We start from the raw sequence: 1,153,433 nt of genomic DNA, 5'->3' as shown, positions 1-1,153,433 counted from the left end.
ATACTGTCCTGGACCAAATCACGCCTACCACATATAAGATTGAAATACCCAACTGGTCTGGTCGGGAACAAATATATCATATTAATCTGCTTAAAACATGGCATGATAATAATGAGGCCCCTACTAATATGTATACAACCATTGGAAGTGACAGCGATATTCAGGTATATCCCACGAAAGGAACCACACAAAGCGAGATAATAATGCCCCATATTAGTGAAACGCTCTCGGTAGAGCAAAAGACCCAACTAGAAGTGTTAGTCAAAGTTAGTTTAGATGTCTTTTCCAAAACACCCGGCAGACCCCACATGATTCAGCACCACATACGTACAATCGGGGATAGAGTGGCCCGACAACAACCATATAGAATACCAGAGGCCAAACGACAGGTGGTGGAACAAGAAGTTAGGGACATGCTACACGCTGGTATAATTGAACCCTCCCCAGTCCTTGGTGTTCCCCCATAGTCCTAGTGCCTAGACCAGACGGGACTACTAGATTTTGTATTGATTTTAGACAAGTGAATGCTCTGTCTCACTTTGATTCCTATCCAATTCCCCGGATTGAAGAGTTATTGGAACGACTGGGACAAGCTACATATATGACAACCCTAGATTTAACAAAAGGATATTGGCAAATTCCCCTTAAGGAAAAAGATACAGAAATAACAGCCTTTGCCACCCCCTCAGGTCTCTACCAATTCACTGTCCTACCCTTCGGTCTTCATGGGGCACCAGCTACATTCCAACGACTCATAGATATGGTTCTACGTCCCTTTCAGGACTATGCCGCTGCTTATTTGGATGATATAGTTATCATAGCCGTACCTGGGAAAAGCATATCTCACATGTACAAACCATAATCCAAGCTCTTCGAGCATCCAAACTCACAGCTAATCCTGAAAAATGTAAGTTAGGCCATGATTCCATTAAGTATCTGGGATACATTATAGGTCATGAAAGAGTATGGCCTCAAGTTGAGAAAGTTCAGGCCCTCACCCACATTCCCCCTCCAAGCCAGAAAAAATACATCAGGGCTTTCCTTGGTATGGTAGGCTATTACAGGAGATTTATCCCACATTTCTCGGACATAGCTGCCCCTCTCACTGACTTGTTAGGAAAAAAAAAAACATATTTCTTCCCTGTCTGATGTCGAAAAGCACAGCTTTGAGTGGCTGAAGTCCCTTTTGGTCTCCGAACCGGTACTCTGTTGTCCTGATTTCCGTAAACCGTTCCAGGTGCAAACCGATGCCACTGATGTAGGGTTGGGTGCAGTCTTATCACAGACAGACGAGGATGGCTTCTATCATCCCATTGTGTATTTAAGTCGCAAACTCTTACCCTGCGAATGGCATTATCCAACTCTGGAGAAGGAATGTCTAACAATTAAGTGGGCTGTTGAGTCCCTCTGATATTACTTTGCAGGACGCCTCTTTACCTTGCTTACTGATCACGCTCCCCTGGCCTGGTTGGCTCGTCATAAGGAGACGAACGCCCGCGTCCTCCGCTGGTTCATGTCATTGCAATCTTTCTCTTTTCAGGTGCAACATTGCCCTGGCACCAGGCAAACTAATGCTGACTTCCTGTCCCGTTATCCTTCGGCTGTGTGGCTTCCTCAGCCACATTCGAGGGGTGGTGTATGTGACGGGCCGACCGCCACAGCGTCGGCCCCACAGTACCCCATGGGCACCTGTGGCTCTGGCCTGCCTGACCCGGAGCTACTGCCGCCATCCTCCAATGAGGAACGACTTCCGGGGGAAGGAGGGATCCGGAAATCCCTCATCAGAGTGTCCCGGAGGCGATGAGAAGGAGAGGAGGAAAATGAAGAAGACCACTACTTCGGGAGCCGCGATAGGAGGAGAAAGAGGATTGTGGGGAACGCCTGAAAAATTAGAACGAACCGCCCGAGTCCAGAGACCAGCACAGCAGGACCCCGACTCCGCAAGTGGCACACGACAACGGCAGTGTTTTCTCCGAGGCCGGGAACGGATTACCAGGAGGCAGCAACACCGAAAATCCGGTCACGCTCTGGGGAGAGCGTGGCCTTGGCAGGTACGGTCCTGCAGTGGACATATCTAATGTATAAGCAGTGTGAGGCAGGAGGCAGGAGGCAGATATAATAGAAGAGATTTTTCAGTTGAGATAGTAGCATAAAACCGTTTCTTTACAACAAACAAAAGAAAACAAACCAAAACCGCAAGACGGAAGGGTGTCCAAACTTTCGTTTATTTTGTTTTTCCTGTTGCACTAAAGTTAACAAGAAAAGCCAAGACGGCTGCATTTTGTTGTATTTTTTTTTATTTTGTAACATTAAGAAGAACAGTGACTAGAAGGAACAGGGACAGAGACAGGAAGAGAGATAAGAGAACCTGAGAAGAGTCAAAGTGAGCCAAGAAGAAATAAGAAAAGATAGATCCAGAGTAAAAATAGCAAGAAAAAGAAGAAAGCTCAGAAAAGAAGAAGATAGCCAAAACGTACTTCAGAAAAGTTAAGACCCAGAGAAGGGGAGAAGGATTCAAAGAGAAAGAACAGTAGACAAGAAAAGATCAGGGAAAAGACAAAACAGTGTAGAGGAAAAAAAGAGAGAAAATAGAGAACCAAGAGAATCTTACCATTCCACCAACAGTTGTGTTTCTCTTCTTCTTCCCCACATGCGCCTCCTGAAAATCCATCTGGAAGGAAGAAAAGATGAAGATGAACACCTTGGGAATTCCAAAAAGCAGGCCAAAGAAGCAACCAAGATTATAAATTATGCACCATTGATACTATCAAAATAAAGACAAACTTCACAGCATACCACTGGCTACGAGTCATCATTACGGTATCCCCTGTCACAGGGAGCTTACGGACGTCCTCGGGTCGCCAATCCCTCTTGACCAGCAGGATACCACAACTAAATTAATCCCAGAATATCACAGTTATGGTGAGCTCCAGGTCTCCCTCAATTTGGATAGTTAAATGATAGACCCTGTTGAGTGGGAGAACTCGCCCGTCCACAGTCTCGACTGCAATAAAGAAGCTAGTTGCTGTTGCATCCAGATGATCTTTCAGACTCTGGCAACATATCGTGACTGCTGCCGCGTTGTCTAGCAGTGTCACTGCCCACGTCTTGTTCTTCAGCAATGTTCATAGGTGTACTGGCATCTTTAATTGAAAGTGCTACCACCTTTTTCTTTTTAAACTGTGGACTTTGTTGTGAGGACTTGTCTTCTTTTTTGTCTAAAGACTGTGGTGAGTCTTTCTTCTGTTTCAAGTAGTCAGGATGTCACTCTGACCGGCCCACTCTCTCGCTATGTCTATGTGGTATGTCCTGAAAGGAACGAAAGGGACGTGAATCAGTATATCTGTCAGGAGATTTTATATGTTCTCTATTTCTGAGATTTTATCTCCTTTTGGATTTCTCTGGGTGCGGAGAATCTGCTCTCTGACTTAGTCTTTCTTTAATTTGCTTTTGTTTATCCCAGCACCTTTTAGAACCCTCCTGTGCTTGTTTAGTACCTTCTTTAGGGGTGGTACTCTATATTTTAGGGTTTTTCGGCTTGGCTCCTAAACGATCCCGTCCCATACTGGTATAGGTGTCGGAAATAATTTTCGGTAGCTGTTTCTCCTGTTCCAAGTGTGGAATCTCTCGGACCTGCTGGTGTATAGCCAATGCTACCGCTTCCCCTTTAATGTTACTGAGTATTATTGAGGATACTGCATCAAAGTTACGCATTAATTTCATCACCCAGTCTAGGACTGGTGCAGCCCCGTGCTCATTCTTAATATGTTTTAAGACTTTCGGTAAATTGGCAAGTGTCGGAGTACCATGTGTGATAGTATAAATTGCAGCGAAGACTGTACCCCTTTTTGTGCAGTCACCCGCTGAGGGAACCAACCTGAAGGGCAAGCACGTTGTGAGAATTCTATGTTTTTCCTGTGGTCCCGTATGGGGATACACAGATTTCAGCTGATTAGTTTTCTGGGCTATCCAGAACAGGATCTTCTCTCATTCTGTGGGCACTTTACCCATGATATAATGTACTGCCTGTTAATGGATTAATCCCAGTAGTAGCCAATTGGTATCCAGCAGGTGCTGGTGGTGCTGGATGCACTAGTGTTGTATTCAGAGTTTGCATTACGAACTGAACAAGTCATCTATATAGTGTTACTAGCTCAATGTTTAGATTGTGCAGGTCAGCTGCCGACATGTTTTGTACACCAGAGTCAGGTGCATTTGTGGTGAACATAGACCACATTGGTTCTTTGTTATATAAGGGACCTAATCTCACGGGTTGTATTACGTGTGGTAGGGCACCATTAAACCAGTTCTGATGATCTTGATAAGATACTGGTATGCCTGGTACCGTTGTGGTATGTGTGGAATGTGTATGATCTTTGGTCTTCCTGAGGAAATGTTACCCAGGAGTAGAATGTTTCTGTCTGGTAAGCTTCACTAGCTTCTACAATGACAGTGACATCCCCACTCTCATCTGTTAACACATGTGCCACTAAGTATAGTATTAATGCTTGTCTTGCGTTCTCAGGAATGTCTATAGCATTAGCCATATTGTGTAATGGGTAAAGGGATGGAACACCAAGTGGGGAGAAAGTCCTTTTAATAGAGCTCGAACAACCTACAGCCCAGTTAGGTGCCCCATGTTCAGCTGAGGAGGATCTTCCCCAAGACCAAGGATATCTCCATATAATGGTACTTAGGGTACCTGCTGTGTGTGAGGCAGTGATAGTCATGTATCCACAAATTAGGACCTAAACATCATCATTGGTGGCACCATGTCCTACTTTGACTCTTGCTCTAGGAAAGACTGATGGTTTAGAAATGACAGCACTTTTGTTTGTAGGCGACTAAGCCATCATTACAAGTTGCAACAGTCGGCACAATCCACCTGGCTCACGAGCAGTATCTCACCAAAAACCCAAACAGTAAAAGGTGATTTGTGGCAGCCTTTACGCATAGACTCAAGAGTGTGACATATCAGGGAGATTGTGGTTCAACGGAGATTACTCTTTTCTGACATGAGCAAAACGTCTCAATCATACACAGGCAATGAAAGAGATGCAGTAAAGTTTTCAATAGGTTTTATTAACAAGACTGCAATCTGCAGTAAATTGTTCGGTCTGCAATGATTAGGATAACGAACAATGAAAGAAACAAAATGGTAAAAACAAGTGTCATGAATACAAAAACCCCCACCATCTTGCAATAACATAAGATGTAAATCAGGTGAGAAGTAGACCCTTATACCCTAACATGATAAACCTAATCTCTAGCCTAAAGAGAGCTAGGAGTGTTAAACCTAATCTGACAGTACCATGTCCATGAGAAGAGCCCCCTGTAGGAGGCTAGCCTGGTTTGTAGTGGGTACCTTGGGTACTTACACCTTATTGTAGGTCCAGTTATCCCTTATAAGTGAAGTAGCAGTGTTCTAGCAGCTTAGGCTGATAAAGGCAGCTATAGCAGAGCGGCTTAGGCTGAACAAGGAGACATGCAAAGCTCATGCAATACCACTTATAGTTACACAGTACTTATACACAAGTAAAGACCATACTCAGTGTTACCAAAAATAAAGGTACACAGTACCAAAAATATCTTAGAGACAATAATCCATCTGGAGGTAAGTATTATACACAATATATACACTAGACACCAAAATTAGACAAGTAATTAGACATAGGATAGTGCAAACAATATGAAATGCTATAGAATGCAAAGGGGGAAAATAGGTCTGGGGCAACACAAACCATATACTAAGAAAGTGGAATGTGAATCACGAATTCCCCCTAGACAAGTGTAGTGTGTGCAGAATCGCTGGGAGAGTAAGAATACCGTAAAGTAAATTACCCGACCCCAGAGCCCATAAAAGCATGAGTAAAGTACTGCAAGTTTCCTTAGGACACACTACACCTCGTGATTGGGATTTTGCAGTAACCAACCAAGTCTGCAAGCAACTACTGCTGTATTCCTGGACCTGAAGACCTGCAAAAGAAGGGGACCAAGTCCAGAAGTCGAAAGAAGTTCCAGAAAGGACAGGAGCCCCTGCCAACCCAGAAGAGGGTGCAAAAGAAGAGTCCCCGGTTAGTCGAAGACTGCAGGAATGCACTCTAGGAAGATGCCAGCGGGTTCCTGCATAATGCAAAGGATGTCCCACGATGTGAAGATGGATGCAGATGTGATTTCGTGTTGGGAGCCGCCAACAAGCCTTGGTTGCGACAAAAGTGCATTTTGCATCAAAATGTCACTGGCTTGACCCAGGAGGAACCTGGGGGCCTCAACTCTTTGTGAGGAGGAAGCGGGGGATCTCAGCATTCTAGAGAGCCCTCAGGATGTCAGGCAGCACTCACGGGAGTCCCAGAACATGGGGACAAAGGAGGTGCAAAATGGAGTTGGTGCAGCACAACAAAGGAAGGTCCCACGTCGCCGTAGAACAACTCAGCAAGTTGAGCATCACAGGATGAAGTGCTAGGGACCTGGGCCAGGCTGTGCATGAAGGAAGTTTGCAAATAGTGCACAGAGGCCTCAGGAGGTGAAGAAGACGCAGTACAGAGGGGTAACGTCGCTCTCAGGGAAGGCAAGGTCTTACCTCCTCCAAAATGCGTCAGCTGGACCTCAGGCTAGTCTATGTCAATGAGGTCCAACCTCTGTGTCCTTAGGAGCACGCTCATCGCTGTGAGAGGAGTCCAAGGGTACCGGTCGTCGTCTTAGAAGGTGCCTGCTGGATCAGGGGAGTGACTGTGTCACCCCACTGGAGATTTCTTCAGTCCTTCTGGTGCAGGATGAAGACAGGGAGTCCTCAGAGCGTGCATACCATGGAAACTGTTGCAGTTGCTGGCTGGAGCTGAAGTTGCAGAGGAAAAGTATCCCTTGTGGATACTTTGTTGCTGTTACAGCGGTTCCTGAAGTGGGCTGCGGTTGATCCGAGGTCGGAGGATGAAGTAGTAGTTGCAGGGGAATCCTGAAGGAAACTTGCAAGCAGAATCTGAAGAGAACCCACAGGAGAGACCCCGAATAGCCCTGAGAGAGGGATTGGCTATCTTATAAGGTAAGGACCTAACAGGAGGGATCTCTGATGTCAACTGCTGGTACTGGCCACTCAGAGCTCTCCAGAGTGCCCCACACCTTGCAAAGCAAGATGGCTGAAGTTTTGGACACACTGGAGGAGCTCTGGGCACCACCCCTAGGATGGTGATGGACAGGGGAGTGGTCACTCCCCTTTCCTTTGTCCAGTTTCTCACCAGAGCAGGGGGCAAGGGGTCCCTGAACCAGTGTAGACTGGGTTATGCAAGGAGGGCACCATCTGTGCCCTTCAAAGCATTTCCAGAGGCTGGGGGAGGCTACCCCTTCCCAGCCTGTAACACCTATTTCTAAAGGGAGAGGGTGTAACACCCTGCTCTCAGAGGAAATGCTTTGTTCTGCCTTCCTGGGACTGAGATTGTGGATCCTAAGACAGCCACGGGCAACAGGCTCATCCTGGTCTTGGAGGACCATGCCACCAGGTGTCCAGAAGCCATTCTTTTGCGATCAATCACTGCCCCTGTGGTGGAACGTGCATCGATGGGGGTCTTTATCCGCATGGGGTTCCCCCAGGAAGGGGTATCTGACAGGGGTACCAACTTCATATCTACAAAGGGGGTGCTGACAACAGGAAAAAGGTTTGAAGGGAGCCTTACATTTCCCCCCACTCTTGCCACTTGCCTGACAAGTTTGGCAAGATCTACAGTGTGCATCTGAGTGCCTGCACATTTGGAGCCAGTAAAAGTGGGTGACAAGCCTCTCAAAGGTCTTGTCTTACCCCAAATGTCCAGCTAAAGGCACATCATGAGCCAAACCCAGTAGGAAGGTTCTGAAGCACTAGGGTACCACCAGCACACGGGCTGCTCCAGGCTCAGCAGCCTTAGGCTGGCTATATAGGAGGCCATCCTCCCAATAAATCAAGTGTCATCCAGACTCCTTGTCAGATGTCTGGCCTGCAGCCTGCTGCCACAAACCCTACATGGTAGGGTATGTTTTCTGTGCCCCACTGTACTCACTCCCCTCGTGGCTGCTGTGATTCCCTCAAGCTCCCATCCAGCTCTGGTTAGGCCACAGTCAGTATGCGGGCCATCAGGGGTTCAGGTTCCGACGGGCACCCCTTTCTCGTTGGGAGGCCATCCCCAGCTGGGCCGCCGCGGTCTTCCGTGCCCAGCGTCTTCGGTCCTCCCACCATTTCCGACAGTGGGTGCTCCGCTGCCATAGACCCCTAGGGTCCGCACGCCCTTGGCGATGGCACTCCATAATCCCTTCTTTTGGGCGCTAACATGCAAAGGTAATACAGACAGGAGGACACCATTCCACATACAATCCAGCTTGTCACACAAATGGCCCACCAATCCCATTTCCGTCACCATTGGCACACACATTGGCCAGCGCACACCATGTACATTACCACAAGACATTCCCCCCGATGACACAATGCTTGCACACTCATCTCCATGCATCCTTCACACATGCATCATGCCCAAGGTGTACTCGCCTGTTGGTCTGGAGGTCCATACAGCAGTCTGTACTGGGGTAGGACCCCATCCGCCAATCGCTCCAACTCCTCTGAAGTGAAGGCAGGGACCCTTTCCCCGGTTACACGGGCCATGGTAGGTTCCAGACACAGGTCATAGCAGCACACGCAGTGTAGATGTTCTCCCGTTGAAGATCAGGAAACAAGTGAGGAATCAGATAGAAAATGGCAGTCACATCCGATGGCAGTCTACACCGTCTCCGCCGGTGTAGATCCCCATTGGCCACTGTACTCCATGGTTCAATGACCACCTATGCCCAACGTCGGCGGAGTTACCTCACTTCCACCTGTCCCTACATACAGGACAGACGGTTGCCATTTCATGGTGGCAGACAACGGTCATATCAACCTTAACTATGTCACAGCCTAGATTAACACATACCTCCCCATTCCCACTGCCCCATCACATAAATGCACTACGTACACTGAGGTTGTGGTTCCATTGTTAAAATTGTGACAGCCTACTCACTCTTGTGTCCCTTAGATACCTACTGCTGTGGATAAATAGAAGGAGGAGACAAACTCCCTGTGAACAGACCCATTGTGGACTTGGCTACACTGGAAAACAGGCACATTATACTCACCTATAGACTGGACGGGGCCACAATCACAGAGCTGGGTACCCAATTGGAGCCTGACCTGATATCTGCTATCGGTCATCCGACTGGGATCCCCCCTCTTGTGCAAGTGCTATCAGTGCTCCATTTCCTGGCAACTGGTTCCTTTAAAGTGACAGTGGGCTTGGCAGCAGGGATGTCACAGCCAATGTTCTCAATCGTGCTGGCAAGAGTTTTGTCTGCCCTGGTGAAACATGTGCAGCTACATAGCTTTCCCCCAGGTGAAAGATCTGGCCACTGTGAAGGCCTGATTCTATGCAATGGGACATGTACCCAATATTGTTGGGGCCATTGACTGTACACATATTGCGTTAGTCTCCCTCCGCCAGAATGAACAGGTGTTCAGGAATTGGAAGAGTTTCCACTCACTGAATGTGCAAATGGTGTGCCTAGCGGACCAGTACATCTCCCACGTCAATGCTAAGTATCCTGGGTCGGTGTATGATGCCTTTGTTCTGAGGAATAGCAGCAACCCAAATGTGATGGCCCAACTACAGAGGCACAGGGTGTGGCTAATAGGTGAGCCATGGTCCCCACCCACTGTATTTTGTACATGCCTTCAGGTGTCATTCCCAGTTCATTGTGTGAGGCTAAATGTTGTCCCTCAATACTTGCAGGTGACTCTGGCTACCTAAACCTATTGTGGCTACTGACCCCTGTGAGGAATGCCAGGACAGGGGCTGAGGAACGTTATAATGAGGCACATGGGTGAACCAGAAGTATCATCAAGAGGACTTTCGGCCTCCCGAAGGCCAGGTTCTGGTGCCTCCATCTGACAGGTGGAACCCTGTTCTACTCACCCGGAAAGGTCTGCCAAATAGTAGTGGCATGCTACATGTTGCACAACCTGGCCCTTAGATGGAATGTACCCTTTCTGCTGGAGGAGGAGACTGGAGATGCCCCTGTGGCAGCAGTGGACCCTGAGGACAGTGAGGATGAGGAGGCTGAGGATGAGGATAAGGACAACAGAGCATCAGTTATCCATCAATACTTCCAATGAGACACAGCTGAGACAGTGCAACTGGCCATTCCTCTGACTATTGATGTATTCTGTGTGGCTGTAGCATGATGGCATTAACTTCCTTTGCATCTCAACTTACTGTCACCTGTGGCTTGTCATTTTACAGATATTGGTGAGATAAGAACTGTGTGCCGATGTGATGACTACAGGCAGCTGCAGGTCATTATTTATATGCTCTCACAGTGTTCAGATCATTTGCCATAGATGTGGCTGTTTCCATAAATGCACATTTTCAAAACATAAAACACTAGTAGTCAAGTTGTGTTCAAGGGTGTTTATTGTAGTGCTATGAAATTGAGGGAAAAGTTCAATGGAATGGGGTGATGATGGAGGAAAGTCCAGGGTATTGTTCCAGTCTGTTTGTCCTACAGGTTCCGTGTCCAAGGGGTCATAGGAAGGGGAGCAAAGGCAGTTAAAAGGGGACAAGGTGACAGTGTGGGACACAAGGGGGACAATCAGGAGAGTCTCATTTCCTGGTGGTGGTCTTGGCAAGTGTCTCTGGCTTCTGTCTGGATTGCAGGGAGCATTTGTGGGGTGGCTCACCTTCTGCAGGGGGAGGGGTGCTGGTGACCTGTGGGTCTTGTGGCAGGACCTCCTGCCCACTAGCTGCAGCGGAGGTGGAGTGCTGGTCAATGGACTGGCTAGTGGCAGGGGCCCGCTGCTGTGCTGTTGCCTCCCTCATGATGTTGGCAATGTCTGCCAGCACCCCTGCTATGGAGATCAAGGTGGTGTTAATGGCCTGCAAGTCCCCCTGATCCCCTGATACTGTTCATCCCGCAGCCACCTGTTCTCCTGCATGTTGTCAAGGACCTGGCCCATCGTGTCCTGGGAATGTTGGTAGGCTCCCAGGATCTGCCTGGAGAGTCAGTTCCCTCGGCCTGTCCTCCCCCTGGTGCACAGCGGCTTTCCCAGTGTCCCTGTTGGCCTGTGCCTCTGTCCCCTGAATGCTGTGCTCACTGCCACTGACCCCAGGTCCCTGATTGTCTTGGGTATGAGGTGTGGACTGAGGTCCCTGTAGAGATGGGCACACTGCTGATTGATGTGTCCTGGGGACAGAGGTGTGGGTACGGTGGGTGGGTACTGTGGTGTTGGATACTGATGGGGAGGCTCTGTGGTGGACTGTGAGGGCTTGGGTGACCGACTGTCCAGTGGTCCCTAATGGGCCAGGTTGTTGGTCCAGATCCTGAAGTCCAGAGTTACTGTCATCACTGGGGGCATCTTCTGTGGGGGGACTGGATAGTCGTGGCACCTCCTCTCCGCTGACTTTGGCTGGGGCACCTGTGGAGATTTAAGTGATGTATTATGCTTCATGCCTGTAACATATTGTACATCCCTGGCTTCCCCTCTATTGGTGCTGTTGCCCTGCCACCTTTGTTTGTGTATGGTGATGTTTTGAGGGATTGTTAGTTCCCCTATGCTGTGCATACTTTGGTGATGGGCGTTCATGCAGGGCTGGGAGGGCTGTTCATGCATTGGTATGGCATGCAGGACTTGGCAGTGGGGTTAGTCACCTGCATTGGTGCAGTGTGTGAGGTGGAGTTGAGTGATGGGAGTGAGGGTGAGGGGGTGTGATGGCATGCAAGTATGGGGGTTGATAAGTGGTAAACCAGTTTCCAGTCCTCCGGCTACTCCAGCGACTCCCTCAGGATGCAGTTATGCCAAGACTTGCTCCTCCCATGTTGTGAGATGTGGGGCGGAGGTGAGGGGTACACTGCCAGTCCTCTGTATGGTGAGCTGGTGCCTTGCTGCCATGGAGCGTACCTTCCCCTGCGGGTCGTTCCACCTCTTCCTGATGTCGTCCCTTGTTCTTGGATGCTGTCCCACGGCGTTGGCCCAGTCCATGATTCTCTGCCATAGCTCCATACTCCTGGCAATGGATATCTTCTGTACCTGTGCTCCAAACAGCTCTGACTATTTCCTCCGCCATGACCCTTAGCTCCTCATCAGTGAAATGGGGGTGCCTTTGTGGGACATGGGTGTTGGGTGGTGTGTGTTGGTGAAAATGTGTTGAGTAATGTGGTGGGGTGTGTGATGTGGGGTGCGTGAGGGATGAATGGGTGTATGTGGTGTGTGTGTCTAATTGTCTCTGTGCTGTTCATGTCAATCTCCTGTCAGTAATTGTTGTTTGGAAAGGGTTGTGGGTAATGTGCTTGTATGTTTTATAGTGCTGTGGGTGGGAGTGGTGTGTGTATGAGTGTCAGGTGTGTGTTTTTGATATTGGCCAATGTGGTGGTGTTTTGCATGTGGGTGCCCATTCTGAGCGCGGCAGTATGTACTGCCAATACTTTACTGCCATTGAATGTCTGCTGTGGTGATTCGTGGGTCATAATGTGGTGGGCGTTGTTTTGTTGGCGTAATTGTATGGGTGTTGGTACCGCCACTTTAGCACTGACCTTTGGGCTGGCGGATTTGTGTATTTGGCAGTATTCTGTCGGATTGGTGTGTGTGCGAGTGTGTGTGTGTCATAATATGGCGAACGGATATTCGCCACCGCGGCGGTATGTTGGCAGCCATCACTGCAGCAGGAAGCGGGATTTACCGGCAATGTCATAATGAGGACCTATGTCTTCTTGTTAATATTGAACGATATCAACATTTTCTTCTTCAGGTTAGTTTCTCCTTGAGGTAATATTTTTCATTTTAATTGAATTTTTATTTAGTGTTTTAGTCTTTGGTAATGATAATATCTTTGTGCGGACAATCCATAACCCCACTTCATTGATCTTCTGAAATGTTATCCCTACTCTTCAGCTACTCACTCGGATCTGGGTACTTTTATTATCTTCTTTTCAATTAATTTGCATTAGCCTTTTTATATCATAAACAGTTAAAAAAAAATCTCAGTCTTTATTGCTCAGTTCTCACAATGGCATGCTAGTACTTCTTTTGTAATCAAGTGCTTCTTTTTTGTAACTTTCTCATGGAGGTTCAGGCAGTTCCTTGTTCCAGTCAAGCAAGTCAGAATATGGGACATTCAAAACTTGACTAACATTATGGGGGTCATTCCAACCTTGGCGGTAAAAGGCGCTTACCGCCGTGCAGAAGACCACCATAACACCGCCGCGGCCGCGGTAAACCGCCACGGTCATTCTGACCCACAACAGGCAAACCGCCAAAATACAGACATCCACAAAAGTCTGCCACACCAAAGGGCAGCGAGAAACTGGCGATGACCAAACCTCCACCGTCACGCCAACAGAAATACGCCCACACTATCACGACACACGAATCCACGCGGCGGTCTTTCAACCGTGGTATTCCATTGGCGGTACACACCGCTGGGCTCAAAATACACACACATATACAAAACATAGCGACATTGGATAATTCGAAATACACACACCTGATACACATACAAACAATAGTCCCACACACCCAACACAATATAAAACACACACCCACACCACCCACAAACCCCTACTCCTAGAGATTCGTGAACATGCACAGAGATAAGAGACCCGAGCACCCAGACGCGCAATTCACTGTCACCCAGCAATATTACCACGCACTTCAAACTACACACCAATACACATCACCACACTTAGCACCACACAATCCACCCCACACATCACCCAAACCACCCCATGGCACCGCAAAGACACCCCAGGTTTTCTGAGGCTGAACTCAGGGTCATGGTGGAGGAAATTGTACGGGTAGAGCCACAGCTCTTCGGGACACAGGTGCAGCACACCACCATTGCCAGGAAGATGGAGCTATGGAGCAGAATAGTGGACAGGGTCAACGCTGTGGGACAGCACCCAAGAAATCGGGACGACATCAGGAAGCAGTGGAACGACCTACGGGGGAAGGTGCGTTCCATGGTATCCAGGCACAACATCGCAGTGCAGCGGACTGGCGGCGGACCCCCACCTCCTCCCCCAGAATTTACAACATGGGAGGAGCAGGTCTTGGCGATCCTGCATCCTGAGGGCCTCGCAGGAGTAGGCGGAGGAATGGACTCTGGTAAGTCAAATCTTAACTACTTCATCCCCCCAACCCCACCAGCATGCCAATTCATACCCCCACCCTCACCCCCACCCCCATCACACCTACTCCTTGCAAATGTCTCACCCTCACAACCCACCCATCCCAACACCAAGCCCTGCATGCGACCACAAAGCATGGACACCCATCACCAAAGCATGCCCACTGCACATACCCATCCCCCCACAAACCACCGTCACAAAAGCCCCCACACAGGAATGCAAGCACAGGGGTACACGGGCACCCACCCATTGCATGCTATGGCACACACAGAAGCAATAATCATACTTTTATACCCCTGCAGGACCCGAACGCCACGTCACCGCGCTGGAGGGTCCACAAATGTCCACTCCACCCCCAGAAGAGGCCCACAGTGATGACAGCACCTCTGTCTCCCTGGATCTAGATGACCAGCCTGGCCCATCGGGGACCTCTGGACAGTCGGTTCCCCTCAGACAGCCACAGGCAACAGCAGACCTTACCCCCTCTGGGAACACCAGAACAGCACCCACCCAGCGGGCCCATATCTCTGTCCCCAGGACACGTCAATCAGCGGTGTGTCCACCACTACAGGGCACCCAGGTTAACCCACCACCCCAACAACAACAGGGACCTGGGGGCAGTGGTAGTGGGCACACGGTCCAGGGGACAGAGGCACAGGGAAACAGGGGAACTGGGAGGGCTGCTGTGCGACAGGGGGGGGACAGGCCCAGGGAACCCACCCTCCACGAGGCCCTCTCCTCCATCATGGGAGCATACCACCACTCCCAGGAGACGATGGCGACGGTCCTGGCCAGGTTTCAGGAGATCCAGCTTCTGCAGGAGCAACAGTATATGGGGTTCAGGGAAGAACTAAGAAACATCAGTACCGCCATGGGCACCATCGTAGTGGCTCTGAATCAGGTAGTCACCACATTGCGGGACACTGTTGCACCACAAAGGGCCCCTGACACTAGCATGGACCAAGAACTGCCTTCCACCTCCGCCGGCGCTAGTGGACAGGAGGACCCGCCAGAAGACCAACAGGCCACCAGAACCCCACCCCCTGCAGAAGGAGAACCACCCTGCAAGCGGGCCCTGAGATCCAGGAAGAAGACAGAGTAAGATGCCAAGACCCCCGCCAGCAAAGGATACCTCCCTGATTGTCATCCCACTGTCCCACATTGACACCCTGTCCAACCTTACACTGCCCCTGCTCCACTTTCCACAGGCATCTGGACAATGCACCTGTGATACTGATAGTCTGGACTCTGCCATGGACAATCCTCTACCATCACACCTCAACGATTTGCAACCACCCACCAATTTAGAGCACTGTAATAAACACACTTATTGCATAAAACAATTTGGAGTCTGGCTGTGATTTTGTACAAATGTATTAGACATTACCGTGCCAAATGGCATATTCACATTGTGATGCCAACATACCAATGTCACACAGCTGTAGTCCATGGGGAAATAAAGCAGATGTCACGCAGTGGGGCCCACATCTCTGAAATCGGAAGGGAAAGTCACAACTCAGTTACCATACACTGGGGGAAAAGGTCAGACAGTAGAGAGGTAGTAGGGGTTAAGTATATGTAATATGCCGGTGTGGATTCTTACCTGTGTGTCATTGAAAATACTGCTGTATTACAGTGTTCCTGTTCTCTATGTCGTCCTCTTCGCCTTCCTCCTCTTCACTCTTCACAGGCTCCACAGCTGCTACAACACCACCATCTGGACCATCCTCCTGCAGAAAAGGCACCTGGCGTCGCAAAGCCAGGTTGTGAAGCATACAGCAGGCCACGATGATCTGGCACACCTTCTTTGGTGAGTACATTAGGGATCCACCAGTCATATGGAGGCACCTAAACCTGGCCTTCAGGATGCCGAAGGTCCGCTCGATCACCCTCCTAGTTCTCCCATGGGCCTCATTGTACCGTTCCTCTGCCCTTGTCCTGGGATTCCTCACTGGGGTCAGTAGCCATGACAGGTTGGGGTAACCAGAGTCTCCTAATAGCCACACACGGTGCCTCTGGAGTTGACCCATCACGTAAGGGATGCTGCTATTCCGCATGATGTACGCGTCATGCACTGACCCAGGGAACTTGGCATTAACATGGGAGATGTACTGGTCAGCCAAACAGACCATCTGGACATTCATCGAATGATAACTCTTCCTGTTCCTGTACACCTGTTCACTCCTGCTTGGGGGGGACCAAAGCAACATGTGTCCCATCAATGGCACCAATGATGTTGGGTATATGTCCAAGGGCATAGAAATCAGCCTTCACTGTAGCCAAATCCCCCACCTCAGGGAAGACGATGTAGCTCCGCATGTTTTTGAGCAGGGCAGACAACACTCTGGACAACACCTCAGAAAACATGGGCTGGGACATCCCTGATGATATGGCCACTGTTGTTTGAAATGACCCACTTGCTAGGAAATGGAGTACTTACAGCACCTGCACTAGAGGGGGGATCCCTGTGGGTTGGCGGATTGGTGACATCAGGTCTGGCTCCAACTGGGTACATAGTTCCTGCATTGGTTAACATTGAACCCTATGGGTCTCAGGAGCCAATGACGATGTGCGCCGGCGGTACGCACCGCCGCGGTACGCACCGCCGCGGGCGTGACCGCCATTTTCTATCTGCTTAATCACTCGACACCTGATCTTCCACAGGAGAGGACCTACACTGCAACTGCTGCTGTGACCACGGTCTGGAAGAGACAATGGCTCATGCGACTGGGGAAAGGGCCCCTGCCTTCACTGCTCAGGAGTTGGAGAAACTTGTGGATGGGGTCCTCCCCCAGTATGCGCTACTCTACGGTCCTCCAGACCAACAGGTAAGTACACAGGGACCATGCTTTGTGGCTAATGCCTGTGTTGAGTCGGGTGGATAAAAGATGGTGGTGAGGGGAGTGATTGAGGCATGCATCAAACGACAGATGAGAGCATGTGCCACATGGCAAGGGTGGGGATGGGGGGGCCACTCACATCGAGCATGCAGAAGGTGATGATTATTCTTCTCTCCCTGTACATGTCACATAGGTCAGCGCCCACCAGAAAATCGGTATTTGGCTTACCATCGCCAAGGACGTCCGGACCCTGGGGGTCCACCAGAGACGGGGCACCCACTGCAGGAAGAGATGGGAGGACATCCGACGCTGGAGCAGGAAGACGGCGGAGGCTCAGCTGGGGATGGCCTCCCAACGTGGGAGGGGTGCCAGTCGTACTTTGACCCCCCTGATGTCCCGGATCCTGGCGGTGGCCTACCCCGATTTGGATGGGCGCGTGAGGACAGCACAGCAGACACAAGGGGGTGAGTACACTCAAATCCTGGTGACTTTGCGCGCAGTGGAGGTGTCTGGGTGGGGGAGGAGGGCTGTGGGTATCCCTAGGCCAGGGCGATATCTGTAGGCTAGGCCCCTCCGTAAGGCATGGCCCTGTGCCCCCGCCCCCCACCTCTGTAGGGTGCCAAGTACAGCTATTCATTGCCCTGTGTCATGTATGTGAGCAGAGGTCGCCCATAGGCTTGTAGGCCATGTCCCACGGATTGCGTAGTCGACCCCAAGTGCGCGGCGTAGTGCAGGGGGCTTCTGTGTCTGTCCTGTCCGCCAACGGTGTCGCCAATGCATGCACTCAAAATTTCTTTATTTTTCCCCACCCCCCTTTATTGTTGTCTTCCTGTTCATTTGTGCATTAGCATCATCAGGCGGAGGAGAAGTGGCATCGGAGCACGAGGGAGCTGCATCTCACATGGCCATGGCGGGCCATGCAACTGACTCGGATTTCACCAGTGAGACGGAGGGCGAGGGGAGCTCCACAGCGGGGACTCGTGCGGATGTCAGTGACAGTGACTCGTCCTCTGAAGGGAGCTCCCTTGTGGTGGCGGCAACATCCGTGCCCCCGCTACAACAGGTACAGCCGCCACCCAGCGCACCAGCACCGCCCTCCCAGCAGCCCCTCAGCATTCGCCTTGTGCCCGCTCACCCAGGGAGGTGGGCATCTCCTTCGCCCCAGGCACCTCAGGCCCTGCCCCTGTCACTCCTGCAGTGAGGAGGTCATTGACCTCCTGAGGACGCTCATTGTTCGGCAGTCTACCCTTTTGAATGCCATCCCAATGCCATCCAGGGTGTAGAAAGGGAGGTGCACCAGAGTAATGCATACCTGGAGGGCATTCATTCGGGTCAGGCTGCCCATCAGCGATCGTTCAACACTCTGGCCTCAGCACTGATGGCAGCAATTGTCCCTGTCTCTAGCCTCCCCCCTCCAACTTCCTCCACCCATACCCAATCCCCTGTACCTCTGCCTATCCCAGACACACCATCAGACCACACATCACACAAGCATTCACACAAGCAACATCCACATACAGACATACCAACACCCACTGCCTCCACTGTGTCCCCCTCCTCCTCGTCTCCCTCCTCCCTCCCTGTCACGTCTCCACTCACACCTGCATGCACAACATCTTCAGCCACTACGTCCATCACCAGCACACCCACCAGAACCCCCCGCACACGTGCAGTCACCACCCCCACTACCATTCACACGTCCCCTGTGTCCTCTCCCAGTGTGTCTGTCACCCCATCTTCCAAGCTACACAAACGCAGGCAGCCACCCACCCACCCAACAGCCATCCACCTCATGACAGCCTCCAGCCCAAGCACCTGCACCCAAAGACACCAGACTTCAAACTCCTACAACCACAACCTCTTCCTCCACTCCCATACCTACTACACCTACCCGTCCCTCTCTTCCTAAACTTATTTTCCTTTCCAAACTTGACCTCTTCCCAACAACTCCCCCACCCCATCCATCTAAAAAGACTCCAGTCAGCACCTCAGCCACCACAACAGCGGGCCCTGTGAAGACAGTCTGCCATGAACTGTGGAGTCCCCCACCCTCAAGGGCAGCCAGCTCAGTAGGGAGCCAAGGCATGGGCAGCCCACCGCGGCAAAAACATGCAAAGATTGTCAGTGCCCGGCGCGAGAGGCCTAAAACACCTGAGACCAAAAGCCCTACCATGGCTCCGGCAGGGAGTGTGGTGCCACCTGGCACACCGCCAAAGGTGGGGAAGGGCCACAGGCGACCAGGGAAGGCTGGGAAGGGCAGCACGCCCGACAAGACCGCCAGCAGCCCAGCTGTGCAGGAGGGCCCCGCATGCCCCATCCCAGGTGGGCAGGAGGACACCAACAGGCCCGGTACTGCAACCCAGGAGGGCCCCACCAGGCCCATCCCAGGTGGGCAGGAAGGCGCAGCTAGCCACAGGTCAGGTGGCGAATGACCTCCACGCCATGGGCTGATCCGCTGAACTGGGCAGTCATCCGAAGCACCGCTGAACTGGGCCCTTCATCTCAAGCACCGCTCCGCTGGGCACCGCCGTCTCAAGCACCGCTGAACTGGGCCCTTCATCTCAAGCACCGCTCCGCTGGGCACCGCCGTCTCAAGCACCGCTACGCTGGGCTCTTCATCTCAAGCACTACTCCGCTGGGCCCTTCATCTCAAGCACCGCTCCGCTGGGCACCGCCGTCTCAAGCACCGCTGCGCTGGGCCCTTCATCTCAAGCACTGCTCCGCTGGGCCCTTCATCTCAAGCACCGCTGCGCCCTTCATCTCAAGCACCGCTCCGCTGGGCACCGCCGTCTCAAGCACCGCTGCGCTGGGCCCTTCATCTCAAGCACTGCTCCGCTGGGCCCTTCATCTCAAGCACTGCTCCGCTGGGCCCTTCATCTCAAGCACCGCAGCGCTGGGCCCTTCATCTCAAGCACCGCTGCGCTGGGCCCTTCATCTCAAGCACCGCTCCGCTGGGCACAGCCGTCTCAAGCACCGCTGTGCTGGGCCCTTCATCTCAAGCACTGCTCCGCTGGGCCCTTCATCTCAAGCACTGCTCCGCTGGGCCCTTCATCTCAAGCACTGCTCCGCTGGGCCCTTCATCTCAAGCACCGCTGCGCTGGGCCCTTCATCTCAAGCACCGCTGCGCTGGGCCCTTCATCTCAAGCACCGCTCCGCTGGGCACCGCCGTCTCAAGCACCGCTGCGCTGGGCCCTTCATCTCAAGCACTGCTCCGCTGGGCCCTTCATCTCAAGCACTGCTCCACTGGGCCCTTCATCTCAAGCACCGCTGCGCTGGGCCCTTCATCTCAAGCACTGCTCCGCTGGGCCCTTCATCTCAAGCACCGCTCCGCTGGGCACCGCCTTCTCAAGCACCGCTGAACTGGGCCCTTCACCTCAAGCACCGCTGAACTGGGCCCTTCACCTCAAGCACCGCTGCACTGGGCACCGCCGTCTCAAGCACCGCTGCGCTGGACCCTTCATCTCAAGCACTGCTCCGCTGGGCACTCATCTCAAGCACTGCTCCGCTGGGCCCTTCATCTCAAGCACTGCTCCGCTGGGCCCTTCATCTCAAGCACTGCTCCGCTGGGCCCTTCATCCCAAGCACCGCTGCGCTGGGCCCTTCATCTCAAGCACTGCTGGCCCATTGGCGGACGGGGCAGGCCAGCATCTGTGTCGGGCAGGGCTGCACGAAGCACTCTGGGCACTAGTCCCCCTCCAGTACCAGTGGAGACTGATATTGACTTGAGAGACTGTGGCTTTGCACTCCCCAGGATGGCACAGTGGGCAAGCCACCCACTGTAGAGACTTGAGAGACTGTGGCTTTGCACTCCCCAGGATGGCACAGTGGGCAAGCCACCCACTGTAGAGACTTGAGAGACTGTGGCTTTGCACTCCCCAGGATGGAACAGTGGCCATGGAGGCCCCTCGTGGATCTGGCGTCGTGGACTCATCTGGCTGAGGTGCCCCCCCTTCCCTTCCCCCTGAGGTGCCTGTAGTTTTCCTATCTGATGCCCCTGCAGTGTTCTCTCCGTTGGAGTCAGGTATCCTGTGTGGGCTTTGCCCATGTGATTTGGGCCCAGTGGCCCACGAACAATGCCTGATACACATATCGGACTGGACATTTATGTATATAAAGTTTTGGATGTGTGATATATTTTATACTCAGTCATACAATATATTCCAAAGTTTATAATCATTTCCTTTTGTCTTTGCATTCTTCCGGGGGGTTTGGGGGGGTAACTGTGATGTGTTGCTATGCATTGATGTGTGTGTTGTAGTGGGTGAGGGTGAGGGTGGGTGTGTCGCATATGTGTGTCCCTGTAATGTTTTGCCTCCCCCCTCCCCTGTGTCGTAGGTGCAGTACTCACCGTTGTCTTCTGCGCCGGCGTTCGTGCTCCTGGTAGAGGAGCAGGAAGACATTCGCTGGGAGGATGTGGAGTTCGGGTTCCATGCTGTCCAGATTCCTCATGGGGTGTATGGAGGTGAGCGTTTTCCGTTTGAAATGGATGTTTCGCCGTGTTTTTATCTGCGGGGCTATCGCCCCGAAAAGGTGGCGGATTGGTGGGTTGTGATAGGGTGGGCGGTACATTGTCTCCCGCCTGCCTGTTGGCGGTGACCGCCGCACTGTTTGTTTGTCCCGCCGTGGCGGGCGGTGTGTTGAAGTGGCGGTCTCTGTTGGCGGTTTCCGCCAGGGTCGGAATTGCATTTGTTTTTACCGCCAGCCTGTTAGCGGTTTTGCTGCCGCTTTAACACCGACCTCCAGGGTTGGAATGACCACCTATATGTCCTTTCAGGTGACAAATATCTTCAATAAGGTACTCTAGTTCTCCTTGATCTTCTGAGTGCATTTTGTACTTCTTCTGTATCATTTACACCACTTGACCGCTTCTTTTCTAGTTGTCGGTGGTCTAGATTCAGTTCATACATTTGATCCTAACTTCTTTCTATTATAAGCTTTTGGCCATTTTGCGTTATGTGGGTTATGCATTTTGTGCATTTCTTGTGTCTATTCTTGAACGAATTCCTTCCTTTGGATCCCACGATTTTCTGTTTGTTCTGAAACTGGTCCAGAAGTTGCTTCTTGAACTTGAGTTCTTCTCCATTGTCAAGAGCTCTGATGCCACTCTGTGCGATGTCTGGCAGTTGGACCTCTTCACCTGTTGGATTCTTCATTGCTTACTCCTTCTTGCTGTCTCTGATCACAGTCTTTTCTCTCTTGAGTCTGATCTCATACAACTTGCTGTGGTACATACACCAGTGTTGTCGGTTGTGACTCATAGAAAGCTATTTCATATTTAAGGATCTCTTGTTATCTGCATATGTGAACCGTATACCCAGTTTGAGATTCCACTGCACTTAACTGTTGTACTTATGATCAGAATTACTTGATGGGTCCTTTCCAATGTGGCTCTAGACATGACTTTCTCTTGTGCTTCTTAACTAAGACCTAATCATCAGGACTAAAGTCATGACACTGCCTCTAGTGTGGATTTGTGGTAACAGTTTCAACCTGCTGAAATACAGAACATACCACATCAGCCGATCTCTGCAGGTAATCTTATTGCTCTGCCCATTAGAACATCATGCAGCATTAAACCAGTTTTGTGTCAGGTGTACTTTGTAGACTTCTCAACACTAGAGGAAAAGCATTAGGCCATTTCAGTGAAGTTGAAGCACAAACATTTGCCAATCTTGATTTATTTTTGTTACATTAAGTTGCTCCACTATGCCAGAGGCCTCAGCACAATAACTTCAATATAGTTTCTGTTCAACTTGTAGTGCTGCACATTTCATTTTTATAATCTCACTGTTAAAGTGAGTATCTCGATCTGACTTTAGAGAAACCGGCATGCAATACCAACATACTAACTCCCTCAACAGTAACTTTGCTACAGTGTGACTATCATTTCACCTGGTTGGATAAGCTTCCACCCATCTGGAGAAGACGCAGACAATGGCTAGGGCATATCTCAAACCATTATAAATGGGCATTTCAATGAAGTTCATCTGCGTCCAGTTGAAAGGGCCTTCTGATCTCCATGCATGACTCAATGTGACGTGTGTTTATTTGCTTACATTCATCTGTTCACATGTTAAACATCAACGACAGAATTCTTCTGCTTGGGCTCTTAATCTGGGAATAAACTAATACTGTTCAAAGTTTCTGATCATTGCGTCTCTTCCAAAATGAGTCGGCCCATGGAAGTTTCTTGCCCTTGGAGATAGCAGACTGTCTGGAAATATTGGTCTTCCATCCACTTAAAGCCAAACATTGTACTCATCTATTCTACACCCTGCTCTGATCCAAACCAGTTTCTCTGTATCTGGTGCATTTTCTTGCATTCATCTCACTTCATCCTAAGTATCAGCCACTCCCATCATCATGGAAAATACGTTTTCTCCTTGAGTTTCATTAGTAAATGATCCCTGAAAAGTACAGCCCACTATTGAACAAAAGTGTGCCATTTCATCAGCATACCTGTTGCCAACTGTGACATAACTATTGTCACTGCTGTGCCTTGCACACTTTACAACTACAATTCCAGTGGGGAGTTGTAGAGCTTCCAATAAATGTTTAACATGTTCCCCGTTTCTAATGGGCAAACCAGATGAGCTCATGAAACCTCGCTGTGACCACAAATGAAAAAAGTAATGGACAACCACAAATCCATACTGACTATCTGTAAATATAGATACTGTCATTTGAGCATCAAGCTGCAAGGTTTGGTAAGCGCAATTAATCCAGCAACTTGTGCTGAAGAAATTCCTTGAAGCCATGAAGCTTCTATTCTTTCTTGAATCGTGCAGACTGCATATGTTGCTCTTAATGAACCTTCATTTGTTCTCAAGCATGAGCCATCCACAAATAAGACTTAATCTGAACTTAATAATGGCTCATCTTTTTTGTCTGGTCTGGGTTTGGTGCATAAGACCGAGACATAATGGCAATCATGTTCAAATCAATCAGATTCATCTCCCTCTGGGATGGGCAGCAATGTGCAGGGATTCAGTACCTGGCATCTTCTCAGCACAACATTACTTCCATTCAGGATCTGTTGTTCATATTTTGTTAGTTGTGAGTCTTTGTTCTTATAAGCAAAACATCAACTGAGTGAGACGATAACTGTTAAGAGATGTTCCATCAATATGCTTTCACATTTCTCAAGACTAGCACTTACTGCAGCTACTGCTTTGCGGCAACCAGGCAAAGCAGCTGCTATATGATCAAGGGTCACAGAAGTAAGTTGCAGGCTTTTTGGCATCCCCCATGTAATTGAGTTAACACTGAGAGTGCGCAGTCCTCCGTCTCACTGCAAAACAGCATTAAATCTTTTGAATAATCCAGCATTCCCAGTGCATGGGCGTGACTGAGTCTTTCTCAGCTCTAAGAATGCCCTCATGCAGTCATTGTCTCCTGGAACCGAATGTGGTACATCTTTGTGTGTTAACCTAGTAAAGGTTTTTCCACCAAGGAAAAGTTCTGAAACCCCTGTCTGCAGTAGCCAACCATTCCCAAAAACATCCTGACTTCTCTCTGTGTTTTAGGAGGGCTCATTCTCAGAATAGAATCAGCTCTCTCTCGTGACACTTTTCTTGTTTCTTTTTCAATTATGTGTTTTAAATATTGGACCTCTTTTTGACAATCTTGTAGTTTATGTTCATTCTCCTTTTGTCCATCCTCTGCCGAGTGATTTACAATGCAATGGTGTAAACTTTGCAAGATTCTTTTGTCACTGATGCTACAAGCAAGTTGTCCATATATTGCATGAGGACTGAACATCATGCCATGATCAATGATTCCATATTCTTTTTCAAGATCTGGTTAAAGATGGATGGGCGCTCAGTGTATCACAATGCCATGCTAATGCTTTCTCTTAGAACATGAAGGCAAACAAGTACTGAATGTCTTCGATCAATGAAATTGAGAAGAAAACTTAGCAGAGGTGAATCACAGTAAACCATTTAGCTCTACGTGGAATTTGATAAAGTAGTTTGGCTGGATTCAGTATCACAGGACAACATGAGATTACAATATCATTCACCTTCCTTAAATCCTGAGCTATCCTGATTTCCCCATTAGGTTTTTGCAGTCCCATAATTGGTGAGTTGCATGGACTCTCAATTTTTTCTCACAAGGTGCCCTTCTCTAGCATATCATTGATAATTGGGGTTAATCCATCTATCACTTCAAGTGTCATGTGATAAGGTGGTATTCTAAGAAAAACTGCATTCGGTTTCATGTTTTTTCTTACTGGTTCCACTCCTTTGATTAATCCAATATCCTTTCCTGTGAAATCACTCACTTCTGGATTTACTGTCTCTTAAATCTGCAGGCAAATCTTTAGTTATTCGATTTGGATAGATTTCTATTGTCTCTTGCTGGGCAGTCTTAAAATGTACATCTTCATTAGGCGTTTGAAACTCAACTCCCTGTGTTGTGCAATAGATGGTGCCCGTCTGCACCCATCCGCACCTGGACTATGCCCAGCGCCAGGAACCCTCCCTGGTGACTTTTGGTTGAGGTCTTACCCCCCAGCGCCTTGAGACCCTCAAAGGTGAGTAGCCGTGCTTTACAAGCATTGATTGATTGATTTAACATGCAAAGTAAATTTCTCCCTAGAAGGTTAACAGGACTTGAATCACCCAGTGCTGGCTAATGATTTACTTCGAATTACCTTATTTTTATGGGAACTTTTTTTAAATAGGGTTAGAAATCTGTCTATTTGCAACTCCAACAACTTAGATCTCCTTTCCCGAGAGGGGTAGGGCTGAGCTCACAGTTGAACTAGTAGCTCCGGTGTCAATAAGAAATTACACTCGGTGGCCATTCACCTTACCCTCTAAAAATGGTCCACTCTGGTCAACTTCTAAGACTGTGCCAAGCACACAATCTGCCTCCCCTCACAGGCACCGTCATTGTGGCATGCCTGTTTCTAACAACTCAATCTTGTCAAACATGAGAAACTGCTGGACTGTATTTTGATTTTGCATCTGCATCACATTTTGATGCATTTTTAGGCAACTGATTCTTGTTAGACCTGGCGTCCTTGGTGTAGTTTCCCCTGTCTTCTTGCCTATGCTTCCTTTATTTTTGGCTGTGTGGTAGACTTAGTTTATGCTGTTTTTTGGTACTCTGGGCACTCTACCACTGCTGACCAGGGCTAAAGTGCAAGTGCTTCCTGTATAAGTTGTGATTATGATTGGTTATCCCTGATTAGCATATTTGATTTATTAGTAAGTCCCTAGTAGAGGCACCAAAGGTGCACAGGGCCTGTTCTAAGCAGGGAAGTCAATCAAGGTACTGATTGCTCTACCTTGGATTTAGGGTGGAAGGCGGTTGTGTTGGACCTGGCCCTATTTGCAGGGTTATTCCCAAAACATATTGCCTTCTTCCTCCTATTTTAAGACCTTTTTGATTTACTAGTAAGTCTCTAGTATAGTGCACCAGCTGTGCCCAGGGCCTATAAATCTAAGGGTACTAGTGGACCTGCAGCACTGACTGTGCCACCCACATGAGTAACCCTGTAAACATGTCTCAGACCTGCCACTGCAGCGTCTCTGTGTGTGGCTTTGTACTACCAATTCGACCAGGCAACTAAACCTTCCCTTTTACTACATGTAAGTCACCACTAAGGTAGGCCTTGGGTAGCCCATGGACAGGGTGCAGTGTATTTAAAAAGTAGGGCATGTAGTGGTGTATTTTACATGTCCTAATAGTGAAATACTACCAAATTTGCTTTACAGTACTGCAAGGCCTATCTCTCTCATAGGTTAACATGGGGACTGTCTTTAAGTATCTTTTAAGTGCAGTTTCCCATTGGGAGCATTTAGGGTCTCCGAACTCACAATTTAAAAATACATCTTTTTGTAGAGTTGGTTTTTAGATTGTCTGTTTGAAAATGCCATTTTCAGAAAGTGGGCATTTTCTTGCTTAACCATTCAGTGCCTCTGCCTGCCTGTGAAAAGCATATCTGGGTCAGACTGACAGTTGGGCTGTTTGTGGATTTCCCCCAAATAGTGACACAAAGGGAGATTAGGTGTGTCCTGCATACCCCAGTGGGTCTTCCTAGGCTAGAGGGGGAAAGAGGAGGATCTGGCACCTGCACATTAAAGTATTAAAGGGCTGTACCTGTTTTCACACAATGCAGTCTGCAACCCACTGGAGTGTGTATGGGACAAGTCCTGGGCAAGGCAGGATCTTGTGAACAACAAAACTTTCCTTTAAAATTTGCCTACTTCAAAGGCGGAAATGGGTATAAGTAGTGAACACAAACCCCCAGAGTTTTAGAACACTTCTGGAACCTCTGCAAAGGAGAAGAGCTGTGAGGAGAAGTACTGTCCATTTGCTATATGTGCGTTGCTGGGTTGGCCTGCAGTCAAAGCTTTTGCCTTAAAGAGGACGAAGACAAGACTTTGTTGTGTATCCTGCTTGTGAAGATTCTCCAAAGGCTTGGACTGAGCTTGCCTCCTGTTAAGAAGTCTGAGGGAGATCAAAGACCTCATATGCCAGCACCTGGGCTCTCTTGCTGAGACTCTCTGGCTTGCAAAGTGGTGCCACACCCAGGCCCTGGGCCCCTGGAAGGTGAAGCTGGCAGAACCAGAGAGAAAATACATGCACTGGAGCCGAGAGGCAGTAAAATCATCGTAGGGCCTGCACTACGGCTGAAAAATTGATTCAGCACTGGTGAAATTTGCGCATCGCTATCTAGGTGTGGATTCATCACTGCCGTGCATCCAGATTTTCTATGCATTGCCCCATGGTATCAAAATCTTCAACATCACCACACGGACACAAGGCTGCTGGCCTGGAAACCGATGCATCGCTTATGCGGTGGAGAAAGAATTGACACATGAGCTCACTTGTGATTAAGGAATCGATGCATCATTTGCTTTTCTGACTTTTCATGCATACCAGGTACTTTGTTCTCCAACAACACATCCATTTATTTCTATAGATTAAGACTCTTTCTACTTTAAAAATGAATATCTTTGTTTGTGTATGTTAGATTTTTGTCGTTTTGGTCTTGTTTGAATTAGATAAATATTGACTATATTTGTAAACTGGCGTAGAGTCCTTTTGTTGGGTTTTCACTGTGTTACTGTGTATGTTGGTGCTAATACTTTACACACTGCCTCTGAGATAAGTCTGATTGCTTGAGCCAAGCTACCAAGCGGGTGAGCAGGGGTTATCTGAGCTTTGTATTTCCCTTATGTTGACTAGAGTGAGGGTCCAGTCTCAAACATGGTGTAAATGACTGCTAACTAGAGACACCATTTTTTATCATTCTGATTTAATCTTGCAGTGATTACACTGGACTGAACCATAGGTTCTTGTAGCATGGGTACCATTCAAGTCTGGTTTTGCATTGGTCCGTGCATCTGTTAAATAAGAACATTCAGCATCTGTATTTGGTTTACTCCCTGCACCTGATTACTCATAGTTCTATCTGGATTAAGCCTACACTCACGCTTCCAATGCCCCACCCTGTTACACAAGTGACAAGGTGTCATTTCCTTCAACATCACAACATCAACCTGTACTTGTAATATCAGAGCACCTTTTCTTTCTCATTGAGACCCCATCATTCCTCCATGAACACCTTGCATTCCGGTTTGAAAACCTCCCGTTTGCATTCCACTTGTGTTCTGAACTGCACCACCATTTCCAACGAACAACTGATTTAAAAAAAATCATTACGCAAACTTTGGGCCTGATTTAGATCTTGGTGGATCGAATACTCCATCACATATGCAACAGATATTGGGTCCGCTGTATTACAATCACCATAGGATATGATGGGATGGCAGACCGGATATCTGGCACATTTGTGATGAAGTATTCCCCTCAACCAAGACCTAAATCAGGACCTTGTACTGTGCCAACATACAATCCTCCTTAATTTACTCTGTTGTATCTCCTGCTCATCACTGCAATAATGTGTGTATTTCAAAATCTCATCCAAAGACTTCATCTGCCAAATCATATTTTTCTGTATGTGCTGACAAATCTCAGGTCATGAACCAAGCACAAACTGTGTAATGAAAAATCCTCTATCTGCCAGGTCAAGATGCATCTTTCATGCATGCTTTCATCAACTTCTCATAGAATTCATTTACAGTTTCCTTAACTTCCTGCAGCATTCTGTTCAATTTCAATTAATCTAAATCCTTACGTGAAACTCTACCCTTCAAAATGTTTTCGCCTCTTTATACGTAGGGCTTGATTTTGATCTTAGTGTGACTACGGCCGTCCTGCAGTGGTAGTGGGCTCAAGTACTCCATCAAGCTGATGGAGTTCTGGCTGCTGTATGTAGATCTATGGTGGTTCAACCTCCGGAGATTGATCAATATCCCACAGCTGATGCCTCAGACTCTAATGCTGGTGTATAGCACTCTGTCGCTGTAAGGATGGTGGGATTTCACTAACCATATTTAGATAACACAGTTGTGCTGATGGTGTACTAGTGGCTGTCCCCTGATGGCAGGAGTCCATCGCGCAACCTGTTCAGCATTGTACTATGGCTGTGGCTATTGGATGGATGCTAGCAGCACACACATGATGTATATTGGTCAATTGTAAACACCTGCAAACCACACTATAAAATACTCTCCATTTCAGACTATGATCTTTTGTCATTCCAATGCAGAATACCATTTTGCTTCTAAATTTGTCACACACAAGTCAAGTTTTTTTCTCTGTATTTTTCTCCCTCTGTTTATTTTCTTTTCACCTTTTTGATTGTTCATCAACTTTTATGGCACTAGATATTTTTTTTAGTTACTCACCATGTCAGGAAGGAGGAATCCATGTTTAACCGAGGGAGAATTGTCAGTCATTGTGGAAGAAATTATTGGAGTAGAGCCATAATTTTTTGGATCCCGAATACAAAATACATCCATATCTCAGAAAAGGCAAATGTGGACCAGAATAGTTGACAGTGAATGCTGTAGCAAACAATCTGCACACACAAGAGAAAATTAGAAAGAGGTGGAATGACCTGTGGGGGAGCGTGTGTTCAGTGGCCTTCAAGCATCACCTGAAGGCCCAGAGTACTGGTTATGGTTCTCCCAGCCCCCTATTACAACACTTTCCCTGAGAGGAGAAGGTCTTACAGTTCCTACATCCAGAAGGCTTGACAGGAATCCCTGGTGGAGTGGAGACTACTAAATTGAACTTAGTAATGTCTCACTAATCACAAATGTAGTTTTTGCTCCTAAGATAGCTGTTCAGAATGGTTCAAGACCCTTATCAAAACATATATATCTAAACATGATTCACCAGCCTATCTTGCTTTATCCAAATTAAGAGCATCATGGTTTTAACAATGCTCAATATGTTTTGTTAGAATGTGTATTGTTCTCCATGGAACATCCCTTGAATTTACCTAGTTCCTTGCTTTGTTTCAATGTATGTTGTTGTACTTAAAAAACAGGATCTAAACCCCAACTATTTACACACAAAGAAATAAGGCTTGTCCGTGTTTTTTCACCTATTTACATCATTCACATATATATTACATATTGTCAATGTGTGTTCATTTTTACTGTCGATATTTGAATAGGTATGTTTAACTCACATTTTAACAAGTATTGTCAATGGTGTTTACAAATGAATATAACTACCATGAGGCCCTGTTTTTGTCTCAGGAACAAAATAGTGCAATGTGATGTTTCTCAACCTCCCTTTTCTTCCACATATGCACATATGTCAAAGTGTTATGTATGTGTTAGTCACTATTTCATGCTATGTATGAAAATGTCATTTGTTGTGTTGATCTACTATGTTGTAATTACTTACATAATTCATAATCTGTTGAATCAAAGATTTCCAGTCATGTTCTGTGGCATGCTGAATCTAAGCAGTATTGATACTCAATTTACTCTGCAGTGTTCATTTGATGACTAATGCCATTAATTCTAATACGTTGTACTACAGTATTTTTTTTGTCTTCTAAGCCCTAGAATGGTTTAGTGCTCAATTCTCCTTTGTAGTGTGTTGGGTTGAATGTCAGACACAATTTATAAATACAATTTTTCATTTCCTTCTCCAAGATTTTCACTGTGGAGTCTATAAGCGAAATTGGCCGATGACATTGGGGCCCATATTTATACTTTTTGACGCAAAACTGCGGCAACGCAGTTTTGCGTCAAAAAAATTAGCGCCGGCTAACGCCATTCTGAAGCACCATGCGGGCGCCGTATTTATTGAATGACGTTAGCCGGCGTTAGCCGCCGGCGCTGTCTGGTGTGCGTTAAAAAAAACGACGTACACAAGGCAGCGCCGGCGTAGGGGGAAAATGGCGTATGGGCGTCCAGAAATGGTGCAAGTCAGGCTGAGGCAAAAAAATCGCCTCAACCCCGATATGCGCCATTTTTTTACGACGCCCATCCCCCATTGAAATGACTCCTGTCTTAGCAAAGACAGGAGTCATGCCCCCTTGCCCAATGGCCATGCCCAGGGGACTTCTGTCCCCTGGGCATGGTCATTGGGCATAGTGGCATGTAGGGGGGCACAAATCAGGCCCCCCTATGCCACAAAACAAAATAAAAAAAAATACTTACCTGGACTTACCTTAATGTCCCTGGGGTGGGTCCCTCCAGCCTTGGGTGTCCTCCTGGGGTGGGCAAGGGTGGCAGGGGGTGTCCCTGGGGGCAGGGGAGGGCACCTCTGGGCTCATTCTGAGCCCACAGGTCCCTTAACGCCTGCCCTGACCCAGGCGCTAAAATCCGGCGCTAATGCAGGTTTTTTAGACCCGCCCACTCCCGGGCGTCATTTTTGCCCGGGAGTATAAATCCGACGCAATAGCATCGGAGTCATTTTTAAGACGGGAACGCCTACCTTGCATATCATTAACGCAAGGAAGGTGTTCACGCAAAAAAATGACCCTAACTCCATGAACTTTGGCGCTAGATGCGTCTAACGCCAAAGTATAAATATGGAGTTAGTTTTGCGTCTAATTTGCGTTTAAAAAAACGACGCAAATTCAGCGCAAACAGAGTATAAATATGCCCCTGGGGATCTACTCTTGAGCCCTTTCTAAATATCAGCACTGTGGTTGAGCCAGACCAAGATGGTATGAGGTTGCTAGATCACATAGAATTAAATACCCTGGTCAGTATTTTTGCCCAAAATGAAGGGACTGCCTTACACACATCTGCAGGAACACCATCTGGGCTAGTAGTTTTATTACTTGACATGGAAATAATCAAATCATATAACTCCTTCTACTCAATCAGTAAAGAGAAGTGCTCCACAGGGAGCTCCTGAGCGGTATAAAGAACCACCAATGCAGTATTCCCATACATAGCCTGATAATGCCTGATCCACATTATGAGAGGAATTGTACAATCCGTGGCTTTAGACCTGGCCCCTCTAAACACTGGCCTGTTCACTAACTCCAAGAACTTTGCACTGTTGTGTAAAACACATGTCTGCATAAGGTAATTCCAAGCCTGGATCCTGAATTCCTTTCTCCAAGCCTTTATGACAGATCTATAGGTCTTCCTGCACTCCTTTATCCAGGACCTATTTTTTTGATTTTGCTTTAAGGCCATTCTCAAATTTTTATGGGCTTCCAGACAGTTTTTGTCAAACCATTTTTCCCCCTCCAAATTACTGCATCTCCCCATAATTGTGAGATTTTTCCTGACCTGCAGACAAAGGCCCAGATTTATACTTGCTTTGCACTGAATTAGTGTCATTTTTGTACGCTAATTCAGTGCAAACCTGTGAGAAAGTAGCCTCTTTGTAGCATGGTTACACCCACATTTGGCCTGTTTGTGATTCTGTGTCAGTGTTTTTACCGTGTCACTGGGATACTGCTAGCCTGGACTCCAGTGCTCATAGATAAAAACCTATATGTCAGTGTCTTTTGCGTGTCTCACTGGGATCCTGCTAGCCAGGATCCCAGTGCTCATAGTTTGTGGCCTAATGTGTGTGTTGTCCGTAGTGCTTAACTGTGTCACTAATGCTCTGCTAACCAGAACCTCAGTGCTTATGCGCTCTCTGCCTTTAGATTTGTCACTATAGGCTAGTGACTTCATTTACCAATTTCAATTGGCATATTGTACCCCCCCTTATAAGTCCCTAGTATATCGTACCTAGGTACCCAGGGCATTGGGGTTCCAGGAGATCCTTATGAGCTGCAGCATTTCTTTTGCCACCCATAAGGAGCTCAGACAAACCCTTTCACAGGACTGCCACTGCATCCTCCGTGAAATAGTGCACACATTATCATTTTCACTTATAAGTCACCTACATGTCTAACCTTCATTTAATGAAGGATAGGTACAAAGTTACTAAGTGTGAGGGCACCCTTGCATTAGCAAAGATGCCCCCACATAGTTCAGGGCCAATGCCCGGTACTTTGTGAGTGCGGGGACGCCATTATACGTGTGCACTACATACAGGTCGATACTTATATGTAGCTTCACAATGGTAACTCCGAATAAGGCCATGGAAGGTGTCTAAGATCATGAAATCGTCCCCCCATTCCAAATCTGGTATTGGGGAGCAAATTCCATGCATCCTGGGGGCTCCACCATGGATCCCCAGTACTGCCAAACCAGCTATCTGAGTCTTGCAATGCAGCTACAGCTGCAGGCCATTTTGCAAACAGGGTTCTGCCCTCCTGGGGTCTGAGCAGCTCAGTCCCAGGAAGGCAGAACAAAGCATTTCCTTTGGGATGAGGTTGTTACACCCTCTCCCTTTGAAAATAGGTGTAACAGGCTGGGGATTAGTAGCTTCCCGGAGCCTCAGGAAATGTTTTGAAGGGCACAGATGGTGCCCTCAAAGCCAGTCTAAACCAGTTCAGGGACCCCCAGTCCCTGCTCTGGCACAAAACTGGACAAATGAAAAGGGGAGTGACCACTCTCCTGTTCATCACCACCCCAGGGGTGGTGCCCAGAGCTCCTCCAGTGTGTCCCAGACCTCAGCCATCTTGTTTTCCAAGGTGTGGGGACACTCTGAGTGGCCAGTTCCAGCAGGTGAAGTCAGAAACCCCTCCTGATAGGTCCATACCTGATAAGGTAGCCAATCACCCTCTCAGGGCTTTAGGGTCTATCCTGCGGGTTTCTCTGCAGATTCTACTTGCATGTTTCCAGGAGGAAGCCTATGCAACTACTACTTCATCCTCGAATCAACCGCAGACTGCTCCAGGAACAGCTGTAACATCAACGAAGTATCCAGAAGGGCTACTTTTCCTCTGCAACTTCAGCTCGTGGCAGCAACTGCAACAGTTTCCACGGTGTGCATGCTCTGGGGACTCCCTGTCTTCACCCTGCACCAGAAGGACCGAAGAAATCTCCTGTGGAGTGACAGACTCACTGCCCTGGTCAAGCAGGAACCTTCTAAGACAGTTACCAGCTCTCTTGGAGTCCTCTCCTGGTGACGAGTGTGCTCCTTGGAACACAGAGGTTGAATGTCCTGAGGTCCTGCTGTCCCAATTTGGAGGAGGTAAGACCTTGCCTTCCCTGAGAACGACAGTACCCCTGTGCACCACGTCTTCTTCACCTCCTGAGGCCTCTGTGCACTATTTGCAAACTTCCTTCATGCACAGACTGGCCTAAGTCCCCAGCACTCTATCCTGCGACGCTCAACTCACTGAGTTGACCTCCGGTGGCATGGGACCCTCCTTTGTAGTGCTGCACCAACTGCATTTTGTACCTCCTTTGTCCCCTGTGTCCTGGGACTCCTGTGGGTGCTGTCTGATCTTCTGAGGACTCTCTGAAGTGCTGAGAGCCCCCTCTTCCTCCTCATGCAGAGTTGCAGCACCCAGGTCTTTCCTGAGTCCAGACAGTGCCACTTTGATGCAAAACGCAACTTTGCCGGAACCAAATCTTGTTGAACGAATCCAGTGCCAAAACTCATCTGCATCCAGCTTCTTTGTGCGACATACAGTGAATCATACAGGAACCCGCTAACATCTTTCTTGGGTGCATTTCTGCAGTCTTCATCCAACCGGGGACTCTTCTTTTGCACCCTCTTCTGGGTTGGCAGGGGCACCTGTCCTTGCTGGAAATTCTTCCAACTTCTGGACTAGGTCTCCTTCCTTTGCAGGTCTTCAGGTCCAGGAATCCACCATTTGTTGTTTCAGTCTTGCTTGGTTCTTGCAATAACTCTAATCACAACTTGTAGTGTGTTTTTCTTCCTTTGCTGTATTCTTACTCTCCCAGTGATTCTCTACACACTACACTTGTCTAGGGGGAATTTGTGATTTGCATTCCACCTTCTTAGTATATGGTTTCTGTTTCCCCAAGACCTATTTTTCTCCCATAGCATTCTATAGCATTTCCTATTGTTTGCACTATCCTATGTCTAATTACTTACCTTATTTTATTCTGTTGTGTATATATTGTGTATAATACTTACCTCCAGAAGGAGTATTGCCTCTAAGATATTATTGACCTTGTGTCACCCAAATAAACTACCTTTATTTTTGGTAACACCAAGTATTGTCTTTACTTGTGTATAAGTACTGTGTAACTCTAAGTGGTATTGCAGGAGCTTTGCATGTCTCCTAGTTCAGCCTAAGCTGCTCTGCTATATCTACCTCTATCAGCCTAAACTGCTAGAACACTACTACATTTCACTAATAAGGGATAACTGGACCTGGTGTAAGTACCCAAAGTACCCACTGCAAACCAGGCCCGCCTCCTACAAAACCCAACTCCAAATGTATACTTTGGCGCTAGACCTGTCTAGTGTCAGTGTTTTGGAGTTATAGACATTTTTGGCTAACGGAAAACTACCTTGTGTCAATGAGATGCAAGGTAAGTGTTCCCAGGGCAAAAAATTACTCTAAGGCCCAGGCACCTTATTTATCCTCCCGTGCAAAAATGGTGCACGGGAGTGAGGCGGGCCTAAATAATGACGCTAAGTTTGCTTAGGCACCATTATTTAATGCCTGGTTCAGGGCAGGCATTAAGGGACCTGAGGGCCTATTTCTATGGTGGAACACCGTGGAATACGTCCACATGTGCCCTCCCCAGGCCGCAGGAACACCCCCACCCACACCAGAGGGACAGAGGAGAATGGAGACCCCATCCCAGGTAAGTATAGGTAAGTAGAGGTGAGTATTTGTTTATTAAGGATCATTGGCGGCCCTGAAATGGGCCCCCCTACAGGACATTGGGTGCAATGTCCATGCTCAGGGGACCCTTGTCCTCTGTGGTGGCCATTGGGGTGGTGGGCATGACACCTGTCTTTTATAAGACAGAAGTCATGTGGTATGGTAGGTTTAGCATCCAGAAATTACGCTACGCTGGTTAGAGTCATCATTTTTTTACTCTAACCAGCCTAACATCATTTTTTGGTGCAAAACCCTCTTCTCCCATACTGCCACCCCCACACAGCTAACGTCATTTTCCATGACGATAGCCCACCGTTTGCTCCAAATTGCATCATTCCATAAATAAGATACCCGGTCGGCGTCTTGGAATTGTTCTAGCCGGTGGTAAACTTTTTCACGCAGAACTGCATTATGGGCCAAAGTCTTTTAAAAGGAGTTCACTACCTCATCATCTTGAGTGGCCTCATCTAAACAACCATTAATATGTTGTTCCTTTGTTACTAAAAGATTTTCCAAAAAGGTTTCTGAGACCACCTTGCTCCACTTAAGTCTTCCCTCCTGGTCCCTAGTGATGATTTTGGAATTCATTGGTCCAGGGCCAGAAACCAAACCAACCCCAGTCCATTTCCTAAAAGAGGGGATTATGGTCACTGAGATGATTCCACTCAATCTCCATCTGCAAAACATGATGGGCCAGTGGAGCTGAAACTGAATAAAATCAATGACTGACGACCACTCCCTGGAAATGAAGGGATAGCAACACCCTCAAACCCCTAGTCAATACGATGCAGATTCCTAGCAGCTAAAAGGACTTCCAAAACCTCCCCTTGTACTGAGTGCTCAAAGTGAGTACAGGTGTCCTGTTCATAACTAACTTCATCAAACTTAAAACAGGAACTGGGGCACAAAAGGGCATTAATGTCACCCAGAACAATCACAGAATAGAGGGCTCTTTGGCCAACATCATCCACTTCCAAAATCATTTTAAATGAGCGAGATGTTCTATAATATACCATCTCACAAAAGAGCTATGAAAATTTACAATCAAAAGGGTTGGGGCAAATTTAAAAACAAGCTGTACCGCCAAAAGAGAATCTGAACCTGTCACCACTTGCGAGAGAGTATACATGAGCTTTTCAGAGAAACTAGAGTCAATATCCCTCCTTTTGCTCTGCCTGAGTTTGAGGGTACTGCTGGGCTAAAAAGGAAGAGAACTCATCCAGACGGAAGACATGTCAACCATCCAAGTTTCTTGCATTGCTAGTATATGCTGCTCTGTAACTAGCTTTAACCACCTCTCATCTTCTTTTTTATTATTCAACCTAGCTATATTCCAGCTAACTAGCTTCACAACTGAGCCGCCCATCACCAGCCTAAATCCCCTAGACAAGTGGTTCCCAACCTTTTGACTCCTGAGGACCCCCAATGAATCATTACTGGAAGCCGGGGCCCCCCTGCAATTTGTACGATTTAATTTTCAAACATTAAAACAGTAATTCGCAAAAAATATAACAAGTACACACCAAACACTCAAATGAGATAAGCATTCATGTTCATATTGTAAACAGGCCATCCAGTGCCTTGCACCTCACAACCTCAACAGCAGCCGCAGCTCCCCCTCCTGGTCGGTTGCAGCAGTTTATCTCATGCCTGACACACTCCCGCCCATATCAGCCCCACTCTTTGGAATAAAGCTCCTCCTCGATGGCTCCTCACCGGTGAGTAAATGCACCTGCAGTAGCGGAGACAGTTTGTCATGAGACCAGGCGACAGCAAGGAATATAGACCTCTTGGCTGCTGTTGAGGTTGTTATGTGCAATGCACTGGATGGCCTGTTAGCAATATGAACATGAATGCTTACCTTATATCGAATCTATGGCCCTGTAGAAGTCCTTTTAAGGGTGAAATGCGTTGTCTGTGGCTGTGTTTTACTGTGATGTCTGCGTTATTATAAAGAAAGATACGAAGAATAAAGAGAAGATATAAAATTGACTTATATTGGACTCTATGAACTTTGTTGAGGGTGGTGCACTGTCAACAATTGATCTGTACATTTCCCCTTATAGGGTTGCACCTAGGCAGCAGGTGTTTGAATGTGTGCACACGGACCCAAATTGAACATTGTAATATTAAATAGGTGATAGTGGTTAGGTGCATGGAGTTATAGCCCGCTGCTTTCTCTTAGATACAAAATACTCAAATGACTAAAGATAACATTCTTTTATATTGAAAAAGAAGCAAAAATTAAAACATGTTATTGGGAAGGTTGACGCTGCATCTCGGCAACTACCTTTTCAATGTTTAGTTTTATTTAGGAAAGGTGAATCCTCAGGTCAGAATCTATATTTCCGGAGCGATTTCTGTTTTTATTTTTTAGGTATGCAAGATCTGAGAAAGCTTTTTCACATAAATAAGTGAAGGGGAAAGGAAGTAAACCATAAGGGCCTCTCATCTCTCCCTAGCCTCTTTGTCACATGTACTTCATTTGTTTTATAGCACCTCTCCTACCACTGTAGGGTATCAGGGCACTTTACAGGGGACTACAAGGTGTAGGACTCACATGTCATCCACACTGGTAGGCACTTTCTAAGAGTGCTTGGTCCGGCGAAGCACAATCTTAGGATTCAGAACACAGCACAGTGATTGGCAATGACGTTAGCACAGTGCTTAATTTGTAAGTAAAAATGTGCTGGTGCCCAAAGCCCTCCTCTTAAACACATGGCTGCTGCAATTAAATGTGGGAACACGGAATACTGAGGCAGCGTAATCCTGAAGCCATCTCGGGCTTCTTCATTCCATTTACAGCCACTCTCTGCCCCCTCTGCTCACTCTTGCAGCTTTTGTACTTTCTCCATTTGTGACGCTTTTTATTTTTTCCCTACCTCTGTCTTTCCCATATATGTCTTTTGCTCGCAGCAAATGCTTGAAGCAGAAGAATAAGCCCTGGCCCTCAAAAATAAGTGCCGGTGCTCAGCAACGGAAACAACAAGCACAAATGAAGCACTGCGTTAGCAATAAGAATGTATTTCTACACAAGCAAACCTTTTTTAGCAGCATAGGTAAAATGAAAGACCAGGAAAAAACAACTTTCTAATTTGTGCCATGCGGTTTGCATGCAGCTCTTTAATGACAATTCACAGCTCACTGTGCTAGATTACGATTATGAAATGCACAGTAACAAAAGAATCTCTGTGACAAAAGCAGTAACCCACTGTGCCATGCACATAAAATACTGTTCTTTGCATGATACACGTTCTTTGCAGCAGACATATTAACCATCTGCGCTACCTTTGAGTCAAAACTGCCACTACACAAAACTCCCATCTCTCTCCAGCAGATACATTAATCACTTGAGTTAGCTTGACGGTTTTATTTTTGCATTACAAGGAGCTTTGCAGTGTGTTTAAAAATGCTCAACAAAGGCAGTAATAAATATGAAAACATGCACGCACATGTTTGTCAGAAGCCCCAGCCGGAGGAGTGCCTTTCTCTCAGCCCAGGCCTGTGGACCTCCTGGGAATGCGTCACGGACCCCTGGGGGTCCGCGGACCACAGGTTGGGAACCACTGCCCTAGATCTTTTTCCACAGGTACTACCAGCACATACCTCTGCAGAACGGTGCATTCAGTCATTAGAATCCAGGATGCTTAGAGGTTTCCAATCTATTCATTAGGGGAAGTGGCCTAGTATAAGCAGCTTCCTGCATTACTGGCCCCATTCTATTCGGTAAGGGAGGATGCCTAGAATATTAAGCACCCCACTTTAAAGACCCTGTCCCATATTGAATGAGATTCTTCCTACTGGAATGCACAGGGCTTGGGGGATAGAAATATGACAAAGGAACAGTCTGAATCTCTGTAACAGTTTTTTCCACTAGTATTCTAGACTGCACCAAATCCCATGTAATATCTGAGTCCCTCAAATTCATTACCATGCAGTCTCCTTTAATGCTTTTCTCCTAATGCCCAACTTTACTAGCAGTCATATTGACCAAATTTGCAGCTTTGGGGGTTTGACCATTTAGTCCCCCCCAGGCCTGTAACCTCCCCCTCGGCTCTGCCTGTAGGGCAGTCCTAATCCCTCGCTGAGCCTCCTGCGTTTTTGAGCAAATTGCACCGTGAAATTTAACATTTCCTGTGCTAGCCTACCCCCGGGTATCATCACAGTTTATATGTGATGTAACAGATAGTGCCAGAGCAAAGGGCCCCCTTCAGGGTTCATGTCAGTTGTATCTAGAGGCTGAGATACCAAAACAGGTGGAGGAACTTCCCTAGACTTGGTCAATTTGACAAATTGACCTCAATCATATTTAACCACTGTAGGAGGCTGGTCTGGCTTATAGTGGGTACCTGGTGGTACTTACACCATGTGCCAGGTACAGTTATCCCTTATTAGTAGATTAGTAGTGTTCTAGCAGCTTAGGCTGATAGAAGTAGCTATAGCAGAGCAGCTTAGGCTGAACCAGGAGACATGCAAAGCTCCTACTATACCACTTATATCATATAGCGCTATATCATAAGAATCGCAATACTCAGAGTTACTAAAAATAAAGGTACTTTCTTTTAGTGACCATGTGCCAAAAATATCTCAGAGGATATACTCCCTTAGGAGGTAAGTAAAATACATAAAATATACACACAAACCAAAAACAGTTAAGTAAACAGTTGGAAAAGTAGTGCAAACACTGTAGAAAACAATAGGATGCAATAGGCCTAGGGGCAAAACAAACCATATACTAAGAAAGTGGAATGTGAACCACTTAGGGACTCCAGGCCTAGTGTAGTGTGTAGAGGGTCGCTGGGAGTGTGAGAAAACAATAAGGGTGTCCAAAATACCCTAACGCAAGACCCTGAAAAGTAAGAAGAAAGTGACCCTACTTCCCCAGAAACACACTAAAGTTGTGATAGGAGATTCTGCCAAGACAACAACTGACTGCAAAGCAAGGAAGACAGATTCCTGGACCTGAGGACCTGCAAAGGAAAGGGACCAAGTCCAAGAGTCACAAAAGTGTCCGGGGGGGCTGGGGCCCACTAAACCCCGATTAAGGTGCAAAATGGCTGCCTCCGGGTGGAAGAAGCTGAAGATTCTGCAACAACGGAATATGTCTGGAACTTCTCCTCTGCACGGAAGTTGTCCCATGGTGCGCTGGAGGATGCAGAGTTGTTTCCATGCAGAAAGACCAAAAACAAGCCTTGCTAGCTGCAAAGGTCGCGGTTGAGGAAAATAGGTGCTGCCTGGGCCCAGGAAGGACCATGAGGTCGCCCCTTGGAGGAGGAGACAGAGGGGGCACTCAGCAGCACAGAGAGCCCACGCAGAAGGAGGCAGCACCCACAGAAGCACTTGAACAGGGGTTTAAGAAAACTAAGCATGGCGGTTGTCTCAACACTACAAAAGAGGGTCCCACGAAGCTGGTGGTCAACTCAGCGAGTTGAGCAATGCAGGACGGATTGCTGGGCACCTGGGCTGTGCTGTGCTTGAAGGAGTCCTTGCAAAAGTGCAGAGAAGCCCTAGCTGCTGCAGTTCACGCAGTACACAGGATTACTGTCTCCCGTGGGGAGGCAAGGACTTACCTCTGCCAAATTTGGACAGATGGACCACTGGACCGTCGGGGTACCTTAGATCCAGCTCCTGTGTTCCAGGGACCACGCTCGTCAAGATGAGAGGGGACCCAGAGGACCAGTGAAGCAGAAGTTTGGTGCCTGCGGTAGCAGGGGGAAGATTCCATCGACCCACAGAGGATTTCTTCTTGGTTTCATTGCTGGGTGAAGGCAGACAGCCCTCAGAGCATGCACCACCAGGAAAAAGTTGAGAAAGCTGGCAGGATTAGGCTCTACAATGTTGCTGGTAGTCGTTTTGCTACTTTGTTGGGGTTTTGCAAGTGTCCTAGAGCAGTCAGCGGTCGATCCTTGGCAGAAGTCGAAGAGGGAGATGCAGGGGAACTCTGGTGAGCTCTTGCATTCGTTATCTGACGAGAAACCCAAAGGAGAGACCCTAAATAGCCCTCAGAGGAGGATTGGCCACCTATCCAGGTAAGCACCTATCATGAGGGGTAACAGACGTCACCTGCTGGCACTGGCCACTCAAACGCCTTCATTGTGCCCTCACACCTCTGCATTCAAGATGGCAGAGGTCCGGGACACACTGGAGGAGGTCTGGGCACCACCCCTGGGGTGGTGATGGACAGGGGAATGGTCACTCCCCTTTCCTTTGTCCAGTTGCACGCCAGAGCAGGGGCCGGGAGATCCCTGAATGGGTGTAGACTGGTTTATGCAAGGAGGGCACCATCTGTGCCCTTCAAAGCATTCCCAGAGGCCAGGAGAGGCTTCTCCTCTGAGGCCCTTAACACCTATTTCCAAAGGGAGAGGGTGTAACACCCTCTCTCAGAGGAAATCCTTTGCTCTGCCTTCCTGGGACTGGGCTGCCCAGACCCCAGGAGGGCAGAAGCCTGTCTGTGGGTTGGCAGCAGCGGTAGCTGCAGTGAAAACCCCAGAGAGTTAGTTTGGTAGTACCCGGGGTCCATGCTGGAGCCCCGGGGATGCATGGGATTGGCACCCCAATACAAGATTTGGCATTGGGGGACAATTCCATGATCTTAGACATGTTTCATGGCCATATTCGGAGTTACCATTGTGAAGCTACATATAGGTATTGACGTATATGTAGTGCACGTGTGTAATGGTGTCTCCACACTCACAAAGTCTGGGGAAATTGCCCTGAACTATGTGGGGGCACCTTGGCTAGTGCCAGGGTGCCCTCACACTTAGGGCCATATTTATACTTTTTTTACGCAGTTTTGCGTCAAAAAAATTAGCGCCGGCTAACGCCATTCTGAAGCTCCATGCGGGCGCCGTATTTATTCAATGACGTTAGCCGGCGTTAGCCGCCGGCGCTGCCTGGTGTGCGTGAAAAAAAATGACATACACCAGGCAGCGCCGGCGTAGGGGAATATGGAGCTTGGGCGCCAAAAAATGGGGCAAGTCAGGCTGAGGCAAATTTTTCGCCTAAACCCGATTTGCGCCATTTTTTTCGACTCCCAACCCCCATTGAAATGACTCCTGTCTTAGCAAAGACAGGAGTCATGCCCCCTTGCCCAATGGCCATGCCCAGGGGACTTCTGTCCCCTGGGCATGGTCATTGGGCATAGTGGCATGTAGGGGGGCACAAATCAGGCCCCCCATGCCACAAAAAAAAATATATAAATTTTTACTTACCTGAACTTACCTTATGTTCCCTGGGATGGGTCCCACCATCCTTAGGCGTCCTCCTGGGGTGGGCAAGGGTGACAGGGGGGGGTCCCTGGGGGCATGGAGGGCACCTCTGGGCTCCTTCTGAGCCCACAGGTCTCTTAACGCCTGCCCTGACCAGGCGCTAAAAAACGACGCAAAAGCGGCTGGACGTCATTTTTTTTTACCCGCCCACTCCCGGGCGTGAGTTTTGCCAGGGAGTGTAAATACGGCGCACATGCGGCAGAGTCAATTTTTTAGACGGGAACGCCTACCTTGCATATCATTAACGCAAAGTAGGTGTCCACGCTAAAAAATGACGCAAACTCCATGGACTTTGGCGCAAGACGCGTCTAACGCCAAAGTATAAATATGGAGTTAGTTTTGCGTCGGAATTGCGTCAAAAAAAACGACGCTATTCCGGCGCAAACAGAGTATAAATATGCCCCTTAGTAACTTTGCACCTAACCTTCACCAAGTGAGAGTTAGACATATAGGTGACTTATAAGTTACTTAAGTGCAGTGTAAAATGGCTGTGAAATATCGTGGACGTTATTTCACTCAGGCTGCAGTGGCAGTCCTGTGTAAGAATTGTCTGAGCTCCTTATGGTGGCAAAAGAAATGCTGCAGCCCATAGGGATCTCCTGGAACTCCAATACCCTGGGTACCTAGGTACCATATACTAGGGAATTATAAGGGTGTCCCGGTGTGCCAATCAGAATTGGTAAAAATGGTCACTAGCCTGTAGTGGCAATTTTAAAAGCAGAGAGAGCATAAGCACTGAGGTTCTGGTTAGCAGACCCTCAGTGACACAGTTAGGCACCACACAGGGAATACATTCAGGCCCCAACTATGAGCACTAGGAGCTTAGCTAGCAGGATCCCAGTGAAACAGGCAAAAAAAAACTGACACACAAGTAAAAATGGGGGTAACATGCCAGGCAAGATGGTACTTTCCTATACAACACCCCCCCCCAAATGAGGGACAGTAAGGCTAACCTTGCCTAGATGAGTCTTCAGTGTCTAAGTGGAAATATCTGGAGAGTCCTTCTGCATTTTTGTGGGTACTCCCAGGTCTATGTTGCACTGTATAGTCCATTCCCTGTAGGGAGATGGACCACCTCAACAATTTAGGGTTTTCACCTTTCATTTGTTTAAGTCATAATAGAGGTTTGTGGTCTGTCTGAACAATAAAGTGGGTACCAAACAGGTATGGTCTCAACTTTTTCAGTGCCCAGACCCCACCAAAGGCCTCCCTCTCTATGGCAGACCAACGCTTTTCTCTAGGGGTCAACGTCCGGCTGATAAAAGCAACAGGTTGATCCTGGCCCTCAGTGTTAATCTGTGATAGCACTGCCCCAACCCCTAATTCAGAAGCATCAGTCTGGACTATGAACTTCTTGGAGTAACAAGGGCTTTTTAGGACAGGATGTCGAGCACATGGCCTGTTTTAGCTCATCAAAAGCCTTTTGACAGCTAGCTGTCCACAATACCTTTTTAGGCATCTTTTTACTAGTGAGGTCATTAAGAGGAGCTGCAATGGAGCCATAGTGCTTAATGAACCTCCTATAGTACCCTGTGAGGCCTAAGAAGGCTCTCACCTCGGTTTGTGTTGTAGGGGGAGCCCATTCCATAATGGTCTGGATTCTCCCCTGCAGTGGTGCAATCTGTTCCCCACCTACCAGGTGGCCCAGATAAACCACTTTCGCCTGCCCTATCTGGCACTTTGAAGCCTCCAAAACTTTCCATAGGTGGACCAGGTGCTCATCCCAGGTGGAGCTAAAGACAGCTATATCATCTAGATATGTTGCACTAAAAGCTTCCAAACCTTGCAGGACTATGTTCACCAACCTCTGAAAAGTGGCAGGTACATTCTTCAATCCAGAGGGCATAACAGGGAACTGACAATGCCCTCCAATGGTGGAAAATGCAGTTTTAGGTTTAGCATCTTCTGATAATTTAATCTGCCAATACCCTGCAGTTAAAGCAAAAGTGCTTAGATACTTGGCAGAAGACAGTGTATCTATCAGCTCATCTGCCCTGGGTATAGGGTGAGCATCAGTTTTGGTTACTTGATTGAGTCCTCTGTACTCAACATAAAACCTCATTTCTCTTTTTCCATCTTTACTGTGAGGTTTTGGGACAAGCACCACTGGACTAGCCTATGGATTTTCTGAAGGCTCAATCACTCCTAAATCCAGCATTTTCTGTACCTCTTGTTTTATGAAATCTCTGACATGGTCAGGCTGCCTATAAATCTTACGTTTGACAGGTAAACTGTCTCCAGTGTTGATTGTGTGCCCACACCAAGTAGTAGTACCTGCTATCAATGAGAAGAGGTCAGAAAATTGGCCTAGGAGATTTATACAGTTGTCCTTCTGCTCAGCAGTAGGGCACCCTGCAAGCACCACTCCCTCCACTAGGCCATCAGCTTCAGTGGTTGAGAAGAGGTCAGGGAGAGGGTTACTCTCTTCTTCCTGCCCCTCATCAGTTGCCATGAGCAGGGTTAAGTCAGCCCTGTCATAGTAGGGTTTTAGGCGATTGACATGGAGCACCCTAAGGGGACTCCTGGCAGTGCCCAGGTCTACCAAATAGGTAACCTCACCCTTATTTTCAACAATGAGATGGGGTCCTCTCCATTTATCCTGGAGTGCTCTTGGGGCCCAGGCTCCAATACCCACACCTTCTGTCCTGGGTAGTACTGGGTCAGGACAGCCTTCTTGTCATGCCAATGCTTTTGGAGCTCTTGGCTAGCCTGAAGGTTTTTACTGGCCTTTTCATGTACTCAGCCATTCTGGATCTTAGGCCAAGTACATAGTCCACAACGCCTTGCTTTAGAGGTTTTAAAGGTTGTTCCCAACCCTCCTTCACAAGTTCAAGGGGACCTCTTACAGGGTGCCCAAAGAGGAGTTCAAAGGGGCTAAAGCCCACTCCTTTTTGGGATACCTCCCTGTAAGCAAAAAGGAGGCATGGCAACAGGACATCCCATCTCCTTCTGAGTTTTTCAGGGAGTCCCATAATCATACCTTTGAGAGTTTTATTAAACCTCTCAACCAGACCATTTGTCTGTGGATGGTAAGGAGTAGTTAACTTATAAATTACACCACACTCCTTCCACATAGCTTTGAGGTATGCAGACATGAAGTTACTACCTCTGTCTGATACCACTTCCTTAGGGAAGCCCACCCTGGAAAAGATTCCAAGGAGGGCCTTTGCCACTGCAGGGGCTGTAGTGGCCCTTAAGGGAATTGCTTCAGGATACCTAGTGGCATGGCCCACTACCACCAGGATAAACCTATTGCCTGAAGCTGTTGGAAGGTCAAGGGGGGCAACTATGTCAACCCCTACCCTTTCAAAGGGCACCTCAACCACTGGGAGTGGAATTAAGGGGGCCTTAGGTGTGCCACCAGTCTTGCCACTGGCTTGGCAGGTCACACAAGAGCGACAAAACTCTTTGGTGTCTTCTGACATATGCGGCCAGTGAAACAATGGAACAAGTCTGTCCTAAGTTTTGCTCTGGCCTAAATGCCCAGCCAAAGGAATGTCATGTGCCAAGGTCAGAAGAAACTCTATATACTGCAAAGGGATAACCAATCCCCTGGCAGCTCCAGGTTTAGGGTCCCTTGACTCAGTATACAGGAGGTTGTCTTCCCAATATACCTTATGGCTATCAGTGACATCCCCATTCTGCTGTTTGACAGCTAGCTGTCTCAAACACTCTAGTGTGGGACAGGTCTGCTGAGCTACACTCAGCTCTTCCCGAGCAGGCCCCCCTGCACCCAAAAGCTCAGCAATGTCTGCTGCCAGCTCATCTGGTGTTGGTTCTGCACAGAGATAGGATTCCTCTTCCTCAAAAGGGGAATCTTCTGGAGAGGGAGGGATAGTGGGCAAGGATTTACTCTTTCTACCTCTAGCATTTGGCAGCACTTGGTCCATTGTTTTGGATCCAAGTTTCCCTGTCCTCGTTGCTTTTTGTCTTGAGCCCTTGTCAAAGCAATGATATGCCCAGGAATTCCCACAATGCTGCATGAGCCTCCAACTCCACTTCAGCCTAAGCTGATGTCTCCAAATCATTGCCTAGTAAGCAATCTACAGGTAAATCAGTAGCTACCACAACTTTCTTTGGACCGGTAATCCCCTCCCCCAGTTGAGATTCACAACAGCCATGGGGTGGCTAAGAGTGTTGTTATGAGCATCAGTCACTTGGTACTGCTGACCAAGTAGGTGTTGATCAGGGTGAACCAGTTTCTCAATCACCATAGTAACACTAGCTCCTGTGTCCCTGTAGGCCTCAACCTCAATGCCATTTATTAGGGGAAGTTGCTTTTACTTACCCATATTAAGGGGGCAAGCAGCCAAGGTGGCAAAGCCAATGCCACCATCAGAGACTAAAACAGCCTCTGTGGTCTCCCTAACAAGACCAACCCCAACTACACTACCAATGGTGAGCCCAGCTACACCCTTTGATTGACTATTTGTAGTAGACTTCCCACCACCACTGCTATTACTAGGGGCACTAGAGGTTGCAGTTGGGGTTGTGGTGGTGGGAGGTTAGGTGTTTTTCTTTGGACAAGTGGAATCACTTGCCAAATGGCCATTTACTTTACATAAATACCACCAAGGCTTTTTCTGATTGTTAGAAGAGGATTTGGACCCACCACCCCCAGAGGATTTTTGTGGGCTTGATGAAGACTCAGAATGTTTTTTATCTTTGTCCCCACCCTTGTCAGAAGACTTACCATCCTTCTTCTTGCCATCTTTGTCACCACCTGTATGAACTTTTCTGTTCACTCTTGTTCTGACCCATTTGTCTGCCTTCTTTCCCAATTCTTGGGGAGAGATCAGATCTGAGTCTACCAAGTACTGGTGCAAAAAATCAGACACACAATTGTTCAAAATATGCTCTCTCAGGATTAGATTATATGGGCTTTCATAGTCAGTCACCTTACTGCCATGTAACCAACCCTCCAAGGCCTTCACTGAACAGTCTACAAAGTCTGCCCAGTCTTGAGAGGACTCTTTTCTGGTATATCTGAACTTTATTCTGTATTGTTCAGTGTTAAGCCAAATCCATCTAAGAATGCATCCTTTAAAACTTTGTAATTATTAACATCACTTTCTCTGTCAGTAAGTAGACTATCCCTACCATTACCAGTGAAAGATAGCCACAAGATAGCAGCCCACTGCCTTTGAGGGACCAACTGTACCATACAAGCCCTCTCAAGTGCAGCAAACCACTTGTTAATGTCATCCCCCTCCTTGTAAGTGGGGACTATCTTATCTATCTTATGCAGGTTTCTGGAATTGTGTTCTCTTACAGGATTACTATCAAAAACACTGCTGCTGCCACCATGGGGAACTAACCCTAATCTCTGCCTTTCCCTCTCTACATCTAGAGATTCCCTGTCTACGGCCAACTGTTGCTGTCTTAGGGTCAGTCTGGTCTCTTCCAACCTCAGCTTTCTGAGTTCCCTTTACATGGTGTTATCCTAAGGGTGGGAGGCTTGGGAATTCTGAGACACAGAGGAACTGTGGGAATTGGCAGGGTGGGACAAGTCTCCAACTGGCTGGACTCTAGTAACCTGGACTTTTGGAGTGAAAGGTGCCCTACTAGTGTGTGACCCCCTCCCACTACCAGTGTAACTAGGAGGCCTGTTAGCTGGCAGGTCCTTGGATGAACCCTCCCCAGAGTCCTCAGAGCTCTCCCCTGATTCTTGCTAGGTACCCCTGTCCTCTACCTCCTGATCCTGGGATGGGCCAGACTGGTTCTGGTCACTTTCTAGGAGAAGGCTAAGGAGATCTTTGGTCGGGTTCTTACCAATGCTTAAACCTCTTTCTATGCAGAGACTTCTCAAACTGGTTGCCTGGACAACTGTGGGAGTAAGTCCTACTGCAGACATGATTGTTAGAAAGGGTTTAGGACAGGGAGAAAAAAGTTTAGAAACTTTTAGAAAAAAGAGAAAAACTTTTTCAAACTTTTCCAAACTTTTCAAAACTTTTCAGAAACTCTTTAGAAAGTTAAACTGTTTAGGTTAACTGTGTATATTTTTAAGTATTTGGTATATGTTTTTCTTATGAAACGCACCAATGACAAAGTGGTAAAGCAGTTACAAGTACTTATCCCACAGCTGCACCACCAATGTAGGAGGCTGGGCTGGCCTATAGTGGGTACCTTATTGTACTTACACCTAGTGCCAGGTCCAGTTATCCCTTATTAGTAGATTAGTAGTGTTTTAGCAGCTTAGGCGATAGAGGTAGCTATAGCAGAGCAGCTTAGGCTGAACTGCAAAGCTCCTACTATACCACTTACATCATACAGCACTATATCACAAGTAAACACAATATTCAGAGTTACTAAAAATAAAGGTACTTTATTTTAGTGACAATATGCCAAAAGTATCTCAGAGGATATACTCCCTTAGGAGGTAAGTAAAATACATAAAATATACACACAAACCAAAATCAGGTAAGTAAACAGTTAGAAAAGTAGTGCAAACACTGTAGAATACCATAGGATGCAATAGGACTAGGGGCAACACAAACCATATACTAAGAAAGTGGAATGCGAACCACTTTGGGACTCCATGCCTAGTGTAGTGTGTAGAGGGTCACTGGGAGTGTTAGAAAACACTAAGGGTGTCCAAGATACCCCACCCCAAGACTCTGAAAAGTAGGGGTAAAGTGACCCTACTTCCCCAGAAACACAATAAAGTTGTGATAGGAGATTCTGCAAAGACAACAACTGACTGCAAAGCACTGAAGATGGATTCCTGGACCTGAGGACCTGTAAAGGAAGGGGACCAAGCCCAAGAGTCACGCAAGTGTCCGGGGGGGCAGGGGCCCACTAAACCCCGGATGAAGGTGCAAAATGGCTGTTTCTGGGTGGAAGAAACTGAAGATTCTGTAACAACGGAAGATTCTAGGAACTTCTCCTTTGCACAGAAGATGTCCCACGGTGTGCTGAAGGAGGCAGAGTTGTTTTCATGCTGAAGACCGCAAACAAGCCTTGCTAGCTGCAAAGGTTGCGTTTGAGGAAAATAGGTGCTGCCTGGGCCCAAGAAGGACCAGGAGGTAGCCCCTTGGAGGAGGAGACAGAGGGGGCGCTCAGCAGCACAGAGAGCCCACACAGAAGCAGGCAGCACCTGCTGAAGTACTTGAACAGGGGTTCAAGAGAACTGAGCACGGTGGTCATCTCAACACTACAAAGGAGGGTCCCACGAAGCCGGTGGTCAACTCAGCAAGTTGAGCAATTCATGACGGAGTGCTGGGGACCTGGGCTGTGGTGTGCACGAAGGATTCCTTGCAAAAGTGCAGAGAAGCCCTAGCAGCAGCAGTTCACGCAGTACACAGGATTACTGTCTGGCGTGGGGAGGCAAGGACTTACCTCTGCCAAGTTTGGACAGATGGACCACTGGACTGTCTGGGTCACTTGGATCCAGCTCCTGTGTTCCAGGGACCACACTCGTCAAGATGAGACGGGACCCAGAGGACGCGTGAAGCAGAGGGTTGGTGCCTGCAGTAGCAGGGCGAAGATTGCGTCGACCCACAGGAGATTTCTTCTTGGCTTCCAGTGCAGGGTGAAGGCAGACAGCTCTCAGAGCATGCACCACCAGGAAACAGTCGAGAAAGCCGGCAGGCTTAGGCGCTACAATCTTGCTGGTAGTCGTCTTGCTACTTTGTTGCAGTTTTGCAGGCGTCCTGGAGCAGTCAGCGGTCGATCCTTGGCAAAAGTCGAAGAGGGAGATGCAGAGGAACTCTGAGCTCTTGCATTCATTATCTGAAGAGAAACCCACAGGAGAGACCCTAAATAGCCCTCAGAGGAGGATTGGTCACCTAACCAGGTAAGCACCTATCAGGAGGGGTCTCTGACATCACCTGCTGGCACTGGCCTCTCAGAGGCCTCCATTGTGCCCTCACACCTCTGCATTCAAGATGGCAGAGGTCTGGGGCACACTGGAGGAGCTCTGGGCACCACCCCTGGGGTGGTGATGGACAGGGGAGTGGTCACTCCCCTGTCCTTTGTCCAGTTTTGTGCCGGAGCAGGGGCTGGGGGATGCCTGAACTGGTGTAGACTGGTTTATGCAAGGAGGGCACCATCTGTGCCCTTCAAAGCATTCCCAGAGGCCAGGAGAGGCTTCTCCTCACAGGCCCTTAACACCTATTTCCAAAGGGAGATGGTGTAACACCCTCCCTCAGAGGAAATCCTTTGTTCTGCCTTCCTGGGGCTGGGCTGTCCAGACCCCAGGAGGGCAGAAGCCTGTCTGTGGGTTTACAGCAGTGGTAGCTGCAGTGAAAACCCCAGAGAACTAGTTTGGCAGTACCCGGGGGTCCATGCTAGAGCCCCGTGGATGCATGGGATTGGCACCCCAATACCAGATTTGGCATGAGGGGGACCATTCTATGATCTTAGACATGTCTGGCTATCAGGATCCAAGTGAGACAGGCAAAAACAAACTAACACACAAGTAAAAATGGGGGTAACATGCCAGGCAAGATGGTACTTTACTACAAGCACTCATATATAGGCGATAAAAGATTCTTAACCATTCTCTAGACCCTTATAAACATTTTGTCACATATGAGTTGGCCTTGGAAAACTGCAGGGTCTGCATTTGCCCTTGTAAGAGTAAGAGCATTCTTTTTCTTCATTCTTACCCCCTCTTCTTTTTCCCGTGGTGTTCACCTAATAAGGAACCACCCTCAGGAATATCCTCGCCTTACTCATGAGCCTCGACAATAGCCAAGAAGCTCCGACTAGCAACCCCCTCGGTAGGCGAGAGGCATGTTCCCCTTGTCCATTCCACTGAGAGCTTCCTTTCCTTTAATTCTATTTCCTTACTGAGTACTCCCTTTGCCCACACTAAAAAAGAGTCAATCATAACGATCGGATCTCCTGCTGTTGAACTGTTGCCATATTTACTTATCCCCATCTCAATGACTCTTACGTTAACCTTTAGGCCACCAATGTAAGCTTTAAACAAAATCCAAAAGGGGTAGTCCGGCCTCTTACTGTTACTGATGGGCACAGATGGGCCCATTCTTGGCCTGATCTTCACCCGAGCACGCACCCGGGTGTGTCCCATGTGCATCCAGCGAAATGGACGCTAGAGCTGGATTTATGCACCTCCTGGTGCTATTGGTGTTTTGGCGGCCCATCACAGGTGGGCGGGAGAGGCTGTGAGTACTGTGGGAGGTATGCTCCTTAACCCTGAGTGGCCGGCAAACGAGTACCATGCAGCAGGCATTAGAGCTAGATTTTTATCATCCGTCACAGGTGCACAGGTGGGCAGGAGAAGACATGAGTACTGTAGGAGGTGCAGTCCTTATCTCCCTGGTAGCCGTCAAGCGCACCACATGCTAGAGCTGGATTTTATGCACCTCCTGGTGCTGTCAGAGCATTGGCGACCCATCACAGTTGAGCGCGAGAGGCCATGAGTACTGTGGGAGGTGTAATCCTTACCCCTGGTGTCTGGCAAGCGTGTCCCATACAGCAGGCGCTAGAACTGTATTTATGCACTTCCTGGCACTGTCAAAGCATTTGCAGCCTCTCACAAGTGGGCAGGAGAGGCAGCGAGTACTGTGGGAGGAGTAGTCCTCCGGCAAGTATGTCATTTTAGGTCCAACACCTGGGGCCAGTGGACCACCATCTGAAACTGAAGGCTTCGCCACTGCAGACCAGGATCAAGTCTTCAGTGAGGACACCACACCTGCAAAGTCCGGATGATGTGGAACTACCTGGTTTAGCTGGTCAGTCTGGGCACACTGTACTAGTGAGTCCGACTCAACCCACACTTACACCTCCCACCCCAGCAGCCAATGGATACCTCCACTTCCTGTGTACAAAGGAATATCAACCCCACACTTGTGCCCCCCCCAGTCCTGGATGTTGTTGATCCAAAACCACCACCGCCTCTAGTTCTGCCAGTGGGATGGGACGCACTGCCTCAAGGGCACAGGGTAGTGGCGGTAGGGGTTGTGGGAGGGAATCAGTGAGGCCACTGTCACCCAAACCATCTTGGACCAAGTCATGGGAGCACTAAAGAAGTCCCAAAACGTGATGGCCCAGGTCCTTACAGATCTCAAGAACATGAAGCAGGTTCTGAGGGAGCATAATCTAGAGGTGCAGAATCACAACTCAAATTTGTGCTCTCTGACTGGTGTGATGTTTGACATTTACTGTCATATGTGCAGTGCATTTCCTGTACCATCTACTCCTGTCTGTTGTGCTTCAACATCGGGACAAAATACACCTGCCTCAGCCACAGGCAGGAAGGCCCTGCTACAATAGGAAACTGCTCTAACTACCCCAATCCCTGCAACTATGCCCCCCCAGGAGGGAACGTTCATCTGGACCACCAGGAGAGGATGGTAAAACCTTCACCACCACCTCCAAGAGACAAGAATCACAATGTTTTTGAGTGTGTCTACCTTTCCCTCTGTGGACTATTTTATGGACACATTTACTTTTTTTGAGGACAGTTGTGTTTTGTACATTGGACTTCAAACCATTTTAGTTAATCAAAAATAGATTCATCCACCATGATGGACTTTATTTCCTTTTTTCCTTTGGTTTAATGTATCAAAGTATTTTAGTTAATGTGTGTTAATGAAATAAGTTTACATAACACAAAGTCAAACACCATTGTTGTATTCATTTTGGTATTTCCTTTTTATGTCTTCCTTCAACCAACATTTAAAAAAAACGATTAATAAGATATACAAACTAGGTTATGTGTTTCCCATTTAAAATAACTTTTAAAAAACAAAAATGGCTAAGTATTGATGTCATACAATTGTATGCCATGGCTTGACATATGCATGTGGTTATAGCACGTTAAGCAGCACATATTGCCTTGGTGGCAACATCCAACAGAAAACAGGTCTAATACAATCACAAGAACTTCCATTCAATCACTGTGCAAGTTGTATCTGTACAAGATCTATACATACTAAGGCCTATATTTACACTTTTTTAGCGCCATACTTGCGTCATTTTCTGACGCAAAAGCAGCACAAACTAGGAAAATATAATTGTATTTTGTACGTTTTCTTCACATTTGGGTAAAAAAATTACGCAAATGCAGCGCTAAAAAAGGATAAATATGGGCCTAAGTGTGTGTCTGTCCCAGAATCAGCACATGTTCTCTTTGCGCATTCCACGCAGATATCACTGCACTGCAAATGTCACAACTTTTAAATGTCCAAATGAATATGGCACGGTGAAGGATCCTAAAACAGAATTGCAAGGAAAAAATTATGATTTCACATAAGAAAATTGACTAAAGTTAGGAGGACACCTATACTTGGCACAAGTAAAAAAAAAATATGTCTGTAAACACAGTAGTCAATGCATGGAAACGTTGATCAGCAAACATCTTTGCTCCTGACTTTCCTGGATTTACTATTGCTGCTAAATTATCATCGCAGTCTGATATTTTCACTATGTTACAAGTTGCTCTGACATATGATGTTGCAGTATGTAAAGGTAAAATTACACTCAGGTGAAGAAGTTTCCAATAACCTTTTGACATATGTCATTTGCTTCCTCTTCACCACTGCCATCTTCATTTGACATTAGAACATCCTCACCCAGTGGGCTCTTTCTGGTCTCCATCCTCTGCGATGATTAGGATGTTCCGTTGCAGGGCTATGTTGTGCAACATGCAGCAGGCAACCGTGATTTGGCACACTTTATCAGGTGAGTAGAGTAGGGCTCCACCTGTTTTGTTCAGACATCTAAATCTGATCTTCAGGAGCCCAGAAGCCCACTCCACTGGCCTCTGTGTTCTTCCTCAGGCCTCATTGAAGCAGACTTCTCCTGGCATTGTTGGATTCCTCAACGGTGCTAACAACCATGGTCGGTTCGGCTAAGCAGAGTCTCCTAAATGAAAGTAAAAATTATATTGAGCAAAATATCTCATCCCCATGTACATTCCTAAACAATGAATAAAAGCAAATGATCCTCATGTCATATCATACTTATAACAAGCCAGGCCCTTTCAGGTCCACATTGTGACATTGGCAGGGGTATGGTGCTTTTCCGTAGTACAAAGGAATCATGTGTTGAGCCTGGGAAGCAGGCACACACACATGAGACATACAAATCAGGTATGCAGACAACTTGTACATTGATTGAATGGACGTTCTTACGATTGAGGTAATCCTGCTCTCTGGTGATTCAGTAGACCTGTTCCCTGGTATGTGGTGGCACCAAGGCAATATGTTACCATCAATTGCTCCAACCACATGTGGTGTCACCCAAAGCATAAAAATCTCTCTTTGCACTGGTAAAATCCGTATGTTGTGGAGAGTGGATGAAGCTGTGATGTGTCTCATCATTGAAGAAAGGACTTCTTGTAGCACAACACTGATAGTTGGTTGTGACATGCGTCCATATACTGCCACAGTCCATTAGAAAGATTCTCTATTGGAGTTATTGCTGTTGTATTCGTGTTGTGAGGCAGAAGATCAGGTTCTAGCTGGTGACATAAATCCCAAATAGTTTGCCTATTCAATCTGTTTTTCTTATAATGTTCCTTTCCTCCATGGTGGCAAGGTCTGGAAAGGTCTGAAGACTTGAGGCTGTCGCCTTCTATTCCTCCCTAGGTTCATATGTCTGCATTTAATAAAAATAAATTATCATTTAAAATGGTCTCACAACACGTTGATAATCAACACACATCTTATGTCTTTCTAAAAATACATATTTTGTGTGGCATATACGTACACATCTTTTTTGTGTTATGTACAACTTCAAATAATGATTTCTTACATGTCTGATATTTAAAAAGAAATTATTAAATAATACATTATTTTATTTTATTTTTAAATCCACCAAAGAAGAATAAAATAAACTGTGTCACTATCAGTGTTAAACACAGTAGCGGTTTACATTTTAATGTGTCGAATTTTGAAAACAATGTGTTGTACTTTTCTTACATTAGTAAACAAATTAGCCACCATTTTGGGTGGTGATGACGCACATCAAATGTAAAAATACACTGCTTCATATGTTAAAATTTAGGGCGTTTGACCGTGACATCAGGACATTGGCAATCTGACGGTCATCTTAGAAAGTTGACCACGTAATAGGTGAAACATTCCACGACAGAAACAGCCATAGTCTAACGCGTGTGGTGGCTATGCAAGAAAGCCAATGGCTGTGTCTGTCTCTGTCAGAGATTGCATATGCCATATACTTGTATGCAGCATCTTTAAAAAAAGCTAATTTGCCTCCTAACACTGCAACCAACAACACCTCGACCACTTTTGCTGCTGTTACCGACCTATGTGAGCCAGGATGTCGTGCAAAGCAGGTTACAGGGCCCCTAACTTTTCCCTGGGGGGTTGGAACAGCAAAGCAGGTGACAGAGCCCTAATTTTCCCCCTGGGTGGAGCTCCTCACCACGGAAGTACAGCCGTATGGGAACCCAGAGGGACAGGTACATGTTTGAATGGGAAATGTTTTTCTAAGAATCGTATTTCTTCTTCATACACAGGCTAATTTGTCTCTTTTTGCTTCTGAGTGAATTGTGGTGATTGGAGTATAGTGAACTGAATAATTTAGTAGTAGGCATAATAATGGTTGAGAATATGTGAAATGTATGTAAATTATAATGAAAAGTCATCTGAATGAATAAGCTGACTTTCCAGTTCATTTTACTCACAAATCCAGATTTCATTTGACAAACTGCATTCCCCTTACTTCCTGTGGCCAGTAGACAATGTACCAGTGGTATAAGTGAAAAACTACAGCCGTATGTAAAAATTAGAGAAATGTAAAGCACAAGAAGAAACTTTCAAATTAAGCAGTTGTCCGATGTTTTTGTTTCAATTTAAACTACATACCATTTTCTTAAAGTTGAGGGTCAATTTAGTCATTCAATGGTGCTACCTGTGGGGAAAGGTATATCCTGTGCTGCAAGTATAAATGACTCAGGCTCACATTATTACACACACTTTTTCATACATCACCAAAACCCATGCTCTCACTGACACACATGGTAGCCCTCCCTACTGCCCTTAGTCATTGTATGTGTTTGAAACCATAGTATCTGCTTCTAAAAACACTTGCCAATGTAGCTATGAGTGGGGATGTGTGCTAATATTGTGCAAGTTGTTTAGCCTTTAGAAGCTCACAGTGATTTCTACTGCCCAGGAGTGGCTCTCACAAGAGGAAAGGTTTCAGACCCCTGACCTAGATGATGTTTGTGGCCTTCATCAGTAACATAAGGACACTGAAAATGTTGACGGTACTCAACAGGTCACTACAAATTAGTATTTCCTAGGAAAAATAAAATCATGGTAAATAGTCTGTCCGGACTTTATAGAAATGTTTGTGAGAGATGTTGCAAAACTGTGACAGAGCAGTACAACAAACAAAACCTCACACAACATTTTTGTCCTTCTTCTTATCCATACAGGTCAACACCCATCAGAAGAAGGCAATATGGAAGGCCATTGCCAAGAAGGTGCGGACCCTGAGGATTTATAAGCGGCACAGTGTCCATTGTCATAAGAGGTGGGAGGACCTACAACGCTTGACCAGAAAGTCATCCGAAGTCCAGCTCAGCCAGTCCTCCAACATGGGAAATACGTATGCCGCACCCTGAACTCCCCAATGGCCCACATGCTTGTGTTGGCCTATTCAGACCTTAATGGGCATATGAGAGCCAAACAGCAGCATAAAAGGGGTAAGATCTAGTGTGAGATCAACTTGTTAAATGACTAATTTTGTCACAGTGAATAATTTCACCACCATCATTAAGTCTGATATTTGTCCAATGCAGAAGAAGAATTATTGAAGGTGTACGTTTTGCCCAAGATATATGATGAAGTGTTTTGTCGTTTATATTTTGGGAAAAGATACCACCTGATTTGTGCTCACTACCTGGACTGGTTGGAGCAGCCACATACCTACCTAAACAAGTATCCATCAGGTACTTTGATGTTATAAGGTACTGTAGTACCAAACAGGCCACTGCTTTTTATTGTGTCATGCGTGATCCTCCTTCACTATTGTGAATAATGTTGCGTTAGCCCAATTACAGGTTACAAAGCATAAAATGCTATTATGATACAGTGGGTGTTCTAAACGCCGCATTGGTAAGTTGGTTTTGTACACAACCAAGCGTGCGCATGTGAGCGAAAATTACTAGTAACATCACGTTAAATGGCTATATTTTTTATTTAAAAAATATCCCAGATGTATTTTAAAATGGAAAATACAATTTCAAGTGACAGATTTGCTTGATGTCTTACTCTTTCACAAATGTGCATTTAAGCCAGTCTGTTTTGGGAAAAGGTATTGTGATAGGCATACAGTTTTTGGTACAACACAGAGAAGATTGCGTTCACATTGGTGGAAGAGTACCACATCCCATTAACCATTTTCCAACGTCCTTTGTTATCTCCACGTGATAAATCAATGATGAACACAAAAATTGGATAGTTAAAGGTACTTTTGCAGATGAAAGGATCCATCACATATATGTTGGAGTATCTCATCTGGAAAACTCAATATCAGGTCCAAATCATGACTCATTTTGTAAATGTATAAATGCACCAAGGTATAATCAGCAGTATATTGTGAACTGCATTTGAATCTTTGATTAAAAAAATGATATATGAATCAGTATATGCAACCTGAAGTCCTTCTGTTCCCCAATCCCATGGGTCGGTGCTGGGCAACTGGGCGCAGCACCCGCTACAATATAAACAAGCTTCTTGACTTTATCAATGTCAAAGAAAGGCCTACACTCCAGGAAGCTACCTTCACCAAACTTGACTTAGACTCATGCGAACCGATCTCACGGTCTTTCTTCGGAGCCACAGAATAGTGCGGAACAGCCTCCATTTCCTTCAAGAACACACACCACGTGTGATAAACAAAAACAAGATACTCAACATCTGCTAGAATGCTGCCGTTTTCAACATGTTCCTAACAAATATCAAGAAATCAAATTCTTCCATATACTTGAAGGAATTGCCAAGTGGCTGATTAGTATTCTGTAATTACAGAAATTGTTATAAAGAAAGTAGGCCTTACATCTTCTGCTAATGTCAAGTGGCTATTTCTACAGAACAATAAAAAAAGAATAAAGAAAGAAGACAAGCATAATAAAATGTAAAGAACATCATCACTATAAAATGTCTAGTGACATACTGAAATAACGATTTGGGGCAGGAAGAAAAAACATACAATAAATATAGTATGCTTTTTATTAACCAAAAAACCCTAACAAAATCTGATAAAAGATCATTTCATCAAGATTGAATCCAATAGTAAATCATGGAGTGGCAAATTATTGGTCCCAAGAGAATACTCTAAAAACTATCCACAGAACAAAAGTAAAGAATAAATAGCACCACGGTTTCTAGCAACGGCATATCAAATTACGAAGACTCCCAAACATATCCACAGTATATAGCAGCCTCATTCCCATATGCAAATCACCCTATATGTACCTGAACTATTCCTCCAAGTTGAGGCCTCCAGGATGTTTGCTCCAAAGCCTGATTATATATTCAAACTTCAAGTTTTTTCTCTCTTTCCCCTGTTCTCACACTCATTGGCACCCTGTCAACACCAAAGAATGAAATCTTTTTATTACTGGGCTCATGAACCCTGTGCCAATGTCTCGCAACAGGGTGGCTGCGATCCTTATGTGCAATAGTACGGTAATTCTCCAGGATCCTCTTTTTCAGCAAAAAGATAGTACTTCCCACATATGCAATTCACAGAGGCAGACCAGGATATAATCCATAAAGTCACTATTACAATTGATACATTTATTATTTCTAGCTGTGTTGCCTGTAGGTAAGGTGTATGGTTTTTGTTAGAACTATGTGTACATACCTTGCACCTACTGCATTTGAAGAAGTTGTTCTTACAGCCAATTCTCTTTTACCTCCTTGTCACTGAAATGGCTGTATACCAAGGCCCATTTTTATACTTGGTTTGTGCTGAATTTGTGTCATTTTTTGGACGCTAATTCAGCCCAAACCTAACTCCATATTTATACTTTGATGCTAGACACGTCTAGTGGCAAAGTTTTGACGTTAACGTAGTATTCTGGACATGAAACCTACCTTGCGTCAATGAGATGCAGGATAGGCGTTACCGTCCAGAAAAGAACTATATGGCCTGAGCGCTGTATTTATGCTCCGTGCTACAATCCAGCACGGGGGCTTCGGGGCCTTAAATAATGCCGCTAAGCTTGCTTAGTGCCATTATTAAACACCTGGGTATGTGCAGACATTAGGGGATCTGTAGGCATATTTCCATGGTCAGAGACCATGGAAAGAGCCCACAAGTGCCCTTCCCCGACTCCAGGGACAAACTCACCCACCCCCACCCACACCAGAGGGATACCACAGGACCCATCCCAGCTATGTCGCGGTAAGTATGTTTTTTTTTTTTTTCCAGGCCTGGTGGCCCTGACCTGGGGCCCCCTGCATGAGGCTGGTCCCAATGGCCATGCCCAGGGGACATTTGTCCCCTGGGCATGGCCATTGGGGTGGTGCGCATGGCTCCTGTCTTTACTAAGACAAGAGCCATGTCCGTGGGGATTGTGCGCCAGAAAATGGTGCTACACTGCTAAGAGGCATTTTTTGCCTCTAAACAGTGTAGCACCATCATTTGGCGCACAAGCTCCAGTTCCACCTGCGCCTCCCCCACCCTGTTAGCATCTTTTACAAGGACGCTAACAGGGCATTAGCGCCAGCTAGCGCCATTCCATAAATATGGCGTCCGGCTGGCATCTTGGAGTGGCGCTATACTTTTTCACTCAAAACAGCGCTAACGGAGTTTTGCGTGAAAAAGTATAAATATGGGCCCAGATATCTCTCAATTATCTGCTGTCTCTGTATGACACTGGAGGATGAGGATTTACTAACCTTCCAATCACCTTGTCAGATTTATCCAGGTGCTAATAATTATCTAGGATACACCTGATGTTATCCAATTCACCATTATGAGTGGTGATCAATCTGATCTGCCCAGGGGCCTTGACCTTCTTTGAAACAAATAAACTATCCCTGGAGGTAGCTGCTACTTTATCGCATGCCCCATTAATCACATTCATTGGGTACCCCATGGACCTAAGTCTCTTTATCATTTGTGTTTGTTCTAGATCAAAGCTGACACTGTGCTGCTGTTGTACTTAGCCCAGAGCATTTACCCAGAGGGGCTGCTCCACTTCAGCTTGGGTGGATGATGACTGCTGGCATGCAATACACTATTGCCTGCAATACTCTACCTGAACAGACTCATTTGTATGCTATTGCCTTCTACCCTCACTGTAACATCTAAAATGTCCATCTATGATTTTTGTGTTCTAAAGGTGAATTTAAGATTCAAATCATTGTCAGAGATGAAGGATAAGAAGGCATTCAATTTACTCTGATGACCGTGCCAGATGACAAATAGATCGTCTATGTATGGTGTCCAAAATGTCAGATGTTGTGTCCAATTCTCATTCCTCTCGGTACAAACACGCTGAGCCTCCCATCCGCACATAAAAATGCAAGCATGGCTCTGCGCAAAACAACTCCCCCATGGTAGTCCCAGTAACCTGCATGTACCATTATTCACCAAACAAAAAGAAATTATTTTCAAGACGAAATCTTAACATACTTAACAACATAATTGAACGATCATAGAGATATAAAGGTTTATCTCAAAAGAAATACCTGCATGCCTGTACTCACAATTCATCATTAATACATGTATAAAGGGATACCACATCTATGGTAACAAAGATGTACTTAGGTTTCCAGGGAATGCCCTTCATTTTAGTTCTAAAACCAGTGCTATCTCTGCAATAAGATGGCAGGTTGAGGACATAGGGACACAATAAGTAATCCAAATAGATCAATGTACTGTCCAATAAACTGTTATTTGCTGAGATGATAGGCCTACCAGGGAGGTTACAGTGTTTTTATGGATTTTAGGTAACATATAAAAGCATGGGACAGTGGGTTTACCTATCCTAAAAAAACTGACATTCTTCAATACCCAGGAGCCCCTTGTCATACCAATCAGGCAGGAGTGTATGAAAGTGAATAATGGTGTTCTTACATGTACTCTTAGAACATTTTTCACAACAACCAGATAAATCTAACTGCCTTTTAGCTTCTTCCTGATACTTTGCAAGATGCCAAAACACTACATTGCCTCCCTTATCAGCTGGTTTCATTACAATTGAGGTGTTTTTGGTTAAAGAGTCTAAAGTTTTCTTTTGACCCAGACTCAGGTTGCTGGCAAAGTTACAGTTGCTGTTTTTCCATAATTTCATGAATTCCAAGAGCACTACTTCTTGGAAAAAATAAATTGCATCATGCGGGGTGACCATGTTACATCTGGATTTTGGTTTCAAATGAATTATCGCGGCCTGTCAATCTGTACAAAACAATTCCCTTCCAGATACCAAATCTTTGTCCCCACATTCCAACTCTTTCAATAATGTCAAGTCCTCAATGTCCCGATACACAGATCATTAAACGTATTGCTGTTCTAGAAAATGGTCACTACATAGCTGCCAAAATTTTGCATTTCTTGCTGTTGAGTGAAAACCTTCAATAGTTTACATTTTTTTGATAAAAAGAACAAATCAACATGAATTCTTCAATAATTAAAGTTTGCGGTAGGATAAAAAGACAACCACAGATGTAATTGGGATCGTTCATCATCACTGAGTTCATGGGCAAAAAGATTAATAACTGTAAGATTGTCCTCATCCATTACTTGCTCTTCTTGTTTTGTTGTGTGTTGCTGTATGTGGGAAAATGGCTCATTTTGTTGTGCCTAACGCTCCTTGTTTTGCTTCTTGTTCTCTTCTTCCTCCTCTTTCTCTTGGAGGTCGGGGGCCCTGATTTGAATCAGTGTATGTAATATTTACTGTGAATGATGTGCCATTTTTTGCCTAATGTGAATGCCAGCATATATGGAGAAACAATCACACAATGGTAAAATGGACTTCACATACCCAGAGATATTTAGGAGTCAAATGTGAAAATGTTTTTTTCTGTTCGAAAGTGGATTAGAAATGTATCAAGGCCTATGTATTTACTTATATTGTAAGAGTCGATTGTCAATCCACCACAAAATATTATTCTCAATCTCTTCAACAGCATAGGTATCTACATAGTGCATGATACATTGAAAAGCTACTTAAGTACAGAATCCAGATAATCTTTTTTTTACATTTGAAATATACATTAGTTACTTGAAGTAAGTGTTACAAATGTAAAATATCCAAATAAAGGAAACAGGCTTTCAGTTTATACAAATATTGGTACAACATTGCAGTATTTGCTGACATACGTTGAATCATGTTTGACTTTTTGTGATTGAAAATAATGCAGATTTGTGGGCCTTGTAAAAACACTGTATAAATGTATTTTTGGTTTATATCCTTTTTGGTGACGTAAGTTCAATATTCTAAACATCAAAGCCCACCCATTCAGAAGTGTTAGACAGAGAAATTAAGAGTCAAGGTCCTACATGTTTTGAGAACTATCATGGGGCATTACAAAACTGTGAACAAAAGATTTCTGAAATGTTCCCTTCATGCATGAGTTAATGATAATAAAGAACCAATTTTGAGAGCCGTGAGGCGAGGAAATATGAATACTTGGAAAATGTTTTTGGATCAAAGCGCATTATCAGTTCTTTTTACACCAATACATTAAAACTGTTCTATCTGTCATCTCAGCATTATCGGGAGCAGGTGGATGAGACATTGGCTACGTAGGCGGAGAAGCAGCTGCCCACTGTGGTTCGGGTGCTGAGACCACCGAGGTAGCCAGTGGTACGGAGAGTGAGGGGACTTGCACGTAGGCCACAAGCTTCACTTCACCTTCTTTGGAGGCCTCCATAGAAGACCAGTCCCTAGTGGTGGCAGACCCTACAGCAACTGTTCAACCTATGCCCTTGTCCACCACCCAGCGAACCATCTCTACCCTTCCTCTTGCTCCCCCCTAGTTGGCCAAACCTGCCTTCCTAAAAGGGGTGGTATCTCCATCGCTGCAGGCACCTACCCTACCCCATCACTCCGGCTGCCCTAAGTGAGGAGGCTATTGACCTCTTATGGAACATCCCTGTAGGCTAGACTGCACTCCTGAAAGCTATCCAGGTGCTTAGTTGTCATATGCAACAAATGGTAGCATACCAGGAAGGCATTCACAGTGCTATGTCTGGCCTACAGATGTAATTTCAAGGCCTAGCCCACTCACTGACCGCAACCGCCCAACCATCTCAACCTTGTACCCCAACTGCTGCCCTTTGCCATCCCAATTCCCAATTCCCAGCCCTGTCCCAAGAACATACATTTTCCTGCACACACCCACTCACACAGATGCAAGCGGCACATACACATATAAATACAAACACACAAAGAAACGCAAGCATGCGCCCAGCCAACAAACACACTGCTGACACAACATCCCCAACAAAACACCCACCACCACAATACCCACCACCATAGACACAACCACCATACCCACACTCCCACAAGATCCACTGCCATAGAAACATCCAGCACAAACATATACACAACACCTACCACCACAGATACATGCACCACCACCACCCCATCCACTAGCATACTCACAACCACCAGCACACCCACAAGCACAACAAACACAACATCCACCTCTACATCACACTCATCCAAACACAGAGTCATACACACACACCCACACACAAAACAACATCCACCAGACTCACACGCTCACAATCACCAGCATACACTAGGTTGACAAAACCACACACATACAAACATGCACACTCACAGAAAAGCACGGACACCCCATACACCTTCCAAAGCACACACACACACAATCATGCACCACATACACTAGCCCCACATATACAACAGACAGAAACTCATATAACATTCACTCCAACTCCCTCTATCTCCCAAACCCCACTCTCTCCCACCCCTTCTCTGACGCTTTTGGTGTTGCCCTATCCCTGACCCCTTTCAGGCCCAAACCCGCCCCAAGTAGAAAGCATCACTGAGGTGCCCCTTACTGAGGAGGTTGTACTTTGCAGTGTACTTAGAAGGCAATATCCGAGCCTGACGCCCACATTTTCTGTGGACAGTTACATGGAGATCCATCTTTTCAATCAATTTTTGTTTACAGATGAAAGCGGTACCTCATTTTGTGACTGAATTTTAATTTACCTTCACTGAGTGTGTCCTGGCATTATTTAAGAAATATTAGTAATTGGTTGATGAAAATGTTCTTGCTGAAGATGTGTGTGACATGAAGGTACTTTCATTTCTGACAGTAGCAAACACTGGTCTAACTTTAGACATATCTGTGTTGTGCATAGTTTAGTGTTGGACATTTGTGATGGGTATGTTTATTTGGTGCAAGCATTCATAACGAAACTGGACTCTTACACCAAAATTAAACATTTTTTAAACTTGTGAATGCAGGTGTGTTTATTTAAATGTTGATCAGTGTTGATAATAAACATGCATGCATTACACAAAGAAGATGGAACTTGTGACTTAATAGAAATCTAATGATTTACGGCAGTACACAAGACAATGGGAAAATGTGACCTTAGTACATCTAGGCCATGTTTAAAATTTAGAGGTGACATTGGATATACATGTCATTTGAACTCACTTCTTGCATTGTGTATTGCAATCACTACATTATCTTGGATTTATGTAGTTAAGATTATGTGTACTGTTTATGTAGTTGATATGGTAGTTTAGGGAAATGTATTCCACATGCCTTTATGGACAGATTTAAAAATAGGGAGTAATGTAGGTTTAATTATAGGTGTCCATTGGCATGGAGGCAGTTAGTACCAAATTGGAGAGTGTGAATTATCAGGGGTGAAGCGTCGGGTGTGTTGGGGGATTAGACCGCCCCAATAAATGTATTTTTTAGTAGATTGTTGGGTACAGGTGGTTTCAGTTAGATTTCATGCTGGAATGTTTTATATACACACTGAAGAAACCCACACAAACACACACACAGTCACTCTCTGCTTTCAAAGCCCTCAAAATTATTGATTATTTTACAAAATATTGTGTTTTCTCTCTTAGTACTCCTCCCAATATGCATTAATTTCACTGCCCCTTAGACCCCTCTCATGTTATAAGATGTATTTGAAACATTGTATGCCGTTCTGATTGTTGGATAATAAGAAGCTGACACCCCTCCAATCTTATTGACCAAGCAACGCGCCTGTAAATAATATGTACAGGTGTAGTTCTTTAAGTTGCTTTTACATAACAATTTACACATATATGCACTGCACATTGTTGTGCTGTTGTTTGCAAGTACTTTCAAATAAGCACAAATCCAGAGCTAATGTACATAGAAGATTCCAATGAAACAGGTAAAACAGTGATGTATCTTTGGCTCCAGAGTCGACAGGGTTGATTTGCGTCAAGGCCCAGGAGCATCAGAAAATGTAGGACTTGTATAATCAGTGCCATGATGACAAAGAAAGAGAAAATGGAAAAAAGTAAGTTTCAAGCTTATATGACAGTAATTCCACCACATCAGGAGTGGAGGTTGAACCACCACAATTTTGTTGGCGGGAAGGCACATCGTGATTGGCCCGGTGGTGAAACTGGCTGTGGTTCCGCCGCCGGCTGCTTTTGCCAATGGCGCCATTGACACAGGTGAAGAATTCTGGCATTGATGGTGTTCACCAATGGACTTTATCTGTGGGCCTGCCAACATCTAAATAAAGCAGGCAGACTGTCAGGCGGCAGGTGGGATAGCTAACTTAAAATCGACTGGGGGACTCATTTTGCCAAGTTCTAAATCAGGCAATTAGTCATTACCACAGGAGAAGGTGCATTTGTGACAAGATTCCTTGCCGGTTAATCATCTCCCCATTGAACAGCAACCTTACATTCTGCCCACAAATCAATCAGTACCACAATATCGAACAATGTATTTAAATCAACCTATTATACCTTTCAAATCTTAACAAATCTGTTGGCTTGTGTATACCACTGCATCGGAATTTCTCTCAATTTTGGGGAACTTTTATTAATGATGGACGGTCTCCTCTACTCTAAGGGACATGCACATACCCTCCACCTGGTATTTCTCTTAAAGGATAGGCAGTAGTTGCCTCATTATGTGCTGAATATGCAGTTTGTTATTTTTTTGCTCCTCAGCCGCTCCTTCCTGTTTCTTTTTCTTTTTGTGTTTTTGTGACCGTTTACTTCCAAATTCACTTAATTTGCTTACATGTTTTATTAATTCACCGAGAGGAATTTGCATTCTTAAAGAACACATGTTTTCAAATGATTCATCATCTAATTTCACCCTGAAGCTTTGCTGTAATGGCAAGCTTTTAGAAATATCAAGTTCATATTTATTTGCCAATTCAGTTAATTTGTCATGATCATTTGCAGCCTTCTGTCTAATTTTTTTGCATAAATAAATTAATTATTTGTCTTGATATTGATTTATGTGATCAAAATCCAAACATCCTCTAACAATTTCTTCTAATTCAATTTTTAATTTAGGCACATTTAATGGTCTCTCCTTTCCTGGAGCTGGACTGGTATTTGAACTTGAACTAGCACTCGGTCTTCCTGCATCCTCAACTTTTACACAATTTCTAGCAGCATCTTCAAACCAAGGAGAAAATAATCCACTTTCTAAATTACATTCACCTGGCACAGTTTGTGTTGTGAAGACAAATTGTCTTCCTTCTAATGCGTGAACGGTCTGTGGAGGTATCTACACTACAATTTGTGAATATTGCGACTTTGACTTTTAATATTGTGATTTACTGGTATACCTCCAGTTGCTTCCTGAACTACTGTAGTTGGCACACAAACAACCTGTGCTGGCACTGTCTTTGTTGTAATAAATTCAGAAATGTATGCCAGAGTTGTAATTGCAGAAAATGCAGCATCTATTTGTGTCACTGTCTGAACTGTACTTATTGGTGCTACTGCACTTGCAACTTCTTGCTGAGTTACAGGCTATATGATAACAGGCTTTGCAAAAATTGGCTATGTTATTACTGGCTGTGGCACAATCAGCTGAGTCTTTACAGGTTGTATATTTGCAGGGTGTAAAGCTTGCATTGGACGAGTGACTTGTGAAACACCTGGATATATAGGACCTGTAGCTGTAGTCACACTATTTATCACTTCTTTGTCACCTTTGTTCTTTTTTTAAGTTTATCAGGTTCTATAATCTTTGTGTTCTCCTCCTTTGTAAGTACTAGATATGGTTTAACACCTTCAACCACATTCTTTGTCCATCTTTGGCTTGATCATCACAAACTACATCTGTCTAATTTAACATTGCTCTTTTAGTTCATTTTTGGAATCTCTCTCTGTCCTTAATTCGAGCCATCTTCTCCCATGCATGAAGTACTTCAAATTGTGTAGGTCTAGGAGGTGACTTAATTTCATGCCATGTTTCTCGTAATCTACCTACAATCCCTAAATTAAATGTCACCTTCTAGAAAAACTTGATTCCTTCTTTTCAGTGATCTCACACCACGGACAAACCCAAACATGTGTGAAACCCTTCTTCAGTCATTGTATGATATGCTGGCATACCCCCAGGAGGTGCTTCCTCACCCTCCCTAACTGCAAACATTACTTCACCTCACATTAGACACCTCAAAGATCTGAAAAAAACTCACGATTTTGGATTTATTTCAAATTCAGTAATCAAAATTACCACATATTAATTGTTTTAAAATTGTTCTGCATATTTCAGAATACAGAACCCCTTTTAAAAAATCAAAATACACAACCTTTGCTGAGATCCAAACAATCACAGCTTGGTGTTACACCAAAAAATCAATACCAGTGGGGCACAATATGATTCAACAACTGACTCTTCGCAGCGGCTCACACTCCTCTACAATTTTCTCTGTATGAGGCAAAAAACAAAATTAAAAACCAAGCAACATAAAATAACATACATTTTTCTCTGCTTGTTCTAAAAGAAACCAATAGTGCTATCAACAATCAGAACTAGGTTTTACAACTTCTGATTCTTCAATCAAAAATAATTATTCAATCACAATGATGAATTCTCGACCTGTGGAAAAATCATCTAACTAATGTTGTGTCACCTTTGCACATCAGGCTTTACTAACACTAATCAAAGTTAATACAAACACAACAAATTATTACGTTCCCATCTATTTGTGTATTCAATGATATTTCACAACTTACATTTCTCTTAGCAGACAAGAAAACCTCTTATATCTCTATCCCGAGATCTTAGACTACTTCATAGTCTGATCGGTTCTTGTGTTCTTTGTTAGACCTGACAGCCTTAAGGTGGTCACCCCTAACTTTTTGCCTGCCTCCCTCCACTTTTTAGATACTGTTTTTGCTGGTTTTAAGACTATGTGCACTTTACCACTGCTAACCAGTGCTAAAGTGCATATGCTCTCTTCCTTTAAACATGATAACATTGGATCATACCGAATTGGATTATTTAATTTACTCATAAATCCCTAGTAACGTGCACTATGTGTGCCCAGGGCCTCTAGATTAAATACTACTAGTGGCCCTGCAGCACTGTTTGTGCCACTCACTTAAGTATCTCCTTAACCTTCACTCAGGCCTGCCATTGCACGGCCTGCGTGTGCAGAAACATAAGTTTCCCTAGTATCCCTGGGAGATAAGGAGATGGTGCCTAAAGCCCACATGCCTGCCAATACTTCCAAGTATAGGCAGTGGGTCACCATTGATGGGCAAAGGGTGGAGGCTCTGCATGACACTGGAACCAGTATGACTACTGTCAAGAGCCAGCTGGTGTCAGCAGAGCATATAGTCCCTGATACATTCCACCAGGTCATAGTCGCTGACAATCGTGAGAGTCACCTACCGGTGGCTCTGGTACCCTTTGAGTGGTGGGGGGTCTCTGGTACTCTGAAAGCAGCTGTGAGTCCTGCCATGCCTGTAGATTGTCTTTTAGGCAATGATTTAGAGCATACTGCCTGGAAGGAGGTAGAGCTCAGATCCCACCTGGAGATGTTAGGTTTGCCTGAGTGGGTCTGCATGACCACAAGATCCATGGGTGCCCGGGAAGGGAGTCAAGGGCGTCTGGAGCTTGGAATAATGGCCCAGACAGCTGCAAAGAGGAAGGGCAAGAGGCGTGGGAAACCCACCTCAGATATTCCCAGGGTGGTGGACAGGGTCCCTGAGGAGGAGGAGGCCCCTGAGCCAACCGGCGAGGACATTCCTGACCCGGGCAACCTGCCTGAACTAGCTGACTGGCAAGTAGAGGGTGGGCCAAACAGGGCAGAATTCTGCAAAGGGCAGAAGGAATGGCTCACCCTTGAGGCTCTGAGGCAACAGGCAGCAGCCCAAGCAGCTGGTGAAGGCTCTGGCGATCACCACATCTACTGGGAGAATGATCTCTTTTACAGTGAGCCTAAGGCTCCGGCCATTGGGGCAGCACGTGTGCTGGTAGTCCCCCAGTGTTACCGGGCCTTCCTATTGGGTCTGGCTCACGACATCCCCCTGGCAGGACATTTGGGCTAAGACAAGACCTTTGCCAGGCTTGTCACCAACTTCCATTGGCCTAGAATGCGGGTAGCCTCAGATAATTTCTGCAGGGCCTACCCCACCTGCCAGGCTGGTGGGAAGACAGGGAAAAGGCTTGAGGCCCCCCTGATCCCACTCCCCGTCTTTGGCACCCCCTTTGAAAGGGTGGGCATCAACGCCATTGGTCCCTTGGACCCCAAAACTGCCTTGGGCAACAGGTTTATCCTTGTTTTGGTGGACCATGCCTATCCAGAGGCAATCCCTCTGAGAACAGTGACTGCACTGATGGTGACTAGAGCCCTGATGGGAATATTTACCCATGTGGGATTCCCTAAGGAAGTTGTTGTCTGACAGAGGCACAAACTTCATGTCTGCGTACATGAAGTCCATGTGGGATGATTGTGGGGTGACCTACCAGTTTACCACCCTTTATCATCCTCAATCCAATGGGCTTGTTGAGAGATTTAACAAGACCCTCAAGGGCATGATCACTGGCCTACCTGAGGCCATGAGGTGTAAGTGGGACGTCCTCTTGCCATGCCTGCTGTTTGCTTATAGGGAGGTGCCCCAGAAGGGGGTGGGGTTCAGCCCCTTTGAGCTTCTGTATGGTCACCCGGTCAGGAGACCGCTAAGCATAGTGAAAGAGGGCTGGGAGAAAGCTTCCAAGACACCTCCCCAGGATGTGGTCAGCTACATGCTGGCCCTCCGCAACAAAACCTGTTTCTGGAAGCAGGCCAAGAGTAACCTTGAGGCCAGTCAAGAGGTGATGAAGGAGTGGAATGACCGGAAGGCCACTCTGGTCAAGTTCTCACCTAGAGACAAGGTTTGGGAAATGGTGCCTATGGAGCCTAGAGCGCTCCAGGACCGCTGGTCTGGCCCATTTGAAATCAAGGAGCGGAAGGGGGAGTCCACTTACCTAGTGGACCTCAAGACCCCTAGACACCCCCTAATGGTTCTCCACCGCAACCGACTCAAGCCTCATTTTGAGAGGTCTGAGGTCAGTATGCTCCTTGTAACAGATAAGGGCATGGAAGAGGAGACTGAACCTCTCCCGACCCCCTCTCTGCCAAAGAAGGTGATGGGTCAGTGAAGGGTGTCAATCTCTCTGACTCCCTGACTCTAGATCAGAGCGGAGACTGCTACGAGTTGTTGGAGCAGTTCTCTTCCCTGTTTTCCCTTACTCCTGTACTCATCCACCTGTGTGTCCATGGTATTGGCACGGGAGAATGTCCCCCTGTAAAGAACTAAATTTACAGGTTGTCAGATAAGGTGAAGGCCAGCATCAAGGATGAAGTTTCCAATATGTTGGCCCTAGGAGTTATTGAGAAGTCCAGCAGTCCCTGGGCCAGCCCTGTGGTGCTGGTACCTAAGGCTGCTGCACCCCGTGCCAAGCCAGAACTCTGGTTCTGCGTGGACTACCGGGGTCTCAACTCAGTCACATCGACTGACACTCACCCCATCCCCCTAGCTGATGAGCTCGTAGACAGGCTAGGCGCTGCCAAATTCCTCAGTACTTTTGATTTCACATTAGGGTACTGGCAGATAGCCTTGACTGAGGGGGCTAAAGAGAGATCTGCATTTTTGACACCTGATGGTGATTACCAGTTCTGGGTGATGCCCTTTGGGTTGAAAAATGCCCCGCTACCTTCCAACGGTTGGTTAACGGGGCCCTAGCTGGCAAGGATGCCTTCTGCGCAGCCTAACTAGACAACATAGCCGTCTATAGTTCCAGCTGGAAGGAACACCTGCTCCACCTCAAGGAGGTGCTTCATGCTCTGCAACAGGCAGGCCTGACCATCAAGGCTAATAAGTGCCAGATTGGGCAGGGTTCCGTGGTGTACTTGGGACACCTAGTAGGTGGTGCCAAGGTGGAGCCATGCAAGGCCAAAATTGAAACTATCGAGGCCTGGCAACCACCCAGAACACAGACCGAAGTGAGAGTCTTCTTAGGCCTCTCTGTATACTACCGTAGGTTTGTCAAGGGCTATGGATCCATTGTGACGCCCTTGACAGAACGTACCTTCAAAAAGCACTCTAGGTTGGTGAATTGGACAGAGGCTTGTCAAAAAGCCTTTGATTCCCTGAAGGAAGCCATGTGCACAGCCTCTGTGCTCAAAGCCCCTGACTACTCCCAGGAATTTATTGTGCAGACAGATGCTTCAGAGCATGGCATAGGGGCTGTTCTAGCACAGCTAAATGAGGAGGGCCTAGGCCAACCAGTAGTCTTTATTAGCAGAAGACTATTACCACGGGAACAGAGGTGGAGTGCTATTGAGAGAGAAGCATTTTCAGTGGTCTGGGCATTGAAGAAGCTGAGATCATACCTGTTTGGGACTCACTTCCGGGTTCAGACAGACCACAGGCCCCTCAGATGGCTCATGCAGATGAGGGGAGAGAATCCTAAACTCTTGAGGTGGTCAATTTCCCCACAGGGGATGGACTTTTTAGGGTGGAGCATCGCCCGGGGTTGACCATGCCAGCGCTGATGGTCTCTCCAGATACTTCCGCCTTAGCGATGAGAGTTCCTAGGAGGTTGGATAGCTCACCCCACTTTCAGCTGGGGGGGACACATGTTAGACCTGACAGCCTTAGGGTGGTCACCCCTAACTTTTTGTCTGCCTCCCTCCACTTTTTAGATACTGTTTTTGCTGGTTTTAAGACTCTACGCACCTTCTCACTGCTAGCCATTGCTTAAGTGCATATGCTCACTCCCTTTTAAACATGGTAATATTGGATCATACCTGATTGGATTATTTAATTTACTCATAAGTCCCTAGTAAAGTGCACTATGTGTTTCCAGGGCCTGTAGATTAAATGCTACTAGTGGGCCTGCAGCACTGATTGTGCAGCTCACTTAAGTAGCTCCTTAACCTTGTCTCAGGCCTGCCATTGCAAGGCCTGTATGTGCAGTTTCACTGCCAATTCGACTTCAGATTTAAAAGCACTTGCCAAGCCTAAAATTCCCCTTTTTCTACATATGTCACCTCTTAGGAAAGCCCTAGGTAACCCATAGGGCAGGGTGCTGTGTAGGCAAAAGGCAGGACATGCACCTGTGTAGTTTACATGTCCTGGTAGTGTGAAACTCCTAAATTATTTTTTACACTGCTGTGAGGCCTGCTCCCTTCATAGGCTAACATTGGGGCTGCCCTCATATATTATTTGAGTGGTAGCTGCTGATCTGAAAGGAGTAGGAAGGCCATGTTTAGTATGGCCAGAATGGTGATACACAATCCTGCTGACTGGTGAAGTTGGATTTAATATTACTATTTTAGAAATGCCACTTTTAGAAAGTGAGCATTTCTCTGCACTTAAATCCTTCTGTGCCGTACAATCCACATCTGGCTGGGTTTAGTTGACAGCTCCCTGTGCATTCACTCAGACAAACCCCCAAATACAGGATACTCAGCCTCACTTGCATACATCTGCATTTTAAATGGGTCTTCCTGGGCTGGGAGGGTGGAGGGCCTGACACTTGCATGTCAAAGGGCAGTAGCCTGACCTCACACAAAGGACTGCCACAACCCCTACTGGGACCCTGGCAGATAGGATTGAACTGAAAGGGGACCTTGTGCACTTCTAAGCCACTCTTTGAAGTCTCCCCCACTTCAAACGCACATTTGTGTATTTAAACAGAGCCTCTGCCCCCACCAACTCAGACACTTCCTGGAGAAGAGAACCTGAACCAAAACTTGCATCCTGCCAAGAACTGGCTGGCTGCCCAAAGGACTCACCTGTCTGCTTTCTGTGAAGGACTGCTGCCTTGCTGTTGCCCTGCTGCATTGCTGCCCTCTGGCTGTGGTGATAAGTGCTCTCCAAGGGCTTGGATAGAGCTCGCCTCCTATTCCCTGAAGTCTCAGGACACAAAAAGACTTCATCTCTACAAGAAGGACTCCTTGTGCGGCGAAAATCGACGCACAGCCTGTCAGAAAAAATGCACAGCCTGCACCGTGGTGAAAAATTGACCGGATGCCGAACTGGAACGATGCAGCCCAACTGCACAACGAGAAGATCGACGCAGCGCCAGTGTAGCGACAAGGAAATTCGACGCACGGCCCACTGGATCGGTGCACAGCCAAGCCGGTACGACGCAGCCCGACTTCCAGAGAGGAATCGACGCAGCGCCTGCCATGCGGTAGAAATTTCCACGCAACACCCACCGGATTGACGTGGCCCCTATGAATTTGTCCTGTCAGCGCCGGAAATCCACGCAACCCGAAAAGGATCCACGACCGAGCTCCAGAAATCAACGTACAGTCATCCCTGCGTGAAAACTAAATGACGCATCGGGGGTGTGGCCTGAGAAATCAACGCACACCCCCTTTGTTTCCATGCATCTCCTCCTCTGTGGTTCTTTAAGGAGATTTTGCACGCGAACCAGGTACTTCGTGCTTGAAAGAAACATTTATTGCTTTTTAAAGACTAAAGACACTTTATATCAATTTTACAGTGATATCTCAACATATACTTATTGCATTTTAATTGTTTTGACCTGCATCTTATCAGATAAATATTTTATATTTTTCTAAACACTGTGGGGGTCATTCTGACCCCGGCGGTCAGAGACCGCCGGGGCCAGGGTCGGCGGGAGCACCGCCGACAGACCGGCGGTGCCCCGCAGGGCATTCTGACCGCGGCGGTTCGGCCGCGGTCAGATGCGGGAAACCGGCGGTCTCCCGCCGGTTTCCCGCTGCCCTGCAGAATCCTCCATGGCGGCGGAGCGCGCTCCGCCGCCATGGGGATTCTGACACCCCCTACCGCCATCCTGTTCCTGGCAGGTCTCCCGCCAGGAACAGGATGGCGGTAGGGGGTGCCGTGGGTCCCCGTAAGAGGTCCCCACAAAGTATTTCAGTGTCTGCTTTGCAGACACTGAAATACGCGACGGGTGCCACTGCACCCGTCGCACCTTCCCACTACGCCGGCTCAATTCTGAGCCGGCGTCCTCGTGGGAAGGTTGATTTGCCCTGGGCTGGCGGGCGGCCTTTTGGCGGCCGCCCGCCAGCCCAGGGCAAATCCCAAAATACCCTCAGCGGTATTTTGGTGGGGGAAGTCTGGCGGGCGGCCTCCGCCGCCCGCCGGACTTAGAATCACCCCCTGTGTGTTGTATTTTTTTTTGTGGTGCTATACTGTGTTATGCATGATTTATTGAACAAATACTTTACACATTGCCTTCTAAGTTAAGCCGGACTGCTCAGTGCCAAGCTACCAGAGGGTGGGTACAGGATCATTTGGATTGTGTGTGACTTACCCTGACTATAGTGAGGGTCCTTGCTTGGACAGGGGGTAACCTGACTGCCAACCAAAGACCCCATCTCTAACATTCTTCAACAAAGCACATATAGACAAATAGCATTTGTTCTTAAAAATACCACTGGAACATTGTCAATACAAATTTAAAAAATCAAAATTTTGAAGCATCACCCTACTGATACTCACACTCGATGATTTCACCAGTTCTTCAACCGCATTCCGCACCTGCTTCAGAAACTTTACTTCATTAGTCTTTGCTACTGGGTTCTGGGAAATTGGGCTTTATCTAAAATTGGACACTTTTGAAAGAATGCAGCTTCTTTCCCCACATCATTTTAACCTTACCTCTGCTACCAACTTTTTGGGTCTGTAGAGAATCCTAAATTTATAAACACGCTGCAACTCTTACATATCTAGTAAGGGACCTTGGTAAAAAGCGGGAGAAATTAAACTGCAATTTTAACATCCATACATATTTTAATAAACTTAGTAAATACTCAGTAGTCAATTTTGAAGGTTGTACTTACATTTTTAAAGGTTTTGTTTATCATAGGTTGTACATATTTTATTTATTAGTCAAGCATAAGTTACAGAACATTGCATAAAACGTGTCCCATAATCTAGTCCATATTTGTTTCTTCTAAATTGGCAGAAATATATTATTTTAGTAAGAAAATGGCAAAAAGGAACAAGCGCCTTAGGATCAGTCTATCCATCAAAAATATCAGTACTCTTAAGGAATGCAGTAAGAGACTGTGATACAGAATAGTCTAGACAGAGAGCAAAGTCTGTCTGAGCATCAAGAGAGAGAGATTCTGAGTATGCTGACATGCACAGCCAGTCCTAGATATCTAAATGTCGCTATGCCTCTAAGTCTCTCTCAGTTCTTTCTATTGGATACTTTTATAACAGAATGCAATGAAAATAAAATCAGAACAAATGTTTTAGATGAGTTGTACAGTCGACCAATGAGTGGGTGAGAAACTCGTGGGACAGGAACAGTTTCTGTCAAGATGGAAAGTGTAAAGAAAGAGAGTTCTGACATAAGATTCATTTCGTAAAAGCTTTGTACAAAGTGAAACATTAGAGATTTTTTCCATCCATCTTGGTTTCTGAAATAAGGAACACTCATGTAAGTTTTATGTTTCTTTGCATCATATCCCCTCCGTTCTCACAAATCTTCACACTAGAAGCCTGTTCATAAAGAACCAAGTTTAAGATTAGTTTTGCACATTTTAAGATTCCAATGCAGGTCAAACGGCTAAAAGAGAAGAAGAATATAGCTTTCTTTTTTCACATAGGAAGTTTGCGTCATGCAAAGGCGATGCAAAATTCATGAAAGAAACATTTCTGCTGAGCTAAAGCAGTTTGGAATTTTCTAACATTAGCAAACCAAACAAGACAAGCAAATGCATGTCATGCAGAATTTGGAAAGGAAAATGCACGTTTAAAATGTGGCATTTTGTTAGGCCTAGATTTCACTCATATGGCTTATTAACTAAAAGGATTTTATTTTTAATGAGATCTCTAGATCTCTAGCATGAGCCTAAAATTTCAAGTAATCCATAAGAATCAACAGTTAGTAGAGAAGAACCGATAGGAAACCTGGGAGCAGGATTTCCAGTAGAGCAAGGAAAAAACAGGATCCAGAAATACAGCAATAGTACAGCAAATGCAATAATAGAAACAAAGCAAGCACACTCCTATCTGCAAGGGACGAATGACGCTGTGGAGTAACGAGAAACAGTCATGTGTGCTTTCATAGGGTGTGAACCCTTAACTGATCAGCTGACATACAGCTGTGAATGCAGACTTTTCCACCTCATTCTATACAGCATGCTGGACAGGTAGTGCGTAACTCAGTAAGTTTGACATGCAAGCATGAGTAAGCAAGACGTCAGCTCTGCCAAGGCGAACGTTACGTGGAGAGTCCTGCACCCCATAGTGCAGCAGTCCCCCACCTTGAGTATGTGAACTAGTGTGGAAGACCTTAGGAAATAGGTGTTCAGCTCCTGTGATGTGTTGGCACAGCCCCCTAATCTGCTTGCCTCTACCATGCTGCATGGTTTCCAGACATTGAAACAAAGGACCATTGTGCTGTGATAGAGGTGAGGACTGAGAAAGGAATGTTTTTGCTGGGAGGAGGCCATGAGAGAGGGCATTGAAAGAGGATGTTATGGTGTGTGGTCAAAGTAGTTGTAGCTTGATGTAGTGGCTTCCACGTAGCGAAGGGTCTGTGTAAGGGTATTCTAATTAGTGACATACAGTAAAACTATTCTGTAAAATTACGTTGGTTTTTTAGCGGGAATAGAATACTTGATGTAAAGCCAGAGATTGGTTTGAGGTACCTACCAGTGCCACTCTACAATGTTTCATTTATTAACCTATGTTAGACCTATTGCTTCCCAGTTTATAGTTGAAAATGGAAAAAGGATCCCTACTTACTAAGTAGGAAGATCCCTGTGCCTCCACTGTAGGAAATACCAGAATAGTTGTTCAAACCATCCAAATATCAATCGGCCTGAAGAGAATGTGTGTACAGCATCCGTTTTAGGGCGTCCTCATTTCTTACACCTGATTCCTTACTCCCCATCCCTCACACATCATCCATTATTCCTCATCCCTCATCTATGTTCCTCATACCTCATCATTCATCCATCATCCTTCAACAGATGAGATGGAATTGCTCTAGTAACATGACAGAGGCTTAAACAAGTATAGAGAATTATATTCATATAGTGATAAGTGAAAAGGACATAATGTATGCAAATATCCAGATCCTGCTTGCATGTGTCATACGTCATACAGGAGTAATGCTTGTTCATTTGTTCGTTAGATAATATTTGAAAAATAATTTAGCATCTGCTTTCTAAGTGCATTTTCAAATCAATGAAACCAAATAAATAAAGAAACTTGCACTTTCACATCCCTGTTTATATACGTAATTTCCAACATGGAATGTTGTCTATGATATGCACAACTAATGTCAGCACTTTCACTCATCACTCCTTTAGGAAGGAGAAGGAAGTGTGATGAATGATGCAGTAGGATGATGGATGAGGAGGGATGGAAAATGAATGAGATGTTCTAAAATGGGTACATTGATGTCCGTTTTAGGACATGGACATCTCAACCATCTGTCCTCATCCCTCATTATCAATGCCCATTATACTCAGTAGTCCTGAAACTAGAACTAGAACTAGAACTGAGGGATGAAGAGGAAGGCATGAGAAATGAGGGATGATGGTTGAGCAATATTGATGAGGAATGATGGATATTGATTGACAGACGATAAATGAGGAAAGGTTAATGGTGGATTAGGGAAAATGGATGAGGGATAATCGATAAGGAATGGAGGAAGATAAATCATGTATGGGGAATGGGGAATGATGGATGAGGAATGATGGATGAGAGATAAAGGATGTTAGATGAGGGATGTGATGTAAGAAATGAGTGTTGAGGTGTGAAGAGTGAGGATGTCATAAAATGGATGTTGTACACATGTCACAGGATCTTCTTCAGAAGACCTTCTGGAACAGACTAGTAGAGCTATTGTAATCTTTGGTCTGCTATATACCACCAACACCTACTGTGGCACTTACTTTCTGCCACTGCCATTTTAGTAATTGAAAGTTGTTCATACTATTGAAATATGTTGTTCCTTTGTAGATATCCAGAGAACTTGTGAAGTAGTGGGAAGGTTTTTTTTTAACATATTGCCTAGCTGGCTGAAACCCTTACAACTAGCCTATAGTTGACAGTGTTTACTGGAACCAGCCCTGAAGGATTAGAGTACATATTCGAAAGTTCAAAAACACATTATCACAGAAAAGCACATGCAACATGCACAGTAAATGAATTCAATTCATCCTCATTTGCCTCTGTGTAGAATGAAACTTCTTTTATTATCAGTTTTGATCTCTCTGCCATTAAAAGGCTGACAAATACCATAGTGAGGGGCATATTTATACTCTGCTCTGAAATAGCATAATTAGTTTTTACACTGTTTCAGCGCAATCTTGACTCCATATTTATATTTTGACACTAGACCCATCTAGTGTCAAAATATTGGAGTTAAAGTCATTTTTTGCCTGCGGAAAACTACCCCAGATATGGGCCCCCATACATGGCACAGGGTGCAATGACCATGCCCAGGGGACCCTTGTCCCCTGTGCTGGCCATAGGGGTGGTGGGCATAACTCCTGCCTTTTCTAAGGCAGGAGTCATGTGGCATGGTAGGTTTAGCGCCATAAAATGACACTAATCTGGTTAGAGTCATCTTTTTTTACTCTAACCAGCCTAGCATAATTTTTTGGTGCTAAACACCCATCTCCCATACTTCCACCTCCACCCGGCTAATGTCAATTATTTTTTACGCTGGCCCACCCTTTGTGCCTGATTGCACCATTCCATTAATATGGTGCCCGGCCGGCGTCCTGGATTGGCGCAAGCCGGAGCTATACTTTTTGACGCACACCTGCATTAGCGCAGGTTTGCGTCAAAAAGTATAAATTAGGGCCATAGTGTCTCGTCCATGGAAACCAAGCATAAAGACAGCTTTTTCTAGGTTTCTTGCTACAATCCTCCCTGAACAGCCAAGACATTTGTGAACAGGAATATTTGATGCTGATAATGTGAAGAAAATAAGTCATGTGTACGTTTTGAGCTCTTTTGTATCTTTATGAAGTATTGAAAGTGAACCTGTAGACTATAACATGAACTTTAAAAAATAAATGGAAAGTGAACCTGTATTCTATAACACCAACATTAAAAAATAAGTGAAAGCTCTTCACCACTGTTCGGGTCCATGGAACCTTCTTCATACTGATGGCAGCACCCACAGCAACACCCATTGCACTTCCCTCCCATGCAAAGTGCTGCATGTGAAGTGACTTCACACTGCCTTGTAAACACAGCGCAGTGCACAGCGCCACTGGAGCATCATAAAAAGTCACACTGTTTTGGCGCTAGGGGCTTGTAAATATACCCCAAAGTTCCCTAAGTGACTCAAACACAAAGTAGACTTCCACTGTGTCTTCAGATCACCCAATACAAAACGTAAGTTCATGTTATCACAAGGTATATGGTGAATCAACTTATGATAATAAAATAAATCATCAACACAAAATGAAACCATACTCTGTGTTATTGTGCCTTACGTTAGATTTAAACCAAAACTAACACTATAGAAAAGTGGAATAGGAAACTATGGGGTATATTTTTGATGTCCTTACTGACATCTTGCGCCACATTTGTGTCATTTTTTTAACGCAAATGTGGCATTAAGGTGGCATTTCCCAAGCACAATATTTACAAAGTGGTGCAATGCATGCATTGCGCCACTTTGTAAACCCTTGCGCCATTATGCCTGTGCCAGGCCTAATGTATGCAAGGGGGTGGCGTTCCCACGTAGGAAGGCCCAGAAAAATGGTGCAGTGAAATTTGCTAGACTGAACTGCGCCATTTTTAGTGTCATTATTAACGCCTGCCTTAGGCATTAAAGTGACTCTCCCATTGAAAACAATGGGCCTCCCTGTGCTTTGCTGCAATAGAGACATAATTTACGATGTTAATCCAGCAAGGCGCCACAATTGTGCCATAAATTGAGGCGCTAATGTGAACATGACCGCCATGGTGCGCCATATGGTAAATACGGCGCACACATGGGCCCAGATTCTCAATGCTTTAGCATTAGTTTAGCGTTACTTTTTGAATGCTAAACCGACGTTTACTTTTTATGGCATTCACAAAGCAATGCAAATGGGTATTTGCATTGGTTTGTGTGACAAAGTAACTCAAAGCAGCATGAAACGCTGCTTTGCATTACTTTGGATCAAGGGGATGTTACATGGGTGGTACATGGGCGTACCCATGCTATCACCCATGCATTTTGATGCTAAACCCGATTTTGAAACATCAGAAAAAAGGATTTAGTGCCAAAAATTAACACCTTTAAAAAGCACCCACAAAACGGAGAAATGATTTCATTTCTCCCCGCATTTCAGACTTCGCATGTGTGCTGCACTGTAAAGCACATACACAGTGAGAAAAGCATTTGTTCTTGTCTAGGCGTAGTATTTTGTACACAAAGGATACACTTACTGTACAAAACCCATGCTAGACTCATGCATATCCCCTAGCACTACGGCGCAAAGGTGTGTGCGTGGTGCATGGCAGCTGAAAACTGCGTCATCCCTAGGGAAAGGGGAGGAGAGTGCCATTTTTATGAGAATATAGCACTCTCCCTCTTTCTTCTTGTCACGCAAAGCAGCACAGTAACTTAGGCCCATATTTATACTTTTTTAGCGCCGCATTTGTGCAGCTTTTTTACGCAAAAGCGGCGCAAACTTACAAAATACAATTGTATTTTGTGAGTTTGCGCCGCTTTAGCATTAAAACATGACGCAAATGCGGCGCTAAAAAAGTATAAATACTGGCCTTTAGGTGCTGCGCTGTGTTGCACGTCACCTTCCAGAATCTGGGCCATGGTGTCGTTAGGGAGACGCAATGGGGCGCAAGAAAAGTGGAGCATCATGAATGATGCTCCACCACACTTTTCAATAAATATGCCCTATATCTTTTGTGTCATGACCATTGTATAGTAGAACTTTCAGCTCGCGTTCTATGGTAAATTAAGGGCTTAATCTGTCACGTAAAAGTGCAGGGCAGCGGAGTTTATTTGTTTCGCGCCAAGTCTGCATTCTACATTGACAAATGCTTTGGTTGCTAAATAGCAATGCTGACTATCCCTACTTCCAGGTCATCCTCTTCCTCTCACCACCCTCTACTTCCTGTCTTTTTACCTGTTTTGAAGCTCCTTTGAAAACCCTGCTTTCGTTTGTCACTGTTTTATCATTTTTCTCATTCTTCTTTATTCTCCCTTTTCTGGCTCTCTCTCTTCTGCCCCTGATCAAAATACGATGGTAAAAAACGTAAATTCAGGTCCCAAAAAACGAGCGCTGATGCTCGCTACCTGCAACCACCTGCACACAGGTTGGAAAGGCAAAATCAAACGGAAATCTTCCTTTACCTACCAGCTGCAAAATCACCCTAAAAGCAGCCCGACACAACAATAATCCTACATCTAACTAATGACAAACAGTACAGAGCCTGGAAAGATTCGCCTTTTAATCCTTAGCAACATTTCTGTGGATGGTCTCAGCTTTCCACGCTAATGTGAAACCATTAGCACGTACTGAGAACCACAAAGCAATTAGAGGATGTGTCATTTACTTCTGCTTTTTATGTGACTGAATTCTTCCCGAGGCTACGTCAGAGACTTTTTGGCGTTATTCAAATTTCTCATTCATCCTGTGACACAAGTGCCTTAATGTGATGTCTCATTAATAGTTAATGTCGAATAACATGACCGATCCAGACATGGATTACTTCTGTTCTGAGAAATAGAATAGGGAGATTAGAAATAGATTAGGAAAGGCATACATGAACAAGGGCTGAAGCAGCATACCGTACTGCTTTCCGTTTTGGAGAAAACCATTTGTATAAAATGTTCCAAGAGGGCATGATAGCAGATCGATAAAATAAGTAACTTAAACTGAGGAGCACATGTGCTTCTTCAGGGCACTGGTGGTGGGTCCACTATTTAATTCAGTTTGTAACCTGTGGTCCGGGAGCCTTCGGGGGTCCATGAAGACTACTCAGGGAGTCCAGGACTGCTTAGAATTTTAAAATAGTATTAGATTAAATAAAATGTATACACATAAAGATGAAAAATTGAAGTTTTTAAAACGAAATTGGGGGCTGAAAATTAAGTTAGTATCCTCGGATTGGTTTGTGGGAGCAGTGCAAGTAAATCAAACAGAACACAGTATGAATAATGAGCACCTTAATTGACTTTAGAAATACTCAGTCCTCATTAAAATGAAGGTTTTAGTTTATTTGATCCTGTATTAAATAAAATATTTAATCCTTTCTATATTTGTTTGATGAATGCTTGTTTCTGTATTTTTGAGTGTATTGTTTTGCATTTCACATCATTGAAAATGCTTGGGCTGGGGTCCCCATCTTCTAGTAATGATTCAGTAGGTGGTCTCCAAAATTCCAATTATGATTTACTGGGTGTTCCCAGGTTTCAGTAATAATTAAATGGGTGTGAGAAATTGGGTTACTGTTTGAGGGAGGTGAAACTACTCAAGCAGCAGCTACAATTCTTGTCAAGATAAACCCACAAGCAAACTCCAAATTGCCCTGTGATCAACCTGTGGTAGTTTGGCAAACAGCATTCAGCCTTAACCTCGAGGCAATGTGTAATGTATTTATGCAGCACTTCAAACAATAATAAAGTGAAAACACCACACCGAAAAAATACCACAGCAATTTAGGAAAATATGGACTAAGGGCCTGATTTATAGCTTGACAGACAGGTTACTCCTTCACAATGGTGACAAATAATCTGTCTGTCAAAATCGAAACTCCCCTATGTACTATGGGATTTAGATTTTGGCAGGAGGGGTTATTTGTCACCATTGTGTGAGAAGATAGCCTCTTTCTAGCATTGTTACCCCCACTTTTGGCCTGTTTGTGAGTATATGTCAGTGTGTTTTTACTGTCTCACTTGGATCCTGCTAACCAGGACCCCAGTGCTCATAGTGAAAACCCTATTTGTCAGTGTGTTTTGCCTGTCTCACTGGGATTCTGCTAGCCAGGAACCCAGTGCTCATAGTTTGTGGCCTGAATGTGTATACCTGTGTAGTGCCTAACTGTGTCACCGAGGCTCTGCTAATCAGAACCTTAGTGCTTATGCTCTCTCTGCCTTTAAATTTGTTACTATAGGCTAGTGACCACTTTTACCAATTTCAATTGGCATTCTGGAACACCCTCATAATTCCCTAGTATATGGTACCTAGTGTAGGAAAGTACCACCTTGCCTGGCATGTTACCCCCATATTTCACTGTATGTATGTTGTTTTAGCCCCTGTGCCACTGGGATCCTGCCAGTCAGGACCCCAGTGATCATAGTATATGCCCTGTATGTGTTCCCTGTGTGGTGCCTAACTGTATCACTGAGGCTCTGCTAACCAGAACCTCAGTGTTTATGCTCTCTCTGCTTTCTAAATTTGTCACTGCAGGCTAGTGACTAAATTTACCAATTCTCAATGGCACACTGGTGCACCCATATAATTCCCTTGTATATGGTACTTAGGTACCCAGGGTATTGGGGTTCCAGGAGATCCCTATGGGCTGCAGCATTTCTTTTGCCACCCATAGGGAGCTCTGACAATTCGTACACAGGCCTGCCACTGCAGCCTGAGTGAAAATACATCCACGTTATTTCACAGCCATTTTTCACTGCACATAAGTAACTTATAAGTCACCTATATGTCTAACCTTCACCTGGTGAAGGTTGGGTGCCAAGTTCCTTAGTGTGTGGGCACCCTGGCACTAGCCAAACTGCCCCCACATCGTACAGGGCAAATTCCCCAGATTTTGTGACACCATTACACGCGTGCACTATACATAGGTCACTACCTATGTATGGCGTCGCAATGGTAACTCCAAACATGGCCATGTAACATGTCTAAGATCATGGAATTGTCACCCCAATACCATTCTGGTGTGGGGGGGACAATTCCATGATCCCCCAGGTCTCTAGCACAGAACCCAGGTACTGCCAAACTGCCTTTCCGGGGTTTCCACTGCAGCTGCTGCTGCTGCCAACCCCTCAGACAGGATTCTGCCCTCCTGGGGTCCAGGCAGCCCTGGCGCAGGAAGGCAGAACAAAGGATTTCCTCTGAGAGAGGGTGTCTGAGTGGCCAGTGCCTGCAGGTGATGTCAGAGAACCCTCCTGATAGGTGCTTACCTGACTAGGTGGCCAATCCTCCTATGAGGGCTTCTCCAGTGGGCTTTTCCTCAGATAACGACTTGCAAGAATTCACCAGAGTTCCTCTGCATCTCTCTCTTTGACTTCTGCCAAGGATCGACCGCTGACTGCTCCAGGATGCCTGCAAAACTGCAACAAAGCAGCAAGAAGACTACCAGCGACATTGTAGCACCTCATCCTGGCGGCTTTCTCAACTGTTTCCTGGTGGTGCGTGATCTGGGGGCTGCCTGCCTTCACCCTGCACTGGAAGCCACAAAGAAAGCTCCCGTGGGTGGATGGAATCTTCCCCCTGCTTCAGCAGGCACCAAACTTCAGCTTCACCGGCACTCTGGGACCCCACTCATTCGGACGAGCATCTACCACCCTGGAACACAGGTGGTAGACCCAAGTGACCCAGACTGTCCAGTGGTTCAATTGTCCAAATTTGGATGCAGGTAAGTCCTTGCCTCTCCTCCCCAGATAGTAATCCTGTACACCGCGTGTTCTGCAGCTACAAGGGCTTCTGTGCACATTTCCAAGAAATCCTGCATGCATGGTCAAGCCTAGGTCCCCAGCACTCTGTCCTGCAATGCTCAGCTCCCTGGGTTGATCTCCGGTGTCGTGGGACCTCCTTTTGCAGTGTTCAAATTACTGCCATGTTCAATCTTCTTGAAGCCGTGTTCAAGGACTTCTGCGGGTGCTTCCTGCTTGTGCATGGGCTCTCTACATTGCTGAGGGCCCCCTCTGTGTCCTCTCCCAAGTGGCGACATCCTGGTCCTTTCTGCACGCCGGCAGCACCCTTTTTCTCCAACCAAAATGTCTTGCAGCTAGTAAGGCTTGTTTGTGGTATTTTGCCAAGGAAACAACTCTGCATCCTCCAGCACACCATGGGACATCTTCTGCATGAAGGAGAACTTCCTACCACTTTTCTTTGTTGCAGAATCTTCAGCTTCTTCCATCCATAGGCAGCCATTTTGCACCTTCATCTGAGGTTTAGTGGGCTCCTGTCCCCCCGGACACTTTAGTGACTCCTGGACTTGGTTCCATTCCTTTTCAGGTCCTCAGGTTCAGGAATCAATCTTCAGTGTTTTGCAGTCTGTTGTGGTCCTTGCAAAATCCATTATCACGACTTTAGTGTGTTTCTGGGGAAATAGTAGTGGTTTACTCCTACCTTCCAGGGTCTTGGTGTGGGGTATCTTTGACACCCTTAGTATTTTCTTACACTCCCAGTGACCCTCTACACACTACACTAGCCTAGGGGTCCATTCGTGGTTCGCATTCTACTTTCTTAGTAAATGGTTTGTGTTGCCCCTAGGTCTATTACATCCTATTGTATTCTACTGTGTTTGCACAACTTTCTGACTGTTTTACTTACCTGATTTGGTTTGCTGTGTATATTTTGTGTATTATTCTTACCTCCTAAGGGATTATTTTCTCTGAGATATTTTTGGCACATTGTCACTAAAATAAAGTACCTTTATTTTTAGTAACTATGAGTATTGTCTTTTTGCCACAGTGTGTTTTGCCTGTCTCACTGGGATCCTGCTAGCCAGGAACCTAGTTTTCATAGTTTGTGGCCTGAATGTGTATACCTGTGTAGTGTCTAACTGTCTCACTGAGGCTCTGCTAATCAGACCCTCAGTGATTATGCTCTCTCTGCCTTTAAATTTGTCCCTATAGGGTAGTGACCACTTTTACCAATTTAATTGGCATACTGGAAGACCCTTAGAATTCCCTAGTTTATGATACCTAGGTACCCAGGGTATTGGGGTTCCAGGAGATCCCTATGGGCTGCAGCATTTCTTTTGCCACCCATAGGGAGCTCAGACAAACCTTTACACAGGACTGCCATTGCAGCCTGAGTGAAATAACGCACACGTTATTTCACAGCCATTTTCACTGCACTTAAGTAACTTATAAGTCACCTATATGTCTAACCTTCACTTGCTGAAGGTTAGGTGCAAAGTTACTAAGTGTGAGGGCACCCTTACACTAGCAAAGGTGCCCCCACATAGTTCAGGGCCATTTCCCCGGACTTTGTGAGTGCGCTGCACCATTACACATTTGCACTACATATAGGTCAATATCTATATGTAGCTTCACAATGGTAACTCCGAATATGGCCATGTAACATGTCTAAGATCATGGAATTGTCCCCCCCATTCCAAATCTGGTATTGGGGAGGCACTTCCATGCATCCCAGGGGTTCCACTATGGACCCTGGGTACTGCCAAACCAGCTCTCTGGGGTTTTCCCTGCAGCCACAGCTGCTGCCGCCCCACAGACAGGGTTCTGCCCTCCTGGGGTCTGGGCAGCCCAGTCCCAGGAAGGCAGAACAAAGCATTTCCTCTGAGAGCAGGGTGTTACACCCTCTCTCTTTGGAAATAGGTGTTAAAGGCTGGGGAGGGGTAGCCTCTCCCAGCCTCTGGAAATGCTTTGAAGGGCACAGATGGTGCCCTCCTTGCATAAGCCAGTCTTCACCGGTTTAGGAAACCCTCAGTCCCTGCTCTGGCGCGAAACAGGACAAAGGAAAGGGGAGGGACCACTCCCCTGTCCATCAACACCCCAGGGGTGGTGCCCAGAGCTCAACCAGTGTGTCTCAGACCTCTGCCATCTTGTTTCCAGAGGTGTGGGGGCACTCTGAAGGCCTCTGAGTGGCCAGTGCCAGCAGGTGACATCAGAGACCGCTCCTGATAGGTGCTTACCTGACTAGGTGGCCAATCCTCCTCTGAGGGCTATTTAGGGTCTCTCCTCTGGGTGTTTCCTCAGATTCGGTTTGCAAGACTCCACCAGTAGTACTCTGCATCCTCTGCTTCAGCTTCTGACCGTCGGATCAACCGCAAACTGATCCAGGAACCACTGTAACTGCAACAAAGTATCCTCTGTGACCTGCAACTTCAGCTCCAGCCAGCAACTGCAACAGTTTCCAGATTGTGCACGCTCTAAGGACTGCCTGTCTTCACCCTGCACCAGGAGAACTGATGGAATCTCCTGTATAGTGACGGAGTCACTTCCCTGCTTCAGCTGGCACCTCTTTACAATGATGACCGGTACTTTGGGACTCCTCTCCTGTCGAAGAGCATGATCCCTGGAACACAGGTGGTGGACTGATGTGATCCTGGCTGTCCAATGGTCCAGTTGTCCAAATTTGATGGAGGTAAGGGCTTGCCTCCCCATGCCAGACAGTACCCCGTGCATCGTGTCCTCTGCAGCTCCTTGGGCTTTTGTGCACGTCTTCATGCACAGCGTAGCCCAGGTCCCCAGCACTCTATCCTGCGATGCTCAGCTCCCTGAGTTTTTCTACAGCGGCATGGGATCCCTCTGTGTAGTGCTGTGATGACCGCACTATGCAACTCCTTTGTCCCCATGTCTTGGGACTCCTGTGGGTGCTGCCTGGTCTTCTGAAGGCTCTCTGAAGTGCTGAGAGCCCCCGCTGTCTCCTCAGTCTGAGTTAAAAACCCAAGGTCCGTCCTGGGTCCGGACAGCTCCTCTTTGATGCAAAACGTGTTCTTGCTTGAACCAAGGCTTGTTGGATGAATCCAGCGACACAAACAGCCTGCAACCAACTTCTTGACATGGGGCAGCTCCGGCACTATGCAAGAACCCACAGCCATCTTCTTTGGTGCTCTTCTGCAGACTTCTTCTAACCGGAGAATCCTCTTTTGCACCATCTTTTAGGTTGGCAGGGGCTCCTGTCCTTCCTGGAATTTTCTCAGACTTCTGGACTTGGTCTCCTCTCTTCACAGGTCTTCAGTTCCAGGAATCCACCATTTGTTGCTTGCAGTCTTGCTTGGTTCTTCCAATAACTCTTATCAAGACTTGTAGTGTGTCCTGAGGAAACTTGCAGTACTTTACTCCTACTTTTCTGGGCTCTGGAGTGGGGTATTTTACTTACCTTTAGTGTTTTGTCACACTCCCAGTGCCCTACTACACATTACACTTGCCTAGGGGGGAATTCGTGATTCGCTTTCCACTTTCTTAGTATATGGTTTGTGTTGCCCCTAGGCCTATTGCATTCTCGTGTATTTTCCACTGTTTGCACAATTCTATGACTATATACTTACCTGATTTTGGTCTCTAGTGTATATATTGTGTATAATACTTACCTCCAGAAGGAGTATTTCCTCTAATATATTTTTGGTCTTGTGTCACCAAAATAAAGTATCTTTTTTTTTAGAACACTGAGTATTGTCTTTTATTGTGTATAAGTACTGTGTACCTATAGTGGTATTGCAGGAGCTTTGCATGTCTCCTAGTTCAGCCTCAGCTGCTCTGCTACAGCTACCTCTAGACAGCCTAAGCTGCTATAACACTGCCGACATTTCACTAATAAGAGATAACTGGACCTGGTATAAGGTGTAAGTACCTTATGTTCCCACTACAAACCAGGCCAGCCTCCGACAGTTGGCCAATATGAGTCGTCCCAAACAGATGGTGTTTCCGAAGATGATGAGCTCCGTCTTGTCGGAGTTGAGCTTGAGGCAGCTTTCTCTCATCCAGGTGGCGACGGGCACTTTTCCTGTATGAAAGTTCCTTTTAGTCGTGTCCGGTTCTTCAGTGAGGGAAATGATGAGTTGTGTGTCATCGGCATATGACACGATGTTCATACCATGGCTTCTGAGGATGGCAGCAAGCGGGGCCATGTATACTTTGAACCGCGTGGGACTCAATGAGGATCCTTCGGGGACTCCACAGTTAACTCCTGTAGGTCTGGATGTGCAGGGGGGGGAGTATGACCCTCTGCGTCCTCTTGGAGAGGAAGGAGTGGATCCATTCCAGGGAACCTCCACAGATTCCTATGTCGTGGAGTCCAGTGCGCAGAGTGCTGTTGGAAACCGTATCGAAAGCTGCTGAGAGGTCGAGGAGTATAATTGCTGCGGTGTGGAACTCCTCTTCCCAACTGGCAGTAAACAAGAAGCCTGCGTGTTGGAAAATGGATTATTGGTAAGGGCAGGTAAGTACCAACACTTAGCAATAGGCCACAAACCCCCACTTGGTCCAGTTAGGTCTCAATAAATTAATCCCAGCTCTTCCCTTGGTAGCTTGGCAATGAGCAGGTAGGCTTAACTGAGCAGAGAGGTGTGTAAAGCATTTAAAAATCACAAAACAAAATAAATAAGTAAAACACAAGACACAATAAAAATCCAATGCAAATGTATAAAAATAGATTATAGTTTTATCTTTAAAATGAATCTAAAACAACAAAAATCCAATAAAGGGAACCGAGGATATTAATTTTTAAAGATTACATGTTTTTTTTTAGCCCATTGAAACTAAAAGCGCCAGTCTGTACATCTGGGCGCACTTGACCGGGCAAAGGTGAAATTTGAGGCCGACCGCGATTGACCCCTGATTGGCTACAGGCAAAGTTTTTCCTTCTGACTTAGGTGATCATTACGAGTTTATTGGTACACGGACTGCCATGTTTGCGATGGCAGTCACACCGGCAACAGGCTTGCGGAGAAGACCGCCATACTATGACCATGACGGTATTCACAACAGAATACAACCAAAGCACCGCCAGCACCGCCACTGCAATCTAGCAGCCACGGATGACAATAGCCTCCTGCAGGCCGGTGGACACCATGTTTCGACATATTACAAGGTTGCACACTGCCAAGGTTTCCGCCACAGTCACACCACCATGGAAACCCAGGTGAACACCAACTGCATAAAAGGAGACACACACCTTCAGGAAGTCATACTCGTCCGGAAGTGCCATGGAACCTGAAATACACATCTTACCACTGTACCTACTTGCCCAGAGACACCAAAGTGAATGCTGAAGACGGCAACAGCAACCGTGAGTACACACACTTACCTGTCACTGTTGTACATTGCCAAAGTTTGTGCACTCACACAACATACCAATCAGGAAGGGTGGGCGAGGGCGGAACACACACATAACCTGACACTGACACGCACACACAGCCAGCCACATGCACACACACATACACAATACACACACTACAGCCATCACACCTACACAGATGTCAAAACTCAGCCTACTACCAGAAACACAGAACTGGCGCAGTCACACACAACAACACACAACACCACAAAACATCACTACAACACCACAACCGCAACACCATCAGTGTATTGGCAAGCACCCACAATAGACACTACCCATTGACAACTCACACATACAACGTACCACCAACAGGGAACAAACACACACAATCACACAACCATACAATGCAGTATTCAACATACCCAGCAAACACAAATCACAACATATCTGACATACTATTCATCAAACACACACATGCCCACAGTCAAAGCACACAAAGCCACACAATACTGCAACAAACACATGTCAACACACACATCACTCAATACCTTGACAATAACATGTCCCCAACATACACATGGCCATCACACAACACACACCCATCACTGGGGGACAAATGCACTGCATACAACCTCACATGCTGCCCAGACAAAATAGGAAGCACAAGCACCACTAACACACAAATACTCACACACAGGCAATGCCAGCCATTCCCAAATATGCCCTATGAAAAGAAATGCAGGACAAATATGTAACGTCAAAACCAACAACTGGTTGGTCCAACTATATATTAAGAGTGATATAAAATATGAAAATGTCCAAGGCCATAGGCCAGTCTAAATAGAAATAGTGTAACATGCACTTGATGCACATCTGCGTGCCCCAAACTTGACTCCTACTGCCATGTTACCTCTACCAGTAGGGGTTTCAAGGGGGCAGGCAGGCACCTCAGGGATTATTGGGAGAGGGCGAAGAGGGGGTTTGGGCTTAGGCTTGGGAGGGGGTCCTTTGGGATTGGGCTTGGGGGAGCAGTTAGGTCTAGGCTTAGGGGAGGGTTGGGTTCTCATGGGAGGGGCAGACTTCTTGGGGGGAGAGGGGCACGGGTATTTGCAAGGGGGTAGGGCAGGCCTGGCAGGTGGACGGGATGGGCCAGGGGAGGGAAACGTCGCATTTAGGGGTCTCACAGGGGAAGAGGAGTAAGGAAAAGGTCCAAGCATGAAAGGAACACTTCTTTAGACACACAGGACGGTCATCAGAAGGGTGTTTAGGAGTCGAGGGAGTAGTTGTCTGATGTGTCAGTGTTGTTGTCATGGGTGAATGTGTGTGGGGGTATGCTTGTGGGTGGTGGGTGTCTGTTGAGTGGGTGAGTGAGGACATTTATGTGTACGAGACTGAGGGGGTAGAGGTGCTGGGGGATGATGTGGTGGGTAGGTGAGCGTCAGATGGGATGGTGACTGCAGGTATAGTGGATGTGCTGCATATAGGAGTGTCAGTGGTTATGATGTCTGTGGTTCTGGTGACTGGGGTGGATGTCTGAGCGTCTGCTGTGGTGCTGTCTGTCGGTAGGATTGGTATGATGGCTGGATCTGTGAATGTTGGTGTAGTGTCTGCAGGTGTGGAAGGTGTACTGCTAGTGATGCTTGGGGTCATGGGGGCGTCAGGGAAGATAGTTACTGTTGCTGTATGCAGGTGTATGTTGCATGTATGCATGACGGTGGTGGTTTTTCTTGTGATGCTTGTGTTTGTCTGAGCCACACTTGGATGTTGAGATGGATGCATGCCTGTCTGTATGTGTGCTTTGGCTGGGTCAGGGAAGAGGGGATTGAGTTTGGGAAGAGGAAGGTGGAGGGGGGACGGGACACAAAGGGTGAATGGCTGCCATCAGTGTAGAGGCCAGAGCCTGAAAGGATCTCTGTAGGCCAGCCGGTGCACCGTGAATGCCCTCCAAGAACACATTTGTTGTATCTGAGTTGAAAGTCCCTGGATGGCATTCACGATCGTTGACTGACCCACAGAGATGGACCTCAGGAATTCAACAGCCTCCTTACTGAGGGCAGCAGGGCTGACCGGGGCAGGGACAGAGGTGCCTGAGGTAAATGAGACGCCCACTCGCTTGGGTGAGCGGGCATGGCCAACTGGGTGGGGAGCTGCAGGGAGGGCGGTGGTAGTAAAGGGGGTGGCGGACTGTGATGGTGCTGGGGTGGTCCTGGATGGGTCTGTCACCTCCAGGGAGTCTCCACTGGAGGAAGATTCCGATGATGAAGACTTGGATCCTGTTTACCCCGTGGCACTGCCCTCGCCCTCCGGGCCACTGTGTCCCTCTGTGTCAGCACTTCGGGTCCCATGGCCAGCACCTTACTCGGCTGTGCACCGTCTCCTTCTCCTGCCGATGCTGATGTACAGAAACAGAGAGAGAGAGAGAGAGAGAGAGGGTAATCACATTCTTAACATACAAATACATTAAATCATACACAACAGTAAAAACATATCTATCTCAAATAAAGCCCTAGGTAGAAACCATTCATAGCCTACATCATGTCACACCTAGATACTTCCAACATTTCCATATGACCACAGTCTCACCCACAACGTAAGCCAACCACCTGACCACTACTTCACCATCCCATCAAATCACCAGTAACTCAAAAGCATCATGCACAAGATGGATTGGCTACATCTAAATCTCTCACCATACAGATCATCACTGTCTATAAAGAAATCATTGTAAGGAAATGCAGTTTACTGACAACACAATATCAAACACCTCAGATGAAGACACTACATATGGCATACTCAAACAGTGTGCCTCAAAAAATGACATAGCATGTCATTGAAACATCTATCTAAATACTGTGAAAAGATTCATAAAGAATATCTGGACCCACTTAACTAACTTAATGACACATAGACAACTATTCTATGTCCTGCAATAGGGGCCTACTTAGCACACATGATACATCCACAGACAACCACAAGGAGCACAGTAATACCACCAATACAATGGACACCCAACAATGTGCATGAAGAGCTCATAGCATTCCACCATGCATGCTGAGTAGAAACCTCTACATGATAACATCTAAACACCTACATCACTAACAACTGTCCAGACATGTGATTCCTATTACCTTAGTCCAGAACTAACTCTTAAACAACTAATTACTGAGGTACCCCTGAATGACACATACATCTAGGATCAAGAAAAGATAAATGACAACATATCTCACAACATCAACACATCTATGTCAAATGGAACACCTGCTATACCATCATGTCAGGCAGAAATAAGCCAATCCATTACTAAAACTGTCCAAACAGCCTCAGATTTGCCGAGGTAAATTTGACAAAGAAGAGGTTTCAACATTACAATAGGCACAAAGTAGCAACTGACAAAGGATGTAGGCAGGGAATAGTTTTTGTTGCAGTCATATAGTTATGGTATTGCCCTATGTAGCATGGACAATATACATGGGCTAAGCAATCAGCAAACTAGACACTCACCTTTTCAAAATCATATACATGAGAGTAAAGGGTATTAGTACATATGTCAATGTTATATCTCCAAATGTCAATGTATTATTAGCAACATGATTTCCACTATGTAGGATGTACACACTGATCAAAAGTCACTTTTTCCAATATACAAATCTGACCTGACAATGGGGATACCTCCTCAGACCTCATAGGGAGTGTAGTGAGTTTGACATAGCTAAATCCTGCTAGGACGTAGTAGCCTCACATGAAGTTTCCATCTATTTCAGGACACAGGATTACTTGGCTGTGTTACTCATCTGTCAGACCCAATGTTGCACATAGAGCAACATCCAGTGGAGTATGACTGGTCAGAGACCAAAGAGCTATACAACTGATCAATTTGGTAAATTGACTTGGGAAAACTAGTTGGGTAGGATGACACAACTGGTTGCACATATATTTGGCTGAGTAGAATTACACATATGACACCGTCACATCTGCATCTCCACCTGCAGTCATACTATTTAGTTGACATATGTAAAGAACATGTCCCCATACTCAATACTGTAGCCACATCTCTGTTTCTATGTTGCCAACTGGAATACTATGCCTACCTAGGTGACACTTTACCTGTATGATTTACCAAATGGTCACAGATGAGATACTTATACATTATACACTGAACTTGCAGAGGCATGTACATGGGTCCAGTCAGTGCTTACCCCCTTGTGGCTGCTGTGCTGCCCTTAAACCCCCATCCACATCAAGGTAGGCCACTGTCAAAATGCGGGCCACTCTGGGTCAAGGTCTGGCGGGCACTCCTCCCTCGTTGGGAGGACATAACCAGCTGGGTCTCTGCAGTCTTCCAGGCCCAGCGTCTAGGGTCCTCCCACCTCTTCCTACAGTAGGTGCTCCACCAGCTGTGGACCCCAGGGTCTGCACTTGCCTGAGGATGGCACGCCAAATTCCTTTCTTCTGATGGGCGTTGACCTGCATGGATGAAACAGACAAAAGGAAAAAGTAATGTCCACATGCATCATATCAATAATAGTAGACAGAACTCTTCAGTGACAGTAAGTAGGCAAACATTCCCATCCTCTCAGCTCACACTCATTTACAAATTAGCATCTGCATGCATCAAGACCTCCACTACTTTACATTTTAGGTACACCATCATACGCCACATGTGTCACACATTGATTTTGCATTGGATTCACCTGCTCCTCTGGTGCACCATATAGCTGGTCTGCCAGAAGTAGGACCTACAAGCTACAAGCTTATTCAGCTCTTCTGGGGTGAAGGCTGGGGCCCAATCACCTGTAGGATGTGGCATTATAGCTCCCAGAGGCAGTACACAGTAGCTCAGGTAGTGGAGATCTTGCTGGCAGCATTAACAGGGGTCAAATGAGCAATACTGTAGAAGATGGTGGTCACGGCCGCTACATTGACCGTCACCACTGGCGGACACCGCCATTGGCCTAAGTCTGCCAAAAGCAGCAATGTGTTCCAATGGCAATTTCCATCGCGGTTGTGACAGCCTACCATCATGACGACTTCCGCTGGCGGACTTAGGTCACTTCCACATGTCCAATACAGTAGGTCAGGCAGCTGCTATTTTAAGCACATGTCATGTATGGAAGAGTTTTAAAATCTGAGTAATGAACTATATCCCATATTGTGAAGTACATCTGTAAGTACTGCCTTCATGTTTAGTTGTCCATTTGTGCATCTGTGTAGTAAATGCTGTTTAACTGGAGGACATGTGGTGTTAGCAATGTACATCTTCTCTGAGGTTCCTCTGTGCTTTGAAAATGTAGATAATGTGCAACAATATGTGTGAGACATGCCAAGTCGGTGGGACTTACAAACATATTCAGTAATAGATGAATATGTATGTGTAGTTCAATAGTTAGTTGAAGGAATGTGCACCAAGGAGGGAGGGTGTCATTGGATGCATAGCTATGTGCTGTACTGTAGATGTCAGGGGATGTAAATGACCTCAACAGCAGATATGTGTGAGTTGTTTATTTAACTTTACATGATGTGTGCATCCTGCATGTCAAATACTATGTTTGCATCTTTTCACATAGCTACCCTGCCATGAGGAGGGGAAGACAACCAACAGTGTACCGTCCACTAGTAGACCTACACACAATAGAGGAGAGACATTGTATCCAGACATATCGGCTGACTCGTCATACTATCATGGATCTTTGTGATCAGTGGGAGCCAGATCTGATGCCTGCCATTCACAATCCCTATAGCATACCTCCCATCGTTCAAGTCTTGTCAGTGCTGCACTTCCTGGCCACTGTGTCCTTTCAGAATAAAGTGGCCCTAACTACAGGGATGTCTCAGCTCATGTTCATTCTGGTTTTGAAGGAGGTACTGTGTGCATTGTGGAATCACCTAGACAGCTACATCAGGTTTCCCCAATGTGCGTATTTGGCCTACGCGAAGGCAGACTTTTATGCAATGGGACATATTCCACATGTAGTTGGAGACATAGGATGGCAGTCATGTAGCCTTGGTTCCCTCCTGTACCAATGAACAGATGTATAGGAACAGGAAATACTATAACTCTATTAACGTTGAAGTGGTGTGTCTGGCAGACCAGTACATTTCACAAGTCAGTGGTAAGTATTGTGGATCAGTCCATGAGTCCTTCATCATGCGGAACAGCAATGGCCCACTTCTGATGACACGACTCCCCACAGAGAGGGCCTGGATGACTGGTAAGTTATAATTGAAATGTGTGTTTGCAATGTATGTCTCCTGTCATCACAATGTTGCATTTCCCACAAATATGTTTCTATTGTTCTACCAAATTGTTCACAGGTGACTCTGGCTATCCAAACTGTCCCTGGTTGTTGACACCAGTGAGGTACCCAATCACGCCAGGGGAAATCTGCTACAATGAGGCCCATGCGAGGACAATACATATCGTTGAGCGGACTTCTGGGCTCCTGAAGGCAAGATTTAGGTGCTTGAACATATCAGGAGGAGTCCTCCTCTACTTACCCAACAAGGTATGTCAAATAACAGTTGCCTGCTGCATGCTCCACAATCTTGCCCTGAGACGAGAGATACAATTTATACCAGATGAGGGGGAGCCAACAGAACCTGTGGGTGGAAATGCAGATTTTCCAAGTGTTGAAGAGCCAGAGGGAGATGATCCAGGAGACCCTAGGGCAGATCTCATCAATCCGTACTTTTACTAACTGAAAGGTATGTGAAGTTGATGTAATGTTGTGACATTATTTTATAATCTGAATTTGATGGGTAGCATGTCACCCCCTTTCTTGCATCTTCTGTGGGGCTGTGGATAGCTCCAATGCCTATATGTGAGTTATGCATGCAGACTGAAAGTTTGTATTGTGTACATGACAGAGTTGTCTACAGTATCATGTATTGTTATAGCAGATGCAAAGTCACATCTGTGGACATGACTTCCCTGATTTGAGGAATGTATTCTGCTATGTCCTATTCCTTTTCTATTTCAATCACAGATTTGCCTAGATCGTGTTGGGCTCATTATCCTTGGCAAATGACAGACAGTGTCAGAAGCAGATGGGAATTTCAGACAGACATGAGAAGTGGACATGGCTGAAACCAGCTACTATAAGTCTTGATTATGTGGAGTGTAACAAACATTGTTAGACTGTCAGGACACTGGGGTGGTAATGTGTTTTCCCATGAATTCACCTGTAGGGTACAGGAGGTTGTCAAATGGTGTCATTTGTGTCTGGATATGTGTCTGGCAAATGTGTAAATGTAGGACCAGAGCATCTCCCATCACTATGGTTTCTGTTGTATGTAACCTACCTTGAACCTAGCTGTGTGTGTGTTTCTACTTTGCAGACCAATGTGCACGTCATTATGGACTGACATATTTGAATGATAAGCCCACAGGTATGTGACCAATGTAAGTGAAAGGTTCCAGGACTGGTGACATCAGTACTGATCTCTGTCTTTACAATGGGAAAGGATATTTAGAAGCTATGGTATGGGTATATGGTAAGGCTTCACCAGGTGATACAAAGGACCAATCTGTGCACCTCTTGTCTTGCTGGTAGACTAACATGAACCAAACCTCTGTATCCTGTAGTTTAACATTGCGGGACATCCTGATGCATACTCTCAGTCATGCTCTGTGTGTTGTTTACATATCTACCAATGATTTTGTGTACTTTACAACTTTTTTGGAATGCGTCCTGTTAATGTCCTACTGTAATGAGTCTCCTGCTGATGGAGTCCACGTTTGATATCCATAACAATGGGTGTACAATACAGAGGAACATATTCAGACTAGAGTCGGCATGCATAACTATTGTACATGGATGATAAATGACACATACAGAGGACCCTTGTTTAAATGTGATTTAATGTGGAAATAAAAACAACATATATGACTATTTCGTTAAAAAAAACACAAAATAAACAGAGATGGGTTCAGTCATGGTGGCTGGAATTATGATGCTAGCTGCTACACCATCAGGATGCACAAGTCCAGTGTCCTTGTACCATAGGAAAATGGAGATTGTTTCCAGAAGAGTAACAGGGTGTATCTGTGGCACTCAAGGGGTACAAGTCAAGAGAGATTTACTTTCTTGCAGTGGGTTTGGTCTTTGCATCTTCTCCTGCTGGATGTCTGGGTGGACGCCCACGTTAGCGGGGGTGCTTCAGGTACAGAGGGTGGGATGTCTGAGGCATGTCCTTCCCCTGGCAGGGCCTCTATTTCACTAGCAGCCACAGATGTAGAAAGGCCTGATGTTTCATTGCTAGTGAAAGGAGCAAGATTTTGGGTACAAAACCTACTCAGTGTGGTATTCATGTCTCTCAGTACCCCTGTAATGGAAATTGCCATTTTATGTCTGTAACTGCTGCATGACTTCCTGGTGGTTGTACCTCTGCAGCTTTTGTATTTCCCCCAACATGGTGATAAGTTGGCCCATCATGCCTTGGGAACTTTGGTAGGCTCCCAAGACTTGGGAGATGTTTTCCTGGGCAGTATTGTCCATTTGAGACCCCCATCCTCTGCCCATCAGCATCACTCCATTGCACCCTATCCCCACTTGCCTATGCCCCTGGCACAGTGTGCCCACTCCCAGTGGTGGCAGGTCCATCATTGTCAGGGGTGAGAAGGTGAGACTCAGGTACCTGTAATAAGGGGAACATAATGGATGAAACATGTTTGGGGGTGAATGGTTGCCTCTGATGTAGATGCAACAGGGCTGGGAGGAGTTGATGTGGGCAGGGTGAGGCTGACAGTTGTTGACTGACCAAGTGTCCCAGATGGGCTGGGTTTGTCATCAGTGTCCAGACATTTAAGGGTGTTGCCCTCACTGGGGCCTTCAAACCAGAAGGGTAGTGACAGTCCCTTGTATCATCTCCATGGTGACAATGGCAAGATTACCTGTGGAAGGACTGAAAGACAGAGTTCAGGTTAAATTGGGGATATTGACGCAATTGTGTGAGAGGCAGACAGTGCCTTAACATAATCCCCAGCAATGACATTGACACCTGCTGCAAAGAATAACTTAGTACAATACACAACGCTGGGAGCTAAATTCCATACTCCATGTATGGAGTTGTTAGGCTAAGTTGGTACTGTTTGTACTGGTAATGGCATCTGATGTTGTTTGATTATTAACATGGCTGTACACCTCTGTTACCTAGTGAACTGTCTGCCATGATAGATGCCACACATAAGAGCTGTTTAATGCACCTTGGTGTATTTGTAGAAACACAGTATGTGAGTTAGCAATGGACATTGACCTGTATCATTGTCATGTACTGTTCCACACTAGAACAATCAACATGATGTAGATAGTGAATTGGTTTAACATGCATGACATGCAAAATTTGGTATAGTGTCCAGGTTTTGAAAATATTGGGATATTGCATTCTGGGAGCTGTAGTTCTATAATTAGCCAGTTCTTCACCTGCCATTTCCAAGGGTTGCGGGGACAGATGAGTTTGTTTGACATGTGGCATGCCAGAGAGGTGTATTAGGTGATTAGGACAGAGTTGCAGTGGGTGGTGTGATGATTGGGGTGGGTCTAGTTGGTGAGGGAGCATGCATGACTACACAATTGGGTGACACGTATGTTGTGGGTTCTTACCAGACTCCACTCCCCCTCGCAATAGATGTTTGTTGGACCAGTGTTCTGAACAGGTTGTCTCTACCCTGACAATTTCATCCACCATGACCCTCAACTCCTCATCAGTGAAACGTGGGTGTTTTTGTGGGGACACTATAGTGGTTGTGAAGATGATGTGCTTGTGTTCAAAGTGAAAGGGTGCAGAGTTAGGTAAATGGTGAGGTGTAGGTGCCGTGATGTGAGTGGGTGTTGGGTGTTGTGCATTGTGTGTGGTGGTACTAATATGTGTGTTTTTGTATGTTGTGCAGGTGTATGATGTGTGAGTAGTGAAGTGTAGATGGGTGCCTATTCTTGCTAATTTGAACTCTCTGAGATGTTGGTTGTCTGTGTGTAGGAAAGCACCATCATTCTTGGCATGTTACCCCCAATATCCGCCTGTTTGTCAGTGTGTTGTTCCTGTCTCACTGGGATCCTGCTAGCCAGGACCCCAGTGCTCATAGTTTGTGACCTACGTGTGTTGTCAGCATGCTTAACTGTGTCACTGAAGTTCTGCTGACCAGAACTCCAGTGCTTATGCTCTCTCTGCTTACCAAATTTGTCACTACACTTTAATGACTCCATATTCCAATTCTAATTGGCACACTGGACCCTCCTTATAAGTCCCTAGTATAAGGTACCTAATTCCCCATGCATTGGGGTTCCAGGAGATCCTTATGGGCTGCAGCATTTCTTTTGCCACCCATAAGGAGCTCATATAAACCTCTTATCAGGAATGACACTGCAGCCTGAGTGAAATAGTGCACACACTATTTCACAGCCATTTTCACTGCAAGCAAAAAAGCTAACTTATAAGTCACCTATATGTCTAACCTTCACTTACTGAAGGCTAGGTGCAACGTTACTGTGTGTGAGAGCACCCTTGCACTAGCAAAGGTGCCCCCACGTTGTCCAGGACCAATTCCCCAGACTTCGTGAGTGCGGGGACACCAATATAAGCATTCACTACATATAGGTCAATAGATATATGTAGCTTGACAATGGTAACTCCGAATATGGCCAAGTGAGGTGTCTAAGATCATGGAATTGCCCTCCCAATCCAAATTTGGTATTGGGGGCCAAACCCATGCACCCTGGGGGCTCCACCATGGAGCCCCAGTACTACCAAACCAGCTCTCTTAGGTTTCCACTGCAGCTGCTGCTATCTCACAGACAGGTTTCTGCCCTCCTTGGGATTGAGCAGCTCAATCCCAGCAAGGCAATACAATGCATTTCCTTTAGGAGAGGGGTGTTACAGGCCAATTTTCTAACCTCTCTTCCCTCACACCTGGTGCCACTACTTGTGGTGAACATACCATTGATACTGGAGATAGTTTAACCTGTTAAAAGTAATATTTATAGGCAGCCTGACCATGTCAGAGACTGTTTTAAGTCTGAGGCGCAAAAAAAAGCTGGACCTAGGTGTTATTGAGCGCCAGAAAGACAGAAATGGGGTTCTGTGTGGACTACAGAGGGCTCAATACTGTAACTAAAACAGACGCTCAGCCTATACCCAGGGCAGATGAGCTCATAGATACACTGGCCTCTGCTAAGTATCTAAGCACCTTTGATTTGACTGCAGGGTATTGACAGATCAAGTTATCTGAGAATGCTAAGCCAAAAACTACATTTTCAACCATTGGAGGGCATCATCAGTTTACAGTTATGCCCTTTGGTCAGAAAAATGCACCAGCTACTTTCCAGAGGCTGTTAAACACAGTCCTCCAAGGTCTGGAAGCTTTCAGTGCAGCATACTTAGATGATATTGATGTATTTAGCTTGCTCACTATCAAGGCTTTAAAATGCCAGATAGAGCAGGGGAAAGTGGTTTATCTGGGCCACCTGGTAGGTAGAGAACATATTGAACCACTACAAAGGAAGAACTATTTTAGGCTGGGCTCCCCCTGCTACTCAGACCCAGTTCAGAGCCTTTCTTGGTCTCACTGGGTATTACAGGAGATTCATTAAGAACTATGGCTCCATTGTTTTGCCTCTTAAAGACCTCACTTCTAAAAAGGTGCCTAAAAAGGTATTGTGGACGGACAGACAGCTGTCAAAGAGCTTTTGAGGAGCTTAAGCAGACTATATCGAATGCCCCTGTCCTAAAAAGCCCAAATTACTCTAAACAATTGATTGTCCAGACAGATGCATCTGAACTGAGGGTTGGGGCAGTGCGATCACAACTGAACTCAGAGGGCCAGGATCAACCTGTTGCTTTTATCAGTAGGAGTTTGACCCCTAGAGAAGAGCGTTGGTCAGCCATAGAGAGGGAGGCCTTTGATGTGGTCTGGGCCCTAAAAAAGTTGAGACCATACTTATTTGGGACTCACTTCATTGTTCAGACAGACCACAAACCTCTGTTATGGTTAAAACAGATGAAAGGAGAAATCCCCAAATTGTTGAGGTGTGAGAAAGTAGCCTCTTTCTAGCATGGTCACCCCCTCTTTTGGCCTGTTTGTGCGTGTGTGTCAGTGTGTTTTTACTGTGTCACTGGGATCCTGCTAGCCAGGACTCCAGTGCTCATAGATAAAAACCTGTATGTCAGTATGTTTTTGCCTGTCTCACTGGGATCCTGCTGGTCAGGGCCCCAGTGCTCATAGTTTATGGCCTAATATGTGTGTCTGCATAGTACTTAAAAGTGTCACTGTGGCTCTGCTAATCAGAACCTTAGTGCTTGTTCTCTCTCAGCTTTTAAAAATGTCACTGTAGATAGTGACTTCATTTACCAATTTCAATTCGCACACTGGACCCCCCTTATAAGTCCCTAGTATATATTACCCAGGTACCCAGGGCATTGGGGTTCCAGGAGACCCTTGTGGGCTGCAGCATTTCTTTTGTCACCCATAGGGAGCTCAGACAAACCCTTCCACAGGCTTTCCATTGCTGCCTGCATGAAATAGTGCACCCACTATTTCACAGCCATTTTCACTGCACTTAAGTAACTTATAAGTCACCTATATGTCTACCCTTCACTTGCTGAAGGTTAGGTGCAATGTTACTAAGTGTGAGGGCACCCTTGCACTAGCAAAGGTGCTTCCACATAGTTCAGTGCCATTTTCCAGGACTTTGTGAGTGCGGGGACGCCATTACACGTGTGCACTACCTATATGTCAATATCTATATGTAGCTTCACAATGGCAACTCCAAATATGGCCATGTAATGTGTCTAGGATCATGGAATTGTCCCCCCCTTCCAAATCTGGTATTGGGGAGCAAATTCCATGCATCCTGGGGGCTCCACTATGGACCCCCAGTAGTGCCAAACCAGCTCTCTGAGGCTTGCACTGCAGCTACAGCTGCTGCCACACAGACAGGGTTATGCCCTCCTGGGGTCTGAGCAGCTCAGTCCCAGGAAGGCAGAACAAAGCATTTCCTCTGAGGGCAGGGTAATACACCCTCTCCCTTTGGAAATGGGTGTTACAGGCTGGGGAGGGGTAGCCTTCCCCAGCCTCTGGACATGCTTTGAAGGGCACAGATGGTGCCCTCCTTGCATAGGCCAGTCTACACTGGTTCAGGGACACCTTGTCCCCTGCTCTGGCGTGAAACTGGACAAAGGAAAGGGGAGTGGCCACTCCCCTGTCCATCACCACCCTAGGGATGGTGCCCAAAGCTCCTCCAGTGTGTCCCAGACTTCAGCCATCTTGCTTTGCAAGGTATGGGGGCACACTGGAGGGCTCCGAGTGGCCAGTGCCAGCAGGTCACATCAGAGACCCCTCCTGATAGGTCCTTACCTGATAAGGTAGCCCATCCCCCTCTCAGGGCTATGTAGGGTCTCTCCTGTGGGTTCTATTCAGATTATACTTGCAAGTTTCCAGCAGAAACCCTCTGCAACTACTACTTCATTGTCTGACCTCAGATCAACCGCAGCCGGCTCCAGGAACCGCTGTATCAGCAACAAAGTATCCACAAGGGATACTTTTCTTCCGCAAATTCAGTTCCAGCCAGCAACTGCAACTGTTTCAACTGTGTGCACGCTCTGAGGACTCCCTGTCTTCACCCTGCACACGAAGAACCAAAGAAATCTTCTGTGGGGTGACGGAGTCACTCACCTGCTCACGCAGGCACCTTCCAAGTACTACTGGACTCCTCTCAAAGCAACGAGCTTCCTCCTAGAAACACAAAGAGTGGACTCCATCGACATAGACTGTCCTGAGGTCCTGCTGACGCAATTTGGAGGAGGTAAGGCCTTGCCTTCCCTGAGAGCAACAGTACACCTGTGCACTGCGTCTTCTTCACCTCCTGAGGCCTCTGTGCACTATTTGCAAAATTCCTTTGTGCACAGCCTGGCCCAGGTCCCCAGAACTCTATCCTGTGACACTCAACTCGCTGAGTTGACTTCTGGCGGCGTGGGACCCTTCTTTGGAGTGCTGAACCAATCGCATATTGCACCTCCTTTGTCCCCATGTCCTGGTACTCCCATGGGTGCTGCCTGGCAATGTGCTGAGAACACCCTCTTCCACCTCATACAGAGTTGAGGCCCCCAGGGCCCTCCTGGGTCCAGCCAGTGCCATTTTGACACAAAACGCACATTTGTCCTAACCAAGGCTTGTTGGCGACTTCCAACGTGAAATCACATCTGCATCCATCTTCATGTCGTGGGACATCTTTTGCATCATGCAGACACCCGGTAGCGTCTTCCTAGGGTGCATTCCTGCAGTCTTCGTCCAACCAGGGACTCTTCTTGTGCACCCTCTTGTGGTTTGGCAGGGGCTCCTCTCCTTCCTGGAACTTCTTTCAGCTTCTGGACTTGGTCCCCTTCTTTTGCAGGTCTTCATGTCCAGGAATCCAGCAGTTGTTGTTTGCAGGCTTTATTGGTTACTGCAATAATCCATATCACGAGGTGTAGTTTGTCCTAAGGAAACTTGCAGTACTTCACTCCTGCTTTTCTGGGCTCTGGGGTGGGGTAATTTACTTACCTTTACTGTATTCTTACTCTCCCAATGATTGTGCACACACTACACTTTGTGATTCGCATACCACTTTCTTAGTATATGGTTTGTGTTGCCCCTAGACCTATTTTCTCCCATTGCATTCTATAGCATTCCCTATTGTTTGCACTATCCTATGACTAATTACTTGTCTAATTTTGGTGTCTACTGTATATATTGTGTATAATACTTATCTCCAGAAGGAGTATTGCCTCTAAGACATTTTTGGTACTGTGTCACCCAAATAAACTACCTTTATTTTTAGTAACACTGAGTATTGTCTTTACTTGTGTATAAGTACTGTGTAACTATAAGTGGTATTGCAGGACCCATGCATGTCTCCCAGTTCAGCCTAAGTTGCTCTGCTACAGCTACCTCTAGACAGCCTAAGCTGCTAGAACAATGCCTACATTTCAGTAATAAGGGATAGCTGGACCTGGTATAAGGTGTAAGTACCTCAGGTACCCACTACAAACCAGGCCAGCCACCTACACTGTGGCTGTGAGTGGCGTTTTGATTGCAGAGGGTTGTGGGCTGCGTAGGGGTGTGCTATATAGTGCAGTGAGTATGTGTGTTGGGTATGTGGGTGTGTATCATGTGTTGGGTATTTAAACTATCCAATGTGGTGTGGTGTTCTGAAGGAAGTGGACGAGGAGGAAGAGGCGGGTCGACTGGCTGACAAGAGCTTATAGCACTGCCATCTCTCCTGTGGCACTGGACACTATGTTAGACAGCAGGAATTTTGAGTCCTAGGATTCTTGTTTGCTGCCAGAGTCCAGGAGGAGAAGGAGGTGAGTCCACTGCCTGACATGTGTTTGAAGTGCTGCCTTCAATTCTGCTGCATAGGGCACCATGAGAGACAGCAGGGACTTCATGCCCCAGTGTAGGAAATTTCTCCTTTTTGCCCTGGTCACCTACAAACATTTTGGAAAGATACTGGTAGTTGCATACTCTTGGTTGTGCCAATGGTACTGCTAACCAGTCCAAAGGCCAGTGCTCTGTGTAAAATAGATTAAGCAAATTCGACTAATTATAATTGGCTGTATCCACCTACCTATAAGACTCTAGTATATGGTAAGGCAGGCAGGTTTAGGGACCCCAGTATAGGTAGTGCACCCATAGGTGCACTGCTGAGGTGCCTAGTGTCATTTCAAAGGCAGGCCTTGCTTGCTGGCTGCTTTTGAGTTAAGGTTAACCCCAAATTAGACTTTGGGGTCAAAAGTACTTTCAAAGTCTAAACTACCTTATTTTTACATATAGGTCAACTCTAAGGTGTGCCCTAGGAGCACCCATGGTTGGTTGCAGTGTAACTATGAGCAGGGACTTTATAAAATATGTTTTATAAGCCCTGTTGAGGGAAACATAGCTACATTTGTTTTCCCCCATTGCAGTGAATGGACTCCTTAGACTAATGGGGAAACTTTATTTGTAATTAATAAAGTCTCAAAAGGAGCTAGGTATTTCATGTTTGGTATCAAAAGTATTGTTATAATAAATCCAACAAATTGCCATTGTTGAATTTAAAATAACTAAGTAAGGGAAAGAGTTTTAGAACTCTACCTGAAACTTGCCAACTTCACACTGTGGTACCCTTCTCTGATTGTCCAGCCTCTCTCAGCCTGGCTGCCTTGTTGAGGTATGAAGTGGCCTGGGCTGAACACAAAGGAGGTGCCTGGGGGAGGAGAACTGCCTCAGCAGATGGTAAAACAGGATGGGGGAAGAGCAGCCAAACTGTACTTCAAAGGAGGGAAGGACATTTGGTCCAGGAAATGGACCGCCCCATTTCTTGCAAAACCAGACAGCCAAGTGTCCCCTGATTGCATTAGGAGAGGGCTGGAAAGGGGTGTGTTAAAGGAAACTTAGCTTCACACATCCCAGGAGGTGGTCACTCAAGAAGGTGGTGGCCTGCACATGATTGGGCAGAGGCCCCCCTGCTTCCCAGTGTTTCCACCCCCAGAAGCAAGGATACAATTGGCAGAGCTGAACCCCACCTCAGATCCCTACAAGGAATAAGACAAAGATGAAGAAGGACTTCCCTGGTAGATCCCTGACCTGCACCTGGACACTGCACTCTGAAGGACTGCATCAACATCACACTTGGACTTCACCTCTAAAATGACTTTACCTGTCTTCTACTGCTTCAAGAAGGGACTCCCTTTTTGCTACAGGTAGAAAATAGCTGACCAGAGTGCCCCACATCAAGCCCTGAAGAAACTGACCAGCTGACAATGGTCATTTTTGGATTTGAGCCAGGTGCATTCTGTGAGTTGGAGTCCTAACCCTCCAGGACCAACTCAGAGCTTCTGGAACCTTGGGGTCAGCTGTGGACTTCTGAAGGGCCTTCAAAGACCTTTTGGAAGAAGATCCAGAAGTTTGGAGAAGATTGGAGAACTTTTGGACCGCAACCCGGCATATTTATTTGCAGGTTCGTCCCAGACTTCCAGAAATCCACCAGGGGCTCGTGGAAAGGCAATCCGACGACATTGACTCAAAATTACCTTGCTTTGGAGGGTCGGCTGACAGAGAAAAAGCTCCCAAAAAAGTGTTAATGTCTGATTGTAAAAAGTTGATGGAGGCTTCCTGTGCAGCATATCCGAGGAGTGCTCCAGGGAGGTTGGATCCAATTTCAAGTTCATCCCAGACAACGATTTCAGTCAGGACAAATTGTCCATGTCCAAAGGTGGAATTCTTCACCGAGGTCTCCAGCATCGCGTATCCGACGAGGGCTCCAGGGAGGTTGGATCCAACTTGCAACTTCGTCCCAGTGAAGAAACTTGTCCTGAAAAAAAGACTAAGGAGCAGATATATGGAAGGTGGCGCTACACATATTGCAGTGCCACTTTCCCCGCTCCCCTTAGCACCCCCCCTACCGCCACCATCTGTGCGCCATATTTACAATATGGGGCATCATGGTAGGGAGCAATAGCGTCATTCATTGTGATGCTATTGGCGTACTCTGGAGGAGTAGCACCAAAATGTTGCCACTGCTCCTGCAGAGTACATAGGGGGCCGTTCCGAGGAATAGAAGCCCCCTTTTAACACCTGCCCTGAGCAGGCATTAAAAGTGCCGTCAAAAATGGTGCAAGGAAATCAGATAGAGTTCCTTGCGCCATTTTTTTCGCCACCCCTAACGGGAGAACGCCCCTATGCATACATTATGCCTGTCGCAGGCATAATGTAGCGCATAATTTTACAGAGTGGTACAATGCATGTATTGCACCAATTCGTAAATACAGCACAGGGATTTTGGCCTTGTTGGACCACATTAATGTGAAAAATAATTACAGTAATGTGGTGCAAAGTGGCGCTAGGGGATTATAAATATGCCCCTAAATCGGAAGGTGAAACTTTGATCGAGGCTGGGCTCCATCGCGGTCGGCCAAAAATTTGACTGTGCCCCAGTCGAGTGTGGCCAGATGTCCAGATTGGCACTTTTAGTTTCTAAACGCTAAAAACATTTAGGCCCTCATTTTGAGAATGGCAGTAAAAACCACCTACTGCCACGGCTACGTAAAGACCGCTGCCGCGGCTACCAGCCATCCACCGTATTATGACCACAGCCGTATTTTTGCCAGAAGGATGGCGGAAATCCGGCTCTGGCCATGCCGGCAGATGGCGGTAAGGTGGTGCTGCTGCCACCAGCAGCGCCACGCCAGTAGACCGTCGCCAGCCGTATTATGACCCATAATACGGCCTGGCGGTGTTCTGCTGACCGACGTTGCTGGTGGCAGCAGCACCCCGTCCCGTCTCCTGCTGGAGGACCCCCTGAACACAGGTAAGTTGGGTCTCCGACGGGGGGGGTGTTGTGTGTGTGTGTGTGTGTCTGGGGTTGTGTGTGACTGTGCGAGGATGCAGGTGTGTGTTGCGTGTTGGATGCAAGTGTGCATGTACGGCGGTGTGAGTGCTTGTATGTTGTGTTTTGTGACTGCGTATGTTTGTAAGTGTGCGGGTGTGTGTGAGTAGATGTATGCATGTGTGGATGTTTGTGGGAAAGGGTGTGTGTGAAGGGGGCGTGAATGTAGGGGAAACTGGGGGGCTTTGGAGAGGCGGTGGGGGGGTAACTGGAGTGGGAGGGGGGAGACCCCTATCAGTGACAGGGAAGGGATTCCCTGTTACTGATAGTGCCTACCGCCATGGTTTTCGTGGCGGTAAGGAAGCCACAAAAACCATGGCGGTAGGTGGGGTCATAATCCTGCAGACGGAACAGTGACATTATAGTTAGAAAATAGAATAAAAAAAAAACATAGACATTCAATTAAAAAAAACAAAGGTGATAGGGACTTTATAGTTATGCTCACATGTTAATCATACAAAATCATAGAAATTCAGATCTTAGAGTTATTTCAAGTAACTATAACTCACGCCCTAAGGTAACTATCACTCGTGCCCCCGGAATGCACAATTATCTAATTAGTAATTTTAATGGACATGTTCCAGTTATATAACCAATGATGTTATGAAAGTTGTAACAAGTGCTGTAATTTGTGGGGTAATTAGCAGTGTATGGTGAGGGCGTGAGTAATAGTTATCTTAGGGTGCAAATTTCTATGTTTTTTAATTCTATTTCTTAAATATAATGTCCGTGTAACCTTTCATTTTTTCAGTGAATTTCTATGTTTTTTTTTATGTAAAGTACTTTTCATTACTATACATTAATCCAACCACCACTGCACATGGCCTTTGGCCATGTGCAGTGGCGGTTGACAAGAGTGCCTGGCCTCTGGCCAGGCCCTGCAGCCAACCCCTATAACCAGCCAACCCAGTGCTGCGTACAACCTTTGACCAAGCACAGTGGTAATTGGCAGCAGGTCTGCATGCCCTCCTCTCCTTACCGATTTTAGCTGTGGGGACCACATCGCCTGGGGTCTGGCCAAATTATTAACTTTTTGGGTGGGAAGGGGTCACATGGTCCCCCTCCGCAAGGCCGATCTTGGCTCTGGGGACCTCATCCCCTAGGGGCCCATCTTAATTATAATTGCTTCTGGAAGGGGCCCACATGGCGCCCTCCCCAGGACCGATCTGGGCGCGGGAACCCCATCCCCTGGGGCCCAGCCTATTTATTAATGGAAACAGAGGAACCCTCCACTGTACCTTAGTGAGAGCAGTTTGAAAGCTCTTGCCCACTCAGAGCAGAGTGTTTGCTCTTACTTGGTGGGAACTGTCAAAGGTCCCATCAAGCCAGAGCAAACATTTTTGTCCTGGTGGTGCGCACCCTGGGACACAGGAGAAGCCTGCTCTGTCTGGGTGGTGGCCCCCAGGGCTGTCAGTGGATCCTCGAGGTGGGTAGTGCAGCATCCCCCCAACATTAAATAACCCTCAGGAAGATTTGGTCCCTGGGGCCTGAGTGTCCTCAACAAACCCCCTATGTCTTTTTAAATCAGCCCTGGTGAGGTGACAGTCCCTGGGGCGTCTAGGGGGCTGGGCAGCAGTTTCAAGCCCTGAGGAAATGGCTGTTCCTGGGGCTGTGGGGGTGCCAGATGCCCCCCCCCCCACTGTTTCTTAAGTTTAAAGCCGTGGGGAGGTGGCGGTCGCTGAGTTACAGGGGCACCGGACGGTCTCCCTGCATTTCTTTAGTTTAAAGCTCAGGGAGGTGGCAGCTCCCAGGGCTGCAGGGAGCGTGGGAGGCCCCTTGTGTTACATCAGTTTAAAGCCTCAGGGTGGTGGTGGTACACGGGCTATGAGGGGGCCGGCAACTCTCCACGCATTTCATTTTTTAAAGCCCCGGGGAGGTGGCAGTCACTCACATTAATTCATTATTAGTTTCAAGCCTCAGGATGGGGTGGTCCCTGGGGCTGCGGGGGGCCAGGCAGCCTCCCTGTGTTTCTTAAGTTTAAAGCTCCAGGGAGGTGGCAATCCCCAAAGCTGCAGGGGGGCTGTGTGCCCCCGCATTTCTTCAATTTAAAGTCCTGGGGAATTGGCAGTCTCCAAGGCTGCGGGGAGCCCATGGCCCCACATTTTACATCAATTTAAAGCACCAGGGAGGTGGTGGTCCCTGGGGTTCCGTGTGGGGCTGCAATACCCAGTGTTTCAATGTTTAAAGCCCTGGAGAGGTGGCCGTCCCTGGGGCTGCAGGGGGCTGGGTGCCCCCTCATTAACTTTAAAAGATTTTAACCCGGGGAGGTGACATTCCTCAGAGCTGGGTGGCCCCACTGCATTTGATTTGTTTGGAGCCTTGGGGAGTTGTGGGTGACCCCCAAGGATGCAGGGGGGGAGCTGGACCTCCAGTGAAACAAGCACAAGCCTGTGCTTGTTTTTTTCTTAATTTTGGCTGAGATTTGTGGATCCGCCTCAACTCTAGGTGAAATATTTTTTTTAAGTGCTTTTTTGCTCTGGGTGTCCCTCTGGGACCCCAGCATCAGAATTAAGGGGACAGGGTTTCCCTACCCTGGCCCCTTTAGTTTTTTTCAGCTTTGTTTCTGGGATGCCTGCCAACACTTCCTTCTTGAAGTGCTGGCAGCAAATCAGATCTCAGCACGAGATCGGGAGAGTTTATGGAGCCTTCCCATCCCCATAAGAACACATTTCGTTTATCCTAAATATTAAAAACATTACTGCACAGATTTACACCAATCTGTACCAGGAGCTACCTTTCTTCCAAATTTGATGTCATTCCGTTCAGTGGTTCAGGCTGTAGACCTGTTCAAAACCCCAATGGGAATTAACATTTGAAACACACCCCTTTGGGTTTCCCACTGGGCTGGCGGGCGACCGCCGAAAGTCCGCCCGCCAGCCCAGCGGGAAACACCCTTCCCACGAGGACGCCGGCTCAGAATTGAGCCGGCGGAGTGGGAAGGTGCGACGGGTGCAGTTGCACCCGTCGCGAATTTCAGTGTCTGCTAGGCAGACACTGAAATTCTTTTTGGGGCCCTCTTACGGGGGCCCCTGCAGTGCCCATGCCATTGGCATGGGCACTGCAGGGGCCCCCATGGGCCCCGCGGCACCCCCTACCGCCATCCTGTTCCCGGCGGGAGAACCGCCAGGAACAGGATGGCGGTAGGGGGTTTCAGAATCCCCATGGCGGCGGAGCGCGCTCCTCCGCCATGGAGGATTCTCAAGGGCAGCGGAAAGTCGGCGGGACACCGCCGACTTTCCTTTTCTGGCCGCGGCTGCACCGCCGCGGTCAGAATGCCCAGCGGTGCACCGCCAGCCTGTTGGCGGTGCTACCGCGGTCGTTCGCCCTGGCGGTTTTTACCGCCAGGGTTAGAATGACCCCCAGAGTGTTGTATGTTGGAGAGGCGTAGAGTATAATAGTGTATAGTGAAGTAGCGTACAGTGGAATGGCATATAATGGAGTGGTGTATACTGGAGTGGAGTACAGTGGTATTGGGTAGAGTATAATAGCATACAGTGGTGTGTTGTACATTGGAGTGGGGTTCAATCAAATAGCCTAGAATGAAGTGGTGTAGAATGGAGTGTCATAGGCTGGAGTGGTGTAGAGTAGAGTAACATAGAGTGGAGTGGCAGAAAATGGAATAGCGCACAGTGAAGTGTTGTAGAATATGCTGGCATGCAGTGGAATATAGTAGAGTGGAGTGGCCTAGAGTGAAATAGCATATAAAGGAGTAGTATCCAGTGGGGTGGCGTGCAATGGAGTGATGTAGACTGGAGTGGTGCACTGTGGCATCGCTTTTAGTCAAATAACCTAGAGTGGAGTGGCGTAGAGTGGAGTTTGGTACAGTATAGAGGCATAGAGTGGAGTGGCTTACAGTGGACTAGCTTATAGTGTAGTGGCTCCAGTGGTGTGGCATATGGATGCATGTGAACTTTAGCAGCAGGTAACATAAAACAGGGTATGGCACTGCCTTGGGTTTCACCAGATTTACCAATCTACGCAGGGGCAAGCATGGTGGCCTTGCATCCCTTTGCAAATCTGTCTTAAGTATTGCATTCTAAATAATCAAAAAAGTGAACCTCAGATCAAAGTAGTGAACCTTAGATCAAATTAATTGGTGCTAAACAAGTTTTTTTCAGAGTAGTCAATTAAAAAACATCATCCACGTACTATACCTCCTTAGTGGTATATTTGTTCTCCACATAGGGTGATTTCGTGGTTAACATCATAATAGGGTCTAGTTCCACCTGGGTGTTCTGTTCTCCAGGTGGAGAAACCTCCTTCCTGGATGTATATCATCTCTGGTGGGACAGATATACTGTAAGTGAATCTAAAATTATCTCCAGTCCCAAAAATAGATTTGAATGAGCAAATGAATAAAAAGGACAGGGATAGCGTTTTAAAAAAGTTGATGTTATTAGGAAAAGTATGATCCTATACATCAGGTGAATCAGGTCAAGATGTTTCAGCCATTTAAAGCTGTTACAGGTCAGCAATTGTCATCAGGACCAAGTAGATAAAGGTTAAACTCAAATTATGAGCAGCCTAGGCAAGATCATTTTGACTTACACATGTTGTCTGGAGGGCCATTCCATTAAGGCACAGTTCGGTAGGGCCATTCAAGTAGCCTAGAAGAAAGAGCAACCTAAAGGGTGGAGGCAAACCAAAAACAATATTCATCATGCATGTTGTGTACAATGTATACTAAAGTTTTGATAGTTCTACAACTTGTATGTTGTCTTTTCAGATTACACCCTATGAGTAGTAAATGTTGCCCTTGCTAAAAAGAGAAGGTGTATGACTTGCTAACATTGTAGCTAAGATCAGTGAAGCTGTAATTGAATATTCTTCAAAGAATAATCAAAGTGGCTATAGATGACACATTATTTTTGGAAATAGAAGTGTTAAAAGCAAAAAAGATAATACTTCAAGAACAGTACCTTATTATGTAGTGGTTAGAACCTCACAAAGTCGAGGGGACCACCAGATCAACCACATCTAATTGGGCAGAAGAGGATCGTTAGATGTGAAACAGAATCATTAAGAGTCAAAAAGTAAGGGACAGAGGGAAATAATCCCTTCCACGCTCTAAAGTAGCCCGCTTACTTGAGGGTTAATCACAAGGAGCAATTCTTTGCATCTCTCTTGACTGCTCAAAAGGGTCAGAATGTGGTAGCTTGAAATACATTAGGGCTCAAGTACAATTGAATTCAGCTGAGCCACTTCATCATCACACGCTTTTGGAATGTAAAAAGAGGCCACAATGTGGCCATCTCTAAAAAACAATTTTAATGGATCTGCTATTAGTGATTAGAGATGAAAGAGAGACTAAGCACTGGTCTCAGCAAAATCCTTACTAAAATTGTGAAGAATGGGTAAAAATGAAAAGTTTTATCAAAAATCAAAAGTAAGTGTATTATGTTATAATGGCCCCTATATAACGCGCAGTCCAAACTGAAGTTAGCGGGACTATGTCAAAGTAATTCATTGGGGAGGCATAGAAACTGTTACAAGAAGTGAAGTTTTCTAATATCAAATTGCGTTCTCTGACAGTTTTGCCAAAAAGAAGTGCTTGCCTTGAAGTGCCTGCACTCCCAGAATGTCTCTCAGATCAGTGTCCATGAATTTTTTAAGGCATGTGCAAAAATTTGTAGGCACCACACGGTGTGATGAAAGTAGTGAGGCCTGGCTTTCTACAGCAATTGATATTTGCTGATTTGAGGTCAAGCAGGGAGAATATTTTTGACCCTCCCAGATTAGCTAACATTTCTTGAACTTTGGGTCATGGGTGACAGTCTATTACGATGTTCTTATTGAGAGTGCGTAAGACAACGCATAGGCACAAATATGCCTGATTTCTTCTTAACATTACTATTGGACTGACCCACTCTGAAGAGCCTGCTTCAAGTAGCATACCTTCTATAACTATTTTATCTTATAAATTATTGATATAAGATCTAACACTTAACAGTACTGATTTGACCTTGTGTGCAATTGGAGTGGCATTCTCTTTAAGTTTTATCAAATGCTCAAATTTCTAGATGTTACCTATTTTGTCACTGAAAATATTTTGAAACTTATTGAGAACCTTCTCTAGATTGATAGCTTCCACATTTTCAATGAATGAGATACAACTGCCAGTTAGCACAATAGGATTGTATTCTATTAGTCCTTGAAAAGAATGTCTGAAATGATGGTGACTGAGGCGCCTGAGTAAGCCATCATGTTGATTGTGACTTGCCCAATTATTGCTTTGCACCAAGGACGCTTCACAATATTAGATGTCTTGTTATCTGTAGAAACAGTGAAAACTAACTTGGTCAAAGTTTCTGGTGAAAGATCAGAATCAACTTCAACAGCGCTGATTCTAACTGGGTTCTTGGCGCACCTGCAAACAGATTGGAAATGTACAGTTTTTCCACAATAATTGCAACGTTTGTTCACAGCTGGGCAATTTAAATTATTAGCTAAATGGGACCTGGAGCCACATTTGCAACGAATGTTGATGTTCTTTTTAACTGGTGCATGGGTTCCAGCTGCCACTAGGTAAGTCAGAAATAAATGTGGTGGATGGCAGTGAGCTGCCATCCACCACATTTATTTCTGACTTACCTAGTGGTCCTTCTGATGACCTCATTTCACTTGAAATAATAGACCCTTTAATAGTCTTAGAAACTTCAATAATTTCGGAAAGTGTGCAACGTCCTGCGATAAATGAAGCTGCGTGGCGAATGTGTGAAGCATAACCAATTAAAAAAAATAATCATGCGTACAAGTGCAAGCATGCTCCAGACAATGTTTTTGAACGTCCCAGTAGTGACATCACTGAAGCTGATCTGATCACCCATTCACAGGTGAGACTACTCGCATGGCTTCAGTTATTGGGCTGCTACGCCTGCCACAATTGTTTGGCTGTGATATCTGCTGGAAACACACTGGATTTACACCTGCCTCTTGTGTCGTATAAACATGTTAATGACCAATATTGCATGCAACGAAGAAATCTAGAAGCGGTTGGAGATGTGGGGTCGTTGATGGAGGTGCGTCCTTGTTCTGCAAAATTAAACTTCCAGGAAGGGTCGGAGGGCTAACTCTTAGGGTCGCTTATCTCCAATATTTTGAATGAAGAATCACGCTTAAGGTGAAATTGCAAGGTTTAATAGAATTAGAATAAGAGCAGAGCAATAAACCCACAGCCGCTGGTAATCCATCTGCAATGCTCTCTGAGAAACTGAATTAATTCCTAGAGAACACCCAGGACAGATGAAGCAGAAAGGAGAAGCCCCATTGAAAATATACTTTCCACTGCTCACAAGACTCACATGTCCAGTCCAGATGAAAACTTCCACTTCCAGGGTAGAACCCGTAAAAAAGAAGTGGAATGATGCATTTAACTTGAGGTGGGGAGGAAACTAGATGGACGAGGGGTGAGCAGGACTAGGAACAGATGCCAATTTCTGGGTGGGTGAGGACTTGACAGGAACACCCCGGCACAAGCCACACCAGCCCTGAGCTGGCTGCCTCTGCGCATGGCCCGGCATGCCCAGTCAGTGTGTAACACACCTGCTTCCAACACCCCCATTGCTCTACCTTGCCTCAGCATCACTCCAAGCCACAAGTTTCATGCACCCACCATGTCCATGTCCTCTTTCTCCTCTGTACAGCCTCCTCTGATCTCGATTCCTGATTCCTCCACACTCCTCACCCTGGAAGAATCAGTCTGCGTAAAGAAACTATCTGGTTGGCGGGCTTCAAACGCCGCTCTGTGCTGTATTCCACCACTCAGATGCAGCAAATCCTGCTCACCTGCCCTGCCTCTCCTTGCTCGCTCGCTCGCTCATTCCGTATCACATAGTAACCCGTCAGCACTGTAAGTGCTTGTCAGACAGTGGATTCACTTTCTTCTTTTCCTCTAATCTACCAGCAAACACGAATCCTGTGGTCTCTGTTTTCACTCATGGTGCCCCGTGCAGCAAGAGAGATGGCAGCACTATAAGTTATTATTAGGCAGTAAACCGGTCACCTCCCCCTCGTCTTCCGCTCCTCTGGCAGCAAATAAGAATACTGGGGCTCAAAGTCCAAGCTGTCTCTTTTGGTGAACCACACAGATAGAGTAGTGGGAGTGTTATAAGTGCTTGTCAGGCAGTGGGCTTGCATCCTCTACCTTCCCTCTGGCAGCAAACCAGGATCCTGGGACCCAAAGACCCTGCTGTCTCGTTGTCCTCACAGTGGGAGTGATAACAACACTATAGGCGCTTATCAGGTAGTGAGCCCACCTCCTCCCCATTCCCACCCATTCTGGCAGCAAATTAGAATTCTGGGGAAACCCCTGCTGCCTCTTGTCCCACCCAGGGGGAGTGGTGGCAGCACTGTAATTGCTTGTCAGGCAGTGCACGTGCATCCTCCTCCTATACTCTTGCAGCAAACGAGAATCCAGGGGCTGCTGTCTCTCGCGGTGCTCTTTGAATTATAATTAACATAAAATGAAGCTATCAGCTTCTGCAAAATTTTGCTCACAATTCAATAGCAAGTAATTTAGAATAAAGGTCACAAATCAGATTGAATACTGTGAATCTATTTAACCAGACCTGTTTATCACTTTTGGGTGAAACATTACAATAAACAAACATTCACTCTATGTTTGTCATTCATACTTAACATTTAATGGCAATAAACATATGTAACCAGAAACGGAAAAACACATGATAACTATAGCATCTATGCAATAAAAATAAAGTTGTCTGTGTCACAGTGACGTTAGGGCACAAGTTATAGTTACTTGAGATAAGTCTAACTATAACTGGTGAATTTATGTGGCTTTAAGAGTTTAAAACGTTACGTTGTTATTGAACATTTCACTTAACTATAACATTATTTTAACCTTTGTTTTTTCATTTCTATGATTTTTTTAACGTAAATTAATATTTAATTACAATACGTAAATCCATCCCACGCTGCGCATGTCCTCTGGCTGTGCGGCGCGAGAAGTTGGCTGCAGGTCAAGCCCTGTGGCCAGGCTCTGCATTTAACCACCTGGCCGTACTCAGTGAACGGTTGGCTATAGGGCCTGACCTGTGGCCAGGCCCTGTGGCCAACACCCCACATGCAGTCAGTCCTAGGCTGCCCACAATCTTTGGCCATGTGAGGTTGAGAATTGGCTACAAGGCCTGGCCTGGCCTGCAACAATGCCCTGCTGCCACCCCTTTGCATGCAGCCAACCCCACACTGCTTGAGGCTATGAGAGGCCGTGAGTTGACAACAGGGCCTGACCTGCAACTAATCCCTGTGGCCAACCCCCAGCATGCTGCTAACCCCCCCCCAAGGCAGCCAACCCCACACTGCACATAGCCTTCACGGCCAGGGCCTGTCATTAATATTTTGCAGAGGTTGATATGCGACCTGCCTCCCCAGGCTGATTTCGGCCAAAGGACCCAATCCCCTAGGGCCCAGCATTAAAATTAGTGGGAGGGGGCACATGGTCCCCTCTCTGGGCTGACTTTGACCTTGGGGACTCCACCTCCTGGGGCCCAGTATTATAAGCAGGGGAGGGGGGCACGCGGCCCTCCTCCCTGGGCCATTCTCATCCCACAGGGACCCCATCCTCCAGAGATGGGCTGTAATTGTAAAGGGGGAGGGGCACGTGGTCCCCCTCCCCGGGCTGATTTCAGACATGGTAAAGGAGAAGGGGGCATGCAGCCCCCTCCCCAGGCCAATTTTGGCTCCGGTAACCTTGGGACTTAGTGCTAGTTGTAAAGGGAAGAGGGCACGCGTCACCGTTCCAGGCTGATTTCAGCCCTGGGGAACCCATTCCCCAGGGCGCAGCACCAAAATTAGGGGGAAAGGGGCATGCAGTCCTGGCTATTTTATAGTATTTAGATCCAGGGGTTGTGGTCCCCTGGCCTACTAAAGCTTGCAGAGGGGGCCACATGGCTTCCTCCCTTCTTTATTGGAATTGGCCCTGTGAGATGGGGTCCCTGTTGCCAATTTAGGGCCAGGGAAGTGAGCTGCATGCCCCTCTCCCATTATTATATATACTTTGGCACCAGAGGATGGGGTCCCTGAGGTCTGAAGGCCAACCCTATGCTGTGCACGTCAAAGACTGTACATGGTACACCGTGGCCAACCTTACATTGCTCAGGGAAGAAGGCTGTGCTCAGCGTGGGTTAGCTGACTGCAGGGATTTAGATGCAAAGCCTGGCTGCAAACAGGCCATGCAGCTAACCCCATGCCATGCATAACCAAAGGCTGTGCATGGTGTGTGGTTGGCAGCCTCCTGGTGGCTACATGGCTACATGGCAGGAGTTGGATGGACTGCCTGGCTGCAAGCATTGAAATGCCGTGAGCAGTGTGAGGTTAGCTGCCTGTGCGGGTATTGGCTGCCTCTGAGTCGGTTGGCGACCAAGCTTTGCTGCAGACCAGGCCCTGTTGCCAACCCCTTGCTGCACCCAGCAGAAGCCTGTGTGCAGCATGGGGTTAGATGCCTGTGGGAAGCATGCTGCAGGGCTTGGCCACAGGCCAGTCACTTTGTCCAACCCCCAATGGTACTGCATGGCTTTATGTTTGGTAATAAAAGATTACTTCACTTTAAAATACTTAGAAATTCAATGAAAAAGTTGATTGGCATCCTAACCTGAGGCCTACGGGAGATAACAGGCTTCACGCTCCATTGTGGTCTGCCTGAACTTGTGACTTTGGTACAGTGTGACCTGATGTACCCATTTGATGCTTTCTACTTTTTGGTGCTATTTCCACAAAAAACTTTAAAATTGCATGTCACCAGTTCTACTGTTTGGAATGTTGTTGTTTTCAGCTTGTTCTAATCATTAAAATATATATTTTTTTCTAACTTGGTGTGGGATCCTTTTTCTGTGGTGTTGCACTTTACTACTGTGTTATACTTTCCACATTGTTTCTAAATTAAGCCTAAGTGCTCTGTGCCAAGCTACCACAGGGCTGAGCACAGGTAAGCTGATGGTTGGTTTGTCCCTTCCCCTAACAAGGATTGTGGTTGCTGCTTGACTGGCCTCATAGCCCCTTCAACTAACAACCCAATTTCTCACTTTGGTGCTCAGCGATGAGGATTTGGGCTTGTGTTTGTGCAGTACCTTACCGTGATTTTCTATATGCTACCAATCCAAATCTAACACCAATCAAAATTTTAATTCTCCTTGATTGGTCTTTTTGATTTTTCTAAATTCTCTCAATGACTGTTGTACTTGAGACCACACCTGCAAGAATGGCATTTGAGCTGGCCAACATGGTGGCCCAGTGCAAGGAGTTCTGAAAGGAGAGGTGGCTTCCAGCTAAAAGCACTATCAGGAATGCGGAGCATCAAAAAAGGGCTGAGAGCCTGGACGGAAACCCATCACTCACTTTTTAAAGCCACAGAAAAGGATAATGAGATGGAAGGGTTTGGATAGCATCTTCCTGTGTACCACCTGCAGTTGAGGGAGTGATGGCACCCCAGATGTGGAACACCCTCAGAGGAGCTGGTGATAAGGAGGGAGGAGAGGGAGGTTCAAACAGCAGGTGGCCCAGCTGAGCATAGAGGAAAGGAAACTAGCCATGGGAAAAAACAAATCTTGTTGGTTCATGAACTGAGTACACTATAGGAGCGGGACATCAAGGTAGTCAGGGAAGGTCCAGCAGTGATGGTGGCAACATACCTGCAGTGTCCTCTGGAGAGAAGAGGGTCACTATCCCAAAAGGTCTGGTGCCTGACTGAGGCTTTTGAGATTGCTTTACATAAGCACACGATCCCTGAGGAGGATTGGAGGGCTAGTCTGTTGAAGCATATCCTTAGTGAATGGTGGGACTCCCTACTGGCCGTAGAGAAGGGTGACAGGATGAGGTATCCCCCCATGAAGGAAGCCCTTGTCAGGAAGTATGGCTGTACCCAAGAAAAGTATAGGCAGAAGTTCAGGAACAGTCAGAAACTGACCCATAAGACCTGGGTAGATTTTGTGGATTCCTTTTACGAGGCACCATATGGTTGGGTAAAGAGCAGCAAATTCAAGGATTATCAGTGTCTATACAATTTGATTGCAGAGGAGCACATGTTCAGCCTTTATTTTCCAGATCTGTGCCAACACCTGATTGGCAGTAAACTCCCTGACCCCAGGGAACTTTCTAAGAAGGTGAACTGCTGGGTCAGCACCAGGATTTAAACGAAAGTACCTGGGAGTGATACCAAGAATGGTGGTTCAGGGTCCCCCCCACAAGCAGCGTGAGGGGGAGTGAAGGGAGCCACAGACAGGTCCCTGATTATGGGGGAAGTAAAGGGTTTGCATGACCATTTTGAGAAACAGGAAGGCGACTCTAGTGGGCGGTGGCCCAGGGTACCCTTTTCCAACCCACTGGTTTGATTGTTCCCAGCTGGGACAAAAGCAGGGGGACTCTGTCCTAAGAAACCACCCACTGGTGGGACCTCTACAGGAGTGGTCAGTGTTGCCTTAGGGGTAAGTAGTCCTCAGGAGCAGGTCATAGACCATGCTGTGATCTCCATTAGCTGGGGATAGACTCAGTGGGTGAGCTGGTGATCCCTGAGGGTGGGAGTTTTCATCAGGTGAAAGTGAATGGGGTCCAAGTCACTGCTCTGAGGGACATCAGGGCTAGCCAGACCATGATAATGCAAAGGATAGTTTCCCTAGAGCAGTACACTGGCCAGGTGTGGTGGGAAATGCAGGCCCATGGGCAGGACTTCTTCTGACCTATGGACTTAATATCCGGGGAGTGGTATGGGTAGGTGTTAGGAATGGGGTGTTTGGTTGACAGTTAGGCTACCTCCTGTCCAAGCAAGGACCATAACTAGTCAGGGCAAAGAAGAAATACACCTGGTTAACTCCCCACTCACCCCCTTGGTAGCTTGGCACAAGCAGAAAGGCTTAACCCAGGAGCAGCGTGTAAAGTATTTGTACCAACACACACAGTAATACAGTGAAAACACTACAAAATGGACACCAAAACAGACAAAAATCCAACATACACAAGTCAAAATATGAATTTTCAAAAGAATAAGAGTTTTACTCCATGGAAAATAATGGAAATTATGATTTTGCACAAAGTACCAGGTTTGCATCAAAAATATCGCTGCACGGATGAGCGTGCATCGGAACAGGCAGCGATGAGTCGATTCCTTCCTTGCAAAGGAGGCCATGTGTCGTTTCTTCTCTGGTTGGATCGGCGATGAGCCAAGGATGCCAGGTCTAACATGTGTCCCCTCCCCAGCTGAAAGTGGGGAAAACTACCCAACCTCATGGGAGTTCTCTTCACTAGGGCAGAAGAATATGGACAGACCATCAGCATTGGCATTGTCTGTTCCAGGGCGGAGTTCCACCATAAAGTCCATTCCCTGTAGGGCCATAGACCACCTCAACGGTTTTGGGTTCTCACCCCTAATCTGCATTAACCATCTGAGGGGCCTGTGGTCTAACAGTAGGTGACAAAGAGGATGCTTATAGCTTGTACCCAGATACCCATACATTGTATCCTGAGGAATGAGTTGCCCAATGGAGTTAGGGGAACTGAGAGGGGTGGCTGCCCAGGGCACCCTGACAGTTTAGATGTTTGGGGTAGCACTTCCAAATGGAGGTTACGGGAGATGGGATGGAGGTAGGGTAAGGGAGGACTCACTCCTGCCCCCTGTTCATCCTCATGGTACAGACAATGGGCTGAGGAGCTACTCTCAGGATACCATCCCAGAACTGGTGGGAAGAAGAATGCCTAACACCTGAGGCTACCTCCTCCCCTCTGAGAAACCTTGGAGGTCAAAGAACCCTGGATGCATGGAGCCTGGCTCTTGACCCTGACAGCTGTCAATGGCCTCCATTGGTTACTCTCCTTATGGACAGAATTTTTATTGGGCTGAAAATAGAAGACTGATCTAAGGGGTGGAAATGGCCACATCACTCTGCGAGTAAGTTAAGGTTAGGTGCTGCACAGATGGGGTCCACAGATGAGGAGGAGGGTTCCCCATGCGTCAGTTTAGTGTCTCAGGAAAGTATATAGAGAGAGATCCAACTGAGTTCATAGAGCCATAGACAAGGGCCCCTTCTTAACACAGCCTTTGTCCATTTCTACCATATTCAATTGTCTAACCAGAGAAGCCAATCATGTTATTTATTAGTCTATCCTGGCTTTTGGCTGGAGGGGGTTTTGTTGGACATGACCCTTTCTCCAGGGTCATCACCAGACTTTTTGCCTTTGTTCTCCTATTTTTTTATGAATTCCATCTATTGGCCTTAGGACTCTGTGCACTTTACCACTCCTATCCAGTGCTACATTGCTTGTGCTCTCCCCTCTAAACATGGTAAAAAAGGTTTATACCCTATTGGCATATTAAATTTACTTGTACGTCCCTAGTAAATTGGTGCTACCTGTGCCTAGGGCCTGTAAAATAAATGCTACTAGTGGGCTTGCAACACTGATTGTGCCACCCACTTAAGTAGCACTTTAACATGTCTCAGGCCTGCCATTGAAGTGTGTCTGTGTGCAATTTTAAACTGACATTTCGTCCTAAAAAGGTAAACTGTTTGCCAGGCCCAAACCTTTCTTTGTGATGCATATAAGTCACCACTAAGGTAGGTTCTGAACAGCCCCAAGGGCGGGGTGCAGTATGTTTAAAAATCTGAATGTGTACTTTTAAATTTTACATGTCCTGGTAGTGAAACACTCTCAAATTTGTTTTTTACAACTGCAAGGCCCAGCTCTCCCATAGGATAACTAGCAATCATCTTATTACCTTTTAATACTGTAACTTCTGAATGGAAATAGGCAACCCTTCGTATTTGATGTCTCTGGAAACGCAATGTAACATTTTAGCTTATGGTGAAGTTGTATTTTAAATTACAATCCTGAAAATGCTATCTTTAGACAGTAGTCATTTTCTTGCCTAAGTCATTTGATGCCTGTAGCCTGTCTCTGGTTCACATGACTAGGTGTATTTGACAGTTGGGTTTTGTGTATTCATCATAGACAGCCACCCCCAATGAGAAGCTTAGGAGTGAATGGATGGGGCATCAATGGTACAATGGGAGAGAGGAGCTGGACCCAGCCCTACTTACACTTGAATAGGCTGTGTCTTTTCTCCACCCAAAGGTCTGCATACCTCCTGTAAATAGTCTGGAGCCAGGGCCAGGAAGGCAGACCACCTGTGCACTTCAAAGGCATGCCTCTAGAAGATTCTCTGCACATCAAAGGCAGAACAGGGTATAAACACTGGGCCTCAGACACCAACTCTTCAGTGAACTTCTGGACATGTGGATACTCTGCCAGAAAAAAAGGAGTGTTGTGCTTCTACAAGGACTGCCACTCTACTGGACTGCTGCTTTTGAAGGAACTGCTGCCCTGCTGTGCTGACCTGCTTCCTGCTGCCCTCTTTCTGTGTGAGAAGGACTGGACCTGCATCGCTTGAACACAGAGCACAGAGTTTCTCCAAGAACCAGTTGGTTTGCCTCTTGATCTGAAGCCTCAGATACATAACAGGCTTCCAACCAACTTGCATCTGCACCTGGACTTTGCCATCAGTGAGTATACCCTGGCAAGTGGTGCCACGCTAGTACTGGACCTTTGGAAGTGGGCTTAAGGTGCTCTGTCAGCCTCTGTGGATCCAGTCGAACAGATGCACCTCCTTAGCTGTGAGGTGCTACGCCCATCAGAACAGACCTATCTCCTCTGTTACGTGTACTGGACCCATCGCAAAGACCCGCATCGCCTCCTCAGCCCGCACCTCCTTCAGAACCACCACTGCCTGACGCATCTTCAGCACAGGACCTCAAATACCTCAGCAACACTCCGCAAAGCAGGATTTAAGGTGCTTTATTCAATGGGCCTAACTGGGTCCCTATTGCTAGCCCTCGCTCCATTGCTGTAGGCCTGAACATGGGTTTTTCTCTAAATATGGTGTGACCAGATTTCCACTGCTACGCTTTGTGTCTTGGGCTCTGTTTTCATAAAAATCTTTAAAATGGACTATCCCCATTTCTACTAATTAGATTTTTGATGTTTTGGTCTTGTTTTATTCATGAATGAAAGTTCTATTTTTCTGAACTTGGTGCTGGATCGTATTGTGTAGTGTTTTCACGTTACTACTGTTTGGAGTGTTGCACAAATACTTTACACATTTCACATTGCCTCTAAGTTAAGCCTGATTGTTCAGAAGCAAGCTACCAAATGGTTGAGCACAAGTCAATTTGGGGGTGGCTGGTGCCTCACCCTGACAAGGACTGTGGTTGCTGCTTGAACAGGGCTCATACCACAGTCAACAAACAATCCAGTTCGTCACACCTACCAACTTCCAAGTTATGGTGTCTGGGTGCACTGACTGATGTACTTTATGGAAAATGACCCCCGGAGACCTTGCAGTGACGTGGAAGTATAGTATCAGTCTTCTGCTGCACTGGCAGAGAAAAGGCTCTGCCAACCCAATGGGCTTATATGTCACATGGAATACATTACAAAATAAACCTAAACCTTCCTTTTCTGTGACTTCAGTTTAAACACATAGGGTAAATGTAAGAGGCACATTACTGTCGTTTATCATTTTACCAGATAGCCCCAGCTACAAACTGTATTATAATGCTGGTAAACTGTAACCCATCCTAACTAAGAAACTCATTTCAGGAATCTACTTTTCACCCATGAAATTAACAGTTGTAAAAAAATGTACACATTTTCGCACAAATTGGATGCTTTATAAATGTCAGTATTCTTTACATGTTAGTTTTTTTATTGTAGATAAGTCTGCTGAAGGACAATTTTGGAATCTGAGGAGGTGGATCTGAAATCATAACATTTTTGGGGCCCATAGTCACATGGTTAGCCAATCAATTCAACCAACAAATGTATATTGCAGTGGGCTGTACCATGGAAACAGCATATCTTGCATTGTGTCAGATTGTGCTTATCACTATTAACATTATTTTTTGCAAAGCCTGAAGCAACATACAGAAATCATATAATCTGTATAGGACTGAATATCTATAATTATTTTCTGTGTTGATTTCTGAACACCCCTAAGATCTCCTTACTATTTACATATTTAAGTGGCTAACCCTTAGAATTGGTTGACCACATTGCACTTACCTGTACGCATGGAAGGGGCTAATTTCTTCCCCAGAGATTTATTTAAGGGACAGCAAATTAGCCTGCCCACACAGTTTCTTCTTTGGGGAATGGTACATCTCATTTTGGAAACTGTTTCCTACATTATCTAAAATAGATTAATGGCAGAAGGGGAGTATTATGAGGGCTATGGGGTTTAAAAGACAGATATCAATTCAGTTAGGGGTTGCTCATTATGGCTAATTAAAATATCCTGAGATTTTGCATTTCTCTTCAACACACAAGGGTAGTAGCTTCAAATGGGAGCATGGCGAGTTGGGTGTTTGCTCATCAATGGAGAGCAAAACTCTATATTCTCTTTCATGTGCATGTGGGAGATTGCTAGAAGACAGCAAACTGCAAGGTGTTAGGTGAGGTTGCCATGGGGAGAGGTTGATGTCTACTATTCCTGATAACCTGACTTTTTTTTAACAGATGAAATCTTTACTTAAGGTTAGCCCCTGGACTTCTGGATTATAAAACTAAAGTTGCATCACTGAAGGTTAGCCCTGAATTTTACCTAGGGTTAACCAATATTGCACTTTTGCGGAAAGACTGAGGTTTTGGGACGCTGTCAACTAATATGATACAGTGAATTTAAATAAATCTATTGTCTCATACATACATGCAAACGGACTTCTAGTAACATTTTAAAAACATTGCTACATGGCAGCATTGTAGAGGATATGCTGATTGTCTCAATCACTTTCAATGAGAAAGCTATGTCAAGCTGGCAAAAGTGGACACTCTATTGATAAAAATAACATGAGATATGGAAAAGGAGTACATCAGACTCTCTCACCTGAGATAGAAATGCAACAACAGAAAGCAGACAATCTTTGGGTTCAAAAGGGGTAAGGTTGAGACATTACATATGTATGCTCCTAAAGCAAACTAGAAAAAACATTATAATATAAACCTTCATAACGTTTCCCCCATCAAGACTGTACAGTCAAGACGCAGTGGTATGCTATTAGCAGTCATTATTTGATGTAAATGTTCTCACACAACCATATCCAGGATTGGAGGTGAATGGGTTTGTTTCTCCATTTCAGTATCAGACGAAGCTTGGGATAGATCATTTAGGACCAGACGGAGGTCGGGGAATCTTCACAGTTCAATGTACTTTTAGCATGGGCTGCCCAAACAGTTGATATAGCCTCCATGTAAGAGGTGATATGTTCTCTTGGACCTCCGAGAGTCACAGGGTTTGTTTTTTTCAGCCCCTGGCACTAAGTAATTAGTTGATGTGCTAGCCTGAACTCCAGCAGGACTGCAACCAACACACAACACACCAAGCAAGCAATGCTTGTGTAAGAAGTTTTTTTCTGGAAACTATTAGTGCCCTAAAATGGGTCAAGGACAATGAATGGACTCCCAAGTCCTCTTTCGTAAAGAAATATCACACTCAAAAAGCACTAGGAAACAGAATATGCTTTTAAAATGTATATGTTAAAATCCTAACCTAATGCATATGATATGAATTATAACCACACAGAAACAAAACAGCAGCACAACACAGCAATTAATAAGTAATTAAAACAATAGGATACATTCTAACATTTTACAGTCCTAGCACCCTTTTTATGTTTTTAAGCACTATACTAGTTTTAGCAGATTAACACATAACCTACCCAATTATTTGGCTTCACATACCTGTTTCCAGGACAATAAAGTCTCATTGTTCTGTCTGGATAGCAAGCCTACTATCTCAGTCAAAAGTTATAGATATGTGTACAGTCTTCAAGGCAGCTGGGAAGGCCACCCAACACACAGCAGCCTTCGATTGGAGTCAATGCTGAAGTTATGGCTCTCCTGTCCTTTATCCCTGGTGCAAAGATCCTCTCTATTCTGTAACCTGATATGTGAGGTTTTCATAATGGTTAGTTGGAGAACCTATGAAACAATGGCTAAAATAAACATTAAACAAAGTTCAGCCAGAGAGGTTGTTGAACATATTAGAATAAACAATAAACAAGAAGTAGCTAGAGATGTTGCAAACCATTATTAGAATAAACAATAAACAAGGCTTAGCCAGAGAGCTTGTTGAAAATTGTTAGAATAAACAATAAGCAGAAGTGCCCTTACAGACCCTGCTGGATATTTTTGTAATATTCTTTTCTCAAAGATAACAAGGACTGAGGCCCACAGTTGTTAACATTCTCGAAATGTTCTTCATTAGTAATGTCTAATAATCACATGGGTAAGTAAGAGATGTTTACCCATCATGAACGTATTTTTACAAGGTTGATTATCACCATTATATGACACATTTCTTTTGGAGCAGCCTCAGCAAGTATATTTGACCGATACGAAAAGCATCAACAACATGCTTTCTGAACCTTCAAGAAGTATCTGTATCGGTATCTGATGCAGCTCAATGTCAATACATCCCAAACAATAGATCATAAGAACCCTACTCCACCAGCCCAGCCATCTTTGGTGCAATCTCTTTTAGAGACTGTCCTGTCAGAGATTTACGAGTTTGAAGCACCTCAGACTCAGGAAGTAGCCTTGCTTCACCAGCAGTTGAGTACAATCTAGGAGATCGTACTACACTTACTAGCACAACTGCAAGAAATGGAGCAGAGGCTATCTAACTTGGAAGACCATTCCCTGATTTATGATAAAGACATAAATTATATCCATAGGTAACTGGCTGATACACAAAACAAAATTGATGAGATGGAAAATATGTGTGGAGGTGTAACCTACGTTTATTAGAAAACCTGAAAGGGGCTGAGAATTCAGGTCATCAGAACACTGTCGAATTTGTAGAATACCTGATTAAATTCCACATTCTCAAGGATGCCCCAGCTGATCCTTCCATCATATGGGCTCATCAGAGTCCTTCTCAGCGCCCTTCAAACTCTAAATATTTTTTCACTTTTTTGACAATGTTTCAGACTATTGTTTAGAAGAACATATCTTGTCATTGACTATTCAAAAGAAACATTTATGTTGGCAGATTAAAGCCAGATCCGTATCTTTTTAGACATGTCTGCAGCAGCTGCCCTCAGGCGAAGAGATTTTGTAGGACTTCCGGGTCAATTTAAAGCTGTTGGAGTGTAGGCTTTGATAGTTCATCAGGTGAAACTCAAGGTCCTGCTTAAGAGCTGTTTTCAACTACGCAAACTATTAGAGGAGGCGCATGGCCAAAGTTGACAAGATAGTTTCTTTTTTGTTCTTCTTCTTTATCCTCTCTACTTTGTTCTCTTTGGTTTTGGCAGAGGGAGGGGGTTCCATTCCTTGGAGTATAGCTTGTTGCAGCAACACAGCACCTACCATCAAGAGCTTTGGTGTGCGGGATAAAGTAGGCAATTCCCGCTTTCAGGGTGGGCAGATCACTGAGTCTGTGCCTTTTATGTTGAGTGAGGGAGGGTGGGAGGGGCTAAGGGAGTTGCAAAATTATATATAAATGAGCAGTTTCATCAGATAGCTAACAACTCTGGCTTTCGTGAAGGCAGTCACGTTTATTTTTTCATACAGCCTTCTTACTTGCAGCAGGAGATATTGTCTTTCGATCAACATGTGCGGACAAAGCCGTGGGTCATAACATAGAGTTAATGCTTAATGGTTTGCAAAATTAGAATACTCTCCTGTAATGCCAACAGGTTTTTATGTAAGCAGAAATATGGGGCCATGATCAAGTGGTTATCTTCACTGAATTTGGAAATTATCTTTTTACAAGAGACACATCTTAAGAGTAATAACTTTAAGACTGCGATACCAAAGAAATATTCACATGCATATTTTGCATCTGCTGGGTGTGCCATGTGTGGAGTCGCAATATATCTTGCTAGTTCTATACACTCAGAGGTCAGAGAAGTTATGAGGGATGAGGAGGGGAGAGGGATTTGACTAAAGGTGCATGTACAAGCTGCTCCATTTATCATAGTCAATTATTATGGCCTAATATCTGATGAAATTAGCCTCTTCAGGAGACTGAAGGACCTCTGATTGTCGGAGATGATTGTAATTTTTTCAAGACCTGAGGTTGGATACCTCCAACAAGGCAAAAAAGCAACTCAAAACCCAAACTCCCTCGATCCTTGCTGTAATTAGGCAGGATTATAGTTTGGTCAATCTCTGGCGTGTAGACGACCCACACAAAATGCAATACATGTGGTTTTCATGTCAATTCAATTCTGCATCACAACTCAATTTTTTCTTAGTGGCCTGGGGCCAGATGTAGCAACGTAAAAATTTGCGAGGTGCAAAGTGCGAGTCCATGCGACTCGCAATTTGCACCTCGCAAATTGGTATGCAGTACGGTGTCTCAGACACCGACTGCAACTCGCTATGGGGTCGCAATGACCCACCTCATGAATATTCATGAGGTGGGTCGCAAATTGCGGCCCCATAGCGAGTATAGGCACTCGCAAACATGGAGGCCTGTTGTAGTCAGCAGACCTCCATGTTCGAGACTGCTTTCAATAAAGCAGTTTTTTTTTTTCAAGTGTAGCCCGTTTTCCTTAAAGGAAAACGAGCTGCACTTAAAAAAAAACCCGAAACCTTTAGTTTCGGTATTTTTTCAGGGCAAGGAGTGGTCCCTGGGACCACTCCCTGCCCTGAAAAAATATTTTTGGGTCCATTCACAAAGTGGAAGGGGTCCCATGGGGACCCCTTCCAATTTGCGAGTGGGTTACCATCCACTTGAAGTGGATGGTAACTGCGATACGATTTGCGACCGCGTACGCGGTCGCAAATGGCATTGCATACCACTCAGACTCGCAAATAGGAAGGGAACACCCCTTCCTATTTGTGAGTCGGAAATGCATTTTGCGAGTCGGTTCCGACTCGCAAAATGCATTTCTGCATAGGAAACTCCGGTTTGCGACTCGCAAACGGCAATTTTTGCCGTTTGCGATTCGCAAACTGTTTCCTACATCTGGCCCCTGGTCTCTTAGCTGGTGGCATTCAGATATAATGATCAATGTTTTCTCTGATCATACTTTTATATGTATCCATCTTGAGATTGAAGTACTGAATGTTGCCAGGTTAGAGTGACAATTTGATATAACTATTCTGTCTGATCAGTCCTAGCTGTCTGAAACTCAGATGCTCACTAGGGAGTTTTTTTAATTAAATTGATAATTGGTTGCAGTGCTTGTGGTGTGAGAGACCTTTAAGGCTACTTTTGAAGGCTATGTGATTTCATATAAGATCAAGCAGCTCAAAGAATGCAAGTTCTGAACAAAGGGACTGCAGTCAGCTGTCGATATGGCTCAAGTTGCCTTAGGCAGAGCAAAACTACAGTAGAGGAAAGGGCGAGGATAAAAGAATAACTCATGTCGGCCAAACAAAGCATGATAAACTTCTTTTTGCTAGAGGAGATTTATAGCTCACGGTCCTTTCAATAAAAACAGTATGAGGAAAGCTATATGAGCTGCACATTTCTTGTTTGGTTCACACCAGTCAAAGAAGACTCTCAAAGTATCCCTAAAACCTTAAATCATGCTTCAAACTTAGCTCTGTCTGAGGAAAGAGATGTTGCAGACATATTTCTTCAACATTTGAGAGGTGTCTATCAAGATCTCAGACTGTTTCAACTGCAAATCTATAAGAGATATTCAGTCCAATTAGGCTCCCACAACTGGACACTGCATAAAAAGGCAAAACTAACAGCCAGCATTTCTAGTAGGAGGTGGCAGTAGCCCTGCAGAATGTGCCCAATGCCAAAGCCAGCAGTAGCAATGGCTTACCAAATTAGTTCTACAAGTTTTTTTGGAAAGATTTGCTTCCTTTGTTGATGAAACTTTAAACTTAATCAGTGAAGGCACAGTGATACCATCAACCTTTAAAGGGTATGTAATAGCTTTTTGAATAAAGGAAAGCCTCTTCTCAACGTGAATCCTTATCGCAAATATAATAATTGATGCCAAAAAAGTGTTCGGCCTAGTGAATTGGGATGCCTTATTTTTTACTTAAAACATGTTCGGGTTCCCAGACACAGTGGTCAATATGATCCGAAAGCTGCATCAGGGTGGAGAAGGCATGAGTCATAATCAATACAAAGGATGTTGGATCAGTCCAGATCAATAGAGGCACCCGCCAGGTGTGCCCGATGTCACCTATTCTTTTCTTTGTGTCAATTTAGCCCTTAGAGACAACAATCTGCAGCACTACCTCCATCATACCCCGACTGAAGGGATGCCCAAGTTCAAGCTCTTTGCTGACGATACTGTTCTTTATTTAAAAGCATACAGGTCCAATATTGAAAATGCAATCAACTTAATTCAAGACTATACAAAGGTAGTAGGACATAAGATCAACTCCTGTAAAACTGAGCCCCTCTTATTCAACACCTCATCAGCAGTGCTGCCTCTGAATATACAGGAGCAGTACAATAGGCAATGCCCGGTCCATTATCTAAGGGTTCAAGTAACAAATCAATATTCATATTTGTTTCTTCTGAATTATAAAGCCATGCTAGATAAAGTTAAAACCCTGTTGGCAAGAAGGAAGATTCTCCCAAAGACATTAATTGGGGGAGTGTCATTAAAATATCTATTTTATGTTTATTTCTTTATCGTTTTTCAAATCTCCCCAAGAAAATCAATAAGGTTTTATTTAGGGAGCTAGATTCTCTTATAACAAGATTTCTGTGGAATGGCAGTGTCTTGGATGTAAAATATTCCATCTTGCAGCTAGATAAGGATCAGGGAGGAGTGGGCCTACCAGATTTTTTCTCCTTTTACCAAGCAGCTTGGCTGGACGGTATAGTTCGTAGAAGGAAGGACTCCGTTGGGCTTCATAATTTTGCATTAGAATGCCCCAAGAATCAGAAATTAGCCTTCTTTTGTTCCAGAAGGTGGCTGGGCTACCAAAACAGACAAGTTATAAGGTGTTAGTTGATACCAACGCTTTATCAAAATGTTTTTTTAAAGAAAGAAAAGTACTGTCTTGCCATAAGTTAATTTGGTTACAGGATTGTGAAGGTCTAGGTTTATATATTTCCAAGCCTCGCTCAGGTTCTGAAACTCCCACGGTTTTGCAACACTGGCTTACTTTCTTATTGGAAACCTGACATTCACCTGGGAAGAAATGCACCAGTGTTTGGAGCCAATATGTCATAATTTTTGGCATGGGTTTTGACAAATCTCGGATTCCTCACTAGTAATTACCAGGAGAAGAGTGAATGTACTCAGACCCTTGTGCAGTTGCTAGTTCAAACTGAATTGTTAGGAATTTGCAACTGATATAGGTCTCTAAGGAAATTCTCTGGTTTGCCCTTGATTAGTGACCACTTAAATAAACTTGAGGAGTGGGTGTCAGGTGTCCTAGAGCATATCTCCATGGTTGAGTATAGGTTGCTTAGGACTGCAAATTTCAAAATAATAAGATTCCTCTTTAGGTGGATGACCTACTATACCCCATTTGCTACCGACCAAATATTTCAAATCAGTGCTTTAGATGCTTAAAGAAGGATAAAGGGGATTGGCTGTGTATCTTTTATCTGTATCACAAATTGGCTTGTTTTTGGTAGGATGTATTTTTAACCCTTAGTGAATGCTTAACGATTATGGTTGCATCTGAGGCTATGGTGTTTTTATATGTGGTGTCCCCTGCTACTCGGAAACTCAATATGCATGCACAATATTTTCTATCTGCTGGGCTATCTGTTCTTCAATCTCTGATCCTCCAATATTGAAGTTCCACTAATGCTTCTATGGTTAAAGGCTGGCTGGATAAGCTTAAGAGAACCTCAGCCTTTGAAGAGGCTTATACTTCATGGTTTGGTGCCTTAGCATAGAATTCAGCTGTCTGGGAACCATTGGCTACATACATCAATAGTATGGTTACATGATGCACTTTATTTCTGGTAGCACACCAGTTGCAATGCCTTGCAATGGATGACTTGCATGTATGGGCAAGCCGGATTGAAAGTATGGACTCCTGCACTTTACTGTCTCGAATGCCACTTATTACAATTGCCTAGACCTGGTCAAAGATCTGCCAGCTTAATTTTTCCATTGCTGACCCTGGATATAACTTTATTTGGTGTTTATCCTCTTGTATATGATTTAGATTTCCCCTCCTTTTATTATGTGATCCATTCTATTCTGGACAATCATATAACCTCAGCTCTCCATCTTTTTTCTCTGTGGGTATGAGAATTTTTTAAGATTTGTTTTCTTCACAAACACACTTTGCTTGTTCCCTGGCTGTTTCAGCCCTTTTTGCACAATTCCATTTCTATCTCTTTTGTACTTTATTTGTGTCGTAACTGCTGCCTTTGTGTCTACTGTTTAGTCCAGGGGAGAAATATATATGTATTTTATTTCTCTATTCCTATAGTTTTGTTCTATCAGATGTACTTTTGATCCACTTGCAGTTTACCTGTGTACAGATTGCTATACTCCTTTCATCAACATGAAATGTTTATGTGTAAGGATATTCTTGTAATAAGGAAAATGTGTTATGTTTTGGGACAGTCTTCTTTGATTATCTTGATGTCACTGTTGAATTAATAAATACATTTATAAAAAAAACATTTTTGTAGCATAGAAGAACATACTAGGAATGTGCATTAGGGGAATCACAATTATTCACGTGTCACTTATTTGAAAACAAACATTTCACAATGAAGTGTAAAATCTATGTACTAGATAAAAACATCCACTGTATAATACTATAGATAAATGGCTAGAAAACATTTATGATTATATGCAATGATTGTATACAAATACTGCATGCACAATGATAAATGAATGTAGGCTACGCAAACCAGTTCATCTCTAATAATTGTGGCCAGGTGCAATAAGAAAAAAGAAACAATAGGTGCAAAGGTACAAACTGTTCAATAAACTTTTCTTTATATAATGGTAATCCAATCTAGTCACTTTCACTGTCTCTCACCAGCTGAAGATGTAGACATGAAGGCCCTGATTTATACTTTTTGACGTAAAACTGCTCTAACGCAGTTTTGCGTCAAAAAGGTTAGCTTTGACTCGCGCCAATTTTGAATGCCACTCGTGCATCATATTTATACTAATACTGTCTGGGTGGCGCTAAAATGTTTCGAGTTATTTTTTCCGACTTTAACCATTGCGCCTTGTCATAAGGCAAAATTACGTTATCAGCGGAAAAATGACTCTAATCATTTTTGCCAAAATGACGTTATCAGCGGAAAACTGACTCTAACCATGTTTGCCCTCAATAGTGTAAAAAACAGACGCTAATGGAGAAAACAGTACAGAGGAGCCCCAAAATGGATCCCGGAAGCCAGGAGAGAGCCCAGGGAGAACCCATTCAACCAGAAACCAGCCAGGAGGACACAGAAAAAGGCCCAGGGGAGGGAGAAGAACAAGAGGAAGTGTTGTTTCAGTGCAGAGGAGCATGAAATACTGGTGAGAGAGGTGACTGAGCATCAAAATCAACTCTTTGTCACCTCTAAATTGCCAACTGGAAGGAGAGAGGCAATCTGGCAGCAGATTGTGGATAAGATAAACAGTGTGGCAGCGGTCAGGAGAACTGTGACTGAGTGCAAGAAACGCTGGCATGACTGCAAGAGGACAAAGGAAAAAATAGCACGGAACAGGAAGGCAGCACTGAAAACTGGAGGTGGGAGTCCAGCACCGCAAGAGGACTTGGACGAGAAGGAGGAGATGGTTGCAGGGGTCATCCCGGAGGAAATCGTCACATGAATACAATGACAGGTCTGCGCAGAATACCAGGAAACACCACAAATGCAGGGTAATTTGCATGGGGAAAATATATGTTTAAATGTCAAGTGCAAGAAGGGGGAGGCAGATAGGACTCACACATTGCAGGTCAATGGAGCGCAGAGGAACACAATGCACACTAAGCAAGTTGCACCATGCCAACGTAAGCTACACATGTACCTTTGCGTTGGTAGTGGCATGCACCATTGACACATACACAACTTGGACATGTTTAGAACAACATGCCTAGATACCTACATGTACAAATGCAGCACATGGGATGGATGGCATGTATAATCACTGTGTCACTGGTTGTGACATCACTATATCCCTTGCATGTAGTCACATCAACCCCTCCAACACGACCAAGACCTCAGAGACCAGGTAATCAGTCAAAACAATTCCTGGGGTTACTTTATAGAGGTGTCCCTTGCAGTAACACCTTGCAATTGCCTTGCCTCATTGCTCAAACGCATGTGTGCTGCATCTCACAGCACACAAGTCATTGAAACTGTCCCAACAGTACGCAGGCATGTGGCGATAGCACCACCACACCGCACATAGACAACACATTCACATGAGTCAGCCATCCCTACATCATGCAGTCAGGGCGTCTCCTGGGTGCGTGGAACAATGAACTCAACAGGCACTGGGGGAATTGCAGGCTGGACCGGTATCATTGGTAACATGCCACTACCCAGACCAACTAAACTAAAGTTGTGTTGAACCACAAATATTAATGCTGAACTGAAATGTACCACTACACAAAATATGTACCACAGATAGCAAACAGTAGGTCACAACAGTCACAGGCTGAGCCCACAACTACTCTGACACAACCATGTCAGACACATGGTAATGGGAAAATAAACACACACATACAACACATGGGGTATGGCTGTGAACAAAATGGTGGATAATTCCACATCAACTGGCACGGGATGGTGCATGGGCAAGCCCATTGTTGGTAAGACTGCCAGTACAGTGTACCCTTTTGCACTTGACAGTATGAGTCACACATTGGGATGGCAGCTGGAAATCTGTCTGCTCATGGTAGCTCTGTGGGGGCACTTAGTACAACATTTTTGATGGATGAAATAGAGTCAGTGCCAGTTTTGGCCTGCATTGGGTGTAACAGGACACGCTGCACTCAGCCCTGCAAATCAGGCAGTGGTAAGGGCAAAGGGCCAGGATATGTGACCCCATGCACTGCCCATGCCAAGTGTATGGGCTGTGCAGGGGCAACCACGGCCATACCACACCACATCACCAACAACCATGTCATGGGGGTTACACCACCATTCAAAGGCTGTTGGAAAAGCAGAAACAGACCTGGGCAGTGTTGAACGTTTCACTGGTCTGCTGTCACAGGACAGATGCCATAGCCAGTCTGTAAGCTGCTGGTAATCTGCCATATTCAGGCCATTGGCCCCTGGGGCATTCCACATTGACAACAGTTGTCACTACCACCTGTGCTGTTGGGGGTGGTCAAATACACAATGGCATTCAGATGCTCCTTGGACGGATGCACTAGAAATGAGAACTTGCTTCAGGCCCTGACCTAAGTATTACTCCTGTGAAATGTCTATGTCCATACACACATTTACCATCAGACACTGTCACATACAGAATGATGTACACAGCAGAAATGTCATACCCATACTTCCCATCCCGGGGTTCAACACCTGTGCTTGTGTCAAATGAGCTGTACTGTCACAATGCTGCACTCATGTATCATAGTGCAAGGAGGGCTGCATTGTGGGGTAGGACATAGGTGTTTAGTAAGGCAAACAACCTACAAAGACAGGAGTTGAAACTGAACTCTGCCAGGTCCATGAGTGGCATGCAATGTAGCACACAAACACAAACAACAACACGAGGAGCCATCAATGGCAACAAAGGCACAGTGTTCAAGCAATGCCATCCTTGGAGTGGTGTAAGGTCTCAGCACAGCATGGGTGTATGTGAAACATGTAGGACTGTGACAGGTGAAAAGTGGCATGTGTGGTGCTGTGGCATGAGCACAGCAACACCAATTGCAAGGCCTCACCGTGCAAATAGATGCAAAGGGAGGGTAGAACATGAATAGACGTGTCAAGCCACAAAAAGGATAGACAACACACTTAGAAGATATGACGCAGCCAATTGTGCCAATTAGGCTTCAAATCAAGTGACATGCAGATGAGGCATATGTCTGTAGACTGCAGCTACGATGTACTGGAACAATCCTTTGTAACTAAGGGGTGCATCATAGGTCCCTAGTGCCTGTGGCACTAAGCACTGCGCTGTATTGACAAGGTAGCATTAAGCCACTTATTGTGACTTAATGTCCTCTTGTAAATACTGGCCCTATGTCCACTATGTGTGGAAGGTGGTGCAATGGGTGTTGCTGTGGGTGTGCCACAGCAACACCCATTACATTTTGATGCTGCCTCAGATAAATGGAATTTTGTCAATTTGAGGCAGGTCCAAAACTCAAACGCCAGCCCCAGGGGTGGCATTAGCAGGGTGCAACGAGGAGGAATACATTTATACCTCCTCCTTTTCTACTTTTCCATCGGTGCTGCATTCTTAAGCATGCATACGAAGAGCAAAATGCCATAAATGATAGTTTATGTGCGTGAAGGTTTTCCTTCTTGCACATAAACAATGATATGTAAATGACGCTTTTGCTCTTCTGTGTGTGCTGCATTCCACAGCTCACACAGAAGTGCCAAAGCACCATCAGTGATTGTTAATATGCAGGAAGGGACAGCTTCATGCACAGAAATAGTGACACCCCTCAACGCATACATCCTTGCACAATGGTGCAAGGATGCCTGCGTTGACGCTGGCAGCTGAATCTTGCACCAGTACAGGGGACAGCACAGGGGTGCCCTATATTCACTTACATACGGCGCATCCTTGTGTTACCAAAGTGACGCAGTGAGGCACTGACTATTTTTATACAGCACCGCGCTGCACCACTTTTACATAAATATGGCCCTAATATGACAATGAGCCTCAAATATCAAGTCAGTGATGTGAATTGTCAACTGCCACAACACAGATAGACTGATTTTATACCATCTCATTGCTCTCCTGCGGATCTGCCTGTCCTGGAGTACCCTGAGGACCTGGATGACCAGCTGGCAACTATCAGCCAAGAGACCCTCCAAGAAGTCCTGGTAAACCTCCAGACACCACCTCCAGTCGCAGGGAGGAGTATTGATGTAGCAGATCCCACAGACCCCACTTAGCACCCCAATAGTATGACCTTCCAGCACCGACACAGCTGAGGGCTCCGAGGACTCAGACACCAGCTTTGAGAGGAACGTGGTAGAAGTCCAGTGGGAGCTGGGCAAGAAGGTGCGGGTGGGGATGCAAACTATGGCAGCCAGCCTTGAGGGGATGCAGACCTGCATGGTCACGGCAACAGAACAGACTGCAGCCAACTGACGCACACACTCCCCAATGCGTGGAGTCCAGGAGTGTCTGAGAGACATAGCTGCTGCCATGAGGGAGAGCCCACAACAACTGTCCTCCCAAACTGGCATCAGTGTGCTTGAGGACAAAATGGACTCCAGGAAATGGTCTCTCTCAGGGCAGACACGGCTGCCTACCAGAGGGATGTTGCAACTATACTTAAAAATCAGCAGATCCTCCTTGCTGCAGTGATGCCATATGTATTGCCACATATGGCAGCTGCCAGGAATTGGGAGTCCACATCTTCAACCACTGAAGTGTGTGTGGCCCCCTCTACCTCCCCACTGCCACCATCAAGGGTAGAGGAGGCACCACACACTTCGGAGGATGAAGATGTGGAACAGATCATCTTCACCCATAGGAGTTCCCGGTAGCACCAGCCCATGCCACGTGGACATTGTTTTCCTTTGTCCTGTGCTTGACATCATGCCAGTGTTAGCACTGTTGCAGATATGCACTCTTTTTCACCACACTGTTGACCTTTCGTCTATGGACTGCAATTGTCTCTAACTTTTCAACTGGCAATTTATGTTCCCCTGCACTGAAAGACCCTTTACCCAAATATGTCCCATGACATGTCCCTCAACCCTGGACTTGTGTTGTGTCACAATTGGATGGATTCCACGAATGGGGTCACAGACCAGGACATTGTAAATATTGCACTACTACTCTTGTTAATAAACACCACCTACACAACCATCATGTTTATGTGTGTTGTGACACATCTACTATGCCTAGGATTTGTGATGTGTGTAACATGTCTCAAGTCACAGAGTGTCAGTACAAGAGTGCATAAATATGCAGGCACATATCTATGCTCATGGTACCTGCACGATGTACGTCAGTGCTGGTCTCCTCCCAAAACAAGCAGTTCACTGAGTATGTGAAACATGTTGAACAAATGTATGCTACACCCTCTACATATGGCTGTGAAACAGTTCTCAGGGAATATCGTCAGCTGGGAGTACCAGTAGAACACATTGGTGTGAAATAGAGGGACTCAACCTCATCTATTATTGCCACTGGTCAGTTTAGCAGGATAGGAATGAAATGTAGGCTGTTGTCAAATGTCCCACAGAGCCCAACATTCCAAAACCCAAACCCATACAATGACAGCTGAATTACCACACCTACCTGTCCTATACATGGTCAACATAGTCACCTTCAATGGTGGGTACACTGATAGGCAGATGCACAGATAAGTAGATGTGTTGTAGCTGCCAATGTGACAGCTCAGTCTTAAGAAGGTGATGAACATGTCAAGAAAGGGATCTGGATGCAGGACTGAGTCCCTAGGACAACACACAATATTCACTGTACACCCATGGGAAGACCCAGAGACCCAAGCATATGACACATAAAGTAAGGGAGTACCCAAAATTATTTATTTTGATAATTTAAAAAAACTAAAAATGATTATGAACACCTATACTAACCTAACATAACCTATCCTAAGTATATATAACCCACAACAGACCATAACTACTCTATGCTACACTTACCTAACACATTTAATGACACACTCTAAACACTCGACTTCCCACCCCCTTATATCACAGGACACATGCAGGACAACATAAACTAAACTACACATTTACTAACTATTACTAAACAAATATATATTTTTTGGGTACTTTTGATTTATATTTTTATATTTTTTTATAAACACATAAAAGCCCCAACATCACCCATCACCCACCCACCCAAATAGTAAAACATAAAAAGTAGAAAACTCACCCCCAAACCTACTTACCCTAACTAGCCCACTAACCTATACTAATCTACAACTAACCTCCTAATACCCACTAAAAACCTAGAAAAAATGAGGAGGGAGGGGACTGAACTTGGGAGGAGTGACATCATGTCATTCAGAGGTTGGCCCTCTTGAGTTTCCTCTTGATGTACTTGAGGGTCTTTGTGTCCTTAGCCACCTCCTTTTCAATCGAGTCCAACTTTTGAGGACCTGTGTCACATCCCTCTGTAAGGGCCAGATGTATCAAAGGATTTTGCATTTGTAAACGGTGCGAATCACAAAATTCCATCATTTGCGAATGCAAAATTGTCTTTGATGATTTATGAAAGGAATTCGCAGTGCGATTTTAAGGAATTGCAAAAATAGCGATTCCTCAAAATTGTGACTCCGATTAGGGAATCGCAATTTGCGATTCCCTTAATAGGCAATCGCAAAAAGGGAATACCTATTTGCGATTACCTATTCACATCTATAATGCATTTCCTAAATGCGAATTTGGCATTTAGGAAATGCAATTACCCCAAATTCAAGTTTGGTGGTAAGCATGTGCAATTTTAAAAAATGCATTACAAATGCTTTTTTAGAAATGACATGTTGTGCACACATGCCCTATGGGCATGTGTGCACTGTACATGTCCACAAACATTTCTTTGGGGTGCATCAAAGGGGGCCTAAGGCCCCCAGCGCCCTGGGGTTGCATTATCTAATTTGCGAATTCCCAACAGGAATTCTCAAATTAGGTAATGCAAACCCATTCATACCTATGGGACTAATTACGATTCGGTAATAGCGATTGCGACTTTTAAGAAATCGCTATCACCGAATCGCAATTTTCATACATCCCATTTTGCATTTCTTAAATAGCAATTTCTTAAAAATCGCTATTTAGGAAATGCAAACCGGGATGATGATACATACGGCTGTATGTCTCTGATGGCACTCATGTTCATGGCAGCAGGTGTGGTTGGCTGTGGGACAGAAGTAAAGAGTGCAGCAGCTGAAGCAATAATGATGTTGGCAGCTGTGGGCCCCTGCACAGCTGTGGTGCTTGGTCCACCCTGTGTGGGCAGTGTGGGTCCCCCTTGACTGAATGCCTGCTACCCACCGGTGGATCACTCTGAGCGATAGCGGTGTACCATCCTCCTGAACCCAGATTCCACTGCTAATATGTGCCGGTAGCGCACTGCCCTCTTCTGAAAGGCACGGAGTTGGTCGTTATTCATGTTGGCAGCTGTTAAAATGAGACAGGCAAACCGCAGTGTCAGCACTGCGTGGAGTATGTACAGAAAATTAGCTTACTATCTAAATCGATTTGCACATGCACTCCTACTCACATTCCGGGTAATACAATGGCCCTGATGGATGAAACGACAACCCTGCCTTAGCACCATTTCCTTGACACCGTAGCCACCCAGAACAAGATTATGAAACAAACTAAATTATATCTGCATAGATTTTGTACCATGTGTGACAATTCAAAGGCAGCGTCAACTTCACATTGAGCAGGGCTACATTTCCTCATCATCTGTGTCAAATTTTCAAACATACATCATCAGAAACTTGTATCTGGGATGCGGTTGGTAACCATAAGGGTTCAGTGTTGATAGGTACATATGCAAGCCTGACCAAATGACTGTCACCTACACTGTGAGCATCATATCTACCTACAAACGTGTTGTTCCCGCCCTGTGCCTCAGGGGGTATTGCCATGCATATCATCATCTCAACTGTCTAGGTCATCCACCAAGGCCTCCCCACTCATACATGGAGTCAGGAAGTGGGCCATATGTTAGGTGATGACATATATGAAGCTGGTAACCATAGGTCTATCACATCTACATTCATGTGTCCAGGTGTAGGCACCCATCAATACCTGATCAGCCAATACCATTCCACACACACCCATAACCATGACAGCAAATGAAAGGACTTGACGTGCATGCACGCCTATTACATTCCATATAAGTGTCACATATGTAGAGAACACATTTAGTGGCACTATGCTGTGGGACAGTTGCCCACCCAGTCCTACATGTACATTACAATACAGGGATGCACCAATTTGTCTACAAAATGGTGCATCACTGTGTTGTGAGAATGGCGGTGTGTTCCAGTGCCATTATTTTCACAACGGTGCATATCTAAGTCACATATGGGCCTACATGTGGCTTGTCATCACCTTCTTTACACAATGCTGTCCATTGATCGCCACAAGACTCACAAGATATGACTCTCTGCGCGTGAATGGGGAACCATTTAAATGTGATCCAGTGTCACCATCCAGCCTACTTTGATTTCTGATCATTTTACAGCTCATCACTTCTAGCATTGGGCGCAACACTCATGACTCACTCACACAAAGCACTTAAACACTACACAGGACAGACAAAATCACATTTACTGGATACACCTGGGTTCTCAAATCATGCCACTTTGCCTATGGTGTAGGGGGCAGGTCCATCTGAAATATATGGATGGAAAAGCATGGTTAGTATCATCTCACTGTCACTACTAGTGGACAACAGATTTCAGTGTGTACTTTTTCAGAGGAGTGTGGTAATTATCCAGGTTGTGGACAGTGCAACAGACACACCACTGAAAACTCACAATGACACTGACACTCAGGTGAGTGAGAGCCACACATCTGCACTCTTACACTGGGCCAGAGACTCATGTAGTGATACACCCTGCAACAACCATATGTGGCCAATCTATAGAAGATGGAACTCCATGGAATGAGGGGGATGTTGGGTGACAGAAACATGACATTACCCTTGTGCTCTGCAAGCCAACGGACTCAGGTGTTCTGGCTTGTCCTGCAAGGTACACAGAGGCAGTTTGTGGAGGACAAATCACTTATATATGGTATGCTGGTAGTGTCTTGTCTTATCATACATAACACAATGCTGGGGCACAGATATTGCCATGGCCCCTGAAATGTGTGCCTTAGTGATGGTTGTGCATGATTCGCCTAACATCTGACTTGCATTGGTAAAATGGTAGGATATGTGAACCCCATGTCTATACTGGCACAGTGACACTTCATTCTGGTTGCATGCAACCTGTCCACAAGCATTGCATGCAGCACACCAACACATCTGCTAGTGTCATTCAAGTGCAGTGAACAGTAATTAGTTTGCCAATGGGAGACTCATCAACAGGGTCACCAATCACCACACCAAGATGGTCCAGAAAATCCTGCTCCCTGGCCACCAGATCAGCCCAGCGATGCTTGAGCTGGTGGTAGTTGCGACTGCTGTGGTACACTCTCTTTAGGTGGTGGAGCACCTTGCCCCACCGCAGTCACCTCACCTCCGTTCGGTAGCCCTGTATCACATTGCCACCCATCTCCAACATTAATGGGAGGTAGTGAGCTACCAGCCACACGAAGCCTCCCAGCTCCTCCTCCCCCAATCTGGTCTACCTCCCCCTGCCAGACATTGCACTGGGGTACAGGTTGAAAATGAGAAATAAAATAGTAATAAGCAGAAGTAAGGAAAGAAAACTTAATATCCAAAAAAAAACTAACCAAACTAACCCATCTATACAACTAACCCAGACAGACACACCACAGCACAGGTACAAGGTAAAATACAGTTAACACACAAATTCACAGACACTGGGACAAATGACAATCAAATACAACAGAAAACACAACAGGAGGGACACCACAAAATAAAAAAAGAGCATGAAGACACCACCAACTCGAAGACACAACCACACAGTCAAAAGAGGCACGGACTCTAAAGACAAAGTAAAAGTACACCCACTGTACCATGCCTGTAAACAGTAATATTTTGACACATCTGATATTTGCGTGAGTATTTCTGACGCATTACTGACCTGCGTCTTTTTATATTGACGCATTACCTTTATGCGTCGATCTCTCAGTGAATCTGCACTGGGATGAGTGCGAAGGTGGAAATCACGCTAAGGGCCCATGGGTCATGTACTTTGCATATGCGGATGTTTTCGACGCATTTGTGTTATTTTTTTACTCTATTCCTGATTGCATGATTTTGTCAATTGTTAATTGATGCACCCTGTATCAACATAAAAATTGAATGGGCTGGGCTGCAGTATGGCATTTTGTGTATGGCCACATGTGGTGGTCCATTGAAGCAATGTGATTTGTGTGTGATTGGTCTGTGTGTTACAGAATCAGCAGCATGCTAATGTATACACATCATGCATATGTATGTATGTGTGACAACAGTGTATCCACATATGTATGGCAGTCAGAAGTATACAAGAGTCATGGATTGTGTTCACTTATGTGCTGTGTGTAGTTGTCTTACAGAGCATCACATTTCAGACTGCATACGCAGCTCAATCATTGTTGATGATGGCTGATGAATGCAAGCTGGCAAATGTTACCAGACAAATTTTTCCATATGTTGATCTTGAGTATATGGATGACTTGTGTGTGGACTAAATATGTCTGACATGTGTACATATTTGGTACAAACTTTGATTGACACACTCTGCCTACATTCCAACCATACCATGTATCATGTATTGAACACAATGGACAGTTGAAAATCATAACATTTTGCATTGTAATAAAAATTAATTTGTGATGGACCTGCAGCCCTACCTGCATATTTTCTCATCCATTCTGATGTGCATTCCACAGATGTGTCTGTCCAAAGTGTGAGGTCATTTGTACCCTGTGACAGGATTGGGCCCCATGGCAGTGGCAGGAGTGATATCCATGGATGTACTGTGAAGGCTCCATTTCTCCCATTGCTTGTCATACCTGGGATAATCATGTTGAGAATTGTCACCAATGATGTCCCCTCCTTGTCACACATGCTTCATGCAGCCATTGAGTTGTGTAGGTGGTCTGTTCAAACATTACGGTCTCACCAAATTTTGACATCCACTGCCTCATGTGTGGGCCCCTTGTTTACCTCCTATTTAGTCACGTTGTTGTTGTGTGTGATGAGCTATTGTTGTACAAGTTGGCAACATGGATGTAATTAATATGTTGTAGTCCATAGACTGTGTCCTTCAGTTGTCACATTCATGTAATGAGGCTAATTGTGATGTGTGTGATGGTAGCAGTTCACTCCTGCGCTTCACATGTGATGTTGCTACAGTACTCTTCAGATTAGTGTTTGTGACATGCTACCTGAGGTGAGACTCATAATCCTAAGGTATGTGTTTAAGAGATTGAAGACACCAAAGCCGGATAGTGTGAATATGGGAGGTGTTTATTGACAAAATATACAAGGTGAGTTACATGATTATTGAGTGAAGAAGTTTTCAACAATGTGCTCTCTGCGGCGTATCCCAGCTGCTGTGTTGTGCTGTTCCCCCTCATTTTGTTCTCCACCATCCTCCTCCTCTTCCTCAGGCAGGTCATCAACCTGCTCATATTAGGGGACATTCATTTGCACACATATGTTGTGCAGGATGGCACAAGTCAAGATTATCTTGCAGATGATGTGTGGGGCATATAGGAGGCTGCCTCCTGTGATGTCCAGGCACCTGAATCTGGACTTCAGGATGCCAAATGTCCTCTCCACAATTGTCTGTGCCCTCCGAAGTCCCTCATTATATGCACGCTCTGCTGCTGTTCTTGGGTTGGGAAATGGGGTCATTATCCATGGCTGTATGCCATAACCCTGATCTGCTGCAAAAGATTAAAGGAATAATTTGCTGTTACGGCTTGTAACAGGTATGCCATGTAGCACAGTAGTTGACATTAAGAGCTGGTTGTGGCTCATATGTATTTGTGGTTTGGTGTGAGTTCCTATCCTTGTGTAATGTTTCCTCAGCACTAGGTTGTTGAACATGACATTCTTGTGTTTGGCTCAAGGACCTGGAACATATGATTTGGATTCCGCACTGATAGCCATTATGTATGTACCATGCGTTGTGTAGTGCACCTTTGTATCAGTGTGCTATCATTAGAGGGGACATGACACATCCTCACAACACAATGGGGTCAGATGTGATGGCAACATGGTAGGCTGGGCATCCCATCTCTTTTGACATGTGTCATTGCAGATGAGGTGTGACACTTAGGGCCTTTGAAATTGGTTAGTAAGAATGCACTACATGTCTCCAAAATTGTCTGCACTGGCCTGCAACATTTCAACTATGCAATAATGTCCCATGTGTGACATGTTACTTGGCATTCCTTTGTTGTCCCCTGCGCCAGTTGCTCATGTGCAGTGGTGCTCTGACACTACCTACCCTGCACCAGTGTACTTGGCTAGCTGCCTTGTGGAGGTGGATGTATCTGTGCAGGATGGTCCACTGCCCTGTACATATGCATTTTTGATGGCCAATTGGCTCTTTCTGTGTGTGCAGTGGTATGCAGCATGCATTTGTGCCACATTCTGAGTTCATAGCACAGTCTACTTACTTTTTGCAACCTGCATACAGCACACCTGGGGTGGTATTTGTTGTTGGCACTTTCTCAGGGTTTAGGGGACAGCTACATGTGAGTCTGCATCATCATGCTATATATCTTGTGGTGACAGACCTGCAGCAATAAACATTGCACACCCCTTCCACGCTACATACTGCATGGGAGATTGGCCAATTTACAATGTGGCTTCAAGTCATAATGAAATGGTCATCTGCCAAGATGTACATACAGTGCAGGACATGACGATGGAACTGTAAGCTATTACATTGTTCCCTTGGTATTCCTGAATGGCAGCCTAATGTTTGTGTCAGCCATGAGGTGTCCAAGGGTATGTATCCCATTGTCACAGGATTATCAACATAACTACCAGTGTCTCTCCTATCTTCCAAAACATTAATGTGCATTTATACTGTCGACACATGCACAGTGCAGGCTATGGGATGGAGCTCAGCTACTTAGCAAATGTGTCCCTTGGCACAGTGCATGTGAGGTCAGTGATGTCCTGTTTTCTTCTGCTGGGTCCCACTATGACATCCATGATCTGCACTGTCTGACTGTGTCTCTGCTCCGTGTTAGGCCATTTATTTTATCTGGTACAGACATGATGGTGTTGTGAGTCAGTGAGCGTTGCATGTGACATTGCACTACAGTAGGTGTGGTACCACTTCTCACACATCTGGCACATGGTATGTGATGGGCATTGATCTTGTATTCCTATGTGTGTGAGCCAATACGTCAGGCAGATGTCTCTGCAACACTAGAGGTAAGTTAGGTATGTGTTGATGAGATGCAGTTGTGTGGTGTTTAATATTTGTTCTGGCAGTGATTTGCACGGCATAACTTAAGGCATCTGTGCCTATTTGGAAGTTACATGACATGGGCATGGTGTATGCCTTTGACATGTCTGTGCTATTCTTTGTTTGGTGTAGTGTGGGCAATCTGTGGGCACTTGTAGTGGTCTGTGTTGTTCTGCTGTTATCAAAGAGTACATGCCTGCACCTGTCCTTCCTGTGGTGGGCCTGTCAAGTTGTGGGTGTGTTATGTACATGTGGGTGTATGTATTTGTGTTGTGCACTGATTGTGCTGTACTGCAGCATGGTGCATATGTGTTATCACCTGCACATGTGTGTTACCCTGGCAATATGTTACTGTAGTGGTGTATGCATTGTGTATCCAACAAGGGTGGTGTGTTGTGTGTACATTACTAGATTTGTTGACTTACCCACAAGTAGGCAATTTCCAAATTGCCCATCCTGGAATTGTTCATTGATCCTGCTGTGCCGGAATATGTAGGTGTCATGGACACTCCCAAGATACTTGGCCAAAATGTTTATGAATATTCTGTGGTGGTCCACTATGCCCTGCACATTAATGGAATGTGTGTGCTTGCGATTCTGGTATAAGTGCTCTGTTGCTGCAGGTAGTATGAGCTGGACATGGGTGCAGTCAATTGCACCTAACACATGCGGAAAGCCATGGATTTGATAGAACCCCTGTTTGTTCTCCTGCTGCTTTTGCTGGGTGTTGGGGAAGCTGATGTGATAGGTTGTCAGGGAGATGATTGCATCTAACACCTTTGGCAGGAATGCAGAGAACAACAGCTGTGAGACACCAGCAACCATTGCACCCGTTGTTTGGAATTAACCACTTGCAAGCATGTGCAGGACAGCAAGCAGCTTTGTCAGAGGTGGTAAGTTGTGTGGGGTCTTTGGGCTGGCTGCAATTTGTGGCTCATTGTGGTGCAGCAGGTGTAGTACGGCTTGTCGGTTGAGTCTGTAGGTCCTAATAATGTCAAGGCACCTGAGGCCAAGGAGGGTAGTCCTGGTTCTGAAGACCCTTTCCTGCCTTCTGCATTTCCTTTGTGGGCTACGTTGTCGTGGCGGTGTGTACAGGAGTTTTTGCTGTCCTCTGCGCCGTCTAGCAAGCTGTATCAGTATCACCTCCATCTTCTCCTGTGGGTTGTATTGTTGCTTCTGTGAGTCCTCCTTAGGTAGTGGTGTTTTTACCTCATTTTAATGCCTGCCCTGACCCAGGCGTTAAATTTTGATGCAAATCGGAGTTAACGTCATTTTTTGGGTCCGCCTCCCACCCGTGCATCATTTTTGCCCAGGTGGTTAAATATGGTGCAATGCTATTTGAGTCATTTTTGGGATGGGAACACCAACCTTGCACCTCATTGACTCAAGGAGGTTTCACACTTCTGAAAAATGATGTTAACACCAATATTTTGACGCTAGACAGGTCTAGTGTCAAAATATAAATATGGTGTTGGGTTTGCACTGAATTACCGTCAAATAAATTAGGCTAATTCAGGGCAAACAGAGTATAAATATGCCCCAAACTTTCCACAAGACTTGGAGGTTGATGCAATGGAAAACTGTTTCATTTCTGGTGACAAAACAGAGGTTGAGATAGCTTGTGAAGTAGCAACAGCTGAATTGAATGCCATAGATCCATACTTTTACGGAGAAGAGGCATGTAAATATTGAAGGATATCATCAATGTCAATAAAGGCAAATGGAGAAGAAAAGATGCCTTGTGGCCTAGCTCTGGATCAGAGTAGGTGCCTCCACTGTTGGTTTATATACCTTACATTGACATATGCCACAGAGGCATTTCCAAAGGACTTCCAAGTAAACTATTTCATAACAGTTTATGCACTAAAAGGCTGGCCTCACTTATGGAGCTCTTAATTTGTGAAAGAACATAGACCAATGCTCACTTATTGTGCTAGCCATTTCACTCCAAAGTAAAATGTCAATCTTTCCTGCATGAGTTTCAGTAGAATAGCTGTGATCTATGTTGCTAGTCAGACTGGCTTTTATTTCTTGACTAGAAAGAAAATGAGAATGGCACCGCCACCTAAAAGAAGTATAGTGGAAAATCCACCATATAGACTTGAGAACGGTGACCTTAAGAACAAAGGGATGAGCCAAAATACAGCCTTAAAAACAGCTGTTAAGCCGGATCAAATGTTCTTAAAAAGTGGGTTATTCCTGTCATGTTTGATGAATGAAAGATGATATGCAGTATTTCAACTTAGTGTGTCGGAAACTGAGTTTCCAGGAGTTTTTCAATCTCTGATGCAGAGAGGGCTCTTTGTACGGCATAGATCTTGGCACTGAGGTTGAAGACACATCTTTATACAATTATATTGGAACATGTTGGTCCAATTTATCAAGGCACCTATTTATCATATTTATATTTGGCCAAGAAACACTTTCAAACAACCTCTGTGAAGGAGGATACAAAGTGAAAACACAATATTATAATTTCCTTTATACAGCTAACACAGATTAATCCAACTGACATTCCCTAACATTTTTCATTTGTTCTTATAGAATAAGAACTGTTACTTAGAAGACGATAAAGGAAGTAATGAAAGGACCAGGTGTTGCTGATAATTTACAGCTCAAATCTGGCATTAAAGGGTTACAGATAGAAACAGGTTCAGAGCGAAACAGTCACTGAGGAGTGAATGACCTAGAGGGTTAGTACACTCAGCTGTACTTTTGAATACAGGATTGTCTCTACAGTAGCAATTCAATTCAAATGGGAACTCCGATCAGTGATAAAGGAAGATGTATATTTTCTTTCACAGCATCCCAAGAACCTGTACTTTTGACATTCGTAGAAGAGAAAGGAAATAATAGTTAAAGAGATTACTCTATGTAGGAGACACCTAATATATGAATCTTCTGCCACCAAAAAATGGTTGTTTCTATCTTCTCAATACTCAAATAAGGGTATGCAGCATCCTCTTAAGTCATACTTTTCTCGATTGCGGTTAACTTATAGGATTCAAACACATAATTTTCATTTATAAGTTGCCATGGCACTTTACTATATTTGAGTGTTTGTAATGCTCAGTTTAGTGCGATAGCATGCATCTAGGCCTCTTGGTGTCAAAGATTTATATCTTTCTTCAGAAGAATAAGGGCTGTAGACATAATAGTGCGAATTGTGTATATTTGTCTTGATAGTGTTTGGAAGTCATTGTTGGTGAATTTAAATATAAATTGCATTATTTCCCTCTCTGTTTCCCTAATTCTTCCTGCAGCTTCTCTTTCTCAGAATACCTGATTTTTTTAATAGTGGCATATATCAGGAAAGTTATTAAGGGACATATTTACAATAAAGTGGCCCAGTGCTGCGCTATGCCAAAAGTGGCAGCACTGTGCCACTTTAGAAATGCAGGGATTCACCGTATTAAATAGAATATGGCATCCCCCTGTGTTTCACCCTGAGTCGGTGCTAAATTTGCTGCTGAGAGCCAATGCAGCCACCCTTGCAACATGGTGCGAGCATGACTGTGTTGTGGGGGAGATTGTTTTTGTGCAGGAAGTGACACCTTCCGGCAAAAAACAATCTTCAATGGCAATTTGCTCTTTCTATGTGTGCTGCAAAATGTAGCACACATAGAAAGAGCAAAAAAATGAGGGGAAATGAAAGCATTTCTCCTCGTTGCGCAATGCTAAAGCCCTGGTGTGGTTTAGTTTTTGGCACTGCCTCATATTTACCAAATCTTGTAAATCTGGGGCAGCGTCAAAATACAATGGGTATTGCTGTGGAACACCCACATCAATGCCTATTGCACGCCCCTCCAACGCAAAGTGGTGCGTGTTAAGGATCCATATTTAGAAGCTGACCTTCAGCCACAAAAAGTGGCTTAACACCACCTTGTAAATTGGACGGAGTGCACAGCGCAACCAGTGTCACAATAGGTGACGGTCCGTGGCACTAGGGGCTTGTAAATATGCCGCTAAGTGTTTTTTTCTTACTGGATATAGACCCAAAATTATTAAAATCCATTACTTCACAAATCATAGACAGATGCTACTTCACAGCTGCCATGCTCGGATGTGTTAGACATCACTGGCACAGCTTACCTATACTATATGTGGCAACGCTTATAGGTGTATTTTAGTTATACCTGGGGTATGGTCGTTTAGCTAAGTGACCAGGAGCTTTGGAAAGAAATCAGTTCATACACACATTACTATCTTTTGCCCATGGGGCTAATCATTTTGTCTGAAACATAGCTGAAATATAGGTTCCATTTTGATTAAAGACAATTTATTCAGTATCTGTAACATATTCTTTGCACAGTCAACCCAGAAAATGTAAGAATAACTTTAAAAATGGGGGTGGTTGTCAAATCTCTAATGGACCAAAATCTCATGCAGGTAGTTTCCTGAACAGTCTTATTCAGATTCAGGAAAATGATTTCTGTTCGTATCATGCATGCTCTAAACAAGACCTCTATATAATGAATCTGCCAAAATCTGGTTTCTCATTTTTTTTCAAATTATATCATTAGTGTTCTCTTTCCAATAATTATAGCCTTCTACAAGACGATTTTCAATGAAGTGTGCAGAATAAATGGGATTATGATTGGTAAATAGATTTTTATGAAGTTTTTCTGGTCTCAGAACATATTAAAAGTAGGCCTGGGTGAAATGTTAACTATGCCAGTGTAACTGGAGCTATTTTGCATTATTCTTTTGACATTAAGGCCCATATTTATACTTTTTTAGCACCACATTTGCGTCATTTTTTGACGCAAAAGCGGCGCAAACTTGCAAAATACAATTGTATTTTGTAAGTTTGTGGCGTTTTTGTGTCAAAAAGCGTTTGTTTCTGACACCTTTCTAGGGATATCAATATCAGGCACATACATAGATGCACCAAAGAGCATCTCATATGCAGTGCTTCTAGCTAATACTCCTCTAGCAGTCAAGGCTTGTAACATAGCGTTGGTGTGCTCTACAACACTGTTACTTTCTAGGGAGAAAGGGTGCATGTATATCAGATGTAATCCCAGAGCAGTCATATCATCCCTGAATGTCTTAGCGGTAAATGCAGGACCATTATCTGAATGAAAAGCATGAACTGCTTCCAATGCTACTAGGCCCTGACAGTTTTTATGAAAGCTCAGTCATGAGCATTTCTTTGTGGCTAAACAAACAGAAATCGGGATCAAGAATAAAAGTCAACCAATAAATATGTATATCTGTTTACCCTTATTATTGACCCAACATGGTTGAGGAAAATCACCCAGAAATAGAAACAGCAGAATGTTTTATTTGTTGGCACATATTGCATCGCTATAAATGTTTCTAAGGTTTGGTAAATATGGCCACCAGTATTATTGCTATAGCATTGACACTGTGTGGGTCATTCTGACCCTGGCGGTCATGGACCGCCAGGGCCAACGACCGCGGGAGCACCGCCAACAGGCTGGCGGTGCTCCCATGGGCATTCTGACCGCGGCGGTACAGCCGCGGTCAGAAACGGGAAACCGGCGGTGTCCCGCCGGTTTCCCGCTGCCCCTGGGAATCCTCCACGGCGGCGCTGCAAGCAGCGCCTCCATGGGGATTCCGACCCCCTTCGCGCCAGCCTGGCGGTTTCCACCTCCAGAACCTGGCTGGCGGGAACGGGTGTCGTGGGGCCCCTGGGGGCCCCTGCAGTGCCCATGCCATTGGCATGGGCACTGCAGCGGCCCCCTAACAGGGCCCCATTCAGATTTTCAGTGTCTGCGTGGCAGACACTGAAAATCGCGACGGGTGCAACTGCATCCGTAGCACCCCATCCACTCCGCCGGCTCCATCCGGACCCGGCATCCTCGTGGAAGGGGGTTTCCCGCTGGGCTGGCGGGCGGCCTTCTGGCGGTCGCCCGCCAGCCCAGCGGGAAACTCAGAATGACCGCCCGGTCTTTCGACCGCGGTACGGTCTTCTGGCGGTTCCCGCCAGGCGGGCGGCTTCCGCCGCCCGCGGAGGTCAAAATGACCCCCTGTGGCACTTATCCCTGCAAGGGCAGATCCTAACCATCCGTGAGCTGCCTTAATTAAATCTAATCTAGCTTGTTTGTTAGATATATATCTAGCTCCCACTCCAGGTAGGAACACCATTAGAGCATTATCTGGAGTGAGAGTGTAGCAGAATTTAGAGGCAATTCCATTAAGAGGCTTTTCTCTCTTCCGTGTTGCTTCATTTGCTGTAAAAATGTCTGTGTAAATCTTGGTTTGAGATCTGGTTACTTCAGCTATCCAAAAGGTCTGTATTGCTGTTCTTGCGGGCATATCTCTGCACAATTTCCTTTAGTGTGAATTCTTTCACTTTTCTGGGCCATGGTGTAATAAATGCTCCAAATTAGACAGAAGATGTGTAGGTTCTTTAATTGAAGAATCCCATCCACTCACGCCTAGTCAGCAGCTATCTCTTCCTACAGCCTCAGGAATAGAATCCCTCACGTTCTACAAACAAATATGATGTAATAAATGACATCTACCACACATGGTATGCTGCACATTGACCAATGGAAGCCTTTCCTGAAGAACAGTAACCTTGCCTTAGTGTTGCTTATTTTTATTGAACCTCTGAATTTATTTGACCACCAATGTGATAGATTTACATTGGTATATTGCGCTCAAAAGGCTGAACCTGACATATTAGTTTGTAACACAAGCAACATGACATATATTTTTGTGAGCTGTGCAGTTAAATCACTTAAGATTTTAGTGTATATATAACACCCTAAAGTTGCAGTATTTAAAAATTCCCTGCACAGCAACTCAGGCTGTGAAGTTTTTTTGTTCCACCCATTTGCTGTGGGAAGCTGTCCATGTAGCACATGGACTTGTACTCATGTAAGGGTAAAACATCAGGAGTTTGTGCAATACTTTCAGAGTACTGAAAAATATTTGCATGGACAGTGTAGGTCATATTCAAAGTTTACGTAATCTGCACTTAACTTTCAATTCCACCAGCAGAATAAAAGGAATTTAGTAACTCCACTTTACTCTTGTGATGCTGTGATGCAGAATTACTGATGGATCCTGCCTCTCCCCTGGTAAAGTTAATCAGCACTGCAGGCCAGTACATAAGTGAGCACAATAAACAAATCACCCTCCCAAAATGGCTGCTGCTTTATACTGACTTGAAAAACAACTGCCCCTTATTTCATAGCAGGGGTGAAAGTGAAAAAAAAAAATCTGTTTTGTTCCCGGGGAAAATGTGCCACAAAGTTTTGGATGACGTGAGATCCGATAGCTCTGCCTGCTCATTGCACTTTTGTTGCCCAGCTGCAGAAAGGTGAAGAGAGGCAAGCAGTGTACACAGAAGACAGCGGGGCAGGAGAAGGAGCAACATGGAGACCAGCTGGGTGCATTCGCCTTTTCTATTGCAAGGTACCCATGTCATCCCCCTAGCTCCCTCTTTTAACCTACATGGATGTGCAGCATTATGTACCTTAAGTTAAAATACATCCCACCTGCCTCTTCCATTGGTGGTGGTCTGATGAGGCATGTGGTGGATAGTTCTTACTCTGCTGCTGGAGGGGGTGGGGACTGTGAGAAGAGGGTCAGAATCTGCTGTCTGCTTTAATGCCGGTGCTCAGCTTTGCTCTGCGATCTCAGTGTGAGGCGAACACCCCACTTTTGTGCACAAATTGGACTGAGAGAAGGGAAGTGCTGGGGTGGTCAAGGCAGGATATGCACTGTCGATGTTTTTGCTCTTTTGGGGGAGGGTCTGTTCTGTGCGGTGCTGATACTATTTGTCAATGGTTACAAAGTTTAATTGCGTGAGATAGCTGAGATGAGAACTTCAGTGCTTTAAACATGGTAACATTGGATCACACCCAATTGGGCTATTTAATTTACTTCTAAGTCCCTAGTAGAGTGCACTATATGTGTCCAGGGCCTGTAGATTAAGAGCTACTAGTTGGCCTGGAGCACTGATTATTCCACCCACTTCAGTAGCCCCTTAACCTTGTCTCAGGCCTGCCATTGCAAGGCCTGTGTGTGCAGTCTCACTGCCAATTCGACTTGGCATTTAAAAGTACTTAACAAGCCTAAAACTCCCCTTTTTCTACATAGAAGTCACCCCTAAGGTGTGCCCTAGGGAAGGGTGCTGTGTAAGTAAAAGGTAGGTAAAAGGCAGGACATTTACCTTACATTTATGTCCTGGTAGTGTAAAACTCCTAAATTCGTTTTTACACTACTGTGAGGCCTGCTCCCTTCATAGGCTACCAGTAGGGGTGCCCTCATAGATTGTTTGAGTGGTAGCTGCTGATCTGAAAGAAGTAGGAAGGTTGTATTTAGTATGGCCAGAATGATAATACAAAATCCTGCTGACTGGTGAAGTTGGATTTACTATTACTATTTTAGAAATGCCACTTTTAGAGAGTGGGCATTTCTCTGCACTTAAATCTTTCTGTGCCTTACAATCCAAGTCTGGCTGGGTTTGGTTGACAGCTCATTGTGCATTCACACAGACACACCCCAAACACAGGATACTCAGCCTCACTCAGATACATCTGAATTTTGAATGGGTCTTCCTGGTCTGGGAGGGTGGAGGGCCTGCTCTCACACAAAGGACTGCCACACCCCTTACTGGGACCCTGGCAGACAGGATTGAACTGAAAGGGGACCTGGTGCACTTCTAAGCCACTCTTTGAAGTCTCCCCCACTTCAAAGGCACATTTAGGTATAAAAACAGGGCCTCTGCCCTACCACTTCAGACACCTCCTGGAGAAGATACCTGAATCAGAACCTGCACCCTGACAAGCAGAACTGCCTGGCTGCCTAAAAGACTCACCTTACTGCTTTCTGAAGAGGACTGCTGCCTTGCTGTTGCCCTGCTGTCTTGCTGCTCTCTTGCTTTGCTGCAGAAGTGTTCTCCAAGAGTTTGGATAGAGCTTGCCTCCTGTTCCCTGAAGTCTCAGGACCAAAAAAACGTATCTCCTGCAGATGAAATCCCTGTGCGGTGAAAATTCCTGCCAAGAACGACACACAGCATGCTCTCGGTGAAAAATTCACCACACGCTGAGACCGGAACGACACAGCCCCGACTTCCTGACAGAAGATCGATGCAGTGCCATTGGCGCGTCAGGAACTTCGACGCATGGCCCTACTGGATCGACGCAAGCTGACTCAGAACAACGGCGCCCAACTTCCTGAGAGGGATCAATGCAGCACCTGCCATGTGGAAGAAAATTCCACGCCTCGCCTACCGGAATTGATGCAGCCCCTGTGACTTCGCTCCGCAAGCCCAGGATTCCACGCATCATCCTCAGGGCACCTGAAAACCCCGCAACCTGAAGAGGATCTGAGTCCGCGTGCCAGAAATCGACACAACGTCTTCCCTGCATGGAGAATAACAACACAAGTCCGTGTGCGAAGGGACGAAACCGACGCACACTCCTCCTCTGTGGTCCCTTGTGAGGATTTTTCAATGCAAACTAGGTACTTTGCCCTGCAAGAAACACTTGTTGTTTCTAGGAGAACTTAAGACGCTTTTTATCACTTTTACAGTAATATTTCAACTCTAAGACACTTGATATCACTTTCAGTGATATCCCTACATTTGCTTATTTCATCTTTAATTGTTTTGACCTGCATTTATCCAGATAAATATTATATATTTTTCTAAACACTGTGTGGTGTATTTGTGTGGTGTTATATTGTGGTATTGTATGATTTATTACACAAATACTTTACACATTGCCTTCCAAGTTAAGCCTGACTGCTCTTTGCCAAGCTACCAGAGGGTGGGCACAGGATAATTTGGATTGTGTTTGACTTACCCTGACTAGAGTGAGGATCCTTGCTTGGACAGGGGGTAACCTGACTGCCAACCAAAGACCCCATTTCTAACACCCTCATTACAACACCTGGCAGTCGGTGATAAAGTGACGGTAATATCGCCAACAGGCTGGCGGTAACTACCGCCAAAATATGACCATGGTAGAAAGATCTTAGATAGACAGCCACTTTGCCACACCGACCGCCAGGTAGGAAACATTGAGCACCACAGGGGTAGCCGCCTACAGCCACGCAGAAGTCAATGTTCCGGCCACCATATAAAGACCCTGGAAACTGCCAACTTTTCCGGGGCGGTACCAACAACAGCAAAAGCCTGGTGGAAACAGAGCTTAGAAGAGAAAGGACTCACCTTTGGAGACAAGGAATAACCACGATGCCATGGAGCCCGAACTGCAAACCTTTCCAATTATATTTTACGTCCTGCTCCACCACGAACACCAACGATGGGGAAGACGGCCACGGTGAGTACAGCCGCCTAGCACATAGGGGAGGGGGGAGGAAAAAGAGAGTGACACACACATGCACAACACACACTCCCACCACCATACACACAATCAGATGCAGTAAGAAAACATATTGTCCCCGTACCCCTCAGGAATAATGCAAGGACAACACGAATAGATGAAAGTGAGTGTAATAATATAAATACAGTAAAAATAAGAACATTCAATCTAAAAGTATATACATGTGTAAAGTTTAAGGGACACTGCCCAGTCCTCAATGTGCGTGGGGGACAGGTCCACATGGCAAAGTCCAAGGCCCCACTTGTCTCCTTCACTAACTCGGAGAGAACACTGCAGGGGCATCAGTTGGAAAATAGACAAGGCACCTCAAGGGGACGGGTAAAGGGGGCACCTCAGCCAGCAGATGGAACAACACCACTGGTTCTGGAGGGGGCAACATGCCTTGTGCTTGGTCCTGGGGAGTACAAGGCCACAGTCTCAGGAGTGGGTGACTTGTCCACATGCTCTAGAGGGGGCAACATGCCCTGTGCTTGGTCCTGGGGAGTACAAGGCCACAGTCTCTCAAGTAGGTGACTTGCTCACATGCTCTGGAGGGGGCAACATTCCCTGTGCTTGGTCCTGGGGAGTACAAGGCCACAGTCTCTGGAGTGGGTGACTTGCCCACCTGCTCTGAAGGGGGCAACATGCCCTGTGCTTGGTCCTGGGGAGTACAAGGCCACAATCTCTCAAGTGGGTGACTTGCCCACATGCTCTGGAGGGGGCACATGCCCTGTGCTTCAGATCCTGTGGAGGATGGGGTGAGTGGGTGTCATACCCACTGATTTTGGAGGGGGGCATCATGCCCTGTGCTTCTGTTCCTGGGGAGGATGGGGTGAGTGGGGAGGGGGCATCGTGCCCCTTGCTTCTGATCCTGGGGAGTGCAAGGTCACAGTCTCTCAGCTGGGTGTCATACCAACAGGATTTGCAGGGGGCAGGCTGCACAACAGCCCATGGAGGCAGGGCTACAGACCGTCCACCAGCGGTATGTATGCTTAGTGGTGGTAGTGGTGCTGCTGCTGGTGGTGGTGGGGGGAAGCTCCTACCCATCCCCTGCAGCCTCGGACGGCTGCCCACTGCTGGTGGTGGTGAAGCTACTGCTGCTGGTGGTTGTGGGGGGAGAAACTCCTTCCCATCACCTGCAGCTTCAGATGGCTGCCCACTGCTGCTGTTGGTGGTGCTGTTGCTGCTGCTGATGGTGGTGGGGGGAAGCTCCTGCCCATCCCCTGTAGCCTCGGACGGCTGCCCACTGCTGGTGTTGGTGGTGCTGCTGTGGGGGGAAGCTCCCGCCCATCCCCTGCATCCTCGGACAGTTGCCCAATGCTGGTGGTGGTGCTGCTGCTGGTGGTTGTGGGGGGAAGCTCCTGCCCATCCCCTGAAGCCTCAGACAGCTGCCCACTGCTGGTGGTGCGGCTGGTGGTTGTGGGACGAATCCCCTGCCCATCCCCTGAAGCCTCAGACGGCTGCACACTGCTGGTGGGGAGAAGCTCCTGTCCATCCCCTGCAGCCTCGGACAGCTGCCCACTGCTGGTGGTGGTGGTGCTGGTACTGCTGCTGCTGGTGGTTGTGGGGGGAAGCTCCTGCCCATCCCCTGCAGCCTTGGACGGCTTCCCACTGCTGGTGGTGGTGGTGGTGGTGGTGCTGCTGCTGCTGCTGGTGGGGGGAAGCTCCTGCCCATCCCCTGCAGCCTCGGACAAGTGTACAACCATGGTTGTTGTTGGAGGCTCCAACTGAGTCCCAACACCAGGCCCCTTGTCCTTCCTGCCTGCTGGTGCAGGCCCCTTGCCCTTCCTGGCAGCAACTGGGGATGGCTCCTTGCTCTTCTTGGAAGAACTTGGGGCAGGCTCCTTGTCCTTCCTAGCAGCAGCCGGGGATGGGACCATGCCCTTCAGGGCAGCCCTTAGGGCAGGCTCCTTGCCCTTCCTGGCAGCAGCTGGGGATGGCACTTTGACATACAGGGCAGCAGCTGGGGAGGGCTCCTTGCCCTACCGGGCAGCACTTGAAACAGGCAACCTTTCCTTGAGGCTGCCTGGTGCCCTGGATCCTTTACCACCACGAGTGGGTGTGGACTGGGTGGCTGAGGTGCTTGCCTGGGTTGTAGCTACCCTGGCCAGACATGTAGGACGGAGGGAGGGTTAGGGAAGAGGTCAATGGTGGGGAGGAAAAGCTGCTTAGGGACAGTGGGGCGGAACGAGGGAGAAGGTTTGGGAGTGGAGGAAGAGAGAGTGGTTGTGGGAGGTGTCTGTCTTTTGTGTTTGGGTGCAGGTGCATGGGCTGGATGCTGTTGTGAGGTGGATGGCTGTTGGGTGTCTGAGTGCTTGTGTTTGTGTACCTTGAGAGGGGGGGATAGACACGGAGGGAGAGGACACAGGGGACATGTGCATGGCTGTTGTGGAGGTGTCTGCCAGTGAGGTATGTGTTCTGATAGGTGTGCTGGTGATGGCAGTAGTGGATGAGGATGTAGTGCATGCAGGTATGAGTGTAGATGCAACTGGGAGGGAGCTGGAGGATGAGGAGGAGGGGGCCACAGTGGAGGCAGTGGATTTTGGTGTGTCTGCATCTGGATGGTGTTTGTGTGAGTGCCTGTGGGATGATGTGTTTTGTCCTGTGTGCATGCTCGTCTGCCTGTGTGCTTGGGATAGGTTGGGGTTGAGGGGAATGGGATTGGGAAGAGGAAGCTGGAGGGGGGAGGGTGGAAACAGGGACAATGGCTGCCATCAGAGAGGAGGCCAGAGCCTTGATTGATCTCTGTTGGGCCGCCAAGCCAGTGTTAATGCCCTCCAGAAATGCATTTGTCTGTTGCATTTGGGCTGCCAGCCCCTGGATGGCATTCACAATGGTTGACTGCCCAACAGAGATGGATCGCAGGAGGTCAATAACCACCTCACTCCGGGCAGCAGGGCAAACTGGGGAAGGGCCTGAGGTGCCTGGGGCGAAGGAGATACCCACCCTCCTGTGTGAGCGGGCACGGGCAACTCGATGAGGGGCTGCAGGGAGGGTGGTGCTGGTATGGGGGTGGAGGCTGTACCTGTAGCTAGGGTGGTCACAAAAGTGTCCACCATCACCAGGGAGCTTCCATTGAGGAGTTATCTGTGTCCGAACTGTCCCCTTCAGTCTCCATCATGGTGCTCCCCTCGCCCTCCGTCTCACTGGTGCCCTCACCATCGGTGGACTCTGCCTCCTTGGTCCTGTGGGATGCAGCTCCCTCCGGCGCCGGTGCCTCTGCTCCTCTGCCAGGTGATGCTAATGCACATAAGGACAGGATGACAAAACAAAAAGGGGGGGGAGAGACAAAGGATACACTGGGTGAATGGCTGCACCAACACCACCGTTGGCGTACATATCTCCCTCACACACAGGGAACAAGCCTACGAACTATGCAATGCACTACCAGTAACAATGCTAGCCACCAGGGCATGGGGAGGAACACATACCGCCAACTGCAGCATACCTGGGACCCACACAGACATGCCCAGTAGTGGATGCCCACAGCTAGGTAGGAGGAATATCACATCAGATCCCTGCCCAACATGGGACCTGCTCTGCAATGTCAGGCCTGGCCTAGGGGAACCCACAGACACACACCCACCATCCAGATACCACCCCACCAGGCGTAAGTTGTGATGGTGAGCACTGTACTCACCCCCTTGTGGCTGCTGTGATGCCCTCAAGCGCCCATCCAGCTCTGGATAGTCCACCGCCAGTATGTGGGCCATCAGGGGAGTCAGGGTTCAGTGGGCACCCCTTCCTCGTTGGGAGGTCATCCCCAGCTGGGCCTCCGATGTCTTCCATACCCAGCGTCTCAGGTCCTCCCACCGTTTCCGACAGTCGGTGCTCCACCTGCCATAGACCCCCAGGGTCCGCACCTCCTTTGCGACGTATACCCTTCTTTTGATGGGCACTGACCTGCAGAGAAATACACACAGAGAAAGGTATTAGTAAGACCATCCTGCCTGTTACACTTATGACCCACCATACCCCTTCACATCACCATTTGCACCCACAGGGCCCAGCACACAAGCTGCACACCTCCCAGGGGACATCCACCAACCCCCCCTTCACAAGGCCTTTACACACACCACTCCATGCATTCATGCCCCATGCTCACAGTGTACTCACCTGTTGGTCTGGAGGCCCATACAGCAGCCTGTACTGGGGTAGGACCCCATCCACCAGTCTCTCCAACTCCGCCAAGGTGAAGGCAGGGGCCCTTTCCCCAGTCACACAAGTCATGGTAGGTTCCAGACACAGGTCACAGCAGCACATGCAGTGTAGGTCCTCTGCTGTTGAAGGTCAGGTAGCAAGTGAATGATCATATAGAAAATGGCGGTGACGTCCACGGTGGTGCATACCGTCATCGCCGGCGTACATCACCATTGGCCACTGTACCCCATAGGGGACAATATTATCCAATGAGACTTTGCACTGCGGTTCCCGACGGCCTCCCGCAACGGCGCCCAATGTTAGCGGAATTAACTCACTTCAACCTGTCCCTCCACACAGGACAGGCGGATGACATTTCAAGGGGGGGCCAGGCCCTGGATTATAACTGCATCATAGTTCACAATTGGACATACAGGACAAATGTCACTTGTACATTTCAAATTAACATCATGCATTGTACTGTTGTGGCTACAATGTTCAGTTTGTGACTGGCTCCTCACTCTTTTGCCCCATTGATTGCTACCACTGAGGATGAATAGGAGATGGAGACATACCCCTGTGTACAGACCCCTGGTGGACTTGGCAACAATGGAGGACAGTCACATTATCCTCACCTACAGACTTGACAGGGCCACAATCATGGAGCTGTGTGCCCAACTAGAGCCTGACCTGATATCTGCTATGCGTCACCCCACTGGGATCCTGCCTCTTGTGCAAGTTTTACCAGTACTCCATTTCCTGGCAACTGGTCCTTTCCAAGTGACAGTGGGCTTGGCAGCAGGACAGGCAATGTTCTCAATAGTGCTGAGCAGAGTGTTGTATGCCCTGATTAAACACATGTGCAGCTACATTGTTTTCCCCCAGGTGGAGGATTTGGCCACAGTGAAGGTTGACTTCTATGCAATGGGACATATCCCCAACATAATTGGGGCAATTGATGGAATGCATATTGCATTTGTCACCCCCGTCAAAATGAACAGGTATTCAGAAATCGAAAGAGTTTTCATTCCATGAATGTCCAGATGGTGTGCCTGGTGGCCAGTACATCTCCCATGTCAGTGTTAAGTATCCTGGGTCTGTGCATAATGCCTTTATCCTGATAAATAGCAGCATCCCAAATATGATGGCCCAACTACAGAGGTACAGGGTGTGGCTAATAGGTGAGCCCTGGTTCCCACCTAGTGGATGTTGGTGTATGGGTATGGTGTATGCCATATGGGGTAGTGTGTGGCTAGATGTTGTCCCTCCTTATTGGCAGGTGACTCAGGTTACCCCAACCTATCATGGCTACTGACCCCTGTGAGGAATCCCAGGACAAGGGCAGAAGAACGTTACAATGAGGCACTTGGGCGTACAAGAACGAAACAGAACATACCTTTGGCCTCCTGAATGCCATGTTTCGGTGCCTCCATCTAACTGATGGATCACTGTGCTACTCACCCAAGAAGGTCTGCCAGGTAATCTTGGCATGCTGTATGTTGCACAACCTTGCATTGAGATGCCATGTGCCTTTTCAGCAGAAGGAGGAGGCTGGAGATGGTCTTGTGGCAGCAGTGGACCCTGTGGACTATGAGGATGAGGAGGCAGAGGATGAAGATGAGGACAACAGAACTGCAGTGATCAGACAATACTTCCAATGACACACAGGTAGGACAGTGTTACTTCATCTTTCATTGACGTTTTCTTGTTTATCTTTGTCACTGACATACTGTTATTCCCCACTTCTATGCCCACTCACTGTACCATTTGGTAACTCATTTTGCAGATGTTGGTGCCCCACTATTGCTCGTGGTGTGATCACTGCAGCCAACTACAGGTCTTTAGAATGTGAACATTACTGTACAGTTGAATTGCAATGTTTCAACCTGGTTGAACGAATACATACTTAAATAATTTGACATACTCCATACTTGTTTATTTAAGTGCTAAGACATAGAGGGGCAAGTGCAATGGGCTGGGGTGATGATGGAGGAAAGTCCAGGGTATAGTTACAGCCTATTGGTAGCACAGGTGCATTGTTAAAGGGGACATAGGAAGGGGAGCAATGGCAGCTCAAGGGGGACAGGGTGACAGAGTGGGACACAAGGGTGACAATCAGGAGAATCTAATTTCCTGGCAGGGGTCTTGGCAATAGTCCCTGGCTTTTGCCTGGATCGTAGGGAACGTTTGCGGGGTGGTTCACCTTCTGCAGGGGGAGGGGTGCTGGTGGCCAGTTGGTCCTGTGGCGGGGCCTCCAGTCCACTAGCAGAAGCAGAGGTGGAAGGCAGTTCAGATATCTGGCTAGTGGCAGGGGACCGCTGTTGTGAGGCTGCCTCCCTCATAATGTTGGCCATGTCTGCCAGCACCCCTGCAATGGAGACCAGGATGGTGTTAATGGCCTGAAAGTCCTCCCTGATCCCCTGGTACTGACGCTCCTGCAGCCACCTATTCTCCTGCACGTTGGCCAGGATCTGGCCCAGCATATACTGGGAATGTTGGTATGCTCCCAGGATCTCGGTGAGTGCCTCCTGGAGAGTCGGTTCCTCTTCTCTGCTGACACTAGCTGGGGTACCTGTGGGGATATAAATGATGTGTTATTGTTTCTGTGTGTGACATATTGTGCATCGGTGGGTTGCCCTCTTTGGTTGTATTTGCCCTGGCTGCTTTCACTTGTGTGAGTTTGTGTGTGGTGGGCTAGCTGATTCTCTCTAGTGTGCATGTTTTAGCGATAGGTGCCCATGCAGGGCTGTGAGTGGTGTCCATGCACTGGTGGTGCATGCAGGGCTTGGCACTGGGATGAGTGAGATGTGATGGTGGGGTGTGTGGGCGCTGGTGGAGTGATGGGAGCGAGGGTGAGGGTGGGAGTATGTGATGGCATGATTGCCAAGACTTGCTCCTTCATGTTGTTAGTTGTGGGGGAGGAGGTGGGGGTCCACCGCCAGTCCTCTGTACAGCAAGCTGTTGTCTTGCTGCAATGGACTGTACCTTCCCCAGTAGGTCATTCCACCTCTTCCTGATGTCATCCCTGGTTCTTGAGTGCTGTTCCACGGGGTTGACCCTGTCCACGATCCTCCGCCATAGCTCCATCTTCCTAGCAATGGATTTCTGCTGCACCTGTGCTCCAAATAGCTGTGGCTCTACCCGGATAATTTCCTCCACCATGACCCTTAGCTCCTCCTCTGTGAATCTGGGGTGTCTTTGTGGTGTCATGGGTGTTGTGTGAGAAGTGTGGGTGAGGGTGTGTAGGTTGATATGTTGGGGTGAGTGATGTAAGGCGCGTGGGTGGTGTATAGGTGTAGGTGGTGTGTGGCTCTGGTCTTGTCTGTGGTCATGGTGTTTGTCTCGTGCCAATGGTTTGCAGTTGTAAAGGGTTGTGGGTACTGTGGGTGTTTATTTTATAGTGGTGTGGGTGTGTGGGTGTGGTGTGCATATGGGTGTCAGGTGTGTGTAGTTTGAATTGTCCAATGTGGTGTTGTTTTGAATGTGTGTGTATTTTGAGCGTGACGGTGTGTACCGCCAATGGTTTACCGCCATTGAATGTCCGCTGTGGTGATTCGCGGGTCATAATGTGGTGGGCGTAGTTCTGTTGGCATAACGGTGTGGGTTTTGATACCGCCAGTTTATCACTGACCTTTGGCGTGGCGGAATTGTGTATGTGGCTGAATAGTGACGGATTGGTGTGTGTGTGTCATAACATGGTGAGCGGATATCCGCCGCGGCGGCGGTAGGTTAGAGGCAGTCAGCATGGCGGTAAGCGAGATTTACTGCCAATGTCAGAATGAGAGCCATAGTGTACTTCTTCTCTCTCATAGTGCTGATGAACATGCAGCTGCCTAGCTTCAATGAAGGCTGCCTTGCTCTATGATGTAAGGGTACATCTGTTGTGGCCAGAGTAGTTTTTTTACAGGATGGGATACCTTCTTGCATAAAAACTATTCCTAGGTCCTTATTCTTCTTGGTATGTGTGCTCAATCAAAAAGGAAGCAATGAGGAGAAATATAGATATTTGGTGCTGTCACACCAGCTTTTGGTAGGCACATAATTTTGGTGCAAACTCATGTTTATTGATTTAAGTAAATATGTTTTTTTACCAGAATATAGAGATGTATGTATTGGATTGACCAACTTCACCCATGTAACATATCCCTTAAAATAAAGTGACTAAAGCAGAACCATGCACTATCTTGCATTACATTTTTTTACAAAGCCACACAAATCGGGCTTTGCGTGGCTATCTAAATACCAAAATAGATGTTGCATTGGGCTGTGTCAATAAAGTACCCCCATCCCTGGTGCACAATCTTAGTAAACCTAGGCATTTTATCTAACATGTCCAATTGTGGTCCATGTAGGATGGCTGTGTGTTTTCCTGACCAATGTTTTGCCGAAAACGTGGGAGAAATCAAATCATGCTGTTAGAAACTGAGTTGCTGGTTGATTTGGGTGTGAGCCCTGGTCAAGCAACAGTCACAATCCATTGCAGGGTGAACCACAAAAAGTCTCTAAATTAACCTGTGTTTAAACCTTGGTAGCCTGGCACAAAAATCACTCTGGCTTAACTTAGAGGCAACAAAAAACCTAGACCAACTTAGACATAAAAAGTGAATTTGAATACATTGTTTGACACCATATCAACAAAAATCCAGTCAATAGAATGTGAGATATGAAATTTTAAAGATGTTAGTAAAACAAAGGCACCTAAAAGATCAAAGCCCTTTTCACAGACATCTAGTCACACAAGATCAGGTCGAAAGGAAAATATGGTTGACCGCGAAGGAGTGTGGTTCGGATACATGAAGTGGATTGGGCCCGGTCAGTGCTTAAATTCGGACTTAGAAAAATTCTTTAGAAAAATGTTCTGAGAAGGTAAAGTTTAGTGGGGCAGGACTGCAGGAGGTGTCTGAAGAGGGAGCTCCGTCACCAGATTGCCTGGGCTTGAAGCCACGGTGAACATTTCTACATTCAGACTTAGAGACTGATTTAGGTCTTGGCGGCAGGGAATACTCCATCACAAATGTGGCAGATATCCTGTCCACCATATTACAATCCCATAATATGCTATGAAGATCATAATATCGTGGACAGGATATATGTAATGTTTGTGGCTGAGTATTCCCCACCACCAGGATCTAAATCAGACCCTTAGTAGATGAAATGAGAGTCGAAATTCTTCAGCAGTACGAGACAGAGGGATGTAGCTGAAGAGAGTTCCACGAGGTCGGAAACCCTTTTAGCAAAGCAAAGGACCTCTGAAATGGATTTACTGATGTGGAGAAGCCACAAAGTCAATAAGTCTGGCAATGTGCCTCAGGTTGATAAGTGAGCAGGTTAGCCCAAGCTTCCTCCTGATTCTCAAAGCATTTTTTATCCAAACTAAATTCCCCACTTTTGGATTTTGGGTATCTGGGCACCTTTCACACCACTTCCAAGGGTCCAGGGCTGGAGAGGCACCACCTGGAGGATCAGAACTTATACAGGCTGGATCCAGGTGCAGGGCCAAAATGAAAGAAGCTTTTTGTGTCCCTATGGCTCAGAACAGGAGGCCAGCAAACTAGCCCTTGTGAGTTACTCTGGAGGTCCCGGGACAGTTGAAGATCCAGTCTTCGTCCCCATGTAGAAAGTAGCAGAGCAGCATGTCAAACAGGGCAGCAATCCAAAAAGGTCAGCAGACTTGTGGAGCAGCGGTCCAAAAGAGTGGCAGCCCTTCCAGAAGCACACTAGTCCTTTTTCCTGGGCGAGTATCCACAGGCTAAGAAGTATACTGAAAAGTTGGTGTCTGAGGTCCTATTTGTGTACCCTGGTGCCCTGGTTCTGGAAGGTGGGAAAAACCTCTAGACAGTGGCTTTGAAGTTAATGGAATTTCCTGCCTCCCCTGCCCTGGCTACAAGCTGGTTACAGTAACTATGTGAGGTCATTAGGCCCTTTGAGTGAAGGCAGAGCACAGACTATTCAGTTGCAAGTAGGGTTGTGCTCAGCTCTACCTCCCATCCTGCCAGGAGTTGCCTATTGAGGCACACCTAATCCCTCTATTGTGTGACTTTCTGGGAGGAATTCACAAAATCTAATGGTCAGAAACACCCAGTAATGTGACCCCTGTCAGTCTACAGACACCAAAATAGCTAAGGGCGGACAAACGCAAAATTTCTGAAAGGGGCACTTTAATTTTTTTTTTTAATGTAATTAAAAACCCACATTTGCTATTAAAATGGGGTCTTCACCACAGTTCAAAAGACACCAAACATGACATAGCCACCAGCTATTATAGCTTATTAAATGCAATAAGGAATCCACAATGTCATCCTGTGGGGGAGGTAGGCCTCATGGCATGGGAATATGAATTTGGGAGTTTTTCACTTCCAGGACATGTAAAACTTAAAAGTACATGTCCAACCTTTTAATTACACAGCACCCTGTGTTATGGGCTACCTAGGGTCTACCTTAGGGTGGGAATTATATATTAAAAAGGGGGACTTTAAGGCTTGGCAAAGAGATTTTAATGTCAAGTAGGCATGGCAGTTTAAAACTGCTCTCAGGCTGCAATGGCAGAACCGGGACATGCTTTAAGGTGCTATGTAAGTTAGTGGTACAATTAGTGCAGCAGGTCCACTGGTAGCATTTAATTTATAGGCCCTGGGTACATGTTATATCTCCATACAAGGGACTTAGAAGTAAATTAAATATGCAAATTGTGTATAAAACCATTTAACCATGATTTCAGAGAGATCATAAGGACTTTAGCACTGGGTAGCAGTGGTAAAGTGCACAGATTCCTAAGACCAACAAAAACAAATTCAGCTAAAAGTAGAGGGTAAAGGCAAAAGGTTTAGGGCTGGTCCTGCAGGGAGGGCCAGGTCCAACACATGCCTTCACTCACTCAGTATAGTGTAGCAAGTAAGCTCTCCCAAAGTTAAGAAATCCCATCAGAACATGTAATTTTTTTATGTAGTTCGAGGTTGTAAAATAGCAAACTTCTGTAGGAACTCAGTTGCCAACATTTAACCTCAATGGATAGTTCATATCCAAGGAATATTACATTTAAATACACAATTGTGGATTTTTAGTGACCTACTACACTTCCTGGGGCATAAGCCATCAACCAGGACTACCCAGCCATCTGTTTCCTAGGCTTTTCTTTCAATCTAACTTCAGGTGTAACCCATCTCCTTGTGGTCAGCCTCGAGTCCGTAACATCAGGTGTTTCTTGGCCTTCCTCTTTTCCCTTCCCCTCGAGGGACCCAGGTGAGATCTTGCCTGGTGGTGTTTGATGTGGGCTTGGGGAGTGTATGACCTATCGAGCCAACATCTTTTCATGACTTCTTCATGAGCAGGGAGCTGGAAAGCCTGCTACCATAGGTCATTGTTGCTGATGTTCTGGGCTTCATTGGTGGTGGCTACTGTTTCTGCTCCATACAGAAGGACAGATTTTATGTTGGTGCTAAAAGCCGTATCTTGCTTTGCAGTGTTAGATCTTCTTTAGCTGAATGAAGGCAGCCCTTGCTTTGCTGATTCTCGCCTTGACTTTGGTGCCTGTGTCACCCCACTTGCCCAGGTAGGCCAAAGCCTCAACTTCTTCCAGTGCATCGCCAGTAAGCATCACTACAGTTGTACTGGCTGTGTTAGACTTTAAGATTTTTGCCTTTCACCTGTGGATGTTAAGGTCAAGTTGGGCTGATGTGGCTGCCACGTTGTCGGTCTTCTCTTGCATCTGCAGATGGGTATTGGAAAGTAGCGTTAGGTCATCTGCAAAGTCCAGGTCTTCGAGCTGCATCCAAGGTGTCCACTGGATCCCATTTCTTTTTCTTGCTGTGGATGTCTTCATGATCCAGTCTATGGCCTGCAGAAAGAGTGCCAAGTGCATGGGCAGTGCAGGAGCCCTCAGGGGCACCCCAAGTCCCCCTTACCGCCAGCCTTTCCATGGCGGAGTTTACCGCCGTGGCCAAGCGGGTGGTCGGGACTCATAATCACCAGGGCAGCGGTGCTTGCACCGCTGCCCTGGGGATTATGACCACCAGACGGAAGCCTGGCGGTATAGTGGAATGGCCGGCGGTATGGCCGTGGCTATTGCGCCACGGTCATAATAGCTGGCAGACCACCGCCAGCCTGTTGGTGGTGTTACCGCCAGCTTATCACCGTCCGCCAGGGTCGTAATGAGGCTCATAGTCAGAATTCTATGCATATCTTGGGTATTGTAGAAAATCAGACCACTTCCAACTGGTTAGTCTACCAAGCAATCCATAATAAAACGTCATCTCTCTTCATGGGTGCATTTCCCATGAGAGCATTTGTAGTCTGTGCAATAACTGCCTTATGGCAACTTGGGCTTGTTGTGCAGTTCCAACAGGAACTGCTCTAGCAACTTTTGCTTGTAATACATATTGTCCAATTTGCCTCTAGGCACGTACTATTTGATTTAATAATCACACTGCTTCTGCAACTGGAAGATTTCCGGCATCAGCATATGGTGTGTACCCAGCCATTACAGGCTACTGGCTCCATCATTACTAAGGAGACCTACTCTAAAATTCAGATATGCAAAGGGTAGATGACCGCCAAACCACGCATGGTGTTCATCTTCAGTCACAGAGACTTCCAAATCCTGATAAGGTTGTTACGTGCGTGCTGTAGGTGCCAATCTGAATGTATGAAGGTTCCCTATATTGAGAGCTACAGCCTGAAACTCCAGTTATGAGCAAAATATTTGAAATTGATATGAAGTATGTGAACTTACAACAAATGCCACCACACCCCTGTGTTAGGAACACCCTCATCGAGGAGATGGTGTGTAAGTGATGACCTAAAATGAACCCCTATCGCAATAGGAACTGCCTGCAACAATTCAACAACCCGATTCATGAAAACATGAGATTGAAAAGCAAGAAATAACACAAATTGGGGAATAACCTTTTATAAGCCAAGCATGAAAGACCTATAGCAAATAGGCACTCTGTGTTAGTCTGAAGGAGGTAACCAATATTGCACTGAACAATGAAATAATTGGTCTTTTGAACGTGTGATCTAAAGCTACTCAAAGATGTGCATTAATCCCAGACCCTCTTGATGGGTGCCAAATGATACATTCTCCATGACCTTGAAAAGTCACAGGGAAGCGGCCTAATATCTCCATATGTCTTTGCTCAGTCTTGTTGGACTAAAGCAGTGGTTCCCAACCTGTGGTCCGGGGACCCCTGGGGGTCCGCAAAGCCTTCTCAGGGGGTCCACGAGAGCCTAGAAAAGTAAAAAATATTAACAAATATTGACAAATTAGGTCCCCAGCTTCCAGTAATGACTCAGGCGGGGGTCCCCGGATTCCAATGATGATTCAATGGGGGTCCCTGGGTTCCATTAATGTTAAATTGAGGGTCCACAGAAATCAAAAGGTTGGGAACCACTGGACTAAAGGGATAGGCCCATAGCCAAAATATTAGACTTTTAGTATGATGACATTATCTCCAAAAAGATAAGCACTTTTAGAACCACTCAGTCCTAAAACTGAGGTCAGCCCCTTCTTTTCAACTCCTATGAAATTAAGGAATTTATGGATACCTTTTGACTTTGAAATTGTGCTTGGTCCACAAGTTAACAGTGCAGTCAAAGCTAGCAATCTCCAGCATTGCTGACTTCAAAAATACTACTGCTGTAAAAAGCATAGCATCAGGTAGAGCTAACAAGATCTTTCGTCATAGCATGCCTGGACTATTTTAACATCATCTACACCAGCCTCCCCAAGAAAGGTTTTGCCTGGCGGCAACGGTCACAAAGCCAGTCAGCTAGCCATAATGTGGCTAACCCTCATCACATGGGATTCCTCCAAGCCTGCCTTTTTGGTACTCTCAAGGGTCCACAAAGCATAATGGGGCAAAGGCCCATAATAGCTATCAACACGAGCACCTCACTGCATATGCGCTTGAAAACCTCAGATCAGTGGCTGCTCTTTTCAAAACCACAGCCAACAACTGCTCAAGAGGATTAAACAGGGAAGTAGATCCGGAGAACTCAAGGAGATAGTATGTGGAAATCCTTCAGTTTCAATCTGAGATTAGAAGGCAACTACGAACAATTCAGGAAAAGTCTGAAACCTGAACTATTAAGATGGAGCATTGCCCGAGAGTCGCGAAAGAGGAACATTGGGAAAGATTACTAATCCACCCAAATGGAATCAATGTCCCATCTTCCATCACTATATGCTTCTTTTATACAAATATGCCAGGTGTTCTGAAGTAAATAAATGGCTACATGAAGGGCTTTACAAAACTGTGTAATAAATAAAGAAACCTAACAAATTATAAAATGTCAACAAAGGAAAACCGGAGACAAATAAGGTGAATCATTTCAATATTAAGTCAATGTGATTAATAGTTAAATTGGAATTGAATGGAAAGAAATGCCATCCTTTTTAAAGTGGTTATAAAAGTTATCAATGGGTCATTTCAGTGGAATATAGCCCAAATGTAGGTCATCACATTAGATAAGGATTGGATAGTTGGTTCAATTAACAAATTTATTATAGAATAGTTATTTTTATTGGGATCAAATATCGTGAACTCACAGAGTTATACGGCAGCAGCCAAATAGTATTTTATGGCTTTACAGGGGTGTTTATGTGGCTCTAGTGAAATAGGCAAAATAGGAATAAAGGGTTCCGGGTGGTGGATAAATCCACTTGTAGATAATGAATGTGGGGTTTCCTTATGCCGATTGGGCTAGTTTTTTCTTTCACGATTTAGCAGGACTAGTATGCTAAGGCACATTGCAGTCCTGCAACATTGGGAACAGCTTGTTGGAACATGTTCTGGAGTACTAGAAGAGATGGGAAAACTCTTCAGCTGTGTTAGGTGGTGTTGGAGGTCGATGAGGTTGAGGTAGTGTTTTCCCTTGACCGACGTGGTCACTTTGTCACATTTCCCATATGTTAGAAATTGGGATTTTGGTTGGCAGTCAGGTTACCCTCTGTCCAAGCAAGAACCCTCACTCTAGTCAGGGTAAGTCACACACAATCCAAAGGATCCTGTGCCCACCCTCTGGTAGCTTGGCACGAGCAGTCAGGCTTAACTTAGAAGGCAATGTGTAAAGCATTTGTGCAATAAATCATACAATAACACAATATAGCACCACAAAAATACACCACACAGTGTTTAGAAAAATATATAATATTTATCTGGGTATTTGCAGGTCAAAGCGATCAAAGATGCAATATGGATTTGTAAAGATATCACTAAAAAGTGATATGAAGTGTCTTAAGTCTTTAAAAAGTAAACAAAGTCTCTTTCAAGCACAAAGTACCTGGTTTGGAGTGGAAAATCTCCGCAGAGGGCCGCAGAAGAGGAGATGCGTGGAAAAATGGTGTGTGCGTCGGTTACGCCCCTTCACACACAGACTTGCGTAATTATTTTTCACGCGGGGAGACGTGCATTCATCTACGGGAGGAAAAATGGTGTGTGCGTCGGTTTTGCCCCATCACACACGGACTTGCGTCGTTATTTTTCACTCGGGGAAGACGTGCATTGTTTTACGGCATGCGGACTGACTCCTCCTGTGGGTCGCGGGATTACCAGATGTCCCAGGGTCTGTGCGTGGAATCCTAGGCTTGTTAACCGGCTGCGTGTCGTTCCGGGGGGCTGTGCGTGGAATTTTCTTCCTCACGGCAGGTATCGCGTCGATTTCCTCTCTGGAAGTCGGGCGGCGTTGTCCAGGCGAGGCCGTGCGTCGAAGTTCCAGTCGCACCGTAGGCGTCGCGTCAAGCGGCGTCTTTCCGGATCGGCGTGCGGTGAATTTCTCACCGCGGAACAAGCTGTGCGTCTAATTTTTCGGCGCACACGGCGTCCAGTTGAAAGAAATAAGTCTTTTTGGTCCTGAGACTTCAGGAAACAGGAGGCAAGCTCTATCCAAGCCCATGGAGAGCACTTTTACAGCCAGACAAGAGTTCAGCAAGGCAGCAGGCCAACAGCAAGGCAGCAGTCCTTTGTAGAAAGTAGACAGGTGAGTCCTTTGAGCAGCCAGGAAGTTCTTCTTGGCAGGATGTAGGTTCTGGTTTCTTCTCCAGCAAGTGTCTCTGGTGGAAGGGCAGAGGCCCTGTTTTATACCCAAATGTGCCTCTGAAGTGGGGGAGACTTCAAAGAGTGGCTTAGAAGTGCACCAGGTTCCCTTTCAATTCAATCCTGTCTGCCAGGGTCCCAGTAGGGGGGGTGGCAGTCCTTTGTGTCAGAGCAGTCCCTCCACCCTCCCAGCCCAGGAAGACCCATTCAAAATGCAGATGTATGCAAGTGAGGCTGACTACCCTGGGATTGGGGTGTGTCTGAGTGAATGCACAAGGAGCTGTGAACTAAACCTAGCCAGGCGTGGATTGTGAGGCACAGAAAGATTTAAGTGCAGAGAAATGCTCACTTTCTAAAAGTGGCATTTCTAAAATAGTAATATTAAATCCAACTTCACCAGTCAGCAGGATTTCGTATTACCATTCTGGCCATACTAAATATGACCTTCCTACTCCCTTCAGATCAGCAGCTACCACTTCAACAATGTATGAGGGCAGCCCCAATGTTAGCCTATGAAGGGAGCAGGCCTCACAGTACTGTAAAAATGAATTTAGGGGTTTTACACTACCAGGACCTGTAAACTACACAGGTACATACCCTGCCTTTTACCCACACAGCAACCTGCTCTAGGGGTTACCTGGGGCACACATTAGAGGTGACTTATGTGTAGAAAAAGGGGAGTTTTAGGCTTGGCAAGTACTTTCAAATGCCAAGTCAAATTGGCAGTGAAACTGCACACACAGGCCTTGCAATGGCGGGCCTGGGACAAGGTAAAGGGGCTACTTGAGTGGGTGGCACAACCAGTGCTGCAGGCCCACTAGTAGCATTTAATCTACTGCCCCAAGGCACATACAGTGCACATTACTAGGGACTTATAAGTAGATTAAATAGTCCAATTGGGTATGATCCAAAGATACCATGTTTAAAGGGAGAGAGCATATGCACTTTAGCACTGGTTAGCAGTGGTAAAGTGCGCAGAGTCTAAAAGCCAGCAAAGACAGAGTCCAAAAAGTGGAGGGAGGCAGGCAGAAAGTTAGGGGTGACCACCCTAAGGCATGTCAGGTCTAACATGTGTCTCCCCCAGCTGAAAGTGGGGAGAGCTACCTGACCTCCTGGGAGCTCTCATCGCTAAGGCGGAAGTATCTGGAGAGACCATCAGCATTGGCATGGTCAACCCCTGGGCGATGCTCCACCGTAAAGTCCATCCCCTGTAGGGAAATGGACCACCTCAAGAGTTTTGGATTCTCACCCCTCATCTGCATGAGCCATCTGAGGGGCCTGTGGTCTGTCTGAACTCGGAAGTGAGTCCCAAACAGGTAGGGTCTTAGCTTCTTCAGTGCCCAGACCACAGCAAATGCTTCTCTCTCAATAGCACTCCACCTCTGTTCCCGTGGTAATAGTCTTCAGCTAATAAAGACTACTGGTTGGTCTGTGCCCTCCTCATTTCGCTATGCTAGAACAGCCCCTATGCCATGCTCTGAAGTGTCTGTCTGCACAATAAACTCCTGGGAGTAGTCAGGGGCCTTGAGCACGGGGGCCGTGCACATGTCTTGATTCAGAGAATCAAAGGCTTTCTGACAAGCCTCTGTCCAATTCACCAACCTAGTTTGTTTCTTGGAAGTGAGTTCTGTCAAGGGGGACACAATGGTACCATAGCCCTTGACGAATCTGCAGTAGTATCCAGTGAGGCCCAAAAAGGCCCTCACCTCAGTCTGTGTTCTAGGTGGTTGCCAGGCCTTGATAGTTTCAATCTTGGCCTGGAGTGGCTGCACCTTGCCACCAACTACTAGGTGTCCCAAGTACACCACGGAACCCTGCCCAATCTGGCACTTACTAGCCTTGATAGTCAGGCCTGCCTGTTGCAGAGCCTGAAGCACCTCCTTGAGGTGGAGCAGGTGTTCCTCCCAGCTGGAACTGTAGACAGCTATGGTATCCAGGTAAGCTGCACAGTAGGCATCTTTACCAGCTAGGACCCCGTTAACCAACCGTTGGAAGGTAGCAGGGGCATTTTTCAACCCAAATGGCATCACCCGGAATTGGTAATGGCCATTAGGGGTGGAAAATGCAGATCTTTCTTTAGCCCCCTCAGTCAGGCCGATCTGCCAGTACCCTGAAGTAAGATCGAACGTACTCAGGAACTTGGCAGCACCTAGTATGTCAACGAGCTCATCAGTTCGGGGGATGGGGTAAGCATCAGTCCGGGTGACTGAGTTGAGACCCCAGTAGTCCACACAGAACCGGAGTTCTGGCTTCGCACCTGGGGCAATAGCCTTAGGAACCAATACCACAGGGCTGGCTCAGGGACTACTGGATTTCTCAATAACCCCTAAAGTCAACATCTTGGAGACCTCCTCCTTGATGCTGGCCTTCACCTTATCCGACAACCTGTAAATTTTGTTCTTCACAGGGGGACTGTCACCTGTGTCAATGTCATGAACACAGAGGTGGGTCAGTCCAGGAGTAAGGGAGAACAGGGGGGAGAACTGCTCTAACAGCTCATAGCAGTCTCCTCTCTGGGTTAGAGTCAGGGAGTCAGAGAGAATGACACCCCCCACTGACCCATCCCCTTCTTTGACAGAGGGGAGGTCAGGGAGAGGTTCACTCTCCTCTTCCATGCCCTCATCTGTGACCAGGAGCATACTGACCTCAGACCTCTCAAAGTGATGTTTGAGCCGGTTTTGATGGAGGACCCTTAGGGGGTGCCGAGGGATCTTGACGTCCACTAGGTAAGTGACCTCCCCTTTACGCTCCTTGATCTCAAAGGGGCCAGTCCAGCGGTCCTGGAGAGCCCTGGGCTCTACTGGTTCCATCACCCAAACTTTGTCTCCAGGTGAGAACTCAACCAGAGTGGCCTTCCGGTCATACCACTCCTTCATCACCTCTTGACTGGCCTCGAGGTTACTCTGGGCCTGCTTCCAGAAGCGTTGGGTTTGGTTGCGGAGGGCCAGCATGTAGCTGACCATATCCTGGAGAGGTGACTTGGGAGCTTTCTCCCAGCCCTCCTTAACAATGCTTAGGGGTCCCCTGACAGGGTGACCATAGACAAGCTCAAAGGGGCTGAACCCCACCCCTTTCTGCGGCACCTCTCTGTAAGCAAACAACAGGCAGGGTAAGAGGACGTCCCACTTACGCCTCATGGCATCAGTCAGGCCACCAATCATGCCTTTCAGGGTCTTGCTGAATCTCTCAACAAGCCCATTGGATTGAGGATGATAAGGGGTGGTAAACCGGTAGGTCACCCCACACCCATCCCACATGGACTTCATGTACGCAGACATGAAGTTTGTGCCCCTGTCAGACACAACCTCCTTAGGGAATCCCACACTGGTAAATATTCCCAACAGGGCTCTGGTCACCACCGGTGCAGTCATGGTTCTCATAGGGCTTGCCTCTGGGTAGCGGGTGGCATGGTCCACCAAAACCAGGATAAACCTGTTGCCCAAGGCAGTTTTGGGGTCCAAGGGACCAACAATGTCGATGCCCACCCTTTCAAAGGGGGTGCCAATGACTGGGAGTGGGAGCAGGGGAGCTTTAAGCCGTTTCCCTGTCTTCCCACTAGCCTGGCAGGTGGGGCAAGCTCTGCAGAAGTTATCTGAGGCTGTCCTCGTTCTGGGCCAATAGAAGTGGGTGTCAAGCCTGTTAAAGGTCTTGTCTTGGCCCAGGTGTCCTGCCAGGGGAATGTCGTGAGCCAGACCCAGTAGGAAGTTCCGGTAACACTGGGGGACCACCAGCACACGGGCTGCCCCAGGACCTGCAACCTTACGCTCACTGTAAAGGAGATCATTCTACCAGTAAATATGGTGAGTGCCAGAGGCGTCACCTGCTGCTTGGGCTGTGGCCTGTTGCCTCAGACCCTCAAGGGTGGGGCATTCCATCTGCTCCTTGCAGAATGCTGCCCTGGTTTGCCCCCCCTCTACTTGCCAGCCAGCAAGTTCAGGTAGGTTACCCAGGTCAGCTATGTCCTCCCCAGTTAGCTCAGGGGCCTCCTCCTCCTCAGGGGCCTCGTCCACCACCGTGGGAACATTTGAGGCGGGTTTCCCGCGCCTCTTGCCCTTCCTCTTTGCAGCTGTCTGGGCCATTTTTCCAGGCTCCAGACGCCCTTGACTCTCTTGCAGGGCTGCCATGGACCGAGTGGTCATGCAGACCCACTCAGGTAACCCTAATATCTCCAGTTGGGATCTGAGCTCTACTTCTTTCCAAGCAGTATGCTCAAGATCATTGCCTAACAGACAATCTACAGGCATGGCAGGACTCACAGCTACTTTCAGAGTACCAGAGAGCCCCCCACTCAAAGGGAACCAGAGCCACCGGTGTCAGTGACTATGACCTGGTGGAATGTATTAGGGACTATACGCTCTGTTGACACCAGCTGACTCTTGACAGTAGTCATACTGGCTCCTGTGTCACGCAGAGCCTCCACCTTTTGCCCATCAATGGTGACCCACTGCCTGTACTTGGAAGTATTTTGGGTATGTGGGCTTTGGGCACCATTTCTCTTTCTCCCAGGGACACTAGGGAAACCTCTGCCTGCTCCCCAAAGCTATCTGGGTCCATCTCCCCCCGAGCGCTACACTAGTCAACCCAGGTGTCTGTCCGGTAGTGCACGGTGCCCTCTTGGAGCACTGGGGGTCACCTTTACAGTGACCATAATGGTAGCACTCTAAGCATTTGGGGTTGAATTTCCCTGATTTATCATAAGTCCCTGGCTTTTTCCCAAATCTGGAAGAGGAATGGTTGCCACCCCCTCCCTGGGAATTCTTTTGGGGGCCTTTTGAGAGTTCCTAATCTGTAAGTTTATCTCCCCCCTCTTTCTTCTGTTGGGAACCCTGACCACCTTTGTGGGTGTCCCCCCCAGATACCTTTTTGGACACTCTGGTGCTAACCCAGAGGTCTGCCTCCTCAGCAAGCTTCCTGAGATCAGTCAGCTTACTATCTACCAAGTGCTGGTGCAACTCTGTAAAAGTAGTATTGAGCATATGCTCTCTCAGAATCAAGTCATATAACCCTTTATAATCATCTCCTTTGTTTCCCCGCACCCATCCATTCAGTGCCTTACTAGAAAAGTCAAAGAAATCTACCCATGTTTGTGTGGATTGTTTGGTGCTGTACCTAAACCTCTGACGGTATCCCTAAGGGGTCAGCCCACACTTGGCAAGTAAAGTGGCTTTCTGAAGTGGGTATGTGTTTTGATCAGGTTGATCCAATGTGAGAAGTGTGTCCCTCCCCAATGGCGGCACATAACCACACATAGCTGTACCCCATTGCCCTTCAGGAACCTCATGAGTCCTTAGTGCAACTTCATAAGCAGCTAACCATTTATCTATGTAATTTCCCACCACAAAACTGGGCACCACATTTTTGGGTATACGAACCTTCTTTTCTCCAGCAGGTGCTTTCTGTATGCTGCCACCATTACTGATGGATTCATACTGTCTCGCCTTGATCTCCAGCTCCTTGAGACTCAGTTCATGAGCCAACAATAGTTTCTTTTCAGTGAAATCTCTCTCAGCTGCAGCTTCAGCTCTTTCAGCTTCCACCTGTTTGGCTGCTCTTTCAGCCTCAGCTTGTTTGGCTTGTCTCTCTACCCTCCTTTCCTCCTGTTGGGCCTCAATTTTCAGTTTTGCCATTTGCAATTGGAACTCCCTTTCTGCTCTCCTTTCCTCTGCGGTCTGGCTTTGCTCAGAGACACTGCTCCCTGGTCTGGAAGGGGGCACAATTGCAGTGGTAACATTACTCACTGATGGCAATAAATCCTCTGAGAGGCCATTTTCTGGCTCCTCTTCCTCATCATCCTCCTCTAAATGGGCTTCTGCCCAGGCCCTCAGCGCCACTTGAAAGTCCTCCTTTTTGGAGGCCCCTTCGGTGGGTACTCTCATCACCCTGCAGAACCCTTTTAGCTGTTTGACAGTACATGTTTCCAACAGGGCTAGGTCCAAATCTCCTACTTGAGACCCAGCCAGAGACATGTTGAGTGAGGATTTCGTTTTTGAAAATTGTCAGGAAAAACAAATTTGCAAAAAGAGATAAAAATCAAGTTGACCTTCAACTGTGGGTAGGTAGTGAAATACTTAGCTACTGTATGTCACTGCACAAATACAAGTCCTATCCTCACCGCTGATCACCAATGTTAGAAATTGGGTTTTTGGTTGGCAGTCAGGTTACCCTCTGTCCAAGCAAGAACCCTCACTGTAGTCAGGGTAAGTCACACACAATCCAAATTATCCTGTGCCCACCCTCTGGTAGCTTGGCACGAGCAGTCAGGCTTTACTTAGAAGGCAATGTGTAAAGCGTTTGTGTAATAAATCATACAATAACACAATATAGCACCACAAAAATACACCACACAGTCTTTAGAAAAATATATAATATATATCTGGGTATTTGCAGGTCAAAACGATCAAAGATGCAATATGAATTTGTAAAGATATCACAAAAAAGTGATATGAAGTGTCTTAAGTCTTTAAAAAGTAAACAAAGTCTCTTTCATGCACAAAGTACCTGGTTTGGAGTGGAAAATCTCCGCAGAGGGCCGCAGAAGAGGAGATGCGTGGAAAAATGGTGTGTGCGTCGTGTATGCCCCTTCACACGCGGACTTGCGTCATTATTTTTCACGCGGGGAGACGTGCGTCGTTCTACGGGAGGAAAAATGGTGTGTGCGTCGGTTTTGCCCCTTCACACACGGACTTGCGTTGTTATTTTTCACTCAGGGAAGACGTGCGTCGTTTTCCGGCACGCGAACCGACTCCTTCTGTGGGTCGCGGGATTACCAGATGTCCCAGGGTCTGCGCGTGGAATCCTAGGCTTGTTAACCGGCTGCGCGTCGTTCCGGGGAGCTGTGCGTGGAATTTTCTTCCTCATGGAAGGGGTCGCTTCGATTTCCTCTCTGGAAGTCGGGAGGCGTTGTCCAGGCGAGGCTGTGCTTCGAAGTTCCGGTCGCACCGTAGGCGTTGCGTCGAGCGGCGTCTTTCCGGATCGGTGTGCAGTGAATTTCTCACCGCGGAACAAGCTGTGCGTCGAATCTTTCGGCGCACACAGCGTCCAGTTGAAAGAAAGAAGTCTTTTTGGTCCTGAGACTTCAGGAAACAGGAGGCAAGCTCTCTCCAAGCCCTTGGAGAGCACTTTTACAGCCAGACAAGAGTTCAGCAAGGCAGCAGGCCAACAGCAAGGCAGCAGTCCTTTGTAGAAAGCAGACAGATGAGTCCTTTGAGCAGCCAGGCAGTTCTTCTTGGCAGGATGTAGGTTCTGGTTCAGGTTTCTTCTCCACCAAGTGTTTCTGGTGGTAGGGCAGAGGCCCTGTTTTATACCCAAATGTGCCTTTGAAGTGGGGGAAACTTCAAAGAGTGGCTTAGAAGTGCACAGGCCCCCTTTCAGTTCAATCCTGTCTTCCAGGGTCCCAGTAGGGGGTGTGACAGTTCTTTGTGTCAGAGCAGTCCCTCCACCCTCCGAGCCCAGGAAGACCCATTCAATATGCAGATGTATGCAAGTGAGGATGAGTACCCTGTGTTTTGGGTGTGTCTGAGTGAATGCACAAGGAGCTGTCAACTAAACCTAGCCAGACGTGGATTGTAAGGCACAGAAAGATTTAAGTGCAGAGAAATGCTCACTTTCTAAAAGTGGCATTTCTAAAATAGTAATATTAAATCCAACTTCACCAGTCAGCAGGATTTTGTATTACCATTCTGGCCATACTAAATATGACCTTCCTACTCCCTTCAGATGAGCAGCTACCACTTCAACAATGTATGAGGGCAGCCCTAATGTTATCCTATGAAGGGAGCAGGCCTCACAGTAGTGTAAAAACGAATTTAGGGGTTTTACACTACCAGGACATGTAAACTACACAGGTACATGTCCTGCCTTTTACCCACACAGCACCCTGCTCTAGGGGTTGCCTAGGGCACACATTAGAGGTGACTTATGTGTAGAAAAAGGGGTGTTTTAGGCTTGGCAAGTACTTTTAAATGCCAAGTCGAATTGGCAGTGAAACTGCACACACAGGCCTTGCAATGGCAGGCCTGGGACAAGGTAAAGGGGCTACTTGAGTGGGTGGCACAACCAGTGCTGCAGGCCCACTAGTAGCATTTAATCTACAGGCCCAAGGCACATACAGTGCACATTACTAGGGACTTATAAGTAGATTAAATAGTCCAATTGGGTATGATCCAAAGTTACAATGTTTAAAGGGAGAGAGCATATGCACTTTAGAACTCATTAGCAGTGGTAAAGTGCGCAGAGTCTGAAAGCCAGCAAAGACAGAGTCCAAAAAGTGGAGGGAGGCAGGAAAAAAGTTAGCGGTGACCACCCTAAGGCATGTCAAGTCCAACACCATAATAAAATATTTTATTCTGATATATCTTGCAGTTGAAGTTTTAAAGACCTTTGGCCATGTAAACGATGGAGGACACTTCAGGTGAACTCTCTTACTCTCCTATAAAGAGTCTGTCACAAAGTTTTACAAAATATGGGTTGTTAGTCAGACTGCTGTTTGATGATTTTCCATTTGCTGATCTCTGGCATCTGTATTTTTCTGCACTATGTAACTACCAAAACATACAAGATGGCTGGCACTTGAGGCCCAAAAACTAAGTATTCAAGACACCAGCAGCAGAAAGGGGAAAAGGGAAGTAGGTACACTGCAGAACTGAAGAAAAACCTGCATTTGTAGCAGACATAGAACCACTGTATTTTTAAACGGTGATGGGTGAATGCCTAATAAGATTAAGTAATTAATTAGAGCAGATAGAGGGGATTAAGCACAGGGTATTTAGGTCAGATGTTACATTGTTTGGGGTGGAATTCATTCAGTAGAGCATACAATGTGTCTACTGATGTGTGATTGGGAATCAACTCTACTGAAGATCGAGGGGGAATTCAGGAAATAGGGCTGATAAGATAGAGGAAAAGAACATACCAGAAGTTAGAGGTAGTGCTTCAGGCAATCTATTAAATATGAATTGGAAAATAGTAATCTGCAAAGAAAAGCAAGAGGCAACGTTTGCAGCAGACATGTAAAGTTAGAGTTAGGGCTACAGGGCAGGAAAAAAAGATTGTTAATTGTGTTGGCAATTCATTAGAGGACGGATCACAGTAAAACAATAAGATACTGTAGAAGGCTGGCCTGGCTTGTAGTGGGTACCAATGGTACTTACACCTAATACCAGGTCCAGTTATCCCTTATTAGTAGAGGGTAGTAGTGTTCTAGCAGCTTAGGCTGATAGAGGTAGCTATAGCAGAGCAGTCAAGGCTGAGCTAGGAGGCATGCAAAGCTCATGCACTACCACTTATATCATATAGGTACTATATCATAAGAAAGACAAAACTCATAGTTACTAAAAATAAAGGTACTTTATTTTAGTGGCAATGCGCCAAAAATATCTCAGAGGATATACTCCCTTAGGAGGTAAGTAACATACACAAAATATACACAACTAACCAAATCAGGTAAGTAAAACAGTCAGAAAGTAGTGCAAACACTGTGAAACACAATAGGATGCAATAGGCCTAGGGGCAACACAAACCATATACTAAGAAAGTGGAATACGAACCACGAATGCACCCCTAGGCAAATGTACTGTGTAGAGGGTTGCTGGGAGTGTGAGAAAACACCAAGGGTATAAAGGAGGCCCCACCCCAAGACCATGGAAAGTGAAAGTAGGAGTAAAGTACTAGTATTTTCCCCAAAACACACTAAAGTTGTGATAAAGGATTTTACAAGGACCACAACAGACTGCAAAGCACTGAAGGTGGATTCCTGGACCTGAAGACCTGTAAAGGAAAGGGACCAAATCCAAGAGTCGTCAAAGTATCCGGGGGGGGGGCAGGAGCCCACTAAACCCCAGATGACAGTGCAAAATGGCTGCCATCAGTTGGAAGAAGATGCTGGTTCTGCACCAATGAAAGGAGGTAGGAAGTTCTTCTTTATGCAAAAGATGTCCCACGGAGTGCTGGAGGATGCAGAGTTGTTTCCTTTGCAGAACACTGCAAACAAGCCTTGCTACCTGCAAGAGTCACGGTTGAAGAAAAAGGGTGCTGCCTGGGCCCAGGGAGGACCAGGATGTCGCCACTTGGGAGAGGAGAAAGAGGGGGCCCTCTGCAACATAGAGAGCCCACGGAAAGGAAGGAAGCACCCACAGAAGTCCTTGAACACAGGTTCAAGAAGACTGAACACGGCGGTCGTCTCAACACTGCAAAGAGAGGTCCCACAACACTGGAGATCAACTCAGGGAGCTGAGCATAGCAGGACAGAGTGCTGGGGACCTAGGCTCCGCTGTGCATGCAGGATTTCTTGGAAATGTGCACAGAAGCACTTGTAGCTGCAGATCACACGGTGCACAGGAATACTGTCTGGGGAGTAGAGGCAAGGACTTACCTCCTCCAAATTCGGACAGTTGGACCATTGGACAGTCTGGGTCAATTGGGTCCACCACCTGTGTTCCAGGGGCCACGCTCCTTAGGATGAGAGGGGACCCAGAGTACCGTTGAAGCTGAAGTTTGGTGCCTGCTGTAGCAGGGGGACCATTCAGTCGACCCACTGGAGATTTCTTCATGGCTTCCAGTGCAGGATGAAGGCAGGCAGCCCCCAGAGCATGCACCACCAGGAAGCAGTGGAGAAAACTGGCATTAGGTTTAGGATTAGGCGCTACAATGTCGCTGGCAGTTCTCTAGCTACTTTGTTGGAGTTTTGCAAGCGTCCTGGAGCAGTCAACAGTCGATCCTTGGCAGAAGTCAACGTGTGCGTTATTTCACACAGGCTGCAATGGCTGTCCTGTGTAAGGGTTTGTCTGAGCTCCCTATGGGTGGCAAAAGAAATGCTGCAGCCCATATGGATCTCCTGGAACCCCAGTGCCCTGGGTACCTGGGTACCATATACTAGGGACTTATAAGGAGGGTCCAGTATGCCAATCAGAACTGGTAAATGTAGTAACTAGCCTATAGTGAAAATTTTAAAGGCAGAGAGAGCATGAGCACTGAGGTTCTGAGTAACAGAGCCTCAGTGACACAGTTAGGCACTACACAGGTATACACATTTAGGCCACAAACTATGAGCACTAGGGTTCTGGATAGCAGGATCCCAGTGAGACAGGCAAAAACATACTGACATACATGTCAAATTGGGGGTAACATGCCAAGAAAGATTGTACTTTCCTACAGATACTACAAGTTAAAAATTGTATTCACAAAGGCTGTGATGAATGCTCTTAAAGATGTTCTGTAGGCTTTCAAAAGGTCCGTGCTAAGTGATTTTACCATTTGCTAAGGCGTACATGCATCTTGATTTTCAAAGAGTGTAAGTGTGAGTTCATACAGGGCTGTTGGTATATGACAGATGGAATAAATGCATGAGGAAGATAATATTGGTTGAGTATAGCTTACAAGGCATCATTGAATTGGTCAACAGTGGTGGAGCATTGCATAAGCGTGATTTGCTTGTGGATTTTGCCAAGCAATGTGGATTTGAGGGGGTGCTTCAGTTTAGAAAATGGTGTGATGATTATGAGAGCTGAGTCAAGGGGAATATTGACTGATGTTTGCATGATGGCATGGTCAGTGAGAAAGGAGTCAATCATGGACAGAGAATGAGTTAACATGCAAGAGATGAGCGTCAGGTCCGATGGTTTCCAGGTTTCTGTGTGTGTGCGTGTGTATGCGTGTGTAATTGTGTGCGTGTGTGTTAAGGTAGAATTGGTGTTAAGAAGTGGGTGATTGGAGAGAAGCTAAAGAAGGAAGGCACTCTGCCGTTAAGCTTGAGGTTGTGGTCACCATGAATTTGGAGCAAAGTAAATGGGCAATTGATTCAAGGGCCCAAATTTAGAAGATCCTAGCGCGTCCTTGCGCCACATTAGCATCATTTTTTATAAGGCTAATGTAGCTCATCTAGGCCAACTTTGTTGAGCCATATTTACAAAGTGGTGCAATACATGCATTGCGCCACTTTGTAAACCCTTGCGCCACATTATACCCGTGCCAGGCATAATGTATGCAAGGGGGCATTCCCCCATTAGGGGCACCGCAAAAATGGTGCAGTGGAATCTATGAAATTTCCCTGCGCCATTTCTAGCGGCTATTTCTAACGCCTGCACAGAGCGGCACACTATTATTTATAATGGGTCCCGAAGTACCTTGCAGGATTAGCGCTAACATTTTTGGTGCTAATCCTGCAGTGTACTACAACAGTGTCAACAAAATTTACTCTATTGTCCCTAACCTGTGCCATGGTGCACCATATGTTTAATACGGCGCACACATTGTGGCGTCAGGGGGAGGCTGATAGGCACAAGAAAAGTGGCATTGTGGCCCTGCATATAATGCAGCGCCACTTTTCTTAAATTTGGGCCAAGGAGAGCATCGAGGTATTCTAAGAATGATTCAATAATTCTAGGCTGTTGGTTCTCAAAGATGGACCATTTACAGGCAAAAGCTATGAATGTGCAAATGTGACAAAGTGAAACTGACCCAAAACCACTCAGAGGTGGATTGCATAAAGTGGTGGGTAACAGAGAAGATTCACATTTTCAGACTAAGGGCCTGACATAGGCAAAAGTGGCTGGAAGCTGGACTAAAGGCATTTTTTCCACCGAACCAATAATGATGTGCGTTCACGGCGACACAACTGTGACAACTAAACCTCCACTCCTGAGTTGGCAGATTTGGAGGGGAAAAAAGGACGAAACTCAGCTTTTGCAGAGCTTTCACATTTTCCACCGCCATGAACCTGGTCATACCTGTCCTCCGTTGCTGCTGCTCCTGGACCAAGACAAAAACAAATCCCATTGTTGCCAGAACAGAAGGTAAGTCACTGTAATACCTGTCAATCTTTGAATTGTCAGGGATTGTTGGCACAGGACTTGTGCATGTATACTGAAAACGTGTAAGCAAGAGAGCAATGATGTGCAATGCATATGTCTGTAATGCTGTAGTTGAAAAAATGATTAAAAACACACTGCGATATATCAGAAACATTCACCAATTTATTACTAACTGCCTTTGTGGTAATGGGAACCTACACAAAACGTCATATCAATTCCAACTTGAAATGTGTCCATACAGATGTGTGCAATAATTTTCACTAAACTATCAAATCATATACATAAAAATATACTCAATATGAGCTACAGAAATCCATGATAATGTAGCAATTGCACTACAAAATGTTTAAAGTGGGTGCACACAGTAAAAGCAATGTTAACTCTGAACTGTAAACATTTCAGAGATGTATGAAGGTCACATGTCCCCTTAGTTTGTGCAATTTATGACAAATAACAGATGTCATTTAACTTTAAAGTTAAGGACCATCAACAGAAGGTTAGTCCTTCCATTTATTTTCCTTGTAAGTCTGAAGAGGCGCCATTTGTATGGCTCAAGTACTCTGTTTTTAACTTCTTTCGTTTTATGTGTTATTAGTATTTCTCCTTATTATTTGAACTCTGTCTTGGTTAATAGTATCTGGGCAGGACAAGGGAGCTCGTACCTGCTCAGAAGGGGTTGCTGGACCCTTGTTCAGTGTTTTGTTTGCCCCCACAGTTACTTTGCACTGAGTTGCTCATAGGACACGCTCCCTACCCTCCCAGGATGTTGGGCTACAAAAGAGGCAAAACTGCTCGACCACACAGTGGATGTACCCTGGCGCGTGAAAGAAGTGACAAATGCAAGCCCACCTGTGCCCTCTGGTGCTCGGACTGTTGGTAGGTCACAAGACGCTTGTGAGAATCTTCAGTACACCAGGGATACGCTACTCCCCTCAAGATTTGATCCTTCACAATCTGCAGGTGAGCTGAATATTGCTTTGGAATATATTACGATCCCAATGCTTGCACCGCCATCAGCGCTGAGCAGTCTTTCAATTAAGATCTGTCCTCCTATCAGGTGTTTTATGGCCCGTTAATTAACGCAAGGTCACTCATCAAAAATAAGGGTGAATTCTTTGAGTTCTTTCAAGCCCATAAGGTTGACCTCGTTTTTGTCATGGAAACCTGGGTCGATGATAGTTCTTGCTAAGATTTCATATTAGCAATCCCAGAGGGTTTATTAGTGTTTAGGTTGGAGTGGGTGGGGAAGAAAAGGGGTGGGCTAGCCGTTGTGTATACAAATCCCTTGACTGTCAGCATTCCAATAGCCTCTCTCTCCACTGACTGTGAAGCTTTGGTTTTTAAGTTTGGTTTTAATAATAATGCTTCTTTGAAAGGTTTAATAATTTACCTACGCCAGGCCCAAGGTCAGCGTTCCTGCAAAGCTTCTGAGTTTACAGTTCTAGGTGATTTTAATTTCCACTTGGAAAATAAGGCAGACAGGGACACAGAGGGTCTCATAGATCTAATGAATAGTCTTGATATGACTCAGCTAGTTAATGCTCCTGCTGGTCCCACACGTGACACCATTTTCTCTGATAACAAGGGGCTGTCTTTCACAGAAGTACTACCACTAACTTGGTTTGATCACACGGTGGTCATGTTTAACCAAAAGTTGTAGAGCAAGACAAGTTCAAAACTCCCTCCAACTTTGCTGAGAACTACTTGACCTTGGCATAAAATCGGCTTGACAATAAACCATGGTCACAAAAAACCTTGACCATGATACCCGGGAATATGAGCCTTGGCTAACCTCTGGTGTTAGTCAGTTAGCTTCAGTAATATGAATCAGCAATAGGAGACGGTCTGCCTCTCAGCCTTGTTTTGCTGAGATACTTAGAAAAATGAAACAGCTCTGTCAACGACAAGAGCGTGGAAGGAGGAAAAACTATGATTCTAGAAAAAAATCACTTTATAAACAGAAAATCAATGAAAATAAAGCGTTGATCTTTTCAGAAAAATCGGCTTAGTTTTCACAAAAATACTATCATCTAAAAACTCTTCAAAAGAACCTTTTGTAACAGTGAAAAAACTTGCTAAAATAGAAGAGCCTAATAATACTTCTAGCAATTCATCTTCATTCAATAGTATTGTGTCTGCCTTTCAGGCCAAGGTGGTTGATATTTTTAACACCTTAACTATGAATCAGGAGAAATGTTTCTTATCGTCTGTGAATGTAAGTGTAGACTGTACCTGCACTGCGGCCCTCCTTAGTCCTGTCTTGACTCAGCAGTTCTTTCACGCTTTGCCATCTTAACTGCTGATCACATCCAGGTTCACCTTTGGACTCCTGCCGGCCTAAGATCATGCAACAGATACCCACAATAGCCAGTCATTTAACTAACATCCTTACTGAAATGATTAACCAAGGCTACTTTCTGAAAGTCTGGAGAGTAGCCTCTATTTTACCTTTACAAAAAAAAATCGAATCTTAGTCCTCCGGATTCAAATAATTACAAGACAATTTCCCACATCCCCTTTACCGCCAAGATAGTGGAAAAGGCAATCAATAAAGAACTACCACTTTTTTTCTTGAAACGAATAGTCTTCTGGACTATACACAATTTGGCTTTTGAGGCGACCACAGTACGGAAACTGCTCTGATAATGGCCTCTGAGGAAACGAGAGATATCTTGGATAAGGGTTGTAACGAGGCTTTGATTTTGCTGTACCTCTCGGCTGCATTTGATGCAGTCAATCATGGAGTACCGATTGACCGTCTCAACTCTTTGGGCATCACGGACTCTGCTCTTACTCTGCTCAAATCTTTTTTCTCTGAGAGAGCAATTCATGGCCAAGGAGGGTTACACTTGCAATTCCTTTTCCTTTCCATGTGGGGTGCCTCAGGGCCCATCCCTGAGTCCAACCCTTTTCAATTTGTACATCGTGCCATTGGCTAACCTCATAAAAAAATTGGGTTTTCTGTTGTTAGTTATGCAGACAATACCCAGATCAAGGTCTCCATGTCTGGAAACTAGGATGTCGCAGCAGCCAACTTCCACAGTTGTATGCAGCACATTAGCCACTGGATGGCTAAGAATTGCCTAAAATTGAATTCTGGTAAAAACTGAAGTTCTTTTAGTAGATAATCATACTTCTTTTTGGTGTCCCGGCAGGGGGCCATAAGAAATGGGAGATTTACTGGTCCCTATCCCTAAAGTTAAAAAAAATTGGGGATTGTGTTTGACAACAAATTGACTTTTGACAAACAGATTTTAATTCTAAAAGTCCTAAGGAAAGTCCTCACGTTCATTCCTTTGAATCTAGGGAAACTGGTGGTAACCATCCTCATTCTCTCTAGGGTGGACTATTGTAATGCCCTCTATATTAATATGCAGAAGAGGCTTAACAATGCATGTGGAATTGTCACACTAGGGTCTGCCACCACTAGGCACTGGTCTTCTGTTGAGGCCTCCTAAAATGATGTTAAGTCACTGGTGGCCTCTATGCTAGCCCCTCACCCTCCGTGGCACTGGGTCCCTCAGTGTTAGTGCTGTCTGCACCAGTACCACATTGCCCAGCTTTGTCCCTACCGATGTGGCCGCTGTCACCTTTGCCTTGCCCTTATGATGCTGAAAACACAGATACAACAATTTGAGTGTATCTGTGTAAATCGAATTGAACATGAACTTTGCTCACAAAATATTTCACAAGTCTACATGTTAAACCAGCTTCAAGGACCTCAAACTTGGCTTCTTTATCATCAGTATCTCATTCATGTAAGGAAGAATTTCACAAACCATTTCCTCACTGCCTGGAATTTCCCCATGCTAGCTCCCATATCATGTATGCCGTTTGTCTCTCATCCACTTGTATTTCTGTGCATAACAAATGGCTTTGACAGCATGAGTAAATACAGAGGCCTGGATACATTCCTAACCCACTTCAGTATAGAGCAAAAACAGATCCACATTCCCAAAACAGTCATGTTTTGGGTCTGATATTGCCTCATGAAGAAGGTATACTCCAACCTCCATGTGATATAACCTTCCATCTGCAAATTTTCTTTTAAGCAGAACTTTGGTCACCATCATTGATTTATCATCTGGACATAACTAGGGACACTTACATGTCATTTGGGGTGTGTGTAACTGTCACTAATGTGGACACATTCCTGTCTGTTTCAATACAGTTTTGCATACGACTTCATGTTGGTTGACCCATTCTGGCTTACATGCACATTTGTGAAGGACTAAGGCTTCGTGACAATCTTCTACTATCTACATAGTGTGACTTGAATCTTGCTGCAAAAACATATTTCTAACATATTTCAATAAAGAATTGATGCCATTGTACAAGTTCCCAGTCTTATTGGAGCAGATGATCATGATCATCTTGTCATTTTATCAACTTACCAATGTAAACATCAACTGTATCATAAGTGCATACTATGCCATGTCAGCAGTAATAGGGCTTCCATTACCAACTCACATTTGTGATGGAGCATCACACCTGACCCAATTCTCAAATGGGGGCATGTTTGGTACAAGTGTCTCTCATTACATGGAGAAAATGCAGCTATCCCTTTTTTGCGTGCAGACATGTCTGCTCAAAACAGCACTTAGCTTGTGATGCGGAAACTAGTAAAAACCTTTATCACTATGCAATACACCTAAACACAGCATTAGACACCATCTGAATAACTTACACCTACAGAAATCCTTGTCTACGTTCGATGTACGTCAACCGTCATGCTGATGTCAAACATTATCGCTGTGAATTGAAAAGATGAAACAACAAGAATAGCTACATACAATAACTCACCCCCTTGATGCTGCTGTTGGGCCCTCAGCTGCCCATTAAGCTTCTGGTAGGCCACCTCAAGGATGAGGACCATTAGGGTGGGTCAGGGTGCGGTGCACATGCTTGCCTCCCTGGGAGGCCTAGCTGAGCTGGACTCGGGCTAACTTTCTGGTCCAGTTTCAGAGGTCCTCCAACCTCACCCTGCAATGCAGGCCGCACTGCTTACGGACCCCCAGGGTCTGCACCTTCTTTGCGATGTGTTCCACTTTTGATGGGCATTGACTTGTATGGATGAGAAAAATAAAACAACAAAAGAGGTTTTTAATGATTGTGCTTGATGTAGTAGTGTGACACAATTTTGCAGCATCTCTCACATGCATTCCCAAAACAGTCCATGCAAACTTTTTTTTAAAACATTTAAAATGTCCAAGGAAATAATAATTGGCAGTGATCTGTTAAGTACCCTCAGCACTTTCTATCTCTTCATGTTACCAATCAAGGCAACAAACATGATCTAGGCTAGGGCTAGGAAACCTTTACTGCAGTGAGAGCCAATCCTGATTAGTCCTAATCATTGTGAGACACTAAAAGCGAAAGAACTTGCAAATAATTTGCACATAACCTCATGCACAGCTACATTCGCTTCATGCCTAATCTTCAAAGAGCCAGATACTATGGGTTTGCTCCACATACAGTGACTAAGGGCAGTATGGAAGGGCTACCATGTGTTAGTGAGAGCATGGTGTTGAGTTATATATGAACAAGTTTTTGCAGTAGAGAGACATACTTGTATGGATGGTTGAGAGCCTGTGTTATTTAGACTTGTAAAACAGGAAATACATTTCCCCATATGTGGCACCATGATATCTTTCCAACATACAGATACTCTTATTTCTAAGTATGGGATGTAATTTCACCTGACAGAACAGCATCAGACAACTCCACAACTTCAAAGATTCTTCTTGCCGTTTACATTTCACTCATACCAACATGGGCTGTATGTTTACAATTATACTAGTGGTACAGTGTCTACTGGCCACTGGGAGTTAGCAGGCCTGCAGTTTGTCTAATAAAATCTGGAATTGTGAGTAACTCGAAATGAAAATTGACCTTATTGTTTCAAGTGACTTTTCATTTTAATGTACAGAAATTTCTAACATTGACAAACAACATTCTGTACCCAGCTAAATCATTCAGTTCACTACACTCCAATAAAAAACACTTCATTCATGAACAAAAGGGGCCACATTACCCTGTGTACAAAGGAAGGACAAGTTAATATGTGAAACATTTCCCACTCAAACATGTACCTGTCCCTCTGGGTTCCAGTACAGCTGACTGTACTGGGACATGACCTCCCTGGTGAAGATCTTAAACTGATCAGGGGAGAAGGCAGGGGAACTGTCACCTGCTTTGCCTGGCATCCTGGATCCCAGAGGTTGGTAACAGCCGCAAAAGTGGAGGAGGTTTGTTGGCTGCAGTGTTAGGAGGAAACTGAGCTTTTTTCCAAATGCTGCATACAAGTGCATGGCGTGCATACTCCACGGTGGACACGGACACAGTCTTTGGCTTTCCTGCGTAGCTGTCACACCTATTAACGAATGGCAGTGTTCGTCATGGAGTGTTTCACCTACTACGTGGTCAGCTTCTGCCAACGACCGTCAGATAGCCAATGGCCTGACGGCAAGGTCAGGTACCCGCAATTTTAGGACGTGTAGCTGTGTATTTTTACATTTTTTCTGTGTCACAAGCACTCAAAACTGTGGCTACTTTGTATACACATATCAGATATGTTTGACTGTGTTTGACATTGATAGGGCCATGGTGTATGTAATACTTCCATTGATGGTAAGTGAAAGAAAAATCTAAAAAACTACTGTGCAAATAATACACTTCAAATGTATATTTGATACATTATTTGTAATACATGTCAGACCTGTAAAAAATGTCAATTTGAAGTAGCAAAGATATTTGAAAATATGGATTCATAACATATATGACACAATACGATCACCAATCTGACAAAGATATGAGATGTGTGTTGATTATGAAAGTCTTGTCTGACAATTTTAATTTATAGTTGTTTTCCTTACATGCAGACATATGAACTGAGGGATGGATAGAAGAAGGTGTCCTCAAGTCTTCAGACCATTTCCAGACCTTGTCACCATGGAGGTAGGGGACATAATTAAAATGTTCAGATTAAATAAGCATACTATACTGGATTTGTGTCAGCAGCTGGAGTCTGTTCTCATGGCTTACAATAGGAATACAAAAGCAATAACACCAATTATGAAAGTCATGGCAGTACTTAATTTTGTCGTGTCACAGGCAACTGTCAGTGCTGTGCTACAAGAAGTCTTTGCTTCAATGATGAGTCACATAACATCTTCATCTAGTTTCCAGGAGCCCAAGATTTGACCAACATGAAGGAAGACACCATACATGTTGCCTTAGTGCCACCACATGCCAGGGAACAGGTCTACCGTAGTCCATCAATATGCCCGTTGTCTGCTTACCGGATTTGTACATCTCAAGTATGTGTGCCCGCTTTCCTTGGTCAATCCATAATTTCTTTGTACTACAGAACAGCATCATACCCCTGAAAATGTCACAACTTGGACCAGAGAGAGCCGGGCTTGTTGGCAAGTCCAATAGGACTTGAGGATCATTTGCTTTAATCCCAGCTTATGAATATACAATGGTCTGATAAGATTTAAATCTATCAATTGATTTCTTCCATGTAGGAGACTCAGAGTATCCTAACCAACCCTGGTCATTGGCACCGCTGAGGAATTCAACAACACCAGGGCAAGTCTGCTTCAGTGAGGCCCATGGGAGAACACGGAGGCCAGTGGAGTGGGCTTTTGGTCTCCTGTAGGCCCGATGTAGGTATCTGGACACGACCGGTGGAGCCCTCCTCTAGTCACGTGATAAGGTGTGCCAAATCACGGTTGCCTGCTGCTTGCTGCACAACATCCGCCTGTGATGGAAAATCCCAATTATTTCAGAGGATGAAGACCGTCAAGAGCCACCCGGTGAGGATGCCAAAATTCCCAATGAAGATGACAGTGGTGAAAAGGAAGGAAATGATCCATGTTGAGATATGATTGGCCACTTCTTCACCTCAGTGTAAGTGTACCCTTACATATTGTGACATCCAATGTCAGCACAACTTGTGACATACTGAACATATCAGTGTGTGATAGTAATTTGGTAGGAATGGTGAGTTCAGGAAAGTCCAAGGCAAAGATGTTTGTGGATCAGAGTTTCCCTACATTGACTATTGTATTTACTGACATAGATTAACTTTGCTTTTGCTAAGAATGTGTTCTCCTAACATTTTTTAAGTCAAATTGTATGTGTGAAATCATTATATTTCCCTTGTCATTCTGTTTCTGTGCCCTTCACCATGTCATATTCATTTGGATGTTTGAAAGACGTGACATTTGTAGTGATATGTCGTTGTTGAAAAGTACAAAGTGAACATGGGTTGATCCTGGGGTAGACACCCACTTGGGTTGGACAGATCTTGTACGGAGACAACTTGCACTGTGATTGAAAGGAAGTTCTTAAGATTATATCAGACCTGTCCTTTGTTGGATGTTCCCACCAAGGCAATATGTGCTGCTTAACTTACTCCAACCACATATGTATTTCAAGCCATGGCATACTGGTCTCCCTTCACATTGACTAAATCTTCAATTTGTGTTCAGTGTAGGAAGCTGTTGATATGTCTTCTCATAGTTTAATAATCATTTTTAGCATACTACTGAATGGGGGTTGTGACTTTGCACCTGATACTGCCACAGGATCCTGAAATGGACATGTGGCCTCAAATGTTGCCATGATATAGACTATTGGTATTATTGACGTGGGATTCTTATTGTGGGAGCAGGATGTCTGGCTTCAGCTGAGATCATGAATCAATAATAGTTTGCCAATTAATCTGATTTCATGAAATATTCCTTTTCTTCCATGGTGTCAAGGTTCTGGATTGTCAACTTTTAAATGGCACAGACTGTTTGGCTTAGGCACAGCACAGCACAGCTTGTGAACAGCATATTTGACTGTCACAAACTTGTTACCTAGAAATGCATGACTCATTCAATACATTCAGATTTAGGGGGTCATTCTGACCCTGGCGGTCATGAACCGCCAGGGCCAATGACCGCGGGAGCACCGCCAACAGGCTGGCGGTGCTCCCATGGGCATTCTGACCGCGGCGGTACAGCCGCGGTCAGAAACGGGAAACCGGCGGGACGGAATCCTCCATGGCGGCGCTGCAGGCAGCGCCGCCCTGGGGATTCCGACCCCCTTACCGCCAGCCTGGTTCTGGCGGTTTTGACCGCCAGAACCTGGCTGGCGGTAACGGGTGTCGCAGGGGCCCCCTAACAGGGCTCCCACCAAGATTTTCAGTGTCTGCCAAGCAGACACTGAAAATCGCGACAGGTGCAACTGCACCCGTCGCACCCCTTCCACTCCGTTGGCTCCATTCGGAGCCGGCATCCTCATGGAAGGGGGTTTCCCGCTGGGCTGGCGGGCGGCCTTCTGGCGGTCGCCCGCCAGCCCAGCGGGAAACTCAGAATAACCGCGGCGGTCTTCTGACCGCGCAGCGGTATTCTGACGGCGGGACTTTGGCGGGCGGCCTCCGCCGCCCGCCAAAGTCAGAATGACCGCCTTAATTTTTTCTTTTTATATTTTTTATATGGGAAGCATATTACAAATGTTATCTCTTATTTGTTTTAGTGTCATATTGTTTGACAGATTTAACCCCTTCTGTGCCGAGGACGTAGTGGTTACGTATTATGGGGATATCGCCGCACAGGAAGCCATTTGCTTCCTGTGCGGCGTTCAGAGAAGAGGTGAGTTCCTCTTCCCGGTGGGTGGGGGGTTTGGGCCAAAGAGGCACCGGGGGAAAGGAAAGGCTTTTCCTTTCCCCCGGTGTCTCTTTGAGCATTCCTGCTGCCCGATCGCATTGCGATCGGGCAGAAGGAATGCCCACTAGACACCAGGGATTTTTTTTGTTTTGTTTGTGCAATAATTTTGAATTACGGGGAGCGGCCCCTTGGGCAAGGGTCGCTCCCCTTGTGGGGGCCATTATTGAGGGCCATTTCTGCCCCCCTTGGGGGCAGATTGGCCTACTTTTTAGGCAGATCTGCCCCCAAGGGGGGCAGAAAACACTAGATCACCAGGGATGTTTCTATATTTGTTTATTTATGTGGGGGGGTGCCCCCTTGGGCAAGGGGCGGCCCCCCCAAGGGGGCAGAGAACTGTTGGCCTTTTCTGCCCCCCTTGGGGGCAGATCGGCCTATTTGTTTTAGGTCCATCTGCCCCCAAGGGGGGCAGAAGCCACTTAGGCACCAGGGATTGTGTGTGTAGTGGATGGGGGGGCGGCCCCTTGGGCAAGGGTCGCTCCCCTTTGGGGGGGCATGTCTTTTAGGGCCATTTCTGCCCCCCTTGGGGGCAGATCAGCCTATTATTTTTAGGCTGATCTGCCCCCAAGGGGGGCAGAAACCACTAGAACGCCAGGGATTTTTTTTATTTATTTATTTTTGTGGGGGGGCATCCCCTTGGTCACGGGGCGCCCCCCGAAGGGGGGCATTGACCTGTTGGCCATTTCTGCCCCCCCCGGGGGCAGATGGGCCTATTTTTTTTAGGCCCACCTGCCCCCAAGGGGGGCAGAAGCCACTTAGACACCAGGGATAGTGTGTGTGTGTGTTAGTGGATGGGGGGGGGGGGCTTGGGCAAGAGTCGCCCCCCACTTTGGGGGCACATGTACCCAGGCCATTTCTGCACCCCTTGGAGACAGATCAGCCTATTATTTTTAGGCTGATCTGCCCCCAAGGGGGGCAGAAACCACTAGAACGCCAGGGATTTTTTTATTTGTTTATTTTTGTGGGGGGGCGTCCCCTTGGTCACGGGGCGCCCCCCCAAGGGGGGCATTGGCCTGTTGGCCATTTCTGCACCCCCTGGGGGCAGATGGGCCTATTTCTTTTAGGCCCACCTGCCCCCAAGGGGGGCAGAAGCCTCTTAGACACCAGGGATAGTGTGTGTTAGTGGATGGGGGGGGGCCTTGGGCAAGTGTCGCCCCCCACTTTGGGGGCACATGTACCCAGGACATTTCTGCACCCCTTGGAGACAGATCAGCCTATTATTTTTAGGATGATCTGCCCCCAAGGGGGGCAGAAACCACTAGAACGCCAGGGATTTTTTTGATTTGTTTATTTTTGTGGGGGGGCGTCCCCTTGGTCACGGGGTGCCCCCCCAAGGGGGGCATTGACCTGTTGGCCATTTCTGCACCACCTGGGGGCAGATGGGCCTATTTTTTTAGGCCCACCTGTCCCCAAGGGGGGCAGAAGCCACTTAGACACCAGGGATAGTGTGTGTGTGTGTTAGTGGATGGGGGGGGGCCTTGGGCAAGGGTCGCCCCCCACTTTGGGGGCACATGTACCCAGGCCATTTCTGCACCCCTTGGAGACAGATCAGCCTATTATTTTTAGGCTGATCTGCCCCCAAGGGGGGCAGAAACCACTAGAACGCCAGGGATTTTTTTTATTTGTTTATTTTTGTGGGGGGGGGGGCATTGACCTGTTGCCCATTTCTGCACCCCCTGGGGGCAGATGGGCCTATTTTTTTAGGCCCACCTGCCCCCAAGGAGGACAGAAGCCACTTAGACACCAGGGATAGTGTAGGAGGCTGGACTGGCTTGTAGTGAGTACCAAGGGGTACTTGCACCTTGCACCAGGCCCAGTTATCCCTTATTAGTGTATAGGGTGTCTAGCAGCTTAGGCTGATAGATAATGGTAGCTTAGCAGAGCAGCTTAGGCTGAACTAGGAGACGTGTGAAGCTACTACAGTACCACTTAGTGTCATATGCACAATATCATAAGAAAACACAATACACAGTTATACTAAAAATAAAGGTACTTTATTTTTATGACAATATGCCAAAGTATCTTAGAGTGTACCCTCAGTAAGAGGATAGGAAATATACACAAGATATATATACACAATAGCAAAAATATGCAGTATAGTCTTAGAAAACAGTGCAAACAATGTATAGTTACAATAGGATGCAATGGGGAAACATAGGGATAGGGGCAACACAAACCATATACTCCAGAAGTGGAATGCGAACCACGAATGGACCCCAAACCTATGTGACCTTGTAGAGGGTCGCTGGGACTATTAGAAAATAGTGAGAGTTAGCAAAATAACCCTCCCCAAGACCCTGAAAAGTGAGTGCAAAGTGCACTAAAGTTCCCCTAAGGACAAAAGAGTCGTGTTAGAGGAATAATGCAGGAAAGACACAAACCAGCAATGCAACAACTGTGGATTTCCAATCTAGGGTACCTGTGGAACAAGGGGACCAAGTCCAAAAGTCACAAGTAAGTCGGAGATGGGCAGATGCCCAGGAAATGCCAGCTGCGGGTGCAAAGAAGCTTCGACTGGACAGAAGAAGCTGAGGTTTCTGCAGGAACAAAAAAAGCTAGAGACTTCCCCTTTGGTGGACGGATTTCTCTCGCCTTGGAGAGTCGTGCAGAAGTGTTTTCCCGCCGGAAGGACGCCAACAAGCCTTGCTACATGCAAATCGTGCGTTTGGCGTTTTTGGACGCTGCTGGGGCCCAGGAGGGACCAGGAGGTCGCAAATTGGACCTGCAGAGAGAGGGGACGTCGAGCAAAACAAAGAGCCCTCACTGAAGCAGGTAGCACCCGGAGAAGTGCCAGAAACAGGCACTACAAGGATGCGTGAAACGGTGCTCGCCGAAGTTGCACAAAGGAGTCCCACGTCGCCGGAGACCAACTTAGAAAGTCGTGCAATGCAGTTTAGAGTGCCGTGGACCCAGGCTTGGCTGTGCATGAAGGATTTCCGCCGGAAGTGCACAGGGGCCGGAGTAGCTGCAAAGTCGCGGTTCCCAGCAATGCAGCCCAGCGAGGTGAGGCAAGGACTTACCTCCACCAAACTTGGGCTGAAGAGTCACTGGACTGTGGGGGTCACTTGGACAGCGTCGCTGGATTAGAGGGACCTCGCTCGTCGTGCTGAGAGGAGACCCAAGGGACCGGTAATGCAGCTTTTTGGTGCCTGCGGTTGCAGGGGGAAGATTCCGTCGACCCACGGGAGATTTCTTCGGAGCTTCTGGTGCAGAGAGGAGGCAGACTACCCCCACAGCATGCACAAGCAGGAAAACAGTCGAGAAGGCGGCAGGATCAGCGTTACAGAGTTGCAGTAGTCGTCTTTGCTACTATGTTGCAGGTTTGCAGGCTTCCAGCGCGGTCAGCGGTCGATTCCTTATCAGAAGGTGAAGAGGGAGATGCAGAGGAACTCGGCTGAGCTCATGCATTCGTTATCTAAAGTTTCCCCAGAGACAGAGACCCTAAATAGCCAGAAAAGAGGGTTTGGCTACCTAGGAGAGAGGAAAGGCTACTAACACCTGAAGGAGCCTATCAGCAGGAGTCTCTGACGTCACCTGGTGGCACTGGCCACTCAGAGCAGTCCAGTGTGCCAGCAGCACCTCTGTTTCCAAGATGGCAGAGGTCTGGAGCACACTGGAGGAGCTCTGGACACCTCCCAGGGGAGGTGCAGGTCAGGGGAGTGGTCACTCCCCTTTCCTTTGTCCAGTTTCGCGCCAGAGCAGGGGCTAAGGGGTCCCTGAACCGGTGTAGACTGGCTTATGCAGAATTGGGCACATCTGTGCCCAACAAAGCATTTCCAGAGGCTGGGGGAGGCTACTCCTCCCCTGCCTTCACACCATTTTCCAAAGGGAGAGGGTGTCACACCCTCTCTCAGAGGAAGTTCTTTGTTCTGCCATCCTGGGCCAGGCCTGGCTGGACCCCAGGAGGGCAGCTGCCTGTCTGAGGGGTTGGCAGCAGCAGCAGCTGCAGTGAAACCCCAGGAAGGGCAGTCTGGCAGTACCAGTGTCTGTGCTACAGACCACTGGGATCATGGAATTGTACCAACAATGCCAGGATGGCATAGAGGGGGCCATTCCATGATCATAGACATGTTACATGGCCATATTCGGAGTTACCATGGTGAAGCTACATATAGGTAGTGACCTATACGTAGTGCACGCGTGTAATGGTGTCCCCGCACTCACAAAGTTCAGTGAATTGGCTCTGAACAATGTGGGGGCACCTTGGCTAGTGCCAGGGTGCCTTCACACTAAGTAACTTTGCACCTAACCTTTACCAGGTAAAGGTTAGACATATAGGTGACTTATAAGTTACTTAAGTGCAGTGTAAAATGGCTGTGAAATAACGTGGACGTTATTTCACTCAGGCTGCAGTGGCAGGCCTGTGTAAGATTTGTCAGAGCTCCCTATGGGTGGCAAAAGAAATGCTGCAGCCCATAGGGATCTCCTGGAACCCCAATACCCTGGGTACCTCAGTACCATATACTAGGGAATTATAAGGGTGTTCCAGTAAGCCAATGTAAATTGGTAAAAATGGTCACTAGCCTGTTAGTGACAATTTAAAAGTAATGAGAGAGCATAACCACTGAGGTTCTGGTTAGCAGAGCCTCAGTGAGACAGTTAGGCACCACACAGGGAACATATACATGCACACCTATGAGCACTGGGGCCCTGTGTGACAGGGTCCCAGTGACACATACATATAGGCCACAAACCTATGAGCACTGGGGTCCTGACTAGCAGGATCCCAGTGACACATAACAACCATACTGAAAACATGGTGTTTTCACTATGAGCACTGAGGCCTGGCTATCAGGATCCCAGTGAGACAGTGAAAACAGTGACAAACACCCTGACATACACTCACAAACAGGCCAAAAGTGGGGGTAACAAGGCTAGAAAGAGGCTACCTTCTCACACAACCCCCCCCCAAACGAAGGACAATAAGGCTAACCTTGGCCAGTTGAGACTTTATTGTCTAAGTGGTGATAAGTAGAGAGTAGCTCTGCAATAGACTGGTTACTCCCTTTATCATCCACTATATGGTTACTTTCCTGTGGGGATGTAAACCACCCTGTTTGAAGTTTTTTAGCTAAGCAACAATGTGAAGATGTATTTTCAGAGTTTCTATCAGTAAGTTTTAGTTTAGAGCAGTGGGAATTGTCCACTGAACCTATGTGTAGTGATGGAAATGACAGACAGGGATGCTGTCTCAGTAAAACCATAGCCGGGCAAAAACTTTGTCCATTTGGCTGGAAGAGGGAACAGGGATGCTGTTTCTCTTGAGTTGGAGCAGGGCAGGGATGCTGTCCTATGAGCTCCACACTAGGGCAGGGATGCTGTCCTAAGTGTTGTGAGGCAGTACAGGGTTTCTGCACTAAAGTTTCTCTGGGAGGGTTGGAGGGATGCTCCATGTTAACTAAAATGGTGCTCTTTTTGTCACCAATGTTAGTTATCCCACAGAGAGGTACTTCTACCTCAGGGAGTCCAGCTATGCCAGCTGATGATTCCCTTGGAACAGGTGCCACCCCAGGAGAGGTTTCTCCCACCACAGGAATGGTATCCTGAATGGTAGGGTGGTTAGGGGATACTGTGATACCCTTTTTACCTGTTGATGGAGAGGGATCCTGAGTTTTCAGGCCTTCTCTCCTTTGCTTTTTCATTTCAGTAGAAATGAGAGGGAACAATTCCTCAGGGATGCCCAGCATGGCTGCATGGGCATAAAACTCTACATCAGCCCAACCTGAGGCCTCTAGGTCATTACCTAAGAGACAGTCTACAGGTAAGCTAGGTGATACCACCACCTGCTTAGGGCCAGTAACTCCACCCCAACTAAACTGAATTATAGCTAAGGGAAGAAACTTAGTGGAGTTATGGACATCAATAATCTTATACTGTTGTCCAATGATGTGTTGTTCAGGAGGCACTAGGTTTTCAGTCACCAAAGTGAAACTGGCACATGTGTCCCTGTAGGCCAAGGCCTCAACACCATTTATTGAAACTGTCTGCCTGTACTTATCCATTGTAAGGGGACAAGCAGCCAGTGTGGCAAGGCCAATGCCACTAGGTGTGACAGAAACTGTCTTGGGACTGATTACATCAGTTTCCACTATGGACCCATAAGTGAACCCAACTACACCCTTTGCTTGACTGTTGCCAGCCTTCCCACCACTAGTACCACTACTGCTAGGGGCACTAGAGCTTGATGTATTAGTGGTGGTAGGCTCAGGGGGTTTACCTGGACAGGACTTATCCCCTGGCCTATGGCCTCTGTTTTTACACACAAAGCACCAAGGCTTTTTAATGTGTGCAGGTTGGGAAGAAGAGGAAGAATTTGTTTTATCCCCACCCTCTGAAGAGTGTTTAAGATTTGAAGTGGGATCTTTGGTTTTACCCTTATCCCCATGCTTATCTTGAGATTTTTCACCATCTTTCTTCTTATTGCCATCTTTGTCACCCCCTGTATGAACTTTTCTGTTCACCCTTGTTCTGACCCATTTGTCTGCCTTCTTTCCCAATTCTTGGGGAGAGGTCAGATCAGAGTCTACCAGGTACTGGTGCAACAAATCAGACACACAATTATTAAGTATATGCTCTCTCAGGATTGTGTTATACAGGCTTTCATAATCAGTAACTTTACTGCCATGTAACCACCCCTCCAAGGCCTTCACTGAATGGTCAATGAAATCAACCCAGTCTTGTGAAGACTCCTTTTTGGTCTCTCTGAACTTTATCCTGTACTGTTCAGTGGTTAAGCCATAACCATCCAGGAGTGCATTCTTAAGAACTTGGAAATTATTAGCATCATTTTCTTTCACAGTAAGGAGCCTATCCCTACCTTTTCCACTAAATGATAGCCATAGGATAGCAGCCCACTGCCTTTGAGGGACATCCTGTACAACACAGGCCCTCTCAAGTGCAGCAAACCACTTGTTAATGTCATCCCCCTCCTTATAAGGGGGAACTATCTTGTGCAGATTCCTGGAATCATGCTCTTTTGCAGGATGACTATGGGGAATACTGCTGCTGCCACCATGGGTATCTAAACCCAACTTCTGTCTTTCCTTCTCTAATTCAAAAGACTGTCTATCCAAATCCAGCTGTTGCTTTTTAAGCTTCAGTCTGGTTTGTTCCACCCTCAACTTATTGAGTTCCCTCTCTAACATTCTGTCATCAGGGTTGGTGGGAGGGACATTTCTAGAAACAGAGCTATGATGGGAATGAACAGAAGGAGACCTGTCCCTTACAGAAGCCAACTTAACAGCTTGATTAACAGAAACATTACTACCAGTATGGTGAGAATAAATGCTTTTGCTATGATGTGAGACAACACTATTTCTATGGTGTGGCTCATCATCATTACCATCTATGCTAGATTGTCTAGTAATGGGCAGGCTAGGAAGTTTCTTTCCTGAATCTTTTCCTGGGGGAGTCCCTGAATCTGATTGGGAACTATTAGGTACTTTTTCAACAGATGGGGCACCTATGGCCTTATCCTGTTCTCTAAGCATGTTAATTAATAGTTCTAAGGCAGGATTCTTCCCTACACTCAAACCTCTCTCTATACAGAGACTCCTTGCTCTTTTCCAGCTAAGGTTGTCATATGCAAGTTTGGACAGATCAACACTTTGGCCTGTGCCAGACATTTTTTAGAGAGAGTTAAAGTGATAGAGAAAGAGACAAAAGTTTTCAGAACTTTTTGGAAAGACAGAAAAAAACTTTTTAAACTTTTAAGAACTTTTTGAAAGTTTAGAAGTACTTTTCAGCACTTAGAAAAGAGTGAAAAGAGGAAATGCAAAACTTTTTGGCTATGTGTATATACACTGACCTTGTTTTGTATATTTTTCTCTTATGAAAAGTACAATGACAAGAGTGGTAAGTAGTCTCAAGCACTTATCCCACCACTGCACAACCAATGTAGGAGGCTGGACTGGCTTGTAGTGAGTACCAAGGGGTACTTGCACCTTGCACCAGGCCCAGTTATCCCTTATTAGTGTATAGGGTGTCTAGCAGCTTAGGCTGATAGATAATGGTAGCTTAGCAGAGCAGCTTAGGCTGAACTAGGAGACGTGTGAAGCTACTACAGTACCACTTAGTGTCATATGCACAATATCATAAGAAAACACAATACACAGTTATACTAAAAATAAAGGTACTTTATTTTTATGACAATATGCCAAAGTATCTTAGAGTGTACCCTCAGTAAGAGGATAGGAAATATACACAAGATATATATACACAATAGCAAAAATATGCAGTATAGTCTTAGAAAACAGTGCAAACAATGTATAGTTACAATAGGATGCAATGGGGAAACATAGGGATAGGGGCAACACAAACCATATACTCCAGAAGTGGAATGCGAACCACGAATGGACCCCAAACCTATGTGACCTTGTAGAGGGTCGCTGGGACTATTAGAAAATAGTGAGAGTTAGCAAAATAACCCTCCCCAAGAACCTGAAAAGTGAGTGCAAAGTGCACTAAAGTTCCCCTAAGGACAAAAGAGTCGTGTTAGAGGAATAATGCAGGAAAGACACAAACCAGCAATGCAACAACTGTGGATTTCCAATCTAGGGTACCTGTGGAACAAGGGGACCAAGTCCAAAAGTCACAAGCAAGTCGGAGATGGGCAGATGCCCAGGAAATGCCAGCTGCGGGTGCAAAGAAGCTTCGACTGGACAGAAGAAGCTGAGGTTTCTGCAGGAACGAAAAGGGCTAGAGACTTCCCCTTTGGTGGACGGATCCCTCTCGCCTTGGAGAGTCGTGCAAAAGTGTTTACCTGCCGGAAGGACGCCAACAAGCCTTGCTACACGCAAATCGTGCGTTTGGCGTTTTTGGACGCTGCTGGGGCCCAGGAGGGACCAGGAGGTCGCAAATTAGACCTGCAGAGAGAGGGGACGTCGAGCAAGACAAAGAGCCCTCACTGAAGCAGGTAGCACCCGGAGAAGTGCCAGAAACAGGCACTACGAGGATGCGTGAAAAGGTGCTCGCCGAAGTTGCACAAAGGAGTCCCACGTCGCCGGAGACCAACTTAGAAAGTCGTGCAATGCAGTTTAGAGTGCCGTGGACCCAGGCTTGGCTGTGCACAAAGGATTTCTGCCGGAAGTGCACAGGGGCCGGAGTAGCTGCAAAGTCGCGGTTCCCAGCAATGCAGCCCAGCGAGGTGAGGCAAGGACTTACCTCCACCAAACTTGGGCTGAAGAGTCACTGGACTGTGGGGGTCACTTGGACAGCATCGCTGGATTCGAGGGACCTCGCTCGTCGTGCTGAGAGGAGACCCAAGGGACCGGTAATGCAGCTTTTTGGTGCCTGCGGTTGCAGGGGGAAGATTCCGTCGACCCACAGGAGATTTCTTCGGAGCTTCTGGTGCAGAGAGGAGGCAGACTACCCCCACAGCATGCACAAGCAGGAAAACAGTCGAGAAGGCAGCAGGATCAGCGTTACAGAGTTGCAGTAGTCGTCTTTGCTACTATGTTGCAGGTTTGCAGGCTTCCAGCGCGGTCAGCGGTCGATTCCTTATCAGAAGGTGAAGAGGGAGATGCAGAGGAACTCGGCTGAGCTCATGCATTCGTTATCTAAAGTTTCCCCAGAGACAGAGACCCTAAATAGCCAGAAAAGAGGGTTTGGCTACCTAGGAGAGAGGAAAGGCTACTAACACCTGAAGGAGCCTATCAGCAGGAGTCTCTGACGTCACCTGGTGGCACTGGCCACTCAGAGCAGTCCAGTGTGCCAGCAGCACCTCTGTTTCCAAGATGGCAGAGGTCTGGAGCACACTGGAGGAGCTCTGGACACCTCCCAGGGGAGGTGCAGGTCAGGGGAGTGGTCACTCCCCTTTCCTTTGTCCAGTTTCGCGCCAGAGCAGGGGCTAAGGGGTCCCTGAACCGGTGTAGACTGGCTTATGCAGAATTGGGCACATCTGTGCCCAACAAAGCATTTCCAGAGGCTGGGGGAGGCTACTCCTCCCCTGCCTTCACACCATTTTCCAAAGGGAGAGGGTGTCACACCCTCTCTCAGAGGAAGTTCTTTGTTCTAATATCCTGGGCCAGGCCTGGCTGGACCCCAGGAGGGCAGCTGCCTGTCTGAGGGGTTGGCAGCAGCAGCAGCTGCAGTGAAACCCCAGGAAGGGCAGTCTGGCAGTACCAGGGTCTGTGCTACAGACCACTGGGATCATGGAATTGTACCAACAATGCCAGGATGGCATAGAGGGGGAAATTCCATGATCATAGACATGTTACATGGCCATATTCGGAGTTACCATGGTGAAGCTACATATAGGTAGTGACCTATACGTAGTGCACGCGTGTAATGGTGTCCCCGTACTCACAAAGTTCAGTGAATTGGCTCTGAACAATGTGGGGGCACCTTGGCTAGTGCCAGGGTGCCTTCACACTAAGTAACTTTGCACCTAACCTTTACCAGGTAAAGGTTAGACATATAGGTGACTTATAAGTTACTTAAGTGCAGTGTAAAATGGCTGTGAAATAACGTGGACGTTATTTCACTCAGGCTGCAGTGGCAGGCCTGTGTAAGATTTGTCAGAGCTCCCTATGGGTGGCAAAAGAAATGCTGCAGCCCATAGGGATCTCCTGGAACCCCAATACCCTGGGTACCTCAGTACCATATACTAGGGAATTATAAGGGTGTTCCAGTAAGCCAATGTAAATTGGTAAAAATGGTCACTAGCCTGTTAGTGACAATTTAAAAGTAATGAGAGAGCATAACCACTGAGGTTCTGGTTAGCAGAGCCTCAGTGAGACAGTTAGGCACCACACAGGGAACATATACATGCACACCTATGAGCACTGGGGCCCTGTGTGACAGGGTCCCAGTGACACATACATATAGGCCACAAACCTATGAGCACTGGGGTCCTGACTAGCAGGATCCCAGTGACACATAACAACCATACTGAAAACATGGTGTTTTCACTATGAGCACTGAGGCCTGGCTATCAGGATCCCAGTGAGACAGTGAAAACAGTGACAAACACCCTGACATACACTCACAAACAGGCCAAAAGTGGGGGTAACAAGGCTAGAAAGAGGCTACCTTCTCACAGATAGTGTGTGTGTGTGTGTTAGTGGATGGGGGGGCCTTGGGCAAGGGTCTCCCCCCACTTTGGGGGCACATGTACCCAGGCCATTTCTGCACCCCTTGGAGACAGATCAGCCTATTATTTTTAGGCTGATCTGCCCCGAAGGGGGGCAGAAACCACTAGAACGCCAGGGATTTTTTTTATTTGTCTATTTTTGTGGGCAGGGGGGCGTCCCCTTGGTCACGGGGTGCCCCCCCAAGGGGGGCATTGACCTGTTGGCCATTTCTGCACCCCCTGGGGGCAGATGTGCCTAATTTTTTAGGCCCACATGCCCCCCAAGGGGGGCAGAAGCCACTTAGACACCAGGGATAGTGTGTGTTAGTGGATGGGGGGGGGCTTGGGCAAGAGTCGCCCCCTACTTTGGGGGCACATGTACCCAGGCCATTTCTGCACCCCTTGGAGACAGATCAGCCTATTATTTTTAAGCTGATCTGCCCCCAAGGGGGGCAGAAACCACTAGAACGCCAGGGATTTTTTTTTATTTGTTTATTTTTGTGGGGGGGGGCGTCCCCTTGGTCACGGGGCGCCCACCCCAAGGGGGGCATTGACCTGTTGGCCATTTCTGCACCCCCTGGGGGCAGATGGGCCTATTTATTTAGGCCCACCTGCCCCCAAGGGGGGCAGAAGCCACTTAGGCACCAGGGATAGTGTTGTGTGTGTTTTTTTGTTTTTTTTGTTTGAGGGCTGTCCCCTTTGGCAAGGGTCGCTCTCCATGGGGACACACTACTAAAGGTATTTTCTGGCTTCCTTGGGTCAGACAGGCCTATTTTTTTAGTAGGCCCATCTGCCCATATGGCAGAATCCACTTAGGCACCAATTTCTAAATATTTGATGGTGGGGTGTTTGTCAACTGAAGAATTATTTGCATTTGTGATAAAAAAATGTTTTCCTCCTTTTTGTTCTAGTTCAAAGCTTTTGCTTTATTTGCTGTGGCTCCTTGCGGTTTTGGCGGTGGTTGACCTGCAGTTTGCACAGTTGCATGTTTTAGGTAAGTAAAAACAATTTACTCCAAAGGAGTATTGTTGCCATGCATGAATGACATGTTTGTAGGGGTTGTACTAAATGCAGGATTGTGTGTGAAATTGTCCTTAGGTTTGTGCACAATGATATCTGTTTTGTCTTATTTCTAATTTGCCTTTCTTTCTTTCTTTTTAGTGGGATATCATTGGTGATTGCTGTGTAGTTGCTGGTGAATCAAGCTTTTTCAGGCAAGTGAGCGGTATAGTTTTTGAGTTTATAACTCTTACTAACAAAGCTACACTTTGTTACTTGTCTTACACAGTGCTGGTTGTTGGTGGTGAATTTGTCCAGTTAATTTTAGCAGGAGAGATCATGGCTAGCCGCAGGATGACCGCTCAGCAGGTGGTTGATATGCTTTTTTAGTCACAGTCTGATCATGACTATGAGACGGACTCTGCATCTGAGGCAGAGGAGGAAGTCAGAGATTCTGGCAGTGATGTTTCTGTTGGAGGGGAATCTTCTGATGATGAAGCCACACTCAGTGCAGATGAAAGGCCTGTTTTAGAGGAGGACATTGATGTGCCAATAGTGCAGCAACCTGGGGCTGAAAGGTTTCCCGTTATAAGACCTGATGTCTGGGTTGCCCCAAACATGGAGCAGCCAGAGTTGCCTGCCTTTACTGGTCTCCCGGGGTGTAACGCCAATACAGAGAACTTTTTGCCTATCAATTTCTTTGAGTTATTCATGGATGATATGTTTTTGGAAGAGATTGTTGAGCAGACTAATTTGTATGCGGGGCAGCATTTGAGGGACAACGCTGCTAGACTTAGGCCACACTCTAGAGCTGCCCAGTGGATTCCCACAAATTTGGAGGAGATAAAAAAGTTTTTGGGTTTGACTTTTTTGATGGGGTTGATAAGAAAGCCGTCACTGGCTTCTTATTGGTCTACTAGTCCCTTGATGGCAACAGCTATATTTCCAGCGACCATGAGTCGTAATCGGTATTTGCTTCTTCTTAGGATGCTGCATTTTGTTGACAATGCATTAGCCTTGCCACTAGATCACCCAGATTCTGACCGTCTTTTTAAGATTAGGCCTGTCCTTGATCATTTTGTAGATCGGTTTTCAGAGGTCTATGTTCCAGGCAAAGAGTTAAGTGTGGACGAGTCTTTGGTCCTCTTCAAGGGTCGTTTGGTTTTTAGGCAGTACATTCCTAGCAAAAGGGCACTATATGGAATTAAATTGTATATGCTGTCTGAAAGTAGGACAGGATATGTGTATAGTTTCCGTGTGTACACTGGTAGGGATTCCAATATTGACCCCCCTGGTTGTCCTCCCACTTTTGGAGTTACTGAGAAAATGGTGTGGGATCTTGGTAGACGACTGTTCAACAAAGGTCACCATTTGTATGTAGATAACTTCTACACTGGTGTGCAGTTGTTCAAGGAATTGTTTAGAGTGGACACAGTTGCTTGTGGCACAATCCGTTCTAACCGGAAAGGCTATCCAAGGGAGCTTGTCTGTAAAAATCTTGAGAGGGGACAGTGCTGTGCCTTGCGGAACGAGGAGCTGCTAGCTTTGAAATTTTCATACAAGAGGGATGTCTACATGCTAAGTACCATCCATGATGAGAGTACTTCCCCCGTGACTGTTTGGGGCCAGGTTGCTGAAGTGCGCAAACCTATGTGCATTTTAGATTATGATAAGCACATGGGAGGTGTAGATAGAGTTGACCAGAGGTTGGAACCTTATACTGCTATTCGTAAGTCTTACGTTTGGTATAAGAAGTTAGCACTTCACCTCTTCCACTTAGCAACCTTCAATGCTTTTATTGAGTTTAGGGATAGGTCTCCAGAGTCAAAGATGACATTTGTGAAATTTCAGGAGTCAGTGATAAAGAGCCTTATTGTGGTGGAACAGGCCAGAGTTCCTAGAGAAGCAGTGGTGGAGGATGTGGCTAGATTGAAAGATCGCCACTTTGCTGAGCACATTCCTCCCACACCCAAAAAAGACTTTCCAGCTAAGAAATGTATAGTGTTTTTTCGAAGAGTTATCCAGAGGGAGACTCGAATGTACTGCCCAGATTGTCCTTCAAAGCCTGGGCTGTGTGTCGGTGGTTGTTTTAAGAATTACCACACCCAGAAGAATTTCTGGGAACAACCATGAGTGTAAACTCATGTCTGTTTTGTATTTTCATGTGTTCAGTTTCATGGTTAGCATTTCTGTCATGTTCTTAGTTAGAGCTTTTGTGTTTGTAGTTTTGTAATTCTTTCTACTTAGTTAGGGGTTCCTCTGTTTAAAAAAAAAAAAAAAGCCATTGTGTGTGGAGTGTGGCTTGGCTAAGAGTGTACATATTGACTTGTTGTTGGCTACTGCAACACACTGCCAGCCAAACACCAGTCCACACACTCCCATCAGCTGGTGTGATTGTTGTATCAGGCATGTGGGCGTATGTAAGTGATGGGCCCTTGAGTGGCGCTGTCTGTCGATGTGAGTGTTGTAATGTGCTGGGCCCGTGGCTGGCGGTGTGAATGGTCTTGTGTGTGTCATGTATGAAAGTTGTGTGAATGGACTGTAAAGCGGTTGATGCCTTGTCGCGGCTTTACAGCTCACGAGCTGTGAGTCATTGGTTCAGTTTTTTGCCTTTCAGTTATTAACAGTGCATTTCATTTTTGTGAAAGCTCTTGTTAGTAAAATTTGATCCACTGAACCATCACTCACCCTCTTGCCAAATCCAACCAGTATGTGTGGTAAAAATGGCAAAACCTGCTCTGCTGTAATCATGCGTCACAGCACACCTGTGACACGCTAGGTGCCTCAGGTGGGACCCAGATGATGAAGCATGCCACCAACTTGGTTGGTGGGTGAGGGGTCTTTTTCACATAACCTAAGTGCGTTTCTTTTCAAAATTTTAGTGTTTGGCACATCACGGACGTATGTGGACACATCAAAACGATATATTACAAAACTACCTGTGTTTGGTGGGGAGAGGGCACCTATGTTTTTGGTCCTGTGTGCGGTCTTCATCTAGGGAAACCTACCAAACCCAGATTTTTTTTAAAACTAGACACCCCAAGGAGTCCAGGGAGGTGTGGCTTGCGTGGATCCCCCAACATTTTCTTATCCAGACTCCTCTGTAAACCTCAAAATTTGCTTAAAAAAGCATATTTTCCTGACTTTTCTTCGTAGGATCACCACTCCAGCACAAAATTCCTACTCCCCAGTGTTCCCCTCAGTCTCCCAAGTAAAATGACACCTCACTTATGTGGGTCCCCAAAGCAGAGTCAGTCTAACGATGTATAAAAGAATATGTCCTTATAAACTCGCTGTGCTATCCCCTCTATCTCTACAAGTTTTGGGCCTTATTCTGTTGCCGGCACCTGGCCCACCCACACAAGTGAGGTATCATTTTTATCGGGAGACGTGGGGGAACGCTGAGTGGAAGGAAATTTGTGGCTCCTCTCAGATTCCAGAACTTTCTCCCACAGAAATGTGAGAAACATGTGTTTTTTTAGCCAAATTTTGAGGTTTGCAAAGGATTCTGGGTAACAGAACCTGGTCCGAGCCACACAAGTCACCCCATCTTGGATTCCCCTAGGTCTCTAGTTTTCAGAAATGTACAGGTTTGGTAGGTTTCCCTAGGTGGCGGCTGAGCTAGAGGCCAAAATCTACAGGTAGGCACTTTGCAAAAAACACCTCTGTTTTCTTTCAAAAACTTGGATGTGTCCACGTTGCACTTTGAGGCGTTTCCTGTCGCGGGAGCTAGGCCTACCCACACAAGTGAGGTATCATTTTTATCGGGAGACGTGGGGGAACGCTGAGTGGAAGGAAATTTGTGGCTCCTCTCAGATTCCAGAACTTTCTGCCACAGAAATGTGAGGAACATGTGTTTTTTTAGCCACATTTTGATGTTTGCAAAGGATTCTGGGTAACAGAACCTGGTCCGAGCCACACAAGTCACCCCATCTTGGATTCCCCTAGGTCTCTAGTTTTCAGAAATGCACAGGTTTGGTAGGTTTCCCTAGGTGGCGGCTGAGCTAGAGGCCAAAATCTACAGGTAGGCACTTTGCAAAAAACACCTCTGTTTTCTTTCAAAAAATTGGATGTGTCCACGTTGCGCTTTGGGGCGTTTCCTGTCGCGGGCGCTAGGCCTACCCACTCAAGTGAGGTATCATTTTTATCGGGAGACGTGGGGGAACGCTGGGTGGAAGGAAATTTGTGGCTCCTCTCAGAATCCAGAACTTTCTGCCACAGAAATGTGAGGAACATGTGTTTTTTTAGCCAAATTTTGAGGTTTGCAAAGGATTCTGGGTAACAGAACCTGGTCCGAGCCACACAAGTCACCCCATCTTGGATTCCCCTAGGTCTCTAGTTTTCAGAAATGCACAGGTTTGGTAGGTTTCCCTAGGTGCCGGCTGAGCTAGAGGCCAAAATCTACAGGTAGGCACTTTGCAAAAAACACCTCTCTTTTCTTTCAAAAACGTGGATGTGTCCACGTTGCGCTTTGGGGTGTTTCCTGTCGCGGGCGCTAGGCCTACCCACACAAGTGAGGTATCATTTTTATCGGGAGACTTGGGGGAACGCTGGGTGGAAGGAAATTTGTGGCTCCTCTCAGATTCCAGAACTTTCTGCCACAGAAATGTGAGGAACATGTGTTTTTTTAGCCAAATTTTGAGGTTTGCAAAGGATTCTGGGTAACAGAACCTGGTCCGAGGAACACAAGTCACTGCATCTTGGATTCCCTTAGGTCTCTAGTTTTCAGAAATGCACAGGTTTGGTAGGTTTCCCTAGGTGGCGGCTGAGCTACAGGCCAAAATCTACAGGTAGGCAGTTTGCAAAAAAAAACTCTGTTTTCTTTCAAAAAAATGGATGTGTCCACGTTGCGCTTTGGGGCGTTTCCTGTCGCGGGCGCTAGGCCTACCCACACAAGTGAGGTATCATTTTTATCGGGAGACTTGGGGGAACGCTGGGTGGAAGGAAATTTGTGGCTCCTCTCTGATTCCAGAACTTTCTGCCACAGAAATGTGAGGAACATGTGTTTTTTTAGCCAAATTTTGAGATTTGCAAAGGATTCTGGGTAACAGAACCTGGTCCGAGCCACACAAGTCACCCCATCTTGGATTACCCAAGGTCTCTAGTTTTCAGAAATGCACAGGTTCGGTAGGTTTCCCTAGGTGCCGGCTGAGCTAGAGGCCAAAATCTACAGGTAGGCACTTTGCAAAAAACACCTCTGTTTTCTTTAAAAAATTTGGATGTGTCCACGTTGCGCTTTGGGGCGTTTCCTGTCGCGGGCGCTAGGCCTACCCACTCAAGTGAGGTATAATTTTTATCGGGAGACGTGGGGGAACGCTGGGTGGAAGGAAATTTGTGGCTCCTCTCAGATTCCAATACTTTCTGCCACAGAAATGTGAGGAACATGTGTTTTTTTAGCCAAATTTTGAGGTTTGCAAAGGATTCTGGGTAACAGAACCTGGTCCGAGCCACACAAGTCACCCCATCTTGGATTCCCCTAGGTCTCTAGTTTTCAGAAATGCACAGGTTTGGTAGGTTTCCCTAGGTGCCGGCTGAGCTAGAGGCCAAAATCTACAGGTAGGCACTTTGCAAAAAACACCTCTCTTTTCTTTCAAAAACTTGGATGTGTCCACGTTGCGCTTTGGGGTGTCTCCTGTCGCGGGCGCTAGGCCTACCCACACAAGTGAGGTATCATTTTTATCGGGAGACTTGGGGGAACGCTGGGTGGAAGGAAATTTGTGGCTCCTCTCAGATTCCAGAACTTTCTGCCACAGAAATGTGAGGAACATGTGTTTTTTTAGCCAAATTTTGAGGTTTGCAAAGGATTCTGGGTAACAGAACCTGGTCCGAGTCACACAAGTCACCCCATCTTGGATTCCCCTAGGTCTCTAGTTTTCAGAAATGCACAGGTTTGGTAGGTTTCCCTCGGTGGCGGCTAAGCTACAGGCCAAAATCTACAGGTAAGCACTTTGCAAAAAACACCTCTGTTTTCTTTCAAAAAATTGGATGTGTCCACGTTGCGCTTTGGGGCGTTTCCTGTCGCGGGCGCTAGGCCTACCCACACAAGTGAGGTATAATTTGTTATCGTGAGACGTGGAGGAACGCTGGGTGGAAGGAAATTTGTGGCTCCTCTCAGATTCCACAACTTTCTGCCACAGAAATGTGAGGAACATGTGTTTTTTTAGCCAAATTTTGAGGTTTGCAAAGGATTCTGGGTAACAGAACCTGGTCCGAGCCACACAAGTCACCCCATCTTGGATTCCCCTAGGTCTCTAGTTTTCAGAAATGCACAGGTTTGGTAGGTTTCCCTAGGTGCCGGCTGAGCTAGAGGCCAAAATCTAAAGGTAGGCACTTTGCAAAAAACACCTCTGTTTTCTTTCAAAAATTTGGATGTGTCCACGTTGCGCTTTGGGGCGTTTCCTGTCGCGGGCTCTAGGCCTACCCACAAAACTGAGGTATCATTTTTATCGGGAGACGTGGGGGAACGCTGGGTGGAAGGAAATTTGTGGCTCCTCTCAGATTCCAGAACTTTCTGCAACAGAAATGTGAGGAACATGTGTTTTTTTAGCCAAATTTTGAGGTTTGCAAAGGATTCTGGGTAACAGAACCTGGTCCGAGCCACACAAGTCACCCCATCTTGGATTCCCCATGGTCTCTAGTTTTCAGAAATGTACAGGTTTGGTAGGTTTCCCTAGGTGGCGGCTGAGCTAGAGGCCAAAATCTACAGGTAGGCACTTTGCAAAAAACACCTCTGTTTTCTTTCAGAAACTTGGATGTGTCCACGTTGCGCTTTGGGGCGTTTCCTGTCGCGGGCGCTAGGCCTACCCACACAAGTGAGGTATCATTTTTATCGGGAGACGTGGGGGAACGCTGAGTGGAAGGAAATTTGTGGCTCCTCTCAGATTCCAGAACTTTCTGCCACAGAAATGTGAGGAACATGTGTTTTTTTAGCCAAATTTTGAGGTTTGCAAAGGATTCTGGGTAACAGAACCTGGTCCGAGCCAAACAAGTCACCCCATCTTGGATTCCCCTAGGTCTCTAGTTTTCAGAAATGCACAGGTTTGGTAGGTTTCCCTAGGTGGCGGCTGAGCTAGAGGCCAAAATCTACAGGTAGGCACTTTGCAAAAAACACCTCTGTTTTCTTTCAAAAATTTGGATGTGTCCACGTTGCGCTTTGGGGCGTTTCCTGTCGCGGGCGCTAGGCCTACCCACACAAGTGAGGTATCATTGTTATCGGGAGACGTGGGGGAACGCTGGGTGGAAGGAAATTTGTGGCTCCTCTCAGATTCCAGAACTTTCTGCCACAGAAATGTGAGGAACATGTGTTTTTTAGCCAAATTTTGAGGTTTGGAAAGGATTCTGGGTAACAGAACCTGGTCCGAGCCACACAAGTCACCCCATCTTGGATTCCCCTAGGTCTCTAGTTTTCAGAAATGCACAGGTTTGGTAGGTTTCCCTAGGTGCCGGCTGAGCTAGAGGCCAAAATCTACAGGTAGGCAGTTTGCAAAAAACACCTCTGTTTTCTTTCAAAAAAATGGATGTGTCCACGTTGCGCTTTGGGGCGTTTCCTGTCGCGGGCGCTAGGCCTAACCACACAAGTGAGGTATCATTTTTATCGGGAGACTTGGGGGAACGCTGGGTGGAAGGAAATTTGTGGCTCCTCTCAGATTCCAGAACTTTCTGCCACAGAAATGTGAGGAACATGTGTTTTTTTAGCCAAATTTTGAGGTTTGCAAAGGATTCTGGGTAACAGAACCTGGTCCGAGCCACACAAGTCACCCCATCTTGGATTCCCCAAGGTCTCTAGTTTTCAGAAATGCACAGGTTTGGTAGGTTTCCCTAGGTGCCGGCTGAGCTAGAGGCCAAAATCTACAGGTAGGCACTTTGCAAAAAACACCTCTGCTTTCTTTCAAAAAGTTGGATGTGTCCACGTTGCGCTTTGGGGCGTTTCCTGTCACGGGCGCTAGGCCTACCCACACAAGTGAGGTATCATTTTTATCGGGAGACTTGGGGGAACGCTGAGTGGAAGGAAATTTGTGGCTCCTCTCTGATTCCAGAACTTTCTGCCGTAGAAATGTGAGGAACATGTGTTTTTTTTGCCACATTTTGAGGTTTGCAAAGGATTCTGGGTAACAGAACCTGGTCCGAGCCACACAAGTCAACCCATCTTGGATTCCTCTAGGTCTCTAGTTTTCAGAAATGCACAGCTCTGGTAGGTTTCCCTAGGTGCCGGCTGAGCTAGAGGCCAAAATCTACAGGTAGGCACTTTGCTAAAAACAGCTCTGTTTTCTGTGATGTGTCCACGTTTTGTTTTGGGGCATATCCTGTCGCGGGCGCTAGGCCTATCCACACAAGTGAGGTATCGTTTTTATCGGGAGACTTGGGGGAACATAGAATAGCAAAACAAGTGTTATTGCCCCTTGTCTTTCTCTACATTTTTCCCTTCCAAATGTAAGACAGTGTGTAAAAAAGACGTCTATTTGAGAAATGCCCTGTAATTCACATGCTAGTATGGTCACCCCGGGATTCAGAGATGTGCAAATAACCACTGCTTCTCAACACCTTATCTTGTGCCCATTTTGGAAATACAAAGGTTTTCTTGATAGCTATTTTTTACTCTTTATATTTCAGCAAATGAATTGCTGTATACCCGGCATAGAATGAAAACCCACTGCAGGGTGCATGTCATTTATTGGCTCTGGGTACCTAGAGTTCTTGATGAACCTACAAGCCCTATATATCCCCGCAACCAGAAGAGTCCAGCAGACGTAACGGTATATTGCTTTCGAGAATCTGACATTGCAGGAAAAAGTTACAGAGTAAATCGTAGAGAAAAATTTATGTTTTTTTCACCTCAATTTCAATATTTTTCTTTTTCAGTTGTTATTTTCTGTAGGAAACCCTTGTAGGATCTACACAAATTACCCCTTGCTGAATTCAGAATTTTGTCTACTTTTCAGAAATGTTGCGGTTTCTGGGATCCAGCGTTGGTTTCATGCCCATTTCTGTCACTGACTGGAAGGAGGCTGAAAGCACAAAAAATCATAAAAATGGGGTATGTCCCAGTAAAAGGCCAAAATTGTGTTGAAAAATTGGGTTTTCTGATTCAAGTCTGCCTGTTCCTGAAAGCTGGGAAGCTGGTGATTTTAGCACAGTAAACCCTTTGTTGATGCCCTTTTCAGGGAAACAACCACGAGCCTTCTTCTGCAGACCCTTTTTCCCATTTTTTTGAAAAAAACGAAATTTTCACTGTATTTTGGCTATTTTCTTGGCCTCCTTCTGGGGAACCCACAAAGTCTGGGTACCTCTAGAATCCCTAGGATGTTGGAAAAAAAGGACGCAAATTTGGCGTGGGTAGCTTATGTGAACAAAAAGTTATTAGGGCCTAAGCGCTAACTGCTCCAAATAGCCAAAAAAAGGCTCGGCACAGGAGGGGGAAAAGGCCTGGCAGGGAAGGGGTTAAATGATGGTGGAGTATAGAAAACATAGAATAGGAATTATCACAACAGTTTTTTACTTGGTTTTACATGCAGTTATTTTGGAAAAGATGAGTGCAATAACTTTGAAAACAGAATTTAAAACAAGAGTCCATGATGGTGGATGAAACTATGCGCCGGATTTGCGTCGTTTTTTTTTACGCAAATCCGACGCAAAACTAACTCCATATTTATACTTTGGCGTTAGACCCATCTAGCGCCAAAGATCTTGGAGTTTGCGTAATTTTTTAGCGTGGACACCTTCCTTGCGTTAATGATATGCAAGGAAGGCGTTCCCGTCTAAAAATTGACTCCGAGGCATGTGCGCCGTATTTACACTCCCGGGCAAAAATGACGCCCGGGAGTGGGCGGGTCAAAACAATTGACGTCCAGCCGCTTTAGCGTCATTTTTTAACGCCTGGTCAGGGCAGGCGTTAAGGGACCTGTGGGCTCGGAAGGAGCCCAGAGGTGCCCTCCCATGCCCCCAGGGACACCCCCTGCCACCCTTGCCCACCCCAGGAGGACGCCCAAGGATGGAGGGACCCATCCCAGGGAACTTAAGGTAAGTTCAGGTAAGTATATATATATTTTTTTTGTGGCATAGGGGGGCCTGATTTGTGCCCCCCTACATGCCACTATGCCCAATGACCATGCCCAGGGGACATAAGTCCCCTGGGCATGGCCATTGGGCAAGGGGGCATGACTCCTGTCTTTGCTAAGACAGGAGTCATTTCAATGGGGGTTGGGAGTAAAAAAAAATGGCGCAAATCGGGTTGAGGCAAAAATTTTGCCTCAGCCTGACTTGCCCCATTTTTTGACGCCCAAGCTCCATTTTCCCCTACGCCGGCGCTGCCTGGTGTGTGTCATTTTTTTTGACGCACATCACTCCGCAGCGCCGGCTAACGCCGGCTAACATCATTGAATAAATACGGCACCCGCATGGCGCTTCAGAATGGCGTTAGCCGGCGTTAAAGTTTTTGACGCACAACTGCGTTGGCGCAGTTGTGGGTCGAAAAGTATAAATATGGCCCTATATTTGTTAAGTACAAACAGTTAGGAGTCCATTGCACAAAATACATCTCTGCTCAAAAAGAACCATGAAATAGTCCACAGAGTGAATGATAGACACACATCAGAGAAAATTAGGTTCTGGGTCTCTTGGAGGCGGTGATGAAGGTTTTACAGTCCTCTCCTGGTGGTCTGACTGGATGCCCCCTCCTTGGGGGGGTGGCGGGGAAGAGAGTCCATAGGTTTAGGGACTTGGGTGGGTGGATCAGTTTTCTGTTGGGGCATGGACTCCCTGCCTGCCCTTGTCTGTGGCTGCAGAAGGTGTATTTTGTTCTTATGTTAAAGGATCACAGACATAGAAAAAGCTCTGTGATAATAAATGTCAAACATCACCCCAGTCAAGGAGCACGAACTGGAGTTGTGATTTTGCAGCTCCGCAATGTGCTCCCTCTGCAAATGCTTAAGGTTACGGATCTGTGTTGGGATCTGGCCCATCATGTCTTGGGACTGTTGTATTGCTCCCAAGACTCAATCAATGGTGGTCTGGTTGCTAATGATACCAGTGGCCTCACTTTCCTGGCCCACGGATTCCTTCCCATAATGCCTACCCCTACTACCCTATGTCCTTGAGGCAGTATGTGCCATCCCACTGGGTCCTGGTACAACTGGAGGTAGTGGTGGTGGTAGTGGCGGTTGCTCAACAGTGGCCAGGATTGGGGGGTGCAAGATGTGAGTTGTGTTCCTCTGGACATAGGAAGTATAGGTATTGCTAGGCATAGTTGTTGTAGCAACTGGGGTGTGAGGTGTAGGTGTGGGCCGAATGTGACCCACTAGGGCTGGCTGCCCAGACAGATGAGATGGACCAGGCATCTCCTCATCTTCCGGACTTGCAGGAGTGGTGTCCACACTGAAGGCTTGATGCTGGCCTGGAGTGGAGGTGTCTTCGGTTGCAGATGGTGGTCCACTGGCCCTGGGTGTTGGTCCTTATCTGAATTACAAAATAAAAAGACATTAAAGGTCTGTATTGTACCTCTATTCCGTCTTCAGCTACAGATGATGCAACCTAAAAAAAGGAAGCTTTATGATTAAGGGATGTTTAAGCCTTTGTGTGATTTTTCACTTTTTGCTCATGCAGGTTAATGTACCCAGAGGCACACTTCAGTAACAATGATGGAGAGACTGCCTGAAATGTAAAATGTTATTTGGAAGGTGTACATTAGATATGCCACACATGCAAGTCAACTCAGTAGAGAGGAGATTTGAGAGCTGAGCCATTTCAAGGCCTAGCAGCGTCAAAAACAAACCACGGTACAGCTAACTGATTTAAATGGCATTGGTCATCATATGAACACTGCAAAGTAAATTGTGTATCAGTACTACTTATTATCAGCATGCCAAAGAACATGATTGGAAACCTTTGAAATACAAACTATGATTCATGCAACCAGGTAGATCAATAATTCAATGGTATAACAGGAAGGTGACAACGTACTGGATCAACACAGCAGATTGAATTTTGAAACATACATGAAATGGTGGATAACAACTACGTAAAGCTTTGACTTTTGGGCATATGTGGAAAGAAAGGGAGGCTGGTCAACATCACATTGCACTATTGTTTTGCAGAGACAAAAGCAGGACATCATGGTGTAGTGTGGTCAATTTTATGTATCCTTTGTGCGTTAGCTTCAGGCGTAAGGCCTTTGTGCACTTTGTCCTGGATGTATTTTATTCCTTTGCTCGCAGCATAGAGCCTCTGTGCACTTTGCTCTAAATGCATTTTATTCAGCTTCGTACTGTTATTTTTCAAATAGCCAGTTCTACGGTCTTGTTTTATTTTTTATATCACACTGTTTAGCCTACTTCAGCACTGGAGTTTCAATAACACATTCTTGCTCACTCTGTGCTTTAGTCAAGGATACAGTCTGGTACATTGCCAATAGACGTGGTAGGAGTTTAGTCTTTGGATTGCAGATATACATTCTTGCGTAGGGACATTTTGTGATTACACTGACATGTTAGTTATAAAAACACTTCCTTGTCCTAATACACGCAAGAGGGAGATTCCGACCAGGGAACCACAACGAGACGCTGACTGCCTTGTTGCAGATGCTGAACCAGATCACAGGCCTTTACTCAGGTATGAGGGTTGATGGCTTCCCGGGGATTCTGAAAGGCAAGTTAGTAGCTTAACATGCTGTGCTCGAAATATAACTAACTGAGAGAGAATAGAATCCATTAACACCATGATAGCGTTGTTTTTATGTTTCACTCTCATCGTGACTATTTCAATCCTACTGTGTTGTATGATTCTGGTTATTGCGGCTCATGCCTTATTATCTAGAATGCAGTCATTTTATAAAAAACAATATATAAAACTTAAACTGCCTTTGTCATTTGTATATGAGATCCTACTGTAAATGAGAGAGCTGGTTTGGATCTGAGTGACCACGACTTCCCTGAGAAGTTCCAAAGATGTCATGCGCTCGGCTGCCCAATCATATCTCCCCCTTGGGAGAGATGAGGCACTGCTAGTTAGCCAGAGCAAAACCGGATTTGAGGTGACAGAGGTCCTTCCAAGTGGGTAAGACTTAGGGGGTCATTCTAACCCTGGCGGTAAAAACCGCCAGGGCGAACGACCGCGGTAGCACCGCCAACAGGCTGGCGGTGCACTGCTGGGCATTCTGACCGCGGCGGTTCAGCCGCGGCCAGAAACGGAAAGTCGGCGGTGTCCCGCCGACTTTCCGCTGCCCTTGAGAATCCTCCATGGCGGCGGAGCGCGCTCCGCCGCCATGGGGATTCTGAAACGCCCTACCGCCATCCCGTTCCCGGCGGTTCACCCGCCGGGAACAGGATGGCGGTAGGGGGTGCCGCGGGGCCCCTGGGGGCCCCTGCAGTGCCCACGCCAATGGCATGGGCACTGCAGGGACCCCCGTAACTGCACCCGTCGCACCTTCCCACTCCGCCGGCTCAATTCTGAGCCGCCGTCCTTGTGGGAAGGGTGTTTCCCGCTGGGCTGGCGGGCGGACTTTCGGCGGTCGCCCGCCAGCCCAGTGGGAAACCCAGAATGACCGCCGCGGTCTTTTGACCGCGGTACGGTCTTTTGGCGGTTCCCGCTTGGCGGGCGGCGGTAAGGGTCAGAATGACCCCCTTAGTCCCCCACACCAGGAATAACCCTGCTACCTCTAAACCCAGTAGTCTCATTTAGAATAATGAGAGCCCACGCGACATGGCGCCGCCAACGATTGGTCTGGCTCTAATTTTCAGGACTGGCTGACTCTCTCGGTCTCATATATATATTGACTCCTTGGTTCCGTTTACGGAGACGTCCGTGGTACTGAGGATTTCCGCCACTGCAGTATAGGTAGATCCTATTATTTTGTGGTTGGTTGTTCAAGCTTGAACTCTGAAGGGAAAACCCCGATATTGGTGTGCCTTCTCTGAACTAGCGCTGTTTTCATAATGGCGAATCCCCATGTAATGAACATTGCAGTTAATATGCGACAACCGCTCACGATTCATCTGCTAGCACATGGTCTAACTAACCAGTCACATTTGTGGTGGACGCCCATGCAGCCTATAGAACAGAACTTTTTTATTCCTGGGTCGTATTTCCAGCAGTTGATGGAAATTCAAACACATTTCACAATTACACTCTTGCTAATGTCCCTGGACAATACAGGGCATATGCATATTTAGAAATACCTCTATCGTATCAAGAACATAATAATTGGCTTGATGGCGCCCTACCCCACACCATAGCACCATAGGCTAGGTCCACTAAGTAACGATGGTCCTACCTGGCCTTTATTGGCTACATATACACCACATCCAGCGGTTGCTAACTTAACGGTGGCTGAAGTTTGTCGTTTATACACAGAATTAACGGCTACATATAGATGTTTAGTACAATTTGTGATGCAGGCACTCAACACAAACCCAGCGCGTGCTGCTCCAGCACAACAACATGCAGTAGTTCCGGGTATCAATCCGGTCACTGTGCACTCAGTTATGGGTAAAGTGCCGGCTAAAGGAGAGGAGACTCCATTTTGGCTGGCGCAAAAAGTTAATACGTTGGAAGCAGTATTTCCCCATACGGGACCTCAGGATAAACATAGAATATTAACATTGTGTTTGCCGTTTGGTATGGTTCCTACAGTGGACCATTGTAATACTTGGAGCACGGTGTTTTCCGCGCTCTACACTACAGCACACGGTACACCGTCATTGGCTAATTTACCGGAAGTGCCTAAACAAATTCAGGATGAATATGGGGCTGCCCCGGCCTTAGATCTCGGGATGCAACTGATTGGCAATTTTGCCATGGTTTCTTCCATTTTACTGAGTAATCTAAAAGGGGAGGCAGTGGCACTAGCGGTGCGTATGCGTCTTCGTGACGTCCCGCAACTCGATCAAGTGCGGGAGCTGCCAAGAATAATGGCGGAAACATATTCCAGTATTGGTCGTGATAGCCTTGGGGCTAGACCACAGAAACCACAGTTTCAGGGTAAGGGTAGTAAAGATGCTGCTAAGCAACTGCAACCTGAGTGTACGAAAAAGCGCTGGGAGAAAAAACAACAAACACCTAAAAAAGAGAGGGGAGAATCTCCGCGACCGGAGACCCCGCAGACTAGGTATAATCTCAGAAATAGAGATAATTTGAAAACGCCTGATAGATATCAATATACTGATACACGCCAATCTCGTTCCTTTCAGGACTCATCGGAAAAGAGAAATGAGAGAGGTGGGCGGTCAGAGCAGAGAACAGAGTACGTGAAACCGAGACAGGAATCACAATGCTCGTCTGAGGTTCCTGTCAAGAAAGAAGAGAAACCGACCCAACCAAAACAGCAGTTTAAAAAGAAGAAGGTGGCAGCAGTCTCAGTTAGACATGCCACACAGGAAGAGAGTTCTCTTGAAGAACAAGACATTGGCACTAGCACTGTTAGACAGCGCGGCAGAGGTCACAATAGTTCGCCGGAGTCTTCTAGAGCATCTGGAGGTGAAAGCAACTGATGACTTCATACAAGTCGAAACAGCAGATATGCGTGTCTCTGATCCCCATAGAGTTTATACAGTAACTTTGCAATTAGAAGGGGACATTGAGTGCACTATACACGCTATCTTTTGGGATCGTGTAGTCAAATTGTATGACATTCTGCTGGCCGAACAGGATTGGCCCCCAGGCTTTGTTCGCGACTGTCCAGTTGGGGAGGAGGTTATTACACCTTCATTCTCAACACTTGTTCCGGGAGAACTTGCAGAGTCCTATAGCATTGAATGGCCTCTGGCACAAGCACCCGCCTTATATAGAAATCATGTGGGGTGGGATAGGGATTCACCTTATCATGTAATTCTGATTAAGGGCGAACCTCAGCCGCAACCGCAATATCCTATAAAATTTGAAGCAAGGGCATCGGTAAGGAAAATACTTACACAATTGGAGTACCAGGGGGTAATTGAACCCTGTGTCTCACCGATGAATAATCCCTTATTTCCTGTAGCTAAACCGGACCATTCTAATAGGATAGTGGTGGATTACAGACATTTAAATGGACATACACGCACATATGCAATAAAAAATTCACACAGCGCAGCGCTTATGAATAATATTGTGCGTAAAAAATACAAAACAACTTTAGATATCTCTAATGGTTTCTTCTGCCAGAATATAGTGCCAGAAAGTAGGGATTTGACTAGCTTTAGTGCGTTTGGCTCTCAGAAAAAATTTAGTTGTTTGCCTCAGAGGTATAAGAATAGCCCAGGACTGTTTTCGGCTCGTGTGTCTGAAATTTTGCACAAGTTGGACCCTGAAGCTTTGTCATATGTCGATGATATATATCTGACGGATGACGAGTTACTACAACATTTGAGGCGAGTAGCCGGCATTGTTGTGGGATTTGCTGAAATTGGCTACAAATTTTACTTTAAAAAATCAAAAATTGCCTTCCTCAGCGTCATTTTCCTGGGGTATGAGCTGTCGAATGAGGGCAAGAGCTTAGCGCCCCACTTTTTAGAAAAATGTGCACAGTTGCAACCTCCTAATACGATTAGGAAACTCCAGTCGTTATTGGGATTTCAAAATTTTGGCAGAACTTACATTCCTGATTATGCTACACGTATAAAGCCATTGTACGAGTTGATTCGCCCAAATTTTTCGAGTAGATTTTGGACGATTGAGCATACACATATTCTTCGAGATTTCCAAACTGATCTCTTAGCAGTAAAGCATTTACACACACGGGATAATAAGACACATCTGGTCATCAGGGTGATAGCTGAGGCCGTTGGGTTTACATATGTCACCTTTAATGAGGGTGAGACAGTCCCGATTGCATACAAGTCCCACTTGTATTCTGCTGCAGAACAACGTTTTGCACAAACTGAGAAAATTCTCACTGCTGTACAGATGGCTGTGATTAAAGAACGACCTCTTGCCCAGGGCCAACGCATCATTGTCGTTGCCCTGATTCCAGATTTAAAAGCTGTTACAAAAGCGAGTGTTCCTAATTCGAAAGCATTACACCCGCAATGGATACAATGGGCAACGTCTTTGACAGCCACTGATGTAGATTACATAACTGACCCTAAACTACAGACTCAGGAATTTCTTCAATATGAAATGGAGTACCCAGTTCCCGCTGAAACATTGCCTATTGATCAATATCAAGTGGTCATGTACACCAATGGCTCTGCGCAACCAGCGGTTGGGACTAAACAACAGTATTCTGCTGCATGTGCGGTGCATGTGCGGTGGTGAGCGGCTATATGGAGGGGGATAAGTTCTGCCCCCAACATACTTATACACAGACCTTAGGAGACTGTACGGCACAGTTGGCTGAGCTGAAAGCTCTGTTGTTAGCCCTGGAACACGCGGATCTGGCACAATTTACTCTGCTGGTTTGTGATTCCTATTACTGTGTTCAGTCTTTCAGTGAATATTTGCATTACTGGAGATTGAATGGGTTCAGAGATTCCAAGGGGAACACCATGAAACACAGATTGCTGTGGGGGAAGGTTGCGGATCTGAAGGAGACGCTTCCTAAAGTCCATGTTCTGCATACACTTGGACACCAGCGCGTTGGAATACACGTTGCTGGAAACACTTTGGCTGATGAAGCCGCAAAATCGGCAGTGGCAGTTGCCACTGTGGCCGCAGTAACTCGTTCGAGTTCCAAACCAGACACAGAGATTTTGGCTGCCATAAAGGCTACGGCTGATGGCACGCCTTATCCTAAAGGATTCCCTTCTAAATATCATTACTCCATGGGTGGTATGCTGAACGCTGAAGTTAAAATACCAGGCGTTGGTGTATGTGAAGTGCCCAATAAAATTTTGCGACCTCTATTGATTACTGCAGCACATGAGGGGGCGGCATCTGCACATGCTGGCGTGGCTGCTACAATTTCACTCTTACAGGCCCGTTACTGGTGGCCTGGTCTCTATAAAGAGGCGAAGCAGTATGTCCTTTGTTGTGACATCTGTCAACAAATTAAAGTTTCTACGGCTAGACGCCCACAGCAGACGCCCCTTCTGATATCGAATAAACCTTTACAGTGTGTGTACCTGGATCATTGTGGTCCGCTAAAACCAGATAGTGCATACAAATATATATTGGTAGCTGTAGATTCGTGCTCCAGATTTGTGTGGGTCTGGCCACAGCGCTCGGCTGACGCTCGAACTGTTATTAAAGATTGGCGCATCTTTGTCGATACAGATGCAGTTGCGGCTTTTCATTCAGACCAGGGCCCTGCTTTTGCCTCTAAGGCATTCAGGGACACCATGGCTTCGTTGGGGGTCCAGCTCCAGTTCTGGTCTCCATTTCATCCCGAGGGAAATTCTGTTGTGGAGCGTTTAAATCGCGATTTAAAGCAATCCTTAACGGCCAGAGTTATAGGTACGGGTCGTAGTTGGCTAGCCCACCTGTATGGAGTACAGAGAGCACTTAATAACTTGCCTAGAAGGTCCCTGGGGGGTTGTACTTCATATGAGTGCCTGTTTGGAACACAAATGTATGTTCCTGATCTATATGGTCCTGGTGTGGAGGTGGCAGATACGCCTTTTGACATAAATGGTCGTGTCACTGTTTTGCAGGACTTACAACAATTCCGTGAAGATAACTCTTCTGCCAGTGCTGCCTCCACGGGAATTAAGGATGAACCAGTAACGCCTACTGGTTGGATTCCCAGAATTGGGGATCTTGTGCGTGAAAAGGTCGCAGTGAAAAAAGAATTTTGCCCTTCATATTGAGTACCAGTCCCTGTACTAGGGATCCACGGCACAAGGACTGTGATTTTGCCACCGCTGCGAGGGGCCAAGGAAAATAGCTTTGTATCAGTCGACAATGTAAAGTTACAACATGTGGCCGATTCTGCACAGCAGACCAAGAGGAACGCCCAGTAGTTCCCGAATCCCTCTCACTACTGGGGACGATGTTCTGCTGCAGGTGTTTTGCATCGACGCTGTTTCCTCTCCGAGCTTGGGGAGGGTGGAAGCTGATCTTGCGATTGTTCCACTAACGGCAAATAATTTTGAATCTTTTGATCAAGTTGCTGTGGCTACTGATGTTGCTGAAGGTGTTATCTACAGCTTACCACGGCGAGAGCCACAATCTGCTCCTTCGTTTACGGTTGCACCTTTTGCGAGAACTGCTTCCGGCTGTTTTAATACCAATGATGATACCGTGTCGGACTCTTCGTCCTCTTCAACACCAGCCCTGGGTCCACGTAAGCTGCTGTGTTGGCTCAAACACACATATTTTGTTGTGCCTTGGAACTATCTGTGGCTTTTCATGACTGTGATGACTTTTTTCCTATGGCTGGGGTTTGTTGTTACCTTTTTTCTGGTGATACATGGTCATTTTCTTCCTGAACGATCTGAGATTGAGCAGGTGGAGAAGGTGTTGAAACCGCATTTTTCATCACATATGGTTCGAAGAGACTTGTCCTTTGTGAACATTTCTGCTGTACCAATTCCAGATGGGATTGTGTGGGATAGAGTAATGTTTGATATATATGGTCCCACTGAAATAATTCAAATACCGTATGTTCTCAAATTATCAATGAATGATATCGTTATACCACGCATTGTATCTGATGATTGGGACTTGAAGACAGTTGATTCTATGTTGACAGAATTGCAATATTATACTGTCTATGAAAATGAAGATGCTTACCAGTTTAGAGATAATTATGGTGACATGTTTTGTTACAATTATTATGGACACCACTTTATTCATAAAGCTAGTAGCCCTAAATCAATATTTGAGTATATGCAATGGGAACATTGCCCGACTCCTCCACAGGGGAGTTCTAAAACTTATTCTGATAAATTTGCATATTTTTCTGGGCATCATCAACAGAGTGCTAAGTCTTACTATTTTAGGGTTACTCCGCATGCTAATAAGCAAATGTTGTTGACTGATACTAAATTGCTGTATTCAAATTTATTTGTATCCAAACTATCGGTTGAGGGGTAAGAATTCTGGTCCAAAACTGTTGATTTGAAAAGTGTTTGGGGAACGAAGAATTGGCAAATGCGGGGTAGAGACACATTGTTTAGGGCATGTATTATTCCTGTCCAAATGATTTTCTTAAATGACACTGTACAACAGACTAGCTGTTTGGGCTTAGCAACAATTAGAGACTTGAATTTGCCTAGCATACCTGTCCCTTCCAAATTGAAAAATTGGCAGCAATATATTAATGCCACGTTTAGTGAGCTTACAGACTGGGTCCAGAATGGTATGCTTAACACTTCATTGACACGTCCAGGCGGGTGGTTATTGTGGCCCATAGACACTAATGGGTGTCATCAGCATTTTGTCACCTCTTCGGGGGGTTCAGGACTAGTAGGGCAGACCCTCGCTACATATCACCAGAACATGCTGATATAATTACTACATATAGTGTGGGGAAACTTTGTCAACAATGGTTGAAGTCATCCAGGCTGGATGCAGTTAAGACATCTCACGTTACTGTCTAATTATACTGACTTGCAAGATTTTTTGTCAGGTCCAAAAGTGCCCCGGAAGAAACGTTTTTTGTATGAAGTGTACAATGAGATATGGAAACTTTCACAACAGGAGGCGGCGGCCAGGTTGAGGCAGATAGATCAGGAGAATTTGAAACAAGCATTGTCTGTTGTGGATGATGGAATGCATACCCTATCTGACCGTGTATATACGATTGATAACATTGTTTTCTCTGCTGTAGACATTATTAGATCAGATATGTCTTCTTTATATCATGGGCATAGCCAAACGCGGTCCATTATGCAGTTGGGTTGGACACTACAGACATTAAAGGCAGGTCGCGTTCCGTGGCAGCACATCCGAGCCAGGGAGATTTTTTTTTCCTTTAATTTGACACGTCAACAACAGCTGATGGCTAAAAAGGAAGAGACATATGTTATGTTGAATATTAAAAAGTTGGAGAAGTTGCCTTTTACTGTGGCTGAGATTCCGTCAGCTGAGCGGTTGATACACAGGGTTATAAATTTGCCTATTTCTACTCTGCAATTCACTTCTTGTTTGAAGCATATTCCGGTGGGCAGATATGAGAAATTGGGAGACAGTTACATACATGAGGTGTGGGAGCTTCCCTTTTTATACAGATGTCTTAATGGTATGAGGGAGGTTTTTCTTAGCGGTAGTGAATGCAAAACTTCTGTCAGCCATTCGATGGTTTGTAAGCAGCTGTCCTTGCATGGGGCGTGTAATGCCTCAGTTGCGAACTTGGCCTGCTATCTAAAGGGAGTTCCAGTCCCCGTGATTAAAAACACATTCCAGGTGCTTTCAAACGGCAGCTACGTCCTTCTTAACAGTGAAGCCTGTTGTGGCATGCGTGCCGGGATAGTTTACGTGGTCGTTGTCACCAAGGCCGTTACGTGCTGCGGGAATGTGTTGTTTCCCCCCACTCAATTTAGGGAGGTAGCGGACATTTGGCCTCACATTGCTACTTCCAAGGTGAATTTCGACAAGTTGAATCGACTAAAGGCTCTATTGTTTCAAAAGCATGTGGCCCTTACATCTGCATGCCAGACCTACGCACTTCTGCACGCGAGACCTACGCACTTCAGGTGGCGAGGTCATCAGCGGAAATACAGTCCCTGTTAAATACTAACTTTCCGAGCCACTTTGGTGAACTTGTGGGACGTGTATTTAATGCGTCCAGCACTGCTGGAATTGCACATTTTTTCAAAGCCGTTGGTGTTGGTTTTGCTCATACCTTCTCTTCCATATTCGGTTTGATACCTTCGGCTAGTCATTCTATTTTCGGAAGCATTTTTGGGGGATTTCTGATTACTTTGGCTATATTGGCTGGTGTTTTGCTGTTGCTGTTGTTCTTCCGCAATGGCTGTCCCACCGCAACGAGATCCAATGTTGGCGCTCCCGTCAGCGCAGCTGTGTCGTGAACGCATGATGCAGCATTTTGGAGCAACACTCCTGGGACATTTGGAGTGTGACTGGTCTCTGTCATTCCGGCCAGTTTTGGATTGTGTGCAACCCGTGTTTCGGTGCCTTTGGTGCTCGTTTGAACATGCACTGGCTCTCTGTCTCTCACTGCAGCGCCCCCCAGTGGTTGATGCTGATCTGTTGATGTTCCCCATTAAGTCTCATTCCCAGACATGTGCACTGCGGTTGCGTTTGCTTCGTGAGGCAGTTTACGAGATTCCCTTCCTGGAGGAAGATGGTATTGTCTCGTTCATAGGCCCTGCACGGGGTGCCGCCTTGGATGGTCCTGGGGCTTTGGAACCCACCTGCTCCATGGTGGTATTTGGTGTGGATTTTCCAGTGTTGACATCTGCTGAAGTGGAGGATCTCCTGCTTTCCGTGGATTCCATTTGAAATTGCGTTTCTCCCAAATTGACATTGTAACGATTTGGCTTTTCCGTCACATGCTTACAAATTTAAATTTAGTTTTTTGCTTTGATGTCCTCTGGACTTGTCGAAATAAATTTTATTTTGTATCTGGGGCATGTTTTTTATGATCGTTTTGGTTTGAACCACTTGCTACCGACAAGGGGAGGGTGTAGTGTGGTCAATTTTATGTATCCTTTGCGCGTTAGCTTCAGGCGTTAGGTCTTTGTGCACTTTGCCTTGGATGTATTTTGTTCCTTTGCTCGCAGCATAGAGCCTCTGTGCACTTTGCTCTAAATGCATTTTATTCAGCTTCGTACTGTTATTTTTCAAATAGCCAGTTCTACGGTCTTGTTTTATTTTTTATATCACACTGTTTAGCCTACTTCAGCACTGGAGTTTCAATAACACATTCTTGCTCACTCTGTGCTTTAGTCGAGGATACAGGCCCTCATTCTGACCTTGGCGGGCGGCGGAGGCCGCCCGCCAAAGTCCCGCCGGCATAATACCGCTGCGCGGTCAAAAGACCGCCGTGGTTATTCTGAGTTTCCCGCTGGGCTGGCGGGCGACCGCCAGAAGGCCGCCCGCCAGCCCAGCGGGAACCACCCTTCCATGAGGATGCCGGCTCCGAATGGAGCCGGCGGAGTGGAAGGGGTTCGACGGGTGCAGTTGCACCCGTCGCGATTTTCAGTGTCTGCATGGCAGACACTGAAAATCTTTGTGGGGCCCTGTTACGGGGGCCCCTGCAGTGCCCATGCCATTGGCATGGGCACAGCAGGGGCCCCCAAGGGCCCCACGACACCCCATACCGCCATCCTCTTCCTGGCGGCCAAAACCGCCAGGAACAGGATGGCGGTATGGGGATCGGAATCCCCATGGCGGCGCAGCAAGCTGCGCCGCCATGGAGGATTCCCCAGGGCAGCGGAGAACCGGCGGTACACCGCCGGTTCTCCGTTTCTGACCGCGGCTGTACCGCCGCGGTCAGAATGCCCAAGAGAGCACCGCCAGCCTGTTGGCGGTGCTCCCGCAGTCGTTGGCCCTGGCGGTTTTTACCGCCAGGGTCAGAATGACCCCCACAGTCTGGTACATTGCCGATAGACATGGTAGGAGTTTAGTCTTTGGATTGCAGATATACATTCTTGCGTAGGGACATTTTGTGATCACACTGACATGTTAGTTATAAAAACACTTCCTTGCCCTAATACACGCAAGAGGGAGATTCCGACCAGGGAACCACAACGAGAAGCTGACTGCCTTGTTGCAGATGCTGAACCAGATCACAGGCCTTTACTCAGGTATGAGGGTTCATGGCTTCCCGGGGATTCTGAAAGGCAAGTTAGTAGCTTAACATGCTGAGCACGAAATATAACTAACTGAGAGTGAATAGAATCCATTAACACCATGATAGCGTTGTTTTTATGCTTCACTTTCATCGTGACTATTTAAATCTTACTGTGTTGTATGATTCTGGTTATTGCAGCTCATGCCTTATTGTCTAAAATGCAAATACCTATCGAAACCTACCAAACCTGTGCATTTCTGAAAACTAGAGACCTAGGGGAATCCAAGATGGGGTGACTTGTGGGGCTCTGACCAGGTTCTGTTACCCAGAATCCTTTGCAAACCTCAAACTTTGGCTAAAAAAACACATGTTCCTCACATTTCTGTGGCAGAAAGTTCTGGAATCTGAGAGGAGCCACAAATTTCCTTCCACCCAGCGCTCCCCCAAGTCTCCCGATAAAAATGGTACCTCACTTGTGTGGGTAGGCCTAGCGCCCGCGACAGGATATGCCCCAAAACACAACGTGGACACATCACAGAAAACAGAGCTGTTTTTAGCAAAGTGCCTACCTGTAGATTTTGGCCTCTAGCTCAGCCAGCACCTAGGGAAACCTACCAAACCTGTGCATTTCTGAAAACTAGAGACCTAGGGGAATCCAAGATGGGGTGACTTGTGTGGCTCGGACCAGGTTCTGTTACCCAGAATCCTTTGCAAACCTCAACATTTGGCTAAAAAAACACATGTTCCTCACATTTCTGTGGCAGAAAGTTCTGGAATCTGAGAGGAGCCACAAATTTCCTTCCACCCAGTGCTCCCCCAAGTCTCCCGATAAAAATGATACCTCACTTGTGTGGGTAGGCCTAGCGCCCGCGACAGGAAACGCCCCAAAGCGCAACGTGGACACATCCAAATTTTTTAAAGAAAAGAGAGGTGTTTTTTGCAAAGTGCGTACCTGTAGATTTTGGCCTCTAGCTCAGCCGGCACCTAGGGAAACCTACCAAACCTGTGCATTTCTGAAAACTAGAGACCTAGGGGAATCCAATATGGGGTGCTTGTGTGGCTCGGACCAGATTCTGTTACCCAGAATCCTTTGAAAACCTCAAAATTTGGCTAAAAAAACACATGTTCCTCAAATTTCTGTGGCAGAAAGTTCTGGAATCTGAGAGGAGCCACAAATTTCCTTCCACCCAGCGTTCCCCCACGTCTCCCGATAAAAATGATACCTCAGTTTTGTGGGTAGGCCTAGCGACCGCGACAGAATATGCCCCAAAACACAACGTGGACACATCACATTTTTTCATTGAAAACAGTGCCTACCTGTAGATTTTGGCCTCTAGCTCAGCCGGCACCTAGGGAAACCTACCAAACCTGTGCATTTTTGAAAACTAGAGACCTAGGGGAATCCAAGATGGGGTGACTTGCGGGGCTCTGACCAGGTTCTGTTACCCAGAATCCTTTGCAAACCTCCGATTATGGCTAAAAAAACGCATTTTCCACAAATTTTGGTGACAGAAAGTTCTGGAATCTGAGAGGAGCCTCAAATTTCCTTCCACCCAGCGTTCCCCCAAGTCTCCCGATAAAAATGATACCTCACTTGTGTGGGTGGGCCAGGTGCCTGCAACAGAATAAGGCCCAAAACTTGTAGAGATAGAGGGGATAGCACAGCAAGTTTATAAGAACATATTCTTTTATACATCTTTAGACTGACTCTGCTTTGGGGACCCACATAAGTGAGGTTTCATTTTACTTGGGAGACTGAGGGGAACACTGGGGAGTAGGAATTTTGTGCTGGAGTGGTGATCCTACGAAGAAAAGTCAGGAAAATATGCTTTTTTAAGCAAATTTTGAGTTCTACAGAGGAGTCTGGGTAAGAAAATGTTGGGGGATCCACGCAAGCCACACCTCCCTGGACTCCTTGGGGTGTCTAGTTTTAAAAAATGTCTGGGTTTGGTAGGTTTCCCTAGATGAAGGCCGCACACAGGACCAAAAACATAGGTGCCCTCTCCCCCCCAAACACAGGTCGTTTTGTAATATATCGTTTTGATGTGTCCACATACGTCCGTGATGTGCCAAACACTAAAATTCTGAAAAGAAACGCTCTTAGGTTATGTGAAAAAGACCCCTCACCCACCAACCAAGTTGGTGGCATGCTTCATCATCGGGGTCCCACCTGAGGCACCTAGCGTGTCACAGGTGTGCTGCGACGCCTGATTACAGCGGAGCAGGTTTTGTCATTTTTACCACAGATACTGGTTGGAGTTGGCACTAGGGTGAGTGATGGTTCAGTGGATCAAATTTTACTAACAAGAGCTTTCACAAAAATGAAATGCACTGTTAATAACTGAAAGGCAAAAAACGGAACCAATGACTCACAGCTCGTGAGCTGTAAAGCCGCGACAAGGCACCAACCGCTTTACAGTCCATTCACACAACTTTCATACATGACACACACAAGACCATTCACACCGCCAGCCACGGGCCCAGCACATTACAACACTCACATCGACAGACAGCGCCACTCAAGGGCCCATCACTTACATATGCCCACATGCCTGATACAACAATCACACCAGCTGATGGGAGTGTGTGGACTGGTGTTTGGCTGGCAGTGTGTTGCAGTAGCCAACAGCAAGTCAATATGTACACTCTCAGCCAAGCCCCACTCCACACACAATGGCTTTTTTTTTTTTTTTTTTAAACAGAGGAACCCCTAACTAAGTAGAAAGAATTACAAAACTACAAACACAAAAGCTCTAACTAAGAACATGACAGAAATGCTAACCATGAAACTGAACACATGAAAGTACAAAACAGACATGAGTTTACACTCATGGTTGTTCCCAGAAATTCTTCTGGGTGTGGTAATTCTTAAAAAAACCACCGACACACAGCCCAGACTTTGAAGGACAATCTAGGCAGTACATTCGAGTCTCCCTCCGGATACCTCTTCGAAAACACACTCTACATTTCTTAGCTGGAAAGTCTTTTTTGGGTGTGGGAGGAATGTGCTCAGCAAAGTGGCGATCTTTTAATCTAGCCACATCCTTCACCACTGCTTCTCTAGGAACTCTGGCCTGTTCCACCACAATAAGGCTCTCTATCACTGACTCCTGAAATTTCACAAATGTCATCTTTGACTCTGGAGACCTATCCCTAAACACAATAAAAGCATTGAAGGTTGCTAAGTGGAAGAGGTGAAGTGCTAACTTCTTATACCAAACGTAAGACTTACGAATAGCAGTAGAAGGTTCCAACCTCTGGTCAACTCTATCTACACCTCCCATGTGCTTATCATAATCTAAAATGCACATAGGTTTGCGCACTTCAGCAACCTGGCCCCAAACAGTCACGGGGGAAGTACTCTCATCATGGATGGTACTTAGCATGTAGACATCCCTCTTGTCTGAAAATGTCAAAGCTAGCAGCTCCTCGTTCCGCAAGGCACAGCACTGTCCCCTCTCAAGTTTTTTACAGACAAGCTCCCTTGGATAGCCTTTCCGGTTAGAACGGATTGTGCCACAAGCAACTGTGTCCACTCTAAACAATTCCTTGAACAACTGCACACCAGTGTAGAAGTTATCTACATACAAATGGTGACCTTTGTTGAACAGTCGTCTACCAAGATCCCACACAATTTTCTCAGTAACTCCAAAAGTGGGAGGACAACCAGGGGGGTCAATATTGGAATCCCTACCAGTGTACACACGGAAACTATACACATACCTGTCCTACTTTCAGACAGCATATACAATTTAATTCCATATCGTGCCCTTTTGCTAGGAATGTACTGCCTAAAAACCAAACGACCCTTGAAGAGGACCAAAGACTCGTTCACACTTATCTCTTTGCCTGGAACATAGACCTCCGAAAACCGTTCTAAAAAATGATCAAGGACAGGCCTAATCTTAAAAAGACGGTCAGAATCTGGGTGATCTCGTGGCAAGGCTAATGCATTGTCAACAAAATGCAGCATCCTAAGAAGAAGCAAATACCGATTACGACTCATGGTCGCAGGAAATATAGCTGTTGCCATCAAGGGACTAGTAAACCAATAAGAAGCCAGTGACGGCTTCCTTATCAACCCCATCAAAGAAGTCAAACCCAAAAACTTTTTTATCTCCTCCAAATTTGTGGGAATCCACTGGGCAGCTCTAGAGTGTGGCCTAAGTCTAGAAGCGTTGTCCCTCAAATGCTGCTCCGCATACTAATTAGTCTGCTCAATAATCTCTTCCAAAAACATATCATCCATGAATAACTCAAAGAAATAATAGGCAAAAAGTTCTCTGTATTGGCGTTACACCCCGGGAGACCAGTAAAGGCAGGCAACTCTGGCTGCTCCATGTTTGGGGCAACCCAGACATCAGGTCTTATAACGGGAAACCTTTCAGCCCCAGGTTGCTGCACTATTGGCACATCAATGTCCTCCTCTAAAACAGGCCCTTCATCTGCACTGAGTGTGGCTTCATCATCAGAAGATTCCCCTCCAACAGAAACATCACTGCCAGAATCTCTGACTTCCTCCTCTGCCTCAGATGCAGAGTCCGTCTCATAGTCATGATCAGACTGTGACTCAAAAAGCATACCAACCACCTGCTGAGCAGTCATCCTGCGGCTAGCCATGATCTCTCCTGCTAAAATTAACTGGACAAATTCACCACCAACAACCAGCACTGTGTAAGACAAGTAACAAAGTGTAGCTTTGTTAGTAAGAGTTATAAACTCAAAAACTATACCGCTCACTTGCCTGAAAAAGCTTGATTCACCAGCAACTACACAGCAATCACCAACGATATCCCACTAAAAAGAAAGAAAGAAAGGCAAATTAGAAATAAGACAAAACAAATATCATTGTGCACAAACCTAAGGACAATTTCACACACAATCCTGTATTTAATACACACCCTACAAACATGTCATTCATGCATGGCAACAATACTCCTTTGGAGTAAATTGTTTTTACTTACCTAAAACATGCAACTGTGCAAACTGCAGGTCAACCACCGCCAAAACCGCAAGGAGCCACAGCAAATAAAGCAAAAGCTTTGAACTAGAACAAAAAGGAGGAATTTTTTTTTTATCACAAATGCAAAGACTTCATCAGTTGACAAACACCCCACCATTAAACATTTAGAAATTGGTGCCTAAGTGGATTCTGCCATAGGGGCAGATGGGCCTACTAAAAAAATAGGCCTGTCTGCCCCAAGGAAGCCAGAAAATACATTTAGTAGTGTGTCCCCATGGAGAGCGACCCTTGCCAAAGGGGACATCCCTCAAACAAAAAAAACAAAAAAACACACACAACACTATCCCTGGTGCCTAAGTGGCTTCTGCCCCCCTTGGGGGCAGAAGCCTCCAAGGGGAGCAGAAATGGCCTGGGTACATGTGCCCCCAAAGTGGGGAGCGACCCTTGCCCATGCCCCCCCCATCCACTAACACATACACACTATCCCTGGTGTCTAAGTGGCTTCTGCCCCCCTTGGGGGCAGGTGGGCCTAAAAAAATAGGGGAGGCAGAAATGGCCAACAGGTCAATGCCCCCCTTGGGGGGGCGCCCCGTGACCAAGGGGATGCCCCCCCCCCCCCACAAAAATAAACAAATAAAAAAAATCCCTGGCGTTCTAGTGGTTTCTGCCCCCCTTGGGGGCAGATCAGCCTAAAAATAATAGGCTGATCTGTCTCCAAGGGGTGCAGAAATGGCCTCGGTACATGTGCCCCCAAAGTGGGGGGCGACCCTTGCCCAAGGCTCCCCCCCATCCACTAACACACACACACACACACTATCCCTGGTGTCTAAGTGGCTTCTGCCCCCCTTGGGGGCAGGTGGGCCTAAAAAAATAGGCCCATCTGCCCCCATGGGGGGCAGAAATGGCCAACAGGTCAATGCCCCCCTTGGGAGGGGCGCCCCGTGCCCAAGGGGACGCACCCCCACAAAAATAAACACATAAAAATAAATCCATGGCGTTCTAGTGGTTTCTGCCCCCCTTGGGGCAGATCAGCCTAAAAATAATAGGCTGATCTGAAATGGCCCTAAAAGACATGCCCCCAAAGGGGAGCGACCCTTGCCCAAGGGGCCGCCCCCCCATCCACTACACACACAATCCCTGGTGCCTAAGTGGCTTCTGCCCCCCTTGGGGGCAGATGGACCTAAAAAAAATAGGCCGATCTGCCCCCAAGGGGGGCAGAAAAGGCCAACAGCTCTATGCCCCCTTGGGGGGGGCCGTCGCTTGCCCAAGGGGGCACCCCCCCCACATAAATAAACAAATATATAAAAATCCCTGGTGATCCTGTGTTTTCTGCCCCCCTTGGGAGCAGATCTGCCTAAAAAGTAGGCCAATCTGCCCCCCAGGGGGGCAGAAAGGGCCGTAAATAATTGCCCCCACAAGGGGAGCGACCCTTGCCCAAGGGGCCGCTCCCCGCAAGTCGAAATCATTACACAAATCAAAAAAAATAATCTAGTGGGCATTCCTGCTGCCCAATCGCAATGCGATCGGGCAGCAGGAATGCTCAAAGAGACACCGGGGAAAAGGAAAAGCCTTTCCTTTCCCCCGTTGCCTCTTTGGCCCAAACCCCCCAACCACCGGGAAGATGAACTCACCTCTTCTTCGCTCGCCGCACAGGAAGCAAATGGCTTCCTGTGCGGCGAGATCCCCATAATGAAGTCAGTGCGCGATTGCGCGCTGACGTCATTATGGGGGGGTGGGGGGGTCGGAGTGGAAGGGGAAGGGCTTCCCCTTCCATCCCTGATTTTGGGGGGTGGGGGGAAGCACACAGAGGGAGCGAGAGTGCTCCCTCTGGGCTGTGTGCCGAGGACGTAGTGGTTACGTCCTCGGCACAGCAGCACTGTGCCGAAGGACGTAACCACTACGTCCTCGGCACAGAAGGGGTTAAACAAACATTTACAATATGTAAACACATATGTGTATAATAATGTGAATAGGTTAAGATAATACTTAAAAGCACTATACCTTAATGTACATATAGATGGAGTTTGGAAATTGTTTCTTGAAGTACAACAACCTGCATTGAGATACAGCAAAGGACTACACAAATGCAAGGGGTAATCCATTGAGAACAAAACACAATCTGACAATACATATTGGGCATTGTTAAATAGATTGTTAAGACCAAGATGCTACTGATTTTCATAACATAAGGTATTTTGGAAACTGACTTTTAAAGATATATGTTTTCATAGATGTCTAGAAACATTCTGAGTAGCTAAGTTAAAGGAAAAGACGCCATTTGTGATTAGTGAGACATACATGGGTGTAACTTACCAGTCTCCACTTCACTAGGGATTCCTGTCAAGCTTGCAGGATGTAGGATCTGCAAGACCTTCTCCTCTCAAGGAAAGGGTTGTAATGGAGGGCTGGAAGAACCACCACCAGTCCTCTGGGCATCCAGGTGATGCTTGGAGGTTAGGGAATGGGCTCTCTCCCACAGGTCATTCCACCTCTTCCTAATTTCCTCCTGTGTGCACAGATTGTTAGATACAGCTTTCACTCTGTTGACTATTTTGTCCCACAATTGCCTTTACTCAGCTATGGTAGTTTTGTGTACTTGTGCTCCAAACAATTGTGGCCCTGCTCTAATAATTTCATCCACCATGAGTGTCCATGTGTCAGTTCTCCCTCTGTAAAACGTAGGTTCCTCCTCCCTGCCATAGTGATAAATATATATATATATATATATATATATATATATACACACGCATACATACATATATACATATATATATATATATACTAGTGTCCCTACAGTGATTTGAATAATAATGAAAAAAATTAAAAAGTGAAAAAACTGAGGGAGAATAGAAAAAAGAAAATAACCTGGCCTTTCAGTGGCAAGGTCGTTCTCAGAATGATGGTCAGCAGTGGAATGGCAAAGAATCATTGTCTGAAATGGAGTGTGTTTTGCAGGTGTTCACAATTGTCAAATATATGTTAGGTGTGGGCTGCTAACATCAATCCAATAGCTACAGCCATAGTTCAATGCTGAATGGGTCCAGCTACCGACCCCCGCCGTCATGGGATCACCACTGTTACACCGCCACCTCGTCTCACCAACACTGGAGTCCACCATGACAGCTGCGGGATGCAGCTAGCGTGATAGAGTACATTCTATTGACACGGACAGCTTTGAACAGCCATAGATCTAAATACTGTGGTCAGAACACCGTCAGCTTGATGGAGTACTTTGGGCTACTGCGGATTTGCATTAATACTGTCAAGATCTAAATCAGGCCATAAGTAACTTTTTAGTGCTCAAATAGTTCTAGCAAGAAGAAATTGCCAGCTTTATCAAATGGGTACTCCAGGAAAGAAGGTTGATGGGAGACCTGGGTGAATACCTTTTGAAAAAAAGAAAAGCTTTGTGCTGTGATTATGTAAAGAAGTCATATATCAACTCGATACATTTTCCAGCTTCTACGAAGTAACATGCATGACGTCTCTCCCACAGTCAGGCATATATTCTGTGAAATAAGTGTTTTATTTAAGTCTGAATTCCGGCGATACCAAGTAACATGCATGACATTTGTCCCGCAATCAGGCATATATTCTGTGAAATAAGGGTTTTATTCAAATCTGAATTCCCAAATAGATTTTCATTAGCTTCTTTGTCAGTCAATGCAATCCCAGTCCTCTTTTACAATGTGCGTGGTGGGCTCTCCCACAACTAGTCTAGTTTTTCCACAGCAGCACACCAGTTACCTGGGATCCTTTTAATTGGTCAGATACCTACTGTAGGAGGCTGGCCTGGTTTATAGTGGGTACCTTGTGGTACTTACACCTTGTGCCAGATCCAGTTATCCCTTATTAGTAGATTAGTAGTGTTCTAGCAGCTTAGGCTGATAGAGGTAGCTATAGCAGAGCAGCTTAGGCTGAACTAGGAGACATGCAAAGCTCCTACTATACCACTTATATCACTTAGCACTATATCACAAGAAACACAATACTCAGAGTTACTAAAAATAAAGGTACTTTATTTTAGTGACAATATGCCAAAAGTATCTCAGAGGATATACTCCCTTAGAAGGTAAGTAAAATACACACAATATACACACAGACCAAAATCAGGTAAGTAAACAGTTAGCAAAGTAGTGCAAATACTGTAAAACACAATAGAATGCAATAGGAGACAATAGGCCTAGGGGCTACACAAGCCATATACTCCAAAAGTGGAATGCAAACCACAAATAGACCCCAGGCCTAGTGTAGTGTGTAGAGGGTCGCTGGGAGTGTAAGAAAACACTAAGGGTGTCCAAGATACCTTACCCCAAGACCCTGAAAAGTAGGAGTAAAGTTACTCCTACTATCCCAAAAAGACAGTAAAGTCGAGATAGGGGATTCTGCAAAGATAACAACTGACTGCAAAGCACTGAAGATGGATTCCTGGACCTGAGGACCTGTAAAGGAAGGGGAACAAGTCCAAGACTCACGCAAGTGTCCAGAGGGGGCAAGAGCCCACTAACCCCCGGATGAAGGTGCAAAAGGGCTGCCTCTGGGTGGAAGAAGCCGCAGATTCTGGAACAACGGAAGATGCAAGGAATGTCTCCTTTGGTCAGAAGATGTCCCATGGCGTACTGGGGATGCAGAGTTGTTTCCACGCAGAAAGACCGCAAACAAGCCTTGCTAGCTGCAAGAGTTGCGGTTGAAGGTTTTGGGTGCCGCCAGGGCCCAGGAAGGACCAGGAGGTCACCCCTTGGAGGAGGAGACAGAGGGGGCGCTCAGTAACACAGAGAGCCCACGCAGAAGCAGACAGCACCCGCTGAAACACCTGAACAGGCGTTCAGAAGATCTGAGCACGCCAGTCGTCTCAGCACAACAAAAGGGAGTCCCACAAATTCGGAGTCCAACTAAGCGAGTTGGGCAATGCAGAACGGCGTGCTGGGGACCTGGGCTAGGCTTTGCACAAAGGAAGTCTTGCAAAAGTGCACAGAAGCCCCAGCAGCTGCAGTTCACGCAGTACACAGGATTACTGACTGGCGTGGGAAGGCAAAGACTTACCTCCACCAAATTTGGACAGAAGGGCCACTGGACTGTCGGGGACACTTGGATCCAGCTCCTGTGTTCCAGGGACAATGCTTGTCAAGATGAGAGGGGACCCAGAGAACTGGTGAGCAGAAGTTTGGTGCCTGCGTTGGCGGGGGAAGATTCCTTCGACCCACGGGAGATTTTTTCTTGGCTTCCAGTGCAGGATGAAGGCAGGCAGCCCTCAGAGCATGCACCACCAGGAAACAGTTGAGAAAGCCGGCAGGATGAGGCGCTACAATGTTGCTGGTAGTCTTCTTGCTACTTTGTTGCTGTTTTGCAGGCGTCCTGGAGCAGTCAGCAGTCGATCCTTGGCAGAAGTCAAAGAGGGAAGTGCAGAGGAACTCTGGTGATCTCTTGTATTCGTTATCTGATGAGAAACCCACAGGAGAGACCCCAAATAGCCCTCAGAGGAGGATCGGCTACAGAGAAAGGTAAGCACCTATCAGGAGGGGTCTCTGACATCACAAGCTGGCTTTGGCCACTCAGAGGTGTCCATTGTGCCCTCACACCTCTGCATCCAAGATGGCAGAGGTCTGGGACACACTGGAGGAGCTCTGGGCACTTCCCCTTGGGAGGTGCTGGTCATGGGAGTGGTCACTCCCCTTTCCTTTGTCCACTTTCGCACCAGAGCAGGGTTGGGGGGATCCCTGAACCGGTGTAGACTGGCTTATGCAAGGATGGCACCATCTGTGCCCTTCAAAGCATTTCCAGAGGCCAGGAGAGGCTACTCCTCTCAGGCCCTTAATACCTATTTCCAAAGGGATGGGTGTAACACCCTCTCTCAGAGGAAATCTTTTGTTCTGCCTTCCTGGGACTGGGCTGCCCAGGCCCCAGGAGGGCAGAAACCTGTCTGAGGGTTGGCAGCAGTGGTAGCTGCAGAGAAAACCCCGGAGAGTTAGTTTGGCAGTACCCAGGCTCTATGCTGGAGCCCTGGGGATGCATGGACTTGTCCCCACAATACCAGGATGGTATTGGGGTGACAATTCCATGATCTTAGACATGTTACATGGCCATGTTCGGAGTTACCATTGTGACGCTACATATAGGTATTGACCTATATGTAGTTTACGTGTGAAATGGTGTCCCCGCACTCACAAAGTCTGGGGAATTTGCGCTGAACGATGTGGGGGCACCTTGGCTAGTGCCAGGGTGCCTTCACACTAAGTAACTTTGCACCTAACCTTCACTAAGTGAGGGTTAGACATATAGGTGACTTATAAGTTACTTAAGTGCAGTGCAAAATGGCTGTGAAATAACGTGGACGTTATTTCACTCAGGCTGTAGTGGCAGTCCTGTGTAAGAATTGGCTGAGCTCCCTACGGGTGGCAAAAGAAATGCTGCAGCCCATAGGGATCTCCTGGAACCCCAATACCCTGGGTACCTAGGTACCATATACTAGGGAATTATAAGGGTGTTCCAGTGTGCCCATCAAAATTGGTAAAATTAGTCACTAGCCTGCAGTGACAATTTTAAAAGCAGAGAGAGCATAAACACTGAGGTTCTGGTTAGCAGGGCCTTATAGATACAGTTAGGCACCACACAGGGAACACATACAGGGCACACTTTATGAGCACTGGGGTCCTCGCTAGCAGGATCCCAGTGACACAGGCAAAAACAACATACATACAGGTAACAAAATGGGGGTAACATGCCAGGCAAGATGGTACTTTCCTACACAACGCCCCCCCAAACGATGGACAATAAGGCTAACCTTGCCCTGATGAGTCTTCATTGTCCAAGTGGAAATATCTGGAGAGTCCATCTGCATTGGAGTGGGTACTCCTAGGTCTATGTTCCACTGTATAGTCCACTCCCTGTAGGGAGTTGAACCACCTCAACAATTTAGGGTTTTCACCTGTCATTTGTTTTAGCCAAAGTAGAGGTTTGTGGTCTGTCTGAACAATAACGTGAGTACCAAACAGGTATGGTCTCAACTTTTTCAGTGCCCAGACTACAGCAAATGCCTCCCTCTCTATGACCAATACTTTTCTCTAGGGGTCAACCTTCTGCTGATAAAAGCAACAGGTTGATCCTGGCCCTCAGTATTAAGCTGTGATAGCACTGCCCCAACCCCCAATTCAGAAGCATCAGTCTGGACTATGAACATTTTGGAGTAGCAAGGGCTTTTTAGGACAGGTGCAGAGCACATGGCCTGTTTGAGCTCATCAAAAGCTTTTTGGCTGCTAGCTGTCCACAGTAACTTTTTAGGCATCTTTTTACGAGTGAGGTCATTAAGAGGAGCTGCAATGGAGCCATCATTTTTAATTAACCTCCTATAGTACCCTGTGAGGCCTAAAAAGGCTTTCACCTGGGTTTGAGTTGTAGGGGGAGCCCATTCCATAATAGTCTGGATCGTCCACTGCAGTGGTGCAATCTGTTCCCCACCTACCAAGTAGCCCAGATAAACCACTTTCCCCTGCCCTATCTGGCACTTTGAGGCCTTGATAGTGAGGCCTTCCATTTGCAGGGCCTCTAAAACTTTCCACAGGTGGACCAGGTGATCATCCCAGGTGGAGCTAAAGACAGCTATATCATCTAGACATGCTGCACTAAAAGCTTCCAACCCTTGCAGGACTGTGTTCACCAACCTTTGAAAAGTGGCAGGTGCATTCCTCAGACCAAAAGGCATCACAGTGAATTGATAGTGCCCTCCAATGGTTGAGAATGCAGTTTTAGGTTTTGCATCTTCTGATAACTTAATCTGCCAATACCATGCAGTTAGATCATAAGTGCTTAGATACTTGGCAGAAGCCAGTGTACCTATGAGCTCATCTGCCCTGGGTATAGGGTGAGCATCTGTCTTGGTTACTTGGTTGAGCCCTCTATAGTCAACACAAATCCTCATCTCTCTTATTCCATCTTTAGTGTGAGGTTTTGGAACAAGCACGACTGGGCTAGCCCATGGGTTTTCTGAAGGCTCAATCACTCCTAAGTCTAACATTTTCTGAACCTCTTGTTTAATGCAGTCCCTGACATGGTCAGGCTGCCTTTAAATCTTACTTTTGACAGGCAAACTGCCTCCAGTATTGATTGTATGCTCACACCAAGTAGTGGTACCTGGTATCAGTGAGAAGAGTTCAGAAAACTGACTTAAAAGATTTACACAGTTGTCTTTCTGCTCAGCAGTAAGACAGTTTGCCAGTACTACTCCCTCCACTAAGCCATCAGCTTCAGTAGTGGAGAAGAGATCAGGGAGAGGGTCACTCTCTTCTTCCTGCCCTCATCAGTTGCCATGAGCAGGGTGAGACCAGCCCTGTCATAGTAGGGTTTTAGGCGGTTGACATGGAGCACCCTAAGGGGACTCCTGGCAGTGCCCAGGTCTACCAAGTAGGTAACCTCACCCTTTTTCTCTACAATTAGATGGGGTCCACTCCATATGTCCTGGAGTGCTCTTGGGGCCACAGGCTCCAATACCCATACCTTCTGTCCTGGGTGGTACTGGGTCAGGACAGCCTACTGGTCATGCCATTGCTTTTGCAGCTCCTGGCTGGCCTGAAGGTTTTTACTGGCCTTTTTCATGTACTCAGCCATTCTTGATCTTAAGCCAAGTACATAATCCACAACGTCTTGTTTAGGAGCTTTTAAAGGTTGTTCCTAACCCTCCTTAACAAGTGCAAGGGGACCTCTCACAGGGTGCCCAAAGAGAAGTTCAAAGGGGCTACGGCTCACTCCTTTTTGGGGTACCTCCCTGTAAGCAAAAAGGAGGCAAGGTAACAGGACATCCCATCTCCTTCTGAGTTTTTCAGGGAGTCCCATTATCATACCTTTAAGAGTTTTATTAAGCCTCTCAACCGGACCATTTGTTTGTGGATGATAAGGAGTAGTGAACTTGTATGTTACACCACACTCCTTCCACATTGCTTTGAGGTATGCAGACATGAAGTTACTACCTCTGTCTGACACCACTTCCTTAGGGAATCCCACTCTGGAAAAGATTCCCAGGAGGGCCTTTGCCACTACAGGAGCTGTACTGGTCCTTAAGGAGATCGCTTCAGGATACCTCGTGGCATGGTCCACTACCACCAGGATAAACCTATTGCCTGAAGCTGTTGGAGGGTCAAGGGGGCAACTATGTCAACCCCTACCCTTTCAAAGGGCACCCCAACCACAGGAAGTGGAATTAAGGGGGCCTTTGGAGTGCCACCAGTCTTGCCTGTGGCTTGGCAGGTCACACAAGAGCGACAAAACTCTTTGGTGTCCTCTGACATATGAGGCCAGTGAAACAGGGGAACAAGCCTGTCCCAAGTATTACTTAGGCCCAAATGCCCAGCCAAAGGAATGTCATGTGCCAAGGTAAGAAGAAACTCTCTGTATTGCAAAGGGATGACCAATCTCCTGGCAGCTCCAGGTTTAGGGTCCCTTGACTCAGTATACAGGAGGTTGTCTTCCCAATACACCTTATGGCTATCACTGACATCCCCATTCTGCTGTTTGACAGCTTGCTGTCTCAAACCCTCTAGTGTGGGACAGGTCTGCTGTGCCACACTCAGCTCTTCCCTAGCAGGCCCCCCTGTACCCAAAAGCTCAGCAGTGTCTGCTGCCAGCTCATCTAGTGTAGGTTATGCACAGGGAGAGGATTCCTCTTCCTCAAAAGTGGAATCTTCTAGAGAAGGAGGGATAGTGGCCAAGGATTTACCCTTACTACCCCTAGCTTTTGAGAGCACTTGGTCCATTGTTCCAGGATCCAGGTTTCCCTGTCCTTTTTGCTTTTTGGCCTGAACCCTAGTCAAAGCAAAAATATGCCAAGGAATGCCAAGCATTGCTGCATGAGCCTCCAACTCCACTTCAGCCCAAGCTGATGTCTCCAAATCAGTACCTAGTAAGCAATCTACAGGTAATTCAGTGGCTACCACAACTTTGTTTGGACCAGTAACTCCCCCCAGTTGAGATTCACAACAGCCATGGGGTGGCTAAGTGTGTTATTGTGAGCATCAGTCACTTGGTACTGCTGACCAAGTAGGTGTTGATCAGGGTGAAACAGTTTCTCTATAACCATAGTTACACTGGCTCCTGTGTCCCTCTAGGCCTCACCCTCAACACCATTAATTAGGGGTAGTTGCTTTTACTTACCCATATTAAGGGGACAAGCAACCAAGGTGGCAAAGTCAATGCCACCATCAGAGACTAAAACAGCCTCTGTGGTCTCCCTAACAAGACCAACCTCAACTACACTGCCAATAGTGAGCCCAGCTACACCCTTGGATTGGCTATTTGTAGTAGACTTCCCACCATCACTGCTATTACCAGGGGCACTAGAGGTTGCAGTTGGGGTTGTGGTAGTGGGAGCCTTGCTGTTTTTCTTTGGATAAGTGGCATCACTTGCCCAATGGCCTTTACTTTACATAAATAACACCATGGCTTTTTCTGATTGTGAGAAGAGGATTTGGGCCCACCTCCACCAGAGGATTTTTGTGGGCCTGATGAAGACTCAGACTGTTTTTTATCTTTGTCCCCACCCTTGTCAGAAGACTAACCATCCTTCTTCTTGCCATCCTTGTCACTTCCTGTATGAACTTTTCTGATCACTCTTGTTCTGACCCATTTGTCTGCCTTCTTTCCCAATTCTTGGGGAAAGGTCAGATCTGAGTCTACCAAGTACTGGTGCAAAAAATCAGACACACAATTGTTCAAAATATGCTCTCTCAGGATTAAATTGTACAGGCTTTCATAGTCAGTCACCTTACTGCCATGTAACCAACCCTCCAAGGCCTTCACTGAACAGTCCACAAAGTCTGTCCAGTCTTGAGAGGACCCTTTTCTGGTGTCTCTGAAATTAATCCTGTATTGTTCAGTGGTTAAGCCAAATCCATCCAAGAGTGCATCCTTCAAACCTTTGTAGTTATTAGCATCACTTTCTCTGACAGTAAGGAGCCTGTCCCTACCCTTACCAGTGAAAGATAGCCACAAGATAGCAGCCCACTGACTTTGAGGGACCAACTGTACCATACATGCCCTCTCAAGTGCAGCCAACCACTTGTTAATGTCATCCCCCTCCTTGTAAGGGGGGACTGTCTTATGCAGGTTTCTGGAATCTTGCTCTCTAACGGGATTACTATCAAAAACACTGTTGCTGCCACCATGGGGAACTAACCCCAACCTCTGCCTTTCCCTTTCCACATTCAGAGATTCCCTGTATAAGGCCAGCTGCTGCTGTTTAAGCTTCAGCCTGGCCTCTACCAACCTCAGCTTTCTGAGTTCCCTTTCCATTAAGTTATCCTCAGGGTGGGAGGCTTGGGAATTGTGAGACACAGACAAAATGTGGGAATTGGCAAAGTTGGACCTGTCCCTAACTGGCTGGACCTAGTAACCTGGCCATTAGGAGTGAAAGGTGCCCTACTAGTGTGTGACCGCCTCCCACTACCAGTGTCACTAGGTGGCCTGTTAGCTGGCAGGTCCTTGGAAGAACCCTCCCCAGCATCCTCAGGGGACTCCTCTGAGTCTGGCTGGGTACCCCCCTCCTCTTCTCCCTGATCCTGGGATGGTCCAGACTGGTTCTGGTCACTTTCTAGGAGAATGCTAAGGAGAAGATCATTTGTAGGATTCTTACCAATTGCTAAACCTCTTTCAATGTAGAGACCCCTCAAACTTTTAAAGTTTAGATTCCCATATTTTGCCTGGACAACTGTGGGAGTAAGCTCTACTTCAGACATGATAGAAAAGGTTTAGGACAGAGAGAGAAAAACGTTTTTGGAACTTTTAAAAAAACAGAGAAAAACTTTTTCAAACTTTTGAAAGTTTTCAGAAACTTTTTAGAAAGTTTTAGAGAAGGAAGGTTAAACTGTTTAGGTTACTGTGTATATACTGAAGTATTTGGTATATGTTTTTCTTATGAAAAGCACCAATGACAAAGTGGTAAAGCAGTTACAAGTACTTATCCCACCGCTGCACTACCAATGTAGGAGGCTGGCCTGGCTTATAGTGGATACCCTGTGGTACTTACACCTTATGCCAGATCCAGTTATCCATTATTAGTAGATTAGTAGTGTGTAGGAGGCTGGACTGGCTTGTAGTGAGTACCAAGGGGTACTTACACCTTGCACCAGGCCCAGTTATCCCTTATTAGTGTATAGGGTGTCTAGCAGCATAGGCTGATAGATAATGGTAGCTTAGCAGAGCAGCTTAGGCTGAACTAGGAGACGAGTGAAGCTCCTACAGTACCACTAGTGTCATATGCACAATATCATAAGAAAACACAATACACAGATATACTCAAAATAAAGGTACTTTATTTTTATGACAATATGCCAAAAGTATCTCAGTGAGTACCCTCAGCATGAGGATAGCAAATATACACAAGATATATGTACACAATACCAAAATAAGCAGTAATAGTATTAGAAAACAGTGCAAACAATGTATAGTTACAATAGGATGCAATGGAGACACATAGGGATAGGGGCAACACAAACCATATACTCCAAAAGTGGAATGCGAACCACGAATGGACCCCAAACCTATGTGACCTTGTAGAGGGTCGCTGGGACTGTAAGAAAACAGTTAGGGTTAGAAAAAATAGCCCACCCCAAGACCCTGAAAAGTGAGTGCAAAGTGCACTAAAGTTCCCCAAAGGACATAGAAGTCGTGATAGGGGAATTCTGCAGGAAAGACACAAATCAGCAATGCAACAACGATGGATTTCCAGTTGAGGGTACCTGTGGAACAAGGGGACCAAGTCCAAAAGTGACAAGCAAGTCGGAGATGGGCAGATGCCCAGGAAATGTCAGCTGTGGGTGCAAAGAAGCTGCTACTGGACAGTAGAAGCTGGAGATTCTGCAGGAACGACAAGGGCTAGGAACTTTCCCTTTGGAGGACGGATCCCCCACGCCGTGGAGAGTTGTGCAGAAGTGTTTTCCTGAAGAAAGACCGCCAACAAGCCTTGCTAGCTGCAAATTGTGCCGTTAGGGTTTTTGGGTGCTGTTGTGGCCCAGGAAGGACCAGGATGTCGCCAATTGCGTCTGGAGACAGAGGGGGCGTCGAGCAAGACAAGGAGTCCTCTCAGAAGCAGGCAGAACCCGCAGAAGGGCTGGAACAGGCACTACGAAGTGGAGAGAAATGGTGCTCACCCGAAGTCGCACAAAGGAGTCCCACGTCGCCGGAGGACAACGTAGGAGGTTGTGCAATGCAGGTTAGAGTGCCGTGGACCCAGGCTGGACTGTGCAAAAAGGATTTCCACCGGAAGTGCACGGAGGCCGGAGTAGCTGCAAAAGTCGCGGTTCCCAGCAATGCAGTCTGGCGTGGGGAGGCAAGGACTTACCTCCACCAAACTTGGACTGAAGAGTCACTGGACTGTGGGAGTCACTTGGACAGAGTTGCTGGATTCAAGGGACCTCGCTCATCGTGCTGAGAGGAGACCCAGGGTACCGGTGATGCAGTTCTTTGGTGCCTGCGGTTGCAGGGGGATGATTCCGTCGACCCACGGGAGATTTCTTCAGAGCTTCTAGTGCAGAGAGGAGGCAGACTACCCCCACAGCATGCACCACCAGGAAAACAGTCGAGAAGGCGGCAGGATCAGCGTTACAGAGTTGCAGTAGTCGTCTTCGCTACTTTGTTGCAGTTTTGCAGGCTTCCAGCGCGGTCAGCAGTCGATTCCTTGGCAGAAGATGAAGAGGGAGATGCAGAGGAACTCGGATGAGCTCTTGCATTCGTTATCTAAGGAAATCCCCAAAGCAGAGACCCTAAATAGCCAGAAAAGAGGGTTTGGCTACTTAGGAGAGAAGATAGGCTAGCAACACCTGAAGGAGCCTATCAGAAGGAGTCTCTGACGTCACCTGATGGCACTGGCCACTCAGAGCAGTCCAGTGTGCCAGCAGCACCTCTGTTTCCAAGATGGCAGAGGTCTGGAGCACACTGGAGGAGCTCTGGGCACCTCCCAGGGGAGGTACAGGTCAGGGGAGTGGTCACTCCCCTTTCCTTTGTCCTGTTTCGTGCCAGAGCAGGGCTAAGGAGTCCCTGAACCGGTGTAGACTGGCTTATGCAGAAATAATGGGCACCATGTGTGCCCATGAAAGCATTTCCAGAGGCTGGGGGAGGCTACTCCTCCCCTGCCTTCACACCATTTTCCAAAGGGAGAGGGTGTAACACCCTCTCTCAGAGGAAGTACTTTGTTCTGCCATCCTGGGCCAGGCCTGGCTGGACCCCAGGAGGGCAGAAGCCTGTCTGAGGGGTTGGCAGCAGCAGCAGCTGCAGTGAAACCCCGGGAAAGGCAGTTTGGCAGTACCAGGGTCTGTGCTACAGACCACTGGGATCATGGGATTGTGCCAACTATGCCAGGATGGTATAGAGGGGGCAATTCCATGATCATAGACATGTTACATGGCCAAATTCGGAGTTACCATTGTGAAGCTACATATAGGTAGTGACCTATATGTGGTGCACACATGTAATGGTGTCCCCGCACTCACAAAGTCCGGGGAATTGGCCCTGAACAATGTGGGGGCACCTTGGCTAGTGCCAGGGTGCCCTCACACTAAGTAACTTTGCACCTAACCTTTACCAGGTAAAGGATAGACATATAGATGACTTATAAGTTACTTAAGTGCAGTGTAAAATGGCTGTGAAATAACGTGGACGTTATTTCACTCAGGCTGCAGTGGCAGGCCTGTGTAAGATTTGTCAGAGCTCTCTATGGGTGGCAAAAAGAAATGCTGCAGCCGATAGAGATCTCCTGGAACTCCAATACCCTGGGTACCTCAGTACCATATACTAGGGAATTATAAGGGTGTTCCAGTAAGCCAATGTAAATTGGTAAAATTGGTCACTAGCCTGTTAGTGACAATTTGAAAGAAATGAGAGAGCATAACCACTGAGGTTCTGGATAGCAGAGCCTCAGTGAGACAGTTAGGCATCACACAGGGAACACATACCTATAGGTCACAAACTTATGAGCACTGGGGTCCTGACTAGCAGGGTCCAGTGACACATAACAAACATACTGAAAACATAGGGTTTTCACTATGAGCACTGGGCCCTGGCTAGCAGGATCCCAGTGAGACAGTGAAAACACCCCGACATACACTCACAAACAGGCCAAAAGTGGGGGTAACAAGGCTAGAAAGAGGCTACTTTCTCACATAGGGGCATATTTATACTCCGTTTGCGCCAAATTTGCGTCGTTTTTTTCGACGCAAATTCGGCGCAAAACTAACGCCATATTTATACTTTGGCGTTCGACGCGTCTAGCGCCAAAGTATGAGGAATGAGCGTCATTTTTTTGCGTGAACGCCTTCCTTGCGTTAATGAGATGCAAGGTAGGCGTTCCCGTCTAAAAAAATGACTGCGGCGCAAATGCGTCGTATTTATACTCCCGGGCAAAAATCACGCCCGGGAGTGGGCGGGGCAAAAAACCCCGCATTTGCGCCTCTTTTTAACGCCTGGGTCAGGGCAGGCGTTAAGGGACCTGTGGGCTCAAAATGAGCCCACAGCTGCCCTCCCATGCCCCCAGGGACCCCCCCTGCCACCCTTGCCCACCCCAGGAGGACACCCAAGGATGGAGGGACCCATCCCAGGGACATTCAGGTAAGTTCAGGTAAGTATAATTATTATTATTATTATTTATTTTTTTTGGCATAGGGGGGCCTGATTTGTGCCCCCCTACATGCCACAATGCCCAATGACCATGCCCAGGGGACATAAGTCCCCTGGGCATGGCCATTGGGCAAGGGGGCATGACTCCTGTCTTTACTAAGACAGGAGTCATGTAAATGGCGTCTGGGCGTCGTTAAAAATGGCGCAAATCGGGTGGAGGCGATTTATTTGCCTCAACCTGACTTGCCCCATTTTAAGACGCCCTAACGCCATTTTTCCCTACGCCGGCGCTGCCTGGTGTACGTGGTTTTTTTCCACGCACACCAGGCAGCGCCGGTCTGCTAGCGCCGGCTAACGGCATTCAATAAATACGGCGCCCGCATGGCGCTTCAGAATGGCGTTAGCCGGCGCTAATCTTTTTGGTGCAAAACTACGATAGCGCAGTTTTGCATCAAAAAGTATAAATATGGCCCATAGTGTTCTAGCAGCTTAGGCTGATAGAGGTAGCTATAGCAGAGCAGCTTAGGCTGAACTAGGAGACATGCAGAGCTCCTCCTATACCACTTATATCACTTAGCACTATATCATAAGAAACACAATACTCAGAGTTACTAAAAATAAAAGTACTTTATTTTAGTGACAATATGCCAAAAGTATCTCAGAGGATATACTCCCTTAGGAGGTAAGTAAAATACACAAAATATACGCACAGACCAAAATCAGGTAAGTAAACAGTTAGCAAAGTAGTGCAAATACTGTAGAACACAATAGAATGCAGTAGGAGACAATAGGCCTAGGGGCAACACAAACCATATACTCCAAAAGTGGAATGCAACCACAAATGGACCCCAGGCCTAGTGTAGTGTGTAGAGGGTCGCTGGGAGTGTAAGAAAACACTAAGGGTGTCCAAGATACCTTACCCCAAGAGCCTGAAAAGTAGGAGTAAAGTTACCCTACTACCCCAGAAAGACAGTAAAGTTGAGATAGGGGATTATGCAAATATAACAGCTGACTGCGAAGCACTGAAGATGGATTCCTGGACCTGAGGACCTGTAAAGGAAGGGGACCAAGTCTTCTTGCTACTTTGTTGCAGTTTTGCAGGCGTCCTGGAGCAGTCAGCGGTTGATCCTTGGCAGAAGTCGAAGAGGGAAGTGCAGAGGAACTCTGGTGAGCTCTTGCATTCGTTATCTGATGAGAAACCCACAGGAGAGACCCTAAATAGCCCTCAGAGGAGGGTTGGCTGCAGAGAAAGGGAAGCACCTATCAGGAGGGGTGTCTGACGTCACCTGCTGGCACTGGCCACTCAGAGGTGTCCAATGTGCCCTCACACCTCTGCATCCAAGATGGCAGAGGTCTGGGACACACTGGAGGAGCTCTGGGCACCTCCCCTCGGGAGGTGCTGGTCAGGGGAGTGGTCACTCCCCTTTCCTTTGTCCAGTTTCGCACCAGAGAAGGGCTGGGGGGATCCATGAACCGGTGTAGACTGGCTTATGCAAGGAGTGCACCATCTGTGCCCTTCAAAGCATTTCCAGAGGCCAGGAGAGGCTACTCCTCTCAGGCCCTTAACACCTATTTCCAAAGGGAGGGGGTGTAACACCCTCTCTCAGAGGAAATCCTCTGTTTTGCCTTTCTGGGACCGGGCTGCCCAGGCCCCAGGAGGGCAGAAACCTGTCTGAGGGTTGGCAGCAGCGGTAGTGAAAAACCCCGGAGAGTTAGTTTGGCAGTACCCAGGCTCTATGCTGGAGCCCCGGGGATGCATGGAATTGTCCCCCCAATACCAGAATGGTATTGGGGTGACAATTCCATGATCCTAGACATGTTACATGGCCATGTTCAGAGTTACCATTGTGACGCTACATATAGGTATTGACCTATATGTAGTTCACGCGTGTAATGGTGTCCCCGCACTCACAAAGTCCTGGGAATTTGCCCTGAACGATGTGGGGGCACCTTGGCTAGTGCCAGGGTGCCCTCACACTAATTAACTTTGTACCTAATCTTCACTAAGTGAGGGTTAGACATATAGGTGACTTATAAGTTACTTAAGTGCAGTGTAAAACGGATGTGAAATAACGTGGACGTTATTTCACTCAGGCTGCAGTGGCAGTCCTGTTTAAGAATTGTCTGAGCTCCCTATGGGTGGCAAAAGAAATGATGCATCCCATAGGGATCTCCTGGAACCCCAATACCCTGGGTACCTAGGTACCATATACTAGGGAATTATAAGGTTGTTCCAGTGTGCCAATCACAATTGGTAATATTAGTCACTAGCCTGCAGTGAGGTTCTTGTTAGCAGAGCCTTAGTGATACAGTTAGGCACCACAGAGGGAACACATACAGGGCACACTTTATGAGCACTGGGGTCGTGACACAGACAAAAACAACATACATACAGGTAAAAAAATGGGGGTAACATGCTAGGCAAGATGGTACTTTCCTACACCTACACCATACTCTCAATACTCTTGGAATTCCCCAGCAGTCAAACAGCTGTGCTTTATTCAAACATCTCTAGGGGCAAGGACAGGAACTAGCTGTCCTAGTTGCTGGAATAAGCAACTAAACTAAAGGGCACCAATTCAGTCAGAATTAGAAATAGCTCTTCTACATATCCTCTGGAATTCAGATGTGAATTCCATTTGCACGGTAGGCAATGAGCCTGTTGGCCCCGGCCCTTTTGCAGGGTTATCCCCAAGCTTTTTGCCTTCTTCCCCATATTGTTTCTGACCTTTTTCCGTTGGCTTTGGGACTCTGGGCAATTTACCACTGCTAGCCAGTGCTAAAGTGCATATGTTCCCTGTCTAAAATGTATTGGTGACTGGTTTCTCCATGATTGGCCTATTTGATTTACTAGTAAGTTGTGCCCAGGGCCTGTAAACGCTACTAGTGGGCCTGCAGCACTACTTGTACCACCCACATGAGTAGCACTGAAAAACATGTCTCAGGCCTGCCATTACAGTGTCTCTGTGTGCAGTTTTAAACTGCTATTTCGACCTGGCCAGTGCACCCACTTGCCAGGCCCAAACCTTCCCTTTTACTACATGTGAGTCACCCCTAAAATAGACCAAAGGCATCCCCATGGGCAGGGTGCAGTGTATTTAAAAGGTAGGACATGTACTGTTGTGTTTTACATGTCCTCATAGTGAAATACCGCTAGATTCAGTTTTCACTTTTGCAAGGCTTGTCTCTCCCACAGGGTAACACAGGGATTGCCTTGAAATATCTTATACGTGTAATTCCCCATTGGGAGCAGATAGAGATTTGGAGTTTGGAGGCCTCTGATATCATAATTTAAAAATACATGTTTTTGTGACTTTTTTTTTTTTAATTGTAAGTTTGAAAATGCCACTTTTAGAAAGTGGGCGTTTTCTTGCTTATCCATGCTATGCCTCTGCCTGTCTGTGGAATAAACATCTGGGTCAGGATGACAGTTGGGCTGTCTGTGCGTTCACTCCAGCTAGTCATACAAGGGAGGTGAGGTGTGCCCTGCATATCCTGATTGCCTATCACCAGGCTGAATGCGGTTGTGTGCTCTACAAAGACTTCTCTTTGAAGTTTGCCTACTCCAAAGACAGAAATGAGTATAAGTACTGGACCACTTACACAACATAGTTACAACCCTTCTGGACTGAGGAAACACTGCCAGGAAAAAGGGCTGGGTGCTGTAAGAGGGACTGCCACTCCACATGTTGCTTTGTTGTTCTGGCCTGCTGCTTGCTGCTCCTTTCCTGGGAGTGAAAGGACTGGACGTGGCTTTCTACATCCTGCTTTCAAAGGTTCTCCAAGGACTCGGACTAAGCTTGCCTTCTGTTAAGAAGTCTCAAGGACATAAAATAATTCATCTGCCAGTGCCTCAGCTCTTCTCCTGAGAGTCCTGGCTTGCCATGTAGTGCCAACTACAGTCCCTAGGCCATTGGAGGTAAAATTTGGTGTTCTTAAGGAAAAGTAATAAAAAATAAATGCAGTGCCTGTCCCGCGGCTGCAGAATTGACGCAGCAGCTGTTTCCTATCAACACAGCACTTCTGTATTTTCCACATATTGTACCTGGGCACCAATTTCTCATTGCCACCCCACTGAAGTACAGAACCAAGGCTGCGTGTCTGGAAATCGATGCATCGCCTTTTTTGCGAGGAAAGAATCGATGCATCATCTTTCCTGCACAGTAAGGAACTGGCGCATCGATTTGCCTTTCTGGCGCCTCACCTCCCCTGTTGCCCACATCATCTTTGTTATTGACCCACCCCACATACTTTGTGGTAAAGAGATACATCCATTGATTCCTAGTGATCAAGACTTGCTTAAACTTTTAAAAATGTATGTCTGACTTGTGTATGTTGGATTTCTGTTTTTTAGGTCTTGTTTTACTCAGATAAATATTGGCTATTTTTCTAAACTGGGGTGGAGTACTTTTGTAGTGTTTTCAATATGTTACTATGTGTGTGTGAGTATGTGTGTGTGTACAAATACTTTACACATTTCCTCTGAGGTAAGCCTAACAGCTTGAGCCAAGCTATCAAGGGTGGGAAGCAGGAGATATCTTTGCTGTGTGACTCCTTTACCCTGAGTGAGGGTCCCTACTTGAACAGGGTGCAAACCACTGCCAACTAGAGACCCCATTTCTAGCAGAGTCCTCCTTGTTTAACTAGATTCCAAATTGGTAAAAGGAGAACTAGCATGCCATTGTATGTGATCCAGATCAAAAGCTATTTTTCTAGGCTCTACATTGTGATGCATTTCCTGTTCTGGTGGCATTAAAATGCCCTGAACTGCTTACAGACAAAGCATAACATAGGTGATTACAGCCTTGTGGAAATGTATTTTCTTCTGATGTTCAACTCCACCCATTAATAATGAGTGCAGCCTAGTTAATTTGAAAAGCATTGCAACCACTTGCAAACCGTAAGGCAATAGGGGTTGAAAGGGTCATTAAGAAGGGTGAAAAAATGCGAATTCTTCATGTAAAAAGTTCATGAATTCATTTTGGCACACAGTTACTCTTAATTATTAAAACTCAACAGATAACTCAAATTTTACAGCAGATTTGATGTCAAAGTACCTATTGGATTTAAATTTAATAATAATCACAATTACTATTCGCGAGACCCAAACTAAGAATATATGTTCATCCCTATGAGCCAAGTGCAGTGCAGCAAAGTAATGAGTGCAGTTTTACAAGGCGCATGACAGGTTATTCTGCATTGTGGGGAAAAATACCACCACAAAGTTTTATAACTTACCTACTTGGAACCAGCAGTGTAGGCTATGATTTCATATTTTTCATTAAATGGGTAAACATTTAGGCGCATATTTACAAGGAGCTTGCACTTCCGCTGCATCATTTTGTTTGACACAGCAGCTGTGAACTCAGTGCTCCATATTTGCAAAGTGAGCCATTAGTCATAATAGTCACCTTTCTCTTCCATGTATAATTTTTTATCTGCGTCAGGTTAAGTTAATCATATGCAAGGTCGGTGTTCCTTTGTAAAATCCCATGCACAACTAATGCATCAATATGTACAAGTTTATAGGGAAGTGATGCATCGTAGACAAATGATGTGCACAGTCTAAAATGCATCAAAATTCCTATGCCTCCTTAACCCAGGCGTAAAAAATACACTTTGGCTTAACAATAAGAATCTGACCTGCTGAAGTCATGTTACCCATTGGACCATGTCTGTATTTCACTTCCCCTCAGCTAGTAGTGAGTCTACATATGTGAGAATCATGTTATAGGACCTCTTGACCAAGCTGGGCCCACGGCACTTATGATTCTGTTATCCTCTGCAACAAATCAATGTGATGCTGTGTACGTTTTGCAAGGGACAGCCATTTTTGTCACTTCTCCATGGAGGAAGGGGTCCCCAAGTCCAAACCTGCATACCTCAAAGGACAACAGGTAATTACCACATAACTTAGGTAATACATGTATTGCCACTTCACATACCAACACATACTTGTATTTACTTACATTACACTGTCACTCACTATGTCACACATACTCAAGTCACTACATACACATAAATAGACTATGGCCACTGTAATGTGACACGTAGACTTACTGCATTCATTACCTCTTCCATCCAGGACCAATTTAAAAGTGTATAAGGTGATATTTCACTATTTTACAATCTTTTACATTGACCCTAAAGCATTAGGTTATTGGTGTCATTTAAAACTGACGCAGCACCTCTAAATATGGATGCATCTCTGAATTTGCGCCAGCCCTGAGGCCAACTTCAGTAATGCACCACTTTTGAGGCTACTTCGTTATGGCAAAGTTCTCACAATGGTTCACGATATTGTAAATATGCTGCATCCATGGCGTTATAATGGATTTTTGCACATGGTAAGTATTTTTTACGCATCGCTGCTGCAACACAGCGTTGCATAATTTCTTGTAAATATGCCCCTTAGGGGCTTATTTACAAGCGCCACAGGTGCTTCACTTTTTGTGACGTACTGGGGGCACATAGTGCAGGCCCATATCCACAAGACCCCGTGAAGCCACTCTGCTTGACTTTTCATGGCCTGGTATATATGGTCTAAGGCAACGCAGTGCAGGTCACTGCGGTGTCTTACACTGCATCAGGGAGGCATCCCATGGGCGTTACAGTGGGTTTTCCCATGCAACACTCATAGGTTTTGGCACATTCCCAAATTTAGAAGACATTGTAAACCTGGGAATGAATCAAAATCTTATGCCTCCCCACTGGAGGTGCAACAAGGAGAAATATTTTTTATTTTCCCTCCCAACACCCATGGGTTTTGGCACATTCCCAGATTTAAAAGGCATGGTAAACCTAGGAATGAATCAAAATCTTATGCCTCCCCAGGAGATAAGTAACAAGGAAAAATATATTTATTTCTCCTCATTTATCGCTCTTTCTATGTGTGCAGCATTCTGCAGTGCACATAGAAAGAGGGAAAAGCCTCCATGGATTCTTTTTGTGCAGGAAGGTGTCCCTTCCTGCACTGAAACAATCCTCTCTGCTACTCAGGCACCCATGCAAGGATGCCTATGTCCGCAATGGACCGCCCATTGTGCCCCAGAGCAGGGGAGAGGACAGAAATGTACCTTTTTTTGTGGCGATGGCACATTCCTACCCTTTCCCTGCGGCGCAGGGCAGTGCAGCAAGGTCCCTGCATGTGTGGTCTGGTCCACTGTGTACTGTTATCACTGTTGATTTTTACCATATGGTTTGTTGAGTTGCTGATATCTAACCCATTGGAATATCTGAGATGTGGCGGGTGAGTTTGCATTGTCGTGTGATATTTTGGACTGTTAGTAAGAGGGCACTGCAGTTCTGAGCAAGGCAATACCAAAATATACTGTGTACCGGGGTGGTTCCAGCAGTTACAGTGACTGAGTGGGAAACTCCATTTCCCAAACTACATGAGGGCCCTAGGAGGTAGTCCCTGCAATGAGTAACGCCTGTCATCTTGCAAGCACTATGAAGTGAGATCTGTGTCCCGCTGCGCTGGAATGCGCACAGGACGCACCCAGGCCAAGGGCAGCACCATCCTTGCCCGTCATTGTCAGGAAGAGCCTGGACAGGGCCACCACCCCTTGATTTTGCCTAAGAAAACCAGAGACTGTATGCTACATAGTAAGCACTGCCAGCCTGGCTAAAATCTTATGTGACGTTGTGTGTATGTTTTTAGGTTGACTCCTTTTGTGTGGCCGCTGCTAAATCTGTTGACAAATTTGCTGTTGAATTGTCTTGAGGTAGACAAGCCTCCTTTACTTTATACTATTACATAGAGGTGGGATGCTGCCTCTTTGAGTATTAGTCCCGGTAGTACCCCAGGGTGGAGTTACTCTCCTCCATAATGGTGAAGAGGAAATCCAAGAGGAGCCCATTTGGAACATTAAAGATGGTGAAACTGGGTGAATCCAGTGCAGCTAAAAACTCTGTGGTGTATGTTATTGACAATTTAATTGAACAAGTGCAGTCCCTCCTTACCCATAGGAGTCCCTCCAAAATAAGGGACATATTTATACTTTTTGGTGCAAAACTGCACTAACTCTGTTTTGCATCAAAAACTTTTTCACGGGCTTGCACCATTCCTGAGCGCCAGCTGGCCGCCATTTTTATGGAATGGTGCAAGCCGGCACAAAGGGTGAACTAGCGTAAAGAAAAATGACGTTAGCCGGGTGGGGGTGGGGGTGAGGGTATGGGAGAACGGGGTTTTGCACCAAAAAATGACGTTAGGCAGGTTAGAGTAAAATAAAATGACTCTAACCAACCTAGCATCATTTTCTGATGCAAAACCATCCATACCTGTCTTAGAAAAGACAGGAGTCATGCCCACCACCCCGATGGCCAGCACAGGGGACCAGGATCCCCTGGGCATGTCCATTGCACCCAGTGCCATGTAGGGGGCCCATTTCAGTGCCCCCAAAGGCACTTTAAAAAATAAAATAAAATACTTACCTGTACTTACCTTTACTTACCTGGGATGGGGTCCCCCATCCGCCGCTGTCCCTCTGGTGTGGGTGGGGGTGTACCTGGGACCTGGGGAGGGCACCTGTGGGCTTATTCCATGGTGTACCACCATGGAAATAGGCCCACACGTTCCCTAATGCCTGCCCTGATCCATGTATTAAATAATGCTGCAAAGCAAGCTTTTTGACTCCTCCCCCCGTGTGTGATTTTAGCACGGGGGCTAAATATTGCACTAAGGCCATAGAGTCATTTTTTGCACGGAACGCCTACCTTGCATCTCATTGACAAAAGGTAGGTTTCCACGTCCAGAAAATGACTTTAACTCCATAACTTTGGCGCTAGACGGGTCTAGCGCCAAAGTGTAAATATGGAGTTAGTCTTGCACCGAATTTGCATAAAAAATAATAACACAAATTCGGCGCAAAACAAGTATAAATATTCCCCGTCCAAAAAAAGACTTAAACGCCCTGCGTCGTATTTATGCTACCGGGCTAAAATCCCGCACGGCCGGGAGGGGGAGTCGGAAAATGAGGCACAGGCCGATTTGCGTCAAAAATTAACGCCTGGGTCAGGGCAGGCGTTAAAATGGGGCAAACACACCTGCATTTAATCAGAACACATAGAAGCAACAGCAGAGCAGCAAAAGGGAGACATGGAGGTGCTTCTCATCCAGCGTGCACGCAGACGCAGAGCACAGCAACAACAACAGCAGCTACCACAACACCAGCAGGGACCCCAAAGGCAACGCAGAAGGCAGGAGAGGATATTCCGCACCAGGACAACCCTTCATGGCCTCAGGCAACATGACATTATCCAGAGGTAGAGGTTGAACTGGAAATCCATTCAGCAGCTGCTGCACAACATTGAGCCACAGTTGGCACCCAGCTTGCTGACACCCCGCACCATCCCAACAGAAACCAAGCTGCTTGCTGTACTACACATGTTGGCAAGTGGCTCCTTTCAAACCACTGGCACCCTGGTTGCTGGGTTATCACAGCCATCATTCTCCGCCTTCCTGCCCAAGGTACTGGATGCCATCATCAGACTCACACCCGCCACATCTGCTTCCCAAACACACAGCAGAAGCAGCAGGAGACAAAACAGGGGTTTTACCTCATTAATGGATTCCCACACGTCCTTGGTGCCATTGACTGCACACATGTACGGCTTGTGCCACCTGCTGCAACTGAACACCTATACCGCAACAGGAAGCACACACATTCCATCAATGTGCAGGCCACTGTTGATCACCAAGGATTGATCACCAACATCGTGGCAAAGTATCCTGGGAGTGTCCATGACTCATTCATCTTACATGACTGTACCATCAATCAACACTTCCAGGATGTACGATATGGCAATGGACTACTTGTTGGTAAGTACAGAAACCTACTTATATACACACTGCACAGCAACCCTCTAGGACAAACAACACATACACCACGACAGCAACATGTGAACAAAAACACACTGAGGTCGTGACACCGCTAGGCATGTTTAATAGGTCTGCAGTGAACCTGTCATACATCTGAAATTAGTGCACAGTCTAATGTTAAGACGTCAATGATCTCAACGTATGGAGAGGTTTGGCTAATTGTCACCTTGCAAAATGTAAGCGTCTCACTGATGTTTAAATTAATCCATTGCATATGTCTAAAAGTATGAGATGTCCAGGGTACATAGATGCAAATGTGTTACCACCACTGTCAAACTGAATTTGTGTATGGAACTATCATCTCACCCCCAGTGAAGACACAGGAACACCTGTATCACATGTCACAATGCTAGGGAATGCACACTGTACTGCAGATCCCAAAACATACTGCTGACAACCGGTCATCAGGCAAACACTTGTTCAGCCAAGGAAACAACCCAATGCAGATGGTACATCCTAGAAACCTAGGAATCAACGCAATAACACATAAGAGTCACAGACAACACAAGACAACTACTGCCATGCAAGGTGATAATAATGGGGCAAGCTACATCAACATGATCTCAATCATTTTCTCTTTCAGCTGATCAGGGGTATGGGATCCAGCCATGGATTGTGACACTGTTTGGCAACCCAAGCACTGCAGCAGAGCGTGCCTACAATGAGGCACATAGGAGGAAACACACCATAGTCGAGAGGACATTTGGCATCCTCAAGTCGAGATTCAGGTGCCTTGACATTACTGGTGGCAGCCTCCTATACTCACCAGAAATGGTCTGCAAGATCATTTTAACATGTGCCATCCTGCACAACATTTGTGTACAAAGGAACATTCCCCTATTAGAACCAGAGCCACAAATGCCTGAAAATGAGGAAGAGGAGGATGCTGGCCTGCAACATGAGGGGGACCAACAAAACAAAGCTGCTGGATTGCGTAGGCGCCAACATATTGTGAACAATTTCTTTTGAAGCAACTCACCATCACCACTGTATCAACATATGTAAATAAACACCTATAATAATCACCATATCATGGTCTTGGTAATCATTTTTGCTCACCTTTATCTCTAACTATCAGAATAAGAGTGTAGCCTCATGGAGCATTGCTGACATACCTATCAGGACACAGAAATTTCCAAAGCAATTGTGATGCGTATTATACAACAGTCACATTCACACACACTGTAAATGACATATATCCTGTACATTTCACCTTTGAAGGGCAATAGCAGAGGACCACACCTATTTCACACATGCATGTCGGCAACATGGTTCATTGAAGCATATGGCACACAAGTAAGACACTAAGGCCCGTATTTATACTTTTTTTAGCGCCGCATTTGCGCCGCTTTTTGATGCAAAACGGCGCAAACCTACAATATACAATGGCATTTTGCAAGTTTGCGCCGTTTTTGCGTCAAAAAAAGACGCAAATGCGGTGCAAAAAAAGTATAAATACGGGCCTAACTGTCAATAAAGGGAAAAAAAACCTCATTCATGAGGCAGTAGATGTGCTACTGCATTGGTAACAGGAATGTATGACCAGACCCTTGACAGCAGCAAGTCGTACAGCACCTATCTTTGCAAGGGCTATCTGTGACTAGAATTCCATATAAGCAGAATATAGACAGCACAAGTGCCACACCTATGACAAGCATTACGCACATGACATTCCATGTACATGTCAGCCCATGTCCTAAGTCCTGACACGTCCATGCTCCTGGTCTCACCCCACCTGTCTTAAGAGGTCCCTGGAATGGTAATATGTGTACCCAGATATTCCCTCCTCTACATACACACAGACTAACAATAGTAATCCAGTGTGCTTCACCCTTTCGAATGGTATGCCATAGTCAAAGTACATCTGTCTGCATGGATGTCAGGTTAAATAATGCACTGGCTTGTAGTCTCTAAGCCCTGTTCTCACCTGTAGTTTGCTTCCCTTGAGAAAGGTACTGTTGGCAATTTGAACTCAAATCACACCTACAGGACTTGTGAGAAACTGATGCAGCACACACCTGTGAGCACCTCCATGCAGACCACCCATTTGAACATGCACTGCCCTTGCAGATGCTTGGAACAGCATAGAAGCTGCCATTTTGTCGATTACACTGTTATGCATTGCTAGAAAAATAAGCTGTGTAACACAGCCCTTGGGTTAATGTGTCACCTTCCAAAACACGGGAAAAACACAGTTTTCCATGTCAACTGTCTTGTTCTTCCTCCGACCAGTCTTAGTCAGACCACTGAGTATGTACCTTGTGAAATTGCGGGATCCTGATTCACCCTGCATCCTGTCAGCCTGACTGGCACCTGTCTGTGCGTTACCCTAAAGGTTCCTTGTGGCTACATATGTATCATACTTGCTTTCCCAACCCTCACATTCCTCCGGGGGTATTTTGTCAGGTGGTTCATCAATGCATACTCAAATAAGTTACTTAGAATAATCTGCTTAGTTATCGTACCATAATTGGGAACTTGTCTCCAAATTCCCAAATCATGGCCTATCCCTTGTCTGGGTCTCATGTATGCATGAGCAACATAGTGTGACAGTGTACCATGGCCGAATGCAGGGATTGGGTATGGTGCCTCCAGCAGAACCAGCAATGTCAGATAATGTGCATGAAAAGTCCACACATGTTAGGACCCTGACAGTTCACACACTGAATCACATTGCTCACATCATATTGATGGGCTGTGCGTGCTGAATAGCTGCAAGATTAATCAACACAGAGGCTATGATGTTCCCAGATGAAGTGGAAACTTTACAGGCCAACCTGTGTACAAATGTGGTATTGACACCTGCCGGAACATGACTCCTGAGATATGATCTCACTCAGCACACCAAGGTTGCCCTGTTGACAGTCTCATAACACGTCTTCAGTCACAGGGTGGGACCATCCCCATGTAGGTTCTTATGTCCTCATTGGCTTTACTTCCATTGATCTCCGAAGGATACTCAGTAGATACAGGAATAGCCGCCAATGACTCATGATGAGACCTGGACGTAACTGTGACAACATAGACCCCTAAAAATATACAGGATCAACATTGGACCACACACATGAACCAGACACCTCTGTGCAATTGATCACTGGAAATATGTGGCCACGTGCTGCTTCGTCTGCTGGTCCACCACTGCCACAGGAGAGTTGTGGCGCAGCCATATGACCACAACTGTGGCATGATATTAAATTTGTGGTTCACCTTTGGCTTTCCGTGTCAATAACATGGTACCCACTTGGTCTGTAGATGTGCCTGACTCACAGTGGGTTCACCAACAAGTGCCTAGGAAGCAGTATCCAAATTTCCAGGACATGTGATGGGCAAGTTTTGGACCATTGACATGAACAAGCGTCTGCCATCTATCCGGTGCATGCTTTGTCATTTGTGGTGTTTACGTTACCCAAAAACTGGGAAGTGCACACAACAGATGTTCCTACATGTATGACTAACACATGCCCTCTCTCATTTCCACACTGACTTGCATCTGAGGGTTGGACACATTGACTTCACATTCATACAAGCATATTTGCAATGATGCAACTTGTGATGCACACGCAATGGGTTAACAACTACATTAGTAGCCAATGCACACACATTGAGCCATAGGCATTGAGGTATTGTACCTATGTGCGTCACTTTGCTATCCTCTCCTGATTCCAAACATGCCCAATTTGTGCAATACAGATATGTAGGCCACACGTTTGGCCATCTAGTGCGTCAGTTAAGAGTGAAAATCCTGTAAATGAAGTAGCAGATCATGGTCCGCAGTAGTATGATGTCTCACATGTGCCCATACACCGTCATGACCAAAGTGGGTGCAATCAGCCTATCTCAGTTTTGTCACAAATGTAATATAACATTAAAATGGTAAAATGACCCCAACCCAGTTAATGCCTGACATTTTGACGCATATGCGTCAAAAAATGAGGCTTAAGCGTCAAAAAATTATACTTATGCCTGAAAAACGACGCATAATGCCCTGAAAAAACCATTGCCCCTGAGCTGTATCTTCCACACTGTACCTCAGAAAATTGGTTAAGTGTAAAACTATTTCCAAACATATGGATGCGGGCTCATTTCTACTCCTGTGCGTCAAAAAAAATGACGCGCAGGCTGTATGCGTCAACATTTTTTGACGCATATGGATAAAAACACCCGCCATTTTAGGCAGGAAGGGATGTAATAGGATATCCTGTTTACAGATTATGTACAGTGGGTGTACTTTCACTTTCACTTTGCATTCTGTGATACTTCCTGACTGTGCGGCTGTGTTGAGAGTTTTGTCTGGTCAAATTGTGCTTTTGTCTCCTGTGTGGTCTATTTATTGTCTTTTTGTGAATAAAAACTTGTTGTTGTATCCTGTCTGAGTGTTTTTTATGTACAATTGTGTTGTAAAGTGTTGTCTTTGTTTTGTTGGGAGTCTGTTGTGGGTAGTGTTAGTTTGGGTATAGTTGGGCTGTGTTAGTTGTTTAGTTTAATTTTTCCTATTCTACTTTCCCCCTATTCTCCTTTGTTCCCCTTTATCCCCTATTTATCTTTTACTGCTAAGATGATGGGTAGGCCTCATCTTGGCAAGATGGGTGAGGAGGAGCTGGGTGGTTTTATATGGCTGGTGTGCCATTTCCTACCCCTTATGATTGAGGCAGGTGGGAGGGTGATACAGGGGTATCACACTGAGGCACGGAGGCTTCGGTGGGCAAAGGTCTTGCATCACCTGCAACGGATTTATCAGACACCAAGGAATGACCACCAGCTGAAGCAACGCTGAGCTGACCTTATCTCCAGGGAGCAAGATATGCTGGACCACCTGGGGATTGTGATTGGTGGCCCTGTTGGTGAGTACAAATCATGTAAATGTGCACGATTAAATGCTCTGTAGTGACATCAGATGATTTTTACAATATCTGCCGGCAATGTTGTTGAGTGTGTGGAATGCTTCTGAAACATACAGGGTCACATATATCTACTTTGTTAAGGACCACAATTGCTAGCTGTTAGGAAGCAAGAGCTCTGCAAACTTACTGAATACTTTTGCATTATGTAAGTGAGTGCCGCCTTTATGTCAAACAGCAACACAAATCAGGAGCCAATTATGTATAGATATAGGTCACATTTGCCTGTGAGGTATAGAAATTTCCAATTCATTACCAACATTTTTTGACACAACAGCTAGACTGACTTTTGAAACACTACATGAGGCTGAAAATGAGTGCAGGCTTCACGTCACTTGATGATAGCAATGTGGCCCAAACATATGTCTCATGTGTGTCTGGTGAGTGTGTAAGGAAACCGATCAAGGAAATTCCAAAAATCTTAGGGATTATTGTGCCCCTCCTTCATTTCGGATACATGTCAGATCTGGATTTGGACACATAGGGACCAAGTTCTTGCTGCGCTCGGCTAACATTTTAGACTGGCATTTGGAGGTTGTAGTTCCACCTTTCGTTTAGGGACGGCTGGCCAAAGGTTTGCACATGGGTTCACATCTCTATGGTTGGTGCAACTCATCATAGCTGGGCCACATCAAATGAAGAAACTGTAACAACATGAGGGCTAACAACTGTCCCTGCCCCTTTGTACATTGTACCTGTGTGTCATAAATTTGTCATAGTCACAATGGCTGGTTGACTGGTAATGCAGTCCTCATGGAAAGTGGCTTTGGATGTCTCTCTTGGATACACATGATGAGACGAATACACTCCATTATTATGTCTGCTCACTAATGAAGGAGCATGTTTGCCACCACATGATAGTTAGGGCTACTGCATGTGTGCAGATATGTGTGTAACACTCACTGGAGACCCATGGTATGTAAATGTTAGCAGTGCTATATCGGATGCAGTATCATCATGTCTGAGGGGCTTTACTTACTTATGTAATCTTACACATAGTATTTGTCCTTGGAATTGTTGTACAGTGCACAGAAATTGAGCACATTTCTCCCTTCCATGCCTTACAGGTGGACCGGCACCCTACACTGTTGGCGAGGTGGCGAGATTCGAGGACCCAGACAACTCCAGTAAGTGTTGATATGTCTGTTATGTGTTGTGTTTGCTGGTGATGTGTGATGGACTCCTGTGTGTTGGACACATAGCAAGGTGCGATGCGCTGGCCAATCTTTTGTTTTGTTCCATGAGTGGAATTTCATTTTATCACCATCTTTAGGTTGGCCAATCCTTATCCTATTGTCTTATTTAGGGATTCTAGGTCAGTCCTGTAGGCCCCGCAATGTGAATAGGGATGAGTCATGTGAATAACACTTGAATCAGAAAGAGTCACACTGGACCTAATTTGTGATTTAGTCAGCCAGTCAGACCCAAATTCTCCCAGAATGGGGCTGCAAAATGCTTACCCACAGACTTCTGCTTCCCAATTCACTAATGTACTGATTAAACTGTAGGTTGAACTTCCTAGCAGCATGTAGCTCCACATGTAGTGATACGAGTATGTGGCACTTGAGTGCAATGGCCTAGGTGTGCATGCAACTCATGGCCAGGGGTGTTCTTGCATCTCTTTGTTTGTTGTAAGTCATGGCTTACTGGTAGTAAATGATGTGGACAAAGGTCTTCCTTTCCAAACATGCATGGCGCTGGGATAGGTCAAGGGTTTGCTGTCTCCTATTTGGAGATACTCCTTACCTGTGGTGTGTGTGTTGAGCCAAACACATGTCCAGCTTTCCTAAGCTTCCTGGGTGTCCCTGTTGTTTGAAATTGTTAGTTATTAGTCCACCCCCCAACCTCAAACACTGGCATGGGTTTGTGAATAGTGTACCTAGGACTGATGATACAAGTTTGGTACACAGACATGTATATCAGTGAATCTTTAGTCTGAACCTAGTATACACACTCATGTTTCGCACATGAGAACTATACTAGCAAGTCCATTTACAACTTGCAGATCATGTGGCCCTAGATTTCCATCCCGTACAATGACATTTGTAGCCCTGGCATTGGCGGAGGATGTGCAGCATGATTGTTAGCTGACAACTGGCAGAACATAGATGCCAAAATCATGCCAGTTGTTACCCATCTTGTAGGGTTTGGATGTGCTAGGTGTGATAGAACCTTTGTAGGCTGGCTTGCCATGTACTTCCTCAGGGACAATCAATGATCTGTATGATGATATGAGCTGTGACAAGTACAATTGATGTATTGTCTGATTTACTTCTTGTTCCATTTCACACAATGCTGTTCCTAATGTTAGATTTTCTATTTGTCTTCACAGCTGCAAATATGACACCCATCCAGGTCAGGGAGTTTCAACGGCGGGCAATGAGGTATCAGCACATACTTCAAGTAGAGTCTGGGTACCAAAAAATGGCCCGCAGATACCGGCACGAATGGGCCTCCGGAGCCCTGGGGGCATTTCCACAAGGCGGCCCTTCTTTGCTCCCCACAGCCACCACCAACACCACAACCACTACCACCCAGGTGGCACCACCAGCAGCTGGGACCATTGCAGCAACATCCTCAGCAAGTGCTCCAGACCCAAGCACAGCACCACCTGCAGGGCAGCCCATAGCCATGGACACTACACGGTCCCACACTTCCTCGGCTGGCACCCAGACCACCCCAGCTGCAGCCAGTGACCCTGCTGCTTTTGGACATATGCAGCATAAATTGGACCGTGTCCTGCAGAAGATGAGTCGACTGTGGCAGGAGGTGCGACATGTCAACCGGCGGGTGCGGTCAATCAAGAGGACCCTCTGGAGGGCCAACCTGTAGCAGTTTTGACAGACATGATTTCCTCCCCTCCCTCCTCTTTCCTGATTCTTATACTTTGTGGGTTTAGGGGGCTTAGTGGTAGGTTAGTATAGGATGTTAGTTTAGTTAGTGTTAGTGGGTGGGTTTGGGGGGTCTTGAATATTTCTACTGTTCCTTTTTGAGTGTGTGGGTGGGGGGCAATGTTGGGGTTCTTGTGTGATTAAAAAAAAAAAAACAAAAAAAATATATATATATATATATTTGTTTAGTATAGGATGTGTTTAGGTTAGTATCTGTTGTCCTCCATGTGTCCTGTCTCATAAGGGGGGTGGAGGGGTTGATGTTTAGAACGTTTTGTTAAAGTGTGATAAGTAAGTTTAGCTTAGGTTAGTTAGGGACAGTTGTGGGTAATGAGTAGTTAGAGTAGATTAGGGTAGGTAAGGCTTTTCTCTGAGTTTTCACTTCTGTTTTTACTGTTTAATAAATATGTAGTAATCCCTTTACAGTATGTGTGACATGCTTGTAGATCAGGGCCTTGGCATGAGTGTACAGTTTTTCTTTTGTATTACATTTTGTGTCCTATCCTACTAACAAATCCCAACTGAGCAGTAACATTGGCAGCTAACACAAAGCTACCTTGCAAAGATTAGACCATTGATTGCAACCACCAATCACAGTTACTATGGATCCTAATGTGTTTTTTTCATAATGTATGTTTTCAATGTCACATACAGTGCTTCCAGATTTATGTTTGGGGACACTGTGTTATGTCTGACTGCAGTCTGATGTCCAAGGAAACCCTTATAAGGTGAATGGTAGTAAGCTCTCTTGTGGTATAGTGTACATAACTCACATAGATCATTTGTTACACTGTTCAGCATGATTAGTTATTTGGATGTAAACTCATACACCTCCTTTCATGCAGTTTGGTGACTGTTTGCTTATATTTGTGGGCAATGTTACATGTGTTAGTTTTGCATTGAAGCAACATTTTGAAGGCACTATTTTATGGTTTGGATATCCCTTGAGGAAGCATTATTCTGTCCAACACAGCATTATGGTGTATAGTTTCTCTTTCCTCAGATATTACCCTCAGGAAGGGCAGAGTATGGTAGAATCCAGGCCACTGTGCATAGTTATCAGCCTACATTATTTCAGGACAGTAGTATTGACAAGCTATGTTATTTGACAGGAGGCAAAATTCAGTGGTCTACTGCACGGTTGATGTGTCACATTACACAGAGACAAAGTGGTTGTGTAAGTGCTATTTATTGAAAAGTGCTGTAGTGCTACATGTACATTGTCCATGAATGTGAGTCCATTATAGTGACATCTTCCATTGTGATCCTATACAAGTGCAAAAGGACATTTCGTTGGACATGCTGGGGTGAAGTGTCAGACAGTGCAGAGAGACAGGATTTGCCAATGAGTTAGTGAGAGACAATCACAGGACAGGCTGACAAGATAGACAATGGTTTGCAGAACAGTGCTTGAGTACAGTTGTTGCAAGAATGGCATGTTACGAAGCGCATGACCTTGGTAATAGGTGGCCATGTGGCAGGGACTAGTGCTTCTGGGTACTTTTACGTGTGAAGGTGATCTGTTCCTGGTCTTCATCTTCTGATGTGTGTTGCTTCCTCTGCCTTTGGTGGTTGTGGTTGTGAAAGGGCAACACACACCTCAGTGTGTGTAGACATGGAGTCAGACACCCCGCTAGCTGCTACCTGTGGGTGTCTTAAGGGCAGTACTGCTGCAAGGAGGATCTGCTGGTTCTTAAGAATAGCAGCCACATCACGATGGTAGGCAGCCCGGTCGGCCCTCAGGGGGTCATGATTGCATTCGTGCATGCAGTGAAAGGTTTGGGGTGCGAGGTGTTGTGGCAACTCCTTTACTGCAGTGGTGAATTCCTTTACAGTTTGCTGTAGTTCTTGCAGGATTTATGTTAGCGCTTGCATGGCTGCTGCCTGATATGCAGATGACATCATGCACGAACGCATCCCCTCAAGGCTGGCTGCAATTTTTTGCATCCCCACCCGCACCTCCTTGGCCAGCTCCCACTGTACTCCCACTACAGTTCTCTCAAAGCTGGTGCTTGTGTCGTCTGAGTCCTCAGCTGTATTGGAGTTGGCAGGTTGTACAATTGGGGTTGTGGGTGGGTCCTCTGTGATGGCTGCTTGTTCTGTGCTCCTCCTTGTGACTGAAGGTGGGGTCTGGAGGGTTCCAAGGACATCTTGGAGCGTCTGCTGACTGATGTTTGTCAGCTCGTCATCCATGTCATCAGGGTAGTCCTGGACAGGCATATCCGCAGGAGATCCATTGTCCTCTGCAATGAAATAGGGTACAATTAGTATGTCTGTGTTGTGGCATTTGTGATGTGACATGCCTGCCTTGTGATGATTTCACATTGTGATATTGGTTCCTGCTCATTGATCCAGATTTTCAGATGGGCATTCTCCCATGCCTATGCCCCACCTGCATGTCGCATGTATTGTGATCAGTTAGTAGATGTAACCGTGTGGGTGTGGAGGAACCACTCCAGACTGCGTTATTGAATTAAAAACAAAGGAATTTTATTGAAGATATTGAGGATGGCATGATACAGGTACGTTTGTTTCAGTCTTGTGATGCTGGGTTTAGGTGGTGGGCTGTTCTTGAGGTTTGGTCTTTACTCGTCTCTTTCTGTCTCTCTTGTTCACAGGTCGTTCCCCGGGAAGCACATGTGAAGAGAAGAGATAAAGATCTGTAAGAGATCGTTATAATGGTATCTCTTTTACTTTATAATGTATTTTCTGGTCCCTGTCTTTCTGTTCTTGGTAAGGTTATATCACTCTCATTAGCTCCGTTTAGCACGTATTTTCCTTCTGTTTCTTAAGAGTCTTATTCCTAATCTTTCTATCTTTATATAGTTTCTTTTTAGCGCCCAACCGTTCCTGTGCTCGGGTTTTGGCTGGCCCCTTAAAAGTGGCGGTGCCTGGCGGTAAGGTTTTTATATTTCTCCCTGATCCTTGTTCACTTCCCTCTTTCTCCTCCCCTTTTCCCCAGTGCTCGTGCCTTTCTATTTCCTCAGTGTTTGTCTGTCCCCCTTCCTACTCCCCGTGTTGCCCTGTTAGTTTTCCTTCCCCCTCCCTTCTCACTCCACTCCTGTATCTCTCGTATTTCCACTCACTCAGGGACGTAGTCCCACACACCTGAATGGCCACGCTTCTCCTGGAGCGTGGCGGGATGCTGCGTTTCGTCCTCCCGGTCGCCTGGAACAGGGTCGTCTGGCAATCGTCTTCCGGCTTCTCCTCCGATACCTGGACGGTATCACTGGTGCTGTTTCACAGGTGGGCTCTGCTCTTCGTCTTCCTCCTTCCGACCTCCGCACGCCGAAAGTGCTGACAGCGGCACATTTGACCTTCTGGTGTCCCGCCGCTGCGGAACTATCGACCAATCACGGACAGATGGACCAGGAGGCTTCGGAGTAACAGGGGCAGAGTCAGCACAAGTGAGAGCCATGTGCGGGCAAACGGGTCCCAGCCCGTCACAGTAGACTTGTCAGCATCACATCCTCTAGGTGTTGGTTTTGGCCAAATAGTGAATTGCACCTTCTTGTCCTACTCAACCCTCCACCTACTTCCATTCTCATGGTGAGACCTTTCACTGGCAGTGGGTGCTCTCATGGCACTAGCAGCACACTTAACAATCTGGACCTGCCCCAGTCTCTGATCTTTCACATCCACTTATATGTAGTTGAAATGTAGCACATACTATGCATAGCATTGTTATGGCACGATATGGATGTCAGCATTGGTAATGTGTACAGCTGATGTTGGGGAATGTGTGGTACATTGGATTGCCCTGATTGTCGTAGCAGTGTCCTATTTCCTCCTCTGACTGGGCAGGTGTATTTCAGTGACCAGTTACATGTGTCCTCCCCCTCAATGCTGTTGTCTGAGCAGTATGACATTTGGGATGTTGCATTTTGACCCAGGCACAGGATGGACCCTGACATATGAGCATGGGTGTGACATTAGTGCTGTGTACCTCCTAATGTTGATGACATTGGCTGATGTTTGCGGCAACTATGGGCATTCACATTTGACAGGAATGGAACATTTGTCTTGTTTCAGGGGATTGTTAACGTTGTCATCCTAAACCCTCTAATTTAGGTGTGTATGATCCATGGTGACGTTACTGCCGTTGGCTACTTGACCAGCACACACAGCGGAGGTGGTAGTGGCAACTGTTGTCAATGTTACATTCCAGTTGTCGGTATGGCTAGAGGTTGTTAATTGGGCCCTAGTTAATGTAGGGGGTATAGTGGCTGACGTGTGACGGGATGTCAGTTTGACGTTGTGCCCTTCCCTCCTGGCATAGCTTTACCTTTGCAACATCGTTGGCATGGCAGCATACCCCCATGGAAATGTTGTTGGTGTTGTGTTATGGTGTGCCCCAGCTTTTCTCTGTACTGGAATCCATTTTGGCTCTCCTCTGCTGAAATGGCTGTGTTTGCGTAAACAAAAATGGCTTACACCTGTGGTTTGCGCCGCCGTGAGTCAAAGTATAAATTTGACGCCCGCACAGCGCACAGAACAGGTGTTAGCCGGCTGTAATATTTTTGATGCAAACTGCGTCGGCGCAGTTTTGCGGCAAAAAGTATAAATATGGCCCTAAGTGTTTTGCAGCAGAAAATTCTGGATATTTTTAAGAGGGACAAGAAAGCCGCAAGGCATCCATCTAGGTCCACTGCTCACATGGACAGTTGTAATAAACGCCAAGTACTCACTATTGAGAATGATGTGGGTCTCTCAACTGTGGACTCACTGGAGGGTGCAGATTTGGCAACCTAAGTTACTGTGTCTGGCAGGCCTGGTAGAATTATACTAAATCCTAATGTGGCATTTGAAATACCTTGCTCAAAACATTTTTCTTCCCTGGCACAATCAGGTAACGAGTGTGTAAATGAGGCTGCTACAAATAGCTGCCCTATTGACAGTCCGGGGGTTAAAACGGGGAAAAGTGTCAGCAATCCAAGTATTAGCACTAATTGTAATTGCAATTGCCAGAAACAACTGACCCAACTACAATTGACTATTAAAAGTCTAGTCACAGACGTTTCTCTTCTTAGAGAAAATGTAGGGTAATATCAAGTTACTCCGCTCGATCGGAAATATAGGAGAAATATTCCAGCATAATAGTTGAAATAAAGCATCTTGCTTAATATTGAACAGTCAAGGATCTACCAGTCATGAAGGTGCCCCTATGAGAGAGTCCGCCCAGGTCCACTGCGTCAAGGATGATAGGAACCCTAATGCAACTTTTGGGGGGTGCAACTTGCAGGACGACTTACAAAACTCCGGGTATATTGATCATCTTGCATGGGGGAGTGACACAGATGGGAGAGACAGACTATTCTCGCAGCTAGAGGTGCAGCAGCAGAGCGCACAAACTAGGCCCATTCTGAGGAGCCATCTCACTGCCGACGGGCACTACCAATTAGGAGATAGAAATACAATTTTCATGGTCAATGTCCCCAAAGTACCATCCTCATCCGTAGAAAATGGTGAGACTTTAATGAATAAGGTTACTCATTGGATACGGCAAGTTAGACAGTGCCGCTCAATTATTAGATCTGATATAGTACCTGCAAGACCATCACACTTGAATGACTTTTTGATTCTATCATTTTGGAGCTCATTGATGCAGATTTAGGAGAGGGACTGGTGAATCTAGACCAATGCACTATACCTGTCAATGGCTCTATGAACCAATTTAAATATTACCTAACCGGGAGAAAGGAGGTGTACAGTTTAGTGAACATTGGCCACCCTTCCCAAGCAGATCTTTGATGTCCCCAAGATCACAAGAGAAGGGTCACCAATACAGAGGAAGCTGGTGTAAGAGCAAGATGGGAGAAGGCATTGACAACCAAAAATAGCTGGGTAGCATTGTCAATAGAAAATGTGTGCCCTGCTGCTACCATATTCATAAATCCCAGCATTAACCACAACAACTACTACGAGGTGGGCAGGCAATCCCCAGTTAACAAAGTGAATGAGGTGGGGAGCCAGCCTAGTGAACGTGCACAGGTCCAGCAGCATAAGGTTGGTAAAACATTAAGGATACTCTCCTTGAACCTAGCGGCATCAAGTAAAAGCTCAGCTCTAAGGAATGTGAAGACTTCATTTATAGCTATGACATTTGCTTCTTACAGGAGACTTGGGCCACTACTGTGGTTCCTAGGGTGGGATTTACACATTTTAGTGTAGAAACAATCCCCTCTGCCATGGGTCGACCAAAAGGAGGCCTTACTATTTGGGTTAACATTAACCTACATGTCAAGATCAAAAAACTGGTAACTGAGTTGAGAGACTTACTAGCTTTCTGCCTCCATAGTCTGAATGGGGGCCAGTCTGTTTTGGTAGTCAATATTTATAACATTTTTCTCACTCAGTACCAGGATTCTCCCACTTTAATCATACTCAACGATTTTCTGGACAAGGTGGAGGACATAGACCACATATTACTTCCAGGGGGACTTAAATACCACATACAAACCCTTGGAAGTGATGGCTGATGAGAAGAGGATGAGGAGTGAGGAATCCCCGGGTTAAGACACATGACCCCCTCCAGGAACATGAGAGTTGCAATTCAAATAGCCTCTCGGACTGTGAAGCATAGATTAGGAACCTGTAATGGGTATTTGGGCTCTGATAAGGATCCAAAGTATATGTTTAAAAGAGTTCATTCTTGTACTAGAATCAACTATGTCCTATTGGATTTACCATCCTGGTGTCACATGATTGACGTGATGATAATTGACAAGCAAGATAGGGATCATAATGCCTTGACCTTAGAAATGGATAGTAAGTATATCCTTTTGGATGTACAATCAGTGAGAAAAAAGACCCTCCCAATAGTTACTAGCAATAATAAAAGTACAATTAAATGGCCTAAGATTGAGGGAAATTAGGTAATTCTCACCCTGATATATGAGACAGTAGTACAATCACACTGATTTGGGGGAAATATGAGGGTAAACCACAAATAATTTTAAACACTTACACAAACTTAATGGGCAAGATATAAACCTTCTATACAGCAGTGAAGTATATTGCTGCAAATAATAATAAAGATAAATGGTTTGATAAGCACTGTAAGGTAGCAAGGAAAGACGTGGAGGATGCCATAAAATTAGGTTGCAGGAATGTAGTGGCCCCGAAAAATGTGCAATATAAAAGGGTGTTACAAGAGGCAAAAAAAACTGGGAAGAACTTCTATGGAGAGATCTTTCATTTGCAGCTAAAACCAAGGACAGTAAACAGTACTGGCACAATTTGGCTAAAGACTCATGGAAATAATTCATTGGTGACGATTACCACAGTCAACCTCTGGTTTGTAAAACACATTTTAGCTCACTATTTGCTGGAGTAGGGGCTGAGGATTTATGCTGTAGTGATACTAATGAGGAGGTGTGGGCGGGTGATCAATTCACTTTTAGTTTGGAGGAAACTAAGGCAGCCCTAGCTATGTTACAAAGAGGGAAAGCACTGGGATTAGACAAAATTCCAGCTGTGCTTTTTCTCTCTGAACTAGACGTGTGGTGTATCATTTTGAATTTCAGCTTTATTGCCATCTTAATCAGTGTGGTAGTTCCTGATTTTTGGCTGGGAGCGGAGGTGGTCCCAATATACAAAAAAGGGGAAAAAAGTGATCAAGCAAACTATCGGCCTATTAGCCGGGGAAATTACAAGACTGGATAAGGGTCAATCAGATTCTGTCACCCCTTCATGCTGGGTTTACAGAGCACACAAGTACTATTGATCAACTATTTAGATTCCTTACAATTTTATGAAAGCATGTGGTAATTAAGAATGAACCTTTATATGTTGTATTTGTGGACCTACATGCAGCTTCATCCCTAGAACAGAATTGTGGGCAGTCTATAAGAAGCTGGGAGTCCCAAATTATCTTTTACAAATGGTAATTAGGCTCCATCAAGGTAATCATGCACATGTAAGATGGGGTCAGAACGGTGGGCTTATGGACCGCATTAGCGTGGACAGAGGGGTAAGACAGAGGTGTGTATTGGCACCAACCCTGTTCACCCTATACATAAATGGGCTAATTGATTGACTATAGTGTGGATTTTCCTAAAATTGCAGGTAGTCCTGTAGTGTCTCTGATATTTGCTGATGACACACCACTTGTATCAAGAACACCGTTGGGGCATCAACACTTTTTAAATAAATTTTGGGAACCTTGTAGGGCACTTGGTCTAGAGGCTAACATAAATAAGACTAAATTTATGCCATTCAATCCTCATAAGGCATTTAAAGGCAAGGTGGAAATGGGTGGCACCTACCTAGAGCAAGTCAAATAGTTTGACTACTTGGGGGTCAGGATTACAGATACACTATAATGGACCCCACATATCTCCAAGAGTCAATTAATACTTCAGCAAGTCAGTTCTGCATTAGTCAAAAGGTTGAAGGCATGTACATACCAGTAGGCTGCTCCAGATATTGATATCTATCAATCAAAAAAAAGGGGGTCGGCGCGGCACTCTATGGAGCTGAGATTTTGGGGTTTCCAACATATTTATGAGATTGATTCTGGTGTTACCATGAAATGCACCCTGACCCCAATACAGCTGGATCTGGGATTGAACTACATAGCCCATAAAGCAGTGTTTAGACACTCAGCACACTGGATCCGAGTCTGGTATAACAGCTCACCGCACCCTATGAGAAAATTGCTGCATGGAGTGATGGTACTTGATACAAAGGAAGTATTCCTTGGTTTAAGCATGTCAAGTCATGGTTACAAAGACTTGCTTGAGTGATCTTTGGGTTAATCCTACAGGCATCCAGAAGAGAAGCCTGGTGTTGCTAAAGAAGAGTTACTGGTCTTATATTCATGGCCTTTGGATAAGTTGTGGTACAGTGGGGGTTTTAACAGAAAGGTTCTTGCAGTTCAAGACAACTTGCATTGCAAAGACTTCATAAATCAATTGAACCCCCTCTCCCCCAAGTTAAATCGTTATACCTGCAATTTATATATGCCATTTTACCAATCAACAGATATTGTTCCAGGTGGAACGGGCATACCTCTCTCTCTCATTGCCCATTTTGCTTCTCTCACTCTGAAACTGAAGAGCACTTTCTATTTCTGTGTCCTAAATATTCTGTCCATAGAAGAACCTGGTTAATTCTGATTTGCCACATTTTGTTGACAAAACAAATTAGGCCCACAATCAGACTACTTAAAAGCGATACCACATCATGCCTGATTTTTTCCATATCCAGATGCGTTTTGTACGCATGGAGTCTCAGATGTAAACAATTTTCAAGCCATGATATAGATTGTAACAGTTCATTTCTTTGAATTAATTCAAGAATTTGAATACATTATGCATTTTAGCCCCAGAATTAATTGTTCTTATTACAGTTGTTATTACTGTTTAACCGGTTACATTTTAATGTCATTTTAAACTTGGACATTCTAATAATGAATAAGCTTTTCATGTTTCTAATTTTTTATCCATGTGTATAATGCTAACCAGTAAGTGATTACAGAGGATATTATGATGTATGTGTTTTTATGTTTTTTTGTATAAAACCGAATAAAGACTATTCTACTATACCTCTACAACTACTGTGTACCTGTAATGTGTGTGATTCATATATGCCGTTTCGTCTGTAAGATGCAGGATCTCAATGTCTAAATCATCTGCCCACGAATATCTTCTGACCGTAGGACTATCCCGTAGAAACAAATGAAAAGAACTGGCTACCCACTCCAGGAAATCCATTTCCCAGGTTGGGGTAAGCAACATGATCACCAGCTGTGAAGAGTCATAACAAAACTATGGCATGATTAATAGCATCAGATAAAATGGTATAGTTATTGTACGTGATACATATATAACTTGATCTCTGATATTCACTCCACACTGTCGACCAAAAGCATTGCTGAGTGGTCCGCTCAGCTACCTTCTGAAAGTTAAATGTACAGATGAAGTACTTGGTGGTTCAGTGAGCTCACAGTAGTGCCTGGTTCATGTATTGCCAAGGATGACTTGTCAAACGGATTGCCTGATTTGCCTTCAATCACTCGGGCCCCAGAGAACAGACACTGCACGGTGTGGGAATCTACTTTTGGTTGAAATAGCACTGACCCCCAATTACCCAGGCAGTCACATTCCATCTGGCAACAAGGCAAGGCATCCAGCTTGGGAAAACACTTGCAAGTCTCAAACGGGCTTCTCTGCAATGAGCTTAAACATGTTTGCTGAAACTTGCAGCCTGAGGATTCAGGGAGTTTAAAAACACTAGCTGTCAATCCCTATAATGCTAGCTATCATACCCCCCACCCCACACCAACAGGGAAACAAAATCCATGTAGTGGCCCAAATATACTTTCAACTTGATGTTCTCTAATTTGATTCTTCTGCATGATTTACCCCCAGCCTAAATCTGTTCTCCTGATGTGGAGGAAGTGGGGACTCCACAGGGGACGGCCCACTTGTGCCTCAATGAAGCTCCATTTGACACATTCTGATGCCATTACGGCCTACTTCAGCCTGAGGTGGGGGAGGTAATATTTCAAGATTGGAGACTTTGCTGTGTATTATTCTGCATTCTCTTAAAAAACATAATCAGAATGATTGCTCTTGTCAAACTAAAGGTGTGTACGATTTTCCATTAAATCTTTTCCAGTCACCCTCATGCATACTATCACTCGGACTCAGATAAACCATTACTGAGTGTGGGGAAGGGCCATTATTCATGAATGGGTAAAGACTCCAGTAGATAATAAGGTACCTGACCTCTCTCTATACTAGTGATAAACAGTATATTTCTCTCAGTGGATCCACAACATGGTGGTTTACTCCATGTCATTTTTTTCGTGTGCAGTATTAATAAACAACTGTATTCAACCATTACCACACAGATAACTAGAGTTTGTGAGTATACCCTAGATTTTTTCATCTGCACAGTGATTTTAGAACGGGATCTGTGAGCCACTAATCAGTATTTTCTCACACTGTGCTCTTTTGTGACAATAGCACCATTGTACAGTAGTAATAAATGTATGAATCAACATTTATTGGTACAATTGGTCCACATAATGTGTTAATGAGCCAAGTGAATTTTCACTAGCATGGCATCAAGATATATATGTTATAAGTAGCTAATGACAAATGAACAAGATCTAACCAAGTGTGATCATTAAATTGGACAGCATGACAAAATATGAGTAGAGCATGGGTGTCAATCCTGCTAGTCTGAACTCCTCGTTTTTCTGTTATGCATAGTAAAACAAAAAAAGAGAGCATAATATAATCTCTTGACTGCGGGATCCTAATAGGATCTAAATTTCTGAAAACCCACGCCATAAACTATGGGCCGAATTTAAGAATTAAGAATTTTCTTGTGCCCCCCTAATGCCACCATGTGTGCGCCGTATTTATGATACAGCGAACTATGGCGGTATTAGGAACAATAGCATAAAAAATGTTGACGCTAGTGGAGCAAATTGCAAGGAGGCACACTGATTATAATGGGTGCATCCTTTCAACTCCTGGTTTAAGCTGGCGTTACAAATGATGCCAAAAATTGCACAATGAAATCTTGTAGGTTTCATTGTGCCATTTTTGCGGGTCTCCTTGCGCCGGAACACCCCCCATGCATACATTGTGCATGGTGCATGCATAATATTGAGCAAAGGGTTGCAAAGTGGCGCAATGCATGCTTTGCACCACTTTGTAAATATGGTATGGGAAAAGGCCACCTTAGTGTAAAAAAATGACGCTAAGGCAGCGCTAAAGTGGCGCTAGGGGCTCTTAAATCCGCCCCTATGTGTGGTGAAAAAAACACAAAGTACAAACAGCACATTACGGTGTTAAGTTTTTAATGCTATTTTACGTGCTCCCCAATACAACAAACAGCATCAGTAGTGTACACTTTTATGAAAACAAAATGAGCATTGTAGAAAAAATACGCCAAAAGTAAAAGACAAGACTACATATGGTATGAGTATCTACATCCATACAATATACAGTTTACAGGTAACAGTAAAAAGGCAAGATTGCTTGTTCTGGTTTCTTTACTTTCTGAGGACTGTAAAAGACACAAAACACATCCTTCTTGTCTGTTTGAGGGTCAGGGATTGTCTTCATACAAGCTAAAACACACAACTACTTTCGTTTGACCTTCAAAAGCCTTGCATATGTTTAGCAGCAACTCTTTAGAGGTGTTGGGTCAATAGTTCAGTGGGTTGGAAAACAAACAAACGCACACAACACATAGTTACATAGTTTAGCACCATGCACTTTAGGGATTATTCTATCTATTTTCTAGTCTAGGTTTAGGTATTTTATCTTGGGAGTTGCATAATGACTTCAGTTACGTTGCATAAGTATCTCCTATAGCTACATTACGAATTTCTCGAAACGAAATTTATAGTCATAACTGTTTAATAGAACATTTTTAGTGCTACAAAATCACTGTTTTAAAAAAACAGTTTTCTCTTTTTGAGGGATAGTTTGGCCAATTTTACAGTGAGAAAATTGCATGTCAGTTTTTAGTACACTAGTGCTAAATCTATGATATGTGCAATAAAAAATATTGTCAAACAATTTTAGATCTTGTAAATGCTAAGACATACCTAGTCCATTTGTTCATCTACAGTAGTTTTTTTGTTTTCTTAGCATTCTTGCTCTGTGTCTTTGAGAATGCGCAAACATCTTTCTAACTACATACCACTAATTTTTGCCTAACTAATGTAATTGCTACTGGTAGTGTAAATAATTCCATACATAAAAAACTATGAAAAAATCAACCTTCAATAAATATTTTCAGTTCTTACTCATATATACAAGTACTTTACAGCTACACAAATGAGAGAGTAAAACTGGCTTAAGTGGGAATTGTGTCTGCTATCATAAATTAGTAGTTAAATTATTGCAGTCAGATGCATTGTGGTTGTGGAAATGAATGGTAAAACCATGGTCAGATTGAAACCTCTCTCGCCTTTCCTTATAAACCTTACAAACAGAGAAAATATCAGTTGTAATTCTTCATAGAGCTACTACTAGTAAAGGTTGAACAGCCATGCTTTTGCATATTGTGAGGAGCAAGCAAATCCTGGAACGTAACCTAGTTCTGTCTTCTGAGTCATGGTATAATGTTGTAGTTGTAAAGACATGAAACATAATGACTTCCCAAGCCCAGAACATGCATTTAGGTGGTGGGAAGATTGCAAACAAATATACATGAAAGGAACATCTACCGCTACCTGCATAAAAATGTGCTTCATTATTTCAAATATATGTATATATTTTGCAATATTGTATGACTTGTGCCCTCTCTGAAACTGATTATATAATTAACATTTCAACCAGCGTAAATTGTTGTGAATGCACATCATTTTCTAGGACCCCTGACTATTTCTGTTTGCAATTCATAAATCCATTGGCACCACATATTTGTGTTATATATACACACGTGATTTGTAATTTTTTCTATACAAACGATTAATAAGTACTTTAACACTTTTGGGCATTCAAAGAGCAAACGGGCACTCTATCACAAGTTTTGAACTAAGATTTTTTTGGGGGGATAGAGCAGTGTTGCAGTTCAGTTACTCTCGGGAACAAAGTAGCACAGAACTTCCAAAAATAGAAACCAAGGACATCTTCAAAAAAATAAGCTCCAGACTGCTGATTTTAGAAAATAACATTTCAGAAACCTTGTAAAAAACCTCGAAACCACAATTGCTCATTATGGCTTGCGTTTCAACGAGTTGTCTCTTCCCAACAGAAGAGAAAAGCAGGAGGCTCTGTTTGCTATTGCACAGCACCATTAAATTTACCTCATGCTACTATTCAAGCTGCCATTATTTGCATACATTAAGGAAACGCTACTTCATGAGACACTACAAGCCGATTTACAAGACACTAGAGCCACCAGAGCGTCACTTTCAGGGACGCTCGGTGGCGCTTTTCACTGAATCATATTTACAAGGAGGTGTTAAGCCACTTTTTGTGGCTTAATGCTTCCTTGTAAATATGCCCCCCGACGCAGCTTTCTGCATCAGAGAGGCATGCAATGGGTGTTGCTGTGGGCGTTCCACACCCACTGCTTTTGACGCTGCCCCAGATTTATAAGAAAGCGTAAATCTGAAGCAGCGTCAAAAACTAACGCCACCCCAGGGGTGGCGTTAGCATGGCACAACAAGAAGGAATACTTTTCTTCCTTCTAGTTTTTTGCTGTTTCTATGTGTGCTGCATTTTGCAGCACAGACAGTAGGAGCAAAGGCCTTGAATGATTGTTTATGTGCAGGAAGGTGCCCCTTGCTGCACATAAAGAATCATTCAGAAATGACGCTTTGGTATTTCTGTGCAGAACACACACAGAAGTGCCAAATTGCCATAGTAGATTGTTTATGTGCAGGAAGGGACATCTTCCTGCACATAAATAATCTATCCCCTCAACGTAGACACCCTTGCACTATGGTGCAAGATGCCTGCATTGGCGCCGGCAGCCTAATTCAGCTCCAGCGCAGGGAGAAACCACAGGGGTACACTATTCCTGTAAATACAGCACATCCCTGTGTTTCGCAGCTATATTTGGAGGAGCACCGCACTGCGCCACCTTGCCGTAAATCTGGGCCTACATTCCTTGTCCATCAACTAGCCTGAGCCATCAATGTACAACATCGCATGCAACATTCTCGGTAAGCGGGATGCCTCGTTTTCAATCAGTTACAATCTTCAATTCGTGGCTGCCTTACAGACTTTTTTACAAATTACTTGTAACCTCTTGAAAGCTATTTTTGTGACACCAATTGACCATGCTCCTATTCAACTGGCTTTGCTGGTTAATTCACAGAGAAGCATTTGCAAGAATCCTAGATATTGCTACTTGTCAACACGATGGACGCAGCAACCAGTTCTAAGTTCTAGTACTCTTCGCAAATGTTGTGGAAATTAAAACTTATCCATGAAACTTGGAGCACCACTGATAATTTTCTGTTCTTTTGCTCTATTATTGCTTAGCAGACGCTCTGAGATCTAGAATACTGATGGGTCTGTGAGTGGAGGCATGGAAGAAAGCAAATATTGCGATATTAATATTTGGTTGGGGATAAAATTTGCTGCTTTGAAGATATAAATGTTTCTTTGACAACGCAAATTCCATAACTGAGGAACATGTAGCAAATTAAACAAATAATCTTTGTGTGTCAATAAGTAGAGCTGCAAAGTTCTACAGGTCCATTTTTCATCGGAGAATACAAACAGATATGGACCTTTCAATAACAGAGGGCCAGTATTACTGGTAATGCCATTGAGCTTGAAAATACAGAATATAAAATATTGCTCATCATCTCTATCCTCTTAATGGACTTTGTATAAAATAACTGGCATGCATCATTTTAACAATGCAGTCCTTTTTTTAAAACTTCAGAAGAAGGATAGGCCATTCATTCTTCACCTAGAAGTGAGGGTCCTCTTTTACAACTCAAGGAAGACAGATAAGTCCTTCTTTCCCTTAAAATGGTGGCCCTCTTACATATCTCTGTTTAGCAAACCAACTCTAGGAATGTAAATAAGGCATTTCTTCATGACAGGCACCTTGAAATGTTCTGACAAGTAACATAGGTAAACATTTGTTTGACAGCTCAAATCTCATAGAAATAACACTGATTTCTGCAATATACATTATTTACACAACAGCTGCAAATCTGTGTATACATTTTCTGTTTCTATAGATAAATTAGCTATACGAGTTTTACAGAGTCTGCTGCCCCATTAGGAAAAAGAATAATGTTCGGTCGAAGCGTATGTAAACTTTTCGTACCTCTGTTTTTGTACATGTAAATTATTTTTTACAAAAAATAGAATTCAGCTGATGTGCAAAACTGGTTCTGGCCACCTTTTCGTGAGCTGATGGATGACCACAACACTCAGCAAGTTTCCTTCATGTCTGTGAATCTCTTTGGTGCTTTTTTTCCACAAAATTCAAGCCAATCAGACCACGAAAAATGGAAGTGTTGAGAAAGTGAACCCGCACTTTTTCCTTCTTGTTATTTACAAACCATAACGGGCGGAGAATTTGCTTTTTAAAAGCAAAATACATCATGGCGTCCACAGAACTTTTTGTTCTTGTCATTCAGAGTCAACCTTCATCTTTCTACTGAAGAAGCTCTTAAAGGACGTCTCCGGTCAACAGGCTTTTCGATCTTCTTCGAGACCTTGCCTGGGGAAAGACCACCTGTAGAGCTTGTGTTAACTGCTGCCCCTGGAACAATAGCTGCCATCGACGAGGAATTACTAATATTCAAATTCGGTGTGTGGTTTGGCACTGAGTCTAGACGAAAGGTTTTGCTACCGGCAGGTACGCTACCCCTCCTGTTAGGTGGATCCGAAACTCTGGGCTTGTGATTTGAAGCTGGCCGAACACCGAGATCTGTGTCTTCCTCCACTAAAGGAGACCTGCCATGAGGATTTCGCTTATCGGAGGCGGTCGCGGTCTGGTCAGGTGTCAGAGAGGTTGGTTTTGCTAGAACTTTTGCCAGCATGCTAGGGTTAAATATGTCTTCGCCTTGGGTTTCAGCAGCTTCAGTGAGGAAAGGAGGTGGAAGGGTGCTACTGCGCTTGCTGCACGACTCACAGCAAAGTTTATTATAGCCAGGTATAGAGCAGTAGCGTGCCAGTACTTCCATTTGGCAGAATATTGACTTGTCTCCGAGGCACGGTTCATCTACAGAACAGAAAAAGTAGTTATGAGTATGGAAAATTAAAAGGCTTTCATGTAAAAGATCGGTAAGTTGCATATGGCTACATGCACTGAGAGTTAGTATAATAGCACGTTATGAATACATTACAAAACCTTAACGTCAAAAAAGAGAGGCATCAAAAAGTCTGCTGTCAGTAACCAATTAATTAGTATCAATTTTATTTTACGATTAAATGGTATTGCATGTCTATCAGGGGAAGAAACTGATCTACGTAATACATCACACTCTGAAACAGATGTTTCCAAGGGAAATAGTTCACCCATTCTTGTAAAGGTAGTACTAAGTTGTTCCATGCAGTCATAAATGCTCTCATTTGAACAAAAGTATTTATTCTCTCTTTATTTTATTTTTACTTACTTTTTACTGTATTTACAGCAGCTGAACATATGCACTATAGTAACAATGTATGGATGGATGAACGATAATGTTAATATAAATAAATGTCAACTTGATTTTCAGTCCGTTAGCAATAACGAGCTTTTATGTCTGAGTAGTCCGAGTATATTTTGTACTTGACCTTTGTTAGGCACAATTTAGAGTACCCCAATGTCTCAAGAAATATTGCTGACATTTCAACATAATTAAAAGAAAGATTTATTGTGAAAATTGCTCAGTTGGTAGGCGAAAGTTTTGAGCTCATACATGTTTAAATATGTACTTCACTAACTAACAGCAGTCAATTATCTCGTACTTCGGTGACAGCAAAAGCCAACGTGCACACAAACAATACGATTTCTCTATCAAAATACTCAATGGTGGCATCACTGATAGCTTTGCTTTGCTTCGTAATACGTTTTCAAGAGAAGAATACTAAATTCGATTTCCCGATCAGGCATGTGCTATTTTCAGTTGTGAACCCTTTAAATGATTAATAGCAAGTTAATCACCCACTCCCCACTGAATACAGGATGCTGCCTTAGGGCCAGATGTATGTCCATTTCTATTTGTGAGTCTCTAATTGCGACGTTTGGTGAGTCGCAATTAGAGAATCTCAAACAGAAAAGTTCAAATGTTTCTCAGACACATGTTTCCTAATAGGATCGCAAATTAACCACCTCATTAATATTCATGAGGTGGATCACAAATTGCAACCCTTTTGGGACTGGCTACAATCACAGGGATGGTGGCCTGCTGGGGGCAGCAGACCTCCATGTCTTCAATTACTTTGAAATAAAGCAATTTTGTTTTTTAAATGCAGCTTGTTTTCCTTAATCCCTTTTACTGACTTGTAAAATAGGGATGGTACATGGCAAAAAGCCTTTTACCGGATGCAAATGGCACAATGGGCCATTTGCGACCAGCAAAATTGCTTCATACATATGGCCCTAAGTGTGCTAAGCTGGCAAGGCAACTAGTAGATCCAGCACAAAGAGTTTTGCTGCCCTGTGTCAAGAGATGCTCCACCACATTCTCCATTCGACAGGGTCAGTGGTGGTTACACACCATTATTGCTGTTCTAGGCTATTAGACTTAGCCCTCTCTACAGGCTCATCCCCAAATCTTTTGCCTTCACCCTCCTGTTTTCTGAACCCATTTTGTTTTGCTTTTAGGACTTTGCACACTTTACAAATGCTAACCAGTGGTAAAGTGTTTGTGCTTTCTCCCTTCAACATATTGAAAGTCGCCTGCACCCAATTGGCACATTTAGTTTACTTGTAAGTCCCTAGTAAGGTGGTACTACATGTACCAAGGGCCTGTAAATTAAATACTACTACTGAGCTTGCAGCCGTCATTGTGCCATCCACTTAAGTAGCCTTTTAAATATGTCTCAAGTCTGCAATGCAGCCTGTGCTCAGTTTAAACTGCCATTTTTACCTAACAAAATATATTGTTTGCTGGCCCTAACCCTTTCTTTTTCATCCTTTGGGCAGATTCTAACCCACCCACAGGAAGGGTGCAGTTTAGTTAAAAAGTTGGATATGTACTTTAAACCTTTACATGTCCGGGTAGTGAATTTTTTTTAAATTTGTGCTTCACTACTGAAAGTCCAGCCTCTCCTACACGATAACATTGGGTTACCATATCACATTTAATAAACTGTAACCTGTAACTGTAATTGGAACTGGGTAGAAATGACAAGTGTGGTGTCTAAAGGACTGTAATTTAAAACCCTCTTTAATGATAATGTTGGATTTTAAGATATGTTAGAAACTGGGTTTCTGGTTGACAGCGGTATGCATCCTGGTCAAGGGGGAACCACACTCCTAGTCAGGATAAGTCAAAAACACGCCCTAAATTAACCTGTGCTCACCCTCTGGTAGCTTGCCACAGAGCAGTTGGGCTTAACTTAAGAAGCAACGTATAAAGTATTTGTTCAAAACTTCAAACATGAAAACAGTGAAAACACCACGCAAAAAGATACCACACCTGGTTAGAAAAATCTAATTTAACATAATATATAAAACAAGACCAATATGGCAAAAATCCAAAACGTAGAAATTGAGTTACGCATTGTTAAAGAATAAACTGCAAGATAGCGCTTAGAAGCACCAACTGGGATATCTGGTCACACCAGACTGGGGCAAAGTAAAACATTCAGGCCAACCATGATGTACTGAGGGTTGCTACAGGGACCCCATTGCTGAACCAAAGTACCTTCAAATCATAATCATAGGGCGGGAGCATTTGCGTTGGTTCCGAACTACACTGTCAAGGAGATGAGGAGTTAATTTTCCAAGGCATTTGAGGAGTTTAAGTTTAACAAGTTTATTTGCATAGTTAATTAAAACCACTGCAATAAAAATTACTCTCAGTATGATAAAATTTGTCAAATACAACAGTAAACGTTATATATTCTATAATTTATCTATTATCGGTTAAAAACGTTCATTAATAAACAATGTGCAAATCTACAGACAGGGGTTCAAGTATTATGGAACAGGATGGCCCTAGTCTCCGCATAGAGTAAAATCGAAGTTAGACCTCCAGTTATTACAACATAACTCCCTGGCTGTCTGTCGAAGGCGTGAGTATGGGGAAAGGAGCGGTGGCTACTATAACTGTGCAAATTAGATCTTTAGCATAGTAGAAAAAAAGCAGCTAGTACTCTCTCCCATTAAGTGGAGGCATACTGTGTGAAAAAAAGTTGATATGAAGTACATTAGTGCCAATCCACAAGAGGAGTTTCCGTTTCTGTGCAGTATGTTCTGTACAGTGCATATCTACTGACATGTCAATTAGTGATGGCAATGCAAAAGTGCCAATGTGCCTAAGCTTTATAAAGGCCCTCCATATCACCTCTTTAATTATGCCAATAATGCCCCATGTCAGAGCCACACCCTACTCACTGGTTCCTACTGTTTCTTTTGCGTTCTAAAGCCAGTGATATTTTCTCCACTATCCTATTATATTTTACCTGTGCACAACTTAATCTTATGTCCATAGGATTGAAACACACAGCAACTGCCTCTGCTCTTATCCCTCTCTCTTGATAAATTCTTTGCATGGAATTTTCTGCCGATCATTCAGAGTGGCTTTGCAGAGACACAGCAACATCACAAAATAAAATGATGAAAGGAGTGTTGAAACTTTTCAAACTTTCACCACCAGGCACACTGGGGAGCAGAGTCAAGATTGATTTTCATATGGCTGCTTTCAATCTGGGGTGGCATGATGAGCAAAAGAATAATGGATTTAACCTAGATCTGTGACTGAGGGTGTGTTTGAAAGTTTCAGCACTCCATCCATCATCCATTTGGTTTGCAGAGATACAGCTCATGAATGATATCCTCTGGCGCGTGTTTGCAAATCCTACAGACTTCCCCACTGTCCTTTCTTCTCCAAGGCGGATGATGTTTTAATACAGGTGGTATCCCCAGTCTGTATTTTAAAAACTGCTCATTGGTATTGCTATAAGATGTTGCTAAGTATCCCTGAGGGAATATCTTTTGTGCAATTGTGGGGGTTTAACCATTTGTGGCTCCTCCTTGCCCGTGACTGCGCGTCTTCCAGAAGAGACAGTGCTTTGATATTTAGTTTTGTTGTTCTTTTGAGACCACTATGGATCAGGTTTGAGGCCCATTTGGATGAGAGGCCAAAGGTGGTAAGTGGCTTTTGTAGGGAAGCTCTAATCAGTAATCAATCCCTCCCCTGTACTTCCAACCAGAGATGGTAACCCAAGAAGCCCTCTAACTGTGTTGGAGACGTGCACACCTGCAGGTGAAAAAAGACTTGTAGATTTTTATAACTGTTTTTCAAACCTGTGCTTTCCCTGCCCCAGAGCCTCACTCTCATCACCTAACATAGGGATATCTTTGGCTTCTGTCATACCCAGGATCAGACATAGCAAGGAGCCCTTCATCTTCTTGTGCAGCAAAGCGAGTCCGACCGCAAGTGCTTTGCCTTTCTTTTTGATTTCTTCTATTTGTGCTACAAACCTACTAATAGAGTTAAATAGTACTCCAAGAAATGTTCAATCATTTGCTGGTTATACCTTTTCATTTCTCAAGTGGCAGCTATAGTTGTTCAGTTTTCCTCTCGAAATGTTACCGTTTTTTTTCTCATATTTATGGTCAGCCCATTTTTGTTTCAATATTCCAAGTTTGCGTTAAGAAGACTTTGCAGCCCCACTTTTGTCTTGCTGACCAGAATGCAGTTGAGGAGATGTGTCAAACTTCCCCACGCAGGGGTGGCAATGGCTCACAGCCGAGATACATTGGAGTTCGGGCATGGATGCCGACTGCATTGAAGCTGTGATGCGGAGCTGGGCGCCGTCGCTGTGTCGACTGGGACCAAGGGACCTTGTGCCAAGCTTTGGAAGAGGTGTGCTGGTTGTGTCCATGAAAAGGCAGAGATGCAAGGCTCCTCCTGGACCAGCACCTGAAAATCTGCTTTCAAGGGCCCAGGTCTGGGGTGGCATCTATTGGTAAGTCTAGCTCAAACGTGGCTGAGTCCAGTTGCAATGTTGGGTTTGTTGTAAGTCTTGTATGCCCCTGAGACTTAAGATCAGAAGGCCAGTCAGCTGGCCCTTGGAGTCACTCTGGGTTCGGGTTTAGAGAGATTAAGGTCCTGTCCTTCTCACCGGGTAAGGAGGGCAGTAAGCAACAGGTCAGCACAGCCATTCAGCACTTATCCCAGAACAGCAGTACAGCAGAGTGTCAGTCCTTGTAGAAGCACAGCAGCCATTTTCCTGGAAGGGTATCCACAGGTCCAGAAGTGTATTGAAGTGGTAGGGTCTGAGGTCAAGTTTCTTTATAACCAGCATTTTTTTTTAAATGGAAGAGTTCAAAGAAGTCTACAAAGTGCACAGAGGCCCTCCCTTTCTGCCCTGGCTCCAGACTCACAACAGGGGGTATGCAACCCTTTATGATGGGACAGAACACAGCCTATTCAGGTGTGTGAGGTTGTTGTCAGCTCCTCCCTCATATTCTGCCAGGATGGCAGACTAAGCTCCATTAAGTCACACTTAAGCTCCCATTGAGTGTGGCTGTCTAGAAGGAATACATAAGACCCAGCTGTTACCCCCCCCCCCCCCCCAGACAAGTAATCAGAGACAGGCGGCAGGCACCACATGACAAGAAAATGGCAACTTTCTAAAAGTGGCATTTTCAGAATTACAATTTACAATTTGCCTTCACTATAAGTTGTGGTTTTAAATTCTGATTCTAGAGATGCTAAACTCGATAAACATATCTTTCAGATTGTGCAGGCACCAAACGGTTAGGTCAAGAAAATGGCAAGTTTCTAAAAGTGCCAATTTCACAATTTTGTCTTGTTGGAAATGGCCTTCTCAGCAGGGACACTCCCAAATGTGCCCCTTTCTGCACAAAAACCATGCTGCATGCAAAGCAGGCACCCTTATGACATGGTGCAAGGCTTCCTACGCTGGCACTAGGCAGCAGATAATGAGCAAGCACAGGCAGAAAGCAAGAATTAGTCATATATTAGTGAATATGGTGCAGTCTTGCCCTATCCCTTTCATCCAGCGCAGCAAGTTGTCTTGCTCATTGCATTGCGTGAAAGATTGATATATCTGGCCTACAGTCTTTATAGTTAGAGGAAAAATACCCTACGACAGATTAGTAGTAATATTAGTGCAATGGGAAATATCCTCTCTTCTACAGAAAGCAAATAAAGAGGTAATATGTACAAATATTGTATACTGTAACAGCTAACCACTTTTTTGCATAAGTGTTTCTCATGGAATGGGAAAACGGAGAAGGGTGATGATTATAAGTGACTTTTGCTTTTGGAAGCTTCTCTGTCCTGTGGTGAAGACTTCTTATATTCCCTGATCATGGCTGTCATGGCCAAAATGAAACAGCCCCTTTCCTATGAGAGAGGTGGCTTTTCCTGAAAAAGATGAAGAGCTTAACACCTATATTTGCAGTTCATCAATAATAGTTTCAGTAGGGTCAATAGGTTCTATGCCTCACCTTCAGAAGACCAATTGCCTGTGAAGTATATAATGGCATAAACGATGCATGAAAAGACTTAATTATGCTGAAGGCTTAAACTACTCAAAAATACAATACACCTGACCGATATATAATAATAAATTATTATTTAGAGAAGCAACTCCCATTTTCATCATTAAAACAACATAACACCTTCTTTTGGTTGCAGTGTTTGCTTAGTGGAGAATCAAGGGGCATATTTATGAAATGTGACGCTGCACCTAGTGCAGGGCCACTTTTCTTGCGCCCCATAGCGCCCCCCTAATGCCACCATGGTAGCACCTTATATATAACACAGCGCACCATGGTGGTAGTTAGGGTGACTAGCGTCGTCATTTTTGATGCTAGTGCGGTGCTTTGCAGGACTAGTGTAAAACATTATGACACTAATCCTGCAAAGCACCCAGATGCCCATTGTAATCAATGGGAGTCTCTTTTTAACACCTGCACTAGCAGGCGTTAAAAAATGCTGATAAAAATAGCACAAAGGAATCTCATAGATTCCTTTGTGCTATTTTTAAGGCCCATACAGCACCCGAATGCCCCCCTTGCATACATTACGCCTGGTGCAGGCATAATGTGGGGCAAGGGATTACAAAGTGGTGCAATGCAAGCATCGTGCCACTTTGTAAATATGGCGTGTAGGAAATGCCACCTTAATGTCACATTTGTGTCAAAATAAATGCCGCAAATATGCCGCAAGGTGGCGCTAGGGGCTCATAAATATGCCCCCAAGTTTCAAACCGTGAGAAACACAAAGAGATCCAATTTGGTAGGAGTACCCAAATGCATGAACACCACTCCCTCCAGTTCATTATTTTTCTCCTTTTCCTCTATTCCGCCGCACTTAGGCATACAGATATACCACCTCTCTGCTAAAAATTCACAATTGTATTAATCACAAATTGCATTTTAGAAGCAGGATTAATTCTATTTACATGTTTTGGTGTCATTTACCTGTGTAAAACTATCTATGTTCAGGCTTTATGACTAGTCAATCTCAAATTCAACTTACTTAAATTACAGACATTAATAGTTCAATTCAGTTTATGATCTTGTTCAGCAGGTTTTGCAGATGAAAATGTCCTTGTATTTTGTGTATTTCAGATGCTTTCCGAAAATATGTGATGTAATGTCTGAAGGCCATGGACAGATCACAGCCAGCTAATGTCAAATTATTAAAAAATAACATTGGAGGGAAACATATTTTTGCAGTATAACCACATGTTTAGATCTCACCTATTGACTGCATTCAGCTGTTTGTTTGCAAAAGATCTCCTGTGGATCATGCCAAGAAACTACAACGAGATTAGAACTAGCCCACTGCTTATGGTGGCTGGCAATTTATCTCCGTCATTTGGTTGCTTCTCATTCAATAGCCTTTCTTCCTCGTCTTGTGTTTGTCCTTCCTTGGGGCATAGCTTCTTCAGTATCCTTTTGATTAGATGACTTTTAGCATTCCAATGCCCAAATTCAGGGGACACCTTTTTTTCTTTTTTCTAAGCTCTCCACTAGAGTACATGTGGGTTCTTGCTCATCTCTTTGTGTGTTGCTTCCCCCATCAAATTCACGTGGCACGTTCCATGTTGCTTCCTCTTGCACACACCCTCAGCTTGCCAAATCTATATCCCACTAGGTCTCCCCCCCATCAGCCATGTTTGTTTATCTCCTGACAATTTTCCTTTGTTTCCTTGGCCTCCTGCAATGACTTCTCCCCCTACCACTCTTCAATTGCTCCCACACGCCGTCGAGCCCAACACAATTGTTTTTGTTAGTCTTTTTGTGAACCCATCAGCTGTCATTTGCTAGGAGCAGCAGCGTTTTCCAAGAAGTACTTTTGCACAAGAAAAAAATATTTTTTAATTTACCACCCTGTGCGGCATGCTTTATCCTAAAACAGTAAATTAAAACATGAATAAAATAGAGCCAGAATCATTTCATTTGTTCGAGTGCATGCACTGTGACACATGCACACACATACAGAATGAAGCACCAGGCAGTAGCTTCATAGAGCATCTGCAAAAATGTGTGTGAAGCACTGACAAATCCAATAGATCATAAAAATTAGACCAATTTGCTTTTACAGTGCTTGTTTTGCTGTGGTCATCTGCTGGTTTTGATCAGAAACTAGGGACTGCCGATCATGTCTTAGACCAGGCTTCACCAACAAGTAGATCGTGCTCTATTGGTAGCTCTCCAGCTCCCTGTAACTCTTGTGAGTTACTACTATTGTTACCTTGATTCCAGGGGAATTACAGCTATGACCAGCTATGACCTTCATGTGTTACCCAGGTATGAGCAATCCAAATTGATAAAGCTTTTTTACATTACTGCTGACAGCCCTGCCTGATGCGTTGTTGGTAATCAGTTTTAGGGTAGGCACTAAGGTAATCGTGCCTTATGTGGTCACAATTACATTACTTATAATTTTAGTAGCTCATGATCATTTTTATTGAACATAAGTAGCTCTTGTAATATAACAAGTTGGAGATCCCTGTCCTAGTCAAACGTGGTCTGTTTAAAAGGATGCCTGTTTTTGTTTAAAAGTTACTATCACCTGTCAGTCTGTTAGATAAACTGTCTCTGTGCAGAGGTTTTCTGCAGTTGTTCAGTGTGCAGACATGAGAGAAGTGTTTGCCCTGTTGCAGCTTAAAAATATGCATTCCAAACTGCATATTTTCTGTGGCCAAGCTGCCATTTTCCAGGCTTGCCCTTCTGAAGAAATCTGAACTTCAAAAAGTTTCTAGGTTGACAATTAAATGCAAACGGTGACTACCCCACAAAACAGACTAACATTTTCCTATAGTTTTTAATGGGACAATGTTAATTTGCTATACCTTTTGATACCTACACACATTTTTTTCTTTGTGTTACATCTTTTACTTTTGGTTTGAAATGTTAAGCTTTTTTATTTCATGACTATTGTTGTTTTGGTCAGTAGCTGCATTTGTACCACATACTACATCTCTGAGAAATGTATTGTTGCATTGTTTTCCTATACATAGGAATTACTGTATGATCAGCTTTGACAGGATCTAAATTGAATCACTCCAAAGACTTTCATCTAAGAGTTCCCTAAGAAAAATCAGTAATCATAAAAAGCATAAAACTGCACTGTCAGACTAAGATTAGGTGAAAAATGTGTACCAATATGCCTGATAAACCTTTGGAATCCACCCCTGACTTCCAATCCACACCTGCATCTCTGTGAAAGCTTCAGCTTCAGTTCAATGAGGCAATTGCGGGACTGACTTCTTCTACTTATGGCACATGTTAAAATGGTGGTGCTTATTTTGTACATGTGCTACTGTTCTGAGTGCTGACTGCCATACTATTGAGTAGGTAAGTGTAGAGAGGTAAGTAACTAAACTTACTATACTTATCTGGATGAGATATAAGCTTGGAGATGTTGGCCATGCAGCCCCTCTTCCCATTTCCATTGCATTTGTCCGCAGGGGGTGTGGTCCCACCATATAAAATGGATTTGGCCCCCAGGAATGGGGTACCCGGGTCCATTTAAAGCTCAAGAAGGGGGGGGGTGGGGGGTCACACATCCCCCTGCCTTTTAGTTAAAATATGGACCTGGGGTTGGGGACCATGGGGCTCATTGAGGCTTGGGAAGGGGAACCACATGCTCCCTCCCCAAATAGAAAAGTTATTTGTTCCTGTGAATGGGGTCCTTTAGGGCCTCTTAATGCTTGGGGAAAGAGGCCACATGCCCCCACACTGTAATTAAAATATGGCCCTAGGAGATGCGGTCCTGGGGCCTATTAAGGCTCAAGTAGGGGGGCCCATGCTCTCATCCCCTATAATTTAAATATGGCCTCCGGGGTAGAGCTCTCGGGCCCATGTGGGATTGGCAGGGCCATGAGCCCGATCTTCTAATGCAAAGTATTTCGGCCCTGTGGGATGAGGCTTTGGGCCTCTTAAGGCTCGAGATGCATATGCCTCCAATATTTAAAGTATGGCCTTGGTGAATGGAATCCCTGAAGCCATCAGTGATGGCATCAATAATATAATATGAGATGTCATCAGTGATGTCATAAATGATGTTATGGAAAACGCCATTAGTGATGTAATAAGTGAGGTCATATGCAGTGCATGGTATGAGTGCAAGTTAGAATTCGCTCTGCTAACTATAACTGGTGAATTTCTGTGTTTTTTAGCTCAAAATGTTATGTTGGCTCTGACATATTCATTTAAACCTTTGGGTTTTTCAGTGAATTTCAAAGGTGTGTTTTAAACAAAAATCACATCTTTTTATCACACCTAACTATGACGTCACTTTAACCTTTATTTTTTTCAGTGAATTTCTAGAGTTTTATTTAACATAAAGTAATACTCAATAACCATACAGGGGACCATCCCTAGATGGGGATTGTTGAATAGCATGGCCTGCTGTCAGACACTCTTGCCAACCCCTCACAGTCAATGTGTGGCGTGGAGTTGGCTGCAGGCCCTAGTCAACCATCAGCAAGCACTCAACCCCCACCCTAGGAACGGGTTGCACAGCCCCCTCCCAAAGCCACAACTGGCCCACGGTCTTTTGTTTTTAAAAAGGGGAAGGAATGTTCACAGCCCCCCTCCTCAAGCCACTATTGGCCCCAGGGACCTCATCCCCAAAGGTAAATAAATATAGGCACATTGTCTCCCTCCCACAGACTTAAGAGGGACCAGGGAAACCATCCCCCAGGGTTAAATACATAAACTTTAGGGGAGGGGGTGATTGGTTCCCTTCCCCCAGCCCAAATGGGCACCGGGGATCCCATCCTCCGGGGTCACACTTTAACTGTAGGAAAGAGGTTCATGGCCACCCTCCCTGAGCCTTAAGAGGCCTGGGGACCGCAACCCCAGGGGCCAAATACTTTTATATTAAGGGAGTGTGCGCATGGCCCCCAAGCCCAAACTGGCCTCAGGGACCACATCCCCCAGGTATAATACCAACTGAGGGACAGGCCTCGCCATCTTGGCTAATGCTACACGAGTCACATTTAACACTTGCCAATTGCACTTCTGTAACAAAACTGGCAAATTAAATGTAACCCAAAGGGGAAGGCCAATATGTTGTTCTAAAGGAACACCAGGCCAGCCAAACCTTCTTTCTTTGCTTGATTAGTGCAATGTGGCAAGAGTCACGTCTGAGCCTTCTGCAGCTGCCCAGTTTGATGTCCTGTGGAGTGGATCCACCCTGCTGGATGTAGGGCTGTTGGCAAAACATAATTATCCCTGGGCAAACACCATGTCCCAATAAGGTAAGTGTTGGGCGACACTTGTCGGAGGCTGGCCTAATTGTAAGTAATGATTTTAAGGTAGTACATTTCCCCTTTTTTGCACATTTTCCTTCTCCTCACCCGCCTGATATTGCCAGAGAAAGTGTTTAGCTGCAAGGGCCGAATTCTGGGATGGATGCATATATCTAGCTTGGTGCTGGGGTTAACCACTTCTGTGGTCAAACAAGCTATTAAACAAACAAAGTAGCTGTTTAGCCTACAGGCTGATGTATAACCCTGCAAAAGCCATGCTGAGGCGAATATCAAACACTGAAGAAAATAAGTAACAAAATGCATGAGAAGGATTTGAGAAGTTTCACTTTTGTCATATATTAATTTATGTGATATGGAGGAGAGACATGTCTGTAGGCATTCATTCTCAATGTGTCATGCTCATTCATTCACTGCCACTGCGATTGATCAGAGGAGGACAGGTAAGCTTAGAGTGTGTCATGAAGCCCACCACATACTGAATACCAAAATTGAGGCTTACCTTCAACATACACAATACATTAATGCATGGTATTTAAGCACTTACACATGATTTTAAGAAAATATCAAGGTTTAAAGCAATACACAGACAGGCAATCTTCTCCTGGGACCCCTTTTACCATCTGCATGCATGTGTTCGCGTCCTCCAGGGATGTCAGGAGGCCCACTTATGGACTCACTATAGTTATGCCTCATTTCTTAGCAATCTAGTAATTATAAGGTTTCTGATCTGCACTGTCATATATTGCACATTTTTCTTTCATGTCACTGTTTTGAAACACACTGTAATGTCACTTGTTGTGCAGCCACTTTCATGGGATTCTCTCTGTATATTCACTGATTGCTCAGCAGCCAAAGCAAGTGGCAGGTGTTGTTTTCTGTCTGTCCAACAATTGTTCCCAGGCTCCTGTGAACATAACACAGTAGCTTTTCACTGTATCAATCTAATGTTATAAACCAGGTCCCGTAGTGTTTAGTTTTAGAGAGAAGGATTCTAGCAGGTTTTTAAATTCCTCACAAGCGTTCAAGGCAAGCAGGCCAGAGCCTTGCTATTCCCTATCACAACACTAAGAGTTAGTCATCACACAGTCAGTGGGGAAGTTATGTCAACAATGGTTGAAATACTCCACACTGCCTGCAGTAAAACAACATATTTCTCTCCTACCTGAGGACATGAACCTCTCTGATTTCTTGTTGGGTCCTAGGTCTCCACGTTCAAAAAGATTTATTTATGCGACCTATAATCGAATTTCGAAATTGTAGCGAATGGAAGTCGCTGCATGTTTAAGACATATTGATCAAGATAATTTGGATAAAGTACTTGCTTTGTTGGTATAAGCATTAACACATTGTCTTCTTGAATTTACAGTTTGAATAACGTTCTATCATCTGTTATTGATATTATACAAAATGATATGTGTGTACAGCACCATGGACAAAGTCAGCTTAGGTCTATAATGCAATTTAGCTGGACATTATAAGTCCTTAAAAATGGCCGCGTACATTGGCGATATCTTAATTCGAGTCACCTGTTTCTGCCATTTAATCTGACCTGTAAACAATGACTCATTGCTCAAAAAGATGCCACATACACAATGTTACATATCGAGAAGTTAGACAAACTACCCTTTACCATTGCAGAAACACCATCCCCAGTTTGGCTAATACAAGGAGTAATATCCATTCCTATTTCAACATTCCAGTTCACTTCTTGCATGAAACATTTCCCTGTGGGTATATACGAAGCCCTAGGTGGGAACTTCAATCACAAGATATGGTCACTCCTCTTTGAATATCATTGTGAACGACTAGGTCGGGAGGTGTTCCTTACTGGAAAGGAGTGTGACTCCTCTGTTGGCCTCTCACTTGTATGCAAACATATTACCAATCACGGCTCCTGTAATGCGTCAAATTTAGCCTGCTTTTTAAAAGGAATTCCAGTTCCCACAATTTTACCTACTCTTATTGTTCTGTCCAATGGCAGTTATTTAATTGTAAATGATCAGGACTGTTGTGGAATCAAAGGTCGGATCCCTTAAATTCTTTTGGTTTTCTAACTAGTGAAATGTTGTAGGAACGTCCTTTTCCCTCCCACACAGGCGGTTCTTGATAGTTTGTTATGGCCTTCCATTCCAACTTTGAAGGCAGATTTGAATAAAATAAGTAGACTCAAAGCCTTATAGTTTCAAAAAAAGGTACCATTAACTTCGGCTAAAGAAACATTTGAACTTCACGTCGCAATGACTTCTACCAAAATACAGTTACTCTTACAACCTCCTATTACATTTTGGCGAGTTAGTAAAATGCATCTATAATGCATCCAATAATGCAGTGATAACACATTTTCCTAAAACTATAGGCACTGGCTTGGTCAGTACCTTCCAGTATATTTTTGCAATAATACCGGCTTTTATTCATTCATTATTTTCCAGTATTTTTGGAGGCATTCCCTTGGTGTTATTCCTCATCTGCAGCATTTGGGTCTTATTTTTGTTTTTACAATGGATGTGCCTGCCCAAAGCCAGCTAGTGTTGAACCTGCCAACCATCCAGCAGTGTCATAGGTGCGTGATCCAGCAGCTAGGAGCCTAATTACTCCAGGAACTAGACTTTGACTGGTATCTGTCATTCTGACCACCTGGTTTACCTATTTTCAACCTGTCTTCTGCTGCCTGTGGTGTCCCTTGAATGTGCACTGGATATCTGACTTGCTCTGTAACCTCCTGTTCCTAAGGACATAAAGCGGTTGATGAGTCTAGTAAAGACATATTTCCGGACTTGTCCAATGAACTTGCACTTGCTTCAAGATGCTGGGGTTTCTTCCCACTGTGACAACAGGTGCATCTGCACCAGGACTACTCACCTATGACTTAGATAACACAGAGGCAGCACAACCGGCCATTCCCTCAGCATTGGCTGATAATGAGGATCATATCTGTTCTCTTCAGTCTGAATGGGGCTGTTCAGAAATCATCTGCAGAGATAGAATCCATCCTGGATTCACTAACCATTGACTTGGTGGAAGAGATCTTGGGTGCTTCCAACCCCAACTAATTTAGCCCGCTTTTCGAAATTCTCACTGGCCCTTTTGTAAATAATTTTTATAATGTTTGCATATTACGCCTTCTAGTATTGCATTGAGTTTGCATGGCTAATAATTTTGTTTTTATTCTATTTGTTCGCTATATCACTGTCCCGTCCATGCGGTGGGGTGTTATGAGGCCCATTCATGGAGTCACTCTAGTTCTGCCTCATCTCTTAGCACTCTAGTAAGTATGATGTTTCTGCTGTGCACTGTTATACACAGCACATTTTTCTTTTGTGTCATTGTTTTGAAACACACTGTAATACCACTTATTGTGCAGCCACTTACCTGGGATCCAGTCTGAACATTCTTCGACTGCTCAGCGGGCATAACAAGTGCCAGGTGTTGTTTTCTGTCCATCCAGCAATCATTCCCAGGCTCCTATTGACATGACACAGTCATTTTTCACTGTATCAAGCTAATGTTATAAATTAAGTTCCATAGTGTTTAGGATTCTGGCAGAGCTGATCCATCTGTGGAACAGATGCCCTACAGGGCACGCAGCCTTTGTGAACTGGGTTCTGCCTCCTTGTGAGGACCACTTGACTAACTAAACAGAGGTATGGTGTTCGCTGCTCCCAGAGATTATTATTATTAATAATAATAATAATAATAATAATAATAATAATAATAATAATAATAATATTAATAGTCTTCCTGGGCATACCATAACAGGATAACCTTAGGCCACTAGATTTGCATTATGGGTGGCACTATTTGTGTAATACAGTTTTCTTACACTATTCTGCATTTTAAAATTATTGCCACTATTATAATCACATCTAATGTGCTTCATAATAGACTACATTAGTTGCAACAAATGGAAAATGTCACTTACCCAGTGTACATCTGTTCGTGGCATGAGACGCTGCAGATTCACATGCTGTGCATTATCCTGCCATCTAGTGTTGGGCTCGGAGTGTTACAAGTTGTTTTTCTACGAAGAAGTCTTTTCGAGTCACGAGACCGAGGGACTCCTCCCTTTCGGCTCCATTGCGCATGGGCGTCGACTCCATCTTAGATTGTTTTTCCCGCAGAGGGTGAGATAGGAGTTGTGTATATAGTAAAGGTGCCCATGCAATGGAGTAAGTATGTATGTACATAATGTGATTATAAGTGATATATATTTACAAATTTACAAATGTACAAGTTTTATCAACATATAATATATAGGGCCATATTTATACTTTTTGACGCAAAACTGCGCTAACGCAGTTTTGCGTCAAAAAAATTAGCGCCGGCTAACGCCATTCTGAAGCGCCATGCGGGCGCCGTATTTATTCAATGACGTTAGCCGGCGTTAGCTGCCGGCGCTGCCTGGTGTGCGTGGAAAAAAACGACGTACACCAGGCAGCGCCGGCGTAGGGGGATATGGGGCTTGGGCGTCAAGAAATGGGGCAAGTCAGGTTGAGGCAATTTTTTCGCCTCAACCCGATTTGCGCCATTTTTTTTCACTCCCAACCCCCATAGAAATGACTCCTGTCTTAGCAAAGACAGGAGTCATGCCCCCTTGCCCAATGGCCATGCCCAGGGGACTTCTGTCCCCTGGGCATGGTCATTGGTCATAGTGGCATGTAGGGGGGCACAAATCAGGCCCCCCTATGCCACAAAAAAATAAATAAAAAAACACTTACCTGAACTTACCTTAATGTCCCTGGGATGGGTCCCTCCAGCCTTGGGTGTCCTCCTGGGGTGGGCAAGGGTGACAGGGGGTGTCCCTGGGGGCATGGGAGGGCACCTCTGGGCTCCTTCAGAGCCCACAGGTCCCTTAACGCCTGCCTTTTGCAGGTGCTAAAAAACGGCGCAAAAGCGGTCGTACGTCATTTTTTTTGACCCGCCCACTCCCGGGCGTGAATTTTGCCCGGGAGTATAAATCCGACGCAGATGCCTCGGAGTCGATTTTTTAGACGTGAACGCCTACCTTGCATCTCATTAACGCAAAGTAAGTGTCCACGCTAAAAAATGACGCAAACTCCATGGACTTTGGCGCTAGACGCGTCTAACGCCAAAGTATAAATATGGAGTTAGTTTTGCGTCGAAATTGCATCAAAAAAAACGACGCAATTCCAGCGCAAACGGAGTATAAATATGCCCCATAGTTTTCATCAACTTAAAACGGCTACAGGCTCCCGGGGAGGCGGGAGGGGGCATGTGAATCTGCAGCGTCTCATTCCACGAACAGATGTACACTGGGTAAGTGACATTTTCCGTTCGATGGCATGTGTAGCTGCAGATACACATGCTGTGCATAGACTAGTAAGCAGTTACTCCCCAAAAGTGGTGGCTAGCCTGTAGGAGTTGAAGTTGTTTGAAATAATGTTCGTAATACTGCCTGTCCTACTGTGGCTCTACACAGTAGTGTTTTGTGAATGTATGAGGCGTAGACCATATGGCTGCCTTACATATTTCTGTCATAGGTATATTTCCTAGAAAGCCCATTGTGGCGCCTTTCTTTCTAGTAGAGTGTGCCTTTGGGGTAATAGGCAGTGCTCTCTTTGCTTTAATATAGCAGGCTTGAATACATTTCACTATCCATCTGGAAATGCCTTGTTTGGATATTGGATTTCCTGCTTGAGGTTTTTGGAAGGCTACAAACAATTATTTTGTCTTGCGAAATTGTTTTGTTCTATCAATGTAATACATTAGTGCTCTTTTAATGTCTAATGTATGTAAGGCTCTTTCTGCTACTGATTCTGGCTGTGGAAAAAAGACTGGGAGTTCCACTGTTTGGTTTAGGTGGAACGGTGAGATAACTTTTGGTAAAAAATGTGGATTTGTGCGTAGAACCACTTTATGTTTGTGTATTTGTATAAAGGGTTCTTGGATAGTAAATGCCTGTATTTCACTTACTCTTCTAAGAGATGTGATAGCTATTAGGAAGGCAACTTTCCAGGTTAAGTACTGCATTTCACAAGAGTGCATGGGTTCAAATGGTGGACCCATGAGTCGTGTTAATACAATATTAAGGTTCCATGAGGGAACTGGTGGTGTTCTTGGGCTTATGATTCTCTTTAGACCCTCCATAAATGCTTTGATGACTGGGATTCTAAAGAGTGATGTTGAATGTGTATTCTGCAGATAAGCAGATATTTTGTGTGAGATGTATTTTAATGGACGAAAAAGCTAGATTTGATATTTGTAAGTGTAATAGGTAGCTTACAATGTCTTTTGCAGATGCATGTAGTGGTTGAATTTGATTATTATGGCAGTAATAAACAAATCTTTTCCATTTATTTGCGTAACAATGTCTTGTAGTAGGTTTTCTTGCTTGTTTAATGACCTCCATACATTCTTGTGTAAGGTCCAGATGTCAAAAATTCTAAGATTTCGGGAGCCAGACTGCTAGATTGAGCGATGCAAGATTTGGGTGTCTGATCTGTTGTTTGTGTTGAGTTAACAGATCTGGTCTGTTTGGTAGTTTGATATGAGGTACTACTGACAGATCTAGTAGTGTTGTGTACCATGGCTGGCGTGTCCAAGTTGCTGCTATTAGTATTAGTTTGTTTTGACTCAATTTGTTTACTAGATACGGAAGGAGTGGGAGAGGGGGAAAAGCGTAAGCAAATATCCCTGACCAACTCATCCATAACGCATTGCCCTTGGAGTGAGGGTGCGGATACCTGGATGCGAAGTTTTGGCATTTTGCGTTTTCTTTTGTTGCGAATAGGTCTATTCGTGGTGTTCCCCAGCTTTGAAAGTAAGTTTGTAGTATCTGGGGATGAATTTCCCATTCGTGGGTTTGTTGGTGATCTCGACTGAGGTTGTCGGCTAACTGGTTTTGAATTCCTGGGATGTATTGTGCTATTAGGCGAATGTGATTGTGAATCGCCCAATGCCAAATTCTTTGTGCTAAGAGACACAGCTGTGATGAGTGTGTCCCTCCCTGTTTGTTTAGGTAATACATTGTTGTCATGTTGTCTGTTTTGACAAGAATATGTTTGTGGGCTAATATCGGTTGAAATGCTTTCAATGCTAGAAATACTGCCAGCAGTTCCAGATGGTTTATATGAAGTTGGCTCTGTTGAGCGTCCCATTGTCCCTCAATGCTGTGCTGGTTGAGGTGTGCTCCCCACCCTACCATGGAAGCATCTGTTGTGATCACGTATTGTGGCACAGGGTCTTGGAATGGCCGCCCTTGGTTTAAATTTATAGGATTCCACCATTGAAGCGAGGAGTGTGTTTGGCGGTCTATCAACACTAGATCTTGAAGTTGACCCTATGCTTGTGTCCATTGTGTTGCTAGGCACTGTTGTAAGGGCCACATGTGAAGTCTTGCGTTTGGGACAATGGCTATGCATGAAGGCATCATGCCTAGAAGTTTCATCACAAACCTCACTTGATAGTGTTGATTTGGGTGCATGTTTAGTATTACATTTTGGAATGCTTGTACCCTTTGTGGACTTGGAGTGGCAATCCCTTTTTGTGTGTTGATTGTTGCTCCTAAGTATTGTTGTATTTGACACGGTTGTAGATGTGATTTCTGGTAGTTTATAGAGAACCCTAGCTTGTGAAGGCTTTCTATGACGTATTTTGTGTGTTGAAGACACTGTTGTTGAGTGCTGGTTTTTATTAACCAATCGTCTAAGTAAGGAAATATGTGCATGTGCTGCCTCCTGATATGAGCAGCTACTACCGCAAGGCATTTTATGAATACTCTTGGTGCTGTTGTTATCCCAAAGGGTAACACTTTGAATTGGTAATGCACGCCTTGGATTACAAACCTTAAGTATTTCCTGTGGGAAGGATGTATGGGTATGTGGAAGTAAGCATCCTTGAGATCTAATGTTGACATGTAGTCCTGTTGTTTGAGCAAGGGAAACACGTCTTGAAGTGTCACCATGTGAAAGTGATCTGATTTGATGTAAAGATTTAGGGGGTCATTACAACATTGGCGGTAAAAGGCGCTTACCGCCGTGCAGAAGACCGCCAATACACCGCCGGCGCCGCGGAACTCCGCCACAGCTATTATGACCCACATCTCGGAATCCGCCCAAATTCAGACACCCACACAAGTCCGCCACACCAAAGGTCAGTGGTAAAGTGTCGAAAACAAAACCTCCACCTCCACGCCAACAGAAACACGCCCATGCTATTACGAAGCACGAATCCACGCGACGGTCTTTCAACCATGGTATTCCATTGGCGGTACACACCGACGCGCTCAAAATACATGCACATCTCCAAAACACCGCCACATTGGACAATTCAAAATACACACACCTGAGACACATACAAACACCATTCCCACACATCCAACACTATGTAAAACACTCTCCCACATCACCCACAAACACCTACAACCAAAAATTAGTCACGAAGGCCAGAGAGACAGCACAGAATAGACAACCCCACCACACAGAGGCACACAACACCATCACCCACACAACATCCACGCACAAAACACCACACACCACTACACATCACCACACACATCAACACTGACACCGCCCCACACATCACACACACCACCCCATGTCACGCCAAAGACACCCCCGCTTTTCGGAGGAGGAGCTCCGAGTCATGGTGGAGGAAATCCTACGGGTAGAGCCACAGCTATTTGGCTCACAGGTGCAGCACACATCCATAGCCAGGAAGATGGAGCTATGGCGCAGAATAGTGGACAGGGTCAACGCTATGGGACAGCATCCAAGAAATCGGGAGGACATCAGGAAGAGGTGGAACGACCTACGGGGGAAGGTGCATTCAGCGTTCTCCAGGCACAACATCGCGGTTCAGCGGACTGGCGGCGAACCCCTACCTCCTCCCCCACAACTAACAACATGGGAGGAGCAAGTCTTGACCATCATGCATCCAGAGGGCCTCGGAGGAGTCAGTGGAGGAATAGACACTGGTAAGCCAATTCTTAACTATTATATCCCCCACCCTACCTGCATGCTATCACACACCCCCACCATCACCCCCTCCCCTATCACTCCAACTCCTCACTAATGTACTCATAACAAAAACCACCCATCCCAACACCAAGCCCTGCATGACACAACTAAGCATGGACACCCATCACTAAAGCATGCCCACTGCACATACCCATACACCCCCCTAAACCATCATCACACAAGCCTCCACACAGGAATGCTTGCACTGGGGTACACGGTGAGCCACCAATTGCACACCATGACACACACACATGCAATAATCATGCACTTATGCCCCTGCAGGAACACGAAGGGCCGTCACAACCCCGGAGGGTCCAGACAACTCCACTCCACCCACAGAAGAGGCCCACAGTGACGATAGCAGCTCTGCCCTACTGGATCCTGATGACCAGCCCGGACCATCGTGGGCCTCGGGACAGTCGGTTCCCCTTGCACAGGCACAGCCCAACACTGACCTTCCACCCTCTGGTAACACCAGCACAGCATCCACCCAGCGGGCCCAAACCTCCGTACCCAGGACAGGTCAATCAGCGGTGTGTCCACCACTACAGGGAACTCAGGATAACCCACCACCCCAACAACAACAGGGACCTGGGGGCAGTGGTAGTGGGCACACGGTCCAGGGGACGGGGGCACTAGAACACAGGGGAACTGGGAGTGCTGCTGTGCGACAGGGGGCGGACAGGCCAAGGGAACCCACTCTCCACTAGGCCCTCTCCTCCATCATGGGAGCATACCACCACACCCAGGAGAATATGGCGACGGTCCTGGTCAAGTTTCAGGAGACCCAGCGCCTGCAGGAGGACCAGTATTTGGGGTTCAGGGAGGAGCTCAGGACCATCAGCTCCACCTTGGGCACCATCGTAGGGGTGCTGAAGGACATACAGCAGATCTTGAGGGACACCGTGGCAGTCCAAGGGGCCCCTGACACTAGCCAGGACGATGAACTGCCCACCACCTCCGCCGGCGCTAGTGGACAGGACGCCCCGCCACAGGACCACCACACCAGCACCCCACCCCCTGTCCATACTTAAACTGCCCCAGCTCCACTTCCTATGGCCATATGGGCAGTGCACCTGTGTGACCAACAGACTGGACTCTGCCATGGACATTCCTCCACCGTCCCTCATCACCATTTTACAACCCCCCTCCATTTTTGAGCACTTAAATAAACACCCTTGAACCACAAAACAATCTGGAGTCAGTCTATGATTTGGTAAAATGTATTATCAATGACAGTGTGAAAATGCGTTTCTAGTTGTAAAGGCAACATACCTATGTCACACATCACAAGTCCTTGAAGGATGCATGCAGATGACACACGTTGGTAACCACACCTGTGAAACCGTAATGGAAAGGTACAACTCAGTTACCAAATAATGCTATGAAATGACACACAGGATAGAGGAAGAAGTGTGACAGTGAATGTAATGGTAAAAATGAAAATGTTTTCACCTTTTTGTCACTGGAAATATTGTTGTATGACTGACTCCCTGTTGTCGTTGTCTTCTTCCTCAGCTTCCTCCTCATCACTGTCCACAGGCTCCACAGGCTCCACAGCTGCCACAACACCGCCATCTGGACCATCCTCCTGCAGAAAAGGCACCTGGCGTCGCAAAGCAAGATTGTGAAGCATCGAGCAGGCGATGATGATCTGGCACACCTTCTTCGGTGAGTAGCATAGGGAACCACCTGTCATATGGACGCACGTGAACCTGGCCTTCAGGAGGCCGAAGGTGCGTTCGATCACCCTCCTAGTTCACCCATGGGCCTCATTGTAGCGTTCCTCTGCCCTGGTCCTGGGATTCCTCACTGGGGTCAATAGCCAGGACAGGTTGGGGTAACCAGAGTCTCCTAATAGCCACACACGGTGCCTCTGGAGTTGACCCATCATATCAGGGATGCTGCTATTCCGCAGGATGTAGGCGTCATGCACTGAGCCAGGAAACATAGCATTTACCTGAGAGATGTACTGGTCTGCCAAACATACCATCTGTACATTCATAGAATGATAACTCTTCCGGTTCCTGTACACCTGTTCACTCCTGTGGGGGGGACCAGAGCTACATGGGTCCCATCAATAGCACCTATGATGTTGGGGATATGTCCAAGGGCATAGAAGTCACCTTTAACTGTAGGCAAATCTTCCACCTGAGGGAAAATTATGTATCTCCTTACGTGTTTCAGCAGGGCAGACAACACTCTGGACAGCACGTTGGAAAACATAGGCTGGGACATCCCTGATGCCATGGCCACTGTTGTGTGAAAAGACCCACTTGCAAGGAAATGGAGCACTGACAGCACCTGCACGTCAGGGGGGATTCCTGTGGGATGGCGGATTGGTGACATCAGGTCTGGCTCCAACTGGGTACATAGGGCCATATTTATACTTTTTGACGCAAAACTGCGCTATCGCAGTTTTGCGCCAAAAAGATTAGCGCCGGCTAACGCCATTCTGAAGTGCCATGCGGGCGCCGTATTTATTGAATGGCGTTAGCCGGCGCTAGCAGACCGGCGCTGCCTGGTGTGCGTGAAAAAAAAACACGTACACCAGGCAGCGCCGGCGTTGGGGAAAATGGCGTTAGGGCGTCTTAAAATGGGGCGAGTCAGGTTGAGGCAAAAAAATCGCCTCCACCCGATTTGCGCCATTTTTAACGACGCCCAGACGCCATTTACATGACTCCTGTCATAGTAAAGACAGGAGTCATGCCCCCTTGCCCAATGGCCATGCCCAGGGGACTTATGTCCCCTGGGCATGGTCATTGGGCATTGTGGCATGTAGGGGGGCACAAATCAGGCCCCCCTATGCCAAAAAAAAATATTAAAAAAAAAAAAAAATTATACTTACCTGAACTTACCTGAATGTCCCTGGGATGGGTCCCTCCATCCTTGGGTGTCCTCCTGGGGTGGGCAAGGGTGGCAGGGGGGGTCCCTGGGGGCATGGGAGGGCAGCTGTGGGCTCATTTTGAGCCCACAGGTCCCTTGACGCCTGCCCTGACCCAGGCGTTAAAAAGAGGCGCAAATGCGGGTTTTTTTGCCCCGCCCACTCCCGGGCGTGATTTTTGCCCGGGAGTATAAATACGACGCATTTGCGTCGCAGTCATTTTTTTAGACGGGAACGCATGCATCTCATTAACGCAAGGAAGGCGTTCACGCAAAAAAATGACGCTCATTCCTCATACTTTGGCGCTAGACGCGTCTAACGCCAAAGTATAAATATGGCGTTAGTTTTGCGCCGAATTTGCGTCGAAAAAAACGACGCAAATTCGGCGCAAACGGAGTATAAATATGCCCCATAGTTCCTGGATAGTGGCACGGTCAAACCTGTAGGTGACGATTAAATGTCGCTCCTCCATTGTCAACAGGTCCACCAGCGGTCGGTACACCGGAGGATTCCACCATCTTCTCAATTGTTCCAAATGACGGTGCCTAGGAAGGACAAAAGCGACCACAGAGTCAACTTTTTTCCAGGTATGTACCCACAGTTACACAGAACACGACACCAAACCCTTCCTGTATGTGTGTTGAGTGTAGGCCTAGCTATGTGTGACACAGAAGTAAATGAAGCCATGTGGGCCCCTGAAATGGCGGCTGCCTGACCTCTAAACTGGGACAATGGGATTGTGGGGTAACTGCATTGCCGTTGCACACCGTCGCGGTAGGCGGTCGTAGACCGCGGTGCAATGCTGCATTGGTTAACATTGGACCCTATGGGTCCCAGGAGCCAATGAACAAGTGCGCCGCCAGTGATGATACGCACCGCTGCGGACGTCACCGCCGCAGACGTCACCGGCGTTTTCTATCTGTTCAATCACTAGATACCTGATCTTCGACAGGAGAGGACCAACACTGCAAGTGCTGCTGTGACCTCGGTCTGGAAGCGACGATGACTGCTGCGTCTGGGGAAAGGGTCCCTGCCTTCACTGCTCAGGAGTTGGAGAAACTAGTAGACAGAGTCCTCCCCCAGTACACGCTACTCTACGGTCCTCCAGACCAACAGGTGAGTACACAGGGAGCACGTTGTATGGGCTAGGCCTGGGTGGAGAGGGCTGGTTGTAAGAGGGAAGGGGGCAGAGTTCAGGGAACATGAATGCATGTAAATGAATGTGCCACATGGCTAGGGTAGGGAGAGGGGACACTCACATCGACGGTGCAGTTGATAATGACTTCTCTTCTTCCCTTGTGCATGCCATGTAGGTCAGCGCCCTCCAGAAGAAGGACATGAGGCGTGCAATCGCCAAGGACGTCCGGACACTGGGGGTCCACCAGAGACGGGGCACCCACTGCCGAAAAAGATGGGAGGACATTCGCCGCTGGAGCAAGAAGACGGCGGAGGCTCAGCTGGGGATGGCCTCCCAACGTGGGAGGGGTGCCCATCGCCCCATGACCCCCCTGATGTTCTGGATCCTGGCGGTGGCCTACCCGGAGTTGGATGGGCACTTGAGGGCATCACAGCAGACACAAGGGGGTGAGTACAACCTCATTCTAGGGATTTGGCGCGCAGTGGAGGGGCTAGCTGAGGGAGGAGGGCTGTGGGTGTACCTAGGCCAGGCAGAAATACGTAGGCTAGGCCCCTCCGTAATGCAGGCCATGTGGCACTCTACCCCACTGCAGTATACTGCCAAGTACAGGTATACATGCCCCTGTGGCATCCATGTGTGCAGATGTCCACCATAGCCATGTAGGCCAGATCCCAGAAATTGCATCTGTAGAGGCCAGGAGCACGGCGTAGTGCAGGGGGCTGCTGTGTCTGTATTGTCCGCCAACGGTAGCGGTATGCCATGCACTCAACCTGTCTTTCTTCTGTCTTCCCCACCCCTTTTTGTGCTCTCCCTGTTCTTTTGTGCATCAGCATCATTAGGCGGAGGTACAGTGGCACCGGAGCACGAGGGAGTTGCATCCCACATGGCCATGGAGGGCCACACCACGGACTCAGAATGCACCAGTGGGATGGAGGGCAAGGGGAGCTTCACGTCGGCCACCGGATCACCAACCAGCGACACTGACTCGTCCGCCGATGGGAGCTCCTTTGTGGTGGCGGCACCATCTGTGCGCCCCACTTCTACAGGTACAGCCGCCACCTCCCCTACCAGCACCGCCCTCCCAGCAGCCCCCCAGCGTTCGCCCGTGCCCGCTCACCCAGGAGGGTAGGCCTCACCTTCGCCCCAGGCACCTCAGGCCCTGTACCAGTAGCCCCTGCTGCCCTCAGTGAGGAGGCCATTGACCTCCTCAGGTCACTCACTGTTGGGCAGTCTACCATTGTGAATGCCATCCAGGGTGTAGAAAGGGAGTTGCAACACGGTAATGCATTCCTGGAGGGCATTCATTCTGGTCAGGCTTTCCTTCAGCGCACCCTGCAATCTCTGGCCTCAGCACTGATGGCAGCCATTGTCCCTGTGTCTAGCCTCCCCCCTCCAACTTCCTCCAGCCAGACCCAGTCCCCTGTACTCCAGCCTATCCGAAGCACACCATCAGACCAGCATGCACACACCTCAACACACAAAAGTAGCTCAGGCAAACATAAGCACCACACAACCCACAGGCACTCACACAAGCATCACCCACATGCAAACACTGCAACATCCACTGCCTCCACTGTGTCCCCCTCCTCGTCGTCTGCCTCCTCCCTCCTCCCTCCCAGTGTCGTCTACACTCTCACATGCATGCACTCCATCTACAGGCACCAGGACTCGCACCAGAACACCCAGCACCACACCCCGCTCACCTGCACTCACCACCCCCACTACCATTTACACGTCCCCTGTGTCCTCTCCCAGTGTGTGTGTGACGCCCCCTCCCAAAGTACACAAACGCGGGCACCCACACACCCAACATCCATCCACCTCACGACAGCCTCCAGTACCTGCACCTGCATCCAAAACACCTAAAGTGACACCTCCTACAACCACCTCCTCTTCCTGCACTCCCAGACCCCCTCCAGCTACCCATCCCAGTGTTCGTCAGAAACTGTCCCTCTGCAAAGTTGACCTTTTTGCCCCCACCCCCACCCCTCCAATTCATCAGTCCCGTTGTAGCGCCTCAGCCAAAAAGCCTTCAGTACCAGTGGTGCGTGTTACAGGTGTGTGGAGTGCACCGGCCACCAGGGCAGGCAGTGTGACACGGAGCCAAGGCACTGCCAGTCCACCCCCTGTAAAGGCTCTGAAGTTGGAAAGTGGCCGACAGGAACGTGTGAAGACTCCTGGAGGCAAAACAACTCACAGGGGACCCATGGGGATTGCAGAGTCAGCTGTGACTCCTCCAAAGGTGGGGAAGGGCCAGAAGAAGTTTGCACAGCCTGGTGTGAGCATCACGGCGGAGAAGGGCGGCATCCATCCCGGCGGCCGGGACGCCACCGCCAGCACCGTCGTCACTGGTCAGGAGACCACCGCCGGAGTCATTGCCCAGGAGGGCCCAAGTATCGTCACTGGTCAGGAGACCACCGCCACCGCCGGTGTCATTGCCCAGGAGGGCCCAAGTATCGTCACTGGTCAGGAGACCACCGCCACCGCCTGAGTAAGTGCCCAGGAGGGCCCAAGTATCGTCACTGGTCAGAAGACCACCGCCGGAGTCAGTGCCCAGGAGGGCCCAAGTATCGCCACTGGTCAGGAGACCACCGCCGGAGTCAGTGCCCAGGAGGGCACAAGTATCGTCACTGGTCAGGAGACCACCGCCGGAGTCAGTGCCCAGGAGGGCACAAGTATCGTCACTGGTCAGGAGACCACCGCCGGAGTCAGTGCCCAGGAGGGCCCCGGCAGCCACAGCCCCGCTGGGCAATGAGGGACCGTCATGCCACACACCAATGCCCAGTCCAGAGAACGTCATGCCACACACCAATGCCCAATCCAGAGAACGTCATGCCACACACCAATGCCCAGTCCAGAACCGCCATAGCAAAGCACCGCTGAACAGTCCAGAACCACCATGGCAAAGCACCGCTGAACAGTCCAGAACCACCATGGCATAGCACCACTGAACAGTCCAGAACCGTCATGGCATAGCACCGCTGAACAGTCCAGAACCGCCATGGCAAAGCACCGCTGAACAGTCCAGAACTGCCATGGCAAAGCACCGCTGAACAGTCCAGAACCGCCATGGCATAACACCTCTGAACAGTCCAGAACCGCCATGGCATAGCACCGCTGAACAGTCCAGAACCGCCATGGAAAAGCACCGCTGAACAGTCCAGAACCGCCATGGCAAAGCACCGCTGAACAGGGCATGCACAGCTGAACAGGGCATGCACCGCTGTACAGGGCAAGAACAGCTGAAGAAGGAAAAGACCGCCACATCAAGCATCGTTATCCCATGTGCAGCTGGGACAGTCACAGGACAGGAACTGTCACGGGGAGACTAATCCAGTCTGGGCACCAGTCCCCCTCCAGAACCAGTGGAGACATGCATCCACTCTGTCCGTCCTGCACAGGATGAAGCACTCTGGGCACCAGTCCCCCTCCAGAACCAGTGGAAGCTGTTATCCACTTGAGAGACTGTGGCTCTGCACTCCCCAGGATGGTCCAGTGGGCAAACCACCCACTGTAGAGACTTGAGAGACTGTGGCTTTGCACTCCCCGGGATGGTACAGTGGGCAAACCACCCAATGTAGAGACTTGAGAGACTGTGGCTTTGCACTCCCCAGGATGGTCCAGTGGGCAAACCACCCACTGTAGAGACTTGAGAGACTGTGGCTTTGCACTCCCCAGGATGGTCCAGTGGGCAAACCACCCACTGTAGAGACTTGAGAGACTGTGGCTTTGCACTCCCCAGGATGGTCCAGTGGGCAAACCACCCACTGTAGAGACTTGAGAGACTGTGGCTTTGCACTCCCCAGGATACATCAATGGGCATGGAGCCCCGTTGTGGATCTGGCTTTGCACTCATCCGGCTGAGGTGCCCCCCGTTCCCTTCCCCCTGAGGTGCCTGTTGTATTTCTCTCTGATGCCCCGGCAGTGTTCTCTCCGTTTGTGGACAGGTATCTTGTGTGGGCCTCGGCCATGCATTTTTGGACTAGTGGTGCACGGACATTGATATGTGCATATCTGCACTACTTCTCGTTATGTATATATTTTTGAATGATTTTATGATATATCTGTATATATTTGAAACATGTATATTGATACATTACAATGTTTGAACTGATTTCGTTTTGTCTTTGCATTCTTCCGGGGGGTTGTGGGTTGTTACTGTCACTGGTTCTGTGATGTTTGTAAATGCATTGGAGTGTGTGTTGTAATGTGCGAGGGTGGAGGTGGGGGTGGGGGTGTTGCGTGTGTTTCCCCCTGACTTTTGCCTCCCCCCTCCCCTATGTTGTAGGTGCAGTACTCACCGTTGTCTTCGCCGGCGCCGGCGTTGGTCTTCGTAGATGAGTAGGAATACAAGGGCCGGTAGGATTTGTAATCCCGGCTCCATGGTGTCCTCCTTCCTCGTGGGATGTGTTCAGGTGAGCGTTTTCCCATTGCAGAAACTGTTTCCGCCGTGTTTTTATCCATGGTGAAACCGCCCCGGAAAAGGTGGCAGATTGGCGGGTTGTGATACTATGGGCGGTACATTGTCTTACACCTGTCTGTTGGCGATGACCGCCGCGCTGCTTGTCTGTACCGCCGTGGCGGGCGGTGTGTTAAAGTGGCTGTCTTTGTTGGCGGTTTCCGCCAGGGTCATGATTCCCTTTTTTTGTCCGCCGGCCTGTTTGCGGTAATACTGCCGCTTTAACACCGTCCGCCAGGGTTGTAATGACCCCCTTAGTGTTCTGAGGTCTAATATGGGTCTCAGTGTTTTGTCCTTTTTTGGACTTAGGAAATACATGGAGTAAACACCTGTTCCTTTTTGATGGTTGGGTACTAGTTATATTGCTTCTTTTTGTAACAGCGCTTGGACTTCTAGTTGTAACAGATCTAAGTGCTGCTTGGACATGTTGTGCGCTTTTGGAGGCACATTTGGTGGTAATTGTCGGAATTCTATGCAATAACCATGTTGGATAATGGCTAGGACCCACGAGTCCGTAGTTATGTCTTGCCAATTTTGGTAATAATCTGTGAGTCTCCCCCCCACAGGTGTTGTGTGTTGGGGGTTTGTAACGTAGGAGTCACTGTTTAGTTTGTGGGGCTTTTGAGCTTTGGAACTTCCCTCTTGGTTTAGGGAACTGTCCACCCCTATATTGTCCCCGAAAATATCCTCTTTGGTATTGGCTCTGGTATGTGGGTCTGGCCTGTGAGGTGGAAGGTTCTGTGGTTTGGGCCCGAAACCCCCCTCTAAAGTGTGGCTTCCTAAAAGTGCCTCTGCTTTGTGGGGAGTAGAGCGCGCCCATGGCTTTGTTAGTGTCTATCTTTAGTTTGTCTATAGCTGTATCTACCTCCGGCCCAAACAATTGTTGTCTATTAAAAGGCATATTCAGCACAGCTTACTGGATCTCTGGCTTGAATCCGGAGGTGCGTAGCCATGCGTGTCTCCGAATGGTGAACGCCGTGTTTACTGTTCTGGCGGCTGTGTCTGCTGCATCTATAGCCGATCTTATTTGATTGGTGGAGATACTTTGGCCCTCCTCTACAACCTGTTTCTCTGCTGCATCGAATTTCCGACTTTCTTTGTCGGGTGGTGGTGCGTCCCCAGAAGTTTGTGAGTTTGCCCTTTTCCGGGCTGCTCCTACTACTACTGAATCAGGAGTTATTTGTTGCGTAATGTAAACAGGGTCCGTAGGGGGAGGTTTATATTTCTTCTCCACCCTAGGTGTGATGGCTCTGCTCTTCACGGGGTCTTGAAACACCTGTTTGGCGTGTTTTAACATGCCTGGTAACATTGGCAAGCTTTGGTATTGGCTATGTGTTGATGATAGGGTATTGTATAGAAAATCATCTTCTACAGGTTCTGAATGTAATGCTACGTTATGGAAGGTAGCTGCCCTGGAAACCACCTGCATATAAACAGTACTGTCCTCTGGTGGTGATGGCCTTGCTGGGTAACAGTCCGGACTATTATCCGAGACTGGTGCATTGTATAGATCCCATGCATCTGGGTCATTTTGGCTCATCCCTGTGTGCGTTGGTGACTGCATCATTGGGAGTGTTGCTATTGGGGACAGATGTGGTGAGGTTGGTGGCGATGGCTGTGGAGAAAACTGTGGTGGTGTTTTTTCTTTAGCCACCTTTGCTTTGGGCTGCATTTCCATTTCATGGAATGCAAGCTTCTGCTTCATTTTAATTGGGGGAAGAGTTCTTATTTTCCCCGTGTCTTTTTGTATATGGAGCCTCCTCTGTGTATGATCTGGCTCTCCCATCTCTAATTCTTGTCCAAACTTGTGGCCTTGTAGTTGTGAGGAAAGGCCCAGTTCTTCCGTATAGGAGCTTTGTTTCGGCTCTGAGGATGGGTGTTTCGGCACCGAAACCTTCTCAGCAGTCTTTTTAGGCTCCGAAGAAACCTTTTTGGATTTCGTGGTGCCGATCTCTCGGTGCCGAGTTTAGTCGGAGCCGGTATCTCGGTGCCGAGTATATTCTGTGCCGGTATCTCGACCGGAGTCAGATGTCTTCGGCTGCTGTGTGCCCTTTTTCGGTGCCGATGCTTGGTCACCGTGCTTTCGGGTAAAGCCATGGCCTGTCGGCGGTGGCGTCCCCTGGGCCTTCATGATTTTTGAGTGACTTTTGGCCAGGGCTGGTTTACTCACGGTTTGTTGCCTCGTCGGCTGCTCACTCTCTGGCTCGTCCGAGTCCGAATCTGGGATGGAGAATGTCTCCTCCTCTTCGACATCGGGGTGTCCGGCCGGTGTCGATGCCATTTGAAGCCTTCGAGCTCTCCGGTCGCGCAGCGTCTTCTTGGACTGAAATGCCCAACAGGCCTCGCACGTATCCTCTTTGTGTTCGGGGGACAAACACAGGTTACAGACCAAATGTTGGTCTGTATAAGGATACTTAGCGTGGCATTTGGGGCAGAAGTGGAATGGGGTCCGTTCCATGAGCCTTGAAGATGCACGCGGTCGGGCTGACCAGGCCCCGTCGAGGAGTGTAAGCCCCGAAGGGCTGCCGGAGCTCTTCTTTTCTTCGGTGTCGATGTGCTATATCTAACCCGATACCGATCGCAAACAATACCGTTGAATTTTCCGTTTGTTAACTAACTTTTCCGGACCGAAATACGGAGCGAAGAGGAACACGTGGAGTCGACGCCCATGCGCAATGGACACGAAAGGGAGGAGTCCCTCGGTCTTGTGACTCGAAAAGACTTCTTCGAAGAAAAACAACTTGTAACACTCCGAGCTCAACACTAGATGGCAGGATAATGCACAGCATGTGTATCTGCAGCTACACATGCCTTCAAACATGCTGTGTACTTTCATTGTGTCTTTTTTACTGTTGCTATGGATATGTATGACTCAGATAATGTATGAAAAGGACTTACCTGTTTCACCGCAGTTTCCTGAGAGGCAGCTAGAGTGTTATGTGTTTTGGGTTGCCATAATTGCTTGCCACTCCGTGAGGTTAGGAGTGCAAGTAAGATACTGTGAGTTAGCTAGGTATTTTGATCTGACAGTACTGATTTGGCAGAAGTGGCACAGCCATTGCATTCGATCTTCTGTTGTCTCATGGCACAGTTCTGCAAAAGCAGAATCCTTGCAACAGGGACAATGTGTACTTGGTGCACTGTGCCACAAACATCATGTTTCAATTTGATAAACTGTCTTTTAGGCTATTAAAATAAACACTAGAGATGTTTATGTACATCACACATCCTGATTTAGGCCACACCCCTAATTGTGTAGCCCATGCCCTTTTAAAAGACTTGTCAGACCCCTTTTGGAGACCCTCCCAGTTTTTTTTATCCTGCTTAAGGTTCTGCACACACACACACACACACACAGACGCACACATACACACACACACACACACACACACACAAACACACATGCAGACACACACACAATGACATCAGTACCTGCTTTTAGACCCTCACTGGCGCACGTGATAAGATTTGGCTTATTTTTCCCTTACTCTGTAGGAATATAAAATTATACGCTTATTTCCAAAGTGGACAGAAAAAACGACTGAAATCCATGCTTCGCAGAAAGTGTCTTGTTCAAACGTGGCCGATAAAAGCAGATGTTCTGAAGACGCTCCTTGAAATACAAATTTGACCATACTTTTTCATCTACTTTAATTAGCAGCTTTTTGCCGCTTAGAAATACTTAAGGCTTTAACCTATACTAGAGTCATTGTCATGACAGTTTTGCGGACTTAGCCCATGTCACATGTTTGAATCAAGAGGGTTCTCGCAGTTTTCCGTCCTTTTGATGCTGACACTGAAGTAAGGACATTTGTTCGGTCATTTGTAGTAATTTGTCACCACCACTAGAAAGTGCCCCCAAACTACTGGCATGTATCATCCTGTCAGAACTACATGACCTCACACAAAGCATCACCAAATAAAATCACAATTGCATCACTGGTGACATTAGTGGTGTCAGCATAATTATAACAATCATAGTCAGCTATTAGATGGTCTCACAGACATTATTTAGCATGCAAGGTTTAATTCTGATAAACAGAAAAGCCTACAAATCCCCTAAACAAAAGACGTTCTGTTGACTACATAGAAAACAATGGCTGCATTACTACTGTTGGTGACTAGGGCCCGTATTTATACTTTTTGATGCTAAACTGCGCTAACGCAGTTTAGCGTCAAAAAATTTTGCGCCGGCTAACGCCATTCTGAAGCGCCATGCGGGCGCCGTATTTATTGAATGGCGTTAGCCGGCGCAAGCAGACCGGCGCTGCCTGGTGTGCGTGGAAAAAAACCACGTACACCAGGCAGCGCCGGCGTAGGGAAAAATGGCGTTAGGGCGTCTTAAAAATGGTGCAAGTCAGGTTGACGCAAAAAAATCGTCTTAACCCGATTTGCGCCATTTTTAACGACGCCCAGACGCCATTTACATGACTCCTGTCTTAGTAAAGACAGGAGTCATGCCCCCTTGCCCAATGGCTATGCCCAGGGGACTTATGTCCCCTGGGCAATGTCATTGGGTATTGAGGCATGTAGGGGGGCACAAATCAGGCCCCCCTATGCCAAAAAAAAATATTAAAAAAATAAAAATATATACTTATCTGAACTTACCTGAATGTCCCTGGGATGGGTCCCTCCATCCTTGGGTGTCCTCCTGGGGTGGGCAAGGGTGGCAGGGGGGGTCCCTGGGGGCATGGGAGGGCAGCTGTGGGCTCATTTTGAGCCCACAGGTCCCTTAACGCCTGCCCTGACCCAGGCGTTAAAAAGCGGCGCGAATGCGGGTTTTTTGGACTCGGCCACTCCTGGGCGTGATTTTTGTCCGGGAGTATAAATACGACGCATTTGCGGCGCAGTCATTTTTTGGGACGGGAACGCCTACCTTGCATCTCATTAACGCAAGGAAGGCGTTCACGCAAAAAAATGACGCTCTTTCCTCCTACTTTGGCGCTAGACGCGTCTAACGCCAAAGTATAAATATGGCGTTAGTTTTGCACCGAATTTGCGTCGAAAAAAACGACGCAAATTTGGCGCAAACGGAGTATAAATATGGCCCTCAGGCCCGTATTTATACTTTTTGACGCTAAACTGCGTTAACGCAGTTTAGCGTCAAACATTTTTGCGCCGGCTAACGCCATTCTGAAGCGCCATGCGGGCGCCGTATTTATTGAATGGCGTTAGCCGGCGCAAGCAGACCGGCGCTGCCTGGTGTGCGTGGAAAAAAAACACGTACACCAGGCAGCGCCGGCATAGGGAAAAATGGCGTTAGGGCGTCTTAAAAATGGCGCAAGTCAGGTTGACGCAAAAAAAAGTCTTAACCCGATTTGCGCCATTTTTAACGACGCCCAGACGCCATTTACATGACTCCTGTCTTAGTAAAGACAGGAGTCATGCCCCCTTGCCCAATGGCCATGCCCAGGGGACTTATGTCCCCTGGGCATGGTCATTGGGCATTGAGGCATGTAGGGGGGCACAAATCAGGCCCCCCTATGCCAAAAAAAAATATTTAAAAAAAATATATATATACTTACCTGAACTTACCTGAATGTCCCTGGGGTGGGTCCCTCCAGCCTTGGGTGTCCTCCTGGGGTGGGCAAGGGTGGCAGGGGGGGTCCCTGGGGGCATGGGAGGGCAGCTGTGGGCTCATTTTGAGCCCACAGGTCCCTTAACGCCTGCCCTGACCCAGGCGCTAAAATCTGGCGCAAATGCGGGGTTTTTTGGTCCACCCGCTCCCGGGAGTGATTTTTGCCCGGGAGTATAAATACGACGCATTTGCGGCGCAGTCATTTTTTTAGACGGGAACGCCTACCTTGCATCTCATTAACGCAAGGAAGGCGTTCACGCAAAAAAATGACGCTCTTTACTCATACTTTGGCGCTAGACGCGTCTAGCGCCAAAGTATAAATATGGCGTTAGTTTTGCGCCGAATTTGCGTCTAAAAAAACGACGCTAATTTGGCGCAAACGGAGTATAAATATGCCCCTAGATGTCCTCAGTCAGAGCACATAGCCGGGAAACGATGCAGCATATCCTCCAGGGTCGGATTGGTAAAAGGGGCACTTGGGCAATGGGTCGGTGTCCTTCTTTGGGCAGAGTGCTTGCTGATTTGAGATTGGTCTGTGCTGTTCCGATGCCGCCAGCGGCCATGTGGGGGCCTAAACTGCCTTTCTGGAGGCCTGTTATCTCCTTTCCACCAGCAGGGCAGGAGGCGTCGATCCCAATCTCCAGGTGGGCGGGTCCATTCATGTACACGGATTGAGCAGGGACCTCCGCACAGGTGGCCTCACTGATATCCAGCTGCGGTTAACCAGTGTCAACTAATCCATAGAAAAGGAGTGCTGGCAACATTTGCATTTTATCGTCTCAGTGAAGTTAAGAGAACACATGTTAACTGAACACAGCTGAACTGACAGCCCCACAGGTTAATATGCTCACAGCATGATTATGTATGTTTATCATCAAAAGGTCACAGGTTCAGCTCAGTGCCCCATTTACTACTCCTTCGCCTATTATGGCTTCCCTAATTGATACAGTTTTCATGGATTTCTGCTCAACTTTTAATAGTGTATTTGGAACACTGTCTGGATACAACAGAAAACTTACAACAAGCTACCCATGTACTGGTCAGGCACAGAAATGTACTTCACATGTTTAGACCAAATCCTTAATTATACAGACAATGCTTCTTGGGAATAATCCAGTTTCCATTTTTTGGACATGCCTTTTTTTTAGAGAACCCCTTCCCAATTCTTTTGATACTACTTAATACACTAAAGTGGTGTTAAGCTAAAAAAGCGCAATCCGCAAATGTGGTTCACTTTTTTAAGGGGCCCGGGCTCATTTTTCATCCCAGTCCAACACTGATATCTTCTTATCCGAAACAGAAATTTACAAAGGTTTAGTCCAGCTGTAAGGCTGCAGTCTCTAATCAACAAGTGAATGTCATGTCAAAGAATAAACAGAGAAAAAGCCCGCTGCAGTTCCACTCACAAGTGATCGATATTTTTTACAGACATTAAACGCAAGGTGTAGGGGATCCTGAAAGATTACCTTGCAAGCAGCACGTATAAACAAACACATTACATGTAACTTGAAGGCTCTTATTGTACAGGAAATAATTGAATTTATCCGCACAGGTTAGAGGTTAGAGTGAAAAAAAGATGATATGCTTCCTGTAAAAAAAACTGTCTTTGCGATAACATAGGCAGGGGTCAGCTTTTCTTGGCAGAATTAGTAAATGGAGTCCAATCTCTGGCATCTCTCGCAGGCGCCTTCATTTCTAATCTTTGGACAGGCTTGAACTTTCATTATACTGGTATAATACTGCCAAATTATTGAATTTTGACTCATGGGAAATGTGAGAAATGTTCACAATTTCCATTTGATTTCTGACCACGGGAGACTGGTTCAGGGAGGATGGGGTTTTAGGGGATTAGCAGTAGCTGCAGAACAAGCAAAAAGAGAGAGGCAGTGCCTACAACAGCCTTAGTGGACAGTAAACTAACTTAAATACTCAGAGGGAAGCAGAACTCAAAAGTTCATTTTGAAGGACAAAAGGAAAAAACACGAGGTAGGATAACATTTTATAAGCACGACACTAAAAACGTGCCCTCGGTGGGCATCACATGCAGAGGAAATAACTGATGCCAGTAATCTCTTTCTATGCTCCCAGGGAGTATGATGGCGTCTCCTGGTTTGCAGGAATTAGACTCAAAGAGGCGTGCCGATAAGGCCAGAAACCCAATGCTCACTCTCTATACCATTCCATTGTTCTATGATTCAGACATTTTCATATTTTGTCGCTTTCAGTGGCTGTTCGTAAAGATTTTAGGGCACTAACAATGTTTTGGCGCCACCTTGTGTTCAGGCGAGTTGAAGACAAAGGATGGTTCATTTTAATTTGTCGTTTCATAGGATTCCTTTCCTTTAACAGGAATGTTGTTTTTTTAATTTGAATAATAACTAAAAAGATGCAATACATCGTAATCCATTCGCCAAATAATAAATCCAAACTCGGGAAATAACCATGGGGCAGATATAGGAACAAAATGTTCGGCGTTCGCGTCATTTATCTGGATGCAATATGTTTATATTGGAAATTGCTTTACAATATGTCTGAATATTGGGTTTAAACATCTAAAAGCAGCTGCTCTGAACTGTACACAATTACTATTTACAGCAACAATAAACGCATTCTTAAACGAAATATGTTATGCATATTTAACCGGTGAATAACGATCTTCATAAAAGGTTCATTTGTTTCTACTACAAAACCAAGATCATAAACTGAGAACAGAGTCCGTGAAAACAGGTGTTTTGACCTCACTCAAAGTGTGGTAATTACCATCAAAGACTATTGTATCCGTCTATTCGACACCTGGGTGGTATTAAACAAAATATGATACTACCCAGCATCGCCGATATGGTGAAATATCCACTAGGTTAAAAGTCGTCTAACAACATCTGGTGCTGGAAGAAACACTCACACAAGGTTACTACCAAAATACAGGAAGTAAGCACTTGCTGTGGTGTGTCCGCCCCCACCCTTAAGAATGACGCCAGAGCCAGGAGGTTAACTGCAGCTCTGTCAATAACGAACTCTTCCCGCCCTTCCATCCTGTATTTAACCCCTTTGCTTTATGTCACCTGGATACGACCACTGCTTCTCCCAGAGGAGGGGTGTATCCACTTTGGCTCCTTACAAAACAGTAACAATGAGTTTTCCAGAGTACAGGCAGACACTACATTCCTCCCCAACCATGAAAGATGAACAAAAACCCTGGGGTACAGTTCAAAGATGAACAATCGTAACATTGCAAATGTAGGTATAATCAGCCAACTACAAAGTCGGCGTATCACCGGAATGGGTTAGGATTGGACCAGAGATAGTATTGATGACGCAGAAAAAGAGGGTCCAACATATATTCATACATATCATGTGATCAAAAGCATATTATGTAGTGTGATTTTAGTAAAGAAAATAATGTATGAGGGAAATTGTGCCCTCGGAGTAGTTCGCCATTGTTATAAACGAGCTTTATTAATCATGAAGAATTGAAAATGTAGTAATCCGTCATAATTACAAATGTATGCCATGAATTCTTATTTGAAACTGTTTTGCTTAGCTTAAATTTAGTGGAGGCTTTGGCCTAGTTGCCTGGTTTCAAATTCTAACTGCGTGGCTTTTTCCTTGAACTAATAAAACATATATTCTTGCTTGAAGTTGTATTTTTCCAGCAGAGATGACTAATACACTTATCTCCAAGGTTTTGTACTAGGCCGGTTTCATCCCCTTTGATACAAGGTCAGTCTCTGCAGGTGCCGACAATGAAGGTACAGATAGTAAAAATAATTGGCTAACCATGTTACAACTTGTGTTCCAAGGCTCCAAGGACAATGTATGCATAAATGAGCGCTAGTAAAAAGACAATTTTCATTGGACAATTTGAAGCCAACCTATGAACCCTCCAATGGAAGACCCTGCAGAATTCGGAATGTTTCTTATTTAAGCCCACTGGACAAAGGAAAGTCAGCCATTTTTCCTTGATGCCAATTTGAAGCCAGATGCCAGACTCCATTTTGGACGACACCCTGATGCCCTTCTCTCTATCCGAGAGAAAGAGACTTTAAGAATTCTCACCCTAGAGACTTTAACTTTGATTTGCCCCGTCTTGCCCATGAAGTAATTTTGTCCAATTCTCCTTGCCGCTGCAAGGGAGCTTGCCCTTAACTTTGTCCTTTGAAACCTGCCCCATGCTGATCGAACCGGTACTTGAGGGACGAAGACTTTTCTTGAATGCTGATTGTATTTGGTAAATATGAAAGGATAATTGTATTATGCATTGTGTTTTTTTTCCTTTTAGGTACCAACTGCTATTTGATAGGGCCCAAGCTAGAAGTTTTCCAAATTTGTGTTGACTAAATTCGTTTTGCATGAAGCCCCACATGCCAATGCTAATTAGAGGTTAGTCGAGGTATTCATTTGATGCACCATGCTAATTTGAAATCTTGTTATTCTGACCAATGTATGAAATTAGTCAAATACAGTTACTCATATTAGTGATTTGCATTGCCATAACTGAATGTATCATAATTCAGATTTTGCATAGATTGCGTTTCTTCCGCCGCTATGGACAGCTAGTAATGTTCATATACATATATCATTTGGTTTTGAGACTTATATACATCGTACTAGCTTTCTTAATATAGGGAAATAAATTCATTAACTTTTAATAAACTGGTGTGGTTATTCATGACTGAAAGGTCATGGTGCGCCGAAATATCAACTGTTATTGATTTCCGATGTGTTATTTTGATCCATTAATTGAGTATTGAGTACTGATTACAACAGTTATTAATTATTGACCTGAGTGACCCGACTATTCCAGGATGAGGAGAGCCCGACTCGGCTAAAAGATTCACCGACCTCCAACGTGTCCAGGTACAAGTAATTTTTAAGGGCTGGACGCGTTATCAGTAGATGGTAGCAGAGATTGATGGTTTAGCCCTTTGGGACCCATCCGAGCAATAGACGGTTAAGTTAGAATTTTCTTTTATAAAACAAGTTGGAGGGATGATGATGCCCTAATTCCCCAATGACTTTCCCGGAATCTCGGAGCTTGCGAATGGAGGACATGGAGGTGTGAGAATGGTTTCGGCGTTTCTAGTGACGGTATGAGTGAAGTTAGGGTTTTGCACTTGCACAGCTTGTCGCCGCAGATGAATTGAGAAGTTTGTGAGGATTTTAGGGGGGTTACAAACTCCAGTTGAAGTTTTAGAGGAGTGTGACTCCAAAGTGTGAGAGTAGGGAAGTCGTCGAACTTCACGTGTGTGTAGCGCTTTGTGCAAAAAAAATTGTCCACGTTGTTGTTGATGTTGAGACGGGCCCTGCGAGGTCAAGAGACTCCGGAGTATGTTGAAAAGTGTATGTGACACTTGTTTGATGTTGTGATCTGGTCGGTTTAATAGGTTGATCGGACGTGGTCAACAAGTTGGTATGAATTCTGAGGAATGAAAGACAAATTTTCGACTTTGAGATTTGACGAATTCTAAAGTGCACTAGAATAGTTCATTGATCAGTTGAGAGTAAAGTTTGCGGGTCAAATTTTGCTTGCGAAAGTGGGAAACCGAGAAAGATGGAATAACTGCTGAGGCTAGCGAAAAATCCCTAAGGTTTCCGAAGCGATTGTATTACCCTTCCTGTAGTAAACCGACAGATTTGTTTTCTTCTTTTGGTTAGTGCTCGCATTATATTGCAGAAATTAGTTTATGAGTGAAGCTGAATGAAAAGAGGACAAGCCGCGGGACTTTGTCAGCCGCAGTGTGTGAGTGTGACGTCACTAGGAGCCACGCTGGGATAGGTTGGTTGGTAAGAAGGGTCGCGCACGGATTGGACACAGTCCGTGAAGCGCAATTGGTAGGGGAAAGGCAAGCGAAGAGTATTCCGGGAATTAAAGTCACTTATTGATTACACATTTTAGAAAAATAAAAGACGAAAAGATTAAAATTTTCAAAGCGTTTAAGAGTGCCATGAGGGGAGACGTTTACATTAAAGCAAATGTAGGAGAAGAAACACCACCTGAGGGTACACCAGCTTACATTGTGATTGAAGAAAAGGGGGTCGCACCATGTCTTTGGCTAAAGCAATGGTGCAAATTAACAGAGAAACATGGAAGTGTAGCGTTCCCTATCCACGGGTCGTTTAACCTAAGGGTTTTGGAGAATCTAAGATTTGCGCAGTACGACATGAAAGTACCTCCAAGACCAGCACAGTTTGAGGCACTAGCAATTTGGGAGCTAATAGCTAGAAACCAACAACAAAAGAAATTTGAGACAAGAATAAGAAAAGTAGAAAAGACACTAGCGGATGCTAGATGGGACAGCACAAAAAAAGGTTTGGAGATCAGATGTATTGCAGAGGATTAAATTGTTTCCAGCAATTACTGATGAAGTGGAGACGGAAGGAAGGAAAGCTACCTATAAGACAAACAGGAGTCAGTCTAGAGATAGAGAGAATAACAGAAACTCAAAAAGATCAGACGAGTCAGACAATGAGGAGTTCATCATACAATTATTGAATGATCGCCCGCCACCATATGTGGAAAGCGAAAAAGGCTCAAGCATTAGTACTGCCCCTCCAGAACCAATACAGGGTAATGTAACACCAAAGTTGAGAATATCTCAAAGGCAGAGCAGTTCCGATATGTCTTTCTCACCACAAATACCACAGATTCAGAGAATATACCCAGACGTGCCTAAATTGAAACTGGCTGATAACTATCAGCCACAGGTTCAAAGGCACTGCTGTGTTGAGCATAACATGGGAATGACCTCTGATTCAATGGCGCAGGGAGGACAGAGTCACCAAAGACCAACATTGATTCAAGCCGAATCAACACAGTTTTTGATGCCTCAAAAGCAGGCACAAGAAGTGCTGAAGTATACTCAAGTAACAGAGAGCCAGTTAGGTATGCCAGCAATGATGAACCATAATGTGGGGATTAACATGCCACAGAATTCGGGGAACAGACAGAATCCAGACGCGATATCTCTGCCTATCACTGTAGGTCCACCAGTACCACTGTACATACAAGCAAACCCAAACGTATGCGAACAAGGGGTAGTAATGACACAGAGTGGGACAGGGAGAAGATGCATAGAAACCACTCCAGAAACAACTCCAATAGCGGCACTGCCAAATGGATCTGGGTCCTTGTCGGAATTTAGTCCAATCCCAATTTGTGCTTCGTCAACCGTGGTAAGGTCACATCCACCACTATTAGTACCGTTAACCACAGAGACTGAAACATTACAGAAACCATCAGTAGCAGTTGATGTAACTGCTACACTGATGGGACTGAATGCGCAACAGTTAACACAATGGTTCAACAGCCTGAACTCCCCACAGAGTACATCCAGCGGAAAGGGAGAAGAATACCTGAATAAAATAAGATTGGGTATGGAGGCAGATGAACTGGTAGAGGGAACAATGGGCTTGAACAGATTAGAATCATACACAGAGGAAGAGCTAAGATACATGTGCCCTAGGATTACAAGAGAAGTAAGCAGGATACATAAGAAGTTACAAGAAATTGCAGACAGGAACGAGATCGATATAAGTAAGACTAAACACCTGAGCAGAAGTTACAGGTTAGATTTTGAGACAAAAGATTTTGAACACATGAGATCCGCATGGATGAAAACACACCTTAAAGAGATACTGCAGAGCGCACAGGTCTGGAGATGTTTAGACAAGTGGGAAAGCAGGTGGGTTAAGAAAAAGGACAAAAAGAAAGAAAATACACCAGAGCGGAATGAGAAGGCACCACAGAATGACGATCTGATAACTATGTTACCAATGAGAGAGACAGCAGGGGGAAAGCTTGTACATGTACCATGGCACAGGTGCGATATTCAATCCTTTACGGATGATTTCCCTAAATTAAGAGAGAAACCGATCGAGTGGTATCAACAAACAGATAGATTGGTGAAACTTGCAAAATGTCTCTGGGAAGACCTGAATACCTTATTTGAGATTGTAGTTGCGGCGGATTTGTGAGAAGATTGTAAAAGGGCTTTAGGTTGGCCGACGAGTGAACCAGAGAGAGATAGGGACACAGGTGTGCCATCACCTACGGTAATGAGTTTGTACCACAAGGTGATCGAGCACTTGAAAACCAAGGTTGCGTCGAAAAATGTGGATTGGCAGAGGATTGACAGAACAGCCCAAGAGGTTAAAGAGTCTATACATGCGTATTATGAGAGATTGTTGAAAGCGTTTAAAAATTACAGTGGCACGGAAACGATTGAGGCAAAGGACATGCTCCATTTTGTGTTCAGATTTGTGGAAGGGTTGAGACCCGAGATTAGCCAGATGATTAAAACGCATTTGATTTGTTGGCAGTCAAAGTCGATCGATGAAGTATTGAACTTCGCAAAATACTGCAGTGATGAGATTGACACAAAGCAGAAAAGGTTGAAAGAAAAGGTGATGGTGATGCAGCTTAGAGCAGCTCAGACAGGTTTGCAAGGTTTGCAAGGTTTTCAACAACAAATGCCGCAGCAGCAGCAGCAGGGAAATGCTGTGTTTCAGCCGCAGATGAGAGGCAGAGGCCGAGGAGGTTTTGTGAACAATGGTCCTGATTTGAATACCGTTATGATTCCAAATGGTATACAGGCAATGAAGAAGGTGATGCCATGTCACACGTGCGGAATCGTCGGGCATTGGAAACGGGAGTGCCCAATGATGGTGCAGGAAGGTGTAGGTCAGCAAAACAATGATGTCAATGCATTTCAGAATATGAGAGGACTAATTCCAAATTATAAAAATAATGTAAACCAGATGCAGGGTTTACAACCCATGCAATCGCAACAGGTGCAAATGCCCCGTGTGCAAATGGCACAATTGCAGCCAATGCAACAGCAGTTTCCTATGGTACCTAATCAGCAAATGCAAATACCCTTAGCACCAATGAATCAGCAACAAGCAATGCTTCCTCAACAGGTCACGGGTCAAGGAATGAATCAAAGTGACACAGTACACCAATTCCCATTACATAGTGAGAATGGATTAAACGATGCATGGGAGAGTGAAAGTTCAGATGAGGAGGGAAATTGTATGCTTGCAGCATCTTTGGAAGTTGATCAAAAGGGTCCGTATGTGGAGGGAAGAGTTATGGGTCACCGCGTTTCATTCTTGGTCGACACAGGAGCTACACGTTCCACTGTTAGGAGCACTGAAGTACCAAATTTGACACTTTCAGGGAGAACAGTTCAAGTACTGGGAGTAGCAAATAGGTACCTGACGAACCCAATCACAGATCCAGTTCAAGTCACAATTGGTAACTATCAAGGGTCACATAAATTTGTGGTGTGTGACTCAAGTCCGATATCACTATTAGGGAGAGGCTTATTGTGCAAATTGGGGTGTTCGATTATGTGTTCAAACGATGGAATCAAAATTCAGACAAACAGTGATGGGGAAGAAGAGGACAGTGTAGGAGGGGATGAAGTGGAAACTGTCGATGAAGAGTATCCTCTGATTACTCTTTATCCAATGCTCACTGAAGCAGACATTCCTGCTGAGTTACAGGAAACAGTCGGAAAGGAAGTGTGGGATATGACAGGGAAAGAAGTAGGATTGGTCAAAGGAATAGAACCAGTGAAAGTGACTGTAAAACCCAATGTAACCTTTCACCAGACCCCACAGTACCATATGGCACAAGACACCCTCATGAAAGTCGCCCAACTTATTGATGAGTTTGTAAAACAGGGAGTATTGAAAGAAGTGTTAAGCAGCCCATGTAATTCACCAATCATGGGACTAATAAAACCAAGTGGAAAGGTCCGAATTGTTCAGGATTTGAGGAAAATAAATGACATAATAATAAAATGTTGTCCCGTAGTACCAAATCCAGCTGTGATAATGTTTCAAGTTCCCTGTGATGCTGAATGGTTCTCAGTCATCGACTTGTCACAAGCATTCTTTTCTGTACCTCTTCATGAGGACAGCCAATTTCTCTTTTGTTTCAAATTCCTAGACAGAGTCTACAGTTGGTGTCGAATTCCTCAAGGGTTTTCGGAGTCACCATCAATTTTCAATCAGATTCTAAAGAAGGATTTGGAATCATTGGAATTACCGTTTGAGTCAACCTTAGTACAGTACATTGACGATTTACTGATCACATCCAAGACAGAAAGTGACTGTACAGCTGATACCATTGCCCTATTGAACCATTTGGGAAGGAACGGTCACAAGGTGTCCCCTTCAAAATTACAGTTCTGCCAGAAGAAAGTGAAATATTTGGGTCACCAAATAGAGAAAGGGTCACGAAGAATTATGAAGGAAAGAATAACAAGTGTACTACAAATGAGTCCCCCAAAGACGAGGAGGGAGGTGAGAAAGTTTTTGGGAATGGTGAGCTACTGTCACCAAAAGATTCCTAATTTCTCAACCCTAGCAAAACCTTTACTGAAACTGACCCAGAAAGATGCGTTGGATGAAATAGAGCTGAAAGGAGATGAGATGGATGCTTTTATTGAATTGAAAGAATGCATGTGCAGGGCTCTAGCTTTGGGTATGCCTGATTACACAAAGCCTTTCACATTGTTTTGTCATGAACGTGATGCATGTTCCTTGTCTGTCTTGACCCAAGCCCATGGTGGCGTAAACAGACCAGTAGCATATTTTCAGCTACTTTGGATCCGGTCGCAGCAGCACTGCCAGGGTGCTTGCGTGCCGTAGCTGCAGTTGGTATCAGCCTCACTCAGAGTGAAGGAATAGTGATGGGACACCCTTTAACAGTCATGGTCCCTCACTCAGTCGAAATACTTTTGACACGTTCCCGAACACAGCACATGACTGGTGCTAGACTCACAAGGTATGAAACAATAATTCTTGGATCACCTAATGTGCAGCTGAAAAGGTGCACTACGTTGAATCCAGCAACCTTGTTTCCCAGTGAAAATGCAGAAATTGGGAACGGGTGACTGAATTTTGCACCAAACCAAGACCTGATGTCAAAGATACCCGATTGGAAGAAAATGATCAAGTTATTTTTGTTGATGGCTCATGTTTGAGAGACGCACTGGGAATATTGAAAGCAGGATATGCTGTATGTATGGTAACAGGTGTTCTGGAAGCATCTTGGCTTCAAGGAGTTTACTCTGCACAAGTGGCAGAATTGGTAGCCCTTACTAGAGCTTGCCAACTTTCCGCATTAATGAAAGCTACCATTTACACTGACAGCCAGTACGGATTTGGAATAGTGCATGACTTTGGACAATTGTGGTCACAGAGAGGCTTCATGACCTCTTCAGGATCACCAGTGAAAAATGGTGAAAGAATAAGAGAATTGTTACATGCCATCCAATTACCAGGAGACGTAGCAGTGGTAAAATGCAGTGCACACTTGAAGGGACAAGACTATGTTTCTCTGGGAAATGGATATGCGGATCAAGTCGCAAGGTTTTGCGCATTGAACTGTATATTGCTCAGGGATGAGTGGAACTTTATAAATGAGCCAGAACTTGAACGAAGCGAAATCTTCGCTCTAAAGGTTGTAGATACAATGGATGAATTGAAATCCTTACAGAATGATGTCAGTGAGGATGAGAAACTCTCATGGACCAAATCGCAATGTGTAAAGAGACTAGACGAATTATGGGTTTCAAGCGAAGGGAAATTTGTTCTGCCAAACAATCTTTTGACACAGTTAGCCAGATTCTACCATGGACAAGCTCATCTTGGGAGGGATGCCATGATTAGTCTATTTAAAACTGATTGGTTTAACCCCAAATTCCGTCAAGTTGCTGAAGCAGTTTGCCATTGTTGCGTCATTTGCCAACAGATGAACGCAGGGAAAGGAACCGTAGTAAATTTGAGCCACATTGGAAGAGCAGGGGGTCCTTTCAGCAGGATGCAAATGAACTTTATTGAGATGCCTGTGCATGGAGGCTTGAAGTATGTGTTGGTGGTTGTGTGCATTTCTAGTCACTGGATTGAAGCATACCCTACACGCAGAAATGACAGTCTCACAGTTGCAAAACTACTCTTGAGAGAGCTAATACCACGTTTCGGATTCCCGATCTCCTTAGAATCAGATAGGGGAAGTCACTTCAATAACGAAGTAATAAAATTACTTTGTGCAGCGCTGAACATTGAGCAAAAGTTGCATTGTAGCTACCGCCCTGAAGCCTCAGGTCTAGTGGAGCAAATGAATGGCACATTGAAATCAAGGATGGCGAAAATATGTGCATCAACAAACTTAAAATGGCCTGACGCATTGCCCTTGGTGCTAATGTCAATGAGAAACACCCCTGACAGAAAGACTGGACTGTCCCCGCACGAGATCCTCATGGGCAGAGCCATGAGACTTCCAGCAGTTCCTGCAAATGCTCTTTTGAATATTATAGATGATATGGTGTAAGACTACTGCAAAGGTCTAGCTGATGTGGTCCGCTCTTTCTCTCACCAGGTGGAGGCAACCACCTTTCCACCGATCCAAGGTCCAGGACATGCCCTGAAAGCAGGTGACTGGGTCGTGATAAAGAAGCACGTGAGGAAGTCGTGTTTGGAACCCCGTTGGAAAGGACCTTTCCAAGTGATTCTGACAACTACCACCGCTGTGAAGTGTGCGGGAGTTCCCAACTGGATTCACGCCAGTCACACGAAGAGGGTGACGTGTCCCACAGACGAGGAAGTTGAAGCGCTGAAATCACCAGTGTCTGATAACAAAGTGCCAAGCGCCGAGACAGAGCGAAGAGGACCTAGAAGCGAACAGGTAGAAATAGAGGAAGGAGAAATATTTTCTGAGGACGAAGCAACTGATTCATTTGGGGAAGACCAAGGAGGAGCCTCAGAAAGTGACGAAGGTCCTGAAGGTGATAAAGAGCCTGAAATAGCTGAAGGCAACAGAGAGCCTGAAGCAGGTAACAGTAGCAAAGAGCTCGAGACGGGTGCAGGAGCAGGAGAGCCTGATCAGAGGAGGGCTTTCCCAGAAGCAGACGATACAGGAAAAGAAAAGGAGAACCTGATTGACTTCCCAAAAGAAGACAAGGCAGGGCAGAACGAAGCTGTTCAAACTCCTTCAGAAGAGGTTGCAGGTCCATCAAGTGGACACAGTGCAAATAGAAGACAAAGCATATCGCCAGTAAAATTAAGAATCAGAGAAACGTTAAACGGCAGTGAAGGGCCAAAGGTGAAAGAGAAAAGAAAGGAAGCGTCTGTCGCAATAACAGCTCCAAGTGAAGAGAAAGACTTGGCCAAGGAAGAAAGTACCATCGAGAGAGAATCGAAGAGAGATGCAAAATTGAAAAGAAAAAGAATACCGAGCAAAAGATATTCTGGTCCGGAGTGGGCATACATAGCCACTAACGATTGGTCAGACGAATTCGTATCCCTCAGTCTCGAGAACGAAGAGGCAGAACTTCACTTTGGCACTTGAGGAGTAAAACTCCATGAACTTTACCGAATAAAGACATTGATAACCTGATTGACTTTTCAACCGGCTAAGACATTGCTAACTTGATTGACTTTAAAACCGATTTTGAGACAACGCTGCTAACCGATAAGAGATTAAGCTGCTAAAAGAAAACTGTGTGAACATTGAACTCGTTCAGCTTTGTATATATATCTGCAAATCCGCTTTGATAAAGTATCTTCAACTTTCTGATTCTATACAGATCATGACAGGCTACTCTACACAGGGACATAAAATGAAGTGTTGTAAATACATGTGTATAGGTTTAATAACTGCATGCGTACTAATCATTGTAGCAATAGTTCTTGGAATGCATGGGAAGAACAAGAGTGAGACGAATGATGCTTCTACTTCTAAACCTATTATTATTACTGAACTAACAGCTCTGAAGAGACTCGAACAAGACGAGAGACATTTGCATGATAAAAAGGAACTTTCGTCTAACGTTTTCTATCGCTTGCTGAGTCAGTATGTTGAGACCATGGATGCGAAAGATTGTTATGTGTGTACACAAATACCTACCTCAGTAGTGGAAGGGGTGAAGTATCACAGCATGCCTCTTACGTACGGAATTACATGCAGTATAATAATGTCCAGATTTTATGGTCAACAGTACATTCATTATTTTTACTCTAATTATGATGTTACATTTGCATATGTCCCCATAATCGAGTACCTGAGTAAAATAGCTAGAGATTATTATTTCAAGCTAATGAGAGACTTCTTTGAGCCGTTGTCACCTTTTCACACAGCTCACGCACATAGAGAGAACCTTACATGCTTGCTTTCACCGGTAGAAATAAATTTCTTAGACCGCACTGACGATAGGAGAAAAGAAATGAAGGAGGAGTTAGAAAGGGAGTTACACAAAAGGACATCTGTAGATAATTATGCTTTTGCCGCAATAAAAACACAAGGGAAAATAGCTTTAGATACATTGCACGTAGGGAGATTTTGTATACATAGACATAAATCATTTTATGACACAGTTTTTGTGGCAACGAGTGAATGTAAACACACGTTTTTGTTTCAACCTAAGTGGACGTTCATGTTGAATGGACAAGACCCAGTTATTCCTGGGATATATTATATTTGTGGACTTAACGCCTATTATCGTCTTCCTAAAGGATGGTATGGGAGATGTTATTTGGGAATAGTGTTCCCAAAGATTTACCAACTGGACGACTTAAAGAAATTTCCAAAGCTGTCTGAATCACATCATGTTCAGAAGAGAGAGACAGCTTTTGGTGTGGTAGGAGATATATTTGGAGCACTGATTCCTTCAGTGGGAGTCATATTGAATTAAATCAAAATACGAAAGTTGTCTACTATTGTGGATAACATGTTGACAAAATTTTTAGGAGCTATAATCCTGATGCATGCTGAACTCGCTGCAGAAAGAGCTATGACTCTTCAAAATCGGCTTGCCTTAGACATTCTTTTAGCAAAGGATGGCGGCGTTTGTAAAATGCTTGGTACACGTCACTGTTGTACATATATACCAGACAGCAGTGGAAAAATTAGAACAATGCTTACAAATTTAACTAATGAAAGTACAGATTTGAAGGAATTGAAAGAACCAGGAGTCTGGGAGAAAGTTGGCAAAGGATTTGCTTCAATGGGAAATTGTCTCAGCAACGTTTGGAACGGATTGTTACTAAAAATAGTGAAGGGAATATTAATAATATTAATTTGTTTATTAGGCTCTTGGGGAATATGGAAAGCTATCAAAATATTGAAAATAAGGCACAAAAGAAAAAGAGAAGAAAAAGAACAAGCCAAAATGGTAGAAATATATAGAGAAAAATCTAAAGGGATTAAAAGAAAAAGGGAATTGACTGAAGTGCCAAATTACTATACAGAATTTTAATGGAATAAAATTTGTGGGTTGATTTGATGTGATGACATAATTAGTCATCAGAGGAGGGATTGATGACGCAGAAAAAGAGGGTCCAACATATATTCATACATATCATGTGATCAAAAGCATATTATGTAGTGTGATTTTAGTAAAGAAAATAATGTACGAGGGAAATTGTGCCCTCGGAGTAGTTCGCCATTGTTATAAACGAGCTTTATTAATCATGAAGAATTGAAAATTTAGTAATCCGTCATAATTACAAATGTATGCCATTATTTCTTATTTGAAACTGTTTTGCTTAGCTTAAATTTAGTGGAGGCTTTGGCCTAGTTGCCTGGTTTCAAATTCTAACTGCGTGGCTTTTTCCTTGAACTAATGAAACATATATTCTTGCTTGAAGTTGTATTTTTCCAGCAGAGATGACTAATACACTTATCTCCAAGGTTTCGTACTAGGCCGGTTTCATCCCCTTTGATACAAGGTCAGTCTCTGCAGGTGCGGACAATGAAGGTACAGATAGTAAAAATAATTGGCAAACCATGTTACAACTTGTGTTCCAAGGCTCCAAGGACAATGTATGCATAAATGAGCGCTAGTAAAAAGACAATTTTCATTGGACAATTTGAAGCCAACCTATGAACCCTCCAATGGAAGACCCTACAGAATTTGGAATGTTTCTTATTTAAGCCCACTGGACAAAGTGAAGTCAGCCATTTTTCCTTGATGCCAATTTGAAGCGAGATGCCAGACTCCATTTTGGACGACAGCCTGATGCCCGTCTCTCTATCCGAGAGAAAGAGACTTTAAGAATTCTCACCCTAGAGACTTTAACTTTGATTTGTCCCGTCTTGCCCATGAAGTCATTTTGTCCAATTCTCCTTGCCGCTGCAAGGGAGCTTGCCCTTAACTTTGTCCCTTTGAAACCTGCCCCATGCTGATCGAACCGGTACCTGAGGGACGAAGACTTTTCTTGAATGCTGATTGTATTTGGTAAATATGAAAGGATAATTGTATTATGCATTGTGGTTTTTTTTCCTTTTAGGTACCAACTGCTATTTGATAGGGCCCAAGCTAGAAGTTTTCCAAATTTGTGTTGGCCAAATTCGTTTTGCATGAAGCCCCACATGCCAATGCTAATTAGAGGTTAGTCGAGGTATTCATTCGATGCACCATGCTAATTTGAAATCTTGTTATGCTGACCAATGTATGAAATTAGTCAAATACAGTTACTCATATTAGTGATTTGCATTGCCATAACTGAATGTATCATAATTCAGATTTTGCATAGATTGCGTTTCTTCCGCCGCTATGGACAGCTAGTAATGTTCATATACATATATCATTTGGTTTTGAGACTTATATAGATCGTGCTAGCTTTGTTAATATAGGGAAATAAATTCATTAACTTTTAATAAACTGGTGTGGTTATTCATGACTGAAAGGTCATGGTGCGCCGAAATATCAACTGTTATTGATTTCCGATGTGTTATTTTGATCCATTAATTGAGTATTGAGTACTGATTACAACAGTTATTGATTATTGACCTAAGTGACCCGACTATTCCAGGATGAGGAGAGCCCGACTCGGCTAAAAGATTCACCGACCTCCAACGTGTCCAGGTACAAGTAATTTTTAAGGGCTGGATGCGTTATCAGTATCGCCCACCTTCTGATCTCCCAGACAGTGTTCCCTGAGTATCTCTGGGGAGCATAGGTCTTCCTGCTGGGGCTGGCGTTTCTTCAGCTGCTGGGAGAGGCTGGCGTGGTGGGGTGGGTTGTTCAGATGCCACACTCCCTGCCATAGAGGGCTCGGCCCACATGGGGAGTGAGGGCCAGAAGGTAGCGCCTTCCTGATCGCTCGGGATTCTGGTGTCCATGGAGTCATTCCTATCCGGGTTTGAGGAGGACGAGGCAGAAAATCATTTAAACTGAGATATATTTCTTGTGACGCTCTCGCCACTTCCCGTTGCAGTTACCATGGTCCCTTTGATGGTGGGCACAGTCCACATCTCAGCCTCAAAAGGTAGATGGAACTTCCCCCGGGTGGTGGTCTTTAACCAGGACGGTGTCCCCTATGCGGATAGGGACCTTACGGGCTCTCCGCCTCCTTGACACGTAATCATTACTGTGAGACCTTCGTATCATGGATTGATTTTGTGGACTGGGCTGAGTGGCCCAGAAAGGGTGATGGGGGATGGTGTCCGTCACGGCTCTCCCAAAACAGAGTTGGCTTTGGGTGACTCCGGTAGTGGTTAGGGTGTGACTCTATACTCTCAGAGAAAAATGTAGATAGCACTCTCAACATCCTGCGATTCCGCTATGGCAATGCGGGTCATTTTGTATAGTGTCTCCACAAATCTTTCCACCTCACCATTTGCCTGAGACCACCTGGGCATGATCAGACGGTGAGTGGTATTCCTGGATCTCAAAAAGTCAGCAGACTTGCGGCTGTTTGATGGGGCTGACATCGGTGGATAGCTGGGATTTACGCTGGGGGTAGAAAAAGGCCAGGGTGGTGTCGGCTGAAAGGACCTTCTTGGTGCTCTCGAATGTAAGTTCTTGCTCTTCGCCCCATACCCAATGATGATCTGCCTTGGTGAGGTCTCGCAACGGGCTGGTGAGGTCTGATAGGTTTCTTATGAAATGTCCACAGTACGTGACCATACCTAGAAAGCTCCTGACCCCAGATACAGAGGTGGGGGCCGGGGCTTCTAGGATGTCCCTCACCTTGGTCGGGTCGGAGCCAATCTCTTGCTCCGAGAATCGGTATCCCAAAAAACTGATGTCCCTTTAAAAAAAATTGCACCTATCATGGTGCAACGTTAGCCCATGTACCCGCAGCCTTGTGAAAATTGCACGTAGCCAAGCCATGTGGTCCTCCAGTGTAGTAGCGTGTACTAGGATATCATCACTCATGTTCAGAACCCCTGCAAGCCCCTGCAGGACCCCTTTTATTGTATGCTGGAATACGTTGGCGGCACTGGAGATGCTGAAGTTAAGACGTGCGTACCTCCAGAGGCCCATGTGCGTGGAAAAATGTGGTTATCGATCACGAGTCTGGGTGCCATACAATCTGGAGGTACTCTGCCCGGAGGTCCATTTTGGAGAATCATTTGGATCCTGAGAGTTCTCCTATGATGTTGTCGATCGTCGGGGTGAGATGCCTCTCCTGCTTGATCGCCTGATTCGGCAGGCGCATGTCCATGCAGATGCGGACCGCGTTGGACTATTTAGGCTTCTTCGCCGTGACTATCGGTGTGACCCAGGGAGTGGGCCCAATACGTTCCTGATGATCCCAGCCTGTTCTAAAAGTAGCAGCTCACCTTCTACCTTTGAGCGCAAGTGGAAAGCCGCTCGCCGGTGTGAGAGGGCAATGGGGGCCACCGAGTTGTCGATGTGCAGCTTGAGGGGTAGTCCTTTTAGGCAACCAATGCTGCTGGAGTGGGCGCCAGACTCGTTGGTGAGGTCTTCCAAACAGCTGGCATGGACACTGAAAGCGAAAGTGTACTAGGCCTAGGTTCTGGGCAGTCTAGCAACAGAGCAGGAGACCCGATCCTTCTTGCAACACATATTTTAGTTGCAAGCTTTGCACCTCCGTGCGCAAAGTCTGGCATGAAGACGTCCGCTATCTTTAGCTGCTAGGTGTTCCCAAAAGCATACACCAGCACCCTGGTAGGTTTGAGCGGTGGTGGTTTCAGTAGGCTGTGGTACATTTCAGCGGCCATGAGGTTAATTGAGGTTCCTGTATCAATTAGAGCTGGGATGGATTAACCCTGCATTGCCACCTGACATGTGGGCAGTCATCGGTTGTTGACCGCTCCTTTATCTTCTGCCCTCACCACACTTGCTGGTCATCATCCATGTCGCTTTCTGACAAGGTGGTGGGGAGGGCAGTTACGGCCTTGACGGTCTTCTTAGGAGTGGGCGTCACTTTGGGAGATGAACAGCACACTTTAGCAAAGAGATTGAGCTTGCCGCACGTGCTGCAGGTTTTTCGTCAGGCTGGGCAGCCTCCTGGGTGGGGTAGGATGCCACCACACCATCTGCAAAGTCTATCTTTTGGTTTTGCCCCGGTGCGCGCACCCTTTCCTTGGGACTCTCTGTGACCACTGCATTGACAGGTTCAGATTTCACCTGGACAGTCGTTGTTTGCTCCATGTGGGTGGCCCTTGCTCTTGACAGTTCTTGAGAGCGCCCTAGGGTGAGGATATCCCTCATTCTCATGTTGGGTTCATGCAGAATGCACTCGCGGAACTTCGAGGAGGTGCACCCTTGGATAAACTGGGCTCTGATTTAGTCTTCCTCATTTGGAAACATGTATGTACTGGCTAGCTCTCTGAGGCATGCATGAAAGCCGTCCACCTACTTGTCGGACTTCTGGTGCGCGTGGCGCAACAGGAAGCGCTCGTAGTCAGGGTTCGCATATGGTTCAAAATGCACAGAAATGGCATCCTTCAGCGTGGCGTACGTGTGGGGGGTTGCCTCGACCACTGATCTGGATACTTTGGCCCGTATTTATACTCCGTTTGCGCCGAATTAGCGTCGTTTTTTTCGACGCAAATTCGGCGCAAAACTAACGCCATATTTATACTTTGGCGTTAGACGCGTCTAGCGCCAAAGTATGGGCAAATAGCGTCATTTTTTGGCGTAAACGCCTTCCTTGCGTTAATGAGATGCAAGGAAGGCGTTCCCGTCTAAAAAAATGACGGCGACGCAAATGCGTCGTATTTATACTCCCGGACAAAAATCACTCCCGGGAGCGGGTGGACCAAAAAACCCCGCATTTGCGCCAGATTTTAGCGCCTGGGTCAGGGAAGGCGTTAAGGGACCTGTGGGCTCAAAATGAGCCCACAGCTGCCCTCCCATGCCCCCAGGGACCCCCCCTGCCACCCTTGGAAGGGTTTGGTGTCGTGTTCTGTGTAACTGTGGGTACATACCTGGAAAAAAGTTGACTCTGTGGTCGCTTTTGTCCTTCCTAGGCACCGTCATTTGGAACAATTGAGAAGATGGTGGAATCCTCCGGTGTACCGACCGCTGGTGGACCTGTTGACAATGGAGGAGCGACATTTAATCGTCACCTACAGGTTTGACCGTGCCACTATCCAGGAACTATGGGGCATATTTATACTCCGTTTGCGCCGAATTTGCGTCGTTTTTTTCGACGCAAATTCGGCGCAAAACTAACGCCATATTTATACTTTGGCGTTAGACGCGTCTAGCGCCAAAGTATGAGGAATGAGCGTCATTTTTTTGCGTGAACGCCTTCCTTGCGTTAATGAGATGCATGCGTTCCCGTCTAAAAAAATGACTGCGACGCAAATGCGTCGTATTTATACTCCCGGGCAAAAATCACGCCCGGGAGTTGGCGGGTCAAAAAACCCCGCATTTGCGCCACTATTTAACGCCTGGGTCAGGGTAGGCGTTAAGGGGCCTGTGGGCTCAAAATGAGCCCACAGGTGCCCTCCCCTGCCCCCAGGGACCCCCCCTGCCACCCCTGCCCACCCCAGGAGGACACCCAAGGATGGAGGGACCCACCCCAGGGACATTCAGGTAAGTTCAGGTAAGTATTATTTTTTATATTTGTAAATTTTTTTAGTGGCATAGGGGGGCCTTATTTGTGCCCCCCTACATGCCACTATGCCCAATGACCATGCCCAGGGGACATAAGTCCCCTGGGCATGGCCATTGGCCAAGGGGGCATGACTCCTGTCTTTACTAAGACAGGAGTCATTTAAATGGCGTCTGGGCGTCGAAAAAAATGGCGCAAATTGGGTTGAGGCGATTTTTTTGCCTCAACCTGACTTGCCCCATTTTAAGACGCCCTAACGCCATTTTCCCCCTACGCCGGCGCTGCCTGGTCTACGTGGTTTTTTTCCACACACACCAGGCAGCGCCGGTCTGCTAGCGCCGGCTAACGCCATTCCATAAATACGGCGCCCGCATGGCGCTTCAGAATGGCGTTAGACGGCGCTAAATTTTTTGACGCTAAACTGCGTTAGCGCAGTTTAGCGTCAAAAAGTATAAATATGGGCCTTTGTGTATGTCTGCCCCTCCCAGATGTAGGAGTAATGGTCACTTTTGTTCACCTTTTACTTCTAGAGCTACAAAGTAGGTTTTGAAGAGTTCGATCCAGGCTTTCCATCACGCAGCTTGTGTGGGAGGGGCCCCAGTGATTGTATAAGGTTCAAGAGCCGGGATGCCAGACATCTTAGAGAGATCAGCAGGCTGTCGTTGACTGCACAGTAATGTCTGGTGTTGGGTGTCTTTGGGGGAGTCTCCTTGACTGGGTGAGGTTGCCAGTGGAGTGGTTAGTCCTTTCCCTCACAACTGATGGTGTCTGACTGCCTGCCTTATGTGAGCCCTGGTGTTGCTTATAGCTTGGGGCCAGTGGGCACCGGATTGTAGGTCAGGGGTTTTTCTGTGGATGTGTCCCCCTCTCTCACACTTATAATTGGGGTCCCAGCAGGCTGCGTGAGGAATATGAAGCAGGCACCATACCTTCTGGGCACTCTGGGTGCCGGAGCACGTGTTGGGCGGCAGCGGTAACTATCCCGGCAGCTGAGGCTTGCATTGCCTGGGAACGTCGTGTGAGCCACTTTGGAGGCCGGCTTTGAGAGGCCGGCGGGCAGGGCAGCATGGGGCCAAGAGACCCGCCATGCTGGCAAATTGCACTCGTGAGCATCCCCGGGCAGCGTCAGTGTGTCTGGAGGTTGGCTGTGCTGGCAGAGCGGCGTTCGAGTGTGTGCAGGTGGCCACAGTGTGGCTTGTGCCTCTGGCAGTGTTTTCAGCTGGAGGCTCGATTATGGGCCACGCAGCGATGCCACTGGAGACTTTTGTACGAGGTTCGGAGCGGCCCATCCTTGTCGCCAATGTGGTGTGAGCCCCCTCCAAGAATGGCACCAGAGCCAGGAGTTCGGTGTAACGTTCCACTTTATTAACATTCTACAGCTCTGCCAATAACTGACTCTTCCAGCTGTTCCTTCCTGTATTTAACCCCTTTGCTCTACATAACCCGGACACGACCACTGCTCCTCGCAGAGGAGGGATGTATTCACTTTGGCCCCTTACAAAACAGTAACAATGAGTTTGTCTGAGTACAGGCAGATACTACACTTGCCACCCTCACACCCAGTCAACAGAGAAACATTATCACTCACTCTACTGACCACATACCTTCAAAAATTAAACAAGACTTTGGTGGACTGTGAAACCCATTTAGGAAAGTCACCCTTAGCCTTCCGAAAAGCACCACAATTCCATACGCATGACAGGTTGATTGTGTGTGCCGTATAAATGGTGAATAAAAAAACAAAAAACTCACCAGGAACAGTGTGGCCCATGAAATAACGAACTACCTTTCTTATGGCCAAATAGAGACAGTTCCTTTATTTACCTGTACACTGAACTATTTTATTCAGAATTTTTGGTCAGCATCCTATAACCGTACATTGGCATTATGTACATATTTGGCACTGCTAACATTTGTATGGTTGCCTTTTATCACTGGGTTTTAGTTCAGATTACTTCTGAAGCAAGCAGTACAAAAATGTGTGCTGTGGTGTATTTTGTTGCTGTGGCTGTACTATTTCATATTTTACTACACTTGTTAGCACTACCATTGCAGTACTATTTAAATACGGGCTACTGCCACACCCTTTAAATGCATCAACAAAATTACCACATTTGAGTATTCGTCACAAAAATAGAAGTCAACCCATCCAAGTTATTCTTTGCTTCCTTTGACACAACACAGTTGGAGCAATTATGGGTGCCCCGCTTTTTGTCCAGGAATGGCCACCACCGCAATTATTGATAAGTTGGGAGGACCAAACCCGCAAAGGAAAGGCGCGCCAACTGGCCGGCATGCTTTAAACCAGCCAATCAGGCCTGGGGGCAACAGTCCTCACAGCGCTTAAAAGGGGTGCAGGAAGGCATGCCAAAAAACAAGCGATCACCAGCACTGACCCACCCATCAACACCACAGGAGCGGACGTCGGAGTATCAGGATTGGGGCTAGGCGTGGGGGCCTAGAAAAACAAAGCCAGACAGATAGCACATGATTCTAAAGAGTAAGAGCTGTTCAGGTAGTGTCCTTGGGATGCCACATGGCAGGGATACGAAGGAACACACAAAGGGCTACATGGGTTAGCAGCAGAGGACACAGCGCCTGCAGCCCTGGTAGGGCCAGGGGGCCACCCACTGTGATTCAGTAGGAAGGGAAGACTAGCCGCATAAATGCTGACTAGGGGCCCTCATGAGAAAAGGCTGTGCAGGAAATCTGGTGACCAATAAAGTAACAGGTGAACCCCAGAGTAACCTGAAGGACACAGAAACCTTATATTGTGCATTGAAATTGATGCCCAGAATTGCATGCTTATGTTTTGTGAAGTACAATTTAATCAACTGCGGCCGTTTTTATCCCAGTAATGTCTCCCCCTGTTTGTGTCACAAGACGGAGGGGGGAGCCAGGGATGCCCAGGACCGACTGGGAGGGGAAGATGGTCTCTCGTTATGTAAATCACTGCTTCCAAGATGATTCCTCCATGGTTTCCTCCATTTTTACCCGAAGTCTTTGCCTATTTTTAGCAGGCGAAGCCTCTATGTGAAGTTGTGGTGTTCCCGCACTTGTAATCTCAAAAAGACTAGAAAGCCTATTACCAGCCTTACTGTTATAACTGCATCACACATAAAGAAGCCCCATAAGTATTTCATGGTCTTTCCAGTGCAAGGGATTCTTCTTGTGTTGTTGTGTGTTTCGTCTCAAGAACATTACTTATCACTTCTTTTTGTTCTGGCTTTCTTGATCATTTAACATTACCCTCTGCATCACACATCCAAACATTTTAACATTCTGAGCTACGTACCATTGCAGGGAGCCAGCTTACAAACCCTGACAGATTCAGGTATTTCTCCGTCACATTGGTCACCCGTCCTGCACAGGACCTGCCTCACTTCCGTCCCCTCTCCACAAGTTACAGAGCACTGTCGAAACATGAAAACATTAGCTTGAGATGACATTGATCCTTCAAAAGTTTACATCATGCACAATGCAACTGTGCAGGCTCCTTCCAAAGACTGACAGGTCAGCAATTTTAATATTTAAGAATTCAACATTGTTATAAAGTTTGTTTTACTTACAATTTCTAAATCTTATCTCTACCATGGTAAAAATCCAGTGCTTAAAAACTTTGAATGCAGCTCAAACAGCAGCGTGCACCACACATCACTTCCTGGTCTTTGTGTGCGACTTGGGCCACGTGCAAATTGATTTAAATGTATTAGCGTCTGTCCAGAGCATGCTGTGAATGAGGTACTATTTCTTTCAGAGATGCACCTAGATCCAATCTTTGGGGTCGGGGGGATGTTTAGTACTAAACAGTTTTGTAAATATGGCACATTAAAGCCAGATCTTTTGTCTTCACCAATGCATTCCCCTGAGACACTGAGCATGGTCTCTTATCTAGCTGTGCATGGGTTCAGCACTATGTATGCAGGGACTTGGCTGCATCTGTGCTAAAGCTCATCTCTAACTGCAGAGGAGTGAATTCAGCTCTACAAGATGATTGGGTCTGTTTGTGGCTGCAATCCACCCTCTGTATGCACAAGAACCTACTTTTCTCTGTGTAATTTAGTTCTTCTATGTGTTCAGCCTGTCTCCAGAAGAACAACCTTCTTCATCTCCCAAATATAACAGGCACCAAAATGAGCTTCTTGATACCAAACAGACTTCACTCTTACAAATGGTGATTTTATTTTAATTGACTGGGCAACAAGAGTTTGGACACATGGTGTTGATTCCTACCTTGTCTTCTTAACCCCTCTCAATGGTACACCTTCTTCCTTTCCTGAGTGAGCTTTTTGTGAACGTCTTCTTGATGTTCATTGCTTTTATGTCATTTTGGTATGTCCCTTTGGTATACATTTGTAGTGAGGAAATTTAGAAAGAGCAGGGAAGATCGGACTGAGGCAAGGAGACAATGTTAAATATGAAATGAGACAAAGGTGAAATGTATGGGGTGGAAAGGGGCAAGTTGAGAAAAATGAAAAGGGAGGATGACAAGGAACCGGAGAGAAGGCAGCAGCATGGGGAGAGAGTGACAAAAGGGACGTAGGGCAGGGTGAACAGTGCTGAGGTCCAGGTGACTACCTATAGGCAATGTAAGAGAAGTTAAACTACACTGCAGCACATGCGAAGGAGCGTGGGCCGGAGCAGACACGCAAAGTTGAACATATAATTTGTACTCTTGTCTCTCAGCACCAAGTTTGAGCTTTAAAATAGGTGGACTATGAAAAAAGGGAGTCAGATGGACCATGTCTCAGAAGTAGGTGTGTTAACCCATGGGACTACACTTACCAGTTTGGATCCTTTGAATTGTAAATGCGCCTTGGATTTAGAACAAGCACTGCTCTCCCGTTGGATCAATGTTTTCCAGCCACCAACTAATGCTTGCAGAGCTGGTAAGGATGTTAAAGAAGTAGGACACACAAGGACAGAGCAGTCTGGAGAACACCATGCTTCTGTGGCAGAAAGCTTTGGTGAGAGAGTTGTGCCCATTGCTGTTTATCCACACTATCATTCTGATCTGCCTCTTTAGCCTTTTATATGTCTGTCAGTCAAACTAAAAAGGGCAATTGGCACACAAGGACCTTCTGGGAAGTGAACTGTGAGATGTCTGAGAGGTGTAGTTCAATTATGATCCTCTAATACAGGCACAATCCATTTTATTTAGCAAACATACTGCACATGCCTCAGGTAGCACAATATATCTGCTAAAATGGAGCTGTCAGGGCGCACACTAGGGCATCCCTGAAGCAAATTAAAAGCCACAAAGTGCAACAGGTGCAGGATCCCCAGTACTCTTCCAGCTGCGTATAGGCTTGTGCTTCTAGTCCTATCAACAGAGCCACTGAAAATATACAATTGTGCAGCTGCTGCCGTTTATCCGTATAATTATGGTTTTGCTGCATTTGCCACATAATCCATCCTCTGCTGCATAATCACCAGATTTTAACAAATAAAACAGTTTCTAGCTCAAACAGTTACTAAAAATGCAGCAACATGTGTTGCTGCATAGCGGAAGGCCCTTTGCAAAGTTTGATTGGTAACCTTTCTGCTGCTTAATGCAACATGTAGGTATTAAAGTGTTACCAATGATGTGCAACATATCCCTAAAAAGTGTTAACAAGTGTAAAAGTGACAAGGTAATGAAATGATACAGTCACAAAATGTGCTGCATTACGCTACATAATTTGCCTTGTCTTGCTGCATAATTTAGTCAACCTTGCTGCATAATTTGGCCCTCCCCTCCCCTGACACATAATTCCAGTGGCCATGCTGCTCCAGAAGCTGAGAGAGGCATAGAGGTAAGTCTTTCCTTTTTTATCTGGCTCCTCGTTGGTAATCATGGATTGGTGGTTCCTATGTTCAGCACCAGATTCCTACTTTGCTGCTGCCATAGAGCCTCCGGGTTGCCAGCTAAGCCAGGTGAGTAAAGCAAAAAATGTTTTTATCTATGCGCTTGTGTAGGTGTTTGTGAGTGTGTTTGTGACTGATTGAGAGTGAATGGTATTTAGTGAAAAGTATGGGTGTTTGAAAGTGTCAATGAGAGTGAAAGTGAGAATCAGAGTATGGGAGTGTGCAGGAATAAGTCAAAGGGAGTATAAGGGAGTGAGTGAAGGAGTATGAGTGTGTTAGAACATGTTATTGATTGGAGGTTGTGAGAAGGAATGAAAGTAATCATGGGCTTCGCTGTCAATGGAGCAGCAGGTGCAGTTGTTCCAGGGCCCAGAGTAAGTGAGTGTGTGTGTGTTTCCAAGCGAGATTGAGAAGCAATGAGTATGAGTATTGTGAGAGTAAATGTGAGTGGAAGTGAGCATGAGTGAGAATGAGCAAGTGGGAGAACGTGAGTTAGAGTTAGTGAGGCGAAAGAGACTAAAGCCCAGATTATCAAAACTTTTACATAATGCATTGCAACACCCAAACTTGCTGGGCTGCTTGAGAGTAAGAAACACAATATCTACAAACCTGTGGCACTATCATGCTCTCTCCCTAGCGCTGGCACACAATTAGGCTGCCGAGTGCCCCCCACACACACCTTTGCGCCATAGTGCACAGGTGTCTGCAAGAGTCTAGCATAGGTTTTGTACTGGAATGGTGGCCTTCCAGTACAAAATACCATCCTTTGACTAACTTTAAAACTTTTCCTACTTTAGATTTGTGCTGTGCAGTCCAGTACACATGCAAAGTGGGAAAAGTTAGAAGAAATAAAAGCGTTTCTCCATTTAATGCCTGCTTTCAAGAGGCATTTGTTTTTTGACCCAAAACACTGTCTGCTACTGTTAATAGAAAAGGTTTTAGGGCAAAAACCCTGGGTGGTTGCAAAGGAACACCACTGTACTACCCATGGAATGACCCTTTGATGCAGAGTAACACAAAGCAGGGTGTTGCACTGCTTCGAGTCACTTTCAGGCAACTTTCTAGTGCAATACAGGTTTTGCACTGGAAAGTAAATTAAAAAAAACATTTTGCACAGGTTTGAGTCACGTTTGTGATACAAATCCAGTACAAAATAGTTGTCAGTATAGGTCTAAATGTGAGAGGCAATGAGTATGAGAGAGGCAATTTTTTTTTGAATGGAGTAAACTCCTGGGTGGAGCCCGGCCACTTTTAAAGATCACCATCAACCCCTGACACCAATTCTAACTGATGAGATGTGGCCTAATGGCCTGAGTTGCCGACTTTGGACCAGAGAACAAGGCTTTAATCTCCTTGTCAGCTCAAAATCCTGTGATCCTGGGCAAATCACTTAATCTCCCCTTGTCTAAAAGAAATGTCATTTTATGTAATGTAATTTGGTGCTCATGTAATGCACCCTAATTACTTTTGTCCAGGCATTCTCTATATAAAACTACTTAAATAAAAAATGACAGGCAGCCAGGAACATTTTACCCAGAGGTTTGGGATGTCCATCCACTGGTTATCTCTGCTATGCATTCACCCCAACCCTATTTCACCAAGATCATTTTGCATGAAGTAGCCTTTCAAACCTGTCCCAGGCCTGCTAGCGCAGGGCCTGCATGCATGGTTTTCTGCCACAGGGACCTGGCATCTAAATGTACTTGCCAGACCCAGAACTCCTCTTTTACTACATGTAAGTCACCCCTAAGGTAGACCCTAGCTAGCCCTATGGGCAGGGTGCTGTGTATTTAGAAGGCAGGACATGTGCCTGGTTACGTGGCCTGTCCTGGTAGTGACAAACAGCCTATTTGGTTTCTCACTGCAGTGAGTGCTACCTTCTCATAGGATTGCATTGAAAATGCCCTGCCTTATGTCTAGGGGGTATTGTCTAATTTATGAGGGGTAGGGTAGGCATGCTTGGTATGGTTGTAATGGTGTTGAGAAATGCTGCTTACCGGTGTAAGTGGATTTGTTATTACTATTACAGAAATGCCACTTCTAGAAAATGAGCATTTCTCTGTGCTTATGACTCTGGTGTTTTGCAGCTTGACTCCAATCCACGTCTGGGCAGAGTGACAGTTGGGCTTTGTGCTTTCTTTTCAGACAGCCTGTACACAGGGAGGGTGGAGGTGTCACAGAGGTGCATCTGCATACTGAATAGTCTTCCTGAGCTGAGAGAAGGGAGAGGCGGGCCACACTGCATTTGTAAAAACTGTGCCCTGGCCTAACACAAAAGGGTTGTTTACCCCCAACTGATGTTTGGAGCCTGTGCTGAAGGAGAGAGGGGACACTCCCAGAACCAGTTGTAGCTGGTTGAAATCCCCTCTCCTCTCCATTGGAAATGCTTGACAAAACTGAGTATAAGTACAGGGGATTTTTCCCCACAATTTAGGCATTGTTGGGACAAGGAACTTACTTGGAACTGGACATGGGAAGTTGCTGAATAGGACTTACCAGGACCCACCTTGGACTGCTGCTGCTGTGCTGACCTGTGACCTGCTGGGTCTCTCGAAGGATCTGCCACCACCTGCATCCCTTGTGCTGGCCTGTTGCTGGGGGCCGTAGCCCTGTGCTCCCCCTCCTACTGTCTCCAGGGGCAGGGTGCCGTGGCCCCTAACCCCTGTAACATTACAAGCATGAGGAGTGCTTTATTTTCCTGTTCTGCATAGCGCTGAGTGCAGCACGGTGTTTGTGAGCCTGCCAAGAAGTTCACAGCTGCGACCTGGGCTCTGGTCAGCTGCCCAGCGCTTGGAAGCGCTCATCAGGGCTTGGCATTCACTACCACGGCCCAGGTGGATCTAGCACGTCTAAGCGTGCTTCGGATTGTGCCCCCAGGGGACTGGAGCACTCCAAGAAGTGCCTTGTTACCCCCCCTTTTGGCCTGTTTGTGAGTATATGTCAGGGTGTTTTCACTGTCTCACTGGGATCCTGCTAGCCAGGGCCCAGTGCTCATAGTGAAAACCCTATGTTGTAAGTGTGGTTGTTATGTGTCACTGGGATCCTGCTAGCCAGGACCCCAGTGCTCATAAGTTTGTGGCCTATATATATGCGTTCCCTGTGTGATGCCTAACTGTCTCACTGAGGCTCTGCTAACCAGAACCTCAGTGGTTATGCTCTTTCTGCTTTCCAAATTGTCACTAACAGGCTAGTGACCAATTTCACCAATTCACATTGGCATACTGGTACACCCATATAATTCCCTAGTATATGGTACTGAGGTACCCAGGGTATTGGGGTTCCAGGAGATCCCTATGAGCTGCAGCATTTCTTTTGCCACCCATTGGGAGATCTGACAATTCTTACACAGGCCTGCCAGTGCAGCCTGAGTGAAATAACGTCCATGTTATTTCACAGCCATTTACCACTGCACTTAAGTAACTTATAAGTCACCTATATGTCTAACCTTCACCTGGAGAAGGTTGGGTGCAAAGTTACTTAGTGTGTGGGCACCCTGGCACTAGCCAAGGTGCCCCCACATCGTTCAGGGCAAATTTCCCGGACTTTGTGAGTGCGGGGACACCATTACATGCGTGCACTACACATAGGTCACTACCTATATATAGCGTCACAATGGTAACTCCGAACATGGCCATGTAACATGTCTAAGATCATGGAATTGTCACCCCAATACCATTCTGGTATTGGAGGGACAATTCCATAATCCCCGGGTCTCTAGCACAGAACCCGGGTACTGCCAAACTGCCTTTCCGGGGTTTTCACTGCAGCTGCTGCTGCTGCCAACCCCTCAGACAGGTTTCTGCCCTCCTGGGATCCAGGCAGGCCTGGCCCAGGAAGGCAGAACAAAGGACTTCCTCTGAGAGAGGGTGTTACACCCTCTCCCTTTGGAAATAGGTGTCAGGGCTGGGAAGGAGTAGACTCCCCCAGCCTCTGGAAATGCTTTGATGGGCACAGATGGTGCCCATCTCTGCATAAGCCAGTCTACACCGGTTCAGGGATCCCCCAGCCCTGCTCTGGCGCGAAACTGGACAAAGGAAAGGGGAGTGAGCACTCCCCTGACCTGCACCTCCCAGGGGAGGTGCCCAGAGCTCCTCCAGTGTGTCCCAGACCTCTGCCATCTTGGATTCAGAGGTGTGCTGGCACACTGGACTGCTCTGAGTGGCCAGGACCAGCAGGTGACGTCAGAGACTCCTTCTGATAGGCTCTTACCTCTCTTAGTAGCCAATCCTTCTTCCTAGGTAGCCAAACCTCTTTTTCTGGCTATTTAGGGTCTCTGCTTTGGGGAATTCTTCAGATAACGAATGCAAGAGCTCACCAGAGTTCCTCTGCATCTCCCTCTTCACCTTCTGCCAAAGGATCGACCGCTGACTGCTCAGGACGCCTGCAAAACCGCAACAAAGTAGCAAAGACAACTACTGCAACCTTGTATCGCTTCATCCTGCCGGCTTTCTCGACTGTTTCCTGGTGGTGCATGCTCTGGGGGTAGCCTGCCTCCTTTAAGCACCAGGAGCTCTGAAGAAATCCCCCGTGGGTCGACGGAATCTTCCCTCTGCAACTGCAGGCAACAAAAGACTGAATCACCGGTCCTCTGGGTCCCCTCTCAGCATGACGAGCGTGGTCCCTGGAACTCAGCAACTCTGTTCAAGTGACTCCCACAGTCCAGTGACTCTTCAGTCCAAGTTTGGTGGAGGTAAGTCCTTGCCTCCCCATGCTAGACTGCATTGCTGGGTACTGCGTGATTTGCAGCTGCTCCGGCTCCTGTGCACTCTTCCAGGATTTCCTTCGTGCACAGCCAAGCCTGGGTCCCCGACACTCTAACCTGCAGTGCACAACCTTCTGATTTGTCCTCTGGCGTCGTGGGACTCCCTTTTCTGACTTTGCGTGGACTCCGGTTCACTCATCTTCCAAGTGCTTGTTCCGGTACTTCTGCGGGTGCTGCCTGCTTCTGTGAGGGCTCCCTGACTTGCTGGGCTCCCCCTCTGTCTCCTCATCCAAGTGGCAACATCCTGGTCCCTCCTGGGCCACAGCAGCATCCAAAAACCGTAGCAAGGCTTGTTTGCAGTCTTTCTGCGTGGGAACACCTCTGCAAGCTTCTTCACGATGTGGGACATCCATCCTCCAAAGGGGAAGTTCCTAGTCCTCTTCGTTCTTGCAAAACACCAAGCTTCTTCCACCCGGTGGCAGCTTCCTTGCACCCTCAGCTGGCATTTCCTGGGCTCCTGCCCACTCTCGACACTGTCACAACTCTTGGACTTGGTCCCCTCATCTTACAGGTACTCAGGTCCGGAAATCCACTGTTGTTGCATTGCTGGTGTTTGTTTTCCTTGCAGAATCCCCCTATCACAACTTCTGTGCTCTCGGGGGGTTGTAGGTGCACTTTACACCTACCTTACAGGGTCTTGGGGTGGGCTATTTTTCTAACCCTCACTGTTTTCTTACAGTCCCAGTGACCCTCTACAAGCTCACATAGGTTTGGGGTCCATTCATGGTTCCCATTCCACTTTTGGAGTATATGGTTTGTGTTGCCCCTATACCTATGTGCTCCTACTGCAATCTATTGTAACTTTACACTGCTTGCATTACTTCCTTTTGCTATTACTGCATATTTTTGGTATTGTGTACATATATCTTGGGTATATAACTTATCCTCATACTGAGGGTACTCACTGAGATACTTTTGGCATATTGTCATAAAAATAAAGTACCTTTATTTTTAGTATATCTGTGTATTGTGTTTTCTTATGATATTGTGCATATGACACCAGTGGTATAGTAGGAGCTTTACATGTCTCCTAGTTCAGCCTAAGCTGCTTTGCCATAGCTACCTTCTATCAGCCTAAGCTGCTAGAAACACCTCTTCTACACTAATAAGGGATAACTGGACCTTGCACAAGGTGCAAGTACCTCTGGTTCCCACTACAAGCCAGGCCAGCCTCCTACACCGACCTAAGAACCAGAGGGGGAGCGTACTGTCCCCCTCCTTCAGGATAAACATGTGGCCCCCTTTTGTGCGCGTAGGAGCGCCTGGTGCCCCCCGTTTGACCTTACTCGCACAAGGAGTGCCTTTTTTACCATAATGCAGGTACTTGTTGGGACATATTTGTTCTTAGGTCTGATGGGGACCGTATAGAGTGAAATGTTGACTTGCTGAATTATGATGTGCTACATGTATGTGATGATGTTCCTCTTATGAACATGACATGCTAATATGTGTTTACTACTTGCCAGGTGTTTCTATATTGTTCTTGATATGGGCATTTAAGATTCTTTTATGACAAGTCCATTTCTTTCTTTACTGTGATTCCTGACTACTGCTTATGTGGTAGAATGCTGAGTACCTATGTTTTCTACTTTGACTACTGCTTATTACTGCAGAGCATTAGCAACCTGTGTAACGTTCTGACAACTGCTAAGGTAGCAGGATATAACTGACATGTAATGTTTGGTCTAATTATGTTTTGTGCAATACAGTTTATTTTTACATAACTTGGTGTTCTGATTGTTTGTGGTGTTTTTATTGTGTCATGTCTGTTGTGTGTGTTGCGCAAACGCTTTACACATTACCTCCGGGTTAGCCCTGACTGCTTGTGCCAAGCTACCAAGGGGGTGAGCAGGGGTTATCTTGGACGTGTAACTCCCTTGCCCTGACTAGAGCAGGTGGGTTCTGCCTGGCTTAAGTGCATACCCTAGCCAACCAGAAACCCTGTTTCTAACAATGTTCCTATGTTTTAGTCAGTACTTGGCACTTAAATAACCAAAACCACAAATTCCACCCATCCCCCCTTGCTATTAACAGAAAAGTCTGGACTGCTGGATGGTCACTGCATTTAATGACCTAAACAACTTATTTTTCCCTTTTTAGCATTTATTTAGTGCTTATTACCCCTCACATGAGTAGTAAGCACTATATAAATGCAATCGCAAATAAAGACAATTTAGGATTCCTGCCTTGTTTTCTTGGAGCACACAGGAAGATGGCAGAGATTGCCTTTAATGTGCAGGTGAAGTCTTACATATCAGTGTTAATGGGCAAGCATTGTCCCTTTTTAAAACAAAGGGTGATCAGTAAAAGCACACTGCCTTCCACAATTAGAACCCCCACTGTAGGGTTTTGTATTGGATGCATTGAATTGCCTGTGACCCCCCCCCCCCATCACCTCATTTAAGCTGCCTGTCAGAGAAAAGAAAATGTGTATTCTCATGCTCTCTTTTACAGCCATACTTCACCCAGGCTTTTCCAGGGAAAGACACCCACGCAATTTCAGCCCAGGCTATGAAACATAGACTCAAGGCTGGTTCCCTAGTTCTGAAGTCACCATCTCTGTAGCACAACATCCTCCTTCCCCCTCTCACTCATTCCTCTATTCAGGTTGGGCTTCATCACTCCTGGCTGCATGACTTCGGGCCTGATTACAACTTTGGAGGAGGTGTTAATCCGTCCAAAATGTGACGGATATACCACCAGCCGTATTACGAGTTCCATAGGATATAATGGACTCGTAATACGGCTGGTGGTATATCCGTCCCATTTGGGACGGATTAACACCTTCCTCCAAAGTTGTAATCAGGCCCTTTATTCCTTGTTATCCTCGTCACCAATACAGGCATCACAGTTGCTTTCTGCACACATCCGGCTTCCTTCACACTGCTACCAGGTTTCCCTGGAAACCACCTGGTTGGTCTTTGAGTTTATAAGACCCGGCACCCTTCACACAAATCCATTTCTGGGAACCTACGAGAGTCCTCTCGTCCCTGAACTGCACATATCACGTCACCTGCTAGTGGCAATGCCTGCCTACTACAAGTGGTGTTATAAAAGAATACAAAGGCAGCAACCTGCAAGGAAAGTACAAGCCTGGGCAAAGATATAGAAAGGAGCATAGAATGGCATGTACTACCAATTCCCCTTGCTCTCATACAACCTGTCTCTTTACTGCTCCTTCAAAGACACCTACAAGTCCTATTTTTGGATGTTTTATATAGCGCCAGAAGTAGTCAAACTGTGTGATTAAAACTTTATCAGATTGTAGTGGGATTGTCATTAAAAGTAGAACAACTCTTCTAAGAAGTTCTGGTGCTGCAGCATTAGAGCATAGAATAAACTAGTGTATTGTGGCATTTATACTACATTTACCATGTTGTAATGTGCTGCTGCTATGTCGTAACCAGGTGTAGGAGGCTGCACTGGTTCGTAGTGGGTACCTTGGGTACTTACACCTTACTCCAGGTCCAGTTATCCCTTGTTAGTGAATGTAGTGGTGTCCTAGCAGCTTAGGCTGATAGAGGTAGCTATAGCAGAGCAGCTTAGGCTGAACTAGGAGACGTGCAAAGCTCATGCAATGCCACTTATAGTTACACAGTACTTATACACAAGCAAAGACAATACTTAGGGCCTGATCACAACTTTGGAGGAGGGTGTTAATCCGTCCCAAATGTGACGGATATACCACCGCCGTGTTACAAGTCCATTATATCCTATGGAACTCATAATACAGTGGGCAGGATATCCGTCACATTTGGGACAGATTAACACCCTCCTCCAAAGTTGTAATCAGGCCCTAAGTGTTACCAAAAATAAAGGTATTTATTTGGGTGACACAGTACCAAAAATATCTTAGAGACAATACTCCTTCTGGAGCTAAGTATTATACACAATATATACACTAGACACCAAAATTAGACAAGTAAATAGTCATAGAACAATGCAAACAGTAGGAACTCCTATAGAATTCAATGAGAGAAAATAGGTCTAGGGGCAACACAAACCATATACTAAAAAAGTGGAATGTGAATCACAAATTCCCCCCTAGACAAGTGTAGTATGTGCAGAATCGCTGGGAGAGTAAGAATAAAGTAAAGGTAAGTAAATTACCCCACCCCAGAGCCCAGAAAAGCAGGAGTAAAGTACAGCAAGTTTCCTTAGGACACACTACACCTCGTTTTTAGGATTTAGCAGCAGCCAACCAAGTCTGCAAAGAACAACTGCTGGATTATTGGACCTGAAGACCTGCAAAGGAAGGAGACCAAGTCCAGAAGTCGTAAGAAGTCCCAGGAAGGACAGGAGCCCCTGCCAACCCAGAAGAGGGTGCAAAAAAAAGAGTCCCCGGTTAGTTGAAGACTACCGAAATGCACTCTAGGGACATGCTAGCAGGTTCCTGCATGATGCAAAAGATGTCCCACAGTGTGAAGATCGTTGCAGATGAGATTTCAATGCGCCAACAAGCCTTGGCTACGGCAAAAGTGTGTTTTTCATCAAAATGGCACTGGATGGATCCAGGAGAGACCTGGGGGGCTCAACTCTGTGTGAGGAGGAAGAGGGGGCTCTCAGCACTTTAGAGAGCCCTCAGGATGCCAGCCAGCACCCCAAGCCACAGGATCTGGGTTCAAAGGAGGTGTAAAACACGGTTGATGCAGCACAGCAAAAGAAGGTCCCACGCCATCCGGAGAACAACTCAGCGAGTTGAGCGTCGCAGGGTGGAGTGCTGGGGACATGGGCCAGGCTGTGCACAAAGGAATTTTGCAAAGAGTGCATAGAGGCCTCAGGAGGCGAAGAAGACACAAGACAAAGGGGTACCCTCGTTCTCAGGGAAGGCATGGTCTTACCTCCTCCAAATTGCGTCAGCAGGACCTCAGGACAGTCTATGTTGATGATGTCCAGCCTTTGTGTCCTTAGGAGCACACTCGTCGCCGAGAGAGGAGTCCCAGGGTATCAGTCGTCACCTTGGAAGGTGCCTGCTTGGAGCAGGGGAGTGATTTCATCAGTCCACAGGAGATTACATCGGTTCTTCTGGTGCAGGATGAAGACAGGGAGTCCCTAGAGCGTGCACACCGTGGAAACTGTTGCAGTTGCTGACTTGGAGCTGAGGCTGCTGAAGAAAAGTGTCTCTTGTAGACACTTTGTTGCAGTTACAGCATTTCTTGGAGCAGACTGAGGTTGATCTGAGGTCAGAAGAGTCTGAAGTTGTTGCAGAGGATTCCTGAAGGAAACTTGCAAGCAGAATCTGAAGAGAACCCACAGGAGAGACCCTAAATAGCCCTGAGAGGGGGATTTGCTACCTTATCAGGTATGTTCCTATCAGGAGGGGTCTCTGAGGTCACCTGCTGGCACTGACCACTCAGAGCCCTCCAGAGTGCCCCCACACCTTGCAAAGCAAGATGGCTGAAGTCTGGGACACACTGGAGGAGCTCTGGGCACAACCCCTGGGGTGGTGAAGGACAGGGGAGTGGTCACTCCCCTTTCTTTTGTCCAGTTTCCCACCAGAGCAGGGGAGAAGGGGTCCCTGAACCGGTGTGGACTGGTTTATGCAAGGAGGGCACCATCTGTGTCCTTCAAAGCATTTCCAGATGCTGGGGGAGGCTAGCCCTCCCCAGCCTGTAACACCTATTTCCAAAGGGAGAGGGTGTAACACCCTGCTCTCAGAGGAAATGCTTTGTTCTACCTTCCTGGGACTGGGTTGCCCAGACCTCAGGAGGGCAGAACCCTGTCTGTGAGGTGGCAGCAGCTGTAGCTGCAGTGCAAGCCTCAGAGAGCTGGTTTGGCAGTACTGGGGGTCCATGGTGGAGCCCCCAGGATGCTTGGAATTGGCTCCCCAAAACCAGATTTGGAATGGGGGGACAATTCCATGATCTTAAACATGTTACATGCCCATATTCGGAGTTACCATTGTGAAGCTACATATAGGTATTGACCTATATGTAGTGCAAGCGTGTAATGGCGTCTCCGCACTCACAAAGTCTGGGGAAATGGCACTGAACTATGTGGGGGCACCTTTGCTAGAGCAAGGGTGCCCTCACAATTAGTAACTTTGCACCTAACCTTCAGCAAGTGAAGGTTAGACATATAGGTGACTTATAAGTTACTTAAGTACAATGAAAATGGCTGTGAAATAGTGTGTGCACTATTTCACGCAGGCTGCAATGGTAGTCCTGTGTAAGGGTTTGTCTGAGCTCCCTTTGGGTGGCAAAAGAAATGCTGCTGCCCATATGGATCTCCTGGAACGCCAATAACCTGGGTACCTAGGAACCATATAATAGGGACTTATAAGGGGGTCCAGTATGTCAATTGAAATTGGTAAATGAAGTCACTGGCCAGCAGTGACACATTTAAAAGCAGAGAGAGCATAAGCACTGAGGTTCTGATTAGCAGATACAGTTAGGCACTACACAGGCATACATATTAGGCCACCAACTATGAGCACTGGGGTCCTGGCTAGCAGGATCCCAGTGAGACAGGCAAAACACACTGACATATAGGTTTTTATCTATGAGCACTGGGGTCCTGGCTCCAATCCTATGCAGACTGGGGTACTTGGGAGTGAACGGTTTGCAGGTAAGTACCTGTGGTCTCAGGGCACGGCCCTGGGGGTGTTAGAGAAGCGCTGGGTGGGCCACAGGACAGTACCATACAAACACCCTCAGCAACATACGGTAGCCGGGTGCACAATGCAAACACAGTGTCGGGAGCCCAATGCTTTTCCATGATAAACTCTGGGTTCACAAAGAGGCTGCAGGCTAGGGCAAGGGGGTCGGCTGAAAAAGCCCAACAGCTGGACAGGTAAGTTAAGGCTCCTCTAGACATCGATGGTTTGTCAGCTGGGTTACCCAAGGCCAGGGGGCTGAGGGTGCAGAGGTACCTTCAGGCGTCGGGTATCTTCATCGGATCCGGTCGCAGTCAGGGGGGTCCCCTGGATCCAGGCTGCAGGTGTCATGGTAGTGGGCAGGAGGGGGAAACCCGAGGTGGACTCAAGGTCGGAATCACCTGGGGACTCTCTGTGGTCAGGTGGGCAACCTGGACTCGGGCCGTGAGCATTGGTGCAAAGTGGGCAAGACTAGCAGATCCAGAGCACTTTGGAGTACTTGTTGGAGGTTTCTTTGTGGACAGAGCTGCTGTCCTCAGGAGATCTGGCCTTTAGGGAAGGCAGGCAGTCCTCTGGGGGTTTGTAGAGGTCCCTGGTCCTGCAAGACCAGTCTTCTTGTGACAGGCGTCTTAAAGCTGCAGACAGGCCGGTAGGGCTGGGGCCAAGTCAGTTGTCATCTGGAGTCTTCACTGCAGGTGCGGCTCTTCAGTCCTTCTTCTTCTTTAGGTCGCCAGGTATCTGAAGAGCAAGGTTCAGGAGTGCCCCTATATACTAGATTTAGGTGCATTACAGGGGTCAGAGGGCAGTAGCCAAGGGCTACTGACCCTGAGGGTTGGCTATACCCTTCCTGTGACCACTCCCCTTGGGGAAGGGGACACATTCCTAAACCTATTGGCTATCACCCTCTCAAACAAGATGGACGATTCTGCCAAGAGGGGTTCATCTCAGCTCTAGGCACCCTAGGGGTGATTCTAGCTGGGGTGGACACTCCTCCTGGTGCTTACTAATTTTGCCACCGTGCCTGCACCAAAAGTGGGGCCTGGTCCAGTGGGTGGGCATTTCCACTAGCTGGAGTGCCCTGAGGTACCAGAACAAAAGGCAGGAGCCTTTGAGGCTCATTGACAAGTGTTGCTGTTCCCACAGGGGGCAGGTGTGAAGCACCTCCACCTAGACCAGGCTTTATCCCTGAGTCCTGACAGCACAAAGGCTCTCACCCCATGGGGTCAGACACTCATCTGGTAGTGGCAGACTGGCATGCACTGGTCAGCTACACACTAGAGAGCTGGGTGAATCTCAGGGGGCATCTCTAAGATGCCCTCTGTGTGCATTCTTCAATACATCCAACACTGGCATCAGTGTGGGTTTACTGAGCTGAGAAGTTTGATACCAAATGTCCCGGTCTTCCATGAAGGCCTCATGGAGCTGTGGAGTTTGTAATGACAAACTCCCAGCCCATGTAGAGAATATGGTTACCTGCACTTACATGGTCTACGAATGGACTTAGACACAGCAGGGGCATATACTCATGCAGCTAAGCCCTCACCTGTGGTGTAGTAAACCCTGCCTTAGGGCTGTAAGTCCTGATAGAGGAGTGACTTACCTATGCCACAGGCAGTGGTTTGTGGACATGGCACCCAGGGAGGAATGCCATGTCGACTTTGGCTTTTTCTCCCCACCAACGCACACAATCTGTGATGGCAGTGTGCATGTGCTTGGTGAGGGGCCCTTAGAGTGGCACAATACATGCTGCAGCCCTTAGGAACCCAACCTGGTCACAGGGCCCTTGGCACCACTGGTACCATTTACAACAGACTTAGCTGTGTGCCAGGGGAGTGCCAATTGTGGAAGCAATGGTACAGTTTAGGGCAAGAACACAGGACCTGGTTAGCAGGATCCCAGCACACACTCAGTCAAGTTATCATCAGCTAGCAGGCAATAAGTGGGTGGTAACCATGCCAAAGGGGCACTTTCCTACATTGGAAACCCTGACAGTAATTTGACAGTGTCTGCTAGTGATGGTGGAGGCATTATGGAAGGACTGATACCAGGGGCAGTGCCACAAAAGCAACAAGTGCCCTCCTCCAAACTGAATGCTAAGGTTCTGCACCAGGCTGAAAAGCCAAGTGAACTGAGAAAAAGCATCTCAAGATGTGTGGTGGCCATTTTGAACTCCACGCTATAAAAGAATACCCCGTCCTAAATGCTTTGCTGGATATTTTGGCTTCTGTCTCAGCAGTCGGTGATGGCAGTGGTCTCTCCTGAAGTGCATTCTTGAGCAGTTTTGTTCAATAACAATAACTCCCTCAGCGGGAAGACAGTATAAGAGAAGATGATGATAGGGTTGCTATATACGTCTTGAGCTAGGCAAGTGCGTTTTTTGGTGAGTTGCGCCTTGTCAAGCACTTCAGTTTGAAAACTCATTCCTACTAAATGGGGCAGAAAATTGCAAGATCCTCCTAATTGTGTTGTCTGAGTGCTCAGGAACAAAAGGTTAGTTGAAAGTAGTGACACTTTGGTTTAGGATTTGAGAATCACAGAACAGTTATTGGATCCTCATTACACTTGGTTCTGTGCTTGTGTTTGTGCATTGTAACTAGCTTAGGACATATTTCATTTGTTTCAGTACATAAGTTTATGAACAGGAAATAAGGCGTGCATGAAGTAATGGTTATTTGATGTGCTCATTATGAATAGAACAATCAGGTACTTGTTACAGTACATAATAGAGACAATATATGTTATCAGCTGCTTTGAATGAAAACTCATTGAATACTCATTTAATTTCAAAACCACCTCACCACAGTATCTTACCTAAAGATCTTTCCCTCATTTACTTTACACTGAACCTCTGTTTTGACAATATTACATTGTAGGTGCTGTTGAAAGGTGAGATTCTCAGAGGGTACTGGCCCCATGGTCAGGCGCTGGACAACTACTGAGTCCAGAATTAAAAATGCGTATATAAAGGCAAAAAAATCTGAGGAAACCATGAAAATATTGATTTGCTACTAAAAACAATTTGCTTGTAAATCGATGGTACTGTCAAAATTATAAATTCTTTCAACATAGTTTTTAAAAGAAACTGAGTGTGAGAAGTGAGACAAGAGGAAAGACGCATGGACGTTTTTTGGGGGGATAACATGTGGCGGGTTAGGTAGTGGGCCGTGGGAGAGCCCCGATGGATTCAGGAGCAAAATGAGTGAAATGAGCTGAACGCGAGCCCCGGTCGGCAGATCTATATGCGTCGCAGCAACAGGGAAACTGAGATACCTGAGGCAGCCACAACTGGGTAAAGCAGGTCGGACACCAGGAGGGCGAGCTGTGGTGGAGGGGACACGGCGCGGAAGAGCTCCAGCGGCATCTGACCTCCAACACGGGAGGGAGGCGGCTGCGATAATTCCCTTCTGGAAGAAAGGCAGCAGGGTAAGCACATGCAGCAGAAAGACAGCAGAGAAGGGAGAAGTGGCGCGGCCCCCGCCGGGAGCGAGTTTAGCCTCAGAAGAGTGAGAAGAGTTTGAAAGCCGGGGAGGAAAGTGTAATGACTAAACTTGAATCTCAGGAAAATAATCAGAGAGTCCCCGAGGGAATGAAAGGTGGAGATCTGAAAGGGCTTGTAGTCCGCCTGATTAAACAAGGAGTACACATTGAAGATGTAGAGGAAGATATTGCAAGGGATATTCAAAGGGTACACAGGGGTCCTTTTAGAAAGCCGTCGAACAGAGATAAGCCCAGGAAAGTATGGTTTGCTTATATACGTATGCAATTAAGGAGAGTATTTTAGCTGATATGCTGAATAAGAAGTCACTACTGGTGGAGGCAGTTCCTTTTTAAATTAAATGGGATCTTTCAGGTACAACATTAAATAAGCAATGGGAGTTAGGGAAAAGAATTGATGTATTGAAGAGGTTGGGGGGCACGGCCCAATTGAAGTTCCTGCCTATCCTGAAAGTTATAGCAAACAATAAAGTGTATAATTTTAAGGACTGCAGAGAAGTAGACGATCTGATTAAGACCCTGGAGAAGGACAGTTAATATGGACAAATATGGACTGCTCCTCGACTCCTCCCTATCCAGGACACACCAGGCAAACTCATTTGTCTCTTCCTGCTGGCACACAGTCCAGGAAACCTTCAGATCGATCCCAGCAGACTGTCGGAGGACAGTCACCCACGCCTTAGTCACAAGCAAGCTTGACTACGGCAACGCCCTGTACCCCGGCACCTTGACTAGAAACACAAACAAAACTACACCTCATCCAGAACGCCACCACCAGACTCATCCTGGACCTCACACGCTGAGAACCTATCTCCCAAAACCTGAGGACCCTCCACTGGCTCCCGGTCGAGAAACGAATCACCTTCAAGCTACTCAACCACATGTACAAGGTCATATAAGGGTAAGGAACAGGCAAAGGAAGTTGTTGAAGGAGATGTACAAGCTAATGTACTGGTTCTGCAAGAAACACACCTGCGTAAGGAAGAATGTATTGAGTTGGTCAAACCATGTAGATGGCTGCAACAGATAGTAAGCACTAGCCAGAGTGGGGATAGCAAAGGAGTAGCTATCTTAATAAAAAACCACTATACTATTTCCTTCCAGGAGGGGCCAGTAGATAAGGCGGGAGGTGGGTAATTGGGAAATTAGTGGCGCATGACTCTGCAATGACTCTGCATTTATTATGGGCCTAACAAGGATGACACTGCTTCTTTGATTGATTTATTCCAGCATCTGTTGTAATTCTCTGATCCCATTATATGGATGGGGGATTTTAAGGTTGTACTGAACCATTAGTTAGATAGATCCTCCGGTAGCAGATCCAGAATTAATGAGAAAATGTGACTTCAAGTGTTGTCTATGATGAGTTGGGGTTGCATGATGTATGGAGAGAAAGGATGGTGCCCAAACGGGGATAAATTTATAACAACAAAAATATAGACATCAGTCTAGGATTGATTATGCTTTGATAGATGGGAGCTTGAGGGAGAGAGTGGAGGAGATAATGCATGTCGGAGCTCACTTATCGGACCACTCGGCAATTAGCTTGAATATTCGGCTAATAGGGAATGTAGGCCAGAGTAGGTGGACTCTAGATAGAACTCTACTACTGGATGAGGACGTGATAGCAGAATTGCAAGCAGATGTAGAGGAATTTTTTAATCTCAATGTAGGGTCGACTTCGCCAGACTTAGCGTGGGATGCCTTTAAAGCTTTTTTAAGGGGGAGACTGATGAGGGCAACCTCTTTCAAGAGGAAGGCATATAAAGAAGAGATCAGTAGGCTGGAAGAACGTGTGCAGCAAGTAGAGCAAAGGTTGACACATCAGGATCTTGATGACTGGCAAATTGATCAACTGCGTAAGTTAGATCAGGAATTACGATATCAGCTTGCAGCAGTGATAGAGGGAAGAATTAAGATGAGATGTGAAGTGACCAGGTGGCGCATACTGGGAAAACTGTGGTAAATTTCTGGCCTGAAAAATAAAATCGGACTTAGTTAGAAATAGGGTGACAGAAATACGTAATAAGAATTCCGGAGTATTGGTAGAAGCAGTGAGGAGATTAGGGAAGGCTTTCGGAATTTCTTTAAGGAATTATATACAGAAAGCTTAGCGATGTCACCAGAAACGGTTAAGATATGGTTAAAAGATTTAGGTCTAACTACTTTGAATGAGGAGGACAATAGAGTTTTGAATAAACAGATAGGGCAGGTTGAAGTGGAGCAGGGTATACAGTCTGGTAAACTAGGAAAAGCACCAGGATGTTTTACCTATTTAAATTTACAGAGTCTTAGGAAATACTCTTACTAAATATCTGATTGGTTTGTGTAACAATATGTTAAAAGCCGGTGGTATGATCTCCCCATCTTGGAAGGAAGCTATCATTACATTAATTTTAAAACCAGGGAAAGACCCTGGATGCTGCGACTCATATAGGCTGATATCCCTGTTAAATAGTGACTATAACGTTTTTGCAAAAGTCTTGGCGGACAGATTAAGTGGAGTCTTAGGTAGGCTTATACATGGGCCCAAAAAGGGTTCCTAAAAGGTAGATACATGCACGAAGTGATACAGGGTTTGATAGGCTCCATTGACTTAGCTAATACATGTCAAGATCCCCTAGCTGTAGTAATGATAGACACTACAAAAGCATTTGATAGGGTCAACTGGATATACTTGAACCTTGCAAGGTTTTTAATTTGGGTGGGAACTTTGTGAGGGTATTATAAAAGATAGATCAAAATCCTAATGCAAGAGGTTGGTCAGTGGCTCCCTAACTCACCCCTTTAAAATCGATTCATTTGTACATAGAGCTCCTGGCCTGTAAAATCAGAGGAGAGCAGAGGATAGCCCTGTTCAGGTGTTGGAACTGGTGTAGGAAGCTCTCTTTAAATACAGACGATTTAATAGTGTATACAACCAATTTAAGGCAAACTACACCAGCCCTGGATGAACGAATGGCAGAGTTTGGGAAGATTGCTGGATACGCCGACAATAATGAAAAAATAGAAGTTATTGCCTGGAATATGCTTGCAGAGAGGGTTCCAATCAAGAAGGAGCTGAAATATTTGGGGATAATTATAACCCAAGACATAAACAGAATAGAAGAAACTAACTTTATGGAGGTTATGAGGGGGCTCCTGTTGGTTAAAGAAGAACTGAATGAATCTTCCCCTTACTATTTTAGGGAGGGTTAACCTTGTTAAGATGACGATTCTAACCAAACTCTCATTTATTTTAATGCAGTGCCTCTGACGTACATCAAAGATTGGTTGAGGAACCTTAAGGTCAGGGAAAAAATAGCTGTTTTATATGGGCCTCTAAAGGGGTGCGGATTGCCTGGAAGAAGTTGAGAAGAAAGAAAGAGAAAGGGGGATTGGCTTTGCCTGATCTGCCTGATTTTGCTTGGGCCTTTTTCTTGAAAAATGCAAGAGGACTACTAAATGAATTGGTGGATTCTGAGTTGGGGCAGATATCCAAAATAATTTCGGAAATCAGTCATGGAGCACAGGTTGGTTTCTTATAAAAATTCGGAGACCCCAAATTTTAAAAAAAGGTGAAATTTAAGATAATGCAGGACCTGGCAAAACATTGGTGTGCTGTAAGGAAAGCTATTGACTTATCGTATTACAGTAAGCATGATCCCGTTTGGGACTTTCCACGTTCGGCGGAATGGACCAAAGATGCTCTGGCTGTCCCGCTGAAAGAGGCAAGGTGTTTGGAATGGGGCAACTTTGCATTAATGGGGATTTTATGTCATATGAGGACCTCAATATGGAGATAGGGGGAAGCTCTCCAAATTTGAATACCTTCAAATAATCAGCTGGGTGAAGAGTGTGAAAGATGAGGCGGGGGCACTAATGAGCTGGAAGAGCTATTATATGAGAAGGCCCCTTTGAAAAAAGGAAGTGACAAGATGGTATTGGCTGATGATTGGCGTCGCAGATGGAGAATTCACCCTGCCAGAAGACGTGTGGGGAGAGCACTTGCCTGGAATACAGATAAGAGAGTTATGGCAAGTATCTACTACTGTTTTGTATGCTACAGTTAAACCTGCCTGTTTAAGGATAAACTATTTGTTTTCAATCCATAGGGCCTTCTGGACCCCAAAGAAACTATCCAAACTGGCGCAAGCTAACTTGGTTAGCTGTAAGAAATACGATCTGGATTCTGCTGACGCTCTACATATGTTTCTGAAGTGTCCTCAGCTCAGCCTGTTTTGGAAAGAGGTCGGGGAAGCAATAAGCAAAATTCTTTCCCAAATTGTCAGTAAAGCTCCCCCGCCCAGTTATTTTTAGATGCCTGCAGGACCTAACAAAGTCATATAGAGACAGTGCCAAACTACTTTTTGATATTATTGGCCAGGAGAGAGATCTGTAAAAAACGGATCAGTGCCTTTCCTCCGTTTTTCTTGGAGTGGAAAGATTCACTTATTTATAATCTGAAACTTGATATGAAGGAGGGGAATAGAACATTCAAGTTTTGGGGCCCATGAAAAAATGGCTAGGAAGGCAATAATTATAACCATCAATTTGGCATTATCCTATGAGTACATTAATCGTTGGTCTTGAGACATGCTCTGAAGCTATGCTGTAAAGTCTGTACTTATCAGAGATTCTGACCAAGCCAGACAGCTTGCCCACCGTAAGGTTGAGGAGACTACTCTGTTTCTGGGTTTCGAATGAGAATGAGGACAAAGAAAGAAAAAAAGAGGAAAGAAGCATGGCCTTTTGTTTACAGCCACTCACTGCTGGTTTGTCACATTACAAAGATAAGATAACTATTTATGTGCAAAAACCTATGCCTACCTCAGACCAGGTCCCTGTTTTCCAAAAGGCGGGACATGGAGATCGGTTGCAGGGCCTTCTGCTTTCAGGGCGCTCTCCACTGCAGTACTTGCTGTGAACAGAACGGTTTGTTCCATCGTGGAGTGGTTGAATGCAACGCACGGTGCGGATCTGATAACCAGAACTTCCACAGGTTTTAGTGCAGTGTTCCCACTCATCTGCTATCCAACTGAGAGGCAAAACAAAACAACAGTTATGCTCAAAAGGTATATGTCTGCATAGATCTGATGTAAATATATGAGCGACTCGATTTGACAAATATTTTCCTTTTGGAAATCAGGTCAACTATATTGTGGTCCACCTGACATCATTAAGGAGACAGTTACACCATCACAAGATTGATGTCTATAACAACTGTATGTCAAATACACTTCATGTTCACAGTCAGGGATCCTCGACTCCACTGTATGCTACTGGAGACTTACTGTCCCTTCCACTAACATGAGACTTAAACAGACCCCATCTATTCCAGCTGAGAAGAAACCCTCCGTTTCCAAACCAGCTAAAGAGTGTTTATAGTGTGTGTTGCTTGCATTGTGACCCACGTCAAACGATCTGTATCTAATCACACTGCTGTGTCCTTTGGCAAAATAGCACACTAGTCCTGGGCTCTAACTGCCCATGACATAAATGAGTTGCCACTGCACACCTGCTTACAGTTACGACAGAGACAGGTGCTCCTCAGCTCTGCCACTAGAGACCCTCATTGGCAGAGCACACAGCATAAAACACTGTTGACTGATCGCAAGTCTAGTCAGGCATAAGCAGACCCAATCCAAGGAGGAGCAATTAGTTTATGTTGTCTGAAGGACACGGCAAGGCAGGAAGTGCATCAGAAAAGCATATCTCAAGGATTTAAAGTGACAGAACTCATACATGACTTGCAGTTTCCTGAGAACTTACAGTGGGAGGACTTTATCCAATATACTCACAATCGCAAATTATTACCACACTAAGAAAGCACGTATTTCATTTCTTTAATAATTGTTAATTTCCTGGATTTACAGCTGGTCAATACGTGTCTTCAAATAGCCCTTACAAAACCTAGGTTAACTATGAAAATGTCTGTTTCCTGAATATTGAAGTGAAGCCTAAAAAATACTGCCAGTTTGCATCTTTGTTCAATAGCTCCTTCACAGTAGAGCAAACACCCAGAAAGAAGCCATTGCTGGACATAAGAATTCATACTGCACAAATGTGACTCGTGTACACCAGGCACCTCAGAGTGCCCTTTAGTACAAGTGGCACTAGACTTGCTACCTCTCTTCTCTGGGGTCAGAAAGGAAAGAATATAAAGAAAGCAGGACTGTGAAACTCATGACTAATTTCAGCAGTCTAATCGTGAGACAAGGTGTCAAGGCTGTGATATTAATAGAAAATAATGGGTGCGTGCTATCACTTCCCCGCTGCTCTCATAGGGTAATTGAAAATCAATGGATTCGACTAGCCACGGCTCTAGAATATTCCATCCATCAGAAATGCATTATTGCCCATTTTAAAACTCATTGAAGGTGCATGTCAATTCTATGGGAGTACTCACAGTGGCTGTGTGCATTCTTGCAGGTTGCACATTCTGCGAATAGGCTTTGGTTTTTTGTTCGCTTCACAGAAGCTGCGGTGGACCATTTTATTATCGCTTTTCCTACGGCAGCCATATTTTGTGTACTGGAAACCTGGGGGCAGTTTAGATAGAAATTGTTTATTACCCGCTGTCATTTTTCACACAAGAGCCTCGTTTTCATTTTAAAAAACAAAACATACTTTAAAAAATCATGCAAATAAAACAGCACAATTGAAACGTTGTAATGCGGAATAGCCATTATTGGGGTGACTTTCTGCAAATTTTATTTTATTGCACCTAGACATACAATACAACAACAGGCATAGGTCTAAAACAAGCAGGCCTATTGACTTTGGTGATGTTTGTTAGCAGTATTAATTAAATGAGTAACAATGATTGTTCTGTCAACATTTAAAAATGTTTCAATTTTGAAAATCTGAAACTGTGATTTAAATATTTTTGAGGCCTGTGGAAGAGGTAGTGGTCTTCAGAGTGTCCCAGGGTGTTCTGTTCACACCACTTTACTCTGCTGGCTATCATTCGTAAGTATTAGGGGCCAAATGTACGAAGGTTTTCTGTGGTCGCAAACGGTCCGATCTCAAAAATACATTTTGGTATTCACAAAGCACAAATTGCGATTTAGTAAAACATTGACCAAATCGCAATTTGGGTTTGCCTCCCAGTACAGATTCCGTATTGAGAAGGGGATTGACAACTGCACACTTTGCAAATACCAAATCTGAATTCTATGTATTATTGTTGTGTGAGCAAAATCCGTTCCAAAACATTAATACTTTACACACTACAAACAAGTAGAGGTAAGCCATTCGCAAATGGGAAGAGGACCCCTAAGGTCTCCATCCCGTTTGGGAATGATGACAAAAATATTTTTTTAAGAGTAACCGCGGTCCCATCAACTACTGCCTACTTTTAACAATGTTAGTTACATTTTAATTCTTTGCTGTTAAGGAAAACAGGCTGCATTGGGAGAATAAAAAGATTGCTTTATTTGAAAGTAGTCACAAGCATGGTGATCTGCTGACCCCAGCAAGTAACCAGCCCTGTGATGCCTGCGATTCCTGGTGGGTCGCAAATTGACACCTACCTTATTAATATTAATGAGGTAGGTAAATTTGCGACACACCATGACTCTGTATTTTGCAAACTGTCTTATTAGTACATAGAGGAGTACTGAACTGGCTTGTATGCTGCTGAAACAGACAGGGGTTCATTTACAAGCCCCTTGCAGTACCGTGGCAGCATTTGTTTGACGCTACGGCGCCGCAGAACAGTCCCCCACCCCGTGCCAGATTTACAAACTGGTGCAATGGTAACATTGTGCCAGTTTGTAAACCCTTGCGCCACATTATACCTGCAGCAGGTATAATGTATGCAAGGGAGACATTCCTGCGCTAGGAGGCCCACAGGAATGGTGCAGTGAAATCTTCAAGATTTCACAGTGCCATTTTAGCATAATTTTTTAACGCCTGCTCAAGGGCAGGTGTTGAAGCGATGCTAGGCTGTTTTCAGTGGTCCTCCTCGAGCTTTGATGGACTAGCGTCAACATTTTTGACGCAGGTCCAGCAAAGCGTCACAACTGAGTCAGAAAGTCTGCCACAGCTGTTCTAACGAGTGCCATAGTGTGCTAATGAGCACCATGGTGTGCTGTATTGTAAATACAACACTACCATGTTGTCGTTTGGAGGGGCTCAGGGTGGCGCAAGCAAACTGGCACATCATGAGCGATACATCAGTTTGTTGTAAATGGGGCCCAAAGTAAGCCATACCGCCTGAGCCAGCAGCATCAGGGATGGTGCTCTATGTATCAATGTGTAAATGGTGATGCCTTTGCCAAAAGTTTTTCCCTCAGCCACAGCCTCATGGCAGTAAGTGCCATTCTGTACCTGAAGTCATTTTATCAAATCCTGCTGTGTGATATTCAGTAAGTAAAACAAAAACCTAATTTAAAACAACAGGAAGCCAATGTGGTATGTACATCACTTCACTGATGTCACCTTAGGAACAATTTGCATGATAACTTTCAAATGGACTCCCTGACTATGAATTTGCGCACTTTCAGAGAATATAATTTTACTTTCTAGCTGTTCCTCATTGCTATAAGGTTAAATATTTCACCATGGCTGCTCCCACAAAGGCAGTCTTTTTTCCATTTCTGTGTTACCAGCTGTGCTTATAAATACACAATGTGCCCAAACACAGTTGGGGTGGGTCTGGCACAGTGATGCATATAAGCTGTCTGCTCCCCAATAAAAAAGAGTCGCTACATTCAGACAAAACCTATTTCAGCCCACAGCAGGAGGCGTGGAACAAGGATAATAGCAGGCAAATGGCCACAGCAATTAGAGATGCCACAAGAACCAATAACAATGCCAGGCCCTGGAGGGAGGACTGGAGTGATGGCAACAGCTCACACTAATCCAAGTACGAGGTGCTACCTGTAAACGAGGGGCTACGGGTAGTGACACTGTCCTTCTGCCCGTCCTGCATCCAGAAAAGTTGAGCCTACTGCAAGAACCTGCTTAAATTGAAACAGTACAGAAAAGCCATAGGCAGACTGGAAATACATCTCCAGCACCAAAGGCCACCTGAAGTCACCACCACCTCTATACTTCTAGGAACTGATCAAGTAAGACTCAACACTCATGAGCAGTCTGCATTCTGTAGGGTTCCAGAGTGGCTCAATATAACGTGAAGAGCTCAAGTGAGATTTGCTGCACTAAGCAAGGGTCAGTTCTGAAGGACTTCAGCGGACCCTCTGTACTCTGTCAAGTTTTAGTGATACTCAGGGCTCCAGTGACATCCTCAGCTCACTGAAGGACTTCCTCTTTATAAGAAGGCATATTAATCTTCATGGCTCAACTGTAGCTTGTGTTCAAGAACCAAAGTGTCCCCTACTTGCACTGTATATGCAAACAATTCCATTTGAAAGACAATGTTTCCTTTAACATATAGACCAATTACTTCATACACCTTTAATTACTGTTTTGCTAGTTACAATAAGATGGATCTAGTGAAGCCTGTGAGCCCTACCCCAGTATACCCACTGGCCTGGCAAGACCGCCAGGGACACTAGTGCATGCAAGGAAATTGGGTCCCGCTTCACCTGATTTGGTAATTGTAATAAATTGGCTTGCTAGTTGAGAGGGGGTGAAACACTTCTCAAGCAACAACCACAATTCTTCTCAGGGTCCAGACACAAGCAATCCCTAAATTAACCTGTGCTCAACCCTCGGGAAGCTTGGCACAGAGCAGTCAGGCCTAACTCAGAGGCAATGTATAAAGTATTTGTCAACCCTTCAAGAGACAACACACCGAAAAAGAAGCCCATAACTGATATAGAACAATAGAGCAGTTTGTAATACATAAACGTTACTGAAATGACTAAAATCCAATCAGTAGACATGGAGATATTTAATTTTAAAGATTTTAGTAAAAGGTGTGGCAAAAGGCGTGAAGCGCTAACTGTGGATATCTGGCTGCACCAGCCAGGGACAAAATCACAAGTTCAGGACCGGCAACAGGGACCAATTTAAGCCCGATGAGTAGAGTGTCTTAAATTCTGGTTTGCGCAGCATTGCAAGGATCAACGTTGATGATGTGTCATGCAGCCGAAGCAATGCCTGGGTTCCAGGGATGCGACAAAGCTGCAGTGCAAGGTCCTGCTGTTTTGTCATCAAAGAACCCATCAATGACGGCTTTGGGGTATAAAGTCCGGAGTCAGGAATGCATCACACAGTTGGGGCAATGCATCGGTTCTGAAGGCAGCAATCGGGAGTCCCGCGTCGTTGTCGAGGCTGCTGTTTACGAAAGAGGACCTGACTTGAAGATGCGTTGCGCATTAGTGATTCGTTTGCAGGGACAGGCTGCAGTGTGGGTCTTTTCTGCAGGTCCAATCCACCCAGCAGCAGAGATGTGTTGGTTCTGCTCGGAGTTGCGCTGTGCACCAGAGGAGATGCGTTGGTTCTGCTGGATCCACAGAGGCTATCAGAGCAACTCAGGCCCACGTCCGGTGCTAAAGTGCCACCACTTGTCAGGGCAGACTCATAGATAGCACAGTCCAGGTGCAGGAGCAAGGTTGTTGCAAACGTCTGTTATTGAGGTGCAAGTTAGGAAGCCAGTCAACTAGCCCTGAGAGTCACTCTGGGATTCTGGGTTCAAGAGATGCAGGTCCAGCCCAACTCCTCCAGGCTGGAAGGCAGCAGGTCACCACAGCATGGCAGCAGCACAGAAAGGCACTTGTCAAGCAGGACATCAGTCGGGCAGAGAGGCATTTCTTCAGCAGCTCAGCACTCCTTCTTCCTGGCAGTGTACTGAAGTGTTGGTGTCTGAGGTCCAGTATTTATACCCAGTTGTGCCTTTGAAGAGGGGAAAAAGCTTCTAAAGGTTTCTCTTTAAAGTCCCCAGGCATCCTGCCTTACCTGTCCTGGCTTCAGACTAACTACAACGGTTATGCACTCCTTTGTGTGGAGGAGGAACACAGGTTATTCAGGTGTAAATGGGGCTTTGCCAAGCTTATCCCTTCCATCCTGCCAGTGATGACCAATACGGGAGCACTTAAGCTCCTACTGTGTGTGGCTGTCTATGGGGAATACACAATGCCCAACTGTCAGCTACACCCAGTCATGTGACCAAAGACAAGCTACATGATTTAAATGGCTAAGACAGAAAAATCCCACCTTTATAATGGTGGCATTTTCAGAAATGTAATTCAAAATAACTCAACTTCACCAAGTTTAGGATTTTAAATTAGGAATCCCGAGACACCAAACATGAACCGATTATCTATTCCCATTTGGAAATTATACTTATAAAATGTAATAAAGCACTCAAATGTTATCCAATTGGAGAGGTGGGCCTTGCAGTAGTGAATTCAATAGTTTTTCACAACCAAGAAATGATAAAACTTAAAAGCACATATGCAACTGTGCCCTCTAGGATACTTAGGGTCTATCCTAAGGGTGATTAATATGTAGTAAAAAGGAAGGTTTGGGACTGGCAAAAAGGTTTACTTTGCCGGTCAAAATGGCTGTTTTAAAATGCATACACAGGCTCCAATGGCAGGCCAGAGACATGTTTAAAGGGCTACTTAAGTAGGTGCACAATGAATGTTGTGGGGCCACTAGTAGCATTTATTTTACAGGCCCTGGGCACATGTAGTACCACTTTACTAGAGGCTTATTAGTAAATTTAATATACCAACTAGGGATAGGCCAATATTACCATGTTCTACGGAGGGAGCACATGTACTTTAGCACTGGTTAGCAGTATTAAAGTGCGCAGAGTCCTAAGGGCCATAAAAATTATATTAGCAAAAATAGAGGAGGGCAAAAGGTCTGGGGGAAGACCACCCTAAAGATAAGAGGTCTAGTAGTTATAAAACATTATCTAGGGAACAGTGAGTCCATTTCAACTCTGAGCCCATGTGCCACTGCACCTGCTGCTCTACTCATAGCGACACTGCTAAGAAAATCAACAAATCCTAGAGAAACTGGAGCCTGCACAAGTTTACTGTGCTGTTGTGGTCAGCGCTTTTATTGTCTCCACCCAGTACTTTAGCCATGGTAGCACAAATTCAAGTTCACATTTTATTTGTTATTTTTAGGTACAGAAAACCAAATAAAGCAAACTTAACATTATTATAATAAATTAGTACATAAATATGTATAGACGTATTACACACGAAAAATCAAAAATTAAGAGTTCATGATTAGACAGAATTAATCAACCGTCAAAAACAAATATACTGGAATAATGCCATCTGTGACTTTGGCCATTGCTGTTACAAAATCTAAAGATAGAAATGAGTCACCAATATCAGCATGTAAGTTAAATAACAAGAAGCAAACATTAAATAGTATACTTCAAATTCAAAAGAAACAAATGAATTGGGCGTCCCCATGTTGGCATTAGATGTCCGCTTGAATTTCCAATCTTTTAAATGATAAGCGAGCATTTGATGCACATATTTTGTGGGTGAATCCAGCATCATAAAAACGTATAACAGATTTTTTCTGCCTCACTCCCTTCCTTAAGTAGGTCAGGTCTTGGGAGTTTCCTTTAAAATATGTAAATAAGTTCTGAAGGTTATTTTGCGCACTAGACTTTTTGCTCTCAAACACTACAACATAAACTTATTTAGTCTCATATGAAAATTAAATGGTGCGGGCTTAACTTGTATACTTTTTAAAAGGCTGTGCGCACCACTGGTGGGTCAGTGAGATAGCACTGATCTTTTATTCAAGGTAAGGGTTAACTAGTCCTTTCTACATGGTAAACCGAGTTAGTACAGATCAATCATGATCAAAAAAGAGAGTTTTGAAACTAGTAACAATTAGCACATATTTATTCTCTAACATAGCTCTTTAATCTTTAACAAGATCTTTCTAAATGTCACCCATGCTATAAGTAGATAACATTCATTAGAAACCCTTCCCGTTTGAGAATGTAAAAATATAGTTTGTTTAACCCCTTCACTGATAGCCCTTCCCCCGTGCTAAGCCTTTTTTTGGCTATCTGGGGTAGTTCGCACTTTTTCCACATAAGGTATCCATGCCAAATGTGTATTTAGTTTCCAACAACATTTGGATTCTAAAGGTACCTAGGGTTTGTGAATTCCCCTGGAGAGGACTGAGAAATTAGTCAAACTACAGCTAAAGTTTGGGTTTTTAGGGAAAAATGGGAAAAATGTGCAGCGGGAAAAAAGCGTCTGGTTTTGCCCCTGCAAATGACATCAGTGAAAGGTTTGCAGGGCTAAACTCACCATCTTCCCAGCTTTCAGGAACAGGCAGACTTGAGTCAGAAGACTAATTTTTTCAACTCAGTTTTGGCATTTTACTGGGACATAACCCACTTTTCCTATTTTTCTGTGCTTTAAACCTCCTTCCAATTAGTGGTGGAAATGGGTGTAAAACCAATGGTGGATACCGGTAAGGTATACATTTCTGAAAAGTAGACAATATGTAGGGATTGTATGTTCACCAAGAACCCAAGGTACCCAGAATCAGTAACTGAGCTGCACCTTGCAATGGTTTTTCATTGTGTATCATGTATGCAGCAATTAATTTGGTAAAATATTAAGAGTAAAGAATAGGTATCAAGGAAACCTATGTATTTCCAAACTGGGCAAAAGATTTGGAGTTTGGAAGCACTGGGTTATTAGAACTAGAGGGCATTTCTCAAAAGTACTTTTTTACACACTATCTTAAACTTGGAAGGCGCAAATGCAGAGAACGACAATTGGCAATAACACTTTTTCTACTATTCTGTGTTCCTCTAAGTCTCCTGATAAAAATGGTAACTCAATTGTGTGGGTAGGCCTAGTGCCCGTGAAAGGAAACAGCCCAAAAAGTAAAGTGGGCACATCACATTTTTCCACTGAAAAGTTTTTTGCAATGTTACTAGCTGTGAAATTTGGCCCCTATCTCAGCCGGCACCCAGGGAAACCTAGCAAACCTGTACATTTTTTAAAACTAGACACCCAGGGGAATCCAGGATGTGGTGACTTGTGTGGCTCTCACCAAGTTCTGTTATCCAGAATCCCTTGCAAACCTCAAAATCTGTCTACAAAGCCGCATTTTCCTCATATTTTTGTGATGGAAGGTTCTGGAATCTGAGAATCTGAGAGGTGCCACACACTTCCTTCCACTCATCATTCCCCAGGTCTCGCAATAAAAATGGTACCTCACTTGTGTGGGTAGGCCTAATGCCTATGACAGGAAACGGCCCAAAACACAATGTGGGCACATCACATATTTCTGCTGAAAACTGACCCTTATTTTGCAATGTGCCTAGCTGTGAATTTTGGGACCTAGCTCAGCCAACACATAAGGAAACCTATAAAACCTGTACATTTATGTAAACTAGACACCCAGGGGTATCCACAGAGGGCTGAAATGTCTGGTTCTCACCACGTTTATTTAGCCAGAATCCCTGACAAACCTCAAATGTTTACTAAAAAAACACTTTTTACGCACATTTCTGTGATGGAAAGTTCTGGAATCTGTGGACAGCCACAAACTTCCTTTCACTCACCATTCCCCAAGGCCCCCTGATAAAAATGGAACCTAACTTATGTGTGTAGGCCTAGTGACCACGACAGGAAAGGACCCAAAATGCAACATGGATGCAGCTCGGTTTTCCATCAAAAACTGACCCTTTTTTTCCAATGTTGGTAGCTTGAGATTTTGGACCCTTATCTTAGCCAGCACCTAGGGAAACCTAGCCACCACATCTTTTTACCTAGAATCCCTTGCAAACCTCAAATATTCACAAAAACACATTATCCTCACATTTCTGTGATAGAAAGTTCTAAAATCTGCAGTGAGCCACAAACTTCCTTCTACTCATCATTCCCCCAGGTCACCTGATAAAAATGGTACCTAACTTGTGTGGGTAGGTCTAGTGCCTGTGACAGGAAACAGACCAAGATGTACTGTGGAGACATCAAAATTATCTGTCAGAAAAGAACCTGGTTTTGCAAGGGGGTAACCTACATTTTTGATCCCGGGCTCGGCAGCCATCTAGGGAAACCTACCAAACCCAGAAATCTCTGAAAACTAGACACCCGGGGGAGTCAGGGAGGTGTGGCTTGCACAGATCCTCCAATATTTTCTTAGCCGGAATCCCCTGCAAACCTCAAATTTACCTAAATAAATCACATTTTCCTCACATTTCTGTGTGGAATCACAGCGCCTGCACACATTGTCTACCACCCAGCGTTCCCCCCGGTCTCCCGATAAAAATGATCCTTCTGTGGAAGGGTGTGAATATTTTGTCACTTGAATTTGCTGTGCCTTCATTGTCCTAATAATTGTCTCAAGAAGTTTTGCTTTACTGTTTGTGGTTTTATTGAAGAATATCATGGAAGAGTAGATGAGTAGGCTATGTTACTGTGCACCATTAAGGGGCTATAGCAATCCTGGTCCTTATATCTTCCAAGTAGGTTCACTGCAATATTTGGTGTTTTTCCCCATTGTTGCAAATAAAAAACTGTTCCTTTTCTTCTTTCACTCCATTGGAGGAGGAACCCACTGAGTGGTCCAAGAAATGTGAGCTTTTCATTTTTTTTGTGGAGTCAGTTTTATCCTGCAAAAAACAGACTGGTCGGAAAGTGCTGGAGTGTAACCTGCGTCAACATTTGTAAAACCAAATAGGTTGCTGGGAGACTTGCCCCAAAACCTTACTTCCACCTTTACTTTTTAAATTACAATCCAAAAAATAATGTTTTTTCTAATAGAGGTAGACTTTGATACTTAGGCCAGATTTACAAACCACCTGCGTCATCGCTGCACCATTTCTTTTACGCTTTGGCAGCGCAGGATGCTGACCCATATCTACAAGGCCATGCAAAGCCACTTTCTGTGGCTTTGCATGGCCTTGTAGATACAGAGTAAAGCAACGTAGCACAAGTCACTGCGTTGCCTTACTTTTTGTCGGGGAGGTGTTTCTATGGATGTTGCGTGAATGTTCCCAAGCAACATCCATGGATTTTGACACATTCCCAGATTTAGAAGGTTTTGTAAACTTGGGAATGCATCAAAAGCCTACGCCACCCCAGGGGTGGCGTTGAAGTGACGCAACAGGGAAAAATATATTTATTTCTGTCAGTTTTTTCCTCTATGTGTGTTGCATTTTGCAGCACACATAGAAAGAGGAAAACTCCCTTTTCAGTTTGGTGCGTGTACATTTGGTTTTTACATTCCCAATGCAGGCAGAGATGTACAAGAATGAAAAGTAAAGGTTGTAACTTGATCTCATAACTTTGTACTACAGTGAAAAAATGTCCATTCACAGATTTTAAGGATTTTCTCTTTTGCCCAAACATTTGCCAGTGTTAATACTTTCTCCCCTACTCACAAGCTTATATCAACCACCAAACAAGAGTTGATCCTTGGAATCATAAGGTTCAGCCATATTTTAGGTAGCTTACAAATGAGTGCAGCCTTAAAGTTATCTATTCAGCACAAGCAACTCACAGGAAAGTGCACTAAAAGTCTTAGGGCCATATTTATACTTTTTGACGCACAACTGCGCCAACGCAGTTGTGCGTCAAAAATTTTAACGCCATTCCAAAGCGCCATGCGGGCGCCTTATTTATGGAATGACGTTAGCCGGCGCAGCTGACTCGTGTGCGTCAAAAAAAATGACCCACACCAGGCAGCGCCACCACACCGCCAGGAACAGGATGGCGGGAACGGGTGTCCTGGGGCCCTTGGGGGCCCCTGCACTGCCCATGCCAATGGCATGGGCAGTGCAGGGGCCCCCTAACAGGGCCCCAGCATGCTTTTCACTGTCTGCTTAGCAGACAGTGAAAAGCGCGACGGGTTCAACTGCACCCGTCGCACACCTGCAACACCGCCGGCTCCATTCGGAGCCGGCTTCAGTGTTGCAGGCCCCTTTCCCACTGGGCCGGCGGGCGCTACCTTAGGTAGTGCCCGCCATCCCAGCGGGAAAGTTGGAATGGCCCCAGCGGTCTTTTGACCGCGGGGCGGCCAAATGGCGGTTCCCTCCAGGCGGGTGGCAACCGCCGCCCGCCGTGGTCAGAATGACCCCCTGTATCTTTCATTTTTGTATGTACTTTAGGAGGTCGTTGTGGACGAAAAAAAAGTGGGGAGGTTCCTGGATTCCATGCGCAAAGTGTATACAGTGATGAAATCTAAATGTGATACGAGATCTGGAGGAGCTGGGATCTTACTGACCTCTCTCTATGATAAATACAGATATGAAGCCGCTTGCTAAGGTATTGGTGAATAGAATTAAACCGGTTATCAGATCATTGGTGCATGAGGATCAATGCAGCTTTATCCCATCGTTAACACAACAATCAATTTTAGATGGCTCGCTTATTTCTTACTGGCCACACATAGACTAGACAAAGATGCTGCAATTATTGCGCTGAATATAGAAAAGGCCTTCGATTCTATGCAATGACCCCACATGTTCGAAGTGATGAGCAGGATGGGCTTCTAATCAGTCCATCAGGACTGGGTGAGACTCTTATATACCGAGCCCACGACAAGAGCAAGCTTGGGAGGTGTGGTATCTGACAGATGGACAATTGAACTGTGCACTCAACAGGAGTGCCTTTTGCCACCCCCTATTGTTCAGCTTAACACTGAAACCCCTCAGTAATAGATTAAGGCCAGTCCTGAGTGATTAGGAAATCGGGTGGACTGTGTTACACATACCCTTTCTCTGTATGCAGACAACACTCTGGTTTAAGTTACGGACCCTAATATTTCTCTACCAATACGGCTGATAGAACAGTAAAGACTTGGAGTTGCGTCTGGCCTCAAGGTCAATTGGGACAATGCTATGACTTTCCCCTGGGTAGACTAGTAGGGGTTCTGCCAGAGAATCTTCCAGCAATGGGGCTTCTCTGGAAGGAGGGCAAGTTCTGCTACCTGGGAGAGCAGATACCACACACCCCAGATGAACAATGCAAATCTAATACAAGCAAAGTCATTGTGAGACTTCAGAGGTCTATGTTTATTCCCGAACACTCTGCCTCTGTCTGTTTTGGTTCGTACAGCACTTGCAGAAATTGTACTTTTAACCCAATTTCTCTACAGAAAGCGCAATGTATGATCCTCAAATCCATTTCTAGAAGACAGATTCACTTCTGGTCTCCATGGTTTGGGCCGGTAAAAGAAGCAGGGTGGGGTTGCGGGTCCTCAGACTGGACAGAGAAGGGAGGGGATCAGGCCTCCCGACATCAAACTATATTATATGGCAGCTCAGCTCCCGCACTCAGCTAGCTGGTTGTCAGGACAGGACAACTGGGAACAACAGCTCCTACAGGGATGATGGAAGGAAGAACCACTAATGGTAGGGGAGGTGCAATAGAACACTGGTTATTATAAAGCACACTGCTGCTGTTTGGGACACAATGATGCATCATATTCTACAACACACCCCATTCCCCAGATCATTGGAGATTTGATGGCAAAAGCCCTTCTGCAATATTAGCAGAGACTTGGCAATTTCTAATTTCGAGGAGGGTGGATGTCCAACACTGGGAGACATATATCTGACTAACAGCTTTATTTTGAAAATGTGCATATGCAATTTGGGCTGGGACCTGGACAGTTTTTGCAATATGTGAATTTCTTCAGAATGGGCAGGAAACTCTGGCTAGAGTTCCGGATGACAACCCCACACTCAGATTGTGAATACAATCTTGGAGATGGGTCATGCCACTCACACAATCTCCTCTCTATATAGGGCTATAAAGGCTGATAGAAAAAGAAAAGATCACCCAAGCTGGCAGAAATGGAATGCTGACTAGGAATCACTGCTGACAGATAATGACTGGTGGTTAACCTGTGCACATGTGAAGACGATCTCAAGCAATGCCGCTTTCAGCTGACAAACTTTAACTATGTCCATCACACTTACATGACACCTTTGCGACTCCACAGAATTTACCAGACAGATCATTTGTATGCTCAAAATGAAGATGGGGAGACCGGATTTTCTCCGCATGTCACGGAGTTGTGTGTAATTACAAACATTCTGGAGTGTCTAGGCTAGCAGACTTCACTCATGTACCTGTCCAGTTCTCGGCAAATCACTGTCTACTCAATCTTATACCCAGACCTAAGGAGAAGATTACATATAATTTCATATTGTTGGGATTGGTGTTGGCCACTATCCACTGAAACTGTATGGTCCAAATCAAACATCATGGAAGAGGGACTTGAGGGAGTGGGCTTTTGCAGAGGCGATCAGGATGAAAACTGTTAGAACACATGTACAAGATTTAGAATTATGGGCCACTATGTTTCAGAAATTGATATGGAGATGGAATAAAGTTTCATAGACACAAGACAATATGGTGGTTTAACTGGTACAACAACAAAATACTAATGATGTGTATGATGATCACTGCTGTGGTTCTATATCTTTTAGTACATTACATGTCACTCGTATTTTACTATATGCATTACTTTATGAATAAGGTGCTAAAAATGTTGAGTATGACTCTCATAGAGAGCCTTTATGTTTTTTTCAGTTTATGAAAGTCATAACTCCTTGCTAGGACATCACAACAGTTGATAACAAACCTGGTTAACAACTGTTGTGAAGTCATAAAGGCCTTCCAGGCCTGCAGTGCAGCTCTGCTTGGCTGCTTTGACCGAAAGCGGAAAATACAACTGCAGGAGGGGGAAGGAAGATAGAGAAGGTGGTGAGTTTTGGCTAAGGATGGCAGGTAAGCTATTTATTTTTCACATTTGCATCAGGGAGGAAAGGGCATGTTATGTGTAGCTCTCTCATTATGCTATGACTTTGCACAGTAGTTGCTGGAAGGGGCAGATGATTTGTAGTGCCATACATAAAATAAAATTATAGATGGTAAAAAGTGAATTACGGGGATATTTTTCACCTTGGGGTTCCGAGTGAAATCATAGACAACTCAAGCTTATCTTGTCTACTTCATGTCACTCAAAATCCCTCAGTGAAAACATCCCCATTATTCGCCGATGCCCATCTACAATTCCATATGTTATGCATGGCTTTCCTAGTAAGCTTCCACTGTTTACACCAGATTCTAAGTATAGTAATTCAGTGCTGTAATGTAGTAACAGTTGATAACAAAACTGGATACCTCCTGTTGCCACATCATAGAGACCTCACATGATAGAAACCTTACAGGCCAGGCTGACAGGGCTCTTTGAGAGCCAGTCAGTGTAGCACTGATTATCTGCTTTTACTGAAAGCAGAAGGCACAGTTTCAAAAGAAGGAAGGAAGGCAGGGAAGGTGTTGAAGTTGCTTAAGGATGGCAGACAAGATATTTTTCCACATTTGAATAAGGAAAGACACCATATTTTGTATGGCTCCCCCATTATGCAACTGACCCGGCTTAGCAGTTAAATGCAGGGTCAGGTTACTTTTGAGGCCATACATTACACAACATTATAGATGGATAAAAAGTGAATTACGAGGACGTTTTTCAACTTGAGAATATGAGTGACATCAAAGACAACTCGAGCTTTCCGGTCCTTGTCTGTGTGATATCACTCAGAACCCTTTGTTGAAAAACATCCCCATATGTCACTGTTACCAGTCTATAATTCTATATTTATTAGATGGTGGTGACTGACCACTAGAGGGAAGACAAGTGCCTCACAGAAGAAAGGGATATTCTTCCACAGACATGCTCATTACAGCTATCCAAACAGACAAAAAAAACTCTCACTAATATCTCACCTTATCTCACTTTGTTTCCTAGCTCTTGCAGTTTTCTCTCTCCCTCTCTCTCTACACCTCAGTTTTCACTCCTCAATAAGAGGTGATATTCCTTCCTTCTGCTAACAGGACAGTGTCTCCCTCACTTCACCCTATCCACCCCATCCTCATTAACGTCTGCTGAAGACTTTCTTTAAAGGTATTTATTTGAGTCAATTTTATCACGTAAAACACTGCTCACCCTTGGGCTTCCATGTTCAACCTCAGGCACCCAATGTTACTTTCAAACAGTGTTGGCTCCATTTGAGAGTATGCTTAATAAAGAACGAAGAGGTGTTCCTGCACATTGATTTGAAGGATGTGCCATCCATATGCCTCGCCGCCTTCTTCAATGACAAGGTCTCAACCACACATAGAAACTTCGAACCCCAACCTACACCCATAGACTTTCTTGACACATATGCCCCCAACAAAACCGACAGGAGCCACAGACTGACCACCTGGACCCACCTCTCCACCTAGGACACCGCCTCCATCATGTAATCCATCCACTCAGGAACTCTCACAGACCCATTCCCATACCATATCTTCAACCTTGGAAACCAAAGGATCAGCCAGGAACTCACCACCGTGATCAACACCTCAATCACCATCACTACATTTCCCAACTAGAAACATGCAGAAGTCAGACCACTACTGTAAAAAACCCTCCACAGACCCCAACAAAACTAAAAAATTATCAGCCAATCTCCTTGGTGCCATTCCCAGCAAAGGTACTGGAAAAGACTATCAACAAGCAACTCACAGCATACCTGGAGCAGAACCAGCTACTCAACACCTCCCAATCCAGCTTCTGCAGCAATCACAGCACCAAGACTTCCCTGATTGCAGCTAAAACTACAACTGAACCCTCCTTGACCGAGGAGAAACAGCAACATTGACCCTCCTTGACAACTCTTCAGCCTTCCACATCGTGTCCCACCACACACTGATCAAAACACTCCACCACATTGGCATCCAAGGGGATACACTCAGATGGAGCACCTCCTTCCTTACCAGAAGAAAAGAGAGGATCTGCCTATCACCCCTCACCTCCAACCCAAGGATATAGTCTACAGTGTCCCCTAGGGCTTATTCCTCTGCTCCACACTCTTCAACGCATATATGACACCATGGTCTCAACAGAGTATACCACGCAGACAATATCCAACTCATCCTGTCACTCACTGATGACCCTACCACCACCAGGAATGACTTTCACAGATGCATGACATGCATCATTGACAGAATGAAGAAGAACTGCCTGAAGCTGAATACTGACAAGATCGAAGTACTGATCTTCGACAACAACAGCAACCCATGGAACAACTGCCGTTGGCCATCAGACCTGGGACCCGAACCACATCCGCCGACCATGCCAGAAACCTCAGAATTGTCATAGATAACAAGCTCACCATGAAATGACAGATCACTGCCTGCTTCCTCACCCTGTGCTTGCTACGTAAGCTCTTCAAGTGGCTACATCTGCACATGAGACGCACTGTGACACAGGCCCGCATCACCAGCTGACTGGACTATAGCAAATCTATCTATGTAGGACTGCAGCACACCTCTAACAAAGGCTTCAACCACATAGAATGCTGAGCCAGACTCATCCTCGATCTCCCTGGATGACCCTACACAACACCCCTCCTCAGGCAACTCAGCTGGCTTCCCATACAGAAGAGATGCCAATTCAAATTTCTGACCTACACACACAAGGCTCTACACAACCAAGGTCTCGCCTACATTAGCCACAGCCTGAACTTCCACCAACCATTGAGAAGCTTACACTTAGCTTCCCCATCACTTGCCCACACTCCCCGCATCTGCCGAAGCAGAAGTGGAGGATGCTCCTTCTCCTACATTGCTGCAAAGACCTGGAACAGCCTCCTCACGCAGCTCTGGCCCATCGCCTCACTTCTGGAATTCTGAAGGGCCTTAAAGATCTGGCTGTTCTAATGATCCTTCTGGGACCTACAAGGACCTGGGTACCCTACTGGGTGATTAGCTGCGCTATCTAAACCCTGATGGAAAATCTTTATAGATGTTCCTGTGCATTTAGATGAATTAGTCTAGTGCTTCCATGTTATTTAACATGCATAACTAAACTATAAATCCTGCATTAGGATTTCAGTTGTGAGTGTCTAGCACAAAAATATGGGTTTACCACTGCACATACTATTTGTGCCTTAAGGTAAGTTCTAGCTTTGAACTATTCAGGGTATCTTACCACCATCTTCTTTGCTACTATGTTGTCTACATTTCACTATGGTGATAGATTGTACTTTAGTATGCAATTACTTACACACTGCCAGGAGCACATGTTATACATTCAGGATACCCTGAGGAAGTATTACTAAAGGCACATGTATTTCCACTGGTTAAAAGTAGAGTAATGCATCCATAAATTCCTTCCATCTACCTAGACTGGCTAGCTACCATTTTTGCATTGTTTTTATATTACAGATTCCTCACTTGGGTTTTCTCTTGATATTCATTTGCCTCTTCAAATGGCTTACAATGAAGCATTTCAAACTGTATTAGTATGTTTTTGCTTGCTCCGATGACTCTCTCAATTTAGGAAATAAGTACACTCCCAGTATCCTTCTGATATATTTCTAAGCCACTGTGTTTTTTCACTTCAAACTGTAATAATTGAAATTGTAAAAGAAAAGCCAAGCATTTTTGCATTGTGTATGTTGTTTTGGGTAACATTTATGACCTACACACACATATTGATTACCTATAACATTTTAGCCCTTCTTTCAGATTTTACTATGGATAAAAACTCAGTGATCAAATGGCTACAATGGTATTATTCTGTGCTAACAACTAAAAACTTGAGTGTGCAACTGCTCTGGGAAGATTAAGACTAACGGCCATTGCTTGTTTCATTTGCACATGCTTTGGGCCGCTGCCCATCGTTCAATACATTTAAAAGGACTGGCTTCGGTATCAGAATAAGAACAGTGATCCCATTAAAATGTTGTACCTCTTTTGAATTTTCTTGGGCATGGCTGACCATGGGGAGGCTTTAAGAGCACAGCAAAGTTTCAACTAGAGCCCTACTTTTAGATTTAACATCAAGGTTCACATTCAGGCACAAATACTCCTATTTACACTAAGGGGGTTCTCTTGCTACAATGGCCATCACTAGGAATACAGCACTTGAACAGTGTGCATGTATGCTTAAGAGTGTCTGACGGTCACATTCAATGTACATGTTTTAAGGCACACCCTCAGTTACGTCAACGTTATGTTAACTGAGGTTTGCTCAACCACAGTGCTTAATTTGAGCCCTAGATGCCGGTGGGGGACACCAGCACTTATTTTTGGGGACTGGCACCTATTTTCCACATCAGATATTTACAGAGAGCAAGTAATAGAAAAATATACAAATCCGAAAGACGAAGGAAGAGAAAGAAGGAAATCACCCACAAAGCATCCTGCTTGAGTGAGCAAAGGGACAGCAGTGCCTGGTAGTTGATTAAAGATCCATCAGAGAAATTTAAGACTACCAGTCTCGGTACTCAGCATGCACTGATGATTAATTGCACCAACTGTCAGCTTCTGAGAAGAGTTTCAGACACACCAACCCATTCTATTACAAATTAGGTACTGCTCAACCATGGAGTGATAACTCTACTTTACTAAGGTTAATCACATTTCCAGTGAAATGTTTCAACACTCGCCAGTAAAATCTGGTTAAAAGAAGGGTGGTGAACATTTTTCTACCCAGTGTTCTTTTGTTAAAACCTAATTATTGGGTTCCACATATTTTGTGTGCTTTTTGTCCTTTTCCCTCTTCTGTTTTTTAATGTAATATTTCATTTAGGAGACTACTTCAATCAAAAAGTGTAAGTGTCAATCAGAAACTAAAAGTGTACTGTGACAGCATCTCCTGAGTTACCAATGTTTCACTCTCCTTTAGAGCCTGTAAGGAAAATACATTGTGCCTGTATTTTGTGTCATTATTATTTGTGAGGCCATACCTCCCTAAATGTTCACAAAAATTATGTATATATCATATGGAAAAACATATTGATAAAATTATAATTTTGATCAATCAAATAGGTTTAAAGTTTACAAAACATGCTTAAGTTCATCTGTGCATTCACCAGGGTCCCAAGTATACTAACTAATAACAGAATCATATCCAATAAAGGATCTTGTTTTGAACCATTTTCTGTGTACACATAACCCCGGCTGTATCTTTAGATTCTATCAGTTTTTAATGATAATTAGAACATTGGTATGTTGGGAGCTCCATTGAAAACAATGGAGTGCTCCGGGCTTCTAATGGCAGGTAGGAGCCCGACGCTTCAACATTCCAATGTTATCGAATAAAGGCCTCACAGATCCGTGAGGCCCTTGTTTTATTTATTAGAACACTATGCCCTCTAGTAGCAGCATGTTTTAATAGCTTTATAACCCTCCATAGATGTGCTATACTGGCATTAAAGTCTGGCTCCCTTGTTAAAGGCCTTTGCCTTTGGCTCGGGCTTTTCACACTGGAGTGGACCTTTAATGGCCGTTATGGCCCGCTACGGCAGGCTATAAGGCTATAACAGTACAATATGTGGCTGTTTTCCAAAAACCACAGGAGATGTGGTTACCTCCTCCACAGGGCTTTGAACACTGGGACCAACTCTTCAATGCCCACTCGAAAGTGTCAATTTCCTCCTGGAGTACATTGTTACTGTTGATCGTTGGTACAGAGTCCTCGTGAATGATGTATTTGTACGTGAGACTGGACTTGGTGTCATTTTCCTGAGGAATAACCTGCAAAAAACAAGGAAAAGTGTTTCACTCTATCTATCACTTGCCATCAGCAGCTCCACTAAATGGCAAGTCTGTGGTAGATAATGATAGATAACAAAAAAGAAAACATTTTTATTATTATTAGCGGTAGTATTAATAGTATTTTTATTATTATTAGTTGTAGTAGTATTAATAGTAGCAGTATTTTGTTGATGTTGTTATTATAATCTATAATAATAATAAAAAACAACAACAACCTTGGTGATGATGAAGTTATTTACAAAAATAATATTAATAATAATAACAACATGAATAATTGCAGCACAAAACTCTATATTATTATCGTCACTATTATTATAATTATCATAATAAGGGTTACATATTATTGTGATTAATAATATTTATAAATAATAAGGTTAATATTATTGATGATAATAATAAAAATATGAATGACAATAATAACAATAATAATCATAAGAATAACAATCATCAAAAAGTGAAAAAATAATAATGCTTACAATATTTTATACACTACATTTCTTAATATTGTCTGCCGTGTGAGCTCACCTACCTCTTCAATATGTTTCCCCCCAACCCTTGTATGTGAAGGTCACAAATATAGAAGTGCCACTGACCTTTCTCAAAATGGAACTCAAAATCTCCAGCAGTTTTAATTATAACATTAGTTCCACAACAGTGTTATTTTTTAAGATTAAAAACTGCTTTCAAATTCACTTTACATACGAAATCTAGGTAACCAAAAATAATAGTTTCATATTACCTTTAAGATTGAAAAATAACATAAATAAAAGCAGTATTCTTATAGCCTCCAACATCTGAGCAGTCTACTAGGATGTGTTGACATTCCATGTCGCTAATGGCATATGCGCCAGGCATGATGATATTTCCGTAAGATAGTGAATGACAACTACAGTTCGTTGAATATAAATTATTTATCTCAAACCAGCTCATGAAGGTCAAACAACACAAAAGACCCTACTTGCACTAGCAAACCAACTGCTTGTATCTTTCAAACCCAATTAATGTTATGTAAATGGAGGCAAGCCACTTAAAGCTCTAACCAGAAGCCTGGCTCTGGCTCAGCTTGAGGTCCTCTAGGATCATTGGGCCCAAAATGAGCTAAACTTTCATATGACTTCTGCCTGGCACTCAGAGCATAACCTCACGCGCAAAGAATTGTATTAAAGACAAAGCAGTGTTCTTTGGTGTAAAACAGGTGACAGAAATAAATACCTATATAGAGGTTGAATTGAACACTATATTCAATATTTTCAGAGCTCAGCTCATTAACAGGCTCTTAGAACCAAGCCAGACCATTCGCCCAGCTATCTTTATGAATTTGTTGGTTCTGTGGCCTCCAGTATTATGAGATCTGCATTAACTCAGTAGACCCATAATGTTTCACTCAGACACCTTCGCAGCTGAAGTGTCAGCGAGTGACTAGAAAAAATGGGGGGTTCTCAGGGAATTTGTTTGGGGTGCCCCCAATTCTCCCAGTAACTCTTCAGTTCTGAAGGTACCCTCAGGATACCCCTTTTCATTTCCCCAACCGCCCAGAATCATCGATGTCCTGGTATTACCAATCAGTTAGTGAGGGAAAATACTAATGTAACTGCAGTGCACTCCTCATATGGCTACAAATGCAAGGCCATAATGACCATTCTAACACTTAGCTAAGGGACTGTTTAGAAGTCGGTGGAGGGGATTACTCCATCACAAATTTGAAGGATATCCCATCCGTTTTATTACAATTCCATTCTATCCTATGAGGATCGTAATACGGCGGACAGGATATCTGTCACATTTGTGACTGAGTATGCCCTCCTCTGATTTCTAAATTAGGCCTTAAGTGCCTTGCAGACTTGTTTGAAAATCTTATGAAGATTGGTGATTTGACCTTCTACGATGTCAATCCCTGAATGCCCGTTTATTGAAGTTGTAGGTAATTAGAGAACTTTTATCATTGCCTTTGAACTTGCTTCCTGCAGCTCTTCAAAATCTGTAGCACCTCCTATTTTGTGGAACATACACTACAGCTTCTGAGAGATATAAATCTGTATTGTGATCTAGTACATGGTTACAATGCTGTAAGCACTTCCTAAAGCCAGACACTCCTCCCGTTCTGATCCTGTGACTGACTTGTGATTTGAATAAACAAAGGCACGTGCTCCATCATTTTGTTTTTTAAATAGACTGTTCCCAGGAAGTGTTGTGCACATAATTTAACCTTCCTCTGTTTATACACTATATATACAACATTTGAGTAGGTATGTGTGAAAATCAAATAATTTGCTTTTGCATAGTTACATTAAATTTCAGGAAAATGATTCGAAATTACACGTAATTTTGTGCAATACAATTCTGACATCTGGCACCATATTTTAGAGCAAAAGGTGTCCTCCTGTTCATTTTGGACACAAGGGTGCATTTAGTGCAAAAAATATTGCCAAAAACACAAGTGCCGTGAACAACAGCAGCTTGCATTCTGGCCATTAATATTGCTCTTGTGCTACCGCATTAGAATTTTTTACTGTCTTTGTAATTACACAACGTGACGTTATGGCATAGTTCTGCATAACAAGCATAATAGAAAATTCCCAAAATACGCAAACTGGTTCACTGTAACTTCAATTTCATCCAGGGTTTGCAATTGAGAGAGCTGCATAATACTGAAACCGTATTTTACTCTGCCTTTGATATTTCACTTGCGAAGAAAATGGGGCATTGTCACATTTTTTCGATCTCACTGACTACTTGACTATGCGCACTGTTATCTAAGCAGTGGAAAGACTTCTGCCATGCATGTTATCTTGAATGCCCTGAGCTTTGGCATAGGGACGGCCTTCCCTATAAAATGCTCATATAACGCCCTCTTTGATATCACTTCCAGACAGTACTGCGTTTGTTCAACAGGAGCAGCAACGTCCACCAGCAGTCTGGGCACCTCAAGGTGTTAATGAAAATTTTAGTGGAACTGGTGAGCGGGCAATGTTCGATATGAGTGTCAATGTTCTTCTGACTGATTTTGGCAAATACCTGCATGTGTTTTTTAATGACCTTCTTCTATTCATTCAAATTTGAACATTCAGTATGATTGCTAATCATTTTAAAATGTAGAATACTTTGGCCCTCAATTCATTTGGGGGTGGGGAGGGGGTGTGTGTCTATGCATGTTGGGGGTAGGGGTGGGGAGGGGGGTCCTGCCACCTTTGAGGGGTGGCAGGGGGTGGAGGATGTGGGGGGAGGACTCGGGGTGCAGGAGAGTGATGGGGGAGACCCCTATCAGTGCCAGGAAAGGAATTTCCTGGCACTGATAGTGCCTACCGCCATGGATTTTGTGGCGGTTCCAAAACCACCCGAAATCCATGGCGGTATTCAGGGTCGTGATACCGCCGGCGGTCTGGTGATGGCCGCCGGGCTGGAGACCGAAGTCTCCAGCCCAGCGGTCGTCACCGCCCTGGTGGTCGGAGTGGAGAAGTGGCTGATGACCATGGCGGTAACCGCCATGGTCATAATTCCATTAATTTTCCCCGCCGGCCTGTTGATGGTATTACCGCCACTTCTCCCCCGTCCGCCAATGTTGTAATGAAGGCCTTTGTCTTTTAAAGTGTCAGTATTCCTTAACGAATTTAATGCCTACAATTTGCACTATATTTTTGCATTAAAAAAGTTATCTGGATTGTATGGTTGGTGATATCTCTTAGTCCTTTTCCTTTGCTCCACACGAGTGCATACTTTGTGGCAATGCTTGCTGTGCTCAGCACCAGCACTTATTTCTTTACATACATTTATTGATAGCAGTCTCCCATTTACTGGCAGTCTCCCATATAGACACAGGCTGTCGATTTATTTTAACACAACACATTAGCAAAGTATTTAACAATTAAAAATGCATATAAAACAATAATATCAGTGAATCCAGTCCATACTTACAAGTTTGAGCGGCTTGGAATGCAGTACACTTTTCTCTAAGCTACATTTATAGACATGTGATCGTTAGTGGTACAGCAGCAAAAAAGTATGCTTTATAATCTTTATTGTTCATGTTAATCCGTGTATTAATGTGTGGATAAACACATCTAAAGAAGCCACACTTTTTGTGAGTGAAGTATAATCATTTAACCTGCAGTATATTGACGTCAAGCAAATGTGCATTATTTATTTTGGCCTAGATCTGAGTAGGGATTAGCTGCTCAAACGCCTTTAACTGTTAAGCCTAATGTTGATTTCATAACATGCTTTCACATTTTCCTTCTCATTGCAGGAGCAAGATAACCTATGCTAGTTAGAAGAGTAGCTCATTATTTTGCTTTTAGAAATGTTAGAGAAGATGAGAGTGAGGGAAGTTTACCTGTTCCAAGGAGACGGTGGAACCTGATTGGTTCAAATTCAGAGGAGTTGGTGGGAAGACCTTCTGGAAGAGTGCCTGCAATGATTTAATTATGTGTCTTAGAACAGTTGTTAGGAGAGCCTGTCCTGGTTCTGCAGGAAAACCTTTCCCTGGCACTGCTCAGATTTCATATTCCCAGTTTTTGAGTTAGCATCTATACTTCTCACTTACCCTGAACCTTAATTTGGCTCACTTCAGACTGACAACTTCTGCTTAGAATTTCCCCTCCTCATCTTCAGATGCTTTATTAAGTTTAGGGAAGTTACTTTATGGAACTGATACTTTCTCGTATATCACAATCTTCTTAATCTTATCCTGTTGGATAAATTAACTTTAAGGAATGTTATGCTTAACTGACATTGAGTTACCAAATTAATAATGTTTATGGCTTTGACTAATTTGTTAATAAACCTTCATGGTTTGGAAACCATCCTTTCTGTCGTCATTTTGAAGTGAAATGGGTTTCAATGTAATATGGCTTGTTGTACTGTTGTTAGCCCCAAGAATACACTTCCACCTGATATCTACAGGTTAATGCGTTCATTGCTGCAATCTGTTTGCCAACTATACCAGAGGTTGCTGGTATAGAACACTGTGCTGTACCAAGGTAGCATTGGTACTCAGATTTCATAGCACTGGCAGCTTCAACATCAGACTGTGGTCACACTGTGCATCACTATAGAATTGGTGAGCAATAGGCAAACGTCTTATTGTTTGGTGTGCTTTGGCTAATAGCTCAGTAGTGGTTAAACCAGAAGCAGTGTTCAAGTCTGAATGGAAGGTGTTATGTGTGGCTAGTATGATGAAAAAAGAAATTCCAACAGGGTTCATGCTACTGAAGGTTCGGAGATACATTTATGCATGGTGTCTCCAGGACATCAGGTTTGAAGATTTGGGTAAGAATTGGTAGCTAGAAAGATGAGCACAGACCAAATGCTTAGTTGAAAAAGGAAGTATTAAGGTCTTACTTGAATATGTGGTAAGGATTGTGAGATCGGGTATTCAATTAAAACAAACAGTGACCGAACTTTAAGGTGAGTTTATTATTATAAATTGCCCCAGCCATCAGTAACGCATCTCCGTCCTCTCTCGACCGCCGCCAACCGTCTCTCCGCTTCCACGAGCCCCTCTGCACCACGGGGCCCGCGCGAGGATTCTCACACGGCATCACCGTGGAGACCGTCTTCGCGCGGCACGGATAAAGTAATAAAACACCACACATCTCCCTCCCTTATAATGAACAAAATTTCCAACATAGAAGAGTATCTTAACTATATGAAAGATCATGAACATAGACCAACAACTACAGTATATGTTTTCCCAAAAAGATGATTGCATCCCAAACAGAAACCCCACAACCTTTATCTCTTGTATGAAATATTGCTCTAAGAAATCACAGAATAAACACCCCATAACCTATTACACAAATTACATTCAATTTATCAAAAAAGTCTTTCAGATGTTAAGGAATTACATTCAATTTAGAACATAGTCCTTCAGGTGTTCAGGAGAAGTTTTCCTCCTACAACTTTTCCTTATCCCTTCACACCTAGTATCACCACACGCTGTCACTTTGTGTTCTTGACTCAGAACAGAACCACTACTGCTTTTACCTCCAATACTTGACTCTGGTCTAACCACATCATTAATGCGAACCACTCGGTTCATGTTCCAAATTCTGCCATCAGAAGTTTTTATAGCATTTTTAAAAAGTTTGATCACTACAAAAGGTCTTGTGAAACTTGAATTTTGTACACACCCTGTGGGTGCCTTAATCTTCACCACATCACCTACAGCTAGCTTCATTTCCGAAACTTTTTTTCTTGCATCCAGTTATTGTTTCCTCTTCTCCAAAAGTCTTAGTTCTCTGTCCCGCCAATCAGAATTATCTAAATTGAAGCAATTTTTCCTCCACTCCATCCAACCAGGACACAACTTGGTATTTGGTAATCTCTTCTTGAACAACACAAAAGGAGATTTCCCAGTGGTGGCATGCGGTGAAAATCGATAACTTGTGATCCTCTTCAAAAGCTCTGTCCTCCAATTTAAAGTGTTCGCCTTTGCCAGTTGGATACTTTCTTTAATAAATTTATTAAATCTCTCCACCGCGCCATTAGTCTCGGGATGATATATTGCTGATTTTTTGTGTTTGATGCCACACTCTCTCATAAATTTCTCAAAGCTAGTAGAACAAAATTGTGGACCATTGTCGGATAGCAAAGATTTAGGAAAGCCTTCTTTCCTAAAAATGTCCTCTAAGAAACACATAACACTGGAAGAGGAGACATCACATATACTTTTGACCTCCACCCATCTGGAATATAAATCAATTAATACAATCAAATATGGGGTAGAATGTTCACCCGATAATGGACCAACAATGTCTATAGCAACATCCCAGGGTTTACAAGGCAATTGCCTAGACACATAGGTACATTGCGAGTCCTCAATACTTTATCACTTTGCGAATATTGTATACACTCTCTAACCACACGTTCCACCTCCAAATCCATTCCTGGCCACCAGAAACACTCTCTCAAACTTTCTTTTTTCTTAACAATTCCCAGATGACCCTCATGTGCTTGGTTCATTATTTTATTCCTTAATACTTCAGGTGGAACCAATCTTGTGCCTCTCAGCAACAGGCCATTATCCACTGCTAATTCATTTTGTACCAAAAGCCACCTTCTATTTAGTGATCTAAATCTTCCACACCTCCCGCAGTTCTACATCATCCTTCACCGCTTCTTTCCACTCTTGCTCAGATATCACCCCGCATGTAATTTCACATACATCAGAGAATAATTCACAATCTTTATCTTCCTGTCCCTGTAAACCTTTTCCATTCTCCTTAACATCTTCCACAACGAATCGGGATAGACAATCTGCGCTAAAATTCAATGTTCCTGGCAGATATTCCACTCTAAATCTGAATTCTTGTAGAGAAATAATCCACCTCCTGATTCTTGCAGAAATAGAATTCAAACCTTTGTTGCAGAATACCTCAACTAAAGGCTTATGATCGGACAGCACCACAAACTCTATACCCCAGACAAAATGCTTGAATTTCCTTAGTGCCCAGTGAATGGCCAATGACTCCCTTTCAATTACCTAGTAATTTTTTTCAGCTCCACTCAAAGCTTTAGATGCACAAGCAATTAAACACTTCTTCCCTTTGTCATCTTGCATTAAAATTGCACCCAAACCCTTCGCACTGGCATCAGTGACAATAAAGGTAGACTTGTCCGGTTTAAAGGCCTGAAGACAAGGAGCATTGTCCAATTCTTCCTTAACCTTAATAAATTCCTTTTCACAATCAGTGTCCCAAATAAATTCCTTCCCTTTCTTTAAAAGAAGTCTCATGTTCGCTGTCTTCTTAGACAAATTCTTGATGTACCTCCAATAATATTCTACCATCCCCAAAAATTAACTCACTTCTTCCTTGGTTTGAGGAGCTAATAATTTTCTTATTGTCGAGACTAACTCAGGTTTGGGTTTCACACCTTCCCCTGTGATTAAATGTCCTAAATACTCAACTTCCGTTAGACCAAACCGTCATTTTTTCTATTTAAGAGTAAAACCAGCTTGACTTAATCTCCTCAACACTAACCTCACACGCTCCCAATGTTCTCCCACTGTGTCTGCAAAGATTAAAACATCGTCCTGGTAACATTTCACACCCTCTACATTCCCCAAAACCTTGTGCATAATGCGTTGGAATACAGAGGCTGCTGATACTAATCCAAAAGGCATCCTCTTAAATTTAAAGGCGCCAAAAGGAGTGATGAATGCCGTCAACTCCTGTGAACTCTCTTCCAGCTCAACCTGATGGTACGCTGACGTTAAGTCTAAAGTGGAAAAATATTTTGCTCCTCCAATCATGGACACAATTTCTTCAATATTTGGAAGAGGAAATCTGTCCACTACAACTTCTCTGTTTAGGGCCCTAAAATCCACACATAATCTGATGTCTCCATCTCCCTTCCTTCCTACCACTATGGGTGCCAACCATTCTGTTGCTTCCACTTCCTCTATTATACCCAAATCCTGCAATCTTTTGAGCTCTGACCTCACCGGGTCTTGTAGCGCCAAAGGTATTTTCCTCACCTTAGCTACTACTGGAGTGGCACCCTTCTTCAGTCTAATTCTATGTCTGTATCCTTTTAGACAACCTAACGTCTCCACAAATACTCCAGAAAATTCAGAGATTACCTCTTCTGCCACACCCTTAACACACTGTACCTGCACTTGTGGCTGTGCATTGGGATTTAATACTACCCCCAACAACATTTGATGTGCCCAACTTAAAAGATTGTCCCCTTGATTGGACACATAGGGGGTCATTCCGACCGCCGGGGCCGGGGATGCGGGAGCACCGCCAACAGGCTGGCGGTGCCCCGCAGGGCATTCTGACCGCGGCGGTTTGGCCGCGGTCAGAACAGGAAAACCGGCGGTCTCCCGCCGGTTTTCCGATGCCCTCAGGAATCCTCCATGGCGGCGCAGCATGGGGATTCCGACACCCCATACCGCCATCCTGTTCCTGGAGGTTCGCCCGCCAGGAACAGGATGGCGGTATGGGGTGTCGTGGGGCCCCTGGGGGCCCCTGCAGTGCCTATGCCAATGGCATGGGCACTGCAGGGGCCCCCGTAAGAGGGCCCCACAAAGAATTTCAGTGTCTGCTCAGTAGACACTGAAATTCGCGACGGGTGCAACTGCACCCGTCGCACCTTCCCACTCCGCCGGCTCAATTCGGAGCCGGCTTCCTCGTGGGAAGGGGTTTCCCGCTGGGCTGGCGGGCGGCCTTCTGGCGGTCGCCCGCCAGCCCAGCGGGAAAGCCAGAATGGCCTCCGCGGTCTTTCGACCGCGGAGCGGCCATATGGCGGTTCCCTCCAGGCGGGCGGCTCCCGCCGCCCGCCGGGGTCTGAATGACCCCCATAGACTTTTCCTATTAAATGTCTCCCTTTTAGTTCAAGATGACCCTCAAAGTATCCTAACATTTTTATTGGTTGTCCACCATATCCACCTGGACATACATCCATTTTATTCAGAACTCTAACTTTCTTTGCTAATAGGTCAAAGCTTTTCTTAGAAATTATTGTTAATTGTGAACATGAATCAAACCTCATCAACAGATCAACTCCCTCTACTTTCATCACTTCACTTGGATGTTCCTTACTTTTCTCCCATGTTTTAACTTGGAAAACCACCTCCTGAGACACTTCTTTAATCTCTTTCATGGGGTTGCTGTTACCGTACTTCTTTTTCTTGTTACGACAACATCTATAGCAGTGACCTTTTCTCCCACAGCCATTGCACACCACATTTAGCCTTTATGGCCAGTTCTCCCACATCGAAAACATTCTCCTTTAAACTTAGACTCATCATCGTTTTTCCTCAATGCAATAAGTTCTTTACTTTTTACTTCACAAATCACCTCATCAACCTTTGTAGAATCACCAGTTATAACTTTGTTACTGCCTAGTTCTTTAACGCATTTAAGCATATGTTCAACTCCTTTTGCTACCAAGATCACTTCTTCTAAAGGTGGTTCATCCTTTAACCACAATTCTTCCCTTATTTTGTCACTACAGTACCTAAGCACAAACTGATCTCTAATTCTTTCGTCCACTAAAGATCCAAATTTACAAGAGGCTGCAAGTTTCCTCAAACTAGTAATATATTCTTCCACTGATTCATCTTTCCCTTGTTCCCTTCTCCCAAAATAGTACCTCTCCATTATCGTAATGATTCTTGGTATATAATGTTTGTCCAACTTTTTAATGCACAATTCGTATTCATATAGATTTCTAGATTCATCAAGACTTAAATCTGGTAGGTTTTCAAGTACCTCTTGATCTTCACCCCTAAACAGTGCATTAAAAGTGCGTGTTTCCTCTCTGCGCTGAATGTCGGTCCACACACTCTAGCATAGTGAACAAACATTTTCTTCCACTTAGACCAAGAATATGTAGGATCACCTGGACTGCTTAAGAAAAAGGGAGGGGGTGTTACGTTCTGCATTTTTAAATAATAAAAAAATTATAAAATAACTAACACAAATACTAACTATGCTATTGTATACTCACAACAGAATCCTAAATCCTCAAATTTCCTATATAATATTCATCATACACATTTTCACATTATATGCGCGTTTAAACTCATTAAAAAAAAAATTCCTTTCCCAATGGTGTGCCTGTCACCGTACAAATTTATACGACAGGCGAATTAAAACAGAATTTTGAAAGCGTGTTTGAACTCAACAAAATCTCACTTCCAATAGGTGTGCCTGTCACCGTGCAATGTACATGACAGGCAAGCGCACTTAGATGTAAAAGGTGTGCCTATCACCATGTACTGATACAGCAGATCTTTCAACTTATTAAATCCATCATTGAGAATGCAGTTCAACAGAGGAATCCATCCTTGAGAATGCAGTACAACAGAGTGCAACACTTCCCCTTTAACGTTGTTCCACAACTATCCCTTTAAGAAAAGGCCACACCTCCATGAAACCTTGAAATCATTGCCACTGCTTCTGAGTAGAGAGAAAAAACTCCCCTTTAAAGTTGTTCCACATCCATGCCTTTAAGATGAAACCACGCCTCCAGGAACTCAATAAATCCAGAATCTTTCACCTCCTCAACACGACTCCAGTGCACTCCACCCGTTTTCCTTGTTATTTGCTCCTCGCGTTGAAAGACGCACGTGTTCCACCAAAGGACCCTCGGTTTGCCGTTATAGAAATTCCCTTGGATGTTGGGGCAACAAATGAACCATCCTCGTCGCCAGTGTGAGATCGGGTATTCAATTAAAACAAACACTGACCGATCTTTAAGGTGAGTTTATTATTATAAATTGCCCCAGCCATCAGTAACGCATCTCCGTCCTCTCTCGACCGCCGCCAACCGTCTCTCCGCTTCCACGAGCCCCTCTGCACCACGGGGCCCGCGCGAGGATTCTCACACGGCATCACTGTGGAGACCATCTTCGCGCGGCACGGATAAAGTAATAAAACACCACAAGGATGTTTTTAATTGCTTCCAAATTTGGGAGATGGGATCCAATGGTATTCATGAGTTTATATCAGTGAATCTTCACTCTTAGCTACCTGAACTAACATGAGTCCTTATCTTCGCCGTTCTTTGATGGGACAGAGGGCATGCCAAACACTGAAGGTTGTGTTGCTGAGGTGCAAATCTCCCTATGGTAAACTATAGGGAAAAGTATAAAAGTGTATTAAACTTGTGTGGTTCAAGCTGCATTGGCCTCCTCAACAACTTCTTGAGCCTTCGCACATATTTTTTCACAAATTAAGAAATGCTCCACACACAGTGTTTGGACGTACCTATAGATGACAGCAAGACATATAGTGGAAAGATAAAAGACAATTTTGTGCAGTTGCTGGATAGTAATTTTATTTCTTAGAGTCCTGGTTTGTCTAAATGAGCAAATTCGTAATTATCAATCACTAATGCTCCTTCTTGAGAGGAATACAAAGAAACCTGCAACACCTGAGAGTGTGCTTGCATGGCAGAATCACAGCCAGTATTGCAACACTGTACTTTATACCACAGAAGCACAAGAGGCATGTTTCTAGGTTTAAAATCAAATAAGGTTTCAATCACTACCTCTTGTACCGAGACAAATCAATGACCACCATAAGCAAGAATTGTGGCTTTCCATAGTGAATTCCGGATGTGAGTACAACAGTCATGAAAGGAGGAAAAATCTTATTTGTTGAAGCCCACATTGTACAGTTGCAAAATATAATGTAAAACAGCAAAATGTACTAGGGATTGGCATCTGGCATGTCGTGTGACTGACCTGGCTATATGAAAACACAGGCCCATATTTATACTTTTTGACGCTAAACTGCGCTAACGCAGTTTAGCGTCAAAAAGTTTTGCGCCGTCTAACGCCATTCTGAAGCGCCATGCGGGCGCCGTATTTATGGAATGGCGTTAGACGGCGCAATCAGACCGGCGCTGCCTGGTTTGCGTGGGAAGAAACCACGTAGACCAGACAGCGCCGGCGTAGGGGGAAAATGGCGCATGGCCGTCTTAAAATGGGGCAAGTCAGGTTACGTCGAAAAAATCGTCTTAACCCGACTTGCGCCATTTTTTAACGACGCCCATCCCCCATCAACATGACTCCTATCATTGTAAAGATAGGAGTCATGCCCCCTTGCCCAATGGCCATGCCCAGGGGACTTCTGTCCCCTGGGCATGGTCATTGGGCATAGTGGCATGTAGGGGGGCACAAATCAGGCCCCCCTATGCCACAAAAATAAAATATAAAAAATAAAAAATAAAACTTACCTGAACTTACCTGAATGTCCCTGGGGTGGGTCCCTCCATCCTTGGGGGTCCTCCTGGGGTGGGCAAGGGTGGCAGGGGGGGTCCCTGGGGGCATGGGAGGGCACCTGTGGGCTCATTTTGAGCCCACAGGCCCCTTAACGCCTGCCCTGAGCAGGCGTTAAAAAGTGGCGCAAATGCGCCGTTTTTTGCCACGCCAACTCCCGGGCGTCTCTTTTGCCCGGGAGTATAAATACCACGTAAAGGCCTGGGAGTCATTTTTTAGACGGGAACGCCTCCCTTGCATATCATTAACGCAAGGAAGGGGTTCACGCTAAAAAATGACGCACATTCCGGGAACTTTGGCGCTATTCGCCTCTAACGCCATAGTATAAATATGGCGTTAGTTGGCGTTAGTTTTGCGTCGAAATTGCGTCAAAAAAAACGATGCAATTTCGGCGCAAACGGAGTATAAATATGGCCCACAGTGTCCCAGAATTCCTTATGTTGTGCCAGATGTACTAATTTGCTATGCCATAAAAAAGCATAAATTCTGTCTCTAACATTTATGAGGCAGGATTTAACCTGCGATTTCTTGCAACTGGCTATGAATTCAAAGAGTGAACCTTGCAAATGACAGCAGATCTCCATCCCTAAATTTGCATCCACAAATTTCTGTTCTTGTAACACCCGTAAATAACAGAGCTGTGATAGCTATAAAATGGAGCATAATTCGAGAGTGACATTGGATGGAGCAGGCAGAAGTGCTTAGGGCTGCTCCCTATTATGCCCAGAAGTGCCACAAATCTAGTAGACACTGCCCCCGATGGACTAGCTGACTTTTGTGATGGTTTTCAGCAGCACTTGCCAGAAGACAGAACACCAAAGTGGTTGAAAATCCTTGCTACAGTTGTTTGAGGGTTAAAAGGTCCTGGGGGCAAATTTACAGTGCCTTGTTTGCCTTACAACTTGCAGAGAAGAGCAATGCTACTTTAATACCTTGCAAATTGTGGTTTTGCAATTGCATGCTTTGGTTATGGTCACAGTACATTAGGCCAATCATGGCTGTTGGCCCTCTTGCAATACCATGTTGTTGTATTACTTTTCAGAATGGAGATCTTAACAGTTTATATACACAGTATAATAGAACCCCTTTTTAAAAGGAAGGCATATTAAACAAAGCTGAGTCTTACAGGATCAGAGCTGGAGGCAAAAATAACCCACCGACTGTGTTGAAGAGAGTAACAGTTTTATAAAACAACAATCACATCTAATTTTAAATGTCATACAACTTTAGATTGTCACCGTAATAGGCAAACAGAGTTATCTTTGGCATGGTTTCTGTGCAGATTTCAGCAGTGCCTTTCATTTGGTATATGTTTTTCTTTTAAATCAAACTCACTCAACAATTCTGTAAGATACCTCAACAGTTGCCTGCGATTTAGTGCATAATTTTCAACTAATAATAGCATATTAGTATCAGGTGTAACTAATAATAGCATACTAAAGCTCAATAACTAGCGTTTTGAACGTTAGAACAGAGCCATGCAACAGTCAGACAACACTCTTCATAATGGCCGACGGGTAAGGGAAACCAGCATAATAAGATTTCACCATCTAGCAGTCTACCTTCATATTTACATCATAAAAGTAATGGAGACCCAGATTTACAATTTAAAATTAATAATAGCGCTGTAGCATTTTTATACATTTCTCTACATTTAAAAAAAAAATATATATATATATATGTGTATATATACATATACATATATATATATATATATATATAAATATTTCACAAAGAAGTCACTCCATTAACAACGAAAGCCCGGTTTCCTCAGCCTATCGCTGCATGAATGACGCCAGCACCACCAACCCAGGTTCCAATTTTCTTTTATTTAATCTCATAAAGTATAAAAGTGCTGACTGCAAAAATCCAGAACACAAATGGCAACGCATTTCGGCCTGAACCTTCGTCTGGCCATATAGTTACATGCAGAGTGAGTGTATTTAAACCATGTGACCACTCCCCAACACCAGTTAAAAATCATTACCTACTTTTGATTGCTAATTAGTACACATCTTTCTTTTTGTCTTTAAATCTTTCTCGTTATAACAAGTAGAAATTGTTTAAAGTCTGAGGACCCGATTTTTCTAATGCCTTTCCTCGTTTATAAGCTTATTAGTTTATATATTTTATGTGTTGTGTGCATGCGGGTAAAGCACCCTTTAATACATTCTTATGTTCTATGGAATGTGGGCGGGTGACTATTTTAATCAATTGTTCAAATACAAACTTACATCAGCCTATCGATCCTTAATATGTATTGCATTTTAATTTTTTTAGTTTTACTATGCCCTGTATTTAAATTACAACAGGCTAAACCCAAGTTTGTTTCTTAGTAGGTGAAGTACCTAATTCATAATCTACCTATATACACACATCGCCCATATAACGTACTGTCCGGATGTGGTAATCTCATCTCTATTACACGTTCTATAATATATGTCTATACAGCAGGCTTCCAAAAATCACCCCTTACTCATGATGGTACATTTCTAAATCGGTCTACAGTCACATTTTCTCTTATCCTACTACCAATATCAAAAAGTCCACCTATTTCCTCATTGAGGTTTAACCAGATTATCTACGTTTTGATTAATCTTCATAAGTGTCTATGCAGTTCCGCATTCATGTTCAAACCCCAAGGCATTTCACTTCCAATCAAGATAATCCATTTGGATTCAATCCTCCTAAGTGTCAATTCACGATCTCCTCCTCTTATATTGGGTTTTATATGATGAATACCATAGTATTTTAGTCCTCTTTGTTCACCTTGATGTTGCTCCCAAATATGTTTGGCCATTGAATATGTTGGATCCCAATTGTTAATGGCCCTGAGATGTTGTAGTATCCGAAGTTTCAATTTATTTACTGTGCTACCTACATATTTTTTTACACAGTTACACTCCAAAACATAAACCACATATGGAGTATCAAAATTTATCCTTTCTCTGATTTTCATTGTTCTACCCTCCGATATTCTAAAATTCATCATATTGTTCCCAAAAGTGCATGCTTTACACTTAGTGCATTTCCAGAAACCTTGTTGATTGTCCGTTAGCCAATTTGACCTATTTTCTTTATATGGAGTCATGAAACTGCTTGTTAAATGATCACCTAATGAAGGTGCCTTTCTATAGGTGATCAAAGGATATTTGGGCAAGGATTTGTGTAATGTCTCATCCAAAAGTAATAATTTCTAGTTATCCTCTAACAGTTTTTTGGTCATTTGACTACCTGCATCAAAGCGCATGATGTAGCTCACTTCATTCATTTTTTAGTTAACTTGGTTGTTTTTCATTTTTGGTATCAAGAGTTCATCTGTTTTGCGCTGCATTGCTCTCCTTAAGGCGTCATTCAACACTGATTCTGGATATCCTCTATTATAGAATCTTTTAAACATATCATCCATTTGATTTTTCAGTTCTATTTCCTCTGTGCAGTTTTGTTTTACTCTCAGAAATTCGCCGTACGGCACACTCCCTTTCAGAGCCTCAGGATGTCCACTATTGGCATGTTACAAAAAATTTGCTCTTGTTGGTTTCCTATGCATTTTCATGCAGATGTTTTCATTTTTAATATACACCCCAATGTCTAAGTAGTTAATCTCTTCGCTACTGATTTCATATGTAAATTTCAACTGTATGTGATTATCATTGCGGGTGTGATAAATTGCAATAGAGTCTCTAGTTCTCCTTCCCATATAAGGAAGAGGTCATCCATGTGCCGTACCCACAGAACAATATGGTCTAATATTTCTTGATTGTTATCTTGCCACACTGTTTCTGACTCCCACATGCCCATCAAAAGATTTGCATATGTTGGTGCAAAAGAAGTCCCTATGGCCATCCCTTGTACTTGCAAATAGTATTTGCCATCAAATATGAAGATGTTATGAGTCAGACAATACTGTAACATTTCTAATAGCATTCCAGTGTGTTCCAAAAGACTGATGGATCTAGATCTTAAAAAACAGCGACATGCTTCCAAGCCATCTTTATGTTTAATTGACGTGTAGAGAGAGACAACATCAATCGTGGCCATTTTATAATTATTTTTCCAGGGTATGTTGTTGATTCTATTCTAGAAGTCCAAGGAGTCCCTTAAATAAGATGGAAGGCTAGGGACATACGGAAATAGAAAAATGTCTATAAATCTCGAAGTATTCTCAAGCAGCAATCCGATTGAATTTACAATTGGGCGACCAGGTGGATTGGATCTGTTTTTATGGATCTTTGGCAAGAAATATAATGTAGGAATGATTGGATGTTCCACTTTTAGATATTTATATGCTTCTTCCACCAATAGTCCTTTGTCCATCCATGTCTGTAATTTCTGATGATATTCCACAATGTATGTTTCTATGGAATTACGTTTCATCTCTCTATAGTTTTTTTGATCATTCAGTTTTCTTTTTGCTTCCTTGACATAGTTTGACCTATCCATCAGTATGATGTTTCCTCTTTTATCTGATGGTTTAATAATGAAGCCGAAGCACAATATAACACTAAGATGTTTGCCTATCGCTCACCAATTCTATAGTGACACACAATATGACCACGGTCTGATGTTGAAGTTGGTTGAGCCCTTAACTCCCTTTACATTGTGTGATACATCTCTGTGCAGGGGTGATTTAAGGTGTAGAGAAGGTTAGAAGGCATGAATAAACATTGTGTCTGACATAAGCCAAATAAAAGATTTTTGTTTATGGGTTATAATGAGATGAGGCAATACATGTGAAATTCAAATGTTTTTCTTTAAACCAAAGCATGATTTGAATGTAATAGTTATAAAAAATTAAATCCAAAAGAAAGACAATCACATTTAACTATAACTAGCACAACCCCCACCCACCCAGTTTTACAGCCCCTGTATGTACAATATGATGCCACATAAGATATGGGTGGCGTGGCTACTCCGCGAATGGTGTAGGAAACAGGGCACCGGAGCTCTGGGACCCACGGCCTCATCAGAACGACATCTGTCCATCCTTCAAGGGGGAACTGCTGGGGGTCACTCCTTGAACCTCCGTCACTACAGAGTGTCAGCCTGCTGGCCGGCTGACCACACGCACAAGCCAGGAAGCGGCGATGGGAACCGCGAGGCGCGCCATCCTAAAATGACGGCCTAGCAACCCTGACTACCTGCGAGCGCAGACGCTGCAGTGGATTGCCCCTAGAGGCCCGTGGCAGCAGCGTTCCGACACAGGATCGTAGCTTCGATGGGGGGACAAGCCTGCAGTGGCCAGGAGTTTGGCAGAGTGGGGACCCTTCGGATGTCGCATTGAGTGAGGCGCGGCCTCGGAGATCCAAGCTGAGGCCCACAGCACTCAGTTAACGAGCGCAGATAGCAGTTGGAATCGGAGAGCTGCATGTCTGCAACGATGTGCCCCTCCTGGAAAGGTGGACAGTGAAGGTGGCATCCTCGTTCACACCCATGGAGCAATTCCCCCGCTGGGCGATAGAGGAGTGAAAACAGACGGGAGCCGTGCTGAGAGCTGGCCGGGAGCGCAACATGTTCGATGGGGTACTCTCAGCGCTGCGTGAAAAGAAGTGAGCTGGCGCTGGAGACCCCCCCACAGACACAATTCCACGCATAATGGCAGCGCTAATAGAAGAGACCAAGCAGTGAAGCACAGAGCCAGGCGCCACGAGATCTGGACTCGGCTGACGGATACCCGTTCTGTGGCAGCAGTGATTCAATGACACAAAGATGAGGGAACCATGGACCAAACGGCAACTGTAGGTGGGGGTATCTCACTGGAGCACCAATCATCCCCAGACCCCAGGAAGCCCACAGACAGACCAAATTTGAACTGTGGTGATATCGTATTCTACAAAAACACGAGATTCCTGATCAGCTACTCCAAATAAGCAGGGCCCTCGCATAGGGGGAGCAAATAGGGGTACACTGGAACTAGACAGACAATGAAGGGCAACGGCAAAGACACCGGTTCCCTTAGCTGACGCTAGTACAACTCTTAACCAACTAGCGACCACTGGGGAGCCTGAAAGCAACACAGAGGAGATCTGGGAGCTGCTGAGACAGGGACAGACCCGGCCAACAAAGTAACGCAGGTCGCGGCCCTAACACGAAGAGGGCAAGCAGACCCGACACATAGGGGAGCACAAATACTTACCAGAGGGAACACAAACGCTCACCATTTCCGCCGCACAATATGGGAAAGGCCCTCAAAGAAAGAGATGATGAGTAAGGGGGACCCCAGCGTCTGAGAACTGCCGGTGTTGAGGCAGAACAGATGTCATCAATAACAACAGCACTGGCAACCACTACCCCTACATTGCAGGATGTACTGCAGGCCATAGCAGCGTCACGAACATCACTGGAGGTCAAAATTGACACTTTGAGCATAGACCTGGGCCTCCTCCGTGATGACCATTGTAGCTTGGAAGATCGGGTCACCTCGATGAAATGGGAAATTTCAGCGGTGACCCCTGCCTTGACGCTGGAGGATGGCCGCTTGACAACCATTGAAGCTCATTTAAAAACACTAGAAAGCAGAGCAGAAGGTGCAGAGAACTGGGCAAGACATACCAATATCAGAGTGGTAGGGCTTCCCGAAAAAGTTGAAGGCTCGGACATGGTGGGCTATCTGGAAATCTGGCTCAAATCTGTGGTGGCTCCAGAAGGGCTCTCCCCCTTTTTTGCCCTAGAGAGGGCCAATAGGGTACCTGCAAATTATCACCCCTAGGAACTCTGCTGAGGACGGTGGTGGCACAACTGCTCCACTTCAAGAATCGAGACTACCTACTGCAACAAGCGAGGCTGCATGGGAACTTAATGGTGGAAAACAGCAGAGTATCAATATTCCCCGACTTTTCCAAATAAGTCCAGCGCCAGATAGCAGCTTTTGCCACTATCAAACGGGAACTTGGGGAACCAGAGATCTCATACTCTATGCAGTTTCCACCCAGCTCCGGGTGGTTACCCCGACAGGAGTGGAATTCCTTACCACACCGCAGGCAGCATGGTCCTGGCTGGAGCTCTCACCTGACTTAGATCCGGGTGGCCCTTCCCAGCAGCAGAAGAGAAAGAGACAACCTCGCTCCCACTGGTGAATGACACCGGCAAGACTTGGCCCACCCCCGGCGGCAGAAGTGCAGGTGGAGTGGCAGAGAGTGGTAGCAGCGGTCGCATTGATGGGTGGTTCCTCACTGAGCACTGTGTCTCTGGCCCGAGAGACGAGCAGGGAACAAACAGATTTAGAGGAGGAGTCTACAGCATCGGCCCACTAAAGTGCAGTATTACCGGTGGTCACCCCAGGCACTGCAGATGAACTTATCTAGAAGGGCATCCGCGTACTGTAGATGAACTTATCTAATGATCATTAATACTCCTTCTGTGAATATATATATCACCAGTCAATACGAAGACAGTCACACTTTATACCCCCACCGGCTGCATGCGCCTATATCTACCCTTGCTGCATGTGGATCCTAAGGTGCAGATACAAGAAGAGGAGGGCGAGATGAGAGCTAAGGGTCCCTGGAGCCCACCGTTTCATAGAAACGGACCCAACACCCCCTCATAAACCGTAGCCGGAAAGATAGACACATGAGCAAGTTTGGTTTTTGGTTGTTTAACAGTCTGGGCGAGAACATCACACCTCTTGCCCTGGGGTCTGGGAGTTGGGGACAATGTTATTTGTTTAATGCAAATTCTATAATGTGTTGCCTAGCATTATCACACACGCATACAGCTGACAGATGGGTTGCCTCCTGGACGGGTGATGGACCCCTATACTCGATACCATGTCATACACCATTCCTCCAATGGCCACCTCACTGAAGATTAAGGTCCTAACCTGGAATGTTAGAGGGATGTGTTCCAGGAATAAGTGGCATAAAGTATTTTCACACCTTACCAGGTGGGGAATCAATATAGCTCTGCTACAGGAGACACATCTAGATGCCACGGAGGGGCAGGCCCTTCAGTGGCGGTGGAGGGGCCAGGTATACTACACTACTTATTCAGCATATGCCAGGGGGACCTTAGTGTGGGTTAAGCCCGGGGTCCCATACCAGCGCACTACATCCATCATAGACCCTCTGGGGCACTATTAATAGCTGTAGGCAGATTGTATGATGAGAAATAGTACTGGGCAGCATATATGGGCCTAACACTGACCAAAAAAGATTCTTGGCATCCCTCTCTGAGTACCTTGCCATGCATTTAACAGGTCCTGTACTGCTAGGAGAGGACTTTAACCATATTGCAGACACAGCACTAGATAGATTGCATCCCCCGCTCCCATTCTCTCTTACTATTCGGACAGCTAACTTATACCGAAACTGGCAAAGAGAGTGGGGTCCGATTGACTCCTGGCGAGCTCACCACCCGCAAAGCACAGACTACTCCTTTTATTCATCAATATATGACCTGCACGTATGACTAGACATATTCCTATGCTCCCCAGGCGTACACGAAGAAGCTCACCTAACTAAATATTTGACCAGAACGATTTCAGATCATAAACCCTTTTTATTGACACTAGGGTGGTCCCACACACCGACACCGATACCTCCGTGGGGGCTCCAACCTGCTTGGTTGGAAGATCAGGCTTTCGCAGACACCTTTGGTACTGCTATAAATGATTACTTTGAGAAAAACCAGGGCTCGACCAACTCAAAACGGATAGCATGGGATGCATTCAAAGTAGTGATCAGAGGACGATGCATCTCGGCAGACAAAGGGGAACGCTGGGTGCTGCTCCACGAAATGACAAGAGCAGAACAAGAGTGGCAATCGAGAGACTGTGTTGTTATGATTATAAAGCCTATATTACATGTGCACACTCGGAAGGGGACCGTGGCTGTTCCTTACTGGCACGGCTGGGGGACCCGGCACGCAGGGGCTCAATTATAGTGGAATTGACAAACCCCACAGGTTACAGCATAAATATCCAGACTGCTATCAACAGGGAATTCTATAATTATTATACTGATCCCTACACCAGCAAAGTATGGGCAACTGAGGGGGACATTAAAAATTTCTTGTGACATCTTATCCTCCCAACTATCTCGGAACAGGAGGTGACAGAGCTGGGGGCTGCAATCACGCTCACATAAGTGAAAGAAGCTGTGGCTAGCATGGCGTGAAATAAAACCCCTGTACCAGATGGGCTTCCAGTGGAGTTCTATTCAACATATATAACAAAGCTCGGCCCGAGGTTGGTTGAGATGTACGAGGAGGCCAAGAGGTGTGGTACACTGCCTGCATTGGTCCGAGAGGCCCTGATTATCCCTTTGCTGAAACCAAGGAAACCGCCCATAGACGTCACATCTTATAGACCCCTATCGATGTTGTCAGTAGATTATAAGATATTAAGGAAAATATTAGCTACGCGCCTCTTACGGCATATGCCACATTTAGTTCATATAGATCAAGCCGGTTTTATCCCTGGGCACCACACAGCCACTAATATACAGCAGCTTTTATCTATCCAAGATATTGATGCTTATGATAAACAGGAGGTGATGATTTTCGCTATTGATTTCGAAAAAGCCTTCGATAGTCTGGAATGGCAATATCTGCATGAAGTGTTTCGTAAATTCGGCCTAGGTGACCAGTTTATTGCCTGGACTCAACTGCTCTATGCAGCTCCGATGGCCCAAGTTCGCACAGGTACCACCATATCAGAAAGCTGTAGGGTAGAGAGGGGGACCCGGCAAGTTTGCCCACTCTCCCCCTTGCTTTTTGCTCTTGCTATCGAGTCATTAGCCTGCATGGCTTGGAAGGGAAACATCTACAGAAGGCTTGCTGTGGCTGGTCACATACATCACATTGCACTCTATGCCGATGATCTTCTTCTCTTTTTAGGAAACGCAGGAGACGCACTACGTAGGGCACGACGACTGTTGGAGACGTTTGGCACTATATCGGGGCTAGATTATTTCCTCTGCTGGAAGGCTGAGCAGGCCCCCCAGACTTACACGATCTGACATGGGAACCACGATTCTTGACCTATTTAGGAGTCCGCATTTATCATAACTGGCTCGATCTGCTAGAAGGGAACCTAGAACGGGCCATACGAGGACTTCGCAGTACAATGACTTTCTGGGCATCCCTGCCACTGGCGGTAGAAGGGCGGGTTGCGCTCCTGAAAATTATAGCCTTACCCGGCTTACTATACTTCTTCTCCACCCTGCCGTTGTGGATCGCGAGGGCATTCTTCAAGGAACTAAACTCCATGGTGGTGGGATTTCTGTGGTGGACTGGTAGATGGCAACTGTCATTCGCTGTACTACAAAGACTGCTTGCAGAGGGAGGGCTGGCTGGCCCCGATTTCGAGTCCTACTACTTAGCAGGACAGTTGCAGTGGTTGGCCCACTGGATGGCTTGCTGTATGATGCCACTAAATGGAGAGCACCACTTTAAACCCGGACCTTTCATCGTTGGCCAGGGTGGTGCTACGAATAGGCCCCCTGACTGATCCTAGCTCTAATGAACTGAAGGTAGTGCACAAATGCTGGCTGCCGTATCTTTGTTGCTCAAAGATTGGTATACCTTATGCACCAGACATTCCGTTACAATGTTTGTTAGTGCTACCACATGGAGGGGATTGGCGGAGACTGTTAAACTGGGAAGTGACCGGGGCGACATCCAAGGGTACTTTGTACGAAGCTAATAGTCTCCTACCGTTTGAAGACTTCCCTAGTCGTTATAATCTCCCCCTAGCCCACTTTCTCCTATACAGTGAGGTCACTTAGGCGATTGTAGTGCACTGGCAGGTAGGTCAAAACAGAACCCCCCCTTTCAGAAATATGTCAGTATCTGACAAACGCCACAGGCACCTACAAAGCAGTGACCTGACTTTATAAAAAAATATGGAAAACGCTATGCACACCACTCACAACTCTCAAACAGAAATGGGAAATAGATCTAGGCACCTCAATTGCGGATAAAGATTGGGAGGAAATCTTAACCCAGACTCCAAAAGCCTCAAGAAATGCTTGGTTCAAGCTTATAAACATATATGTCCTACACAGGGCATATCTGACGCCGGGGAGACTTCGGAGACATTTTGGGGTGATAGAAGCAAGATGTCCAAGATGTGGAGATCTAGAGGCAGAATTCCTTCACATGTTTTGGTCTTGCCTGAACATGTGGTAGTTCTGGGATGCTGTTATTAGCTCCTTAACTGATGTACTAGACCAAGAGGTTCCCAACGACCCCAAATACTGCTTGCTCGGGCGACCTAAACACACGGCCCGTCCTAGGGTAACCAATCAGTTCAGAGATTTGGCCCTGGTACTGGCTAAAAGAGAAATAGCAATGAATTGGAAGGAGGCTCGGGCCCCCGGGAGGGATCATGGAGAAAGGAGGTTCTGATATTGGCATAGGAAGAAGAGACAGTGAGGTACAGGGATGCCAGGCAAGATCAGGGGCTGATGGAGACAGCAAGAGCCTGGGGTACCCTGGTATATGAATGGGACAAACTGTGGGACGCACCCAGGGATGAGATACCATCTCCTTAAGAAATACGATATGACACCTACTACAGGGTTCAGGTGACTAATCCCCCTGCACCTAACACATATACAGCGGTAAGAGAAGGAGGTGGAGGCGAAGGAATCCGACTGGGGGACATCCATCACAGCAATAGTCACTAGGAATACTGAAATATTCCGGAAACAGCTAGGCACACAAGGGGGGAGGGGGCAGCTACCTGCATGGGAGAACCACCCGTGAGCGGAGATACGATGATAACGACGCACTCTAAGAATGGAAATATGGAATGATACACATGGAAGCTAATTATAATGTAGAATACAGTATTATGTTTCATGTTCACTATCAATAACTATGTAATTGATATGAGCACTGTTGTTTGTAAAGGCATAAACAATTGCTATGAAATCACAATGTTGGAAGGGTGGCTCACCCAAAAGGTATGCACTGTTATGTTTAAATACCAATAAACCATGTAAAAAAAAAAGAAGATATGGAAACATATTTCTTATAGTATACAATGTGATGCCAAACAACTGGTATCTTAACTGGAGGCACATACCAGAACAACAACAGCGTCATGAAGCGGTCCATCAGTGTGAAGCGTTTCAATGTCATCTTCTATGATGTACTCCCATTCCACTCCAAGGTCTATGAAAGAACGCGACCTGGCCTCTTCACCTTTGCCATTCAGAATGTAGTGCCCTGTGGCCTGGTTCTTAATAGCTGTTAGGGGCAGGATGAGTGAGAACCACACACTTTAGTTGTTTTACAAAGAATATCCCAATATATTTACGAAGACAAATGAGGACACATGCAGAGTGTTTTGACTGCATACCATTTATTGCAGTTTATATATTTGCAGTTATATATATATATACATATATATATATATGTGTATATATATATATATATATATATATATATATATATATATATACATATATATGTGTATATATATATATATATGTATATATATATATGTGTATATATATATATATATGTGTATATATATATATATATATATATATATATATATATATATATATATATATATATACTACTGCAGCTTGTATCTCCGTGTGAGCTCTTTGCAAATTTAAGCTATTTAAGGAGGCTTCATCATTCTTCCCTAAAAACATTCATTGTGTGCACACAGATTCAATACTGCATCATGTAAATCGGTGGCCATTCAGCAGAGGTCATGCAGCAACCTATCCCTAAATCTTCTTCACACATGTGCCTAACTGATGCTGGAATATGTTAATAATTTTAAAGCACTACATGTATTAATAGGATGCTAGATTTGTACTCAGGTGAAGGGCTGGCATCAAAGATAAAATCAAATGAGATAGAGAACCGAGGATGTGCTTAGCAATATCCCCTCCCATTAATGGGATTCTATATTTCACTAATGCCTTTATGCAGAGAGTGTATAAACCAGTGGGTGTTTTGTGCTGGTGGTTGCAGTTGGTTAGCACTGATACTGATTTATCATCAGACTTTGACCAGAATCACAAAAAAGGGAAAGAAGGAGGCACAGAAAGCTAGGGAAACCATCACAAAGGGAGAATGCAAGTATGAAACAACCTGCAAGTGTACATTGTTGAAAAAAAGGTATATGAGGGAAATCAAAACTAAGCATCCTTGGTATTTCCCTACCTTGGTATTCAGAGGAACTCCTTGCGAACTTTAAAAAAAAACTTTAGGTCCAGCCGTAGTTTTTGTTTAGCACAGGGGGCAACCTCAGACCGAATTACACTGTTTAATCAGCAAAGAGCTATTGAGTATTAGTGGTAACATATGGGGCTTGTCCTTTGGTGACTGACTACCTTCCAAATAGTGTGCCCTGACTGTTTCTTAACTGATTTTTCTAAACATGTTTTAACCAAGACCATTACAGGCTAGCCACTAGGGTAGCAATGAATACGTTAAATCCCAGGCCGGCACCTTTAAATGCCTGAAGAGACCACTCAAAGATAGAACCTTTGTTTGAAAAAATACCTAATGTCCCATTTCTCATTTTGATTTAAAATTGCAATACCACGTCTTTCATCTGCATTTGGAGTTTACACATACACCAAAAGGCTTGAGTGCACCTATCCTGTCCTGTCACAGTAAGAGGAGCTCTTCTGCTCCCACTTATTGACATAAGTTCAAGAGGCTTCTATGTCAGGTTCATCACTCATGTGCGTCCACTTTAGTAACATTCTGAGATACTGAACAGGAAGCAAGCGAGAGGCAGCAATCTTGTCGAGTTTTGCGATATTTTATTTTCTTACATAAAAAAGATTGAAAGCAGCCTCAGAGGCTTGGTGAAGTGAATATTAATAAGCTAGGGCCAACATGACTCTTTCAAAATTGCTCTTGCTGATTCTTATCCAGTAGGTTAAGATCAGCATAGCCATGTGATGTGGTTTATTACCTAAGCTGAGGACTTTGAAACTGTAAACACGGGTTTGAAATCAGTCTCCAGTCTTGAAGTATGACTGACAATCCTGTGAGTTTTAGCAAATCTTCCCTTGCCTAAAACGTGAAAATCAACATTCTAAATTCCTCACTTCGCTCACAAATACTAATACTTATCTACTTTATGAAGGCAGCACCAGCTAAAAAATCAAACAGAAGAAACATTCAATGAAATAAGCCAATTCCAAGCAATATATTGTAAATATTTCTTCATTTCTAGCACTAGTTCTGAAGCGAATCGCTGGTATGGCTGTTGAAATGCCAATCTGGTGGCAATCTCATCTCTAAGATAATAACGGCAAAATAAAACAAGCATTTGCAATGCAATGGGTCTCGCGTTTGCTCATGTTAGAGCTGATAGCGTTGTAAACTCCTAACCTGACTTTTCACCTATCGGCAAAAGTGCATTTATGTACCTAACCCGAAAAAGTGCAATTAACTATGTAAAGCGCTCGACTTCTGCCAAGCGGAATCGCGCTAGTAAATTAGAGAAAAAAGTAGTCCACGAGCCCGATGGAAAACAGCGAGCCTCGCATGTTTTCTGTACTTGGTCGCTGCGCTCGAGGAGGGCTAGCCACCGGAAAAGGCATGATGTATGCATGCCTTCGACTAATGAAAGCAAGCAGATTTTAATAGGCAAGCCCACGAACCAATGAAAAAAAATTACGTGATGTCGACAGGGCTCCGAGCCCTTTTCTAACTATTACAGCGTCTCGCTGCGATACGTATGCGCGAGCGCATGCAACGCAGGCTCGACCCTAAAAATGAGTTAAGCTGAATCAGAGTCCCCATTATCTGCCATTAAAACTTCTCTTAAACAATCAGAGCTGAATATGAAAGATTTAAACTTAGAATTACTATCAATACACTGAGCATTTTATGTCAAGGTTTGCTTCTATATTAACCTAACATTGGAAAGATGACCAAACAGCAAGTATTACTTTCCAACCAAAAGATTATGTGAAGCAGTTATTCTGTAGACCGACTTTCCCTCTAGTTCTGGAACATCCCCTTTCAACAGTTACAATCACCTTTGCTCTGTGACATTTTACTGCACAGAAAAGTGGATTGTGGATGTCTGTTCAGGATGTTGTTTGTATTCTGCTCCAATTTAATCCTTTCTCATCCTCCTAAAGAATGTCCCTAAGATGTCATCCCATTGCACCAATAACTAGCAAAATAACTTGGAGAAGCTTGAGGGTGTTTACTGTATGTATTGTAAGGATCTGAGTGAAAGCCAACCAATCTACAACATACATGCTAATTGATGCTAGTCTAGGGTCACTCCCAGGGCATGGGAGGTCTAGTCGGATCCGAAATCATATCCTTTCTACACTATAAGTGGAGCATTCAAAGGCCTCATTGTGAGTGGCTCTGTAGTTGAGTATTTGGGAAGGTAATACCAAACTCAACCCTAGATAATCCAGTGCATATATCTAGAGCACAGGTTAAGCTGCCACTTCAAAGTATGCATCAAGCTCTAGTCCCAAATGCTGAAAATAGGAGGACGGAGTCCCTGACAGGAAAGTTGCAATGGACACCTCAGGCATATATTATATCCTGCTTCTTACTCATGAATATTCTGTGTGCCACTCTACACAACTGGGCCACACATCTGTGAACTGAACAATATAACTCTATAGCAGTAACACAGAATGTGTCCAAACTGTAAGTCCAAACTGTAAGTAGAGGGTTTTTTGGTCATTGCAAAAACTCAACATTTTTGTCACTTCTGTAAATTTGATTTAAACTAATTATAGCCCCTAGCACATACGTGACTGAGTTGCAATATACACTGCAACTTTAATTAGCTAGTTGCTATCTCTTAAAGCATGTGTTAATCTAACATCCAAACAGTTCTAAAAACATGAAAACGCTATACACAGCACCCAAATTTCTAAGCTAACTATGATTCATTGATATCTAGAGCTGGAAGACTTGTAAGTAGGCCACTCTAAATTTACAGCCATCATCACACAAGTTAATTCTGCTATTTGCTCCTTCAATCATTCACACTTGATGATTTAGGATGGCCGTGAAGCATGCACATCAAACATGAGGAGAGAAACACTTACCAAGAATATGAGGCGAAACCTCGTCTTCTTGGATAAACACATGTCTAGCACCAGGGGGGATATCAAACATCTTAAGGTACCCTTTGCATGTGAAGTGTTCAGCAGAGGAAGCAAGAAAAAACAAAAAGTAACAGCTATGGTTAGTAGGGTAATACATCATGACAATCCTAATTGCAGAGGTGGGCATCCATTTCCTACAAGCAGTGTAATAAGTGAGACCTGAATGGAGCATAGGTTTGTCACAAAAATAATCAGGATACCTTTGGCCTCCACTAAGACAAAAAAATTCTGATAGCAACAAACCTATTGTCCATTCACCTTGTTATTTAGCTTTGAAGCCACGGCAACTAGCAATACCAAGAAGAGGTTCATGTTTCCGATGGATATTACAATAATTTTTTTCTCAATGAGTTGTTGTACCAATTCTCTACTACAGTACATGGTACAAACTGAGTCTACCATTGAGCATAGGATATGGTCGAATTTTATTTTTTCTTTGTAAACTTTCCAAGGTATACCTCAGTAGATAACAAAGTAGACGGAATATGTCACAGTGTATTATTAAGCACTATTTGCATTGCTCTTTATAAGATGGAGGCATCATTTTTTGAATCCACAAGTGGTCCTTAATCATAGATGCTGTCTTTGAGAGGGAAAGTGAATGTTTCTCAGCCCAATATCTATTGGAGAACATTTTCTGCAAACTGAGAATTTTAGCTAAGTTAAAAACACAGGTGCTAATGTTGATAAAAATGACTGTGTTCTGCAAATTGATCATGCAAGCTTCAGAGCATTGCTGAAGTATAAGATGGTTTATCAAGTAACAAGTTTTTGTCTGCATATACAAGTCTGGAAATCTGCAAAAATAACAAGGGACAGAGACTTCCAGTGTGTCACACAACATTCTAAAAGTCCCAACAAAAAAGTAATCAATTCAGAATGACACCCTGCAAAGGGGATTATCAAGGCAAAAATGGAGCACACACCTGGCAAATACAACTACATACAAAGTCTGAGACCTTTGTAACATACAAATGTAGCTTTATGCAAACATATAGAGATTGGGTCCTTCAAAAACATTTGAAAAGTAGGGATTTCTGGCATTATGAATATGTTTGCCACTGTGATATAGTTACTGTAGATCAGGAGTATGTGACTTGATAGGTGTTAAACCTAATTTGATGCATTGTCAGCAATGCGTTACGGGGATTAAGAATGCTCTTATACAAGACACTTCTCTCAGGAATGTACAAAATTTGAAAGGCCTGGTTATCTTGTCCCACTCAGCTCAAGTATGATTAACGACTGACTCAATCAATCGGAACGATATCCAATCAGAAAAGCATGAACCTCTAACACTGTTATTGCGGTGCCTCCGGGTTACGAGTCAGAGATACGCACAGTCCTGAGACACTTGCAGCTCTAAGATCTTTCTGGATGCCCAGCTTTCTGCAATCCTTCAACGACTTACCCATGACATTCCTAGACTCCCTGGTCTCGGAAAGAGAAACATTGCGAGCTCCTTTGGGCAACGAGAAGGCGCCTCTTGTCTTCCCTTAAACAGAATGTTTTCAGTTAGTGGTCAGGGAACTGAGTCTTGCGGCTTCATTGACTACATTTTTAAGTTGTGTGCATTTTATCAATTTTACATCGAAATTAAGCTTGGTTACATGTATATACTGAAGATAAAATGCAGCCAGCATGCCTCGGTAAAAGACAATAAATTATAATAGTCAATGAAAGTAAGACTAAGCTTTGAATGAAGAATCATGTAGGTGATTTTAAGGAGGATACTTGCAGATTTCATTTTCCAGCAACTTGAATTCTTTATGGCACCTCTTGCTTAAATGCTTTCCTGTTGGAAGAGGTTAATTAGTCTACGTAATGTATAAATATATGTATATAAACATATATGCCAGCATCACTTTAAAGCAGGCGGTTAAATAAATGCTCAAATATAAATTGAAATATGTAAGATTGGGGTTTTGGGAGTAGACATGGGTTGGGAAATAGGAGGGATGGGGTTGCTAGGGTACTTTTGTGGCATTTTCTCATTGTAAATCATACAACTGTTTTACAATAGTTATATTTTTACAATAGTTATATTTTTACAAGAGTTAAACAGTGCAGGATGAATTGAAAGTGAGGTTTCTCGTAGGGAAGCATATTAGAACTGTAATCAATAATTTACTAATGATATGGTCAAATGATTATAAAACATAAGAAGGGAGGTGGCTCCAAGTTGCTATTTTGCACATGGTGGTGGTAGTGAAGAAGGTATATTTTGAATTTGTGTTTTTCATGCTGTTTCCCTTGATATTCAGGCTACCACATTAAACAAGAGTTTGTAAAAACAGTTCACAAATTACAGTTTGCATGAATGCAACATTACTCTGCTTAGAGGTTTTTTATTTCACACCCACAAACACTTTGAAATATAGTGCAATTTAAAAACAGTAATACATGAAAAGTGTAAAGAGGTTCTATAATGGCTGACATCATGCTTTCCAAATACTGCGTATTAATAAATGTATGCTATCACAGACTCCTGTTGAAATATGGTGAAGATGGCATGAAATATTTTCATAAAACTACCAGATCAGATGCCTCACATGGCATGAATCACAACTTTGTATGTGATTGCTCACTTACTAATACTTCAATATGATCAATGTCTATAAACAACACCATAAAAAATCACTGTGGAGCTTATAGTGTAGAGACTGGAAGGGAAGTTTGTAGTACTACTGGAAGCCGTCCAATGTCCATGATATCCCCCTTATAGATAACAAACAAAACAGAACAGAGAAAAGATCTTTGATTATGCCTCATGTTCTCTCTGTTACCCTAAAGTGGCTGGTAGGCTAATATTCTGCCTTGTAGCTGAGAAATACTGGTATGCCTGTCTGGAAACCCGTGGGCAGCCATGTTGCAGGTACTGTGCTACTGCTCATCAAAAAGATAACTCTGCTTGCCACTGTACTAAATGTAGGAATTAAACAAGTCTTGTTTTTTAAGCCAAGTGCAACACAATTTGTTTTGTTGTGTTAATATGCATGTAATGGATGAAACACAAACTGTACGGGCTCTAAGAATATATCAAAGGTAAAACATCATGATATCATGTGTCAGTCAGTCAGTCAGTCTTTATACGGCGATATGCCATAAAAGCACATATATACATTTCTGGCTAAAAAATGTTAAATAATTAAAATACAATGCAAATAGATTAAAACAGTAATAACAAAACATTTTCAGTCATCAGAATTGCAGGACTATATACATTGCTATGTGGTTTAGAGCAACTCAATGGTGGATCTCCATTTATCTAAAAGCCTGTTTCGGGTGTTCCATTAAAATCATATTTTCCAGTAAGTTATTAATATTTACATAGCGCCACAAAGGAGACACTTCTTATGGCTCACCAAACTGGCTGATTGTTTTGGTGAAAATAACCAAACTCTGTAGCTTTGCAACAAATATCCAAAACCTAAATGTGAGTGACCATTACTGTGGTCAGAAATTACCAGAAATTGAATATGTCTTAAATACATATTAAATGCCTACAATAATCCTGTGTGAAGTGCACAAATGTAACCAATGCTTACTCATATTAACACATATGCACCTGAGTACACAAAAAGTATGTTCTTACCTGGCTTCTTAGGAGTTCTTGTAAATGTTCCCTTTACAGTTCGGCAGTGAGAGTTATCTCCTCCACAGACTCCACATTTATCTTCCACTTTGTTGGAACCAATCTCTTTGTCACAGCCCACTTTCTACAGAGATGTGTAAGATAGGTAGGTAATGCAACATTTTTTAAATACTGCAGTGGGATCATTGTAAAAGCAAAATAAATATATTTCAGGCCCACCATGATGAGGCTGTAGCTCTATATAGGAATTATATATTTGCTGAAAATTGCACAGGTGAAGAAATTTCTTGGGGCAACCTTCTGTCTACGGAGCTATAAAATCTGAAGGCTAAAATGCAATATTCATTTAGCTCTGTCATGAGAGTGATTATTTTAGAACACACCTTGAAATTATGGCAGTTGGCTTTTACTTTCTGATGGGGAGAACATGAAAGTTATCAACTACTAGCATCAAAACTGATAAATTATTTTGCTTGTACACAAGACTTTGATAACTCTGAAGGAGTCTTGGCACCTCAGGTGTACGGACTTCGAAGACATTCAACAAGCTATTTGGAGCAGAGCAATAACGAGTTCTTAAAGGCTAGGTGACAAAACCTATTCTATACTTGAATCACAGCATCATTAATCACATTCTGGTTTTCAAGTTGAGCCAGCTCTTCAGACTTTTCAAATTCTCATGCTCTTGGCACTAGGAAGACTTTCAGCAGCAATCTGGTGTGGGTTACAGGCAAACGCAGAGAACTGGGACATCCTGAATCCAGTGGCGTATAGTGTTGGCCACCACAAAATGTAAAGTGTAAGAAATGTGAGGATGACCGTAACTTAACCAAAATATATATATGATATGTATATATATATATATGTAAATATATATATATACAGTATATATATATGGATTACCTTAGGATACATTTTTGCTATGGATACGCAGATCCTCTGTGAATTTGTGGCAAACAAATCAAACAAAAAGGTTGATAGGCCCCAACGGGATCCTTGTGGGATCCCACCACCACGCCTAGGGGGTCAGGGTATTCCTACCCTGATCCCTACTGTGTAACTCCAAAACTACTAAGTGATATACACCAAATCATAAAAAGAGATCTTTCTGGACCAAGATCTAGCTTTCCGCCAAATCTGATGGAATTTTATTCAGCGGTTCAGGCTGTAGTTGTGTTCAAAACACCTATGGGAATTTGCATGAGGAAAATGTGTTTTGGGGCCCAATCTTTTTCTTGGCCCCCGCTTGACAAATCACCCTGAAAATTTCAAAACAACAGCTGGAGTAGTGTACTTGTTTTGAAAATTTTGTGAAGATTTGTCAAAAGGCGGCAAAGTTATTAGCAAAACAAAAAATGCTTTGTCTATGGAAACTAAGTCCTAACTATAATTACCTATATATAGATATATATATATATATTTATATGGAAAATGTTACTTACCCAGTGTACATCTGTTCGTGGCATGTTGTGCTGAAGATTCACATGCTATGCATATCGATTCCGACATCTAGTGTTGGGCTTGGAGTGTTACAAGTTGTTTTTGTTCGAAGAAGTCTTTTAGAGTTACGGGATTCAGTGACTCCTCCTCTCGGTTCCATTGCGCATGGTCATCGACTCCATTGTTAGATTGTTTTCCCGCAAAGGGTGAATAAAGGAGTGATAAAGTATATAAGAGAAAAGAGATGTCCATGCAAATGTAAACATATATACATATGTACTAATTTATTAACTGAAACGACTAAAGGCTACCGGGGAGGAGGAAGGGTGCCTGTGAATCTGCAGCACAACATGCCACGAACAGATGTACACTGGGTAAGTGACATTTTCCGTTCTATGGCATGTGTAGCTGCAGATACACATGCTATGCATAGACTACAAAGCAGTTTGTCCTCCCAAAATATCGGTGGCTAGCCTATAGGAGTTGAAGTTGTTTGAAATAATGTTTTTAGGACAGCTTGTCCTACTGTGGCTTGTTGTTGTGAGAAAACATCTACACAGTAGTGTTTAGTAAATGTATGAGGTATTGATCATGTAGCTGCTTTACATATATCAGCTATTGGTATGTTTCCTAAAAAAGCCATTGTTGCACCTTTCTTTCTTGTAGAATGTGCTTTAGGAGTGAGTACAAGTTGTCTTTTTGCTTTGATATAGCATGTTTGTATACACCTAACAATCTATCTATCTAAACCTTGTTTTGCTATAGGATTGCCTGTATGTGGTTGTTGGAAAGCTACAAAAAGTTTTTTGTTTTCCTAAATTGTTTAGTTCTGCCCATGTAGTACATTAAAGCTCTTTTGAGATCTAATGTATGTAGAGCTCTTTCTGCCACAGCATCTGGCTGTGGGAAGAAGACTGGCAGTTCCACTGTTAGATTGATGTCAAATTGTGAGACTACTTTTGGTAGAAATCTTATATTTGTTCTTAGTACAACTTTGTGGTTGTGTACTTAGAAAGAAGGTTCTTCAAGAGTAAAAGCTTGTATTTCACGTACTCTTCGCAAAGAAGTAATTGCCACAAGAAAGGCAACCTTCGATGTTAGAAACTGAATTTGGCAAGAGTGCATGAGTTCAAAAGGTGGTCCCATAAGTCTGGTAAGTACTATATTTAGATTCCATGTTGGAACTGGTGGTGTTCTTGGTGGAATGATGCGTTATAATCCTTCCATGAAAGCTTTAATAACAGGAACTCTAAATAGAGAGCTATGTTAAATAGTTTGTAAATATACAGATACTGTAGTTAGGTGTATTTTTTTTTAGGAAAAAGCTACATTTGATTTTTGCAAATGAAGTAAATAACATACAATGTCTTGTATTGATGCTGAGAGAGGATCTATGGTTTTAGATTGACAATAATAAACAAATATTTTCCATTCGTTTGCGTAGCACTGTCTAGTAGTGGGTTTACATGCTTGTTTAATAACTTCCATACACTCTGATGGGAGTTTTAAATATCCAAATTCTATGACTTCGGGAGCCAAATCGCTAGATTGAGAGCATTGGGGCCTGGATGTCTGATTTGACCTTTGTTTTGTGATAACAAATCTGGTCTGCATGGGAGTTTAGAGTGAGGTACCACAGATAAATCTAGTAGTGGTGTGTACCATGGCTGACGTGCCCATGTTGGTGCTATGAGTATCATGTTGAGTGAAGTTTGATGCAACTTGTTGACCAGAAATGGAAGGAGTGGGAGAGGGGGAAAAGTGTAAGCAAATATCCCTGACCAATTGATCCATAGAGCATTGCCCTTGGACAGTGGATGTGGGTGTCTGGATGCGAAGTTTTGGCATTTTGTATTTTCGCTTATTGTGAATAGATCTTTTTTTGGTGTACCCCACTTTTGACAGCACTTTTGAAGTACTTGAGGGTAAATCTCCCATTTGTGTGTTTGTTGGTGATTTCTGCTGAGGAAATCTGCCAACTGATTGTCTATCCCTGGAATATACTGTACTAATAGATGAATTTGATTGTGAATTGCCCATTTCCAAATTGTTTGGGCTAGAAGGGACAGTTGAGATGAATGTGTCCCTCCCTGCTTGTTGAGATAATACATGGTTGTCATGTTGTCTGTTTTTATAAGAACATTCTTCTGTTTGAGAAGCGGTTGAAATGCTTTGAGGGCAAGGAACACAGCTAATAACTCTAAATGGTTTAAGTGTAGCTGTTTCTGTTTGACATCCCATTGCCCTTGAATGTTGTGATTGTTTAGGTGAGCTCCCCAACCGATCATTAATGCATATGCTGTAATTATGGTCTGAGGCACAGGGTCTTGAAATGACCACCCTTTGATTAAGTTGCTGCGATTCCACCACTGATGGGATGTGTTTGGCGGTCTACCAACACTAGATCTTGAAGTTGACCATGTGCTTGTGACCATTGTTGTGCAAGGCACTGTTGTAAGGGCCTCATGTTTAATCTTGCATGTGGGACTATTGCAATGCAAGACGCCATCATTCCTAGTATTCTCATGACAAATTTTACAGTGTATTGTTGATTTGGTTGTATAGGTGGAATTAGATTTTGAAAAGCTTGTATCTTTGGGTATTTGGATACGCTAGAGCTAGTTGAGTATTTAGGATAGCGCCTAAATACGGTTGTATTTGTGCTGGTTGAAGGTGTGACTTTTAGTAGTTTATAGAAAACCATAGGGTGTGCAGAGTTTCTATCATGTACTGTGTATGATTTTGGCATTGTGTACGATTCCTTGATTTTATTAGCCAATCGTCTAGATATGGAAATACATGGATATGTTGTCTTCTTTGGTATGCTACTACTACTGCTAAGCACTTTGTGAACACCCTTGTAGCTGTTGTTATGCCGAAAGGTAACACTTTGAATTGGTAGTGTTTTCCTTGTATAACAAACCTAAGGTATTTTCTGTGGGCTGGATGGATGGGTATGTGGAAATACGCATCTTTGAGGTCTAGGGCTGTCATAAAGTCTTGTTTTTGTAGCAGTGAGATAACATCTTGCAGAGTTACCAAGTGGAAATGTTCTGATAGGATATGGAGATTTAGGGGGTCATTCTGACCCTGGTGGTCATGGACCGCCAGGGCCAACGACCGCGGAAGCACCGCCAACAGGCTGGCGGGGCTTCCTGGCCAATTCTGACCGCGGCGGTAAAGCCGCGGTCAGAAAAGGGAAACCAGCGGTTTCCCGCCGGTTTTCCCCTGGCCATAGGAATCCTCCATGGCGGCGATGCAAGCAGCGCCGCCATGGGGATTCCGACCCCCTTCCCACCATCCTGTTCCTGGCGGTTCATACCGCCAGGAACAGGATGGCGGGAACGGGTGTCGTGGGGCCCCTGGGGGCCCCTGCACTGCCCATGCCACTGGCATGGGCAGTGCAGGGGCCCCCTCACAGGGCCCCATAATGATTTTCAGTGTCTGCTTAGCAGACACTGAAAATCGCCACAGGTGCCACTGCACCCGTCGCACCCCAGCAACTCCGCCGGCTCCATTCGGAGCCGGCTTCATCGTTGCTGGGTCTTTCCCGCTGGGCGGGCGGGCGGCCTTCTGGCGGGGGAAGTTTGGCGGGCGGCCTCCGCCGCCCGCCGAAGTTGGAATGACCCCCTTAGTGGCCTGAGGTCTAATATTGGCCTGAGGGTGCCATGTTTTTTGGGAATTAGAAATTACAGTGAGTAAACTCCTGTTCCTAGTTGAGACTGTGGAACTAATTCTATTGCTTGTTTGAGTAGTAGAGATTGAACCTCTTGTTGTAACAGGACTGTATATTCTGGGGTTAATTTGTGATACGTTGGTGGAATAGTTGGAGGAGTGTTTATCAATTCTAGGCAATATACATTGCGGATAATTGATAACACCCAGTTGTCTGTGGTGATATTTTTCCAATGTGTGTGGACCTGTTGAAGTCTTCCCCCCAAAGGAGATGTGTGGAGTGGAAGGGAGTGAGGAAAGTCACTGTTTTGGTGGTGTTGCTGGTTGTTTAGAGGTTTGGAATTGACCTCTATTTCTAGAGTATTGTCCTCCATATGTGCCTGTAAACCCACCTCGCTGGTACTGGGTTTGATAAGTTGGTTTTGCTTGTGATGTTGATGCCTCTGAGGATTGTGGTCTAAAACCTCCTCGAAACTGAGGCTTACGAAATAAATGACCCCCTATATGTTGTAGAATAGAGAGCACCCACTGCTTTGGCTGTTTCTGAGTCTTTTTTCTATTTTCTTGTCCACCTCTGGTCCAAAAAGATGTTTCTTGTCAAAAGGCATGTTTAACACAGCCTGTTGGATTTCTGGTTTAAAACCAGAGGAGTGCAGCAATGCATGTCTTCGAATAGTAATTGTTGTGTTCACACTCCTTGCAGCTGTATCAGCCGCATCAAGGGCAGACCGTATCTGGTTGTTACTGATAGCTTGCCCTTCCTCTACTACCTGTTGTGCCCTTTTGGGAGATGCTGTATGATATCCTGCTTCTTATCCCAATGGGCTCTATCGTAACAGGCTAGTAGTACCTGGGAATTAGCTATCCTCCATTGGTTTGCTGCTTGGGACGCAACTCCCTTTACTGCAGCGTCAAATTTCCTGCTCTCCTTAACGGGGGGGATCTCCTGAGGACTGGCTATTTGCCCTCTTTCGTGCACCACTAACCACTACTGAATCGGGAGGCACCTGTTGGGTGATGTAATCAGGGTCAGAGGGTGCAGGCTTATACTTTCTTCTATTCTAGGTGTGATTATCCTTGCTTTCACAGGCTCATTAAAAATTTGGTCTGCGTGCTTTACCATGCCTGGTAGTATTGGGAGGCATTGGTACCTAGAATGTATTGAGGATAACGTATTAAGCAAAAAGTCTTCCTCTAATGGTTCTGTGTGCATTGTTGCCCCATGATAGGCTGAAGCCCTGGCTATAACCTGATTGTATACTGTAGTATCTTCAGGTGGAGATGGTTTAGTGGGGTAGGTGTCTTGGTCGTTATCTGGGATGGGATCAGGGTCATAAAGGTCCCATGGATCAACAGTGTCTTGTTGAGAATCAAAAGAATGTGTTGGAGAATGCATTGGTGTAGGGCTGGTGTGAGGAGAGGTAGGTAGGTGCGGAGAATGAGTAGGAGAAGACTGAGGAGGTGCTGGCTTCTCTTTTTGCTTTGGCACTTTAGCTAGGGTCTGTGCCGTGTCCAATTCCTCTTGGAATGCGAGTTTTCTCTTTGTTTTAAGAGGAGGTGCTGTAATAGTTCTCCCTTTTTCTTTATGGATGTGTATCCTAGATTATCTCTCATCCATAATTCGCAGGATTGGTTCAATTTCGGACTCTTCCTCAGAGGTTTTATGGCTTTCTCGTAGTCTTTTGGAAAGTCCTTGCTTCTCTGTATAACTTGTCTTTTTCAGTTCCGAAGTTTGATGTTTTTTTCGGTATTGAAAATGATGAGGAAGGTCTCGGCTCCAAAACAGTCTTTCTAATTTTCAACTCTGAAAATTGTTGTTTTTTGCTGGAGTCTGAAATGGAGCCCTTGATATTTTTTTGTCGACTCCAAAGTCATCGGAGGTGTGGCCTTTTTCGGTGCCGAACCCGAGGGTCAGTCACTGACAGTCTTTTTCCAGGCTGAAACATGGCCCTCCGGCAGTGATGTACCCAAGGCTTTCTGTTGTTTTTTGTGGGGGGGGGCAGGGCAGATGTACTCACATGCTGGCTGGCTGTGATGGGTCTGTCGTCTCCGGATTCCTGCTCCGACTCTGTGTTTCGAATAGAGACTGCTTTTTGTGCCTGTTCCTCTTCGGTAAAGTTGAAATGTTCACCGCTCTTCTACGCCATTTCCAGCCTTCTTGCTCTTCGGCCTCTAAGAGTCTTTTTCGATTGGAACGATCAATAGGCCTCGCAGTTTTCCTCCCGATGGTCTGGAGAAAGGCAGAGGTTGCAAACCAGATGCTGGTCTGTGTATGGGTACTTAGCGTGGCACAGAGGGCAAAATCGGAATGGAGTCCGATCCATCAGGCTCTCCACGCGGTCTGCCCCAATAGGCCTGAGTTGGGCGCCTGCACCCCGAAGGGCAAATAAAGTGGTTTTCCGACAGTACTACTGTTTCGATGCTAGGTGGAGAACGCGATCGATACAATATCGACGAAAGGGAAGGTTTTTTAAAGTTTTCGGAATCAAAATCTCGGCGCGAGAGGAAACACGTCCGAACCCGACGGCGGAAAGAAAACAATCTACCAATGGAGTCGATGACCATGTACAATGGAACCGAGAGGAGGAGTCACTTGATCCCGTGACTCTAAAAGACTTCTTCGAACCATAACAACTTGTAACACTCTGAGCCCAACACTAGATGTGGGAATCGATATGCATAGCATATGAATCTGCAGCTACACATGCCATCAAACAAATATATATATATATCCAAAAGCAAACAGTTGCAAACAACTTCACCACCGCACTCCAGGAGGAAGTTATTTCTTTTTATTGCAGTCAAGATTAAATCACCATCCTTCACCATATATATGTATGCAATATTAAAAAATATTTACAACAATTGACAACCAAGTCAAATGCGGCACTCCAAGGATTCCAATCGTCTTGTATTTAATGATTAACAGAACCAAAACACCCATCACCTGACGCTTTTCGACCTCTCAGGTCTTGTTCACACTTGTGAACAAGCCCTGTTGGCAGTCATTTTGAGACTCAGCTTCATCTCAGTCCTAGGAAAAAAGGTTAAAAAAATAAGAGAAGGGGCAGGATAGAGACCCCCTTACTCCTTAGCTCTGCTGCTGTGGTCCAGGAGGGACCCCTCCTTCCCCAGAGCAAAAAGATATTTTTAGTTTGAATTTTTGCCACGAGTCACGGGAGATCGGGTGAAATTAAAAAAAAAACAAATAAAAACAAGCATGGGCTCCTGCGCTTGTTGTAATGAAGCCCGGGGCACTGAAAAAGGATGGGAGCACAAGTGGTCCCCCCCAGGGATTTTATTAGCTCCGGGTACTGCTTCTTCCCTGGGCCAATCTGAAAGAATAATGCTGGGGGGCCCTTCCGCAGCCCCGGGGAGCGCCACCTCCCCGGAGCAAAACAATGTTTTAATGTGGGGAAGGCCCAGAGCCCTGGGGACCGCCACCTCCCTGGGGCTAAATTGAACCCGAATGCCCCAAGGCTAAATTGAATCTGAATGACCCACCCCTGGGAGAGTTCTGTTTGCTTTTGCTTGGTGGGAGCTGACAGCTCTAACCAAGCAAAAGCAAACATAAATCCACTTTATGAAAGAAGGAGCTGTCAAACAGCTCCTGCCTGCAGAAAGCTGAGTTTGTATCTGTTTCCCTGCACTCAAATATGTGTGGAGGGAAAAGATAAAAACACTGCCCCAGCAAGCAAGGAGCTGCTATTTTCAAGCAGCTCCCTGCTTGTGGGAGCAATGCCAGCTCCCATGGGAAGGAGGTAGCCAGCAAGGACTGCGAGGCCAACTCCTGCTGCACACAGCCTTCAGTCATGTGCTGCACAGGGTTTGGCAGTTATAGGGGCCTGACCACAGGCCAGGATCTGCAGTCAATCTCCACTGTGCATGGTGGTGGTTAGATTAAAGTATAGTAATTCAAATTACTTTACATTAAAAAACATAGAAATTAACTGAAAAAAACAAAGGTTAAAGAGATGTTACATTTAGGAAATAGAATTAAAAAAACCTTAGAAATTCACTTAAAAACCAAAGGTTACAGGGACGTTATAGTTACTCGCACAAAACCAAAGAAATTCAGCAGTTATATTTGGAGTTATTTCAAGCAACTATAATTCACACCCTAAAGTACCTATAACTCGCGCCCTCACCATGCACTGCTAATTACCCCACAAAATTGATAACATCATTAATAATGTCACTGTTCAGTAAAATTATTGATCACATAATTGTGTGTATGGGTTTTTGAGTTGCAAGGGTAATTTTAGGGTTTAGGGTGGGTATGGGTTTTTGAGTGGCAAGGATAATTTTAGGGTTTAGGGTGAGTTTGGGTTTTTGAGTGGAAATGGTACTTTTAGGGTTTATGGTGGCTATGGATTTTTAAATGGCAAGTGCAATATAAGGGTGTAGGGTGGGTATGGGTCTTTGGGTGGCAGTGGGTATTTTAGAGTTTTAGGTGGGTATGGTTTTTTGGGTGGTAAGTACAAATTTAGGTTTTAGGGTGGGTATGGGTTTTAAGGTGGCAAGGGAAATTTTAGGGTTTAGTGTTGCCATGGTTCTTTGGGAAGCAAGGGCAATGTTAGGGTTTCGGTGGGTATGGGTTTTTGGGTGGCAAGGGAACATTTTAGGGTTTAGAGTGGGTATAGGTCTTTGGGTTTTTCGGTGTTTTTAGGGTTTTGTGTGGATGTGGGCTTTTGGGTGGTAAAGTGTTTTTAGGGTTTAAGGTGGGTATGTGAGTTGGTTGGATTAACAGATAGGGGGTCATTCCGACCCCGGCAGTCAAGGACCGCCGGGGTCGGCGGGAGCACCGCCAACAGGCTGGCGGTGCCCCGCAGGGCATTCTGACCGCGGCGGTTTGGCCGCGGTCAGAACAGGAAAACCGGCGGTGTCCCGCCGGTTTTCCGCTGCCCTGGGAATCCCCCATGGCGGCGCAGCTTGCCGTGACGGACCCTTTTCCATCTTTTAACTGAGCCCGCGTAAGGTGGCGGTCCCTGGGGCTGCAGGGGGACCTGCGCGGCTCCCCGCATTCATTTTCTGTGGGGTGGAGAGCCGGGTCACCCCTCCACATTTCATTTCAAATTCAGGCCCAGGGAGGTGGCGGTCCCTGGGACAGCATGAGGGGAGGTGCCCCCGTGCATTCATTTACATCAAAGCTCCAGGGAGATGGCAGTCTCCAGGGCTGCAAAGGGGCTGCGTGCCTCCCTCACATTCATTATGATTTACACCCCAGGCAGGTGGCAGTCCCCGGGGCTGTGGAGAGGGGCCATGCGGCCCACCCCGCATTCCTTATGTTTTAAGCCCCAGGGCTGTGGCGGACCCTTGGGCCGAGAGGGGGCAGTGCATCTCCCCAACATTCATTATACCTAAAGCCCTGCGGAGGTGGCGGTCCCCGGGGCTGCAAGGGGACTGCATGCCCCCCACATTCATTATGATTTAAGCCCCAGGAATGTGGTGGTCACTGGGGCTGTGCGGCTCCCTGCATTCAAACATTTCAAACTCCCAGGACCTGGCCCACCCAGGGGCTTCATTTAAACAAGTGCCGGAGCCCACATGGATTTGCAGCGAATCATAGGCACATTTTTTTTAAAGGCTTTTTTGCCCTGGGGGGTCCTTCTGGGACCCCAGCACCAGAGCTGAGGGGTCAGGGTGTCCCTAACTTGGCCCCTTTTCTTTTTTTTTATCTTTTTTGGTGGGACTTGGCTGAAGCCGAGTCCCAAGATGGGTGTCAACACTTCCTGGTTGAAGTGTTGGCAGGCAATCAGAGCTGTGTATTTCCCTGCACAAGCTTGTTATTATTCGTGAACCCTTCACATATCTAGATATCTATATTTCACTTTCTTTTAATATCTCAAACCCTACTGAACGGATTTACACCAGATAACAATAAGCACTCTTTCTGGACCAAGAGCTACCATTCTGCGAAATTTGGTGTAATTCAGTCTAGCGGTTTGAGATATAGTTATGCTTAAAATGCCTATGGAAATTATAATCGGAAAAAAACTTTTTTGACCCCTCCCACCTTTTCCTCGGTCCCTGCTTGACGGATAACCTGGAAACTTCCCATGTACAAAAAGATTCACTGGAACACTTTTTTGCAAATATCAGAATGATTCGTCAAATGGCTCCAAAGATAAAGGCAAGTCCGAAGACACTTTTCCAATAAAACATTATACATATATCCATTTCCAAAGCCACAGTGGTTGCCGCCATCATGATATGTGGACTCACGTAAGCAATTTAAAACCAATTAGCTCCCCAAAGGAATTTATTTCCCTGACAACGCACTTGGGCAAAGCTGCCTTAATCATGTAAATTATATTGGAAATGTCACTAAACACTCCTTTAAATACGAGTTAATTAGATGTCACATGATGATAAACAATTGCTAACAAGAGAGGGCTCTCAGTTTTCTTTTCGTATGGCTTGTTATTTCTGCGCCATTGCAGCGTGAATATTGCAACATTGATTTTAGTCACATTGCTAATGCCCATGTATTCATGTGGACCTCACTAGTTGTGTCGTCCGACATTTAGTGCAAGACAATTACACACATGTCAAACCACCTCAGGTAATTCATTGTTCACATTCCTCTCCAGAAATTTTGCATTCTATAAATTCAGTTATTTCACCCTTGTGTTGCTGCAAATATCTCTGCTATTTGGTAACGTGCCCGTAGATGTCCGCTTTATTTAAATATTAGAAGGGGCCATGCGGTCCCCCTCTAGAGGCTCTTTAGAGCCCCGGGGACCATCACCTCCTTGGGGCTTAATACAAAAATTGAAGAGGGGATATTTAGACCCCCACTCCTGTGGCTGGGATGTGCCCCAGGGACCACCACTTCCCTGGGGCTTAAGTAATGAATAGGAGGGGGGCTACGCAGACCCACTTTCATGCCCCTTTAGGGCTCTGGGGACCACCACCTCCCCGTGGCAACAAATCCAATTACAGGCGAAGGGGGCTGCGCAGCCCCTCCTCCCGGGCCATATTAGGCACCAGGGACCACCACCTCCCCGAGGCTGACCCTGTGTAAAAGAAAGGAGGGGGGCTGGGTGACCCCTCCTCCTGGAGCCACTAACGGCTCTGGGGACTGCCACACCCCCAGGGCCGGCTCTCTGTCTCCCAAGGTGCCTAGCCTCGGGAGATAGCAGTTTGATTTCACTTGGCAACTTCTGCCAAGCATGAACAACCAGCAACTCCCAGCAGGCAGGATCAGGAAAACTGCTCTCACTCGCTGGGAGTGGAGTTTTCATCTCTTTCCCTGCCAGCTGTCAAGCAGGCAGGGTAACAGATGAAAGCATTGCTCCTGCATGCAGGGAGCAGCATTTCTTGCTGCTCCCTGCATGCAGGAACAATGCTGACTCCCGCTGGAGGTGAGGAGCTGGCAGGGATCCCAGGGGCTTTGAAGCTCCCCTCCGGCGGTCCCCACTGCCAAAATTAAAGACACACATGGTCACTGGAGACATTACTGTGGCGTCCCTCTAGGTGGAAGTATTGTGGAATATGCACTATACATTTTCCCAATGAGGTAGCACTTACTAATTAGCCAGTACAAAGTACTCCAGTTGGCTAGAGATGTTGCACAAAACTATAGCCTTTTCTAACCTGATCATGATCCATTCTGGCAGTGACACTCATTTCACCGAAATTAAACCTCAATGGGAAGCACAAAGCAGGTGCGCTGTAAAGTGAAAATCATCCTAACTTGTTGCTCTTGCCAAGGCAAAGCAAGTCTGTTTTGTCTGCCCCAAATAGGCATTAGGCAGCTAAAAGTGTGCCAGAGCTAGGAAAGAACATGTATGTATTGAGTAATGGTAAATATGGTGCTTTCCTGCCCTTTCACCTAGCACAGCGCAGCAAGGTTGCTTGCTACGTTGTGCTACATGAAAGATTGATTAATATTCTCCATAGTGTACTACTGTATTATACATGCATTGGAAATAATAAAGCAGTTTCGGTAAGTATATAAAGAAAAGGAAAAGTATATTTTATTAATTGGCATATGTAAAATAAAAGTTTACCGTGCTAGTACCTAGAAAGCGGTACAGCGGTAAAAGTCTGTAAAAAATGTAAAATAAGCTCCATAAGGAGTGTGGAATTCCTGCAGCCCGACATCCAGGACATATTGTTGGGGGCCAGGGACAACAAGCTTTCATGTTTATTTTGTCCTTGGGACAAGTAGGCCCAATCCCCTGCAGCACAAACACTTTGGTTGCCAGTTTACAGGGAAGGAAAATGTCTACAGTTGAAGCAACATTTGTGTCCATTTCTTAATACTGTTCGAGCTTGTATTTATGGTTCATTAATGCAAAGCCTTTATTATAAGGGTGAGCACTCTAAATAAACATTGCAAGGTCACACTGCCCTGCTGAGAGTGGGTCCAGTAAAAAAAAAAGTGTACACACGTTTGAAAAGTTAAACAATATGAGACTACTTATAATGCTCCCACAATGCTCTTTTCATAGATGCAAATGTTTGCAGAAGCTTGTAAGCAAGATTGACAATCCTTTGCTTTCGAAATAAAATATTCAGAAAAAAAGTGCAAATAGGAAAAAAAACGTTTTGCTAAATTACTGTGAAATTTGTACTATTGCTTTGAAACATCATTTAGCAAAATGGGCTGATGCATGCCAGTATTTCCAAAGCATATTCATAATGGAAAATTAGTGTAATCATTTTCAGCAAGTTTATGGGAACCATGAAAATAAACAAGCACTGGCAAAGCCAACCAAACCAATATTGTTTGCCAGTCTCTTGATTTTGTAACTGCGTGTCTTGTTTTGACATGGTTTTTGTAACACTTTATTGCTGAGGGAGCTGCCAGGCCCTCACCCTGTAACAAACATTGGCAAAAAGACAAAAAGGTTTTTTGGTCTCCAAACGCACACATTGTCACAGTAGTTCCTGGCACTGAACACAACTATTGTGTGTCAATACTCCCCTTTTAGAAGGGCAGAATGCTGTCACTCACAGTAAAGCAAGAAACAGAATTTTAATAAAAACAAAATACCTTGGTTAACGCCAAACCTTACTGGGGGCCCAAATCTTAAAGAAAGTCACAAATGTGCACCCATGGTATATGTCATTGCATTAGTGGCTTTCATGAATTCATAAGAATTTACAGAAGTAGACCAGGAAATCATACTCCTAGAAAATATTTGTGAGCTGTATGTTTGCACGAGCAAATATGCATGTGTAGATTTGCTCATGCAAAATTCTATTGGCAATTTACATGTTCACTTTCCCTCCTTCCAACCCTGGAAGAACTTCTGCTTCTGCCCTTGTCAGGAGTAAATTATCAGCCTTTCCCAGAATGGGAGAAGATTAAGGAAGAGTTTGTGAAAATCCTTAAAACATGCAATTTAGTAGGTTTGCAAAGACTCAAAGGCATTCTAGCCCTGGAACTATTGCTTATTGTTTCCTCCAGCCCAAGTATGTAGATTATGGAAAGGTGGTAAAATAAGGAAATTGCTACAGTAGGGCTTGAAATTGCTAGCATGCAGCCATACTATAGAATTAGCATTGGCATAATCAGAGAGGCTGTTAGCGTAGCTCTTACATAATTTGATTTCTGCTATAATTTTTCAGCACACTACATGGTACCAAAGGGACTAGTAGATTTAAGAAGCAACCTGTTTCATGGACAAGTAGATTTTTTATTAAATTCCACACCACTGCTCCATATACACCATTTCAGAAATATAGGCCCAGATTTTAAGAAGCACTAGTGCCACATTAGCGTCATTTTCTTTTTTTTTCACTAATGTGGCGTTAGGCTTAAAAAATCACCGCACCATATTTACAAAGTGATGCAACCCTTTGCACCACATTATGCATGCGCCATGCATAATGTATGCAAAGGAGGCTTTCCCCCGTTAGAGGGACTGCAAAAATGGCGCAGTGGAATTTAAGAGATTCCACTGCGTCATTTTTTGCAGCTACTTTTAACGCCTGCTCAGAGCAGGCATTAAAAGGGAGCACACCATTGGTTACAATGGACCCCTATGTACTGTTCATGGCTAATGCCAAAATGTTGGCGCTGACCCAGAACAGTGCTCCAATAGCGTAAAAAATGCTGACGCTATTGCGCCGTACCCTGCCCCATGATGCACTGTATTTTAAATACAGCGCCCACATAGTGGTGGTAGGGGGAGCTAAGGGGCACAGGAAAAGTGGTGCTGCACTGGGTGCGGTGCCACTTTTCTTAAACCTGCGCCATAGTGTATTACTGTGTAATGTACTTTTTTTTTTTTTTACTTTTTTTTTTAGATATTGAGGTACTTTCTAGTTAGTACCACTGTATTCCATAAACTTCTTTTTAAAATTTCTAAAGTATTAAAACAACTTTTCATTGCCTTTACATGCTTACCTACAGTGCCTCAAAACTTGTACTTATAAACCACTAGAAAACATAATTTTAACTTTTAACACTAAGGACCTCTGCCGCCCGCCAAGCTCTTTGGGTCGTAAAACCGCCACTCCAGTTTTCTGCCTACTGACCCTATTACGAGTTTCCCGCTGGGCCAGTGAGTGTAAACAGCATTTCTGCCAGCTGACTCAGCGGGAAACAGGCCACAACATTGACGCAGGCTCGTAATCGAGCCAGCTGCAATGTTGCAGTGCGTCGGGTGCGACAACACCCATCACGCTTTTCACTGCCTGTAATTCAGGCAGTGAAAAGCGCTATGGGGCTGTCCATGGGGCCCCCGGCACCCTGTCTTAGCCAGCCTTTGCCGGTGGAGAGGGGACTCGTAATCACCAGGACATCGCTGACCTAGTGGATTGAGACCGCCGGCACCACCAGTCTGTAGACCGGCAGTAACCTGTCAGTGGGACGGTCGGACCATGGTGGCTCCGCCGTGGTCATAATGTCGAGGCAGGTACGCTGATTTGGTGGCGGTCCGACCGCCACTGCGAGTCTGGCGGTCCCAGGACCACCAGACTCGTCATAAGGGCCTAAGTATGTGCTAAAAAACATGGCTGCCTTTTCATTTTGTAAGGGTTTTCTTTACCCAATCATATACTGCCTTGTCATTGACATGTACCGAGGTATACCACAAAATTACTGTGGTATACTGCAACTCAAAATATCACTACGTTTTTATGTCTCATAACTTTAAATCTCCTACCAAAAAAGGATGATTTACACACCATAATCCATACTCTTGACAAATTTCATTAGGATCCCTTGAGCCATTTTACAACTACAGACGCACAAAGTCTATGGAAAATACATTGGTAGAAAAATTAATTCTGGGATACCCCTTTTTTCCTTGCACTCCCATGCGAATCACCATGAAACTTTGCATCTACTGTCAATGTAGAAAAAGCAATAGGTTTGCAAAGTTTTGTAGGGATATCTCAAATGGTCATAAAGTGATTAGCGAGCAAAAATCCAAGGTATTTATATCTTTGGGAATCCAACCATATCTACAGAGTGACTACTGCCACTCTGTAATAGCTCTCTTTCTCTATCGCGGTGACAGGTCAATGTGGAGCAAAAATAAATTGGGGCCCCAAAGCGCGGATAAATACCCAGTCGGATTTCTATGAAATTTAACAGGATTACACATTATGGCTTGCAGATGATCCTTTTAGGTACTACAGGTAAGTAGTGTAAGTATTTTGTAAATTTGAAGGTAATTTAACTTAGTGATATATGTTGTCACTGTACTTTTGTGAAATTTTGTGGAAGTACGGTGGGACATAGCGATGACAAGGCATTATGTGTTTGGCTAATGACTGTCTTCACAAAAGTTAAAGACAGTCATGTTGTTTTTAGGTACAGTTTGGCTGTGTTCAGCCTTCGGCCACTAGATATAGGTAAGTATTAAGCTTGATATTTGTCCCCTATGTATGACCACATTTTTAAAGGGGTAGTAAGAAGAGAAAAATATTTCTAGTTTCTACATATGTAAAAATAAATGTATGGAGTACAACCGTAATTCCTAGGAAGTACCACTGAACCTTCAAAAAAACTACAAAATAAATATGTTAAAAAAATTAAAATACTGTATTCCAAACCTTTATAAATGAAAACTTTGATAAGGTACTTGTATTCCTGGGAAGTTCATCACACATTTGGCACTCTCAATCTCCTTTTAGCCATTGTGTTACAGATAATCATGTCTAATTGGAAGGATACTACAAAGATCTCATACACTGCATAGTGGAATATGATTTGCCACAGCCACAGACTTTATCGAGCAAATGCTACTTCTGTTACTGTCAAGATTAAACAAGATCTACTATGGCAGTCGTTCACATCGTTCCTATTCAGAAATTCTGTTGCTTCTTCAGTTCCTATCACCAATTATAACACTAAATTGACAAAGTGATGTTCTTAGTTACTATAGCATACCTTGGATAACAGAATAAATGTTGCTATTTTACTCATTTGTATATATATGTAATCTAGTGAGGACCTCTTTACCTCTTCCCTTCCTCCCTCTTTTCCTATATTTTTCTTTCCCTTACCCTTTCTGCCCTTACGCACAATTCCCCTATAAAATGCTATTCTATTCTTTAGAGTTTTGTTGTTTATATTATAGTACATTCAAATTTTCTATGTACCTCATTAGAGCATTTGTATGCCTATATCATTTGTTGTTACTCATGTTCTTTTGCTTTTCAATTTAATAAAGCATTTTTGTAACTTTACAAAAATGTACAATACACTGTACTACACTATACTTTACAAAAATAGAGTGCTAAAATGTTTTTTAATGTTTAAAGTATTTAACATATCACAGAAAATCTACTGATTGCCTACAAATTACTGCACTACTTAATAGGTAGGGAAAAACAATAAAACCTATTACTTACCTATACAGAGCCCAAACCCACAATGCAGTTAAAGTGTGCTAAAAACAACCTGGCTGCCGTTTACATTTCGTAAAGACAGACATTAGCCAATCTCATACTGCCTTTTTATTGGCATTTATCATGGTATACCGCTGTACAATATATTACAAAGTAACTTTAACACCACTTACACTTTTTACAACTACAGCCAAAACGTAGCATTTACACCTCATAATCTGTGTTGCTGGTACATTACATCTTCATCAATTCACCCACTTTAGCAATGCACCTTTTTCAAGAATATAACTTCACTCTAAACCACTCCACTCTCTGCCACCCCACTCTATGCCACTTCACTTTACACCACTCCACTCATACTAATACACTCTATGCCATTCCACTCTACATCACTCCACTATACGCCACTCCACTCTGTGCTAATCCACTATACGCCACTCCACTCTATGCATATCCCTGAATGCCATGTCGCTCTACCACACTGCACTCTATGCCACTACACTCTAAACCACTCCATTGTACTATATTATGTCATAAGGCCTGTGCAAGGATTCACTATAGTTACATCTCATTTGTTAGCACTCTAGAAATCACAATGTCTTTGCCTTGCATTTTTGTACATTGCACATTTTGTTTCTTTTGTGCCATTGTTTTGAAACACACTGTATTTTCACTTGCTGTGCTGCCCCTTCTTGGGCTCCGACTGCTCAGTGAGCAAATCAAGTGCCAAGTGCTGTTTTCTGTCCGTTCAGCAATCAATTCCAGGCTCCTAAAGACATAACACAGTAGAGTTTCACTGTATCAAGCTAAAAGTTAAGTCCCATAGTGTTTATTTTTATCGTGAAGGATTCCAGCAGAGCTGACATGTCTGGGGAACAAATGCCCTCAGGGGCATGCAGCCTGTGTAAACTGGGTTTACACTTCCCTAGGGGGATCACTTTAATAATAATAATAATAATAAGCGTTCCTGCATGTGCAATTACAGGGTAGGCTCAGGCCACTAGATTTGCATTATGGTGGCACTATTTGTGTTTTACAGTTTTCTAACATCTAATCTGATTTTCATAATTATTGCCAGTATTGTAATCTCATCTAATGTGCTTCGTAATAGACTATGTTAGTTGCAATAAATATATTGTGAACTTTCATTATGTCTTTTTTTACTGTTGCTATGGATATGTATGAGTGAGATATTGTATGAAAAGAACTGACCTGTTTTCTACTGTTGCCTGAGAGAGGGGGCTAGAGTGTCGTGCCTTTTGGGTTTCCACAATTACTTGTCACTCTGTAAGTTTAGGAGGGCAAGTAAGGCACTGTGAGTTAGTCAGGTACTTTGGTGTGACAGTACTTATTTTGCAGAAGTGGCGCAGACCCTGCATTCTGACGTTCTATTGTCCCAAGGCACAGTTCTGCAAAAGCAGACTCCCTGAGTCAATTACTCTATATGCCATTCCATTCTACGAAAATGCAGCAAACACCAATAAATTGTATGCACTTCCACTATATGCTGCTTCACTCTGCACTAGTCCATTCTACACACCTGCACTCTGACACTATACTCTAAGCTTTTCTACTCTATGCTACTCCAGTGAACACCACTCCACTGTACAATGTCCCACTGTATGCCACACCCCTGTATGCCACTCCAATGTATACTACAGTGCTCTACTCTATTCCATTGTTTCTTAACACTCCAATCTATGCTGCTCCTCTCTACACTTTTCCACTATATTGCACTCTACGTCACTCCACTGTTTGATACAACACTCAATGTTATTCCACTCTACACCACTCCACTGAATGCTACTCCAATGTATACCGATCCACTTAACACCATGCCACTCACGTCACTACATTCTATGCTGTTCCACTCTATGCCACTCAAAACTACTCCACTCCACTGTACACCACTGTAGGGTACGACCATCCAATATACTCTACTCTACGCTATTGTGCTCTAGGTCACTCCATTCCACAACATTCCAGTCCATGACACTCCACTGTACGCCCCTACACCCTATGCTTCTCCACCATAAAATATTCCACTGTACGCAGCTCCATTGTACACTAGACTTTATGCTATTTCACGCTATGCCACTTCACTTTATGCCACTCCACTCTATGCCACTTGACTACACATCACTACACTCTATGGCACCACACTGTACCCTATTATACTGTACACCCCTTCAGTCTACTCTACGCTACTATATGCCATTCCAATATACCCCACTCTAAAGTACAGCATTCTGCGCTATTCCACTGTATGCAAATCCAATTTATGCCACTCCACTCCACTGTATGCTACTGCTCTCTATGCCATTCCACTCTAGGCTATTCCACTGCATGCCACTGTACTGTACCCTATTCCACCATATGCCACTTGATTGAATGCTACTCCACGCTACACCACTCCATAGTATAACACTCCACTGTACACCACTCCACTCAACACTATTCCCCTGTATGCCACTCCACTCTACGCTTCCCCACTCTACGCTATTCCTCTCTAGGCAAGTGCACTTTATGCCAATTCACTGTTTACTATTTCACTCTACCCCACTCTATTGCACACCACTCCAGTCTATGCCATTCCACTGTGCCCCACTGCACTGAATGGTAATCCACTCTAAGGTACTCCACTTTATGTCACTCCATGGTATGCCACTCCACTCTACGCGATTCTACTGTAGGCCATTCCACCCTACACGAGTCCACTCTATGCTATTCCACTGCATGCCACTCAACTGCACACTATTCAACTCTACCACTCCAATGTACACTACTCCAGTCTAGGCCACTCCACTGTACACCATTCCACTGTATGCTACTCCACTATACGCTATTACACTCTACGCCATCATACTCTATGCCATTATACTATATGATACAACACACCGTTGTAAGACACAACCCTGTATACCACAAAAGTCTACTCTGCTCTACAAACCTCTACTCCAGTCTGACACTATGCCCCTCCACTCTGCCAAACTCTACTACACTCTATTCTAATCCACTGTACAACACTATACTCCAGTCTACCTCACTGTAGAAGACGGTACTCCACTGTATGCCACTTGATATGCCACTTGAACACACACTACTCCACTCTATGACACTCACTGCAACTCCTTCTATGACACTCTACCACAATTTACTCAACTATACTGCATAACACACTACTCAATTCTACTCCACTGTACTCTACTAATTCCAATCTACCACACTTCACCCAAAAGCACTATATGCTATTTAACTCTACAACACTGTATAGAATTCCACTGTACACACCCTCCTGTACTCTAACTCACTCCACTCTACAACACTGTACTCAACTCTATGTCACTTCACTCTATAACAGTTCCCGCCGCTCTACGACATGCCATACTGCACCACTCAACTCTATCACACTTTACTTCAGTGTATGCTACACCACTCCACTCTACTCCAGCCATACCACTGTACTGTATGACATGCCACTCCACTCTATGATACTTTACTCCACTCTACACAACATCACTCCACTCAGCTCTACTGTATGACATTTTGCCCCACTCCATGCCACTATATTACGCACACCACTCTGCTCCACTCTACAACACTCTACTCTAACAAGTCCACTCTATAATACACTACTATACTGTATGCCACTATACAACAATGTACTCTACTCTGTGCCCGTACAATGTACTTTACAACAACCACTCTACAAGACTTTTCAACACTATGACACAGCATTCCACTCTGCTGTACGACATGCCACTCCAATTTATGACACTTTACTTGACTCTATGCTACTCCAATCTACTTTACCTTACTCTAGGCCACCACACTACAATCCACTCTATGCTGCTCCACTGCACAACACCCTGCTGTACACTATGCACAGCATTCCACTCTGCTGTGCGACATGCCACTCCAATTTATGACACTTTACTTGACTCTATGCTACACCAATCGACTCTACCCCACTCCATGCCACTCTATTCTATGACACACAAATCCACTCTATTATTCTTCACTCCTACTATGCTACTCCACTCAGCTCCATGTCTATTCCACTGCACAAGACTTTACCTAACTCTAGGCCACCACACTACAATCCACTCTATGCTGCTCCACTGCACAACACCCTACTGTACACTATGTAACTCCATTCTACAAGAATCTACTAGACCATATGCCACTCTATGGCACTCTACTCCACTCTATGGCCAGAAACTATATGCTGTTGTACTATGCTGCATGACATTATCGGACATGCCACTCCACTCCTCTCTATGACACGCCACTTCATTAGCTGACATAGCACTCTACTGCACGACACTCTCTCATACTATACAACACTGTACAAGAGTCCACTGTATCACATACCACTCTTCGGCACTCCACAGTTCTACACCACAGTGTACAAAACTCTCTGCCACTCTACTGTAAGACTGTCAACTCGACAACACTGAACTTTACAACACTGCACTCCACTGAATTCCACTCTATGCTACTTCATTGTACAACATTCTATCCCACTCAATTCAACTGTATGAAGCTCTACTCAATTACACTCCACTCAACAACATTGCAGTGAACGACACTCCACTGTACGGCACTCAACTGTACTGTACGGCACAGCCCTCCACTATACAACACACCACTCCATTCTACAATACTCCACTCCACTATACAGCAGACCACGCCACTCCACTATACAACCTTTACTCCACTGTACGCTATACCACTTCACTCTACTTCACTACACTGTATTACACCGTACAACGCTACACTCTACAACACTACACTCAATGACACTGCCCTCCACTATACTATGAGACTTCACTTCACAACACTCACCTGAGTTAGAGTCAACGCTAGGATTTGAAACATATTTTATTAACAAATAAAAACCATTTAAAAAACAGAGGTTAAAGGTCAGTTATGGTTAGAAAAAATTTATTTATTCTTTCTATACAATCCTAAATTAAACTGTACTAACTTCCAAAATTCTAAAGTTATAGTTCTAACTTAAATATTTAATTTATTCACCACCACTTATAACTGAAACGTTTAAGGTATGCACCACCTTCAATTTTCTGTACCTCGTGGCCCTCCGTATACAATCTTTTCACACCCCATCTACATTAACTATATCTCGCTACTTTCCTATGCACTGTGTTCTCAGAAATTATGTCATTTAAGATGTCATAAGTGTTGTTATGTCTATTATGTCTGCCTATTATGGTCCTGGGCCGTACATATATATTAAAACGATGTGAGCTATAGTTACTTTGGGGCATGAGTTACAGTTACTTGAGATAACTATAACCGGTGAATTTCAGTGGTTTTGTTAGTTTAAAATGGTATGCTTAATTGATACTTTCATCTAACTATAACATCCCTTTAACCTTTGTTTTTTCCAGTGAATTTTAAAGTTTTTTTTTCCCTACCGACGTGTCAAAAGAACAGAACACCAATATGTATAAAGAGTAGACCTATAGATTTTATAAGGGGTCAGGATTTAAACATATACAAAGAAAATGCACTGTCTTTGTCAATAGATTACTAATAATTATAATGAAATTTATATTTCATTAATTCACACTGTGCAATGTTTTATTGAATTGATAATCATAAAAAATAAAATAAAGTGTTGAATAAAAAAAGCATAAACATCTCATTGAATCTCTTTTTACAATTTTCAAAGCTGCAAAATGCAGTTATAGAACCCACCACAAGGAAGATCTGCATTGAGCTTGAGCACTCTAAAAAATACAGTGAGCTCTCATGGGGGTCGTAGTTTCAATGACTTTTAAAATTGATGGAGGGCTGCTGCACTTCCAGTAGGACCATCACATTAAGAAAATTGCTTGGTGGCACCACTGCCCCTTCTAAGGACACCACCAGCAAGAAAGAAAATGTACTATAAAAATGTGCTCCTTGCCTGAGCAGTGAATAATAAATGAGCTGCACTTGCTGCTCATTCAGTATTCACTTTTTCTTTTTATAAATAGGTCTTTGGGTCTCCAGGTGCCCACCAGGGAACTCACATTTTTATTTGGGTTGGGAGAAGTAGTGGGAGCTCCAGGGCCCCTGAGGCCCTAGGGGCTTCTCTAGCCTGCAACCATCATGTGTGTCAGCTGCAGCCGTTATTTTTTACTATTAAGTGGGTACGCTGGTGCACTCACAATACAAGCCAGTTGAGGGATGCTAAGGGACCCCCAAGGATCGCAGCCCCAGCCGCCTCCCAAGCCAGCACTATACTTGGTGCTGGTGAGAGATAATTAATGTCAGTTCAGCAGCCCAGAGAGGGGGCTGGCCGCCCCCTTCCCTACGTTAGCATACTGCCCCGGGGGATGTGGCCTCATCAAGGCTTTGAGTGGGAGGCCATGCGCCCCCACCCCAATTTTTAAAAATTGGCTTTTGGGGATGGGGTCCTTGGGGCCTGAAGAGGCCTAGGGAGGGAAGGCCAAATACCCCCCGCCCCTTTGAATATGTATCGCCTTAGGGACCGGGGTCACAGCACTGCAAAATATTGGGTCCCATGGTTAGGGTCCGCGGAGCTGATGTCATCTTGGGGAGTGGGGCTATGCGCCACCTCCTCTACATTAAAAAATGGCCCCGGAGTTTGGGACTCAACAGGCTTTGGGAGCGGCCTACAGGTCCTCTTCCCTTTTTAATTGATTCAGCCACAGGGAGGGGTTCTGAAAAAGGTTTGGAGATTGGGGCTGCATTCCCATTCCTTTTTTAAAACGATTGCACCACCCTCACAGGCCCTAAACCACCCGCATAGCTTATACAGTTACAACAGATTTGCAGATCCACTGTAAAATCGCTGCAATTATTTTTTTTAATTATATTTTTGGCCCCAAGGAGGGGCTCTCTTGGCCCCCTCACCAGGCCTTGTGGGGGAAGGGGCAGGGTATCCCTATCCTGTCCCTTATATCATTTTTAAAGGTGTTTTCTACAACAAGGCACTGAGTCCTGTGTCCTAAGGTAAGTACTGCCACATCATTCTTGATGTGGTGGCAGCCAATCAGATCTCACCCCAGGTCCTGCCGGCCCTATTGATCCCATGCATTGTGAAATATACATACATATGTTTGGTATTTCTTCAAAAGTAAAGAAAACAAGCTCAGGAGTGCTGTTCATCAGTGTTTATTACACCAAACAACACATTTCGACCACATAGGATCTTGGCCATGACCTTTTTGAATAGATCTCGAATCTGCTTGTCTTTTATAATATCCCACCTCAACCACAGCATAGATATGCCACACATTGTAAATGAAAAAACAACAGATGATGGACAGAATGCGGAACAAATCAAACATTCACTGCCAGTCACAGATGTGGGTTTAATCCATTCGTTTTTTTGCTTAGCTTGCCATTCCAGTTTGGACCTTACCATATGCAAATCAGTCTTGATCCTGCTCCCCATGACAACAGTCCAACCTGAACTGCCAGGCCAGTCAATCTATCAATCAATCAAATACATTTCTTAAGCGCACTACTCACCCGGTAGGGTCTCAAGGCTCTGGGTGGGGGTTACTGCTCAAAAAGCCATGTTTTGAGGTGTTTTCAGAGGTTAGGAGGTTCTGGGTCTTGCGTAGGTTGGTGGGGAGGGAGTTCCAGGTTTTGGTAGCGAGGTGGGAGAAGGATCTGCCGCCAGAGGTGGTGCGTTGGATGCGGGGGACTGTAGCGAGGGCAAGGTCGGCGGAGCGGAGCTGTCGAGTTGGTTTGTGGAAGTTGCTTCGTTCGTTGAGGTAGGCCGGTCCAGTGTCGTGGGGGGCTTTGTGAGCATGGACAAGGATTTTGAAAATGATCCTTTTGTTGATGGGCAGCCAGTATAGGGATCTGAGGTGGGCAGAGATGTGTTCGTGGTGAGAGAGGTTGAGGATGAGACGTGCGGCTGCGTTCTGGATTCGCTGGAGTTTTCTCTGAAGGTTGGCTGTGGTCCTTGCGTAGAGGGCATTGCCGTAGTCCAGTCTGCTGCTTATGAGGGCGTGGGTGACTGTTCTTGTTTCTAAAGGAATCAATTTGAAAGTCTTGCATAGCATGCGAGGGGTGTTGAAGAAGGAGGATGATATGGGGTTGATTTGCTGGGTCATGGAGAGAGATGAGTCCAGTATGATGCCAAGATTGCGTGTGGGGGTGTTGGGGGTGGTCCAAAGGTGGTGGGCCACCAAGAACCATTCCATGCTGTCTTGTTGGGACCGAAGATGATGATCTCTGTTTTTTCTGAGTTCAATTTGAGGTGGCTTGCTGTCATCCAGTTGGCGATGTCGGGGAGTCCGGCATGTAGGTTATTCTTGGCGGTAGCTGGGTTCCTAGTGAGAGAGATGATGAGCTGGGTGTCGTCAGTGTATGAAATGATGGTGAGGCCGTGGGGGCAGAGGATGTTGGTGAGAGGAGCCATGTAGATGTTGAAAAGGGTGGAGTTGAGGGAGGATCCTTGGGGGACCCCACAGATGGTCTTGGTGGCTGTAGACCGGAAAGGAGGGAGGCAAACTCTTTCGGTTCTTTCGAAGAGGAAGGAGGTGAGCCAGTCCAGGGCTTTGTGGCGAATTCCGGCGTCGAAAAGGCATGTGAGGAGGGTTTGGTGGCATACGGTGTCAAAAGCTGCGGAGAGATCTAGGAGGATGAGGACGACGGTTTCGCCCTTGTCCAATCTGGTCCTGATGTCGTCTGTATAGGCGATGAGGGCAGTCTCGTGCTGTGTTTTTTGCGGAATCCAGACTGGGAGACATTGAGTATGTTGTTGTCTTCTAGGAAGCGAGACAGTTGTACGTTTTCTATATTCTCCATGACCTTTGCAGGAAAGGGGAGAAGAGAGATGGGACGGTAGTTTGTGAGGTCTTCAGGGTCTGCTTTGGGTTTTTTGAGAAGAGCGTTGACTTCGGCGTGTTTCCAAATATCTGGGAAGGTTGCGCTCTCAAATGAACTGTTGATGACGGCCTGAAGCTGGGGAGCGATGATTTGGCTGGCCTTGTTGAAGATGTGGTGGGTGCAAGGGTCTTTTGGGGAGCCTGAGTGGATGGAACTCATGGTTTTGCCGATTTCTTCATCGTTGGTGGAGGTCCAGGTGTTCAGTAGGTTGGTGCGGCAGGGTGTTGTGGTGTTGGTTGTATCGGTGGTGGGGATGGTGGGTGCTGACTATGTGAAGCTGTCGTGTATGTCTGCGATCTTACGGTGGAAGTAGTTGGAGAGGGAGTTGCAGAGGTCTTGGGAGTGTGGAGGGTCAATGGTGCAGGATTTGGGTTTGGTGAGTTCTTTGATGATGGCAAAAGGTTCCTTGCTGTTGCGTGTGTTGTCTATGCGTTCTTTGTAGAAGGACCGTTTGGTGGTCCGGATGACTTGGTGGTATTTTGAGGGCTGAGAAGTTGCTCATTGAGGGTTCTTCGTGCCAGGCTTTTTCAATTTTTCGGCATTCCCGTTTGGAAGACTGAAGTTCTGTGGTGAACCAGGGAGCGGCCTTGATGGTGAAGGTGTTGTTGTTTATTTTGAAAGGGGCGAGAGAGTCTGCGCAAGTTTCTAGCCATCGTGTGAGGTTGAGGGCGGCGGTGTTGGGGTCATTGGTGCTGGGAGGTGGAGCTTGTGCGAGGTTGGAGATCAGGTGTTCTTTGGAGATTTTGTTCCACTTGCGGTAGTGGGTAGGATGTTGGTGGTGGGTGATGGGTTTCAGGAAGGAGAAGTGGATGCAGTGGTGGTCAGTCCAGTGAAGTTTGGTGGTGTGAGTGAAGGTGATTTGGCTTCTGGAGGTGAAGATGGCATCTAGCGTGTGTCCGTCTGAGTGGGTGGGTGGGTAAGGTGACCAGTTGCTTGAGGCCGAGGTTTGTGAGGTTGTCCAGCAGGGCCGTGGAGTTGCAGTCGTGGGTGCTTTCCAGGTGAAAGTTAAGGTCACCAAGAAGTATGTAGTCTGTGGAGGTGAGGGCATGGGAGCTGATAGTGTTGGCGATGGTGTCACAGAATGGGGGTTGGGGTCCTGGTGGTCTGTAGATGAGGGTTCTTCTTAGGGTGGTGTTGGTGTTGATGTGTACCTGAAAGTGTAGGTGTTCTGTGTTGTCTAGGGTGTCGTTGGTGTTGGTGGAAATCTTGATGGAGTTTCTGTGTATTATGGCGATACCTCCTCCTGGTTTGTTGGTGCGGTCTCTACGGGTGATTCTGTAACCTTCTGGGATGGCTAGGGCAATGACGGGTTCTGATGAGGAGTTCATCCATGTTTCATTGAGGAAGGTGATGTCAGGAGAGTTTGTGGTGAGCAGGTCCCAAAGCCAAAGGCCAGTAAGTCCCCGGACCAGAAAAAAAGCATCATGGGTACGGTTTTGGGTGACAAATGCAAAAAAAAACAGAAGATAGACAGAATGCTGAACAAATCAAATGTTCATCCCAAGTCACAGATAATTTTTTTTGCTTGCCATGCCAATCCAGTTTGGATGCAGCCATATGCAAATCAGTCTTGATCCTGTGCCCCATGGGAACAGTCCAGCTCGAACTGCCAGGCCAAGTCCTCCCTGGACCAGAAACAAGCCTCCTGGGACCGGTTTCAGGGTATCACCCCTCATCAGCCAGGCTAGCTTGAGTCTGATGGCATAGCGAGCATGGGATCTATATCTGGGCATACCATTCTCACTTTGGGAGGCAAAGGCAAAAACAACAGATGATGGGTGGAAAACGGAACAAATCAAACATTCTTTCTCAGTCATAGACCTGGGTTTAATCTATCAGTTTTTTGGCCTGCCGTGCCATTCCAGTTTGGACCCAGCCATATGCAAATCAGTCTTGATCTTGCTTCTTATGGGAACAGTCCAGCCCGAACTGCCAGGCCAGGACCTCCTTGGACCAGAAACAAGCATCCTGGGACTGGTTTCAGGGTTTCACACCTCATCAGCCACGCTAGCTTGAATTTGGTGGCATAGCAAGCATCGGACCCAAGTCTGGGCATACCCTTCCCACTTTGGGGGACAAATGCAAAAACAACAGATAATGGACAGAATGCAAAACAAACATTCACCCCCAGTCACAGATCTGGAATTAAGCCATAAAAAAAAAACTGATGGATTAATCCCAGATCTGTGACTGGGGGTGAATGTTTAATTTCTTCCTCATTCCTTCCATCAGAAACGACAATCCTAAAGAATGTAATAAAGATCATCCAGTCACAAACAATGGCCGAAGAGAGCAGTTTAGACTCAGAAGTCTGCTCGCCATGCCATTCCAGTTTGGACCCACCCATATGAAAATAAGTCTTGATCCTGCTCCCCATGGGAACAGTCTAGCCTGAACAGCCAGGTCATGTCCTTGCTGGACCAGAAACAAGCATTCCGGGACGGGTTTTGGGGTATCACGCCTCATCAAACAGGCTAGCTTGAATCTGGTGGCATAGCAATCAATGGACCCAAGTCCGGGCATACCCTTCCCACATTGGTGGACAAATGCAAAAACAACAGATGATGGATGGAATGCTGAACAAATCAAACATTCACCCCCGGTCACAGATCTGGGTTTAATCAATCTGTTTTTTTGCTTGCCATGCCATTCCAGTTTGGACCCAGCCATATGCAAATGAGTTTTGATCCTGCTCCCTATGGGAACAGTCCTGCCCGAACTGCCAGGCCAGGACCTTCCTGGACCAGAAACAAGCATCCTGGGACAGGTTTCAGGGTATCATCCCTCATCAGCCAGGGTGGCTTGAATTTGGTGGCATAGCGAGCATCAATCAATCAGGAATTTGTAAAGCGCACTACTCACCCGTGAGGTCTCAAGGTGCTGAGGAAGGGGAGGGGGGAAGGTACTGCTGCTGCTCGAACAGCCAGGTCTTGAGAAGTTTCCTGAAGGTAAGGAGGTCTTTGGTCTGGCGCAGGTGGGTGGGAAGAGTGTTCCATGTTTTGGCAGCGTGGTGGGAGAATGATCTACTGCCGGCTGTAGTTCCGTGGACGCATGGGACGGTTGCGAGGGCGAGGTCAGCGGAGCAGAGATGCCAGGTTGGGGTGTAGAAGGAGAGCCGTCTGTTGAGGTATTCTGGTCCGGTGTTGTGCAGTGCTTTGGCAGCGTTGTGAGGAGTTTGAAGGAGATTCTCTTGTTGACTGGGAGCCAGTGCAGGTTTCTCATGTGGTCTGTGATGTGGCAGTGGCGGGGGATGCCCAGGATGAGGCGTGCAGAGACATTCTGGATGAGTTGCAGCCTCTTCTGGAGTTTGGCCGTGGTTCCTGCGTAGAGGGCATTGCTGTAGTGCAGTTTGCTGCTTAGGAGGGCTTGGGCGACTATTCTGGTTTCGGTGGGTATCCATTTGTTGATCTTCCGGAGCATGCAGAGGGTGTTGAAGCAGGAGGATGAGATGGCGTTGACTTGCTGGGTCATAGATAATGAGGAGTCCAAGATGAATCCTAGGTTGCGTGCGTGGTCGGTGGGACTCGGAGCGGCTCCAAGAGTGGCAGGCTACCAGGAGTCATCCCATGCAGATGGGGTGAAGCCGAAGATGAGGACTTCTGTCTTGTCGGAATTAAGTTTGAGGCAGCTGCATTTCAACCATTCAGCAATGGCCTTCATTCCTTCATGGAGGTTGGTCTTGGCAGAGTCCTTGGTGAGGGAGAGGACCAGCTGGGTGTTGTGGGTGTATGGGATGATGTTGAGGTTGTGGAATCGAGCGATGTTAGGGGGCGGGGCCATGTAGACGCTGAAGAGGGTTGGGCTGAGGGACGAACCCTGGGGTACGCCACAGATGATTTTTTGGCCTCCGAGCGGAATTGGGGGATGCGGATTCTCTGGGTTCTGCCGGTGAGAAAGGAGGTGACCCAGTCCAGGGCTCTGTCGCGGATTCCAGCATTACTGAGGTATGAGCGTAGGGTGTGGTGGCAGACAGTGTTGAACACGGCCGAGAGGTCCAGGAGGATGAGGGCTGTGGTTTCGCCATTATCCAATATGGTTCTGATGTCATCAGTGGTGGCGATGAGGGTGGTTTCAGTACTGTGGTTGCTGCGGAATTCAGATTAGGAAAGGTCCAGGGTTCAGTTCTCCTCGAGGAAGCAGGTTAGTTGTCTGTTGAGAGGCTTCTCAATGACTTTTGCCGGGAAGGGCAGCAGGGAGATAGGCCGGAAGTTTTTGAGGTCCTTTGGGTCCGCCTTGGGTTTTTTGAGAAGGGCATTGATCTCAGCGTGTTTCCAGCTCTCCGGGAAGGTGGGGGACTCGAAGGAGCTGTTGATGATCTTCCGTAGTTGGGTTGCAATGACGTAGCTTGCTTTGTTGAGATGTGGTGAGGGTAGGGGTCAGATGGAGAGCCGTAGTGGATGGTGTTCATGATTTTTATGGTGTTGTTGTCGATGATGAGGGTCCAGGAGAGCAGAAGGTTGGTCAGAGGTGAATCTGTGATGTTGGTGGTTGCCGGGGGAGTCTGGGTGCTGAAGCTGCCGTGGATGTCTGCAATCCTGCGGTGGAAGTAGGAGGCTAGGGAGTCACAGAGGTCTTGGGATGGCGGGATGGCGTTGGCATTGGAGCTGGGGTTTGGAGAGTTCCTTCACGACGTTGAAGAGCTCATTGTGGGTGTGTGCATTGTTGTTGATTTGGTCTTTGAAGGCAGTTCTCTTGGCTGCTCGGGTGAGTTGGTGGTGTCTGCGGATGACGTTTTTGAATGCTGTGTGGTTGTCCAGAGTCTGATCTTGGCGCCACTTTCTTTCGAGTCTTCGGCAGGGGTGGTTAGATTTGTGGAGGTCGGCAGTAAACCAGAAGGCCTTTCTGTCGGTGCGTCTGTTGGAGGGATTCTTGATTGGGGCGAGAGTATTGGCACAGGTGTCGACCCATTGCCTGAAGTTGCCGGCAGCTGCATCATTGTCGGTGGTGTCGATGGGTGGGTTCCAGGAGAGGGTCGCGATAAGTTGGTCTTCGGTGACCTTGTTCCAAATGCGGTAGGGGATCCATTGTGGGTGGTGGTGTGTTGTGGGTTTCTTGAAGGAGAAGAGGATGCAGCGGTGATCTGTCCAATGGAGTTTGGTGGTGTGGCTGAAGGAGACCTGATTGCTGGCGGAGAAAATAGGGTTGAGTGTGTGTCCTGCGGAGCGGGTCAGTGTCATGACGAGCTGTTTGAGGCCGAGGTTGGAGAGTTTGTCGAGCAGGATGGCGGTGTTGTTGTCGTTGGTGTTCTCATGGGACCCATGTCTGGGCATACCCTTCCCACTTTGAGGGACATGTGCAAAAACAACAAATAATGGATGGAATATGGAACAAAACAAAAATTCACCCCCAGTCACAGATCTGGGATTAAGTCATCAAACAAAAACTGATGGATTAAACCCAGATCTGTGACTAGGGGTGAATGTTTGATTTTTTCCTCATTCCGTCCATCAGAAAAGACAATCAATCATACGGAATAAAGATCATCCAGTCACAAACACTGGCCCGAAGACAGCAGTTTAGACTCTGTAAGGCCTGGAGGCATGGGGAGATGAGAGATGAGACTGTGATCACCTCCTATGGTACAATCAGCACTTACAAGCCAATGCTGACAACTGACTGGCAACCAAGCAGTCAGTTAGCAAAGGTAAGTCAGGTAGCTGCGATGGCGGGTGGGGTCACCAAAGAAGGGCCTAAACATAGCCTCAAACAATAAGTAATTTGAAAGGGCACAAAGATCAAGCGGGTGGAATACTGAACGCTTACACTTGTACAGAAGTTTCAGTTTTGACATAGGAAGATGAGTACTTTCTGCCTGCCAGTGACATGACATTTTATGAGCAAGTCAATAATTGGAGGCCATGTTTCTCAACAAAATGTCTGGCCAAATTTGTTGTATTAATAGATTGTTCATAGGCAAAGTGGGCCGACAGCATGAGTTGAGCAAGCCATCCTAAATCGTATGTGAAAGACACATTGCAAACAGTGTGCGATGTAGAGTCCAGCTGGACTCATTCTAGTCTTTCTGCCAGCCACTCTGCTGAGGGCTGGTCTTACTTGTGTAACCTACACCCACCCAACACAGGCGTCACCAGTCAGGTGACCCTGCCAATAAAAGGGGCCGGGCGCACGTGCCTGAGGCCAGTTCAGTACCACCCTTAAACCGTGTCTGCGTCCCTTTACTTACCAGCATGAGGGCCTAGGGCCCCACATTACATTGGCGACGAGAGGGTTCGATCCCACGTGGCAAGGAGTATCTTCTGCGATGTGCTGGGGGAGAAGAAGGCTGTCGCAGCCCCACCAATGTTAATGAGGGGGTGAGTGCTGCCAATCGGAGCGTCCGCAGCACTGCCAGAACGGCTGCGGGCGCCGAAAACAATTAAAGCGCTGCGAGGCACGAAGTGCTGCTTTTCCCCGTGCCCCCAGAGTCGGATAAAGCGCGGCCCGCAGCGTGAGGAAAGGCTGCTGGGTCCGCGGAGTATATGGGCGAAGAAGAGAAGTGAAAGTGCCAACACTGGCCGGGACTGGTTGCCTCCATGAAAGAATGCGTGCCGCTTACGGTGGAAAAGGAGAGGGCGCCGAACCATGCCTGGAGCCGGTCGCCCCCCCCACCCCAAGAAACAAGCGCGGTCCGCAGCGTGTCATGCAGCTGCGGCCGCGTGTGATGAACATGGTGCGATCGGCACCGAGGACAAAAAGTAAATTACTGGGGCGTTTTCCCACTTTTACTTTTAAAGTGGCGCTGTCGCGCGCTGTGCACCGTGAGAAGGTGCCAAAGTGTGGCCGGGGCTGGACGCCCCTTTTTCATTTAAGAATGGTGCACTCGCGCACCGAAGAAAATGCCCAGGGCCGCCCCCACCCCAAAAATGCCGGCAAAACGGCCGCAGCATGGAGGACTGCTGCGGCCGCAACGAGAGATCCGTGACGGTGCTGGCATGCACCACAAACTAGAGGAAAATGCCCAAGGGCTGCCCCCCTTGTCCCGGCAGGAGTTAAAGAAAGTGGTGCAGACACGCACCGAAATAAGGTGAAATAACATGGTGCAGACACGCACCAGGTGCCCTGGCCCGCACCCCCACCTCCCAGAAATGAATAAAGAAAAGAGGTGCTCACACGCACCTACAGTAAAGAAAAAACAGTGCCTGGAGCCTCCCACCCCCTCTCACTGAAATGTGTGCCCTCTGCATAGCCTCCTCAAACGAGGCTATGCAGCTTGGGGAGAGAAAAAAAAAAAATTGGACAGAATAAGAAAAAAGAGGAGAGAGAAGATAGAAAATAAATAAAATTGAACTTACCTGCAGCCCCCACCAGCATTACGAAGTCCTCCCGGCAGCATGCCCTCCTCACCGGCATCTGCTGAAATAAACGAGGCTGGTAACAGAAAAGACTGTCTTGGAAGCTAGAAAAAAAAGTGCACTACTGGCATCCAGTGGCCAGAGTTGGTATTGCACCCTATTTCTGTTTTAAAGGTAAAAGAAGTTTGGATGAAGGGAAGTTTACAGCAGCACCTTCAGAAAGTGACTGCTCCAAACCAAGAGTGCGCCCGTGGACAGAAACGGCACAAAAGACGGAAACGGCGAGGAAGAAGGAAGCGACGCGGGCGACGCTGCAAAAGAGAAGGAAGCGACGCGGGCGACGCTGCAAAAGGGAAGGAGAAGACTGCAGCTGTCCCAGTCAAGCTGCAACGGTGAGAAACGGACGCAGCGCCACATGATGTACGAAGTGAGCGCGCATGGTCTGCGCAGCCCCTGGTGGCCGTCCGCCGCCACCGACGAAAGAACGCCACATGCCCCAGCAGTGATGGTCATCACCGCAGGACAAGAAAGGGACATGCCAGGCGTTGCCACAGGACGCCCAGAAAAAAAAAGAGACTGACACGTGCGCAGCGTGCACAGAGAGCTGCGCCCGAGAAGGTGATGACATGGGTAAAGTCCGTGAAGATGGAGAGAGTACCCGAGAGCGTGACGTAACGCACGGGACAAGAGGCCATGTCAGCTGGCCGCACAGCGACGGAAGATGGCCACTGTTGGCCCATCAGTGAGCAGGTCATCTGAACTGACCGACCCTGCCAGAGCAGATGGCAGGAGTGAGCGCCGTAACAGCGCAGCCTCGAGGCGCAAGAGCGGCGCCCTCGAGTGAAGAGAAGGAGGAAGAGAGTGGGGACCCTCCTGCCAGAGAGAGGTCCACCAAGAGGATCCGGGAACGGACCAGACCGGGAGAGGTCTGCCTGAAGAGCAGATCATGTCCTACCCTCAGGACTCAGCCCGTGAGAGGCTGCGATCGAGCAAGATGCACCAGAGGAGGTGCAGTAATAGGTCCATGTGACGCAGCATGCGACCTGTGGCACAACGCCACATCGAGGACGAAGAGGACGATGTACCAGCAGAGGTGCAGCGCAAGGTCCATGTGCCGCAACATGTGACCTGTGGCACGATGCCACAGCAAGGAGAAGAGAGAGTGGCACGATGCCAACAAGAAATGAGGAGAGGAGTGTGACAGACCGGTCACACCACAGATCAACTCCATCGCAGGTGTGAAAGTGGAAGGAAGTAGAGTGACACAACTGAGGACTCGTGCGAGCAGATGAGGAGGTACCCATCAGTACAAGACAGTCACCGGGGTGAGCAGACGTCACTGAAGACAGCGATGCGGATGGTCCCCCACGCTTCCCAGTACGACCGACCTGTCACCTGTCACCGGCTGCTTGGCTGTGATGGCATCCCTGACGCCGACTGCACAGGCCACACAAGACCCGCCGTGGCCACTATGTCCATCAAGTGGTCCTTCCGCTGACGAAGCCGCCGCCACCTGTTTGATCTGCATAAGGATGAAAAAACATCATCATCATGATGAGGTGCATCGTCCAATCATCGAAGGAGGAGCACAGCACCACCTGAGTGGAGAAAGTCAGCAACAAGAACCGACGCTGACAAGGCATGTCTGGCAACGTAGAAACTTATCATCTGAACACTTGCCATGAGCTCCGTGAACCAGACGCCTGCCGGTGAGAGCAGACCAGATCATTTGGACCATCCACCCTTGGGGTTGCACAAGACTAGGACGTGGCCCTGTTGGGAGTTCAGAGAGACTCCTTTGGCGTGGCCGATGTTGGCCCGCACAGCCCACGCAGTCCCGTCGCAATCCAGGGACAAGGGCCTCCAACAAATTCCTGTGAGAGCGGAATATCCCTGAGAGAGAATGCATCTGAGACAGCTCCACGTCAGGCATCCGGAAGCACGGAGGTCTCATATCGAGAGACTGGTCACCTGAAGACTTTGCACTATGGCCAGAGCACCTGAATCCGGATGGCTCGAGCAAGCGGACCCTGCATCAACAACCCTTGTGGCTCCATGCGAGACTAGGATGTGGTCCTGTAGGCTGTTCCTCTGAGACGTCTTTGCTGGGCCTGAGATAGGCAAGCACAGTCCACACAGTCCTGTGGAAGCCCGCGAAAGGGCCTCGAGGAGACTCCTGCTTGATGGAGGTCTGGCATGAGAGGGAAGACTGCTGCTGCTCTGCCGCTGGACTTCCAGGCGCCCCAGGCCGTCACGTCATCTGCAGTCTTAGGAGGTAGACAATCTCCAGAGTCAGAATGCCGTCCAGAACTGTCTACAGTGGACTCCCCACTGCTCCAGATGCACTCGCATCAGAAACTGTAAATAGACTTTGACCACATGAGCCCAGGCAGGACCGGATCGACAATATCCAGAGAACTGTGAGGTCGTGGACAAGCGACTGAAGTATCTGGACTTCATCCACACTGTGTTCGTGCCCAGCTGTACTTGGTTAAATTATGGACTCGTGCGGAGGTGTCCGGGTGCTCCCAGCTGCACCATGTCCACTGCAATTCTGCAGTCTGCCTTTTCGAGGCCGAGAGACTGATTGTGGTGCTTTGTTATTGTTTCTTTTACAGGTTGGACTTTTGTTTGGTTCCTCAATAAAGTTTGGGAGGGATGTAGAGTCCAGCTGGACTCATTCTAGTCTTTCTGCCAGCCACTCTGCTGAGGGCTGGTCTTACTTGTGTAACCTACACCCACCCAACACAGGCGTCACCAGTCAGGTGACCCTGCCAATAAAAGGGGCCGGGCGCACGTGCCTGAGGCCAGTTCAGTACCACCCTTAAACCGTGTCTGCGTCCCTTTACTTACCAGCATGAGGGCCTAGGGCCCCACATTACATGCATGAGAGCAGTCATGATCTCAGGGACAAAATGGCACTGAGCCAGCAGCACACCGTGCCATTATGATGACCATCTCAGCACGTAGCATGGCCCGCAAGAGGATAACGTTTTGCCGACAGCTTACAAAAAATAACTCTTTTCTACATTTCGAGCTACAACACACTATCCACCTGTAGAGATGTAATATAAAAAATCACATATGTCTTCCACTCAGACAAACACAATAAATGATGCAACATGGAGAAACTGCTTACCACACATTCCCCCCGGACACAAATGCTGTAGGGGTCCTTGTAGGAACAACGGGTGCCGTCGTGAACCAGCTGTTTCATGTAGGCCACGTCCCCTGTTCCCTTTGACTGACAGTAGAGATGGCATCTTTTGTTGCCTGTTTAAGACGTAAGATGGCATGGGTGAGATTTAAATGTTCAACAGAGGTCTCGCAAAACACAGGAACCTTTGCAGAAAGAATCTCGAAAATATTGATATCTGTATATTCATGCAGTTAATTATCTTCTTTTCACAAAAAAATGTCATGCACATCAAAACTGCGTGTGTCTCGACATAAAAACTTCGCTCGTTTTCCGGCACACTGACTTTCTACCAAATCTACTTTGAGGTTGTCAATTAATGGTCCCCCGGCCTGCTATCTCTTTATTTCGCATTAGTGAGCTCTGCATAATAGAAAAAGAAAATGCCTACCTCACTAGCCACGTCGCCAGAGTGATTAAAATATCACCTGCTCCCACGTGGCAGAAGAAGGTGTGATAATCACCCACAATGGATCACTCATCCTGGCCTCCTTGCTTGAATGGTCGGAGGAGAATTTGCTTAGCAATTACCCGTAATTGTTGTCCTTTAAAGACGACTGGCACAACGAAAGAACACCGCTGACCGCTGGGTATAAAACGCTTTTAGTACTGAGGTGTAAAACAGCGATACTTACTACCGCCTGCACTCCCTGATTTTGTTTATCCGCATGCTTGACCACGAGTGTGCATGCGCATGCGTCTAAATGTCTGGATGTTTGCGTTCATTGTGTGCGCTTTTGTCTGTGAGCTTGCTTGGGTAGCTAATGGGCTTGAAAAGAGATATTTAAAATGTCACTAGGCAAGTATAAACCAATTTCGTTGCTAGATGAAGGTTATTAAAGGTAATCACGTGCTTCTGAGAAGGGGCATGAGAATGTGCTGTAAGATGTAGGGGCGGTAAGTTATGCAGGAAGAGTCATGCTGGTCATTTAAAAGTCAGTCGTTTCATCGTTGAAAAATCTCAGCCTTTAAAACAAATATGCGCCAAAAAGCCAAAAACTGACCCATTGAGCAATTGAGAAATCAGCGCTCTCCCACAATTAGCATCATCGGGCGTCCAAAGGCAATTGGGTGCTCGAACCGCACCTTCTCTTGCATTCTGGTAAAAATAACATATTTTTCTCTCTTTGAAATATATCCCTTTATGCCCAGAAATAAAACTAAACGCTGCTAGGAATCAAAAACATAGGAAGAGAATCGCTAAAGGTGACACTAAGGGATTGAGGAAATGGGTCAGCTGGGCACGGATAGGCATCAATAGCTGCCTCCTACTTGATTTACGCAGCCAATACGTTATTTCCGTTATTAGCTAAGGAGCACCGGCCAAGTCTATATTCTTACACTTTAAGGCCCGTATTTATACTTTTTGACGCTAAACTGCGCTAACGCAGTTTAGCGTCAAAAATTTTTGCGCCGGCTAACGCCATTCTGAAGCACCATGCGGGCGCCGTATTTATTGAATGACGTTAGCCGGCGCAAGCAGACCGGCGTTGCCTGGTGTGCGTGGAAAAAAACCACGTACACCAGGCAGCGCCGGCGTAGGGAAAAATGGCGTTAGGGCGTCTTAAAAATGGTGCAAGTCAGGTTGACGCAAAAAAATCGCCTCCACCCGATTTGCGCCATTTTTAACGACGCCCAGACGCCATTTACATGACTCCTGTCTTACTAAAGACAGGAGTCATGCCCCCTTGCCCAATGGCCATGCCCAGGGGACTTATGTCCCCTGGGCATGGTCATTGGGCATTGTGGCATGTAGGGGGGCACAAATCAGGCCCCCCATGCCAAAAAAAAAAAAAAAAAAAAAAAAAAATTATACTTACCTGAACTTACCTGAATGTCCCTGGGGTGGGTCCCTCCATCCTTGGGTGTCCTCCTGGGGTGGGCAAGGGTGGCAGGGGGGGTCCCTGGGGGCATGGGAGGGCACCTCTGGGCTCATTTTGAGCCCACAGGTCCCTTAACGCCTGCCCTGACCCAGGCGTTAAAAAGCGGCGCAAATGCGGGGTTTTTTGACCCGCCCACTCCCGGGCGTGATTTTTGACCGGGAGTATAAATACGACGCATTTGCGTCGCAGTCATTTTTTTGGACGGGAACGCCTACCTTGCATCTCATTAACGCAAGGAAGGCGTTCACGCAAAAAAATGACGCTCTTTACTCCTACTTTGGCGCTAGACGCGTCTAACGCCAAAGTATAAATATGGCGTTAGTTTTGCGCCGAATTTGCGTCGAAAAAAACGACGCAAATTTGGCGCAAACGGAGTATAAATATGCCCCTAGGTGTTCATCTTTTCCTTTCAAGGACTACTTTTTTTCCGCTTAAACGCAGTTACGGCAATTCAAAGTCGGCTGCTATAGCCATTACTCCGTATCCTCTTCCTTGCCCTGTTCTGCCTGCTCCCTCCCTCCTTTCCCACACCAATCACAGGATGTTGAGTCTCTCGTCAGACTCGAACCCTATTCCACAACTTCAACGCCCTCCCCAGCTCCATTATATTTACATTTCCCCATTCGCCCTTGTTCTTTCAAAACCCATACATACCTTCAATGATTAAACATGGCTCTATATTGAAAACTGTGCTGTATAATGAACATTATTTGCATTTTTTTTTTTTAAATGTATTGGGTAGAAATCTGCCCTGTAACCCGTTTGCAGCGGTCAGACTTGCTTGATACACCCAGTATGAGAGCGCTGGTCTCACAAAATTAGCCAGGCCTGCTTTTGGCTCCCAGTCCAGCCAGTGAAATAGGTTGTCTCATACCCCATGAGAAATGCTGTGCGTGAACGGCCGGCCATTACAACTTGCACAAGTAATCAGAGGCAGATCTGGAGGGGGGCTCACCATCACCTTTTCACCTCCCCTATCCCCCTGCTCCCACCACTATCTAGTCACCATACCACATAATTCCACTACATAAATACACTGCACAATACCACCCCTCACAATTCCACACTTTAACAATTCCAATCCAACCCACATAATTCCACTCCACACCACATAGATCCACAACACTCGGAACGAAAACACATGGGTAAAAAACATTACCATTTACAACCCCAATAGCTCTAACTCTTGCTAACTATTGCATTGCAAATGCTTGTTTAATTGGGAACTGATTATTTACCACACTCTACCCTTTCCTGCACGTTATTACCACAACTCCAGCAGGGAACAGGAGGGAAATCCAGGAAGAGCTTGCTTGGAATGGTTAATTCTGGGTTAGGAATGGGAGGGTGGTATGAATGAGCCTCTGCTTCAAACTCTATTTAAAAAATGAAGTAATAGTTAACACCTATAAAATAAGTGTGGTAATATGATGTATTTGAAATTGGGGGCTAGCAAACTTTTATGGCTATTGAGATTCACAAAATTGATTAGATTGTCCTGATGTTTTTCTGCATTTGTTGTTTTTCCAATTTAAACACACTCTTTTCTCTTTTACACTTAACTGTTCTTTTTCTGATTGTCTGAGTAGGGCTTGATTAACAGCTTTTTGATACAAGTGGCACATTTTCCAGAGTGTCCGAAGTTTAAGCAAATCTACTCTGTTTTCCAATCAATCAATCAGAATTTATGAAGCGCACTACTCACCCCTAAGGGTCTCAAGGGGCTGAGGGGGTTTAGACCTCTGTGCTTCAGTCGATGAGCCATGTCTTAAGGTGCTTCCCGAACTGAGGTAACAATGGTTATTGAGGTGAGGAGGCAAGGTGTTCCAGCTATTTGCAGTGAGGTAGGTGAAAGATCTTTCTCCAGCCGAGGTCTTCCGTATGCGGGGTTCTGTTGCTAGTGCATGTTGAGCGGAGCAGAGAGGTCTGGTGTGGGAGTAGAAGCTGATGCGGTGGTTGAGGTAGGTAGGTCCTAGGTCGTGGAGAGCCTTGTATGCATGGAAGAGGAGTTTGAAGTTGATCCTTTTCTCGACGGTGAGCCAGTGGAAGTCTCTCAGATGTTTGGTGATGTGTTTGAGGCTGGGGATGTTCAGGATGAGTCTGGTTGAGGCGTTCTGGCTCTACATCTTTAAGAGACAAGGGACCTATCCCAAACAGCAATACATCTGCAGATTTTAACTGTACGCAACAGCTGTTGTGCACTGTGCTCACCAATCCCACAATACATATGGCTGTGTTTTAACATTTGGCTTGGTAGCACAACTGTCAGTAAGGTATGTTGTTACCAATCCTTTAAAATACACATACAGTGTACTTTAACTTTACCCTGCGGAACATTACTCTTTCAACTCATGCTATTGGCTGATTAGTGTTGCATTCTTCTTCCCAGGTAGTGATCCCTTTGGAATTCATGAGGGACTATATGAAAAGTACAACCAGTCAGCACACTGTTTCTCACATTCAGTTCTTTAACTTGTCTATGTAATCTATACAGAAATCCATCCATTTTGCTACTTTGTTTCCAGCACTGGAAAGGCTAATACAGCAGCCTTTAATGTGATAAACAGCATTTGTTTAGGCAGTGCATGTAAAGAGTATTTGTAAATGCCTCAGTTTACATGCTTAGGCATATTAAAAGGGGGGTGGTGCAAGGGAGCCGGCGAGCAAGATGGCGTACGGACATGAGACTCCTGCGGCCTGAGGCATAAATCTGTCAAAATCCTGCCCCAGAAGCCATCAACAAGCATTTGTTCCTAGCTGGGTGGGAAACGGACATTGCGGGATGACATTTGCTCCCACAGATTGATCCACTGACGACACAGAACCCGCATGTTTGTGAGAATGGCTCGCTAGGGATCTAGGATGCCCTGGGCCTGTAATGGCAGTCTCGAAAGGCACAGGCAGAGCACTTGATATACAAGGCAAAGAAAGCAACTGTGCCAGGAGCTGCGCTGAAGCCACCGGACACATAGCAGGATACTGACGAGCAGCCCCCATTTCAGAAAAGGAACAACTGGAGACTCAAACTCCGTGGAGAGGAGGAGAGTGGGCAGGAGCCGGCATGGAGCAGTGGGTGGACTACAAAGCTGGTGGCCTAGCAGCAAACTTGTTGTTTTGAACGGGGCCTGCAGCAGTGGTAAACAACGTGGCAGCATTGCTGGGGTACTCCCCTACCTGGTTACACTCACCTCTGGGAGTTTCTCTTGGCTCAGGCACAGCACGACTTCTCTGACTCCAGCCTGGTCCGTGTGGGCCTCACACACATGGCCTGCCACAGCACTTTGACTGTGAGCCACTTGGAGCGCCCGCCTACCCAGCGCCCTGGATGAGGGTGGAGAGATATTAAGATCGCATGCAGACTGCCCAGATTATCTCAGGCTGGTGCTCGGTTCTGCTGGGGCTAGTCGAGGGAGAGTTGGCACCACTGTTTGGACAGATCGCTGTTTGGGCACCACACTGAGATTCTTGGAGGCATTCGCAGGCCTAGTGCTGGATATTGGAGGAGACCGCCCAGGGAACTATTAACTTTTCTCAGTGTTTAAAACCACTGCGATGCTGCTAACACAACAATATTTTTCTTGATGGGCTCTGCCCACAGGGTTGAATGGGCCTAGTCCGTAGTATACATCTGGAAGTTCTATTCCATGCGCAGATCCCCCTCCCCCTCCATTAAGGGGTGCATGCCAGCTGCTCTAGAATGGATTACTGGTTCTTCTCTGGGGCTTGGGCCATGGGTGCGCGATACCATGCACTTGGCACTTGGCACACATACTCAGATCACTCTCCGGTTCTCTTGAAGCTGAGCCCCCGGTTACCACTTCATCCCTTGCACTGTGGAGGCTATCTCCAAGGTTACTCTTAGACACTCCCTTCAGGGAAGAACTATGACAAGGAATTCATAAATTCTTTTGCAGAAACCGAGATACTGTGCCTAAGTTATGTACCATATGGGAGGCCTTTAATGTTACAATGCAAGGCATATACCTGGCCAAGAGCGGGGGCATGCTGGGTGCCATTAGAGACACACTTAAGCAATTAGAGGAAGGCATTAAATCCCTAGAGACCCAACTGGAGACATCCAATGATTTTGGGTAGCTAAACTAATCAGATCTGCCCTGACTGAATTTCAAGAAACTGCAGAACGGGAATACCTTTACTGGGGAAAATATGCACAGGTGAGAACATATGGGGAGGGAGAAAGGTCGGGACATGCTCTAGCTACTATGATATGTTCACTTCGTTTTGCCAACACTATTCTTGAGATTAAAGACAACAATGGCGACATTAACGGAACACCTCAGACATCTTGCAAGTGTCTGAAACATTTTATAGTAATCTTGAGTGTTGCGCAGAGACATTTTTTGGAGGAAGATGTTAAGGATGATGAGATAAGGAAGGCAATAATGCAGCTGCAATCCGGTAAGGTCCCAGGGCCAGGTGGATTACCAGCAGATTTTCATAAAACCTACATTGGCTGTCTCATATGCTGAAGGCAGTTTACTATGAGGAAAAAACAAGATGGTATCCATCCACCCTCCATAAGGAATGCCATGATTATCACCTTACTCATATCTAACAAACAGGCTATGCCTGTGATTTGAATAGGCCCCTGTTGCTTATTAACTGTGATGCCAAAATACTAGTTAACGTGCTGGCAAATCACTGTAGCCTCTTGAGGAAATTCTTGGTCAGGCCGGACCAATGGGGGTATATCTCTGGGAAGGCTACTTACCATAACCTGTGTACACTGTTTGCCTTGCTACTAAGCATTGATCTGGATTTATGTACAGTTGCAGTCTTTCTTGATAACACTAAGGCTTTTGATTAGCTGGCGTGGGACTATCTGATGGTTGTGCTCTGGCGGATGAACTCCCCCCCAGCATTCCTGTTGTGGCTTGCCCTCCTGTATTTTAATCTCACTGCTAGAATTCAAGTTACTGGCATGTGCTCGGCGCCTTTTAGTAGCACTTGGGTCACACGGCAGGGGTGTCCCTTCCCTTTTGTTTGCTCTTGCGATTGAACCACTAGCTGTCAAGCTTTGACAGCATCATCAACATTAGGCAATTAGATCTCCTACAAGACACATATTAATATCACTCTACTCGGATGACATCACACTGTACCTCAGAGACCCCAGGAACAGTCTGAATGCAGGGCTTCGTGAGTTTGTTCGCTTTGGTGGACAATGAGGTATCCAGATCAACCGAGAAAAATCGAATATCTTCCCCCTATCCTCAGCCACTCAGAGATTCTAACAGGACATCCCGCTGAAGTGGTGCGACTCAAGCATCAGATATTTGGGCACTGAGGTGTCCAGAAATAGAGAGGAACTACTACGAGTGAACTATGGCACTGCCTTGTCTAATGTGATGGACAGCATCACTCACTCGATATCAATGCCCCTTTTCTGGCAGGCTGTATTTCTCTCATGAAAATGTTTTTTCTGCCAAAACTGCTTCACCTGTTTCTTAACATCCCTCTCCCATAAGAGCGACATTTCTTTAAAATGCTCAAGGCACAACTAATCCGCCTAGCGTGGGCAGGCAAGCAACCACGGCTGCAATGGGAACTGCTTACTCAGCTCTTTGAATGGGGTGGCTTTGAAGCCCCAGACATGGTATTGTATTATGTATGCGCCCAAGCTTACTATGCTATTTACTGGTACAAGATTTCCCTTACATACCACACCTGACCATTGAACAGGGATATGTGGCCCCCATCTCCTTCACCGCTTACTTGGGCCCTAAAGCATCCTCTGTAGCGCCTCCTGACTCCACTGTTGCCTGCACAAATGCAGTGTGGGGGCACCTGACTAAAAAGGCTGGAGAGCCGCTAATGTACCCAACCTCCATTCCACTTCACCACCAACCTGCCATACCCTTACCTGCAAGACCACCTGCCGAAATACACTGACAGAGGCCGGAGTCAGCACTTGGAGAGACCTCTACAGAGACGGTCAATTTGCTAATTGTGAAACACTGCTTGCTAATAAGACACAGACTCCACTAGATGTGTTCCTATATATAAGGTTGAGGCAGGACTTTAAAACTGCCACCCCAGAATTCCACCGGGAACCCCCCACACTTAATATACTACATATCCTGATAAATTCGGAATGGCCTCCCCACCTGGTGGCTATCCTATACCATACAGCACAAGAGCAGACATATGTGGTAGGGGAAGTTCGGGAGGGTTTGGACCTGGAACTAGGCACCCCTCTCACTGAAGCACAGTGGCTAAACTGTTGTTGATGCACAAGGCACATTGCTTCAAGCAGCAGACTAGACTTCATCCATTATAAATTCATCCACAGGATGTATTACACTTCGGTAAGATTACACAAATATCATCTTGGCCCAGATGACAGATGCACTAAATGCAAGGTAGAATGGGCAGATTTCCTCTATTTGGCCTGATCATGTCCCCAGATTTTGAGCTACAGGATGGAGATTAAGACTGCCCTATCGCTCATGGTTATTCAACCACTCACCCTCATGCCATTGGTGGCAATCGTAGGACACACAGGAGACACTGAGGCCGGATTCTAGAAGTATGTCTCACTCGGCGTACTACTTGCTAAGAGGCGGATGGTGTACAAAGGGGGGAGAGGCCGCGTGCCAAAATATAAAGAATGGTTGCAGCATTTAGTATACTTCAGGGGTCAGCTCAGTGTCTATGCCAAACTGCTGCCACCCAGGGATATCTGGGGGCCATTGAAGTCTAAATCAAACTTTAGACGCTGTGACGGATGCCAACTAGTGTCTAGATATTAGCTGCTTGCTAATATGTGGCAGATGCAGATGCAGATGTGCCGCACTATTCATCACTGTCCGGAGCGACCATCTCATACTGTGCCCATGACTGTCATTGAGGAGTAAATATTTCACAACCCTGACTGAATTCCTACTATTCACAAAATGGTGGCCCCAACTTGATATGAGCTCTCTAGGTGTGCCTGATGATATATTGTTTTGTTCCAGAGTGGGGTTTGGTTAAACTAGCCAGTAATTCTGAAGCACCCTATAGTATAATATAATAATGCACACAAATGTTATCATTGTTGATTGTTATGTTTGATTGTGCTGCACAAGATACCCGACTCCTCTGTAGCTTGCACTGAAAATGCTAATAAAGAAATACAAAAAAAAAGCAAATTAAAGACAGAGCTATTGGCTTCACCAATGCGTATGCAAATAGTGGTGAAAATAAAGAGGCCTGCTAATGGAACCTGTTTATCCTCCCCACCAGACCCCCAAAGGATTTTTCTAATTTATCAGCTACGTCTCAGGTTCGATACATTTTCAGTACCTTGTATTGTGCTGTGCTTCAAAGAAACTGAATCTTACCAAATACGCTTCTGTTCATAGTGTGCAATGCTGTACATTCACACACTTCCCATAATCCTTACTACTAGTGTTGGACTCGACACTGTAAGTTGTTTTTCTTCAAAGGAGCTTTGAGTCACAAGATGTATTGTATTGTATTGTAAAATGTATATACTGCTTACTACGCCTGTGTGGGGAGCTGAAGCGCTTGCCTATATAACTAGCATGCTACACCATGTACGGTTTGTGAATGGAAGTGTGTTGTCTTTATTTTTATTCTATGTGGGAAGTCCTTTTGTGTCGTGTGTGAAGACAAAGAGGGTTATTGTGTTATGGGAGGTGGTGCTTAGCAGTGTGATGGATGAACAAGTTTGAGCGATAGACTTGCATTTTATGGTTTTCAGTAAGGTGGCAGCTTTGAGATGCTCTGCAGGTTCCTTTATGGTATTTCTTATGTTCAGAGTCCACATAGCTGGTTATGGTTAGTATACAACTTTGTCTATTCTGAGATAGATTGTTTAAAGTTAATGGTCCTGAGCAAGCATGGGTTAAAGTGGGAGATGGTGGAGGGATCTGCTGGGATGGATATTGTTAATATCTTTCCATGTCTGATTGTCATTGCAAAATATTAAGAAACAGTTGGAGTAACTATTCTCTTAGTTCATAATGCGCATGAGCATCGACTCTCCCATTGGACTGCTTTTTGCACAGCGGGTGAAAAGTGACAGTGGGGTGTTGAGCAATTGTAAGTATATATGCCCTGTGCATTGCAGGTAGCTAAAAATGTATGTTGAGCATTTAAAACCTTTGTGGTCACTGCCAACGTCCGGAGAGAAGGGCAGGTGAATGTGAATCTACAACACTACATGCTACAAACAGATGCTTATATGATAAGTAACATTTTCCGTCTGTATCCTATGTGGCTGTAGATAGATATGCTTGGTGCTTTGTGTCTTCTGTAAAGCAGTTTCTTCCCAGTGTGGGCTAATGGCAGATGAGACAGATGAATGAAATAAAGTTTTTAACAGAGTTTGGCCAACAATAGCTTGCTGATAGACTAAGATGTCCATATTGCAATGTTTTATGAATGTGTGTGTTGTTGACCAGGTTGCTAGCTTACAGATACCAGCTAAGGGGATGTTGCCCAAGAATGCCATTGTAGGGCCCTTGATAAGTGTACAGTGTGCCCTACGAGTCTGGAGAGAGCTCTCTTAGCCTTAGCGTCAGGATACATTTTACAGTACATCTTGCAATGTATGCCTTAGAAGTTAGCTGAACCTTGCATGGTTTTGTATAAGCAGCAAAAAGCTGCTTAGTCTTATGGAAATACTTTTCCTATCGATCTAAAACATGAGAGCCCATTTAACATCTAGTGTGTGCAAAGCTTTCTCTGCAGCACAATCAGGTTGTGGGAAGAAAATGTGCAGTTCAATAGTCTGATTCAAATGGAAAGAAGACGCTAAGGCTTAGGCAAGAATTTGGGATTAGTACTAAGGACTAATCTGTCTTTAGGTACTTTAATGAATGGTTCTTGAATAGTGAGTGATTTTAACTTAATACTAAGCCTAAGGGAAGTTATTGCTACAAAAAAGGCCAACTTTAATGGCAGGAACTGGAATTCTGATAAATAGAGTGGTTCGAAAAGTGGTCCCATCACCCTGATGAGAATTACATTCAACGTCCAAAAAAGTGCTGGAGGTGTTCTTTGGAGTATGATCCTTTAAACCCTTCACAAAAGCTTTAACTACAGGAATCCTAAAAAGGGTTGAGCATTCCTAGTTCAGCGTGTATGCTGCTAAAGCTGCTAAGTGAAGACCAATGGAAGTATATGCTCACCCTGCCTTCTGAAAATGTAAGAGGGTGTAAATATTATCAACCACCTTCATACTAACGGCATCCATGTGATTTGCGAGGCATTAATGCACAAAACACTTTCACTTTGCACACAGCATGCACATGTGGTAGGTCTAAGTGATTCTTGCAATATAACCATACACTCCTTTGGGAGGCTTAAGTACCCAAAATCTAAGTCCTCAGGTGCAATATTGCTTGAGTGTTTGATTATGCCGTTCTGTCGATTTAGAATGTCTGGCCTGATGGGGAGCTTCTGTTGGGGGCTGATAGACATTTCTATCAAAATCGAGTACCTGGGTTGCCTGACCCAGGTTAGTGACACCAGAATGACATTCATGGAGACTTGCCTCATCTTCCTCACCATGTATGGGATGAGTGGGAGAGGTGGAAAAGTGTAGGCAAATATTCCTGAGCAGCTCATCCATAGTGCATTGTCCATGGACTGTGGATGTGGTACAAAAGGTGAAGTTTAGGCACCTTGTGTTTTTTGTTAATAGTAAAGAGGCTGATTGTTGTGTAAGTGCCTTTGTAGGACTTGAGGGTGGAGTTACCGTTCATGGATTGTTGATGCTTCCTGCTTAGAAGGTTCAAAAAGACATTGTTGTCCCCTGGCCGGTGTTTTGCCACGAATTGTAAGTTGTGGAAAATCCCAACATAACAAATCTGTTGTACTTGGGTAGATAGCAAAAGGGAATGGGTACCCCTTTGTTATATTATGGAATACATTGCTTTCATGTTGTCTGTGTTTGTAAGGACTACCTTACCAAGGACAAATGAGTAGAAAGCTTTGAGCACAAGGTAAATGGATAGTAACTCCACATAATTGCTGTGCCTGTTGCTGAAGATGGGTCCACATGCCGTGGACAGCTATGTGATTGAAATGTGTGCAACACCTATGAGCAATGCGTCGGTGATCACACTCAAGTACAGAGAGGGTCCAAGAAAGGTCTGTCAAGCCACAGACTGCTGCTGTACCATCAATGCAGGGAGCGCTCAGTGCTGGCCTTAATCAATACTAGATCTTCTAATTGACCTGCTGCTTGTGGCCATTGGCTGGAGAGGAACTGTTACAAGGGCAGTATAAACAATCTGGCGTGCAGTACAATTGCTGTGCATGATGCAACCCTCTGCAGAAATTCCATTACAGTGCTCATTATTAATGGGTGGGTAGACAGAATAAGAGGCAGCAGCTATTGAAATGCCATCACCGTCTGCTGGTTAGGGTATGTATTCTCTATAGTAAAGTCTAGGACTGATCCTTTACCCTAAACCCTAAAAAGTATAGAAGACTGAGCACTGTATGAGTATCTCCTAGACATTGCATCATGATAAGGAAAGATGTGGATGTGTGCTCTTTGCAGATGAGTGTCCATGACAGCTAGACATTTCGTGAAGACCCCGAGGATGTTGTAACCCTAAAGGGCAGTTCTGTAAACTGGTAGTGCTATCTACTAACCACAAACTGGAGGTACTACTGAAGGGCAGGGCTGGTGGTTATGTGGAAGCAGGCATCCTTAAGGTCAAATGCCATCATAAATTTTACTTGATGAAGCAACGTGAAGATGTCCTGTAAAGCTGTCGTGTGAAAATGCTATGACAGCATGAATTTGTTGAGCAGCTTGAAGTACATACCATTGTTGACTCCATAGCTTTCCTTCATAGATCCTCTGCTGGACTGGGAGTGATGAAAGGCCTGTTTCTGTGACTGGTATATCTGTGGCCGGGTGACTGGTGTGATTTTTGTTGCCCCTCATGTGTGTAGTCTGCGTATAGTGCTCCTTGAGCAGTTGGACAGTACAGCTCCCATGGATTTCGTGGTCAGTATCTTTTTTAATTTGTTTCCAACATTTCATTCACCTTGAACTATAAAGATTGTCCTCATTGTTAGACCTGACAGCGTTAGGATGGTCATCCCCCAACTTTTTGCCTGCCTCCTCCATTTTTCTGACCCTGTTTTTGCTGGTTTTAGGACTCTGCACACTTTACAACTGCTGACCAGTGCTAAGTGCATGTTTTCTCTCCCCTAAACATGGTAACGTTGGTTCCTACCCAATTGGCTTATTTAATTTACTTGTACGACCCTAGTAAAGTGCACTAAAAGCCTGTAAATTAAATGCTACTGGTGGGTTTGCAGCACTGGTTGTGCCACTCACGTAAGTAGCCCCTTAACCTTTAACCATGTTTCAGGCCTGCCATTGCAAGGCCTGTGTGTGCAGTTTCACTGCCACTTCAACTTGGCATTTAAAACTACTTGCCATGCCTTAAATTCTCATTTTTTCTACATATGAGTCACCCCTAAGGTAGGCCCTAGGTAACCCACAGGGCAGTGTGTATGAAAGCAAAAGGTAGGACATGTACTTATGTGTTTTACATGTCGTGGTAGGGGAAAACTCACAAATTCATTTAGCACAACTGTGAGGCCTGCTCCTCTGATAGGCCAGCATTAGAACAGCTCCTATATACTTTGAAGTGGTAGGTTCTGATCTGAAAGGAGTAGCCCCGTCATGTTTAGATTGGCCAGATTGGTAATAGAAAATCCTGCTTACTGGTAAAGTTCGATTTAATATTACTATTTTAGAAATTCCACTTTTAGAAAGTGGGCATTTCTCTGCACTAACTATCTTACAGCCTGTCTCCCATCTACATTTGGTCTGTGCTGGTTGACAGCTCCCCTTGTGCATTGCACACAGACAGCCATAAACACAGGACACCCAATCACATCTGCATTCATCTGCATACTGAATGGGTCTCCCTGGGAAGGAAGGGTGGAGGGGCTCTCTCTTATACTTCAAAGGCCAGTGGCCTACCCTCACACAAAGGACTGAAAAATTTCCACAGGGATCCTGGCAGACAGGACTGGACTGAAAGGGAAATTTGTGCACTTCAAAACCACTCTTCGACATTTCCCCCACTACAAAGGCACATTTGGGTATATATACTGGGTCTCTGACCCCACCAAATCAGACACTTCTGGATCTACACCTGGAATCTGTCTGGCTAGCTGGCTGCCCAAAGGACTCATCTGGACTGCTTTGCTGAGAAGGGCTGCTGCCCTGCTTGCTGCCCTGCTGCCTGCTGGCCGCTGACTCTGCTGGGATGACTCTGCCTTCCCCACAAGTGCTTTCCAAGGACTTGGATTAAGCTTGCCTCCTGTCCTGAAGTCTCAGGGCCACAAAGACTTCACCCCAGAGAAGAGAATTTCTGTGCATCAGAAGATCAATGCAGCACCTGCAGACATCAGCGCAGCACCTGCCTCGCAGCCGAAAATTTGCTGCATCACCTACCAACGATGCAGTGCCTGCTCCTTCTTACCAGCGCGTCAAGTATTTTCAATGCATCATCCCTGGGCATCAAAATATCCCCGCATCCCAGTAAGCATAGGCAAGAACTGAACTTGTAGTCTTAGAAAGGATCTTCACCAAAATGTAATCCTCTTTTTCTACGACGTGCATTACAACCTTATGGTGACTAGATGCTCTTTGTATAATATCATGGTATGCTGTAGTATCACATCTGGTGGCGATGGCTTTGCCGGCTACCGCTCTAGGTCATGATCCTCAGGGGGGGTCGACACTGTTCTCTTCCCATGGATCAACACTGCCTCCCACACCGTGGCCTGATCTCATGGGTCCACCTCGATCTGAGAAGCAGTGGACTAAACCTTTTGGGAACTTTGGAAGAGGTGTGGGTGGTGGCAGTGGTGGTGGTGTATGGCAGTGGTCATGGATGTGGTGGTGGTAAAGGTGAAGCATGCGGTGCCTGCTTCAGTGTAGCAGGTGAAGCTGCAGGACATGTTACTTGGTCCCTGTGTTTCTTTGGAATGGGTGCCAAGTTGCATCACACCCGGGTTCCTCCTCTAAAGTCAGCCTCCTCTTCTTCTTTTGGAAGGCAAAGTAGAACCCAGACAGGGGTGAGAGACTGCCATGAAACCCCACCTGTCTCAGCATCAATATAGAGACACTTCTGTGTGGCATCGAGCTCCTCGCCCATCACTCATGCATGGAAGCCTTTAAAATTTTGGTCAGTGCCAAGGGGGGTTTCAGCTTGAATACGGCTGAGGATGTTTTCAGCTCCAAAGACGAAGGTTCAGTGACCTTCATCCAAGGAGGCATCATGGTAGGGGCATTGGATCGTGCCTCAGCACTGAACCTTTATCTGGACTCTTGGCAGAGCCCAAGGGCCACGGTGCACAGAGGCCTTTTTAGGTGTTTTTGGCCTCAAGCCCTGACTCCCTCAGGAGTTGTTCTCTGCCTCAGTACAGGACTGTTTGCAAGAATGTGTTTTTACCCCATGGCTGGCGACAGTACTCATGGACCTTTCAGTTTTCTTTGTGAATTGCCCCACGGGCATCAGATCCAAAGGGTGTGCCTCATCTTCCTCAGAGGCTTCCAAAAGATACTGTCTGTGGGACTAGATGTGTACTTAGTGGTACATCGGAGGGGCACACTCTCTCTTTTTGAAGGTCGAGGGGAGTCCTGTCCCATAAAGAGATCCATAGAATAAGAGAGCTACTCATGCTGCATTTTCAAATGTGCCCAGCATCTTTCCCTCCACCTCCACAACGTCTTCTTGCAGTAGAACAGTGGGTCCCAACCTCTGGTCCGGGGACCCCTGGGGGTCCGCGAAGCCTCATCAGGGGGTCCGCGACTACTTAGAAAATTAAATAATATTAACTTATTAGGTCTCCAGCCTTCAGTAATGACTCATTGGGGAGGGGGGGGGCAAACTTCAATAATTATTCAGTGGGGGTTCCAGTAATGAAAAAGTGGAGGTCCACAGAAGCCAAAAGGTTGGGAACCACTGCACTAAAAGACAAGACATAAGTTGCACATTGACTTCTCTTGCTGAGCAGAGACAGGGGATACAGACCTCCAGGTGGTCGGTACAAGGGTATTTTGCATTACAGTGTAGCAGAAACGAAAGGGAGTATGCTCTATCTGCCAACATTCTCAAAGGCCAAGTCCTCTGCAAACAAAAGGAGATCAGACCAGATTAAATGTATCTGGTCAATGATCTGATCACACGGATAAGATGTACAGACAGCAAATGCGATTGCTTTTTTTCAGCACAGCTGATGAACTGAAGCAGGGCCCAAAGTCGCCATGAGCAAATGTATAGGTAGATGTAGATTCCAGGTCCAAGCCTGATCGTGGATACAATCAATCTAAGGATGGAGTTGATGCTCATGCGCTGCATAGACTAAGGGAAGATTCACTCCACATCCTGTGACTCGAAGTTTCTTAGAAGAAAACAACTTGTAGTGTCCGATTTTAATACTAGAAAGTAGGAGTATGCAAAGCATGTGTATCTACAGGCATACATGCTACTAACAAATATGTCTCCAGAAATGCGTATTTCGCAAGCATTAAACTACAATGATATCAAAAACGTTGCACTTCTGTGGTGCAAGAATTTTCACAGCTCCAAGCAAAATGCCATTACATTATCTAAGCACTCCATCTCTCCCAGCAGCAAGACAGTGTTTAAAATCATTTGTTGCACTCATCTGGTGTTTTTTGGTGGTGCTGTAAGGCAGCTCAATTAGTTTGTCCTAATAAAGCACCATGCTCATGCTCCACTGCCAACTTAACCATTGAGAAAGCTAGCAGCAAATCTCGTACAACCTTCTTTAGCAATTACATAAACAACTTACTATCGGGGTGCTCGTAGGGCAGCCACTGGTGTTTGGAATTCTGGAACTCAAACTGAGAGTTGCGCTGCTGGCACTGCTGAGCTCTGAAGTCCTCAAAATGTTTTGGGCACTCCTCGGTATTACAAAGCTGATATTCAAAGTTAACACCAGGGCAATCCTGTCCTCCGTTGACTGGCCTTAAAAAGATTAAAACGAATGCAATCAGTTTCTCAGCTCTCAAAAAACACGAAGGAAAAATGCAGAAAGTTAAGGCCCATATTTATACTTTTTGACGCTAAACTGCGCTAACGCAGTTTAGCGTCAAAAAATTTAGCGCCGTCTAACGCCATTCTGAAGCGCCATGCGGGCGCCGTATTTATGGAATGGCGTTAGCCGGCGCTAGCAGACCGGCGCTGCCTGGTGTGCGTGGAAAAAAACCACGTAGACCAGGCAGCGCCGGCGTAGGGGGAAAATGGCGTTAGGGCGTCTTGAAATGGGGCAAGTCAGGTTGAGGCAAAAAAATCGCCTCAACCCGATTTGCGCCATTATTTTCGACGCCCAGACGCCATTTAAATGACTCCTGTCTTAGTAAAGACAGGAGTCATGCCCCCTTGCCCAATGGCCATGCCCAGGGGACTTATGTCCCCTGGGCATGGTCATTGGGCATAGTGGCATGTAGGGGGGCACAAATAAGGCCCCCCTATGCCACCCAAAAAAAAAATATATATATAAAAAATTATACTTACCTGAACTTACCTGAATGTCCCTGGGGTGGGTCCCTCCATCCTTGGGTGTCCTCCTGGGGTGGGCAGGGGTGGCAGGGGGGGTCCCTGGGGGCAGGGGAGGGCACCTGTGGGCTCATTTTGAGCCCACAGGCCCCTTAACGCCTACCCTGACCCAGGCGTTAAATAGTGGCGCAAATGCGGGGTTTTTTGACCCGCCACCTCCCGGGCGTGACTTTTGCCCGGGAGTATAAATACGACGCATTTGCGTCGCCGTCATTTTTTTAGACGGGAACGCCTTCCTTGCATCTCATTAACGCAAGGAAGGCGTTCACGCAAAAAAATGACGCTATTTGCCCATACTTTGGCGCTAGACGCGTCTAACGCCAAAGTATAAATATGGCGTTAGTTCTGCGCCGAATTTGCGTCGAAAAAAACGACGCTAATTCGGTGCAAACGGAGTATAAATACGGGCCTAAGGCCCATATTTATACTTTTTGACGCTAAACTGCGCTAATGCAGTTTAGCGTCAAAAAATTTAGCGCCGTCTAACGCCATTCTGAAGCGCCATGCGGGCGCCGTATTTATGGAATGGCGTTAGCCGGCGCTAGCAGACCGGCGCTGCCTGGTGTGCGTGGAAAAAAACCACGTAGACCAGGCAGCGCCGGCGTAGGGGGAAAATGGCGTTAGGGCGTCTTAAAATGGGGCAAGTCAGGTTGAGGCAAAAAAATCGCCTCAACCCGATTTGCGCCATTTTTTTCGACGCCCAGACGCCATTTAAATGACTCCTGTCTTAGTAAAGACAGGAGTCATGCCCCTTTGCCCAATGGCCATGCCCAGGGGACTTATGTCCCCTGGGCATGGTCATTGGGCATAGTGGCATGTAGGGGGGCACAAATAAGGCCCCCCTATGCCACCAAATTATTTTTAAAAAAATAAAAAATTATACTTACCTGAACTTACCTGAATGTCCCTGGGATGGGTCCCTCCATCATTGGGTGTCCTCCTGGGGTGGGCAAGGGTGGCAGGGGGGGTCCCTGGGGGCATGGGAGGGCACCTGTGGGCTCATTTTGAGCCCACAGGCCCCTTAACGCCTACCCTGACCCAGGCATTAAAAAGTGGCGCAAATGCGGGGTTTTTTGACCCGACCACTCCCGGGCGTGATTTTTGCCCGGGAGTATAAATACGACGCATTTGCGTCGCCGTCATTTTTTTAGACGGGAACGCCTTCCTTGCATCTCATTAACGCAAGGAAGGCGTTCACGCAAAAAAATGACGCTATTTGCCCATACTTTGGCGCTAGAGGCGTCTAACGCCAAAGTATAAATATGGCGTTAGTTTTGCGCCGAATTTGCGTCGAAAAAAACGACGCTAATTCGGCGCAAACGGAGTATAAATACGGTCCTAAATGTGCTCGCATCCTCGGCCAGAGACGTAACAAAGGACCCCGCAGCCCTCGAGGTGCGCGGAGGCCCGAGCTCCAGGGGCCCCCCTCTGCACAGCACCTGGCCCGAGTGAGTCCGGAGGGGACCCCCTCCATGTTATATGCACGGAGGCCCCTTCCATATTCGTTACGCCACTGTCCTAGGCCTGGAGTAACAATTGCTTACTGCGTGACATCACTCACTCTTTTTCTATGTATACTGAAACAGATTGTATCTGCGGGGTGTGGGTGATGAAGCAGTAACAGAGACAGACGTCTTTGTGAAGTGGCCCTTTGAGTACTTCCTTGGTTCACATAGACATTTCAGGAAATTAAACGTCAAAGCAGCATGTCACTTCATCTGGCAGAGTGGCATACGGAAAAGAAAGCAATCAAGAGGGAACAAGCACACCAAGAAACAGCGAAGCCTTCCTCTTTCAATTCTTACAATTAGACCATTCAAATATAGATACATTGCGGACTGCGCAAATATGTTTTTTAGATTTATTATAGTGACTTCTATGGCGCGTTTCACAGAGAGGGAATTCTTCTCCACCGGATTTCCGTCTAGATACGGGTAAATGTCTGACTTCTTGAGTTTTCCCCAAAGATTCTAATTTCCAGAACTACCCTTTAAAATTTGCAACAGTCAGAGACTTTCAGGTGTACTACTGGAAATTATCTCCCCCACAACAATATTTTTCACCTCCTGTAAAAACCCTTTGTTATATAACCCCCTACTTGGAGTGCTACCACTACATCTTCTGACAAAAATATAATCTCCTATTGTCCACAGAAATGTAGTCCCATTGGAGTTAAAAAAGAAAACCTGCACCTAAAGGTCCCAGATTTTTGTAATTATATGTAGAACACAATATTTGTCAGACAATATTTCTGAGTACGATATTCTGACATACAAAGGAAACAATCTTACAAAAGTCTGGGAATACCCACAAACCTATGAGTACCAGGGTGATTACAGCATTTTGCACAGCCATCCCTGCTAGAATACATCTGTTGTAGCCTCTGACCTATATTTAAGATGGTAGACAATCCTCATTACTAGTGGATTTTCAAACTTAGTGAAGAAAATGTGTGCTCCAAAAATGTAAGCAATTCTAATTTTGTGAATTGGGAAGTGGAACTTCAGTGTCAATTGTTTGTTTTGGCACATGGTTTATAGGTTGGTACGCAACCACATGGTAAATTAGAACTTCAGAAACTATGCACTTATTCCACATTTGGGAAGTGATGTCAGCACAACGCATTTAGGGCGAGATTTAAGGAAAAATAAAGGTGCACGTCGCTGCGCCAAATTTGGCAGAGCCGCGCACCGTCATTCTCACAACGCAGGGATGTAGGAAGTTGGCTCTGTATATACTATCTCAAAGTGAGAGTTAGTGTGCACAGAGTCCAAGGGTTCCCCTTAATGGTTGATAGTGGCAAAAGTAGATAATACTAAGGCTCTATTTTGGGGTAGTGTGGTCGAGCAGTAGGCTTGTCAGAGGGTAGTGTTAAGCATTTATTGTACACACACAGGCAATAAATGAGGAACACACACTCAAAGACTTAACTCCGGGCCAATACTTTTTATATAGAAAAAATATATTTTCTTTATTTTTTTTGAGAATCACAAGACTCAAGATTTGAGGTAAGTACATAAAATGCAAGGTACTTCACACATGTAAGTATAGAACTTTGATTTAAAACATTAGTACACACAGTTTTGGTTAAAATGGCAATAAGCTATTTTAAAAGTGGACACTGCAAAAATCAACAGTTCCTGGGGGAGGTAAGTTTGTGCTGGGTTTCTCAGGTAGGTAAAGCACTTACACAGTAAGTCTCCTGGGCATAGGCAGCCCACAGTTGGGGGTTCAAGCAACCCCAAAGCCACAGCACCAGCAACACAGGGCCGGTCAGGTGCAGAGGTCAAATGAGGGCCCAAAACACATACACTTCTACGAAGAACAAGGGTGCTCCGGTCCTAGTCTGCTTACAGGTAAGTACCTGCGTCCTCGGGGAGCAGACCAGGGGGGTTTTGTAGAACACTGGGACACACACACACAAGCCCACAAAATACCCTCAGCAGCACATGGGCGGCCGGGTGCAGTAGGCAAAGTAGGCATCGGGTTTGCTATAGAAAGCAATGAAGGGACCCAGGGGTAACTTAGGCGATGCAGGCAGGGCACGGGGGGCTTATCGCGCCAGCCACCGACTGGGCTAGGATTAGGACTGGCTGCTGGTCACTCCTGCACTGGTAGGTGGTTCCTCTCGGTCCTGGGAGCTGCGGGTGCAGTGCTTGGTCTAGGCAGTTGCGATCAGGGGGAGCCTCTGGATCCTCTCTGCAGGCGTCACTGTGGGGTTGCAGGGAGGTCGACTCAGGGTGTCCACATCGTTGGAGTCACCTGGGAGTCCTCTCTGCGGTGTTGGTTTCTCCAAACTCGAGCCGGGGGCATCGGGTGCAGAGTGTGAAGTCTCATGCTTCTCGCGGGAAGGGAGAGTCTCTATAAAAAGTCGTTTCTTTGCTGCAAAGTTGTTGCAGGTTCTGAACAGTGCCCCTCTTCTAAGGAGTTTCTTGGTCCTTTGGGTTCAGGGCAGTCCTCCGAGTCCTCAGAGGTCGCTGGTCCCTGTCGGATGCATCACTGTGCAGGTTCTTTGAGTCTAGAGACAGGTCGGTAGGGCTGGGGCCACGTCCGTTGGTGTCCGTCGTCTCTGTGGGGCTTTCAGGTCAGCAGTCCTTCTTCTTTCTTCAGGGTGCAGGAATCTGATTTCCTGGATTCAGGGACGCCCCTAAATATTGAATTTAGGGGGGTGTTTAGGTCTGGGGGCAGTAGCCAATAGCTACTGTCCTTGAGGGTGGCTACACCCTCTTTGTGCCTCACTGAGGGGAGGGGAGCACATCACTATTCCTATTGGGGGAATCCTCCAAACTCAAGATGGAAGATTTCTAACGGCAGGGGTCACCTCAGCTCAGGGCACCTTAGGGGCTGTCCTGACTGGTAGGTGACTCCTCCTTGTTTTTCTTATTATCGCCTCCAGCCTTGCCCCCAAAAGTGGGGGTAGTGGCCGGAGGGGCGGGCATCTCCACTAGCTGGGATGCCCTGGGGTGCTGTAACAAAAGGCATGAGCCTCTGAGGCTCACCACCAGGTGTTACAGTTCCTGCAAGGGGAGGTGAGAAGCACCTCCACCCAGTACAGGCTTTGTTCCTGGCCACAGAGTGACAAAGGCACTCACCCCATGTGGCCAGAAACTCGTCTGGTTGTGGCAGGCTGTCAGAAACTGGTCAGCCTAGCACTAGGAGTCAGACTGGTATTCAGGGGGCATCTCTAAGATAAATCCGACACTGGTATCAGTGTGCGTTTATTGTGCTGTGAAGTTTGAAACCAAACTTCCCAGATTTCAGTGTAGCCCTTATGGAACTGTGGAGTTCGTAATTAGCAGACTCCCAGACCATATACTCTTTATGGCTACCCTGCACTTACAATGTCTAAGGTTTTGCTTAGACACTGTAGGGACATAGTGCTCATGCAACTATGCCCTTACCTGTGGTATAGTGCACCATGCCTTAGGGCTGTAAGGCCTGCTAGAGGGGTGACTTACCTATTCCACAGGCAGTGGGTTAAGGGCATGGCACTCTGAGGGGAGTGCCATGTCAACTGAGTCATTTTCTCCCCACCAGCACACACAAGCTGTGAGGCAGTGTGCATGTGCTGAGCGAGGGGTCCCCAGGGTTGCCAAATACATGCTGCAGCCCTTATAGACCTTCTCTGGCCACAGGGCCCTTGGTACCAGGGGTACCATTTACAAGGGACTTATCTGTGTGCCAGGGCTGTGCCAATTGTGGGATCAAAGGTACAGTTTAGGGAAAGAACACTAGTGGTTGGGGCCTGATTAGCAGGGTCCCAGCACACTTTCAATCATAACTGGCATCAACAAAAGTCAAAAGTCAGGGGGTAACCATGCCAAGGAAGGCATTTCCTTACTCCGTATTTAATAAAATTTGGTGCACCGCTGTGTTTTCCCCTGCGTCGGCGTGAATTTGCTGCCATGCGCCAACGCAGCAACCCTTGCACCATTGTGCAAGGATGGCTGCATTGAGGGGGGGATTGTTTTGTGCAGGAAGAACATATTCCTGCACCAAAACAATCTTAAATGGCTACTTGCTCTTGCAGAATGCAGCACATGTAGAAAGAGCAAAAAATGAGGAGGAATAAAAACATTTATCCGTGTTGCACCCTAGGAATGCCACCCCTGGGTTGGTGGTAGATTTTGACACTGCCTCAAGTTTATGAAAACCCGTAAATCTGGAGCAGCATCAAAATGCAATTGGTGCTGCTGTGGCATGCCCTCAGCAGCACCCGTTGCACACCCCTTCCACGCAAAGTTCTGCTTGTGAAAGGGCCGTATTTAAAAGGTGGTGTTAAGCCACAAAAAGTGACTTAACACCACCTTGTAAATACGGTGTAGTGCATAACAACACCGGAGCGTCACCAAAAGTTGCTATCTGAGTAACCTGCCCAATGAAGTTTTGTTATCAAAACTGACAAGATTTTTTACAACTTGACTCGGGTGGGTGAAATAATCAAGTCTTTGAAAATATGAAAACAAATATGGGGAAGTAGAGGGGGCACCTATCAAGATCTCCTTGTTGGACCAGTTCAGGGATAGTCATACACATATTGTGATTTGTAGACAGATTGACAGGCAGGCAGATAGACAGACAACTAGTCAGCAGACAGAGAGGCACAAATCAATAGAGGAAAGATTCCTTGAACTAGAACAGTGGTTCTTAAATAGTGGTCCTGAGACTCCTATCGGTTCAGGAAGCCTACTCAGGAGTCTCCCAACTCCTTAGAAAATCAAATAATACAGATTAATAAAGTGTATATAAATAAAGAAGTGAACTGTAAAACTGAAGATTTACAAAACTGTTAATGTAAAGGAATTTGAATTTGAAAGCTAAAAAATAGGTTGCTAAGGTTGCTATCCTCGGATTGATTCGTGGAAGCAGTGCAAGTGCATCAAACAGAATATAGTATGGACGATGAGAGGCCTCAATTGAATTTCCAAAAAGTCCAACTTTCCCAATAGAATTAAACATTAGATTTTTTAAATTTGTACATAAATTAAATTTTGTGTATTTGTTTGATTGATGTTTGTTTCTGTATTTTTTGTGTATCAAGTTTTGCAGTTCAAATAATTGAAAACGATTCCAATGGTGACTCAGTGGGGGTCCCAGGATTCCAATAATGATCAGTGGGGATACCCGAGTTCTAGTAATGATTAAGTGAGGGTTCAGAGAAGACAAAAGTTTAAGAACCGCTGATCTAGAAGAAGATATATTGTAATGTTAAGGCAGCGATTAACATTAAGTAAGAATTGATTAACTGGGTATAATTTAAAATCTAAAAAAAATAATAAAGCCAAACTGGGCATGAAGAAAATAAATTGCCTTATATCTTTGGAGCCTTACATTGGATTGTTGCATTGACGTGTTCGAAAACGAACCCCACTGCCACACGTTCGGGAGCAGGAACCATACTTAGTCCAGGATCCCCAGCCACCATCTTGCTTTAGTTGGTTTGCATTTTTCCACATGCAATGACCCTTGTAGCACCACTGAGTGTAAACACATGCAAACACAACACAAATAAACAGTTGAGTACTGAGTTTGCACACATATTTAAAAAATCAGTTACACCTTTTCAAGATGGTATTTTTTCCCCTCAAAATGTAATAGAAAAATGCAAAACAAAAACCCCAAAATGTACGCATAAAGCCAACATAAGACATTGCTAACAACAATCAATGGTACTCAATGAACACATGACAAACATTTTTTCTAAATTACTTCATACATGTTTTATAGTATATGAAGTTCCATTAAAGAAGCTTCACACTAAGGCCCTTATTTATACTTTTTTAGCGCCGCATTTGCGTTGCTTTTTGACGCAAAATTTTATTTTGTAAGTATGCGCTGCTTTTGCGTAAAAAAATGACGCAAATGTGGTGCTAAAAAAGTATAAATATGGGCCCAAATGTAATAGCTGAGAGAGCTGTTTTGAAAGAACCTCAAATCATTTTTAGGAACTGGCCGTACTTCAATCTGTACTCTACATTGCAATTTAACTTGAAACGTTTATGCAGTTGTCAGATATATTTTTTTTAATTCTTCTCAGACAAGATTCCTGCTCTCACCAACCATTGTGATAACACAGACAGCCAGGGTTCCTAAGCACACATGGATGATAAACATAAGTAACAGGACAGGTATTTTGTTTAAGGCATGCCCGATTCGCATAGACAAAATTCTATACCTCAAAAGAGCACACTTTGCAGTTAAACCATTTGTATATCCCTAGGTAGTCAACTGGTCATCAGAGGAATACACTAATATACTGTATTCTATGTAATTAATGTAATGTTAATGTACACCACCTTTATTGAACTGTCATCAGTCTTGTGGAAAAAACTCCCCATAGACATAAATTACCTACGAGCGGCAATCTCTTATATTTACTAGCTCCTCTTAGGGGTACACAGTCACATCTTGGTGTGTGTTAAAATTGGGACCACACATGTATACTCTATAGAAGGGATTGAGATTAAGGAAGTCCATGTGAATAGGTGGGGGCACACCACTTCGATTTTCCATTTACATTTTGGATGTTCTAACAAAGTTGATTAGTCAGTGTTCCTTTTCTTATGTTATGCACAAAAAACTACCATTGTTGACAAAATCTGATGGCCCAGTGTTATTGGACTTGACATCACTTTGGTACCAGAAGAAGCTAAATGCCTTTGGTACATTTGTTGCAGAAAATTAACTGTTCATTAATGTCACAAAGAGTAAAATAATGAGTCAAAAACACTTAAGCAGACACCTAGGACATTGTATTTGGATGCACAAACCTCATCTCTTCCTTGGATTGCCCACCAGTCTAAGCAAGTCACACTAGCTATGTGTAGGTAAGGATTTACTATTTGTTTAGTGAAACAACATTGTTATGTTTTGCCTCTTTTGCTATTTGGATTCACGTGCCAGCCATTTCATGGCTCAAAAGAATACAGCCGGATTGAAGACAATTTATGGAATTGTTACATTGCTTTGAGAGATAGCTTTTTGTATGGATTGTCCATTTGAGCTTGATAGAAATCTTTATGAAAAATTGTGCCAAAAAGATTTAAAGAACCATTTATATAAATCCGGCCGAATTTTTCTTCACCTTATCAGGATAGAAGGGGATTGAAAATAAGCTGCAAAATAACTCATTCCAAATAACTCTACATACCATCTGCTCCAAAACAATTCAGTCGCATGTAGGATTGAAAGGTGGCACAGCATCCGCTACCATTCGAAGCTTGGTACCAGCTTTTTTCATGGGATGAACTTCCCAGAAAGGCTCCTCCCTCTTGTTTTTACATCTGATATCAACTACATGCCCATTTCTACTGTTGATCATTAGTGCAGGTAGTCAGCTTCAAATAAAAATGGCACATAGATATACAACTTTACATAGAGAACACCATCTGGTTGGGTTTTCCAGTACAAATGGACCTGGAATGCCTTGGGATTAGCATAAGGCTTTGATAAGTCACGCCGTGGAGATGCAGCAATCACTTTTCATTGGAAATTGGGTCAACTACTGCTGATCAATACATTGAATCAACAGACTTTTTTTTAATTATAAAGTTCTCCATTCACATCAAAGTAAAAAAAAATGTGTTAATTTTCTCAAAATTAAACAGACTTCCATTGCAGATTATTTAATGTTTCACACATAAACAAATTATCAGTGGACCTTATCAGGGCTCATTTGTTAAATGTTTTGATATCCACATTTGGAAAAATAGTGACGTTTGACAGAATATACACATCTTTCACTATTAATATAAATAAATGTGATCAATTGTTAGGTTTGTGATTTATCCAGCAGTCATCGTAGGTTGTGTCATGACTTAGGAGCCTTAAGGTGAAACACACGTATAATGCCTTTCTACAATGGACGTAGGTACACGCTCTACAAAGGAATAAACATATCAAGCTGACTTTCAGTGACAAGTCAAACACTGATCATGGTAATTTGCTTTGGTGCTGTGATCAATGTTGAGGTAGAGAATGCAACTAGGCAAATCATTCCTTTAGTAAATCTGCCTTGGCATTCATGTTATATTACTAGAAACAAATGTAAATATGTAAAACAAATATACTTTTCCTGGAGCACATTCTGTTCCATCAAGTGGAGGTCCTTTCTTGGTCTTGCAGAAGTAAGGATTGTCCGGGTGGCTGCACCACAGTTGCTTACAAGGGTCAAAAGTTCTGAACTGGAATAAATCAATGGAAACATGTTTGAAGATTGTGTTTCAGGAGGAATCAGGTAAAATAAATAATTCCATATTAAATCACACATTCTTTGACTATTTTGGTATTGAGGGATATGATTTATTTTAGTTCCAACAACAGAAACAATTGTTATCTTAACCTTCAAAAATGTTCATATATTGTCTTCATACAAGCATGGGTTCATGCAATTACTAGGTAAAAAAGACTATGTAATTTGTCCCCGAAAAACCCACATTCCCACCACCACTTCTGTACATAATTTGAGACAAGAATACGTCTTATGGGCATATAACTAAATCAACAACAATACAAAGTTCAGGAAAACTGTCAAGGAAATAATTGATTGTTTGACCTAATATATGTTGTTAGAAATTGAGTTGTTGGTTGACTGGGGCATGAGCCCTGGTCAAGCAGCAACCACAACTTTAGTCAGGGTATGGTCTAGGCGAACCCCAAATTACCCTGTGCTCACCCTCTGGTAGACTGGCAGGCAGGCTTAACTTAGAGGCAGTGTGTAAAGTACTTGTGCAACATTTCAAACAATAAAACAGTGAAAACACCACACAAAAAGATTCCACACCAGATTAAAAAAAATAGTTCTGAATTTAATAACTACAACAAGACCAAAACAATGAAAATTCAATAAGTAGAACTGGAGATAATGAATTTCAAAGTTTTATGAAAAATAGAGCCAAGCAGAGAAAAGCGATATTGAGGATCTGGTCGCATTCGACTAGGACAAAGTCAAAAGTTCAGGCCGACCACGATGGAGTGTAGGTCAGATACAGGGACCCAGTTAGGCATGCTGAACCAAAATACCTTAAATCCTGGCTGCATGGAACCCGCATGGCATATGCATTTTCACAGCTGAGGTGATGTGTCGGTTCTGAGATGCGACTAGGATGAGTTGCAAGGTCCTGCTTGGTTGACGTCAAGGATCCTGCCAACTGGGCTTGCAATGCAAAGGTTGAGGATGCATTGTACAGTTGAACTGATGTGTCAGTTCCACTGAGCGGTGAAGCAGTGATGCGAAGTTTCACCCCTAATGGTGCAAAACTGCACTAATGCAGTTTTGCATCAGAAAGTTTTGCACTGGCATGCACCATTCTTGAGTGCCAGCCGGGCACCATATTTATGGAATGGTGCAAACCCGCACAAAGGGTAGGATAGCGTAAAAAAAATGACATTGCCCGGTGGGGCTGGCGGTATGGGAGAAGGGAGTTTTGCACCAGAAAATTACGTTAGGCAGGTTAGAGTAAAAAAAATGACTCTAACCAGCCTTAGAAAAGACAGGAGTCATGCCCACCACCCCAATGGCTAGCACAGGGGACCAGGGTTCCTGGGCCATGGTCGTTGCACCCAGTGCCATGCAGGGGGGCCCACTTCAGGACCCCCAATAGCACTTTAAAAAAAACAAAAAATACTTACCTGTACTTACCTATATTTACCTGGGATGGGGTCCTCCATCCTCCTCTGTCCATCTGGTGTGGGTGGTTAGACCCTGGGTCAGGGGAGGGCACCTGTGGGCTTATTCCATGGTGTTCCACCATGGAAATAGGCCCACAGGTCTCCTAATGCCTGGCCTGGCCTGACCCAGGTGTTAAATAATGGTGCAAAGCTTGACCCCTCCTTCCCCCGTGCATGATTTTAGCATGGGGGGATAAATATGGCGCTAAGGCCACAGAGGCATTTTTTGCACAGGAACACCTACCTTGCATCTCATTGACACAAGGTAGGTTTCCACGTCCTAAAAATTACTTTAACTCCATAACTTTGGCGCTAGATGGGTCTAGCGCCAAAATATAAACATGGAGTTAGTTTTGCACTGATTTTGTGTAAAACAAAAATGATGCAAATTCGGTGCAAAACAAGTATAAATATGCCCCTTGGCGTCATATTTACAAAGCTCTTTGTGCTAGTCTGTGGTGCACACTGAAGTGCCATAGTTACAAGGTCACGTAAAGTCACCCTGCGTGGCTTTTCATGGCCTTGTAAATATGGACTGAGTCAACCCAGCCTAAGGGTAAGGACGAGACTGAGGTTATTTATTTAGTTTTATCTTCAGTTACCTACCATTTTTTACTCCTTCTGCCTGTTTGCAGTTTGAGAATTGAGGACGGAGCTTCGCTGTGAAAACTACGAGAACTGCACTAAACCATGATCAGGACTAAGGGCATGCACCTTTGTGCCTTAGCTTCTTGGATAGGCTTATGGCCTGCGATTTGTGACTGTGATTGCGCTGTGTGAGTGGAGGTAGTGGTTACTTGCCTAGGCTTCAGACAGGGAATGGAGGTAAGTGGCTAACTTATTGTTATACATATAGCATTATGGCAACACTATAGTATATAGTGCATTGTATTTAGTATCCTGTAACCTGTCCAGTATAACTGGTTCTTGGCTACAAGCTATAAGTGTAAGGTTAGAAGGCTGACTGGAGTTGCTGACTGGAGATACTGGAGTTGCTTGGTGTTGCTTGGATTCGTCTTGGATCATTGCTTTTCCAAATTATCCCCGCTTTTCATGAACACGTCTGTGAAGGAGGAGAAGGGGATTGCCTGCCCCATTCTATTTCCAATCTGCTCTAATCAACATGGAGAAATGCACGAACACTACAGCTACCCAAGAAGCACAGAGACTACCATAGGTGGGTTTTTTCAATGGCTGTTGGGGTTATTTCTAAAGAAACTGAGCTGGCTGAACACTGCCTGTCCCCTTTCTTCTCCCCCCATTATCCACCATAGTCTTTCCTTACCGCCATCAGAGGTGACTACTCAATACAATAGACAATGCAATGACTCCTGTGGTCTTGCATTCGATTACTGCCCCAAAAGTTGCTATTCCTCTGGAGACCTCACCTGCTACATCTACCATTACTAGAAGCAAGGCAGTGAAAACAAAAGGCCCAGCAGCTAGCACGAAGCCCAAAAGGTAATGTACCACTACTACCACCTTGACACAGGCCTCGGGAATTGACCCGTCAGTATCTGACATTAACTCAAGTCTTCTCAGTTACCCGTTAACTAGTAAACTTGATCCTATTTATGTCCGACTGGGAAAAATTAAAGCAAAACCTTTGACTTCGGCTCCCCACTCCTGCTCCAACAAATGGGGGCTCTTCAGGCTGGTACTCATCAACCAATAGGGACCAGGGTCCTCCCCTCAGCAGCCGCGGCACTCTCAGCTCCTCCTGCCCCCCACATGAAGGTGACAGAATATGTAGCACGACATGTAGCTGAAAGTAGCCAGGAGGTCGTTCCTTGCAGTACACTGAAACAACCAGGCCTAAAACTAGCGAAACAATCCCCTCTGACCACCCTCAATCGCACCTCAAGGGCACCTCAGTGGAAAATAGAGTAGTAACCTAAAAGGCCAGCTATCAGGGATGTGACCCAGGGGCCCTGAAGAATTACTTCTTAAAGCTGGGTGTTATTTCTTGTTCTTATCCACAGCTTCCCCCAGAATGTACACCTTACACCCTAGACTTGAAAAATATACCGACCATTACTGGTTCAAGCTACAAGGACTTTTACACCTTAAACAATAAAGTGACCTTTTGGATCGAAAAAAGGGCTGGCTGGTGTTATGATCTACCTACAGAAATATGTAAGGTCAGAAGAGCCCCCTGGTTGGGCCCTGGCACTAAGGAAACAAAAAGGGATTGTGTGATAGTAAACTTCAGATCTCCAAGGGAGGTAAAGTCACTTCTGCTATTGTTTAAAAACTGATTCCATTCACTGGGCTGTATTCAGGGGGAACCTGTGGATTATTTCTATAGGCTTTCTGTTCTCTTCGAGGCTAACAGGGGGCAATCTACCCCCGGATCCACTACAAGGTTTAACACCCCTACTAGGAATGCTTTTGAACCCCTAACCACCATAGCAGATATTGACTGACAGCATTACAACAAGTCCGTCGCTGCTGAGGCATCAGAATCCTTGAGTGCACTGTTGGAACCATCTATTAATCCCTCCAATAGGGAGCCTTAGCGGACCTATCCCTTTAGCCATGAATCTAATTGTGACTCATTTAATAATTCTCAATCTATTGTATTTGCTCCCCCCTGTATTCCTAAAGGGTGGGATAGGGAGGCCATCAAGGGCAGTAGAGATCCCCGTGATGGCATGGTGGTCTGCCAGAGTCCCTCTAGCTACAAGATATAGTAACATGGGGTACCCTGGCGAGGGACCTCAGGTCACTGAAGTGGCAAGGATGCCCATTCAAAATACTAGTGTTAGTTCATTTAAGGAACCAGCACCAGGAGAGTCCATCACTTCTGATACTTGGTCATCTCACTGTCAATGGTAGACCTTCAGGGGGATTGAAAACCTGGGTCAATACAGTGTTAACCTCTAGGATCAAAGAAATCTTGGTACCCTCCTCCGATAATCGTTGTGTTCCATTGACTACCGCATCCTAAACAGCTTACTTTTACAATGTGTATTTGAGGCTTGGTGGAGCTTATTATGAGTCCTGTATTATTGAATTGCTAAAGTAGGAGTTTGACGTTTCTGGGTGGTGACTTTAATTGTCAATTTGAGCCTAAAGAGGAGAGTTCTGTAGTGATCACCTTAGAAGAAGACAATGTTTGGTGAATTCCTGAGCAGCTATTGGCACCTATAAATAAATGGACACCCTTGGAATTACAAATTAATGCCCTCATCCTGAAACAGGGCCTTTGAGCTGGGAATGGAAGAACAAGGTCTGATAGTGAGGGGAAGCATACTTTCAATCGTGACACTGGTACTAGCCTTATTGATTATATTATAGTGGATGTAAGGGTTTGGCCCTGTTTGATTGATTTGACAGTTGTGGCAAAACAAGACACTGACCATGCTGTTTTGGTTCCTGAGGTTGGCCTTCCTGTCCTATGTGTGAAGGCTAGCACTGGCAGACATTCGATCGTAGACTGCAAGTGACCAGCAATATGGGCAAAGTGAAAAGGGCTAGTATGGCACATTCACAGGAACTGCTGGGGAAAATGTATTCCCTAGTAGCAAGCAGTATCAGAGACCTCCTTATTGAGGGGAGGGATCACAGTTGGGGTAGCTGGGATTAGATTTGCTCCTTCCACAATAATTTGTTTACTGGGTAAAAGGATTGCTTCTTTGCGGTTACTAATAAGTCTTTTGGAATGAGGGCTCCACATTCCTGATACAATAAAGCATGCAAAGAAGTTAGGTTTGCTCTTTTTTCCACAATCAAAGAGCAGAATGGGGGGAAATTAAAGCCCAATGGGACCTCTATAACAAATTGATTAAAACAGCTAAAATAGATTGGGAAACAGTGAGGTGGGAGGATCAGCTGGCTGCAGCCAGGAATGGGGATCAGCGTACTTTTCAGAACTTAGCCTCGACAGGATGAAATGGGGGTGCCCACCTCACTGCGTCAATTGATCCATCAGCAGACTGGGTTACCCACTTTTCCTCCCTTTGCTAATTGAAAGGAGATGCAAACACCCCCACCTTGCAATCCCTGTTGGTTGGGAAACCTGTGGAAGGGGGGACTGATCTTACTATTATAAAGAACCCTAACCCAATCTCATTAGAAGGAGTAAGGACAGCAATTGCCAAGATAGCTCCTAACAAAGCACCCTGGTTGGATAAACCTCCAGGGGATCCTTATTTGAACAAGCCAGTTGTCTGGGGCCACTATCTTACATTATTATTTAATACTATTATGGAAGGAGCACCAATCCCTTCAAAGTGGGCAGGGGCAGAGATTATACCCATCTACAAGAAGGGTTGCTCAGCTGATCCACGCAATTATAGGCCAATAAGTCTAACTGATTGCTCCCATAAACTCCTCAGCACTATACTCTTTGACCAGTTGCAAACCTTGATGGGAGAGAATGAAAGTCTGACACTGCTCCAGGCAGGATTCAGGGAGGGTACCAGCACAGTGGATCAAGTCTTTCTTTTTCAGTTAATCTTTTGGAACCCGGTGGTCTTGGGTGGTGGTCGATTCTATATTTCTTTTGTTGATCTGCGATCTTCATTTGATTTAGTGCCCCAAGTCGAGTTATGGCAGGTTCTGGCAAATATGAGGGTCCCTACAGACCTTTTGGCCAGCATGATCAGACTCCACAGCCACAATTTTGCTCAAGTGCGCTGTGGACCTTCCGGTGATCTGACGCAAATAGAGTGCTAAAAAAGTATAAATATGGGCCTTTATGTTGTTTTGAGAGTATTTGTAGGCAGAGGGGACCAGAAATAAACATATACAAAACTAAATGTATGGTTTTGAAGCCTCACTAGACCAAATCCTAAAATAGATCACGTGCATGTCTTTGATTATTTTGGGCTGACCCTTATGGAAGATTTAGATTGGCGGTGCCATATTGAAAAATAGGGATTAAAAGTGATGCAACCCACCGGGACACTACCAAGAGCCCATCAAGACTCCCGATTCCGTCCAATTACTCCTGCGATCCAAATGTATAAATTGCAGTCTGAGAGCTGCCTTTATGGGGCTGAGCTTTGGTGGTTTAAGGATATGTCAAAACTGTTAGTCACTGAGAACCGCTTCTTACACCAGTTGCTGGGGCTCCCTGATAGCACACCTTTACTCCCACTTAGACTTGATCTGGGCATTAAACCAATCACAGAGTGGGTAGGGATTAGGCCTATTCTGTACTGGAGATGAAACTGGGCCACACCTGAGTTATTTTAATATTGAGAGGGCCTTAAATATGTCTTAGGAATCTCTGGTTCGGTAAGTATTCCCTGGATTCGATGTGTTAAAGACACTCTACTAAAGGTGGCATGTGGTGATCTATGAACTGAGTCAGAGGTAGGTCCTGTAATTAGCAAACATTTGCTAAAAATAAAGTATTGGCAGTATAAGCTGGATAAATGTTGGCATTTTCCTCATATGGTGCTCTAACTACTTCTTTCTCCAGATTAAGGATGTTTATAACCTGAAACAACCTTTAGATGAAATCGAACCTTCCCCTAGCTCGAAAACTGTATTTGCAGTTTAGATACAGCGTATTACCAATTGTCTCCTTTACTGACAAGTGGGCTACCAAAATGGGTTCAGTTGGGTGTCCCATTTGTGGAGCAGAGAGGGAGACAGAATAGCATACCTTATTAATTTGCCAAGCTTACTTAAAGATGAGAAAAAAGTAGATAATCCCTGTTTGCTGACTATTAAAAACAAGGGAACACCAAGCAGCCTTGCATAATTTAAAGAATGATACCAGACAATGGGGGTCATTCAGACCCCGGCGGGCGGGGGGAGCCGCCCGCCTGGAGGGAACCGCCATATGGCCGCTCCGCGGTCGAAAGACCGCGGAGGCCATTCTGGCTTTCCTGCTGGGCTGGCGGGCGACCGCCAGAAGGCCGCCCGCCAGCCCAGCGGGAAACCCCTTCCCACGAGGAAGCCGGCTCCGAATGGAGCCGGCGGAGTGAGAAGGTGCGACAGGTGCAGTTGCACCCGTCGCGAATTCCAGTGTCTGCTGAGCAGACACTGGAATTCAAAGTGGGGCCCTCTTACGGGGGCCCCACGACACCCCTCACCGCCATCCTGTTCCTGGCGGTCGGAACCGCCAGGAACAGGATGGCGGTGAGGGGGTCGGAATCCCCCATGGCGGCGCAGCAAGCTGCGCCGCCATGGGGGATTCCCAGGGCAGCGGAAAACCGGCGGGAGACCGCCGGTTTTCCTGGTCTGACCGCGGCCAAACCACTGCGGTCAGAATGCCCTGCGGGGCACCGCCAGCCTGTTGGCGGTGCTCCCGCATCCCCGGCCCCGGTCGGAATTACCCCCAATGTTTGGTCTTTGCTGTATCACTCTTTCTGATAGGTATGGAGGACAACATTGAGGCTGTGCCCATAAATGGCTGAATTGATATCTTAGCTGTTTAGATTTTATCAATGTGTATCCCATTGTTGTTTTGTGACAGAGAGAGTTCAGAAGTATTTCTCTGCTGTCAGAATTGTATTCCGTTTTAGTAATTGGTATTTTAACTGTATTTTAATGACATTTTAACTGTTTGTTATTTATAGTGACAATTTTACCTGAATTATTTGTATTTTATTTTTCTTGCTTGTACTTTATGGCATATTGCCAAAATAAAAGAATTGAAAGTGAAAGTATCTGGGCAAAAATATGAATAAAAACGAGCTCTATAGCATGTCTGTTGACATCTGCGATTATGCAGGTGCTGCAGTGAAAGGTCAGCTCAAGGCAAAATCAGTATCCGTGAGGATTTTACCACTACTAGAAAGTTCGGCATTCGAATCAAGAAACATGATTGGAAAAAGACGTTTCTGCTGGTGGCAGCCATTTTCAGTTTGTTTACCAGCTCTTATGATGTAGACCCTTGTAAAATTCATTTGAAATTTCCTAAAATTCTAAAACAGAGTGGCCTTTACAGACTAATGTAAGCCGCAATACCTGGTAAGAGGTGCATATATGTTTTTTTAAGAGAGATAAATATGATTCTTGTTCAAGAACAGACAGTTTTTTCCAGTGTAAACCATATCCATATACTCTAAAACACTAAAACACCTTTTTCTGGAAGCATTTCTTCTGATTTGTAAAACACATTTAGAGTAGCCACAGAAAACATTAGCATAAATAAATTTTACTTCTTAAAGGAATTGCTTCTTGACATACAGCGGTGCACATTTTGTAGCCCACACCAAAGTCGAAGCGGCACTGCTCATCCATGGAGTAATTGATGCCTGGCAGTTCTGGAAGCTTTGGCCAGTCATGCTCAAACGGGTCATCAAGAAGGCAGTCGTAGGAGCTGTGGAAAGGAAACAAAATCATAAAGAGTACCCCACGGGACAAGTGAACCCATAAAAATGATTTTATATTGGATGTGTCTATTGGAATGGACCACTGAAGGACAAAGCGCTGCAGTTTAAAGATGCAGTAAACCAGACACCTAGAATATCTGAATGTTGTTGGTGATACACAGTGGGCTGTTATCCATTATGATAGCAACAGAAAATTCCACTAGCAAAATTAATTTAAATGTTTACATTGCAAAGTCCATATGTACAATTCACATGTGCTTTGTAGTACTGACTTGGGTCCTGTAAGTGACTCTGCCTGTAGTACGAGATGGCATGGTTCCCTAAGTAAATGATGGTGGTTTAAACTTTCCCCAAAACAATAGTGATTAACAATCAATGATAGTCAAAAGACCATAATCACCAGGTGGACATTTTAGGGGGTTATTGGAGTTAAGATGGTCATCACAGTGTATGATCTTGAAGGAAAGTTGTCTTCTTCACTAGAAGCATTAAAGGCCAGTGTGCCTAAATTGAAACACCTGTTAGCATTTTTAAAAGAAATGCCATTGAAGGAATGAATCTAAAGACTGAAAACACTGTTCTCTGTGAAGTCAGCAATGTAGGGGATTGAGGTTGGGCCAACTGTAGGGAGTCAGCAGTGGGCATGAATGTTAAAAAGGAATCTCTGCAGAAATATCCAATAAGAACTTCTTTGTTACCCAACCAGAAATCATTCACACTATGTTATAAACCCACAAAACATACAGAAATGACTAAGGTGAGAACCTCAGGTGATTTCGGGTTTGTGGAGACAATTACAATGAGTTTGACTTCTTTCCACAGTCCTCTTGTCCAATGTGATGGAGTTGAAGAGAAACCAAAGGAGGGATTGGGAGGTCTGAACGGAACGGCATATAATAGGAATGTAGCATTCAGTGGTTTAGGGTGTAGGAAGAAAGTAGGGGAGGGGAGAGCTCTACAAGGGGTGTGGCCTAAGAAGTGCATCGAAGAAAAATAAACTCAACAGTAAATGGGCTCTGTATCTGGGGGTCTAATGTATGTTAAACACAATCATGTGCATGATTAACTCATAAAGGATTTTGATATTCAAAGAAAAAACGAAATCAGCAGGCAACAACATATTTAACAGTTTTTATGATACCTTTATTGTTGGCCACAAGCAATAGAATACTTTACAAGGTAAATTTAAAATTAGATGGTCATAGCTAGGTTATTCACTTGAAATGCGGTGGTACCTTGGGGCGTCAACCACCGGTGTAAATGACAGTATCCACCGTGTTACTTCATCCCCTTGTAGTACATAAGACTTCAGACGATGTCCATTGGAGCTCCGGAGCGTCACAAGCAGGCAGGCCCATCTTTTACCGCAGCCCGCAATGGACAGACGTAGAGCGAAGGCCCCATAGGTCTTTGGCTCCTTGTCTGTTCTTTCGCTTTGCCAGGGCTCGGCATGAATGTCCATGACCCAATTGGAGCAGTTAGAGCACTGCCCCTGACTGAACATGGTTTAGTTCTCTTTTATTCAGTATTGCCCTTGTAGCACTGGAGTCATTTGTAAATTGCTGTTTTACCGACAGTGTAATGCCAAATGATTTCCAAAATATGTAGTGATTAGACTATTACTTTGATGCACAGACTAGATAACAGCACATCTAATGTTATATGCAACGTATACTATTGGGCATTGCAGAATCGAAAGAAAAATCAGGACCGAATTTTAGGATATTCATATACTTAGGAGTGTCACGCTCGAGTGAGGTGTAGTTCTCTGGATTCATCCAGGCTATTTCTAATATTTTTTTCTACTGATGATAAAGAAGCGAGAAGTGGGCTCGCCACCCTCCCCACTGAACTTTTTAAGAGTATGGCCTGAGCTTCTCCTAGCTTCCATTTAATTAGGGAAGAGTATAAAACAGTTCTCAAACATCAACATCTACAAGATTTTATGTTGTGTTTTCCTAGCCTCATCATTTAAAATGTTCCGTCCTAACATCCGTGTGCATTTTTATATGGTATATTGTTATAGTTTCTATTTTGTTTTCTGCACCTTGCTTCATCTCGGCATCTGGTATACACTACAGACGGGAATCACCACCCCTTCGCCTCTATTGATAGGATATTTGAAGTCACTGACAGCTCTTAACTATATAGAGGATTGAGGCTGGAGGCTGAATTTGCTTGGATTATCTATTTTGTATGGTAGGGAAGGATTATTTCATTGCTTTATAATTGAGGCTTCACGTTTCATGGTATTTTTTTCATTTGTATCTGTATTAATTCATATTTATTTTTTGCTAAATTTATCCATTGTTTATCCATATTTATTTGGGGGTTTAACTGAAATGACTACCTTTCACATTTATTTAACTGCTAAATGTACACTTATGCGTGAATGCCTAAAAGGTTTCAATAATATGAATACGACGAATGACAAATCAATACACTACTATGAGAACATGCACATTTTCGTATCAAACCTGTGAACATATACACCTGTTTAAGCCTTATAAGAAACCTTTGTCTTTTTTTAATTCCTTATTTGACAGTGATCACAGATATTAGCCCGGCAGTCATGAGTTAAAGCATTTACATTCACTTAAATCAATCTAATTTCCGTAAATACAGAAAGAAACATAGATGTCTTCTGTCTGTATCTGTGAAAAGGAGTACAAATGGAAAACTGAGAGCCTTAGCTATAATACATTCTGTTTTTCAACACTCAGGGCCAGATTTACTAGAAACTGGCGCAGCGCTGTGCTGTGCCAAAATTAGCAGTGCTGCAACAGTTTTGAAACGCTGGGATGCACTGTATATACAAGAATACAGTGCACCCCTGTGTTTCCCCCAGCACCGGCGCTAAATTAAGCAGGCTGCACCAACGCAGTCATTCTTGCACCATCGTGCAAGGGTGTCTGCGATGAGGGGTGTGACTGTTATGTGCGGGAATGGCGAGTGGACAATGATTGTTTATGTGCAGGAAGGTGCACATTCACATAAACAATCATTCATGGCCTTTTGCTCTTTCCATGTGTGTTGAAGAATGCAGCACACATGGAAAAAGCAATAACGAGGAGGAATAAAATTATTCCTCTTTGTTGTGCAATGCTATTTTTGGCGCTGCCTCAGAATGACGCCTTCTTGTAAAAATGGGGTAGCGTCAAAAGCAATGGGTGTTGCGGTGGAACGGTCACAGCAACACACATTGCTTGCTCCTCTGACGCAGAAAACTGTGTTGGAGGGGCTCATTTTTACCAGGAGGCCTTAAGTCACAAAAAGTGGCTTAAGGCTTCCTGGTAAATATGGTGCAGTGAAAAGCCCCAACGGAGCATCTCTGTAAGTGACGCTCCGGTGGCGCTAGGGCCTTGTAAATCTGGCCCTCGGTATATTAAGGTATTGTAGGTCATGTCACAGACAAAGCAAGCTGACTGCCCATGCCTGTCAGTGAAGGGATCTGTGGGATGACGCAGATAGATCTCTTCTAACTGAGACAGAGTTAAGGCCTATAATTGTTGTTTTCCTGCCCGCTACAGACTTTGAGCTGTCATGGGAAAGAAATCATAAAAGTATCATGGATGTAAGTTTGCTCTGAATGGCAGTTTCTGTAGTGCCCAGGGAGATGTCTTCAACCCTGGTCCAGTTTTGGCAGACTTCATTGTTATGTTAGACCTCAATCAACTACAACGGCTTGGAACATGCAAGCAGTAATGTCACATCAAGACTAATAAAAAACCTATGCACAGGGTACAATATTGGGAGCACAGGCAAGCTAGGCATGACTTTAGGCAACTCAAAAAATAAAAATATATTCTGCTATTGTACGTTAGAAAGGTGCCACTTACTGTATGAATCTTTTCAGCTCCTGACCACTGCAGCGCGACCAGTGGTAGCGATGAAATGCTGCCTGAACCAAGGGTGCCATCACACTGCCCATGGCAGTCTCATCTCCGCATCGATTACCCTGCCCATCATGTTCCATTCCAAGCCTTAAGAGCAAAACATAGAAGCGTCAAAATACTGTTTTACAACAAAATACTAATATCTGTAACAAAAAGAATATGATAAAATATTCCGGACAGACTAATAAGAATGTGAACTTTACAATGCTCATTAATGCCACTGATTAAAAGAAAAACTTTCATAATTATTCCCTTGAGGTTGATGATGAGAAATACAAGCAGGCAAAAACAGTGAGTGATGAAAGGAATTTCCTGAATCATTTGATGACTGGCAGTTTATCTCAGAAGTGCTGGACATCTGTTGAATGTCTGCCACATGTAGGGTGATGGACATTTATCGCCTCTGCCTCCCTGGGAGCAGAATCAAAGGCAGCATGGTTCCTCTGGACCCTCCATGTGAAGAAATGTTCCTGTCCCACCTCCCAAAGTCACTACCTCACATCAGACAGCTTGTTTTTTTTTTGCTCCCTGAAACAAACTCCCACTTTGGAAGTGTATTTTCAGAAAACAAAAAGCTTTGCTGAGAAGGCACATCAAATATGGTAGCTGTCCTGCAAAGGTTCAGTGACTTCAGCAAAGCAACCACACCGGCGACTCTGCTGATGGCATAGAAATCCGCGCCTGCCTGGGAGGTTTCTAAATATGGCAACTCGGCCTCCACTAGGGGAGCAGAGGCCACAGTCTCCACTGACATGGCTACTCGGCAGGCTGTCAGCCATACTATAAGTAGTGCCCTTTATAATCTACATCCACTTTAATAATCACAGTAAAACAATCATTCATACATCAGGAATATTCTGTGCTTTGGTAGTTGTAGGGCTTAATCAAGCAAACAATTCAGCAGAACGTCTAGTTGTTCAAGTAAATGTTTCTATCATTGAGAGCTGCACTTTTAAGTTTTACTTTATAGTATCTGGTCAGATGGGAAGTACAATGATGCTTTCTTTTAGTTTTTGTAGTTTCTTTTCTATTGATGAAGAGTTATATAGTCAGTCGGTAGCCTATCTGACCATCGACCAGCCACATATTATGGTTGCCTGAAATGGACTCAGTTGAACACAGCCTTGTGTCTTTTACTAGGTTATTCTGAGTAACTCTAGAGCCTGTACGATTGTTGAACTTGAGTTTCATAACTGTGTGATATCATTATCACATGTGAACTATTTCTATTACGTTTGTCACTATGTATCCTTTACTTTCACTGGAAAGCTCTCAAATTCTTCTGACGGAGTCATTCTCCCACAAATAAGTGTGGATCACGTTTAGTCCATCGCATCCCACTCAAAAAATATTTATGGTAGGCTTTGTTTTGAAATTATTTCGCGATACCGGGCACTGAAATAAAGATATTCACATCGTTCTATATTTGCAATGCTCATATTTCTATAAACAAGGAGGCATCAAAATGATTAACTGGTTTGCAATGAGGGGGAGTTTGACAGGGACAGGACAGGAGGAAATCTCATGATGCAAACATGCAACACACAAGAAGGTCATTTCATTTTCATATGATTCAGGAATACACATTGTGACTTACACATGGCCGGTTTCATGGGCTACAACAAATGCCGAGGAGAAGCCATCTTCATGGTTGAGTGTGCAGCTTCTCACCGGGTGGCACATGCCGGTTACTGGAGCATATCCTGTCAAGAGTCACAAACAAGGCTTGCTCTTAATTATTTATTTCCATGAGAAAATACATTTACTAGGTGTATTCTCATCTTCCTTAGCCTTCCATAAGCCAGCCTGCATAATAAGAAGGTCCTTATCTGCCACTGGGGCCATTTGTAGTGTGTCTAGAGGGAAGGGCCAGTAATGACATGGCTGAACATTGTGTTCTTCCAAAATGGAGATTAGCAGTCTTGGGCGGTGTTGCTATTTCATTTCATACATACACTGTTTCCTGTCTCATTAACTCTTTGATCTCCGGACCTGCCCAGCAAGAATTATAGTGATGTTCTGAACCCCTCGTTATAGTGATTGGTGAAGACAGCAAAGATTGGCATTTGTCAATAACAGAGTTACAGTTACCTAAAACGTTTACTTGAGGTACACTCCTTGCATTCTAAATTGGATGAATTTACGGAAAGTAGTATGAACGTTCAGTAAAATAATTGAGAAATATATATAGAGAAAAATTATGTTGTACTATCTTTTCTTTTATTGTGCAGCTGCAAAACATTTTCTTAATTTAAAATGTCAGTTCCTGCAGAATCCATTGTGTTACTTCTGAGTTGTGCTCATTGGATTATTATTTCCTATTAAAGGTAGTTTAAAAGGAACAAAAGATCGATAGGTAGCATAAGAATGGGCAACAAAAGCACTGCTCTATTAGGACAATACTATTTCTTTGTGCAAGCTACATATTGCAAATCCCAACTGCTATTGCAACCTAGGCGTGCGGAAGGACCTGGTACAAGTATGATGCTCATCACTGCCATAGACAATGATTCTCCAAAATGTCAGGGGTACCGCAAGTGACATCACACACCATTTATCTCAACTGACATCACAGGTTTGACCCTTTGGATCATCATTAGCCAACAGCTTCCTATTTGTGGACAGATGCTGCAGGAAGTGCAAGGCATGGAAGCATCTTAAAATATGTAAAGTTGCAAGAGAACATATGCACCCCTTCAGACATCTTAAAAAAATATTTCCTGATGATTTTCAATCTGGAGTTACAAGTGGGTTGAACATGTCTGTGTATCAAGAACGAAAACCTATGTTGACACCTCAGAATGAGCTGTGCGAAGCAATATATTCTTGCCTGCAGACATTTCTAAAAAGTTACAGTCTTGCTACACAATAATTAAGGAATCTATAACAAAGGACATTTGGTATCTACTGTTGACAGAGGCATACCCATTCACTTTCTGTCTCCATCAATCACCCTCAGTCGACTTCCCAAAATCCTCTGCATTTAAACATATCAAAATATAATTCAACCTCCGTAGAACTCTCCTCCATGGTCTGAATGTGAAAATGTAATTTCTTGAAGTTACAAAGTTGTCATCTGAAGTACAGCAAGGAATCACTTCACGAACAAAGCGACCATTATCATTTTATGAAATGGGCCCTTCTCATGTTACAAATCCTTGAGTCATTTTATGGGTAAGCTTTCTGAATCTGAAGTTGATGTCCTAAGTGCACTGATTTCTAGGAGGCATTTTACATTTTACATTTGCAGAGTGGGGGTTTACTGAAAAAGACTTCTGTTCAACAACGTAAATTAACCAGAGATATTGATAAACTGAAACACATTATTTTGGCAAACGTGTGTGGAAGTAGGGAGAGTCAGATTGGGCACATATCAGGACCCCGTAGAGACGTTTTTAGAATTCAGAGAAAACAACAACATAAATATATATAGCAAGATAATAATTATGATATATTAAAAGTAGAGCAGGAGGATTTTCTTTCTTTGCATTGGTTGGACTTTTGGAAACACAAAATAATTTACATTGATATGATTTTTAAAGTACAGTGAAGTTGTGTTGTGTTCAGTCTTTTATATGCAGAAATTGGGAAGCGCGGTATGCATGTTTTCATTAAATGATGAATGGATGGGGCCACTCTGTTAGAAACAGAGATTTCGAAACAAAAGTGGAATAAGGTTTTAAAGTGCATGTCCATAGTGCAAAAAGACATGTCTGGAAAGCTACCACAACAAAACCCTGATACAGGCTGCACTGGAAATCAGTGAAAATTAAACTACTGAATTCACAAGATTTGGATGGTTGTTAGAAGTGTGAAAGTGTTTCTGGAACTTTACCAATGGTGTTGGAACGTTACTAGAATGTTGAAGAATACTGTCTTTATCGAAGAAGGTGATGCATAGAATAATCTAATATTTGTAATATTGTTTCCTTTGTAGTAGGGCAGGATCCTTCCACAAAGATATTGATTCACAAAGCTGTTATGACAACCCAAAAAACTCATTTTCTGACAATGGAATGGGCCAACTTATGTTAGGGGTGGATGTCGTGCCCAATGATCTTTCTGAATTTGTCACATTGGAAAGGGTTAACAACAGTATTCGAGATAGTCAGGAACACAATAGAATTTAGTAAAATGTTCTAAATATAACAAGTTACATTCCTCATTAGTTCTTTTTCGATGTATAGGTGTGGCAAAGTAGTAAAGAGGAGGTTATAATAGAATATATATTTGACACTTTTCTTATGTATGCATTGATGGGATGTGTATGATGAGCAAAGTAGTCTATTTTTGAAGAAAAGAAATTGTAATATGTGATTTTACCATAATATATATATATGCAAAACTATAATATTAAACTACATTCAAACCTATGATATTGACACAATATAATTAAAGAAATATGGTGATATCAGTCTAGAGTAGTCTTCCTGCAATTTGTTGTTTTTAGACCCATTTAGCATAAGTCAAAAACTGCTAAGTAAAACCTGTAACTAAAACGTGATCTCTGATTATAGGCATCAGGAGAAGAACCCATATACAGGTGCTCAGTTTCTCTTAGGGTCATAGGTTGTGTGCTTCTACGTCTTGAATTTAGATGGTAGCATAGCTGATTAAGATGTATTATCTCTTGTATGCCACATGATGGTCATGCTCAGACTCAATTACCAAAAGACAGGCTTTTTAACTCTAATGGAGGTGGCAGCGTTTATTTTCTGGTTATGTGGAAGACCACGAGAAGTGTATATTGAAGGATATCTCATTTGATCACCCACAGAGCCACAGTGTCATTGACACTGGGCTCAAATAATGAATTGTTTATAATATATTGTTTTGATTTACCTATTTCATGTTACAAAGTGCTGTGTTTAACATTCTATGACACCATTTCACCGTAGGCTTCAATCTGTGTTTTTCTGCTAAGATGTACAATCTTACCTTGCATGCCAGCAGGGCCAAAATCTTGCCTTGTCAGAAAAATGGCATGGTCATGATGCTCTGAGTGACCTGTATCTGACTTCTGCTGCTGGTAAGCCCAACGACATACATTTTCTAAACTTCTGGAAGGGTTACCTCTTTCGATCAAGCTGATGGACTGAAACAAGCAATATGTTAATAGAAAGTTATAACCACCTGGGGCAATTTGCTTATAGCTATGAGCCCTGATAGAAGAGCAAATTAAGAAATATTACATTTTCATCACATTTATAGGAATTCGTATTGTAAGACCTCAGTCAAGATATATGTAAGATTGTTAGGACACTGTTTCCAGATTATTTGACAAAACATTGATTGTGATAAATTACTGCAACTCGACTAACAGCCAGGGCTACATATGGCTGTGATTATGGACATATAGTGGCCAGGTTAAAAATGACTAAATGGTTTAACATTTGCTGAGGGTGAGCATGATAACTGCAAAATCGGTATGTCTCCTTCCAGAAAACAGATATTTAAACAGTGTAGCACTTGGTTTTAAAGAAATATTGATATCTCCCACTCACTGCTCACAGACATTTTACATTTAATGCCCCTACATTTGTGTAGTGTTTTTATTTGAACATATACCTTTTTATTCTCAGGGATAGGACAGATATTTTATTGACACAGAACTTGATTGTGAAATTCTCCCCAATACTGGAATTTGAAGAAGAGGGCTTACTTCAGAATGAAAGTCATCTATGTTGTACACTTTCAATAAGAGACTAATAAAGGGCAGGAAGACAAGACAGAAAATTGATGTGTTTTACATGGTTTATATATTGAAGAACTTTACCCAATATTATAGCCACTGTTTTAGTTGTATTTTTGTTGCCCTTACGTAGCTTCATGGTTTATTTTGTGAACAATGTGTTGCTGATGACAGTGGAAGAACTCAAGGCAGAGAAAGTATGCAATTATAATATCATCAGAGGAGCCAAGTCACACACAGAGGGCCATATTTATACTTTTTGACGCAAAACTGCGCTAACGCAGTTTTGCGTCAAAAAAATTAGCGCTGGCTAACGCCATTCTGAAGCACCATGCGGGCGCCGTATTTAATCAATGACGTTAGCCGGCGTTAGCCGCCGGCGCTGCCTGGTGTGCGTGAAAAAAAACGACGTACACCAGGCAGCGCCGGCGTAGGGGGATATGGAGGTTGGGCGTCAAAAAATGGGGCAAGTCAGGCTGAGGCAAATTTTTCACCTCAACCCGATTTGCGCCATTTTTTTCGACTCCCAACCCCCATAGAAATGACTCCTGTCTTAGCAAAGACAGGAGTCATGCCCCCTTGCCCAATGGCCATGCCCAGGGGACTTCTGTCCCCTGGGCATGGTCATTGGGCATAGTGGCATGTAGGGGGGCACAAATCAGGCCCCCCTATGCCACAATTCTTTTTTTTTTAAAGTACTTACCGGAACTTACCTTAATGTCCCTGGGATGGGTCCCTCCAGCCTTGGGTGTCCTCCTGGGGTGGGCAAGGGTGACAGGGGGTGTCCCTGGGGGCATGGGAGGGCACCTCTGGGCTCCTTCCGAGCCCACAGGTCCCTTAACGCCTGCCTTGTCCAGGCGCTAAAAAACGGCGCAAAAGCGGCCGTGCGTCATTTTTTTTGACCCGCCCACTCCCGGGCGTGAATTTTGCCCGGGAGTGTAAATACGGCGCACATGCCTCGGAGTCAATTTTTTAGACGGGAACGCCTACCTTGCATCTCATTAACGCAAAGTAGGTGTCCACGCTAAAAAATTACGCAAACTCCATGGACTTTGGCGCTAGACGCGTCTAACGCCAAAGTATAAATATGGAGTTAGTTTTGCGTCGGAATTGCGTCCAAAAAAACGACGCAATTCCGGCGCAAACAGAGTATAAATATGCCCCAGAGTGTTTTATCCTGTAGGTACTGTGTGTCTGATTTAGGTTTTGGGTATTGGACAGAAACTCAATCATAGTGTGGAATGTTAGAATTCCATTTTACCAACTTCTTGTGATTTACATTGATTTGTGTGCAATAGTTTTGTACCTGCAAAAGACTCATCAAACCTGTTCTGGGGGTATAACACCCACTTCTCAAGAAAAGCTAACACTTTCATTATATGGCAAAAGTATCATAACTTTGCATACATTTTGCAAAAGCCACGTGTGCACAGATTCAGGAATCTAGAAAGAAGGATGGCTAGATTTTTACCTTAGAACTGTTTTGTCTGACCCTTGATGCTTACTGGGTAATGACACTTTTATTCATAGTGGAGATAAGTTATCTTCCAATGTCATAAGTGGAAGATATCCACCAAAAGTTGTTGCTTTATACTAATTTGACCTACTTGTTACGATAAGTGAAAGTTTATTACCCACCAAGGTAACTTTTTTTAAATGTATTCTCTCCTCTAGCATGACTTATTTCCCCTTTTTTGACCTTTTTGATGTCCTTCAATAGCTCCACTTTATCAAGACCAATTACATCGTAGTTAGATACAGGAGAGCAATAATGCTAGCATCCAAAACGGGACCCAGCTGTTGCTATGGTATTGCCATGAACAAATCTAACATTTACAAAATTACATATCCTGAGCAAAATGGTGACCAAAATATGAATGTATCATAAATAGCCTCCTCTCAATTCCCTATAATTCCCAAGTGATTTCAGCATACAAGAGTGGTGAGAAGAACTGTAACACCACAAAAGTTATTATTTCAACACTGAGACTTATTTTGGAGTTATAATACAGTATTGTAAATGAAATAGCGAGCTACATGCACATATTGTAACATTAATACAGACAGTGTGGTGACATCAGTAGAGACACCGTGCAGAGTTAATATGAGTAATTCTACACTTACCTTCTTGATATTTCAGGAACTGACGTAATGGTCAAGATATATGTGTAGGCTGATAATGTGACATACACTCCCTAACATACTTATATGAATAATTCTGATTTTCAGTCTGTAAGAATACATTTGCAAAAGGTCCTCAACATATATATTTGATCTGGTCATAACAAGTGAAATGGTAAAATAAAACACAAACAATATCAAGCTGCGTGGAATGGTGATCATAGTTTGCGGCTATTACTTCTCATTTGCTACCTTCAAAAGTGGGACAATTTAGCAATTTAAAAAGCATTGATTACACATATTAAGAGGACCCCAAAAAAATCAACTTTTAATTTCAAATTATCAAATTTGAGGGATTGTAGAAAGCTGGTCTGGTGTGTGGTGGATACCTAAGGTACTTACACTTTATACCAGGTCCAGGAACCCCCTCTTAGTGAAGTGTAGGCAGTGTCTAGAAGCCAGGCTCTCTAGAGGCAGCTGTGGATGTGCAACCAAGGCTTATTTAGGAGACATGCAAAGCTCATGCAATGCCACTGTAGTCACACAGCACTTACACACATGAAAGAAAACACTCAGTTGTACAAAAATAGAGGTACTTTCTTTTTTGGTCACACAATATCACAAAATACTAGAAGGGCAACCCTCCAATAGGAGGTACGCAATACACCAATTATATACCCTAGTAAACAGTAATAGGCATAGAGAATGCTAGAAAACAATGCAAATGTAGACAACCAATAGTGACCCTGGGGGGAGCCCAAGCCATATTCTAAAAAGATGGAATGCGAACACAGGACCCTCACCTAGGTAAGTAGAATGTGTAGAGGGGATCTCGGAGTAATAGAAAACCACAGTGGTAAATAACACAGTACCACCCAGCAACCAGGAAGGCAGAAGTAAAGCACTGGAATTTCCCCAAACCACCCAAAAGGAAGGAAAAGACAAAAAGGAGACACCCACACAAGACTGCAAGGAACTAGCACTAGATTCCTAGAGAGGAAGACCTGTGGAGAGAGGGGACCAAGTCCAAAAGTCGCAGTGGAGTCCAGGAGGAGTAGGAGCTACTACTCACCCAGCTGTACTTGTAGGAGTTGGTCAACGGTGAGGAAGAACAGGTCAGCACTGCAACCCTGGAGCTGGAGAAGACTTCCTGAGGAATGCAGAAAATGTCCCACACTGGAATGAAGATTGTAGATGGGTGTTGGTGCAGGAATTCCACTAACAAGCCTTGACAAAGGCAAATTTGCAGTTAGTAGAAAAGTGGTTCTGCCAGGGACCAGCAAGGTCCAGGAGGTCTGAACCCAGGAGGGTGGGTCACAGGGGACCCTCGGCAATACAGAGGGCCCACAGGAGTGGAGGCAGAACCCACAGGAGTCCCACAGGATGGGGACACAGAAGTTGCAGAAGAACCCCATGCAGCACTACAGAAAGGGATCCCACGCAGCAGGAGAAACACACAGAGGGTTGTGCGCCACAGGAAGGAGTGTTGTGGGATGGAGCTGCATATAGTCTGAAGTTCCCTTGGAGGGGATGCAAAGAAGCCATGGCAGCTGCAAGAGACGTGGTGCCAAGGGGTATTGTCTTGCGTGGGAAGGCAAGGGCTTACCTCCACCAAAGTTGGACAGCTGGCAGAGAGGACCAAGAGGACTACTCTGGACCACCACCTGTGATGCAGGATCCACGCAGCTCAGGATGAGAGGAGATCCACGCAGATGCTCGTCATTCCAGTATGTGCCTACGAATGCAGAGGAGTTACTCCCTCACTCCAAGGGAGATTCCTTCTTTCCTCTCATGCAGACTCAAGACTTGCCACCCTCAGAGGATGCACAGCCAGGGAAATGCTGCAGAAGCTGGATGGAGCAGTGGAAACAATGTTGCAAGACAAGTCTTCTTCGTGGATGCAGATTGTTGGGTCCAGTCGCGGTTCCAGTGGGTAGAAGTCAAAGTGGAGGTTGCAGAGGAGTCCTGCTGGAATCTTGCGGGCCGAATCTGAGGACCCACCCAAGAGAGAGACCCTAAATAGCCCTGAAAGGGGGATTGGTCACCTAGCCAGGGGACCTTCTATCAGGAGGCTGCTCTGACGTTTATTTCCTGGCCTGGCCAACCAGATGCTCCCAGAGGTCCCTGCCAACCTTGGATTCAAGCTGGCAGAACCGAGGGACCCTGTCGAAGAGCTCTGGGCACCACCCCTGGGTTGGTGAAGGACAGGGGAATAGTCACTCCCCTTTCCATTGTCCAGTTTTATGCCAGAGCAGGGACTTGAGGTCCCAGAACAGGTGTAGACTGGTTTATGCACAGAGGGAATGAAATGTGCCCTTCAAAGCATACCAGTGGCTTGGGGAGGCTCCCCCACCAAAAGCCCTGTAACACCTATTTCCAAAGGGAGATGGTGTTACCCCCTTCTCCTAAAGGAAGTCCTTTGTTCTGCCTTCCTTGGCTTCAGCTGTTCAAGTAGCAGGAAGACAGAAACCTGTCTGAGGGGAGGCAGCAGCTTGGGCTGCCTGGAAAACTCTGGAAGACTGGTTGGAGCACTGCTAGAGGTCCTCTAAGGAGCCCCCAGAGTGCATGGAATCATAATTCCAATACTGAGTACAACAGATACCAAACATGCCTAGGTTCGGAGTTACCATTACGTAGCTGGACATAGGTAGTGACTTATGTCCGGTACATGCATAAAAAGGCTTCTCCGCACTCACAAAGGCCATAAAAATGGCACTGGAGTTCATAAGGGCACCTCTGCTAGTGCAGGGGTGCCCTTAGACCAGACACAGTTACTTGCAACCTGCCCTCTCGACTAGGAGGGCCTGCCATAGGGGTGACTTATAGTGACCTGGTGCAGTGACCTGGTGTTGAAAGGGTGCATGCACCCTTTCATGCAGGCTGCAATGGTAGGCCTGCAGAACACTTTGCATAGGCTCCCTGTGGAGCATAATACATGCTGCAGTCCATAGGGATCCCCTGGTATCCCAATGTCCTGGGTACCTAGGTACCATATACTAGGGACATACATGGGGGCACCAGTATGTCAAATGTGTTGTGAAAAAGGTTTCCGCAACCAAGTTAGAAGGGAGAGAGCATAATCACTGGGGTCCTGGTTAGCAGAATCCCAGTGAACACAGTCAAACACACAGACAACAGGCAGAAAATGGGGTAATCATGCAAAGAAATGTACTTTCAACAGGGATCATTATCACTTAGGGAGCTTTATGTGAAAGAACACAATCTTGGACAATGCTAAGGCTTGTTTTAGACAAGATGTTCACGAGAAAATGTGGTGTTATCTTTCTTTCTCAACCAATTACACCCCATTTGCAAGGAAATGATGATTCAAAAATGATATTCAGTGGTCTCCACTAAATCGCTAGTTGGACTATGACCTTACTATTCAGACTTCTTAGCTATCCCATTATCTTGCATGAATGATGCTCTAGTGCTCGCACAGATTCTCACACTTGGGACCTAAATATTTTTTTTAGGTCAATCCAAAGTCTCCATTGCTGGTGGGGCCTTCTTTGAAAGAGCAGTGAGCGGTGTAATTTCTATTTCTGTGGATTTTTCGACTGCAATAATTCACAAAGTTAATTTAGTCTAGTTTCTTTTTTGTAGAGGTATACTTTAAACTTTCTTGAGACAGAAATGCATCTCCTTTGCACCCTTCGTTCAGTGCTTAGTGAGGTAAATTGTACTAATCTTTAGTGTAGTCTAGTGCTTGGTACTGTTACAGACATGCACTTTCTGCCTGTTTTCAGTTTCAGGTTTTGACAGCGATCTTCATTTGATGGTATACTTATAAGAGGATTTCTCCCCATAGAATGACATCTTTAATGCCAACTCTGAACAGTGAAATTAATTCAGTCGTATTTCTGATAATATTGAGTACGCCCTATTACTAATACAAACGATGCCTACTGGTTGTTATTCATCTGATGTTAAAGAGATACACGGGTTTTCCATTTGCATCCTTCTTGTGAGTATGACATATCTTTTGCATTTCTTACTCTGTCTCCTGTTTCAAAGACAAGTCAGATTCCGATTCTCGCTTCTCCTCTCCAACAGTAAACAGACATAAGGATTGTCTTCTTCTGCCTTCTTGTAAGTATTACACACTCAAGGCGTTCCTTGACTTCCAAGTATCACAGCTATGAGCCTCATGAACTTTTCTGTATTTTGTTTTTAAAAAAACTAAAGACACCGAAACATTCTTCTTTGTCCACTGATAAACAGGCAAAGTCTTCTTCCATCTTCCAAGCATACACTCAAGCATAGTGCACGGAATGGCATTCCCAAACAAACTAGTGGCAATGAGGCAGGTCTCATGATGGTGTGCCTTGCTCGTTTCAGAGGCCTCTAAGATACTCCGAACTACACACCTTTTGCTCTCATGGATTTACCCATTCTCTCACTGCACGCGTTTTTTATTTGCCTACAAAAGACGTGCAGAAGTCCTCCTACTCAGGTGAGTTTTGTAGCACAAACAATGCATTTATATCAGCAGGTGCCTAGCAATTCCTACATTATGTGTTGGTTTAATAGGTAGGTGATCTACCTAGCGCACTCACACTTGCTCAGAGCCTTGTCACCTCTCCACTCCCCTTTCTTGGGAGACTCGAATGATTTTGTTTGTCATCCTAGTAGGATTTTTCTGCTAATGCCTCACAATATACTATAGTGTGAAATGAATGAGTATGGTACTGTCGTTTGCTAATGTAGAATTGAGGCATATTTATTATAAAAGATTATCAGAAATACATTTACCATAATTTCTATTTCTTATAGAAAAAAAACTGAATGTTATTCCTTAAACAAGATTAAATCCAATAGTTTGTTATAGATTGTGGTACTTGAAATACTCTTGAGAATTCCCTTTAGCGTTTTCGCTCATCTGTACCCAGAATCTCCAGGAGTTACTGAGTTGCCCACTGAAACATAATCTGTGCCCTGACAGACTTAAATAAATGGAGAAAACTTCGAAGAATATTTGAAAGAAAATTTAAAATCAAGTAAGACATGGCAAAGCAGATCATCATAAAAGACTGACTGGAATGTCTGTCCGCTTTAAAACTCAAATGGAACAACCTTCGCATCGGCATCTAAGCTGCCATTTGAATCCAGGGAAATTACCTTCGGAAAAATCCCCTGTAGCATGTGGGTTTCCATTCACCTTTCAAAGAGAACGCTATATAATAAACTTGTTCTGGCTCTCAGAACCTCTGGATTTCCAAAGACAAAAGGAAGGGAAAACATTGCTCATCTTGCCTGGGGGTGTGAATTCCTTTGATTAATCTTTCTATAGTTAAATTATATTATGCTTCCTAATTGTATACTAGACAAACTAAAGAGTAACCTTTTCCGTCAATAACACGTACATTAAAAAGATAATGGTGTGCGAACTAATAATGGGGTTCTAAAGTAAAGAACAAGCAGATGTTTACTTAAGCTCAGGGGGGATGAGAAAAAACCCAGACCAGGTGTGCAAACTCCCTCTTAAAAAAGTTGACCCGCAACAAAAGCTGGATGTTCTCATGAGTGCGTAAGTAATGTGCGGAACTGCAACATCTGCTGGGAAGTACCGATGCAGGGTTTCGCAGAGCTACGGCGTACTGAACAACAGGTGTCTTACCTTCGCGTAGCCCAGCATGATCATTCGCACAAGAACAACATTTATGTGGACTCCAAGCGACTCGTCATGATAAATTTCATTCACCTGGAAAGACAAGCAAGAGAAGAGGCTATTAATTGGCTACGCTTTAGGGAATCTGAGAAAGCATCATTGCAAACCAGGGCCTGCTACATAAAAAAACATATTATTTACATACACTGACCCATCTGGCACCTACTGGCACCAAGTCTTCTCTCCACGTCTTCCCAAGATGGTCAGCACTGCTTTCATTCAACAGAAACCATGGTTCATTTTGTGGGTATATAGACAAAATACAAACTTTTGGTGTTACCAAACACTACTGAATATCGCAAGAATGAAATGTAACAAAACCGCTCGCATTTGTAAAACGTAGGCCCAGATTTACAAGAATCTGGTGCGTCAGTACTGATAATCCAGATTTCTTGTGCCCCCCACCGCCACCTAACAACACCATGGGAGCACTGTATTTATAATATGGCGCTCTATGGTGCACGTTAGGCCAATAGCGTCAACATTTTTGATGCTACTGTCACGTTTTGATCCACTAGCATAACATTTTTTGACGCTAGTGGAGCAAAATGCAAAGAGGCCCATTGATTTCACTAGGTGCGTCCTTTTAATTCCTGCTTTGAGCAGGCGTTTGCGGATGCCAAAAATTAAGCAATGGAATCTTGTAGATTTCATTGTGCCATTTTTGCGAGCCTCCCAAAGCCGGAACGCCCCCCCTTGCAGGCATTATGCCTGGCACAGGCATAATGTGGCACAAAGGGTCGCAAAGTGCCCGGGTGCATGAATTGCGCCACTTTGCAAATATGGCACAGCGTTTTTTGCCTCGTTGAGAAACAGCATAAAAAAATTACGCTAATGTGGTGTAAGGAGGTGCTAGGGCCTTGTAAATCTGGCCTGTAATATGGTGCGAAAATGCACCTCGGTGCAAATCAACACTGCATGGACATTTTTTGTAATTCTCCCCATAACCGATTCAGTCTATCACCTTAAAGTGAGGCGGGCTGTCCCATAAGGCATTCAGGCAGTGCCTCACAGGTCAGGGTGGGCCAGTTTTCAATGGATGTTTGTGGGCCTGTTTTATGGTCTATTCCGCTTGTTTTTACTTTTTATTTTAAAACAAACATTGCCTGAAGCAAGTTCAAATTCATGCAGACTCCTGTGCCTCATAAAATGCAGACAAGTTTGAATTGGCCAATTTGCAAACAAAGGACACTTTTCTAGGTATCTGATCCGCTAATGTGGACCACTTTTATTTTGGAGCACAGCCCTATTATCTATCCCTGTCTAACCCTCACCAACCATGCACGATTCCTACAAGCCCATATTGAAATGCATCTTACGTGCAAACAATGATAGTTCCGTATACACCTGTTTGTAAAACTTTGCAGTAAGTAAGAAAGGGTTTCTTGGCTACAGCAGGCTGGCAGAACTGCAAAAAAACTGTCTCCCAAACTTGCCACACCATTGAAAATGCGCTAGACTTTGCTTTTATGACCACATCTGCACCAAGCTTAAGGGATCACGCTATAGTCTGTCTTTCAGAACTGTTACGGAGGACATTGTTTCACACAATATCGGCCAAAATTGGGGCATATTTACAAGAAATTGGTGCATCATCTATGATGCGCTGCTTTTCTTGTGCCCCCCCAACAGCACCTAATGAGACCATGGATGCAGCGTATTTACAATATGGCACACCAAGGCAGTCAATGGACCAATAGCATCAAAATTTTTGACGCTATTGTGGCGCTTTGCTACACTAGCGTCACATATTTTGATGCTAGTGCAGTAAAACACAGGGAGGCCCACTGAATATAATGGTTGCGTCATTTTAACACCTATTCTGAACAGGCATTAAAAATGACAGAAAAAATTGCTCAGTGAAATCTTGTAGATTTCACTGCACCATTTTTTTGGACCTTGCTGTGCCAGAACACCCCTCTTGCATACATTATGCCTGACCCAGGCATAATGTGGCGCAAGGGGTTGCAAAGTGGCACAATGCAAGCACTGCGCCACTTTGTAAACATGGCCCGGCAGAAAAGTCACCTTAGTGCCACCTTGGCATAAAAAAAATGATGCTATGGCGGCACTAAGGTAGTGCAGGGGGCTTGTAAATATGCCCCATTATTTTTAATAGAGGCATATGATAAGAGATTTCTTATATTCTAGTACATCAGTGTCGTCCACCATAGATCCACCATGACTGCATCAAAGGCATATTTACATATTCATCAGCTACGCAAGCTATTTGGCATCTGTCCAGATTCTCTAGACCTACATTGGACACCCCTTTAACAGATAATATAGTTGTTAATTGGCAAATCTGCATCATGCCATTCTGTTTTCCCAAAATATATCATATATGACACAACTGGGTGAATGCCACAGGCCAAACCCATCATACAATTGTATGACAATGGGTAGTGGACTGGTTACTAATCCTGTGCATAGAACAACATGCTTCACTTTTACTTTTTAGCCATGGATGTAGAGTTTATGAGTTTTGAGTGTTTTCATTCTGACAAGTCACAAATTGAAAACTGAACCATCATTACATTTTTAACACACATTCCTAATGGCAATGACAAGTGACTTCCCACTTGCCAATTCATACACCACTTGCAAATTCTTGGTTACGCAAAGATCTATATCAGCTGTAACTTTGGGCCTGATTTGAGTTTAGGGGATGGGTTAAACTGTCACAAATGTGAGAGATGTTCCGCCCACCTTATTACAAGTGCACTAGGATAGAATGCCATTGTTTTGACTGCATGGTTGTGCCGTATTTATGATATGGTGCACCATAGCGGTCGTAAGCACAATAGCGTCAACATTTTTGATGCTATTGTGGCACCTTAAAAAGTGCAAGGAGGCCCATAGATTTCTATGGGTGCCTCATTTTAACACCTGCTGTGAGCAGGCATTAAAAATGGCGCCAAAAATGGTGCAGTGAAATCTGTTAAATTTCACTGCACCATTTTTGAGGGCCTCCTAGCGTTAGAATGCCCCCCCCCCCCTTGTATACATTATGCCTGTAGCAGGCATAATGTGGTGTAAAGGGGTTACAAAGTGGTACAATGCATGCAATGCGCTACTTTGTAAATACGGAGCAGCAGAAAAGACACTTTAGCACAGCCTTAGCATCAAAATATGACTCAATGGTGGTGCTAACATGGCACTGAGGGCTCTCAAATATGCCCCTGGTTAACCAAAAGCAGCCCTGGTAAAAATTTGCAAACCATCCCCACTGTGTTCATTCCTCTGTGCAATCTCTCCCTTAACATCCAACCATGCTCTGTCTCTCTCTCCTTCCTTCTTCCTCTCTGATTGTTCTTTCTGCCTCTGCTATCTTCTTTCAGCCCCTAACCTCGGTATGCTGAGGAAAGTAACAGGGGCACCAGGAGCAGCCCAGGGCTCTCAAAGCCTGCTTCCAAGAGCTTCACCCACCAGGGAAATGCCATGTGGAATAAAAGGCCTGTCCGACCCTGCCGAAAGTACTGGTACACAGGCCTCCTTGCTTCCCTCTTGCGCTATGTTTCACTTGGAAAGCCAAAGGTTTGAAGGAGTGCCTCACAGAAGATAAAACTGTTCCACTCGTCACAGTTGTTATTTGCCTCTCTATTGAGTGCAGGTCTGTTAATTTCTGAGCAGACATAAAACTATTATCCGAGCATCCATGGAACACCCAGCAGAAGGCCTACTGAATTCCTTTAAAATCACTTTAATTATTCTCAGCAGCCAACGGGTACAGCGAAGCACAGTTAATTTTGCAGAAGATATTTTATTTACTACTTTCTTCATAACAAAAGGGAATTAAAGGCATCCGTACTCCCAGCGTTCACCAGGAGAGCATTCAGTAAAGTATTCACTAAAGTGTTCTCTTTCAAAATAGTGCACTTAATTATCAATCTCATCACCCACAAGCACTGAATGGACTGCAAAAGATCGCTTCGCATATGTCCACAGCGAGTTAAACCACAATGGTGCACAAAAATATGTATATTATCAGTATTTAAGTGTTCCTCAATTTTACCAGCAGATGGCAGTACAACATAATAAAGGCCAAACTACTGTTATTGCAGTTTTTTTTCATTCTGCCGCGAGATGACAGTCCAACACAATAAAATCACACATACTGTTATACTTTGAGGTAGTTAGCTCACTAATACACTAAATGGAGATTCATTACAAATAAAACCGCCCTGCATCTATGGAGCCCGTCACCAGAGAATGCCAAGATTGCTGCACCCCTATTCTTCATTACACCTCATGCCTTTTCATACCACCAGCCTACACTTCCTGTCTCTTTAATTTACTCTAGTGGGTTCTTTTTTCATCCCAACTTTTTGACTTTGTCTTTGTGTTCCTATCTTTCTCTTACTCCTTTATCCTTTTTCTGTCTTTCTCTCTCTATTGCACTCAGTCAAAGTGTGATCATGAACACTGGGGTCCAGATTTACCAAGGGCTTGTTTTCCCCTTGTGTCACACAATGCGACACAAAGCAACACAAGTCCTTAAGTCACATTTACTATGCCAGGCAGGGCCACCTTGTCTGGCTCTGCCTGCTATAGTAAATCTGGAGTAATGCAAGGCAGTGCAAGTCGCTACTTTGCGTTACTCCTTCTTGGGAAGGCATTCCATGGGTGGAGCCTGAATGTTTCGACGCATCCACTTATGGTTTTTGGTGCATTCTCAGATTTACTTGGAATTCCAAACCTGGGAATTCACCAAAATGCTACACCTTGCCAGGTGATGCATAAGGAGGAGAAATAAGTTTATTTCCCTTTATTTTCTCTTTCTACGTCCAGCACACGTAGAAAGACGAAAATGCCTCTGAGGATTGCTTTTGTGCAAGAAGGTGCCCCTTCCTGCACAATAACAATCTGGCCTGTAACTGAGACACCCTTGTACCATGGCGCAAAGGAGCCTGCATTAGCGCTTGACAGCCACAAGTACGCCATATGTTAGTAATTATGACACCTTCCTGCTATCTCCATTTGATGCAGTGCAGCAAGTTGCCTTACTGTGTTGCATTGCACCAAATGGGGATAAATCTGACCCTGAGCCCCTGTCCCCTAAATACCTGCAACCACTTAGAACAACTAAAGGGTATTTATCATAAAAAACATTTGTGATTCTGCTCACTTGTGAATTCACCAATGTCCCTTTAAAGGATATATACTCTATCATCCTCTCAGCCTGACTCATAGAGTTTGTCTTACTCCTGGAAATTCATGATTGAGCCATCCCCATGTCAGGACCAAGAAACCACTATACAGTTAAAAGGATTTGTAAATTGGGCCCTCTGTTCATGTTTTTCTGCACTTTGTCCTTTCTTTCATCCCATTCATGGTCCCTGAGACCACACAGGCATACAGAACAATCCAGGTGTTGAGGGTGTGCATCCTGAATATCGACACCAGAATATCGATGGCACATAATATCGAGAATGAAAAATACAAATAAAATATCAAAAGTTAAGTAAATCAAGATTGTCTGCATCCAACTCCACATATCTTGAAGGTACATAAATGTGGAGTTAGTTAGTAAATCTATACTTCCCTATATGTACTTTTTGATATTTTGTCGTTCGACATTCTGTCCTCAATATTCTTGTATCACAATATTCTGGAGTACATTCAGATAAACCTAAAAAGGATAGACTGAAAAATTCCTAATGGTTTAGGAAACCTTGGGATTGCATAAGCATTGTTAATCCAGCTGCATCCTTTAACACGATTTTTAAGTCATTGTGTATCGTTCTTTTTGCCAAAGGAAATCCATGGAAAATCATTATGATAATCATGTTTCCATTGTTATTTATAGTACCAGATGGTCAAGATGAACTGGATAGCATCAAATGGCTATAAATAATTGTAGGAAAGTAGCCTCTTTCTAGCTTGGTTACCCCTACTTTAATGCTGTTTGTCAGTGTGTTTGATTGTGTTGACTGGGATCCTGCTAACCAGGACCCCAGTGATTATACTCTCTCCTCTACATTTGGTTGCTGGTAACTTTTTATTCCCACAGTTGGCATACTGGTCCCCCCATTTAGGTCCCTAGTATATGGTACCTAGGTACCCAGGGCACTGTGGTTTGAGGGGATCCCTATGGGCTACAGCAGTTATTCTGCCACCCATAGGGAGCCCATGCAAAGCGTTCTGCAGGCCTGTCTTTGCAGCCTGCGTGTAACGGGTGCATGCTCCCCTTTTCTCTACAGGTCACTACGCCAGGTCACTGTAAGTCACCCCTATGGTAGGCCCTCTCTGACCAGAGGGCAGGGTGCAGGTACCTGTGTATGAGGGCACCCCTGCACTAGCAGAGGTGCCCCCACAAACTCCAGTCCCATTTTACTGGACTTCGTGATTGCGGGGACGCCATTTTATATATGTACTGGACATAGGTTACTACCTATGTCCAGCTACATATTTGTAACTCCGAACCTGGGCATGTTTGGTATCAAACATGTTGGAATCATACCCCAATACTGTTGCAAGTATTGGAAGTATAATTCCAGGCACTCTGGGGGCTCCTTAGAGGACCCCCAGCATTGCTACCACCAGTGTTACAGGGTTTTCCGGGCAGCCCAGCTGCTGCCAACCCTCGGACAGGTTTCAGCCCTCCTGCTGCTTGATCTGATTAAGCCCAGGAAGGCAGAACAAACGATTTCCTTTGGGAGAGGGAGGTAATGCCCTCTCCCTTTGGAAATAGGTATGACTGGCTTCAGAGGGGTAGCCTCCCCAAGCCACTGGTTTGCTTTGAAGGGCACATTTGGTGCAGTCCATGCATAAACCAGTCCACAAAGGTCCAGGGATCCCAAGTCCCAGCTCTGGCGCGAAACTGTACAATGGAAAAGGGAGTGACCACTCCCCTGTCTATCACCACCCCAGGGGTGGTGCCCAGAGCTACTACAGAGGGTCCCTGGGTTCTGCCATCTTGATTCTAAGGTTGACAGGGAACTCTGGGAGCATCTGAGTGGCCAGGCCAGGCAGGTGGCGTCTGAGCGGCCTCCTGATAGGTGCTTACCTGGTTAGGTGACCAATCCCCCTTTCAGGGCTATTTAGGGTCTCTCTCTCGGGTGGGTCTTCATATTCAGCTTGTAAGATTCCAGCAGGACTCCTCTGCAACCTCTGCTTTAACTTCTGGCCTCTGGAACTGCGACTGGAACCTCCAGGACCTGACAAGCTGCTTCCAAGAAGAAAGGATTCTTCAGAAACATTGTTTTCAGTGCTCCTGCCAGCTTTGCAACAATTTCTCCACTGTACATCCTCAGAAGACTGCAACTCTTCAGCCTGCACAAGAAGAAGAAGGAATCTCCCTTGGTGTGAAGGAGTCATTCCCCTGCATCTGCAGGCACCTATGACAAGAGACGACTGTCTGCGTAGATCCCCTCTCCTGCTGAGCTGCGTGGATCCTGCATCACGGGTAGTGGTCCGAAGTAGTCCTCTAGGGCTTCTCTGCCAGCTGTCCAACTTTGGTGGAAGTAAGCCTATTCCTTCCCACACAGGACAGTACTACCATGCACCACGTCTCTTGCAGCTGCCAAGGCTTGTTTGCATCTCCTCCAAGGGATCTTCAGGCGACTTGTAGCTCCAGCCCCCAGCACTCCATCCTGCAAATCACAGTCTCCTGCGTGGTTCTCCTGTGGCGCGGGATCCACTTTTGTAGTGCTGCGTGGGCTCCCTCTGCGACTCCTGTGTCCCCCTCCTGTGGGACTCCTGCGTGTGCTGCCTCTGCTCCTCTGGATTCTGTGCAATGTTGAGGGTCCCGTGTGACTTCCTCTCCTGGGTTGAGTCCTCCTGGGCCTTGCTGGCCCCTGGCAGCACCTCTCTTCCATTAATTGCGAGCTTGCCTTTGCCAAGGCTTGCTAGTAGCAATCCAGCACAGACACCCGCCTGCAGTCTTCCTTTCCCCATCTTCTGCATCTATCTGGAACTCCTCTCTGGCTCCTGGGCTGCAGTGCTGAGCTGTTCTTCAGAACCGTCGACCAACTCCTGCATCCACAGCTGGGTGGGTAGTATCTCCTACTTCTCCTGGACTCCACTGTGACTCTTGAACTTGGTCCCCTCTCTCCACAGGTCTTCTTTCTTCAGGAATCCACTGCTGGTTTTCTTGCAGTCTTCTCTGGGTGTCTTCCTTTTCTTCTTTTCCTCCTTTTGGCTGGTTAGAGGAAAATCTAGTGTTTTACTCCTGCATTCCTGGTCGCTGAGGGGTTCTGTGTTACTTACCTTTGTGGTTCTCTAGTACTCTCAGCTCCCCTCTACACATTTGACTTACCTAGGTGAGGGTACCTTGATTACATTCCATTTTTTAGTCTATGGTTTGTGCTCCCCCTAGGGTCACTATTGGTTATTACTGTTTGCACTGTTTTGGAACCTTTTCTAAGCCTAATCCTGATTGCTAGTGTACATATTTAGGCCCATATTTATACTTTGCGCCACATTTGCGCTGATTTTAAATGCAAAAGTGGCGCAAACTTACAAATTACAGTTGTATTTTGTAAGTTTGCGCCGCTTTTGCATAAAAAAATGACGCAAACGGGGCACAAAAAAAGTGCCTTATTATATTATTGGCCTTAGTATATTACTTACCTCCTATGGGTGTGTCACCTGTCTAGTATTTCGTGGTGATTTGTTCCAAAAATAAAGTACCTTTATTTTTGTATAAATGAGTCTTTCTTTCATGTGTGCAAGTGCTGTGTGACTACAGTGGTATTGCATGAGCTTTGCATGTCTCCTAGATAAGCCTTGGCTGCTCATCCACAGCCACCTCTAGAGAGCCTGGCTTCTAGACAGTGCCTACAGTTCACTAAGAGGGGATACCGGGACCTGGTATAAGTTGTAAGTACCATAGGTACCCACCACACACCAGGCCAGCTTCCTACAATAATAGACTTATCAACATGATATGAAGAAAGAACTTGTCCACTGCTGCAGAAATACCATACAGATGAGAAAGCACAGCATCAAGTGCAGTAAAGCACTATGCCAAGTTTAAAAAGGCAAACAATGGTCTTGTAGGATGAAATATACACAATGACTTAAACACCTCATAAAAAAGGAGCCAGATTAACAATGCCTTAGCTGTGCTTAAAGGAAAGATATGAATGAAAAACACACAACTCCAATATACCATCACTTGATTCCCGAAACAACTAAGAAACATTCACTCCCAGATTTAAGAAAAGTGGCGCTTCATGTTATGAAGAGCCACTTTTCTTTCAGCCATTGCGCCCCCCTAACGCCACCATGTGTGCACTGTATTTAGCATACAGCGCACCATGGCGCAGGTTAGGGACAATAGCGACATCATTTTTACTCTTCTGTTGTACTTTGCAGGATTAGCGGCAAAAATGTTGCCGCTAATCCTGCAAAGTAAATAGAGGCCCATTATAAATAATGATGTGAATCCTTTTAACACCTGCTCTGCGCAGCCGTTAAAAATGCCACTGAAAATGACGCAGTGGAATGTCATAGATTCCACAGCTCCATTTTTGCAGGCCCCCAAACAGAGGAACGCCCCCCTTGCATACATTTTGCCTGACGCAGGCATTATGTGGCGCAAGGGTTAACAAAGTGGCACAATGCGTTCATTGCGCCCCTTTGTAAACATGGCGTGGTGTTTTTGCCACATTAGAGCCAAAAATAATTACGCTAATGTGGCGATAGCTGGTGCTATGCCCTCTTAAATTTGGGCCACTCAATGTCCTAGGTTTCCTATCAGTGAACATATGTGGGGTTTTCCCTGGGAATGCCAGAAGAAAAATTAGGAAAATACATTGAAAATCAGGTGCTTGCCCACACATTTTTAAATATGTATATTTTGAAAAATGTTAAATGGATTTCTCCCAATGTTGCATGCTTTTAAATGTGTGCCTCAATAATTCAGGTGTAAATTGTACAAAAAGTGTGCAAAAGCATGTCAACAGTCCCCATTTTCACGGAGGGTGCAAAGGAAATATGTCTCTTAGAAAAATATTTTCCACAGAATGGGAAAAGAAAAAAAAAATATTTTAACATTTTGCTCAGTTAGCAGCTTTGCATGTTTCAGCAACTGGATCCAATAGAAAACATTCGCAATCGGTTAATTGCACTTTATATCATAATAACTAAAGGTTTTGGCAAATAGTTTTAAGTGCTTTTCCTTCATAATAAAAGATATAACTTCAATAAACCATCCATTGTTGTTCTGAAATGATTTGGAAACGTTCACGGTCCTAGGTTTTCTATCAATGAGCATATTTTTGCTTTATCTTGGAAATTTCAGAGGAGTGGTTGGAGAAATTCAATGGGAAATGGTGAATATCATCAAGGTTGTAAATTTGTGGGAACTTAAAAAACGATCGAATGGATTTCGCATGCTTTTAAAGTACAACCTTTCAGTCCTTACGAGACCAGCGGGAGCCTGAACTCCAACTTCCGACACCACTTGCGCCTGAAGGTGCTTTCTGGTTTTGTTGCCTGCCGTGCCAGTGCGTATTAGCGCACTCACCTCCCACAGTGCGGGACGCCCGGGCCCGGACAGGCCCATCTTAGCCTGTCATAGACTGCAAGAGACTGGCCTGGGCCCACTCTCTTGGTTTCTTTGATTTCCCACCCTCTGTCGCTTTGAGGCTTAGAGGTCTGCTATCTGCTAAGATATTGAGCATTGTTATCACCTTTTTCTTCCTTGAGCCATGTCCTCCCGGGTTTCTCTGTGGCAAACATGGGCAAGAGAAAGGTTGCCCCTGGGTCCCCTACAGCTCCTAAACTGCAGCTACGCACTATTTCTGACAAGGATGGTGAACCTTGTTTCTAATGAAATTAAACTGGTTGAATGCTGCCTTTCTCTCACTATAGAGGTTTTTCATTCGTCATCATTGTCTCTGCCCACTTACACTATCTCTTCGTGTAATAATGACTCTCACGCTTCCAAGGCTTTTGCCGCTACCTTGCTAAATCCATCCGTGAGGAAAAGTCCAAGTGTGAGCCTTGGCAACAAGGGGCCTGCTTGTGCCTGTCTGGCGGACGGGGACGAGCCGAATGAGCCTAGCGATGGAACTAGATGGAATTATGACTAACACTGCCCGCCAGTTTCATACTTAGACCCGGGACCAATGGCTAAGCACAGGGAAAAGACTCAAACACACAAGCCGGCAGAATCCAGTCTTAACCCTGCGTCTTGTAGGGAGGATGTACCGACGATTGTTCCTACTTGGGCCCATATTTATACTTTTTGACGCTAAACTGCGCTAACGCAGTTTAGCGTCAAAAAGTTTTGCGCCGTCTAACGCCATTCTGAAGCGCCATGCGGGCGCCGTATTTATGGAATGGCGTTAGACGGCGCAATCAGACCGGCGCTGCCTGGTTTGCGTGGGAAAAAACCACGTAGACCAGACAGCGCCGGCGTAGGGGGAAAATGGCGCATGGGCGTCTTAAAATGGGGCAAGTCAGGTTACGTCGAAAAAATCGTCTTAACCCGACTTGCGCCATTTTTTAACGACGCCCATCCCCCATCAACATGACTCCTATCATTGTAAAGATAGGAGTCATGCCCCCTTGCCCAATGGCCATGCCCAGGGGACTTCTGTCCCCTGGGCATGGTCATTGGGCATAGTGGCATGTAGGGGGGCACAAATCAGGCCCCCCTATGCCACAAAATATTATTAAAAAAAAAAAAAAAAAAACTTACCTGAATGTCCCTGGGATGGGTCCCTCCAGCCTTGGGTGTCCTCCTGGGGTGGGCAAGGGTGGCAGGGGGGGTCCCTGGGGGCAGGGGAGGGCACTGTGGGCTCATTTTGAGCCCACTTGTCCCTTAACGCCATGCCTGACCCAGGCGTTAAAAAGCGGCGCAAATGCGCCGTTTTTAGCCACGCCCACTCCCGGGCGTCACTTTTGCCCGGGAGTATAAATACCACGTAAAGGCCTGGGAGTCATTTTTTAGACGGGAACGCCTCCCTTGCATATCATTAACGCAAGGAAGGGGTTCACGCTAAAAAATGACGCACATTCCGGGAACTTTGGCGCTATTCGCCTCTAACGCCATAGTATAAATATGGCGTTAGTTGGCGTTAGTTTTGCGTCGAAATTGCGTCAAAAAAAACGACGCAATTTCGGCGCAAACGGAGTATAAATATGGCCCTTTGTGTACTGAGCCTTGGGAGAGCATAAGCGCACATCTAAGTGAGCTGTTGGATGCCGACTTATGCCCACTTCATGACTGGCTCGCTGCCTTTAAGGCCAATCTGCGCAAGCTGACCAATGTAGGCGGGGGAGGTCTCCAGAAGCCACCTCCTTCCCTTATTAGTGGAATCACCCCTTTGATGAATTTTACAAAACCAGTGGTGCAATCTTTGGCTTGTAACGTGGGGGACAGGGTTGATGACAGTGACCAGCCCTCGCTCACAGCCACAGGAGCAGGTTTGTCTCCTCCACCACAGAGGGATGGTGACCGGGCACCTCTGGCCTCGTTTGTCTCTTTTGTAATTCAGGATAAAAGTAGTTGCTCTAGTGCCAACTCTCTTCTAGTGATGTTCCTCCTCCAGCACCTTGTCCCTATGTTATTGTGCTAGCCAACATACCAAACATGCTGGCAGCTCATCCAGAATCTGACAGGGCCGTTAGGAACAAAGTCATTCCCTACCTGAACACTAATGTGTGCGGAGCTTAGGACTTTTATAATGAAATCACGGCGGCTGGGGGGCATTGGCAGCTTGGGTAAGCAATTCTAATCATCAACGTCCATAACCCACGGGTTGCCAGTGAAGTCTTGGCATTAGCTAGAGCCACTTTGGTTAAATTAAGCCCGATTTTCCCATTTGGTCCCAGGTATATCTAGGCCCAGTGTGAACACTGTCTCTAACCAATCATCTAACAAGCCGCACATGTCATTTTCACCCCATAACAGCTTGCTTCCCCTTCATAGGTTTGCAGCCCTTACTGGCCTGGAAGGAAATGAAATGACTGATATAATAGTTTTAGCTGAAAACATAAAAGAGTGCGTGTAGAGATGAGTTCAACAAAAAGAGCTTGTACAGAGATAACAACAAAAGAGAGCTTCTGTAGAGATGAGATCATCAAAAGAAAGCTTATTTAGAGTCGAGCTCTCTGTTGTTCCAATTATCCTTATTTTCCTTTCAGCTTGAACAACTTTCAGAATCCAGATGTCTGTTACCTCTCTCAATGGTGGTAATAAAGAGCCTATTAGTCTTTGAGGTTCTGCATGTATTTTTCACGTGAATATTTTTTTTATGTGAAACAGTTATAAACAAAATGCGTTTAACTGGAGCCAGGAAAACAAGCAATGAAATTGGCACAGTGCGACTGAATCACAGATAGGGTATCTCAGCGAGTTGATTACTTGCCAATGAAACACACTACAATCATCCAGTTGTGAGTTCCAGTCCTACGAAGCCTGATTCAACCTTTCATCCTTCTGGGATCTTTAAACTGAGTACAATTAAATTGAATAATAGTAACAGCTTTATTTACAGCTCTTCAATTGGCAGATGTGTGGAATAAAGCACGGTTTAAAACATGCATTATTATTACGATTACTGCTGTTTTCCACTGTGTATTATGATAATGGAGCAGTAAATATTGTTTTTCAATCTCATCTTGGTTTTACTATTGTAAAAAAAAACATGTTTCAACCTGTTAAAAGTAGTGCTAAATGCGTGAATACATTTTATTATTTAAATGTATTCCAAATACCTTGTTTAAAAGAGCACATACAATTTCTCTCTCGAATACAGATACACTGAGACACAGATTTACTAAGGTTTTGTGGCATGGTTGTGTCAATTTTATGGTGCCGACGATGCAAAATGCTTTTAAGCATTTGCTAAGTCACACAAAGTCACTTTGCGTGGTTTAGTAATTACAAAGTAACACAAGGCAGCGCATCATCCTGCCTTTTGTTATTTTGTGTTGGGGAAGCGTTCAATGGGTGGAGCATGGGTGTTCGCTCACAATCCCCCATGGGTTTTGATGCAATCCCATATTTACTAAGGTGAGTAAATCCGGACTTGCACCAAAAAGCTATGCCTCCCTGAAGCAGGAATAAGGAGGAGCACACACAGAAAGGAGACATTTCTTCTAAGGATTGTTTTTGTACAAGAATGAATCCCTTCCTGGCCACAAACAATGCTGCCTGCAATGCAGACCCCCTTGCACCATGATGCTGGGGTGCCTGAGCTGGTGCTAGGCAGCACACAGTGTGCCAGTGCAAGGAGTCAACATATATGGTGCATTTCTACTCTCTCCCATTCATGCAATGCAGTACAGAAACTTTACTTGCTGCCCTTGATTGCTTGAATGTTAGTAAATAGGCACCTGATTGACCATAATTCACAGTCTCTAATAGGTTATAATGGCCCTTTTCCCACCCAGAATTGGTGATAATTAACATATTACACACAGAGGATCAATATATGCTTGATACCATGGTTTTTATAAATGTACAATTTCTAAAGAAAGGCATACTTAAACAGCACCAAAACACCATGGGTTAAATCTGTACAGTGAGAACATGCCATTAACTATGCCTTGTGAGTATGATCCTTTTGTTTTCCGTTGTAGATCATACAATAGTATTAACGTGAAGTGTGACTTTTGCATTGTAATCTTAAATGAATTATTTGATATTTATTAGTACTCATGAACAATTCTGCCAGCTTTCTTGCACAAACTAAAACAACATTTGCTTAAACTACTGGCAGGAGTAACAAAATGAATTCAGTTGCCCCTACCTAAAAGTAAACACGAGTCCCCTGCAACCTGCCTCTTCATCTGTGAAATAACCAATATCCATAATGTCCACTAGAGGGCAACATTAACTTTCTAATAACAGAGGCGGCTCTAGTAACCCATTTTAACTAGGCTTAGCCAGATTTTTTTTATATATATATTCCGATTGAAGTTTGTGTTGTTTAGGATAGTTATCGTTGTTTGATCAGGGTGTTGTCAATTTGTGGCTGTCAATGAGGCAAGGTAACTCTTTGCATTTAAAATCCACGGTGGAAACCGGGGAACACAATGGGTGAGATTTTGAGTGCACGACAATTGAGATAACTCTGTACTCGCATCTGAAATTACTGGTACCACTTAGTTTTACAACATAATGACCCAGAATTGAAAACAAACTCCCACTTTGTGGCTTTGTGTTTGAAAAGGAAAACGTTAGGTGGACTACCATCAAAACCTTTGGTACCTTCGGAAGGTACAGAGATTACCCATGACCTGGCGTTGATCTCTAAATGTAGTGGTCCTCTGTCCGTCGGGTAGGCAGACGTCCTACGTCACCGTGACGGAGAGAGTAAATACCGCCATACAATACATCAGGCCCCAAGTCACTTGACTGAATTCTCCTCTAACTTCCTATCACTGCAGACATCTATGAAGGAAAATGTACAGGTGGTGTTGGCCTCCTTTGACTACAAGTTTGAAAACTGAAACTTTCTCTACCAAAGCCTGATGTCCATGAAATGTCTTTGCACTAATTAGTGAAATTTTGTTTCCTAACGCACAGTCCGTTATCTGGTAAATGAAAAGAGGCCATACGTAGACAGTGTTTCTCCTAATAAGACCCCTGTTTTCCCTAAACAACCATGGAGTAAGGAAACCATTAATTTCGTAATATATGCCCTTGTGTTTGCCTTAACAGATGGGAGGAGCACAACTATTGTGTGAGAGAGCGACTGTTTTCCATGTTCATGGACAGACTATGACCACCCATGATGGTTCATTGTCAACTATACCCAAACCTAGTTTAACTTTGCTTCTGACCATTGAATTTCACAAGTGAACCTCCAAATTGTCATAACTTCCTCAGGGCGTTGCTCACATTTTTACTAGGAATAAAGACTAATATTATGGTGCTAACTGTTTTGGTAAAACAATTGTTTGATACACAGTATATTTCCTCAACCGCATCTGCCTTTGGAGGCTGTTTGAGGTTTTACGAATAGTAACTTTTTATCAATCTATTCCAGACAGTTCAGTGCACTTCTACTCCCTCCAATCCTCACTCCTGTCCAGTTGCCATTGTTAAAGAGTTTCTGTGAGAAATTGGGTTGTTGGTTGAGTGGGGTGTTAACCCTAATGAAGCAACGGCCACAGTCCCTGATTAGTAAAGTGCACAGAGTACTAAGGCCAACAAAAACAAATTAAGCAAAATAGGAGGGCGGAACGCAAAAGGTTTGGGGAAAGACCACCCTAAGGCTGCCAGGTCTTACAGTTTCCATAATCCTAACCTCCCGAGTCTAGACTCTATTAGTCTACTTTCATTCAACGGCCAATGCTGAGTTACAAAGACACCCCGTAACCCTACAATTATTCACCAGCTATGGTAATATGAGTTTGGTATGATTTGAGCTGGCACCCTCTTGACCATGCCAATTTCTTCATTTATCTTTGGTATACCCACCTCATGAAATGACTAAACGTGGTGTGCCCTGGTGCTGCCAGCTGCACTACCTCTGGGGGGATAGCTGCTCAATGATTTGAGTTATACTTTGACTAAAATGGCAATTTACTGCAGCAGCTGTTGACGAACAATAGCAGGAAGAATCTACGGAAACCTCAATGAGAGAATGCTAGAGTTATGCATTTATATTTGATTGTGTTGTCTGCTACAGCTGCAGTGCTCTGAAGCTGCATTTCAGCTGCTGGCTAAAATAATATGGGAATTCACCCAGGATCAAACCAAAGCTTTGGTAAATGCATTTCAGAAACAATATGTATTAGGAAATCAGGTGACTGAAACATGCATCAACCACAGATAATCAAAGATGAAAAAACGCATGCACAATACCAAGGGCATTGTGTTGCTGTAATCGCTTTGGGCTACGAAATCTGGAAGGGCTTCCTTCATACCATACCCTTTATGCTTCCAATAGCAGATCACACCACTAGGTACTTGGTCCACTATTGTTTTACTTTTCAATATGTGTCCAATCCAACAGGTGTTCGCAAAGAACTTCATCCATAGGTAGTCATAAAACTGGACCCTGGGCCTGATTACGACCTTTGCATAGGGGATTACTCTGTCACAAACGTGATGGATATCTCGTCCACCGTTTTACAAGTTCCATAGGATATAATGGAATTTGTAAAATGACGTGCAGGATACCCATCACATTTGTGACGGTGTAATCCCCTTCGCCAAGGTCATAATCAGTCCCTTAGTCTTTCATTTCCCCTCCCTATGCTGGAAATATCATTAACAATGGCGAATTCCCCAAGATCATGCTTTAGATTGCATTGTAGTAATAACCTCTCCCAATACTCTATGGAAACAACGATGAAATATATTGAGGAAGTCTTGATGTTGATGTTGTATGTTGAATTTACAGTAACGTTTTCTCCTAGCGTTCCATACACTTACTTTAAACCAAATAAGGGCAACTTGAGGTCTGCTCTAACTGCCCTATGTGACTTCACTAACTCTGGAAATATAAACCCCAAATGTCTTCTTTAAATCCCACATCTTCCATCCAATTTGTGTCATTTTTCCTACATGTTGGGAATTCTAAAGATACCCAGCCCAGGATGTGTGGATTGCCCTGGAGGGAACTGAGAAAACAGCCAAAATATAGCAAAAATGTGCTTTTTGTTTTGCAAAAGCATACTTCTTTTGCTAAAAATGTAGTCAACAAAAGATGTGCTAAGATCACTATACTCCCAGCTTTCAGGTGATACTGATAGTCTACTTTTTTATTTTTTGTTTTTTCATCTTACTTGTAGTTTGTGATGGGCACAGGTGAGAAACCATAGATGAACCTGGAAAGCCATACCTTTCTGAAACTAGATACAATTCTAAATTCAGCAACGAGTCCTCTGTATATATTGCTAATGATTTTCCCAAATAAACTAATCATTAAATCAAAAATAATGTAAAAACGTCAGATAACATAGAAATAGCTAACAATGTTTCATCCAGATTTGTTTGCCCTGATGGATGAGTTATAAACATAATATACAGTTATATTCCTCAGACCTTTCTGATTGCAGGGATATTTGGAATTGTTTGGCTGTACTCAGAGCCAACAACTCAGCTGTAGCTTATAATCACATCTAATTGTGTACTGACCATGCAGCAATTCATGTGGTAAACTCTAATGAATGAAAAATGGTCATGAGAGAGACCTATGTATTTTTAAATATGCCCTAAATACTGAGTTTAGAAATACTGGTTATTTGTGCAACTTCGAATTTGGGGTTAGCCACTTTATCCCGTGATTCAGTTGGCATTTTGCAACATGTTCTAGCTTGCACATTGTCTTAGAGTTTGAGGCAAAAATTGAGAAAATTGAAATGGTAATAACAAATGTTTTTGTATTCTGTGTTCCCAAACTTCTCTTCATAAATGGCAACCCACTTGGGTAGGTGGGCCTATTACCCCACAACAAGAAAGTCCCCAAAATGCAATGTGGAGATATCACATTGTTCACTATCAAAAATGACCCATTTTAGAAATTTGGGTAGCTGTGGAATTTGAGTTTGTGCTTGGTTGCCACCCATGGAAACCTATTAGACGTAGACATTTCTGACAACTAGACACCCGAGGGAATCTAGAGTGATGTGGTTTCGGTAGATACCACTACATTTTCTTACCCAGAATGCTTGCAAACCTCAAACCTGGCCAACCTTAACTAAAATCACCTATTTTCCTCACATTTCTATGAGGGAAAGTTCCAGAATCCGTGAGGATACACAAAAATACTACTACCTGGTGCTTCTAAACTTTACCTGATTAAAATGGTGCACCACTTGTGTAGATGGGCCTGCTGTCTGCATCAGAGTAGACCCCAAAATGTAATGTGCAGATGACAATTTTTTTGCTGTGAAATTACAGATTTTCCGCACATTTCTGTGAGGGACAGTTCCAGAATCTGTATGGATCCAAAAAACTCCTAGCACTCAACATTTTCACACTTCTCTTGAAAATACCTATTCGCCCAATAATTTCTTATTACTCAGGGAATTTTGAGGTTTCAACCTGTAATCCCTATTGATTGGAATAACTAGGACCAACAGGATAATTAACTTTCAGTGTGCAGAGTTAATATCCACTAAACTGGATCACTTGTAAGGGGGCTCCAAGTTGGTTCAGGTCTTCTGCCAAAAGATGCACAAGAAAAACTTTAATTGAGGATTTGGTCGTAGACCTATTTGGTCTGAGGTTTTTCTCATGCCCATCTGTGATCTACCCCTTAGCTCTGGGTAGTAAATATTGTTCATAATGTGAAACAGACTAACAGAACATCCCATCTTGTACTCTGGGTACTGCTGGGATAACCCCGGCTGCATTCAATATGCAGAAGAAAAAGTAGCATGCATGGCTGAGCACCGATCTCTCCGTCAATCAAACAGAAGGGTTTCAGTGAGTTATCCTCTACTTTGCAGTGTTCAGCATTTCAACATTGAATAGATAGCTGTACACCGTGAAAGTCACACTGTCAGCTGAAACCTATCGCCTGCGGTGCTGCAACTTCTGCATGTCCGCTTGCATTCCCTTCAGATAATTACAAATTGATGGACATTTCCAAGTTCCTGTTCCATTTTTCCCTCTCACGCTTTTCCCCAGCTGCATCTAACTGGCTAGGTATGAACAGTAGTCAGGATTGTGTATTTTCCTGTAGGGGTTCAGGAGGCTGCAAGAGTGGTGATAAAAGTGACCCGGGCAATGTATAGTTTCGTAAAGAAGAGCAATGTAATCATGAAGTAAATTCAGGATTACCCATGGTTTTCTTTCAATGAAAAGCAACATTTTCAACAGCATGGGGCACACATTCACATCGTTGAATTTTTGTGCTGTTTAGGCATCAATGAAGAGGACTATTTTAAGACTGATGTGTCTGGTAACAGCACCTTCTGGCCGCATCTGAATATCGGTGACTCCTGGGACCATAAAAGTTTCACCCTAGGGACTCTGATTGCTAAAATGCAACTGAACTTTCCTAGTGAAACTCCAGGAAAATGAGGCACTACCATGGGAACTCGACCCATAATTACGAATTCCCTTGGTAATTCCAAATGTGCTAGAGAAAATCCAGACATACACCTTTAAGCCATGTTAACTCTCACTCCCCTGGTACCAAAAACTATGGTGACGAAGTTAATGGTAAAAAATCCAGGGCACTAATAATGATGCCTGAAGTGCTCTTTTCTTGCCAGATATCATAACATACCCTCAGGTGGCTCAGATATGTGAGCTTGAGTAGATGTGGTATGTTATCTTTCGATGGAATGAAAACAAAAAAGGCTGAAAACTGCGACTGTGCATTCTCAGCTTAAAACATTTTCGACATCCGGAAGTCAAACAATTAAGGTTCTCATTATAGTAAGGGTGCACTGCCTGGTCTGGGCCATGATGCACATTTAACAAGGTTCACCTGACAAAGGCACTGCTTCCCAATGCCATCAATAGGCTGCCCATAGGACAGCAGCAAACGTATGCCTGCCTTGTGGGCAGCTCATCAGTGAAAGCCGAAGTGGCTGCTTGAGGCAATTGTTCCATCTTTCACTGTGCAGGTGGCCCTAATTTGCACTTTAAAGGGGTCAGAGATCCCCCTGCCGGAGGGTGCAATGAGTGACTGCATTCACTTGCAGGGGTGAACCTGGGTCACCCTGTACCCTCTCCCAGGGCTGCAGTCTGATGGTGAACTGTGCCAGCTCTTTTTGTGGTGTGCATTCAGTATGCCTCTTGGTGGCCTTTTTAGAGCATAATCAGCAAGGTACATCCTTTTTTTGTTTGTAGGTCTTTCATTCTTTCCCCCTTTTGTGGTTTCCTCTCTCTTGCTCTGGATCAATGCCTGTTAAGTAAAAATAAGTGGCAAACCTGAAAAAAGAGTGCATGTCCCCAAAATTGAGTGCCTGTGGGCCCCATCTGCAACCACCAGTTCAAATTAAACACTGCCCTTGGTGGAACAATTAACCCCTTCGCTACCAGGCATTTCCCCCTCAGGTGCCAGGCCTTTTTTTTTGTTGCTATTTGGGATAGTTCGCGCTTAGGCCCTCATAACCTTTTGTACACATAAGATGTGCAATCTTTCTTTCCAACATCCTAGAGATTCTAGAAGTACCCAGAGTTTGTGGGTTCCCCTCGAGGAGACCAAGAAATTAGCCAAAATACAGCAAAACATTTGTTTTAAAAAAAAAAAGGGAAAAGGGCTGCAGAAGAAGGCTTGTGGTTTTTTCCCTGAAAATGGCATCAACAAAGGGCTTGCGTGCCAAAATCACCATCTTCCCAGCTTTCATGAATGGGAAGACTTGAATCAAAAAAACAAATTTTTCAACACAATTTTGGCATTTTACTGGGACATACCCCATTTTCACTATTTTTTGTGCTGTTAGCCTCCTTCCAGTTAGGGACAGAAATGGGAGTGAAACCAATGCTGGATACCGGACAGCTAAACATTTCTGAAAAGTAAACAAGATTCTGAATTCAGCAAAGGGGTCATTTGTCTAGATCCTACAAGGTTTTCCTACAGAAAATAACAGCTGAACTAAAGAAATATTTAAATTGAGGTGAAAAAAATAGCCATTTTTCTCCACGTTTTACTCTGTAACTTTTTCCTGCAATGCCAGATTTTCAAAAGCAATATACCGTTACCTCTTCTGGTTGCAGGGATATGTAGGTTCATCAAGAACACTAGGTACCCAGAGCCAATAAATGAGCTGTACCTTCCAATGGGTTTTCATTGTATACCAGGTACACAGCAATTCATTTGGTGAAATATAAAGAGTGACAAATAGGTTTTAAGGAAAACTTTGTATTTTCAAAATGGCACAAGATAGGGTGTTGAGAAGCAGTGGTTATTTGCACATCTCTAAATTCTGGGGTCCTCATACTAGCATGTGAATTACAGGGCATTTCTCAAATAGATGTCTTTTTTACACACTGTCTTATATTTGGAAGGAAAAAATGTAGAGAAAGACAATGGGCAATAATACTTGTTCTGCTATTTTGTGTTCCCCCAAGTCTCCATATAAAAATGGTACCTCACTTGTGTGGGTAGGCCTAGTGCCTGAGACAGGAAATGCAACATGGTCACATCACATTTTTAAATTGAAATTTGAATTTTTTTTTGCAAAGTGCCTAGCTATGGATTTTGGCCTCTAGCTCAGCCGCACCTATGGAAACCTACCACACCTGTGCATTTTTTTTAAACTAGACACCTAGGGGAATCCAGAATGGGGTGACTTCTGGGGCTCTCACCAGATTTTGTTACCCATAATCCTTTGTGAACCTCAGAATTTGACAAAAAATCACTTTTTCCTCACATTCTGGTGATAGAAAGTTCTGGAATCTGAGAGGAGCCACAAATTTCCTTCCACCCAGCATTCCCCTAAGTCTCCTGATAAGAATGGTACCTCACTTGTGTGGGTAGGCCTACTGCCGGCCACAGGAAACACCCCAAAATGCAACATGGACACATCACATTTTTACATTGACCACTGACGTGTTTTCTGGAAAGTGCCTAGATGTGGATTTTGGTCTCTAGCCCAGCCGGCACGTAGGAAAGCCTACCAAACCTGTGCATTTTTAAAAACTAGACACCTAGGGAAACCCAGGAACTGGTGACTTGTGGCACTCTCACCAGGTTCTGTTACCCAGAATCCTTTGCAAACCATAAAATGTGGCGAGAAAACCCACTTTTTCCTCACATTTTGGTAACAGAAAGTTCTGGCATCTAAGAGGAGTCACAAATGTCCTTCTTCCCAGCATTACCCTAAGTCCCCCAATAAAAATTGTACCTTACTTGTGTGTGTAGACCTAGTGCCCGTGATAGGAAATGCCCCAAAACACAACATGGAAACATCACATTTTCCCAAAGAAAACAGACCTGTTTTTTGCAAAGTGCCTAGCTGTGGATTTTGGGCTCTAGCTTAGCCTCCACCTAGGAAAACCTAGCAAACATGGACATTTCTAAAAACTAGGCACCTAGGGAAACCCAGGATGGGGTAACATGTGTCACCAGGTTCTGTTACCGAGAATCCTAGCAAACCTCAAAATCTGGCAAAAAAAACCCCACTTTTTCCTCACAATTTGGTGCTGCAAAGTTCTGGAATCTGAGGGGAGACACAAACTTCTGTCTACCCAGCGTTCCCCCATGTCTCCCAATAAAAACGATACCTCACTTGTGTGGGTAGGCCTAGTGCCCGCAACAGGATATGCCCCAAAACACTATGTGGACACCTTAGAATTCTCAAATACAAAACTACCTGTTTATGCAGGAGGGGCACCTGTATTTTTAGTCCTGGGCTCAGCAGCCATCTAGAGAAACCTACAAAACCCAAAATATCTGACAACTAGACAGCCAAGTGAGTCCAGGAAGGCCTGACTTGTGTGGATCCCCCAGTGTTTTCTTACCCAGAATCCTCAGCAAACCTCAAATTTAGCTAAAAAATCTAATTTTTCCAACTTTCTGTGTGGGATCACCACACCAGGACAAATTTCCTACCACCTAACATTCCCCTAGTCTCCCAGTAAAAATGATACCTCACTTGTGTAGGTGGGCCAAGTGCGTGTGACAAGGAAGAGCCAAAAACATGTTGAAAATGAGGGGGAACCAAATCGGGTCCAAAAGCGCAGTTTGAAAAAAAAAATGTTTAGGCTGACAAGAGGGGCAGAAATTGTATCGGTATATATGTGACAATGGTGGGTGGTAGGAATTTTGTGGATTCCTGCAGATTCCGGAAGGTTCCATCACAAAAATGTGAGGAAAATGTGTGATTTCAAGCAAAGGTGAAGGTTTGCAAGGCGTTGTGGGTAAAAAAATGGTGCGGGGTGCATGTGAAGTACACCACCCTGGACTCACCCAGATGTTTCGTTTTCAAATGTGTCTAGGTCTTGTAGACTTTTCTACATGGCAACGTCGCAAAGTCCAAAAAGTGCAGCCCTCACCATTCCAAGTGGGACGATTTTGAGAGTTAGCCAAGCTCTCATGGCCCAAATGTAAAACCAAAACCCAAAATAATCAAATGTCCTCTTGCTTGTTGTGGGATAAGATGTTTTAGAGTGCGGGAGGAGAGCTGAAAGACTGTTACCCCCTTCATTTTGGGTGGGGGCATAACCATGCCATACTAGTTGGTAGCCACCACCCCACTATTTTTTTTTTTTATTCCCTGGCATCTCGTAGGCTTTCTGCCCCCCTTGGGGAGTGGATCAGGGGTTATTGCCCCATCTGCCCACCGGAGGACAGAACAACTTTGTCCCCATTTATTTGGGGTTTGGGTATGGCCATACCCCCACACTCTTTTTTGAAAAAAAAAACTTCCCTTGTCTCTTGTGGGCCTTACAAAAATAGGCCGATCTGCCCTCAAGGGGGGCAGAAATAGCCAACAGTAATGTGCCCCTATGGGGAGCGAGCCTTGCCCAAAGGGCTGACCCCGCCAAACAAAACACACACACATACCAATCCCTGGTGCAAAAGTGGTTTCTGCCCCCCGGGGGCAGATCAGCCTAATAGAAATAGGCCGATCTGCCCCCAAGGAGGGCAGAAATGGCCTAAAATAAAATTGCCCCCCAGGAGAGCGACCCTTGCCTAAGGGGTCGCTCCCCTTGCGTGAAACTTATGTTAAAAAAAAGATCCCTGGTGTCTAGTGATTTGTGCCCCCCTTGGGGGCAGATGGGCCTAAGACAAATAGGCCATTCTGCCCCCAAGGTGGGCAGAAATGGCCTAAAATAAAATTGCACCCCAGGGGAGCGACCCTTGCCTAAGGGGTTGCTCCCTGTCTGTAAAAAACATTGTTTAAAAAATCCCTGGTGCCTAGTGGTTTCTGCCCACCTTGGGGGCAGATCGGCCTAATTATAATAGGCTTATCTGCCCCCAAGGGGGTCAGAAATGACCTATATTAAATTTGCCCCCCCCCCCAGGGGAGCGACCCTTGCCTAAGGGGTTGCTACCCTTGTGTGAAACTGACTAAAAAGAAATCCCTGGTGTCTAGTGGTTTCTGCCCCCCTGGGAATAGATTGGCCTAAAAAAAATAGAAGCGACCCTCCAAAAAGAGAGCTGGTATCAGGCCATCTGTGTTTCTTGGCAGTGTGTTCCTTGAGAGTAAGGTTGATGTCCAGGTTTAAGATCTGAGTCCACAACTCTGGAATGGGCTTGACAATTCCTTATGCTTCACTGATTATTTCTATACCTTTTGGAAGGCATTAAAGATCCATCTATTTTGCTAGCTGTTTTGTTTGTGTTTAGCTCTCCTCTTTTCTATGGTTTTTGTGTCCTATCTTATTTGTACGGTCCTAGCTCCAAAATACTGCAAGGCATTATTTGCACGTTTTAAATAAACATATCAAAATATTCACCACATACCAGCCATGTACTCCCTCTCCCTACTTCACTCTCCTCCTACACCATCCATGCAATATCAGTTCTTCATTCAACCACTGTACCAGCCAAGTAACCTCACCCCTACATCCCTCATCGCAATATCAGCCATGTTACTGGTACCCCTATATCTCTCGCCACTGTACCAACTATGTATTGCACACTTACCTCATCCCTGTTACAGCTAGGTAAGTCCTATTCCCTAGTTCCCTCCATAGGCATACCAGCCATGTAACTCACCCCTATTATCTCGCCTCATGTGCTCTGTTCGCTTTTCCGTAGGGCCATCCATTGCTTTGGGGGTAGGCTTGGTTGTATATACATACATACACTGCTGTAGTGTATAATACTTTTATACAGGGCACTGTGAAGCCATTCTCATGAGTTATTGAATTAATATCGATTTGTGTGGTTCTGTGGTTGTATTCTGTGGCAACTGATAGATGTCACAGCAGACATGCACCTAGTAAACAGACATTTGCTTTCGCCCAATGTAAATCAATTACAGAATTATTCATAAAATCTACACTGTTTAGCATTAAAAAAAAATTAAGTGCAACAAACCATGTTATTTTATGTGTGTTGTTACATTATTATGTGTATTTCGAACATCTCTGGCAATTGTAGTCAATATTAAACCAGTTTCAAAGAACAGTGGAAAATAATGTTGTTCTATGCTGTTTATACTGATTGCATAATTGTGTGTATGCAATATGTTTTGTAATTAAAACCACTTCCAGCAACTGCGTGCACTGATGACCCTGGGAAAGTTCCGAACGATAAGTACTGCAGCAACAGTAACGTTTTATAGCGCACTATTGTGCTATATCTGGCTGGCAGATTAGAACTTTGTCCGCTGGAGCGATGATTTGGAAACATTGGAATTAAATTAAGCATGAGCACATTTTATTTAAGGTCACTTGTCTTCATGTTTACGTTTAGGGGTCCTATGCATCAGTAAATCCCTCAAAAGTGGAAACTATTTACCTTTTCAATCAAATGTATTCATAGTGAAGGTGACGGTCGCCCACCACTTGCTTTATAAATCATTCTTTCTTCTTTTTTCTTTCTGGAGCTTTCAACATTTCAATGTTGTGATAAGATGATACCAACTAGGTTGAAATGCTAATTTGGTATCCCTTAGTGAGTTATTAACTTGTGATTTATAATATAGAGAATTCTATATGGGTAACAGTGAAATACGGAGATGTTTTTCACTAAGGGGTTCTGGGTGACATCAAATAGACAAGAGCAAAGCCCAAGTATCTATGACGTCACTCAGAATCACAAGGTAAAAAACATCCCCATAATTCACTTTTTACCTCTCTATAAATGTGTCATGTATGGGTCCCACAATCATCTGCCCCTGCTTTCATGCTGCTATGAACAAGAAGTAATGGGAAACACAATACATAACATAATATACATAACAGCCACGCCCACCACTCCCTTTGTCTTCCCTTCCCTAACCTCCAGGAACTGTTCTCCTTGCTTTCCATCACTGCTCTGACAGGCTCTCAGGGTGCCCAAGAAAAGCAGCTTGGAATTAAATTATGACGTAGCAACTGAAGTTAAATTATGTTAGCCACCGTCGGTACCTCATAGCAGCGCATTTCTGAATTCTGAATCCAGTCCTTCCCGCTAATGGCTCTATGAGAGCCATGCATAAGAATGCTGTCTTTCATGAGACTTCCAGAGGGCCCCTCACTTGCATCCATATGCAAATGCCAGTGAGAAAACCACATTAGTCCACGTTTTCAGCACAGAACCAGGACAAGCAAGCAAAAATATTGAGTTAACCCCCACACTGACCTGGACCTATTGATGCCGTAACACCCCACACACAAAAAATGAACCCAGCGATTCCAGTAATTGGCTAGACAGTAATAATGCATCGTTTTAAAGGGGCACACAGAATGAGCTTCTAATGTGCTAGCACACACTGTACAGTTTTATTCATACATGTGGCACATATACATAGCTTTCAACAGGGAATGTCGACTTGCTCGATAAAGGTACCATGCATACTAGCACTATCAGACCCCTGGACTGCATACAATTCAACCTACTGTCGTCCACTATCGTTAGAAGGACGCAATGGGGCCCTAACTATATGTTAATACAGTGGGTGACAATACATACTGAGCTATATGTCCTGCTCTTATTAACCTTGTAAACGATTTCTTTGGGAAAGGTATTGCACTAACAGTGTACCTTCTTCTTCTCTCCAATTATGTTATAATGTGTTTATTGATGTATTTAGTACTTAGTGGTAAACTGAGTGTTGAGGAGGGTGTTTTGTAACTTTTTTGAAAACAGTCCCTTTGCACCGTGAGTGTTTTAAGTATTGTTGTCACAACAAATTGCAAATTTGCTTGCAGCTCAATGTAAAGAACAGCTCAATGAACAGGCCACTTGTGCATAATTCCCAGGAGGAGTTTAAGATTCTTTAGGATTTCAAAGGAATTTTTGCTAGCTTTTGTTAGAGCAACATTTTTAAAAATATATTCTTTCTGTTTTTTAATTTGAAGAAAATGATTTAAAATGATTTTTTCTCCATGCGTTAAGCGTTTACTTATGTCTTAAATGCAAAAAAGCAAGGTCCTTAACTTTGTGTTTGAATGTGTCTACATTTTATAATAAAGGCACAAATACGTAGAAAGATTACATGTTTCTCTTGACAGATTCAGAATGATTAGAAATAGAAGAATGGGACTGGTTGGCCTATTATTGGAGTACCAGCTTAGGCAGAGACATCTCAGGGCTCAGAGCTGGATCTGCACTTGGAAGTGACAGGCCTTGGCTATAGCACCGATCAAAAGAACACATTACATATTTTCTTAGCTTTGGATTCCAAGGTGCATGTGACCTTAGAATATTTATCATGTCATTCATGCATATCACATAAGGGGCGAGAACATGTTCTAGCATGCCAGCTTGATCGTCAATTACCCTATTCTTTTGGACAAATAGAGCCAAGGAGTCCCCTAGTCTCCTCCTTTTCAGGGCCAGAAGTCTCGGAAGACTTTTGCCTTTGATCAGCATTAATTGCTGAGGTTCGCCAGTCTGTATTGCCCACAGGTGCTCAGTGTGTTCTGATTTTTTTGCAAAGAGAGGGAGAGACAGCCATAATCTCACAGTTGTCAGGAGGACCAGTATCATGAAGGTGGCTTTCAAAGAGTCCTGGGGACAGAAAGCCACCACTCATAGGTAAGGTGAAACTGCATGTTCCATCATACACTGTGCTGTCAGCTGAAACAATATAGCCGGTGAAAGATCACACCTATGCCATGGGATCTGCTGACAGCTATGTAATCATGATGACTTACAATTGCATATAAAAGGAGGACCACAGCTCGTCTTTGGAACGCATATTATTTTTATGGTGGTCCAAGTGAACAAATCTAACATATTGAACTGCCCAAAAGCTCTCACACCCGAGTGCTCAAAATCATCACCACTTAAGCTGAACAAACTATACATAAAATCACCCACTCTCCTCTGTGGTCTGAGAAGAAAGAGGTTTATTGTTTCAACAATGTTGTACCACGGATCAGGAAAACCTTAATCTGACTCTGCAGAAAGCAGAACTTTGTTCACACCTTTATTTAATCGGCTGGCTTAACCAATTTTCCTTGCTCAGAAGGATTAGGAAAATCGTGCTTGTGAGGCAGTTTTCAAGGAAACCGATTACCATTCGAGCGAGTAAAGGGGAAATGAAAAGATGGATTAGACATACAACCTTTGACCTAAAGTAAGCTAGCCTAGCACAAGTGAACATCTAGTTGATGCCACAAAATGCTGAAGCACAACAGCACTGGATTTGTTTCCATCCTCTGAAATGAGTAGGGCTTGAACACCAACTCAGACCATAAAGTAAGCATACACACTGAAGACACAGGTGGTTTTTCATTCAGTTCAGTATACAGGAACATATCACACACACACACATGCACGGGCACACACACACATTGTGAAGACTACGGTTTCCTTTATCATAGAAGAGAAAGAAGACAGAGGTCTACGTGGGCAAGACTGTTTTTGCCTTCCAGTCCTAAGAACTTGTATACACATCAGCCACTGGTAAATCTAAAACAACCTTTGAAGAGTAAGGAGCCTTTTATTGGACCACCACATCTAAATGGGCTCATGGAGGGTTTAAGCAAACACCCTCCATGAGCCCAGGGAAGGTTTAGGCAAAAGCGTACATTTTGCTTCAGTGCACACCGAAAAAACACAGAAAATGCTGATTTGCCAGAATGCAAATTGGGACAGTGGTTTGTTTGTGGGAGTTAGATCTGATGAACTTAAATGTATGTTTTTTGGGGTGAGGGAGAATAGACTCTTTTGTATGAAACAGATTTTCCTCTAATTTGTGAGTTTTATAAATCCACTCTTTGGTCCCAAATTGTTTTTTTTATTTTTTTTTATTTATGATTATTTTGTTATCCAAATGACTATTTTTTAGAAATTCATATTTTTCCCCCAAAGTGTTCATTATGTTTTTGCCAGCTTTAAGTATTTTTACATTACGTATTTTTAGGGCTAATTTACATTTCATATCAAAATTTTCGCTTTAGGACAGATTGCATTTATTAAGTTCTAATCTTTACCACCATAGTATATTTCTTCAAGAGCACCACTTCGTTTTCTGGCGCTAAAATAATTTAGCCAAAGTACTTGTGTTTGAGGTAGAGTCCCGACGCCTTACAAAACCAGTACTGTAAAAAAACAGATATAAAGAATAAAGGAATGCAACAGGTTTATTGGAAAAAAAATGCAGAAGGAAGCCATAATTTGGTTACATTGAGAGGGACGTAAGGGACGCAGGGTCACAGGTTTGTTCTTTACTGGGGAATCCGTTCAGATTCAGTGCGATTGTGTGTGTGGCGCACCGGGTAGGCCTCATGAGCATGGCACGCATGCTACGTACGGAATCTACTGACACGTGCTTGTGGAATAGAGGAAGAAGGACCAGCATGTGCTGCTTGCACAGTACTGCTGACATAACTGGTAAAGAGCAGATTAATTCGTTAATAGGTTTAAGGCTGGTGATGATTATGATTCGCCATCTGGCCCACACATTAGTTTCACTATCTAGACAGGCTTACTGTTGCTGCTGGGAGCTCTTTCTCTGTTGTCTCTAGTTGTTAAGCACTGAGGGGGTTATTACAACTTTGGAGGAGGTGTTAATCCGTCCCAAATGTGACTGATATACCACCAGCCGTATTACGAGTTCCATAGGATATAATGGACTCGTAATACGGCTGGTGGTATATCCGTCACTTTACCGTCACTTTTAGGACGGATTAACACCTCCTCCAAAGTTGTAATAACCCCCTGAGCCTGTATCGATGACTAGCTGTTACTAAACGCATCTAGTCAGGTTACTAGAAAGATTTTAGTTAGAATGAACTATATGTAGCACACAGACACAGGAAAAAAAAAACTCTTGGCTGCGTGCCCACGTGCACGATCACCAACACATACATACGTATATGTGTATAAACATACATACATATCGAGAGCATTGGAGGGAAAGCTATTTGGTTCCTAATCCAATCTGGTACGTAGCAAAATAAACTCTCGAACAATCTGCGACATGCAGGATACAAGCATACAGATGCTGGTGCTCAGTGTGTGAAAGTGGTGGAATCATCACGTTTCACTTTAGCAAAGCCTATTTGCGTGTGTGTGTAAATAAATGTATAAAGATAGATAGATAGATAGATAGATAGATAGATAGATAGATAGATAGATAGATAGATAGATAGATAGATAGATAGATATTATTATCCCTCTTTGCTTAACCACTATATATATATATAAAAATTGATTCAGGTCATGAATTCTAATAGGAGAATTTCCATTTCTCTCCAAAATATAAAAGCGGCGACTTAAATTCTGCAATATTAGCAAAAGTGTATGTTTGTGCGAATAGGGAAAGGGAAAATATTGGTCATGCAACTCAGTTGCTCTAAGCACTTTCTTATGCTTTATAACAGAAAATATGGGAATAAAAATTGCCATTGACTAAAGTCATTCTTTAAATCCACGGTTTTCGACATTTAGATTTATTTTATTGCTTACTAACAAACAAGCATTGTAACTTGTCCTAAGTGTAAAAAGGCACTAATAAACTGAGTTGTTTATAGATGTGACTTCTGTGGGTCCCAAACCTCACAATGACAAAAAAGTTTGTGCTCTGGTCTCCTCTCAGAGATCCATGCATCTGTGTCTAATAAAGATATTAACAATGTTAATCACATGCTCACAACATCCATACAACGTAAACAAATATTTTCACCTTTAAGGCTAAATCTGTCATTTAGAGGCCCTGATAACATTTACCTCAAAGGGTCAGTCTCCATTGCATCGCCACCTTTATATCCATCAACCATTACACTGTCCCCTCAACATCACGCCAGACTCTAAATTAGATGCCACTACTTCACAATACCATACCAATGGGGTAATTTCGACCATGGTGCATGGCCAATGAGCCCATGGTCAGTGAAAACAAAGAGTTCCGCTCCTTTGGAGAGAACGGGCCTCCAGAGTTAGAGATTCCCACCTGCCTGACAGAGATCACTGTGCCTCCACTGACGTCTCCACTTCAGAGGCTACAATAAAGGAATTGATTTTTTGCAGAGCAGGCACAATGTTTAATAGTGGTATGTCAGAATATTGTATAAAGAAGTAGAAGGTGTCATAAATATTGTTTCCTATTTACAAAAATATTGTGCACTTAGTTGTAGATTTCTATTATTAATTCCTTTGGGGCAATATTTTTTTAGAGGTTTTTGGGACACAATATTGATGTTGTTCATTATTGTGATAATTATGTTCTTATACCACCCCAAGTCTGATGCGCCCGCTGAGTGGGACAACGATCACTGTGACCTCATGACCCTGTGGCTGATGGGCTGTCTGGCCAAAGGTTTCTGACAATGCAGTCAGCTGAGTCTCAGCAAGGGGACACCCTGCAGTTTCGCAACTCTAAATGGGGAAGGGGAGCTGCAGGTTTGACAGGACGGCACATCCACCATTTTATGGTAGGTGTACTATTCCACCAAACACCACATAACCCTCATGTCCCCCATTTCTTTACCACGGAATGATCACAAGCGCAAATCATTTTTATTACACTTAAAAAGCACTATATGCCGCTCTCAGACAAATGACAGACCCTGAAAAATCCTTCATACTAAAAACCCCTTGTAATACTTGGGTGGATGGCAGAGCTACAAAATCTACGCTAGCATACAGGGAAATTACTTTTGTGCAGGTGCAAATGTCTCCATAACAGAAAAGCAGTGGCTCACCACACTCTCCCACCTCCGGCATGAGAACATTGATGCAAAACAAAGCTGCCAACCCCTGGTCCTAAGCTAGGACAGGTAATTTTTAATTCTCCTAATAGTCACGCTCTATACAGTCTTCAAATAACCGAGGAACTAAACACCTATCTACATGGATCCAAAGTGCTATGTTAGTGATGATACATAACTTCAAATCCATACAAAGAAGCTGACAGAGCAAAGAAGCCCTGCAGTCAGTCTAGACCAAGACACTGCATTTCACGTCTTAGTACAAAATAGAGAATAACCTAACGTGCATACTTACAATATTCATCAAAGTGAGGAGGTAGTTTTGAACATGCTCTTTGCCATGGAAACGAACAACAGAGTCATCCACACCAAGGAGAACCTCAATGTTGTAGTCATTGTCACCTGCATGCCGTCGCCGCCGTAGGGTGTCATTTACTTGCTGCTGGATGTTGCTGTACACGTTGTCTAGATCCCGGAGACCATCCAGTGAAGACTCTGTGGAGAAAAGAGGTTTCACTCAGCTCACACTGTTCCAATAAAGTGAGTGATTACATTTGAAGTTTCTGGTTGCGAGGTATTTCGTTTTTTGTCATTTTCATCTGTGTTCAATTATATTTACTTTTCACATTTTATTGTGCTTTACCTATATCTATGTTTTGATCAGTGAAAAAATTAAGGTGCGTTTAGTGAATTTCCATATTAACCAATTAATGTACTGGTCGTGGCTCGCGACAACACGAAGTGGTGGGGCGGCACACGTGGGGGGAGGATAAATCACAATTAAATAAAAAATGATTTTTTAAAACACTTACATCGTCCGCCGCGCCGCTCCTCTTTCCCTCATATCTCCAGGCTGCAGGCACAGGCTCCCAGCCTGCCCTGAGCCAATCCTGATGCTGCTCAAGCAGCGTCAGAATTGGCTGGGAGCGCCCAGCCAGGGTGCTCCCAGGCAGACTGGGTGCCTGTACAGGCTCTCTCCATCCCGGCAACTGTGTTGCTGGGCTGGAGAGAGCCTACTGAGCATGTGTATCTGGCCGGCCAAACACACATGCTCTCTGAGGGGAGTGCTTTGTGCACTCCCCTCAAGTGCTCGTCACCCCCAATGCCACGCCCTTTAAAAAAAAATGATAATAAACACAGTTTTTGCAGCTGCTGGTGGGGAGAGACGCTCCTCCGCCCTAATGAGGAGCCACCTCTGTAATGTACCCTCGTCATTCAATGTCTGTAGGGTTTAATTACGCTAAATATTTACGTCTAATAAAACAATACATCGACCTGAAAACTTCAGTACCTGCAGTTATTTAACATATATTAAGAAAATGGCTTCTATTTGCTTTTTAATCCCGAGGCTGCCAGTATGCCCAGCTTTTGGCCTGACAGCATGGAAAGACACTCACAAGAAGATTACTTTTCAGTACTTATTAATAAAAATTGGACACCTATTGTGTTTGTCTGTCAGTATGTGCAAAATCATTATAATTGTGACAGCCTCAATGGTAAAGTATTCCAAGCATTGGCAAAGCCAATAGGTCTCACCTATGCAAGATTGATTGGCTTGGGCAATGCTTTTTTGCCATGTTGTACACCAGTGTGGCTGCTGTTCAACATGGCTAATAGTTAGTTGTGTGGAGTGTCCTGGAATGGAGTAGAGTGGGATGGAATAGGGTGGAGTGGGTTGGAGTGAATTAAGGTAGTGGGGTGAATTGGATTGGAGTAGATTGGGTTGAATTGGAGTGGGTGGACTGGATGGGGTGGATTGGATTGGAGTGGGTTGGGTTGGGTTGAAATGGGGGAGGTGGATTGGATGGAGTGGGGTGAAATGGAGTGGGGTGAATTGGATTGGCGTGCAGTGGATTGGAGTGGAGTAGATTGGAATGCAGTGAGGTGGAATGGATTGGAGTGAGGTGGATTGGATTGAGTATGGTGGATTGGATTGGATTGGATTGGGGTGGGGTCGGGTCGTGTGAATTGGATTGAGGTGAACTGGATTGGGTGGGGCATAAAGGATGGGGTTGGTGGGAAAGATTGGAGTGGGGTAGATTGGATTTGGCTGGATTGGAGTGGATTGGATGGGTGTGGAGTGGGTTGGATTGGAGTGGGGTGAATTGGATTAGGGTCAGGTGGAATGGATTGGATTGGAGTGGGGCAGATGACAGTGGGACAGATTGTTTTAGAATGGAGTGAAGAAGACTGGAGTGGGGCAGATTGTTTAGGATTGGAGCTGATAGGAGTGGGGCGGGTTATTTTAGATTGGAGTGTGGCTGACTGAAGTGCAGCACATTGTTTTGGATTGGAGTGAGTAGACTGAAGTGAGGCAGATTGTTTGGGATTGAAGAGAGGCAGATTGGTTTGGATTGGAGTGCGGCAGATTGGTTTGGTTAGAGTGGGACAGATTGGTGAGGAGTGGGGTGGGGTGGATTGGACTGGGGTGAGGTGGATTGCATTGTAGTGTGGTGTCTTAGATTGGGCTGGATTGGACTGGTGTGTGGTGGGTTGGATTGGAGTGGGGTGGATTGGAGTGGGGTGAGTAGGGATGAGGTCGGTGGATTGGATGAGGTGGATTGGACTGGAGTATGATGGATTGGAGTGGGACAGATTGTTTTGGATTGAAGTGGGGCAGATTAGAGTGGGGCAGATTTTCTTAGATTGGAGTGGGGCAGATTGTTTTGAATTGGAGTGGGTCAGATTGTTTTGGAGTGGGGCAGATTGCTTTGAATTGGAGTGGGGCAGATTGTTTTGGATTGGAGTGGGGCAAATTGTTTTGAATTGGAGTGGGGTAGATTGTTTTGGATGGAAGAGGGGCAAATTGGAGTGGGACAGAGCGGGTTGTGAGGATTGGAGTGTAGTGGATTGGAGTGGATAGGATTGGTGTGGGGTGGATTGGGTGAGTTGGTGTGAGGTGGACTGGCGTGGTTTGGAGTGAGGTGAATTGGAGTGGGGTGGATTGGGGTGTATTGCATGATTATGTGTTAAAGCATCATTTCAGAATTACACATAAAAAAGAAACAATGCTGCTTTGCAATAAGATAATTCTCATCTTTTGAGAACAGCGACCACAAACAAATTCAAAAGAAAACATGAGTGCAAAGTGAGAAAAAAAAGACTTGGCAAAATAAAAATGTAACTATAGAAAACAAATATTTATAATTTTCTTTGTCCTGCTGCACATGTTTTTGCCAGTCACACACCTTCTGTTTGCAAGGCACTAAAATTTAAACAGAAAAAAATAGTACCTCAATCGCGTAGGGAGCAGTGGACAGGCACTGATTATGTTGAACCATTCAGTGCTTGTTCCCTGCTCCACAGAGAAGAACGGAAAAGATGCTAGGCCTGCGGTGACAAAATACGAGGCCATGAAGAAGAGTGCAATGCAGGCCGTCAAATGGCAAGCCACAGATGGGCTTTAAGGGGGTTATTACAACTTTGGAGGAGGTGTTAATCCGTCCCAAAAGTGATGGTAAAGTGACGGATATACCACCAGCCGTATTATGAGTCCATTATATCCTATGGAACTCGTAATACGGCTGGTGGTATATCCGTCACTTTTGGGACGGATTAACACCTCCTCCAAAGTTGTAATAACCCCCTAAGTCTTTTTATGTGTACAACAATGTCTCTCAAGCAAAACACATGTGCTAGAGCATGCTCTCGCAGGCTTGACCCTAAAAACGGAAAGTATATGTTCAAGGATCAAGTGGCCCCAGGAGGGGCAAAAAAGGGTCCTACAGACTGCCACAGATGCCCCTACAAGAAGATGCTGTCTCTCACTGCACTGGCCTGCAGGAGGATCTGTCATTTTTTAATGTGCTTTCCAGTTTCTGTTCGTGCAGTGAAATGTGTAATAGTGCTTCAAACATCCGGTCTGCCTTTCACTGCTGCCCCAGGGCAGGTGGGAGTTTGCGGCTGCAATGGGGGCAAATCATTATCTCAAATATGGTGCACTGACCCGGTCTGTGCCCTGCACAACCAGTTAATGGTATGCCACAACTCATACCGCGGCAGTGAACCTCAAATATAATAAGGTCTCAGGCTATTCTGTAGTTTCTTTCCCAAAGTTTGGCAAAGTTCATCCAAACAGCTAACACAAATTAATTGTTTTTAGCTTTTTAATACTCTTCATTAACATTCTATTCCATATTGCACGTGATAGAAACTGAGATACTACAGATGAGCTGAAGGAGGAGATATTGATGGGTTGTTTCTACCACATTCCTACATGGGTGAGATGTGTCCAGAACTGATGACAATTGTCAATCTTAAACTCACTTATAATGTCCAATGCTGCAGCAGGGTGGATGGGTCTGCGTGTTTTCCCATAATGCTGGGCCTTGGTGCGTCTTTTTCTATCTTTTCATTTTTTTGGCACAGAATCAAGTTGATTTGTTAAAGGAGTGAGAAGTAGCAACGTTTTTTTGCAAAGTTTTGCGGTGTTGTGTAGAAGAGGTTAGCACTTTCTGAAGTTTCATGTTTTCCTTTATTTTTATTCATTTATGTCTAAAACGATAAAATCGCAAAGAAGAGTTCTGTTTTCTTTTTGTGCATCGAAGACTATGCACGAGGCAAACTTAGAGAGAAAGGGCCAGATGTATCAAACGGTTTTACCCATTCTATGTCTATTGGAAAATGAGTTCGTACATATGGCCCAAAGAGTACACAAACATTTACCATCCTAGCTGGGTTTGATTAGGGGAACATTATCTTGCAATCCAGTGAAAACGATATTGCAAAGTGCAGAAAAACATTGGAAGATTCACAGCAAACAAACTTTGCTAACATTATGAATGCTGAAAATTATTAACTTTAAAAAACTTTGTTGGTATAACCAAAACTTTGCCTGTCCTTTTTATGGGAATGTTTCCCGTTTTGTTTATGGGTTTATTTATTGCCATAACCATCTGCATTGATCCATATTTATGTTTTGCTTATTTTATTTGACTTTAAAAATATTTTGAGTTTTGAGAAAAATTCAACTTCAGAGGGCATATTTTTGCACGAGTTAAATTGTTAAATGGCCATGATTACTTGAATGTCTACTGTGCTTTAATACTATGCCTTTATTTGGTCATCAATATACACAAATGAAAAGATGATCATTGTAGTACTACTATGTGCACTTCTGCAGCTGTTTAAACTTCATTAGGAAACATTCTCTCGTTTGTTATTACTTTTGTAATCTGTCAGTCCTCACAATTGATAGCCTGGCAGTCATGATTCATGTCATTGAGAATCACTCATAGGAAAGACCTATTTTACATTTTTATCCATATTTCAAAATACATAGACAAGAGGAAAATAGATGGTTTCTGTCTTTATTTATCTGTAAAAATCAGTAATCAGATTTACCTCACCACATCTGTTTTGAATGTGCTTTGTGAGATGTCAATTGCTGGCAAAAAGAGGCCGAGAAGTATCTGATTTAGAAGAGGGTTTATTGTTGAAAGACATTTCCATTTTGCGATTCTCCAGGAGCAGTTGTTCCTTCAGCTCAGCTCTGGCATTTCTGCCATGACATAAAGCCAAGGAGCCCCGATACCCCATCATATAATGACGTGATATGCAGAACACTAACCACATCCCTCCTTACAAAGCAGAAGGAGATGAGGATGACAAAAACAGAGAAACAAATACAAACTCAAAAACAAGTTAAAACAGGAGGGAGGTGGGGACCAACAAAACTGAACAACCAAACGTCAATAAAACACTCAAACCATGTTCAAAGAGAAAGGAGATTCAGAACACAACAACTGAACAACCTAATTGTAAACTCAAGAAAGCATTTGTAATTCCACATATTCTATTAATACATAAAATGCAACCTTAAGTAGTGCATGCACGTAATGCATGCTAACATAATCACTGCAATAGTATATGCAATCAACTACTCATGCACCACGTCAAAATAACCATCTACTCACGCACTACCATCGTCCAACTAAACACTCTACAGGAGTCATTTCTTTTCCATAACCACAACACGAAATAAAAACACACAGCGAAACAAATAACCCACTCCTACTGCCACAACACTGAACAAGCTAGCATGGCTGACATACCCTTAGAACAATGCCAGAAACCTGAACAACAGAGCAAAAAACAATAAAGCCATAATAATTTCTCACACCTGTATGTCAACCCATTTCACAGAAGTACTCAACACAAATATGAAATAGAGAGGAGCCTTTCAACTTAACACTTGAGTGGAATGTGTACCTTTCAACTCTGTGCTAAACAATGCAAATTGGTGTTTTACAGCACGTGTTTTAAATCCAACGACTTTTCTAAAACACTTAACAAGGATGTATATCTTTCAACACTCTAACCTATAAAATAAGACTGTCTTTCAAACCTTTGAAATCAGTACCTTTGCAACTGTAACATGCAAGGGTGTCTCTCAGCACACATTTAATCATTGAGTCGGAGTACATAACTGATATAAACATCAAATAACATACACCTAGGCGGGTGTTTTTGACCCATAGTCACACTTAGGGCCTGATTACGAGTATGGCAGTCCTGTGACCGCCGTACCCGCAGTTGCAGTCTGACCCCCCATCCTCGGAGGAACGACCGCCAGATTTCCAGTATGGCGTTCAGACCGCTAGAAGACCACTGCAACCATCAGGATCTCAGATGCTGAGGCTGCAGTGGTGAGGAAAGCCGTGGTCAATCAGGGTGGCACCAATGCCCGCACCGCCATGCTGATCAAGACCTGCCTTTCTGCCAACCTTTTCATGGTGGGGACACCACAATGAAAAGGTCGGCAGAAAGGCAGAGAAGGGGTAACAAGGTGGGCACCTGCACCACCAATGCCCATGTCATGGGCAGTGCAGTGGCCCCCTTGTCAGCACAGTCGAAATACGCACTGCCTGCGATGGCAACAGTGCGCATTCTGACTGTGCTGGCAGTGCAGCTGGCATTGGCTTGGGTCTCCATTAGAGTCGAAGCCAATGCCGCCGCACTGTCTTCACCTCCAACCCCGCGGGAACATCATAAAATGGTAGTCGGGAGGCCGCCGGCTTGATGGCATCCTCCCGATCACTGTACTGGCGGTCCAACGTTCTGACTGTCTAAGTCTTAAACCTTGGTACCTTGCACATAAAAATGAAAACACAAATGTGAGTGCCTTTCATTTAATGCATACAGAGTATCTTACAGTTTAGGCTATCTCGCCTCACCTCACCTCTTTTCAACTCATTGTCTAGATTAAAACGGAATGATTAACTGATGCTTTGTAATGCTGAGCTCTCCAGTTCAGCAAATACCCTTAACAAGTAAATTCTATGACACTGAAATAATTGAAAACTCTGAAAAGTCCTAAATAATGCAACACAAAGACAATTGAAAACACTGAAGCAGTAAAAAACACTTGTCTCTAACGTCATATTAGTGGAACACAAATCACCATAGTAAGGATCTGCAAGTAAGTATCTGCACGTCAGTGTCTGTCATTTCCCTGTTTCCTTTTAAGGTTTTACACATTAATAAACTACAGGCCTGATTTATTAGGACACGGTGCATCGTGGTGCCGCAAGCAATATTGCATAATGCAGCACACATTGAAAGAACGAAAAACGAGGAGAAATAAAAATATTTCTCGTAGTTGCGCCACATTAACACCCCCCTGGGGAGTTGTTAGGTTTTGGCGCTGTCTCAGGTTTACCATTTCTCGTAAATCTGGGTCAGCGTCAAAAAGCAATGGATGTTGCGTGGGTAGGCCCACAGCAACACCCATTGCACGCCCCTTTGCTGCAGAAAAGTGGCTTAACGCTGCCTTGTAGATATGGAGCAGGGCACAGCGCCACCGGAGCATCGCTGAAAGTGATATTCCGGTGGCACAAGAGCCTCTTAAATGAGGTCCAATATTTGTTAGAGTACCTTTGTAAAACTGTACCATGCAGGTAAAATGGTACAAGTAACTGCCACTTTTCAAAACACTCAGATGAAAACGTGGCTTGACAAAAACACCACAAGCTGTACAGTCCCTCCTCTACCTTGCTGGTGAGAGGGCTAGTCTATGCCTTTCCGCTGGTGCTTTTATAGCTAGCTCTCTGAATCAGCAACTGCAATGTATTAGGACTTGATACTATCTCAAGCCAACCTACATAGATCAACAACACTTAGGCACCATGAGATCATTCAGTTCAGCACATAGAGAAATCGAGAATCTCACACTACCAGCTAGCGCACATGTGCATCAAGCTTTGCATGACACAAGGGTCATCTTCTAATGTGCAGAAGGAAGTCCAGTTGATATATCAGCTGCTCTGGTAGTCAAAAATCACTACTAGGGCCTCGCTCATCATTCTATCCCACCAAACACCGTATCTGAGAGACAGAGAAGGAATATGAATATATGTTGAGTTATATTGAGCTAAAGTGCTCTATACTCATGCAAAGCTTTACTGAGCTTGACATATCTTTCAGCACAATTAAATCTGTTGCTGTCCTGGGAAACCTGACTACCAACGGCTGCTCCTGGCAGTCTAATATACCCCAACGTAATGCTGCCCTTATTGTTGACTCGGGTACTCAAATCAAGCATCCAGCATTCACACCAGTAGTTATTCTTCTTACACAAGGTGGTCCACTGATGATTCTTCAGACTCATGTTAAAAACTGTTTCGAGTTGCTGTACACATATGAAAGCTCTTATCTATTCTGCTGTCTGTTTTCTCTGTGCTGAACTTCTGCCCAGGCAATGGTCGAAGTCCAATTCTAAACTAGTTACACGTTTTCAGATCAGCACTTTTCTAAAGGACTGCCATCAGGAAGGTCACTGGGTTTTCATACAGTTTTGGGAGCAGCTTGTCTCATTATATTTGTTGTGTAGCCGTTACTTTTTTTGGACCCCCATTTCATTTTTCTCCTCCTTGTTGGGATGTGGGGTGGTTGATGACCCATGCTAAACGTTGCTGGTTTAAGAGAAGGTTTAATATAAGTAAAATACATACAGAATAGGGAATTCAAAATTGGCCCCACTAGGAGCCGCTGTTTTCTCAGCTCAGGCCTAACTCACCTGCTAACCTCTCCCCAAGTGACACCCATCACTTTTGCATTCCATTACAACATGTAAGGACCGGACATGCATGACTCAGCTGTGCTTAACTTACTCCAAGTGAAGAAGATAAGTAAACTCATAGTTAACTGCACTGTGCATGAAGCTTATTGAGACAGGGAACAGGGTACCCAAACAAACTGGCACCCCTCTGTGACCATTGCAGGGCATTTGGATCAGTAATTGTTCACCTGATCTCCCAGAGAGCATCCAAATGGCTGCAACATGAAGCAGAGTCCATTGGAGTCCAATGGCCGAGACTGTGGAATGCCTTGCACACAAGCCAGAAGCAACAACCAAATTACGTGTGATTTTGGAGGAGCTTGAAAATGTACATTTGTTTGACTCCCCTTTGTTGGACTAGACTCTTACATAGTTACAATGAAGAATATTGTACTGAGACCTCGCTGCCCACCGATGGGGCTCTAAATTCCCTCCACCCCAGGTGTACTTTTAGCTGATCCACCCTGGGACTCTGACATGACGTCAAGGTTACATGGATCGTTTTACAAAACTGCTTAGTAATTAACTAAATAAATAGGTGTATCATGCTCAAAGCTAACATTTTCATTGAATATGAGTGTGTATATAATGCATCATGTCTCCACACTTGACCTCATTATGTGTAGTGAGGTAAAGATTTGCGCACATACAGAGGTTTGCACACGCATCGGAATTCCATGATCTCCAATGTGTACCACACATCATAAATACAAAAAATTCCCTTGAACACATTTCGTTAGTAAAACCTGGTGAAATTTTCTAAGGAAAAGGTCCTGTGTGAAGACAAAACATGAGGAGATCGGTGCTCCAGAGCATAAAGCCACATGTTGTGACTCATTTCGACCAGTGGTACTCAGAATAGGTGGAGATGGCCAGACGCTTTAATAGCTGGTGCGGTGTAAGAGACAATGTAGACTATCAATCCGGTTCAATAATGTACCTACTTGCAGGGTAGAACAAGGTAGTTTTAATTACAATCTACTAGACGTATGACACATCTAAGCCTAGTATACATAACTAACTCGTAGTTATACACAAATTGAGCTAAACACACGAGCCATTCATTTATGTTTACATTATTTTTTGTTGGAAGTACACAACCATGTTAACATACAATTCAATGTTCTGGCAAGGATTTACAACTGTTGCTAGAGTAATGGGTGCATAATTAATAGAAATGCACAAAGAAGGGCTACAGCGTTTTGCAATGAAAACTGCGACAGGGGTATGTAGATGCTTACATCAAGTCTGCAAGCCACAGAATAAGCTCATTGTTTCTACACAAGTCTGGAGGTAAAAAAGTGCATCACCAAGGTGTGGTACCGGAATATCATTGTCAGAATATCATGTGGCCTAATTATTGTGTCATAACTATCACTTACGAAAAGATATGGGCTCTTTAGATCTAATAACATAAAATCTACAACCAATGGAGCAATATTTAATGGAAATAGTGCTCAGGACTCAATATTTATGTTGGAAGATTTCTGACATAGAACCCACCCTGGTGAGGTCTTCCTTGTTAGCAAAATTCGATCAATCAATGACAATATGGCTGACCTGTATGGGTAGCTCTGCAGTCACAGGTGAGTTTAGCCACTCAATAATCATCTTATGCACTCACCCAGGGCTTATTAAAGGAACTATTCAAAACAACATCTGTGCATACTGTAGTCCACTATGATATTCCATTTAACAAAATACTTCTGTACAGGCTTAGCAAAGAGAAATAACAATACACCGTTAAACCGTTACTATATCATCTATAGCATGTTTTTCACAATAACTATGTCAGGCCTTTTGCCTTTGTCGTAACTTTTCATAATAACAAGATCAGGCCAATAACCTTCATCAATAGTTTGTTGCCTTAAATAACTCAGTCCTGCTGTGTTGAGCCTCATTTTCACACAAGGCAAAAAGTGCAATGTATGCACACTATGTCAGTAAAAACACAGAAATTCTGCCTATATGTATGCTGTACTCGAGGAAAACAACGTGGATCAAATCCCATCTCTCACCAGTACTTCTGAAAGGTCTTTTTCTGTTGCTCACATAAGGTCACAACAGCTGCCCTGCTAAAAAGCGATTTGCCTTCCATTTTTGTGGGGTTGACAAACAAAAAGAGTCGTGGAAATTGTGTACAACCGGCCTTGTGTTGATCTAAGCATGCATTATAGGCGAGGCTGACTGTATGTTGGAGAGATTGTGCGGTTGACCGTATGGGTATGAAAAAAATGTGGAATCTGCTTTTGTATAATTACATGAAATTTCTGACAAATTCTGCAAAATTCAGTATTTAGGCAACATGCAAAGTTGTCATTTAGAGCTATACTTTAGCATTAAATGCATCCTCTTGTCAAATTATGATGTGAGGGTGCATTTCAAGCTAACAAAATCAGAGCTGAAAATACAATTTCCGCAAACAAAAGCGACTTACATTCTAGTTGTTTACATTATTCCCACAACTCCCATACTATAATTTAGCTTCAAACTGTGGTATAATTATTCCATACAGTGTAATTGCGTAGTTTGAGGATTGGTGCTTAACAAGCTTAACGTGAAACTCCTGAAATGACATGAACTACACTGGAATATTTAACGTTTCAACTGGGTTCAATGAGAGTAGAATTCCTTGTACAAGTTAATGGGTCTAAAAACGTGGGACCCAATTCACAAAGCAAACTGTAATTTAATTCTGTAAATTTAAAAAGTACATTTGGAGCAAATGTAGGTTTTTTCTAATTCATAATTAATTCTAGGAGTATTCTGTAATCTGTGACAGTTGCCATTATCCAGAATTTCTCTCAATCTTAAACAATCACAATGTGCAAATGCACATGGCTCATATTTATAGAGATGTAGAAGATTAGCAAGAGTGAATTTGCACTGGCTAACATTTTTTTCTTCTTTTACTCCACCGGGAATATATATTTTTTTTGATGGACACAGCTCTATCCTCACAATCCCACCGATGGTGGCAGTCTTCAGTCCCCATGTTCACTCTGAATATGAATTTAGTGCTTAGTTAGTGCCAGTTGTTTCAGGAGCTCGGCACCAGCCCCCATTTTTGGCGACAGAAGCAAAATATTCCTGATTAGACAATAATCCACAGAGACAGGAAGATCATGGAGAAAGAATGAGGAAGAAAATGAAAGGACAACAACCACAGCAAAGGGAGGAAACAGGTTTGACAAGATCCTCCAAGTGTTGGATAAAGAGACAAAATATATAGGTAGGTTGACTTGGTGTTCTGGATCCACCTTGATAGTCATGGGTTTTCACCATTTGTCCCAGCAAATTTCAGTACACGTAGAACATATCCCTGTTTTCAGAAAGGATTTACTGAGCACGTTTTCATGTGTTCCATTGCAAAATTAGTTAGCAGCCCTTTGCAGAAAGATACTGTGTGTAAAAGTTGTACTTAATTCCCCATAGGGTCTCACTGTTCTTTCTATGTTTGTGTGTGCTGTCAATTAAGTCATTCTGGGCTGGTCCATTGATGCAGAATTGTAGTCCTACCTCTATGATTCTGGAATGTCCCGGTTTTTGAGATGTAAAACCTAGTAGTCTTAATTGTAGTGTGGTAGAAGAAAGAGGCATATGGGGGAATCAAGGTTATACAGCCTTGGTATTTAGCACCCTTGGGAGTATGAGCAGCAGGCTTCTAAGAAGAACTTTGGGCCTGTTTTAGAGTTTGGAGTATGGATTGTACTCCATCAGGCCAATGGAGTAAAATACTCCATCACCTTGATGGAGAACCCTTGCTGTGAATTAGAGATGACCTCCTGCCTAGCAGACCTCTCTAGTCATTGGCAGGAACCGCTGTCATGGTGGTTCCTGTCAATGTGTTACAGGTTTAACGTACGGCTCAGTCAAAAATGATGGCCACCCGTCAAACTTTTAACTTGTTTTTGTTCCTTCAAAAAAGCAAACACTAACGACCCCCACACCTTAGGAGGCTGCTTCGATGGTGGAGGTGTTCATGTAAAGGTTTTTTACTGTCCGTTACCTTTGTCATTAGGGCTTTTTAGAGGGAGAGGATGGAGAGGGAACGAGAAAGAAAGCCAAGCAGAAAGGAGTAAAAGAGACAGAGCTGAAGAGAGGAAGGGGAATATGGTGAGGGGGTGACAGTGGGTGATGAAATGAGATCAGAGTGGTAGAGAGCGCTAGAGAGGGAAAGAGAGAGCAGCACTAAGAGAAGAGAAAGGGCAGGAAAAGTGTTGAAAGAGGTGAAAGAGGAAGGAAAAGGTGAGAGAGCAACCGTACTATAGATCGAGATAGGGAGCATTGTCAGAGAGAGTTAAGTGAGAGAAAGAAACGTAGAAGAAGAGTGGAGGAGAAAAGAGAAGACGCAAGAGATGACAGGGAAAGGCAGCGCGATAGGTGGAGGAATAAAATGTTGTTAGTGAGTGAAAGATCGGAGTTAGAAAATAGAGATGCAGAGAGATAATACAATTCTGAGGGGGGTGGAATAGAGAGAGAGGGAAGACCAGAGGGACTGTCCGTAAAAAAAAAGAAAAGTAAATAGAAGGAAGAAACTAATTGTGAAACAAGAGAAAGGGAGCATGAGGTGAAGAAAGGCAGGAAGGGAGGTAATGCATGAACGGGAGGGCAGACAGTCAACAGTTTCGCTCGGAGCCAAGTATTTTCCTCAGCCATCAAATTCTGATTTCCCGAATGGTTTTGCACTTAAATGTCAATAGGAAGCATTTTTGTGTTTGTGGGAGGCAGCGGAAACAGGAAAGAATAGCTGAAAACAGCAAATTCACCAGAAGCAAATGCTGTACATTTAATACATACAACATGGTGAGTTTCCAAAGATGTATTTTCCAGCTACTGGAAAGTTACACTTTTCAGGGCAAAGAAAAAAACCTGATTTGGAGACGTGGAGATTAGGGCGTGGTAGGAGGCGAAATAATCAAATTTCACTCCACAGTAGCTTAACTTTGTGGATTAAGGGTGCAGCTGTGATATTCAAACGTTCCCAAGAAGTGTGCAGAGTCTCTCCCCGGGGGTAAATGAAGGAGGCAGGATATATATTTTCAACATTTAGAACTGACTGGACTCTTGTGTTACTTAGCTACAGAGTAAACTACAACCAACCACAGTATGCCTACCCATCAAATAAGTGTAATATTAAATATATGTAGTTGGAAATAAACTGTGGGAAGATTTGGAAGAAATAAATTGCACACAGCCCAAAAAATAAATTTAGAAAGAATTGTGCGCTGATGATGTTATTGTCCACACTCACGCAAAAAATGTCACTTTAATTTGACCCTAAGGAGCATATTTATACTTTTTGGTGCAAAACTGCACTAAAGCAGTTTTGCACCAAAAGGTTTAACACCGGATTGCGCCATTCCCGAGCACCAGCCGGGCACCATATTTATGTAATGGTGCAAGCCGGTGCAAAGGGTGGGCTAGCATAAAAAAAGACGTTAGCCGGGTGGGGCTGGCTGTATGGGAGAAGGGGGTTTTGCAACAAAAAATGATGTTAGGCTAGTTAGAGTAAAAAAAGATGACTCTAACCAGCCTAGCGTCATTTTCTGACGCAAAACTATCCATACCACATGACTCCTGTCTTAGAAAAGACAGAAGTCATGCCCACCAACCGAATGACCAGCACAGGAGGCCAGTGTCCCCTGGGCATGGCTATTGCACCCTGTGCCAAGCAAGGGGCCCCAAGTTGGGCCTCCGATGGCACTTTAATTAAATATAACAAATTACTTACTTATACTTACCATACTTACCTAGGATGGGGTCCCCCTTCCTCCGGTGTCCCTCTGGTGTGGGTGGGGGTGTTCCTGGGGCTTGAGGAGGGCACCTGTGGACCCATTCCATTGTGTCTAACCATGGAAATGGGTACACAGGTCCCTTGACGCCTGGTCTGACCCAGGCGTTAAATAATGGCCCTCCTCCCACCCATGCGTCATTGTAGCACAGGGGGATAAATATGGGGCTAAGGGGTTAGTACCATTTTTTAGATTGCAACACCTACCTTGCATCTCATTGACACAAGGTAGGTTCACGCATCTAAAAAATTGTGCAAAATCCAATATTTTGGCGATAGATGGGTCTAATGTCAAAATCTAAATTTGGAGTTAGTTTTGCGCCAAATTTGCATAACAAAATGGCGCAGATTTGGTGCAAATGGGGTGTAAATATGCCCGTAAGCACTGCACAAAAGCCAGACAACACGGTCGTGCTTAGCATTTGTACTGTAGGAACACCATGAATTGCAAATTTATCGGTAATGATAATTGCAGTGCTTAATTTGAGACGGTTGCTGGTGGGACCCACCAACACTCGTTGCACTTATTTTTCATCTTCTGGCATAAGAGAAAAAGTGCCCATAGTCGATTAAAGAGGGAAGAGTAGCGCGCCGGTGTCACCTGCAGTCTTCTAAGCACAGCTTTGGGCACCAGCACTGGGTCTTCTACAAATTAAGCACTGGATAATTACTAAATAGTAAGCCGAGTAAAATGTATAATTTTGGGGAAATTAAACATGTTATATAAGGTGATGTCATGGCATATTATATTTTCCCATTGCTCGTAACTGGATTCATGTGGTATTAGGATTTCACACAGAGCACAGGTGTGCTAATAGATCCGATTTGTGTGAGTGTTAATTCTCCCATCCCATTACTTCCTCCTCGCTCTCAAGGGTTTGGCAGTACTCGACACAGATATTTGGCTTTGCACTTGAGTCACCTTATCAGTGCGAAATATACTTTTCATGGAAAGCTGATCGATGCTGCAGCTTCTGCCGCTTTGTGTCTCGCAAAACAAATACACATTAAAAAGGGGCTAAAAATCTTCTATTTCACTCACATTTCAGTAAACTAAATACATGGTTCAGAACGAATCATACACAGGGTTGCTATTTTCTTGCCAATTGTTCCTCAGTATAAAACTGCTCTTTTTCTACTTTCTTAAGTATATGACACAATACTTTGCCATTGCAATTTACGATAGTAGGTTTGAACCAGCTTCAAAGAAACCTGTGGGTAACTTGGGACACCCGCCAGGGCAAGGTCATTCTCAAAATGGTTTACATTTGTTTGTTGGAAGGATTTCTGAAGTTATTCAATGTTGACCGATACAAAGAGGATTGTTCATTTTAACACATATTATACACATGTACCTCTCTACTGTACTCTCCTGATAGTTATGTGTGAGTTGATGTCTTTGGTGCCTTGTGTGGAATAGTGCAAGCCGAAACTGGTGAGCCAGATTGCCTCTCATTATGTGGTGCAAGTATGAGCTTATGACCGATTGCCTTATTCAGATTTGATGCAAAGTGGAGTTTACTTACGCGGTTGCTTTGTTTGAAGCAAGCAAGAGTTTGTTGGCTAAAGCTCTTAGTTGTAATGTGGCCTCATGTGGTAATCAATGGCCACAAAGCAATACACATCTTCAGGCCTTCCCTTTACATTATTTGATATTAGAAACATTCAGAAGGAGCTTAAGTGTTTCAATTACAACAACTGCATCTGCCAAGCCAGCCGTCCTCTGAAGGAATGGGAACATCTCTCATACATGGATCACCAGATTTAGACATATGTTCGTTGACCTTGTTGACATTCACCCTGTGATATAACCATCAGTATTTAACCTGGGAATGAGAGATGTGTACTCATCCATCTTCTGACTCCTCCTGAGCCTTGATCTATCACTCTCCTGCACTTCTCGACTCACCTTAGAAGCCAATATTAAAAATATTGCCGAATCTGTAAAACTAACAGAATGTCACCCGCACAACCAAACAATAACGTAGTTTCAAATTTCTTTAAATCAATCTAGAATATGCTGCAGGGTGCTACAGAGGAGCATGTCCTACCTATGGCATGCAATAGAAACCTGAACTGACTAACCCACTTTAGCCGTGGGAACCTCTGAGCACACCATTAGATAGTTCTTCATAATGTTTACCACAATATGCAAAGTATATTAGTTACATTGATTGTTTAATTGAAATTAAAAACCAAAATGCTTCTATTTGAATTAAAAATTTAAAGTAAAAATTTACTCATAGGGGTCACTAATTTAATGACTTGGAAACTAAGTTGAGCTGTGGTATGCAACTCCACTTGTCTCATATATAGCATTAAATGCTCATGTGGATTAATTTACATTGGAAAAACAAAAAGACAAATTAAAACTTGTATTTCTGACCATAAAAGCATGATCCGTAATCGTAACACGAATCCTAATTTGTCAGCTCATTGGATTGAATTTAAACATATCATAGTGCAACTTCGTTTCCAAGTCATTGAAGTAGCGACCCCTAATCCAGAAGTAAGTGTGACCAAATTTTTACTTCAAAGTGAAACATTTTGGATTAGGTACTTGGATTTGAGTACTCCAAAAGAATTGAATGATAAATTTGAACTCACCTGTTTCTTATGAGTCAGTTTACCATATCATTTTTCTCAAAATCAGTCAAATTATTAGACATTTATCTTCAACATAGTCTGTCATCATAGACGAGACACAGACACACTAAAATGAGAATAGGTATCGTACCGAATTGTTATATCGCATTGAACTTATTTTTGAATAATTAAACAGAATTTGTATATGTATGTACTATTGTTACTGTGTAGCTTTGACTATGAGCTGCGTAAAAATGGAATTTAATGTTGTGATGTGTCCAAAGCACAGATTTTTCCTATTTGTAATGGGATGCAGGATATTCCACCTTCCCTTCATAGATATCAACTATGATATACCTAAGGCACCCGACAACATGAGGGGTAAAACAGGATGATGTTAAGAACAACTAATTGGTTGAAGAGCATAATATCACATTAACCCGTTTTTAGTCAGGGTAGAGGTTACATTTCTCCTGTAATTTCAGTATCTCTTCGACAGGCTCTTCATTTGTCACAGAATGAACAGGGGTTTTCTACAGGTTTTTTACTCTCATCATTAAAGCTGCTGTAAATATGCAGGTACTAATTGTGCAGCATCAAACTCATCCTATGGCACCGATAGTATGACACATTAAGAAAGTTAGAATCACAGTCTGGTTGATGGAGCGACAACCAATGTCCTTGTTTGTGTTATTGACACTTTTGATCGTATGCTGACAAGAGAATACTAGAAAGATGCAAAATGCCCTAAGTTTTTAAATGCTTTGTTTGGGAAGCTAGCCTGATTTAGGGTAGACTGTGTGTTTGAGATAAGAACCATAGCAAAATGTAAGGATCATAGCAAAATGTAGACACAATTACTGGTATGTGATACAACATAGTATATAGAGTGAGCCTGCCTTTTTCATATTGGGATTTGAAGTTGGGAGAGTTACAATCGGGTGAGCTGGAACGGTCCTGTTTAAGTCAGGTAACATGGGTTCTCAATCATACAGAATAAATATTAGCCCACATGGCAGGCGGATTTGTCGGAATGTCATGTTTTCATTTTGATAGGTTACTCCTAATACTGAATTTGGGTTAACAACATTTGAATTGTGTAAGTACGATAGGTGCTGAGAACACCAACCTAATAAGCTATGAATTTACTAACACATTTCATGCGATTGGTAGATCTTAAATGGTGATAACATATACACAAAAAAGCACTGTTGTAAGATCTTAGGTGTAAACCTTTTTGCATTTGGTATATTTCACATTGGAGCAATTAATTACCTTTTGTGCAAGATCACAATCAGGGAAAGTTATTGCACCAAAACTAATGATGGTGATTTCAGCATGTATTGAAAGGGTTATGTAGGTCACATGGGAATATTCTAGTATATTGTCTGTCGAAACTTGACAGCATGTTACCAGTTGAAATAACTAGATTGAAACTTGAAACAACATTAGGTATTAATACACCATTTTTTCATGTTTGTATAACCTCCTTGTTTTTCTGTTAATACATTTCTGTTAATGTTGTAAAATAGTATACAGCTTTACCCTTGAAAAAGGTACAGAGTGTCCCGAAATGCATTGGGTTCTATTATTTATCAAAGATGTTATATGGATGAAGAAACTTTGAATTATGGACTGTTAAACTTACAGTGTTTTAGATTTTTGACACTTTTGTTTTAAACAAAGACATATGATATAAGTGCAATGAAGAAACCATTTTAATTAAACAGTCAATGTAACTAAGATATTTTGCATATTGTGGTAAAAATTGTAAAGAACTAACTTATGCTGTGCACAGAGGTTCCCACTGCTAATGTCGTTTAGTCAGTTCACAAATCTTTAAATATGCCTACCAATTACTACTTTTGCTTCTCAAGGAACATTCTTCTGCTCTCTACAAAAACAGGCAATACATATATTATTAATATATTGTCCTAACAATAACATTTTCTTTCCCCCTCTTGAGCTTTCAATCTTTGGATCTTTCCCTGCTCCCTTTAGATCTGTATGACCTTACTGTAGATGTATTTCTTAGTCAGTTGTATCTCTCATATGTTGTCCCACATCATATTCACTTTTCCAATAGATATAACTATCTATAACCATTGCTTCTGTAGTTGATTAGTATCTATACAAAGTTCAGTGCTATATGTTCTTCCCTTGCTTTTTGCTTGTGTAAAGCTTCCCATCATTAAGATCCTCTACCATACAGTTGTATGTCAGAACAACAACTGCCATTACAATGAATGGCTTTACAATTATTGTTTTACAACAAAAAGCCTTTTACCATGAAAGCCTGTTACAAACATTTTTTTACAACAGGTATGCCTTTATCACACATGCTTTTACCACTAAAACGTAAGTATTTTACAGGTAAGTATAAACCCTTTTTATATATTTGGGTAGCACATTGATTGGATTTTCATTCACAGTGTGGGGTGGACCATATTTAAAATTGCAAAGGTGAGTTTGGTGCTACTAACATGATCAAGGCTTGTGCTACACTTGTTGTTAGTTCCTCAACAATAAACAACATTTACCTGATTGCAGCTGAAGTGCAGAGTTCTTATTTATGCATTGATTTTTACCTGCAAAATACTTCTTTTTTTGTGGTGCATATATATATATATATATATATATATATATATATAGAGAGAGAGAGAGAGAGAGAGAGAGAGAGAGAGAGAGAGAGAACTTTATTAACCCACAACCCTAAAAAAATCCCTTGCCTCCCCAAAATTTCCTTGCCACCCAAACCCCTTTACCCACCTTAAACCCTAAAAATTCCCCTACCGCCCAGAAACCCATACCCACCATAAACCCTAGAAAATCCTGCACCACTCAAAAACCCATACCCACTCTAAACCCTAAAAATTCCCTTGCCACCCAAAAGCCCATGCCCACCCTAAACCCTAAACATTGCCTTGCCACCCAAAAACCCATACCCGCTCTAAACCCTAAACATTCTCTTGACACCCAAAAACCGATACCCACCCTAAACACTAAAAATTCCCTTACTACTTAAAAACCTAAGCACACTCAGCTCCTTTTTTTCTGTGCTCGGAAATGTTATGTGATATGATCTACTTTTGCTTAACTAATATTTTCTTTCTATTTAACAATAAGCTTTACAAACAAGTTCAAGGAACTGTGATGGACACCTGTTTCACTCCCAGCTATGTAAATCTCTTAGTTGGATTGTGGAAGAAACAGGTGTCCAGCAATCTGACAGGTTTTGAGGAACATGTTGTCTTGCCACCCAAAAACCCACAACTACCCTAAACCCATATGTATATATGTGTGTGCATGTATGTATGTCTGTATATATATATATATATTCACATATATGTATACATATATACATATGTTTTCTATTTACCTTCAAAATACTTACATACTTACATTTACCACGATTTTTATGGTAAAAGTCATCCGTAGTACATGCATATACTTTGAAAATAAATTGTTGTAAAATACCTTTGTGAGAAAGGCTTTTTCCTTGTAAAGCCTTTGTGGTAAAGGCATCTCATTGTTTAGCCTTCACTGTTAAGGATGTTTCTCCTCCCATACCATTACACTGCCACACAGAGGTTCTCTTCACTCCACTACTCTATCAGTGCTCACCTTTCACTTATGGGCTACATCTCCCTCTCTTTATAGACTCTCCTTCTTGCAAAGAAGGGGAGAGTCCTTCTGTAGAGCCATTTTCATTCAGAAGCACCTCCTCCCATAAATGTTCTCAATCATTTCTCAGACTGTAAGCACTTTGGAGAGGTTGTTTTCCATTTCATTCAATTATGCTTTCAATGCTGCAAGCCAGTCTCCCAGGTGCAAAAAGTGTTCAGTGCCTCCAGATGTCACATATCAAGTAGATGATAGCACCAAAAATTATACGCCTGTAGGTACAATAAACAGCAAGATTCCAATCAGATAAACTGCCTTACAAATTGATAATTATCAGAACAGCCAACAGTCTTCAGAGGCCCGCCACTGTCACTTGTGTATTGTGCAGTTTCCTGTTAATGGAAAGTAATTATTGAGGTTGAAATGTCATCACCACAACTAACAGTCTAGGTCCTTGTGCTCAATTCTTGAACTGAGATAAGCTGTACGTTTAAGAGACCACCAGTAAAGCCAGCTATGGCTCTCCTGGTGTAAACCGAGTGATTAAATGGATGGAGAATTGCATATTTGGCCTCTTAATGGCCTCCTTTGTATAGACTTTATGTGGTTTGTTACACACTTCCCAAAATTAAGAAATAATTCAGTTGTAGTTTCTTGTCTGTTGGAGCACGAAGGAACAAGACATGTCCATCAAAGAAAAGGACAGTATTTTTTATCCTCAACCTCTGATAAAAGAATTACACCTCACTTTTTCTGTTAAATGTTTATTTCAATGTCCTGCCTTCATGGACAGATAAGCAAAAAAAACTACTTTTTTGCAGTTGTAGTGGATGAGTCATTGGCTTCAACACCAAGGCTTGGATTACTTCAAACACACTTGAACCCTTTGTTTTAGAAATAATGAAAAATCAGCAATTGTTGGAGTGGGGGGGTACCAAACATTACTATAAATCTAAATAAAAGTAATCTGGCTGATCATCATTTGTGCATGACTTGCACTATGTTGACTGGCAAGCCTCTGTCATCAGTGGTTTCTCTATGGTCACCATAGGTAGACATGGCTTATCAATATATTGGGGCCTGATTTTGACAAGGGTGGTCAAATGCATCATTATTATTATTATGCTATGGTGTAACACATTACCGCTATTATTATGGCCCAAAGCTCTGCCCACCATTGTTAAAGCTTATACCTGTGTCTTATTTCTGGAAATAAGATGAACAGTACACATTTAAACATCAGTACACATATTTTAAATGTATTGTTTTGTAATTGCATTTATAGGTGTTTCATATCCCTGGGTGAGTCTATCTGGTGGTCTATGCCAGTGGTGATTTGGTGTTGCTTATGAGGGCCATCATTGTGTTCTTACCATTATCATTAGGTTGAAAAACAGTGTGTGGGTGGAATTTGGCCTATGTGGAAAGTGTTTTGATGTTGTGCGTTTGTATGGCAGGAAGTGTGCAGCTCACCTATGCACTAAATTAGGAAACGTTATGATAGAAGACATGGTTGTTCACGCAAGTACCTACTATCTTTGGAGTGATCTGTATCAAACATTTTAGAGACACTCAATATGGGCATAGCAATGCCCAGAAGGGTTCTACCTTAGGGAGGTGCAATCTTGCATCACCTGTAGTGCACATCCTGAAATCATCATAGAAGCAGCAGAAAATAATCCCAAAAGAGCATAATGCAATCATCCACAGAATGTGCCATTGTGGTTGCTCCTTGGAGAGACAAATACAATACAATTATCTGACAAGTCATGATATGTCTGAAGAGTAAGGAATTAGCCCAGTGCCGCACGATGCAACCAATATAAATGGGCATTATACAATCAGCATTACCATATGCTTTGCAGGGTCTATCCAGAAGTGGTAAAGGAGAAGCCATTATGCAAAGATACATAGTAAATGCCACAGGAGTCCATAGAGGAGTGGCAGATGAGCAACCCCTGTTACTAGTCATCGAATAACCAATCATGTTATATGGTTTAAGGAGTACACTTAGTAGCTTCAGAGGCGAATGGCCATTAGCATCTATCACGGCACGGTATATATTTGGGGTCCATCCATGAGAAGCATAGGTGCTACCTATACAAGTAGGTATTATACATAAATGAGGTGACATGGGCTGTGGAGTCCACCCTGGAGAGCCAGAGGTGCAACCTGCAGGAATAGGCATTATAGAACCAACCTCAGTTGGTGGTTAGAAGTGACTGCCAGAGAATGGCTCCGGAACAATACACAGGTAGAGTATTATGCAGCCAGGAATAATATGTGGTCTGAGAAGCATACCTTGGAGTGGCTGAGGAGTGAGACAAGGACTCAACAGACACAATGCAAACATTAACCTGCAAGGTCAACCTAGAGGCTGTGCTTCCACAGTTTCTGTGGTCAAGTTAAGGAACCAAGGAGAAAGAATGTACATCAGTTATGCTTTGGAAGGAATTCATTAAGAAATACATTTTTTCAATGATATAAGAGAGGGGTGACAGGACAGGCGCTCTGGGCAAAGGCTCTTCCATCCCCACAAAGGGAAGTTCATCAGGAAGTCACCCTTAATCTGTCAACCTTTCAACTAGACGGCTGGGTGTGAAGCGCTAGAGGAGTTAGGAAGGGGAAAGTGAGGTTGCTTCAATTGGCAGTGAAATACATGACAGGAGGAGATTATATACACTTGTTTTGTTACACTTTGCAAAGCAGTGCTACCGTCAGCAAACTATATTCCGTGTTTGTACATGGTAAGCTAGCTCACGATCACACACCTCACCAATGGGGCTAGGAACAAGGGTCTACCAATCATCTTGCCAGCAATCAGCAAACAAAGGCTGGCGAGATCAAGGTCAAGGGAAGGGAACGGTTCAAAAAACCAGAGGCAAGACCTGATCAAGAGCTGGCAATGACCAAACACAGTACCATAAGAGAAACAAAGTACTAGGCGTTAACCTCTGCCAGGGAATAAATAAAAAAAACAAAAATGGCACACAATTGGTATACTTTCCAAAGCAGTGCTTTCATTGGCACGCCAAAGTCTCCATATTCGAGGTATGGAACTGCACTTCTATAAAGAGAGCACTGGGTTTGTACCAACTGGATTAGCAATCCACCCTAGTACCAGTATGTCCTTGTCCTCAATAATTTAGTATAATGCACTGAAAGCGGACAGAAGTCATAGCCTCTAACAGCTATTGGCATAAAACAAAATGATGAAACACCCCTGCAGAAATCGGTAGAGCCCCCTGAGTCTTCCATATCTTAAAGATACTCCTTGGATTGAATGGAGGCCCTATGAAGTGTGGGGTTGCCCCTAGCCTCAGAGGCTGCAGGTGCCTATATCAGCATTAAATAACACTAAAATCCGCATTGTATCTGAGGAAAATCACGAAGTCAAAGAAATCTTGAGAAGACCATTTTTTAAATAAAGCCTTTCCTCCAGTTCAGTCGACAGCCAAGAGATTGGGGAGGCTGAAAACTCCTTCAGTGCACTTGATAGCTAGCGCTTAAAGTAAAAACAGCTGTTGGATCTGTTGCGCCTTCACACAAAATGCCACAAGCCATCACGTGGCGCACTTCTTGTCAGACGAGCACTGCATTCACTTGCTTAAAGCATGGCACACAGCACAAAATATAATATGGAAGACGCGCCAGAATCCTAAACTTTAATTAATGGCAGTCTGAAAAAGGACGAGCGTGCACCGCAGTCTGACCCGCATGCACCGATTCTAATCCAAAAACCATCCATCTTTCCACTTTTCCTCAGCTCGACAACCACTTAAGAATACCACCAGGGCAATCCATTTTCCAGACGTGCACACCACAAGGGAGCGAGAGTGCTCAGCAGAACAACAGACATAAAAATGAAACTGCTCTCTGAATGCGCAGACTCACATCAGGATCAAGGTCGGCGCAGCTCAAGCCGCCATGTTTTTCAAAGATGGCTGGGCTTCACCTCATTTGCATTCTTCGTCCCAGTCCAGGCTTCTGTATACTATGGAAGATTTAATTTCAGGACATCGTGGCTGATGTGGAGGACCTGAAATGTCTGAAATAACTGCCTTTCTTTCTTCATGAAAGAAACAATTTGGCACATGCTGGAGAGATCTTTTTTCACCGGAAATGCATGAGTCCAAAACTAGTTTAGTGTACAATGATCCAAAAGTGTTAACAATTGATGGATTATTTGGTGATTGATGGGAAGTGAAAGGGTGTGCATACACCACACATCAAAAAACAATCACAGCGGTCCCTGATAGGCTGGCTTGTTGCCATTCTTTGGTATGAGGTCACTTGCTACAGCAGAACTGTCCTCTCTCAACCTGCATGAGGTTTGAGATACTACGTGGAGGCGCCTCCTACCATCGCACATGCTATTCCTGGCATTCAGCAGGTATTCTGCTTCATATGTTCATATGCTCAAAACGTTACACACTAACATTCACCCAGGGACCTTCATTCTGATCACTTTATTTTCAGCACTACTACATTTGTTCACTCCCTCAGGACTCACTTCTGAGTTGTCAAGTTAAGCACTCAATCAATCAGGGGTTTGTATAGCACGACAACTCACCCGTAAGGGCCTCAAGGTGCTGGGGGGGGGTACTGTCTCGTGCCCAGTAGCATAGCAAGGATGCCATAGTCTTGTATAAGCAAGATAAATGTCCCCTTTCACTGCTGTCATGGTGGTAAAATCACACACATATCATGAGTTAATATGCCCCCATAGTTCCCTGGACCCAGTGCCACTGCCCCTGCTGCACAAATGCCAGCTACGCCCCTGCTTGTGCATTATTTTTGGTAGACAGTAAGATAGATAGATAGATAGATAGATAGATAGATAGATAGATAGATAGATAGATAGATAGATAGATAGATAGATAGATAGATAGATAGATAGATAGATAGATAGATATGGCTACATGAGCAATTACCTCGTCCTCCGCAAGTTGGAGCAGAAGGTTAAATGCTACCCTAAAATCTCTGATGTTATGCTTTTTATTGAGTAGGGTTAAAAAGTGCTTAGTATACATGGGACCAGATTTACAAGGCCCTAGTGCCACCAGAGCGTCACTTTTAGTGACACTCCCATGGCGCTGTGCAGTGCACCACATTTACAAGGTGGCACTAAGCCACTTTTTGGAGCTTAACGCCGCCTTGTAAATGTGGGCCCCTCTGACACAGCTTTCTGCGTCAGAGGAGCGTGCAATGGGTGTTGCTGTAGGTGTTCCACCGCAACACCCATTGTTTTTGACACTGCCACAGATCTACTAGAAGGCAGAAATATGTGGCACCTCCAAAAACTAATGCCACCCCAGGGGTGGTGTTAGCATGTCACAATGAGGAGGAATATTTTATTCATCCTCTGTTTTTTTTTTTTCCACTTGTGATGCAGTCTGCAGCACACATCAAAGAGAAAAAGGCCATGAATGGTTGTTTATGTGCAGGAAGGTCTCCCTTCCTGCACATAAACAATCATTCAAAAATTACGATTTGGTACTTCTGTGTGCGCAGCATTTTGGAGCACACACATAGGTGTCAAATCACCATTGTAGATTATTTGTGTGCAGGAAGGGACACCTTCCTGCACATAAACTATCACTCCCCTCAACGCAGACACCCTTGCACTATGGTGCAAGGATGCCTGGGTTGGTGCGGACAGCATAATTTAGCACCTTCGCAGGGGGAAACGCAGGGGTGCGCCATGTTCTTATAAATAAGGCGCACCACTGCATTTCAAAACTGGTGCAGCGTGGTGCAACTATTTTTGGCGCTGCTCCAGTTTCTTGTAGATCTGGCCCATAGTGTAATGACAGCAAAAAAATGTAAAGTGCAATGTGACCTGACCAGATCTCCCGTCACAGGGGCATGGCAGTATATCAATGCTAGGTTGAAATCTCACCAGAAAGCAAAGCAGATATTTTACTGTTCCAGCCCTGATGCGAAACAGTAGGCTATGTTCCCAATATCCTGACACTCTGATAAGATACCTTGTAAGAGGGATGTCTATAAATGTATTCAAATAAGCTGCACCAGTTGTGTTCTTCCTCTCTACAGTCATTCTTTCAGTATGAGCAAGGTTGTATAGTGCTTATTGTACATGTTTTTTATTAATATTGGTGCTTGCCTCAGGATCAATAAAGACAGGTTGAAGGTCAATTCTTCCATATCACACTTGAGGCAGTCCCTAATATTAGCTCTAGTGAGACTCGCCTCCTTGTTCTTCCAAATAAAAAGCCACAGTAAGGGAGGGCATGATTTAATATAGTCTTCCATATAATAATTAATGGCCAGTTCTGTATTACAGATTTCATGAGAGGATGAAATAGGAGGCCCTAAGACCTTTCTAAAGAACCTATTTTCTTCAGTATGAACAATGTCACATCTAGAGATACCCCACACCGCAGTCCCATAGGTTGCTATCGGGATAAACTGTGTTTGATATATTTGTAACAGCGACGTGAGGGGTTGGAGTAAATTGAATAATGTGCTGATAGCCCTGGCCAATTTAGACCTACACTAGGCAATATATGAAGCCCATGACCCATTTGTTGCAAAAGTCAGCCCCAGATACGAAAGAGTGCTTGTCTTTTGTTTCTTAGGGCCAAAGGCCATGATATAGGATTTGGTGAAGTTAGTTTGTAAGTCTAGTGCACCCATAAAATCTACAAAGACGTGCTAGACAGGACAGGTCTTTTGGTGTGCATGCCATCAGCACTTTGTCATCCATATACAAGAGAGTAGGGCGGGGGAAGCCATTAACCTTAGGAACATCTTGGGTAATGGAAGTTAAAAATGAGTGAAGCTTAGAAGTATACAAAATAAATTCTTGCAGTGCTAAAACACACTCTTGTCTCACTCCACGAAAAAACTCCTATATCTGCAGAAAAGTGTCCATCAGTACTGATTCTAACTCTTACTTTCATGTCCCTGTGCAAATAGGCTAAAAAGTGCACCAGTGCTTCATCCATTCCATAGGCAGAGAGATTTGCCCATAGTTTTGATTGGTTGACGCAGTTGAACGCTAAAATCACATCCATACATGCCAAATATAGAGGAGATTGTTTGGCTATGGTACATTTCTAATAACCAGATTCAGGTTCAAACATTGCTCAACTGTCTCGATCTATTTTCGGAACCCATACTGATAGGGATACAAAATTGGCTCCTCCTCTGCCTATTCTTTAATTCTATTATACAGCACCCTGCCTAAGATATTTACTGTTGTATCAATTAGCAATACAGGTCCATAGCATTCCGGGTGTCAACAAATGCCTTTCTTGAAGATAGGTACTATAAAGGACATTGTCCACGAACTAGGTAGTGGACTATGGGCAAGTTTATTAAAAACATTTGTTACTAATAGGGCCCAGATGTCCGGGTTGCACTTTATAAGATCAATTGGCAAGCCGCCAGGGCTGGGACCCTTGCCACTAACGCAATGATTTATGGCATCTTCGACCTCAGCCTGCATTACCAAAATACCTACACAACTAGGGATCACGGTGAGGCCTGACTCAACTGTTGGGACAGCATACATGTTTGTAAAATGTGCCTACCATGTCTCACAAAAAATATGGCAGCTAATTAGGGTCGCTATTTGGTCCAAAAACCTAATGTCTGAGACTGTGGACCAGAAAGATTTGTTATCCTTTGTCATTGCCGCCAATGCTAACGAATTCCACTTTTGGGCTAATACCTCTCTCTTTCTCCTGGTGGTGACTTATTTATATTACCTATGCAGAAATAGCACCTCCAATGGGTCCCTAGCTTTTGCCGTAAGGGCCTTGCATAGTTGTCGATTAGCCAGAGAGCACTCGTGGTTGAACCAACTAGGATTAAGATCAATCGGATAGAATTGTTAAGTAATGACTCTTTTATCATTATACAGAGCTGATTGAAAGCACCAACTACTTTTTGCTCTGTGTCATCATCTTTTAGGTATGCCTTAACCAAACCCATGTTCCCGCTAACCACTGTGATGAAAAAAAGAGCAGGATCATGCAACCTCCATATCAGACTTAAGCTATCTGTGTTTGGCCGGAGATTACTAGCTCCACAGTCTGTTCTAAAATGGGGCTTTGAGGACATTATCAGTGCTACCTCATTAGGGATGTAGTCCGCAAAATTTTAAGGGGCCATAGTAAGACTTTATTTCCAAAATGTATTGTGCCTGATTCATGCAGTGGAAACTTAGCCGTGACACCGATTTGGCCCTAAAATGGCTGTGATTTGCAGTGTGTCAGTGGAGCTCCTCAGAAAGAAATGATCAGATGTAATAGCATTAAATCCATCTTTGTGTTAATTCACAGACCAATGGCAGAATCGTAATTAGATCAACGAAAGGAATTTCAGCTTAAGTGTATGTGCATGTTTTTTAGATAACCTACGCACCACCTCTGCTTCTCAATGATGCAACCTTCTCACTTTGTTAACTGATCAAGATTAGAACGATTGGCCTATATTGTAATTATATTGAGGTGTTCTACCACAATATTAAGTTTTAAATATGAGATAGATAGATAGATAGATAGATAGATAGATAGATAGATAGATAGATAGATAGATCTTCAATGTATGTAAATGAAGAGTTAAAAGTGGTAATCTATATTCACCTGTTTATGCTTACATTCACACTAGTAAATATTCTGGTTGCAATATTTTTGTAGTTCGATATTTCCGTTTTTGATATTCTGAAATACAACCCAAATGGGTTTTAAAGACGTTTGCTTCTGCATGCCTCTACCATTGTTGTTGCTAATTTTGTTTGCAAATCACAGCAGAAAACTGCATAATTTTTCTTAGATTCCACAACTTAAGATCCCATTCTTGCACAGAAATACAGTTCCTAAATGCAATTCCTAAAACTTAAAAAAATTAAAAGAACTGTACTTTATATCCTTATTTTTGCAAGTCCTGGAGCTGTGATGGTCAGTTTTGTTGGAGTGTCATCACCTCTGCACCTGGTAACCTGTATGACTAGGACATAATATCATAACCCCGCCTACAATTTCTGGCTCATTGGTGTCCCTGCATGGAGAATCCATTCTATCTAACAACCCTAACTTGCACACAACACATATACAGCTAGATAAATCACTGGGGCACAGGCTCCCAATCCAGATGCTGCTCTCATGCTATACCAACCATGAGAGCAGTGCCGGGATTAGCCTGAGTGGGCTGGTTTGACATTCGCTCAGGCACAGGGAGCCTGTGCCATTTCTCCAATCCAGCTGTGTAACACAGCTGGGTTGTAGAAATGTAAGTGCACATGTCATTTGGGCAGTCCTAAAACAGCCGGCCAAACCGACATGCACACTTTACAGTGACCACCACTCTGTCTCCCTATGGCCCGGCCCCAACCCAGACTTGTATGGCTCAATCAGACAGTGACACACAATATTTGTCACAGCCTGACCGAGCGGGGGGCAATGCTTCGCCGCAATTACGGAGGTGCCGCCCCTGTCTTACCAACATCACAACATCACAATCTACCAAAGATAATTATTGTGAGCTCAAATACCATGTACCCTACAATTTCACAGCAATAAATAAACCTTCTTGAACTCTTCAAGGTGGACCTAAATTGCTAATTTGCAGTGTCACAGACATACCTCATACTGAAAAGTGCACTGAATGTAAGTTCACACAATCACTGACTTTACTCTCACTTGAGTCACATTATCTTGACTGCATGTCCCACTCACCAGGATATAATGCAGTGTGTGTCACACCAACCTTCCACAGTGTCAACTAAAAAAGATGGCTCTTCGGATTAAGTGCTGCAGCTTAAGGGGAAGCACAAGATCAAGGGTCTTGCATGACCAAAGGACTGAGTTCTAGACTGGGCAGTGCTAACTGTAGCAATCAAGATTTAGTGCAGATCTAGGCCTTTTATAATAAAATGGCTAAATTGCCAGCTCTTGGTTCTAGTCTGGTCAACAGCAATAATGACATTCAAATTTAGTAGCTTAACTTGACCTTTTACAAGAGCTTGTCTAAAGGACCTGCTTCTAGCTCTAGACCGGTCAAAAATAACAATGGTATTCAAGATTAGTAGCAGAATTGGGCCTTTAACTTTACAGGGCAAAAGGACCCTCTCTCCTTTTTTAGACCGCTCACAAATAACAATGATATTCAAGATTAGTAGCAGAATTGGGCCTTTAACAGTACAGGGTTAAAGGATCAGTTCTTGTTTTCAGACTAGGCAATCATAACAATGCTATTCCTGATAAGCAGCAAAACGAGTTCATTCAGCTCCCACAAGGTCAGATTTCTTCACCTCTGACCAGCCTTAATTTGCTCTGCAGAAAGAACATTCCATTTCCAAATTACTTATTAAATAATGCTGATTTCTGAATACCAAATAAAAAAAAGAGCTCTCCTCGGTATGACAATCCACCTATCCCAGAATCTATTTCATTCAAACACGGAAATCGGTGTGTCTCACTCAAAGGTGTTTGAAGCGCAATGTATGAAACAATGTAATATGGAAATCAGAAAGAGTTGACCATTAGTGCATAAAATGTACAAATGTCATGCACGTTATAGACAGTATATTGAAGCCTTGGGATAGTTACTTCCATGTTTATTGTTGCTGATATTCCAAATTTCTCGAAATCATTGCTGGCTAAAGCCACTTCTGAGGAAATCCTCCAAAAAGCCCTGCTCAGGAATTGATTTCTTTCCTACTTTAAGGTAATTAACTTTCGCTGTCAACACATGGTTTGGCTCTACTCTGTAGGATAGAAGACAATGGGCTGTTTTTTGGATTTGTAAAATTATACCATTCTAAAAGACACCCCCAGTGGAAAATCTACAACCAGCGTCAACAGGTTAATTCTTAAGGCTGCCTTCAGGACTGTATTCCAGATGTTCTAATTGAGGAAATGGAAAAATGACAAGGGCGACGTCTTTGAAATGCACCCTTTCGAGCCCAGAACTATACACAATATGTCCTAAATGTCTGCATAAGAAATCGGCGCAATGCGTAACGACTTAGCACAGACACTTATCCCAAAGCTGGGGACTGCACAGCCATCACATGACGCATTCAATACGCATGACATTTGACAACAATCAACTACACACCAGAAAACGTTGCTGACCGTGCAATAAATTATTGACCTTTTCGCTCGCATTGCATACGGTACAATTACTGGACTCACCACACCGCAGTGGGCTCATTAAAGGGCCCTCCTTAAAGAACATAAAAAGCCAGGAAATTCGCCATCCTATTCACTATGTATAGCTCCCAGAAGCAACAGCACTCATTCTCGTAGGCGCACACTCAATTTGCTGCTGCTGAGAGATTATGTTCCTTGGTACTGTATATAGTAATACTGCGTCAGTTTATATTCAAAACAGCTTGTAAAATCTACTGCTTTTTGGCCAATATGTTTATGGAATTCTTAGGTAATTTGGGGAATCGTTTGGCCACAAAGAAGAAAAAAACAATAGTTCTAGGTGGAGCACCCCTCCTTCCCAAACTGCCTTGTCACAACTGTCCACCTGAAATATGAGGCTAGTATTATATGATATATGAAGCCTCGTCGGCTAGTAGCTCCCTTTTCACAACTAGATTTCTGCGAGCAGGAGGAAACATCACATCAAAACTCGATACAGTGGGCCTGATTCACAAAGCCATTTCCAGGTATAAAACCCATCTTTTCAGCCAAGCTTGGAACCAGTATGCCTGATCGCTAGCTACGAAAGGATATCTGCTATGGGTACATGGCTTTACAAGTGTATACTTGTTCTCAAGAATTGTGTACAATTGTATAGTAAAACCTATGCAACTAGAGTGGAAAGTTCAAAGCATCATTTAACTCGAATGTTCGTGAACACCCCGGAACCTGTGAGTATGTTGGTAACCAGCTCTGCTTTACACGGGGTTCTAATGGGGATGTTTGTGAATTCCCCAAAATAGTACATTTGTATTGTACATAAGAGTGCCCCTGTGGGTGTAAATGTACAACGCTTTTCACAACTCGGCTCTGTGCATTCAGAGGCACAATATATCACCTATAACCACATCCCAACTTACTAACATTGAAAAATATGTTTCACAAACTAAGGCACCTGAGCAATTTAGCCCTAAAAATCATGCTAAAGCAAAATGTACAATCAGTCGGTAGTAGTCTGGAACAAACAATGCTTTGAAGTAATCTGGTTAGTAGCTTCTGAAGCAGAGCATTTCCCACGTGTTTTTGCACAAATTAGTGCATTATAATACGGTTCATCAAATGTATGTGGACTTTTATATACGTACATTCAAACGGAATCTACAGTTCATTCCTAGGCAAATAAATTGCATTTAACCGTATTTTAGGAAGAAATGACTTAAAGGACACATGCTATTTTCTAAGCCTTTGCTTGCATACACATCCTGTCTTATGTTTTATGGTCTCCATTATAGTTTCTAATGTAGACACCATTAATCCAGATTGGCGATGGTTTTGGGAACTATGATGTCACGTGGTAGCTCCGAGGAACAGAAGGTAAAGTAAGCTTCAAGCCAATTAACCATTTCTTGACTTCAATATTTGATGCAAGATCCTTGTTTTTTTACCAGTTGTAATTTTTTTTTGCATTCTACACACTCTTAGCCTAGGATCTAGGATATAATCACCACTTTCATGCTCTTAGTACTTAATCCATTCTGTTTTACCTATTTATTGCCATAAGGTGTCCCTTCCTGCACATAAACAATAATCAAATAATGACGATTTGCTACTTCTGCAGCACACATAGAAGGAACAAATCACCATTATTAAAAGAGTAGAACACTAGTCCCAAATAGGTGGGCCGAGGGTGGTAAAGCAGGTGTACACCCTGATTATCAAAACCAGTATACAGAGGGTACAGAATATCGAGGACAAAATATTGAAATATTGACTGGTAAGTACACATTTTCTATATTTAACTCCACATAGGGAGATCTATATGTATTTTCAAGGTGCATAGAAGTGGAGCTATGAACGGTAAATGTATGCTTTCCAAAATCCATTTACCTATATTTTGTCCCATGATATTCTGTCCATAATAATCGTGTATCTCAATGTTCAGGGCTTCGATGTGAGCAGTACAAACAGTAGAGCAATAAGCACCCGGAACATTTCACACCCTTTATGGACTAGGCTGTGTTGCGCGCCCTATCCTCCCTGCTTAATAACACAAACTTTTCACTAGGAGGAAAAGCAGAATTTGTAAGTGTGTAAGAAATGTTTGTTTTCACACAACATGTATCATTTGATAATTGTGTAACAATTGTGGTAGATGAAGAGACTTTGCTATCCCTGGCACACACTTGCTCCAAAACCTTTTGAAAATAGTTGTAGATGTGTGACTTGGATGGAAAACTCCATTGTCACTGTTGGGGAACACCCTTAAGATAATGACTCAATAGTACCTTAAATATTTTCAATGCCCATCACCGTGCCCCTCCACTGGAAACACACATGCTCCCATCCATAAACGAAATATGATGGAAAAACCACCACATTGCTAATGCTAAAGATTTTTACATTTAGGCATGACTCATTCAATTTTTTTGCAGGGTCCAGATTTTCAGCTGCCAAAAAACAGAGGCTCTCGATTGTGGGCAGGCTTTAGGCGCTGGTATGATAGCAGGCCTGTGTGGGCATCTTACTGGCTGCGGAAACTTAAAGCCGATAAAGAGATTGTCATCAACTGCCGCTGACACTGAGCTTCCAGACACAATGACCTAGCAGTACCAGTGGAAGTAACAGGACGTGCGAAGCTGCAAATGCGAGAGCTCTTTAAGAGGCACCAAATATTGTGACTGCTCAGTCCTTGCAAAAATACTGAAGATGTACATTAGATAATCTGCCACTTGCTTCAAGTGTTTTTAACCTGAATAAATCAGGTGAAATGTACACGCAGATTATGCAAAACCACAGGCGTTGAAAAAGTAATAATATTACCCAACCATCAGATTCGTTTTTGGCAGTGATACGGATGCAGAAAATTGCATTAGCATAATCCTAGCATTACAACGTGCATACTTACCGCTTCACTCACAGTATGAAAGAGAATGGGGCAAACTAGAAGAGGGCAAAGTGTGATTTTTTTTTCAATACATAAAATGTGTAATTTGATATGAACTATATGTGGACTATTGTGTAAAAAAAGTAAGAAGGTATATCCTCACGTACAAAAGGCACATGACGCACCAGTTTAATAAATTCTCTATAGGGGGTCCCACCTAAAGATTGACAACCTGGAGTGCAGTCACCCTATAAGCAGAGTACCGCAAGTCATATTTAGAGATCATTTTGAGTGTAGGCACAACTATATACTGAGCGGGAGCCATGTGCTTTAGTTTGCTTGCAATTCTTTTTTGTTTCTCTCAAGCAGAATCCCAAAGCATACGTTTTTTTAAAATAAAAAACGAAAAATTAATGCCCCTCATTATGAGTGAGCTTTCTCCATTTGCATCAGGCCCTTTGGTTGTCAGTCGTGCCTTGGCTGGCAGACTCCCACAGGAATAATTAGAGGGGGCGGGGCCACTGTCAGAGCGACCTATGGTGGTCCTTTTGCTCCAAGGCCATCATGTCAAGATTTTCTAACACTGAATTCAGCTCAGGCTCCTCCATAGGAGGCTGGCAATACCCCAACTTCTAAACTGAGCAGATGAACAGGTAGTTTAATGGGGCGGGACTCACACCAATTTATGGTGGAGCTCCGGGGAACTAGTCTAAATCATCCCCACAGTTTTGAAACTCACGAGGTGAAAGTTGCTACCACAGTGCATGAGGCCATGTCAAGCATACAGTTTCACATAGTTTGCCTTGCAAATACACATCACTTTGAAGTTTAGTTAAAAAACACTGGTTATAGCAACAGTCAAATTTTTCCTGAGACATTTTCTGCAAGCAAAAATGATGGGGTGAGATGTGCCGATTCATTTCAGAAGCACTACACATAACTATGTTCCAAAGACGAATGTCCTTCGGACCTCCGAACTCAGCATCTCTGCCAACTCTACCTAAAAAATGCAGAGAGAGTGTCTTGATGCTCCAGTGTTAAGTGACAAAATCTACAAGATCTATGCAGTTGCATTAAAATCCACACTCCACTCACAAACCGCTTTAACTACTTGGCTGAGCACAGTAAGGTTACATCCTCTACTTGAGAGGCTATGATATTGGTTTTACTCAAACACAGACCCCTCATTGCCTCATACAAGCATATAGTCTTTCTTAATACATACTGATGCTAAGAGATTTTAGAGAATTCAGTCTTGGTCAGCGTACCCTCTTTATTAAGCTATACATTCATAAAAGAAATTTACATTTGTATGCCAAACTCGCTGTTCCCACTCAATTCAGTGTAGGCTGAATCACAGCTTTTTCTAGGATGAGGCCTCAGCTAGCTCTGCCATCAGAAATCTTTGACCTTATGGCCTGTCTAACACCATTCATATTGTTCTCTTCAGGACAGGGACACCATCACTAGATTTCCCTGCCAAGAATGGAAGGCGAGACACTCAAGGGGCAGAGAAATCAATTAAAAGCAGCCATGTGCATGGAGAAAATTCATTGTGCAGCAGAGCCATTCAATTCTTTTGTTTTTGAAAAACAAATTCCTGTTTGGGACTATTATTTGTGAAAAAAAAAGCATTGGCAAGCATGGGAAACAAACATGGGGCACACTCAGCAGAGTCGTCAGCCTTCAACCACCACTATTGGTTGTAATGAAGGCTTTAAGGATTGCCGCCAGGTAGGCAGGGAACCCTAAGTCAGACAGGTGGTTCTCTGCCAGAGGAGCGGAGTCCATAGCCACTTCTGACCTGGCTAGCGGGTGGGACGTCAGCCTCACTCTAAATTTGTGTTTATTTGTGCTTTTCTATAGAACTACTTCACCAAGTGGTATTAGAGTGCTTTACAATGAAACACCAATTACACATTACTGAAGCATAATATAAGTAAAAGTCACATAGAAATTATCAGTATAGAGAACTTTAAAGAGAAGAACAGGGGAGAAGAAGGGCGTGTGTTAGTGATGAGGAACAAGGGTATCATTAGATGACTCTGCAGAGAGAAGCAGTATTAGAGTATAGGTTAAAAGTGTTAAACTTTTGAAGTGAAAAGGGTTCTGAATAAAAAGTTTAAAGTTAATTGCCGAAGGCAAGACTGCTGGGTGCCATTCTTATTTTGTTGGGTAAGGAGTTCCAAAATGAGGGACGGCACCAGCGAAAGACTGTTTTTGAGCCAAAGATGATTTGAATAATGGAGGTTCTAGCAGGAAGGAGGAATAGCTGCGGGTTTGTCTGATTCCACTTGATATTTTCAGTAGATTAGAGAGAGGTAAAGTGTTTTGAAGGTGATGCAGCCAATTTTGAATTTGATTCAGGCCTCAAGTGGAAGCCAGTGAAGGTCTTTAAGTACGTGTGTGATATGGTCAAACTTTTTATGTCCGAGATTAGGCCCTGTGAAATGGAAGGTCATTTTTAGTGGGCGGAGACTGGTAGCTGGCAGACTACAGAGTAAAGCCTTTCTCCTCTCAATTCTGGACTAAGGCTTGGGACACCATTATGAGTTGATCGTTGGTAAGGAGATGTTTTATTCTTCTTAGTTGTCTTAGCAGGACGTTTGCTGCTTGGGCTAGTTTCCATATGTGTGGTTTGAGGGACAGTTTGCTGTCCATAAGGAATCCCAGGGACTTGAGCATTGGGGCTAGCGAGGGCAGGCACTAATAGTTTATTAGTATGGACTCCGGCAGTGTCTGGACAACTTTTCCTTTGCCTGTATGGAAAGGGACAACTTGGCTTTAACCAAAATTCTGCAAAGCATTTGGTTATAGTCAATCAATCGGGAGCTTCCTATAGCATTGTCGGTCTAAGTAGGTCAATGATCTTTGCCAAAATGTTACATAATTACATATTAAAGTCTATAAGACTACAAGTTTTGCCTACTCTTAAAGTTGGTTGGTCAGATGTTTAAGATAGTATCCTACCATTTGTACCTAGAAAAATGTTATCTAATGCGCAAACTAATATTTAGCCAGCAGCTTAGTATTACTACGCAGAAATAGAGATGAAACTAGTGAAATGCTGGAAATTATATGACCCTCCTTAATCTCATTTTATAGCAATTGGGTTCGACAAGGTCAGATTGAATGTATATATGTAAAATTAGGAGCATGGTCGGTGACTACATCACACTTTTTTGAATGTAGAAAATGTAATAATGTGTAACTCCTAATAAATAAACATGAACCTCTTGCCAGTGCTAAGCCACATCATCGCTTCTGCTCACATGCATAATTTGGATCACTCACATATACACTGCCATGCTAATGTGCCTGCTCAAAGTTCTCTTTCTTAACTACTACACCAAATGCCACCAATCAAAGCATCACTGGTGGCATGCACCCATCTGCCACACTCTCTTCATTCTATTATTTTTCCAGGGGTGCAGGTATCATTGATGCAGCGAGTGCAGTGACACTGGGGCCCTGAGAGGTCTGTTGAACCCTTAAACTGATGTATTTTGGTACCCCAATAGCAGTCTAAGGGACAGTCTCCTTGCTTGACCATGGCCCACGGCATTCTTGATACACTACTGTACTTGTCAGTTCCTTGTTAACAACACAGATGCCACTGCTGTTGTTACCTTGGGGATGAGCACATTGCAGAAGTGGAGCACCCGTGTTAATTTACAAAGTGTTTCATGCCATCAAAAATCAAAATAATTATTTTGTTTACGTTTTTGGAGCTTACTTTCAGCTTCGCCCTTTTTGGTTAATCCTACAGTGGTCTGCGCGGTAACAGTGAGATTACAGAAATCTAACATCTGAGAGAACAATAAACAACAATTATGGGCCGTTCACATTTGTTGAATGGGTCTCCGGATCATCACAAAGCACTTTGAAAATGATTAGTGCAAACTACAAACAAATATGCCCTAGTACATGCAAGGATGATGGACCCCTCAGCTGCTGACTACATAGCATAGAAACGCAATAATTGGAGCCATTATGCCCTGGTGCCACTGCATTGATAAATGCGCCCTTAACTCAAATCGTCAATCTCCTATGCACAGTCTCGCACATTGTGAGATTCTCTTCCTGAGCCCTCCCCCAAGGTGCCTGTCGACACAACTCTTCTGTGTGGTATGCCACCACATCCTTAGGGTAGACAAACAGCAATTTTTCTACTCAGAAATATTTACCTTGACAAGTTACCCCGTCCCCGTTCTTTGCATTCTGCTGTATGGGACTGCGCGGGGGTGGGGGGGGGGAGGGCTAAATAAAAATTAAATAAAAAATAATAATAAAAAAAGTAATCACTTACCTACTCTGTTGCTGCCGCGCCACTCCTCTGTCCCATGTAGCTCCAGGCTGAAGGCACAGGCTACCAGCCTGCCCTGCGCCCAAACCTGATGCTACTTAAAGCAGACTGGGAGCTCTCTCCAGCCCGGCAACTGTGTTGTTGGGCTGGAGAGAGCCTACTGCTCATGTGTGTTTGGCCGGCCCGTGATGGCCGGTCAAACACACATGCGCTCTGACCACTCCCCCTCACTGCTTGTCACCCCTGTGGCCCCACCCCTTTTACCAAAAAACAATAATAAACAAAGTTTATTATCGTTTTTTGGTAAAAACTTTGCAGCTGCCGCTGCTGGCAGGGTTGTGACGCTCCTCCGCCCTAATGGAGGAGCCGCCCCTGATATAAATCCTCATTCCATCAATCAGTATGCTAGGACTTGCACACACCGATGAGTTTTTAAACTTCCAAATTAATTTCAGATGTGCAGATAAATGTCTGACCTGGGCCCATAGTGTGTACATGTGTTTAACTTCAGTGGCGTCTGACTCCATTCACAGTTTGTTCTTTTGATTCAATTTATTGGGGCCCTGTCTGTGCCAATGGATATCTATGAGAACCCAGTGTGTACTATGGTTTGCTTCGTTGGGCCCCATGTGTTTATGGTTCCTTCCACTGGGGCCCCATTGAATGCAGAGGGAACTTTTACTATGCATCTACAGGAGAAAATAAATATTTATGGCACCAAAAAAGTCAACAGGTTTACAACTTAACATGTTTTATCAATACATTAACAGAATTGTAGTTGTTTATATTAAATCAGAGTGTCATTTATAGTTGGCGGACATGCTGTTAGTGTGCCAGGTCTGCAGAGGCTTAAGTCACCATTCCTTTGGAGGGAGCCACCCACCATTTTTAGAAATCCCCAACAGCAAGCCTGGGGTGTTTGCACTGATGATTTTGCTAAGCAGGGTCCTTATTAAGTGCACAAATCCGTCAAAATTTTCTTTTTTCAATCCAAAACACAGGAGACGTTTTTCCCCATCACTTGAGGGTGATTTCTCTTGTTTCTTATTCAGGACTCTGGCTCTCCCTGACAATACCGAAAAGTAAAACTACTGTGTATGGGAACGACATTCCCAAATAGGGTGGATGTATTTGACCAAAAACCCTTTTGCAGATGGCTTTCGGTCAAAGGTTTCCAATCGTGAAGCCAGGCTGAGGCTTCATTGACGGAAACCTGGTGCTTCCCACAACTCTAAATAGAGCAAGAGAACCACAAATTTGGCAGAAAGGGCATCCTCTGTCCTTTGTCAGAGGCCCTCATAAAAAAACTGCAAATGGTCACCAAAGTCTAGCTAAATTAACCGAAGTGAACAGAGTATGGAGTGGGAAAACTGCATCATTCAAAATAGACAGTGCGGAGATTACCTGTGTTACACAACACTAACGAAATATTCATCTCAGGAGCACAATGACTATTTCTGAAGCACTTATGAAAAGTTAGCATGTTAGCACAATCATTCTGTATGATAATAAACAGGCCTCGCAATGTCAGCACTCATAAACCTTGTAAGGATTATACATTGAATTAACCGTTTAATTAATCAAGTGCTGACATTTTTAGCAAATAAGCAAGATTGCAAGAGCATGGCCAAAAAGCAAGCTCTATTTCAGATAATCCGCCTATTTTTCATTAACTCTGCATTATGACTTGTGAGCAGAAAATACCCCGGCATGCATACTTTTCTCTTCCTCTTTACTGCAGAGACCTGAATGTTTTATTAAGTTCTTACCATGTTTTTACATAAAGCAATGATGTTTAACTGGTTTAATTTATATGTATTGTTTTTTAGCTGTAGATGCTTATGATGTATGACCTTTTCTTACTTTTTTATTTATTCTGTAGTTGGGATCATGAGTTTTTATCTCATCTATTTTCACATTTACAAAAATGTTATCTTTATGACGTTATGTGTATGTGTGAATTGTATACTTTTTACTGATTACTTTTATGATCTTCTATTGTGAGATCCAATAAAGATTCTAAAGAAAGACAAAGGAAGTTCTTGCAACAATCTTATGCAAACTGCAGTGTAAAAAATGGCCATGTGGCACATTCTAAATAGGGTTTCCTTGGCTTAGAATTTTACATAAGAGGAGATTCTGAAAAATATGGAGGAGACAAACAATCTTATAGGTTTGTTTCTTTTTTTAATATAAACGTGTGAAACAAACAGTTTTCTACACAGAGATAAATATTGAATATTCAAGAGAATGCTTAATGCCATCGCAGGTAGGCTGATTTCTTGAATGTCTATTTTTAAAACGCACATACACAGTATGAACAATTAACATCATTATTTAAAATCAGGGCATACCATGCTAATTGTTGTCAATTCTTACTTTTCGTGTGTGAAAACTTTCATCCTTTTTGGAGGATAAAAAAGTTAGAATGAAATGTAAGACGGGCAGGTACATTATTTGTGGGAACTTTGGAAAGAACTGTAGAGCTGAAATGCAGACATACGGTCTGATTTGGAACTTGGCTGACGGATTACTCAGCCACAACGGTGACGGATATCCTGTCAGAGAAAATCTTAAATCCCATTATAACCTTTGGGATTTAGATTTCGGCAGCCGGGATATCCGTCACCATTGTGACAGAGTAGCCTGTCCACCAAGTTCTAAATCAGGCCCATAGTCTGAACATTTGTCAGTTCTCTTTGGGGAATATCCAGCTATATACTGCACAGAATTTCCAGGAAGAGTTTTTATTAAGCAATACAAAATGTGCCATTATCAGTCTTCTGTATGCTTGAGGGTGAGACGTTGAGAAAGAGGAAAATAGTCAAGGGAGAGGTTACAGTCTGGCTGTAGTTGTGCTATATTTTACAAGCAACACCAGTGCTACCAGCCCTCCAGTATTTCAGGGCACATAAAAGTTCTGAAACTAGATTTTCTTAAATGATAATGAAATAGTATAAATGGGAAAATAGTATCTCTACTTCCACCACCAATAAAAAGCACCAGTCAGTTTCAGAGGTATATGTTGCTAGCAGGTCTGTAATCAATATTGTGGAAGGACTAGTGTGAGCTCTAAAGCCTCACTGGGGAGGAATTCTCAGACATCTTTGTGCACCGATGTAAAAATTAGGAGCACAAAAAAGTTGCAGTGCCTTAGCATAAAGGCTGTGATCCTAATCCACTGAATCAGATACATTTACACATTAGTACGGTGGTTTATCCATAGCACTAAATGCAGGATATTCACAAATGTTTTAGAGTTGCTTTTTACACCTGAAAAACACCTGCTAAATTATGTGTGCAAAAGGTAACAATTATTGTGCTCCCAGGTCGAGCAAGAGAAAGGAACACCACCATATTTCACGGGGTTACTGGAGAAAGGGTCTTCTCAGGGCAAATAATGCCACTCCCGAAAAATTAAGAAATAAAGTTTCTGAGACTGCACACGTTTGCCAGAGCACCAGTATGTCGAGCAGAACAGGACAACACATGGGAATATATAATTTAATTATGTTTTCATTTGTACTGCAAGGATTTTTTGAGAATTTACTAAAAGACAAAGGTGTACACATATCATAGGTGAATATCCATAAATGGCAAAGATCTGGAGTTTTAGAAAATATTAATGAAGGTTGGCCATTAAGTTCCACATAACTTTTCGTAAAGATTCTGAACAATGCTCTCAGGTACTTCCTATGAAAGAGATTCAGAGATAAATAGTAGTATGTTAATTCAGTGGGGGAGTGAAATGTTCTACCACCCTTACACAGATACAGATTGTCCAATGCAAGCATCACTATTTTTTTTTCACGGGTCTTGTTTGATAGTAAAGTCGCTTTCCACAAGCAGATACTACTCCTCAAAGTGCAAGCGTTATGGTAATTTGTGCCTGTGTTTAGGTTTGAATTTCTTGAACAATTGACCAGTTACCCTTCAACGCAGTCTCTGAAGTTGCAGGAGAAACACTCTCATTGGTGACAAAAAGTGTTGTAATGTAGCTGACGGAGTCTCCCTCCATCACAATGTGGGTTGGAGGTGCAGAAGCATGCCTTATCTCCACAGCAAAAAGACTGAGTAGTATTCTGTTTCATAATGGCCATTTTCCTAAATTGAATGATATGAGTTGCATCCAGGTAATTGTAGGGTATGGATGGCATTTTGTGGAAGAGACTATGGGCCAGATGTAGCAAAGGGTTTTACCCATTCTATGTCTATGGGAAAATGTATTCGTAGATATGGCTCTATGCTTCCTATATTGCAGAAATTAGGCATATTTCAGGCATCTCTGCATGTTATTCATAGTGGAAATAAATTTAAAAAAAACTCACTCTTTCGAAAGACAGGTCTACTCTTTTGTCTGGTTCCTGTTCAAAGTTCATACATCCTTTGCAACTCCTCTATACTTTAGGAAAATCCCAAAGACATGGCATTGACCCAGATGACTATGTGGCCCGGGGTATGGTGAAACTTCCTTTCTACACAAAGAATTCCAGAATCTTCTTAACTTCTCAAATAAACTAGACCAGATAAGGACAATTATGACTAAATGGTAATAACTAAATGAGCCCCCCAGACTGACCCTCACTTGGACCCAAACTTCCAATGAGGAAGATCTTACTGCTGCAGCGTCATGGGCTGTGGAATTTTGCCGGGATAAAGAAATGACAAAGGAGATCACCATGATCCATTAATACATCCATGTATTAGTTACAGTGTTATGGAAGTATGTGTTTGGGCTATCATCTGTATTGTTTTCCCTGAATTGACGTCTCTTGAAAACAGTTGGGAGGAAACTGGATGATAAACCACCGAATCTGGAGTTCAACAACAACAAGATCTAGACAATGCACTACCTCCACTGAAGCATTCTTGGTGGGAACGAAGTCTGAATTGCCATTCAGTCAAATAAGTTAAACTAAAAATTTGTGGCAGGGCGTGGCTGCAACAACGAACATGGCAGCTGCTCATTGTTGAGCTCCGCCATATCTTTCAGAATCCATTTTAGACCCACTGTACGAGGGTCGTGGCAAGTTGCCTGTTGCTGTTGAGATAACCCCCCCCACACCGGAGGAGGTCTGTCAACTCCTCAGATGGCTTAATGAGGCCATAGATGGGCACAGAGGTGGGCAAATGGGAGAGCGGGTGACCACCACAGGGGCCTGGAGATTGAAAGCTCCCTGGCCTTGGTGACAAATCTGGTCTGACTAGACCCACTCCCAGGTGACTGCAGCCCTTAGACAGACTAGCAAGGAGGTGACGTGGACGGGCAGAGATGGCTGCCCGCATAGGTCCAGCCAATGTGGTCACCATAGCACATCAGTGCCCTAGCCCCATAATGGAGAGCGCCATGCATCTGGGTACTGGTTAGGCACACCGAACAGAGGCAGAGAGATGCTGGCTGAACAGGGTGCACCTAGGAAGCCCCACCAACCACCCGCATACTGGAATTCACTCTGACCTGGGATCTGCAACGCAACAGGCCCTGAGGGAACAGGAAAAAAAAACATGTACACAGGGCCCGGATGTCTCTGAACACACCTAGAGCCGAAGCCCTGGGCTCATCCAGCTAACTCACAGCTGGCATCACATGCATTAGACACCAGAGACATAGACTGCTGAGGCCCTACCCGACGGATGACTGCAGGAGGTGAGGTGCGAAGGACACCGGTTGGGGCATATTGGTGACTTTCTGGGACTATGAAAGCTGTTTTTTGACAGACTAAGTAAGCGGGACTACCCCTGTCCACAAATAGATTGCTCCAGAGTCCCTGTATGCAGCCCGAGGTGTGACAGACTGTGGGGAATATATTGCTTTGTGAGGGGGAAGTGCAGACTCTTATCCTGGGGAAAGATAAAACCTCTGGGACTCTCGCAACACAAGGGTACATTGACAAATTCACACAACCCAGAGCACCGCAGAGGGATTAGGTGAACCACCCCACTGCCCAATGACCTGTTGGCTCCCATTTTGCAGGTTATTCATGACTCCTGCTCCTTGCTGGAAAGGAAAATTTGAGAACTCCAAACCGACGTCTCGTTGCTGTGCCAGGACTTGCACAACACAGCAGGAAGAGTCATGGAGGAGGAGAGGAGAATATCAGAAACAGAAGACATTTTGAAAGCACTACACACTTCGATATCTGAAGTCCTAGCAGGTCCACCAGCCAGAGGCAAGGGCAGAACATACGGAAGGACGCTCCCACCACAACAACCTTGAATTGCGTGGTTACCTGAAGGATCGGAGTGCAATGCGCTTCATAGTAGACCTCAGTCCCCAAAGGCGGGCTCTCAGTGTGCTTTGCAAAGTAACAGGCCACAGGTCACTGACCTGAAGCCAATGCCGGGGGTCCCTCCACCAGGGGGTTTCATTTTACAGACAGAGGCCTCATGGAAAATTGAAACCCTGTAATGTAACTTAGTGTTAGTCATGTTATTCCTGGACTACACATGGAAAGCTCAACAACAACAATGTTCGTTCCTGGATGTGAAAAAAAAGCAGAGGGCCATGCAGATTGAATATAGTCTGCATTTTCCAGCCTGCCTCAAAGTAACTTTCAACAATAACACTCTCTTCTTTGATAAACCTAAAGCCGCCTGTTCATGGGTGGAAAAGAGACCCAACTTTTGGTGCGCCTTACCCCTTGTGTATGAGGATCAGTGGGGGCCAGGAGACAACCAGGAGCAAAAACAATCCCAGCATACAACCCAGAGCAACCGGAGATGCCAACGCTCCACAGGCAGTCTGTCCAATGATCTGAGCCCACAACAGAAAACACTGATGCCCCCAAAAGGGCAGCCGTGCAGGATCCAGCCCAAGGGGGTCCTGATCCGAACCACAACTGGGTGCCCTGACTGATCTAACTGTGACATCCATCTCAGATATGTTAACTGGGATGTGGAATGCACACGAGAACCTTCTTTCATTCGGTGTGAGAATATGGAATACTGAAGCCCTTCTGGGAAGGGGTTCTTACTTGCTTTGGGCAGATTCTGGGATGGAGCTTGCCCAGACACCCCAGATTTACCCTACTGCATATTGCAATACTAATCAACAGCAGTGGTTATAAGGTCGGGGTCATGTGGCTAATGCTAGTTGCCACCAAATGAGACATAATCAAAGCATGGACGGACAAAATCCCCCGAGCTTTTAAACATGAAACATGAGACTGGATAGATGCATTAATTTGAAATCCCAATTTATGCTGCTCGGGACTGCTCACAAAAGCACCACGAGATATGGGCAACCTGGGCCCAATACAGGTGGATCCCGTCTTGCATTACCATTGAAAGGAACCCCTTCCATAGTTGAGGATGTCAGGACATTTGGGGGTGTGCAGCTTCCATGATCCAGGGGGAGGGGCGGGAAAGGCAAGGGATTATTCATGACTGATTGTCGATGCATGTCAATGACTAAAGTGGGGAGGTGGGAAAAGCAAGAGATTACAAAGTCAAATATGGTTAAAAAAGGGTGGATCACACTGTCAGTGTAGATGTCTGTGTTAACCTAGTAAATTGTGTTTTAAAAAATCAAAACTAAACATTAATGGCCTAATTTAGGGTTTGGTAGAGGGGATATCTGCCAAAAAGTGGCAGCCGACCGCCTTTTTTAGAGTGCTATTCACATCAGTTCACTTAATACAGTGAACAGGACATCTGCAACTTTTGGACGTTAAACAAGGCCTGTAATTTCCAAGAGACCATGCTACCATACTCTTTGCCCACAAGGGTCCAGATCACAAAGATATTTCCGTAAACGTGACTTAATCCAGACTTTGGTGTGACCTAATAATTCTAATAATTGCTACCTATTACCCTGATCTCATTTGGAGTTTTTGGTGCAAGTTATCTTGCTTTAAATTATTTTCTTATCGGAGATGAGAGTTCAGAATAAGAGGGGTGTGTGTCTCTTTTAAGAAACATCGGCGTGGCAATTAGGTAAAACTGTAAAAGATACCACCAAGGACATGTTATGTTAGATGGACTTTAGATCAGTAGATTGTTATTCAGCCAGTGAGACCTTTTGCATTGGTGTATCAAAGTACAAAGCTTTTTTTGGTTCACAGTGAATGTTCAAGATTGAACTGGTAATGCACAGCAGATCTGAAGTGTAACCCTGTTTTTGGGCAGAGTAGCTGTACCTGACAGTCACCAACTAGAACTCTCTCTTTCCACCTAGTGACTTGTATCTTGAATTAGAAAAATGAAGTTTTCACAGGAGCCTGGTGAATCACAGCGAATAGATTCTTCACAGAAAAATGGATTAAAAAAATCATTATCTCAAGCTATTTCTTTCACTCTAAAATGTTTCCACCATCCTCGGACACCACCATCCGTACAGCCCATCACTGATACAGCTTCTAAGTGTTCCCCCTTCAACTATCAACAATTGTTACGGCCAGTACCTTTACTCAGACTCATCTGTTGATCATGTCTTCCTTCTCTTATGCTGTCTGCTAGTGTACTGTTATACTCCTCTTGCCACTGCAATGTGGCTCGTGTTATGTTGTGTGTAAAGTGTACAACAACAACAATATTATTAATAATACTGATAATAACCTACTGCATATTGCGGTAGAGGTCGACAGCAATAGATATTGGTAATAATAAAAATATTAATAATAATAATAATAATAATAAATATATCATTATTATTATTACTATTATCGTTTTATCTGTGCCTCAAAGAGGGCTCCTCATTCATAAGTACCACAATAGTGAAAAACAAGTCAGGCGTACATACTGGAAAGACCTTCCAAAGAAATACACTTAAAAGGAGACAGAAGCGAGAAGAATTGGGTGTTTGGTCACAAAAAACGCAACACCAGGTGCGTAAAACTGGTAGGAATTAAGAAACTATTTAGGAGTTCAATACTGGAAAACAAATGCGACTTCGCACATTCTGCCAAAGGAACCATGATTCTCGATACTCCTGTGTTCACTATGGCTCATTTCCTTCCAGTGTACCGCCAATGAGTCAATCATTCATGCACTTGAAAGCATAATTGTCCTTAATTGTTCAGCTGTCACTAAGTGGATTCCAACCTTGCAGCTTTCCAAAGCACAACAGATGTCTTTTGGACTTTGGCCTTTAGATGATCCAGGACACCTGCAAGGACACAGGCTGGGCAGTGCTTTCCCTATTCTCACAGCCAACTGCCAGTCAGCATCAGAGGATGCGCCAAGATAAAAGACTGCATACATAACAGGCAGATGACGGACACAAAGCCACACTTTCCTTGATGTGCACCGCTACAGCTGGGAAAGTTACGCAAATGTTGGCAATGGAGAACGAGGTTTACCTAACTGCGGGCAGTCACAAAAGGAGAAACTGAGGAATTTTCTTGTTGAAGTCCTACCTGATTCCAACCTCTCTCAGTTGCCTGTTATGGAGACAAAAGTTCTCTGTATGGATTTGTAACTTTAAGCCATCCTGCCAAAGTAGGTTTCCTGGACAGCCTGGTGCATTTATAACAGGGGCTCGAAAACCAAGCGAGCCCAAGGTGAACCCATTTTCTGAGTGAGAGTGACTACTGAGATCTAAACCCTGGCAATGAAGTGGCTGGCACTGGTGGCAGTATGATTCAAATCTGAGGCACAGGCCACTTTACCTGTGACCCTTTGAAGAGATTGCCTATGGAGGGTATCCAGTTTGCGAAGTGGGAGCCTGCATCTTCATTGCCCCCTCCTGTGCCTCCAGGGAGCCTCTACTCACCTCACCTCAGCCCCGAAGGACTAGGGGCCGCTCAATGTTCACACCCCTGATGAGGGGGGAGTTTTGCAGGCAGAAGCAGGTAGACCTCATGCTGAAACCAATACTTCAACACCCTCCTGTTCTGGAGATATCTGGTGTCACTCTGACCTGCTATGTGGGTATTACCCACATGGATGCCATACTACAGAAACATCTTAACCTAGACCTGTAAGTTCTCAGCTAAATGTATATGAACATTTAAGGTGTATTTTGGGAGATATAGTGAGAGCTGGTTTATTATACTCCACTGACCCCCAACTTCAAGCCATTCAGCCCTGTAATTGTTTCCTGAACATCAGTGACTGCAAGAGTGAAATAAAAAGACAGGAGGTTTAGGGTGATGGAAAAAAGGCACATGGTGGATTCAAAAATAGGCAGCCTTAGTATTTTGGTACCCCAGCATTCGTCTCCTATGAAATACCTTTGGGTCCCAGCAAGTATATTTGATACAAATTAAGCACCAAGGGAGTGCAACTACTATCGGGTGTATGCTCTGGTTTTAAAGTCGAGTGGCTGGTGAATATTCTGTAGTCTAACAATGATTAAATACCTGGCTGTCTAAAGACTATAGCGGAATGAGGACACTGCATCTACATACGTCAGGGGTATCCATGTGGAGCAGCTGCCAAGCAGCTGTGAACAGAGAGATAAGAGTCCCTTCCGAGTCATCTGCGCAGCAGCCTTCCATATTAAAGTATTACGAACTATAGAAAACGTGCACTGTAAATGGGCAGCATGACATATCAGGGTCCTTCTATTGGGAAGTGCAGGCCTGTTAATTCCGACAATTATAAAATATTATTACATTGTAAAACTGTTCTATCCAATACCCAGTGGCAAAACCAGTTATTCAGACAACACAGATCGTGTAGGCATTTTTCTAGGATTCTTCTCAGACATTTTGCACTTAGCTGCAAAAAGGTACCGTTTTCAGCAGTCAAAATAGATGCCTGATATTAAAGCATACACTCTGCAAAACCCATTTAACAGAAGCTCAGCTTTAGGTTTAGCAGTTTGCAAGCAGAAAGCAGAAAGTCCAGTTAGTGAATAATAATCTTTCCTGATCTTATACTAATAAGGTTAACAAGGACTCGAACCACAATGTGTGCGCAGTCGGGTGACAAGGGGCAAAGGAGAACAAGCATTGGCAAAACTAATTGATCTTACCTATACAAAAGCTATTGGCTTTGCCAATATGTTTTAGCCATGTTGTTCAGCATGTTGTTCAGCATGGATAATCGTTAGTGGGGTAAAGGAGAGTGGAGTGGAGTAACGTAAAGTGGAGACGAGTGGAGTATTATGTAATGGTGTAGAGTAGAGCTAAGTGGAGTGAAGTGGCATGGAGTGTTGTAAGGTATTGTTTATAAGAGTGGCATAGTATGGAGACAATTGTCATAGAGTGGAGTGGCATAGAGAAGAGTAGTGCAGGAGAGTGGAATGGTGTAGAGTAGAGTGTTTTAGAGTTGAGTGGCACAGAGTAGAGTGGAGTGGCATAGAGTTGCATACAATGGAGTAGAGTGAAGTTGTGGTGTGGAGTAGAGTGGAGTACTGTGTCATAGAATAGAGTGGAGAAAAGTGCCATGGAGTGGCATAAAGGGAGTTGTGCAGAGCGTTGAAGAGAGAAGTAGAGTGCTGTAGAGTGGAGTGGCATAGGTTGGAGTACATTGTCATGGAGTGGAGAACAGTTTAATGGAGTAGAGCATCATAGAGCGGAGTATCATAGAGTGCAGTGTCACTGAGTGGATAGAGTGGCTGAGAGTAAAGTGGCATAAAGTACAGTGGTGCAGAATGGATTTGTACAGAGTGCATTAGGGTAGCTTGCAGTGACAAAGAGTGCAGTGACATACAGCAGGGTATAGTGCAGTGGAATAGAGTAGAGTGATGCAGAGTAGCTTGCAGTGGCATATAGTGTAGTGGCATAGAATAGATTGTATCAGAGTAGAGTGAAGTGGTGTAGAGTGGAGTGGAGCAGGGTGGAGTGGATTGGTGCAGGGTAGAATGCAGAGGTGTAGCCTAGGATGGCATAGAGTGTAGTGGCATGGAGTAGAGTTGTGTACAGTGCAGTGACATGGAGTGCAGTGGTGCTGAATAGATTAGAGTGGTGTGTAATGATTCAGAGTGCCGCAGAGTAGAATGTAGTGGTGTAGAGTGCTATACAGTAGAGTGCAATAGAGTGGTTGGAGTTGGGTGGTGCAGAGTAAAGTGTGGTGGCACAGAGTGCAGTGGCATAGAGTGCATTTATGTAGAGTAGAGTGGGGCAGAGAGCAGTGCGTATAGAATGATGGGGCACAGTAGAACAGAGTGTAATAGGGTGCGGTGGTGCAGAGTAGAGTGGTACCAAGTTCAGTGCCAGAGAGTGCAGTCTTGCAAAGTAGAGTGTTGTAGAGTGCAGTGATGAACAGTGCAGAGGTGTAGAGTGGTGCAAAGAGTGGTGCAGAGAGCAGTGGCGTAGAATACAGAGATGCAGAGTAGAATACCGTGGTATAGAGTTCAGTAACATAGAGAACAATGGTGTGAAGTGACCTATTGTGCAGTGGCATAGAGAGAGTTGAAGAGTAGAGCATAATGAGGTGGAGAGCTGTGGTACAGAGTAGTTGGCATAGAGTACAGTGACGTAGAATGCATTTATTTTGCGTAATGTGGTGTTGAGTGCATTGGAATAGAGTGCATTGGTTTAGAGTAGAGTGACAGAGCACAGTTGTGTAAAGTAGAGTGGTGCACAGTAGAGTAGAGTGGTGCAGAATAAAGGGCAGTGGAATAGAGTGGAGTAGAATGGTGTGGAGTGGAGTGGTGCAGGATAGAGTAGTGGCATAGAGTGCAGTGATATAGAGTGCAACGTTGCAGAGTAGAGTGGCATAGAGTGGAGTGGCCGAGACTGCAGTAGTGTAGAGTGCAGTGGAAAAGAGTGCAGTGGTGCATAGTAGAGTCAGTAGAGAGCACTGCCATAGACTAGAGTGGTGCAGAGGTGAGTGAAGTGGTGTAGAATGCAGTGTCAGAGTGCAGTGGTGACAGTATATTAGAGTGGCACAGAGTGTACCAGCATATAGTGCATTGGCATAGAGTGCAGTAGAGTGGGTTACAGTAGAGTAGTGCAGAGTAGCTGTCAGTGGCATAGAGTGCAGTGCCATAGAGTGCAGTGGTGCAGAGCAGAGTGGCATAGAGTTCAGTGGTGAAGAGTAAAGTGATGTAGAGTGTATTGGTGTACAGTGCAGTGGCATAGAGTTATGCAGACTAAAGTGATGTAGAGTGCAATGGTGTAGAGTGGCATAGAGTGATGTAGAGTGCAGTGGCACGGAGTAGATTATTTCAGAGTAGAGTGCAGTAGTATAGAGTGCAGTGTCATAGGGCTAAGTCTTATAGAGTGCAGTGGTACAGAGTAGATTAGTGTGACTTAGAGTGAATTGGTGTAGAGTGCACTAGCACATAGAGCAGTGCCGTAAAGTATTACAAAGTAGAGAAAGGTGGAGTAGAGTGTAGAGGTTCAGAGTAGATTGGCATAGAGTGCATTGGTTTTGAGCAAAGTGGTGCAGAGTTCATTGGTGTAGAGTGCAGTAATGCAGAGTAGAGTGAAGTGGTACAGAGTGGAGTGGCGCAGAGCAGAGTGAGGTGGAATGGCGCAGAGTAGAGTGGAGTGGAGTGGAGTGGCACTGAGTGCAGTTGTGCTGAGTGCAGGGGCACTGAGTGCAGTGGTGTAGAGTAGATTGTTTCAGAGTAGAGAGGAGTGGTGCTTGGTAGAGTTCAATAGTTAGAATGGCCTAGAGTCTATAAGCATAGAGTGCAGCGTCACAGAATACAGTGTTGCAGAGCCGAGTGGCATAGAGTGGAGTGGCGCTGAGTGAAGTGGTGTAGAGTTCAGTGGCAGAAAGTGCAGCAGTGTGTAGTAGAGTAATGTGGGGTAGATTGCATTGGCATAGAGTAGAGTAGTGTAGAGTAGATCAGCATAGAATGAAATGGCACAGAGTGGAGTAGTGCAGAGTACAGGGAAGTGACATGGACTGGGGTGGCCCAGTGTAGAGTGGTGTAGAGAAGAGGAGTGGTGTGGAGCAGTGTAGAGTAGAATGGAGGGAGGTAAAATTAAGTATGCATGATGTGGTAACGTACTGCCATTACAGACAACACATCTTCAATTGAAATGGCCATTACATTTTCACAGACATACAGCTTTACTGATGTACGTATACAGTACACAAATGATAATGTGTGGAAATGTTATTGCCTGGTGAATTGATTGGATTTGATCGTATTAAAATATTTGTTTCCATTGCACTTCAGAATTACTACAAAATGTGCTTCATTTGTGCTTTTCTAATTCTGATACAGTCTGAAATATCTGCACAATTCATTTACAGACATTTAAATGTTGATGTGTGCTAGAAAAAAATATAACATTGTACAGTTTTCCTCAAGCACACTCCCCAGTAGCCAGCATGATTGTCTCATAAATCCTCTGACTTTGAAGTCAGAGAAAAAAAAAGTAAACTCCAAGCTCCCTCGAAGATAGAGTTTGACACTTGACCTCTATCTTTGAATGCACATCAAATGTGACAAGATAAGAACAAGATGGTCTGTTTACAGAAATCGAGCACTGGTGGAAGAATACAGTTAATATGGTCTGAGGCTCAAAACAGACAAATTGAAGCTGGTCCACCTAAAAAAAATAGAGCCAGTAAATAGAAAGCAAGCAAATGTGAGTTACAAACCACCAAGCCAATGGTAAGCAATGGGCAGAATGCATTCCTAGGGAACCTTTCCGAGTGTCCCCAAGATGTTGTTAGCAAATCAGACAGCTGTGCTGCCTGGTAAGCTTTAACCTAAAAAACTGGGCCCAATTCACAAAGGTAAACTTAGACCAAAAGCCTTAGTTTATAACTTTCGGTATTAACAAAGTTAAAAAACAAGTAGTATCTTTATGTCTGCACTCGGGGTGGCGTTTCCACACTCGGGCTGAACTTCCACACTTGGGGAGGAATCTCGGCACAGAGTGGGTAGATTTCACTAAACACTCAGAGTGGAATCTCAGCACTCAGGGTAGAGATTCCACCCTAAGTGTAGAGATTCTGGCTCGGGTGTGGAAACTTCACCCTAAGTGGAGATGTAAAGAACTACTCATAACTTACCTTTGTGAATACTGAAGTCATAAACCTAGACTTTTGTCCTAAGTTTTGTTGTGAGAAATGTAAAAATGAATCCCACTGTAGCAATCATGAAACATGAAAATATTGGGCAGCATCAAGCCCAAGTAGAAACCACACAGCTGTTCATAGTTAGAAACCAGTTTAGGCCTAACCTCCACACTGACACAAGCAAGGTCAAAGGTTCATTTAAGGATCTAATGGAATAAGAAAAATGAAAGGGTTTTCAGTTAAAAGTCAACTCATGTCTAACATACCCACAAGCATTTACAACATCTGCAAACGAGTCCCCCAGCACACCCTATGTGCCTACAAACAGATTGCAGCCAATAAGACAATGGGCACATAATTGAATTAACCTAGAGCACATAGGTGTACGATTAAACAATAGCTACAGGGAAGAGACCAAATTCTGAGCACACGGAGGTCTGAGACACACAATGCCGCCAGCACAAACTATATAAAAAGGCCTGTCTGTGAACAAGCTTTTGAGAAAAAAACATGGCAGCGTGTACAGGACTGAGCTGCAGTCCACAGTGTTTTTCTCCCTGTCACGATAGTTAGTAAATACTGCCTTTGGATTCCCAAGAAGAATCTGCATCAGTATTTGAGTCTTGGGAGCATTTTCCTTTTCCCGCACCAGTTGGTGAGCTACATTCCAGGAGGTTCCTTTGCACCACACCTAATGGCTGGCACCAGAAGGCCGCCTACCCCCTGCTGCAGAGAAACCAGTGTGCAAACTCTTCTTGAGGTAAGCAGAAACCGAGGTTAAAATTAAAATTCTGCCTGTGTAAGGGGGTTTGGGAAGGATCTGGGTGCCACCGTCTCTTTAAGGTGAGGACAAAGTGGATCACAATCCTTGTTTGTGAATAAGTGCATTTTTCTTGGCAGTGTTAAATGCAGATGTAGAAATAAGGTAGAATCAAATTTTATTTTGTATTTTATGGAACTGAAAGATAAGAGACAGAAGAGGTACTGCATGCAACTTTTATATTTTTGTTATTGGATGACTGTGTACATGTGTTGCACAATCAACAAGGCACCTACATAACTGGTTAACCTGTGATTCCCAACAACGGTTTGGAAGTGGCCTGTGGGGGAGCTTTGAGATCGTAAGATGCAGAGATGTGCTCCATGTGGCACTGAGGGACAGATGAACAGCTGGTCTCTCTAAACTTTACCTCCAGTTAAGAGCTGAGCAGTCAAAGCTGCCATCCTGGACCTAATGTCGGGCAGTCTTTCTGTGGTTTCTAAAATGCATGGTCTGAAGTGAATCTTCTGCGGGCCGTGGATGAATGAGGCCAGGGGATACTAACTGCATTTACCAAGAAGAAGTTTATAGGTGTGATTGTCCCCGTAGAATTTTGTTTTGTGTGGTGTGACTGAAGATAAGCATGTGCATTTGAATGAAGTGTGGCCAGAGTGTGATGTTGTTGTGCTGTACTGTATAATGTGGAAACTGTTGTTTTCAGTAAACATTGCAGGTAACAAAAAATGTATATTTTAATATGCCCTTTAGATTGGTAAAGCAGAATTAAAAGTTGAATGTATATTGTGAAATGGTAAATAGAAGGAGTAGACACCATTATTCCCACTGCAATATCCATGTATCTCTACTTTAAAATGATTTAATCTGGTAGCAGAAAAGACAAAAAATTGAAGTATTAATGAACGCCTAGTCATGGAGTCCCCCTTAGAGCATGTGCAGAAGGTATTCCCCAGTGACAAAAACAAATTACGAAGGTATAGTCTGGAGTATTTAAAGCCATCCAAAAGCATGCATATCTTTGGCCAAAAGAAGGAACGTTCGATGATAAGATAACTGAGCATGTTGTCACATACCTCTGAAGTAAATATGCAGCAGCCAAATTAAGGAAAAGAGAAGCCACCATAGCTTTATGGAAGGTAAGACTCCTCTGTTCCTCCTACCCCCATATGACCCTATGAGCACACACCCACAGTGCCCAGCATCTACCCACTAGTGCAGCTGCAAAAAGCTGCATTTACATTTTGAGATTGGGTCCCCTCCACACTCCCCGAAAACTACCCCCATGGTAACCCTACACACACCAAAGTCAAGGAGGGCAAGCACTTCTACATCGCAAACTAGGGTAGGGGACCCCCAATTTTCAGGTCAATTTGAGGAACATTTTGCACTGCATCTAAGTCCTGCCCATTCCTAGCAGGATAAGAGCGAAGAACAGAGTTAATGGGATAGTGATGACAAATCACAACGTCCAGTTGCTTCAGAAAAGGGATACTACAGGTAAAGTAATTAGAGGACAGGTATATAGCCAAGAGCAAAGGGACAAAGAGAATGCAGGGTGGAGTGACTATGTGCATAGTACTGTAGATATGACACAACAGCCAATATCTCATGGAAGGGAATAGGAACTTAGAAGGACTAAAGGTCGTCCGCCCCTTGGCAGAAAGAGGAGTGGGGCATAGTAGGCTCACCAGAGAGGGTGCAGGACTGGCTATATTACGCAGTGAGAGTAAGAGAGAGACAAGTGAAGTAAGGGGACATGGGCATGATGATGATGGTGACTGTACAGGAGAAACTCAGAGAAGTTTTGGAAAGTTAGCGGACAGGATAGAATCCATACACCAGCATGTGGAAAGCATGGGTGAACTTCTTCAAAGCCGAGAAGTCACCCTACTTATGATATCCAAGCAAGACTATTCATTGACTTATACTGCACAAGGGGCTCATGGAAACTGTCTAAACCAACTGATACAAGGTAAAGAGAGCAAGACATGCTCCCTAGAAGTAGGAAGCCTCGAGCCACAGAGCTTGAGTGGTTACAGTTTCAAAGCACTTATGACCAGTCAGACCCCAGAATAGGATCCAGCGAGTTTATGGGACGAGTGACACTCATCAATAGACCAGCACAGCAAATAAGTGCCCAAGCAAATTCGCACAGCGTAAGCCTTACTCCCAGTAAGATCATCACTGAAGGGAAGGTAGCTGGCATTTTCGTCGTACCATTTGTGGATAACTTAGCAGACTGACTGAGCGGTTAGCTCCACAAATGAGTCCATGGCCACAAGACTGGTCTTTTGACCCACATGACATGGCGAATGCTAAAGACTGCATTCTGTATGGTGAAGGTGATCCAGATTGGCACTACCCTTACATGAGAAAATGACTGCGTATATGGCAGAAGTATGCCAGACAACACCATCCCCAGCGTGCCACCACCGCTTTACACCAGATTCCCCTAATACGCAAGGGAACTGGGGTACCACATTAGGGTACTTGGACACAAATGGACAAGGAAAGTCTCAGAAAACAGTTGCTACTGCTTACAGAGGGAGCAGGAAAATGAACCAGGGTAGTTGAGAGACAATCTGCAGGTATCACCTTGGCAGTAGGGGATGTAAAAAGCCTGCATAGTTCCCTCATACGGGATGAAACAGGCATCATATTTCAAAACAGTGGAGTTAGAATTGTGACCCTCACTGATATCAGGTGTGATGGGCCTCCATTTAACCTCCATTTAACCTGGTTAGATCAGTAGCGTTGGATCAGCTGAAGAAAATGTATCCCGATAGACCAAGCCCTGGATTGAAATTCAAGCACACATAATCAATTTTGCAAGACAAAGCAAGAAAAATAGAAAAGTAAACAGGAAGCAGCACAGAAAGCAGCAGCCAAGTTGGTGAAGCAGAAATTAGTGAAGAAAGGTACAATGGAAGGTGCTGTAGTAGCAGCGGCCACTCAAATGACTGCAATGTCTGTGGGAATGGTCCCAGGGGTCACCCAAGGGACAGTACCAGCATCAGCAGAACAATGTAAGGACAAAGGGAAGTAACAGAGGAGGAAGTGGAGTAGGAAGAGGTAGAATCGGTCCTTGAAGAAGGGATCAGGCATGTTTTTATTGTCAGAGATTTGAACATCTTATTAGAGACTGCAACATAAAGAGATGAGATGAACAAACTGGAAGAATCGGAATTTATAGTAAATCAGGAAATATTACAGCACAGTCACAGCAAAGCTCGCGAATTACATACGTACCCCAGACACCCTTGCAAAATGTACAGTTGCCAGGAATGGCCCAAGCACAGCAGGGGCTGCCTCAGCAGTACTACCAAGCATCCTCAACAGAGATGCCACTACAAACTAGATAAGGAGGAGTAGCTGTAAGGGGGGAACCACTTCCAAGTGAACCACGTGAGAGCATACACTCAATGAGGGTGCCCGCAGAGTATTTCTATGTGTCCATTCTTGTCAGTAAACCACCAGCCAGGTGAGGAACCTACTGATATGGTGTCTATCCATGACAAGAGATGTGTATTCCTAATAGATACAGGAGCAACAAAATAATGTATTAGAGAGGGAGGCCTTCCGTTTTCAAACAGATCCATGGACATGCAGGGATTCCCTAGGGGAGTTATAAGGGTTCTTTTTGCCAAACCAGTGGAGATGGAAGTAGGGGGGAGACACATTGACGGCTCCCTACAGTTCTCACCAGCTGACTTAGCAAATCTGGTAGGACGAAATATGATGGCCAAATTGAATATGACCAATCACTTAGAACGAGATGGTAGCATGATTTGTTCCAAACCTGCCATTCCACCTTCCAGAATCATGGCACTAACAGTAGATTCCTGCAGCAGAGACCAAATTAGAGCATGACCCACTGATACAGGGGCATTTACTGCAACAGTATACACCATTATAGAAAAGACACCATAGTTACTAGGAAGAAGGCTCAATTACCCAAATAATTCCTCTTTAGACAACAAGCACAGGACTCTGGACTATCAGAAGCTAAGGTTATATAATAGACAGAGGCTTTGGAAGTTGCACCAACTTATGGCACCCTAATAGCCAGTGACCATAATAATGTTTTATGGGCATGTGTCATTTTCCTTGAGCCAGGAAAGATGGTTAGGGAGATACTGGATGACAAACTGTTTGATGATGACCCTAAGAAAAGAGTTATACTTTTTCATACAGACATACCACTAAGGACTGTGTTAGAAGGCAGAAACGCCCACACTAAGCAGAGCATTTGACTCAGTAAAAGAAGCAGATCTGTCACAAGTATCAGACACACTGTGGACTAAGGGTCCCCACGATGTCGACCATCTCCACACTTCCGCACCATTCCGGATTACATTGAAGGGAGGTGCCATCTTACCCAGAGTAAAGCAGCATCCCCTGTCCAAGGAGGCAGACGAGGGCATCGCCCCAACTAGACAGGCATTGCTAGAACAGGAAGTAATTTACCCTGGTGTGTCTCCTTGCAATACCCCTATATACCATGGTCAGAAAGCTAAGGGAAATACTTTGCACATGGTTCAAGACTGGTGCCCTTTGAACAACATAGTGTTACCAGAATTCCCAATTGTCCCTGGCCCCTCCGTCATCTTGACAAATATCCCCCATGATGCCAGATATTTCTTAGTAATTAGCCTTAAGAATGCCTTCTTCATTATCCCACTCCATGCAGATAGCCACTCTTTGACACTTTTCTCTTATCGTGGGACTCAGTATTTGTACTCTTGCTTGCCTCAAGGTATTGCGAGTCCCCCAGTGTGTTCAACAGAGCAATAAAGAATGATCTGTCAAATTTTCAATGCGACAGCACTCTGTTGAAATATAATGATGACAAATTGATATGTAGCCATACAGAACAATAGTGCAGAAGAGCTACTATATCTCTTCTGACCACTCTTGCCCAGAGAGGCTACAAAGTGGAGAAAGAGAAAATTTGATACTGCCAGGAAGAAGTCCAATATTTAAGACAATTACTGTTAGCATCTGGTAGGCATGTAACACCTGAAAGGGTTGCATCCATCCGGCAAATTACAGAGCCAGAAACTGTCAGAGGAATGCAGAAGTTTCTGGGCCTCTGTAACTATGTGAGAAAATGTGTATTTGATTATAGAACACTAGTAGCCCCATTGTTAGCTTCTACCATACAGACAAAGGATAGGGAGGACAAGATAACATGGACACAAGAGATGAAGGAAACTTTTCAGAAACTGAAAAATTAAATAACAAATGCAGCAGTCTTGGGAATCCCAGATTACACCAAGGAGTTTTATCTATTCTGCTACTGCAATGGTCAGGTGATGACAGCTGTCCTCACACAGAAGTACCTGCTAGGGCAAAAACCAATCTTATACTTCAGTGGACGTCTAGACTCAGTCATGAAAGGACACCATCTCTGTGAGCAAGCTCTAGTCACTGCAGCTTTTGCAGTACATAAGAGCACCCCCATAGTTATGGGGCCACCCTTGACACTTAATGCAGAACATGCTGTGTTGCTGTCATTCAGAAAGTCAAGAAAACTTTGACTACTCAGAGACTATCAGGGTATGAGGTGATACGGTCACTACCATCTTTGAAGGTTGGGCAGTGTCATACGCTGAATCCTGTGACATTCTTTTCCCACCCAGTATTAAACTGTGAGGCAGATGACCATGACTCTGCAACACATAGGCCCTCATTATGAACACGGCGGTCGAAACTGCCGTGTTCATGCTGGCGGTTTCACTACTGACCGCCAGCACCCCCGGAACCCCGCCGGCCATATAAAGAACATTCCTGTGGGCCGGCCACCCCTTCCGCCAGCAAAGGATGGAGGCTAAGGGATCATTATCCAAAGGGCAGCACTGCTGCCCTGTCGGATAATGATACCGACCGCCGCCAGGCTGCCTGACGGAGGCAGCCTGGCGGTGAGTGAGAGCCACCATAGGCAGCCCTCAAAGGGTTCATTATATGGTGGTGTGGCCCGCCATGCCGGCTGGTGGGTTTTCCCACCACCGCCGGCATGACAGACCACACCGCCAAGATCGTAATGACCACCATAGTCCTAACAAATGCAGTCAAGCACAAAGGACCCTAGACAGATAACATTGTCTATTTGGAGACAGGAATTAGACACACATGGGCAGCAGTAATCAAAGCCCAGCAGCATGGTTCATTTGACACATTACAGGTCATTGAACAATTGACATTACCCACACATTATTCTGTCCAGGCAACGGAATTCACAGCATTAATAGGGGCCCTCAGGTCAGGAGCAGGAGAGGTAATTACCATATATTAAGATTCAGCATATGACTCAAGTATCATGAGATGGAGCAGGCGAGAGTTTCTTAAATCGGATGGTAGTCACGCTCTAATAGAGGCACTTGCACTACCACAGGCAGTGGTGGCTGTGAAATGTGCAGTGCACACAAATGGACAAGATTTTGTTGCTGGGATAATGCACTAGCAGATCAGGCAGCTAAGGATGCAGCGTGGCTTGCACCCCCAAAGGTACCATCAGACCCACAACCTGTCCCTGTTTTGGTGGCTCAGACTGCCTCACCAATGGAGTCTGAATCCAAGATTATCATAGACCAGGACACATCTCATTGCACTGAGACAGCAAGGTTACACCTGAGAGAATTGCAGGAAGCTGCTTTTTTGCACAACAGTTATGGGAAGATAGAGGATGCATCCAGTCAGAGGATGACCTAGTGTTTAGACAATTATCTAGAGGAAACCAGTGATGCCACAAGCCCTGCTTGCATTCACCCTGGATCTGATCCATTTGCCAGCCTACACCTCCAGGGATTATTTGGCAAAACAAATACAAGTCTAGTTTGTCCCAAACTTGCACAACATAATTATCATGTATCTACACAGCTATATGATTTCTCAGCAGTATTCTCCTAGTCCCACTTTGAAAGTGATAAGCTCCACCACACCATGACCACAAGGTACCCTTTAAAGCCCTTCATTTGGACTTTGTGGACATGATTGATGGATGCAGTAACTACAGGCGGTCTGTCTATTCTCCAGATGGATAGAGGCAGGATCATGCATCCATTGTGATGCCAGGTCAGCAGCCACATACCTGGTTCAGAAAGTGATTCCACAATGGGGAATACCAGAAGGGATAAGATCTGACAATGGCATTCATTTTTCCAATGCAATATTTGAACATATCACAACACTATTAGGGGTAAAGTACAAAGGGCCAGATGTAGCAAAATCTGTTTTTGCAACTTGCAAATTACGAGTCTGAGCGACTCGCAATTTGCAAGTCGCAAAAACGGATGCAGAATGGTGTCTCAGACGCCTTCTGCGACTCGCTATGGGGTCGCAAAGACCCACCTCATCAATATTCATGAGGTGGGTCGCATTTTGCGACCCCATAGTGAGTCCCTGCACTCACAGGGATGGTGGCATGCTGTAGTCAGCAGACCTCCATGTCTGTGACTGCTTTTTAAATAAAGCAGTTTTTTTTTCTTCATTTTCCAGCCCGTTTTCCTTAAAGGAAAATGAGTTGTAAAATGAAAAAAAATCCGAAACCATTTGGTTTCGTTTTTTCCAGAGTAGGCAGTGGTCCATAGGACCACTGCCTGCTCTGAAAAAATATTTATGTCGACATTCACAAAGGGGAAGGGGTCCCATGGGGACCCCTTCCCTTTTGCGAATGTGTTACCACCAGTGTGACACTGGTGGTAACTGCGAGTTGGTTTGCGACCGCATTCGCGGTCACAAAGCAACTCTGAATTGCGATGTGAGTCGCAAATAGGAAGGGAACACCTCTTCCTATTTGCGAGTCGCATTCCCAAATTGCGAGTCGGTATCGACTCGCAATTTGGGAATGAGCATCGCGTGAGGCCGTTTGCATGGCGCAAACTGCGTTTTTCGCGGTTTGCGCCATGCAAACGGCGTGCTACATCTGGCCCTAAGTGTCCTCCATGTACCACCCTGAAAGTATTGGAATAGTAGAGCACCTGAAATGCCTCTTGAAGAGCAACATCAATAAGTTAGGCAGTATAACCTTTTTTTATTTAGGGCACTGCTGCCCTAAATAAAAATGTTTATACTGTTTGCAATAGCACTATTTTCCATGAGGAATACGCCAAGTTCTGACCACTACTTGACTCCCCACCAAATAGTGACAGGGCGATCCATCAATGTCCAAGCCCCTGCCACTAGAAGTAAAATTCAAGGGAAAGGTTTTTACCAAGCACTGAATGATGAAATGCATATATACTTGTGTGAACTAATGACATGTGAAAGGTTCATCTCCAAGCAGGTAATCAAAGGAAAAGAAAAGTGCGCCAATGCAGAGGTCGACCTCCCAGATGCAGAGGTGAAACTAGGAGTGTTTTAATTTAAGGGCCCCTACACAGTCACTCTGTCACACCAACCACACTCAATGTGGACAGCAGGAAACCCTGGATCCATCACAGTCATGTGTTTCTCAACCCAGCTTTTCACCAAAAATAATGGACAATGTAAATAGAACAAGAGGGGGGATGAACATTGTTACCTCAAAAGGGCACCTCTCCAACCATATTTTTGGACTCCTCTTTGAAAGGACAATACAAAAGATATGTATTTTTGTTTTTATGCTTCTTTTTTGTTTCTTAATTCTATCCTTTCTTCTCTTTGCGAATGTCTTTCAGATCTTGAGAGAGCTCTCTGATAGCAATGTAAACTGTAATGCCCATGCTAAATTGTCAGATAACCTATGTTATAAGCACATGTTAGAAATAGGTGCAGAGACCACAAACAAGTTGTGCTTTGTATGCTCCCTAACTCCTCACTTTACTGGTTCAGATACATTGCACTCCAAAAGGAAATACCACCAAACATAGCTCACTGCTTATTACATCTGTGCTTATGTAGAATTAAGGCCCAAATGCAACTAACACATGTCAAAGTAGTATGCTTCCTAGTCAATGCCACAAGATACAACACTTTACCAGAAGTACTATACATCCTCACAGATAAGCAGGACATCTGGGAAGAAATATCACGTATGAGAAAGATAGGTCGTCCCACCACTGTAAATTGACCCAGATGGATTCCAGCAAATGTTGCAGACATAGAAATTTATTAAAGACAATATAGACACTGCATAATTTATCAACTAAGATGATAGATTAAGGAGGTGCCCCAGATATTTGATTCAGTGGTTAGTTTGCGTCACTGCCATCCTGGATGTCTGGACTGTTAGGGGCTCGGTTACCCATAACTGTGATCTTGCTTCTAATATACCATAAGATACAAGCAATTTTAGCATATGTTAGGAGAATAGATGCTAAGGCGGGAGAGATGTTTTCAATCAGGACACCAACACTTGTTGTGGATTCCCAAGGCAACATGTATCACCTGGTAGCCAAGACAAATCAATTGAAATATCAACTAGAGAGAGAATGTTGTAGAAAATGTAAAAAATAAACATGTAAAAGTAAATATGAAATGTGAAAATATCGTGCTGCATCAAACCCAAGCAGAAACCACACAGCCGTTCTTATTTAGAAACCAGTTTAGGCCTTAAACCCACACTGACAAGACCTAGGTGAAAAGTTAATTTAAGGATATAATGGAATAAGAAACATGAAAGGGTTGTCAGTTAAAGGCAAACTCATGTTTAACAGACCCAGAAGCATTTACAACATGTGCACACACATCCCCCAGCACACTCTCCATGCCTACAAACAGATTTCAGCCTGATAAGACAATGGGTACATAATTGAATTAGCCCACAGCGCACAGGTGCACGATTAAACATTGGGTGCAGGGAAGAGAACAGATTCTGAGCACGCAGAGGTCTTAGGTCTGAGACACACAATGCCGCCACCACAGGTTTAACATAAATTATATTTACCATGAAGCACGCACACATTCTACCATCGAAAAGGCAGAGTACCATCAATATATAATGTATGGGAGCTTTGGGCCTGCACTGCAGCACCTAATTAAATAGCACACGAGTTGCAGGTGGGGAAAAACCTGTCAGCGGGTTGGGAAGAGCAGTAGGGGAACAAGGGGCACCCACATTAAAAGAAAATGAAAACAGCAATCAATGTGGCCGAAACACTGGCTTTGAGAGTGAGTCAGTGTTTGCTATGTGCTGAAATGTCTGCAAATCTCAATATACAAACTTAAAAGCACCTCTCAGTGGCAAATGTACTCTGGGGGTTCCGAGTACCAACACCTATATTTTCACTTCAAGCACTGCTAACAACCAATCCTAATCAATAGTTTGGGCTTTGATACCCTCTGAAGACAATGTAGTGAGAGCGTTATAAGGGAAAATCAATCAATCAACACATTTGTGTCTTTGACCTAGCTTATATGGATGAGCTCTTCGTCCTTCTGCTTTTGTCTCCGAAGTTGTATCAAACCAATAGTCATTTTTCTATCTTGGTGTTTGGCACTTTGCTGAACTCCTGTTGAGTGGCTTAAGTGAAACACATATTCACATATCTTCAGTCTGATGTAAAAGATGATTGCCTAAGATCCTTTGCACCAAATATTGGGTCTGTCGTCTAATGACGGCTGGTTTACTCCTTGAATGTTTCAGCTAATGGAAGGGCACCATGCCTCAATCGGGAAGGGGTCCAGGAAAAGCCCTTTCATGTTTTTGGGTTGTATGGTCTTTATCAAAATAATTTTGCATAAGACAATGATTTCAACATTATGAGCTATATACCTCACTTCTCTCTGTTTTAGAAGATTCAAGTGATTTGCTACACTATATACCATGTTTAGAGAGACCACATAGCTATAGGTTTGCATTCTGTTTTATTCAGGTTGACATCATCCCTCTGGTTCAGGTATGATCGAAGTTTTCACCTTTTAGCGCATTTTGGAGTGTTAAAAAATCATGGGAGTGGAAGAGTGGTAGCCAGATGTTTTTTAGTTACATTGTTACTTAACTATGCACAATGATAGAATTAAGAGTGTTACTAAAAGGATTGGTGCCATATTTCACAAGGATCAGTTTTTGCACCTTTTGACTCCTTCTCATACAATGAACAGCAGCTCAAATGCCACTTAATCTGATCAAGGTAGTGAGCAGGATCCCTTGTTAAAGTGCCAAAAGAGAGCCACAGACACTACGTAGATGGTCATAGATAGGCAGAAGTGAATTTCAGAATACTTTGGTTCAAAGCAAGAAAATTATGTATATTTTCAGATCAAAATTAATAATTTCCATTATTTAGTTCTATTACATCAAAGTCAGGATTAAGTCAATTTGCAAAGAATTTTGTTTTAGCTTAAAATGGGGATTCCTTTGAAGCAGAATGCAATGAAATGTGGAATTGCTTAATGGCAAGCTGGAAAATAGGAATACATAGCAATTATTTTTTACAAATTGGCCATGCCAAACGAAGAACGTGAATTGGTAAAGCTGTTTTAATGCCACTCAGTAGTTTTATGGTGAATTAAGCTACCTGGTCATGCCCAAAGAAACATACTAGGTCAAAGACACAAATGTGTTGATTGATTTGCCCTTATAACGCTCTCACTACATTGACGTGGAGGGCAATGCTTAAGACACATTATTGGCAAGAGAAAGAGCACCCGAAGGACTTGGGCCCGTATTTATAGTAAATGACACACAAATGCGCTAATGGAGTTGTGCTTTATTTATTTTAGCGCGAGCTAACACCATTCCATAGAGCCTGCCATGCTCCACGTCTATGGAATGACACACGATGGCGCTAAAGAATGGCTAGCGTAAAAAAAGACGTTAGTCGGGGGAATGGGATGACGGAAGGGAAAAAGGCACTAGTGGGTCAGACATGACGTTAGGCAGGGTAGCGGCAATAAATATGCTACTAACCACCCTAGCGTCATTTCCTGATGCACAAGCACCAATAAAATAACTCCTGTCTAAGTATAGACAGGAGTTATGCATACCACCAAATTTCCACCAAAGTGGACCAGTGTCCCCTCGGCAAGACCATAATACCCAGTGCCAGGCAGGGGGCCCACATGTCGGGGGCCCCAATGGCACAGAACAAAAAAATTTAAAATACTTACCTACACCTTCCCTGTGGTGTTGGTGGTGGTGTTGCTGGGGTTTGGTGTAGGCATCTTTGGGCCCATTCCATGGTGTTTGGCCATAGAAATAGGCCTATAGGCACCCTAATACCTGGTCTGACCCAGCCGTTAAATAATGGCGCTAAGCAGGCTTAGCATCATTATTTGGGTCTGTCTCCTCCGTGAGCATCATTTCTGCGCCTGAGGATAGATATGGCGCTAAGAGGTTAGCGTCATGTTGAGGACGGGAACCCCTACCTTGCATCTCATTAGCGCAAGGTGGTGTGCCACGTCCTCAACATGATGCCAACCAAATATTTAGACGCTAGATTGGTCTAGCGTCAAAATATAAATTTGGAGTTAGGTCAGCGCCATTTTAGCATCAAATAAAATGACTCTAAAACAGCGCAACCAGAATATAAATATGCACCTTGGTCTCTATATGAGGCTCAGAAGAACAAACGCTGCTGAATATAAATATTTTTGGAATGACAGATACCATCATGTTGATAATTTTGCAGTGTTCCATGACAGACAATTGCTGATTAGTCACCAAACCACCTTCTACCCCAAAACAAATAATGAATGCAAATGTAATTGTTGTGGCGAGTGAAAAATATTGGAATTTGGGTTACATCAGCCAACTCATTCTTCATTATAGATTCATATTCAAGTATGTAGAATATGCACCAGCTTTCACATTCAAAACGCATGATGATAACTTGAGCAAAGATGATGATGTTGTTTGATTGTCCTACTGCGTGAAGGTATAAAGACTTTGCTCTGCGTTTTTTTGCATATGGACATTTCGCCGCCTGCACTGCAGCACCTAATTAAGCAGTACTGCAGGTGGAGGTGGCAAAATGCCCGCGCGGCAGGGTGAGGAAGGAAGTGCGAGCGTGCGGGGCCCCTTGTTAAAAAAATAAATTAAAATAAAAACGGCTACCTTCACTGGGAAAACACTGGCATCGAGAGTGTGTTGGTATATACCCCATGGAGAAATGGCTGGAAATCTTGCATGAAGTTGGTGTCTTCACAGATATTGAAGAAATTACACCTGTTAAAAAAAGAATTTGTCACAGTGCTTCTCGATCTGTTTTTACCTGCATTTTATGAGCCCCCAGAGAGATACTTCTCATCTCAGAAAAAGGTGCAGTCAGTCTCGTCTTTTCATGTAATGTCATATCCTGGAGACTTGGAGACTTACATGGGCAGTTGTGGTGCACGGTAGCTACATTAAGGGCTTCATTCCAAGTGGCTGTAAAACTGCCTAGCATTACTTTTATCCACAGGTTTCAGCATTTCCAGGGAGGAGAGATAAACCCTATTACATGTTGTACCCCTAGTATCCTCTAAGAAATAGGGAATTACTGGGGAACCCGGAATACTGTACACAGTTTCCACTGTAATTCCTCATTTTCCCTGGAGGTTCACCTGGGGACTTTGGCAGCTTTCAGCAACCAAAGAGAACAGGTGAAAGCCTTTGCACCCATGGAGTTATTGCAGATCTTGTAATGCTAATATGGCTGATATATCCCGTCACCAGTCCTACAAGGATTTTACTTTCATTTTCAGTTGCCTGTAAAGTTTATTTGTGCATATTTCCTGTCCTTCATTTAAATAGCACCCTGGGTTTTTGTCACTGTTCTCTTGTGTACATAATGCTCCTCAATGGGAGAGAAAAGGTGGTGTATGTACGGGGTAGTGGGATCAGGATGGATATTTTAATCTATTTTTCCATTGTCCAGGTAAATTAGTGTACCCCTTGGTCATCCTGCTCTCAATATTCACAGTTTCTCAGATCCTATGTCCTGGATTAGAGTTGGAAATATGAACTGGTAGGGTTCTTATGTGTTCCATTAGGGCTCCCGTAGGCAGAGTTCAATTTCTTCTCCTTCAATAAGACTTCTCTTAATTTTCCTCAAGTGTAGGGTCATCCCTCATTAGCTCATCAGTGGGCTGCTGTGAAATATCAGTCCTATTTTGCCTAATCTCTGTAGAAGACAGTAATTTGGAGCGTTCTGCCCTATACTGTGGTGCTCAGAGAGGTAAGTAAACATTATAGCTCTTAAAGATTAAAGCATAGCCTTTTCTCAGAGGGACTTTACATGGACACCCATTGTTGCCTGCAGCTTCTTTGGGGCAACGATCATTTGCCTTGGACTTGAACACTAAACTTTCAGAAAAGTGATAAATCCAGGACTCATGGCCATAGTGCTGATACACTCTTGAGATATGAGCAGACGTAGCAGCGTCTGTGTCTGATTCAATTGAGAGTGATTATTTCCGACTGTTACTGTGACTGTGGTTTCAGATGCTTTTGTGCATTTCCAAGAATATTTGGGCACATCTTTCTGCTCTTCGTCAGTTTACTTGAAGTAAGTCTTGCTGTGTGTGCAATGTAGAATCATGTCACTGTTCTGATCCTTTTAGGGATAAGAGGGAATGTCATGAGATTCTTGCTGGAAGGCAAACTCATTGGAAACTGCAGGTATCCTCACCCAGTTCTTGTTCAGTAGTCCAGAAAAAAGTATTATCACTAAATTCGATGTTTGATACTTGCAGAAACCAACAAGAAGAACAAGCATCTGCAATGCAATGGGTCTCGTGTTTGCTTGAATTAGAGCTATTAGCATTGTAAAGTCCCAACCAGACTTTTCTTGCCACATAAACAGAAAATGAAAAGTAAAACAGTTTCACATAAACGAGCCGACGGCAGCCATGAGCGTGAAGCAGGCACACAAAAGGAAACAGAAGTTCGGGCGCAGTGAAACATATTGGCAAAAGTGCAATTATCCATGTAACCAGCAAAAGTGCAATTATCCATGTAGCAGGGTCGATGTCATGCAAAGCGCTCGACTACTGCCCAGCGAGATCGTGCTGCCTACGAAATAAAGAAAAAAAGTAGTCTAGAAACCATATGGAAAACATGGAGCCTCGTATGTTTTCAGTAGTTTGCCGGTGCGCTCGAGAAAGGCATGACGTATGCATGCCTGTCACAAATGAAATCAAACTAATTTTAAAAGACAAGCCCACGAACCAATGAAACTGATGGGCGTGACATGGGTGTGGTTAAAAGCCCACAGAGAGATTACTCCTGGGACAGAGCAGTTTGCGCGCTCAACCCTAAAAATATAACCACAAGACACTTAAAAAGAATAAATGTGCACAGTTCTTCAACACAAAGGAATTGAACGTTAAATTAAGAGAAATGTTGCAGAGTAAGCTTAGTATGTGTAATTTGAAGTGCAACAGTTGCAAAAAGGGTACAGACGGTGGCTCTTTGAGACAGCGGAACATTTTTTCCGTTGTCATGTAAGGTCCAAAGTGCACTAAGTGGAATGCTGCTGATTCACAACTGTCCCCCATCAGAAACCTCACCACCTGCAAGCTCCTTGCCAAGAATGCAGACCAATATACCTTCGTCTGCCCGAGGCCCCTCATTGTGGCTGACAAAACTACTTTCTGTAAGCCCCCCTCCTAAGTCCCTTGCTCAAATCTCAAGGTCTTCCTGCTAACTCCCTGCTATGTGCACTATCCCTTTCCTCTGCCATATTTGCAATCATCATTTCAGCCACATAGTACACCCTTTAGCACATGACAGAGCCAGGCAGGTAAAACTCTTCCCCAGTGGAGTCAGCAGAAGGCAGAACACTTTGCTAGAGTTGACCCAACTTGGCAGGCAAAAGTCAGATCACCTTCTCACTACCATAGTGTCATTTTGTATATGAAGGTGTGGGATTGTACATCCATCAATATACGAATCACGACCTCAGAAGGAAGTTTCTTGTGAGCAACACCCAACTACATTGCAATAAGTTGCTTTGAGGGGGATCTCCTCCAGGGTTCTTGCTAGTTTGTACCCTTGTGCCCCACCTTAGACAAAGACCTCCACACTCAGTCCATCAGGACTGATTATATCAGCTAGTGACCGACCATGTCAGTCTGAAAGTAAACTTGCATCTTGAGAATGCACCATTGTTTGAAGGACAAAGACTCTCAAAAACCATCACGAACTCAAAGGGAGGGGCCATCCACTACTACTGGTGAAGGTACTGTTAGAGCCAATACTCTCAAATCATCTGTCCCACTAGAACTGTTACATCCTTAATTGAGGCACTTGACTACTTAAACCTTTGTTAGATATGTTTTCGATTGCACATGAAACTCTTTGTATACCCCGGCTGTATTACATCCACAGCACTGTAAAATGTAAACGTGTGCTGGTGGAGTTCTAGCGTTTTCAAATCACTTGAGGATAGATTTCCATGCAAAAAAACATTGGAGTTGAGGGTTGCTAATTTGAAACGCTGCTTGTCTATGTCGAACAAGCCCACAAGTTGATCCGATCAACAGGAAGGCATCTGAATCATACTCTATTCCACACAGATTACACTTTTGCAAAACGCTCCACACCAAAATGGACAAAAAAATCAATTTACCTGAGTCTAAAATTGTAAATGAGTATAATGATAAAACATCAATGCAAACATATGCAACTGCCATTAATGGACTCCTTCTGGGTGCCCCAATGTTTTGGGAGGTAATACCGCACCAAGTATACACTTAACCATGGGTGAGGTATTAACCTATTCACTTCAAGCTCCTCACTTCGTAATGGGGGCAAACATCCCATGTTTTCCATAATTCTAAGATTCAAAACTGAATGGACAGATAGTTCCCTGCACAAATTCATCCAGATTTTAACCAGCAAAATGTGTGTGCGGAAAGAGTGCATATTGCAACATATTTTGTAATCCCATTTGAAAGTGATGCTCTTGATGAACACGATCTTAAATGGAGTCTTAAGCTTATATTTATATACATGGCTTCCCAGCTGGGTGTATGCTATTCCTCTACAAATATTTTGCACACATAATTTTCATGTTTTTTTCCTACACAGCTGATAAACTAACTTAAACATGTGGCAGCATTTTTGTTCATGGAGGTTTCTGGAATTTGTTGTAGCACAGTTCGAAAATGCTGTAAACTGGTAGAATTGCAAAAGCAGTAAGATCTGAATAATGGCGAAGGAAACATTTTAAGGGTCCGTCCCTAACATGGCCGCCACCTCTTCTGCTTTCAGTCTCTTTTTCCCACAGGAAAGAGCAGATTAAAGAGGGTGGGTCCCTTGGCATTAAAAAGGCCACTGGACTGACCTTGGTTTATGTAGAACGCATTCAGAAACTCGTGTTATAAAGGGCTGTGAAAGCACAAGAAAAGCCCTGGCAGGTCCTTCAATGAGTACCCCCTTTCACGAGGCCCCATTGACTGGCCCGGTCTCTTCCCGGGAATTCAATATAACTCATTGTCTGTCCCACCACTGAATTCTCTACTGAAGGAAAAGGCGCGATCAGGCCACCTCACACTCAGTTTAATTTTGAAACACGAGGCAAATAGGTTAATCTTCTACAAATCCTGTCAAGCCCCCCGCCCTTGCACTGGCTGCTGGAAAGTAGTGAGGGGGGAAGGCCTGAAAACTCACCACAACTCACTGGGAAGCTGGGTGTTCCTGTCTGACAGCAAAGTTGCCCTGACCTTATCTGCCCCTGCCGCTTTCTCTGAATTTGAAAGCAGGCACAAAGAGGTGATGTCACGGGAATGGAAAGTGCTGCTTCCTGAGATAATGGCGGCAAAGGATGCACGCTGCAATGAATCATGCATCCCACACTAGAATCGTCCTTCTAACATTTGATAAAACGCTAACGTAAATTTTTTAACTTGCGAAAAGTACCATATGGTATAGCATATCTCTACTTCATTAAGAGTATAGGCTCGTTAAAGTTGCGTAACAAAGGCCCCCGAATGCCCCCCGGGTGGCGGGGGGGAGGAGACTAGCCAAGGGGGGCCCCCTCGAGTTTCACAAGTTTGGTTACCTCACTGGCTCTTTAACCATGCCTATGTATATTTCACAGAAAGCAGTGTGCCCCATGCAATACATCTTTGTAATTGGAACATGGTCTGTCTCAATGTTCAGGCACAGAATGCAAAGGATACTAAAGATATCTACAGAGTGCTACTACTGCCCAATATCGCACACAGGGAGGATACCACGGGCAATGGTGCAAGAAAGGGAAATTTCCCATTTGACTAATGTTGAGGTAGTAAAATGCAGCAATTATCAAGATTGAAAGCGCCCCTCGTGGCTCTGGTGCCATTGCACCTGCTGCACTAGTGATAGCTACGTCCTTATTATTTATCAGGCACAGTATTCATGATTGCTCCATGGCTCACTTTTGAACAGGTGTGCCAGACGCCAACATGCACAGTGCACCCAATTACAATAAATCTGCTGCCCTTAGGGCAGCTGTGAACTTGGGGCTGCCGTTGGGGTAGAGCATTCAACGAAAGACGGGGCATTCAGCCACTAGATGTTTCACTGAGCAGGCAGAACCCACTTGCACGTTAGTGAAGGGACAGGGACACCCATGCAGGCGGGTGTACTGACTGACTGCACCCACCTTCAGGGGGATGTCTGGAGGTCCATTGGACCCCTTTTGTCCCCTATAGAGGGCTGCCCTCACGGGACGCACTAACACTGTCCCACCTTTTTGTGATGCACTGCAACTGCACCTCCTGACTGCTTCTTTGACTTCAACATGCATAATACAGGGAATGCCCTCTCGAAATAGCACTGGTGCTAAATGTGCTCCTACACTATCACCGGAGGGGCCACATAGGTGTCTGTGGCCCCTTCTGTAATACCAAAATGCCCTCGGGCGCACTTGGGCGCACACGGCCATTGCTCCAACAGGGCATTTTGCATAAACGAACCCCAGGGAAATTAGTCTTGTATTTGTCTGTCAATTAGCCAGTTAAGCCAGTTACAAAGCTGGCATTTTTTTACATTTTTACTAGACACACTATAGGAAGTTGGCTCTGTATATACTATCTCAATGTAAGAGATACTGTGCACAGAATCCAAGGGTTCCCATTAGAGGTAAGATAATTCTAATGCTCAATTTTGTGGTAGTGTGGTCGAGCAGTAGGCTTATCAGAGGGTAGTGTTAAGCATTTGTTGTACACACACAGGCAATAAATGAGGAACACACACTCAAAGACTTAACTCCAGGCCAATAGTTTTTACATAGAAAAATATATTTTCTTAATATATTTTTAGAACCACAAGTTCAAGATTTGAAGTAAATACATAAAATGTAAGGTACTCTACACAGGTAAGTTAGGAACTTTGAATTAGAGCAATAGCTTACACAGTTTTAGTAAAAATGGCAATAAGCTATTTTAAAAGTGGATACAGTGCAAAAATCAACAGTTCCTGGGGGAGGTAAGTAATGGTTAGTTTGTCAGGTAAGTAAGACACTTACAAGTCTAAGTTCCTGGGCAAAAGCAGCCCACTGTTGGGGGTTCAAGGGAACCCCAAGTTACCACACCAGCAGCACAGGGCCAGTGAGTTGCAGAGGTCAAAGAGGTGCCCAAAACACATAGGCGCCTATGAAGAACGGGGTGCTCCGGTTCTAGTCTGCCAGCTGGTAAGTACCCGCGTCCTCATGGGGCAGAACAGGGGGGTTTTGTAGTGCACTGGGGGGCCTCACGGGCAGAGGGGCGGCCGGGTGCAGTGTGCAGAGCAGGCGTCTGGTTTTGTAGTAGAAACAATGGAGGGACCCGGGGGTCACTCTGACGGTGCAGACAGGTCACAGGGGGGCTTCTCGGGCCAGCCACCAACTGGGCTAGGCAGAGGGTTGCCTGGGGGTCACTCCTGCACTGAGGTTCGGTTCCTTCTGGTCCTGGGGGTTGCGGGTGCAGTACTTGGTCCAGGCGTCGGGTTCCTTGTTACAGGCAGTCGCAGTAAGGGGGAGCCTCCGGATTCTCTCTGCATGTGTTGCTGTGGGGGTTCAGGGGGGTCGTCTGGGGTTACTCATGAGTTCACAATCGCCTGGGAGTCCTCCCTGTAGTGTTGGTTCTCTGGAGCTCGAGCCGGGGGCGTTGGGTGCAGAGGGTGAAGCCTCACACTTCCGGTGGGAAGAGTGAGTTCTTGGAAATTTGCAAGAAAGTTGTAAAGTTGTTGCTGTTTGTGAACAGTGCCGCTGTTCTCTGAAGTTTCTAGGTCCTTCGGGGTCAGGGCAGTCCTCTGAGGCTTCAGAGGTCGCTGGTCTCTGTCGGATGCGTCACTGTGCAGGTTCTTTGAGTCTGGAGACAGACCGGTAGGGCTGGGGCCAAAGCAGTTGTTGGCTCTGTCGTCTCGGCAAGGTTTTCAGGTCAGCAGTCCTTCTTCTTGTTGTAGTTTGCAGGAATCTGATTTCCTGGGTTCAGGGTTGCCCCTAAATACTCAATATAGGGGTGTATTTAGGGCCGGAGGGCAATAGCCAATAGCTACTGTCCTGAGAGTGGCTACACCCTCTTTGTGCCTCCTCCGTGAGGGGGGGGGGGCGCATCCCTAATCCTATTGGGGGAATCCTACAATCTCAAAATGGACGATTTCAAAAGGCAGGGGTCACCTCAGCTCAGGACACCTTAGGGGCTGTCCTGACTTGTGGGTGACTCCTCTTTGTTTTTCTCATTATCTCCTCCAGCCTTGCCACCAAAAGTGGGGGCAGTGGCCGGAGGGGCGGGCATCTCCACTAGCTGGGATGCCCTGGGGTGCTGTAACAAAGGGCATGAGCCTTTGAGGCTCCACACCAGGTATTACAGTTCCTGCAGGGGGAGGTGAGAAGCACCTCCACCCAGTGCAGGCTTTGTTTCTGTCCCCAGAGAGCACAAAGGCTCTCACCCCAGGGAGGCAGAAACTCATCTCAGTGGCAGGCTGGCACTGACCAGTCAGTCCTGCACTGAAGGATTGGGTAAAATACTGGGTATCTATGCCCTCCGTGCGCATTTTGTAATAAATCCAACTCTGGCATCAGTGTGGGCAGGGATGTGGAATTTCTATCGCCCGACGCCCAGGACATCTTGTTTGGGGTCAAGGGCAACAAGTTTTTATGTTTACTTTATCCTTGGGACAAGTAGGCCCAACCCTCTGCAGCACAAACCCTTTGGCTGCCTGTTTACAGAGAGTGGAACTCTCTACAGTTGAGGTAATGTGTTTCCAAAAGATAATGCTGTTCAAACTTGTATTTATGGTCCACTATTTGAAAACCTTCATTATTAGAGTGAGTGCTGTAAATAAATGTTTTAAGGTCACACTTCACTACTGACGTTGGTTCCAGTACAAATTAAAAAAAACGTGTATACACATGTTTGAAAAGTTTAGGCTATGAGGCTAAGTATAATGCTCCCAGAATGCTCTCTGATTAGATGCAAATGAGGTGTCATTTAGTAAAATGTTTTGATGCATGCTAGTATTTCCCAAAAATATTTCTAATGGAAAATCAGTGTAACCATTTTCAACACGATTATGGGAAGCATGAAAATAAACAAACACTGACAAAGCCAACAGATCTGACATATTTTTATAAGTCTTTTAGTTTCATCAATGCGTGTCTTGTTTTGACATGGCTTTTGTAACACTTTATTGTTGTGGCAGCTACCAGGCCCTCAACATTGTAACAAACACTGGCAAAAAAAAACCAAAACGTTTTTGAACTCTAAAAGCACACATTGCCACCAGTGGCATAACAAAGGCCCCGCAGCCGCCCTCCAGGGGGCCCCTTCAGCACAGCACCTGCCCTGAGTGAGTCTGGAGAGGGGGCTCCTCCATGTTTTAGCAAAGGGGCACCCTCCAGTTTCGTTACGTCACTGATTGCCACTGTAGTTCCTGACACTGAACAAAACTACTTTGTGTGCCAATATGCTCCTGGTGGAAGAGAAGAATGCGATCACTCACAGTAAAGCCAGCCGAAAGAGAGAGAAATAGAAGTTCAATAAAAACAAAATGTCTTTAACACCAGACCTAATTAGGGACCAAGACCCACATGTAGGTAGCTTTTTGCATGTCGCAAACAGCGACTTTCGCTGTTTGCGACGTGCAAAAAGCACATTGCGATGCACAAACCCAGTTTTGCGATTCGGTAACCTGGTTACCGAATCGCAAAACGGGTTTGCGACTCGCAATTAGGAAGGGGTGTTCCCTTCCTAATTGCGACTCGCAGTGCAATGTAGGATTGTTTTCCGAACGCGGGCGCAAACCAATCACAGTTTGCACCCATTTCAAATGGGTGCTAACACTTTCACAAAAGGGAAGGGGTCCCCCTGGGACCCCTTCCCCATTGTGAATGTCACTGTAAAATTTTTTCAGAGCAGGCAGTGGTCCGCAGGACCACTGCCTGCTCTAAAAAAATGAAACGAAAACGTTTCATTTTTTGTTTTTGTAATGCATCTCGTTTTCCTTTAAGGAAAACGGGCTGCATTACAAAAAAAAAATAACTGCTTTATTGAAAAGCAGTCACAGACATGGTGGTCTGCTGTCTCCAGCAGGCCACCATCCCTGTGAGGCCGCCATTCCCAAGGGGGTCGCAAATTGCGACCCACCTCATGATTATTCCTGAGGTGTGCATTTGCGAAGCCCTTGCGAATCACAGATTGTGTCAGGGACACCATCCTACATTCGGATTTGCGACTCGCAATTTGCGGGTCGCAAATCTGAACCTACCTACATGTGGCCCCAAATTCTTAAAGAAAGTCACAAAAGTGCACCCATGGCATATGTCGTACCCCTATAAAATATTTGTGAACTGTATTTAGCATGGGTAAATACGCATGTGTAGATTTGCTCATGTGAAAATCTATTGAGCATTTGCAAGTTCATTTTCCCTCCAGCCACTTTCTTCCCAACCCTGGAAGAAGTTCTAATTCTGCCATTGTCAGGAGTAAATGTCCAACCTTTCTTATTATGGGAAAATATTAGAGAGAAGCTGGTGAAGATCTTTAAAACATGCAGGTTAGTAGGTTTGCAGACTCAAAGGCATTCCAGCCCTGGAACTATTGCTTACTGCTTCCTCCAGCCCCAGTATGCAGATCTGCAGAAAGGTGGAAAAATAAGGAAATTGCTACAGTAGGGATTGAAACTGCAAGTATTCAAGCCCTACTATGGTAGTAGCCCTGGCATAATCAGAGAGGCTATTATCAGAGCTCTTACATAATGAGATTGCTGCCATAATTTGGCGCCACACTACATGGCACCAAAGGGACAAGTAGATCTTTTTACAGGACAAGTAGATTTGAGAAGCAACCTGTCCCGTGGACAAGTAGATATTTTAATAAATTCCACACCCCTGGTGGGTTTATTATTCTGAGAAGTTTGATACCAAACTTCCCAGTATAGTATTCAGTGTAGCCATTATGGAGCTGTGGAGTTCATTTTTGACAAACTCCCAGACCATATACTTAATAGGGCCACACTGTACTTACAATGTTTAAGAATGGACTTAGACACTGTAGGGGCATATTGCTCATGCAGCTATGCCCTCATCTGTGGTACAGTGCACCATGCCTTAGGGCTGTAAGTCCTGCTAGAGGGGTGACTTACCTATGCCACAGGCAGTATTTTGTGTGCATGGCACTCCCAACTTCCCTGCAATGTCAAGTCAGTTAGATAGAGCATGGACACCATCCCTTCCCTCAAAGAACACATTGCCAGGAAAATCAAGATAGCCTGGTACCAAGCTTTTCTTCTAAAAATATAAAATATTTCCATCCACAAAGGGACTTTGGAACTGATGTTCAGGCCCCCCAGTCTCAAATCTATTATTGACCCCACCCTGCTCAATGCGACTCAGACTCTATTCTGCCACCCAACTCCTTAAGGGCATCCTCTGCATCTCATCATGGATGTAAAGAAATATGAACACATCACCCCTACCATGGTGTAATTTCACTGGCTTCCCCTGCCAGTCCACACCACCTTCAAAAGTAGCTGAATTATCCACAAAGCCATCCAACTAGCACCCCATCATTCTGGCTGACAAGCTTACCACCTCCGGTAGCTCTCAGCATACTCATAGCCAGAACACCACAAGAGTGATGAAGAATTGCAAAAAAGAAAAAGAAATAATGCAACAAATTTCCTCCATGGATGCACACATCACCTGGAATAACCTGACTCCAATTATTCCAATAACACAATGCAAAGTGAATCCAATTTTCAAACAGAACACCCTCTGCCCTCTTGTGGTAATGGGATCTCTGAAGGTCTGAGCTGGCTTCATCCTAAACAGTCTAGTCATCGCTTTCTTCATTCGCTCTTATACCACCTGGTCACATGCCTTCTTCAAATGATGGTTGTTTCTTCCAATAGCATACGTCCCATTAAGGAAGCTGCAATAGACACCACATTCATAGCCTGGGCTTTACAAGCAACGGCAAAGCTCACAAACCATTCTAAAATATCCTGACCTTCCACATACCAATGAACAAGATATTTTGAAACTTTGGCCACAACTTAGCCTGGACTGGATGTAGAGTCACTAATGACACATGGAGTCGTCATTACTGCCAAACTAAGATTATTTCTTTCAAAGATTATCTTTTCCCTCTCCAGCTCTTTATCCTTTTCCTTATGTTTCTCCTCCCACTCTCTCTGTTTCTCCTCTCTCTCTCGCAGTTTCCCCTCTCAGGCCCATACCTCGTCTCTCTACCGCCCTCCTCTCTTCTTGTTCCCGGTGAGCTAGTCTTAGCTACTCCCTCTTTACCTCTCTGGCCTTTTCAACTTCCTCAGCCTTAGCTTTCAGAAGTGCCCACTGCAAGCACAGGGTCTCTGCTAAATTTAACACATCCAAGAGATTTACTCTTGGAGTTGGTGACTGTGGTACCCTCCAAATTCAAGGTGGTGTGCTCATCTGGGGCATTCTAGATTCTAAAGGGAGTGAGTGTCTTGTTGCAACTCTAGAAAGTGCATTAGAGGAAACATTTGGCGAATGCCTGGGATAGATCTGTACGAAGGGAATCCTGGAACCTGAATCCACAGCACTTTCTTTGTGGTTTCCTATCATAGTTCCCTTCCCAAGTCAACTACCGCCTTATCCCCTTCACCCAGAATGTCTAGCTAGTCCCAAAAGAAATTAGCAAGGACCTCTATGTCCCTACTTCTGAAAATCCTCCACCCTCTGCTCCTACATAAATCCTTTATCTGATTTACAGACAAGGTGCTGAGTTCAATTCCCAACCCTGTGTATTCCATTGTCTATGCACGTCGCCTTTGTGTATAGAATAAACTGAACTTACAGTACTATTGACCCAAATTGGAAATAGCCAATGCCACACCTGTATCCAAGCTCCTAAATATTAGGTATCCCACCACTGCCTCTTTTTGTCAAAACCCCTTTAGAGGGCCACAGGCAGTGGCGGCTGCTGCCAATGTAAAGTGGTGGGAGGGTTAGGGAACAATAATAAAAAATAAAAACTTACCTGCTGCTCCAGTCCCAGCGCCGGCTGCCTCGGTGCTCCTCATCCTACCGACAGTCTCTGGGGCACAAAGCACAGGCTCCCAATCCAGACACTGCTCTCATTCTATCCCAAGCATGAGAGCAGCTCCAGATTTGGCCTGAGCAAGCTGGTCTGATGCTCAATCAAGCACTGGGAGATTGTGCTATTTCTCCATCCCGCTGTGTAACATGGAGAAATGCAAGTGGGTCGGTTTGGCCGTCCTAAAACGACTGGCCAAATTGACATGCGCACTTTACACTGCCCATCACTCCTCCTCCCTATGGCCCGCCCCGCCCTAGATTCCATGGCTGTCAGAGAGAAAGTGACATATAAAATTATACTAAAATTGTTTTATTATTATTTTATTTGTCACTGCCTGACTCTAAGCAGGGGAGCGATGCTCCTACGCTATTACGGGGCATGCAGAGGTTACTGAGACCAATCTGTGGGGTGGAGACCTTTTACTCCTGATGTTTCGGGCCCGACTTACTATGGATCCTGAGTAACTGGGCTAAGTACCCCTTCTGAACTTGACTCTCAGAGTTGCATGGTCCAAGCAGTCCAAGGCTCCCTTGGGGGAGGAGTGGATATAGGGTAGTGAACACAGGTTCATAACTCAAAATGTATGCAGCAACAGCAATAAATCATTGTCCACCCAAATGCCAGGCGCGTGCAGTCTCCCAGTCACAGTAACACTCTGGAGGCTTTCTGTGGCTCCTCCTGTAGGATAAGTGTTCATTCAGCTCCCTATGTGGAGTGGATATGAAGATCCTGTCTTGGGTCCCCCACCTGGGTGATGGTGCACCAGTGTTCCTATGATGTCCTCACTTTTCCAGCAGAGAAGAACCTCCCTTGGTGCTCCCGTTGACCACCTACGGCATATAGGGTCACAGCAAATCAATGTATCAGCATAGTGATACTCTCTATGGAAGCGCCTCCTGGCATATGGGGGTTACCACTTTGCTACCACACAGGCCTACTGCTCCTTTCGCACAGCAGCCTTCCTCCGTTGCTGGTCCCTGTTGCTATACAATGTTGCTGCCTCACTACCACACACAGTCTCCAGCTCAATCTGTGCAGCATGAGACACTGCCATCTCCTGGCATATGGGGGTCACTGACTTTGTCCTGCACACAGGAAAGGACATGATCATGCAGCAGCTGTGGCCTCACACCTCGCAAAGGGAGTTCGCTCAACAGGACTCCCCACTGGACCTTGCTTCCTACAACCTTCTTCTCTTCCTCGCAGGGCACATTGGTCTTGACAAGCAGGCAGGCTGGTACTCCAGAATCCAGGGCAGGTGGTTTTGGATTCACTGGGTGATGTCCCCTCACCCAGAAGGGAGACTCCCAGGTCTTTGCCTCAGTCCTAGTCACAGGCATACGTTTTGCAGTGCTTCCCCTCCTCACACTGCCTGTCTGGTTGCTTGGCAGATGACAACTTTCAGGATCTCAAACTCCCCTTCTTATAGAGAAGACACAACGTATGATTTAGAGTTTGAGTCTTTGCAGTTTTATGTTGGAGCTATGCTTCTTCTGAAGTGTCCACAACTTCTCCTTCCTCCTGAAAAGCAGTCTGTTGCAGAAGGAGTGTCTGCAAGCAGTGCACAGCCCTACATCTTTCAGGTACTGTACCACTGATATGCACATCCGCACATGTATACAACATGCATGCAATGCTCAGTACTTCAATACTCCTGTATTGCACCCTTCCCAGGTACGCAAACACAGATACAGCACTTCTGCACAGCACATCTCATCACACCGATCTGGTGTAGGCCATGAATGAGTTAAGCACACAGGGCAGAACATTAAATGTGAGTAAGCCTGTTCACTCTTACTGATTACTACACAATATGCTGCCACCACTGCGATTGTTCTTCCTAATTCCTGCTGAAAGCTGTAGCCTTTCACTACTATGAGAGTAGAGTTTTGGGCACCCCTCCCAGTCCAACAAGACTGCAATCCGTGAGACAGGCCTATGTCAAGTATGATCCATGTTTGCCTATGAGAATGAAAATCAGCATTAGAGATCCAGATATCAGCACAGCTGGGCACTCAGGGCAGAGATGCGTGTCAAATACCATGCCGAGGACTTTTTTTTCCTTCTCCACAGGAAGCCTCTCTAAACTTCTATTGAGAAAATAGTAAAGGTGAATAGGTGATGTGCCTCCCGTCAATCATCAATATTGACTTAGTGACAATGGGTACTAGGCTATGGTGGTTGAAAGTTTTTCCACATGTAAGACAATGTCAGTCCACATATCCCCTTGAAGTGGGAACCAATAATCACCTTCACGAATGTGGCCAGCTGTCTGGACCCATGGAACTCAGCAACAGCAGATGATGCAAAACTTGTAGCATGGGTAAAGGTGCAACATGGGCGAGCTGAGAGCTAAGACCTGCTGGCAACTACTTACACCTGTAAGCATGGAGTATCTATTGGGCTGCAAGCAGGAATGCAACAAGCATGAAACATGTCTTCCTGACCCACATGCCTCTCAAAAGTGATAATGTCATTCCAGAGCAAAAATAAGGTTGTGGGTTTGGATGAATTCACAAGGGGTGGGTCCAAGGTCACATTTCTGGCCATGTCTCTGCCAGGATCACACACTTGGAAACAACTGTGAAGCTTGATTCATCTTGATCCTTTAAGGAGTGAATGAATAGACGGCCACCGACATTGGCATTCATAGTAAATGAGCACAACCTAGGTTGACCCTGGATGAGCCAAGGTCCATTTGACCGTGATCCGGTGACCCTCTCACACTACTATAATTGCTTTCCTCAGCAGTCATATATTTAGATGTCAGTAGCTATCCTTTAATTGGTTTATTTTCAATGTGCATATTACATTAACCAACCCATTTGATATAAGTAGAGAAAAGCTTCTGAGAGATTTTGAAAGAGTGTATTATTTTTTTCAAGTAAAGTGCAGACATTCTCAGATATGCTCGCTACCTTTGAATGCAAGAGACACACAGGCTCCTCTTACTTTCCATTACTTTGAACAACCTGCAAATATGTTCTGAGGTGGAAAAGGATTGAAACAGTTGGCACATATCTGGGATCAAACCGGGTGGGTAAATGTGAAACAGGCTCACTACGCTACGAAAGTATTATGCAGGTCCTCATCATTCCTAGAAAGCAGATTGACTGTTGTTGCCCACCAAAACTAGACATCAGCTTCTCTCCTTACACTGGGTGGTAGTAATTCCTCTTCTTACAGGGCCGGTAACAACAGTGAAGACTCCTCAAGTCTTATAAGGTTTCAACCTTGGAAATAGTATTTTTCAAAGTCCTGTTCCTGATCAGACATGATCTGTTTTAGAGAGGCTGACCATCTCAAGAAGTCCAGACCAATAAAGTCTACTGTCTCAAGAGAGGCATTATTTATCTAAAACCGTATAGCCTATTTAGAGCCTGAGTTGCAAACAGTACTGTGATCTGTAAGACACCAGTAAGGACAATAAACCGATGTGTTTTGATATTTCACTGAGTCCTTGCACTGAAGGTGCTGCTCCCACTAACATAAACTTCAAAACCTGACAGTGGTCTACCTAGAAAGAAATACAGAATTAAGGATCAATTCAGTCCACTGCATGTAGCAAATTGTGGTCCTCTATAGAAGCCTTGAGCTTGGTCAAGGTTACTATCTCAAAGAAGTATTTTCTGCAGCCTAAATAGATCAGGCATATTATGCAAACCTGCTGAGCTTTTAACCAGTTAGGTTCTTAGAGTAGGAACCCCAATTTCTGCATTTCAGTTAAACCCACTGAATAGCAATCTGGTCTGTGAGTATCTGACAATCAAAAAAAGGTTTAATGGAGGGCACAAGATCTCTGGAGGGAAAACAGATATTTAAATCATTGATAGTGTCTTGAAAGTGTATGGGGTAATAGTGAGGAGACTGTTTCTCACTAGGGAAGCATGTATTGTACCAAAGGTTCTGACATGTAACCTACTCCTTAAAGTCAAACTGATTTTTCAGACTTTTTGCTGTAGGTAAATAGAGCTGATTTTAGGTGTTTCTGTGTTCATTACTATATTTTAGTTTACAGAGTATTGTGATATGGCTGCATTGCTACTAACATGGTTGATGATGAAGGAAGCCTCATCAACTTAGTGGTAAGGCACTGGCTAGAAGAGTCTTCTAAGCATGATATACAGGGGCTTAGTTGTCAACATGCACATGCTCAGCATTTAAATACCACAACTGCCTTTCTCTGGCTCTGGCAAGAGCACAGAAGAATTAGTTGAAAGTGTTGAAAACATTGGCTTTTATGCTCCATAACAGAGATGCCATAGGACATCTCACTAGTAGCTGCATCACCATGATCCACAATCCTGTAAACAGCTCATAAGCAAAGCGTCTTAATATAACTAATAGGAAGTTTCAGCAGGCAGAGCAATGAAGTTGGTGCTGACCTGTTTGCAACAGTTAAAGATGAGGTATCAGAACCCCTTTCAGGGGGCCATGGGGCGCGCAGGTGTTACAGGGCCCAATCAAGGTAGTTTAAGACTTTTACTCCTGGTGTCAAGGGCCCACCTTGCTATGGATCCACTCAACTGGGCCAAGTGCCCCCTTCTGCACCTCTCAGGTAAAAGCATGACATGATCACGGGAGACAGTCCTGACTGGACTACTTCTCATCTCTCACACACCGGTCCCCATGGTCAGAGACTCCCAAATGCTGGAAGCTGCGATCTCCGACCACGTCTCCATTATTTTGGCGCTAGACGTGGGCCTAGCTACTCCCAGCCAAAAACGTTGGTGTTTAACCACATCACGCCACAAGGCAAAGAACAACTACATGCCCACGTCTCTGCCTATATCACTGACAACAAAGGTTTGTCTCCTCTCCTCAAGACTTCTGGGCTGCAGCAAAGGTGACAATCATGGGACAACTTATGTGAGACGCAGCCCTTGCTAACACCCAGAGACGTTCTCCCCTAAGAGAACTAGAAGGACTAATAGTAACATATACCCGCGACTACACTGCGACCCCCTTCCAGGCCATGCGCTGTCCTCTTGAGAAAGCAAAGTTGGAGCTCAATGCTTTATATACATTCCAGCAGAGTATGCCCTGCAAAGGATGAAGGGCAGACACTATGAGCAGGATGAAAAGGCAGGTTGGTTGCTTGCGCCAAAGCTACGTCAGCGGGAGGCGGTGCTCGCCATCACTGCCATTCGGGATAATGACGGGACACTCTTCACCCACCCACAGGATATAGCTGATACATTTGGATGCTTTTATCGGGCCCTCTATACCCCCGAAACGGGAGAGGATCATGACAGACTGGCTGCATTTTTTTAGGGTGCCCAGAATCCCAGTCTTACCGAGGAGGGCAGGGGGGCTACTAGGAGGCGAGATCAGCAAATAGGAGATTATACACGCTATATCCAACCTACCCTACCACAAAGCCCCGGGGGAGGATGGATTTCCATCAGAATATTACAAATGGACTGGAGCAGATACGGTGGACTCCCTCTATGAAGCCTTACAGGGTGAGGAAAATACAGGATCTTGACATCCTATTTCTAACAGGGTATCCATAGAGGTCCTTCTGAAACCAGGGAAGGACCATTTATTAGGTGCCAGTTATCGTCCCATTTCCCTCCTTAATGGGGGCATTAAGATACTGACTAGCATCCTGCTGTCTCACCTTAAAAAAGGAATTCCGTCTCTTATCCACCACACCCAGGTGGCTTTTGTTCCCGGATACTCCTCCAGGAATAGCCTTTGCACCCTAGCACATGTGCTTTGGGGCACTAGAAACTCCAGAGAGGAGACTGTGGCTCTCTCCCTTGACGCTGAGAAGGCCTTCAACCGGATGAAATGGTGGTATCTTTTTGAAACCCTGAAACACTTTGGCTTAGGTGATGGGTTCATTGCTAAAATCCGATGGCTGTATGACTCACCCACAGCACAGGTCAATTGTGGGGGATTCTGCTCTGATGTATTTTCCGTCAAACGGGGGACCCGACAGGGTGGTCCGCTGTCACCACTGCTATACGTGTTGGCAGTTGAGCCCCTGGCAGCTACCATCCGACGGTCACCCATCATAGCTGGCGTCCCTATCCCAGGAAACCGCTCCATGATTTACTTGTAAGCAGATGACATATTGCTCACACTCACGGACATCTCACGTTCCTTCCCAGCACTTCATGCTATACTAGCAGAATTTGAAGCACTAACAGGATATAAAATAAACTGGGATAAGAGTGAAGCTCTACCCCTCTCCCCAGTAACTACGAGTGCAGCTCTCACGACCCTCTCAATTTCCTTGAAACAATCACGCCTTAAATATCTGGGGTTCCTCGTCAATAGGGGCCGAGCCCACATGGTATGAGATCATTTTGAACCTCTGCTAGACCGTACCAAGAGCCATTTTGAAAAATGGTCCCAATTAGGGCTTTCCGTCTGGGGGAGAGTACAAGCTGTTGCATGGTCATCCTACCAGGGTACACTTATGTGGTAGGGATGCTTACCACTATTAGTCCGTTTGTCAATGCTCCAAACGGTGTATGTCTGCATATGTAAACTTGTGTGGGATCTCTCAGACCACGGCACTCCAAAGCTAAGATCATTGCGCTGCGGGAATGCGGGGGACTGGGATTACCTTCTATAGAACATTATACGCTGGAACCACACCTTTCAAAGTTGGCCTTCATGCTACCAGGTGTATCAGGCCCACCCCTGTGGGTCAGGGCAGAACAGGTACTCTCGAATATGCCACTGGGACTGGACCTGCTTTATGGTTCTAGAGTACCCCAGCTGCATCCTGGCCATTCAGTTATGCAGACCTTGCTGGACGCTTGGCGCTGGGCTCACCGACTTCTGGGAGTGGATCCATGGATTGACATACACGTGCCGCTCTGGGGCAATGCCGGTTTCTTAATAGGGGGGAAAGTGGTTGACTGGGAAGTTTGGCGGGCTATGGCCATTCTAACCACTGATCAACTCTTAGATAATGTGGCACTGAAATCGTTTCCAGAGTTGCAAGCTGACTTTGGGCTCCCAGACCAATGTTCTTGGCAATACCGACAACTCTCACACAGTCTCCGGAGCCGCTTGGGGACCTGCCCACGGACCCTACAACATTCCCCGGTGCTTGAGTATTTACAAATCTGGGGCTCCTTTTGGGGAGTGACGTCAGGGTTACACAATCTTCTGAATCAACATATATTCTCTCTGACCCTTCTCACCTCCATTAGGACCCGATGGCAAACCCAAACGCAGATAGAATATGATATGGAAGAATGGACAGAATGCAATATGGAAGAATGGAATGACCTATTGAAGGTGCGGGAGCGAGGGGCTTGAGAGGTAAGAATGAAATTTTGCCTTTTCAAGACACTACACGACTCGTAATGGATGCCCCTAAAGCTTAGAGCAGCTGGACTATTGCCCCACACGACTTTCTGGCGATGCCTCTACCCGCACTGTGATTTGCTACTTAAACTATGTGACTGTCCGAATATACAACCATATTGGGAGGCAGCTGGGGTCACACTGAGAGAGATCATACCCTTGCTGCACTCTCTCCCAAGCATCCTGCTTCTTTTGCACGATACTGGAGATATCCAAGTCATGTCCCGTATACAACTCCACCTCATGCATACAGCGCTGACCGTGGTTAAACTTTGTATCCTTCGACACTGGCGGGCGGCAGTGCTCCCTCCCACAATGAATGGCTGTTGGCAAAGTTCCAAACTGCTGCCCATGAATGTATCATTTACACCCTACAGGACAGGACTGAGATATTCCTGCAAACATGGGCCCCCTTTCTCCCAGTAGCAAATAATTAAACCTTCACCTCCTCCTTTTATGTTCTCTTCACCTCTCCCCCACCCCCACTGACGGTTTTACTCGCTTGCTCTCCCTTTCCTTTTCTCTCACCTTCCTTCTCTCCCTCTCGCCCTCCCATCCACATATTATTTCTCTCTATTCCTCCTTCATTCTGGATTCTCCTTCCTACCTACCTTTCTCCTCTTCTTTTCCGTCTCTCTCCACCCTTCTCTCTATACCTTTCCTTGCTTTTCCCATTTACGCTCCCCGTCTCTATATCTCTTCCTCTACCTCCTGCATACACGTCCCTTCCCTCTGTCTCTACAATACGATATTAGCCCCCAGTGTTTAATATTTCTCCTCTGACTCCTCCACCCTACCTTCGTTGTGCTACCACACATAGCTGCGTTACACATGTGCACTGGGCTCCGGAACTGGTAATGTTATTGATGCCCACCATCTTTCCCATCTGGAGAGAAAACATGTGATTCCTTGGTCATATGGTCCCTATGAATTTTGGTGTTGAGCCCAGACCTGCGCCACCGCTTATGGTCAGCATTGCCACATACTGTTACCTGGATTTCCCTACAGCTGGCAAACGCTGGAGACCCAATTCATACTCTTACATATGTTCACTCCTACCATTCAGTTCTTTTGACATTGTGACACTGCAGGTCTTACTGAGGTTCCGACTACTATCCACGATCTGGGCATTTCACTTTTGGAGGAGGGTAGATGTTCTGCTTCCTTGTTATGCTCTTTTATTATGCTCTTGTGTAATGTCAAACAACATGGATATCTCTGTTCTAGTGTTTACAACTTTCAATAAAGAATTGAAGAAAAAAAAAGCATGACATGAGCAGTCAAGGCTCCCTTGGAATGAAGTCTAGATACAGGTCAGTAAACACGATTCATAACTCAAAGTGCAAGCAGCGCATACAATAAAATACGTTTTGAAGATGGAGTTGAGGAAGCTAAGTGTGTGAAAGAGAATGTTTTTAGTTCTGTTAGAGGGTATAGTGCATCCAGGGTCCATAATGTTGAGCAAGAGAGAGGTAAATTAGTGATGTGGTACAGGAGTTGGGGAACGGAGTAGCCTGGAGGGATATCTTTCTACAACACCCCCCACTGATGAGAGAGAGAGATGCAATGTACGGGGGATGTGGTGGAGAGATAGTCATTTGAGAGACTGGAGAAGAACACAGAAGTATTAATCAAAATGTTCTAGGTTCTCACTCATGGCTTTTATCATGATCTTTTTGTTGATGATGAAGATCAACAGATATTTTCGAAAGAGTAAGAAGGTTGACACAAAAAGTTTATAGTCACAGGGGATTTTAGGGTTGTGAGAGACATCCAGTTACTGTGCCAACAGATCAGACCTATGACGTGTTGTCACTGGTCAGCAATACACTTTTTAGGTTGTTCTCTCATGAGGTATATCTAACAATTGTTACATGTTGTTTGGCAATTTTGACTGAATAGCAGATCCTGAAGGAGTTAGGGACAGATATTGGTAGGTGACTGAGAGGTAGAATATTTCTAGGAATGGCATAATGACTTTACAGTGTAGTCGTTTTGGAATTATCTTATGGGATGTCTCTTTATTGTGCAATAATTACTCTTAAACAATTCAGGGGAGTGTAAAGCAACCAAGGCGACATATCCACTGAGGGAACATAAACTAGAAACAGTCTGAAAGATTAGCCTTGCACTAATGAGCACAGGGCAAAACTAATACAAACACAGTTATGTAGCTCAATGATAACTTTGTATGTATGAGGCACATGATCTAAAGAATCCATTACCATGGGATTTAAATTGATTTACGTAATCCAGTTGACAAGATATCCAGAGATGGAAATTAAGATGTGATGAACATTAACAACATAGCGTTGTCTGTGCTCTATGCAAATGCTGTATATCATAACATTGCTTTATCTGGGCAGATGATTTGAGAAATAAAACATCTGTCTCAGGTAAATATAACTCATATTTCATTGTAGAAAATGGCCTGTGCCATTGGAGAAACACCACATCCATCAAGTACTTGTGCAGTGCAAGATGTTAGTGGGAGGGCTCTAGCAGAGTATGCTTTGCACAGCTTCCAGAAACTTGTTAGTGATCCCCTTCCTGTGGTATATTCATGGATGCCTTTAAAACAATTCAGATCTTTAGGCTTTCAGAGATTTGTCGGTTCTTCCTTTCCTGCCCAGAAGCCTGAGTTCCAGACCAGAGCTTTCAGACTTGTTGATATTTTCCTTGATACTCTAAGGGCTGAGTTTTGCCTCTCAGAGATAGAGCTGTTTTACTGGGTTGCTGTGGGAGTGTTTTCCTCAAAGCATAGCAAACACAAAGCCTGGTGTAATGGCAATATTTGTTTGCACCGTCATTTTTTTATTTGTTGTAATTTGCTGCCATTTTATATTTCAAATTGCAATTGTGTGGATATTTGTTGTGTTTCATATTGGATCGATGGTAATGGGATGTTGGCTGTGTTGTGTTTGGGCATTGTGTTTTATTGTGCTGCGTCCTGCTGGTTTTGTTGAGAATTGTTTTACTTTGTGTTATTTTGTTTGGTTGTATTTTGTTGGTGATTCGTAATTGTTTTAGAGGAGCCACATCCAATAATATAGGATGGGTCCCTTAGTATTAAATTAGCGTGTACATAGTCTCTTTATTTGATCCGGTCCTCCCTTTCATACTTTTTAAATAACTCATATGCAGTTGAGCTTCTTCAGTTGCAAACACAGATTTGTTTGTGTGGTTTATGGCCAAGAAACATCTAAAAATCAATTCATCAATTAATTAATTGGTGATAACAAGAACTGGGGGAAAATATCAATTGCCCGGGCGACTTACGCAAAAAGTTCTCGAATGTCATGTTAGGCAACAAATCATGACATTTTCTAAATTACACATTATGCCATTTTGTTTATTTATTTATTTATTGTTTTACTAAAGCGAACAGTCTTGTAAGACCCCAGGGGGAGACTGGTTTCGATAGAAAAGGTCAATTCGACTGACATGTTCTACTCGAACAAACTAGCCTCCTACTTATAGCTCACAAGACCTTTTAACAGGAGGGGTGCAGTTGGTTAAAAAATGTGAGACGAGATACTTGAAATTGCACTTCGCCGCAAAAGGATAATTTCGCAAAATGTTCATGAAATTTTATGAAAGCTCCTGCAAAAAAAAAATAAGCAAGTTCGCCCAGATTTAGCGATAATATAATAGGTACGTGCGACATCCCCAAAGATCTGGTTTGTTTGTTCGTTTCTGAAATCAAATTGTCACTGCAACACAAAAAATATCAATGGTTTCACATTCTCCCAGCACCCAGGAGCGATCCGGGTCATTTCTCACTCCTTTAAACGTCCCACCTGTGGCTGAGACACCCACCTCTCGCTCCATGGCAACAACAGCAGCCACGCAAGCACTCTACTCAGTTCTTTGGGGAAAATAAAAACGCTGAAAAGAAAGCCGGGAGATAAAGGCTGGCTACTCCTCTTTCCAACTGTTAGGAAGCAATTACTCAAACTACTTTACCACAAAGCTTTTCGTGAACAAGCAATGCTGCCGCAGAAGAGTTTAAGGATTGGTAGAGTTTTCGCGCAAGCTCAATTGATCATTGATTCAGGTAAAAAATCTTTATTGTTAGATTACTTAAAATAAGTACAATATACAAAACGAATCAGAGTATATAAGACTTATCATAAAATAGCAATTTCAAGATAGTGTGCACATAGAGTATAAACGTTTAAAAGCACTTGGTATGAAGTAACACTAAATATGAAGCTAACCAGCCTAGTGTCATTTTCTGATGCACCACCACCCAAACATGACTTCTGTCTTAGTAAAGACAGGAGTCATACCCACCACCCCAATGGCCAGCCAGGGGACCAGTGTCCCCTAGGCAAGGCCATATTACCCAGTGCCAGGCAGGGGGCCCCATGTAAGGTGCCCCCAATAGCACAGTAAAAAACAAAAAAACTTACCTAAACTTGCCCAGGATCGGGTTTCCCATTCTCTGGCATCCTCTGGTGTAGGTGGGGGTGTTTCTGGGGTTTGGAGTGGGCATCTGTGGGCCCATGGTGTTTAGCCATGGAAACGGGGCCACAGGTCCCCTAACGCCTGGTCAGACCCAGGCGTTAAATAATGGTGCTAAGCAGGCTTAGTGCCACTATTTTGGTTCGCCTACTCCGTGCGTTTCATTTTTGTGCCAGGGTATAAATAAGGAAGTAGGGGGTTAGCGTGATATTGTGAATGGGAACGCCTACCTCGCATTTAATTAGCACTAGGTAGTTTGCCGCACCCACAAAATGACACTAACCCCTATATTTGGACGCTAGACGGGTCTAGTGTCATAATATAAATATGGAGTTAAGTTTGCCCTATTTTAGCGTCAAAATAAATGATGCTGAAACAGTGCAAATCAAGTATAAAAAGCCTGTGGTCAAAAGTTAGCACTTAAACACCTCTTGCCACCACATCAAGGCTGGATCCAAACATAAGCACTTTTAAACATTTGACTATCTAAAATGGTAGGCCCAGATTGACTACGCTAAGGACTACTCTAGCGCTGTGGTTTCCAACCGTTTGAGTTCTGTGGACCCCCTCTTTGTTATTTCTGGAGCCCGGGGACCCCCACTGAATCATTATTGGAATCTGGGGACCACCAGTAAGTCATTACTGAAAGTTGGGGACCTAATCAGTTGATATTATTTAATTTCCTAAGCAGTCGCAGACCCCTGAGGGGGCTTTGCGGACCCCCAGGAGTCCTCAGACCACAGGTTGGGAACCACTGCTCTAGCATAACACAAAGCAGCAGACTAGCAGTGTCAAGCTATTTGCCATACAAACTAGGGTTCTGTGCCTAAATGTTGAAGGGAACCAGCCACAAAATGGCTCTGTGTTGCATAACAGCAAACCCCTCTTAATTTAATGTAGAGGGGGCTTATCAAGGCAGGAAAAGCGTTTACATGCAGAGGCAGATTTACTAAGCTAGCACAACCTGGCTTTGCATGAAATGCTGGCACCAAATAAAAGTAGTTGCATAAAATGGAAAAAGTAAAACCTTGTGCTTTTTATACATGTAATACGTATCATTGCTGGAAAATGACACATTTCATGCAATTATCTCATAGGTGGTTGCCTGCCATGCAAATATGTACTGGAGGATGTCACTTCAATACAAATCTTCTCATAGGAAGATTACATTTTTGCATGAACACTCTATATGACATCAGCAATTGTTTTACCCTTCACACAATGCACTACTGCAGATCTTCGCCCATTATGGTAAATCTGCACTGTTGTGTTTTAAAACCTACTTTTAGTTACACAATTGTGCATGTTTGGGTTATACAAATGTAAGAACAGGGGTATAAACAAAACTGGCTCCGCTAGTCAATGATTTTCACCTAAATACGAAACGATTCAGAGACATAAATACTTCAGAAATAGTCCAGCAAAAATCGATACCCTGTCTTCCGGAATAGAGATGGGGTTTGGCAGTGCAAGGTGTAATATCAAATTAGAAAAACAAAAGTAAAAACAGGCAAAGCAAAACCTATAATTGCGTTTCAAAGAATGCATGATATTTATTTGCAGTCTTGTATAGCACGAACCTGACTCCAATGTGTATTGAAGAGCTTTACAAAGTTAATCCAAAAAGTATATTAGCAGAGTTACAATGGAATTTTAGCTAATAATAAGAACTTAGCATCGAAATAATTTAAGTCATTCAGCATCCATTTGTAGCTAGTATTTCATAGAAACAGACTGTAGGTTGGGAGATGTTGTAGGAGTAGGATATTCAGTTCCTTTTTGTAGGCGATTTGGGAGGGATTTGTCCTGATGGTAGATGGGATTGTGTCCCAGATTTTTGGGGCGGTGCCTTAGAAGGATTGTTTAAGAGTTCTCAATTTTTTTAAGATAGGGGTCTCCAGGCACAGTGAATTGGAACTTCTGAGGGAACAGGAGCCACCTGAGATAGGTAATTTATTTGTGAGATAGTTCAGTGAGCTTTTTTGGTGGTTATTTTAGAGATGGGGAGCGACCCCTTAGACAAGGGTCGCTCCCCTGGAGGGGCAAATTGTATTTAGGCCATTTCTGCCCACTTTGGGGGCAGATCGGCCGATTTTAGGTCAGAAACCACTAGGCAACAGGGATCTTTTTTTTTGTGCCGTCACGCAAGGGGAGCGACCCTGTAGGCAAGGGTCGCTCCCCGGGGGGGGGGTGGAGGGGCAAATTTATTTTAGGCCATTTCTGCCCCCCGAGGGCAGATCGGCCTATTGTTCTTAGGCGATCTGCCCCCGGGGGGGCAGAAACCTCTAGGCGCCAGGGCTAATTTTTATTTGTGTTTTTTTTTGTTTGTTTGTTTTTTTAGAGATGGGGAGCGACCCCTTAGGCAAGGGTCGCTCCCCTGGAGGGGCAAATTGTATTTAGACCATTTCTGCCCCCCTTGGGGGCAAATCGGCTGATTTTAGGTGAAGGGGCAGAAACCACTAGGCACTGGGGGTCTTTTTTTTTGCGCCATCACGCAAGGGGAGCGACCCCGTAGGCAAGGGTCGCTCCCCAGGGGGGTGGGGGGCAAATTTATTTTAGTCCATTTCTGCCCCCCCTGGGGCCGGCTGAGCTAGAGGCCAAAATCCACAGGTAGGCACTTTGCAAAAAACACCTCTGTTTTCTGTGAAAAAATGTGATATGTCCACGTTGTGTTTTGGGCCATTTCCTTTCGTGGGCGCTAGGCCCACCCACACAAGTGAGGTACCAGTTTTATCGGGAAACTTGGGGGAACGCTGGGTGGAAGGACATTTGTGACTCCTCTCAGATTCCAGAACTTTCTGTCACCGAAATTAGAGGAAAAAGTGTTTTTTTGCCAAATTTTGAGGTTTGCAAAGGATTCTGGGTAACAGAACCTGGTCAGAGCCCCACAAGTCACCCCGTCTTGGATTCCCCTAGGTGTCTAGTTTTCAGAAATGTGCTGGTTTGCTAGGTTTCCCCAGGTGCCGGGTGAGCTAGAGGTCAAAATCCACAGGTAGGCACTGTTTTCTGTGAAAAAATGTGATGTGTCCATGTTGTGTTTTGGGCCATTTCCTTTCGTGGGCGCTAGGCCTACCCACACAAGTGAGGTACCATTTTTATTGGGAGACTTGGGGGAACGTTGGGTGGAAGGAAATTTGTGGCTCCTCTCAGATTCCCGAACTTTCTGTCACCTAAATATGAGGAATTTTTTTTTTTTTAGCCAAATTTTGCGGTTTGCAATGGGTTCTGGGTAACAGAACCTGGTCAGAGCTCCACAAGTCACTCCATCATGGATTCTCCTACGTCTCTAGTTTTAAAAAATGCACAGGTTTGGTAGGTTTCCCTAGGTGCCGGCTGAGCTAGAGGCCAAAATCTACAGGTAGGCACTTTGCAAAAAACACCTCTGTTTTCTGTCAGAAAATGGGATGTGTCCACGTTGTGTTTTGGGGCATTTCCTGTCGCGGGTGCTAGGCCTACCCACACAAGTGTGGTATCATTTTTATCGGGAGACTTGGGGGAACATAGAATAGCAAAACAAGTGTTATTGCCCCTTGTCTTCCTCTACATTTTTTCCTTCCAAATATAAGAGAGTGTGTAAAAAAGACGTCTATTTGAGAAATGCCCTGTAATTCACATGCTAGTATGGGCATCCCGAATTCAGAGATGTGCAAATAATCACAGCTCCTCAACACCTTATCTTGTGCCCATTTTGGAAATACAAAGGTTTTCTTGATAGCTATTTTTTACTCTTCATATTTCAGCAAATGAATTGCTGTATACCCGGTATACAAGGAGTGCAGAATTATTAGGCAAATGAGTATTTTGACCACATCATCCTCTTTATGCATGTTGTCTTACTCCAAGCTGTATAGGCTCGAAAGCCTACTACCAATTAAGCATATTAGGTGATGTGCATCTCTGTAATGAGAAGGGGTGTGGTCTAATGACATCAACACCCTATATCAGGTGTGCATAATTATTAGGCAACTTCCTTTCCTTTGGCAAAATGGGTCAAAAGAAGGACTTGACAGGCTCAGAAAAGTCAAAAATAGTGAGATATCTTGCAGAGGGATGCAGCACTCTTAAAATTGCAAAGCTTCTGAAGCGTGATCATCGAACAATCAAGCGTTTCATTCAAAATAGTCAACAGGGTCGCAAGAAGCGTGTCGAAAAACCAAGGCGCAAAATAACTGCCCATGAACTGAGAAAAGTCAAGCGTGCAGCTGCCACGATGCCACTTGCCACCAGTTTGGCCATATTTCAGAGCTGCAACATCACTGGAGTGCCCAAAAGCACAAGGTGTGCAATACTCAGAGACATGGCCAAGGTAAGAAAGGCTGAAAGACGACCACCACTGAACAAGACACACAAGCTGAAACGTCAAGACTGGGCCAAGAAATATCTCAAGACTGATTTTTCTAAGGTTTTATGGACTGATGAAATGAGAGTGAGTCTTGATGGGCCAGATGGATGGGCCCGTGGCTGGATTGGTAAAGGGCAGAGAGCTCCAGTCCGACTCAGACGCCAGCAAGGTGGAGGTGGAGTACTGGTTTGGGCTGGTATCATCAAAGATGAGCTTGTGGGGCCTTTTCGGGTTGAGGATGGAGTCAAGCTCAACTCCCAGTCCTACTGCCAGTTCCTGGAAGACACCTTCTTCAAGCAGTGGTACAGGAAGAAGTCTGCATCCTTCAAGAAAAACATGATTTTCATGCAGGACAATGCTCCATCACACGCGTCCAAGTACTCCACAGCGTGGCTGGCAAGAAAGGGTATAAAAGAAGGAAATCTAATGACATGGCCTCCTTGTTCACCTGATCTGAACCCCATTGAGAACCTGTGGTCCATCATCAAATGTGAGATTTACAAGGAGGGAAAACAGTACACCTCTCTGAACAGTGTCTGGGAGGCTGTGGTTGCTGCTGCACGCAATGTTGATGGTGAACAGATCAAAACACTGACAGAATCCATGGATGGCAGGCTTTTGAGTGTCCTTGCAAAGAAAGGTGGCTATATTGGTCACTGATTTGTTTTTGTTTTGTTTTTGAATGTCAGAAATGTATATTTGTGAATGTTGAGATGTTATATTTGTTTCACTGGTAATAATAAATAATTGAACTGGGTATATATATTTTTTTGGTAAGTTGCCTAATAATTATGCACAGTGATAGTCACCTGCACACACAGATATCCCCCTAACATAGCTAAAACTAAAAACAAACTAAAAACTACTTCCAAAAATATTCAGCTTTGATATTAATGAGTTTTTTGGGTTCATTGAGAACATGGTTGTTGTTCAATAATAAAATTAATCCTCAAAAATACAACTTGCCTAATAATTCTGCACTCCCTGTAGAATGAAAACCCACTGCAGGGTGCAGGTCATTTATTGGCTCTGGGTACCTAGAGTTCTTGATGAACCTACAAGCCCTGTATATACCCGCAACCAGAAGAGTCCAGCAGATGTAACGGTATATTGCTTTAAAAAATCTGACATTGCAGGAAAAAGTTACAGAGTAAAAAGTAGAGACAAATTGCAGATTTCTTCACCTCAATTTTTTTTTTTTTTTTTTTCCAGTTGTTATTCTCTGTAGGAAACCCTTGTAGGATCTACACAAATCACCCCTTGCTGAATTCAGAATTTTGTCTACTTTTCAGAAATGTTTCGGTTTCTGGGATCCAGCATTGGTTTCATGCCCATTTCTGTCACTGACTGGAAGGAGGCTGAAAGCACAAAAAATCGTAAAAATGGGATATGTCCCAGTAAAATGGCAAAATTGTGTTGAAAAATTGGGTTTTCTGATTCAAGTCTGCCTGTTCCTGAAAGCTGGGCAGCTGGTGATTTTAGCACCGCAAACCCTTTGTTGATGCCATTTTCAGGGAAAAAGCCACAAGCCTTCATCTGCAGCCCCTTTTTCCCATTTTTGTGAAAAAAACGAAATTTTCACTGTATTTTGGCTAATTTCTTGGCCTCCTTCTGGGGAACCCACAAAGTCTGGGTACCTCTAGAATGCCTAGGATGTTGGAAAAACAGGTTGCAAATTTGGCGTGGGTAGCTTATGTGAACAAAAAGTTATGAGGGCCTAAGCGCGAACTGCCCCAAATAGCCAAAAAAAGGCTCGGCACAGGAGGGGGAAAAGGCCTGGCAGCAAAGGGGTTACGACATGTTTCTTTGGATTTGCTTGTGGTGCTTTAAGCAAGAGCAAAGCTTTTAGAATGGATAGCTTAATTATGTCAATCTAGCTAGGTAAGAAGTTGGAGAGGTTGTTGCAAGTTTCTTTTTTGTTCGGAAGATTGAGTAGATGCCGAGATGAGGTAGGCTCCCTGACAATGTCAAAGAGTTTTTTGGATTTGTGTTTGGCCAGTGCGATTTATGTTCTGAAGAATTCAGCTTTGGATTTGAAGATGTGATGTTTGTAATCTCTACGCCTATGTAAAATAATTTCTTGGGATTTCTTCAAGGGTTTTGTTGCTATAAGTGTTCAATGATTCTGAGCATCCTCCACTCCTCTAAGAGTTGTTTACAGAATCATTATGCTGAGGAGGAGCTGAAGGTTTTTGAGTTTGAGCGGGTACCTTGTAAGCTACTTCAGTCATGGTTGCATTCTCCACTGCTGTGTCAGTGTCTGTTGTGATTACAATAATTTAGAGGTAATTTTGGAGATAAACATGGATTAGTTTATATTGTTAAGGTCCCTGAACTCAGTTGACCACAAGAGGAGTTTTTTGTACAAAGGAGGAAGAAGGGGATCAGGACGTCATCAGACCAGTCCACTACTATTGAAGGGAGGCATTTAATGAAATCTCCACTGCTGATATTGAGGTCCGCAATAGAACCTTTAATGTGTGTGGGGGAAGAGCAATATTGTTTGACATCATTGTTTTTCAGGAAAATAGTTAGTTGGGAAGCTGCTGAGTCAGATAGGTACCTCCAATGCAAGTTGAAGTCTTAGCGGAAGATGTTATTTGAGTTTCTAGTCGGCCTTTCAGCAATGAGTTTGATTAGCTGTTTGACAAACAGAACGTTGTTCCCTAGGAGGTGATAGATCATGTGGAGAATCGTGGGCTTCTGTTGAGACCTCTTTGTTCAACTGATAGGCACTCAAAACCACCCAGAGTCTGGGTTTGTTTTAGGTTTGTACATTGGAGGGAGGGTTTGTGGAAAAGCGCTAAACGTCCTCCTACTTTACCAATCGGGTCTCGACAGATGATGTCAAAGCCAAGGGGGATCAAAAAGTCAAGTAAGTGCTGGGAGGTGTCAGACAGCCAGGTTTCAGTCAGAAATAGAAGGCTAAAATTGAGGGAATGAATCAGCTCAGCAATTTCAATTCAATGCAGGGGTTGGCTATTGATCTGCAGTTGGATAGCAGGCATTTTATGGTGGAATGAAGGGATTTACAAATGGGTGAGAAGGAGATGGGCACTTTCCTGATTTTGAGGATTTGAGTGAATAGTTCTATGTCGTGCAGTGGAGAGCCTGTCCCCTTTGAGAGAAGGAAAGGCAGAGGGAGTGGGAGAGTGGCTTTCTAGAGAATGTGAAATGGTGTTGAGGGATAGCTGAGGGGGCCTGATATGTGTTGTATTTTTAGTGATGATAATTTCTTTTAGATTTCTTACTAACAACAAAATAACTCTGGCAGCCTTATAACAAAACAATTATTGCACATCTGATTCTTGGTTAATATTTTGTGCTCATTGAAAGGAGATCTTTTTCATTTCCATTTCAAAGATTAGGAGAGTGTGTCAACCTAGCCTGTACTTGTTTGCACAGTTTCTCCAAGACAAAGTTATTCACTTGATTCTGGAGCTGACTGGTGATGCTACTGTGTTTTTTCTACATGTCAAAGTTAAAACTTAAAATTCAGTCCTGGTACTACCTGGATGTGCACATTGTTCAGGAGCTTGGTTTTCTGTGCCCATATCAGTGGGTGATCCTGCAGTCTCTGACCGCCGCTGACCCATCCGTAATTCCTATGCAGGTGGTCTGTAGGATTCTGTGAACCAGAGAGCCATATATTGCAGTTGCGATGCCCAGTAACACAGCAACAGATTTAGCTCAGGCAATCTATTCTCATCATCCAGCTTCATCGATCCCCCCTTTTACTGTAGCAGAGGTTTGCCCACCCTACAAAGCCTTTGTTAATGCTCTCTGTGTATTGAATATGTTGGACAAGGCATACCATCTCTTATGAGAAATCTCATGTGTTACTCAGCTAAAAGACTTACCATGCATTTAAATGACAACAGTTGTGCAAAAAATAAATACAACATATGACACATTAACAAAATTGACATTTCTAGCCACACATCATTCTGCTACCACAAGCATATTCGAATTTGGCTCATGCCACTACTAGTGCTTGCCTGGCCGGCGTGATTTTTCTTTCAATTCAATCTGGGAAAATTGCCTGGGGGTGCGAAAACTCAGTCGATATGGCACAAAAGGTTGTAGACGGGCAATACTACCAAGTTCTTTTGTGTTCTAGTCCTTCCTACCCCTGCAACTGGAGAGATAACAACACTCTACTCCAGTTTATCAGGCCCTCATTCCAATGTTAGCAAAGATCTTCTCATCGAGAACCATGTCAATGAATCAAAAGCATTTTCTGCATCGTCTGACAATTTGTTTCTGATTTTCTGAAGTAGCTGAGACTACCCTGTGGTAGGTGAAATTGTAAGTTGGCCCATCATCTAGTCTGATGAGAGTCCAATGTGTTTTCCTTTAAAGAACAGTATCCTTCACCCACCAGTCTGATGAGAGCTACCGTCGTATGGAGGAAAATACTTCAGACTGTCATCAAACCAAATAATGACCAAATGACTGATGGTTTACCCTACCCCTGGGGTAGTCACAGTTACTTGATTTATAGTTTCCCTTTTGCCCCCATGGTAGATAAAAAAAAATTCTGACTTCCCCTTTCTGTTCCTATGAAGAAATTGTCTTTTCTGAATTATGCAATATTATGACACCCAATGGGTCAAGGTGGATTAAAGAAGGTATAGACACATCTCACAAATGCATTTACGAGCATATGCAATTTTATATGCACAGTTTTATATTATGAATGGGTAGAACTCTACACACACAGTCCAATGTATTAGGTGTAAATGTAGGAGTAAAGAGAAGAAGTGACTAGAAAATGAGGATATCTACTACCAAGTGGGAGGAATGAAATGAACTTTAAAGAGGGGCATATGAAGGAACATATATATATATATATATATAAATATACACAAAAACAAACATACAATAGGGTAAGCCAAGCAAACAATTCCACATCTACCCCGGCAGTACTACGGCTCAGCTAGCCTCATATTTACTCCAGCCAGAGTAATGCTCACAGAAAACATAACCTGTTACAGATACTGCAAGGGAATTACATTTAAATCAATGGATGCAGGGAATAACACTACGAGTGCAAAGACCTTAACCTAAAACATAAAAGAAGAAAAGAAAAACACTGTAATATAACATGTTGCAATGAACTTTGAAAAGAAATTGTAAAATTAGTTTTAGAAAATGGGCATATAACTTTAAATACTGTGCACTCCTACACAAATTACATGTAAACATAACAGATGTACATGTTAGAACATTACAAATATATGTTGTTTATACATTTGAAAAATATTTCACATCTAGCACTCCTCTACATAAACTGAAAGGATCATCATAACACATGCATTTCCCACATATGCACATACACACACACACACACAGTTGATTGTAGTGACTTTTTCACTCATCGTTTCATTTTGTAGTTCACCATTGCGAAGATGGAGATCTTCATGAAACACTAAGTAGAACTAAATATTTCAGATTTACAGCGAGAATACATCTGTAAAGTTTCTAGTGGTTACTAGTAGTAAGTTTACAGTCATATTTTGAGTTGTGTATGGTCCCATCCCGTCCCTCGTGTACGGGGTGGGAACACATATGCCTACTACTGTGTGTAAATATTTGCCCGGAGTTACTATATTGCATCTAGGCAGAGATTTACACAGTGTAGGCATATATCTACGTGCCTAGAGAAGTCCGCATGAAGAGTTACTGTGTGAATTGGCCTTATGTATTTTTTTATTCTGTTAGCCAGAACATTGGCTAACTTATTTCTGACACAATTTTAATTGAAATCACGCTGTGCAATGAGCACTTCTTAACATAGTTGCTATTAGAAATGGGGTCTCTGGTTTGCAGTAACATTGCACTCTGTCCAAGCAGGGACCCTTACTTTAGTGAAGGTAAGGGAGATACACAGCTCAGATAACCCCTGCTCACCCCCTTGGTAGCATGGCACAAGCAGTCAGGCTTATCTCAGAGGCAATGTGTAAAGTATTTGTACAAACAAACATAGTAACACAATGAAAACACCAGAAAAGGACTCAACACAATTTTAGAAAAATAGCCAATATTTATCTGAATAAAAGAAGACCTAAATGACAAAACTCCAACATACACAAGCAAAGTTATTAATTTGCAAAGATTAAACTTCAATATAGCGCTTAGAAGCACAAATGCTTCAATTTGGTGTTATCACCGTGTCGTGTCCGAATCGTTCCCAACAATCTGATGCCAATGGTGCTTGTCACAGAGTCACATGGACCCCCAGGTACAGTACCTTTGGCAACGAAGAAACAAGCCAGTGCATGGAGTAGGGAAGGAGAAGCATCTGGTGCGGCGTCCCTTCCTTACTACAGTGTAGGGCAGGTCAAGCGGTATTGGTGCGAAGCGTCAGGTCCCTACACTCCAGCAGGGTTGATGTCCAGGCAAGTCAAGATGCGGTGGGGGTACCTCACAGGGTCACAGTCACGCCACTAGGATGCAGGCGCCGCAGCGGAGTTGGGTGTCACGGATCTCAGTGGCATGGCACTCAGGACTCACAAAGTCACAAGACGTCAGTGGACTGCGGCGGCACCGGGCCTGCGATGTTCGGTGGGGTCGTTGCACTCCAGCGGGGTCCACGTCTTTGGTTGCAGGCAACAGCATTGGTCCGGGCAGCACCCGGATTCGGTGCAACTGTTTTTTCTTGTTTTTCAACCAGCCTTTACTCCCAGGGGCCCAGAGACTGAAGAAGGCACTACCTGATGACTTAGGATCCACAGCAAGTGAACCCAGAGGCTGGTAGGTGGAGTCTTTGCTGTCCCTGAGACTTCTTAACAGGAGGCAAGCTCAGTCCAAGCCCTTGGAGACACTTCACAAGCAAGATTGCAGAAAGCAGAGCCCAGTTCTTTCCCTCTTAGGCAGAAGCAGCGGCAGCAGGCCAGCGCAGCGAAGTAACATGTATGATGGCAGGTCCTCCTCAAGCATCAAGCTCTTCTCCTTTGGCGGTGGTTCCTCTTGATCCAGAAGTAATCTAAAGGTCTGGGGTTTTGGGTCCACTACTTGTACCCAATCCTGCCTTTGAAGTAGGCAAACTTCAAAGAAAAGTATTTGGTGTTTACAAGATCCTGCCTTGCCCAGGCCTGGCCACAGACATACACCAGGGGGTTGAAGACTGAATTGTGTGAGGATAGGCACAGCCCTTTCAGGTGCAGGTGTTAGCTCCTCACTCTAGACCAGGAGACTCATCAGAATATACAGGACACTCCCCAGCTCCCTGTGTATCACCGTCTAGAGGGAATTCACAAACAGCCCAACTGTCATTCTGATCCAGACATGGAGATTCCACAAGCAGGCAGAGGCACAGAATGGTTAAGCAAGAAAATGCCTACTTTCTAAAAGTGGCATTTTCAAACTGACAATCCAGTTGAACCAAAAAGATGTATTTTTAAATTGTGAGTTCAGAGACCCCAAGCTCCACATCTATATCTGCTCCCATTGGGAAATTGCATTTGAAAGATATTTAAAGGCAATCCCCATGTTAACCTATGAGATATATAGGTCTTGTAATAGTTAAACCCGAATTTGGCAGTATTTCAGGACATGTAAAACACACCAGTACATGTCCTACCTTATAAATACACAACACCCTGCCCATGGGACTACCTAGGGCCTACCTTAGGGGTGACTTACATGTAGTAAAAGGGGAGGTTTGGGCCTGGCAAGTCGAAATGGCAGTGAAAGACTGCACACACGGACACTGCAGTGGCAGGTCAGAGACATGTTTAAAGGGCTACTCTTGTGGGTGGCACAATCAGTGCTTCAGGTCCAGTAGTAGCATTTGATTTACAGTCCGTGGGCAACTCTAGTGCACTTTACTAGGGACTTACTAGTAAATCAAATATGCCAACCAGGGTTAACCAATCACCAACACAATTTAGACAGAGAGAACTTGCACTTTGGCACTGGTAAGCCGTGGTAAGGTGCCCATAGTATCAAAACCAGCCAAAATGAATTACAGCACAGGGTCCAAAAACAGGTCAGGACCAAAAAGTACAGGGCTGCCAGGTCTAACACTTGCCTACTTTAATCAGCAAAGACATAAGCACCACAGACATACAGCCTGACAAGATCCTTTGCACCCTACATTCTGCAACGAGTTAACAAAAAGAATGCCAACAGGGATTTTGGCCCTTAATGAAACTTACCACTGTTTCCATCCCAGTTAAACATATACCCCATTCCATCCCGAGAGCAGCACTTATGATGTTACGAATTTATCCATGAAAACTTCAGTCTCAGCAACACCCTGTCAGATGTTCACTCCCCCAATCATGCATTCAAATAGTTTTCATTCTCCCCCTCATTTAGCATATGGAGTACTTCGCAATGGATTCTAAAGATATACTTTACAACGTTTCTGCCCGCTCACATTCACGAGGTTCCCAAACTATAAAAAGCCAGTAAACACTGTTTTTAAATACAACGCTGGCCTTAAAAATGCTCTAAATCTTCTTCTTCTGTGTGTTTATAAGTAGAGAGAGTCTCAAAGGGCAGATGTCCAAAATGCTTAAATGAGGCTATTGTTCTCTCCTTAATTGGCATGATACATCCACACAACTAGGAGTAGGACAGGAAGGAAGAACAGGATCAGGTGCTCAAGTAATGATAAGTTGATCTATGGAAGCTGGACAAGGTTAATGGGACGTTGATGGAGGAAAGCAGTACAGTAAAAAAGGAACAATGAAAATCATAACTCGGGCACCAAAAGCACTACTCATGCCCATGTACATGCAGTGACATCCAACATGATAAATCACAGCCATGGCATCACTGTTGACATTGAATATCACTTTAGCGTTGAAAGTATGGCTGGTATTGACATGGATGCAGTGCATTTCTTTGTTTGGCTACAAGTTACTATTTAATGATGTGGAGTTAAGTTCTGTTATTCATTATTGTAAAAACATGAAGAAGTGAGCAAAACAATTGGTGGGTGAGTTATGGCTTTCAATGCAGGGGATGAGAGTTTTGGCTCATGTAACTGTCTGTAGCTGGCTTTATCCATAACAAAGCTTTTTTAGTGATTTTTAGTTATTTTGATTAACATACTAAGCTTATCATCTGTACGGTGGAGAAGTGTGGCTCAATGGTTAGAGCGGCAGACCCTGATGCAGAAATCTGGCCCGGGACCAGGGTTCAATTCCCGCCTCGGCGGGTCTTGGGCTCAATTTTCTCAGACCTGATAATTCTCGCATCGGTGCCTAATCTAATTCATGGGTCCCACTCTGGGCAATAGCTTGCTTAATCTCCACAATGGCCCCAACAGCGCTGGGATGCCTGGCTTCATCTTGGAGGTTGCCCAGGAGTGGGCACCTCACAGGGAAAAGCCAGGAGGGGTTCCACAGTGGTATGCGTACAGTGCCTTGAGACCCTAACGGGTGAATAGTGAGCTATACAAGTACGAAGTTTACAGTTTACAACCAATCCCCATGGGGCACATCCTTTGCCCAGGCCCTGTGATCAGCCATCTGTATGTAACCAACCCCTGCTGTGTAAGGTCTTTTAGCAGTATGAGTGGACTGAAGGGCCCTGGCTAAATGCCAGGCCCAGTGCTCAACCATCTATTGGTAACAAACTCCTCCATTTACCAGGCCCAAATCCCAACCTCTCAAGTAGCTACAGGGCATTGCCCCTCTGAATGAATGCTTTTACTTTGTAAGTTCATGGGCTCTGCTCTCAGACCATTGACCCTGGGCCCAGCATGATTGCCCGTAGTCTCTAGGTGGGTCATAGAGTCCATGAACCATGTCATAAAAATGATATTCTTTTATTTTAATATCCCTTGGGAAGCAAATGACATACTGCCTACAAACAAAAATCCTTGAGGCTTCATTGTAGGGACAGGAACAATTATGCTGTTTATCTGCAAACTACATTCTGTGGCAACCCCTTCTTTATATGCACTGTCTACTTACAAACACAAACTCATTGATCCTCTTAGTTGATCTTCCATCCTTGATATGGGAACCAATTAAATGATTTCACCCCCTCTAACGGGATCTGCATTCACTGCCCCCTGTGCCGTTCCCACCACCATAAATTAATTTATCTGCCTCAACCGGGCATTCTGAAGAGATTCTTGTTTCGGATGGTAATTCAATGGGACACATGCTGTAGGGTAAAAGGGTCTTGCAGTAAATAATCTTCATTGACATAGTACTCATTGTAACTCTAGGACAGGTGAGGTGGGGCATGTGTATGGGACAGTGATTCCAGTTCATGATGCCAGGGGCAAGCACCATGGCCAACTGAGCAAACTAACCTCTGTTGCTAATCCTTGGCACCCAAGTAATAACCAGTCCAATCCTCTGCAGTGTCACAAAGGATTATGAGCACATAGGTCTACGTTAACTATGTGTTGAATTGTGATTAATTTTGTCACAGACCGCAATTACAAAAATCCAATAAGTAGAAGTCAAGATTTGAATTTGTAAAGATTAAAATCCAATATAGTGCTTAAAAGCATAAAGTTCCAACCAGAGATATCTGGTCGAACTAGAGGGGGTTAACTCCAAAGGTTCAGGCCAACTGAGATGGAGCACAGGCTGGATACAGTCCCAGGTAAGTCCTACTGAAGTTTTACCTTCTCAAGACTTGGACCAAGAGTCCCGTTCCTGGGGAAGAAGTTCGCCGGGAGCAAGGACAGCATCACTTACGGTGGTCCATGGGCATAAAGAGTCAACCAGGCATTGCGAATAAAGTGGGCTGAAGCCTCGCAGTCGCGAGCAGCAATAGTTGCTTTGTGAAGAAATGAACTTGGGGCAGCTTGCGCTGATTCTTTGGGTGAGTGGCACGGTTCTTGTGCGACAGTCACAAAGAGCCCAAAAGCTCAAGTTCAGTAGCTGATAACCACTTCCAAGGTCTCAAGGCTGGAGAGGTGCCTCTTGAGGTTCAGGAGCTTGGTTGAAGACTGGTCCAGGATCTGTAGCAGGTGACTTGGAAGTCTTTTGTGTCCCAGGGACTTCAGAAAACAGGAGTCAAGCCAGCAAGCCCTTGGAGTCACCTTGGTTCTGGGATGTAGGGATAAAGGTCCAGTCCTTCTCATTCCCAGGCGAGTGAACAGCAGGTAGCAGGTCAGCTCAGGAAAGCAGGAGTCCAGCACAGTAGCAGCTCAGCAGAGTGGCAGTCCTTGTAGCACCAGAGCAGTCATTCTTCCTGGCTGAGTACCCACAGGTCCAGAAGTACACTAAGTTGGTGGTGTCAGAGGTCCAGACCTTATACCAAGTTGTGCCTCTGGAGAGGGGTAGACTTCAAAGAAACATCTTTGAAGTACACAGAGGTCCTCCCTTTCTGCACTGGCTCCAGATGCACTACAGGGATGTATTTAGCCCTTTGTGTGTGGCAGGATACTGCCCATTCAGGTGTAAGTGTAACCCCCTTCCTCCCATCCTGCCCAGGATGGTCCATCAAGCTGTCAATGGCCCATCAGTCCCCTACGCTCCCTTTGTGAGTGGCTTTCTAGATGGAATGCACAAGCCCTACTGTTACCTCACCCCAGACGTACACTGGAGGCCTATTTTGGAGACAGGTAGTAGGCACCAAAAGGTTAAAATAAGACAATGCCAACTTTCTAAAAGTTGCATTTTCAGAACTGCAATTTAAAAAATGTACTTCACCATATATTGTGATTTTAAATTTTGAGTCCAGAGACACCAAACTTGACAAATGTATCTCTTCCCAATTGTGACTTACACTTATAAGGTGTAATAAGGTAATCCCAATATTATCCTATGGGAGAGATAGGCCTTGCTGTAGGGATAAACAACTTTGGGTGTTTTTCAGTACCAAGTCATGTAAAACTTAAAAGTGCACATCCTGCCTTTTAAATACATTACACCTTGCCTTCAGGTTCTGTCCAGGGCCTACCTTAGGGATGATTTATGTGTATAAAATGGGAAGGTTTGGGCCTGGCAAAAGAGTTATTTTGCCAGGTCGACTTGGAAGTGTAAAACTGCACACACAGGCTCTGCAGTGGCAGTGGTAAAGTGCACAGAGTCCTAAAGCCAGGATAAACAAGGTCAGAAAATGGAGGCAGGCAGTCAAAATATTGGTAGGACGACCACACTAAGGCTCTCAGCTCTTACAGCCACACCTCATGCAAATGAGAGAAGACCCTCTAATGATAAATCCGGCGCTATATGTACACCAGCGCTTTCTGTATCACAGAAGGAGCTGCACAAGGGTTTGCAACCCTTTCTGTAATACCAAAGTGCCTGGAGGAGTCTCACAGTTGGCACAAACATCTGTTACGCCCTCTGGGGCACTTCTGTAATATGGCCCCTAGACTTCAAAGTACCGACTAGGCTGATATATCGGGCAGATGACAACTGTAATTGTGTGCTACGTATCGTACCTGTCAAAATCCTATACCATAGGAATAAAAATCTATTTGTTGCGATTAATAGTACATATTACAAGTTTTCCCCTTTCAGTGGATAACAGCATGAGATTCTGGTGCTTTTAGACCAAAAATCCCTTGTCATGATATTTGCCTGTCCTTTTACACCTGTTCATTTTCTGCACTTTTGACCAGCTGAAACGTAACAACATGGTGTGGTCTTTGGTACATCTGGCAATTGCCAGGTATAGTGAACTCCACACTACTTGTAATTGTGATCCTGTGCAAAAGCAAAGCAAAATAACGAGACACTCGTAATCAAGGCATAGGTGTTATGGCATAAAACGTTTTTTTGCAAGGACCGAAATCCAGTTTTCTCACTATATGCTATAAATATGAGCATATACTTTTTTTTTTACAAATGACTCTGAACCCAAAAATAATGTATTTCCTTAATTCCTTTTCTCCCTTTTCCCTATTTACCAATCATACAATTTCTTAGTTACACGCCTTATTTTACACCACATGCCAACAGCCCAACAGTAGCTTGAATTTTAGGTGCAACTTAAATAACACTTATACTTGAGCCTTTTAAACCCAAATGTTGCGCTTGCACTTGGTAAACGAGGCCTCACTATGAGGCGTCACTCTATGAGTAGACATTTTGTGGTTGCTTTTGGATATTCATCTCTCATTAACATACCTCTAGACGCGGCTGCACAGCACAAAAAAAACCTTCTTTCTAATGCTGCCAAAATCTGGTTTGGCTTTTTTTCAGTCTTAGAATAAGTAGCCATTTGTTCCCCAGTCCCTCGACTCCTCCAGATTTTACAAATGTAAAGAAAGCCTTGGTCTACAAACCGTCGCAATAATTCTTTGCAGATGGACCAACCGCGCATGACTTGAATAACAGGGGGCAATTTAAGGTTAAATAAAAAAAAATCAATATTCTTATCGTGTCCCACTAGAAAATGAAATAACTGCGTGCGCATAGGGTAAAAACGTGAAATCTGTGAATATCAGCAAACGGTATACTACGGATGCACATTCACTTGACGAAAAGCGCCCCAGGGCAGCCTTGGCTTCATAGGGTACTACACAAACGTTCGAATTAACTAGATAAAACCAAATATCTGGAAATATTCTCCCTAATGTAACGTTCTGGCCACTGAAAACTATTCTCGGATGAAACATGGTTAGGAAAACCCCAAAGCGAGCATCCAAGCATTAACTGGACTCCATCCTCCTCTTCATGTCTGCTCTTATTTCTGCCTACATTCATTTCACCCAGCTTCTGAAACTTTCCACAAGCAGCCCTCTGAAGGAGCCTTTCAATTCTGTGCGCGGTGAAAAGCATTGTCATCTTTCTTCATAATCTTTGAAGAAAGCATCTTTTTAGAACAATACCTGTCCCTGGCCTCGGAGTGATCAGTACATGGGGGGGGGGTCGCGAACCTCTTTGTTAGATGCCACCATGGAAACCCCGAAGGCAGATCATTGCTCATACATCTTTAAAACCGCCTACAGGACCATAAAGAAAGTCCAATATTCTACAGATTCTCATCCCATGCAGCCATCAGCTATAGTCATGTACAGAACACTGTCATCCATCCCATCTCTGGCTGCATTAAAGCAGAATACCAAACAGACTGTCAGAGAGACCTTCCCTAGATTATGAAGCCAGGTGGGCGAAAGCCATTAATAGTCTGGGTAGAATGAGTTTGCAGCCGGGACTCTAGGATCAACCCCTTTTCCCCTTCACATGTGACACTGCAAATAGCTCAGATGTTCTGACAGAGATGGAGAACAGTTTTACCATCATTGTATACATGGATTATTGAGTCTTGTAGGTGCCTTGCACATCTTGTGTAACTTTGTCATTGTTAACCTTGGAGGCATTGACGCAGTTGGTCAACTAGCCATTTTTTCAATGGTGCTAATGGTCAATCCACATTGATGTAAGCCAAAAATGTTTCAAATATTTTTTTCACCAGCAGGATGACATCTTGGTGCAATGCCAACTGGTTACAAAACCAAGCAGCCTGCCAGACTTTATCAATCAGTGTCAAAATGCAACACAACATTAATATCTATTAAAATATCAAGTGTAAGTTTTCAACTGTGGAATCACCATTCCCTGTTCACCCACAGAAAATCAACTGGTGCTTCATAAACCGACCAGATAAAAGTCTTCATAATGTCACATTGCGGGTAAAAGATTACCAGTTAAGGACACGGGTACCAGATATTCTGCCACACTGCATTTCAGCTTGTAAAGCACCATTCATACTCTATATAGTTCACACATGTTTCAAAGGAAACATATTTTGATTCATGAGTTAACATAATTTCCATTAGGGGAGAAATTATAGAATGAATCGTGCTGAGAAGAGTGGTATTCTTTGTGGCTTGCCTACCTCTGTCAGCATGGAAGTCCGTGGCAATACTTTGGGGCACATGCTTTAGGGTGGACCTTTTGTAGATCTTATGCTTTCTTCCCGTTTCCTCTTCCATTTGTTTTCCTCTTTCCAGTGGTTCAATGAAGTATTCATCCTCACCAGTTCGTATCATGCCAGCCTAGAAAAGAAAAATATAACATCTCTTTTCAAACACTCATAAATCATAACTAGGCACCTTTTGGTCAAATAAATCAAATTCTGCGGTAGCTACTAAATATAATGGTTGTCATTGCTTTTAATGAGAAGGAATTAAAGAGATTTTGGCTACAGTCATCACGAAAATGCCTTGATCTCTACAGTGTCGCATTGATTGCAATTATGATGTAGGTTAGAAGTGATCTGCCGATGGGCAGTGGTTAGATCTCTTAGTGATATGAACTGCTTTTAAAGATTTAGGAAGTTAAATAACCTTGTTGGTTTGAGCCCTAGTTGGAAACACTGCCCAAATACTCCAAGCATCCACCAACTTCGGTGAAGGTGGCCATTGACGTATCAGTGGCATCTAGTGACATCTAGTGTCAAGTAACAGCAGGGCACATGCACGCATACGTCTGTCTATTATCTCTGTGGTACCAGAATGAGATGAAAAGAGAGTAGAACAAAGCACCCTGTCTTCAACTGTGAGAAAACCTCATAATAGGTTTGCTATTTCCAGCATAAACTCATGAATAGAAAAATGAATGAAGACACCAGGCCTAGCGTCCTTAAAGAGCGGTTGGAATTATCACACAAATATACAAAAGGTGGGTTAGTAAACCTGCCTTTCAAATGGCTAAATATAGAGGAGGAATTTCAACCTTTATTCTCTTTTTGGACTTGGCTATATACTTTAATAGTCTGATATAACAATATGTTTTATTACCCACAATGTTAGTTCTCAAACTGACTGTATAGTCAATGTAACACTGAGTGAGGACGTCTGTTTTATGGGTCTTCAGTTGGGTGAGTAGTGGACTATGACCATCTCACACATCAATGGCGGCCGACGCATGCTTTATTGAGAGAAATCAATAATGACCCCCAAGATCCCTATTACTTGCACAGCAATCTACTGCTTGCCATCAGGGTCCACACAATTAATAAATCATATAAATAACATGTATCTGAAAGACTTGCACATGCAATAAAAACCCTAACATATACATTTAAAATCTCGTTTAAATATAACTCAAAAGCTTACGTGATACCATAGATAATTCTAGTCTAATGATAGGGCAATGATGGAACTTTCACTTAGCAGACAAACAGATTACAAAAAAGAGTTAAAAGGAAGCCTGGGTCCAGCAGAAGCAATTATAGTGGGAACTATGGGTTACATATGAGGACAAAGTGGAATCTGTGGTACTCATAAGTAGGCAGATACAGTGACTCTAGTAATTATTGTCTGAGTCTAGCTGTGTAACAAAGAAAGCAAGAGATCTGTGACCTATTATTCATGGGTGAGTATTCACTCAGCTGTAACGTTTTAGAGTGGGTGGATGAATTTTAGTTTGCCAGAATATACACCCATATCCTCCATTAACTGCTGACAATATATTCCCATTTGATGATGTAAAACAATTAACCCGTACACAAATTAAGTTAGCCCCCTGAAAACACAGGGGCACCAACTTGGAGTCCAGCATGCAAAGGTCTCTATAACTGCTCAACGCCGCACTTCAACGTGATCATAGGTTGAGTTGAGGTGATGTATAAAATGACTAAAAAAACTTTGAAAATGTTTCCAAAAATACATAAAGTATGCCCGACATACATTTTCTTTAAAAATATTTTTAGACAATTGTTCGAATTCTGTCAGATCAGTGTAAAAACTGGGGGTTGAACATTGTAAATATTTCCCCAAACTTTTGATCTCAGTGTACAGGGAGCAGATCCTAAGAAAACTTTACATTTTACTCACAAAATCCTTCAATATGAAAATACAAAGCTTTACACCTAGTAAAAAAGCTGTTAGCTTTTTCCCACAAAACCCATTCAACGTCAACGACATCCCGCCATCACAAGACCTCTGCGACTCCCTAGCCACCTTCTTCTACCGCAAGATCGCAGACATCCATGACATCTTCAGTACTCGGACCCCCGTCAACCACTGACACCACAGACTCACCACCCACCAGCCTCCTACTCTTCTGGACCCACATTAATGACAACAACACCATCGAAATCATGAACACCATCCACTCCGGCTCACGATCCGACCCCTGCCCTCACCACATCTTTAACAAAGCAAACTCTGTCATCGCATCCCAACTCCGGAAGATCATCAACAGTTCCTTCGAGACTGCCACCTCCCTGGAGAGCTGGAAACACACCAAGATCAACGCCCTCTTCAAGGAACCCAAGGTGGACCCAAAGGACCTTAAGAACTTCCAGCCCTTATCCCTGCTCCCTTTCCCAGCAAAAGTCATAGAGAAAATTGTCAACAAACAACTGACCCGTTTCCTCAAGGAGAACAACACTCTGCATCCATCCCAATCCGGATTCCGCAGGAACCACAGTACCAAAACCACCCTTATCGCTGCCACCAATGACATCAGGACTATACTTGACAATGGCGCAGCTGCGGCCCTCATCCTCCTAGACCTCTGACACCGTCTGCCACCACACCCTACGCACACACCTCAGCGATGCAGGAATCCATGACAGAGCACTGGACTGAATCACCTCCTTCCTCACTGGCAGAACTCAAAGAGTCCGCCTCCCTCCATTCCACTCTGAAGCCACCAAAATCATCTGCGGTGTACTCCAGGGATCGTCCGTCAGACAGACCTTCTTTCACGCCTACATGGCTCCGCTCGCTAACATCACCTGATGTCACAACCTCAACATCGTCTCATATGCCGATGACACCCAACTGATCCTCTCCCTCACCAAGGACCCTGCCATCGCCAAGACCAACCTCCGGGAAGGAATAAAGGCCATCGACAGAGCCCTGGACTGGATCACCTCCTTCCTCACTGGCAGAACTCAGAGAGTCCGCCTCCCTCCATTCCACTCTGAAGCCACCAAAGTCATCTGCAGCATACTCCAGGGATCGTCCCTCTGCCCGACCCTCTTTAACGCCTACATGGCTCCGCTCACTAACATCACCTGATCTCACAACCTCAACATTGTCTCATATGCCGATGACGCCCAGCTGATCCTCTCCCTCACCAAGGACCCTGCCATCGCCAAGACCAACCTCCAGGAAGGAATAAAGGCCATCGCTGAATGGATAAAGAACAGCTGCCTGAAACTGAATTACAACAAGACTGAGGTACTAATCTTTGGCTCCATCCCTCCGCATGGGACGACTCTCGGTGGCCTGCCACACTGGGAACTGCACTGACACCCATGCATCCTGGGATTCATCCTGGACTCATCACTATCCATGACCCAGCAAGTCAACGCCATCTCTTCCTCCTGCTTCAACACCCTCTGCATGCTTCGGAAGATCTACAAATGGATCCCCACTGAAACCAGAAGGATGGTCACCCAAGCCCTCGTAAGCAGCAAATTGGACTACAGCAATGCCCTCTACGCAGGAACCATGGCCAAGCTCCAGAAAAGACTGCAAGACATACAGAACGCCTCCGCACGCCTCATCCTGGACATCCCCCTCCACTGCCACATCACAGCCCACCTGAGAGACCTACACTGCCTACCCGTCAACAAGAGAATCATGTTCAAACTCCTCACCCATGCTCACAAGGCACTGCACAACACCGGACCAGAATACCTCAACAGATGGCTTTCCTTCTACACCCGACCTGACAGCTTCGCTCCGCCGACCTTGCCCTTACGACCGTCCCACACATCCACAGAACGACTGCCTGAGGCAGATCGTTCTCACACCTTGCTGCCAAGACGCGGAACACTCTTCCCACCCACCTGCGTCAGACACAGGACCTACTCACGTCAGGCAACATCTCAAGACATGGCTGTTCAATCAGTAGCAGCCCCTCCTCCCTCAGCGCCTTGAGACCATCACAGGTGAGTAGTGCGCTTTACAAATACTCTGATTGATTGATTGAATCATATCGATCAAAAACAGATCTGCAGAATTAGTACCATGTTGCTCAACACCTGGAACCAAAATGTTGCAAAGCTAGACCTAAAGATATAAATCTGTGTGTAAAAAGTTGAAATGGCAACATAAATTCTACAAACCTATTTTTAAAATTTGAGAAAGCAGTGAATGTTTCTAAATTAAATATGCTACTATGATTCAAACCAAAACTCTAAACATCTGTAAATGATCCTTTATCTGAAAACCTTTAATGCAGCCACAACAAGGTAGGAAAAAGGCCACAGTTGCCTTTAACATTAATCAGAACTGTCTGTTGTGATGAAGTGTTGAGGGCGATGAAGCGTTTACTGAGCAAGTGATCCCCTACCCTTGGAGTTGACACAGAAGTCCCAATAAGGATGGGTGCAGTAGTCACAGACTGTCCTTTAGTACTCTTTTTGGTGCCTGAAAGGTTTTTGTTTCCAGGACGAGATATTAAGAATGTGGCTTCTGCCTCACTCATTGTTTGTGCAGTCACCTGTGGCCTTCCTTTTGAAGGTTGCCACAAACCTGAATACTGAGGCCCATATTTGTGGGCTTTGTGCCACAGGGCAGCGCAACAGGTCACCATGCTGCACTGCCTTGTGCCCCATGGAAAGGGCAGGAATGTGCCCTAGTTATTAAATAAGGCACATTCCGGTCCTTTCCCCCTGTCCCACCATGGTGGAAGGGTGCCTGTGCTGCATGCACAAAAACAACCATAAGAGGCATTTCCCCCTTTCTGTGTGTGTTGCAGAATGACACAAGTTTGGCATGTAAGAATAACACCAAAATACCTTGTACTGTAATTCTAGTAGTGGTATCATCTGGCACAGCTTCTAATAAAGCATATATTCTTCCAGAAATGCTTCTTTAATCAAAATCCCTGTGAATCATGTGCAGTGCTCGAGAATTACACAACGGCATTGAATGATATAAATATTTACACATAGCAATACAAATATTGTGGACTGCTGTAGGATTTGCAACCAATTCACAACACAGTTGAACTCTGCTCGAGGTCAACTTACTCAGAAAAAGGAACTCAGAACACTGCAAAAGCATACGTACAATTCGATCCTCCTTGAGGGACTTTCAGAAATATAGATTGGAAGTGACAACCCAACCCAGGAGACACAAAGTTCAAGCTGCAGCATGAAGGAGTCGACAGGATCCACATTAAATAGAGTAGTGTTCATGCATTTGGCCACATGAAACTCCCATCTGGAACAGTACAATGACTACAGTGTAGAGAAAATGGATCTAAATCCCTCTTTACACATGGTGTATGTCACTGTGCAAGATCCCCAAAAGCAGCAGTACAACATGCTGATGCCGAGCCAAAAGGTTGCTATCCGGAACACAATATTTCCTCTATCAAAGAGGCATCAAAGGAGTGAACAAATAATCAAATATTTAGAGACAAATTCTATTGCCAATTATCTATTCAAAGTTTTTTTTTATTTGTGAGTAGCGCATGCCTTGCCAAGTCATTTCATCACTACATTTATGGCGAAATGTGTAGAAGAAAGGAGCTGTATGATCATACATGAGGTGCTTGCACACAATGTAGACACGACATTTAGAATAAAAAGTGAGTCTTCAAGTGTTTATAGTACTTTCTAAGAAACGCCTCTAAGTGTACAGGCCATGGAGGAGACATAAAGATTTCAAAAATGTTAACCCAGATGACTGCAGGCCCCTGCCCTCAACCATGTGTAAATGTGGATGCAAAGCAAAAGACAGTTCTGCAAGAATGATGATAGGCATTTACCCCCCGGCTGATGAATCTTTAACCCAAGGGAGGGCATATTAGGTTGTCACTTGCACAACGAACGTGGACCAGCGGCTTCAAATAGCCAGTCCACCTTACAATAAGACACATTCCCCAAGGCAGGCACATGTTTGCGGCTGCATTGGGAACACTGCATTTTTGTGATAGAGCTCACCTACCTGGTCTGTGCTCAGTGCTCCATTGTGATATAGGCACAGCTGGTAAATTAGTAAATGGGTAAATGTACATGTATACATGTAAATGTTAGAAAAAAATAAATGGACCCATTGAGGACTGAACCGGCATCAGATGTGCCAATGGCAAAAAATGAATGCCAATTGTGGGTGTGCTATACACCGTTGTAAGCCACATCTAAATATGGCAATCACAAGCAGCCTCAACAGCCCTGAAGAGGTCTTTAATGGCTTGAGTTTTGATAGTTCAATGTAAAACTATTAAGAGGGAGTCTGACAGGATAGCCCAGATATTGCTGATATTAATGAAATTCCTTGAGCTTTACTCATGTAATTTAGAATATATATATATATATATATATACTCTAAATTACATGAGTATATATATATATATATATATATATAGCCAGTACGTAGTTAAAGTTAGGACCTAATTTCCATAGGGAAAGCATTTTTGTTTTGCCTATAACTCTGGCTCCGTTTGACTAATCTTCACAGAATTTTCCAAACTAGTTTGCCTCTCACTTCTGCTGCTGTTTGGAAAGTTTTGCAGTGATTTGTTAAGCTGGGGTCAAAAGGTGGGGAACCAAAACATGTTTTTCACAAACAATTGACCACAAGGATTTCAGAAACGACAACAGCCCAGACTGCTGGATGGAATTACACCAAATTACAACAGATAGCTAGATCCGGTCCAGAAAGAATGCCTTTTGTAATTTGGTGTAAATAAGTTCAGTAGTTTTGGAGATATTAAAGGAAAAAGAAAGATAGCTATCTAGGGATGTGGATCCTCCGCAGATCCACTCACGGGGATCTGCTGATCCAGGGGAAAAGCAAGGTCCTGATTGGCTCCTGCAACCTGTGAGGAAAGTTGCAGCTGCCATTTAGTTTTTTGCATCGGCCCAGGAGGGAGGGGAAAAACAATGAAAAAGAAAATGACATAAGGGCCCAGGAAACAAGTATCCTGACCCATGGGGCAGATGGAGGGGTCCGTCATGGCCATAAATTAGCCTAAAAATATTTTGGAAGCTCATCTAAGGATCCACTGTCGTGCTCAGCGCAGCCCCCAGTGTATCTTCACAAAGGATCCATGGATCTAAAGTGCAATTTAAAAAAATACACCCACTCACACACCAAACACCTGCTGCACATGGCCAAAGGCTGTGTGCAGCGTGGGGTTGGGTCATGCTGGTAGAGGGAGGGGTTGGCTGCATGTCCTGGCCGCAGGCCAGGCCCTGCAGCCAACCCCCGCTGCACAAGGCCAAAGGCCGTGCACAGCAGGGGTTGTATTAACCTATGGTAATTATATATTACTTTAAGGTTAAAAAAAAACATAGAACATCCCTAAACAAAAGGTTACAGGAACTTTACACTTAGGTTCATGTTTTACCCATACAAAACCATAGAAATTCAGCCGTTATAGTTATACTTTTTATATTTACTGTTTACTTATTTTTGCAATTTTATATATTGCGTCATGGGCCGAAGGTATCAGAGTGCTTTACAACACACAGGATACACGATTACACCAGGTTACATTAAAAGTAGTTAAACTTGAACGTTTACAACAGTGTATGCACACAGGAGTTACAACAAGAGATATTTACAACAATAGGGTAGAGGACATGAACAGTTGAAAGCAAGGCAGATCAGGGCGCAGTGGAGAAAGCAAATAAGTCTGGTCAAGGGTGAATTAACCAAGATGTCTGTCAAATAGAAGGAGCTTGAGGTCCTTTTTGAAGGTTGCTAGGTGGGTGGTTAGACGAAGCGAGGGAGACAGAGAGTTCTAGATTCTAGTGGTGCTGCCAGAGAAAGGCTGGTTCATGTATCGTTCTTGCCTGAAGGTAGGGAGTTCCAGGAGCAGGGATTAGGCATTTCTGGAACCCCCTACTTGCTTTTGAGAATTTCAGTTTCTCATTTAGATAGGAGGGTGAGAAGGAGTGCAGCGCTCTGTGGGTAATGGAAGCGATTTTTATTTGGCTCGTGCTTCAATGGGGAGCCATTAGAAAGTTAGCAGGGCAGGGGAAATGTGGTGAAATTTCTTGAGAACTGAGACGAAGCATACTGCAGCATGTAATGTTGCTCTCAGTGAGTCTATGTGAACTTTGGGAATGCCTGAGAGAAGGGCAATTCCATAGTCTAGTATAGAGAGAATGAGAGACTGCACCACAACATACAGTTATACTGAGAAACTATAACTTGTGCTGTTACGTAAGTAGGCCATAAGTTATAGTTTCTTAATATAACAATAATATATATTTAATACATATAGTAATATAACAATAACTATAACTGCTGAAATTCCATGATTTATAACAGCAGTATTTTAGTGGGAAGGAAATGTTTGCATTACCTTACACCACAAAATGCAATAAGTTTATCTCTAGATCTTTTCTGTCTCTACCTATCCCACCTTTTCTCTCCTCTTTTCGTTTCTACTCTCTCCTTAGTCCTCCCTTAGTTGCGCACACCCACACCTTCGCTTATTCTTCTTTCAACTTTTCACCCCTATTGATATTTTGTTCTCTTTGAAACTGGTTGCTCTGTCCATTCACTATTTTTACCCTTGGACCACAACTCTGTTTCAATCACACTATTCCATAGTTATACTTTGTCTTCTGCACTTTTGTTAGACAAAAAATCTATAATAAAAATAATTGTAAAAAATAATATTGCACTCATTGAAAAATAGGTTAATCCATGACAGCAAAGATGTTATTCATTGAGCAGCCATGATAGCTAAAGATCAATTATTTCCTGATTGACCAATTCATTGCTTTCAAAAAGAATAGCAGAAAACCGACATTAACAGTGAGGGGATAAGTAATGGCAGTTCCAATTGACTCATGATTACTTTTGTTCTGACATCACACATTGCACAATCAATAACAATTAATAGAAATATGAAGTAAACAGAAAAGTAACAAGTTCCCTGTCTGCACTTGGTAGTTGTGTTTCCTTACAAAAACACCACAGGATGTTTATAAAATAATAAGGAATGGTAGGAGAAGAAGGCCCACTGGCTTATGTGCTTCCTTTATTTGTATACAGTGTATCACTTGCACTTACCCCCTTGTTGGAGGTGGTCACACACTTAAGGTGTACAAGCAAATTAGCTGCACTCACAGGAGACTAAAATTATTCGCAACAGAACAATTATGCAATGATACCAAGCCAGGTGAAAATCGAGCACACTATAAATATCTGGGTAAGGTAAATCTGCTGGATTTTATCTGTTAGTCACAGTGCTAAACTAGTCAGAAACACAAGAAAAGTAAGTCACAGGAATCACAAGGTGCATTTTCCCTAACAGCTGCTCTGACATCTGTCCAACATGGAGCTCAGTTAGGGTGACATGTTTTCATTCTCTGCTGTTCATGAAATTGAACAATATCAGTCATATTATATTTGATTTTGTTTTGTATGTGTTTATCATCTGAAATTGGAATCAAAATCCACATTTCACTCAAGACCCACAGCTTGATAATAGAACCCAGAAACAAATTATATGTCATCAGATAATGAAAATCAAGTGATATAAAGAGAGAGCAAAAACAAAAACAGTTTTCATGCAGAACATAAGGCAATGATGTATAAAACTATTTTATGATTGCAGATCCTGCAATTTCAAAAATCTCAAGGTTTGCCACAGTAAAATGACTTTCAATAATGTACTAAACTCATTTCCCAATTGGGTAGCTTACTAAGTCACAAAATGGGCTTACAAAGGCATCACAGATCGTTATATAAAAGTGGAGTGTTTAGGGTATCACTTCCAAATAGTATTTCATTATGGTATGTATTAGTGGTTTTCAATTGCAATTTTATCACAAATCATGGATAGGTTACAAACTCCTCAAAGGAGGTAATGTGATGTAATGGTAATTTGTATACTGCACTTTTGACAAAATGGCATCCTGTATTGGTAATGTTAACCCATTTACAAATGGAAAGAGGGCTAGTTGGGTAAAAAAAATGTTTGTGAGTGGGCAGTGGTTCAGGGGGCCACTGCCAACCCTTAATCAAACTTTTTTTTTAAAGTACTTGTTTTTAAATGCAGCCGCATTTTCTTTAAGGAACAAATACTTTATTTAAATGCATTTAAAAATTCTACTGAATTTAAACGCAGTCACCTGCATAGTGGTCTCCTGACGACAGCAGTCCACCATTCATGTGATGGTATCCAATCAGAGTGAGTCGCAATTTGCAACCTACCTCATGAACAGTGATCAGGTAGGTCGAATTATGACCCCTTCCCAATGGTATTTATGCAAGGCGACTTTATATGACATCTGTCAGTTGGCAAAATCAGAACTGGTTCGCAAAATGCCAGGGCACAATTTGCGACCTCTTTTTGCAAATCGATTCTTTGTACATATGTCCTATAAATCCAATATGAGATGTTGGGCAAGGCAGGATATTGCAGCAGCATAAACACAATGACAAGGAGTCACCAGAGTGCTCATGCTAGTATCGAATATTGTCTTGCCTGAAGTAGTAGGGGAGACATAATCACACCTCACATGGTAAGACAAGCGTAGTCTACACCAAACCTCCATTCATTGTTAATTTACAAATGTATTGTGAAGGTTGACCCATAAATACTTATATCAACTATGAAAAAGAATGGCACAATTTCTAGGAGTAATAAAGTTGTATAAATCAGGCCACATTTCAGGACTACTAAACCCCAAGTGCCATGAAATGATTCTGTTCCACATGAGCACCACTGTTGATATAAGTGTAACATTTAAATTAGTACATTGTGGTAACACCACCAACTGGAACTAGGTCTGTGTAAAAATAAATAAATAACCACATAAATAGACATAGAATTGTGATGTACTTTTTTATTCCTTTTTTTCCCCACTCCTGACTTCAATCAAGCAAACCATACAAAAACAATAGAAAATCTCTTTACTTTTTCAGATAAAGATTTGAGGTGCATTTGAACTCTGCAGAATATATTTTTCGAAGTTGTACTGACCATTGTAAATGCAATGGAAGTCGTGTTTTTTCTCATAAATATACTGAATCCATACATAAATTGTACATTTATGTTTTCACTGTCATAGCTGTGCACCTGTATAGAGTTAAAAAGTGTAGACTAAGTATGAAACATAGGCCCTGATTTAAACTTTTTTTCTGTCGCATTTGTGTCATTTTATGAAGCAAAAGTGGCGTAAACTTACACCACTTTTGCATAAAAAAATGACACAGAAGCGGCGGAAAAAAAAGTATAAATCAGGGCCATAGTTAGCTAAAGAATTTCTAAAGGAGAAGTATGTTCAGTATCTTTTGAAGGATGTTACAGATGACTCTGAAGTACATTGCAAGTGAGATGCTCTGATGGGAAAAACTGTGAACTCCAAAAGTAACCTTATTGTATCTAAAGACACATATTGGCAATCGGTAGTCTGTCTTGAGGGCTTAGATTCTGGTCTTCACAATGTACCAAACTCCCGAGGGTGCCAAGGTGATCATATCGGACGGAGGTGACACAAGGTAGGGTTTAATATTATTAATATTTGAAGGTTAGTTGTGCCAGAGACCCTTCATTCTTGATGTCTGATTACTTCTTTGACTTTGTCTTGTCGACTGGAAAGAGCACATTTCAAGACATTACTCTATAAGGAATATGGCATAATTGTGTAACCCCAGATCTGCTACCGCCAGATCAGCATGCTACTAATAGAAGGCAGTCCCCTTTCCTTTTTAGCATTCAAGAAACCCACTGTGTACAGCACTCTTTTACTTTATTTTATTGATATGTTTTTGCTATGTAAACTTAGTACATACGTATACCAATAAATTTAAATTGGTGTGCCTTTACATACATGTGTGATCTACTCTAAACGTATAGAATTGGTGTGTTACACACATGATGTATGTGTTGCCTTAAAGAAAGAATGCCACATCTTGGGATATGTCACCAATTAACGTATTAAATCAGAAGCATTTCTTTCAGAACCACTTCTATTTGACATTGGTCATTAACTTTCATGGCATCAAACCTTTCTCGCTCACTGCCACTGTTAACCCTCAACAAGCCATCTACTGTAAAAAAAACATGTAAACTTGAATCCAGCACGAGAACAATTTCTAAGATCATTCAAATGTATATCAATTGAAAGAAACAACCAAAGCCAGAGATGATTTCAGCTAACACCTAATTCAAACTTTACACACCACTAATTATAGCAAACATAATTTGTGATACTCATGTGAAAGACAAACATTTGCAAAACAAACAGCTACTTACTGTTACAAGAGTAATGGCTAAGGCGGACCTCTAAAGCCAACAGTAGCATGACTGAATTATTCAAAAATATCAATCAAATGGTGTTGGGAAATGTCTACCATTTAATGATCAAGGGAGCTGTACAACTCAATAACAAAACTACAACCACAACCAGAAAAACAGCCAACTTTTCCATACCCAAAAAAGACCTTCATCAAGCCAATCACCACATTAGAAATTAAAACGAGAATTGACAAATTAAATATGACTGGCTTTGATGCAGTGTTATACTTTAGCGTAATGTGACAGTATCTGGCTCTGCAAAGCCACATGATGCCATGGATTCCTCCACGTGAGACTCACCCTGGCTCGGGGGGACTTCTTCGGGGAGGGGCAGCTTGTGGCACTCCGGGCCCGGCGCTGGGTAGCGGGAGCAGTGCACAGGATGTTTGTCTGCAGCGCAACATGCCACAAACAGATGTACACTGGGTAAGTGACATTTTCCATTTATGTATGTATGTGTATATGTTGTTTCTGTGATTCACATGTTCGTGGGTCATTGCATGGCTTCTGGGTGGGTTGTTATACTAGATATCTATGAATACCTGCTCTCATCTTATCACACTTATCTACCCATCATCATATGTCATGTCTCTATCAAACTATCCTCCATTCCCACTCTGACTCATCCCAAATCCTTTCTACTACTTTCATCTCCTAAATAACTCTGCCTAAGCTCTTCCCTCCGCTTCCACATCTAACTCACCAAACCTCACTCTACTACCATGACCTCCCACACAACCCTACTAAATTGTCCCTCATTTATCTCACCCTGCTGCTATGCTCTCCCTAACCCTCCCACACTCTTCCCTCCTCCATCCCCCTTTACTCATCCCAAGCCTTTGGGTTGAGTAAATGAGGGATATACTCCCAATTAACACTTCTGGATTTCTTTCCTCCTCCACCCCTCCATTACTCCAGTCAATCTAACAAACTCTCATATCCGCGGCTCAAATTAACTCATAATAATACTAAAACTGTACTCATATTTCCCGATACTAATCCATCACTAATTCTTGTTGGGTTCCAGAGTAGCATGGTACTCACCGAAAAGCGCTTTGACGCCTAGTCAGGGGTAGTAAGCGCTATATAAACACTATTACAATACAATACAATACATGCTGTTCCAGGATTTAACAGCAGTATTGTGAATGCAGTGCTGTAGTATTGCAATGGTACTATTATACTGTTCTATTAAAACTGCTGTAGATGTTGAAATTGTAGTGTTGTAGTGAAGTAAATGTAGTGATGCAATATTGAATTGTAGTTGCATAGCTGCAATTTTGTATTAACAGATTTGTAGTTATGTTGTTGTGGTTGTTTTGTTTCACGTCTGGCTGGCAACTGCTTGGAGCTTTCGTAACATTTTTCACTTTGTACATTTTCAAAATATGAACAAACAATACGCTAGAAACAAACACAGGAATTAATGTAACTGACGGGAATAGGAGAAGCCCTCCGATCAGGAGTACAGGGCAACCGATAAAAAAATGGTGTCAAAAAACCGGCATCCATGACTCCTGATTTTCAACTGGTTGCAACAAATTTCTACATTCCCACGCAGTGGAAAATTCAATATCAGAAGAAGCTAATCTTCCTACTAACATTTTCTAGGCCCTTCATTCTAAACGGAGGCTTCCCCACTGGAAAAGCCATCCAAGCAGTAGTGCTTACAGGGGCCATAAGGAGCATTGTGAGAGATATGTGTGATGGCAGAAAGCCATGATCGGGCCTTATCAAGTGGTGTGTGATCACAGATCCTGTCCAGAAGGCGAACCACTTGCGGCTTGTGTAGAGGACAGACACAAGAAACTGATGTGTGTTACTATACCAAGGTTGACATTAGCCTACAATAATACTGCAATCACTACATGATCTATCATTACATCACAAGATGGGTATAGAATACCTGTTCTGCATTTACCCTGCAAAGTAGTGGTTAGGTTTATAGTATTCCTGTTATGCAATATTACCCATGTTATATAGTGTGTGTACATCCAAGAGAAAATACATATTATACAGTAAAGTAAGACATATGTTTTTTTCTTATGGTCTCTTACGGTGATATTTCAAGTTTCTCAGATAAACTAAGATCTCTGATTCTTTTAAAAAAGAAATCCACTAATATAACACGCTTACGAATGTGGAGCAAAAGACAGCCAGTTCAGACATTTTAGCCTCCGGTTGACAATTCCCAATCATGAAAAAGATAGAAAAACATTTCTTGATGTATTTCAACTTTTTTGCCTGGTTGGGCTTTGCGCTCAGAAAAATAAAAGAGAAGAGGCCAGCCAGCTGAATTTCAACAGGCTGCTTCTGAAGAGGCTGAGGGAGCACTGCACTCCTCGTGGGGTCCACAGTACACTGGAGGGATATTGAGAGCTGGCAGAGTGGTCCCTTTTGGGGGGATCATAGCTAAAGCAATGAAAGGAAACAGTCTGATTAGCTGGCCATCCTCCAGTGTTCCATTCAAGGTGCCGATGTACTTTAATGTTTCATCCTTTATATTGAGAATATGGGCTCAGAATGTTCGTATTTCCATTTTGCAAATATGCATTCAGAAAATTATGAGACCAATGACAACAGATGGCCTGGGCAAGATGCACATAGTCCATTGTTTTGAAATTGGCTTTACTCAGCCCCACAACTCCGGTTTTATATGATCCATTGTTTTCTGGCAGGGGTGTTCGCAGGGAGGTATGCAGGCTTAATAAAACAATGGGCCTCTGACGAATTAATTGTCTCTACTCAGCTGATAGAGTAGTACCTGCCATCATTAAAGGTCCTTGCCCGCCTGACAGGGATCTCCATGCCTTCAGTAAATCCATCACTACAGTTGGGGCATTAAATGCAGAGCAGTTTGCAGATTGGGAGTTATATTTTATTGGCCTTGCTCAGCAAACCTCTGTTTCACTGAAACAAATTCCTAGAGCTCGAGTTAGTTTCGGCAAAACAATAAAATCAATGACCCTAATGCACAAGACTTCTCTACTTGCATGTATGTGCTTGGGGTTGTACTCCTTCCCTGAGTCTACCATGCTTTGCATGGCATTGCATGTTTCCTTTCAGCACTGACATGTTTCGGACTGAATAGCACTCACAGGCAGGAAAAACTAATAGTGGTAGCCCGGCCTTAAATAGGATGGAGGAACTGTTACTGTGACCTGGTGACCCAGTTACAAACCGACTGCTGGGGCAAGTTTCCAGTGGCATATCTATTTGAGGGCCCATCGTGAAAAATCTAAGTTCCCCCACCAATAATATCTGGAGAACTGTGAGGTTGGCATATTTTTTGGTATATGCCTCAAATCGGTAACTTCCCAGTGCAGTAATTCCACAAATCTTGAAATCCCGGTAAAAGTTGAAGCTCCAATTTCCACCCGAGTCAGGATTGTATTGGAACTAATGCTGCATGAGAAGGTGGTTTCACTATGCTAATGTGGTTTTCATTCAGGTATATGAGAAATGATCATTAAAAACTGAGAACGGTATTCATATTAAGTCAGTTTTAAATCGAATGAGTAGTTTTTCAAAAGTTCAAGACCGCTAAGTAACTGTTAAAGAATTTGTCGCACAGGGTGCTTTGTTTCATATTTACTACAGGCTGGCTCCATCAACAGTCAACATATTTGCCTCAGGATGTCCTTCATAAAGGTATCCAGCATCTCACATGCCTCTGATGTGAGAACGTGATCAGTAGGGTTTGTAGCTGAGAGGATGAACTGTACTAAAAATGCTCAATCAAGTTCTAATTGCATTCACAGGAAGCGGTGAAGACTAACATTCCAATGCCCCTCTTTAACTTACTACTAGAGCCAAGTTTGACAATGCTATTTCCTGTTGTCCAGTAACTGCATAAGCAAAAGAGAAAAGGGGCTAGGCATTGCACTTCTACCACGTTCGGTTAAGCCGATTGAAGAAGTAATGTTTTCATTGTCCATTCAAAAATCTTTCTCAATTCAGGCAATCTCAAAAAGTGTAAGATTGTACTCAATAAAACAGTTTCAAACATATTCATATTCGGATCTATTTCCAGCTTCTAGAACAAGTTTAATCATAGATTGCAACCTAAAGTATTAAGGCCCAGAATTAAGTCAAAGTGGCACAGCCTGGTGCTGTGCCACAAATAGCAGCTCCGCACCACTTTTGAAACTCAGGGATGTGCCATATATACAGGAACACAGCACAGCCCTGTGTTTCCCCCTGCGAAGGTGCTAAATTAAGTTGCCTGTGCCAACCCAGGCATCCTTGCACCATAGTGCAAGGGTGTCTGCATTGAGCGGATAGATTGCTTATGTGCAGGACGGTGTCCCTTCCTGCACATAAACAATCTATTATGGCGATTTGGCACTTCTATGTGTGCAGCAAAATGCAGCACACATAGAAGTACCAAAGTGTCATTTTGAAATGATTGTTTATGTGCAGCAAGGGACACCTTCCTGCACATTAATAATCATCCATGTATTTTGTTTCGTCTAAATGGGCTGCAGAATGCAGCACACATAGAAAAAGCAAAAAAACGATGAGGAATAAAAGAATTCCTTCTCATTTTACCATTCTAATGCCACCCCTGGAGTGGCATTACTGTTTGGCTCTGCCTCAGGTTTACGATAACTTGTAAATCTGAGGCAGCTTCAAAAACAATGGGTGTTACAGTGGAACACCCACTGAAACACCCATTGAACACCGTGATGCAGAAAACTGCGTTGGAGGAGCGCATATTTGCGAGGAGGCATAATGCCACAAAAAGTGGCACTACACTTCCTTGTACATATGGGTAAGTGGTTAGCGCCACAGGAGCATCACGAAAAGTGATGCTCCGGTGGCGCTAGGGGCTGTTAAGTCTGTCTCTAAGTCTTTATACCTGTTGTGTACAACTCATGCTTTACCAAAATTTATTGGGGTTAGAAGTTAGGAGAGATACAAAGGACGTGGGTTGATTCTTTTCACAATATCCACAGAAATTGCAACTACTCTTGTTACATGGAAATGACCTTCAGCCTAACCTAAACTGCCCAATCAGAATCTGCAAAAGTTGCAAATACACTAATCTGCTATGTGTTAAAGAGCTAGCTGATGCTTTTGGACATTTCTTGCAACCTCTTGTGTAAGTTGAAGTATTGAAGCATTGCCACATGGAAAGTAGAGCATTGCATTCTAGAAAGCAAAAACAGTTTTAAATGTCATAAGCAGAGTTAACATCAAACTAGTCACCCACTTTATCACTAAACCACATTTAGAGAATGCCTTTTTGGTACAATAACAGACATGGTGTTTCCCAACAGAGGGCAAACCATCAGTATTACAACCTGATTAGGAATCAAGCAGAAGTAAATTTTACTGCCTTTCTACTGACAAGACAGGACTGAACTATGAGATAAAGTGGAACTAAATGTGGTATCTTGTACTGGTCACTATCTGGGAGTTTAATAACTGCATTGGTTTATTGTGTCTAAACCAATTATGATAATATCCCCCCGGATTAGTAATTGCTGGGATCATATATGAGTGCATTTACCATAGTGTAGACTACATACCCCGATATGGACCTTGCTGTTCCAATATGAAGTTACTTTAAACACACATTTGACTTTTTCATCTACCACAAACATTAGATACATTACTTCAATTGATCTCATTCAAACAAGAACAAGACCATTTCAATTCATTCACAAGGCATGTATTAAAAGTGCCCACTACAGTCGATACCACCCTACCATCCTCATTTACCAAAATTAAACATGATGATGTAATGATGCACTCTGTGGCACATCCACAGTGAAACTGATGTCCACACGAGGACAGCACGTAACTAGTTGCAATATGAGATCATATTGACCCTTGAACTGTCAGGCACAGCTGCCTCACCAGAAGAGGAAACTTCGCTTGCAGATTAGGGCCCTGATTTATACTTTTTCACGCAAAACTGAGCTAACGCAGTTTTGCGTGAAAAAGTATATAGCTGGCTAGCACCATCTCAAGACGCCGAGCCAGGAGTCATATTTATAGTATGATGGTAGCCGGCGGTAAGGCCTGGCTAGAGTCATAAAAAGAATGCTAGCCGGGTGAGGGAGGCGTAGGGGGAAGAGGGGTTTAGCGTCAAGACACTAGTATGGGCAGAGGTATAACAAATGCCTCTAACCAGACTTGCGTCATTTTCTGATGTTAAAACCCCATGGACATGACTCCTGCCTTAGTTAAGGCAGGAGACATGCCCACCACCCCAATGGCCTTACCGAGGGGACATTTGTCGGGGGGATAAATGTGGAGCTAAGGCCATAATGTCATTTTTTTCCCAGGAACGCCTACATTGCATCTCATTGACACAAGGTATTTTTCCGCAGGCAAAAAATGACTTTAAATTCAAAACTTTGGCACCAGACGCGTCTAGCACAAACATTTATATATGGAGTTGTTTGCGCTGATTTCACGTAAAAAAAATTTACGCTAATTTAGTGCAAACTGAGTATAAATATGCCCCTTGGTGTCCACACCACCAAGAAAGCCCCAGCAGACTAACTGGGGCATGCCACAGCTACTTCTCTTGAACAACCAAACTTTATATGACTGTTTTATGTTGTGGAACTGACAATAGCATACATTACCTAAATTATTAGGCTATATGACACTATTTTACCCCCATGTGACTTAAGTATTATTGATCATCCCATTTGGTGAGTGAAGATAACTAAGAATATATTTCTGTAAAATTGCACACTGTACTAATGGTGGTGCATATTTGGAACGAGCTATAAGGAAAGGTATCTAGAGTGTGAATTTGACTTTCACACACCAGAGTGAGATTTTGATAAAGAGTGTTTGAAATGGGGTCTCTAGTTGGCAGTCGGTTTGCACCCTGTCCAAGTAGGGACCCTCACACTAGTCAGGATAAAGGAGATATCCGCTCAGATAACCCCTGCTCACCCCCTTGGTAGCTTGGCACGAGCAGTCAGGCCTATCTCAGAAACAATGGGTAAAGCATTTGCACATAACACACAGTAATAAGGGAAAACACTACAAACGGACACCACACCAGTTTTAGAAAAATAGCCAATATTTAGCTATATAAAACAAGACCTAATATGATACAAATCCAACATACAGTAATAAAAATATGAATTCTGCAAGATTTACTCAAAAATACAGTTCCTTGAAGTCAACAGCTCCACCTGGGGCTATCACAGCGTCTTGATCAACAAAACCAACAGTTCAGGCGGGCCGTGGCATTGCGGGCCAGCTACGGTGTCGGGAAGACCCGCAAACAGTACCTTGGATTTGCAGGGCGTCATGGTGAGCTCCGGACAGTGGCGTCGCTGACGTCGCGGTGTTGGTTCCAGAGTAGGTGCAGGAGTCGTCAGGCCCTTAAGGTCACACACGTTGCGGATCGAACTCCAGGCTGATGAAGTCAGGTGCGTCAGCGTGGATGGCATCGGGGATGCGGTGCAAAGCAGGACGATGCGCTATGCGGTGCCCACAGGTCACAGTGCAGGCAGCGGCTTGGTGATGGCGTCTAGCGGCGTCGGTGAGACCCGGCTGTGATGTGAAGTGGGGCGGTGCGACGTGCGGTGTCCACAGGTCACGGTGCAGGCAGCGGCGTCGTCATTGCTGAAGCGCTGTCATCGGTAGGTCCAGGCTAGCGGTGCGGGACGGTACGGTGCTTCGTGACCCTCATGAGCAGTGTCAACAGGCCATGGTGCAGGCAGGATGCCTGGTGACGACACAGGAGTCGATGATGCTGGCGCCGGTGGACTGGGGCTGTGGTATGGGATGGGACGGTGCTTCGTGTACCTCACGAGCTGTGTCCACAGGCCCCAGTGCAGGATGAGGCGCCGGTGTCAGCAGAAGCGGTGGGAGCAGGTGATGCTGGAGTGCGGGGCCCACAGGTCGCGGTGTGAGCAGCGGCTCGGTGAAGTCGTCTGATGACGGCGTCATTGAGACCAGGGTCACAGTGCGAAGTGGGCAATGCAACTCCATGCGGCATCGGCAGGTCACTGTGCAGGCCAGCAGCATCGTTGGTGGCGTCGCAGTGGTTTCTCCTCTTGAGCAGCACAAAACACACAGTTCCCAGTGCTGCAGGTTGAGGAAACTGAAGTCTTTGGTGTCCCTGAAACTTCCAACAGGAGGCAATCTCTACTCCAAGCCCTTGGAGAACTTTCTTAAGCAGGACACACAGCAAAGATCACCCTTTTGAGGCAGAAGCAGCAACTGCAGTCCAGCAAAGCAACACAGCAAAGGGACAGTACTCCTCCTTCAGCTCTTCAGCTCTTCTCCTGGGCAGAGGTTCCTCTTGATTACAGAAAGATTATAAAAGTCTGGGGTTTTGGGTCTTCTTCTTATATCCAGCTCTGCCTTTGAAGTTGGCAAACTTCAAAGCAAAGTCTCAAGTATTTGCAAGATCCTTCCTTGTCCAAGCCAGGCCCGAGAAGCACACCAGGGGGTCAGAGACTGCATTGTGTGAGGGCAGGCACAGTCCTTTCATGTGTGAACGACCACTCCTCCCTCCTCTCTACCTCAGATGGCTTATCAGGATATGCAGGCTACACCCTGCCCCCTTTTGTGTCACTATCTGGAGAGGTGCAAAACAGCCCAACTGTCAAACTGACCCAGACAGGCAATCCACAAACAGGCAGAGTCACAGAATGGTATAAGCAAGAAAATGCTTACTTTCTAAAAGTGGCATTTTCAAACAGACAATTTAAAAAACCAACTTCACTTAAAGATGTATTTTTAAATTGTGAGTTCAGAGTCCCTAAACTCCACATTTTTATCTGCTCTCAAAGGGAATCTGTGTTTTAAGGATATTTAAAGCCCCTCATGTTAACCTATGAGAGAGATAGGCCTTACAAAGTGAAAACCGAATTTGGCAGTATTTCACTGTTAGGATATATACAAACACACGACTATATGTCCTACCTTAAACATACACTGCACCCTGCCCATGGGGCTACCTAGGGCCTACCTTAGGGGTGCCTTACATGTGGTAAAAGGGAAGGTTTAGGCCTGCTAAGTGGATACACTTGCCCATTCAAATTGGGGGTTTAAAACTGCACACACAGACACTGCAGTGGCAGGTCTGCGCCATGTGTACAGGGCTACTGATGAGGGTGGCATAACCAATGCTACACGCCCACTAGTAGCATTTGATTTACAGGCCCTGGGCACCTCTAGTGCACTTTACTATGGACTTAAAAGTAAATCAAATATGCCAATCATGTATAAACCAAATAAACAGTAAAATTTACACAAAGAGCATATGCACTTTAGCACTGGTTAGCAGTGGTAAAGTGCCCAGAGTCCTAAAGCCAACAAAAACAGGTCAGAAAAAATAGGAGGAAGGAGGCAAAAAGACTTGGGATGACCCTGAAAAAAGGGCCATTTCCAACACAGAGACTATATGAAGATACAATAATACTCTTCAGCTTTTTTATACCTGTCTGTCTATAGGCAGCTCAACCACACTGCTGTGTTTAACTGGAAACAGAGAGTGTTTTCCCCTACCCTCCTATTCTATCCTTTTACCAGTAGAGAAATACCTTTTAGGATTGGCAGACCTGGGTATGGAAAAAAATGGGCTCACCTGAGGTCCTGATGCAGGCACCTGACTGCCCTGGGTACTTAGAGAGTGCAGCAACATGCCAACCTACATTTTAGAGACATAATGACAACAGTAGCCGAATAGCCTATAGTCCTTTCTCTTTTAATCTTGCACAAGGGAAGCACATATGAGGAACATAAATCCTGCCATGACACAATTCAAACCACCAAGTGACCCTGCTTCATGTGTAAAGCATTTACTTAGGATACAATAATACCCACAGTCAAACTCTCCAACAACGGAGGTGACTGCACTGCTACACCCGCTGCTGGTGAAGAGTGGACAAACCCAGTGACATAGCATACAATTACCTCATCGTCCTCTCCCTCACTTCCCTTCAATACAATAATGATGCAATCCTGCCTCAACATTGTAATGAATAGAGGCGAAGGAAGAGGACTCAGAGTAATGCAATTACCAGATAAGTAACTGAAGCATTTGGGCCCATATTTATACTTATATATTATATATATATATATTATATATTTATATTTATACTTTTTGACGCAAAACTGCGCTAACGCAGTTTTGCGTCAAAAAAATTAGCGCCGGCTAACGCCATTCTGAAGCGCCATGCGGGCGCCGTATTTATCGAATGACGTTAGCCGGCGTTAGCCGCCAGCGCCGTCTGGTGTGCGTTAAAAAAAACGACGTACACCAGGCAGCGCCGGCGTAGGGGGATATGGGGCTTGGGCGTCAAGAAATGGGGCAAGTCAGGTTGAGGCAATTTTTTCGCCTCAACCCGATTTGCGCCATTTTTTTTCACTCCCAACCCCCATAGAAATGACTCCTGTCTTAGCAAAGACAGGAGTCATGCCCCCTTGCCCAATGGCCATGCCCAGGGGACTACTGTCCCCTGGGCATGGTCATTGGGCATAGTGGCATGTAGGGGGGCACAAATCAGGCCCCCCTATGCCACAATTTTTTTTTTACAAAAACACTTACCTGAACTTACCTTAATGTCCCTGGGATGGGTCCCTCCAGCCTTGGATGTCCTCCTGGGGTGGGCAAGGGTCACAGGGGGGTCCCTGGGGGCATGGGAGGGCACCTCTGGGCTCCTTCAGAGCCCACAGGTCCCTTAACGCCTGCATTTTGCAGGCGCTAAAAAACGACGCAAAAGCGGCCGTACGGCATTTTTTTTGACCCGCCCACTCCCGGGTGTGAATTTTGCCCGGGAGTATAAATCCGACGCACATGCCTCGGAGTTGATTTTTTAGACGGAAACGCCTACCTTGCATATAATTAACGCAAAGTAGGTGTCCACGCTAAAAAATGACGCAAACTCCATGGACTTTGGCGCTAGACGCGTCTAACGCCAAAGTATAAATATGGAGTTAGTTTTGCGTCGGAATTGCGGCAAAAAAAACGACGCAATTCCGGCGCAAACGGAGTATAAATATGCCCCTTAATGTGGGTGAGGAGTGTGTGTCCTTTTTATAGAAAACTCAAGACAATAGTATAGCTAAGCACAAACTAAGTATAAAAAAATGAAAAGCACAAATTAAGTGCCAAAAAGTCCCAATGTACCCAATATTATTCATTTCAGAGGAGAAGGTAATGGTACTTTCTTGTAGACTGGTTAAATGTATTTAACCTACAAAGAACATTCCTATGTCCACCACACCTTTTTCATACCACTTGCATTTAAATGTGCATTGTCAAGTTTGGTGTATCTCGCATTACTTCATGAATAAAAAACAAAAGAACCCTGGCAGGCCACACAACCAAACACTCAACCAATGATGTGTGCACACTCCAGAATCCACCTAAGTGATCAAAGCAAACTATACACAAGTTCTAGCTTACACTAAACTAGAACAGTGCAACTTGTTCTAGTTTGATGCAAGCCCGGCTTGCTACAAATTAGAAAGGGTATCCTGGCACGTCAGTACCGAATTCCACCAAATCTGGCAATGCCTACCTGCACAGTGCCCCGCCATTTGAAATAAAGCACTAACAACATACACATATTATACAGTATGAACATCTAATAGTTTACCTGACACAATACGCCCTGAAATCTTGCAAAATCACCTGGAACATGCTTGAATCAAACAAAGTTTGTTTTCCGTTTTATTTAGTTTTCATTCAGCAGTGGATTACACACCCAGTCAGTGATTTTCAAAGTTCCTTGTATCCTTTCTCACACTACTTTACTTTTTGGTATAAATAATGGAAACAAAACATCTCCTTAAAAACTGCTTTGTATATTTAAATCCGGCTGCCACCTCTATACATGTTGACAACTATGTGATATGTAATATTTGTATGTCTTTTATAGAGTGATGCAAGACATCAGATGTACGGAGGCGTACTCGTCTCTGATACCTAAGGCTTGAGAGTGCTCAGGTGCGTGCTTTACAATCCCTCATCTGATGGATCTTTTTAAGTTAACTGAGACACCCAGGCAATAATAAAACAATTATATTTTTGTGAATCCCATTTGGCCATACATAAGGACCAGGAATCGGTGATTGAAGTTAAGTCATTTTATTAAGTAATAATCAGTCCAGTTTGTATGCATGTTAGGAGAATATTAAAAAGATACTAGATTACAGCTGGCAAGCTGAAATATCGCAGTAGGTTCAGTCTCAGTAGGATAAGATACAAAATATTTATATCCACAGCAATACAGAAACTGAGAATTAGAAATAGGTGTTCCTCAACTAAACTCTGATTCTCTCTCCTAAACATAAATAAGTTCTAAGTCATCTAATCAATGCTATAAGTTTAGAATGGTTCATAGATTGTAAAGGTAATTTGGAAATGCAAGGAGGTGTCAGCATAGTGAAGACTCCAGTAGAAGTCTTCTGGAATTGGGAATAAAGGAAGCAGAGAGATCTGTACCCCTCAAAGTATAAGGGAATCTGCTCTAACTTCTGACAGAACGAACATTAGTTAAAACGAATAAAACTTCAACAACAGTCATTTCCCTGTGGGAGGCGAGTGCCTGGATCGGGAGGACGTCTGGACGTCGCAGCCGTGGTCGGATCCCAGTTTTGGGCTCTGGCAGCGCGGAACCGGTGGAGGCGCTCGCGCGGTCCTGTTGGGCCGTGCTGGAGGGGTGCTTGCCGTGTGGCCTAATCCAATTTAGGATCGACCAGGGAGGTCCCGGGGGGGGCAGGAAGGATATCGATGCCCCTCCCCGGGCACACAAGGGGTCATCTTCTGCAGCCCGTGCTGAAGGGCTAGGAGCGGCCTATATCCTGGATTGCAGCATGGGGGATGGGGCCAGGACGAAGGGCCTGCCCTCTGGCCTTGATTTTGGGCTGGCCTATGGGCAAGGAGGATCGTGGTGCTGTTGCCCCTGCTGCACTTGAGTGGCTGCGGGTTCGGGGGGCCACCCTCCGTGCTGGGAGGTGTGCTGCTGTGTCCCTCCCCTTGGGGCCCTGGAGTGACGGGCCTACAGCTTGTGCCTTTGGGCCTGCGGAGCCACGCTGATGGGCGGCTAGAGTTGCAGCGAAGGTACCTGGAGGTTGTCCTGGTCATCCTGATAGAGGAGTCTTGGCGTCTCCGTTTCTACATTATCCTTGGCTTATGCTGTGCTTTGGTTCCTGTTCTGACGCTGCTGGGCTGAGTTATTTGTTTGCCTTGCAACTGCTGGAGAGTCTGGCGCCCATTTGTTTTCCTGTTTCGCTGGGCACTGAACTTTCAAGTCATGGAGTGCTGCGAATACCGTTTTGGTGGAGCTTCACTGTCTGGAATCTGAGCGGGCGTCCAGTCGCTTTGCCTGTGTGGAGCAGCATGAGACGTCACAGGCGGACGGAGGCCCCACAGGGTAGCACCATGGAACAGTACACTACCCCTGTGGCTCTCCCGCAACGACCGGCTAGATCGGAGGTGAGTAGGGATGTGGCCGACGCACCATTGAGTGCTGGTGAGCTGTTGTGAGCGGAGCTACTTGCGGCCATCCAGGGCTCCCGGGTGGCACTGGAGGGCAAGATAGAGACAGTTGCGGTGGAGGTCAATTTGCTGCGAGTAGACCTGCGAAAGGTATCCGACAAGGTGAAGGTGGTGGAGGGCTCCATTGCGGAGCTTTCAGTCGGAGGTGGGGATGCTGCGGACGGTTTTGTATTTGATGCCGGGGGGAGAGGTCACTCCACAGTTGTGGTAGGCCATTTATTGTGGTAGGGTGGGGTTTAGGCTGTGGTCCTGGCAGTATCTATAGGTTGGTCTTACAGTATGGTTTGTTCTGGTTGTTTTACTGTATTTCCAGGGTGGGACGGGATGGTGGGGGGGTATGTTTACAGTTTACTCTACAGTGCGGGTGTTGGTGCGGGGTGTGTGGGCTGAAATTTTCTGTTTTATCTTGGGGGGGGTAGCATGCAGTGGGTTGTGTCCGTTGGGTGGGGGAATCCACTACCATTGCTATGGGTCACCTCATTAATATACTGACTTGGAATGTTCGGGGCCTGAAAAGTTACACAAAATATTATAGGGTGCACTCATTCCTTCGTAGGCATAAGATAAATATTGCTTGTCTCCAGGAGACTCATATGATGGACGAGGAAGTGCTTAAACTGGACAAGAAGTGGCGGGGGCAGATGCTTTCATCCTCCTTTTCTTCATATGCATGGGGGTTATCTGTTTGGGTGGCCCCTGGGGTCCCCTTTACCCATATGTACAGCGAGGTAGATGTTGAGTGTCGCTATGTCTTGGTGGAGGGCATGTTGGATGGTTTACCCATTGTGATCCTTAATGTATATGCGCCCAACACGGATGATCCCTCCTTCTACTCCAGAATACCTGAGATTTTAGGGGACAGCATGGATAAGCCCTTGGTTTGGGAGGGGGACTATAACTGTGTGATCAATGGGGAATTAGATCGCCGCCCGCCTAAGCTGGAAACCAAACCATTAATGGTACAATCCCTTAGAGATGTGATGGTGCACTTGGGTCTCTGGGACGGTTGGAGGGAACGACACCCTAACGGTAGGGAATATACCTGTCATTCTAGGACACATGATACACACCCTGATTGGACGGGTTTTTGTTGGGAGGTCTTGACAGCTCGCAGGTTCTGGAGGTTATTCATCGGGGTCGTTTTTTGTCAGATCAAGCGCCGGTTCGGTTCCAGTTGCAGTGGGGAGAGACAGCCCCACATTTGGCTCGAGGTTGGCCTATGCCCTCAGATTTGCTGACTGATCAGGGCTGTCGGAAACGAGAACGTGATGTCGTTAAACAGTATCTGGAAATAAAATGGAACATGACTGCGTCCCATGGCTTAAAATGGGAGGCTATGAAGGCATTCATTCGGGTTGAGTGTATAAGCATGGTAGGTGAGGTGCGCAGACAACTGGAGTGGGATCTTACAGCCCTAGAGGTGAAAATGGGGGCGGTACAGGGGTGCCTCCTGACTTGAGCACCGCTAGACAGGGGGAGCTTAGGTTGTACAAGGAGGTGAACACTTGTTGGGTCACACTGAGTAAAACTACTCTGAGAGGGTATAGGCAGCGCTTGCATCATGAAGGTGACAAAACAGGCAAACTCCTAGCATGGATCCTGAAGCGGGAGGTAGAGGCTCCGCCAATACTGGGCATAAGGAATACTGAGGGGGTGCTTCTAACGGGACATGGTGACATTCTACGGGAATTGGCGTCCCACTTTCAAAAGGTATCTAGAGCTGGCACTGAGTCATCGGTGTGGGATGCGGAGTGGTTTCTGCAGTCGGTTGCGATTGCCTAGGTTGGACCAGGAGAGTAGAGATGCGCTTGACCTCCCGATCACTGCAGAGGAGGTGGGTGAGGCAGTGAAGGCTTTGGCACGATCCAAGTCCCTTGGCGGTGACGGTTTGCCTGTGGAGCTGTATCAGGCTTTTTCCTTTACGCTTGAGGAACAATTGTTGGAAGTATTTGAGAAAGCGCGGGGGTGCGGTAGGTTACCGGAGACCATGCAACAAGGTATAGTGTGTTTATTGCTCAAGCCGGGGGGTGGATGCTGCGGATCTCTCTTCGTATCGGCCGCTAACCATGTTGAACTGTGATGTTAAGATACTCTGTAAGATCCTGGCCACTTGACTTAGAGGAGTGATTCGGGATCTGATGCCTGAAGACCAATGTGGGTTTATGCCGGGTCGCAGTATGTCCTTTAATCTGCATCGCTTAGTGCATGTTCTGCATGGAACTAAGGAAGAGGAGTTGGAATTGGCACTGGTCTCTCTTGACCTGGAGAAAGCATTTGACACTGTAGAGTGGGACTATTTATTGGAGGTGTTGCGGGGCATGGGCCTTGGCTCCCGCTTTTGCGCATGGGTTCAACTAATGTACACTGCCCGACAGCATGTGTGCGCGTGGGGGGAGAGACCTCGGCTGTCTGGGAGATTGGCAGGGGTACACGACAGGGGTGCCTGCTCTCGTTTCTCCTGTTTGCCTTGGCTGTTGAGCCCGCATGCAACTTGGCTCCAGGATGAGATGGTGCAGTGGGGGATCCTGGTGGGTCAAACCATACACGTAATTTCTATGTATGCTGATGATGCATTGGTTTATGTGCGGGATCCTCGTGTGTCGGTCCCGGAGCTGTTGCAGAGGATGACGGTATTTGGGGCTGTCTCGGGTCTCAAGATCAATATGAAAAAATCACTTCTGTTCCCTCTTGGATCTCTTGTTGGGGTTTCTCCATTCGAGCTCCCTGAAGTCAGGTTGCGCTGGGAGGTGGAGTGTTTTCGGTACCTGGGTATTTGGGTCGCTAACTCGGTGGATGTGTATAACACTCACAATACTGAGCGGGTAGTGGTGGGCCTGGAGCGCTCGGTTGCTTTTTGGAATAAGTTGCCCCTATCGGTTATGGGTCGGGCATCAGTAGCAAAGATGGCATTTTTACCCCGCTGCTTTTACCTGGTACAGAACTCCTTGTACCCGCTGCCTGCTCTGCTTTTCTGACGCTTGGATAGCGCTGTCTGTGCTGCAGAATGACCTAGATGGGGGGGCTGGCGATGCCCAACATCAGACATTATTATTATGCAGCACAGCTACAATGTGCAGCAAAATGGTTGTCAGAGGTTGATAATTGGGAAAAGAGATTTTATGCTGGTGTGTGCGATGGGCGACCTTTGGTGCATATTCTCATGTCTGGGGGCAGATCAGACCCCGCTGCACCTTATCTGGTGAGGACTACTGCTGGGATTTGGGAACAGGTTGTGAAGCGGGAGCTCCGGCGGGCTCCCTTTGATAGGGAATTAAGAATATGGGATCTGTCTTTGTTTCGGGATATGGCAAGGACAATGTCGATGGGGGCCTGGCGACTGGGTGGTTGTGAGGTGGTCGGTGATATGTACCCTAATGGTGAATTTCTCTCATTCTCTGAGGCTCAGGATTTGTTTGAGGTGGACCCTGGCCAGTTTTTGCAATATGCAAAACTTGAGAGTGTAACCCGAGAGATTTGGAATGGTTTCCCATTAGATCCCAGAGCCTCCTCAATTTTGAACAGTCTTCTTAATTGGGGCGAGGATACGCATTTGTTTGCTAGATTTTACAGGGCATTACGGGAGGATCAACCAGCCGTGATTAGCGCAGGAAGTAAGGCATGGGAAGCTGATTTGGGGCTCCCTATTGAGGATGCTGACTGGGATGCAGCCTTATCATTAGTTTGAACGGTCTCATGTAATCATGGGTTTAAATTGCTGCATTTCAACTTTGTGCACAGGACATACATCACTCCTAGGAAACTAAATAATATAGAGCCAGGTAGAGGGGCCAGTTGTCCTCGATGTGGTGAGCTTGGTGCTTCTTTTCTACATATGGAATGGTCCTGTAGAGCTGTACATGTTTTCTGGCAGGAGGTGACCGCGGCAATCACTGAGGTCACTGAGTTTGAATTGGAGGTCACTCCGTTGTCGTGTCTCCTGGGTGTGGTACGCAGGCAGCAGGGTAGAGGGATTGTTTACAGGATGGTAGAGTTGGCTTTAGTACTAGCCAAGTGTAGAGTAGCGATCGGCTGGATGAGTGGGTGGACCCCTGCGGTCTCTGACTGGTTGCGGGTTCTACTGGAGTGGGGGCGGCGGAGAAACAGCACATGCGCATGACACATAGCAATAAGAGGGCGCTTTCCGATGTGGCTGCTTGGAGTGCACTTCTAGAACGGTTCACTGATGAGGAGGACGTCTTCTCTGTGAGCAGCAACGTGGTGGTTGGGGATGGGGAAACACACTCTTCTTCTTAGTACTTGTGACGATCAAATGTGGAGTTGATCTACCTTGACTTGTTTATGTTATTAACAGTCTGGTCTGATTAAGTTGTGGGGCTGATTCCTGGGGTTGAGGACCAGGTGGGGGGTCTGGCGATGTCCTCGCCGATGATGCAATGTTGTGTGCGCCCCTTTGGGTATCATTATATGTCCGTGATCTTATTCTGCTGAACCTGCACTGTGTTGATTTTATGTTGATCTGTAATCTTTCGTTTGGAAAATAAAAACAGATTTAAAAACAAAAAATGTTCGCACAAATTTTAATATTAAGGCACACAGTACATATAGGGGGTCATTACAACCCTGGCGGTCTCCCGCCACTTTTGTCCCGGTGGTTTAAATCCCCCAGGGCAGCGCTGCTTGCAGCGCTGCCCAGGAGATTACGAGTCACTCTCCCGACAGCCTTTTCAAGGGGGTTTGAACCGCCATGAAAAGGCTGGTAGAAAGGGGAGTTGTGGGGCCCCAGGGGGCCCCTGCACTGCCCATGCCACAGGCATGGGCAGTTCAGTGGCACCCTGCCACGGCCCCATGCAGCTTTTCACTGTCTGCATAACAGACAGTGAAAAGCGCGACGGGTGCAACTGCACCCGTTGCACAGCCGCAACACCGCCGGCTCCATTTGGAGCCAACTCCCGTGTTGCGGCTGAGATCCCTGCTGGGCTGGCGGGCGGAAACCAGGTTTCCGGGAGTGCGGCCGCATTGGCGACCGCCCGGCAGTTTCAACTTGGCGGGTGGCGGTTGCCGCCCGCCAAGGTTGAAATGAGGGCCATAATCTCATAAAATAAATGCAAAATTTCACAATGATAACGTTTAAAGGATGTACTCTAACTTGCACTACTCCAATCTCCAATCTGATGGAAAGGTTAGCAATCACAATAACACACATTATGAATCCTTATTAGGTGAGATCAAGTCCAAGCCTTGAAGTTCTCACCGACTTTCGTCTAGTATTTTCCCGGTGTTTCATGTCATCATAAAATATACACTGATTCTCCTCATTTTCTACATCTGTTCAGTTTTTTTTCAATCACTTCCCAAGTTGTCCTTCCTTCCTTGCTTTTATACCTTCCCATCCTTTAAAGATAATGAACAGACATATTGCACAGATGGCGATAACAATAAGAAGCCTCAAGACAGAACCCACTATTCCACTTCCTAGGTTTCCAACTGTTTGCCAATCCTAGAAAATCCATCTCCAATTGCTTCCCAGACACCTGTAGCTTCTAATTCTTTCAAATCTCCTTTCAGTTCTGTAGTGTTCTTAATGTATTTCTTTAAGTCCTCACTCTTGTCAAGAATATAGGGACAGCATTGATGGACCTTTAATATTTTGCAGACCTCACCCTCTTTCCCGAGGAGGATCTTTAACGCAGGATGATTCTGCAAAACCATGGATCTCACATCATCATTTCAGTATCTACAGCCAACAAGGACCTTGCTGTACTTGTGGACAATGTATCCACTATGGTGGACAATTTTCTAATCTTGAGATCATTCAAGATTACACCTACAGATGTAATCACTGTACCAAGAATGTTTCCCATCATTTCAGCACCACTACTACCTTGTCTAGTTTTAGTTTTAGTTTCAGACAAAGAATCATTCAAATGTTCCACATGATATATCTTTGGGAAACCTACACCGAAATAAACATGCACCATACCATCCCCATTTACTTGGTGTTAAGGGAAGATTTATCTTTATTCACACATCATTTCTCTTGTGTTGCCAACCGAGAAGTAGTGCAGGCATAACTCCTAAGTCTCAATGTTTCGCTTCTTCCTTACCCCACTGTCCTATATATGTCCAATCCCATCCTGTTTTCCACCTTGTATCTATTGCTCTCTTCCTGCCTTCTGTTAAATCCAAATATTTCTTCTCAACCTCAGTTAAAGAACATGTCAAATTGTTTCTATTAGCATAAGCGATGTACAGTGTCGAATTTGATTTAAGGGAACAGTTAACTGTCTCCATTGTCAACATGAGGATGACAATTCAAATTTTTGCACAAAGGAACTTCAGAAATTACCAAATCATAATTTGAGTAATAATATTGGAAAGTACCTTTCCATAAAACTTATTTAGTAGAAGTCTGCACTTAACACCATACAGAAGAAGATTATGATGATAGATAATTCCCTCTGCTGCTGATGCGGGTAACTAACTACATACAGACATAACAGTCTTTTGCATCCATAGTGTCGACATATTCATAAAGCAACTTAAATTAAGCATTTGAAGAATAATCTCCTGTAAATGAATCTACATGCAAAGATTTATAACCTAGTGCATGCAAACTATTATCTGTAGGACTCAGGGTCCTAGGGGTAACACCGGGCTTAAGCTCAGCTACCTTGGAAAATGTAGGTGAAGATAATCCTACAAGGAGAACAATTAGTACTGCAACAAATACAAAAACACCCCTTCTAATAAATATCTGTGTCTATTTGTCTTACTAGTTTCCATGAGTTCTATGGAATTAGATCATTGAGTAGAGATTAGCAGCAACAGGGAGTTCTCTGTTTGTTCCCATTTGTGCAAATGGCAAAATCAAGTTAAATCGATGTGCAAATAAATTATTTTATAGAATCTACTGAGAGTGCAAGTTCAAACTCAGTTCAGGTTGCAACTCTGGTTCACAGAGGCTCAACTGGGATCTAATTCTTGTTCCCCAAATCACAGACCTCCCCTTCACAATTGTTAAAAGCAAGATATGTCAATTTGGGGGATGAGTACCTTCGGCATGGCACTCTAGCTCATTTTGATCTCCTAAGTACAGGTTATTCACTTTCACTGTCACTCAGGCCAGAATTCTCAGTATCCCAGCACTCAGTCTTTGTTCCACAGACAATCTTAATCTCTCTCTTTCTTGTCATCTCGGCTGGTGGTCCTAAGACTCTACTCAGCGTGACACAGCACTAAGCCCTTTGTCAGGGTCTGCGTTCTGGCTCAGGTAGCATTCAGACCAAGAGTTCTCAACTGTAAGTTCATCAAGACCACCCTCAGGCCAAGGATGTGCTGTCACAGGCTCTTGCTGAGTCTCAGTATTCTGAGCACCCTCTTCTTGCTGTCTCTCAGTTGTAGGTTGCACTTCAGGAAGAGGAACTGTCACATCATCAAGAAGACACTTCACTTAACAAGTGTGGGATGCATGAATCCAGCTGGGAAGACCCCCACATTTTACAGCAGTATTCGTCATTAGGATTACCTGGTAAGGTCCACTCCACCTAGGCTCCAGGCAAGCTTTCAGAGTGTGTTTCTTTACCAAGACCCATTCACCAGGACTGAGGTCAGGGCACTGCTACAGATGTGGAGAGGTGGCTATAGCTTCACCTTGGAGGGACACAAAATGGACCACATCAGCTAGTCCCTTGCAACAGTCAAGGACCATGTCATCTTTACTGTTCACACATGCATTTGCAGGCACTGCAGGCAGTCTAATTGCTCTCCCCATGATTATCTCATGAGAGGACAATCCTGCTTTTCTGTCAGGAACACTACGAAGACTCATCAGCACAAAAGGCAAAGTGTCTGGCCATTTAAGAGATGTGATGCACACACTTTGGCCAATCTGGCTTTCAACATTTCATTCACCTGCTCCATGATGCCAGAAGCCTCTGGCCGATAACTGCAATGCAACCTCTGCTTTACTTGTAATACTGCACACAGCATTTTTGATTGAAATGAGCCCCTCAGTCTGACTCCAACAAACTTGGGAAACCAAACCTTAGGTTTCAACTCCCTCAACAACAACTTGGGTACTGGTGGACTGTCATTTCTCCTAGTCAGGTAGGCATCTACCCAACACGAGAAGATGGACACAATCACTAGGAGATATCTCAGACCATTTCACACAGCCATTTCGATTAAATCCATCTGCATTCTGTCGATTGGCTCTACTGATCTTCCTATATGACTCAATGTCACTGGAGTTCTGTCCCTACATTCATCTGTTGAAAAACAAGGCATCTGTGCCACAATGTTTCAGTCACCAATGTAAATCATTGGTGAAACCAATGTTGTCTGAATAACCTAACCATGGCATCCCTCCCAATATGTTCTGGTCCATGGAAATGCCTTGCCATTGGGGATAGCATGGTGTCTGGCAACACTGGTCTACCATCTATAGAAACCCATATCTGATCTATCTTCCCAATCCTGCCCTGATCCAACCCTGCTATTCTGACAGTTACTCCTATAATCTCTTCACTTCCTCCAAGGTATTGGTTGTTGACAACAAATGGTTATAGTTGGTCTCACCTTCACATTCATTTTCATATCATCATTGAATATTCGTGACAATGAGCACAGTATCGTGGAACTTCATCAGCATAACTGTTGCCCACTGTCACATTATCATCACAATAGCAGTGTGTGAGACACCTCACATCTGAAGTTTTTGCAGGCAAAAATCCTCTTTGTGACCACAACTGTCCAAAGTCTTGAACAATACCAAAGCCATATTGGCCATCTGTATATATAGTCAATCTCAGATGTTAAGAGACACTGCAAGCTCCAGTAAGAGCTATGTGTTCAGCCACTTGTGCAGAGAAGACCCCTTGAAGCCAGGAGGCTTCAACCACCCCTGAAAATGTACAGGCTGCATAACCATCTCTCATGTTTCCTTCATTGTATTTTACATGACCCATCTCCAAACAGTATGTAAAAAGATTCTACTAGTGGCTCATTTTGTATATCTGCTTTTGGCTTGGTGCATAGTTCAATGACGTTCAGACAATCATTCTCAACCTCCTCCTCATCATTTTCAGGATTTTCAGGATTCAAAGTAACACATCTCTTAAGGGTCATATTTTTTGCAGCTAGTATAAGCTGTTCATATTTTCTCAACCGGCTATTTGTCAAATGCCTTTTGTGGTTACATGTCAACAAAATCTGAATCCAATGTGGCACAAGAACAGTTAGAGGATGCACCATCACAATACTTTTACTTCGTTCTATGCTGACACCAACTGCTGCCATGGCTTTGAGGCACCCAGGTAGTCCTGCGGCTTTCGGATCGAGAGTAGCAGAAAAGTAAGCCACCAGTGGTCTTGCTCTTCTGTACATCTGTGTAAGCACTAAGAGACCACAGCCCTCCCTCTCACTTTAGAAAAGAGTAAAAGCTTTATTGTAATCAGGCATTCCTATTGCCAGATCACAAAAGAGGTTTTCTCTCAGCTCCAGGAAGGCAATCAAGCAGTCATTATCCCAAGGTATTGGATCAGAAACATCCTTGAGTGTCAGCTTCTGTAAATGCTTGGACATTAGGGAAAAGTTGGGTATCCCCTGGTAATTGTGGCCCACCATTCCCCAAAACATCCTGACTTCTCTCTGGGCGGTTGGTGGATTCATTTTAAGAATCTACGAGATTCTTTCCTGTGACACCATTCTCACTCTTTTCTCAATGTGATGCCCAAGATACAAAACTTCCTTCTCACAATACTGCAACCTACTCAGGGACACTTTATGTCCATTCACAGCTAAGTGGCCCAACAATGCAATGGTTTCTCGTTTGCAAGCTTCTCAAGTATCAGACACCACCAATGGGTCATCAACATACTGAATAAGGACAGAGTTACAGGGCATGATTAGAGCCTTAAGATTCTTTTTGAGGATGTGATTAAAAATTGAGGTACTGTCTGTATACTCTTCTGGGACTCAAAACCATGGCAAAACACCGTTCTGGAACCAGAAGGCGAACAGGTACTGGCTGTCTTCCTTTTGGGGAACAGAGTAAAATAACTGACACAAATCTATGACTCTGGACCACTCAGCCTCATATGGAATTTGAAACAAAATCACAACTGTACTCAGTACTAGGGGACAACAGGGAACAACAATACTAATAATGCTTCAAAGGTCCTGCACTATGCATTATTTACCGCTATGCTTCTGCAAGCCCATAATGGCTGAATTACATGGACCCCCATTATCTCCTTCAAAATGCCTTGTTGTATCTCAATCCCGGCAGTAATCCCAACAATTGTTTCAGGGATGAGATTTTATTGTGGGGTTCTTGGATACTCAGCACTGGATTTTACTTTTATGCAAACAGGCTCAGCTTCCTTTATGAGACCAATATCTTTTTTCTGAAAATTCCCAGACGTCAGGCTTTACTGTGTCCGAATCGTCAGATGTCATTTCGGGATATAACCCAACCTCTGGTCTTTGACTCATCAGTTTGAAGTCTACATCTTAATCATGGGTCTAGATTTCTACTCCTCTTGGGGTACAATATATAGTGCAGTTTAATTTGCATAATAAGCACATCCTAGTAAGCTCACAGGACTCGAATTAGACACCACAAACTGGTGTTTTTTCCTCAAAGAACCTATTTTAACAAATATTCCTTCTGTTACAGGGTTTGTCTTTTGCTTAGTTGTGACTCCTATAACTTGGATTATTTTCCCGAGTAGGGTTTGCTTGGAACTTCCACTGTTCTAACAGTAGGGTGGGTAGCACCAGTGTTGATCAAGAATGATTTGGGGTGGCCATTCACCTCACCTTCTACAAATGGACCACTCTGGTCTACCTCTAAGACTGTGCTAAGTATGAAATATTTCTCCCTGCCCAGGCACCGTAATTGCGACTGATCAGAATTGTAACCCTCAAGTGTGTCAAACATAGGAAATTGCTGAAACATATTCTGAATTTGGAAGGAATTTTGATCTAAACTTGGGACTTGATTTAAATGAAATCGGGGGCACTTTTCTTTTTGGTGTGGCATCAGTGCTTGTGGAACGTGCATCACTGGAGCTTCGGACACACTAGAATTTTGCATTATTGGTCTTTGCATATTCTGTGACTGTTCAGGGTTATTAATCTGAGGCTGTGTAAACTGAATTCTGAACCTGGTTCTCATTCATCACTCTATTGGGATACAGCCTGCTTTCAATGTCCTAAATTATTGCAATAATGCAAGGATTCGATCTCTTCAAAGTTGCCACATCAATCCCAGTACTCGAGTCAACTGGAACACCCCCACCTCTACTATGTTGTAGGAGCCGATTTCCACCTTGTATCATAGGAGCTCCCTGCTGATATACTCCTTGCATAGAACCAACATTCCCTACAAAAGGTTGACTCTAAGTTCTTCTCTGCGCTGCTTTCAACAGTGTCACCATCAGTTTCCCCTTTGATCGCTTCTGCTTCATTTCCAGTTAATCACTACAATATTAGGCATATCTTAAAATGTCATCAACTGATTTATTCTGCCAACAGATCAAATGCTGTTGAATCACCAAGATAATATCAGTTCTCAATCCTGTCACAAATCAGGAAACAAAGTTTCCCATGGCTTTAGCTTTGAGAGTCTCCATTCCACTCTGCTGCTTAAATGCCCACAACAATCTCTCATGATAGGCATGAACTGACTCTTTGGGCTCCTAAGTCATCCTGTCATTTTGTTTCAAAATATTTGTTTCAGCAGTGAAACACAGCCATAAAAGCACAATATAGACATATAAAACAACCTTAATACAGATAAAAACAACACAGTTAATAATTTGTTTAAAAGAAAAACAATAAAATACTCAATATAAAATCATGTACAAAGTACAAGCAGAACATAATAGCAAACTATCAAAAGGCCATTTGTTTTCTCCTACTGAGCGCACACTTTAAAAAGGAGAAAATAGAGCAACAATGAGTGGAGGAATTCAATGATTGTAGGAATGGCAAGGCCTCTGCACAACTTCTAATGCCGCTGACTCTGATTAACAGGACTAATAACTTCTTGGAGTAGGCCCTATAACATTTACAAAAAAAAGTGAAGTGAAGCAATCTCTCAGGAGAAGGCTTTGTCACAAGGATAAATTAACACATTAGTACCTTAAATTGAACCAGTGGGAAGTTGCCACCTTACTATGTCCAGCCTAAATCTACTTAGTAGGACACGGTCCCATGTGCTGTCCATCCAGGACAAATATGGTTCCAAGTGGGGAGTGGATTAAAAGCTAACATATTCCCTAACGGAGGTTTTGGCTGCTTCAGATATCTCTCTATGCAATCAATTCCTGCTTATGAAGGCATTCTTGACCCAGGATAGATCAGCTTTGTAAATACAAGAATGGGCAAAAAAAAGCTCAGGTCTCCCCAGATTGGTCATTTCCTGTTTGATATAGGTCAGCCATGGTATGGCTAGGCCTCTATCACAGGCAAGACAGTCGTGGATCACCTTCCTGTTCATGCCTGTGTGCTGGTTCATCTAGATGGCAGACCAGAGTACCAAGGTGCCAATTTAATAGGATCCTCAACTAACCCAATGCAAAGCTCCTGATGGACAATGTATGAAACACCCGATAGCAGAACACCTAGGAGGTTATGCAGGTCCCTGTTCTCTTTGAACTGGAGGGCAGAGATGTTAGAATGGCCCTATATGCCAGCCCCTTAGCTGAGGTTGGGGAGACATTTACTCCTAAAAACGTCCAGCAAAGGGGCCATAGGCTTACTGTTGATGTGCAAAGGTAAGCTATAGATGAAACCAATAGCACTGGTGACTGTTTTGGCTTTTTTGTTCTTACAGGGGCTTGAGTTGCCCTTAGACTCAAAAACCACCCACAGATATGAAAACTACGGAGTAGAGGCAACCTGGTGGCCTTGGAGATAAACTTTTCATGGAACTGGACCCACAGGACATGATGTAAGTTTTGGAACAATTGGTGGTTAGCTTCAGAGCTTCCATTAAGCTCCAAAATTTCTGAAAGAGGGTGTTTAAACTCACATGTGGTCTTCCCGTTAGGAAAGTGTCATGCGCATAAAGTAATGTGGGGACTTTTTCCCACTCACCATCAGTGCGTCTACCGCACAGGTAGGTAGTGTCTCCTCAAGGCCATTCACATACAGTAGGAAAAGTATGGGGGCCAGTACACACCCCTGGTGGAAGCCCTTCCCCAGCGGAATGCTGGGGTGCACTTGCCAGTGGGCTGTACTTAATAGAAGCTGATAGGTCAAAGTGAAGTGCACGCAGGAATTGAACTAGCCAGGGGCCCATCCTCAGATCGCTCAGCATGTCCCACAATCTAGACCTAACCACACTGCTGAAGGCACTCGATAGGTCCATGAAGGCCAGGCAGATGGAGCCCTGCTTAGTGATAGTATACTTGTTAATAAGCATTTGTAAATTAGGACACTGCTCCACCGTGCCCAGCCCCTCACTGAAACCATACTGAGCCTCCAACAGTGTGTTAGACTCAGTGGCCCAGGACATCAAACAGTCCAATGTGATCCTCCCAGCACTCTTAACAACAGAGCCCAACAAAGAAATTGCACGATAACAGCGGCAGGACTGTGGGTCGCTTTTTTAAAAATAGGGACGATGATGGCGGTATGCCATGAGTCTGGGATACCACACTAGGTAAAAGCCTTAAAGCAGTTACAGAGTCGTCTGTCAATTTAGTCCAATCAATGGCTTTAGCTGGTATTTGTCCTTTAAAAAAGGCTATCACCTGTTTATACTTTTTCATCACCCAGGGAGATGGGGCATGTGAAATCAGATTTCTCTGAGGTTACTTCTCAGGGTCCATTCTACAGCCAATTTACATTCTACCCACAAATCACTCAGTTCCACAATATCGAGGAAGGCATTCAAATCTACCCACAAGACTTGTGAAATCTTCATTGTGCACCATTCCACTGGCTTTTCTCTCAATTTTGGGAATTCATTGGTGAATGACACAAGATCACTCCTACTCCAAGGCACATGGATAAAACCTCTACCAGGCACTTTCCTCAATGGAAAATTTAAAACACCCTCTCAAACCATTAAAGATGGAGGCGGCTCTCCCCTTGTTTTCTTTTGTTCTTTCTTCTTCATCCATCTGCCTTCCCACTTATCTATCTCACTCCATTTTTGGATGCTACTAATTAATTCCTTAATTGGCATTTTCATTCCTGATGTTCTCATACCGCAAATGTTATTTTCATCAAAACATATACCATAGCTTTTATGCAATGGCTTGGTTTGGCTTAAATCTACATTATAATTCTGTCCAATTTAGACAATTTATCATGAGCTTATCCTGTTTGCTTAGTGAGGTCTTTACACATGAATACAAGTTTGTTCTCTTGGTAGGTATCTAATTAGGAAAGATCAAGGTTTCCATGCATCATCTCAACCAGTTCAAACTTTAGTCTGACCACATCTGCTGCATTTTCCCTCAATGCGTACTGAATTATTTCTCTGCCTAATCTTAAACCTTCATTTTCTCTTGGGGACCCACTGAAAAAGCTAATTAAATCATCTAGTTCTCAGGAAAGAATACCATTCTGTACTACAGAGGTATTGGACACCATCCTTTCCCTGGGACTACTGTTGATGACACTTGGAGGTGAATTCCATATGAACATGTTAGAATGTTGCAATCTTTGAGTGGACTCTCCTACAGGAGTAAATCATTTCTGATTCAAGGTTGATGCTGTAGAGTCAACATAAGGGGTATTCATCTGAGTTGGGACTAAAAGAGTTCCTCTCATTTTTGGGACCACAGGCGCATTCGCTGATATATCTACTCCAGTTACGACTGTCAAAGTATGTGTCATGATTCCTGCCGACTTGGGTTTATACAAAGGAACCATGGGACCGCAGTTGCATGTGGAGCATTGGGAAATGAGGCACTGACAGGGGCACTAGTCCTGAACCCTCTCCCATAAGGTTCTGACTCATATTTACTTGTGCTGTGTCTATTCCAGATTTTCCACTGGCAACTGAACTATTCATTTCCACTGGTTGAGCCACTTTACATGGAGGTGGGCATGTTGATAACAACACATCTAGGAAATCATTGTTAGAATCACTATCACTGTCTTCGCCTGTACTCTTTGGGTTTCCTGCCTTTTCCTCCTTCTTCTTCTTCCCTTTCATTTCTTTCTTTTCCTCAGGTTCTTCACTCACCAATGCAGGGTATAGTATAGTTCCCTCTACTATATCAGTTCATCACCATTGTTGTTCTGCATCCCTTCTATTATCGGCACAACTATGCACTGCCTTTCGGACTCTTCCCTGATATTTTTTCCTTTGCCTAACATGAGCTGTGTGCTCCCAAGCATTAAGTGCTTCGAACTGTGTGGGAAATGATTCTCAAATTAAATGTGCCATAGTGTGGAAACATCAATGCACCTTCTTTCTCTGTGATCTTATGCCATTGACTGAGCCAAATGCATGTGGCCATGTAATGACCTGGTGTGTCTTCGGTGGTGCCTCTTCCCCCTATCAAACAGGTATTTTTCACTCCTCCCCTAAGCAGATTTTGTATAGCCTTAAAGAATTTCATTTTTCAACAATAATGTCAATAATTTCGATTATTATGCAATGTCACACAAAAAATACATTATTTTTGCTTGAAATTTTCATCTGTTGTTAACAACTAATTAGATGGCTACACTAACACCCAACTTAACTGTCCACTCTTAGCCCAGCACATATAACCTCCTTCACACTCCTCCTTTACAATTCCTAGTGAACGTTGCAATACAAGCACAACAATGCCAAGCAAGTTCAACAAACTTTGTCTGCTCCACTAAGGAAACCACAGTATTCAAACATGCAAGAAATGGTCCTGAGCTAAACTTTCCTGCCGTCTCTGACTCACACTCCAAAGTAAACCTAGACCAGCGGGGAATCACTCGCATTAGTGTAGCTTCTCCCCTGTGCAAAAGGATCCACCACACCAACCACACCTTACTCTCACACAAAGGTATTCATCCCTATCTCAACTGTACAACCGATGGCACCTCACGGCTAACACTGCCAAACATAGTAGACAATGAGTACACAGTGTTTTCTACACTGAGAACTTACAAATTTGTCAGGATCTTAGGTTATGTCCGGCCCAATAACCTCTTCAACGTTTTTGCATTAAGCACTTCCACATCTTCACAGCACTTACTGCATCACACTACGTAATCTCAACAAAACAGCGCAAGCTAGACATAAGCAATTGCAACGCACTACCCTATTGATAATCACTGCTGTTCCAACTTCATTCCTCATTTATGGAATACTGCTGCTCCTCTGAATCGGGACATTGGCTTTGGGATCAGGAATGGGCTTGGGTAACATTGTCCTCTCTAACGGGTACAGTAACTGCCTCTGTCCCAATAACTAAACCATCCAACATGCTACCATCTGAAAGAGGTGGTGATTTATAATCTCTTATTTGATGGAACTTTTTAAGTTGACTGAGACACCAAGGGCAATAATAAAACAATGTGATATTCATGAAGCCCATTTGCTCACTTAATAAGGACCAGGAATCGGTGATTGAAGTAATTTTATTACCAATTAATAATCAGTCCAGTATATGCATAAAAGAAGAAAATAAAAATGATCCAAGATTACAGCTGGCAAGCTGAAATATCACAGTAGGTTCAGTCTCAGTAGGATAAGATACAAAATATTCACAGCCATAGCACTACAGAAACTGAGAATTATAAATTGGAGTTCCTTAAAGAAGCTCCAATTCTCTCTTCTAAACGTAAATACATTTTAACACCATCGAATCAAAGCTCTAAGTTTAAAATGAAGATAGTTTATAGAATAGGGTCTCACAGAAATTTGGAAATGCAAGGAGGTTTCAGCATAGTGAAGACTCCAGTAGAGGTCTTCCAGAATTGGAATATGTGTTTAGCATGAAGCTTCACACTTGCAAGAATAAAGGAAGCATAGAGGTCTGTACCCCTCAAAGTCTAAAGGAACCTACTCTATCTTCTGACAAAGTGAACATTAGTTAAAACCAATAAAACTTTAACAACAGTTAAATCTCTTCCCACCCCACAATTAACCAATCATTTCACTTCTCGTTGTGTGCATTTGCAACACCACTTGAAGTTTCCATCCCACAAAACCTGGACAGTTACTGCAACTTTGAGCATCCCCTGTTCCTGATTCACAATGAATAGGAGGCTTCATCTCCTCATTAGGGCTTCACATTTCTTGTCAAGATTTCTCTTCTCATTCCTTACTATCAATAAAATAATAAATACAACAATACTCTTTTCTCTAGCTAATGAAATCATGAGAACGCACCTGTAAAGAAAAAACACTCTAACCAAGCAAAATACATTTCAAAACGAAGGCCTTTATTCAGGCTAACTTTAACTAAACATGTAATGTACGTTTTGCATATATGATTATATATGCACACATATAACTTTCAAAATAAAGCATAACCTGAACAAAAGAAACACATTTTACTTCTGCAAAAGTGTACATATGAACATGAATAATTAATACAATGATAACATGTAAAGGATGGAGTCTACACTGTGCTACTCCAGGCTCGTAGCTCCATTGTAAGCACTTTTCATACATGCACTATGCACACACTATAGATGCAGATCAACTTGGGAGTGTTTTGTGATAATCATGTAGCATCAGTTGCAGCAATTTTCCTGCACAATTGTGACACATAGGGCCAGATGTACAAAACTTTTTGTATGGCGCAAAAAGCACATTGCGAGGCTAATTCCCATTTTGCGAGTCAGTAACCTGGTTACCGACTCGCAAAATAGGAATGCGAGTCGCAAATAGGAAGGGGTGTTCCCCTTCCTATTTGCAATTCGCATCGCCATGCAGAATTGCTTTGTGACCGCGAACGCGGTCGCAAAGCAATTCGCAGTTACCACCAGTGTCACACTGGTGGTAACCCATTCGCAAAAGGGAAGGGGTCCCCATGGGACCCCTTCCTCTTTATGAATGGCCCTGCCTGCTCTGAAAAAATGAAACAAAAACGTTTCATTTTTTCGTTTGTATTGCAACTCGTTTTCCTTTAAAGAAAACGGGCTGTGATACAAAAAAAAAGACTGCTTTATTTAAAAGTAGTCACAGACATGGTGGTTTGCTGTCTCCAGCAGGCCACCATCCCTGTGAGTGCTGCAAATTGCAAGGGGGTCTCAAATTGTGACCCACCTCATTAATATGAATGAGGTGGGTCTTTGTGACCCCCTTGCGATTCGCAGATGGTGTCAGGGACACCATCCTGCATCCGGGTTTGCGACTCGCAAATTGCTCAGTAGTAATTCCTACAGTGCAAACCTTTAACACTGAGGCTCCTACTACTCTAGCAGGCAGCATTGAACCAGGAGACCAGAAAGGCCTGCAAGTCCATTAGAAGCCCTCAACACTGTGCATGTGGTATTTGTGGAAAACAGCATGCATGGCCTTTCTAGTTTAAATCTTCGGTGGCAAGGCAGAAAGGAGATGTGGTCTAGTATCAAAATTGCCACATTTGGATCCTGGAGATATGAGCTCTGGTTGCATTTGTTCATTTCATCAAAGTTGAGTCATCCTGAGCAAATCAGTTGTGATTCCATTTGAACCCAATTCACAAAGGCAGACTTTTAAAAAATTGACGTCTGCTTCCAAGCATTACTACTATTTTTTGGTCGATTTTATAAATAATTCCAACAGTAGTCCCCACTTGGCAAATATGATACTGCATTCTCTTTGCCCTGACCCTCAGTAGAAGTCTCTGTTCAGACCCGGGACAATTTTCTTTTCTCCTGTAAATATTATGGACCTTTTAAAAAGAGATTGTTAAAACCTGTTCTGAAGTGATAAGGATTTTTTCAGTATAAATCAGCAGTATATTATTTACGCATGCTGCCCAATCAACGTAAATGCCATACATAAATACAATCAACTTAATTTTTTAACTTTTTCAAATTTTAACCATGGATTTATGATGCTGATAAATTTTTATCTCGTTCTGTAACTGCTATGTTATTCTTTTTAACAATGTTACTTTTGTGTTTATGTGCTATTGCGATTGATTGATTGACTGTATAATTATTTGTGGTGAAACTATCACAAGTATGAGGCACCTAATGTGAAGCTGTCTGGCTTCCTTCACTAACAGGCATCATGTTCAAGACCATGCCGACTGACTTACATGGCCATTCATAGGAGGAAGCCAGACTACTTAGTAAACTCTATATTGTGGAAGAAACCCCACAAAAAACAGCTTGAAACCAAAGACACGCATGAGGAACAGTATCTTCTCCCTCTAAAACTCAAGGCTGTGCAGCAATCATCTACCCTTAAGCAAAGGTTCTCTCTACTCACTTCTACAGCTCAAGAAATACCTATTACACATATTGTTAGCAACTTCCTGTCACCTATGAACTGATCAGCTCTACATAGCCACTCTCTTCACGTTTGGTACACTAGCCCTCATTGAGATACACTGTAGCATTAAACCATGAGCTAGATAAATGCTACTTCAAACTCCCTGTTAACTTCCTGCGAGGTAAAGCATTCCTCAGCCATTAGCAAGGGTTGCTTCCAATCAAATACAACAAACAAAGAACAAACGACAAGACTGCTGGAACTGATGTTTTCCAGAAGGAGAAGTAGTAGTGTACATTCCAATAACTTCCTTTGAACGACCCTATTGCCCCAGAAACCAGTGCCTTTGTTTGGTGCAATATTTATTGCACCCATTAAATTCGACTTTGTTGTGGATCTGCATTGATCAGGTGCCATAAAAACATCTCTTACAAGTTTTTGTGGAATAGCATATGAATTTTGGTGCTTACCGCACAAAACTCTGAATGTACAGTAATTACTGGCCATTTTTCCACTTCTAAATTTCAGTAGGTTTGACCTACTGAAATGTACCTGGGAAAAATTTCGTGAGTAGGATGTCTGATGCAAAACGTATAATTTCGGTATGAGCAGTAACATGAGTACTGAACATATCAGAATTTAAAAGTCCATTCGTAATGTATGCCTTAGTGGAAAACTGTCTATACTTGCAACAGGACAAATGTCATGTTTCAGCACCATAAAATAATGCCTTATGATGAGTTGATTTGTGTGTGATGCATGGATTGGATAATTTTCCATAGTTCCTCACTAAGAAAAGAAAAGAAAGTAGGAACCAGTGAAGAGACCATGTAACAATGCTTGACCAAATTAAGTATTAACCCTAGCACCAGACTTAAGCAATAGGGCCTCATTACGAGTTTGGCAGAGGGGATTTCTCCATCCTAAACGTGACGAATATCCTGTCCACTGTTTTACAAGTTCCATTGGATATAATCGAATTAGTGGGACAGAGTAATCCCCTCCGCCAAACTCGTAATGAGGCCCTTAGTGTTTACTGATAGCAAGGAGACAAAACACCTCTGCAGGTTGCTCCGTGATAGCAAGCATCACCACGTAGGTTCTTATGTCCAGGGTCAGACTGGGAACCAAAAGGAGCCCTTGCAAATTTGATCAGAACAGCCTCTGACCTGAGTGTAATTAGCAGTTGCAACAAGCAGACCCACCCACTGCAAATCAGTTACATATATTTTAAATATGTGAATTACCAGACAGGACATCATTGTACTTATAAAAGTCCTCTCCAGTGTCAGACACACACTAAAGGCAGTGGCAATGCAATGGTGGGTTTGGCTGTAGTGCAGTTAAGGAAAATAGGCCCCAGACTAATGAGGAACAGCAGTAATCAGGATTCAGTGGGCCCCTCAGGCTTCCAGACTCCAGTACCACTGCATCTCCCGTACCTCTGCTAGCTATGCCTCAAAACTAAGCCCTCTGCTGGAGGGGAGCCATGGGATAGTGCAAACTCTTGACCCGCGAACAGTATGTGTCTATAAAATATATGTCTATTCTAGTCTCCTATGACAGCTATTCGCAGTATTTCATTTCATATTCTACATAACTAATTATATATAATCCTCAAGTACATTATGTACTAACAAGCAAAATATCTAGGGCATCTAAGGACCATTGCATCACACCACAAGGGAGTTCCCTGCTATACCTGTCAAATCATTGCCCACCTCTCTGACTTATCTGCCCAACATCCCTGTATTTAGAATTATGCAACAATAAATAGAGGCAATGTTTTTTCAAACAAATGCAAATAGGTTTGTATATTGCTTGTTTTTTTACAGTTTAAAATGAGGACTCATGGCCAGATGTTGTACAGGGCATTTTGGCATATTGAGGACATCTTTTTGTGTGACTGTGCCCAATCGCCCATTTCGGAACATACATAGATGACTGCAGACTTGTGATCTTATAATATGGGTGAATTATAAGCCCTGATGAAGCTCATGCATGAGCAAAACACGTTGACTGTCTTGGCTGTTTTATCATGAAGAGACAAATAATAAAGAACTACTTTTAACAACAACAGCTGAAAATTTCTTGGGCTTTATGAATTGGACTCTAAACAAATCTCTTGCATTTGTTGAAATAACGTTGCCTCTCTTTTTTGTTGCATTATGGAGTAAGGCTCCGTGGTGCTGCTCTACGCCTTGCTGTAATTATCACTCTTTATGTCCGAATTATCGACTATAAAGCCAATCGCAAAACAAATGTTTGTTAAAGTTTGTGCAGGGAGATACTGATCACTGATTGACCCGCACACTTTAAAACCCTTTGTTTTTGCATTTGATTTTTAAAGTGCAATTTATAGCCAGCAGCCTCCTTGGCCCTCAGCACCAAACCAGCCCCACCCTTCCAGTTTTCTGGGAAAATGCCCAGTGCGCAATAAGGTCAGTCCAGGCCTACTTATTCCCTTGACCTGACAGAGTAAGTCCTGGTGTGAATTTCAGTTGAACAGATCAATGGATGAAGAGGGCTGACGCAAAGCCCTTCTATGAATAAATATATGCATGTACTTTTATATTTGCATTTTTATATTAAACGGGGCTGATGAGAACAGAACTAAAAACATACTAAACCTCCAGATGATTCAAAATTAGGATTCTAGACTCTGAAAGAAGTAAAAATAAACCACATTACCCAGCACTCACACATTTCCACTGACTTCCTGTGGGGTACAGTGTCAACATTAGTGTGACAGGCCCTATATGTAAATGCTAAAGGGTCACATAGCTGGACTGCCTAACAAAACAGACTCTATATTACCCTAGGGGCCAAAATGTTGGGGCAGCCACCAAAGCCAAACTGAGATCAAAGGAGCGTGGACTTAAAAGGTAGGTCCTGTAGCATGCCCTGGACTCCCATGTAAAGGTGGTTATGATCTGGCTTCAATATCTTTAAAAGCACAAGAACTAAGGGGCATATTTAAGACCCCTAGTGCCATTTATGCTAATGTGGCGTTAGAAGGCCAAAAAACTGTGCCATATTTACAAAGTGGCACAATGCATGAATTGGGCCACTTTGTAACCCTTTGTGCTACATTATGCCTGCACCAGGCATAATGTATGCAAAGGGGGCATTCCCCCATTAGGGGGTCCCAAAATATGGCTCAAGGAAATCTAAGAGACTTTCTTGCACTATTTTTTTGGCACTTTTAAAGCCTGCTCAGGGCAGGCGTTAAAGGGAGGCTTCCATTGCTTACAAGGGCCTCTGGGTGCTTTGCAGGATTAGTGTCAGAACTTTTGACACTAATCTTGCAAAGCTCTGGTCTAGTGTAAAGAATTCTGACACTAGTCCCCTAACTACTGCCATGGTGCACCGTATTTTAAATACGGAGGACACATGGTGGCATTAGGGTGGCGCTATGTGGTGCAAGAAAAGTGGCACTATACTGTGTGCAGCAACACTTTTCTTAAATATGAAACTGAAATGTTTTGGGGAAAAACAGGCGTTTGAGTCTCAGAATAATCTGGGTGTCAATTTGGCGTGGGCAAAACCATGTTTTTTCTGTAAAATATAAAGTATTTTTTGTGTAGAAACTGTAAAATTATGCAAATTATCCGAAATCTGCTTAGCTATTACCTTGCATGAAAACTGAACATAAGGATATATACTGCATACAAAAGGCACACAAGATACCATCAGGAGAATAGTTTGAGCAGAAAAGATCCCTTTAAGTATCTGCTTTACAGTTCCCACAAGTTGGTTGCTTCTCAAAATAGTCTCCCTAGCTGAAAATACCACAGTATTACCCAGCGAGGAATTTGCAGAATTCATATAAAGTGGGGTATATGATGTATACAATATTATACCTCTCTAGTAATAATTTTGTTGTGCATGGTATCAATAAGAACAAGCATTTGCAATGCAATAGGTCTCACATTTGCTCAAGTTAGAACTATTGGTATTGTAAATTCATAACTGGACTTTTCTTACCACATAAATTGGTCAACCCTGCCTCATAATTTCGTCTTTTCCTGCCATATATTTACAGTGGCCCTGCATATAACTAAATCACTCCTATTTGCCTTCTTCCTCTGTCTGCATCCAAAAATGAAAATGTTTCCATTTAACATCCTAATTTAAATCTGCCATGCTAATTCCAACAGAATACCACTTTCACCACCCCCACCCACCCATCAGAGTTGATGGCTTGTTAACACAATTCTCCCAAAAAAGCTACAAGACAGCCACAGAAGAGAAATAAACTAGAAGGGTCACCGAAACATAGTAAGAGTATTAAAACAGTCATAGTGTAATAAGGATGTTAAGTTGGCCTGAATTTTGGTCATACTTGTAATAAGGAGAGATTATGAGAACATATACAATTATCATTTAAACCTTTATCAGAAAGAAACTTTTAGCAAGAGATTGTAATGCTCAAAACAGCCCCTTAAGAACACCATAACAAAATATCATTTGTATAAAACATCGTCATGTAACCGTTTCATTAGCCTCTGGAGAGCATGACCCCATGAAAAAAACAGGAAAAATAATGCAGTATAACCATACACTAAGCCCCTAGAAATCATTTTAGAGCTAACAAGTGTATTGTAATGATATTGCATACAAGGCCCTTAAAGCAAAATTTCTCCTAACTACAAAACCAAGATTCTACACATAAGAAAGTTTTTTAAAAAACACTGAATGGTGGAAAGGGTTATTATTTTGGAGTCCCCATTAACATAATGTGGGGACCCAGAGATGATGTAGCAGAAAGAGCACATTGTGGTCAGTGATTTGAAGGTGGTCCCATTGTCCTAGGACCACCACAGGCTGAGTTGTGAGCAAACAATATTTTTAAAAGTAATGCGCTGCAAAGCATCATGTGGCAAGTTTCCATGTCACGAATATTTTAGTATGTTGATATGACTGTGATGCTTACAACAGCCCCTAGAGGACAACACAATGAAAATAACATTGGTAAGAAACATGGTCATAAAACTATATAGGTAGCCCCTAGAAGGCATACCACACAAAAATAAAATGGCAATAAATAATATAAAAAAATGGCAGTAAATAATGCGGAGTAACCATATATGTAGCCCCTCAAGAACATAGAGCATTACTTTTATTCAAGGATCTCAAGCATATATCAACAATATTACAACCAAGGCCCTGAAACCGCAGGCTAAACCGAAGTAGAAAACAAAATTGCCAGCCATCAGAATGCTTTAAAGGAGACTGAATAGTGGGACAGGTTATTATTTTGGGGTCCCTAGTAACCTAGTGTGGGGACCCAAAGATGACCTAGACGGAAAGAGCACATTGTGCTGAACGTTTTGGTGGTGGTCCCAATGTCACAGGTTAAAGTATGGGAAAATATGTTGGGAAAAAGAATGCTTGCAAAGCATTATGGGTTGAGTTTTCCCGAGTGCAGTGCATGTTGTAGTATCGGCTCTCCCACTGTGCCAGAAGAGCCGCTTTCACTTTGAAGATTTCTGTTTTATGTAAAGCATTTACCAATGTCATGTATTTTAAGGGGAGAGTCACAACAAAATGACTCTGATTAGGTAACTGTGAACAATATGACAAGCGCTCCAATACCACTGATCGAGTTCACGCTGTTGTTCCTGTTCGCGCTATGAGCGCCATGGCCACCATGCAAGACGAAGGGGAGAGACAAAAAAAATAGTACGCCCATGCTGAAGTGTGTCGGCATTCGTGCAATAATCCATGTAACAGGGGCAGTCTGCAAAGCTTTACATAAACAACCTCAAGGCAGGACAAACGTAAAGCAATTATGAATTACATCAAGTGACTTTTGAAAGGCAAACTCGTGAATGAGTGAAAGTGATAGGCATGACATGGGCATGGTTAAAAGCCCACAATACTCACAACAGGTCAAAGCACTTGCACGTTCGACCTTACAAGGACTGACAGAAGAAGCGACTGGTCCTGTAAAGAACAAGGCAAAAGAACTGGACCCTTTAGTATCCCCACACAAAGTTGAAAAGGCCTCAAGTAATATTTTGTCATTGCTTTACACCAGCATCAGCAGTGAACAATCTTCTGCTAGATACCTAACTGTCACTAGCAGCGTGTGGTAAACTTGAATGCAGCAGAAGCAACTCATGTGTTTTGCCTACTTACACATTTTCTAAACTATAATTCCTCTTGTTCTGTCAGCTATGATTATGCCAATAACATCTATTCTAATCCATGCTCACTCCTGATAAGAAATGCATGCCTTCAAAAGGTAGTTGCAAGGCTTTAAAACCAGAGCACAATACCTAGAAGGCATATCACCCAAACTAATTTAACGTAAGATACATGTTTAAGATAAGATGGCAGGGACAGGGGTGTAGCTTCAGCGGAATCTGGGGAGTGCTACACCCCCCTAAAAAATGAATTTTCTGATAAATAGTTGGGCACAGATGCTTTCAGTCTGGTATGGTGAGACGTCTGCTGATTTCACCACGAATTTTTACATACATTCAGACAAAAATTCATACAACTCTCTCCCTCTCACGTTTTTTAGGGTTGCCAAAAACATTGGTAATTTTACAAAATATTGTGCTTTCCCTCAGTGTGGGGCAGATTTAAGAAAAGTAGTGCTGCACCTAATGCAGCGTCACTTTGCTTGTGCCCCTTAGCGCTCCACTACCGCCATTGCGTGTGCCATTTTTAAAATATGGCGCACCATGTCACAGAGTAGGGGGCAATAGCGTAATTGTTTTTACAATTGTTTTTTCTTGGCGCTACTCTTGCAGAGTACATAGGGGCCCATTATAAATAATGGATCTCCCTTTGAATGCCTGCTCTGAGCAGGCATTAAAAGTGCCGGAAAAAAAGACGCAAAGAAATCTCTTAGATTTTTTCAGTCCCCCCTAAAAGGGGAACACCCCCTTTGCATACATTATGCCTGGCACAGTGCATGAATTGTGCCACTTTGTAAATATGGCGTGGGGAAATGGCCACCTTAGCACTGCCTTAGCGTAAACAATTACGCTAAGGCAGTGCTAACATGATGCTAGGCCCTCTTAAATCTGTGCCTAAGAACCCCTACCAAGCCGCATTCCTCTCTCTTTCCGTTGCCCCTTAGGCCCCTCCCATACACTCTGCTTGTCTTATAATGTATTTAAACATTATATGCCAGCCTGATTGTCGGAAAATCTGAAGTTCAATCCCCCCCACCCAATCACCAATCCTACTGATCAAGCTATGCCCCTGGGCGAGGAGCTCATTGAAATATAGTTAATTAAGTACATAAACTTGGAAGAGATGGGTTTTTACATCCTTACAGAAAGGTAGGGGTTTCACATTTTGTGTAATTTGGTTACAGATAGTGCTGCATATATTGGCATCTAGACAGAAGAAAGCCAGTTGAAATATTTTGGTTCTTTTGGTTTTTGGAATTTTCATGTTTAGGTGGCTTTAGTTTCTAGTGTTCCCATGGCCACAGAAGTGTTGCGGTTTGAAATTCAGGGAAGATGGTTGGTTGGTGTATATCACTTTATAAGTTATACAAGGAAACTTGAAATCAATTCTCACTTTCAAGGAGAGCCAGTGGAGATGCTTTGGAATGGATGTCAGGTGACCTGATTTTTTGGCTCCTTTAGCTAGATGAGATGTTTTATGGCTGATTGTAGAATAGATTTTGTGCCATAGAGTATTTGCTTAGGCTCAACAAGTCTGTATTTCTACCATCAAGATAGTTTTGAACAAAGACCTGAACAGCTGATCTGAAGTGCAACGGTATATGGTTTTAATTTTTCTGAGAAGCTGGAAATGATAGTAGGAAGATCACATCTATTTGGTGATGTGATCTGTTAAGGAAATGTGTTGTTCTATGATAAAGCCAAGAAATTTGGCAAGAGGCACGAAAGAGAAAAATCTTGGGTATTGGGGTGAGGAGTTACTGAAGAAGAGATGAACAAATTAGGTTTTTGTTGGGTTCATTTCAGAGAGCGAGGACATCCAGGTGATTATTTTTCAAAAGAAGTACTTCAAATTGATTACATTGGATCCGTCTGAGACTATTAGGTATAGCTATGGTTCATAAGTATACTGGTGAAAAAAAATGTTTTTGTGGTGTGTTATTGGGGCTAGAGGGTGAAGAGGAATAGTGAGAGAATGTGCAAAAGCACTAACCTTACATTTAGAATCCATAGAGAGTGATGAACTCTTCTACCTCGTCCACAGATCAAGACAGAAATCTAAGGGCAAACTGATATTTTCAGTAATCTGTTGTGTAAAGCACAGCATCTCCCCAAACACTTCAGATTTTATACCTTAAGAGTATCTCTGTGTAAATTACTCTATCTTCTTGAAGTGAAGCTGATATTTCTGAAACTGAAGTATGATTAGATCCCATTCAATTTGTAGTGTAAACTACCCTCTTTCTCTATTAACTGTAACTGTCTTCTGCTTCATTAAAGCACACTTCTTGGAGATAAGAGATTTAGGGCCAGATGATCAAAGCTATTTAGCAGTCACAAATGGTTTGATTCACTGAATCAGGCAGTTTGCGATCTGGTGTGGCGAATTTGGCCTCGTTGAGCCACATTAGCATCATACAAAATGACGCTAATGTGGCTTAGGGAGGTGCCAGACCTTCTTAAATCTGGGCCTTACTCTCTCAAAGAGTATGAAACATTAATCAAATGTTCAAAAGAGTTCAAAGTGTATTTTTCTCCCAACACAACTTTGATTTCTGAATACAGAACTATACTCCAATAATCTCTTTTAACAATATTTCTCCAAACTAAAAAAACACAAATCTAATCTCAAGGTGCTGGTTTGCAAACGATGGGACAGTTCAAGGATTCTAAGGAATTGTAATTTTCCTGTCAGGCAGTGTTGTGTAGTGCGTTCCCCACAGATATGAATCGAAAGACGGCACAGAGGTTCAATCACCACCATGATCCTTTCCTTTCTTGCAATGAACACAATGTAAACAGGTTTGTATTATTACGCCCACGCCAACTGACCCCTGAACTGTAAGCTATGCATCCTAATTAAGGGAGAGAAATCCTTGAAAGATGACACATTGAACTGGGATTGGGGGAGACACAAAGGCCTCTAATTTCATAAACTGTATGTACATAAAATGTTTTTCACCTTTGCTTCGACGAGTTCCTCAACTAAACGAGTCACCAAAAAATCTAGTAACATGTATTTGCATTATACACTTCAGTGTTCCTAAACTGTGAAAACTGTGTAGTCTGTGACAGCTACTTTATGTTTTAAAGTAGTTGCCTCACTATTCTGATTTATAGTGTTATTTATTTTAAACTATGTTTTCATTAATTACCTTTGTGTGTAGACTTATATCATGTACAGTGAGAGAGACACTTTTAGCGACAATAAGGCCCTCATTATAACCCTGGCGGTAAATCCCGCTTTCCGCCTTGCAGAAGACCGCCAATATACCGTTGCAGCAGCGGAATGCCGCTACAGGTATTACGACTCACAGCTCGGAATCTGCCACAATACAGACACCCACACAAGTCCGCCACACCAAAGGTCAGTGATAAACTGCTGATACCGAAATCTACACCATCATACCAACAAGAATAAGCCCACACTACGACGACCCACGAATCCATGCAGCGGTCTTTCAGCCGCAGTATTCCATTGGTGGTACACACTGGCGCGCTCAAAATACACACACATTTACAAAACACAACCACATTGGACAATTCAAAATACACACACCTAACACACATACATACACCACACACACACACCCAATCCAATATAAAGCACACACCCACATCACCCACAAACCCTTACAACCAAAATTCTGAAAGGAGGCCAGAGAGAGAGACTACCTAACACACACCAGCATCCACAGACACACAACACCATCACTCATACAACATCCAATCACCTCAAACAACACACACCAACACATCCCCTCACACTTCACAACAGACACCACCTCACACATAACCCACACCACATCATGGCACCTCAAAGACACCCCAGATTCTCTGAGGAGGAGCTCAGGGTCATGGTGGAGGAAATCGTCCGGGTAGAGCCACAGCTATTCAGATCACAGGTGCAGCAGACATCCATTGCAAGGAAGATGGAGCTATGGCGGAGAATTGTCGACAGGGTGGACAGCAGTGGGACAGCATCCAAGAACACGGGATAACATCAGGAAGAGGTGGAACGACCTACGGGGGAAGGTACGTTCCGTGGTATCCAGACACCAGATTGCTGTACAGAGGACTCGCGGTGGACCCACACCTCCTCCCCCACAACTAACAACATGGAAGGAACAAGTCTTGCTGATCATGCATCCTGAGGGCCTCGCAGGAGTAGCAGGAGGACTGGACTCTGGTAAGGCAAATCTTTGCTACTTCATCCCCCCCACCCCACCTGCATGCCATCACATACTCCCACCCTCATACCCATCACCCCAACAACCCACAGATACCCCACTAACACAACCCACACATTCCAAAATCAAGCCCTGCATGTAACACCAATGCATGGACACCCATCACCAAAGCATGTCCAGTAGAGAGACTCACTCATGCCCCAAAATCACCAATCACTCAAGGACCACGGCAATAATGCAAGCACAGGAGTAGAGGGTCACTCACCCATTGCACTAGATGGCACACACAGATACAATAATTATGCATTTACACCCCAACAGGTCCCCTACCCAACGTCACCAGACAAGAGGCGCCAGACATATCCAGTCCCCCCACAGAAGAGCCTGTTTATTTTCGATCTGATGCCCCTGCAGTGTTCTCTCCGTTTCGAGTCAGGTATCTTGTGTGGGCTTCGCCCATGCATTTTGGGACCACTGGTCCATGGACAATGATTGGTACACTATCTGGACTTGTGTAGTTGGTGTACATATTTGATATATGAGAAGATAAACCAGCATGGGCAGGACGTGCAGCTCGGGCTCCGCAGCATCCTGGTTCTTCGTGGAGTGTCTAGAGGTGAGTGGTTTCCCTTCTGTGTACTGTTTCTGTGGTGCTTTTGATAGCGTTGGTTCCACCCCGGAAAAGGTGGCGGATAGGCCTTTTATTATACGGTGGGCGGTACTTTGTCCTCCGCCTGTCTGTTGGTGGTTACCGCCACAGTGTTTGTTTCTACTGCCGTGGCAGTCGGAGTGTTAAAGTGGCTTTCTGAGTTGGCGGTTTCCATCATGGTCATGATTCGATTTTTTTTACCGCCGGCCTGTTGCGGTATTACTGCAGCTTTAACACCGACCGCCAGGGTTGGAATGAGGGCCTAAGTATTTAAGGTAAAACATGCTTTTACATTTCCTTATATTTAACTCACAAGCAAAAGCCAGGGAGATGCAACTACTGTCAGAAGGAAGTGGAAGAAGTACAAAGGGAAACTCATTTGCAGGGTCTCACCACCCAGAAGGCCACAATTCAATTCATGTGAAAAGTAAGAGCTGTATGTGATTAACATTCCTCCACCTTCAAAAATAATCTACCCTCAGGCTTTTAAATGGAAGAATGAACAAATCTTATATAGCTAACAAATAGTTAATATTTTAAATATTTTAAAATGTGATGTAGTAAGCCCCAAACAGGATGGACAGTCTATGGAAATAAACATGGAAAGGTGATGTACACTGAATAACTATTTTAGCACTTTAAAATTATATTATGCCATTAAAAACTAAAACAGCTTACTTCCAATGACACCTTTTTGTAACAGGTGGTTTCACAATTGCATTAACCCCTCAATGTTCATTTACTTTAGCATGCTCTGTAAACAAAAGGCTGAAATTTCAACAGCTCATTTTTCACCAACATAACATCCAGTTTGGCATGAATATAGAATGTTAGCATTCCAGTTATTCTTTACCACTGTAACAAAGCTATATTAGAACAGTATGGAGTCAACAGACAACCCGATGCTGTTGTGGGAAGGGCATTTTTCACTTAGCATGCCAGCCTTTTTTCTGACATGGATGAGAAGATATTTGAGAATTTATGAAGAATGCATCCACATGTTAGCTCGCTTGAAGCCCTATTCATAATTTCCATAACAAATAAAAAACCCTCATTTTGTTAAATTACTGCTGGCTTATCTACATCAAATGCTTTAGTTTCTACACTTTCTATTCTAGCAGCCTGACGTTCAAGCGTGTCTCAAATTTTCCATCAATATAGAATGTTAGCACACTAGTTAAATACTCTGGTAAAGCTGCAAGTAGAGCAACTGACCCATTTCTACAGCTGTTGGAAACATGTTTTACTCAGTATGTCAGACTTTCGTTCTCACATGGCTAAGGAAGATATTAATTAATTTATAAATAATGTGTGGTATGAAATTACCTTGGACCTTACCATAATTTCTGAAACTGGTATCCCTCCACCAATAAATGATGTATACTGTGACTAATAGCCAATATCACCCTTTCTATATGCTTTTTGTGACCCTCAAAAGTATGCATTAACTAAAAAGCATCTCAAAGGGACAAACATGATAGAACCTCACTACCAACAAAATTTAACACGTATCCTTCTTGTAACCTTCCACCTGAATAGTACCATGAATTTGATCCCAAGTATTAAAAGTTTGAATTACAAAAGCAATATTATACCTTTAGAAGGGCATTACCAGGTACTTCATTAGAGGCCCCCTGACACCAGCCAGATCAATCACTACTAGAGAGTGCCCTTACCCTTTGATAATATTGCTTAATCAGAAGATTGGAATACTGGGAGCTCCACCGAAAAAAGTGGAGTGAGAAAGGTCAACTAATGATTGGTACAGACTTATGGTTCAAATGCCAATGACTGTGTAATTGTTTCTTCCCTGTTTCATTGAGAACATTCTACCCTTAGTGAATTAAATGTTCTAATATCTTAAATGTTGGTTCTGAAAAGCAGGCTCTCGCCTTTTTTATAGGTCCTCACCTGCGGGTCAAACCTATTTGTAAGGCACAGGGTATCTAACAAATGTTATACACCTTAAAACTGTGATAAAAGTGTGTAGTGTAATGCCTTTCAGAAAAAAGATAAGCTTACCATATTTGTAGGGGCAATCAAGAGAGGTGGGGGAGCAAAATAGGATGTGAGCCTGGTGCTTTCATATAGCTATAGTCTTGGCAGAACCTTTGTGAGTTTACAAAAACCAGGATTAATTTTACAAAACAAGAAAATTATTGGGGTACATGTGCCCATGTCAGGTCATTTTTGCAGTTATAAACAATTAAAAATAGAAAAATATGAAACAGTATCATTAGATAAATGGATCTTTTATATTTACTTGCACAAGATAACTTCCCTAATGCAGTGTCCCTATGGACTAATGATGATTAGAGAATTAGATCTGCTTACTGCTATAGTAGGCCATAAGCCCAAAAAATGAACTGCATCATTGAGTCACTGTTGTGTGATGTAAGCCTTCCTTAAATGTGGTAATTAGCCAATCATTAACATGCAATTAAGTAAAACGTAAAATTAATGTGCTCCATATTGAATATCGGGAGGCGCATTTAGGGTGAACTTGGTGTAGCAAGTGCTAACCTAATATTTTTGCTTCCAACCTCGTTGGACTGCATTGAAAAAGATGAGATGTAAGCAATATGACTTCACATCTTTTAGATGAAATTTGTTATTTTTCAGGGTTTAGGAGCTAGATGGTAGTGTCTGTCATGAATATTGTTATGTAACATCGTGCCTGTACATTGTGTAATGTTTTATCCTATGATGAAATTGGGATGGCGGGACGGGGTTCAGCGACAATTAATGTCACTTCTGCTAATTCATTGATTTAAATGAAAAATCATCTCTGTTGCATATTCTCCAAGGTAGACACATTCATGCTTGATGTCAGTATTTCAACACATGTGTGCATTATAGAATTTGAAAATCAAAATCTGCATAATTGGTGTTTTTTCAGAGCATGCCCAACCAAATAACATGTGTAAGGAAATGCCTCCTTGGCATGGTTACCCCCTGACTTTTTGCCTTTGCTGATGCTAAGTTTTGAATTGAAAGTGTGCTGAGGCCTGCTAACCAGGCCCCAGCATCAGTGTTCTTTCCCTAACCTGTACTTTTGTTTCCACAATTGGCACACCCTGGCATCCAGGTAAGTCCCTTGTAACTGGTACCCCTGGTACCAAGGGCCCTGATGCCAGGGAAGGTCTCTAAGGGCTGCAGCATATCTTATGCCACCCTTGGGACCCCTCACTCAGCACAGACACACTGCATGCCAGCTTGTGTGTACTGGTGAGGGCAAAACGAGTAAGTCGACATGGCACTCCCCTCAGGGTGCCATGCCAACCTCACACTGCCTATGCAGTATAGATAAGTCACCCCTCTAGCAGGCCTTACAGCCCTAAGGCAGGGTGCACTATACCATAGGTGAGGGCATAAGTGCGTGAGCACTATGCCCCTACAGTGTCTAAGCAAAACCTTAGACATTGTAAGTGCAGGGTAGCCATAAGAGTATATGGTCTGGGAGTCTGTCATGCACGAACTCCACAGCACCATAATGGCTACACTGAAAACTGTGAAGTTTGGTATCAAACTTCTCAGCACAATAAATGCACACTGATGCCACTGTACATTTTATTGTAACATACACCCCAGAGGGAACCTTAGAGGTGCCCCCTGAAGCCTTAACCGACTATCCGTGTAGGCTGACTGGTTTTAGCAGCCTGCCACACTAGAGACATGTTGCTGGCCACATGGGGAGAGTGCCTTTGTCACTCTGTGGCTAGTAACAAAGCCTGTACTGGGTGGAGGTGCTTCACACCTCTCCCTGCAGGAACTGTAACACCTGGCGGTGAGCCTCAAAGGCTCACCCCCTTTGTTACAGCACCATAGGGCACTCCAGCTAGTGGAGTTGCCCGCCCCCTCCGGCCACGGCCCCACTTTTGGTGGCAAGGCCGGAGGAGATAATGAGAAAAACAAGGAGGAGTCACTGGCCAGTCAGGACAGCCCCTAAGGCAACCTGAGCTGAGGTGACTCTGACTTTTAGAAATCCTCCATCTTGCAGATGGAGGATTCCCCCAATAGGGATAAGAATGTGACCCCCTCCCCTTAGGAGGAGGCACAAAGAGGGTTTACCCACCCTCAGGGCTAGTAGCCATTGGCTACTAACCCCCAGACCTAAACACGCCCTTAAATTTAGTATTTAAGGGCTCCCCAGAACCTAGGAACTCAGATTCCTGCAACCTAAGAAGAAGAGGACTGCTAAGCTGAAAAACCCTGCAGAGAAGACGGAGACACCAACTGCTTTGGCCCCAGCTCTACCGGCCTGTCTCCCCCACTTCTAAAGACACTGCTCCAGCGATGCTTTCCCCAGGAACCAGCGACCTCTGAATCATCAGAGGACTGCCCTGCTCTAGAAGGACCAAGAACTCCCGAGGACAGCGGCCCTGTTCACCAAAGACTGCAACTTTGAAACAAAGCAGCAACTTTGAAACAACTTGTGTTTCCCGCCGGAAGCGTGAGTCTTGCTACTCTGCACCCGACGCCCCCGGCTCGACTTGTGGAGAACAAACACTTCAGGGAGGACTCCCCGGCGACTGCGAGACCGTTAGTAGCCAGAGTTGCCCCCCTGATCCCCCACAGCGACGCCTGCAGAGGGAATCCCGAGGCTCCCCCTGACCGCGACTGCCTGTTCCTCAGATCCCGATGCCTGGTAAAGACTCTGCACCCGCAGCCCCCAGGACCTGAAGGATCCGAACTCCAGTGCAGGAGTGACCCCCAGGAGGCCCTCTCCCTTGCCCAGGTGGTGGCTACCCCGAGGAGCCCCCCCCCCCCCTTGCCTGCCTGCATCGCTGAAGAGACCCCTTGGTCTCTCATTGATTTCAATTGAAAACCCGACGCGTGTTTGCACACTGCACCCGGCCGCCCCCATGCTGCTGAGGGTGTACTTTCTGTGTGGACTTGTGTCCCCCCCCGGTGCTCTACAAAACCCCCCTGGTCTGCCCTCCGAAGACGCGGGTACTTACCTGCTGCCAGACTGGACCCGGGGCACCCCCTTCTCCATTGAAGCCTATTTTTGGGCACCACTTTGACCTCTGCACCTGACCGGCCCTGAGCTGCTGGTGTGGTAACTTTGGGGTTGCTCTGAACCCCCAACAGTGGGCTACGTAGGTGGTTTACTTACCTGCAAAAACTAACAAACACTTACCTCCCCCTAGGAACTGTTGAAAATTGCACTAAGTGTCTAGTTTTAAAATAGCAATATGTGATTTATGTGAAAACTGTATATGCTATTTTGCTAATTCAAAGTTCCTAAAGTACCTACCTGCAATACCTTTCATTGGAAGTATTACATGTAAATCTTGAACCTGTGGTTCTTAAAATAAACTAAGAAAATATATTTTTCTATACAAATACCTATTGGCCTGGAATTGTCTTTGAGTGTGTGTTCCTCATTTATTGCTTGTGTATGTACGACAAATGCTTAACACTATTCCTTTGATAAGCCTACTGCTCGACCACACTACCACAAAATAGAGCATTAGTATTATCTCTTTTTGCCACTATCTTACCTCTAAGGGGAACCCTTGGACTCTGTGCATACTATTCCTTACTTTGAAATAGTGCATACAGAGCCAACTTCCTACAACATGCCATTCAATCAATCAGGATTGAGATAGCGCTGCTTGTCACCCAATAGGGTATCCAGGCGCTTGCAGGTCCCAGGAGGCTCATTCAAACAGCCAGACCTTGAGGGTTCTCTTTGGAATTCCGGTAGTGCAGTGATGGTCTGGAGCTGAGTGGGGAGGCTATTCAAGGTCTTTGCTGCAATGTAGGAGAAGAAGCGTTCTGCACTCCTGCTCCAATGGATGTGGGAAGTGTGGGCAGGTGATAGGAAGGTGGAGCATAACCTTCTCCATAGTTGGTGGAAGTTCAATGGATGATTAATGTAGGTAGGTCCTTGTTATGTAGAGCCTTGTGTGGGTCAACAGCTTTAATTGGCATCTCTTCTGTACAGGGAGCCTGTGGAGTTACCTGAGGTGTGAAATGATGTGGGTTTGTCAGGGGAGGATGAGTCTTGCTGCAGTGTTTTGTATGCTTTGAAGTATGTGTAGGAGGTGTATGGTGAATCCTACATAAAGAGGGTTGCCATAGTCCAATCAGCTGGTGATGAGGGCTTTTGTCACTGTGCATCTTGAAGATCTTACATTGCATGCGCAGAGTGAGGAAGCAAGCTGAGGAGAAGGCATTGATCTGTGATTTTATAGTGCGTTTTTTATCTATGATGATATTGAAGTTTCTGGCGGGGCCAGTGGGTATTGGTGCAAGTTCCATGTCTGAGAGTCACCAGGCACCACTCCATGGGTTACTGTTGTTGTGTACCTAAAACACAAAGGGCATATTTACAAGCCAAAAGTGCCTCCTTGCAGCACATTAACGTCATTTTTTTACGCTAATGTGGCATCAAGAAGGCATTTTTGCTGCGCCGTATTTACAAAGTGGGGCAATGCTGCCATTGCACACCCATGCACCACATTATGGCTGCGTCAGGCATAAAGTATGCAAGGGGGCGTTCCGGCGTTGGGAGTCCAGCAAACTTGGTGTAGTGAAACCTACAAGATTTCACTGCGCCATATGCTCAGAGCAGGCACTAAAATGAAACACTCCTAGTAACCTATGGGCCTCTCTCCACTTTGGTGCACTGGCATCAAAATTTGTGGCACTAGTGCAGCAAAGTGCCACAATAGCGTCAACAATTCTGACACTATTGACCTAAAGAGCACCATGGTGCACTGTATTAAAAATAAGTGGTACCCATGGTGTTGTTAGGTAGGGCAGGGGCAAAGCAAGAAAACTGGAGCATTAGTGCTAATGTGCCAGCTTCTTGTAAATATGCCCCAATATTTTGCAAACTATTCAGCACTTTTTAAGGCCTTCAAAACAAAGATGAGAGAGTGTGTGTTTTTATCAGTGTAGACATGTAAAAATCCCATCTGAAATCCTACACACTTCACGTTACCGACTGAAAGCCCTTGTACCCAACTATTTACAACAGAATACATTTTTTAGGGGGTGTAACACCCTCCCCTGGAACTACACCCCTGCCTAAAAGTACCTCCTGCAAAGGCTGCTGCTATACTAGCTGTTGAAGAGACTGCATGGAGAAGTTTGATCAGCTGCACTGTATAGCCATTTTTAGGGTTGAGCCCACGAGTGCGTGCGCTTGCGCATGCGCATGCGTCTCATATGAGAGATGCCGTTGTGTTCAGTAAAGGGCTTGGAGCCCGCCTGTCACTCACCATTTGTTGGTTTGCATGGCACGCTCCTTTACAGCCTTCTAATTCATCAAGGCATGCCTGGCATCGCTTACGCTGTGTGGAGCAGGGATCAAGCACTAATTGATACAACTTAATTAGTGCCCGTCCGCTGCCCCCAACAAGACTAAGGTACTATTTGTTGTTTTTAACTTTGAATGCCCCACAAACAGAAGGCTATGCCTGGCAAAAACATGCCCTGCAGAACAAACAAATTGCAGACTTTGGCCCATATTTAAGAAGCATTAGCATTGCCTTGACGTCATTTATTTTGACTTTAAAGCGACGCTAACTTACCACCATATTTTTATTTTGACGCTAGACTCGTCTAGCATCAAAATATTGGAGTTAGCGCCATTTCTAGGAAGCGCCAACCCACCTGGCGTCAATGAAATGCAAGGTAGGCATTTCCTTCCTAAAAATGTTGCTAACCCCCCCCCAGCACCTTAACACCCGATGCAGAAACGAGGCAAACTAGGAGGTGTGCCTAAATAATGGTGCTAAGCATGATTAGTGTCATTATTTAACACCTGGTCAGACCAGGCGTTAATGTGCTGCTAGGCCCATTTCCATGAGGAAATACCATGGAATGGTCAAAAAGATGTCCACTCCAGCCCCCAGCATCACCATGACCCACACCACAGGGACACTAAAGGAGGAGGGAACCCATCCCAGGTAAGTTGCAGGTAAGTGTATGTGTGTGGTTTTCCACTGGTGGGCCCTTACGTAGGGCCCCCTGGCTGGCACTGGGTATGTTGGCCTTGCTCTGGGGACACTGATCCCCTGTGGTGGGCTTTGGGGTGGTGGTAATGACTCTTATCTATACTTAGACAGGAGTCATTTTTTGGCTGCTTGTACGTCAAAAAATTATGCTAGGCTGACTAGTGGCAATTTTTGACCCAATAGCACTGTTTCCCCTAACGCCATTCCTCACGATAGCCAATCCTTAGCGCCTGTGCGTGTAGGACAGTAGCCTCTTTTTAACATGGTTACCTCCACTTTTTGCCTGTTTGTCAGTGCGTTTGACTGTGTTCACTGGGATCCTGCTAGCCAGGACTCCAGTGATTATGCTCTCTCCCTGTAAATGTGGTTGCTTGAACAACACACACCCCACATTTGGTATAGTAGTCCCCCCTTGCAAGTCCCTAGTATATGGTACCCAGGTGCCCAGGGCATTGGGGTACCAGGGGATCCCCATGGGCTGCAGCATGTATTATGCCACCCATGGGGAGCCCATGTAAAATGTGTCTGCAGGCCTGCCATTGCAGCCTGCATGAAAAGGTGCATGTACCTTTTCACTACAGATCACTGCACCAGGTCACTGTAAGTCACTCCGATGGTAGGCCCTCCTAGCCCAGGGGGCAGGGTGCAAGTACCTGTGTGTGAGGGCACCCCTGCACTAGCAGTGGCGCCCCCACGAACTCCAGTTCCATTCTCCTGGACTTTGTGAATGCCGGGATGCCATTTTATGCATGTACTGGACATAGGTCACTACTTATGTCCAGCTACATAATGGCAACTCTGAACTGGGGCACGTTTGGTGTCAAACATGTCAGAATCATACCCCAATACTGTTTCCAGTATTGGAAGTATGATTCCATGTACTCTGGGGGCTCCTTAGAGTACCCGCAGCATTGTTCCTACCAGCCTTCTGGTGTTTTCCTAACATCCTAAGCAGCTGCCACCCCTTAGACAGGTTTCTGCCCTCCTGCTGCTTGAACAGCTCAAGCCCAGGAAGGCAGAACAAAGGATCTCCATCTCTCTTTGGGAATAGGTATTACATGGCTTGGGATGGGTAACCTCCCTAAGCCACTGGTATGCTTTGAAGGGCACATTTGGTGCCCGCTGTGCATAAACCATTCTACACTGGTTCAGGGACTCCCAGTCCCTGCTCTGGTGTGAAACTGGACAATGGAAAGGGGAGTGACTACTCCCCTGTTCATCACCACCTCAGGGGTGTGCCCAGAGCTCCTCCAGAGGGTCCCTTGATTGTGCCATATTGAATCCAAGGTGGGCAAAGGCCTCTGGGAGTATCTCAGTGGCCAGGTAAGACAGGTGACATCAGAGCCCCCTCCTGATAGGTGGCCACCTGGCGAGCTGACCAATCCCCCTTGCAGGGCTATTTAGGGTCTTCCTCTGGGGTGGGTCCTTAGATTTGGCTTGCAAAATTCCAGCAGGACTCCTCTGCAACCTCTACTTTGACTTCTAGCCACTGGAACTGTGACTGGATCCTCCAGGATCCGACAATCTGCATCCACAACGAAGTCTCTGCTTGCAACTTTGTTTCCACAGCTCCTTCCAGCTTCTGCAACATTTCCCCTTCTGTGCAGCCTCTGAGAGTGGCAAGTCTTCAGAAGGAATCTCCCTTGGATTGAAGGAGTCACTCCCATGCACCTGCAGGCACCAACTGCAACGACTGGCTGCATGGATCTCCTCTCATCCTCAGCTGCGAGGATCCTGCATCACGGGTGGTGGTCTGGAGCAATCCTCTTTGTCCACTCTGCCAGCTGCCCAACTTTGGTGGAGGTAAGCCCTTGCCTCCCCAAGCAGGACAGTACCCCCGTGCACTGCGTCTCTTGCTGCTACCAAGGCTTGTTGGCATCTCCTCTAAGGGATCTTCAGGCTCCCTGTAGCCCCAGCCCCCAGCACTCCTTCCTGTAATGCGCAGCCCTCTGTGTGCTTCTCCTGCAGTATGGGACCCTTCCCCAGTTGTGCTGCCTGGGCTCCTCAGCAACTCCTGATTCTTCTTCCAATGGGTCTCATGTGGGGGCTGCCTTCTCTGCATTCACATTCATTTCTTTAGTATATGGTTTGGGCTCCCCCTAGGGTCACTACTGTATATTGCTAATTGCACTGTTTTCTAACACTAGTGTACATATCTAGTGTGCTACTTACCTACTATTGGAGGCTTACCTCGCCAGTACTTTCTGGTAATTGTGTCACTAAAATAAAGTACCTTTACTTTTGTAACACTGAGTGCTTTCTTTCATGTGTGTAAGTGTTGTGTGAGTACAGTGATATTACATGAGCATTGCATGTCTCCTAGATAAGCCTTGGCTGCTCATCCACAGCTACCCGTAGAGAGCCTGGCTTCTAGACACTGCCTACACTACACTAATAGAGGATACCTGCACATGGTATAAGGTGTAAGTACCTTAGGTACTCACCACACACCAGACCACCTTCGTACAGTGCGTCATTTCATAAATACCGTGCACAGATGGAAATAGGGAATGGCGTTAGCTCGCTTTAAAATGGGGCCTTATTTTTTAAAGCTAACTTTATTTTATTTTGCCAAGTCGTCTTTTCTCAGTTTGTTTTCATTTGTTTTTGCTTGTGGGCGCTGTTGTCAAAAGATGAAAACGTGTTTGAAATATGAGAGACCCATTGCATTGCAAATGCTTATTTACCAATGAGAGTAGCCATGTATCGGTGGATATATGTATGCATTAAACCCCACGGAAGGGGGAATTTACTGTGGTTTTACGATTAGTAAATCTGGGCCCACACAACCAGCACAGCGGTGTTGCCAACCATTCAAAGGCCACCTTTTAGCCCTAGGTCGATGAATCTATCAGAGATATGGTAGACTCTGTGCCCATCCCCACGTTTTGCAGGGGGTGCCATCATTTTGTATTACGTCACTAGCTGGACCGTTCACCACTTCATCCCCATTCTGTGATCTATGCACCAGGGACACGAGCCAGCAGCCAGCCGTGGAAAATCCTACCAAGGTGGCGCCTAACATGACCTAAGATCGCACCTTGACAGCACCGCCCACTTTCACACAGAACTCTCAGTAATGTCAGGCGAAATCCTTGCCACACCATTCATTCTATCTAAACCTGAAAAGAAGGAGCAAAAGAGCACAATGCCGCCCTCTGTCTGTGCCACACAAAGCTTTCTCGAAAGCAGCGCTGCTCTTTCTATTAAAATAGCTGCCTGGGCCCTCGTTCATCTGAGGCTAGTAGAAAGGCCTTCAGGAATTTTCCTCTCCCACCCCACCGCCCTCTGCCTCTCACTCGGACAATTGCAGGTGGCTGACAGAGCTCTACCCTGCTGATACCTACATAGAAGCCCCACTGAAAAGGATCAAGGCCTCTGTGTTCCATCAATTTAATATCCCAGCACCAGCGCCAGCCAAGCAGACCCCGCAGCGCTGCCAAGACAAACAAATGGGACGGAGCTGAAGGGGGGCCAGTTTTCAGAGACAGCCCTCCAGTCTAAACTTCTTAAGGAGTCGGGATAGACGTGCTTTCATTGAAAAGGTGCTGCCTCGTCTAAAAACACAGATCCAGCACAAACACTGCCACCTTTCACCCTGCCTGTTGGTTTAAGGTGTGTGCAGTGCAGTGACTCTGCACAACCTGCGTCATGCGTACCTGCTCCTCCATTTTATTTTTTCTCTCTCTCTTTTTCCCATACCGAAGGTGAAAAAAAGTATTTTCAGAGGCACACCGCGAACAGTGGCTGATTTTCGTGAAAGAAAAAAAACGGGGAAGGCCTTCATCCTTGGAAGTGCAGGCGCTCACCCCTCCAAAGCAAAGTGGGGAGAAGGCCGCTTAGTAAGCCACACTTTGTAGCTAATAGGCATCACGAAACAAGCTTGTCTAAATGCTGCGAACTTCTTTGTGCCAGTCGTTTTGACTTTAAAATGTTGGAAGAGGTAAAACTGTTGTAAAGTTTGGGAGCCATTGAAGCCTGCAACACAAGCAGGGAGGGACATGTTTTAGTGATAATTGGGGATCATGTGAGCCGGGGGGAGTGTATTGTGGGAGAATATCTTTGCCAGAATTACACCTAACATAAATATTGTGTCCTGAATAACGTACATCTGGGGCTCTGATACCACAATATCATTGTGAAAATATCATCTGACATAAATATCATGTCTTAAAAATAGTGTGCCGGGTTATGTATCCAGATTATTTCTGTGAGTTTACAGAAATATCACCCCACTGGAATTAACAGATAAAAAATAAACATCTAATGGGATGCCATTTTTGTAAACAATATTTAGTACTTAACATTTACGTTAGTCGCTATTTATGACCAAAAAGGGATGGTGTGGCAGGTGGAGAAGTGAAGGAGATCGACTGCTGGTGATATCATGAAGGATAACATTCTTGATGATTTTAATGTGCAGAACAATAAAACATAATACAGGATACAGTAACATTGTATATTTCTATCCGTAATGTCTGTAAGCCACATTATGACGATGGTTTTTTTGTGTACTTGAAAACAAAAGAATATCAGAAATAACACAGTAAAATCAGGGGCATACTTGTTTTGGATGGGGCCCCTTCACCTTCTGAGCCATTGCTACTCACAAACATTTCCCCAGGGGTCACAAAGTATTGTCTGTGGTGAGTCCGAGGGCTGCATTGATGCCCACATGATAGGAGTGTGTTTTTGATGGGTAGAGGAGTGAAAAGGTGGCTGCAGAGGAAGAAGACCATATACATGGTGTAGTCAGTGAGTCATGGATTTATTTTGAGGGTTTCAGTTTCATTCCATACTGTGCTCTAAATGAAGCTCTTAGAAAAGCCAGACTTGACAGTACTCTATTATGCTGTATCTGAATCACCATCTCCCTACTGCAACTTGGAGTAAGACTTCTCTGCTTGCTATTGCTACATAGGGAGAGTAAGGTGTAAAACAGAAGTAGCTTTATTATTGAATTGGAAGGAAATAAAATTGTACAATCTGAAAACAGAAAACGTAGGATCAATCATGGCTTCTCAACCAAATTCTGTGATCCTAGGATATTGTCTAATTTCACTTTGCCTCATCTTTACTCATTATTAAATATAAGAGAACCTTGAAATATATGAGGTTAGTAAATATGCTATACCAAACCTTCTCTTGGGCTTGATTGAATAAGCTATATTGCCACCCAAGGATAATAACAACCCCAACAACTCCCAGAAGGTTCCACATGACTCTTACTGACTTGCCTCTTGGTCCACTGTTAACATTATTGTCTGGGTATGAGGAGGCATACATATTTCTACGTTCATTTTTGAAAACCATCAGTGTTCACATTTTTGCAAGATATCTTTAAAAATGAACCTGTTCCTAAAGTTAAGCTGTGCTGGTCTTTTATTACTTGTCAGTTAGCATGTAAATAAATGCTTGCCCGTTGATTTAACATATTTCTGAATGTTGGCGCTCTTTGAAATAAACAGCAGCCAAGTGGAGTCGTTCAGCTGTGGGCCACATATGGAGGTCAGGAGGGCCTCTTGTGGCCCCGAGCTGTACATTGAGTACCACTGCTCTAAGCCATGCCATTGCACTGCCTTACAAAATGCGTGCAATGGCATGGAATAAGAATAGCTGCCAAATTTCCCATGTCCATGCATAATATTTTGCTCCAGTTCAGTTTTTTCCTTTGAATTGTGGGGCTTGTAGTCATGTTTTATAATGCAATAAGCAATACTACAAGCCCCAGAATGAAAAATAAATCCTGGAACACATTGCGCATGGACCTGGGAAACTTGGCAGGGCTGAATAGGAAATAGTTAAACACTCGGGAAAGCCACTTTGCTTTTCCAAGCAGGCCCCCGGTAGCATAGGGGAACTCAACTGTTCAGGGGGCCCCCATTGAGCCCAAGATCAATCAATACCTGTGCAAACTGCGAGACACTGGGGTCCTTCGTCACATTCTGCAGGGGTACCCCCTCAGCATTTTGCATTACACCACTGATTAAAATACATCCATATCTGCACAATACAGACAGTTTTCAAATAAAATCCATTACCGAGCTTAAGTGATGCACTGATATCACTGCACGGAGGAAGACCCAGCACTCTCATAATGTACATTTATTCTGGTCTTCAGATATCTACAGGTATCTAACCATCTGGGGCTTCAAAATATTCTACACAATGCACCTCTACTCTAACCTGGACCTTGCATTAACATTCCATTACTGATATATGACAAAGGCTCGAAGCCCTGCACTGTAGCTCCAAAACTAGGACACACCAAGAGCTCTGAAAACACATCTTTCAGTGGCATAACATAAGCCCCCGCAGTCCTCGCAGTATGGGGGACCCTCAAGCACCAAAAGCAAAAGTAGTAGGTGGTGGGCTGCCCCCCCCCCCCCCCCTATATGTACTTTTCAGGGTGGTTCCCCTCAGTTTTGCTACGCCACTGACATCTCTATCACGGTTTTGACACACCACCCTATGATAAACCTTCAACATATGCTGCTCTTTGGGCAATGTGATATCTATTAGTCTCCCATAATGCACTTCTGTATATGCTGATAACCAATTACATTCACAGATCTCTCTTGATGCATGTCACTCTGACATAATCCATGCACTAACATTCCAGTAGTGAGACCCTGGAAAGACTCACAATGCACCTCTAAACTCGCCAGCATGATTTGTGTTGTTCCACTACTGAGACAGCCACTGACCCCTCAAACTGTTCCTCTAGTTTCCTTTTGCAGGCTCTCATGAAGTAAATGTCTACATACCTGCAATATCCATGGCTGCTCTACTACTGTTTGATCACATTTCACACAATGGTTGTCTATTCTATCCAGCAGATATAATATCCGAATATTGAGTTTTAAATTACTTGCTGTCAAAATATCGTATTCAGGGCCGTATTTATACTCTGGTTGCGCCGAATTTGCGTCGTTTTTTTCGACGCAAATTCGACGCTAAACTAACGCCAACTAACGCCATATTTATACTATGGCGTTAGACGCTTCGGGCGCCAAAGTGCCCGGAGTGTGCGTCATTTTTTAGCGTGAACCCCTTCCTTGCGTTAATGATATGCAAGGGAGGCGTTCCCGTCTTAAAAAATGACTCCCAGGCCTTTACGTGGTATTTATACTCCCGGGCAAAAATGACGCCCGGGAGTGGGCGTGGCCAAAAACGGCGCATTTGCGCCGCTTTTTAACGCCTGGGTCAGGCATGGCGTTAAGGGACAAGTGGGCTCAAAATGAGCCCAGAGTGCCCTCCCCTGCCCCCAGGGACCCCCCCTGCCACCCTTGGCCACCCCAGGAGGACACCCAAGGATGGAGGGACCCATCCCATGGACATTAAGGTAAGTTCAGGTAAGTTTTTTTTTTTTTTTTTGTGGCATAGGGGGGCCTGATTTGTGCCCCCCTACATGCCACTATGCCCAATGACCATGCCCAGGGGACAGAAGTCCCCTGGGCATGGCCATTGGGCAAGGGGGCATGACTCCTATCTTTACAATGATAGGAGTCATGTTGATGGGGGATGGGCGTCGAAAAAAAATGGCGCAAGTCGGGTTACGACGATTTTTTCGACGTAACCTGACTTGCCCCATTTTAAGACGCCCATACGTCATTTTCCCCCTACGCCGGCGCTGTCTGGTGTACGTGGCTTTTTTCCACGCAAACCAGGCAGCGCCGGTCTGCTTGCGCCGGCTAACGCCATTCCATAAATACGGCGCCCGCATGGCGCTTCAGAATGGCGTTAGACGGCGCTAATTTTTTTGACGCTAAACTGCGTTAGCGCAGTTTAGCGTCAAAAAGTATAAATATGGGCCTCAGAGCATTGACTATCATCATCATCATCGTCATAAAATTGTTATTCCATTAAATAAAAGAGCATTTAAAAAGACATAACACAACCCATGCAGCCATACACTATAAAGCAATACATAAGGTACAGGCAATTAAAAATAATACCAAAAGAACATTAAGAACAGGATAAAAATATAGACAGCAATTTATTAATCAATCTGGTCTTAATTGCATAGATCTCAAGACAGCACATAAAAGCAAGAGACAACATTTAAAACATGATTGTTAAGAAGTATCTGCAAGTACATAGAAGCAGAGCACACCTGGGTAAAGTTCAAGGACCTCAACAGTGGGCCAATAAACGGCTTTCTGGGCAAACTAAAATATTTACAAAACATTGCAAAATGCAAGGTGTCCTGCAGAGACCTGTTGTCCCAGCGCAGGGCAACATAGAACCTGAGTGAGCCCAGCCTCTGTGTGGTGCCAGGAGACGGTGCATCAAGTTAAATCTAAACTTGGCCAAAGAAAATCTGTCCCCTATATTAGAAACCTGAGTGAAGCAAGGCTCCAGGCCTGAAACAGTTTTCAAAAGGATGTGTCCCCTCACCATGGGTTTCATCAGAGATTAACAATGAATGGGGCACAATGAATATATCCTGTCTCCTCAGGGAGGAAAAGGCAGCCTTCACCTAAGCAATCCAGGGGATTCTGCATGCATGATCTAGGGACAAACAACCTGCAGCAATCTGTCTGTTTAGGTTGAGACCCTCCCTAGTCCAGATTTTAATCTGGCACCACATGGGGCTAAGGGCAACTGTGTCAGCTTAGAATTTGGTTCCAAGCTCCACTTGGACCGAAAAGTCTGGAACACTTTGAGACACCTGCACTAGCGTTCTTAAAAACTGATTATCAACCATCAGAGTTTTATCAATCATTGCATACCCCCGACCTTGCTGCCATACAGAACCTCAGACACACATTTGGCCTGATAGATCTTGAGTAGGCCTTGGCTGAGTTCACAGAGTTCTGCTACGCAGAACTCCGTGAAGTGCTGAAAAACTCTGCTATGCTAGGGGGAGTTCAGTGAGTGGCAGAGTTTGGATAAGCTGCGCTGTATTTCAGCGCCAGGAGTTTCTCCAGCACTATAAAATCAGTGTGAATGTCATCACGCAGAGTGTCGGGAAAAGCTGAAATTACTGCAGGAATCAGATATTTCAGACCCAGGTAATTCCATATTTCTCAGGGGACCCTTGGGATCCAACTTGTAATCCTGTGGTATTCCATTCTCTCTTCCAGAACTACAATGCATAGAGTAGTAGTAGTTCTTGCCATGGGACAAATGGGGCCCTTTCTGGCCAGGCTTTATTGGGCCCAATAGTATGCAACCTGAGGGTCAACGATCTTGAATTTTTATTTGTACTCTTATTTGTAGTATCATTGTAAAGGGTGGCATTTCATTTCAAAGTTGAAAATCACATTTGGCTTTGTTAGAACACTTGTTCCTCGATTTGGAACATTTGATTTAAAAGCCCTTGCTGTCTGAATGTGAGTTAAACTGTCTTCCCCCTATTGAAGAAACATAACACATTTGGAATATAGAGAGGTTTATTAATATTCACTCTTCTCCCTGGCCACCGTACACGCAAGACATCAGGAAACGGAGCGTGTTTGTGTGAACCTCCAACTAGAACAACACAATAACACCTATGAAAAAAAATCCTTTCAGGGACACAGCAGGAGAGGACAGCTCAGGCAACTCAAAGGAGGGGTGGTGTGTTCCATCAGTAGATAAATACTGCGCCAGTAAATACATACCGAGCATTTAGCCCTGCTGACATTTTCAAACCTAGGTGAAAGTATACGGATCGGCAGAATTTTACGTTTGCAAAGTGTATTTGTCAATGTTGAGATTCTGCTAGAATACTGGATTTTCAGCATTGACTCTTTTAGATTAAGGGTAGATTTGTAAAACATTTGATGGCAGAACTTGCTAAAAATAATAGGCGAACAACCAGACAAAATATGCCTGGGGAAATAACTAATTATAAATAAAGATAAATAAATATGTATTCACATATCTTTTGCTAGTATAGAGAAAGCCACACAGACTTACTCCTGTCACGGGGAGGAGTAAGAGCATTTCCAAGGAAGGCTGACATAGGTAACACTCACGGAGATCGATTTTCAAAAATGCCTAGGAAGGTGCAAGTGTCTTCAAGTACAATTTGACCTATGATGACATCACATGGAAATATCTTTCTCATACGAGTAGCTCCTAAAAAGCCTATATTTTTTCGAAGAGGGACTATTGCAAGAGTATGAAGTGGGCACTCTAGAAAGTAAGTGCACTTTTTATTTTGTGTTCCTCCCACTTCCTTAATGACCCTTGAGACCTGAGGTTGCAAACACAGCACTATTGGCACCAAAAGACAAGCTAGATGTAGAAGCTGCTACCCCTGCTTACCAACAATTCACTTCCCTGGCAATACATCATATTTAGTGTGAGTCTAGGTAAAATGGTTTCTCTTTCGAGAAAAAACCCAAAACTTAACAAGCAAATGCCTATTTTTCCAAGTATGCACAATCAGTTTTCCACTGGCAGACACGCTGCATGTGTAAATGTTTCAAAGCAAAAGAGTCAATGAAATCTGTGACTTCCAGGGATTTCCTGAATAACTCAATGGACCTTGTGTGAATCCCTTCAAAGTTGGTAATGTGCTCCAATGTAAGAGTGGTCCAACAGCAACAATTTCCACATGTTTTGTCATTGGAATCTGTGCTTTTGTCTAATTATGCATGTAAGGGCTCCAGTTGTCTTCTCTACCCACCCACACAGGCCGACGTCTGAGTCACTAACTGTAACAACCAACCCAAGGATGCATACTATGAGGGGGTGCCAGAAAATGTAGGTGGAGTGTGAGTGCCACTACACACTCCCATTATGGATCATGATGATTCGAAACAGCTCATTCCATTTTCAGGCACCTAACTAATGCTAATGCTAAAAATGATTCAAGGCTTCAACAAGCTTCAACAAGGTGTTTCACAGCTGTAATGTAAGGTTACCCAAAACAAAAGCAGATCAGTGAGAAGAGATGTTGTTTGCTTTCCTGCACAACGCCCTCCATGAAAAAAGATGTGACTCAAACTAAAGTTTGTCACAAAACCAAATCCAAAATTCAAATCAAAGAAGGTTGTTGTGAATGCAAAATAAAACCTTTGAAAATAAACAATTCTTAAGATGAATGATAACAACCAAAGCTATTCCCTCTCTTCCACACAAGAAGTTTTTAATCTAAACTGCTTAATGCTCAACGCACCTACAATGAGCAAGAAAAGGCAATATATCATTGGTCTAAAAAGTTTCAAGGCCAACCCACTTTACACTACTGAAACATGGCTTGGAGATGACACTTTGCTAAGTGAGAAGCACACCAACTCCTACTTTCTCTTGTATATTCCTATTAATATGCAGATTGGCACTAACCAATAGATCCCCCATTTCCATGAATCTGTCGACGTTTGTTGGGCATTTAAGCTAAAGCCAACATACCAATAAGTGAATATTTGAGCTCTGTAAGTTCCTAAAAACATAGGCACAAACAAATATTCTAATCTGTGCACCTTTGGCAACCTTTAATTTTGGATTAAAATACCAAAAATGTATCTACCCAAAATGAATGGAAGCCTATAACCTCTGTGAAATTGTCTCAAGACCTACACACAGAGCAGAACATACACTGGACACAATTTTCAGCCTTCCAGAAAAAGTAATGAAAAAAAGTATGAAGCTTGTTCCATGGACCCACCAGCATCTCATAATTTTCACCCTTGACATCCTATCAAAACCTATTATAATTCCTACGCATTTCCCTACAACATACAGGTAGTTGAACAAGTTCAACATGAAAGAATTTCAGTTGACAACAATCTAAAATTCAGAACAAATAACTACTTGTATGAATGGTTGAGCAAAGCCTTGGGCACAATTATTTCAAAGGTTCCGTACACCCAAACCAAAAATAAAATACATCTTGGATCAATGACAAAGTAAAAAAAGAAAACAAAAAAACACACGTCCCCACCCTTGAACATCCATGCTAAAAATCAAGAAGCCTGCAAAACAATATCTGCCTCCGAAGTCTCACCGAGATCTACACCACCATCGAGAAAGAAAAAGGAGCTCACTACTCAAACAGAATCTCCACTGCCAAGAGTCACATATACCAACTCCTCCGGCTAAGATTTCCAGACCTTTTTCGGAGATCAATTCACTTTGCGACCTAGGCTAAAACAGTGGAATTCTATTTTACCCACAAAACATCTATCTCTCCATCTAAACCCAAGGCAAGAGAAACCACTCCAAGGACTCCCCACATATACTAACCTGCTTCATGCAACCATCTCTCTCTCTCAGAATTCCTTGACCTGGTGAATTGTTGGACCCATGCCCACCACAATCCTTCAAGAATACAATACTATAAACATTAATAATAGCTGAAATTAACTTAATCGAAAACTCTTTAACCATGCGTGGCTCTCAATATTTCTATCATAGAACGTCTCATGAAAAAATCTAAGCCTGGAATACCAAAACAACTACCAACCAATAACAAATGATTATAATTCCTCTGACAATTGAAAATTGATAGAAATAACAGCTTCCCTTGATTGTCAACTGCCTCAAACAGAACCTACTGCCCTGTGAACAAAAACAGAGTATCGCCCATGAAAAGTACATTATGATCTCCATTGGGAATTATCTAAAAACCCCTGTGGGTAGAAACAGGGTGGCAGCACTAATACATCTGGATCAATTCACAACTAAATAAACTAGAAGAAATATTAGTTGAAGGAATCATCTTCTGCTGCGTCTCCCCATACCTTAAAGACTGATCAACCATTATCTGGATACTTCCCAACCATACAACATCAAGACAGGACTAGCTCAAGGCTTTATAATTTTACCACTCATCTTAAGCAGATACCTTAGCCCACAGCTGCAACTCATCAATTCATTCATTGCTATGTTGAGAACACACAGTTTATTTGAAAATGGAAACTCCTAGCAATATTGAAAACCCAAGTCCAGGCAACTGCCTCTAAACCATTGACCACTGGGTGATGACAAATTAGCTTAGACTCAATGCATCCAAAATGTAGGTTCTTCCATGAGGAGCTTGGAAAATGATGATCCATTGACAATATGACCCAAGGTTGCTGTCGCACCGCAAACAATATCAATAGAAGTAAGAAACTTAGGAGCCAACTTGGACCCCACCCTCTCAAAGAAACCTCAATTTACCCAAAAGATTAAAAAAATGGACACTACAATATATCTGTCTGCATCTGGATTTTCCACAGAAGCTCTAAGTAAATACCTCTCTCAGTATAACATGATTGGATGATGGTCTGTATTATGGTAACCTCGGTCATGAGAAGTCTACAGTGAATTAATAACACAGTGACATGACATTTCCTCAATATAAACCTATGAGATTACATCTCCCCTGTTTTAAAATTCCTTCATTGACTCCCTGTCACTAAAGATCTACTGTCAAACTTCTTGCATTATGCGTAAGGTCATAAATCGCAATATTTCAGTTTTCCTACCAATAAAGTTCAAGATATACTCTCAGAAGACGAAAATGAGACCCAGTTTGGAACCACATCTGATTATACACACTTAAAAGAAAAAGACTATAGCTGGTAACTCTGTCTTGGGACATGCCACAAAACTGTTTAGTTAATTTCTGGCAAGGTAAGAATCATCAACAAATACTTGAAATTCAGGAGAAAGTGAGGGTGTAGCTATTTCTATCACTAGATGGACCAACCAGACCTTCTAAATACCACTTAGATTGGCTAAGAACTATATTCTGTAAAACAGTTTAGCAAAAAACATGCAACACACACACACCTCTGCCCTCATTATCATTTTACTAACAGCGGGGAAGATGCAAAAAAGAGTCATACAACTCAATCTCCCAGAAAGAGTAATGCACAGAAGAACCCTGCCATGGTTGAAAGCATAGGAACCGGTTGTACTGATCATAGCAGAACTAAGCAGATGACGACAAGTAATGGTAACTAATCATGAGAATAAGCAGTACAGAAATACAATAAAGAGTTTCACAACTCTCTTTTATAGAGCTTGCCACAACGAACAACTGCCCTACAGCTTGCTGAAATAGTATGATTGTACCGCTGTATAAAAAGAGCCCAAAAATGATTCAAAGTCTTATAGAACAATCAGTCTAATTGAAATTGACTGTAAAATCGATATAAAAGTATACTGGCTCTTGCACATACCCCCTGTAAACGGCGCAGCTGCACTAGTGGCCGCTGCTTCTCCTACATCACTGCCAAGGCTTGGAATGGCCTGCCTACCCAACTCTGAACTGCACCCTCCCTGGCAGGCTTCAGGAAAAAACACAAGACCTGGCTTTTTAATGGAGATTTCATACCCAATGTCAGGATACCCCCACGGTTGATAGTGCTGCGCTCTACAAATAGGGATTAATGGATTGTACTTTTAATTTCTTGTAATATGGATATTAGCCAGGGTAATTTTTATGGTAGAAAACCATTCATATGATAACAAAAATAACAAAGACCTGCACGATCAGCAGGAGAAACAGTGTTTAAGAAGGCATTCTGATAACTACAGTTGTGATAATACTCAACTATCTAGGTTCTGAAAATTGATGCAGAGCCATGCCATCAGGGGAAAAAATTGAATCCACCTTGCGGAACATTAAGTTAGGTACTGTGTACAGGTTTCACAGCAGATGTATCCACATGGGCTCTGTGGGAAGATTAGTTAAGCGTCCCCTACTGTATGACCAGCACTGAAGATCTTAAATTCCCTTAGTTTAAAAGAATTGCCAACCTCTTGCAGAGGCTCAGGACATCATTGGGAATGACGCATAGTGCAAATCCCAAAGCATGGACACTTAAAACAACCTACTCTCTTGTCAGAAGAACTTTAAGGTGGCAGTAGCCTTTTGTGGGCCTCAAGTGCTCTGGATGCTTGCTGTTGAGAGCACAAGGTGCAGGTTGTGGCAAAAGAGGAGAAACAGGCGACTGAGAAGGCAAACTGCCGGGCCAGCAGCGGTGATGATTGTCTTGTGTCCAGCCAGCTGCTCCCCTCTAAAATATCTAGTCATTACATTATTTGCCATCCTATCCCCACCACCCAATCCTCTGGAAAGAAACTATGGATTTGATTGGTTGGAATTATTAGACCCATCGTTTGTTGTTGTGTGGTACCGAAGTTCATCACTGAACTTTCTCTGGTGCAGTTTAAAGGCCTACTGGGCAGTTGATATTGGCTATCAGGGAGTTCCAAAGCTGCTGAAGGGGTATTCTTTGTTTCACTGATCTGCTGCACCTCCATTTTGTGAGCCCAGCCTTTTCCCTGCGCCCTAATACAGCCCAGTGATCAAGAAATCCTAGGACACTGGTAAAGAGCTCCAGACCTTCTGGGAAATCTTGTTATTTGTTAAAATGTGTTTGTACTACTACTAGAGCTTGTTTACTGTAGGCTCCCCTTGTTTCAGACAGCATGGCTTTTTTAAACAACTGTTTTTTTTGGGGCCGTGAAGGTTTGAAATTTCTCTCCTAGTTTGTGGGAAAAGACTGTATAAAGCCACCAGCCAAACCACATTGACACCCCCTGTAATATTCTAATACCACTCACGGCACTAACTCACATACAATTCCTTCGCAAAAAAACACCACATCAATATCTCCTCTCACTATTCCACAAAAACAAAACAGACCACACACATCAGCATATCAAAATAACACAAACTTTCATCATACTTTCTGTCACACCCACTACCACCCTCATGACTACACAAATTATACAAATCCTGCCCAATCTTTACTCCTACATTCTCACCCTTCACAAACATCTACCACAAGCACCTCAACACATCAACATTAATTCATCTCATCCATTGCACAATTTAGAGCCTTACATTATGATCCACGTGCTCCTACACCACTCCAACCCATGCTCCTTCCATATTAAACAGACGCAAACAAAATAAACAACATGCCACTATTAACAACTTTGCATCCCTTTGTCTATTACACAATAAGGATACTCTATAAAAAAGAACCTCCTAAGCCTGCTGGAAGAGGAACACTATTGAAAACGTGACTATTGTGACCCTCACACAGTTATCACAACTAACAACACAACTGCTACAAGCTCAAAAATTCTGCTCACCCTTCTCCAAAACAAAACAACACCATCACAAACACACATTTCCTAAACTGCATGCTCATAAATGCTCGATTACGCTAACAAAACAAGCACTACATCTACGACCTGCTCACAGACGCACAACCTGACTTACTATTCGTAACGGAATAACGGTTGAGAAATGACATGGCCCGTGTTGCATGAAGCCATTCCTGTGGGCTATCAAACCATCACACAAGGCCATATAGGCAAGAGAGGAGGTGGACTAGCTATTATAGTCAAACAAGCAATAAATCTCAGTAAAGCAGACACCATTTCCATACAAGGTTGCGAGGCCCTCCTCACCCGATGCAACCCTAACCAACCTCCTCCTGTAACTTTCTTCTCCGTTACAGGCCTCCACCTAACAACTCAACATTCCCAGACACTTTTATAGACACAGCCTCAAACCTTGTACGGTTTTACTCAAACCTGTGCATTCTTGGGGACCTAAACATTTGGTTTGACAAACGCAATATGCCCCACCCCACTGGCCTAGTCCCATTGAACCTACATCAGATTGTACACAACCCCACACACATCACTGAAAACATCCTTGATGTCATTTTTGCAAAGCCTGAACTAGTTACCATTCAAAGCATCACGCCGATCACATGGTCAGACCACCATTTGATAACTTTCAAACATAAAACACCACTAATCAACACACCCCATAGCAACTTACATACATGCATTTATCGGCCATAGGGCAAATTAAATTTTGAAGACTTAGAAACACGACTAACAGCCAACACAAATCTAGATACAATTAATCCTGTTCCAAAACTTTATGAGTGGCTACAGGAAGCTTTCGATGTCTTAATACCACTCAGGAAAACTAAACAGGACAAAAGAAAATCAACACCTTGGAGAAACACAGAACTTAAAAAGATAAAGCAACAAATCAGAAGGTTGCAATGGACCTGGCTCAAAACAAACAACATTCCAGACAAACTTCACCTACACAAGCTTAACAGAATATACTTATCATCAATCAAAAAAGCTAAAAAGGGCACTACTCAGACAGTATTCAAATTGCTAAATCAGATACTAAAGAAGTTCATAAAATTCTCAATGAATTTCAAAAACCTAAATGCATGGAAGGAAGTCATCCCACTACTCAAGATTTCATAAACAAACTGGCAACTCATTATACAACCAAGGCAGACACATTGGACTCCTATTTAGAACAGAAGAAAACCATCAGCACCAACCCCTTTCCTAAAATCCCCTCCAAGAATCAACCACCCCAGCCTATGCACTCCTTCAAACAAATATCACAAGGTGAATTTATAGATGTGGTCAAGGCAAGAAGGCCTGCAAGTTGCCCTTCTTACCTTTGTCCACCACACATCTTCAAGAACATTCTTTTATCTATTTCTGCTGCCACACCTGCAAGAAGAATCATAAATAACTCTTTAAGTACAGGAACTTTTCCTGAAGACTTGAAAAAGGCATACATAGGTTCGTTATAAAAAAAGAAAAAACATAGACCAACAGGACCCCAACAACTACAGACCAATCACAAATGGACCATTGCTGGGCAAACCGATAAAAAGAGCATCATTCGCCCAGATGTCACAATTCATTGAGGACAATTCCATACTTCCGGACTACCAAATTGGATTCTGCCCAGGAAGAGGTGCTGAATCCTCACTCATAGCAATCTGGGATGATTTTAAAAACACAGTTGACCACAATGGAGTTGCTGCACTACTTCTCTTGGACCTCTCAGCTGCCTTTGATACTGTTGACCATGACACTCTAATTCAAGGACTCTACAAAGCCGGCATAGAAGAGACTGCTCTCGATTTGATTACTTCCTACCCTCAAAACATATAATATTATCTATTCTCCCCCCTTCCCGTCCAAACCCTACCTCACAAAGGCAGGGGTACCCCAAGCATCAATCATCTCACCTATGCTTTTCAACATCTGCAGGATTTCATTACCAGAGTTGATCAATTATTTTCAACTCACATACTACAGCTATGCAGACGACACAAAAATACTTCTTAAATTGGAATGCTCCAAAGACATTGAAAACTGACAAATCTTCAGTTGCCCCAGAGCCGTTGATCAGCAATCTCAAACTGAATGCTTCCAAAACGGAAATGCTCACATGTGGCGATTGGAAAAATTATGACCCACTGTCTGTCTGGCCGAAGATCTCGGACCACCCCCTCAAGTATCCAAGGAATGTAAAAACCTTGGAATTACCATGGACTCAAAGTTAACAATGAATGCTCTAGTGGACAAATTAGCATGATCAAACTTCATCACCTTGAAGACTCTGCGACGCAACTTCCCCCACCTCGGATTTCCACGCAAGGTGCAGGCTACTATCTCTCTTGTACTATCCAAACTGGATTATGCCAATGGTCTCTACCATGGATCATCTCTATCTATTATGAAAAAACTGCAATGTATTCAGAACTCAGCTGCCAGGCTACTATTACATATAAAGCCACAAGCCCACATCTTCCCTAACTTGAGAGCACTACATTGGTTACCCACTGCCAGAAGATCCAACTTCGAGCTGCTCTGTTTCACCCACAAAGCTATACAAGGAACAGGACCACTTTTATCAGAAACAAAATAAACAGATACTTTCAACAAAGAAACCTCCGCGCAAGGTTGGCACCGATCCTCCATAAAAAAACACTCTTTAAGAAATATGTATTGTTACTATTTCATAATAATAAATTATACACCTACTCTTTAAGCCTGTGTAACAAAAAATGTATATTTACTCACTGTTAAATATATATATGTGTGTGTGTGTGTGTGTGTGTGTGTATATATATATGTGTGTGTGTGTGTGTGTGTGTGTATACATATATATGTGTATATTATTCTAAGCTTAACATGTTCATAGGTCATTGCATAGCTCCTAGATAAGTTGTTGTGTTAGATATTTATGAATCCCTGATTTCGTTTTTATATCACAATGATCAAATGTTATCTTAACTATTTACCAGAAAGCATTTCACTATTCAAAAATTGAGGAAAGATAAATGAATGTTAGAAAAGTACACTTTTTAATTAACTTCAATTATTACAAATCTTGAACGTCTGTGTTTATACAATACTACTTATATTGTTATACCCATTATTATATTCCTTGCACATAAATTCCCTTACTATGTATTTACATATCTATTTATTTATTACTCAAGTCCTACTGCGCTTGAGAAAAATAAATAAAAATAAGCAAAATTAAATCTATAAATAAAATTCAAATTATAAATAATTAAATTAAATTAAAAAGGATATATATATATATATATATATATGTATATATATATATATATATATATATCAAAATTAATATAATTTTTACCTCTTGCAAGCTTTACTCTGTCTCCCCATCACCCTATGTCTCTATCAATCTATCCTACATCCCCACTCTGACTCATCCCAAACCCATTCTACTACTTTCATCTCCAAAATAACCTGCCTAAGCTCTTCCCTTCGCTACCGCATCCAGCTCACCCCAAAACCTCAATTTACTACCATGATCTCCCAAACAACCCTACTAAATTCTCCCTCTTTTATCTCACCTTTGACTTATCCATAACCCCTCCTGCTACTATGATCTCCCTAACCCTTTCCACAGACTCTTCCCTCCTCCATCTCTCCTTTACTTATCCCAGGCCTCATCCTATTACTATAAACTCGCAATTAACACTTCTGGATTCTTCCCTCCTCTATCCTTCCATTACTCTAGTCAATCCAACTAACAAACTCACATATCCTCTGCTAATAATAATACTCATACTGTATTCATATTTCCCTATACTAATCCACCACTAATTCATTTTGGGTTCCGGAGTAGCGTGCTACTTGCCGAAAAGCGATTCAATGCCTTGTCAGGGTTAGTAAGCGCTATATAAATACAATTACAATAACAAATACAATACTCTGAGCTAAGAAAGAATGGGTCTCAAACTCAAAAATGCTCAACCCAATTAAGGGAGGATTCAGAGAAAATCTGTCCAACATTGACAGATATTACTTTCATGCATCTTGTCAGCAAATAGAGTCCTGCAAAAAGATGCCTCTGGCCTTCCTGGACTTTACGTCTGCTGTTGATCTTGTTACCAAACATTAATTATGGGAAAAAACTGTGAGACACAAGGGTGGATTCTGCTTTACAATATGTGATGATAATGCTGTAGTCAGAAGCTGCAGCCCTGATCAGATTAAACCAAAAAAGCCTTCTAAGGAAAAGATTTTCCACCACAAGGGTGTACAACAAGGCTGCCTGCTAACTCCAATGCTGTTCTTACAATATGTAAACAACCTTGACAGTGAAATCCTGAAGGCAAACCAAGATGTACCAGTTATCGAATACTGCCAGGAAAACAAGCAAATAGCAAACACCCAGAAGACAAAAACAATGATCTTCAGAAAGAACAGAAATAAACAGTAATTCCTTCAAAATGAATGGAAGAAGTAAGTCCTTTACTTATAGGACTGTTATTAACAAACATCTTTAAGTGGAACAGCCATTTTATCATCCATAGAAAAATCAGAAGCTTCCCTAAATGCAATTCACAGAATGTTACACAGTCATGGCCGTTGATTTCCATCACACAGAGACCGTGCGGTCATTGCAATAGTAGGCAGCGAAGTTGCCTACGGCGTTGAGATGTGGAGCTTGGATAAAATGACTGAGAAAATAGGTGACCATGAAAGGAACTTCTAGAAGTCACTCCTGATTCTCCTATAGGGATTTCCCTCCATTGCGCTGAAATGTGATGACAGCTATTCTTCTATTCAGAACAGATGCCAAGCAACACCGATAAAATACAGGCTAAAAAGATGGAAATAAACAGAGTAAAATCTGGTTGAAAGCCTAGAGGAAGCACTTCCATCTAAGGTCTAAACCAAAGTCCGCCATCAACATGGAAATGGAAACAATTGAAGCTTGGCCTGATCACATATATTTAAAATATGGCACTAAGGGCCAGATTTAAGAAAAGTGGCACTGAACCAAGTGAAGAGCCACTCTTCTTGCCCCCTTTAGCACCCCCCCTCTAATGCCACCAGATGTGCTCTGTATCTAAGATACGGTGCACCATGGTGGTAGTTAGGGAAATGAGAAATGCAACACCCATTCACAACTCTTCCATATCCAAGTTGCATGATAACCTGCAAGATCACTACACTAAAAAAACATCAAATGAGTAACTCGTAAAGGTGTGGTACCAGGATATTGTATCAGAGTGTCTTCTGATTCAAGTATTGATTCCAAAATATAATCTACAAAAGTATTGCACTGAAGTTATTGATAAAACAATCTTCACCCAGTAGGACAACGTCTTTTTAACAATATTTATGACACAGTATTTACGTCAAAAGATATTTCTTCGTTTGCCCTTCTGACATACTGCCATCCATCAATGACCAATCTCCTAATATCCTACAGCATACAATCTATACAATCTATACACACAACCAGATGGCAATTGATGTAACAGAATAACAAATTGTAATTTTATTTTGTAAAATGAAGCTACTAATACTGTGAAAATCCCTTCATTTAATTTGCATGATAATCTGAAACACAGACGTGTGTGTATGTGTATGTGTGTGTGTGTGTGTGTGTATATATATATATAAATATATAAATATATATATAAATATATGTGTGTATACATATATAGCCATCGAGTCACACTATGAATCCCCCAATTGAAGAATAATACAGCCGGCACACCAATGTCCTGCTTTCCGTTATTTTACTGGCACACAACGCGTTTTGGCTACCACATTGCCTTTGTCAAGTAAATAATTACTTCAACTTGCTCGTAAAAATACACTAGTAGTTCATGAATAGTGAAGACATACTATTGATGCAGACAGCTACACATATATTCACAAAAAGAATCGTTATTGTGACATAATAGTTCAACCTCAATTTGGCTACATATAACTGATATTTTCCAGCAAGTCTGCATTATATTCCTGTAGATGCAAGGGAGAAGAGTGAAACTTGAAAATAATAATAATGCAATAGCAAAACAATTTTCACTCTTCTCCCTCTCATCTATCTTATCACCTCATTTTTTTTCTCAAATTGTTCTTTATATATTTATAATATTTGTGGATATGGTGATGTTATGTCATGCACTTTACACAGTCCAAAAAACTCAAAAACAGCACTGGCAAAATTGGACATTTTAATGGATTTGCATATTGTGATAACAGTAATATGATGCAGATTTGCTGGGAAATATGCATGGTGCATTTCACATTTTCAGGAGGACCAACTGTAATGATTATACAAGCAAAGCCCATAAAACATAACATACGCCCCACTATAAAACAAAAGTTCCAGCCATGAAAAAACTTACAAAGATAATAAATGGTGGTTGGGGTTAATATTTTGGAGTCCCCATTATCATAGTGTGGGAACCCAGAGAAGATGTAGACAGAAAGCACATATTGTGGTCAATGTTTTGAAGGTTGTCTCGTTGTCGGAGGACCACCACAGGCTGAGTTATGAGCAAAAATGTTTCGTAAAAGTAATGCCCTGCAAAGCATTATGGGGCAAGTTTCCACGCCGCACATATTTTAGTTTGTTGATTTGATTGTATTGCTTAGAACAGCCCCTAGAGGACACCACAATAAAAGAAGCATTTGTACGAAACATGGTCATGCTATTATACAGTTAGCCCCTAAAGGACATAACCACAGAAAAAGAAAATGACAGAAAATAATGCAGTGTAACCATTAATTAAACCCCTAGAGAGTGAAGAGCATTACACATTTTTAGAAGTGGCAGACCAATTACAATAACATTATAAACAAGACCCTTAAAACACAAACCATTCCCAGCTGTAAAAAAAACAAAAGGCTTCAGCCATGAGAACACTTAAAAGCATATTTAATAGTGGGAGAGGTTATTATTTTGAGGTCCCAACTAACCTAGTGTGGGGACCCTGAGATGACTTAAACAGAAAGAGTGTGTTGTGCTGAACATTTTGGTAGCAGTCCCATTGTCCTAGGGCCATCACACGTTAAGTTATGAGCAAAAATGTTGTGTAAAAGTAATGCCCTGCAAAGCATTATGGGATGAGTTTCCCATGTACAGTGAATATCATTGTTTCAGCGCTCCCACTGTGCCGGGAGAGTTGCTTTCACTTCAAGGATTTCTGTTTTATATAAGGTATTTACCAATTTACCAGAGTTTTGAAAGGCAAGCCCAGGAATGAATGAAATTGATGGGCATGAGGTGGGCGTGGTTAAAAGCCCACAATACTTACAACAAGTCAAAGCACTTGCACGTACGACCTGAAGACAGTTAATTGAATTTCTAGTTATATTAAACTGTATAAAAAAGGAGTTCCTAGTGGTACAGGATGACAAAACAATTCTTAGGAAAATTAGGCCATGAAAATAGAAGATTGTGGCTAAAAAAATATATAGCAATCTTTTTTCATGGGATGAGCTTCAGGAATAGAAATAACAGAAGAGTGTAAAACAACACAATGTTTTGAAATAAAGTGGGAAAGTTAGTGTAGGTGGCAAGAAACATTTTTCAATTTAGTTCTAAGTGGAACAAAAGGAGACATTTAGGGAGGAAAATGGACATGAAGCTTGAGAGTATTGAAAAACAAAATCAAAAGTAGTTAGCAGCTTTTAAATAAGATAAATAAGGGGCTTATGCTTAATACTTACTCTGTGTATGCTACTTTTTAAAGATTGGGCAGTACCAATATTTTTAACATACATTTATTGCACTTTTGTAAATCTTTTTGTTTTCTTTATTTTAAATGGTGCCCCCCACACCAAGAGTAACAGACGAGAGCTTTAGAATCACAACAATAACATGAACAAAACCACTCAACAGAGAACACAAGCACCACAAAAGTGAATTGCAAAAAATATATAATCTTAATTCCTAAATACTGGTTACGTTTTATTTTTCATAGGTTGCGTTTGAAGATTCAAAAGTGTGTAAGATCAAAGATTTTGCAGCCTGGATGGTATGACCAATTATTAGGATGTATTTATGTACATTTGTTTATGGTCTAAGCGTTGAACATTGAGTATTAAGCATATCAGAATATGAAACACAAGCAGAACAAAAACAGCATGTATGTGTATGTATAGTTAACTATAGCACCTGACTAAAACATGTGGTCGCTGCCAATGTCTGAATGTGATTGTACTTACCTGTAAAAATAAACTATGGGCCAGATTTAAGAAAAGTGGTGCTGCACTCTTGCACCCCTTAGCACCCCCCTTACGCCACCATGTGTGTGCTGTATCTAAGATAGAGTGCACCACGGCGGTAGTTAGGGAACTAGAGTCAACATTTTTGCTGCCAGTTCTGAGCTTTTCATGATTAGCGTAAACAATGTTGACGCTAATCCTGCAAAGTCCATTGAGGCCCATTATGAATAATGGTGTGCCTCCTTTTAACACCTGCTATAAGCAGGCGTTAAAAGTGCCCAAAAAAAGGACGCAAAGAAATCTCTTAGATTTCTTTGTACCATTTTTTCAGCCCCCCCCCAACAGGGGAACTCCCCCTTTGCATACATTATGCATGGCGCATGCATGATGTAGCACAAAGGGTTAAAAAGTGGTGCAATGCATGAATTGTACCACTTTGGAAATATAGTGCAGTTTTTTTGGCCACACTAGTGTCAAAAAAATGATGCTAATATATTGTTAAATGGTGCAAAGGGCTCTTAAATGTGCCCCTATGTTGGCTGGGCAAGACAGAATGAATGACAAAGAAATCTGCAATATAACTCAAACCAGTTGTTGAGTTGAGAATTGAGTCCAAGCACTTTAGTTCTATTTCAATAATTTTCCTGTGTAGCACCATGGATAGCGTACAGCACAAGAAATTAATTTATTATATTTCACATGTCTGAGCCCAGGGGAAAGGAGAAAAGCGATCAGTGTGCATTGGTCACCGATGACAAAGGTGCAAGATCACTGGGTCATAGTTTCAGTCCCAGGAATTTGAAACTGTTCCTGAGGTTGACAGATTTAGTGCCATTAAATTGAGAGATAGTAATACATGTTAACGGTGATTAGAAATGACAAAACAAGGGGTAAGAAATGGTAGATAAACAAGTGTTTTTTATTTTTGCAAAGCCAATGGCTGATGATTTTGAAAGCTGATGGTTGCTACTGTTCCCTCTGTCACTTTCCCTAGCTCCCTGAGGATAATTGCAGCACATGCAATTATCGCCTGTCTGCTAGCTACTAACACCCGCACACCACTTTACTTCCATTGTTCCCCTGCCCCTCCCTACAACATCCCAGGTGTTGCTTGTGCAAGTGACCGACAGCTGCACACTGGTGCTCGGCCACTAGCACCACACAATGTTGCCCCAGGAGAAGGAAATTAAAGGGGACTTATAAAAGAATAAAATTGAAAACTGAGAGACTGACCCACTAACCCTGACACTGAAGCAAACTCACTTTCAGGCAGATGTACACATTTGTTCAGGTAAAATGACATACTCACATGGCAATAAAGAAAACAGCTAAAGTGGATGAATTATTTGGGTAGAAGAGCCTGGCAAATAACTAAACCAGGCAGGCTATTAAGGATTATCAGAGTGAAAATTGTCCAAACCCCTGATTTGTCAGGCGGGTTAACCAATACTAAAATCCTTGCCTACTGTGGTAATCTGTGACATTCATTGTAGCAACATACCTGTTCACAGACTTTAACACAATGTACCTAACGCCTTCCTCATTTGTTTATCACCATAACCAACTCTGGTCTGCAGTGTTGTTTGCAAACTTTCCCATCAAGAGCAAAGTTCATATACAGAATTGCAAAAATATCTACAAAACTATTTAAAAAAAAGAATAGGCTATCCCTTCTAGGGACAGTTGAACAGGGATTATCACAGTGCTAATCTTCCACACCAAGGGTTTGTCAGAGGGGGATATTAATACTAAAACCATTATCTTCCACAGTAATCTGTAAGATTCCATGTAGCAAAATGACTGTCCACAGATTTTAATACATTGTGATAGCAATTTTCCTTTAAGGGGCATTTGCTTTTAACAGTGAGTTAGTTATGACTATTACACATGTAGCCTCTAGCATAACTTTTTCCAATGACCCATCAGGCCTATAGTTGTATAATTAGGCTGACAACATAACCAGTTCAGGACTGTTGTTTTGAACATAACCTTTCATATAAAGCAACTATCAGGCATGAAAGTATAAAATTACACACATGGACAAAATGACAACCGGCAAACTGTATCCCACTCCTTCTAACACTATTTAATAAGGGTCATTAAAGTGCAAATCTTCTACACCCAAGGGTTTGTCAGAGAAGGTAACCAACACAAAAAGCATTGCCTACTATAATAATCTGGGAGATTTAGGTAACAAAGTACCCGTTTCCAGGCTTTAACAGAGTGTAATACCAACCCAGCCTTAAAAGCTAGTTGATTTCAACATATGCATTTCAGATTCAATAAACCAGGCCTTCTGCCATTATTGTAACTTTCATAATAAAAAATAGACCTACATCATCTGACATAACATTTCCCAATGAATCAATTAGGTGTATAGCCTTTATCATAGACTTGTTCAAGTCTGCTACACAAGCTACCCTGAGAGCAACCATCAGACAAACAGTATTTACGCTTGGCAGACCACTACATAGTCCCTCGTAAGAGGACCTAACAAAGATTGTAACAGTTCAAAGCTTCTACCCTCAGGAGTATCTGAGGAGTAACCAGAAACCTTACCTACTACATTAATCTGTGAGATTCTATATAAAAAAAATATCTGCTATAGGCTTACAAACAATGTAAGAACATTCCTTAAAAGACTATTGTTTTTAAAATATGGTATTCACAATACCTACTTCAGGTCTACTTCCTGTTTCATAAGCTTTCATAGTTAAAATAATCAGGCGAATAGCATCATTACCTTGTCGCTTTGTCCAACTCAATCCTGTTGTACTGATCATAAGCTTCCCCACATGGCAAAAACTGAAATATGGGCACTATTTTTCATTGGAGCCACACATCTGGCAATTCAAATGCTGTACTCAAAGTAACCAACATGTGGGTAGAACCAACATCCCTTCCCTCGTAATTCTCCTCTAAGCTTTTTTTCTGTTGATCACATTACATCTGACTACAGCTGCACTGTCACTGCAGACCTAAAAATGACTTTGAAGGCTAATTATCATGATTTATAACATCATATTAGACCGAGAATGGCTTTTTTGAAAGTTTTTGGCTCATGGCCAATTAAACCAAATAACAGCACGCTGTTGTTAAGTTGCAATTTGTACTGGAACCTAAGAAAAAAAAAAGTTAATAAGTAATATAATAAAATGATGGAAGGTAGGAGGAAAGAAGTAGAACAGCATCTTTGATAAGTTTACTCAGAAGTAATAGTGGGCGCAACACATCAGTTGCAATTAATACTTTTGCAAAGTAGTAGGTGTGTTTGTGCATCACATAATAACCATGGTGGTAAGTAATACGGAATAAAGTGAACACTAGATGGACAGTTGCTATCATCAACCAAGGGGTGGTAAGAGCTTGTGAAAAAATGGGAGTGATATTAATTTACAAATTGTGCTCAGGTCCTAATTGGAGCAGGTGGTACAACAAGTACAAATGCTGTTTTAGTAGTTACCATTATAATTGGCCCTTCAGGGGAGTGCAACTAGAATTTTGTTGTCAGAATGTCAACTGAAATATCGTATCTTAAATTTCACTAATAACAGTAAATCTACACCCAATAGGATAGTGTTTTTGTAAACATTTAGGAAACGATATTTATGTCAGGCGCTGCTTTTTGCCAAGGAGTAAGGCATTATTCGAATGGTTTTCAGAAACACTTCTAACATGACTGAGGAAGTCTCTGTCCTTAGGTTAGTCAGAGCCTGATAGCACTCTGGACTCCGTTCTCATCCTTAAGTCTACATTCCAACTTCCGTGGACATATTCCAAGCCTCCTGTGAACTATCACCCCATCATCGTCAAAAATAGGTACTATCACCACCCAAGATGCCCTCTATCAATTAATTTAGTGGCAGATTGTAAGCCAAAGGATGTCTCAGTGAGACGATTGCTGCTCGTAAAAGGTGAAGTGATCTGAAGGAATGAGTTTGAAACCTGATAAAAACTACTCAGTCATCTAACCTCCCGAGGTCAGTGAATTGAGTATTACCGGCTGTTAGTAACACCTGTTTTTTTCACTACTTAGAAATGGCTTTGAGAAATGGCAGAGATGTGGTATAAAGTGCACTATAAAAACAATATTATACAGTGCTACGCACACTGGCATTCCGCACTAAGATATTAAGCCTTACATGCATTCAGGAATAATGACACTTTATTCTTTATTTACATAGACCTTAAACACTACGTGTATGAAACAACACACAGCTTCTCAAGCATAGGTCACAGTATTAGGACAGGACATAATGAACATGCTATACAAATAGTCCTTTATCAGTAAGTAATTTGATGCTTATTCACAAAGGGTTGGATGTACAAATGTTTAGAATAACTTTTTCCAAATAAAGCTTTTTTTCCAAATCACTATTTGGTAACTGCTATTCCCAATGTATGAAAATTAGTGATTCCTAGTGGGTCACAAATCGACCTACCTCATGAATATTAACGAGGAAGGGTGTAATTTGCGATCCTTTAGGAATGACAGCATCAATGTCATGGTGACCTGCTGGGATCAGCAAACCACCATGTCTCTGACTGCTTTTAAATTAAGCATTTTTATGCAACCTGGTTTCCTTAATGCAAAATGGGATGTGTTTAAAAAAATGAACCATTTAACTTTCATTTTTTAAGAGTAGAGTGGAAGGGGTCCCCACATGGACCCTATCTTTCCAAGTGTAGACAATAAACATAATTTTATATACCAAAATTTCCTCAAACGTTTTTTCACACTGTACAACAATGGAACGTACCAGATAATCAAGGAGGGCAAAGCCTTCAATCACCTAGGGAAGTGATAAGCTGCAGTGTCAGGCTGGCTCAACAACACACTCTGCTATCCGAAGCAGGCACTGAGATAGACTACATCTAAAGTTTTCTATAAATGTCTCCTGCTTGGCTACTATTGTTTGGATCAAAGGACTCTTGATAGAGGTGAGAACAAAGTTAATTGGGTGGTGGGAAGGGAAGCTATAGATGAGATAAGAATTATAGTTAACTTGTAAGAGAAATAATTAAAACTTCCGTTTTGCAAGAGACACAGTGCAGAGAAGAAAGTAACTAAGACTGAACAACATGAGAACTGCTAGATCAGTCCCATGCTGCTGCCCATCCTGTCTTTCTTGGGCTGCTGACCTAAGGTCAGCAGGAGTACCTGAGGTCTTCAGGGCACCTGTGAGGTATGGAATTATTCTTTCCTTCTCTTTTAGCCTTCACCTAGAAGTTACTGGAGCTGCCTAACAAGGATCTACTTCATGTTTCGATGTACCTTCAGGTCTCCTCGACGCCAATGTAAGATCGAAGTGACTAGGCTTTGAATAATGGCTGGGGGTAGGCTATCACCTGGAAATGCAGTTTAATCCAATTAATCTTGAGGCAAGCTGCACATACCCACCGGAGTTCATTGAGGAGCTTAAACGTTCCTTTCATCAGGCCTGTGGTCTGTCTAAGAGCACCAGCGGACAGACCTGAAACAAAACTTGTAGAACACTAACTGCACCACTCTACGAGGAGCTTGTGCAGGGACACATAATGACAAAGATATAGAACTGTAATACGAAAGTGTTCCGATCCATAGTTGTAACTTGAACATATTATGTGAATTGAAAGTGTATTGTCTCAGACTAGCAAGGAATTCTCAAACCCACCATAGCTGAGGTGAACAAAACTAGCCTGACTACTCTTTTTTATTTTACATTTTATAGTGCTGCTGCGCTACATCATATTAAAATGTTCATAATGAACTGGAAAAAGATACAGCCTCAGAAGTGTAAAGGTAGTGAAAACCATGATCTATTTCTGTGTTTTCACAGATCTTGTTTCACAAAATCGGAATCTGTGGACATATATGCCTGCTGATGAAACTTGGTACCACAGAAAACCCACTGGCACACGTACCCACAGTTGCTGTGGGCCAAGGGGCAGCTGGTGGACATTAGAAAAGCAGTGTACACCTTCAAAGTTCGACCTTGCATTGTTCTTGCAATCATCTACAATGTATTCCTCATCCCATTTGCACTTCGAACATATTTCACAATAAGGTATCTAATAAGGTATGCGCTTAAATTGCATGAAAATGATGACCATATGTGCCCATTTTTTTACAGAGGCTGGAGAGAGTTCTCACGTGTAGATACTGAAGAGAAGGGGAATGCACGCAAATCTTTGTTTTGTGAAGATTTCCTTGACTTTTGGTTAACGGACAGAAAGGCAAAAATCTGTGAAAATCATAGGAGGTAATCTGTAATGCATACCCAGATGTCAATTAACCAAAAAGCCAAGGATATCGGAAGAAACATCATGAACTCTTATACTCTCTATGATATCAGATGTATGGCCCCCGCTCACAATCTTAGGCCCTTGAAAACCTCCTATTTGCTCATCTTAGGATAAAGAAAGAGCAAGGGGTGGAAACTACAAAGAAATAAACATGGCTCTCAAGGTCTCAATTTATGTGTTTCTGATTCTAACTTCATGACTACCCGAGGCTTGAGATAAAAAGTGCAGTGGCAGGAGTAACAAAGTCCAAGCCAGTGATAGTAGCTGCTACCCCTGATTACCTCTGATTTAAGTCGAATCCTACACGTAGTTCAATTTTGACTTACAAACTGTGCAACAAAACAGAACAGATTGTATTGCCAACTTTCATAAAATATTTGAATCAGCGCATTTCTTAATATTTTCTCAAATTACACTCTGACTTCAAGTTGGCCTCTCTGAATTCTCAACTTTCTCTGCCCCATGAAACCCCCAGTGTAGAAGCTGACCTAACCCTATTAATGGGAGAGAAAGGCACACTTTCTTCAGGAAATCCAATCAGGCAATTCCTTCAATTTTTACACTAAATCACTAACAGTCCGTGGGCGCTGCCTGCCTGCAGATGTGCACAGATGTTTGGCGCGCAGACTGCTGGCTACTGATCTCGCCTCTTCATTCTCTGCAGAAAGCTGCAGAACTGACCCTCTGACCTTTGTACTCATATTATTTCGTACCCTTTACGTACGTACTTCACGTTAATGCAGCTGGAAAGGCGTCAAAAAAGGTGTAACTGAATATGGCGACAGTCCAAGCAGCTAAGATTCCTAGCGTTGGCCACAAACTCACTTTTCATTATTTACTTGCTTTCACTGACACATATATCACCATCCGTGAGACATAGCGGAGAATGTAAATAAATGCTGCATTCATACTGTCCACAGCAGAGCGCAAAAGTTAGAACCGAGCAAGAAGAAATAACCAAACTTGTATTAAAATATTTTGACATGCTTGGGCAACACATATGTGGATTTAGACGCCTACCCTATGCAAAAAGCAGACATCCAGGATGGGATGGACATTAGTATATAACACCCACCTGATGGAAAATCACAGCTAAATATGACATTGTGAGAGCCCAGACGCATTCCAAAGATACTAGAATACAAAAAGCCTCCACCCACGTATTCCAGCTAATTTCAAAACCACCCGCAGCCCAGTCCAGGTTGTGATGTCCTTAAGCGTATTAGCCTTGCGCTGAACAACCCTTGGGCAACTGTGATTTTTGCCTTTCTCCTTGGATTTTTCAAAGGCATCCTTCATCCCAAGTTGCTACTGCACTGTCTCATGATGGGCAAAAATGAAATGAGGTAGCGCCTGTGTGGTCAAAGCTGAAGTAAGGAAAGAAGAACTTCGCAAGTTCAAAATGGAGGAAAGGACCACGAATTGAACCACCTGAGCACCTGAACAAGCACAGTGGTATGAAAGCGTCCAATCACACTGCAACGGGCGTCATAGAGGAGTGCTAGGATGCCGTTTTCAGTCCTTGCTGCGCTTTGTATATTCTGTGATTTAACAAATACAAATACTGATCTTTTAATTATCAGAATGGCTTTTACATTCCCTAATTTGCTTGCCTAGGTGGTTATGAATTATTTACTAATTTGCTTGTGTCTTATGCTGTCAAGAATGATTGCATTTTAAAAACAATTGGGCAGATTTATGAAAAGTGCTGCTGCACCCAGTGCAGCACCAATTTTACTGCACCCCTTAGCGCATCCCTACTGCCACTATGTGTGCACTGTATTTCAAATACGGCACACCTTTGTGCAGGGTAGGGAGCCATATTGATGTACTGCTCAGGGTTAGAGCCAAAATGTGAATGCAGTTTTATTACATCTTATTTCTGCACATTTTACCCGTTACAACCACTTTGTCATGAGCAATTCAAGGCTTCCTGACTTCTTTTTTAAGTAACAGGGACACAACAAGCTACAAAAGGCCTTTCCTGCAACTGCCCAGATGTCCAGCCTTGGACCCTGCAGTTGGCCTCTGCTGGAGTGAGCCCCGACCCTGGGTGCTATTCCTGAGGCAATGGAACCCTTGAATCTGTTTGACTGAACTTTCCCCCACCACTCCTAAAAGCCCGGGACTTAGAAACTTTTTGGTTCCAAGGCCGCTGGAGGACCAGGACAAACCTGCCAAGCCGATCTGACCAAGGTGTGTTGCAGCTAGGCAAAAGATTCAGGTTTCTCCTCCTCAGATCAATTTCGTGACATCAAATCATCTGCAGCAGGACATCACAGAGAAGGTACCTGGTCTTGTGGAGCCACTTTGGCTACAGCTTGCAGCCTCACTCTGTTGGGGGAATCTGAGCTCCAAAAAAGTGGTTGTGTGGACAGAGAAATCTTGAGAGGGCAAAATGGCAAATGTATCTAGCCACAATACCTAGGTGCGAAATTTGAATTTCTCCCACTGAGTTTTCTGGCCAAAAACCAACAGCTTCACCTTGACCTCGTCCAATGGCTATCTGGCCTCGTGGAGCTTTGAAAAAACCTCTGATCGGGCCGAAAATAATTTCTGTATCTGACCTGTGCTCCATCGTGTTCAGCCTCAAATCACACCTAGGTCCCAGTCTACTGTGACCAGTTGACCGCAGTTGGCACTTGACACTTTTGGTGCTATCTTTCATTAGATTTTAAAAATGTATGTCTCCACTTCCCCTAATTGAAATGTTGTCATTCTCATGTCATTTTATTTGTTAAAATGTACTCTATATTTCTAAATTGTTTGGGTTCGTTTATTCTGTTGTGTTGCAACTTTATTACTGCTTTGGTACTGCATAAATACTTAACACACTGCCTTCAAGTTACCCCTATCCACTCTGTGCCATAACTACCAGGGGGTAGAGCTCAGGTTAATTTAGTGATATTAGTGGTTCACCCTGACAAGTACTGTGTTTATTGCTTAAGGTGGGTGGTCGCCCCGCTCAACTAATAACTGCTCAACTAATAACCTAATCTTTTACAGTCACCAATCAGGTTTTCCGTGAGATTTTAGCATAGAATTGGTACTGCTGGGAGAAAGAGAAAAACTTTGTGGATCCCTAGTTGAAGGCAACTTGTCTATTTTGATGTTTTTAGAATTATCACCAACATTCGTAGAGTAGCTCAGAAAACTCTATTATCATCCCTTTAATTTGTAGGGAGTTAAAGGAGGGGCCCTAAAGTAGTTCACTTCCTTCCTTATCAAAAGCATATAAGTTATTTCACCTGCCGTGCCCCATATGACTTCTAATTTTTAAATCACCTGCACGGTTTTCTCAGGGTTCAGCTCTGAGACCTACACTCTTTAATATTTATTTGGTCCGATTAGCCTTTCTGATCCAGGACTTTAGTTTTACCTTCTTTGCTTATGCAGATGACTCTCAAATTATTTTATTATTGGAAAGTGATATCAAAATGCAGAAAGGTAATTTTAAAATATGCATCAAACAAATCTTGTACTGGATAAGAGCAATCTCGTACATGCAGAACACTTAAGAAACAGGGATTCTAGTATTTGGGGACAACATCATCTGGGAATCTAACTGGTTGCCAGAAAAACTTGCTCGGAGCAGGCATTAAAAGGGGGCTTCAGTTATTTATAATGGGCCCCTATGTACTCTGCAGGAGTAGCGCAAATATTTTGGCACTACTCCTTCAGAGTACATCAATAGCGTCATGAAAAATTACACTATTGCCCCCTACCCTGCACCATGGTGCACCGTATTTTAAATACGGCACACACATGGTGGTGGTGGGGGGACACTAAGGGGCGCAGGGAAAGTGACGCTGCACGTGATGCAGTGCCACTTTCCATAAATCTGCCCCTCAGTGCCTTCTTCCGGGATAAAGTACTCATCCCCTCCGAACAACTACAGATTGATAATGATCTCCCGGTGGGCCACTTTCTAGCACATGGCTGACTGGTGGCTGAACTTGGTGGCCTGTGGCACATCACTAACATGGAACCCAAGCAACACCCTTTGATGCACATGTTATATACAATAGGTGAAAGCTGCCGCTTGATTACATGGTTCACACCAGCACTGTCGTACACAACCCAGGATCCTTTACTGGCAGTCAGTAGGACCTGGAAGAGAGACGTAGGCCAAGATTTGATGTAGAAGGGGTAGGACAGGGCACTTCTTCACAAGCGCAAAGTTTCTCGAAATGCCAAATTCCAGTATGTCCAGCATAGTATCTTACAAAGGGCTTATTGCATCCCATCCAAACTCCACAGAATCTTCAGTTCTCCCTCCAGGAGCCCGCATTGTCGGGCTGCATTTGCTGACGTGGACATATTTTTGGGATTTGTCCTGTAGTCACGGACTTTGTGGCATGACGTAACACATGCATTAACTGCCATAACAGGGAGAACTGACCTTAAGACCAAGGCAAGTGGAATCTTGAGGCTGTTTAGGTGTAGAAAAGCGTGGAGTGCTTCTGGTGTGTAGGTTATTTGCCATGCACTAGAAGGCAGCAGCGCTGCCCACCTTGGATCCTTGACATGCAGCAACACTAGCATAGGGTAAGGCTGAGGCAGTGGTATTGTCAGCAGGAGGCACAGAGGTTACAAAGAGCACCAATTGCAGCAGACTATGAGGTCTTATTGGACGAGTTGCAGGTGGCCCGGGAGGGCTCCCCCCACCAGGAGTGAAGTATCTGGCTGATTGTTTACTGGGAGGTGTCCTTTGAGACATCGCCTGTCCTCCCCTTCTTCCAGAGATTGATGGATTTGCGGTAAGAATCATAGGGGTGATGAGTGGGAAGAGATTGAGCTCCCTTTTAGCATAGATCTCTAACTACAGGGGAGGATGCCTGAGGCTGTGGGGTGGTTATAACTTGATGGGCTACTTCTTTGGAGGCATCCCTTTGAACTGCTGATGTGGTTGGCATGGCTTGTTTTTTCTATGTTCTATGTTCATTTCAATTGATTGTTTTCTTAATGAACCAATGACTCCTTCTAATTCTGATACTACCTGATATGTGCACAGTGCCCATACAGGGATCAAATGTTCCTGGAGAACCAGAGCTTTCAGGTCAGCGAGGGACCATTTTCCTCTACAAGACACCTGTTATAAGGTGGAGTTCTGCTATGCTCTTCTTTGAGCCCCACACTTTTCAACCGTTATGTTCATCCTCTTTCAGATATCATCTGCTTATTTGGTTTTTCTATGGTTTCTTATGCAGATGATACACAGATCATCATTTCACTATCCACAAAATGCCACTTCTCTAAGACTGAGTAGCTGCTTTGAAAAGGAGTCCAACTCGATGGCTAAAACTAAACGGGGATAAAACAAAGGTTTTGGTAGTTGGTAATAATCCAACACTCTTGGAGCAAATTAACTGGCTTCCGTCCCTTGGGAGTGTCCCCCCCAACCCTGGCAGTGAAAAGCCTAGGGGTCATATTGGACCAACAGTTTTCCATGCTATGGCAGGCAAAGAAAGTAGCGGCATGCTGTTTTGGCCTCCTTAGAGCTCTAAGGAAGGTATTTAAGGGCCAGATGTATCAAAGGGTTTTACCCATTCTGTGTCAATGGGAAAATGCGTTGGTACATATGGCCCTAAATGTCTTCTGTTGGAGGCCCATAGGTACGTGATTCATGGGCTCTTCTTATCTCTTTTGGACTACAGCAATTCGATTTACCTGGGCAGCCCAAAGGCTGTAATTAATAAACTTCAGAATATCCAGAATGATGAAGCCCATACATTGCTGGATATTCCAAAAACACAGTCCACTCATGCAGCACTTAAGACCTGGCAATGGTTGCCAATCAGCTCCAGAGTGCAGTTCAAGGCATGTTGCATAACAAGTCGCGCTAAACATAATAAGGGCCTTAGTATCCATCATCAGCTTGTCACCTCGTATGAGCCCAATAGAGATCTCAGATCAAATAATTCAGGTCTCCTGGTTTTCTCCAGTGTCAAGAGAGCCAGAGGAGGAGGGCGCTCTTTCTCTTATCTTGCCCCCAAACTCTGGAACTCTTTACCACCTAGTTTTAGATTAAACGACAATCTAACTAGTTTCAAGAACCACCGAAAGCCTCATCTTTATCCCTAAACTCTTTTAGTCTTCTCTCCATCAAGGCCTGCAAGCACTGGGAAGCCTGGTTCGGGTAGCCATGTGCTTCACAAGCCTTGTGGATTGGACTGCATTGAATTGAATTGCAGTGACGTATAAAAGGTACACAAAAACCTGTATTGTGCTACAATAAAACGTAATAAAATGGTTTAAAAATGTATCCCTGTTGACCTAAGGAAGCCTGTGATTCAAATGTCGTCACAGAGTCGACTAGTAGAATTCTATCTTACTGGGTCTTTCTCAGAATCAACTCACTTACTTAGAAACTACTCAAAACGTCTTCTACTTGGCCCTTAAAAATGCTCTCACATCTCCCACCATCTACCCAAGCTACTCTGGCTGAAGATACAGAAAGACCCTTTGCACCTGCAGCATCAGTAACTCGAATATGTTCAAAAACTTTTCTCATATTACTCCCACGCTGGAGCTCTTCACTCTGCCTCCTCAAATCTCTCTTCTGAAGCTACGCTGGTAAATATTGTGCAGCAGATCCATCAGCTTCATTACAACCGAGGCTGTAATTAAATTCCTCTATCTTTAAGATCCACTAGCCTTCACTTAAACTTCAGGAAACTACCAAAAAACATCGATTTACACAATAACTACTCACTGCCTTATTCAAAGAGATCCCTTAGTGTCGGAACGTCCCCTTCGTAACTGTGGAGCCTTACAAATATTTTCATTCATTCAAGATAATCTGAAATGTGTAGTCCCTCGATAATAATGGTTGATGGTGGTTCTCAGGAATCACTTCATTTGCAGTTTCTACATACAATTCCCCTGTGCTTTGTACTGCGTTTAAGCTTACCAGAGCACCTTGTTCCCAGATACAATTTTGAATACCGCTTTTATCTAATTAATGAAGTTCCCAAAAACATTCACAGTTTGGAGTCATCGTAAGAAATAGGGCTTCACTTTAATTTTTCAAATGTAGCGCAGGTGAGGTGCACTGGAAAGATTCTTTATATCGAGATATGACTGCCCAGAAGAAGTTTCAATACATGGGATGAAACAGGGCTGCTGATTTATTATTAACATAATATTGTGAAAGGAACAAAATTGTGAACTACAAGAAATAACTAAACCTAACATGTAAAGTGAAGGAGTTTTCATTGTAACACGCGAGGAATGAGTACATTGGAGAAACTTTTGAATAGAGACTTTCCTCACCATAAATATATATTTCCATTTTCTATAGTTGATTCAAATGGCAGTTATCAATATATTACTACTTATGCTATTTTCACATTGAATGGTATGTTTACTCTGTCACTGCTTGCTACAGAGGTGAACTTATCCTACGCGGAACCCCTTAAATTGCTGCTCAAACCATTTCGAAGCTATAGACATAGCATCTATAAGGTGAGGAATGCAAGGCATGTACATACCAATCCACTTAACTTTCCTGCCCACACAGAGACTTAAAGTTTCCAGATAATTTCAGAAAATTATCCTTAAATCAAGCAGTCGGGAAATGCTGTGGTTAAATGACCACCCACAACAAAGTTAAGGGAAAATTACTCTGAAAATATTTCAATTGCTGTTCTTGTTCCACACCCTAATAACAATCACGATGTACTTACTCTGTAAAGCACTTTGATTGGTGATGGCTGTCATGTCACCGTGGTTGAACAGTCATGTTAGCGTGCACACAGCAGACCGTCATGGACGGGTGGGTGAATCTACTCCTCGCAATGAGGACATTAAAGCAGGGTGGATGCAATGAAAACACAAAGGTCCAGTAAGCACCTCAGTGAAGTTGTGTGAATAATATTTCTACTAGCCAGGGTCAAAGACTGGAATTTTGTATTAATAGAGAGATAAAAGGTCAGAGTATTATCTCATACACCCATTACTGTCTGTAAATATTTTGTTGATGGTCCTTTCCAGTGAGGCGGTACACAGAACTGCTAATTATATTTTTAATACTTTCTTCAATTCATCTCAGACACGCAATAATTCATATTTTCCAATTATCACTTATATTCTTATTTCTTCTTGTCTGCCTCTTCTTGCAATTCAGTGCTTTTGGCATTATTTGATTGGCCTCTACATCCTTGAAATAACACCACCAGGAGTTGAAGACATACGAATATTTTTTTTAATGTACCGTGGGACGGCACGATTATTATTATTCACTGCATTTTTCACAAGCCGCCATGCAGTATTAACGTTTTTAAAGCCACTGCAAAGTTCCAGTGGAAATGATAAAAAATTGTAGAAGCCACCAGCTTTCTATGTTTCTTCTGGCCTTGCGCCACAGATTCCTGAGCTCTGCGAGTATAGGGATGCAGTACTTGGTTGCATGAAATGTGACAGTTACGAAGGTTAGGACCAAAATAGGTGCACACTGAAAGAACTAGGACAAAATGCCATTACCCTGATTTAAGAAAGTTGGTAATTTGTGTACTTTAGTATTCACTGATAATGTGATGCTTTTTTGAGCAATGGCCTGATTCTAGGAGCTTTACATTTTGGAAAACGAGATGCATTGCGCCTTTTTCTCGTCTAACAACACCAATCTGAATAGTACTAAATTCCATTACATCATTGGCTTCAAGGACCAATTGATCAATGAACAGTAAAACACAAACAGTTTGAGGGAATCCCTGAATCACTTTAAATTATCTATCAAAATTACCTAACCATTCTGCAATCTAAATATACTCGACTTCATCAAGGTTTCGGGTGGGGGGAGTGTTATCTTGACATCAATTCATCAAAATGCCAGGGGTAGTGGAAGTAATATCTTACACCCTTTGACCTTAATAACAACACAGGAGGTATTAGCATATGACCTTTGGCCCTCAATCTTCCTAGGAAGTGATATCACATGACCTTAACCCTGATGACCTCACAGTAATTGATGTTGCTGACGTTTTATAATAACCACATGATTAATAAAACAGAACAAAGACTTTTGCAGACAATTCTTACTTTAAGGACTTATTGTGATACTCCACGGGAAAGTTACTCGTTTCTCTTTTTACTACATATACATTTGTGGGTTTGAAGAGAATATAGTATTAGAAAACCGAAAACAATATTGGGAATTTAGATTATGTATACTACAAACATTCATGGTTTATATGTTCCTACAGTGTATTCTACAATGAGAAACGGATTGATAAATCATAGGGAAAGAATAAAATGATTTAAAAACATAGTAGTCATCCACGTGTATTAATTGATATGGACCGTGATCAGGTGAGCAGAAGGGACGCTCCTTGCAGGGTATCTCATCCCCTCTGCCACTGAGACTGTGGAGCCAAATAATAACGCGAGGTTGCAACAATTTAGATCAGGAGTCTCCAACCTTTTAAGTTATAAGAGCTACTTCTGCTCAATGGAAATCACCCTGAGCTACTAATATTATTAGTGCTGACTACATCGGACACAAATAAATTAGTATATGGAAGATTAGCAGCAGTGACCACCTCAGTGCAGGGTTGCCAGAAGTCATGCAAAAAAGACTTTGTAAATTTGAGATTCCTCTACATGAATAATACCTAACAGCGACAGCTGAAATGCCAGTGACACCAAAGTAATATTATTAATAATTAGTCTCCAATGTTGTATATTGATCAGTCAAATACTAGATGTAAATATATTTTGGAAATTATGAGTTCCTAAAATACACATATTTTCTTCTCGAGAACGTACTTTTCTATTTTGATTTATATACGTATTAATTCAAACAAGCAAAGGCTTCTAATTTAATAGGCTGGGCTGCATACAAGCTACTCACAGGTAGATGGAGAGATACCAGTAGCTGATGAACTACTGAATGGAGAATCCTGATCTAGATCTGGACATTGTGACCCTACATTACTCGGACTCAGTGAGTGGGTGAACAGTGTGCTACTAATGATCTATTATTAAATAACTCTAGAAGGTTTGTCCCCGTAGTTGCTTGCTATCCCCTCTTCCCGAACAACTCATGCTAGCGTAGAGGCGGTGCCACTTCCGAAGTGTCCCTGTGCTGACCCTAACGAAGTTAGCAGTCACTGGGGCAGGGGCAGGCCCTCACAGGGCTTAGTAATCTGGGTAAGCACTACATTGAGCTGCATGGTACAAAAAATAATGAGACTCTCAATGGATATTCTTTGTGTTTCACTAACCTTTTCTGCAATATGTGTTTACATTTATAATGTTTATTTAAGGCCTGGGGGTCTAATAACGACTCTCCAATTATTAAGTTACTAAATACACATATGACCAATGCCCCGGGGGAAGTAGTGAAACTCATGGGCGGGGACTTAAATTGTCAATTCGAACCCTTGGACGTTTGCCCAATTCCCCTAACTCAAGACGAGGATGATATGTGGTTGATCCCCCACTGGGGTTACCACCTATCAAGAAGTGGCCCACCCTGGTATTGAAAACTAACGCCCTAACATTGAACCAGGTCTTGCGGACAACAAATGTTAGGACACACTCTGACAAAGAGGGGAACATACTTTTAATCGGACACCAGGAACTAGCCTCATCTCGTGCACCATGGCAGACGTAAGGCTTTGGCAGTATATAAGCAATATGATGGTACTTGATAGAGGATATAGTGACCATAATCCATTGCCCTTTGTCGTAGAACTCCCAGTGGCCAAGAGGGGTAGCACGGATGAACCATTTGATTGTAGGCTGCAAACTTCTAGTAACAAACCTCTGTCAAATGGGCCACTATGGCTATGTCTAGGGAACAGCTCCAGGGAATATATAGGCTTGCTCGACTTAATTTTGAGCAGCTACAATCCCTGACGTGGGGTGAGATTCAGCTAGAATGAGTATGTACCTTCCACAATAATTTGCTTGTACAGTTAGGGACTATTTTTGTGTGACTACAAAAAAACTCCATTAGAAGAAAGTCCCCTTTATCCTGGTGCAATTATGCCTATAAGACAGCTAGGGCAGCCCTCATGTCAGCTATATGATCTCAACTTAAGGGGGCAGTAAAAGAGAATAGAGGTGCATTAGTGATGCTAGGAAAGATATGGACAGGAGGCTATGGGAAGGCTTACTTGATGCAGTTAGGGAGTGTGACCAAACAACCTCCTTGCCACGGGATCAAAGGAAGTTTATCGCATGGTGTAGGTGAGCCTCCATGTCATTGCTAGGTTGCTCACTTCTCCAGATTGCATGTCCACAATAGTACTGAGGATACTGAGGCACCCTCCAGGGTGAAAGTAGATTCACTTCGGGCAAGCAGAGAGGAGCCACAAATGGAAATCATGCTAAAACACTGCCTGAGGTAAGGTGGGCTCTGCTGAAGATTTTTTCTAATAAAGCCCTTGGCTCCGATAGGATCCCAGAAGGCCTGTATAAGGGGGAGGTTGAGATCTGGGCCTTGAATTTTGTAATTTTATTTAATACCATCCTACTTGGAGCCCCATTTCCACTTACTTGGGCAGGGGCTGAGACAGTCACTATCCATAAGAAGGGATCTTTACTGGACCTATGTAACTACAGGCCGATCAGTCTCATTGACTGCTCCCAAATGTTATTTAGTAGAGTTATCCTGGAGTGGTAGCTAAGCTGGATTGGGGGAAAAACAATATCATCCCTCCTCCAAGCAGGGTTCAGGGAATGCATTAGTATGGTAGACCAGGCATTCGGACTTCAGCTCATCTACTGGAAAATAGTGATACTGGGAGGTGGCTGACTTTTTCTTTGCTTTTGTTGACTTATGTTCAGCCTTCGATCTGGTACCCAGGGAAATGCTTTGGCATGTTTTGGCTGACATGGGGGTCCCCAGAGATCTTCTGGTTGTCATAATAAAGCTTTATAGCCACAACTATGCTCAAGTCTGTTGTGGAAGGCAGGACGAGATAACGGAACCTTAAGCTGTCGGTAGAGGAGCAAGGCAGGGTTGTGTTCTGACTCCAACTATTTTTACATCATATGTTAATGACTTAATATTTTAACTGACTGGTTGTGACAGGGACGCACCATGCCTGGCAAACATCACTCTCTGGCCCTGATGTTTGCAAACGACTCTCCACTGTTATCAAAATCATCGATGGGGTTCCAGAAGATTTGAGACTGTTTTGTTAGTTTCTGTGTCCAGAGGGGAAACGAAATAAATGTAGCCAAAACTAAATATATGATTTTAAATTTATGTCCCAGTATGAGATCAAAGCCAAAGCTTCTAGGGACCCCCTTGGAGCAGGATAAAATATTTGAGTACTTAGGACTGACATTAACACAACTCAACTAGTCCTGCCATAGAGATAAATCAAAGCTTAGATTGATTCAGAATACAGGGGTCTTGATTAGAACATGGAATAGGTTTTGTTTTTGTCCACTGTCCCCAGACCTCCAAGTTTACAAACAGCAGATGCTTGGTTCATCTCTATGGAGCCGATCTGTGGGTACACAAGGACATGGGAAATTTGCAAGCTGTGGAAAACTGTTTCCTGCGGCCGCTAATGGGGCTCTCCACTAGCACTTGGCTTCCCTTAGGTTGGAACTGGACGTCAGGCCTGTCTCAAAGGTGATAAGTGTTTTTATTTTCGAAGCGTATTTGGTCAACAGAAGAACTTACGACATACTGGGAGAGGCTGAAGGAAGTCCTGGGCAGTTCGGGATCAAGAGGTATTCCCTGGGTTAGTTATGTAAAAGAGACCCTGACAAAGATGGGCTGTTATAACCTTTGGACTAATCCCAGGGAAGCCTCTTCAATTAGTAAAATGCTCTTGAAAGTGAAGTACAGGCAAACCTATGGGCAACAGTTGCTTGTGCAAGCCCCACGTGGCTCCCTCACAGACAATACCATTCCCAAAATGGCACCAGGATAAGAATCAGTGGCCAAGTAGGATAGGGTGCACTGCAGATAAAATGGATGACAGACAAGCTGCCCAGTAGCACGGTAAAGGGATTCTGCAGTGTGCTCTAAACTTCAGCAGAATTTTTAAAAAAGAGATGAAAAGCAATGAAAACCAACCTATAAAAAGAGAAGCTAAATGACGGACCCACCAGACCCTACACTAAATTGCACTAATTTGCAGACAGATGTGAAATGTGATCAGACAAATGTTGTTACTCGCAGGGCAATCGACGAATGGCTTAAGAAGATGTCTGAACCTCTTTCCCATGCTGTATCCTGTCATGTATGGAAAGGAGTGTGAATGGCACTTGAACAAACCATTGGCAGAAGAGGGCTGACCCAAAGCTCCTCTATATTTGTAGATGTATGCAGATATATGAATGTATGCATTTTTTGATAATCAAATCAATATTTTTGATAACAAGAGCCTGACAGGCAACTAACCCGGTCAGGCATTCCTAAACCTAGCATGAATTATCACAGCGCAAATGTTCTACTTCCTGGATCTGTCAAAGGGTGTAATCAATGCCAAGGTCCCTGCCTCTTAGTGGAATCTATGATCTTCCATATAACAAATATACCTAGGTAAAGTCTTTAATGTGGTGCAATAACAATCCACCCTTGCAAGCCTGTTAACTTTGACATACACTTTTCATAATAAATAAATCAGTTCTACTGCCTGTGTTGTAACCTTTCATAATGTACAGATCACACATAAGGCATCTGACATAAGATCCTAATAAACAAAGCTTTCCCACAATTCAACCATCAGTCACACATTGTAAAAATTATAAATTTGTGGAAAATTAGTGGCAAAACAATAAACTATCCTTCTTACCAGGGGCTAACAAGGATTCTAGCAATTCAAATCTTCGTCACTCAGGGTTTGTTTGATGGGGTCATCAACACAAAAGCCCTTGCCTATGATGGTAATTTGTGAGATTCCATTTAAGAAAAAAAATAGTTTACTGGTTTTAGCACAGTGTGATAACAAATCACCCTTAAAAACCTTTTGCTTTTACCATGCTTTTCACAATAAATAAGCCCCACCTACCGCCATTGTCCTAACTTTAATAATAAACAGATCAGGCTATACTCAAGGGAATCAGCATGTGGATGGAGCGAAAGTCCCTCACTCAGAGGTGCTTCCTAAAGTTCTTTCTTTGATAATTGCATATGTTTTAAACATATGGTTTAACAACTTCGCTCTCAAGCCAGACCTAAAAAAGCTTGCTATACCTGTTCTAGTTAAACGTGCCTGCCAGGAAGCACAGCTACAGCTCTATTCATATTGCATGCGTATTGCAGGTAAGTTATGCATTACATTTTTTTTCTTGCATTTTTGTGGTATGTATTTACAATGCAAATTTCGAAAATAGTCATTGCACTGGCGTGCTAAAGTCACACCAATTGGTTTATCAATGCCTGTTTTGAAAATGTTGAGCGACATTAGACAGTGATAAGTATTTCTTCTATGTCTGGGTCTTAGAGTTGACCGTGGAGCGGCCACTTTCTTACAGTTGAGTGGTATGTTCTGTCGCACTTATCTTGACCACAAACTTTCTGCTCCAGCAAGGCAACTTTGCTGGAAGGGGATAAAAGATCACTGCAGAGGGCACAGAAACTGGATTGTTGGCCCGTCGTAGAACAGAATATAGATTCCAATTCCAGAAGACAGCTATGTGAGCTCAGCGCGGGGGATAAAGTGACCACATAGAACAAGAAATGATGCATATATTAATTAAAAGCATTAACCTGAACTTCTGTGGTGAGTCAGGCCCAAGCTTGGAACAATTATTGTACTCCCCGTTTGAGTGCTGGATAGGATACCATGACATGGTTCTTAAAGTAGCTTTTGCTTTCCCTAACAGCACAATATGTCTCTGGGGCTTTCAGTGATGTAACAGATTGAATTTCCTGTCATATGAGTAACCTGAGTAATCATCTGCAGGAATAATTGCTCTGTATTTTGATTAACATGGACCAGATTTGAATTGCTGACCTGCAAGTGAAGATATATCTACCTTTCCGCTAACCTGTTGAGTACTAACACTAGGTGCATGGAGGGGGTAAGTAACATGCCTACATGTGTGTAAGATACAGCTGCTTGATTATCAACAAATGTTTCAACCGGAAATTGTGACTGGCAGAATAAAGTGATTATTGTAATCGTGAATAAAACAAACTGTCTTCCTACGGTTAGGTAAGCATATGCTATTCGTTAGCTCAGAAGGCATGCACACTTTTTCACTCAAACCAATATCAGTAGTCAGCATCACGTACATCCTCAAGCGTCTATATACAGGGACTTCTGTGTTAAAGGTTACATTTATGAGAGAAAAAAATCACCAAGAGCAATCACTTTCAAATAGGTGAGAATAACAGTTATAAAGTTGACTCGTGACAAAACGGAAACGTTAACCTGCACTTGCTAGAAATCACTACCAGTGTGTACGAAAACGATACTAAAACTAAACACAGGGAAAGCAGGAAACTGTGAGCTACAGGTCGGCATATTTATATACAACTGACATGAATGGAACTGTGTATATAGAGTTATCCTAAAAAACTGTCATGTACCCGGCCCTAGTAGGTCAATGTTGGACGCCACTGACCAACAAACTGCATCCAGTCACAGGCCCACACTAGTAGGGGATAATATGCAGCTTAATTAAATGGATCTTCACCCATTTGTATTTCTAACGCGTCTCCTGGATTATTCATTCTGAACAATATTGTGTTTTGGAAACTCTGTGGCACTTGATTCGTTTTAATGTCATAGCATGTGACTGCAAGCCTCCATTTCAACAGTGCACAGAAATTTGGCATGCAGGTGATACACCGGTAGATCAGGTGTGTTGGTGAAAGCAGACACAAAATACGCACTGGTAAATTTTGTTCTAGTTTCCGGTATTCTTGACGTTATTTAAACGGCAATTTCGGAGAAAGAAGAACATATCATTTGAGCAACAGCCAATCCTAATCTAATGTAGGAGAGCAAGGAAGTGAACTGTATTGATAACAGCCGTAGACTCAATCGCATTTCTGAGTATATACTGCTTGAAAAAAGGAGGTCAAAGTTCAATTTTTTGCTGGCGTTCAGGCAGTTTTCCTACCCTTCTTGCTGTGTTAGCTAAGAGAGCAGGCACAGGGCAACATAGTTGTATGGGAGGATCACACAATGGTACTCAAATTGAGAGTTGAGGTTTGAAACCTGTAGCCACGTCATGGTAGCTTGCATGGAGGAAATTAAGTTTGAAATCAAAGGCATTAATTACGAGTGGATTATTGATTTCAATGGGGCTGGACAAATTATACGTTGTTTTCTTTCACAGAGAGATTTGGTTGCTGAAACCCAGTGTGAGCATCTGGGAAAATGAGGAGTTACAGGGGTAGCAGAATTAACAGTTCAATTGATGTGCTCCGCCATCCTGACCGAGTATGCTCTGTCCACAAAACACTATCTCAGGTCCAATGGGCCTCATTTAGAATTTGGCAGACAGAAACTCTGTCACAAGTGTGACGAATATCCCATCTGCATTATTACAAGTGCATTATATTCTAATCTAATTCGAATAAGGCATATAGGGCACCAGTCACATTTGTGATGAAGCAACCGTCTGCCAAACTCTAAATAAGGCTTAATATCGTCTGCCAAACTCTTACTAAGGCCCCATTACTCCTGCTGGAAACGGACAAAGTGTTGTGGTGTATTTATTTTGTGTAGCTTTAGGATACATTTAACATTTATATGCACTGTAGTCAGTCTCCTGAACTGAGAAAACACCTAGGCTGTTTTTCATGAAATGATCACCATCTATTGTTCGGCATGGTAAGACTGTAAAAAGCAAGACAGACAATAAATTTACGAAAAATAGATAAAATTGCCATTGCTAGTAAATGTAGGATATTATACTGGTTTTTATGAAAGGTAATGTTTTATTCACAGGCGCATACAGAAGGACCTGTAAAATAAACTAAAAAACAAGAACCAACAAAAAAAATCTTAATGTTTTATATGCCCACCCAAGATGAGAAAAAAATAGTAATAAATAGACAATTTGTCAACTACACATGATAATGAAATGACTAATGGCCTTACATAGAGTTTGGCAGTTGAGATACTCTGTCAACATGCTCTAATCCAATTATAATATCGAGGATGGGACGTCCCACACATTTCTGATGGAGTATCCCATCAGCAAAACTATAAGTCCATCAATATAAGGCAGGGCCACTGAAATGTGATTTTCCAGCTGCTGCGTTTGCCACAAACTTATGGATTTGCTGCATTTGCCACATAGCCCATCATCTGCTGCACAATGTGCGGAGTGAAACTTAAAAAATGTAGTTTCTAGCACAAACATCATACATTCCTAAAAATGTGGGAACACGTTGCAGCGTGGTGAAAGGCCCTTTGCGAAGTTGACTGGTCCAGTTTATGTTGTTTATTGCTGTAAACTGGTACTAATGGGGAGAACCCTGTCCAAAGAGTGTTCCCTTAAGTAAAAATGACAAAATAAGGAAGCACTACTATTACATAGCATGCTGCATTACGCCACATCCTGCTGCATTATTTTGTCCTCTCCTTCCGCATAATTCTATTGGCCCTTGATTAGGGCACACATATATGACTCTTAAGAGTAGTTTATGGGAAGATTTTTCATAGAATTTCTATACATGCCATGCTAACCATGGAAAAACATAATAACACCATGTGCCCAAGGAATCCAAGACCTCCGGGTGGGCTACGTAAAACACTCAGCAGCAGCACAAAACTGGACAGAAAGAAATGTAGAAAAGAGAAGACAAGATGCTAGGCCTTCTTACATAATGCACCAGGAAGAAGCTTAAGTCAGCTCTTCAAACCACACATGCAGCTGTGTAACCTCCTCTACCGCCACTTGACGTTTCAGAACAGCACCATGTTTCGTTTGCACTATCCCGACACCTTTTGCACCCTAACTTCCCTCGTCCAAAGTACTAGCCCTGCACTCTTCCTCTTTCAGACCCTGGCCCCTTTCACTCCATGTGCTATGTACCACCTTAGTGTATATTATATTTTGCTTTGTGGTTAGATTTGCACTGTACAAAACCACATACAATAACTTTTTCCAAAAGGAAAACATTTGGAGGAAACCAGAGGGTAGTAGACATGAAACTGCCCCAGAAATGACAATAATTGTATTTCAGACTATCGAACACAGAAATGTAGTCTGACATAAGCACTGTGTCCTAAATTTTGTTAAGAAAAACGTCTTTTCACTGGGTGTAGATTTTCTATTATTATCTCCAGTGGGGTGATAAATAATATTCGGGACACAATAATTTGGTCAGAATATTTTCTGCCCTGGGTCAGCCTGGTCTATAGGGCAACCAGGCAGTACCTGATGAGCTGGTCTGACAAGTCAGTGTCTGGACCAGTTATATGACCGGGTGGGCCGACTGTTACTGTTAATTTCCCTGCTATTACCACAAGCATTGCCTGCAGCAAACACAAATGCATGCTGTCTCCCAAACCTTGAAAAATACCCTTTGAGTGTGTCTTTACAACTTTAAAACTAGGCTGATTTGCAAATGTGGCCCATGTTTTAACTACCTGGATCTCTAAGGCGGGCCACTTTTACTTTGGTGCCCGGCGCCATATTCTGGTACTAGATGTAACACATTCAATGATGCAGTTTCTGTGTTTGACAGCAAATCGCAAATGTGATTGTGTCCCTCATTCCCACTCGTCTCACATTGCAAATGATGGTACCCATAAATCGCAGGAAACAGTAAAGCCAAACTGCAGACCCATCAACAGCCAGTTCTGCAACCACTGTTATTGAAATGGGAGGCTGTTTCGTATCCATAACTCCTAATGCAATCCACAGGTTGGAGGCAGTACCTTGCCTTAAATTTCCACGCACCAACTGGTAGAAGCGGTACCGCATTTATAGGCAAATACAACATAATATGGAAAAGGTGGAATGGCAGCCATGATGAAGGTGGTCCAACTAGATGTGTTACTCCAATCTAATAACGTGACTTACACATACATTCTTCCTTTGAGAAGGCCCGCTCTTAAAGAACCTATAATTTAGTTTAATAACTTTATTGCTTGAATAATTAAAATAATTTCAAAAAGTTTAATAGGAATTGACACATGCATTTTTCCTTGGCCTGAGAAACAGAAACTAAAACGGGTTAATCACAAGGTAGAAATACATTACTAAAAAAAAAAAAAAAAGCTAAAATCAACAGAAAGTGTATTCTATTAATAATTGATTAATGATCCACACTTATTTAAACAAATTAGAAGTAAAATCAGTGATTCAGAAACTAGAAATGTTAAATATTTGTGAAAGGGTGAATATGAAAAACCGTGGATACGGTAATCCACTTGGAAAGCCAGTAATGTGTAATAGCAATTTTGAGTGGTAAATTCAAGGTACTACTAATGTCTGTCTTCGCAATGCTGATAAAAGAATGGAAAGTGTCAATGGATTTGTATATTCTCAGACAATTTATGATTTGAAAGTTGGAATTTCATTGGCCCTCTGTTTTTTTTCAGTTGACATGAAAGCGGATGATACTTCTCTTACCTATTGTATTGTGGGATATTCTGTTTCAGGTCTAAGTGCGCAACACCTCACCTTAGAAAACACCTATTAATAGGTGGGGCGAGGGGGAAAACACACATAGGTTCAGAACTAGCTGAAAGAGAGAGAGATAGAGCGAGAGAGAGAGATTGAGAGCACTCACAGACAGGAGGCAAAAGGGTCAGGCAGCCGGCCAAAGTGTGCCAGAACGAAGACATAGAAAGTCAGTGGGAGGAAGGAGAGGGCACCCATAGATTGGGTGTAATAGGAGGCCAGGGTGGAGAGCCTGTTAAAAGAGGATCGTGCACAAAGAGCTGGAGACCAAGGCAAGGAAATAGAGGGAGCAGAGACGTTTTAAGTCATGGGCAAAGTGGGGAATTGCCCATTGCCTCCATCTTCAAGGGGCCCCTGGGAAATGAATTTGTATCTCTTTCTAGCTCACCTCTACTTATTTATATATCTGAACCTCTCTTCTACTTCTCTGCCTACTACTGCCTCTGTCTCACATTGCCCAGTATTATCTTAAGGAATTGTGGGGTCCTTGAAAATAAATATTTCAACTGTTTTTGTGCACAACCCTTTGTCCAAAAGTTTGTTTGACATCATTCAGTCTCCAATTAGAATAAAAGTGGGTAATAAAATTCACAGTAGTTATGAACAGGATCCTCAAAATATATCTTGCCCGGGGCCCCAAAAATCATTAAGACAACTCAGTGAAAGAGTGGCCACAAGCTGGGAAGGTGAGTGCGAGAGGCAAGATTTGTAAGAACAGGGTTTGATGGAATGTCAAATATTAGTAAATTTACACTGCATAAACCACTTAAAGGACATCATTTTTAAAGTGGTTGGATGCCATCATATGGAGAAAAAAAAACATGTAAATAAAAAATGTATACCCCGTCACGTATATGATAACCATGTGTGTGTAAAAAGCCTGCAGTGTGTATGTCAGGAGGCAGAGAGTTAAAGTATAGGTATATGCCTCAGAGGTTTGTGAGTCAGGAAAAAGTCATAAATCCCAACTAAATGAAGTCTACACATTTTAGATACTGCAATTTATTGTGGGTATGGTCCTTTGTTATTATGCACTCTGAAGGTAGTACAGAACATTAACACTATCGTGATTGCAGTAGCCCGCTGTCCTAGCAAGCAGTGGAATCTTACCTCTGGACAGTTAAAGAGATCGCATGGGGAGCAGCAATAGACTAAGGCACCACTGGAATACAACAAATAGAAACATCCCTAGTGCAGCAGTAGCACAAAGGTTTCTTTACCTGTCCAAAACAAGCATTGGCAATGCCAATAGGTCACAAGCCAGACCTAAAAATCTATGTGCGTTAATGACTGTCCTCTCCCCATCTGTGCTGCTGCCAGAGAGAACAATAAATTATCTAGTTACCTGAGACACTTCGATAGAATTACAGTGTCTTGTGTGCCTCTAAAATTTCAGGTTCAGGCAGCTGGATAAATAAACAAAATGGCCATAGCTGTGTGGAGGGCAATCATTTTTTGTGAAAGCGCACAACTACAGCTCAATCAAAACTTAGTCCTGGCTCTCAAGATGTGGGTGGAGCCAAAGCACCTCTCTTGGTGACACTCACACAGTTGTCTGGGGACAGCTGCGCTGTCAAGCCAGACCATAATAAGTTTTGCTAAAAACCAGAACACTATTCAGTTTTTACACATCACTAGCTGTTGTAAAATGGTGTTCATAAAACATTTGCATAGTTTTCCATTGTAAATCAAATCTTTACCCAAATACAGTGAGCTGCTTATATATAGTGAAGATTCGTCAAACGTCCCAAAAGTTACGAAGAAAAAAAACTAAAAATGCCTTTTCAATGGAAACTGACCAAGCCATAACTACATTTCTATGTCTTGTATATAATGCCAACTTCTATTGTTTTTACAAAACAGCAATTGTCATGTAAAATCATAAAGGTGACCAGCTTGTATGATATAGATTATTGCACAAACCACAAAATGTCACTGCATCTTTCACACAAAAGGGGGCATATTAGCCTTCTTGTAAGGCTCTGGACAGGAAAGTAATGTCCGATAATCAGGTCCGCAGCCATTCTTATTTCTTCGGAGTATTGCAAACATTTGTTGAAATGAGGGAGATGCGTGACTCTAATACTGCACACCTTCCGCAGATCTCGGTGTATGTCTCCAGCAACCTTTTGCTGTCGTGAGATTTGTGGTAATAACTCGTGAAAAAAAATGTACAGCTGATTTCCCAAAATGTACAGGCATTTTAAAGTATTGTGGAAATAGCTGACTGCAAGGTTATCCCTGGACCTGCTTCTTCTGAAAAGCAGTGAAAACCATAAACATGTTTAAACGAATGGAATTGCCTGAAACAAAAGGGCTTCAATAAAGGCTGCAAAGATGTCCTAAAATGCGACTGGCGACGCGTCAAGACCCTTCACTGCTGAACACTGCGAAAATGAACGCTCACTCATCTTCACACACCACGAGCATTCCAGGCGGCACAATCGCAAACCACAGGCAGATATTATGAATGTCACGGCTCTCCAGAAATTATATACTTCATGCTTTCTCGTCAATTATAAATTTCCTGGTTCTTCCCAGAGGCCTGAATGACTGATTTCACGGCTTCCATGAAATCAATCTTTCAAACAACGCAGCCTTAATGCTTGATTTTTAAATAGGTCTATAGTGCTGCAGGCAGTACCATCTAAACACCTATAGCGTATGATCTGTTTTTACAACCCTCACTCCAAAGGGGTCCCAAGCACTTGGAAAGTCAGGTCTGCGGATGCAAATTGCTGAAAATAAAGAAAAATGTTCATCATTGGGGTGAAAAGATGAAAAGGAAAGAGCACATCCACTTTCAAACTGTGCACTTTGAGAGACTTGGAAACACATTGCGGCCCTGCTAAGCTAAGGGGAATCTGCATGTTGCCAAATGCTTAGCTTACAAAAGGCAAATTTGAGAAAACAGCACCATATCACATTTTGTGTGAGTTCATTGTGTCTGGTGTACATGGTCTGTTTTCTCTCTTTCATGACTCCAATTTTTGCCTCCTTCCTGTCAATCAAAATCCTGCCATAAATTCATGTAGTCCATGAAGTGCCTAAAGCTGAAAGCAAGGCCTGTGTACCAACTCTTCTTGTTAAATAGAAATAAATACCCTTTCAGAGCAGAGAAATATTTAACGAAAGATTAGGAATTCAGGTAAGGTCTTCTACGTTGGTGGTCATTATAAGTTAATAGTGTTATGTTGATTATTTGAATTGAGTGTTGGGGTCACAATTCAATCTAGTCCAACACCAGGAAAAATCAGGCAAAGGAGAGTCCTAAAAAGAGTAAACTTTAGCTCCATTACTGTTAAAAACCATGATTTCTTTCAAGGTTCCTTAATATGTGTGGCTCAAAGCAATGGCAGCCTGTGACAGTACTTGTTATTTGCCAGTGCTGTGTAGGCCTTGGACGTTGTAAGAAAACTGTACAAAACATGTTCAGTCATGTATTCTGAGTAGGCATGCAAACCATATTGAGTGATAGAACTCTACAGCCAGAGAAATGTGTGGAGCAGTCTCTGCAAAATACCCTTGATAGTGACTTAACTTTTAACCACCTCAATCCATCATGAACTTACATATACAGAAATGGTTACTACAATCTAAGTACAGGTTATGCGAGGTGCTTTCGCCCCACAATGTAATTTTGTGAAACATGCAAATACCATGCTTTTGTTGCATACAAAGATGGAAACACAGATCTAGGTCCTGTACCACCAAGAATTATAACCACAAACATTTTGAAATATTATAATAAGTTTGCATCATCCCATTTGTGGGTGAATCAGGTTTGAAGCAATTAAATTCACCAAGGTCCAATGTCTGCTATTTAAACAGGCTTGCAGTTACCAAAAGAACCACATTAACATGTGTGTTCCTGTTTCATCTAGTTCAAGAAAGTCACCATTAATTGCCATAAAAGTTGTTCGAGTAGGGTAACCATTTCGAGGGGTGTTTTACAGGGACATATCTCTGTTTGCAATATGACAAGAAAATAGAGCATTTAATATTAACAGTAAATCGTGCCTGTTGTATCTATGGGTCTCTAAACTCTCCACAGTAGAAGCACCTTTATCAAGTTACAAATCGAGTTACATCCCAGTATCCTCTACTTTGGTTCGAAATGTATTGAACAGACTTTTGATGGTGCTCAACAGGGTTTTGCATATTAATTGAGTCAACCAGTGAGTGTGGATTCCTATTATGTGAGCTATTATGCTGCGACAATAGGTTCCTGAGTGTTCACTCTTTCTTTCCAATGTATACCTTCCTGGGAGCAGTCAACCATTTAATGGATAATCTCATGCAAACTGTCTGCCTCCACATAGGGAAGTCAATATTTTACATAGTGGAGACCCCTTCCCATAAATTATGGTGCCCAAGTCATAGTACGAATTTCAGATGAAGACAATAGAAAGTACTATGAAAAGGGATCACACAGTGAGTGGTTCTGGATGGAGTACTCAGTAAGGAAGCAGAGTTAGTGTAACGTATCAAATATGAACATTTATTGAAGTGTATATACAAAGAGTCAGGACCTATCGATGTCTTGGCCAAATGTCAAAGCTAGAGCAATGACAACCAATACTCTAGAATATTGCCAATGAATTTTATGACTGTGTATGCGAAGAACAATATTGACAACACTGTGAACTAACCATGAACATTGTTAAAGGCTGTATTGCCGGCTTACAAGGAAACAGTACTTATGGTAAATAACCCATTTTACTTTGGGCCTATCCCTGATTTAATCAATAATCTATAAGGACATTGTTTACCCCGTGTAAATAGCATTCATGAAGTTAGTTGACCTCAAGACCAGTTTTCTTTTGAGCTTTAAACTGACAGAAAAAATCTGCAATCTCTGTGTCAAAGTATTGTGATCTCCAATGCATTTATCCTCTTTTTGGACCTGATTCACAAAGCTTCTTTAAGTACTAATGTCTACATATAGGCTCAGATGGGTCCTGCCCCTCAATTTCCAGGAGTACCCTCTTACGTAAAAAAACTTTTGTGAATCAGGCCATTCGTGCTTATAGCTGTGTGCCTCGAGAAGGAATGGAATTTTAATTGTAATGGCATCCATACCCTCTTTGCTACTCTCGATTCCTTTATTTTTGCTCATCCTTCCTCTCATCAGTAACTATCTTTGATAACCAATATTTATTTAATCAACACGTAGACAGCGGAGCAGCTAAGGGTGTCTGATTGCCTCAGCCAAAAGTTGGATATAGATTTGAAGCCCAGCTGCTACAGAAATTTTACTGCAAACCATGCACAACAAAACATGCAACACAAACATGAGGACTGGGGGCAAAAGCTGAAGACGCACATCAACAGTTTATGATCTGATAAGCCAAGATTGGGGCTGATGAATGCCAAGCATGGCCGCATGGAGAGTATTAAACGTCCGCAGGTTCTCCAAATTGCCTCATAAATAAGTGGGGAGTGAGTTTGATTTAAAGAGGATATATTTAGGTTGGGGAAATTAGCTGTACTAAAATCCAAGGCATGGCAGCTGTACTCTATGTAACATGGTGTAACTTAAACAGACTGGTTGGTTTGGCAGGGATCCAGGAACTCCTGAAAAAGTTGGGATGGGTCTAGAATGGGGATATTAGAACCCAATTAGGTGGGCTGATATTTTTAGAGAACGGAATGAGTAAATGAGATCTATATACTCATTTGACATTAAGAGATTTGCATTCGCATGTAAGTCAACGGGAGTGGAAGATGCAAATATGTGTGTCCTACTTTGCTTCAGCATCAAAGAATCCATGTATCAAACAAAAAATATGCTGTGTGTCGTTCCCCTTGTGCCATGTGAACCCAAGACTCACTGCTCATAGTCAGAATGCGTAAGTGCGTCGTTTAGAGTCATCATGTGCTGTACACAGTGATTTAAGAGGAGTCTTTGACATGGACCTTATTATTAACGTTCTGAATGGCCCAAATCATCCGCAAGGCAACTGCATCAGAAAGGTAATTGGGACGGCAAAGCCAGTGTCATCGACAAGGCAATTAAACCCACGGTTTCACTGACTTGATTCAGCTGGAAAATCAACTTACAACATCTCCAACATCTCCTGATGTTGAGATGATGTGTCCCATTCCCCAATAACATTCAGTCTCAGGAATACTGACAGCCGTTCTCTGTAATGCAAATTCTGAATTCATAGAGTGAGAGGCATGCCCAGTTATGAAGCATAAATTATCTTGTTCCCTTCACCTTTAAAGCAAATAGGTTTCACATTATCCACTCACTGTTGGCAAAATTCACAAAGTCCATTGTGAAAAAGTGTGAAATGTGTTCCTGCCGGATTTTTATTTTTATGGGATTCTCAAACATTTTCAGAGTACTCCGGTAAATCTATGCCATATGTAGACTTCCAGGGGTGCACATGTGTGCTACATACACACACGTAGAATTTGCCCCAGGTGGGATTTTCTCTATGTGGAAATATACTGCAAACGTGTTCTTGGACTTTTTTGTCTCTCCATAGGTATAATTTTCAACAAGTTTCCACCCTATAAAAACACTTCTGTCCTTGGAAGAAACACTTTTGTGAGAGTATTCAGGGTGTAAACGTGCCCCTACAAGTGGGACCCCTGTTTGTACTTATACAGATTTTAGATTTGCAACTATATATATTTTTTTTTTTTGCCAAGCAAATCACGCAACCGAAATTGCACAGATAAGTATTCAATAAAATGCATCGTCAGTGGTTGTAGAATATCTTTCAGGGATGTCTGTGAACTGCTGACAAAGCCACGTTTAAATTGTACTGCCTCCAGATAAAATTATGTTGCAGTTTGAGTTAGAATATGTAAGGTAAAAAATAAGAACTGACCAGTGAAAATGCGGTTGCCGTGAGGCTTCCGGCGTGCCTTTATTTTAAGAGAAACCTCTTAAAAATTGTTGGGCATGTATGCAGGGGTGCTGCAGCTGGTGTAATTAATGCAGCTGCTGCAGTGACGCCGAGGTCCAGGGGTGTTATTGGCCCACTGTGTCCCAATGATATCTTTAATAATACCGACCCAGGGGCCCATTTTTTTCTTACTTACATTAGTGCACCCACTGCTGTATACTTTGAAACTTTAAAACAAAAATACAAAAAAACAGTGTTTCCATTCGACTGAATTCTTGCCACGAGGCCTCCATTTGTGTAAACCCATTCCCCTAGCAATTATGACTGGACAAGCTCTTCCTAGATTGGAATTAAGAGGCATCCGTAGCCACAGCGCATCACACTTGGTTGGTTGCTGGATATAAGTATGTGGCTCAGAAAAATAAATCAATTAATCAGGTTTCTGTCTCCATGTTTACAACAATTACTATGTTCCCAGACGTCCGTCGGCAGCTAATGTAAAACATGCGTTTTACTTCAGACATTGCCAAAAAATACTCCCTAGTGCTGTTATAAATTCACATTGCCAGCGGTAGTTCTCCATCAGTTTGTAAATTGTGTTGATTCTTATCTTTTAATACGTTTGAAGAATGATGGATTAAAAAAGTAAGGCTCAGCTAACTACTGTGACCTTTTCTGTGTGTCAGCTGAACTAATAAAAGCATTGTGCTACTGCTCAGCACAAGTCTATGGGATCCATTGTTTCTGGCCTAATAGGGCAACTATCTACAGGATCTATTGTTACTAATTCTTTAAAATGCATATTGAGAGGGGTTCGACTCCACCCCCATGAGTATTTTACTCTCACCTCATGCTTTTGGTTATTTGGTCCACCTCATAACTTTGGCTATTTGGTGTATCAGTCTTCCTCCTCGGAAGTGCTTAGGAGAGCATAACGGACCTGTTTCGCATCTGAAAAGTAAACTCAGTCCTCACACTCATAGTTACGATCATGTATCTCCTACATTCACTTTACAGAAAAGCAATCCTTTTGCTACATTTCCCATGCATGGGCAAAGCCAATATGTATGCTTTCATGTGTTAACCACAATTTGAGACGCTTTTGTTTACATGTGTTAGCATATTAAGCACATTAAAGCCAGACCTAATGTTTTTTGCCAGCTCTTGCTTTTGGTTTGTTACCACATTTGTGGCTGTTTCTGCTCTTTCACCTATGAAACCTTTTGCCTTAGGTCACTAGTTGCTACATGCTGCTGAAATTTCCCAGCCCCTTGTCTCCAACCTTCAGCAACTGTTCGCCATTCCCATATTCCAGCTCCCTTACCTCTGTACCTCCCACAATTCAAGCTCCTTGTCTCCTTCCACTCCACCATGACTCTGGCTCCAATGCATTCTGCAAACCATCATCACCATTACTCAGATTCCTTCTAGTACTGTGCCCATGACTCCTTCCTCGTGATTCCTTCCTGCTGCTGAAGTCCACTTCCACTAGGTAGGTCTTTTAAATGTACATAGTTGGAGGTATATTTCCAGGACCTACATGAAAAGTGTTTCTAGCCTGACAGAATTTGAACCAACACTCCAGGGACTCTTTGGTGCAGTTCTGTGGTTAAAGGACAGAGCTGGATGCAGCTCTAAACTAGATGTCTGCTGAAGAACTGTTCTTGATCATCCATCGACATTCTCAATGAAGGAGTTGCCACTCCATTAATGGGAAGGCAGATTTTCTCCACTCTCCAAAATGGACTGGTAAATGCCAAGAAGCGGTAGCAGAAAAATGCTCTTTTTCGTAGATGTCCCATTACTACTCATCTGAAAAGTCAGGCTTTGGGCTTGTCTTGTTCTTCCCCCTCCACTAAATTTCCTAAAGGCTGGATACAGATATGAAGTTAATGGATACACATGGACACTCCTTTAAGGTAACTGGAAGTGATTATGAGCAGGAAGGAAACAATTTGATTCCTTAGAAAGAGAAACCTGCTCTTCTCTGCCCCAGTATAGAACACATTGGCCACATTACATACATTTGTCTTGGGGCATTGTAATTTTGTACCAACTTTTGCACTGATTGACCTGTGCTTAGTGTACAGCTGACAAAGATATTTATGTAATAAGTCCCATATCATCCAGCAGATATTCTAAAGGGCAGTGTCACGGGTTAGGTGTCTTTTACAAATAGAATGGTGGACGTAGGGGATTTTTTGGTAACATGATTAACAATGCATGAATTGTGGCAAAAAAGCATGCGGTTTGGCATATAAAGAAATGTTACTTACCCAGTAAGCATCTGTTTGTGGCATGTAGTGCTGTATATTCACATGCTCTGCATACTTCTGCCATCTAGTGTTAGGTCCGGAGGATTGCAAGTTGTTTTTCTTTGAAAACTCTTTCAAGTCACAAGGTGTAGTGACTCCTCCTCTTGCTGGTAACACGCATGGGCATTGACTCCATTGTTAGATTATTTTCTTGCAGGTGGGGGAGAATGGAATGTAGCATAGGAGGAAAGATAGAGATGCCCATCTAAATGTATATAGCTAAAATGGTGAAGAGACTACAAGGGCCACAGGTGTCCGTAAAGGAGGGGGATGTGCATGTAAATTATTGTGTGGATGCTTGTTGCCATGCTAACACATCCACACAATAATGCTTGGTGAAGGTGTATGGTGTGGACCATGTAGCTGCCTTGCAAAAGTCAGCTATTGGGATGTTTACTAAAAAGACCATGGTTGAGCCTTTTCTGTGCACTCTAGGAAGAATAGGCAAAGGTTTTTTAGCCTTAGCATATCAGGTTTGGATACATTTTACAATCCATATGGCTATGCCAGATTTAGTTACAGGGTTACCTTTGTGTGGTGGTGAAAAAGCAACAAAAAGTTGTTTAGTCTCTCTAAAGGTTTTAGTTCCATCAATGTAGAACATAAGTGCTCTCTTAAAATCTAGAGTATGAAGAGCTCTTACCGTCTGGTTATGGAAAAAAGACTGGCAATTCAATAGATTGGTTGAGGTGGAATTGGGATACCACTTTTGGTAGGAATTTGGAGTTGGTGCGGAGACCACTTCATGCTTATATATCTGTAAAGTCTCAAAAGGTGGATGAACGAGTCCTGTAAGTACAATATTAAGATTCCAAGAAGGCACGGGGAAAGTCTTTGGTGGAATCACTTGCTTTAGTCCTTCATGAAGGCTTTGATGACTGGAATCTCGAAAAGTGAAAGATGCTGCCTGATCTGGGGCTAGCCAGCTACGGCAGCCAGATGCATACTTATGGATGTGTACACCAAGTTTACATTCTGCAAATGAAGAAGGTAGGAAAGAATTTCCTGCACTTTGACTTTGAAAGGGTCCAATTGTTTTGACAGGAAATAGCAAACAAAAAAATTCCATTTTGTTGTGCAGCATGCTCTAGTGGTAGGCTTGAGTAACTCTTTAAGAATGTCTATGCATTCTTGAGGCAAGTTAAAGTATCCATATTTTATGACTTCAGGAGCCATATCACAAGATTTAGTTTAGCCAGAGGGAGAGTTGGAAAAGCATAGATAATATGCCTGACCAGTTCATCAATACAGCATTGCCTTTGGATTGAGCTTGAGGAAATCTGGAAGCAAAGTTTGGGCATTTTGCATTTTCCTTTGTTGCAAATATGTCTATATCTGGGAACTCCCACTTTTGGAAGTAGGCGCGCAGGACTTGTGGGTGGAATTCTAACTCGTGGACTTGTTGTCGCATCCTGCTGAGGAGGTCGGCAAAGTTGTTGTGTGCCCTTGGGAGATGTTATGCTAGTAGATCGATGTTGTGACAAATAGCCCAATGCCAGATTGCCTGCGATACATCAGACAGCTGTAGAGAATGTGTGTCCCCCTGTTTCTACACATAATACATGGTTGTCATGTTGTCTGTGCGGTTCAGGACAACTTTGTTGATCAGGTGATGAATGAACGCTTTTAGTGCTAGCTGAACAGCGAGAAGTTCTAGGCAGTTGATGTGCAGACTGCAGTGTTTGAAGTCCCAGAAGCCTTGGACTGTGAGATGCTGAAGGTGAGCAACCCATCCCATTTGTGATGTGTCTGTTGTCAGTACAGTCTGAGGAACAGGGTCGAGAAAACACTGCCCGTTTAACAGGTTGTTTTGATCCACCAGTTAAGAGAGCAATTGGTATGACTATCTACCAACACTAGATCCTCCAGGTGACCATGTGACTGAGACTACTGACGTGTTAGACATTTCTGCAATGGACCTATGTGTAGAAATACATTTGGCACTATGACAATGCAGGAAGCCATCACGCCTATTAGTCTCATTACACATCTGACTGAGACTTGCTGGTCAGGGTGAAAACATTATATTTGTGCCTGAAAGTTCTGTATTCATGCTGCATTGGGATAATCTAATCCCAGCTGGGTGTTTACAACAGCTCTGAGATAGGGATGGATTTGTGGAGGCTGAAGATGAGAATTTTGGAAATTGATGGTGAACCCTAATTGATGGAGCAAGTCCATAGTAGTTTGGGTGTGATGGAGACAACGTGGGAGAGTGCTGGCTTTGATGAGCCAGTCGTGTAGATATGAAAAGACATGAATGTTTTGTCTACTGCTACTACTGCTAGACATTTTGTGAATACCCATGGTGCAGCAGTTACCCAAAATGGGAGAGCTTTAAACTGGTACTGGTTGCCTGCTATCACAAATATGAGATATTTGCGATGTGCTGGGTGTATAGGGATGTGAAAATAAGCGTCCTTCAAGTCTAGTGCTGAGAGGGAATCGCCGGGCCGAAGCAATGGGATCATGTCTTGGAGAATGACCACGTGAAAATGCTCTGACAGGGTGTAACTGTTTATTGGCCACAGATCTAGTATCAGCTGTAAAGATCTGTCCTTTTGGGAATCAGAAAGTATACTTCTGACCTTTGATGATGCATGGAGGCATGTTATATTGCTTCTTTGAGTAGCAGAGCTGGAACCTCCTGTTTGAGCAGGGTGAGATGTTACATGGGGAGTTTGTGAGTGTGAGGGGGAATGTTTGGTGGTGTGGTGGAAATGAGCTCCAGGCAGAAATCATGTTGGATAATATCCAACACCCATTGATCCGATGTAATAGTTTGCCAGGCAGAGAGGAACTGTTGTAAGTGTCCCCCGACAGGTGTTGCATAGTCGGAGGGAAGGAGAAGGGAGTCACTGCTTTGTGGCAGACAATGTGGCAAGAGGTGAAGCTGTTTTGCCCCTTCATTTTCTGTTATTTCCTCTATATGTGCCTCTGTAGAACCCTCTAGAGGAGGACTGTTGACCTTGTCCTCTGTGGTAAGATGACAAGGCGTTCATGGATGTAATCTTGGAACCTGGTTTATAGAATGGGTGGTGAAAGGATTTACGAGTAGTAGGGGTTTGCAATGCACCCATGGACTTCTCTACCTCTCTGTCTTTCTTCATCTTCTCATCTTCTCATGTGCCTGATCTGTAGGGTGAAGCGGTGCTCTTCATCAAAGGGGATGTTAAGTATGGTTTGCTTCTGGCTTAAAGCCAGATATACGTAACCACACATGACAAAATAACAGGACACTTGTATTGATCCCTCTGGCATCTGTGTCTGCGGAATCTAAGCACACCTGATGGAATTATACGAGATGAGTTGTCCTTTGATAACTATCTCCTGAACTCTATTTCTATGCTCCTCTGGGAGGTACTGGAGGAGATCCTCCATCTCGTTCCAGTGGGCACGGTTATATTGGTGGCTTGGGCAGCAACACGCTTGCCAGAGGCATCTATGAGCTTGCTGTCCTTGTCAGGAGGTGCAGCATCACAGGCAGCTTCGGAATTCGCTCTTTTATGAGCATTAGAGACCACTAAGGAATCAGGCAGGATTTGCCCTCTGATAAAAAATGGGATCAGAGGGCGAGGGTTTATATTTTTTCTCCACCCGTGGTGTAATAAAACGTGCCCTAGCTGGATCTTTAAAAATGTCATCCGAGTGCTTCAAACATCCTTTCAGCATTGGGAAGTACTAAGTTGCCCTGTGAAAAGTGGAGAGGGTTTCGAATAGGAAGTCATCCTCAATAGGCTTCTTATATAAGGGTACATTATGGTAAGTGGCTGCCCAACCAATATGCTCTTGGAAAGAGGTGGTATTGTTCAGGTGAGACGGCATTGCGGGGTAGATGTTTGGGTTAGTGTCAGGTTGTGGATCAACATCATATGCGGACCAAGGGTCTGTGGGTAGAGGTAAATTAAAGGTATCGTCCGTTGTACACTGATCACCAGTGAAGCAGTAGGGGTGATTTCAAGTGGGTCACACTGTAAATGAGGGGGAGAAAGTGAGGGTGATGTAGGTGGTGTTAGTGGTGAAGGAGCGACAGGCAGAGGAGGATGTAAAGTGGCAGATTCTTTATCAGCCTCTTCTTTTTGTCAGCAGGCACTGGTAAATCTATGGCCTCTTCAAAGGAAAGTTGTCTCTTTCATGCATAAGGCATGGTAATGACAATTTTTACCAAAGTACGGAAATTTGGGGGCTGTATGTGGATCAATTTCAGCTTCGCATCAAGTTGTTCCTTCATTTTATTGAGAATGGGCTCTAAAAAAGTATTTGGCTCCAAAGTTGGTGTGGGTTTCATTTTTTTTAGTACCAAAGTGGTCTTGTGTTTTAGAGCTGAAGTGGTTGATGCCATAACGTATGGTATTTATTTCACCACCAAATCAGTTGGTGCCGACTGTGAAGCAGAGGTGATTGGTGTGGAAGGTGGAGCTGGCCAGCTTGGCACAGAGGTGGATGGCGTAGGATTGTGTTTTTTGCTGAGCTTGAGGGCTGGGCATCCGAATCTGTTTTTCTGTGCCGACCATAGCCTATCTGCAGTAGTGGTCCAGTTGCCTTTGTTTCGGTGGAAGCTGGATGTTTCTTGGGCAGGGGTTTCTGTAATTACAATACGTTGCACCGGAGGGAGATCTTGCATTTCGGTATTCCCCTCATTAGGACTCGGAGTCCTGGATCGAAAAAGCCTCCTTCTCAGCCGGAGAGACCTTTTGAAACTCTTCTTCCTCCTCTTGCTCAACATCTTGATGTTGAAAGATGTTGGGTGTATCTTTGACCTCCTTTCACTGCATTTCTCTACAGCGTGCTCTTCATTCCTATAGAGTTTTCTTTGATTTATAGGACTAACAGGCCTCACACTCCTCCCCGCCGTGGTCGGGAAACTGACAGATATTGCAGACCTAACTTTGGTCGGTCTGCATAAACTTTGTGTGGCACCTTGGACAGAAATGGAAAGCATTCCATTCCATCAGCAGATCATACTCAAAGTCGACAAAATCGAGAAAATGGAAGCCCGAAGGGCCTCTAAATTAATGCGTTAATCCAACAGGCGATGTCTTCTTCATCCTGAAATGCAAGAGATGGAAGTGAACACGTTTGATAACAATACCAATGAATAGAGGTGGATCCCGAATGGAAAGAGTCCGAAAAATGGCCTCCACCTGGAGCTCCGCGACACACGACCGGACCTGACGTTGGAAGATAACAATCTAACAATGGAGTTGATGAACATGCGCATTACCAGCAAGAGGAGGAGTCACTACACCTCATGACACAAAAGACTTTTTGAAGAAAAACAACTTGCGACCTTCTGTACCCAACACTAGGTGGCAGAAGTATGTAGAACATGTGTATCTATAGCCACGCATGACATCAAACGAGACAGTTTCCTATATTATACTGTAATACATTAGGCCTGTGACCATAACAGTATATATATTCCTGTCACAGCTCTACTCATCCTTCAGTGTCTTGTACAGGTCTATGCTCAGTCAGCAACAAGAGAGAAAGAAAAATGAAACTGACAAATGAGTGGTGCATGTCTTCCTGTGGTGGTATGAGTACTTTAACTGTCACCCTGAATTAGCTTTTATTAAGGTCACCATAACAGCTTATTCCACCATCTATGCAAAATGTCACTATTAGAGTATATTGGGACACATCATTTGCAGCCCCAAACGGGTAGTGTTTGAGCTAAAGGCTGGTTAGCAGGCCTCATCGTGTGTGTTAGCAAACTCATTGCCACTCTGTGTGCCTGTCTCGTTAGTGAGTAAGTTGATCATGTCCCCCAAATAGCAATATCTTCCAAGGCTTTCTCAACAGTTTAGACTTCCCTCAGGCGCCTCTCTTCGGCCAGCACCCACTCCAGTATGTCCTGCAACTACGCATCATTAGTTGGTATTCCCGTCAAAATCCATGGGATCAAGATACGTCTCTTCCCCAAGACCAACCCCACAGCAGCAAACCTATACTGTATTTTTTTTTTTTTTCAGTAGAAAGCCACGTACGCATTGCTTGGCATCTGCTGTCACCTGTATGCACGTTACCCAAGAGATGTTTACAACTTTACCAGGCTGCAGCCTCGAAGCATATGAAGAAGTATGGCAGCATTGATCCCACAGATAGGGCAGTTGGGTGACCACTGGGGAAATATTCTGTATGTTATGGAGGGAGTCAAGTGTGTGAGATGCAAGACATTGAAATGTGTCAATTTAAACCTTTGGTTACTAGCTATAGTTTAAGCCAATGCACATGTCCTACCACACTCTGAATCTGAATGGTGTTTCCCAAGTTCGTTCTTCCATTTGTCTTGCTTAGATGTTTACACCCTGTCTCTTTTTAAGGCCGCATATAGTCTAGACATAATGTGCAGCCACCCCCCCTCCAGTGGCAGTCACTGGAGGTGTAAGTGGAAAACCTGTCCATAGTTCTCTTGCCTTGCTGCTGAGTTAGGCAAATTGCAGAAACTGTCCTGAGCAGATGCGAAAGGTCTCACACGCTTTCGCTAATGTAATGAATTTGTTGGTTGGTATAAGCCTCCCAGTGCGGCATATGCTCTTCCTCCAAGTTGCTAAGGACGTGGTCCGTCCTATATCTCGGACTGATCTGATCCACTTAAGTGGCAATAGTTTTGAGAATGGAGGATATCTGAGCACCCTCGAAATCACTGTCTTCCAAACCGTCACGACCATATGGACAAAAGTGTGAAGTGTTGAACTCCCTGCATTCAGTAGTGAAGGAGTAACTCCATATCTACTGTACCCAACAAGAGGTCTTTCTCCCAATTTGCGACCTCTGAGCACCACTGCAGGTCTGAGGCTTTGGGGCCTGATAAGCGTGCACTTCTTAAAGGAAAAAAAAACAATAATTTAGCAATTAACATGTCATAATGTCAGCAAAGTAAATTCACTACAGAACCACTCTCTGAATCACCACTGACAAGTTATGTCACATCTGCAGTGGAATACCTAATGCCCACTATCACAACTTAGTGGGAACACAAATGGGACAAGGCAACAATCCACATAACACCATAAATTTAATGGGCGGTCAACCTAAGCAATGGCAAACCTTGAAATATATATGAATGGCAATGACTGGGGTGGGAGTACTGGCTGAAAGCTCACTCTGTATATTTCTTCTTCTTGTACTTTATCAAGAATTACTGATATGAAGCCATCCATATAGATAAAGCTGTCTACAGACAGACTAAAACGCCAGAGGTTCAATTCAAATTTAAGTGTAAACGTGCAGAATTATATTTCATACTTTTTCCTTGGGTGTTTCATCAATCTGGCTATATCAATCCGTGTACGGCTCTGTCAATATTTGGCAATCACAGACTAATGAATTTACAGATGCGGGTGTAACATTTTAGCACACCTAAGGCATTTCTAAATCTATTTTTCCAAGCATAAGCTTTTTTATTATATTCCGCTTCACTGCTGTTAACTGATGAAATGGACAAAGTCAATTTCGTTCTTGAATTAAAAAAATAATAAACGACTTCGAGAAATGTGATCTCTTTGTTTGAGAAGGTTGTCTCTTACATTTTTACTGCTATACACATCATAGTCAAGCTAATCTCTAGAAAAAATGCCAATGATTTGTCGGCTACTATCGACAGGTATTAGACAGTTTGTAAATCGTTTGGGACTTTAGAATTAGGAATACTACTCCAAATCTGCTTATGCGCTTGACAAATTAGTGAATAATTGTGACAAAGCCTGCGATTACCAACTGTGCGCATAATAATAACTTGTTTTTTGTATGCCACTTCCCATCGTACCTCTAACGTTTCTACCACGGTTGTAAAATAACATGTCACTATTAGCCAAATTTTCAAGATAGCCACATAAAATTTTCTAAATGGGAATTATTTGCATAATCAAGGATAATTCTGGAAATTTTAATGGCTGCAGTCTTTGCGTACCAATGTAAGGACCAATGCAGAACATCCCTGATGAATGAATGAATATAACATATTTATTGTACAATTATTTAAGATCATTACAAGAAGATGCATGTACTTTCACTACATGAATGAGCTAGACATCAGTAAATACTGATGTATGATTTTTGTTTCTGCTGCGAGAAATCCTAAATCAAGTCTTGAAGTGGGAGAGCTTGTGCACGTGACTTTAGCGTGCGTGATTGTTTGGTGAAACAAAGCTGGGAGTGGAATGACTGAAGAATAATATCAAGGGGTGGTAGTGATAAATAGGCTTGACAAGAGAAACCAGTTATAGAAAGATTACAATAAAAAATGGAAAACACAAGGGCATGTGGAGAAAAACAAAAGAGACTATGAAATTAAAAGCAGTGTGTAATTTATTATTATCCTGGAATGCATGCTCAGTATTTGTCTCCAGTGCCTATGGCAAATTGTTCTACCGGACAAAAGTCAATATTTGTTTATTAGTTTATCTCTTTTGTTGAGGAAGATTACTACAGATGCTGGGTACTAACATGACCGTTTAATCTGCTGCATATTGGAACTCCCAGAGAAAGAAGCCAGTCACAGCTACTAATATATAAATCTTTAGTTCTATGCACCCATACAAAGCAAAACATCATTCTACTTATCGGCCAGTGGAATTCTATGATTTACAAAAGTGAAGTGAGTGTTGGATTTTATATTGTTTTGTGTTAGATTTGCAGTAAATCATAGCTTTTAAAATTTTCCAGGGCATACAGGATCATGCCATAGTCACGAGAGAGTGAGAGCTACAAGGCAAAAAATATATATCATCAGAGAGGAACTGCAATGGGGAGAAGTTGGCGGATGTGACAAAAAGGCTGTTTTTAGCTTCTTTTTCTACATCCTTTACTTAGCATCTAAATATGTAAAACAGGAAACACAACATAGGAAGAAATGAGGTACAAAACTCCTAGTACAGAGCATACAATCAAATGGGAACAGAAAGATGGTAAACATTTTTTGCAAGTGAGCAGAAATGACTATAACATAGCCCTCCTAATTGGATTAGGAATACCTAAGAGGGTGAACAGAAAGACTTTTCTACGGAGTCCTCTATGTGGGTGTATGGAGAGGTAAAACATCAGGAAGGGTCTGGGGGTGTAAGGGGCGAGGAGGTGGGATCAAGGGCCACACGAGAGGGATGAAGACATATTTATATATGGACAGGAGAGAAGAATTCCCTCGGCTGCAAGGGCCGTGAGGTGGGTCATATCCTCATTACAACAAGGGCCTTTAAGGACAATGCAGTTCCAAGACAGTTCGCATCTAGCCTCAACAATAACACATGGCGGTGGATGAGAATCTTTGGGCAGACTCAATTAGGCGGTACATCAACACTCCTAAGGAAGGAGCCGCAGGCGTCCTCAAATAGTGTGTAGGTTATCATTGAATTGGTAGGAAGTTCATTTGTGGCAAGCTACTCAGTGAAGTTCAAGCAGCCAGTTAATGCAAGTCGGAGAGGTGGAGTTTTAGCTTCTTGTAGAACTGTGTAAAAGAGTGTCACTGGTCAAGACTATGTAGGAGAGAACTCTAAATGTAGGTGCACTGTCTTTATTTCTGTTTACATCGACACAGAAGGTAGTGGAACCTGAAACAATGTTCGGATATATGCTCTTGCAAATAGTAAATATAAAGGTAATTTAATTCGTGAACTCTGTAGACAAAGAAATAACATTTGACCTATATATACAGAGTGATAGGGAGTCAATTGAAATCCCTAGGGCTATGGCTATAGCCATTGTTTAGACCAAATAGTTCTGGATGAATTAGAGTCAGAGTTGAGGCCAAGATTCTGGCTATTTCACTACTCCATGCATGACAAGGCAGAGACTACAATCACACATACTTTATCTGGGATGCTACATGGGGGAACAATGTTTTGAGAATATGAGTCTGTAAGCCATGTTTTTGTGTACTTGATTAAACTGAAAAGCATAACTTTTATTATGTGGATTTCGGAGCTGTTTATTGTTGTGGATTTTAGAGATGTTTTTTCAGTGTTTTCCAAAGAAATTCGAATCCTGTTTACTGGTATTCATTCAGTCACGTAAACCCAAAATATAGAAAAACTGTCTTCTTCCAGGTTTTACAGAACATCTTGTCTTTCAGCAGTAATTATTATAATACACATATTTAGTTTAAAGAAAAATGACTGCAGGGTATGTAGTGTCTTCTGACTTGTAGCGTGCCCAATGGATTTATGGCTGACTATGGACTTCAAAGTCTGTGCACTATACTCATACTCACAGACTCTCACATGCCCTCTCTGACATTTCATGACATCTCACACATACTATGTTGGGGTTCTGTCTAGCCTGAAAAAGTATTAGTGGATTAAGAAAATGTTTTAGTCAATTGCTTTTTAAAAAACATATCTGGATCCTTTGCAGCTATGAAGATTTGGTGCTAAGCTTGTATGGTATGTGGAAAATCCTGTCATATTTTTACCACTGTCCCTTGCTCATGGTGACAAAACACTTTTCACCCTTGATGACACCTTGAATTGAAAACCTGGGGTGTTTGGCAGTTAATCTGCTGTCATTACTGATTTATGAGTGAAGGCACCTGATGTATCACAGGGATTAACCTATTCTGTGTCTATGAGAATATGTGAAAGTACATATTTGGTCAAGATTCCAATGAGCCAGCCATATCACCAGTCAGTGGCAAAATTAAACACTGGCAAACGATCAAAAATGATTTTAATACTCCCAGATTCTCTGCAGTGTCTAAAGAAATTATCTCAAATCTGAAACCATGCTTCTAACCCCTGTAGCTTTAATCCTAATACAGAAAGCTGGAACAAACAAACAGCTCATTGATATGTCTAAGCAACAAAATGCAAGCAGACTAATCTTAGACCAGTCTTCTTGCTGTGGCCTTGTATAACAGTCACACTGTGTTGGCCCCTTCAGGAAGACATAAAGATACACATTTCTTCTCACTTTATTTTCTTTAAATGGCATTTTAGTTGGTGGATGGTAGTGCTGATTAGTGTTCATATGTTAACATTGGTGAGAGCTATTTCTCATTCAGTGGGGTTTTATCAGTTAATATAGGTTTAAACCCAAAACATAAAAGCCTAATAATAAGTATGGTGTCACATGAACAGAACCAAAGATTAAAAAATAAGGTTACACACTTGAGATGAGGACATGCTGCAGAGGTCTCAGTGTCCTTCTGAGAGTTAAGTAGGGATTTACTATCCACTTTATTTCTGGTTTTTTTTTACACTTACACACAACAGTGCTTTTGCTCTTCCCTTGTCATAACTTTTGAGGGGTGGGAGTGAACATCCCTTGGGCATCGGGCAGATCCAAACAGTGAAGTAAGCATCAATGTCACTCACAAACCTGTGAAATCTCAAGTTAGAACAGTTGATGAGAGATGAAAAGAAGACAAAAAGCACCTGAATCTTGATTAACTCTATTAAGAAATGACTCAAACCCATGAAGGTTAATATGGTTGAGCACAATAATATGGTTGACACAACTGAATGTTGTGGATGTGTCCATAATAGTTAATGCAGCTGTGTTTAATGCATCAAATGTAACGTATAGCATGGTAGTGTCAGTGCGTGACCTTGGGGGACATTTAAATGACCATCTGTGAAAAAGATTGCAGGACTCATCATGGGTTAGCAGTTGGGTGGGCAATGGCCCCCATGCTTTTCAAATACAGAATATTGCAGAGTTTCAAAGTTTTCACCCACTTCCATACACGAGTGCAGAACAGCCTTAACATAACTTGAGTTGGTGGCGGCAATGTCAATAAGCCATTGGGTCACTTTTAATTGTTACATGCAATTTGGCAGCTATTTTGCCATCTGCTGAATTGAAAATGGCATCTTGCTTAATCCTGAGAAATCTGCTGCCAAGAAGGAATGCATGTAATGAAGTAAAATGAGTTACAGCAAAACACCCTTAAGTACATTTTAATTAAATCCAAAGCCTGCCTCAAAATCTGAGAGTCATTTAAAACTATTGTCCCTTAAGGAAAAATGAATTGTTTTACCTACTAAAGCTCAAAACAACCCGTTATCATTTTGGGGTAATTAGGCAGCTGTTGTTATTTTGCCATTTCTTTAGCTAGTTACATTGAACTTTCGGTGAATAATGGGGGTTCTCTCCACATGAGTGAAATAATAAATTTCTGTAGAGGTAGGTTATTGGAGTAATAAGTTTGCTGATTCTGGCACTGATCACTTTGTGCAACCTCTGTAATGGCCATGTATTCAAACTTTTCTGTATTTAAGAAAAGTGGCTCACTTTTCTTGCGCCCCTTAACACCCCCCCACCTCTAACATGTATGTGCCTTATTTAAAATACGCTGCACCATGGTGGCAGTGAGGGGACTATCGTCTGAATTTTTTATGCTAATCTGGCATTTTGCAGGATTAGCATAAAAAATTCTGATGCTAATCCTGCAAAGCACCCAGAGGCCCATTGTAAGCAAAGGAAGCCTCCTACTTGCGCCTGATTTCCTTGTGCCATTTTTATTAGGCCCCCGTAATGGGGGAACACCCCCTTTGCATACATTTTACCTGACGCAGGCATAATGTATCACAAAGGGTTACAAAGTGGCGCAATGCATGCACCACTTTGTAAATATGGTGCAGCGTTTTTGACCCTCTAATGCCACATTAGCATAAAAAAATGACGCTAATGTGGTGTTGGAATGGTACTAGAGGCTCCTAAATATGCCCCTAGATTTTTTTTCATTCTAAGACAAACTGTATTGAAAGCCAACACTTTCTTCGGTGGCTCTACCTCTTTCAAAGGTACCATGAGAATGGAATTAGTGAGAAAGACAATGTTCATTTTTAAGTCTGGCATTAGCCAAGTCCTTTTGATTTTACTAAAATGATTTATATAATGTTGTTACTCATAGGTGATTTCAGACAGTCATTTTGATCGATTTGTCTGCATTTCTTCGGCTTACTATAGCATCTGGCATGGGGCAGGTGACGGCCCACTTCATGCATTGCCTAAATTAACTGTGAGGGATGGCATTCTGCCCTTTCACAAGGAGAACATCAGCACACAAAGGAGTTCCTTTCTGTGCATTTAGCCAGTGTTTTGCAAGGGCCAGGCATCTCCCCAACAACTAATATTGGGATAGTCTCTTCCTCAGCTGCTGCTTCTACTGCCACACTTTGCAATCAGCTACTGCTTTGAGTTGCTTATTATTACTTAATTATAGGTTTATCATTCCAAGACAAGCCAACGGGTTGCTTTTGAACGCGTTGGCTACCTTAGAATGACGAACCAATGATAAAGCATTTGTAAACCTTTCAAAGATTGCAGTCCATGTTTGTATATTCATGGGTGATGATTTTCTATGATGTTTTTTGGATATTTTGTCACTATGGTACTTTTCCAAGATGGCAGTCTCATTTCTAATAACACTCAAGAATTGAGACTATATCCCGATTAGTAAACTCATGTCTACTTTAATGACATCAAACTGAGACAATGTTACCGTATCTAGCTATAGTTGTCTTCCTATTAAATAAATGTTACATTTTACACTTTTACACAGTTTCCTGTGAAAACTAAAAGACTTTAAAAAAATTTAATGCTGTCTGCAGAGACGATGATGTAGCCAAGATGCTAGAGCGGACTAGCTTGTACCTGCAGAAACAACCTTAAATCATGAACTCAGCTTAACATCTTGTAATTGTGTGCAAACCACCTACTCTCCCTACAACCCACAAAAAAGTGTAACTTAATCCGGTTCTTTTATGATCTAATGCCCAAACACATCAGCCGTCTAATAACAGACAAGAATTGGCTACTTTGGTATCCTGTACTTTTTGAGACTAAAAAAACAAAATATTTTTTTACGTTTTGCCTGAAATAGTGTATATGCTGACAGTGAAATCTTTTGTGAACAAAAAAAAGCTTAAAATTGGCTTAAAGTCCACTAATTACTCACCATTACTTACCAATAGTTGGCTTTAATGTCACGGTTGTTTCCTTGCTTCTTATTGGTCAGAGTCTCCTGCTTTCTCTAGGCACTTCCAGTGTCTGTCCCTGCCAGTGAGCACGGACCAAATTCCCGTCTGCAGTCAGTGTCCTTCCACTCGCCATGGGCTCCTGCTTGCACTTTTTTTTCCTTTATCCATGCACTCTATAAGAGTGCATGTGTCACCAGTTCGTACAGCTTCCTCCTATCTCTCCCTTCGCCCACCCTCCTGGCTCTTTTCCCAATTTCCCTTTCTCCGTTCTCCCACTGTCTGTTGTTTTGCTACTCCCTCCATCCTCCCCACACACCACACTCTTGTATCTTGCCCCAGCCCGTTTTTTTGACATCTTGCACAGCACTGTATGTTGTTTTGCAACATGATGCAAAGAAAAAATAAGCAATAGGATGCATTCATTGCTTATCACGCCATAGTGCTTTTTTTCTTTACTTTAAGCCAAGATGCACAGCAGCCCACACTGCTGCCAACATGTCTAAATAAACATTGACAAACCCAATAGATCACGCATACGTGAAACCTTTTGGTTTCTGCCAATGCTAGTTTCATATTAATGAGGGCCCAGAAGCTCCCCCCGTGGATACATTTCGGCAAAAACAAAACAAGTGGAAAACAATGGCAGAACAATTGACTTTGTTAATGGTTGGTAAATTAATTGAACTTGAATTAGCAGCAGCATTGCCACACAGATAGAAGGTAGGCCCTACTTGCAAAAAGCAACATTCCCAGATTTCGCTTTCTTCTTCATTATCATTTTTATTTTATTTTGGGAATCATTTTATAGTATAGGTCTTGCCCAAAAGGGATAGTACAGCAATCCAAGCAGACAAAGTTGCACCCTTAGCTATATCCATGGGTTAGAGAATAAAAGGAAATTGGGACATTAGCATACTGGGCAACTGGGTGCTGGTATAGAAATAGAGGACTTCCTTGCCGGAAGGGGTGGGTGTAAGGCACGGTCTTGGCCCACTTGCGGAACATGCTTGTTCACATCTCTTTTTTCTTTTTTCAACCATCCAAATCTTTCTTAACCTCATAAGGAAACAGCTGTGAATCGAGCAGCAGTCTCCAGTGCTATAAATCCTGGCAGCAAAATACCCGGATTATATGAGTGCAATGCAATGTTCACACAATATGATTTAAATGTGATGCAGCCTCCCATGAGTGGATAGTGGAACTGATCGAGGGTGAGAACGGTGTAGTGAAATCTCCTACGGTCTATAATAAGAAGGACAGCAGCGTGCAGGGTGAATTTCATTGTGGGCCAGGGTCACATGCTGTAGGCCGCAGAGAAGAGTGTTGGCTTTGTCAGTGTGGTATAGGCTAAGAACCTGGGTAAAAGTGATAAAGTTGTTGGGAGGCAGGAGCGATACTGATAGAATGATTCAGCTTGAGGTAAACAAGCCAAGTTGTTTTCACATACATCGATTCAAGGGAACAGCAAAGCATTATCAATGTGTCATTCTCAGCATTGATTTTTACACACAGGGCATGTCAATTTGGGACCATGCAACCATCAGCCATATTTAATTGTACAAGTATTGCACAAAGCTGTTCATCAGGGCTGCCATTTGATAAATATGGAACAAGTACGCTGGACTTTGTTTAAACATAGGATAATATATGCTTTCAAACTTCTTATTCGTCAAGTGATAAAGAAAAACCAAGACGTGAGAAATCCATTTCTGCACCAAGGAACTAATTTTGAGTTAGCTGATAATGATAAATCCTTGCATATATACAGAAAGTGCTAAAATCTCAATTGAATTACCTGCACTGTACTGATGGTATGGCTCAGGTAAATCACCGGAATCTTCTTGTGTAGAATTCAACTCTTCCTCCACAGAGTGGAGGGTTTCCGATTGCAGCTCTAAACCATGCCTCAAGAATAAATTTACTCTACTCAACATCTTTCCTGTACTTGATGATATTGTAGGTGTCTATCGTTAGCATGGGACATTAGCTGACTTCTACTCTGCCACCTTTGAATAAAGGGGTGAGGGAGTCTCACTGTTTTGTCGAAGGTTCATACTCTTGATTCTCTAATGCTGTTTCCCAGCAGCCACAAAGCTATATTTTGGCATTTGGGATATAATCCAGGGTGCTAACAAGGACCTTGGGCTTGCTGTGTCATGCTTTCAGTGTGGGAGGTGAGTAAGTGGTAGTCATAAAAGGCATATTTTATTATAGTAATGAGAGAGACATCCGCATGGTCAAAACGATCATCCCGAGCTCTGTTATTTTGATTTTGAGGCCACGCCCCCATCTCAACTTCTCCACTAACTGCACAGACACATGCCACGGCTGGAATTAAAACTTTCAGCAGGTATAGCTCCATAGGTTAATGGCTATTATGAGTTAGACTCTCCAAAATGGGAACTAACTTGCTGGACTAAGTTTACTGGGTCCTTTTACGCAGGTCCTCCCCATTCTGGGGAGATTATGGCTGATATTTACCAACTGCTCTGCAATACACAAACTCCACGTCTGGAAAATAGAAAGTAATTCTTTTTCCCACTTATTCAGAGTAACATGGTCAGAAAGAAGATAACCATAGACTACCATGCTCGAAGAGCCCAGTAGCATTCTTCAATCTAATTTACACAGCTCTGGTATAATCTTTGCCCATCACATCTATTTCCAAAATGAGGTTAAGCTTTCTGCTTGCCAGACCCCCTCTCAAGCTTGGTTGTACTTGATTTCATAGAAAACCAACATCGTGCAATACTGTAATTGAGAAGTCATTTTAACAAATTGGTAGAGTCAGAATTTTCATGATGAATACCATTCATCATAAAGTATAAAACCAATTCATTCAATATTGGTTTCTTTTCTAAATTGCCTTTGACATGCTTTCTTGTTAGAGGAATACATTTTATTAAACTTGAAAATGGGCTCTCGCTGTTTTTGGAAAACGTTTGCATAGATAATGTTCTCCTTTCTGTTCCTATGTTCAGTCACTGAAAGATTCTTCACCTATTTTTTTTTACTGTTTCTCGGGTTACCCCTGACACACTTATCCCTATTTCCATGTCTTTTTTTCACATCCCCATTCCTTCTCCTACTCGCTTTCATCTCCCACTTCCCTCTCCTCATATTTTTGTAGATGTGGATACCCCAAATCCCTACACCCATTTTTATAACTAGTTTATTAAGCAATAATACCCATGTTCCTCCTTTTGTCCATTTGACTTGTTGTGATCCTCTTGCATACCCTCATTCACCATCTTAGCCCTTTGGTCCTAATGCACAAAGAGACAGGTTGCAAATAGTGATCCAAATCACTCACTAACTGTGTGTGACATGTCTCTGATTTGCTATAGGACATTTATGCTAATAGGTTGCTTTGCGCAATCTCTTGTCACAGGGTGTCTCAGGACAAACTGTCACATCAATATTAATTAGACAGATTCATATTTGTGACTCCTGTCATTGGTTAAGCCGGTGTGCACAGCAGATCACGCCAGAATGATGGATTTATGCATGCACAGTACAATTTAGCACTCCATATGGAAAGACACTTTCTGACCTCCATTATGTTTCTTCGCCTGACTTCACCTGACCTCAAAGTTGCTTTTCCTATCTGAGATGGCTTATTGGTTCTCTGTCTTAGATGTTACCAAGTTGATGAAAGATGGTGGTCAGTGGGCTCAAAGATTGCACAGGCTGTGGTGCTATTTTGCTCCAATATTTCAGATTAAATGTAATATACTGGTACAAACCTACCAATATGAATTAACATTTGGGCCAATAAAATAATGGAGCATGTCATTGTCTGCATTGGCAATTCAATGCAAATGTAAATTTGCTTGTGCTAAGTGATATAATTGTCAGTGAAAATCCGCACAAATCACTGATGCAATGTGTGCAGTCTATAAATATTGGTGGGAAATTGCCCTTGGATGCCTTTACAATAATTGGAGTTTATGTGAGCATGCTCCTGAATAACTGGGCATGGGAACACATGGGGGAATTGTTGGTGTCTAGACCCAAAGAGGGCATGATATTAGAAGAGCTAATATGGACTTTTGTGCTATGGTTGCAGGTTCGTTCTTTATGAAGCAGTAGGCACTGGGCGAGGAAGTTAAATGCCCAAAATGTAAGACACCTGCAAAAAAGGGTATTCAGGGCTCTCCTGCACGCTCTCTTACTCCAAAGAAGAAATAGGGTGCTTGCAAAAAGGATGTAGCCATATACCTGAAACCATGTGCCTACTCTTTGACAGTTGCTTCTCAACCTAACCAAAGAAAATAGATGGAGCTCTCAGCTCATGTCGCAGTGCGCAGCCACAAGCCCCTGCAGGTAACTATTTGTAGCGCGCAGAAAAGCTGTTATTAGGCCTTTTGTAAACTGATTGAATTTGTATACCCAGTGTATGTGGTCTTCATGCAGTGTGTATTTGGGACTGCCAAATGTTTACCAAGGTTGACCACTAGGAGAGCACAGTAAACACTTGTCTGCTCCAGCCTCTGCACAGAAATAGAGCATGGAAAAATAGCCAAAGTGTCTTGCAGGGTAAACTGTGACTGTGTCAGTCCACTTACATCTCAAATCAATCAAAAAGGGTGCTTTGCTAAAAAAAATCAGGGTGCGTTTTTGACGTCCAGATTGCCCCTCTTGCCCATATTTTTCTCTGATTAGGAAGATCTGCTTTGTCTCTTGTCTCAATATTGTGAATATGTTTTTTTATTTGTTACTAGGTGTTACATAACGTATGGGCATTCATTGCAAATGCAATGTTCTCCCTGAACATTAAAATAATAGGCTGTATTTCGACTGTAACAAAAATACCTCTCTATAGGTACATCTCATTGTGAAAACAAAATAGTGATGGATGCAATGTTTGAATTAAACTCAGCCACTTGAAATTACTTTGCAGTCCATCATTTTGTTGTTTGCTCTGCCACTACAAACAACTGTCAAGCATGTACAAATCAGTCTTGGCCCCGCCCCAGTAGTGGCAGTCTACCCAAACTGCTAGGACACCTGACCTCTGTAAGGAAGTGATCTTCCAGACAGGATAAAATGCAATGTCAAGTATTCCCTGTACCTGCTTCTATTTTTAAATTATATTTTAATCTCCTGTCTGTCAAGCCTCTTACCTAAGTGGTGTGATTTTAAACGTCATGAATGGGGAGATAGATGCTACAGTTATCACCAGTGGTAAAGTCAAATTTGCTAAGAAAAATAAGAATGCAACAGGGAGAACAAGAGAATCACATTTAGGAGCAAAATAGGGGATCTTACTTCTGCCCACGTCATTATTAAGATTACATCAAAAATATCCTATGGAGGCTGCAGACCATGGGGGTTATTACAACTTTGGAGGAGGTGTTAATCCGTCCCAAATCTGACGGATATACCACCAGCCGTCTTACGAGTTCCATAGGATATAATGGACTCGTAATACGGCTGGTGGTATATCCGTCACTTTACCGTCACTTTTGGGACGGATTGACACCTCCTCCAAAGTTGTAATAACCCCCCATATTTCTAGACGAGTAAAGGCAGACTTGAGCCAGTTCAGTGACAGACAACCTAAAACGTGCACAGGTTCAACTACAGCTCCTATTAGAGGTTTAAGAAATAGGAGATAGACACTGGAAGACAACTGAAACAAGGATCAGGGTCCTAGCATTCAAGTTGATAAAGAAAGAAAAGAAGACGAGGAGTGTATATTTCAGGTGAAGGTTATTCCTTGCACTAATGTGTAGTTATGTTATTACAATTTGTCTAGCACATCGCCTGCTATCATTACACACTTTTGGTGCTGTCAATTACCAGGGTCCCATGAAAGTCCAACATTACAATTAAAAAACAGAGTCTGGAAGTTTCTGTGATTATATTTTATGGTATTCTGGTGTGATTTACCAGGTGTGAGGTTCATCGCTGTAGTGATATGTAAAAGTGCAGTTATTTTGGATAGTTTTGAGATGATATGAAATCATTGGGCTGTCCCTTGGACGCTTTGACTGGTTAATGTTGGTCAGTGGAAGGGTCTAACTGAGAAGACGTGTCATCCATGTTTAGCATTGATCCTGGGAGTAGGTTTTTTAAATATCTGGGTGGAGTGGTAGAGGGGCGAAGGATTAATGCCTCACTTCAGTTCTGAAGCTCCGTGTGTCATACTGTCCACCAGCGCATCATTTATTATAGTTTTTTGATGATTAAATTAACTTAGGAGATTACAGTTTTGTCTCTTGACTACAAAGCAACTCACCCACACAACAATAAATTGAAGAGATTTTTATATTGTATATCCTTAGCTCCAACTACAGTTTCTATTGTTTTTTTCTACCTGCTCAATAAATATAACTCTCTCTCTTTTTTCCAGTTTATATAATTTCACTACCAAACTAAGGTGGGGATGCTTTATCTAATCTCACAGACTAATGATATGGACTGAAAGAAAAGAAAACAAAGATTCTCATTTGGGGCTGAAGCTTCAGGTGTGGTGCCGGTGGGTGCAAATATACTGTAAGGCTGTCATTCTCAAGCGTTGGTTTTGGGGGTTGAAATTTTACACCATCAAAGTATGAGGAGACTTTGCTTGAGTGAATACAATGTTTCATAATAAAGTTCAGTATTTCTCTGAGCAAACTAACACACTGAACCTGGTAACCCTACACAGCACAGTCCACAATAAGAAGGAAATATCTCAAGGCTTTTTAAAATACTGTGGCAGATTTTTGTCAAACTTAATCACATAACAGTCTGTAGGGTGTCCATGAATGTACCAGGTATAGCTCTCTGGACAAGGTGGTAAGAAGTTAACCATATCTGGCACAAAGCTCCTCTGTTTAGATATAATCGGCAAAAACTGTAAACCCTCTATAAGGAAATGCCTCCTTGGCATGGTTACCCCCTGACTTTTTGCCTTTGCTGATGCCAAGCTATGATTTGAAAGTGTGCTGGGACCCTGCTAACCAGGCCCCAGCACCAGTGTTCTTTCCCTCAACTGTGCCTTTGTCTCCACAATTAGCACAACCCTGGCACCCAGGTAAGTTCCTTGTAACTGGTACCCTTGGTACCAAGGGCCCTGATGCCAGGGAAGGTCTATAAGGGCTGCAGCATGTCTTATGTCACCCTAGGGACCCCTCACTCAGCACATACACACTGCTTGCCAGCTTGTGTGTGCTGGTGGGGAGAAAATGACTAAGTCAACATGGCACTCCCTTCAGTGTGCCATGCCAACCTCATACTGCCTGTGGCATAGGTAAGTCACCCCTCTAGCAGGCCTTACAGCCCTAAGGCAGTGTGCACTATACCACAGGTGTGGGCATCTGTGCATGAGCACTATGCCCCTACAGTGTCTAAGCAAAACCTTAGACATTGTAAGTGCAGGGTAGCAATAAGAATATATTGTCTGGGAGTCTGTCAAACACGAACTCCACAGCACCATAATGGCTACACTGAAAACTGGGAAGTTTGGTATCGAATTTTGCAGCACAATAAATACACACTGATGCCAGTGTGCACTTTATTGTAAAAATACACCCAGAGGGCATCTTAGAGATGCCCCCTGAAAACATACCCGACTTCCAGTGTGGGCTGACTAGTTTCTGCCAGCCTGCCACCCACCAGACATGTTGCTGGCCACATGGGGAGAGTGCCTTTGTCACTCTGTGGCCAGGAACAAAGCCTGTACTGGGTGAAGGTGCTTCTCACCTCCCCCTGCAGGAACTGTAACACCTGGCGGTGAGCCTCAAAGGCTCACCCCCTTTCTTACAGTGCCACAGGGCATCCCAGCCAGTGGAGATGCCCGCCCCTCCAGCCACTGCCCCCACTTTTGGTGGCAAGGCTGGAGGAGATAATGAGAAAAACAAGGAGGAGTCACCCCCCAGTCAGGACAGCCCCTAAGATGTCCTGAGTTGAGGTGACTCTTACTTTTAGAAATCCTCCATCTTGTAGAAGGAGGATTCCCCCAATAGGATTAGGGATGTGCCCCCTCCCCACAGAGAGGAGGCACAAAGAGGGTGTAGCCACCCTCAAGGACAGTAGCCATTGGCTAGTGCCCTCCCAGACCTAAACACACCGCTAAATTGAGTATTTAGGGGCTCCCAGAACCGAGGAAGATAGATTCCTGCAACCTAAAGAAGAAGAAGGGCTGCTGACCTGAAGCCCTGCAGTGAAGACGGAGACGACAACTGATTTGGCCCCATCCCCACCGGCCTGTCTCCCTACTTCAAAGAAAACTGCATCAGCGACGCATCCAACAGGGTTCAGCGACCTCTGAAGCCTCAGAGGACTACTCTGCATCTAAAGGACCAAGAAGATCCTGAGAACAGCGGCCCTGTTCAACAAAACGCAACTTTCTGCAACAAAGAAGCAACTTTTAAAGACCACACGTTTCCCGCCGGAAGTGTGAGACTTTCCACTCTGCACCCGACGCCCCCGGCTCGACCTGCGGAAAACTAACACTACAGGGAGGACTCCCCGGCGACTGCGAGCCCGTGAGAAGCCAGAGTTGACCCCCCTGAGCCCTCACAGCGACGCCTACAGAGGGAATCCAGAGGCTCCCCCTGACCGCGACTGCCTGTAACAAGGAACCCGACGCCTGGAACCAGCACTGCACCCGCAGCCCCCAGGACCTGAAGGAACCGAACTCCACTACAGGAGCGACCCCCTGGTGACCCTCTGCCTAGCCCAGGTGGTGGCTACCCCGAGGAGCTCCCCCTGTGCCTACCTGCATCATTAAAGGGACCCCCAGGTCTCCCTATTGATTCCTGTTAGAAACCCGACGCCTGTTTGCACTCTGCACCCGGCTGCCCCTGTGCCGCTGAGGGTGTACTTTCTGTGCCTGCTTGTGTCTCCCCCCCCCCCGGTGCCCTACAAAAACCCCCTGGTCTGCCCTCCGAAGAAGCGGGTACTTACCTGCTGGCAGACTGGAACCGGGGCACCCCTATTTCCATTGAAGCCTAAGTGTTTTGGGCACCACTTTGACCTCTGCACCTGACCGGCCCTGAGCTGCTGGTGTGGTAACTTTGGGGTTGCCCTGAACCCCCAACGGTGGGCTACCTTGGACCCAACTTTGAACCCTGTAAGTGTTTTACTTACCTGTGAACTTAACAAATACTTACCTCCCCCAGGACCTGTTGATTTTTGCAGTGTCCACTTTTAAAATAGCTTATTGCCATTTTTGTCAAAAATGTACATGCTATTGTGATTATTCAAAGTTCCTAGAATAGCTGAGTGAAATACCTTTCATTTGAAGTATTACTTGTAAATCTTGAACCTGTGGTTCTTAAAATAAACTAAGAAAAAATATTTTTCTATATAAAAACCTACTGGCCTGGAGTAAGTCTTTGAGTGTGTGTTCCTCATTTATTGCCTGTGTGTGTACAACAAATGCTTAACACTACCCTCTGATAAGCCTACTGCTCGACCACGCTACCACAAAATAGAGCATTTGAATGATCTCTTTTTGCCACTATCTTATCTCTAAGGGGAACCCTTGGACTCTGTGAACACTATTTCTTACTTTGAAATAGTACATACAGAGCCAACTTCCTACACCCTCACAACAAGCAGTCATGCAAACCTTTCTGAACGCTAGAAATAAATCCAACAAGTTGTGACCATTTTTTCAAAGCATGCTCATCGACTCTCTGAAACCAAGTGGCCTTGTCTGATGATCTGCATACTTCTTGTGCTATGAGTTAGGACCAACCCAGTTTCTGGATCCCTTTCAACACACGGAGCTAAATTACCCTGGAGACAATTGGCATAGCTGGAAAAGGCATCACTTACGTTCATCAAATACTGAACTTCATAACTAGAACATAACAACTAACCATATCATTAATCAAAGACATGTTATGAGCAATTGATGTAATTGAGCTGCTGCAAGAAAGGTTCAGCACAGACATTCTCACAAGCCATCATGACAGAAAAATGCAAACTCAATAAAATGGAAATATGTAACTAAACTTGGCATTCGTTCTTATTTGCAATATATCATGCAGCTGACATCAAATTGAAAGAGTGCTCTCTTACTTGAAAGACAAGGAATTTATGTTCAATGAAACATACAAAGAATTTGCAGACAGCTGTGTGACTATGTACATAGACAAGAAGAATGTTTTTATTTTCTACGACCATATGTGGACACAAACATGGCTCACTTCAGGAGAATCCATTTCGCCCTATCCATTCCTACCTCTTCAACAACAAGTGGAGGCTATAATTAAGGTCAGGCTGATATATTTAGGAAAATATCAGGCACGTAATTTATGCATAAGAAGCGACAGTAAAACAAAATAATGAACATATGGACTCTTAATATTGAATTTCTGCCATGTGAAATTTCCACTGACTGTTGATTGAATATGAAGCAATAAACCATATGTTGTCTTATGCCATTTATCTGCCAGTTCCATAAATATTGCATAGATGAAAATTGAGACATCATGTAGAGCTGAAATTGAAGAAAACTTATAGACACATGCGGCATCCCTTGCTGAATTGCACTAAGTTTGCTAGAAAATACTCAGGTACAGACATGGTAAGAACAAATCGCCCTAAATAGGGGGCATACCTTTTAACCTTGCCACATCATTGCCTCTTATGAGATCAATTCTGGCATGATTCTGGCCTACAGGTCATCTATCATGGAATGCTCTAAATCAGTGAGCTTCATCTCAGACAAGAAACCAAATCTATATGCCCGTATGAATTATTTAGCTAGAGGAGCACAATAATAAATCAGATTCCTTCAGGAAATAAAACACTTAACCAAGTAGATGTCCTTCCATTACTGGTTCTCAACTAACAAGTCTCTTCTCCATACCTCTCTGGGCTACATTACACAGTTTCTTAATTATTAGCTTAACTGAAATCTACAATCCCCTCCCAGTGGTGTAGCGCAAAATGATGCCCCGCTACCCATGACAGGATTGAAGACTGGCCACTGAGTCTCCCGTATATCACAGATGTTCATTGGCTTTGGGTTGAATAGTGGTCCCCAGAAGAATAGAGTGGCCTCCTGAAGGTTTTGTGGGTCTGCACCACAGGGGCTGCAAGGGCTTTTATTATGCCCCTGCTGTCACCTAAAAACAGTCTGATGTTCTGCTGCTTCTTGGCAAGTATCAGGAAAAAAATGACTCGGGCACATCATCTCAGTTCTGATCATGAAGCCAATGGCCTATTCAAGCTAGCCAGAGTAGTTCTAAAATTCTTCCCTCTGGGGTTGCAAACTAGTAGCCCAAAAACTGATAATCTTGGGAAGTTCTCAACCGCTGTGTGCAAATACTGTTCTGGAAACCTTGACTTCAGAAAAGCAAAATTCTTGAGGCAATTGTTCTAAGGAACTGACTGTAAAGTTTTAATTTAATCCCTGATCCCTGATAGACTATCTTTAAAAAAGATAACTTTAATGTCTGCTCTTTTGATGCTAATTCACTTCTAATTGTCACCTCCTTTTGAGATTGATCTACATACTGAAGTTTCTACATCAAATTTTAAAAATCTTCGACATTCTGTTTGTAATATTTTTAATTCTTATATGTTTGAATTATTTTGTATGGTGTTTATTGATGAATAATTATTTACCCATGTGCTAATTAGCAAAACTGCATGGTCAATATTTGTAATAATGTTCTTTGAAGTTCATGATGCATGTTTGTTTCCACCTCTATGATGCGCTCTCCTTTCAAAGTAAGACCTCCTGGTGTCTTATGAAACTTTAAATAAACAAATAAATACATACAAATATTTCTGCACATTTAACATATTACAGACAGGTCAGATAGGTACAGTGATATTACTGAAAAATAACATCTGCACAACACACAGGATAAAATGCACTAGCTCTTACCAGACCATCGCAGTTGCTAAGGGCAACAGATGCTCCTGGGACATCAGGTATATCTCCAACATAGGCACAGTTGGTCTGCAGTGACTGTCTCTTCCATGCTCTGTCTGTTCCTCTTTCCGCCTGATTCACATCTCCATCATTGCTTCCATTTACATTCCGCACAGGATCTTCAAGCCACTCCACTACTGCTCCTGGAGCCACCAAGTAGTTATTGGGCCTCAGCCTGACATGAAATTCTCTACCAAAAACAGTGAGGTTATAAAAGAGTTGGTTGACTGGGATTTGCGACACATCCCTGGCTGATCTTCTTTTATGGCTGGCCGAGAGCAAAGTGGAAATAAACCGCCCTTCCGCATCCGTGCTGATGGGAGTCACTATCCTGTATTCTCTTGGTCTGTTGTTTGGTAATTCTTTAATGTAAAAGAGAAAGAAAATATATATGACATATCGTAGCAGCTTGTCATTAATTACATTTAGATTCATTTCAAAAGTTAAAGTTGTAAATCAGCGAGTAAACGAAAATACACAAATGAAAATGAAATTCAATAATATTGACAAAACTTGATGAAAATGAATTAATGGTAAGAATCACTAGAAGAAACGTTCAAAAGTGTTTGTTTAAAAAATAAATGAAATATTTATTTGATTTCGTCAACAGTCTTATCTGAATAAGCTGATCACAAGGGGAGATTTACAAATGTTATATTTTCCATCAACAATAGAGTGTTAAGATTTTAACTTATCTATGCAGAACACAGTTTTTTAAAATAATCATAAATGTCTAAGCATATTTAATTTTGGTCAAATGTACAAAACAAATAGAAAATCAGTCTGATTATCCAATTTTTGTTTTAAAAAAAAGAGTAGACTGGGAACGCTGTTCAAACTACAAATATAAGAACAGTAGTGACTGTAGAACGACTGCACGGGACTATATTACAACCTAAAATCGATTTGAAATTAATCACTATTCTGTAGATTCGTTTTTAAATATATTTTGATATAGATTGTGAATTTGCAGTCTATTATTCTATTTTTCAGTATATTTGTAATTCTGTACCCAGAAGGGTACAGAATTTACTAATTTAAAAAGCAATTGAACCAAAAAAGTCAACTATTACATACAACCAAGCACTGGCTTAGTGTGACCGCTCTGGGACCTTTGTTTTACATTTACTGAACTGCTCACCGTAGGCACCAGGATGGGCATCTTCGGGGATACGTCTGGCTGTGTAGTGTCATGCAAGCAGAAATGTGACACTTGCACAGCGTGGGTGCACAGGAACTGCTACTGGCATATCACTTGAGATAAAAGAAGGGCCTGCCAAGCCGACTTAATGGTTGTCAAGGAGAGAGTTACCATTTCAGAGATGAGTCTCAGCTCCCCGGGATCTAAAAATATTTTTCCTCTGTGAGTCCGCACCCTTGTCAGTGAAGGTCGCTTTGTGTGCTTTAGTTCACACTCCCTCACATTCCCTCATATTGCCTTACCTTTGTGCTGCTGACCTTTTTCTTTATGAGACCCAATCCTTTTTCTTTCTACATTTTTGTTAATAATTTCTCTTTAACCGTGCTTCGTTTTGCATATCTAATGAATTAATGTATCTCTCTTTCTTACTTGTGCCTGCTACAGGCAGGTGGAATAAGGATTCCTAGATGGACAAGGAGAGGAGATCTGAATTTGATGGGGTGAAATTCGTTTCCTAACTGCAGATATGTACGAATAAATATCCACTATTTCACACTTGGTAGTTTAAGAATATTCTGGGCAGGGTCGAGAACATTTTTTATGGTGACATATTACTATATTGTGAACTGTACCAAGTTTGAAAGAGACCTGACATGACTAAGCGAATCCTCGGAAGTGAATATAATGAAGGGAGGGTCAATGTGGCCTCCTACTTTGACCATGGAGGTACTTTTACTTCAAAAAGTCATTCTTATCACATGCAAAATATTAATCTCATATTTTCTGGCATGGGGTAATATTCAAGAGGAAAATTTTAAGAAAATGTAAACAATAATATTAGTAGTTTCTCTTATCATACAAATGGGCACAATGTTTCATTAAGACTCCGGCAAACGCAACAATGACCTCGCGAAGTGGACACCCCTCTACTGTCATGATGGCAAACCATTATAAAGCAAAGTAAATGTATGCTAAGATAAAAATAAGAGATCTTCTGTGCAGTGCTTGCAGTATTGGCGATCATTCACCTAGGAAATTGTTTACATTTCTTCTTTATCCGTGATATAAGGCTGTGCTACGGCTGCAAAAGTAAAATCAGTTTTAACCAAGACCACTCGTAAAGTGTTTTGCTAGAAACTGTTTATGACACAAGACAGATTTCTTTATCCACAAACATTCAATTCGATATTACTGTCTGGTAAAGCACCAGTCAGCAAATGAGCATCTCACTATATGCCTAGTTTAAAGCATGAGCCTGTTCTTAGGTTGATCTCTAGAAAAACAAACACTGGCAGAGCTAATAGGTCTCACCCGTGCAAGAACTATTGGCTTTGCCAATGTGTTTTAGGCGTGTTGTACACCAGCGTGGCTGCTCTTCAGGATAGCTAAACGTTAGTGGCGCAGAGGAGAGTTGCGTGGAGTGAGGTAAAGTGGAATGGCAAAGAGTGGAATAGAGTGTTGAAGAATTGAGTGGCAGAGAGTGTCTTGTATTCAAGTGGAATGGTGTGGAGTTGTGTAGAGTGGCATACACAGAAGTGTCACAGAGTAGAGTGGACTGGTGTAGCATGCATTGGTGTAGAGTGTTACAGAGTATAGTGCCATAGAGTTCAGTGGCATAGATTAGAGTGGTGCATAGTAGAGTGCAGTCCTGGAGAGTGGAGTGGTGCAGAATGGAGTGGTACAGAGTAGAGTGGCAAAGAGTAGAGTGGTGCAGAGTAGAGTGGTGCAGAGTAGAGTGGCTTGGAGTGTAGTGACATAAAGGGAAAAGTGGTGCAGAGTTGTGCAGAGTGGAGTGGCATGGAGCTGAGTGATGCACAGGGCAGTGGTGCAAAATACAGTTGAGTGGAATAGAGTGCAGTGGCATAGAGTGCAGGGTAGAGTTGAGTGGCATAGAGTGATGAAGAGCAGAGTAGCACAGAGTGGTGCAGAGTAGAGTATAGTGCCATAGAGTGCAGTGGCATGAAGTGGAGTAGCATAGAGTGGAGTAGTGCAGAGTAGAGTAGTTTAGAGTTCAGTGGTGAGCATGCAGTGTTGCAAGTTAGAGTGTCAGAGTGCAGTGGACTAGAGTGGTGAAGGGAGCAACAGCATAGACTATGGTGATGCACAGTAGAGTGCATTGGCATTGAGTGCAATGACACAAAGCGCAGTTGTGTACAGTGCAGTGGCGGGAGTTCAGTGGTTAAGGGTAAAGTGACAGAGAGTACAGTGGTAAAGAGTGTAGTGGTGGAAAGTAGAGTATAGTGCCACAGAGTCACAGAGTGCATTGGCATGGAGAACAGTGGTGTACAGTGAAGTAGCGCAGAGTAGAGGAGTGCAGAATAGGGTAGCGCAGAGTTCAGTGGCGGAGAGTGCAGTGTTGCAGAGTAGACTGTCAGAGTGCAGTGGAGTAGAGAGGCGTACAGAGCAGTGGCATAGACTATGGTGATGCAGAGTATAGTGCAGTGCTATAGAGTGCAGTAACATAGAGTGCAGTTGTGTAGAGTGCATTGGCATAGAGTGAAGTGATTAAGAGTAGAGTGGCATAGAGAGCAGTGGTATGGAGTGGAATGGTGCAGGGTAGAGTGCAGTTGTGTATTGTGGCATAGAGTGTAATGGTGTGGAGTAAAGTGGTGTAGAGTGCAGTGGCATAAAGTGCAATGGTCGGAATAGATTAGAGTGCTGTACAGTGGATTGGTGTAGAGTGCAGGGGTATAGGGTTGAGTGTTACAGAGTAAAGTGCATTGGCATAGATTGTATAGCAGTGAGTGCAGTGACGTAGAATGCAGTGTTGCAGAGTTGCATAGAGTACAGTGGTGTACAGTGGAGTTGTGCAGAATAGATTGGTGTGCCTTAGACTGGTGTAGAGTAGAGTAGAAAAGAGTGCACTGGAATAGAGTATAGTGGTACAGGGTAGAGTAGAGAAGCATGGTGTGAAGTTGCATAGAGTGCAGTGGCATAGAGTAGAGTGGTGCATAGTGCAGTGACATGTAGTTGTGTAAAGTGGAGTGGTGAAGAGTATGGTGTAATGGTGTGGAGTGGTGCAGAATAGAGTGGAGAGGGGTAGAGCAGAGTATGCGTGGTATGCTAGCGCACTGCCATTACAGACATTTTTTCAATTGAAATGACCATTTCACTTGCACAAACACACAGTTTCACTATTAAACTATACAGTGCACAAACGAAAATGTCTGGAATTTTCATCACCTAATGTAAAGATTTGCTTTGATCATATTAAAGTATTTGTTTCCAATACATATGCTTCATTTTGGTTACTAATTCTGATATATTCTGAAAAGCTTACACAGTTCATTTGAATGAAGTTGTGTGCTCGAAAGAAAAAAACTCTTCCCTACCCCAGTATCCAACAAGATTGTCTCATAAATCCTCTTAGTTTGACGTCAGAGAAAGAAAACTAAACAAATGTCCTCGGAAAACAGCACCTGACATCCGGCCTCAGCCTTTGAATGCACAGAATATGTGACAGAAAAAGAAGAAGATTTAAAGGCCTGCCTACAGAAAGGAATTTTGTGGAAGGACACAGTAAACACAGTTTAGACAATGGGAGGGACAAACTGAAAGTGGAGAGACTAAAGCAAATTAAGCCAGCAAACAGAAAGCCAGAAAATGTGAGTTACAAACCACAAAGCCAATGGTATTCAATGGGCAAAATGCATTCCTAGGTCAACTTTCTGAAAATCCCCACGAGGACTTTAGCAAACCAGACAGCTACGCTGTCTTATATACTGTGACCTAAAAAGGATATAAACCTTCCCTCTGGTAGCACTGGAATGCAAGACCTGGCTTCATCAATCAGATATTACTTTGAGAACAATATTGAAAGGTGCTCATAAAAGATAAAACAAAAAAAAAGAAAAGAAAAATAACCTATTATGACAAGTTCACATATTTCATTTTAATATTCTTTATGTGGAAAACTTGCTCAAATTTCCAAAGTTTAAAGCAAATGTTAGCATTAAGCTTAGGTTCAGTGTTTTGGGTCTGTGCACTGGGCTAGAATTACCTTTACGGATTTGTTCTAGGCATATAGTCGGGACCATATAAAAAGAAGCAACTATTGCTTTTCACATACATACTTGTTAGGCTGCAGTTTCTTATCTGTAGTGCTGTATGGGGTTGCCGGTGAACAGGGTGCCTTCTGCCACTTTCTAGTAGAGGCACTCCCTTTGCCAGCTGCCTCTATAAAGCTGGGAAAGAGGGTGCTAAAACGACTCATTTACTCACTACCTTAATGCTTCCCCTGCTGCATATAGGCTTTCAACTGATACCCTTGGCTATAAACTGTGTAATCTGAAGCCTGCTATACCCAATGTGTTTGTTTCTGACTTGTCACTCATCGTTTTTGCAAAGGAAGTCCATGGACATAAACCTGTGGTCGTACTATAGTTTATGCTTGTACTCATGGTCACAGTATTATTCCCAAGGGCCGGAGTAAATACATTTTCAAGAGGTATAGAATAGGGACACCCACAAAATTGGTGGAGCAGTAGGGGAAGGAAGTCCTCTACAGGGAAAAAAATATTTTCCCTAAGGAGAAACGCAAAAAGTTAATTAGTGCAGAGGCGCTCAATACGATAAACTTTACACATTTGTGAAAAACTCCTGGAAACACGCAGACGGAAATATGTTCAAAGGAGTGTTCCTTAATTTCCCCCACCCCCATAGGAAACATTAACAAGTTACACTCGTTCAGCTCGTGGTACATTGTTTCTCTTCAACAGACTAGCCCAATGGCTTGAAGGGTGAGAGTTTGCTGACGTCACTACTAGTTATTTTCACAATGATGCAGTATGCTGCTTTGCCGATGAATCATGGTATGGGGTGTCAAGGTTTTCCCACAGTTTCAAAACAAATCAGTGTACACAAGATTTCTTCATTTGTTGTTTTGCCAAAAGGTAGTCTCAATTATTTTGTACTCTATTTATTGATCTTACTGGAAATGATCCACTGACCTTGACGACGTAGTGGTAAGTGATGTACTAGATGCGATATTATAGAATGCAGATAATATAGACTTCGATATAGTATCATATAACCGCCCTGGTATAGGGTTGGTTATTGCATAACAGTGATAGTTGCAGACACATGAGCATCCTTTTCATGGCATAGTGACCCTTTGGCAGGCGAGGCAGAATCAAGCCATTTGTGGAAGTAATAGACATGAGTAGCTGATGAAAATGACAAACTGATGTTTGGTGTGAAACATCCTGTTTTAAAACTTAGAAGCTGTTTGCAATTTAAAACAGAAACAGTGTTTTATGAATTTGACAAGCTTATCTTTTGTGGAACTGCATTTATTCAAGATGAAAAGATTTTATTTGTTAATAAATAAGTGGATTTCCATGAACTGGCCAGATGATACTCTACTATAGCCTTAGAACCCGCCGTAGCGGGCTCTACCGGCTATTAAAGGCCTGCTCCCCGCGTTAAATGCCCGAGCCGAAGGCGAGGGCATTTAACAAGGGAGAGGGACTTTAATAGCCGGTAGAGCCCGCTACGGCGGGTTCTAAGGCTATTAGAACATTCTGCCACACAGGGCAGAATGTTCTATTAAAAAAAAAAATGTTCACGGAGCCCGAGGGGATTAAAATCCCCTCGGGCTCCGTGAGGCTTTGTTCACAGCTGTTGCTGTGAACAAAGCAAACATTGGAATGTTGGCGCTGCGGGCTTTTAACGGCCAGTAAAAGCCTGCAGCACTCCATTGTTTTCAATGGAGCCCCCATCATTCCAATGTTCTAATATAATCTCCCAGATATTCATAGGCCTTAGGCTGGTATAAGGGTCCCCTGAAGAATGGGAGCCCACCGAACCGCAGAGGCTGCAGAGTCCTGCAGAGTCCTGCACTACGTCCATTCTGACGTTAATGAGGAACGGTCACTTTCGAGAGGAGTGCCACCTGCTGAAAGCTTGAAAGAGGCTCGAGCCAGATGCCTGGTTCAAATTGAGGTCTTCTTGGAACTTCAAGCCCAAAATGAGGCAAGCTTTCAATGAAGGTGCAGTGCCCTAATGGTTACAGCTGCCAACCATGTCACATGCGGAACCACATTTGTATACCGGCCTCAGCTGAGCATCCTTTGTATCCCTGTACTGAAAACAAAGGAGCATATTTATGAAAAAGTGGTGCATCAGTCCCAATGCACCACTCCTCTTGCGTCGTCCTTGCCCCACCTAACGACACCATGGTTGCACAGTATGTATAATATCCCACACCATGGCCGTTGTTATCACAACAGCGTCAGAATGTTTTATGCTGTTGTGCGCTGTGCTGCACTAGTGACAAAAATGTTGACGCTGGTGCAGCAAAGCACAGGAAGGCCCATTGACATTAATTGATGTGTCATTTTAATGCCTGCCTTGAGTAGGCATTAGAAATGACGTAAAAAATGGCCCAGTGATATCTAGTAAATTTCACTGTGCCATTTTTTGGGGCCTCCCTGCATTAGAACGCCCCCCCTTGCATTCATTAAGCCTGGTGAAGGCATAATGTGGCCCAAGGGGTTTCAAAGTGCGCCACTTTGTAAATCTGGTGCAGGGGAAAGGCCACCTTAGCGCCGCCTTAGCATCAAAAAAATTACGCTAAGGCGGCTTAAGGGGCATGTAAATATGCCCCAAAAGTGTGTAACATTGTCTGTCTGTTGTGAAGCACTCCCATTTTCTTGGGCTAGGTGCAGGCTATGTAAAACTGCCAAAAATAACGTGGATTCTGTCACTCATGCTCTAACCTCATCCTTTAAGAAGTAAGGCATGGCATTAACCTCTGACATCAGAACGTTATACCCATCCAGGTACAGGAAAGTGTGGGCTCAATCCCAGCTAAACCAAATTGTGTGATCGCAGGCAAATACTATATTTCTCTAAACCTTCTTTTTGTTTGAGAGCACCTTCAAATACATGAGATCAGGCTGTGCAGTGCACCAAAACCTTTAGGGTTTGATTTAATAGTTTATAATGTTGCTACATCAAGGATAAAAATGTAGGTCACATATTGGTACACATGACCCTTGACTTGCTTCTTAGGTCACTAATAGCATTGTCATCAGGGCAGGGCAGAAATGCTTCTCAGTTTGTGTTCAAAAACTCCTTCTTTCAATAAAAGTACTTCAGTGGGTAAAAAAAAAATGTTTTCTCGTTTTGAAGACACCTTGTCATATGCCAACAATATCTTTGTTGCATTACTGACATGCGAAATATTTTCAAAGGATGTCTCGTTGACGGGCTCTTAAAGCCAGAGCTGACCCTTGGCACACCTCTGGCTCGGTTCCCCCTGCTAACTTCCCTGCTCGCCCCACTATGTCAAAGTTAATTGTTTTAGGCTGAAAACATTTTTGTTTTGCTGTGCTGTTATCGTAAGGTTAACTCTACGCAGGCAGGCGCTGGCCGAAGACACACAGCATGCATTTATGCTACTGTTGCAAACAGAAGCGTCTGTGCGGCCGTGTGATTATATTACTGCACATCTCACAACAGTGCGCCCATTCAGCCTCGCGCAGGACACTGGCAGCACTCAGCCCCCTCGGAAACAGCCTGGCCGCTTCATGGCTGCTCCGGGAGGCGAGCTTTGACATCATAGAGAGGCACTGTAAAAACAGGCGGGGGCTTTGGGCGGCCACAGGGGCGAGGTGAGCAGCCATGGGTGCCAGGAAAGGGCCAGTGAGCCAGCCTCTGTCGAGGAAGCCGTGAGCTGCCGAGGGCCTCGGTGTTACTACGTATACTTCCTTTATTTCGCATTTCCACTTCTTTTCGCATGAAACATGGCGATAAAAAATATCACGGTCACGGGTACGAGTTTAAGGTGTACACATTGTGCGACAAATTAGTTGTTACATAAATCATATATCAAAATCCAACACGTATATGGTGTTGGTCACAAACTGAATTCTATCTTGATGTTTATTCAAACCGACATACTTTAGCCCGACATAAAGACCGTTGAATCTTTGGAAGAAGCTGCCACAAGAAAAATGTAAAGAATGGGGTTCATATTTACATAGACTGAACTTGGCTAGGTTGACCAGATTTTGAGAAGCAAAAACCGGGACAGGTCAGACATAAAAGAAGGACTAACGAGTTACACTCACTTATATATCTGGCCTGTCCTGTTTTTTTGCGTAGCTTTGTAAATGTGTGCCTATACATGTGTGTGTGTGTACATATATATATATATAAATAAACACACACACATTTACAAGACTATACATATAAAATTAGCGGTGGCTTGACCTCCCACCTTGAACCCCCAACCCACCCCCACTCCCTCTCTCTGCTGGGAGCAGACAGGGGACTGTGTTGCTGACCGTAATAGATAAATTTCTTAATTATTGCATACTTTGTAGGTGTCTGTTAAAGGAGAGAATACCTTTAATTTATGCTTCCCTAATCTGACCTTTGTCCCAAAAACGGGACATTTATGTAATAATTTGACCTTTGTCCCAAAAACCGGGACATTTGCTTAAAATTAAGAGATACCAGGACAATCCTCTAAAAAACGTGATTCTATGTCAGGACCGGAGGCCCAGATTATGCTTCTCTTTCCATGCTTTATTTTTAACAGCAGCCAATGAAAACCATGGAAAGTAAAAAACTACATGACCCAATATTAGCCATAGCACGTGATCAATCATAGAGGAGGAAGCCTATAAAGTGTTGAATCACACCAAGCCACTCCTCTTTCTTTGCTGCTTCGCAGCCAGATAAGTGTGATTTCAATTTTTTCCTACTGTTATATTTTAAGGTGTTGGAGGGGGCTTTTCCCCTCCTTATAAACGTCCTTTTGGAGCGCTTTTTCAACTGTGGAGTGGGAGCAAGGGAGCGAGGACTTGCGCTTTCGCGCAATCCTTTTATGCCTGTGAGGTTTCTTTTATTTTCTTCCTTCATTTCCATTTTATGACCCGCGCTCAGCGTGAGCGCGTTTTATGGGTCTACGTCCCCCTAAATTCCCTGTTCTCTCCGCGTGGACAGACGCGTGTCTGAAGCCTTCCGTGGAACTCTTGTTCCAAGCCCGAGTCGCTCTGAGTAGCCGCCCCGTCGTCCCTTATCTTTCCGGGACTCCCTTATTCAACGCTCGGCTCGGAGCATACATTCTGGTTCCCACTCGCGCTCGTCCGGAGCGCTTCCTTTTTCAACTCTGCAGTTTCCCCGGAGAGCTAATTACGGCGCTCATACCTGGGTGCGGCTAGGCCCATTTTGCCTTGCATAATTTTATTCCTTTTCCCTCGAGGGCAATATCTGGAGGCTCTGCCTCGTGAAAAGCGAGTGCTTCAGCGCTAATTACCCCCTCACCACGGGGACATGATCAGAGGCTCTGCCTCATAAAATCTAAGCGTTTTTCAGCGCATGTAAGTCCCTTGGAGTTTCCTACACCGGCTCAGCTCCCAGTTACGCCCCAGTGCTTGGACACGGGGGTTGAAATAATTTTGATTCAGGCTGGGCCTGGTTTAGGGGTTTTAACCCCTTTAGGGCTGCTCCCTCCACATCCTAAATTACAATTGCTTGCTTACTGCCCTGATTTGTTATTTACTGATTATACTGCTCTCCATCAGTAGGGCTGGCTATGATGACCAAGCCGAGGATTTATATTATATGGACGATACTGCTGGTTCTCTTGACCAGGACTTGGTGTATGCTCTCGACGCGGGGGTGCGTCACTCAGTTACTCAGGCCTTTGCTCAGGCTATTCAGCCCATCAAGCATCATCTCTTGGGCTTGGTAGATCAACAGGCTTGGGCAGCTCCCACGAGCGCCCCTACCATGGGGGATTCTTCCTTTGCGGCAATCCCGCAGCCTGCGAAACAACCTTCCAATCCGCATGCAGCGGATTTCCAATCCCTTTTAAGGAATATGGCGAGGGAGCATGATTACAATACGGAATCGCAAAAGAAAGCGGGGGATGATCCTGCCTCTTCTTCTTCTTCATCTGAGCACTCTTCCAAGCGGGAAGACGCACCTCCTCGTAAATGCAAGAAGAAAGCCCACCACCAGGAGGCCCCTGCCCCTAAGGTGTTGACTTTCGAGCCAGAGGACATTGTGCATCCCAGATCCTCTCTGTGGTTACCACCCCCTGAGGTGGCCGATTATGTAGAAACTCATATTAGACACGGATTTGATAAGGACATTCATTCTAGATTAAGGTCTGAGTGCCCCAGACCGGATTTTCCATCCAAGGTTACTGAGACTCCAGAGTTAGATCCTACCCTTGTTACGTTCCTCAAGAAATCCGCTAAGGATCCTAAGAAGGGTATCGATCGGGCCTGGCATGGATGTCAAGATAAACTCTTAGACATTTCCGGACCTCTAACTAAGATCCTGGAATTGGCCTTTCTAGCCAAGGAATCGGGTGACCCCATTAACCCAGATATCTTGGTAGGCTGGGCTCAGAGAGCTCTGTGTTTCTTGGGCAATGCTAACTGTGCTATCTCATCTGAACGACGCAGATCGGTTTTGATGAAGCTAGATCCCAAGCTAGCGGACCTCGCTGCCTCAGAATCAGGCCCCGTGGCCCAAGGTTTGCTATTTGGTTCACCCTTCATGAAAGAACTTTCTAAGTTCGTATCCACCTACACCAGTCTGGACAAGGCACAAGGATCCATCCGGAGAGTGCTACATCCACTTTTTCGAGGGGCCGGATGCTACAGAGGGCGTGCCTTCGGCCGTTTCAATCAGCAAGGCCCCCATCGTGGATCCTTACAGCAAGGAAGAGGGGGTTATCTGGGTTACGACTCCTCCTCGTCTACCTTCTACCCGTCAAGACCTAGGTATGGTCGAGGCAGAATCCGCAGAGGGAGAGCCAAAGGACAACAATCTTTCTCCCAGGAGTCGGGAGCCACAGGTGAGCTTGGTCTTGAGTTCAGAAGTAATTTTGGGGGGCATAACTCAGAAGTTTTGGGAGAATTGGCGTCTAATTTCATCAGATGCTTGGGTCTTAGAGACCGTGCAGGGGTTCAAGCTAGAATTTTACGAAACCCCTTTTCAGGCTTGCCTTCCCAGGCAGGGATTTTTTTCCCATCAAGAACACAGTCTTATTTCCACAGAAATTTTGGCTCTGATCAAGAAGGGTGCCGTTATCAGAGTTCCCCATCGCCCTTCAGGTTTTGTCAGTCCAGTATTTCTGGTAGACAAGAAAGGGGGCGGCTCGCGCCTAGTTCTAAAATTAAAAGACTTCAACAGTTTCTTGCTATATCGTCATTTCAAAATGGAAGGTATCCATTTACTGAGAGATGTTCTCCAAGAGGGAGACTGGTTAGTCCGTTTGGATTTAAAGGACGCTTACTTGACCATTCCTATTTTTCCTCCACATCGGAGGTTCCACCGTTCTGTTGGGAGACCGAATTTTACAAGTACAAGGTTCTCCCCTTTGGTCTGTTCTCCGCCCCTTGGTGTTTCACGAAGGTTATGCACCCTGTAGTGGAATTCCTTCGGTCTCAAGGGGTCAGGCTAATTGTATACTTAGATGACATTTTAATCATGGGTCAGGATCGAGACCTTCTGTTAGATCACCTCAAATGGTCTGTGTCTCTTCTTCAGAGTCTGGGATTTGTAATCAATGCCCAAAAATCCGTTCTGATCCCCTCGCAGCGGATAGACTTTCTGGGTTTCCAGATAGACTTGTTACAGTCTCTTCTGATTCTTCCTCCCGGGAAGATCCGTTCAATCAAGAGGGAATTGAAGTGTCTATTATCCAAACAGACTGTTTCTCTGAGAGCGATTGCTCGCATGGTGGGCCTGCTTTCTTCTTCGATTCAGGCGATATTCCCGGGTCCCTTGCATTACCGAGCCCTTCAACGTTTAAAGATCTCTCATCTTCAGAAGGGCCTCCGTTATGCAGATCAAATTCCCCTGTTGGAGGAGGCCCGTGCAGAGATGCATGGGTGGCTCGATCATATGGAAGCCTGGAACGGCAGAGCCATATTCAGCTCTCTCCCAGATGTAGTGATAGAGTCTGACGCCAGTCGTTGGGGTTGGGGAGCCCGGTGCGGATCAGTGTCCACAGGAGGCAGATGGTCCAGCTCAGAGCTGAGTCTCCACATAAATTGTTTGGAACTCCTAGCGGGCTCCTTTGCAATCAATAATCTTTCTCCCATCAGAGCAAATTGCTGTATTCACTTTTGCCTTCAGCACAGGATTTCTGTGGTGGCGGAGTACCTCCCTGGGGCCAACAACTTAGTGGCCGATTGGAACTCTCGTCACCTGAGAGACTTCAGCGATTGGAGGTTGCATCCCAGAGTTTTCCGATCTCTTTCTGCGAAGTGGGGTCCCTTTTCGATCGATCTGTTTGCATCTCGCCTCAATCGGCAGATGAAACGTTTTTTCAGTTGGAGGCCAGATCCGGAGGCATCAAGGACAGATGCGTTTCTTCAGGACTGGTCTCAGGAGCTGAGCTATGCATTTCCTCCCTTCTTGATGATTCCCAGGGTTTTAGCCCAGATCAGGCGTCAGCAAGCGGAGTTAGTCCTAGTGACGCCCCTTTGGAGATCGCAAGCTTGGTTTCCGATGGCATTGGAACTGAGTTGCGATCATCCGATCCTTCTTCCCTTCCGGGAGAATCTCCTCCAGGATCCTCAGGGCTTGTTTCATCCATTGAGCCTGTCGGGCAAACTTTCCCTGATGGCATGGCGTCTTTCAGGCAAAGATGGGTCATCCCAGGCCTTTCGCAAGAGTCTTCCAACTTCATTGCAGGTTCCTGGTCCTCCAGTACTCACAAGAGGTACACTTCGGCGTGGAAGCGATGGAGTGCTTGGTGTAGTTCTAGGAGTGCAGATCCTTCTTCAGCAGGTAGCTGTCTGGTCCTGAATTTCCTTTCCTCCTTAGCAGCGTCAGGTTTGGCATACCGTTCCATTAATAATTATAGGTCCGCTATTTCAGCAGGGCATTTACCAGTAGAGGGTAAACCCATTGGTGAGTCTCCTATTGTGTGTAAATTAATGAGGGGAATCAGGTTAGCTAATCCTCCTCGCCCCCGTTATTCGTCCCTTTGGGATGTTAATGTAGTTGTTAGATTTTTAGAATCCTGGCCTGCTAATAGATTTTTGTCTGGGAAGCAGTTATCAGCTAAACTCACCATGTTATTGTGTTTGATATCATGTAAGAGAGTGTCAGATGTTAGAGCACTAGATTTGGCGGGGAGAGTTTTTTCTCCCATAGGAGTCTCTTTCTCCATTTCACGTAGAACTAAATGCAATTTGAAGTCCGTGTCTTACCCTTGGTTTGTGGACAACCCTAAGCTTTGTGTAGTAAAATGTCTTAAAGCTTACGAGGTAAGTACAGAAGAATTTCGTTCTGATATGGGGGGTCAATTACTCATTTCATTAGTTAAACCATATCATCCTGTTTCATCAGCCACTCTCGCTAGGTGGATGCGTTGGTTGCTGAGTGAAGCAGGTATTGATGTTTCTAAGTTTGGTGCGCATTCTGCCAGAGGAGCGATGGCATCAAAGTCCTTGGGGTTGGGTTCTCATTTAGAGGACATTTTAAAAGCGGCAGATTGGTCTTCGCCTTCTACGTTTAAAACTTTTTATTATAAACCTATTGTTGATATAGTCTCTGTAGTTGTGAATCAGCTTTGAACAAGCATAATCTGAGCCTCCGGTCCTGACATAGAATAAAAAAAATTCTAGCATTCGCGCTAAGAATTTTTCAATTCTATTAAGGACATGGAGGCGAGGATTAACCCGCCGCACTGTATATTTATGATGTTGGAGTGTCATGGTATTTTGTTGATATTATGTAAAAATTACTGTACGTCAGTGCTATCCCACCCTATTGCTTAGTAATATAAGTATTTCTTATGTTATTCAGTTTTTATGGCCTGGATTTTTTCATTTTTTCTAGGAAATGATGAGAAGTAAGGTGGCCGGCCACGATGTCGTTCTTCTTCCAGTCTAGTGGGATGCCAGTTCGTCTGCTTTTCAGGATTTCGTTTGCAAGTTTTGGTTAAGACTTTGATTTTTTCTGTTGCAAAGTTTTTGATTTTGATTTTGATTTTGAACCTAGAATTTTGGACAAAGAAAAAGGAGTGGCTTGGTGTGATTCAACACTTTATAGGCTTCCTCCTCTATGGTTGATCAAGTGTTATGGCTAATATTGGGTAATGTAGTTTTTCACTTTCCATGGTTTTCTTTGGCTGCTGTTAAAAATAAAGCATGGAAAGAGAATCATAATCCTTGCCTCCGTGTCCTTAATAGAATTGAAAAATTCTTAGCGCGAATGCTAGAAATTTTTTTACTGTCCGGGTAAATCCGGGACGTCTGGTCACCCTAAACTTGGCCCAAGGTCGCAACATTACCTTACACACTTTTAGGCATGTGGAGAGTAAGTGATCGTTCCTGAATCACAGGATGTTGAACCAAGCTGGATATTTGAACCTGTTTTCCCTTCCAAATTCGGCAACTATGGACCTAAGCAGTGCTTGAAATGGAAAAATAGAAGTGCAGGTCCTCTGTATCAGAATACCTGCTTGTTTCTGAGAAGTCCTGCTACTCTCCAATTAAAGGTATTACGTTTTTATTGAGAAGAGCCAGTGCTCTCCCTCTCAACATAAAAAAAGTGCCGGTACTCAGTACCGGCCCATTTAAAGTACTGGACCTCAGGCGACATCTCTTCACTCACTCACGTTCCTAAGCAACAAATTGTCAAATCCATTTTACACACCAGCAGTACCTGCCTACTGCCCATAAATGCACAATCTAAATGTTTCCTGTCAATTTCGCAACCTGCTGAAAACCACACTTAGGACCAGATTTACAAACGTTTTGCACTGTTTGCATCACAACAGTGATGCAAATTAGCACATTTTTTTTGTTATTTACTTTCCAGTGCAAAACTTATTTGGTGCTGGAAAGGTGCCTAAAAGTAACAGAAAGAAACACGAGGCACTGCTTTGCTTTACTTAGCGTCAAGGGGCATTACTTGCATGGTACATGGCATTCCCATGCAACCACCCATGCTTTTTGGTGCAAAACCCTATCTACCAAAAAATTGAGATGGGTTTTGCATAAAAAATTAACGCCTCCTGAAAGCAGGCTTTAAAAGGAGAAGTGTTTTAATTTCTCCTTTCTTTTCTGACCTTGCATGTGTGCTGCACTGTACAACACACAAAGTAGGAAAAGTTTTAAAAGCCATCTAGGCAGAGTATTCTGTACTAGAAGGTAACCCTTCCAGTAGAAAACCTATGCTAGACTCATGCACACACCCTTGTACTACGACACAAAGGTGTGTGTGTGTGTTGTTCGATAGCAAAATTATTCGCCAGAGATAGGGATTCGGGGAATAGAGTGCTATACATCTGTAGATATGGCACTCTTCTGCTCTCTACCTCTCATGCAAAAGCACAGCATTTTTGGCTGCGGCGCTGCATGAGAATTCAGTAAATTTGGCCCGCAAAATGCTTTATATGCTACAGGGACAACTAATGAAACTCTCCTCCTGAACTAGTTTCCATAAGGAACTTAAGTGAGGCTTACATGTAATGCAATTACATATTCCCTCCCCATTCTGCACTATTAACTGAAGTTTACTTCTCAAATGCTCAACTAAAGATTTACAAATAGTAGTAAAATGATGTGTCCCAATCCCAATACTCTACTATAATGAGCCCATAAAGTTACTACTTGTGGAGACTTTCACCTATGCAATGCAGATTTACATACTGAAAACCCTGAGAAAAATAAGAACCATTTTACAATCATCACAGTGGATGCACATGTAACGAGACTACACCTGGGCCCTGCCCTCTTTCTCTCTTGATATGAGATTGTTAGGTGTTTGTGCATGTGTATGTGTTTGTGTGTATTTGGGAAATGCAATGTGTTATGATGTGCCTTTAACTTTGCATAGAGTAGTGCTAGATGCAAGATGATTTTTGTGTTTTTATAGTTCATTAACAATTTGCATATTTGTAAATGTTGTCATTGAATGTGCATATATTATATTCATATTTTGATAATGTGATTGGTATACCTGTCTGCAATGTTTAAGGTACTATTATGTAATTGTGTTTATTTTTTTATTTGAATGGGTTGTATTTTTTATTTACATTTGTACTTTACAATCCATATATAATGTCTACATTTATATGACCATTTTCTACATTATTATATTGTTTTTATTTTGCTTGTAATCCCTGTATATTTCTACAATATGATACATTTGGGTGTATGCAATGTTGAAGATTATATAACCATGCCTTATGTCAGTGGTTCCCAAACTTTTTTGTCCTGCGCCTCCCTTGACATATTGGCGGTTGGCCACGGCGTCCCATTGTGTTACTTTTTTTTGGTGGGTGGGAGGATGTAAGGCTGGCCTCTGGAATACTTCCCTTTTTCTCCCTGAAAACAGTTGGATGAAGCTGATGAAGGTATTATAATCATAGATGTAATCCTATCCCATCCACTGCAGAGCCTCATGCAGTGTCAATGAGTAACTGGAGGGACACAGTGTTCTCGGAGAGGTAAGGTCGTTTAACATATTTCTATTCTGGAACTGCAATGAAAATGGGAGCAGCATGCTCAAGAAGAAGACACTGCTTTCAACTCAATAGTAAATATCCATGCAGATTCCAGGCTGAAAAGGAAACTCCAGCTTCCTGGAATCCTTTCACATGTTTCCTTCTCAATTGTATTCGTGGTCTAAGAGTAAGAATTGGCCTTATCTGCTGAACGGTAGGATTACCAAACAGGGAAGGAAACAGGCAAATGTTGTAGATGTGTAAACTGGCAGTGACTGTCTCTGGTATGAAGGAGCCGATACCAACATGGCACCCCACTGTGCCATTTCTCTGCCTGCCATTGTGTCATACACTCTCATTTTGTGTGTTTATTGACACAACATAGTCAGTATACATGTCTGCATGTCGTTTTTTTAAATCCCAAAAGCTGACTGGGGCTTGTCTTTCTGGTGAAAGAACACTGAAAGTCTTTTGAATATACAAAGAAATAAAGCAGTAACCCAGGTCGGTGTTTGTGTCTCTGGGCATTTTGTATAAACCAGCACAAAACACTTCTATTCTAGCAAACCGAGGGAGCTTTGTGAACCACAATCTCAGTAACAGACATAGCCTGTAACAGGTATTTGTACTCCCAAGAAAGACCGAGATATGTATTTCACTTGCCTTGTTACAACTTCTTGCCCATTTTTAATATAGAGCAGGAATCAGTGGGAATATTATTGCATGTGTACATATTCTGAACTAAGTACTGGGTCCTGATGTTGATACAGTGATCCTGTGTCAGTGAGGCCCATGTGCACAGACGGAGAAACAAACGTAATGAACACATTTGCTTTCCAGGGCTCTGCTATGCTGAGAACAGAAATTGCTCAGATTTTCACCCTGCTAAACTCTGAATTATGTCCTATATATTTGCCCTTTGTCTCTGGCAAAGTCAAAGCCGGGGTGGGGGTAAACAGCATGATATGTGCAAGAGTTGCGAACGTTGACAGGCTTTTCAATGGTCCTGGCAAAATGGGAATTTGACATACATTTTTTTTTAAATGCAATTTTTTTGATTTTGCATTATTTATCAACCAAATACTAAGTTACTCCCTACCTCTCCTGTGGAAGCGCTATGCATGGGAGTCTGTAAATGTGTGTTTGTCACCATCTGTGTGTATGTTTTTGCATTACTGGTTCACAAACCGTGTGCTTAGTGCATGGCGGTCCCGGCTAGTTGTGACAGCGCACCAGAGTGCCACGGCGCACAGATTGGGAACCACTGCCTTATGTATCAGTCTTTTTGATACTAGTGTTATTACCATCCTTCAGTGATTTCTAAGTCGCTTATAGTGCTGATGAATGACAATGTGTGGTGTGGCCATATGTATTGTGTAACTTACTAAAGGGCTGGGCTGCAGTGGTTGAAGGTCTTTTTAGGCTATGGTACTTTGGGGGCGCATGCTGGTATATCCTTACGGAATTACAACTGACTTAACTTTAATAGGTGTGCTTTTGTTTGACTGTCTCCCACTGTGCCCCAGGTTAATTTTCCCTTTCCTCGTCCCTCTTTGTAGTAGGTGTTTCTGATTCTCCATCCAACCCTTCTTGCTACTCTCACGTACACATCTAAAATGTAGATCTACATGTGTGTAGTTGTACTGCTGATAGAGAATGCCGCACATGGGGTATCAGACAGGCACTGACATAGATCTTCATTTCCTCCACTGTATACTGCATTTATGCATATGTGAAGTAGTACTTAGGGAGTGGTACTAAATAACATTTCAGATTTGAGCTTATAGTATATAAGTACTAGCTGAAGGTTCTTCAGATTAACTCCCTAGAGGTATTCGCTCAAACAAGCTAGCCAAACAGCTGAGGTGGCCTGCCTGAAACATCTAGCTGTGCAACTACATAGAGTTTGATGGTTCCTGGGGATATCCTTTCTTGCATGAGGCTGACACCACATCCACCCAAGCATCGAAGGAGACTTCCTAAAATTCTGCTGAGTAGGCTGAAGTCCCACCAGTCGAAAAAAGAATATAGAAGCCACGATGTTCAATAGAAGTGGTGCCCGAAAGAGACTGCACTAAAGCATTACTATCTTTATGACAGTTTGAGCAAACTTGGGGTTGTCACTGGTTGTGGTTGCAGCCGCTATGCTCTCAGCCCCTCAGTTTGTAGCCAAACTGTCTTCTCAGTCTCTTTCACACACTAGAGCAGTGATACAGAAATAACGCACCTGAGCCTGACATTGTGATTCCTCTGCCAACTTTAAAAGGGTCAAAGTGAGATTTTGAAGCTATGTGTATTTTACACTTATCGCAGCATGTTGGTTATGCACTTCCAGTGCTTTCGCCAGGGTCAAATATTCTAATGTCACATCTTGTGCTCCTACCAAGGTAAACGTTTATTGAATGTCACTACATGCAATGTAGTAAGCGAATTCAAGCAATGTCAAGCTCATTATGAACAGCCTCCTGTCTTGAATTTTTCACCTGTAGATTATTGATTTCAGATGTGTTAGTCTAATCAGTTCAAGAAAACAAAGACTACACCTCCCAGAATGCAATAGGCTATCACACAAAACTCCAGAGGAGGCGTTTACCCTCGCAGCGGAGTCAAAGAACATGCACTGCCACTCCCTTATCAGGTTGGTGGAATGGCACCATTAAAGTAAATGTACATAAGGGACTTAAAACTGTTCTGTCGCAGCTGCATCGGCAACATTCGTTTATTCGCTTCAATCAAATGGGCTTCCTCTTGATAAGGGCTCTGGGGGCTGCACACTAGCACGGGACCTCTGCTAATGCCCTCCACCTCCGATATTACTCTGCTTCTGAACTCTGAAGGAAAAGGCCGCCCCAAAGACGTAAAGAGGGCAACCAAGGGACGAAACTGTGGGCCATGTTATGTACAGATTCGATTAATCCATGTGCACTTTTTGGGATGCCTGTGCAAAATTATTGTGCTGTACTTCCCGTGTGTGCTACATAACACGTGGTAAATTCCACCATATAAGATAAGCAACTGAGAACATTATTTGCCAAAGCAGTGCGAGGGCGACGCCAAACATAGCGTCAATCCACTAACCATTCTAAAGGCGCACAGACCAGTGCTGTTTTACAGTGCATCTTGAGAAGGGCCTATAGCTGCAAAACATCAGTGCGCACCTTTATTTCTCCAGTGTTATTAGCATGTAGCTCAACCGTTTGCTCGTTTTTTCATTACGAAGCAAAGGAAATGGAGCATCAGACATTTTTTTTTACCATTTGTTTGTACCGGTGCACGCTCCCTAGATATTTGCAGACAGAATCTTGTTCAAAGCCCTGCGTTTCAATCCTGCGACAAAAGCAATGAAAATGCCGTTTTTTTGTTTACAACAGGAGCAATGAAAATGCATCTTTTTTGTTTCGTTCTGGTATCGTGAGCTGAGGATTCCGTTTCTAACATTGACGCGCCATCGCAATCTATCTTCCAAAGAGGTAAAAAAAAACATGGCGAAGTTTTTCTCTTTTTTTCAAACGCCTATCATGGGATTGCCTGGGCATGCTTAGACATAATAGCACCTTCAGTTGCACTCCTGGGCAACAAGATTAAGAGCTGCGCTTTCTGCAAGGTTTATCAGTGGATATGCCCCCTGACCTCGTGCGTGGCACCGGAGAGTCCTGGCTCAAGGGTGCCACAGGATTTGTGGCTTCCCGCTTGACCCCAGCAGGGAACATACATATTCGACAGCCCTGAGAACCCGAGGATGGATGACGGCAGCTGTTACATCGACAGACTTGTCTGTGAGTGGAGTGCAGCGTCTCCAGATAAGAACTGTTTGTGTCTGCTACGGACTTGTGTGGCTCTGAGAAGAAAAAGTGAATAGTGTCATAGTGACCCGCAGTGCGGTGTTTAAATCGACATATATTGCTGGGAGCCACATGACGCTTGTCATTACCACGAGATGACAAGAATTGGCAAAACAGATAGGTCTGGATTGGCTGTCAAACTTTAGGTTTCCAAGGTCTAGGCTTGACTGTCAAACGTTTGACTTTCCCAACAGTTCTTTTTTTTTTTTTTTTAAACTTGATTGTTGGAGGGCTTGTGAACCCACCATATAAATATAAAATAAAGGTTGGCTAAAATCAAAAATATGTTTTGGTTTAAAAAAGGGCACATTTTCGTAATACTTCCTGGCACTGAAGAGAACTACTTTTTGAGTGGATGTTCTTCTTATGAAAAAGCAAAATGCTATAGCTCGCTTCGAAGTTAGCCAATAGCTGAAGTGGGATAACCTTCTAACCTATGTAGGCTGTAGACCGTCAGAAAAAAAGCTGTGAATGGTGCAATAACAAACCAATTAATGAAGCTAATATCTATCTATCTATCTATCTATCTATCTATCTATCTATCTATCTATCTATCTATCTATCTATCTCACCATGCACACAGTGTTGTCATCAATGATGGCATTTCAGACGTCATTAGTGACGTTATCAATGATGTCATAGAACATTTCATGAGTGATGTGATATCTGAGGTCATAAGAAGTGCATGGCGAAGGTGTGAGTTATATTTACTTCAATTACCTAAAACGGATTAATTTCAGTGGTTTATAAAGTTTAAAACATTGGGGGTTATTACAACTTTGGAGGAGGTGTTAATCCGTCCCAAAAGTGACGGTAAAGTGACGGATATACCACCAGCCGTATTACGAGTTCCATAGGATATAATGGACTCGTAATACGTCTGGTGGTATATCCGTCACTTTACCGTCACTTTTGGGACGGATTAACACCTCCTCCAAAGTTGTAATAACCCCCTTTATGTTTTAACTCACATTTTCACCAATTACCTCACTTTAACCTTTGTTTTTTCAGTGAATTGTTCAGTTTTTTATTACTGCAAATAAGATAATGTTGCCAGACCTAACTGTAATGTTACTTTCACCTTTGTTTTTTTCAGTGCATTTCTGAGTTTATAAATTTTGTTTAACGCAAAATAATAATATAAAGGGATTTCATTTCAAGTAAGGCAGACTTACTGGCTTTTTCTAAAGACGCCAAAATCCCAAAATATAAAAGCAGAACTATTGGCTTCATCAAAATTCTCCATAATAATTTACCTGTAACCATACTCCAACACGTGTGGAAATGCATAATAATTGTCATACATGTTTTAAATAAAGCTTTCTAATGTAAAACAAACAAAAATATATGTTTGAATCTTTCTAAACACTATACCAGCCATAAAATGCTAAGATGTTATTTGTATTTTGTTTTAATTAGGTGCTCTAATCCCACCCAGGGCACCAAAGAATTTAGCTAAAGGACGAGGCCCCACCAGGTCAACTTCCAGCACCTATCTTAGGCAGCAATTCTTTTTTTTTTGTGGCCACTCTGGTGCCACCTGGGGAACACACAACATTTTCAGCTGTTGGGGGCTGCCAGCTCCCATAGCTTACTCCTGCCCAGCTGGGAGCAGCTTTTGTTTCTGTGCCTGCCGGGTGGGAGCAATCCTGTGTTCCCTGTCTACAAGAGTGTGGGCAGGACCTTACATTTGTGCTCTTGCCATCTAGAGTTGCGGGTAGGGAGCAACAATGTCCTGAGGATTGGGCTCCGTGGGACACTTTCTTATATCGGACCTCGGGGAATGGGTTCCCTGGGGCCATAATATGGTTTGGCAGGGGAAGGGGCTCCACGCCCTCCTCGCCAAATACATTTGTGGAAATCCCCTGGGGATGGAGTCCCCAGGGCCATAATATAGCTTAGTTGGTGGGTCCCATGACCCCCTTACCAAATATATGTGCGCCAGGCTACGGGATATGCTGTACGGGGTCCATTAAATAGCTCAGAGGGTGCCCATATGGCACTCCCCATTATAAATAGGCAACCCGCTGAGCCATGGCCCATCTCAGTGGGATTCAAACTGAAAGGGGCAGTGGTCGTCCTTTTTTTAAATTAATTTTACTGTCATAATTGACCCCCCCTTTTTCTCGACCCTACTTGACAGATCACCCCAAAACTTTACTTTCCAGGAAGAAGCTGAGGTGGACAAACCTTTTTTCTTTAAAGTTTAGTGAAGATTCAGCAAACAGTGGAAAAGTAATTAGCAAACCAAAACATCATTTTTTATGGCAACACGGTCCTAACTATATCTACACAGTGTTACTCCTACCGGTCTTCTGGGGTTTTCCGGGCAGCCTGCGCTGCTACGATCCCTCAGACAGGTTTCTGCCCTCCTACTGCATGACCAGCTCAGGCAAAGGAATGCAGAACAAAGGACTTCCTGTGGGAGAGGGAGGTAACACTCTCACCCTTGGAAATAGGTGTTAGATGGCTTCGGAGGGGTAGAGAGGGGGAGAGCCAACCCAGATGAAACATGTGTTGGCTTGGCTGTAGCTGTTTGTGAAGAAGCAATAAAGAAGAATCCATTGGATATTTACGTTGGAACTTGTACTTAATATGATGTAGTATTATTGTACATTGTAATGAATGAAAGTGCTTTCTGTTGTTTCTTATTAAGTGATTAATCTGAGGATTGTCCATTTACAAGGTTCTAAGGGGAGGTACCTTGTTTAAGCACCATTCAAATACTGAAGAAAGATTATTGTGGTGAGCGCTATTCTCTCCCTTACCACCCCTATTAGTAGTTATCATTCATGGGTCCTTGTTTGAATTTATTTGACTATGCCCAACAATGCAAAAATTATTGTTTAAGTCTATTTCCGTTTATCATAATCACTTCTTTATATTACTTTATTCATTGCACTCTGTGAATTAAACATGTTGTTTTTTATGGTCATACTTGTCTTTGATGTTTTTGTTACTTTCTCAAAAAATGCTTGAACAATAATTTGAAGTGCATTTGGTTATTCAAGAATGTGTATTTGTAGCAGACACTATGACAACAGTTACAGCAATAATATGTGAAATATTTTTCCAGTTTATCTCATTGTATTTTATTTATGTTCTTCTTCCACTAGTGCACTAATGATCCCAGTACAGTAATCAACTTATTAAATGTAACAATTAGTTTACAGGAAAAGAAACAGGAATTAAAGTAAGCGAAACAATTCTGAAAAGCCTTGGATAGTAGATGGGCTCCTATGACAAGAAGCATTGGCAATGCCAATTGGTCTGGCTTTAAGGAATGTTGTATGGTGTGTGTATGGTAATGTGAAGCATTACAAGCAGATAGCATGGGAATGGATATATATTTGTGTGGAAATAAAGAACTGTATAATAATATTGGTGTAGGTTCAAAAGTCAGGCAACCGTTATACTGTCAAGCCAGACCTAAAAATCAATGTAAGTTAATAAGTGCCCCTCCCTTATGTGCTGCTGCTTGTGACAAATACAATTAATTTCCTAGTTATTGAAGACACTTTAATACCTTTACAATCCCATGTGTGTGCCTCTGAAAACTCAACCTCAGCTAGCTGGATAAATTAACAAAATTATCACATCTGTGTGGAGGGAAGGTACTTTTTCGGTAATAGCACACAACTTCTGTCCAATCAAAACATGAATTCCTGCCTCTCAACATGTGGATGGAGCCAAAACCATGCTCCTGGTAATTCTCACATAATTGCCTAGCTACAGCTGCATTGTCAAGCCAGACCATAATAAGCACTGGCAAATCCAATCTGTCTTGGCCATCTGTGAGCTATTGGCGTTGTCAATGTTAGTGTTTTTAGCCATGTTGAATAGCAGTGGCATTGTAACTTGTTTCTGATAAGCCCTTCTCAATGCCAACTATAAATCCCTAACATGAAAGTATAAACTTGTTACATTTTCTTCGATTTCAGTTACTCTGTTCCTTAAGCAACAAAGGTAGCTCAGAGGGCTGATACAGTACTGCAAAAATGTGCCTTAAACCTCCAGGTGATAGGTGTGATTATAAAGGAGAACAACTCAGCACCCAGCAGGTTCCCAGGTCCAGGTGTATAGTACCTGAGTAACTCATTATAGCACTAGATAGAATAATTTGCAACACTGTCCATTTAACAAAAGATGGTAAGTAATCTAGGGAAATACACTGTTAAATTGATTTATAAAAATTGAATACATTTACTGAGCAGGGAAAACATGCTTTTAAGGGATTGTTCTGGAATGTGTAACTGAATAATTAAAATATCTGATTGAGACATAAGGCGCAGAATACCCATGGCAGAATGTAAAAGCTTCAAACGTGTAAGAATCAAAGGCGCGCAGCTTTTATTCTAAAGCAGGCTCGGTTTATACCAAATCATGGAATTGCTGCAATATATAAAAGACGAACTCAGCTTAGAAGTTCATATTTCTGATGCTGTCAAATGAGTTTTGTTGTTATTCTGCAGAACTCCATAAGAGCTGTGCCAGTCCTCACTCCCTGTTCCAGATGATTAAAGGGGAACTTCCCAGACCTGCTCCCCTGCAGAAAGCACGCACGTTTTCTCTCTCCATCACATGCCCAAGCCTGCAGTTAGGGCGATGGGAGGGCGTATGGGCAGATTAAACTGAGATGGGTGATGGAGGGGCACTTATAAAAACATCAATTTCAGTACTTCCTACCCGAGAGGACTAACAGGCTGCACATACCAGAAATAAAAAATGAAAATATGTTCATACTGCCACTTTCTAATGTAAATGAAAGAGACACAAAACTATCACGACTGCTAGGACCTGTAAGCCACAAGCGGGTTCACGGAGTTAAACGCTTGCCACTGAAACATGCAGCAACTCCTCCTCAGCCTACCATCCTCTCAAAGTTGCTAAATTGAGTAAAATTAAATTGGCCGGTAGTAATACTTGTTATTTCAGGAGGCAAGAAATGGCAACATTGGGAGGTGAAGCACTATGAGAAAAATTCCATTTATAAAAATAGGATATCCTGGAGCTTTTAGGCACAATTTGAAAAGTGAATTGCAAGAGTGAGTCCGAGCCAACCTTTCAGTTTCTTGTCTGCACTATGTAGGAAAGGACCCTCTTTTTGGCATGATTACCCCCACTTTTTGCCTGCTGTCAGTGTGTTTTAACTGTGTTCACTGGGGTCCTGCCACCCAGGACCCCAGTGACTGTGCTGTCCCCCTCTAAATTTGGTTGCTTAGACATAGCACAGCCCACAATTGGCATACTGGTGTCCCCATATAAGCCCCTAGTATATGGTCCTTAGGTACCAAGGTCATTGGCTCACCATGGGTTCCCCATGGGCTGCAACATGTTTTGTGCCACCCTTGGGAGCCCATGCAAAATGGGTCTGCAGGCCTGCCATTGCAGCCTGCATGAAAAGGTGCATGTATCCTTTCACTACAGGTCACTGCACCAGGTCACTGTAAGTCGCCCCTATGGCAGGCACTCCTAGCCCAGAGGCACGATGGAAGTACCTGTGTGCAAGGGCACCCCTGCATGAGCAGAGGTGTCCCTGCAAACTCCAGCTCCATTTCCCTGGACTTTATAGGTGCGAGGAAGCCATTTTACCCGTGTATTGGACACAGGTCACTACCTGTGTCCATCTACAAAATAGTAACTCTGAATCTGGGCATGTTAGGTATCAAACATGTCAGAACCATACCCCGATAGTGTTGCCAGTATTGGTTGTATGATTCCATGCACTCTGAGGGCTCCTTAAAGGGCCCCAGCACTGCTCTTACTAGTCTTCTGGGGTTTTCGTGGCAGCCCACGCTGCTGCCACCCCTCAGACAGGTTTCTGCCCTTCTGCTACTTGACCAGCTTAAGCAGAGAAAGGGAGAACAAAGGATTTCCTTTGGAAGAGGGAGGCAATTCCCTCTCCCTTTGGAAATAGGTGTTACATGGCTTGGGAGGTGTAGCCTCCCCTAGCTAAAGTTATGCTTTGAAGGGCCCATTTGGTGCCCTCTTTGCATAAACCAGTTTGCACCTGTCCAGGGACTCCCAGTCCCTGCTCTGGCGTGGATCTGGAAAATGGAAAGGAGAGTGACCACTCCCCGTCCATCACCATCCCAGGGGTAGTGCCCAGAACTCCTTCAAGTGGCCACTTGATTCTGTCATCTTGAATCCAAGGTGGGCAGATGCCACTGGGAGCATCTGAGTGGCCAGGTCAGGCAGGTGACATCACAGCCCCCTCCTGATAGGTGGTCACCCTGGTAGGTGACCAATCCCTCTTCCTGGGCTATTTAGGGTCTCCCTCCTGGGTAAATACACAGATTCAACGTGCAAGATTCCAGCAGGACTGCACTGCATTGAATACTTCATCTTCTGGCCACCGGAACTGAAACTGGACACTCCAGAAACCGATAATCTGCAACTCCAGTGACGACTCCGCTCTGCAACATTGTTTCTCCAGCTCATTCCAGCAACTGCAACATTTCCCTGGCTGTGCATCCTCTGAGGGTAATGAGTCTTCAGCCTGCAAAAGAAGCAAGAAGGAATCTCCCTTGGAGTGAAGGAGTCACTCCCCTGCATCCGCAAGCATCAACTGCAATGACGACCAGCTGCGTGGGTACTGTCTCCTCCAGAACGGCGTGGATCCTGCATCACAGGTGGTGGTCTGGAGTGGTCCTCTCGGTCTTATGTACCAGCTGTCCAGCTTGGGAGATGGTAAGTCCTTGCCTCTGCTTGCAGGACAGTACCCCTGTGCACTGCAAAACCTGCAGCTATCATGGCTTCTTTGTTTCTCCTCCAAGAGATCTTCAGGCTCCATGTAGCCCCGGCCTCCAGCGCTCTTCCCTGAAAAGCACAGACCCCTGCCTGCTGCTCCAGCTACGTGGTACTCCTCTCCAAGTGTGGCGAGTGGGAATCACTGCAACTGCTGTGCCTGCTGTCTGTGTGTTGCCTGTGGGGGCTGCCTCCTCTTCTTGTGACTCTCCCAGCTGCTGAGGGTCACCTCGGAGTCTCCTCCTTGGATTGAGTCCCTTGGGCCTTGCTGGTCTTCTTCAGCCTTGCAAAACCTTCTTCTCCAACTCTTGCATTTTCCAAGGCTTGTTGGTGGTTTTATAGCACCACTGATTGACTGCATTACAATCGCTGATGTGGGACATCACTTGCATCACTTATGAAACTCCTCTTCTGCTCCTGTGCTGCACTGCTGACTTTCTTCATCCACCATCGACCTGTTCCTGCATCCACCGAAGGGTGGGTAGTGGCTTCTGCCACAGCGGGACAGTCCAACTCAAACTGGACTTGGTCCCCTTCTTTTGCAGGTCCTCTTCAGTCAGAATCCACTTTTGGTTTCTTTCAGTCTTGTCTGGGTCTTGCACAGTCCTTGTTCAAAATTCTCCTGTGTGTTTGTGGCAAAACCAGGTACTTACCTCGTCTCTCTCCTGGTCACTGGGGGGCACACTGGTACTTACCTATTGGGGTTCATAGTTCCTCTAGCTCCCCCTCTACTGATTTCACTTCCTTGGGTGGGGGACTGCCTTTCACATTCCACTTACTTGGTATATGGTTTGGTCTTCTCCTAGGGCCTTATCTATTTTCTATTGTTTTACTATTTGCTATTGCTTTCTGTGCTAATCACTGACCTATAATGTGTACTTAATAGTGTGTTTACTCACCTCCCAGTGGAATATTGCCTATATAGTATTTAAGTAATTGTGTTACTATAATAATGTACCTTTATCTTTGTAACACTATGTGGTTCTTTCATGTGTGTAAGTGCTGTGTGACTATAGTGGTATTGCATAAGCTTTTCATGTCTCCTAGATAAGTCTTGGATGCTCATCCACAGCTACCTCTAGAAAGCCCGGGCTTCCTAGATACTGTCTACAACTTACTAATGGGGATAGCTGGATATGGTATCAGGTGATAACACCATAGGTGCTCACCACACACCAGGCCAGCTTCCTACACATTCTATGAAACGTTGTCCCTTTAAATGTTATTTCACTGCAAACAGTAAAAGCTGAAATGTAATGCACCGGAGAATCCTATGGTTGGATATAAGAATGGGATCTTCTTCTGTATTAAGAATAATCCCCAGGACTCATAACTTATTGAAGGTGCATTATTTATGCATTTTTAGATAGTGTGGACATTACCTAGAGGTGTCTGAGTGCTTTACAATAGAGCGAAGAACAGTGTCAATAAAGATGCAACCTTTCCTTCCCGGTAAGCAGGAATGGGTGTCATGTTAATGAGGCGTGACCTGATCATTGTAAAACAGCATGCTCGGAACTAGAAACATAACAATATAGTACTTGTGATGTCAGCAGGTTAGCCATCTGTACAGGCCTGGCCACCTGCTTGAAAGGATCAGAGAAGATCTTGCTCTCGTTTTAACAGAGTGCTGTATTGTTTAACAGAGAGTTGTACTTAGTAGCCGTGGCCAACTTTTCACTCAAAGCATCAATTAACGTAATTACCAGAGAAAAGTCTGCAAAGGAGCAGTGCCCGAAAACCTGGTTTGATTGTAAATAGAGTGTTCCATGCCCTTAGATCATTGCTATGCAGCGCTTGAAGTGTGTTAAAATAACCATCAGAACTGTGATGCTGCGCTGAATAGGGAATGGGGTGAGTAAGCTTGGGGGAAGGGGTCAATGAGTGGCTAGAAATAAAATACTGTAAGCATTAAAAGAGCATTCTAGAGGATGAAAGAAGGGGGAGAGGTTATGTTCGGCTTAGAGGAGCAAATAATTTCTGAGACAGGAGTCAGTAGATACCAGGGCACCTGGAACAGGCCACTCTCCTGATATCTCCAGCAGCATGTGCATGAAGCTGTCCACCTCATCCCAGAGGCTGCTGTGTGCATGCAGTGGCACGGGCAGGAAGCCATACACCTCTTTGTTGCACACAAACATCTGCACTTTTGCATGTTCCCAGGTGAGGAAAAGAAATAAAAACAATGGTTAGAAAGGGGGCATGAGATCATTTCTTAGGGGAGAGTGAACAGATATGGGTTTCATTCACCTGCAGCTGTGTGTACACAAGTCACTTTGAGGAGTGTAAGTAAAGAAAATGCTGTCAAGAAGCTCGAGGGGGTTGGGGGATTTGTGCTTCCTTGTACTGTGGCATAAGCACAAGAGCGAGTAAAATGGTAGCATTCCTGAAAAGCGCTCTTAAGTCACTTTGAGCCGTGTAAGTGAAGAGAATGCTGTCAAGAACTTTGACAGGGGGTGGGGGGACTGCGAGTCCTTGTGCAGCAGCCCGAGCAGGAGCTTGTACAAACACAAGTGCTCTTAAAGAAAAAAGTAGTCCCAGAGCACTGAATTAAAATGGCCACTGTGGAGGTTTAAACGTAGTTGGGTGGTGCGCTCGAAGAGGGATAAACACTAGAAGAGGCATGACGTATGCATGCCATTCACAATGGTACCAGCAAATGGGAAGCCTATGGACAGGCTGTAAGCTCAGATGTAGATACGGCGTGTCTCGATTTGAGACAATGCATGTGCACAGTCTAGAACAGAGGTTTAAAAAGGGCACAGTAAAAGAAGAATGAACAGTATCAACCTTACTATTCCAATATTTAATATGGGTGGATGTAGAATTCCGTTAGGCTGGCAAAGTTTGTGGAGTTTTCTGTCCGAAAAACTCTGTGAAGTGATGCAGAGCACAGCTTTTTCTCTCACACAGGTCACCAACATTAAGTTGGCGGGGGCGAACAATAGAAATAGCTAAATTGGTGAGCATGAGCGAGATTTCTGAGCGCGGGCAGTCACAGCAGGTCGCTACTGCTTGCGTTAAGAAAGCTGCCGCTCACAGTGAGGAAGCTGCCGCTCGAGTAGAAAATCTACTTGAGCAGCAGAAAGAAGTTAGCGCCCTCTGTGTGATGCTAATCACAATGATTTTACAGCGATTGAGAAACTTGAGGCGCTGAAAACCAGCATGAGCAGCGCAACTTACCCAAACTCGGCTGCTCGCGGAACTCCAATTAGCAAGTGGAGTTTTTTGGCGCTTTGCGGAGTTTCATGTAGCAGAACTCTGCAAACTCCGCCCAGGCCTAATATTTAAGTGAATTTTGGGGAATGAGTGAAAATGTGGTGAAGCACACTGAGGTGTGGAAGCAACCAGTCAAATATGAGAATGAAACAAATGCAAGTAGAGAAGGGAGATGACATGACATTTTGATATTAGCGAATTAGGTTAATGGTGCAGAAAATGGTAATTTCATGTAAGCCTTCATTGCAACATGCCTTTTGCAGATCTGAAGCTAATTTACCTTAGATGACAAGAGCGGCGCACAGAACTTAGCATGTCCTAATGCCAGCCGCCAGGTCAGGGAAAAATAAATCATTTAGGAGAATCAACACTGCAGGTAAATAGCTTATTTTGATTCCACTACCCACAAGTGTGGGAAAAAGAACATCACATTCTACAACCAGGGCCAATGTCAGTATCTTCCAAAAGTATGTGTTTATGGACAGTAGCAAGTCTTTCCAAAAGCATCATTGCCACCTCTTTGTTGCTAATGGGACAACATGTACTACTTGAAAACGGAAGAGTTTCAGTCCAAAGACCACTACTACCTTAATTGAAAAAGGAAGTATTTTAGTCCAATGTCCATTAGAATTTTAAATGAAAAAGGAAGGGTTTCAGTTCAAAATGCATAAGCATCTTAACTGAAAAATAGAAGAATGTTGGTCCAATGTCTGTTAAATTCAGCAGAGGAATACAGAAGTATGAGAAGTAACTTAATTCCTGTTAGACATTGGGTTTCTGGTTGGCTAGGGTACATACCTAAGCCAGGCAGAACCCACCACTCTAGTCTGGGCATAGTGGTAATACACCAAAGATAACTTGTGCTCACCCCCCAGTAGCTTGGCACAGAGCAGTCAGGCTCATCCCCAGAGGTCATGTGTAAAGAGCTTGCGCAGCACACTCACACTAGTGACACAATAAATACACCAGAAAGAGACACCACACGGAAATATATAAAAATATAGGTGTTATATTGCAAGTCTAGATCATGGACCAAGTCCATCATAAATCATAGATACTGTGCATAAACCATTGATCACAATGCCATTATTCATAAATATTGTGCATGTCATAGATATTGTGCATAGCATTTTCCTGAAGGAGTACTCATTACGTTGGTTATACCAGAATCAGAGTGTCAGACATTAGGGCCTGAGACATAGGGCCTCATTATGACCCTGGCGGGCGGCGGAGGCCGCCCGCCAGGATGCCGCCCTCCATAATACCGCTCCGCGGTCAGAAGACCACGGAGGGTATTATGAGTTTTTCCCTGGGCTGGCGGGCGGTCTCCAAAAGACCGCCCGCCAGCCCAGGGAAAAACTCCCTTCCCACGAGGATGCCGGCTCGTAATCGAGCCGGCGGAGTGGGAAGGTGCGACGGGTGCTTCTGCACCCGTCGCGTATTTCACTGTCTGCTATGCAGACAGTGAAATACTAGCGGGGCCCTCTTACGGGGGCCCCTGCAGTGCCCATGCCATTGGCATGGGCACTGCAGGGGCCCCCAGGGGCCCCACGACAATCCTTACCGCCATCCTGTTCCTGGCGGGCGAGCCGCCAGGAACAGGATGGCGGTAAGGATTGTCAGAATCCCCTCGGCGGCGCAGCGAGCTGCGCCGCCTTGGAGGATTCTTAGGGGCAGTGGAAAACCGGCGGGAGACCGCCGGTTTTCCCGTTCTGACCGCGGCCAAAGCGCCGCGGTCAGAATGCCCAAGGGAGCACCGCCGGCCTGTCGGCGGTGCTCCCTCCCCCGTTGGCCCTGGCGGTTCTCTACCGCCAGGGTCATAATGAGGCCCATAGTGTGTAAGTTACAGCGGTAATCACATAAATCCATATACCATTAGACTAAGAGTGTCATAACTCATGATTACTGTGCAGGTATTCACACAATATAAATCAGACATGTTGCACATAGAATGACATGGCTGTATGATGACTCACTATCCAGGGAATGCAAGGGGGTAAAATGATACTCAACATATTATCAGCATAGGAAATATTATAATACAACCCACACATCCTTAAGGTTCATCATGTAACAGTAAAACATATAGGGGGTCATTCCGACCCTGGCGGTCCATGACCGCTAGGGCCGGGGACCACGGAAGCACCGCCAACAGGCTGGCGGTGCTTCCAGGGCCATTCTGACCGCGGCAGTAAAGCCGCGGTCAGAAAAGGGGAACCGGCGGTTTCCCGCCGGTTTTCCCGCCGGTTTTCCCGCCGGTTTTCCCGCCGGTTTTCCCGCCGGTTTTCCCCTGGCCCAGGGATTCCTCCATGGCGGCGCTGCTTGCAGCGCCGCCATGGGGATTCCGACCCCCTTCCCGCCAGCCTGTACCAGGATGGCGGGAACGGGTGTCGTGGGGCCCCTGGGGGCCCCTGCACTGCCCATGCCACTGGCATGGGCAGTGCAGGGGCCCCCTAACAGGGCCCCATGAATATTTTCACTGTCTGCTTTGCACCCGTCGCACCCCTGCAACACCGCCGGCTCCATTCGGAGCTGGCTTCTATGTTGCAGGGGCTTTCCCGCTGGGCCGGCGGGCGGCCTTTTGGCAGTCGCCCGCTGGCCCAGCGGGAAAGCCAGAATGGCATCCGCGGTCTCCTGACCGCGGAGCGGCCATTTGGCGGTGACCGCCATAATGCCCAGTAGGCAAACACAGGCCTAGGCCCATCTGTCCCCGTATTAGGAAGATTAAGAGAATTTTGAGAGACAGCCTGCTGGAAGTAGAAGTCCTGAGCATTGGGCTTTAAAACAAATAGTTAGGTACTCCCTTCATGGGAGTTATGGTAATCTGGAGGAAGCAAGCTCAGGCCCTCCACTGTGGGTTTGCACATCCGTTCCAGAAGATCAAGTGCCTCTATGGTTGGTGCCACACAGAGTGGGGTGTGTGGGGGGAACCCACTGTAGGATTTGGCAGGGAGACCTCCCCACATTCAGATTAAGTCATAAGTAGTGGCCCTGCGGGGAGACCTAAGTCTGTCTCCTCCGCACCTGGGGGTATAGGTATAGTAACAAGCATTTGCAATGCAATAGGTCTTGCGTTTGCTCAAAATAGAACTATTAGCATTGTAAATTACTAACTGGACTTTTCTTGAGTGTGAAGGAGACACACAAAACAAAAAGAATTTCGCTCAGAGACAAAGTTATTGGCAAACGTGCAATTATCCATGTAACAGGGTTGGTCTCCAAGGAAATGAAAAAAAAACGCCCTAAGGAGGAACAAACGTAAAGTATTTACCAATGATAACAATGGATTTTTGAAAGGCAAGCCCATGAAAGAGTGATAGTGATGAGCGTGCGGAGGACGTGGTTAAAAACCCAGATACATACCGATACGTCGGAAAAGCAACAGACGGCGCACTGCTATGCTCAACCTAAAAAGGGAGTTTAGGCCTTGGCAAGTAGTTTGACTTGCCAAGGCAATGTGGCAGTAAGCTGCACACACAGGCGGTGCAGTAGCAGGCCTGAGACAAATTTGAAGGGCTACTTCTGTGGGTGGTGCAATCAGCACTGCAGGCCCACTAGTAGCATTTAGTTTACAGGCCCTCGGTATATGGTATACCACTTTACAATGGGACTTACAGATACATTAAATAAGCTAAACAGGTGTAAGCGAATTATACCAGCTTTTAGGGGAGAGAGCACATGCACTTTAGCACTGAATAACAGTGGTAATGAGCCCAGAGTCGTAAAGCCAACAAAAAGTGGGTCAGAAAAACCGGAGAAAGGCAAAAAGTTTGGGTATAACCCTGCAGGAAGGGCCATTTTTAACAATTCCCTATTCCCTTTGTTAAATGTGACCACAAGGTTTCCAAAAGATTAAAGATATAGGCATTGTGTACAATTTTCTATATTATATTAGATAGAAGACACATGCCAAAGTGGAAATTAAATGGAGAATACGCAACCCTTGAACATAGATACTCTTAAGTTGTGTCTTGTGTTTATTCTTTTCATGGGATCGAAGAACTGCTTTTAAAGTAACCTCCCCGGTGATGAAGGGAAGAAAGTTAACTTCAGGGAAGGGATTCTAATTTTCCAAATGCTGTTTTCCAACACACCAGACCACGGGAGAGACGTAGGCCCGTATTTATACTTTTTTTAGCGCCGCATTTGCGCCGCTTTTTGACGGCTAACGGCGCAAACCTACAAAATACAATGGTATTTTGCAAGTTTGCGCCGTTTTTGCGTCAAAAAACGACGCAAATGCGGCGCTAAAAAAAGTATAAATACGGGCCGTAATGTTTAAATAAATTATCGTATTGCTCTGCAAGTAAATTAGGAAAAAGTTGAGAAACCGCTAATATGAAAGCCACAAATGTATGGGTTGCAAAATTGATGTTTCCAACAGAAATGTACACAGCGGTAGGCTACTGACTGTCGTGCACCACACAAGGTGGATTTATTTTACTTCCAACCACCCAGTCATGAAGAGGTGATCTTCTTTACATGAGTGCAGTTACTGCCTGCAAGTTGGTGCACCAAAGAACAAATGCCCTGCTGTTGCTGTTTGCTGGGTTGCTGTTTTCCAACTTTCCTGCCATCCCTTCCAGACCTGCAACTCAGTAGGAGGACTGGAAAACATAATCTTCTGAATTAGCCTTTCAAACAAACCTTTTCAAAATATGCCACGCCAATGAGTGGCTAAACATTTTCTTTAATGTTTGGGTTTTTATTTCATGCCATGTTAAGTAAGAAGCATAATTGTGTCAGCACAGAATTACAGTTCTTTCAGGCCGCGAGTGTCCACAATGAGAAGGAAAGCATGCTGCTATCTGGACATGGGAGGCTGTCAATGGAGAAATGGAAGGCGGGACTGTTAGCTCACCAGAATATTTGAGGGCGTGGGAGCTTGCTGAACACTTGGAGTGCAGAAGGCTGAGTGGGAGTAAGTTTCAGAGCTGCATCTAAAGTCAGCAAGTGTCCTTCGCCCTGTGTAACTATCCTTCAGGGGGCAGACTGAAGAAACAAAAGCCAAGACGGGCTTTAAAAATTTAAAGAGCCACCCTTACATGGAAGGGGTTCTAATGGCAGATAGGGCGAGTTTTATTGTGCACCTAGAAATCAATAGAACCTATGCAGAGCTAGAAGAGGGATTTTGGAGTTGGGTGGATGTGTCCAGAACGAAGACGAGCACATAAAGTTGTTATGGAAAGCTTTGAGCCACAGGTACCCTGTTGTTTTTTGGGTCACTGAAAAAACTGCAGCGCAACAAGTAAACTTTGCCCAAATTACACAATGACAGAACCTGTCTTGTATATTCAAAATGTGTTGATTTATTTGCAGTTGGAGATTATATGAGATGTTATTTTGAAGTGGTTGATTTGAAAAAGAGGTTTTCTCATTGGCTAGGTCGTGGATCCAGGGAACGAGAATCAGGCAACACATTTCACTGACCTTAACATTAGTATGTTGGTCAAGAGAGATAGATTAGATTGGCTTAATCTTTGTGTACTGACTGAGACCCAATTTTAGCCGACTAAGCCGAACACTTTTTGAAGCATTGGCAAAAGGTCTATTGACTTTTGAGTTAGGGTTTAAGATGACGTGAATCAAGACACCATCTCACATTTAGGATTTTCCATTTGTCTAGAATTCAAAAATCATTTGTGTTGAGGGATTTTACCATTCATAAAGGAGTAACCCCAAATGTTAGTAGATGAGGCTATTTAATGATTGTATCAAATCTGAGCTAACACAAAGGGGGGGTCGGCGGGAGCACCGCCAACAGGCTGGCGGTGCTCCTGAGGGCATTCTGACTGCGGCGGTATGGCCGCGGTCAGAACCAGAAAACCGGCGGGGTTCCGCCGGTTTTACGCTGCCCTGAGGAATCCCCCATGGCGGCGCAGCTTGCTGCACCGCCATGGGGGATTCCGACCCCCTCACCGCCATCGCCATCCTGTTCCTGGCGGTTTCGACCTCCAGGAACAGGATGGCGGTGAGGGGTGTCGTGGGGCCCCTGGGGGCCCCTGCAGTGCCCATGCCAGAGGCATGGGCACTGCAGGGGCCCCCGTAAGAGGGCCCCACTTTGAATTTCAGTGTCTGCTCAGCAGACACTGAAATTCGCGACGGGTGCTACTGCATCCGTCGCACACCTTCCACTCCGCCGGCTCCATTCGGAGCCGGCTTCATCGTGGAAGGGCGTTTCCCACTGGGCTGGCGGGCGGCCTTTTGGCGGTCGCCCGCCAGCCCAGTGGGAAACCCAGAATGACCGCCGCGGTCTTTTGACCGCGGTACGGTCTTCTGGCGGTCCCAGCAAGGCCGGCGGCTACCGCCGCCGGCCGGGGTCAGAATGACCCCCAAAATGTTTAAGTTATTAAAAGCTAACAAAAATTTTAAAACTTACAGTAATACAGAATTCCAGTTATGGATTTGCTGTATCACCTAGTGCATATGTGAACTAGGTGGAGCCACCTAACACCTTAGGAATAACAGCCTTGGTAATGGTCCAGCCACTTCAACAATGTTGCAAAATTGAAGTCAATGAAAGTTGGATTTTCCAGCAGGTCACATTTCCAAATTGGTCTGAGCACACAAGTGAGGGGCTTGAAGTGAAGCATAATATGTTTTTTAAAAATTATTTGACATGGAATCTCCAGCGGCAGGGCTTCATTATACTCAAGACATATGGGTAAGTGTGTATATATGAGTTCGAAACTCAACAGTCTTCCAAGATTGGGCACCACTGAGGTTAACAATGACTGTAACCAATAGTATCAGCCTAGCACTGTTAAAAATGTGGTCTCTAGTTGGCAACCATTTTACACCCTGTCCAATTAGGGACCCTCCCTCTAGTCAGGGTAAGGGAGTCACACTCCTAAAATAACTCCTGCTCACCCCTCGGTAGCTTGGCATGAGCAGTCAGGCTTATCTCAGAAGCAATGCATTAAGAATTTGTACCCACACACAGCACCACAGTGGAAACACTCTAAATGGATACCACACCAGTTTAGAAAAATAGCTTATATTTATCTGAGTAAAACAAGACCAAAACAACAAAAATCCAACATACACAAGGAAATATATTAATTTTAAAAGGTTAAACCCCAATAAAGCACTTAGAAACACACTAGTTCCAACTGGTACTATCACAGCATCGTAATGGAGTCGTTCCCAGCAGTCCGACATCACTCGCAAGGGAGTGCGGCACAGGACACAGAGTCACACTGACCCCAGGTACAGTACCTTAGAAATGAGGCAGAGTCAAAGACGTGGTTCGGAGTTGAGGAGGTGAGGCATCAAAGGAGTCAGTGCAATGTTGGTTCCATGCTGCTACGCAGGAGGTGGGGAGTTAGTTCCTTTCTGCTACTCAGGAGAGGTGAGTTGTTGGTTCCTTACTGCGGCAGCGGAGGTAAGGTGGTGTCGGTAGCGAGGCATCAGTTCCTTACGATCCAGTGGGGTCGATGAGTCCAGCGCGTCAAGACAATGTTGCAGGACTTCAGAGGAGCTGCAGCGGCATCGGGCCCATGGTGTCATTGCACTTCAGTGGGGACCACTGCTTCGGATGCAGGCAGTAGCGTGGAGTCGGGCAGCAGCGCTGGTTCTGGAGCCTTCCGGAGTTGATGTGCCTGTCTCTTCTTGGTTTATACCAGATTTCACTCCCAAGGGCCCAGGAACTGAAGTGGGCACCTCTTGGCAAGTCAGGGTCCTCAGCAAGAGTACCCAGGGGCTGTCAGGTGAAGTCTTTGATGTCCCTGAGACTTCTTAACAGGAATCAAGCTCAGTCTAAGCCCTTGGAGAAATTTCAAAAGCAGGATATACAGTTTTGTCCAGTCTTTGTCATCTCCAAAGCAGAAGCAGAAACTGTAGGCCAACCCAGCAAAGCACACATAGCAAAGGGGCAGTACTCCTCACAGCTCTTTAGCTCTTCTCCTTGGCAGAGTCTCCTCTTGATCCAGAAGTATTCTAAAGTCTGGGGTTGTGGGTCCAATGCTTAGGTAAACTTCAAAGGAAAGTCTTTGTAGTGCAGAAGACACTGCTTTTCCGCCCTGTGCCAGACACACTCTAGGGATTTGGAGACTGCATTGTTTGAGGACAGACACAGCCATAGTCAGGTACAAGTGTCAGCTCCTCCCACCACTCTAGCCCAGGAAGACCCATCAACATATGCAGGGCACACCTCAGCTCCCTTTGCGTGAATCTCTAGAGCAGTGGTCTCCAAATGCTTTAAAGCCACGCCCCCCAGGTGAAAAATAAAAATCACTGGGCTCCCCTCAGGCTTTTTCACAATTATTTTATGCAGCTGGCAATGTTTAAATATGTCTAGACTTATTTAAACATTGAAGTTAAGTACTGTGAACTTTTTAAAAATGCAATCACATGTTTTTGTTTAGAACAAAGCCCTGTATCTGTATATTGCTTCTGTTGGCCAAAGCCTGGCGCACCCCCTGGGATCACTTGAGGCCCCCCTAGGGGGGCCCAACCCTCAGTTTGGAGACCCCTGGTCTAGAGTGAATTCACAACCAGCCCAGCTGTCATCCTGACTCAGACGTGTATTCCACAGCCAAGCAGAGGCACAGGATGATTAAGGAAGAAAATGCTCACTTTCTAGAAGTACACAAAATAGGCAAGAGCCAACACTGTAGTTTACTTGGAAAAAATATTATTCACAATGAGAAGGCAAAACTAAATACCTCTCCTTAGCATAAATTCATAACATTTACTGAGAAAAAATGTTAATTGAAAAACATTTATCACACACAGAAAAACAAATACAGAAGTGAGCAATCACCTCATATAAAAAATTGACACTGCACAAACATTACTTACATCAAAAACATTTGTCATTAATAGAAATTCAAGAACAAACAATAACACATCACATTGAAAAATCAAATGAAAATTCAGGTTCTGCATCAATTTCAAAAAGAGAGAACTCAGAGCCTAACTCATTCGCAAAATTTTAAGGCTCCTCCTTAAATATCAGAATAGCGCAGAGGCGCTAATTATAAATCTTTATGCTAGCTTAAACAGGAATGATGTGCATTACAAAGCAATACTTTGGATTCTCCCTGAAGGCCTTATCTTTAGTAGTGCTCACCGCTGCTCCCTATTGTCGACACGTTTCAAACCCACTGGATTCAAGGGTTCTCTTCGGGACACAGAGCACCAAAACACTGATCAGTAGGAACTATCATCTTGTGAATGGCTTACCACTAAAGCAGGGGTCTCTCGATTAGAGTAGAGGAAGAAACACTCATTGACTTGCTGCACTGAAGTATAAATCACTATTATTGCTTGTCCTTCTGATTGCTCACAATGCATTCAGACCAATGTTAATCTAAAAGTGGCATTTTCAGACACACAAGTTAAAAAACACCGTCACTAAAAGATGTATTTTAAATTGTGAGTTCAGAGACCCCAAACTCCACATATCTATTTGCTCCCAATGGGAAATTAATCTTAAAAGATATTTCAAGGCAATTATCATGTTAATTTATGGGCAAGATATGCCTTCCAATAGAGAAAACTGAATTGGGCAGTATTTCACTACAGAGGACATGTAAAACACACCAGTACATGGCCTACCTTTTAAATGCATGAACCCTGCCCATGGGGCTACCTGGAACCTACCTTAGGGGTGCCTTACATTACTAAAATGTAAGGTTTGGGCCTGGCAAGTGGGTGCACTTGCCAGGTCGACATGGCAGTTTAAAACTGCACACACAGACACTGCAATAGCAGGTCTAAGACGTGTTTACAAGACTACTCATGTGGGTGGCACAATCAGTGCTTCAGGTCCACTCGTAGCATTTGATTTACAGACCCTGGGCACACCCTGATTTACAGACCCTGGGCACACATTGTGCACTATATTAGGGACTTACTAGTAAATCAAATAAGCCAATCATGGATAATCATTCATAATCACAATTTACACAGGGAGTGCTTGCATTTTGGCACTGATCAGTAGTGGTAAAGTGCACAGAGTACCAAAACCAGCAAAAATGGAATACAGCACACAGTCAAAAAAACAGGAGGCAGAGGACAAAAAAGACAGGGGCGGCCACACCAATGATGCCAGGTCTAACAAACTCTCATCTAGAATTCTACCTTTTCTAAGTTCCCAACTTACCACTAAAAGTATGTGAACCTTACCATTAATAGTAGATTCACTTCTGAGCTTCCTAGTTGCCCTGGCTCCTCTCATACTCTCCAAGTGTCCAGAGTAATTTCAACTCTGTGCAATGCAAATCAAGTTGTAGCCGTATTAACTCTAGTGTTCCAACTAATTGTGGATGAAACATAGGGCAGAGAAAAGCAAAGCAAACAATCTGAATCCAGCCCTTACCAACTTATGTACACATATTATGGTAAATCTCAACATAAAGCCATCTGCTGATCTCTGACAATCAAGCATATGTGGGCACAATAAAGTCCAATCAGAATGCACACAATGATCTCAAAAAGAAAACAATTGCACAGTAATGGCCCAATAACACACTAGTCAATACACCTCTTGAAGTATATTAGCGAGCAGCATGCCGGCACAACTTGCATTATATGTGGACATTGAGTGCAGCCATTACCACTTCTGCAACAGAATGAAGTACAAATACAAAAACACAATGCACATATCCCAATACTGAAATACCATGCTTTCATTCTACCATAGCAAAAATAATGTCCATATACTCATGCTACAGTAATAAAACATAACAAGATGTACACATTGCACATGCACACAAACTCTCTAATTCAAGCATCGCGCAACAATAGGAGTAACTGTAGAGCCCCTGAGTAATCGTTGGTGGAATTGACAGTTGAAAAATATTTAGTGATACCCGACTCATTGTTAATAATTTAGGCAACCTCAGCTGGATAAAAGGATGGGTAAACCCACTAGGTTTGAACCTGTGATTTTTATGTCAAACACAGATCCATGTAATGGATGCATTACTCTAATGATCCACTAACCTTGCATGTGCATAACAGCTTTGCAACCAAGTTGCAAAGTATGATTGAGTTGCAGCCAATATATTAGACTTGAATAAGTACTGAAGACCATGATAATATTAATTGTGCAGAATATTCACGTTGTGATGTACTCTATCCATTAAATAAAAATCAGAAAGGCATAAAATTGTGCCAAATCCGAAATTAAGGTAATCATACTAGCATTCAGGTCACTAATACGTCTAGAATGCATCATCCACTAGTTTCACCCCAAGAAACACACTCAAATAAGCAGACACACATACATGACACTTGGAATAGATCATATGGAGCCAATCAACAAGGCATATAAATACAAACAGTCACTTATCTACCCATAACCCCCCTCACACAATTGATCAGGAAGTGGACATTAGTGGAAACATCTACCACAAAGCTACAGATAACTAACTGTTGTCAGTACATTTGATGCTAGGAAGTCCCTTAGAGATGGAAAACACCAGCAACGGCCTCTGACAAGGTGCACACACCAAGCTAAAAACCTTCCCACTCTCATGCACATAATGACAGGTAACTAGTTTGAAGAAGAATTGTGTGCTTCCAAAGTAGAGTTACGGCGTAAGACCTCCACCCTAATGTGCCTCTCAAGTCACCATTAAACAAAGCCTCCGCCTGCACGGCACTACAAGGGACTTAAAAATCCAACTGAGAAGAAACTTTAGCACGTTGTCAGCTGCTCAACCATGCTCACCTCTGGTGAAACAAACATGTGCATTGTATCTGCCAGTCACTTACCCATAATTGAAATCTCATTCATGAAATCTCTTCTTCAATGCACAAAAGCTCATAGGAAAACAGAACAATTTAAACATGGACTTGAAAAGTAACTTACCACAGGTCCGACCTGAGACAATGCTCAAAAAGCAGACCTCTACATAAACTGGAAAGCCACTGTACCAAAGCTGGTTCTGACATCCAAGAACAGCAGCACACCAGCTCAAGATAGGAAACCCAAAGGGCACCTTGCAGACCCTCCACACAAAGTGAGAATTGAAGTGATTACTCTATACGTCTCACAGGGATGCAACAGCACAACACCAAAATCAATAGCAAGAATCACAGAATACAATACCACGTTCACAAAGTCACAAGTAGTGATTAGTAAGTGACAACACCTTTGAAACCAACAAGGACTAAACAGACGAAAACAACAAAGATGTCTGCATTCACCAAAGAGGGAATCCTGATCTTAGCACTTGAGATACAGCTTCATGTGAAGGTGCTCTATTTTTAGGGATGAAAAGCAATTAGCCCTCCTGAAAATCACACCCTGCCCAAAAGCACAATGCAGTCAATCTGTGAAAGCAACTACAAATTAAGTACTGTCAGAGGAGACTGCTACTGAAGAAAATACATTTATCAGATGGGCATGATTAATGGAGATTGGAACTGCACCACAGGCATCCAGGGCTGGCACGGGGAAACATCAGAGGAACACATGTGAAATGCATATTGTAGTACAAACATTTCTATCCCTAACATGGTGGATGCAGGTTGGAGTAACCTAGGAATGTTGACTTCATGTCCCCTTGAAGATCATGATTTTTGAAGCACATGCTGATAGATGATATATGGTTCATTAACCTCACTGAAAGGTCTCTCTAAAGGAATACCCTACATCAAGGTAGCTTAGAATGCCGACATATTGTGTGTATTTGTGCAGTAGCACCCCAGTTGTGATTGCACTTCAATTTCTCCAAGGAGCCACGTATCCGGTTGATATTTTTTGTGATGGATCATATAACTTAGAAGCAAGATGCAACTCTCCTTTAAACTAAGACCCTTCTCCTTCCAGTCACTTTCTCAGTGTTAGAAGAAAGATTTCTCATGTTAGTCCAATATGACATCCTCATAATGCCTCTTGGCGTGCTATGCACAATGGACCAGTTCAAAACAAAAGGATTATTATTCTTCAGTTATTATACATAACAATATCATCCCATATTTCAGTGACAGTTATGACATGGATGTACTGCAACAATATAGTTGCTCAACATCGTCAATTAGATTTATATGTATATCCATGGCTTTCCTAGTATCTAATTTGCACCATGCAACATGTATTCTGAGACCACATACTAAGCAGTAATTGCCCATACTCCTTTGTCTTTATCAGAAACCTTCCTACTGAATACGCAACTTCTGACTCTGAAATTCGGGCCTAATTCACAAAGGAAACTTACACTTTTGGGTAATTTACACTTTTGAGTAATTTTCCTAGGTTTTGCTTATTCACAAAATCACTACTAGAAAAAAACACAGGAGTAAGCCCAGCACCACACATGGCCAACCACTGGTAGTGCATCACTCTCCCATAGAAAATAATGGAGGTAGTGAATAAAAATAAAATCTCATAGGAAGTGGGATTGTTGGTTGACTGAGGGGTCAAACCTGGCCAAAATGCAACCACAATCCTTGTCAGTGTAAGCCACAAGCAAACCCCAAATTAACCTGTGCTCAACCCCCTTGTAGCTTGGCACAAATCAGTCAGGCTTAATTCAGAGCCAATGAGCGAAGTACTTGTGCAACAGCAGTCAAGCAAAAACATCAATTAAAAAGGATCCCACACCAGATTAGAAGAATAGAGTATTATTTAATAAATAAAACAAGATTAAATTGAAAAAAAATCCAATCAGTAGAACCGGCGATATAAAGGTGTAAATAGACCCAAAAAACACAAAGTGCCAACACTGGATATCTGTTCACACCAGACTGGGACAAATTTACAAGTTCAGGCCCACTGCAATGGAGCGCAGGCTTGCTACAGAGACCTGATTAGGTCTGCTGAACAAAGTATCTTAAATCCTGGCTTGCGGAGCATTGTGAGGACCTGTGCTGAAGATGTGTCGTACAGCTGAGGCAATGCATCAGTTCCGAAGTGCGGCAAGACTGCGATGCAAGGTTTTTCATCATCATCGAGTATCCCATCGATGAGGGCTTGTGTTGCAAAGTCTGGCCTCAAGGATGCTTTGTGCAGATGGGAAATGCGTCGGTTCCAAGAAGCTGCGAGGCTGTGATGTGGAGTCCAACATCGACGTTGGGGATTCCATTAATGAAGAATGTGAGGGCCTGAGTAGAGGATGTGTCATGTAGTGGCAGTTCCGAAGAGGCCGTGAGTTTCAAAAGTAATGTATGTCTCTGGGACAGGTCCATTCCACACAGCAATGTGTCAGTTCTTCTAGGAGTTGCACCGTGCAACAGAGGAGATGCGTATGTTCTGCTGTATCTGCAAAGGCTGGCAGAGCACCTTAGGCCCACTTCTAAGGGTCCAGGGCTGTGGTAGCACCACTTGGCGGAGTAGGCTCACAGGTGGCACAGATGAAGTGCTAGGTCCACGGTTGTTGAAGCCTTCTGTCCCTGAGACTCAAGTCAGGAGGCTGGTCAACTAGCCCTTGGAGTCACTCTGAGGTCCTGTTCAAGATTAATTAGGGCCGAACCCAACTCACCCTCTATCCTGCTAGCGATGGCCCATCCAGGCACACCTAAGCTCTCCGTTGTGTGTGGTTGTCTAAGAGGAATATACAAAACCCAACTGTCAGCTCCAACCAGTAATGTGACCCAGAAGCAAGCTAAAAGGCACTAAGTGGCTAAGGCAGGAAAATGCCAACTTTCTAAAAGTGACATTTTCAAAATTGTAATTTAAAATCCAACCCCACTATGGGAGCATGGAAGAGGATTTTTCATTATAGTTCCAAAGACACCAAACATGAACTGATTACCTGCTTCCGTTTGGAAGTTATCACTTATTAAATGCAATAAGGGAACTCTAATGTTGCCCTATGGCGGAGGTAGGCTTTGTAGTAGTGAAAAACAAATGTAAGAGTTTTTCTCTACCAGGACATGTAAAACGTAAAAGTACACATCCTACCTTTTAAATACACTGCACCCTGCCATCTGGTCTGTTCAGGACCAACCCCAGGGACGACTTATATATATTAAAAAGGTTATATATATTAAAAAGGAAGGTTTGCACCTGGCAAAAGGTTTACTCTGCCAGGTTGAAATCACAGTTTGAAACTGCACCCAAAGGCTGCAATTGCACTCCTGAGACATGTGTAAAGGACTACATAAGTGGGTGGTACAAAAAGTGCTACAGGCCCACAAATAGCTTTAATCTGCAGTCCTAGGTACACAGTGTCCCACTGTGCTAGGGACTTACAATTAAGTTAAATATGCCAAGCATAAGCTAATGTTTTCATGTTTTAAGGTGTAAGCACATGCACTTTAGTACTGGTTAGCAGGGGTTAAGTGTGCAGAGTCGTAAAGCAGACAAAAACAAGATCAACAAGATTAAGGGAAGAAAACAGTTTGGGGGAAGACCACCCTAAGGCTGACAGGTCTAACAATGTTAAAGTACATTTTTTTTTTTTAAATAGTCAAAGACATAAATAAATCTAATTCAATGCTAAAAAAAAAAAAAAATAGTACATATTTATGTTTCATTACAAATATTTTAATGCCCTTTTTTGAATTTGAAAATTAAAGTAACAATAAACTCACTCAAAAGTGTAAATTGCTCAAAAGTATGTTACCATAGTGACTCAAGCCCAATGTGTCTTATACAGTTTCATCATCCCCCATCTAATGCCATCAAGCATGAGTAGAGTCAAGCATGCTGACGCCATAAGAGATCACTGAGCACCACAAGTCAAATTGTAAGACGCAGGTAAGAAACCAACATCCATATCCTGAGTATTGTACCTTGAGGTCATGGCTGAGGGGTCTGGGAGTGCTATGGCTTCATGAGCAGTTAGCAGAATGTTATGAGCAAGTTACATCTTGCCAATGGTGCAGACGAGGATGTAACACTTGGGTATGCCCACAAGACCTACACCACCAACATTCCTCTGGGTCGGAAAACATTCCAGGGATCAAGAGAATGAAGCACAGGTGTGGGTAACTATTGGATGAAGACACAATCTCAGCTGTCAGTGGTGGTTTTCAGAGGACAACATGAGGACAGTTACATATCAGGCAACAGTTTATCTGTGATGTAACAAATATATTGTGAGCTGAGTGCCATAGCAAAATGATGCTGTGAGTGACATGATTGCCAGGAGACTGCAGGGGAAAGAACACAGAGGAAATTAGCAGCTTTGTATGCGCTATACCACACCCTAGATTGGTAAATTAAAAAGACTCACAAAGAAAAGGCTGCACACATACAAGTGATGGACACAAGGTTGGAAGCTCAACCACAGTCAGGTGGTGTTGAGTAAAAAGTGCTATGTTTTGTTATAGCACAATGATTCTGACAGATCAAATGCAGACAGACATACATGGGGAAGTCTCATAATCATCAGGCATGTTCCTGGATAGCGACAGTGAGAGCATGGTCACTCAGTTGCTGAGAATGTCCTAGCTCCCCTTGCGTCTCTACTTCTGAGCAAGTCCCAGCAGCTGTGGCCTTTTGTTTGATTTCAGTGTAGAATGCAGTCTGCCGTAGGATTCATTCTACAGCCTGTATTGACTACAAGCATCACCCTGGGATATCTACAATGGCGTAACTGTTGCGCCAGACAAGCCCTTTGACCCCTGCATCTTCCACTTCTCCATATAAAGGTTTTGCAGGTTAATTGTAATGTTTGTGCTACTCAACGTTGTTAGTAGCAGCTGTTGATGTATGCATATATTTAATGTAAGGAACCTGGTGAATGTTGCGAGATTCTGATTCTTTGTGTACTCTCACAAAAGTCCTTAGGAGTCTGGGTAATCCTTTTCTTTGTATGTGTCAGCCACATATAATAGACTTATTGATGCAGTTTCAGGATGTTCCAAGCTGGTGATGCTGCAGTGGTCGCCAGACTGCTCCATGCCTGAATAGTAGTTGTGTCAACCCCGGCAGGACCTGTCAGTGGTCATCTTCAATAGGGAGTCAACAGCTGATTAGGATGTTCTGGAGCTTGTGGAAGCCCTACAGCAGCCCCTCCCTCCAGTGACTGTACTTGGCTTCTACATATGCCCTAATGCAGGCACGTGAATCATTGTTTGAGCTGTTCAGGGACCTAATCAGTACCGCAAAGTGTATAGGAATCTGCCCTTTTTTCACTCCTTAGATTCCAATTTTAGTAGGGCACCAAGAGCCATGACTTATGATCGAGCAGACTGTCACCTTTCATGATCAGAAGGTCGTTTTGAGAGGTTGGTTTTCATGCCGAGATGCTGTGTGATGTTAGCATGTGTGCCTGACACATTGAGTAAGGCACAGTTCCACTACCTTGATGTTTCCATTCTTGCCCAAATGTGAATGCTGCCCAGGATGGCTGCATCATGCCCGAAACCCCAGAAGTATTTACAGTATGTGGTGATGCACAGGCTAGCATGACATACCAACGGGGTGTTTAGATTGGTGTATCCTTTGCATATGAAGTAGACCAAGAGATGACTGTGAGACATGGTAACTGCTATATGAGTGTCCCAAGACCACTAATCTTATAAATACACCTCTGTGCTTGTAGCATTTGGAGCGTACGGAAAAAGATGATGATGTGTGCCACATGGTACTTCAGCATAATGGTGACTTGCAGTACATTCTCCCCAATGTATTTGTTGTAAAAATAATTATATGGTAAATCACTGCAGAAACCCAGTAGCATAGTAACCTAATGGGCCTACAAGCGTTTATTTGATGGTTATGGTGGGAGGTGTATTTTCCTTGTGTCTGATGTGGTACATTATGAACAGGATGAGGTCACTAATGCACGTGTTCCTATTCAGTAAAGTCCTGCTGTGTTGCCATTTGCTTCACCTCCTTTTCATTTGTGCTCACCTTCTCCTCCTGTGAGGTATTCTCGTAGTTTGTTTGCACCCCTTATTCCATGGTATGCAACTTTGGTCATGAGTTGAAAAGTGTGATGGTGTTGTCTGAATATTGATCCTTTGACATCAAGGTGCTTGAACCATCCAATCACCGATCGTGCATTGATTATTAGACTAAAGATACTTGTAGCTCTGTGACTGCTTGATTTATGCTCTTACATTCTTTCAATGTGTGATTACTTAGCATTTTTGCTAATTGTGTTCCCTTTGCCGTTAATGAAATTTGCATTTGGCAAGTCTAAGGCCCATATTTATACTTTCTTAGCGCCGCAATTGCGTCATTTTTTGACGCAAAAGCGGTACAAACTTACAAAATACAATCGTATTTTGTAAGTTTGCACCGCTTTTGTGTCGAAAAGCAGCACAAATGCAGCGCTGAAAAAGTATAAATATGGCCCTAAGTGTTTACTACCTTTTTTATTGTGAGTCACATTGTGGATGTTTGTAGTGAAAATGCATGCTAAATTAGATTTTCATGTTGCTTAAACTTTGCAGGTGTACCTTTTGATGTATGGCAGGATGATTCAGCTATTAGGGTCTTTTGTGGTAGATTTTTCTTAATTCTATGATAGTTTTTGAGTGGCCATGATTTTGCAATGGGAAGTTATCCATGTACTTTTGGGAAAGATTGACCAACTTGGCTCCTTTTGGCCTATTTGCTTATTGTGTGGATTCTGGAGCCCAGTCTGGAGACTTTGTGACCATGGGCCTTTTCCTGCCAGCTTTATTACAACTGCATTAGACCCTATTGCACATGTAATACAGCGGACAGGATATCAATCACTTTTTGATGGAGTATCCCAGTCCACCAAACTCTAAGTAAGGCCCTATATCCGGCATGACAAATATATTTTTGCTAAAGCGCGCATCTTGCTTTAATCGTCTTTTCAATTGGGGATGGCTAAAAACGTCAAACCATTTCTGAGAAAGTGTGACCTGCCATAGCTCTACACTCTGCCAGCTTCACCCTGTGCTCCCTTCAGATCTCTCGCAGTAATTAGGAAACAATCCAATCATTTCAATTAAGTCACGCTAACCCCTCCACTGCTGTGTGTTGTTCCTCAAGTGCCTAATGTTCACATAGTCTTTATAAAATTGCTCGTCATTGCGCGCACAAATCTAGTGCGATGCAAGGCTAAATGAAAAATGACGGGGGGTCCCCTGAATGTGTTGCGTGGACCCCCAAACTGCCACAACTCACCGATATTTATTTATTTTGAGCTGAATAGAGCCCCAGTCCCTGGAGGGTGAACCCCCTACCCTGCACTGCAGGAGCGGCAGCGGTATGCATTGCACCCTGTTCTTATGAGTGATACCAACATCTGCATCTACTTTTAAGCATTTTCCAGAGGCAGGACTCCCCCATTCTTCCGTCAACTGTCTGCATTGAACGAGAACCCAAGAGCCGCTCGCTTTTCTCAGGCATGGTAAGATAATTACACTGATTCCACAACTGTCTCCAAAGACCACCGGTTCGAGGCCTCTCCCTGAGCGAGGAAGCCAGAGAATTAGAATTAGATGCACAGCGCATGCGATGGATTCTGGCCCACTGGCAGCTCTGTCCAGTCTAGCACACTCACGACTTAGTTTACAACCACACGCTCAGAAGTCCAAACTGAACGCCTTTGCAGATACTCTCACCACATTGAAAGTTATTTAGAACTTCATCAGGAATATAAAGCACCATATAATTTCTACAACGCAATACAACAGAAGCCAGTGCAGGCCAGATTTAGGAAAAAAAATTGGTAAAATGAAATATAATTCCTTAAAGTCAACAATGTCCATCCCAAAATAAACCAGGGTATACAAATCCTGTTATTTAACATGTTTATTCAAACTTACTTAAAAACAGTTCATTGAGGGAATTAATGAAGAGTATTTTTCATTTCCACTTCACAGCTACAAAATCTGAGGTGGCAGCCTTTTACCAAGCCCTAGATTAACACATTAACTGCCTCGGTATAATAAAATGTATATCCAAGTTTTGATTTCCTATTCCCTTTGGCTCATCAGACGATTGAAGTAAAATGACAATGCGAATATAGAACATGAGGACATGTTTTGCTGGCAGAAGAGGGGACTCCTTAATAATCTACACAAATTTAAGATTTTCAATTCATGCGCAGATGGAGTCTGTTAGAAACTGGGTCTCTAGTTGGCATAGGTGTGGAAGTAGGGATTCCAGTTCTTGTCAGGGTAAGTCAGACACACAACCTAAATTACCCTGTGCTCGCCCTCTTATAGCTTGGCACAGAGCAGTCAAGCTTAAATTAAGAGGCAATGTGTGAAGTATTTGTGCAACACGTACATTAAAGTAACACAGTGAAGACACCACCAAAATACCCCTCACCAGTTAAAGAAAACAATGAATAATTTTATGAGTAAAACAAGACCAAAATTACACAAATCCAGTATGTAGAACTCAAGATGTGATTTTTTAAAGAATAAACTGCAATATGGGGCTGGTATGGTACTGAAGTCAATAGTGCTAAAAGGTTATTTGAGGTCACTGGGGTGAGCTAGACTGGGGTAAATCCAAAGTTCAGGTGGACTGCGACGTAGGGTAGGCCAGCTACAGGATCCACACAGAGCCTACTGAAAATTACCATGGATGAAGGGTCACATTGATGGTGAGGGGGCAATGCGTAGGGGATGTGTTGGTTCCAATTAGCACAGTCTGGGGATGTGTCGTCAAGTCACGCAGCCGGCGAATCAATGCCTCGAGGTGCAACATCAAACCCTTGCGATGAAGGTGAAGAATCATCGTCGGGCCGCACAGCCTGGGATGCGAACGCGATGCACCAGGGCTGGTGGTGATGTGTCAGTCCTGAGCTGCGCAGTCAGCGATGCAAAGTCCTTGATCTCAGCAGCATCGGCAATGCATCGTGTCGAAGGAGGATGGGATGGTTCAGATGGGCACAATGTTTACGATGCACCGATTTTTGCAGGAAAACAGCTGCAGAGTCCCTTTTCAAGACCAAGGGTTGGATTGGTACCTCTTGGCAGGACTTGACTCACAGTTGGCAGAGTCCAGCATCTGGGCAGGGTGGTAGGGAAGCCTTTGATGGTCCTTAGGCTTCAGAACAAGAGGCAAGCCAACAACCCATTGGAATCCCTTAACTTCTTTAGAAGATGTAGAGAGGCAAGTCCAGTTCGTCTCACTCCCAGGCAAGAAAAAGCAGGCAGCAGGCCAACACAGCAAAGCAGTTCAGCATAGTGTCAGTCCCTCCTGGCAGCACAGCAGTCCTTCTTCCTGTCAGAATGTACTCTGATCCAGACTTTTACTGATTTGGTGGGGTTTGGGGTCCAGTGCTTATACGAAGTTGAGCCATTGAAGTGGTGGATACTTCAACGAGAGACCTTTGAAGTGCACAAGGTCCCTGCTCTTCCTTCTCTGGCTCCAGACACTGTACAGAGAGTTATGCTGCTCTTTGTGTATGGACAGGCACATCCCTATTCGGGTGTAAGGGTCACCTACTCCCTCCCATCTAGCCTAGGAACACCCATCAATCTGGTGATGGGCCATCAGGATGTAAATGTCACACTCCGGCTCCTTTTGTTGTAACTGACGAGAGAGAATGCACAAAGCCTAGCTGTCACCCACCCCAGACGTGTATTGAGAGACAGGGAGATGCACAGGATAGTTAAAGTAAGAAAATACCAACTATCTAGAAGTGGCATGTTCAGACTTACAATTTAAAATCCGACTTCACTGTAAGTTGTGATTTTAAATTGTAGGTCCAGAGACACCACATTTCTATCTTTTTCCCATTGGATATTACGCTTAAAGACTGTTTCAAGGTAAAACCAATGTTACCTATGTGAGAGATTGGCCTTGCAGTAATGAAAAACAAATTGAATTGTTTTTCACTACCAAGACATGTTAAACTTCAAAGTACATATCCAAGTTTTTAAATATATTGCACCCAACCTTGAAGCTGGCTGGTGCCTAACTTAGGGGTGACTTAAATATAATAAAAAGGGAGGTTTGGGCTAGCAAATGGTTTAATTTGCCAGGTTGTAATGACAGTTTAAAACTGCACATACAGGTTCTGTAGTGGCAGGCCTGAGACTTGTTTAAGGGGCTATTGCAGTGGGTGGCACAATCAATGCTGCAGGCCCACTCGTAGCATTTAATATACAGAAACATGGGCACATTCAGTGCACATTACTAGGGACTTACAAGTAAATTAAATAAGCCAATTGTGGATAAGCCAATAGCACCATGTTTAGTGTACAGAGCTCACCATGTATAGAGTACAGAGCACCTGCATGTTAGCACTGGTTAGCAGTGGTAAAGTGCACAGAATCCTAAAGCCAGCAAAAATGAAATCAGCAAAACATGAGGCCAGAAGGCAAAGAGTCAGGGGAAACCACACCAAGAATGCTAGGTCTAACACTATCATACACCAAAGATTTGGACTCTATTTTTTTTCCTAGTGACCTTCTGGTGACTAACAGTAATGTGTCCCTGTAGTCCAAAAAGACTCCATATCCTGCTATCAAGGAAATGAATCAGTGTGCTTCGCCGTGAAATGGAAGAATCAAGTTGAGCCATAAAGAACATGTACAATGCAACAGAGGTCAGTAATGGATAATTCCTAAGGTTGCACTCTCTAACTTTTGTTTGACTAAAAAGCAAAACATTCAGGGAAATCCTGTTAAATGTGTGGAGCCAGTGGGCTGGAGGTTACAACAAGAGTTGAGCATAACACAAAGTAAAAAGTCCAGTGAGTGGTGCAAGTAAGTCTAGCATAGATTTTACTGGTACACTGTCTTCAAACTTTTCTCATGCACAGTAAGATGGAGTATTCCATATAATTACCTTATTGGAATTTACACTACTTGCTAATGTGGGTGTTATCGTGCAAGGAGACCCCAAGTTCTCTAAAACTCACATCGAAAAAAGGCCTTGAACCTGAAAAGTAATTTGGACATGATGCTGAACTTAGCTGAAGGAATAGGCCCTATGAAAGTCTCGTGAGATCTGGCAGTCAGGCTATCTTTTTCTACCACAGAGAACAACCCCTTCAAAAACTGAAATATTAACAATGGGCCTTGATGGTTGAAGCCTACATTTTAAGTTGGCAAATGTATCTGTGGTAAAGATGAAAGAGAAGAATTTGGATGTAGTGAAGAAAGGACCATTGCCACAAGCTGAAGAAAGCACACCTGGATTAGAGTGGAACTTTCTCTAGCTGCGTTTTTCTGGCTTAATTGTGATAATGTTTTTAAAGAATAGAAGTCACTGATAATTAGATTTGTTTTTTAAGAACAGTAACATACAACTGCGTGTAGTGATTAAATGCCAATCTCAGGAGTTAGGAGTCTGAATGTAATCCACCGCAAAGGTCAGGTAGGCTTCAGAAGCAGTGTGGAAAGGGAAATATAGGCATGAGTGCCAGGATCCTATTACATACCACAGAATCATGCATATATGTGTGAAAAAGGCTCACGTCTCTAGCTGCCCAGGCCCTCTGTGAGCTTCACAGATGATGATGGAAAATTCTGAATGCAAGGGGAATCAGTGTGTGTGGAAAAGATATTTTTCTACCTCCCTTTGCGAGGGCATGTAGAAAAACATAACTCTATGTTTCTCCTTTTCCTGTCTCTCCTCTTGCCCTACCTCTCACCACGCAATGAGTTGCAGCACAAGGCTGGTAGACACATTCATGTATTTTTATAACGGAATGGGAATCAGAATCCAAAGATGGGGGTAAAGTAGTCAAAACAAGAAGAGCCCCCAGTGAAAAGGTCTACTGCCCATGTAATTGACCACCATTATGGGAAGAACATGTGCAGATATCTGAAACAGTGAGTGTCACACATTAATGAGGATGTGGCAAGGTCTTAATTGGTGGAAGGTCCCTTTGCTTTAGGTGATTACGAACTTTGAGAAGGAGATTAAAAAATCCCCAAAATAAAACAAGATGAAGACCAGTGGCCTTTCTTCCTGAAATGGCATGAGGAAACAAATAAATAAAAACACAAGTCACAAGTGCGATGAATAACTCAAACCCATGGAAAACGCCATTACAAATGAGTCATTTGAGGAAAAAGTATGAGGGCTTGTACCACTACTGCTGCACTCCTCCTAATTTCCACCAATCAGTTTAGAGAAGCTCGAACATGAAAAACAGGAGGAGGATTCCCTAACTGTACTAAGTTTCTTGATGCCAGGGGTGCACCAGCGGAAGCACTGGGAATTTGGGAGATGCCTGCTGTCTAGCGGGTATTAGGATGACAACAAAACAATCAACAAGCGAACATGCAAGTGAGCGCTGCAGGTGCAGGGGGACATCTGACTGGTAATGTGGCTGGCTGGTAGTAGGACCTGAAGACAGTGCAAGGCACATGTAATGAGAGGACAACTCTACAACAAAGCATACTGTTCATAAACCTCACCCCATTTACCTCCTTCCTGGATTGATGTTAGGCACTGGCACGTTAGGGCATGTAGCCCAAAAATAACTCAAGAAAGGCTGAGATGGACTGCAAGCAGGCGTGTTGGAAAATTAGAAAGAAATCCTCCGGATGACCAACAAACGCCATTCTCAAGGAAAGGAGAGAGTGAGGGTTATCCCGATGGGCTCCTCCCTTTGTGGAATACCCAGGACAAGGGGAATGGTAAATGTTCATGTCCTCTGAATCCCAGCTGAGCTAGACACCATTAAGAAACAGTTTCCCCATATTCACAAGCACATGAAGAAATTATGTGAGACACTTCAAACCATAACAGAGAGTTATAAATCTGGTTAGGCGAATGTGAATCAACTGTCATGTTTGGTGGTGCAGAATGAGGTGAGCGATCACTTATAGTAAAAGAGGGTGCGGTGGCATAAAAATCCTCCAGATGAGGCCGCAGTGGCTAGCAAAGGATGGGTTGTTAAATGCTGTAATTGAGGTATGTCCAATCAAGACTGACTGGACCCGAATTACAAAGTAAAAACAAAACAATGAAGAATCTCATGTGGATTTTTTGGATCAGGTAAAAGACATGTGTGACAGGTAGTTAGGCATCAGTCCACTTAAAGAACGTTGCTAATGAAGCAACGGGTGCTATTTTTGCTAATGAACTGCTACCAAACATCCTGTAACAATTGCACACCACGTATATTGTTTGGCAAACGAAGAGTTTGGCTTAGTTGGTCACTGTTGCCAATCATTGCGTGGTGGTGAATGAAAGAAAAAAGGAGTTGAATGTTGATCTTACTGCAGGTGCAACCAGTTTAACGAACAATAAAGGGGAGGCTAGGGGGATTATGAACAAATGCAAGGTGGGAAGTGGTCAAGGATTGGGTGAGTGGGTCAGAACCCAGGATGGAAAAGAAGTTGAAGCAGCCTCAATGGGTGGTTCATGTTTCATTTGTGGACAAGTAGGACATTAGAGAAGAGATTGCTTCAAGACAATTTCTTGTGAACCAACCCAAGTTGACTAATCAGATTTCCCCAGATAACCAAAGTCAGTATTCCAGTTATTAGAACAACCCGAGAGATGTCAACACATTAATCTTAATCGATCCGAATGGTCCTTACGCGAAATGCATGATCAATGGCAAACCAACCTCATATCTTATTGAAACTGATGCAAGGTGGTCACCACTACAAACCTCCCAACGCCCCCCTTTACCTTTTTCAGGCTTGTCCATCAATGCAGTTGGCATTTCCAAAATTAGGATACCCCATTAAATTAGAAATCCCATTTAAGTTATTCTGAGCCGCATAACTGATCGCCATGCCTACATGCTACGCTCTACTTCACCTGCAAATCTTTTTGGGAGAGATTTATTATACCGACTAAATTCTAATGTGTGTTGTAATAATGATGGTGTTGTTTTGAATTGGGCCAACAGAAATCAGAACAAAGTGCTTACATTTTTATGTGACTCTGATAATCTGGATGAGAAATTTGAGAGTCCTCTTACCACAATGAAATCTTTTGATGAAATTCTTAATCAGGCCCCCTCATCTTTATTGTCTGAATATGCAAATTATGTAGGTTGTATTTTCCCAGCTGAGCCTGTCAAGATTAAGATTAATCCTATGATGAAGTTACTTTACATCTTATAGTATCGTTGAATTCAGAAACTGAAGCAGGAATTTGATTAGTAATTTCTGTATTCATTTATTAAGCAAGGGTCCAAGCTTCAACTGTAGGAGTGTGCAATGCTTCCATTTTACAGATCAAAAAGGGGTAAAAGAATACTTAGCGTTTTGTCCAAGATCTCTAGGTGGTTAGTAATTTTGCAGTACCCATGTTCCTGGTGATGTCTAATCCTGCCACTATATTTTTATGTATACCCACCACTTGCAAATGGTTTACAGTCATTGAACTTTGTTTTGTTTTATTCTCCATTGCTGTCTACAGGCATAGAAAGCCATTTTCTTCTTGCATTACAGTTTTCTGGGAGCCGGCCTACATAGCTGTGGCTCTCTCGTTGGTCCATGGAGTCACCTTTCCATCTTGTCGTAAGCCCTTGATAAGATCTAGACACCGTAGTCTTTAGTTCAATACGTGGATTATTTGTTACTTGCTTCTGCACCCCAGACCAGTGCCGGATTGACTAACTATACCATCTCACTCAATTGGATTAAAAGAGGCATAAGGCTTTGCAAGAAAAACTGCAATTTTGTCTCTACATGTTTAACAATTACATCATCACATTTCCTCTGCAGAGGACCTCAAGTCTGTGGACCGGATAAAAGCTGTTCACAAGCTACCTCGCCCAGTCACAGTCTCTCAGGTATGGACTATTTTAGGAATAGCAGGTTACTGCAGACAATAAATATTGGTATTTACTGCACTCCTCCAAGACTATATCAAAAAAGTAAAGATACCCAAGAACCCTTGCAGTGGACTTTAGAATTGTCGGCATAAAACAGATACTTACTTCATGTCCTGCACAATGATTGTCTGATTACTCTAAACCTTTCACACTCTACTGTCTATAACGAGAAGGGGACACTCTTGACCCCATAGCTGTAGATCTCCTGTCCCACTTGGGATCTTTGGCTGCTGCTGCCCACCTGGTAGATACTTCTGAAATATTGCCCTGCACTCCACCTCCAAAGTGCCCATGTCCTGTTCCATGGCTGGCTTGTGGCTCACAACAAAACCTCATCATTTAACCACAGCCAGACTGCCTCATTTTGAAAGCCTCTTGTCCACTTCCCACAGTACAAGATGTGGACCCTCGCGATTGCCTAGGAGTCACTGCTCATTTGAACAAGCATCAAATTGGTCTATCATATGCACACTACCCAACAGCGAGCCTACAACATACATAAATGGCTAATTTGGAACTCTTGTAGCTGGTTATGCTCTGTGTTCCATTGTATGAAATCACTGACAGTGGCCACTTGCCCCAGGCTCAATCGCTTCGGATTGCAGATCTCATCATCTTAACCCATGCATGTATCATTGCCACATAAAAGACTGTCACTGTATTCTCTGATTCTAAATAGGTGTTTGGTGTCACCAGTGATTTTAGACTTTTATGGATAGAAATTGAAAATGCACTTATGTAAAAAAGGTGTTGGATGCTTTCATATTAACAAATGAAGTGGTGATTGATAAATGTACCTACCGCTTATCAGTCTATCCATGAGGAAGTGTCAAGGGACAATTTGTTTCGAGACTAGAAGCTTGGTTCACAGGTATAAAAAGAAAGGTGTATATTGTGAGAATGGATGACTTCCCAATGCCCATTCTTAAAGATTTGTCTGTATTGCAGGAGTGGGTGCCTGAAGCTGAGCAACAAGCTCCGTTCAGACAGAACTGTAATGGGGACCCTGGTAGAGTGTGACTAGACAGCACCAGAAGAGTGGTAGCACCGAAATTTCTTCTCCTCAATCCTGCACGTTTGAATGATGGACATGCCAATGCTGGAAGGGGCAGTATGATTTGTGCCGCAGTGGTTCATGCTCTTCCTGCCCTGTGTAATCGAACAATATTGCTATTCCTGTGCCTCTTGCCAAATAAACAACATCGGGAAAAGGATTAAGATGTCCAAGTGCCCATCCACCTCCCTATTTTTAGGGATATCGGAGACTGAAAGAGTTTTCACAACCCTGTTCCTAGTGTATAATACAGGCATTGCAATCCCCGAAGTCAAGCCTGCTGCAAGGACTTTGGAAGAGGTAGCGAATGCTACTGTCATAGCTTTGGCACTCTTCTGAGATAAGCCAGATACACTGAAAACTGTAATTCCACAAAATCACATGGCTCTGGATTTTGTTCTATTTGCTAAGATTAGGGTGTGTGTGTAAGGAAATGCCTCCTTGGCATGGTTGCCCCCTGACTTTTTGCCTTTGCTGATGCTATGTTTACAATTGAAAGTGTGCTGAGGCCTGCTAACCAGGCCCCAGCACCAGTGTTCTTTCCCTAACCTGTACTTTTGTATCCACAATTGGCAGACCCTGGCATCCAGATAAGTCCCTTGTAACTGGTACTTCTAGTACCAAGGGCCCTGATGCCAAGGAAGGTCTCTAAGGGCTGCAGCATGTCTTATGCCACCCTGGAGACCTCTCACTCAGCACAGACACACTGCTTGCCAGCTTGTGTGTGCTAGTGAGGACAAAACGAGTAAGTCGACATGGCACTCCCCTCAGGGTGCCATGCCAGCCTCTCACTGCCTATGCAGTATAGGTAAGACACCCCTCTAGCAGGCCTTACAGCCCTAAGGCAGGGTGCACTATACCATAGGTGAGGGTACCAGTGCATGAGCATGGTACCCCTACAGTGTCTAAACAAAACCTTAGACATTGTAAGTGCAGGGTAGCCATAAGAGTATATGGTCTGGGAGTTTGTCAAACACGAACTCCACAGCACCATAATGGCTACACTGAAAACTGGGAAGTTTGGTATCAAACTTCTCAGCACAATAAATGCACACTGATGCCAGTGTACATTTTATTGCGAAATACACCCCAGAGGGCACCTTAGAGGTGCCCCCTGAAACTTAACCGACTGTCTGTGTAGGCTGACTAGTTCCAGCAGCCTGCCACACTAGAGACATGTTGCTGGCCCCATGGGGAGAGTGCCTTTGTCACTCTGAGGCCAGTAACAAAGCCTGCACTGGGTGGAGATGCTAACACCTCCCCCAGGCAGGAGCTGTAACACCTGGCGGTGAGCCTCAAAGGCTCACCCCTTTGTCACAGCCCAGCAGGGCACTCCAGCTTAGTGGAGTTGCCCGCCCCCTCCGGCCACGGCCCCCACTTTTGGCGGCAAGGCTGGAGGGAACAAAGAAAGCAACAAGGAGGAGTCACTGACCAGTCAGGACAGCCCCTAAGGTGTCCTGAGCTGAGGTGACTCTGACTTTTAGAAATCCTCCATCTTGCAGATGGAGGATTCCCCCAATAGGGTTAGGATTGTGACCCCCTCCCCTTGGGAGGAGGCACAAAGAGGGTGTACCCACCCTCAGGGCTAGTAGCCATTGGCTACTAACCCCCCAGACCTAAACACGCCCTTAAATCTAGTATTTAAGGGCTACCCTGAACCCTAGAAAATTAGATTCCTGCAACTACAAGAAGAAGGACTGCCCAGCTGAAAACCCCTGCAGCGGAAGACCAGAAGACGACAACTGCCTTGGCTCCAGAAACTCACCGGCCTGTCTCCTGCCTTCCAAAGATCCTGCTCCAGCGACGCCTTCCAAAGGGACCAGCGACCTCGACATCCTCTGAGGACTGCCCCTGCTTCGAAAAGACAAGAAACTCCCGAGGACAGCGGACCTGCTCCAAGAAAAGCTGCAACTTTGTTTCCAGCAGCTTTAAAGAACCCTGCAAGCTCCCCGCAAGAAGCGTGAGACTTGCCACACTGCACCCGGCGACCCCGACTCGGCTGGTGGCGATCCAACACCTCAGGAGGGACCCCAGGACTACTCTGATACTGTGAGTACCAAAACCTGTCCCCCCTGAGCCCCCACAGCGCCGCCTGCAGAGGGAATCCCGAGGCTTCCCCTGACCGCGACTCTTTGAACCTAAAGTCCCGACGCCTGGGAGAGACCCTGCACCCGCAGCCCCCAGGACCTGAAGGACCGGACTTTCACTGGAGGAGTGACCCCCAGGAGTCCCTCTCCCTCGCCCAAGTGGAGGTTTCCCCGAGGAATCCCCCCCTTGCCTGCCTGCAGCGCTGAAGAGATCCCGAGATCTCTCATAGACTAACATTGAAAACCCGACGCTTGTTTCTACACTGCACCCGGCCGCCCCCGCGCTGCTGAGGGTGAAATCTCTGTGTGGACTTGTGTCCCCCCCGGTGCCCTACAAAACCCCCCTGGTCTGCCCTCCGAAGACGCGGGTACTTACCTGCAAGCAGACCGGAACCGGGGCACCCCCTTCTCTCCATTCTAGCCTATGTGTTTTGGGCACCACTTTGAACTCTGCACCTGACCGGCCCTGAGCTGCTGGTGTGGTGACTTTGGGGTTGCTCTGAACCCCCAACGGTGGGCTACCTTGGACCAAGAACTAAGCCCTGTAAGTGTCTTACTTACCTGGTTAACCTAACAAATACTTACCTCCCCTAGGAACTGTGAAAATTGCACTGTGTCCACTTTTAAAACAGCTATTTGTCAATAACTTGAAAAGTATACATGCAATTTTGATGATTTGAAGTTCCTAAAGTACTTACCTGCAATACCTTTCGAATGAGATATTACATGTAGAATTTGAACCTGTGGTTCTTAAAATAAACTAAGAAAAGATATTTTTCTATATAAAAACCTATTGGCTGGATTTGTCTCTGAGTGTGTGTACCTCATTTATTGTCTATGTGTATGTACAACAAATGCTTAACACTACTCCTTGGATAAGCCTACTGCTCGACCACACTACCACAAAATAGAGCATTAGTATTATCTCTTTTTACCACTATTTTACCTCTAAGGGGAACCCTTGGACTCTGTGCATGCTATTCCTTACTTTGAAATAGCACATACAGAGCCAACTTCCTACATTGGTGGATCAGCGGTGGGGTACAAGACTTTGCATTTGCTGGACTACTCAGCCAATACCTGATCACACGACAAATTCCAAAATTGTCATTAGAAATTGATTTTTGCAATTTGGAAAGTTTTCTAAATTCTTAAAAGACCTGCTAGGGCCTTGTGTTAGATCCTGTTTAGCATTTCTTTTAGAGTTTAAAAGTTTGTAAAAGTTTGAATTAGATTCTAGAACCAGTTTTAGATTCTTAAAAAGTATTCCAACTTTTAGAAGCAAAATGTCTAGCACAGATGTGACTGTGGTGGAACTCGACACCACACCTTACCTCCATCTTAAGATGAGGGAGCTAAGGTCACTCTGTAAAATAAAGAAAATAACAATGGGCCCCAAACCTACCAAAATACAGCTCCAGGAGCTTTTGGCAGAGTTTGAAAAGGCCAACCCCTCTGAGGGTGGCAACTCAGAGGAAGAGGATAGTGACTTGGAGGACAATTCCCCCCTACCAGTCCTATCTAGGGAGAACAGGGTCCCTCAAACCCTGACTCCTAAAATAATAGTCAGAGATGCTGGTTCCCTCACAGGAGAGACCAACACCTCTGAAATCACTGAGGATAGCCCCAGTGAAGAGGACATCCAGTTAGCCAGGATGGCCAAAAGATTGGCTTTGGAAAGACAGATCCTAGCCATAGAAAGGGAAAGACAAGAGATGGGCCTAGGACCCATCAATGGTGGCAGCAATATAAATAGGGTCAGAGATTCTCCTGACATGTTAAAAATCCCCAAAGGGATTGTGACAAAATTTGAAGATGGTGATGACATCACCAAGTGGTTCACAGCTTTTGAGAGGGCTTGTGTAACCAGAAAAGTGAACAGATCTCACTGGGGTGCTCTCCTTTGGGAAATGTTCACTGGAAAGTGTAGGGATAGACTCCTCACACTCTCTGGAAAAGATGCAGAATCTTATGACCTCATGAAGGGTACCCTGATTGAGGGCTTTGGATTCTCCACTGAGGAGTACAGGATTAGGTTCAGGGGGGCTCAAAAATCCTCGAGCCAGACCTGGGTTGACTTTGTTGACTACTCAGTGAAAACACTAGATGGTTGGATTCAAGGCAGTGGTGTAAGTAATTATGATGGGCTGTACAATTTATTTGTGAAAGAACACCTGTTAAGTAATTGTTTCAATGATAAACTGCATCAGCATCTGGTAGACCTAGGACCAATTTCTCCCCAAGAATTGGGAAAGAAGGCGGACCATTGGGTCAAGACAAGGGTGTCCAAGACTTCAACAGGGGGTGACCAAAAGAAAGGGGTCACAAAGACTCCCCAGGGGAAGGGTGATGAGACAACCAAAACTAAAAATAGTAAAGAGTCTTCTACAGGCCCCCAAAAACCTGCACAGGAGGGTGGGCCCAGAGCCTCTTCACAAAACAATGGGTACAAGGGTAAAAACTTTGATCCCAAAAAGGCCTGGTGTCATAGCTGTAAACAGCATGGACACCAAACTGGAGACAAGGCCTGTCCCAAGAAAGGTTCCACTCCAAACTCCCATCCAGGTAACACTGGTATGGCTAGTCTCCAAGTGGGATCAACAGTGTGCCCAGAGCAAATCAGGGTCCACACTGAAGCTACTCTAGTTTCTGAGGGTGGGGTGGATTTAGCCACACTAGCTGTCTGGCCGCCTAACATGCAAAAATACAGACAGCAACTCTTAATTAATGGGACTAGAATAGAGGGCCTGAGGGATACAGGTGCCAGTGTCACCATGGTGACAGAGAAACTGGTTTCCCCTGGCCAATACCTGACTGGAAAAACTTACACAGTCACCAACGCTGACAATCAGAGAAAAGTACATCCCATGGCAATGGTTACTTTAGAATGGGGAGGGGTCAATGGCCTGAAACAGGTGGTGGTCTCCTCAAATATCCCAGTGGACTGTCTGCTTGGAAATGACCTGGAGTCCTCAGCATGGGCTGAGGTAGAACTAAAAACCCATGCAGCAATGCTGGGTATCCCTGAACTGGTGTGTGTGAAAACAAGAGCACAGTGCAAGGCACAGGGTGAACAAGTAGAGCTGGAGTCTGGAAGAATGGCCCAGCCTACCAAGAGAACAGGAAAGTCAGTTGGGAAACCAACTGCAACACAGCAACAGAAAGGGAACCTCTCTTCTCAGGAAGAAGTTCTGCCCTCTGAGGGGACTGAGCCTTTGGAGCTTGAACCTTATCAGGTTGAGCTCTTAGGCCCAGGGGGACCCTCAAGGGAGGAGCTGTGTAAGGGACAAGAAACCTGTCCCTCTCTTGAAGGCCTTAGGCAGCAAGCTGCTGAAGAGTCCAAAGGCAAGAAAAATGGAACGCATAGGGTCTATTGGGAAGATGGACTCCTGTACACTGAGGCCAGAGACCCCAAACCTGGTGCCACTAGGAGAGTGGTAGTGCCTCAGCTGTTCAGGAAGTTCATCCTAACACTGGCCCATGACATTCCCCTTGCTGGACATTTGGGACAAACCAAGACGTGGGAGAGGTTAGTCAACCACTTCTACTGGCCCAATATGTCCAACATGGTTAAGGAGTTTTGCCTCTCCTGCCCCACCTGTCAAGCCAGTGGTAAGACAGGTGGGCATCCAAAGGCCCCCCTCATTCCACTTCCAGTGGTGGGGGTTCCCTTTGAAAGAGTGGGTGTGGACATAGTTGGTCCACTGGAACCTCCCACAGCCTCAGGAAATATGTATATCCTGGTAGTAGTGGATCATGCTACCAGGTATCCTGAAGCTATTCCCCTTAGGTCGACTACTGCCCCGGCAGTAGCCAAGGCCCTCATTGGTATCTTTACCAGAGTGGGTTTCCCTAAGGAGGTGGTGTCTGACAGAGGTACCAACTTCATGTCAGCATACCTAAAGCACATGTGGAATGAGTGTGGAGTGACTTATAAATTCACTACACCATACCATCCACAAACTAATGGCTTGGTTGAGAGATTCAACAAGACATTAAAAGGCATGATCATGGGGCTCCCAGAAAAGCTCAAAAGGAGATGGGATGTCCTCTTGCCATGTCTGCTTTTCGCTTACAGAGAGGTGCCACAGAAGGGAGTAGGATTCTCACCCTTTGAACTTCTGTTTGGTCATCCTGTAAGGGGACCACTTGCCCTTGTTAAAGAAGGCTGGGAGAGACCTCTCCATGAGCCTAAACAGGACATAGTGGACTATGTACTTGGCCTTCGCTCTAGAATGGCAGAGTACATGGAAAAGGCAACCAAAAACCTTGAGGCCAGCCAACAGCTCCAGAAGTTTTGGTATGACCAAAAGGCTGCACTGGTTGAGTTCCAACCAGGGCAGAAAGTCTGGGTTCTGGAGCCTGTGGCTCCCAGGGCACTCCAGGACAAATGGAGTGGCCCTTACCCAGTACTAGAGAGGAAGAGTCAGGTCACCTACTTGGTGGACCTGGGCACAAGCAGGAGCCCCAAGAGGGTGATCCATGTAAACCGCCTTAAGCTCTTCCACGACAGGGCTGATGTCAATCTGTTGATGGTAACAGATGAGGATCAGGAGGCAGAGAGTGAACCTCTCCCTGATCTTCTGTCATCAGACCCAAAAGATGGGACAGTAGATGGAGTGATCTACTCAGACACCCTCTCTGGCCAACAGCAAGCTGATTGTAGGAGAGTCCTACAACAGTTTCCTGAACTCTTCTCCTTAACCCCTGGTCAGACACACCTGTGTACCCATGATGTGGACACAGGAGACAGCATGCCTGTCAAGAACAAAATCTTTAGACAGTCTGACCATGTTAAGGAAAGCATCAAGGTGGAAGTCCACAAGATGCTGGAATTGGGAGTAATTGAGCGCTCTGACAGCCCCTGGGCTAGCCCAGTGGTCTTAGTCCCCAAACCTCACACCAAAGATGGAAAGAAAGAGATGAGGTTTTGTGTGGACTACAGAGGGCTCAATTCTGTCACCAAGACAGATGCCCATCCAATTCCAAGAGCTGATGAGCTCATTGATAAATTAGGTGCTGCCAAATTTCTAAGTACCTTTGACTTGACAGCAGGGTACTGGCAAATAAAAATGGCACCTGGAGCAAAAGAAAAGACAGCATTCTCCACACCTGATGGGCATTATCAGTTTACTGTTATGCCCTTTGGTTTAAAGAATGCCCCTGCCACCTTCCAAAGGTTGGTGAATCAAGTCCTTGCTGGCTTGGAGTCATTTAGCACAGCTTATCTTGATGATATTGCTGTCTTTAGCTCCACCTGGCAGGATCACCTGGTCCACCTGAGGAAGGTTTTGAAGGCTCTGCAATCTGCAGGCCTCTCTATCAAGGCATCCAAATGCCAGATAGGGCAGGGAACTGTGGTTTATTTGGGACACCTTGTAGGTGGAGGCCAAGTTCAGCCACTCCAACCCAAGATCCAGACTATTCTGGACTGGGTAGCTCCAAAAACCCAGACTCAAGTCAGGGCATTCCTTGGCTTGACTGGGTATTACAGGAGGTTTGTGAAGGGATATGGATCCATTGTGACAGCCCTCACTGAGCTCACCTCCAAGAAAATGCCCAAGAAAGTAAACTGGACTGTGGAATGCCAACAGGCCTTTGACACCCTGAAACAGGCAATGTGCTCAGCACCAGTTCTCAAAGCTCCAGATTATTCTAAGCAGTTCATTGTGCAGACTGATGCCTCTGAACATGGGATAGGGGCAGTTTTGTCCCAAACAAATGATGATGGCCTTGACCAGCCTGTTGCTTTCATTAGCAGGAGGTTACTCCCCAGGGAGCAGCGTTGGAGTGCCATTGAGAGGGAGGCCTTTGCTGTGGTTTGGTCCCTGAAGAAGCTGAGACCATACCTCTTTGGGACTCACTTCCTAGTTCAAACTGACCACAGACCTCTCAAATGGCTGATGCAAATGAAAGGTGAAAATCCTAAACTGTTGAGGTGGTCCATCTCCCTACAGGGAATGGACTTTATAGTGGAACACAGACCTGGGACTGCCCATGCCAATGCAGATGGCCTTTCCAGGTTCTTCCACTTAGAAAATGAAGACTCTCTTGGGAAAGGTTAGTCTCATCCTCTTTCGTTTGGGGGGGGGTTGTGTAAGGAAATGCCTCCTTGGCATGGTTGCCCCCTGACTTTTTGCCTTTGCTGATGCTATGTTTACAATTGAAAGTGTGCTGAGGCCTGCTAACCAGGCCCCAGCACCAGTGTTCTTTCCCTAACCTGTACTTTTGTATCCACAATTGGCAGACCCTGGCATCCAGATAAGTCCCTTGTAACTGGTACTTCTAGTACCAAGGGCCCTGATGCCAAGGAAGGTCTCTAAGGGCTGCAGCATGTCTTATGCCACCCTGGAGACCTCTCACTCAGCACAGACACACTGCTTGCCAGCTTGTGTGTGCTAGTGAGGACAAAACGAGTAAGTCGACATGGCACTCCCCTCAGGGTGCCATGCCAGCCTCTCACTGCCTATGCAGTATAGGTAAGACACCCCTCTAGCAGGCCTTACAGCCCTAAGGCAGGGTGCACTATACCATAGGTGAGGGTACCAGTGCATGAGCATGGTACCCCTACAGTGTCTAAACAAAACCTTAGACATTGTAAGTGCAGGGTAGCCATAAGAGTATATGGTCTGGGAGTTTGTCAAACACGAACTCCACAGCACCATAATGGCTACACTGAAAACTGGGAAGTTTGGTATCAAACTTCTCAGCACAATAAATGCACACTGATGCCAGTGTACATTTTATTGCAAAATACACCCCAGAGGGCACCTTAGAGGTGCCCCCTGAAACTTAACCGACTGTCTGTGTAGGCTGACTAGTTCCAGCAGCCTGCCACACTAGAGACATGTTGCTGGCCCCATGGGGAGAGTGCCTTTGTCACTCTGAGGCCAGTAACAAAGCCTGCACTGGGTGGAGATGCTAACACCTCCCCCAGGCAGGAGCTGTAACACCTGGCGGTGAGCCTCAAAGGCTCACCCCTTTGTCACAGCCCAGCAGGGCACTCCAGCTTAGTGGAGTTGCCCGCCCCCTCCGGCCACGGCCCCCACTTTTGGCGGCAAGGCTGGAGGGAACAAAGAAAGCAACAAGGAGGAGTCACTGACCAGTCAGGACAGCCCCTAAGGTGTCCTGAGCTGAGGTGACTCTGACTTTTAGAAATCCTCCATCTTGCAGATGGAGGATTCCCCCAATAGGGTTAGGATTGTGACCCCCTCCCCTTGGGAGGAGGCACAAAGAGGGTGTACCCACCCTCAGGGCTAGTAGCCATTGGCTACTAACCCCCCAGACCTAAACACGCCCTTAAATCTAGTATTTAAGGGCTACCCTGAACCCTAGAAAATTAGATTCCTGCAACTACAAGAAGAAGGACTGCCCAGCTGAAAACCCCTGCAGCGGAAGACCAGAAGACGACAACTGCCTTGGCTCCAGAAACTCACCGGCCTGTCTCCTGCCTTCCAAAGATCCTGCTCCAGCGACGCCTTCCAAAGGGACCAGCGACCTCGACATCCTCTGAGGACTGCCCCTGCTTCGAAAAGACAAGAAACTCCCGAGGACAGCGGACCTGCTCCAAGAAAAGCTGCAACTTTGTTTCCAGCAGCTTTAAAGAACCCTGCAAGCTCCCCGCAAGAAGCGTGAGACTTGCCACACTGCACCCGGCGACCCCGACTCGGCTGGTGGCGATCCAACACCTCAGGAGGGACCCCAGGACTACTCTGATACTGTGAGTACCAAAACCTGTCCCCCCTGAGCCCCCACAGCGCCGCCTGCAGAGGGAATCCCGAGGCTTCCCCTGACCGCGACTCTTTGAACCTAAAGTCCCGACGCCTGGGAGAGACCCTGCACCCGCAGCCCCCAGGACCTGAAGGACCGGACTTTCACTGGAGGAGTGACCCCCAGGAGTCCCTCTCCCTCGCCCAAGTGGAGGTTTCCCCGAGGAATCCCCCCCTTGCCTGCCTGCAGCGCTGAAGAGATCCCGAGATCTCTCATAGACTAACATTGAAAACCCGACGCTTGTTTCTACACTGCACCCGGCCGCCCCCGCGCTGCTGAGGGTGAAATCTCTGTGTGGACTTGTGTCCCCCCCGGTGCCCTACAAAACCCCCCTGGTCTGCCCTTCGAAGACGCGGGTACTTACCTGCAAGCAGACCGGAACCGGGGCACCCCCTTCTCTCCATTCTAGCCTATGTGTTTTGGGCACCACTTTGAACTCTGCACCTGACCGGCCCTGAGCTGCTGGTGTGGTGACTTTGGGGTTGCTCTGAACCCCCAACGGTGGGCTACCTTGGACCAAGAACTAAGCCCTGTAAGTGTCTTACTTACCTGGTTAACCTAACAAATACTTACCTCCCCTAGGAACTGTGAAAATTGCACTAAGTGTCCACTTTTAAAACAGCTATTTGTCAATAACTTGAAAAGTATACATGCAATTTTGATGATTTGAAGTTCCTAAAGTACTTACCTGCAATACCTTTCGAATGAGATATTACATGTAGAATTTGAACCTGTGGTTCTTAAAATAAACTAAGAAAAGATATTTTTCTATATAAAAACCTATTGGCTGGATTTGTCTCTGAGTGTGTGTACCTCATTTATTGTCTATGTGTATGTACAACAAATGCTTAACACTACTCCTTGGATAAGCCTACTGCTCGACCACACTACCACAAAATAGAGCATTAGTATTATCTCTTTTTACCACTATTTTACCTCTAAGGGGAACCCTTGGACTCTGTGCATGCTATTCCTTACTTTGAAATAGCACATACAGAGCCAACTTCCTACAGTGTGCTACTGTAGGAACAGATTACTGCTCTTATTTACCCAATGTCTCACTTACTATTAATAGGGAAAGTGTGAAAGAGCTACACAAAATAAATGATGGGGCAACCAAGATGGGGAGATATGTGTTCTTTTGTGAAAGGCATTTTTGGGGGGTTATAAAGATAATTTAAGTAATACTTGCTATTTTCCTTATTCTCATGTTTCTATACATTCTTCTAGGAGTGTGTGTGTGTGTGTGTGTGTGTGCCATTCATCATCTCACTAATAAAAAGTTCATCCTCATCTCCGACCCCCCACTATTCCTGAAGACGATGATGACACTGATAGTATTTTTGATTACAACGTTGAGAAATGTTTTACAGAAAAGGAAATAAGCATTTATGTCAACAGTCTGAGGTTCATGGAATTACTTTGAAGGTTGCACCTGAACTAGAACAAAAGGGAGGAATTGGGAAATTTACCAGAATATTATTGCAATAGTGAATGCCATGCTATTTTAGCTAACACCATCTTGTTTTCCCATGTTACCTAAGGTGGCACAAACTGCACCTCTTTAGCCTCTTTTGCATGCCTGGTAACACAAGCAAGAATGGTCAAGTTGCCATCTCAGCTCCTGGAATGTAATATTATTTTATCTCTTCTCAAGGCCTCTTGCACCTCTCCTACATAAATATTGTAAGCCTGGATTTATAACAATAATGTTCTATCACATGTATTACATGGCTTCTAGTATACAAAAGTCTATAAGAACTCTGTATAATGGAAAGGGGTCTAGCAATAAATGCTCATTACTATGAGGTGCGGCCTCTTTGCTTATTTTTGCTTCATAAATGCATTCAGATTTCAAGTAGATGTGCATGCTGATTTTTCCTACAGGCCACTTATCTACCTAATATTTTGTCAGGCCACTTATCCACATATTATTTTGCCTCTTTCTTACTACGCAACCACCAAATAGCATGCAATATTTCTAGTAGGTTTATTTGGGAATTTGCTAAGTAAATACAATTGTGTCTCTGTGCCAATTTCTAGTCCTTAACTCAAAATTCCTGGAAGAGAAGTATTCTTTTCTCTCTGCCTGTCAAAAACAGGAAAAGTCAAATATATAAATCTGCCTCACAGATATTGATTGTAAAGTACATTCCAACATCATAGTGATGGCCATTGAAGACAGACAAAATGACGATATTAAGCTTGATCTGGAGATGGTGCCTGGCTAGCTATCAAGTTATCAAGTTAGATCAAGTGATTAACGCAGGTCTGTTTTTAGTTTTTCTTATATTTCTAAATTAGTCTCTGACTGTTATGTATAAATTATACAGTCACAAAGCAATCATATACAGATCATATTAAGCATGGTTGTTAAATCTTGCCTTGAGCTGTCAGAGTATGATACAGTTTAGGGTCAAATTACACCACAGATATAAAAAAATATATAGAACTATTTAATAACATTTAATTAGTCTCTACCAAAAACTGAATTTCAGGATTTATTTAAAATTTTGACATGTTTTGATTTTAAAAAATGAATGTTCTTTTTAAAATATTTGTATCTGCATTTTTATCAAACCGTCCATTCTAAGCTACACAACACAGTAAGGTACGAATGGCAGATAGTAACAAACTATGCAATACAGGAGAAGTTGGTGACATTGTAGCTATCAACATTGCACAATAAAAGAGGTTCGGTGGGGGAGTCCTGTTACACAGCCCAAGCAACGGAAATATAAGGTGTGAAAGTTCACATTGCAGCATTCAGACATTCCATAACCCTTTCACCGCATCCATTCCCATCCGGCGACCCAGAAGCAGTCACACCATCATACTCTAAAAAATGTACGGGGACACTGTCGGAGCCTGCGTCAATCCTACTGTCTCACTGGCTGGGGAGGAAAACCCCTGGGAGTGCCTCCCTCTCCACGGTCTGCCCCCCAGGATCCAGCCTAGGGCAAGAAACCAGAACAGCATCCCAACCAGGCAACATCGGGACCTTACGTCATTCTTCTTTCCGAATCGCTTCTCTCTAGCACTCCGCATATTTGACCAGTTGCATCCCTCACCTGCATGTAACAGGGCCACTGGCTGACTACCAGCTCATTGTCAGCTATCTGAGAGCAAAGATAAGCTCTACATCCATAAATCTATTTGTCACCTTCAGGGACGTGCTACAAGCATGAAAACCCAGTAAACACAACTGAGGAGTATACTCAAAACGTCTATCTGTGGCTCAACAAATAACCTGGAAGACAGTGGTCCAGTACGGAGTTAATGTCGTGCAAGACCAAACCATATAGAAGAATCCTGCATTGTCTGCCTGGCATCAAGGGCAGTGCGGCCACGCGTTAGGGAAAATGGCGTGCAGACGTAGGGGGGTAGTTACACCCTGTGTGTGTAGTAGAACTGAATACGTTTGAAGCAAGCATTTCTGGACAATTTGGGTGTAAGTTCTAACACCCTCCCCCAAGTCTTGTCAGACAATGACATCCCTATGTCCTCTTCCCAAAAGAGTCATCTAGTTGTGCCCCCTTCAACAAAGCTCTGTACAGTAACGTGACCACCCTAGTTCAGCCTGTAATTAGGAACAAATAGCATAGGAATTCATGTTCTAGAGGCTCCACAATCCAGCAGCCTGGCCACACCCGCCCCCTGTGCCACATAGCGCAATGGAGCAGAAAGTGGCCCACTGGGGGTTCATATATCTCCTTCAGGTCCGGAAAGGGGCAACCTTTGCCCCTGACACATAAATTGCCCACAGTATTGAGCCCGACCTCCATCCACCAGTGGAGTCCTGTCCACCCTCCAGGTCTCTACCAGCGCTGAACAACCTGTAATGGTTATGTACGGTGCTCTAATGGGCGTCCTTTGTAGTGCCCTAGCCCAGACATAGCACGCCATATGAACTAGTACATTCCCATCTTGAACCACAGAGACAGGCCCCGGTTTAAGTAAGATGGTAGCCAGGAGATCATTAGAAGGCAGTCCTTGTTCCTGATGGCCCACCCATCCCACAGTGCAGACCTCCACTGAGCCACCCATTGCAGTTGAGCCACCAGATAGTAAAGTTCAAGATCCGGTGCCACTAATCCACCCTCTTCTACTGGTAAGCGGAGTTTCTGGAGTGCCACCAGACACTGCATGGTCCCACAATATAAGGTCAGGCAGATACTATCCAATTCCCAAAACAACACCCTTGGGAGCTCCAATGGCAGGGCTGCACACAAACAGAGGAGTAGTGGCAGTACCACCATCTTATAGATAGCTATTCGCACACCCAGTGACAATGATAAAGTGGACCAGAAAGCCACTGAATGTCTTAGGACAGTGTCTGTGGGGACAAAGTTGCCCTTATTTAGCAAGTCTGTGGTTCGATAAATGGCCACTACCAAATAGCGAATGGTGGTGGGTTCCCACAGCAATGTTCAGGCTGCTGGATCATCATAGAGGTAGTAAACACAAGATTTATTCCAGTTCATCTCCAGGCCAGACACCCATCCGAAATCTGTCAAAGCCACCACTGCTCCCCCCAGGTCAGTATCTTCTCCTCTCAGATTGCCCAGGCAAAGAGCTCTAGGGCCAAAACTAACGAGGCACGCTTAATGGAGTGGAGCACCTCTATCTGGTGGCCCACCCCATTAAACACGCCTCCGAGATCACCAAGCTAGTACAGACCCGAGCCACCGGCCAGTGTACATCAGTTTTGTCTCATGAATGAATGGCAGCCCAAAGCCCATGCTAAGCAAGGTAGCATATAAGAAGTTTCAGTGGAATGAATGAAAAATAATAACGTTACCTGCTTCTGATAAAGTAATCCATTGAAAAGTCATTGATTAAAATAAATACTCTGGAATCTCTTACTCACTTTACATAAAATTCATCACATTCTTCCATTCTCTTACAAATTCCTAGCCTATCACAACTTTACTGATTCCTCTGATACATAACGACTGTACCTACCATTTTTCTTCAACCTTTGGAACATGTATCCCACTTTCTAAATAAAATATTATATGGAAGCAAGGCCCTAAATGTATACAACAGTGTTGTGCATGACCAAGGCTTATCAACGGATGTGCAAGGCTAGCACAAGAAATAACTAGAAGAAGCAGTTTTGTCTTCATTATTTCTTGAAATGTATCATCATAACAAGAGACCCTAAACCCATTTCTGTGGATGAAAGGATTCCCATGCAAGCTCCAAAAAACTGCCCACTTTACCAGAGTAAAAACAGAGTCCAGCACACATCAACAACCTGGGAAGCAGAGGAAAAAATTAGGGGAGGCCACACCTGGCTCTTACCTCTCTTACCCCTGTACCAAATTATCTCCATTATATATATATATTTTTTAATTTAACAGGCCTAACGGCATCTCACTTCCATTTAGTGTTTCTTCCTTTCCCAACCTCATCTCAACCCCTCCTTTTGGACAGGGCTTCCATGTTTAATAATTTATCCTTGTATAGAATAATTTAAATATAATTCTTTGTCCAGGTGATTCAGGATATTGCAATTGGCTCCTAGGACGCCCACATAATACAAACATACATAATGATCCATTCTCCCCTAACCTGCCTCTACAGAAACAAAGCAAAGGAAAACATTTGCCCTACTAACTTGCTGCATGGACATTGGTTTTTCACTTAGTGGCTAGACATAATGCAGTCTTGTCAAAGGGGCGGTCACAGGTCACATTGATATGAGCCACAAGGTGGTGCCCACATCTGGATGCCCTTAAGCAGAGATAGAGGCTATTGCCCATCTTTTGCAGTCTGGCAGAAGTTTGTTTTAGGGATAGAGTCATGGTGGGTTAATGAGTAGCCTTAAACATTGTATTGTATATTAGTTGCACTTACAGAGTGCTTACTACACCTGATGTGATGTTGACACACTTTGCAGTGATTTGCATGCTGCTCCAGAAAACAATGTTACTGGTTAATCCAGTGATTATGGTTATTGTTCGTTATTGGTATTAGTCCTGTGCTCTCAAGGAAACTATTCCATACATTTACTCCACATCTTTGGTGGTAGATTAAGTTAATAAGTGTTACGTATGACCATTAACGGGTAGGGAATTTGAGTTTTTGCAAAATGTTTATGAGGTGAATAGATGATGGTATAGTTGTTACCTTTTGATTTCAATATCTGCTTTATTTCAGGCTATGGGGCAGTCACTGTTTAGGTGTTAAGCTGTTTGCCCTGAATGTATTTATTGGAGACATGGAGGTATTTATGCAGGGTAAAAGAACACATCTGGTGCCTCATTTTCCCCAAGCATAACCAATCACAATCATGCATGAGTGTGGATTCACAATGTACAAAATGGCAGAGGTGCACAAACCCTTAATTGCAAAGAGCACGTACAGCGTTTAAGTGTTCAACAAATTGTTTATCTAGGCATGCCAGGGCCTATAAGGTGAATATTCTTGGCAGAAAGATAGTGTATTTTGATGTAAGCAGTGACACAGTGTACATATAACACATAAAGCGGAAAGCATTGCAGTAGTTATTAGGTGTTTTTAGTTTTATGTACAGCTTTGCTTCAGATGCCAAAGAAGGTGTTTGGTAGACATGACCTACACTGGAAATGTATTTCAACATTGTTTCCATCTTCTTAATATTCATAAAGGGTTCACAAGGACAAGCACAGTTAATAAATTATTTAAGAGTGGTTCCTCACTGATTTCTTGAAATTCCAGATATTAATTTAAGATCTACTCAAATAAAGGTATATTGAGTCTCAGTTACGGGTGTAAATTAAATTCTACAAATGCAAATTCTATGTTGCAAATAAATGTAATAGAAATGGAAAAAGATATATTTTAAATAAATACACTTACCTCCTGTTAGACTTGGCTTCCTTGACGTGGCCTCCCCTAACCTTTGCCTCTACTTCCCAGGTTGTTGATGTGTGCTGGGATCTGTTTTTGCTGTGATAAAGTGGGCACTTTACCACTGCTAACCAGTGCTAAAGTGCAAGTGTTCCTATTTAAAATATATGTGTAACTGGCTTATCCATGATTGGCATAGGAGCTGGACAGCTGGAGGAGTACTGCCCCTTTGCCTGTGACTGTGCTTTGCTGGGTTGGCCTGCAGTAACTGCTTCTGCCTGAAAGACTGACTTTTGTGTGACTTCCCACTGGTGTGCATTTGAGCCTGAAGCTTTTGCTGTGGTCTGGGCACTGAAGAAGCTGAGACCCTACTTGTCTGGGACTCACTTCCGGGTTCAGACTGACCACAGGCCCCTCTGATGGTTAATGCAGATGAGGGGTGAGAATCCAAAACTGTTGAGGTGGTACTTTTCCCTACAGGGGATGGACTTTACAGTGGAACACCGCCCTAGCACTTAACACACCAATGCTGATGGTCTGTCCAGATTCTTCTGCTTTAGTGATGAGAACTCCCATGAGGTTGGGTAGCTTCTCAGCTGGGGAGGACACATCTAAGACTTGGCATCCTTGGCGTGGTCTCCTCTAACTTTTTGCCTCTGCTTCCCAGGTCTTTGATGTGTGCTAGACTCTGTTTTTGCTATTTTTCATACTCTGTGCACTTTACCACTGCTAACCAGTGCTAAAGTGCAAGTGCTCCTATTTAAAATATATGTGTAATTGGCTTATACATGATTGGCATACTTAATTTACTAGTAAGCTCCTGGTAAGGTGCACCAGAGATGCCCTGGGCCTATAAATCAAATGGTACTAGTGGGACTGCAACACTGGTTGTGCCACCCACATTAGTATCCCTGTAAACATGGCTCAGACCTGCCACTTCAGTGTCTGCAGTTGTAAACTGCCAATTCGACTTGACAAGTGTACCCACTTGCCAGGCCTACCCCTTACCTTTTTATACATGTAAGGCATCCCTAAGGTAGGCCTTAGGTAGCCCCATGGGCAGGGTGCGGTGTACGTTAAAGGTGGGACATGTACTGATGTGTGTTACATGTCCTAACAGTGAAATACTGCTAAATTCAACTTTCACTGTTGCAAGGCCTATCTCTCTCATAGGATAACATGGGGGCTGCCTTTAGATAGTATTAAAGTGCATATTCCTTTTGAGAACAGATAGATTTAAAAATACATCTTTTAGTGAAGTTGGTTTTTAGATTGTTAGTTTGAAAATGCCACTTTTAGAAAGTAGGCATTTTCTTGCTTTAACCATTCTGTGACTCTGCCTGTTTGTGGATTGCCTGTCTGGGTCAGATTGACAGTTTGGGCTGTTTGTGAATCCCCTCTAGACAATGAGAAAAGGGGAGCTGGGGTGTAGGCTTCATATCCTAATGAGCCAACTGTGCTAGAGTGGAGGGAGGAATGGTCCCATACACCTGAATGGGCTGTGCCTGCCTTCTCACAATGCAGTCCCCAACCCCCTGGTGTATGTCTGGGGCCTGGCCTGGGCAATGCAAGATCTTGTGAACAACAGATATTTCCCTTTGAAGTAGGCCTACTTCAAAGGCAGAAAGGGGTATAAGTATTGGACCCAAAACCTCTGAAAATCTGATTACTTCTAGAACCAAGTAGAACCTCTGCCAAGGAGAAGAGCTGAAAAGCCCCTTTGCCTGTGACTGTGCTTTGCTGAGTTGGCCTGCAGTAGCTGCTTCTGCCTGAAAGAGGACAAAGACTGATTTTAGTGTGACTTCCCACTGGTGAAGAATCTCCAAGGGCTTGAACTGAGCTTGCCTCCTATTGTTGAAGACTTCTCTCTGCCAGTACCTGGACTCTCTGGTGAGACTCCTGCCTTGCCAAATGGTGACCTAACCTGTATCTGGGCCCTTGAAATGTGAAGCTGGGGGAAAAGGACAGAAATCCACACACAGACTGCCGTGCGGGGAAAAATTGATGCACCATCCGCAACGCGGCTGATAAACTAAGTGCCGCCGGCCTTGAGGCTAAAATCAACGCTCCACCTGTATATCGGCTGGGAGATCGATGCATTCAGCTGAAGAAACGACACGCAACACCCGCTAGCGGCTGCTGATAATGACACAAGCCCCATGGAGCAGGGTTTCCTGACACCGTGCGACCGCATTTCGAATGCAACATCGCTTGGCGTGAAAAATAAACACAAAGCCTACCCGGACCCGAGGTGCCTGCCGGGGAATCAAAGCATCGCTCTCTTGCAGGAGAGAGGAAATATCGCACGCCCACCCAACCGGAGAAGGAACGATGCACGGTCTCATTTGCGAGTGAGAAATCGACGCATCGCTCGCCTTTTCGATGCACGCTCGCCTGTGCAACTTTATTTTTGACGTTAACCAGGTACTCGGTGTAACAACAGCATTCTCACAGTTTTCTAAGGATTAAGACTCTTATTCTTTTTAAAATTAATATCTTGACTTGTGTATGTTGGATTTGTGTTGTTCTGTTCTTGTTTGATTTAGATAAATATTACCTATTTTTCTAAACTGGTGTGGTGTCCATTTTGTAGTGTTTTCACTGTATTACTGTGTGTGTTGGTACAAATACTTTACACAACGCTTCTGAAGTTAAGCATGCTGCTTGTGCTAAGCTACCAAGGGGGAACTGAGGGTAATTCTCCTTTACCCCGACTAGAGTTAGGGTCCTTGCTGGGATGGGGGAAACCTGACTGCCAACCAAAGACCCCATTTCTAACACATCCCTATTATTGAGAAAATCAAACACCAACAAACTGAAAATAATTACAAAATATAGAAGTCATGCTTAAACACTATTAAGACTAGATCAATGAATAATGATAAATCAAAAATAAATATAAAACAAATGTACACAATTGCATTATGAAATAAACTGAGTAAGCAATTAACAATTAATTTAAAAACAACCAATAACTAAAATAACAATTAATCTATTAATTAATGTACATACATATTTATAAATTAATAATTTAAATTACATTAACAATTATGTTGTTATAAACAATCATTTACATTTTAAATAACTTCCCTCCTTGATTCCCTCCAAACCCCACAATTGGCTCCTATATAACTATAATAAATAAAACACTATTATGTACAAATAATATTTTTAAAAACAAGATTATACATCTTATACACATTATAAATAATGATATTCTTACCTTTTATATTCTGCCCACAGTATTTATTTACCTGACAATAGTTTTGACTCAGTCAGGACTACACTTCCCACTCAATTTCCCCAATTAGGAGGACTTGCTTGATCCTGATGAGACTGGTAAGCAGAATAACCAGTCTCACAGGAATATTAAGATTCATGCTAAATCTGCAGACCAGGAGCATTTCACTCTGAGGCTGTTCCAAGCAGCTGAAATGTCCAGGTGAAATAACGAATGTTGAGTAAGGAATCACCAAGTGAATCTGAATTACCAATTCCCTCAGTAATTCCCCCATTCTTAGGGGACCCTCTTGGTCCCACTTGTAACATCCAGTAACTCACACCCCTGGACTTACTGGTACTCTTTGTATCACTAACTCCAGAGTACGGATTACTGGGTACTAAACCAGGCCACTGGCAATGATGCCCAATATCTTTGATATACCAGACAGGTACATATTAGCCTTACGGCCAGAATATGAGTTTGGCGGATGGGAACACCCGTCCGCCAAACTCCCGACGGGGTGGTTGCCACCATACTGGCTACCTCCCCAACAGCCCCATTAAGACTTTCCCACTGGCCTGACCGGTGGAAACCAAGGTTTTCCGCCGGTCAGCCAAGTGGGAAAGTGGTAGCAGCATTCTCACTGGCTCGTAAACGAACTGGCAGGAATGCTGCTGCCCGCAGGGGGCACCAGCAGCCTCATAATGCGCACTGTCGGCATAGCAGACAGTGCACATTATGAGGGGGCTGGGCAGGGGGACCCCTGCACCGCCCATGTCATGAGCATTGGCGGTGCAGGTACCCCCCCTCCGTGGTCCCCTGCACCTGTTCTCCACCCGCCTATTCATGTCGATGAAACCACCATGAAAAGCTTGGCAGAGAACCAGGTTGTAATCAGCAGAGCAGTGCAGACTTCAGCGCCGTCCTGGCTGACTCCAACCTGCAGTGCCACCACCGTGTTGCGATCTCTTATCGCAGCGGAGAAGGCGGTAGGTTGGCCGGGCTGCCCTTCAACCTCGTAATGTGGCTGTCGGACCGCCACAACTGCGCCGGTCCAACAGCCACCGCGAGTGTGGCGGTCCCAGGTTTGCCACTCTCGTAATTAGGCCCAGAGTGTTATGTTAATTAATGCCTTTAGATTGTTAGTCTTTCCACTCTAGTTGTTTCAGAAATATTAGAGCAGCAGCTTTATAAGGTGAAATATTTAATGTGAAAGAATGTTTTGGGCACTTTCTTAAATTGTGAAAACTTTTGATTAATCTCAGATCAGAGAAGTGTGTTTACAGCTTTCTGAACTTTTGGAAACCTAGATGCAATAGGTACTCTGCACAAATGGTGAGTAACATCTGTCATGTAGTCTGAAATACTTTGATGGACTGTTTTATAGGTTATCAGTCAGTAATGAAGACAAAGCAAGCTTGGATGGGGAGTTGGTGATCTTCACTGATTGAAATTGACAATTCAAGAACAGTATACCTAAATTTAAAATCTATGGGTCTGATTCTCATAAATGTATTTCTGTATTTCTTTGCTGATACTTGGAGTAAATGTCACCCTTTTTTCAAATTCGGAAATAATTTTCTGGGGAACAGGCAAATCTAATGGGCAAGTATTTACTCGCTTGGAAATATTGCAAGTGTACTATGAGTAAATGTTATGCCTCACTACATTCCATTTACTAATTTTAGATGGGCCTGATAGGAGTCATCCAGTATTCTTCAAATCGCACCAATAACTACAGGAGGCACATTAACCCCATGATCTAACTAACCAACGAGCTACAGAAGAACTTTAAGATGCCCTCATGACACTTGTTTCTGGAAAAATGGCAGTTTCCAGTGCCTAATTTGTACAGGTGGGGGCCACTAGTACTTATTTTTTGAGGGGGCAGACTTATTCTTCATCGCCCTCTTTGGTCTAGATCAAAAGTCAAAAAACCTGTAAACAGAAAGAGGGAGGAAGAGAAAGATAAGAAATCAATGGCTAATGGAGCGAGGAAGGAGTTGAAAAGAAGTTGTAAAAGTGAAATAAAGAGACAGGAAGGGTACATAGGGCGGTGGTAAAAAAGAGACAAAAGTTAGACTCAAGACTGAGCAGTCCAAGTATTCGACAACCCTAGCATTCAGCAGCACCAGTACTAAGCAGCAGTGGCGCTGGTCTCCTAAGAGAAACGTAGGCACCGTGCACTTAGCTTTTGAATGTATTATGCACCGAGGGAAGTTCAACTGCTGCAACTGTGAATCTGGCACTACACGATTACAGTCTAGGCCTTGCAGGCTTGAAAACCTTCAGTCTTGCTGAAGTCAGGATTCCTTTTCTCATAAAACACTCAAAGTAAGGAGCCTCTTTGAGTCTGAAAACGCTCTTTCGTTGTTGCAGTCTGATTAAGTTGGCCAGATGGGTGCATGCCACCGGTCACCACATTTCCATCCCTAGAGTCTTATGCATTTTGGAAATTGTAATCTGAATTCATTTTTATTGACTCCACTCCACCAATGTAACTGATGAAAATGATATCTAAAAGCAATGCTCGGGAACTGAAAGATGGTGTCCCAGTCACACGGAGCCCTTGTCACTCTAGGCCTGAAGACATCACGAAGTCACTCGTTTCGTCATACGTGTTGAAATGGCGCTTTGCATTGGTCTGTCACCTTGAAACCGTGCAGCCTGCTCCCTGCCACATTGTACTGGATACCTTTTAAACTGCTGTGAGTCGTGCCAGATGTTAACAATGCATTTCAGGTTTTTATTTTCCTTCCTCTGCTTTCACATTCTTCTTTTCACAGTAAAGTCTAGAACACACACCGCTCTGGGGAGACATAGCCTGTTCTGTTGTTGGTGCAAGCCATGTCTGCAGAACGCACTTTAGCCCAATCCAGTCAGTCAAACCACAGACTGAACATATTGGACTGCAGGTTTTTCAGTTACCAAATCCATTAAGGGATTTACTGATGAAAAATAAGTTGCTCTTTTGAAGTTAGAGGTTTGGGTGCGTGGCTGCCCTGAGCAGAGAATCAGTTAAGTCTGGGAACTAGCTACCAGTCTGGAAGTCCTGCATGCCGCCCTCGTAAACCCCAGACAGGAAGCAATCGCCGCCAGTAAGGAGAATATCCTTGCAGCTTATTACAAAGTAGATCTGATCCTTTTTAAGAAGAGTGACAGGGAGCTAGTATAAACAGCAAAGCCACTGCTGACCGCCCTGAGAAGGGATGGGATTTACAGACATGAAGGTGCATCGGGGCCCACAGATGAAGTGACCCGAAATGATTCACTATTCATACTTTTCCTGGCAGCAAGAGAAATTGGCAGATTTACTTACGCTTTGTGCTGCGTTTGATTCAGCACAAAATAATTATTTTGAATTTTTTTTTTTTTTTTTTTTTTTTTATTGATTATAAAACACAAGAGGAGATGAAAACCGGTCGCAGGCTACATTGCCCGGACAAGCCCAATACAGCGACTACAGATAGATCAAGATACTTCTTGCAAAATCACGATATTAGCAGCACTGTAATATACCAGACGATAAGAACAGAAACAGCACCCATGTGCAAGCAATAAAGTGCTTACCATGCCTTCCCCGTCCCAAAAACACCATTAAAATGCCCTATTGCAAAGTGATCTATTAGCAAGAAAAGTGCAATCGATAAAGTGCAGTACATCTCTTTCTATCATTAGATGTGATCAAAACCAAATATAAACTCTATAATCTTCACGGCATTTATAAGCCGGCATGCGATGTATCACATAAACAAAGTGCAACCCGGGCGAGCTGCTGTCTAAGACCCAGGCCCATCCCATGAGGGCAAAGTGCAAGACAGCCAAAAGAAAGTGCTAAGAGGGCTACTCCTGATACACCACTCCTGCTCCCACCAACCGGCCAATATGTTGTACCCTGGTAATAAAGAGGAGAGGACAAACATCAAGACGCAAAAGAGGGGGTACTACACCAGGGCTACTAACAGCTGCCTTTCTCCCTTCTTAACACTGTGCTGGGAATCAGCCCACTCCCAAAAAGGTGCCCAGATCTGCTCCTCATATGTCCTTGCTTTCTTCCCTTTGCATGTGCATAAGGACCTTTCCAAGCAAGACAATGTTAGCAGTCATGTCAGCCACTGCTGAGATGTTGGGGGACAAGGGTAGAGCCAGGCAGATACAATGCAGAACTGAATCACCGCCATGGCGACAAAGATAAACAACAGGCAGGACCTGGGAATAACAATGTTTATTTCCAAGCGTATTAGTTGAGGGGTAAAAGTAATATCAAGCTTTAAGGTAATTTTGAAGAACTTTCAGATCTCCCTTTTAAGCAAATCCAGTGCGGGACAGGCAAAACAAATATGGATCAAAACCCGCCTCTGGATGTTGACAATATGGGCAGCAAGTGCGTACAGAGCACACTCACTAGGCAATTTTTGACAGAATAAAGTATAAATCAAAAGCTGTTCTATATTGTTGCGCTTGAACACCGGCTGAGCATAACACGGATCGGGCTAATTCAATCGAGGAAGGAACGATCAGGGGGGCCGCGCTTCTTCTGCCATTTTTCCAATTGCCTTTCAAGATCGTCGAGAGAGAGAGAGTTCAAATTGCCATAAATTTGACTAATTGAACATTCAGCCCCATTCTCTAAAAGATCAATCAGCTCCACCTTAGAAAAACCCCTTGTAGTGGGGTATAGTAATTCAGCCGCCCTACCCCCCACCTTTGCAGACCTGTCCAAATCTTATAAGCTCTGGAAGAGTCTTAAACCAGACCTTCTTATGATAACTTGTCTTGATCTGCCTCAGAACACAGCACCTGGCTTCTTCCCCAATAAGTAACTCATAAATAGGGGGCACTTTGCTACCCTTCCACCGATCTTCATTGAATCCTCCAGCCAGAGGACATATATATTGCAAGGTTGCCAATCCGTAAAAAAGTTAAAAATTCTGGACTGCCTAGCCCCAGGGGCGACCCCTCCTTTATGGCGGAGGAGCATCGCCCCACTGCTGAAGGCCAGCAGAAAAATAAAAACATAATAAAACTGTTTTATTATCATTTAAACTTTTTGTTTCTTCAGCCAGTCTGCTTAGTGTATGGCAGGGCGGGGTCATCCTCTGCGTCAGCAGCGGGAGGAGCAGTCAGTGCACTCTAAGTGCCTATGTCGGTTTGGCCAGCCTTCTTAGGCCAGCCAAAACAACATGCGTAATTAGAACTCTACACCGAGCTGTGTTGCACATCCAGGTGGAGAACCAGTGCAGGTTCTCAGTCCCTAACTGAGTGGCATTTCAGCCAGCTCAGACCAATCTCTGTGCTCCTCTCATGCTGTGTAACAGCATGAGAGATGCCTCTGGATTGGGAGGGGAGGGGAGCAAGCACAGAAGCACGGAGGCAGCGGGAGCAGTGGAAGCAGAGGAACACCGAGGTGCCAGGGGATGTATGATGGAACAACGCATGCGTATATCATGGATGCCTTTACAACGCAGTCTCTACAACGACCATCTCTTTACCACGCATGCATTTACAACAAAATTCGTTGTAAAAGCATGTTTGGTAAAGGAACATGCATGGTAAATTCTCCCCCGCCCCACACCCTACACCTGACACCATATTCCACCCGCACAAGCCCTTAAAACTGCCCCTTCCTCTCCCTGAGCCCTAACCCCCTCCCTACCCTGTCCTAAACCTACCGCGCCCTGTCCTAAAAACTAGCCGACCCCCCGCTCTAAAACCTACCCTGCACTTTCCTAAAAACGACCCGACCCCTACTCCCTCACTGAACCCTAAAAACTACCCTGCCCTGTCCTCAAACTTACTCCGCCCTGTCCTAAGACTACCCTGACCCCGCCCTAAACTGTAAAACTTACCTGTCCTAAAAACAACCCCTCCCTGTCTTAAAATCTTCCCCGACCCCCGCCCTGAAACATAAAACCTATACCTCCCTGCCCTAAAAACCACCTACCCCTACCCTAAACGCTACCCCGCCCTGTCCTAAAAACTACCCAGACCCCCACCAAAACCCTAAAACCTACCCTGTCCTAAAAACTACCCTGCTCCCCGCCCCCACCCGAAACCCTACCCTGTTCTGAAACCTATCCTGCCCTGTCCTAAAAACGACCAGATCCCCGCCCTAAACGCTAAAACTTACCCAGTCCTAAACATTACCCCACCCTGTCCTAAAAACTACCACGCCCCCCACCCTCAACCCTAAAACCTATCTCGCCCTGTCCTAAAAACTACCTCGACCCTCCCCCTACACCCTAAACATTAAAAGCTACCTTGTCCTGTCCTAAAACCTACCCTGCCCTGTGCTAAAAACTACCTGACCCTCGCCCTAAATCCTAAAACCTACCCTGTCTTAAAACCTACTGCGCCCTGTCATAAAAACTACCACACCCTAAACCCTAAAAACTACCCTGCCCTGTCCTAAAACCTACCTTGCCCTGTCCTAAAAACTATCTTTACCCCAAACCCGCCCTAAACCCTAAAATCTACCCTGTCCTTACCCTGACCCCCGCCCTAAATCCTAAAACCTACCCTGCCCTGTCCTAAAAACTGCCCGACCCCACCCTAAAATTTACCCCGCCCTGTCCTAAAACCTACCCCGCCCTGTCCTGAAAACTACCCTGACCCTCTGCCCTGAAACCTAAACCTATCCCACCCTGTCCTAGAAACTACCCAGACCCCCTAAAGACTAAAAACAATATACCCTGTCCTAAAAATCTACCCCGCCCTGTCCTAAAAGCTACCCGATCCCCCGCCCTGAACCCTAAAAGCTACCCTGTCCTGTCCTAAAACCTACCCCGCCCTGTCTTAAAAACTACCCCGCCCTCAACCCTAGGACTTACTCTGTTGTAAAAAAATTCCCACCACTATCATAAAAACTACCCGCCCCCTGCGCTAAACCCTAAAATCTACCCTGTCCTAAACCTACCCCGCCCTGTCCTAAAAACTACCCTGAGCCACCACCCTAAACCCTAAAACCTACCCTGCTGTGTCCTAAAACTACCCCTCCCCGCCCTAAACGCAAATAGCTACCCTGCCCTGTCCTAAAACCTACCCTGCCCTAAAAACTACCCTGCCCTGTCTTAAAAACTACCCCGCCCTCAACCCTAAGACTTACTCTGTCCTAAGAACTTTCCCACCCTATCATAAAAACTACCCAGGCCCCTGCGCTAAACCCTAAAAACTACCCTGTCCTAAACCTAACCCGCCCTGTCCTAAAAACTACCCTGAGCCACCACCCTAAACCCTAAAACCTACCCTGCCCTGTCCTAAAACTACCCCTCCCCTCCCTAAACACAAATAGCTACCTTGCCCTGTCCTAAAACCTACCCTGCCCTAAAAACTACCCCACCTACCACCCCCTAAACCCTAAAAGCTACACTGCCTGTCCTAAAACCTACTATGCACTGTCCTAAAAGCTACCCTTACCCCGCCCTAAACCCTAAAACTTACCCTGCCCTAAAAACTAACCCCCGTCCTAAAAATTACTCCGACCCCCCACCCCCACCCTGAACCCTAAAATGTACCCCGCCCAGTCCTAAAACTATCCCGGCCCCCTGCCTTCGCTCCAAACCCTGAAGGCTACCCTGCTCTGTCCTAAAATCTACCCTGCCCTGTCCTAAAAAACTACACTGACCCCCTGCCTTCACCCTAAACCCTAAAAGCTACCCTACTCTGTCCTAAAACCTACCACGCCCAGTCCTAAAAACGACCCCAACCCCCCCACCCTAAAACCTATCCGGTCCTAAAACCTACCCCACCCTGTCCTAAAAACTACCCCACCCTAAACCCTAAAACGTAGCCTGCCCTGTCATAAAACTACCCCTCCCCACCCTAAATCTGAAAGCTACCCTGCCCTGTCCTAAAACCTACACCGCACACCCACCCCAACCCCTGAAAACGACCCACCCTGTCCTAAAAACTACCCTGATCCCCCACCCTAAACCCTACCCTGTCCTGTCCTAATAACTACCCCGAACCACCCCCACCCTAAAAGCTATAATGCCCTGTAGGAAAATGGCTCCCTGTTGCAGTTACCCCCCACTTTTTGCCTGAAATTGATGCTGACTTGACTAAGAAGTGTGCTGGGACCCTTCTAACCAGGCCCCAGCACCAGTGTTCTTTCACTAAAAATGTACCATTGTTTCCACAATTGACACACCCCTGGCACACAGATAAGTCCCTTGTAAAAGGTACCAGTGGTACCAAGGTTCCTGTGACCAGGGAAGGTCCCTAAGGGCTGGAGCATGTGTTGTGCCACCCTAAGGGACCCCTCACCTAACACACACATGCACACTGCCATTGCAGATTGTGTGTGTTGGTGGGGAGAAAAAGGCAAAGTTGACATGGCATCCCCCTCAGGATGCCATGCACACAAAATACTGCCTCTGGCATAGGTAAGTCACCCCTCTAGCAGGCCTTAAAGCCCTAAGGCAGGGTGCACTATACCACAGGTGAGGGCATAGCTGCATGAGCAATATGCCCCTACAGTGTCTAAGTCTATTCTTAGACATTGTAAGTACAGTGTGGCCTTATTAAGTATATGGTCTGGGAGTCTGTCAAAACGAACTCCACAGTTCCATAATGACTACACTGAACACTGGGAAGTGTGGTATCAAACTTCTCAGAATAATAAACCCACACTGATGCCGGTGCTAGATTTATTAAAAAATGCACACAGAGGGCATTTTAGAGATGCCCCCTGTATTTTACCCAAACCTTCAGTGCAGGACTGACGGGCCTGTGCCAGCCTGCCACTGAGAGATGAGTTTCTGTCCCCCTGGGGTGAAAGCCTTTGTGCTCTCTGAGGCCAGAAACAAAGCCTGCACTGGGTGGAGGTGCTTCACACATCCCCCCTGCAGGAACTGTGACACCTAGCAGTGAGCCTCAAAGAGTCAGGCTTCATGTTACAATGGCCCAGGGCACTCCAGCTAGTGGAGATGCCAGTCCCCCGGACACAGCCCCCAATTTTGGGACATTTTTCAATCTTGCAGCCTTGGTTAAACTATGGGAAATCAGAAAGTAGTCAAGCTGAACATGTTTCTTATGGGGAGAAGTAAGTATAACCTGGCGAAATAAGTGTAGCCTGGCTCTGGGGCCTTGACCTTATGCCAAACATCAATTAGTCCATGATCCTTCTTCAAACGAAATAAAGATTCAAATACTTTGGGCTTCAGGCTAAAATAAGAGTTAACCCCTCCTTCTAAAAGACCCCCAGCCACAATGAATATCCCCACAGATTATAATCAGAGTTGGTCATAGAGTCAATTCCACCATTAGCCAATAGAAAATGGCTTGGTCGTCTACCATTAAGCAGTACACTGAGCATAGTGTAAAAGAGCTCCTAGATTTATGGCACTCAGTGATAACCCACAGTCCAAATTTATTGTTAAGGCTGCGTTTGAAGCAGCGTACCTTTCTCCGTGCCAAAACTGCAAATCCACATGTCCTAGCACTCTGTGTCATATCTACAATTAATGAAAAGCCTAAAGATTCAAGTAGGTTTCTCCTTGCTCCCTCAATATGTGTTTTCTGTAAGCAAAGAATATCCGCCAGCAAAACTTTTAAATCATGGGCTACGTTCCACCTTTAGGTGCTGTCGTTGAGCTTACAAATATTTAATGCTAAACGAAGTGTCATAGCTGAGAGCTAAGAAAAACTGTCCCCTCAGGAAATCCTGCTTCACAGTCAAAATCGCTAGATCCTGCAGAGACCTCACATGTGTTGCACCACAAATTCCCTTCTCTTGTATTGTGACCCCTTTCCCACCCTGCCCGCCCACAAGCCCACCCTCACCCCCAACCAAATCACCTTTCCACCGACCCCCTTGGTCCCCACCCTCTTCCCCAGCTCACCCCCTCATACCTAGACCCCTACCACAATCCTCAAACAATCAGACCTCCTAAGGCCTGAACGATGGCTCCCGAGATCACCCTCTGCGCCTCCCCTCCACTACCCAACATAAGTGTGGAACATCCTGCAAACGTAAGGAGAAACAAAATGGTAATCATAATTGTAATCATACAGTTGGAACAAATAGGGCAGGATCTGTAATCCTAACTATATGATTCAGAATCAAAAATCAGCCCTCTCGCTACTAAAAAGGCAATTACAGACAATTAATTCCAGTAAGACATTAATTCATCACATAGTGAAGAAGCCTGATTAGTAGAGCCCTTAACTCCCCGTTGACAGCTCATTCAAATAGTCTTTGGTTTTAATTTCTGATGTGAAAGAGCGTGTCTTGCCCTTAAACTCAACATTCAGCCGGACTTCCCTTCCAATATCCTGAAAGGGCTTTATAAGCTGTCTCAACCGCCACCTCCTCTCCACTGTAACGTAGCAAAAGTCAGGTCTCACAAAGAAAGTCTGGTCATTAAAGCTACATTTGGCAATGGGGCGGGCTTTTTCAAAAATTGCTTGTCTAAGCAGGTAATTCTCATAGTAGACTACCACAGCCCTAGGTCTGTCAGCATCCTCTTCTCATGCCGGCCCCTGTTTCTTGAGCATCGGAGGAAAACAGTGCACTCTGTGGACCTCCATGTCCTAATTTCACAAGGTCAATTCTGGAAAGCCCCCCTTGAGGAGAGTCAGCATGAAAGTCCTGATGTCACTGTGTTCCCCCCCTCCGTTATTACCAGAAATCTCAGGTTATTCTGCTTTTGTTTGTTCTCAGAGTCCTCAGTTCTCCATAATATATCAGCTAGCTGGGAATCATGCGCCTTTCTTTGACCTCTAAGTGTTCCCATATATATTTCCAACACTACAGTGCGGTCTTCCACTACAGAAATCCTTTTGCCTATCTTTGCACACATTTTATTGGCTTTCCTGATCGCCCCTTGCAGTTTTTTGTGGGTATCCGTGCCCTGCGACTACCATCGCAGGTTTCTTCCTGATGCTGTTTAATAGAATTATAAATGAGACTCAGCGGAGGCTCTTCTGACCCAACAACTGGGACTGAGTGCATGCCACCAGAGGGAAAAAGCATTGACTGCCGGCCTTGAACTTCCGTATACACTTGTTGCATGCAGAGTAGTCCCATTTTAATGAACAAGGAGCATGCAACCCCTTCTTGACTTCATTTGTGTTGGCCTGCCCTTTTAGCTTTTTTCTACATTTTGTCCGCCCAGCTGAGGCACCTGGCTCCTCAGACGCACTGATGTAACTAACCCCAGAAACAGATGATTGCAGATCGTCCAGATCGGTAGGAGTAGAAATAGAGGAGTCGGATCCGTCGGTGAGAGAAAATAATTTGTCTTCATGTTCAGGGCATCTTCCCTTATTTTAGACTCTCCAGCTCCTCTCACACAGGAGCAGAAATCTACACATGGGGAACCAGATTTTGCAGGATCCTGGGGAGCCTCTCTCCCTTTGTTATCCTCTCCCACCTCATCTGGCAAAGAAGGGGCCACTGTAGAGGGTGCCTGTGGCTCTAGCATGTGTGCTTCCCCTTTGCACCTGTCTTGTATGACCAGTCAGTCAGGGTGAGTAGCCAACCACGCCGTCCAACAAGGCATCCCTGTCCGTCCCTACAAGACCCTGGGCACACCCTTTATTTATGAAGATATTGTCACTGACCTGTATGATGCCCCCAGGATCCAGTTCCTGAGAACCTTGGGGGAGGCCAAAGGGTAGATAATTTAAAGCCACACTTAAAGAGTGATGCATAGATATGTCCCCAATTGATGCTGTTCCAGCAATTAAATCAACAGCAATGAGGTTCAGGTTGCAGAATTCAGCCAAGTGATCCTCCTCCACAGAGCTTGTGAGCCCTCCAGCCAGCAGCAAATCCTCGAGAGCAGGAGCTAGTGCAGGGGCCATGACTAAAAAGCCTACAATTGATGACTGAGGTTTGACCATAGTGCTCCTCATTCTGTTTTTTCTGGCTGAGAACCTTCCTCCCCGCAGCGCCTTCGACCTTGATCCTCTGCCCCACATACACCTCCACTTTCTTTAGCCCTGAGCTGCTGCCACAGTCAGTGTTCTGGTGGATCTGGATCCCTGTGCGCTGCTGAGCAGCGACTCTCTCTGCCTGATTTCGGGGCAGCCTTGCCCCTTTCGGTGGCACATTCCTTTTCCCTGCGCACAGTAGACTGCAGGCGAACTCTGGGTGCTCCTAAAGCCCAGTGTTACCACCAGGCACTTGAACTATCCATCCGGTAGCACGGGATGCCACTACTGCTGCCAGTGCCAGCACTAGCACCCGGGCTTCTGTTCTACAGTTGATCAGCTGTTTCACTCTCAGCCTCCACCACCAGTCACACCACATACCGGGCTGTCAGATGACGTTCTTCTCCCCCTATGGTGAAATGCTACAACTGATGCACGGGCTGGAGAGGAGAGGCTTGTGAGGCATGTTATGTGTTTGTCATCTAAGTTGCTACTGGCATTCATTTAATTAACTTTTGATGGAAAATTACCTCAAAGTATCCCGAAGGAGCGCTTTGCCTGCTGTACATTTCTTTGCATCAGAGGGTCGTTCACAGGGTGGTATATGGACATTCCCATGCAACCAGTCATAGGGTTCAATGCAAAGCCCTACCTACTAACAGGAGACAGGGTTTTGTACCCCAAAAAATAATGCTTTTTTGAGAATGGCATTTAACATTTACTATTTTACATGTGTGCTGCACTATAGGGCACACACCCAAAGTTGGAAAAGTTTTAAAGTTTGTCTTTTCTATTGGAAGGATACCCTTCCACTGCAAAGCTTATGCTAGACATCACATGCACACCATTTCACTATGGTGCAAAGGTGTGTGAGTGGTGCAAGGCAGACTAATTGTGTGCCAGTGCTAGGGAGAGAGCAGGAGAGTGCCATATCTTAATAGACAGTGCATTGCTGGTGTCTCCCTACCATGCAATGCAGCATAGCCACTTTGGTTGCTGCACTATGTTTCATGATTTTTAGTAAATATACCCCCAAGTATGCAACTTTCAACAGTGGGAGCTCTGATGCTAAGTCTGAATGAACTTGACGGAGAATGAGACCCAGGTTTCCAATACATTAGTGTTGCAGTTTGCGTGACATAAGATGGCTCTTCACACCAGCAAACAGCAGCCCCAATCTGTTTTCATGCACAAGAACTAGCAACTCATCAAGCTTGCCAATCCTTTGAGTGAAATCCTAGCACCAAATGAAGCGAGGTGCAAACAAGGGAGAATCGGATTATTGTATGCTATTCCTACAAATAATGTGCAATTTATGCAGAAGTACACATAATTACCAGTTAATTCTGTATGTCATCACAATGAAATTTGCAATGTAGGAGGCACATTGAGAATAAACATTTCACACAAGACACTGTTGGCTTGCCATAGTGTAACAAGCAATAGGTGGTGACGTTCTAATGACTGCCACAGAGATGCCTCTGAGGGGGAGGGCCAGGCACGGGTGGCAGGGCTGAGGCAAAGTCAAAAACACCCACAAACAAAAAGGCAGAGACATTAAGCAGCTGAGTGGATAGACCTATGAATGAGAGGGGAGGTGGATGGACAAATGGACTTACAGCCATATGAATGTTCGACTGCAGTTTTTTGAGAACTTGGACATAATGCTCATGTTGCATGGAATCGCAATTAGGAAATCGCAATTCCAAATGTTCGTACATGTGGCCCTACGTTCTCTAGGAGCTAAACATATGGTTGTATTACATTACCTCATGCCATATATTTTCATATGGCCATGATCTCTAGAGGCTAATTATATGATTACAAAACCATGTTTCTTATAAATTATATTTTTATTGTGGTGTCCTCTAGAAGCTGTCCTGAGCATTACAGTCAATATGCTACAATATTTGCAGCACTCGGTTATCCCATAATGCTTTGCAGGGCATTCTTTTACATTCTTCTTTGCAGGGCATTCTTTTACAAAACATTTTTGCTCATAACTCAGTCTGTGGTGGTCCTTGGACAGTGGGACCATCTTCAAAACCTTCACCACAACCTGCTCTTTTTGTCTAGATCATCTCTGGGTCCCCACACCAGGTTGCAAATAATAACCCCTCCCTCTATTGAGTGTCTTTTTAACTTCTCTCATGGCTGGAACTTTTGTTTTACAACTGAGAGTAGTTTCTATTTTAAGTGTCTTGTTTGTAATATCATTGAGGTAGACTTGCTAGTTATGAAAGTGGTTTAGCTAGATGCAGGGCCACTGGAATTATGTGGAGGGAAAAGAAGAAATTATGAGGCGGGGTTGAACAATTTATGTGACAAGAAAAGTCCATTTATGAATTTATAATACCAATAGCTCTAACTCAAGCAAATGCAAGACCCAGTGAAAATGCTTGTTCTAAACTGTGTCTGTAGCTAAAACAAATCACTAAAATGTTTTTTGGGGAGATGTTTTATTTTGTTAAGTTTTCTCCCACAAAACCTGTGTGTTAATTTTTTATCTGCTTCTTTTTGTCATTCCAAAAGATTGGTCAAAGACATTGTCGCAACCATCTCACGTGCCTGACAACTTAGCAGTTTAATCGGAAGACGCAGTGCATAGAGGCCAGCTTTCAACCATGGTGTAAAAAGTGGCATCATTTGTTTTGGTTGTTGGCCCCAGCATTTTAGGAACAGGATCCACCCCATTCACTTTCAAAAGCCACCAAAGAAAAGGAAAGCAGTGGATGGCTGGTATTTAAAGTCTCCTAGCCTCCCTCCATGGAAGTCACACCAATGGAAGTGGTTGGCCAGCGGCTCCAGCTTTACTGACTCTCCCAGCCCACAGCGGGTAGGGGAAACAGGGAATGTGTGTAGTTAAGGAATTGCAGCCCTAACCTGCTTCCTGCCCAGATGTCACACTGCATGCGAAGCGGACAGCCACATTACCAACAAAAAGGCAAATATGGCAGCCTGAGGTCATTGTTGTGAACAAGAACATTGAAAATTGAAAAAAAAAATCTTGAAACATGCACTTGTCAATTTCCAATTCTTTCCAAAACTGGCATAATGAATTGTATCCAAAATAGGTTAAATCCTCTTCTTGTTAGAAGCAAATTGCCTCAATCTTATGTTTTGTAGCACAAATGAATGCTAGCTCAACCATAAATTTTCTTAAAACAAACAAGGTGGACTGACGGCATCGGCATGATGGTAGGACAACTTTTATCTTGGTTGTTATAAATGACTTCTTGAGTGGGTGGCAGGGGAAAGTCCAACAAAACACAAAACCAAGCTTCAGCTCTTCAGTGCAAGAACCTCTGATGCATGTCCCCGTTTGCTGCCTTGCCCCTGGCAGTGCCCGGCACAGAACCGAGACTTTTTTGTTTGGTTTGGCATTCTAGCCCAAGCGGTTAGCTTGTTTGTTCTTTTTGATGTGTGCACATTGCACAGCATTGTAGGATGTTTGCATAAACGCTGCTACACAAATGCAGATAGTTTCTGTTGCTCCTGCCTTGACCTTGGAAGTAGTAAAATACCACAACTTGGCTAATGGCCTTGCCTTGTTTCAAAAAAGTTTTTACTGTAGGGGTGATATTTGTATTTTGCTGCTATAAAATGTGACTATTTTTGAGGAGTAAAAGTGCCAATATTCTTCGAACTAGGTGTAGGAAAGTACCATCTTGCCTGGCATGTTACCCCCATTTTTCACTGTATATATGTTGTTTTAGTTGTATGTGTCACTGGGACCCTGGTAACCCAGGGCCCCAGTGCTCATAAGTGTGCCTGTATGTGTTACCTGTGTAGTGACTAACTGTCTCACTGAGGCTCTGCTAATCAGAACCTCAGTGGTTATGCTCTCTCATTTCTTTCCAAATTGTCACTGACAGGCTAGTGACCATTTTTACCAATTTACATTGGCTTACTGGAACACCCTTATAATCCCCTAGTATATGGTACTGAGGTACCCAGGGTATTGGGGTTCCAGGAGATCCCTATGGGCTGCAGCATTTCTTTTGCCACCCATAGGGAGCTCTGACAATTCTTACACAGGCCTGCCACTGCAGCCTGAGTGAAATAACGTCCACGTTATTTCACAGCCATTTTACACTGCACTTAAGTAACTTATAAGTCACCTATATGTCTAACCTTTACCTGGTAAAGGTTAGGTGCAAAGTTACTTAGTGTGAGGGCACCCTGGCACTAGCCAAGGTGCCCCCACATTGTTCAGAGCCAATTCACTGAACTTTGTGAGTGCGGGGACACCATTACACGCGTGCACTACATATAGGTCACTACCTATATGTAGCTTCACCATGGTAACTCCGAATATGGCCATGTAACATGTCTATGATCATGGAATTGCCCCCTCTATGCCATCCTGGCATTGTTGGTACAATTCCATAATCCCAGTGGTCTGTAGCACAGACCCTGGTACTGCCACACTGCCCTTCCTGGGGTTTCTCTGCAGCTGCTGCTGCTGCCAACCCCTCAGACAGGCATCTGCCCTCCTGGGGTCCAGCCAGGCCTGGCCCAGGATGGCAGAACAAAGAACTTCCTCTGAGAGAGGGTGTGACACCCTCTCCCTTTGGAAAATGGTGTGAAGGCAGGGGAGGAGTAGCCTCCCCCAGCCTCTGGAAATGCTTTGTTGGGCACAGAGGTGCCCAATTCTGCATAAGCCAGTCTACACCGGTTCAGGGACCCCTTAGCCCCTGCTCTGGCGCGAAACTGGACAAAGGAAAGGGGAGTGACCACTCCCCTGACCTGCACCTCCCCTGGGAGGTGTCCAGAGCTCCTCCAGTGTGCTCCAGACCTCTGCCATCTTGGAAACAGAGGTGCTGCTGGCACACTGGACTGCTCTGAGTGGCCAGTGCCACCAGGTGACGTCAGAGACTCCTTGTGATAGGCTCCTTCAGGTGTTAGTAGCCTTTCCTCTCTCCTAGGTAGCCAAACCCTCTTTTCTGGCTATTTAGGGTCTCTGTCTCTGGGGAAACTTCAGATAACGAATGCATGAGCTCAGCCGAGTTCCTCTGCATCTCCCTCTTCACCTTCTGATAAGGAATCGACCGCTGACCGCGCTGGAAGCCTGCAAACCTGCAACATAGTAGCGAAGACGACTACTGCAACTCTGTAACGCTGATCCTGCCGCCTTCTCGACTGTTTTCCTGCTTGTGCATGCTGTGGGGGTAGTCTGCCTCCTCTCTGCACCAGAAGCTCCGAAGAAATCTCCCGTGGGTCGACGGAATCTTCCCCCTGCAACCGCAGGCACCAAAAAGCTGCATTACCGGTCCCTTGGGTCTCCTCTCAGCACGACGAGCGAGGTCCCTCGAATCCAGCGACACCGTCCAAGTGACCCCCACAGTCCAGTGACTCTTCAGCCCAAGTTTGGTGGAGGTAAGTCCTTGCCTCACCTCGCTGGGCTGCATTGCTGGGAACCGCGACTTTGCAAGCTTCTCCGGCCCCTGTGCACTTCCGGCGGAAATCCTGTGTGCACAGCCAAGCCTGGGTCCACGGCACTCTAACCTGCATTGCACGACTTTCTAAGTTGGTCTCCGGCGACGTGGGACTCCTTTGTGCAACTTCGGCGAGCACCGTTTCACGCATCCTCGTAGTGCCTGTTTCTGGCACTTCTCCGGGTGCTACCTGCTTCAGTGAGGGCTCCTTGTCTTGCTCGACGTCCCCTCTCTCTGCAGGTCCAATTTGCGACCTCCTGGTCCCTCCTGGGCCCCAGCAGCGTCCAAAAACGCCAAACGCACGATTTGCGTGTAGCAAGGCTTGTTGGCGTCCATCCGGCGGGAAAACACTTCTGCACGACTCTCCAAGGCGTGGGGGATCCATCCTCCAAAGGGGAAGTCTCTAGCCCTTGTCGTTCCTGCAGTATTCACAGTTCTTCAGCCTAGTAAGAGCTTCTTTGCACCAACCGCTGGCATTTCTTGGGCATCTGCCCATCTCCGAGCTGCTTGTGACTTTTGGACTTGGTCCCCTTGTTCCACAGGTACCTTCAGACAGGAATCCATCGTTGTTGCATTACTGATTTGTGTTTTCCTTGCATTCTCCCTCTAACACGACTATTTTGTCCTTAGGGGAACTTTGGTGCACTTTGCACTCACTTTTCAGGGTCTTGGGGTGGGTTATTTTGCTAACTCTCACTATTTTCTAATAGTCCCAGCGACCCTCTACAAGGTCACATAGGTTTGGGGTCCATTCGTGGTTCACATTCCACTTTTGGAGTATATGGTTTGTGTTGCCCCTATCCCTATGTTTCCCCATTGCATCCTATTGTAACTATACATTGTTTGCACTGTTTTCTAAGACTATACTGCATATTTTTGCTATTGTGTATATATATCTTGTGTATATTTCCTATCCTCTCACTGAGGGTACACTCTAAGATACTTTGGCATATTGTCATAAAAATAAAGTACCTTTATTTTTAGTATAACTGTGTATTGTGTTTTCTTATGATATTGTGCATATGACACTAAGTGGTACTGTAGTAGCTTCACATGTCTCCTAGTTCAGCCTGAGCTGCTTTGCTAAGCTACCATTATCTATCAGCCTAAGCTGCTAGACACCCTATACACTAATAAGGGATAACTGGGCCTGGTGCAAGGTGCAAGTACCCCTTGGTACTCACTACAAGCCAGTCCAGCCTCCTACATTGGTTGTGCAGTGGTGGGATAAGTGCTTTGAGACTACTTACCACTCTTGTCATTGTACTTTTCATAAGAGAAAAATATACAAAACAAGGTCAGTGTATATACACATAGCCAAAAAGTTTTGCATTTCCTCTTTTCACTCTTTTCTAAGTGCTGAAAAGTACTTCTAAACTTTCAAAAAGTTCTTAAAAGTTTAAAAAGTTTTTTTTCTGTCTTTGCAAAAAGTTCTGAAAACTTTTTTCTCTTTGTCTATCACTTTTACTCTCTCTAAAAAATGTCTGGCACAGGCCAAAAAGTTGAACTGTCCAAACTTGCATATGATCACCTTAGCTGGAAAGGAGCAAGGAGTCTCTGCATAGAGAGAGGTTTGAGTGTAGGGAAGAATCCTTCTTTAGAACTGTTAATTAATATGCTTAGAGTACAAGATAAGGCCATAAGTGCCCAATCTGTAGAAAAAGTAGCTAATGGTTCTCAATCTGATCCAGGGACTCCCCCAGGAAAAGGTTCAGGAAAGAAACTTCTCAGCCTGCCCATTACTAGACAGTCTAGCATAGTTGGTACAGAGGTTGAATCACATCATACTGATGATGTGCTCTCACATTATACTGGTAGCCAAGCTGTTAGGGTGCCCTCTGTAAGGGACAGGTCTCCTTCTGTTCATTCCCATCATACCTCTGTATCTAGAAATGTCCCTCCCACCCACCCTGATGACAGATTGCTAGAAAGGGAGCTCAATAGATTGAGAGTGGAGCAAACCAGACTGAAGCTCAAGAAGCAACAGCTGGATTTGGATAGACAGTCTTTAGAAATAGAGAGGGAAAGACAGAAGATGGGTTTAGATACCCATGGTGGCAGCAGCAGTATTCCCCATAGTCATCCTGCAAAAGAGCATGATTCCAGGAATCTGCATAAGATAGTTCCCCCTTACAAGGAGGGGGATGACATTAACAAGTGGTTTGCTGCACTTGAGAGGGCCTGTGCTGTACAGGATGTCCCTCAAAGGCAGTGGGCTGCTATCCTATGGCTATCATTTACTGGAAAAGGTAGGGATAGGCTCCTTACTGTAAAAGAAAATGATGCTAACAATTTCCAAGTTCTTAAGAATGCACTCCTGGATGGTTATGGCTTAACCACTGAACAGTACAGGATCAAGTTCAGAGATACCAAAAAGGAGTCTTCACAAGACTGGGTTGATTTCATTGACCAGGCAGTGAAGGCCTTGGAGGGGTGGTTACATGGCAGTAAAGTTACTGATTATGACAGCCTGTATAACTTAATCCTGAGAGAGCATATTCTTAATAATTGTGTGTCTGATTTGTTGCACCAGTACTTGGTGGACTCTGATCTGACCTCTCCCCAAGAATTGGGAAAGAAGGCAGACAAATGGGTCAGAACAAGAGTGAACAGAAAAGTTCATACAGGGGGTGACAAAGATGGCAACAAAAAGAAGGATGGTAAGTCTTCTGACAAGGGTGGGGACAAATCTAAAAATGAGTCTTCATCAGGCCCACAAAAACACTCTGGTGGGGGTGGTGGGCCCAAACCTTCCTCTAATCAGAACAAGGAAAGGAAACCATGGTGCTATTTATGTAAGATAAAAGGCCATTGGACAACAGATCCCAGTTGTCCAAAGAAAGGCACCACAGCTCCTACCACTACAACCCCTACTGCTACACCTAGTGTCCCTACTAATAGCAGTGGTGGTGGGAGCAAACCTACTAATAGCCAATCCAAGGGAGTAGCTGGGCTCACTTTTGGTAATTTAGTTGGGGTTGGTCTGATTAGGGAGACCACAGAGGCTACTTTAGTCTCTGAAGGGGCTATTGACTTAGCCACTTTGGTTGCTTGCCCCCATAACTTGGAGAAGTACAAGCAACTAACCCTAATAAATGGTGTTGAGGTCCAGGCCTACAGGGACACAGGTGCCAGTGTCACAATGGTGATTGAGAAACTGGTGCACCCTGAACAACACATACTTGGACACCAGTACCAAGTAACCGATGCTCACAACATAACACAAAGCCACCCCATGGCTGTTGTAAATCTCAACTGGGGGGGGGTATCTGGTCCAAAGAAAGTTGTGGTAGCTTCAGATTTACCTGTAGACTGTCTATTAGGGAACGATTTGGAGACATCAGCTTGGTCAGATGTGGAGTTGGAGGCCCATGCAGCAATGCTGGGCATCCCAGGGCATATTTTTGCTTTGACAAGGGCTCAGGCCAAAAAGCAAAAAGGACAGGGAAGCTTGGATCCTGGAACAATGGACCAAGTGCTCCCTAAAGCTAGGGCTAGTAGAAGCAAACCACTTCCTACTATCCCTCCCTCTACAGTGGATTCTACTTCTGAGGAAGAAGAATTCCCTCCCTGTGCAGAACCTACACCAGAGGAGCTGGAAGCAGACACTGCTGAGCTTTTGGGTGAAGGGGGGCCTGCCAGAGAGGAGCTGAGTGTGGCACAGCAAACCTGTCCCACATTAGAGGGTCTCAGACAGCAAGCTGTCAAACAGGCTAATGGGGATGTCAGTGACTCACACAGAGTTTACTGGGAGGACAACCTCTTGTACACTGAGCAAAGGGATCCTAAACCTGGAGCTGCCAGGAGATTAGTGATTCCTCAGGAGTACAGAAAGTTCCTCCTAACACTGGCACATGACATTCCCTTAGCTGGGCACCTGGGTCAAATGAAAACTTGGGACAGATTGGTACCACTGTTTCATTGGCCTAGGATGTCTGAGGACACAAAAGATTTTTGTAAGTCCTGTGAAACCTGTCAAGCCAGTGGCAAGACAGGTGGCACTCCAAAGGCACCCCTTATCCCACTGCCTGTGGTTGGGGTTCCCTTTGAAAGGGTAGGGGTTGACATAGTTGGCCCCCTTGACCCTCCTACTGCTTCAGGCAATAGGTTTATCTTGGTGGTAGTGGACCATGCCACAAGATATCCTGAAGCTATTCCTTTAAGGACCACTACAGCTCCTGCAGTGGCAAAGGCCCTCCTGGGAATATTTTCCAGGGTGGGCTTCCCAAAGGAAGTAGTATCAGACAGAGGAAGCAATTTCATGTCTGCATACTTAAAGGCCATGTGGAAGGAGTGTGGTGTAACTTACAAGTTCACAACACCCTATCATCCACAAACAAATGGACTGGTGGAGAGATTTAATAAAACTCTCAAAGGCATGATTATGGGACTCCCTGAAAAACTCCGCAGGAGATGGGATATCCTTCTACCATGCCTCCTTTTTGCCTACAGGGAGGTACCCCAGAAAGGAGTGGGCTTCAGCCCCTTTGAACTTCTTTTTGGACACCCTGTTAGGGGTCCACTCACACTTGTAAAGGAGGGTTGGGAACAACCTTTAAAAGCTCCTAAGCAGGATATTGTGGACTATGTACTTGGCCTCAGATCAAGGATGGCTGAGTACATGAAAAAGGCCAGTAAAAACCTTCAGGCCAGCCAAGAGCTCCAGAAGCAATGGCATGATCAGAAGGCTGTTTTGGTTCAGTACCAACCAGGGCAGAAAGTGTGGGTCTTGGAGCCTGTGGCCCCAAGAGCACTCCAAGATAAATGGAGTGGTCCACACACAATTGTTGAAAAGAAGGGTGAAGTCACCTACTTGGTTGACTTAGGCACTGCCAGGAGTCCCCTTAGGGTGCTCCATGTCAACCGCCTGAAACCCTACTATGACAGGGCTGATCTCACCCTGCTCATGGCAACAGATGAGGGACAGGAAGAAGACAGTGATCCTCTACCTGATCTCTTCTCTTCCACAGAACAAGATGCTCTTGTGGAAGGGGTAGTTTTGGCTGATTGTCTTACTGCTGAGCAGAAAGATAATTGCATAAATCTCCTAGGACAATTTTCAGAACTCTTCTCCATTGTGCCAGGCACCACTTCTTGGTGTGAGCACACTATAGATACTGGAGACAGTTTACCTGTCAAAAGTAAGATCTATAGGCAGCCTGACCATGTCAGGGACTGCATAAAGCAAGAAGTTCAGAAGATGTTGGAACTAGGAGTGGTTGAGCACTCTGACAGTCCATGGGCTTCTCCTGTGGTACTGGTACCAAAACCCAATTCTAAAGATGGAAAGAAGGAAATGAGGTTTTGTGTAGACTATAGAGGTCTCAACTTGGTAACCAAAACAGATGCTCACCCTATACCCAGGGCAGATGAGCTAATAGATACACTGGCATCTGCCAAGTATCTAAGCACTTTTGATTTGACTGCAGGGTATTGGCAGATCAAAATGTCAGAAGATGCTAAACCTAAGACTGCATTTTCTACCATTGGAGGACATTACCAGTTTACTGTAATGCCTTTTGGTTTGAAAAATGCACCTGCCACTTTTCAGAGGTTGGTGAACACAGTCCTGCAAGGGCTGGAAGCTTTCAGTGCAGCATATTTGGATGATATAGCTGTCTTTAGCTCCAGCTGGGATGATCACCTGGTCCACCTTTGGAAAGTTTTGGAGGCCCTGCAAAAGGCAGGCCTCACTATCAAGGCTTCAAAGTGCCAGATAGGGCAGGGTAAAGTGGTTTATCTGGGACACCTTGTTGGTGGGGAACAGATTGCACCACTTCAGGGGAAAATCCAAACTATTATTGATTGGATTCCCCCTACCACTCAGACTCAGGTGAGAGCCTTCCTAGGCCTCACTGGGTATTACAGGAGGTTCATTAAGAACTATGGCTCCATTGCAGCCCCTCTTAATGACCTCACATCCAAGAAAATGCCTAAAAAGGTATTATGGACAGCAAACTGTCAGAAAGCTTTTGAGGAGCTGAAGCAGGCCATGTGCTCTGCACCTGTCCTGAAAAGCCCTTGTTACTCTAAAAAATTCTATGTCCAAACTGATGCATCTGAATTAGGAGTAGGGGCAGTCCTATCACAACTTAATTCTGAGGGCCAGGATCAACCTGTTGCTTTTATTAGTAGAAGGTTGACCCCTAGAGAAAAGCGTTGGTCTGCCATTGAGAGGGAGGCCTTTGCTGTGGTCTGGGCTCTGAAGAAGTTGAGGCCATACCTGTTTGGCACTCACTTCATTGTTCAGACAGACCACAAACCTCTACTTTGGCTAAAACAAATGAAAGGTGAAAATCCTAAATTGTTGAGGTGGTCCATATCCCTACAGGGAATGGACTATACAGTGGAACATAGACCTGGGAGTAGCCACTCCAATGCAGATGGACTCTCCAGATATTTCCACTTAGACAATGAAGACTCATCAGGTAATGGCTAGTCTTATTGTCCTTCGTTTGGGGGGGGGTTGTGTAGGAAAGTACCATCTTGCCTGGCATGTTACCCCCATTTTTCACTGTATATATGTTGTTTTAGTTGTATGTGTCACTGGGACCCTGGTAACCCAGGGCCCCAGTGCTCATAAGTGTGCCTGTATGTGTTACCTGTGTAGTGACTAACTGTCTCACTGAGGCTCTGCTAATCAGAACCTCAGTGGTTATGCTCTCTCATTTCTTTCCAAATTGTCACTGACAGGCTAGTGACCATTTTTACCAATTTACATTGGCTTACTGGAACACCCTTATAATCCCCTAGTATATGGTACTGAGGTACCCAGGGTATTGGGGTTCCAGGAGATCCCTATGGGCTGCAGCATTTCTTTTGCCACCCATAGGGAGCTCTGACAATTCTTACACAGGCCTGCCACTGCAGCCTGAGTGAAATAACGTCCACGTTATTTCACAGCCATTTTACACTGCACTTAAGTAACTTATAAGTCACCTATATGTCTAACCTTTACCTGGTAAAGGTTAGGTGCAAAGTTACTTAGTGTGAGGGCACCCTGGCACTAGCCAAGGTGCCCCCACATTGTTCAGAGCCAATTCACTGAACTTTGTGAGTGCGGGGACACCATTACACGCGTGCACTACATATAGGTCACTACCTATATGTAGCTTCACCATGGTAACTCCGAATATGGCCATGTAACATGTCTATGATCATGGAATTGCCCCCTCTATGCCATCCTGGCATTGTTGGTACAATTCCATAATCCCAGTGGTCTGTAGCACAGACCCTGGTACTGCCACACTGCCCTTCCTGGGGTTTCTCTGCAGCTGCTGCTGCTGCCAACCCCTCAGACAGGCATCTGCCCTCCTGGGGTCCAGCCAGGCCTGGCCCAGGATGGCAGAACAAAGAACTTCCTCTGAGAGAGGGTGTGACACCCTCTCCCTTTGGAAAATGGTGTGAAGGCAGGGGAGGAGTAGCCTCCCCCAGCCTCTGGAAATGCTTTGTTGGGCACAGAGGTGCCCAATTCTGCATAAGCCAGTCTACACCGGTTCAGGGACCCCTTAGCCCCTGCTCTGGCGCGAAACTGGACAAAGGAAAGGGGAGTGACCACTCCCCTGACCTGCACCTCCCCTGGGAGGTGTCCAGAGCTCCTCCAGTGTGCTCCAGACCTCTGCCATCTTGGAAACAGAGGTGCTGCTGGCACACTGGACTGCTCTGAGTGGCCAGTGCCACCAGGTGACGTCAGAGACTCCTTGTGATAGGCTCCTTCAGGTGTTAGTAGCCTTTCCTCTCTCCTAGGTAGCCAAACCCTCTTTTCTGGCTATTTAGGGTCTCTGTCTCTGGGGAAACTTCAGATAACGAATGCATGAGCTCAGCCGAGTTCCTCTGCATCTCCCTCTTCACCTTCTGATAAGGAATCGACCGCTGACCGCGCTGGAAGCCTGCAAACCTGCAACATAGTAGCGAAGACGACTACTGCAACTCTGTAACGCTGATCCTGCCGCCTTCTCGACTGTTTTCCTGCTTGTGCATGCTGTGGGGGTAGTCTGCCTCCTCTCTGCACCAGAAGCTCCGAAGAAATCTCCCGTGGGTCGACGGAATCTTCCCCCTGCAACCGCAGGCACCAAAAAGCTGCATTACCGGTCCCTTGGGTCTCCTCTCAGCACGACGAGCGAGGTCCCTCGAATCCAGCGACACCGTCCAAGTGACCCCCACAGTCCAGTGACTCTTCAGCCCAAGTTTGGTGGAGGTAAGTCCTTGCCTCACCTCGCTGGGCTGCATTGCTGGGAACCGCGACTTTGCAAGCTTCTCCGGCCCCTGTGCACTTCCGGCGGAAATCCTGTGTGCACAGCCAAGCCTGGGTCCACGGCACTCTAACCTGCATTGCACGACTTTCTAAGTTGGTCTCCGGCGACGTGGGACTCCTTTGTGCAACTTCGGCGAGCACCGTTTCACGCATCCTCGTAGTGCCTGTTTCTGGCACTTCTCCGGGTGCTACCTGCTTCAGTGAGGGCTCCTTGTCTTGCTCGACGTCCCCTCTCTCTGCAGGTCCAATTTGCGACCTCCTGGTCCCTCCTGGGCCCCAGCAGCGTCCAAAAACGCCAAACGCACGATTTGCGTGTAGCAAGGCTTGTTGGCGTCCATCCGGCGGGAAAACACTTCTGCACGACTCTCCAAGGCGTGGGGGATCCATCCTCCAAAGGGGAAGTCTCTAGCCCTTGTCGTTCCTGCAGTATTCACAGTTCTTCAGCCTAGTAAGAGCTTCTTTGCACCAACCGCTGGCATTTCTTGGGCATCTGCCCATCTCCGAGCTGCTTGTGACTTTTGGACTTGGTCCCCTTGTTCCACAGGTACCTTCAGACAGGAATCCATCGTTGTTGCATTACTGATTTGTGTTTTCCTTGCATTCTCCCTCTAACACGACTATTTTGTCCTTAGGGGAACTTTGGTGCACTTTGCACTCACTTTTCAGGGTCTTGGGGTGGGTTATTTTGCTAACTCTCACTATTTTCTAATAGTCCCAGCGACCCTCTACAAGGTCACATAGGTTTGGGGTCCATTCGTGGTTCACATTCCACTTTTGGAGTATATGGTTTGTGTTGCCCCTATCCCTATGTTTCCCCATTGCATCCTATTGTAACTATACATTGTTTGCACTGTTTTCTAAGACTATACTGCATATTTTTGCTATTGTGTATATATATCTTGTGTATATTTCCTATCCTCTCACTGAGGGTACACTCTAAGATACTTTGGCATATTGTCATAAAAATAAAGTACCTTTATTTTTAGTATAACTGTGTATTGTGTTTTCTTATGATATTGTGCATATGACACTAAGTGGTACTGTAGTAGCTTCACATGTCTCCTAGTTCAGCCTGAGCTGCTTTGCTAAGCTACCATTATCTATCAGCCTAAGCTGCTAGACACCCTATACACTAATAAGGGATAACTGGGCCTGGTGCAAGGTGCAAGTACCCCTTGGTACTCACTACAAGCCAGTCCAGCCTCCTACACTAGGGTTATGAATCCGTTGATTAAAATGAGTACAAAGTTTTTTCAGATTTGCATAGCATGACCTTTTTTGTGATTGTTTCTTGTGGAACACTAGTTTGAGAAGAAAATGCCTCGCAGGAGACCCTTTTCTCTCATAACACTCTAAGGGCGAGGTATGCCCTCATCCCTCATATTCAGTTTCACTGGCAATACCAACCAATGATATAATATGTAATAGGCGTAGTTTTAATAAAACTATACGTTTCATGAAAAAAAATCACAAATTTCACACAACCCTACTTTTGACCTGAGGTTTAGCAAAGAATAGCTTCAAAAAGTGTACCAAAATCAATAATACTGATTATCTGGGGAAACAATGAGGTCTCTTATATCAGTAGGTAACATATATGGTAAAGCTACTCATACATTTTACCATCCAAACTGAATAAATTCCACTTATTTCCATTCAGTTTAGCAGACAAATACTCTACTCATCTATACACATTTTCTACTACGCTAACCAATATTACGTTCACTACACTTATAAAGGCATGCTCACCAGTGAAGGCCTCATGGCGCTAGATTGCAACTGGTGCATTACAAAACTGCTGTTACTTTGTAAAGCAGTAGATCGTCAGCTGCTTTCTAAACCAATGGTGATCATGGATGGAATGGCGGTATAGAGGTGGAGTCTTAAAGCCTCAGCTCGAGGCAAGCCTGCTACTTATTGGTGAAACTTAAATCAAAATGTTTGGGTGGGTTGAGGAACCGCTGAAGCAGATAGGAAGTCAAGGTTACCCCACCGACCTTAGCACCTACGGTTCTCATCAATCAGCTGATAAGATAGAAAGCAATCAGGACTGCAAAAGCTGATGAAACATGATCAGAGTGGCTGAGACCCATCAGAAGGGGCCTGTTGCATTCTGGATCCTCTGCTGCCAACGCAACAAATATTGCACGCAACAAGGGAAAAATACACTACTGCAGTGTTGTATGCCAGAATATCACTGGGAAAGGATATGTATAATTAACTCAAATGGGGGACTATTTTTAAAGACCATATTTAGGACACAATGTTTATATCAGAATATACTCTGGCTACAACATTCTGGTATCACCTTAGCACAGACCTATCACAACAGTGCCACGGCTTTGCTTGCTGACACAAGTTGCAAGTAGTCTAAGCTAGCAAATGTCCTTTTCAACAGCCAAAAATATTAAGTTGTAGCTATGCATGTAGCTGTGCATGCACCTTAGTCTTTCAGAAAGAAGAACATCGGTGACCATGAGTTTGCTACCAAAGTTGTCAACTGAACATATAGCAACTGCGGTGGCTCTTTATGTTTTAGCAGCAAAGCAAGAATTCATAAAAGCACACGCTATTTTGCAAAATATGTAGAAAGAATATAAATGTTCTACCAACTATATAGTTAATATATTAAACAGTCTAAAGACCCATGTAGCAACAATAAACAATTTAATCGAAAAATTGAAAGTTGAGGTTTTAACAACTGTTGCCGATTACCAACAAAGAAAAAAAGCGATTTGTTAGAAAGAAGGATCCTTGATGAAGCAGGACAAACTTGATGCACGGACTTCCATTTTGACAGGACTGAGCTTTAAGGTATTCACGAGTATTCACCTATCAATTGCTTTGCACTCAAACAAGGGTTCTATTTGGGGGGAAGCTGCAAGTGAGCAACTATCTCTTACATGTTAACTAGTGCTCAATTTGTAACAGAATCAGGGCCTAATAATGAGTCTGGTGGTCTTCAGACCGCCAGATCCACGGGTGCAGTCAGACCGACGCGGTCGTGGCGGTTTGAGCGCCATCATATGACCATGGCAGAGCCACTGCAGTCCAACCACCGACACTGCCAGCCGGCAGCCTGGCGGTCCCGGCGGTTGAAATCTGCCAGGGCAGAGCTGCAAGCAGCACTGTCCTGGGGATTATGAGTCCCCATACTGCCAGCCTTTCCATGGCGGTTTATACCGCCATGGAAAAGCTGGCAGAATGGGGAGATTGGGGGGCCCCTGGGGGCCCCTGCACTGCCCAGGCACTTGGCATGGTCAGTGCAGGGGCCCCCATGCACAGCCCGTTGTGCATTCCACTGCCCGAATTATGGTCAGTGTAATTCATGATGGGTGTCACTGCACCCACCGCACCACCATATTGGTGCAGGCTCCATTAGGAGCCGGCGTCAATGTTAAGGCCCTGGTCACCACAGTGCCGGCAGGCGGCCCTGCGGTGAACTCTTAATAGGGCTGGCGGTGTTCAGGCCGCACAGACGGCCTGATGGTGGAACGAGTTTGAGCTGCCTGCCAAACTTGTAATGAGGCCCTCAGTGGTGGGGCCAAAGTTCTTTTTGATGCCTGCGACTGGTGCTAAGGAGTGTCAGAGGTACTGATTACCAAGTTTGCATAATCTTCATTTCATCTCATGCCTCTTTCATCCACCACCAGACACTTTCTTTACCTTTATCACTCTTTCAGTTTCTTTTTCATCCTTGCCTACTTTCTGTGTCACTTTTGTCCGTCTATCACTTCCTACTGCATTCTCTCTTTTGTATTTTGTCTTCTGTCAAAGACTGATGAGGAGAAATAAGTGCCATGAGTGTTGGTGGGTCCCACCTGCAACCATCTGGCCAAATTAAGCACTGGCTGTTATCTGCATAAATCACGAGTTGCAAAGAATTAGCATCAAAGCCTTGGCGCGTGTGGTTCATGATTAAAGTACATTAAAGAGTATTTATGTCACTGTTTTCTTTTAAATAAACTTGCTGGCTTTCAGCCACTTCAGATCTCCATGAAATGAAGGGGCATAAAAATGGCCTGGGTATTGGTTATACTATTAACTTTAGAATAATAAACAGAGATGCTATAATGTCGAAATATGAATCATCTCAAAACGTGTACAGAAGTATGAATCAGATGATTTTAAAAGATGACTCTAACAGCACTTACATCGTTGAAAAGCGAAAAAAAGAACAACCAAATTTTGAATTTGAAGTCTGATGTGGAGCACCAAGCTTAAGGACTCTGCCCACTCCCCTCACTACTCTCACCACACATCACGCCATGACTACTTGCTTTTTTAGTACCACTCCTCACCTCCCCCCCCCAATACCTTCCCTCCGTTGAAACAAAAGTTCCATAGTCCACCAATTCAGTGCGCTCCTACCTAAATAAGGGTCCTCTGTGGAATCAAAACCTCATATTTATTTTTAACATCACTATATTACTGGTATGTGGATCTGGTCCAAAAAAGATACTATATACAGAATCCGAGGTCTTCTTAAGTGCGTTTGCCATATTTACCTCAGCTCCCTCTAATGGAAGATTATTGGATGCACTCACAAGAGAGGGCGGGCTAAAATGCAACGTTTTTATTTAACTTTGTAAAACTCCAAAAACATGCAAATTTACATTTTGTCTGAATTTACTTGGATAGCATCTCGCATAAAAGTTGGATATGAGATCATACTTTAAAAACAAGCCACTTGAGAAAATTCAAGGTGAAAATGCCTTTTGGCTGCGTCTTCAGTGACCATGTGAGACATTTCCTTTTCAAACCAGTTTTCATGGTCAAGAATTGTACAAAATTTGCCACCTGCAAAATGATGAGAATTTTTGTGTAATCTGTGTGATTTGCCATTGTTTTAAGACTTTGCCTGTGTTAAAAAATTACCTAGGCCTTCTCACAATCCATTCTCTTCTGCGAAGATACATTTTCTAACGTTGCTCCTGAGTCTCCCCCTTTCTGTGGTCCTTGCAGGGTTATCTTGTACCATTTTAATAGGAGTATTTCCCTGCTTAAAAAAGCAGAGTTGTGTTCTGTACGGTTCTGTGGTTTTAGCACTTTCAATGTCACTAACGTATCACTATGCCCACTTTGTCCAGAGATGTCACGTTTAGATTACTGGAATTCTAGCCCTAGACTTTATGATTTAAACCATGCCACACTTGTCAGTCGTCTCTACAGCTAACCCTTACGCAAAAAATCAGTACACAAGATTGGCAGAAAAAGATCCTGTAGTGCTTAATTTGTAAAAAATAATAATAATAAAGTGCTAGCATCCAAAGTTTTATAAGAAGCCAGCCGCCAGTGTTACCAAGGTTACCGAATATCAGGGCTCCCTAGTTTTGATTTTCACCTCCCTTCGCTTCTGTTCTCTTTATCCCACCACTACAATTTCTTATTATCCACGCTTTCTCCCTTAGACATTGTTTTGATGTCCTCCTGTGACTCCTTGCCCCTATTTCTACACTTCCCTCCCTTGCTCTGGGTCAAAAAATATGTTAATTCCCTCCCAAAATGAATGTCTATGCCCAGAAGCTGCAACAGTCGCCACAAATAAGCCACTGCAACTGTGGTGTTTTGTTTTTTTGATAAATCGGTTGATATTTCATTTTAAGGGCAAGGAAATGCGCCTGGTTACCGTCACGGGTGTCAAGCAGAGCTCTAGAAATCCACCGTACATTACAAGATGGTCTTTTAAAAAATAGAAAGTAATTTTCATTAGTACATGATGCAAACTGAGGTCGCTGTACTCCACTATTGTAAGGTACATACAACATTTATATTGTAAATCATGGTCAGGTTTGAGGTATATTGATAGAGCAGTTTGTGGGTCTCTGTACTGGAACAGCACAAGGTGTCACAGAGCAGGAATGAAATGTATTGGTTGTCTGTGTGTCTTTGTGCCTTACTTGTTTGATCTTTCTGTAGATGGCTATATCGGAAAAGCAAAAGGTGCTAAGCATTAGGAGTGAGGTGCATTAGCAGAACTCTGCATGGGACCTAAAACTAGAAGAGCATGGGGGGTGCACGGCAGGAGGGATGCGCGTTAGCAGAGCTGTGTGGTTCATGTCAGTACTGAAGTAGCAGAAGCGCTGCAAGTCAGTATGGAGTTGGTTTCCCAGAGCCATATGTGGCTTTAGTGCAGAAATGTGTTATCATTTTATTTAGTTCTTTGTATGTTTGTTTGTTTGCTTGTTTGTTTTATATGGTACTTCGCCAAAGTAGTCTAGACAAAATGTATATAATTCAGACACAAAAAATGCTCTATCTTGAAGTATACAAAAGTAATAAAAATAACGAATTTCCCTGAAAAAGTGTCTCGAAGATGTTTTTAAAAAACGAGTTAAAAGATCTCCAAAGTAGAAAAGCACTGGCAAAGCCAATAGGTCTCACCTATGCATGAGCTATTGGCTGTGCTAATGTGTTTTAACCATGTTGTACACCAGCATGGCTGCTGTTCAACATGGCTAAAAGTAAGTGGCATAGAAGAGAGTGGTGTGGAGTATGGTAGAGTGGAATGGTGGAGAGTGGAGTAGAGTGCTGTAGAGTGGAGTGGAAGAGAGTGTTGTGTATTGGAGTGGCATTGTGTGGAGTCGCGTAGAGTGGAATACACTGGAGTGGTATAGCGTGAAGTGGACTGGAGTAGAGTACATTGGTGAAGAGTGTTGCAGAGTATAGTGTCACTGAGTGCACTGTCACTGAATTCAGCAACATACAATTCAATGTCGTAGAATGCAGTTGTGTAGCTTAGAGTGGTGCATAGAAGAGTGCAGTGGTGCAGAGTGCAGTGGTACAGAGTGGAGTGGCGCAGAGCAGTGCAGTATAGAGCAGAGTGGCACAGAGTAGAGTAGAGTGATATAGAGTGCAGAGGCATAGAGTGCAGTGGCACAGAGTGCAGTGGCATAGAGTGCAGTGGTGTAGAGTGGAGTGGCGAAGAGTTGAATGATGCAGAAGGCAGTGGTGCAGAGTAGAACTGAGTGGAATAGAGTGCAGTGGCACTGAGTGCAGAGTAGAGCTGAGTGGCATTGAGTGCAGTGGCATAGAGTGGATGAGAGTTGAGTAGCATAGAGTGGTGCAAAGTAGAGTATAGTGCCGTAGAGTGCAGTGGCATAGAAGGGAGTAACACAGAGAGGAGTAGTGCAGAATAGAGTGGCGTAGAGTTCAGTAGTGGAGAGCACAGTGTTGTAAAGTGTCAGTGTGCAGTGGTGTAGAGTGGCGTAGAGAGCAGTGGCATAGAGTACGGTGATGCAGAGTGCAGTTGTGAGGAGTGTATTGGGGCAGAGTGCAGCGGCAAAGAGCGGAGTGGGGTAGAGTGGAGGTGAGTGAAGTAGAGTGGCATGGAGTGTAGTGCCATATTGTAGATTGTCTCAGAATCAAGTGAATTGGCGTAAAGTGGAGTGGTGCAGGGTAGATTGCAGCTGCGTAGCATGGCACACCGTGTAATGGTGTAGAGTAAAGTGGTGTAGAGTGCAGTAGCATAGGGTGCAGTAGTGCAGAGTAGATTATAGTGGCATACAGTGTATTGGCATAGAGTACAGGGGCACAGAGGTGAGTGTTACAGAGTAAAGTGCATTGGCGTAGAGTGCATTGGCATAGAGTACAGAGGTGTAAAGTGCAGTGTTGCAGAGTGGCATAGAGTACAGCGGCGTACAGTGGAGTTGTGCAGAGTAGATTGGTGTGGCCTAGACTGAAGTGGAGTAGAGTGCAGTGGTGAAGAGTGCAGTGGTGTAGAGTAGAGTGGTAAAGAGTACATTGACATAAAGTAAAGTGGTACAGGGTAGAGTGTAGAGACATAGCGAAGTGGCGTAGAGTGCAGCGCCATAGAGTGGAGCTGTGCAAATGAAAAGCAAGAAAATGTGAGTTACAAACCACAAAGCCAATTGCAAGCAATGGGCAGAATGCTAGGTCAGCTTTTTGAAAGTCCCCAAGATGTCTTTAAGCAAAGGTAGGCTATGACCTAAACAAGTGTGAAGAGAAGGGAGGGCACTCCAGAATTTCAGAGCATAGACAGAAAACTAACTGAATGTAAAGGGGATGCCTGGATGATTAGTAAGTGAATCTGAGAGGAGTGGATAGTGAATCGAGACATAAACATTGCTCTGAGGTGATAGACAGGGACAAGGTGAGCCATGGATACAATTGAAGACAATACAAAGAAAATTGATTTGGGTTGGTAGGGGAAAGGAGTACAGCCCACAGAGATCAAAAGGGAAGAGATGGGAGTATTGAAAGGAAGCCGAAAGACAACATGCACAAAATTGTTAAAAATAGAAACAAATGACATCACGGAGTAAGCTGGAGGGGTAAACTATCAAAATATTGAGTTTTAAATATTGTTCTACCAACATATCGTAACCAGATTACCAGAAACCAAAATATTGTGAAGATGAGTCAATATAGGTTAAGTATAAATTCACTATACCTAACTACACGTATATGAAATCGGACAATGTACCTAAATGGTATTAAGATATTTTGATATTCTATATTTTGGTAGTACATTATTTTTGTGGTCACTATTCTGATATACAGTCTCTGAAAGGCACATGATATGGGACAACCAGTAGTGAAGGTGATAAAAGTTAAAAGTAAAACTAGCATGGAAATTGAATGTTGTGAAGGGTCAGTGATAGAATAGCAGAAACAGAAATATTGTGTGGACAAAATATTGTGTCAAAAATGAGGCCCAAAATATCAAGATGGTAAGTGCACATAGGTAGGTATAGAATTACTATTCTTAACTCCACATCCGGGTATGTTGATGATTTATATATATATAAAATCAAGGTACATATGTGGAATTATACATACTAAAAAGTGCTTTCCTATAGAAACTTACCTTCACGACATATGTGTCCTCAATATTCTTGACACCATATTTTGGTCCACAATATTTCTGCTTCTGATATTCTGTCTAAATACCGTTGTGAAAGAGTAAATATTTACAAGGATTGTAAAGATGAAACCAGCAGCTCTCCACAGTATCTTCATAAGATATGGTGAGAGGAAAAGACAGAAAGGAATCAAAGATAACATGCAAGTCATGGCCTGGAGAAAATGGTGTAACTAGGAGGGGGAAAGAAGACAGGCGGATGTGCAAGTCAGATGCGAGGAGAGGAGGCAGGAAAGACAATATATATATTTAGGTGGAAAGAGTTCACAGATATCCTATAATTGGCAGCTGAAACACAAGAATAAATGGTGATTGTGTGGATTAAGGTCAAAGGAAGAGAAGGATAGAAGACTCTGCAAATTACAGACAAACGTTTTGCAAAATACCAAAAGCTGAACTGAACCTAGAAAGGGAAGACACGCAGACAGAGAAGAGCAGAGAGCTTAGCTGAGAACCTGAGTTTAATAGGACCACATTCTATCTGGGAGCAGTGGAGGCCGGCAGCTTTGGGAGGGAGGGGGGCGGGTGGGGCACACACACACACACAGACTCATTCTTTCACACACAGACACGCACGCACGCTCGCTCATCCATTAACAACACTCATTCCATTCAAACATGCACGCATGCACCAAACATTCATTTTAGAAGATCACACACATTCATTCTTTCACACACACAGGCATGCACGCACCCACAAACATTAATAACACTCATAACACTCAAACATGCACGCGTGCACCAAACATTCAATGTAAAACATAACACACATACATACACACACACACTTACCTTTAGCCTCCAGGTCCCCGGAGGGTTGGGACTGCTGCCTTCCTTCAATCGCTGACCCTAGGTCAGCCAATGAGGGAAGGCAGCAGTCCCAGCCTCGTCACAGAGTAGGATGGGGTCAGTGAGACTGCTGACCCCACCCCACTCTGTGACGAAGTGTCACTGATTGACACTCGCCCTGGGCACTTCAGGGCTTAAACCTGAAGCGCCCAGGGAGAGTGTCAATGGGTGACGCTTTCCTCGTCACCCAGGGGAGGGCCTCGAGGCACCTTTGCTGGGCCGAGGAGGTCACGCCCATAGGAGCTGTGATCTCCTGAGCCCAGCAAAGTTCAGCTCAGGCAGCCAGGAGTCTGCGCAAATCGCGCATGGCTCACTCCTGGCTGTCTGAGCTGAACATGAAGAGTGTCTGTCAGGCTGACCTTTGTTCAGCCTGACAGACACTCTTCATGGGGTGGGGGGGCGTGGCCCCTCCGCCCTAAAGGACGGGCCGCCACTGTCTGGGAGTAACTTAATTGAGATTGCGGTCCTTGATTAAAGAAGGAAAGTCACACCCAGGGTCAGAAGTGCCTCATCCGCTTTGCTTATCATATTTCTTTACTGCCTCCTTTTTGTCCTAGGGAGGGGTACCTACCATCTCTTGACACAGTACAGCAGGTGAGACCTTACTAAAGGAGTCTACAGTGTTAAGACAGCCTTTTGTTATTAGTTGTTCACAGGCCTGACTTTCAGTGGTGTGACTAAGGTTCCTGCTGCTCCTGCAGTTCATAGGGCTCAGAACTAAGCGAGTTGCTAATCTAAAGTACAATTCTGGGGACCTGCACTAAATTTAAATAAGGGCCTTCAGTTTGTGTTAATCCACTCCCCCATACACAGTCAATCATTATATCTTATACTCCTCATGCAAAGTACCTTATTTAATATTTTAAGCACTTTCTACTATCCAGAATGCTTGCTGGGACAAAGTGCTAGAAATGTGGCCTTAAAGTTGAGCTCTACATGTGCTGCTCTTGTTGTGAGACTGGCATTCCTAGGCTACAAGAAACACATACAATTACAAGTTAGTATAGTTTATTGTGAACATATTGGGTGGCTGAAATTAAAGATTTCAGCTGGTATCTCCATGCCTATGTCTGTGATGACTTCATCTCTGCAGAATGGGGAATTACTGTGCGGGACCAGGATTTCAGAGGACGTTCTGCGCAGACTTCCCAATTCCATGAAGATTAATGCTCATATTTACCATCTGCCCTGACTAAGGGGCATATTTATACTCCGTTTGCGCCGAATTTGCGTCGTTTTTTTCGACGCAAATTCGACGCTAAACTAACGCCAACTAACGCCATATTTATACTATGGCGTTAGAGGCGAATAGCGCCAAAGTTCCCGGAATGTGCGTCATTTTTTAGCGTGAACCCCTTCCTTGCGTTAATGATATGCAAGGGAGGCGTTCCCGTCTAAAAAATGACTCCCAGGCCTTTACGTGGTATTTATACTCCCGGGCAAAAGAGACGCCCGGGAGTGGGCGTGGCTAAAAACGGCGCATTTGCGCCGCTTTTTAACGCCTGGGTCAGGCATGGCGTTAAGGGACAAGTGGGCTCAAAATGAGCCCAGAGTGCCCTCCCCTGCCCCCAGGGACCCCCCCTGCCACCCTTGCCCACCCCAGGAGGACACCCAAGGCTGGAGGGACCCACCCCAGGGACATTCAGGTAAGTATTTTTTTTTTTTTTTTTAATAATTTTTTTTGGCATAGGGGGGCCTGATTTGTGCCCCCCTACATGCCACTATGCCCAATGACCATGCCCAGGGGACAGAAGTCCCCTGGGCATGGCCATTGGGCAAGGGGGCATGACTCCTATCTTTACAATGATAGGAGTCATGTTGATGGGGGATGGGCGTCGAAAATAAATGGCGCAAGTCGGGTTAAGACGATTTTTTCGACGTAACCTGACTTGCCCCATTTTAAGACGCCCATACGCCATTTTCCCCCTACGCCGGCGCTGTCTGGTCTACGTGGTTTTTTCCCACGCAAACCAGGCAGCGCCGGTCTGATTGCGCCGTCTAACGCCATTCCATAAATACGGCGCCCGCATGGCGCTTCAGAATGGCGTTAGACGGCGCAAAACTTTTTGACGCTAAACTGCGTTAGCGCAGTTTAGCGTCAAAAAGTATAAATATGGGCCTAAGTGTTACACATGTCGGGGTGGGGAATGTTGGTTCGAGGTGGGAAAAAGAAGGAGGAAGGTGGTAAAGGAGGAAGGGGTAGGGTGGGTTCAGTCTGGCAAGGGGCATCATTACATGTTCCTTTGCAACCCAATCTCAAAGAGACTTTTCCGGGTGGTAAAATTGGATATGGTGTTCCCAAAGCTGGGAAATCGGGTGTGAAAACACTGGACCACCTAAAATTGGGCAAAGAGGTATGCCATCTATGGTTACCATCCGGGTCAACTCCTAATTGGCCAGAGAGAGAAAACCCTCTCCTTTTAAACAGAATCCAAGCAAATGCTTCTCATGAAAGCATTTATTTCTTTGAGGATACTCATTGGTGGTTTAATAAATTATATTTCTTACCTTCGTGGATCATTTCATCAGTACCAGCCTGAAAGAAAGAAGACAGATATTACTATAAGTTTTGTTAAGGTGTTTGCTTTGATCTCTTTTTAAATCAAGGTATTACTGAACTTGGCTTGCATTGTAATAGAACTGCTTCGTGGACCTTCCCGTTTACTGATGGGGATTTTCCATAAATGAATCAGCAGCTGTTGCCACCTATATGCCTGCAGACTTCATAATATCTTTAACATAAATAGAGCATGCTCAAGACATTCTCACTGTGAATGAACTCTTCTATAAAGTCACTGACGCTGTGCCAACTAGGCCCGGTAGCCAAAAGCACTAAAAATTAATTAAGCAGCGACTCCTGAGGGGAACTGCCGCAGCCTCCTACTGGAAACATTCAGATATATCCTGAAAGCTCACCCACTACCAATGTAAGTATTTCTACAGTGGTGAGTGACCTGCTCCCCACCAGGGCAGGGCTGAAATTCTTTAATGGGCTAGCACTTGACAGCTACAGTCATAGAGAGCATGCCAGAAGAATACCAGATGACATCTATGCAGGGCATGCTACAGTATACCCAGGGCCACTGGAATTATGCGATTGCGCAGTTGCTACGTTTTTCTCATAATTCTAGATTTGCTGCATTTGCCACACAATCCATCATCTACTGCACAATCTGCAGATGTTAACAAAAAAAATGTTTCAAGCACAGTTCAAATGTTACTAAAAATGCAGCAACACGCGTCGCCGTGCAGTGGAAGAACTTTTCAAAAGGTTGAATGGTTACCTTTCTGTTGCTTATTGCTTATATTGGGGTGTTTAACGGGTACTGAAGAAGTGCAATCAATGCCCATACAGTATAAAAGTGACAAAATAATGAAGTAAAACTATAGCACACTGCGCCTCATCACGCTGCATAATGTGCCTTTCTTGCTGCATAATTAACGCAATCCTGCTACATAATTTGGCCCTCCTCTGCCCTGAGTATCCCTACTACTGACATACAACCATGGACTGGGAGACCTGGTGAGAGCATTGGTGGTTTCTTTGAATTATTGGATAGGAGGGGTTCAGTAGAAAGTGCAAAAAATAGTAATTGGAGCAACAATGCAGGATTTTATACAAAAAAAGAGAAAGCAAGCATATGAGTGGTAAAATGTGTGGGTATGTATAAAATTATATCTACATGTGGTGGGGTGTGTTTGTGTGTGTGTGTGAGTGTGTGTGTATATATATAATATATATATATTGTCAACTGGCAGATGCCAGTAAGTAGTTATAGTTAGATCTGCTTTTCCACAGATGGAGCTTTTGATGTTTTGGTAATAACTTTGGGTTCTTTGACGAATCTTCATTAAACTTTCTAAATAAAATAGTTCATCCACCTCAGCTCCTTCCTCAAACGTAGATTTTGAGAAATTAAGGGTAGAAAATAATGTATATTTGGATGGGTGGGTTTGTGAGAGTCCCGCAGGAGGGCATATTTAAAAATGGAGGTATGCGATTGGTCAAGAGGTCCATTTTTCCCATGAGCCTTCACGCTCTCACAGGAGTGAGAGGCTCCTGCGAGTCTCACTAAAGCGAGAGACTCTCACAAGTCTGTTAGAAATGAAATTTCTGCCATCACTGTTTACTGTGAAAAATTGGAGGTGTTGTGGAAATGAAGTAAAAAAGCTATATAAGGAGGCAGCAAAAGGGCATGGTGTTCCCCGAGATTTAGAGAGGAGGTGTCTAAGGGATAACTACTGTGAAGATTAAAAATGTATATTGTTTTTAACTAATTTTTGAGTTCTCACAGGACTCTCGCAGGATTGTGAATAGTGAAAATCAGTAGCTGAGTTCACAACACATTCTTTGAGTAGGGATGCATATTGTTTTTGAGAGAAAGTGTCTAAGAGATAAAGACTGTGATGAGTAGATGGTTAATTCCTATTTTAAAAAAATGTTATGATCTCATGAGAAAATCCTGAAGGATGGCGAAATTAGAGTGAGCATTTGGGTGCTCCCGCTCTCTCAACAGTCTCGCAAGAGTTTGTAAGAAGGAAACAAAGGAAAACAGTATAAACAACATAGATCATTATACTATAGGGTAGCTCTGAAAAGAGCTATATTTGTTAACAGTTTTCAACAATTATAAAAACACGTTTGGGTTTTCAAACATTTTTTATATTTTTAAATATGGTTTGGTTTTTTTAAATGTATTTAAAAGGCTAGAGCAAAAACATAGAACTTGAGGTGTGAAACGAACAAAAAGCATGTCCTTAAACCACAAAAAGGAGAAATATTTACAAAAAACAGTTAGAATACACTACTGCCTAGGGGGTGCTTGTGCTCTTGGACAAAGTTGTTCTGGGCAGACCTGCTTGTTTATGAAGAAAAGATGATCCGCACAAGCAGCAAAATAGTGCTTTATTAAAAAAGGCAGGGTTAATGTCCGCCTGTGCACTTAGAACCTGCGCAGGCACAGTATCTCCTGAAACAAATGATGTTGAAGCCCCTGTAGAGCTGTCTATCTCAGCAGCATGAGCCAACTCTGCCTCTGAAAGCCATTCCAGAGGCATATAACTCAGGTGTCTCCACATGCCTGTGGTACTCATGCAGTATTGTTTATTTCTGCTTCCTTGACTAAACTCTTTTCTGAAAAGTTTACGGGTGACGTACTTTGCACAAATCTTCTTCTTGACAACTGTCCCCATTTAAATAAATTCCCATGTCAAGGAAACATTGAGTAGCTGAGGAAGCTGAGCTGGTGTAGAAGCCCCTGGCTGTTCATCTAAATCAGAAAAAAACATATTTTTCCTCAAAGCCAAACAAGAAAGCAACATTTCTCCTCATGTTGCAGCCAGCCAATCATAGCACGAGATGGCCAACAGGAAAAATAAGCCCCTTCAGTCAATCACATTTGATAGAAATTGGGTCTCTAGTTGGCAGAGGTATGCACCCTACAGTAACACAGTGAAAACACAGAAAACGTACTCCACACTAGTTTAGGGAAATAGATAATACTTGTCTGAGTAAAACAAGTCCAAAACGACAAAACTCCAATATGCACAAGTCAAGATATCACTTTTAAAAGGTTTAAATGAGTTTTAATCCACAAGAATCAGTGGTTGTATCGTTTTAACACACAGTACCTGGGATGTGTTGAAAATAATGACTCAGAGGTGCTGCAGAAGAGGAGATGCGCTGGAAAACAAAACGATGCATCATTTTTTTCAATGCGGTAGAGTTGATGCAACGATAATTTCCACGCGGCAAGATGATGCATCGATTTCCAGGAGTGTAGCCTTGATTACTCACTGCGGTGTGGGGATATTTTGACACCCAGGGACGATGAGTTGAAAATCCAGAATGCACTGTTAGGAATGAGCAGGCGCTGCATTGATCCAGTAGGCGAGGTGGAGTTTTTTCAGCTGTGAGGCAGGCGCTGCATCGAGTTTTTGCAGGCGTTGCGTCAATTTTCTGACTCACTGGATTTTCTTCTCTTTGGTGAAGCCCTGAGACTTCGGAACAGGAGGCAAGCTCAATCCAAGCCCTTGGAGAGCACTTGTAGAAAAAGGCAGAGTCCTTCCAGCAGTCAGGGGTCAGCAGGCAGCAGGGCAACAAGCAGGCCAGCAATCCTTCCAACAAAGCAGTCCAGATGAGTCCTTTGGGCAGCAAAGCAGTCCCTCTGACAGAGTCCAGTTGTAGGTCCAGAAGGCAGTAAGAGCAGAGAAATGTCTACTTTTTAAAAGTGGCATTTCTGAAATAGTAATGTAGAATCTAACCTCACCAGTAAGTAGGAGTTCTCACTACCATTCCAACCATACCAAATATGACAAGTCTATTTCTCTCAGATCAGAAATGACCACTTACAAGCATATAGGGGAATTGTGAATGCACAGTAGTGAAAAACGACTCTGGGAGTTTTTCACTACCAGGACCCGTAAAACTTAGCAGTACATGTCCTGCCTTTTACTTACACAGCAACCTGCCCTATGGGTTACCTAGGGCCTACCTCCGGGGTGACATATGTAAGAAAAGGGGAAATTAAGGCTTGGTAAGTAGTTTTAAATGCCAAGTCGACATGGCAGTGAAACTGCACACAGAGGTGTATCAGTGGCACACCTGAGACACGGCTAAGGGTCTACATATGTGAGTGGCACAATCAGTGCTGCAGGCCCACTAGTAGCATTTAATAAACAGGCCCTGGGCACCTCTTGTGCACTTTTGGACTTATAGGTAAATTAAATATGCCAGTTGAGTATGTTGCCATGTTTTAGAGAGACAGCACATGCACTTTAGCACTGGATAGCAGTGGTAGAGTGCCCAGAGTCCTAAAGCCAACAAACATGAGGTCAGAAAGAGAGGAGAAGGAAGGCAAAAAGTTTGGGGTGACCCTTCAGAGAGGGCCAATTTCCAACAACATTGCTCTATTATTTGGAATTGCATTAATGCAAGGCTCTTGTGAGCTTTCCGTGAATTCTACCATCCAGAAATATAAATATTTTTAATCTTAATCACTCAAAAATATACTGAACAGATTTACACCAAATCACAAACAGCATGCGTTACGGAGCAAGATCTACCTTTCTGGCAAATTTGGTGTATCAGCTGTTTTCGCGGTATCAGTGTTCAATTGTCCTATGGAAAATGTAATGGGGAAATTCCGTTTTAGGACCTACTTTTTTCTCTGCCCCCGCTTGACAAATTATCCCAAATCTTTTTGGGAAGGATGTGAGGTGAATGAACTCTTCTTTTGTAAAATTTGCAAAGATTTGTCAAAGCGCACCAAAGTTATTAGCAGACCAAAAAATGCTCTTCCTGTGGCAACTAGGTCCTAACTATAACTACACATGGGCGAATGCTACTCTGAAATAGATAGATAGATAGATAGATAGATAGATAGATAGATAGATAGATAGATAGATAGATAGATAGATAGATAGATAGATAGATAGATAGATAGATAGATATTTGTCTACCAATGTGTAACTATTTTATGACTGAGAAGATAGGTAGGTTGAGTAATCAGATTTGGGAAGGGGATGCTGTAGCTATACAGGACTTCTCTCCCATTAACTAAATTTAGCCGCTTTAAAAAATGTATTACGCCTCAAATTACTAATAGCCCATACCTCTCCTCACATTTTAACCTTCCGGTTTCATGTTTTCTTACCTCAAGGATCTTCTACTTCAGCTTCCTCTTCAAACAAAGGCTTTACATTCAACAGCTCGTATTACCACAAAATAGGTTTCTGGAGTGACTCGATTTTGTCCGGAATAAAAATGTTAGTGCTCTAGTTGATCATTAGAACTCTGTGGTGATGCTGCACTTGATACCAAGAGACTTAACTTACAGACTGCAGCCTGTGCTGGGAGTAAGTTTCTCTCTGCATTTCTGAATGTTTTACTGAAATGGCTGAGGGAAATATTTGAGAACTCATAGTAAATGTTACACATTTTTGCTTTCAGGAGCATTAACCATAATTTCAGTGACAAAAAGAACCCTCTCATCTTGTTCACTTCTAAAGGAAACATTTAAATTTGTCAGCTTTTGAATCCATTGAGATGGCTTCAGGTGTATCACACTTTTGTCGTAAAACACTTTTGTCATAAATGCAGAGCAAGAGATTGTAAATTTATAGAAAATGTGCTCTCATTTTAACTTCTGGAGCAACATCCGTAATCTATATGATAAAACCTCAACAAAACAGTTTTCTCTCAAACATAGTTCATCAACTCTCAGGACAGGGTCAGCATTTTTCACAGGGTAAATTCAACTAAGAATTTGCCAGAATTTCTGAAATTTGTAAAACACCCCAAATAAATGGTTCATATTGTGACTAAAATCTATTATCATCCTTTATATCTGCTAATTTTTGTGGCCCTCAATATCTGAAATTCACAAAAATGCATTTCAGTGAGGACCATTACACCAAGACCTGTAATGGCACAATATGTTATCCGTGTTGTGGTCAGTCAAACAAGGGGTGGTTCTTGTGAGATCTCTTCTTCAGATGCCAATGACAGGTCATGGTGTATCCAACCTGCCCCCTCATATCTTTTTATTTTATTAATTTGCATGAGGCACCATGTCTCCAAGTCCTGCAATGCATTCCATAACATATTGTTCATATTAGGCCATGAAATCAGAGACTGATATGTCATCTCTAAAGTGGCCACCAGAGAATATTTGGGCACCAACATTTCAGATATACCTATTTTTAATCTCTTCATGACCACACCAGGCCCCTCTTTAACACAGATTTTTCAAAAACGGCTCAACGGAAGAAGCTGAGGTGGATGAATGGATGAAAGCTTTTTTTGGAAATTTTTGTGAAGATTCGGCAAGGGGCGCCAAAAATATTAGTGAATCAGAAAATGCTCTTCATATGAACACTGTGACCTAACAATAACTACACAATGGCAACCGTCAAACATATATATATATATATATATATATATATATATATATATATATATATATATATATATTACATAGTAGCATTCGTAACCAGGTAGTTATACTTAGGATCGTGTTTCTATAGGAAATTACTTTTTTGTGTTGCTAATAACTTTGGCATCGCTTGACGAATCTCCACAAAACATTCCAAAAAAAAGGTGCTACTACTTGAATAGTTAGCACATGGAAAGTTTTGGGGTGATCCATTAAGAAGAGGCCAAGAAAAAGGAGGAGTCCCAAAAAACGTTTTCCCCATTCATTTTTCCATAGTAACTTTAGACACAACTACAGCCCAACTGGCTGAACGGATTCACACTAAATTTGGCTGAAAGTTTGATCTTGGTCCAGAACAAGTACTTTTTCTGTTTTGGTATAAAGCCATTTAGTAGTTTTTGAGCAATTAATGATAAAAAAATGGTATATCTAGGGACGAGTGCCTCTGTGGATCTGACAGATCTCTTGCTGAGATCTGATTGGCTGCCACCACATCAACAAGGAAGTGGTGGCAGCCATCTTAGGTCTCAGAAATCAGTCCCAAACCCTAAAGAAACATAAGAAGACAAGGAGGTAGGGTAGGGGTACCCAGAACCCTAGGCCAATAAACTTTTCTTTTAATATAAAATGTTGCAGCATATTCACAAAGGACCTGTGAATCTATAACAAACTTTTTATAAAAGTGTGGGCTCCTGTGCTTGTTTTATTGACTCCCCTGGGGTGGGTCAGGGCTCCGGGGGTGACGCATGGTCATTTTTTGGGGGAAGAGTGTGTGCGGCCCTATTCCTGAGCTCAACAGGGCCCCAGGGACCCTATCCCACAGGGCTGACATTTTAATAAAAGGGAATGGGGCACGTAGCCCCCCTCCTCAAGCCCACTAATGTCCTGTGGACCCAATCCCCGAGGGCCAAGACTCTTTAAAAAGGGGAGGGGGCCATGGTGACCCCCTCCATGAGCCTAGAAAGGCCTTGAGGACCCCATCTCCTGGGCTGAGTAATTACATATACAAGAGGGTGCTTGGCCCTCTCTTGGAGCCTACTTTGCTCCTGGGGATGCCATCCCCTGTGGCCAACATGTATAAAAAAGGGAAGGGGGCCCCACACCCTGAGCCTTAAAAAAGGTCCTTGGGGACATCATCAACCAGGGCTGTAACTTAAAACAGAAGTCAGAGTGGCCGCTCTTACCCCCTCCCTGGGCCTTTATTGGGCCTGGGGACCCCATACCCCAGGGCTGGCTCACTTACTGTGTTCTGGGACACAGTAGTTTCCTTGCCCTCACTGCCACAGGCAGGAAAACATGTGTTTGCTCCCATCTGGTGGGAGTATTTTCAGAACTCCCACCAACTTGAGCAAATATTAAGTTAGCTCCCAACGAGTGGGAGTTGTACAAATGCTCCCGCCAGCTGGCAGCAGACCTGTGTTTTGTTTCCCTGTCTGCACTTATGGAGACAGGAGAAACAGAACCCATATTGCAGTTGCTCCCTCCGGCTGGAGCAATACCGGCTTCCACACTATGCGGTGAGCCAACTGGGGCTGCGGGGGGCCTGGGAACCTAAACTATAACTTGTTTCCTAAGGTAACTATAACTCTCATCCTTGTCATGCACTGCTAATTACCACACATATTACATCACTCATGACATCTTCTATGACATTATTGATAATATCTTTGCAACATCTGCAATTAAATTATTCATGTGAAAACTGTGCGTGGGGGAGCACAAGTTATAGTTACCATAGGACACCAACTATAGTTACTTGAGATAACTATAACTGGTGAATTTCTGTGGTTTTAAGAGTCCAAAATGTTATGTTGTTACTGAACACTTCACATAACTAAAACATTACGTTACCTTACGGTTTTTCAATGAAAAAAATATATATGTGTGTGTGTGTGTGTGTGTGTGTGTGTATATATATATATATATATATATATACATATATATATATATATATACTTACTTAGAAAAATCGTCCTTTGACATGTCTATAACTTTGTCACCGTTTGATAAATCTTCAAGACATTTAAAAAAAAAAATGTTGCAGGGATTCCTGTTGCATACGTAAAGCTTTGGGGTGATCCATCAAATGGAGACCAAGAAAAAGGGGGGTGAAAAAAGTTGCATTTCCTATATTAATTCCCATAGGACCTTTAGACACATCTACTCTGAACCGCTAGATGGAATTACAAAAAATTTGGCAGAAAGCCTGCTTTCAGTATGCAGATCACGCTTTCGGTTATTTGGTGTAAATGTGCTCAGCAGTTTTTGAGATATTAAAGGGAAAATAAATTTGTATATCTCTGGCCACGATGACTTTACAAATATTTTGTGAATATTTCACAAAAATGCAGGAATTTTCAAGAATACGCATGCGAAAAGAAGCGCTGCAATTGTCTGACCGTGACCTGACTAGAAAGTTGCAGCCACCATTTTATTTCACTTGTAAGGGTCCCCGGGAGTGAAAATCCAAATTGAAAATGGCATAAGGGGTCAGGGTGAAAGTGCCCTGACCCCAAGGTTGGGATGTAGGTGTGTTTTAGGGGCAAATTATAGGTTTAAAACAATTTTTCATCACTATGCATGGTATTCGTGAAAATTCACAAATTATGTGAATTATACGCAATACATATTCAAATATGAAAAGATTTCAAAGAAAAAACACAGACTCATTCATACACTAGTTCATTCACTCATAAATGCACTCAGAGACTCAAGAGCCCACTGACACACCCACCTAGACACCCATGCACCCACTCAGACCCACTCATAGACTCACACACCCACTTTCAGATCCACTCAGACACTCATGCACCCATTCACAGATTCACTGACAAGAGACAGGCCCTTTGGTCAACCTGTGCTGTGCACCGCCAGAGACCATGCGTGTCGGCGGGTTGGGTGGTTATAAGGGCTTGGTTGCAAGGCCTGGCTGTAGGCCAGACCTTGCGTCCAACCCCTGCCGCACACGGCCGACGGGTTGGAAATAAAGTAATTAAAATTACTTTATATTAAAAAAACATAGAAATTCACTGAAAAAAACAAAGATTACCGGGACGTTATAGTTAGGTTAGAAATTCAGCAGGTATAGTTAGAGTTCTTTCAAGTAACTATAACTTGAATCCTAAGGTAACTATAAATCGCCCCTTCACCATGCACAGCTAAATACTCCACATATTATATCATTGATGAGATCTTGTATTGCATCTTTGATATTATCACTGCATCATTTTCAATAAAATTATTGATAAGAAAACTGCACATGGCAAGGGCGCGAATTATAGTTACCTTAGGGCGTGAGTTATAGTTACCTAAAAGACCTTTAATTATAACTGCTGAATTTCTATGGTTTTGTATGAATAGATTCAGAACATAACTGTAACCCCCCTGCAACCTTTTTTTCAGTGAAGATAGATAGATAGATAGATTACATTTAAAATGACTGCATGCAGCCGTCTTCGGAGTATGGGCCAGACCAGTGAGTACAGAGCAGGGTGACCTCAGACTTTACGTGCTAGGTAACATCACGCTATATTGTCGAAGCAGTGACAAGTGACTTTGATGACATTTGAGGCGAAAAGGACAGGTTGTAGAAGAAGTCTCAAATGTTGTTACGTGCAGGAATGGGGTAACATGCACGGCCAAACAGGCAGACACAACATTCCCGTTGTTCCACTAAAGTAGGGACAGTCTGAGGCAAGTTAGGACAGGTGGACCTCCCTCAAGACGTTAGACCTTTGTGATTAAGGGGAAGAATGCTACTGTGCTTGTGCAAACAAAAAAAAACAATAATGTGAGGAGGGGCGTGAAGGGGGGCAGCTAAGTGGGGTCTTCTGGATACCAGTGAACTCTTCCTGTCTGCATACGGACCCCAGGTTGGCAACGGGAAACTTGCTTATTGTTCCTGCTCTTCATGTGAGATGCTTTCAATTCATCACTTGGTGGCCTTGCTAGTACGTCTACACTTGGTGCATTTATTGCGCGACAAACGTGTTTCCACTTTGGGCCTAACTAAAATCGCATCCATGTGTGTGTGTCAATGGACTGAGACATCTCAGATTCGTTGTTCAAATATCCAGCATTTAGCACTTCATACATTGGCACGGATGCCCCCCATCCATCACACACGCAACCAGCATAAAAAACTGACCACCTAAACACACCACAAAAAACGTTCACATCTTCGCACTGCACAAAGGTGCCAGCCCTCGCCCAAATGCTGAACGACCCACACTAGCACGCTAAAACAGGCTCATTCACATAGATAAACGCAGTCAGACAAGGCACATGCTGATACAGCCACACCTATACTCACAATAACATACACACACTGACAGACATACTCTGACAGATATAGACACAAATTCAGTTCCACAGATATAGCCCCACAAACTGACGCAGGCATAAAAAAAAGATGCCCTCATAAAGACGCCGACACAAATTCATACAAACGCAGGCCCTTACATAGACACAGACGCACTCACACTGTAACAGCCGAAAACCCTCACAATCCCACAGATATCAAGCATAAACATACAAACACGCAATCACTTAGGCACACATACGCTCTCACGGCCACACACTGATAGACAGATACACGCACACACGTAGACACGCTTCCACACAGACATAAACACATACAGAAAGTCAGACAAAAAATGCACACAGACACACATACAGACGCAATCACACGGACATAAACAGGCCCACACTCGTAAGACAAACAGATAATCACACTCACACAAACGTGCAACGACACACACATTAACACAGACAGGCATGCACACACACTGATAGACACACATGCACTAAAAACGCACTTGGAGGCTTAGGTGCAATAACACTCAAGACATACAGACATTCATAACCCCAAAAACATGTTCAGGCACACAGACTTACACCAAAATACACACACACACACTTAGGTTAACACAGACACACAGACCAAAAACGTCCCATGTGGCCACAAAAGGCAACTACAGTGCTGATGAGCGCCCCGATGCAGGAGCCGGAGAGCTCTCTCGGAAGCCTACGGATTTCGAGGAATGAGTTCCAGATTTCAGGAGGGGCGGTGGGAGGGCCCGGTGGGGACCGGTTTGCCAAGCCAAGACCTATCCAGAACCTCCCTGACACCGTCTTCTCAGCAAGGAGGCGCTTGTTCAGACAGCCCCGCTCTCCTGTGGAGTAAAGACACGGCGAATTTTACCATGAACTTTTCAAACCTCTTCGCTTTCCACTGTGCCAATTTGGACCCCTCATCTCACGCTTTCAGCTTCCTGGAGAGCGGGCTTTCTCATTCCACAACTCTTTTCCTGGAGAAGTCTGGTGGCATTTCCACACCAGAAATAGAAAAGTGTACACGTGTATGCTTTTCTCGACTGTTCTTTCGCTAGAAGAGGGGAAGGTCAGCGCACACGCGGCATAGCCTGTCACCACTACAGGACATCACGTGTGAACAGGTGAAGTGTCACCCCAGCAGATCCATCCATGCACAGACGTGGGAGAACGGGCCCCGAGAGTGCGCGCCAAGGACAGTTTGCGAGAAAGCGGATGCCTATCTTAATAATAAAAGTATACACTGGGCGGTGGACATCTGACAGTGTAAAACGCCATGTACAGTAACAAGTGCGTGATTGGTGGGGGCCGTATGTGGTAACAGCACACTGTGTAGAAAGAATGAAATGGAAGGGCACGTTAATTTGAATGTGTGATATGCTGTAAGGGCGTATGTCTACATAGAAGTAGGGACTTGGTGAGTGCGTGACCTCAGTGCACACTTGGTAAAGGGAGGGTTATGTTTTGAGGAATAAGGAGCCTGGTTGTCTGTAGACAGGCTGAGTCCATTGGGGTTTGCCTTGCGGTTGCAGTGTATGTGTGTACGTAAGGCAGGGGTTGAGTTTTGTCATGAAGTTCCGTTCATATACCGACAAGGAGTGATATGTTATTCATGGCAGTGGGCATGGTTAGGGCAGTATTTGTGTGTCCTGGGGTAGCAGTGTACATGTGTATGGAATGGTCTGTAAGGAGTGGTAGTGTCCATGGGGGTGAGGTGATATGTCGTCGGGGCGTGCACGTGGGTGTAGAGAAGGTTGGTTCACACGGCGGTAGGTAAACGTATGGTCAGGGCCACAGGAATTATGTGGCAGGAGAGGGACACATTTGGGTTGAGTAACTCGTGCAACAAGAAAATTCAAATTATGTGGCATTATGCTGCATACTTTGTAATTATATATATATATATATTACTTCATTATTTCGGCATTTTTAAACTTGGTTACACTGTATGGGCATTTGGTGCGCCTCATCAGTACCAGTTTAACATCCAAATTTAGCAACAAGCAACAAAAGGGTGACCAGTCCAGCTTTGCACGGGGTAGGCAGTGAGGTGGCAGCGCACCCATGGGTTGCTCGGGGTGGCGTGGCCCGCTGGCAGCGCGCGTGCCATTGAAGATATGCCACTTACTTGCTGTGCTGATGTCCTGAGTTCCTGCAGGGCCGATGCCAGCACGGCGAGGTAGAGTGACAGAAGCAGCATGCCGAGACCAGCACCAAACAGAGCCAACAAGAGGCACAGAGGGCTCCTCTGCCCCACCGCAGCCAACACTCAAGAGACCGGCTCCTCGCCTGGCAGCGCCCGCTGCTCTGCTCGCTCTCCTTCCTCACCCAGCAGAACACACCCGACAGACAGCTCACAGAAGGGGATAAGCATCTACACTTAAACTAGCTCCTGTTTATTTTTCTTATTCAAGAAGAATAAACATTCGTCGATTCCTTTAGTTAGTGGCTTAGGGGGCTCACAGACTTTGGTGGAAGTCACTTTGTCGCTACAGGGGGCTGGGGTGGGCGATGAGAGTCGTCGATGACTCCTGTTGCTCGGAGGGAGCTGTCTCTGCTCTGTCTGCCGGCCCGCCACCAGGGGCTCTTAATGCGGCCTTGGGCCGCGCCCCCTGCCGCCCACGTCACCGGCTAAGCCTGCTGCGGAGGAGCTCGGAGGAGGGAGAGTGTGGCTGGAGACCAGTGTCAGCTCGGAGGGGATAAGAAGGGCCGTGGGGCGGTGTGTAGCGCTGTGGCGACGGCCGTGTGTGAGGCACTGTGGACGAAGTGTTTGTGAGCTGGGGTGTGTGTTTGTGAGCGTGGGGCTCTGGGGCACTGTGTATGTGCATGTGTGTGCAGAGGTTGAAGTACATATAAAGTACGAGGAATTGTGTAAGACAAACCCACCAAAGTAATATTCAATAGTGTGTCGGATACATCATCAGTGTCTGCTCCAAACCACAGTGTGCTTAAAGTCACTAGCACCGGGGGCGAACAGTACGCTAGACACTGGCCCGAGCAAGTAACCTCTGTGTGCCCTTGAACCTTTTGTCACATGCGTGTGTTGTCTACTTAGCAATGTCCTTGTTCGTGTCACACAATGTCGTTCTTAACTTGTATCCTTCCTAATCAGCGTTGTGTATGTATTCCAATCATTTGCTTAGAGTCCTGTTGTGCACGTTTGATTGAAATGTAATTTCGAGCTCCTGGATGTGTATTTAACACTGTGTCACAGGGGTTAAAGCTCACGGGCCCTAAGGTCCCCTCAGAAACTGTAATGTGGTTGAGACTTTGGCCTCCGCGAGCGAACTGTACTGCGCCTCAATCTGAGACCCTAATTTCTATCACCAAACCTTACCCTTTGTTGCTTTGCAGTGCTTGATCCTTCATAATGCCAAAGAGTAATTCTCTAGAGATAATGAATCAGCCACCACCCTAGAGTACACCACTGTGCCATAGCCCTTTTGAGGTTCCCTCTGTGCACCCCCTAACCTTCATGTACAACAGCACCCAGTGCATCAGTGCTGCCTCTGTGTAAGGCATCAGAAATACAGCAGCGTGTCCCAATCCAGTGCCCTATTATTCAGTAGCTATCTCAGGGCCAGATTTAAGAGGGCCTAGTGCCAGATATCGCCACATTAGCAATATTTTTTGTTGCTAATGTGGCGTTATAATGGCAAAAACGCTGCACCATATTTACAAAGTGGTGCAATGCATGCATTGCGCCACTTTGTAACAACTTGCACAACTTTATGCCTGCACCAGCCATAATATATGCACAGGGGGCGTTTCCCCATGGGGGGTGGGGGGGGGTGAAAAAATGATGCAAAGAAATCGAAAAGATTATTTGCGCCATTTTTTGCAGCATTTTTATGGCCTGCACAGAGCATGCATTAAAAGGAGGCACACCATTGTTTTCAATAGGCCTCAATGTGATTTGCAAGATTAGAGTCAACATTTTTGATGTTAGTCCTTCAAAGCGCCAAACTAGCTTCAAAAATGTTGATGCTAGCTCCCTAACTGCTGCCATGGTGTGCCGTTTCCTAAATATTGTGTACACATGGTGGCGTTGGGGGGGCGCAAAGGCGGGCACCAGAAAAGAGGGGCTGCATTGGATGCAGCACCACTTTTCTTAAATCAGGCCCTCGATCTTTCAAGAGTAGAAGGGTAGCCGAGGACATCTTGAGAGACACTGACCTAAAGGAGAGAACCTCACTGTACTTCCCTCAAACTGCAATCTGTCCGATGTTCCTCACTACGTAAGACCTGTTTAGAAGCTCAGAGGCATGTCATTGATCACTGACCCGGAGTACCCATTGTCCCACAGTCCTCTTAGAGTACCACGCTGTTCCCTCATAACCATAATGTGTGACAGCCCTCACACCATCTCAAAGCAGTACAAAGTCTCAGATATACTGCTAGTACACCAAGAGTATCCCAAAATACCACAGAGCTCAGAAGGGCCTCTGAGGCAGGATAACTGAAATTGTGCGACAAGGGAGGACCAATTGTTGCGGAAGGATTGACTGAATTATGCCACAAGAAAAAGCAAATAATGAGGCATAATGCAGCACATTTCGTATAGTATCACTTCATTGTTTTGTAATCTTACGCATACTAATACTGTCTGACCAAAGGTTTCACTTCATAAGTACCAGTTTAACACCCAAATGCAGCAATAAGCAACTGAAAGGTGACCAGTTAATCCTTGTAAAGGCCTTCTACTGGGCAGCATTTGCAGCAGTTGATGGATTATGAGAGAACAGTGGAATAATTCATAATTATGCAGAAAAACTCAGCAGCTGCACAATCACTTAATTCCAGTGGCCTTACTCTTGGGGCTCCCTGTACCCCAAGAGTAAGGCCACTGGAATTATGTGGATTCACTTGGACTATCCGCTTGAAGACAGTAAACAGCTATTGGAAGTCAACCTTCTCAATTCCTAGGTGTTTGGCACTGTTGTCAATATATCTATCAGACATACTCAAACGAAGACAGAAGTATACCATTTTTCATTTCCCCTAACTGATGGGGTTCTGGGCCCTGGACCAGTGCTTGCTGATTCACTTCTGCTGCTAGGGTGCACTATGGTCTGGGGCTGCAAGATCAAAAGATTGTAGTGCGCTTCTCAAAAGTTTGTGTTCAATCCCACACGCATGAGGATGGCATTTTCGTAATGAGGCTGGCCTCAAGTAACTCAAGTTCCCTCCATAAGCATTTTGAACATGTCAGGATTGTGTCGCAAGAGCTGATAATGTCCTCCTGCCCTGGTTAATAAAACTTATTTACTCCTTGATGCTGAGGCTGTTGCTCAAAAACCACATAAGAACATCTGGGCTGCAATAGCACACGGAGGGACATGGTGCTCAATTGAATGACACGCTAAGGAGCTCCTACCATATGCACTCATTCAACGTTGCATTATTTCTTTCAATATTACTTGAATTCTTTCGTGACTGTTATGATTAACCATGTCTTGATATTTACAGATTTAATCGCAGTCTTTGCAACACACATCCGCTACCACACTTATTCAAACATTTTTTCCTTCAAGAGTACAAAAGCATGCATTCAATTTAACAAACGTGCACTCAATTATTACGCGAGTATTTTCACAATCACACCGCTTTTACAGTTTAAAAATATTTCCATAACAATCCATTAATCAAATAAGCGATAATATACTTAAATAAAAAAGCTCTTCTTAACATGCTCTTGGCTATATAATACACCACAGCAAATATGTAGTAACAGAGCCAATAGCTCTGCAGCCCAAAAGTAAGGTCGAGATCTGTTGGCTTTGCCAATACTTGTTCTAATAATTCTGCAATTTCTTGAGCTTTTGCAAAAACATTTTGCAATTTCCACTGTTTGATGCTTTTACAGTGAGATACAAATGGGGGTGTTGTCTTTCATTCTCACAGCTGGTGTTTCCGCCAATAACTGCTGGAATTGGGATATTGGACGTTGAAGAGAGAGAATAAGCAGAAACAAGCAGTGGAAAAGATAATCAGTCCGATGGCTGCTTTCCTTTTGGATTTCTGAGGGCTTGTTTTGGCATTCCTTTTACAAAATATCATCTAATCTTCCAGGCCATTGCCGATTGTTGCTGTCAAAAGCACGCTTTGCCATAATATTTCCTGTCACTGAGGGAAAGTAATGTGTACAGGGTATTTCCTTGTGAACTGAACTACCTATAACTTGCTCCACCACCATGCCTTGCTTATGACCTCACGTATCATGCCACTTATGACATGTTGAAGGAGATCTTTTATGACATCAATGATAAGATTTCAAATGACATCACGAATGACATAACTGATGATATCACTGCTGTCACCAGCGAACCTACTACTTTTCAACTTTCCCTATAAACCAGTACAGGGTTTCAGATAGGAAATTAAGTACCAAAATGTGAAGAATCATGTAAACCATAAAATTACCATTTACACAGACAAGCTGTCTTTGGTGAACCAAAGTCCTCTTAGACAGCCATCACCCTGTACTGAAGACTTTGTGGTTAGTCGAACTCATGTGAGCAATCAACTAGACACAAGTGGGCTGCAGATAATCTTTGCTGTGTGAACAACTTTCATAAAGAACCCACTTTGTCCAAACACCCAAGCCCCAGTAGGTGGCCAAGCCCCCATTACTTAAAGCCTTTGTCCTGTACTGAATCTTTTGTCGAAAGCTGACCTCTCGACAACTAAGATAACCCCTGCTCACCCACTTGGTAGCTTGGCACGAGCAGTCAGGATTATCTCAGGGGCAATGTGTAAAGCAGTTGTGCATAACACACACATTAACACAGTGAAAACACTACACATGGACACCACACCAGTTTAAAAAATAATCTTTATCTAAAATAATCACGACAAGAACAACAAAAATCCAACATACAGAACTAAAATTATACTTTTTAATGGTTTAAGCAATTCTGTCCATAGAACTCTATGTATGTGGGGATGATCATGTTACACACAGTACCTTTGGGTGCATCAAAATCCAAGTCAGAAACAGCTGCAAAGGAAGAAAGCATCAAAAAGCACGGGGATGCGTTGGTTCCTGAGTCCACGAGGAGGCAAAGTGTCAGTTCTGCTGTTTGCAGAAGTGTTGCGTTGAATCTGGACTGTAAGGGGAAGCAAGGCATCAAGTTCCAAGGGGTTTCCTTTCAAGGGCGCTGCATTGGAAACTTGGGTGCACAGATGTGATGCATGGACATCTGGACTCACTGAAGGTAGATGCAACAGCGGAAAACAGGCACTGCGTAGATTTCCTCAACTCAGATGAGTTGATTCTTTCAGCCGCACAGCAGGGCCTGCGTCAGAGTCAGTACAGGAGGTGGGGTCTCAGGCATCAGAGACACAGGGCGCTAGACTTGAGAGGCGGCAGTTCTTGGTGGCGTGCACAGTCGCTGGTCAATGTCTTTGGCCGCACAGCTGTTATACGTTGAAATTTCTCTGCACATTAGTGTTGTTTCAGAAACACAGGCACCGGAGAAGCAATACATTGATTTTGTAGATCTTTGCAACGGGGCCAACCGCCAAAGGCTCAGAAGTGGAATTGGCACCACTTAGCAGGTCAGAACTTCCAGCAGTGGAGTTCAGGGGTGCTGCAGGTGAAGTTTTTTCTGGCCCTGAGACTTCCAACAGGAGGCAAGCACACACAAGCCCTTGGAGAACCTTCACAAGCAGAATGCACAGCAACGTCCAGTCCTTGCCCTCTTCACAGCAGTAGCAGCAACTGTAGGCCAACCCAACAAAGAAACACACTGCAAAGGGGCAGTATCCTTCCTTACTGCTCTTCAGCTCATCTCCTTGGCAGAGTCTCCTCTTGATCCAGAAGTGGTCTAAAAGTCTGGTGTTTTAGATCCAATACTTATACCCCTTTTGGCCTTTGTAGTAGGCATACGTCTAAGGAAAGTCTTTGTTGTTCACAAGATCCTGCATTGTCCTGGCTCCAGACGTACTCCAGGAGGGTGGAGACAGCGTTGTGAGAGGACAGGAACAGTCCTATCCAGGTGTCAGTGAGAACACCTCTCACATACTGTGGCTTAGGGAGCCCCATCAGCCACTTGATGGGCCATCATGATATACAGGGCACAATTCATCCCCCTTTGTGTGACTGTCTAGAGTATATGTACAACTAGCCCATGTCAGTCTAAACCAGACTTTGATTCCACAGGCAGGCAGTGACACAGAATTGCAAAGCAAGAAAACACCCACTTCCTAAAAGTAAAAAGAACAGATGATGGACGGAATGCTGAACAATGCAAACATTCACCCCCAGTCACAAAGATCTGGGTTTAAACCATAATTTTTTGTCCACCACACCACATTGTTTAAACATAGACATATGTAAATCAGTCTTTTCCCTGTTCTGCCTGGGAACAATCCAGCACGAACGGCCGAGCCATGTCCTCCCTGGACCAGAAACAAGCATCCTGGAACCAGTTTCGGGGTATCACCCCTCATCAGCCAAGCTAGCTTGAATCTGGTGGCATGGCAAGCACAGGACCCACATCTGGGCATACCCTTCCCACGCTGGGGGACAAATGCAAAAACAACAGATGATGGATGAAATGCGGAACAACTGGGGGTGAATGTTTGATTGTTTTCTACATTCCGTCCATCATTTGTTCTTTTTGCATCTGTCGCATACCCTGAAACCAGTCCCAGGATGCTTGTGCCTGGTTCAGGGAGGAGCTGGCCTGGGAGTTCGGGCTGGACTGTTCCCATTGGGAACAGGGCCAAGACTGATCTGAATACAGCTGGGTGAAAACTCGAATGGTATGGCAAGCAAAAAAACTGATGGATTAAACCCAGATCTGTGACTGGGGGTGAATGTTTGATTTGTTTCACATTCTGTCCATCATCTGTTCTTTTTTCACTTTCTAAAAGTGGCATTTCCAAACAAACAATTTAAAAACCACCTTCACTAAAAGATGTATCTTTCAATTCTGAATTCAGGGAACCCAAACTCCAAATCTCTATCTCTTCCCAATTGAAAGCTATGCTTGTAAGGTGTTGCAAGGCAGATCCAAACACAACCCATGGAAGAGATGGGCCTTACAATAGTGAAACATGCATTTAGCAGTGCTTCACTATTAGAAGATGTAAAACACGCCATTACATTTTCTTCCTTTCACATACACTGCACCCTGCCCATGGGGCTACCTTGGGTCTACATTAGGGGTGCCTTGCATGTACTAAAAGGGAAAATTCGGGCCTGGCAAGTGGGTGCACTTGCCAGGTTGACATGGCAGTTTAAAACTGCACTTACAGACACTGCAGTGGCAGGTGTGAGCCAGGTTTGCAGGATTATTCAGGTGGGTGGAAAAATCAGTGCTGCAAGCCTACTAATAACATTTGATTTACCAGCACTGATGTGACGATAATAGATCTCCTTCCTCTAGCCACTGGTCTAGGCGCGACTGAATCAGTTTAGCGAACATTTTTCCAACACTGTCAAGCAATGAGATTGACCTGTAATTATACACCATATCCCGTGGCCCCTTTTGGTGTATTGGAACAATTATTGATTTCCTCCATGAAGACAGGATTACCTCAAAGTACCAAACACTATTATGTAAGCGAGTTAGAGCTGGTAACCATAAGGGTAGTTAATTACGATAGACATCTGAGGGAATACCATCTGGGCCTGCAGCCTTATGTGGCTTTTGGAGTAGGATGGCTTGTTCGATTTCTTTCTCGCTGAATTCAAGCGCTAGCTCCATGGCACGGGGTGCAGCATAGATTGTTTGCATAGAGTTTTCACAGGGAGGATTGTTGAGGACTGATTCATCCAATGTTTCATGTTCAGACACAATGGGCCACTTAGTTGCTACCACAAGATTCTCAGGGAGTAACAGTGTCTTATTTAGTTTACAGTCTCTACCATCCAACCCTTGGTTGCGGCCTATTGAATTATTAATGTTTCCAAGTACGATCTTATCCTCTTCTTGATACAAGGCAGTGAAGTGCTGCACCCAGAGTTGTGGGTTGATGTTCAGCTCTAAGTTTTTTGGAGGGCCTTCACATCCCCACCTGATTATCTCTCAAAACTTTTTTGAATTTCCAGCTGAGATTGCGTGCAAGAGATCTCTCCAGAGCTTGTGTGGAGAAGTCTTCTTCTTGTGTCGCAGTAGTTTCTTGTATTGTTGCCTGCAATCGAGAAATTGTTGCTCATTTAAGTTTTTCAGATGCCGGTTCTTTAATGCTCATGATAACGCCTTTTTTAATTTTAAGCACTTATCATCTAACCAACCCTCAGTCTCTTTTGGGATAATTTTAAAATATCTAGTTCTTTCCTTTGATGTTTGCAATAGAAGATTATTGAATTTTTGCGGAAGGAGAGAGGCCTCATTACCTGGCAGATTAAGAAACATGGAGAGTGATGACATCCAGGTATTACTGGGGACACCCGTAAAGGGTTCGACCACATCTGTCCTTACAATGGTTTTCCTGTTTGGTCTCAGAGCTATTGTTGGACAGTTTTCTTTATATGAAGGAACTGGTTTCCGGGAGCTCATGTCGGGGTGAACCATCTCCATTAACAGCGGGTCGTGGTCACTCTCAAACCTGTCCCCTATTTCCATATCTATGATGTAGTGCCAGGCTTCAATGTTTATTGCCATATAGTCAATAATACTTTGCCTTTTTCCAAATCGGAAGGTGGATTTGAAAACTTTGTCCGAATTAGTTCTTCCATTTAAGATGCAAATCCCTCCTTCTATTAGAGCTTCAAAAATTAATTCTCCTTTCTTGGAATCTTGGCTACGTTCGATGGGGAGGATCGGAATATTCCAAGCGCAGTCTTCTTCTAATACTTGTTCATCCCCAAGGATAAAATGGGGTTTGGTGTTAAAGTCGCCACATATTAATAGGAAGCTATTACAAAATGGGAAGGGCAGCCATTCATGTAACCAGTCACAGAATTCCGCTGGCCTCCGGATCTTTTGTTTAGGATATGCTCCTTGAAAAGCCGTACTTCTGGCTTAACTTGAACCCAACTGATAGGTGGGAAGTACACATTCACTATTTCAAGTGACCACACCTCGGGTTTTACTACTAGCGTATGGATATCCTTGCTTAAGACGACGTGGGTTGCTATGGAATTTTCCGTTGGTGAAGTTCTAACCCAGATGATCAGGACCCTTATTGGTCTTCCTTTATTGTGTTTAGTTGTGGGTAGGTAGAAAGTGATAAACCCGTCTATGACATCAATAGACCAAGTTTCCTGGAAGCAGCTGATATCTTGATGTTTGATGAATTCTATCCAGTTCTTATCCTCGGTTTTGGTTTAAGGCCTGCAATGTTCCAGCTTAAGATTTTTAGTGGTGATCTAGTTCCACTTTTTATGTTCAGGCAGTCCATTTTTTACTACAGGCTTCTGTATGGCTGCTCTTCATACGTCTGTGAGATATTACCAGTGATGTTTCTTGGGGAATTAACTAGAAAGCGGAACCTCATGTTGCTCAAGTTTTTCGTTCAGGTAGTTGTTGTTTGGAGCTAATTGCTCCCTGCAATATTGAGCCAAAGTTATCTTTAGGCTTGTACTTGCTTGACACGTTTTGTTTTTGAGCTTTTTCAAGAAATATTGATGGATACAGTTCCTTTTGCGGAATGACAGTGATTATTCCCCAGGTCTTCATCAGACTGGACCTATTTAGGATCTGATTTACTATCCATGACGAAGCACAGACTGTTTCTGATGATTCCTCGCTCTTTGACCCTTTTCTTTGTATGAATCTTACTGAGAGCAAATCTTTAGTCGTTACATTATGCAGTCCTGGCAAGGAGTTAACCAGATATAAGATAGTACACTTGTTTAGAATATCTTGGCTCCCTCTTGAGGAATACTCAGGAGTAAACACAATCATATCTTCGTGCTCTTTATTTCTTTCAGAATGGATCTCAATATGCTTGCAGCCTTCCTGTAACCGTGTTCCTTGGAGTCGACTTTCATCTTTCTCTTTGCTATTGGTGTTAGCTACAGGTCGTTTGGATGCTAGCTCTTCCTGTTCTTTTATCCTTCCATGATTTATATCTGAGTACCTGCATCCTTCGTGTATTTGAGTTTTTAAAGGCCAGAATTCAATTTTCCCAGTTGAGTGCAGGGCGTGGTAGAGCGGGCAGGACATTGTCGTACCACAACTAGCCACTGCGATTTTCTGGACAGGCCTGGAGATGTTTTGTTTTTGTAAAGGGTGCAGGAGCTGGAGCGACTAGATTGTAGTTAGTTTCCACACAAGTGGTTGGTTTTATACTTTGTTCGCTTTCTGCGGCCTCAGAGCTCTTCAGCCTCCTAATTGTTCTTTGACTATTTACTTGTGGTGTATCCTCAAAAGTGTTTTTTAGCTTTTGTTGACAATTTCCATTATAATTTCCCACTATGCTTGGATGGTGTACTTGGGCTAGATGTTCTATTTTCATAACTACAGGATGCTTGTCTTTATTAGAACTTAACGTTAGTTTTGATATCTCTGGGCTCTGTTTTCCGTTGGCTAAATCCTCGCTTGCCTCGTTTATCCCTGGATTTTCCTGCTGGATCTCTTTCCAACCTCTTTTTGTTCCTTATGCCATGGCTAGATGCTTGACTTTCCCTAAATCCAGTGGGTATACGATTTATATGAGAGTGATAGGTGCAGCTTTTATCACACAGCAAACCTGGATTTTTATTCATGAAGTTGCTATCTTTGTCCGTTGCTTTTCCAGGGCTCTCTGTCATGATATTTTTATCTACATACTGTTGTTGGACAGGCTGTACAATTTTTTGAATTTGCCCCACTGATCTTGACTGCCACTTCGTGTTTTGTGTCTTTTTTGCTGTGGCTTTTTTATTCCTCCTAGCTTTTTTCCACTTGCTTTTCCATTTCCCTCTTTGTTGAAGCCTTTTATTCTGAACCCTCTTTCTTACTATACTTGAAGCTTCAATTTCTGATGCAGAGATTCCGCTCTTTCCCTCTATCTCATCTATGCAATCGCTCACATCTGGGCAGCCTGCTTGTCCTAGGCTTTGCAAGCCTGTTCTATCCATTGGCGTTCTTGGGGTTCTTGACTCTATTTCTGTGGGCTCACGGTTGCACACATGGACGTTTTTGAGGCTATGTTTGCAATCTTCAATTATATTCTTAATTACCTTGTGAACTTCCAGTAATTTTTCCGTGGTCCACGTGTTTGCCTATCTGCTGTATCGGCAACAGACTGTTGCCGCAGATTATCCCTTTCAGCACCCTCTACCAGGGCCATCCTGTAGTCTATGGTCTTTATTGTGGCTGTAAATTGCTTAGTCAGCTCAAGTTGATTATCAAGTTTAAGAGACTGGGCCATGATCGCACTTGCAATTGAGTCCATTGTTGTACATATCATTTTCATGATGCTGAGAATTGGTTGATCTAGTGAAAAGTTGTTTCTGTTTTCCCAATTTTGCTTATTGATTGTTTGGCCTTCAAAAATCTTGTCTTCCTTATCCCTAAGACCTTTTATTAAATTGCCATCCCAAAAATTTAAGTTCTCTGATGTTATGCTGTCTAATTGGGGCTCTGTGTTTCCGATTACAGAGTTATCGAGTGAGGAGAGCTCTAAACTAAATGAATTAATATCATGTCTGCATAGTGTGGAATTGTTTTTTCCTACTTGGCCTTCAAAATAGGACTGGGGCTCTGAGAGCTTATGGGATTGCTTAATTGATAGTTGTTCTGTTTCAGGTCCCTTCTTATTTGTATTCTGATTTACTATTGGCTCCACTTGGACACTTTCTGTTGGGATTGTTTCTAAGGAATTCCCGGGTTTTTGTGAGCCTGATTGGACTTGGGAATAATTCCTGTATAGTTCATGGCTCTTTATTTGCTCTCCTAAGGAATGATCCCACTCTAATGGTTTGATTACTTCAAATTCACCACCCTTTAAAGAATTATGCATTGGTTGGGATGATTGCAGTGGAGATGGGAGTATTTCCGACTGCCAGGTCTCTAATTGCTTCAGTTCAGCCCCCATCATATTATCGTCACCTTTTCCCCCCAGTAGCTGTACTGTGGGATCACTAGTCATGGAATATTGCATCTGCAACCAATCAGCACTTGAATTAAGATAGTTGTAGTAGTTAGTTATGGTGTTTACTTTTGGCTTAGCTTTCCCTATGTCCTTGTTCCCAACTGATTCTGAATATAATAGTGTATTCTGATGTTTCCTACGTGGAGGAATTGTAGGGCTCCCCTCAACTTCTCCCGCATTCAGAATTGCACACCCATTATCGCAGGTCGAGCCCTTGCCTGGCCCCCCAATAGATCCCTTATCCTCGGTATCCTCAGTATCATCGGGGTCAGCACGGGCTGGCAAAGACAGTTCCAGATTGGACATCCCACCCTTCTTCTCCACTAAATCACTTTAATCGCCAAGGGTTCTAAATTGGAACTCCCCTACCACAGCCTCTACTTGTCTTGCGGGTTTCTCTGGGAATGGCTGTATGGTTCGGGGATCCTGATCTTGCCCACGATCTAGCCCACAATCGGGTTCCTGCTTAGTACATTGGAATTTCTTTGAGTGAACTAGAGCCTTCTTAGCCCTCTTTGGTTTTCCCCTTGTTCCAAACATCTTGGGAAGAACATAACCTCCCCTTAGCTCCTTACAGTTCTCTGCAAAAGACCTTTGTGAGGTTCTCGCCGCTTAGAACACTATCAAAAGTTTTATTTTATGGAGATGTAACTATTCATTTAACGTCATGAACGTCTTGCTCCTTTTCCTCTCCTCTCCTTTCTATTACTGTCGCTCATGCAATTTATTTGCTTATAGTTAATTGTTTAATTGCTTACTTGCGTTTACCTCCCATTGTCTGTTGCCTGCTGTCTGCCACCTCCTCTCCCTCTAGACGCTCAGAGCGACTCTTGAAGTACACTCGAAGTATCCACGTGCCTTTCACCTCACAAGGCTCTCGATCCACGCAGGCCTTGGCAATCCCAGGGACTTGGCTTCTGGGGGTGCCTGTGTGGCTGAACTCAACTGCAGTCAAGTGACAGTCGGGCTATCAGACTGTCAGACAAGCGGCAAACAGCTGGAACATAGGCCGCTACAGATTCCCAAGCGGAAATGGCAGGAGCAAGAGGAAAGGTGAGGAATGTTGAGGCCGAGGCCCGCCCGTCAGCACCGACGATCTGAGACCGGCAGTAGCAGCACCAAAGGCACCAACGCAGGGGCTGCACAGCACCGGTGCAGAGAGAAGCGATACGGGCCCGCCAGCACTCCCTAGTCGGTGCCCGCCCCGGCCCAGACTGGCTTGCTCAGGATGCAGTAAAGCCGCCGCGGCACACACACGCGGCACAGTCCACCTGCCTCGTCTCACCGCCAGCCACCCGCATCAGCGTCAGCACTGTCAACCTGATGTACATAGGCAGGTACAAAATTGTCAGGCCTGGGGCACACCACTGAACTGACCAGGGTTCATGCCCAAATTCACAATGCCCAAATACACAACGCTTCTGTAGAGCACCCATCCAGTGTATAACACCTGCAAGCACCGTTGTGCTTGAAGAATAGAGCCAAGGCCATAAGAGAACTCGATGGCTTCTCACAAGACTGGAGACCTTGTGAGATTTGATGGCCATGTTGAGTGTGGCTGTTATTTAAAGCCACACCCACTTTTAGAAGTCACTTGCTGTTCTGAGATGTTCACCGAGGAGGCACCTCGTCCCTGTCTTCTGCTCTGGATTGCTCCTGCATTTCCTCACCAGCCCGTCTTCGAAACCTGTTGTTAGTAATGGAGTGTCTGGTTGGCAGTCAGTTTGCAGTCTGTCCAAGCAGAGACCCTCACTCTAGTCAGGGTAAGGGAGATATGCACCTAGGAAAACCCCAGCTCACCCCCTTGGTAGCTTGGCACAAGGAGTAAGGCTTATCTCAAAAGCAATGTGTAAAGTATTTGTAAAAACACACACAGTAGCACAGTGAAAACACCACAAAATCACTGAACACCAGTTTAGAAAAATAGCCAATAATTATCTGAGTAAAACAAGACCAGAACAACAAAAATCCAACATACACAAGCAAAGTTGTGAATTGTCAAAGACTAAACTTCAATATAGCACTTAGAAACACAAATGCTTCACTTTGGGATTATCACGGCGTCGAGACAGAGTCGTTCCCAACAGTCCTACGCCAATGGCACCGGTCCCGGAATTGCATGGACCCCCAGGTACAGTACCTTTGGTAATAAAAGAACAAGCGGGTGCACAGAGTCGGGGAGGTGAAGCGTTGCTTGATCCGGTGCGGCGTCAGGTCAATACTGCGGAGCAGGGGAGGTGATGCGGAGTTGGGGGCAAAGCGTCGGTTCCATTTGTTCTGGCAGAGTCGGAGTATCCAGGGGGTCAAGATGCGGTGGGTGACCTCTTGGGGGTCACTGTGACGCCACAGTGCGGCAGGTGCCACAGCGGAGTCGGATGTCATGAACATCGCACTCCAGCTGGGACTACGGCTTTAAATGCAGATGGCATCACAGAGTCAGGCAGCGGCGTTGGTCCCGGCGTCGTCCGGAGTTGGTGCCACTATTTGTTCTTGTTTTTCAGCCATCTTTCACTCCCAGGGGCCCTGAGACTGGATTGGGCCCCCACTGGCAAACTAGGGTCCACAACAAGTAAACCCAGAGGCTGGTAGGTGAAGTCTTTGCTGTCCCTGAGACTTCTTCTTAACAGGAGGCCAGCAAAGCTCAGTCTAAGCCCTTGGAGACACTTCACAAGCAGGAATTCAGAAAACACAGTCCAGTCCTTTCCCTCTTAGGCAGAAGCAGCAGCAGCAAGCCAGCACAGCAAAGCAACAGGCAGAGTGGCAGGTCCTCTTCAAGCATCAAGCTCTTCTCCTTGGCAGAGGTTCCCCTTAATCCAGAACAAATCTAAAAGTCTGGAGTTTTGGGTCCACTACTTATACTCATTTCTGCCTTTGAAGTAGACAAACTTCAAAGGAAAGTCTCTGTTGTTTACAAGATCCTGTCTTGCCCAGGCCTGCCTCCAGACACACACCAGGGGGTTGAAACTGCATTGTGTGATGACAGGCATAGCCCTTTCAGGTGCAGGTGTTAGCTCCTCTCTCCCACTCAAGCCCGGACGCTCATCAGGATATACAGGACACTCCTCAGTTCCCTTTGTGTTACTGTCTAGAGGGAATTCACAAACACCCCCACTATCAGTCTGACCCAGACGTGGATTTCACAGGCAGGCAGAGGCACAGAATGGTTAAGCAAGAAAATGACCACTTTCCAAAAGTGGTATTTTCAAACAGACAATCTAAAAACCAACTTTACCAAAAGATGTATTTTTAAATTGTGAGTTCAGAGACCCCATACTCCCCATCTCTATTTTCTCCCAATCGGAAATTCCACTAAAAAGCCATTTAAAGGCAGTCCCCATATTACCCCATGGGAGAGAGAGGCCTTGCAAAAGTGAAAAACGAATTTGGCAGTATTTCCCTATCAGGACATGCAAAACACACCAGTACAGGTCTTACCTTTTAAACACACTGCGCCTTGCCACAGGGCTACCCTGGGCCTACCTTAGGGGTGACTTACATGTAGTAGCAGGGAATGTTTGGGCCTGGCGAGTAGGTATGCTTGCCAGGTCGAGTTGGCAGTGCAAGACAGAAGACAATGCAGTGGCAGGTCTGAGACATGTTTACAGGGCTACTCATGTGGGTGGCACAATCAGCGCTGCAGGCCCACTAGTAGCATTTGATTAAAAGCCCCTGGGCACCTCTAGTGCACTTTGCTAGGGACTTACTAGTAAATCACATATGCCAATCATGGATACACCAGTCACTGACACAATTTAGACAGAGAGTATATAAACCTTAGCACAGGTTAGCAGTGGTAAAGTGCCCGTAGTCCTAAATCCATCAAAAACTGGTGAGAAAAATAGGAGGAAGAAGCTAAAAAGGTTTGGGATGACCTTGCAAAAAGGGCCAGGTCCAACACAACTCCCCCACCAGCCTAAAGTCAGGGGAGACAAATCAATGCCTTGATGGACTTCCCTGATTGGGGTGATAGAACATGGAACCTGGCCCACAACAGCAGGGGCATGTTCCAGCTCTATGCCTTCCTGAACCTAGTAGGCTCCCTCTGTCCATATTCACAGGGCCCACTAAGCTAACCCCTGGGGGACACCTCCCCTCACCTGCGGATACCATCTGTGCAGCACCTAAACTTACTTTGCACACAGATGTATCCCAGTGAACAGACAGTACTATCATAGCCAATCCAGTGGTGTGGCACATTCCTCTCTCGGTATGTGACACCTATCCCCAAGCCAAGGACAACTCTGTCCACAAGGACAGCAAACCACAGAGGCCACTGACAGCTGTCAGTGATGAGAGCCAGGCCTCAGCCCATGCAGGGCTCTCAGAGTGGGGGGTGATAGCCCCAAGCGACTGGCACCCTTTGTCCATTCTCCCTCCCACCACTTCAGGGGTTGTCTCCTGAGACTGGTCCTCCAGCCCAGGGTGGGTACCCTTAGGCTGAACAGAGGCCAAGGGCAAGTTCTTCCTCTCCCTGCCCTCCTCCTCAGGGCTCTCTACCCTCCTTTTGGGAACAGTACCCCCAGACTCAAGAACTGTCAGGGCGCTGTTGCCAGCTGACCTGCACATTTCTCCCACTAGTGCAGGGCCAGTACTCTGTAACTAGTCTCCCACCCCAGAGGCTATATCCTTGTATAAGTTAGGCTCCCCACTTGTGTTCCCTCAAGGAACCCACCAGGCTCTGGGACTGGGTCTTAGGCAACTTTGGCCTGTGCCCACCCCCACTCCCTCTCTCCAGAGACAGGACATGGGCCCCCTCACCCACCCCACTACACGAAGACCTACATAGGTCACTGTAACCGTCTACCACCTCTCTTGGTTGAGAAAAACCTGAACCACTCTGTTAGAAATGGGGTTTTTGGTTGGCAGTCAGATTACCCTTTGTCCAAGCAAGAACCCTCACTCTTGTCAGGGTAAGTCACACACAATCCAAATTATCCTGTGATCAACTCCCTGGTAGCTTGGCACAAGCAGTCAGGCTTAACTTAGAAGGCAATGTGAAACGTATTTGTGCAATAAATCATACACTAACACCATATAGCACCACAAAAATACACCACACAGTGTTTAGAAAAATATAGAATATTTATCTGGATATTTGTAGATCAACACAATACAAGATGCAATAAGAATGTGTAGAAATATCACTGAAAAGTGATATAAAGTGCCTTAAGTCTTTAAAAAGCAAACAAAGTCTCTTTCAAGCACAAAGTACCTGGTTTGGAGTGGAAAATCCCCGCAGAGGGCCGCAGAGGAGGAGATGCGTGGAAAAATGGTGTGTGCGTCGGTTTCGCCCCTTCACACACGGACTTGCGTCGTTATTTTTCACGGGGGAGACGTGCGTCGTTCTGCGGGAAGAAAAATGGTGTGTACGTCGGTTTCGCCCCTTCACACACGGACTTGCGTCGTTATTTTTCACTCGGGGAAGACATGCGTCATTTTCCGGCATGCGGGCCGACTCCTTCTATGGTTCGCAGGATTACCAGATGTCCCCGGGTCTGTGCGTGGATTCCTCGGCTTGTTATCCGGCTGCGCGTCGTTCCGGGAGGCTGTGCGTGGAATTTTCTTTCTCACGGCAGGCGTCGCGTCAATTTCCTCTCTGGAAGTCGGGCGGCATTGTCCATGCGAGGCCGTGCGTCGAAGTTCCGGTCGCCCCATAGGCGTCACGTCGAGCAGCGTCGGCGTGCAGCGATTTTCTCACCGCGGAGCAAGCTGTGCATCAAATTTTTCGGCGCATGAGGAGTCCAAATGAAAAAGAGAAGTCTTTTTGGTCCTTAGACTTCAGGGAACAGGAGGCAAGCTCTATCCAAGCCCTTGGAGAGCACTTTTGCAGCCAGACAAGAGTTCAGTAAGGCAGCAGGACAACAGCAAGGCAGCAGTCCTTTGTAGAAAGCAGACAGGTGAGTCCTTTGAGCAGCCAGGCCGTTCTTCTTGGCAGGATGCAGGTTCTGGTTCAGGTTTCTTCTCCAGCAAGTGTCTGAGGTGGTAGGGCAGAGGCCCTGTTTTATACCCAAATGTGCCTTTGAAGTGAGGGAGACTTCAAAGAGTGGTTTAGAAGCACACCAGGTCCCCTTTCAGTTCAATCCTGTCTGCCAGGGTCCCAGTAGGGGGTGTGGCAGTCCTTTGTGTCAGAGCAGGCCCTCCACCTCCCAGCCCAGGAAGACCCATTCAAAATGCAGATGTATGCAAGTGAGGCTGAGTACCATGTGTTTGTTGTGTGTCTGAGTGAATGCACAAGGATTGTCAACTAAACCTAGCCAGACGTGGATTGTAAGGCACAGAAGATTTAAGTGCAGAGAAATGCTCACCTTGTAAAAGTGGCATTTCTAAACTAGTAATATTAAATCCAACTTCACCAGTAAGCAGGATTTTGTATTACCATTCTGGCCATACTAAATATGACCTTCCTACTCCATTCAGATCAGCAGCTGCCACTTCAACAATGTGTGAGGGCAGCCCCAATGTTAGCCTATGAAGGGAGCAGGCCTCATAGTAGTGTAAGAACGAATTTAGGAGTTTTACACTACCAGGACATGTAAACTACACAGGTACATGTCCTGCCTTTAACCCACACAGCACCCTGCTCTAGGGGTTACCTAGGGCACACATTAGAGGTGACTTATGTGTAGAAAAAGGGGAGCTTTAGGCTTGGCAAGTACTTTTAAATGCCAAGTCGAAGTGGCAGTGAAACTGCACACACAGGCCTTGCAATGGCAGGCCTGGGACAAGGTAAAGGGGCTACTTGAGTGGGTGGCACAACCAGTGCTGCAGGCCCACTAGTAGCATTTAATCTACAGGCCCTAGGCACATACAGTGCACATTACTAGGGACTTATAAGTATATTAAATAGTACAATTGGGTATGATCCAAAGTTACCATGTTTAAAGGGAGAGAGCATATGCACTTTAGCACTGGTTAGCAGTGGTAAAGTGTGCAGAGTCTAAATGCCAGAAAAAACAGAGTCCAAAAAGTGGAGGGAGGCAGGCAAACAGTTAGGGGTGACCACCCTAAGGCATGTCAGGCCTAACACACTCCCTTCAGGAGCACCCCCAAATGCCTTTCAGACTCTCTGGTACTCACCCAGAGGTCTGCCTCCAATGCAGATCCCCTGTGGTCAAAGAACTCACACTCCACCTGGTGTTGGCGTAGCTCTGGAAAACAGGGACTGAGCCTATGTTCTCCAGCAATCACATCACACAGCCCTTCACTTGTGTTAACCAAATTACCCTCCATCTCACCATCCAATGACCTGAAAAAGTACCCCACATCGCCCTCCTGAGACTTGTGAGACAGTATCTGACTGTCCCTGACACTCAACCCACACTCTTCTGAGGTGTCTTTATACTTCACTACCAGGACTTCTACAAGGGGGAACTCCTCTCCCTGTCATTCTCACCTCACCTGGAGCCGGTAGAGCATTCCTCCCATGTCTATGACTTCCAGTTCCCCAATGCACCTCAGGGACCCTGTGTACCACTGGAGCTGCCTCGTAAACCTGGACCTCCTGGTGTATGTCATCCCCGTCCTTGAAGTTGGGCAGCAATTCTCTGGGCATGTGTACTTCTCCCACAGTTCTGGATGTAACATTTTTGCTGCTACCATCTGTGCCAGACCTAGCCCTCATGGCTCTCAGGTCCAGCTCCATCAGACTGTGCTACTGAGCTAAAAGAGCTCTCTCCTCTTTGAGAGCCAGTGTCATTTCCTCAAAAGCTTTTTCTCTCTCCTGTTTTAACCTGAGCTTTAGCTCCTCCAACTCAAGCTTCCTGGCTCTCCGCCTATTCTCCAACTCCTCTGGAGATAGACCTTGAGAGGAAACACTGCTGCCAACTGTGGAGGGAGCTCCTCTGCCATTCAGGCTAGCCCTCCGCCCCACAGGTGGTGCTGGTTCCTCCATCCATCGCAGGTGCGGACTTTGTTCCTCCTCTTCCACAACATCATTCCCCTCCTCCGTGTGCCCACCAGCCTTCCTGACTGTCAACCAGCCCCTCAGCTCCTTTTGCAGTTCCTCCTTCCTAGTGAGGCCTTTAAAAGAACACTTGAATTCTCTGCAGGAATTTTGGAGCTGGGGCACCATATGGGTTTCCAACCTCTCCTGCCCAAACAACAAATCTGCAGCTACTGCTGATGGCTCACCAGACTGAGAAATGATTGTGGTCCAGACTCAACAGTTGCAAAAAAAAAAACAGAAAGAGAAAAACAGTATGCTGGTACGTAATGGTCTGCAATAAACCAGTAGTTTACACCAGTCATTGTATATCAAGTACAAATGCAAGTCCTATCCTCCCCGCTGATCACCAATGTTAGAAATAGGGTCTCTGGTTGGCAATCAGTTTGCACTCTGTCCAAGCAGGGACCCTCACTCTAGTCAGGGTAAGGGAGATACACACCTAGGATAACCCCTGCTCACCCACTTGGTAGCTTGGGACAAGCAGTCAGGCTTATCTCAGAGGCAATGTGTGAATTATTTGTAAAAACACATAGAGTAACACAGTGAAAACAACACAAAATCACTCAACACCAGTTTAGGAAAAAGCCAATATTTATCAGAGTAAAATAAGACCAAAGTGACAGAAATCCAACATACACAAGCAAAGCTATGAATTTTCAAAGACTAAACTTCAATATAGCGCTTAGAAACACAAATGCTTCAATTTGGTGTTATCATGGCATTGTTATGGAGTTGTTCCCAATAATCTGATGCCAATGGCTCGAGTCACGGAGTTGCACGGACCCCCAGGTACAGTACCTTTGGTAACAAAGAAAAGCCGGTGCATGTAGTCAGGAAAGTGAGGAATCGCTGGATACGGTGCAGCATCATCTCCTTACTGCGATGCTGGGGAGGTGATGCACTGTTGGGGTGAAGAATCGGTTCAATATGCTCTGGTGGAGTCGATTAATCCTGCAAGTCAAAATGCTGTGGGCAATCTCTTGGAGTCACGCTCACGCCACAGGGCTGCAGGTGCTGCAGCGGAATCAGGTGCCACGAATGCGGGTGACACAGCATTCCAGACTCACAAAGTTGCAGGACTTCAGCGGTACTGTTGTGGCATCGACCCTGTGAAGTCAATCACAGTCGTCCCACTCCATCAGGGATCATGGCTTCAGATGCAGGCGGTGCTGTGGAGGCAGGCAGCAGCATCAGTCCTGGTGTCGTCCGGAGTCGGTGCAACAGTTTTTTCTTGTTTTTCAATCAACTTTCACTCTCAGGGCCCCAATTACCAGAATAGGCACCACCTGGCAATGTTAGGGTTGACAGCAAGAAAACCCATGGACTGGTAAGTAATGTCTTTGCTGTCCCTGACACTTCCTAAAAGGAGGCAAGCTCAGTCCAAGCCCTTGGAGACACTTCACAAGCAGGATTTCAGAAAGATAAGTCCAGTCCTTTCTCTCTTAGACAGAAGCAGCAGTAGGCCAGCACAGCAGAGTGTCAGGTCCCCCTCAAGCATCAAGCTCTTCTCCTTAGCAGAGGTTCCACTTGATCCAAAAGTAATCTAAATGTCTCGCATTCTGGGTCCACTACTTATACTCATTTCTGCCTTTGAAGTAGGCAAACTTCAAAGGAAAGTCTCTGTTGTTTACAAGATCCTGCCTTGCTCAGGCCTGGCCCCAGGCACTGACCAGGGAGTTAGAGACTGCATTGTGAATTGACAAGCACATCCCTTTCAGGTGCAGGTGACAACTTCTCCCTCCCAACTCTAGCCCAGTAGACTCATCAGGATATGCAGGACACTCCTCAGTTCGTTGCCCTTGTATCACTAGAAGGAATTAACAAACAGCCCCACTGTCAGTCAGACCCAGACATCAATTTCACAGAGAGGCAGAGGCACGGAATGGTTAAGCAAGAAAATGCTGACTTTCTAAAAGTGGCATTTTCAAACAGACAATCTAAAAAACAACTTTACCAAAAAATGTATTTTTAAATTGTGAGTTCACAGACCCCAAACTCCACATCTCTAACTGCTCCCAATGGGAAACTCTATTTAAAAGCCATTCAAAGGCAGTCCCCATGTTTCCCTAAGGGTGAGATAGGCCTTGCAATAGTGAAAAACAAATTTGGCAATATTTCACTAATAGGACATAGAAAATACATTAGTACAGGTCCTATCTTTTAAGTGCACTGCACCTTGCCCATGGGGCTACCTTGGGCCTACCTTTGGGGTGACTTTCATGTAGTAACAGGGAAGGTTTGGACCTGGCAAGTGGGTAGGCTTGCCAGGTCACATTGGCATTGCAAGACTGCAGGCACTGCACTGGCAGGTCTGAGACATGTTTACAGGGTCACTCATGTGGGTGGCACAACCAGTGCTGCAGGCCCACTAGTAGCATTTGATTTACAGGCCCTGGGAACCTCTAGTGCACTTTGCTAGGTACTTACTGGTAAATCAAGTGCATAGTATAAGTGACATAACTGTAGTCATACATTAACCACATATGTGAACTTCCTAACTGTGATGAAACTATATTGTGAAGACTGACATTATGTTTCAAACTGAGAATGTTTACTAACTGAATAATGGTGTCATATGAACGAAACGTAATCACATGTTTTTGTTACAATATTGTTCATGTGAACCTGAAAGAATAAGGTTTAAGCCTGTATTTTATCAGAACATTAATTTATCACTAAGGCTACAGACCAGATCACAATACTAACTTACAATTTCAGGATGAGGAGCACCCCTATAAAGATCCTGGAATGTGTGATGCTTAAGAGGGGGTGCATAGGGATCAAAAGTAGCCTGCACACTAAATTTAGTTGTTTCATTACAGCCAACACCAGAATTGTTTTTACAGCCCAAAGGGAGAGAGTTCAACCATAGCAGGAAAGGGGATCAACATAGGTACACACTGAAGTTGGGGGCGAAACAACTAATGAGAGTGTGCTAGTATAGATTTAACACATTCTCTTGTGCTTTCAGATGTCAAAACACCCTGGGAGGAAAAGTACCATGACCAAGACATTGCCAATCTGAGACCATCTCCAAGCCGCCAATCTCTCTCTCTCTCTCTCTCTCTCACTGTCCCAGTCCCCTTTCCCCCAGGATACCCTTGTTCTGACCATGTGAGCTTTGTGGAAAGAGCCTTGGTGTCAGGGGAAGCTGGGAACCAGAGACTCAAAGATCCATTACGTCCCTGGGGGATCAAACAGGTTAGTGCATGACAAAAATGAGCTTGTAGCTTCACCAACATTAGACTTGGGAGCTAAGTTAATTGGGAGCTTCTCTACAGTGTCCTCTGTTACCATAAGCAATATCAAGGTAGAGGTTTCAGTTCTGGCTTTACGTCAGAGATTGGAAGCGGTTCCAGTTCAAGATTGTGAACGGAAACTACCAAAAAGCAATCACAGAATATAGGTAGAGATACCTTTGGTATCCAACCCATTAAGCCACATTTAAAACCTAAAAATGGCACTGAAGTTTCTGTTGAAGAGAAATCTGCACCTGGTGGGAAGAAAAAACAAAAAGACAAAGACAAAATACGGGCTGCATCACCCGATTCTGTAGAATCCAGCAGGGGTAGTTATAACTTAAGAAACCGTGAAAACATTTAAAAAAAAACCTGAATGGTGTCAGTATTTTGATAGCTGCTCTTAATATTAATTTCAAGACATCGATAGTAAAAGAATAAAGAGGGGAAGCCAATCCAAGTACCAAAGAAAAGAGGAGTATGTAGGAAAAGTGAAGTGGGATGCAAGACTGACATCAGCGTAAAGAGGGAAAACAAGGGACTGAACTTTAAAACCCCAATAAAGAAGAATAAAGTGGCAGGACTGTTTAAGAAACATGCCGATACAATTATGAGTCCCCCTATGAAATAGGACTTGGACTAGAGAGCTCCTAGACAGTGCTGCAGAAGTAGTATATCAGATGCTCCAGAGTTCTTTGGATGCGAATCCGACTGATGACTTTATACAGATCAAGGCTCCGGAATAACATTTAAATCCTACTGATAGGGTTTACCACAATTATCTTATGATTTTTATGACATCATCCTTGCAAAGAAAACTGGCTCCAGTCTCATAGTACCTGAGTATGTTAGGAAATTATGCCAGTGAATGGGCTGTGAGACAAGCACCAGCCTTATATAGAAATCAGGTGAGGTGGGATGAACACTCTAGTCTACACGTCATTCCCTTGCATAGTAAGCCACAAGCTCAGTGCCCTTTAAAGCAAGAAGCAAAACATAGTATAAAAGCAATACTAGATCAGCTGCAGTACCTGGCATAATAGCGCCTTGCCTCTCACCAATGAACATGCTCCTTTTTCCCGTCTCCAAGCCAGGCGGTTCCTACAGAATAGTTTCCGACTATAGAAATTTGAATTGACACGCAAACCTACACTGTACATGATGACCATAGCACAGGTTTAATGAATACAGAAAAATGCAAAATGACCTTGGATATTTCCAGTGGGTCCTTTAGTCAAAACATAGCATCTGAAAGTGAGTATCTAACTGCTTTCAGTTTCTATGGAGTGTAGTTTTCATTCTGACACTTGTCCTGGCCTACACATTTCTAGCTCAAGCTCCCAGCCAGAGATACCTGAGCCTGTTCGACCTGGCCCTATTTGCAGGGTCACCCACAAATGTTTGGCCTTTTTCCTCCTACATTTTGCTGAATTCATTTTTGTTAGCCGTATAAATCTGTGCACTTTACTGATTTTAACCAGTACTAAAGTGCATGTGCTCTCTCCTTAAATCATGGAAGAATTGGCTTATACCCAATTGGCATATTTAATTTAATAAATTAGTCCCGAGTAAAGTGCCACTACATGTGTCCAGGGCCCATAAATGAAATGCTACTAGTGGGTCTGCAGCACTGATTGCACCACCCACTTAAGTAGCCCTTTAAACATGTCTCATGTCTGCTATTGCAGAGCCTGTATTTGCAGTTTTAAACTGCCCTTTCAACCTGGCAAAATAAGCAATTTGCCAGGCCCAAAATCTTCCTTTTTAATACATATATCACTCCTATGGTAGGCCCTGGACAGCCCAGAGGGGATGGTGTAATATATTATAAAAGTTGAACAGTATTTTTAAGTTTTACTTGTCCTTGTAATGAAAAATGCTTAAAATTGTTTTTCACTACTGTAAGACTTATCTCTTCCATTGGAGTTGCCTTATTACATTTTGTACGTGTAATTTCCAAATGGGAAACTATAACTGGTTCACGTGTAGTGTTTCTAGAATCCTAATTTAAAATCCTAACTCATGGTGAAGTCAGATTCTATATCACAATTATGAAAATGCTACCTTTAGAAAGTTGGCATTTTCTTGCCTTAGCTATTTGGTGCCAGCAGCCTGCCTGGGTCACATGAATGGGTGTAGCTGACAGTTGGGCTTTGTGTATTCCTTCTATAAAGCCACATTAAATGGGAGCTTAGGTGTGACTGTGTGGGCTATCACTGGCAAGATGGGAGGGAGTAGCTGTGTACATGCACAGCGCATGTGAGTTAGGACATTCCATGCACTTAAAATACACTGCCTAGATGCTTCTTCCTCCTTCCAGAACCAGGGCATCAGGGTATAAAAGAAGAGCCTAAGGCACCAACTCTTCAGTTCACTTCTGGACCTGTGGATACATTGCCAGGAAGAAGGACTGCTTTTCTGCTACAAGGTCTGCCACTCTACCGGACTGCTGCTCCACAGAAACTGCTGCCCTGCTGTATTGACCTGCGGCCCTCTTGCCTGGGGAAGAAGAACTGGACCTACAACTCCATCTTGAACGCAGGAGCCTAAAGTGACTCAAAGGGCTAGTCTGCTGGCCTCCTGTTTTGAGCCTCAGGAACATAACAGACTCCCCAACAGCTACTGGACCCATCTTCAGTGAGTTCCTGACCCCCAAGAGGTTCCCCTCAGGAAACTAGACTTTTGGTGTGGCTCAGCGTGCTCTTAATTTAACTTTTGGGCTCTTCACGACCACAAATAGTCCTTTCACACCAAAACTGCACAACTCACATCGAAGTTCAGCATGTCACCTCCAGCCTGTCTCCTCACACAGCGAACATCGATGATGTTGAGGACCACCACCGCGAAGCTCCAGCCTGCCCATAGGTAACACCTGACCTGCTCTTCATGCCATGCCGTCCACCACCCTGATGCTGTCCTTGATCATGGCAATCCACTTCCAGGTGAACAGTATGATTTGCCCAAAAACTGAGAAGGTAAAACTTCAGTGGGACTAATCTGGGACTCCTTCTGACCCATGCTCCATCATGGTCGGCCTGAACGTTTGACTTTAATCCAGTTCAAATACCACCAGGTATCCTTGGGTGGCGCTTTATGTTTTTAGTTGCCATTTTACAGTTTATTTGTTACAAATTCATAACTCTTTTTCTATTAATTGAATTTTTGTTGTAGTTGTGGTCTTGAAATATTTATTAAATTAAGCTCTACTTTTTTACCCTGGTGTGGGAATTTGTTGTATGGTGTTTTCAGTATTTTACTTTCTGGAGTGTTGCACAAATATTTCAGTCATTGCCTTTCAGTTAAGCCTGACTGCTCTGTGCCAAGCTACCAGGGAGTTGATCACAGGTTAATTTGGGGTTTGCTTGTGCCTTAACCCGACTAGGATTATGGTTGTTGCTTTAGCAGGGATCACACCCCGTCAACCAACAACCCAATTTCTAACAGAGCCTAACACTTGACGCAAAACATTGAGTGTAACAAATTCAGCTGATGCTGCCAATGTAACAGTAGCTACTGTCCAAAGTAATTCCATGCTTTACCTTGAAATGCCACCTAACACTATGGCCCTCATTATGATTTACCGCCATGCTGACTGCCCCAGCATACCGCTGCCGTGGCGGATATCTGTTCACCATATTATGACACACACACACCAATCCATCACTATACAGCCACAGCCACAAGTCCGCAACACCAAAGGTCAGTGATAAACTGGCGGTATCAAAACCCACACTCTTACACCAACAGAACTACGCCCACCACATTCAATGGTGGTAAACCATAGGCGGTACATACAGCTGCGCTCAAAATACACACATGCATACAAAACAACATTACATTGGTCAATTTCAATAACACACACCTGACACCCATACACACACCACACCCACACCACTATAAAACACACCCACATTACCCACTATCCCTTACAACTACAGACCATTGGCACAAGACAGACACCATGACTAAGGATAAAATTAGAGACACACACCAGCTATACCTATACACCACCCATGCACCCCACATCACACATCCCAACACATCACCCTACACACCCTCACCTACACAACTCACACAACACCCATGACACCACAGAGACACCCCTGATTCTCAGAGGAGGAGCTAAGGGTCATGGTGGAGGAAATCATCAGGGTAGAGCCAGAGCTATTTGGAGCACAGGTGCAGCAGATATCCATTGCTAGGAAGATGGAGCTATGGTGGAGGATCGTGGACAGGGTCAATGCCGTGGGACAGCACCCCAGAACAAGGGACGACATCAGGAAGAGGTGGAACGACCTACAGGGGAAGGTATGTTCCATTGCAGCAAGACACCAGCTCGCTGTACAGAGGACTGGTGGTGGACCCCCACCTCCTCCCACACATCTAACAACATACGAGGAGCAAGTCTTGCCAATCATGCATCCTGATGGCCTGGCCGGAGTAGCAGGAGTACTAGACTCTGATAAGTCAACTCTCTACTTCTATCACCCCCCAACCTGCATGTCATCACATACCCCTACCCTCACTCCCATCACTCCACCACCTCCCGCCCCCGCCGTCATATCTCACTCATCCCAATGCCAAGCCCTGCATGCCATACCAATGCATGGACACCACTCAGAGACCTGCATGGACACCTATCACTAAAGCATGCACACTAGAGAGAACTAATCATCCCACCATACACCAACGTACCCAAATGAAAGCTGCCAGGGCAAATACAACCAAAGAGGGCAACCCACCGATGCACAATATGTCACACTCAGAAACAATAACACTGCGTTTACATCCCCATAGGTATCCCAGCCAATGTCAGCGACAAAGAGGTCCCAGCACTATCCAGTTCCCCAACTGAAGAGGCCCTCAGTGATGACAGCAACTCTGGTCGCCTGGATCTGGATGACCAACCTGGCCCATTAGGGACCTCTGGACAGTTGGTTACCCAGGCACAGTCACACACCACCACAGAGCCTCTCCCATCTGGAAATACCACCACAGCACCCACCCAGCGTACCCATACCTCTGTCCCCAGGACACGTCAATCAGCAGTGTGTCCACCACTACAGGGGCCCCAGGGCACACCTCATACCCAAGACAATCAGGGACCTGGGGTCAGTAGCAGTGGGCACACGGTTTGGGGGACAGGGGCACAGGACAACAGGAAAACTGGGAGGAGTGCTGTGCACCGGGGGAAGACAGGCCAAAGGAACCAACTCTCCAGGAGGCACTTGCAGAGATCCTGGGAGCCTACCAACATTCCCAGAATACGTTGGGCCAAATCCTGGACAACGTGCAGGAGAACAAGCAGCTGCAGGAGGGACAGTACCAGGGGATCAGGGAGAACTTGCAGGCCATCAACATCACCCTTGTCTCCATTGCAGGGGTGCTTGCAGACATGGCTACCATTATGAGGGAGGCAGTCACGCAACAGTGGGCCCCTGTCACTAGCCAGACATCTGAACTGCCTTCCACCTCTGCTGCCGCTAATGGACAGGAAGCCCCCCAGAGGATAAACAGGCCAACAGCACACCTCCCCCTGCAGAAGGTGAACTACCCCACAAACGTTCCCTGCTATCCAGGCAGAAGCCAGAGACTATTGCCAAGACCCCTGCCAGGAAATAAGACTCTCCTGATTGTCCCCCATGTGTCCCACTCTGTCACCCTGTCCACCTAGAACTGCTTTTGATCCCCTTCCTATGTCCCCTGGAAAATGCACATGTGCACCAAATAGACTGGAACAATACCCTGGACTTTCCTCCATCATCAACCCATCCCAAAGCACGTGCCCATTTTCTCTTCTTCTTAGCACTTCAATAAACACCCTTGGAAAAAATACAAGTATGGTGTTTGTCAATTTTTTAAAGTATGTAGTTGTTTAACCAGGTTCAAACATTGCAATTCAACTGTACAGTAATGTTCACATAGGAAAGACCTGTAGTTGGCTGCAGTGATCACACTAGGAGCGATAGTGGGGCACCAACATCTGCAAAATGAGTTGCTAAAGGGTACTGTAAGTGGACATAGAAGTGGGAAATAACAGCATGCCAGTGCCAAAGATAATTCAAATAATGACAATGAAATGTGAAGTAACACTGTCTTACCTGTGTGTCATTGGAAGTATTGTCTAATCACTGCAGTTCTGTTGTCCTCATCCTCATCCTCTGCCTCCTCATCCTCACTGGCCACAGGGTCCACTACTGCCACACGGCCATCTCCAGCCTCCTGCTCCTACAGAAAAGGCACATGGCATCTGAAGGCAAGGCTGTGCAACATGCAGCATTCCACGATTATCTGGCAGACCTTCTTGGGTAAGTAGCACAGGGATCCCCCAGTTAGATGGAGGCACCTGAACCTGGCCTTCAGGAGGCCAAAGGCACGTTTGATTATCCTTCTTGTTCGCCCATGTGCCTTATTGTAACGTTCTTCTGCCCTTGTCCCGAAATTCCTCACAGGGGTCAGCAGCGATGATAGGTTTGGGTAACCAGCGTTACCTGCAAATATATTGAGGGGCAACATTTAGGCACACACTATCCTATGTGGCCCACACAATACCCATGCACCAACATCTACTGGCTGGGAACCAGGGCTCACCTATTAGCCACACCCGGTGCCTCTGTAGTTAGGCCATCACATGTAGGATGCTGCTATTCATCAGGATAAAGGCATCATGCACCGACCCAGGATACTTTACATTGACATGGGAGATGTACTGGTCCCCGAAGCACACCATTTCTACATTCATGGAGTGGAAACTCTTACGATTTCTGAACACCTGTTAATTATGCCGGGGGAGAACAAATGCAATATGTTTTCCATCAATTGCCCCAATTACGTTGGGGCTATGTCCCATTGCATAGAAGTCAGCCTTCACTGTGGCCAAATCATCCACCTGGGGGAAAACAATTTAGCTGCACATGTGGTTAATCAGGGCAGACAACACTCTAGTCAGCACTATTGTGAACATTGGCTGTGACATTCCTGCTGCCAAGCCCAATGTCACTTGGAAGGACCAGTTGCCAAGAAATGGAACACAGATAGGACTTGCAAAAGAGGGGGGATCCCACTGGGGTGACGGATAGCAGATATCAGGTCAGGCTCCAGTTGGCACACAGATTGTGTCCATGTCAAGTTTATAGGTGAGGATAATGTGCCTGTCTTCCATTGTTGCCAAGTCCATCAGGGTTCTGTACACGGGGTATGTCTCCATCTCCTATTTATCCGTAGTGGTTGCAGTCTAAGGGACAAAAGAGTGAGGAGCCGGTCACAAACTGAACATCGGAGCCACAACAGTATAATGCATGATGTTAATTTGTAATGTTTAAGTGGTATTTGTCCTGGATGTCCTATTTTGACCTGTGATGCAGTTATTATCCAGGGCCTGACCCCCCCCGAAATGGCGTCCGCCTGTCCTGTGTGGAGGGACAGGTGGAAGTGAGGTAATTCCGCTGACGTTGTGCACTGTTGCGGTAGGCGGTCAGGAACCGCCGTGCAACTCCTCATTGGTTATTGTTGGGCCCTATGGGGTACAGTGGGCAATGGTGATGTACACCGGCGGCGACGGTATGCACAGCCGCGGACGTGACTGCCATTTTCTATCTGATCACTCACTTGCTACCTGACCTTCAGCAGGCGAGGACCTACACTGCATGTGCTGCTGTGACCTGTGTCTGGAACCTACCATTGCTCGTGTGACTGGGGAAAGGAGCCCTGCCTTCACCTCAGCAGAGCTGGAGCGACTGGTAAATGGGGTCCTACCCCAGTACGGACTGCTGTATGGGCTTCCAGACCAACAGGTGAGTACACTGTGAGCACGATGCATGTGGCATGAATTCATGGAATGGTGTGTGTGTAGGTCTCGTGTGGGGGGGTGGTTGGATGTCCCCTGGGTGGTGTGCAGCTTGTGTGCTGGGCCCTGTGTGTGCAAATGGCGATATGAAGGGGTATGGTGGGCCATAAGTGTAACAGGCAGGATGGTCTGACTGATACCATTTCCTGTGTGCATTTCTCTGCAGGTCAGCGCCCATCAAAAGAAGGGTGTATGGCGTCCCATCGCCAAGGACGTGCGGCCCCTGGGGGGTCTATGGCAGGCAAGCACCCACTTTCGGAAACGGTGGGAGGACCTGAGATGCTGGGCACGGAAGACGGCGGAAGCCCAGCTGGGAATGGCCCCCCAACGAGGAAGGGGTGCCCGTCAAACCCTGACCCCCCGATGGCCCGCATACTGGCGGTGGCCTATGCGGAGCTGGATGGGTGCCTGAGGGCATCACCGCAGCCACAAGGGGGTGAGTACAGTGCCCATTATCACAACATACGCATGGTACAGGGTTGCCGGGTCGGCGATGTGTGTCAGTGGGTGCCCCTAGGCCAGGCCTGACATTGCAGAGTAGGTCCCATGTTGGGAAGGGTTCTGAAGTGATAATCCTGCTACCTAGCTCGTAGGCATCCACAACTGGTCAGTGCTGTGTGGGTCCCAGGTGTGCTGCATTTGGCAGTATGTGCCTTCCCCATGCCTTGGTGGCTAGCATTATAACTGGTAGTGCAATGCATAGTGCGTAGGGCTGTTCCCTCTGTGTGACGGTGGTGTGTACGCCAACGGTGGTGCAGCCATTGACCCAGCGTATCCTTTGTCTCTTCCCCCCATTTGTGTTTTGTCACCCAATCCTTATGTGCATTAGCATCATCTGGCGGAAGAGCAGAGGCACTGGCGACGGAGGGAGCTGCATCCCACAGGACCCAGGACGCAGAGTCCACCAACTCTGAGGGCACCAGTGGGAGGGAGGGCGAGAGGAGCACCACAGCAGAGACAGGAGGGGACAGTTCGGTCACAGATACCTCCTCCGATGGAAGCTCCTTGGTGGTGGCAGACACCTCTGTGACCACCCCAGCTACAGGTACATCTGCCACCCCCGTACCAGCATTGCCCTCCCAGCAGCCCTTCAGCGAGTTGCCCATGCCTGCTTACCCAGGAGGGTGGCATCTCCTTCGTCCCAGACACCTCAGGCCCTGACCTAGTGAGCCCTGGTGCCCTGAGTGAGGAGGCTATTAACCTCCTGAGATCCATCTCTGTAGGGCAGTCAACCATTGTGAATGCTGGCAGCCCAAATGCAACAGACTAATGCATTCCTGTAGGGCATTCACACTGGCTTGGCGGCCCAACAGAGATCAATCCAGGCTCTGGCCTCCTCTCTGATAGCAGCCATTGCCCCTGTTTCCACCCTCCTCCCTCCAACTTCCTCTTCCCAATCCCAATCCCATTCCCCTCAACCCCAACCTATCCCAAGCACACAGGCAGATGAGCATGTACACAAGACAACACACAAGAGTGGCACAGGCAAACACAAGCACCACACATCCTCCCACAGGCACTCACACAAACACCATCCAGATGTAGACATCCCAACATCCACAATTTCCACTGTGTCCCCCTCCTCCTCCTCCTCTACCTCCCTCCCAGTTCCGTCTACATTCACACCTGTATGCACTACATCCTCATCCACTACCAGCATCACCACCACACCTAGCAGAACACACCACTCACGGGCAGACACCTTCAAAACAGCAATGCATGCATACCCTATGTCCTCTCCCACTGTGTCTGTCACCCCCCCCTCCCCAGGTACACAAACGCAAGCACTCAGACACCCAACAGCCATCCACCTCACAACAGCATCCAACCCATGCACCTGCACCCAAACACAAGAGACAGACACCTCTTACAACCACTCCCTCTTCCCGCACTCCCAAACTTTCTCCCTCTTCCCATCCCAATGTCCCTAAAAAATTATTCCGCTCCACCATTGACCTCTTCCCTCCCCCTCTCCCCTATCCTCACGTCTGGCCAGGGTTGCAAAAACCCAGCCAAGCACCTCAGCCACCCAGTCCATGGGCCCAGTAGTCTCCAGACCACTCACGGTGGGAAAGGATCTAGGGCACCAGGCAGCCTCAAGGAAAGGGTGCCTGCCCCAGCTTCTGCCCAGAAGGGCAAAAAGCCATCCCCAACTGCTGCCCGGAAGGGCAAGGAGCCATCCCCAGCTGCTGCCCAGAAGGGCAAGGAGCCGTCCCCAGCTGCTGCCCGGAAGGGCAAGGAGCCATCCCCAGCTGCTGCCCGAAAGGGCAAGTGGTCATCCCCAGCTGCTGCCAGGAAGGGCAAGGGGCCTGCACCAGCAGGCAGGAAGGGCAAGGGGCCTGGTGCAGGGACTCAGACAGAGCCCCCACCACCAACCATGGTTGTGCAGCCAGCCGAGGCTGCAGGGGATGGGATGGAGCCTCCCCCCACCACCACCAGCAGCAGCACCACCACCACCAGTGGGCAGCTGTCCGAGGCTGCAGGGGATGAGCTGGAGCTTTCCCCCACCACCACCAGCAGCAGCAGCAGCATCACCACCACCACTGAGCATCTGTCACCGCCGGTGGACGGTGTGTAGTCCTGCCTCCATGGGCTGCCGTGCGGCCTGCACCCTGAAAATTCTGTGGGTATCACACCCAGGTGAGAGACTGTGACCTTGCACTCCCCAGGAACAGAAGCACAGGGCACGATGCCCCCTCCAGAACCAGTTGGTAAGACACCCACCAACTCCAGCTGCCTCAGGATCAGAAGCACAGGGCACGATTCTCCCTCCAGAACCAGTGGGTAAGACACCCACCAACCCCAGCCTCCCCAGGAACAGAAGCACAGGGCACGATGCCCCTTCCAGAACCAGTGGGAAGACACCCACTTGAGAGACTCTGGCCTTGCACTCCCAGGACCAAACACAGGGCATGTTGCCCCCTCCAGAGCATGTGGGCAAGTCACCTACTTGAGAGACTGTGGCCTTGCACTCCCCAGGACCAAGCACAGGGCATGTTACCCCCTCCAGAGCATGTGGGCAAGTCACTCACTTGAGAGACGGTGGCCTTGCACTCCCCAGGACCAAGCACAGGGCATGGAGCCCCCTCTAGAGCAAGTGGGAAAGTCACCCACTTGAGAGACTGTGGCCTTGCACTCCCCTGGACCAAGCACAGGGCATGTTGCCCCCTCCAGAGCATGTGGGCAAGTCACCCACTTGAGAGACTGTGGCCTTGCACTCCCTAGGACAACGCAAGGGGCATGGAGCCCCCTCCAGAACCAGTGGTCTTGGTCCATCTGCCGGCTGAGGTGCCCCCTGTTTCCAGTCCCCCTGAGGTGCCTGCGTATTTTCCAACTGATGGCCCTGCAGTGTTCTCTCCGTGTTGGTGCAGTTGACAAGTGGGGCCTTGGACTTTGGCCTGTGGCCCTGTGGCCCAAGCACAATGAGGACTGGGAAGTGTTCCTTGAACTGTACATATGCATATACCTTGCATTGCATTTTCGTATTTCTACTGTGTTGTTATTATTACACTCACTTTTGCACATTCCTGTAGTCCTTGCATTATTCCTCAGGGGTACGGGGTAAATATGTTTTATTACTGCAGCTGGTTGTGTGAAAGGTGTTGGAGTGGGGGTGGTGTGTATATGTGTCACTCTCTTTTTCCTCTCCCCCTCCCCTGTGTGCTAGTCAGCTGTACTCACTGTGGTCGTCTTCGCCGTCGTTGGTGTTCGTGGTGGAGCAGGACGTAGAAGATCATAGGGAATATTTGAAGTTCGGGTTCCATGGCAGTGTGGTCCTTCCCTGTGTCTCCAAAGGTGAGTCCTTTCCCTTCTGCGCAGTGTTTTAGCCAGGCTTTTGATGTTGTTGGTACCGCCCCGGAAAAGGTGGCGGTTTCCAGGGTCTTAATATGGTGGGCGGAACATTAGCTTCTGCCTGGCTGTAGGTGGCTACCGCCCATGGTGCCTGTTCTTTCCACCCTGGCAGTCGGTGTGATAAAGTGGTTGTCTATCTCAGTTGTCACCGCTGTGGTCATAATTTGGCGGTATTTAAAGCCAGCCTGTTGGCGGTATTACAGCCACTTTATCACCAACTGCCAGGGCTGTAATGAGGGCCTATGTCATACGAACTGGTATCCTTTTGAAAGTCATGAGACCAACAATATTGAAAATTACTCTAGATATTTCACAGGAGTCTTTTCAACCCCTTGTACTGTCACTCACTGCCAGAGACTGCTTCATGCTTGCTAGTGGTATTGTGACAAGTTTTTGATTCCTCTGTGCTCCTATGCCTGGATTATTTTTGGAATTTTCCTTTCCATCATGTGGTTGTCAATGACACTCATTCTTCTACTGCTACTGAATGGACATTTTGTCCCTGCAAAGACACTTGCCTTGACTGTGAACTGTAGGTTAGCTGGGGTGTGAGCCCTAGTAAAGCAACAGTCACAATCCCTTGCAGGGTGAACCACAAAAGGAAACTAAATTAATTTGTACTTAACCCTGGGTAGCTTAGCACAACAAACAGTTAGACTTAACTTTGAGGCAACGTGTAAAGAATTTATGCAGCACACAAACAGTAATAAAGTAAAAACACAACACAAGAAAAATCCAGAGCCATTTTAGAAAAAAAGAGTACATATTAATAAGTTATTTGACAACAAAAAGACAAAAATCCAATCAGTAGAACCAGGGTTATGATTTGTTAAAGTTTTTTTGTGACAACTAGCGCCTAAAAGATCAAAGTGCCAACTGTGGACATCTAGTTGAGCCAGAACGGGTCAAAGTAAAAACAATGTGGGCGACTGCACTGGAGCATGCTTGAAATACAAGAATTGGATAGGGCCTGGTCAGTGCTTACCTTTGGACTTTGAAGAAATTCTGTGAAAAAGTGTCTGAGGTGGTAAATTTCAACAGGGCAAGGCTGCATGAAGTGTCCAAGGAGAGAGCTAAGTCATCAAATGGCTTTCGATCAAAACCATGGTGAAGATTTCTACATTTGGACTTCACGGAAATGGAAGTCAAAAGTATTCAGCAGAATGAGGTAGAGGGCTGTAGCTCAAAGATAGTTCCATGAGGTCAGCAACCCCCTTTTTCGAAGGACCACTAAAATGTATTTACTGCTATGGAGAAGAATGTAGTGTGAGAAGTCAATCTGACCAGCAATGCACCACGGGCATATAGATAAGTAGGTCTGTCCAGGTCTCCTCCTGGTTTTCAGAGCAGTGTTTGGCCAATTTTTTTCTAAATCCTCAGTTTTGGGAATTGGCCATCAAGGTACCTTTAGTATCAAAGCCAAGCGTCCAGGCTTGTGTTATACTTCTTGGTGGTTCAGGTCCTTCTCAGGCTATATACAGGTGAAAGTTCAGGATGGTGGGTGCCTTTTATGCCCCTGTGGCTCTGAACAGGAGTCCAAAACACTAGCCCTCGGTGTCACTTCTGGCAATCCAGGGTGCAGGTGAAAATACAGGGCTCAACAGCAGGCCTGGCCTCTGAGGGTTCAAGGCAGGCTATAGGGAACAATGTAGCCCTTCCAGGTACAGCATCAGTCAGCAGAGTGCAAAACAGTCACAGAAGCAGGCAGACCTCTGAGAGTCCTTCCTCAGGTCCAGTAGTGAACTGAAGTGTGGGTCGGAAGATCCTATTTTTATACCATGGTGCCCTTCTTCTGGAAAGGTGGGAGAAGCTTCTATAAAGGTTCTATGAAGTGCATGGGATTTCCTCTCTCCTCTGTCCCGGCTCCAAACTGCATTCAGGCTCCAAAGGCAGGCCTGGAGCATGTTTTAAGGTACTATGTAAGTGGATGGAACAATTAGCACTGCCGGCCCACTAGCAGCATTTAATTTACAGGCCAGTGGTACATGTAGTACCACTTTGCTTGGAACTTATAAGTACATTAAATATGTCAACCAGGTGCATGCCAATCAAACCATGTTTAGGGTAGTGAGCACAAGCACTTTAGCACTGGTTCATAGTGGTAAAGTGCACAGAGTCCTAAGGCCAATGAAATAAATTAAGCAAACAAATGGAGGATAAAAGCAAACATTTGGGGGTGACCCCGCAGAGAGGGCCAGATCCAACATCCATGAACTACAGCCATTTTCTTCATCCCACAGAGCCCAAAGAGCTCTCAGTGTTGCAAATATTACAGCATAGCCTGTGCCCAAGAGCAAAGTATGGAAGAAGGTTCCATATCATATTATGGGACTCACTCAAACATTGCAATTTGCTTATGTGATAAATGTTTCAATCAATGATGTTATAATACCCATGTCTATTTCAGATGATTGGGACACGGAGACTGTTTAAAGAATGATAATGTAGATGCTTATTTGAATTGAGCAAATTACAAAGAAATGCATTGTTATCACCACTATGCACATTATTTCATACATAGGACAACCTATCCTACAGAAATTTCACACACTTCAGCGTTCTATTTCATACAAAAGTCACAGCAGCTTCCAAAAAATCTAATAACTACTAACACGCTTATTTACACTACTGAGATTAGTCAGATCCTGGCTATTCAAGGATACCAGCATTGGAAAGCAAATGTTGATGGGAAAAGTATTTGGTGAACCACATTTTGGCGTATCCAAGGTAAAGAAGCCTTATTTCAAGCCTGTATTATATCAATAGAAATGATCTTTTTAAAAATAACTATACAGTGGACTACTTGTCTTGGATTTGGAAAAATAAAGGACTTAAAGAAACATGCTATCCAAAAGGAAATTTGACCATGTTAGTAACTGGCAATTCCAAAAAGATATGTCTAAATCAGACATATATGATACAAAATGGAACCTATCAACTCAATTTTATGTTGAAGGTTTAGCATTATGGCCTTATGGTTCTGATGCATGCATGCAATGTTTCTTTTCCAATACTCCTGAACCTAACAATAATCGTCCTGACCCATGCTATAATACACAAACATCTATAGTAGTTACCTATAGCGTCGGTAAGCCATGTCAACAATGGCTAGAACATTCTAGTCTTTCAGCAATGAAGGTGCACGTTTCAAATATAATTGAAAACGTGAAACTTTCTGGTTTATTTCTTGTACCACATTCTAAAAGAAATAAATGATTCCTTGCCACAGGAAGATGCACCATTTATAATGTTTCAGAGAAAGAAGCTGCAGAAAGAATTAGGCAAATAGATCAAAAACAGTTTTTAATGTTATCAACAATGGAATGCATCACATCCTAAAAGAAATAAAAGATTTCTTGCCACAGGAATATGCACCATTTCTAATGTTTCAGAGAAAGAAGCTGCAGAAAGAATTAGGCAAATAGATAAAAAAACATGCAAACTATTTTTAATGTTATCAACAATGAAATGTACTCACTTTCTAAAAGCGTGCACACATGAAATCACATTTTGCCCTCAGCATTAGACTTCCTGAAAGGATATCTGAATTTATCACAACACACAAAGGGTCAGTTAAGAGCAAGTATACAACAGAATTGGGGACTACACACACTAAGATCAGGGTCCGTGCCTTGTCACCTTCTAAATTAAATGTCCCTTTTTGAACCATATAGTTTGACACTCAATAAATAATGGACAAGAATCTACCTACACCCTATTAAATAGAGAACAAGTTGAAGATGCACCATTTACAGTCAGTGACATGCCATCTATTATCTGGTTAATACACAATATTATTTCATTGCCCATTGCACCTTTCATTTTCTTGACTGTCAAAAGTATAAATCCATTGGCTGGTATGAAACCATAGATAATTCACAATTGTCTAACATAGGTACAATAGGCACCTGTCATCTAGATTTACAGGTTGCACTAGTCAAGACTTCAATATAAGTATGCACAATACATTTCATTTCTTTTTTTATTTATTTTATCAAACCATATTATCTTCATGTTCAAAATATATTTCCTTTTTATACATAAAGAAAATTAGACACACCACTTTCTTCATTTTTCATATTTCACTCACATGGCTATCCCTACTTTAATCACCATTCACCCACTATAGATCCAACATAGGTCCACTAAAATAGTAAAAGCATATTTCAGTCGCTGATATCACACAACATTCATCCACAATGCCACTTTCACATCATACATCACACCAAATTAAAAACCATGGTGGAACACTGAGGGAGATCTGCACATCATATGACACATGACACATGACACATATTCGACCAATGACACATATTCAACCAATATACAGCAATGTCTGTATGAACTATGGACTAAAGAACACTATTTTTAATAGACCTTTTTAAATTGTGCTTTATTTTTTATATACTGCATATTTTCAGTCTATTTTATTCTATTTTCATATTGTCACAGGTGTTGGAGCGTGGGACCTCACATAAATAATTTTCACTTTACGATGTAAATCTTATCAACCTATCTGGAAATATAAATTCCCCACTCTTACTGGTCTCAAGGTTGATAGACATTTGCCATAAGTGAGGAATTAATCCGAAGTTTCAAATCAAAAGTGTCTATTTATTATTATAAATTTTACGTTTTCAGGGGAGTAAATGAAGAGATTTTGGTGTCAGTTTTAAAGCTTTATTAAATCTTTTTTTGTACTTATTTCTTTATTGAAAGTTGTAGGAAGCTGGCTATCTTTGTAGTATACCAATGTCAGGGAACACTATGTAGATAGTCCAGGCGATCCTTATTAGTTTACAGGGCTTAAAGTAATATTCTCAAATGCTCTCTTTTTCTGTCAGTGAGGACAAGCAAGTTTAGGATTATCAGGGGGTAGTGCTAAACATTTGTTGAACAATAAATCAATAAAGTCAATAAATGGGACACACACTCAAGAAGAAACTCAAAACCAAGTTAGAATAATAACATTGATTTTATCTTATTTTAGATACCATGATCTTCAAGATCAGGTAAGTACTTTTCGATTTAGCGATATTTCAAAACTTAGAAAAAACGGCTGTCAAATGTAATACATGAGCCTTGAACGTTGTAATGTTATCTTGTGGAGAAAACATATACTGCACAGGGTCATTTGCAATTGACTTCTAGGAGTGTTCTACTGTACTTAAGATAAGTAGGGACCAAGGTCCTTAGAACCACCAGCAGTTTCAGGTTACCTGCCCTGGTGTGTCCTGATGCAGAGGTGCTCCTTAAGGCGGTAGCCTCGGACACTGTAGCAAAGTCAGTGAGAGCATTACCTGGAAGAAAAGGGGATTTGGTGACCAGTCCCGCTTAATTCATTGGGGGGGTTCATTTTTGACTGTCTTTGCTCCACAGAGATACCATTGATTCTCTTGAGGGCTGAGGAGCTCGAGGGCAGAGGTGTTTTGTTTGGCAGGTTCCTGGTGTTAGAGGCTCTCACTTCTTGGGGTAGACCTGGAGATACGGGGAAAACAAGAAAGCAGGGCCACTTCTGGTGAAGGCCTCAGTGATGCTGATGTCCCTCAGAGGTAGTTCAGTCTTGGTGGCATTGGTGTCTGGCTGGACACTAAAGAAGCCTTAGTGCTTGCAACTGTCTGAGGTACTACGGTATTGGTGCAGGAAGGCTCTGGGCAGGCTCAGCATGTCGAAGACAGGCTAGGCCAATTGGGCATCACTCCTGTATTCTGTGGATCCTCTTCCTCAAGAGATTCTCCCTCAGTGGACCCAATGGTGAACAAATGGAGAACTAGCCAGTCGCAGTTGGTGCCTGCGGGTGCAGGGGAGTGGGACCTCCACTCCAAAGGAGATGCTGACTGGGGGTGCAGGGTACTGGCAGTCCTCCAAGGCTCTGGATGGCTGCACAGCTGCATGGTGAGCGGGTCTTTACAATTGTCGGGAAAGAAGCAAGTAGGCATGGTTTTGCGGCAAGTCCTCAGTTAGTTCGCAGTTCTTGCGTCTTCAGCTCTTCTTTGTCTTTCTTGTCAAGCAAATCTGAAGTCCTGCTGTCAGGGGCCATCTAGGTACTCAATTTAGGGGTGTTTAGGGGAGTGTAGGGTAGTGGCCAATAGGCTACTTATCCCTGGGGTGACTACACGCCTGTATGACCACTTTCTGTGGGGAGTGGGCATAATCCTGCCCCAGAATTATTCCTAATTCCACCAAAAACAAGACGGTGGTACCCTTCCTTCCTGGAGTACATCAGAATGTCCACCTTAGGGTTGTGACTAGTGTGGTAGTGCAACATACCTCTCTGCATAGCCAATTTCCCACCTGTCCAGGTGCCAGGGTCTCAGGGAAAGGGGTGACATTCCCCAGGTCTGGGGGAAACCAGGGCCACATATGTAGGAAAGTACCATCTTGCCTGGCATGTTACCCCCATATTTCACTGTATATATGTTGTTTTAGTTGTATGTGTCACTGGGACCCTGCCAGCCAGGGCCCCAGTGCTCATAAGTGTGCCCTGTATGTGTACCCTGTGTGATGACTAACTGTCTCACTGAGGCTCTGCTAACCAGAACCTCAGTGGTTATGCTCTCTCATTTCTTTCCAAATTGTCACTAACAGGCTAGTGACCAATTTCACCAATTCACATTGGCATACTGGAACACCCTTATGATTCCCTAGTATGTGGTACTGAGGTACCCAGGGTATTGGGGTTCCAGGAAATCCCTATGGGCTGCAGCATTTCTTTTGCCACCCATAGGGAGCTCTGACAATTCTTACACAGGCCTGCCACTGCAGCCTGAGTGAAATAACGTCCACGTTATTTCACAGCCATTTACCACTGCACTTAACTAACTTATAAGTCACCTATATGTCTAACCTTTACCTGGTAAAGGTTGGGTGCTAAGTTACTTAGTGTGTGGGCACCCTGGCACAGGCCAAGGTGCCCCCACATTGTTCAGGGCAAATTCCCCGGACTTTGTGAGTGCGGGGACACCATTACACGCGTGCATTGTACATAGGTCACTACCTATGTACAGCGTCACAATGGTAACTCCGAACATGGCCATGTAACATGTCTAAGATCATGGAATTGTCACCCCAATGCCATTCTGGCATTGGGGAGACAATTCCATGATGCCCAGAGTCTCTAGCACAGACCCGGGTACTGCCAAACTACCTTTCCCGGGGTTTCACTGCAGCTGCTGCTGCTGTCAACCCCTCAGACAGGTTCCTGCCCTCCTAGGATCCAGCCAGGCTTGGCCCAGGAAGGCAGAACAAAGGACTTCCTCAGAGAGAGGGTGTTACACCCTCTCCCTTTGGAAAAAGGTGTCAGGGCTGGGGAGGAGTAGCCTCCCCCAGCCTCTGGAAATGCTTTGATGGGCACAGATGGTGCCCATCTCTGCATAAGCCAGTCTACACCGGTTCAGGGATCCCCCAGCCCTGCTCTGGCGCGAAACTGGACAAAGGAAAGGGGAGTGACCACTCCCCTGACCTGCACCTCCCCTGGGAGGTGCCCAGAGCTCCTCCAGTGTGCTCCAGACCTCTGCCATCTTGGAAACAGAGGTGCTGCTGGCACACTGGACTGCTCTGAGTGGCCAGGGCCAGCAGGTGACGTCAGAGACTCCTTCTGATAGGCTCTTACCTGTGTTGCTAGCCTATCCTCCTTCCTAAGTAGCCAAACCTCCTTTTCTGGCTATTTAGGGTCTCTGCTTTGGGGAATTCTTTAGATAATGAATGCAAGAGCTCATCAGAGTTCCTCTGCATCTCTCTCTTCACCTTCTGCCAAGGAATCGACCGCTGACTGCTCTGGACGCCTGCAAAACTGCAACAAAGTAGGAAAGACGACTAGTGCAACCTTGTATCGCTGATCCAGCCGCCTTCTCGTCTGCTTTCCTGTTGGTGCATGCTGTGAGGGTAGTCTGCCTCCTCTCTGCACTAGAAGCTCCGAAGAAATCTCCCGTGGGTCGACGGAATCTTCCCCCTGCAACCGCAGGCACCAAAAGACTACATCACCGGTCCTCTGGGTCCCCTCTCATTACGACGAGCGTGGTCCCTGGAACTCAGCAACTCTGTCCAAGTGACTCCCACAGTCCAGTGACTCTTCAGTCCAAGTTTGGTGGAGGTAAGTCCTTGCCTCACCACGCTAGACTGCATTGCTGGGTAGCACCTGATTTGCAGCTGCTCCGGCTCCTGTGCACTCTTCAAGGATTTCTTTTGTGCACAGCCAAGCCTGGGTCCCCGACACTCTAACCTGCAGTGCACGACCTCCTGAGTTGTCCTCCGGCATCGTGGGACCTTCTTTTGTGACTTCGGGTGAGCTCTGGTTCCCTCTTCTTTGTAGTGCCTGTTCCGGTACTTCTGCGGGTGCTGCCTGCTTCTGTGAGGGATCCTTGCCTTGCTGGACGCCCCCTCTGTCTCCTCACGCAATTGGCGACATCCTGATCCCTCCTGGGCCACAGCAGCATCCAAAAATCCTAACGCGACCCTTGCAGCTAGCAAGGCTTGTTTGCGGTCTTTCTGCGTGGAAACACCTCTGCAAGCTTCTTCACGACATGGGACATCCATCCTCCAAAGGGGAAGTTCCTAGTCCTCTTCGTTCTTGCAGAATCCACAGCTTCTACCATCCAGTGGCAGCTTCTTTGCACCCTCAGCTGGCATTTCTTGGGCATCTGCCCACTCACGACTTGAGTGTGACTCTTGGACTTGGTCCCCTTGTTCAACAGGTACTCTCGTCTGGAAATCCATCGTTGTTGCATTGCTGGTGTTGGCCTTCCTGGCAGAATTCCCCTATCACGACTTCTGTGCTCTCTGGGGAACTTAGGTGCACTTTACACCTACTTTTCAGGGTCTTGGGGTGGGCTATTTTTCTAACCCTCACTGTTTTCTTACAGTCCCAGCGACCCTCTACAAGCTCACATAGGTTTGGGGTCCATTCGTGATTCGCATTCCACTTTTGGAGTAAATGGTTTGTGTTGCCCCTATACCTATGTGCTCTCATTGCAATCTATTGTGACTGTACATTGCTTGCATTGCTTTCTATTGCTATTACTGCATATTTTTGGTATTGTGTACATATATCTTGTGTATATTTGCTATCCTCATACTGAGGGTACTCACTGAGATACTTTTGGCATATTGGCGGTCATTCTGACCGCGGCGGGCAGTGGTCGCCGCCCGCCATGCTGTTACCGCCGAATGCCCGCTCTGCGGTCAGGAGACCGTGGCGGCCATTCTGGCTTTCCCGCTGGGCCGGGGGGCGACTGCCAAAAGGCCGCCCGCCGGCCCAGCGGCAAAGCCCCTGCAACGAGGAAGCCGGCACCGAATGGAGCCGGCGGAGTTGCAGGGGTGCGACGGGTGCAGTGACACCCGTCGCGATTTTCACTGTCTGCAAAGCAGACAGTGAACATCTGTATGGGGCCCTGTTAGGGGGCCCCTGCACTGCCCATGCCAGTGGCATGGGCAGTGCAGGGGCCCCCAGGGGCCCCACGACACCCGTTCCCGCCATCCTGGTTCTGGCGGTGAAAACCTCCAGAAACAGGCTGGCGGGAAGGGGGTCGGAATCCCCATGGTGGCGCTGCAAGCAGTGCCGCCATGGAGGATTCCCTGGGCCAGGGGAAAACCGGCGGGAAACCGGCGGTTCCCCTTTTCTGACCGCGGCTTTACCGCCGTGGTCAGAATAGCCCTGGAAGCACCGCCAGCCTGTTGGTGGTGCTTCCGCTGCCCTCCGCCCTGGCGTTCAGAGACAGCCAGGGTTGGAATGAGGGCCATTGTCATAAAAATAAAGTACCTTTATTTTTAGTATATCTGTGTATTGTGTTTTCTTATGATATTGTGCATATGACACAGTGGTATAGTAGGAGCTTTGCATGTCTCCTAGTTCAGCCTAAGCTGCTCTGCTAAGCTACCTTTTCTATCAGCCAAAGCTGCTAGACACCTCTTCTACACTTATAAGGGATACCCGGACCTGGTGCAGAGTGTAAGCACCCCTTGGTACTCACTACAAACCAGGCCAGCCTCCTGCAACATATCAAAAGGCAGCAGAGGCTTTGAAGCTTCTGGCCATGGAATGCTGGTTTACTAGCCATCCTGATGGAGGAGGTGATAAAACCTTCTGGTGACATAGGCATTCCTTCTTGCTGTTGAGAGCATGTGCTCTCACTTCCAGGGTGTCAGAAGCTTGTCTGTGGTGGCAGGCTGCACACTAGAGGACTAGTAGGTTTCAGAGGGTACCACCAAGGTGCCCTCTGGGTGCATGTCCTAGCATGCAAGACTGGCATCAGTCTGGATTTATTAAGATGAGATGTTTGATACCAAGCACCATAGGTTTCAGTGAAGCCGTTATGTAGCTGGGCACGTGTAAAGACCAGTGAACATTCCATAACCTTAGCTGGCTTCCCTGTTCACTTGCAATATCTAGCAATAGAACTAGACATTACAGTGGCATATCTGCTCATGCAGACATGCCCCCACATGTATTATAATGTACGCTGCCTTAGGGCTCTGAAGGCCTGCTGTAGGGGTGACATGCATGTAATACAAGCAGTGACTTTTGCCTGGCACATGATGAGTGTGTCATGTGTTTTCACTCATGGTTTGCAGCATGACACGCAATCTACAATGGCAGGCTGTGTGCAAATTGTTTGAGGGTTCCTTAGAGTTTCACAATACATGTTGCACCCCTAAGGGACTCTCCTTAGTACCCATGCCATAGGTGCAAGGGGTATCATTTACTTGGGATTTACAGGAGTGCTAAAGGCCTGCCAATTGTTCCACAATTGAGTAGGTTGTTTTCAGGGAAAAGAGCACTGGCACTGGAGGCTTGTTAGCAGGCTGCAGTGCACTATCAGTCAAAACCCAGGATCCAGCAGTTCAAATGGATGCAAAAAGTGGGGGAATATCTGCAAAGTTCAGTTTCCGAAAAAATGGCATCAATATTAGTCAAATGAAAATATCAATACAATACAGAACAAAGCAAGACACACTTTTCAGAAAAGTTGATCCCTACTCTAAACAATGGAAAGTGACAGAAATGCATCAATTAGAACCCATGAATAGTTTGTAGTTCAAGATGTGAAAGCATAAAGCTTTTAGAATATATTTCAGATCATAAGAAAACTTCCCATAGAGGGAGTGTCAAGAAAATCAGTTGAGTCTCAGAGCAGCATAGATTCAGGCAGGGGAAATGAAGGGTCTCTCAGTATGAATCTGTGGAGCGCCAGCAAAGAGTCTGGGTCAAAATGTATCTGAAGTCAGGTAGCTCTCTTGCTCTAGGAACACACAGTGATATACCATTTTTCATATCCGTAAGTGCAACAACAAATAGTAGCAGTTCCTAGTTGTTTCATCCAATCAGGCAGTGGTCTCATCATGGGAAAAGGACAACTTCCATCAACTAAGCAAACTAAACAAAGAGCTTCTAAACATAATATACAAATGTGCTACAAATTGTAAAGCGACTATCAAATTAATTTTGGGTCCCATCACCTCTTGCTATGAGACAAAAACAGTTCATAGTTAGAGTTGCACATTACAAGGTGAAGTCATTCCCTTTCGCATTGTCAAAACATATTCATAAAGAAACATTCTAGAGAATTTAAACTATACATTTTAATACATTATTATATTTTATGAAAACTATGCCTATTGACAAAGTTGAAGGATAACTATTTTTTACTGGGTCCATTGACTTAGATTATTTGAATCATTGGAAGTTTATATCTCACTTTCCCACCTTATGTTAGAGTAAAAGAAAGAAAGCAAAATGCATTAGTCATTGATTTTAGCTAAATACATGCGTCTATGGAAGCCTACTACTTGCGTTAGCGTTTGAAATACAGCTTTTCATCTTAGGCGTACAGGTCTTTTCTAAATGCTAATTGCAATCATTTTTATTTAAGTAAATCGCTCCTGCAACCTCACCTATCTGATGGTTTCTAATCATAACATAACATTTTGTTCACAGGCTATTTCAAATTTCACTCTCGTCTTCAGTTGAGTCTTTTCTCTTTCTTTTGAAGTTTTCCCTTTCTTTTAGTTTCTGGTACTCTTTGTTGACACAGTCATTTAATTCTTAGAGGCATATTTATAAGCCCCCTGGCGCCACCTTGCACCACATTAGCATAATTTTTTTAATGCTAATGTGGCCCAACAAGGCCAAAATCCCTGCGCCATATTATCAAAGTGGTGCAATGCTTGCATTGTACCACTTTGTAACTGTTTGCACTACAGTAGGCCTGCGCCAGGCATAATGTATGCAAAGAGGGCGTTCCCCCATTGGAGGGGGGCAAAAAAATATAACAGATTTCCTTACATCATTTATTACGGCACTTTTAATGCCTGCTCAGAGCAGAGCAGGCATTAAAAGGGGCTTCCATTATTTAGAATGGGCCCCTATCTACTCTGCAGGAGTAGTGCCAATATTTTTGCGTTACTCCTGTAGAGTACATCAATAGCATTTATAAAAATGATGCTATTACCTCTTACCCTGTGTCATGGTGCGCCATATCTTACATACGGCGCACACATGGTAGCCATGGGGGGCGCTAAGGGGTGCAAGGAAAGTGGCGCTGCACTAGGTGCAGTGCCACTTTTCCTAAATATGCCCCTTAACCTTTCCTCATTTGTTGATTCCTGTCTCTGCTTTTCTTCTTTTGCAATAATGCTTTAATAACTTTATAGACTCCTAGTTTAGACAGCAAACAGACAGCTACAATTAATTCAATTAATAATATAGCTTTGAGGATTCCTTATCCTGCTGCTTTAATCCAATCGTCTGTTGCAGTGATTCCCTTTGTGAAACGTTCCACTATATTAGTTGTTTCTAAAGCCTCTAAGTCAAGCTTTGAGTCAGAAATACTATTTTCGTATTCTACAATTTTCATACTCTCATCAGGAATATACTGTCAAAGCCCAGCTCACCTGAGTCCTTGTTCAGTTCTGATGGAGGTTGAAGACAATCCGACCCCACCCTGAAACTGCTTGTTCCAGCACACTAGTTTTTAAAACAGTGCACTAAGAACAGAAGCTCAAGGGAAGGGGGGAAGTGGATAAAATAAAATAAAGAGACAACACCGTTCTTGCGTTTCCACTGTTGAAGTGCTGCACAAATCTGCGGCCCTCTCTGACTTCTGTAGAAACTGGTGCCTAATGAAACATAAACAAAGAACAGATAAGTACATCCTATTCCTAACTGGGTTCCTGACTATCCCTTTATTTATTAGAAATTTTCTTCTAAAAGTACCTCTTGGATCCTGGTCTCTAGTTTCCAGGTTTGGAATGTGTTACTGCTCTGGGATGTGCTTTCTATTACTCTAAAGCTTCTAAAACATTAAACAAATACCGTTATCAGAATTACCAATATCAAACATTCATCTTAATATAACTAAAGCCTAAATTGCCAATAGCAGACTCACTTTTCCCATATTTCCAGAATCTTTTATAAAACAAATACTGTACTTTTACGTCAAAATACAGCATGTAATTTGTGCAAGTCCTTGATTTACTGTTTGCCTTGCTGTTAATGGTTTCCACGGTTCGATTCTTAAAAGTTCCATAAAAAATGTTTGCTTCACAAAGTTCCGCAAAGTATTCTTGTAACAAAGAGTTTGAATCACAATGTTCGTGGAAGGTATCTTGTTTCAAATTGTCTATACACGAATCCAGAAATTGTTGTCAAAGTTCTTTCAGGTAATAAAAGTTTTGCACTTACTTGTTGCTGGCAAGAGATACTGATCAGTCTAACCTTGTCTTCTTTCTCTTTTGCAAGTTGCTTGTAGGAGAGAGGCTGAGGCAAGGAGGAACCGGAAACCGGAAGAAGGAAGAGCCAGCAGCTGCACCCATTGAAGCCAATGAAAGTCTGTAGAGAGCAGGAGTGCCAGCGCCGAGGGATCTGTCCTCAGGTAAGCGGGAGGTAGACGAGCACAAGCACTGGGTGAGGCTCGGGGGCTGCCTTTTATAGACAGGGCTGGGTGTGGTCCTCACATGCTGCACATGTTCTTGAAAGGTGTGCAGAGCTGGGTGTGGTTTGAAGAGCTGGGTGTGGTCCTCACATGCTGCACATGTTCTTGAAAGGTGTGCAGAGTTTCAGTTATTATGCAAATGAGTTAAATTAACACATGGCCTAGAGAGGAGTGTTTTAAAGAAGCCTTGGTAAAAGCAAGGCCCAATGTGTAAACAAAACAGCACATTAAACAACATACACCGAAGCCTTGGGGGGGGGGGAAGGTGAGATAACAAGAAAGGCTTTCAATAGTAAGTTTAAAAGGGAGCTATTACAGAACCCACTAGTGCAGTGAGAGGGGACATGCTCTTTGCTGTGCACAAACCCTAACATATACATACAGCAAATTTCTATTTTTAGCATCTTGCAGACTCCACTTTTTTCTGCGAGTGAAAAGCCTAAAACTTCTCTGTGTTGCAAAACCATTTATCTAATCACTACTAATTTAGTGTTTTCAACCGGCAAAGCTCCAGGTGTGCTAGCTGCTTGTTTGTCCACTTCTGTTGAAACTTTCTAATCTTTCACCATTTAATATCGCTCCTGCTATTATTATAGCTGGTATAATAGCTCCAAATATATCTCCCACTAATTGTGTCCCTTCACTAACACTACATGTGTATCTGTGTGCAAAGTACAAAATAAACTACAGGAATAGTCAGATCATATTCCTGTAAAATCTACCATGTTCCTCCCAAAAATTCAAATGAATGCTCACAATTACTATTCTCTACAGATCTCTTTTTGCCTTGAATTTTTCTTTTGAAAACACACACTTTCCCTTTCTGTCTCTTCTCTAGCTTTAGTCTTGTATAAGAAATTCTCTTCCTGTATTCATCTTCTTCCTTTTTCCAAACATTCTTCAGAACATTCTCATTCTTGTTAGTACTGTGTACACAATGTATTCTCCTTTCTTCTAACATTATGATAAAAGCCTTCTCTAACAGATTCATTAAGCAGGTCAGGTTACTTTTGTGTGCCTTAACATTGTCTATAGGTAAAAATATTCTAAAATAATGTCAAGCTGTCTTCATTTCTTTTGCTTGTGGATGTAAGTTAATGCTTTTGAGAAAAGACAATTTTGAAAGAATCATGTCAAAGTTAGAGTAATAATATTTAAAATGATGTTGCCTATAAACTAAACTAAGGAAAATACTGCATGATATCACATATGAAAAAGGAAAGTGATGGTATGCCACTTCCTCATCAGCTGATGAAGGTAAGTGAGCACAGGCATAACAATACTTTTCATTCATAGCTTGTGTATACTCTTGTACTAATCTAGAATAAACAATTGCTGAGTAGTAACCTACAAACGAAGCCTTCAGCTCTTCCTCATCTATATCAGGAATAGATGTTGTGTTAGTCAATAAAAATACAGATTTCTCTGTGTGGTGTGAAGTGCATCAACGATAATATTGTTGTAGGTAATAAGACTACAGAGAAAATGTGATATCTATAAATATCTTGCATCTAGCTCTACTTAAAACACACATACATGTCTAAAGTCAGATCCTATAAAACAATAAGTGTAACAACAAATTTACTGTCTTTATTTTACTGCACAAGCAGTCTTTATTTTTCTTCTTTTCTACTTGAAATTCAAGTTAGTTTCTTGCAGCTTTATTTACAGCAATCTTCGTATAGTCTTCCTTAACACTATTCTGTGTTCTTAAATTTTTTTATCCCTACTGTTCTTCTGATGCTTCGGGCATAGTAACTCTTCTTAATTCTTTTTGACAACTTTTCACTTTTTATTTCAGTCAATTAGCACAGTTCATTCAATGAGTTTTTCAGGACTGGGTGTTACTTTAAACAGATTAAAGGGGGTTCAGGCATTCTTTATTACAGGTTAAGCAGATCTGATATTTGGCTATTTAGCACTTGGATCATGTAGTAAGTCCAGGCAGGTGCTGAATATCTTCGAACAAAATCCTTTGGCTCTTTTAGATCTTCTCAGTTTTAGCTGATCTCCTTCTGTGTCACTTCTACCACTTGATTCTATCTCCTCATCAATTGTAGGTGGTATAAATCCAACTGACACACCTGGCTTCAACTTCTTTCGGTCAGACTTTTGGTCATCTGCCATTATGAGTGTCTCTTTTTGTTCTTGATTCAGTGCTTGTTCCTTCTCCTGGTTCTTCCTGTGGCACTAAAGAGTTCTTGCTTCTCCGCCTTCTATACCAAGAGCTCCAATGCCACTCTGTGAGATATCCGCTAATTGGATTTCTTCATCTGTCTGCAGTCCTTTGCCTCTTTCTTCTTGTGGTCTTGTTTCTTATACTTGTGTGACTAGTGCAGCTTGTAGTGGTACAGTGCCAGTGTTCTTGTTTCTGGCTCATAGAACACTGTTTCTTCATCCAGATCTCTTGTTCTCTGGGTATGTGAGGCATGCACCCAGTTTGGCACCCCAACACATTTGACAGCAGTGTTTGTGACAAAAATTCACCAGGTAGGCACCTTTCCACGCTGGCTCCAGACAGGACTTTCTCACATGTTTCCTGATAAGAACCAATTCTCCTGGGTTCAAATTGTGGCACTGCTCTTGATTCGGGTTAACAGTGACAGCTTCAACCTATTGAAAGACAGAACACACTGCATCAGCCAATCCGTTGCAGTAATCAAGTACCATATCAACTGTTATGTTCACAAGTGCATTTGCAGGTACAGCTGGCAGTGTCATGGCTCTTCCCAGGAGTATCTTGTGGGTTGATTGTGAGGAACTGTGCTGTTGGTTGATTTGGGTGTGAGTCCTGGTCAAGCAACAACCACAATCCTTTGCAGGGTGAACCACAAAAAAGTCACTAAATTAACTTATATTTAACCCTGGTAAGCTTGGCATGAAAAGTGGCCAGACGTAAATTAGAAGCAATGTGTAAAGTCTTAATGCAGAACAAAAATAGTAATAAAGTAAAAACACAACACAAGAAAAATAGCGTACATTTTAATAAATTGTTTGACACTAAAATGGCAAAACTCAAATTCTCAGAAGCAGAGTTATTAATTTTTTAAGTTTGAAGTTCTGGGAGTTTCCTGCCTCTCCTGCCCTGGTTCCAAGCTGGTTGCCATGACAATACAGGGTTGTTAGGCCTATTGTGAGCAGACAGGACACAGCCTATTCAGATGGGGTTGTACTCCGCTCTGTCTGGGAGGAATTCATAAAGTCCTAACTGTCGGTCAAACCCAGTCATGTGACCTAACTAGGCTGCAGGCACAGAGGACTAAGGGCAGAAAAATGGCTACATTCTAAAAGGGGCATTTTTAAACTTGCAATGATAAATTTGACTTTACAGTTAAAAAGGATTTATCATTACAAGTTCATAGGTACCAAACATGACATATCTACCCCCTCTCCTTTAGGAGTTACAGCTTATTAAATGCAGTAAGGAATCCCCAATGTTATGCTATTGAACGGGTTGGTCTCACAGTAGTGAAAATATGATTTGGGAGTTTTTCACTACCAGGTCATGTAAAAGTTTCATCTTTACTGCACCGTGTAACAGGATTTTTAGGGCCTACCATAGCGGTGACTTATATGTAATGAAAGGGGAGTTTAAGGTTTGGCAAGGGGGTTTAAATGTCAAGTCATCTTCAGGCTGCAATGGCATGCCTGGGACATGTTTTAAGGTGCTACTTTAGTGGGTTAAACAATAAGTGGAGCAACCCCACTTGTAGCTTTTCATTTACGGGCCTGGGGTATACAAGAAACTTACATGTAAATTAAATAAGCCAATCATGTATATACCAATCAAACCATGTTTAGGGGAGTGAGCACAAGCACTTTGGAACTAGTTAGTAGTGGTAAAGTGCACAGAGTCCTAAGGCCAACAAAAGAAAAAATCCAGCAAAAATACAAGGAGGAAAGCCAAAAGTTTGAGGGTGAACCTGTTGAGTGGACCATTTCCAACATGACCCCCCTCTAGCCTAAAGCTGGGGAGACAAATCAATATGTTGATGGTCTTCCCTGCTTAAGCGATAGAACATGGACAGTAGCCTTCTTCTGCAGGGGCACTTGCTGGTTCTTTGCCACTTTAAACCTAGATAGACTCCTCTGTCTGTACTCTCCTGAGCCACTGGACTGACCCATGGGGATCACTTCTTCTCACCTGTGGACCCCTTTTGTGAAGCACCTGACCTTAACTTGCTTACAGATGCATCCCAGATATTACCACCATGACCAACACAGTGATGTGGCCCATTCTACCCCCTGGATCAGATTTCTGTCCCTAACCCAAGAAAAACTCTATTCACAAGGACACTAACCAACAGCTATAAGGTACCCTAGGGTAACTATAACTCTCTCCCTCGTCATGCACTGCTAATTACCCCACAATTTATGGCACTAATGACACCTTTGATAACATCATTGATAATATCAATGTAATATTTGCAGTAAAATGCTTGATAAAAAAATGTACATGGGCGTGCATTATAGTTATCTTTGGGCATAAGTTATAGTTACTTGAGATAACTATAACTATAACAGGTGAATTTCTATGGTTTTGTATGTTTGAAATGTTAGCCTAACTATAACGTCCGTTTGACCTTTGGTTTTTCAGTGGATTATATATATATAAATATATATAATCCACTGAAAAAAACAAAGGTCAAAGGTACATAATAGTTCTGAATTTACTCATACAAAACCATAGAAATTCAGCAGTTATAGTTAGAGTTCTTCCAAGTTACTATGACTCACACCCTAAGGTAACCATTACTTGCACCCTCGCCATGCATAGTTTTCTAATCAATAATCTTATTGCAAATGTTGCAGTGTTAAAATGGAAGATGGGATAGAAGATGTCATCAATGATATAACATATGGAGTAATTAACTGTGCATGGTGAAGGCACAAGTTATAGTTACCTGAGGGTGCCAGTTATAGTTACTTCAAAGAAATCTGACTATAACTGCTGAATTTCTACGGTTTTATACAAGTAAATTCAGAACCTAACAATAATGTTCCTGCAACCTTTGTTTTTTTCAAGGAATTTCTATGTTTTTTTTTACGTATAGTAATTTTCATTACTATACGTTAATCCAACCACTGCCGCACACTGCCTTTGGTCGTGTGTTGCAGCAGTTGGGCACAGGGCCAACCCCTTATTAGCACCCAACCTTGCACCGTGCATGGCCTTCTCCTGTGCACAGTAGAGGTTGCCCACAGGGGTTGGCCTGCAGCTAGTCCCTGTTGACAACCTGATGCTGTGCACGGCCCTTTGCACATGCACTACAGAAATTGTCAGCGGCCTCTCTGGGTGTGAGAATAGGTGTTAGAGGCTGCATCTGGTGTTAAGAGTGGCTGTCAGAGTGTCTGTCTAGGTGTGAGAATGCACACATCAGTGTTTAAGTGGGTGTGTCAGTGTGAGCGTGGGTCTCTGAGTGGGTACATCAGGGTGTCAATGGGTCTGTGAGTGGTTGTGTGACGTCTGAGTGGGTGTGTGAGTGGGTGCGTAACTGTATGAGTGGGTCTGACTGGGTATGTGAGGGTCAGACTGGGGCTGTGAGTAAGTGCATGAGGGTCTGAGTGGGCCTGTGAATGGGTGTGTGAGTGTCTGAGTGGGTCGGTTAGTGGGTGCATGAGTGTTTGTGTCGGACTGTGAGTGGGTGCATAAGGCTCTGAGTGGGTGTGTGAGTGGGAGAATTGATTGAAAGAGAGACAGAGAAAGCAACACAAAGTGAGAGGGAGAGAGATAGAGGGTTTTAGTCTTTGATGTCTGATATACTTAGAAAGAGTTATTTGTTTCCAATTTAAAATCAAAGTGATTTTTATTTTAAATATATTTTTTTTTAATTGAAATAAACCCATCTGGACTCGAACCCTAAAAGCTCAGTGTGAAGGTCTGTGACCCTCACACTGAGCTACGGTGTTGTTGTTTATTTGTTAGCCTTTCATGGGCTATCTAGGGTTGTGAGGAAGCCCCCAGGCTGCCTCTGATATCCCTGGGGGATGGCGGTCCCCAGGGCTATCAGAGGCTCCTCGAGGTGGGCTGCGTGACCCTCCTCCAATGTTTACCTAGCCCCAGGGGGTGGTGGTCCCCAGGGCTTGGGTGTCCCATAGGGGCCTCATTTTTTTTTTTTCAAGATTTGCCCTGGGGCTGGTGGTCCCCAAGGCAGTGGAGGGGTCACAGAAAATATAGGCCCCTGGCAGGTGGCAGTCCCTGGGGCATCGGGAGGGTGCGAGGAGGTCCCCACCCCCTGATTTTTTTTAAACAAAAGCTCCTGGGACTTTGCCCACTCAGGGGCATTAGACTAACAAAGCACGGAAGAGCTTGCTTCAATTTGTTTTAATTTTATGAGCGGTGTTGCCATCCACCGCATCTCCGCTTGTTAAATTTAAAAAATGCTTTTTAGACCTAGGGGCGTCCCTTTAGAACCCCACCGCAAGAGCTAAGGGGTCAGGGTGTTGGTACCATGCCCCTTTTTGTTTGTTGTCCCACTATTTTTTTATACTTGCCTTTAGTCCCTCGATGGCTGACAACACTTCAATGACTTCTGTTGTTGAAGTGTTATCAGCCAATCAGGTCTCTGCACGAGATCGGCAGGGGTAGCAAATCCTTAGCGTCCCTAGATATACAAACTTGTTGTAAGGAAATGCCTCCTTGGCATGGTTACCCCCTGACTTTTTGCCTTTGCTGATGCTATGTTTTGAATTGAAAGTGTGCTGAGGCCTGCTAACCAGGCCCCAGCACCAGTGTTCTTTCCCTAACCTGTACTTTTGTATCCACAATTGGCACCCCCTGGCATCCAGATAAGTCCCTTGTAAATGGTACCCCTGGTACCAAGGGCCCTGATGCCAAGGAAGGTCTCTAAGGGCTGCAGCATGTCTTATGCCACCCTGGAGACCCCTCACTCAGCACAGACACACTGCTTGCCAGCTTGTGTGTGCTGGTGAGAACAAAACGAGTAAGTCGACATGGCACTCCCCTCAGGGTGCCATGCCAGCCTCTCACTGCCTATGCAGGTGTAGATAAGTCACCCCTCTAGTAGGCCTTACAGCCCTATGGCAGGGTGCACTATACCATAGGTGAGGGCACCAGTGCATGAGCACTGTGCCCCTACAGTGTCTAAGCAATACCTTAGACATTGTAAGTGCAGGGTAGCCGTAAGAGTATATGGTCTGGGAGTCTGTTTTTCACGAACTCCACAGCACCATAATGGCTACACTGAAAACTGGGAAGTTTGGTATCAAACTTCTCAGCACAATAAATGCACACTGATGCCAGTGTACATTTTATTGTGAAATACACCCCAGAGGGCACCTTAGAGGTGCCCCCTGAAACCTTAACCGACTATCTGTGTAGGCTGACTGGTTCCAGCAGCCTGCCACAACCGAGACATGTTGCTGGCCCCATGGGGAGAGTGCCTTTGTCACTCTGAGGCCAGTAACAAAGCCTGCACTGGGTGGAGATGCTAACACCTCCCCCAGGCAGGAGCTGTCACACCTGGCGGTGAGCCTCAAAGGCTCACCCCTTTGTGCCAGCACCGCAGGACACTCCAGCTAGTGGAGTTGCCCGCAACCTCCGGCCACGGCCCCCACTTTTGGCGGCAAGGCCGGAGAAAATAATGAGAATAACAAGGAGGAGTCACTGGCCAGTCAGGACAGCCCCTAAGGTGTCCTGAGCTGAAGTGACTCTAACGTTTAGAAATCCTCCATCTTGCAGATGGAGGATTCCCCAATAGGATTAGGGATGTGACCCCCTCCCCTTGGGAGGAGGCACAAAGAGGTTGTACCCACCCTCAGGGCTAGTAGCCATTGGCTACTAACCCCCCAGACCTAAACACGCCCTTAAATTTAGTATTTAAGGGCTTCCCTGAACCTAAAACTTTAGATTCCTGAAACTACAAGAAGAAGAGGACTGCTGAGCTGAAGAACCCCTGCAGAGGAAGAACAGAAGACACCAACTGCTTTGGCCCCAGACTTACCGGCCTGTCTCCTGCCTTCCAAAGAAACCTGCTCCAGCGACGCTTTCCAAGGGACCAGCGACCTATGAATCCTCTGAGGACTGCCCTGCTTCAAGAAAGACAAGAAACTCCCGAGGACAGCAGCACTGCTCCAAAAGAACTGCAACTTTGTTTCAAGGAGCAGATTTAAAGACCCCTGCAACTCCCCGCAAGAAGCGTGAGACTTGCAACACTGCACCCGGCGACCCCGACTCGACTGGTGGAGAACCAACACCTCAGGGAGGACCCTCTGGCGACTCCGAGACCGTGAGTAACCAAAGTTGTCCCCCCTGAGCCCCCACAGCGACGCCTGCAGAGGGAATCCCGAGGCTCCCCCTGACCGCGACTGCCTGAACTCCATTTCCCGACGGCTGGAAAAGACCCTGCACCCGCAGCCCCCAGCACCTAAAGGAACGGAACTCCTGTGCAGGAGTGACCCCCAGGAGACCCTCTCCCTTGCCCAGGTGGTGGCTACCCTGAGGAGCCCCCCCCTTGCCTGCCTGCCACGCTGAAGAGATCCCTTGATCTCTCATTGAAAACCATTGTAAACCCGACGCGTGTTTGCACACTGCACCCGGCCGCCCCCGCGCTGCTGAGGGTGTACTTTTTGTGCTGACTTGTGTCACCCCCGGTGCCCTACAAAACCCCCCTGGCCTGCCCTCCGAAGACGCGGGTACTTACCTGCTGGCAGACCGGAACCGGGGCACCCCCTTCTCTCCATTGAAGCCTATGTGTTTTGGGCACCTCTTTGACCTCTGCACCTGACCGGCCCTGAGCTGCTGGTGTGGTAACTTTGGGGTTGCTCTGAACCCCCAACGGTGGGCTACCTTGGACCAAAAACTGAAACCTGTAAGTGACTTACTTACCTGTGAAACCTAACAATACTTTACCTCCCCCAGAAACTGTGAAAATTGCACTGTGTCCACTTTTAAAACAGGTTATTGTGTTTTATGTAAAAAGTATATATGCTACTGTAATTATTCAAAGTTCCTAAAGTACTTACCTGGAATACCTTTCGAATTAGATATTACATGTAGAATTTGAACCTGTGGTTCTTAAAATAAACTAAGAAAATATATTTTTCTATAACAAAACCTATTGGCTGGATTTGTCTCTGGGTGTGTGTTCCTCATTTATTGCCTGTGTGTATGTACAACAAATGCTTAACACTACTCCTTGGATAAGCCTACTGCTCGACCACACTACCACAAAATAGAGCATTAGTATTATCTCTTTTTGCCACTATCTTACCTCTAAGGGGAACCCTTGGACTCTGTGCATACTATTCCTTTCTTTGAAATAGTGCATACAGAGCCAACTTCCTACATTCAACACTTCAATGACTTCTGTTGTTGAAGTGTTATCAGCCAATCAGGTCTCTGCACGAGATCGGCAGGGGTAGCAAATCCTTAGCGTCCCTAGATATACAAACTTGTTTTCCCCTTAGCTTCCCAAAAACTACTGAACGAAATTACACCAAAACAAAAAAAAGCACTCTTTCTGGACCAGAAACTACCTTCTTGCCAAATTTGGTGTAATTCCGTCCAGTAGTTTTTGCACTATTGGTGTTCAAAATACCTATGGAAAAATGAAGAAAACGTGTTTAGGGACCCCCCTTTTTTCTCCCTCCCACCCCTCCCCCCCCTCCCAGTAGGATCATCCCGACACTTTCCAGGCAGCAGCAGATGGGATTGTAAAAATATTTTGGGAAAGGTTCGTGAAGGTTCGGCAAGCAGTGCCAAAGATATAGGCAAGTAAATAAAAGTTTTTTTATATAGAAACTAGGTCCTAACTATAACTACTACCTAGTGGCAACTGCCACTAGGTTTTATATATATATATATATATAAAATATTCCATCATTTGAAATGATGCAAGACTTAAAAGTATTCATGCTTCTCTATGCTTGCTAATCTCAATGATGATTTTCTGCCATTTTTGAATATGTTGATTGTTTTATGCTTCATTTACATTCCTGCTATGGTGTTTGCTATTTATACTACACAAGTAGTTTGACCAAATGTATATTTTATCCTAGGTATTTTAGAACTCAGGAACTGGAGAGGATGAACTTCCCTATACAATAGATAAATCCCTATTAGTTAGATATGCCACTATAATGTCACATTCAGATGTACATGATGTAAACCCCTAAGGTCAGGCTCCATTTTATATAGGCTGGACTCCATCTTGGATAATGGAAGTCACTGTCTATTCAATCCTAGGCAAAGTAAGTTGCCTTCTTTTCCCAATTTATGCAGAATCATTGTCATGCCTACCCTTTGATGTGGATGTCGTCTGACCTTATTTTTCTAAGAATTGTGACAGTGCCAATTCATTAGACTAATGACAAAAATATCAGACCTAATGCAACTTTTGTCTGGGTCAAATGTCTACTTTTCACCATATTAAGTTTAAATAAGAACACATACAGACACATACTTAAAATAATGTAGTCTGAATTGATGTCCTTTTGCCTTATATGTTTGTAAGGAAATGTCTGGGATGCATACCTGAATGCACATAATTTGTGCCAGACATTCCTAAACTTATGTCAGTCCCTCCAGGTTCTGATAAGATTTAATATTTAAGGACTATCACTTGACCACTTGTCAGGCGAGGTCCATCCCTCAAATTATTGCATGTGAGACTGCCAGAAACAGTCTCACCTACTCCCAGGACACTTCACACTTCACAGATGCTACATCTTGCCTGAAGGTGATAAAGCTAAGTCACGGAAGATCTCAGGGTGTTTGCCCTTCGCAGGGAACACTGTCTTCACACCTTCGGTGATAAAGACAGCCTCTTCTGTCAACAAGGTATGCAATGCACTCTTCATCCTAAGTAACTCTAGACCAGTGGTTCCCAACGTGTGGTCCGGGGACCACTGGGGGTCCCCGAAGCATCCGCAGAGGATCCGTGACTGCTTAGAAAATGAAATGTGATTAACAGATTAGGTCTCCAGCATTCAGTATTGACCCAGTGGGGATTCCAATAGTGATTCAGTGGGGGTCCCCAGGATCCATTAATGATAACGTGGGAGTCCACAGAAGTGAAAAGGTTGGGAACCACTGCTCTAGACTGCAAGTTGCTCTGCCTTCTATGCTTTCTTGGTATAGGTCATAGAAGTAGGCATTAGGGTGTTAAGTTCTAGATTACATTTTAACCTTGTTAGAAATGCTCATTTATTCTCATTCTTTATAACATATCTTTTTGTGGTTTTTATAATAGTCTTTGTAGTTGTTTTATATGTAGTAAGAAACTTGATGCTCCTGCAGTAATAAATACTTTTATCTAAAAGTGTTCATTCTTCTTAGTGCAGTGTGTGTGCGTGTGTGTGATACTGTGAATAACAAAATAATGTTTGTTTCTGTTTCCACAGTGCCCCTAATCCCTTTGTGGGATTGTTGGTAACCCATAAGCAATGTCTCTACCTCAGTTACACATTGGCTCTTATTTTGCGGGGCTACAATAATCTGTCTTTCACATTCATCACTGGTGCATTGAACCAAGTTCACTCGTGTCACCTGTGGGTGGGAAAGCACACCTTGTAGAGCTACACCAAAGCTGTAGTGTATGCAGTTCTCTCTTTCTGCTGTTTTTCACAGGCTGCTATCCAGATACAGACTTTTGTAAAGTGAGAACTGGGTCTGTCTCCAAATTCGAGATCCCACAAGATAAGGACAACAAAGTGTGACATTTCTCCACCTGGCTGTCATTTTCCTCTCTGAAGTGTTAATCTGGTACATGCAAAAGGATAGGCCTGATTTTAAAACTTCCTCACTTTGCACAACAAAAAGTGCAGTCCCACTCTTCACCCATATAACCTACCAAATGGCAATGCTTAGGAAGAACTAACCAGCGTCCCTTGCTAATAATGCTTTCTTGGAATTTTTAAAGGTAGTCCTCTCTCAATACTCACATCAGGGGCTGGATCTCCACCCTCCACCTGCTAGCCATAGGAATGCAGGCCATACAGTCCCATTCTCTGGAAAGCAGTTCCCATCCCCCATCCTAAACCATGGTGAATCAGGGGCATCCAAAATTGATCCCACTGGTTTTAGAACTCAGACTCATATGCACACAGAGTCTTACCGATGTGTTTTGCAGCTTTGGAAGCATAAACAACTGCTCAGTTTTAGTTTAGTTGTTTTACAAACTCTGGCAAAGTTCAGATTTAGCCAGCTTACCAACACGAAATGGGGAATCTGGCACACTGTAATCCACAAACCTCTCAAGTATTACTTGTGGATGATGTGTATAAGGCAACAATCAGTCTTGTGAGATCACATGATTATTTGTTGCATTAATAAGTTCCAAAACACCCTTCCCTGTGGATGCACACACACAAGAAATCCTAACTATAAATATATAAAATAATAAGGTTTTATTAAAAAATATTGCTCTAACCTGGTGTGCATTAAACAAATAGATGTAACTATAAACATAAGCAAAACAGTGCCAATGAAAATGATTAATAAACAAAATATTAAAAAGAACTGCAACATTGGTAATGGAATTATTTAAATTCAAATACTGAATGATGAAACCAGTCTTCAGTAGCCAATCACTTCCTTCTATCCTCTAACTAAACTGTCCCAGCACCAAACTGCCCATCTGAGGTTCTTAGATGGCCTCTAAATCACATACTCTTGTTGAGTACCAGAATTGATTTCAGTCAGTTTCTGATCTTTAAAAAGATTGCAGTCAGTCTCAAGTATAGTATTCCTGTGCTGGGAAGATGCAGATAAGGGCCTGGCTCAGTGGAACTGATAATCTTCACTCAAGACGTTTGCCTCACGCATGCTGAACATATGATGTTTCACAGCATTCAGACTAGATAGCGATAATCACATGTGACATAGCTTTCCTACACTTTTTGTAGTGACTGTCATATGAGAATATGTATGATATATATCTAGGATATGGGCTATTTGCTAGTGGACCGGTAAATTTAGACCAAAAGCTGTACATACATCTATCAGTAAATGTTTACTGTATAACTATTCCGTTAGAAGCAAACAAAGTAGAGGTCTAAGTACCATTCTGAACCATCTCATTCAACCCATTAACAGCAATGTTTTTTTTCCATTTCCAATCAGCAAAATGTGTCAAATTAATGTTTACAATTGATGGTGTTTTTGCTGCATAGATTCATTTAAGAAGGTAATTTCTCTAGAAATCACACAGACGCAAGGTATCCTTTTCCTGAATTGGCTAAAATTTAGTATGCAAATACTTTTCTCATTAATATTTAATTCATTCCTAAATCATTAATTGGCAAAATTGTCATAAAAGCACATAGAAACAAACAGTAACAAATGGAACACAATACAATAAAACCATAAAATCATTCAAATACGTTGAATTATTTGAAATGCAAACAAATTAATTCAATCACAGCAAATAAACAGTGGCAGTCAGTCTAAAAAGAAATATGACCTAAAATGTTTGGAAAGGTAAGGCAATAGATAAACTCATATAGTAGTAGCACAAGGCATTGTACATGTTGAGACCTATTCTTATACAACAATCTTTGAAGGGCTAACTACATACAGCGGTATCAAAAGGACATAGCACAAATCAATACTTGATCTTAAATGGCAATCTTTAAGGTGCTAACTTCCTTTGTCTGGCTCTACAAATGTTTGATTTGGTGAAAGGTATTAGTTTTCAAGATCCTAATTTCTGTTCTATAATCTCTAGTCCCCAGATTGCAACAGAGTGGCAGAATCCATTTGCTTCTGTACCCATGGTAATATGGTCAATATGATCAATTGATTTAGTGACCTGGGGGCAAAAGGGACATGACGCATCTGCCTCAGAAGAAGGATGCTGCCATTTCGCTGAGTAGAATATGGGGATAGCTTTCCACATCAAACTCAAAAGTGACAGTTGTCCCGTCCTGGAAGTGATGTCCCTTTTTATTACCCAGACTTCCGGTTCCTTGCGAGCTTGTCCCGGAACTGACATAGGTGTAGGTGTTCCAGTGGGGTTGTGACATCATGCAGTCACGTATTAGTCACGTGCCAGGGTCTTACCACATGGTCGCGGTTATGGGTTAATCCTCAGGGAATCAGAGCCACTATGGAGAGAAAGTGTCCGTGATGTTCTGTAGAGGTGTACGCCATTTTTTAACCATAGAATTTATATAAGGAAACTCTTAAGCTGCCTATGCCAAACCCGGAGCTCCATCCTGAAAGAGATTCCTCTGTCTTTATAAAGAGATACAACCCCACATCAAAAAGGTGACCTCGGTGGGTGGACTGAACACTATCAATAGATATTATCACATCCTCACACCATCGGTATTGGATGAGAATGTGCAGAGGGGGGGTTACAATGTTATGGGTTTTCAAGAGGACCTCTGTGTGAGAAAGTATCCCTTTCTAGTCTTGTTACCCCCACTTTTGGCCTGTTTGTGAGTATATGTCAGGATGTTTTCACTGTCTCACTAGGATCCTGCTAGCCAGGGCCCAGTGCTCATAGTGAAAACCCTACGTTGTCAGTATGTTTGTTATGTGTCACTGGGACCCTGCTAGCCAGAACCCCAGTGCTCAGAAGTCTGTGGCCTATATGTGTTCCCTGTGTGATGCCTAACTGTCTCACTGAGGCTCTGCTAACCAGAACCTCAGTGGTTATGCTCTCTCTGCTTTCCAAATTTGTCACTAACAGGCTAGTGACTAATTTTACCAATTCACATTGGCATACTGGAACACCCATATAATTCCCTAGTATATGGTACTGAGGTACCCAGGGTATTGGGGTTCCAGGAGATCCCTCTGGGCTGCAGCATTTCTTTTGCCACCCATAGGGAGCTCTGACAATTCTTACACAGGCCTGCCAGTGCAGCCTGTGTGAAATAACGTCCACGTTATTTCACAGCCATTTACCACTGCACTTAAGTAACTCATAAGTCACCTATATGTCTAACCTTCACCTGGTGAAGGTTGGGTGCAAAGTTACTTAGTGTGTGGGCACCCTGGCACTAGCCAAGGTGCCCCCACATCGTTCAGGGCAAATTTCCCGGACTTTGTGAGTGCGGGGACACCATTACATGCGTGCACTACACATGGGTCACTACCTATGTGTAGCGTCACAATGGTAACTCCGAACATGGCCATGTAACATGTCTAAGATCATGGAATTGTCACCCCAATATCATTCTGGTATTGGGGGGACAATTCCATGATCCACCGGGTCTCTAGCACAGAATCCGGGTACTGCCAAACTGCCTTTCCGGGGTCTCCACTGCAGCTGCTGCTGCTGCCAACCCCTCAGATAGGTTTCTGCCCTCCTGGGGTCCAGGCAGCCCTGGCCCAGGAAGGCAGAACAAAGCATTTCCTCTGAGAGAGGGTGTAACACCCTCTCCCTTTGGAAATAGGTGTGAAGGCTGGGGAGGAATAGCCTCCCCCAGCCTCTGGAAAGGCTTTGATGGGCACAGATGGTGCCCATCTCTGTATAAGCCAGTCTACACCGGTTCAGGGATCCCCCAGCCCTGCTCTGGTATGAAACTGGACAAAGGAAAGGGGAGTGACCACTCCCCTGACCTGCACCTCCCAGGGGAGGTGCCCAGAGCTCCTCCAGTGTGTCCCAGACCTCTGCCATCTTGAAAACAGAGGTGTCTGTGGCACACTGGACTGCTCTGAATGGCCAGTGCCAGCAGGTGATGTCAGAGGCTCCTTCTGATAGGCTCTTACCTCTCTTGGTAGCCAATCCTCCTTCCTAGGTAGCCAAACCTCCTTTTCTGGCTATTTAGGGTCTCTGCTTTGGGGAATTCTTCAGATAACGAATGCAAGAGCTCATCAGAGTTCCTCTGCATCTCCCTCTTCACCTTCTGCCAAACGATCGACCGCTAACTGCTCAGGACGCCTGCAAAACCGCAACAAAGTAGCAAGACAACTACTAGCAACCTTGTATCGCTGTTCCAGGTGGTGCATGGTCTGGGGGTAGCCTGCCTCCTTTCTGCACCAGGAGCTGTGAAGAAATCTCCCGTGTGTCGACGGAATCTTCCCCCTGCAACCGCAGGCAACAAAAGACTGCATCACTTGTCCTCTGGGTCACCTCTCAGCATGATGAGCGTGGTCCCTGGAACTCAGCAACTCTGTCCAAGTGACTCCCACAGTCCAGTGACTCTTCAGTCCAAGTTTGGTGGAGGTAAGTCCTTGCCTCCCCACGCTAGACTGCATTGCTGGGTACTGCGTGATTTGCAGCTGCTCCGGCTCCTGTGCACTCTTCCAGGATTTCCTTCATGCACAGCCAAGCCTGGGTCCCGACACTCTAACCTGCAGTGCACAACCTCCTGAGTTGTCCTCCGGCGTCGTGGGACTCCCTTTTGTGACTTCGGGTGGACTCTGGTTCACTTTTCTTCTAAGTGCCAGTTCAGGTACTTCTGCGGGTGCTGCCTGCTTCTGTGAGGGCTCCCTACGTTGCTGGGCGCCCTCTCTGTCTCCTCATCCAAGTGGCGACATCCTGGTCCCTCCTGGGCCACAGCAGCATCCAAAAACCCTAACCGTGACCCCTGCAGCTAGCAAGGCTTGTTTGCAGTCTTTCTGCGTGGGAACACCTCTGCAAGCTTCTTCACGACGTGGGACATCCATCCTCCAAAGGGGAAGTTCCTAGTCCTCTTTGTTCTTGCAGAACTCCAAGCTTCTTCCAACCGGTGGCAGCTTCCTTGCACCCTCAGCTGGCATTTCCTGGGCTCTTGCCCACTCTCGACACTGTCGCGACTATTGGACTTGGTCCCCTTGTCTTACAGGTACTCAGGTCCAGAAATCCACTGTTGTTGCATTGCTGGTGTTTGTCCTCCTTGCAGAATCCCCCTATCACGACTTCTGTGCTCTCTGGGGGTTGTAGGTGCACTTTACACATACCTTTCAGGGTCTTGGGGTGGGCTATTTTTCTAACCCTCACTGTTTTCTTACAGTCCCAGCGACCCTCTGCAAGCTCACATAGGTTTGGGGTCCATTTGTGGTTCGCATTCCACTTTTGGAGTACATGGTTTGTGTTGCCCCTATACCTATGTGCTTCTATTGCAATCTATTGTAACTTTACACTGCTTGCATTACTTTTCTTGCTATTACCTGCATAATTTTGGTTTGTGTACATATATCTTGTGTATACAGTATAGCTTATCCTCATATTGAGGGTACTCACTGAGATACTTTTGGCATATTGTCATAAAAATAAAGTACCTATGATATTGTGCATATGACACCAGTGGTATAGTAGGAGCTTTACATGTCTCCTAGTTCAGCTCACTGCTTTGCCATAGCTACCTTCTAACAGCCTAAGCTGCTAGAAACACCTCTTCTACACTAATAAGGGATAACTGGACCTGGCACAAGGTGTAAGTACCTCAGGTACCCACTACAAGCCAGGCCAGCCTCCTACATCATCGGCTTAAAAAGCTCAGCCTCAAGGATTTACCTCAGCTGGTATCCCCGATTAAGGCTGGCTGGCAGCAGCTGGCAGCAGTGGCAGCGACCCCTCAAGCACCAAATTAAATGTTAGAAACTATTTCATCAACACAGAAGATGATGAAGACTCTATAGCACCTCCTAACTCACCAGTCTATGAAGATATGGGATTTCAGGAAGAAACTGCCCTGGAGGCTGTCGTCATACACGCGTGTAAACTCCGATGCCAGCTATGCACCAATGGACCTATGCGACTCCCAATATTTCAGAGCCGCTGCCAAGTCCCACGAAAATGATGAGGTTAGTAAGAAAAACAACTCTACAGACACAAAGTATATACGACAATATTTTACTTTTAACTAATAGTTTTTCTTTCTTTGTTTCTGTTTGAACCATGGAAAGCACCAGCAAAAAGATCAACGGTAGAGATGCCGTCATCAAAGGTTAATTACATACATTTTTACTGCTTATGCTGTTCAAAACAGTCTGAAAGTTTTACAAGCCAAAACAAAGAGCAGTGAAAGAAACATGTTCGTATCTATAAAGCACAGATTTTGAAATGGGTACTCCAGCCATCCCCTATGATGCTAAATGGCCTGTTAAAGTCTTTGCCATGACTGTTGTGAACATCTGTGTTAAACATGACTATTATAACCTTTGTTACGGTCATAAAACTAATGATCCACAGCAGGAGACTCACAAGTGTCTATGCAAATAGTACACATCAAGAACAATCCACCATATATGTAGCAGACTAGACCTATACAAGGTATATAAACTGTGAAGGGTGGTGTATGGGCTGTCCGAGGAAAAGAAATGTGTACACCCTGATATGATTAAGGTCTTGTCAACAATGCTCAAAATTATCCAATATGCGAGTGAGCCATGCTCAAAACTCAGTGTGCGCAAGGGATGTGTACGTATTTTCATATATTGAATGATAGAATGGGTCATAGAAAGACGTATGTGCAATATTTATTTCTAAAAAGTAGAAGAATCGTCTCTTTAGCCCCACGAAGACTGTTTTAATAAATGCTGAGTCCGAGGGTCGTGGGGTCATCACTGTGTTATTTAACATAAAATACTTCTTCACTTTTAGGACGAGCATTAGAATTTCACTGCGCAAGATACAATGACACCCAGGATACATATGTGTTGTCAGATTGGTATATGTGCTGGTTAAGGAAAGAATAGCTGAAATACACCCTGTAACTGTGCGAAAGTCCTGAGTGTATCACCAAATGGTGTATCAACTCGTGGCTACCTACAACGGATTAATATTGGAGCGCGTACAACGGTCGTACGCAGGAGTAAAGACTGTCGCCGGCAACTGAGTTACGTAGCGCCTAGAAGTTTCTGACCAAAGATTATTTCAGAAATAAAGGTTTTGCATTGTCCGACCTAGAACTGTATGAACTTTTGAATGTCGTCAGTATCCTGAGTGTAAAAAGTTATAGGAAGAGTGAGCAGGAAGTCATGCCTAGAGCCATTGAGTGTAAATCGATACAAATATCAAAACTTGTGACACTGAGGCCGATTAGAAGCCTGGCTCCTAGTAATGTATGTAGCATGTGTCATACCATGTATACGTAGCGAAAAGATAGCAAAATGCCCAACAACGATGAAAAGACATGTCCCAAGAAACTGCAAAGTATGCCGAATTTATGTTTTGCCAACATTCTTTATTTTTAATAAAATGTCCACAAAACAAGAGTCTTTCATTTAATGGGTTGTAGCGGTTGATAACATGTCAATGGATGAGTTAAGGAAGCTTTATTATGATATAAGAAGGGTCGGGAGCTTCAGAAGCGCCAAAGCATTGTTTTGAAAGGTTCTAGGTGAAAATGAGCCAGTAAACAGAGCTGATGAAGACCTAGTTATCTGGGGAAGAGGCGTATTCACTCCACTAACCAGCCAGTAGACATTTTAAGAGGAGACCTATCATTGTTAATGCACGAATACATTATTAATGGCAGGTTGACATAATCCGTCTTTAAGATTTAGCAAAGCATAATAAGGATGTTCAATATATATTAGTGGTTATAGATGTATTGTCCAAGTACCCCTTTGCAGAAACGCTAAGAGATAAAAGTCGGACTATAGTCACCGAAGCCTTGAAAGCCATCTTGAGGAAAGGTTGAATCCTTCAAAAACTACAGACACAGGAAAATAATTTTCAGACAAATCGTTTTGGAAATTATTAAAACAGTATGCTAGTCATCATTTAGTAATGCACACGGAGATAAAAACAGCTGTTATAAAGCGTTTTAACAGAACCTTAAAGTCCAAGGTGTGGAGATATTTCACAGTCTATAGCATCTACTGATACGTGGATGCTCTACAGGCTTTTATAGATGTTTATAACGCCATTTACCGCAGAACCATCAAAACATCTCCCATAGAGGTAACACCAGATAATTCATTAAAGGTGTGAAGAACAGTGTACAGGAGCCGGTTCGCTGCAGGTGTAAAGAAGCCTTTTTAAAAGTAGGTGACCACATTAGGGTTTCAAAGTTGAAATGGGTCTTTACGAAGGATTACCAGCAGACTTTTAGCGATGAGATATTTATAGTGGAAAGTGTGGAGTTTAAAGATGATGTATATATTTACAGGTTAAAGGACTATGACAACAGTGTTGGGTGTCTTTTACAAGGAGGAGTTACAAAAGGTACCTGACGATCTGCACAGGGTGTATTAAGGCTGAAAAGATTCTGAGAAGGAAAGGTAACGGGGCTAACAGACAGGTCCTTGTCAAATGGAGGGGCTGGCCTGAGAAATTTAATAGTTGAATGTTGGCCAGCTCCATGCAGGGTGTGTGAGTATGGGAAGGTCTTGCTGTAGGCGTCAAGATAGAGACAACGCCATTTTATATTACTGTGCCATTCAACGTCTCGAAGGATATGTTCCCCGACAATCAAATTTCTAATTATACAGTTAGATTGGCTAAATCAGTTGACCTGAAAGGGAAGGGGGAGGTAGCCTTAACAGAAATCCAATACCCTAGAACATGGAATAGATTTTCAATGCTCGAGGCTAAAGCGTGTTCGGGACCCTTTGAGCACCCATTCCAGATTTCCTCACGGCTACTACCCAATCGTCACTATGGTAGTTGAAGCCATCAACAAATCCATAGACAACACTGAAACGTATACGAATATTCAGCTAGTGTTAGATAAAGTTAGAAGGAAGGTGTTTCTAAAAGCTCCAAATCACAATTTAGCTATACGGTTAAATTAAGAAGAATTTTAGGAACCGTACAACGTATAAAAAGTTAAGTAGAACTGAACCCAATTGTGTCCCGATATTAGGGCAACTTCTATGCAATCTATGTGTATAGCGACAGAGCTACAGAGGATAGGGAATAGTTATTCACAGCTGCTATTAGGGGTCCAGGTAAAGGGTGAAAATAACACGATGGTTAATATTCAATACAACAAACCCTACCATTCAGCAATTTCTAAAAAACATTTTGAAACTATTTTGATCATGATATTCGATGACCAGTCTGAGCCGGTGTCCTTTAAATACGGGGAAAGTTATTGTTAAGCTTCATTTAAGGCCGTGACGCTACAGCAACTATTAAGAAATCATCATGGTGATTAGGAAAACATATGATGACCCCTCTATGTCCAGGGGTTATTCCCGAAACCATGCCGGATATGGAGGACCACCACCTTACTTTCAAGGGGCCCCTGTTATGTACTGGGCCGGTTTGGGGGGTTTCTTCCATAGTTTTTTTTTTTTTTAGAAAAGCCATGCCTTTCTTGAAAAAAGGCTACAAAGATGCAAAACCCAACGTTAAAGTGGCAGCTACAAAAACTGCATTAGATGTTGTGGGGTCTGTGACATTTGCAGTTGTTTAATGCATGAGTAAACAACCCCAAGAAGGATCGGGGTTGGTGTACAAGTCTCACACTTGTGTTAAAAGGAAGCCAGGGGATTCAAGGGGCAGAGGGCTCCTGGCTTCCTATAAAAAAAGATGGCGCTCTTCAAAAAGCACTCACAAAAGAAGATCCGTAATTCAGAAAAGATCTTAGAAGCAGAAGAGAACTGGCACTAGCGTAAAGATTTTTTAAAGCGCAAGAACCTGAAACAAGGCCTTCATACATCACGCATTAGGTGAATGCACTAAATCAGAGTTAGACTTGCTTTTTCTAAAACCCACCCAGACCGGCATAAAAAACAGTTTTTTCATGGCAGTATCGCTACTAGCCGCTTTGATGCCTTTGGCACCAATAGAGTATTTTGTGTCCGACTCCACAGATATATATCTGGATCTCAACAATATGCTGCTGCACCTTATCTGTAAATTTGTAAAAGTGGACGGTCCCAACATAGTGAATGACAATAAAGAGGCAACAATCACCTACCCCATCACAACCATGTTTAATTAGGTGGACATCACCCTCAGCAACCGACTTATAACACAAAGTGATGATATGTACCCATATAGGGCCTACATCGAGAGTATTCTAAATTACAGCCATGACACCGTGGACACCCAGCTTTCAGGGGAGCTCTTCTACAAAAATACTTACGGACATTTTGAAGACAAGGACCTGGACGGGAACAATCAAGGTTTTGTAAAAAGAGCAATCTTTGTCCCAACAGTAGACAGTTAGATCTCCTAAGACGTATACATTCGGACCTTTCCTTCCAAGATAAACCTGACATGGAAGACGGTGACCACTATAATTTGATCAAAAACGGAAATCTAAAAACTGAAATACATTTTAGTCAACTAATGGCTACCAATGTGAACATGGTTGTATTATCTGTATTCAACAGCATCATTGAGGTCAACCGCACCCAACAAATTTTGTTTGACTGTCTTCAAAATATTGTAAAAAAAAGGATACTGTTCAGATACATGAGTTCTTAAGCCATCATAAGTACGCTAAGAAATACTTTTTAGGTGTTTTTCCAAGCAACAGACTACCTGAGGAAATAGGGTTAGAAAGAACCCGCACACTCATCTCTACCACAGATTTGCACTACAAGAGTGGAACACACTGGGTGGCCCTGTTTGTGGATAGCGGTAAGGTTACAGTGTTTGACAGTTCAGCAACATTCCTCGAACATAGCATCTATATAAAACCTGTAAACAAGTATGTAAAAAAAGCTGCTGCTAGGATAGAGTATAACAAGATGTGAGTACAGGATTTTCTAGCCATCACATGTGGGAAACAATGTATATATTTTATTAATAAAATGTCTGAAGGAATGACATTTAGAAATGTTTTAAATCTATATTAGAGTATTGTTGTGAAAAATGTAAAAGAAAACACCAGGTCTATGTCAAACTCTGTTAAAACAGAATATGGTGTAAGGTTGTGTAACACCTGTATGTGTAATGATGAATGTCTACAATAGAAGAATTTAAACTATACATTCAGGCTATACATATTTTTCTGAAGCCTGGACACACATTTTTTAAAAAGGTTTAGAAAAGATGACATAAGTGTACTGAAAAGTGTTTATTACAAATGTTTTTAGTACAAACTTTACGCTGCTAAACTTACTAAAGAAATAAATGAAGAAACATCCTTTAGTACATTATCTTTTGCAAAGCTATACATACAGACGTTGGAACATATTTACATCCGATCAAAAGTCAGAAGAAACATCAGACATTTAACTATTTGTGCAGTTTGGACAGGGTCTTTTTTTTAGGTTCCACAGACAGTGCAGGTGTGCCCCAGGAGGGGTATAGCCAGTGAACAAAAGATGCTGCAGGCGACTGGGGGCTTTCAAACTTTCAAGTATACATCTATGGTTGGCATTACCGCCTATAGTCAAAGGAATGTTGGGTTCTGCAGAGGCACGCAGAAACTGGTCCCAACCTCTAAGAGCATTTTGGAGAGTTAGGTGGTCATTATGACCCTGGGGGTCCTGCACCTCCATGCCGGTGGTGGCGGCCAGACTGCCGACAGCGTGGCGGTGCAGGACCACCAAATTTTGACAATGGTAGTGAACTGGCTGTATTGCAGCCAGTTCACCACCTGTACCACCAGGGTGGTAGGACCGCCTGGCCTAAGGTAGACTACCTTCGACCCGGCGGTCCACCTAACACAGCAGTATTTTGTGCATCCTTACCACCAGGGACTCCGTGGCGGCAGCCCCGCCATGGAATCCCTGACGGTGACGATACTGGCAAAAGAAATTCTCATTCCTGTCGCCACTGCAGGTCTCCCCAACCCCACCTCCATGTATGACCCTTCCCCCACCCTGACCCCATCTGAAGCCCCCCACACCCCTAGCCATGGCATCCCCACCCCAATCCCCATTCCAACACTCCCACCCCATCCCATCCCCATTCCAACACCCCCCACTCCTGATCCCCATTCCAACACCCCCTCACCCCTGTGTACACGCATTCACACACGCACACATACACTTGCATACAGAGGCACACAAACACACAGGACACCCCCACCCCCCTCCCTTTACACAAACACACACTCTCATTCGTGCACACAACACTCAACACCTGCCTCCCCTTCCCCTGTCAGTTGATCACCTTACATGGTGGTCACAGTGGTGGTCCGGGAGGGAACGGGGTCCATGGCGATTGCTCTGCTGCCAGTGCCCCGTCAACCCAACACCGCCATGCCTACTACTAAGTCGTAATAGGCGTGGCGATGTTGTGTTGATGTGGAGGTGCCAGCGGACCAACCTCCACTGCACTGCCAGTATGGCTACTGGCCGCTCTCCGCCCAAATTATGTCAGAGAGCCGCCAGCAGTCATAATATCGCAGTCGGATGACTGCTATCACTGGCGGTCTTGAGGCTGGCGTGACTAGTGTTCTGGGGTGCGTGATACCTTTGACTAGTTCGTACATGTGGGACCCAACAACTGGATTACCTTTGTAGAGGAATTTGCCCCACTCATTCCACGAGGTCAGGTCTGTATAAGCAGACATTTTACTTAGCAACATTTGCCCTGCCCCTCTGTACCTTTGACTTATATTCTTTAAAAGTTCTTCAACAAAGTCTTCTGAGGATGCTGGGATGACGGCATTGGTGGTTGATGATCTTGAGGCACTGCAGGGTTTGGTGGAGGTGGCTCAGAGTCAGGGGTATATAGAGTCAGTTTGTTTTTTCCACTAAACCATTGCTTGTAATATTGTAAACATTTTTGTAGAGCTCTGGAGTAAAGACAAGCTTTGTTGTGAGATGTTAAATCAGTACGGTTCAGAATGTCTTTAATCTCAGCATTTAGATGTAGCGTTTCATTTTGGTATATTCGAAGCATCGCCCGTAGATGGGCCGAGCTGTTCCAGCTGCTAGAGCAGCACCAGGTACATCTTTTGGGTGTAATCCATCACTTCCCTGCTAGGAGGCTTGTAATTAACGGTACCACTATGCCCAATAACTAACATATAAAACCACTCAACTGCTCTACCAGTTTCTTCTTAGAAATGAGGGAAGCCCTTTCATTCCTAAGCTTTTTAATGATGTGATGCTTCTTCTTCAACGCACAGAACTGGCTCTCTGATATAGGGATATTGCCTTTTAGGGTGTTCAGAGCGATTTCTGAAATGGTAGCCCGTAAGCCATCTGAAGCCCCGCACTGGATGGCCTTTCTTTGTTGGGGGCTAGCTGTGACTAGCATTTTTAGAAGGGCTAAATTACAGCGTGGACACTCAGACATGGTCATCACCTTAAATTATAAGGCTTAGAGTGTAAATGTTACAAAAGTCTTTTAACTATTTTTTTATAGGCTTTGGGTTTAGGTGTGTAAGCAACGGTAAGATCAGGTGAAAAAATACAGGAACATAGTCGTGGGGATTTGAGACTCTGCTGCACCTTTAATAACCAAATGGTAGGGGTTTGCAGTTCTCAGTCAGGACCCTTTTATCAAACACTAAACGTAAAGGTTTTGTGCAGAGATTAGGGTATATAGAGTCAATTAGTTTTTTTCACTAGTCCATTGCTTGTAATATTGTAAACATTTTTGTAGAGCTCTAGAGTAAAGACTATTTTCATGGCTGTTCAATATAGCATATTCATTCACCAGATCGTTTAGACTGTCAAAATTGATTTTGACGATATTGTTAACATTTAAGGTGATGTCCTTTGACTTTCATACACACTGTATTTGATGTTTTGTAAGAATAGGTTTTGGGTCTGGATGAGGTGAACTCAACTATGTATATATCCTTTTCTAGTCCACTGGCCAAATCTCCTAGATAACCACTTAGTGGGGTGTCTTCACCCACTACTTTACTCACAACAATGACAGAGTCAGTGTTGTGATACAAGCACTGGTCCTGACGTTTATCCAACACACTGTAAAGCTCTAAATCAGCGTGAGCAGTTGTGAAACAGGCTATGAAGATGTTTAAATTGTTACACGTCGTGTGGTACTCTTTTCTGTATTTCTAACAAAGAGCTGTGGTTTCATCATTGATAAACTCGTAACTGAACACCTCATAACATGGGCCAAAAAGGTACTTAAACAGTTCAGCAGGATCTGTTATTATGGTTGTGTTTGAGAAGTTTGTACACTGTATGCATTTTTCCCATAAAATAGTTTAGGCAGAGCTTGGCTAACTGACGCCTGGCAGGGTAGACCTCGATGAACTCACCTACGACACAGGGGAGGGAGGAGGGAAAAGAGAGTGACACACACACGCAACACGCAACCCCCCCAACCCCCACCCTCACACACAACAACAGACACACCAATAAATGCTGAAACATTACATTTACAACCCCCAACCGCCCTGGAAGAACGCAAGGACAAAAGGAAATGATTTAAATGATTGTAATCAGGAAAAATCCATTAATCAAAAATATATATACACTAGTAACAAATATGTACACCAAGAATTCAAGTCCATGAACTGCACCTACATAGTCCGTGGACCACTGAGCCCAAAATGCATGGGCGAGGCCCACACTCAATACCCGATCCAAACAGAGAGAACACTGCAGGGGCATCAGATCTAACTAAAACAGGCACCTCAGGGGGAAGGGAAGGGTGGGGCACCTCAGCCGGATGAGTGCACGACGCCATCTCCACGAGGGGGTTCCATGCCCATTGATGTATCCTGGGGAGTGCAAGGCCACAGTCTTTCAAGTCTCTCCAGTGGGTGCTTTGCCCACTGCTTTATCCTGGGGAGTGCAATGCCACAGTCTCTCTAGTCTCTCCAGTGGGGGGGTTGCCCACTGCTTTATCCTGGGGAGTGCAATGCCACAGAGTCTCAAGTCTCTCCAGTGGGTGGGTTGCCCACTGCTTTATCCTGGGGAATGCAAAGCCACAGTCTCTCAAGTCTCTCCATTGGGTGGTTTGCCCACTGCTTTATCATGGGGAGTGCAATGCCACAATCTCTCAAGTGGATAACAGTCTCCACTGGTTCTGGAGGGGGCATGGTGCCCAGAGTGCTTCATCCTTCCAAGGACAGAAGTAGTGGATGTCATACTCCACTGGCTCTGGAGGGGTCTATGTGCCCAGAGTGCTTCATCCTGCCAAGGACTGAGGTAGTGGATCTGACACTTGTAGGAGGCTGGCCTGGTTTGTAGTGGTACCAAGGGGTACTTACACTCTGCACCAGGTCCAGTTATCCCTTATTAGTGTAGAAGAGGTGTCTAGCAGCTTAGGCTGATAGAAAAGGGTAGCTTAGCAGAGCAGCTTAGGCTGAACTAGGAGACGTGTAAAGCTCCTACTATACCACTGGTGTCATATGCACAATATCATAAGCAAACACAATACACAGATATACTCAAAATAAAGGTACTTTATTTTTATGACCATATGCCAAAAGTATCTCAGTGAGTACCCTCAGTATGAGGATAGCAAATATACACAAGATATAAGTACACAATACCAAAAATATGCAGTAATAGCAATAGAAAGCAATGCAAGCAATGTACAGTCACAATAGATTGCAATGAGAGCACATAGGTATAGAGGCAACACAAACCACATACTCCAAAAGTGGAATGCGAATCACAAATGGACCCCAAGCCTATGTGACCTTGTAGAGGGTCGCTGGGACTGTAAGAAAACAGTGAGGGTTAGAAAAATAGCCCACCCCAAGACCCTGAAAAGTGGGTGCAAAGTGCACCTAAGTTCCCCAGAGAGCACAGAAGTCGTGATAGGGGAATTCTGCAAGGAAGACCAACACCAGCAATGCAACAACGATGGATTTCCAGACAAGAGTACCTGTGGAACAAGGGGACCAAGTCCAAGAGTCACACTCAAGTCGTGAGTGGGCAGATGCCCAAGAAATGCCAGCTGTGGGTGCAAAGAAGCTGCCACTGGATGGAAGAAGCTGTGGATTCTGCAAGAACAAAGAGGACTAGGAACTTCCCCTTTGGAGGATAGATGTCCCACGTCGTGAAGAAGCTTGCAGAGGTGTTTCCACGCAGAAAGACTGCAGACAAGCCTTGCTAGCTGCAAGGGTCGCGGTTAGGGTTTTTGGATGCTGCTGTGGCCCAGGAGGGACCAGGATGTCGCCAATTGCGTGAGGAGACAGAGGGGGCGCCCAGCAAGACAAGGAGCCCACTCAGAAGCAAGCAGCATCCGCAGAAGTGCCGGAACAGGCACTATGAAGAAGAGTGAACCGGAGCTCACCCGAAGTCACAAAGGAAGGTCCCACGACGCCGGAGGACAACTCAGGAAGTCGTGCACTGCAGGTTAGAGTGTCGGGGACCCAGGCTTGGCTGTGCACAAAGGAAATCCTGGAAGAGTGCACAGGAGCCGGAGCAGCTGAAAATCACGCGGTACCCAGCAATGCAGTCTAGCGTGGGAAGGCAAGGACTTACCTCCACCAAACTTGGAATGAAGAGTCACTGGACTGTGGGAGTCACTTGGACAGAGTTGCTGAGTACCAGGGACCAGGCTCGTCATGCTGAGAGGGGACCCAGAGGACCGGTGATGCAGTCTTTTGGTGTCTGCGGTTGCAGGGGAAAGATTCCGTCGACCCACGGGAGATTTCTTCGGAGCTTCTAGTGCAGAGAGGAGGCAGACTACCCCCACAGCATGCACCACCAGAAAAGCTGTCGAGAAGGCGGCTGGATCAGCGATACAAGGTTGCAGTAGTCGTCTTTGCTACTGTGTTGCGGTTTTGCAGGCGTCCAGAGCAGTCAGCGGTCGATTCCTTGGCAGATAACGAATGCAAGAGCTCATCAGAGTTCCTCCGCATCTCTTTCTTCACCTTCTGCCAAGGAGAGGCCATAGGCCAGGGGATAAGTCCTGTCCAGGTAAACCCCCTGAGCCTACCACCACTAATACATCAAGCTCTAGTGCCCCTAGCAGTAGTGGTATTAGTGGTGGGACTGCTGGCAACAGTCAAACTAAGGGTGAAGTTGGGTTCACTTATGGGTCCATCATAGAAACTGGGGTAGTCAGTCCCAAGACAGTTTCTGTCACACCTAGTGGCATTGGCCTTGCCACACTGGCTGCTTGTCCCCTTACAATGGATAAGTACAGGCAGACAGTTTCAATAAATGGTGTTGAGGCCCAGGCCTACCGGGACACAGGTGCCAGTATCACTTTGGTGACTGAAAACCTAGTGGCTCCTGAACAACACATCATTGGACAACAGTATAAAATTATTGATGTCCATAACTCCACTAAGTTTCTTCCCTTAGCTATAGTTCAGCTTAGTTGGGGTGGGGTTACTGGCCCTAAGCAGGTGGTAGTGTCACCTAGCTTACCTTTAGATTGTCTCTTAGGTAATGACCTAGAGGCCTCAGGTTGGGCTGATGTAGAGTTTTATACCCATGCAGCCATGCTGGGTATCCCTGAGGAATTGTTCCCTCTCATTTCTACTGAAATGAAAAAGCAAAGAAGGCCTGAAAACTCAGGATCCCTCTCCAACAACAGGTAAAAAGGGTATCACAGAATCCCCTAACCACCCTGCCATTCAGGATACCATTCCTGTGGTGGGAGAAACCTCTCCTGGGATGGCACCTGTTCCAAGGGAATCATCAGCTGGCATAGCTGTACTCCCTGAGGTGGAAGTACCTCTCTGTGGGATAACTAACATTGGTGAGAAAAATAGCACCATTTTAGTTAACATGGAGCATCCCTCCAACCCTCCCAGAGAAACTTTAGTGCAGAAACCCTGCACTGCCTCACAACACTTAGGACAGCATCCCTGCCCTAGTGTGGAGCTCATAGGACAGCATCCCTGCCCTGCTCCAACTAAAGAGAAACAGCATCCCTGTTCTCTCTTCCAGCCATATGGACAACGTTTTTGCCCAGCTATGGCTTTACTGAGACAGCATCCCTGTCTGGCATTTTCATCACTACAAATAGGTTCAGTGGACAATTCCCCCTGCTCTAAACTAAAACTTACTGATAGAAACTCTGAAAATATATCTTCACATTGTTGCTTAGCTAAAAAACTTCAAAAATATATCTTCACATTGTTGCTTAGCTAAAAAACTTCAAACAGGGTGGTTTACATCCCCACAGGGAAGTAACCATATAGTGGATGATAAAGGGAGTGACCAGTCTATTGCAGAGCTACTCTCAACTTATCACCACTTAGACAACAAAGTCTCAACTGGCCAAGGTTAGCCTTATTGTCCTTCGTTTGGGGGGGGGTTTGTGTGAGAAAGTAGCCTCTTTCTAGCCTTGTTACCCCCACTTTTGGCCTGTTTGTGAGTGTATGTCAGGGTGTTTTCACTGTCTCACTGGGATCCTGCTAGCCAGGCTTGGGGTCCATTCGTGATTCGCATTCCACTTTTGGAGTATATGGTTTGTGTTGCCTCTATACCTATGTGCTCTCATTGCAATCTATGACTGTACATTGCTTGCATTGCTTTTTTTTAGGGAACACATACATATAGGTCACAAACTTATGAGCACTGGGGTCCTGACTAGCAGGGTCCCAGTGACACATAACAAACATACTGAAAACATAGGGTTTTCACTATGAGCACTGGGCCCTGGCTAGCAGGATCCCAGTGAGACAGTGAAAACACCCTGACATACACTCACAAACAGGCCAAAAGTGGGGGTAACAAGGCTAGAAAGAGGCTACTTTCTCACAACACTCCACTGACGGTGGGGCAACATGGAAGCTGTCCAGGCCCCTGGAACTGACCACCAGCCTCGTACGACTGACCACTGGGGATGTCAGCCATGTCTGCAGTGGTGCCACTGGCACAGGATGTGGCGTGGCCGCTGGCGGTGCTGGCGGCGGCCTCAGTAGCGGCGGTGCTTGCGGCGCTCACTGGGCAGCGGTGCTGGTGGGGGGCTCACTGAGCGTGCTGCTGGCGGCGGTGTCCTGGGCGGCGGTGCTGGTGGGGGGCTCACTGAGCATGCTGCTGGCGGCGGTGTCCTGGGCGGTGGTGCTAGTGGGCGGCTCACTGAGCGTGCTGCTGGCGGCGGTGTCCTGGGCGGCTGTGCCCGTGTCGGCAGTGCCTGTGGCGGTGCTGGTGGCGGTCTTGTCCGCCGTGCAGGTCAGCAGCGACTTCCCTTTCTTTCTCTGCCCCTTCCCCACCTTGGATGGTGGCGCAGCTGTCTTGCCACTCCCAACTGTTGTCCTGGCTGAGCCCTTGGTGGCAGGTGTTTTGGCCTTTTCCCTCCAGGCTGTGGGCAACTTCTTTTGTTTTGGAGATGGGGGAATGTCCTTGGCCTGGCTTCTTGGGACACTGGCTGCCCTGCTGCTTGGCGCACTCCAGAATCCGGGTACTGCTGGCACCACTGTTCCCAGTGATGTGGTGGCTGAGTTGCTGGGTTGGGACCTGGAGAGGCGGGCCCTAGGGGAAGGAAGGGGTGGGGGAGGTGAAGGGAAGAGGTCAAGGTTTGACAGGAAAAGTTTTTTAGACACACTGGGGCAGGTAGATGAAGTGGGTTTGGGAGTGGAGGAAGAGGTAGTGGTTGTAGGAGGTGCTTGTTTGCTGACTTTGGGTGAAGGTGCATGGGCTGGAGGCTGTCGTGAGGTTGATGGCTGTTGGGTGGGTATGTGACTGCGTTTGTGTAGTTTGGGAGGAGGGCACACAAACAGACTGGGAGAGGACACAGGGGATGTGTGAATGGTAGTGGGGGGTGAGTGCACGTGAGCGGTGTGTGGTGATGGACGTGTTGGTGATGGACATAGTGGCTGAAGATGTAGTGCATGCAGGTGTGAGTGGAGACATGACAGGGAGGGAGGAGGGAGACATGGAGGAGGGAGACACAGTGGAGGCAGTGGCTAATGGTATTTCTGCATGGGTATGATGCTTGTGTGAGTGCCTGTGGGATGTGTGGTGCTTATGTTTTGTCAGAGCTACCCTTGTGTGTTGAGGTGTGTGCATGCTGGTCTGATGGTGTGCTTGGGATAGGCTAAGGTACTGGGGATTGGGTCTGGGTGGAGGAAGTTGGAGGGGGGAGGCTAGACACAGGGACAATGGCTGAAAAGCTCGCTGTTGGGCTGACTGACTAGAATGAATGCCTTCCAGGTATGCATTTGTCTGTTGCAACTGCCTCTCTACACCCTGGATGGCATTCAGAATGGTAGACTGCCCAACAGTGAGGGATCTGAGGAGGTCAAGGGCCTCCTCACTGAGGGCAGCAGGGCTGACTGGGCAGGGGCTGAGGTGCCTGGGGCGAAGGAGATGCCCACCCTCCTGGGTGAGCGGCCACGGGGCACACCCTGAGGGGCTGCTGGGAGGGTGGTGCTCGTAGGGGGGTGGCATCTGTACCTGTAGATGCGGTGGGCACCGCAAGGGAGCTCCCATCAAAGGAGGAGTTGGTGTCGCTGGTCTCAGCTCCTGTCCCCATGGTGGAGCTCCCCTCGCCCTCCGTCCCACTGGTGAATTCTGAGTCCGTAGTCTCACCCTACAGGGGATGCAGCTCCCTCCTGCTCCGGTGGCACAGCTCCTCTGTCTGATGATGCTAATGCACACAAGAACAGGGAGACCACAAAAAGTGGGGGAAAGAAAATAGAAAGACATGTTCAGTGCATGCAATACCGCTACCGTTGGCGGACACTACAGACACAGCAGCCCTCTGCACTACGCCATGCACTTAGAGTTCCCTAATTAATCCCAGGGATATGGGGTACAAGGCCTATGCCCAATTGCTGCACACATGGAAATCACAGGAGCCTGACTAGGGGTAGATGGCTCTTAACACTGGTGGGGTGGGGTGCCACATAGCCTGCCTCACGAAGGGACCTTGCCTACATAACTCGCCCTGGCCTAGTGGAACCCACAACCCACCTCCCCCACCCAGACACCTCCAATGCACGCTGAATCAGATGGATGTGACGGTACTCACTCCCTTGTGGCTGCTGTGATGCCCTCAAGCGCCCATCCAACTCCGGATACGCCACCGCCAGGATCCGGAACATCAGGGGGGTCATGGTGCGACGGGCACCCCATCCCAGCTGGGCCACCGCCGTCTTCTTGCTCCAGCGGCAAATGTCCTCCCATCTTTTACAGCAGTGGGTGCTTCGTCTGTGGTGGACCCCCAGGGCCCGGACGTCCTTGGCGATGGCACGCCAAATATCCTTCTTCTGGTGGGCGCTGACCTCCAGGAATAGTACAGGGCAAAAGGAAAAACTATAACCGTCTGGACCATCACAGTCATTGGCCCACGTTCCCACCCTTGCCCTGACGCACATCCACTCACCGTTGTTTCATGCACACCTCATTCCCCCCATCTCCCATCCAAACCACATTGCCCATACAGCATGCTCACAGTGTACTCACCTGTTTGTCTGGAGGACGGTAGAGTAGCGTGTACTGGGGGAGGACCCCATCCACTAGTTTGTCCAACTCCTCCGATGTGAAGGCAGGCGCCCTTTCCCCAGACACTTGAGCCATTGTCGCTTCTAGACTGAGGTAACAGCAGCACTTGTAGTGTAGGTCCTCTCCTGTCGAAGATCAGGTATCAAGTGAGTGAACAGAGAGAAAATGGCGGTCACGTCCGCGGCGGTGCGTACCGTCACCGCCGGCGTACATCCTCATTGGCTCCTGGGACCCATAGGGTTCAATGTTAACCAATGCAGGATTGTGCCACCGTCTTCAACCGCCTACCGCGACGGTGTACAACGCCAGCGCAGTTACCTCATATCCCCTTGTCCCACATTACAGGTCAGGCAGCCACCATTTCAGGGGGCCACATGGAATTCATTTTGAATGTGTCACACATATCTAGGCCTTGCATACACACTAAGACAGGCACATAGTGGATTGACAAATGTGTGTAATAAAGTTGTTTATTTCATACCTCAGTGTTGGCTGACCCTCTGATCGCTGTTCTCATCCATAGGGCACGTCCGCTGGGGCAGGTGAGGAGATGGCGGCATCCTCCGGTGTACAGACCGCTGGTAGACCTGTTGACAATGGAAGAACGACATGTAATAGTCACCAACAGACTTGATCGTGCCACAATCCAGGAACTGTGTGCCCAGTTGGAGCCAGACCTGATGTCAGCTATTCGCCATCTCACAGGAATCCTCCCTCTAGTGAAGGTCCTGTCAGTACTCCATTTCCTGGCAAGTGGGTCCTTTCAAACAACAGTGGCCATTGCATCAGGCATGTCCCAGGCAAGGTTCTCTAATGTGTTGTCCAGACTGTTGTCTGCCCTGCAGAAACACATGCGCAGCTACATCGTTTTCCCTCAGGTGGAGGATTTGCCTACAGTGAAAGGTGACTTCTATGCCCTGGGACATATACCCAATATCATAGGTGCCATTAATGGGACACATGTGGCCTTGGTACCCCCCGCAGGAGTGAACAGGTGTACAGAAACCGGAAGAGTTACCATTCAACGAATGTGCAGATGGTGTGTTTGGCCGACCAGTACATCTCCCATGTGAACGCCAAGTTTCCTGGCTCAGTGCAGGACGCTTACATTCTGAGGAATAGCAGAATCCCTTATGTGATGTGGCAACTCCAGAGGCACCGTGTGTGGCTATTAGGTGAGGACAAGGACCCTATACAGTGTGAATAGTTGTCTGGGGTTGTCCCTAAGGGTTAGTGTGTGTCTAACAGTTGTCCCGCGACATTTGCAGGTGACTGGTTACCCCAACCTGTCATGGCTACTGACCCCAGTGAGGAATCCCAGGACAAGGGTCGAGGAACGCTACAGTGAGGCACATGGGCGAACTAGGAGGGTTATAGAGAGGACCTTCGGCCTCCTGAAGGCCAGGTTCAGGTGCCTCTATATGACAGGTGGTTCCCTATACTACTCACCAAAGAAGGTGTGCCAGATAATTGTGGCCCGCTGTATGCTGCACAACTTGGCTTTGCAATGACAGGTGCCTTTTCTGCAGGAGGTTGGTCCTGGGGAGGTGTTGTGGCAGCTGTGGACAGTGAAGAAGAGGAGGCAGAAGAAGAGGACATAGACAACAGAAACACCATGATCCATCAATACTTCCAGTGAGACACAGGTAAGAAGACATCACTGCCTCCTACATCTGATAAAATTGTTCTACCTCTCATCTGTCTGTCACTTTCACCCATTGTATGGATCCTGATTTGTCACTTTCCCTTTCACAGGTGTGGGTCCCACTGTGTGTCCTCTGCTATGTTACCTCATGGACTAGACCTGTGTGACATAGGTATGTTGACAATACAATGGACATTGGTATTTTCCTTAGTTATAGCAAATACACATTTGTGAAAGCACAGACTGACTCCAGATTGTTTTGTGATTCAAGGGTGTTTATTTAAGTGCAAATTAGTGGAGGGGGTTGTAAAATGGTCAGGGGTGATGGTGGAGGAATGCCCATGGCAGAGTCTAGTCTATTTGCCTCACAGGTGCATTGTCCAAAGGGGCATAGGAAGTGGAGCTAGGGCAGTTTAAGGATGGACAGGGTGACAAAGTGGGACAGAGGATGACAATCAGGGTGGTCTCATTTCTTGGCGGGGGTCTTGGCATTGTTCTCTGTCTTTGTCCTGGATCTCAGGGACCACTTGCGGGTGGTTCTCCATCTGCAGGGGGTGGGATGCTGGTGTCGTGGTCCTGTGGTGGTGCCTCCTGTCCACTAGCGCCGGTGGAGGTTGTGGGCAGTTCATCGTCCAGGCTAGTGTCAGGGGACCCTTGTTGTGCCACAGTGTCCCTCTTGGTGTTCACGAGGTCCTTCAGCACCCCTACAATGGTGCCCAGGGTGGTATTTATGGATTTGAGTTCCTCCTTGAACCCCAAATCCTGTTCCTCCTGCAGCCGCTGGGTCTCCTGAAACTTGGCCAGTACCGTTGCCATCGTCTCCTGGGAATGATGGTAGGCTCCTGTGATGTTGGAGAGGGCCTCGTGGAGAGTGGGTTCCCTGGGCCTGTCCTCCCCTTCTGTCGCACAGCAGCCCTCCCAGTTCCCTGGTTTTCCTGGGCCTCTGTCCCCTGAACCGTGTGCCCACTACCACTGACCCCAGGTCCCTGCTGTTCTTGGGGTGGTGGGTTAGCCTGGGTTCCCTGTAGTGGTGGACACACTGCTGCTTGACGTGTCCTGGGGACAGATGAATGGGCCCGCTGGGTGGGTGCTGTGCTGGTGTTTCCTGAGGGGGGAGGTTCTGTGGTGGCCTGTGACTGTGTGAGGGGAACCGACTGTCCCGAGGTCCCAGATGGGCTGGGCTGGTCATCAAGATCCAGTTGGACAGAGCTGCTGTCATCACTGTGGGCCTCTTCTCTGGGTGGAGTGGACATGTCTAGAACCTCCTGTCCGGTGACGTTGGGTAGGGGTCCTGCAGGGGTGTAAAGGCATGAATATTGCATCTGCGGGTGCCATGGTGTGCAATGGGTGGGTGACCCTGTACCCCAGTGCTTACATTGTTGTGTAGGACCTTGTGTGATAATTGTTTAGGGGTCTGTATGGGTATGTGTAGTGGACAGGCATTGGTGATGGGTGTCCATGCTTTGTTGTTGCATGCAGGGCTTGGTGTTGGGGTGTGTGGTTTGTTAGAGTGGGACATATGTGAGGAGTTGGAGTGATGGGGGTGAGGGCGAGGGTAGGGGTATGTGATAGCATGCAGGTAGGGTGGGGGATGAAGTAGTTAAAGATTTAACTTACCAGAGTCCATTCCTCCAGCTACTCCTGCGAGGCCCTCAGGATGCAGTATAGTCAAGACCTGCTCCTCCCATGTTGTTAGTTGTGGGGGAGGAGATGGGGGTCTGCCACCAGTCCTCTGAACCGCAATGAGGTGTCTTGAGACCACGAACGCACCTTCCCTCGTAGGTCGTTCCACCTCTTCCTGATGTCATCCCGTGTTCTTGGGTGCTGTCCCACTGCGTTGACCCTATCCACGATTCTAAAATGTTAAAAATTAGCACTTGTATAGCGCACTACTCACCCGTTAGGGTCTCAAGGCGCTGTACTCATACCGCTATGGAACCCCTCCTGGCTTTTCCCTGTGAGGCGCCCACTCCTGAGCACCCCCAGGGTGAAGCCAGGCATCCAAGCGCTGTTGGGGCCGTTGTGGAGATTAAGCAAGCTATTGCCCAGAGTTGCAGAGTGGGACCCATGAATTAGATTGGGCACCGAGGGGAGAATTATCTGGTCAAGGGGAATTGAGCCCAAGACCTGCCGAAGCGGGACTTGAACCCTGGTCTTGAGCCAGATCTCTGCTTCAGGGTCTGCCGCTCTAACCATTGAGCCACACTTCTCCACACTGCGCCATAGCTCCATCTCCCTAGCTATGGTGGTGTGCTGCACCTGTGATCCAAATAGCTGTTGCTCTACCAAGATGATTTCCTCCACCATGACCCTGAGCTCCTCCTCAGAAAACCTCGGGTGTCTTTGCGGTGCCATGGGGTGGTGTGGGTGATGTGTGAGGTGGTGTGTGTTGTGATGTGTGGGGTGATGTTTAGGGGTGTGTGGTGTTTTGTGCGTGAATGTGTATGTGTGATGGTGTTGTGTGCCTCAGTATGTTCGTGTTGTCTTTGCTTTGCTGTCTCTCTGGCCCTCTTCAAATGTTTGGGTAGTAAGGGTTTGTGGGTAATGTGGGTGTGTGTTTTATATTGTATTGGGTGTGTGGGAGTGGTGTGTTTGTGTGTATTTCGATTTGTCCAATGTGGTAGTGTTTTGTAAATGTGTGTGTATTTTGAGCACGGCGGTGTGTACCGCTAATGGAATACTGCGGTTGAAAGACCGCCGCGTGGATTCGTAGGTCGTGATAGTGTGGGCGTATTCCTGTTGGCGTTACGGTGGAGATTTTGTTATCGCCAGTTTATCACTGACCTTTGGTGTGGCAGACTTGTGTGGGTGTCTAGATTTTGGCGGTTTCTGAGCTGTGGATCGTAATAGCTGTAGCGGAATTCCGCGGCGGTGTGTTGGCGGTCTTCTGCACGGCGGTAAGCGGCATTTACCGCCAATGTTGTAATGAGGGCCATAGTCAGAAAAGAGTAAGGCTGTAGTCCTTTCAAAGTGCCATATTTCCAGTATTTTACCATGATGGTATCCTTTCTGTAAGGTTGTCTTTACCTCAATTATACACCAGGTACCAACCAACATCCGTTGCTCATCACTGTGTCTTCACTCGCTATTCTCTTTACTTTCAGTGCATGTTCAATATAGTGGGAACATTAGCTTACCATCAACTCTGTACGGTAGCACTGGGAAGTCAAGCCTCCAGGGGAATAGATGAGGTGTTTAATTAGCCCAAAGAATTTGCATATGTGTTTAAAGTCCCTGTGTGTGATGGTGGAATGGCTTAAGGGGTATAACTTCTGTTTGTTCACAAATGGAAACAGACTCATGAAGTCCTCATAATGTATTTTCTCATCCTCGTCCACAGCCCTGTAAAGCTGTATAGCGTTTGTACGCCCCCCAAATAAGATGTCATAGAGCTCCACAAAGGGACCTCATAGCAAAACTGCAGTTTTCAACATATTGCTCCTTCACCAGAATAAGACAGTGTAAGTGTTCAAACTTGATACTCATCAGCCAGTTAAACTCGTGGGGTTTGTAACAACGAGGACAGCCGTGGTAAATACACCTGTTGTATTCAAAGGCCTTTTGCACACCGTTAGTTACAGAGTACCCATCTAGGTAATAAGGCCCCAAACAGTATTCACCATCTGTGACTTGTAAGGTGTGCTAAATGAAGATATTTTCCTTGTCAGAGATGTACGAGTCATTGGATAGAGGGGGTGGAATAACGCTTCTGTTGACCATTATTAAGGTCTGGCGGTACTAGAGCTATGCTTTCAGGTTTTAAAAACATGTGCTTGTAGATTGACATACACATGGAAGCCAGAGTCACGTGCTGAAAAGGGTCTATGTATTCTATAGATTTTGTCATCTTGTGTGTGGTGGGCTTCAAAACATTTACCTGTTTAGTCATCTCCACCACAATGTCTCTGAAGAGATTACATGCTTTTCGTAATATTGTTACATCCGCCTTACAGTAATCTTTCAATTTGGTTTGAAAATGAAGTTTATTTTCACAGTTTTCACCATACTATTGTAGAAAGCTCTCTTTCTCAGCAGACATTATATACTTAACACCGTAGCTGTTGGGTGGAGGCATGGGGCCCTCATAATTCTGATTTGCCTAGGTGTTGAAAAAGAGGGGGAAATAACCTTTACAACCTAGAAAACCAAAGGCTTTTGGCAATTTGCTCAATTTAATGGGCATAAATTCAGGGTATCAATGAACCTTATTTGTAAAGGCACAGCCGTTAACAGTGTCAGTTTGGAGTCCTGGGTGATAAGTTCTACGGGCATCTTTTCACAAATCACTTTTTTCAACATAAAAAATGAGTCATAGGCTTTCGAGTTATGAGCCATCGTAATATACCCTTTGAATTTCTGCTGAATGAAAGTGCTGAGGAAATCGTTCACGCATGAATGACCTTCAAACTCCCAGTTGTCATCGGAGGTTAGATGATGAGCATAAATACAGTTAGGTTTATGTACACCTGTCTCTTGTGTACACTATGGGGTCATTACGACCTCAGCGGTCTTTTTGCAAGACCGCCGAGGGACCGCCATGCGGAAGACCGCCTGTGCAGGCGTTTGCCGCTCGGCGTATTATGACTGTTGGCTGCTCTCTGTCGTTATTCCTACGGAGAGCCGCCAACATCCATACTTGCGGGAGGCGGGGAAGTGGAGGTTGCTCCACCTCCACCGCCACGGCAACAGAACACCACCCAGCGAATCATGTCCTGTGATTCGCCGTGGCGGTGTTCTGTTGGCGGTGTCGGCGGAGCTGCCCCCATGGCTCCCGTCCCCTCCTGGAGGATCGACGGACCAGGTAAGTCGATCGTCCGTTAGGGGAGGGGGTGGGGGGTGTTGTGTGTTGTGTGCGTGCATGGGTGTGTGCGTGTGTCTATGTAGAGGGGGTGTGTGAGTGCGTGTATGCTTGTGGGGGTGATGCATGTTTGGGAATGAGTGCGTGTGTGTCTGTGGGTATGTCTGTATGGATGTGTGCATGTATGTTTGAATGTGGGTGTGCATGTCTGACTGTGTGTGTGGATGTAGGCATGTATGTCGGGGTGTGTGCGCGTGTGTGTTGGTGGTGCCTGCATGCGTGTCGGTGTGTGTGAATAATGTTATGTTGGGGGTCGGGGTGGGGAGGGTGGCCCTGCCACCTTTGGGGGGTGGCAGGGGTGGTGGGGGGTGTAGGGGAGGGAGTCAGGGTGGGGGTGGGGGGTGGGGGAGACCCCTATCAGTGCCAGGGAAGGAATTCCCTGGCACTGATAGTGCTTACCGCCATGGATTTCATGGCAGTTCAAACCGCTGGAAATCCACAGCGGTAAGCCGGGTCCAAATACCACCGGTGGTATACTGACGGCCACGGGCCGGAGACCCAGGTCTCTAGCCCGGCGGGCGGTACGGAGAACCAGCGGTTGACCATGTCGGTAACCGCCATGGTCATAATACACCAAGGTAAGACCGCCAGCCTGTTGGCGGTCTTTCTGCCTGTTCTCCGCCATCCGCCAGGGTTGTAATGAACCCCTATATATCAAACCCTATGTCGCATTCTATTTTGGTCTGGGGCTGCCGTTTAACCATGTAACACTTGTGTTCTGTCCCCACCTGAAAAAACACCGTACACCTGGAACATTTCATGTCTTTGCATTATGATCATTGGCTACATAACACCCACATTCCCTAGTCTGTTTTAAGGCGGCAACGAACAAACCTATTCTGTATGGTCAAGCAGTTTTGAGAGCGACAAAACAGATTACATATGTGACAACTCACCTTCTGCTTGGCGACTGCACTGCATCCGTCCCTTTGACACATTTTACAGTGCATTTCACAATGGTGAGTTGACTGAGTGCAGTAGATATTGTCGCAATGTGTGCACATGTACTTGGCTCCTAGAAAACTCATCAGCTTCAAGATACCATAAAAGTGATTTTCATGATGGAGAACATAAGCGGACGTATTTTTCATCTGCTCCCCGGTTGTGAAGTACTTCCAAAAGACGCTGTGGTAAAGAACTTTTATCATAACAGCAAAATAGTTCTCAAAAAGCCCTAGGTCCCCAAATCCTACTAGTCTGTCATGCGGTATTTCAAGCGCCACATGCGCTTCAGCCGCTCTAGACATAACATTCCTGTCAGAGGTGGTGCAATCCGCCAGTAACCCAGCTATGCTAGCCACCAGACAGGTGTTGAATGTTCCATTGTTAAAGTTGAGCAACCAACGCTGTTTGTTACAAATTATGTTACTGTACAAGATACTCTTTAAAGGTCTGGAAACACCCCCCTCATGGCCCGAACAAAGAGGACGATGGCTCTGAAGGTCCCATATGCTACTATTTCTACCTTACTCTGTAACAGATTAGAGAGACTTTGTAGAAATTCCACAGCATCAAACACATCAGGGGTGTTCATCTGGTGAACAAGGGGCTGCCAATGCCCTGCCCCTGGAAGCATACTTGGAAGAAATGTTGGATGGTGAGATCTCAGGTGAACATACAAAATCAAAGAGGGAGGAGATTGTGGGGCTGGGTCTGTCCTAATTATAGCCCATATAACATTACAATAGATGCCCAGCTAAAATAACTACCACAGGATGGATAGGAAAAAGGGTTTTCCTGTTAGAAAAGCCCTCACCCACCAGGATTACCCCTTGGTAGCATGCTTCATCATTGCGTTTCTTCCCATTCTGCTATGGAGCAGGGCGTGCTACGACCTACAGGATACGTGGGAGCACTGATGTAGTCTTGTCAATGTGAATCACAGGAGAGATAGGAGTGGTGGGGTCTTGGGTGAGTTAAAAATACCTGTCTCCTAGTAATTTCAATGATTTAATAGATCTCTTGGAGGCGGTATGATTAAAAAAGGGCACTGCAGAAGTGGGGGATGTAATGTACCTGATATCATAGTTTACATGTTTCGGACCCTTAGGCTCCTCTTCAGGATCAAGGTGGACTCCCTGGTGCCACTCCTGGTTTGACTACCTCTAATGAAATCATAAATAATACATGTTCAGTGATATGGTGCAATTCACCTAACTAATGTGGTGTCATAAGATGATACCTATTGCTTATGGTGTCCGTCATTGATACCTGTGGAAATGCAAGAGAGGAATAGTTGTCATAGCCCCCATTTGTAATTAGCTGCTATACATGTTGTTTGGGGGTGTTGTGCCAACTATTTGCAAACTGCACCCCACTCGTGGGGATCGGCACTCGTGAATATCAGGAATGAGAGACCAAAGTACTCTCCCAATCAACATTACAAGACATACTGCATTTAAAACTTTTAAACAGGTAAACATGTGAAACACACCAAACAGCATGCGTAACCTACTCAGTCGATCTTGGACTCTCATATCATAACTCCTCCGGGAGCGGGGTGTGCTTGTAGTCACACTCTAAATATTTGGCAAAGTTTTTGAATCAATTCATTTTTTCTGTATCTGTGGCGTGATGTAAACAGTGTTCAAAAGGCACTTACTTCCTCAAAGCGACACTCCAGCTCTGTACCTAATGCCCACCTCCCCGGGGTCTAAATCTTGAATGCTCACATGGGAGCCAAGTTTAAATGTGCAGCAACTCTTGCACCTCGGCATGCTAAAGTGGGCAGCACTTGATCACTAACTTCTCCAAGATGGTGGCCTCCCATGGAACAAAATGGGGTCTGCGAGGACCCTAAAATTAGGTATCCTTTGTGGGTGCCTCTAATTGCATAGAGGTCATTGGGGTTTCATGGGCTTACAGACGCAGAACTGGGGATTCCCTTATCATTTTGATAATTATTTGGGAGTTTCTTTCTTGTGTTTAATAAAGGGTTACTTGTTCCCTTCTTACAGTGATGGTGACGTATATGTGAGTGGCTAATACTTATTCATGAGGGGTTTGCTCTTTGTGACACTATATAATATAAAGGAATGAGATAGACATAGGACCTTTTGCACTGCCTAAGTGTATCATTCATTTTAGGTGATGTGCATCCAACTAATGATTAATGTGATGTCAATACTTCGTCAGCTGGCTCCAAGGTATGTTCTCATTGAGGCCAATTTGGTGTGTGCGTAATTTATAGACCCATCCTTGTTATTTTTTGAACAGTGTAGACTCACAATTAATCTCTTTATGGTGTTCTAGGATAACCACTGGTAATCTTCCACTGTGTGTGCTTTCTCTTTGAAATGAGGTGACATTTTAGTCGTAGCCGTCCACATCTCTGGTTACTCCGGTGTTCGCAGATGCGAGTCTTAACCTTGCGGGTGGTCACCCCCACATAATGTAGGTTGCATGTACAAGTGATCATGTATACATTGCTCGCTGAGTGTTACAATTGGAGAAGTCTCTAATGTCCCATGTTGTGCTGTTGTTAAAGGTGCCCAGTTTAGTGACCTTTGTTAGATGGCAATCACTACAGTTCCCACATGGATAATGTCCATTGGGTAGTGGTAGGTAGTTGATATCATCTGGTTTACTACAAAGATGGCGTGGGCGAGTATGTTTGTACACACCCGCCCACGCCAACTTCGTAGGCATAGTAGGGGCTGTTTTTTATGTTGCAGGCACTGTTTTTGGGACATTTAAGCCACGGTTGAGGGTTTCTAGCTGCTTTTTGTTCTTGTGGACTTGTACGCACTGTAGGGTTTCAGTAAGTATATCTTAGACCTTCTTTATTTATATTTTGACCTCTGGACACCTTTATTATTAAATGTTGACTCAGGCCTAGACATGCTGATATAACACCTATGTCTGCAGCGGCTGCTTCGCAAGATTGTAACACCTCTCTTCTAAACCTTTCCATTATCTGAAATATCTCCCTCTGGGCATCCCTCAAGGGACTGTACTCGCTTCCTGCCTTCTCCAGTTTTAAGGTCTTTGAGTTGAGTTTGGATTTTAGTTTTCTGACAGCCTGTTGTATGTCTTTGATATATGTCCCTAGTACATTTTTGTGGTCCAAAACATCATATTTTGAGGCATTAGTTTTGCATTAGGGGTTGGGTGTATATTCCCATGAAGCGCCTCTAGTACAGTTCTCCGGTTACCATCAATAGCCCCATTCTGAAGAGAAGGATTTGGCTGAGTCTAAAAACACGATCCTAATGCTAACATCTATGTGCTCTGGAGGACGGGTCCCCGCTAGACGGTGTTTCAAAACTCTGATTTTGAAACCCCCTCCTGCCTATATTACTGTCAGGTATGTTGCGGTGGGGAATGGTAGGTTTACACTTGGGGCCAGATGTAGCAAACACTTTGCGACTCGCAAACAGCGAAAATCGCCGTTTGCGAGTCGCTAATGCGTGTTTGCTATGTAGAAATGCATTTTCTACATAGAAACCGACTCGCAAAATGCATTTCCGAGTCGCAAATAGGAAGGGGTGTTCCCTTGCTATTTGCGAGTCGCAGTGGTATGCAATTCCATTTGCGACCGCGTATGCGGTCGCAAATGGAGTCGCAGTTACCATCCACTTGAAGTGGATGGTAACCCACTCGCAAACGGGAAGGGGTCCCCATGGGACCCCTTCCCCTTTGTGACTGGACCCAAAAATATTTTTTCAGAGCAGGCAGTGGTCCAAAGGACCACTGCCTGCCCTGAAAAAATCCAAAACAAAAGGTTTCGTTTTTTTTTTCTAAGTGCAGCTCGTTTTCCTTTAAAAAACTGCTTTATTTAAAAGCAGTCACGGACATGGAGGTCTGCTGTTCCCAACAGGCCTCCATCCCCGTGAGTGCCCAGAGTCGCTATGGGGGCGCAAATTGCGACCCACCTCATGAATATTAATGAGGTGGGTCTTTGCGACCCCATAGCGACTCGCAGAAGGTGTCTGAGACACCTTTCTGCATACCAAATTGCGACTTGCAAATTGCGAGTCGCAGGGACTCGCAAATTGCAAGTCGCAATTTGGTATATTGCTACATCTGGCCCTTGGTGAGGGGCTGGTGGGATCGTACGCACCTGGGGGTGTAATCGGGGACATCAGAAATGGGAAATTTAAATGCTGGTCGTAATAGCTCAGGGCCACAGAGGTGTAGCAAGCACAGGGACTGGGAACAGGTGATTGCTGAACAGAGGATTGCTGCCCCTCGAGCTCTACACAAGTAGGCCCGCTGTGTGGGGTGGCTGCTGCTATTTCAGGACTCTCCTCCACACCCACCAGTGCCCTGAGAAGCCCTATACATCCAGAATAAGGGTCCTTTATGGGATGACCATTTTCAAACCTCAAGTCCAAAAAACTGTTGGATAGTTATAGGTGGTTTTGGAGCTGGTCCGCTGGGAAGCACAGCTACATTAGACACCTCAGACGATAAGCATTTATACACCTGCGGCTTATGGGGTCCTGCCTGAGGCGTAACAATATTTTTAAATAAAAGATCTAAAGGAACTGAATGTAGCTCCATGCCCGCCAGCTTCTTTTTGCAGTTCTTTAAGGGAAGGCGCTTCGGTTTTGGGTTTTGCACTGTTTGAGAGCCCCTTCAATGGTTTTGCAAGGCCTCTGCTGTTGTGTGATGGTGGCTGGGAGTGCACACTCCTTGGTGTCTCCAACCCCATGTACAGTTGGAGTTACTGTAGAAATGTTCAATTTACAGGTTGTAGGCTTTACTTGTAAATCTGTGCACGGGTTAAAGTCTGTACCTAGTTTATGACTGTTATTTGCAGAGCTTACATGTGGGTTGTCCTGATGCAGAGCGTTTATCTCGCCAGATGGTAACGTCCGTGTGTTTTGAAGGCACTGGTGATGTCCAGTAGGGGTGCTGATGTCCACTCTGCCTTATGTGGGACTCCTCCAGAGGTCGTTTGTGGCAGCTCCACTATATAAACATAATAAAACAACACATATTAAATATTATAACATATTTTTATACACACCTTACTATATCCTAGACGAATAAGTTGCATGAAAGAGAACAACATTAGGATTCTTTTGACTCTATATTTTGTAAAAACACATCTGATATGTTCCTTGGTGGTGTCCCTTTCTTTATAGGAGATCTGTCTTTAGACGTTGTAGACTTCCTTTTTTGGACCACCTTTTTAGCTCCCTGTTCTACCTTTTGCGGCAGCATGCTGTCCTTTTATGCCCTCAGGGGATCTATAAGGAAAAAAAAGTAATAACTGTCATAATATAATACACAGCCTTGGAATCCTTTCTGGGGTCCCCACATGTAAGGCCTCTTTTGGGGGTGGTGGTGTTTTGACTCTCAAGGTTGATGCTTACATAGCGCTTACACACGGGCCCATTTTATTTACCTGCAAGAGTTGTATCATGCTTCAGTATGGATGCAACGTCTTGAGCCTCTAGGATTTGCATTCCTCTGCACCTACCCTCATTACTGGCGGTGTGCCTAGGAGCATACATACCGAAAAACTCCACTCCTCTGGAACCACTGCATTGCCAAGCTGGGCCCCCACAAGCTGCACATAGCTGTCCACAAAACTGCGCCAGCTCTGCTGTACTATGTAAGGTAAGTGGAAGGGTGTTGGGGCTGGGGAGGGGTATAGGGTGAGCCCTATAACATATTAATAAGCATGTTTTGGAAAAAACACCAGAATAGTAAAGTTATGATTACCTAAACTGCATAGCATTATTATGAACTAGTGAATATCTCATATCTCCAAAAGCAGAGATACTGAGCAGGTGATATCAGAAAGGAATTTAATTATCATGCATCACACTATCTTTTAAAGTACTTTTTTAATTTATGCTGTGTTATGTTATTAGTATCTCTTCTGTCATTCTGGGTGTTCTCTTGAAGTAAAATTTTAGTCATTCTAGTTTTTGTCATATGTCCTACAGTTTTTGGTTTTAAAATTCTGTTCACTTTCCTTTGCCCTCCTACCCCTTCTCAAATTAAACATTGGCTTCAACAAAACATAAACTCATGTCTCAGGTAATACTGTACAAAGCATATGCATGACACTCTGGGTGGCATAGGTAAAGGGCTGAAGATAATAATATGGAGAAACAACATTGTAAATATAAAAACATGCCATAGTTATTTACCGTACGTAGAAGTTGATTTGCATCACCACTTTGCGCTCTGCCCTTCATATTCTTTATTCTTGATGGTCTGGGTAGCCCTGCTCCCCACAAACTTCAAATATGTAATTGAAAAAGAGGCTTGTGAATGTGGCTGTGTGTATGATCCATGTGGGGGCTTTTCTACTTGCTACAAAATGCTAACTATGCACAGGCTTTGTGAGAGGAATGTAGATTGGTAGGGGTACTAAGTGAGGGAAAACACAATATTTTGTAGAACTACCAATATTTTTGATGACTTTAAAAGCTGAGAGGGAGAGAGTGTGCTTGCATTTTTGTCTCAATGTTTCTAAAAATCACTGGTGAAATCTGGCAGACATCTCACCATACCCGACTAAAATCAACTGTACCCAACTATTTATCAGAAAATTCATTTGTTGGGGGGGTGTAGCACTCCACACATGCCCCCTGAAACTACAACCCTACAGAAAGTATTCAACTTTCCTGTGTTCAGAGAATTTCACTTGCTGGCATTGTCACACCAGGATCTTTTGCAAGTTCATGGGATATCAATATTGTAAAACAACTGATGGCTGACTTGAGTTTGTATGCTTCATTCGACAATGATGATTCATATCTCATTTCAGATAATCATCTGGAGCTGTTCTGCTTTCATTATTATGGACACCACTACATTCATCAATCATACGGTGAAAGGCAGTTAATAGTTCAATAAGTTATCACAAGCGATATTCCTGTATTATTAGTGATGACAGATCAGACCTATCTTACCTGCTAAGCACATGGACCTCCCCTCCTCAGGACTCACTCAGGAGCTCTGAGGCTAGGCACTGTGCTGAGGAGGTCCGCTGGAGCTTGGAGGCCCTCTGCACTTCAGGGGCTGTGGGGGCCTTTGTTATGCCCCTGCTGGTAAGTAGTCTGACAGGCTGCACTGCCCCTATGAGCATTAGTCCTTGTGGCCACTCAGTCAGAAAGAGAAGGAAAAATAAACAGGGGCTTGTGTTAGTACCAGCTGTGAATCACAAGCCGGCAGCTTACCCTCAGACTGCAGAATGTGGGAGGATCTGTTTTTTTACAGCCAGACCCTCATCCTCTAAGGTTGTTGAGGGGAATGGTGTGATTCCAGATTTTGACTGTGAATGCGTAATGGAGAAGGTTAAATCTATTATAGCCTCATCTATTGTTTCCCTGGTGGATAGAATATGTTCTTTAGAGGATATTATTTCGGATCTATGAGGTAAACTTAACGTACTGCTGGTGCCTCCAGTACCGAACCAGCCAATTTTTCAGCTCCCAATTGTTGAGCCTTCTAATTCTAATCAGGCTGGTTCCAATGCCACAAGTTGTAACGCTAACCTCAGGCCCCTGTCATCTAATGGTTCATCTTCTACCACCAACAGTCAGGCCACATCCACATTGGGGGTAGACAATACAAAGTTCTTGAGTACTGGATCAGATGGCCATCAGGAAGGCAGGGTGGGATCCACAGCCCCACAACCAGTCAGCGCGCCTGAGAAATAACTTAGAAAAATGTTCCTTTTGTATACAGCCTTGTGAGATTTGCTCCCTAAATGTTGCCACTCTGTGGAGGTAAAGATTGGATTCCCACCTTCTTCTTCTTCATTTTTACAACTCAATAATAAAGTGTGCCATTGACTGACTCGACATACTGACTTTTCAATCTCTGAGTATAATGACATTTTATTAGTGAGGAGAGTGGGGTGGATTGGTTCTTCAACAACGTATGTAGTAGAAGAGTGTGTTATCATAAACTGCAGACATCTGGGTTTTGCTCTGTGCCTAATTCAATCTGGATCTATAATTAACAAGCTGGGAGTAACCACTAGTGTATTTTCCATAGGCTTTTTCTACAGACCTGCTCAGCCAGGCAGTGGGGTGGAAGTGGGTCATTCTAGCACAACTGGGTGAGCCTTGGGTCTTCTCAATTTCCACAACAAATAGATACCAGCGCCTAGCTGCCCTTGTCAGTAATGATTAATGCTCACACTCTACGGGAGAGGGTAGGTTCTCAACCACCAATGGAATCATGGGTAGGTGTTCCAGCACTAATCCTCCTGTAGCTGATGGTTTCCAGTACATTCCTAGTCCAACACTCTTCCATGATCCTATGGCCATTAGCTCTCCTAACACTAAGATGGTCTCCTCAAATCTTGCAGGCATTAAGACAAACTTTCTTGCCTTGATTGGTGTACGTTTGTTGACCAATTTGGCATTTGTCTCTCCTAGGAGACATGGGCTGTAACCCCTCAGTTTCAGACTGGCTTTGCTTGTTTTCACCGGCCTTCTACATCAACAGGGAAAGACAGGCCTTCAGGGGTTTTTATAATCTGGATCAAAAAAACGTTGTTATGCTCAATCAAAACCATTGATCTGGACACCCCAGACAGTATGTGTGTTACCCTGCAATTCCTCTCTGTTAAAGCTTATTGCATATACAATGTTTACTGTAGACCCTGGGGAAGCAAGATTTATTTAGGTATTATTGATTAAATTAATACCCACTTGCTGTCTCTCCCTTCTGTTTTTTTTTTTATTGTGGCAGGTGATTTTAACTGCAATTTTGAGCCCCTTAGTATTGACTCTGACACTTTAAGTTACGAGGAGGATGAAGCTTGGGCAATCCCTATGTTCTCACCCCCTCCTGTTGTTGCGGAACAGTTAAATGCTTTTACTTTGAGCAATGGCCTGAGTGATTGAAATGGGAGGGCATTATCTGATAAGGAGGGGAGGCACACTTTTTATCACCTTATTCATTATATCATGTTGGATATTAGATTATAGCCTTTAATGATAGATATGAAGGTGAGCCCTAGGCAGGATAGCGATCGCAATGTCTTGGATCTCACTCTGAAAACACTGGATTCTATCAAATCAAATTTAAATATTGAACCGTTTGATAGAAGGCTCACACCCTCAAGTGACTGTTGATGGCTAAAATAGAGTGTAGTGGTTGACTATCCAGTTACGCAGAGGCAGATCTATGAGTTTGTCACTTCTGGGCTGGAAGCTGTGCAGGCCTTGGGGGGGGGGGGGGGGGATACTTTGTGATTCTGCCTCTTTAGCAATCCTTGATGTCATTCACACATCAATGTTCGCTTCTCTTAAGAACTTGTTCCGTGTCGAATTTCCATTAATTGGATCACCCCTGGTAAAGATCCTGGATTCGATAAGGTTCCGGGAGTCCTTTTTAAGGTGGACAAGGACATTCGGTACCCTTATTTCATTTTGAATTTGAATACTATACTGGGGGGCTGCCCCAGCCCCCCCCTTGGGGGGGGGGAGATAATACAGATTTTTAAAAATGGCTTTAGGTCTCTTCTTTCTAATTATCAGCTTGATTGATAGCTTACAGACACTCTTCAGTCGAATTGTGCTAGAGAGACTGCACAAGTGGATGGCAGAGGTGGGACTCCCTTGCAAACTGGTTTGAGGGACGGGACTAGCACTATTGATCAAGTGTGTTGCCTGTAATTAATTTTTTGGAAACATGTTACTTTGTAGGGTGGATGCCTTTATCTAGTTTTGTACACCTTAGGTCTGCTTTTGATCTTGTACCAAGATAGTCCCTGTGGAAGGTAATGTTGAATTTGGCTGCTCCTAAATATTTAGTTGATGTCATTATTAAGCTCCACTCTAATAACTATGCACAGGTTAGATGTGATTCCCTTGGTGAATTAGCTGACCCCATTCCTGTTACCTGGGATGTGAGGCAGGGGTGTGTGCTCACCTCAACCCTTTTTCTATTATACATTAATGATTTGGTGACTCAGCTTGAATTGTGCGATCATTACACCTGAGTTTTGCAAATGGGAGGGTTCCAGTGCTCCTGTTTGCAGACAACACTCTCCTAGTCTCAAAATCCTCCATGGGTATTCAAAAGCTTCAAAATAATTTTGGAAATTTCTGCAAACAGAGAGGTCTGAAATTTAACCTTACTAAAACAAGGTACATGGTTTTTAATCCCTGCCTAACCACTTGCTCACATCCAGTACTCAATGGTGTCCCCATGGAGAGAGATTGCACTTTTGAATATTTAGGGGCCACACTTTCAGAGCAGTTTGATTGGATCCCACATATTCAGAAGTGTAGACTTAAGTTGAAGCAAAACATGGGGGGTATTATGAGGGCTTTTTGAGGCTCTCCATTTATCTCAGTTTACCCAGCCATCCAAATCTATAATCTGCAAGTCCTACAAGCATTTTTTTTATAGTGTGGAGCTTTGGGGTCATTTGAATGTTGGTGATAAGGAGTTAATTGAGAACTGTTTCCTGGGTCTTTTCACTAACTTCTCTGCTAGCACCCCTCTCAATCTCCTTTGGTTAGATTTGGGTCAAAGATCACTAGTAAAGTGGGTCTTCGACCATTATTGTACTGGCGAAAGGTTTGGGCGTCTGCAGATGTTCTGTTATACTGATTGTGGCTGGAGGAGGTTTTGATATTGCCTGGGGCTTTAGGATCCTGTGGTTTAGATTCATAAAATGCTGCCTAATTAAGTTGAGATGCAAGAATCCCTGCTCTATCCCAGAGATCGCATGCAAGACCTTGAAATCAATACTTAAGGGTCTAAATTGGAGCTTTGTAGACAGAGTGACTTGTACTAATGGAAGGATGGCTACTCTAACTACTGCTTGTCTTGAGTTCAAAGATGTTTACTTCCTTGAAGCTTACTTGAATGAGATTGAGGCCCTGCTCGTCAAAGCACTTTATATGAAATTCCAATTTGGGAGTCTGCTAATTCGCTCAGTTACAGATAAGTAGAATACGGGGATACCTTTCCTCATCAAACTCAAAAGTGACAGTTATCCTGCCCCGGAAGTGATGTCACTTTCGTTACCGGGACTTCCAGTCCCCTGAGAGCCCACCCAGAACTGACGTAGGTGTAGGTGGGCCAGGGGGGTTGTGACATCATGCAGTCACGTGTTAGTCAAGTGCCAGGGTCCTTGCCATTGTGTCTAGGTCTAAGGGATGTGTAAATTGTTGCCCTACAGGTGTGTTAAGCATTTCTGCGCTTAAGAGGGCAAGTTTGGACATGTTCAGACAGTCACGACCCTGTGCCAGTTGTGTGCCACCTTACAGGGAGGAGCAGTGGAAATACACCACCAATTTCCTAACTGCTGTCTAATCCAAAGGGGCAGTGGTCAAATGTGGCTTTAAAAAGAAAAAAGAAAAGTGTCTTTCATTAGAATCGACTAGTCGATTTTTAAATTAAGCTCTAAAATCACAGATGTATGTTCCAAACTTCCCAGGAGAGGGCTCAAAAATGATTAGCAGATGTCAAAGTATAAAGTGACCACACCATGCTTACACAAACAGTGGCTGAAGCAGACAGAGGATGTGAAATGAAACCCTAAAAACACAGATGCATGCTCCAAACTTGCCAGGAGAGGGCTCAACCATGATTAGCAGATGTCAAAGTATAAATTGACCACAAATGCTTTCAAAATCAATGTTTGAAGCAGACAAATGTGTTACTTGGAACCATAAAACACAGATGTGTATTTCTGTGGCCACCCCCTGCACAAAGCCTGACCTCCAATCTTACTGACCAAGCTCCGCTCCTGACTTTCTGTAGAGTCTAAAATTTGATATGAAACCTTCTCCTATATGACTCCTTTAGATAGTGGACACGTGATCAGAATATACAAATCTTGTTTATAAGTTTCTATTAGAATTATGTACTCATGAACACAGATGGTAACAACCTAATATTACCTCTTAAAGCAATACATCTTTGTCACCATGAAGCCTCAAATGATTCCAATGATTAAAGCCATCTACTAGCTCTTAAACAGCCTTTAGATTGACTAATTAACCAATTACACACACATACATTTTCTGCAGGTATCAGGCAGTCTGGTTAAAGGTTTGTTTCTTTTTTCAAGTTTTGCTTCTCCCTTGGCTTCATAGTACAAGAGATCCCCCTGCCTTTCAAGTAAAGGCACATCAAGTTTGGCGTTAACCATTCAGTAATTTTTTTTAGCTAAAAGTAGAAGAACTGTTTATGCTGAATTAAAGAAGATTGGGACCGTTGTTCCTAAAAGATCACACTAACTTTGGTCACTGTGTGGGTGTGTGCCACAGAGGGGACAGTGTGTGTAGTGCATTTAGCTCCCTCCCTCTTGGATACTGACATTTTCATTATTTATGGCTGGAGCTGAGGCAACAGGAGAGAGGCTTATAAAGCTTTATTTCTGGTGCCTGACCAATGGCCACATCTTCTGTGACACAGTGCTGCAAAGAACTCACTTTCAGGCTTTGCCCTGAGGTAGAATGATGTAGAAGGGAAAGGAACACTCATAGAGCTTCTTTTACAGATGTATTGCTGTGCAGAACTGAGTTTAGGCTGTGTTGCCACTACATTAAATGCAATGGCACTGAGCTATAATGTGGCCAAGCAAAGCTTGAAGTGAGCTCGCAGAGAATGAATGAGTTGCCAGCTCACCCTCTAAGTACTGATGATCCTCTGTTTATATTGTACATATTTACCTGTCTTCCTCTGGCTCTAACGTAGGAGAGAGCAAACTTCAGAAGACACCCGGGCTCCGATTCACAAAATGTTTCAGTGACTTGCCCTGGTACATCTACTCTGGGATGCTCCTGTAATTCCAGGAGTACAACATATGTAAGCAATGAGTGCTCCTGTTTTACTGCTGAAATTCTGCATCTCTCACTCCAAGCTTGCTCGCAGGATGAATTCAGAAAGGCAGAAAGTGACAGATTTACATTAGCGGATATGTCCCTGTGGACCAGATGAATAGAAGATTTTGGCACCTTATTGTACTTAGGACTGTGTTTTTGATCAATGCAGGCATGGTCAATTCAAGAGGCAGTGGCAGAAGCGGTGGTAGCCAGGTCATGGTGCCCACATTCCTGGTGGTGAGTGTTTATGAAGCGGTCCACACGTAGGTGCAGAATAGCAGAGGATTACTGGACTGGATAAAGGGAGCTAAGCATCAATAATTGGTATGGTAGTTTTAGAATATTTAGAACGCGGCCCAGTGCTTCATCTAACTGCCTCAATAGGGTGAAGGACTCTTCAATCACAGACTACTTGCAGAAAACCATTCAAGGAAACTCTCTGACATTTGTCAGCTCATCATCTTTGCCTGTTCTCGCATAGAATAATGGAAAGTAACACTGTAGCCAGAACTGAAACTGGTAGTGTTGAAACTATTGCCACACTGTTGAGTTCAGTTACCTTTGCCCTCACGATTGGTAGTTGAGTCACCGTCAGTCGGAAAATTTGGACTGAGGAGATACTCTCTTATAATCAGTGCCCTGCAAGTTTAGCAGTTACTGCTTCATCTTGTGCAACTACAAGAGTTAAAGAACCTTGTGATTGTTTACCCTTAGGCCATACCAAGGGGCCATATATTATTTCAGGGAATAAGACATCATCCGAACATAGGAGACCTTCAGAAAAGGAGGGGATTCAATCAAATTCAGGAAAGGGCAATTCAACTAATGTGATGGTTCTCTCTTTTGGCTCATCTGCGAAGATAACAGCAAACTCATGAAATCTGGGACCCTACCCTAAAACTGCATCAATTGGAAAATGGGCTATTAAACTTACAAAAGAGAAAGGGTGGCAGACAATGATTGATGACCTAAAAATTGTGCTGGAGAACAAGGCAAAACATCTCAGTTTGGCTTGCAGAAGCATATCGTAATAACGACCAACATGCGCTTATGGCACTCGAGCGGCATGGCACAGTGCAAGCCTTGATCATAGATGATCTTCAATGATCTTCCTCAGATAATATGGAGGTAAATAGCTCTAGCCTCTATTATGACTCCCAGTCAGCAGACTTTGGAGCAAATCCAGAGAACCTCAACAAGGAGATGCAGACAAGAGAAGCTTTTCTAAGTGAAATATTCCAAATGATAACCATACATGAAGATGAGGTGCAAGCACACCATGGGACGGTTAAGGTAGGTAATTTAAAAATGCAGCACTCCATTGAAGAAGTTGTTGTTACTATCTATTTTTTAACAAAAGGAAAGGAGACCCCCTGCCTATTAAACAGAGGCACATCAAGTTTGACTGAGCTTGAAAAACATACTGCTGATACTGAAGAAGCAAACGCTCTGATGTCAACCACAGTCCTTAGTCATGTAAAATAAATTCAAGATATACAGGAGAGGGTTGAAAAATTGAGAAACCAATACAGCCAGAATAATTTGTGAGTGGTATACATTTCAGAGGGATCAAAGGGGCTAAGCATGGATTGTTGTTGGAAATGGACCTTTCTGCAGGTCATCCCTGTGAGAAAGTAGCCTCTTTCTAGCCTTGTTACCCCCACTTTTGGCCTGTTTGTGAGTGTATGTCAGGGTGTTTTCACTGTCTCACTGGGATCCTGCTAGCCAGGGCCCAGTGCTCATAGTGAAAACCATATGTTTTCAGTATGTTTGTTATGTGTCACTGGGATCCTGCTAGTCAGGACCCCAGTGCTCATAAGTTTGTGGCCTATATGTATGTGTTCCCTCTGTAGTGCCTAACTGTCTCACTGAGGCTCTGCTAACCAGAACCTCAGTGGTTATGCTCTCTCTGTACAAATTGTCACTAACAGGCTAGTGACCAATTTTACCAATTCACATTGGCATACTGGAACACCCTTATAATTCCCTAGTATATGGTACTGAGGTACCCAGGGTATTGGGGTTCCAGAAGATCCCTATGGGCTGCAGCATTTCTTTTGCCACCCATAGGGAGCTCTGACAAATACTACACAGGCCTGCCACTGCAGCCTGAGTGAAATAATGCACACGTTATTTCACAGCCATTTTACACTACACTTAAGTAACTTATAAGTTACCTATATGTCTAACCTTTACCTGGTAAAGGTTAGGTGCAAAGTTACTTAGTGTGTGGGCACCCTGGCACGAGCCAAGGTGCCCCCACATTGTTCAGGGCCAGTTCCCCGGACTTTGTGAGTGCGGGGACACCATTACACGCGTGCACTACATATAGGTCACTACCTATATGTAGCTTCACAATGGTAACTTCGAATATGGCCATGTAACATGTCTATGATCATGGAATTGCCCCCTCTATGCCATCCTGGCATAGTTGGCACAATCCCATGATCCCAGTGGTCTGTAGCACAGACCCTGGTACTGCCATACTGCCCTTCCTGGGGTTTCAGTGCAGCTGCTGCTGCTGCCAACCCCTCAGACAGGCATTTGCCCTCCTGGGGTCCAGCCAGGCCTGGCCCAGGATGGCAGAACAAAGGACTTCCTCTGAGAGAGGGTGTTACACCCTCTCCCTTTGGAAAATGGTGTGAAGGCAGGGGAGGAGTAGCCTCCCCCAGCCACTGGAAATGCTTTCTTGGGCACAGATGTGCCCAATTCTGCATAAGCCAGTCTACACCGGTTCAGGGGACCCCTTAGCCCTGCTCTGGCGCGAAAATGGACAAAGGAAAGGGGAGTGACCACTCCCCTGACCTGCACCTCCCCTGGGAGGTGTCCAGAGCTCCTCCAGTGTGCTCCAGACCTCTGCCATCTTGGAAACAGAGGTGCTGCTGGCACACTGGACTGCTTTGAGTGGCCAGTGCCACCAGGTGATGTCAGAGACTCCTTCTGATAGGCTCCTTCAGGTGTTAGTAGCCTATCCTCTCTCCTAGGTAGCCAAACCCTCTTTTCTGGCTATTTAGGGTCTCTGTCTCTTGGGAAACTTTAGATAACGAATGCAAGAGCTCATCCGAGTTCCTCTGCATCTCTCTCTTCACCTTCTGCCAAGGAATCGACTGCTGACCGCGCTGGAAGCCTGCAAAACTGCAACATAGTAGCTAAGACGACTACTGCAACTCTGTAACGCTGATCCTGCCGCCTTCTCGACTGTTTTCCTGGTGGTGCATGCTGTGGGGGTAGTCTGCCTCCTCTCTGCACTAGAAGCTCCGAAGAAATCTCCTGTGGGTCGACGGAATCTTCCCCCTGCAACCGCAGGCACCAAAAAGCTGCATTACCGGTTCCTTGGGTCTCCTCTCAGCACAACGAGCGAGGTCCCTCGAATCCAGCAACTCTGTCCAAGTGACCCCCACAGTCCAGTGACTCTTCAGTCCAAGTTTGGTGGAGGTAAGTCCTTGCCTCACCTCGCTAGACTGCATTGCTGGGAACCGCAACTTTTGCAGCTACTCCAGCCTCCGTGCACTTCCGGCGGAAATCCTTTGTGCACAGTCCAGCCTGGGTCCACGGCACTCTAACCTGCATTGCACGACCTCCTAAGTTGTTCTCCGGCGACGTGGGACTTCTTTGTGCGACTTCGGGTGAGCACCATTTCATGCATCCTCATAGTGCCCGTTTCTGGCACTTCTTCGGGTGCTACCTGCTGCTGAGAGGGCTCCTTGTCTTGCTCGACGTCCCCTCTACCTCCTGGTCCAATTTGCGACCTCCTGGTCCCTCCTGGGCCACAGCAGCATCCAAAAACGCTAACCGCACGATTTGCAGCTAGCAAGGCTTGTTGGCATTGTTTTGGCGGGAAAATACTTCTGCACGACTCTCCACGGCGAGAGAGATCCGTCCACCAAAGGGGAAGTCTCTAGCCCTTTTTGTTCCTGCAGAAACCTCAGCTTCTTCTGTCCAGTAGAAGCTTCTTTGCACCCACAACTGGCATTTCCTGGGCATCTGCCCATCTTCGACTTGCTTGTGACTTTTGGACTTGGTCCCCTTGTTCCACAGGTACCCAAGATTGGAAATCCATTGTTGTTGCATTGTTGGTTTGTGTCTTTCCTGCATTATTCCTCTAACACGACTTCTTTGTCCTTAGGTGAACTTTAGTGCACTTTGCACTCCCTTTTCAGGGTCTTGGGGAGGGTTATTTTTCTAACTCTCACTATTTTCTAATAGTCCCAGCGACCCTCTACAAGGTCACATAGGTTTGGGGTCCATTCGTGGTTCGCATTCCACTTTTGGAGTATATGGTTTGTGTTGCCCCTATCCCTATGTGTCCCCATTGCATCCTATTGTAACTATACATTGTTTGCACTGTTTTCTAAGACTATTCTGCATATTTTTGCTATTGTGTATATATATCTTGTGTATATTTCCTATCCTCTCACTGAGGGTACACTCTGAGATACTTTGGCATATTGTCATAAAAATAAAGTACCTTTATTTTTAGTATAACTGTGTATTGTGTTTTCTTATGATAATTGTGCATATGACACTAAGTGGTACTGTAGTAGCTTCACACGTCTCCTAGTTCAGCCTAAGCTGCTCTGCTAAGCTACCATTATCTATCAGCCTAAGCTGCTAGACACCCTATACACTAATAAGGGATAACTGGGCCTGGTGCAAGGTACAAGTACCCCTTGGTACTCACTACAAGCCAGTCCAGCCTCCTACATTGGTTGTGCAGCGGTGGGATAAGTGCTTTGAGACTACTTACCACTCTTGTCATTGTACTTTTCATAAGAGAAAAATATACAAAACAAGTTCAGTGTATATACACATAGCTAAAAAGTTTTGCATTTCCTCTTTTCACTCTTTTCTAAAGTGCTGAAAAGTACTTCTAAACTTTCAAAAAGTTCTTAAAAGTTTAAAAAGTTTTTTTCTGTCTTTCTAAAAAGTTCTGAAAACTTTTTTCTCTTTTTCTATCACTTTAACTCTCTCTAAAAATGTCTGGCACAGGCCAAAATGTTGATCTGTCCAAACTTGCATATGACCACCTTAGCTGGAAAGGAGCAAGGAGTCTCTGTGTAGAGAGAGGTTTGAGTGTAGGGAAGAATCCTTCCTTGGAATTGTTACTTAACATGCTTAGAGAACAAGATAAGGCTAAAAGTGCCCCATCTGTTGAAAAAGTAGCTAATGGTTCCCAATCTGATCCAGGGACTCCCCCAGGTAAAGATTCAGGGAAGAAACTCCCTAGCCTGCCCATTACTAGACAGTCTAGCATAGTTGGTAATGATGGAGAGCCACACCATACAAATAGTGTTGTCTCACATCATAGCAAAAGCATTTATTCACACCACAGTGGTACTGATGTTTCTGTTAGCCAAGCTGTTAGGGTGCCCTCTGTAAGGGACAGGTCTCCTTCTGTTCATTCCCATTACACCTCTGTATCTAGGAATGTCCCCCCCACCAACCCTGATGACAGATTGTTAGAGAGGAAACTCAATAAGTTGAGGGTGGAACAAACCAGACTGAAGCTTAAAAAGCAACAGCTGGATTTGGATAGACAGTCATTAGAAATAGAGAAGGAAAGACAGAAGTTGGGTTTAGAAACCCATGGTGGCAGCAGCAGTATTCCCCATAGTCATCCTGCAAAAGAGCATGATTCCAGGAATCTGCATAGGATAGTTCCCCCTTATAAGGAGGGGGATGACATTAACAAGTGGTTTGCTGCACTTGAGAGGGCCTGTGTTGTACAGGATGTCCCTCAAAGGCAGTGGGCTGCTATCCTATGGCTATCATTTAGTGGAAAAGGTAGGGATAGGCTCCTTACTGTGAAAGAAAGTGATGCCAATAATTTTACAGTTCTTAAGAATGCACTCCTGGATGGTTATGGCTTAACCACTGAACAATACAGGATAAAGTTCAGAGAGACCAAAAAGGAGTCTTCACAAGACTGGGTTGATTTCATTGACCATTCAGTGAAGGCCTTGGAGGGGTGGTTACATGGCAGTAAAGTTACTGATTATGACAGCCTGTATAACTTGATCCTGAGAGAGCATATTCTTAATAATTGTGTGTCTGATTTGTTGCACCAGTACTTGGTGGACTCTGATCTGACCTCTCCCCAAGAATTGGGAAAGAAGGCAGACAAATGGGTCAGAACAAGGGTGAACAGAAAAGTTCATACAGGGGGTGACAAAGAGAACAACAAGAAGAAAGATGGTGAAAAATCTCAAGATAAGCATGGGGATAAGGGTAAAACCAAAGATCCCACTTCAAATCTTAAACACTCTTCAGGGGGTGGGGATAAAACAAATTCTTCCTCTTCTTCTCAACCTACACAATTTAAAAAGCCTTGGTGCTTTGTGTGTAAAAACAAAGGCCATAGGCCAGGGGATAAGTCCTGTCCAGGTAAACCCCCTGAGCCTACCACCACTAATAAATCAAGCTCTAGTGCCCCTAGCAGTAGTGGTACTAGTGGTGGGACTGGTGGCAACAGTCAAGTTAAGGGTGTAGTTGGGTTCACTTATGGGTCCATAGTAGAAACTGGGGTAGTCAGTCCCAAGACAGTTTCTGTCACACCTAGTGGCATTGGCCTTGCCACACTGGCTGCTTGTCCCCTTACAATGGATAAGTACAGGCAGACAGTTTCAATAAATGGTGATGAGGCCTTGGCCTACAGGGACACAGGTGCCAGTATCACTTTGGTGACTGAAAACCTAGTGCACCCTGATCAACACATCATTGGACAACAGTATAAGATTATTGATGTCCATATCTCCACTAAGTTTCTTCCCTTAGCTATAATTCAGTTTAGTTGGGGTGGAGTTACTGGCCCTAAGCAGGTGGTGGTATCACCTAGCTTACCTGTAGACTGTCTCTTAGGTAATGACCTAGAGGCCTCAGGTTGGGCTGATGTAGAGTTTTATGCCCATGCAGCCATGCTGGGCATCCCAGATGAATTGTTCCCTCTCATTTCTACTGAAATGAAAAAGCAAAGGAGAGAAGGCCTGAAAACTCAGGATCCCTCCCCATCAACAGGTAAAAAGTGTATCACAGTATCCCCTAACAACCCTACCATTCAGGATACCATTCCTGTGGTGGGAGAAACCTCTCCTGGGGTGGCACCTGTTCCAAGGGAATCATCAGTTGACAAAACTGTACTCCCTGAGGTAGAAGTACCTCTCCGTGGGATAACTAACATTGGTGAGAAAAAGAGCACCATTTTAGTTAACATGGAGCATCCCTCCAACCCTCACAGAGAAACTTTAGTGCAGAAAACCTGCACTGCCTCACAACACTTAGGCCAGCATCCCTGCCCTAGTGTGGAGCTCATAGGACAGCATCCCTGCCCTGCTCCAACTCAAGAGAAACAGCATCCCTGTTCTCTCTTCCAGCCATAAGGAGAACGTTTTTGCCCAGCTATGGCTTTTCTGAGACAGCATCCCTGTCTGGCATTTCCATCATTACAAATAGGTTCAGTGGACAATTCCCACTGCTCTAAACTAAAACTTACTGATAGAAAATCTGAAAATACATCTTCACATTGTCGCTTAGCTAAAAAACTTCAAACAGGGTGGTTTACATGCCCACAAGGAAGTAACCATATAGTGGATGATAAAGGGAGTAACCAGTCTATTGCAGAGCTACTCTCTACTTATCACCACTTAGACAATAAAGTCTCAACTGGCCAAGGTTAGCCTTATTGTCCTTCGTTTGGGGGGGGTTGTGTGAGAAAGTAGCCTCTTTCTAGCCTTGTTACCCCCACTTTTGGCCTGTTTGTGAGTGTATGTCAGGGTGTTTTCACTGTCTCACTGGGATCCTGCTAGCCAGGGCCCAGTGCTCATAGTGAAAACCATATGTTTTCAGTATGTTTGTTATGTGTCACTGGGACCCTGCTAGTCAGGACCCCAGTGCTCATAAGTTTGTGGCCTATATGTATGTGTTCCCTGTGTGGTGCCTAACTGTCTCACTGAGGCTCTGCTAACCAGAACCTCAGTGGTTATGCTCTCTCTGTACAAATTGTCACTAACAGGCTAGTGACCAATTTTACCAATTCACATTGGCATACTGGAACACCCTTATAATTCCCTAGTATATGGTATTGAGGTACCCAGGGTATTGGGGTTCCAGAAGATCCCTATGGGCTGCAGCATTTCTTTTGCCACCCATAGGGAGCTCTGACAAATACTACACAGGCCTGCCACTGCAGCCTGAGTGAAATAATGCACACGTTATTTCACAGCCATTTTACACTGCACTTAAGTAACTTATAAGTTACCTATATGTCTAACCTTTACCTGGTAAAGGTTAGGTGCAAAGTTACTTAGTGTGTGGGCACCCTGGCACAAGCCAAGGTGCCCCCACATTGTTCAGGGCCAGTTCCCCGGACTTTGTGAGTGCGGGGACACCATTACACACGTGCACTACATATAGGTCACTACCTATATGTAGCTTCACACTGGTAACTCCAAATATGGCCATGTAACATGTCTATGATCATGGAATTGCCCCCTCTATGCCATCCTGGCATAGTTGGCACAATCCCATGATCCCAGTGGTCTGTATCACAGACCCTGGTACTGCCAGACTGCCCTTCCTGGGGTTTCACTGCAGCTGCTGCTGCTGCCAACCCCTCAGACAGGCATCTGCCCTCCTGGGGTCCAGCCAGGCCTGGCCCAGGATGGCAGAACAAAGGACTTCCTCTGAGAGAGGGTGTTACACCCTCTCCCTTTGGAAAATGGCGTGAAGGCAGGGGAGGAGTAGCCTCCCCCAGCCTCTGGAAATGCTTTCTTGGGCACAGATGTGCCCAATTCTGCATAAGCCAGTCTACACCGGTTCAGGGGACCCCTTAGCCCTGCTCTGGCGCGAAACTGGACAAAGGAAAGGGGAGTGACCACTCCCCTGACCTGCACCTCCCCTGGGAGGTGGCCAGAGCTCCTCCAGTGTGCTCCAGACCTCTGCCATCTTGGAAACAGAGGTGCTGCTGGCACACTGGACTGCTCTGAGTGGCCAGTGCCACCAGGTGACGTCAGAGACTCCTTCTGATAGGCTCCTTCAGGTGTTAGTAGCCTATCCTCTCTCCTAGGTAGCCAAACCCTCTTTTCTGGCTATTTAGGGTCTCTGTCTCTGGGGAAACTTTAGATAACGAATGCAAGAGCTCATCCGAGTTCCTCTGCATCTCTCTCTTCACCTTCTGCCAAGGAATCGACTGCTGACCGCGCTGGAAGCCTGCAAAACTGCAACATAGTAGCTAAGACGACTACTGCAACTCTGTAACGCTGATCCTGTTGCCTTCTCAACTGTTTTCCTGGTGGTGCATGCTGTGGGGGTAGTCTGCCTCCTCTCTGCACTAGAAGCTCGGAAGAAATCTCCCGTGGGTCGACGGAATCTTCCCCCTGCAACCGCAGGCACCAAAAAGCTGCATTACCGGTCCCTTGGGTCTCCTCTCAGCACGATGAGCGAGGTCCCTCGAATCCAGCAACTCTGTCCAAGTGACACCCACAGTCCAGTGACTCTTCAGTCCAAGTTTGGTGGAGGTAAGTCCTTGCCTCACCTCGCTAGACTGCATTGCTGGGAACCGCGACTTTTGCAGCTACTCCGGCCTCCGTGCACTTCCGGCATAAATCCTTTGTGCACAGTCCAGCCTGGGTCCACGGCACTCTAACCTGCATTGCACGTCCTCCTAAGTTGTTCTCCGGCGACGTGGGACTTCTTTGTGCGACTTCGGGTGAGCACCGTTTCACGCATCCTCGTAGTGCCTGTTTCTGGCACTTCTCCGGGTGCTACCTGCTGCTGAGAGGGCTCCTTGTCTTGCTCCACATCCCCTCTACCTCCTGGTCCAATTTGCGACCTCCTGGTCCCTCCTGGGCCACAGCAGCATCCAAAAACGTTAACCGCACGATTTGCAGCTAGCAAGGCTTGTTGGCGTTCTTTCGGCGGGAAAACACTTCTGCACGACTCTCCACGGCAAGAGGGATCAGTCCACCAAAGGGGAAGTCTCTAGCCTTTTTTGTTCCTGCAGAAACCTCAGCTTCTTCTGTCCAGTAGAAGCTTCTTTGCACCCACAGCTGGCATTTCCTGGGCATCTGCCCATCTCCGACTTGCTTGTGACTTTTGGACTTGGTCTCCTTGTTCCACAGGTACCCAAGATTGGAAATCCATTGTTGTTGCATTGTTGGTTTGTGTCTTTCCTGCATTATTCCTCTAACACGACTTCTTTGTCCTTAGGGGAACTTTAGTGCACTTTGCACTCACTTTTCAGGGTCTTGGGGAGGGTTATGTTTCTAACTCTCACTATTTTCTAATAGTCCCAGCGACCCTCTACAAGGTCACATAGGTTTGGGGTCCATTCGTGGTTCGCATTCCACTTTTGGAGCATATGGTTTGTGTTGCCCCTATCCCTATGTGTCCCCATTGCATCCTATTGTAACTATACATTGTTTGCACTGTTTTCTAAGAGTATACTGCATATTTTTGCTATTGTGTATATATTTCTTCTGTATATTTCCTATCCTCTCACTGAGGGTACACTCTGAGATACTTTGGCATATTGTCATAAAAATAAAGTACCTTTATTTTTAGTATAACTGTGTATTGTGTTTTCTTATGATATTGTGCATATGACACTAAGTGGTACTGTAGTAGCTTCACACGTCTCCAAGCTACCATTATCTATCAGCCTAAGCTGCTAGACACCCTATACACTAATAAGGGATAACTGGGCCTGGTGCAAGGTGCAAGTACCCCTTGGTACTCACTACAAGCCAGTCCAGCCTCCTACAATCCCCAAAAGTTTTGCCTTCCTTCTCCTCTTTTTCCGACCTTGTTTTGTTTGCTTTAGGACTCTGGGCAATTTACCACTGTTATCCAGTGCTAAAATGCATGTGCTCTGTGTCTAAAACATGGTAACATTAGCGTCTCCATGATTAGCATATTTGTGCCTTGGGCTGGTAATTCAGATACTACTAGTGGGTCTGCAGTACCTATTGCGCCACCTACTACAGTAGCCTGCCACACCAGTCTCAGGCCTGCCATTGCAGAGCCTGCAAAGGCAGTTTAAACTGCCAGTTGACCTGGTAAGTGTCCCCACTTGCCAGCCCAAAAACCTTCCTCTTTAGTACGTGTAAGTCACCCTTAAGGTAGGCCCTGGTTAGTACCAAGGGCAGGGCGCAGTGCATTTAAAACTTTGGACGTGTACCTTTAAATATAATATGTCCAGATAGTGAAAATCTCTTAAGTTTGTTTTTCACTGTTGCAAGGACTATCTCTCCCATAGGCTAGCATTTGGGTTGCCTTAAAACATCTTTTAAGTATAATTTCCAATTGGAAAAGATAGAACTTTGGAGTTTGGTGTCTCTGGACTCACAATTTTAAAATGCAATCTTTAGTAAAGGTGTTTTTTTATTGCAGGCCTGAAAATGACACTTTTAGAAAGTTGCTATTTTCTTACTTTAACCATTCTGTGCCGTAGCCTGTCTCTGAATACACATATGAGTTTAGGTAACAGCAACATTTGTGCATTCTCTAAAGACAGCCACAAACAGAAAGGGCCGGGTGTGAAAGGAGATATATCTGCATTCATTTGCATACTGATTGTCATCCTGGGCAGGCAGGGACAGGGAGAAGTAATTCACACTTACATCTGGATAGGTTGTATTCTGCCCTCACAAAAATGGCTGATTACCCCCTAATGGAAGTCTGGAGCCAGGGTTGGGTTGAAAAGGATCCTTGTGCACTTCAGATAATTAATTTGAAGTTATCCCTACAACAATGACTTTTTTGGGTATAAGTACTGGGCCTCTCACACTATATACTCAGAACACTTCTGGTTTGAGGACATTCTACCAGGAAGAAGGATTATGGTGATGTTAGCAGGGACTGCCACCTTGCTGTTTGCTCAGCTGTGTTGGCCTGCTGCTTCTTGCCTAGGAGTGAGAGGGCTGGTTCTAACTCTCTAAATCCTCCAATCTAAAGTTTCTCCAAGCGCCTGACTGAGCTTGCCCCCTGTTTCTGAAGTCTCAAGGATATCAAAGACTTCACCTGCATCTTGCTACCAGCACCTGGGCTACTCTGCTGTGAGTGTTGCTCTGCCAAGTGGTACTGAATCCATTCCTGGGCCCTTGGAGGTGAGTGTGGTGCTGCAACACATGAACTGACATATCAGCACAGGCGTCACATGGAACCGACGTATCCCCCTGTAGAAACAATGATTTACTGCTGCCTGCACCGAAGCCACAGGCACCGTTTGCCAACTGTGTGACGATACGTTCCCAACTTTCAATGCAGACCCTACTTGGATGACACAACACCAACACATCAGAACCAATACTCATCGCTTCTGGGCATGGACGTATCAACAAAGTTGCCCTATCAGGAAACAACACATTGCCTACAAGCGTGAAGCATCCCCTCCTTGGATCGACATATAATCACAGAGAATCGACACAGTCAAGGTACTATCAGTGGATCTGTGAGACTCCTGTATCTGGCCTGCACTCCATCATGGTCGAATGAACTTTTGGATTTGCCCTGATCCAACATGATCAGATAGCCCCGGTTGGAGCTATTGTCTTCTAAGCATTTTGATTTAATCTTTGAAAATTCATAACTTGTGTATGTTTGTTGTTTTGATCTTGTTTGACTCTGATAAATATCGGCTATTTCTCTAAACTGGCGTTAAGTCCTTTTTGTGTTGTTTTCATTGTGTTACTTTGTGTGTGTGTGCACAAATACTTTACACAATGCCTCTTTAGTTTAGCTTAACTGCTCTGTGCCAAGCTACCAGAGGGTGAGCACAGGTAAACTTTTAGTGTGTATTTTACTTGACCTGACTAGAACTGTAGTCTCTACTTGGACAGAGCGCTAACCTCTGCCAACTAGAGACCCACTTTCTAACAACTGTTTATTATACATTTTTTTCCTTCCTTTCCTGAGTTATCAGGCTCAGATTTAAACTGTCAAATTCATAGACTTCTGATAAATCCCATTTCTCAAGCCAGTCCTTCCACGAAGATCAGATCATTGCCATTCCTAATTTACATAGGGAATTTTTTGTTGCGACAAGCAATAGTTTTAAAGACCTGCCTTACAAAGCCTGTTAAGGTAGGTGCAACTGCATGAAGCCATAGAATGGAGATGGTGACTCCCTAAAATGATTGAAACTCTAAAAGCAACTGACGCTCATTTATACACTCTATTAACCTTTGCTTAAACTTCTGGTAGCTTGGCCAAAAAGCAGTCAGACTTAACTGAGAGGCAATGTGTAAAGTATATATTCAGTACACATTACTTTTAATAAGGGCTAAATTTCGTTTGGGAGCAGCCAGAAAAATCAAAACATTTCACAGACTCCTTTTAATGGTAATGTTTAACCCAACTTAATGGTAAACTAGGATTTTAACTTATTGTTTCGGAAATGACACTTTTAGAAATGTATCATTTTCCTGCCTAAACCTAAAACTGCCTTAATGCTAGTGCCAAGATGTTACCTGACCCCTGCTGCCTCCCTCGGGTAAGATGTTCCAAACAGTGGGCAAAGGGCCAGTGTATGGGGATGGGGGGGTGAGTCTTCCTGACAGGAAAGCTGGGGAGTAGCTATACTACTGCCCAGATTATACTTCATGGGGGACCTCCCCTGGTACACATAAAAGAACCTGACTCAAGGTATGCCCCTGCCTTTGTTCCACTAGAGCAGAGGCAGGATCTGACCACAACCAGTATAGGAGGAGACAAAGGAATGAATCACATCGATAGGATAGCACTGGGCATAAAGCTGGCATCTCCAGAATCTGAGGAGGACTGAACTTGCTGTCTGTGACCCGAGAAGAACCTTGAAGATTGAACCTGCTCTGTCTCTTGTATCCAGGACAAAGAAGTGGAATCCAAGGGTCAAAAGACTGACTTCCTATTTATGCCACGCAACAAGCCTTTTCCTGCAACTGTCTAGAAGATCAGGGCTGAATACTGCTGTAGCCACTACCTGCCACCATGTGAGTCTTTAAATGCCTCCTCTGAGGTCCTGAGGGGCTTTAGAAGTGTGCTCTTGTGGGGTGTTAGGGCTTAATGGACTAAAGTTGTAAGGTAACAACTTTGACCATGACACATCTGGTTGGTGTATCTGAGCTGCGCTACCTCACGGTCAGTGTCAAGTTACATCTAGGTCCTTTTCTACCATGACCATTAACTATTATTGACAGTTTGTACTTCTTGGGCACTATTTTTACTTAAACCTTTAAAATGTTAAACTCCTTTTCCTATTATTTGATTTGATTTTTGTTACTTTCAGCTTAATTTTGTTTATTGAATGATACTCTATTTTTCTAATTCATTTGAGGATTTTTATTGTTTTGCATTTCAACTTTATTTCTGTTTTAGTGCTGCATAAATACTTTACGTCTTGCGTCTGAGTAAGCCTGACTCATTTGTCCCAATATACCAGAGAGCTAAGCACAGTTTATTTAGTGACATTTGCTGTTCACTCTAACAATAATTGTGATTTGAGATAGGTTCTCACCCCCCTGAACTAACATCCTAATATCTTACAGCCCCCTTAAATTACGACTAGTTGAAGAAGAGGTCGAAATGTTTAAGCCCAATATACTTTGTTGTATGAACAAAGATAGCTTATCAAGATGATGCTAATCTATGCCAGTTAGGCCAAAAATGAATTGTTTGCGCTACACAAGTGTCTATTTGGGGGGGCTCAGAAACATGGTAACTTCAGAATCAGCTAGACACCTGCTGATAATTTTGGTAGTTGGGTAATTGTTCAATTAGAGTTTGGATATATTATATACAGTATATGTGTTATCTACCCATAATACGAATAATTTTACATATTTGATGAGCTTGCATTAGAGCTGGCAACTTGGGTTGAGGAAATAATTTTGATTGGTGATTTTGATTGAGTAAGGTCTACAACACTAACTCCACCAACCATTCCACTCATCCTCGGACGTTAAAATTCTGAAAAACAATACAGAATTTAATGAAGGTTCATGCTTTACTAGATGCATGACAATCTCTTAAAGGGGATGAGCCAGTGTTTGCTTTTTACTCTAGTGTACATAAGAATTAGTCTCACATAGATATGGAATTGACAATAGGAAAGGTTGACCAATATTTAGATGGAAGTTAATCCAGAAAAAACATCTGATGCATTCCTTTTAGTCAGCAAGGAGCGTGCACAGACAAAAGGGATGGGCGATGGACATTTGATCGCTCCTTGCTTCTCAATGCCAAATATAGGATCTTTAAGATAGCCACTATTCAGGATCAGTAATGGCACAGCCACAGTAAATATTGTTTGGTATTCTCTTAAAGCTTTTGTTAGGGAATTGATCATTCAGTTTGCAGCTAAGAGGAACAGTTTAGCCAGTAATAGGGAGGAAGCCACTTTAGCAGACCTATTAGCATCAGAAAAGGAGCTTGCTCAATTAATTAAAAGCCTTGGTAGAGGGTTGAAGCCACATTGGTAGAACAATCAGAAAAGAAGTGGCTGCTGCTTTTCTAACTAGCAAATAACTAGACTAATATTATGGGGATGATAGGGAAACCTTTCTTAATATAAAATGATGGAAAAGCAAAGCAAGACCTTTATTACAAATATTAAGTATGGTGAGGGATGTACAGCTGCACAAACTGACAAAATAATCCAGCTGTTTAAGGCTTATTATCAAGAATTATATACTCATGACTCATCTAGGTCTTCTGTTGCTGATACTGAATCGTACCTTAGTAAAGTTAACATAAGACAGCTTGACAAAACACAGTGGAGTGTGTTAAAGGAACATATCACACTTGAGCAAGCTAAGCAAGCAATGGTATCCTTACAATTAGGGAATGCAACTGGTAAGGACAGTATCCCAGCAGAATTTTATAAGGCGCTAATGGATCACCTGACTGCTCTTTTTTTCAAATGGCATTAGGTATCAACAATGGTTAGGCATATCTGACTCTGGAAATCTGTTAGAATAGCTGTCTTTTTAAAAAAAGGGAAACCATCAAGAGGATCATATTTTACTGCACTTGGATGCTAAAGTCTATTCTACAATATTAGGTAACTGTCTGTCGTCTGTTATTGAGTTGCTTGTGTGCCTGCAACAGCATGGTTTTATGACTAGAATTTTTAAACAAGCCTGTGTGATCCTCGTAAATGCAGAAAAGGCATTTGACAGAGTTTCATGGCAGGTTTTATGGGAGGATGTGAAAAAGATAGGGTTAAGATTGAAATTTTGCAATGGGGTCCTAGTGCTTTATAAGTAATTGTGTGCTAAGGTTATACTGATTGACACAATCTCCAATCAATTTGCAATTCCATGGAGGTTTACTGTTAAACATTCATTGCCAATCTTATCTTTCTCAAGTACAGAATAATAAGGTCAAAAATGCCATTTTCATCGATGGGATCGAGATCAAAATCACTATGCATGCATTTGATGTTGCTATTTATACCTCAACACCAAGGTAGCTAACAAATATATTGAAGCAGAAGCAGTGGATCGCAGTAAGATTTTTGGGTACAAATTAAACATAAAAAATGAATACGGTTTTGAAATCAGAGAATCAAAATCCCCAAATTACCACGGTATTTACATAATCAGGCATTAAAATTTCTTCTTGCATACAGCATACTATTTCTCCAAATTAATAACGCAATTCATTGCAAAGATGTGTCAATGGCACAGGTTTCCTATAAGGTTAATGGGTAGATGTAATATCATCAAAATTACTGTCCTCTAAAAATCCATCTATTTGTTTCAAGCCATTCGATTATATGTCCCCAATTCTTACTTTAGGAGAATAAATTCAGCGATTAGCAGCTTCACCTGACGATATCAACGGGTTTGTAGAGCTATTCATGTTATCTAACTAGCACAGAAAAAGGGTAGATGAGCGTTAACCAATTTCAGATTATATGTTTCTGCAGTGATGAGACTGCGTATATATGCTGATCAATTGGATAAAGTGACCCAAAACTACTATTGATTTTACAGCTGGATTTAGGGATGGATGCTGGGGAGTGGTTCTATCTCAACACTCAGTACCCCAATTATTTTAAAGGGTCAAATTTAGGGTTATTTAGGATGCTTGGTAATGATGGACAGTGTGGTGCAAAGTGTACCACATTACAATTCTTATTCAACATTTTGGAAACACTCTTTGTTGTCCTCAGTCTTTCACAATGCCACAAGTGGGTCTAAAATGGCCTGATAAGAGTAGGCCAAATTTTCACAAAGAATGCTTTTTGTACATTTTCAGGTCTTCAAATAGAGTTAGGCCTGCCATAGTATAGCTTTTTATTTTTTAAATATCTTCAGATACAGGACTATTTTTAACATAATAAAAATATTTATAAAAGCCTTGAAAGACATAGTTGGTTACAATTTGCGTATGCAGTTAAGATCAAAATCACCATATAAGAGTTCTGTGGGGTATTCTTTGCTTTAGGAAAGGATGATTTTGATGGACTAGCTGCCTGCTGGACCTCTAAAATGTGGATAACTGCAATACCAGATGATACTGAATAAGCTTTCACAAGAGCTTCTCGGCTATTGACATTGGGTAGACTTCAATGGTTAACGTGCTGTATTACACTGCTGATAAGATATTGCGGTGGAAGGGTATAGAATTCTCGATGTATGTGCTGTCAGAGAGATGAAGGAGATATTGTTCATATTTTTGCTAATTGCCCCAAGCTTTGTGACTATTAAACAGGAATCGCTCATTGATATCGAATAGATTGGATATTGCTGTTGAGTTCAAAATCAATGATACTATGCTCAGTATGGATTTAAGTATCCCTCAGAAAAACTTGTCAATGATGTTATCAGCGATTGTTACTGTTAGACTTTGTATTGGCCAGAGAATGGAATAGTAATTTCATCCTCAATGGATAACTTTTGCATACTCATGTGTTATTTTTATGAAATGGAATCATATAATTTAAGGACAAAAATGAAAAGGGTCCTAAATGTTTATCTGAAACTTTGGAGACATCATTTTAACAATTCCTTTCCCTTGTATTGTCTGATGGCATAAGATTTAGTTAAGTGCCTTATGAAATAATCTGTTGCTATGTTTAAATTAGGAAATATGATTGTGATTATAAATGTTGAAGTAGTTGAAGCTCCCTTTTCCCAATTAAAAAATGAAATTTAGCATATGCCAGGAGTACTAAAAGAGTAAATCAGACCCAGACCTAGCAAAAGTTGTGTAAATCACACCCTCCCTATTTTTTTCCAAGTTCACTGCTCTCACTCCATTTACAAGCATAATAGTTTTAATTTCAAAACTCCTTTACCAAACATCCTACACAATGTGGAAAATAAAATATGTTCCTTCCCACCTACACAGACATCTCCTAAGGTGTTACCAAGTCATGACAAGAAAAATGAGCAGCCAAATCACATGGGCAAGAAAACAGTGCAGCATTGACTGCAAAGAGAAAGAAAGAGTTTGGAATAACGGAGGTTCCTGCTAAATAATCAAAACATCAACCCCTTGGCCCTCTTCTTTGTTGCAATAATTTCAATTTTGATGAATACTCAAACTGTCTGCCAGTTGATTCTGGTACAAATAAACTATACAGCACCAATGATTAGTGTTGCACCTGTTTGGCCTACTCAGAAAGGATGTGCAATTAAATTATTCTTGCACTACAGCTGACAGAACTGTAACTCATATTGTAGGCATATGGTGTAGAGCCATGAGGATGCCATCCAAACCTTTTGCACCTATGCAGAAGAAACTGATGGTCTTTTGGGTACCAAGCCTAAATTGTAATGCCAAGAGACTATGCTAGGGAAGCATTCGGTCAAGAGTATGACCTAGACTGTATCTAGTATCTCCGAAGTTGTTATTTGTACCAAACTTGGCCAAAAGATAGAAGAGGGCTGTACTGGGTCAAGAAAGAAGATGCAGTCAAAATGTGATTTCAGAGGTAAGAGGCTTCTACCGGTGGAATTTGACTGTACTGTGCTGTGATATAGGGCCAGATTTTACAGAAAATGATGGTGAACATCGCTCCAAATTTGGCAGCGTTGCGCCCGGTATTTTTCAAAATGCAGGGATGTTCTGTATGTACTAGTATAGGGCGCGCCCCTGTGTTTCCCCCTGTGCCGGCACTAAACATGCTACCAATGTGCAAGGATGGCTGCGTTGAGGGGAAGCTTGTTTTTGTGCAGGAAGGAACACCTTCCTGAACAAAAACAAACTTAAATTTGCACTTTCCATGTCTGCTATCGAATGCCACAAACAAACTATTTGTATTGTTGATATGAACACAGTCACTGCCTGCTGGAGGACCAGTGAATATGGCAAATGTCGCCAGGAGAGGAGGGTCAGGAGGAAGTACTGGAAGGACAAACTCCTGATTTGAATTGCAATTCAAAGAGCAGTTGCAGAACAATGAAAGAACTCATCGTCAAGAAAAACTGTACAGGAATAAAGAAAAAGAGCACTTCAGGAAAGTGATCCACCAGTCCAGCAATCTTGCAGAAGTCTCTTCCATCAGAAAGCCTAACTCAAGGGAGTGAAATTTCATACCCACCCTAAACCGCCTTGAGACCCTCACAGGTGAGTAGTGCACTTTACAAATTCCCTGATTGATTTATTGATTGATTGAAGGATGGATCAAAGTTTAAGAAAAATTCTGCATTGGATAGGACCTGAGAAGGTAGGTACTCCCAGGTTAAGTTCACTTACTTTACTGCTGTATTCTCGTATACAGTGGGAGGTGGTTTGGAAAGTTATCTAGATCACTTAGAACCTTGTTGATAAAAATGGCATTTGTTAGGTTTAGTTTATTCACTTTGCCATGAGCTAAATTTAAGACAAAATGGAATAAACCCCAAGCAAGTTCTGCAAAGCGTCTATATTGCGTTGGACCAAACGAATGGCAGATCATTTTTATTTTGTTTATTATGATTATTATTATTGTTATTATTATTATTGACAATACTAATAGAAGATTGTATTCAGTTGTTTTTATTAAAATGATTACAAATATTGATATGTGAAAAGTCTCCTTAGTTTCAATTGCATGTACAGTTTTGTAGGAAATACATGTGTTAATATTAATAGGGCTGGTAATTAAGGCAGAATTGATAGGGTGTCGTTTACACAGTTTGTGTGTGTTTGTGTATGTTTATATGTAAATAAATATACATGTATGTATATGTTCCCTGGCAAACTTGAAGTGCCATATAAATTATGCAAAACACATGTAGGAAACCCTGGGTACTTCCTAGTTTTTAGGTGGTTAGGTGAAGAGCAGCTTCTTTATATTGGTTGCATCCACAACTAGGGGTGTGCAAAGTTCGCATAATTTCATTTTGTGTAATTATATGACATTTTGGCAAACTTACCTGTAATTACATGAAATGCAAAAGAGGCATTTAAAATTGTAGCTTTGTGTGAAATGTTTCCTCGCATTTATGCTGGTGGTGAGGACGGATTTTGTGCTAAAAAATAGAGCAAACAGCACAACTCAAAGAGCAGCCTCTTGCGTTCTGGTTCGTGGCGTTTCCGTGTTTTTAAGCTCAATTTATGCTGTGAGGGATTTCTAATTACAAAACGTAGTAAAACAGCATAAATTTGGTAATTTTACACAACAGTCATAATGTGAAATTACCGAAACCAGCATAACAGAAATGTAGCCTAGCCCTACCTACAAACCTAAATCTGCTCAACTCAAATATCAGCTTCACTTTAAATGCCTGTTTTTCAAGAACTATTTTTTAAACATAAAATAAGCTAAATACCATCCATGCCAAGACAGAGAAGGGCAAGGGGCCAGATTTAAAGCTTCGCTGACAGGTTACTCTGTCACAAATGTAATGAACATTACATCCACCATATTACAAGTGCATTATAGCCAACTGCACTTTTAATACAGTTGATAAATTATCGATTAAGTCTGTGATGAAGTGACACAGCCACTGAGCTCTAAAGCAGACTAAAAGTCTTTTGCTATTGGAGGCACTGTACAACAACTTTGGAATTGCAAAATACCATCCAAGACAACATAGAGTATGTAAATGCAGCTTCTGACAACTGTGCTTGGCTTTTGTTAGAGCTTGTCGTTGAAGCACAGCTTTGACCAGACACAATGGAACACCTAGTCCAATATAAATCACAATCATGCTATCTTAAAATGCTGCAAAAATTATGCAGACCACAAATATCGAACCCTGGAGACCTTCCAGTCTTTAGCTGGAGAACTATTTTTTTCGGAGTGCATCTACAATAGTCTCAGGTTAGGTTCATTTACTTTACTGCTGTATTCTCGTATACAGTGGGAGGGCGTTTTGGAAAGTTATCTAGATCACACAACATTGATGCGCTAAAACAACTCTGTTTTACAGCTGAATGTTTAAATGAAGGATACGCCTGAGAGAGCGTAGTTTAAATATTAGATATGCTAAACGTGAAACGTTATATAAATGCCTAACAATGCTGCATAGAAAACGACAATAAATAGTAGTTGCTTAACGTGTATTCGAATCATGTCAATGAAACATAGAAATACCATTGTGTGTGAACTAATGTTAGTCATAAAAGTGATTGCTTGCATCATAATTAATCGAGCTTATATTGGCGTTTATAATATTGCATTTAAAACCCATAGGCCTTAAGTTAGCGTGAGCTGCGGATTTAGCTGCCTAGCTCTCATATTAAAGCATATTTTCTGTTTTCCAATGTGCTGATTCGTAAAGGGCCATGACCCTGCATTTGTTCTTTTCCTTTGTTTTATGTATCCAAATTCATCCTGTTCCCATCCGCATGCTAGCTGCTTTAGTATAAGTTTTATACAGAATTTGAAACAAAAGTATACGAAAGAATGTGCAAGGACATTTGACCATGGATAAAGAAGCTCATGACCCGAAAAACGTGCCAAATGGTGATGACACCCCCCGGATGTGCCACCTACGAAGACGTCAATTATGAAGACCAATCAAAGTGTTATAACTTATCGTGGGGTGACAATTGGGATTACCTAATGAATAATTTGATAGGTCAAAGATATTGAGGTATAGTGAATATCCAATAGAATTTTGGGGGAAGGGATTACGAAAAATGGATAAAAACTCATGTCACAAAGGGACGGGAGGAATTAGGTAGGGAATGCTATCGATTTTATCCAGAAACTCTGTCACTCTGTTTGGTGATTTAAGGCTTAAATAAACCATCCTTATCCTTAGACTGCCCTTACACTTCTCCTCCTTAAGAGGGAAGTGTCCCCTGCCTTTAGTCGAAGTTTACTGACGGCGATCCAACTGATGTCCTGAAGACGAAGACTGATCGTGTGTGCTGACCTAATCCTTGGAGGGTAATTATGACAATGCTACTGTAATTTGTCTGTTTGCTTTTCCTTTCTAGGTACCAACTGCTGTATTTTTGAATAGAGACCATAGTTAGATGTTTTCAAAATTGATGTTCTAAATTATTTTTTGCATGAAGTCCAACATGCTGATGCTAATTAGCGGTTAGGTTAGGTGATTACCCTGACTGACAAATAGACGAGACTGACATGGTGCTATGCTGAACTGAGGCTTACGATATTCTTGTATTCTGATCTATGTTTACTCTGTGTTATATCCTTATGTTTGTGATCTTTGCGATAATGAAATCTAATAACAGTTGCCATATTATGACTATGCACTTTTGATTTTTGGGTTTGAGATTGACACTTCTATTAGTAGATTGAAATCAATAGGGAATAAAACTCATAAAAACTCTAACTAAGGTGTGGTTATTCATGGCTGAAAGGTCATGGCCGCGTCGACAACTTGATTAATGTCTTATTCCAAGGTAAAATATATTGTGGTGATGTAGTGTGGTTAGTTTTACGTATACTTTACGCATTAACTTCAGGCTTTAAGCCTTTGTGCACTTTGCCCTGAATGTATTTTATTCATTTGCTGACAGCTTAGAGCCTCTGTGCACTTTGCTCTACATGCTTTTTATTAGGCTTCGTACTGTTATTTTTCAAATAGCCAGTTCTACGGTGTTGTTTTTTATTCATATCACACTGTTTTGCCTACTTCAGCACTGGAGTTCTTCATAGCATATTCACTCTGTTCTTCAGTCAAGGATACAGTCTGGTACATTGCCGATAAACGTGGTAGGAGTTTAGATTTGGCATTCCTGCGTAGGGACATTTTGTGATCACGATGACATGTTAGTTATAAAATCACTTCCTTGTCCCAATACATGGAAGAGGGAGATTCCGACCAGAGACCCACAGCTAGACGCTGACTGCCTCGTTGCAGATGCTGAACCAGATCACATGCCTTTGCTCAGGTATGAGGGCTTATGTCTCCCCGGTGATTCGGAAAGGCAAGCTAGAAGCTTAACATGCTGTGCTCTAAATAGAACAAGCAGAGGGAGAGTAGAAACTGTTAGGAAATATGATAGCTTTGTTCTTATGTTTTACTCTCCTGGTGACTATTTCAATCCTACTATGTTGTATTGTTCTGGTTATTGCGGCTCACGCCTTATTATCTAAAATACAGTCGTTTTATTAAAACATTATATAAAACCTATACTGTCTTTGTCATTTGTATATGAGACCATATTGTAAATGAGAGAGTTGGTTTGGATCTGAGTGACCACGATTTCCCTGAGAAGTTCCAAAGATGTCATGCGCTCGGCTGCCTAATCATTTCTTCCCCGTGGGAGAAATGAGGCACTGCTAGTTAGCCGGAGCAAAAACCAAATTTAGGGTGACAGAGTTCCTTACACGTGGGTCAGACTCAGTCCCCCACACCGTTATCGATCCTGCTGCCTAGAAATCCAGTAGCCTCATTTAGGATAATGAGAGCTCACGCGACATGGCACCGCCAACGATTGGTCTGGCTCTAATGTTTAGGTCCGACTGACTCTCTCGGTCTCATACATATTTTGACTCCTCGGTTCCGTACGCGGAGACGTCCGTGGGGCTGACGGTTTCCGCCACCACGGGATAGGTACGTCCTATTGCTTAGTGGTTGGTTGTTCAAGCTTGAACTTTGAAAGGAAAAAACCCCGATATTGGTGTGCCTTCTCTGACCTAGAGCTATTTTTTGCAAATGGCGAATCCTAATGTAGTGATTATAGCAATCAATATGCGTCACCCGCTCACAGGACATCTGATAGCACATGGACTAACAGTCCAGGGGGGTCCAGTCACTTTTGTGGTGGACGCCCATGCAGCCTATAGGACAGAACTTTTTTATTCTTGGGTCGCATTTCCAGCAGTTGATGGGGGTACAAATACTTTTCACGAATACACTGTTGCGAATGCCCCTGTACAATACAGGGCTTACGCTTATTTAGAGATACCTCTATCTTATCAAGAACACCATAATTGTCTTGATGGCCCCCTCCCACATACAGTAGCACAAGTGAGGTTAGGTCCGTTGAGTAATGATGGTCCGACCTGGCCTTTATTGGCTACTTACACACCATATCCTGCGGTTGCAAATTTGGCAGTGGCTGATGTGCGTTGTTTATATATAGACTTAGCTACAACATACAGAAGACTGGTTCAGTTTTTGATGCAGACATTAAATACTAATGCAGCGCGTGCTGCTCCGGCGCACCCACAAGCAGTGGTTCCGGTAATCAATCCGGCCACTGTACACTCAGTTATGGGCAAGGTACCGGCTAAACGTGAGGAGACTCCATTTTGCCTGGCGCAAAAAATGAATACGCTGGAAGCAGTATTTCCCCATACGGGACCTCAGGATAAACATTGAATTTTGACGATGTGTTTGCCGTATGGGATGGTTCCTCCGGTGGACCTTTGTACTACCTGGGGCACAGTGTTTGCCGCGCTCTACACTACAGCACACGGTACACCGACTTTAGCTAATTTACCGGAAGTGCTTAAACAAATTCAAGATGAATATGGGGCTGCCCCTGCCTTAGGTTTGGGCATGCAGTTAATGGGCAATTTTGCCGCAGTTTCTTCTATTATTTTGAGTAATCTCAAGGGAGAGGCAGTAGCACTAGCCGTGCGAATGCGTCTTTGGGATGTTCCGCAGATTAATCAAGAGCGGGAACTTCCGCGAATAATAGCTGAGACATATTCAAGTATTGGTCGCGATAGCCTAGGGGCTAGACCGCAGAAACCCCAATTGCAGGGTAAAAATAATAAAGATAATGCTAAGCAACAGCAACACTGAGGGTACAAAAAAGCGCTGGGAAAAGAAACAGCAAACACCTAAAAAAGATGGGGAACAGTCTCCGCAACCGGAGACCCCGCAGAATAGGTATAATCTCAGGAATAGGGATAATTTGAAGACGCCTGATAGATATCAATATACTGATACACGCCAATCTCGTTCCTTTCAGGACTCCTCAGAGAAGAGAAGTGAGAGAGGTGGGCGGTCAGAGCGGAGGACGGAGTACGTGAAACCGAGACAGGATTCACAACGCTCGGCGGAGGTTTCTGTTAAACAAGAAGAGAAACCGCTGCAACAAAAACAGCAATTTAAAAAGAAAAAAGTGGCAGTAGTCTCAGTTAGACATGCTGCTCAAGAAGAGAGTTCTCTTGACGAACAAGACATGGGCGTTAGCACTGTTAGACAGCGCGGCAGAGGTCACAATAGTTCGCCGGAGCCTTCTAGAGCATCTGGAGGTGAAAGCAACTGATGACTTCATACAAGTCAAAACGGCGGACATGCGAGTCTCTGATCCTGATAGAGTATATCAAGTGACTCTACGATTAGAAGGGGACACTGACCGCATTGTACACGCCATCTTTTGGGACCATGTGGTAAAATCATATGATGTTCTGTTGGCCGAACAGGATTGGCCACCTGACTTTCCGGTTGGGGAGGATGTTATTGTACCTTCCTTCTCACCACTTGTTCCGAGAGAGCTAGCGGAGTCCTATGGTAAAACATGGGCTCTAGCACAGGCTCCCGCCCTATATAGAAATAATGTGTGGTGGGATAGACAATCACCTTATCATGTAATTCCAATAAAGGGCACACCTCAGCCACAGCCGCAGTATCCTATTAAATTTGAGGCAAGGGCATCGGTTCGGAAAATTCTTACACAATTGGAGTACCAAGGTGTCATTGAGCCCTGTGTCTCGCCGATGAATAATCCCTTATTTCCGGTTGCTAAACCGGACCATTCATATAGGATAGTGGTGGATTACAGACATTTGAATAGTCACACACGCACATATGCAATACAGAATTCACATAGCGCAGCGCTTATGAACAATATATTGCGTAAGAAATACAAAACAACGTTGGATATCTCGAATGGATTTTTCTGCCAAAATATAGCGCCCGAAAGTCGGGACTATACCAGTTTCAGTGCGTTTGGGTCTCAGAAATTTTTTTGTCGTTTGCCTCAGGGGTATAAGAATAGCCCAGGACTGTTTTCGGCTCGTGTGACTGAAATGTTGCACGAGTTGGACCCTGAAGCGTTATCATATGTTGATGACATATATCTGACAGACAATGAGATTCTGCAACATCTAAGGCGCGTATCGCGCATTGTTGTGGGGTTTGCTGATATTGGCTATAAGTTTAATTTTAAGAAATCAAAGATTGCCTTCCTCAGCGTCATTTTCCTGGGATATGAGTTGTCGAGTGAGGGCAAGAGCCTAGCGCCACATTTTTTGGCGAAATGTGCTTTATTGCAGTCTCCTAATACGGTTCGGAAGCTCCAGTCATTGTTGGGGTTTCTGAATTTTGGCAGAACTTACATTCCTGATTATGCTACGCGTATAAAACCCTTATACGAACTGATTTGCCCGAATTTTTCGAGTAGATTTTGGACGATTGAGCATACACACATACTGCGAGAGTTACAGACTGATCTCTTAGCAGTTAAACACTTACACACACGGGACAATAAGACACATTTAGTCATCAGGGTGATACCTGGGGCTGTTGGGTTTACGTACGTCACCTTTAATGAGGGTGAGACAGTTCCGATTGCATACAAGTCCCACTTGTATTCTGCTGCAGAACAACGCTTTGCACAGACTGAGAAAATACTCACTGCAGTACAGATGGCTGTGATTAAAGAAAGACCGCTTGCCCAGGGCCAACGCATCATTGTCGTTTCCCCGATTCCAGCCTTAGAGGCTGTTACAAAAGCGAGTGTTCCTAATTCGAAAGCTTTACACCCGCGATGGATACAATGGGTTACGTCTTTGACAGCCACTGATGTAGATTACATATTTGACCCTAAACTGCAGACTCAAGAATTTCTTCAATATGAAATAGAGTACCCAGTTCCTGCTGGCACATTGCCTATTGACCAATATCAAGTGGTCATGTATACCGATGGCTCTGCGCAACCAGCGGTTGGGACTAAACAACAGTATTCAGCTGCATGTGCGGTGGTGAGCGGCACTATGGAGGGGGAAGTGTTCTGCCCCGACATACTTATACTAAAACCTTGGGAGATTGCACGGCGCAGCTGGCTGAGCTCAAAGCTCTATTGTCAGCGTTGGAGCACGCGGATCAGGCGATTTTGACCTTGCTGGTCTGTGACTCCTACTATTGTGTTCAGTCTTTCAATTAATATCTGCACTATTGGAAGTTGAATGGGTTCAGAGATTCTAAAGGCAACACCATTAAACATAAATTGTTGTGGGGTAAGGTTGCGGATCTGAAAGAAACGCTTCCTAAGGTCCATGTTGTGCATACACTTGGACACCAGCGTGTTGGCATACACGTTGCTGGGAATACTTTGGCTGATGAAGCCGCAAAGTCGGCAGTGGCTGTCGCCACTGTGGCCGCAGTGACTCGTTCGAGTTCCAAACCAAACACAGAGATTTTGGCTGCCATAAAAGCTACGGCTGATGGCACGCCGTTTCCTAAAGGATTTCCTTCTAAATATAGTTACTGCTTGAGTAGTGTGCTAAATGCTGTTGTTAATATTCCAGGCATTGGTGTACGTGAACTTCCCAATAAAATTGAGAGACCTCGATTAATTTCTGCAGCACATGAGGGGGTGGCATCTGCACATGCTGGTGTGGCTGCCACGATTTCACTTTTACAGGCTCGTTCTGGTGGCCTGGTCTCTATAAAGAGACGAAGCAGTATGTCCTTTGTTGTGACGTCTGTCAACAGATTAAAGCATCGTCGGCTAGATGCCCGCAGCAGATGCCCCTTCTGATTTCAAACAAACCGTTACAGTGTGTGTACTTGGATCATTGTGGTCCGCTGACACCAGATAGTGCATACAAATATATATTGGTTGCTGTAGATTCGTGCTCCAGATTTGTGTGGGTATGGCCTCAACGCTCAGCTGACGCTCGGACTGTTATTAAAGATTTGCGCATCTTTGTCGATACATTTGCAGTTGCGGCTTTTCATTCAGACCAGGGCCCTGCTTTCGCCTCTAAGGCATTCAGGGACACCATGGCTTTGTTGGGGGTCCAACTCCAATTCTCGTCTCCATTTCATCCCGAGGGAAATTCTGTTGTGGAGCGTTTAAATCGTGATTTAAAGCAATCCTTAATGGCCAGGGTTATAGGTACGGGTCGTAGTTGGCTAGCCCACCTATATGGAGTAAAGAGAGCACTTAATAACTTACCTAGACGGTCACTGGGGGGTCGTACTTCATATGAGTGCCTGTTTGGAACACGAATGTATGTTCCTGATCTAGATGGTCCTGGTGTGGAGGCGGCAGTTACGCCCTTTGACATTAATGATCGTGTCACTGTTTTGCAGGCTTTACAACAATTCCGTGAAGATAACTCTTCTGCAAGTGCTGCCTCCTCAGGAATTAAGGATGAGCCAGTAACACCTACTGGTTGGATACCCAGGATTGGGGATCTAGTGCGTGAAAAGGTCGCAGTAAAGAAAGAATTTGGTCCTTCTTATCGAGCACCTGTCCCTGTGTTAGGGGTGAGCGGCACGAGAACTGTGATTTTACCGCCGCTGCAAGGGGCCAAAGGAAATCGCTTTGTTTCTATTGATAATGTCAAGTTACAACATGTGGCCGATTCTGCACAGCAGACCAAGAGGGACACCCAGTAGTTCCGGCATCCCTCTCACTACTGGGGAAGAAGTCCCGCTGCAGGTGATTTACACAGACGCTGTTTCCTCTCTGAGCTTGGGGAGGGTGAAAGATGATCTTGCGATTGTTCCACAGACAACGATTAATGGGGAATCTTTTGATCAAGTTGCTGTACGTTCTACTGATGTTTCTGAACATGTGGTTTATAGCGTGCCTAGGAGAGAGCATCCATCTGCTTCTTTGTTCACAATTGCACCTTTTGCAAGAACTGCCTCTGGCTGCTTCAACGACGCTGATGAAGCAGTGTCCAGCTCCTCGTCCTCGATGTCTTCTGTCCGAGGTCCACGTAAGCTGCTGAGTTGGCTTAAACGTACATATTTTGTTTTTCCTTGGAACTATTTGTGGCTTTTTATGGCTGTAATGACTCTTTTTTTATGGTTGGGATTTGTGGTTACTTTTTTTCTAGTAATACATGGTCATTTTCTTCCTGATCGATCTGACATTGAGCACGTGGAGACTGTGTTGAGACCACATTTTTCGTCTCATATGGTTCGAAGAGACTTGTCCAATGTGAACATTTCTGCAATACCGATTCCGGATGGGATTGTATGGGATAAAGTAATGTTTGATATATATGGTCCCACTGAATTGATTCAAATACCGTATGTCCTCAAGTTATCAATGAATGATATTGTTATACCAGGCATTGTTTCTGATGATTGGGATGTGAAGACAGTAGATTCTATGCTAACAGATTTGCAATATTATACTGTCTATGACGATGAAGATGCTTACCAATTTAGAGATAATCATGGTGACATGTTTTGCTACAACTATTATGGACACCACTTTATTCATAAAGCTAGTAGCCCTAAGTCCATATTTAATTATGTGCAATGGGAACATTGCTCGACTCCTCCACAAGGGAGTTCAAAAACGTATTATGATAAATTTGCATATTTTTCTGGGCATGATCAGCAGAATGCTAAGTCTTACTATTTTAAAGTTGCACCGTATTCTAATAAGCAAATTTTATTGACCGATACTAAATTACTATATTCAAATTTGTTTGTATCTAAACTTTCGGTCGAGGGATATGAATACTGTTTAAAGACTGTTGACTTGAAAAGTGTTTGGGGTACGAAAAATTGGCAGATGCAAGGCAGGGATACATTATTTAGAGCATGTCTTATCCCTGTGCAGATGATTTTCCTCAATGACACGGTACAACAGACTAGCTGTTTGGGCTTGGCGACGATTAGAGAGTTGACTTTGCCTAGTATACCTGTCCCTTCCAAATGAAACAACTGGCAGCACTATGTGACTGCTACTTTTAGTGAATTTACGCATTGGGTCCAGAATTGTACGCTTAACACTTCATCGTTACATCCGGGCGGGTGGTTATTATGGCCTGTAGACACTAATTAGTGTCATCAACGTTTTGTCACCTCTTCAGGGGGGTTCAGGACTAGTAGGGCAGACCCTCGTTACATTTCACCAGAACATGCTGATATTATAACTACGTACAGCGTGGGGAAGCTTTGTCAACAATGGTTGAAGTCATCCACGCTGGATGCAGTTAAGTCACATCTCAAGTTACTGTCTAATGGTACTGATTTACAAGATTTTTTGTCAGGTCCCAAGGTACCACGGAAGAAAAGGTTTTTATATGAAGTTTATAATGAGATTTGGAAACTTTCACAACAGGAGGCTGCAGCCCGGTTGAGGCAGATTGATCAGGAAAATCTGCTGCAGACTTTGTCTATTGTTGATAATGGCATGCATACCCTTTCTGACCGTGTTTACACGATTGACAGCATTGTTTCCTCTGCTATTGACATTATTAAATCAGACATGTCTTCTTTATATCATGGGCAGAGTCAGACATGGTCCATCATGCAGCTGGGTTGGACTCTTCAGACCTTGAAGGCGGGTCGCGTTCCATGGCAGCACATTCGTGCCAGAGAGATCTTTATCTCCTTTATTTTGACTCGTCAACAACAGTTGATGGCTAAAAAGGAAGCGACATATGTTATGTTGAATATTGAGAAATTGGAGAAACTGCCTTTCACGGTGGCTGAGATTCCGTCAGCTGAGTGGTTGATTCATGGGGTTATTAATTTGCCTATCTCCACTCTGCAATTTACTTCTTGTTTGAAGCACATTCCGGTGGGTAGATATGAACTATTGGGAGACAGTTACATACACGAGGTGTGGGAGCTTCCCTTTCAATACAGATGTGTTAATGGTTTGAGGGAGGTTTTTCTTAGCGGTAGCGAATGCGAAGCTTCTGTCAGCCATTCCATGGTTTGTAAACAGCTGTCCTTGCACGGAGCGTGCAACGCTTCGATTGCTAACTTAGCTTGCTATTTAAAGGGTGTTCCAGTCCCGGTTATTAAAAACACTTTCCAGGTGCTTTCTAAAGGCAGTTACATTGTTCTTAACAGCGAACGCTGCTGTGGCATGCGTGCCGGAATAGTTTACGTTGTTGTTGTCAACAAGGCTGTTACGTGCTGCGGGAATGTGTTGTTTCCCCCCACTCAAATTAGGGAGGTAGCGGACATCTGGCCTCATATTGCTACTTCCAAGGTTGATTCGACAAGTTGAGTCAGCTGAAAGCTTTATTGTTTCAAAAGCATGTGGCCCTTACATCTGCTAGCGAGACCTACGCACTTCAGGTGGCAAGGTCATCGGCGGAGATACAGTCCCTTTTGAATACTAACTTTCCAAGTCACTTCGGTGAACTTGTGGGACGTATATTTAATGCATCCAGCACTGCTGGTATTGCTCATTTTTTCAAAGCCGTTGGTGTTGGTTTCGCTCACACCTTCTCTTCCATATTCGGTTTGATACCTTCGGCTATACACTCTATTTTCGGAAGCATTTTTGGGGGTTTCCCGATTACTTTGGCTTTGTTGGCTGGAGTCTTGCTATTGTTGCTATTTTTTCGCAATGGCTGTCCCGCCACGACGAGATCCTATATTGCTGCTCCCGTCAGCGCAGCTGTGTCGTGAACGCATGATGCAGCATTTTGGAGCTACACTCCTGGGCCATTTGGAGTGTGACTGGTCTCTGTCATTCAGACCGGTTTTGGATTGTGTGCAACCCGTGTTTCGGTGCCTTTGGTGCTCATTTCAACATTCACTGGCTTTCTGTCTCTCACTGCAGCACCCTCCAGTGGTCGATCCTGATCTGTTGATGTTCCCGATTAGGGTTCATTCCCAGACTTGTGCACTACGGTTGCGTTTGCTTCGTGAGGCGGTTTATGAGATTCCCTTCCTGGAGGAAGATGGTATTGTCCCTTTCATTGGCCCTGCACGGGGTGCCGCCCTGAATGGTTTTGGGGCTTTGGAACACACCTGCTCCGTGGTACTTTGTGGCATGGATCTTCCGATATTAACATATATCGAAGTGGAGGAGCTCCTACGTTCTATTGCTTCTGTCTGATAATTGGATTTTTTTTCCTTCTGCAAAATTGACACTATATTGAATTTGGCCTTATCGTCACATGTTTACTAAATTTATGACTTTGTTGTCTTCTTACCTTGTCGAAATATATTGTTTATGTTTGGGGCATGTTTTTATGTTATTGGAACCACTTGCTACCGACAAGGGGAGGGTGTAGTGTGGTTAGTTTTACGTATACTTTACGCATTAGCTTCAGGCTTTAGGCCTTTGTGCACTTTGCCCTGAATGTATTTTATTCATTTGCTGACAGCTTAGAGCCTCTGTGCACTTTGCTTTACATGCTTTTTATTAGGCTTCGTACTGTTATTTTTCAAATAGCCAGTTCTACGGTGTTGTTTTTTATTCATATCACACTGTTTTGCCTACTTCAGCACTGGAGTTCTTCATAACATATTCACTCTGTTCTTCAGTCAAGGATACAGTCTGGTACATTGCCGATAGAAGTGGTAGGAGTTTAGATTTGGCATTCCTGCGTAGGGACATTTTGTGATCACGATGACATGTTAGTTATAAAATCACTTCCTTGTCCCAATACATGGAAGAGGGAGATTCCGACCAGAGACCCACAGCTAGACGCTGACTGCCTCCTTGCAGATGCTGAACCAGATCACATGCCTTTGCTCAGGTATGAGGGCTTATGTCTCCCCGGTGATTCGGAAAGGCAAGCTAGAAGCTTAACATGCTGTGCTCTAAATAGATCAAGCAGAGGGAGAGTAGAAACTGTTAGGAAATATGATAGCTTTGTTCTTATGTTTTACTCTCCTGGTGACTATTTCAATCCTACTATGTTGTATTGTTCTGGTTATTGCGGCTCACGCCTTATTATCTAAAATACAGTCGTTTTATTAAAACATTATATAAAACCTATACTGTCTTTGTCATTTGTATATGAGAACATATTGTAAATGAGAGAGTTGGTTTGGATCTGAGTGACCACGATTTCCCTGAGAAGTTCCAAAGATGTCATGCGCTCGGCTGCCTAATCATTTCTTCCCTGTGGGAGAAATGAGGCACTGCTAGTTAGCCGGAGCAAAAACCGGATTTAGGGTGACAGAGTTCCTTACACGTCGGTCAGACTCAGTCCCCCACACCGTTATCGATCCTGCTGCCTAGAAATCCAGTAGTCTCATTTAGGATAATGAGAGCCCACGCGACAGTGATAAATATTGATGACGTCATTGATATATTGCTTGACGTACTGATCAGTTATCTTGTCCTGCGGTGTCTCACCACTGGGTCCAAAGATTCATTGGCCTAAAACGAGTCCTATTGTGTATAAAACTGACATAAAGGGACGCAGTAGCAGTTCTGGTAGCAGAGCGACGGTTTGGCCCTTGGGGGCCCCAGGACAGAGAATTATTGTTTAATTTATTTTTCTGTGATAATGCAAATTGGAGGCATGGTGGGTTTCTAAGTTCACCATGACTTTCCCGGGATCTCGGAGCCCCTCTAAGTGAATTGGGAATGTTCTCGGCGCCATAATGTATGTGGATTAGGGATTTTGCGCTTGCTTAGCTTATGCCTTTTGCAGAAGATTGTGAGAATTTGTGTGTATCTAGGTCAAATTAAGTGTTGTTTAGTAGGAGTGGGCGTACTCCACGGTATGAGAGTAGGGAAGTCGGCGTACTTCATGTGAGTGTGGCGCTTAATGCTAAAAAAATATTATCCACGTGGTTGGTAGTTGTGTACGGACCTGTCGAGGTCTAAGACTCCGGAGTGCGAAGACAAGTGTGGTTTATGTTGTAATCTGTGCGGTTTAATAGGTCAATCGGGCGTGGTTGACAAGTCAAGTTTGAGTTGTATTGTGTGTATGAAACCTTCGATGGAGATTTCAAGTGCACTAGAAGGAGTCATTGACAAGTCGTGAGTAGGATTTGTGGGTCGAATTCTGCTTGCGAATGCGGGAACTGATAAGGAGAAAGAAGCGGCCGAGGCTTCAAGTGAAATCTCTGTAAAGTTCTGAAGCGAATGTGTTACCCTTCCTGTAGTAAACCGCCAGATTTGTGTTGTCATTTAAGGTGCTCGCAATAATTTGCATTAGTTTGTGTGAGTTTCTATGAGTTCAGTGAGGAGCGGACAAGCCGTAAGACTTTGTCAGCTGCAGTGTGTATGTGAGTGTGACGTCAGTGGTGACGCGCTGAGATAGGTCAGTTGCCGAGAGGGGTCGCGCACGGATTGGCTGCTGTCCGTGAGAGGCAATAGGTTGAGAAAGGCGGGTGAAGAGTGTCCTGGTAACTAAGTCACTTCTGATTAAATACAAAACTAACAGAGAATCGCAAAAATGAATTTTGTTAAAGCATTCAAGAGTGCTCTAAAAGGAGACGTGTATATTGTAGCGACTGATGGGGAGCCTACACCCCCTGAGGGGACTCTGGCTTATATAGTCATGGAAGAGAAAGGTGTTGCTCCTTGTTTATGGATGAAACAGTGGCGCAAGCTAACAGAGAAAGAGGGATGTCTAGCGTTCCCAGAACATGGGACATTCAATCCAAAGGTACTAGAGAATTTGAGGTGGATGTTAAGTACACAGAAACCACCTCCGAGACCAGCTCAGTATGAGGCGTTAGCAATCTGGGACTTGATGGCACTTAAACATAGACAAGAAAGGTTTCAGAGAAGATTGCGAAGGGCAGATAAATCTTATGCAGAGGCTAGGTGGGATAACGAGAACAAAATGTGGAGACGGGGAATTGTAGACGGATTAAAATTGTTTCCAGCAATAACACAGGGAGAAGAGATGCCAGGAAAGAAAGCTTCTTGTAAAACAGATAAAGATTCAAACAAATCTAAAGAAAATAAAAGATCTTGGGAGGAGGAAGATGATTCAGATGATGAGGAATTTATGGACAGATTATTACATGATCGTCCGCCACCTTATGCAGTGAGCAACAATGCTCCGAGTACTAGCATGGATCCTGGGAACCAGACGCAGGAAAAGGGAGTAACTGATACGGTGCAGACTAGTGATACTGCTTCGATACAGAATGGTGTCAGTGTACCCACTGCACCAGACATACCGATACAGTTGCTGCCTCCACCGCAGATACAGAGAATCTACCCAGATGTCCCAGTACTTGAGACGACTACAAATCGGATAGTGCCGCCAGACCTGATTTACACAAAGCCAAAGCTAATACAGATTGAATCAACTCCAAAATTGCTATCCCAACCACAGCCACAGCTGATACCAGGGTACAACCCTGTAGCTGGTCCGCCATTAGTGCCAATTCCAGGTACTTTAGAACAGAACTATGGAGTCACTGCTCCACGGAGTTTGGGTCCGGGTCAAACACCTGCCGCCATATCGTTACCAATTACTGTTGGTCCACCGGTACCATTGTATGCACAGGGCAAAACAGGCATGTGTGATCAGGGAGTAATGACTCAAGATGTGATAAGAGGAGGGTCTATGGGAACTCCACAGATTATGGCTTCAGGAGAGCAAACAGTTGAACAGCCGAGGTCCTCAATGGACCTTAGTCCGGTGGGAGCACCCCTCGAAGTCATGCGTCAAGCAGGGTTGGGAGTTCTAACTCCACAAACAATGAGTACAAATACCTCACATACCCCAATGATGCATGCAGGGAACATTTCGTTGCAGGGTTTTACAGTCCAACAGTTAAACGAATGGTTAGAAAAGACTTATACTCCACAGAAGACTGCAGTAGTTACAGTCGAGCCAGAAAAAGAAAAACAAGACGAATACCTGAACTTTGTAAGATTAGGGGCAGAAGCTACTGAGTTAGTGGAAGGTACAATGGGAGTAAATAGATTGGAGTCATACACGGAGGCAGAACTGAGATACCTATGCCCTAAGATTACCAAAGAAGTGGGCAAGGTGCATCAGAGATTAGCAAATCTGGCAGATAAATACAATATTGATATTGGAAACACTAAACATTTGAAAAGAAGTTACAGATTAGACTTTGATTCAAAAGATTTTGAACACATGAGATCTGCGGGAATAAAGGCACATTTGAGAGAATTGTTGTAAAGCGCACAAATTTGGGGGGCACTGGAAAAATGGGAAGGCAGATGGGCAAAGAAAAGAGACAAGGGAAAAGGAGATAGTCCAGGGTCTAATCAAGCTAAGGTTTCACCTAATTTGGAATCAGTAAAAATATTACCTATGAGAGAAACAGCTTGTGGTGTCCTAGTTCATGTGCCATGGACCAGAGGAGATATTCTATCCCTTACTAACGATTATCCCAGATTAAGAGAGAAACCGATAGAGTGGTACCAGCAAACAGACAGGTTCGTGAAACTCGCAAAGTGTCTTTGGGAAGACTTGAATACCTTATTTGAAATCATTGTTCCGCCTGATTTGTGGCTTGAGTGTAAGAGAGGTGTTGATTGGCCGACGAAGGAGCCGGAAAGGGACAAGGTGACGGGGTACCCTCTGAAGAAGTGATGAAGTATTATCATAAGGTGATCGAGTTTTTGAAACAAAAGGTGTCGCCAAAAGTGACTGATTGGCAGAAAATCAACCGGACCTCTCAAGAGGTTAAAGAGTCAATACATGCGTATTATGAAAGATTGTTAAAGGCGTTCAAACACTATAGTGGTACTGAGACAATTGAACCAAAGGATATGAACCATCTTGTGTTTAGATTTGTTGAAGGGTTGCGACCGGAAGTCAGCCAGATGATTAAGAATCATTTGATTTGTTGGCAAGCAAAACCGATTGATGAGGTGTTGCAGTATACAAAATACTGTAGTGACGAGATTGAGTTGAAGCAGAAAAAGTTTAAAGAAAAGGTGATGGTGATGCAGATAAGGGCTGCACAGGCAGGAATACAGGGAAATGGAGTCCAACATATGATACAGCAGCAACCGCAAATGAACGGTGTGTTTCAGACCCAACCAAGGGGTTGAGGGTTTGTGAACCGTGGCTCAGACATGAATACTGTTGTAATTCAAAATGACGCACAAGGGGTAAAGAAGATGTAACTGTGTCACGCTTGCGGGGGCGTGGGGCACTGGAAACGGGAGTGCCCAAATATGGTGCAGGATGGTGCTGTACAGCAAAGTACTAATGTCAGTACATTACAAAATTCACGAGGTCCAAAAATAAGACATCAAAACCCAAACTTTCAGAACAATCTGGTACAAATGCAAGGGGTACAGCCCATGCAGCAGACGCAAATTCCGAGTTTCCAGTCAATACAAATGTAACCAGTGCAGCAGCAGATTCCTATGGTGCCTAGACAGCAAATGCAATTACCAATAGCTCCGATGGGACAGCAACAGGTGATGCTTCCTCAGCAGGTCACAGGCCAGGTAACAAGTCAAAATAACACTGTACAACAGTTCCCATTACGAGGTGAAAATGGCATGAATGAGGATTGGTCAGATGATAGTTCAGAAAGTGAGGAATGCAGGCTTGCAGCGTCCTTAGAGGTGGATCAAAGAGGCCCATATGTAGAAGGAAAGGTGATGGGTTACAAGGTTTCATTCCTGGTCGACACAGGAGCCACACGTTCCACAGAAGCGCAGAGGTTCCAAGATTGCCTCTCTCAGGGCGTACCATAAGAGTGGTTGGCGTAGCAAATCAGTATCTGACTAACCCGATTACAGATCCAGTGCAGGTTGAGATTGGTAACTTCCAGAGGCTACATAGATTTGTAGTTTGCGACTCGAGTCCAGTATCCCTACTGGGAAGAGACTTACTGTGTAAAACAAAATGTTCAATTATCTGTTCCAATGATGGAATTGAAGTACAGACAAATAGTGATGATGAGGGAGATGAAAGTCAATTTTTAGAGGAATAGACAGGAACAAATGAAGACTACCCTCTGATTACTTTATTCCCGATGGATACCTTGATTGATTTGCCTGTCGAACTACAGGGAACGGTAACGGAGAATCTGTGGGACCTGATTGGAAAAGAAGTAGGACTCATAAAAGGGGTAGAACCAGTTAAAGTCCAGATAAAGCCAGATGCAGCATTCCCTCAGGTACCACAGTACCACATGACACAGGACGTTCTCATCGAAGTATCACAAATAATTGCAGATTTTCTCAGACAAGGGGTTTTGAAGGAGGTTTTGAGCAGTCCATGTAACTCTCCAATAATGGGTTTGAAGAAACCCTGTGGAAAGGTCCGAATTGTACAAGATTTGAGAAAAATAAATGAAATTGTGATAAAATGTTGCCCTGTGGTACCCAACCCAGCAGTAATAATGTTTCAGATCCCCTGTGATGCTGAATGGTTCACCGTAGTAGACCTATCACAAACCTTCTTTTCGATACCTCTTCATGAGGACAGCCAATTTTTGTTCAGTTTCAAATTCTTGGATAAGGTGTACAGTTGGTGCAGAATTCCTCAAGGGTTCTCGGAGTCACCGTCCATCTTCAATCAGATATTGAAGAAGGATTTGGAGCCACTGGTGCTGCCTTTTAATTCAACTCTTGTGCAGTACATTGATGATTTGCTCATTGCATCCAAAACCAGAAACAGTTGTAAATACGATACCATTGCATTACTGAATCATCTGGGAAAGAATGGGCATAAGGTGTCACCCAGAAAGCTACAATACTGTCAGAAGGAGGTGAAATATTTAGGGCATTTGATTGAAAAGGGTTCCAGGAGAATATCAAAGGAAAGAATAACAGCTGTTTTGCAAATGAACCCTCCAACAACAAAAAGAGATGTCAGGATGTTTTTGGGAATGGTGGGCTACTGTCGCCAATGGATACCCAACTTCTCGATCATTTCAAAACCATTGATAAAGCTAACAGGCAAAGAAATCAAGGATGAACCATATACTATAACTTTTTCTAAGGAAGAACTTGAGTCCTTTATGGAGCTAAGAGAATGTATGCGCAGGGCACCAGCGTTAGGAATGCCAGACTATGAGAAACCTTTTCTGTTGTTTTGTTGTGAACGTGATGCTTGTTCTTTGTCTGTCTTAACACAGGTCCATGGAGATGCGAATCGCCCTGTAGCATATTTTTCAGCTACCTTGGACCCTGTCGCAGCAGCCTTACCGGGTTGTTTGCGCACAGTTGCAGCAGTTGGTCAGAGCCTCACACAATGTGAAGGCATTGTCATGGGATATCCCCTAACAGTAATGGTTCCACATTCAGTTGAAATTCTGTTGACTCAAACTAAAACTCAACACATGACAAATGCATGTCTCACTAGGTATGAGACGATCATACTGGGGTCACCAAATGTCACGCTCAAGCGGTGCAGTGTATTGAACCCGGCAACTTTACTTCCTGTTGAAAACACTGAGATTAAAAATGAGGAAGAATTTGAACATGATTGTCTTGAAGTAACTGAACTGTGTACCAAACCTCGTCCAGATATTCAGGACACCCAATTGAAAGAAAATGACTGCATCATGTTTGTTGATGGGTCCTGTCTAAGAGATTCTGCTGGAACGCTGAGAGCTGGTTATGCGGTATGTACTATAATCGGCATTGTTGAAGCTTCCTGGCTTGAAAAAGTGTTTTCCGCACAAGTGGAAGAACTAATTGCTCTTACTAAGGCATGCCACGCAGCTGTAAATTTGAAAGTCACTATCTATACTGACAGCAGATACGGATTTGGAATCGTGCATGATTTTGGCCAACTTTGGTCCCAGAGAGGTTTCATGACCTCATCTGGTTCACTTGTGAAAAATGGTGAATACATAAAAGATTTGTTACATGCAGTTCAGTTACCTCTTAAAATTGCCGTGGTGAAATGCAGTGCTCATACCAGATCACAAGACTTTGGGGCTCATTCTGAGCCCGCCGGGCGGCGGGAGCCGCCCGCCTGGAGGGAGCCGCCAAATGGCCGCTCCGCGGTCGAAAGACCGCGGAGGCCATTCTGGCTTTCCCGCTGGGCTGGCGGGCGACCGCCAGAGGGCCGCCCGCCAGCCCAGCGGGAAACCCCTCCCCACGAGGAAGCCGGCTCCAAATGGAGCCGGCAGAGTGGGTATGTGCGACGGGTGCAGTGGCACCCGTCGCGTATTTCAGTGTCTGCAAAGCAGACACTGAAATACAAAGTGGGGCCCTCTTACGGGGGCCCCTGCAGTGCCCAGGCCATTGGCATGGGCACTGCAGGGGCCCCCAGGGGCCCCACGACACCCCTCACCGCCATCCTGTTCCTGGCGGTCGGAGCCGCCAGGAACAGGATGGCGGTGAGGGGGTCGGAATCCCCCATGGCGGCACAGCAAGCTGCGCCGCCATGGGGGATTCCCAGGGCAGCGAAAAACCGGCGGGAGACCGCCGGTTTTCCTTGTCTGACCGCGGCCAAACCGCCACGGTCAGAATGCCCTGCGGGGCACCGCCAGCCTGTTGGCGGTGCTCCCGCATCCCCGGCCCGGAATGACCCCCTTTGTGTCCATGGGAAACGGTTATGCAGATCAAGTCGCAAGGTTTTGTGCATTGAACTGTATATCGTTCAAAGAGCAATGGGAACTATTACCGCAGACTGAAAATGACACATGTTTGAATCTTGCATTGAGAGTAGTTGATACCTTAGATGAGTTAAAGACCTTACAGAGTTGTGCAAGTAAAGAAGAAAAACGTTCTTGGCAAAAAATGCAATGTACCCAGAGAGCTGATGATATATGTGTTTCAGAGGAAGGAAAATTAGTTCTACCAAATTGCCTTTTGTCACAATTTGCCCGATTGTACCATGGACAGGCTCACCTTGGGAGGGACGCAATGATCAGGTCATTTAAAATTGATTGGTTCAGTCCAAAATTCAGACATGCGACTGAGGTCATTTCTCACAGGTGCATCATCTGTCAACAGATGAATGCGGGAAAAGGGACAGTGGTAACTTTGAGCCACATTGGGAGAGCTGGAGGTCCAATTCAGCACGATGCAAATGGATTTCATTGAGATGCCTGTTTGCGGAGGATTGAAATATGTGTTGGTGATTGTGTGTGTTTTCAGTCACTGGATTGAAGCATACCCTACACGAAGAAATGACAGTGTCACAGTTGCAAAATTACTACTCAGGGAACTAATACCAAGATTCGGGTTTCCGGTCTCTATAGAGTCAGATAGGGGCAGACACTTCGACAATGAGGTGATCAAACTTCTGTGTGCTGCACTTAACATCGAACAGAAGCTGCATTGTAGCTATCGCCCTGAAGCATCAGGACTAGTAGAACAAATGAATGGTACCCTGAAATCGAGAATGGCAAAAATGTGTGCAGCTACCAATATGAAGTGGCCAGATGCATTAACCCTAGTGTTGATGTCAATGAGAAACACCCCAGATAAGAAAACGGGATTGTCCCCCCATGAAATCCTCATGGGTAGAGCTATGAGGTTACCAGCAGTACCTGCAAATGCTTTAGTGAATATTACAGATGATATGGTGTTGGATTACTGCAAAGGTTTGGCTGATGTGATTCGCTCTTTCTCTCACTAGGTGGAAGCTAACACTTTGCTACTGATTGGGGATCCAGGCCACTCTTTGCAAGCTGGTGACTGGGTGGTTGTCAAAAAGCATGTAAGAAAGTCGTGTCTGGAGCGACGCTGAAAAGGGCCCTATCAAGTGATCTTGACAACTACCACTGTGGAAAGTGTGCCGGAATTCCAAACTGGATACATGCCAGCCACACCAAAAGGGTAACCTGTCCAGATGAAGAAGAGTTCGGAGTTACCAGCACGCCTGTTTCAGAAGGAGAAGTCTCAGGTTTAGAAAACAGTCAAGAAAGACCTGAGACTGCTGAGGAACTCACTGAGAACAGCCTCATCCCTCAAACAGTCAATGAGTTCGAGAGAGGTGACAGAGAGCCTATCTCAGTAGAAATGATAAGAGGACAAAATCAAGAAGAAGTTCTCCCAGAAAGAGACAGATACGGGCTACAACTTGAACCTGGTACAGACCCAGCAGAAGAAGAAGAAGAGGAAGGAGAAATAGTAGAGAGAAGTCAGAGTGAGCCGAAATCTCCTGAGCCAATTGCAGGTCCATCAAGCGAAAACACCATAGTACAAGAGGAGGGTGCTGTCCAAAGTCCTGAAAAGACACATCAGACACACAAGGGTTATGACAGACCAAACAAACCGCTTTCTAGAATAAGAGGTGTACCAAGAGACACAGTATTAGAGGAAAGTGATACATCTCGAGTAGAAGACTTAAGCGAAGGAGAACAGCACGGAGAACGAAAGTTGAAAAGAAAAAGAATTGCAAACAGGAGATATACAGGTCCTGAATGGGCGTATGCTACAACATCTGAATGGCAACAAGAATTCCTGGCATTTTGTTTTGATCGAGATATACCAGGCCAATACTACGGTACTTGAGCGAATCTGAGGAAAGCTTGGTTAAAATCTGAAACTGAAAAAAATTGAAAGAAAAGAGAGACTTTATGAATTACCTAAAGTGACACTGGAACCGGATTTGACTATTGAGAAACACGATTACGACAAGCTTCTAACCTGATTTGACAAAAGGGGTCCTGGAGTTAGTGAAGATGCTGTAAATACACACAGAAAGCCAGAGAATTTGAACCATCCTCTATGTTCCCGGTTGGATGTATTAGGTTGTAATACCAGGACGTGGCACTTGGGCACCGTGGCAGCTGTCAGTGCGATAAAGTAATGCTTGGATTCTTGAACAAGCTGTGGAAGCCACACTTTGGCTTTATTATTACAACCTAATACATCCAACAGGGAACATTTTGACTAGAGACAATCAAGCACAGATGTGCAGTGATTCTGCATTCAATTGGCTAACTATAACTGGAACAGAATACACCGAGTACAGGAAGATAAGCCTTGATAAAGTCCCTCACAGGACGAAACACGTGTCGGCTGAACGTGATCGGAAATTTGCAAATCAATCTGCTTATACTGGAGGACAAGAGTTTTCACTGCCCAAAGTCAACTAATTGGACATTGCACATTATTTTCTATGGACTGATTGGAATTTGGTGCTTTGACTTTGAGCTTTTTTGGAAGAACATCTGTCTTTAACTGGATTAGAGGATTTATGTCAAATGTGTGGTATTTATTTTCTTATTTCGATGTGATTGTGACATTTTTGTGATTCTTATGTATTTTCGTTTGCTCCATAGTTATTGCTTTATACTTATTGGTATTTTTTGTATTAAAATTGGTAACTGAAACAGCACAGTCTTGGAACCATCACACACTAATGTCATCTCCGTCTATTACTTCATGTGCATTTACAGTATTTTGTGACATAATGTTTGATTCCATTTACACAGTTAGGAATTTAAATTAATTATTTAAGGAGTGCTCAATTCATTTTTTAGTTATGATTAATGTCTTATTCCAAATTAAAATATATTGTGGTTATAAATATTGATGACGTCATTGATATATTGCTTGACATACTGATCAGTTATCTTGTCCTGCGGTGTCTCACCACTGGGTCCAAACATTCATTGGCCTAAAACGAGTCCTAATGTGTATAAAACTGGCATAAAGGGACGCGTTAGCACGCCCAATGCCATCCACACCAAGTAAAAAATGTAACACAGGCTTTTTGTCATTTTAGCAAAGTTCTTAAGGCTAGTGTTAGCAAGTTCTGCCCAAGCCAAGCTAAACGAAAGAAAATACATCTTACCATTCCAGGTACAATGAATTTCAAAAGTAAATAAACCACAATCCGTGATATTTTGCAAATTAATTAAAGAGCCTAACTTCACAACTTTAAGTCACATAACCACGATCAAATGCTCAATGGCAAGTGATTTGTTTACTTCCAGAATAGATTTCCAATTTACTGTTTCATCTATTGAAACCCAGAATTAGAAGTAAAATGCCTGTAAGCATCACAAGGCAGCTCTTGTAGCTCCATACAAATACATTTCCATAGTTTTATTTCCATTGTGTTCTTCCTATAAAATTCCAATAACCTATTGATGATGCATTATAAATTACCTGACTGATCCAAGATAACCATGTTATTTGACTAGTACATGCCTTCAAAAACCTTCACCACATAATTTTTGAGGAAGTAACGAGTGCTTTAATGGACTAGATTCCAAACCTGAGATGTTAAAATTGAAAAGGATTGTTAGAGGGCAAAGCACTAACTCGAACTCATTGCTTAGTTTAAAACAGCTCTGTTAAGCTCAATTGTTTCTACACATTAGAAATTATATTGTTCAATGTTTCATTCAAAGTCTTTCATGATCTAACTAGTCGAAACCATAAGACAGGTTCACAAAGGTACATTGAAGCTCTCCCCAATCCCTCTTACAGCAGCATAGAGCTTTCTCTATTCTGAAACTGCATAAACTTTACACTTTTCAGTCTATATCGCCAATCATTGAGACATATTGAGCTAAAGCCCTAGGTGATGCGCTCTATGATGCTGAAGTTTGGGGCAAAAACAATTTGACCAGCTTAACAAAAGTTGATAATAAATTTGTGAGGTATTTGCTTAATATGCCCCATAGCACCTCAAGTTTGCTCCTAACACAGGACCTTGGTCTGAAGAACATTGCACACATGCTGAACCTAAAGCCTCTTCTCTATTAGTTAAAGTTCTGGTCATGTGTCAAATTCGAAGCTTACAGGAACCCTTTTCTGGAGCTAAAAGGATTAGACATTTACAGCAGATTCCCCAGGTTTAGATATGTTAAATCCTAGTTGGATTCACTCTGCATCCCTAATGTTTGTGACAAGACTGAAACCATCTCTAAACATCAATACCCTTAGAGAAATTCAGATATTGGCAAATTGTTTTTGAAAAATGGTTCGAGGAGACAAAAATGAGAAGTATGGCTGAGATGTTTTTTGATCTTAAACCAACTTTGGTGTTCAAATCTTTCCTAGACAGAATAGAACCTTTATTTATGAAATGTAACTGCTTCTGTAATAAATGGCTTGCAACTCCTGAAATTGTGGGCATCTGCTCATCCTGTTCTCTGTTCATCCTGTTCTTACTGAAACAGAGGCACATTTGTTGTTTTTTTGTATAGTTTATCGTCAAATTAGGAGGACGTGGGCTGTTCCTATTTGGCAAAGACTGAATATAAGATATTATCATATTGACTTAAGGATATTCAAGTTGCACACCAATAAACTGATTGTTGTTCACCATCTATTTTTTTTATCCTTGGCCCAGCGCCTAAGATACAGACCGAAAGGAGAAGCCTAGGGGCATTTTATTAAAGTAATTTTTTTACTGATTTTAACAGGATGTACCATTATCTATAGATGACATTCTATTTTCAGTGCTTTACTGTGGAATCAGGGTGAAATAAATTTCTGCAGTTGTATGTTAGTTTGAAGGAGGATCTCCCTGAAATAAACCAAATAAATCTTGTGCCTTGTTCCGTAATGGACACTGAACCACTAAACTGGGCAACACAGACCTCCCTCTGACATGCCCACCCTGTAATTTCAGGATAGAAGTACCATTGCTTTGATGAACGCGGACCAGTTCCATACTGCCTATGCAATGATTTTTCCCACTAAACTAAGCAGAGTGTGCATCCTAAAAATTTCTGTATTGACATATGGGTGCATTTTCGTGGGTAGGGGGTGGAACTTTTGCAAGAGTCTGGAATCCTACATAAGGCAGTGTTGGACCTGGCCTTTTTGTCAGGGTCATCCCCAAACTTTTTGTCTCCTTCCTCCTATTTTTCAGACCAGTTTTTGTTGGCTTTAGGACTCTGGGCACTTTACCACTGCTAACCAATGCTAAAGTGCATATGCTCTCTGTCTAAATTGTATTGCTGGCTTATCCCTGATTGGCATATTTGATTTACTAATGAGTCCTTAGGAAAGTGCACTAGAGGTGCCTAATCCATTCTATGGGCCCTGCCAAGTGGTGCCTAATCCAGTCCCTGGGCCCTTGAAAGGAGAAGCTGATGAAAAAACAAGAAAAAACAAGTGCACTGACTTTTGCCATTTGCGTAAGATTGCTGGGAACGACTCCGTCACGACGCCGTGATAACATCAGATTGAAGCATTTGTATTTCTAAGCGCTATCTTGAAATTTAATCTTTGAAAAATTATACCTTTGCTTGTGTATGTTGGAAATTTGTCATTTTGGTCTTGTTTTACTCAGATACATATTGGCTATTTTTCTAAACTGGTGTTGAGTGCTTTTGTGGTGATTTCACTGTGTCACTGTGTCACTGTGTGGGTTGGTACAAATACTTTACACATTGCCTCTGAGATAAGCCTGGCTGCTTGTGCCAAGCTACTAAGGGGGTGAGCAGGGGTTATACATGTGTGTATCTCCCTTACCCTGACTAGAGTGAGGGTCCCTGCTTGGACAGAGTGCAAACTGACTGCCAGCCAGAGACCCCATTTCTAACAGGCATCACCTAAAAAGTGTCTGCTACAAAATATACTTAAGTTATTATTCAATATCCCATAAATATATACCCTTTTGCAAGGGCTTAGTCCCTCAATAATCTTTCAAATATAACAAGCTGTAGGAAAGTACCCTTGTTGGTATGGTTACCCTCTCACACATTTTGCCTGATAGTGATGCCAAATTTGATGGAGAGAGTGCTGGGATCCTGCTAACCAGGCCCCAGCACCAGTGTGCTTTCACAAAATCTGTACCTTTCTTCACACAATTGGCACACCTCTGGCACACAGTTAAGTCCCTTTGTTAATTGTAGCCATGGTAACAAGGGCCCTGTGGCCAGGGAGGGTCCCCAAGGGTTGCAGCATGTGTTATGGCACCCTGGAGGACCCCTCACTAAGCACATGCACACTTTCTTTGCAGCTTGTATGTGCTGTTGGGGAGAAAAAGACAACGTTGACATGGCACCCCTCTCAGGGTGCCATGCCCACAAACCACTGCCTGTGGCATAGGTAAGTCACCCCTCTAACAGGCCTTACAGCCCTAGGGCAGAGTGCACTATACCATAGATGAGGTCATAGCTGCATGAGCATTATGCTCCCACAGTGTCTAAGTCCATTCTTAGACATTGTAAGTGCAGTGTAGCCACATTGTATATGTGGGCTGGGAGTTTGTCAATACGAACTCCACAGCTCCATAATGGCTTCACTAAATACTGGGAAGTTAGGTATCAAACTTCTCAGCACAATAACCCCACATTGATGCCAGTGTGGGATTTATTGAAAAATGCACCCAGAGGGCATCTTAGAGATACCGCCTGTATGTTACCCAAACTCCTAGTGCAGGACTGACCAGGTGTGGGCCAGCCTGCCACATTCAGACAGGTTTCTGACCACTTGGAGTGAGAGCCTTTGTGCTCCCGGTGGCCAAGAAACAAAGCCTGTCCTGGGTGGAGGTGCTTCTAAGGACTCCAGAGCCTCCCCTGATCTCCAAGTCCTGACCACTCTGCACCTGATGCCCACACCCGTGTCCAGGTGGACCAAATGACTAAAGAGGATCCTCAGGTGATTCTGAGCAAGTGCCCACCCTGAGTTGACCTCTCCTGTCCCACACAATAACACCTGCGGTGGGAATCAGAGGACTCCCGACCGCATAGAGCTGTGGATGAAGATACCTTCACCAAAAGGTACACTGCACCTGCAGCCCCCTGGCCTTGGGGAACCCGACCTCCAGTGCTGCAATGTTCAGCAGGCGGCCCTCCTACTTGTCCAGCCTGTGGTTTTCCAGAACCGACCCCCTGGACCCTGCCTGCAGCATCGAAGTGACCTCCAGGGTCCCCTCATAGGAAAACAATGGGAGCCTGATGCTGTGTTTGCTCCCTGCACCTGGCCGCCCCTGAGCCTCTGAGGGTGTGAGTTTGGTGCTTACTTGTGGCCCCTGCGGTGCTCCTCAAACCCCCCAGGTCTGCCCTCCGAAGACACGGGTACTTACCTGCAAGCAGATCTGAAACTGAGTGCCCCCAGTCTCCAAAGGAGCCCATGATAAATTTGCCTCAACTTTGACCTCTGCACCCGCCAGGCCTCGTGTTGCTGGTGTTGGGTGTTTGGGGTTAACTTGAACCCTAACCAGAGGAATTCCTAACCCCCAGAGGCTGGAACTGTAAGCCTTGTACCTACCTTCAAAACATACTAACTTTTCCTCCCCCAGGATCTGTTTCTGAAAATTGCATTGTCAACTTTTAAAACAGATTATTGCCACTTATTAAAAAACTGTATGACTTGCAAATTTTTAATCAAAGTAACATTGATACATATGTGAAATACCTATTTATTGATTTAGTTACTTGCAACTTGCATCTTGTGGTTCTAGAAATAAATTAACAAGATATTTTGTCTACATAAAACCCATTGGTCTGGAGTTAAGTCATTGAGTGTGTGCTTCTTCTGTGGTCCGTGTGTGTACAACAAATGCTTTGCACTACCCTCTGACAAGCCTAACTGCTCGACCACACTGACACAAAAGAGAGCATTATTATTATCTACATTAGCCTCTGTTAAGCCTATGGGGAGCCCCTGGACTCTGTGCACACTGTGGCCCTCATTATGAATTCTGCGGGATTTCCCGCCGAGTTCTGGTTCGCGGTCTAAACACAGACCGCCAGCCCGTTGAGGACCCCGCCGGCGCAATAAATAACATTCCGCTGGGCCTGCGGGCGTAAACAGTGTTTCCGCCAGCCGGCCCGGCGGAATGCTGGGCCTGGACATTGCCCCGGGGCACCCATTCCGCCAGCCTTTCCCTGGCGGGGGAAACCGCCAGGAAAAGGCTGGTGGAACAAAGGTTTTTTATCCAGCGGGTAGCGCTGCTTGCAGCGCTGCCCTGTCAGATAAGGAACTCCTCCATCATCAGGCTGCCTGGCAGTGGTAGCCTGGCGGTGGCGGAATTCTGCCTGTGGCAGTCTCCATGTGAACATAACATGGCGGTCCGGACGCATGGCGGTCCGGACCACCTATGTTCATAATGACCGCCTAAATCTCATTTTGATATAGTATATATAGAGCCAGCTTCCTACACAAGCCCTCTGCCAGGAGGAAGCAGCTCCAGTAATAAGTTAGGAAAGTGTCTATTCCTTTTCCGGGCCCACACATCCGAAGTACATAGGGGCATGTTTACAAGCCTGCGTGCCTCACCGGAAGTCACTTTTAGTGATGGTTCTGTGGCACACACAGCAAGGCTGAATTTACAAGGCCACGTAAATCCACCCTGCGTGGCTTTTCGTGGCCTTGTAAATATGCAGCGCAAGTCCCTGCGTTGACTCACCCTACGACAGGAAGGCATGACATTGGCGTTAAGGTGGGTGTTCCTGCATAACACTCATGGCATTTGACACATTCCCAGATTTATGCGATTTTGTAATCCTGGGAATGCGTCAAAAGTCTATGCCTCCAAAGGGGAGGTGTAACGGAGGGATGATGAGGAAAAATATCTTTATTTCTTCTCGTTTTTCCTTTTTCTGCAGCACACATAGAAAGAGGAAACACCTCTCTTGATTGTTTTTGTGCAGTAAGGTGTTCCTTCCTGCACAAAAACAATCATCCCTGCAACTCAGACACCCTTGCACAGTGGTGCAAGGGTGCCTGTGTTGGCGCATGGCAGCCCATTGAGCTCTAGCGCAGGGGAAAAGGACAGGAAGGTGCCTTATCTTATAAATACAGTGCAATCCTGCCCTTTTCTTTTGTTGCAGGGCACTACCCTCCATCAATTTTTTTTTTAAATGGCCCACAATGTCTATATATTCCACCCTTATCTACCGACTACATCAAGTAAAACAAATTATTGGAAGGGAACATTATCCTACTACCCCAGGAAGTGCAACATTAAGAAAATTATTTTCAGGCACTTTTTGTTCCTAGGGTTTATAAAGTGTATGTATTCTTGCAGGATGTATTCCTATTTGTTATAGTTCCCATCAATAACGTCACCACTGCTGCATACATGCAAAAACTGCACATCATTTCCCACAGTTCAGTCTAGCCATGCACCTCTTCACTTCAAATTCTTTCACAGACAATTCAAGGTTCCTCTTACTTGACCTTCCCTTCATTAGTTGCTGTATCCTGAGGACGCATTTTTCATCCTTCACAGGAATCAAGTGCTCACCGAGGTCGATAGACCTTTGGACCCAGAAAGTAGTGTGGTGAACCATCAACAAAATTTCATCAACATCCCAAACAATTTAGACACCATAACCAATGTGGCCACGGAAAGAAAACTCCACTCAGGGATACAATGGAAAGATTTATTACAAACATAAGCTCAAAGTCATGTAGACAATCAAAAAAAAAAAAATTATAAAGATACATAATCACCAAGGGTTGTCCAAGGCGTCGAAACAGATTCAGTCGGACTAATATTAATGAAACTAAGCATTCAAGAAGAATAAGACATAACATCAATAAGAGTATCTGAGACACTGTTATGATCCATTGCTCAGAATTTGCAATTTAAATTTAACAAAGTCAAAAATCTTTTGCTGGGCACAGGTCAAACTTACACCTAACCTAATCAGAGAAATACATGTGTGGGGAGGAAAACATGCGGGCAAAATATAAAAAGTGCAAAAAGGATAAAAATAATTTGGTAAAAGATAATCTTAGATTTCAGAATACTAACTAAGTGTGGCAAAGGATAAATAAAAGAGAAGGCATCAGCACATCAGAAGCTCAGGCAGGAGTTTCCTGAAGGGGCAGAATAAAAAGTATCACAGAGTCTATCAAGGACATTTCAGGGGTAAGGGCAAATTGCAGAGAGGAAGATATCTCTCACAGGGGATACAGCATTCAAGGAATCTTCATCAGCAAGACATCAAAATCAGCAAGCAGCCTGAGCTCTCTGCAAGCTGCTCAAGTCTCCTCAAGACTGACAAAAGTTTGAATGCCCCTTGATATTTCAAACTACACAAATCAATTTGATTCGCCAAAGGTGTCAGTTCATGTTACTTTGAATAAGCTTCAACCATCCAGGTTAATCGGAAGATTCCAAATTGAAACAAGCACATCTCTTCACAGGGATGTCATTGGAACATCCCCTTTCTGTCTGGCTCCAAGCAGGTTTTAAACAAATGTATGCAATCTCAGTCCATGATCCTGCAATGTAATGTTTCCAAGGACAAATGAGTACATCTCTTCCACATTTAAATAACGAATCTATTACAAAAGAACTTTGCTTCTCATGGGAAAAAAATCTGAAAGAAGACTTCACATAATGAAAAAAAACAATTCATCACTTGACTACATAATGCAAGCTCTGCAGGCCCAATTTATGCTAACACAAGAGAAAAATATAAAATGCATTTAATTAATATGTTTTAGTCATATGCACATAATATGCAAACTTAGAAATTTTACATTAATAATACTTTATCAGTATGAGTAATACATTTCATTTCAAACTAAAAAGCTTTGTTATTGCATTTCATAAAGTATAACAAGAAGTGCATTTCTCTCACTTGCACATATTTTTAAACTCATTAATCTTTCATTAATCACATAAAATTCAATATTGTTTCTATTTACACTTAGTTTAGAGTTTAAATTACATTTTAACATCAATATTAACCATCTAACGTGATTTAATTCAAAAGGCACCTAGCTCGAACTTTGAAATACAAGTGATTGCCCATTTAATATGTGTGTCAGAGCAGCTTTCTATGTTTGTTTTTCCCTCTTTACTTTCATAAACTGAAACTTGTCACATTCTGATGACTTTTGTGACACAAGGGACAGCACTAACATTTGAGCCCACTCAACCTCTTCCTTCACCCTCTTCAAAATATATTCGAAAATATACTCTACAGGCTCTATTTCAATTCTCCAGCACTGAAACAAGGCCTAGCACAGTTTCAGTTACCTCCCCCATCCTGTAAATCAGGCATAGTTACAAACCTTATCAACTTCTCCCCACCAGCATCTTTTTATTTGATATCCAAAATGTTTTTCTTTTCATCTTTTCTGCTATCATAGTTAAAATTGGGGAAAAAGACAACAAACCCATGGATTAATCAGGAAATACAGACATAAGCCAGAAAGTAACCAGGGTCATGCAATTGCAACTATGTAAATCAATGTTATGCTCCTTGAGAAAAGAAGTCAGGTATCTAAAATGGATTTTTATCAATTATGTTTGAAAGAGGTAACCGTAGAGGTCATCTAGGTTTTAAACAAGTATTGGCAATGCCAGCAGGTCTGGCTTGTGAATAAAAAGTGCCTTTTGTGTCACTGATAGTACATTTAGGCCCAAGTCATCATACATTTGATTTAGTCACACATCCTAGCCCTCATTCATCTATTCATCCATCACAGATTCATTCTTGCATTCATCCTCAGACATAACCGCAGTAAAACACACATAAACTAGGCAACATTTACAAGATAAATTAAAAGAATACACGCAGAAAAAGGAAAACATGTTACCGTCTAAAAGCAATGGGCTTCTGCTTGCAATAACAAAACTAAACACAGCTGCGGGTATTTGTCATACAGAAGTATTGTAAATAGCCTATTGTTTTTAAGTTCAAGTATACCCATCTCAATTAGAACCAACATGTGGGCCATGTTGGAATGGTGAAACAATGATATTCTATGGATAACTGCTTCCCATAATGGTCTCCTTTGTTAGGGAAAGTGGCCATGTGAGCTGGGGTACACCACAGATGAAATAAGCTGCAAGCAGCTGACCCATTAGCAATGCCTGGAGAACTCTAGTATCCTCTTAACACTCTTAACAAACATTGAAATAAAAAGAGGTGAAGCAAAGAAATGAAAGGGGACCTATAAAAGGAGAAGGTTCCAAAGTAAAGGGCTAACCAACCAGCCCTGACACTGAAGCACATTCATTTTCAGATGAATGGACATATATTGTCATTCACAGGGCAAGAGTATCAATGACTGATACGGACTAAACCATTACTCCATGCAGTTTTCTGTCATGGCTGGAAGGAAAAAGTAAATGATACTCAGACGAACCAATTGCAGAACAGAGCTGACCCATGTATCTATATGGATAAATATTTATATATAGGGATGTATGCAAGATTCTGCTGAGTTCTGCCAACCAGTGGAAATATGCATGGTGCGTTGCTTGTTCTGCTATTTAGTGACAGTAATTTGAGCAGCACTGAAAAATCAGGGTAAAAAGCACCCAAGGGTGCGAAAAAATGCACAGCCATTCGAGTCGATTTTGCTGCTGCTCAAGTAGAAAACCCACCACCAAACTATCCGCCTTCCATCACCTCCTCTTCACTTCTACTGAGGCCTCCCGAAATGTCCTTGTATGCCCCCAAACCTTTACCCCATTGACCACTCCCTTCCATTCCCCTTCCACTCCCCTAATTTGACTTTCTTCTTCACTCCCACAATTGCTTGTCCCAAACTCCTTTGTCCTGAAAAAAGTATTTCTGGGGAATTCCCAGTGCCCAGGCATCCTCACTCTCTGTCCTGTTGACAGTGCCCCTGACTTCCAGATCCAGCATGATAGCCCACATGCCTGCACATCCCCGATGATCTCTCCATCTCTGGCTTGATGGTGATCAGCCATAAACACTGAGAAAGCTCCTCTGCCAATATCCTCAGGGATCTTGGGGCATCCTCAAGGATCTCAGATGCCGGCAAGTCCTCCTGCTTTCACTCAGCACCCTCAATGCTCTCCGCCACCTCAGTAGACCTATCACCTGCCATCATACCTCATTTACCTAAAATGTACCCTTCCCTTGCAACATTATCCCTGACCATAGATAACTAGCTCAGCAAACAGTCCACACAGACTAACTCAAGGTAACTGGATATCGTTTTTAAGAGATTAAAAGTTTGGGAAATATTCAGCATTCCTCAGACATCAATTATATGTAGAGGCTGTGATATAAATAAGACATATGTTACAGTTTTTCTTGATGTCTTTCTGAGGTCTGCTAACAGGTTTGGCTACTGAAGATTAGTTTCAGGGCCTGTGGATGGTGTAGTATAATGCTGATAAGAGCCCCTCCCCCCATGTGATCTGAAAGGTTCAATGATTTGCCTTCCAACTTTTACAGAAGTAGCAGCATAAGAGACAATTATTTGCGAGAATTAAAAGGAAAAAGGGATATTGGGAATGTTCAGGAAAGGTTCGTCAAATGGTGTTTTGATTACCCCGGGTAGTACAATTGATGTAATCTGAATAGCGCATGCATGCAATTATACATGTGGTTGTTCATTCTCCCTTAAGAGGGCTTTGGGGAATTGTGTGACAAATGCAGTATTGCTAGGCATAATTCACTAACAACTATTGATAGCTGAGTGGGTTTAAAGGCAGTTCTAAACACATTGGCACATCAGCACACACAGTAGGAGCATACAAAGATATAAACCCATGCTCAATGAGCACTTCACTGACTTTACTTAGCACCTGCAGGAGAGACCTCAGTAGAGCAGTCAGCAGGACAGATAGTCAAGGTAGGCACAGTGTGTTAGTAGACAATGGGCACAAGAACTAGTCAGACAGCACTCCAACCATCTTTCTGGAGCCTTGGACCCAGTTCTCAATTTGTGCAGGTTGTTGTAAGTGGCGGTCATGGCACTTGTTTTTGTGATCTTGACTTATTTCATATTCTCAGACTTTGATATAGATTAAATGAGGGAGGCAGAAAAGGTGGGAAAAGATAAGAAGACAGTGATAAAGGGCAAAAGCAGGGGTGAGTAAGATCCAACAAGGAAGAATAAGAGACAGGAAGTGTATGGTGATGCAAAAAAGAGGCATGAAGTGAAATAAAAAATCAGTAGCCTTGGTATGTAACAATGCCCAAATATGGTACTGCCGGCAGCAGGTTTCCAAGAACAACTATGTCTGCTTCTATTTTTTTTTCTAGATATTAAGCATAGCTTAGAGCTTATTGGTTAGACCTGTCAGCCATGGGGTGGTCTTCTCCGAGACTTTTTGCCTCCTTCCCTTCAATTTTCCGGAATTTGTTTTTTGTTTGCTTAAGGAATCTGTGCATTTTACCTCTGCTAACTAGTACTAAAGTACTTATGCTCACTCCCTAAAACACTGTGAAACTGGCTTACATGTGACTGGCATATTTAATTTACTTATAAGTCCCTAGTAAAGTGGTATACCATATACCTATGACCGGTATATTAAATGCTATTTTTAAGTCTGTAGCATGTATTGTGCCACCCATTTAAGTAGCCCCTAAAAACATGTCAGGCCTCCCATTGCAACCTGTGTGAAATTCTAAAAGGCCAGTTCAATCTGTCAGGATAAACCCCTTCACAGGCCTTGAACTCACTTTTTAATACTCATAAGTCACCTTTACGATAGGCCATAAACAGAGCAAAGGGCAAACGTTAGACATGCACTTTTAAGTTTTACAGGTCCTGGTAGTGGAAAACTCACAAAGTAATTTTTCACTACTCTGAGGCCTACCTCTCCTATAGGATAACATTGGGCTACATTTAATAAGTGATAGCTGTGTTTCAGACCAGGTAGAAATATAGGGGGTCATTCTGACCCTGGCGGCTGGTGACCGCCAGGGTCACCGACCACGGGAGCACCGCCAACAGGCTGGTGGTGCTCCCAAGGGCATTCTGACCGCGGCGGTTCAGCCGCGGCCAGAAAGGGTAAACCGGCGGTCTCCCGCCGGTTTACCACTGCCCTACAGAATCCTCCATGGCGGCGGAGCGCGCTCCACCGCCATGGGGATCCTGACACCCCCTACCGCCATCCTGTTCCTGGCGGGTCTCCCGCCAGGAACAGGATGGCGGTAGGGGGTGCCGCGGGGCCCCTGGGGGCCCCTGCAGTGCCCATGCCCATGGCATGGGCACTGCAGGGGCCCCCGTAAGAGGGCCCCACAAAGTATTTCAGTGTCTGCCATGCAGACACTGAAATACGCGACGGGTGCCACTGCACCCGTCGCACCCCTGCAACTCCGCCGGCTCCATTCGGAGCCGGCATCCTCGTTGCAGGGGCATTTCCGCTGGGCCGGCAGGTGCTCTTTTGGAGAGCGCCCGCCGGCCCAGCGGAAATGTAAGAATGGCCGCCGCGGTCTTTTGACCGCGGTGCGGTCATTTGTCGGCGGGACTATGGCGGGCGGCCTCCGCCGCCCGCCATAGTCAGAATCAGGGCCATAATGTTTGATGTTTAAAGAATTGTAAATTTAAACCCTCTTTAATTTTAAAGTTGGATTTTAAATCTCAACCTTGAAAATGATATTTTTAGAAAGTTAGCATTTTCTTGTCTTAATCTGGGTGTTGATAGGATGAGTCATCCAGGCAGGATGAGGTGGAGCTGCACACAGCCCCACTTACACTTCAAAGCAGCAACATCAGCACACACACACACACACACATAGGCCCTCATTATGAACATGGCGGTCCATTCCGCACTGCCGGCGGCAGAAACTGCCAACAGAGGAGCGGTCCGGACTGCCAAATAATGAACCAAAGAAACTTATGCATCCCGCGCACCACCCACCACCAGGAAAGGATTCCGGCTGACGACGGCAGAGGCCGCCCACAGGCGTCGGAAAGGCCCAACCCACCCATCAAATTATGAACCACCATTCCGCCGCCAGTACCGGGGCAGGAACCAACGCCACACAAAGCCAGGTAGAAATGAAACAAATAGAAGGAAACACTCACCGGAGCTCAACAATACGTGCAGCCATGGACAGAGAGCTGAAGATCATGGCAGCCTTGCTCCTTGCCATATATCTACATGACTGAGACCGCTGACGGAGACGACGACGGTAAGTACCGCAACGTACAAAACAAGGGAGGAAAGGGCAAAGTTACATACCCACCCACTCCACCCACCCCGCAAAGCCCCCCAGCCCTACCCAGCAGCAATAGTCAGACACCGCACACCAAGAGGGACGTACCCGACCGAAGGCCACTGCAACTTGGCCATAGGACATACAGTAGCACCACAGCCATAAATTATATAAACAAACACCAAGGTGGAACTGCGTGCAGCCCAAACACAGGCCACACCGAAACTTTATTGTGAAGCTCACTGAGCGAAACGATGAAAACAGAGCCAATGGCCAGTCCATAAAAAGTCAATTTTCCTTGGCCACAACTGGCCACACCTGACTCCCACAAGTGCTGGGTACTCCACTCAACAGGGCACCATCGGGTGATCCAGGCACCTCACGGAATGGGGGCAAGGGGGTTGGGGGTGGGGATTTACGACGGGGTTGGGACTTTGACTTGCGTGAGGAGGTTGGGGGGGTGGGCTTCTCCTTAGAAGGGGGTGGGGGCTGTTTGGCACGGGCGGAGCTGGATGCCTTAGGCTCAGAGCAGGCCTTCTTCTTAAGTGGAGAAGGGGCACAGGAATGGGAAGGCTGGACCAGGGTGGGCTGCAATGTGGAAGGAGCGGAAAGGGCAAGGAGGTGGGCACATTTCAGGACAAGACGGGGTGGGCCAGCGGGTTCGAACAGGTCTGCACAGGAGAGGAAAAGTTTCTTGGGAGCAATTGGGGTGGGCCTGGATGAGGGGGTGGGAGTGGAGGCAGAGGGAGTTGATGTATGGGGTGTAGGTGTGCGTGTAGTGGGTGCCGGTGACTGCTCAGTATGCTGTGGTGTGGTGGATGTCTGAGGGGTGGGTTTCTTGCTGTGTTTGAGTGTTTTGGGAGGTGGGGGGGCGGACACAGTGGGAGAAGACAGACAGCTAGTGTGGATGTATGTTGGGTGGGTGTCTGCAAGTCGGGTGAGTGTGCTGCATGTGTCAACTACAGTGGAGGTGGTGAGTGCAGGTGTGGTGTATGGGGTGCATGTATGGCTGTCCGCTATTGTGGTGAGTGCAGGAAGAGGAACAGTAACAGTGAGTGACGGTGCAGTGCATGAGGGTCTGTATGTAGAGGGGACAGACAGGGAGGCAGAAGAGGCGGGCACACTGGGGGAAGTGGACGTTGTTGCGTGTGCAGGTGTATGTTGGCTGTGTGAATGCTTGTGGTAGGAGGTGTGGTGCTTGTGTTTGGAAGTGTGTTTTTTGTGTGTTGAAGTGCTTGACTGCATGTCTGAATGTGTGTCTTGGACGGGTGAAGGGAGTGGGGTGCTGGAAGAGGTAGAGGAGGTTGGAGGGGGACAGAATGGCCAGGGAAACTAGCTGTCGTCCAAGAGGAGGCCAGAGCCTGAAAAAATCTCTGTAGGGCAGAAACGGCACCGTGAATGCTATCCAGATAGGCATTAGTCTGCTGCACCTCTGATGCTAGCCCCAGGATGGCATTGACAATGGTTGTCTGCCCTACAGAGATGGTTCTCAGGAGGGCAGTAGCCTCATCTGTGAGGGCAGCCTGGCTGACTGGTGCAGGGGAGGAGGTGCCTGGGGCGAAGGAGACGCCCACCTTGGGTGGGTGGGCACGGCAAACTCGGTGGGGAGCAGAAGGGAGGGCACTGATGGTATGGGTGGTGGCGGAAGTAGTCACGGTCGTGATTTGTCCACTAGTGCCTGCCACCACCGGAGGACCCCAATCGGAGGAGGTTTCAGAGTCACTACCACCGGTGGTAGTAGCCTCCCCCGTGGAAGTCCCCTCGCCCTCCCACCCACAGGTCCCCTGGGCATCCGTTGTCTCTGCCTCCGAGGATCTGTGGGCCGCTGTCTCCCCACTAGCCGGTGCCTCAGCTCCCTCGCCTGATGTTGATGCTGTACCAGACACACAAAAGAGAACAGGGATGGGGAGACAAAACAGGAGAGATACTTGTAAGTAGCTGAATGCTGATACACAATGGCCAGACATTCACCTACCCAGCAGACACACCCAACAGGCAGCACCATCCACTAGGCCCATGACCAGGGCCCTGACTACTGAGCAGTATATTGATCTACACCCATATCCTGTCATTGCATTGAAGCTGAGGTAGGTGAAACCTGACAGGGACACCCCTAAACCCTTTGGGGAGCAGACAGTAGCTGGACACAAGTCAAAACCCTGCTCTAAGCCCCATGAGCCCTATCGCACACACACTCATCCTTCCAGGCTGAAGTGAAGTATGGGCTATGAGTACTCACCCCCTAGTGACTGCTGTGCAGCCTTCAAGCGCCCATCCAGGTCTGGGTATGCCACCGCCAGGATCCTTCGCATTAAGGGGGTCAGTGGCCGACGGGCACCCCTACCACGTTGGGAGGACTTCCCCAGCTGGGCCTCACTTATCTTCCGCGCCCAGCGCCGCAGGTCCTCCCACCTCTTCCAACAGTGGGTGCTCCGCCAGTTGTAGACCCCCAGGGTCCATATCTCCTTCGCCATGGCATGCCAATGTGCCCTCTTCTGGTGGGCGCTGACTAGTAGGGAGACACAGAGAAGAAACACAGAGGTCAGGCACCTGCACGATGGCAATAGCTGGCTGATTGCTAGACATAGGACAGACAGTACTCCCAGACATGCAGGACAGTGGCACACAGCATTCCATGCACTAAGCCCCATCCTGGCTCACAGGAACGCACATCACAGCAATCTACTCCATCCATTACACACACAGTGTCCCCAAAACCCGGACTCACCTGTACTTCTGGCCGGCCGTAGAGTCTGCCGTACAGGGGCAGGACCCCTTCCACCAGTTTCTCCAGTTCTTCCTGGGTGAAGGCCGGGGCCCTTTCTCCTGCACCACGTGGAACATCCGTAGCCAGAGGCAGGCCACAGCAGTACACGGAGTGGAGTACTTGTCCGCACAAGATCAGGGAGTCAAGTGAGCACACGATAACGAACGCGCATACGTTCTGCGGCGGAATGTACAGTCACCGCCGGCGGCGATCATGATACGCCAAGATTCCCCATTGGCATCCATATTATCCAATGAGGGTGCAAACAGCGGTAAACACCGCCGCACGCTGTGACATCAACCGCTAGCAGTCTTAGGTCACTTCCACAACGAAGGGGCAGAACTACCGTGGGCAGACATTTTGCCATCACCAACGCATCTTGAAATTCAGTTTAGTCACAATGCTGGGCCTACTAGCCATATGATTCACATATGTCTCTATCCATAGAGTATATTATCACACATGATTTACTCCGTTCCCTCTCAGTGATGACAATGTACATCTGTCAGGTTGCAGTTGTTGTACAGACACAACTATGAAGAATGCAGTGAATGTGTTTAGCAAATATGCCTGTGTATGTGTGCACATGACTCCTTGTTCTTACCCCTCACAGGTACAGACCCTTGTGGTGAGGAAGGGCACCTTCTGTGTACAGACTGGATCCTGCACTGACTCCCGGAAATCGTAATCAGCATGCCATTCCAACTGAGGTGCAGGTGCTCTCCGCACTCCATTTACTGGCCACATGCTCCTTTCAAGTGACAGTGGGCATGGGTGCTGGTTTCTCACAGCCAATGTTCAGCCAGGTACTTACAAGATTTCTAAATGTATTTGTACAACATCTGCAATCCTATGTGTGATTCCCCCAAAGTGCTGAGCTCCCTGACATCAAGTCAGACTTCTATGCCTTTGCAAACATTCCCCATGTTATTGGTGCTAATGATGGAACCCACATACCCATCATCCCCCCAAGAGTGAGTGAACAGGTGTACAGAAACAGGAAGAACTTTCACTCCATGAACATCCAATTGGTATGTACAGCAGACCAGTACATATCCCATGTGAATGCCATGTTTCCTGGTTCAATCCATGATTCATTTGTTTTGAGGAACAGTAGTGTGCCACAAAAGATGGAACAACTCCAAGAGGACAGAGCGTGGATCATAGGTAAGAGTGCCTGTCACTAACTGACACATTGCTGAAAAACAGTCTGTCAGACTAAGGACGTTCCAATGACGACTCTGTATTGACCATTTCTCTAAGTGATTCTGGCTATCCAAACTCGCGTTGGCTCCTGACACCAGTGAGGAATCCCAGGACGGATGCAGAGAGGAAATACAATGAGGTCCATGGACGTACTAGGAGGGTGATAGAGCATACTATAGGTCTCCTGAAGGCTAGATTTCGGTGCCTACATATCTCTGGGGGTTCCCTGGTCTATGGGCCTGATAAGGTATGTAGGATAATGGTAGCCTGCTGCATGTTGCACAACGTGGCAGTGAGACATTCAATCCCCCTTTTGGAGGTGGAGGGTGCTGATCTGTTACCTCAGAGAGGTGAGGAGAGTGATGGTGAGGATGAGGAAGGGGAAGATGTAAATTCCAGAAACCAACTGATCCAACTCTACTTCCAATAACTGTCTGGGACTTCAGCCTGTATATGTGGTTAGTGACTGATACTGTAAGTGTGCCATGTCAACTAGGGGGAATTGGTCATGATATGCGAGTCATGGACCTCTTCAGCATGGTACAGACAGACAACATAAGCATTCCCTTCTTGACTTTTTAGAAACACACTGTACCAGCAGCATGCACAATTTGACAATAAAGTTTATCCCTGCCTGTTGCATCATTACTCCACTTTGTTCAACACTGAAGACAGGGGACAGTGTTACAGGTGAGATATATTGTTTATTGGTGGAATACAATGAAATGTGCTATCTACAGTGATGGAAGCCGTTATGGTTGGATGTCCTCAAAACCAACTTGGTGGCAGGCCTGTTTGATTTCATAGGTGGGTCCTATTTGTAGTTCTGTTCATCATTTAGCCCTCAGCTAAGCGCAGTTTGTGAATGGGCGTGTTGGTTGCTTGGCAATAGCAGCAGTGTCAATTGTTGGTAGGGGGCTTGTTCGTTGCTGGGTTTCTAGTGCCATATCTTGGCCTGAGGCTACGTTTGGGTGCCTGTTGTGAACCTAGTTTGGGTGACATGGTCGGCCCTTGTGATTCCTGGGAGGGTTTTTCCTGTGCTGGTTCAGCTGCTTGGGAGAACTGTTGCTGTTTGTCCAGGGCTATTGTGGGGGTCTCTTGTCCGGTGTGGGTGTCTGAGGGTTTGTTGACCAACTGCAGCAGTGCTCCAGCAATGGTGGCCATTGTGGGATTGTGTTCTTTCCACTGCCCCAAGGCCTGTTGGTGGTGTTCCAGCTGCATCCTCTGACTTTGCTCCAGGGTGGTTACAATCTGTGCCAACCTGTCTTGGGTATGTTGGTATGCCCCCAATACCTCTATAATGACGTCCTGGGCTGCTGCATCTATCCGGTGCCCTACCCCCTGACCCACTGGGACACTTGACCTCGCCCTGGCCCCCTGTGCCTGTGTCCCCTGTGCAGGTCTGGATGTGCCACTAGTACTGGGGCCCTCGTCTTCCTTCATGTTGGGGGTGGGAGACTGTGGCCTCTGTTGCTTTGTTTCACCTGTTTGTGCCCTGGGTCCATTGGTGTGGGCACACCTCCCCTTGCCTGCTGGTCTTGACTGGGTGTTAGGGGTGATAGTCTTTTCCTGGGTGGGGCTGCTGCATGGTGAGCATCCAGGGCTGTGTGAAGGGCCTGCCTGCTCATCAGTGTATAGGGATCCTTCACCAGTGTCCTGTGATGTGCCTCTGTCTCCCTGGAATGCTGTGGCACTCCTTGTCCCCTCCATTAGGGTTGCATGGGTGGTGGTGCCTGTTGGGGACATAGAAGTGTTTGTTACATATGCAGGAGGGTCTGAGGTGGGCAGTACTGTACAATGTAGTGCTGGTGTGCCTTTCAGTGGCCTTCAGGGGTGCCTTTGTGAGGTGGACACAGCATCTAGTGGCAATGGTGGCGTTACATTGTGGTGGGGGCTATTATTCCATTGTGGGAACGTAAAGGGCGTGGGTGACTGTGCACAGCGGGAGTGATGTGGGCCTGGTAGTTGTGGGTGATGCAGGGTGGTGGATGTGGTGGGTAATGGCTGGGAGGGGTGTGGGTCTAGGTGGGCGTGGGTGGGGTGGGGTGGTGCATGCATTACAGATATGGTGTATATGCGGTAAATGTTGATGACTTACCCAAGTCCATTCCTCCAGTGAGTCCAGTGAGTCCCTCTGGGTGCAGGATGGCGAGCACCTTCTCCTCCCAGTCGGTGTAGTTGGGTGGTGTTGGTGGCGGCCCTCCCCCAGTCTTCTGCACTGCGATGTGGTGCCTGGATGCCATGGCCCGGACCTTCTCCCACAGGTCGTTCCATCTCTTGCGGATGTCGTCCCTGGTGCGTGGATGGTGTCCCACTGCATTCACCCTGTTGACGATGGTCTGCCACAGCTCCGTTTTCTGGGCGATGGGTGTGTGCTGCACCTCGGAGCCTAATATTTGTGGCTCCACTTTTAGGATCTCGCCCACCATGGTCCTTAGCTACCTTTTGGTGAAGCGTGGATTTTTGGGGGGCACATGGTGAGGGTGGTGGATGGCGTCTGGACTGGGGACGGTGTTTGGGTGCTCCTGTGTGGGTCGCTATGCGGGTCCTGTCTGCTGACATTCTCTGTCTGGCTCTGGTGCTCTCCGTCTTCTGGTGCTGGTTTCCTTTCAAGGGATTGTGGGGTGTGTCTGGGGGTGTTTTATGGTGTTCTGGATGTGTGTCAGGTGTTTGGGTGCTAAGCCTAGCCAATGTGTACAGTGGTTGCTGTTAGGCCCACTTGCCGCCCGTGGTCGTCCGGCCTCCACTGTCCGCCGAGGTGAGTTGTGCATCTTCATTTGGAGGGCGGGATGTGGGTGTGCTTGGCGGTGGCGGGGTGGGGTGGGCCATGATTCCCGCCGACAGGGTCCTGGCGGGGAGTGGTGGTGTGGGAATGTTTGGCGGTGTTGGGTTTTTTGTTCATTATATGGCGGGTTTCCATTCGCCACCGCCGGCGGGATTCTGTTCACCGCCGCCAAGGCGGTAGGCGGTCTTTACCATCATGTTCATAATGACCACCATAGATCTTCACACAAACCTTTTGTGACTCCAATCCCAGTGCAGCTTGGGCAGTGTGGCAGGGAATTCCAACACCAATTGTGGGGAGAAAACGCTAGAACTTTCTTCCACTTCAAAGCTGACACCAGGTATAAAAACAGGACCAGATGACCCACTCTTCAGTTCACTGCTGTATCTGTGGAGTTCTCTTAAAGGACTGCCCTGCTGTCTGCTGTGTACTTCAGTGGACCGCCTTGCTGCACAGGAGGATTGCCCTGCTGCTTGAGAGCCCCAGGGACAGAAAAGGCTTCAACCATCTTGAACCCTCATCTTGACCCTCTAAGTGGTTCCCTTCCAGTCCTGTAACCATGGAAGTGGTGCCAAAGTTGTCCAGATAACCAAAATCTACAACTTGGAATTAAGCATTAGCAGCCAAAAAGTGCCCTGGTGCGAATTGGCAAGTAGGGACATACCTCCTCACCAATCCACTCAAGATGGAAAGCTGGTTGGTCTGACTTCATGGTAGGTCCCGCTATGTTCTTCTCTGTAGCAGCAGATCCTGTTCAGTGGTTCCTCCCAGAAGAGATATCAGACCTAATAGAGCCCTCATTGGTTGCTGCCTGCAGATTTGCCCCGCTGGAGATTTTTGACTTCCAAGAAGAAGAGTAGGGGCCTGATTTAGAACTCGGCGGATGTGTTACTACGTCACACCTGTGACGGATATCCCATCTGCCAAGTTCTAAATCAGGCCATAAGATTAAATGTAGATATCTTCAACATGACTTCATCCAGTGTCTCCCCGATGATGACACCTCCTCCTCGGAAACAGCAGACTGCCTTGCCCCTCTGAACTTTACCTTCTCAGACTTCTCTTTACAAAATTTCTCCTAAGTGCGAAGGTAAGTGGAGGCCAGGCCCAATCCACTTTGAGTATCCGAACCAAGCTCCTTTGTGGTCGGTCATAACTTTTGACTTAGCTTTGGTCTTGCAAGACTGATTGTCCGCAGTTGGCATTTTGATCTTTTAGGTGCTATTTTTCACTTTAAACTTCTTAAGTCTTGTTCTACTGAATGGAGTTTTGTTGTTTGAGTGTCAAATAGTTTAATACATTTTACTCCATGTTTCTTAATTGGTGTGGAATTTTACCTGTGTTGCTTTTTTCTGTTTATTACTGTTTAAGTGCTGCATACATACTTTACACCTTGCCTCTAAGTTAAGCCTGACTGCTTTTGTGGCAAGACACCAAAGCGTTAAACACAGGTTAATTTAGTGACTTCTTGTGATTCACCTGGACACGGATTAAGGCTGATGCTTGAGACGGGCTCACACCGCCCTCAACCAACAACCCAATTTCTCACAGCATGCTACTGGCAGCGAGTGGCAGTGCTAATGTTTGGGTCCAGAACCTCTCTTTGTAGGGGTCTCGTCATCTGTGGCTGCTTGCAAAGTGCTTCCAAATTGACTAGTCATGTTTCAGGTAGTGCACTTTAAAAGATAAGATGGCTCAACCAATGAGGAAAAGAAGATTCTTCTTCAGGAGTCATTTTGTGTGCAACTTGAGAGGCTACATTACAATCTTGACAACAATAGCCAGTAAATATTGCTGATGAGCATCATTTGCCAATGGTATGCCGCTCTTGGTGATGACTTGTTGAACAACTTTTTTTTTGGATGGGATCAAAGACTTTCTTGCTCTTGTGTCCTTGACCAGACTGTCCGTGGTATCATGGTCTGCATCCCTCCTGGCCCAGTTTTTGTGTCCATGCAATAGTCTCCTGGTGTCCTTCTGCCCTAGTATCAACAAACTTTATTAAGTGTAAGCTGCCAAACTGATAATCCTGTGTCTCAGTACCCATTTGCCAATGTGTCACAGTGTCAGTCTTCCAGTATTAGTGTCTGCTGGTGTCCCCATATCAGTGTCCAAATGTCAAAGCCCCTGCATAGGTGTTGGTATCCCTTTCCCAGTATTAGATTTCTTCTATAAGTGTCCCAGTCCCAACATCATCATATCAATTTCCATGTTGTTTTCCCAGTGTTAGTTTAACTGTGCCGGTATCACATCTTATCTGTGGCTGTGTCCCATTGATTGCGATGGGCGTTCAAATGTTTATGCTAGTGTTCTAGTGTTATCATTGCTATCCCTGTGCTCCTGTCTATATGTGTCAGTGCTATTTTGTCAGTGCTTTAGTGTCAATATCATGTGACAGTGCCCCCTGTCAGTATTCATGTGCATGCATTGGTCCCTCAGAGTCTGTGTGCCCCCTGGCAGCTTCTGTAGTACGTGCTGGTGTTCAGGTGTCCACAAGCCAGTGCTAGTGCCTTGGCACTGTTTCTCTTCAATCATGTCACTTTCCAATGTTAGTGTCAGTAACCATGTGTGGTAGGATCCTGTGTCGGTGCCCCAGTGCTGGTGCCCAGTCATTGGTGTTTCTTCTCTAATGTTTGTGGACTTATCAGTGTTCCTGGGTCAGTAACCCCAGTGTCAGTGCATAAATGTCAGCATCCCTCTATTTCCCCTTGTCATTGTTCTAGTATTAATGTCAGTGCCACTAATTCCCTATCAACCTGCGTCTTAGTGTCAGTTCCCCAGTTGTCAGTGTCCCAGTTTCAATGTCCTCATTCAAATGTCAATTATTTCATGTCATTATCATGTGTCCCATGTTCGTTTTAGCATTTCCTTGTCAATGTCCTTTATTCCCAGTGCCTCTGTACCAAAGGAGGGTCACTGAAGCAGTAACCCATTGCTGTGAGTACTATCCAATGTCCATGTCCCAATGTCAGTATTAATGCTTGTGTCCCTGTGTTAGTGCCTCAATGTCAGTGTCCATGTGTCAGTATCCCTGTGTCAGTGTTGCCAGGTAAGGAAACACAGGTTAATACCCCAGCACTGTGTCACCCCAGCCAGTGCCCTTGTATAAGTGTTCCAGTATTGTGTCACTGCACTGATGTTGTGTCAAAGCATACGTTTTTTAGTGGAAGCATCAGAGTATTCCTTTGTCACTCTTCCATTGTCACTGACCCTGCAATATTGTCCCAGTATTAATGTTTGTGCCCTCGGTCAGCGTTCCGTTGTCACTTTGCCAAGTCAATAGTCCCATGTCAGTGGTGGTGTTCCAGAATGCGTGATCCAGTGTCAATGCTCTTGTGCCAGTGCAGCTGTGTCCTATTGTGAATATATGTGCTTCTCTCACAGTGTACCAGTGACAGTACTGGTGCCCCTGTGTCAGCTTGATGTGTCACTATGGCCACCCCCTCTCAGTGTATTGGCCTGAGTATCCCACATCATGTCATACTGACTGTACTTTTAACCTACTTATAGAATTCTAAGTCCAATTCGAAGCACTAAGGGGAGTGGAAGAGCCTTGAGGGCTAAAGATAAAGATGAATGAGAAGTCTGATGATCTAAAAAATGCATCAGAGATGATGAGTGTTTAAGGAAGGATAACATAAAAAGTGTGAAATAACATTCTTATTTGAGAACGTGACATACTGCAAACAAGTATTTGCAATGCAATAGGTCTTGCATTTTCTTGAGTTAGAGCTACTGACATCGTAAATTCGTAACTGGACTTTCATTGCCATATAAATTGGTCAACCCCGCCTCATAATTTCATCTTTTCCCGCCATATAATTCCAGTGGCCCAGCATTTAACTAAAGCACTTCCATTTACCTTCTTCCTCTATCTTAAAACATATGCAATTATCATATAAACCTTTATCAGAAATATACTTTTGGCATTAGAGTATAATGCTCAAAACACCATAACAAAAATATTTGGGACGGATTAGAGGGTGAAAGGAAAGAGGGAATCAGGAGTAAAGATTAAGAGGACAAGTGGCGTAGTAGCGGTGTCTTGGGCCCTGGAGTAAGAAAGGAAAATGGTTGACTGCAATCTTGGTAGGAAAATATAGCAGTAATTAGAGTTGAGTGAGGTCCATAGGTCTATGCGCCGCAAGGCCACTGCACCTGTTGCTCCATTGATAACGAAGCCTCAGGAGAGAAAGCGGGTGGGGCAAAAAAAGAGAAGCAAAAGGAATACAAGAAACAACAGAAAGAAAGAGAAGGGGTTGCAAAGAAATAAAAGAAGGAAGGGAAAAAAAGAAAGAAAAAATTAAAATACAACTAGGGGAAGAAATAGAGCAAAGGTGTCAGACAAAAGAAAAAAGGGAAGGAAGCTAGCAAATGAAAGATAAAGATGAAAAAAATAATGAAAGAAGTGTGAAAAGAAAGAGAAAAATGAACATTAGATAAAAGAGAGAGATGGTGAGAGAAACATGCAATGAAAGAACCAGGATATGTATGTACTGAAACATTTCCCACAGACACAGAATGGGAAAACAACTTGGACACTTCGAGACCGACGAGTAACTTGTGACTTCTACATACAGATGGTAAAAAGAGGGATTTATAGTACAACACGAATTGACAAACAAAGATAAGAAAAAAATACCAGAGAAAGGAAGGAAGAAAGATACAAAAAAAAGGATGCATACTGAGTCAATGAAAGAGCAAATTAAAAAGACAAAGAAAGAATGAAGGGAAGGGAAAAAAATAGTGAAAGAATGAATGCCTGATGAAGAAAAAAAGAGAGGAACGAAACAAGGAAAGAAATAACCACTTTTTTGTGAGTCTGAAAGATGAGATACCAAGAAGAGGAAGGAAATGAAAAAAGGAAGAGTAGGAGAAATAAACTATTGAAAGTAGAGTGAAACTGTTAGCGTGTGAATTTTAAGAGCTGGGAAGATAAGACTGGAGGAGAAAGAAAAATTGAGAGTAAACAGAGTAAAGGAAAGAACGGAGTGAGATAGGTGGAACAGGCCCTCCCATATAAAGATGGCAACTAAGAATAGATTTAAGTGGCTCCCCCACGTCCTTAAACAGAAGTCTGAGTGTGGAACAGCACAGGGCACTGCAGAACAGCAGGAGGTGCATTAGCAGAGTTGTATGTGAATCCCAATACAGCATAGATATAGCTGTGTCCTGGTCCAGTGCTAGAATAACAGAAAGACAGTGGGTGAGGAATGAGAAACAGAGAGCTGTTTAATTTCTGGTAATGGAGTAATGGGGTGCTGCAGTTTAGGCTTGAGGTGCACTGACAGAGTTGTATATAGGCTGCAGTACTGGAATAGTAATGGGCACACAAGGTCAGAAGTGAGGTATGTTAAGGGAGCTATGGGTGGAACCTAGTATTGGCGGGCCAGTGTTGCTGAGTGTTAGCCTGGAGGTGCCCTAGTGAAGCTGCGAGTTTGAGCCTAGTATGTGAGTGGCATTGCCTCTGAATGCCAGACGCAAGGAGTCCTGAAGGACGTGTGTCAAGCCTTAGTACTGTGAAGAAATGTGCACTGAATGCTAGAACTGATGTATTCTGGCGGAGCTGTGATGGTTTCCATCTATAGTGGTATTGGATGTTAGACTTGAGGTCCACTGACTGAACTGTGTTTTGCTCTTTTGGGTCCAGTATTGGACTTGGCAGTGGAACTGAATATTCAATTGACCTGCTGTTATAGAACTGTATGTGAGCGGGTTCCCAGTATAGGAAAGGAAGTGATCTTGCTGTGGTAGAACTGAGGTGCACTGATGGAGCTGCACCCAAGGTCCTAGTACTGGGAACAGCAAAGTGTACTGATTGTAAGAAATGAGGTGCTCTGGCAGACAGCATGTGTGGGGTTCTGGCACTGGCACAGCTGAGGGGCTGAGAGTGTGTGAGATGAGGTGCACTGATGGAGCTGCGCCCGAGGTCCCAGTACTAGACCAGCAGTGTGTACCGACTGTAAGAACTGAGGTGCTCTGGCAGACAGCGTTTGTGGGATTCTGGCACTGGCACGGCTGAGGGATTTAGAGTGTGTGAAATGAGGTCCACTGATGGAGCTGGGCCTGAGGTCCCAGTACTGCAACAGCAGGGTGTACTGACTGTAAGAACTAAGTTACTCTGTCAGACAGTGTGTGTGGGGTTCTGGCATGGCTGAGGGGCTTGGAGTGTGTGAACGGAGGTGCACTGATGGAGCTCCATCCAAGGTCCCAGTACTGGAACAGCAGTGTGTACTGACTGTAAGAACTGAGGTGCTCTGGCAGGCAGCGTGTGTGGGATTCTGGCACAGCTGAGAGGCTTGGAGGGTGTGAACTGAGGTGATCTGATGGAGCTGTGCCTGAAGTCCCAGTACTGGAGCAGCAGAGTGTGATGATTGGAAGAAGTGAGGTGCTCTGGCAAACAGCCTGTGTGGGGTTCCTGGCACTGACACAGCTGAGGGATCGGAAAGTGTACTCATGGAGCTGCGCCTGAGGTCCCAGTACTGGAGCAGCAGATTGTACTGGCTGCGAGAACTGAAGTGCTCAGGCAGACAGTATGTGTGGGGTACCTGGCACAGCTGAGGGGTCTGAGTGTGTGAACAGTGGTGTACTGATGAAGTTGCGCCTGAGGTCCCAGTACTGGAGCAGCAGATTGTACTGTCTACGAGATCCGGGGTGCTCTGGCAGACAGCGTGTATGGGGTTCCTGGCACTGGCATGGCTGAGGGCTTGGAGTGTGTGAAAAGCGGTGCACTGATGGAGCTGCGCAGAGTGCCCTGTCTGTGAGAACTGAGGTGCTCTGGCAAACACCGTGCATGGGGTTTCTGGCAGTGGCATAGCTGAGGGTTTGGAGTGCGTGAGCGACAGTGCAGTGATGGAGCTGCACCCAGCGCCCAATATCACAGTACTGAAGCAGCAGAGTATACTGGCTGAACTGAGGTGCTCTGGCAGACAGCAACTGTGGGGTTCCTGGTACTGGCATAGCTGAGGGCTTGGAGTGTGTGAATGGCGGTGCAGTGATGGAGCTGTGCCCAAGGTCCCAGTACTAGAGCAGGAGAGTGTACTGGCTACGAGAACAGAGTTGCTCTGGCAGACAGTGTGTGTGGGGTTCCTGGCAGTGGCAAGGCTGTAATGCGGTGATAGAGCTGCCCCAAAGGTCCCAGTACTGGAGCAGCAGAGGTGTACTGGCTGTGAAAACTGAGGTGCTCTGGTAGACAGCATGTGTGAGGCTCCTGACAGTGGCACGGCTGAAGGCTCGAAGTTTGTGACTGAGGTGCACTGGTGGAGCTGCGCCCGAGGACCCAGTACTGGAGCAGCATAGTGTACTCACTACAAGAATTGAGGTACTCTGGCAGACAGCATGTGTGGGATCACTGGCACGGCTGAGGGCTCAGAGTCTGTGAACTGCAATGTATTGATGGAGCTGCAGTACTGGAGCAGCAGAGTGTACTGACTGCAAGATGTGAGGTGCTGTGGTGCAGACAGCGTGTGTGGGGTGCCTGGCACTGGCATGGCTGAGGGCTTGGAGTGTGTGAACTGCAGTACACTGATGGAGCTATGCCCAAGATCCGAGTACTGAAGCAGCAGAATGTACTGACTGCGAGAACTGAGGTGCTCTGGCAGAGAGCCTGTGTGGGGTTCCTGGCACTTACACAGCTGAGGGCTCTGAGTGTGTTAACTGCCATGCAGTGATGGAGCTGCATCCGAGGTCCCAGTACTGGAGCAGCAGAGTGTACTGACTGCAAGAACTGAGGTGCTATGGAAGACAGTGGGTGTGGGGTTCCTGGCACTGGCACAGCTGAGGGTTCTGAGTCTGTGAACTGCCATGCAGTGATGTGATGGAGCTTCATCTGAGGTCTGAGGTGTGTGTGGGGTTCCTGGAACTAGCACGGCTGAGGCTTGGAGTGTGTGAACAGTGGTGCACGGAGCTGTGCCCAAGGTCTCAGTACTGAAGAAGCAGCGAGTACTGGCTGTGAGAACTGAGGTGCTCTGGCAGACTGCGTGTGTGGGGTTCCTAGCACTGGCCCAGCTGAGGGCTTTGAGTGTGTGAACTTCAATGCACTGATGGAGCTGTCCCCTAGGTCCTAGCACTGGAGCAGCAGGGTGTACCAACTGCAAGAACCAAGGTGCTCTGGCGGACAGCATGTGTGGGGTTCCTGGTACTGGCATGGCTGAGTGCTCCGAGTCTGTGAACTGCAGTGAAGTGATGGAGCTGTGTCAGACATCCCAGTACTGGAGCAGCATAGTGTACTGACTGCAAGAACTGAGGTGATCTGGCAGACAGCAGGAGTGAGGATGCTGGCCCTGGCATAGCTAAGGGCTCAGAGTGTGTTAATTGCGGTGCACTGATGGAGTTGCTCCCAAGGTTCCAGTACTGGAGCAGCAGAGTGTACTGACTGCAAGATGTGAGGTGCTGTGGCAGACAGCGTGTGTGGGGTGCCTGCCACTGGCATGGCTGAGGGCTTGGAGTGTGTGACTGCACTGCAGTGCACTGATGGAGCTATGCCCAAGATCTGAGTAATGGAGCAGCAGAGTGTACTTACTGCAAGAACTGAGGTGCTCTGGCAGAGAGTGTGTGTGGGGTTCCTGGCACTGGCACAGCTGAGGGCTCTGAGTGTGTGAACTGCCGTGCAGTGATGGAGCTGCATCCGAGGTTCCAGTACTGGAGCAGCAGAGTGTACTGACTGCAAGAACTGAGGTGCTGTGAAAGACAGTGGGTGTGGGGTTCCTGGCACTGGCACAGCTGAGGGTTCTGAGTCTGTGAACTACCATGCAGTGATGTGATGGAACTGCATCTGAGGTCTGAGGTGTGTGTGGGGTTCCTGGAACTAGCACGGCTGAGGCTTGGAGGGTGTGAACAGTGGTGCACGGAGCTGTGTCCAAGGTCTCAGTACTGAAGAAGCAGCGAGTACTGGCTGTGAGAACTGAGGTGCTCTGGCAGACTGCATGTGTGGGGTTCCTAGCACTGGCACAGCTGAGGGCTTTGAGTGTGTGAACTGTAATGCGCTGATGCAGCTGTCCCCTAGGTCCCAGCACTGGAGCAGTAGAGTGTACCAACTGCAAGAACCGAGCTGCACTGGCAGACGGCATGTGTGGGTTCCTGGTACTGGCATGGCTGAGTGCTCAGAGTCTGTGAACTGCAGTGAAGTGATGGAGCTGTGTCAGACATCCCAGGACTGGAGCAGCAGAGTGTACTGACTGCAAGAACTGAGGTGACCTGGCAGACAGCAGGTGTGAGGTTGCTGGCCCTGCCATGGCTAAGGGCTCAGAGTGTGTTAACTGCGCTGCACTGATGGAGTTGCTCCCAAGGTTCCAGTACTGGAGCAGCAGAGTGTACTGACTGCAAGATGTGAAGTGCTGTGGCAGACAGCGTGTGTGGGGTGCCTGGCACTGGCATGGCTGAGGGCTTTGAGTGTGTGAACTGCAGTGCACTGATGGAGCTACGCCCAAAATCTGAGTACTGGAGCAGCAGAGTGTACTTACTGCAAGAACTGAAGTGCTCTGGCAGACAGCGTGTGTGGGGTTCCTGGCACTGGCACAGCTGAGGGCTCTGAGTGTGTGAACTGCCGTGCAGTGATGGAGCTGCATCCGAGGTCTCAGTACTGGAGCAGCAGAGTGTACTGACTACAAGAACTGAGGTGTTGTGGAAGACAGTGGGTATGGGGTTCCTGGCACTGGCACAGCTGAGGTTTATGAGTCTGTGAACTGCCATGCAGTGATGTGATGGAGCTTCATCTGAGGTCTGAGGTGTGTGTGGGGTTCCTGGAACTAGCACAGCTGAGGCTTGGAGTGTGTGAACAGTGGTGCACGGAGCTGTGCCCAAGGTCTCAGTACTGAAGAAGCAGCGAGTACTGGCTGTGAGAACTGAGGTGCTCTGGCAGACTGCATGTGTGGGGTTCCTAGCACTGGCACAGCTGAGGGCTTTGAGTGTGTGAACTGTAATGCGCTGATGCAGCTGTCCCCTAGGTCCCAGCACTGGAGCAGCAGAGTGTACCAACTGCAAGAACCGAGCTGCACTGGCAGACGGCATGTGTGGGTTCCTGGTACTGGCATGGCTGAGTGCTCAGAGTCTGTGAACTGCAGTGAAGTGATGGAGCTGTGTCAGACATCCCAGGACTGGAGCAGCAGAGTGTACTGACTGCAAGAACTGAGGTGACCTGGCAGACAGCAGGTGTGAGGTTGCTGGCCCTGACATGGCTAAGGACTCAGAGTGTGTTAACTGCGCTGCACTGATGGAGTTGCTCCCAAGGTTCCAGTACTGGAGCAGCAGAGTGTACTGACTGCAAGATGTGAAGTGCTGTGGCAGACAGCGTGTGTGGGGTGCCTGGCACTGGCATGGCTGAGGGCTTTGAGTGTGTGAACTGCAGTGCACTGATGGAGCTACGCCCAAAATCTGAGTACTGGAGCAGCAGAGTGTACTTACTGCAAGAACTGAAGTGCTCTGGCAGACAGCGTGTGTGGGGTTCCTGGCACTGGCACAGCTGAGGGCTCTGAGTGTGTGAACTGCCGTGCAGTGATGGAGCTGCATCCGAGGTCTCAGTACTGGAGCAGCAGAGTGTACTGACTACAAGAACTGAGGTGTTGTGGAAGACAGTGGGTATGGGGTTCCTGGCACTGGCACAGCTGAGGTTTATGAGTCTGTGAACTGCCATGCAGTGATGTGATGGAGCTTCATCTGAGGTCTGAGGTGTGTGTGGGGTTCCTGGAACTAGCACAGCTGAGGCTTGGAGTGTGTGAACAGTGGTGCACGGAGCTGTGCCCAAGGTCTCAGTACTGAAGAAGCAGCGAGTACTGGCTGTGAGAACTGAGGTGCTCTGGCAGACTGCATGTGTGGGGTTCCTAGCACTGGCACAGCTGAGGGCTTTGAGTGTGTGAACTGCAATGCACTGATAGAGCTGTCCCCTAGGTCCCAGTACTGGAGCAACAGAGTGTACTGACTGCAAGAACTGAGGTGCTGTGGAAGACAGTGTTTGTGGGGTTCCTTGCACTAGCACGGCAGAGGGCTCAGAGTGTGGCAACTGCAGTGCACTGATGGAGCTGTGCCCAAAGTCCCAGTACTGGAGCAGCAGAGTGTACTGACTGCAAGAACTGAGGTGCTCTGGCAGACAACAAGTGTGGGGTGCCTGGCACTGGCATGGCTGAGGCCTTGGAGTGTGTGAACAGTGGTGCAGTGATGGAGCTACACCAAGAGGTCCAAATACTGGAACAGTTCAGTGTACTGGCTGCGAGAATTGAGGTGCTCTGGCACACAGTGTGTGTGGGGTTTCTTGCCCTGGCATGGCTGAGGGTTTGGAGTATGTGAATTGTAGTGCACTGATGGAGGTGCGCCCAAGGTCCGAGTACTGGAGGAGCAGAGTGTATTGAGTGCAAGAACTGAGGTGCTCTGGCAAACAGCATGTGTGGGCTTCCTGGCCCTGGCATGGCTAAGGGCTCGGAGTGAGTGAACTGCTGTGCAGTGATGGAGCTGCTCCCAAGGTCCCAGTACTGGAGCAGCAGAGTTTACTGACTGCAAGAACTGAGGTTCTCTGGCTGACAGTGTGTGTGGGGTTCCTGGAACTAGCACGGCTGAGGGCTTGGAGTCTGTGAACAGTGGCGCTCTGCCGGAGCTGTGCCCAAGGTGCCAGTACTGAAGCAGCAGAGTGTACTGGCTGCAAGAACTGAGGTGCTCTGGCAGACTGCATGTGTGTGATTCCTGGCACTGGTACAGTTGAGGGCTTTGAGTGTGTGAACTGCAGTGCACTGATGGGGCTGTGCCTGAGGTCCCAGTACTGGAGCAGCAGAGTGAACTGACTGGAAGAACTGAGGTGATCTGGTAGACAGCTTGTGTGAGGTTCCTGGCCTTGGCATGGCTAAGGGCTCAGAGGGTGTTAACTGAGGTGCACTGATGGAGTTGCGCCCAATGTCCCAGTACAGGAGCAGCAGGGTGTACTGGCTGCGAGAACTGAAGTGCTCTGGCAGACTGCATGTGTTGAGTTCCAGGCAATGGCACAGCTGAGGGCTTCGAGTGTGTGAACTGCAGTGCACTGATTGAGTTGTACCCGAGGTCCCAGTACTGGAGCAGCGGAGTGTACTGACTGCAAGAACTGAGGTGCTCTGTCAGTGTGTGTGGGGTTCCTGGCAGTGGCACGTCTGAGGGCTCCGCTCAGAGTGTGTAAACTACAATGCAGTGATTGAGCTGTGCCCAAGTTCCTAGCACTGGAGCAGCAGAGTGTACCAACTGCAAGAACTGAGGTGCTCTGGCAGACAGCATTTGTGGGGTTCCTGGCACTGGCATGGCTGAGTGCTCCAAGTCTGTGAACTGCAGTAAAGTGATGGAGCTGCACCCAAAATCCCAGTCCTGGAGCAGCAGAGTGTACTTACTGCAAGAACTGAGGTGATCTGGCAAATAGCAGGTATGGGGTTCCAGGCCCTAGCATGGCTAAGGGCTCAGAGTGTGTTAACTGCGGTGCACTGATGGAGTTGCTCCCAAGGTCCCAGCAATGGAGTAGCAGATTCTACTGACTGGAAGAACTGAGGTGCTCTGGCAGACAGCATGAGTGGGATTCCGGGCACTGGCATGGCTGAGTGCTCCGAGTCTGTGAACTGCAGTGAAGTGATGGAGCTGCACCCAACATCCCAGTACTGGAGCAGCAGAGTGTACTGTCTGCAAGAACTGAGGTGTGAGGTTCCTGGCCCTGGCATGGCTAAGGACTCAGAGTGTGTTAACTGCGGTGCACTGATGGAGTTGCTCCCGATTCCCAGTACTGGAGCAGCAGAGTGTATTGAGTGCAAGAACTGAGGTGCTCTGGCAGACCGTGTGTGTGGGGTTCCTGGCACTGGCATGGCTGAGGGCGCGGAGTCTGTGAACTGCGGTGAAGTGATGCAGCTGCGCCCGACATCCCAGTACTGGAGCAGCAGAGTGTACTGACCATAAGAACTGAGGTGATCTGGCAGACAGCATGTGTGAGGTTCCTGGCCTTGGCATGGCTGAGGGCTCAGAGTGTGTTAACTGAGGTCTACTGATGGAGTTGCACCCATGGTCCCAGTACTGGAGCAGCAGGGTGTACTGGCTGCGAGAACTGAGGTGCTCTGGCAGACTGCCTGTGTGGGGTTCATGGCACTGGCACAGCTAAGGTCTTTGAGTGTGTGAACTGCAATGCACTGATGGAGCTGTCCCCTAGGTCCCAGAACTGGAGCAGCAGAGTGTACTGACTGCAAGAACTGAGGTGCTGTGGCAGACACTGTGTGTGGGGTTCCTTGCAATAGCACGGCAGAGGGCTCAGAGTGTGGCAACTGCAGTGCACTGATGGAGCTGTGCCCAAAGTCCCAGTACTGGAGCAGAAGAGTGTACTGACTACAAGAACTGAGGTGTTGTGGAAGACAGTGGGTGTGGGGTTCCTGGCACTGGCACAGCTGAGGGTTCTGAGTCTGTGAACTGCCATGCAGTGATGTGATGGAGCTGCATTTGAGGTCTGAGGTGTGTGTGGGGTTCCTGGAACTAGCACGGCTGAGGCTTGAAGTGTGTGAACAGTGGTGCACGGAGCTGTGTCCAAGGTCTCAGTACTGAAGAAGCAGCGAGTACTGGCTGTAAGAACTGAGGTGCTCTGGCAGACTGCATGTGTGGGGTTCCTAGCACTGGCACAGCTGAGGGCTTTGAGCGTGTGAACTGCAATGCACTGATGGAGCTGTCCCCTAGGTCCCACAACTGGAGCAGCAGAGTGTACTGACTGCAAGAACTGAGGTGCTGTGGCAGACACTGTGTGTGGGGTTCCTTGCAATAGCACGGCAGAGGGCTCAGAGTGTGGCAACTGCAGTGCACTGATGGAGCTGTGCCCAAAGTCCCAGTACTAGAGCAGAAGAGTGTACTGACTGCAAGAAATGAGGTGCTCTGGCAGACAGCATGTGTGGGGGGCCTGGCACTGGCATGGCTGAGGGCTTGGAGTGTGTGAACAGTGGTGCAGTGATGGAGCTACACCTGAGGTCCAAATACTGGAACAGTTCAGTGTACTGGCTGGGAGAATTTAGGTGTTCTGGCACACAGCGTGTGTGGGGTTCCTTGCCCTGGCATGGCTGAGGGTTTGGAGTGGGTGAATTGCAGTGCACTGATGGAGGTGCGCCCAAGGTCCGAGTACTGGAGGAGCAGAGTGTATTGAGTGCAAGAACTGAGGTGCTGTGCCAAACAGCAGGTGTTGGGTCCCTGGCTATGGCATGGCTAAGGGCTCGGAGTGAGTGAACTGCTGTGCAGTGATGGAGCTGCTCCCAAGGTCCCATTACTGGAGCAGCAGATTGTACTGACTGCAAGAACTGAGGTGCTCTGGCAGACATCATTTGTGGGGTTCCTGGCACTGGCATGGCTGAGTGCTCCGAGTCTGTGAACTGCAGTGAAGTGATGGAGCTGCGCCCGACATCCCAGTACTGGAGCAGCAGAGTGTATTGACCATAAGAACTGAGGTGATCTGGCAGACAGCATGTGTGAGGTTCCTGGCCTTGGCATGGCTGAGGGCTCAGAGTGTGTTAACTGAGGTGCACTGATGGAGTTGCACCCATGGTCCCAGTACTGGAGCAGCAGGGTGTACTGACTGCGAGAACTGAGGTGCTCTGGCAGACTGCGTGTGTGGGGTTCCTAGCACTGGCACAGCTGAGGGCTTTGAGTGTGTGAACTGCAATGCACTGATAGAGCTGTCCCCTAGGTCCCAGTACTGGAGCAGCAGAGTGTACTGACTGCAAGAACTGAGGTGCTGTGGCAGACAGTGTTTGTGGGGTTCCTTGCACTAGCACAGCAGAGGGCTCAGAGTGTGGCAACTGCAGTGCACTAATGGAGCTGTGCCCAAAGTCCCAGTACTGGAGCAGCAGAGTGTACTGACTGCAAGAACTGAGGTGCTCTGGCAGACAGCAAGTGTGGGGTGCCTGGCACTGGCATGGCTGAGGCCTTGGAGTGTGTGAACAGTGGTGCAGTGATGGAGCTACACCAAGAGGTCCAAATACTGGAACAGTTCAGTACACTGGCTGCGAGAATTGAGGAGCTCTGGCACACAGCGTGTGTGGGGTTCCTTGCCCTGGCATGGCTGAGGGTTTGGAGTGTGTGAATTGCAGTGCACTGATGGAGGTGCACCCAAGGTCCGAGTACTGGAGGAGCAGAGTGTATTGAGTGCAAGAACTGAGGTGCTCTGGCAAACAGCAGGTGTTGGGTCCCTGGCATGGCTAAGGGCTCGGAGTGAGTGAACTGCGGTGCAGTGATGGAGCTGCTCCCAAGGTCACAGTACTGGAGCAGCAGATTGTACTGACTGCAAGAACTGAGGTGCTCTGGCAGACAGTGTGTGTGGGGTTCCTGGAACTAGCACGGCTGAGGGCTTGGAGTGTGTGAACAGTGGCGCTCTGCCGGAGCTGTGCCCAAGGTCCCAGTACTGAAGCAGCAGAGTGTACTGGCTGCAAGAACTGAGGTGCTCTGGCAGACTGCATGTGTGTGATTCCCGGCACTGGTACAGTTGAGGGCTTTGAGTGTGTGAACTGCAGTGCACTGATGGGGCTGTGCCCGAGGTCCCAGTACTGGAGCAGCAGAGTGAACTGACCGCAAGAACTGAGGTGATATGGTAGACAGCATGTGTGAGGTTCCTGGCCCTGGCATAACTGAGGGCTCAGAGTGTGTTAACTGAGGTGCACTGATGGAGTTGCGCCCAAGGTCCCAGTATAGGAGCAGCAGGGTGTACTGGCTGCGAGAACTGAGGTGCTCTGGCAGACTGCATGTGTTGGTTCCTGGCACTGGCACAGCTGAGGGCTTCAAGTGTGTGAACTGCAGTGCACTGACTGAGTTGTACCCAAGGTCCCAGTACTGGAGCAGCGGAGTGTACTGACTGCAAGAACTGAGGTGCTCTGGCAGACAGTGTGTGTGGGGTTCCTGGCAGTGGCACGCTGAGGGCTCAGCTCAGAGTGTGTGAACTACGGTGCAGTGATGGAGTTGTGCCCAAGGTCCTAGCACTGGAGCAGCAGAGTGTACCAACTGCAAGAACTGAGGTGCTCTGGCAGACAGAATTTGTGGGGTTCCTGGCACTGGCATGGCTGAGTGCTCCGAGTCTGTGAACTGCAGTGAAGTGATGGAGCTGCACCCAACATCCCAGTACTGGAGCAGCAGAGTGTACTGACCGCAATAATTGAGGTGTCAGGTTCCTGGCCCTGGCATGGCCAAGAGCTCAGAGTGTGTTAACTGTGGTGGACCGATGGAGTTGCTCCCGAGTCCCAGTACTGGAGCAGCAGAGTGTACTGACTGTAAGAACTGAGGTGCTCTGGCAGACAGTGTGTGTGGGGTTCCTGGCACTGGCATGGCTGAGGGCTCGGAGTCTGTGAACTGTGGTGAAGTGATGGAGCTGCGCCCGACATCCCAGTACTGGAGCAGCAGAGTGTACTGACCATAAGAACTGAGGTGATCTGGCAGACAGCATGTGTGAGGTTCCTGGCCTTGGCATGGCTGAGGGCTCAGAGTGTGTTAACTGAGGTGCACTGATGGAGTTGCACCCATGGTCCCAGTACTGGAGCAGCAGGGTGTACTGGCTGCGAGAACTGAGGTGCTCTGGCAGACTGCGTGTGTGGGGTTCGTGGCACTGGCACAGCTGAGGGCTTCCAGTGTGTGAACTGCAGTGCACTGATGGAGTTGTGCCCGAGGTTGTAGTACTGGAGCAGTGGAGTGTTCTGACTGCAAGAACTGAGGTGCTCTGGCAGACAGTGTGTGTGGGGTTCCTGGCAGTGGCACATCTGAGGGCTCAGCTCAGAGTGTGTGAACTACGGTGCAGTGATAGAGCTGTTCCCGAGGTCCCAGCAATGGAGCAGCAGAGTGTACCAACTGCAAGAACTGAGGTGCTCTGGCAGACAGCATGTGTGGGGTTCCTGGTACTGTCATGGCTGAGTGCTCCGAGTCTGTGAACTGCAGTGAAGTGATGGAGCTGTGCCCGACATCCCAGTACTGGAGCAGCAGAGTGTACTGACTGCAAGAACTGAGGTGCTCTGGCAGCTTGTGTGTGTTGGGTTCCTGGCACTGCCACTGATGGAGCTGGACCTGAGGTCCCAGTACGGGAGCAGCAGAGTGTACTGACTGCAAGAACTGAGGTGCTCTGGCAGACAGTGTATGTGGGGTTCCTGGCACCGCATTGCTCAGGGCTCTGAGTGTGTGAACTGCAGGGCAGTGATGGAACTGTGCCCGAGGTCCCAGTACTGCAGCAGCAGAGTGTACAGAATGAAAAAACTGAGGTGCTCTGGCAGACAGCATGTGTCGGGTTTCTGGTACTGGAAGGGCTGAGTGTGCAGAGTGTATGAGCTGTGGTGCAGTGATGGAGCTACACCCGAGGTCACAGTACTGGAGCAGCAGAGTGTACTGACTGCAAGGACTGAGGTGCTCTGGTAGACAGCATGTGTGAGGTTCCTGGCAATGGTATGGCTGAGGGCTTGGAGTCTGTGAACTGAGGTGCACTATTGGAGCTGCACCCTGAAGTCCCAGTACTGGACCAGCAGAGTGTACTGACTGCAAGAACTGAGGTGCTCTTCCAGACAACGTATGTGGGGTTCCATGTTCTTGTATGGCTAAGGGGTTGGAGTCTGGAAACTGAGGTACACTGATTGCAAAAACTGAGGTGCTCTGGCAGACAACATGTGTGGGGTTCCTGGTACTGGCACAGCTGAGGGCTCGGAGTGTGTGAACTAACGTGCAATGATGGAGCTGCGTCTGAGGTCCTAGTATGGATGCGGCAGAGTGGACTGACTGCAAAAACTGAGGTGCTCTGGCAGACAGTGTTTGTGGGGTTCCTGGCACTGGCATGTCTGAGGGCTCGGAGAGTGTGAACCACAGTGCAGTGCTGGAGCGTTGCCCGAGGTCCCAGCACTGGAGCAGCAGGGTGTACCAACTGCAAGAACGGAGGTGCTCTGGCAGACAGTGTGTGTGGGGTTCCTGGCACTGGCATGGCTGAGTGCTTGGAGTCTGTAAACTGTGGTTAAGTGATGGACCTGCACCCGATATCCCAGTACTGGAGCAGCAGAGGGTACTTACCACAAGAACTGAGGTGATCTGGCAGACAGCATGTGTGAGGTTCCTCGTCCCGGCATGGCTGAGGGCTCAGAGTGTGTTAACTGAGGTGCACTGATGGAGTTTCGACCACGGTCCCTGTACTGCAGCAGCTGAGTGTACTGGCTGCGAGCACTGAGGTGCTCTGGCAGACTGCATGTGTGGGGTTCCTGGCACTGGCACACCTGAGGGCTTTGAGTGTGTGAACTGCAGTGCACTGATGGAGTTGTGCCCGAGGTCCCAGTACTGGAGCAGCAGAGTTTACCAACTGCAAGAACTGAGGTGCTCTGGCAGACAGTGTGTGGGGGGTTCCTGTCACTGGCATGTCTGATGGCTCGGAGTGTGTGAACTACGGTGCAGTGATGGAGCTGTGCCCGAGGTCCCAGCACTGGAGCAGCAGAGTGTACCAACTGCAAGAATTGAGGTGCTCTGGCAGACAGCATGTGTGGGGTTCCTGACACTGGCATGGCTGATTGCTCCAAGCCTGTGAACTGCAGTGAAGTGAAAGAGCTGCGCCCGCCATCCCAGCAGTGGAGCAGCAGAGTGTACTGACCGCAAGAACTGAGGTGATCTGGCAGACAGGTGGTGTAAGTTTCCTGGCCCTGGCATGGCTAAGGGCTCAGAGTGTGTTAACTCAGGTGGACTGATGGAGTTGCTCCCGAGGTCTCAGTACTGGAGCAGCAGAGTGTACCGACTGCAAGAACTGAGGTGCTCTGGCAGACAGCATGTGTGGGGTTCCTGGCACTGGCATGGCTGAGTGCTCCGAGTCTCTGAACTGCAGTGAAGTGATGGAGCTGCGCCTGACATCCCAGTACTGTAGCAGCAGAGTGTACTGACCGCAATGGACTGAGGTGATCTGGCAGACATCTGGCAGACAGATCTGCAAGAGGTTCCTAGCCCTGGCATGTTTAAGGGCTCAGAGTGTGTTAACTGCGGTGCACTAATGGAGTTGCTCCTAAGGTCCCAGTACTGGAGCAGTAGAGTGTACTGACTGCAAGAACTGAGGTGCTCTGGCAGACAGTGTGTGTGGGGTTCCTGGCACTGCCACGGCTGAGGGCTCGGAGTGTGTGAACTGCAGAGGAGTGATGGAGCTCCACCTGAGCTCCCAGTACTGGAGCAGCAGAGTGTACTGACTGCAAGAACTGAGGTGCTCTGGCAGACACTGTATGTGGGGTTCCTGGCACGGCATGGATGAGGGTTCTGAGTGTGTGAACTGCAGTGCAGTGATGGAACTGTGCCCGAGGTCCCAGAACTGGAGCAGCAGAGTGTACTGAATTAAAGAACTGAGGTGCTCTGGCAGACAGCATGTGTGGGGTCTCTGGCACTGGCACGGCTGAGTGTGCAGAGTGTGTAACCTATGGTGCAGTGATAGAGCTGTGCCCGAGGTCCCAGTACTGGAGCAGCAGAGTGTACTGACTGCAAGAACTGAGGTGCTCTGGTAGACAGCATGTGTGGGGTTCCTGCCACTGGTACAGCTGAGGGCTTGGAGTCTCTGAACTGAGGTGCCCTAATGGAGCTGCACCCTGAAGTCCTAGTACTGGAGCAGCAGAGTGTACTGACTGCAAGAACTGAGGTGCTCTTGCAGACAACGTATGTGGGGTTCCAGGCACTGGTATGGCTAAGGGGTTGGAGTCTGGAAACTGAGGTGCACTGATGAAGCTGCGCCCAAGGTCCCACTACTGAAGCAGCAATGTGTACTGACTGCAAGAACTGAGGTGCTCTGGCAGACAACGTATGTAGGGTTCCTGGCACTGGTATGGCTAAGAGGTTGGAGTCTGGAAACTGAGGAGCACTGATGAAGCTGCCCCCAAGGTCCCAGTACTGAAGCAGCAATGTGTATTGACTGCAAGAATTGAGGTGCTCTTGCAGACAGCATGTGTGGGGTTCCTGGCACTGGTACGGCTGAGGCCTTGGAGTCAGTGAACTGAGGTGCACTGATGAAGCTGTGCCCAAGATCCCAGTACTGGAGCAGCAGGGTGTACTGACTGCAAGAACTAAGGTGCTGTGTCAGACAGCGTGTGTGGGGTTCTTAGCACTGGCACAGCTGAGTGCTTGGAGTGTGTGAACTGTGAAGCAGTGATGAAGCTGCCTCCAAGGTCTCAGTACTGGAGCAGCAGAGTGTACTGACTGGAAGAACTGAGGTGCTCTGGCAGACAACATGTGTGGGGTTCCTGGCACTGGCACAGCTGAGGGCTCGGAGTGTGTGAACTAAGGTGCAGTGATGGAGCTGCGTCTGAGGTCCTAGTATGGATGCAGCAGAGTGTACTGACTGCAAAAACTGAGGTGCTCTGGTGGACAGCGTGAGTGGGGTTCCTGGCACTGGCACGTCTGAGGGCTCGGAGTGTGTGAACTATGGTGCAGTGATGGAGCTGTGCCCGAGGTCCCAGTACTGGAGCAGCAGAGTGTACTGACTGCAAGAACTGAGGTGCTCTGGTAGACAGCATGTGTGGGGTTCCTGCCACTGGTACAGCTGAGGGCTTGGAGTCTCTGAACTGAGGTGCCCTAATGGAGCTGCACCCTGAAGTCCTAGTACTGGAGCAGCAGAGTGTACTGACTGCAAGAACTGAGGTGCTCTTGCAGACAACGTATGTGGGGTTCCTGGCACTGGTATGGCTAAGGGGTTGGAGTCTGGAAACTGAGGTGCACTGATGAAGCTGCGCCCAAGGTCCCACTACTGAAGCAGCAATGTGTACTGACTGCAAGAATTGAGGTGCTCTGGCAGACAACGTATGTAGGGTTCCTGGCACTGGTATGGCTAAGAGGTTGGAGTCTGGAAACTGAGGAGCACTGATGAAGCTGCCCCCAAGGTCCCAGTACTGAAGCAGCAATGTGTATTGACTGCAAGAATTGAGGTGCTCTTGCAGACAGCATGTGTGGGGTTCCTGGCACTGGTACGGCTGAGGCCTTGGAGTCAGTGAACTGAGGTGCACTGATGAAGCTGTGCCCAAGATCCCAGTACTGGAGCAGCAGGGTGTACTGACTGCAAGAACTAAGGTGCTGTGTCAGACAGCGTGTGTGGGGTTCTTAGCACTGGCACAGCTGAGTGCTTGGAGTGTGTGAACTGTGAAGCAGTGATGAAGCTGCCTCCAAGGTCTCAGTACTGGAGCAGCAGAGTGTACTGACTGGAAGAACTGAGGTGCTCTGGCAGACAACATGTGTGGGGTTCCTGGCACTGGCACAGCTGAGGGCTCGGAGTGTGTGAACTAAGGTGCAGTGATGGAGCTGCGTCTGAGGTCCTAGTATGGATGCAGCAGAGTGTACTGACTGCAAAAACTGAGGTGCTCTGGCGGACAGCGTGAGTGGGGTTCCTGGCACTGGCACGTCTGAGGGCTCGGAGTGTGTGAACTATGGTGCAGTGATGGAGATGTGCCTGAGGTCCCAGCACTGGAGCAGCAGGGTGTACCGACTGCAAGAACTGAGGTGTTTTGGTAGACAGTGTGTGTGGGGTTCCTGGCACCGGCATGGCTGAGTGCTCGGAGTCTGTAAACTGTGGTTAAGTGATGGAGCTGCGCCCGACATCCCAGTACTGGAGCAGCAGAGTGTACTGACTGCAAGAACTGAGGTGACCAGGCAGTCAGCAGGTGTGAGGTTCCTGGCCCTGGCATGGCTAAGGGCTCAGAGTGTGTTAACTGCAGTGCACTGATGGAGTTGCTCCCGAGGTTCCAGTACTGGAGCAGCAGAGTGTACTGACTGCGAGAACTGAGGTGTTCTGGCAGACAGTGTATGTGGGGTTCCTGGCACTGGCACAGCTGAGGGCTCTGAGTGTGTGAACTGCCGGGCAGTGATGGAGCTGCATCCGAGGTCCCAGTACTAGAGCAGCAGAGTGAACTGACAGCAAGAACTGAGGTGCTGTGGCAGACAGTGTGTGTGGGGTTCCTTGCACTAGCAAGGCAGAGTGCTCAGAGTGTGGCAACTGCAGTGCACTGATTGAGCTGTGCCCAAAGTCCCAGAATTGGAGCCGCAGAGTGTACTGACTGCAAGAACAGAGGTGCTCTGGCAGACAGTGTGTGTGGGGTTCCTGGAACTAGCACGGCTGAGGGCTTGGAGTATGTGAACAGTGGCGCTCTGCCGGAGCTGTGCCCAAGGTCCCAGTACTGGAGCAGCAGAGTGTACTGGCTGCATGAACTGAGGTGCTCTGGCACACTGCATGTGTGGGGTTCCTGGCACCGGCACACTTGAGGGCTCAGAGTGTGTTAACTGCCGTACACTGATGGAGTTGTGCCCGAGTTCCCAGTACTGGAGCAGCGGAGTGCGCTGACTGCAAGAACTGAGGTTCTCTGGCAGACAGTGTGTGTTGTGTTCCTGGCACTGGCACGGCTGAGGGCTTGGAGTAGTGAGCTAAGGTGCAGCGATGGAGCTGCGTCTGAGGTCCTAGTACGGATGCAGCAAAGTGTACTGACTGCAAAATCGGAGGTCCTTGGCAGACATCGTTTGTGGTTCCTGGTACTGGCACGGCTGAGGGCTCGGAGTGTGTGAACTGGGGTGCAATGATGGAGCTGCTCCAGAGGTTCCCGTACTTGAGCAGCAGAGTGTACTGACTGCAAGAACTGAGGAGCTCTGGCAGACAGCGTGTGTCGGTTTCCTGGCACTGGCTCAGCTGGGGCCTTGGAGTGTGTGATCTGAGGTGCACTGATGGAATTGCGAGTCAGATCCCAGTATGGAGCAGAAGTGAGCACTGTCTCTAAGGATTGCGGAGCTCTGGTAGGTTCTGCTAGGCTTTAAGCAATTACAAGTAATCCTCTGCCCTTTCTCTCAGCAAATAGGCAGGCACACTTGATAAAGAAAATCCAAGCCAAGTAAGGGCTGGAGTTGGGCAGCTGAGAGAGGGTGCTGGTACTCTCTTTTCAGATTACCTGTTTGCTCCTGAGAAGTGACATCACTCTCCCACTAAATGCAGTGCAGCATTGCTGAGATGTGCAGGTACTCTTTCCTTCAAAATGAAGAAGTACAGGTACTCAGTACTGGACAGTACCCACCCATTTAAAGCACTGATCTAGGTCCAAGAAAGCAGTGGGAGCAACAAAACTCAAACAGACGGTTAAGAGACATATTTGCTTTCTGCACACCATCAAACTCCAAACAGGCATGGAGGACATAAATGTATGGTAGAGTGAATTTTTTAGCGCTGTGAGGTGATAGAGGAGCACGCTGTCCTTCAACCACCCAACAATCCCCTCCCCCAAACACAATTTGAATGGACCCCTAGGCGGGGCATTAGAGAAGCACATCCACGCCAATGTCATTGTCTTTGTAGGTCAGGGCCCTTGCAAGAGTTGAGTGATTCCCTGCCTCAGAACTCAAGATCCTCGCTCTTCAAATGCAGAAAACAGCAGGAGGCAGATGTCCAGATGTGCTTCTCTGGGAGCACTTGAGGTGAGAACACTTCTTTTCTGCAGAATGTAATCTTTTAGCTCCCTTGGCGACCTGTCAGGCCGTCGGACGACAGTGATTGGCTGTTGTCTTTGTGAAGAGAAAATGGCGACCTAAAGAGCGAGCACGTGCAAAGTATATTACTTGGGTGTGCCCAAAGGTTCCAGTAATTCTTGTAAAATGTAAGGACAGCTAAGTCTTTAAAGTGTTTAAGAAAATGTCTAACACACGCAGACATGCTCTTTTTCCCACCACTTAAAAACTGGCCTGCTTCGTGCAGAATTTTCCAGCCGTGTGGTTGGAGTTGAATGCAGCACACGTCTCTACGGAATACCATTTAACTCTATGAACAAGTCACTAATATATTTAATCACCTTCTAGGAACTGTTTTGATTACTCTGTGCCAACTCAGTTTCTATAATGTAAAGTAACTTCAATACCCTTTATGTTGTTCCCTGTGTAAAACACAAAATGCATCTAGCAACGTCACAGATTAAACCATTACTCAGTAATGGTCCTGCCCACCCTGACAGGGCCTCTGGTTATAGTGAGGGATTCCCGACTTAGGCACAACGTATCCCAAGTTTAGCCATTCCCTTTAATAATGCGAATTATTGTATAATCTTTATGTAACTCGTTATATTTCAAAAAGTTGTCGGCCCTCGTTAACCAAGAAGCGTTTTTATCTCCATTTTATTTGGCTGATTTGCAGATATTCAGATATTTATGTAGCTGGGCTTTTTATCGTAATTTATCCATATGTTCCATGGTTGACCATTTTTTAAGATGGTATTACTTGTACATTAATAGTGCCTGAAGTGCACGGTTTGTAGCTAATATGGCAATAAAAGTCTCACATCATAATGTCTGCGACTTTCATAATACGTGGCTCATTAATACATTGGATAAAAACAACACAGAGTAGAATTTTCCTAAATTAAGTGAGCACATACTCGCACGGAGAGAAGAAACAGTACGGACAGCACTTCAGCTTGAGCTGGGATAATGTACGGTTTCCTGTATTGGGAAGGTGTGTAGTTATGTCCTGCTCCAAGGCCATCTAGTAACTGTAACTATCTGTAACTAATGCCATCTCCCGCTGTATCGTCTACATGTTACCTAGCGAAGGCTGTTGTTGGATGATGATGTTTCATTACAGCTTTGATTCGGCCAGCCATATTAATTTCATTTAGGGTCAATTTACTGTGAGCAGCAAAGTAGAAAACATGGGTGCATACTCAAAATGATGTGATTCTTTTTGCTGTGACCAAAACAGCTGTATTTCATCACTAATTCCGCTTCCTATGTGATCTTCATCACTGGCAATGATTTCCTTCTAAACTGTAACCATGCACCCACCTCCTGTCTTTCTACTTGTTTTTGTCACCTTTTGACAAGTTAGATGCTCCTGTGGAAACTAGCTAAAGAATCATTTTTGTATTTCCACAGGCCTGTCCTCATCTTGTGATACTCAATGATGAACAGGCCTGAAAAATGTATGCAAAAGGTCTGATTATCTTTATTAAACTAATGTACTCTGACAGATAGCTTGTAATGCAAGGCTTGCTTAAAAGAGACCCCTCATGTGACATGCATTGCTTCATTTGCCCAGCAACAGACAGCCATCTGGATGTCCACATAGGTCTGGACAGGGGTTGTGAGGAAGTTGTTTTGCTGACGCCTTTGAAAGTCCTAACCATTTGAGTAATGTGAAGGTCATGCTTTTGGTCATCTTGTATCACACTGCCATCACAAAATGTTATTTTACTGTGATTGATTAGATGCATAATATATGTGTAACACCATGCATCTTCTGATCAACATAACGCCATGTATTTGATGAAGAAATCACCTTTCTTTTGCTCTGATTGGACAATGTATTTTTACACCTTTGTGGGTTTCATGCATAAAAGATATGATGGAACTTCTCAAAATTGGACATGTTATTTCTAAACACATGGTCCCATGAATTCATGAATAATGCAGCTGCATTTGAAATTTGATTTTGCCTGTGTCTTTTTATGTAGCTTCGACACTCCTTCTTTCACTCCCTCAGATGTCTAAAAATGATTTATTTATTTACCTATATTTGGTGTAAGAAGGGGCTACAGCAGTGTGTGAAATGCCAGTTGGGTTATGGTTTTAGTGGTTGAGGACAACATGGACTATCTGACAAGAATCTATTTATAACTATTGCTCAGCAATTATGGCTGATGTAGAAGGAGGGGACTCAGAGGATAAAAGGACCAAGGGCAGCTCCTCCATTAGGGTGGAGGAGTGTCACCCCCGTCAGCAGCAGCAGCTGCAAAACCTTTACAAGGAAACAATAATAAACTGAGTTTATTATTGTTTCCTTGTAAAGGGGCGGGCCATGGGGTAACGAGCAGTGAGGGGGAGTGCTCGGCACTCCCCCTCACTGGGCATGTATGGTTGGCCGGCTGTCTCGGGCTGGCCAAACACACATGTGCAGTAGGCTCTCTCACTAGCCCAGCAACACAGTTGCCGGGCTAGAGAGAGCCTCCACAGGCTCCCAGTCTGCCTGGGAGTGCCCTGGCTGGGCGCTCCCAGCCAATCCTGATGCTGCTTTGACCAGCGTCAGGATTGGCCGCAGGGCAGGCTGGGAGCCTGTGCCTGCACTAGAGGACGGAGGAGCGGATGGAGCGGTGCAACAGTGATCAAGGTAAGTGTTTATTTTTTTATTTTTTTAAGTTTAATTTTTAGCCCGCTCCCCTTCCTCGCATCCACCCGTCCTTCCCGCGTGCTACAAGCCACAACTGAAAAGGACCCTTGGGGGAGCACAATTTAGACTCCATCCTTTACACATCATCATTGCGCAAATTACTTATTTACATTTGACATATTTAGATGTATTAATGTAATGTAGTCCCTGAACGATTGATGTTTTATAATGTGCATGCTATTGTTCATATAAAGTACTTACATGTATTTATTATTCACATTTTACATTTACACTTTAAGTTGCATTGATTGATGTAACATGCATTTCTGTTCCTCTTGTTTATTTTGAAAGTTAATGCATGCATGTATAACCTTCTATTCAATATGTACATCAAATATTTAGTTAAAGTCAGGCTAACTTGACTGACTGGAGGCCTTAATTCTGAAAATGTGTTTTGCAGGGATAGTGTGTTCTTTTCCTTTGTAGGTGTGTTTCAAGGCTTTGTTAGCTAGTGAAAAGGAGTGCTGTCTCATGTATAGTTTTGCTGATAGTAAGGTCTGGGAGAAAAAAATCTTGGCAAAAGACATGAGGATTTAATGAGCAGTAGAAGCTTCCTATTCATCGTGTACCAGGAATGTAGGATGTCCAAGGTTGTAGCAACTGTCTGGGATCTATGGGATAAGAAATGTATGTGGTGTTGCAAATGCAGTCACAGATCTGAAGCCGATTGGTCCTTAGCGGGGAGTAAATTGATAACTTTCATGTTGAAGATTCTGTTTGTTTTAATTGATGCCGCTGTTAGAAGTTAAGACAGACTTCCCTTAGACCTCAAGAGGTACAGACCTCTCTGCTTCCCCTTGTCGTATAAGCGTGAATGCTAAACACTTATTCCTTTTTCTGGAGTATGCATACTGAAGCCTTCACTATGGTGCACCGTCTCGCATTTCCAAATATCCCTAAATTCCATTCCAGCCCTCCTTATTCCTAACCTAGAATTCTGACGAGATGTTTTTCAAATCATTTCCTGTTTAGAAGAGAGAGCAGAGTTTTCTTTATGGAACATCTATTTCTAATTCTTAGTTTCTGTATTGCTGTGGTCGTCATTGTTTTGTTTCTTAATTTGATGGTACTAAACCATTTACGATATTTCAGCTTGTAAGCTGTAATTCAGTATCTTTTTAATATTTTCACGACCTGCCTACACATTGGATTGATTATTGTTAGAACTATATCACTTAACCTTAATTTACAATTTTGTTTCCTATTGTGTGGCCAAAAGGGCTTAAGAGAAAATTTAAATTGTTTAATATTGTTGATTCCCTTGTCATCTCCGTCAGCATGAAAAGATCAGTATGGTGAGAGACTAAAACATGCTTCCTGCGGGCTTGCAAATGGTAGCAGAGGACGGTTCTGTTACTGAGACAGAGGGAGTCATTGTATTCATACGAGAGCCCAGTTTTGCCAAAGCCTATTACCTGATCCTAAAGCCCATGTCCCCATTTGGAGAAGCAGTGCTGTTCCAGAACTTTAGAATGAAGTCTTAGCAGCGGAGAAGTGGGTATCAAAAGGGTTACACATTGCAATTGCTTTTGTCTATCTTGAGGTGTTTTGCTGAGACTGTGTGGTGTAATGCGGTGATGTTTTAAGTTGTCAAGTGGATGAGTAGCTTTTAATGCAAGAAGTAGAAGTGTTTATTGGGCTTAACATAGTGTAGGATCCCAAGATTGTAATAAGTTATCAATGTAGAAGATATTGTGTTGTATTTGTCTGCTAAGCTTTGTGGTGTTAGTCAGAGGGTTCCCTGGTCTACACAATTGAGAAAGAGTCAAATACCTTTGCGTGAGAGTAAGGTGTGGTTGGAGTGGGGATCTTTTTGCACAGTGGTGACTCAACACTAATCTGGGTGATTCCCCAGGTGATTTCCTGCTGGTCGAGGGTCCACTCGAGTGTAAGTTAGAGTAGGCTAGACAGTATTGCTCCAGACCATTTCTTGTGTGATTGAATACAATTGATTCTTAAGTAGAGCACACAAAGTTGTTGAAATATTGCTTGCCAATGTTATTGTGATTATATTGCAAGGTTCACGAAGAATTGTAAAGGATGGTGAACCTCTGCGAGGAGTGAGAAAGATGTCCCGGTGGACCACACTGAGATTGGACAGTTGGTGTTGGTGCCGCATTGTTATTATGCTGTGCTGCTATTGGTTGTTAACATCCAACAAGAATTGTGGACGGAAAGAGACAATTTCCAGGTTGAAAATTGATATTGTATCTGTCATTGTTGACATTATTGTTTGAAAAATGAAATTCTTTAAGGTTATTCAAAATTTCAATAGGGGAGATGTAGGAATACCTGTTCAAAAGGGAGAAGAAGCACTACCCGAAGATAATTAGGCCATTAAATGGCTATAAATGTAGGACTTCACACATGTATTTGGCTGAGTCAATGGCACAAAGTCACAGAAAAGGAAGGTGCATTGATGTTTTCACATTGCTATACCAGGCAGCTCTTGGTGTCATTTCCCTGTACACCTTGCTTCTGACCTCCTGTTTTTGGACCATGTGCTGCATTTCGTTTTATCTGGTTTTGATACTCTGGGCACTTTACCACTGCTAAACAGTGCTAAAGTGCAAGTGCTCTCTGTCTAAATGTTATTGGTGATTGGATATCCATGAATGACATAATTGAGTTACTGGTGAGTCCCTTGTAAAGTGCACTCGAGGTGCCCAGGACCTGTAAATCAAATGCTACTAGTGGGCCTGCAACACTGATTGTGCCACCTATCTGAGTAGCCCTGTACACCTGACTTAGACCTGCCACTGCAGTGTCTGTGTGTGCAGTTTTAAACTGCCAGGTCAACCTGGCAAATGTACCCACTTGCCATGCCCAAACCATCCCTTTTTATTACATGTAAGTCACCCCTATGGTAGGCCCTAAATAGCACCATGAGCATGGTGCAGTGTATTTAAAAGGTAGGACATGTATTGATGTGCCTGGACATGTATTGATGTGTTTTACATATCCTGATAGTGAAATACTGCAAGATTTGTTTTTCACTATTGCAAGGCCTGTCTCTCTCATAGGTTAACATGGGGATTGCCTTTAAACATCTTTTAAGTGTAGTTTTCCATTGGGAGCAGATAGAGATGTGGAGTTTGGGGTCTCTGAACTCACAATTTTAAAATACATGTTTTGGTAGTGTTGGTTTTTAGATTCTCTTTTTGAAAATGCCACTTTTAGAAAGTGGGCATTTTCTTGTTTAACCATTCTATGCCTCTGCCTGCTTGTGTATTCCACATCTGGGTCAGACTGACAGTTGGGCTGTTGTGAATTGCCTCTAGACAGTGACACAAGGGGAGCTGGCGTCTAGTCTGCATATCCTGATGAGTCTCCTGGGCTAGAGTGCGGAGGGAGGAGTGTCAGGCTGTGCCTATCCTCACACAATGTAGTCTCCAACCCCCTGGTGTGTGTCTGGGAACAGGTTTGGGCAAAGCAGGATCTTGTGAACACCAGAGAGTTTCCTTTGAAGTTTGTCTATGTCAAAGGCAAAACTGGGTATAAGTAGTGGACCCAAAATCACAGATTTTCAGATAACTTCTGGATCAAAGGGAACCTCTGCCAAGGGGAAGAGCTTGATGCTTGAGGAGGACCTGCCACTCTGCCTGTTGCTTTGCTGTACTGACCTGCTGCTGCTGCTTCTGCCTTAAGAGGGAAAGGAGTGGACTTTGCTTTCTAAAATCCTGCTTGTGAAGTTTCTCCAAGAGCTTGGACTGAGCTTGCCTCCTGTCAAGAAGTCTCAGGTACATCAAAGACTTCACCTGCCAGCACCTGGGTACTTCTGCTGAGGACTATGACTTGCCAAGTGGTGCCAATCCAGTTCCTGGGCCCTTGGAAGTAAGTTCTGGTGATAAAAACAAGAAGATCCAGGAACACCAACTCCGGACGACTCCAGAACCAGCGCCCCTACCTGACTCCGCGTCCGGTTGGAGTGCAAACGACCCTGACCGACACCGCAGGCCAGATGGCGCCGCAGCCTTGCTGAAGTTCTACGACTCCGTGAGTCCAGGAGTGACATGTCACCACGTACATGACACCCGACTCTACCGCCGCGCCAGCAGCCCCATGCCATGACCATGAGCCCGTGAGTTCACCCACCTCGTCTTGACCTGCCAGATTCATCAGCACCGCCAGGTCAACAGTGACCAATGCCACACACCGACCCTGCATCACCTTCCCTGCTCCGTTGTAAGGAACCGACACCGCACAGGATCCAGCGATGCCTCTCCTCCCCTGCTATGTGCACCGGCTTGTTTCTTCATCACCAAAGGTACTTACCTGGGCGTCCGTGTGACTTTGGGCCCGGCGCCATTGTCATAAGTCTGCGATAACTCTAAATTGAAGCATTTGTGTTTTTAAGTGCTATATTCAAGTTTAATCTTTGAAAATTCATAACTTTGCTTGATTATTTTGGATATTTGTCATTTTGATCTTGTTTGATTTAGATCAGTATTGGCTATATTTCTAAACTGGTGTTGAGTCCTTTTGTGGTGACCTAGAGCATACTGCCTGGAAGGAGGTAGAGCTCAGGTCCCATTTGGAAATGTCTGGATTGCCAGAGTGAACGTGCATGACCACACAGTCCATGGTCACCAGAGAGGGTAGTCAAATGGGCCTGCAGCCTAAAACAGTGGGCCAGGTGCCCTCCAAGGAAGGAAGGAGCAAGGTGCGCGGGAAACCCACTCCTGAAATTCCCACGGTCTGGGAGGAGGCTGAACCTGTGAGGGATGCCCCAGAACCTACATGGGAAGAGGTGGCTGAACTGGGAGACCTGCCTGCGCTGACCCATTGGCAGCAGGAAGGAGGCCCCACCAGGGAAGAATTCTGCGCAGCGCAGAAAACATGCCCCACCTTTCAAGAATTTCAGAAACAGGCCGAGGCCCAGAAAGCTGCTGAGACCCTTGGAACTCACCTACTTTACTGGCAGAAGGTTTTCCTGTATAGTGAGCCTAAGGTTGCTGAGCCTGGGGCAGTCTGTGTGCTGGTAGTGCCCCAGTGTTTCAGAGCCTTCCTACTGGTTCTAGCTCATGATGTGCCACTGGCAGGGGGCAGGGCAAGATTTTGACAGGCTTGTCACCCACCTTAATTGCCCTCAAATGAAAAAGCACACACATGTGTTCGGCAGGACTTGTCAGACCTGCCGGGCAAGTGGCAAATCTGGGAAGAGGTGCAAGGCTCCTCGTCAACCCTTTCCTGTCCTGAGCACTCCTTTTGAGCGGGTGGGCATTGACATTGTGGGGCCTCTGGATTCCAAGACAGCCATGGGCAACAGGTTTATCCTGGTCTTGGTGGACCATGACACCCTGTATTTGGAAGCTATCCCCCTAAGGGCTGTGACTTCACCCACAGTGGCAACGGCACTGATGGGGATCTTTACTCATATGGTTTTCCCCAAGGAAGGTTTCTGACCGGGGTACCAATTTCATGTCGCTGTACATGAAGGCTATGCCGAAGGAGTGTGGTGTAACCGACAAGTTCACCATGCCTTACCACCTCCAAAGCAATGGGTTTGTTGAGAGATTCAAAAATACCCTGAATGGCATGATTATGGGTCTCTTTGAACCCATGAGACTTAAGTGGGACATCTTGTTACCATGCCTGTTGTTTGCCTACATGGAGGTACCACAGAAGGGGGTTGGCTTCAGCTCCTTTGAACCTCTGTATTTGCACCTTCTGAGAGGGCCTCTCATTTTGGTGAAGGAGGGCTGGGAGCAGGCTCCTAGGGAGCCCCCCAGGATGTTACATGCTGGCTTTCAGGAACCAGATAGCCCTCTTTTGGCAACTCGCTCAAGAGAATCTGGAAGCTAGCCCGGAAGACATGAAGCACTGGTATGACCAGAATAGCACTCTGGTTGAGTTTCAGCCTGGCCAGAAAGTGTGGGTGATGGCCTCAGTAGAGCCTGGTGCTCTCCAAGACCGTTGGTCTGGGCCATTTGAGGTGAAGGAGCACAAAAGTAGTGTCACCTACTTGGTGGACATGCAGAGTCCTAGGAAGCCTTAAAGGGTGTTACACATGAACCACCTCAAACCGCACTTTGAGAGGTCTGAGTTGACCATGCTCTTGGTCACGGATGATGGGGTGGAAGAGGAGAGTGAACCTCTAACTGGCAAAGAGCAGGATGGGTCAGTAGACGGTGTGAACCTCTCCCCTACTTTGACCCTAGAACAGCAGAGGGACTGTCGCCAGTTACTGGGTCAGTTCGCCTCCCTGTTTTCACTCACCCCTGGGGTCACCTATTGGTGAACCCACGATATTGACACCGGAAATAGTCTACCTGTCAAGCACAAGCTTTACAGGGTGACTGACAGAGTGAGAGACAGCATCAAGAAGGAGAACTCTAAGATGCTGGAGTTAGGGGTGATTGAGCACTCCTGGTTCCCAAGGCTGCTCCACCTTGTGCCACACCTGAACTTAGGTTCTGTGTTACTACAGGGTGCTCAACGCTGTTACCAGGACTGACGCAGGACTGACGCACACCCCATTCCCGAGCTGATGAGCTCATTGACCGGTTGGGATCTGCCCAGTTCCACAGCACATTTGATCTGATGTCTGGGTGCTGGCAGATTGCCTTAACTGAGGGGCTAAAGAGAGGTCGGCGTTCTCACCACCAGAGAGGCACTACCAGTTTTGTGTCATGCCCTTTGGGTTGAAGAACGCACCTGCCACCTTCCAGATACACACCAACCAGTTCCTGGCGTGGTTGGAAAACTTTAGTGCTCCCTACCTAGATGACATTGCTGTCTTCAGCTCCACCTGGGAGGACCACTTGCGCCACCTCCACGAAGTATTGAAGGCCCGGCAAAGTGCAGGCTTCACTATTAAGGCCAGTAAGTGCCAAATAGCACAGGAGTCTGTGGTGTACTTGGGACACCAGGTAGGGAGCGGCCAGGTGGCACCCCTATAGACAAAGATTGACACCATTCTAGCTTGGGCATCCCCTCCCCAAGACTCAGACTGAGATGAGGGCCTTCCTAGGACTCACTGGATATTATAGGAGATTCGTCGTGGAGTATGGCACCATTGTTGCTCCCTTGATAGAGCTCACTTCCATGAAGCAGCGCTGTCAGGTGATCTGGGCAGAGGTGTGCCAGACTGCTTTTGACACCCTGAAGAAGGCCAGGTGCACAGCATCAGTGCTCAACGCCCCTGACTGTTCCAAAGAGTTTGTGGTGCAGACAGATGCTTCAGAGCATGGTGTGGGACTGTGCTCTCACAGCTGAACGAAGAGGGTCTAGACCAACCTGTATCTTTCATCAGTAGGAGGTTACTTCCCAGGGAACAGAGGTGGAGCGCAATACAAAGGGAAGCCTTTGCTGTGGTCTGGGCACTGAAGAAGCTATGACCCTACTTGTTTGGGACTCACTTCTGGGTTCAGACAGGTCACAGGCCTGTCTGATGGCTAATGCAGATGAGGTGTGAGAATCCTAAACTGTTGAGGTGGTCCATCTCCCTACAGGGAATGGACATTACGGTGGAACACCACCCTGGAACAGATCACACCAACGCTGATGGTCTTTCCAGATTTTCAGCCTTAGGGAAGAGAATGCCCAAGGAGTTGGGTAGTTCTCCCCACTTTCAGCTGGAGAGGACACGTGTTAGACCTGCCAGTTCTTGGCATGGTTTCCCTCTACTCCTTGCTTCTGACCTCCTGTTTTTGGACCATGTGCTGCATTTAGTTTTAGATGGTTTTGATAGTGCTAAAGTACAAGTTCTCTCTGTCTAAATTGTATTAGTGACTGGTTATCCATGATTGGCATAATTGATTTATTAGTAAGTCCCTAGTAAAGTGCACTAGAGGTGCCCAGGGCCTGTAAATAAAATGCTACTAGTAGGCCTGCAGCACTGATTGTGACACCCACTTGAGTAGCCCTGTAAGCCTGTCTCAAACTTGCCACTGCAGTGTCTGTGTGTGCAGTTTTAAACTGCCAATTTGACCTGGCAAGTGAACTCACTTGCCAGGCCCAAACCTTCCCTTTTAGTATATGTAAGTCACCCGTAAGTTAGGCCTTAGGTAGCCCCATGGGCAGGGTGCAGTGTATTTAAAAGGTAGAACATGTACTAATGTGTGTTACATGTTATGATAGTGAAATAGTGCCAAATTTGGTTTTCACTATAGCAAGGCCTATCACTCTCCTAGGTTAACATGGGGACTGCCTTTAAATATCTTTTAAGTGTAGTTTCTCACTGGCAGCAGATAGAGATGTGGAGTTTGGGGTCCCTGAACGCATAATTCAAAAATACATCTTTTGGTAGAGTTGGCTTTCAGATTGTCTTTTTGAAAATGCCACTTTTAAAAAGTGGGCATTTTCCTGCTTAACCATTCTGTGCCTCTGCCTGCTTGTGTATTCCACATCTGGGTCAGACTGACAGTTGCGCTGTTGTGAATTCCCTCTAGAAAGTGACACAAAGCCTGCATATCCTGATGAGTCTCCTGGGCCAGAGTGCGGAGGGAGGAGCTGATTCTTACACCTGAAAGGGCAGTGCCTGTTCTCACACAATGCAGTCTCCCACCCCCTTTTGTGTCTCTGGGGCCAGGCCTGGGCAAGGCAGGATCTTGTGAACAAAAGGGACTTTCCTTTGAAGTTTGCCTACATCAAAGGTAGAACTTGGTATAAGTAGTGGACCCAAGACCACAGATTTGCAGATTACTTCTGGATCAAGAGGAACCTCTTTCAAGGAGAAGAGCTTGATGCTTGAGGAGGACCTGCTGCTCTGCCTGTTGCTTTGCAGTGCTGGCCTGTTGCTGCTTCTGCCTTAAGAGATAAAGGACTGGACTTTGTTTTCTAAAATCCTGCTTGTGAAGTTTCTCCAAGAACTTGGATTGAGCTTGCCTCCTGTTAAGAAGTCTCAGGTACATCAAAGACTTCACCTGCCAGCACCTGGGTACTCCTGCTGAGGACCCTGACTTGCCAAGTGGTGCCAGTCCAGTTTGTGGGCCCGTGGAAGTGAATTCTGGTTAGAAAACAAGAAGATCCAAGCACACCGACTCCAGACAACTCCAGAACCGGTGATCCCTGCCTGACTCCGCACCGCTGCCTGCAAGCCAAAGCTGTGGTCCCTGCTGGAATGTGACGACCCAGACTGACACCACAGGCCAGACGCCGCCGCAGCCTCGCTGAAGTTCTTCAACTATGTGAGTCCCAAAGTGCTGTGCCACGATGTCCATGACACCCCATTCAGCCATGACGCCAGTAGCCCCGGGGCTGACCATGACCCTGTGAGGTCACCCAAAGCGTCTTGACCTGCAGGATTCATCAACCCTTCCAGCTATTCTGTTTCAAAGTGCTACATTCAAGTTTAATCTTTGAAAATGTATAACTTTGCTGGTGTATGTTGGATTTTTGTCATTTTGGTCTTGTTTGATTTAGATCAATATTGGCTATTTTGCTAAACTGCAATCCTTTTGTGGTATTTTCACTGTGTTACTGTGTGTGATTGTCCAAATATTTTACACATTGCCTCTGAGATAAGCCTGACTGCTTTTGATAAGCTACCAATGGGGTGAGCAGTGTTTATCTGAGCTGTGTATTTCCCTTACCCTGACTAGAGTGAGGTCCCTACTTGGACGAGGTGCACACCACTTTCAACTACAGACCCCATTTCTAACATTGGCGGCCAAGGGTGAGGAAAGGACTTGTATTTGTACTCTACATAAAGTGATTGATGTACACTACTTCCATATCGCAGACCGTTACATACCAGCCTATAGTTTTTCTATTTCTGTTTTTGCAACTCTTGAGTTTTAGCCACAAACATGTCTCAGTCTGGTGAGCCATCAGCTGCAGCTGCAGATTTGGTGTTTGAGCAGGAGAGGTTAGAAACCTATGCAGTGCCTCAGCTCAAAAACATCTGCAGGAAGTTCAAATATCCTTTTAAAGGCCTCAATAGGATGGAGGAGCTGCAAAAGGTGCTGAGGGCCTGATTGGCAGGCAGGAAGGTTGGTGAGCACACAGGGGATGAGAATGATGTTGTGGAGGAAGAGGAACAAAGTCTGCACTTGGGATGGCTGGCTAAAGTGAGGGTCCCTGCTTGAAAAGAGTGCAAACTGACTGCTAACCAGAGACCCCATTTCTAACACATGTTGTGACACATTTAATTTGAGAATCATTGAAAAGTTGAGATGGGTATTGTATGAAATGAAGCCGCCTCCTAGACATGCACAGTTTGAAGCACTTAATGCTTAGAAGCACACAGCTCCTGTTAGGGAATGGAAAAAATATCAGGGAAGGGTTCAAAAGGTAGTGCATAGTTGTGCTGATGCTAGCTGGGCCGCAGAACAAAAACAATGAAGAACTGAAATGATAGAAAGAACTAGATTGTACCCTGGATTGACGAGTGAGGAATGAAGAAAAAGGAAAAAGAAGAAGATGAAGAAGAAGGAGAAGAAGAAGGAAAGGACAGAACAGCAAATCCTGTGAATTTAGGTGAGGACCGTGATAGTGATAGTGACCTGAAGGAATGAGTAGTGCAGTAGCCAGTGCAGATCAAGTCAATGATGCAGCAAGTCATTTTGAAGGAGATAATGTGGAATCCATGTAATTCACCCTTTATGGGCTTACAGCCGTCAAGTGGTAAGTACTGCATAGTGCAAGACCTGAGAAGGATCAACAGTATTATAGTGTTATTCCCTGTTGTCCTGGGGTACTGAACCCAGCTGTGATATTGTTTCAGATTCCATGTGAAGTTGAGTGGTTCTCCGTCATCAATTTGTGTCAGGCCTTCTTTTCTGTTCCCTTGCATGAGGACAGTCAGCCTTTCAGTTTCAGACCGTGTTTTGGAATGGTGTATACAGATAGCCCCTCAATTTTCAATCAGAAAGAATCTTGAGGCCCTGTAATTCTGTCCTAATTCAGTGGATCAACGAGCTGTTGATGGTGCCTGAGTCTCAAGAAGCTTCCAAACGAGCATTGCCAGAAGGAAGTTTTGTACCTTGAACATCACCTTGAGAAGGTAGCGAGACAGGTGTCACAGGAAATAATCTTGGTGATTCTTAACATAAATCCACCAACCACCCTGAGAGAAGTCAGGAGGTTTTTGGGGATGGTGGACTACTGTCGCCAGTGGATACCAAACTTTTCCCTATTAGCCAAGGCACTAGGAATGCCTGATTAGAATAAAGCTTTTATACTTTTCTGCAGTGAAAGGGAGGGATGTGTTCTCTCAGTTCTTACACAGATACATGGAAATAAGTAACACCCTATTTCCCACTTGTCTGATACTCTTAACCCTGTGGACACAGGACTGCCCAGCTGGCTTAAAGCTGTGGCAGCTGTAGGTGTTATTATCGAAAGGTTCAAGAGTACTGTGATGGGACATCCTTTGAATGTGCCACATTCAGAGTATATATTATTGACACATACTCACACTTGCCACCTTACAAATAGCTGCTTGACAAAATATGAACAGATTATGCTTGTGGATGAAAATGTTACCCTTAAGAGATGTGATGTTTAGAATCTTGCTACCCTCATGCTTCTCCAGGTGAATGAAAATGATGATGGAGAGGTTGAGCATGATTGCCTCGATGTTACTGAACTGTGCACCAAGCCAAGGACATATATATGGGATGAGTCACTGGTAAAGTCTGATTACATAAAGTGGATGGGTCTTGTCTAACAGAAAATAAGGGAAACTTGAGAGCTGCTTATGCAGTTTGTATGGTCTTAGGAGTAGTCAAAACGTCCTGGCTTTGACAAGTGTTTTCTGCGCAAGTGGCTGCATTGGCAGCTCTTACTAGAGCTTGCTGTGTCTCTGACCAGTTGAGAATTACTCTATTTACAGATAGTCAGTACGGCATTGATGTTGTTCATGATTTCGAGCAGTTATGGTCACAACAGCAGTTTATGGCATCCTCTGGCTCTCCCATGCATAATGGGGATTATGCTATTAGATTTAACAGTTTCCTGCATACATTTCTGTTGTGAACTGCTCTGCTCACTGTTGTGGTATTAATTATGTACCAACCGCTAACCGATATGCTGACGAGGTTGCTCGATGCTGTGCATATGGGTCATAAACCTTCCATGCTGAGTATGTGAATTAATCTGAAGGTGAGACCAATTGCAACATTTTGCTGTCAACAATTGATATGTGGGAGGAAGTGAAGAGATTGCAGGAGGAAGTGTCAGAAGCAGAACAGCAGGGTTGGATCAGAGCAGGATGTGTGAAGCTAGATGATGATATATGTGTTTTTGTAGATGGCAGACCAGTGTTGCTCAAAAACATGTTACCCCCAATAGAAAGGCATTTCCATGGACCTACTCATATTGTGAGGGATGTCATGGTATGGTTGTGCAAACAGCACTGGTTCAATCCATGATTCAGATTGGTGACTGAAGAACTGTGCCACAGATGTGTTGTGTGTCAACAGTTGAATGTAGGGAAAAGAACTCCTGTAACACTGAGCCACATAGGAAGATCAGGAGAGCTATTCAACACTATGTAGATGAACTTCATCGAAATGCCTATGTGCAACGAATCCTACCCAACCAGGAGGAATGACAGTCTCATGGTTGCCAAATTGTTGTTGAGGGAGTTGATACCTTGGTTTAGTTTCCTGACTTCACTGGAGTCAAACTGAGGAACTCATTTCAATAATGAAGTCCTGAGAACATTGTGTGCAGTGTTACAGGTAGAGCAAAGACCACATTGCAGTTATTGGCCAGAGACCGCTAGCATTGTGGAGCAGGTAAAGAGGATGTTGAAAGCCATATTGGCCAAGGTGTGTGCATCAACATCTCTGAAGTGGCCAGACGCTTTGCCTCTTTTGTTAATGAGCATTCACAATGTCCCTTCCAGAAGATAATCATGGGGAGAGCCATGAGACTGCCTGCAGTGCCTGAAAATGCACTTGTGAACATAACAGATGACATGGTTCTTGACTAATGCAAGGCCTAGCTGATGTGGTCCATTCTGTGTCCTACCAGCTTGAAGCAGTTACCACCTCTCCATATCTGGAACAGTACCCTGACATCAGACTTGGCGACTGGGTCCTGGTGAAGAAGCATGTTTGAAAATCATGTCTTGAGCCTAGATGGTGAGGACCATACCAGATTATCCCAGTGAAAAACACAGCTGTGAAGTGTGGGGGTTTTGCTAACTGGATTCATGCAGCCCATACTCAAAGAGTGGAGGGTCTCCTTGATGATGTGACAGTGTCTCTTTCAGAAGTGCAACCCTGAGTTGAGACACAGAGAGACGATGGTGCTCTAAGTATTGAGACCGTGCAAGAGCCTATGAGAGCACATCCTCAGCCTGAGGGGGGTTTTGATGAACTCATTTTTGAGGAGTCTTGGCCTGAACCGCTACCTGAGCTGGACTCAGACCCTGAAAAAGGGCCTAGTGCTGTATCACGATGAGAAAAACCTGAGGACAGTTGGCCGAGGATACTAGTTAGAAAAAGATTGTGATTACCTAAACAACGAGGGCTGAGCACTGTCCCAGAGGATTCTGAGAAGTCTGACCTGTGGGACAGTGAAGGTGAGCAACCAGCACTCACGAGATTAAAAAGACCTAGAGTGCCATGTCGGAAGTACTCATCCCCTGAATGGTCACACTTCGGTGATCATGATGATGGAGGGGGAAACTGTAGTTTGAAGGACAAAAGAGAGGTTTATTTAAGCCTTCATAAAATTTAATTGCAACCTGAACTGAGTTTAAACTGCACTCTCATTGAACAAACGCAGCTGAAAAATTACTGCTCATTTGAACTGAACTTTGGTTTGAAAAGATTTAAGGAGTGTCCCCAGGCCAGAGGCAGCAGGAGGAGCATAAGGGGCATTTAGAAGAAGATGGAGTAGGGCTAAGGAAGTCTCATAAAGATTTTGTACATAATTTCATTGCATGATTGAACTTTTTTGCTGCCTGCACAAGTAGAAACATACAGAGAAGAATCTGCTGCTAACTGCTATGCAAAGGTCTAATTTTAGAGAAGTTATGGGAAATAATAACGTTAGTAGATGTAGGTACATAATAGCAGGTTTTTTATTAGCTGTAGTTGTAGTATTGATTGTCAACTTGTGGGCTAGTATTCCCTCACATCTTCTAGTTAGTGGATACCAGATCTACAAATACTCATAAAACACATCTTTCTATTGATAGTAGTTTGCATTAATTCGATGATAGGGAATTACATCTAGACACATCTAGAGAAGATTTTTCTTCAGATGTTTATATTAAATTGCTTTATGAATACATTGACACTATAGATGCAAGGAATTGCAATGTATGTACGCAATTTCATGCATCAGCTGCAGAGGGCATCACACACCATCATATTCCTCTGACTTATGGTGTTACTTATAGACTTTTACTAAGTATTTTTTTTTGGACAGGGTCATTTCCAGTATAATTTTTGAACTGTAGTTTTTCCAGAAGTTCCCCTACTTGAGCATTTGAATTGTCACCCAGGTATTATTAAAGAGATAGGTAAAAATGTGAGGTTCTTTCAATCCACAATGACACTGGGCACTGTCTATGCTCACCAAATCAATTTGGCATGCATTTTGACAGATGCTGAGAAGAAATGTCTCAATTTAGTTGAAGGCAGGAGGAGAGAGATGGAATCTAAGTCAAAGACAGACAGGAACCTTAAGAATCAGCATAAGTGAGCTAGAGAAGAAATTGAGCATCAAGTGGCAGGGAATCAAGCATCATTGACTTTGGATTGCAAACATAAGGGGAAATTGTGCATACTTACAGAAAAAGTTTCAGTTGACAGTATATTCATGTAAAGAGTGAATATGATCAAATGTTTGAGGTTAGGGAAATTGAGAATTATTTTTGGGCAGGGAAAGATCCTGTTATTTCTAGAGTTTATAATATTTGTAACGAACATGCATATTTCAAGGTCACAAATAGATGGTATGGCATATGTCATTTAGGTATAGTCTTCTTGAAAATATATCATATTGAACATTTTAATGATCCTGTATGGGAAGCAAATTGCAGCCCTAAATGAAGTGCTAGTGTTGGTTGGAGAAGTAGTGGGAGACATCTTTTGTTCAATGATTCCATCTATAGGTGTAAGAGTTAGAAAGCTGTCTACCATAGTGGATAAACTGTCCACCAGTACGGCCGGAGCTTTGTTGTTTGTAGATACTGAAATGATGAGATCTATTGTTTTGCAAAATTGTCTTTGCGCTAGACATTCTCCTCACCAAAGAGGGAAAGTCTGCAGGATGTTAATGGTCCATCATTGCTACACCTACATCCCTGACAAGACCAAAGGTTTGAAGGCATATATCAAGAGCATTACTGGTTTGAAGAAAGATTTGAAGCAGTTAGAAGCAAGCAGTTGGAGATGGGATTTCTAGGATTGGCAGATGGTTTGGAAACCTAGGAAGTGGAAACTACTAGATGAAAGTTGCATGAAACTTCAAAGTCTCGCCTTGATCTCACCTGATATGGATGTATATGTGTGTTATTGTGATCACTTACATCACCATCAGAGAGAGTCTAGGAGTAGCTCAATTTAGATTCCATCCTTTACATGCCATCATTGTGCAAATTAATAATATTAATATGTTTGCATATTTGCATGTATTAATATAATGTAGTCACTGAAAGATTGAAGTTTTATAACATGCATTCTAATGTTCATATAAAGTACTTACATGGATTTATTATTCATGTTTTACATTTAATCTTTACGTTGCAAGTAACATGCATTTCTCCTCTTCACATTTATGTTTATTTCGAAAGTTAACGCATGCATGTATAGCCTTGAATTTGATATGCACATCAAATATTTAGTTAAAGTCAGGCTAATTTGAGCAATCCAACATCATTCTGGCAAACATCGACAAAGAAACTCTGCTGTGTTGATCGTCAAGGTCCCGTCTGACAGCAGTGGTGGTGGGGGCATGCTTTGGGAGTTCTAGGGGCCCTCGCAGCTGCTGGATTGGGAGAGCAGCTTCCTGCAACAGGACAACATGGCTGTGCAGTGCGGGATGGGGCAGGCAGTGCATCCCACAGTCTGACAGGACTCACCTGGAGGAGATTGGGAACGTGGTCCTGGTGTCTATCACTGCAGCCCCTCCACTTCTCCCAGGAACACTGTCACCCACCAACGAATGCCAGAAATATACCTACCTCAGCTGGGCCCACGATGCGTCCCAGGGCTGCCAGGTGCACAGTGGCCTAATTGCATCCCAGAGCTGCCAGGCACTCTGTTGTCTAAATGCACGCACCATAGGGAATGAGACTCAGCCCCAGCATTTCTCCCAGTACCTCCCGTGCTGCAGGAGTGAGGAATGCTGGTAAGGAGGTAGCAGGCCACAGGGTGATTTATGGAACAGAGAAACTGAGCGCCAAGCCTCGGAGGCCGCTGCAATTGCCAGATTGTGTGCTGTCCCCCTGTCGCGTAGGCTCTCATTATTCTAATAAGACTACTGGATTTTGAGTGGCAGAATCGCCTGTGGTGTGGGAGACTGAGTCTGACCCACTACAGGTGACGCCTGACACTCCAATCCGGGTTTTGCTCCGGCTAACTAGCAGTGCCTCATCTCTACCCGAGGGCAGGGATGATTGGGCAGCCGAGCGCATAACATAACTGGTTTCTCAGGGAAGCCGTGGTCACTCAGGTCTCATCGGTTTCTCTCAGTTACATTAATCTCACATACACAATGACAAACAGAAGCAGTATATGGTTCAATAATGTTTTTATTGAAGTGACTGCATTTTAGATAGCAAAGCGTGAGCTGCAGTAACCAGGATGATACAGCATGACAAGATTAATATGGTGACAAGAAGAGTGAAGCATAGAAATAACACTACCATATTGTCACTGTAGTCAATGGACTAATTCCTACCTAGGCTGCAATAGAGCACAGCATGTTAAGCTCTAATTCTGCCCTTCAGGTTCCCCTGGGAAGACATCATCCCCCATACCTGAGCAAAGGCCTGGAATCTGCAAAGGCAGCGGTAGTGAAGCATTCAGCAATCAGCATATGTTCGTGGTTCTCTGGCTGGAATCTCCCTCTAACGTGTAAGGGACAGGGAAGTGTTTTTATAATAAAACAGTTGATGTTCTGAGAAAATGTCCCCACATAAGGATGTGTGTTTTTCTACGAATGCCAGAGACTAAACTTATACCACGTTCACCCGCAACCTATCTTGCTGCAGCCTTGGAAGAAGCACAGAGTGAGCAAGAATGTCTTGTTTGAGAACAGAGTGCTGGCCTAGGCAAAAACAGTAAGATAGATAAAAAATAAAACAAGACCGTAAAAGCAGCTACGTAACAATAATGAACGAAGCAGAATAAAATACATCTAGGTTAAAGTGCACAGTGGCAGGCCTAGTGTGTTAAAATAATGTGCATGGAGCTATAACTAAAATGGCTACACAACACCCCCTGCCTCCTGAATACTGGTAATACGGTGGACCAGACCAATAGGGATGGCTTTCTCTTCTGAGCCTGCAAAGTGACCTTGGGTTGCTTACACTTTGCAGCCTACACATGTGCACTGAAGGTGGCACACTTCGGCCCCTGACCCAGTCCCATTGTCTTGCAGAAGCCGGGGGTGCAATTTGCTGCTACAGACACAGGTGGACAAAGGTACCGGTGTTTTGGGCAGTGAACGTCTGAACTTTTCTTATCTCCTCCTACTGTACCTGCCTCATGGAGTCTCTTTGAGCCCTTTTTTATACTGGCTATTGGCCTGATTAGGGGGCCGCCATGGGAGAGGACATGCCCTTTGCAGAGATGCCAAGCTACGTCTTGGTGAAGTTTGCTCCAGTGCACCCCCCAACTCTGCTCCAGGGCCCCTTAGCCTGTCTCTTAGGCTTTTGAGGGTGGCCCCACATTGCCGTGAATGACAAGGGCATTAGGCCCTGACTGTTCATGCCACCTTTTGCGCTGCAGCCTCGTAAGGGTCAGGTGGGTCACTTGTGGTATTCGAAACAGTAACAACGCAGCTGCTGGATCCCCTGCCACCCTCTTCGTCATAGCCAAGGCTGTCCTTGCACCAAACTGAGTACTCTCGACAAATACACCCAGCCTCGGGGGGGGCTTTCCTCTCTCACTGGGGCATGTGGACACAATGATTTGATTCAAGACAATGCTGCTATCCTGGCAGTTATCACACAGTTCGAGAATGCTTGATGCTAAAATTGGTGTGGTGGGCTCGGATGTTACAGTGCTCCCCCAAGATCTGCAGAAGGCCGTCAAGCAGATTACAGAAGCTGAAATCAGGGTCTCTTGTGAGGAGCACTCAGTTAACTCCTTGAGCAGACGGTGACTAAACTTACTGCTGTGACCATGGAGCTGGCATCAAGGGTGGAGGACATGGAGGGTAGGGCTCACAGCAATAATTTGAAAATGTGTCTGCTTAACTGAGGGATGTGAGGGTCCCTCAATTGAACGCTTTCTAGATTAATGGCTTTATTCTGAGGCCCTGTCCTCATGCTTTGTCATTTAACAGGCCCATACAGCTTTGATACAGTGCCCTCCTCCAGGGATTCGGCCCAGACTGGTTATTGCAAAGCTCTTAAATAATATGAATAGAGATATAGGCGGTCATTCTGACCGCGGCGGTCGTCGGTCGCCGCCCGCCAAGTGGTTCCCGCCGAAAGACCGCACCGCGGTCAAAAGACCGCGGCGGTCATTCCGGCTTTCCCGCTGGGCCGGCGGGCGACCGCCAGAAGACCGCCGGCCGGGCCAGCGGGACAGCCCCTTCAACAATGAAGCCGGCTCGGAATGGAGCCGGCGGAGTTGAAGGGGTGCGACGGGTGCAGTGGCACCCGTCGCGATTTTCACTGTCTGCTAAGCAGACAGTGAAAATCTTTGTGGGGCCCTGTTAGGGGGCCCCTGCACTGCCCATGCCAGTGGCATGTGCAGTGCAGGGGCCCCCAGGGGCCCCACAGCACCCGTTCCCGCCATCCTGGTTCCGGCGGTGGACACCGCCAGAAACAGGCTCGCGGTAAGGGGGTCGGAATCCCCATGGCGGTGGGAAACCGGCGGGAAACCGCCGGCTCCCCTTTTCCGACCGCGGCTTTACCGCCGCGGTCAGAATTGCCCAGGAAGCACCGCCAGCCTGTTGGCGGTGCTTCCGCCGCACTCCGCCATGGCGGTCATGGACCGCCAAGGTCAGAATGACCCCCATAATCCTGAAACATGCCCCACTCCAAGACAAAGTTATGTATTAGTTTCACACCATCATAATCTTCCCAGATTACACCAGAGTGGTGCAGCAGCAGCAACAATCCTTTCTGACAGCTAAACAACATCTCTGTGAACTCAAAATTCAATACCTTACTTTATCCAGCTAGGTTATAAATAATGTATCAGTCACAGACGCTTTTCTTTGAAATGCCCTAGGAAGTCTTCAAATGGACTGATGAGAGAGTTCAAATAAAGCCACACACTCCCCCGCATATGGATTCTGACTAGTCACAAGGGAACAGACGAAACCGATCTTTGAAAAGCCCAATAAAGTGACACAACAGGTCTTGTTCCTTGTGGAGGAGCGACCAGTGGGACAAAGGGGCCCTGGCTACAGAAGGCGTACCCCATGTTGACCACATTACCTTCTGAGTAACATTGGTGTGGGAACCTGATAATTGTGATATTTCCCACAACTTCAATCTGTGGTCCATACTGTTTGGGACCATGAGACTCTGCAGGTGGTATATTCGACTACCCCGATTGATTAAGCATGTTGGGTATGGGGATCAATTTGGACAGGCCTGATAAGGCTCCCTGTTGGTGTCTAACAATGGTCTGCCTCATGACAGATACTTCCTGTTTGCGAAGTAGGGGGGGCAGTTGGAGATCTGTTTATGTTGTTGTTATTATTTCTGTTTTGCATGCCTGCCGCACACCTCTCTCGTCACAGAACCCACCTGCTGGAAATACTGCCCATATGCATTATGAGTGACCCACTGATGGGCAGTTCCACTGACCAACTACATGTACTCTTTTGGAATGTAAATGGCCTATTTGATAGGATTAAACCAGGGCAGCTCTGAAACATGCTTGGAGGCTTAGCAGATGTTTTACTTCTTCAAGAGACCCACGTCCTTGGTAGCAAGGCTCCATGTCTGGCTCAATTTAGTTACACTTGTGTTTTTCACTCCGGGATCGTGGGGTACAGGCATTGTAATTAAACATAATGTTCTGTTTCAACATGTTAGGACACGTGTGGACCAACAGGGCAGATACATAGTTGTCACAGGAACATTATATAGGGAATCTCTCATGTCTCTGTCTACCGCCTCCCCCTAGCCAGTCTTTTGTTGATCTGATCACGAGATTATGGGGCAAACTCTACGGGGGGACACAGTGTTGGATGGTGATTGGAATGGTGTCATGGTTCACTCTGTAGGCTGGTGGCGGCTGTCTGGAAAACCCTGCTTCTGGTCAATTTCTGGAGGACGCACAATACCTCTAAAGGGGGCTATACATTCTTTTCTGCTGCACATGGTTCTTTTTCCAGCCTTGATTGCTTTTTTTATCCCATGGTCCTCCCTGCATAAAGTTTCAAAGGTCACTGTTCTGGCACTGGGACTTTCGATCATTCCCTGGTGGCCATTTGACTCCGGGTGGGCCGTCTGCTCCCAGCTTTCCATTGGTGCATTTCACCCTGTAATTTACAAATTGAAGAATATCGATTGCACTTGGAGTGCTCCATTAAGGAATATTTTACATGTAACATTAACTCAGTAACATCCCAAACAACACTGTGGGAGGCCTTGAAGCCCTTGTTGCGGGGGGGGGGGGCAGATATTAGCTATTCGACAGGGGAATGGAGACAATGGGCACAAACCCTAGTGGATCTTGAATCCCAAATGGCAGACCTTGATGCCAGAGTTGTCTGGATGATGGGCAGACGATACGTGGACAATTAGGTCCCCTACAGCAATAATACTAGCAGACTATTCTGGATGAGGCCTAACACTCCAGTCACCTGGCTCAGAGCCTCTTGTAACAGTTCGGGGACAAATCAAGTGAGATGCTTCATAGACTATACCAGGGCACTCATTGCTCACCCTCTAGTCCTCTCATCCGTGGCCCGCTTGGCATGTTGCTCACCAATCACAAGGCAATAGCTTGTAAATTTGCCACTCATTTTGAAGACGTGTATGCTTGAAAGGAGGTTTTATCTCAGCAACAGATAGTGGACTTTGTACATGCGCTGCAAGGTTGAAAAACTGCAGACTACCACTGAGGTAAGGGTGAACTTGTACCACATTTACCATAATGCATTGGGGCAAACTGAATGCTGTGTTGTGAGACAGTGTGATCCCACCCTCTGTCTGTTTAAAAAGGCTGCCTTGAGCAAATGACCTGACAAGCTCTGTGTGCCAGTGAATGGTACTGAGACCTGAGTAGACTTTGGCAGCAACTCCAGCAACCCCAAACAAAAGCCTGCTGCTCTCCACTGATGAAGGACTAAATCCAGAAACATGTCTAGAGATATACAGAACTATCTGCACCAGCAAGGCTGAAAAACTACAGATTACCAATGAAGTAAGCATGAACATTTATCACATTTACCATAATGCATGGGGACAAAGAGAATGCTGCAAATGAGGCAGTATGCTCTCACACTCCTATTTAAAAAGGGTCCCTTAAGCAAATGAACTGATGAGCTCTGGTTAGTGCACCGATGTATCACTGAGTGGTACTGAGACCAAAGAAGACTTTGGCAGCTTTTCCAGCAACCCTGGAAAAAGCCTGCTGCTCTCTACTGATAAAGGACGAAATCCAGAAACATGTACCCAGAGATATAAAGAACTCACTGTACCAACAAAGGTTAAAAACGACAGACTGCAACTGAAGTAAGAGTGATCCCATACTGCATTTATCATAATGCATTAGGGCAAACTTCATGCTGTGATGTGAGGCAGTGTGCTCCCACCCTCCTTCTGTTTAAAAGGCTCCCTGGAGCAAATGAGCTGACAAGCTCTGTTTGATACACCTCAGTGCCAGTGAGTGGTACTGAGGCCGGAGAAGATTTTGACAGCTTCTCCAGCAACCCCAGAAAAAAAGGCTGCTGCCCTCTACTGATGAAGGGCTAAATCCAGAAGCACATTTCTATATATATACAGCACTAGCTGTCAACAAGGGTAAAAAACTACAGACTACCACTGAAGTAAGCTTGAACTTGTATTGCATTTACCATAATGCACTGGGGCAAACTGAATGCTGGGAGGTGAGGCAGTGTGCTTCCACCCACCTTTTGCTAGAAGGTGCCCTCACTGAGGAGGCTTTCATCAGCACTGGCAGGACTGCGTTTAGGGAAGGCCCCATTGGGTTCCCTTGCAAATTCTTTAAAGCCTACTTGCCCAAACGTCAGGAACACATGCTGGGGGGTAGGATTCATGCTTCATCACAATACCCAACATAACATCGGATGATTTTATAACACGCTGGCACTCACTGACAGACTGAAGGAACCAGCGGTGATTCTTCTTGCTGATATTGACAGTGTCTTCCTTCAATGCCTGAACTTCAGCCTTCGGTTCCTTTCCTATCTCAAGTTGTTATGCACAGATTTGATGGCGACGGTGCGGGTAGCCAGTGCCAGATCAGACTCATTTCAATTACACTGAGGGATGTAACAGGGTTGCCCCCATCTCCTGTGTTCTTAACTCCTGCCATGGAGCCCCTGGCGGTGTGGATGAGGATGGACGCTGAAATAGTGGGGAGAAGGCCTCTCTGACAGGATAGCATTATATGCTGATTATGTCCTCTTCTTCCTCACCGTGCCAGGCAACTCAAGGCTCCACATCCTGTAAATCATGCACATTTTGAGGAAACTTCGGGCCTCTGCATTAATATGTGTAAATCTACTTTTTATTTGGCTGGTGCATGTCTGCAGGAGTTTCACTGGGCATCAGGATTGCAGATCGTCTTTGGTGGGTTTAGGTATCTGCGTGTTTTTGTGTCCCCTGACTGGTAGGCCTGCCCTTTTCAAAATGGTATGGTTGCCCCAGTTTCTTTATCAATCTCAGAATTTCCTGAATGATATTCAACGTCAATGATTCTGCAAACTAAACTCTATTCTCACTGCCTTTATTTGGTAGGGTGGGCCCCTATGCATTGCCCTCATCAAATGTTTTCAATCCAAATATTGTTAGATTATTGCCGTGGCAGATATCAAATCATATTATCGCCCATCACATCTGCTGATTATCAATGATTGGTGGTAGGATCTACAGGGCAACCCTGCTAATGGGTCTGAGAAGTGAGCAGTTGGGGGCAGCCCTCTTGTCTCCTACCTCTGTGGTGGGGGCTGCAGTGGTAGCTTTTCCCTGCCAACAAGAATGTTTTTGAATCAGTAGTGCTATTCTGTCTAGCAGATAGGATGGTGGGAGTAGACTGACGGAGTGAATGTTGCTTTGGTGGGGTTGCCTGCTGCCGCAGGTGGTGTTACTCAGTTCCTACTTTGGTAATAGGACTAAGTGCTTAGGACAGAAGCACTGCAGCGTGTGGAAGACTCGGTGCACCACACACCTTTGGTAGCTACAGTGCCTCAACCAATCTCCAATCCCACAGGGGTGAAAGGTGATCATGGCAACCTGAACGTGACACTCCGACCCCCCAGGGAAATCATGGAAACAGATCATGCTCCCTTCGCTCAATTACTCAAGCACGCTAAGTGAGACACAAAAATGCGAGATACGTTTTCAATATATTTTATTGAAACAATTGCAATCTAGTGTATAAAGCATGTGCTGCTATAATTAGGCAGATGAAACAAAGCAAAGTAACCAGCGCTACAATCAGGGAAAAGAGGATAAACAAACCAACCATGATGTATGTGGTTCTAGATGTTCTAGAGGCTCTAGAGATTCTAGAGATTACTACATAATGTCTATATCTGAGAGCATAGTGATTGTAGCCCTCTGCTTGGCCCGATCTAAGGGATTAGCCCCGGCTCCATACCTAGATAGCATGTCAGGAGTTAGCCTGTTGTGTAGCTGGTACCTTCAGGAGGCTGACAGATCAGTGGCAGCCAAGCTGCATGTAGCATAGCATGCACCTCAGGATTGTTGTGGCCGGAATACCCTCTGTGCACAGTTTATATAATAAATCATACCACCTTGGAGATACAGTTCTGATGTAATGCTGTGTCTAGGTGATAAAAGCTATCCCCTGTACAAGCAACACAAGCTAGCATATCGTGTACTGTGATCCACAGCCTTGGACAGAAAGTACTGGTGATTTATGTCATGCAAAGGCTAAACAAGCAGCATGTTCCTTGCTTTTCTGGAATAAAAGCAAACTGATAAAACTGTTAAAACATGTAGAATCCTTTCCTAAAAGCAATCTTGCTAACATGAATAAATGTGAATAAAACAAAAGCCGTCAAATTAAGCTGAAACAGGGGCCCTAACAGGGTCCTCACAATAGTGGCAGCACTAGAAGCCGTTCGGAAATGGGACCTATTTGGGATCTCTTTTCTGGGTGATGACATGAGTCCTTAAGTCCTTTCAGACCCTGCAGATAGCTACCAGGTCCATCTTAGCCAGTTCCATTGTTACCCACCATCTTCGCCATGCACTGACTCCCTACACTGCAGCTTTGTCTGACCTTTCAGAATTTAACACATTGGAAGGCAGACTTATTATGGTTGACCAGGTGATCACAAAATCATGAAGATATACCCGACACTTGTCTCCAACTGCCCTGATACATTTAGTGCTCTCTGATGGGATTGGACTGAAGCATTGCGGATGTCTCGTGTGGTGGCCAGGTTTAAGTTGATTCAGCTTAAATATCTCAATAGGGTGTATTTTACACACCACTGTCCTTGGCGTATTGGGGTGATTGCTTCCTCGACCTGTCTTACAAGTGGTATTAAGGATGGCACATTTTTCATGATGTTTGGGGCTGCTCTGAGTTGATCCGAATCTAGCGCAGGGTGATGACCTGTTTAAGCAGGGTACTGTCCTGGGTAGTTCAAATGGACTTATCTTCTTTATGTCACTGACTCATTGGGTGGTAATAGATCTATCCCTATTGTTTCTGGGTTTGACTTTAGCAGAATGTGAATAGCATGAGATTGGAAGGCCCTTGTCTCTTGGAGTGTGGAAGAGAGGAATGGACCACTGTATGGGCTTACAGGTGGCGGTCTACAGAGCATAAGGCCCACAGAAACACCCCAAGGTATTGCAGTGTGGGTGGATTATCGGGCATCGA

General features: G+C 44.7%; 1 protein-coding gene across 1 annotated transcript; it reads right to left on the bottom strand.

Moving 5' to 3' along the window:
• Window positions 1-283,918: 283,918 nt before the first annotated feature.
• Window positions 283,919-936,821, bottom strand: ADAMTS3 (ADAM metallopeptidase with thrombospondin type 1 motif 3). The gene is made up of 22 exons (XM_069230315.1): window positions 936,361-936,821; window positions 923,473-923,500; window positions 806,663-807,072; window positions 657,497-657,656; window positions 546,460-546,659; window positions 513,482-513,565; window positions 504,987-505,143; window positions 501,646-501,751; window positions 499,992-500,135; window positions 496,007-496,139; window positions 487,258-487,371; window positions 484,520-484,665; window positions 476,922-477,097; window positions 460,150-460,283; window positions 422,908-423,031; window positions 419,253-419,333; window positions 415,271-415,434; window positions 390,320-390,485; window positions 371,432-371,564; window positions 369,853-370,060; window positions 347,640-347,757; window positions 283,919-288,788 (listed from the first exon to the last, which is right to left on the bottom strand). The coding sequence occupies exons 1-22, from the start codon at window positions 936,430-936,432 to the stop codon at window positions 288,211-288,213; spliced, it is 3,636 nt and encodes a 1,211-aa protein (XP_069086416.1). The 5' UTR covers window positions 936,433-936,821; the 3' UTR covers window positions 283,919-288,210.
• Window positions 936,822-1,153,433: the final 216,612 nt, after the last annotated feature.

Source organism: Pleurodeles waltl, chromosome 1_1 (genome assembly GCF_031143425.1).
Source record: "Pleurodeles waltl isolate 20211129_DDA chromosome 1_1, aPleWal1.hap1.20221129, whole genome shotgun sequence".
Taxonomy (NCBI): Eukaryota; Metazoa; Chordata; class Amphibia; order Caudata; family Salamandridae; genus Pleurodeles; species Pleurodeles waltl.
Note: the sequence above shows the minus strand (reverse complement) of the source record. Positions and strands in the feature narration are given on the sequence as shown.

Coding starts and splice junctions, on each gene's coding strand:
- ADAMTS3 (XM_069230315.1), bottom strand. CDS start 936,432: ATGCTGCTTCTGTCACTCTACCTCGCCGTGCTGGCATCGGCCCTGCAG. Junction 484,666..487,257: donor CAGAATGTGCTCCAGGAAAA/GTATATTTGTTT, acceptor GTTTACACTCAG/TGGTGCTACAAGGGTCATTG. Junction 415,435..419,252: donor GGTTTCGCCTCATATTCTTG/GTAAGTGTTTCT, acceptor TGCCCCTAACAG/CTATTAAGAACCAGGCCACA.